Below are 1,153,433 nucleotides of genomic sequence, written 5' to 3'. Positions count from 1 at the left end.
TGCATGTGTGTGTGTGTGCGTGTGTGTGTGTGTGTGTTCACTCTAGCGTAATACACTTCACAGCTCTGAGGCTGATGCTATTTATAATACTACTTATCACACTTTATTGAGCACAGGATCACCTGCAGATCTTGTTAATGTTCTGAGGCAATGGGTCTAGGTTGGGGTCCAGCAGTTTTGCATTTCTAACCAGCTCCCAGGGGACATCAATTGCTCTGAGCCACAAACCATACTTTGAGGAGCAAGGATACAGAGCACTTAAAGACTAATCAGTAAATCTTATTTTACACACACAAATACCATTTTTCGTTGATTGTAATATTTCAATTTTTTCCCACATTTCAGTAAATGTGCAGTCTTCCAGACGATGATGTCTTATGTTTGCTGTCGACCAAGAAACAGCCAACACAGCTGACATTGCCCATGTGCAGGTACACTTGGTCCTGGCTGTCACACTGATGGTACTTCAGTGAGTCATGAGTGTGATTAGTAACTATGTAGTTGAGTTTATCTGATGGTTAAAAGATCTCTGAAAGTTACATATGATTTGGCATTTAAAGGAAAATTTATTAAATACAAAAAAAGGCACAAAAACAGAGTAGCAGGGTATAATGTGTTGTTAGTAAAGCAAACACAGCTTTTCAGTAGAATGGCATAGTCTCCTATTTCTCGCAGAGGGACCGCCAAAGGCTTAATGGCGGATTATAATATTGGTTCAAGACACTTGCTGCCCTTCTCTACCGGATCCCTCCCTCCTTCTTGCACCTACTTGTAGGAGGAGCTTACTTCATGCCAAATCATGCCACGCTTGACCACGTGACTTCCTTTGGTCAGTGGCGTGTGAGCAAAGTGATGCATGTATTCCTGAACAGAAGACTCAGAAGCCATCACACTGTTCACTTTCCCTCTTCCATGAGAATGGCACGCCCCTGGTAGGGGTCATTCTCTCAGTCTGGTCCCCAGAATGAGGACCTGTGGAGGTGAGCTGCCACAGCCAACCCAAAAGCACACTGAACCCAGCGAAAACAGAACCTTTGTTGTTGTAAGCCCCTGGGATTTTGGTGGTGGTTTTTACCACACATGACTTATCAAAAGCTGACTAATAGAGGGGCCTAAGAGAAGAAGTAGGTGGAAGTAAAGTACTACGGAAATCTATGCAGACGGATTGCCTAGAGCAGGACCACCAACGCAACCGAAAGTGAGAGAAATCGCCAAATCCTAGAGAATAGAACAAAGGCGTTCAGGCAAGGAGAGAATGGTGTGATCAATTCACGCGTCTAATTCACAGACTGTCATTAAGGCATCCCTCTGTAACCTAATTTACAATTTGTTTTTCTCAGTCATTTGAAAAATAAAAGTGTGTCTTGCAATCGTGTCGTCTTAGAATCCATGAAACAGCAGCTGCCCCACTTTGAGGCGCCATGTTTCGTTTTGTTTCACATGCTGAATCACTTGTGCCCATTTCTCAAGCATTCTGAATGAAAAATCTGTCAGAGGATTTGTTCATTTCAAGGCAGTTTAATGAAGAAAAGGACTCTGTGTATGTATATCCTCCAAGTAAGGAATAAATAGTGCTGTTTTTAAAGCAAATGTCAAATTGTTCCTGGAGGGAAGATCTAAGGCCTCCCGTTGTTTCCTTGCGTTTGAAGTCATTACTTTGTCTCCAATGCCCCAGAGGAAGCTCTCCCGTCTTGCAGCTGATGCTCCTTTTTCTTATTTAGATGGCATTTTTTTTTTAAAACAACGGATAAGTTATTTGGATATGAGGGAGGGATAGATCAAGAGAGTTGCGTCTGCCAACTCACTTTTGTTGTATTTGCTTTCAAACAGGAGGGGACAGTTATCGTCATTATGAAATCGTGATCCATATGAGAAAATAGATACTCAGGGTACACAGGTGCCTGTAAAAACGCAGGCACTGTTTGTGCATAGCTCTTACCTATGGGTTGGGGGGGAAAAATTAATCTGAGACCGCACTTCTATCTTTCTTTTTCTCTTAATTTTGTCTCTATATTTTGAAGACAATTTATTCTTGTTTTAGAACACAAAACATTTTCATTTTTCACTCACAACCTCCACTCTGTAGTCTCTTCCAAAATACCCTAACAGCTTCTAATGAGTTGAATGTGATTCAGCGGAAATCAACCCACAGGCTACGCAAGACCCCACATTTCCCTCTGAGATGAAAGGCAAGGCAAAAAGAGCTATAATTATATTTCCTTTCGGCTTCCTATCTCCTCCTTTATTCCTATTTTTTTTTTAAAAAGAGACAAAGATCTTAATAGAAGTGCTTCTACCCTCACATACCTGTTGGAAACTCTTTAAATTCCAAGAATTAACTTCCGAGGATTTTTAGGCCAAAGATAAGGGTCAGCCAGACTTGGTGAGTGACAGCAAAGTAACTGGATGCCAGCAGGGATTAGTTGAGCCGTATTAGAGATACACAGCAGAAGTGAATGGATATAAACCGTTTGTACAGCTCCAACTTGACTTGCCCAAGTTGATACAGTCAGTCATCCTTAAGCTGCCTATAGGGTAAAGAGTCAAATGAAGTTCTGAAAAGCAGCTGCTGTGTTTGGACAGTGCAAACAGCCAATTTAGAGCATGCAGGCAGAGAACTCCAGTTAAGCCTGCAAATCTGGATCGGGCACGCATATACCTACTTATCTGTGTGATCCTTCAGCAAGAAACCATTAAGTCTCCGCTCTCTCTTAGTTCATCTGCAATACGAAGGGGCGGACAGAGATGATCTCTTGACCCCCTTTGAATGCTGACCACCCTGTGATTCCGCTCCATCCTCATCCTGTGGGACCCTTGACTGCCTTCAACAGGCTCGCCACGTGCCCAGCACTGCAGAATCGCCTGGAGCGTGCCACATTAAGCTTGACAGGGTACATAAAGCATCCGCCAGCCAAGCGCTGTTGGTCCAATTGCTGTCATTCCGCAAAGTCTAATCCAGAGTGCCACACGATTGTGAGAAACCCTGGATAAGAACTTCATCTTTAACAGCAGGCGCTGCACTTGGCAGGAGAAGTTTGCCCTTGCTTCGGCTCCAGCACTGTTTGCTCAAATGCAGACGCTCTCCAGAGACCTCTCTTTCAGACTTGATTGTTGGTAAGGAGTTCTGGCAGTGTCTCTTGCGAAGCTGCTGGAAAGGAGTAGCGCAGGGGTTATTGAGCACACAGGAGATGTTCGGTTCTTAATTGTCTGGGAAGACAGTCAAGGAATAAATTACCAGGTTCTGATATTTCTGAAGTGTCACTGCCATTTGGCTACTTCGCTTGCAAGAGATGATTGGCAGGTCAGCAAATGTTTGCAGCCATGTTTCAGGGAGTTGCAATCTCCCCAAGGGAAAGCCTTTCATCTGAAGGGCCACTTGTAGAAACTGAGTATCTTATATTTCCAACAGGCTGGAAAAAATTCCTGGCTACTAAGATGCTTTTATGTTACTTGGTCTTTTTTTTAAAAAATTCAGCTTTATTGAGGTATAACTGACACATAAAATTGTAAGATTTTTAAAGTGTACATCATGATTTGATACATGTATACATTGTGAAAAGCTTCCCCATAGAGTGTTACTTGGCTTTTTAAAATAAGGACAAAGGGGGGAAATGCAGACAAATTTATAAACACTGTATAAAACGCAACTTATTCTATATTGCCCTCCTTTTCCATAATGTTCTCATCTAAGCTTTTGGATGCTATCATCTACAAAGCAAATTCTCTTTTAAATGTGTATACCTGTCAAGACTATACATTTCCCAATATTACAATTGATGATATTGATATTACAATGCTTCCTAATGTGGTCCTGCTTCCTGACTTCATCTCACAATCATTTGTTGATGGGCCACCTGCTAGCATAGGTGATGGGAACCTGAAATGAATGGGCAGAATCTCTGCTTTTAGGATGTTCACTGGTGTCAAGTGGAGAACCTGCACCAGAACAGATCACTAAATGCAATGCAGTGAGCTCACACCTTAGAGGATCATAGGGAAGGTTCACTGAGATAGACCATGGGTTGAATTGCCAAGAACAATCACAGGTCTTTAAGGAAAGACTCCTGGAAGCGGGTAAGGACACATGAAGGAACGGAGGAGAGAAATGGTGTGGTTTATGCAGAGAAAGTTCAGTTCAGCTGCTGCAAGAAAGTGCAAGAAGTAATTGGAGGGAAGGCTAAAGAGCGAGGTGTGGATCAGATCATAGAAGGCTGTGTTGCCACTTGAGGGAGGTTATTTCTCATTCTTAACGTTATCTTATTTCACAAACAGCCCTTCTAGTTTTTAGCAATTTTAATCCTTTCCAGTTCTTAAACTAAAGATTTAATCCTTTAATCTTCTAGGGATGTGGGTCTCAACTTCTTCTGCACATTAGAGTCACTTGAAGAGCTTTCTAGAATCTCAATGCTCAGCTGCATCCAATACTATTTAATTGGGATGTAGGCATCAGTACTTTTAAAGCCTTCTGGGTGGTTACAATGCTCAGCCTGGGTTGAGAACCACATTACTATCTGCTATTTAAGGAGGGTAAGAAAGGCAAATTCTAGGCAACACTCACCTTTGAAATTCACATCCTTTCCTAATTGCAATGGTCCTTTGTCACTTTTTGCATCAAGGTTTACAGCATCTGTCAAATTCACACATAAATTTACAAGTAACTAAAGGAATGGAAATTTCATATGGCGTCTTTGTCAAAAGCTCTCAAACATCTTCCTAGGAAATATTCTCCCAGAAATGACAGGCATACATAGCAACTTTAGCCCTGGTAAGATTTCACGGGTCACCACTGTCCGCCCTCAATTCCGAGCCTGAAACCCCAGGTTCCTGCCTCTCTCACCACTTCCTGATGACTCACTGCCCCATCGTGTATGAGCTAATGTTTCTATTCTGCCCTTAGAATCTAGACCCTTTTTGTGTAACACATCTGGCTCTAAAGCCAAGTCATTGATTTTAAATAAGCAAAGGAGAATTAAAACAGTTCTCTGCAGAGTGGCTGCATCCTAGATGGCCAAAACTTCAAAAATTTTTGGTCTGCTTCGTTGTTTTGTATCTTTTCAATAGTCATGAAACTTTGCAAGGTGGGTTTGGGAACAACCAAATCTAGATTTTTCTGAGCCAGTTCTAGCAAATGAGTTGAGGTTTCTCTTATGAAACCCGAGTGAAGTTCTTGTGGGATCAGTAGATTAGGGGTTGACTCCTCAGTCTGACCACTAGGCTACACAGCTTGGTGTTCACATCCCAGAGACCCCTTCCTTATCTGTAGGTGAACTTCACCCCCTTGAACTGCTAGGATAACTAAATGTGATGGTTTATGTAGAATGTTAAACACTAGTCTCTTGGACCCTAAAATGTCAGTGTCCTTCTCAGGCAGGAATGAGATTACTTAGGTCTCAACTCTACTGGAGTTAGGGTTGACATTTCTGAAAAATGCTTTAGCTGCAACTCAAAGACACACGTGTTTATTGGAGAGCTATCCTATCTCAGGTGCCGTGCTAGGCTCAGATAAACAGAGATAATGGAAGGGCATCTCTGTCCCCAAGTATCTTAAGATAATCACGGTTAATGTTTGTCTAATGCCCACACTGTAGAATGTATTACACAATCGTTAAAAATAATGATAGAGAGCCTTATTAGATGGTTTGAAGGGGTTTCTCCTAGATGTTATTGTGCGAGAAAAACAAGGTTCAGAAAAGGCACAGCAAATATTTTAGTTTTTAAAAAACTAAACCCTCCCCTGAAGATGCACATTTACATCATGAGTGTATGTCTCCAAAGGCATGGGCAGGAACCTATGGGTAAATATAGGCATCTGGAAGGATACAGGTGTCAACATAGCTCACCTGGTAGTGGGAGTGGGGTGATGGGAAGAGCTGGGGAGGAAGTGGTAGCAGTGGTGAAAACAGCATGTAGGGTAAGATCTCATTCAGGTAAAAGTATGTGTATGTATGGCTTCATAAAGAGATGCATTCATTTTTTGTTGTTGAAAAAGACATAGGTTCTTTCATTTAACATGGGAGACTGTTATAGGCTGAATTGTGTCTCCCAAAAAAGATACACTGAAGTCCGCAGCTTCAGATTATGACTTCATTTAGAACTGGAGTCATTGCAGACATACGTGGTTAAACTGAGATGAGGTCATCTGAGTAGAGTGGGCTCCTAATCCAGTGTGACCCCTGTCCTTAAACGAAGATGGCCATGTGAAGACAGACGCATGGGGGAACATCTCATGAATGATGCCAGCACGACAAAAGAGCATCAAGGACTGGCAACCAGCGGAAGCTGTAGGAGGCGAGGAAGTGTCCTCCCTTAGAGCCTTCGGAGGGAGCATGGCCCAGCCCAAACCTTGATTTTGGACTTCCGGCCTCCAGAACTGTGAGAGAATACATTTCTCTTGTTTTCAGCCACAAAGTTTGTGGCACTTGGTTACGGCAGCCCTGGAAAATTCATACAGACACAATTCTTGATTCTGTTTTATAACCTGACCTTTTTCATTTAACAAAATATTGTGAACATCTTTCCGTGTCATTCAAGTTTCTGCTACAATATCCAAGATTAAATCGTATCTGTACTCTGAAAGTATGGCTGCATTTCGTGTCCTGTAAATTGACCTTATAAAGTGAACTGTGGGCCTTTCTGCTCCAGTTGGGTCCTCAAGGGCAGGTTGGGGATTTGGGGAGGGATCCTCTTCACCGATGCTTAAGTAGAAGGCTGGGACCCTGTCCTGTTCCTACTGCCTGACTGTTGTCATTTCTTCTTTGCCTGTGTTGAGTGCAGGGCACACGCCAGGCCTTGTACCAGGTGCTGGGAATACCTGTGCCTGAGGTGTGTCCTGGCATGTGGACTCTTGGGAGACCTGGACAGAGTGCTGTGGTCCAACCCTGGCCCAGGAGCCCAGGACCTGCTGGAGATCACAGGGCCTGGCAGGGGTCTGTGCGGACAGACCTGGGCCTGCTGACGTCCCAGGGGCTCAGAGGCTCTCCCTTCCCCAGAGGAACCCCTGAACACCAGAAGTAAGTTTCCTGCTAGTCTGGTTAGATGGATTCTCAGAATCAAAATTGTATTTATTTATAGAAAATTAAGAATGAATGATCATAGTAGACCTTTCTATGGTACAAGATGTTCAGTACCATACTTTGTTCTTATGTTAATTAACTTATTTAAACCTCACCACTTCCTAATGCCCTAGGTACTGTTGTCATCCTCATTTTACTGATGTAAAACTGAAGCAGAGAGAGGTGAAGCCACTTGCCCAAGGTCACAGAGCTAACAAGAGGAGGAGCTGGGACTTGAATGCAGGCAGCTCGGCTCCCAGGGGCTGGATCGTGACCACTGGATGACACAACCCCAAGACTCCTGGACACTCCAGGGCTGAGCAAGTACCCGTTCTGAAGGTGTCACGTTCATTAACTCCTTAAGTGCGTGTGGTTTCTTCTGAAATATGAGCGTGTGAACTGAGACACATTTTGGCTACTGTATATTTCACAACATTCTGGCCTTCCTGAGATGATAACATACAGTTTTGGTGTTTTACATTTACATTTTAAAGCTCTAGGAATAACCAAAAGAAAAAAAAAAGAAAACATGGAATAATCTTGTTTCTTTAAAAAGGTATAGAATACTTTTATTCTGGAGGAAGTCAGACCCAAAAGCCTATTCAGGAAATGGTCATGCAGAGAAGAGGACATGGGCTTGAGGAGTTCAGGTGAGACATGAGGAAGGACTTCCCGTAGGGGCAGGGCAGGCCCAAAGGTGATTAAGTAGAACCCCACCCCTGGCCCCAGTGGAGTTCAGATGGACACAGTCCCGAGGCCATCTGGTTTCCGGAGGACGACTCTGACTGGGGTGTCCCCCGGGCCAGCCAGGCCTTTGCATCAGCTAAGCTGACCAGATGCTCTTGGGAGCAGCTCCTGTTTCGAGGGCCACTTGGGCCTGCTGACGTTACTGCTTTTCTTAATAGCTAAGGAGTTCAAGTAGAATCATCGAGATGATCTTTCCACGTGCCTGAGTGAGATGATTCACGTGTATGAGGAGAGACACAGGTTGTAATGATTCTTTCAGGTGAAGGGGAACCAGGCTATGCAAGCATTTAAACGTCCAGATTTAAAAGTTAATGACATACTCAGAAGCCAATCGAGGGAAGAGAGGGGAAGGCAGTGGGGCTGCAGCAATTTGATGGAAGCTGGAGACAAGCCCCTTACACAGCCATCGGGAGGAGAGGATCCTTGTCAGCTCCAGCAACACCCACCTGAGAGCCACAACTCTGTCTTCTTGTTCAGGAGTTTCTGCCCTTCCCCAGCTGTCCTCATTCGGAGGAGTTTTCCTGGTTTTGATTGCAGTGTGTCAATTGTTAGCCCTTTTGCCCCTTCGGTTTCCAGATAAAAATCATTCCCCCTTTCTCCAAAGGATGATTTTTATAAGTAGGAATCCTTTTCCTTGACAACACAACATTTAGTTCCAGCATTAGAAGGAAAAGAGAAAGCTATTGCCTTTAAAAATGTTTTGAAGTCATGAATGAGGTAGATGCGAGTTCTAATACGCATACCTTTTAGTCTCTGGCTAATGTGCTCTTGAATGATGGGAAGACAGATCTCCGATGCCTGGAGATGGAGCAGCTGATAGATCCAGGGTTCTAAAGGGATGCCTGGCTGGGTTCCGGGGGCCTCTCTTTGACCTGCTCTGAGGCTCAAATGTTCAGGTCAGTTTCAGCAAGATCAGGACTTACTGTGTGGGTGGGACCTCCCCTACCCCATCGGGGTGCCCACCCAGGAGAAATCAGCTTAATATGAGCATCTGTTTTTTTTTTTAATTGGAGAATAGTTGCTTTACAATGTTGTGTTAGTTTCTGCTGTGCAGCAAAGTGAATCAGTTCCACTCTGTTTTAGATTTCCTTCCCATTTAGGTCACCACAGATCATTGAGTAGAGTTCCCTGTGTTATACAGCAGGTTTGCATTAGTTATCTATTTTATACATGTAGCGTATATATGTCAATCCCGATCTCCCAATTCATTCCACCCCGACTTCCCTCCTTGGTAACCATAAGTTTGTTCTCTACATCTGTGACTATATTTCTGCTTTGCAAATAAGCTCATCTGTACCATTTTTCTAGACTCCACATAGAAGTGATGCTATACGATATTGAGCATCTGGTTTTGCAGGGGAAAGAGCAGAGTGGGGGTGTCTGTTAACTGGATATTGTGTTGTTAAAAGTAGTGCTCATTTCCAAACCTTCCAGAAGCCGGCAAGCCCAGCCCACTGCACCTGGGCAAGAGGATGATGAGTTAGTGCAAATCACAGGAACTGGCCTGTCTTTCATCCCTGAAGACCATCATTAGTCAGAGGGACTCTGCCGTGGTCTGATTGTTTGTGTCCCCCTAAAATTCATATGTGGAAGTCCTAACTCCCAAGTGATGGTATTAGGAGGTAGGGACTTTGGGAGATGCTTAAGTCATGAGGTTGGAGCCCACAGGAATGGGATTAATGCCTCATAAAAGAGAGCCCGCACCCTTTCTGCTGGACTAAGACAAGCTCCCAGCACCCCCTAAAGATGGGTACCTGCCCTGTGCCAGGGACTGTTCAAGGCACTTGAATGAGAGGCAAGTCCTTGTCCTCACGGGGTTTCTACTCTAGCGCAAGAGAGAAATAAGGCAAAAACGCATCAAGAAGATACATTCACAAGACGGCTCATTCCTTCCACATGTGCCAGGTGCCCTCTGTGCATATGGGAGGTGTCATATAAGGAACAGAAAGGCTGCATTCTAGGGGAAGGGCTAGACCATGCAGGTGAGGAGTGAAATAAATGTAGTGAGGAGGCTGTGAACCCAAGGGAGTGTAAGAGAAGGATGAGGATGGTCAGAGCACTGGAGTGGACAGGTGTGCAGGTTGGAATAACAGGCTCAGGAGGCCTTGATGAGAAGTGAGATGCAAGTAAAGACTTGAAGGAGGAGGGAGTGAGCATGTGGTTATCCGAGGAAGAGCATCCCAGGCAGAGGGAATGTTCTGGCGTCAAGGTCCTGGAGATTGTCTGCTGTATCTAAGGAGCACCAGGGGCCGGTGTGGTCAGAGAGGTCCACATAAAGGGCAGAGAAGAAGGTCTGGTCAGTGAGGGAAAGTGAGCAGATCCTGTAGGGCTGGTGGATTGTGGTGAGAATTTGCCTTTTATTCTGAGCGCAAGGTGGAGATGGGGTGTGGTCCAGAGCAAAGAAATGGCATGTTTCAGGTTACATCTGAAGAGGATCACTCAGGTTGCTGTTGAGATTAGAGAACAAGGGTGGAAGCGTTTCAGAGGCGATTACAGCGTCCAGGCCAGAGATGACGGTGCTGGGGGCCAAGGTGGTCTCAGAGGAGGCTGTGAGAAAGGGAGCTTTAACAAGATTTGCTTGAGGGGTGTGAAAGGGAGGCCTTAAGAATGACTCAGAGGTCTAAGAATGGGGGGCTGGATGGATGAAGTAGCCACCAAGTGAGATGGAGAAGTTGGCAGTAAAGTTCAACTTTGAAGATTGCGTTGGGTCTCCAAGTGAAGATATTGAGCTGGCAGATACACAAGTCTGCAGTTCAAGAAAGTGGCCTAGACTAAAATACGGATTTGGGGAGTCACAGCACATGGGTGGTTTGTTGTATGTGTCCACTTGGCTAGGCTATAGTACCCTGTAATTTAATCAAACACCAATCTAGGTATTGCTCTGAAAGTATTTTATACACATAGTTAGATGTAGATGTGGTCAAATCTGTTGACCGTAAGTCGAGGAGATTACCCTCAACAGTGTGGGTGGGCCTCACCCAATCAGTCGAAGGCCTTAAGGGCGAAACTGAGGTTTTCTACAGAAGAAGGAATTCTGCCCCAAGACAGAAGCGTCAGCTTCTCTCTGAGGGTCAAATAATTTTTTTCGGTAAGATGAGATGATTCATAGCAGATTTCTATGCTGATGGGGATGATCTCAGAGAAAGGGGGGAGGTTCACAATATATTTAGGAGAGAAAGGGGGCCTTGCTGGAGCAACGCCCTTGAGTAGGGCAGAGGGGATGGGAAACACAAAAGGTTGACCTTTGATGTAGCTAATCGTGGGTTTCTCTCAAGCAGTGTTTGTCAACCTTGCACCTGCATCAGAATTCCCCAAGGGCTTGTTCAAACAGAGTTCTGTGATGTGGCCTGTGAATCTGCATTTCTTACAAGTTCCCAGAGCCCCTGATGCTGCTGGTCTAGGGCCACACTCTGAGAACCACGGACTTTCGTGAGCAGGTGGAAGGCAGAATATGTAAACACAGATGCTTGGAAGAAGAGAGATGGCGTGGGGACAGTCTGAACATCTTCCTCGGAGTGTTTCCAGCTTCCTAGTCAAGTAGAAAGCCAGGTCACTAGCTGGAAGTGGGGAGAGGAGAGAAGGTTTTGGGAATTTGAGGAAAGAGGAAAAGCTGGTGAAGCAGTCATTCAGGAGAAATAGGAAAGTGAGTAAACCAGGGTCAATAGATCATATGTTTGACATTATTAAAGGTCCACCTGAGTTTCTTCATCGTGAATTTCAAGTGAGATCAGTCAGCATGTGTTTTTCTCCAGCTACATTCAATTGGCAGAGATGGATTTCAGGGTAGTGGTTTTGCCAAGCAAGGATGAAAATACATGAAGCCAAGAGAGTCAAGGATATGGGCCAAGAAAAATTGTAATGATCACCCAAGGAATGGGAGCCGAGTAAGGAGGGAGAGAGGGAGGAAAGGTGGAAGGGCTGAGGCGTTGTGGAAGAGAGGAATTCAAGGAACTAAGCAAGAGTCCACAGGCTGGACTATAGATGTATTGAAATTGCCCAGAATAAAAGAGAGTGGCATTGGGAGAGTGACACTGACTTAGGAAATCATACCTGCTAGAAATGAGAGGGAGAGTTGGCAGCCTCATTAGGGTTAGTGGGTAATATAGTCTGGGGACGTGAGATTCAAAGCTGGGATCTTTAGGGAGGAGACAGAGGGATGGTGAGTGTCATGAATGGAACACAACATAGCAGTGACGTAGGGAGAGTGGCTGGGGCGGGGCAGAATAGGATGGTCAAGGCAAATCCTCTGAGCAAGTGACATCTGGGCTGAGTCCTATAGAAGTCAGCCCGGTGGAGACTGCAGGTGGAACATTCCAGATAGAGAGAGTACACTGGCTCCTAGGAAGAATGTAACTGGAGTGTGCGGGGAACACAAGGATGGATGGACGTGTTGGATGGTATTGAACCAAGAGGGTCCTGGTAGCAGATGCAGTCAGAGATGGTGCAGGAGAGATATCACGCTCGTGCACCCCAGGAAAGAGGGTGGATTTGATTCTAATAAAAAGTGGAAGCCAATGCATGGTGAAGTGGAAGCAAGGGAGCCATGTGGTGTGTTTATGTTTTTTTACCTTGGCTGCTGCCGAGGAGATGGGCTGTGAGGGGACGACAGTAGAAGAAGAGAGACCGGTCAGGAGGTCTATTGAAGACCAAGACCCTGTGAGATGGTGTTCACTATGTGCCCCTCAGCAACCCCAGGAGACTGGGAAATATTGCTACCCCCATTTTACAGCTGTGGAAACGAAGGCACAGATTTAACCCAGCTAATAAGGGGCCGAGGTAAGAGTCAAACCCTGGTGGTCTGGATCTAGATGTGAGGCTCAGAGCCAGGTGCAATGCTGCATCTGTTGGCTGAGAGATCTGGATGGCTAAGACGCGGAAAGAAGTAGGACAGTTGGTGAGGAGAGAGCAGGATCAGGGTATATTTTTGAGATGGGACTGGCAGATATGAATTACACACGAACTGCAGGGTAAAGAGAGAAATGAAGGATGGCTTCTAGATTTGAGGTCCGGGCGACTCTGTGGGTGGGTAGTACCATTTGCCAAGATGGGAAGAACCATGAAAGGAGCAAGTTTAGAGGAGAAAATAATAAGCTTTGAATATGGTAAGGTATGCATGCCTTCCAGAAACTTCTGTGGATCTGTGGCGTAGGGAGTCGGATGTGCTCATTGAAGCTGTGGAGAGGCTGGGGCTGGAGAGACGGATGTATAGATCGTGTATAGATGTAGAGACGGATGTATAAATGTATAGATGGACCCATGGAAAGGAGGAGACTGTACATGAAAGAGAAAGAAGATGGCGATTGAGTGTGGGACTCTCCAGCCTCAGTGTCAACGAGAGGGGATTTCAGTGAGAGACTAAGGGGCAGCAGCCAGGAACGTGTGAGGAAACCAAGGGGGGGTTCTGTGAGCTCCCAGCTCTGACCAGACTGTAACTAACCACCCCACCCCAAGGACTTGCTAACCCTCTCTCTCTCTGTGCTTTAACCAATGCCGATATTGTGCGCTTCTTCAGCTGAACTCATGGCATTCCTTCCCTGGCTATTTCCTGAATTTGGGAACAGACAAGGAGCGACCCTTGATCTGAGTCAACCCTCTAAGATAGGATTTGCTGGGACAGAAGAGAAACTCAGGCTTACCCAGATAAACGTATCAACACAGTGGTGCAAGGTCTAGCCCACATTGGGAACACCAGCCTGATTTTGTATTTGGCTGATGGTTGTGTATGGGGACACCATAGGCTGGGGGATGGATATGGATCTATGATCACAGCCTTATCAGGGGTTAAGAGACCTATCCAACCAAGGTGGCTCCTGGGATCCTTTGGGGGACTCAGAACCGCCCCAGGTAAATCTGCAACGTGGGAAATCCTACATCATGGGCTGTCTCGTGTTAATTGTTTTGCGTCCTGCCTTCTTTCAACATCTCTGTTTTGTTTCCATAAGGAAATCCCCAAGAAGGAGGGCCTGAAGTCTGTCTTAGTCTGATCCTCAGCCAGCTTCAAATTTTTTTAAAAAAGAGTAAAATTAAAAAGTAAAACATTCTCAACCACTCTTTCCCACATGTTTGGTTTCACACAGTAACTGATTTTGAATCTAAAGTAAGCATTTGTAAACATTTATTTAACATCTTTTTGCATTAAAAATATTAAACACCTACATAGTCAGGTTTATCTAGGATTCTTGAAGGTTTTCAGCAATGAAATTGAAATATTCCATTATGTTGCTTTTCTAAATGGATGATAATGATTTACTCTAAAAAATGCATTATAAGATCTTTGGCTTTTGTGCTGTATTCCTGTATAAAGCTTAACTATTTTATTTGGAGATGATGAAGAATAAATCTGAAAGGCCAAGTAGCATCCTGGCTATGAATAACTCATCCGTATGTGATCACAGAGCACCAGACAACAAGAAAGGCAATTCAGATAAAATATTAATAGAACGAGATGAAAACGTATTTCTAATTGCCTTAGGCCACCTATCTGTGCATTTGACACACTGATGCTTTTGTCTTAGTGTAATCTAGTCTATGTCCTTGCGGGACATGAAAACACAGTTTTAACGATATGCTGTAAATTTATTCCAGGAGCACTGATGTGAGGACTTGCTGTAGAATTAGGTACTGGATCATTTATTCTTGTATTAGGTCTTCCATTATTTTCATCTCTGTATGTCTTGCTGTCATGTTTCTGCCACCATGATGAAGGGACTCTTCAAAGCTTTCCATGCCATCTGGCAATCCAGCAAAGGATGGGTTGTTTCCTGCATCTAGAATCCCCTCCCAAATGGTGGGACCCTAAAAATCAAGTGTGGGTGTGATATTCCCACACCCGTGGAGAAGTAGCCGTTGAAATATTGATCGGGAATGGGCTATTTTTTTTTTTTTTGATACATCACTGACTACTTCTGTTGTATGTGTGCAGGTTTGGCTGGCATTTATTCATATCTACTTTGTGCTACAGTTGTATTTGGCACTTAAAATATGTGATTTTAATTAAATTATTCCATTTAATTCCATCTCAACTGAGGGGGCATATATTATCTGAGATTCATAAAAAAGCAATAAACTTGTCTGTGTTAATATAAGAAAAAGTGATAGTCAAAGTTCAATGCTGTTTTAAGCCTCACAACCAACACTTCACTTATTTTTTATTTAAATTAATTATATACTATTTTTATTATTTTAAAAGCTACATATGCTCATTATAGGGAAAATTTAGTGGTATGAAGAGTAAAATTAATGTTGTGTTTCTGCCACCCAGAGACAACCACTGTTAACTCATTTATATGTGAACTTTTAGCCTTTCTCTAGACGTGTGTTTGTGTATGTATGTTATTTTAACATATTTAGCTTCATGCTATAAATAAATTTTATATTCTACTTTTCATCACTTGATATTGTATTGTGAGCATGTTCCCGTGTTATTAAATTTTCCCCAGACACAGTTTTTATAAATAAGCTCATGGCTATATCATGATTTATTTAACCTTTCCCTTGCTAGTGGCTGTTCAGGGGGTTGCTCCTTTCTTAACTGAATTTTTAAAAGATGCCATAAAAATTTTTTATGCATAAATCTCAGTTGAAACCTCTGGTTCTTTCTTTAGGTCTGGCTTCTAAAACTGGGATCACTGGGTCCTGGGCTATCTGCTCTTGTTTGATACATCAGGAGAAATTGTTTCCCATACAGATGCTTCTCTGAGTTAGGACAGAGAGGGTGTGAATGACCTGGAGGGGGTCATTGATCAGGGATAATGGATCCATGATCACAGCCTTATAAGGGGTTATGAGACCCATTCAACCAAGGTAGTCTTCTTTGAGGTTGACAATGAACATACACGTTAGTAAATACATTCTAATTCTTCTTAAATTTGCCTTTTGGGTCTTCCTGGACCCAAGCAATAAGCTGACTGACTATGCTTCTTAGTTACGTTGGAAGTGCGAATTTTGTCTTTACAGGTGGTCTTTACATACCTGTATTTAATACTTGTATTTAAATAAGATGCTGGGAGCAGCTCAAAAAGGCTAGCCAGAAGTTATTTTAATCTTAAAAACCCCGATCCTATCAGGGCATTTTAATCTGAAAGATACTTTCAAAGGTGACCTTTGAAATTTCTATAGAACTAAGTGTTTTCCTAAAAAGCAATGAAAAATGTTGGAACAAATATGAGAAGTAAGTCCTACCAGGGGACGAAAAGTAATTGCCACACTTTTATGAGGATTTCAGATGCACAAGTGATTTATAATCCTTCCCAGAATTAGGGTAAAATAATGATGAATTTTGCATTTAATTTTTCAAAACCCAATTTTGTCTCCCATGGACTGTCTGTCACCCCTCTTCTCCCAGGGCCCCTTGCTATCCTTCTGCAGTCTGACTGTTAAACACATGACCTTTTAATTTATTTTTGAGTAGCATCCCTGTGGAAATCTAGGGAGGATAAAGGCTAGGAGGTCATTTCGATTTTCCCTTCAATCTTTTGTGTCTTCTCTTTTATCCTCCCTAAATTGTGAAGTAATTAGATTCTTACATTATTTTCCTTTTTGAACTTCTACAAACATTCATTTTTATTTTCCATATTGTTTTACTAGCTAAATAATGCCACTCTAGATTGGTTAGGAGCACACAGCAGTTCATTTGAAAATCATCTGTTTCATGTTTATTTCCTACTCCTTTGTTCCTGGCGGAGTCCAATGCCCCATCACTGTGGTTTTGATGGATTTAATTCTCTGTTGTACCCCGGGCTCCCGGTACTATCTCTCTTCCTGTGATTCCCTATGTTCCCCTGATTCTCACTTTCCTCCCCTCTCTGCCCCTTGGCAGAGCAGGATTTCAGATGTTGGTGCACATCTGGTGCATTTATAGACAATCCCGTATGATTGTTTCTTTTTCTAGATTTTCGTTGGGATTCATGGAGTCATGGGATGAATGCTGGCATTCCTGTTTTCTCTCATACATAATATATCTAACACCCCCTTTTTGTGACTTTCTCAATTCTACTTCTTCAGTTTATTTTAAATCCTACCAAACTGATTCTCCAAAGGTTAAGCTTAAACAAGGTTTTGATATGGGCATTATTGAGGAAGAGTAAAAGTGAATTTAAACTCGTGCTTCAGCGGCTACCTTCTGTTATCACAAATCCACATATATTTTTCTCTGAAGGGGCCATGTATAAAGAGACTTTCTGGAATATTATCTTTTATTATCTTGGCATGTGTTTGTAGAAGAGAATTCCATTGAGAAATGGCAATGGGACATTTTTTTTCTTTCTTTTTGATAGGAATTCCCCAAAGAGAATTCTTTCTGTTTCCAATTTAGGCAAAGCTTCTCATCCCAGAGGAAATATTTCCAACATAAGGTTAGAGACAAGGAACTCTTACAAATTGCAAATCATTCTCAATGGCCAGAAGGGTGTTTTTGAAAGAGATCCTCTTCCCAAGTGGTGCGAAGTTTGAAGTTTGTCACCCTTTCCTCTCTGAATTCTACCAAGTAGGTGTCAAGCCCAGATTTGTTAGCAGCTTTTGTGCTATCTTTTAAAAATGAGGAACGAAAGGAAAAGATTCAGATCATTGCGAACTTTCACACAGAAACCTAATTTGGAAAAGGGAAAGTTCCCAGGACAACATACCAGCTCTGTGTTGCAACGTACACACACACTTACGCAGGTAGTAACACAAATGGTGTCTTTGTTGTGGGTTGGGTAAGATGCATTACCAACGATATAATTTAATTGGAAATGCTGTGAAATCTAACATATTTTTATCCTCTGTGAAGCTGGTGATATAAACTAGGTTTTAGTAATTGTAATAATCCAAGATTGGGGTCCTTTGGCTCTTCTGAAAGAATAAGAGGTACAATATCTTGTTTTGTGCCTTTATGTGTAGAAATTCCTTTCAATAGATATTTTGCTTCTTAGGGTTCTTTTATTTTGTGGGCTGTGTAGGCGGGGGTGGGAACAGTGAAAGGAGTGCTGGATAGGCTAGAGATCCACCCTTGGCAGCTTCAGCTTGCTCGGTAAGTGTGGAAGGAATTTAGACAGGATATTCTTCTATCATTAGCAACGTGAGGCTGAAGAAAGGGTCTCACATTCTCAAAATAGAAGAGAAGGATGTGGTGCTTTGGAGAACTCTTCTGGCTCTTTGAGGGCTCTGAGCATTCAGGAAAATAATGGTGGGTAGTGCAAGGCTCGAGGGGACTCACATACACTAGCCTAAAGACAGTGCCCCTTAACATCCTCCAGGTTCCTATTGCTGCATCTCTTCAGAGAAGTACATGGGACTAGCTCCAGGATTTGGGGATTTTGTTAGATTTCAGGGTTCTGGAAAACTGTTCAGTGGAGCTCCACAAAAAGCTGGGTAAAGTAGGCTTCATGAACGAAAACTGTCTGGAGCCAAACTAAATGTCCAGATGTGGTCTGAACATTTATGTCTGGTTTTATTGCAGCGATTACTGGGCTGTTTAGTAACAGAGTAATAATTACTGTCTCAGTTTTTGTGTTTGATGACACACACACATCATCAGAGAACAGGCACAGAGAGTCATAACCCACTGAATAACTGAGCAAAGGCACTAAACATCTATATAAAAAAAATTTCAAAAGGCAGGTGGAGTTTAGAGAAAAATGATAAATAGCCCTTGTTTAAACTAAATGCATAGGAAAGAAGAAAATTATCAAAATTATTTTGCAAAGGTATTAACACAATTTTCTCTATCCTTCTGAACCTTTGAAGTAGCATAGAGATTTAAGTCTTCCATTTTATCATTTGTATAAAGGAAGGATAAATTCCCCATTTTCCTTCATCAAACTATACAGTTTTTTCTTTCTGTTATTAAAGTACAGCCATCAAGTCCATCTTCTTGATTTAGGTCACTTACCAGTTAATACCTGACTCTTAACTAGAATCCTTTCTCTCATCCAACTCCAAAGAAAACCTAAAATGAATACAAAGTAATTTTAAAAAGTATATGTTGTGCTACTCTTTCAGAAGACTACTAATTCCTCAGGGGAAGGTGTATTTTCTCCTCAATTTGGCCACAACCTTCTCAGAGTGGCAATGTTAATTTATTTGGGTTAACATTTTTCCATAAAGAAAGATAAACCATTTATAAAGAAGCCATTGCCTTTTGTGTGTTAACCTTCTGTCCTTTGATTTTGTTATAATTTCTTATTGGTTCCAGAAGTTATTTTGTAGATTCTTTGGGATCTTCTGCATAGAAAGTCATATCATCTATGAATAAAGGTGGTTTTATTTCTTTTTGTCCAATCTGTATAATTTTTATTTATTTTTCTTGTCTTATTGCACTAGTTAGAATTTCTCGAATGGCATCTAATAAGACTGGTGAGAAAGAACATCTTGCCTCTTCCCCAGATTAAGAGGAAATTATCTAACTATAAAACTCTTAAAGGAAAAACATATGCAGAACACTCTTTGACATAAATTGCAGCAAGATCTTTTTCGATCCACCTCCTAGAGTAATGAAAATAAAAACAAAATAAACAAATGGAACCTAATTAGACTTAAAAGTTTTTGCACAGCAAAGGAAACCATAAACAAAATGAAAAGACAGCCCTCAGAATGGGAGAAAATATTTGCAAGTGAAGCAACTGACAAGGGATTAATCTCCAAAATATACAAACAGCTCATGCAGTTCAATATCAAAAGAACAAACAACCCAATCAAACAATGGGTGGAAGATCTAAATAGACATTTCTCCAAATAAGACATACAGGTGGCCAAAAAGCACATGAAAAGATGCTCAACATCACTAATTATTAGGGAAATGCAAATCAAAACTACAATGAGGTATCTCCTCACACCAGTCAGAATGGCCATCATCAAAAAATCTACAAACAATAAATGCTGGAGAGGATGTGGAGAAAAAGGAACCCTCCTACACTGTTGGTGGGAATGTAAATTGGTACAGCCACTATGGAGAACAGTATGGGGGTTCCTTAGAAAACTAAAAATAGAGCTACCATATGATCCAGCAATCCCACTCCTGGGCATATATCCGGAGAAAACCATCATTCAAAAAGATACATGCACCCCAGTGTTCATTGCAGCACTATTTACAATAACCAGGACATGGAAGCAACCTAAATGTCCATCAACAGAGGAATGGATAAAGAAGATGTGTTACATATATACAATGAAATATTACTCAGCCATAAAAAAAGAATGAAATAATGCCATTTGCAGCAACATGGATGGACCTAGAGATTATCATACTGAGTGAAGTAAGACAGAGAAAGACAAATATCAATATCTTATGGTAACACTTATATGTGGAAACTAAAAAAGGGGTACAGGTGAACTACAAAACAGAAATAGAGTTATAAATGTAGAAAACAAACTTATGGTTACCAGGGGGTAAGGGATGAGGGAGGGATAAAATGGGAGGTTGGGATTGACATGTACACAGTACTATGTGTAAAATTGATAACTAATAAAGACCTACCGTATAGCACAGGGAACTCTGCTCAATACTCTGTAATGGTCCCTATATGGGAAAGGAATCTAAAGAAGAGTGGATATATGTATATATATAACTGATTCACTTCGCTGTACACCTGGTACTAACACAACACTGTAAATCAACTATACTCCCTAAAAATTTTAAAAAAATAGGAAAGCATCTAGTCTCTATATGATGTTAGCTACTGGTTTTTGGAGATGTTTTAAATAAAGTTGAGAAAGTTCCTGTCTTTTTTCAGTGTGCTGAGAGTTTTTGTCATGACTGGGTGCTGAATTTTCTTAATGCTTTTCTGCATCAATTGACATGATTATATTATTTTTCTTCTTTAACTTATTGATATGATGAATTACAAGGATGGAATGTTGAAACAGCTTTGCATGTTTCCTAAAACATTTCCCACTTCATTGTAATGTATAATTATTTTTATACATTGTTGGATTTTATTTTCTAATTTTTTTGAGGATTTTTAAGTCTGTGTTCATGAGAGATATTAGTCTGCAGTTTTCCTTTCTTGTAATGTCTTTGTCTGGTTTTGACATCATGGTAATGCTGCCCTCATAGCATGAGTTAGATAGTGTTTCCTCTACTTCTATCTTCTAGAAGAGTTTGTAGAGAATTGGTATTATTTCTTCCTTAAGTGTATGGTAGCATTCACCAGTGAACCCATCTGGGTCTGGTGTTTTCTATTTTGGAAGGTTTTTACTATTAATTTAATTTCTTCAATAAATACAAGCCTATTTTAAAAACTTCTTGTATAAGTTTTGGTAGTTTGTGTTTTTCAGGGAATTGGTCCATTTCACCTAAGTTATAAAATTTGTGGACATAGAATTATTCACAGTATTCTTTTGTTAACCTTTTAATGCCTGTGGGTTCAAGAATGATGACTCCTCTTTCATTTCTGATATTGATAATTTGTGTCTTCTTTCTTTTGTGTCAGGATCGTGAGAGGTTTATTGAGTTTATTGATTTTTTTCAAAGATCCAGCTTTTGGTTCCATTAATTTTCTTTAAATCATTTATAAGAAAGAAGGAAGTAAAAGGCAATAGAAATGAGTAAAGGGAACTGCACTTTGGTTTACAGCTGCACTCTGGTGAAGCCGAGTAGGCACTCTAAATCTTATGCCAGGTATAATGAACAGTGGTAAACTACCACTTTAAAAATAGTGACAATCTGGTTTCTTTTCAATGTCATTCCAGAAAAGTTTAAATATGGGTGACCTTTGCTTTGAAGGCACTAAGTAATGTATCATTTACCAGAAAAGCTCAAAAATTATTTTTCAATCATAACTGCTTTTTTCCTCCCAGGAAAAAAATTTTAAACTTCAGTTTGGGTAAGAATAATGTGGAGATTATTTAAAATGCAAATTTCTGGATCTCACCCAAATTCTACTCAGTATGTCTGTAGAGGAGACCAGAAAATTATTATTATTTTGAAGCGGGGGGGTAAGGGAGTTTTAAAATATACAATAAGTAATTCCTTACAGTGATTTGGAAAAGTATGAGAACAGATGAACAAATAAAGCTTAGTGATTTAGGATTTACTTTTGTAAAGTCAAGTTGACCAATATTTAAATGTTATACTTGTATTTTAAACATTATAATATAAATATAAAAGCACAAAACATCCAATGTTACACACTGATCTCCCATGCCTGACTTGGATTTAGATATTGAGTATTTTATACTCTATAGAAAGGAACTTTCAAAGTTTTGTCAATGCTTATACACTATTATTCCTCATCAAAATCTTCATAAAATCTAAAAGACTGGTATTAAAAGTAGCTATTTGTCTTCTTGAATATTCTAAAACGTGCCAATTTGGATTAGCCTTCAGATTTTAAGGGCTTGTAGGATATACAAAAAGTACCCAAGATCGTTTTAATACATTTAGGATAAGTTTGTTTACATTTATGACAGAAATACTTTGGACTTTCAGATATTGAAAAAAATATCCCAAGCACACATAAAAGGCATTTTAGGCCAAGTTACTCATTAGTAGAAATAACACACCAGAAAATTATTAATTGTGCAAGCACCCCAGTTGAGTACAATGCAGTGGCCTGCTGTCCTTTCACTGAGAACATTGCCATTGACCCTGGAGCTGGAAAGGCCTTCAGAGTGCATGCATCTTGACCCTTATTTTATGCATGAGATACTGGACCTCTAGAGGGGGCAGTGCTGTGCTGGAAACAGCCCACGATTTCTGCTTCCTTGTACAATGATGTACTGCTCAGGACACTGGCGATGATTGTCCAGCTTGATTATCCAACTAAACTTTGAATGTACTTTAACAATTATAAAAATCAAATTTTAAATAAGGAACATACATAATTGCTTTAGAAATTATAAAGAGCATGTGACAGATATGATGTTTCATCAACAGGATTAGAGAATGGTGTCACCGCTGTCTGCTTTGATGTCTACACAGTCAATACCTATGACTTGTGGAAGCTGTACAAAATGACATGGTTCACTAATCCAGCTGAACATTCTAGACACAGATGCTTACATATCAGAGTTCCCTCATTAATTGAAGAGGAAAATAAGATCTTTCACACGTGTTTATGTTATGTTCTTAGGAGAGTCATGGGTTTACATTTGAAAACTATTTTTTCTAGCTTGGAGGTCCCACTGACATGTCAAGATTTACCTGGAAAGCTGTCTTGCTGGAGAAGTGTGTGCCTTGGACTGCTTAAGCCTGTGTGGGTTTTTTGTTTGTTTGTTTTTTGCTTGGCTTCCAGTCTGAGTTCCAAGAGACCATAGAGCTTTAACATTGTTGATGCTCTATTTTATTTTCTTCTTCTTCCTTGATTTTGTGTTTAGTCTTTGTTTCTGGTTCACACAGGTGGTTCACATAGAAGCTAATTTACTCCCCATCGGAGTCAACTATTGAAAATTTGGTTCTATCACCCATGGTTTATTAATTTCTATAGATGGAGGATAGTGATCTATTCTCTCTTGGATGACATACAACAAATGATTCATATTTTCAGTCCTTTTTGTTTGTTTGTTTGTTTATTTTGAATTCTAATTAAGAATTTCTGGGATGGGGCACAGCTTTTTGAGATGTGGGCCACAGAGTATTTGTGTGTCTGTGTTTACTTTTGACCTGAGACTGATATAGTAGAACTGAAGCTGTAAGTTCTCTATGTGTCTTCATGTCTATGTGTCTGTGTGGGTAGTTGAGAAAGGTATTTTCCTCTCATTGTGTTAGCAGGATTTTTTCCCCTTTCTCCAGAGAATATTAATGACTTAGGTTGTTATGTCACTTAAATTAAAGGAGCTCCCTTCTGATTGTTTATAGAGGTAAATATACACTTATATAAATAAAATATTCTTAAAGCTCCTGCAGAATAATGAAATTGAATTTCTAATAATTTAAGAGAGTTACCCTTAAAAATTATATTGCTAGATCAGAAACATTTTAAGGATTCAATTTTACATAATTAAGATATAGGTTTGGCAAATTGGACTGGTATAATAATTATGGTTTTCAAAAGAAGTCTATGTCCTTTGTCTCATTTACCAGTATTAACTACATAAAAGCATATATGTTATTTTAGTTGATTGATTTTCTCATTCACAAACAGCATAGTCTGAACTTCCTAAAATTATGCCAGTTTCATGATCAAACAAGCTAATAATACTCCCACACAGTGTTAAAAATTATGAAAAGTAATTTGTGCTCAACTAAATTGAATCATTATTCCAGCAAACTTTTTATATCAATAGTAATTATGTTCTGTAGTGTGTCAGCTTAAACATAATTTCCAAGGTCTTCAGGTAATTTAAAACCTTCAACTAATATTAAATTGAGCTAATTAATGGAGAATTCTTAGATAGCTAGATATTTTCTAAGTGATATGGAATTCTGAAATACTAATGTCTAAGCATAATTTTAAGCTTCATATTTCTATATGCTACAAGGGTCTGTATCTTTGGGTCATGTTACTGAATATGTTCATTTGTGCTACCTTAAGAAGGTATAAAAGCAATGAGTGTAGAAGTAGAAAGCTGTGTTAAGTATACTCACAAGCAATGTCATTCTGCTAAAAAGCTACAGAGTGACAGATGGTTCTCAGTCATATATTCTCTAGTTTTCTCTGTGAAATAGAAAATTTTCACACCGGTCAGGAGTTATAATTAACATACGTGACTGAGACTATACTACAAGCAATGATGATGGAGAAATGCAAGGGGGTGTGTGCCTTTATTTTCTAAAGAAAAAGAGTAGCTTTGTTCTCATGTGAGTCAGTTCCTTCCAGAGTATGAAAGAGCTTGAAAAAAGGCAAGACCCAAAAAATAAATTTTATTTGATTCGGTTTATAACTGAATCTGAAAAGAAGGCATAAGTTAACATTTTAGCTAAGGTTGCTCAGTTTTGATGGGTTGGTTTCATCAGTTTACTGCATAATACCTTCATTTACAAGACAAAAGAAAATTCTTTACCTTTTGCAAAATCTGTCTACATAGCAGAGAACCTGTGTCTACCAGAACAACTTTTTGTGCATTATGTTAACTATATTATGTCCTTGGTTGCTAAAAAAAAAAAAAAAACCAAAGAACAAAGTTTTCTCACTGTGAAAGAGCTGAGGTTCTTTACGAGTTTATTACCTTTTATGTGTATTTCAAAACATTTTGTTGTCACTTTGATTAAATAGGTCACCATGCAGTTGGTTCTCAGGCACCTATGATCCAATCAAAATCAAGTGCTCAAAATCTCCTCTGACAGCTGTTTTGATTTTGCCTTACCAAGATCGGCTCCTATATTTAGAAAAAATAAAATAAAAACTTCGGGATATCTTTTACACCTAAAACTATGTTTGAGATTTTGCAAAGGCCCCAGAGCAATCTCCAAGATTTATTTTTTACCTCGTAAAATGAGAAACACAAGAAATAATTAAGTTATTTTAATGTACTATATATCTCTTAAATTAGCTCAATGCTATTGCAAGAGCTACATGGGAAAAGTCATCAAATTAGAAGAGACGTTTAGCCTTCTCTTGAGTTTGTTGATGTACAATGCTATTAGTATAAATATTACAGACAGTATGTGTCTTCTGAGAAGACTCTGGAGGTTTGTCTTACTCTCGGGGGATGCATTGATCCAACCCTTATGAAACAACTATGTACTGTACTCCAATAGGGAGTTTATTCTCCTGCATTCTGATATTAATGATGATACTAATCACTAAGTCTTTGTCATCTACAGGTAATTTTTATTGTATTCTGATGCTGGCCTGAAGGCTCTACTATAAGGTACAGGTGAGCAGTTTTGTCTATAGTCTTAGATCCTCATGGAAATGACTATAGCAGGTACTTTGATCTATTGATTCTTCAAAGTAAAGACTCTTGGGTACAGGTTTCTGAACTGACATCATTTAAAGGCTGTCAGATCCTACCACTGGCCTGAGGCAGGATCTCCAGGACTCTTCCTAGTCTGGAAGCAGAAGGCTTCATGAAACAGGCTGGTGACCCACGATTCAGCAGAAGAAGAGACCGAATGAACCGATGACAGAAGTTTTGTTGTGATTAGTTGCTTGGAATTTTTAAAATATTTGGTTAATGTTCTATTTTTCATGTTTATATTAAGAGGTCCTTTTTCCTTCTGAATCATCACTAACTGATAAGTAGACTCTGCTTTTGTAAAGTGAAATAAAACATTTTGAAATGATATCTGATTCTCACTCATCCCTCAGAAATCATCAATTTTTACTGAGTCTTTTCATGGCAATATAGTTATTTACGTAGGCTTAATGTAAATCTCTCCACCTTCTTACCAGAATATAATTAGATTGTGCAACCACGGCCCCTCAAGGGGTGTCATATTTGAAAAGAATGGTAATTTAATCAAGAATGGCAAGCTATTTTAAAGAAGAAAGGTTATCTTTTAGGGTTAGCCTGACTTAGGGTCCTGGCCTTACAGATAGTGAGGAAGGTCACTTCCGGTTGGGCCAAGAAACTTAGCAAGTTTTGGGAACATTGAGAAGGAAGGAATTCACATAAATTTGTAGGCCTAGCCAGTGAAATCTGGTAGAGAAAGTTTCTTTGAATTTTGGTTTCCTAGCTTCTGGATAGCAAAAGACAGAGGTTTTAAAAAATAAAATTCAATCTCCTTATGAAAACTTTGAGACAGAAGTTAATTCTGCAGCCTTAGTAGTAGCACAGAATGGCATGGTTCTCAATTAACAAAGCAAATACATGGTTAATTAGCCCTTGGGCAGCACCTATGGAAATAAGAAGGCCAAACCAATGAGACCAGCACTTTTGTGATCAAGCAGAATATTAGCAGATGGTGTTTATGATCCCCAGGGCAAGCTTGTTGGGAACATTTTTGAAAAACTTTTAAGGTTGTCCTTTTAAATACAATGCTGGGAATTATCTAGCAGATCCTCCAGGGTTATTTGATTATGTAGAGGGATGCACCTTTGATTGTCTTTGTCTAGGCTATACCACAGCTCTGTAAGTTGTAGAAACCTGGTAGAAATGCAAATGACTCTTGTCTACAGAAATGCAGATGAACTTTGGTAGTGATACAACTCATTTCTACCCTGTAGAAAAGATGATCCAACTATCATTACAAAGATTACATTTTGCGTCTAGTTTTGCATCTATCAGCAAATTTAGTATTTTTGATATTCTACATATATCTGGTCTTGAGCCTCTTCTTTGAACCAGTTACATATGTTCATTTTATATTATACAACAGTTGTGATTTTGTGAATTTGAAAATGATCCTTTTGAAAAATCATCTTTTAACAGTCTGTCCAGTTCACGTCGTTCATCTAACACCAAGCAACTCATTGGATTTGCCTGTTTCTGAGTCCATGTTTGGAGCACTCTTTTGATAATTCTGCTTTTGAGGTATGCAGAAGTGGGGTAATGAACCCACCTGACCAATCCCATGTCTCATCAAAAAAATTTTAAAACCCAAAGTGGAAATTATAGGAAGACGATATTGGACAAGAATTTAATGCTGACATCTTAGCTAAGAATCCCTAAATGAGAGTTGTGTGTTCAAGCACAAAAACAGTGTGTGTTAAGTGAGAAGCCTGAGGCTGTAATACAGAGTACAAAAGTTCCTTCATACTTATTTTCTGCCATTACCAAAAGTTAATCTTGGCTGACAGGACACTGAATAACAGGACACATGCTCACCTGTCCTTGTGAGAATCTGCACATTCAACCCCCTTCTGAAGACCAAAGAAGTATTCAGCCTCACCCCAAATACACTCTGAAAATGCCAGGATGGAAAGTGTTCCTAACTGAACACAAAGCGTTGTTTTAAAAAAAGATTTCCAACCTCTGCTGTATGCCTGTGGATATTGATCATGCTTTTGGGTCATATTAAATCTTTTCCTCTTTCCTTTGTTTCCTTGGGAAACTACCAACTGTAAAACTCTGATATCCTAACCTTCCCAGATTTGTTCCTATGTACAAATTAAAGTTGGGAGCAATGAAAACTTTGTAAGATTATCTGTAATGTACTGCCAAGTATTTAATGCACAATTAGTCAAAGACCCAATTAGAATGCAAGTAAAACTGAACCTATGGTTAATTAAAGCACCTAGCCAGTGAAGCTGAGAGCTGGCGGTTTAGGTACCTTAGGACATGTAAGTCAGAAAACTTGGTCCATTAAGAGTGGCTCAGAATCATTTTAAAGCTTTTACTTTGGACAAGAGTTTGGGCAGAACAATTACAAGTTATTTAAATAGGTGTTTTAGGATTTGGCTCCAACTTGAATAGTTTAACTGTGTCCTCTCACTTCATTTGGACGAAATTATTGTCAACCTCATGTTCTGTATAGAGTCACTGAGAGTAAAATCAAAATATGAAATGTAAAGCAAGTGAAGGACTCATTACTAAGTAATGGAAAAAGAAACAGAAAATATTATTTGTAACATATGCTTCTATGGCCTTCTGAAGATGACATATTCAAAAATTTAAAAAAATAAGATGCAGATTCCGATTTACATACCTCTATTGAGTGTCAACTATACTAAGACAATTTTATTGTTTTATGAGAATATATTATATGCTTTTTCATCTGGCCAATATATTGACCAGAAATGAACATAGGATCATCAAATGTTAGATCAGGAAGAGTCATTGGACATCATCTAGCCCACTGGTCCTAACCTTTTTCTTGAGGGGAGAGATAAAGGATGTTTTGGTGCTTTATGAAACCTGTGAATCCTTTCTGTAAAAATAAAATCAAACATACAAATATATTCAAAATTTGCACAGTTTTAGCAGCTCTCATGATATATCCATATATCACAGGTTAAAAGGCTCTTGATCCAGTTGCCTCAATATACACATAAGAAACCAGACTAGAAGATGTGGCCAAGGGCCTCCAGCCAGTTACTAGGAGAGCATGGTCTGGGGTCCCTGACTCTTACATACTACTCTAAGTAGTATATAAGAGTTAGGGGAGTACTATATCCTGTGCGCCCTCGGCACATCTGTTCAGGATTGGGTACTATGCTTACCTCTGTCTCGTTGTTTTAATCAATCAGCAAAGTATTTCAAAGATAACATTGTGTTTCTGCCCCTTCTGTGACAGTTGTGTAATAGGTTCTTTTTTTTTTTAAGAATTAAGTCCAGACCCTTTATTTATTTATTTATTTTTGGCCACGTGGCATGTGGGATCTTAGTTCCCCAACCAGAGATCTAACTCGTACCCCCTGCAGTGGAAGCACAAAGCCTTAACCACTGGACCTCCAGTGAGGTCCCTGTAATAGCTCTTTGAAAGCTACTCTACAACGTTTTGTATGTGAGGGCACATCCAATCACTACTGCTTGAGGTCTGTGACTTGCCTTGCTTATTCTTGTAAAGCTAATGGTTCATCTTCTCTAACCTGAGAGGAAACAGCTATCTCAATCTGATTGCCAGCTGGTGGTTAATTTCGCAGTTTTGTCATTTGATCACTGCTTTTGGAAGTGCTCCAGTTTTCTTCAGACCAAAAAGGAATTGTGATGAGTTATGTGCTGTTTCTAATGATGAAAGTGGCAAAGTGACCATTTTCTCTCTAACTATCACGTAAATCACGTTATACTGATTGCTGGGCCTCTGTGATAGAGACTTCTGGTCTTTACCAATATTGGGTTTTTCTTCCTCTGGAGTAATTGAGGGGATTAAACTTCCCAGGCCCACTGTAGTTAAGCAAGGCATGTAACTAATTCTGGTCAATGATTTCAAGTGGAAATGACATGGGCCATTTTCAGACCAAAGCATTTAAAATCTGGGTAACTGAAGAGAGTTTACTAAAAGAGTGTGTTGGATTTTAAGTTTGCAAAAATGTTTGCAAACATGTGGGCTAGGTTTTAAGAAAGCAGCACGTGATGGTGGTACACTCTGGTCTAGTAACAGTAGGGAGGCATTACAGCACCTGGGCTTGAAAAGACAAGAGAAGGAGTCAGTATCAGAATGCAGAGAGAGAGAGAGAGAGAGAGAGAAAGTTCTGGTCCTCAGTAGAGGGATGCAGCCAGGCCACCATGACGCCACAGACTGTGAGTGGAGGGAAAACACCCCGAACTCATTTAGCTTCTGCTGGTGTGGTACACCCCATCGGTCAAATGCAATGAGAACCAGAGAACAAGATCACACAGATCAGACTCTTGCGACTGAATAGGCTGGAGAATGCTGGCAAGGGGCTCTGGAAGGGCAAAGGGAGCTGTCCAACACAGAATCCTTTAGCACCCTCTCCCCTGCAGTGGGCACAATGGAAGAGACACAGGTTCAGAGCAGCCTGGAGGGCTAAGCTCCACACTTGGAGGACAGCTGTCCTGAAGGGTTGCTGGATCCACCAATAAGTTTGCATGAGCAAGAAATGATCTTGCTGTGTTGTCAGTGAGATTTTGTTTGTTTGTTTGTACTTGACTAAGACAACCACTCTGAATAGGCACTTAGGCACTTTGCAGGGGAGGAGTTTTGATGTTCCTCTTGTTTGTGTGCAAAGATAATAATCCCTTCAATGGCTGGATGGAGGAGTGAAATGCACCTCCTTGTTTCCCTGTGGATTTATGAAGCTTCATTATCCCGTTCAAAACCCATAAAGGAGATTTTGTTACTGGCTCAACCTAACCTCAAGTCTCCAATGAGTCATGTGGTCAATATTCCTGTTCATTCCTTTTCATTCTTTCAGTATCTGGAATATTATGCCTAAAATATATACATGACATACATGACCAATAATTCAAATTTTGTGCAGTGTCAGCCATGGTACTGTGCCATGGTCAATTTTCAGAGTTATCGATCACCCTTTTATCCACTTAACCCCTGCCCCCTTTTGGAGGCAGCCTTCAGTGGTTGGGTCTACACTCCAAGGTGATGGCCATGCTGGGTCATTCTCCAATGTTGACATCACATTCGACAAAAGCTGCTCTCGTACTGAGATGGCTGTCCCACAACTTAATAATGTGTGAGTTCTTTCTCCTTGTTCCTTTTTTTTTTTTTTTTTAATATTCCTGTCCCAGTCTTCCAAGAAAAATTCTGTATTTTCCGGAACTGTTCCTGGATCTTTTATGATACAAACTTTTGAATCTAGAGAATGGTTAGAGAGAAAAAAGCCTGAGAAGTAGGAGGAAAGAGAAAATAAGTTAATGAAAGAGCTTCAGTTTATATTCATAACAGAGAGTCAGAGAGCAGGAAATGAGAAGAGGATAAGAAAGTGGTCACAGGCTGGGTATGAAGAAGCATGTTTGGTGTCTGATTTTGAGAAGCTCTGGAGAACCTATAGGAGCGAGAGATTCATGGGGGAGTAGAAAGAGGTTTGAGAATTTTTTCTTTGTATTATGAATGAGCTTTTCCACCATGTTGAACATCAAATAAGTTTGCAATCCCTTTTTAAATTACTTCAGACCACTCGATTAGGGTTTTAAAAATTCAAACCTATGCTAAGATGGTACCACTTGAGGACGTTGGATTTATTAGTATTAAAATTTTGGTTTAAATTCTAGAACATCTATCTCTCTTTTCAAAATTAAGCACTTAGATAACCTCAGCTCCTACTTAACAAAAGAATAAAAAGCCAACAGATGGCAACTTTATCCATTTTCCTCTGTCAGACCTAAAAACTGACCTTCAATCTCCTACATCCATCCTTTCCTCACTCCCTCTCACCAGAGTGGAACACACGTCTCGGACCGCCATCCATAGCACATCCCTTCCCTTCTGTTCTGGATCCATCCCCTCATGATAATAGTTATCTCCTAGTCAACCTAAATTATCAACCTCATCTTCTCTACTGCCCTCTTCAGATCCTTGTTTCTCTCTTTTAAAAATACAGTGTGTTTTCACAATTCCCTATCAGTTGACTTCTTCCTTCTCTTTTTTTTGTCAAGCTTCTTGACTTCTTTTTCCCTCTTCTTCCCCTTGCACTCATCCCTCCTTAACATCCTTCAGGACACCTCTGTCCCCACTTTTCCACTAAAAACATTCTCATTCTGGTTCCTAATGGTATCCCTGTTGCAAAACTCAATACCCACCCTTCCATCTTGCTCCATCTCTCAGCAGCATTTGGCAACTTGGATTACATCCACAATCTTGAAATTGTTTGTTGGCTGTCATAACACTGAATTCTCCTGGTTTTCTTTCTCTCTGGCTATACACTTAATCTCCTGTGTACATTCTTCTTTGATCCTACCCCTTAAAAATAGTGTTCCCCAGAGTTTTCCCCTAGATTCTTAATCTATACATTTATCTTGTGTACTGTCATACCCAATGGCCTCTATCTGCATTCATGTATTGATGACTCTCAAATCTCTGTTTCTAACAAAATCTGTTCCTTGAGCTAGAGATTGATATATCCAATTATTATTATTTCCCACAATCGTTTACTGTCCTCTCCCCCATTACAACCTCAACATGTCCAGATCAGGGCTCATTACATTATGACCAAGCATAATATATCTCATACTCAACCATAGTATCTCATGCTCTGCACCTACTAAATGGTTGTCATCCACCCTGTTGTCCAAACTCAAAAATTGTAATCCGGGCTTCCCTGGTGGCGCAGGGGACACGGGTTCGCCTGCCGATGCAGGGGACACGGGTTCGAGCCCTGGTCTGGGAAGATCCCACATGCCACGGAGCAACTAGGCCCGTGAGCCACAACTACTGAGCCTGCGCGTCTGGAGCCCGTGCTCCGCAACAAGAGAGGCCGCGATAGTGAGAGGCCCGCGCACCGCGATGAAGAGTGGCCCCCGCTCGCCACAACTAGAGAAAGCCCTCGCACAGAAACGAAGACCCAACACACCCAAAAATCAATCAATTAATAAATAAATTTATAAAAAAAAAAAAAATTGTAATCCCCACTGACTTCTTTCTGTCCCTCCTCCAGTCACCAATTCCTGTCAATATTACCTCATAAACTTTCCTAGAATTCATCCTTTTCTCTCCACTCCCATGGCCACTCTCCAAGGCCAAGCCCTTGAACCTCTTGCTAGAGTTAATGCAGTACTTCCTACCTGGTCTTTCTGCTGCTTTTTCAAAACATTAATTCTCTGTACTGTGCCTAGAATGAGTTTCCACAAACTCAAATGTTATCGTGTCAATTGCTTGGTGCCACTTCAAACCTTATAAGATAAAGTTCCTTGTAAGATGAAGTTTCAAACTTTTATCACTCCAGCCTCATCTCTTGGATAAAAATCTGTATTTTGAACTTTGAACAAGTGGATTTTTCTTTAGTTTAGTGCAGCTGCAAATTTCAAAGATTTTCTGAAACTTCGCCATTACATTGTACAAATATACATAAAGCATAATAACTGAGTCAAAGTGGAGAATTTAAACATGATAAGCAGTTCCTGGATCTTAAGACTGAGCTTTGTGTTTTGTTTTTGCCTAGTAGGTAACCTAACACAATCAGTTTCCAGGGATTAGATTGTGGACCTCTTTAGGGGCCATTATTCTGCCTATCATAGCTATGTACAGTGAGACAAAACTTTCCTGTGGAGCTCATAATCCAGTGATACCATGTAAGACTCAGCAGCTTCTTAATTTACACCCACACTTGTAATAAATAATCTTGATTAATAAAGTATTTACCAACCTCCATTAGCAAGTTTTAATGAACACATTACTTTTTTGTGTATGAATTTATGGTTTCCAAGGTTGTGATCTCACCTGGCTGAAAGGAGTACTCACGCTTCTTCTATTATTTTCCCATTTTTGTATTATGTTCTATAGAAACTGAAGAACATGCCATTTTATTTAATAATTTCCTTTACATATTTAGAGAGTGCCTATGACTTCTGAGCCCAGTTTTGGACACTGAGAAGAGGAGGGTTTGCGGAAGCATGGGAATGTCATAGATGTAATTAACACAAACAAAGAGTTTGACAGTCATCTCTTACAGAATCTAAGAAATGTCAAAGGATATACTTCCAAGGATCCAGGCTTGATAAGTTCAAAGAAGGGAGAAAAAAACCGTATCCTGAGCTGGTCTTGGACAGAGGGGAAAGGAAGAAGGGCACCCCTGGTGGAGGAATTACAGGCAATTTGGGTGCAGAGTGGTCTGGTCTAACATTTTTGTCAAAGTGTTCAAACGCGAATGATCCAGAATAGTAGGTGATACCAAATTAGACGCATTTGGCTTTAAACTCTGTTCTTTCAAAATTGTTTTAGGAAATTATGTTCCACTTAGGAAAATATATAAACGAAATGGCTGTCCTAAACATAAAAATGTGCTAACAAATTTATGTATTTTTAAATCAGTTCCAAACAGAATATTTCCCCCTCCTCTCCCCCTCATCACTTGCCTTCAGGAATATCCACCCAGAAACATCTTTCTAAAGTTCTACCATGAGAGGGTTTACTTAGTCTGGGTGAGAGATCTTAAGATCCTCTAGAAGCAAGTGCCAAGTGCGTGTCATGTACAATTTGCAACATTCTTAGGTTCTATAAAACATTCATATTTATGCAATTGTGTGTTGTATAATCCACACTCATTTATATTCCCATGACTTACTGGGTAATGACACTAAGTATGCAGTTGGCAGAGAGGAGTGAAGTGACAGTCATGATGATTTTGTCAACAGTAGGGTGTTTGATTGTAAACTGTTTCCATCAAGAAATCCTCCAAGTTAATTTATTTTGTCTGTATTGCCAGTGGAAAAGAATAGCACTGCTCAAGGCAGGCTGTGAAATTTAGAACTCTCTCAACTTCATTAGCATCCAGAGGGGAATCCTGGGAGAGAGAAGAGCAAAAGGGAGTTGCTTCTGGTGCTAATTAACAGTAAAGGCAAACAACGTAGTTGGTAAGGTTAATCTGGAACTTTTTGCAAGTACAGTCTCTTTTGTGCGTTGTTTGGTTGGAGAAAATGGAGAAGAAATGAACACAAGCTTTTTTCTGCATTACTTATTGCTTTTCACGTGTCAGCAAATTTGAGTTTGCCCTTCTGATTGGTTCCTGACGGGGGCTTTTGTTTATGTTAATAATGTCTCCCAGTCACTCCTCACATTTGAATTTACCACTCTTGTCTCTGACCCTCTATGTCACCAACTTCCCCTGTTCAGGTCTAACCTAGACATGCATCTCTCATTTAGCTTTTGGGTTTTCTCTTCCTTTACCATTTAGGGCTTCAGGCAGATAAAGATTTTCAGCCTCTCCTGTGAATGACACTGAATTAGATTCAGCCAAGCCTCACCCACCTCCCATTTCAAATCTTCTCGGCACATGAGGTTATTAATGTGGTACATGGTGACAGCAGGAATTTGAGTTAAAATAAGGTCTGCGTATGGAAAAAAAAAACAACTCAAGTATTTTCTTAAGAAAATCAGTACTAAACTTTGCATTGTTTTTCACAGATCTTAGCTATAGAAGTGAGGAAAACTAGGAAGTTAGGGTCAAATTCAGAGATATTTTGCCCTTCTGAAGTATTTTCCCCTCTAAACTTGGGTTTTTCTGTTTTTGCATGTAGAAAATATCATGTTAGAGAGATAGATTGTGTCTAAATATTTTTGGGGGGAGTACAGTTGTTTCACTAAAGACTCAGCATGTGTTTTGTATGATGCTTCAGGAGTAGGTATGCAGGTAGAAGTTCATTTCCATGACACCGGACACCCGGCTAACGTTTTCACGAGGGTGAAGGAGACAGGTGAATGCTCTCTTTCTATGTCTATTCCTTGGAGATCATGTGTTCACAAAACATTGAGAGATTAACAGGAAGCCTTTTACTTGAAATCTTGTTTGTGCTGTTGTATGTTACATGACACAGGAGAGAAAGCCTCATTAACAACGACACTTACACTGTAGAGCAGCCCCGCCTACAAGAGGGAAGGCATCTAAATGGAAGAGGAGCTCCTGGAGCTCCAAGGCACTTTCAAGGGTCAGTTGGCTCATTTCCCTCCCTCCCCCACTGCGTTCAAGTCAGCTGCTGGTCAGCCTGTTTTCCAGATGTGGGGCTGAGACCCCAACAGGTCCAACGTTCGCTGGGTATCTCAGAGGTGATTGATGATAGATGAGACCACAGGTCCCCTGCCTGCCATAGATGCCAATCAACTCACAGTTCTGTCTTCCAATGAATGCAAAATAAAATCACTCTTTTCTTCATGTAAATCTTTTGTTTGGTAATTTTCTAATATCCCACAAATGTCCTTATTTTAATGCACTTCACATCAACATTTGACATTGATAACATCTGTCATTCTGGGGAGAGTGTGGGTGTTTTGCCGTAGATAAGTAACTTAGAACAGCAGGAATCTGTTGGTGACTTTCAGGCACTAGCTTCAGTGGGACACTTTGGAGTGTTGTGGGCTGGAAAATTCACGGGGACAAGAGATGGGAGATGGGTTGTACTGCCAGCTGTGGGCCTTTGGGGAATCTCAGTTTACTTGGATCTCTTTCTCTGATGGGTCAAATGAGGGGAGTAAGGTAGACGATCTCTGAGATCCTCTTCTGATTTTAAAGTTCTCTGAGTCTGTGGATGCTGAAGGAGCATGTGCTTGTGTTCTGACCACCCTCTGGGACACCACGTTAGCAGTGATTTGTGGTATTTTAGTGGAGGGAAAGGTATAATGATCCTACCCAAGTGGCAGAGGCTGGTTGATGAAGTATGGCATGGGAAGAGAAAAATACCTAATTCCTGATCAGAATTTAATGAGAGGTTGCATTGGGGCTAAGCTCTGTTTATAATAAGTCTCACCTGAGAATGATTCTTTTGTTAATAAACATCTTTGAGTTTCTCTGCTGCCACCAGGATGCATCAAAAGAACTAATTACTCAGATTTTTGTTTAATGGTGCTTATCTTAATAAGTTAGGAGCTTTTGAGTGAAAACAATAAAAATGAAAATGATTATAGTGCAGTGCAGCATAATCAGGATATTTTCATAGTCAGAAGTGAAGGCGTCGCAAAGCCAGCAACACGGACTTGCTGATGGGGGGTGTTACCTGCTCGAGGGTTCTGTCAAATTCAAGGCACAGAGACCTGGAGCAATGGAGGTGTCTTTGCTTATCTCTTAGCTTCTGTCTCTGAACCTGTACCTGCTCTGAAATTGTGCTCCAAAAGCTGCTCTTGGCTCTTGGAAGGCAATCGGGTGACAAATTCCAATGGACATCCCATTGCGCTAAAAAATCCCACAACTGAGGTAGTTGTTGATCTCCAGTGTGAAATTATCTTTAACTAGATTCCACTAACTTGCTGGTTTTGAAATTTGTAAGGCAGTGTTTTAAGAAAGAGAGAACTTTACCATGGTGCCTTACTAGCGTCACTGAAAAATGATGCATGAAATAGTGCTGTGTGGTAGAAGTACTGGAACTAGAATGGGAAGATCCAGACTGTATTCCTGCCTTTATTACTTATTGGCTGGGTCTTTGGGGCAAATTGTATAATCTCCTGGGGCCTCATTTTCTCAACATTTCTATTCACCTACAAATCAGTCCTAAGAAAAAGGTTTAGTGGTCAAATAAGTGAGGGAAATCCTGAACACTAGAACACCCATCATTTATATTAGGGCATCAAAGAACCTGAGAAACTTTGTCACGACACTTCCCAAACTTACTAAACAATGGAACCTTTTTGCATTAAATTCTATCACCAAGGAACACACCTGAGGAACATGGGACCACATGACCTCTATAATCCTTCCCAATTCCGTGAGGAGGTCCACAGACAGGATTCCTGTGAATTTTGAGAAAAGCTACTGAGATATGAATTAAATCCAATAACAAAGTTAACCTGCTTTTGAAAAGACCTTGAATTCTAGAAGGACTCATTTAGTTGCTGTATTTCATAGAATCTTAAAATGCCACTGGTTATAAAATGCACCATTATTTTATGTACTTCTAAGGAAAAAAATGCTGTTAGTTAAACTATGACATGGCTTCTGTTATAAGACTCATCCTGATTGAGAGATATCTTAAATTCCCTAAATTCAAGTAGTACTCACGTATTTAGAATTAGGAATGCTTTGGCTAGTAGGGCTTGAAAGGAGGAGAAGGAGAAGAGCATTAGAAAGAGATTTTTAAGTATTAAAAGCCTTTATGCTTGAATCTCTTAAATATAATTTTTGCATGAATAACTTTCACCATAACTCTAAGAAATTGCTGGGAATCATACTTGCCTTTTACAGATTATGCAGCTAAAGATGTAACAAGACTGGACATCACCAAAGATGACAGAGTGAATTCCAGCATTTTTTCTGGATGTTAGTATGCGTTTACATGGCTCGTGTTGTAACTACTTCAAAATATCATTATTTATTAATCCTTAGTTTTACTAATTCCATTTTCAAGTGAGTGAATCTGGAATCTACCTTGGGCTTCCCACTGCCCAATAAATGGTCCCTCCTGTGGCTGGTAAGGCAAAGCCTCTCCCCTTCCGGGCACTGTTGACCCACCCGAAATGCAGGGGGCAGAGGAGGGCTTGAGGAGGTGACTGGGCCAGAGGAACCAGATGGGCCACTGTTCACTGTGAGAGTGACCACTTCACCAGAAAAAGTACCAAAGGGGAAAGAGAACTGGATTTGAACTCATAGGAGTGAGGGAGCTTGTGCTCTACAAATAAGCGAATACGGACTAGTGTCTTGGAAAAGGAAGGGCACGGAAGCAAAGGGACTGAGTTCCATTACTGAGGAAGGTAAAGGCAGTCTTCTGTGTTTCTAGTTTCCAGTTAGCTTTTTCTAGAACTACGCAGGCACTGAAGAAAATTTGTGGGTTTTTTTCAAACTGAGTTAAAACAGTCAGAAAAATACGATGATATGAGTTTGGCTTTTCTAGCAGCTTGACGTGGGAATTACTGGCAGAGCTTATCTCTATAGTGTGAAAAAAAATTAAACTCAAGCCTTAGCATATGTGCACCCAGGGAGAGCGACACCCAGGGCTGTCTGAAGGCCAATCTGCACTGAAGCTTGTTCTCCGAGGGTCTCCAGAGCTGACATTTGGTTTATAAGTCATTACTTTGAGTCGACACTAAACGTCCGATTTCAAGGCAAAGTTAGCACGGTGACTGTTATTCCCTGTCACCACCTTAGCGTGAACTGGCTCATCAACCAGAGGGTTGGTCATTCATTAGCGCCCTGAAGAAACAGAAATGGGGTCAGTTTAAATAATATAACACTCATTGCTGGATTGGCTAATGACCATTCTCAACTTAGACTAAACAAAGGTGGTGCTGTTAGAATAATACTGTGTCGCATTTTGGGACCCGAAGTAAGGACTGTGCTTTGACTTCAGGAAAGCTTGGAATCAGGAACCTAAACCCCAGGAGACACCGTTTTCTCTGACCTCCTCTCTCCCTATCTGCTTCCTTCACTTCTCTGGCTCATTTTTCAGGAAACAGGACAGCTACCAGGGCCTGAGTGTCCCCTCTCCCAGGCCAGGGCACACAGAGACTGGCTTCTCATTTCCAACAGTAGCTCCAGCTCTGGTTGGATCATGTCTCACTCATGGACTTAGAAACTCTGAGAATGGAACGGTAATAACTCCTGAAAAAGTAGTAATTTCCCAGGAAGTAAAACAATGTCAGACCCTGAAGAGAAAACAAATCAAATCTTGCAGGAGGAGGGAAGGAGGCAGGAAGAGAGAGAGAGAGAGAGACACACACACACGGGGAGTGAGAGAGAGAGAAAGGGAGAAGGCAGAATGGTGAAATGATTTATATACTTTTAACCACAAGCATGAGGGCAGCTGGAGTGAAGTGGGTCTCCAACCAGGTGGGAACAGCTGGATGAAGATGGCCCTGTGCATGTTCTTCTCTGGGTCGTCCTGGCATGCAAACCCTACTGATGGAAATAGCATCACATGGGGACAAAACACACACAAGTGAAGGACTCAGTCTTTAGGAGGCAGCCCCACTGCTGAGAGTCAGCTCCACCCTGGAGAAGGTCTGGGAGGGGTTTGGGACACTTTGGCTCATAAAGAAGGAAGTCATGAAGGGAAGGAATTTGACTTATGAATAGAAAGGCTAATTGAGCCTCTGTCCTTCAGAGTTTTGGGATATTGCTAACTTACTCCGGTTAAGTCAGTGTGAATAAATACCACTCAGCTGCATGTCCACAATGTCCTGCCTGTTGTTTGTCCACAGGGTCACCCGGAAGGAGCCAGGAAAAGGAACAGCAGCACCTCAACCTCCTTGTGCTTATCTTGTTGGGCTGGAGACCACATCCCTCTCCCACCCTCACCACTACCCCCCAGAGGCTGGGTCTGCCCCGGGAGGGGGGAAGGATGTCAGCCACAACTGACATCAGTCAGAAGACTTTGATGTGCCAGGTGCTGTCAAAAATAGTAGTGCTTGTCATGCATTATTTCACCTAATCTCATGAAGACTTAATGCCATAGTTATCACTATTGTTCCCAATTTCCAGATGAGAAAATTGAGGCTACGAGAAGTTAAATAACTTCCCCGAAGTCACTCAGCTAGTGATAGAGCCACGTTGGTCAGATTCCAGAAGCCCTTACAGCTACATTGGTTCATCATGTGCCTCAACACCCCAGTTGTTAATGGGGAAAGAAGAGTCTACAACCTGGCAGGAGGTGAGATTGTGAGTCCTTTGAATACACTGGGAAAGAATGAAGACCAGGGTCACTGCTTACTCTCAGAATCTATAGGGATAGTGATATCTCTGGCTCTACAATCTGTCCGTTTGTACGACTCCATCAAGACTCTCGTACAATGAAAAATGGTAGAGTAGAGCTGCTGAAATCAACCAAGGTCTCAAAATATGTGAATGGGAAGAGCTGAATGAAAGGCCAAGTGTGAACAGTGTGTAGGGAACACCTGATAGAGAGTGAGGGCTGGAGAGAGGCGGGCAGGGTCATTCCTCTCTGTGACCTTGCATGTGATACAGCAGAGAGATTTCCTCTTCTATCCAGGTCCTCTTGGGGATCCACAAGACTTGCTAGGATGGAACTCAGGACTGAAATAAGAGACAGTTCAAGAGAAGTGTACGTTGAGCAGGGGAGGTGGGGCAAGTCATGGATCATGCTGATTTAGTTTGGATTCCCAGGAGATCCCGAGACAAGGGTTTCAACACGAGTACTTTGTTGGCCATCCCAAGTAACACCACATAGGAGGTGGGTTTTTCGAGGCACGCAAGGGAGAAAGGGTGCATCTCCAAGCAAGTTACCACTGTGGCCACGTGGAGGACAAGCCCATTGGGAGATGGTTTAGAGGATGCACCTTAAAGTTATCCCACAAGAGGACCAAGGGTGCTGGGGTGGTGACCCACCACTCTCAACCCAAGCGACATTAATTCCTGGACACTTTGGGTCTGCGCCACAGGAGAGCAGATGGGACTCCTGGCTGACCCTGGACCAATGTGTGAGCACAGAGGGGTGGGTGGCGTATTGATGCATGTGCAATCTGTCTTTCTGTGGTTCTCCAGCCAGGGAAGCTACAAGCAAGTCTTTTCAAGAAGGTTGGGGTCTCTCACAGATAAATTCTGACTTTGCCTTGGCAGGTGAGAAAGAGGAAGAGGACCGATAGGCAGGGATACCCATTTCAACAGCACCTGTATGATGCATTGGGACAAGCAGTGGACCATTCGGCCATGCTTTTATATGAAACTGTGCACTGAGAATAAGGTGAAACTAGTTAAAATGCAAAGAACACTAGAGGATTAATGATGCATTTTCAGTATAAGGAAACAAGTATAAGGTCTGCAAATTGGATGAATGGAGTCTTGGCAGGGGTGACAAAGAAAACGATGCTCAGATGCTAAGTTCTTGTGTCCTCTCTGTCACCCATCAGAGAATGTGGACCAAATATTGGAGGGAAAGTTGGCTGTTTCAGGGCTCTCCATCTAGAACATAAGGACAGGCATATTTCCCTTATATGAGATAGCTGCGCAGGTTCTTAAATGAAATCATACATTCTTTAAAAAGTTACATTCCTAGATAGAAACAAACACTATTCAGGTCAGCCAAGAGGAATACAATTATATAATTGATTATTTCGGGGTAGCAATTTCTGTTAAATTAGGGATAGCGCTTCATGCAGTGGTTGGGATGTGGGCTGGAGGTGGGTCTTTCAGCCCGGCTTGGTTTCTCACCTGTAAACCCAAGATTAAAATGTACGCATCTCCCAGGATTACCATAGGGATTACCATAGGGATTACAGGAGATTTTCTATGCAAAAAACATGGTATAGCACCAGGTAAATAGTACCATGTATTATATTTACAATACATGATAAAGTATTGGAGTTAATTTTATTTGATCAAGCATTGTGGGATTTTTTTGTCTTTTGTAAAAATTAATTTTATTTCATCATATGCTTATATTATTATGTATTTTTCTCACACCTTGGCAATAAAAAAAATCTAAACATTTTCCTTTCAGTTGGTATTTCAACAAACATTATTTTGGTTCAGATATAGGGTGATGAATTGAGATATGAGTCAGTTGGTTTCAGCAAAGTTCACCCCCAAAAAAGAAATGACGGGATGGTGGGAAGGAGGGAGTTTCCAGTGATAAGATAAAATATTGTAATATATCCCCTGGTAGACAAAACTTAGGAATAATTATGTGGGAAAACTATTTCATTAAAATTTAAAATGTCATCATATGCTCTTACCAGAAAAAAAGGATTACAAGTTTTTGAAAGTTATTTTTCCCTCTTTTCAAGGTGATGATAAGCTGCTTAAAAATTAGATGAAAACGTGAGCCAGTTGCTACTTGCAAAATCAAGCAAGTGGGCCGGGTTTGCCTTGCAGGTGCTATTTCCTGTGTGAGATTTCTTACGAGTTGGCGTTTTGTCCAGAGGCCCCAAGCTTTCATTTTTGAGCAATGAGGTAACAGTTGCCCTGTGCCAGATTGTGAGCTGCTTTGAAGGCAAATGCAAATGCTTTGGGTTTCTTTCCCCAATGTCATGTTTGACTATTCTTTTAAAATTTCCCCAGATCTCCCCTGGGTTCAGACCTGCTGACTGTTTGAATCCTGAATCTTTTCCATCGAGCAGTCGCATTGCCTTGCCTGAGTAACTCCACAAACGTTTTCTGTAAAGGGCCAGGTAGCAAAAACACTTTTGCTTTGCGGGCCACTTGGTCTCTGTCACAAATAGTCAACTCTGCAATTGTCACGCAAAAGCAGCCGTAGACAATGCCCAAATGCATGGTTCTGGCTGTGTTCCAAAAAAACATTTCTCACAGCAACAGGCGATGGGCAGGATTTGGCCCCCTGACTGTTGTTTGCTGACCTTTGAGTTATACCATTAGTGAAGTCTAGCAGTTTCTATCGAGCAGTTATTTGCAGCTCTGATGGTTATTTTTATGTACTTGGCTGGGCTAGAGTACCCAGTTATTTAATCACACACTAATCTAAGTGCTGCTGTGAAGGGCATTTGGAATGTTTGATGTGATTAACACCTATAGTCAGTTGACTGTAAGTAAAGGAGATTATCCTCAATAATGTAGGTGGGCCTCATCCCATCAGTTGAAGGATTTAAAGGGAAAAAAACAAAACAAAACATAACCCTGAGGTTTCCCTAGGAAGAAGAAATTTTGCCTCAACACTGAAAAACCAGTTTCTGCCTGAGTTTCTAGCCTGCTGGTCTACCCTAAAAATATCACATTTGTCAGGGCCCCCAGGCACGTGATATATATATATCTATATATATCTATATATCTTAAGATTTGTTTCTCCGGAGAACCCTGACTGATACAGGAGAAATATGCCTGATGAACTACTTTTTGCCCTGAAGACTTATTCTTTTTTATTGTGTTATTATCTTTACATATTTGTTTGTTTATTCATCCGTCCATCCACTTATCCACTCAACCATCCATCCATCCATCCATCCTTTCAGCAATCTTTCCCATCTCAGGAAACCAATCCATCAGTTATTAAAGCCAGAATCCTTGAAGGCAGCCCAGCCTCCTGCTTTTGCCTCTGAAACATATTTCCTTCCCATCCTCACCTTATTTACATGGCTCCATCCTACTCTGAGCCCACTCTGTGGTCTGTACCTCATCGGCTTACTTGCACAGGTATAGCACACCTGCCTATATGTGCTGCTTTGTAGCTACACATAAAACACATCAGATACCAAGCCTTTTACTTTATTTCCAAAAGGTCATCGTGTGAAGATGAGACTTTTGTCTCCATTGCCATTTATGCACAGCCAAGATGTAAATTTCTTCCCTCAGCCTACCCCACAAACTCACTATGAGGGTCAAGGAGATGGCAGTGGTGGAGAACCCAAACCTTGGATGAAAGAGCCCAAAGTAAAATTTTTCTCTTGGTTCTGCCTGAGCCTCCTCTTCATGTCGCAGTGATCTTTGCAATCCATATGTGTCAAAATCATCTTTAGGTCTTTTGAAAAAGTTAATATCTAAAGATGCACATAGATGAATAGGAATCATTCCCACGATATCCTATGATTTTATACTGGTATGCTATACAAGATGTCTTTAAAAACATAAAAACAAGGAGCTGTTATTTATATGTTTATAAACTCTAAATTTCCTCCCGTAGAATTTCCTCTTCTGAACTCTTGCCTCCTGCATCTAACCTGTCCACTGTTGACACATTCGGCAGTTTCATCACACAAAATTAGAGGAAGATGTCCGTGGGTATCAGCATGAAAAGTGAGAAAAAGGGAAAAAAAGAAGCTTAACACTGCTCGATGAGGTGTAACGCAAAATGTGACCCCCCCCCCACGTCCCCCGAGGGCCACTGAGTCGGCCCACATACTGGCAGCAAACCTTGTTCTTTCAAGTGCGTCGTGGAGGACGGCAGTGTCGACGTTTCTCTGAAATAACAGGCAACTGACCATTAACCAGTAACATTTTAAAAGAATTTCTAGGCGAAGGTAGACTTTAAAACAACTTTCCAAGAAGTGTATGTGCCTACTTGCCCCATTCTGTCTCTGGTTTAACTCACTCTACCCTAGTTGTCTCCATTCTGGTTCAGGAAGGGCCTTTCTCTGGCTTTTGGTTTCCGGAAGCTTCTTCACGACTTCCCAGACATTCTCGACAGGGATGCTGGTGGTGGTGTGTCGGTAGGGGATGTGCCCAGGAATAAACAGGGGCCCCAGTTAGGAGCAAAGTGTTGTCACAGCTGGTCAGGAAGGCGGAAATTAAGACCGACTGGCGCATCACTTTCTCCAAGCTGCCTGGTGATCGGAAGGCCGAGGCCAGGCCATTGGAACACGGACCCCTACTCTTCAATGATCACCCTGTGATGTCAGAGACCACAGGCCTCTCCCTGAGAGCGTCGCCCCTGCGAGGGCATGAGTCCTTCTTGCTTAGACCTTCTTTCCTGCACTCTCCAACAGCCACCCCACCAAACACACGCACGCATCCATGGCGAGACGGGTCCGTGGCTCCGTCAGACCCGGGTCCACCCTGGCTTTACCCCCGAGTGTGCGGTTTTACAAGATGGGATGAAAAGGCCAGGATTGGAGGGTAAGAGAGGCGGCGGTACCTGTGTGGCACAGGTGGATGTTGTTTTCTTCCCCTCTGAGCCACACAGGAGCCTGGCCTGGTCTGGTGACCTGCCTTCTGCCTGCTCCCCTTGGTCCTTCACAAGACCCCCTCTGGGCCTCAGTTTCTCTGCAAGAATCTTCCTTCTCCGGGGTCCAGGAAGCCTCTGGTTTTCTCCAAGAAGCAAGTGTGTTGAGTCTTTCAAACTCCTAGCCCCAAGATCTTGACACTCAGGGCTGGAAAAAGAACAGAAGAGGACACAGGCTCTATGTTCAGATGTGCCAGCTCCCCTCTGCTTCCACTCTTCTTGGCCTGGCCTCGCCTGGGATCGGGCTTCTCTTTCCCTGTGCCTCTGCATCCCAGCGGCTCCCACTTCACATTCACTACTCACATCCACACAGAAATGACCACGCTGGTAGAGCAAGCTTCCAGAATTCGCAGTGAATTAGTTTTGGGCAAACTTGACTTCTAGCAGACTTCTTAGAATCCTGTTCTGTTTTCTCCCTTGAACACTTAAAAACACGACACTCAATGGCATTCTTCAGCAGTGACAGTGTAGGGAAGGTTGGACTATTTTGTCTACAAGCATTTGGATTTCAGGTAGTGAAAATACTATGTAAACAGAATGTTATATTGGAACTTCGTTCGTTTTCCCCCTTATTTTTTTAGATGTTTCAGTTATGATACCAAGGAAAGCTGTGTTGAAATCAGATCTGCTGTACCTTCATTTCTGTATTTCAGGTGGCACACATTGTCCATGGCATTGGGTAGATCTCATTCTGCACTGTCTTGGTGTGCAGGAAATGATATTTCTTTGTTCTTCTGTAATTTACCTTTATGACTCCATTGCATTGGGGTGGTAGAAATGTTTGTCAGCTTGGGGTTATCCCAACATTTCCGGGGTTGTATGTAAGTTCTAAGAGGATTGCAAGAGAAGATGGGAGAGCTCTTGTAACATTTGGCACTTGTATGTCCAGAATTCTCAGCATCTCCTGTTGTATGTCTGGTCCTCGTCTCTGCACCATCCTCCATCTCTGTATGGCTCACCTGTAGATCCGGCGACCGTCTGAACATCTCTACCAAGGATTCATCCTGCCTTTCCTCCACACACACTGGTCAAGAGCAACTCCCATGGGGCTGAGTGCGGTGACTTCCATGCCATGCTTGGGTGCATCGAGTGTTCAGCCATTCCTGCACCTCACTGTGGTCCCAGGAACTCTGCAAGGCTGCTTTAGTTCTTCCAGCAAGACACCCTACACAAGCACTTCTACTCTGGGTCCTGCTGCTTCCTTAACCCCCATGTGGAGCCAGACCCAAACCCCCAACCACTCTGGAATCTTTGTCCACACCCCTCAGACTCGGACTCTGGGGAGCACGGGTGCCATGCTTTGCTCAGAGCCCTGCCAGCATCTTAGCTCCCATTGTTTTTATGATGATTTTTCTCCTTCCAGCCTGGGAATCCTTATCTTTCCTGGATGAAAAGGTTGGAAAGACTTTTTTTTACTTGGAACCTAGACTTGAAAACTCTGAAGCCTCTTCATTGCTTTCTGCTGTGACGTTACTTACCTGAGCTCATGAATTCTCTCCTTCTGGTTTCTCCAGTAGAGTGAAAGGGTGAAAAGTCCAAGCCAGTATGGAAGGGTAATGTCAGCTAGTACTGAAAAGTTTTATCTGAGACAAACAGTTTCTCTTTTTCATCAGCTCTATTTATTACATGACCATTTATTGAAAGTCTGCTTTCTGATAGAAATGTACTAAGGTTATAGGATGCATAGGTGAATATCAGACAATACCTTGTCTCTTTAAGGCCTAAAAACTCAGGAAGGTGATGAAAAAAATGAGCTGCCTCCGTGTGAAAAGCGTGATAATAGGGTGTAAACAAAGCACTTTGGTAGCGGAGATCAGGTCACCTGGGGCTATTAGAGCATCTGCATTGTTTCTTGGGTATTGTTTGGAGCTCAGGAATGCTGTGTCCAGAATTTGAAACTGCTGCTTTACCATGGATGTGAAGCAATTTGGGGATCCTTCCCGAAGGGATGGAGCAGGACAATTTGCAGATCCAGCTTTAAACATTGAAAAATGTGTCCCTCAGCTGCTCACGGTTGACATGAAAAGCATCATCTGTCGGTAGGTACACAAGTGTGAAGACGGGTCTTCCACAGGGAATGCATTGCACTGATGAACACTCTCTTATCATAAGAAAAATTGCTTGATGAAGGCTTACTGTGTAGTCCCTCTGTTTAGAAGTCACACTTCTAAATTTGGAAAATCTACGAAAGATCACACCCAGTAGGCTCTAGGGTTCCTTTAACAGGTTCACCCCATTCTCTCAGGAGTTCCCCCTGCATCACTATGCACACCGTATGTTTAGGGCTCAATGACCCAGTGCCCCGCGTGGTTCATGGGTAGGAAAAATTAGTATTCTTAAGATGTCTATACTACACAATGTCATCAATAGATTCAATGCAATTCCTATTAAAATTCCAGTGGCATTTTTCACAGAAATACAATCCTAAAATTTACCGTATCACACAAGCATGTCCAAAATGGACTGCCCGACGAAATGCCTCCCTGACTCCAGGGCTTAAGGCACACCATCTCAGGATTCTATAATTCTGGATTTATTGATCTTATCACTGCTCTGGAAGAATTACATTACAATCAGTATTTTTTCCTAACTTATAAAGTCCTCAGAGAGAAGTTTCTCCAAACGATTTTCAACTCTTTGCCCAGCGTCTAGCCAGGTTGCCGCACGTGGTACACGCTTAGGATTTGGCCCTGAAGCCACGCCATCAGAGAACACTTGCTCGTAGATCTCCCTCAAGGGAAAATCATGTTGAAGAAATGTGGTCATTCTTGGGCTTCCCTGGTGGCACAGTGGTTAAGAATCTGCCTGCCAATGCAGGGGACACGGGTTCGAGCCCTGGTCTGGGACGAGCCCACATGCCACAGAGCAACTAAGCCCGTGTGCCACAACTACTGAGCCTGCGCTCTAGAGCCCGCAAGCCACAACTACTGGGCCCGTGTGCCACAACTACTGAAGCCCGTGCACCTAGAGCCCATGCTCCGCAGCAAGAGAGGCCACTGCAATGAGAAGCCACCGCAATGAGAAGCCCGCGCAGCGCAATGAAAAGTAGCTCCCGCTCGCCACAACTAGAGAAAGCCTGCGCGCAGCAACGAAGATCCAAGGCAGCCAAAAATAAATAAATAAATAAATATATTAAAAAAATTAAAAAAAGAAATGTGGCCATTCTTGTACTCAGACTGGCTGCATGATATCGGGGACTTGTCCGTTGTTACCCGCACAAGGATACAATTTGCCGCCATGGCTCACAGAAGGTGCTAGGTCTTGTTGGAAGATGTGCTGGAAAAAAACACAAAGACTACATTTGTAGTCCATCCACCGTGCGGCAGAATTTAAGCAGTTTTTTTTCCCCCTTGGGAATAAAAATTGGGAGAAAGTTTCCTTTTGCATATTGAGTGATTCATTTATATTGTATCTCCTTGCAAAGATAGAAAATGGCTTAAGAAGATGCAATATTTCAACATAATAAAAAATTTAGGAATATCTAAGAGAAGCATTTTTAGAAAGCCAAATAAAGGATAAGGGTTCTGAAATGAAAACAGAATCAGAGGGAGGGTCTCCTGGCAGGTCAGACAGTCTTACACATAGTAGGAGGTAAATCACAAATTTAGTTCTGGGCCCGATGAGGTCAAAAAGAAGACACAAATGAAATCAGTCTCAGAGTTGAATTTTAAAAAGGTGTAGACTGGTCAGGAAAGTATCTGCTCCTCCTGACACTGAGAAAGGAACTATTTCTTCCTTGAGTCTTCACAGGGAAAGGCTTTCTGCAAAGGGATGAATGTGATTCTCAATCACAGGCCTGCAGGAGACTGTCTGAGATGTGCCCCAGGTCCACAGGTCAAGGGTCGTGAGGTCATTCCAAAGGGATGAAGGAAAGCAGACAGAGGATGCTCTCCTTTATTTCAGCGACGCTGTTCCCAGTTTTACTTTGTTGGGACGCTACATTTTCTTTCTTTACCTCTGAATCCAATATAAAAGCTTCCCCTTGGACTGAGAGAGTGGAGAGCACTTCTTTTCCCCCAAAATGTGTTTTGTTCTTCAAATATAATTGCAACTATAACTGTATATAAGCAGGGATTGTAAAATTTCACCTTTCTTATATATTCTGTTAAAAAGAGTCATTTTACCATAACAGGAAAGTGAAGTGAGGTCCCCAGTACATAGAGTTGTCTATGTCTCCATGCTTGAAAAGAGCCGCCCAAAGCTCCAGCCCTTCCCTACCTGAGGTCCAGGTGCGTTTAGAGAGTGAAGAGAGCGGCCAGTTTCTGATCCCTGGTCTCCGTCAGGTGTCCTGAAGGCACCTGACACTGATCCCCTTGAGGGTGGAATCAGCCTGGGTTCCTTGCTGGTGATGGTCAGTGCGTTTCACTCACACGTGGACGTCTCTTTGCAGATGTGAACCGGTCGGGGGCTCTCTGTCCTGCAGATGCCCGCATTTCTTTTCTTTATAAATTGTCTTTCTTTTTAATAAAATAAACCCTGAGTATTTTCCTGGGCCTGGCCCCGCTGGAGAACCCTGAGCAGGCTGGTTGGGCCCCGCCCCTGGGAAAGTCATACCAGATGGGTGGGGTCATACCAGATGGGTGGGGTCATACAAGATGGGTGGGGTCATCCCTGACCAGTGCCACCAGGGGTGACCAGCAGCTGTGACAGCAGGTGGAGGGCTCCCCAATGTTCCTAGTGTGGCGGCAGATCCTGGTGGGGCCTTTATAGGGATTGAGAAACCTAGGCCAGGAGAAGGCAAGGGGCTAGGGCAAAAGCACACGCTTTGGGATAAAGCCCAGTTCTAGAACAGCGGTTCTCAAGTAAGGACAATTTTGCTGTCCAAGGGACGTTTGTCAGCAGACATTTTTCATTGTCACGAATTGTGGTGTCCTGCTGGCACGTACTGGGTGGAGGCCGGAGATGTTGCTCAATATCCTACAAACACAGGCAGCCTCTCAACAAAGAATTACACAGCCCAGAACGTCGGCAGGGCCAAGGGTGAGAAACTCTGCTCCAGAAGGGAGCGCAGAGAAAACTGGGCCCAGCGTGGGAGAGCTTAAAGCAGAGCCATGCCGGGGACAGAGAGAAAGCAGCAGTAGCAGGGAGAGGCAAAAATAGAAAAATTCTCATCGGAGAAGCAGGTACCACACACACACACGTGGACCAATGGTAGAGATAAAGAAAGACGGGGTTTACAAACTTCAATAAAAGGCCACTATGGATCTTAAAAAAAATCAAATGTGCACAATCTGGGTGGAGTGACACTGGCTTTGCCCAGGTAATTCATCAGTGTTGCAAACTGGTGCTGGTATATTTGGGGGGAGGGATTTGGGAGAGCAACCCTACTCTATGCTGAGCAGTTTGCATTTATCTCCCCATTTAATTCCCGCAAGAATCTTGTCAGGTAGGAATTGTCCTCCTCACTGCATAGATGTGTAACCTGAGGTTCAGAGAGATGAATGACTTTCCCAGCATCACACACTGGGTAACTGGCTGAGCTGGGACAGCTGCCCAGATCCGACATCAAACCCACGCTCCTTGCTGCCCTCCTGCTGGAGACCTGGGAGCTTGGGGTCTTAGTGACTTGAAGGCCTTGGGTGTTACGATGATTAAAAAAGAAAAGGCAGGAACGTGGTATTTGGTGAACAGCAGTGTATCTTTTCCTACGGAAATATGTTCTCCAAGTTCTATCTGCTTCTCATGTAAAACAAGAATCCCCAGGTTTCCCTCCTTCTCAATCCAGACCCACTTTCCGGGAAAACTATTTTAATTCTTTGAGCTGTTTCCTCTAGTAGTTAGGTCCCTATCACGAAACAAATGTCTTCTGTGATTCATTATTGATATGTAAATATTAAACTATTTACTGACTTTCTATTATGATAGATGCAAATCTAGCTCACACCCGCTCTACGCCCCCGCCCCCCCGCCGCCCCTTTTGCCTCCTTCCAGTAGAGCTTTACTACTCATTGCAGTGAATACTATGTAGTTGTGCTTGGCGTTGAAGACACAAATGTGACGAAGACACAATCTGTCTCCTTCATGAAGTTTAATCACAGTTGGAGGAGACACGGAAATAAGCAATTACCTTACAACGTGATAACTTCTGTGAGAGCAGTGCTCACAGGAAGAGGAAAGAGGCACCTGATTCTCCTTAAAATGCTTAAGTCAAGTTTTAAATGATGCATAGAGTTTGCCAAAGAGTCAGAAGTGGTGGTGTGCTGAGTGACAGGATAGAGGTACTGGATTTTAAGCAGTAAATGTGCACAAGTTCTAAAGCTTGAGAGAGGATGAGCTATTCAAAAGACCCCAGTGAGTAGGGAGTAAGTAGAAGAATCCACATGCAACACTTACACACTTAGTACAGTAGTTGACAGAGGGGACATCTGATAAATGTGGGGTGATGGTTCTGTGGTTATTTTGGGTGATGATAATTTTGTTGTTGTTGGTTGGGATGGTGGTGGCGATGTTGTTGTGGTGATTGAAAGGGGCCATGGTGGCTTTGCTGCTGCTGAGGGCAGTTGTGGTGGTGGTTTTTTTTGTTGGTGGTGACGGTCGTGGTGGTTTTGTTGTTGTTGGTTTTGTTGTCATTGGTGGTGGTGGTCAGTGTGCTGTTTTTGGTGGTAGTGCTGCTGGTGGTTTTGTTGTTATTGTTGTTGCTGTTGGTGGTAGTTATGATGTTGTGTAAGAAATTGTCCACGGCTGGACCACAGGGAATAAGAGCGGCTGGAGTTGAGGTTGGCCTCACCTCTTCAATTTGTCTTCTGTTCATAAAAAGATGTGCTGTGGGCCCCCCGTGACACAATGGAGAGATGGGTAATAAGGTTTTGGCCCTCAAAGTCCACAGTGACAATGCACTCTCCCCTTAGGAAAAGACTACAAGCCCATAATAATTAGATGGTAAAATATTGGAGCCTTAGAGCTATTGACCTCAGCTGTCTTTTGACAGAGCATGGGCACGATCTTCATGGCAACCACAGAGAACCATTGAATCTATCCCCAAGGTTTAAGAATTTCAGAATGTCAATCCATCTGCAAGCTAGATTAGCAAACTTGGAACCCTGGGGCAGCAGATGGTGGGAAGCTCCCGAATGCCAATGCGACCCCAGACGGAAATATGTCTGTGCACACTCCTGATCTCCACCCTGCTTTCCCTCGTGTCCGTCTGCTTTGGAGGCAGGTGGCCCATTCGAGAACTGGGCAAAGCTTTGTCCTGCAGCAGAGGCACACTGATGGGCTGCTCTGTTGGGCCATTTTACAGCCTGAATGACCATCTCTGTGTAAGCAGTATAGGCCGAGCTGATGGCAGCTGGCGAGGGCCTAATCTGGAGTGATGGTGCTGGGTATAAGCCAAGCGTCAATTTTTCAGCCTTGGCATCACTATGTGCTGTGAATACGCCTGCTCACTCACAATGTGCTTTTGACATTCTAAGTACTAGGTGGTATTTCTCTGTAGTAAGCTTAGGAGGTTGTGTGAGGGATCAGTTTTGCAGAAAATAGCATAGGCAATAGAAAGAAAGAGGATAGAACCATAGGTACTGGATACAGGTGAAAAGAATATGGGAATTTAAACATTTGCTTTGCAAATCTGAGGCCAACCCATGACGGTGAGGCTTAGCATTTTAATTTTTTTCAGTAGAACCCTCCAAAACAGCCATTGCTCGAAAGGCAAGTGTAGTGCTTTGGCAAGAATGCAATCCACTGGGTTTCTCTAGAAAGCTGCAAGTTGAACCTGTTCGCCTCTTGGAGGTTAAACCCAAATTTTCTTATCGTGTTTACTACAATGTAGATGTATCAGTTAGGTATTTGTTACATAAAAAAATTACACTGTGTTACAACTGACCAACCTTGGTTGTTGGTCTGGGGGCCTCAGTTCCTCTCTGGCTATTGGCCAAAGGCCATCATCAGTTCCTTGGTCCCCTCACCTCACAAAACGGCAGCTTGTTTCAACAGAGCAAACAAGCCAGAAGAACCAAAGAGAGAGAAAGGAAAAACGGGAGGGAAATCAGTCTTGTATAAGCTATCTCAGGAGTGACATACCATCACTCTTGCTGCACGCCACTTGTTAGAAGCAAGTGATGCCCAGCCCACCCGCAAGGGGAGGAGATTACACGAAGGGGCTAAAAATATTCAAAACTAAATCTGTCAAAATTGAGTAACACATCTGAAGTGGATGCGCAAGAAAGAGAAAAAAGAAAAAACTCCAGCAACACTCAAACTATGATGATGCTAATACTTCTTGTTGGACATTTTTTAAAGGTTTTATTTATTTAGTGCTTACTGTGGATTAGTCAGGATACTAAGGGTTGTTTTTTGTTTTTAAGATTTTTTTTTTTTTGATGTGGACCATTTTTAAAGTCTTTATTGTATTTGTTACAATATCACTTCTGTTTTATGTCGGTTTTTTGGCCACGAGGCATGTGGGACCTTCGCTCCCCCACCAGGGATCGAACCCGCACCCCCTGCATTGGAAGGCGAAGTCTTAACCACTGGACCATCAGGGAAGCCCCCTAAGGTTTTATTTATTCAGTGCCTACCGTGGGTCAGTCAGGACACTAAGGGCTTTTAATACAGTCTTGCGTTTCACTCGTATACAACCCTGCAAGCTTAGGATGGGCCATATTTTATGGATGGAGAAATGCGGTCTTGGGAGAGTTAAGATGACAAAGCTTGTTAGCAGCACCAGGGCTGTGACCCAGCCTAACCCCAGAGCCTGTAGCTTTAACCTTTATGCTCCACAGCTCCTCCATATTTCTGGTTTTAGAAAGTACTGTCATATACAGTTTTCTTCTGGACCATTTGAAAAAAAACAAATGCATTAAAAAATGTGTGTAGCCTTTGTATCAAACACACTATTCTCACAAGAGCCATGTTTTGGAAAACTCCTTTGCTCTTTGCTGGTATATACATTGCTCCTAGCCTGTCAGAGAACTTTTGCCAAAACAGGCTTTATTACCTATCGATGTGAGCAGCTTACCCACTGGCAGGGAAAAGCTTACACACACCCCCGGTTCTCAGCTACCGCCTCGGGAAGGCGGGGATGGGGAAGTGAGGTGATGGGACATACGGGGGTCCCAGTGGAGCCACCACAGCACCTGTAGGGTCCAGGGCAGCATAGCAGCCACTGCACATGCCCAAAGGAACTGGAAATGACAGCACCAGGAGAAGTGTGGGCGGCAACCCCCCAAGTTCACTGTGACACCCCTGAAGCTCCCCAGAAATGTGGGGTGGGGGAAGAAATCTAAAAACCTTAGAGAGTGGAAGATCTGGCCTTCCATCCCCCAAAAAGAAAGGCTCTTTAAAAACCTCCACGTAATGGATATTCCAGGTGGATGCTCTGTCTGCCCCCTCCCTGACACCTGTACTTACCTGTGTCCCCACCATGAAGAACACTGGTCGGTCCCCCGTGGCTCCTCACCACGATGCCTGCGTGCTTCTGCTGCCATCATTTCAGTTACAGGAACCCTTACCAAGAGCCAGTTGAGACAGTTTCCAAATGGCTTCATACTTTTTGCTTCTAGAGGGCTCCAGACGCGTCCTTCCCTCTGGCCATATTGTCTCCGGTGAGCCTTGGCCATTTTTCCCACTGGAGACTGAGTATCCTTCTTTGCTCCTTGACTGAGTTTGACCTTCGATTTTCTTTAGCAAATGGCATGTGAGTAGAAATGACAGTGAGCCGGTTCGGGGCCCAGGGCTCCAGAGACATAACTAATTTCTATTTGCTTTCTTGTCTTCTGCCATTGCCATAAAAGCATGCCCCAGCCAACCCACTGCTCCATGAAGGATGAGACACACACAGAGCAGACCAAGACTAGCCTGTAGCTTAGAGCCACGGCCAGAAAATCTCCACCAAGATCAGCCAGACACTTCCTGTATGCGTATAAATATACATCTATTCATGTACACATAAGCATGCATATACACATACGTAAACGCATTTTTGAAGACAGTCACAGTAATTTCAGTCTATTCCCATAAGGTTCTTTCTTGCCTTCTCCATTTCCCATATAAACATGTCCCTTCTTCCATAGTGAGAACTCTGGCTTCCAAAAATATTAACATGTTTACTAAGTTGCTCAGTCCTGTATCTAAAATAGTGTCAGAATTGCTTTGTCCATATCACTATGATAAATAAACCTACTGTTCCTCTGTATTTGGCTTATTTCACTTAGAATAATGTCATCTATATCTATTCATGTTGTTGCAAATGACAGAACTTCCTTCCTTTTTTGAGGCTGAATAATATATCATAGTCTGTATAGAATGTATTTTCTTTATTCATCTCTCAGTGGACATTTAGATTGCTTCCATGTGTTGGCTGTTGTGGACAATCTACAATGAATATGAAGATGTAGATATCTCTTTGAGATCCTGATTTCAAGTCCTTTGGATATATACCCAGGAGTGGGATTGCTACATCATATTTTAGTTCTAGCTTTAATATTTTGAGGAAACTCCATATTGTTTTCCATAGTCACTGCACAAATTTACATTTCCACAAACAGTGCACAAGGGTTCCCTTTTCACCACATCCCTGTCAATACTTGTTTTCTTTTGTCTTTTTGATAATAGCCATTCTAAAAAGTGTTAGATAATATCTTGCTGTGGTTTTGATTTGTATTTCTCTGATAATTAGTGATGTTGAGCACTTTTTCATATATCTGTTGGCCATTTGTATGTCTTCTTTGGAGAAATGTCTATTTAGTTTCTTAGCCTGTTTTTAAATGGAGTTATTTGTTGGTTTTGTGTGTTTTTGTTTTGTTTTGTTGCTACTGAGTTGTACGAGTTCCTTATATATTCGATATTAAACCTTTGCCAGATATATGATTTACAAATATTTTCCCCATTCCATAGTTTGCCTTTTCATTTGTTATTTCCTTTGCTGTGCAGAAGCTTTTGGTTTGGTGTAATCACACTTGTCTATTTTTGCCTTTGTTGCTGTGCTTCAGTGTTATATACAAAAAATAGTTTCAAAGGCCAATGTCAAAAAACTCTTTCTTTATATTTTCTTCTGGAGGTTTTACAGTTTCAGGTGTTATGTTTAAGTCAAATCTATTTTGAGTTGATTTTGTGGATGGTGTAAGATAAGGGTTTACTTTTATTATTTTTCATGTGGATATCCAGTTTTCCCAACACTGTTTATTGAAGAGACAATCCTTTCCCCTTTGTATATTCTTGGTATCCTTGTCAAAGAACAGTTGACCATATATGTGTGGGTTTATTTCTGGGTTCCCTATTCTAGTCCATTGGTCTGTATGTCTGCTTTTCTGCCAGTATTATACTGTTTTGATTACTGTAGTTTCGTAATATATTTTGAAATCAGGAAGTACAATGCCTCTAGCTCTGTCCTTCTTGCTCTATATCGCTTTGACTGTTTGGGGTCTTTTGTGATTCCATATGAATTTTAGGATTGTTTTTTTCTATTTATGTAAAAATTTCCATTAGGATTTTGATTGAATTTATAGATGGCTTTAAAACACTACAATTTTTAAAATAAATTAGTAACATGAATCCTTTTTTCTGTAATATATGTTGTCTCTTCTTCCCATTTGTCTTTTTTGACTTTGCTTATGTTGTATTTATGCCATCCAAAATTTTTATTTTATTTTTACAGCTAAACTTAATGTTTTATGGCATTTAATTTTTAAGTCATAATTAGCAAGCCTTTTACTATACTCAGTTTATAGGAGAATTTACCTCTGTTTTCTTTTAGTATGTATATGCATATAGTTTTCTTTTTCACATTTATCTCACTTTTCTGCTGGGAATTTATTTTTATGTATGGTTTGAGGAATGGATCTAATTTTATCTTTTTCCAAATGACTGACCAATTGTCCCAACATCATTTATTAAAGAGATTATTGTTTTCCCGGTGATTTGAGATACCTGTTTGCATTTTTTTCCCTTTACTTTGCATTCTGTTCCACAATTCTGTCTGCTCCTGTGCCAGTAACACCCTGTTTTAATTGTATAGGATATGTATTATGTTTTAACATCTGGTAGGCCTATTCCTCCCCGCAAACTCCCCCACCCACTGAGCTCTTCCTTGTCAGTGTTTTCCTAGCTATTCTTGTGTGTTTATTTTTCTAACTTGTCTAGCTCCATTGAGAAGCTCCTTAGAATTTTTATTGGGATTGCATTACATTTATAAATTAACTTAGGGAGTACTGACATCTGGATAACATTGAGACATCTGAACGAAGAACAAGGGATGTTGTTCTTTTTGTTCAGTTATTCTGCAGGATACTTATTTCCCCCTGTTATTTCCTTTTTCCCCTTCACTGCCTCATCTCCAAGGATTACCATGTCTTTTCTACATGTCAGCGTCTCTCCCACAAGTAATGCTTCTTTGAGGCTGTCTCTCTGGTCTGTCCCACTTCCAAGCTCCTTTTCCACAGCAGTCCTATGAATCTCCAACTCCTGACTGGTGTTGAGTAATTTTGCGTTTATAATTTCACCTCCTCTTTCTGGGGCTGCTTTTCTCTGTACTTCTTCTAAGCCCTCTATTCCCTCTGTTCTTTTTCACAGCTGTTCCCGGTCTCCCCTCTCTGCTCTCTCCATCCACAGGTTCTCAGAAGCAAAGAGTGGACAGAGGAGCACCAATGGAATTTGTTGCTGTTTTTCTCTACTCTCAAGTAACCTAAAGGTTGCGGCTTTCTCTGTCTTCTGGCAGTGCTGAAGGCATGAGTTCTTTTAAGTTTCATTTCTTTTCCTTATTGATTTCATGGTTGTTTTGGAAAGGAAGCCAAGGTTCAGAACCTTCCCATCCTTGTTCTCCCAACCCTGAAGACTGTATTTTTAACAAGCTTGATATCTAGGCAAGCCTAGAGTTAAATTTCAAATCAGAAGTTGTCTTTCCCCCAACTGGAGAAAGACTTGAGTATGTTCACAGACTATGGAGTAAAGAGAACGTGCAATTTCAACTGATGAAGAAATTCTGTGCCTCTACACAAAAGGGGCTTGTTCAGGGAAACTTTGAGGACAGAGATTAGGGAATCCATTTAGTCCAGTGTTTGGGTGATTTTGAGGAAAGAGTTTCAGGAGTAAGTTCAGGTAAAAACTATAAAACATAGACTTGGTGGAAATCTGGATTTGACTTAATTTGATTTCCGTCCCTGGGGCTTTGTCCCACTATAGTAATTTAGGCACTCTAATTTAGGTTGTGTTTAAATTAATAAGATTCACAAATGAATGGCACCATACACTGCTCCCCACACCCTTCCCTGCCATGTTCTGACTTTGGGCAGTAAAAAAGTATCTGACTTGTGAAATTGGGTGTGCCACTCCCTATTTGGGGGATGCCATAATAACATGATAGGATGTAACTGGTTTATTGTGACCTCTGAACTCTGAAATATACAAACAGGAAATGACTTCATTTTCCCCCCACACATATTTTCAATCTTGCCCTGTTGGAGTTTCCCTCTCTGCCCATTGAAGACATCTTAGGCAGATTCATACAGTTTTCTTGATGCTTTGGCTCAGTTTTAGAGAAGATTCACTGTCAGGTATTACAAATCTAGTTAGATTAAAAGCTTGAATCTTACATTCAGTGCAGAGCCGCTCCCCAACCCCAGCTCAGGGTCCCGCAGTGCGGAAGGGAGACACCTTCTCCTCCATCCCTCCTCTCCTGCCTTTTTCCTTCTCCTCACCTCTCCAGGACAGAGGCAGGGCAAAACTGAATGGAAGAAAGGGGACAAATCTTCAGTGCTTGATGCTGCTGCAATCCACCTGCCCCCTCTGTGTGATTGGTTCTCCAAAGTTGGTACTTCTTTTGAAGGTAGTTCTGTGGTTGTCGGGCAGCCCCATAGAGGCCTCTACAAATATATGGGTGAATTCTGTGGGGGACCTTTTGAAATCCTCCTTCTGCTTTTGTTCTTATGGTATACCCACGGCCTCCTGGTGAGGGGACCCTCACTTCAGTAAGTTCCCTATGGGTGGGTGCTTCCAAACTTCGTGGCTTGGCCACCATCTCGAGTATCCTTATCATTCAAGATGGTGGGCACAGAAGGGCCCCAAGTGGGTCCTCTCTCCCTAACTCTTACACTGCACTGCTCCAGCCAGCCTCTCATCTTCCAAATTCTCCAGGAGAGAAGCAGGCAACAGTTTCTTCTTACATATACCCCCCAATTCTAAGAAACACAGATCTAACCCTCCCAGGAGCTCTCTTTCTTGCTTTACTTAACATGCAGGGCATTGACTGTAATGGGTAGAAATATGCCAACCTCTCTCTCTTAAAGTGTGTATAGTTTCTTCTGATATCTCTTCCTGGAGCTTCCTTTTCCTTAGCTTGAAAGGGTGGGCAAGCACCCTACTTCCCTCTCTCCTAGAGGGACAGTCCACAGCAGTCTCCTCTCTGGTTGTCAAATCTTGCTTTGGCTCATTCCCTTCAATGAACTCATTTATTCACATATATGTATGTGTGTATATAAATATTCTATATAGCATATATATGATGTGTATATATATATATATGATATAGATGTATAAGTTGCATATTGCACACATATTGCATTATCATGCTAGACACAGTTTGGTCACTAGACTGGCTCTTCGTCTTTTAATAAGTCCAGAGGAATGTGTTAAGCACTTTACTTTGGACCACGAGGGGCTTTCCCCCTATTCGTCTGAAGCTTCAGCCAGAATCCTGAACCAAAGGGAAGGGTGTCAACCATAATTTGTTACAAACACCTTCTACCATTTTTGATCGTCTCTTGTGTGCCAATCCCTATTCCAAATGCTTGAACTAATTTTCATTTTGTTCCTGTAAGGTGGTTTTTATTTACCTCCTTTTACAGAGTAGGGTACTGGGGTTCAGAGAGGCAAAACATCTTGCCCAAGATCACACATCTGGTGAGGCCAAACCTGGATATGGCTGGAGCTCTGTCTGATTACAGAGACTGTGTTCTGTACTTCATCACAGCATCAGATGGTTCAATAGCATCAAATACATTTGCTAAATGAAAGCAGACTTCATTCTCCTGAAAGTGCTGATGAAAAAGTTCAGTTGGGACACTGAGTTTGTTATCATGAACGCTGGTGTGGATAACACCAGATTCCCTGGAAACCATGAGGATATTATCTACATCCTATTTACAGATGTAATACCAAGTAAAGACTGCAAACTACTGTCCTTCAGGGAGGATAATCAGCCCATCATTAGTGACTTGTTCAAGTTTCTGGTTCCTCAGTGCATGCTGATTTTTGACATAAAGCCATTTGTGCACATGGCATAGGCTGCATGCAAGGCTCTGTGCTGGCTGAGAAAAAAGGTTCAATGTGTAGGTCTGTCATTCAAAGAGCAGAACCAGTGCCACCATTGTTTTTATATGTTGACATGAAGATATTACTCTATTCGCCTTAAACAAAATAATTTTTAAACAAATAATTATACTGACAGTAGAGGAACAAAAGTAATTCTGACTCTGAATTTGTTAATTGTTCCACCCTTTTTTGGATGTAAGCCAATGTTTGGTCTTTAGCTGAAACAGACGTTTAACCATCAACCGTTGGTCAGAAAGATCAATTTACCCTGTTATTTTAACTCCCTCATCTTTCCTAACTATACCACACACATTTTTTCTCACTGACCTTCCAACATGTTCCCAGCTTTCATGAGCTTTGTACTTCAGATATTAAATTACAAAAGAAATGGAGCAAAAGGACTAAAATATATTTCTCAGAAATACAGCTGTGCTAGCAACTGGCGCCGCGTGTAAAGTATGTCTCTTATCAAACTTCTCATCACATTTCAGCAAATAAATCTGACTCTCTGTGTCTAAAGTTATTCTCTGTGTGTCCTCCTCGGTGACAACATGTTAGGATTCATCTGTTTATTTCTTCATTCACCGGACAGAACAAGAGTCAGTTCCAACTCTGGTAGCCACATAAAGGAGATAGTTATATTCCAATCTGACATATGCATGGAGGGGGTACTGCAGAGTAAGTGTCATCAGGGAGGACCTCGTGTCCCAGGCTGCATGGTCATGGGAAGCTTCCTGGGCAAGGTCATGGCTGAGCTGAGTCTTACAGGAGGAGATGGTGATGGTGGTGAAGGTGGGGGCAAGGTGACCTGGGTGGAAGGAGGTGGCGTGACTGAGGCCATGGAAGATAGAATCAGGAAAGATGAAGAAGGTGGGTCTCTTACTCTGCTCAGGCTACCATAACAAAATACCAAAAGCTGGGTGGTTTAAACAACAGAAATTTATGTTTCCACAGTTCTGGAAGCTGGATGTTTATGACCAAGGTGCCATCAGGGGTGGTATCTGTTGAGGGTTCTCACCTTGGGTTGCAGGTGGTTGCCTTCTTACCGAAAGTTCACAGGGTCTTTCCTCTGCGTTGCTGTGGAGCGGGGGAGAGAAGAAGGGACACAGACAGAGATTACTCTATCTTTCTCTTCTTATAAGGACACCCATCCCAACACGAGGGTCTCACCCTCATGACCTAATGTAATCCTAATTACGTCACAAAGGCTCCATCTCCAAATATGATCACATTAGGGGTTAGTGCTTCAACAATATGAATTCGGGGAGACAATTCAGTCAATAGTAGTGTGTATATTAGTCAAGGTTTTCCAGAGAAACAGAACTATATGTATCTGAAAGGAGAGAAACAGAATTGGCTCACACGGTGTGGAGGTTGGCAAGTCCAAAATTTGTTGGATAAGCCAGTAGGCGAGAAATTCAGACAAGAGTGGATGTTGCAGTCTTGAGCCTGAATTCCACGTGGCAGGCCAGGTAGGCTGGACAGGGTTTTCTATGTTGCTATCTTGAGACCAAATTGCTTCTTATTCAGGAAGCCTCAGTCTTTGCTCTTAAGTCCTTCAACTGATTGGGTGAAGCCCACACACATGATAGAGAGCAATCTGCTTTACTCAAAGTCCACCAATTTAAATGTTAATAACATCTACAAAACTTTCACAGCAACATTTAGACTAGTGCTTGACCAAACAACTGGGTCCCACAGCCTAGCCAATTTAACACATAAAACCCTCTCAGTGGGTGATGAGTCAAGGGGTGGTGAACATGATAAATCAGTGATCTTGGGCTGGATTCCAGAGAAGCTGAACTGTGCTAATGAACTACCATTGCCCTGTAGATCTGGGATCATAAACACAGATGCCTAAGGGAACCAGGCAGGTAAGATAAATGGGTGAACTGACACCTGCTTATATTTCTTACACTTTGTTTACATACTAAACACATGAGAACATTCTTTTTTATGAAGGTGGTCCCCCAGCTGCTTTTTTAACAGAGACTTGTTGGTCTATTTTTTCCCTATTTTGGACAGGGGTATGGTTACACAAGAGTATGTCTCCATTATGCCCCAAATAATGGTACAAGCAGGGATAAAAAATAGCAACTATCATGTGTCCTTACTACCATTGAAGGAATAATAGTGGAGGACACTCAATGAATTGGAATTGAATTTTTAAAGGAAACATTTATTTTTAAAGGATCCCTTGGCCCAGCACACGGTGCTCTGTAGACATGGGGAGCTAGTGTGACCAGTTGTTCTGATGCTTATGTGATATCTCCTAATTTGAAATGTCAGTTCAAACTATTTAAATCTGTGGACCAAACATCACTTGCTGGTAAGGGCAGGTCCTCTGCTCTAAGTCGTGGGGACTACTTACAGGTTTCAAACAGGACAATTTCACATTAAGTGAATTCATTATCTATTGCCGCATAACAAATAATCCTCAAATGTAGTGGCTCGAAACAAAAACATTTATTATCTCACCGTCTCTATGGATCAGGAATTGGGGAGCAGCTTTTGTGAGTGGTTCTAGCTCAGGGCTTCTCATGACTTGTTAGTCAAGATGTCAGCTGAGGGCTTGACTGGGGATGGAGATCCACTTCCAAGCCCGCTCACGTGGCTGTTGGTAGGAGGCCTCAGTCCTCGCCGTGTGGACCTCTCCATCGAGCTGCTGAGCATCATCAGGACATGACAGTTGGCTTTCCCCAGAGCAAGGGATGAGAGAGCCCAAGATGAAGCCACAGTGCCTTGTATAATCTAACCTCAGAAGTGAAATTCCATCACTTCTGCCATCTTCTACTGGCCACCCGCCACCCTGGAACAATGTGGGAGGGATTACACAGGGTATGAATACTAGAAGGCAAGGATCATTGGTGGCCATCTTTAAGTATGGCTACCACACTAAATATTGGGCTAACATTTATGTAGAGGATAGATTTGAGGTAGGGACCTTTTAGGAGAATATTGTTTAGTAGAATGTTGATGAGGGGCTATTGTAATTAGAAAAAAGAAAGAGAAACTGAGTTGACAAATACTTAAAAAATAAAATCATTGAAACCTTGTGACTGATTCGATGACTCATTTCTAATCAATAAGAGAGTCTGATGGTGGGAACTTCTGGGAAAATTTCTCTATCCTGATCAAAGAGAGAGCTGAAGAATGAAGGTACTAAAATTTCCCTGGCTTCTCCCTGAATTTTCCTGCCTTTGAATATAACTGTGTGGGAACATGATGCATGGAGCTGTTGCAGCCATTTTGTGACAGTGAGGTGACAAATCATTATATTTGATGTGGTGGAGTGGGAGGATGGGCAGACCTTGAGTGTCTGGTGATATTGTTGAGTCACCAATCAACCCTAGAACTTGTTACATTAACAATAAATATCTTAAGAATTTAAGCCACCATGAGTTGTCCATTTTGTCATGTGCTGCTGAAAGCATTCCCCACATATAGGGGGAGAGAGAGGCATTTCAAGCTCTAAGACTGATTGGTTTAAGGCTAGATTAAATAAAAACTATGCAACATTTTTGTTTCATAAATAGTGTAGATGATGGTGATGTTAGATAAAATGAAAAAGATAAAAGGAGAGCAGGGACCAGTCCATACGAGTTCTGCTGAAATTGACCTGCTTGTGGGACACCCACGTGAAAAAGACCAGCAGGTGATGGTTAAAGGAGAGAGCCATGCTTAGTTCATCTTCATATTCCTCATGTCTAGTATGATGCTTAACACATGCTGAGGAAGTGAACAAATGGATGAAGGGAAGGATGCTGAGAGCCTAAACCAAGGTAGCAGTCATGGGGCTAAAAAAGAAAGACTACTTGTTTTGTTTTGCTACAAAACTCCAATGTAGATGGTGAGTGACAGATCCTAGTGAAGCTTTTAATCAATGTGTGTGAAATTTAGACTGTACAAAAAGAGAGACATCACTGTGTATGATAATACATTGCTTTATGAGGATCTTCATTTTCTGTTCCCTCTCTATGTGTATTTCTTTAAATGGTAAGTTGCCTTTGAAGAAAATGGTATCTCCATTTTTTTGCAGAAGAAAACTATGTCAGGGAGATGAAAATTAAGTGAACAAAATTGAATCTGCCATGTGGCCCAGCATTTCAAGGATTCTTATTTGAGAACCGAAAGGAAGTGACGGTCTGTAGCCAAGCTGGTTCTGCCATCCGTATTATACGTTCACTCTCATTTAAACTGAGTAGCCTGAAAGCCTCAAAGTGCTGGTTGGTCAGCTAATTTCATTTGAAGGATATTCTATGGGATCTTCTTTTTTTCCCCTTTGGACTTTGAAGTTTATTTCCATTTTCTAGGCTACCTTCAAATGATGACATATCCTAGTAGGAGCTTGTACCATAAAGACAGAGTATTATGGTCGAGTCCTTTCTGTTCCCTCACTTTCCGTAGACACTAGAGATAAGAGTTACAGATGGAAGCCTCACGGCTGAGCTCAGCCAGCAACCCTGAGTGGGAAGCAGCCCCAGGCAGAGAGTCACATGTGTCTGCAGTGAGAAAATAGTGTGGTTTGGACCAGCGAGTGCCACCGGGGTCTCGGTAGGGGTCTTCACAGCTCTGGTACATCAGTTAATCTGAGTTATTTTGCATCACTTCCCCACAGGATTGGTGCCCTGGTTCCAGAATGTTACACAGTGCCAAAGCTCGGGGACAGATGGGCTGAGAGCTCCACAGTGGCTCTTAAGGCATCACTTAGGCTTTGTAAGTGGTAAGTTCAGGTGGGCAGGCTCTCTGGTCTTCCAAGCTCGTTTGGGGGGTAGAAACGTTTGTGAGGCCATCCAGGGTCCTGAAGGATGAGGACCAGACATTCCCCACCATGGTGTCCTCTAGGGATCTGGCAGCTCCACCTGGCATTCGAGGTACAATTAGGAGACCTCTCTGTTCTCCCTGGGCTCCTGCTTCTTCACTCCTCTTCCCAACTCTACCACCAGCCAGAGGGAATCCGTCCCTAGTCTTGAGGAAATCCTTCTCTTCTCGAGGGTTTGGACATTTTGTCTCTGGAATTCTCTCTTGGCTTTGGAGCAGCAATAAAGGTCTTGAGATCTTTCTGTCCTTCACTCTGTCACATCCCACCCCGGAGGCAACAATGAGCAGAGTAACTCATAGGTATCTTGCATGGGAAGACATGAGGAAAGACGGAGAGTAAAATGAAGGAAAAAACTCCCACACAAGAAAAACAGCATCATTTAATATCTCAAAATATCCCTTTAACGTCAGGGTCTGCTTTCACCAGTCCTGCTCGGTGAAGGTTCAAAATTTCACTACCGTATTTGTAAACCGGGCCTTACCAAGCCTGAAGCCCCCTCCCCACCAGTAGCCAGTGCGCGGAACTAGCCTCGATGCTCTCTGCTCTTTGTCAGGCAGCATGTGGTGAGTTCTGAGCACCCAAATAGCCTCTGAGCTCTATTTTTCTGCCTGCGCTTCTCAATTACTCAAATACACCTGGGTCTGCAGGGCTGCACAGCGCAACTTCTGTTTGGTTTCCAATAGTATTTCCCCCTTGATGAGAAAGGTGGTTTTCCCTAAACCCTTGCCTGGTTGCATGGAGCATGGACCCCGCATCTAACACTCACTGGCCAGGTCCCCACCGGTGCTTTGGGGTTTGCTCAGAATATTACACAGGAGATGGGACCGCAGCACTCCCGGAGTTGCTCGGTACTCCCTGTCTTTCCACTGGACGGTTCCTTCTTATCGATGTCTTGGCCCCAGTGGAACCTGACCTGGGCACCGGGGTTTGGGTTGCTGGCTTTGATGGCCAGGCCAATTCCCCTGGCCCCAAGTATGAGCGCAGCTCAGCGTTCTCCTTCACCCCCCTGCCCTGAGGTAGCCTCGGCATTCCTTAAAGCTGCGGTGACCACACTTGAATTGTTAGCACCATGGAAAATGGTGCTAGTTTGTCGTAGCAGCCCCAGAATTATTTGTTGAGGGTCTGAGGAAGGTTTAAAAGCAAACACCCATCTTCTGGGCCTAAATTCTGATGGAGATCAAAATAGTACATGTATTTCGAACAGAGCTGATTTTAGAGAATGTGCCTTAGGTAGGAGGGCAAAAGGGACTTGATAACTCCTTCCCCCAAACTCGGACTGGACCTTGGAAAAGCCCACCCATAATAGCTTGGGTCCTGTTGAGGAAACTTGCTCACCCAGGTAGCTGCATCTCAGTGGTTCCAGTTGGGTGACACCCTTGTCCCCAGACCGTCCTGATTTAGCACTGAAAGCCCTGTATCCCAGAAATCCCTCAGTCCCAGACATGCTGGGGCAGTTGGTCACCCAAGACCCCTAGACTCCTCTGGGCTCAGGACTAGGTTGACCAAAATGATGATTAGGATTTGGGGGTTTTTAGATACAATCAGTAGGAACAGAATTTCAATTTTAGTTTACATCTCTGAAGTAATATGGCTTCTTTTCACTAAGTAGTGATTAGAAGAGCAATATAAGCATAGTCACAGGAAATAATTCAAACAGGAAAAAACAGTTCAGCATAACAATTAAAAGTCATCCTCCAGGGAATTCCCTGGTGGTCCAGTGGTTAGGGCTCAGCACTCTCACTGCCGAGGGCCTGGGTTTGATCTCTGGTCTGGTCGGGGAACTAAAATCCCACAAAACTCAGGGGTGTGGCCAAAAAAACAAAAAGAAAACAAACAAAAAAACCCATCCTTTAGATCTTCCAACCATTAGCCCGGGGCTCTCTCAAGAGTTTCCTGATGATAGTCTATTAACATTCAATGCATATAAATGCTTCTTTATACACAGGTATACATGCATTACAAACAATTTTCCACATTTTTTTCCTTGCAGTAACTCTATTTTGAAGTTCCACCCCTAAGAACACATATACATTTATTTAAATTTAAAAAAATGACTGTATAGTTTTCTTCCCACCAAAGAGCAATGTCAAATTGGCCACTTGTGGATATTTAGCTTGTGCTTTCTGCTATTACGATCTACAGTGAATAAACTAGTAAGCACATTTGTGTGCACATGTACCTACTGGATAAATTGCTAGAGGGGGCAATACCACCATATATGTCCATTTTACATTCTGACAATTTAGAAGTGTTTACAGATACATTGCACCAATTTACATTCCTATTAACAATGCGTGAGAATGTTTTCAAGCTCTCTTATCATCTCTGGGTATTATCAAACTTCTTCATCTCTGGCAATCTGATAGTGAAAAATAAGCTATAATTTTATTTGCATTATTTTAGTCATAAATTAAGCTGAATCTCAGTTCACTGTTGGCCTGAATAAATTGGTCACTAACTGTCCACTTGTTTGATTTGTGTGTGGACTAATTTTTCATATCCATTTTTTCCTTCTTTTTGAAATCTGCATGCTTCTGCTTCTTAAAAATCCTATAGTTTTAGGATGATTTTATTTGCTTTCTTCATCATGAATTGCCTTTTGTTGTTCTTTGAGGGTATTAACTGTTTACATTTAAATACTTAAATCTCACTGAAGCTCATGAACAGTCAGCCTGCATCTCATGGGATCTATTTCACTTAGCAAATTAGATTTATAATATCTAAACTTTTTTCTCAGTGGAGCTGTTGCTGCAGGAAGTGGATAAAGAACATGGGTCAATAACAAGAAGATACTCTAAGGAGGGTTAAGTTTTTGAGGGAAGAAATGGTGATACAGAAATTTCAGATGAACATAACATAAAATAAAAAGCTAAGGCATTCTTAAACTCATGGGGTCCGACACTTGTGGTCTGAATTCAAATTTCATCCTAAGTTTTCTATTGTAGGGAAATCACTGCATTAGTTTTTTTCCTGTAATTTTTTTATCCGTCCATCAGTGTCAGTTAATATTTCCTATTTAATTTAAATAGAACATAGTACAGTTAAAAATTTTCTAGACTAGGAATTCAGGGTAAATAACTATTTGTTTGATTTTACTACAAATCAGCTTTATAACTTTGACCACTCTGGAATCACTTTCCACTATTATAAAGTTGAATCTTTCGGCCCTAAAATCTTGATCTTATAGGATATTGCTTGTTCCCAGAGGAAGAATTTCATAGTGGCTAAGACACTTCATCTTATAAGAATATGAACAAATTCTCCTTCTCATAGTCAGTCCTGCCTCATCATCCACTCAAATCTGAGCAGTTGTGGGCACAGATACAATGTCAGCCAGGCTCTGAGTCTACCTGGAAAATGATGGGATTGCCAAGTTTCCCAAAAGATCTTGGCTTTCATGTTCTGAGAACAGTTACACGGTTTCTTGGTAGCCACTTAAGTTCTGTTCAATGGCTGGCCATCCTAGCTTACCAAGGATTGGTCTACCTCATTCCTTGCAGTCACTTCTGCTGAGTGGGATGAACTTTTGTGTATTTGTGGTTGGATCCTTTCTGCCTGGATGTTGCGCCTCTTGTCTCCATGTGGCCCTTGTTGCTTCCCCCAAACTGGTGCTCTCGTAGCTGTTCTACAAAGTGAGGGTTCCCTAAAGTGACTGTGCTTCTACTGGATGCCCAGTTTGACCAGTCTGATGAGCTCCGTTTCTAAAGCACTGATCAGTGTTGTAGACTTATTTATTCATTTTTTCCCCAGTCTTCTCTTTGGGGGATGTTGCTTTGAAAAGTACTAGAGTCTGTGTCTCTACTGAACAGTATCACACCCAGAGTCACCCCAGCCACAGACCAGCCATGGCCCCTGATGGAATGCCCGTACCTCCTCCTCCTCCCTCTCCCACCCCCTCCTCCTCCTCCTCCTCCTTTGGACATCTTCTCTCTCCAATAAGAACTGTCCTCTAGTTGTTGGCAGAGGGGGTGCCCTTAATCCTGGTATTATGAGTATTCTGGTATTAGAGTCCCAAATCTCTACATCTCCTCTCAGGAGAGCAATCAAGTCTCCAAGAGTACCCTGGTACATGAGGCTGGAAACAATCTACTGGGGTTTAGCTTTGTTTTTGCTTTAAGGCGATGATGTTATGGGACTTCTCTGGCGGTCCAGTGGTTAAGACTCCGTGCTCCCAATGCAGGGGGCGTGGGTTCCATCCTTGGTCAGGGAACTAAGATCCCGCATGCTGCGTGGCACAGCCAAAAAAAAAAAAGGGCGATGATGTTAAAGGAGATATTGTTTAACCGGCCCTTTCAGTGCTTCCCTTACTGGCCTCTCCATTTTGTCTGATTTTATTTTCCCCTTTGTTGTTGGAACTTTCCTTTCCTTTTCATTTCTCATCACTGTTGGCTCCCTTAGCTCTGTCTCTCTTGTGTATTTTTCCCCCCCTCACTTTTGTTGGCTCTCTCCATCACTCCACCATCCCTTTAAAACCTGCCTATCTCCAGCACTGCATCCTTCTCCCCTCATCTCTTCTAGCTTGACAAGATCATTCTGGGTGTTCTCATCTAGGCCAATTTTTTAAATGACCAATTCATGTCAATTAGCTATTTCCATGTAACAAATCACTCCCAAACACAGTGGCTTGAAACAATAATTATTGAACCCATAGTTCTTCTGGTGAGCAATTTAGGCTGGGCTCAGCTGTGTGAGTTTCTGTGCACTTATAAGTTTCTACTTTATGAGTTTATTTTTGTTTCCAGGGATCTATCACATGGCTTTTCACCCTTGAAACTATTTGCATTCGGACCAGATAATTCTTTGTTTGTGTGCGGGGTGGTGGGGTGGGGGGGTCTGTCTTGTGCATTGTAGGCTGTGTATCAGCATCTCTGGTCTCTACCTGTTAGATGCTGGTTACAAACCCCCTCCTCAGTGTGACAACCCCAAATGTCTCCAGACGTTGCAAATGTCCCTTGAGGTTGGGATGGGGGAATTGCCCTTGATTAAGAAGCACTGACCTATTACAATAGCTGAAAGACTGAGAACTGAATAAATGTATGTTTAATAAGTGAATGCATTTTTTTTCCCCACAGATGCAAAAATTTTAGAAGCATTTGACACTTATTGGACAGACCTTTGATAGACTCTTACCAGGAGGAGTATTTCAAGGCTTAAAAGAAAAAGAGGAAGGAAATAGCCTTGCAACTGATTGCCTTAGAGAAATGAGAGGGTGGAAAACACACAGCTTTAACAGTAGATTCAGTGCTCACCATCTCTTCTAAAGTTTTCTTGAGATGGGACATCTAAATTTCATTCTGTTCTACATAAAGTGACCTTTGGGCCAGTTTTGTCCCCTGCAAGTCATACTCATCTCATTCCAGCAGAGACTTTAATTATATTAAATTTTAAAATAGTCCATTCTAAAAAAGACGCTCTAACTTTTGAGAAATATTTTGATCATGAATGGTAGCAATGTGATTGCAAGAAAGAAGAGAAATTTGTGTAAATTTGATTTGGGAAATGTTTAGTAATCTTTCAAGACATATGGAACATGTGAAAGCCTGTTGTAATAAGAATTGGAAATTTTTTTCCAATATATGAAGACACAACTTTACAAAAGTATTTGGAGTTAATACACATACAGGTATGCTTTAACATTTGTATTTGTTAAATCATCATTGGTTCTAATTTCCAGTGTTTAGGTTTCCTTCAGTTTATGTATACCGACCATTGGTTTCTTGCTTCACAGAGGAACAAGCATCTTTTTCCCTTTGTCATTGTACCAAGTTATACTCATATGCAATATTAATAAGACTTTTGAAACACCAGTGTCACCTCATCACATTTTATTTTTCTTGTCAGAAAAGTAGTTTGCTCCATGCAGTAACTCAAAGTTATCCAACCTAGTCCCAGAAAAGTTTCTGTTCATCTTGCCAGACATATGAAGAGAAGGCATTTCAATGAAAGAAGAGTTCAGGGAAGAAAGAGATGAATATCATTACAAGACTCCCTATGTGATACGTCCGCCATATTGCGAATGAAATAGTAACCTCTTTTCAGCAAGAATTGCTTACCACCTATGTACATGGGGAAATGTAATTTGTTTTTACCACTTCTAATTTTGAGACACTAGTTGGCCAGTGGTGTTCCCCTATATCAGAACTGTTGAACAGCTCCACCATTCTTTTGAGAAATGTTGTTGCAATGCTGGTGTTTCCTATATGCTATGGACTGAATTATGCCCACTCCCTCACCCAGAATTCACATGTTGACATCCTAACCTCCAGTACTGCAGAGTGTGACTATATTTGGAAATAGGGTCTTTAAAGAGAGAATTAAGTTAAAATGAGGTCACTGGAGTGTGCCCTAATCCAACAGATTGGTGTCCTTATAAGAAGAAGAAATTAAGATACAGACATGCACAGAGGGATGACCATGTGAAGACACAAGGAGAAGACAGCCATCTACAAGCCAAGGAGGAGACCTCAGGAGAAACCAACCCAGCTGACACCTTGATCTCAAACCTCCAGCTTCCAGAATTGTGTGAATATATTTTCTGTTGTTGAAGCCAGACAGTCGGCGGTACTTTGTTATGGTAGCCTTAGAAAACTCATATACTATATTCCAAGTCTGTTGTGCAATTGTGTAATATAGAGTCCTTAAATTCCTTAGAATGACCTCCCCAGTCTGTCTTTTCTACTGCTTCCTGACCAACTATAGACATTGAAAATAAGGGCAAAGATAATGAAGGGCATCTCCATGGAGATACATGTATATATATATATATATATATTTTTTTTTTTTTCCCTTACATCTATGGCTAGTCTGTAACTGAATTCAATCAATACATTGCCTAGATCACAATTTTCATTATTTGTTAAATTGTACTCATAATGGAACTAGAGTAGACACAGTTTCTGGTCCGAAAACCTCATTATTTCAAAACTGTGAACTTGATGAATGATTCAATTACAATGTTAGGAAACATAAGCTGGATTCTGAATCAGAGTCATTTTTAAAATCAACTCACTTTGAATCTTGATGAGACAACAGTGATGAAAAAGATGAGAAAAAAATCTCACCGTGTTCAGAATTTTATGGATTAGTTTTCTTTGTTTAAGGCAGAGCGAAGCTCTGTTTTTCATATATTGGGATTAGGTTAAACACCAGAATTTCTTTGGAGTTTAAAAGATACTAAAATAGATTATCAGAGAAATGACAGGCTATCTTTCTCTGAAGAATTTTGAAGAAATAGGCTCAATTCTTTTCCATCAAAGATGCATAGTTGTGGTTATTCCTTGGGCTTATGATGACCCACAGACCCTGCTAACTTTATGTTGGTATAAGAAAAAAGTGAATTATTACTTCGAAGGTGTTATAGGCCTTTAGCTAACAATGTCTTTGTCAAAGTAGTCGAGAATCAGAAACAGCATGTCACAATTAAAAGAATATAGGCTTGTTGAGAGAAGAAAGGCAAGGTGGCCAAGGGACAGTTGGCCTGTAGCACATCAGGGTCCTATCAAGCTGCCCACAAGTATGGCCAAACAACAGAGCACTTGACTTTCCGGTGAGTAATGTAGGTCCACAGGGGGAAGTGTGTTTAGAGACAGACTTTTAGATGCCAAAAAAAACAATCACAGAATCCTGGAGACCATATGAGCTTTGGTGATAGAATCTCACTTTGGCTTTTGATGTGAATCTCTGTTATTTGGTAGTGGCTCAAGGCGTTAGGCACAAGTAATGAAAGAGGATTGTATCATTGCAACTCATATAAATCTTCCCCAGAGGAACAAACCATCCTTAGAAGTCAAAAAGCTGCATCAGCTACATATTAATAGGAGCGTGAAAGTATCAGAGGGAACTGATTCTTTTCATGGATGTTCAGCTTCATCACTTTGACTTTGGTTCATAGAGTTAATTACACCTCTGATTGGACTTACAAGGTAGATCATTCAGTATGTTTACATGAACTAGATGCTTTTAATCATTATGTTTGTTCTATAGTTTGAGGGTGACTGTGAGAACAAGTTTATTTTTATATGTCTTGGCCTATTCTCACTGAATTCACAGTTTACCTATATAATTTTCCTTTTAAACAGCTTGTTGAGATATAACTGATATACAAAAAAATATTTAATATATACAATCTGATAAGTTTAGACATATGCACACACCCATGAAACCATCACCACAATCAAGGTAATAAACATATCCATCACCTCCAAGAGTTCCCTGCCCCTGTACCCACTTTTTCAGTGGTAAGAACACTTAACATGAGATCTACCCTCTTAAAATATTTGTCTCCAATACAGTGTTGTTAGCTATATGCAGTATGTTATACACTAGAGCTCTAGAAATTACTCATCTTGCATACCCGAAAGTTTATACCCAGGAACAAAAACTCCCTGTTTCTCCCTCCCCCCAGCCCCTGACAACCACCATTCTACTCTCTGCTTTTCTGAGTTGGATTATTTTAGTTACCTCATATAAGTGGAATCATGCCGTGTTTTTTTCAGTGTCTGGCTTATTTCATTTAGCATAATGTCCTTCAGGTTTATCCATGTTGTTGACTATGACAGGATTTCCTTCTTTTTTAAATACTGAATAATATTCCATTGTAAGTATATATTCTTTATCCATTCTCTTTATCCATGCATTTATGATGGACATTTGGGTTGTTTCCATATCTTTGCTACTGTGAATAATGCTGCAATGAGCACAGGAATGCAAATATCTCTTCGAGATCCTAATTTCAATCTATTCTTTGGGATTGTACCATCTGACATTTCTCTTGAAATTCTTCCAGCTGGGTGTTACACACGCTGAGGTAAGCTGGGATCTATTTTCAGCCTAGTTTTTAAATAGGAAAGTCTCCTTTACTGTAGAACTCCTTTCTTGGAATAAAAGAATAACTCCTTTCTTGGAATAAAAGAATAACAGGCTGTCACTCCATTTTCACTATATGTACTAAAATATGGGGGAATGGGGCAAACAAATTTGGAACACAAACACTGAGAAAGAACATATACAGAGTCATTTTCTTTGAAAAATTTTTTTAAAAATTAACATTCATGAAATCTATGACCTCTGGCTGTATCTGCTTACAGCTTAGCCACTTAACTTTGCGGTTCACAAGAATTTCACAAACTGTAAAGGATGAAGTTTCCAGAATATTCTCTGCCTTCAAGGGGTGTAATTACTAAGAATTTGTTGTCATTGTTGTTAAAATAAAATCTGCTGATTTTATTCTCAGGTGTGTTTGTATTTGTGAGGATATCTACCTCCTTCCTTTTATGTTTTCCTGCACATTTTTAAACTTTGCAAGTCAATGGAAAAATTTGTCTCATGTTCACTAAAAACAAAACTAAATACTACAACTTTACAGAAAGGCACTTTTTGTACAACCGTTGAAATAGATTAACCAGGATTTTAGGAATCCAATTTTGATATTATGTTGACAATGTTTAAAGGTGGCATACATCTTATGTTATGATATTGCTGTAGCAATCACATATAAATAATTCATTTGAAAACTATTAATAAAGAATACCTAAACTATTTATACAAGCTTATTCTTTCAAGACATTTTGAATCATGTTTTTCAAGTCCCAAGAAAAAATACTACTGGGATTTTGATTAGAATTCCATTAGAACTATGTATTCACTAAGGAAAATGGACATGTTAAAATATTCATCATGTTCTTATCTGAGAACATAGCATGTTGCTCCTTCAGTTTTTTAAAAAATATTTTGTCTTTCACAATAACATTATCTTTCCTTAATGAGGTTAGTTCTTGATGCTTTATGTTCTGAATGTGCTGAGAACAAGTTGCCTGCCTATAAAATATTTCTGGGACAGAGGCTAATATTAATTTTTGTCATCTTTATTGAGTTTTCTTTCTAATTCTCAGAGATTTTTTTTTTATTGATTTTCTTGGATTTTTAAATCTCCTTTTTTGCAGTTGGTAATAACGTTTGCCTTATCCTTCTTAATGGTTACATTTTAATTTTTGTTCTGTATCTTATTGCATAAATCAGACTTTCAGAATTATATAAAATAATAACAGCAATGATTATCTTGTTCTTTATTTTAACCAGTGAGTCCTTAGTATTTTAAGATTAAGTGTGGTAGTTGTTGGTTTGATACTTAAAAAAATTGTCTTATGAAAGTAATCTTTTATTTGTATATTACCCAAGCTTTTTTAAAAAAATAGTGATAAAATTCCATGAATTTTTTTTTTTTAGCAAATAGCATAATTCTTCATTTTTCATATTGGTTCTCTTAATTTATAAAATTATATTAGTGGATTTCCTAATATTAAACCAGTTTGCATTGGTGGTGTCAACTTTCTTTTCTGGGGTACTTTTTTTCAAGGTATAATTAAATTGTATTTAACACCCATATTTCCAAGTGAAGTTAGACTTGAGTTTTCATTTATTTTGTGTTATATATGTTACACATTGGTCAAATGCTCTTCTGCTAGCTTGATAAAACGGACTGGTTAGCTTTGTCTATTTTCCTATCCTCTGAATAATTTACATATTATAGGGACTACTTCTTTCTTTAAAGTTTCAAGGAACTCATCTGTATAATAGCTCTGAAATCTTTATGGTGTGTAGTGTTTTGTAGCTTTTGTTTCATTCAGAATACACACACATACACACACACATACTTCCTCAGAAATAATCCATTTGTTAAAAAACAATTTTAAATTCCATTGTAGATATTATATGCTATATTCTTTGTCCAGCTTTATCAATATATAACTGACATATAACTTTGTGTAAAACATGTTGTTCTGATACATTTATATGATTACCAACATGTCATCAGTTAACATCATATAATTACCATTGTGTCACATGACTATCATTTCTTTTTGTGGTGATAACATTTAAAGTCCACTCTCTTAGCAACTATTCCAGTATATTATCAAGTATTGCTAACTATAATCACCACGTTGTATATTAGATCCCCAGAACTTATTCATCTTGTAACTGGAAGTTTATACCCTTGAACAAAATCTCTCCATTTACCCCACCTCCAGCCTATGGGAACCAACATTCTACCTTCTGTTTCTATGAGTTTGTCTTTTTTAGATTCCACACATAAGTGATATCTTATGGTATTTGTCTTTCTCTGTCTGCCTTATGTCACTTAGCACAATGCCCTCAAGGTCCATCCATGTTGTCACAAATGACAGGATTTCCTTTTTCTCAAGACTGAATAATTTATCATTGTATGTGTATACACATATCTTCTTTACCCATGCATCCATTCATAGATACTTAGGTCGTTTCCACATCTTGGATATTATGAATAATGCTGCAGTGAACATGGGGTGTGTAGATATCTCTTCCAGATCCTGTTTTCATTTCCTTTGGATATATGCCCAGAAGTGGGATTGCTACATTATATTAAGATTCTAGTTTTAATTTTTAGAGGGACCTCCATAGTGTCTTTCATAGTGGGTGCATCAGTTTACATTCCCACCAACAGTACACAAGGGTTCCCTTTTCTCTGTATCCTCACCAATGTTTTTTATCTCTTGTCTTTTTGATAATAGCCATTCTAACAGGTGTAACGTGATGTCTCATTGTGGTTTTGATTTGCATTTGCCTGATGATTAGTGATGCTGAACATATTTTTTACATACCTGTTGGCTATCTGTAGGTCTTCTTTGGAAAAATATCTATTCAGAGCTTCTGCCCATTTTTTAATTGGATTTTTTTTTTTTTTGCTATTGAGTGTATGAGCTCTTTATATATCTTAAAAATTAACCCCTTATCAGGTGTATAATTTGCAAATATTTTCCCCCATTCCATAGGTTGTCTTTTCATTTTGTTGGTTGTTTCTTCTCCTGTGCAGAAGCTTTTCAGTTTGATGTAGTCCCACTTGTTTATTTTTGCTTTTGTTGCTTGTGCTTTAGGTGTCATATCCAAAATATTGCTGCCAAGATCCATGTCAGGAAGCTTTTATCCTATGTTTTCTTTTGAAGTCTTATGGTTTCAGTTCTTATGTTTAAGACTTTAATCCATTTCCAATTAATTTTTGTGAGTGATATAAAATAGGGGTCCAATTTCATTCTTCTGCATGTGGTTATCCAGTTTTCCCAAAATCATTTGTTGAAGAGACTATCCTTTCCCCATTGAGTATTCTTGGCTCCCTGTCAAATATTAGTTGACCACATATGGGGTTTAGTTCTAGGCTTTTGGTTTTGTTCCATGAGTCTAGGCCAGTACCGTACTGTTTTCATTACTACAGCTTTGCAGTATAATTTGAAATCAGGAAGTATGATGCCTCCAGCTTTGTTCTTCTTTCTCAAGATTGTTTTCACTATTTGGGGTCCTTTGTGGTTGCATGTGAGTTTTAAGACAGTCTTTTGTATTTCTGTGAAAAACGTCATTGTAATTTTGCTTGAGATTGAATTGAATCTTAGATGGGTTTGGGTAGTGTGGACGTTTTAACAATATTAATTCTACCAATCCGTGAATGGATATCTTCCCACTTGTTGTGTTTTCTTCAATTTCTTTCACCACAGTCTAGTATGCTTTTAACTGTAACAAAATCTTCTGCGCTTGGGGGACAATTTCCCCTTTCATTTTCCTGATAGTATTTATTCCTGTTTTATCCCTTTTTTGTTTCAAGAGGTTATCTATTTTTTCTTTAAGACAGTTTTTAGATTGAATTTGAATTCAATTATTTCCATTGCAATTGCTTTCCCTTCCTCCTTCTTTCTTTCCTGCTTTCCCTTCTTGTTCTTCTCCTTCTTTTTCTTATTTATTGTTCCTTCTGAACTTCCTTAGTTGATTGCTTTGTTCACTTATTTTTGTTTTATCTCATCGGTAATGAAAGCATTTAAAGCTGTGAACTTTCCTCTGATTACATACTTGGCAATATGCTTTAACGTTTTATGTGGTCTATTCTCATTATTATTATTATGTTTATAGCTTGTGATTTTGATTTTATTTTAAACCAATGGTTATGTAGGTTATTTTAAAATTTGATGTATTTACAAAAGTTATTTAACCTCCTATTTTCAAAGGGAAGACTAAAATCTCTCCTTTACCTTGACTCCACCAGGTAATAGGAAAAATCACAGAAGTTCTACTCTCCGTCTGCCTTTTGTAATATATCCTGAGACTTTCAAAATAAATTATTGTCATTAACTTATTATTTTTTGTCTTGCATTTGTTTTCTTCTGTACTGTCAGCAGCCCACTTAAATTCATCCATTATATAATTATTTTCTACACCATTATTGTGGCTTATTACTTTCTTTAGTGTATATTTTATGTAGTTCACTTTTCAGGTAATCTCTCTTTATTTCATCCAGTGTCTTTTTCACTGAAGCCTTTCTCTTTGTGTTCTTCTCCTTGCTGTTTCTCAGCAGTGACATCTTCTGCTTCCTACTTGTTTTTCTCCCTCACACTCCATTTCCTGAATCATGCTTCAATTGTTATGGTAGATATTTGACTGAGGTCGGTCCCCCTGCTGCATCTTCAAGATGCCATTCCCCCTGCTCATCCTGAGGGGATTTCTCACTGGTGCTGCTTGGGTGTGAGGGTCTTTTCTTCCTGTGGTCATCCTCAGCTGCAGTCATGGAGACCCGCCATTTCTCTTAAGTTTGAGTCTCTGAGCTCCAGACAGCCTTACTCTCCATCCCCTTGGGGGCACCCACACAGCCTTTTAGATATTCAGAGGGAGGTTCTGTCGATCTTTACAGCTTCAATATCCAGCATCTAGGTTGAGCTTTCCCCCACCCTCCTTCGTTCATTGTGTAGGGAATATGGAAGAGCATACAGACTTTCCTTTGGCCCAAATTTATCTCAAACCAGTTCCATATGTCTCAGGGTTAATGCAAACTTTTTCCAAATGCTGGAAATAGAAGTGTAACTGTCAGATGTAGATCTAGTTTATGAGTTTTCATGTTCCCTTGTACCTTCAAAGTTGTTTTATTGAGAGAGGAATTGTGGCTTTCTCAGGGCTATCGTGAGATGACAAACTGAAACAACAAAAACAATAATGATATTACTACTAGTTACAGTAAAAACAGCAATGACAGAAATGATTTTGTTAAGAGTTTGCCTGAGCAGCAGGCATGAATTACTGAATTACTTTATTAATACACTCTGTGTAATAGATAATATTATTCCCTCCTGCTTACAGATGAGGAAAGGGTCACAGAGAGGTGAATCTGCCCCTAAGCCACACAGCAGGTAAACAGTGGTCGGAACATCCAGACAGTTTAACTCTGGAATCAGCACTGCTGACCGTGCACTGGGACGAGAAAGAATTTTACATGTTACTTAGTCTACCCCCAGAGCACAAGAATAAAACTCTGAACAATGTCATGGAATTGAGAAGAGTCCTTTCATGGTGAACTAGTGAAGTAACATGATGGAAAACTGAAAATTCAGTGAATTCTAAAGACAGCTACTAAAAAAGAGACAAATTTCTGGAATGACTCCCATGGGATAGTAATGATCAAAATTAACCTAACTAATCCATATGCGAGAAAGAGCTAAAGAATAATTGTTTTACTGGTTTTCAAGTTAATTGTCACATACCATCCTCTTCAATGCTTATGTTGTAACTGTCACAACTGTCTACCAAACATCATCACTTACAAAACTAGATTTAAAGTGAGATAATAGAAAAAGATGTAAAATTAAGATCAAACAACATAAACCCATTAGAAAGCAATTGGCCCTTTAACTTTTCCCTTCACAGATTTACGGGTGGCAAGAAGAAGTAATATACTTCAAACACTAAATGGCACCTATTAAAATGTTGGAAGCCAAAATTAATAAAAAGTTTTATAAGTAGGGTAACACAATCCCCTCTTCTTATTCTTTTTACCTTTATTTTTGGAAGAAAATATTAGTTTCAAGGCCTTAGTTTGGTGGCCCTTAAGCTTAAGACAAGAAATCACTGTGGGTTCGTCTCTTGTTTGATTTGCAACTACTTAAATTTCCTTTGATCTCAACTTAATTTCTTCCATATTTTTGTGAATTAAAAACTTGTTTGATTTTGTTTTTTCCACTTGTTACAATTTATCATCTGCCTTCTTGTTGTCAACAGCTGCAAACATCTTTAGAGGCTGCACTTAAAAGGGTTGATTTTGTGATTCATTTGTGTCTTAATTTTGGCAAAGGGGGCCTAATTAGCTATAAATCTTCCCTTGTGAATTACTAAGAAGCAGTTTCCCTGCATGGTAAAACTAGGGCTGGAATAGCTTTATTAAAATTGATGCCACACAGGGGAAAAAATTAAAAAGCTAGTAATTTCTTTGAAGATAGTCTATGCTTGAATCTTGGAGGTGAGGGTTATTGAGTCATAATAGCTGGTTTAATTCTATCAAAAAGTATTACACTCTAACTTGTTCTTGAGCATAAAACTGACCATGTTATGTAGAAAACAAACTTATGGTTACAAGGGGATAAGGTGGGGGGAGGGATAAATTGGAAGATTGGGACTGACATATACACACTACTATATATAAAATAGATAACTAATAAGAACCTGCTGTTGGGACTTCCCTGGTGGCTCAGTGGTTAAGAATCTGCCTGCCAATGCACGGGACATGGATTCGAGCCCTGGCCTGGGAAGATCCCACATGCTGCAGAGCAACTAAGCCCGCGAGCCACAACTACTGAGCCCACGAGCCACAACTACTGAGATTGTGCTCTAGAGACCACGAGCCACGACTACTGAAGCCCGTGCACCTAGAGCCCATGCTCCGCAACAAGAGAAGCCACTGCAATGAGAAGCCCACACACCGCATCAAAGAGTAGCCCCTGCTCGCCACAACTAGAGAAAGCCTGCGCACAGCAACGAAGACCCAATGCAGGCAAAAATAAATAAAATTAAAAAAAAAAAAAGGACCTGCTGTATGGCACAGGGAACTCCACTCGATGATCTGTAGTGGCCTATATGGGAAAAGAATCTTTAAAAAAAAAATAAGTGAGTGGCTATAGGTATATGTATAACTGATTCACTTTCTTGTACACCTGAAACTAACACAACATTGTAAATCAACTATACTCCAATAAAAATTTTAAAAAAGAAAAGAACTGGCCATGTTATTTAAACTGCTGTATGATAACTAACACTACACACAAACCGAACTCCAAATGGACCCATGCATTGATTAACTGCTGGCTGTGTGATAAAACATATTTTTTAAAAAAGGCAACGTAGTCAGCAAACTCAGTTTGGCAACAGAAAGCATCACAACAGAGATCGTGCTACCACTGAGCAAGGGATACAGATAACAAGAAATTTAAGAAAGGTATTTGCCTCTTTATTGTGCCTCTCTATTGAAAAAGGTTTGAGGAAGCTTTGTAAAATGCCTGAAGAAGCCAAGTGTTTTAAATCGTCATTGTACAATGTATCTATCTGTATTTAAGTTTATATATATTTATTTTTCACTTGGTGGACTGAAGGCAGACAGCCATCTCTGATTCACCATCAACTTTGTGCTTTGCTCAAGCCCAGGGCTCATCCACTGATGGGTAGCAGCCTTTCAAAGCTCTTCTTGTGGAAATAGCTGGGTGGGGAGGGAAACGGCTTCTGAATTCAACAAGTCCACACAGGCAAGAGAAATGATTCTTCCTTTAACATGGGTCTCACACGTCCTCAGTGAACGTCATCTTTCTTGGTAAATAAGTTTTTAAAAATAAGTGAGAAAGTCAGGGTGAAGAAAAAAAAAGTAAGATGGGGTCAGGATGAGGCTTATGGATGAATAGGTGAGCCGTAAAGCCAGCTCCATGTCACGCAGAGAGAACATGCTTTGTCATGTAATTCTTGGCGTCCATAAAATATAAACATGTTATTCAAGGGAGGCACAGCTCTTTTCAGTCCTCTCATTGTTTCATGGAGACAGTGCCCTGTGATGTCATGAGCTACAGGGTCCACTATAGTTGGACCACAAATCAAGTGAGAATTGCCCTTTGGTTCAGTATCCCTTACTGGAAGCAGATGGCATCAAACCAAAGTGCTATTTGGTTTGAGCATCTTAACAGGTAACCAAACTATGTGCCTAGGCTCTTTGATAGTCTGAGTTAATTCAATAATAAAAGCTTAATATTTAAAATCATTGTGTTTTATAGGAATGGGCTATAACCCCCATAAAATTGTACGCAAAAATTGAGTGTGTGGCCTCATGAAATTCCATAAGGTCAGCAGGCTCTGGAACAGAGACCCGCACTTTTTAAGAATCACCAGTCTGGAGGAAGGGTGGTCTCCGATTCTCAGGCAACCCTAGGCCAATATTTTTTCTCTGAGTTGAGGTATTGGTAACCCTTGACTGGAGGCCAAGGTGTACTCTGCCTGGCACCTAGAAGGCTGGTGTCCTTGACAACCAGAGAAGAAACACAAGCTCTGACAGTCCCTGGAGCTGGGCTCAGTGTGGCGTGGGAGCTAAGGACACAGCCCAGGTATAAGGCCCCTGCTCTTCTTCATGAGAATGAGAAATAGCTGAGGACAGAGGCCAGACTTCTTTTTTTTATTGAAGTATAGTTGATTTACAATGTTGTGTTAATTACTGCTGAACAACAAAGTGATTCTGTTATACATATATACATTCTTTTTTAATATCCTTTTCTATTACGGTTTATCACAGGATATTGAATATAGTTCTCTGTGCTACACAGTAGGACCTTGTTGTGTATCCATTCTACATATAAAAGCTTACATCCTCTAACCCCAGCCTCCCACTCCAGCCCTCCCTTACCCCCTCCCCCTTGGCAACCAGCAGTCTGTTCTCTATGTCTGTGATTCAGTTTCTGTTTCACAGATAGGTTCATTTGTGTCATATTTTAGATTCCACCCCCTCCAAACAACAGAGAAAGGATGGCCCACAGGCGGCATCTCTGGCCGTGGCCCCGAGGCATTCAAGTCCCAGGGAAAGGGCCATGGGGGGCTGCACTTCACCCCTGTTTAATCCTCCTGGAAAGTATCATCTGATCTGCCCCTACCTGAATCTCAGCTTCATTTTTAAGGGATAGGTAGTCTGTAGACATTTTTTTTAAGTCTAAGCTGAGTAAGTCCTATTGGTAGAATCAGAAACTAAGAAAAGACCTCAAATAAAGCACTAGACATCTCATTTTGTTTCACCAAGTAATCAGCATCGCAGGGCTCCCTCGTCCTGCCTGTTCTCTGACTAGAACATTGGCCCACATTGGTTGGCTCTAGAACATGACTTCGCTTCACCTCTTCCATAGTCATGCCAGCATTACTTTCCCTTCCCCTTTTATAATCACCTATAATACAGACCAAAGGCACATTTCTCACTCTCCTGGAATCTTCCCAGAAGCTTGGAGACAGCAAGCTCTGCACATTTAGGAAGGGTGTCACTGGCAAGCCTCATACAATCGAAGAGTGTGGGTGCTGTTTCCTGGGGCTGCTGGGACAAGATACCACAACTGGGTGTCTTCCGACCACAGAAACTTATTCTCTCACAGTTCTGGAAGCTGGAGGTCTAAAATCAAAATGCTGGCAGGACCATGATCCCTCTAAAGCCTCTGGGGGGGTTCCTTCCTCACCTCTCCCAGATCCTGGTGGCCCCAGGCGTTCTTGGCTTGTGGCTGCATCACTCCAACCTCTGCCTCCGTCTTCACGTGGCTTTCTCCTCTGTTTCTTGTGTATCTGTCTCCTTCTGTGTGTCTCTTCCAAAGACACTTGTGAATCTAGGGGACACCAGCGTATTCCAGGATGATCTCGTCTTGAGATCCTTAACATCATTACAAATACGGTCCCATTCCCAGGCCCCAGAGTTTGGGATGCGGATGTATATTTTGGCGGGGACACCATTCAACCCACTGCAGTGCACACACCCCCCTCCCCACCCCCACACACGCACAGGACTGAGTTATCTCCTGGGGTTACACGCATTTCTGGAAAGAGTGAAGTATGGTATTAGAGGGAGGGGCTTTGGCCTGGGTTTGAAGGATCTGAGTTCAGCTATATGGTAGAGTGGGTAGTGAGAAGGGTTTTCTTCGTTCGTTTTTTCATGACCTCCCTTTTATTCCTTGATTGTTGGCAGAGGATGGCTTGCTCAAGGGGAAGAGTCCCAGCACGATGGAGGCAAAGGTGTTGGAACTGAAGCCAGTTGTGTCTTATTGCAACCTCAGTGGGCATCTCTGCCTTATTTATCTATCTCTCCGTCTCCACTTTAGAGTTCAGCAGTAAGATGGTTGGTCAAGGGAGGCATCAACACTTTTAACTGAAAATGAAGGCAGACTTTTCTTTTTCCCTGACAGAAATTAAGGCTGACTTGATTGGGTTGACAATGACTCATTTGACTCATTAGATGATAGGAAGGCGATTTTCCGCAAGCTGAGTTATGTCCTTAATTTTAATGAGAATAGATTTAAAGCACCTGATAAGACAAAAGCATTTGAGGGCCACCACTTTGTGTCTATCCAGGGCTGCCACTTGTGTTAGAGTCTCTGCAAATGTTATCGCCTTAAGTTGGTCAGTGCACAAGCTGTGAGGTCAGACTCACAAACCTGGACATTTTATTTTTAAATTATTATGCAATAATATAATTCATAAAATCTTATTTTCTCAAATGCTTCTGAGTATATCAAATTAAACAAAGTGCTTCTTCAGGAAAGTCATTTGATAAATCTTGGTAACTTTTTTTTTTTTTTTTTGGAATGTGTATTCCAGAAATTATAATAATGTAGTGATAATAAGGTAACAAATTCTTTTACCAGTTAGATGGGTTCACGTCCTTTGCTTTCAATGTAAACAAGGTCCTAGTCATGTTATTAGGTTATTAAAGATAATTTTTGATGCTATATTACTATATTGTTTTGATCACATAATTTAGACAAATTTCAATGAATTGAGTGAAAATGTTTTAACAAAACTCTTTCTATTCTCATCTACTTATTTATACAAACATAGTTTTCAACATTTGACATTAAATAAGAATAGAATTGGTGAGGATTCCTAGCTCATTCTATATGTGAGAATAAAAGACCATCACTCATCACATTAAGAGACGAATCTGTAATAATATTTTGTTTTTGGTGAATAATATCAAAGTTGGTATCATATAGTTTTTCTCAATTATTTATTGTAACGTAAATTATAATAATAGAAGAAATCTTTAACATTTAGAAACTCATAGACTGAGGAAATATTTGAAGATAATTTATATGTATCTCTATATCTATCTATCCATCTATCTATCTATATTTATTCCAGAGAAGTATGATAGAGTCACCCATAAAAGACTCTCCAGCCTAAAAAATGTATTACACTACAATAAAAATCTATGGAAGAAGAGCCCAAGGAGAAAAAAGAATGAGAGAAATTTTCCAACTGTTAAAAAAGAGCTTATTGTTATATATGTAAATTTAAATGGATGGTGGTAGATGTTAACTCCCTATACAATAGCTTTCAATCTTGAAAATGTACCAGAATCATCTGGATGGCTTCTTAAACACTCCTAGAGTTTCAAATTCAGTAGGTCTGGGATGGAACTTGCAAATTTGCATTTCTAACATGTTCCCAGGAAATTCTGATACTACTGGTCCGGGGACTACACTTTGAGAAGGATCACCCCTAGATATCTGGAGTCCATCGGATATTTGGATATTTTTACAGGAGTGATTAATTGAGTACATGGGCAAAAATGTTAAAGGTCACAGGATAGATAGATAGATAGATAGATAGATAGATAGATAGATAGATAGATAGATAGATAGATAGATGGAAGGAGCCTGGCCAGGCCAGAACAAAGCAATAGGGTTGATAAAAGTAAGTAAATGGGCAGGAATCAGAGTCCTCTGTTCAGAGTGGTCCTGGAACAGCTTGCAGGGGCACCTTAGTTAGCTCAAGCTTTTAAATGCCCTATATTAGCAGATGCAGGTGGTGCCCATGTAATGATGGTCAGGGCCATCTTTGCTGAGCACTTTTTCCCAGTGTCCAGTTCTAAGTGATCTGTGCCCTGTACTGAAGCAGTCAGTCCCCAGGCATGAAGCTGCCAACATGGAAAGGCCCTCAAGCTCTCCATTTTGCCCTGATTTGCCTTCCTACAGCCACAGTTTTTACAGTGTGGTTACACAGTGGGCTTCTGGACCTGGTGGGAATGATACCCTATGGAGCATCTACTGGGCAAGGTTCTTCACATTCCCAACATTTCATGGCATTTGATGTGATCCCCATAATAAAGATGCAGACGCTGAGCCTTCCAGAACTTAGGGGACTCACCCCTGCCCCCAGAATTGTGTGGAAGTGGGCATCTACTTAACACCAAAGTCTTCTGTCTCCTTCCTCTGTCTGCATTGTCCAGCATACATCAGAAATACATGCATCCGCATATAAGCAATATCGTATGACATGTGGAATCTAAAACAATGGTACAGATAAGCCTATTTACAAAACAGAGTCACAGATGTAGAAAACAAACTTATGGTTACCAAGGGGGGAAGGGGGAGGGATAAATTGGGAGGTTGGGATTGACATATACACACTACTATATATAAAATAGATAAGTGATAAGGACCTACTACTCTATCGCACAGGGAACTCTGCTCAATATTCTGTAATGACTGATATGGGTAAAGAATCTAAAAAAGACTGGATATATGTATATGTATAACTGATTCAATTTGCTGTACAGTGGAAACTAACACAACATGGTAAAATCAACTACATTCTAATAAAAATTAATTTAAAAAAAAAGGAAAGAAATACCTGCGTCCAACTCACCTATGGTACTTGTCGAAAATGCAAATCCCAGCCTTGTCTCAGATTTATTCAATCAGAATCTTTGAGGGATATCTGGGAATCTCTATTTTTAAAAACAATCCCAACAGATTATTCTTTATTCAATAGACTTCTAGAATTGTTCTATTTCTGAAAAGGACACATTTTCATATAACCATGTAAGACTTCATTTAACCTGCGCAAGTGATAAATCAACCCTCCGTACATGGCAAGAATATTGAAGCTTTGTAAAGGTCACTCCATTAATGGTTTAAAGGGTTCCCAGATTTCTATTGATAGATAATTAATATCACTTAGCATAGTTATCTAAGCATAGGATGAAAAATTACGTCTTTGTTCTGAGGTTTCTGGTACTCAAATCTCCCAGGCACGGGGCAATGGTTCATTTGCTGCTTTGTTTTGAAATAAGTTTTTGGTTAGTTTTTTCTCTGTGCAAGAGTCTGTTCTCCCATGTCAGTGACTCCGGGGATTTCTCACAGTGCCTCTTTTGATTGGACCTAGGCACATCCAGCACCAAGCTACCCACGAAGTTCCCCATCGATTCTCATCTATAGAAGGGCTCTCACCTTCTATTCCTCAGTGCCTCATTCAATTAGAGTTAAACAAAGCAAGTGCTAATTGAAGACCTACTGCAGGCGAGCCATCTCTGCAGGCGCTTCAGAGAGCCGTAAAGGAGGATGCGACACCAACTCTGCCTTCTTGAAGCTTTAGAGAAGGTACAAGGATGGAGCTGGTGACACCAGGAAATTTACTGTCATTGGACAACCATTTCTGCCCTGCTCTGTGCATGGCCCTTGGAGATGCTGGGGCATATGCCGCAGGCACAAATGACTCTGTTGGCTAAAGGGAGTCGGACAATATAAAGCAGAAAGAACAGATCCATACTGGGGTCCTTAAACCTTCATCTGAGCCCAGGGCAGCCTTTGCCTGGCCCTTCCACTCCCCACCACGGTCCATCAGCCTCATCAAGCAGTTCTCCTGGGGCTCTCACTGACAGGAAGATCACAAGATAGAACTGCATAAGGACGCCAGAGTCACCTGAAAGTCAAAAACCTCTCCCACGTAGAGTGAAAGCACCCACGCTTCCCCTTTCACTGGTGGCCCTTGTTTCATCTGGCAATGGTTTAGTATAAGCAACAAAACCATGGATAGAATTCTCTGCAGCCTGTAGATATTTATGCTCTTAAGACTCATTTCCAGTGATGTACTGTTATGTCATAATGCACTGGCTTCTGAGAAATCATTAGATACGGCAGGCTCTGTAAATTGACACACCAAAGCAAGTTCCATTTGTTCTGTGGGTTTTTTTTAAAAGGCATCATAAGTTAGTGACTCTGAATTAAAGCACATCATATATTAGGACATGTATTTGAATTATATATTAATAACTCAAGTTATCTTTCTCTTGTCTATACAAAAACATCACGATTTAAAATTTTTATTGAATATTTTATATGTGTGAAAAATACACACACAAAAGGTAACTAGATATTTATATTGATGGGTAATACAGAATAATAACAAATACAGAAAAACAGGTGGAAGGATATAAAAATAATCCATTAAACTGTTACCAAGATATAATTACTATTAATGTTTAGGTTCATTTTTATAGTAACAAGTGTTTTAAAATAAAATTGGAATTTTGGGGTATATACTACGTTAAATTCTACTTTAAAAAGTTAACATTTTATTAGGAGAATTTCTCCATAACATTAAGTTTTTTGAGAAGCAAATTTTCCCAAGCATATAGTGGCTAGTTTCCAGTACATGGATATAATGGTATTTGTTTGGCCATTTCCTCATACGTTGGACCTTTAGATGATTTCTTTTCTTCGCTCCTATTTTTTCCCTCCTTCCCTTCTTCCCTCCCTCTCTCCCTTCCTTCCTTCCTTCCTTCTTTCCTTCCTTCTCTCTTTTTTCTTGCTACTCTTGTAAATAAAGTTACCCTGAACATCACACTACAGGTCTGTGTGTGATTAATAACATGACAAAGCAAAGTCTCAAGGAATTTCTCAGGATTAATGGCCCCTAGGAAGGAGTTCACCGTGGACCAGATCTCCCATCTGGTAATCTAGTCTCTGGGAAACGCCTACTGGTAACAGTAAGGACTGCTGGGTCAACATTCTTTTTTCTTTCCTCAAGAATAAGAATTTTTTTTTTTTAGATTTTTCCCAGTGGCAACAGCTTTGTCTTCCTGATGACACTCTGGCATTCAGGACAGTTATCTGTTTTTGAGTTGCTGATGAATAAATCTAGGAATTGAAGATTTTATGAAACAGAGTCATTCAATTGCTGTTTAAAAGATACAATCAAAATGGTGTGATCTGTAAAGTTTGCCTGCATTACGTAGAAACACTTAATTCTATATATAGGACAATGCCTTATGCTTTTCTTAAAAATGATTTGTAGTGGGCTTCCCTGGTGGCGCAGTGGTTGAGAGTCTTTCTGCCAGTGCAGGGGACACGGGTTCGAGCCCTGGTCTGGGAAGATCCCACATGCCGCAGAGCAACTGGGCCCATGAGCCACAATTACTGAGCCTGCGCGTCTGGAGCCTGTGCTCCGCAACAAGAGAGGCCGCGACAGTGAGAGGCCCGCGCACCGCGATGAAGAGTGGCCCCCGCTTGCCACAACTGGAGGAAGCCCTCGCACAGAAACGAAGACCCAACACAGGCATAAATAAATAAATAAATAAAATTTAAAAAAAAATGATTTGTAGAAATAATTAGAATTCTTCCTTGGCACCCTATAGTCTGACTTATACTAGTATATGTCATTTATCAACTGCCATCAGCTCTAGCTGGGTGGTTTGCACCAGCACTATACACAGTCCTACAAGACCTGATGCTCATATATAACAACAAAACTAATATGCCCAGACTTCAGCCCAGTTGTTAAATATGTGACTAATCCCAGTGGGCTTGTGGTTCCAGCGTACTTGATTTCCAAGAGACATTTTGTCCAGTTTCATTTTTATATTTATGATATAACATAATACAATACTATAAAATGTGATAGTGTAATAGAGATTACTATAAATATATAACTATATTATAGATATAATATACAAATATTAATTATTGTATCTTTAGCACTCCAAAAGTGTTTTTCCTTGACATATTTTAGTCGAGATGAAGTGTTTTCTATGCTTCTGTAAGGTTGTATTGTGTGGTCAATTAATCCATTTCAAAGAGCAAAAGTCCACTTTTTTTCTTATAGTCTCCCCTTTGATTGCTTAAATGATAAAACTGCTCTCTAGCGCTTTCATCAGGAGAGAATATTACCAGGTTATGTTATAGGTCCCGTTCCCTGTAGATTTGCCTGTGAACTTTACCTTGATGCCTCTCATACCTACCCCTGGTGCAGATCCAGTCTACCTTTGCTCTCCAGACCCACACATGCAAAGGCCTCGTGCATGTGCCCTGTGAATTCACCCTACTTTCAGCAAATACAGTCTGGACATGTATGAGCTGCAGAGCCAGTTCTGAACCCTCCAAAGTCTCTGTTCTTTGGGGGTGTAGATTGCAGCGGAGGAGGGTGGCAGGGATATCCTACCAAAACCTCAGGCTCACTCAGTTCAAACTGAACTTGTTCTGGGCTTAGCTCAGACCTGCTCATCTCCCCTAGTCCCTGTTTCAGTTTTTGGCACCTCCCTTGACCCATTCTTCTAATCTTATAACAAAAATGTGCCACGCACTTGGCTAGATGCTGGCAACGTGACAGTAAGGCGTATAGAGCTTGAGCTGACATTCTGACAAAATCACAGCAAAAGCAGAAGCTGCTGAGGCATGTACATGCAGCTCTGTGTATGGGGGGAAGAGCGGGTGAGAGAGGAAGGTCCCAGCTCTAGAAAGCAGATAGTTTTCATTTCATGTGCAAACTCCATTCAGTTAATCGTGGCTGCCTCGAGCTCTGGGTTGAGAGGACTCCATCTAGGTTGAGACAGAAGACTGCTGTGATCAATTAGTGATGTCTGCCAGGGGCAGTAGCTAGAGGTACATGGTCATGAATTCTAAGCATTTACATCCTATATTCCTAACATAGATTTCTTTCTAACAGAACTAGGGGAAACCACCACTGGATGTTTGCCTGAGCATAAGAATGGTTTGCTGAGTTGTGTTTAAAGCCCCTTGTGCCTCAGGAGGACTCTGCTCCCCCAGGGTAATTATATCAGTACTCAAACCTTCCAAAATTATGGCTGCCAAACTGTACTGTGTTTTTTTAATGTATATGACTAGTGAGTATCATTATCTTAATTTTTTAAGGTAACATACACATGGGTCTTAAATCATTGTGTAAAAGGCTGTCCAAAAAGACTTGGAAGCTTACGGAGCATGGTATTCTGCCTGATGGAGAATGATAATAATATGACATTATAATATTACATTTTTATAATGCATATGATACTATAATACATATAAACCAAAGATTCTAGGGAAAAACACAAATTTTGTGAGTTCAATTGTACAAAAGGCAAAGAATAAGTAATACTTCAAATGACATGGTTCTGAGCTCTTGTAGTTTTGTATTAGACTACATTCAAGGATCTTTCCACGTCCCTGGTCATCTCAAAATTCAACTTATTTCTGTTGGTTGGTTCTGTTAATCAAATGGATTAACGACGCCATTATGTGTCATATTATGTAATTTTCCAGTCAATAGAGGAAGAGATTTTGGAAAGTGAGCTCACTGGAAGAAGTGGAGCAATAGTGACCCTCATTCCCTTCAGTTTGGTGTGACTAGTTGGGGCTGGATGCTGAGCCAGGCATTTTAGACCACCCTTGGCTTACCTGGAAACCACATGGAGACAGTTCAGATCTAGGTTGGTTCACAGCGGAGCAGGTCTAAGGGTCTCATCCTAAAGAAGGCAAAATTCAGCCAAGTCAAGCCCTTCAGAATTCTATAGGCATGTCAGTTGCACCATCTTCACTCTGTGCTTTTTAGTTCTTCAGGATCTTATCTCGTGTATTATATTTCTGTTTTCTCCCATAATCCCTGTTCTTTCCTTTCTTCCTCTGAATTTCCCACTGTGGGCAGCAGTACTTATTACTTCACCAGGGTAACCTACTAACTATTCACTACAGGAGGGAGGGAGCAGGGCTGCCTGAGAATTAGAAAGAAGACCCTGACCAGGTTGAGCAGGCACCTCTGTTTCCACTCTTTGGACTCTTCCTGGAGAGGGAACAATACAGGTCTGTGCCTCCATGCCTTACATTTTATCAGAGCAGATCCCCATTCCCCAAGGGGAAGCTTGGATAAGCTTTATGTCTGCTTAATTCTGGGCAAGGTGTAAAGAAGCTGCCTAGGTGTAGAGCAAAGTCATGTTCTCCCAAATCAGCTTTATCGGCAATAAACTTGATGTTTTGTACATCATCTGCCTGACCCTTGGCCTGTCTCTCAGTGGTTCCTAAATTTTGACAAGGATAAATGGAGTGTTAGGTACTAACCTATAAAACTTATATCTTTCCAATACAGCCTCTCATTTAATGTGTCCTTGAGCCACTCATTAATTCAGTTCTGTTCCCATGAATGTCCCAGATGCTGTGATAATATTGGAGATAAAGAAAAAACAAATGAAACATGGCCCCTGTCCTCAATGATTTCATAACTTGGCAAGGATACAGACAATTAAAAAAATTCAGAGAACCACATGTGAAGGGCTTGGAGAGAACTAAATTTTGGATGCTCAAAGCATTTCCAACTATAATGTGGCTACAAATCATCTGGAGATCTTGTTAAAATGCAGATTCTGATTTTGTAGGCTTAGGGTGAGGTAAGATGCTGCATTTTTAATGAGCTCCCATGTGATGCCTAGGCTGTCGGTCCATGGACCCCACTGAGTAGCGAGTAGCAAGGCTATACAAAAAATTGCTCTCCCTAAGAGCCAAAGTGCACAGAGAAGGTGCATTCACCCAGTCCATTTTGGAAAGGCCAGAGAAGACTTCTCTGAGGAGGGGACAACTAAGCTGAATCTTCAAAGATGAGCCATTTGTCAGGAAAGATCTGGAGTAAAGGAATTTCCAGTTCCAGGTGAGTAACTGTGGAAGAGAGTGATTTTTTGTTTGTTTTTTGTTTGTTTTTTGTTTGTTTTGGTTGTTGCTGAACCATGAAAAGCTCCCACAAGTGTGAAACGGAGCGTGTGTTGGAAAGAGGAGAAAATAAGTGATGGAATTCAGTGCTAAGGATGGAGTTTCGATCTTATCCTGCAAGTGACTGGGGATATTAAAGAAGTTAAAGGGAATTTTCATGATCTAATTTAAAATTTTAACAGACTTTAATTTTTAGAATAGTTTTAAATGTACAGAAAAATTGAGAACATATTACAGAAGACTCCCATATTTTCCCTACCAATCTTCCCCGTTATTAACATATTACATTAGCATAGTACATTGGTTACAATTAATTAACCAATATCGATATATTATTATTTATTAAAATCCATACTTTATTCATATTTCCTTCATTTGTACCTAATGTCCTTTTTTGTTGTTGTTCCAGGATCCTATCCAGGATACCACATTAGATTTAGTTGTCATGTCTTCTTAGGTTTCTCTTGGCTCTGGCTGTTTCTGAGACTTTCCTTATTTTTGATGACTGACAGTTTTGAGGAGTACTGGTCAGGTATTTTGTAGGATGCCCCAATATTGGGATTTACCTGGAATTCTTATCCTGATAAGACTGGGATTATTTGGTTATTGGGAGAAAGACCACAGAGGGAAAGTGCCATTTTCATCCCATAATACTGAGGGTACATAATATCAACATGACTTATGACTGTTGTTATTGACCTTGAACTAGTATTTTTCAAGTTTCTCTATGGTGAAGTTACTCCTCCCCCAACCCCTTTCCAAGCTGTGCTCTTTGGAAGGTAGTTACTATTCACGATTCACACTTAAGGAGTAGGAGTTACGCTCCTTCTTCTTGGGGACAGAGTATCTACATAAGTTACTTGGAAATACGCTGCATAGGAGATTGGTCTCTTCTTCCCATTTACGATTTTATTCAATCATTTATATCAGTACCGACTGATGAATATTTATTTTACTCTTCAGAGGCTATCTTATTTTATTTATTTTACTATTCAGTGCTTATTAATTTTATTGCTCACACTGTCCATCTTTGTTTATTGGGAACTCTTCGAGTGGCACCTATGTCTTATTGACATAACCCATCATGAGGGTGTTTCCTTTTTGGTACTTTCTCATTATCTGGGACTACAAGATGCTCCAGGCTTACCTTGTATTTTCCCTGCCCCAGTTCTAGAACCAGCCATTTCTTCAAGGAGCCCAGATTCCTTCTATTGGAAGATGGTATCAGATACCAAGATTTGGATGCTAGGGGTGTTCATTGCTCCTAGGGTGTTGTTTCTGGGTATATATTAAACTTCATGTATACACATAGTTATAAATATTTCTGTAGGTAACAATTTACGTTTGTATTAGGCTAAACATAAGTTCACACTCATGTCTCCATCTCTAATCCAGTACCACAGGTATCATTCTAGCCTCCTCCCTGTGCTTACCTGTAAATTCTCAGTCCTACAGTGAGAAACCTTCTTCCCACCACTTGCCATTCATTTACTTATTTGTTTAATTCCAGGGTGCATATAGAGCAGTATCAACGTTAACCCACACCCCATGGGAAACAACTTTATCAACTAGAGTACTGTGTTTATGAGCAGTTCCTTTGGCCTTTAGTTTTAGAGACTCTGCTCATTTCCAAAGTCACTTAGGTCAGCAACTTTCCTCCTCACTCCTTTTAATGAAGGTGAGGAGAAATTATACAAGTTTGTAATAGATTTATATTCTCTTGTCACATTCTGTATCTCTTATTAGGATAGCCCAACATTCTAAATGATTTTTTTAAATTTTCATACACTAAGGTTCACTCTTTATCTGGTAAAATTCTATGGATTTTGACAAACACATAACACCATATATTCATCATTATGTTATCATAAAAATAGTCTTATTGTCCTAAAAGTTTCCTGCACTTCATCCATTTAATCTTCTATCCCTCTCCCTGAGCTCCTGGCAACCACTGGTCATTTTATGGCCTTTATAGTTTTGCATTTGCCATAATGTCATATAGTTGAAATCATACAGTATCTTGCCTTTTCAGACTGGTTTCTTTCACTTAGCAATGTGCATTTAAAGTCGCTGCTTGTCTTTTTGTAACTTGATAGCTCATTTATTTTTATTGCTGAATAACATTCCACTGTATGGATGTACCACAGTTTATCCATTTACCAGTGAAAGAATCTTGGTTGCTTCCAACTTTTGGTGATTATAATAAAGCTGCTATAACTATTCATATGCAGGTTTTTGTGTGGACATAAGTTTTCAAGTCAGTTGGGTAAGTGCTTAGGAGCACAGTTGCTAGATCATATGGCAAACTATGTTTAGCATTTAACTTTGTAAGGAACTGCCAATCTGCCTTCCAAAGTGGCAGTATTATTTCACATTCCCACCAGCAATGAACGAGAGTTCCTATTGTTCTGCACCCTTTCCAGAACTCAGTATTCATAGTTTTTGGATTTCGTATGTTTATACTGTTGGTGTTATATCTGAAATTCTTTGCTAAGCTCAGTCACATATTTTCTCCTATGTTTTCTTCCAGAAGTTTTATAGCATTGTATTTTGTATTTAGATTTATGATCTATGTGTGTTAATTTTTGTGAAAGTTGTATGTCTTTGTCTAATTCACTTTTTCTGCAATATGAATGCCCAATTGTACCAGCATCATTTGTTGAAAACACTGTTCTTTCCTTGTTAAGTTACCCTTGCTTCTTTGTCAAAAATCAGCTAATGATGTTTGTATGGGTCTATTTCTGGGTCCTCCATACTATTCTGTTGATCTGCATATCTACTCTTTCACTACTCTGTCTTGATTACTATAGCTTTATAGTAAGTGCTAAAGTCAGGTAATGTCAGTCCTCCAACTTTTTTCTTCTTCAGTATTGTGTTGAGTGTTCTAGATCTTTAGCCTTTCCTATAAAGTTTGAAACCAGTTTGTTGATATCCACTAAATAGCTTGCTGATATTTTGACTGGGATTGTGTGGAATCTATATATCATGTTGGGAAATATGGATATAGTAATAATATTGAGTTTTCTAATCTGCAAACATGAAATATCTCCCCATTTATTTATAGATTCTTTGATTTCTCTCATCACAGTTTTGTAGTGTTCTGTATATCCATCCTATACATATTTTGCTAGATTTATACCTAAGTATCTTATTTCGGTGCTAAGTAATTTTTTTTTAAAGTTCAAATTCCAATTATTTATTACTAGTATATAGGAAAGCAATTGACTTTTGAACATTAGCCTTGTATCCTGCAACTTTTCTATAATCACTAGTTAGTCTCAGGAGTATTTTTGTTGATTTATTTGGGGGATTTTCTACACAAACAATCATGTCATCAGTGAACAAAGACAGTTTTAATTATTCCTTCCTAATTCACTTACCTTTTCTTTTCTTGTCTTATTGCACTACCTAGGTTTCCCAGGATGAAGTTGAATGGGAGTGGTGACAGATGACATCCTTGCCTTATTCTCATAATTTAATTTTTAAATGATGAATTTCTGAGTTACATGAGAAAAGGAGTAGAAGTAGAAAAGGAGGTAGTATTGCAGTAGCCTAATTACGAAATTGTTTTCAAAATTGTGGAAGGGAGAATTTAAAGGAGAAGATGGATTCAAGAAAAATGACAAATCTGTAGAACCTGGTGACTATCAGCAAGTGTAACGTAGCTGGCTTGGACACTGAAGCAGTGAAGCATCACCATTCATCAAGAGAGGAAACTCCTAGAAGTATTAAGAATTACCCTGAATGCATTTACATATATTAAACTCAATATTTACTAATCTTTATGAGGTAGATACCATTATTATTCTCCAATTATGGATGAGGAACAGAGACATGAAGAAATTAAGTAACTTACTGAAAGCTACCTAGTTGTACAGCAGGAACTAGATTTAAATCCAGACCATCTGGCCCCAGGATCAATGCTCCTAACCATATGTAATTCTTATATGCATGTAATACTGGATGAAGATTAATTCAGTCTTTGGCATATATGTTCTAGGAATATGTGGGATGTTTAAGTGGAAATGTACTCATTTGTTTCTTAAGCTATGCTGTTGGTACATTGTTGATCATTATCGTATTCTTCATACTTTTTTGAATATCTGAAATGTTTCATAATATAATATTCTATTCAAGATTAATGGTATGAAAGTATTGGCTTGACTCTTCTGTAGGGTCTGACATAGCTTGCAGGTAAAATACAGTTATTGGGGCTACTCCGTATTTTTGTTATATGTATGTCTACTCTCAATCTCAGTCAGCATTGAAAACCAGGAGAAAAAGCCATCCTGATGCCAGAAACTGTGAAAAAGGAGCATAATTGCTGATGTCATCTTTTGTGAGGGACCAGCTCTCCTCAGAACTGACTGAAGCAATCCTAGGAGAATCTCCCAACATTCTCTGAGTTTGGCAGAGAGGCTGGAGACAAGGGCAAGCCATGAGCAGTGGTTGGGAGCACAAGTATCATATGATGATTTTATAGTATTTATTAGTGTAGAAAAATTGTAAACAGATAAAAGCATAAACAAGCATGTAAATAAAAAAGAAATCATAATGCCTACACACTTAACATTTGTTGTATCTCCTTCCAGTCTCTTTCTCCTACATGTATATTTAAATTATTAGTACATTAATTTACTTTTTTAAGCTTAAATTTTAAAGCAGAGACTCTACTCACAGCTGTTAAAAATATGTGTTTTCAGTTTCTAACACAATACCAGGCACATGGTAGACATGCATTAAATATTTATAGGAAAAATGAACTCTAGAAATCAATACAAATATTTCATGTCTCATGAATTTCCAGTTTGGAACATATCAATTAACTACATAAAATGACCATTTTTTAAAAAATTTTGCCTTGAAATTGACTTTTTAATTAATATTGTTATTCCTACTTCTCTTTGTTTAATTTCATTTGCTGTACATATTTTCCCATCATTTTATTTTTAAGCCATATATTATTTTTTTAAGTGTGTCTCTTTTTGAATAGCATATAGTAGAATTTGCTTTGTGACTCTGTGAATCTTTTGTTTTATAATTGAGTTCAACTCATATTTACTGTTGTAACTGATATGTTGGTTCTTACTTCTGCTTTCTTTGTTTTTGCTTCCTCTTTCCTTTTTTTGTTCCCTCTCATCTGCTGATCTAGATATTGTTTCCTGTATTTTTTCACTCTCTAGCGAGTTGAAGACATGCAACCTATCTTTATTCTACTATTATTTAGTGTTAAGGTTTTACCAGTATATTTATACTGTAAATATGCTTGTATGAAAATATAACATATAATTTCATTGGGAAGAATCTGGTTTTTTTCTAAGCATCAGTTCCAAGAATGGAATAGTTCTTATTTTTCTCTCAATCATCTGATAAATTACCAGGTGCTATTTCACAGATGAAGACTTATCCTTCCCAGATATCATGAGTATTAATAAGGATATTTTGTTAGACATTAAGAGCAGTTTCCATAGCTGTGGTCAACCAGGGGACATGGAATTGTAGGGCAGATGCAAGCTTTGCAGATACCTTCATATTATACATCAGAGCTGTCCATAGAGGACATCGGTGGCTATGTCAGCTATAACACCATAGTTATAGTGAGGGTCTTTCAATCACAGAGATTGTTTTAACTATTTATTAACTATTTTGTGATTTTACTCTCAGTCAGAGCAGCTGCTTCAATAAATAAAACTCTCCAAATCCTTTCTAAAATGAAACTTTTTTAAGAACAGAAAAATATCTTTTTACAATTATTTTCCCACTTAATAACCTGTCCGGAAATAGGCAACATCAAAAAAAAAAAATCATGAAGTCCCTTTTATATAATTTTCCTGAATCCATTTCAACTCCTCAAGTGATTAGTGAGCATCTAATTCATAGAAATCATATTCCTTATCCCCAAAAGTAGGTTGAAACTTGGTGAAGATACATCTTACAGTATTAGCTGAAAAGTAGGGTGGTGTTACAATCACAAATACTTCAACTTTTAAACAAGTTATAAACTATCATGGTGTAATAACATGGGAAAAATCACTTCTCAATTGCTGTCCTGTCTCTTTCTCTCTCCCACCTTATGTTCATTTATTTTATTTATTTAAAATCACTTCTACAATGTTTGCCATATGCCAGGCAACGTTCTCAGGCTTTTACAAATATTAAGTCACTTAATTCTCATAACAACCCTTAGAGGTGGATATTGATATTACACCCATCCTACAGATGAGGGGACTGAGTATTTGACTCCAGACAGGACGACCTAGAGTCTGTGGCTTTAGACATTACACTCTACCATCTCACTAGCATCCTCAGAGTTCACTGTTTGTGTTTCCACAGCTCAGATCTAGGGTAAGGTGAGTTTAAGGAGAAAGCGGGACATAGGTCAAAGAATAAAACAGATTTGGGTTTACAGCCTTGGTCTGTCCCTTACAAGCTATGAAAAATGTGGGTAGGCAGAATTATATACCTAAGAACATTCCAATCCTAATCTCCAGGACTGAAAATGATGAGATACCACACCCATGAATATGTTACCATACACAGCAAGGGGACTTTGAAATGTAAGCAGGATTACTAATCAGTTGACCTTAAAATAGTGAGATTATCCTGGATTATCTAGGAGGGCCCAGTGTAATCCCAGGAGGCCTCAAAAGCAGAGGCAGGAGAGGAAGTCGAAAAGATTCAAAGTACGAGAAGTACCCGATGTGCTGTTGCTGACGTAAAGATGGAGGAGGCCGGGTGTCAAGAAAATGGGGACCTCAGTCCTACAACTACAAGGAACTGAATTCTGCCAACAATGAGCCTGAACTTGGAAGCAGAGCCTACCAGAGAGCCTCCAGAAAGGAGCACAGCCTGGCCAACACCTTGATTTTTAGCCTTGAAGGATTCCAAGTCAAGTAACCAGTCCTGCTGTGTTGGGCTTCTGACCAAAGAACAGTGAAATAGTAAATTGGTGTTTCAAGCGGCTAAGTTTGTGGAACTTTGTTACATAGCAATAACATACTAATACAATGACTTCAGACAAGTTCCTGAACCCTGATGAGTTTGTTTCCTCATCTGTAAAGAGGCTTTATGGTAGGTGTGTTCTTTGAAGAATAAATGAAATCATTACATGACAGTCTGGCATAGCACCTGACACTTAGTAAGAGTTCAATAAATGTGCCTGCATTTCACAGGTATAAAAAATAGATTGTAAGAGTCAAGAGTGAAAGAAAGAAACTAAACAAGGGAAATGGCACTTTAATTGAACTTTGAGAGGTAGGCTGAGTTTTGATAGACAATCCAGATTACAATTAAACCAGTGAAGAATTGAGACGAGAAAACTCTACAGTTTACCCAAATCTATCACTCGTGCAGAAGTATGAATTTGCATTTTAATAGGCAGAAGAACATTAACTGATCTCAGACTGTGGCATCTTTTGGAGGCAACTTTCAATCCTGGAAAATAAAACAGGAGCAAAAAAAAGAAAGGAAATCAGTATAGAATATATACAGTAGTTTATAGCCCATATGTTCACACAGACAACTGTCAGGGGCAGGACCAACACAGGGATCATTTTTATTTCAGCTCTGTACCATTTACTCTCTATGTGCAAATGAGAGCTAAAAAATGACTGTGTAAAGCACAAGATGCACGTTCACATCTGTGATTGACACCTGGTATACATGGTATGATAACCATCACTTTTCTACAGAACTCAAAGGAAGTCTTGTGAAATGAAATCACTGAGATTTTAAACAGCACTAATTCAGAGATTATGGTTCTGCTGCCTTGTTGGGAAATGCCAAAAAAAAAAAAAAATGTAGGAGGGAAGGCAATCCTGAGAGACATGGAGGGTCTTCCTAGGTTCCTAGGACTGCCACAAAAAATCACCCCAAATTGGGTGGTTTAGAACAAAAGAAATTTATTCTCCCACAGTTCTGAGGGTGAGAAGTCTGAAATCAAGGTTTTGGCAATATTGGTCTCTGCTGGAGGCTCTGAGGGAGACTCTTTCCTTACCTCTCTCCTGGCTTCTGGTGCAGTTGGCAGTCCTTGGCTTTCCTTGGCTTATAGATACATTGCTCCAGTCTCTGCCTCTGTCTTCACATGGCCTTCTCCTCTTTCCTTCTGTCTCTTATCAGGACACTAGTTATTGGATTTGGGGCCCAGCTGGGCAATCCAGGGTGATCTTATCTCAAAATCCTCAACTCAATTACACTTGCAAAGACTCTTGATCCAAATAGTCACATTCACAGGTCCTAGGGGGTAGGACTTGGGCATATCTTTCCTGGGGTTGGACACTCAAATCCTTAGATGGACTATTACCTAAAACCTATTGAGAAATAGCATAAACCTTCTTAAATAAATGTGGAATTATACGAGGAAAAAGAGAGCAAACCCAATGTGGCTAATTTATGGCGGTAGCATTTTAAGTTAAAAAAAATTCTCTAATTTGGATTTCAGGTAAATATTAGTATAATCTTCTGCATGAAGAGAAGAGCTCATTCTTAGAAGAAGGAAGAAAAGATTGAGTCCCTGAAAAAAGTTGGGCCATTATATGCAACTAGAATTTATAAACCTCTCCTCCTACTACATTCCAGACTTGTAAAGATTCCAACATGAAAAATAATAAAATATTAAGAAAAAATACAATTAAAAAATACAAACTATTTTCCACCTTCATTTCAAATTTTTAAAAAATATTACCGTTAGTTGGGTCCAACAATTCTAACTGGTGGTCGAGGTGATTCAGTATTTGGTTTGCCTTTTTTTTAAAAGCACAGATGTTGTTTGTAGAATCATCTTTACTTAGCAAAGTTTTCATGAGAGCAAGCTAACTTCTAATTATTGTCTTGATAACTTTGTTAAAATATTTGTAATAATGCTTTGTAATGTAGAATTGTATGCAAATATAAAGTGGAATTTCATTGGCCAAATCAAGTCGCATGACAGCATTTAATTTTACTTGGATGGGGGACTAACCAGCACTCAGAAAGAGAAAGAGACTGAACATTTGTGAACACCCGAACTACCGCAGCTTGGAATGTCCAAAGACTTACTACAAAATGGCAAAATATCTTTTTCGTCAGATTGTGGATAAAATCCTTCCGTATCTGATCAAAGGTAATTGGATATTGACAAGCAAATTCCATTTTCATCATTATCTCTGGAACAAACAAGAGAGAATTAGTCTTCCTACTAAAATTTCTTATGGAAAAGACAAAAATACTACCAATTTTGTTGTTTTTCTTTCTCAACAGATAGAAGATATAATTTCCAGAACACTGATAGCATTCTGGACACTTCCAAATATTTGAAATGTCTGTGTGAAACTAACAGATTGACAGGGTATGCATGTATGTGTGTGTGCATATATATTTTGTTGCTTATTAGCATATATGTTTGCTCGTATTTGAGTTCCCCTCTTTGTAGGCACATGATAAGGACTTTGCCTCCCATTCCTCTGAGGTCAGGTGTGGCCTTGTAACTTACTTTGGACCGTGACTGGCTGAAGGTGACTCATGTCACTCCTTGACAGAGCATTTAATTGCCCACAAGACACCTGACTGGTATCTTTCCCTCAGCTATGGTAACCAACCCAGTGTGCTCTGCACGGAGGAAGAAATCCATCACCCCGCACTTCCTTATGAGGAATAATATGGAGCAGAGCCCCTAGCAGACCAAGGTGGGCATGCAGCATTAGTAAAAATAAACTTTTGAGATTTGGGGGTTACGATAGATTATGAAAATAGCCATAAATTCCTCCGTCACCTTCACAATGTGAATTGTTGCTCTTCTCATCAGAGGGTACATTTTCTTTCTCCAGCCCCCAAAACTGGGCAGAGCGTGTGACTTTCTTTGATGGATAAACTGAGAAGTAACATTGAGGGAGTCCCCAACAAAGGCCTCTTGAGGCCTTGTAACTTCTGCTCGACCTCCATGCTGCCTTTGGACCACCCTGTGTAGCCAGCATCCATAGGGAGGGACCACGTGCAGAGAGAGACCTGGCTGACAGCCAGGATCCACCTCCACGCATGGGAATAGACATGCCTTGGACCATTCAGCCCTGGACGGGCCACAGACGGGCCATGTAGTTACATGGTGACCCCAGGCAAAACTCACAGAAGAACTGCCAGCTGAGCCCAGTCCAAACCACTGGCCCACAGAACTGCGAGTGAATACAATTTTGTTGTTTTGAGCCACTAAGGTAGTGTAGTTTGTATGTGGCAATGGATAACAGATGCAGCTTAAACTAGCTTATCCTGAATAATGCGTGTGTGTAGTTATGTGTTTGTGTGTCATATAAATGTGACTATGTTATACATACACATACACATATGTATCATTGTGTGTGTATAGAATAGATCTGTATATACATTAAGTATATACATATACACACGTACTGATGTGTATATGTCAACATAATTTTTATCAGCAGACTGGGTCAAGAATGTGATTCCGTTTTTATTTTATAAACAAAGAAATTCATATGTTCACTGAAATTTCCCTCATTCCTATCAAGATAATCTTAGCAGATGGCTAGATTAAAGGGGTCTTAAAATTTGGACTTGAGGAAATCATTCTCTAATGATTCTTCTGCAGACAAATGATATTAAAACCAGATTGTGAGGTTAGAAGATCAGTATCTTTGTTTTTCCCTCTACGCCCTGATGCATTCCAGAATACGCTATGCAGTCATTGCCAGATGTGATTGAGACCACCTTCAGGGTCAGGAAGATAGTGTCCATTCTCCTTTTGGAGTTCAGGATTACATCACTCCTAACTGACACTGCTGTGATTAGTCAAGCTGGAATCACTTGGGCTAAAATGCAGCATGGAAATCCACTGATGCTTTTAATATATTTGAAAAGTTAGTATAAAAATTATAAAAACATTTCTAAATTATCTCAACTAAGGAAGGGGATTGGTTTACAAGACAGAACCAGAGTTCAGGCTGATTAAAGTCTTCAACTGGAAAGAATAGGATTGGTTAAAGTGGAAAGTTGTTTTTTTTTTAATTGAAATATAGTTGATTTACAATGTTGTGTAAGTTTCAGGTGTATAGCAAAGTGATTCAGTTTTACATATATATGTATATAGATATATATTCTTTTTTCAGATTCTTTTCTATTATAGGTTATTACAAGATATTGAGTACAGTTCCCTGTGCTAGACAGGAAGTCCTTGTTGGTTATCTATTTTATATACAGTAATGTGTATATTTTAATCCCAAATTCCTAATTTATTCCTCCCCACCCTTCCTAATTAGTAACCATAAGTATGTTTTCTATGTCTGTGAGTCTATTTCTATTTTGTAAATAAGTTCATTTGTATCATTTTTTAGATCCACTTATAAGTGATATCATATGATATTTGTCTTTCTCTGTCTGACTTACTTTACTTTGCATGATAATCTCTAGTTCCATCCATGTTGCTGCAAATGGCATTATTTCATTCTCTTTTATGGCTGAGTAACATTCTTTTTTATGGCTGAATAATATTCCATTGTATATATGTGCCACATCTTCTTTATCCATTCATCTGTCGATGGACACTTAGGTTGCTTCCATGTTTTAGCTATTGGAAAGGTTTTAATTAAAAAGGAAATTTGCATGAAAACTATGTATTCGTTTTCTGTTGCTGCTATAACTAATAAACACAGATGACATGGGTTAAAACTATACACATCTTTTATCTTCCAGTTCTGGAGGTCAGAAGTCCAGTCCAGTGTGGGTCTCACTGGGCTCCAATCCAGGTGTCAGCAGGGTGAGTTCCCTTCTGGAGGCTCTAGGGAAGAACCTGTTCCCTTACGCATTCAGGCGTTGGCATAATTCAGTTCCTAGAGGTTGTAGGACTGAGGTCCCATTTCCTTGCCGGTTGTCAGCGGGGAGCCGCCCTTACTTCCCAGAGGCCTCTCTCAGATCTTGGCACACTCTCCCTACCTCTAGATCTTCCTCATGCTGCCATCTCTCTGACTCACTCCCCTGCCTTCTTCTTCCAATTTTAACTCATGCAATTAGATTGGACCCACTCAGATAATCAGGGTAATTTTCCCATCTCCAGGTATGTCCCGTAATCACATCTATAAAGTCCATTTCACCACATAAGGTGACATATTCACAGGTTCCAGGGATCAGGACGTAGGCATTGTTGCCAAGGGTGGGGCATCATTCAGCCCCTCATAGCCTACAGAGAGGCATAGGATGATTAGAGGTGTAGGTCTTAAATACCTCATAACTACTGGGTCTCACTTCCCAGTCTGGGCAGTTTGGGGAATGGATTAGGATATCTGGGGAACTCGGTGAATGCTAGGGCATGCTCTGTGTAAGGAAGAATGAGGTTCATGTGTAGGCCTTATTTTTTGCCAATTTGTTTAGAAATATATCGGACTTTTCCATAATACCTTTTATTTATTCTTAAAAAGCATGTTTAACTACCTCCTTCTATGTGGGAGTTCCTTCGTAGATGAATGCTTAGTGCTTTTCATTCCCCAGTCTTGAGAGATTCGCTGGTGAATTCGAGGCTCAGGTGAATCTGAGTCTTGACGTCTGAGTCTCTTCACTGCAGAGTGAGACAACCTGAAGGATGTCCCACAGCCTCCTCCCCTGACTCTGTGGGGAATGGTTCTGACCCAGACAGGTCCCCCTCTTTCACGGTAAGCACAGGTGAATGGAGAGTGCAAATAGCAAGGGAATTTATTTGGGACCATTGTTTGGATTTTGTTCAGAGGCAGGATGATAAATACAAAAGGGAATCCAGTAATAAAATGAAGATCTTCTATTGGGCCTGACCCCTTATGACCTAACAAAATGCTCATGTCATGTGTTTTCTCTTCTAATAGCTTTGGATTGTTGTGCCATGGAGCCATCACTAGGTATGTGCTCGCTCACCAAATTCTTATACATCAGATAGACCTGACTGTGGAGCCAAATGATGTCATGTGGTTCTGTCCACTGGCCACCAGCATGGTAGCTCTCCAGGGTGCCCACAGGGATGGAAGACCTCCCGGCAGGAGGAAAGCAGTCCCATGCTACTGCCCTGGCTGATTTTCTAAGCAGTGGAAGGTCAAGCCTGAGATCATTATTAAGGATGCAGTACTGTCATCCTTCCTGGAGGGCAGCTGGTCTAGGTCTTGAGTGTTAGGCATAATTAGGGAAGTCCAGGTGGCTTTTCAGAAGCCAACCTCAGTCATTGCAGTCCCAGTGTCTTTAGCAAGAAGGAAGCTCTCCTTCCCCTGGGGCAGGAGTTCAGGGTGGTCCCTGTGCCCCCACAATGGTCACCAGAAGTCTGGATTCAGCTGTCCAATTTGAGAGTCCAGGGACTGGTTTTGTCGGTTTTCACAGAGATTATCAAATCTCCTTGAAATCTCTGGGAGTCTGAGCCATTTAGGAAAGTTAATAGCAGGCAGATTTATTAAACTGAATGCCGATTTGCTAATTTGCCACAGGGGATAGACTTTGCAGGCGTAAGGATACTTATATCCAAGGCAATCTCTCCAGGAAAAACAGATGTAGACCAAGAGCAAAGGGAGCATGAGGGCTTTGTGGGATGTTGTATTCATATTGTGTCTTCTATGACTTCTGAAAACGAGGCTCTAGTGATTAGAAGAACATGTTGTGCCGTTCAGGCGGTTTTACGGTAAGTGATACCCCTCGGTTTTCCATTGCTCTGGACTCCCAGCAGGCTTGTCACGGGAAGGCATCATCTCATACTTGCTGCAACGTAGTTGAATAAGTAACAGCTTTTAAATTGGATTATCTACCAACTTTGCTACCAATCACTGCTATATCAATAGGAAGTCATTTGTGGTAAATTAATTTGATCCGTGGGTAACTCATCCATTATTAATTGTTTACTAGATTTAATTCCAGAAAGTACAGGTACTTTCTGGAAGTAGCTGTGCACTTTGTTGCACCCCTTCGTGTCTGCAGAGCTGCTCAGCTTGTGGGTCTCAGACCGAAGTATTGGCACCACCTGGGAGCTTGACAGACATGCAGGTTCACGGTCTACTGAATCAGACTCTCTGAGGACGGAGTCCAGGAAATGGTGTAAATGAATCTTTTGGGTGATACTTCTGTGCATCAAATGGTTAAGAGCATGGATTCTAGGGCCAGACTGCCTGGGTTTGTATTTTGGCTATTCCACTGCAGGCTGGATATTCTGGGGAAATTACTTATAACCTCTCTGAGACTCAAGTTTCTCATCTGTAAAATGGGTTTAATAATGGTTCTTACCTCCCAGGGTTGTTGTGAGGGTTAACCAAGTCAGCCCAGGTAAAGTGTGTTCTGAACAGTACCTGGCAAATAGGAAGCACGTGCTAAGTGTTTGCTATTATTATTGCTTTCCTTCCAGGGCTGATAGAGTGAGAATATACAAGTGTCTGCTTTACTGGTTCTGATTTGCTGAGAGTTCAGCCTCTGAATGGTGATGATTGAAGGCTGAGGAGCCCCAGATATGGCACAGGAAGAATAGGCTTGTATCTCCAAGGCCTCGACCACACCATTGAATGTATCTGATGAACATTTCTTCACCACCACTGGCCTGTTGGTTTTTAAGGTCACTTTTGTCTTCGAAACTTTCTTTCTAAACATCATCCCAGTCTCTTGTCCTGCTAGGGTAACATCAGGTAAAGTGTAGGCCAGTGTTCAGACCATTCAGGGGAGGAATATTTGTAGTAGAAGCAAATAAAACTTTTAAGGAGAGGATCTCAGTCATCTGCTTTTCATTTCAATACTGAGAGATTGAACTTCAAGGTGAAGCCCATCACTGTAAAGATAACAGAGCTTCCAAAGCACAAGGTTAATGTTTTGGTTCTTTAAAATTGCATAAATAAGTCATGTTTGTTGAAATAAAAATTAGAAAACACCAGGGGCTTCCCTGGTGGCGCAGTGGTTGAGAATCTGCCTGCCAATGCAGGGGACACGGGTTCGAGCCCTGGTCTGGGAAGATCCCATATGCCGCGGAGCAACTGGACCCGTGAGCCACAACTACTGAGCCTGCGCGTCTGGAGTCTGTGCTCCGCAACGAGAGGCCACGACAGTGAGAGGCCCGTGCACCGCGATGAAGAGTGGCCCCCACTCGCCGCAACTAGAGAAAGCCCTCGCACAGAAACGAAGACCCAACACAGCCAAAAATAATAAATTAATTAATTAACTAATTTAAAAAACAAAAACAAAACACCAGATTAGCAAAAGGAAAAAATTCACCCATAATTCCATTGTCTGGAGAAAATACCAATTAATTTTTTAGATGTATGGTTCTGCAGGTTTGTCTGGATATATATTTTAAATTGAATTTAGATTATACTATATTCTCTTTTTAACTGGGTTTTAAAACTTAACATATTGTGAATGAGTTTTTAACACCAACAATTATAGGTTGTATATCACTGTTAATTACTGAATTGTATTTTATTGTAATTCCTGATTTATTTAATTACTCCTTTAGGTATTTTTAAAATATTTTTTTCATCTTATAACCAATGAGCAATGAAATCTCATGTTCCAATATTCATGGACACGTCTGATAATTTCCTTAGAACACATTCTTAAAGGCTGACTTGCTAGATCAAAAGGGCAAAGCATTTTAAGGGCTTATATTAAATGTTGCCAAATTACCTCTCTCCTCCCAAAATTATACCTGTTTCTGCTTCCACCGGTAGTGGGTACAAGTGCCTTAATTTAAAATTTTGCCAACACTGGATATTGTGCTTCATTTTAATCTTTCCCAATTTAAAAGTGCACTCTCAGTCGATGAAACATTCAAGAAATATTGATTAGGAACCTGTATGTCCTAGGCACTCAGGCTCTATCACTGTCCTTACAGAATTTATTATCACAGTGATTGTCAGAAGAAAGCTGCACATTAAGTGCAGTAAGGTGAATGCCCTGCAAGGGAGCACGCATGGCACAGCATTGCAGAGCCAGGGTCCCTCATCAGAATTGGGAGTCAGGAGAAACTATCAAAGAAGTGACATCTGAATTGAGATCTTGAGGATTAATAGGAGTTACCCAGACTTCAAGCTGGGAAATGGTGGTCCTGGAGAAAGAATAGAAACCCAGTGGCAGGAGGAAACAGGGCAAGGTCAGGACAAGGCATGCAGTTGTTTTAATTTGTATTTCTTTGATTTCTAGACAAGTTGAACATTTTAAATACTTTTTGGTCATATATGTATATCTTTCTTGTGAACTGTTTATTCATATCTTTTGCTTAAACATCCAAGGGTTTGGTGTTTTTTGCTCTTCTAAGAACCCTTTTAGAGTTATATTAACCTTTGGTCAATCACACATTTAAAATAGTGTTTAGGGCCTATATACTTCATTAATAAATTGCCTATTTTATAATTTTTGTTCATTCAGTAGATTTTTTTTTTTTGTCTTTTTAGTTTTGAGATTTCTTTCTAAGATAAAGTATCCACTCAGTCTCTTATACATAAAGTTTTTTTTCTGGTTGTTACTCATCTTTTAATATTGTTTATTTTTTTTTTGATCCCACAGAAATTTAAACAGTCATATTTGTCAGCCTTTCCTTTCAATATTTAACCCTCCTCTACTTAATAATTTTATTAAGATATAATTGTCATATTATGAAGTTTGTAGTTTGATGAGTTTTGACAAATCTATGCACCATGTAACCACCACTGCGATGTAGTTGTGGAATATTTCTCTCATTACAAAAAGCGCCCTCTGTTCTGTACCAGCCAATTATCTCCACACACCATGCTCTGACCACAGACCACCACTGTTCTGATTTCTAACAGCAGAGACTCATTTCGCTTATTCTAGAACTTCATGTAAATACAGTCACACAGTATTTACTCTTTCCACCCAACATAATGTTTTTGATATCCATCCGTGTGGTTGCACGTGGCAGTACTTTGTTCCTTTTCATTCTGAACAGTAATCCACTGCATGACTATATTTCAGTGTAGTTATCTAGTCATCCAAATGTCTCTTGGTGGACATTTGATTTCTTTCATGTTTTTGGCTATTATGAGAAAGCTGCTATGAACATTCTTTGTACAAGTCTTTCTGTGGATATATGCTTTACCTCTTCTGGTAAATAAAGAGATAGGAATGAAATTACTGGATCACTGTGTATGTCTAACTTTATAAGAAGCTGGCAAACTATCTTCCAGACTAGCCGTATCATTTTCACTCCCACCAGCAAGACGCTTTGTTCCACATTTTCGCCACTTGTTTCATTTTTAATTAATTTCCATGTAAATTCTGAGGCAATAGGAATCTGACTTTATGTCTCCCTGGGGGCTTAGGCGCTTACCTCAACAATGCTCATCAAAGAGTCCACAGCCCCTCCATTGCTTTAAATACCCAAATGCTTTTATATACACTTTTCTTTTTCTGGACTATCATTTATTCTCTGGTTTTCTGAGGCCAGTTTTGCTCCATTTTAGTCACTGTTGCTTCATAATACATTTCAATATCTGAGAGTGAAAGTCACTCCTCTTTACTCTTTTCTGTCCTTGTTGTTCCAAAAGGTTTCTGGCTTCTTTTATACCTTTAGTTTTCCTTGACGTTTAGGATTATTTCCCTAAAAGTTTGATTTTTATAAGTCAAGGAGTGATGGAGGGATAGAGAATAAAATTAAGAGATTGTTCCAGCCTTCTGTAAATTTTTGCCCAAGGGAATAACAGCTCAAAATATTATTATTATTTTACACTCAAGTATTTTTTAATGTGCGATCTCACTAGTAGTCATCTAAATGCAAATTAAAACAATCGTTGTCATATGTCAGATTGAAGTTAAATCAAAAGAAAAATGTAAAAGACAATAGTTGTTCAGTATAGGTGAGAATGCAGGGAAATGAGTATTTTTCCACACTGGTTTTGGGAATGTAAATTAGGTAAGCATTTTGGGAGAACACTTTGGCAACATCAATAAATTTTTTAAAATTTCATACACTTTTTGCCAGCAATTCCATTTCTCAGGATTTCTCCTATATACCTCTGACTTCTAGCATCTAGTGTTCTAATGCCAGTCTAGTTGTCATTCCTTTCAAGTCACCTGTCCCTTCCCCCAACTTTGGAACTTTTTAGGAGTTTCTGTTTATCCTTGTTCCAAATTTCATGGTGATGCATCATGTTGCAGGGTCTTTTCCCATTCATCTCAGTCACCCTGCAACAGGCCATTTCAATTTGGGCCGTTTTGACAATGGGAAACTTGTATAATTTCTTTGATAATTGCCTTTGTTTTGGTTTTCCTTTTCTTCTTTCTGGAACCCCTGTAACATAGATGTTGGCCATCTTTTTTTTTTTTTTTTTAATATTGGAGTATAGTTGGCTTACAATGTTGTGTTAGTTTTAGGTGTACAGAAAATTGATTTAGTTATATAAATACATATATCTATTCCTTTTCAGATTCTTTTCCCATATAAGCTATTACAGAGTATCGAGTAGAGTTCCCTGTGCTATACAGTAGGTTCTTGTTGATTATCTATTTTATATATAGTAGTGTATATATGCCTATAATAAAAATATTACTTTTTAAAGAAACAGGTGTATTTTCTACACAGCAAATGCAGGAAGGATTTTTGTTTTTGTTTTGAATTCCATACTGAGTTGAAATTCAGGAGTCCTTTTAATTAGACCTTCAGGCACTATGGAAATTCCTATGGAAAGTAATTTTAAAAGTTCTCAACTTCCTGGAATCTATTTTTGGAAGGGAATTTACACTTCTTGTTAATTTGCTCCAGATAAAGTTACAAAACTCTCAAGGCATATTACCAAAACAACCTAGCTGAGCTGTCAGTTCCAGACCTTGCTGGATGTCACCCATGGATGGAGCAAGTTGTTACCTGGAGATCACTGACTAACCACGAAGCCACCTGCAACTTTACTTCATGCTCAGAAGTCAGCATAGGACCATGAGGCTTGGTTTGGGGAGAAAGAGTGGCTGTGTTCCACATCAAGGTAAGAACAGTGGACTTTGAATATTTAGGAATAGCTCTTATTTGGGGACTAATTTTCAGAGATATTGATTAAAATTTAAGACAATAATTGATGCAATAGCATGTTGTTTTTTGCCTTCACATGTGCTGGATGTTAAGATCCTAGGAAATCCAAATAGAAAAGAGAGTTAGTGCAGATGTAGAGAAATTGGAACCCTTGCGCCATGTTGGGGGAACGTAAAATGGTGCAGCTGCCATGGAAGACAGTCTGGCAGTTCTTCAAAAAATGAAAAATAGAACTAGCATATGATCCAGCAATTCCACTTCTGGGTATATACCGCAAAGAATGGAAAGCAAGGACAAGAACAGATATCTGTCCACCCATGTTTATAGCAGCATTATTCACAGTGGCTAAATGGTGAAAGCAACAGAGGAACAGATAAACAAAATGTGATCTCTACACACAACAGAATACCATTCAACCTTAAAAAGGAAGAAAATTCTGACACTTGTTACAATAAGGAGGAGCCTAGAAGAAGACATTATACTATGTGAAATATGCTATGTAAAAAGGACAAATACTATATGATTCCACTCAGATGAGGAACATAGAGACAGAAAGTAGATGGTGGTTGCCAGAGGCTGAGGGGGCGGGGATGAGAAGGTGTTTAATGAGTACAGAGTTTCAGTTTTGCAAGAGGAAAAAAGTTCTGGAGATGGATGGTGGTGATGGTTGCACAAAAATCTGAATGTACCTAAGGCCACTGAACTGTACACTTAAAAATGGTTAAAATGGTAACTTTTATGTTACATATATTTTGGCACAATATAAGTAAATCTTTTTAAAAAGCCAATAAAACATAAAAAGATCCTAGGAATTCCAGGTTCTAAAAAACCTTTCAGGATCATTGTATTAGTCATGGTATATTAACTGTGAAACAAACAATCCCCCAAATTTGGATGGCTCAATGCAATAAAAGTTTACTTCTCACTCATATTTCCACCCATTGTGGGTTTGAAGGGGGCAGGTGGCAGTGGGGATGACTGCTCCATGCGGTCATTCAGGGAACCACATTCTTCCATCGCGTTACCCCCCCTTCCTCTGGCTTTTTGGAGTTCTCTCTATTCAGCCAGGCAAAGAAGAAGAGGGTGAGGATAGTGCTTGGGCAGTTTTTACAGGCCAGACGTCAGAAGGGCCCATATCTGTCCTGGTCATATTCCACTGGCCTGAACTCCATCACAGGGAGACACCTCACGCAAGGGACACTGGGAAATGTAGTCCAGCTGTGTCAGAGGAAGAGTGGGTCTCAGATATTCCTGGGAACTGCAGGTCTCTGCTACAGACATTGTGCAGGACATAACAACATGATAAGAAGATCAGTAACAATCCTAGCAGTCAGAATTCTGTAGGAAAGATATTTCTCATGGGGAGAAGAGAGATATGATGTCTACCCGATCAGTCCCACACCGCTGCCTTAGCATGATAATATACAGTCACGTGACTATACATACAGTTATTTCAATTAGCCGCATTTTGATATGAAGATCGGTTGCTTCAGCAACTGACCTCGAAGCTTCTTCCTGACGTTCCAAGTGAAGTGGCTCTTACCGTGCTAGTCATTACTAGGATCAGATCAAGTTCATAGAAGTGATGGTCCAGAAACTTGACAGGCACCACTTGTACAGATGGGAATATGGAAACCCAGTAACTAGAGGCTCACTGCCAGGTTCTAGACAACTTTCCCATCTGTAGTGTAAGCTTGGACAGTCGTTTGTTTTTCCCTTTTTTGTAATGCAAGTGCCTGACTTAAGCTTTGATGATGAGGCATCCCCTTCAAAGAAAGCTAATTGGAGTAAACACAATTGTAGCCACAGGACTAGGTGGAGGTCAGGCTGCGTCCTTGCTCTGAGGGTCCTTTGCTTTAGAGAGCCCAGCTGATTTAGATAACTGACCATTTGGGCTACTTGTTTTTTTCGCTTCCTGTTCTATAAATTCCCCCTCTCATGTTTTAAATTCCCCAGTAAGTAGTGGACCCTTGAAACCCTAGACCTCCACCCTCCATCTCAATAAAATCAGAACCTCAGGCTCACCTCACCACCCACCCCCCCTTCAACACTGCAATGTGGCCCCAGGTGTGCTGTGTAACTTCCAGGTCTTGTAAGTAATAAAACCTCTATTTTTTCAGTTTCCTGATGGTTATTATTGAAAAATATCTTGCAATCATAAGAACCATAAGGGCTCATCCAACTCCAACACTGGTTATCAATAGGCTGAGACCAGCACAAAACGCCATCCAAGATGGTCTGGAGCTGAAGAGGAGGAGAGTGGATAGAGGGGCTTAGGGGGCTGCAGAGCCCCAGCCATAGCTCCTGTGGATTCTAAGTTGGCTCCTGGTCTCTGGAGTGTTCACTATTCCTGAACCCTCACCAGGGCTGCTTAAGAAACACCAATATCTACACAGAGCTGAGCTGCACTCATTCAAATGGAATGAGCTATAAATTCACCTGTATTTATATTATACATATATTCATAAAATTTTGGGTCTGGATTATAATTTTTTTAAAATGAAAGCTTTAAAATTTGTTGCAGATTTCTCCATTAAATATGCCCACGTTAAGATGAAAAATCTTCATGAATGTGAATCACTTTCCAATTTATCTTGTTTATCAGCTCGGAATTTAGCATGTTGGGTGATTTTAAGTAACACACTGTGGAATTATTTCACACTTTTCTTTCGGAAATTTTCGCTGCCTGTTTCTGGATTGGATCTCTTCTGCAACCCAAGACCTTATCCTCCTCCATACTGGTACCTGTGTGAATAATTATTGACCCCATTATTTAAAACAGAAGTCTCTGCATAGATTTGTGTTAATTAAATCTAGTAGCTGCATTGAGGATCAATTCAGAGATGTATGTATGAAACTGGAAACATTGCCCCTCACCCAGGCTGCCAAATCAATCACCCTAAGGGCATCAGTCTGATGGGGTCTGATGAGAGAGCATGTTCAGTTTTTCTGTTTGGGATTTCTCCACACCACAGCACAGCACAGTATCTTCTGATACTTTCCATACTCTGAGTCTGTCTGAAACACATGAAGTGATCTTGATATTTGCTAAGTGTTCCAAACAGTAGCCATTATAATAATAATGGGTAATAACCCAGCCAATCTGCAGGCAGCATTCTCTAGTGGACTTTCCACAGTGTCATTGAGGAACAGAGGTACTTTTATTTTAAAAATTTAATGAAGCATCCATTCATCAAAGAATTTTTAGCACCTACTATACGTATCAAGCACTATCTAGTTACTGGGGACACATCAGTGGAAAAATTTTTCTCCGTGTTAATGGAATTTTAGATTCTAGGAAGAGGAACAGAAAATGAAATATGTTCGGGGGGAACCTTCAAGATGGCAGAGGAATAAGACGTGGAGATCACCTTCCTCCCCACAAATACATCAGAAATACATCTACATGTGGAACAACCCCTACTGAACGCTGGCAGAAGACCTCAGACTTTCCAAAGGCAAGAAACACCCCACGTACCTGAGTAGGGCAAAAGAAAAAAGAAAAAACAGAGACAAAAGAATACAGACGGGACCTGCACCTCTGGGAGGGAGCTGTGAAGGAGGAAAGGTTTCAACCTTTCACTGGCGGAGACTGTGGGTGGCAGGGGGGAAGCTTTGCAGCCACAGAGGAGAGCGCAGAAACAGGGGTGCGGAGGGCAAAGCGGAGAGATTCCCGCACAGAGGATTGGTGCTGACCAGCACTCACCAGCCCGAGAGGCTTGTCTGCACAACCGCCGGGGTGGGCGGGGGCTGGGAGCTGAGGCTCGGGCTTCAGAGGTCGGATTGCAGGGAGAGGACTGGGGTTGTCTGCGTGAACACAGCCTGAAGGGGTTAGCGCACCACAGCTAGCCGGGAGGGAGTCCAGGAAAAGGTCTGGAGCTGCCGAAGAGGCAAGAGACCATTGTTTTGGGGTGCGCAAGGAGAGGGGATTCAGAGCACTGCCTAAACGAGCTCCAGAGATGGGCGCGAGCCGTGGCTATCAGCGCGGACCCCAGAGACGGGCATGAGACACTAAGGCTGCTGCTGCCACCACCAAGAAGCCTGTGTGCAAGCACAGGCCACTATCCACACCTCCCCTCCCGGGATTCTGTGCAGCCCGTCACTGCCAGGGTCCCCTGATCCAGCGACAACGTTCCCGGGAGAACACATGGCATGCCTCAGGCTGGTGCAACATCACGCTGGCCTCTGCCGCCCCAGGCTCGCCCCGTATTCCGTACCCCTCCCTCCCCTGGCCTGAGTGAGTCAGAGCCCCTAATCAGCCGCTCCTTTAACTACCCCCTGTCTCGGCAGGGAACAGTCACTGAAGGCAGCCTACACACAGAGGTGGGGCCAAAACCAAAGCTGAACCCCAGGAGCTGTGCGAACAAAGAAGAGAGAAGGAAATCTCTCCATGCAGCCTCAGGGGCCGTGGGTTAAATCCACACAAACCAATTTCATATACCTTGCATCTGTGGAATACATGAATAGACAATGAAACATCCCAAAGTTGAGGCGGTGTACTTTGGGAACAACTGTAGACTTGGGGTTTGCTGACTGCAAGTGATTTGTTTCTGATTTATGTTTATCATAGTTTAGTTTTTAGTGATTGTTATCATTGGTGGATTTGTTTATTGGTTTGGTAGCTCTCTTTTTTAAAAAAATTATTATTATTTTTATGTTAATAATTTTTTTTCTTTCTTTCTTTCTCTCTTTTCTTCTGAGCTTTGTGGCTGACAGAGTCTTGGTGCTCCAGCCTGATGTCAGGCCTGAACCTCTGAGGTGGGAGAGCTGAGTTCAGGACATGGACCACCAGAGACCTCCCAGCCCTAAGTAATATCAATTGGCAAGAGCTCTCCCAGGGATCTCCATCTCAAAGCTAAGACCCAGCTCTACACGATGGCCAGCAAGCTCCAGTCCTGGATGCCCCATGCCAAACAACTAGTAAGACAGGAACACAACCCCACCCATTAGCAGAGAGGTTGCCTAAAATCATAATAAGGTCACAGACACCCCAAAACACACGACTGGATGCAACCCTGCCCACCAGAAAAACAAGATCCAGCCCCACCCACCACATCACAGGCACCAGTCCCCTTGACCAGGTAGCCTACACAAGCCACTGAACCAACCTCACCCACTGGGGGCAGACACCAAAAACAATGGGAACTACGAACCTGCAGCCTGTGAAAAGGAGTCCCCAAACACAGTAAGTTAAACAAAATGAGAAGACAGAGAAATACATAGCAGATGAAGGAGCAAGGTAAAAACCGACCAGACCTAACAAATGAAGAGGAAATAGGCAGTCTACCTGAAAAACAATTCAGAGTAAGGATAATAAAGATGATCCAAAATCTTGGAAAGAGAATGGAGAAAATACAAGAAACATTTAACAAGGACCTAGAAGAAATAAAGAGCAAACAAACAATGATGAACAACAAAATAAATGAAATTAAAAATTCTCTAGAAGGAATCAATAGCAGAATAACTGAGGCAGAAGAACAGATAAGTGACCTGGAAGATAAAATAGTGGAAATAACTACCACAGAGCAGAATAAAGAAAAAACAATGAAAAGAATTGAGGACAGTCTCAGAGACCTCTGGGACAACATTAAACAAAGCAACATTTGAATTATAGGGGTCCCAGAATAAGAAGGGAAAAAGAAAGGGTCTGAGAAAATATTTGAAGAGATTATAGTTGAAAACTTCCCTAACATGGGAAAAGAAAAGGTCAATCAAGTCCAAAAAGAGCAGAGTCCATACAGGATAAATCCAAGGAGAAACATACCAAGACACATATTAATCAAACTATCAAAAATTAAATACAAAGAAAAAATATTAAAAGCAGCAAGAGAAAAGTAACAAATAACATACAAGGGTATCCCCAGAAGGTTAACAGCTGATCTTTCAGCAGAAATTCTGCAAGCCAGAAATGCGTGGCAGGACATATTTAAAGTGATGAAAGGGAAAAACCTACACCCAAGATTACTCTACCCAGCAAGGATCTCATTCAGATTCGATGGAGAAATTAAAACCTTGACAGATAAGCAAAAGTTAAGAGAATTCAGCAGCACCAAACCAGCTTTATAACAAATGCCAAAGGAACCTCTCTAGGGAGGAAACACAAGTGAAGGAAAAGACCTACAAAAACAAACACAAAACGATTAAGAAAATGGTAAGGGGAACATACATATCGATAACTACCTTAAATATAAATGGATTAAATGCTCCGACCAAAAGACATAGACTGGCTGAATAGATAAAAAACAAGACCCGTATATATGCTGTCTACAAGAGACCCATTTCAGACCTAGGGACACATACAGACTGAAAGTGAGGGGATGGAAAAAGACATTCCATGCAAATGGAAATCAAAAGAAAGCTGGAGTAGCAATTCTCGTATCAGACAAAATAGACTTTAAAATAAAGACTATGACAAGAGACAAAGAAGGAAGCTACATAATGATCAAGGGATCAATCCGAGAAGAAGATATAACAATTGTAAATATTTATGCACCCAACATAGGATCACCTCAATACATAAGGCAAATGCTAACAGCCATAAAAGGATAAATCGACAGTAACACACTCATAGTAGGGGACTTTAATAACCCACATTCACCAATGGACAGATCATCCAAAATGAAAATAAATAAGGAGAAACAAGCTTTATATGATACCTTAAACAAGATGGACTTCATTGATATTTATAGGTCATTCCATCCAAAAACAACAGAATACACTTTCTTCTTAGGTATTTATGGAACATTCTCCAGGATAGATCATATCTTGGGTCACAAATCAAGCCTTGGTAAATTTAAGAAAATTGAAATCGTATCAAGTATCTTTTCCGACCACAATACTATGAGTCTAGATATCAATTACAGGGAATAAACTGTAAAAATAGAAACACATGGAGGCTAAACAATACACTACTAAATAACCAAGAGATCAGTGAAGAAATCAAAGAGGAATTAAAAATATACCTAGAAACAAATGACAATGAAAACATGATGACCCAAAACCTGTGGGATGCAGCAAAAGCAGTTCTAAGAGAGAAGTTCATAGCAATACAATCCTACCTCAAGAAACAAGCAAAATCTCAAATAAACAACCTAACCTTACACCTAAAGCAATTCTAGAAAGAACAAAAAAACACACCAAAGTTAGCAGAAGGAAAGAAATCATAAAGATCATATCAGAAATAAATGAAAAAGAAATGAAGGAAACAATAGCAAAGACCAATAAAACTAAATGCTGGCTCCTTGAAAAGTTAAACAAAATTGATAAACCTTTAGCCAGACTCATCAAGAAAAAAGGGAGAAAACTCAAATCAACAGGATTAGAGATGAAAAAGGAGAAGTAACAACTGACACTGCAGAAATACAAAGAATCATGAGCGATTACTACAAGCAACTATATGCCAATAAAATGAACAAACTGGAAGAAATGGACAAATTCTTAGAAAAGCACAACCTTCCGAGACTGAACCAGGAAGAAATAGAAAATATAAACAGACCAATCACAAGCACTGAAATTGAAACTGTGATTTAAAATCTTCCAACAAACAAAAGCCCAGGACCAGATGGCTTCACAGGCAAATTCTATCAAACATTTAGAGAAGAGCTAACACCTATCTTTCTCAAGCTCTTCCAAAATATAGCAGAGGGAGGAACACTCTCAAACTCACCCTATGATGCCACCATCACCCTGGTACCAAAACCAGGCAAAGATGTCACAAAAAAAGAAAACTACACATCAATATCGCTGATGAATATAGATGCAAAATCCTCAACAAAATACTAGCAAACAGAATCCAACAGCACATTAAAAGGATCATACACCATGATCAAGTGAGGTTTATCCCAGGAATGCAAGGATTCTTCAATATACGCAAATCAATCAATGTAATACAGCATATTAACAAATTGAAGGAGAAAAACCATATGATCATCTCAATAGATGCAGAAAAAGTTTTCAACAAAATTCAACACCTATTTATGATAAAAACTCTCCAGAAAGTAGGCATAGAGGGAAACCTACTTCAACATAATGAAGGTCATATATGACAAACCCACAGCCAACATCATTTTCAATGGTGAAAAACTGAAACTATTTCCTCTAAGATCAGGAACAAGACAAGGTTGCCCACTCTCACCACTATTATTCAACATAGCTTTGGAAGTCTCAGTCACAGCAATCAGAGAAGAAAAAGAAATACAAGGAATCCAAATTGGAAAAGAAGAAGTAAAACAGTCACTGTTTGCAGATGACATGATACTGTACATAGAGAATCCTAAGATGCTACCAGAAAACTACTAGAGCTAATCAATGAATTTGGTAAAGTAGCAAGATACAAAATTAATGCACAGAAATCTCCTGCATTCCTATACACTAATGATGAAAAATCTGAAAGAAAAATTAAGGAAACACTCCCATTTACCATGGCAACAAAAAGAATAAAATGCCTAGAAATAAACCTACCTAAGGAGACAAAAGAACTGTATGCAGAAAACTATAAGACACTGATGAAAGAAATTAAAGACAATACAAACAGATGGAGAGATATACCATGCTCTTGGATTGGAAGAATCAACATTGTGAAAATGACTATACTACCCAAAGCAATCTACAGAGTCAGTGAAATCCCTATCAATCTACCAATGGCATTTTTCATAGAACTAGAACAAAAAATTTCACAATTTGTATGGAAACACATAAGACCCCGAATAGCCAAAACAATCTTGAGAAAGAAAAACGGAGATGAAGGAATCAGGCTCCTGGACTTCAGACTATACTACCAAGCTACAGTAATCAAGACAGTATGGTACTGGCCCAAAAACAGAAATATAGATCAATGGAACAGGATAGAAAGCCCAGAGATAAACCCAAACACATATGGTCACCTTATTTTTGATAAAGGAGGCAAGAATATACAATGGAGAAAAGACAGCCTCTTCAATAAGTGGTGCTGGGAAAACTGGGCAGCTACATGTAAAAGATTGAAATTAGAACATTTCCTAACACCATACACAACAATAAACTCAAAATGGATTAAAGACCTAAATGTAAGGCCAGACACTATAAAATTCTTAGAGGAAAACATATGCAGAACACTCTACGACATAAATCACAGTAAGATCCTTTTTGACTCACCTCCTATTGGAAATAAAAACAAAGATAAACAAATGGAACTTAATGAAACTTAAAAGCTTTTGCACACCAGAGGAAACCATAAACAAGATGAAAAGACAACCCTCAGAATCGGAGAAAGTATCTGCAAATGAAGCAACTGACAAAGGATTAATCTCCAAAATATATAAACAGCTCATGCAGCTCAATATCAAGAAAACAAACAACTCAATACAAAAATGGGCAGAAGACCTAAACAGACAATTCTCCAAAGAAGATATACAGATTGCCAACAAACACATGAAAGGATGCTCAACATTACTAATCATTAGAGAAGTGCAAATCAAAACTACAATGAGGTATCACCTCCCACTGGTCAGAATGACCATCATCAAGAAATCTAGAAACAATAAATGCTGGAGAGGGTGTGGAGAAAAGGCAACCCTCTTGCACTGTTGGTGGGAATGTAAATTGATACAGCTGCTATGGAGAACAGTATGGAGGTTCCTTAAAAAACTAAAAATAGAACTACCATAAGACCTAGCAATCGCACTACTGGGCATGTACCCTGAGAAAACCATAATTCAAAAAGAGTCATGTACCACAATGTTCATTGCAGCACTATTTACAATAGCCAGGACATGGAAGCAATCTAAGTGCCCATCGACAGATGAATGGGTAAAGAAGATGTGGCACATATATACAATTGAATATTACTCAGCCATAAAAAGAAACGAAATTGATTTATTTGTAGTGTGGTGGGTGGACTTAGAGTCTGTCATACAGAGTGAAGTAAGTCAGAAAGAGAAAAACGAATACCGTATGCTAACACATATACATGGAATCTAAAAAAAAAAAAAAAAGGTTCTGATGAACCTAGGGGCAGGACAGGAATAAAGACGCAGACATAGAGAATGGACTTGAGGACATGGGGAGTGGGAAGTGTAAGCTGGGATGAAGTGAGAGAGTGACATGGACATATATACACTACCAAATGTAAAATAGATAGCTAGTGGGAAGCAGCTGCATAGCACAGGGAGATCAGCTCGGTGCTTTGTGATCACCTAGACGGGTGGGATACGGAGGGTGGGAGGGAGATGCAAGAGGGAGGGGATATGGGGATATATGTGTACATACAGCTGATTCACTTTGTTATACAGCAGAAACTAACACAACATTGTAAAGCAATTATACTCCAATAAGGATGTTAAAAGAAAAAAGTTAATATGTTCAATAGCGCTAAGTGTTATGGAAGGAAAGGAGACTGAAGCGGGGGTGGGGGAGGCGTGAAGAGTGATGATGGTGTGGGATCGGGAAATCAGATAAGGCCTTTTTGATGAGGTGACATTTGACCTGAATTAGGAGAGGGCCTGAATCGTGTGGCTATAGAAGAGTGTTGCAAGCATGTTAAACTCAGGCTACCTGGATAGCGACACCTGCACACCACAGGGTCCATCCTGGCATGGGGTGCACCACACCCAACAAAAATCCCTGCAAAACCAGAGGCATAAAGTCCCATTATCCCTGATGTGGCAGATCTGGAGCTTCATAGAGGAACCAGGCAACTATAGAAATGCCAGCATGGATCTATGCACTCTACACGGCCAAGGGTACATGGGAAGTGCCCTGCACAGGTGAAATTGTTATTTTGCTTCCCCCGCCCCCATTTGGTGTTCAGTGTTTTCAGGGACAAACACTGTTGATGATTTTTTTTAAAAAATCCGATTTCTCTCATTTGGAAAAAATTTTCCCATGGTGAAGCAGCTATAAATAAGTCCAGCATGTATATAATAAGATGATAATTCTGTAGCTATGTTAGGGAAGATTTTTTTCTATCACCTCACTTAGAAAATACAAAGTTTCTTATGGATGTAGTCTTTATTTGTAGATGTTGGGTAAGAATTGGCTGTCTCTAAAACACCTCCTTGGAAATCACTAAATGTCTTTTATTCCTCTGTTACTAATTTTATTTTTCGTATGAAAATTTCCAGCACCAATTGCAGACTGTATAACTGTCTCCATTTGGGCTGTAAACTGCTTATAATTAAATCTGCTTTTTAACTGCATATTTATATGCAGGCTATTATACCTGGTTTAAAACAGACAGGCATATTTGTTAAGTATTCTCAGCTTTACATAAAACATAAATGCCTATTTTTTAAAAAAAAAAATGCAGCCTTTTCTCCAAAATGAGGAATATTAGCTGTTCTGTTAGTCATGAATCTAACTTTATTTGAATAAAATTTTCTTTTGCTTGAAAGTATTGACAAGAGTGGATGCAGTTTACATAGTTTGACCTCTTCAGTCGCAAGTGCAAAACAAATGTAAATGTGGCTCCACTTTTAATACACTTTTGCATAGCACAGAATACCTTGCTGGAACATGCAGTGCATATTTTTGTGTCATTAAAAATCCATATTTGAGATAGAATTTGCCCTAGGACATGTGACTGCTGACTTTTGATTGAATTAGAGGAAATTGGGAAACTAGAAGCTGATAAAGTTACATTCCAGCGAGGCATCGGCCAGGAGTAGTTTGGAAAGATAAGATGTAGCTTGAGTAACCCTGAGACACTACACTGAGGCTACAACATTGGAGTCGGCAAGCTCTTGCACAGATCTTTTGCAAACACTCCCAACTCTTGTTAACTATACTTCTCTACGTAACATTTGCCATATTATGGCCTCTAAAAGAAAATAGTGGCAAGTAACTTATTTCAAATGCAATCGTGAACAATTTTTTGTTTTTTGGTTTTTAATTTATTTTATTGAAATACAGTTGATTTACAATGTTGTGTTTATTTCTGCTGTAGGGCAAAGTGATTCAGTTATACGTATATATACCTTCTTTCTAGTATTCTTTTCCCTTATGGTTTATCACAGGATATTGAATATAGTTCCTTGTGCTATACAGTAGGACCTTGTTGTTTATCCATTCTATATGTAATTGTTTGCATCTGTTAATCCCAAACTCCCAAGCTATCCCTTTCCCACCCCCTTGGCAACCACAAGTCTGTTCTCTATGTCTGTGAGTCTGTTTCTGTGAACAGTTTTTTGAGTAGATATATTAACTTAATCATTCTGCTGCTTCCAGACTTTGCTAATGAGGCATATGAATAAACACATAACACAGTAGGTGCCCAGGAAGTATTTGTTCAGTGGACAAATAAATAAGTGCAATGTCAAAGACCTGTGTGTGCCAAGGTGCTTGGTACATTTGCTGAATGAAGTAGTTAGTGGATCTTTAAGATAGCTTTCAGTTATTAAATCATTCCTACACTGTTTTGGTCAGGTCCATTTTTGATGATGACCCTCAGAATTAAGCAGGTGTTTCTAGGTCCCTTTTAGCAATGAGGAATTATGGGCCTCGCAACAAACTCACTCTCAGAACTACAAGATAAAAGAGTTTTAAATCAGAGTCAGGAGTGAGCTGATGGAGAAGGGGCTTTCCAGACGAGAAAAGCTGGAAAGGAGACCCTTCAAGGATGCTTTGGTACTGATGCTGCTTCCCACCCCTCTACATGAGTGGACAGCCTTGCTAGGACTGAATTGAGGTTGAGATCCAAATGTTTGCTAGATGTCACTGGGCGTAGATCATTATTATAGATTCTTCCTACATGATGATACAAGTCCCTATCAAAAAAGGGCAGAGGTGTCAAAAGAAATTGAGGTCTTCATTTTGCCAGGACCCTGCTTTGCAAAGAATGTGTCATTCCTTACTGCTGTCCCTCCAGTAGTGGCGATTATGGGGCCGATGGAGACCTGGCGAAAGTAGGTGGCCTCTGCTTCTGCTTGGGGTAGCCTTCATGTCCCCCAAGGCCCAGTGCATGGGAGCTTCATCTAACCTTACAGAGGGTGTGGTTCTGGTCTCTTCCTGTCACACTTCGGCCCACCTGAAATGACGCAGAAGCAATGCAGATCACTTCCGTTGTAGACCTGATAGATTATTTGGGAGGAAAAAAGGCATGAAAGTAGGTTTTATAAATCAGTTTTAAAAGTGGTTAGAAACTAAAATGAGGTCTAAATGTCTGTTCCTGGCAATCTGGGTCAACACAAGAGATCTGAGCTGCATAAATTAACAGTCCATATAATTAAGACCATGTTTTTCTCTCATGTGTCGTGCTGTTTTCCCCTCCTCTCCGGCTCCATACCACTGTGTATACACGGTCATATTTACTTTCTCTTTCTCTGGTTTAGATCAAAGCATGATGCATTCGGAATATCTCTGACAACAATTACTTTGGGGTATATTTGATCTCATCTCGTTTTTATAGCCAAAATTTCTTTTTTCATGATTGTGTGAATTCTTAGGAGGAAGTAAGTCTTGTAAATCACTGTGTTAAGCCATAACTAGAAAAAAAGAGTCACCTAAACCTAACAAAGAGTCACCTAAACCTAACAAAAAAATTAAGCTACTCCTGATTGCTTAATTGTTAACATTACCCAAATCTCCTCTGCTACAGTAGAATCTATGATTATCTAAAACATGTCTTGTGCCTGGAAGGAAGAGTAGATTTTAAAAATTGGTATTATCGATTTAACTATAACAAGACAATATTCAGATTGGTGAGTAATTGAGGAAGGATAATATTTCATAAAATGAAAATTCCCTATCATCATTTATTATATATGTAAGGAGCCTTAAATGTACAAGGGTAAGTATTAATGACAACAGAAAATTATAATGAAAGGTTGCCTTTGGGTTTCCATTTCTAATATATTACCTTGCAATTTAAATTATGTTGGACCAATTTTAATCTATGAATGGCTGAAGAGCCTTGGATACCATTGTTAAATGTTCTTTTTTTCTCACATTTGGAGAAAAGGCTGCAAATTCCTGTGTCTATACTTTGCAGTCAACATTGGTGGGATACAGGTACATATATGGGGGGCTGCACATCTCTCCCCCCAAAAATGGTCATTAGTCATGCCTTGGAAGGACCATAGCTACCATGTCCCATTCATCAATGTCCTACCATTACTTCATCCTGCTCCCATGAAGGCTGCCCTAGTCATAACTAGGAGAAGTAAATCCACAGTATCCACTCTTCTGGAATACATCTGACTATTCCCTGGAATAAGTCAAAGAGAATTGTATATCTTTTCTGGGATTCTGCTTTCTCTTTCTTCATGCAATAAGGAGTTGGAACAAATAAGCACTAATATCCTTTGCAGATCTGAGGTGATGTGGTTCTGTATTAAGTTTACTGTATTGAATTCAGAAAGTCAAGTTCATGTTTTCTTTTTTTTCACTCCCTCTGAATCAGTGCGATTCATTCTATTTCCTAGTCACAGGTTGTATCTTTCATTCCACTCACTTGTCCCAGAAATGTTCACAACAGGTAGATGCTAGACTATGGTGGGTAGATGGAATAATATTCTGTGCCAGAGGAAAACCATTACAAAGATTATGTAATACTGAAGTCTGACTAGCAACACCTTCCTAAAGCTGAGAAGCTTTGTTTATTTATTTTTTCACTGTTGTTCACTCAGCAGATGTTTCTAGAGTATCACCGTATATATCCACACATATATGTCTCTTCTTGGATGCAGGGGATGGGCCGTGTCCCCAAACCACAGGACATGGGAGACCATGAAGCCTACTTCCAGCTGCTGGGGAAACAAAGCAAGAAGCAACAATCTGGGTCTTCTAGAAGTTGACAAAATTATGTCTGGAGAAGCCTGTCTTGAGGGGGAGAAGGAGAAACAAGTCTTTATGCATGAAAATCCAGAATGCCCAGTCCTACCATTTCATTGTAATTCCTAAGTAATATCCTTTCTGTGTAGGGCAGGAAAAAGAGTCTCAGGTCCTAGGTTAAAAGGGAACCATTCAAGATTGGACCAGGGCAGAAACCGCGCTATGGTTTTCAAGACCACATATGCACCATCTTCATCCATGTGTCCAGTCTGATGGTTGCAACCAACTTATACGCCAACGCAGATTACAGTCTATAGGACCATGCATCCTCTGAACAAAGTGTAGCCATTCAGTGTTCAGTGCCAGTGACAGTCTATGCAGTGTGGAGTGAATAAAATTGACGTCCATATGGTAACCTCATGCTTTGTGAACTCTTCCTATAGCACAATAAAACCCTGACCTGTTCAAGTGAGTTTGTGATGGGGAAGGAATCATTAAATGTATAGGGAGGGCTTCCCTGGTGACGCAGTAGTTAAGAATCTGCCTGCCAATGCAGGGGACACAGGTTCGAGCCCTGGTCCAGGGAGATCCCACATGCCGCAGAGCAATTAAGCCTGTGTGCCACAACTACAGAGCCTGTGCTCTAGAGCCTCCAAACCACAACTACTGAAGCCCGAGTGCCTAGAGCCCATGGTCTGCAACAAGAGAAGCCCAAGCACCACAACGAAGAGTAACCCCCGCTTGCCACAACTAGAGAAAGCCCGCACGCAGCAATGAAAACTCAACACATCCAAAAATAAATAAATAAATAAATTGGAAAAAAAAATGTATAGGGAAACCCCAGAAAAGAATTTTTTATTTTTTCTAAACAACTCTCCTACAAATATGTTTGAAAAAACTTTGAATTTAGTGAAGAGAGCACTCAACTTTGACTTCACAGGTTTGGGCCCTAGGAATATCACTAAATGCCTGGCTGTAGGAAAGTCACCTCTCTGGCTCTAATTCTTAAATGTGAAAAATGAAAAGCACATCTCTGCTTTTCTATATAGCCCGCAGCTATTATATTATGGTACATCCAGTGTGAGAAAAACCCACCTCAAGCTTTCTTCAGCAAAAACTGGGAATTTAAACGTTCATTTAAATGTCAAGGCCAACAGAATACGAGGGCTGACTCTGGAGGCTGACGAGTTCTGAGCACTGGTCTTGCTCTCTCTTCTCTGGGCACTGATGTTCGTTGCATAGAATCCATTCTTTGGCAGGTTCAGGTCCCTCCTCATGGTGGCAAGATGGCTGCCAGCAGCTTCAGGCAAACATCCTATCTCGAACAGAGAGGCTCATTTTGCCCAGCCTGCTATATCAAAAATTCTGGGATTCGCTCTGACTTGATGAATTTAGACCTCATGCTCAATCTTGAATGGATCTCCCCTGGCCAGGTGAGTGGTTATGTTAACTGTTAACACTTGATCATGTGCTTCTTCCTGGATTCAGAGATGAGGACAGCCCCAAATAAGAGACATAACAAGGATGGAGTGCGGGGATGTTGGTTCCTCCAAAGGAAGTCAGGGTAAAGAGGAGGGAACGAATGCGGGGAAGGCCAAAAATAGCAGTTGTCCAACCTTTATCCCTAAACCGCTCAAAGGCATTTTCACTGTCACTGAGCTTCAACGTGGGAGGAAGTGATGCTTAATGTTTAAGGACACAAATAGTATTTAATATCAGATTTGGGTCCACATCTTGGAAATGTTACTTTTTAACTATGTGTCTTTGGGCAATTTCCAATCCTCTGTGCACCTCAATTTAATCATCTGTAAAGTGGAGATAATGTTGATTTCATAGAGTCTTCAAGAAGGCAAATTGATACTGTGTCTGTCAACTGTTTAGCATTTTAAGAGCTAAATAAATGGTAAGGATTCTGCTCTTTCCCAAAAGCTTCTGGCTTCAGATTCTTTCTGCGAATTCTTTCCATCCCCCAAGAAACAGATAATTCCCATGCAATTTAAATTGTTCTGGTGCATAGAAAATAAGAAAAGCTTAACAACTTTTTGATAAATCTAGCATAACATGGATAATCAAATTGATCAAATATAGCACCAGAAAAATCTCCGGACCAATCCTCCCTGTAAATAAAGGAATGGTATTTCTAAATTAAACAGCAAATATAATAAGCTGTATATAATGAGATTAGGCTCCCATGACTGGTAGGGTTGATTTCAGGGTTGCAAGTATTAACTCACGTACTCTGCTCTCATTACCCTTCCCTCCCCAGAGAGGTGGCATCAGACAGGACAGTTGGAGTGACTTGAGTGCACAAAATAATTTCTTATTTATAGAACTTGGGCACTCCAGTTGGCAACCTCTTCCCTACATAATCTTGTCCAGCCTCATGGACATGCAAGTAAATTCCAAGTGCATATTTCTAGCCCTTGTGACTCCCCCAAAGCTCCAAATTTATCACTCACTGCTTAGTAACAGTTTTTCCTGGAATAGGCACCTAAGACTGAAAATGCCTACAATAGAGCTCTTGATTTTAACTTCCCCCCAATCTTCCCTTCTTGAAAAATGGCACCATTGCTCACCGGTGGGGCATGCCAACAACCCCAAAGTATTCTTGATTTTTCTCTTTCCCTTACTTCCCCTATCAAAACCATCTTAAATCCCTGCTGGGATTTCAAATCCAGATATTTCTTTCCACCCTCTTCTACCAATCTCATCTGGGGCGACAGCATCCCTTGCCTAGTGTACCACAGCAGCTTTCAGACTGGTCTTTCTGTTCCCACTCTAGCTCTTTCCTGACTCCCAAGTCTGTTCTCCAGAGGAAATGCTTTTCTTTTCTTTTCCTTTACTTTCTTTTTTTCTTCTCTTTTCTTTTCTTACAGCAGTCAGAGTAAATGTTTCAGAACATAGATCTGATTATGACAAATGCATAACACATACCAAACATAACCCCCTGCCAAACACATACACTCACACAAACTTTGCAATGGTTTCCCATCACATGAGGATGTAACCTAGTCCTTACCGTGGCCCAAAGCCTGCCATGATCTGGCCTTGCTTGCCCCTCTGTTCTCCCCTCCTTGGGCTCTTCCCTTTGCTCATGTTCTCCAGGCACCGCAAAGTTTGGGCTTTTGTTTTTCTGGAGCACTTCAAGCTCTTTTTTTGATTCAAGGGGGCATTGCTGTCTCCTGCCCACTCCACTTGGAATGCTCATTCCCTCGATATCTATAGATGATCGCTTCTCGTTCAGTTCTCTTTTCAGTTATCACTTCCTCTCTGGAGGAGTCTACCTTCCCTGACCATGCTCCCTAAAAGTGCACCTCTCTCTGCATTACCTGGAAGTATTTATTTCCTTATTTGCTCAATTCTCATCTTCCCAACTAAGATGTAATGTCCAAGATGACAGAGACTCTGTCTGTCTTGTTCATTGCTACATGTTCCATGCTTAGAACAGTGCCTAGTCATAACGCCCAATAAATATGTGTTGACATGTAAGGAGGGAAGGAGGGAGAGAGGAAGGGAGAAGGGAGGGAAGAAGCAAGGAAGGATTTGAAATTCCCCAGCTCAGTTCAGAGCTGAAGACAAAATCGTGAGAACCAGTGGTTACTCAAGTGATATAAGTGCAGCACCCTTTCCTCATTGTAACTAACAAGGGATTCTTGCTTGTAAAGCACTTTGAGTTCTTTATGTGTAAGACAAATTCAATGTATCACATGGCTCCATTATTCTATTTGCTGTAATGCAAGTAAATTTTAGGACATTGAGAGGAGTAAGGAAAAGCACAGAAATATATTATCAGGATAAATAGAGCAGAGGAGGGACAAGCATCTGGGAGTGACCTGAATATTAAAGACAAAAATTTTAGTCCTAAAGATCAACCTCAAATTCAAGTGGAGAGAAGCAAATGAATGGATTTAAAGAATTCTTAGTCTGAAAGACTCTGGAGCTTTTCAACCAAAATGTTGTGAATTTTAGACGGAATAAATTCCATATAGGCTTTCTAAGGGCTGAGCTTTTCTACAGGGAAGGTTCAGAAAGGATGTCTGCCCTGGTTTGCCCAGAGTCTATTTCTTTCTTATTTGAACAATCTTATTAAATATACAATAACGTTAATACAGATGCATGTTCCTTAAAGCAGGAATTGTTCCCTTGATAATGAAGTGGGAAGACCCACTTGGGAAAGGTATTAAAACTATCGCTCACTTTCATGATGACACTAATCCCAAAGTAAATGTCCGTGTTCTCTGGAAAGCAGAAGGATGGTCATTATAGCTGTCTACCTGGTGAGAAGCTTGCCAATGTCAAGTTAACTGCATGTGAAAAAAAATAGCACTTTCTTTGGAGGAGCTGAATGATTTGAATATAAATAAGCGACCCTCTCCGCCTGTCAGTTACCTCAAGAATATTTAGTATTGTCTCTTTTAATGACTGCTCATTACAGATGAGTGCAAGTGAGCAGATTTAATCAGGGTAATATGGGGTAATCATCATGTGAATTCCTCCACATCAGGATTTGTTCCATCTGTTCCGAGCCATTTGTCCATGTAAAACTGTCACCATTCCGAGCTGATGACTGACAGGTGAGGCCAGACTTTTGTACGTTTTTCATCTCAGAGTCAGAAATTCTCTGATGTGTCCTTCTCACTAAAACAAATGGCTTCAAAGACACAAAGCGGTTCTGTATTCAGGACCATTTTCCTCTGTTTGGTTTGTTGCGTTGCTCATTAAAATACTTAGCTCACCCTCACTTAGCACAAGAGCACGACCAACGACCATGGTTATCTTGATTGATGTGCTAGACTGTAAGGGGGAGGCTGCACCAGTCGACCTCGGAGGTCTTCCCACGAGCACTGAAATGCAGCCTCCGGGGCCCAATGGCATCAGTTCCACAGCGGCAGGAAGGCTGCGCGCCTGGGACAGACGTTTCTTATCCCCCCATCCTTCCACGGAACCAGTGCGCATCTCAGGCGAGTAGATGTGCCTTCAGTAGCCTTTGCGTGCGCTCACTGAGGAGACTGGTGATGGAAATTATTGAATGGGAAAAAAATGTAGCTTAAGCCTCATGAATTTTTTTTTTTACTCCTCGAGATTCTGCGCCAGAAGACCTGTTCTACGTGAAATACGGTTCTCTGTGAAGAATTACTGCTACTCCCCAAGCTAGTTCTCACAAAAGTCGTAATAGAATATTTGAGAACCAAATACCCCCTCCAGGCGCTTGAATTCAAAAGACAAACAGCACATGAATACGTAGAATCCAGCATGGTTATTTCCTTTAAGTCTTCAGTGTGTTGTGCGTTACCTCCGCTGGTTCGAGTCGGTGCTGAAAAACGAGGTTGCTGGTCTAGACTCAGAACAGAATTTTTTTTACATTTTTTCCCCTTTAGTGTTACCATGACTTTTTTGCGAAACTGAAGCGTGCAGACCATGCTGAAGGGCTCAGTATGTAAACGTCATGGCAAGACTTGGGTGACAGGGAAGAGGCACGTGCTGGTCCTGTGACCTGATGTCTTTAGGAACAGAGAATTAGAAAACAAAAGCTCTCTTTTAAAGTGACTTTGTAATATTTTTTTCTCTTTCCTTTGCTATGAAAACCCTAATATAATTGAGTTTTGTTCTACTTAAAAATGTACCATCTGCCAAACACCAAAAGGGAGAAGGAATTCTGGGGATGAGAAGAAAACCCAGATACACCCTCCCAGAGTCTGCAGGGTACAGACAAGGACCCAGCATTTGCAGGCAAAGTGACAGGCACAACGATGGAGGTTTGATGGAGAAATCACAGAAGCTGTAGTCACTGCTGTTCTGAGAGCTCCTGGCTTCCTCATTTCATAGGAGGATGCCCTGCCCTTTTCACTTTTCCTGCCTGCAGAATGTAAAATTGGAAAGTTTTTAGTATTTTTCTCTTTCCATCCAAGGGAGAAGAACAAGGTTTATCCTGATCGTCAGGCTTGAATCTGGATCACTTTTGATAGGGCCCACCCATGAACCACATTCCTCGACGTCTCCTTGAAGATGTTCATGGCTGTTCCCTACAACTCATTGAAGTTGTAACACAAAGAACAGAGTAGAGTCCTGGGTAGCACAGACACTGCATATTCAGAGAAGAATCACAAAGAAATCTAGGCACCTGCTCTCACCTTGAATGGTTTCATATGATTTCCCTTCCAGTTTTCTAAAAGTGAGATTCATCCTAAGAGCCCTTCAGGACACCTTCAGACAAAGTAACAAGTATCCATAGGGACATATGCCCCATTTGGGGCTCTGCTGGGTCCATTGTGATCAGCTGCTAGGTTGGAAAAGCTTCCATTCCACAAAGGTTTAATAAATCACTCCCCACTTTGTGCTCTGTTGGTGAATTCTCCAAATACTGAATTTAGTTTTATGCCACACTGTACAAGGTGACTTGCTTTTATCTGCCTTTAGTTTCTGAATGCTTTGAGGACAGAAACTGTTGTATCCACCTTTGTCCCCACATGTTAAGACAGTGGTGTTCAATGGGGGGTGATTTTGCCACTCAGCGAACATTCGGCAAAGTCTGGAATCACTTTTGGTTGTCACACCTGGGGCAAGTGGTGTACTGCTGGCATCTAATGCTTAGAGGCTGGGAGACATGCTATATTGCACAGGATAGCATCCACCAACCCCCCTTAAATATCCAGCCCCAAATGTCAACACTGTCAAGATGGAGAAAACCTGGTTTAGCATAACACCTCACACAGAATACATTTTAATAAACGCTCACGTAATTTTTCCAAAAACAGTCCGTAAGACAGTTATAACAACAAATTGAATCATGTACTCTTTTATCATTACATTTTTCCTGGAACAACCAGCTCATGTCATAAAATTGTCATAGTTTTGAAAAACTAGTAGGGAAAAGGTTTCAAGCCCTGCATTATCCTGCAGATGGTTGGCTACTGATGGGAATGGTGCTGAATGGCTCTTACATTACCTTCCTTTAAGCTTTTGACCTACTGTGTACACAGACATGTAAGCTTAATTACTTTGCCATTATAGTATGTCACGCTTTGTGTTTTTTCACATATGTTTTAATATATATCTCTTCTAAATTTTAGGTGGTCCTAAATTGCTCAACAATTGCATATTGGAGAACTACTAGTTAGGAGGCTTGTGTTGCCGATTGCACTACATCATTATAGCACAAGTGATGGTTTCAAAAAAGAGTTTTCTGTAAAGAATGCCTCACAGAGAGGACCTTCAAGCTGGTGGAGGGGTAAGACGTGGAGATCATCTTCAGCCCCACAAATACATCAGAAATACATCTACACGTGGAACAACTCCTACAGAACACCTACTGAACACTGGCAGCAGACCTCAGACCTCCCAAAACACAAGAAACTCCCCACGTACCTGGGTAGGGCAAAAGAAAAAAGAAAAAACAGTTACAAAAGAATAGGGATGGGACCTGCACCTCTGGGAGGGAGCTGTGAAGGAGGAAAGGTTTCCACACACTAGGAAGCCCCTTCACGGGTGGAGACTGCAGGTGGCAGAGGGGGGAAGCTTCGGAGCCACAGAGGAGAGCGCAGCAACAGGGGTGCAGAGGGCAAAGCACAGAGATTTCCACACAGAGGATCTGTGCCGACCAGCACTCACCAGCCCGAGAGACTTGTCTGCTCACCCGCCAGGGCAGGCGGGGGCTGGGAGCTGAGGCTCGGGCTTCGGAGGTTGGATCCCAGGGAGAGGACTGGGGTTGGCCGCGTGAACACAGCCTGAAGGGGTTAGTGCACCACAGCTGGCCGGGAGGGAGTCCAGGAAAATGTCCAGAACTGCCTAAGAGGCAAGAGACCATTGTTTCGGGGTGCTCGAGGAGAGGGGATTCAGAGCACCGCCTAAACAAGCTCCAGAGACGGGCACGAGCCGTGGCTATCAGCGCGGACCCCAGAGACGGGCATGAGACGCTAAGGCTGCTGCTGCCGCCTCCAAGAAGCCTGTGTGCGAGCAGAGGTCACTCTCCACACCGCCCTCCCGGGAGCCTGTGCAGCCGCCACTGCCAGGCTCCCGTGATCCAGGGACAACTTCCCTGGGAGAATGCACGGCGCGCCTCGGGCTGGTGCAACGTCACGCCGGCCTCTGCCACCGCGAGCTTGCCCCACATACCATATCCCTCCCTCCCCCCTGCCTGAGTGAGCCAGAGCCTCCGAATCAGCTGCTGCTTTAGTCCCATCCTGTCTGAGCGAAGAACAGATGCCCTCAGGTGACCTACATGCAGCGGCGGGGACAAATCCAAAGCTGAACCCCAGGACCTGTGCAAACAAAGAAGGGAAAGGGAAATCTCTCCCAGAAGCCTCAGGAGCAGATTTGATTAAATCTCCAAAATCAACTTGATGTACCCTACATCTGTGGAATACCTGAATAGACAATGAATCATCCCAAATTGAGGTGGTGGACTTTGGGAACAAGTGTAGACTTAGGGTTTGCTTTCTGCATCTAATTTGTTTCTGGTTTTCTGTTTATCTTAGTTTAGTATTTAGACTTTATTATCATTGGTAGACTTGTTTATTGATTTGGTTGCTCTCTTCCTTTTATATATTTTTTCTTTTCCTTTTTCTCTTTTTGTGAGCGTCTATGTGTATGCTTCTTTGTGTGATTTTGTCTGTATAGCTTTGCTTTTGCCATTTGTTCTAGGGTTCTGTCTGTCCATTTGGGGGTTTATTGTTTTTTTTTTAATTTTTTTTTTTTTTTTTTTTTTATTTATTTATGGCTGTGTTGGGTCTCAATATTCTGTAATAACCTATATGGGAAAAGAATCTGAAAAAGATGGATATATGTATATGTATAACTGAGTCACTTTGCTGTACATCTGAAACTAACACAACATTGTAAATCAACTATACTCCAACATAAAATAAAAATTAAACTAAAAAAAAAATAGTACACCCAGCCCTTGCCTGTTTCCTTTTCTGGTAGAATTTTTTTATTGTGGTAATAAATACATAACATAAAATTTACCACCTTAAGTGTACAATTCAGTGGTATTAAGTACGTCACAGTGCTGTGTAACCATCACCACTATCTAAGAACTTCTTAATCATCCCAAACAGAAATTCTGTACCAATGAAGCAATAACTCCCTCCTCCCTCCAATACTTGATATCCTCTTTTCTACTTTCTGTCTCTATGAATTTGCCTTCTCTAGGTACCTCATATAAGTGGAACTGAAGCCGAGCAGGACCCTGTGGGGCTCCTGGGCATGGAAGCCTTTCTGTTTCTTGTTTCTTGACTCCAGCCTCCAAGATCTTCCCTGAGTTCCAAAGGGCAGATTTCAACAGCTGCTAATCCAGGAAAGGAGGGGATGAAAAGACAAGGGAGGGGCAGCCAAGAAACAACAGTGCAGCCTTGGGGCAAGGTCTTGGTTCCACCTCAAGGGATACACATAACAATGTCTTTAAGGGCTTTAAGATGTCAGCATTCTTCATACCATAGAAAGACCACCTGAGGCTACATGAAAAGAACCAGAGAAGCTCATCAAGAAGATTACTGAGACCAGATTAGAGGAGTGCAGGCCCTGCACACACCCTAATCTTATCAGCAACTCCACCCTTGAACTTTTGCTATAAAACTCCTCATCAGATCCTCCCGGCTTGGGACACATAGTTTTTCAGGGCAGGAACCCGCTGTGTCCCCCTTTGCCTAGCAAAGCAATGAAAGCTTTCTTTTCTACTTCACCCAAAGCTGTCTCCAAGCTTCGACACTGGTGCACAAATGCCAAGCTTTCGGCATCAGAACCATACAGGACTTGTCCTTTTGTGTCTGTGTTCTATCAATCACTTACAATGTTTTCAAGGTTCATGTATATTGTAGCATGTATCAGAATCCCATTCCTTTTCGTGTCTGAATAATATCCCATTGTATGTCTATTCCACATTTTTTTTTTTTTTTTGGCTGTGTTGGGTCTTCGTTTATGTGTGAGGGCTTTCTCTAGTTGTGGCAAGTGGGGGCCACTCTCCATCACGGTGCGCGGGCCTCTCACTATCGCGGCCTCTCTTGTTGCGGAGCACAGGCTCCAGACGCACAGGCTCAGTCGTTGTGGCTCATGGGCCTAGTTGCTCCGCGGCATGCGGGATCTTCCCAGACCAGGGCTCGAACCCATGTCCCCTGCATTGGCAGGCAGATTCTCAACCACTGCGCCACCAGGGAAGCCCCTATTCCACATTTTTGTTACTCATTCATGGACTCTTGGGTTGTTTCCACTTTTTGGCAATTGTGAACAATGCTGCTGTGAATATCAGTTTATAGGTGTTGGTGCAAGTCTCTGTTTTCGGTTCTCTTGGGCATTCACCAGGGAGTGGAAATTTGGGGTCATATGGTGATTCTATGTTTAAGTTTTTGAGGAACCAGCAAGCTGCTCTGCACAGCAGCTTCTGCATTTTACTTTCTCATCTGGTAGAATTGTTTTTATTACCAAATAGTTGGTGTAAGATTTCATCTCTCTCCCCTCTTTCTGTTGGATTTGGCCACTTGCCCCTGGGAGTGGATATGGAAGAAGCTGTAGAACTGCCCTGTGACTCCCCAGCCTTCGTTCTTTTCCCTCTGCCTCAAGAACAGTGCATCCCAAACAGGGGCTGCGGCTTCAGGACTCAGAACAGCAACAGGGCTGCTGCAGACTCACAGCCATCACGCAACGTACGTGAGAAGGAACTCGTGGCTGCGAGGACTGAAACGCTGGCCCCACTTGTTATTGCAGCAAAGCAGCCTGATACACCCGTCATTCCTCCTTTCACTCTTGAGCTTTTCTATGTTTTTATTTCCTTTCTTTGCCAGATACCTCTACACATGCTGCTTCCTTTATCTGGAATTAGCTCACCTCCAAACTCTGTGATTGTTTGTTTGATTGATTATTGGGGTGAACCGTAGGAAACTGTCATTTCAGCAGATCAAAAATGGCCCCATTTCAGCAGTTACATATGGTTTAACAACAAAAAACAACACTAGCAGCAGCCAGGCATGGATTCCACTGGTTCATTAGCGTATCTCGTTCAGCCCGGGATAATCCATGTGCCCACTTCAAAGATGGGGAAACATGAGCTTCAGGCTCATCAAGTCACCCAGCTCACGAGTGCTGGGTCTAGATTCCAAATCAGGCTTTAATATGACCCTCTATTGTTCAACAAGTTTCTCCCCAATGCCCCCAACCCCACCCCAAGGTGCTGCTGGAGATTCCCTGAGACCGTATCTATTTCAGCCCCTTTACTTGGGATTTGCCTTCATTACTGCTCACAATTACATACCTGGAACTTTATTAAGCATGCGGTACCTATCATTATCAACCCCATTTTATAGATCAAGGAACAGAGGCTCAGCTTACTACCACACTTACGGCATTGCACAGACGTTGCATAAATCACCCAAATAAGCAGGGGCAGTTCTAGCAAGAACTGAGGAGACCAAGTTACTGGCTTTGGAAGACAGTGGTTTGTCTTGTGTATGGATTAGTTTCTGATCTCTATAAGGTATGACACAAATCTACTTAGCCTCCCAATCTAAATTATTATGCTCAAGGTTTCCTCTCTCCTCCCATAGAACCTGTTCTCCACATCCGTCATCAACTGGTGCCGTTAAGGGCATCATGCCTCCGTGATCAAAGGCACAAGTCCTTGACTCAAGAATTTCAAGTATGACAGCAGACACGCAGTGGTGCATATGCTAGAGAATATTTATCATGAAACCAAGTTTTTTGACTATAGCTGGTCAATGCTTTCTGGAAGCCAATTCTCCGGGTTTCAAGTGAAGTAAAACTTATTAATCTGCAATCACAAGCATAGCTCTTGCTGTCCAAATGAGTGAGTTTGTGGCCAGAGGGCCTTCCATATATTTAGTAATACAATATCCTAGCTGGCTTTTAGCCACTTATTTTTTTTTTCCAATCCTTTTCCACCTGCTTATCTTCAGAAGAAGCTGAAGTTTCCCCAGTGGTTCTGGAATCTAGGTCATTCAGAGCATGCTTACCAAGTGCTGAGCCCAGTCTAGCTATGGGGCCTTAGATACTCCTAAATTCAAATTCTACCTGGTTAACACACAGTGCGTGCTTATATTATATGACTTACACAAATCTATAGAGGAGGAGATTTTAGTTACTAGAAACTAAAGATTTCACTTAAGAACATGCATTCCAACCTCAAAAATCGAAATAGTCACAATGTGTGTTTTTGCTCAGGAATGTTGAGGTTGAAATAAAATGGATCTTCAGTCATCATTTTAAAAACAGACATGTTTTCAGAGATTTAAGTAGATATTTTATTCAAAATTATGTCATATTGCTCATCTTGTGGAGAAACATTTAAAACAGAAACAAATAGAGCACCAAAAAGAAAAAAGGAAACCCACACTTCATTGATTTGAATGTTTTGAATTACAGGCTAAAATCACCAACCTGACCCCCAACCAGAATGATTAAGTAGATCCAGATGTCACAGATATGATGCCAAATGTTTAAATCACATCTTAAACACAATCATTATTTCGTCCTGCAAAGGTATGGAGTGATGCATCGGATGGTCTAATGTATCAAGGAGAGAGAGAGGGGGAGATGCTAGCTTTACATAGGAAGACAATGAAACAAAAGCCCACGAGCTATCTGAATTTTTGTTGACTCTCCCCAAAAACTTGATGTTTTCAGCTCGTGGTGACCAATTTTCTCAGTCCCTACCCTTTTCCCAGCATAAAGTTTTCAGATGACAGTCTACAATGATTAGGTGGCAAAAGAATAATTCTTTCAAAAAGAATATACCACTGTCATTAAGTTTGTGTTAATACAATCTCTAATGTGATTCCAAACTCATACCCTAGCAAGACCCTCTTTAAAACAGGTGAGTCTCCCTGCCCCTGTCATTTGGATTGTTCTCCAATATGAGCGCCATCTGTCTGCAACATCTGTTATCTCACTGATTGCCAAAGTTGATTTGCATGATCTGGCTGGTTTCTTTCTTTCTTGGATATTTCTGACTACCTATCCCTCCTCTCACCCAAAGAGATGTAGGTCTACATGCCCAAAAGTTGTGGAAATCAGATTTCCCAAGCCTAAAATTAGAATACTTATAGTTTGACAAGAACGACTGTATTTAAGCATATGGGACATAATATTTAAACTGTCTGAAGTCTCTAGAATGGGTGGTCCCTAACCTAAAGAAGACAAGTAAACATTAAATGCTTATGTCTTCCTCCCATTTTTAGGTCCAGATTATTCTAACTTCAAGCCATTACTACATTTGAATGAGAGACTGAGAATTTAAAAGGCATTCTTAATCTGTGAGAGTTTTAAAATTGTTGTGTTTATTTCCTGAGTCAAACTGTTGCAGCATTTATATTTTGAGAAATCTGTTGCTATAAGCACACAGATTTAACCTTCTTGGTTGGAGTCACAATCTTATGGTCACTGAAACCTCGGAGAATCCCTGGACCTTGGGCACTGAAGGGGTCAACATCAGAATGGAGAATGGGATGCAAAGTGGCAACATTTGTCTTCTGGTTTGGGGGTGTCTGACCTCTCTCTGAAATGGAATGGAATGCTATTGCTGGCCCCCTTTTCAGTGAGAGCCTGCCTCTTTGCGCATCTCCTTTGCTACTGACTGAGCAGGGAGGCCACAGGAAGTAGGGGAAGGGTGGACAACGCCTCATCCTGCAATCAGCACTCCTCTGGCTGGACCCATGGGCATGTGATCCCACAGCCAAGTCTCCTGGGCAACTGTGCCCCACTCCATCTCAAAAAATTCAGGGATGGGGTGGAGGACAATGCCGTACCATGATAGAGGGTAACCCCATGCTAAATGAGCGGGACAAAAACAATTTGTCAAGGTTAGGGAGTCCGCATAAGGGTGGCTCCAGAGACACAAGAGACCCAGTTAGTTTTGTTTCAACGATGGAGCAATGAGTGTCCCACACACTACCCATCAACGTGATAGCTAGGCGACGTTTCTGGAAGAAATATATTTCTAGGAAAGTAGACTGCAAAAGTGTTTCTAGAAGAGTTTGCTTTAGCATGCATTATCTTTTTTATAACTTTGGTAACTTTTAAGTATACAAACAATCATACCTTCATGTTCATCTTATTAACCAGCATTATTAAAGCAGGAGTTGCATGAAATTGAATGAGAATTTGGCATCTGAGTAAAAAAGTCACATGAGAATGGTATATTTACAAGTTTTCCCCTGAATATTTGAAATCTCTTCTGCTCTCCTTTTCTCCACCTGCAGGTATACACACCATGATTCAAGGATAAGGCATCTGAACTTGAGATGTACAGAAAATAAAAGTGATCCCTCACTGTCCCCTCCAAAGGAAGGGGCAATCATCACCTCCATTACACAACTGCTCTTCCCAGAGTTGACCACCTGACTGCACAGTTAGCTATAAACCTCCCACCTATTGGGACATGGGAAAACAAAATAGCGGGAAGACCAAGGCTGTTATTTTGCTCCTTCCTCTGTGGGAAGAGGAAGAATAGCCTCAGAGCTTTCCCACACCCAGGAAGATGAATACTTCCCTGGATCTTCTGAAGCAAAGACCTCAGTTTAGTACAACCACGCCTGTGTGTCTTAGGCTTATAAACCAATATTTGAATCCACATTATTGGTGATCGGCAAATCCAAACCTAAACACATTTTCTATCATCATGTGTGAACTTTAAGCTATAGCCAAAATGAGGAATGTCTTTTGCTTCACTGGGAGCAGAAACGTTCTGAAGTTGTTTTAGAAATATACATATATATCTTAGCTATCATCCAACATCATCGTCAAATAGAAAATGCATTTGTGACTTCAAGCAGATGGAGATACCCCCAGCCCACCCACCTACTGATGTCGCTTCATTGGGAAGACATGCAATGTGGTAGGAGTTCCAAATTGCCACCATCAGTTGAAAGGGTCCCAAAGCTGAGAACACAAGTGCAAAGTGAAATATATTTGCAAGCTATCGTCTGTTCGGTGTGTCTAATTAAGGGAATGGAAAAAAAGAGTTCAGCTCTTGATTTCTCTTCCTCTTCCATCTGTCTGCCTTTTTATCAGTTGATGGGACACGTCACCACGGCATCTAGGATCTTGGCACCATGGAGCAGGTGAGCCTACTTACAAGGACAGAGAAAGCCAAACTGTCCTCAGCTTCCTCTCTGATCTGATGAGGAAAAATGGTTCTATTGTCTGTGACTCTAACAAACAGTGCAGAAATAATATCCAGGTAAACAAGAAATGAGCAATCAGTGCTTCCAGCCAGGCTAAATCATCTAAGACCAGGCATCAGACACACAGGGTCCCCATGACATTCGTGCATCTTTCTGCCATCACAAATTCAAACCTGTGCTTCCCTTTTTCTTTAAACTTTTTATTTTGAGATAATTGTAGATTCACATGCAGTTGTAAGAAATAATACAGAAAGATCCCTGTAACACTTACCCAGTCTTCACCAGTTAGGTAACATCTGGCAAGGGTACTGACATTGATGTAATCCAGCAACATGCATTATGCTTTGAAAATCAGTGTAACCCTTTGAAAAAGGAGAGAATCCATAAAAATGTCTCAGATTGGACAAATAATCTTTAGATGATGTTTTGTATATTTATGAACAGACTTCTTCGTTTGGTTAAGGAGGCACGGCAGGCACTGTTAACTCACTGAACTGCCAGTTCTTTGATTGGATCAAAGTTCTCTCTCACTGACAGCACTTTCCGTAAAGGAGCAATTTCTTTGCATCTTGTTTCATTTTAGGATTTCCTAAAATTAAGGTAATAGAGTGTCCAGAGTGGTATGAACCAACCCCCAAGATGCAGAACAGAAATATGAAGCTTCTAAAGTTGAAAATTTGAGAATAGAGCAAAGCAGCTGTCATGGAGTGGCAGAGATAGAAGACCAGAAAGGACAGGATGGAGAGAAGAGGGTTGATGTGCACGCGTGTGCGAGGGTTCCTGGGGCCTGTTGCTGTGTTTCTCATCTGTCAGATGTGTCTCCCCAGGGAAAATATCAAAAGCAGAGAAGAAATAAGGAAGATAAGTAATGGCAATGAGAACTCAGCAAAAAGAAAGGCAAACTGTAAAGCAGGTATTTCTTTGATTTGAGTGGTTGCATTTGGGGAGAAAAGGCCCAGGAAGTGTTCTTTGGAAAATATCCATCTGTGTTTGCTGTGGAAAACAGCCGTACTAGATGCATATAGCAGGGACTCAAGTATCAGCCAAGGAACCAACTTGGATATCCTCATCTTCAACCAGAATAGTGGGTGAGCAATGGTGGCAATCTTGGCACACTAGAGAAGGCTGAGCCATGTGGCAAACCAAAGTCCCGATTCATTTATAAATGTGAGAATTATGAACTTCTCAGCAAGCTGAGGGAATTCAATCAATGAAAGGACAGCCAGGTTAACATAGAAGATGGCTAGCTGCAGACAAATCCTGGAAATCGCCAGGCAGGAAAGAAGGAGATCCAATGGAATCATCTTTCTCTGCTTGATCAAGTGAGTGCCATTCACAACCACAATGATGCCATTTACTAAAACCCCAACGAGAAATTGTATCACTGCCAAACAAAGGTGGCTAGTGAGGTGAGACTCCAGCATTTTGAGAAGAAAAAATCATTTACTGTAAAAAAATGATATAGTTATAGATTTTTTGGACAGTTTGGATTGTTCAAGTTTTCTATTTTTCTTCAACTAGATTAGAATGCCTTTGGAGGACATGACTCTTAACAATAAAGGCAATGAGGTAGCAATGTGGTGGACATTTGTTTGTATCACTGTTTTCTCAATTTAGTTCCGAGGCAGCAAAATAAGAAAGAGACTCTAGCAACAATTTGCTTCTTAATGATGATGTTGGCATTTTCCAGGTCTACTTAGCATTCAACTTCACCACAAGTAAATGGTGGAATCACCTTCAAGGCTGGGAGAAGGGCTCCTCCACTACACAAGCAGTGGAAGTTTCTTAATCCTTCATCTCTACCTTGAATATTTAATTATGTCTACAGGTGTGATTCTACTTAACATTTGTGAGTCTTTTTTTTTTTTAACATCTTTATTGGAGTACAATTGCTTTACAATGGTGTGTTAGTTTCTGCTGTATAACAAAGTGAATCAGATATACATATACATATATCCCCATATCTCCTCCCTCTTGCGTCTCCCTCCCACCCTCCCTATCCCACCCCTCTAGGTGGTCACAGAGCACTGAGCTGATCTCCCTGTGCTATGCGGCTGCTTCCCACTAGCTAGCTATTTTACATGTGGTAGTGTATATATGTCCATGCCACTCTCTCACTTTGTCCCAGCTTACCCTTCCCCCTCCCTGTGTCCTCAAGTCCATTCTCTACGTCTGTGTCTTTATTCCTGTCCTGCCCCTAGGTTCATCAGAGCCATTTTATTTTATTATTATTATTATTTTGATTCCATATACATGTGTTAGCATACGGTATTTGTTTTTCTCTTTCTCACTTACTTCACTCTGTATGACAGACACTAGGTCCATGCACCTCACTGCAAATAACTCAATTTCATTTATTTTTATGGTTGAGTAATATTCCACTGTATATATGTGCCACATCTTCTTTATCCTTTCATCTGTTGATGGACACTTAGGTTGCTTCCGTGTCTTGGCTATTGTAAATAGAGCTGCAATGAACATTGTGGTACATGACTCTTTTTGAATTATGGTTTTCTCAGGGTATATGCCCAGTAGTGGGATTGCTGGGTCGTATGGTAGTTCTATTTTAATTTTTTAAGGAACCTCCATACAGTTCTCCATAGTGGCTGTATCAACATACATTCCCACCAACAATGCAAGAGGGTTCCCTTTTCTCCACACCCTCTCCAGCATTTATTGTTTGTAGATTTTTTGATGCTGGCCATTCTGACTGGTGTGAGGTGATACCTCATTGTAGTTTTGATTTGCATTTCTCTAGTGATTAGTGATGTTGAGCATCCTTTCACGTGTTTGTTGGCAATCTGTATATCTTCTTTGGAGAATTGTCTATTTAGGTCTTCTGCCCATTTTTGGATTGGGTTTTTTGTTTTTTTGATATTGAGCTGCATGAGCTGCTTGTATATTTTGGAGATTAATCCTTTGTCAGTTGCTTCGTTTGCAAATATTTTCTTCCATTCTGAGGGTTGTCTTTTCATCTTGTTTATGGTTTCCTTCACTGTCAAATGCTTGCAAGTTTCATTAGGTCCCATTTGTTTATTTTTGTTTTATTTCCATTTCTCTAGGAGGTGGGTCAAAAAGGATCTTGCTGTGATTTATGTCATAGAGCGTTCTGCCTATGTTTTCCTCTAAGAGTTTTATAGTGTCTGGCCTTACATTTAGATCTTTAATCCATTTTGAGCATATTTTTTTGTGTGGTGTTAGGAAGTGTTCTAATTTCAATCTTTACATGTAGCTGCCCAGTTTTCCCAGCACCACTTATTGAAGAGGCTCTCTTTTCTCCATTGTATATTCTTTCCTCCTTTATCAAAGATAATGTGACCATATGTGCATGAGTTTATCTCTGGGATTCTATCCTGTTCCATTGATCTATATTTCTGTTTTTGGGCCAGTACCAAACTGTTTGGATTACTATAGCTTTGTAGTATAGTCTGAAGTCCAGGAGCCTGATTCCTCCAGCTTCGTTTTTCTTTCTCAAGATTGCTTTGGCTATTCGGGGTCTTATGTTTTTCCATACACATTGTGAATTTTTTTGTTCTAGTTCTGTGAAAAATGCCATTGGTAGTTTGATAGGAATTGCATCGAATCTGTAGATTGCTTTGGGTAGTATAGTCATTTTCACAATGTTGATTCTTCCAATCCAAAAACATGGTGTAACTTTCCATCTGTTTGTATCATCTTGAATTTCTTTCATCAGTGTCTTATAGGCCTTGTTTTTGTATCCATTCAGCTTGTCTATGTCTTTTGGTTGGAGCATTTAATCCGTTTACATTTAAGATAATTATCGATATGTATGTTCCTATTACCATTTTCTTAATTGTCTTGGGTTTGTTTTTGTAGGTCTTGTCCTTCACTTGTGTTTCCTGCCTAGAGAAGTTCCTTTAGCATTTGTTGTAAAGCTGGTTTGGTGGTGCTGAATTCTCTTAGCTTTTGCTTGTCTGTCAAGGTTTTAATTTCTCCATCGAATCTGAATGAGATCCTTGCTGGGTAGAGTAATCTTGGGTGTAGGTTTTTCCCTTTCATCACTTTAAATATGTCCTGCCACTCATTTCTGGCTTGCAGAGTTTCTGCTGAAAGATCAGCTGTTAACCTTCTGGGGATACCCTTGTATGTTATTTGTTGTTTTTCCCTTGCTGCTTTTAATATTTTTTATTTGTGTTTAATTTCTGATAGTTTGATTAATAGGTGTCTTGGTGTGTTTCTCCTTGGATTTATCCTGTATAGGACTCTCTGCACTTTCTGGACTTGATTATTTCCTTTCCCATATTAGGGAAGTTTTCAACTATAATCTCTTCAAATATTTTCTCAGTCCCTTTCTTTTTCTCTTCTTCTGAGACCTCTGTAATTTGAATGTTGGTGTGTTTCATGTTGTCCCAGAGGTCTCTGAGATTGTCCTCAATTCTTTTCATTCTTTATTCTTTATGCTGCTCTGTTGTAGTTATTTCCACTATTTTATCTTCCAGGTCACTTATCTGTTCTTCTGCCTCAGTTATTCTGCTATTGATTCCTTCTAGAGAATTTTTAACTTCATTTATTGTGTTGTTCATCATTGTTTGTTTGCTCTTTAGTTTTTCTAGGTCCTTGTTAAATATTTCTTGTATTTTCTCCATTCTGTTTCTGAGATTTTGGACCATCTTTATTATCATTACTCTGAATTCTTTTTCAGGTAGTCTGCCTATTTCCCCTTCATTTGTTTGGTCTGGTGGGTTTTTACCTTGCTCCTTCATCTGCTGCGTATTTCTCTGTCTTACCATTTTGCTTATATTACTGTGTTTGGGGTCTCCTTTTTGCAGGCTGCAGGTTCGTAGTTCCCATTGTTTTTGGTGTCTGCCCCCAGTGGGTAATGTTGGTTCAGTGTGTTGTGTAGGCTTACTGGTGGAGGGACTAGTGCCTGTGTTCTGGTGGATGAGGCTGGATCTTGTCTTTCTGGTGGCCAGGGCCATGGCCGGTGGTGTGTTTTGGGGTGTCTATGACCTTATTATGATTTTAGGCAACGTCTCTGCTAATGGGTGGGGTTGTGTTCCTGTCTTGCTAGTAGTTTGGCATGGGGCGTCCAGCACTGGAGCTTGCTGGTCATTGAGAGGAGCTGAGTCTTAGTGTTGAGACGGAGATCTCTGGGAGAGCTCTCACTGACTGATATTACAAGGGGCTAGGAGGTCTCTGGTGGACAAATGTCCTGAACTCGGCTCTCCCGCCTCAGAGGCTCAGGCCTGACACCCGGCCAGAGCACCAAGACCCTGTCAGCCACACACCTCAGAAGAAAAAGGAGAAAAAGATAAAAAAAGAAAGAAAAAAAGAAAAGAAAGTTATTAAAATAAAAAATATTAAAAAATTATTAAAATAAAAACAGGTAATTAAAAAGAAGAAGAAGAAGAAGAGAGCAACCAAACTAAAAAACAAATCCACCAATGATAACAAGTGTAAAAACTATACTGAAAAAAACAAACAAAAAGAACCCTAAAAAACAAATGGACAGGGGCTTCCCTGGTGGCGCAGTGGTTGAGAGTCTGCCTGCCAATGCAGGGGACATGGGTTCAAGCCCTGGTCTGGGAAGATCCCGCATGCCGTGGAGCAACTAGGCCCATGAGCCACAACTACTGAGCCTGCACGTCTGCACCCTGTGCTCCGCAACAAGAGAGGCCGCGAGAGTGAGAGGCCCACGCACCGCGATGAAGAGTGGCCCCCACTTGCCACAACTAGAGAAAGCCCTTGCACAGAAACGAAGACCCAACACAGCCAAAAAAAAAAAAATGTGGAATAGACATACAATGGGATATTATTCAGACACAAAAAGGAATGGGATTCTGATACATGCTACAATATACATGAACCTTGAAAACATTGTAAGTGATAGAACACAGACACAAAAGGACAAATCCTGTATGGTTCTGATGCCGAAAGCTTGGCATTTGTGCACCAGTGTCGAAGCTTGGAGACAGCTTTGGGTGAAGTAGAAAAGAAAGCTTTTACTGCTTTGCTAGGCAAAGGGGGACACAGCGGGTTCCTGCCCTGAAAAACTATGTGTCCCAAGCCGGGAGGATCTGATGAGTAGTTTTATAGCAAAAGTTCAAGGGTGGAGTTGCTGATAAGATTAGGGTGTGTGCAGGGCCTGCACTCCTCTAATCTGGTCTCGGTAATCTTCTTGATGAGCTTCTCTGGTTCTTTTCATGTAGCCTCAGGTGGTCTTTCTATGGTATGAAGAATGCTGACATCTTAAAGCCCTTAAAGACATTGTTATGTGTATCCCTTGAGGTGGAACCAAGACCTTGCCCCAAGGCTGCACTGTTGTTTCTTGGCTGCCCCTCCCTTGTCTTTTCATCCCCTCCTTTCCTGGATTAGCAGCTGTTGAAATCTGCCCTTTGGAACTCAGGGAAGATCTTGGAGGCTGGAGTCAAGAAACAAGAAACAGAAAGGCTTCCATGCCCAGGAGCCCCACAGGGTCCTGCTCGGCTTCAGTTCCACTTATATGAGGTACCTAGAGAAGGCAAATTCATAGAGACAGAAAGTAGAAAAGAGGATATCAAGTATTGGAGGGAGGAGGGAGTTATTGCTTCATTGGTACAGAATTTCTGTTTGGGATGATTAAGAAGTTCTTAGATAGTGGTGATGGTTACACAGCACTGTGATGTACTTAATACCACTGAATTGTACACTTAAGGTGGTAAATTTTATGTTATGTATTTATTACCACAATAAAAAAATTCTACCAGAAAAGGAAACAGGCAAGGGCTGGGTGTACTATTTTTTTTTTAGTTTAATTTTTATTTTATGTTGGAGTATAGTTGATTTACAATGTTGTGTTAGTTTCAGATGTACAGCAAAGTGACTCAGTTATACATATACATATATCCATCTTTTTCAGATTCTTTTCCCATATAGGTTATTACAGAATATTGAGTAGAGTTTCCTGTGCTATACTGTAGGCCCTGGCTGATTATCTATTTTATATATAGTAGTATGTATATCTTAATCCCAAACTCCTAATGTGCTGTGGTATGGTTCATGGGCAAAACAAGTCAGAGATAATTCTCCATCATGAATGAACTCACTGTTAAGTCTTAAATCAGCCTTCCTCTTTAGAATCAGCTTGTGGGAATAGATAAATATTACAAACCCAGATGCTTTTAGAATCTAAATAGATAATTACCATTCGAATAGGAGATCCTACTCCACTAAGTACACAGGTTTTTACAGGCCATTGACCCTAAGAATATGCAGTGGCTGTTTAGAATAGAGAAAAAAATCAAGTCCTCTGACATCATCTTCAAAAAGTTCATCTCAAGGGTCAATGCCAAATAAACCTAAAAAGTATAAATTTCTCTTTCTTTCTTTCTTTCTTTCTTTCTTTCTTCCTTTCTTTCTTTTCCTTTTCCTTTTTTTTTTTTAATAGGCAGAGGGCACTTGGGGCAAATTGCCAGGGAATGGAAATTCTTACCCCTCAGGGCGTCGAAGTTGTACTTGATTGGCTATAGCAGAGAATTTTAAAGGCTGATTCAGCCACTGGTAGCTAATTCAGAGAGAATAAACTGATTACGAACTGCCTGCTTCCAGAACCTTCAAAATAAAAACACTTCCCTGGATGGAACCAGTATCTGTCAACGTGAGCCCCCAAATGGAGCAAGCTGGGGTGCCTCTTTGGGGATCGTTGACCTTGTCCAGTCATGAATGTGACCAGTGTTTAGTTCAGCTAGATCACCTGGGCAATTTCAGCTGAAAATGTAGTACTTTTCTTTTCTTTTTTTTTTTAAATTATTAGCACCTTTAATTATTTATTTATTTATTTATTTATTTATTTGGCTGTGTGGGTCTTCGTTTCTGTGCGGAGGGCTTTCTCTAGTTTGCAGCGAGCGGGGGCCACTCTTCATCGCAGTGCGCGGGGCCCACTCACTATGTGGCCCTCTCTTCGTTGCGGGAGCACAGGCTCCAGACGCGCAGGCTCAGTAGTGTGGCTCACGGGCCTAGTTGCTCCGCGGCATGTGGGATCTTCCCAGACTAGGGCTCGAACCCCTGTCCCCTGCATTAGCAGGCAGATTCTCAACCACTGCGCCACCAGGAAAGCCCAGTACTTTTCTTTTTTTCCCTGCTTTGTTACCCTCCAGGTTTCTGCCCTTGCAAATCGCAGCTGCTTCTTCATCCCTTCCACCCAGATCTACTGGAATGTGCTTATCAGTTACAGGCTGAGCGCCACTCCTTCTGAAGAATTCCTGGAGGGATCCGGAGTATGAATGGCTCTCATTCTCCCTGTTTTTACAGGAAGAGAATGAACGGACCTCGTGTGAAATAACTCTCCAGCATGTTCTCTTCGGGGCTTTAAATCATACTGGAGAGAACAAAAATAAAATAAAGCAGAACAGGGCAGACAAGCTGGCAAAGACTAACTGAGAAAGGCGCCTTGGGCCTTCGGGGCCAAGATCAAGTGAGACGTGGCGGTTTCCCTCTCAAGTGTGGGGCATCCTGAAGGGACTGTGGGCTCCAAAGGTCCAGCCGTCCTCTCACTGGGCTGGAAGAGGGGATTTTTACATTTTCAATTAGATTATTTTATTTACTGCAAATAACGTAAAAACGACTAACAAGCAGTGAAGAAGAAAATCATCCAGAATTCACATCCTAATAAATCAGCCATTTGGATCTGTCCATGTTCCCATTCAAATGCTGTGAATTAAAATATTTAATTTTTACCTTATTATCATCATGGCAAAGGTATATTTTTATAAATTTCATTGCCTTTATTGTTTTTTTCTTTTTGATTATTTTAATGACTACAGAATATTCTGTTGAGCTGATATGTAGCACCGTGCCTAGAAATAGAGGCAATTAACATATATTTGTTGAAAAGATGAATTAATATATTTTTACTTATCTACTTCCTTATTTGGGGCATTGAGTGTGCTTCCATTTCGACTATTTATTTTAAATAATGTTTAATGGCTCTTACGATTTTTCCTACTCTTTGCATAATTTCATTAGGAAAAGTTCTTGGAAATAGGATTCCTAGGTCGGTGACTATTAAGTGCACCAGCAAATTCCTTTATGAGAAGATTGTACAGATTTGCTGCATTGTCACTTCGCAATGCATAAGACAGCTGGGTTTTTTATCTCCTGAGCAGTACTGTTTGCTTGACTTTTTTTTTTTTTTTAATATTTGCTAATCTCATAGGTGCAGAGAGAGTGAGGAGATTTCAATTTGCAAATCTCTTTTAAATCATTACCGAGTAACTTTCACGTTTTTATCTTCATTTAGAAGCCTTGTCCTACGGCCTGACACAGACTGGATCCGCTTTTTAACCTTTCTCAAGAAACCTTCTTTCAGCGAGTCGGAGAGTTTCAAAGTGAGCATGGAGGCGTCCTGCACTGGCTCTGTGTGGCAAAGGGGACAAGTTTGAGCCACTGGATGTCCCTAACCACTTAACCACCTGCAAGCACAGAGCCAGGCCCATGGTAGCTGTCGCTGCGTGCCGTCACTAAATTCTTCTAGGGCCGAGGCCCAGGGCTCAGGGTGGCCCCTGGCTGGCAGGGAAGGCGCTCAGGGCGGGATGTGTGTGGAAGACCGTGAGGTTGTTATTGACAATCCTCCCTGAAGCCCTCGTGGGGTTGGCAGCTACCTCGTGCTTCACATAGGGCAGTCTGTCCTCACATGGTCATCAGTTTATTTGTTAATCCTCACGGTGGCGTGCAAGGCAGCTTCCACTTTCCTCCTCACTTTCCAGATTCAGGATGCGGCCCTGGGGATGTGTTTGCCCAGGAGGCCTCGGCCGCTGGGATCCAGGCTCAGGTGATCTGACCTCCACAGATCGGAGGGCTCCTTGCTCGGAGGGCTGCCCTGCAGTGCTGGGGCCAGGGCAAAACCCTGGGCTGGGTGTGAGTCCTTCAAAGTCTTACCTGGGTGAGGTTTACCCAGAAAGAAGGTCAACACGTGTGTCAAATGATTACATGCTGTCTTCTTCTTTATTGTTTAGAGAATTAATATTGAATCACTCATACATGGAGAATACCAGTGATGATGAAGATGATGATGGGCACTAATTGGTCCTGATCTTAGTATTTAAGAACTGAGACCTGAGTAGGGTGTTGTCGACCCCACTACAGATGAGGAGACTGAACCCCAGAACGGAGTGGCGGGCACAGCCATGACTCCCAGCGGGTCTCCTAACTCACCTGCATGAGGGGCAGGGGTAGCACGCCGGCCCTGAGGGCGCGTGAGGGTGGGGTGCTCAGCAGCGGGTGTGGTACACAGGACTGTGGGTGACGGGGCAGACAGCAAGCGGAAGCCACGTGCGCAAGAGAGTGGCCGGGGTGGGGGGCGGGGTTTCAGGAGAGAGGCTGGTACGTGGCTCAGGGTCGTCATAGGCGACCAGGGGCAGGAGGAGGGGCGCTGGGCAGGGAGAGATGGGAGACCCTCTAGATGTGTTGCTGGGACAGTGACAGACAGGACAGGATGGAGGGTCTGGGGCTGGCCGGAGTTCACCTTGAGCAGGACAAGGAGCTAAGAAAGGGGGTGAGAGGGACCTTGAGAGCCACCTGTGGACCTCGTGGTTCCTACAAAGTAGGGCTGAGGATGGAGCCGCAAGGCCACCGCCAGACCTGCGCTTCCGCAGTCAAGCACTCGGGAAGTTCCCAGTGCCCTGGCCAGCAGACTGGCTGGAGTTTCTCCGCAAGAGCGTCTGCTGGTGGATTTTCACAATATGAGGGACCCTCAAGTCACACTATGGGGGGTGACACGACCCAGGGCAAGGGGCTGGCCTAGCCCCCTGAACAAAGCTGATTTTCCAGAACCTCTCCATCAGTTTAGCAATGAGCCCTGTTTCCTCATGTACGTTCTTCCTGCATCACTTAGGTTTCTTCAGGTATAGGTCAACATTCTCCTTCTTGGATTAAACTGAGAGAAAACCTGAAAGGGACCGTGGAGGAGACCCTTTTCCTCGTTGCTCTAGACCAGGTTTCTCAACTTCAACACTATAGGCGCTTGGTGCTGGGTAATCATTCAGAGGAGACAGGCTGGCCTGTGCACGGAGGTGATGAAAGGCAGCACCTCTGGCCTCTGCCCATTAGATGCCAGGAGCGGGACTTCCCCTACCTGATGTGACAGCACGAAATGCATCCAGATGTTGCCAAACGTCCCTCAGGGGCAAAATCGCCCCTGGGTGGGAACAACTGTCTTAGCAGAACTCGTTTATTTTACTCTACAAAGGGAAAATGGACTAATAAATATGTAGATGGACACTTGTATAATTTAAAAGTAATCTGTGACTATGGTACTAATTATACAATTAAATAATAGAGCACTGAGTCTCTGTGAATATCACCTTCCAGATAAAACTCAGAACTGTGCCATTTGAGCCAGATTCAAATTCTGTTCTTGTCTTTCTCCCAGAAGCTTTCCCCTGGACATGGTCTCCCTTGTTTCCTGTTTCAAACCACTGTTTATGGCCTCTGAGAAACAGCTGTTATATCCCCCAAATAAGGACATTTCAGTGGTATGGGTACGTACTAGCCTCGTCCTTTTGTTTGTAGCTCCTCTTAAGGAGGACGCTGTCCTTAAAGCCCGGACAACACCATCTGATGCTCTGCGTGGGTTTTAGAGCGCAGAGTGCAAATGGGGGCAACTGCAGTGCAGGAAGACCAGGTCAGACGCTCCTCTTCCGCGGCGTCCGCTGTCTGCCTGCCGGGTCACTGGGGGTGCAGACAAGCCTCTGCAGAGAGTTCAAGGGTGTCTCCAGCACCGTCATCCATCACTTCTTTAGATGCGTTGGGGGAGAGGTCAAGTCAAGCAGGCGGGCTGTCCAGCCAGCAGTGCTATTGCCCTTCGCCTCCTTCCTGAGAAGCTATGTGTGGCCACTCTCAGAGCTGGGGACAGCACTTCCCCCTGAGGAGGGACAGTGCCTTATGTGATGGGAGCCCGTGCAGACCTCCCGGCAAATGGCGACAGGTTGATTGCTCTCTGGAGACTCTGACCGCGCAAGCAGGGCGAGTGTTACAAGGAATGTTTGTGAGTGTAACAGTGTGCAGCGCTAGTGTAACAGTATGACTCTAGTTTTGTTTTGTTTTTTTATAATTTTTATTGGAGTATAGTTGATTTACGATGTTGTGTTAGTTTCAGGTGTACAACAAAGTGAATCAGTTATATATATATCCACTCTTTTTTAGATTCTTTTCCCATGTAGGTCATTACAGAGTATTGAGTAGAGTTCCCCGTGCTATATGGCAGGTCCTTATTAGTTATCTATTTTATATATGGTAGTGTGTATATGTCAATCCTAATCTCCCAATTTATCCCTCCCCCTGCCTTGTCCTCTGGTAACTGTAAATTTGTTTTCTACATCTGTAGTTCTATTTCTGTTTTGTAGATAAGTTCATTTGTACCCTTTTTTTAGATTCCATATGTAAGTGGTATCACATATTTGTCTTTCTCTGAGTATGATTCTGTTTTAATTTTTTTTTTTTCTCACCAGAATGCTAGGGGGACCTGGACAGACAGCTGGGTTAACATGTAAATATAAGTCTTTACCAACAGAAAGATAAACCGCGTCCTGATAGAATTGAGGGCGGGAGAGGTCTTTCAGAGCAGAAACTCAAAAGTCAAAAAATTCGCAGATCTGATGACAGAAACATTTCAAACATCTCTACAGAAAAATAATCTGAAAGATAATCATCAGAATATTGGGAAACAATCACAGCCTATACAACAGAATTAATATTAACATAGTAAGAAATCTCAGAAGCAACAAGAAAAGATTTAGTGTGCTCAACAGAGCCGGCTAAAGATAGGAAGTGGGCGATTCAACAAAGGCTGGAAAGTACATGAGAAATTTGTACCCAAAATGCAAACTGGAACAGCGATTGTGTAGAACCGTAGTTTAGCTGGCAGGTAAACAAAGATGCAGAAGGATGCGGTAGCCAGAGCTGGAGATTCTGCGGGCGGAGGAGGTGGTGTGCGGGCGGGTTTGGTATCAGCGTAGAGTTTTTTGAGAACCGTTGGCCATTGTACCTTGAGACTGGAAAGTCTGAATACTTTGACCTGGCAACTCCACATCTAAGTACTGAGTATCAAGAAATAATAAGTACTCCAAACAAAAATTTGGAAAGCTTCATGACGTGAAGCTATGAAGGCAAAAATGTGGAAAACCCTAAATGACTAGGAGAGAGTTTAAATAAACCCCAGTTGAACCATACAATGGAATAATCCTGAATCTATTAAAAATATTTATGTTGACCTACACTTATGGCCATGAGGATGTTTATAAAATACTAAAGGCAAAAAATAGATTTAAGGTATTATATATGATTTTATTTATGTAAAATATCTAAGTATACTTACATATACTTATACATAAATATATAGAAAACTTGGAACTACATGTATCAAAATATCATTCAGTAGCTATCTGTAGATTTGCAAATCAGAATGATTTCATTTCTTCTTCTCTTATCCGTAGTTTCTAAGATTTTGACAGGCAACATATATTATTTGTGTAATAAACTAATAATAAAAGCAAAATAATAAAAATCAAAAGAGACCCTGTGACTCTTGAGCAGCCTTTTCACTACCTATTCTGATTCTTGGAACTTGTTCGAAGTGGATGACTCTTTCTGACTTCCCACTTTCTGCCTTACCTTCAAAGCTGGGCTTTGGTCTGAATCCTCCAGACTCTCCTATAACTCTTTCTCTCATTTTTATCAGGCCCACATCCCATGGGATCCTGTTAACTCCTGTCCAGCCATTCCCCATGGGATCCAGCTCCTTTAGGCTCCTGGTTTCACACCAGGAATGAGTTCCCAGAAGCAGAATTGAAAGCCAGAGGAGGCCTATGGGCACCAGCGGCTGCTCTGAAATATGTAAATCTGGTTTATCGCTCTGCTGCTCAAAATCCTCCATTGTCTCACCTTCAAATTCATAATTAAAACCATACTCTCCCCGTTGCTTATAAGATCCCATGAAATCTGAGCCCTGGCACCTCCCTGAATTTTTTCCCTCTCTCTTTACCTTACCTGGTCTGCATGGGACACAATGGCCTCAATGCTGTTCTAGTTAACACACCAAGTCCATTTCCACCCCAGGGCCTTTGCACTTGCTTCCCTTGGCCCAGAAAAATGCACAGTCAGCCTCTCTTCCTCACTTATTCAGGTCTCTGCTAGAGTGTCACCCCCGTTAAGAAGCCTTTCCTGATCATTTAATCTAAAACAGAACCTTCCCCATCATTCCATTTCCCCTGACTTACCTTTATTTTTCCGTAAAGCTCCTCAATCACCACCTGATGAGAGGTTCGTTGTTTGTTTATTGCCTCTGTTGCCTGCAACAAAACTCCATCATGGGGAGATTTTGGCTTGTTCTTTGCTGTATCGACAATTCCCCCCCCCAAAAAAACTTCCTGGTCCACATTTACTGGTGAAAAGAAAGAGAGGGAAATTAGTGAAATTTAGTGAAATAGCAGAAATTAATGAACTGGAAGACAAAGAAACAAAATCACAAAAGCAAAAGCTGTTTTTAGAAAATAGAAAATAAACTACTGAGAAAGCAGATTAAATCAAAAAGAGGAAGACACAAAGAAATTATATTAGTGATGACAAAGGAGGTAAAACAGATAAAGGAGAAGTTTTGAAAATTATAAGAGACTTCCCTGACCGACTTCATACAATAAATGGAAGATTCCGCTGAGTTGGGGGCCCTGCCTGCCCTGGCGCCCCCTGCTGGCCATCTGTACACAGTGGGGACAGGCCCAGCCCAGGAGAGGTGCGGGTTGAAGCTTATATGACATGAGAGAAAAATCACACAAAGTTACATACTAAAAAGCTGACAAATATCACAAAGATCGTAAAACCCAGAAAAATCACATGACATTGTTATTAGCAGTAGCCGTAACCGACTTTCTGCCACACGTCTGCAATGCTCACTTCTCTGGGTTTTCCTTGTACATTTTTATTGCTTCCTCCTATGACAATAATTTAGCAATATCATTTTCTGTAGAGAGAACAGAAAGCTAATTCCATCTTTCCTCCAGCAAGGTTGACAGAAATTTGTTTTTTATTGTTGATAGTTTGGAAAAGCTGCTTTCGGAGCCACCTCCTTAAATGGCAATGTCACAGTGGTAACTTTCTGTGCAGTTTCTTGCTCAGTGTGTCCTCCCAGAGGGACTAGGGAGGGATGCAGAGTCAAGGGAAGCCCTCGGGGACCTTGGGTCTTTCCTGGCAGGCGGGTGGGATGGGTGCAGGATCAGGTCAAGTCCTCAGAGGTCCACAGCCTTCATCCCCCAGGCTCTCTGGATATGGCCTCCCCCAGTCACTGCCTCAGTGGCAGGTCCATCCTCCCACCAGGGGTGGTCCTCTCCAAGCAGAGGACAGAGCAGCACCTTCAGATCCTTCTCCTTGAGTTCAAAGATGCTCCATGAATCCACAAGAAACAGGCTGATGCTGGGGCCACAGGATGGGACATGGTACTGGCAGTTTTCTGGTCCCCACAAGCAGGGCGTAAAGGTGACCCTAGGATGGGGCAGTGCTCCATGCCTCTGGCCAGCAGCTGGAGCTGCTGAAACCTCCCTGCATCCCTGGAGGAGACCACAGCTCATGTAAGCTTCGTTCTCTTCATGGCAACCTCACTGCTGAGCAGGAGCCAACTTTGGAGCAGGTAGGAATGGTTCAAAAGCCTGCAGGAGAGACAGATGGGACTTCCTTCTAGGGTAAGGGGACAGGATTTACTGCCATGGTTATGCTTCCAGGTGTTCTTCTACATGTGTTCTTGTCCTGGTCCTTCTTCATTCCTGCCAAGTCCTGGTATTGGCCATCAATCCCCTCCCACTCCTTATACCCTAGACAAGAATGCTCACCTTGTTTTTACATCTGACATTTAACTGTTTGTTTTCTATATGTTTTATGTCTTTTTTTGTTCCTCTATTTCTCTATTACTGCTGTTTTTTATGTTAGATACATATATTCTAGTGTACCATTATAATTCTATTTTCATTTATTTTACTATATATTTTTGAGTTATTTTCATAGTGGTTGCCCTGGGGATGATAAGTAATGTCTTATCATATAACAATCTAGTTCAGATTATATCAATTTAATTTCAGTGTTATGCAAAGACTTTGCTCTTGTATGGCTCCATTCCCTCCCGCCCCTGTGTGGTATTATTGTCACAAATTACATCTTTGTAAACTGTATGCCCATCAGCACAGATTTATAGTTATTTCCTTATGCTGTTGTCCTTTACATTTGATAGGAGGAAAAAAGTTACAAATAAAACAATCATTTATACTGTCTTTTGTATTGACCTATGTTCTTACCTTTATTGGTGCTCTTGATTTTTTTGTGTGGATTCAAGTTACTGTCTCATGTCCCTTTACTTCAACCTGAAAGACTCACTAGAGTAGTTCTGGTAGGGTAGTTCAGTTAGAGACACATTATCTCAGTTTTTGAAATATGAGACTATATTCATTTCTCCTTCATTTCTGAAGGATAGTTTTACCAGATATAGAATTCATGGTTGACAGGTTTTTTTTTTCAGTGCTTTGAATATGTCATGCCACGTACTTCTGATCTCCATGGTTTCTGATGAGTAATCAGCCATCAATCTAAGAGGATCATTTGTACAAAATCAGTCACTTTTCTCTTGCTGCCTTCAAGATTCTCCCTCAGTCTTTGCTTTTGACAGTTTGATGATGATGTATATATGTGGATAGCTTGAGTTTATCTTACTTTGAATTCCTTGAGCTAATTGGATGAGTAGATTGTTTTTCATCAAACTTGGGACATTTTCTGCCATTATTTCTTCAACTATCCTTTCTGTCCCTTCCTTTCTCTCCACTCCCTCTAAGATTCCCATTATTCATATGTTGAGAATTTTGCTTGTGTTCCACAGGTCACTGAGACTGTGTTCCTTTTTCTTTCTTTTTTTTTCTTTCTGTTTCTCAAAATAGATTATCTCAATTGACTATCTTCAAGTTCACTTAGGGTTTCTTCTGCCTGCTCAGAACTCAACTTCAAGAGCCTTGAAGTGAATTTTTCATATTAGTTATTGTACTTTTCAACTTCAGAATTTCTATGTGATTTTTAATGATTTCTCTTTCTTTATAGACATTCCCTATTTGATGACATCATTTTTTTCCTTTAGTTCTTTAGACACAGCCTTCTTTACACTTTGAACATATTTGAATAGCTTATTTAAAGTCTTTGTCCATACTCTGGTTTCTCTTCAGATCATATAAATCTTTCATCTTTGTCCAATAAGTCCAATGTCTGATCTTCCTCAGAGACAGTTTCTATTGATTGCTTACCCCCTGCCCACCTGCTGTATATGGACCATGCTTTCTTGTTTCTTTGCATGTCCCATAATTTTTTGTTGAAATCAGACTATTAAAATAATAGAATGTGGCAACTCTGAAAATCAGACTTCCCCCTGCCCCCCACCCCTGCCCCACCCTGGATTGTTTTTGCCACTGTTGTTTGTCTGGTGGCTTTTCTGAGCTAATTCTACGAAGTCTGTATCTTCCTCATGTGTGGCCACTGCAGTCTCTGCTCAACTTAGCGGTCAGCTAGTGATTGGACAGAGATTTCCTTAAATGCCTGGACACCGATGTCTCCCAGTTTTTTTTTTTCAGGCTGTCTATTTGGCATTTACTTGTCAAAAGGCCACAATATAACTTTTATTCTTGGGAGGCAAAAGCCAGAATGAAAACAAAGACATGTGGTTATATTTCCAGAGTGAAAAACAAAACTTTTACAAAGTTGACAGATAACATTTATTAAAACATGTCATACACAGATGAACCGGTTTGCAGGGCAGAAATAGAGACCCAGGTGTAGAGAACAAACGTATGAACACCAAGGGGGTAAAGCGGGGGGCTGGGGGGCGGTGGGATTAGGATTGACATGTATACACTAATATGTATAAAATAGATAACTAATAAGAACCTGCTGTATAAAAAATAAATAAAATAAAATTCAAAATTTCAAAAAAAACCATGTCATACAAAAGGGCATGGTCTCTTGTATAAGAAGAAAATATTAAACAGTAACGTTTAATTAAGTAAAACATGTGTACACTGAGGACAGCAATATATAAAGACAAAACTATTCAACTTTTGCAAAACAGGTATAGCATTTCACAAAATATCCATAAGATAAGCACCTAATGATAATCTGTTTATCATGAAATGGTGTTTTGGTCTAAGAGTCACCTGACTTGCATAAATAATTATCTATTGATAGAAGAAACATTGGGAACCTCATAAAAGGAAAGAAAAGTCTCCCAGTTTTTGCCAAGGGGCTCTATATGTGTCTTGAGGTGCTCCTTCAACTCTCAGTCAGGCAGTTGATAATGTTGCCTTTGCCTTCCTTTCCTGCTTGCGCAGAGCTTCAAGGTCAGCCAAAGGTGAGAGCAGGACCTTCTTAGGACTTTCCTGAGCAAGCAAACAGTCCAGGGCATGTGCGCTGTCTTTCTAGATTCCCAGGAATATGTCAGAGCTTTGCTAAGCCCCTATGAATTTCTCATTCCCCATTTTTTTCTCTTAAGCTTTTTGGTTAGTCTAGGGTTTCTCCCAACTGTTATCCACCACCTCAGGCAGCTACAAAGTTAAACATGTCAACATTAATTGTTTTCAACAAGCACCCCTTGGGGAGAAGGCTTTTTGCACTAGGCAAGCTCTAAGTCAAGTTAAATGCAGATAACCCTGCAAGTGAGATCTTCCAGGGAACACTGAGACAGGTCGAATAATGACAGTTATTTGGGACTGGGGTTTTCCAAGAGCTCCAGCTCCATTCTGTTACCTCTAGTGTTTGTTAGGTTGCAGTGGAAATACAGGCTTTCATTTTTCAAGGTTATTATAGATCTGGAGAGCAGGGGATGGGACTAGAGCAAGTTAAATGCCATGAAGCTCACTGGTCTTACTGAGATTTAGCCAGTTATTCTCTAATAAATGCTCCTCAGATTACTCCATGCCTTTGGTTAATTTCCAGAGGTCTGAAAAATTTGATTCTGACAACTTTTGCCAGTTGTCTCATTGCTTTTATGGAGAATAGAATATTTGGAGAAAAGAATTTCCTGCCTTTTTCATTGATGTCATTTAACTTTCTTTTTTTTTTTAATTAATTAATTTATTTATTCTTAGTTGTGTTGGGTCTTCGTTTCGTGCGAGGGCTTTCTCTAGTTGCGGCAAGTGGGGGCCACTCTTCATCGCGGTGCGCGGGCCTCTCACTATCGCGGCCCCTCCCGCTGCGGGGCACAGGCTCCAGACGCGCAGGCTCAGCAGTTGTGGCTCACGGGCCCAGTTGCTCCGTGGCATGTGGGATCTTCCCAGACCAGGGCTCGAACCCGTGTCCCCTGCATTGGCAGGCGGACTCTCAACCACTGCGCCACCAGGGAAGCCCCTTAACTTTCTTTTGATACATGAAATATCTTAATTATGCTCCTTTTATGTAACCTCAGCCTGACCTGATAGCTCTGTTCCTGAAGGAATTTGACCCTGATTCTTGGTCCTTACTTATCCCCCTTGGCCCAAGTTTTCACTGTCCTATAACATGAGTACACTCCTAAAATGTGTATTTATTGATGGTATTCAAACTAGTGTATATACTAGCACCATTAAAGTTTGTATAAGGAAGTTTTATAGTGAAATATGACTCCAAGTGTGGCCTCAGCCAGTAGTGTGAACATCACTTGTGAGCTAATTAGGAATTCAAATTCTCAGGCCCTAACCTGATCTATTAAATCAGAAACCGGGAGTGGAGCCCAGATAACTGTTTTAACAAGTACTTCAGGTAATTTTTATGCTCATTGAAGTTTAAGAACCACTGGAAAAGAGAAAAGTGTATAATTGACTGCAGTTAAATATTCTAATCACCTGAGTAGCCATTTATTCCCTATCTCCACTGAATTGAGTGATCTTAGATGAGTTACTTATTCTCCTCTGTAGGCTTTATATCCAAACCTGTAAAATGATGGAGTTAATATATAATCAAAGAGATAAGGGGGTTATTTTGTTTTGGTTTCTGTATGGTATCTGAATTCCCAGTCTTGCTTAGAAGTACCTTCCCTTCTTAATGATTATAAAAAAAAAAAAGCATAACTCCTGTATCTTATTATATCATTAAATGGGTTGTACCTTTCTAGATCTTTAATCAATCTAGAAATCATTTTTAAATTTTGTATAAATGCATATATATATATATTTTCTTTTATAAATTGTTAGCTATTTGTCCTAGTATCATTTACCATATATTAAAAACTCAAGCAATTTTGGTTTGGTTTCTGGACTCTATGTTCTGTTTTGCTCATCAATTTTTCTATTCCTGTGCCAGTATTCCCAAACTATATTGTTTGGATTAGAGTAGCTTTAACATACATTTAAGTATCTGGAATATAATTTCTTTTCCAAAACATTCTCAGAAATGTTCAAGGTTATTGTTCATATGAAATTTATAATCAGTTTGTCTAATTTCAAAAGCAAGATCAGAATACTTAAACAACCATTAGGATTCTGATTGGAGTTGCATTAACTTTACACACTGATTGGAGATGCATTTATGATATTCAGTCTTCCCATTCAGGGATATGACATGTCTTCATTTACTGAAGCTTTCTTTTATGTCATCTATAAAATATTAATACTGAAAACATCTTATGACTTCCTTAATAAATTTATTTTTAGTCATTTTGTAGTTTTACTGTTGTCATGAATGGAATCTTTACCATTTCAACTTCTAAATGGTTATTGAGTAAAACTGTTGGCTTTTTCAAATATTTATCTTATATAGTGGCATCTTCATATGGTGCTGTTTTAAAAAATTAGTTCTAAGAGGTTTTCTTTTAGTTAAGCCTCCTGAATCTTCTAGGTATAAAATCACATTAGCTGCAAATAGTGATACTGCTTTCACCTCTTTTCCAATATTTACACAGTTTACTTGATTCTGGCTTATTGCATTAGCTAAATTCTTCTAGAAAAGACTGAATTTTAGTAGGCAAATTCCTGACCTTGGTCCTGTTTCTAAGTGTGGTAAGAATACATTTAGGATTTTACTGTTTAATATAAGGTTTTATTATAATATCTGGCATTATTTTAAAAATCATTTTAAGAAGTTTTTATTTTATTTGAAGTATTTAATTAGAAATTCTATTTTACTTAAAGTTTTTAATCACAAAATTTTCTTCTTGATTAGGTTTTCCTCAGGATATGATGATATAAATATTTACTCAAATTTTTATTAATATATTTAATAATATTTCTAGATTCCTTAAAGTCGAACCATTTTCAGCAAGCCTGGAATAGAACTTTTGTGTAATGCATGTAGTAGAAGATATCATAAATAAAATTACAAGGTAAGTGGGAGGTTTAGAGAAATTATTTTCAATACAATGCATACAAATTGCACACTACATAACATATGTTATATATATTATATATTTACAATATATACACAATATATATGTTATATATTATATATTTAGAATATATAATATAATGTGATCTCTATTAATAAAAAAATAGAAAATAGACAAAGGATATAAATAGACAAAACAAAGATGAAAAATACAAATGAGCCAATAAATATATGAAAATATACTTAATCTCACTAATAATTTTTAAAATGTAAATTAAAATGAGATGCAGTTTTGCCTTTCAAAATGGCAACATCTAAAAAGGCTAATTATATCAAGTGTTAGAGCACGTGTGGGAAAAATTGATTTCTTCATGCGTCTGTAGTGGGAGTATGAATTAGCACAACCTTTTAAAATATAATTCATATATTAAATTTTATTAATATGTATATATGATAATCCAGCAATCTTACTGCTAGGAATCTATACAAACACCATACTGTGAGTTGGCAAACATAAACGTGTCAGAGTTCTCACTGCTACATTGTATATAACAGTTTTAGGAAAATCTCTCAAGTGTAAATTGATAGGGAGCATGTTAAGCAAATTATGGTGTAGGATACAGTACCACGGAACATCATGGCTGTTGATAAGAGATTACGGGTCTAAACTAACTAGTGCATACAGCAGACTTCCATTCTTAAATATGAAAGTACATTGTTGCTTACATGTGTATAGATTCTGGGGTGATGTTTTCACAAGGCTAGGACAGCCAGGATCAGACCAAGTTAGTAGTTGCAAGTAACAATAACTAATTATGGCAGATTCAGCAGAAAAGAAGAGACTGAGGAGCCCTTGATATTCTTGAGACATCTGAGAAATAAGCTCCCCACTTACAGGAACTGTGTTCCAAACCATGTACAAAGACTGGCGTGACAGTGACAGTGGGACCTTTGCTGTCACTAAGCTGGGATGCTACAGTGTGCACTGCTTCCAGGCTTGACCACAGTTGCAGCTGCCCCAGATCACACACCACTTTTGTTCCAGGGACTAGGTAGGAAAGAGCGGCTGCCCCCAGGAGCCACATGCCTCCACCAAAAGTGGATTCCATTGGAGCTTCTTTTCTCAGGATGCTCTTTCCCAAAGCAGGGCCTGTGTGTGAGGATCAGCTTGGTGGAGGCTGGAAACACGTGGGGTCCAGCTTCCAAGAGCTGGGACCCCAAGTCCTCTGGGATCTGCCTTAGGGAGGTGGGACTCAGAGGGCTAGAAATGCCCAGACATACCAAGGGTGTTCAAATTTGCTGTGAAGCCAGAAAATATGACGTGTCCAGCAGAGATAGGTTCCAAACTAATGTAGACAGTGATCATCTCTGGAGGGTAAAAACAGAGGGGTTGTTGTGGCTGGAATTCCATGGTAGAATTTCAGGGAGTGTTGATCACATTGGGATGGCACTTACAACATGGAAACACTCCTTTGGGGTGGAAGGATGTGTGCCTAATATACATATATACGCAATGGAGTTATTTTAACTTTTTGTGTTTTTCATATACAAAGCTAAAAATAAATTAAATGAGATAATTGGGACCCTTTGAGTCCTGTAACATTTTTATTCTATTTTTGCAATAGAATAAAAATCATGTGTAAAGCACAATAAAATTCAATATTAAAGTTTTTGATATCACCATATTTCACTTATACATTATACAGCTCACTGAGAGCAAAAAGTAACTTGGAGTCTTTGAGTTCAGCAACTGGATTTGTGAAACACCAGGTCCCAGATGGATTTAAGTGATTTGCTTTAGCCAATGTGCTAATACGTGATAGAGCCTATTCTGGGATTTCAGGTTCTTGATTACTACTCCAGTGTACTATGGTGATGGCCAGTGAGACCACCAGTTGGACTTCATCTCTTTCTAGTTCATTCTTTCTAATCATGAAAAACCGACAGCTTCCCATTCCATGAAGGATGGAATCCTGGTTCCTTATAGGACCCCACACGCCTGGCCACTGTCTGAGTCTCTCATCTCCCTCGTGATCCCTGCTCAGCCCCACTGACCTCTTCCTCCTGGAGCTTGCCAACCTCATTGTCACCTGAAGATCTCTGCACGTAGTCTCTTTGCCTGGAATGTTCCCTCCTCCCCCAGCCCCAGGGTCTCCACACGACTCACTTCTTCATTCCATTCCACTTTGTGCTCAAAGACCTCCCACTCAGTGAGGCCTTCTATAACACACAGTAGAAAACCTTACTCCCTTCCCCCGCATTCTCCAGCCCCTCACCTGCATTGTAGCAGGATCCCCTGTTCTTCCTCGGGAAGGTTAGCTCCGCGAGGGAAGAGACGACTATGGTCTGAAGTTTCCGTCTCTGCTAAGCTCGTATATTGAAACCCTCACCTTCAGAGATGATGGTAGGAGGCAGGGCCTTTGGGAGGTACTTAGGTCATGAGGGTGAAACCCTCATGAATGGGATTAGTGCCCTTGAAAGAGAGGGTCTAAAGAGATCCCCAGCCCCATCTACCATATGAGGACACAGTAAGAAGGAGCTGGCTATGAACCAGGAAGAGGGCTCCCATCAGAATACGACCATGCTGGTGCCTTGATCTTGGACCTCCCAGCATCCAGAACTGTGAGAAATAGTCTTTTTTGTCTATAAGCCACCCAGCCTGTGGTGTTTTGTAACAGCAGCCTGAATACTGCCTGATTCACTCCTGGTATCGACCGAGTGACTGCACGTCTCAGTCCTTCAGTAAACACAGGTTGAAGGGATGAGCCATGGCATTAGTTAAGGAGACCACCAGCTGAACTGAAGGATATTGAATAGACTTGCTTCCTTCATAGTTCTTTTGCAGGCTTCTTTCCTGTGGAATCCACCTCCTGTTGAGCTACTATCAACCAAACACACATGGAGCTGATTTCAATACCAGTCCTGTGAATAACAAAGACTCTTTTCTCCACACTGGCCTCTTCCATTGAGCTCCCAGTCCCCATGGCCTTACTCCACTCACGAATGCAGTGAGGACAACCAGCCGTGCAGCTCATCATTCCTGCTCTGCGCATCTTTGCACAATATTGTTAGTGGCTCAAAATCTTTTTACCTGCCTACTTGGGATCAGCTTGTCCACCTACATTCTTCAAATAGCTCCTAATAGTTCCTAATTATTTCTGCTGCTTGAGCTACACTCTTCATAGTAATTCACTTCTGGATGTAGCAGTCCTCAGATCAGCAACAAAGAAAGGTCCAGACTTCACCTGCTTTTTTTTTTTTCCCCTCACTGAATCCTTTTTATTAATGTCCATTTAGTTTATATGCATTCAGTATCTGAAAACTAAATTCAGCAGAAAGTGCAATGTCATAGAGTTTTCTTATAGAGAAATTGCTCATGGGCTCGCAGACCTCTTCCCGACCACACCAAGACATTTTACTAAGAAAACACCCTAAACTTTCCCAGCTTTGATTGTAACAAAAACCCCAAATATTTGTATTTCTTTGTCTGGTGTCCTATGCAACAGAAAACATGTAGGCTGCTTAAAAAACATAACCTGAGTCACTGTTGGATTAAACAACTGTGTCAATATTAGCCCACAAGCTGGTGTTCCATCTTGTTTAAAGTGACCTCTTTGATTACGAAATTGAATGTCTTATTGTACCTTCACCTTTTGACGCCATGTGCTACAAGCCTCTGCAGTTCTACCAAGCATGGAAAATAAAGGTTAAGGTTGTTTCCATTATTCATTCTGTGCTTGACACAGGGTGGAATATCACAGGAGAAATGAGAAATAAGAATCTATGCCACAAAGAATCTGTGGTCAGGGAAATCATGAGTAGGGGTTGATGCCCATGGTTTATACCAGAACATCGAAGAGAAGCATTTCTGTAGGACAGAACTTTTAAAGGAAGAGAAGGACAGTGCTCTGTTATTCCTGCAAGGGACAGGAGTACCAGGGTGGAAAATAGGAAACCAGGGAAAATCCATCCATCTAGTATGGAGTGATGACCGCAACCAAGTTTGAGAAGATTAAGGGACAAAGAGAAGTAGGGTATCTTGTAAGTGGAAAGCTTCTACACTGAGAAGCATCTAGGTAGAGGGGAAGAAAACATGACCTATCTCTCCATCCTGCTTTAGGAATTCATCAGCTTTTCCAGGCCATACTTTAGGCAAAGAGGAGAATGAAATTGATGTCAACCCAGTGGGAAGACTGTAGCCCATTACGACAATGCAACGCAGATTTAGATGTTGTTCATCCTTAACTTTGGTTACCATATTTTTAATTGGGTGCCATTTTTTTTCATTGGGTGTTCCCCCCCCCCAACCCCCGGATGCTACTTTTAAGGCACAGATACTCTGCCTGCAAAGAGGCTTCAAACTCTAACTTCAAAACTTCCTGATAGTGTCCCAATTTTGATTTTCACAGCTCAGAGCTGTGAAAAGCTCTCATTCTTTTTCACTCTCCAGCGTCTGCACTCTTTCTTATGATTGCACCTTCCCTGCTATGTAGACGCTGTTTTGGTGGCCCAGATGCCCTCTCTGGGCCAGCGTCCCCAGCTGCTGGGAGCATTGGCTGCTAAAGATTCACCGATGCCCCCTGCCTTTCCAGAGCTTCCACTTCCTGGAGCCTGTATTGGTTCTTAGAGAACCCGCAGCAGAGAACCGGAGACTGGGTGGCTTAAGCAAGAGAAACTTATTTCTCACAGCTCTGGAGGCTAGAAGTCCAAGGTCAAGGTATTGGCAGGACTGGTTTCTCCTAAGGCCTCTCTCTTTGACTTACAGGTGGCCATCTTTTCCCTGTGTCCTCATATGGTTTTCCCTCTGTGTCTGCCTGTGTCCTAACCTCTTCTTCTTTCAGGGACACCAGTCATATTGATTTAGGGTCCACCCATCTGATCTCATTTGACCTTAATTACCTTTTTAAAAGCCCTATTTCCAAATGCAGTCATATTCTGAGGTCCTGGGAGTTAGAATTTTAACACATGATTTTGTAGGAAACACAATTCAGCTCATAGCAGACTAGAAGTCTTTCCTTTCTTTCCTTCTTTTCCCCCTTTCTCTCTTTTTCTTTCTTTCCTTCCTTCCTTCCTTCCTTCTTTCAAGAAAACCCTTTCTAAAGCTATTTGGAGTCCAGTCACTAATAGCCTCTGGGTATTTGACCCTGAGACAGTTTCCTGGTCAGTAAGCCTGCAACCACAAGAACTGTTCTACTAAAACTCTGCTTTCCTTCCCAAAGTCCTCTTAAGATGTGGCCAAGGAGGGATGTGACACAGACAATGAAGTCCATCTTAGGGAGCAAAGCAGGAGTCAGGGAACCCCTCCGAGGTCACAGAACCAGCATGTCCAAGAGCTCACTCTATCGCTCGGGTGGGGCTGTTCTCACCCAGCAGTAGGTGGTGATACCACAAGGGACCACCTCTGCCATTACCACTCACCCCTTTCCTGAACGAGAGTTCCAGATGGATAAAAAGTAGACTCTGTACTGGACCAGAACAGACCCATTTCCTGTAGCCTTCCATAGTTGTTCAGCAATTCCTTACATGTTGAGGGCAGTATCATAGCCTCATTAGGCTGACTATGACCCCCAAAGACACCACGTCCTAATTTCTGGTGCTTGTGAATATGTGACTTCACATGACAAAAAGGACTTTGCAGAGTGATTCAGTTATGGATTTTACTGGGGAGATTATCCTGGATTACCTGGTGGGTCCAACGTCATCATAGGATCCTTATAAAAGGGGAGTGGGGAGGGTGGGGGGATGGTCAGAGTCAAAGAAGAGGTGACAGAGAAGCAGAGGTCAGAGAGGAGAGAAGATGCTGTCCTGCTGGCTTTGAAGATAGAAGAAGCGTCCACAAGCCAAGGACTGCAGGGGCCTCTAGAAGGCAAGGGGCAGATTCTCCCCTTGGAGCCTCCGAAGGAGCACAGCCCTGCCAACACCTTGATTTCAGCCCAGTGAGGCTGATTTGGTGCTTCTGAGCTCAAACTGTGAGATGATTCTTTCGTATTGTTTTAAGTCACTAAGTCTGTGGTCATTGTTACAGCAGTGATGGGAAACTCATGCAGTCTGTAACGGGTATGGATGTGTGCCACAGTGCTTTAGTCCAAGAAACACATGAATTTCTAACATGTATGTCATCCTAGAAATATAGAATATCATCTCATATTTAAACCTAGAACTAAACTGCCTTGAATTGGGATGATAAGGAAAGGTGTTTTATGAGTCCGTATCGATCTTTCTCCTGGCCTAGGATCTCACCTGTATCCTTGAGGACTTAGGTGATGCAGACGATTTACAAAGGATCTCCTGACTTCAGGCTCTGACAAGAACAGCTGAGGTGCCCATCATCTAAACCCACATTCCAGGCTAACCGTTCAGGTGTTAGCACATTATTATTATAAAGAGCCGGATAGTAAATACTCTAGACTTTGTGGTCTCTGTCACAACTATTCAACTCTGCTCTGGTAGTGTGAAAGCTGCCATAGATAATACGTAAACAAAGCGACACGGTTACACTCCAGCGAAACCTTATTTAAGGAAACAGGCTGCAGCCTGGATGTGGTCCACACGCCATAGTTTGTGGACTTTTCCTTGGACCACCCAAAGGTAGGCAAACTTCCACTCCCTTGCAACAAATCTGGTGACTTGGATCTTCCATGCAACCTCAAAGGGCACAGCTCTTGGGGGTAAGTCTTCAAGCCATTACAAACTACCTTAATAGGTGGCTACAAGATGAGATGCTCCCTGGAGGCCAGGTGTCCCCAGCAAACTCCCCATCAATATCCATCCCCGAGCCCCAGTGACTCCTGCCATGTGCGCTGGCCCACTCTCCTCTCCCTGTCTCTTTCCACACCTCTTCTGCAAGGATCCAGCTCTTTCCTTCCAAGAGCCCTTTTCCATTTGAGAAAAGAAAAGGAAATATGCTTCTTTTCTTTTTATAACCGCAGGAAAAAAATTAATGTCCTCAATCGGGTTATCCTGCAGTTCCATATTATTTACAGTCTGTTGGATAGACTTAAACTGATGATTCAGTAAACCGTAAGTAGTTTTCATTCTACATGAACAGTCTTTATCAGTCAATCCCTTTGTGCCTTAAAGAGTCACAGACAGCATTGCAGATAAACATCTAGATGGCATGCAATGCAATTGAAAACAGTCCAGGTTCTAACAGCCAGCGCTGGGAGGCTGGGTGACCAGCTTTCCTTACATAACAGCCCATTAACCAGGTTTATTCCCATCTGGGTGCACCACGCAGGCTGCCCTTGGCCTTGCCCTGGTTGTCTGCTCTCCTCTACAGGTCACTGGTGTGGTTGTAGGACTCCCCTCCGTCCCTGGTCCAAATGATTGCATTTGTAGATGTGAACAAAGCCGAGCTAAATAGGCTTATACAGAGGAGACAAAGCAGTTGTCCTGGGTTTCAGGCACCTGCCTTTTCTCCCTTAGCGTCAAAACAAAACAAGCTCTTTGGGGCTTAGTGAATACACATCTATTCTTTGGCTTCCCACCTCACACAAAGCTGATAGCTAATCTGTTAGTATTTGGACAATGTTTCCAATTGCTGTGCATTGGACTTAATTACAATAAAGAAAATGTTAAATGGGTTCATCTTGAACAAAATGGTGCACTTAATGGCAATTTTAAGAATAGTTTTATTCAACAAAGCTTCGTGTTTGAAAGAAATGAATTTATAGCCTCAGAAGAAAAATCTTAGCAAAGGTTATAGAAATGACAAACTATGCTATTTTCTTCCCTTTTCATTCTCTTGCTATTCAACCTTCCTTCACCCACCCACACTTATTGAAGAAGAGTCTTTGCCTACTGACATGCTAGCTTACCTTCCCTGGCGAGAGCTTAGGAATCAACAGGAGGTGAACAAAGGCTCTGGAAATCACGGGTAGGCTAATTGTCAAATCATATTTCTTGACTTTGCAGGTATAATCTGCATGAATGGGAAAACTGCAGAGACACACAGTGGAGGCAAGTTAAGCTGCCGACTAGGAAGACAAGCTAACAATTGCTTCTTCTACAAGTTTGCAAAAAGAAAGAGTACAAATGGATAGGATGTGAGCAGAAAAAGATTTTTCTTTCTTCCATTATTTGGAAGAATCTGTTTAACTTATCTGGAGAACTTGAAAACTCAGGTGTTTAAAACTAGGAAGGATGAACTATCTTGCTTTCTTTTCCAGTCCTCCAGTTTTATATAATTTTTTTTAATGAAATCAGGACAGAAAAAGTGTGATGTGTCGTGCTGACATTGTTGATTAACTTTTGTCAGTTATTCCTTTAAACTAAGGAGAAAGATATATGATGAGAAGTAGGTACTGATTGTCCTATAGAAAACACTAGAAATAAGGCTCATGCTTATTTTTGTTAACTTAAGAAATAAACTATAGGCTTCTCTTCTCCCAGGAATTCAGGAATTGCACTCTGCTGCATGCATGGATACACCTCAATTTAATGTATGCTGTACCAACATTAACTGGAAGCTGGAAATGGGAAAGCAGAGATTGTGGATAATAGTATCCATTCCTCACAAGCCATCTACCTAGTCCCCTAACAAGGTAAGACACCACCTGAGTCATCCCAGTTAAAAGAGCGACATTACCCTTTATCTCCAAAAGCATTATTTTTTCCCCTGAGTCTGTGTTCTATTTTCTTCATAAAGTAGGAGTTGTGGGCAATAGAATAATTTATTTCCATCATATGGAACCGTCCAACTTTCCGGAACACTACTGCACTTGCCATCGTGGAGACAGCCTTTTTTTTTGTTTTTTTGTTTTTTTGTTTGCTGAAGACAAGTAAAAAATAACTGTTCTTTGTTGCAGTGCAGACACCTATAAAATTTTAATGTTCCATAGGAAAAAATTAAGAACTGGGAGACGAATATTTAATAAATCAGAATACCAATTTAAAATACAGCTTAGTTTCATGTATTTGTTTAAAAAGGGAGAAGATGGTCAGGAGAGAGGAAGCAAAATGGAAAATGAGAGCAAGAGGGAAGAGAAAACCCACAGAGGGAGAAATGGGAATTAAATAGAAGGAGAAAAGGCAGGTCTCAGGCCACTCCGGCTGCTCCAACAAAAATACTCTAGCAAGGGACTTCCCTGGTGGTCCAGTGGTTAAGAATCCACACTTCCACTGCAAGGGGCATGGGTTTGATCTCTGGCTGGGGAACTAAGATCCAGCATGCTGTGCAGTGCAGCCAAAAAAAAAAAAAAACTCTAACACCACAGTTCTGGAATCTAGGAAGTCCAGCCTCAAGATGCCAGCAGAGCTGGCGTCTGGTGAAGTCCGAGTTCTGATTCCTGTACAGTGGACTTCTCTCTGGGTCCTCCTGTGGTGAAAGGGGAGAGGGAGCTCTGGGGCCTCTTTTATCAGGGCACTAATCCTTTTCATGAGGGCTCCACCTTCATGACCTAATCACTTTCTAAAGATGCCACCCCCAAATATTCTCACATTGAGGATGAGGTTTCAACATAAGAATTCTGGAGGGACACATACATTCAGCCTAGAGCAAGACACAGGGCTGTGGTGGGAAGGAGGAGAAGAAAGCAGCATCTAAATGTATAATATTATAGAGAAGCTGGCAGCAGGGAGGGAGGATGGTCAGGGAACACGATGAATGAGCATAAGAAGAGATAGAGGGAGGGTAGTGGAAACTGTACTGTGAGGTACCCAGCTCGCCCTGCTGCCACCCCCGGACCCAATATTGTCTCTGGAGTAAGTTATACCATGTTGTCACGAGGCACTACAACACTGGTTATTCATCCAGCAAATATTTTCGGGTGCCTACTCCTTGCCAGACCGTGTTCTAGGTGCTGGGATACATCAGTGAGGCTCAGGTTCAAGTGAGACATGCAGTGCTTTCTCTACTAGGAAACGCGTTTTGTTTTCATTATAAAATTCTAGAGTTTATATTTCAAAGAAAGATTATTTTACCCCAGATTTCTTAAGCCTTTGCATCCACAGGAATGATTAAGGGTTTAAAGTTGTAGCCTGCATTTTTGGTATGAATTAAAAGGCTTATTTCATATTTGAAAGCAGCCAGATGCGTTTGGGATTTGATGAGGGGTTTGCATGGGGAGGGTGGGGAGAGGGGGCTGAGGAATAGGATGAAATTATTTCATGAACCTAAATGTTACGTTTGGAAAGGTGCTCATTTCATTGTCTTGGCCCCTTTTTCCCTCTGAAATCAAATCCACATGTCTTCTTAGTCCAATTGAGTCTCAGAAAGCAGAGTTCTTGGCACTGTTACACAGGGAATTAAGAGAACCTTCAGGTTAAATAAAGGTGTGAGACTCAATTCTCACTTTTGCAACTGCTCTTATCAAAATGTCAAGCTTCTCAGTTGGTTCTGAAGGCATCGGCCTTGGTATCCCCCCCACACTTGTGATGGTTGAGATTGCAAGTGAGTTGTTACACAAGGAGCCATTGCGCAGTTCATTAACACTGATTGCTTCTCTAGATTTAACTGTGTCCGTGGCAGGTCACTCTGGGGTCATCCCTCTGGGGCTGGCATATGGCCAGGGTGACGGTTGCATGGGAGGATGGTGTCATCCCAGAGATACCCTAGATGTAACACGCAGCAGAACTTGAGTGGAGAGTGGGATTTCCAAAGGAAAATCCCTTATGATTTCCTGTCCTTATGCTCGAGAAATTATTTTGGAAAAAAATACTGTTTGATAAAATCTTTTGGCAACAGATACTCATTTTCCATGGGAAGGGAGATTTCTTTGAATTATTACACATGTTCAATTTTAGTAAAATTCTGGAACTGGATAGATGTGATGGTTGGTACAACATTGTGAATGAACTCAATGCTACTGAATTGTAGACTTAAAAAGGGTTAAAATGGTCAATTCTACGGGATTGACATATACACACTATTGTATATAAAACAGATAAGGAATAAGGACCTACTGTATAGCACAGGGAACTACTCAATAGTCTGTAATGACCTATATGGGAAAAAATCTAAAAAAAGAGTGGATATAAGTATACGTATAACTGATTCACTTTGCTGTACAACTGAAACTAACACAACACTGCAAATCAACTATACTCCAATAAAAATAAATATCAATCAAGCAATCAGTCAATAAAATTGTCAATTCTATGTTATCTGTATTTTATCACAGTAAAAAAATTAGTTGGTTGAGTGTATTATAAAACAAGTTGCAAGAAATAATTAGGCATCAATATAATAATACTTTTGGTTTTAAATCAATGGGAAGAATGAAATAAATTCACCAAATTTGAAATAATTTGCTTAAATTAGGCTCATAATTTAGTATGATTTGATAATAAAGCAGATTCATAACGGACATTAATTTCTTCTGCCCATAGCTTCTGAGTTTGTCTTCTGATGCGGGAATATTAAAAAAAAAAGGGACAAAATATGATCAAAAAAAATCCAGAGCTAATCACTGTATCAGGAACTAAGAAGCGAGTAATCGGGCTCCTATGAGATAAATTGCACCATTTGGCATATAATCCACTCTGTTTAGGAAATACAGCATTCAGAGGGAATGTATCTGGTAAGAAAAAACATCCTTTTAATCTTATCAGAAACAGCTCTGCACCTGGAGTTTCGAGCAGCGCGTCTCCCTTCATTAGAGCCTCAGCTTCCAAAGCCCTAAAGGACTCCATTTGAGGAGAAGCGAAGCTATTTACAATCATTTTTCTCCCTTTGCAAGCCGAGCCATGTGAGTATTGAGAAGCAGCTCTATCAGATCCCCAGGCAGAATGAGGGTTTCTAGAAAATGCAGAAACTTACTTTTATGGCAAAATAATTCACCTGAAAAAATTAACAACTTATTCCGAGCCCCTAATATCTGCAGTATAAAATTCATTTTTATTTTGTTTTCTTTTAAACTTTATAGAACTGCAGAGACCATGCATATGCTCAGTCGACTGCTCTGGTAAAGAAGAGGTTGATTTAGTATATAACGGGCAAAGCCTTAGTAAATGTTTCCAAATTTGATTTTGGGGGGGGTGGATCTGGACATTAATTCAATGATACTATCAATACATTTACCAGGATCTTAACACCTCACAGCCTCCTTAGATAATGAAATGCAGAGTCAGCTCTTTCTAATGTTTAACCTAAGGTGACTCTGCTATTAATGAAATAATTTCTTTTTTCTCCTCTCTAGGAAGACTGAGGAAATCTATTTACATATTATCAGCTCATTTACTTAATGTCTGTGGACTGTGTCCCCCTGTTCCTTATCCGTAAGCTAATAAATACAGAACCTTTCACATATCCACCAAGAGATTATTTCCCCACATTTTGATTATGCGGTCATTTTTCTTTAGGCGTTCTTTAGGGTAATCCACTGGACACATTGAACAAAATGGAAGTAAGTTATTGTTGATCACCCAGGAGACCCTCTAATTATGCAGAGTTAATACGTATATCATTGCCTGGATGGACTGTTTCTCAGTGTGACTATACTCACCCATTGAGAACAAGGGTTGGTTCCGCTCACCTGGCTGACTGAGGGTGTGTCCTCCCCCTCATTACAGAAAGTGCTCCTCTTTCAAAACTACACCAGGGAAGAAAAATAAGTGATGATGGTCAGCATCTCGTGTTCTCAGTTCCCCCAAAGTTCCCCATGTGGGAGACTGCATCAGCACCCAGTCTTATTCAGTGCCTTGAAGGGGACCACGTGACTTGTCTTTGCCAATGAAATACGAGTGTGTTTGGATGGAAGCTTTACGAGCCAGCCCCTGCTCCCTTTCCCTCATCTGAGATGATGGAAGCAGGAAGCCCCTGGAAGCCAGGGTCTCTGAGAGATTAAGATGAGCAGAGCTTGCAGCACACAGTGTAAGCAAGAAATAAACTATGTCATCTACCACTGTGATGTTTCAGGTGGTTTCTACAGCATTGTCCAATCTATCTTGTCTGATACCTCACCAATCACAAGTGGAAAATCTTTTTAATTTAATTTTTATTTTATATTAGAGCATAGTTGACTTACGAGGTTGTGTTAGTTTCAGGGGTATAGCAAAGGGATTCAGTTATACATATACATGTATCCATTCTATTTCAGATTCTTTTCCCATATAGGTTATTACAGAATATTGAGTAGAGTTTCCTGTGCTATACAGTAGATCCTTGTTGATTAACTATTTTATATATAGTAGTATGTATATGTCAATCCCAAACTCCTAACGTATCTCTCCCCCTACCCATCCCCTTTGGTAGCCATAAGTTTGTTTTTGAAGTCTGTGAGTCTGTTTCTGTTTTTTTGGGTTTTGTTTTTAATATTGTAAAACAACGATACTTTATTTTATTTTATTTTTTTAACATCTTTATTGGAGTATAATTGCTTTACAATGTTGTGTTAGTTTCTGCTGTATAGCAAAGTGAATCAGCTATATGTACACATATATCCCCATATTCCCTTCCTCTTGTGTCTCCCTCACACCCTCTCTATCCTGCCCTGCCAGGTGGTCACAAAGCACTGAGCTGATTTCCCTGTGCTATGCAGCTCCTTCCCACTAGCTGTCTATTTTACATTTGGTAGTGTATATATGTCAGTGCCACTCTCTCACTTCGTCCCAGCTTACCCTTCCCCCTCCCCATGTCCTCAAGTCCATTCTCTACGTCTGCGTCTTTATTCCTGTCCTGCCCCTAGGTTCATCAGAAACTTTCTTTTTTTAGATTCCATATATATGTGTTAGCATATGATATTTGTTTTTCTCTTTCTGACTTACTTCACTCTGTATGATGGAATCTAGGTCCATCCACCTCACTACAAATAACTTGATTTCGTTTCTTTTTATGGCTGAGTAATATTCCATTGCATTGTATATATGTGCCACATCATCTTTAACCATTCATCTGTCGATGGACACTTAGGTTGCTTCCATGTCCTGGTTATTGTAAATAGTGCTGCAATGAACATTGTGGTACATGATTCTTTTTTTTTTTTAACATCTTTATTGGAGTATAATTGCTTTACAATGGTGTGTTAGTTTCTGCTGTATAACAAAGTGAATCAGCTTTACATATACATATATCCCCACATCTCCTCCTTCTTACATCTCCCTCCCACCCTCCCTATCCCACCCCTCTAGGTGGTCACAAAGCACCGAGCTGATCTCCCTGTGCTATGCAGCTGCTTCCCACTAGCTATCTATTTTACATTTCGTAGTGTATATATGTCCATGCCACTCTCTCACTTCATCCCAGCTTACCCTTCCCCCTCCCCATGTCCTCAAGTCCATTCTCTACGTCTGCGTCTTTATTCCTGTCCTGCCCCTAGGTTCTACAAAACCATTTTTTATTTTATTTTTTTTGATTCCATATAACACATATGTATGTGTTAGTATATGGTATTTGTTTTTCTTTCTGACTTACTTCACTCTGTATGACAGACTCTAGGTCCATCCACCTCACTACAAATAACACAATTTCGTTTCTTTTTATGGCTGAGTAATATTCCATTGTATACATGTGCCACATCTTTTTTATCCATTCATCTGTCGATGGACACTTAGGTTGCTTCCATGTCCTGGCTATTGTAAACAGAGCTGCAATGAACATTGTGGTACATGACTCTTTTGGAATTATGGTTTTCTCAGGGTATATACCCAGTAGTGGGATTGCTGGGTCATATGGTAGTTCTATTTTTAGTTTTTTAAGGAACCTCCAAACTGATCTCCATAGTGGCTGTATCCATTTACATTCCCACCAACAGTGCAAGAGGGTTCCCTTTTCTTCACACTCTCTCCAGCTTTTATTGTTTGTAGATTTTTTGATGATGGCCATTCTGACCAGTGTTAGGTGGTACGTCATTGTAGTTTTGATTTACATTTCTCTAATGATTAGTGATGTTGAGTATCCTTTCATGTGTTTGTTGGCAACCTGTATATCTTCTTTGGAGAAATGTCTATTTAGGTCTTTGGTCCATTTTTGGATTGGGTTGTTTGATTTTTGATATTGAGCTGCATGAGCTGCTTGTATATTTTGGAGATTAATCCTTTGTCAGTTGCTTCATTTGCAAGTATTTTCTTCCATTCTGAGGGTTGTCTTTTCATCTTGTTTATGGTTTCCTTTGTTGTCAAATGCTTTTAAGTTTCATTAGGTCCCATTTGTTTATTTTTGTTTTTATTTCCATTTCTCTAGGAGGTGGGTCTAAAAGGATCTTGCTGTGATTTATGTCATAGAGTGTTCTGCCTGTTTTCCTCTAAGAGTTTTATAGTGTCTGGGCTTACAGTTAGGTCTTTAATCCATTTTGAGTTTATTTTTTGTGTATTGTGTTAGGGAGTGTTCTAATTTCATTCCTTTATGTGTAGCTGTCCAGTTTTCCCAGCACCACTTATTGAAGAGGCTCTCTTTTCTCCATTGTATATTCTTTCCTCCTTTATCAAAGATAATGTGACCATATGTGCATGGGCTTATCTCTGGGCTTTCTACCCTGCTCCATTGATCTATATTTCTGTTTTTGTGCCAGTACCATACTGTCTTGATTACTGTATAGTCTGAAGTCAGGGAGCCTAATTCCTCCAGCTACATTTTTCTTTCTCAAGATTGCTTTGGCTATTTGGGGTCTTTGTGTTTCCATACAAACTGTGAAATTTTTTGTTCTAGTTCTGTGAAAAATGCCATTGGTCATTTGATAGGGATTGCATTGAATGTGGAGATTGCTTTGGGTAGTATAATCATTTTCACAATGTTGATTCTTCCAATCCAAGATCATGGTATATCTCTCCATCTGTTTGTATTGTCTTTAATTTCTTTCATCAGTGTCTTACAGTTTTCTGCATATGGGTCTTTTGTCTCCTTAGGTAGGTTTATTTTTCATGATTAGTGTATAGGAATGCAAGAGATTTCTGTGCATTACTTTTGTGTCCTGCTACCTTACCAAATTCATTGATTAGCTCTAGTGGTTTTCTGGTAGCATTTTTAGGATTCTCTATGTATAGTATCATGTCATCTGCAAACAGGGACAGTTTTACTTCTTCTGTTCCGATTTGGATTCCTTTCATTTAATTTTCTGCTCTGATTGCTGTGGCTAACACTTCCAAAACTATGCTGAACAATAGTGGTGAGAGTGGGCAACCTTGTGTTGTTCCTGATCTTAGTGGAAATGGTTTCAGTTTTTCACCATTGAGAACGATGTTAGCTGTGGATTTGTCAAATATGTCCTTCATTATGTTGAGTTAAGTTCCTCTATGCCTACTTTCTGGAGAGTTTTTATCATAAATGGGTGTTGAATTTTGTCAAAAGCTGTTTCTGCATCTATTGAGATGATCAAATGGTTTTTAACCTTCACTTTGTTAATATGGTTTATCACATTGATTGATTTGCGTATATTGAAAAATCCTTGCATTCCTGGGATAAACCCCACTTCCTCATGGTGTATGATCCTTTTAATGTGCTGTTGTATTCTGTTTGCTAGTATTTTGTTGAGGATTTTTGCATCTATATTCATCAGTAATATTGACCTGTAGGTTTCTTCTTTTGTGACATCTTTGTCTCGTTTTGTTATCAGGGTGATGGTGGCATCATAGGATGAGTTTGGGAGTGTTCCTCCCTCTGCTATATTTTGGAAGAGTTTGAGAAGGATAGGTGTTAGCTCTTCTCTAAATGTTTGATAGAATTCGCCTGCAAAGCCATCTGTTCCTGGGCTTTTGTTTGTTGGAAGATTTTAAATCACAGTTTCAATTTCAGTGCTTGTGACTGGTCTGTTTATCTTTTCTATTTCTTCCTGGTTCAGTCTCGGAAGGTTGTGCTTTTCTAAGAATTTGTCCATTTCTTCCAGGTTGTTCACTTTATTGGCATATAGCTGATTGTAGTAATGTCTCATGATCCTTTGTTTTTCTGCGTGTCATTTGTTACTTCTCCTTTTCATTTCTAATTCTGTTGATTTGAATCTTTTCCCTTTATTTCTTGATGAGTCTGGCTAATGGTTTATCAATTTTGTTTATCTTCTCAAAGAACCAGCTTTTAGTTTTATTGATCTTTGCCATTGTTTCCTTCATGTCTTTTTCATTTATTTCTGATCTGATCTTTATGATTTCTTTCCTTCTGCTAGCTTTGATCTTCTTTCTGTAATTGCTTTAGGTGTAAGTTTAGGTTGTTTATTTGAGAAATTTCTTGTTTCCGGAGGAAAGACTGTATTGCTATAAACTTCCCTCTTAGAACTGCTTTTGCTGCATCCCATAGGTTTTGGGTCATCGTGTTTTCATTGTCATTTGTTTCTAGGTATTTTATGATTTCCTGTTTGATTTCTTCAGTAATCCCTTGGTTATTTAGTAGCATATTGTTTAGTCTCCATGTGGCTGTATTTTTTACACATTTTTTTCCTGTAATTGATATCTAGTCTCATAGCATTGTGGTCAGAAAAGATACTTGATACGATTTCAATTTTCTTAAATTTACCAAGGCTTGAGTTGTGACCCACGATATCTATTCTGGAGAATGTTCCATGAGCACTTGAGAAGAAAGTGTATTCTGTTGTTTTTGGATGGAATGTCCTATAAATATCAGTTAAGTCCATCTTGTTTAATGTGTCATTTAAAGCTTTTATTTCCGTATATATTTTCATTTTGGATGATCTGTCCATTGGTGAAAGTGGGTTGTTAAGTCCCCTACTATGAGTGTGTTACTGTCAATTTATCCTTTTATGGCTGTTAGCATTTGCCTTATGTATTGAGGTGCTCCTATGTTGGGTGCATAAATATTTACAATTGTTATATCTTCTTCTTGGATTGATCCTTTGATCATTACGTAGTGTCTGTCTTTGTCTCTTGTAATAGTCTTTATTTTAAAGTCTATTTTGTCTGATATGAGAATTGCTACTCCAGCTTTCTTTTGATTTCCATTTGCATGGAATATCTTTTTCCATCCCCTCACTTTCAGTCTGTATGTGTCCCTAGGTCCGAAGTAGGTTTCTTGTAAACAGCATATATACGTGTCTTGTTTTTGTATCCATTCAGCCAGTCTATGTCGTTTGGTTGGAACATTTAATCCATTTATATTTAAGGTAGGTATCGATATGTATGTTCCCCTTACCATTTCCTTAATTGTTTTAGGTTTATAATTGTAGGTCTTTTCCTTCTCTTGTGTTTCCTGCCTAGAGAAGTTCCTTTAGCATTTGTTGTAAACCTAGTTTGGTGGTGCTGAATTCTCTTAACTTTTGCTTGTCTTTCAAGGTTTTAATTTCTCCATTGAATCTGAATGAGACCCTTGCCGGGCAGAGTAAACTTGGTTGTAGGTTTTTTTCCTTTCATCACCTTAAATATGTCCTGCCACTCCCTTCTGGCTTGCAGAATTTCTGCTGAAAGATCAGCTGTTAACCTTCTGGGGATTCCCTTGTATGTTATTTGTTGCTTTTCTCTTGCTGCATTTAATATTTTTTCTTTGTATTTAATTTTAGATAGTGTGATTAATATACGTCTTAGCATATTTCTCCTTGGATTTATCCTGTATGTAACTCTCTGCGCTTCCTGGACTTGACTATTTCCTTCCCCATGTTAGGGAAGTTTTCAACTATAATCTCTTCAAATATTTTCTCAGTCCCTTTCTTTTTCTCTTCTTCTTCTGTGACCCCTATAATTCTAATATTGGTGAGTTTAATCTTGTCCCAGAGGTCTCTGAGACTGTCCTCAATTCTTTTCATTGTTTTTTCTTTATTCTGCTCTGTGGTAGTTATATCCACTATTTTATCTTCCAGGTCACTTATCCGTTCTTCTGCCTCAGTTATTCTGCTATTGATTCCTTCTAGAGAATTTTAAAAATCATTTATTGTGTAGTTCATCACTGTTTGTTTGCTCTTTAGTTCTTCTAGGTCCTTGTTAAATGTTTCTTGTATTTTCTCCATTCTATTTCCAAGATTTTGGATCATCTTTACTACCATTACTCTGAATTCTCTTTCAGGTAGACTTCCTATTTCCTCTTCATTTGTTTTGGTAGGTTTTTACCTTGCTCCTTCATCTGCTGCATATTTCTTTGTCTTCTCATTTTGCTTAACTTACTGTGTTTGTGGTCTCCTTTTCACAGGCTGCAGGTTCATAGTTCCTGTTGTTTTTGGTGTCTGCCCCCAGTGGCTAAGGGTGGTTCAGTGGGTTGTGTAGGCTTCCTGGTGGAGGGGGCTGGTGCCTGTGATCTGGTGGTTGGGGCTGGATCTTGTTTTTCTGGTGGGAAGGGCTGCATCCAGTCGTGTGTTTTGGGGTGTCTGTGAACTTAGTATGATTTTAAGCAGCCTCTCTGCTAATGGGTGGGGTTGTGTTCCTGTCTTGCTAGTTGTTTGGCATAGGGTGTCCAGCACTGGAGCTAGATGGCCATTGGGGAGAGCTGGGTCTTAACATTGAGACAGAGATCTCTGGGTGAGCTCTCGCCGATTGACATTACATGGGGCAGGGAGGTCCCTGGTGCTCCAATATCCTGAACTCAGCTCTCCCACCTCAGAGGCTCAGGCCTGACACCCGGCAGGAGCACAAAGACCCTGTCAGCCACAGGGCTCAGAAGAAAAGGAGAAAAAAGGAAAGTAAAATAAAATAACATAAAATACAATAATTTTTTTAAAAAATTTAAAAATTATTAAAATAAAAAAGTAATAAAAAAAAATAAGAAAAGACCAACCTAACAAATCCACCATGATAACAAGCGCTGAAAACTATACTACGATAAACATAAATATTACAAACAGGTCAATCACAGACAGAAAACCTCAAGTTTACAGTTGCTGCCAAAGTCCACCGCCTCAATTTTGGGTTGATTCGTTGTCTATTCAGGTATTCTACAGATTCAGGGTACATCAAGTTGATTGTAGGGATTTAATCTGCTGCTCCTGAGGCTGCTGGGAGAGATTTCCCTTTCTCTTCTTTGTTCGCACAGCTCCTGGGGTTCAGCTTTGGATTTGACCCCACCTCTGTGTGTAGGTCACCTGATGGCATCTGTTCCCACCCAGAAAAGACGGGGTTAAAGCAGCGGCTGCTTAGGGAACTCTGGCTCCCTCATGCTGGGGGGAGGGAGGGGTACAGTAGTCATAATTGGAATGTGGGGTGAGCCTGCAGCGGCAGAGGCCAATGTGACATTGCAACAGCCTGAGGAGCGCCATGTGTTCTCCTGGGGAATTTGTCCCTGGATCATGGGACCCTGGCAGTGATGGGCTGCACAGACTCCCGGGGGTGGGGGAACGCATGTGTAGATAGTGACCTGTGCTTGCACACAGGATTCTTGGTGGCTGCAGCAGCAGTGTTAACATTTCATGCCCATTTCTGGGGTCTGAGCTGATAGCCAAGGCTCGTGACTGTCTCTGGAGCTCATTTAGGCAGTGCTCTTCCTTCTGTGGGCATGTGGGGTAGGAATCCTCTCTCCTCGTGCACCCCGAAACAATGGTCTCTTGTCTCTCCGGCAGGTCCAGACTCCCTCCCAGACTCCCTCCCGGCTAGCCGTGGCGCACTAGCCCCTTCAGGCTGTGTTCACGCCGCCAACCCCAGTCCTCTCCCTGGGGTCTGACCTCCAAAGCCCGAGCCTCAGCTCCCAGCCCCCGCCCGCCCCGGCGGGTGAGCAGACAAGCCTCTCGGACTGGTGAGTCCTGGTCGGCACCGATCCTCTGTGCGGGAATCTCTCTGCTTTGCCCTCTGCACCCCTGTGGCTGCACTCTCCTCCGTGGCTCCAAAGCTTCCCCCCTGCCCACCCTCCATCTCCACCAGTGAAGGGTCTTCCTAGTGTGTGGAAACTTTTCCTCCTTCACAGCTCCCTACCAGAGGGCAGATCCCATCTCTATTCTCTTGTCTCTGTCTTTTCTTTTTTCTTTTGCCCTACCCAGGCCCATGGGGAGTTTCTTGCCTTTTGGGAAGTCTGAGGTCTTCTGCCAGCGTTCAGTAGGTGTCCTGTAGGAGTTGTTCCACATGTAGATGTATTTTTGATGTATTTGTGGGAAGAAAGGTGATCTCCACATCTTACTCCTCCGCCATCTTGAAGGTCCCCCCTCTTCAAATATTTTCTCAGACCCTTTCTTTTTCTCTTCTTCTTCTGGGACCCCTATAATCGAATGTTGGTGCATTTAATGTTTTCCCAGAGGTCTCTGAGACTGTCCTCAATTCTTTTCATTCTTTTTCCTTTATTCTGCTCAGTGGTAGTTATTTCCACTATTTTATCTTCCAGATCACTTATCCGTTCTTCTGTCTCAGTTATTGTGCTATTGATTCCTTCTAGAGAATTTTTAATTTCATTTATTGTGTTGTTCAACTTTGTTCGTTTGTTCTTTAGTTCTTCTAGGTCCTTGTTAAACATTTCTTGTATTTTCTCCACTCTATTTCTGAGATTTTGGATCATCTTTACTATCATTACTCTGAATTCTTTTTCAGGTAGACTGCCTATTTCCTCTTCATTTGTTTGTTCAGTTATACATATACATATAAACACTCTTTTTTAGATTCTTTTCCCGTATAGGTTATTACAGAGTATTGAGCAGGTTTCCCTGTGCTATACAGTAGGTCCTGTTGGTTATCCATTTTAAATATAGCAGTGTGTACATGTCAATCCCAAACTCCCTAACTATGGAGTCCCTGGGCTCCACTCAGCCTACCGAGGGATAGGAAAGAAAGCCAAGGTGTTAAGGGGCTCCTCCTGCTCCAGGATAGCCCAGCTTCCACGTTCCTGAGACCTTACACTCACATCTGTGGATGAGCAAGGACAGAAGAAGACGAACATCCAGGGAAACTTCTGAGTCCTACATGCCATCCTGAAGCTCCATGAATGCAGGGTTGGGTGATGCTCTTATCAAGGTGGCGAAACTAAGCCAAAAGCACAACCAGAATCTTTTCTCCTCTCTTACAGAGTCCTGTGTCCCCAGCACCAGCTACAGGTACCTTTACATTTTCTTTATTTTTTTCACTTTATTTATTTTTATATGATTTTATTTCATTTTTTCTTCTTTATTGAAGTATATTTGTTTTACAGTGTTGTGTTGATTTCTGGTGTACAGCAAAGTGGTTCAGTTTTGGAACCTACCTTGTAGCGCAGTGGTGAAGAATCCACCTGCCAGTGCAGGGGACATGGGTTTGAGCCCTGGTCCAGGAAGGTCTCACATGCTGTGGAGCAACTAAGCCCATGCGCCACAACTACTGAGCCTGCACTCTAGAGCCTGTGAGCCACAACTACTGAAGCCGTATGCCACAACTACTGAAGCCCACACGCCTAGAGCCCATACTCCTCAACAAGAAAAGCCACCACAATGAGAAGCCTGCGCGTCGCAATGAAGAGCAGCCCGTTTGCCACAACTAGAGAAAGACTGTGCGCAGCAACAAAGACCCAATGCAGTGAAAAATAAATAAATAAATAAAAATTTTAAAAAAGTGATTCAGTTTTATATATATATATATGTGAATATATATATATTCTTTTTCAGATTCTTTTCCATTATAGGTTATTACAAAATACTAAGTAGAGTTCCTTGTGCTATACAGTAGGTCCTTGTTGGTTATCTATTTTACATATAGTAGTGTGTCTATGTTAATCACACCTTGACATTTCTTTAAATGTCCACAGGATAAAGATGTTCCTCCAAACAAGCAGAAAGAGAAAACAAAGAGTGAGACACAGAGACTCCATCTGGTCTTGATGGGGTTTTGCACTGATTATGGAACTCCAGTTTTTATTTTATTACTTATGTGTTTTACAGAAATTGGAAGGAGGGTGTCAAAGTCCTTCAGGCATGAGCATAAAATCCTGCCACCTGCCTGGGATGTACCTCCTGCTTCCACTGAGACAACTTCTAAACAGAAAGGAAATAACTTTTTTGATACTTGACGATATTAAAGCCTTGTTGCATTCTCATCCCTAAAGTTTTTTAACCCTCATAGCCCTGAAACGCAGACATTGTTTCAACTTAACAGATAAGGTAATGGAGGCTCAGAGAGAGTATTTGCTGAAGATCACACAAATAGTAAATGACAAAGATAAGATTTATTCTAGGTCTGTCTGACTCTAAAGTTGATGATCTAAAGTGATATCAATTTTGAAAGAAGATGTGGTACCTATATACAATGGAATCTTACTCAGCCGTAAAAGGGAATGAAACTGGTTCATTTGCAGAGACACAGATGGACCTAGAGACTGTCATACAGAGTGAAGTAAGTCAGAAAGAGAAAAACAAATATCGTATATTAATGCATATATGCAGAATCTAGAAAAATGGTACAGATGAACCTGTTTGCAAGGCAGAAATAGAGACACAGATGTAGAGAACAAACGCATGGACATCAAGGGGGGAAAGCGGGGATGGGAGGAATTGGGAGATTAGGACTGACATATATACACTATTGATACTATCTATAAAATAGATAACTAATGAGAACCTGTTGTATAGCACAAGGAACTCTACTCAGTGCTCTGTGGTGACCTAAATAGGAAGAAAATCCAAAAAAGAGGGAATATATGTATACATATAGCTGATTCACTTCGCTGTACAGCAGAAACTAATACAACATTGTAAAGCAAGTATACCCCAATAAAACAAATAAAGTGCTACCAATGTTGGTCTCAAATATCATAATGGTCCTCAGGACATAGATTTTTATTAACTCTATAAAAACTCTATGACTTCTTTCACAAGCAGCAATTTGATTCTGTGCACGGTACTTATCATACTGGCCCTTCACATATTCTTATTTTTGACAGACCTTTTAAAATATTTTAAAGGGTTGGGTTTCCATTTATGGACATGTAGGCAGTCTCAAAGTCTCTAGTGAACCGAAATATTCTTAGCGGACTGGTTTATTTTGACATGAGTAGTTTTATCTCCAAACTCTACGGTAAGAGAGCAATTGACGATTTCACCGTATTTTTCAGTGTGGCAGGAAACCATTCAAGAAAAAACTCCTTGGGCACATTTGTGTGGCAGATGAAAATGACCGTCTTGTGCCAGAAATGGATAATCCCAGGTGTTCTTCATTCACATCTCTACCTAGATCTGAGACTTGGCATTGAACTTCCCAGAGCTTTGGTTAAACTCTCTTGGTCTTGTCTAATTCCACACAAAGTGTCCAGAGAAACCTGCTTCCCCATGCCTTGGCTGCAAATGGGTTATAAATGAGTTTTTAAAAATCTGAATACATCTGAATCCAAAAATTCTTTGAAGTTGCTGAGTCTGCAGGTGTTCAGATGTCTGGAGAGAGAAAGTCTTGCCAAGAAAAGAGCATTCCAAATATATCGGCTACATGGACTACACTTTCTTGGGTGAGGTAGAGGAATTACCTACATAGGGAAATTAAGATGGGCAGTACTCAGAATGTGAGGACCTCGAAGGTTTTCATAGTAGATTCCCCAATTAATACTTATCATCTTTATGGAGTAGCTGTAAAATGGAAGTAGCCAAGCTTTGTGGAAAGTAGATATAAAACCAAAGACTTTAAGTAACTAGCCTGTGGCCACACAAATCAATGCTGGGAGCTGAGAATAGAAACCAGTCTTCCGACCTCTTGTCTGAGACTCTATCCATCATCCCTGTCTCCCTGGGACTAAAATATACCCTTTCCTTTAAAAACAAATGAAACCCGTATGATCCAATGGAATTGAGTGTCATTATTGTAACTGTCATAGCAACCAGATTTAGAATTCAAAATATAAACTTTGATTTTATATTTTGGGAGGGCACTGGGGAGATAGTAGTAAGAAACCCCTCTCCAAGTAAATAAATAAAGTTTAATTCTTCTATGACTTGAATCCAAATGCTTGTATAGAAAGCTTTAGTGATTTGAGCTTTAGAACTTCCAGATGGGTAAATATAACTTTTTCTCACAGATTTTTTGCTGTTTCTCTGGTTTAACAAAATGAGAATCCTATTTTCATTCTGTGGTTATCTTTACAGTATTCAAGTTTCTTTAGAAACTTGATGATTCAATATATAATTAACACATTTTACAGGATTTCAAATAATTTCTAGTCAGGATGTAATTCTATGTATCATCATAATGAATAGGCAAATGTTCTTCACTTATTTTTTTTCTAGCGTTATATGATATGATTGCTTTAAAAAAGAAAATCGTTCTCCAAGAGTAGTCCCTAATGAAAATGATTTGCATGGTAAGAGGTTATAATTATATGCAAGAGAAACCTCAGTTGCTCCCCAGTTCCACCTTCCCCTTTTCTTAATTTTTTTTCTAATCTTTTTGTCGCTAAGCCAAATGACTGCTTACCCACATTCATCAGAGCTAAATGTGACCATGTGTTTTGGTTAAGGAAATGTAAGTCGGAGTGTTTTGTGCAAGTCACAGGAAGTGTCTCTAAAGGAACCAGGGCCACCTTCTTCCTTCCTGGACCATGGCTGTGACGGCTAGAGCTCTGGCATTCAGTTGGGACTCTGAGATCCTGGGGCACATTCTGGGGATAGCAGAGGTGTCGGCTGGACAAATCCTGTGTCCTGAAGACTTAGGGGAGCAGGCTCATGCATGCCGTCACTGTTGCCTCTGGACTACTTTTGCAGGCAAGACAGGTAACATATCTAATTTGTGTAAACCACTGCCAGTTGGGGCTTTCTGTCCCATACAGCCAAACCTAATCCCAACAGATATAAATGATGTAAAATGGCATTATTACTGTTGGGTTGTTTTATCAAAATCTAACCTTCTAGGGCCACCAGAAGGAAACAACCCATCAGGTCTTTTCTACGCCCACTCCTCCCATCCACATCACAAACAGTGACCAGTTTCCCTGGACTGTGCCTGACATTCCCACCAGCCTCCCTCAGGGACATTTACCCCTGGCGTGGGTAAGAGGAGTTTGCAGCCCTCTCTGCAGAGAGCAAACAGCCTTTGATGACAAGGATGTATTCCTAATAAGCTAGCTGTCCAGGAAGTGTGGGGATGGCCAGAGACTTCATCAAGGTGCAATCTCCAGTCTGTGAAGCACCCTGATGAAGGCACCTTGGTACAATTAATTTACAATCATTACCAACCTGAGGTTTTGAATAACCACAGAACGGCCACCTAAGGCAAGTGGGTGACGTTCTGTGAACACAGCCCTGATGCCCTTCTCTGTCTCATCAGTGCTGTGCGCTCAGCCTACATGCCCAGAACAGTGCTGGGGGAAGCCCCGTGCTGGTTAGCTAGTTATGTTAACCAGCCTTTAGGAGCTGACTGCTTTGGAGAAATGCAGACAGCTCTCTTGGATCAGATAACAAGTTACAAAAGGACCTGGCATGGACATATATACACTACCAAACGTAAAATAGATAGCTAGTGGGAAGCAACCGCATAGCACAGGGAGATCAGCTCTGTGCTTCGTGACCACCTAGAGGGGTGGGATAGGGAGGGTGGGAGAGAGGGAGATGCAAGAGGGAAGAGATATGGGAACATATGTAGATGTATAACTGATTCACTTTGTTATAAAGCAGAAACTAACACACCACTGTAAAGCAATTATACTCCAATAAAGATGTTAAAAAAAAAAAAAAGGACCTGAATTTTTGGAATAACTTTGTCAGGGAGACTGTGTCTCACACATGTGCTTCATGTTCTGAGTTGAGGCCCCAGCTGTAACCTGACCTCGGGCAGAGGAGGAGGAGACTATCCAGGTGTGGACAGTTGTTATTAACCTCTCCAGGTGCAATGCACACCACTGGGCACAGACACCTCACCCTCCACCGAGCTGAAAATTCAGATCTGCAGCAAGGCACAGGATGATTTTCATTGTCAACACAATTTACTTTTTTTTTTTGGCTGCATTGGGTCTTCATTGCTGCGCGCGGGCTTTCTCTAGTTGCGGCGAGCAGGGGCTACTGTTTTTTGTGGTGCGCGGGCCTCTCATGGCGGTGGCTTCTCTTGTTGCGGAGCACGGGCTCTAGGCACGTGGGCTTCAGTAGTTGCGGCATGTGGGCTCAGTAGTTGTGGCTCACGGACTCTAGAGCGCAGGCTCAGTAGTTGTGGCGCACGGGCTTAGTTGCTCCGCGGCATATGGGATCTCCCTGGACCAGGGCTCGAACCTGTGTCTCCTGCATTGGCAGGTGGATTCTTAACCACTGCAGCACTAGAGAAGTCCCACAATTTACTTTTAAGATGAGGAAGTCTAAAAGCAAGTCGCCCTTCGGGTGGGTTTCTGGTACAATAAGAGTAAGCAGCAAATAGGCAAATATTTGCATTTCTTTTGAAATATGAAAGCTTCTCTTATTTCAGAAACAGTCTTTTGGGACAAAAAATACTTATCAACAATACTACCTAAATATATGATCTCTGCATGAACCTAAATATGCATTACACAATGCTCTAGATGTTAACCGTTTAAATGGCAAAACGTGCATTTATATATGAAGCTATGTTACAAATACAAATATTAACCTTATTTGTTTATATTAATTTTATTAACATAAGCCATAAACTTAAAAGCTCAACCTCTAATAACTTTGATTTAAATAGTAAGAGATTGTTCCAATTCAGTGATCAAGTTCTCTGATTTTTAAATCTGAAAGATTATTACTAATCATTCAACTTCATCATAATTGTGGTTTAAGGGTTTTTATGAGGAGAAATTACTGTCTTTTTTCCTTGAAATCCCCAAATGATGATTTAATTGAATCTTTTTCTCTTCCATATTGTTTTACATGATTTAGCAAGTGGAATGCTGGCTCTCTCCAAAAGTGTTTGCTCCCAAAATAAGGAGGCCAATTATTTGCTGGAGGTTCTGAATCTACCAACTTTGGAAATGTTGCCAAATTGTACATTCTTCCAACGTGCTATGTCATAATCTCAGTGCAGCAAACTGGTTACACTCATTTAGATGCACCTCTAGGGAATCTACTCACACGTTGTTTTAAATGTTTGGTTGTTTTTGCTGGCTTATAAATGTTCCGAAGAAAAAGAACCTGGCTTCTGTAGAAGGCAGTTATAAACTGGAAAACTCACCAGGAGGGGAGGTTTCTGAATCAGTCAGTTTTGAAGAAGGGAACGAAGGGTCAATTACCAGCCCAGGTTGAAGAATCTTGGTGATGCAAAACAAGGAGAGCAGAAAGAATTAAGAGAGACAGAGAGGAACCTTGGAATGAGATGGATTTGGCATTGGAAGTAATAGGGGTGTTGAGAAGGTCTGTGATGTCTTGGAAAGGAGGAAAAACAAAAGCTAAGTGTAAAAAAGAAAAATACTTTGGTCAAGCTTATATCTGATAAGCATTATTCATTATTCAGGCATACTGTGATTGTTACTAAAGCTTGTATTTCTTTTACTATGTACTCTCTTTGGACCGTGCTGCATTTAACAAGAGCATCTACTTTGATGAATCTGTGTTTTAGTTTCTTAGTGAAGGGGGTCTCCCTTGACAGAAGAGCCAAGGAAGTTGAACTGGTAGTTTATTCATTCAATGATTCAACAAAATTAATTGAGCAATATACATTTTTATATCTGTATATTTACAGATTTCCATGAATAGTCAATTATCTTTGCATTGCCTTGAGTAACGAATACAATATTTGGCTGCTTTATAAAGATCTGTGAATTGTATCAACTGTTTGTAAGAAAAAAAGCACAGGTTCGTATATAACCTCCTCTCATTTGAGAAATGCCTACCTGTTGGGTTTGCCAGCTCAGGTGGTGGTTCTCCAAAATGCAGGCTGCATTTGTAGTGCTCCAAATCTCACCTTCCCAGAATCAAATCTAGACATTGTGATCTATTAGCTCTGTGACTTTGGGAAGCTTACTTAACCTCTCTGGGCCTCAGTTTCTTCATCTACAAAATGGGGATAATTGTAGACATATAATAAAGATGAGACATTGGAACAGTGAGAATGGCAAATGTTTACCTTTGGGCGTAAAACCCGATTCTTGAAATTACTAGGAAGATAGGGAAGAAGAAGGATATTTCCTTGCCTCATGGGAGCATACAACCTAGTTTGGCAACAAGAAAATATACAAAATTATGAGGAAAGGTACCTCTGAATGTACAGTGATGGCTATCAGGTTATAGGGAAACTGTGATAGGTGTTATTAGTTGCATTTTTTTGGATTTCATCTGGGTTTTAAACTAAGGGTCAGATTTAAATTCACAATGAGAGTTATACATACCCATAACCCCAATCCCATACCCACAATTCCAAAATTCAAAATGCTTCAAAAACCATTTTATTCATAACTCATGTGGCTACAAGAAATGACCTAATACACTTTTTAGTGAAAACTTGACATGAACTGATGTGAGGCTATTTATAATTGCTATTATCCCACATCGTGACTATTTCTAGATGTCTCTATACTGGTGTATACCAGTTATCTTAGTGCTATGCAAAGAGGGACCCCAAAACTTACGGCTTCAAGCAGCAATCACAATTTATTATCTCTCAAGATTCTGTGGTTTGAGGGGCTCATCTGGGTGGTTCTTATGCTCCGGTTGGTGTCAGCTGTGGGCTAAAGTCATCAGAGGTCCACCTGGGCGGGGACTTCTGAGATGGCTCACTCACACAGCTGGCAGCCAGCGCTGAGCCGGGCCTTGGGCTGAGATGTCTCAGGTCTCCTCCACAACCTTCTCTCTGTGACTCATTTGGGCTTCCTCAGAACAGCAGTTGAATTTTGAGAGGGTGAACTCCAAGAAGATCGAAGAAAAGCTACAGCTTTCTCAAGGCACAGGCTCCATGTTTAGGGTGTCACTTACACTGCCTTCTAGTGGCCAGAACGAGTTACACACCGGTCCAGATTCAAGGACCAGGGTAACGGACTCTACCTCTCAATGGGAGATGTGGTAAAGAATTGGTGAAGTGGGGGAGGGGTAAATTGGGAGATTGGGATTGATGTATACTCACTACTATATATAAAATAGATAAGGACCTACTACTGTATAGCACAGGGAACTCTACTCAGTACTCTGTAACGATCTATATGGGAAAAGAATGTAAAAAAGAGTGGATATATGTATATGTATAACTGATTCACTTTTCTGTACAGCAGAAACTAACACAACATTGCAAATCAACTATACGCCAATAAAAATTAATTAAAAAGAAAAGAATTGGTGACCACTCTTAACCCACCACAAGATGCTATGTACTCTACAATACAGGTACCCAAAACCTTTGTAAACATACATCTCCAGCCCCAGGAGCTTTGGGTGAAGATCTGTGCATCCTTCCACTGTGTGCTTTTAGCCCAATCAGGTGCATGCCAATGTGGAAATGCACCAACACCGGGACTGGCATCTTCAAATATTTTTCCTAACGGAATGTTGAATGTGTGAATGTTTCCCTTCACACATGTTTAGGTTAATATCCAAAATGTCTTATCATAAATTTAAATAATTGCAAGGTTATAATTTCAAATGTCTTGTCAACATTGGAAACTTAGAGTAAAACCCTAATATTTTCTCTTTTAAATATACTTAAATATATTCAGTGGAATCTCAATCCCAAAGTGATCTGACATCCACCACCAGCTATCTTTAAACTACATGAACAAACTCTTCTTTTACAGGAGAAGTTTTACATCATTTCTTTTGCTCATTAAATTTGCATTTCCATTATGCTTCTCTACAATATAAATATGGGTCTATATTTAAATTTAATTTTCTAAAATATCATGTGATATTTTAAAAACCTTGCTCTACATTTTGAATAATTACTTCTGGATTTAGTTATCATCACAATAATTACTATTGCATAATGGAACAAAAATGAAAATGTCTCACAAACTTTGATAATTATAAGAAAGAACATAACATTTTATTGAAAAAAATGCATCATTAGTGAAATGGGTGATTTTTTTTCCTTCTTTTTCTTTTCCTTTTTTTGGTTCTGTTTTTTCTTTTAGTTCATATGTCTCTGGATGAATATTACCTCTTGCTAAAATGATAGAGGATTCAGTATCAATTCTATTCCTATTAAGTTGCTCAATTCTTTGAACTCTTCCAAGCTACACTTCAGAAATCATATTACAATCTATCATCAAAAATTACCTTCAATATTCGATGAGCTGACAATTCAATTAAGTTCTCCTTTAATTTTGTTGAAAAAAAACTGGAAACCAATCTGACTTATTATCAAGTCATTAGTATAGACTCATTTCCCCATTTCTCGAAGTGTGCATCTCTGAGACAGCTACCTTGGAATATCAAGGAACAGTGAGAGGAATGCTTTTGTTCAGTAAAATGACTTTTTACCCCTTAAAAAGCTACAGAACCGCTGGGTCCCCTGGGTGAGCAGAAAGCACAAAAAGGAGTTGGGGAAGGGAAGTGGAGAGTATGGTCTCTGGGGCTGTGAGTCATGGCTTCCAAACAGGAAAGCCAGCTCAACGTCTATGTTTTAATAAATAGGGCACTACCAGGAGAACAGCTCCCTGACTGACCCAGAAACCAGAGCATTTTGAGGAAATGAACAACAAGTTCAACATGTTGGAGAGAGGGGTGGAGAATCAGTTAACACAATTTATTTCCCTTTGGGAAATCCTTAACAAATTTACATTAAAAATTACAGGTAATTAAATTAAATATTTTATACTGACCGGAATGTAAAATGAGACTTCGTGCCTGGATCCTAGTAGGAGAATAATGAATATTTCTGAATGAATGAATGAGATAATTGAAAATTATCTGAATTCCTTCCTTGGGAATAACTTTCTGAGGTCATCAGATTTAATATTTTTATGGTATCTGAAAGAAGGAATGTGTGATTTGCATGATACCAGGTTTGTCCCCACCCACAAATCATGAGTGTAGACTGAAACTCTCCAAGTGGGCCCAGTAGTACTAGATGAACTTTAATTAGCAAGTGTTTATACAACAATGCTTTGAGAACTAGAATGCAAATTGTTTCTATAGAAAGATGGAGTTGGATTGTGAATAATTCAGGGCTGTATGTAGACGTTATCCCTTGAATTTCAAAATAGAATTGACATATCATTGACATAAAAGAAGGTCAGTGTTTTTAAATATATGGGGAAAAAATCATAAAGTATATTACCCCACCAGGTGATTATGGCAGGAAAACTAGCTATAAACCCCAAATTGTGCTCCTTTCTTCCACAATATAGAGACATTATGGTAGGTGGTTGCCCAACTTAGGACATTTTTCAGCTCAGCTTTCTATCCACGTCTGGCCATGAACCATTTCTCTCCAGTGAGATATGAGCAGAAGTGATGCGTATCACGTCTTCGCTGGGGTATTTAAGAAGCAGAGGAGCCTTATCCACTGTCTTTTTGCTTTTCTGCTGGTTGAAAACAATACTTCAGGGGTCCAACACATCACCCAGGAATGGTGGAGCCACAAGATGGAAAGCGTTAGGGTCTCTGAATCACAAGTTAGAGGAAAACTGTCTACCAACCAGGAATTTCTCCTTGTATTATTACACGAACAAGAAGGAAAAAATCCCATTACCTTAAAACATCCAAATGTTGGGTTTATTATAGCACTGCCCTAATAAAACCAAGGTATAGATTAAAAAAAAAGTATACAAATAAAAAACAACTTAAGTAAATTAATGCATTGTAGGTTTATATTTTATCTTTAAGCAAATATAAAGTGTTTATATTTAAGGAAACATAAGGTATACGTGTGGTTATATTTTCCTATTGACTGGGAGACTCCAAGGTGCCTCTTTTACTGTCAGTACTACACTCATGCGTGCTAATTTTCCTGCAATTAAAAATACTTAAAACTTGTTGTAAAGCAACTATACTCCAACAAAAATTAATTTAAAATAAAAGGAAAAAGAAGAATATACTATATGCAATGTCACAATTAAAAAAAGACAACAAAAACCTTTCACAACTAACCTATGGATTTTATCACATTGTGAATAATTCTTTGGAAAATATTGTCACTCCAGCATGTATCAAACAAACAAAAATAGCAGGGTGTCACTTTATTAAAATGATTAAGATTTGATTAAGCAAAGTCAGAGTGATGGCATAGAGTGAGATGAACAGTTGTTCTGGCCATGGTATCTGTTAATTGCACTTGGGTAGCACTGCTGCTGGGAAATGTGTTGGCATCCACAATTGGCAGTGGAAGAAGCTGCCTGGCCAGAGCCTGCCACCCATCCATCTTCATTCAGCCTCCTTCCTAAAGGCCAAGGTTATTGATACTCTAACAAGCAGACTGACAGGCTTTATCAAACTTCTGTTTAGAGTCCACTGATCAGAGGAGGGCAACAGCTTTCCTGGCAATTTATACAAATGACTTTGAATATGTGAGTTTAAATGTTGATTTTTTTAAAAAAAATAATCTGTTGAGTCTTCATATTTTTATCTGGGGTAAAAAGAGAGGAATAGGGCAAAGAATACCAGTGTGTCAATTCTCCTCTAAAATTAACTTATATAAAACAGCAGAGGGGACTTCCCTGGAGTCCAGTGGTTAAGGCTTCGCCTGTAGGGGGTGCGTGTTCGATCCCTGGTCAGGGAGTTAAGATCCCACATGCCTCGTGGCCCAAAAACCAAAACATAAAACAGAAGCAGTATTGTAACAAATTCAATAAAGACTTGAAAAAAAATGGTCCACATCAAAAAAAATAAATAAAGAAAAATAAAAACAGGAGAGAAATCAAATAACATTTGAATCAGTTACGGGTGGATATCCCATTCTAAACTCACAGATATCCAGCTAAAAGAACTTCTGAATTTTGCTTCATCTTTGAAGAAGTCAGTTTTGATTACTCCCTGAGAACATCACAAACAGCACACATTACAGTTAAGCAGAGTGCAAGCAAGTTCTAATTACTGGGTACTTCTAAATTCAAAAGCATTAAGAATTCTCATAACATGATGATTAGAGTCAAACAATACTTGGGTAGGCAACATCTTCACTTGAGTGCAAATTTTGGTATATAATCCAGATGTGTTGTTTACATGCTGTCAGCCCTTCATCTTTCAGATTTTTTGAACTTTAATTGACAAATACCTTTGACTATATTACATGACACTTCACAGGCAGAGCATTGCTTTGTTCTCCTTATGGGAATAATCAACTAAACAAAGAGTTCGGTTATTCCAGAATCCATCCATCAGTTTTCAGAGTTTGCTGTGGAGACAACCCCCGAATCTCTGGTTTATTTCTCACTCACACTTGATGTCCTTTGTGGGTCAGTTTCAGGTATCTTCTTTCCAGCACCAGAGCTGGAGGAATGGCCTCTGATGGGGACATGCCATGGGTTTGGCTAAAGGAGCAGAACGAGGGAGGTGGGGCAAACACTGCGTGATTCTTGGAGCTCCTGCTCAGAGGTAGCTTACATCCTGTCAGCTCACACCTGTCAGCCACCGCAAGTCACACGGTCAAGTGGGAGAGGAGGAGCCAATAGTTGACAACAGTAGCAAAAGCTATCCCAGTGCAATCTCTCGGTCACAGATATTCCTTTACCCACCTCTGCACGCAACAGACATCACCCTCTTGCAGAGGAAAATATTCCCCAGAGCCCTTTCAATCAAAGTTCAGGATTTCACAAAGTCTCTCCATCAGGTCTTATCTGGAGACCCAAGAACAAGAGCAACAACAAGAACAAACAAATGGCCAAAACGTTATCTTTGAAGAAAAAGCACACAATAATCATTCCTTTTTTAAGTAATAGTAGGCACACATCAGTCACATCAGCTGGGCAAAGTTTGCTAAATCTCCTTACCCTGGGGTAGGGTATTGTGATTCTTGAATTCTTTACAAGAGTTACTGATTTGCTATGTTGGAACTTTACTATTGTTCCCCTCAATGCTATTGAAACACAAATGGGTTCCTTAGCAAGCAGTCCAACTATTTTTAAAAACTCCCTAGTTTGACTTTGGTGTGTTTCCCCAGTTGAGGCTGGGTAGGGTGTGTGGAAGGTTTTCTTCTCTTGCTAATGTTATGACTGATACAGAAGCCCAAAGACTGACATATTATGCATGACACCATTATCTAATAGTGTAACCTTACATGTCCCAGGGGAAAACTCATGATCATTTCCGGGCAGTGAGTAAGGATTTTTGCTTTTCTTTTTAATATATTTCTATCTCAAAGGTAGAAATGATAATTCCTTGGTGTTCCTCCTTTCCATTTTGTATGAAGATTGAGGTACAGCCGTTTCCCTAATCCACAGAGAAGGCTGGCAAAGTAGAGAAATTAATCCAGGGCAGGGGATGAAAGACTGCGGGCTCTCCTCACAGCTGGGGCAAATCCAGATTCCAGAATCAGGACCATCAAATAAAGAGATTGATTTTGATGCAGCGTACTGGTGAGTGTAGGGTTGGATCAGATGAACTTACTTTATTTCCTCTTGTCCTTTTTGCAACTTCAGTTTACTCTCTTATCTTGCCCCCATAAGCAGACACGAGAAGGCCCATAAATCAGACTTAATCTTGGTTCAGAACTTAAATAATAAAGAAACACAGTGGGTTCAGTTCCATGGAAGTGTAGGTAGAACTTACTCAGGTGGATCATAAAGGGCAGAGATACGGTAAAATGTGGGTAGCCTGGAAGGAGCTCTTCATTTGGCTTTTCCCCTATTTCTGAAACTCAATAAACGTGGACAGTAGAAGAAAGATGAATTGACATGAGACTGATTTCATTGTTTAACCTGAAATGAGATCCAAAGTCCATGCTTTCCAATTAGACTCAGGTGATCAGGCCTGGCACTGAGGGGCTCTGGGGAAAGGATGAAATCTGCTCGTGACGCCTCTCCTATCCCCTCCTTTCTGGACCCCTGGATGTTCTCCCTTTAACAGCTCTCCTCTTTCCCACCACCCTCCCCCATCACAAGCACTCTGGTGCCTCCAGACAATCTGGGAATCTCAGGTTCCCTGGAGGAGTAAATCCTCTTAAAGCCAATCATTCTCCTGTTTTAACAATCAGAGCAAGAGCTACTTGAGCATCTCAAGTTAAAAATCACACAGTGGTGTCTGATGACTGCTTTTGTGAAATCAGCTTTTAAAATGTTGCCTATTCTTCTGCCCAGTCACTCTCTAACTTCTGGTGTTTTCAGTTTTAAACTCTAAAGGTGATATTTCCACCCTTCCTTGCTTTGTGAGTCTTTCTACCTTCTGGGGTCAAAAGCAGTAAAATGCTGACACAATCTTAGTGTTAAATAATGTTCAACCCTTGCAATGTTGGCATTTTAGAGAGGACCACAGGGAGAGGGAGGAGGTGGGCTCCTCTGGTGTAATTTAAGACCCGCGAGACGAGATGTCCTGGGTTGGAGGCTTTTGCAGGGAGCCCTCACATCAAGGCTGATTTATTAGACCTTATATTTATCCATCCATCCACTCATTCAAAAACAAATACGACTGAGCACTTAATATCAGCTTGGCACTGTTTTCAGGACAAAACAGGTAAAAATCCCTGTCCTTATGGAGCTTATTTTCTAGTGAAAGTATTCTTTTCCTAATAAAAATAGAATGTATAGTTTGTTATAAAGTGATAGGTGCCCTGGGGATGGGGGACGAGGATGGAGCTCCATAGAGGAACTAGGTGTATGGGGGGGGGGGGTGACATTTTAAATGGAACCATCAGGTAGGCACCACTGGGAAAACGACATGTGGACATACGCTTGGAGGAGGTGAGAGCGTGTAAGAAAAAGTTTGACCCCGTTTTGATGTATGGCTGCTGACAGCTTCCAAGGGAACACCGCTGCCATTCCCTCCCCTTCTGCCCCAGATGTCAGTGCAGCGGTGGTGCCCCAGGAGGTCTAGCCCAAACCCCTGCTAGAAGGGGCTGCGCAGTCCGGGCAGGCACACAGCCTTGCTCAGATCGGCTTCACACTTGGTTTAATGCTTGAAGCCACATCTAATGGCCACATCTTGAAATTCTTGATCATTCTTGAACATGACCCCCGCCCCCCCACCAAGTTTTCATTTGCACTTTGTCCTGCAAATGATACAGGTAGTCCTTTCTCTCAGATCTGAAACAGAGGTTGAGGGAGTTCTAATATCATATTCAAACATGGCCTTCCAGGTTTCAAAAATAGCACCTTTTAACTTTTGAGATAATGATAACTTTTGAGAAATTGTGGATCCACATGCAGTGGTAAGAAAATCTCCAGCGAGATCCTAGACATGATTTACTTGGTTTTTTTCTAATGGCAACATCTTGCGTTAAAAGTATCTTTTTTTTTTTTTTTCAGTATGAGGATTGAGCATCTTTTCTGTAACAGCTTATTAGTTGCATTTACATTTTAAAATATTTAGTAAAGTGGGCCTCTTTTTACTGTTCATTCTGTCTATAAATGTTAGGAGATAGTTGCAAGAAACCTTTGAAAAATGGTCCATGCTCCTCCATTTCTTCCCTCACCAGCTCTCAGACTTCCGCCCCTCTACTCCCAATAACTGCTCTCATCGATTCATGTGATTAAATCCAGTGGGTGTTTTTCTGTTTAGCTGACCTCTCAGCAGCATCAGTGGATTTGATTTCCACCCCTTCCCTGGACCTGCTTCCTTCTCCTGGCTTCCAGGTCACTGAGCCATCCCTGGTTTCCTCCTGTCTCATTGGGAACTCCTGAATCAATTGCTCGTTCCACCTCCTCCCACCCCCGAATCCAGAATTCTGAGCTCTGGGGCTCACTCTTTGCACTTTGGTCTTCCCCATCCCTGTATCCCTGTTCTTAGCCTGTCCAATCATATCTGAACTGAAGACTCCCAAATCCCTCTCTTCAATTTCAGACTTGTACACCCCAACTGCCTGCCCGAGGAATACTTTGTATCATCACTTTGCACCAAGACAACCTCATTTCTTAAACCAAGACTAAAAGCAAAATAATATTAGAAAGAGAATATAGATTATTTTAAGATGGGAATTGCTTGACCGTTTGCTAATCGTTGCCCAAGAACTGCTAACATCTTTCTGCTTTTGTTTCTAGATTACATTTTACTTTATTCTTCTTCTTTGAAAACTTCAGGAATAATTTGAGATGCATATTTCTTCTACTCTGACATGAACTATGTATTTTAAAATTGGATTTTCTGTTTTTACATTATTTCCAGCCATCTGTAGCTTTTAACATTTGAATTAAAATTTATTTTGAAATACCTCACAAATCTAATCAATTTATAAAATGTAAATTTTTTTTCAGGCTTATTCTTCTAAATTGAAGGCAGGTGGAAACTGTACTTTTATATATATATATGTATATATATATTATATATATATATACACATATATATAATATATATACATATATATTATATATATATATATATATATATATATATATATATATATAAAGCCCATTTCAATGTCAGTACTCCAACCTGACCCTGTAAATTGATGGGTGGGAAAGTATTATTCTAAAAATACTAAGTAAAAATCAACCAATTTGTGCTTATGTGAAAACATTGCTCAGAGCCCATACAGCTCTACCCAGCATCATTGCCTACGTGGGGCAACCAGCTAACTGGAATGTCTAATCAATCAGGAGAAAGATTTTTCCACTAAATGAGGAACAGATGCAATTGAAGTAAGTTAAACCAGTTGAAAGTTTTTTCTACAGAAGTAAAAAAAATGTTAAATATTGGCACTTTCATCTGGTTGAACCTAATATGTACGGGCACCTCAATATGAAGAGTGATGAAATCGCTAACGAGCAGAACAACTCAGAAAGAGATGACTCCGAGCAAAGGAAAAAGAAAAAAAAGAAACGAAAAGGAACGCAAAATACGAGTCTTCGATAACGACAAACAACTCAGGGAACATCCTGACCGTGAGTGGGACCCCTCCAAGCCCAGAGCCAGTGTGGTCCCCATGGATCCTCCTCGCAGTGGGCAGTGACCAGGAGGGACCAGCCCTGGTCATGGGAACACAGAGCCATCCTCTCGGTGAGCATCTCTCCAGACATGTACATCAGGGGAAATGGGAGTAAAAACTCTAGAGCCATGGAAACCCAACTGATAGCGACAATATAGTCATAACAATGGCTTTTGTTGCCCTTTTCATTGACCATAAAGATAACCCATGTTCATTGTGAAAAATTGAGAAAATGGAGAAAATCATGATGGAGGAAGTGATAATCACTCATCTCTATACATGCTTCTAGTTGTTTTGTCATGAATACTTGTATAAATACAAAATTAGGACTATATATTTTACATACTTTTATATACTGTGTATTTTTATAACCAGTGTATTTCACCTATGTCATAACATAATTACGTTGTAAATAATTTTCATAAGAATGTCATAAGCAGTTTCCCATGAGTTGAAATAGGCTTTGAGAAGAAAGTGAGATTCAAATGTTTCCATACTAGCTATGTAATGGATGGGAAAACATGTATTTATACTTCTCTTGTGAGATATTTATGTTGCTTCCATCTTTTTACTGTGTATAACAGTGCCACTGTGACAATCTCTGTCCCCAACTGTTGTAAACCTCTTATTATTTCTTTAAATTAATTTGGAGTAAAATGGTGTGTTCATTTTAAAAGCTCTTGCTAAATATTTCTCTTCATAACATTTATATAAATTTACATGCCCATCAGTCAGGAAAATAAGAAGGTAAAATACATATTTGATAACCTTTGTCAATTTGGTAGTTGAAAAGGATATCTCATTGTTATTTAATTTTTTAGTAAAATTAAGGTGTATGTTTGATATCTATTTTCTTGGTCCTTTTATGAATTATCCTTCATTCATCTTTTATATGGGATTTTCTTTTTCTTAAGCACTCTGTGTATTTAACATCACGCAGGTGGTCCACGTCTTAGCGGTATAAAGTCACCCTAGCTTTAGGGACCCAATCAATTATGGAAACTTAGTCACCCCCAGGTTGATTGCCAGGAATCAGCTCACTGAAAAGCATCTACTCCCTATTACTTCTGAGAGACCCCAGAGGAATTCCACCACATGCTAATTATTTTTATTTTTATTTTATATTATTTTATTTTTTTGTGGCCATACCACATGATAGCAGAACCCTAGCTCCCCGACCAGGGATTGAACCCGTGTCCCCTGCAGTGGAAGCACAGAGTCTTAACCACTGGACCACCAGGGAAGCCCCCTGACCACATGCTAATAAGCCGAGCTACTGAGCTGCCATCACCACCTGCTGTTTGACTTCTGTCCACCTTGGTCTGCCTCACACTTGCCATGTGTACCATCAAGACACCATATTGGGAAACCATACAGCTGCCATCAATGGTCAGGAATACTCTTGGGAATAAACAGAGAAACGGTCTTCTCTAGGGTGGCAAAGCAGTAGTGTCATTCCTGTAAACTCTGCGGACGGCTGCCCTTCGGGTGCAAGAATTTGCCAGGCGTAAGAGAGGGGATGAGTAGCCTGGGAAGGGAAGTAGAACAGCTGTCTATACCTAGGAGCATCTGGGATCCAGCTCAAATAGCCAGATGTGCCCTGATATACAAACATACTAAGACTTTGTCTGTGACAAATGTTGCAAATATTTTCTTTTAGCCTGTTGCTTCTGCTGTAATTTATTAGGTTGAAGTATGTAACTTCCTCTACATGAACAAAATAAGGAGTTGACTTCTTTTTATGGAAACATGGTCCACTAGGTATTCTGAAGTGCAGAACACCAGGAAAGGCTGGATAAAAATAAACCAAACTTCTTTAAAATGCATAGCTGTGCTCACAACAAAGTAAGGAAACCCTCAAGGGTTAAAAATAAAGAGAGAATAGAAATTCACTTGGTTGCTTTGTGCGAACTGGGGGAGAGGGTAGGTAGGGCATGCTTATCTTGGTGAGCAATAAGGGGTGTAGATTTTAAGGTCACAGGAAATAAGGCTTTGGGGCATGCAAGAGGGTATGAGGACATTGTTGCCCCGCCCTCCACCCCAAAAGCCCTTGATTGGCTATATCCTCAGTGAAAGGGAATGTGAAACGTCCACTCACCAGCAAAGAGACAATAAAGTGATTTTCTCCTGGGCTCATGGTGGGAAAAACTCTTCTCTTAAAAATTATAGGGCGGGTGGGGGGCTGGGGGCAAAAAAAAAAAATTATAACCCTGAGCTTTCTTTCACGAAGGTTTTGAGTTTGACGTTACTACACATGGGATCCCCAAAGGAGGAAATTAACAACAACAAAAACGTAACCCCAGTCTGGTATCACTCCTGGGAAACCCCAAAGCTTCTCCAAGGGACATATTTTAATCCAGGACACTCAGGGTTTTCACAGATAAAGTCCCACTGAGCACAAACTCACAATCTAAACTTAAAAATCACAAAAGAACAATCTATCATGTGCACAAGTGAGCAGAAAACACAAACAGTAGATTCAGACAGTAGAAAAATAGGATACTGAGGACAAAATTAGCCTACTTGAGATGACTAATGCCACAAAAGAAAGCAAAAAATAAGCTCAATATTCTTACAAAAAGACCACGTACATTCTAACAATGAAAATTATGCCCATTGAAAATAAAAGCCTAATGGGCATGTTAAAATAAGGAGTTAAACCAGTTGTATCTGAAATGAGAACTTCAAGCAGTTACCTAACGACTTATTCACTCAATTTAATGTCATTTCATATAGAAGGACAGCCTGTTCTGGCATCATCCAGGGTGGATGCCCACGTCTGGGAACAGAGGGGAGATCAAATGACAATGGAGGGTGAGGTAAATTGCCCTAATATTTCGAATAAGGAATTTCCTAAAATTTCCTTGTTGGCAATATCGCCAATATTCTAGAGGAGGGAGATTCAGAGGTAAAAATATATAGTCGCCCTGCAATTACATCTGTAAACTAACTATAGTTTGTTTTCTAAATATTTATGCTTCACATTAAAAAGATTCCATGATGTGGCAGGGGTTCCACGATATCAACTTCCCTTCCTTCTCTAGCAATAAAAACCTTGAGTTTTGTCTGGGCACTAAGCCATGCTGAAAAATGAGTTTCTTCTTAAGATTTAATTCTGAATAATAGGATTGAAGAGAAATGATGTGTGAAATCTCCAGGGATATAGCATCCCTTGTTCTGCCTCCTTACTGGTGGACATGGTCCTAAGAAATGTTGAGCCTTGAAGACCAGAGAGTTACCAAGGCATGGCAAGGCGACTAGGAAAAAGGATCCTGGGTGCCTGGTGACCCTGTGGAACAGAGATACCAGTTTAGATTCTGAGTGAGAAAGAAGTCAACTTCTAAGCCATCATAAATTTGGGTGAATCTATAGAGCAGAATTTGATTCCTGGGAGTGCAACGTTGCCTTTGTTAGAAACTAAAATTGATGTCATTGTCTTAGAGGAAACATTTTGACAGTGGGTGGCAAAGACACAGATCTTGGAGGCTGGAAAGCTGGTGATCTTTGTTATGCAGTGACAGAACATTCAGTGATACTGTTTTCTGCAGTATCTTGGGAGGCAAAACACATGCCATCACCACCATTCAGGAAAATGATCAGAAAGTTAGAACGTTGGTGTGTTCGGGCTGCTACTTGGCACATAGGAGAGGTGTGTTACAAATAGAGCCAGCGAGACGTTCAGCAAAAATGGAAGGACCTCAGCTCTGCTAAGTCACCTTCTCTCTTGAGGAAGCGACTAACTCCCCTGTAGTCAATTGAGTTGACTAAGGGTCCTCTTGGGACTTGGTAAGGCTGATAAATCCGCACCCTACCCCAAACTGAAACAGTGACAAGAGGCAGCTTAGAGAAGACGACAAAGGCAAGAGCTCGTAAATTGTTCTCATGCTCCTCAAATCAGGAGTTTCCTGTCAGACAATGGGAGACCAGAACAAGGAAATTTCCTTATTTCCTTGAGACACCCTCAAGGCAGTCACCATTTACTTGAATTCTGGCAGAGCACCGAGATGAGGAAATAAAAATGCTGAATTTTAAGGTTGAAATGGCAGTCACTGCTAAGTTTTTCTGAGAAAAGCTGTTGTTAAGGAAACCACAAGGCGAGCCTGCGTACCTATGTGATTGGTGACCCACTGTCATCCTGTTGGAAGTTGTGCTTGCCCCAGCTGGATCACACAGGCTAAGGGACCACAAGGGCAAAGGGACCACACAGGTACACCCAGCAGACAAAGCCATGCAAGACAAAGGACGAGGATCTCCTTCCAGAGAGCTCTGCCCAGGGTGTCCAGATGAAGTGACCAGAGACTTGACTCCACTTCCTGGGCAGGGCGACTTCAGAAGGATGTGCTAACCAGTAAGAACCCGTGGCTGCTATTTGTCTTCCACTGGGAGATTTTTTTTTTCAATGAATTTTCCTGTTCCTACTTTACCATTGTATATTGGATGTGATGGATGGGCAGAAAACTTATCTTTTAATGTACACTTGCTAGACTAGGGGACCAAGCCTGGACCTGGTGAAGATAGCACACATTTGGAGGCGAATGCAATGACAATATGGGATTGCCTGCCTGGGGTAGGGGTTGGATGTGTCTTCACGTGAGAAGATGATTAGGCTTGGATATTTGGATGGCCAGAAAGGCCAATTAAGACAGAACTAATGCAAAAGCAATAACCATTGTTTCTTCTATAGTATGTAATTCCATACACTATATTTAGCTGGGCACATGGTGATTCAGAATCTATATCTGACCTTGTAACTAAGTTCCAGCCAAGGTCATGTGTGTGCAGCCTCCAGGGCATGTCCACATGAGAAAGAGTATGCATTCCCTTTCTCTTCCCCTCCCTTCTTTCATGGCTGGAATTTTGGAGTGGTGGTTAAACATGTTGGACCGTGAAGACATGGGAAGCCCACTACGAATGGCCCCAGAGAGGAGCCAGTCTCCTGAGGAATTTTGGAAGTGATCTATCATCACAGCCCTGGCTTTTCCTTTGCCCCCAGGGTTTAAGCCCCTGTTATTTTGCGTCTCTGTCATATAAAGCCCAATTAAATCCTTGTTACCACACATAGCGAGGTTAAGTCATACTTGAATAATTCTTTCATGGTCTTTGTACAATATTTTGCTGACAGACCCAAGTAATTATGAAATATCTGAAAATGGGGGACTAAACTCAAATGTATAGCCAGATAATTATTATAGATGCGTGTGCACCTGTGCACATACACGCCCATCGGAAGGTGAAGCAGTGAGAGGTAAATCACAGCCCCTTTCCTGTAAGGAATTAACGGGGAGAGTGAAGCATAGGGGCGGGGGGCCTGGTTTACGTGCCAGGAGGCCGGGATCAGATGTTACTCTGTCCCCAACTGGCTCTGTGAATCCAGAAGGGACACATAATCTCTTCAGCCTCAGTGTCTTCATCTGTGTGATGAAGTTCAAGATCAATGATCTTGAAAATCCCATTTGGCTCTCAAATCTTATCTTGACATTAACAAAGTAATATTAATTTTGCAGTTTCCTAATCTGCAGGTATACATTCTCGCCTTCAACTCCATCTGTTTGCCGACCTTGGGAATAGGAGCCATTAAACTTGGAATAAAAACACTTAGAAATTGTTTTCCTTTTTTGTTATGAAATAAAATTAAAGAGCCAAGCGTGTTTTGTCAGTTCAAATTAACATTTGGACACAGGACGGCCCTGACGCTTGGGTACCAGACACAGCGAACAATCTTTTCACTCTGCTGCTGCATTCAGTTTTTCCCAGAATTGGGAAAAAAGAAAAGAAAAATCATGCTTTGAAGCTAAACAAGATTCCTTTTTCTTTTATTTCAAATAGTTTGGAGAACATTTAAATTTCCCACCCGTTTTTCTAAATAAAGAGAACCGGGGGCCCTGATGCCCTTATGGTTTGGCCAGGGCACTGAGATCTGTAAGTGGCTTGCTCCTTGCCTTACATCTGGCTACTTACCCTGAAGGGGAGTCAGTCCGGACAGGTATCCTGTGCTCGAGTTATTTGTACACATGTCCAGTCAGCCTTAACCCAATCTTTTAACAGTAAGATCTGTTGTTGCCTAGATTGCTAATGCCTTTTGTGAAATCCTATAACTTACAACTCCTTTTGTCTCCAATCTTTAAGGAATATTTTGACAGGCAAGGGCTTCTTCTATGGAAAATGACAGGCTACACTTAATGTGACTTGGACAAAACTCAGGACTGTTTTAAAATGTAGATTTTCCTTAAATTTGTGAAGTGGGAAAAATTAGCTACTATACCATACAAATGATTTCCCCACCCTGGGTCATGTCATGCTCTGAGTCTGAGCAATTTACCGAAATCCTTAGTATTTTGGTCACATTCTAAAAACTGTTAGAAATAATCTAACAGAGCACTAGAGTCATTCATTTTGTTTTCACTCTACAAGAAAATAGTTTTGAACTCCTGGTAACGTAAGCCACTATGCCGGCACTGTGAATACCAAGAAGATAAAATCTGGTCCAGGTCTGAAAAGCTGATGTTCCTGAAACAAAATTCCTGAGAGTAAAGACTGCAAGGGGAAGGAGATGACAGGGATTTAGTTATAGGAATGGCAAGACTTTATGGTAATTCTGATTTACCTTCAGAAGGTAACATGCAGGCTGTGTGTGCTAGCGTTCCCCGCGGCTGCCGTCCTCAAAGGGCGGTCCCCAGACCCACAGCATCGGCATCGCCTGGAGACAGGTTAAAGATGCATTCTTGGGCCTCTCCCAAGACCTAATGAATCAGACACTCGGGAGGGTGTTGGGCACCAGTTTGGTTTTAATGAACTCTCCCAATGATTCTGAGGCATGTTCAAGTTTGGGCGCCACTGGGATCAGCCACCCGGGGGCCAAAGGTGGCCCTCCACCTGCTTTTGTAAATAAAGTGTTATTGGAACACAATTCATTTATCTCTTGTCTGGAGTTACAACAGAGACCCCCATGGCTCACAAAGCCTAAATATTTACTACCTGGCCTTTACAGGAAAACTTCACCAACCTCTGGTCTAGTGCATAGTAGAGGTGGTAGAGAAGATCCAGCCTCAGAGGACAGCCATCTGAATCCCATCTATGCCTCCCAGTTGTCTGATTGTGGGGGAAATGACTTAATCTCTCTGCCTCAGTGTTCTCATCCATAAAGTGGTGATAATAATCGTTTCCAGCATGTAGAGATTTTGTGAGGACTTAGCAGGTTAATAGCTTAAACCTTTAAGCCCAGAGCCTGGTAAACAGGAAATACTCAACACATGTCAACTGTTGATACATGAAAGACACACTGTAAGACACTTGGCGGGGGACTGTCTGAGCCTCAGATGTTTGTGACTTCACCTGAGCAGTCACCATAGATGATGAATCACGTGCCCTGAACAGCACGAGGCTCTGAGGAATGACATAGAAGACAATCCTGCCTACTCGGAGAGGGTAGCAGTATTGGGCTCAGTGGAGGCTGGCAGGTGTGGCATAATTTTCTGGGAATGAGGTAACTACAGGCCATTTCCTCACCCACCCAAGAGTCTGACATGTTTCTCCGGGGTGAGCTGGAATGATATCATCTCCTAGGGGCAGTGAAAGGTGAAATAAATATTATTGTAGCTCCTATGCTTGCATGATTAAAGAAACATGTCTGTGCCGGTTGAGCTGAGAATTTAGGGTAGGGAGAGAGTAAACAATGGTCAAAATGGTTTTGGTGCTACTCAATGGGGAATCCTTTCTCAGTCCATATCCCACAGAAGGTGCTTTCATCCATGTACAAAACTGCAAAATCTGATCCTAGCAGAAGAGAAAAGTGTGTGTATGTGTGTGCGTGTGTGTGTGAGAGAGAGACAGAGACAGAAAGGGAGAGACAGAGACAGAGGCTCTCATAATACAGGCAATCTCTAAACTAATAATCAAGGCAACATTTTGCAGGAGATACTACAGATAAACAAAATATTCTATAGAATTCAATTGATAAAAGTTGAATTTTAATGAATTTTGGGGCAAGGTGAGGAAATATTAAGAATCTGCTCTGATTATATAAGATTCTAAACAGAAAAACATGTCTCTCAATATAGCTTAGTATGGAATGAGTTGCTCTATAGGTTACTCAGAGCAAGAATTCCAGAAGCTTAGAGATGGATAGAAAAACACTCCCAGTTGAGCACTCAAGCCTTTGTTCTATTGGATCATTTCTTCCTCAGGACTATCAGAACCACTCATGATTTAGAGACAAGTAAGCTTTTGAACTGACAGTAACCCGAGTCAATATGGGCTGTGTTTCAGACTCACCCAGGGAGCTTTTTCAAAATCACATATCTGAACTCACCCCCTAGAGACGAATTCACTGGGTTGAGGGTCAGCCTGGGCTTGTGTTTGTTGACAAACTCCCGAGATATTTCTGATTAGTCACACTGGTTAAGGATTGTGATGATCAGTTCCTTCTAGAAGAGATACAGGAGATTAACATCGAATTCCATTGCACAGTTATTCAGGTTTACTGTGTTGAAACTTGTATGAGAAGTTTAGTACAGTGGGAAGAGGGTGGCGTTTGGAGTCCAACCCTTCTGGGTTCCTCTGGTGATTAGTTTGTGGGTTACTTCATAGAGGCTCATTCTCTCTGAACCACATTTTCAAACTCTGTAAAATGAATAAGGTGGTGCCGCTTTCTCGTGGCTGTTGTCTGCTGACCTGCCTGCGTCACCCTGCCTCTCTCACTGAAGGCTCCTCTTGGTGATTTCAGCATCTACACTGATCACACATCTAAGATGCTGGGCTTCTGTTCCATGACCCATCTGTCCTCCCCACTTTCAACAACCACTAACTTCTCCCCCTGGGCCCCCGTCTCCATGGAAACACATTGATGCACTGCACCTCCTCAACCTCCCCCTCCCCCATAACAACTTCTCTGCTTCACTTTCAAAGGGATCCCTTACAGTGATTCCTGACTTTATCTTATCCTGCAGTCCACTGCCACCATCATTTTTGTCCCCACGTCCTCCTTAGTTGGCTTCCATTGCATAACTGTAAAGTCACTTCCTTGTAAACATCTCCAGTTTTCCTGCTTTTCTCTTTTTCCGTTGCCTGGAGAAACCATCTCCTGGCTGGACCCAATCACTGGCCTTCCCCACACCAGTGCCTTGGCTGCTGAACTTTGCTGGAGAAAATGGCACTAGCACGTGGATGGGGTTCATTTTATGATGACGACCACAAGCCTCATTTGTCATTCAGTGCAGCATGGAGATCCCAGTAAGATTATTTTCCTGATTTCCAAGATGCTGATTTCACAGCTTCTCTTCTCTAAACATCATGCCCTCTACCTACTCCCCACCCGAACCTGACATCATACTTCACTAGGAAAACAAAAGTTATCAGAAGGGCAGGCGTGCATCTGTACCAACAAAGCTCCATTCCCCCCTGTGCCTGCTCTCTCTCTGGCCCTCTCTCCTATGACAACGCTAAGACAAACCCCTGCTCTCTCCAAACACAAATTCTATTATCTCCTATTTTCCCAAGGACTTTGTTCCTGGTATTATCTTTTTTCCTCTATTACATAGGCAATTTCTTTCTGTCTCTGAAGGTATTTCAATCCATGTATAAACATGCTTCAAATGACCCACTTTAATAAATAGCCCTCTGTACACACATCTCTCCAGCTGGTACCGGTCCTTTTGTTCCTCTTCAGGACAAAACTGCTCTAATGAGTTTTCTTTGCCTACTGTGTGCACTTTCTTACTTCCCATGAACCTTCTTTATTGAATTATGAAATCTTGTGAGCATACAGAAAAGGATAATAATCTAATGAACACCCACCAAACCAGCTTTATCCAATCTTAACATTTCTCAATATTGCTTCATATCTTTTTTTTTTTTTAAATGGAAAACAGAATCACAGATAGAGTTGGTGTCCCTTGTTTATCCTTCTACAATCTCCTTCTCCCCTCCCTCCCCAGACATGAATGTTTATCATTTCTGTTGCTATTTAACTACTGTGTATATATCCATACATTATACAGATATGATTTTTGGTTGTACTACTTTATATGAACCGGCAGTAAACTGAATGTCCTCTGAAACTTTGCCCACTGAGCTGTATGGAATGTACATTTTCAACTTTATAGGGGTGGTCAAAATGCCTTCCCAACTGATTGTACCCATTTACACCTCTAAAGTTCCCCTAGTCAATGTGTGATAGCACTTGGTATTGCCAGACTTTTTTGTTATTGCCACTCTGATTGGTTTGGCATGGTGTCATCTTGCTTTAATTAAATTTCCATGATTATTAAGGAGGTTGTATTCTATTCTTATGTTTATTGGCCACTGAGATTCCTGTTCCATTTGCACATTTTTCTATTGCTTCCTCCTTCTCCAGTGGATGGGTGGGAGTTAGAAGATATATTCTGTCTACCATTTTTTGTCATTTGTATGCAGTGACAATTCTCCCGGGCTATGGCTTGCTTTAAGTTGTATTTTGTCATATGCAAGTTCTAAACTTTAATGTTGTTTGCTGTACTGATCTTTTTTATTTTCTTTAAGACTGGTGCTTGTATCTTATTTTGAGAACTGCTTCCCTACCCAGAGGTCATATAGATAGATGCTTAACATGTTTTCCTAAATGTTTGAATGTTCTGCTTCTCACTTTGGCTTTAATCTACTTTGAAGTTATTTCTATGACTGGCTTGAGGGAAGTATCTGATGAAATGTTTTTGCATCGGGATAGTCAATTGTCTTAGACCCATTTGAGCCCCACTTCTCCCCAGTGAGCCCCTTTGTCGCATGTTAAAGCTGGCATACGTGGGCGTCTGTCTATGGACCTTCTGCTCCATTGTTTTCTCTGCCTCTCCCTGTGCCAATATATAAATGTCATAATTGCTATAGCTTTATGAACAGTATTGATATCTAATGACCCCCATCTATCTTGTTCATTTTCTACAGAAATTACTTAAGCACTCCTAAACATTTGCTCTTGCCTTGCTTATACATTTTAGGATCTACCTAAGTTCCATAGAGCCAGTCGAGATCTTGATTGGACCTACATTGTATTTAAGGATGAATTTGTGGAGGATGGACATTTCGAAATGAATATGTCATGTTCAAGATATTATACACTGAATCATTCCACCCTTAAATGTGAGATAGGATTGATTTATTTAGATCATCTTTAGGATCTTTAAATTTAGTTTTATAAGTTTTCCACAAAGGTTCAACATATCTTTTGCCAACATTATTCCTAGGTAACAATTGTTTTTTTTTTGTTAAGTTATCTTTTCTAAATTATATTTTCTGCTATTTGCTGCTGGCTTATGGGAACACAATTGATTTGTATGTTGAGATTCTATCTAGCAACCTTGCAGAACTTTCTCTTTATTCTAATTATTTATCTGTAGATGTTCTTAAGTGGTTTTACTGGAGACACTTATACAGTCTGTAATTTAAAGTTTGTTCCTTCCTTTTCAACCATTGTTTCTGTGTTGAATAAAAGTGTTGATATGTGCATACTGGTCTTGATCTTCTCTTTCAAGTAAATATCTCCAACTTTTCACAATTAAACGTCAAGTTTTTTGTTTTTTTTTTTTTGTAGATAGTCTATTAGATTAGGTAAATTTCTTTCTACCACTAGTCTATTTTTTTTGAATTTTTGAATTTTATTTAATTTATTTTTTTATAGAGCAGGTTCTTATTAGTCATCCTTCTTATACATATTAGTGTATATATGTCAATCCCAATCTCCCAATTCATCCCACCACCACCTCCCCACCACTTTCCCCCCTTGGTGTCCACACGTTTGTTCTCTACATCTGTGTCTCTATTTCTGCCCTGCAAATCGGTTCATCTGTACCATTTTTCTAGATTCCACATATATGCGTCAATATATATTTGTTTTTCTCTTTCTGACTTACTTCACTCTGTATGACAGTCTCTAGATCCATCCACGTCTCTACAAATGACCCAATTTTGTTCCTTTTTATGGCTGAGTAATATTCCATTGTACATATGTACCACATCTTCTTTATCCATTCGTCTGTCGATGGGCATTTAGGTTGCTTCCATGACCTGGCTATTGTAAATAGTGCTGCAGTGAACATTGGGGTGCATGTGTCTTTTTGAATTATGGTTTTCTCTGGGTATATGCCCAGTAGTGGGATTGCTGGGTCATATGCTAATTCTATTTTTAGATTTTTAAGGAACACCCATACTGTTCTGCATAGTGGCTGTATCAATTTACATTCCCACCAACAGTGCAAAAGGGTTCCCTTTTCTCCACATCCTCTCCAGCATTTGTTGTTTGTAGATTTTCTGATGATGCCCATTCTAACTGGTGTGAGGTGATACCTCATTGTAGTTTTGATTTGCATTTCTCTAACAATTAGTGATGTTGAGCAGCTTTTCATGTGCTTCTTGGCCATCTGTATGTCTTCTTTGGAGAAATGTCTATTTAGGTCTTCTGCCCATTTTTGGATTGGGTTGTTTGTTTTTTTAATATAGAGCTGCATGAGCTGTTTATATATTTTGGAGATTAATCCTTTGTCAGTTGCTTCATTTGCAAATATTTTCTCCCATTCTGAGGGTTGTCTTTTTGTCTTGTTTGTAGTTTCCTTTGCTGTGCAAAAGCTTTGAAGTTTCATTAGGTCCCGTTTGTTTTTTTGTTTTTATTTCCATTACTCCAGGAGGTGGGTCAAAAAAGATCTTGCTGTGATTTATGTCAAAGAGTGTCCTTCCTATGTTTTCCTCTAAGAGTTTTATGGTGTCCGGTCTTACATTTAGGTCTCTACTACTAGTCTAATAGCTAAGAGGTTTTTTAAAATGATAAATATATGTTGAATTTTATCAAAGCATATTATGTAGTTTCTGAAATGATCATATGGTTTTTCTTTTTTATTCTGTTGATGAGGTGCTTTATATTGGTATATTTTCTAATGATAAAACATCCTTGAATTTTGGGGAGTTTGGTGTATGGTTTTTGTATTCACTGGAATAACTTTCATAGAATAGGGATTAATTGTGCCTTGAATATTTGGTAGAATCTTCCTAGAAAACCATGCAGGCCTGTTTGCTTGTTCTTTTTACTGATTCAGTTTCTTTAACTGTTGTAAGTGTTTTTGGATTTTCATTTCTTCTTTAGTTAGTTTTCTAAAGCTGATTTTTTTCTAGTGAGTTACATATCTTTTCAGAGGTCTATTTTATTAATCTTTTATGATTTTTTGAAAACAGCTTCAGTATTGTCCATTCTCTCTATTGTATCTTTATAGCCTATTTCATTAAAATGTGATAGTAACTACATTATTTTCCTTGCTCTGTTCTTTTTCTGGGTTTTTTTTTTTTTTTTTTTTTAAAGAAATGGAGGCCTTACTTGATTTTTTTTTTTTAATTTTTAAATTTTATTTATTTATTTATTTATTTATTTTTTTATGGCTGTGTTGGGTCTTCGTTTCTGTGCAAGGGCTTTCTCTAGTTGCGGTGAGCGGGGTCCACTCTTCATCGTGGTGCGCAGTCCTCTCACTATCGCGGCCTCTCTTGTTGCGGAGCACAGGCTCCAGACGCGCAGGCTCAGTAATTGTGGCTCACGGGCCCAGCTGCTCCGCGGCATGTGGGATCTTCCCAGACCAGGGCTCGAACCAGTGTCCCCTGCATTGGCAGGCAGAATCTCAACCACTGCGCCACCAGGGAAGCCCTTTCTGGGTTTTTGAGTTAGACATTTAGCTTGTTAATTGCAGTCCTTCTTAGAGTTCTCATCCCCCCAAAAAATCATTTTTTTCTATTTCTTTAAATTTGTATCTATATGAGATGGTGGATGTTCACTAAACTTACCGTGACAATCTTTTTATGATGTAAGTCAAATCATTATGCTGTACACCTTAAACGTATACAGTGCTGCATGTCAATTATATCTCAATAAAGTTGTAAGAAAAAAATTTCACTGCTAAAATTTCACTTAAGGCTAAATTTCTCTGTAACTATGACTTTACCTATATCACGTAAGTTTTACATGTTGTATTTTTATGCAACATATGAATTTTTCTGATTTCCATTATGTCTTCTTTGTCACATGTGTTATTAGAAATATGGCTTACAACTGACACGTGTGAAGTTTTCTAAATTTTTTTTAAATTATTAATTTGTAACCTAATCATGGTACTAACTATTCAGAATTTATTGAGGCTTGCTTTGCAGCCCCAGGCTTGATTAATTTTTCTAAATCTTGCACGAGCATTTGATATATCCATTAGAATAACCTTGCTAATTGCTTTTCTCAGGATATCTAAATTCATACTATTTTTTTTCCTGTGGATCCGTCAATTAGTGAGAGAAATATGCTCCATCAATGATTGAGGATTTGTGATTTTCCTTACAATACTGTAGATTTTTACTTTTTATATTTTGAAACTCTTTTGTTAGTTGTATACGTATTTGTATTTCCTAATAAACTGAATCTTTTTTAGATAGTAAATATTTTTACTGAAAAAGATTTTAATCTAAATATCTGTGTTTCTGATATTAGTATTTGTAAACTAGCTTTATTCTGACTGATGTTTGCCTGATGTATTTTTTCCCTTGGTGTTATTGTGCTTTCTGATATAACTGGATTTTATATATTTACTTAATTTCTTCTAGTTTTTCTTTCTACAATTTTTTTCTTTACACTTGTCTTCATTCCCTTTCCAGCCTTCTACTGGATTGATGAAGTTGTCTTTATTTTATCTTTTTTCCTCTCTACTGTTTTAGAAGATTGTATCTGTGGCTGTTCTTTTGCAATTACGATTACTATCCTTGATATTTTAACAACTGTGTATGAGTTAACTTCTAAAGTTAAATATTTCTGCTTTTTCCTGGAATCTTACTCTCTTCCCCCATTTTCTTGTTAGTCACTACTCATCCTTCCAATGTCAGCTCAAATGCCACCTTCTCAATGATGCCTGTTCTGACTCCCCAGACTAAAGCAGACACTCCTAAACTTGCCTTTCATAGCACTTCCCAGGGCTTATGCTGACATACTTGTGAGATCAGTCATTGATTCCCACCTCCCCAAGGTAATTCTGAAAGGGTGGGCATTGGCTGTGCTGCTCTCCCTTCTACTCAACCTGCATCCAAGTGCCAGGTACATGCCAGGCAACAAGCTATACTGAAAGCAGAAAAGCAGTGTGGGAGGGAGGGATGGAGAGAAGGAGGGCTGCATGGGGGGTAATGCTGAGAGATGAACCTGCAGGGACGCTGGATCTGGAAGAGTCTTCCATGTTCTGTCAGTTAGAAATCCCATTCTTCTGCGAAAACCAGAATAGAGACAATGATGGATAAAACAGAAGGGAAAGTCATTTCTTTTTCATGCGACGAAGTCTGCAGGTAGCAATCCCGGGCTGATAAGGAGGCTCTGTAAAGTCACTAGGGATTCAGGCCTTTTTTTTTTTTTTTTCTTCCCAGCTTTACTATCCTTAGCTCATGGCTTATATCCTAAGGTTACCTTACAAGTCCAAGATGGTGGCTGGAATTTCAACTATCACAACCAAGTTCCAGGCAGGAATCTGGAAGGGGGAGGGAAGGGCAAGAAAGAGTACACCCAGGTAGGTGTTGCCCCCCTTTATGAAGCCTTCCTTGGAATCCCAGGGACTTACATCTTATTCGTCATGGCTAAGTTCCACGGTCAAACCTAGGTGCAAGAAAAAAAATTATTTTCAAAGCCAGGAAGATTGCAGTTTAAATATAATCAGGTGGTCTGTGTTATTAAGGGTGATGGGGGCAGGGGTTGCTGTTTGCAGATGATCACTGTGGTGTAGTGGTATAGACTAGGGGTGACAAGGAGACAGGTAAGAGGAGGGGTTGGTATTTCGGGTGAGAGAAGTTGACATTCTGCATTGAGGCAACAATAACGGGAATGGAAAGGAGGGTCCGAAATGAGATTTGACAGACGGTGCGACAGGATCTTCAACAGTTCATCTTCCTGCTGATTTGCTTCAGAAGACACTTTGCCTACTGGTGTAATTTCACTTAGTAGATATTCTTTTCATTGAACTCAAGATCATTATGAGTTGATCTCCCTGGTAAATGACGGAATAAATTAAGACAGACTAATTTGTGTTTCTAAATCTATGTAGGATAAACATTATTTTTTAAAATATATTCCCAAATGTACTTATTTCCCCACCAAAGCTCTATTTCCAAAGACAGAGGAATATAGAGGCCATTAATAAGTATTAAACATATATATATTTTTAAAAGTACAGTCTTTCTTTGCTTATAGATACTCAAGATATATACAAGGCTCAATGTCAGAAAATTACACTCAGGAGTGTTTTATCTCCATGCTGCAAATCATTTGCATTTCCTCTAGGTATTCCCACAATCTTTTAAACTTAGCATTGCCCCCCCAACCCCGCCCATACAATACTTATAAAAAGGCAACTTGAGGTATTTTGAGCATACCGATTTTATTTTAAGGAAAGTGGGTTGCTAGAAAAATATATCTAGACATTTAACCATAAACACAAGGAAAAATACTTCAGATTTCTAGAATACTTTGGTCTTCTGGATACATAGCTGAGGTAAAACACATCTTTTATTAATAGACCCTTACTGAAAGTGAGATTAATTACTAAGCTTTTCTAAGTAAAAAATAAGTGAGCATTTCTTGTTGAATATATGCCCTGATTGTTGTATCCTTGAGTTCTTGCTGAGGTCCGCAGTAGATGATAGATTTTACGCAGGCTGTTCCCTTGAACGTGGCTGTGAAGTCTGGGAAGGTGGTTTTCACCTGTGAAGTGAGATCAAGAGAGCTCATTGGTGACCAGAGCTCACCTGGATGGGGCGAGGGCCAGGTTACTCTGTGCTAACCTGTACGGAACAACCGGCAGTGGCAAAGCATGTTCACCTGACCAGACGTGGGAAGCTTGAAGCAGGCCCTGGATGGACTTGGGTGGAAACTGAGACTTCAGAGAAGGGGACACGATGGAATGTCCAGTGCACAGACTGGCAGAGCGTTGGTGCCCACGTGGTTGACCTGGTCCTTCCATTTAAGGTCCAGGAAATTGCACTTTGTCCCATACCCATGCTCATTCTCAGATGTGCTATAACTATTCTTTCTATTCTGTCCTAGTTTCTGGGCTGCTTTTGTTGAATAAAACTGGTCTGCTTACCTCTGCCAGGGGAGTGGGCTGCTACACCAAAAGGGGAGTGAGCGTTTCTTGGGTTAAAAAAACCTAAAGAGTTTCTGGGGAAGCTCAAGGGATGTGAGTAGGAGCTTACGACTCCCTGAACTCTCCTTTCTCGGTGATTCTTCATCTGTAAAAATTCTGGGGAGCATCCCAATGTCACCTGCAACCTTAATCATGGGTCTTCCAAATACTTAAAATTGGTGAACAAAAAGCAGCATTGTGCAATTTTAGTGATGCTCAAACAGATATCTTTTTATCAATGTTTGGCCATTTTAAGAAAAAAAAAACTGATGGGGTTGATCAGATGATCCAGCAGTTGTTTCAATTCTTAAATGCCATGGATCTAAAAGAAGGAAAACAGGGGTGAAAAGAGAACATATGTTGATGGTGATTGTAATGTGTTCCCGCCTCATTGGTAGGAAAATCCAGTTACGATGTAAATGTCCAGAGTCACAACTTCTGGGCTGAAGCTGTTCATGATATTAATATAATCTCATCGCATTGTAAGGATCACAAACAGCAAGGTTTCCCTTTAAGGTCACTTGTGACCCACAGCAGCATCATGAGCTCTTCTGGGTGATGTTCTCTGCAGGCCCCTCCTGGCTTCTCTCCTCTAAGGTGGCAGTTTAACCATGTGGCTGGAATTCAAGCACAAGGGAGGGAAGTAAAGACAAGACAAAATCAATTACTTATTTCAGAGACATAAGAGATCCTTCACAGTTCCACCCAGAAACTGAGGTGAATCAGGAAATGGATGGCGTTTTTCAAATCACATGAATCAGCGCCCCATAATTCATCATTTCCACCACGTGTTTGGTTGGATTTCTCATTCTTTTACATTAACTGCACGGCTTACCTAACACAGTTTAGGGAAAGCTATGATTTCATTTTCAAAGGAAGAGAACTAAACAGTTTTGTTTTGAAATGATCACCTCCAGTTTTGACTGCGATGTGTCGCAGCTTAATGCCAGAATTTCTTCAGTGAGTAGTTTTAAGGAAAAAATCCCAGAAATTGCATTTGGAAAAAGGAAACACCTGTGGATTCTTTTAAATAATTTTTGTTGTAGACAGCCTACTTCTGTGTTGGGCCCTGGGTGAGTATTTCACCTATGTCACTTTCTTTTTCCTTTAATGTTTACAAAGGACCTATGTGCCATCAGGTTTGTTTAAGCTCCTGATGAAGAAACTATACCTCAGAAAAGTTCAGGAACTTTCTCCAGGTCACAAGGCAAAATCATGACTTCAGTTTAGTTCCATTTTGCTTTAAAACTAAGGATGCACCCTAAATTATTATTTGGTTTCTCCCATTCCTCATTTTTATTATTAATGTATTTGTAATTCATTATCACTAAAAATACATATTTTAATAATGCTTCGGTGTAGTCTGTAAAGTACCTGTAAAATCGACCCCTCCAAACATACACATAAAGTTACATAACTTATTGAGTTAAATGTTACTAGCCCTCCTGGGTTATGGAGTAGATAGCTACTTCCTTCCCACTGCTTAGCTCTCTATATGCAGAGAATTTTTTTTTTTTTTTTTACTGCCTTTAACTGTAGTGTTGAGGGGCAAAGAACAAGGAGTAGTTAAACACATTTGGGTTCCAGTTTCTTTCTCCCTTTGCCCTGGCGTCTGGAGGATACAAGGTCAGCATATCCACCCAAGGGTTGCAAGGGCAGGTGTAAGGCAGTGTCCTCCCTCCCCTCCCCACCTCCCCAGGGACAGAGCAGCCGGGCTAGACCTTGGCCAGCCTCCTCCTCCCGGGGGAGCGCTCCTGGGCCTCTGTGCCACGTAGACAGGAGAATCGGAATGTCGGGAATGGAGCTAGTGCCCCACGTGTCAAGCACAGAAGGAGGCGTGTTAAGCTTTTCATTAAGGCCTCAGGAGCCCGGCAGCTGCCAGGCACCAGGCTGAGCGCCCCCAGCACAACCCAAGGAAGAATGCACCTCCGAGACCCGCCCAGCTACTGACATTTCCTCCGGACGTCTTAAAGGAAATCCGAGTGAGGCCTTGAGTACCCACAGCAGCTCCATCACCAGCGCTACAGAGAGGCTGGAGTTCTGAGGCTGGGCTGAGCTTCCATGGAAACCTGCGGAACTCCTTTCATTTAATTCTTTTATTAAAAAATATTTCTAGAAAATAAAGACAAATCAATGTCAATTTGTTCTTCGACTGTTTTTCTCTTGGATCTGGGTGGCTACAGCGGGAGCCATGACACCTTGCAGCCAGAGATGGGTTCTTTGTCTTGTAGATGAACTCAAGGGCACAGTCTTGGGCACGCTGGGCCGCTCCCACTATCGGGAATCCCAAGACCCGGCCACTGGCCCTGGAGCCGCTGTGTGAATGTGGGCCGTAGAGCTTTCCATTGTCACTGCGGTAAGAGGGTCGTGGTGGGGACGTTCATGAGTTTCCATACGCAAGGGAAATTTGAAAGCCACTCTTTGAGGCCGAGATGGAGAAAAAAGGGCTCAGAGAGACTGTTCCCCACCCCCATCCAGAAGGAGAGGGTCAGGCGCGGCCTTACAGCTTTCCCTGCCGAAGTTTTGCAACAGAGTATCAACAAATTTTGCAACAAATTCCAGGAGTCTTGAAAGGTACTCTGCTTTCCAATTACGAATCTTTTCACCTGAGTACTCGCTCGATAAAGGCGAAACATCCGGCAAAAGGGCAGCAAGTATCAATAACATTTGCCCCATAATTGGACGAGATGACTTTGTCCATCTGGGGGCCCCTCTCTTAACGCTCAGCGTGGCCACCTGGGGACCCCCTGACCTGCCTCCCTGGTTCGCCGCATCTGTTCGTTTCTCTAACTCAACTCTGCCGAAATTGACCCGATCTAGCCGGGAGGCGCACCCCCAAATCACTCCTCCGAGAACCCGCAGCAACTCCCTCGGTCTTTAAGAAGTTTCCAGCTCAGAGCGCGCAGGAGGATGTCGCACAGAAAGAACAAAATCACAGACTCGGAGTCGGGAGGACCCCGCGGCCCCTGCCCCCGCTCTCATCACACGGCCGCATTCAGCAGGGGGACGCGCACGTACCTGGAGCTGAGGCCGGCGGAGTGGACGCGCCACATCTCGGGTCTCCGCCCGCGCTGCCTCCGGCCCTTTATGCCGCCCCCGCACTCTCCCCCCGGCCCCCTCCCCCCGCAGCAGCCACGTCGGAGCTGCGGGACCGGGGGCGGAGGAGCTACAGAAAGTCTCTGCAAGGCGGGGGAGAGGGAGTCCCTGAAAGTCCACGCTCGGGCGCAGTCGCACTGGGCAGGCAGCAGTGGGGCCCCTGGAGTCCGGGGGGACGCCGGGGGAGCGGAGGGGGTCCGGTCCCGGGAAGGGGAGGTGTCAGGAGAGGGGCCCAGGGAGGTCAGGCACGGGGAGGGGCGCTCGGGTTTCAGCCGGGCTGGGAGGAGGAGGAGGAGGAGGAGGAGGCGCGGCGGGGGGGCGGGGCCGGGGGCGGGGCGAGGCGGCCCCGCGCTCCCGGCCCGTGCTCCCCGCGCAGCTCTACTCGCTGGGAAGGCGGCGCCGGCGGCGGCTGCTCTCGCTGCGTCCGCTCCCGCGCGCCGCGCTCCCGCCGCGGGTGGGCTCCGCAGCGCCCGGCCGCTCGCGGTCCCTCCCCGGCGGCGGCCCCCACCCTCCACTTCTCTCGGCTGGGGCGGCCCGGCCCTTGTGGCGCATCCGAGGGGCTCCCCTCTCCCACTCGGGCTCTTCTGCGGAGCTGGCTGGAGCACCCAAATTTGCCTCCTCGTCTGACGACCCCGTTGGGCGCGAACCTGCTCAACCGCGGTCCGCCCGCGCGCCCGGGGACGGTGCGCCTGGCGCTCGAGCCGGCGCCCCAGCCCGGAGCGCAGCGAGCTGGGGGTGGCTCTGGGGAAGTGGCGGGGGCGGCGGCTGCTGCCTCGACTTCCCTCGCCGGGCGCTGAAGAAGACCCTCAGAGCCGCTCCGGGTCCCCGGCGCTGGATGACTGGCACGAGGAGCGCGCCTCCCACCTGGTGAGCGACCCCCCGCCCCGTCCCCGCGTGACCGTAGCCGCAGCCCCGACCGAGCCCCGTTGGGGCCAGGACCCGGGGGCGGCAGTGGTCGGCGGGTGGGTCGAGTCGATCTCGGGCCGGGTCGATCTGCAGGCACTGGGCGGGGGGCAGCCCGGGGGCAGGGTCTGGACTACCGTTAGTGCAGGGGCGCGCACAGTTGAGCGAGTACACTGGCTGGAAGTTTGTCTGCCTTTGCAGAGGTCTGAGTGTGCAGAGGTAAGGCGCGGAAGCGACCCGGTGGGCGCCCGGGCGGTGGGAGAGAGGGCACCCCTACCCAACACCTCCATAAGGTGCGCAGTGGAGGTCTTTGCACGCAGCCGGCGCGTGTCCAGGCTCGCATCGTCGGGAGCTAAAGGCAGGGGTCCCGGTGGCCGACACTTCGCAGTCCGGTAATCGCCGCCTGGGGCAAGGTTTTTCTGGTCGAGTTACTGGGGCTTTGCGGCGCCCGCGAGAACCCGGGAGGCGGTGGGACTTGGGCTCAACTCCACCGAGCGCTTTGGTTAATGAGGGAGACGGAGGCTGGCGGTCGCCCTGAACGTCGCGGCCGGGGATGTAGGGGCCTGGGGAACCGCTTGCTCCGTGGGCTGTAGCCAGGCCAGTCCCTTTCCGCGGGCATCTCTACGCCGCTCCACGATTTCGCATCCCCTGGCTCAGGATTTCGGGGCCGGAGGGAAGACGTGCGAAGGAGCCGCCGCCGAGGAGTGATCTCCCCGGGATCGCTCTCCGCGGCGCTCGGTGCCCGGCCTAGCGCAGTCAGATCCCGATTCCCCGGGCTTTGGCGGGAAGCGCGTTCACCTCCTCGCCCTTTCCTCGCTTTGTACCTGGATGCGGCTGTTCAGAGTTGGGATTTAACTTTCCTGCACTTGCGGCGTTCCCGGGATCCCCGGCAGGGGGCGCTGAGAGCGAGCGCAGGAAAAGGGCGAGAGGATGCCAGGAGCACCGTGCTGGGTGAGTGGGTGGAGGTCCGAGTCCGCAGAGCGAGACCAGGAGGCTCTTGCAGCAATTTCACAGAGGCGGAGGGTGGTGGAGGAGTTGATCTGTTGACCTGAGGGAGCTGTCAGCCTTGTTAGAAGAAGGGACAGGAAAGGTGGTTTCCAAACTCAAGGCCCTTAAGTAGAAAGACTCCTTTCAGAGACAAACGTATCCTTGTAAACTCTTCCTGTTTGTGCATCTGTCTTCCTCCCTGTGACCGCTGTATTTACTCACAAAGAAATCGAAATTGAGTGAAGATAAGGTGAGTTATGTTTAATATTGACATTAAGTTCTCAGGTGCACATTAGTTAAAATGCCAGGAGTTACAAATGATTGTCGCATCTTTTTTTTTTTTTAATTGAGGTTTATGTTGAATCTCGTATTTAAGCAAAACAATTGTATGTCACAGCTTATCCAGAAGAGCTCTGTCACGATGGCCACCTTTGGAAACGACAGATATGTATGTTATTAATTATAGAGTTAGTCTTTCCTAAGGAGACAGGAGACACAGAAAGACAAAAACAGACTTTACCAGGGAAGATTTTTAACACCTAATTAGGATTGCTAAATTAATTGCTAGTTAATGCCACTTTCATTATTGAAGAGAGGGTAAAATTTATCATACACTATTTTGAGCGACCAATTCACACTTTCAGTTCAAGCAGATAATACCTTAACTTGTGTATCATTTCAATAACTTTTGCTATGTCTGCGTTTACTGCAGAGGAAACAGGGATTTTGTACCCCCAAAGATTTTTTTGCCATGCTTGTCTTAAATGAAAAAGCAGTCTGAAATGTAACTGCTTGGGCCCCTTGAAGCAGATTTCTTTTTTCTTGAGTTTCTTCCTTGCAGAAACTTTGCCACGAAATAGCAGCTCAGGCTCATCATTTGCACGCTCATGGAATCGTGGGGGTGATGAACTGGTACCTGCTTTTACATGCTTTTAGCCTTGTACGTACTTCCTTAATAGGGAGAAGATGAATGATGCTAATCATTTTATTCCTTTTACAAACTGCACTAACTTATTTGGTTGCTTTAATGGCAAACAGCTGTGAGATTCCTGCTGCGAGCAAAGACTTTGGTCTCCTGGGTGGTAAAGCTTTCCTTTGTCCAAAAGATGTTTCTGAGATGTTCAAAACTAGGTAAAAATAAGCCTGTGCTCTTCACTGCTGTCTCCTTTTAAAATGATTCCTTCTCCGTGTCCGGATAGGATGAAACATAGAAACGTATAGCGCAGCGGCTGTTAAAAGGTGTCGGCCAGTGGGGCATGATGAATTACGCACGTTCTAATCTTTTGCTTAAGTGTTAGCATTTGTAGACCTTCTGAATCCCCACTCACAGCTTTGTAGTGAGAAATCTTGCTTCACTTTAGATTCTTGATCGGAGATGTTAAAAAGCAGCAAACTTTTCTCTGTGTTGTATGCTAATTGCTCAAAATAACAGATGCTAGTTCCTTGGGACTGTCTCATACGCCCCTGATACTAGAGAGAGCTGCTTAGCTGAATCATTACATAATTTTTATTAACTTCGTGATTATTTTTAATGATTCCAAATGTCTGTTTTTGTTGTTATAAAGTCATCGAAATTAAGGCTTTGCTTCTGGTATGCATACCGGACAGTGGCGGAGGGGGGAACAGACCTTTATTAAAGGTCCAGCCAAAGGTCTAAAGGCATTCCATTATGTAAACAAGTGATCAGCAACTCTAGAGTTAACTAAGGTTAGGAACTAATCCCTAACAAGAAATTTGGATCACAAATCCTCCAGTTTGTGAGACAGAACAAGTTAATTAGTTTATAATATGTCAGACTCAAGGATTCCGTTTATGGAGTAGTCTACGCACAGGTGTTTGAGAAAAGTCCCACATCCTGCAGTAAATCCCCCATAATTCTTGATTCTAAAATCACACCATATTTGTGTTTAAAAATGCTCCTGACATTGTTGCTACAGGTATGCAGACAAATTCCTTAGAGTATAATTATAACAACAAAGTGACACGTTTTTATGTTTAGAGTTAAATAATTTTTAAAATGTAGCTTTTGCCCTCGAGCAAATTGAGTTACACCGAAGTGCAAAGTTTGTGTGCAGAACCTGGTACACTTCTGCCCACACGTGTCTATTTGCATGTTTATACAGAGAAAGTGAACGATTTTCTTGAGTCCTAAGATGAGTACACATAAGCACTTTAAGTTGTTTATACTATCTTTGTGTACTGTTGTTGATAACGTAGACATTTTCACATATGTCTCCGGCTACCTTTTAAAATTGAGATGCAGAAGTTTTGTTGAAAATTACTGGCTTTTATCACTCTGCTTGCTGCCTTGTAGAAACAATCAGCTGTAGATAGGGGGCAATCTGCTGTCTCTAATTCCTGCACAAATTGGTGGCATCTTAAAGATAAATTCAACAGGTGAGGAGTAGCTAGTTCATTGGGAAGCAGTTTGAAGAAGCAGCTTTTGTTGTGCTTGATAAAGATATCACTGATTTCTTTGATGAATTTACCGGGTACTGGTTATCTTAGATATATATAGAATCAATTTCTAATGGCAAGAAAAGAGGAAAAAAATTAAAGTAAGCTGGAATATACGTAGACAAACTTGTTTTGATTCAGAATTTATGCCAGACAGAGCAAAACAAACGAAAACTTGATCCAAGAGAAGGTCCAGTATAACAAGTAACTTATTATAACATACTGGTATTGACACAATTAATCTTTGCCATCTAAAGGTTCTAGAGCTAGGGAAACTTGGCTCTGAATTTTGCAGGGTATTCTGAAGCAACTTCAAAGACAAGTTATGTAGTTCCCTGGGGTGTGACATTTAAAATAGGATGAACCCAATGGTGGGCTCAAGAAAACAGAAAATTTTCTCAAAGGAATTGCTGTCGTCTTTGTCTTTTTCTTTACCTTCTTTTATTGTCCAAGATGAATGGTTGTTTGACAAGAGCAAAGTTGAGCACTTTACTTCTCTTTCCTAAGTTTTAAAATATATTAGCGTAGTACTGTTGCATTTGGAAAAAATTAAATCATTCCATTCTTTACTCTTCTTTTTCCTACATACACTAGAATTGGCTTCCTGATTAATATTGAAAAACACTATATTTTAGAAGAGAATAAAGTTTTAGAGGGTGAATTTCTTTTATTTCTGGAAGGCCATGAACTCACTAATCTTTATCTTCCCATCTGTCATTCATTACTTGTCACCATCTCTCTGGGGAATCAGCTACACTAGGATTCACGTAGAATGATGAGGAGGTACACATTGGAACAATTTTATTTTATGTTGCATTTTTATGTCCATTTGAGAGTAGATTACATTACTGCAGTAGGTAATTCAATTACAGATATGTATGATAAATAACCAGGAGACTGATGCTATCAGAAGACAACTCTACTGGAGAAATAATACTGTATTTGCTGAGATGTGAAATTAAATAAGTTCTAGGCAAGTGACAATCAGGATTGAGCAAGGACAAATTGTTCACAGGAAATAGAGCCTCTTTCAATCAGTTCAAATTCACCCAGCATTTGGCAACGATATATGATATGCCTATGCAAAGAAAAACAGTCAAAAAAAAAAAAAGCATTAAGAAAAATTCTGCTAAGCCGTTTCCTTAAGTTGTCTGCAGAAACATAAGATGGTTAGTGCCTGCTGTGACTTCCCGGAAGAGATCCGTTTCTCACCAACTGACCCCAATGCAATTCCATACAAAGAACTTCCCTTTCTGTGAAAGAAACTGGAGATGTGACACATCTTGGGGAGGGCTTCCAAAGCTGTGCTCAGTCAGTCACCAAGGATACAGCTGCCCCGCGGCCAGGACTACTCAAGCACTCAGTGCCAGGCCAGCGTCCCCGACAGAGGCCAGGGACATTTATGGCTGGACATCCTGCAGCCAAATGGGCTTTAGCATCACACCCTGTTTCTGTGATTCCTTTTACGTGGCTGAGATTTAGATCTGCTGTAAAACTTCACCGATTGTAAAGCTGAGAACATTGTTTGTACCTGGTGGCATGAAGCAAAAATAACTGCACTGGATGTTAACCTTCCTTTCTTTGTTCAGCAGACGTTGCTCTTAAGCCATGGTTCATGCCAGTCAAGGTACATGTGGGAACTGAGTAAGAATTTGCTTCTGAGACGCCTGTCAAGTCAATTCCTGCCTCTTCTAGCTGTGGACTTGACTTTGGGAAAGTTAGTGCTAGGAAAGCTGGGTAGAATAAATTACCAGAAGCCCGGGCTTTCATAGAGTACTTGCCTAATTGGGCAGGGCAGTTGGGAGAAGGCTCAGCCTCCGATGAAGCACTTGATGGCCAGGGAGAGGTCCCCACGGAACAGGCCCGCCTACTGTGCTGGAGCGATGTCAGCGGTGGTTGGACAGGTCGCAGGCCAGCTGCAGAGGGGTGATGAGGGCAGCAGCAGTTGACAGTGGCGTAACTGTCCCCGTGTGACTGAGGGGTGTCAGATAGAGGTCCCGGGAGAGCCCTGCACAGAGGAAGTGGACGGAGCGTGTGGATGGACTTGGAGACGGCCAGGCGGCAGTGGTGGGTCAGGATGTCAGGCCTGCCTCGCCCCTGGGGGTCCTCCCCTTAGAAGCAGGTCCTCCAGAAGATAGAAGGGGAGGAGGAGCCAGGAGGTGGGGTAGGACTTCCCTACCAGAGCTATGGGGATGTTGGATTGCTCCAACCCAACATGCTGTATTTCTTAAAGACTTTCACCAACAGAGAATGGAAGTTCAGCAGCCACATGAGACTGCCACTGGTGAGTCTTCCATGTCTAACACAGCGCCTGGCACACAGGCTGCCCTGGGTTCGTACGTGTGGTGAGTGAATGAATCGGTAGATGCCTTTACGTGGTATATAAATAGTACAGACTGCGATATAGTGTCCTGGATAAAGGCTGTGACTTTACTAAGACTTTGGGGGCCAACTGTGGAAGCTAAACACTATTTAGGTGGAGAAAAGTGTTTCAAATACCCCCAAACTCATTTATTTGCGCAGTCTTGAAATAAAGATGTCTTTGTGAGCCAAAGACTGTGCACTTCACATATCCTAATACAGGGCTATTTGCACCGTTGTAAATGCTTGTTCCGTGAATTGATGACCTTGCTGGACTTGGAGATTAGCATAAAACACTTTATGTGTATTCAAATAGTTTATGTTTATTAAAACATAAAAAAGTGAAATTCAGGGATGTTGTTTACTTATTGAAACCAGCTCCCTCCCCTCGCCCACCCATAGGCACAAAAATTCCAGGGAATGTATTGTATCCTCATGATGTATTTTCACACATTACAGAGACTTTTAGAAATTCTAGAATATTTTAGAACTAGGGAAGCCTTTCTTATTTTATTTCTGCGAGGAGGCCCATAAGCCTTGTCACTTAGTTGGATTTATAGATTTAATAAGCTGAAACAGATGAGTGGATAAATAAAATGTGGTCTAGCCATACAATGGACTACTATTCAGCAATCAGATGAATGAACTCTTGATAGAGGCTGCAGTAAGCGTGAACTTGGAAACATTGTGCTTAGTGAAAGAAGCCGGTCACAAAAGACCGCATGTCGTATGATTCCATTTATAGGAAATGTCTAGAAAAGGTAAACCTGTGAAGGCGGAAGGCAGATTCGCAGTTGCCTGAGGCTGGGGCTGCAGGTTGGAAGGCACTGCAAATGGGCAGGTGGGACTTTTCAGGCCAATGGAAACGTTCTAAAACTGCATTGTGGGGACAGTCACACAGCTCTATACATTTACTAAGGATCGTCGAATTGTACACTTACAGTGTGTGAATGTTATGTCATGTAACCTATACCTCAGTAAAGTTGTTTACAAAAAAAGAAATCTGGGACATAATCTCTAAAGTTAGAGTACGTGAAACCGCCATGGCCTAAACAAATCCTGCTGTGTTTCCTGGGAATTGTGTCTGTGTTTCCAGGATTTTCACAAAGCCTAGTGCCTTGGCCACCAGATGCCAGGATGAGCAGCGTCTCTTTGATCCCGCGGCACTTCCTGGGAAGTGTATCAGAGCTGTGATCTCTGTCATGAAAACAAGCAAACCCAGGTTGTTTCCAGATGAGACCATGGAACCGAATCAAATCCATTAAACTCATCGGCCCACCTGGCTACTCAACGTTTGCTACACCCCGATTCCCAGTCGTTTGTTAGAGGATACTTCTCTTCTGCCAGTTTTATTGGTACATGGACATCGCTCCGGGAGGGGGGGTGGAAATCTTTGAAAACATACAGTCTCCTGATCTCATTAGAGCTGCAGGGTCTGGGGCTCGCAGAGCATGACTCTGCTCGCCAAGGGATGCTGCTTTCCTGGGATGGAGCGAAGTGCACGACACCTGCTTCTGTATCCTTGTTCACTTAGCAGAGCTTCTGCTTCCCCTGGTGAGGTTACTTCTAACAGCCAGAGCCAGTGGCAGAATGCAGATTTTTGAATGCCCAGGGCCTGAATGGTTAAAGTGGAGAGTGCCTTTTTTTTTCCCCATTAGAAGAAGAGCCATAGGATCACTTCTGGCTCTTTCTATTTTTCTTTGACATGTTTTTGCAGTTTAAAGCACAAGCTGAGATTAGGTTATGGGTAGAGGTACATGTTGAATTGCCTATCATTTCACTCTCTTGCCCTTCCCTCCTCTGTTTCAACTCCCTCCCCCATGTGAAAGGGACTTGCCAGGCTTTGTTTAGACAGTGGCATCTCCAGTACCTGGCTCTTTGCTCTGGGGATTCAGAGCTGCTGCTGGATGATGTGATACCATAGGTTTCATCGACGGACATGCTCTTTGGCTCAGTCTTGTTCCTGGGCTGCTTCATGTTGGCTCGTATAGGTCAGTCCTCATCTAGGTCAGTTACAAGTGTGACGGGAACGCAGTGGCTGTTTAATTTCATCCCAGCATTTGTTTCACATCTGATGGTGCTCTAGAGCTGGGAGAAGCATGCATCGGCTTATCAGGTGAGAGAAGCACTTGTGAGAAGGCAGTGGGAACCTCTCCATCCCTCAGGCTTGCGTCCTGATGGAAGAGATCGGAAGCCTTGGAGCTATGCTTCTCAAGGCCCTTCCTCTTCTCCACCTTGAACTCTCACTTCCCTGGCCCCTGGTCACAAAGCTGGTGCCAGGAAGGTGAGGATACCTGAACCCAGATGCTTGAGTTGACAATATTTCCCACTCTACCTGTCTATCCCCACTTTCCTTACAATGCACATCTGAAACCAGTGTAAATGCCCCTCGTGAATGGAAATTGTGCCGTAGTCGGGGGTGGGGCTGGGTGAGGGTGGAGATGGGAGGTCCCGGAGCTCTGCACCTCCAGGCAGGGCACACTGGCTGTCAAGGCTTCCTAAGCAGACTCCTAAGTCAGGCCTGGAGCCAGATTTACTCCGTCTGCCGGCAGTGATGGAATCCCTAGCTTCTATCGCCAGCTCGTGAAAAGAAATCATTCAGGAAACTGCAAGCTGGTGAGTAAGAATTGCAAAGATTCATTCACTCGAAAGCTGACGCCTGAAAATTTTATTTAAGTTCGAACAATTTCTCCAGCCCACCTGCTGAGTTTCCATCTCCTTGTGGTTTATCTTGGTGCAGAGGAAAGTCCGTGGTGGTAAAGGGCTCACAGTGGGGATCTTGGTGGACACGCCCCAGAGATGGTACTGGCAGAAGGGCCTTCTGGATGTCCCACACCTCACTCATCCCTGACCCAGGACTCTGTGCAGTAAGGTCCATTTCTTTTGAACTCCGTGGAGTAAATACCAGTGCTTGGACGTTAGTTGCTAAAGCTGTAAACCCCAGTTAGACCGTAGAGGGGAACAGTCAGTCTTCATAGTGGTTAGATACCTTGTCAATTCAAATACCTTGAAGACACTTTTAAGAAGAGTGTCTGTCAATGAATTAATTGTTTATTGAGGGAGGCTCAAGGAAATCAATGCTTTGAACTTGGACCATGGCTAGAGGGGAGACTGACTTGCCCAATGTGGGGAGGAGAACACAGAGAGTAACATACCTTACTTTTTTTTTTTTTTTAATTTTTATTTATTATTTATTTATTATGTTTATTTTTGGCTGTGTTGGGTCTTCGTTTCTGTGTGAGGGCTTTCTCCAGTTGCGGCGAGTGGGAGCCACTCCTCATCGCGGTGCGCGGGCCTCTCACCATCGCGGCCTCTCCCGCCGCGGAGCACAGGCTCCAGACGCCCAGGCTCAGCAGCTGTGGCTCACGGGCCCAGTTGCTCCGCGGCACGTGGGATCCTCCCAGACCAGGGCTCGAACCCGTGTCCCCTGCATTGGCAGGCAGATTCTCAACCACTGCGCCACCAGGGAAGCCCACCTTACTTTTTTTTTTTTTTTTTTTTAAATCTTTCTCTTTTTTTTTTTTTTTTTTTTTATTTATGACTGTGTTGAGTCTTCGTTTCTGTGCAAGGGCTTTCTCTAGTTGCGGCAAGTGGGGACCACTCTTCATCGCGGTGCGCGGGCCTCTCACCATCGCGGCCTCTCCCGCTGCGGAGCACAGGCTCCAGACGCGCAGGCTCAGCAATTGTGGCTCACGGGCCCAGTTGCTCCGCGGCACGTGGGATCCTCCCAGACCAGGGCTCGAACCCGTGTCCCCTGCATTGGCAGGCAGACTCCCAACCACCGCGCCACCAGGGAAGCCCCCCACCTTACGTTTTTGATTAGGAAGAATAGTACTTCCCAAGGCCTACGTAGTATTTAAAAGGGACTTTTTTTTTTTTCTCATATAATGAAAATAATAACAGAAGGTCAAACACTTCAGATTCAAACCCACTTTAGAAGTATATTTGATTTATTTGTTTGGGTTTGTGAATGGGAGTAGTACTAGCTTTGGAGTGAGTTTGGGAAAGAGAAGACCAGATAAACATTCTTCGTTTAGTCTTTGGGACCCTGAGTTCCTTGATAATCTTTCAGAAGAATCTCAGTTTTTCTTCTGGTGGCCAATTACTTTGCTCTTTTCTGTCAAGAGGGAAAAGAATATCATGACCTCTTACCTAGTAAGTATGGATTAGAGGAGAAAGTCAGGTGCAGATCTTGTTTCATACTTCTCCAGAGTGTCACCCAGATCTTTGTCCTCTATCAGAATGCCCAGCTCCATTGGTGCATTGGTTTGGGGTCAACATGAAGAAGGGACACAGAAAGGAAAAGAGTGTCCTGAATGCTGGAAATCCTTCTGCGCTCCAGAGAACGTTGGTTCCGTTTAGTCTTTTTTTTTTCCTTTAATAAATTCTATACTGACTTTTTCTGTCCTCCTCCTGCAACCCAGACAGTGATCCTTTTTTTGCAAAAGCAATCACAGCTCCGATCCTTCCCGTCATCAGCGAGCTTGTGATCTGCGGAAGAGCCACGGAGCACCATGTCACACATTTGCGTGGGAGCACAGCCCCAGTGGACTGGGACACTGGCCAACCTGCCCCTTGGAGTGGGCGCCATGGAGGTTGTGACCCACAAAGCGAGGCTACGAGTTCACCACCGGATGATCTGTGATCTGGAGTCTCTTTCATTTCTGGTGGTAGTGCGTGAACGTTGATGCAGGTTTTGGATTTGCCGCTAAGTGCCTTTCAGTGGGCTTTTTATTTTTCATTTTTAAATTAAAAGTGTATGTTTGCCGGAAGAACTGGCTTCGGGGCCCAGATTTCCTGCCTGGAGGTTGTTGGAGACGGGGATAAGTGGGAAGAATTAAAATCGTGATCGGAGGCTTGGCAAAAATCATCATTAAGAGGCCCGGGCAAAGGGCACAATTAGTGCACGGCTCAGATCGGGGACTGATGTGGGAGACCCGCAGGACCAAGTGCCCTTTGTGGGTTCTTCTTTAATTGCACCTTTGAGTGAACACCCAGTTTAATTAAGCCTGCGGCGGTAGACTTACGAAAAGTCAAAAGCACGTTAGGGAAGGCTGCTTGCTTGAAAGAGTGTGGGAACCCTCGTGTTTATCGCTGTTACTCTTCAGGTGAGTGCTACCCTATCTTTTTATCTTATTTAAAAATTTTTTAATTTTATATTGGAGTATAGTTGATTAACAATGTGGTGTTAGTTTCAGGTGTAAAGCAAAGTGATTCAGTTATACATATACATGTATTTATTCTTTTTCAAATTACTTTCTCATTTAGGTTATTAGAGACTATTGAGCAGGGTTCCCTGTGCTATACAGTGGGTCCTTGTTGGTTATCCATTTTAAATATAGCAGTGTGTACACGTCAATCCCAAACTCCGAATTCATCCCTCCCTGCCCCCCCCAACACCTTTCCCCTTTGGTCACCATAAGTTTGTTTTCTAAGTTGGTGAGTCTGTTTCTGTTTTGTAAATAAGTTCATTTGTATCATATTTTCTTTTTTTAGATTCTGCATATAAGTGATATCATATGATATTTGTCTTTCTCTGTCTGACTTACTTCACTTAGTATGAAAATCTCCAGGTCCATCCATGTTGCTGCAGATGGCATTATTTCATTCTTTTTAATGGCTGAGTAATATTCTATTTTTTTGTTTTGTTTTGTTTGTTACAAGGTATTTATTTATTTTGAATTTTTGAATTTTATTTTCTTTTTTTTTTTATACAGCAGGTTCTCATAGTTATCCATTTTATACACATCAGTATATACATGTCAATCCCAATCTCCCAATTCATCCCACCACCACCACCACCCCCCTGCCGCTTTCCCCCCTTGGTGTCCATACGTTTGTTCTCTACATCTGTGTCTCTATTTCTGCCCCGCAAACCGGTTCATCTGTACCATTTTTCTAGGTTCCACATATATGCATTAATATACAATATTTGTTTTTCTCTTTCTGCCTTACTTCACTCTGTATGACAGTCTCTAGATCCATCCATGTCTCAACAAATGACCCAGTTTTGTTCCTTTTTATGGCTGAGTAATATTCCATTGTATATATGTACCACATCTTCTTTATCCATTTGTCTGTCGATGGGCATTTAGGTTGCTTCCATGACCTGGCTATTGTAAATAGTGCTGCAGTGAACACTGGGGTGCATGTGTCTTTTTGAATTATGGTTTTCTCTGGGTATATGCCCAGTAGTGGGATTACTGGATCATATGGTAAGTCTATTTTTAGATTTTTAAGGAACCTCCATACTGTTCTCCATAGTGGCTGTATCCATTTACATTCCCACCAACAGTGCAAAAGGGTTCCTTTTCTCCACACCCTCTCCAGCATTTACTGTTTGTAGATTTTCTGATGATACTCATTCTGACTGGTGTGAGGTGATACCTCATTGTAGTTTTGATTTGCATTTCTCTAACAGTTAGTGATGTTGAGCAGCTTTTCATGTGCTTCTTGGCCATCTGTATGTCTTCTTTGGAGAAATGTCTATTTAGGTCTTCTGCCCATTTTTGGATTGGGTTGTTTGTTTTTTTAATATTGAGCTGCATGAGCTGTTTATATATTTTGGAGATTAATCCTTTGTCCATTGATTCAGTTGCAAATATTTTCTCCCATTCTGAGGGTTGTGTTTTCGTCTTGTTTATGGTTTCCTTTGCTGTGCAAAAGCTTTTAAGTTTCATTAGGTCCCATTTGTTTATTTTTGTTTTTATTTCCATTACTCTAGGAGGTGGATCAAAAAAGATCTTGCTGTGATTTATGTCATAGAGTGTTCTTCCTATGTTTTCCTCTAAGAGTTTTATAGTGTCTGGTTGTACATTTAGGTCTCTAACCCATTTTGAGTTTATTTTTGTGTATGATGTTAGGGAGTGTTCTAATTTCATTCTTTTACATGTAGCTGTCCAGTTTTCCCAGCACCACTTATTGAAGAGACTGTCTTTTCTCCATTGTATATCCTTGCCTCCTTTGTCATAGATTAGTTGACCATAGGTGCCTGGGTTTATCTCTGGGCTTTCTATCTTGTCCCATTGATCTATATTTCTGTTTTTGTGCCAGTACCATATTGTCTTGATTACTGTAGCTTTGTAGTATAGTCTGAGGTCAGGGAGTCTGATTCCTCCAGCTCTGCTTTTTTCCCTGGAGACTGCTTTGGCTATTCGGGGTCTTTTGTGTCTCCATACAAATTTTAAGATGATTTGTTCTAGCTCCGTAAAAAATGCCATTGGTAATTTGATAGGGATTGCATTGAATCTGTAGATTGCTTTGGGTAGTATAGTCATTTTCACAATATTGATTCTTCCAGTCCAAGAGCATGGTATATCTCTCCATCTATTTGTATCATCTTTAATTTCTTTCATCAGTGTCTTATAGTTTTCTGCATACAGGTCTTTTGTCTCCCTAGGTAGGTTTATTCTTAGGTATTTTATTCTTTTTGTTGCAATGGTAAATGGGAGTATTTCCTTAATTTCTCTTTCAGATTTTTCATCATTAGTGTATAGGAATGCAAGAGATTTCTGTGCATTAATTTTGTATCCTGCAACTTTACCAGATTCATTGTTTAGCTCTAGAAGTTTTCTGGTGCCATCTTTAGGATTCTCTACGTATAGTATCATGTCATCTGCAAACAGTAACAGTTTTGCTTCTTCTTTTCCAATTTGTATTCCTTTTATTTCTTTTTCTTCTCTGATTGCCGTCGCTAGGACTTCCAAAACTATGTTGAATAATAGTAGTGAGAGTGGACATCCTTGTCTTGTTCCTGATCTTAGAGGAAATGCTTTCAGTTTTTCACCATTGAGAATGATATTTGATGTGGGTTTGTCGTACATGGCCTTTATTATGTTGAGGTAGGTTCCCTCTATGCCCACTTTCTGGAGAGTTTTTATCATAAATGGCCACTGAATTTTGTCAAAAGCTTTTTCTGCATCTATTGAGATGATCATATGGTTTGTTTGTTTTTTTTGCTTTTTTAAATTTTTTTTAAACATCTTTATTGAAGTATAATTGCCTTACAATGGTGTGTTAGCTTCTGCTTTATAACAAAGTGAATCAGTTATACATATACAATATGTTCCTATTTCTCTTCCCTCTTGCATCTCCCTCCCTCCCACCCTCCCCATCCCACCCCTCTAGGTGGTCACAAAGCACCGAGCTGATCTCCCTGTGCTATGTGGCTGCTTCCCACTAGTTATCTATTTTACATTTGGTAGTGTATATATGTCCATGACACTCTCTTACCCTGTCACATCTCACCCCACCCCCTCCCCATATCCTCAAGTCCATTCTCTAGTAGGTCTGTGTCTTTATTCCCGTCTTGCCACTAGGTTCTTCGTGGCCTTTTTTTTTTTTCCCTTAGATTCCGTATATATGTGTTAGCATACTGTATTTGTTTTTCTCTTTCTGACTTACTTCACTCTGTATGACAGACTCTAACTCCATCCACCTCATTACAAATACCTCCATTTCATTTCTTTTTATGGCTGAGTAATATTCCATTGTATATATGTGCCACATCTTCTTTATCCATTCATCTGTCGATGGACATTTAGGTTGCTTCCATGTCCTGGCTATTGTAAATAGAGCTGCAATGAACATTTTGGTACATGACTCTTTTTGACCTATGGTTTTCTCAGGGTATATGCCCAGTAGTGGGATTGCTGGGTCGTATGGTAGTTCTATTTGTAGTTTTTTAAGGAACCTCCATACTGTTCTCCATAGTGGCTGTATCAATTTACATTCCCACCAACAGTGCAAGAGTGTTCCCTTTCCTCCACACCCTCTCCAGCATTTATTGTTTCTAGATTTTTTGATGATGGCCATTCTGACCGGTGTGAGATGATATCTCATTGTAGTTTTGAATTGCATTTCTCTAATGATTAATGATGTTGAGCATTCTTTCATGTGTCTGTAGGCCATCTGTATATCTTCTTTGGAGAAATGTCTGTTTAGGTCTTCTGCCCATTTTTGGATTGGGTTGTTCGTTTTTTTGTTATTGAGCTGCATGAGCTGCTTGTAAATCTTGGAGATTAATCCTTTGTCAGTTGCTTCATTTGCAAATATTTTCTCCCATTCTGATGGTTGTCTTTTGGTCTTGTTTATGGTTTCCTTTGCTGTGCAAAAGCTTTTAAGTTTCATTAGGTCCCATTTGTTTATTTGTGTTCTTATTTCCATTTCTCTGGGAGCTGGGTCAGAAAGAATCTTGCTGTGATGTATGTCATAGAGTGTTCTGCCTATGTTTTCCTCTAAGAGTTTGATAGTGTCTGCCCTTACACTTAGGTCTTTAATCCATTTTGAGTTTATTTTTGTGCATCATGTCAGGGAGTGTTCTAATTTCATACTTTTACATGTACCTGTCCAATTTTCCCAGCACCACTTATTGAAGAGGCTGTCTTTTCTCCACTGTATATGCTTGCCTCCTTTATCAAAGATAAGGTGACCATATGTGTGTGGGTTTATCTCTGGGCTTTCTATCCTGTTCCATTGATCTATATTTCTGTTTTTGTGCTAGTACCAAACTGTCTTGATTACTGAAGCTTTGTAATATAGTCTGAAGTCAGGGAGCCTGATTCCCCCAGCTCCATTTTTCGTTCTCAAAATTGCTTTGGCTATTCGGGGTCTTTTGTGTCTCCATACAAATTGTGAAATTTTTCGTTCTAGTTCTGTGAAAAATGCCAGTGGTAGTTTGATAGGGATTGCATTGAATCTGTAGATTGCTTTGGGTAGTAGTGTCATTTTCACAATGTTGATTCTTCCAATCCAGGAACATGGTATATCTCTCCATCTATTTGTATCATCTTTAATTTCTTTCATTAGTGTCTTATAATTTTCTGCATACAGGTCTTTTGTCTCCTTAGGTAGGTTTATTCCTAGATATTTTATTCTTTTTGTTGCAATGGTAAATGGGAGTGTTTTCTTAATTTCACTTTCAGATTTTTTGTCATTAGTGTATAGAAATGCAAGCGATTTCTGTGCATTAATTTTGTATCCTGCTACTTTACCAAATTCATTGATTAGCTCTAGGAGTTTTCTGGTAGCATCTTTAGGATTCTCTATGTATAGTATCATGTGTACTGCAAATAGTGACAGCTTTACTTCTTCTTTTCCAATTTGGATTCCTTTTATTTCTTTGTCTTCTCTGATTGCTGTGGCTAACACTTCCAAAACTATGTTGAATAATAGTGGTGAGAGTGGGCAACCTTGTCTTGTTCCTGATCTTAGTGCAAATGGTTTCAGTTTTTCACCATTGAGGACAATGTTGGCTGTGGGTTTGTCATATATGGCCTTTATTATGTTGAGGAAAGTTCCCTCTATGCCTACTTTCTGCAGGGCTTTTATCATAAATGGGTGTTGAATTTTGTCGAAAGCTTTCTCTGCATCTATTGAGATGATCATATGGTTTTTATTCTTCAATTTGTTAATATGGTGTATCACATTGATTGATTTGCGTATATTGAAGAATCCTTGCATTCCTGGGATAAACCCCACTTGATCATGGTGTATGATCCTTTTAATGTGCTGTTGGATTCTGTTTGCTAGTATTTTGTTGAGGATTTTTGCATCTATGTTCATCAGTGATATTGGCCTGTAGTTTTCTTTCTTTGTGACATCTTTGTCTGGTTTTGGTATCAGGGTGATGGTGGCCTCGTAGAATGAGTTTGGGAGTGTTCCTCCCTCTGCAATATTTTGGAAGAGTTTGAGAAGGATAGGTGTTAGCTCTTCTCTAAATGTTTGATAGAATTCACCTGTGAAGCCATCTGGTCCTGGGCTTTTGTTTGTTGGAAGGTTTTTAATCACAGTTTCAATTTCAGTGCTTGTGATTGGTCTGTTCATATTTTCTATTTCTTCCTGGTTCAGTCTCTGCAGTTTGTGCATTTCTAAGAATCTGTCCATTTCTTCCAGGTTGTCCATTTTATTGGCATAGAGTTGCTTGTAGTAATCTCTCATTATCTTTTGTATTTCTGCAGTGTCAGTGGTTACTTCTCCTTTTTCATTTCTAATTCTATTGATTTGAGTCTTCTTCCTTTTTCTCTTGATGAGTCTGGCTAATGGTTTATCAATTTTGTTTATCTTCTCAAAGAACCAGCTTTTAGTTTCATTGATTTTTGCTATTGTTTCCTTCATTTCTTTTTCATTTATTTCTGACCTGATCTTTATAATTTCTTTCCTTCTGCTGGCTTTGGGGTTTTTTTTGTTCTTCTTTCTCTAATTGCTTCAGGTGCAAGGTTAGGTTGTTTATTCGAGATGTTTCCTGTTTCTTGAGGTAGGCTTGTATGCTATAAACTTCCCTCTTAGCACTGCTTTTGTTGCGTCCCATAGGTTTTGGGTCGTCGTATCTCCATTGTCATTTGTTTCTAGGTATTTTTTGATTTCCCCTTTGATTTCTTCAGTGATCACTTCGTTATTAAGTAGTGTATTGTGTAGCCTCCATGTGTTTGTATTTTTTACAGATCTTTTCCTGTAATTGATATCTAGTCTCATAGCATTGTGGTCAGAAAAGATACTTGATACGATTTCAATTTTCTTAAATTTACCAAGGCTTGATTTGTGACCCAAGATATGATCTATCTTGGAGAATGTTCCATGAGCACTTGAGAAAAATGTGTATTCTGTTGTTTTTGGATGGAATGTCCTATAAATATCAATTAAGTCCATCTTGTTTAATGTATCATTTAAAGCTTGTGTTTCCTTATTTATTTTCATTTTGGATGATCTGTCCATTGGTGAAAGTGGGGTGTTAAAGTCCCCTACTATGATTGTGTTGCTGTCGATTTCCCCTTTTATGGCTGTTAGGATTTGCCTTATGTATTGAGGTGCTCCTATGTTGGGTGCATAAATATTTACAATTGTTATACCTTCCTCTTGGATCGATCCCTTGATCATTATATAGTGTCCTTCTTTGTCTCTTGTAATAGTCTTTATTTTAAAGTCTATTTTGTCTGATATGAGAATTGCTCCTCCAGCTTTCTTTTGATTTCCATTTGCATGGAATATCTTTTCCATCCCCTCACTTTCAGTCTGTATGTGTCTCTAGGTCTGAAGTGGGTCTCTTGTAGACAGCATATATATGGGTCTTGTTTTTGTATCCATTCAGCCAGCCTGTGTCTTTTGGTGGGAGCATTTAATCCATTTACATTCAAGGTAATTATCGATATGTATGTTCCTATTCCCATTTTCTTAAATGTTTTGGGTTTGTTATTGTAGGTGTTTTCCTTCTCTTGTGTTTCTTGCCTAGAGAAGTTCCTTTAGCATTTGTTGTAAAGCTGGTTTGGTGGTGCTGAACTCTCTCAGCTTTTGCTTGTCTGTAAAGGTTTTAATTTCTCCATCAAATCTGAATGAGATCCTTGCTGGGTAGAGTAATCTTGGTTGTAGGTTTTTCTCCTTCATCACTTTAAGTATATCCTGCCACTCCTTTCTGGCTTGCAGAGTTTCTGCTGAAAGATCAGATGTTAACCTTATGGGGATTCCCTTGTGTGTTATTTGTTGTTTTTCCCTTGCTGCCTTTAATATGTTTTCCTTATATTTAATTTTTGACAGTTTGATTAATATGTGTCTTGGCGTGTTTCTCCTTGGGTTTATCCTGTATGGGACTCTCTGTGCTTCCAGGACTTGATTAACTATTTCCTTTCCCATATTAGGGAAGTTTTCAACTATAATCTCTTCAAATATTTCCTCAGTCCCTTTCTTTTTCTCTTCTTCTTCTGGGACCCCTATAATTCGAATGTTGGTGCGTTTAATGTTGTCCCAGAGGTCTCTGAGACTGTCCTCAGTTCTTTTCATTCTTTTTTCTTTATCCTGCTCTGCAGTAGTTATTTCCACCATTTTATCTTCCAGGTCACTTATCCTTTCTTCTGCCTCAGTTATTCTGCTATTGATCCCATCTAGAGTATTTTTAATTTCATTTATTGTGTTTTTCATCATTGCTTGGTTCCTCTTTAGTTCTTCTACGTCCTTGTTAAATGTTTCTTGCATTTTATCTATTCTATTTCCAAGATTTTGGATCATCCTTACTATCATTATTCTGAATTCTTTTTCAGGTAGACTACCTATTTCCTCTTCATTTGTTAAGTCTGGTGTGTTTTGACCCTGCTCCTTCATCTGCTGTGTGTTTTTCTGTCGTTTCATTTTGCTTATCTTACTGTGTTTGGGGTCTCCTTTTCACAGGCTGCAGGTTTGTAGTTCCCGTTGTTTTTGGTATCTGTCCCCAGTGGCTAAGGTTGGTTCAGTGGGTTGTGTAGGCTTCCTGGTGGAGGGAACTAGTGACTGAGTTCTGGTGGATGAGGCTGGATCTTGTCTTTCTGGTGGGCACGTCCACGTCTGGTGGTGTATTTTGGGGTGTCTGTGGCCTTGTTATGATTTTAGGCAGCCTCTCTGCTAATGGATGGGGCTGTGTTCCTGTCTTGCTAGTTGTTTGGCATAGGGTATTCAGCACTGTAGCTTGCTGGTCATTGAGTGATGCTGGGTCTTGATGTTGAGATGGAGATCTCTGAGAGATTTTTGCCGTTTGGTATTACGTGGAGCTGGGAGGTCTCTTGTGGACCAGTGTCCTGAAGTTGGCTCTCCCACCTCAGAGGTACGGCCCTGATGCCTGGCTGGAGCACCAAGAGCCTTTCGTCCACACGGCAGGCGCGGGGCCCCGAGGGCAGACTGGGCTTCGGCTGGCGGGGTCCACCCCAAGTGCAGCAGCGGTGCGGCTGTGAGCGTGGTCGAGGGTCGCGCCGCCCTCCCCTCGGGCTCCGGGGCAGCGCAGCGGCGGCAGAGAGAAGAGACGCCAAGCCGGGAGTTCGGGCTCCGCGGGGACCCGGGCTCCACTCCAGGCGTCGGGGGTGGGTCCGCTCGGCCCTAAGTCTCTAGGGGAGGGGGGCGGGGGCGGCGGAGAGTATGGGGAGATGGAGGGAGGAAGCGGGGCCCGAGCAGGCGGCGAGGCACCAAGCCTCCGCAAAGAGTTTCCACCTTCTGAAGATCCGCTGGCCATGCAGCCCATGCGTCCGATCATATGGTTTTTATTCTTCAGTTTGTTAATATGATGTATCACATTGATCAATTTGCGTATATTGAAAAATCCTTGCATTCCTGGGATAAATCCCACTTGATCGTGGTGTATGATCCTTTTAATGTGTCGTTGGATTCTGTTTGCTAGTATTTTGTTGAGGATTTCTGCATCTATATCCATCAGTGATATTGGTCTGTAATTTTCTTTTTTTGTAGTATCTTTGTCTGGTTTTAGTATCAGGGTGATGGTAGCCTCATAGAATGAGTTTGGGAGTGTTCCTTCCTCTGCAATTTTTTGGAAGAGTTTGAGAAGGATGGGTGTTAGCTCTTCTCTACATATTTGATAGAATTCACCTGTGAAGCCATCTGGTCCTGGACTTCTGTTTGTTGGAAGATTTTCAAATACAGTTTCAATTTCATTACTTGTGATTGGTCTGTTCATATTTTCTATTTCTTCCTGGTTCAGTCTTGGAAGGTTATACCTTTCTAAGAATTTGTCCATTTCTTCCAGGTTGTCCATTTTATCGGCATAGAGCTGCTTGTAATAGTCTCTTAGGATGCTTTGTATTTCTGCAGTGTGTGTTATAATTTCTCCTTTTTCATTTCTAATTTTATTGATTTGAGTCCTCTCCCTCTTTTTCTTGATGAGTCTGGCTAATGGTTTATCAATTTGTTTATCTTCTCAAAGACCCATCTTTTAGTTTTATTGATCTTTGCTATTGTTTTCTTTGTTTCTATTTCATTTATTTCTGCTCTGATCTTTATGATTTCTTTCCTTCTGCTAACTTTGGGTTTTGTTTGTTCTTCTTTCTCTAGTTCCTTTAGGTGTAAGGTTAGATTGTTTATTTGAGATTTTTCTTGTTTGTTGAGGTAGGCTTGTATAGCTATAAACTTCCCGCTTAGAACTGCTTTTGCTGCATCTCATAGGTTTTGGATCGTCATGTTTTCATTGTCATTTGTTTCTCGGTATTTTTTGATTTCCTCTTTGATTTCTTCAGTGATCTCTTGGTTATTTAGTAACGTATTGTTTAGCCTCCATGTGTTTGTGTTTTTTGCATTTTTTTCCCTGTAATTCATTTCTAATCTCATAGTGTTGTGGTCAGAAAAGATGCTTGATATGATTTCAGTATTCTTAAATTTACTAAGGCTTGATTTGTGACCCAAGATGTGATCTATTCTGGAGAACGTTCCTTGCGCACTTGAGAAGAAAGTGTAATCTGTTTTTGGATGGAATGTCCTATAAATATCAATTAAATCTATCTGGTCTGTTGTGTCATTTAAAGCTTGTGTTTCCTTATTAATTTTTTGTTTGCATGATCTGTCCATTGGTGTAAGTGAGGTGTTAAAGTCCCCCACTATTATTGTGCTACTGTCAATTTCCTCTTTTATAGCTGTTAGCAGTTGCCCTATATATTGAGGTGCTCCTATGTTGGGTGCATATATATTTATAATTGTTATATCTTCTTCTTGGATTGATCCCATGATCATTTTGTAGTGCCCTTCCTTGTCTCTTGTAACATTCTTTATTTTAAGTCCATTTTATCTGATATGAGTATTGCTACTCCAGCTTTCTTTTGATTTCCATTTGCATGGAATATCTTTTTCCATCCCCTCACTTTCAGTCTGTATGTGTCCCTAGGTCTGAAGTGAGTCTCTTGTAGACAGCATATATATGGGTCTTGTTTTTGTATCCACTCAGCAAGCCTGTGTCTTTTGGTTGGAACATTTAATCCATTCACGTTTAAGGTAATTATCGATATGTATATTCCTATGACCATTTTCTTAATTGTTTTGGGTTTGTTTTTGTAGGTCCTTTTCTTCTCTTGTGTTTCCCACTTAGAGAAGTTCCTTTAGCATTTGTTGTAAAGCTGGTTTGGTGGTGCTGAATTCTCTTAGCTTTTGCTTGTCTGTCAGGGTTTTAATTTCTCAATTGAATTTGAATGAGGTCCTTGCCTGGTAGAGTAATCTTCGTTTTAGGTTCTTCCCTTTCATCACTTTAAGTATGTCATGCCACTCCCTTCTGGCTTGTAGAGTTTCTGCTGCAGCAAGCAGTTGTTAACCTTATGGGAGTTCCCTTGTATGTTATTTGTCATTTTTCCCTTGCTGCTTTCAATAATTTTTCTTTGTCTTTAATTTTTGCCAATTTGACTGTTATGTGTCTCAGCGTGTTTCTCCTTGGGTTTATCCTGTATGGGACTCTCTGTGCTTCCTGGACTTGGGTGGCTATTTCCTTTCCCATGTTAGGGAAGTTTTTGACTATAATCTCTTCAAATATTTTCTCTGGTCCTTTCTCTCTCTCTTCTCTTTCTGGGACCCCTATAATGTGAATGTTGTTGCATTTAATGGTGTCCCAGAAGTCTCTTAGGCTGTCTTCATTTATTTTCATTCTTTTTCTTTATTCTGTTCTGCAGCAGTGAATTCCACCATTCTGTCTTCCTGGTCACTTATCCGTTCTTCTGACTCAGTTATTCTGCTATTGATTCCTTCTAGTGTAGTTTTTATTTCAGTTATTGTATTGTTCATCTGTGTTTGTTCTTTAATTCTTCTAGGTCTTTGTTAAACATTTCTTGCATCTTCTCGATCTTTGCCTCTATTCTTTTTCTGAGGTCCTGGATCAACTTCACTATCATTATTCTGAATTCTTTTTCTGGAAGATTGCCTATCTCCAGTTCATTTAGCTGTTTTTCTGGGGTTTTATGTTGTTCCTTCATCTGGTACATAGCCCTCTGCCTTTTCATCTTGTCTATCTTTCTGTGAATGTGGTTTTTGTTCCACAGGCTGCAGGATTGTAGTTCTTGCTTCTGCTGTCTGCCCTCTCTTGGATGAGGCTATCTAAGAGGCTTGTGTAAGTTTCCTGATGGGAGGGACTGGTGGTGGGTAGAGCTGGCTGTTGCTCTGGTGGGCAGAGCTCAGTAAAACTTTAATCTCCTTGACTGCTGATGGGTGGGGCTGCGTTCCCTCCCTGTTGGTTGTTTGGCCTGAGGCGACCCAACACTGGAGCCTACCCGGGCTCTTTGGTGGGGCTAGTGGAAGACTGTGAGGGCTCATGCCAAGGAGTACTTCCCAGAACTTCTGCTGCCAGTGTCCTTGTCCTCACGGTGAGCCATAGCCACCCCCCGCCTCTGCAGGAAACCCTGCAACACTAGCAGGTTGGTCTGGTTCGGTTTCCCCTGGGGTCACTGCTCCTTCCCCTGGGTCCCGATGCGCACACTACTTTGTGTGTGCCCTCCAAGAGTGGAGTCTCTGTTTCCCCAAGTCCTGTGGAAGTCCTGCAATCAAGTCCCGCTAACCTTCAAAGTCTGATTCTCTAGGAATTCCTCTTCCTGTTGCCGGACCCCCAGTTTGGGAAGCCTGATGGGGGCTCAGAACCTTCACTCCAGTTGGTGGACTTCTGTGATATAATTGTTCTCCAGTTTGTGAGTCACGCAGCCAGCAATTATGGGATTAGATTGTATTGTGATTGCGCCCCTCCTACCATCTCATTGTGGCTTCTCCTTTGTCTTTGGATGGGGGGTATCTTTTTTGGTGAGTTCCAGTGTCTCCCTGTCGATGATTGTTCAGCAGTTAGCTGTGATTCTGGTGTTCTTGCCAGAGGCAGTGAGAGCAGGTCCTTCTACTCTGCCACCTTGAACCAATCTCAGTAATATTCTATTGTATATATGTACCCTGTCTTTTTTTTTTTTTTAAAGGAATTCCTTTATTTTATTATTTATTTATTTATTTATTTATTTCTGGCTGTGTTGGGTCTTCGTATCTGTGCAAGGGCCTTCCCCAGTTGCGGCAAGCGGGGGCCACCCTTCATCGCGGTGCATGGCCTCTCACTATCGCGGCCTCTCTTGTTGCGGAGCACAAGCTCCAGATGCGCAGGCTCAGTAGTTGTGGATCACGGGCCCAGTTGCTCCGCGGCATGTGGGATCTTCCCAGACCAGGGTTCGAACCCGTGTTCCCTGCATTGGCAGGCAGATTCTCAACCACTGCACCACCAGGGAAGCCCTGTACCCTGTCTTTTTAAACCTAGCTGTTGGGATGGACCTTGATGTCTGCCAATTAGCCATTTTGCCTGCTAATGGCCATGTGACCCAAATATGTTACAGTTTGTGTCAGATTTTTAAAAAGCCCCTGGTGAAGGAGACCATCAGTGCCAGCCAGATCCATCCCTGTGTCTTTCCTCTATGTGGGAAGAAAACAATTTGTATTATAAATGCATTTCTATCAAAGAATTTGCATTAGATATTTAAGAATTTGTTGCAAGCTAAAGGAATTCATATAAAGATATAATTAGAGGTACATTTGAAACTTGTAAACTATACATGTTTGAAATGCTTGGCTTTTCTGAGCAATTGGGAGGTTGTTAGCTGTTTCCTTTTCCTACATTAGCTTCCAGATGATTAATGGGATTTATTTAATTAAATGTTCACACTTAAGTGAAGTGGAGGCCCAGGGAATGTTCTGAAAATAGTATCAATTGTTTTGTATTGATCTGCAGTATGCACTATGGCTTGCTTATACTTAGAGAAAAGACATTCAATTTTATATTAATAATCTTTTAAAAATTATTTAACTGTTAGCTCTAAAGTGAAAAATCTGTTTAAAAAAAATCTTATGGGCAACCTGAAAAATTCCCTATCATGAAATGCTACTCCTTTACTGCATTCCTCAGGAGGAAGGCAGTTTTGAAATGAGAAGCACGTTTCTGTGGCTGCCACAGTAAGTTGAAATGTTCCGAGGGGTAGCTGGGCTATTTTTAACGAGTTCCAATGTATCCTGTGGTGGCTGATTTCCAATGATCCAAAATTAGTCATGGGATCTTGGCCACCACAGTGTCTGGGGTTCAGATGATCAGTATGCTTCATATCTTTAAATTGTCCACCTAAATCTACCGCTAGCATTGATTGCTTTGGTCGAACAATATATCATTCTTTGGAGAAAACAAAAGGATAACCTCTCATTGTGAGCTAAGAGGTCAGGAGCTATGGAATTACGTGCTAGGCAAAGTGGGTGCTGACTAAAATTGGGAACACTTTCAGACTTTTGGAAGGTGACAGTCTCTTGGTGATGAGAACAGTTAAATACCTAACAGGGACATTTTAATTTTATTGGTAGGGTCATAAAAAAGAACAGGTGAGATTTTTTTTTTCCTCTTCTGTTTTGTTTACGTGAAAAGAAGGTCAAAGGAGAAGGTTGACGGGACCCCTAGGGCAGGAAAGGCTTGATGATCACAGGGGTCTTTCATCTGTAGAAAAAGGAGAGATACAGTTACCCTCCTGAAAAGATCTCTTCTTACACATGTTGCCCCCAATCATTCTAGAGACAAATGACCAATTCACTTTGAAAGAATTAAGTTTACATTTCCCTATGTGTAGAGAAACACTTCCGTATTAAATATATTCGCAGCATACAATTATCCTTTGCTGTGTTCATTGATGACTGTTTTTCCCGAAGGTTTTTTGTTTGCTTGTAAAGTAATCTATAGTTGATAGAGGATGGGCTAATTTTTAATAGCTTTATTCTGACAAACCCTTTCCGTTGTCTTAATTTAAATCGACATGGCAGCCGGGAGGTGGATTTGATTTGAAGGAAGGGAAATGCGCTTGATTGAAGCATAGTGTCTTATTTGTTGACTGCTGACTGCCTTCTAATTGATATAACCATTCCATAGAATTGCAGAATTTGGGGGACACTGTTGAGGCTGTCCATTGCATCTCTTTGTCTACTAACATGGGTGTTGCCGTATAATGTGGGCCATTAGTTTATACTGTAGTCCAGCTCCAGAGGAGCACTGGGTGAAAGATGACATTTGGTCATCCAAGAAGTGTTTACCAGAAACTTCCTCTGTGCCAGATCCCAGGCCCTGCTCTGGGAATACAGAGTGTGTAGAGGACAGAGATGGTCTCTGCTCTCTTGGTGCCGATCTTCCAGGTGGATGTTCCTTGTCGTGGCATGGGTGCCATTTTCCTCCGGTGTTCCTTAAGAACCTGAATGATGCTTCAGACACCATCAAACTTTGAAGATTGCCTAGAACCTCGAGCCAGCATGAGGTGACAGCAGGTGGAAGACAGGGGCATGGGAACATTTGGACCACCACTCTTGTCTCCACGCCCTGGCAGAGCTTCCTTCCTTGCTGGCACTAAAGGGAGCTGAGGAGGTTGGGAAGATACCCCACTGGCACGGACACATGGTTGGTACTTGGTCCAGGGCTTTGGGGAGGACCCATCACTCTGGGTGCACAGCTGCACCCATTCAGAGCACGTGCAGCCGGGATACGTGCCTTCAGATGTGGTTCTCTGTGTGCATAGAGGGCCTGGAACCCAGAAATGGCTTCAAGATGGCTAAGGGAAAGATGGAACTGTTCACAGCCTTCCTTTCAGGATCTTAGAGAAGTTTGCAGGCATCTCCGTGGGGTGGTTCAGAGTCCTTCCTCATCAGGGCTGGATGCCGAGACCGCTGTATGATTAGCTCACTGTATGATTTGGAGAAAGGTGTTTATGTCACTGGTTCCAAATGTGAGATAGGTTTCTTGGTGTGTTTTAAGAGACAGAAATCACGTAATCCCCCTTCAATGCAGAACTGTCATTTTCAGTGTCTAATGCACTTTGCAGTCAGGATAAAGAAGGGATGCTGACCTTTCCCGAAATTGAAGAGACTCAGGATGTGAAGAGGGGTATTGGCGCTGGAGCAAAGTCAGATAACTAAGCTGCTTAAGACCCACTCCCGGCCAGCCTTCCCCAGGGATGCCCGCACACTCCGCCTTCCTCTCTCACGCTGATTTCGAGCCCCTTAGCATAGCGTCCGGGTTTATGTGAATGCTCCTTTGTAGAGGGATTTCAGCTTGTTGGTCAGGATCCCTAGTTAGGCCGTGTGCTGCTGGAGAGGGTCATTTCTCTCTTCCAGAAGTCTTCCTCCGTGTATCCCAAATGCTCCCTTTCTCTGAGTTGAGCCATCATCAGTGGGTTCCATGACGACAGAATGACAATGACTGTTTAAATCACTCAGGTTGTGTGCCGATGTGGTCCATCCATCATTTCTCTTTGCAGAGATGTTTGTGAGCCAGAAGAATTAACTGACTTCTGTTCTATTTTCTTCCCTTTGTCTTTTATATAAGCCTGAAAGAGAAGCACCTCGTTTGGGGATGAATGTTAGCAAATATCTTGGAAATAAAGGGCCTATTTTAAAGGAGCCCCCCTTTTTTTTCAGGACATTGTTTGAGACTTGAAGAGTTTATTGATGATGTGGGTTGTTTCCTTTGGGATGTTTAATTTGGATAAAGGTGTTGATGTTATAATTATCCATCAAGTTATATGCATCTGTGGAAGCCTCGAAATGTAAACAAAAATGTGGCTGTTAGTTTAAAAGGGAATATCTGAACTCTCCTCCTGTCACCTGCAGCCCTAAGTGAACATAATTTTTTTTTAAACACGTGGTCTGTCTCTTCATGGGATAACCCAACACAGCAAAGAATTGCCAACTAGCTTTTTTTTTTTTAACATCTTTATTGGAGTATAATTGCTTTACAATGGTGTGTTAGTTTCTGCTTTATAACAAAGTGAGTCAGCTCTACGTATACATATATCCCCATATCCCCTCCCTCTTGCGTCTCCCTCCCACCCTCCCTATCCCACCCCTCTAGGTGGACACAAAGCACCGAGCTGATCTCCCTGTGCTATGCAGCTGCTTCCCACTAGCTATCTAGTTTACATTTGGTAGTGTATATATGTCCATGCCACTCTCTTGCTTTGTCCCAGCTTAACCTTCCCCCACCCCGTATCCTGAAGTCCATTTTCTATGTCTGCATCTTTATTCCTGTCCTGCCCCTAGGTTCTTCATAACCATTTTTTTTTTTTAGATTCCATATATATGTGTTAGCATACGGTATTTGTTTTTCTCTTTCTGACTTACTTCACTCTGTGTGACAGATTCTAGGTCCATCCACTTCACTACAAATAACTCAATTTAGTTTCTTTTTATGGCTGAGTAATATTCCATTGTATATATGTGCCACATCTTCTTTATCCATTCATCTGTCGATGGACACTTAGGTTGCGTCCATGTCCTGGCTATTGTAAATAGTGCTGCAATGAACATTGTGGTACATGACTCTTTTTGAATTATGGTTTTCTCAGGGTATATGCCTAGTAGTGGGATTGCTGGGTCATATGGTAGTTGTATTTTTAGTTTTTTAAGGAACCTCCATACTGTTCTCCATAGTGGCTGTATCAATTTACATTCCCACCAACAATGCAAGAGGGTTCCCGTTTCTCCACACCCTCTCCAGCATTAACTGTTTGTAGATTTTTTGATGATGGCCATTCTGACCGGTGTGAGGTGATACCTTATTGTAGTTTTGATTTGCATTTCTCTAATGATTAGTGATGTTGAATATCCTTTCATGTGTTTGTTGGCAATCTGTATATCTTCTCTGGAGAAATGTCTATTTAGGTCTTCTGCCCATTTTTGGATTGGGTTGTTTGTTTTTTTGATATTGAGCTGCATGAGCTGCTTATAAATTTTGGAGATTAATCCTTTGTCAGTTGCTTCTTTTGCAAATATTTTCTCCCATTCTGAGGGTTGTCTTTTTGTCTTGTTTATGGTTTTCTTTGCTGTGCAAAAGCTTTGAAGTTTCATTAGGTCCCGTTTGTTTATTTTTGTTTTTATTTCCATTTCTCTAGGAAGTGGGTCAAAAGGGATCTTGCTGTGATGTATGTCATAGAGTGTTCTGCCTATGTTTTCCTAAGAGTTTTGTAGTGTCTGGGCTTACATTTAGGTCTTTAATCCATTTGGAGTTTATTTTTGTGCATGGTGTTAGGGAGTGTTCTAATTTCATTCTTTTACATGTAGCTGTTCATTTTTCCCAGCACCACTTATAGAAGAGGCTGTCTTTTCTCCACTGTATATGCTTGCCTCCTTTATCAACAATAAGGTGACCGTATGTACGTGGGTTTATTTCTGGGCTTTCTGTCCTGTTCCATTGATCTATATTTCTGTTTTTGTGCCAGTACCAAACTGTCTTGATTACTGTAGCTTTGAAGTCCAGGAGCCTGATTCCTCCAGCTCCATTTTTCTTATTCAAAATTGCTTTGGCTATTCGGGGTCTTATGTGTTTCCATACAAATTGTGAAATTTTTTGTTCTAGTTCTGTGAAAAATGCCATTGGTAGTTTGATAGGGATTGCATTGTATTTGTAGAATGCTTTGGGTAGTATAGTCATTTTCTAGTCATTTTCACAATGTTGATTCTTCCAATCCAAGAACATGGTATATCTCTCCATCTGTTTGTATCATCTTTAATTTCCTTCATCAGTGTCTTACAGTTTTCTGCATATAGGTCTTTTGTCTCCTTAGGTAGGTTTATTCCTAGATATTTTATTCTTTTTGTTGCAGTGGTAAATGGGAGTGTTTCCTTAATTTCTCTTTCAGATTTTTCATGATTAGTGTATAAGAATGCAAGAGATTTCTGTGCATTAATTTTGTATCCTGCTACTTTACCAAATTCGTTGATTGGCTCTAGCAGTTTTCTGGTAGCATCTTTAGGATTCTCTATGTATAGTATCATGTCATCTGCAGACAGTTACAGTTTTACTTCTTTTCCGATTTGGATTCCTTTCATGTCTTTTTCTGCTCTGATTGCTGTGGCTAAAACTTCCAAAACTATGTGGAATAATAGTGGTGAGAGTGGGCAACCTTGTCTTGTTCCTGATCTTAGTGGAAATGGTTTCAGTTTTCCACCATTGAGAATGATGTTGGCTGTGCGTCTGTCATATATGGCCTTTATTATGTTGAGGTAAGCTCCCTCTATGTCTACGTTCTGGAGAGTTTTTATCATAAATGGGTGTTGAATTGCGTCTAAAGCTTTTTCTGCATCTATTGAGATGATCATATTGTTTTTCTCATTCAATTTGTTAATACTGTTTATCACATTGATTGATTTACCTATATTGAAGAATCCTTGCATTCCTGGGATAAACCCCACTTGATCATGAGGTATGATCCTTTGAATGTGCTGTTGGAGTGTTTGCTATATTTTGTTGAGGATTTTTGCATCTATGTTCATCAGTGATATTGGCATGTAGTTTTCTTTTTTTGGGACATCTTTGTCTTGTTTTGGTATCAGGGTGATGGTGGCGTCGTAGAATGAGTTTGGGAGTGTTCCTCCCTCTGTTATATTTTGGAAGAGTTTGAGAAGGATAGGTGTTAGCTCTTCTCTAAATGATTGATAGAATTTGCCTGTGAAGCCTTCTGGTCCTGGGCTTTTGTTTGTTGGAAGATTTTTAATCACAGTTTCAATTTTAGTGCTTGTGATTCGTCTGTTTATATTTCTATTTCTTCCTGGTTCAGTCTTGGAAGGTTGTGCTTTTCTATGAATTTGTCCATTTCTTTCAGGTTGTCCATTTTATTGGCATATAGTTGCTTTTAGTAATCTCTCACGTTCCTTTTTATTTCTGCAGTGTCAGTTGTTACTTCTCCTTTTTCATTTCTAATTCTATTGATGTGAGTCTTCTCCCTTTTTCTCTTGATGAGTCTGGCTAAAGGTTTATCAATTTTGTTTATCTTCTCAAAGAACCAGCTTTTAGTTTTATTGATCTTTACTATCATTTCCTTCATTTCTTTTTCATTATTTCTGATCTGATCTTCATGATTTCTTTCCTTCTGCTAACCTTGGTTTTTTTTGTTGATGTTGTTCTTTCTCTAATTGCTTTAGGTGTAATGTTAGGTTGTTTATTTGATATGTTTCTTGTTTCTTGAGGTAGGATTGTATTGCTTTAAACTTCCCTCTTAGAACTGTTTTGCTGCGTCCCATAGGTTTTGGGTCATCCTGTTTTCATTGTCATTTGTTTCTAGGTGTTTTTTGATTTCCTCTTTGATTTGTTCAGTGATCTCTTGGTTATTTAGTAGTGTATTGTTTAACTTCCATGTGTTTGTATTTTTTACAGATTTTTTCCTGTAATTGACATCTAGTCTCATAGCATTGTGGTTGGAAAAGATACTTGATACGATTTCAATTTTCTTAAATTTATCAAGGCTTGATATGTGTCCCAAGGTATGATCTATCCTGGAGAATGTCCCATGAGCACTTGAGAAGAAAGTGTATTCTGTTGTTTTTGGATGGAATGTCCTATAAATATCAATTAAGTCCATCTTGTTTAATGTATCATTTAAAGCTTGTGTTTCCTTGTTCATTTTCATTTTGGATGATCTGTCCATTGGTGAAAGTGGGGTGTTCAAGTCCCCTAATATGATTGTGTTACTGTTGATTTCCCCTTTTATGGCTGTTAGGATTTGCCTAATGTATTGAGGTGATCCTATGTTGGGTGCATAAATATTTAGAATTGTTATATCTTCTTTTTGGATTGATCCCTTGATCATTATGTAGTGTCCTTCTTTGTCTCTTGTAATAGTCTTTATTTTTAAGTCTATTTTCTCTGATATGAGAATTGCTACTCCAGCTTTCTTTTGATTTCCATTTGCGTGGAATATCTTTTTCCTTCCCCTCACTTTCAGTCTGTATGTGTCCCTAGGTGTGAAGTGGGTCTCTTGTAGACAGCATATATACGGGTCTTGGTTTTGTATCCATTCAGCCAGTCTATGTGTTTTGGTTGGAGCATTTAATTCATTTACACTTAAGGTGATTATCGATATGTATGCCTATTACCATTTTCTTAATTGTTTTGTGTTTGTAATTGTAGGTCTTTTCCTTCTCTTGTGTTTCCTGCCTAGAGAAGTTCCTTTAGCATTTGTTGTAAAACTGGTTTGGTATTGCTGAATTCTCTTAACTTTTGCTTGTCTGTAAAGGATTTAATTTCTCTGTCGAATCTGAATGAGATCCTTGCTGAGTAGAGTAATCTTGGTTGTAGGTTTTTCCCTTTATCAGTTGAAATATGTCCTGCCACTCCCTTCTGGCTTGCAGAGTTTCTGCTGAAAGCTCAGCTGTTAACCTTACGGAAATTCCCTTTTATGTTATTTGTTGTTTTTCCCTTGCTGCTTTTAATATTTTTTCCTTGTACTTAATTTTTGATAGTTTGATTAATATGTGTCTCGGCATGCTTCTCCTTGGATTTAACCTGTATGGGACTCTCTGTGCTTCCTGGACTTGATCAACTATTTCCTTTCCCATATTAGGGAAGTTTTCAACTATAATCTCTTCAAATATTTTCTCAGTCCCTTTCTTTCTCTCTTCTTCTTCTGGGACCCCTATAATTCGAATGTTGGTGCATTTAATGTTGTGCCAGAGGTCTCTGAGACTGTCCTCAATTCTTCTCATTCTTTTTTCTTTATTCTGCTCTGCAGTGGTTATTTCCACTATTTTATCTTCCAGGTCCCTTATCCTTTCTTCTGCCTCAGTTATTCTGCTATTGATCCCATCTAGAGTATTTTTAATTTCATTTATTGTGTTGTTCATCACTGTTTGTTTGCTCTTTAGTTCTTCTAGGTCCTTGTTAAATGTTTCTTGTATTTTCTCCATTCTATTTCCAAGATTTTGGATCATCTTTACTATCATTACTCTGAATTCTTTTTCAGGTAGACTGCCTGTTTTCTCTTCATTTGTTTGGCCTGGTGAGTTTTTACCTTGCTCCTTCATCTGCTCTGTGTTTCTCTGTCTTCTCATTTTTCTTAAGTTACTGTGTTTGGGGTCTCCTTTTTGCCATCTGCAGGTTTGTAGTTCCCGTTGTTTTTGGTGTCTGTCCCCAGTGGCTAAGGTGGTTCAGTGGGTTGTGTAGGCTTCCTGGTGGAGGGGACTAGTGCCTGTGTTCTGGTGGATGAGGCTGGATCTTGTTTTTCTGGTGGGCAGGACCGCATCTGGTGTGTGTTTTGGGGTGTCTGTGACCTTATTATGATTCTAGGCAGCCTCTCTGCTAATGGATGGGGCTGTGTTCCTGTCTTGCTAGTTTTTCGGCATAGGGTGTACAGCACTGTAGCTTGCTGGTCATTGAGTGGAACTGGGTCTTAGCATTGAGATGGAGATCTCTGGGAGAGCTTTTGCCATTTGATATTACATGGAGCCGGGAGGTCTCTGGACCAGTGTCCTGAACTCGTCTCTCCCACCTCAGAGGCTCAGGCCTGACACCTCACTGGAGCGCCAAGACCCTGTGAGTCACACGGCTCAGAAGAAAATGGAGGAAAAAAAAAAGAAAGAAAGAAAGAAAAAAATAAAATAATGTTATTAAAATAAAAAATTTTAAAAATTATTAAATAAAAAATGTAGTAAAAAAAAGAAAAATAAAGAATGAAAGAAGAGAGCAACCAAACCAAAAAACAAATCCATCAATGATAATAGGCGCTAAAAACTATACTAAAAAAAAAAAAAGGACAAAATCCTAGGACAAATGGTAATAGCAAAATTATACAGACAAAGTCACACAAAGAAACATATGCATGCACACTCAGAAAAAGAGAGAAAGGAAAAAAATATATATTTTAAAAACAAAAAGGAAGAGATCAACCAAATCAATAAACAAATCTACCAATGATAATAAACTCTAAATACTAAACTAAGATAAATATAAAACCAGAAACCAATAAGTTGCATACAGCAAACCCCCAATCTACAGTTGCTCCCAAAGTCCACCGCCTGAATTTGGGATGATACGTTGTCTATCCAGGTATTCCACAGATGCAGGTACATCAGGTTGATTGTGGCATTTTAATCCGCTGCTCCTCAGGCTTCTGGGAGAGATTTCCCTTTCTTTTCTTTGTTTGCACAGCTCCCGGGGTTCAGCTTTGGATTTGGACCCGCCTCTGCGTGTAGGTCACCTGAGGGTGTCTGTTTTTCGCTCAGACAGGACGGGGTTAAAGGAGCAGCTGCTTCGGGGGCTCTGGCTCACTCAGGCCAGGGGAGGGAGGGGTACGGAGGAGGCGGGGCGAGCCTGCGGCAGCAGCGGCCGGCATGACATTGCACCAGCCTGAGGTGTGCTGTGTGTTCTCCTGGGGAAGTTGTCCCTGGATCACGGGACGCTGGCAGTGGCGGGCTGCACAGGCTCCTGGGAGGGGCGGTGTGGAGAGTGACCTGGGCTCGCACACAGGCTTCTTGGTGGCGGCAGCAGCAGCCTTAGCGTCTCCTGCCCGTCTCTGGGGTCCACGCTGATCGCCGTGGCTCAAGCCCGTTTCTGGAGCTCATTTAGGCGGTGCTCTGAATCCCCTCTCCTTGCGCACCCGAAACAATGGTCTCTTGCCTCTTAGGCCGGCCCAGACTTTTTCCTGGACTCCCTCCCGGCTAGCTGTGGTGCACTAGTCCCTTCAGGCTGTGTTCACACAGCCAACCCCAGTCCTCTCCCTGCGAGCCGACCTCCGAAGCCCGAGCCTCAGCTCCCAGCCCCGCCCGCCCCGGCGGGTGAGCACACAAGCCTCTCGGGCTGGTGAGTGCAGGTCAGCACCACTCCTCTGTGCGGGAATCTCCCCGCTTTGCCCTCCGCACCCCTGTGGCTGCGCTCTCCTCCGCGGCTCCGAAGCTCCCCCCTCCGCCCCCCGCAGTCTCCACCCGCGAAGGGGCTCCTAGTGTGTGGAAGCCTTTCCTCCTTCACGGCTCCCTCCCACTGGTGCAGGTCCCATCCCTATTCTTTTGTCTCTGTTTTTCCTTTTTTCTTTTCCCCTACCCAGGTACGTGGGGAGTTTCTTGCCTTTTGGGAGGTCTGAGGTCTTCTGCCAGTGTTCAGCAGGTGTTCTGTAGGAGCTGTTCCACGTATAGATCTATTTCTTATGTATTTGTGGGGTGGAAGGTGATCTCCACATCTTATTCCTCTGCCATCTTGAAGGTCCCCTCTCAGTTCAACCTTTTAATATTTAAAAAGTTTATCTCTAAGCTATAGATTTCTGGTTAGTGCTTCTTAGTTTCAGTCTCTGTTGGAAATACTCAGGCATCTCTACTACTTTGGTTAAAGCCAATGAACTCCAGAATAATCAGTGGAGCATCCTTAACTGACAGTCTCTCTTTCTCTCTCTGGCGTGTGGGTTCCGCCCAACTGGCTTTTGATATAATCTCCAGAAACAGTCATGTCTAAGAGAGTTAGAGGATGCGGGGATCAGGAACAGCAAGTGGGTGTTCTGAGTAAATGCCCCCAGCACTTCTGTCTGCCTGGCTGATTCTTTGACTTTGCCTTCTCTTCAGAGGTCACCCTGGCCACTGAGCCTTTTGGAAACTATGTGGAGTCTATTTGGACATGACACCTTTTGGGTTTTATGGTGGTTAAGTTTCAGATAACTACTCCAAAGGCTACACTTCTACATGATCTGAGGGAACGTATAAAGCACTGAGAATCTGGGTAGTGAAGTAGCAAAAAGAGAACTTAAGCATACATCAGGTTGCCCCCAAAGAACTTTTTTTTTTAATTTAAAAATTTCTTTATTTTTTGGCCATGCCATGTGGCATGGGGGATCTTAGTTCTCCGACCAGAGATCAAACTCACACCCCCTGCATTGGAAGTGCGGAGTCTTAAGCACTGGACTGCCAGGGAAGTCCCCTAAAGAACTTTTATTTCACAATCCCCCACCCCCTTCTTGCTGAAGAGATTTAAACAGAATGAATGAGTAACTGGAGGCCAGCTTCAGAGTTACTTGCAAATGTGCCCATGGAATTTTATAAGGATCGAAATATCAAGAGAAGGCCAGTATTTAAATGCAAGTTATCAGTTTATAATGTGGAAAAAAAATTCTGGCTCCAGGTCAGTAGATATCTTAATCATGTTGGCCTAGGCCTCTAGGTCAAAGTTTGAAATGTTCATGGTATAAAGAGCTTGCATATTTTATTTTGTTTTAATTGAAGTTTATTAGTGGTAACTTTGGTTCAGTAGCTCACTGTGAAATGAAGGCCACGGTCCTATATCCTGAAGATGTTGGGAGGAGCCATGTCTCTGGTGGGGAGTTGGCAGAGGAAGAGGGAGCTCTCAGCTGCCTCCCGGGTCTGGCCATGTGGCATCCTGACCTCGCGGAAAGGTGCTGACAAGGCCGGCGGCCAGAAGGAACACCGTGGGACGTTTGCTTCAATGATACTGGTGGAAACATGTGCATCAAGGCTGGCACCCTGACCCAGGCAGCTCTTCATACCCGAGGCCTGGCTGCCATCCCTGGACAGTTCGTCAGACTGTGATGTAGCTGACAGCTGGTTGTGCTTTCAGGACTGGAAGGGAGACTCATGGTAATAGCCAGAACCGTCTGGATACAGCGCTACAACGAGTCTCAAAGCTCAGAATAGCCTGCCCTCTGTCTATCTCTCTGGATTTTCTGGAAGCACCAAGACCTGCAAATATAATTGCCATATCTTACAAATTACCTAATGGCAACAAAAGCAAAAATAAACAAGTGAGATTCCATCAAGCTCAAATGCTTCTGCCCAGCAAAGAAAACCATCAGTGAAATGAAAAGGCGATCCTGTGGCATGGGAGAAAATATATTTGCAAATCATATACCTGATAAGGGGATAATATCCAAAATATATAAAGAACTCATACAACTCAATAGCAAGAAGCCAAATAATCCAATTTAAAAATGGGCAAAGGATCTGAATAGACATTTTTCTAAGGAAGACATACAGATGGCCCACATGAAAAGATGCTCAACATCACTAACCATCAGGGAAATGCAAGTCAAAATCTAAATGAGATAATACCTCACATCTGTCAAAATGGCTATTATCAAAATGACAAGAAATAACAAGTGTTGGCAAGATGTGGAGCACAGGGAACACTCTTGCACTGTTGGTGGGAATGTAAATTGGTGCAGCCACTATGGAGAACAGTATGGAGGTTCCTCAAAAAATTAAAAATAGAACTATCACTTGATAGAGCTATCCCACTTCTGGGTATTTATCTGAGGGAAAGGAAAACACAAATTTGAAAAGGTATCTGCACCCCCATGTTTATAGCAGCATTATATGCAATAGCCAAACATGGAAACAACCTAAGTATCCATGAGGCATGAATGTATAAAGAAGATATGGTGTATACACACACACACACACGCACACACACATATTATTCAGCCATAAAAAATAAGGAAATCCTGACATTCATGACAACATGGATGGACCTTGAGGGCATTATGCTAACTGAAATAATTCAGATAAAGACAAATACCGAATGATTCACTTATATGTGGATTCGTAAAAAACAACCATCAAAACTCCAGAACTCATAGACATAGAGATCAGATTGGTGTCTGCCAGAGGTAGGGGAGGAGGGTGGGCAAAATTGGTGAAAAGTGTCACAAGGTACAAACTGCTAGTTGAAAAAAGAAAAAAAGGAAAAGACTGCCTATCATAAAAGCTTTCCAGACCTCTGGAGCTGGGTCCTACTGAAATTTCCTATAGATGCCTGGCTTCCAGGTCAAATTGTTTTCTTGCCTGGGAATTTAAGGAAAGAATGTAGTTCTCTTATTTTCGGCTCAGGGCCCTCTTACCCTTTCACTCTTCTCAAAAGAAAATACATTAAATTGATAAACTCATTTGTTTCCATGAGTTATTTGCTACGTAACAAGTAATCTCATCATTTAGTGGTTTAAGACAATATTTTGTTGTTCCCTCTCACAGTCCTTTGGGTGGGCTGGGCTCAGCTGGGTGGTTCTCCTCCCGTTTCTCCTGCAGTTGTGGTCATATGGCAGCTGGGGCTAGCGGGCTCGCCTCATCAGAGACTTTGTAAACCTGGATGTTGCAGATGGCTTCATTTGGACATATGGCCTCCCTCTTCTCACATGAAGGCGTGGGTTTCAATAGGCAGAAAACCCAAGTTTCCAGGCCCTTTAGAGGCTGTACCCAGAACCAAGGATCTCCACTGTATTCTATCGCTCAGGGCAGTCCTAGGGCTTGCCCAGACTCAGGAGGCTGGAGGAGTAGATTGCTTACTGATGGGCAGGTGCACTGCAGAAGATCATGTGTGGGGGGCAGGGTGTGTTGAGGCCCTCTGTGGAGAAGTACCATCTGCCATACCATTCCTCAGTGTATGAGAACCGACGAAATAAATGTGTAATCGCTCGCTTAAGTCAATCATCCTCAACTTCATTTCTGTAAACAGGATTTGGAAGCCAGCACACGGGTACTTCAGCAAATACAACATGCAGTGGCCAACTTGTAAATCACCAAGTGGGTGATCCTTTTCACTCAAATGGATTTTTTTTACTCCACGAGGAAGATTAGTTGTAGGATTTCTTTAAGCATCAAGGTCTTCTGAACCTTTTCACTGTAGGTTATGAGATGTAGTGGTTACGAGAGTGGGTTTTGGATGGAGATGGCTGGGTTTGTAGCTCAGTTCTGCCGCTAAAGAGCCATGAGAACTTGAGGAAGGTACTCAATCCCTCTGTGCCTCACTTTCCTCAATTCTAAAGTGATAAGAGTAGTTCCTGCCTCGTAGGGGTCTTTGTGAACATTCGTGACTGTTGATGCATGTAAACTGTCTCCTCCATAGTGAACGCTCTTAATGTTAGAAGGTATTAATTACTGTTGTGATGATTCGATGAATAGACGTTCTCTCGACAGGCCATGGTGTGGGTTAACATCTTCCTGTACTTTAGAGCATGTGGCACAATGCCCTTGGCTCAACCCCGCTCTTAGGGCACCTGTACGGGAATGCCACACAGGGCAGAGGAAGGAAGGAAGGTGGGAGGAAAAAACGGAATTGGCTAAAAATAAAAATTGTTGGAATGGAAATTGTCACTATACTCTACATGAAAACAAGTATCTCTTTTTTTTTAATTTAAAAAAATTTTTTTTAATTTTTAATTTTTTTAACATCTTTATTGGAGTATAATTGCTTTACAATGGTGTGTTAGTTTCTGCTGTATAACAAAGTGAGTCAGCTGTACATATACATATTTCCCCATATCTCCTCCCTCTTGCATCTCCCTCCCACCCTCCCTATCCCACCTATCCCTAGGTGAGGAATAAATGAAGGAAAGTTTGGTGATGTCTTACCTTTTGTTCTGGTATCTTCTGCTTGCCACCGCACATCCTGTCTGAGCCTTGTCCAGGCTCTGGAAGGTTCATCTGCATGGACCACATCAAAGGCCGACCAGCTCTCTGCTTCTGGCTGGCATCCCCCGATGGGAGCCCTGGAGAATGGGGGAAGGAGGGCTTGTGCCCCGAGAGGTCTCCATGGGCTGGCTACACTCTTCCACCCAAGGCCTTAGCGCCCATCAGGGGCATCCACACAGGTTCTCAGGACTGGGAAATGCTCCCTCCTCCCAGGGCAGCAGGCCCGGCGATGGTAGCTGAGCCGGCTGTGACTAGCCCTGGCTCTGAACTATGCCTTGTGTGTTTCCCTCCCCAGCTTCTCAGGTGGATGTCGCTGCCATCCCTGTTTGGTAGGTAGTCATCCCGTTATTTGAGGCGTCACACGAAGCTCACATAAAACACTAGGGGTATTTGTTTTTCTCTTTCTGACTTACTTCACTCTGTATGACAGTCTCTAGGTCCATCCACCTGACTACAAATAACTCAGTTTTGTTCCTTTTTATGGCTGAGTAATATTCCATTGTATATATGTGCCACATCTTCTTTATCCATTCATCTGTCGATGGACACTTAGGTTGTTTCCATGTCCTGGCTATTGTAAATAGAGCTGCAATGAACATTGTGGTACATGACTCTTTTTGAATTATGGTTTTCTCAGGGTATATGCCCAGTAGTGGGATTGCTGGGACGTATGGTACTTCTATTTTTAGTTTTTTAAGGAACGTCCATACTGTTCTCCATAGTGGCTGTATCAATTTACATTCCCACCAACAGTGCAAGAGGGTTCCCTTTTCTCCACAACCTCTCCAGCATTTATTGTTTGTAGATGTTTTGATGATGGCCATTCTGACTGGTGTGAGATGATATCTCGTAGTTTTGATTTGCATTTCTCTAATGATTAATGATGTTGAGCATTCTTTCATATATCTGTTGGCAATCTGTATATCTTCTTTGGAGAAATGTCTATTTAGGTCTTCTGCCCATTTTTGGATTGCGTTGTTTGTTTTTTAATATTGAGCTGCATGAGCTGCTTATAAATTTTGGAGATTAATCCTTTGTCAGTTGCTTCATTTGCAAATATTGCAGAAAGAGCAAAACAAATACTATATGCTAACACATATATATGGAATCTAAAAAAAAAAAAAAGTCATGAAGAACCTAGGGGCAAGACAGGAATAAAGATGCAGACCTACTAGAGAATGGACTTGAGGATATGGGGAGGGGGAAGGGTAAGCTGGGACAAAGTGAGAGAGTGTCATGGACATATATACACTACCAAATGTAAAATAGATAGCTAGTGGGAAGCAACTGCATAGCACAGCGAGATCAGCTCGGTGCTTTGTGACCACCTAGAGGGGTGGAATAGGGAGGGTGGGAGGGAGGGAGATGCAAGAGGGAAGAGATATGGGGACATATGTATATGTATAACTGATTCACTTTGTTATAAAGCAGAAACTAACACACCATTGTAAAGCAATTATACTCCAATAAAAATGTTTAAAATAAATAAATAAATAAATTCAATTGGAAACATTAAAAAAAAATTATTGAGAACCTCCAAAGTGTTTTGGTTTTGTGGGTCATATTTATTGCTATGTATCAGATTATAAATTAAAGTTGAAAAATTGAGAAAAAAATTCTTAATTCCTTTGACAACTTTGGGAGGTAAATTACTTTTTGTTTCTGTTTTTGTTTTCCTCATTAAAAACAAAAACAAAAACAAAACAGTAGGGGTGAAGCAGATCATGACACCAGAAAGACGATCGTGTGCTGAACAGGACCAGAATCCTGGCCCTTTAATCGCCCAACTTCACCAGCCACTAGTGGGGCTGGAACCAGGGGCCTGAACTGGCGGCCTGAAGCCCAGTGCTCTTCAGTCACTGGTGGCTCTCGGGGAAGAAGTCACCTCTGGAAGGTACCTAAGGGCTGGCAGCATTTCCATTAGAAACTGGGAGCAATCGTGTTCTACATCAGTCTCTCTAAGCTGGATGATTCTTATTTTCCAAACTGAAGTCTTCGCTGGGCAGTGGATAGCTGGTTTATGTAATGAAAGGCACCTGTATGCTGTGAATTAGTTTTGATAAAACCAGTAAACTATTTTACCCTGAACAGTCCTCATAAATGGAATTCAAGATATATGTAATTTCAGATATATAAACATGCAAATATCTATTTACTTACTGGTTTGTACACCCACATCCCACTTGGCTTTCTAGCTGAATCCTCAGCTTCAGTGTCTGTTACCACAAGATTGTAATGTGCTTTTGGAAAAGAGGAGGGTTCTCCTGACACAGACAAATGTCCCTCTTCTTTTCAACGTTTTTATATCTTTGGGAAGCATTTGGTAGCAAGAACTTTGCAACTCAATGTACAGGACAAATAGAAGCTTTGTAGCAGGTCATATTTTGGATGAAACGTGTGGCTTATTAATGAGGAAGAAATGCTCCTTTTGATTACTTTTCAATTTGATAACCCAAAGGGGTTCCCAGTTGTCTGAAATGCCCCAGAATTCTTTAAAATATAATTACTGCAAACATTGGAATAATTATTCTTCATTATATAATCCTACAAAGGTACAAAAAGATATTCCAAATAATACAGTTTTTGCTCTAGATTTAATTATTTCACATCTATAGAACTTCTCTCCCTAATGTAACACATCTATCTTACCTTTGTCCCACCCCTCTATTGATTCGTGCTTAAAGTAAAAAGATACCATTTCTCTGTCTGGTGTTCTGGGAATTTTGACATCCCTGAAAACCTTACCAAACTTTCCTCATTCTAGCTTCACTTCACCCCAGGGGGCTCAGCAGAGACAGTGCCTGGAAGCAAGTGGTGGGGTATTTTTGGTTGTCCCAGTGACTGGGGGTGCCATTTGGGGCATTTGGGTCCCAAGGGCCAGCACATCCATTATCATCTGTTGCCATCCCTTGAAGAGTCCTTTGTCCCTCTGGTTCAGAATCCGGCTCTTTCTCAAGTTCCAGCTCAAGTCTGGGCTCTCAGGAAACACATTGCATTCATCTTGCCTGCTCCTGAACTTCTGTTGACCTTGCTGTCTCTGCCAGTCATTTGATGTAACTATTAAGTTAAACAAGCTTGCCTAAGTTTTCTTGTAAAGGGCCAATTGGCAAATATTTTAGGCTTTGAGGGCCACGTGATCCCTGTCATGACTACTCAGTTGTGCTGTTGAAGCATGAAAGCAGCCGTTGGCAGCATGCAAAGGAGTGGGCATGGTTGTGTTCCAATAAAACTTTATTTATACGAACAGGCTGCGGTTCAGATTTGGTCCATGGGCTGCAGTTTTTGATCCCTGGCTTAAAGCATATGAAATAGCTATTTTTGTAGTTCAAAAAAGGTCAACTGTTGGCAATTTCATATGGTTCAAGCTAATACATTGCATACTTTGTTGTAAAGCTCACTATCATCTGAATGTGTCTCATTTCTACTCCAAATACGTCTGAATCTCTCTCAGCCTCCTGTTTTTATTTATTTTTATTTTTATTTATTTTTATTTTTTTTAAGCTTTTTAGTCTCCGTGGTGGCCAAGTCAAAGCCTGAAATATTTTGGTCATGCAGCAAGTGTATGTTTAGTTCATGATGAAATGCAGAACCCTAAACTCAAAACCCCTTCACTGGAAGAAAACTTAGAGCCTATTAAATATTCTTTTGGTTACCCTAAAGATGTGTATATTTATAATCACATTAGTAGTGACTGAGATTTCCTAAGTCTTTACACTCTGACCAGGGGGATTTTCGTAATTGTTGTCATGGTTGTCGATTCTACCTATATTTGTTTTCTAGGGTGATCACACCACACACATGGTGGCTTAAAGCAATGGAAATTCGTTCTCTCACAGATTTGGAGGCCAGAAGTCTGAGGTCAAGGTGTCAGCGGGCTTGGTTCCTTCCGAGGCTGCGAGGCAGAACCTCTTCCGTGCCTCTTCCTAGCTTCCTATCTGTGGTTTCCCGCAGTCCCTGGTGTCCCTTGGCTTGTAGGCGCATCCCCCCAGGCTCTTCCTCTGTCGTCAGGTGGCATTCGCCCTGTGTGTATCCCTGTGTCTCTTCTCATGAGGACACCAGTCACTGGATTAGTACCCACTCTCATCCAGAAAGATCTCATCTTAATTTAGCTAATTATATCTGCAAAGACCTTATTTCCAAATCACATAACATTCTGAAGTTCCAGGTAGACATGAATTTAGGGGGACACTGTTCAGCCCAGTATACCATCTATGAGGGAGGGATGCGGGGTGCCCGGCACCAGAGACGGTACCTTGCTGGCAGCCTGATGGTTGAGCTGCGTCAGGTCCACAGAGACTTTCCTGCCTCTTGGGGTGGTCCCAAGTTACTTGCTTTGGACCTAGAATGGAGAGTTACGTTTTTGAGCACTTAATGAACATTTGCTGATTTTAATTTGCCTGGGAGCCACTTCTTCCAGACCAACTGCTGACAAAATAGAGTCACCCAGGAGGTGATTATGATGTGGTAATGATGACTGATAATCAATAATTCACTGCTGAAACACTGACTCATGTCACCTTCCCTTTGGTCCCTCTTTATATCTTTTTATATATAATTTAGAAACACTTAGAATGTGTTTAATGGTTTTGATTTCTGAGCTTTTATAAACAATCGCATGCTATATAGGGGGGTTACAATTACAGCTAAGATTTGAGAGGTATGCAGTAAAGGTTTCTCACTTTGTAAATGTTTACAATTCCTGCATTTTTATGGGATCCGTGAGCATGCTTAAGTTTCTCATTTTAGAAATTGAAACTACTTTCTTCTAAGGAAGGTGATGGTACAGGAGCTTACGTCTCTAACAGGACCGTGATATGATAAGGCTCTGGAAATAGAGGTGACATTTAAACATTTAAAAGAATGCATCATTGCCAATGTGCTTTATTCAGTTTTTCTACTCAAATCATATTGCCCTTTGTGGGAGCTCAGTTGGGCAGTTACACAGTTCTCTTATGTATGTTTCAACTTTGATTTCATTTTTCTCTTGATTGGAAGAGTTAATTCCCATTTTATCTAAGTAAAGGACAGATTTCTTCAGCTTCTAATAGATTTTAAATACTCTTTTATTAGCTATGTAAACCAAATCTCTTATCACTTACAAATTGCTTTATCCTGTAAAATTGCTTATATCTTTATTTTACTTAAGCTCAAAATACGCATGTGCATAGTAGTTTGAAAAAGAAAAAAGTTACCTCCAATAAATTGTTTCAATAATGTTATAAGCAGCTGCATGGTCCTGACTATGTAAAAAGCTGTGTGAATTCAATTTCAGCAGAAGATCAGTTTGATCAAGAACTGTGATGAAGTTCCACAACTAAAACATAAAAGGGAGAAGCTGAATTATGTTAATTTAAGGCTTGTTGGTTGGAGACCACATTTAGGAGATTTCACTTTCTGTTAAATATTATTAATTCTATAGTTATGATAAACCTCAAAGGCTTAGTTTAACTTTCCAGTTTAAAATTGCTCATTTTGGAAGCTCAGGAATTAAAACCATTCAGGAGAGTGGGGCATCATTCCAGATATACCTCCTTTATTCTCCCTTGGCCCCTAATCTTTTCCTCATTTTCTCTCTCGTATGCACACCTGGCTGCTCCAGAGGCATGAGATCCTTTATTACATTAGCTTGAACTTGCTTTACTCTCTGGAAGTTGTCAGCATCTTTTATTGAATGATCCGTGGATGTAGGCGCTGTGTTCGGCTATGAAGGTGACAGAGGAGGGAAAAAGTGAGGTCTCTGAGAAGGTTTAATCCAGGCCGACAGGGCGGCTCTTATACAGAGAGGCCACCTTGAGCCCATGCCCTGGAGCCTAGAGAAGGTGCAGGAGGGGCTCGGGGCAGGTGTGGCAGCAGCCCTGCCTGAGCGTCTCAGGTACCTGCGTGAATATCCAGCAGACAGTCTCACCTGTGACCTCCTCCCTCGAACATGCCAGGCTGGCCCCCCTCCCTGGAGTCATGACAACCATGGAAACACCAGGGACACACCATGGACATATAAGGGACACACTGACACACATTACTGATGCAGGGAAGCTTGGAACGAGTGAAGGCAAGAAGGTACTTGAGTTGAAGAGCATTCTTGAAAGACTTGAAGGACTGTTGATAGGGAGGGAGGTTTTCCTTGTCATTTGTGCCCCAGAGGAAAGAACTAGGGCCAATGGGGAAAAAAAAACATTATAATTTAGAGTCATAAAGGAATGGAATGGGCTGGCTTTGAGCGTTCAAATAGATTTGATAAACCACTCAGCAGGAACATGCAGAGAGACATTAAATCCTGAATCATTTATTCCATAGTTGTTACATATCCATCATTTTTGTTTTAGTTTGTATTCCAGAATCGTTATTTCTAGACAGAGAGCCTTTGCATATTTTTAACAAAATAAGCTTAAAATATAAAATTTTAGGATAGTTTTAGATTTACAGAACAGTTGCCAAGATAGTACAGAGTTCCCATATACCGTCTTATGTTAGAGTGCTACGCTGGTCACCAGGAAAAACCAGCATTGATGCATTATTGCTTTATTATTAACTAAAGTCTGTACTTTACCTGGACTCCCTCAGTTTTTCCCTCACGTCCTTTCCTGTGGGCTCATGTTTCAGGATCCCACCCAGGATCCCACATTCAGTTGTCATGTGTCTTCTTAGGTTCCTCACGGCTGTGACAGTTTCTCAGCCTTGTGCATGTTTGTGGTGACAGTTTTGAGCAGTACTGGTCAGGTGGTTTATAGAATGTCTCTCAGTTTGGGTTTGTCTGATGTTTTTCGCTGGACTAAACCATAGTTAGGGGTTTTGGGAGGAAGACCACACTGGTGAAATGTCATCCTCTTGGGTATCAAGGGTCCAGCCATCAGCATGACTTGTCACTGATGATGCTGACCTTTTTTTTTTTTTTAATATATTGCATATAGATTAGCACAAGCTTTTTTAAAAATAATTAATTAATTAATTAATTAATTTTTGGCTGTGTTGGGTCTTTGTTTCTGCGCGAGGGCTTTCTCCAGTTGCGGCGGGCGGGGGCCACTACTCATCGCGGTGTGTGGGCCTCTCACTGTCGCGGCCTCTCTTGTTGCGGAGCACAGGCTCCAGACGCGCAGGCTCAGTAATTGTGGCTCACGGGCTTAGTTGCTCCGCAGCATGTGGGATCTTCCCAGACCAGGGCTCGAACCCGTGTCCCCTGCATTGGCAGGCAGATTCTCAACCACTGTGCCACCAGGGAAGCCCGATGATGTTGACCTTGATTACCTGGCTGAGATGGCATAAAATATGGAATGATATATAAATCCAGAGTCTCTGAAGGGGTTCAAAGCCCTAAACAAGCTCCAGCCTGCGGTCCTTACTTCCCCCAACTTCCCGCCCTCACTGGCCAGACCCCTGCGGCTGTCCTTCCCTCCGTGCTTGCGCGGAGTCTTCTTGTTCCAGTGGCCTCCTCAGCATCCCATCTCAGCCCTCTCCTCCCCGCCCCGCTTCTGCTACCCTTTGTTCTGCTCTGTTTTCCCCGTGAGGCTCATCACCGCCAGCGTCCTGTGTAGGTTATGTGTCCTTTTGTCAAAAGAAAGGTCACAGCCTTTAGACCACGCTCCTCTGCATCTGAGGTTACAATTTGGGGGTGAATAAAGCCTGATCCTGGGCCACGGTGATGGGCCTTCCTCCAGTACCATTGGTGCGAATCACTTGGCTTTTTTCTGCCAACTTTTCTCACAAACTTATATTCTGAGAATTGTGGGGTTCAGTGGCGCTGTTTTCCTTCAGCACTTTTCTTCCCAAAGGTCTGAACTTCTGGTTACTGTATGTGTTGTGACAGTATTTGCAGAAGCACACAGTCTAGGAGTATTGAAATGGGTTTCAATCAGGGAAATGCATCAGAATCTATCAGAAACATGTTACTCGAAAGCAAAAGGAAGAGAGTATGTAATCGATGTTTTAGATCCTGGATAAATGATGCATTAGCACGTAATGATCATGTGAGAGAAAGCACTGAAGTGCAATCCCATTTACAGGCCAGAAAAAACAGCCTGTGCTGGTCTCAGCATGGTCTTAGCTGTCTTGGGCCCTACTGGTTTCAGCGCTTAATTGTGTGGATTTTGTGATAGCTTGTTGGTTTTTGGCTTCAGTACACGCACCGCGATTGGAAACCTATCTAAGGAATTTTTCCTTCTACTAAGACACAGAGCACTCAGTGGCAAACCTCTCAAACGTTTCTTTCAGTGTTAATTATGTGGTTAGAAAAAATAAATGAGCCAATTAGAGAATTAGCCCCAAATTAAAATGACGCCGAATGGTCACAGCAGCTAGTTCAGGTTGTTTTTGTGTTTTGGGGGATGGAAAGCTTTTTCTCACTTTGTAAACCCTGAGTTGAACAACGGAAAGTTCAAGGGCATTGTTCTCTTTTAATGCCACATAAACAACCAGCGTTAAAGAAATTTTTTGGGGGGGACAATTCATCAGAAGTGTGCTAGGCACATAGTAGAATCAAATATTTAATTTTGAAACGTTTTAGAGTTCTTTTTAGATGTCAGTTGAAAATGAGGCACTCGCTTAAAAAAAAAGTCACAACCAGGAGAGCTTCGCAAACAATGTCAGCGTTTATTTGCACAGCCTGCGGGTAAGTAATAACACAGTGATGATTAGCGGTGGCGTGTTTTGCAGAGACAGGAGGAAAACCAAGCACAAACACGCAAAATGAGGCAAAAACTCACATAAATACACTAGGAAGGATGGAGCTCAGTGTTGTATTTATGTCTTTATAATATGCCAGAGTAATTCATTTAACCCGGAGAGCGGGAATTCAGATGGCAGGTGCCCCAAATGAGCCTTCATTTATCCAGCCCCCAAAATATTTTCTGCTCTGATGTGGAATGAAAAAAATAAATGAAAGATAAACTGGACTGTAAATGTATCATTGAGACTCATATTCACAATTTTTTAAAACTCCTTTCTGTTGTGATTCAGTATCTTCTCATTTTGTTAATGGAGTGACCGTTTTCTCCTGGTGGGGCTCCAACAAGCATCAGGCAGTGCACAAGCTGATCTGAAAAGGGAGAAGGTAACATCTGGTCTGAAAGTGCGGGAGAGAGAGCATCAAATAGATAAATGGGAGAATCTACAGAAACCCATGGGAGTGTCGCTTACAGCAATGGGATTGGATGGACAGACATCTCTAGGCAGCGCGTAAACTCACATTAACATTGAAGTGTTCCTTCTTCATTTTCTCTCTGTAAATAATATGTCAATTTAGATTGATCCTTCCATAGGAAATCTATAGAAGACCAACTTAGTAAACATATAATGGGCAGGATCCTTGAGATCATTCATCTTCCTAAGGTGTAAGTTAGACACTTCAGAATTTACGTGAATTCCTTAAATCTTGAAAATTGGTGAGATGCCGCCCTACTTACCTTCAACAGTTAATTCACCTGGAAAACAATATGCCTTTCACCTAAAGAATGAGCTGACTCAAGTAAGGGCCCATGTCGTCTTTAGACGACATGAAAACGTAGATTTAAATGGAGTCACACCTAAATAACCCAAGGGTAAAAATATGTAATTTAACAATTCCACAGCAAATCAAACAATCTGTGAAGGTCCCTAAGTAAAACATTTGTGTTACTGTCTTCTGCAAATTGGGCTATTTCTGGGAAAAGTTTCTGTGGATTTGCCCATGGTTAATTTTGTTTTGTGTGAGGGAAATAGAGTTGCCCTGCCTTTTGTAAATTGCAAGTCATTTTTGAAGTTTTTGTCTGGTTGCCATAGTTACTACTCATGTTTCTTTTTCATGGGATGGTGCAAATCATTGCTTGTCTTGACCTTTCTCACCTTTTGCTACCATAAACCCTGACCAGAAGGGGGAAAACTTCTTTGTGTTAGTTTGCTTGCTTTTTTTGTGTTCTAAGTCTGCAAATGTGAGCTGCTATGCTAACAGGAAATCAAATGGGAGGGAGTTGCTCATTGGTAAGCTGCAGTCCCTCGATTCTCTTGTGATATTATTTTCTTCATAATGAGCTGGGAAAATAATCTTTGTACACTTTAATGATGCACAAAAACTGACCGTTGCACTGATTAATTATAGTAAAACTCATCCTTTTAGCCAGGGAATTCCAAGTCATTGCTAGGCTAGCTTCATTAATTAGAGAAATTAATTATAGGCAAAAGTTTGAAAAAGTAAACTATAAGTGACTTTTTTTGGTCTTGATTGCACTCCTGGTTTTTATTCCACTGCTTCGCCTCCCGAAAGGTACACACAGAGGATCTGAGGATGCTGTAGAAATGCAGATCCCGATCCAGGGTTCTGGGACAGGACCTGAGATGCTGCGTTTCTAATCAGCTCCCAGATGAAACTGATGCTACTTGTCTTGGACCCTCAAATTGACTAGCCACAAGTAGGCTACACAAAGCTCCAGAGCCCTGAAAAACCTCTGCGGAAATTCCCTTTTCCTCCTCCACAGACATTTAGTGAACAGGCTAGGCAAAATTTCCGCTGACTCTTACTGTTCTTTTTTTTTTTTTTTTTTTTTTTAAAGTACAGGTAGTTTTCTTCTCTCATAGGTGGCATTTTCTACTACTTTTCTTTTTTTAAAATTTTATTTATTTATTTATTTATTTATTTATTTATTTATGGCTGTGTTGGGTCTTCGTTTCGTGCGAGGGCTTTCTCTAGTTGCGGCAAGTGGGGACCACTCTTCATCGCGGTGCGCGGGCCTCTCACTATCGCGGCCTCTCTTGTTGCGGAGCACAGGCTCCAGACGCGCAGGCTCAGTAGTTGTGGCTCACGGGCCTAGTTGCTCCGCGGCATGTGGGATCTTCCCAGACCAGGGCTCGAACCCGTGTCCCCTGCATTGGCAGGCAGATTCTCAACCACTGCGCCACCAGGGAAGCCCCTTACTGTTCTTTATTTAGAAAAAAATGTGATTATCCACAGGCATCGCAGAATTTGTTTTTCCACTGGTGTTTGGTTATTTGAATGGTGACAACAATGATGGGCTTTTTTTCCCATCCACCTAGACTTGGGAGTTGGTTTTTTTTTGACTGTACTACAACGAAGAAGTTGTAGATGTTCCTGTTTTAATGTCATTGAGAAGAAAGTAAATAATCAGGAACTGATCTGACTGACTTTTTTCTCTATTTCCTTCCAAAGAAGCTGATGTGGGAATAATACCAGGATTTGGTAGAACTGAGAGGCTCTTTTCAGTTCAGTGGCACTTGTGTTCCTTCCATTAGGATATCACGCACATTTCAGAGTCTAACGGCGGAGGGCATGTTCTTTAAGTAAGGGTGTATGTGGATCCGTGGTCCCATGATGCCTCTCAGGGCGCCCCCTGTGTCCCATGAGGTGTCACTCCAGCGTGGCTCCAGGACTCCTTGGTCGCTGCTTCTCCAGTTATGTGCCCAGGGCAGCCAGACCTGCTCCCACTCAGCTGCCCCTTGACACTCTTCAAGGGGCGTCCCTACGCTGGGGCTCCGGATGCTTTGATGAGGCAACATCTTTGGAAATGGTCAACCATTCAGTAAATGGAAGACCTTACAGACCATCATGCCTCTTCGCACTGGGTTCCTCTTGGGGGGAGATTCTTTGGTTCACACTAAAGGGAAGGCAGTTTTCTAAATTTTTCACATTTGCCCGATGTGGGCTATAACCCGAGTAACTGAGTATGTGGAGGGGTCACCGTGAAAGCGTGTAGAAGCTGTGGGTAGGAGTCTGTTTTTCTAGGGATTCTAAGTGGAACCCCCTCCACCCAAGCAATGGAGCTCCCAAACCCCTTACTGTGGAGGCCGTTTAGTTTTCCCTGCCGCTAGTAAGACAACTCCTGCTCTTCGTGGGTTATACATTAGGCGTACAGTATGTGTATGCATGTATATATGTGTGCATGTGAACATGTGTGTATCTGTGTGTATGTGTGGGGTGTGCATATGCACGTATATGTGTATCTGCATGCCTGTGTGAATGTACATGTACATGCATGCATGTTTCTGTGGTGTGTACAGTTGTCTTTATACATGCATGTGGCATATGTTTTTGTGTGGTGTGTGTGTGTATATGTGGTATGTTTATGGGTATATGTGTGCACATACACGTGGTGTCTGTATGTGGGTCTGTGTGTGTGTCGTGTGGTTTGTGTGGTACGTGCGGTATGTATGTGTGCATGTGTGTGAGTGGGGTGTATGTCTGTGGTGTGTGTCTATGTGTGTGTGGTGTGTATGCGTGTATGTGTATGTCATGTGTGTGCGTGTGCGTGCATGTGTACCTCCTCGCAGGCAGGGCTGGAGTCAAGTCCAGCCTGGTACCCTCTGCAGTGCCTCGCATGATGCTTTACATCGAGTAGGTGTACAGAAGGGTTCTTTGGTTAAAGTGAGTTGAATGCATGAGTACTGCGTTTGATGGAATGAAAAGCGATTGCTTTCAGATTGAATCCACCAATCTCAAATAACAAATAAAGGAGCAAACGAAATAATAAGAGAACAGAATTCTGTCACTGGTTTGTCTGTGAGGCACCACTCTGATGGCATCTGATGGAGTGAGGTCTGGGGACAGAGAAAGACAAATATTATGTGATATGACTTATATGTGGAATCTAAAAAATAATACGAATAAACTTCTAGGATTCTTTTTATGCTAAATGTTTTAAATAAAGAAGTGGTTTGGGGTAGTGGTTAAAAGCATGGATTCTGGACACCAGTTGTCTGGACTTGGCTGGGCCACTTACTAGCTGTGTGACATGGGGCAAAAGAGTTAACCTCTCTGTGCTGTTTCTTTAGAATGCAGATGATAATGCTCATCTGTTAGGAAGTTTGTTAGGATTCATGAATTAATATATGAATTAATATAAAAGAGCATATAGAACCCTGCCCGGTGCACACTATATATGTATTATTTTTATTGTCATCAACAGCAACATTATTCATCTTATTAAACATTGGAGACCGCAGAGTTACATAAAATATTTGCAACCAGGGAGACTAATTTTTCTGGGGTGGAGGAGAGGCAGTTATATTCTGATCACAGTAATGTGTACTTTACTTATTTAACCTCAGTGGTCCCCTAACCTAATGACAGTTAAATTAGCATCCAGGGAAGAGCCAGCAGCATGAATCAAATTCTACCTTGGAAGCCTTTGTTCAGAAAGTGCAGGATAGGATGGGTGCTCTGCCCTCCAGAGCTGACCAAGTTCTTGAAGAGATGGGGTGCTTGTTCCAGAAACTACTGAGGGCCATGGCTACAGGACAACATGTCACCAAGGACACACAGAGCTACCTGAGGAGCCTAGACATTTGCAGCAACAGAATAAACGCAACCAGAAAATGCGTCCAGGGGAGTGATGGAGCAGGAGAGCTTGTGCAGCGGGCAGAGGCATCAGACGCTGCTCAGCAGGTGGGGTGCGGGGACAGCTGGCTCACCGGCCTGAGCAGCTGCAGACCCTCTTGTGTCTTCCCTGGCTGTGACCTTCCAGCAGGAATGAGCTGGGGGCTGCAGCGTGGTTCACACGGGCCCTTGTGACCTACTGAAGTTGGTTGTTTCATCTGGCCTTTGCTGAAATAATTTAAAATTACAACTGGAAAGTTTTATTCCTTCTGACCTATTAGTTAAAAATATAATGTTAATCAGCTTAGCAGTACCTTGAAGATAACCAAGGGTCTGGGCTCAAATATCCAATTTATTTATTTTGTAACCCAAATATCCCATGATCACATTCAGATGATGATATTTTTCTCTTACATGCCATGACTGTAATGTGTTTGGGCAGTGGATTTAATGTTAAATTAATAAACTTTTATTTTTTTAGTGACAGATAGAAATTACCAAATAGGACCAATTTCTAGCTGGGTTTTGACTGCTGTTATAAAAATATGATTTGGGTGTGTGGGGAAAACATTTTGAGGAGTCAGACTTGAAACTCTCCACCCTCTCTGTTGGCAGAATGAAGGAATCAAAGATCCCATCCTGTAGTTTTTCTCCAAGAGTTTCATAATGCACAGGGTTAAAGATTAAGTGGGAGTGGAAATTAAACTAATCAAAGATTTCAACAATCTGATTGTTGTGATTAGAAAGCATGTATTCATTGGGAAGGTGACTAGCAAATAGTTTGGAAGGATGACACTGAGAGGTAAACGTAGACTGCTGTGCTAGGCGGGATAGTGGACCCCAAAGAGGTCCCCCTCCTAATCCCTGGACCCTCTGAACGTTACCTTACATGGCAAAAGGAACTGGGCGGATGTGCTTAAGTTAAGGGCCTTGAGATGAGAGATTATCCTGATTATCCACGTGAGTTCTGAATGTAATCGCAAGGGTCTTTGTAAAAGGGAAGCAGATGAATATTTGCTACAGACAGAGAGGAGGAGGATGTAAAGATGGAGCAGAGAGAGCTTTGAAGATGCTCTGTTGTTGCTTTGAAGATGGAGGGGATGAAACCAAGGGATGCAGGAGTGCAGCGCTGGAAGCTGGAAAAGGCAAGGAAACGGCTGCTGTCTAGAGCGTTCAGCGAGGCCCTGCCGAGGTCTAGGTTTCATCCCAGGGAAACCCATTTCAGATTTCTGACCTCCAGAAATGCAAGGGAATAAATTTAAGTTGTTTTAAACCACAAGTTTATCGTAATTTCTTACATAGGAAACTAATATGTCACTTTACTATCTAATTAGTAAGCATTGCATCTGAGGGCATTGAGTTTTTAAAAAATGAAATTAATTTTCAAATGTATAATGGAGCCTTGTGAAACTATAATAGCTATAGTGATTGGAATAAGGGGAGAATTAAAATGCGAAAATTCAGAAGGTGACTCTGGGGTATAGATTGGGAAGGCTTTGGAAGTAGACAGGATCAGTGATTCTTTAGTTTCTTGGCACTTTATGGCACAGCCCTGTGCTGTACCATCTGCTTTGTGCAAGGGGCTGCTACTGCCAGGGCATAGTACAGTCAGAGACTGTAAATTTTGCTGAGGATGTGATACTCTCTTTCTTCCCAACCTTCCCCTCCTCTTCTCCCTCTCCGCCCAGCCCCCTCAAACAAATATGTGTTCCCAGGGGCTGATGTTTTCTGGAAGACTACTCTCTAGGATATATATATTTTTAAAATTGATTTAACACATTTTAGAAAGAAAAACAAATTTTTTAAGTAACTTGATGAAATCTAGAGGATTTGATACCTTCTTGGATGAGATGCAGAGATAAGATTCTCTGGATTATTTTTTTCCCCTCTAAAGATAGTAAAATTCTCCAGCTTAATAATATTATAGGAATGAATCATTAATGTTCTTAAATTTACCAAAACACACCTTAAACCCATGTGACCGTTATTTTTTTTTTTTCAAGTTCTTGAGATGGGAGATTTATTTTCCTAAAAGATTTTAGTGGGAGAATTCACATCGACAACCATGAACGCACTTTCTTCCTTACTCTGCGTAGTTTTCTTCTGCGTCTCGTTTAGATGAAATAAGGCAGAACGTTCTTACTACTTGAACTTGGCTTCATTTTATTTTCCGTTTTCATTCATGCTTTTCTTGCTTTGGCACACAGCACTATTTGGTTCACAATGCTCTAGAAAAAATGCTTAATTACTGAAAAACTTTGACTGCAATTCAGGAAGAACATGCAGAGGAACATATTTGTTCAGGTTAAGTTTACGTGACTTTCAAAAATAGATAAAAATAATCTGCCGCTAAACTAAATGGGCGCTTTTGCTGAAAGGATTTGGTTGTGCGTGGAAAAGAGATGGGATCTAAGGCATTAATTTAAAATGCCTTAAAAGGAGAAGCAAGGTGCATCACCGTGTTCCTGCTGGCAGGAGACCAGGTTCTTCTTGAGGTCTGTCCCTGGTGCCAGAATACTGTCCACAGCAGTGGAATTGAACATGAGGGTTCCGTTTTAAATCCACTCCGTGTGCATTGAGATTGCTCAGTTGCTATGAACATGTAATTTAAAAAAAATAAAAAGAAAGGAAATAACTCTAGGTTATGAATGAGAAGACCAGGGTTTCTACTTTTTGAGTCATCATTTCCTACCCACATATTTCTAGACAATCCCTTCAAGGCATGAACCTCTGTTTCTTCATTTGCAAAATAGCAGTCTGCACCTTGCTTCCTACTTAGGATTCTTTGGAGGATCTAAAAATTAGGTCCATGCAAACACTTCATAAAATATAATTTTATGTAAAAAGAAATGCTTAATTGTGAGGGTGTTTTGAACATGGCTGAAGTAGAAGGAAGGTAAATTTTTTGTACACTTGTTTACTTTTTGGGGTGAAAGTAAGAAGAGTTGGGTCTTCTCCCATGCAGTGAAGCAGGGGAGGTGGACCTGGGCTAGTTCAGCTCCTTTCTCTTCTGGGAGCCACGGTTGTGACTTCCTCTAACTTTTGATGTCAGGAACCTAAGGCCGATGAATACCCCTCTGCCTTCATTCATCCCCAAACTTATATAAAAGATGTTTCCGGATTCTCCATTGTTCATTCCTTGCTAAGAGAGAAAGAGAGGTCTGTGCAAGAAGAACAGATGTGACGAGAAGTCACACTTTGTCTGAGGAAGGTATTGTTTGCATTTGTGTTACATACTATTATTTATTGTAATTTCCCCTCAAATCATTTGTTTCCTGGTTATTAACAGGGTAATTTAACTTTGTTTTTAGAGTATATTTGGGACATAGGTACCAGACAAGTCAGACTGGAACATTTGCAGGTTGGACGGAAGGGTCTTCTGAGAGAGTTGGTGCCCTCAGTTTCTTTCATCAGGGCTGTTGTGTCTCCGGTATATCAGAGATACCTCTTTTCTTGGATTCTGAGAATCTGGAATGATATTCACAAGTACTTACAACGTCAGAGAGTTTTCACCCTTGTAGTTGTGGTTGCCTCTTGAATCATCCAGATAAAAAGGTTAGACTATTGTAAAAAGGATATATCTCCTTGACTTACAGTGAACTGAGAACAGGACAGAGTCCAATTCTGTATCACCGTGAATAATGTAGATTAGAGGAACTTCCTTATATTAGTACGTCATGGAATCTCTTGAATTCGATACACTCTTGCCTAGCTGTGGAAGGACTGTGTTGCACAGTGGGAAATACATCTCTAAAATTCATCACCCCAAGAGTTAAGGAATCTATTATAATTACTCACTGTACCTGAATTCCATAAGGGTTTGGATGAGCTCATAAATTAAAGAGCCATTAATGGCTACTGAAAGAATTCAGAATATTTCTAACTCACAGAATGTGGACTGAAATTTGAATGACTTAAACAGCAACTTCCAATTATGTGTCTGTTGGAATTGATGTGATAGGCTGAATGGGCTATGATTCCATTTAGTGTAGCAGGTATTTTTTTTTTCTTTTTTTTTTTTTTTAATGTGTGTAATGGTTGTTACCAAAAATATTTTCCAAACTTGTTTAACTGAGTTCCTTGAATTGCTATCTGAAATTCTATTTTAAAACATTTCTCACCTGAGGGATTGGAAAGATAATTTTAGGTTGAAATTCTTGTTGGGAGGTAAACGGAAGGAATTCTATTGTATATCAGTACATGTAAAATATTGTTAACTTTGCATTAACTTGAGACAAGGGTCTGAATTATAAAATTAAAAAAATTTTTAAAGAACATGCAGTTTTACTCATTTCAGCCATAACTGTAAATGGAACAAGGTTAACAAAGGATCCCTTAAAAAGTATCCCATCACCCAGAGATGAGACTCCTTTGCTAACTAAAAATACTAATATTTTGTGATGATGTATAAATGAGCTTTTACAAAAAACTTGAAAAATCCAGGTTCTAAAACATGTTATTTACCTCCCAATAGTTTGTGCTTACGAATTTAGGAATAAAACATCACCTCTGAATCATATGAAATTGCCATTTTGTAGGTCAAAATTTGTCAAATATTAGCGATTTTATATGATCAGGTTCACTTTAATTTTTCCAGTCAAGCAACAAACATTTATTATAGTAGATTATTACTGTCTGCCAGAGTGCTGGCAGCCTGTAAATCCTCAGTGGACCCTTTGTTGAAGGAATAAATGAGATAGTAAATGAATGGAAGACTGAGTGGGTAAATGTGTATGAGTTTGGGGCTCAGGATTGTGCCAGGAGCCACGGGGCTAAAGTGGTATGTCTTCCAGTCTTAAAGCTTTTTCTTTCAAAGTTTTTTCCAGATTCCATGAAATTAAGTTTTCCTATCACCCTGACCTATCACAGAGAGTCCTTGTGTGGACATCTTATCTGAAATAGGATGGCTATTCCCATGAGAAAGCTGCTGCTTCTTTGCCTTTTTTTACGTTCTCATTCCTATCAGTATTTGAAATCATATGCTTTCTAGTTTATATATTGTTTTTCTTCTGTCTTCTCCACTAAGGTCCATGATTGGAGGCACCTTATCTTATTCAATAATATATCTCCAGTTCCTAGAAGAGTGAGTGGTACGTGGTAGGTTCTCAGTAAATATTTTATGCATGAAGGAAGAAATCATTTGAAAAGAAACTGTCTAGTGAAATGAGCTGATTTGTATATCATCTTCCCCAGAAACTAAGCATTAAGATGAAGCGCTGAGACTGCTGACAGAATTTAGAATATTAGAATGATAACCCCCTGGGCCCATGTGGATGGGCTGACACCACAGTACTGTAGGGACCCTGGGGCTCCAGAACCAATATTCTTTCATCCAACATTTTTTTGTTGAGTGCCCACTAAGTGCTGGGCAATGGATGCTTAGTGGGTCTTGGAAGAAATGTAAAAGTGGACTTCCCAAGTCCTGTCCCCCCATCCATTTCTCATGTCCTCAGCCCCCATCGTCAGCTGCCTTCCACTTTTAGTAATGCAGCTCTGGAGAGAGGTAGTGGGCTTCTCCTTGCACCTACCCGGATACCTTCTGCTTGTCCAGAATTGGTCAATGGTTGCAGATTACTTGGTCTCTCTTCTCTTTCGGAGGCATGATTTCATTGTCAAATACTCTGCTTTTACTGTCGCACCCACAAGGGTTCTGATAAGCATCCTCTAGGGTTGCCAGTGAGACTGTCTTGAACCTTTGTCCTTCATTATAATTCACTTTACATTTGTCCTTAACTTTAAGCTCTTACTTTGTAATAAGTACCAAGAACACAGTAGTGAACAAGACAGATATGGCAGTAGAATCTCACAGAACTTCCACTGTGCCAAAGAAGATGGGAAAGTCACAGAGTAACTGCATTGAAGTGGGAGGAGGTTTATTGAAAGGAAAATAGAGAAGGCTCCGGAGTGTATAGCAGTGGGGAGGTGGCAGGGAAGACCTTAAAAAGGAGGCCATTATGTAGACACCCCAGAGAAGGAGAGGACCTAGGTGGGGCGGTAGGAGCGGCAGAGGGAGCTGGGGTGCGAGAAAGCTTGGAGCCGCTGCAGACCTGGAAACGTTCTGTCCATCCAGCGTCTGTCCCTCTACCGTCTGTCCCATGGTCAGTGGCATGCATCTGTGGGATTCTCCAAACCATCTGTTCTGCACGGTGGAGAATGGATTGGAGGAAGGCAAGATTGGAGGTGGGGAGACCAGTTTGGGAGCCTCTTCAATAGCCCCTGCCCAATATGGTGGCAGCTTTTATTGGAGAGGTAACAGTGGGTGAGAGGGAAATGGTCCATTTAGCAGGAATTTAGGAGGCTCAATGCACAGGATTTGGTGACTAGTGGATGTGGTAAGAGGAGGGGCCTTCATGATGGGAGGTGACACTCACTGGTCTCCTGCTTGATCCTTAGAAGAAGGGCTGCTCTGTTCCAAGGTGAGCAACTAGAGAAGGCATCTGAGCTTTTGCTGTTGGTGGGACTTAGGGGGAATGAATTCAAATATTTGGCTCTCAAGACTCAACCCACTCGCAGGGACTCATCTCTTTCCAGTTGATATGATAGCTTTATGATCATGTTCTAGAAACAATTCCCCACACTGTCTTTCTAAAGTTTTCCTTTGTGCTGGAAGAACAGCTTTCCGTGGTGGACACTCCTAGGGTGGAAACTGGGTCCTGCCCGGGGCACCATATGGCAGTTATAGGAGTCTGTTTCCTTCCCCCCAAGGCCGACTGAGAATTTATGTCACGGGCTTTAGGTGCACCATAGTGCATCAAATATGGAAGCCAGGAAATAAGGAAAGACCTCAGGAGTACATCCTGCACAAAGTAATAAGCATCTGTAACTATATTGTGTAGAAGGCATGGAAAAGCAAGTTTGACAAGACAGCCGATTTATTCTGAAGAAGATGATTAAGGCATGTGTGTTCCCATAAGGTGATGGCACTGATAAACGGTTAGCGAGAAGTCATACTGCGCCAGATGGCATTTGCTTTCTAAGACTGCTCATATCCCCTCTCTCCAAGGAACTAGTTAACATGTAAATCTGCCCCAAATATTCTGGGATGGTTTTAACCTGAAGACCTGATAGTCTGGGGCGATGGTTAAAAACTCAGTCTCTCCAAAACACGTGCTCCTTTATCCTTTATGGCAATAAACATAATTAGATCTAATTGTGACAGAACACAACCATGTCATTGCTTAACAGTATTTTTTTTCCTAGTAAAATAACACCTTTGCTACCTCACTAATTTCATCCTGTTTCTAACAAGAGCGGACATTTTTCTACGAGGAATTGACACCCATTTCATGTTATTATTGGTTGTAGCAAACTTATAATAAGACCAGCTTTAAACAAATCCTCAGTAATTATTTAATTTTCAAGCTTCTTTTGGCGCAAGCTCATGCTTCAGAGAAGTTACAGTGGAGTGCTCCCCAGTAAAAAAACATGCTGGTCCTGGGATGGCGTGTAGGTGGGAGACAGGTCTTCAGGATAATAGTGCGCTCTTGGGAATTGATGCTGGTTGTGTTCTGAGACCTCATAACTGGAACCTGATGCTCCAGAAGCTCCCTGTTGGCCTTGGCTTTTAAAGACTTTGTTTTGGATGGATTTCATCACCTTCTCAACATGTCTACTTGCCACCTTTGCCCACAATTTGTAAGGGGCGCAACAAAGCCCCACAGAGATTCCCCACCAGCACATATGCCTCCTCCTTAAATGGGATTCTCTGCAGTTGTCTCTCTAAAAACTGGACCATATATTAGATTGTCTGATGATAGCTATTTGCAGCCCAAAAGTTTAAAAAAAAGACCTTTTATATTGGTATTAGGTTAAAAAAATAATTTGGGAGTTAAACATCAGATCTGTTTAACAAACTTGGAACCTTAAGTGTGTATGAATACATTTTATAGCAGTTAAATGGAGACATGAGCAAACTAAGAAGTCAGGTAATTTTAGCAACTCCTAACCAATGGTATGAAATTAATACATGTAGCCTGATAAAAGAGTGTCCCCATTACAGCTAATATAAAATTAAGCTTTTTCAATTAAATTGGCCCCTGTCTAATGCTAAATTAATCTTTAAATGATTGCAAGAGGAAGCCTGAATTCTCTTCTTTCAGCTGTCTGAAGCCATCATATAAATTATTCTGGGTGGATATGGTTTTTTTTTTTTCCTTTAATTAATTAATTAATTAATTTATCTTTGGCTGCATTGGGTCTTGGTTGCTGTGCGCGGGCTTTCTCTAGCTGTGGCAAGTGGGGGTACTCTTCGTTGTGTTGAGCGGGCTTCTCATTGCGGTGCCTTCTCTTGTTGTGGAGCACGGGCTCTAGGCACCTGAGCTTCAGTAGTTGTGGCACATGGGCTCATTAGTTGTGGCTCATGGGCTCTAGAACGCAGGCTCAGTAGTTGTGGTGCACGGGCTTAGTTGCTCCGCGGCATGTGGGATCTTCCCGGACCAGGGCTTGAACCCATTCCCCCTGCATTGGCAGGCAGATTCTTAAACACTGTGCCACCAGGGAAGTCCGGGTGGATATGTTAATTTAATTATACTTGAAAGTTTCCCACGGGGTTGAGGACCCACCTCGGTGGCCCAAGGTGCTTTTTGGGGCATATTTCATTTGGCTGTGTTCTTGGTGAATGTGGAGAGGGGCTGCTCGTGTGACATTAATCTACCCGGATACATTTCTGATTGCTCATTTTGAGACTATTCTTATCATTAATCTCTGAAATTATAAACCTGGAAGTGGAAAACGATGGAGAAAAATCATGCTCCCCATTCTCAAGCCCACGCTGTCTCTCCTTGCAGCAGTTAGAAAAGAGATCACCGTCTTAGCTTTAAGAATCTGCTCTTCCTCTCGGGAAAAGATGCCAGTGGAGGTGTGCTGGGTGCCATGGGCTCTGCCTCTCCAGGTCCTCAGGCCTCAAGGACTGGGATTAGTTGGGTACAGGCACTGGCTCTCTCGCTGCTCTACTTTCTGGAAGAGGGTGATTAAGCAGCTCTCCTCCCACTGCTTCAGGGAAGTCAAATGGACTACAGGAGAGTTGACTGCCTCCACCATGTCATCAAAAAGTTCCGACAAGCTGTGGACCCGTCCCCAAGGGGAAGATGAGGCTGCCGTCTATCTTACAGACTGTCTCCTGTTCCCCTGGCAGCGAAGCTGTATCTGAGAGCTCCCACTGGTAATTAGTGAAAGTCACTGATGAAGTGAGGTTGTGATTTGAAAGTCTGAGTCAGAGACATGTGAAATAGAATTTAAAAAATTCTACTAAATGGATTTCTTCATTGGGTAAACTAAGCCCAAATGGGCTCTCTGTTGAAATCAAGATGCATTTGCCTTCTGTGAACTATTAAAATAAGAGCTAGATCCAGGATAGGAGGAGGAAATTGGGCATCTCATCCTTAGTCCCCTCCATGTGAAATTGCTCAGTCATTATTATAGTAATACTAGATGTTTCCAGAACTCTTTTTTCCCCCACATGTTATTTTATATTTCTGCCCAGATAGAAGAAATATAGCGAAGCTAAATTAGACTTTTAGTTCTTCGGCAGTCTGAATTTTGTTGCAATTTTTGGTCAGGAGCAATTACTAGGTGATGAACTTTGATTTCCATGAAAAATGCAGTTACTGTAATGCCAAAGATGACTGGACATCAAGCTGTTTGCTAGACCAAGCATAGGGGATTATGAAAACAGAGGGGAACGTCCAAGCATTTGGAGGAGGTGACAGACTGAAAAATGACGATGGGATAAAGAAGAAACCCAATGAATTGCCCCTCAGCATTCGGTTGGCACCATGATGTAATCCACTGATGTCATCAGTAGCAATATGGCGTCTCTGCTCAGGACTCACCAATGACAGAGCTTCACGTGGCCTGGCCCTTGGCCCCTTTCTGTCCTCATTCACTGCCTTCTCCCTTGCACCCATCCTCTGGCCACGCTCACCCACATGCTCGTCCCTGAGCTGCCAGGGGGTGCGATGTCTCCTGCCTTCCTTCAGGAAGGGTTCTGCCCCACTATCACCTGCTCTGGGGCAGCTCCACTCACTGCTCCATCTGTGGTCCTACCCATCATCACTCGCTGTCCCTCATCATACTTTGTTGTTCTTAGCACTGATAACCCACCATTACATCATATATCTATGTATTTATTGGTTTGTTCTCTGTCCCCTGGCATGCAGCCGTCCTCTGTGAGAATGGGGATTTTGTCTGGCTCCCTGTGCATCTCTGGGGCTGGCAGAAATTTCTGGAAAACAGTAGATGCTCCAACATTTGTAAAATGAGTACTGTATTTGAAAGCATTAACATTGTCTTTTGTGGAAACTATAAAAATAAACATTTGTATTTTCTTGGCTTAAAAACATTAACATGGAGAAGATTACAGTTCATCATCTGTAACTGGTTAACACCCTTTAAGAGTCATAGTTAACGTCAACTGTCATTTACTGAGCGCTTTCTCTGTGCCAGGCATCTGGACACTTCCTGTCTCAAATGATACCAAGTGTTGGGTTTGAAAGAAATTAATGACTCAATCTTTATCCCATTGCAACAAGCAGTTGTATGTTTTCCCCAGCGTCGGGCAGTGAACTCCTCTATCCTTAGTCAAGAGTGATGTCATCTAGGAGTAGGGCCCCTGTGCTGACTTTTATCCATTACAAGCTGTCCTCTGTTGGAAGTGTTTATTTTAAAATTTTTTAACATACATAACTTTAGTATGTGGTTTGAAATGCACATAGCTGGTCCCCATGTGCATTTCAGAACATTTGAGGGTAGCCCCAGGACATGGACAGTCTGTTCAACGTATATAGTAATGGAATGGACGTGGGCATTGTGACACCTGCCTTCTGTGTTTGGCTCTGAAATCCACTTACTGGAGTTTTTCATGGAAATACATAGCCTCGGAGGACACCGGCTCTCAGGTATAGAAGGCTTTCTGCATCAGCCTGCTGTGAATGTCCAAGGAATAATGTGTGCTGGGGTCCTGGGGCTCTTTCAGCCTCTCCTCCTCAGCTGAAGCCCTCCTTTCTGCCTTGGGTCACACTCTGTTCCTGTGGAGGAAAGAGCTGCTCTCCTCCAGCAGGGCACCCGGCACGGTGTTAGGAAGTCTCTTCCCCACGGGGTGTGGAGATCAGAAGTCCCCCCTCTTACGCACACCTAGTCCTGCAAGTGGGTGGGATTATAAAAATGTTTTAAATACTCTCTTTCCTCCTCATCTCTTTTTGTTTGTTTAAACGTGGGAGAGGCCAGAGGCTCTGTTTCCTGTACTGACAGCTCTATTCCAGGGATTCACACATTCTCTGTACTGTCATTATTTGGGCACGTACCATGTGCAGAGCACGGTGCAAGATGATCAAGAAGACATCTTCTCTGGAGGAAAACTTTGCAGTACTGGTTGAGTCGGGGCTTAGCGTTCCAGTGTCCCTTTGTGGAAATATCCAGGAAATCAGAGAACGGAACGAACCCTGTTGATTCCCCATGCTTGCCTTCCCAAACTTCGCTTCTCTTTCCTCTTTCCTCCCCCTTCCCTCTGGGAAGGGTGTTTCATGACAGGGTTTCTTCTATTTTCCCAGGCAGCTTGTCCCTGATGGATTTCAGACTGAACTTCCTCCTCTCCTTGAAGTTGGGGGCTGCAGTGCCGGGGCCTCCCACCAGGACCTCGCACTCTGGTTTCGCTAGGAGCGCGCCAGGTGGCAAGCTCAGCACGTGTTTCCTTGCACAGGAGGAGGCTGGCTGACACTCAAGGAAGCCCGTGGAAACTCTGTAAGCCTGAGATGCAGGATGTGTCCAGATACTCGGGCACGATTGGAAGGGAGTCCAGGCCAGCGCTCTGCTATCTCTGGCATGCGGTTTGCTGTCCGTCCTGTCGGCCTGGCCACCACGTGCATGTCTCAGTTTCTTCAGTCACGTGCGCTCAGGAACCTGCTGGCACAGCCAGGCATTCTTACCCTGGGCCACCTGGTGCCTCTGATATGCACACGTATCGATGAGAATGAGTCCTCAAGTGTAAGCACAGCTTGGCCTGCGTTGCAGATTGGTGGCCTCTTCTGCTGTTATTTAAAGGCCAATTATGCATGGAAATGTTTCCTGGCCTCCGTGTTAAGTGCTACGGAGCAGTGAACTCTACCCTCCAGGAAAAACTATCCGTGCTGCATCCAGAGATGTGTTCTTTTTCAAAATTATTTATTTATTTACTTTCGTTGGAGTATGGTTGCTTTACAATGTTGTGTTAGCCTCCACTGCACAGCAAATGAATCAGCCATACGTATACATATATCCCCCCTCCCTTTCTGCATTACCCTCCCATTTAGGACACCACAGTGCATTAAGTAGAGTAACCTGTGCTATGCAGTATGTGCCCATCAGTTTTTTTCTCAGTTCTTAACAAAGATCCTTCAGATGCCTCCGCAGTATTGCCATTTTTATTTAAAAAATGACATCTTTAAAAAAATTTTTAGGGCTTCCCTGATGGCACAGTGGTTAAGAATCCGACTGCCAATGCAGGGGACACGGGTTCGATCCCTGGTCCGGGAAGATCCCACATGCCGCGGAGCAACTAGGCCCGTGAGCCACAACTACTGAGCCTGCATGCCACAACTACTGAAGTGCGGGCACCTAGAGCCCGTGCTCTGCAATAAGAGAAGCCATGACAGTGAGAAGCCCGCACACCGCACCGAAGAGTAGCCCCTGCTCGCCGCAACTAGAGAAAGCCTGTGCACAGCAACGAATTCCCAACACAGCCAAACATAAAAACAAATACATAAATTTATTTAAAAAATGTTTTTAAATTGAAGCATAGGTGATGTACTGTATAAGTTACAGGTGTACAATATACTGATTCAAAATTTTTAAAGGTTACTTATAAAATATTGGCTTTATTCCCTGTGCTGTGTAATATTTTATACATAGTAGTTTGTACCTCTTCTAAGGGCAGAGAGTGAGTTTGCTCAGAATGTTCATGATTAGATGTTTGTCTGTTTTGGTTTCTGCGGTAGCTTTGATTGTTTTCAGTATTGTCCTGATGCCATGAAAACAGTGTACATACCTGAATTCCATCTTATGTTTGGGAATTACTGCAGAACAATCTAGAAATTGAACAAGTTACCTTTTCTGCAGGTAGATTCGAGAGCTTTTTACATTTCCCCTTTTGTAACAGTTTGGAAAATGTTCAGCCACATGTATCTGCAAGCTTGATTTATTGCAGATTAGCCAACTAAGCCCTGTGTTCTTCTCATGTAGCACGCTGCATGTCCAGAGCCTTTTGGGTGACCTTTGAGACCCAGGCTTCTCTCTCCCTCCCTCAGCCATCCTTGGTGTGTGGCTTTTGTCTTCATGCCTGGCACTTCGAGGGTGCAAGAAGGCTGCCCCCCTCCAGCTGAGAGCCTGTATTCCAGCAGGAAGAGGGGCAGGGCAGCCGGTTCTTCCTCCTCTTAAAGAGCTTCCCAAAGTTCCCCCCAGTGCCTCCTGCTGGCCTCCCAGTGGCCTGGAACCATCCAGGGTCACCCTGATGGCAAGCGAGGGGGAGGTGGGCATGTGACTGCCCCAGGACTGTTGAGTAGGGATGACTGAGTTGGGGGGAAGGAGAGAAGGGATATTGAGAGGGCAGCGTCAATGTCTGCACCAAGTTCCTGAACTCTTCCAATTACTGATGTAGCTTTTGGATGCTTTCTTTTGCCCACTTTGTATTCTATTTTTTAAAAAAAATTCAGCACATAGAAAAACACTCAAAGAAATGCATGTCTATATACTTTATAATAGAGTATTTTATACACACACACTCATACAGACACATATGTATATTTGAATTGCCTTTAGAGTAACAGGTGACTGATCAGCAATCTAGTTCTTTTATGTCAGCATCCTACATTAAAAAAATTTATTTATTTATTTATTTATGTAGGGCTGTGTTGGGTCTTCATTGCTGCACGCGGGCTTTCTCTAGTTGCGGCGAGCAGGGGCTACTCTTCCTTGCAGCACATGGGCTTCTCATTGTGGTGGCTTCTATTGTTGCGGAGCACGGGCTCTAGGTGCAGGGGCTTCAGTAGTTGTGGCGCAGGGGCTTCAGTAGTTGTGGCACACGGGCTCAGTAGTTGTGGTGCACAGGCTTAGTTGCTCCGCGGTATGTGGGATCTTCCCGGACCGGGGCTCGAGCCCGTGTCCCCTGCAATGGCAGGCGGATTCTTAACCACTGCGCCACCAGGGAAGTCACAGCGTCCTACATTTTAAATATACATATACATGGATTTTATTTCTATGGTATATTATAATTCTAACAGCTTAGAGATTAAACTGTGTTAGCAACCATTTTGACACAGTTATACGAAATTGCTAATGTATTTTGTGATTCAGACATGTTTTTATTGGAGAAAAGCTGTTTTAAAACGTTGGTAATTAGTTTTTTTCCATTGTCTTTGTGTGACATCATTATAAATATCAAGAAAATCAGTGTAAGAGATTCTAGCTTCACACAGGGGCTATTAAATCAGTGTCTGGTTTTTTCATAAAGGCAGGGATAGCTAATTCTTTCACTGGGGAATTAATTTATTTTGATCTTTAATTAACAGTTTAGCTTCTGAAGACATCGATGAAAGATTCTTACGGAATAAAGGCCCAGCTTAGAAGGGATGTGTTGGCAAGCACCAAAAAGGCAGGGAGAGACCCACAGGGGAGCAAGGGAACTTGAAACTAGATCCACCGATGTTTTCCTTTTCTGAAACAAATAGCGAGGACGGGGCCAGGCACGGACCACAACCTGAAGTTATGCAAGTAGGGTTGCCCGAGTTAACAAGTATTTTAGTGTAAGTATGTCCCAAGTGTTGCTTCGGGTCTAGTTATACCAAGACGTTGTTTGTTATTTATCTGAAATACAAACGTAACTGGGTGTCCCGGGTTTTCTCTGGCGCTCCATCCTCAGGGGACCTCTGTATGACCACTGTGCTCCATCACCGTGGACCAGCTCAGTGCCGTCCCCAGGGCTGGAAGGGTGGTGTCTGGACCAGGCGGGAGAAAATGAGTGCTCTGGGTAGAATAACCAGGCACGCTTTGATTAAAAAGGCACACATATCAAGAGCTAGTGTGATTTTTTTTAAAAATCTGTATTATTTTATTCTATTTTAACAAAACGAATACATGTCTATGGCTTAATAAAACATACACACAGACAGAAAAATGTTTGGCCAGTTATATACCAAAATATCAGTATTATCAGTGTTTACTACCAAGGGATGAAATTTCAAAGCCTTTGGAAGGTTTGGTGCTTTGCCACATAGATCTGCACATGTGTCTTGTGAACGGAAGTTTTCTTGTCGTTGGGAAAGAGTATCGCTTCTGAGGCCTCATGGGGGTGACAGCTGCCCCACCGTCACGATCGGTATGGGGCGACTGTACAAAGGGTGGAGTCTGAACCGTGTGTTGCATTTAATAATGCATTATAATAACACAACACGAGCTGAGGATGAATCAAGGCTTTATCAGCTGGCGCTGAATTGCCTCTGATTTGCATCTGGCTCTGTGTGGTCGGCCTGTTGCCAATGACGTATTCAAAAACAATTGCTTTGCAGTTTCTTCTTAATTGCATATGTGGTGCTGTAGGGTGATACAGAAGATATTAAAACACGAGTAACAGATGGATGCTTGTTTGTGGAGCTTCACATCCCATATATTTTCTCCTTATAGTTTTCTAATTACTTATATACCTATTCCTGTAAAATAAAATTTTTCTTTCTCAGGACAGCACTAATTTCAGCCTTTTTTCCCTCACTTTTCCTACACTTTCTTTCTTTTGGCCGTGCTGGGCAGCACGTGGGAGCCTAGTTCCTAGACCAAGGGTCGAACCTGAGCCCCCTGCATTGAAAGCGTGGAGTCCCAACCACTGGACCACCAGGGAAGTCCCCCTACACTTTCTTATCTCTGTTTCTTCTTGTCACCTTCCTGTGGGACTCGCTGTGCCCTGGAGTTTGGCTTTTGTTATTAGTGGGTGGAAGTTAATGATATATAACCAGGTTGAAACACTTTGAAGGTAATGGCCATATTCACGTATTGATGACAGTGGTTTTGTTATTTATCTGCAATGGCTGTAGTTTCCTTATCCTAAATGATAACAGAAGAATAAAATACTAAAGAATCGAAGTGTCCGTTTCTGGACCGTGGGAAAAGAAGTCAGTCGTCAAACTTTATGCTCCTACATAGATTATTTATAGAGCCTGCTGTATGTAAGGCATTGGCTGATATTCAGAAATACAGGAGATGTTTCTCTGATTTCAGACAGATTGCAGTTTAATGGGGGGAGGAGAAAGCATATATCCAGATAATTAGATCAATGAGACATTCTTCATGTTGCATAGGCAGCAAGCTTTCTTTGTGCCATTTCTAACAGTTTAATTCCTGTGATTTTGTAGTGCATTCATTACCAAATACACCCATTATTTTTGTCTGTTCCTTTTGGCATTTGCTGACTTTTTTAAATATGGGAAAAATAACTCAGGTGGGGATAGAAAGCAAGTAAAGGAACGACAGACAGTAAACTATTTGATGTTTTCCCTAAAATCCTTGTTTTTCGGATGTTCCATAAAGGTTTTTGAAGTTTTAGTAGTAGTAATGCTTTGTACTCCTGTGACCTCTCCTGGTGGTGGTGGAGGCAGGTGGGGGCCAGTCACCCCTTTTTTAGGATCAGTGCTCCCACCTCCCTGGCTCCACCAGGTGGCACCACAAAATCACAAGCATCCTCACACCCTCGGGAGAGCATGGGACCTTTCTGTGCTTGTATTTACACCCACTGCTTTGCGTTTACTCATTGGGTTGTGGCATTATCGTAATTGCAGCATGTGTACATTTTCATTACGTTCCTTTAGCTTTCAGTTACTGATATATCTGTTTGATAGAGTGAATTCTGTAATTGTTAATCATACACACAAAACAAATACACGAGATAAACACAGAAGGAAAACAAATGGGAACTATGCTAAACCCAACCCAGCTCCAGCCATCGCCTTTTGTGTTATGGTTCTTGTTCAACTCCAGCCGTCCAGTCCTGAGTCATAATGGCCCCAGGCGGGATGTGTTTATTTGGTCAGAGCTGGTTATTGTCGTACTTGGATGGCATACCCATGGGAAATGCGCAGCTGCAGAGAATGCCTGGTGCAGATTTTGTGATCTGAGGCTCAGCTACTGTTTCACGGTTGTTTTGCTCCCTGGTGCCGTATTGTGGGCTGGGAAATGGGCCCTGCGGATACCTCATCTCCCTAATGGACCTGCCTCAGTGACAGAGTGCCTTCCGTGTTAGAAACCACACAGGAGTCTGAGCGTATTGAAGAATAACTGCAACTCTGCCTTTTAAAACACTGTCATAACTTCCTGAAATTTGTTTTACAGTTCCTAAAATTTATTTCTGAACTGAAAATATGACAGATTTTGGTGTAATTTTCTCAAAAGAGCTGGATGGAGGGTGAACTGAAAGTCACTTTCCTTCCTGGTGGCATTGCCCTATTTTAGACTCTTTGTGTTTATTTATGATAACGATGCTATCAAATGTATTGTCATAATTGTGCTGTGATTCTAGAAACTCTCTTTCGAATATAGGTAACAAATGCATCTTTGAGTGTGGGCTCCGAATTTGTACTCTGTGGGCAGTGATTGCACCCAATTTCAGGAAATGGTTTCTCAATTCTACATGAAGAGATAAGACATCCCATCAGGGTAAATTTCGTATTAAGCATTGTAAGATTCGTAGGTTGACAGCAGGGAGCTTGGGAACACCTGGAACCTGTTTCTGAGCATTTACCGTCTGACAGGTTCCAGAGGGAGATGAAAGTGCAGAAGCCAAGGCCAAGGCCAGGTACAGAGCACCTTCTTGCACCTGTGCCCCAATCCCAGCTTAGTCTCTGTCTTCTGTCCCACCCCCTCCATTTCCGCTCCTCCCACCCCTCCCCCCCCCCCCCCCATCTAAAGCAAGGACACATTTGTTGTTGGATTAGGAACTCGGTCCTCAAGCAGGCAAAGCTTCCTTCTTCACCCATTTCCCTGCAAACCTCTGCTTGAATCTTGACCCCTTCACTATTGAGGCAAGGCCAATCTGGGGAAAAAGGTCAACCAGCCTATATAAAAGAAGCAAATATGGGAGCGCAGAGGAACACCCGTCATGGAGCTCCCCAGTGCCCGGGACGCTCAGGCTTAGGGGCTGACACCTGGCTTCTCAGGCCGGCGTCAGCTCAGGGAAGCTGCTGGTGTTCACCTTGGTTCCAGAGATTGGGAGCCTGAGAGCCCCACCCAGAGCTGCCGGGCTGCCCAGCTCCCGAGTGGCCCCATCTGCCCTGTCCCTCCTCCCTCATGTCCTTACCTCTCTGACCCAGTGGAAAAGAAGCGCTTTCCTAGAGTACAGTGAAGTGTCCTTTCCCTGGAGCACACCTGTTTAAAACACCTTTGAACTTGAGCAGATTAGGAAGGGTGGCTGGGAGGAGCCAGGAGTGTCCCCGGCCAGCATCCTTCATCTTTGTCCAGCCTCTGTCCTGTACCAAGTGAGGAGTCGGCCAGGGGATCCATGAGAGCTCATCACACCTAAAAGGTGACCATGAATCTCCAGTGACAGCAGAATGTGATAAATGGTCCTCCCAGCTATCTTAGTTACACAGGTTTTTTTATAATATCAAAAGAAAAATGTTTGTTGGCAATGGAAACATATTAAGGATGCGGGAATAATTTTCAATTACTCAATAATTTAATACTCAGCTGTTATCGTTCAGTTGAGGAGAATAAGGGGCAGTTCATTGAACATTACTGGCTGCCTTCATTTGCAGCCTAAACTCCAATGACTTACCAGTGATGTACAGGGTCAGATGGACTGTGCCGGGGGTTGCCCTCGGCCTCTGTGCAGTTCACTTGGGATGAAGTCTTGGTATCCGTCACTGTACCCAGCTCTGCACGCATCACATCCCAACCATCAATGCACAGTTTACAACTTAGAATCCAGTGCAGTCCATCTGCTCCTGAGCACTAGCCAGGAGTGAGACGAGAGGCCACCCCGTGGTGGGAAAGAGGGACTGACATCAGAAATATGCAGTTTTAGCAAGAATTCATGAAGGCAAATCAGCCCAATGATTAAGAGCAGCAACTTTACAGGGAGGCTCCCGGCTGAATCACTGCTCAGACTTCCTTGCTGTGTGACTTTTGTCAAAATCCTGACTTCTCTGGCTCATGTTCTTCTTCCGTAAAGTGAGGACAAGAGTTAATACTTCCTTATGGGGCTGTGTTGAATCTGAACCATCACCGTCATGCTCAGATGCCTCCTAGCTTGAAGTGCTGGCTAAATATTAGCTAACACCGTCTTTATTGGGAACCTCCCTTCAGACATTTGTCACCAGAGTAGCTATGACACTCAACCTCAAGTCTCAGATAATGTGAGGTGTGCCCAATTACTGACATGTCCTGGAAAATAATGACCTGAGCTCTGGTACATCTTCCATCATTGCCATTATAGTAGCATCTATCCCCAGGTGAATGTGTCACACAGGGTAGACTCTATATTTGAAGATACCATGGAAAATCAGCAAGCATCAAAAACATGCAGGTCTGGGACTTCCCTGGCAGTCTAGTGGTTAGGAATCCATGCTCCCAGTGCAGGGGGCACAGGTTTGATCCCGCATGCTGCGGGGTGCAGCCCCCCCCAAAAAATATGCAGACCTTTTTTTTTTTAAAGTAAGGATAAAAAGATATTTGAGCATATGAGCTTTTTTTTTTAGTGCTTTGTAGTTTACAAAGTCTTTTTTTTTTAAATTTAATTTTATTTATTTATTTTTGGCTGTGTTGGGTCTTGTTTCTGTGCGAGGGCTTTTTCTAGTTGCAGCAAGCGGGGGCCACTCTTCATCGCGGTGTGCGGGCCTCTCACTATCGCGGCCTCTCTTGTTGCGGAGCACAGGCTCCAGACGCGCAGGCTCAGTAGTTGTGGCTCACGGGCCTAGTTGCTCCGCGGCATGTGGGATCTTCGCAGACCAGGGCTCGAACCCATGTCCCCCGCATTGGCAGGCAGATTCTCAACCACTGCGCCACCACGGAAGCCCGAGCATATCAGCTTCTGAGGCAGTATGAACGATGGTGATGCTTTCCTTGAGAAACCACTGGCGTTAAATATACACAGGCCAGTTACCGTTAGAAGTCATCATTTTCTGTCCAGTGTGAATGCTGATTGTCTCCATATCCTGATGGTTTCACCAGGTCCAAGTGTTTCAGAGAGAAATATCATGTCCCTGTAAGTCTCTGATACACTAAGCTAAAAGGAGAAAGAAAAATGGTACCATATGATGTTCTCTTTAATAAGGCACTGCATTTAGAAGCCCATTCCAGATTAACTAATTTAAAAGACAAATATTGGATTCGTGTGCAAGGCTATTTTAAGGCCTTTTTTTCCATGCATATTAAAATGTAAATGAACAGTGATTATCTCAGGCTGCTCAGAATATTGTCCTTCCTGGTAACTGGTAGCACAGTGTGCATGGTTTTTTTGACTTTAAAAATATTCTCATGGACTAATCTGTAAATTAGAAAGTATATACCTAAAAATAAAAAAATGAAGAATCAAAGCAGCTGTAAAAGCTCAGCATTCTTTAGGCAAGTTACCAACTGCTCCAGGGCAGTGATTTGGGTTGTCTGTTGGTGGGCAGGTTCGTGTATTGACTGGAGAGAGCATATGCTTCAGATTTCAACAGCCCTGAATTTTGAATTTTGATGCTGCCACTTACTTAGCTGGGTTAAATTAGACATGTTTTACGATCTGAAAAATGCATATAATATTATTTTGGGGGACTGTATTCACTGCAGCTTCAGTGTTCCAGGTAGCTGCTTCAAACAGTTTCATGGCTTTTAGAGACAGTCTTGATGGAAGTGTCTAGTGCTTCCTACGGAATAAACTTCTATAATTATATTATCCTTAAGCTGCCTCCAAAACACATTGTATCAGGATATGCAATCATACATTCTTCATTAAAGGACTTCACATTTACTCAAATGGTCATTCAAGAAATATTTGGTGCCTGCTGTGTGCCAGGCACGCTGGGAATTCCGGAGTTTACATTCCTCATGCAACTTACATCACAGAGTGTGTGGACACGGGAGGGGCAGCTGATCATTGCTGAGCAAACAGGTGAGTATTCAGTCTATCAGGGGCAAACAGATTCTGTGAAGAAAAATGAAGCAGCCTAAATTGTGAGACTCCATTTCTGTCCTCTCCCTTCTCCAACACTGACAATACCTTGGAAAACCCTGTCATGTCAATTGCCTTCTCAGAGGTGGGGAAAGCTCTCACAAAATTTTAAAGGGCAGGTTAATTGTGTGAATTGTCATTACTTTTTTTTTTTTTTTTAACATCTTTATTGGAGTATAACTGCTTTACAGTGGTGTGTTAGTTTCTGCTTTATAACAAAGTGAATCAGTTATACATATACATATGTTCCCATATCTCTTCCCTCTTGCATCTCCCTCCCTCCCACCCTCCCTATCCTACCCCTCTAGGTGGTCACAAAGCACCGAGCTGATCTCCCTGTGCTATGTGGTTGCTTCCCACTAGCTATCTATTTTACGTTTGGTAGTGTATATATGTCCATGCCACTCTCTCACTTTGTCACAGCTTACCCTTCCCCCTCCCCATATCCTCGAGTCCATTCTCTAGTAGGTCTGTGTCTTTCTTCTCGTCTTACCACTAGGTTCTTCATGCCCTTTTTTTTTTTTTTTTTTCTTAGATTCCATATATATGTGTTAGCATACGGTATTTGTTTTTCTCTTTCTGACTTACTTCACTCTGTATGACAGACTCTAGGTCCAACCACCTCACTACAAATAACTCAATTTCGTTTCTTTTTATGGCTGAGTAATATTCCATTGTATATATGTGACACATCTTCTTTATCCATTCATCCGATGATGGACATTTAGGTTGGTTCCATGTCCTGGCTATTGTAAATAGAGCTGCAATGAACATTGTGGTACATAACTCTTTTTGAATTATGGTTTTCTCAGGGTATATGCCCAGTAGTGGGATTGCTGGGTCGTATGGCAGTTCTATTTTTAGTTTTTTAAGGAACCTCCATACTGTCATTACTTTTGGTGAAACAAAGTATTCAGCTTGGTTGAGAAGAGCCACGTTTTATGTTGGTCTCTATAGGATGTATCAGGGCAGGTATCGGGACCTGTTAAGCAAGTCTGATGGCAAAATCTTCTTTTGCCTTTAAAATTATAAACAGGTACTGTAGTGGAGCTGGCATGGACTTCACTTATAGTTTGCTCTTAACACCATGATAGATTTGTTTTCGTTAGTAAAGATGGCTTGGAAATAGTCATGTACATCTCATTTACCTATTCCTCCCCACCGAGCTCCCCTCTACCACATTTGATATGGTTTAAAACCTGGGAACATCTGCATTTTGACCGGATGTTGGTTAGATGGTAGGAGAAGGCAGAGAAGTGACACATTTTGCACTTTGGATCAGTCTGGACTGGCCCCAACTTGGGGTCATGCAAGGGTCTGCTTATTCCCTGTCCCTATAATTACAATGCGATGAAGGTTTGAGGGAGGCGCCTGAGCTGGGCGGGAGCACCTGCTCTCACCTCCTCAGGCTTCTCCTTCAAAGACATTCCTGTAGATGTGACTCTTAGAGGAACTGTGTGTACCAGCATTATTCTTGTTAATAAAGCGGTAGAGATGATGCCCCAGGATACTCCCTTGTAATGTTCCCCGTTGAGACTGCCTGGCCACTGGAATCTCTTAGAAAGCCCTAGACACTCTTGAAGACAGTCCCTTATAAGATGTAAAGAAGACTCTGTTAAATGGCCTCTTGAATTTTTACAGACGCTCTCCCTTCAACTTGGACAGCTTCCTTTGGTGTAAAAAAATGGTGTTTTCATATAGAGCCTGTTTGACGAACTTGTAGAAAATACACTTAAAACTAGATTAGCAGCTCTAGGATTTTGACTTGAAAACCAAGAGTGTTCCGTGACACCCATATTATTTCATTAGAAGCATCCATGGGAGTGCGTTGAGTCTGAAGCGGACGCTGTCCGCGATGAAGCCCAGCATTTGTGGCTCACTACCAGTTTACCATTTTGTCAACCGTATTTTTCTTTATCTGTACAAATCTGACCTCTGCTTTTGGAAAGAGAGACTATCTCTGTCTTTTAAGACGGCTTGCTCTACAGACATCCTTGGAAAGATAGTCCAGAACAAAAGGTGTCAGTGCATCTTGAGATGAACAACCCTAGCGTTCACAGCAGCACTATTTGCTGAGTCAAGACACGGAAGCAACCTAAGTGTCCATGGACAGACGAATGGACAAAGGAGATGTGATACATATACAATGGAATATTACTCAGCCATAAAAAAGAGTGAAATAATGCCATTTGCAGCAACATGGATGGACCTAGAGATGATCATACTAAGTGAAAAAAGTCAGACAGAGAAAGACAAATATTGTGTGATATCAGTTATATGTGGAATCTAAAAAAAAGGATACAAATGAACTTATTTACAAAACAGAAACAGACTCACAGACATAGAAAACAGACTTATGGTCACCCAAGGGGAAGGGGGGAGGGGTAAATTGGGAGTATGGGATTATCAGATGCACACTACTATGTATAAAATAAACAACAAGGACCTACTGTATAGCACAGGGAGCTATATTCAGTATCTTGTAATAAACTATAATGGAAAATAATTGGAAAAAAGAATGTAGTATAGATATATACATATATATGTATAATCAAATCACTTTGCTGTACACCTGAAGTTAATACAATATTGTAAATCAGCTATACTTCAATTTAAAAAAAAACGAAGCATGAGATACCCACAGAGAATTGTTCACCAACACTCACAAGTATCCATTGACAGCTCTTCTTGGGAGCTCAAAGGTTTGTGACTTCATCCATCTTTGCCCTTGTCCAACTGATTATTCCTAACGTTTGAAAGTTTTTCTTTGATCTCCCCACAAAGCTGGTTATTCTCTTCTTGTCCTAACATGGCATCATATCATGTTATTTCTGTTTTATTCACACCAATGATATATTTTCTGATGTCCTTCTTAGGCCATGAACATCTAGAGGGCATTCATGTCCAGTGTCTAGTACCATGCTTGCTACTTAGCAGGCTCGTTCATGCAAATAAATGTTTGTTGAAGGAATTGATGAATAAGTGTGTTCTTGATTCTTTTTAGCAAAAAGAAACATTTGGAATATCTGCTGTTTAATTATTTATTGATAGGAAGGATAAATAAAATAAAGCAGCAGTATTAGTAGAAAATTTTTCTGAAACACTTGCACATGTATTTTCACTGCAAACCCTAGCTGGACCTTTAGGAAATGGCTAGGTTTTGTTCCTTTTAAAACTCGTCCGTTATTGGTGATGTCAGATTGTCCCGCCCATCCTAGGAGAGTTGTCCACTGGAAGACCACTAGCCTTCTGATCCCAGAGGTGATGAGGGGAGGTGTTGCATGTGCAGGAGATGCCAGCAGGCTCACCCCACACCGTGAAAGGCAAACCCCTTGCCGCCAGCTTCTGTAGTCGATCACGCAGCTGTGGTCCAGATGGGAGCAGGATGGTGACTAAACACTTTCTTCTAATGAATGTGGGACCTTTTCTGCACTTTACAGTTTACATGCATTTCTTACTTTTACTCTGAGGATAAATTCTCAGCCAGCTAAAACCTTAAATAAATGCTCAGAAGAATCTTTGCAACTTGAATTTATACTGCAGCTTTAAAAAATAAATAGTTATTTTATTTTATTGAGGTGTATTTGATTTACAATGTCACGTTAGTTTCAGGTGTTCAGCACAGTGATTCAGTTTATATATGTGTATACACACACATATATATAATATATTCTTTTTCAGATTCTTTTGCCTTATAGATTATTATAAACTATTAAGTATAGTTTCCTGTGGTATACAGTAGGTCCTTGTTGGTTATCAATTTTATATATAGTAGTGTGTTATGTGTTAATCCCAAACTCCTAATTTATCCCTCCCCCCCTCTTTCCTTTGGTAACCATAAGTTTGTTTTCTGTGTCCATGGGTCTATTTCTGTTTTGTAGATAGCCTAAATCCTAAATGTCCATTGACAGATGAATGGATAAAGAAGATGTGGGATGTGTGTGTGTGTGTTTACACACACACACACACACACACACACAGGAATATTACTCAGTCATAAAAAAGAATGAAATAATGCCATTTGCAGCAGCATGGATGGACCTAGAGATTATCAAACTCAGTGAAGTAAGCCAGACAGAGAAAGACAAATATGATATGATATCACTTATACGTGGAATCTAAAAAAAGAAAAAGAAGATACAAATGAAGTTACATACCGTAGTTTTTGAACTGGCATGAAGGAAATTTTTAATAAGAATTATTACATTTTAATTATCAAATAACAAATCACATATCTCCTGTGCATTCACTAAAGAGCAGAGATATATTCAGAAATACAAACAAAGAAAATTACATTCGAAGCTCATTTCCTAGTTTTTCTAAGTAGAGCTTAGGGAAAAAGGATAAGTTGCTAAACTGGAAGAATCGAGGCTAAAACTCAAATAGACTGATTTATTATTTACTGTCCAGTTTTTAATGTAAAAATATTAGTTTGCTTTGCCAAGAATCACTTAAAAATACACGAATATCCCTTGACTATTCCGGCTGGGATGGTCCCTGCCAGTCCTTTCCTCAGCCTCATGCAGACACGTTTGTGTAAGTGACTACTTACTGGTTGAGGGACTAGTTACTCAACCAGGTAAATTCCTCACTGTGGGCTCAGTCTTGCTCCCTCACATAGTCCAGCATTTGCTACTGGGCCAGACACTTGGTAGGGAGTCAGCAAATACATACCGAATGGTGGAAAACACAGATTCTCTTTCTAGGCACGGTCCTTGCTGCAAATGAAGGAGTGAGTCTTCTTGCTTTGGGAAATCGTGAAGGTCAGGGCAGTAGAGGTACCTGTAAGAATCAGCTTCTCCCACCCAGAACATTTCCAGCTTTGCCTCATTGACTTTCTCTCTTGTGAGAAGGCTTCACAGGTTAGCTCTTGAATTTGCTCTTGGGTGAAGCTGTTATTCAGAGACCCTGTCCTTGCCCATGCCTGCCTGCTGACTCCTAGTAATGGCGCTTTAATCACTGCCTCTGGGTAATTACTCATCTCGTCGGGACCCCCGTGTACTGCAGGTAGGGCTAAAGATGTCGCAGCCCCATGGCTTAGAAGGAACACAGATTTTTGTTGTACCTGAAATAATGGCAGTCTCAAAGGAGATAAAGAATTTCAGCACTTTGAAGTATTTTACAACTACTTTGGTTTTGAAGTAGGTTCATGCACCTAAGTACAAATATTGTTCTTTTCCTGAAATTCCTGGTTTTCCCTTCGGAATGAATATTTTAATATACACAATCAGTTCCCAAGAACTTTTAAAGTAAAAACGGCCAAAAGGAGCGTTTGTTATTATTTCTTAGAGAGAGAAACTTGAACATTTTAACCAGATACTTTGGAAAGCATGACTTTTTGAATGTGAGTTGATGCCACTAATATACGCCAGTCTCTAGGACAAAATACTTGTTTTGGAAATATATCTTGAATAATGTCTAAATTTAACCTGTGGCATTTATTATTTGCTGGCTGCAAATAGGAATGTGCCACATAGCCTGTGTTTTCTCATCTAAAATGATGGCAATCATGATCTCATACAAGAGTCAAAGTTAGGAGGTTTAAGGAAGTTTTGCAGACTCTAAAGTACAATACAAATATTGGGTCGGCGGGGGCCATGAGAGAAGGGGAATTGGCGGAAGCTGACTCATCAAAGATGTAATAATCAGAAAATCGGAGGCCTGGGGCTAGGAGCAGGGTTGGTTAGAAAGCTTCCCAGGTCAGCCTGATGAGCAGGCTGGTTGGAGAATCACTGGTCCATCGTATCAACATGTCTCCTGCATAGATTCTGCTCTGATCAAGGGTCCGGTCTTTGGGAACTCACTTGGAAAGCACAAAGATTATATTGAGAAGTAGACTTATTTCTTTCATTATACAGTCTACCTTGTCAGTTTCAGAGTGAATATTGTATTGCCTTTAAGTTTATTTCTATAGTTGTCTTGAGTCTGAGTTAAAAGACTAACTTCTTGGTATCCTTTTAGCTCTCTCTCAGCCTCCATAAGTAAAGCACCTTGAGGTCAGGGTCTACACCTTGCATTTCTTTTATATATTATTATTCGTGTAACACTTGGCTAATTACGCAAAAGGAAAGAGCTCTGTGGATAGTTGCTGATTTAATTTGGCTTTATTTAAAAAGGGATAATTAAGCTCTGTCTTTATGGAGGACATTTGGAAGTACAGATCCAGATAAGAACATGGCTCACTCATATTTAAAAATGTATTTTTAAAATTTCACTAAAAATAGGCAGAATATTTAGCACATGCTAGAAACAGATGCTTCTTGTGAAGAGTATGGTGACCCTACGTCTGTTGCATTGACCCTGAGTGCACTGCGAGATAAGGTCAGGGAATGTGTTGGTTCGCCGCTAGAAAACATTTTTTTGAAAACGTTCATTTCTATAAAGGTCAGTTCTGAGCTGCCGCTGGCGTGTGTGTCACTTCATGAGGTGCTGGCCTCTTGCTGACGTTGCATGAAAGCCATCACCTGGTTACATTTTTCATCTTTGTTTCCCGGGAGTCAGGGACAAGATAGCGTGGGAAAGTTCCTTGCAAGGAGGTAGCGCACATTTCTAAGAAGAGAAAACACAATATGGACTTAACTTGGCACATTTGTAGTTGGGAGGAAAATAACTTTAATCCCATTATCAAAGACTGTCAGGCCCTAATGAGATTTTTCTCTTCTTGTTCCCTTGTTCTATTCTGTTTCTGTAAAACAGGCTTTTAGCTCTGTTTTATAAATAGACTGTACTGACGTTCTCCCCATAGAAATAAATATGTTAAAAATTAATTATTAATGTTACCAGGGCATCATTCTAGAGGAGTCTTGCAGTAATCAAATGGGGCTTATGTGGGTAAGATAGAAGGAAGCTGTTTTGAAAAACTGTAAGTTTTCTGAATAAATAGGTGGTGATGACAGTATGCTTTTTAACATTTTTTTATATGTGTATATATGTATATACACACACACATGTATTTATAAATGTATAAATTATACATTTATACATATAATTACAATTATATGTATTATATAATTGTATTAAATTTATACAGTTATACATTATACATATAATTATATGTATTATATAATTAGATTTATATACATATATAAATCTAATTATATAATACATATATATAAATATAATATATATGTGTATATCTATATGCACACATTTATTGATAGGCTTTATTTTTGAACAGTTTTAGGTGAACAGCAAAATTGTGTGGAAAGTACAGTGATTTCCCATATACCCCCTCGCCGCTCTGTACACCCACAATCTCCCCTGCCATCAACATCCCCCATCAGAGGGTACATTTGTTACAACTGATGAATCTGTATTAACGCATCATTATCACCCAAAGCCCATTGTTTACATTAGTGTTCACTCTTGGTGTTGTACATTCTATGGGTTTTGGCAAATGTATAATGATGTGTATCCATCATTGTAATACCACGTGGAGTAGTTACACTGCCTTAACAAAGCCTCTGCGTTCCTTCTGTTCATCCTTCCCTCCTCCCTAACCCCTGGCAACCACTGATCTTTTTACTGTCCCCATAGTTCTACCATTTTCTCGGTGTCATATAGTGAGACTCATATAGGATGTAGCCTTTGCAGATTCAATTCTTCCACTTAGTAACAGGCATTTAAGGTCCCTTCCAGTCTTTTTGGCTTGTTAGCTCATTTCCTTTTAGCCCTGAATAATATTCCACTCTCTGGAAGTACCATGGTTTATTTATCCAGTCACCGACTAAAGGACATCTTGGTTCCTCCCATGTTTTGACAACTCTGGATAAGACAGTATGCTTTTAAAGGAAATCTCTTTTATGCTATTTTCTTTTAAATAAAGATTTCTGTAAAAATGAAAAGCAAGTGGAATTTGGGTGTTGCAGAAACCAAGGAGACAGTGAGGAGAAGCTTGAGTATTGGGGATGTTGAGAGGCATTGGTTCATCTGGTGCCCAGTTCCCTTGTGTTAACTTCTTACCCAGATTGCATTTGGTGTGGGACCTGGTTTCCCTATTCAGATAGTTAATGAGGTCTCTAGGACTTCCCAAGAATCCAATAGTGTAATGATTAGACAAACACTCTGTAATGTTATCCAGATGTGCCTTTGAATCTCCATTTGTGAGTCAGCTTCGCATTTGTATGAATTTAAGCAAGATTCTGAATTTTCCTGAGCCTCGATTTTCTCTTCCAGAAAAGGTGTCAGTAATGCCTTCTTGGTGATGTGTGCACAAAGCCTGGCACACAAGTGGTCAACGGGAGATTACTGTTCTCCATTGAACTATCACTTTCCAGCTTATTCTAACATTTACTTCTCATGTTGTTTATTGTCTTTTTTTCCTCTATAATAATATACGCACCATGAGAGCAGATCTATTTATCTGACTTGTACTGATGGATCCCCAGTGCCTAGAAAAATGTCTGATACACTTAATAAATAGCTGTTGAATGAGTGAATGAAGTTTCCAAAGGAACCGATGGGCTTTATCGAAGCTGCTCGGTGCCTTTTGTCTATATTTCAGGAAACCTGACCACAGATATGCCAAGGAAGAGTGTGAATGTCCATAAATTAGGACCACTACGGGAAAGTCAATTAATTGTATTCTCCCCAAGAAGCAGCAGCAGAGCGGCCCCATTCTCCCACCAGACGTGGGATTAGGCTTTAGCATCGGAGCTTTGAGGCTGGTTATTTTAAGAGCTGCAGCTACCCTCCCCGCCAGCCCCTGTGAGTACAGTAACTGGACACCACCCTGAAGGAGGAATACACATTTATTTATTATATATCTGCCTTATTAATGTTTTTGAAATAAAATGCTGATGGCCAAGGCATAATATTAGTGTAAAATTATTTTCACAGGATGTTTTTCCTGATACAGAGAAATTAATGATGGATCACATGAAAGAAGAAGATGATCTTCTATTTTTCCATCTTACTCACTCCTGAAAATCTGACTTATAGTCTCCAAAAGCTGCAGTGTAAGGCTAGGGTTGTACTAAAACAAAACTTGTGTCAATTTAAATAAGATGTATTATGCTCGCCTTTTGTTCCCTGCTGCATGAGGCCTTTAGTGAATTCAAATGGGGCCTTTTTAATGTTCTCAAATTGCAAACGTTGCTCTTTTTTAGCAAATGAGCAGAAGAAAGTTGGCAGTCCTATTTGTTGAGTGCATTTGTTTTGAAGAAATCAGCTCAGACACTTTACGCATAATATGTTTGACTCTTTTACCTAGGCATTCTCACGAAGGAATTCAATTTGTTTGGGGAGCAAAAGAGAATCATTCCCATCTCTAATTATAAGTTTCTCATATATTTCATTTCAAATGGTCTGTGCCGATTGGCTCACTTGTGTATCTTTTCCATGATCACGTAGCAAGAGGAAAAATGCCAAAGACAGCATGAGGGTAAAGCAGTGCCAACTAAAATTCAGCATTACATAGCTAAAAATTGGAAGTCTTGAGTGGTATTTGAAGGCAGTGAATTTAGAGCAGAGCCTCACTTGGGTAACCTATTAGATAGAAATTTGTAATGAATCGTAATGGACGGTAGTGTTAGAAGTAACGCATCCGTCTATGTGCAGCGTTGTGACTGCTGTTTCCACTTGGAGCTGCTCTCATCCTCCTCCCAGCTCTGCTTCAAGGGCACTGTCATTTCTTAAGTGTTAAATACCTACTTCACTCCTTTATTCTATTTGAATTATTTTGACCATGCTGTTTGAAGAGTGGTTTTTCTCAAAATTTCTGATACTCAGAATGAACACGATGGACCATTCACAGCGTAATCCACAATATCTAGCACGTACCATCTATTTGTGGCAAAATACATTACCACCATCTCCACCAAGCCTTGGCTGTCTTCCCAATGGCAGCTTCTTGATTACATTCTTTTTTTTTTTTTTTTAAACATCTTTATTGAAGTATAATTGCCTTACAATGGTGTGTTAGCTTCTGCTTTATAACAAAGTGAATCAGTTATACATATACAATATGTTCCCATTTCTCCTTCCTCTTGCATCTCCCTCCCTCCCACCCTCCCCTTCCCACCCCTCTAGGTGGTCACAAAGCACCGAGCTGATCTCCCTGTGCTATGCGGCTGCTTCCCACTAGTTATCTGTTTTACATTTGGTAGTGTATATATGTCCATGACACTCTCTTACCCTGTCACATCTCACCCCACCCCCTCCCCATATCCTCAAGTCCATTCTCTAGTAGGTCTGTGTCTTTATTCCCGTCTTGCCACTAGGTTCTTCGTGGCCTTTTTTTTTCCCTTAGATTCCGTATATATGTGTTAGCATACTGTATTTGTTTTTCTCTTTCTGACTTACTTCACTCTGTATGACAGACTCTAACTCCATCCACCTCATTACAAATACCTCCATTTCATTTCTTTTTATGGCAGAGTAATATTCCATTGTATATATGTGCCACATCTTCTTTATCCATTCATCTGTCGATGGACATTTAGGTTGCTTCCATGAGCCTCACAGAGGACCTGTCTTCTAGGAGGGACCAAGGGGATGCATTTTATGGAAAGGCTGATGTTTTGTTCCCTTTTGCGCAATTTTAATTGGAATAAAAGAACCGTTGTAACTTGGGCTAAGCATAGTGCCTGCCATTTAATAAGGGCCTGTAAACGGGTTTTATGAAAAAGCTAACATTTTGTTCTCTTTTGAACAATTTTCATTACAACTAAAGGCTGCCATTGTTAGTTTCATTCTGCATTCAAATCTAGTTTTTTTTTTTTCTAACTGGGGCAAAGTGCTGAAAGCACACTCTTTGGATGCAATGTTGGTCTGTGTCACCTCCTGTCTGGACCTGGGGAAAGCCTGCAAGAAGATGGTGTGTGAGCCCCACCAGAGATTTTGGGTTGTTCAAAGAGGGCTGATAGTCATGAAAATGTTAAGCAGATTCTTGCTGGAGCTTAACGCAAAATAAATGACAACAGAAACCAAACCTATCAAACCAACCAACTAGTGAACATTTCAAAAGGTGCTTTTGCGAACAAGGCCGTGTTGACTTAAAGTCCAAAAGAACACAGGAGTAGAGTTCGTACTAAAATTTACTCACTTCAGAAGGAACTTTATCATAGATTTCTAACATTCTCCTTTCCACGATTTTTAACCCGATGGTGGATTTCAAATAGATTTAAATATCTTTCTGTTTCCGGAAAAGACTCTGCAATGGGCAAATTTTATTCCAAAATATAAAAAGAAAATAATTGTAGTAAATAATTGTGTTCTGGGGATACACAAGCAGCACATTAGAGAACACGGGCCAGGTCAGTTTAGAAATTAAGTTGAGGACACGGTCTTCGGCAGGTATGTGGCAGGCATAAGCTCCGTACAGGTGCTGGTATCAACAGACGCAGGGCTGAGACTAGTTACTGATTTTCCTGACCTGAGAGCAGTAATGAAAAATATGGTCACAAATCGTAGAATATAGTGACATTAGAATATGGCAGGTCAAAGTGGTCTTTCACGACAAGCTTACCTGTGACAGGCAGTGTATTTAACATCTGGAGTTATTTTATAAGTGGTACTTACAAGTTGTAAAATGCTCAGTGGGCCCATCCGGAAGTGTGGGAATTCCAGCTGCAATTCAGTTCACCTGCAGGTAGAGATGCCCCTCTAGACAGATTTCATCTTTCCAAAGAGGGACCAAAGAGCGAGTGAGTCAAGCTGAAGTGCGGATGGAGTAGCCTTACAGGTGAGCACTGGTAGAGCATATGTTTCCAGGCAGAACATAACTACTAAGAGAAAAGGGGGTGGGGGGAGGTAACTGTTCTATGCCCATTAAAGTGGGAAAAGGATGATGCTGGCTTTCCCAGTGTGATTTAATGCTGTACTGGAAATTTTAAGCAGTGCAATTAGATAGGAAAGGGGATAAGAAAATATGAATGTTGAAACAGAAAATATAAAATTATTCCATGTTATGTTGTGTTTTGGCCCCAAAACACAAGATAATCAATTACAAGTATTGGAAGAAATAAGAGTTCAGTCAGGTTACAAGTTACAAAATAAATATGCAAAAGTCAACAGTTTTCTATTTACCAGCAATAAATGATGAATGTATAACAGCATAATGTGACCCCATTCATGATGGCAGCACAAATACAAAATATCTAAGAATTAACTTAAAAGAATGTGTAGGACCCATATAGCTCTTTGGTGACTCCTGGTATTGATGTTGGTTTTCCTGAGGTTCTGGGTCATTAGATCATCCTAAGAGCCTGGAATCTTCTATCTGTGGTTGCTGTTTTGCTTTCCGTAGTTGGAGTGCATTGACTGAGGATAATGAGGTTGGGTATACAGTAGGTCTTATTTTCTTGTGCCTCCTGAGTGTCAGCAGTCATTCAGGGCACCTTCCTGCCTCTTTGGTCCACGTACTCATGCCGGTGGTTCCACCCCAAGAGCAGATAGTCATGCTGCTTGACTCCGGGTGGAGGTGGAAGGGACCATTGTTTAGAGGTTCTGAATGGGGTTCCCCAACTAATCCCCAAGGCCTTCGTTTCTCTTGCTCATCATCGCATCTTTTGCTTCTGAACTTGGAGAAAACCTAGAGGTACCATGGTGTTTCCTAGCAGTCTTTTCAGGTCATATTTGAGGCTGCGAGTTCCTCTTTTTATGTGAGCTGATTTCCTTTCTGTCTTTCAGGGATTCCTCAAGATTTCTGGCCCGCGTGGCATTTTCATCTTCTAGCACTTTCATGAACAGTTTCTTTTAAATGCACACGTCCTTTTTGTCATCTCCAGGATCCCAGCATGGGAAGAGGAGGCAGGTACCCAGGGTCAGGACCCTGAACTATACATGGTTTCACACAGCTTTCCCTGGGTAGGATTGCCAGATAAAATACAGGGTGCCCATTTGAATTTGAACTTCAGATAAACAATGCATAATTGTGTTAGTATAAATCTGTCCTGTACTTAACCTAAAAAAAGTATCCACTGTTTATCTGAAATTTACATTTAACCTAAAAAAATTGTGTGTTGTTTATCTTCTATTCAAATTCAACTGCACATACTATATTTTTATTTGCTGTGTCTGGTGAACAGAAGCTGCACTGACTCTACAGGAACGTGTGTGATGGAGAGTAGGGGCGGAGGAGATAATGACCCATACTTTAGGGACCCTGAAGGATGGACCTCCCTAGACCCCGACAATGCAGATGCTTTAGATCATCCACTTTTAGAACTGGACCAAATGAAATGGTAGTTGAACCAAGACTGACTTACCTGGTATTGTCTGGTGCTTTCTTTTTTTTTTATAAATTTATTAATTTATTTATTTATTTTTGGCTGTGTTGGGTCTTCGTTTCTGTGCGAGGGCTTTCTCCAGTTGCGGTGAGTGGGGGCCACTCTTCATCGTGGCGCGTGGGCCTCTCACTATCGCGGCCTCTCCCGTTGCGGAGCACAGGCTCCAGACGCGCAGGCTCAGTAGTTGTGGCTCACGGGCTTAGTTGCTCCGCGGCATGTAGGATCTTCCCAGACCAGGGCTTGAACCCGTGTCCCCTGCATTGGCAGGCAGATTCTTAACGACTGCACCACCAGGGAAGCCCTGGTGCTTTCTTAATGACTACTTCACAGTCAGTCTGTTTGTGCTGCTATAATAAAATATCATATGCAGTTCTGGAGGCTGGCAAGTCCAAGATCAAGGTGCCAGCAGATCCAGTGTCTGGTGAAGGTCTGAGTTCTGATTCATAGATGGTGCCTGCGCACCACATCCTCATGTGGTGGAAGGGAAGGGAACTTTCTCAGCTGCTTTTATAAGGGCACTAATCTCATTCCTGAGGGCTCCACCCTCATGACCTAATCAATTTCACCTCCTAATACCATCACCTTTTGAGTTAGGATTTCCACATGTGAATTCAGGGGAGACACAAACATTCAGACCATAGCAATAATTAAGTATATGAATGATTCAGATAATATTTAACTGTGAATAAATGAATTTCTAACAATAAATATGCTGATATATAATGATAAATGACACTTCAAATAAGATACCATATAGTCTACTGAGTTATTTCTAGTACTTTGCTTGAAATGTTAAAATACTTATTCAGTCGTATTATTAAAACACACTCTAATTACAGTTCTTTTAGAGTTTCCACTTAGTATCATTAACTTCAAAGATGTTGAATGTTGACTGTGACAGCTAGCTAAATAGTTGTTTGCTTACAGCCTCCTGATGATGTGCTAAATAAGGAGTGTGTTAAAACAAAGAGATCACATAAGGAATTTTAATATTTTTCAGACTGTGGGAGGCCAATGAAGTAATGTTAGTGGCTAATTATTATTGACATATTTGTAAAATGATTCTAAGAACTATAAATGTAGCTTTCATTTTTTATTTAGCAGAAGAACATGGAGTGCATGCTTTACCTTAATCTTTGGAAAAAAGTTCTGTATAAAATTGCTTGCATTTTAATGTTTTCAGGTTGGAAATTTGTTCCTTTTTCCTCTGCAAAGTCTGTGGATATCAACAATTCATTTTCTCCTTTTTTATTATTCTCAGGGGACATCATTTTGAGTTAGTATTTCCTGGGACCCCTGCATTGCAGAGTATGAGTCTGTGAATAAAGAATTAGCTCCCAAAGAATTGCCACACTTAGAGTCATATTACTTTCTATCTGTTCAGGCACATGTTGGCTGCACTGTCTGTGTCAGGCAGAAAGGAGTAATTGACCTTGACATTATCTATATCTTTAATAGGTTTTCTATTTTTTGTCTAATCCCTCACAGCTGCTTTTTTTTGCTCCCCCCTAAATCTTAGAGTATTTATTTTTTTAAAACTGCACTCATTTTGTGACTTATGCTTTTCAATCTTTGGGTCTAATTTACTTTTCTCTTCTGAACCTTTTGATACGTAAGAATTTAGGGGCTTGTCTAGTACATACAAGGGCAAGGGGAAACCAGAAAATAAAAGAGAAATAACACTCAGAATTTTTATTGCAGCATTTTCAGCTAACTTTATTAAATGGTTAGTAATTTACTCTCTTGTGTCTGTACATGCTTTCTGTCCCGCCACACTTCTTTTTGGTACATTATATTAAGTCTGTATAGATAATGTGTACTTTTTTATGCACTCTGAGCTTTGTTTGGGCTTTTGTTAAGGGGTGGTATTTTCTGTGCTCAGATTCATTGACTTCTTTCTGTTCCCTTTACAGTCTGGCTTGTCATTCACTCCTTTAAACATGATTGGAAACCAGGGCCTGGGTTGCCAGGTATGTTATGAGGATAGGCATATAAATCTTTGCCTTACTGAGAAATTGATAGAAGAGTGGGAAAGAGAGAGAGAGGTATGAGGGAAGTGAATGGTAAAGGGGGAAGAAGAGGGGGAAGAGGAGAAGGAAGAGAGAATAGGAGAGATTGAGAGAGATGTGGAGAGAGACTAGGAAAGAAAAATGGAGAAGAGATGGAGGGATCCCCCCAAAGAGAGAAAACATAGTGGGAGGGAAGGAAAGGACAGAGAAGGGGGTGATAGAAGGAGAGGTGAAGACAGACCAGCAAGTCTCAGAATGAGAAGGTGATAATCTTTGGTCCGTGAATGCCATTAACAGGAAATCTGTGCATAACTGAAGTGCATCTGAATCCAAATTAGTGGCTTGATAATTTCATGCAATATTTAATGCAATAGGGTCACAACAGGAAGAAAATGAACAGTCCCTTGAGGTTTGGGTTTAAGTTAATATGTGCTCGTCATGAATTTTTAAATTCCTAAGAATTTTATAAAGGCAAGTGGAGAGAGATAAAGGAAAGAAGCTCCATTCAACGACCACGATCTGTAAAGCCCAGCTGTATCAAGATCAAAGCCCCTTACAGAGCAAGTCCCCACACATGGGAAATGGGTCTCAGGGCCCCAAACCGGTTCCCCTTCAGTTCTTACTTCCTTTGCCAGTGGTGGGCCAGGCTGGGTCCATCCTCTCACCTCCTGAGAGCCAACTGTGTGCATTTCTTCCCATTCTCGTGTCCAGTGACCTCCTGCTGGTAGCTTGAAGTGGGCCCTGGTGGGAGTGTTTACACCATGGTAATTGGCAAATACTACAAATAAGGGCTCCCCGGGAAATCCTGTTACTAAACATTGACCAGCACGCCTCTGGGTGCCCCTTATTTTCTACCAGTGACCAGTATCCACAGCACTTGTTACTGGGCGCCCACAAGGGGCTGTTTCCCATCCCACCTCCCTCCCACCCAGAATGCTGACCTCTAAGGATATCCACTCTAGTCAGTGGGTATCTTGTGGATATCTTGATTTTTCTCTCTTCCTCAATCAAACTTTATTTGCCCTGAGTTCCATTCCTATAAGCTACTGCTCTGTATTAGGGGGCTTCCGATTCCATTGGTATAAGGCCCTGCGACTGCGTTGAATTAATAGAATACTGCTCCTAGGTGCCACATTTAAAAACATGACAGAGGTCTTCTGGAGTCAGACAAACCCATCACCTAAATGGAAGCAATGCCAGGCCCTGTTCAGCCCTCAGGTCACAGCAGTGTCATCTGAATCTGCCTGTGTACATCCCGGACCTTGGGCAACACAACCAAAAGCACATTAAAGGACAAAAGAAAAGTATGTTTGGGTAGACCAAGATAATTTTTGAGGTTAGTGGAATTTCATGAGGAGCAGAGACTCTTTATGTTTTGTCTACTGAACCATCAGTTCAATTTCAGGGAAACAGAAATGGTTTAGAGATGTGACTTCCCCTTTGTGCCTTCATCAGGGCCATGTGACTGACCCTGCGTGTCCACGGAGGCTGAAATAGATGTGTCTGTGCATTTGAAATCTTTCTTTGGGGGGTTTGTAGGGCCATGCTCTTTGTCTAGAGAGGAGGCCACCTCCTCATTGGAATCTTGTCAGTGGTCTTTCAGGGAGCAGCTGGTCTCTGTGAGCGTCTGGCTTTTCCTGGTGCCTCCGAGCTTACAGGCACCTCTCCTTATAAGTAAGTCAGAAAGAGAAAGACAAATATAGTATAATATCGCTTATATGTGGAATCTAGAAAAATGGTACAAACGAACTTACTTGCAAAGCAGAAAAGGAGTCACAGAGGTAGAAAACAAACTTATGGTGACCAAGCAGGGAAGGAGGATGGGATGAATTGGGATACTGAGATTGACACATATACACTATTGATACTATGTATAAAATAGATAACTAATGAGAACCTACTATATAGCACAGGAAATTCTACTCAGTGCTCTGTGGTGACCTAAATGGGAAGGAAATCTAAAACAGAGTGGATATATGTATATGTATAACTGATTCACTTTGCTGTACAGCAGAAACTAACTCAACAATGTAAAGCAAATATACTCCAATAAAAATTAATTAAAAAAATATAAATCTGGCCTCTGAACAGATGAGTAGAACCAAAAAATGGGAAAGGAGACAGAGAAGGAGAAAAGGAAGTGAAGTATAGACTAGAAATGGAAACAAGCAACTGAAAAAAAAAGACATTTCTAAATCTCAGCAGTTTAGGCAGAAATCTCTAGAATTTCCATTGGTTTGTCTCAGTGAACAAAAGTATGTAGGTTTAGATAGTCTTTTTAATGGTGATTTCCCCCCCCCCCCCCCCAGTTTGGCAATCACAGCCTATAGGGCTCAGAGATGACTCCTGATTGATAGGACACATTGTGACCTGGACCAAAATAACCCCCTCCCTCCCCAAAAACGTCCACTTCCAGGACCCATGGTTCTCATATCCTAAATCGAGAGCAAGGTGTAAACAGAACAATCCTGTATTTATGATACCAGACATATGCTTATACCATGTTTTCCAGTCTCTTTCAGTGGTTAAGATAGGATTGTTCATCACTAACAGTAATAAACTGTGTCTGTCCACCTGTCAGCACATCTAAATTTCACCTTGTGGGATTCCTGCCTGTCCTGCCCTGGACTGAGGATGGAAAGTTGCAAGGGAGCAGAGCGGGAAGGCTGCGGCCAAGGTGTCTGATTTACACACCCCTCCCGTGCCTCTCTGTTCCCTGCGAGGCAGCTAAGTGATGAGTCTCCATCTCCTCCCAAGCTGGTTTTTCCCTCCTCCGCAGGCCGGGGGACCACTCACACCTCACATCTTCCAGCTTGAAAGGCTATAAGAGCAGATTTGTGATGTACAATATTCCTGATTAATTGATAAATACACATGGCTTATTCCCACTCACAAGAGCAGGGTTGCCACCAAAAGTGAATCTAATTTGCTATAAATAACCCCGAGGTTTTATTGCCTGCAGCCTTTGCTTTATTGAGTTATTAATGCTGTGTCCCCCACCAGGTCAGCAGTAGCTAATGACTGATTTGTCTGAGGTGGTTAATATTCTCCAATCAGTTGTAAGTAGCCCCAAGGACTTATTTTGCTAACTTATAGTTTATATTATTGGCTCAGCTCTCACAACGGCTCTGGATTCAGGAACATAGTAAAAATTAAGCAAGTTGTAGCATTGCATTTTAAAAAATAAACAAAAACATATTTGGTTGTTTTCCTTTGGTTTAAACCGGTGGTTCTTTAACTGGGGGAGATTTTGTCCCCCAAGGGACATTTGGCCATGTCTGGAGACAGATGTAGTTGTCACACGTGGGGAGTGTGTGCCAGGTGTGTCCAGGTGGAGGTCAGGGCTGCTGCCAAGTGCACAGGACAGCCCCTCACGGCAGACGATCATCCGGCTCCAAGCGCCTGCAGTGCCGTGGTTGAGAACCCTTGGTCTAAACAGATTCTTAAGGAGAAAAAAAAAAAATGAGCATTTATCAGAGAGCTTCCTGGGTGGACATTTCATTCATTCTTTAAGAGGCATTTTGTGAGCCCCGGTTATACTCGGGCACCGGGCTGGCAGCGGGGGTAATGATGTGAGCCCCGGTTATACTCGGGTACCGGGCCGGCAGGGGGGGTAATGATGCGAGCCCCGGTTATACTCGGGTACCGGGCCGGCAGGGGGGGTAATGATGCGAGCCCCGGTTATACTCGGGTACCGGGCCGGCAGGGGGGGTAATGATGCGAGCCCTGGTTATACTCGGGTACCGGGCCGGCAGGGGGGGTAATAATGTGAGCCCCGGTTATGCTCAGGTACCGGGCCGGCAGGGGGGTAATGATGCGAGCCCCGGTTATACTCGTGTACCGGGCTGGCGGGGGTGGGTAATGATGCGAGCCCCGGTTATACTCAGGTACCGGGTTGGCAGGGGCGTAATGATGCGAGCCCCGGTTATACTCAGGTACCGGGCTGGCAGGGGGGTAATGATGCGAGCCCCGGTTATACTCGGGTACCGGGCTGGCAGGGGGGGTAATGATGCGAGCCCCGGTTATACTCGGGTACCGGGCTGGCAGGGGGGGTAATGATGCGAGTGGGCGTGAGCATCGTTGCCCTACACGTTCTGCGGGCAGCTGCATCCGGTGGAGGTGGGCTAGCGGGGGAACAGCCACGCCCAGCATGACTCCCGCCTTGAGATGGATAGACAGAAGTCGTGATTCATGGTGGGGACAGAGAGCAGATATGCCTCCTGCTCTGTATTCCTGTGTGAAGTGAGAAATAATGCCTCAAGAGGGATTTTACAGCTTAACATGAAAACCCTGTCTCACATGGCCAATAATATCCACTTTGATTTCTCACTTTATCCACATGAAAGTTCAGAGCACTGTACACAACTTTCCTGCATGGTTAATGCTGTCACAGATGAGGAAACTGAGGCCCAGGAATGGTAAGCTGTGTGTCTGGCTCACGGCTGACAAGCAGCGGGGTCCATGCCCATCCCACATCTCTGCTGTGTCTTCTCTTTGAAGCTGTTAGGAAGAGAAGCCCTGTTATTTCCAAATGATAGCAGGCATTTTTATTTTGTCTTATTCAAAGGTATGGTAAAGAATAATGGAGAATATATCAGCCGAAACGACACACATGCAATTAGCAACGCATCAGGCATATTGTGTGGAAGCTTGGGTGAGTTAGGGGTGCGTTGGGCCAATTCAGCTCAAGGGGCAGCTGGATCGGGCTCTGTGTGCATTGCAGTCTTGACTCATGCAGCCTTCTGCCCACGGGGCTGTTAGTCTTCCAACATCCTCCTCAAGTGTCTAGCATCTTGCCTGGCGAGGAGGCATCAGATCATCTTCATTAGCTAGAAAACAAATATAAAAGGCAGCTAATAGTATGAAAAGCTGTTTAGCCTCACTCATAATTAAGAACATTTAAACTGTCAACTGATTTTCACCTATTGGATTGGCAAACATTTTTAAAAAATGGAATGTGTGCAAGGACTGATAGGAATGTAACAGCCACTGGGCAGTTTAGAACGTATCTTTCAAGGTTAACTGACCAGGCAGTAACATGTCTAGGGATTTATCCTCTGTTTATGCTCAACTAATTGTGCAATGGTAGAAGATATTCACTAATTTCTTACTTTTAATGGTAGAAAAATCCAGATGTCCACAAGAAGGGACATTTATAAATGGTTTATAAAGGATGGAGTAATACATGTCCTTTAAAAAGATTGGGGCATATCTATTTTTGCAGTCATGGAAATATGTCTATGATGTATTGAGTGAATGAAGTAAGTTATAAAATAGCATGTGTAAATCTTTTCCTGTGCACATTTTTGGTCATAAATACATGGAAAATGAAAGAATATACATTAACCTGTTCTCATTGGCTAACTCTGTAAAATGAATTGGATTGGGAGGAAGGAGGGGAGGTTTTTTTGCACTTTATATAATTCTATACTTTTAAAGATGACTGTTATATATTAGTTTAAAATGGAAAACCTTTTCACCCAGAACACATTTATTGAGCACCTATTAATCGCCATGTGCTCTGCTCAACACTGATGGCACAAATGTGAATGAGACATTTTTTCCTGCTCTAGAGTAGCTTTCAGGCAAACTTTAAAAAATACTTATTGGCCAAATTAATCCCATTTTCTATTTTTGTGGTCCTCAGTTACTTTGTTGCTCAGGACAATTAGGTTAAAATAGAAATAAAGTTATTCGGTACTGTGCAAGTGAATTATATTTTGCATGTTTCTGAAATAGTTTTTGAATCATTATGATATAGGAAATAAATGTTATTTTAAGAGCTGCATTTTCTTCAAAACTTATTGTGTGTGTGTCACAGTCTGAAATGCATACATTGGAGAATGTGTTCACAGAGAGCCGATTACGTGGTGGGCAATGGGAATGGATTGATGAGCAGGATGCATGTGGTTCTTTCTTCTTTTTTATTTTCTTTTTTTAAAATAAATTTATTTATTTGTTTATTTTTGGCTGCGTTGGGTCTTCATTGCTGCACGCGGGCTTTCTCTAGTTGCGGTGAGCGGGGGCTACTCTTCGTTGTGGTGCGTGGGCTTCTCACTGCGGTGGCTTCTCTTGTTGTGGAACACGGGCTCTAGGTGTGCGGGCTTCAGTAGTTGTGGCTCGTGGGCTTTAGAGCACAGGCTCTGTAGTTGTGGCACAGGGGCTTAGTTGCTCCGCTGCATGTGGGATCTTCCTGGACCAGGGCTCAAACCCATGTCCCCTGCATTGGCAGGCAGATTCTTAACCACTGCACCACCAGGGAAGTCCTGGTTCTATCTTTTTAAAGTCTAGTTGAGGAAATAGAAACCAAATATGGAAACAAAGCATTGAATATATCATTAAAATTGAGATAATGGGAAATGAGCATGCTGGATTTTGACAGGGCTGTTCATAAGAGTCTCTCTGAGGAGAGGACACTTTAAAGTAGACAAGAAGAATGGGAAAGAATCAGTCATACAAGCAGTGGGGAGCTTTCCATGTGTGAAATCATGGAGACAGGAAAAGATCTCATATGACCCAGCAGTTCCACTCCTGGGCATAGATCTGAAATAAACAAAAACACTAATTTTGAAAAGATATATGCATCCCAATGTTCATAGCATTATTTACAGTTTCCAAGATATGGAAACAATCTAAGTGTACATCAACAGATGAATGGATGAAGAAGGTGTGGTACATATCTACAATGGAATACTACTCAGCCATAAAAAAGGATGAAGTCTTGCCATTTGCGGTAACACGGATGGACTTGGAGGACATTATGCTAGATGAAATAAGTCAGATGGAGAAAGACAAATACTGTATGATATCGCTTATATATGGAATCTAAAAAAATACAGTAAACTAGTGAATTAAACAAAAAAGAAGCCGACTCACAGATATGAAGAACAAAAGAGGGAAGAGGGAAAGGGGGGAGGGGCAATATAGTGGCAGGGGAAAAAAAAGGGTTATTATGGGATTATATGAAATCATGTGTGTGAAACTTTTGAATATTGTAAAGCACAATAGAATTCAAATAATCTTCCATTCAGTTAAAAAAAAAGAATCCAGTGGTCGAGAGTTGGCCAAAGTGGACTGGTGTGGCCACAGTGAAGGCAGGGCAGGTGGGCAGGGCCTGGATGGCAGGTGACAGGTGGTCCTAAGGCTGCATTGCCACTGTGCATAGTGGAGAGGCTGTTTGCACCCTGTGATGGAAAAGATTCTGAGATAACGGGCAAAATACAGTTAACTTTGAGGTAGAAGATTAATTCCATAGCGCCTTGCACATGGGTGGGTATTCCTCTCCTAATTACTTGGTGAATGGATAAATCTCTAAAACATGTATAGACTCTTCCAGATGAAATATCAGAATGTCCTACAAAAACAAGTTAAGGTGCTTCTCAGATGTGCCTATTGACTTCTTGGTCTTTTTCAAGCCAGACTCCTGTTTCCTGGTGGGAAGGTCTGTCCTTGCCTTTGATTCACATCTGTTGCAGCTGGTGTCCCCATGTGTCTGGCTTCTCCCCCAGAACCCCACTAACTGGTAGATGATTTGGTTTAACCCTGCCCTCAGGCTCAGCCCTACCCCACACGCCATGTTCAAACTTGGCCTCAGACAGGTGTGTGAGAGCGGGCTTTCTCGAGGTGTTCTGACTCAATAGACAGTCATTTCTGCTCACAGGCACATCTGATCGTCAGATCAGAGCCAGCCCTAAGGGACTGAACTCTTCACCTTGGAGAGGGCCTCTTTCTCTCAACGTCCGCAGCTTTTTTGTTTGTTTGTTTTTAACATCTTTAGTGGAGTATAATTGCTTTACAATGGTGTGTTAGTTTCTGCTGTATAAAAAAGTGAATCAGCTATATGTGTACATATATCCCCATATCCCCTCCGTCTTGAGCCTCCCTCCCACCCTCCCTATCCCACCCCTCTAGGTGGTCACAAAACACTGAGCTGATCTCCCTGTGCTATGCAGCTGCTTCCCACTAGCTATCATTTTACATTTGTTAGTGTATATATGTCCATGCCACTCTCTCACTTCGTCCCAGCTTACCCTCCCCCCTCCCCATATCCTCAAGTCCATTCTCTACGTCTGCATCTTTATTCCTGTCCTGCCTCTAGGTTCATCAGAACTTTTTTTTTTTTTTTTAGATTCCATATATATGTGTTAGCATATGGTATTTGTTTTTCTCTTTCTGACTTACTTCACTCTGTATGACAGACTCTAGGTCCATCCACCTCACTATAAATAACTCAATTTCCTTTCTTTTTATGGCTGAGTAATATTCCATTGTATGTATGTGCCACATCTTCTTTATCCATTCATCTGTAGATGGACATTTAGGTTGGTTCCACCTCCTGGCTATTGTAAATAGACCTGCAATGAACATTGTGGTACATGACTCTTTTTGAATTATGGTCTTCTCAGGGTATATGCCCAGAAGTGGGATTGCTGGGTCGTATGGTAGTTCTATTTTTAGTTTTTTAAGGAACCTCCATACTGTTCTCCATAGTGGCTGTATCAATTTACATTCCCACCAACAGTGCAAGAGGGTTCCCTTTTCTCCACACCCTCTCCAGCATTTATTGTTTGTAGATATTTTGATGATGGCCATTCTGAACGGTGTGAGGTGATACCACATTTCAACGTCCGCAGCTTTTATTAGCTCTTCCTTTAACATATTGTCCACCATTTTTCTAGTATTTAAACTCTTTGGTAAATCAACTATACTTCAATAAAAAAAAGCTCTTTGGCATAGATAGATATAGATAGATAGATGATAGATAGATGATAAATAGATGATAGATAGAGAGATCGACGTAGATATAGATGTAGATTGTTTTGGAGGCAGACAGCTATGGTATGTGTCCTGCATGCTCCGTAACAAGCAGTCACGTGCAGTGTGCAGTGGGCATCATGGCCGTGCGTCTCACCAGCATCTTTGGACTCCTTGGCATCACTGATGGTGTCACTCTGGTGACCCTGTCTTTTGATCACTGACTCCCAACTCTGCTATTCCAGCTTCCAGCATCTGGGCTCCTGCCCTGCTGATCTGACCCCCTGCCCCCAGCCCAGGAGGGCATATGGGGTCTCCAGTCCTTGGCTATGGTTTCCCCAAGACCTGTGTGCAGATACTCATGTGCTCAGTACACATCAGCTGGCCAGGCTGGGCGTTTGTCAGGGTCCTTGTCTGACCCACGCTGGGCCATCACACCCCCATCTCCTGGATTGCTTTGTTCTCTCTTCCTTTCATCCTTTCCCCAGGCTCCTCTTCTCCTCCTTCTCCTCCCCATCTCCCCCCCACCCCCTTCTCCCTTTCTTCACTCCTCTCTCCACTTAATATACTGTACCCTAGTTTTGGCCAAAATTTCAGGGTCCGATCCTTAGGCCCTACATGCTGTTTTCCTTGGGTGGGAAACTTGGTCTTGGATGTCTGATCCCCAAGTGTCTGGTCTGATCCCCTGGAGAGTCAGAACCCAGAGTCACAGCGCCTTGCTGTTGTCTTTGCTGGGCTTATTGGTCTTTGCTGGACTTATTGGTCAGTTAGTACTCCTCATTTTCACTACTGATTTCCATATTCTGCCAATAGGTTGTACTAATTAAAGCTGTATAATTCACTGTAAAACTGGTGCTTACAAGTAGTTTTTTTTAAGTTCTTTTTTTTTTTTCATTGTTATTTTAAATCATTCACTTGACTAGGTGATCTGGTAGTTTCTTCCCTGTTGATGTTTATCATTCTTGTTAACCCTGGCAATAGACAGGAAAAAAATAGAAAAAAAAAACAACTTAAAATATGGATCAAAGAAATGGCCAGCAGTAAGGAAACAGTTAAATGAATAATGTTGCATAAATAACATGAATATTATGCAGTTGTTAAAAATCCTGCACTTAAAAAGTTTCACTTTATATGCCTGGAAATATATTTTATGCATACCTTTTCAATAACTATAAAGCCTATATAAATTTATGCAATATATGTGCATATATATATAAAATACATTTCTAAGAAAAAAGACTGTAAAGAAATGCAGCAAAATGATAATAGTGATTATCTCTTTGTGGTCAGATTGTGAAGTTTTTTTTTCTTTTTTTTATACTTTTATAAATGTCTACAATGAATATATGCAGATTACACAATGAAGAAGAAAAAGGCCTATGAAAACATTAAGAACATATCTGGAAGTGAACAAAAATTATTATTATACAGTTTTTTTTGACTGCTTCCCCCCATCACCTCCCAACCTTCTTATACCCCTCGGGTTCTGCTGTTTTAGACAATTCCTTTGGCTGTTGCCCCAGACCAAGCTAAGGATTATTTCTGTGCCTATAGAACAATCCAGGAAAAAATACAACACAGCCTCAATAGGGCTGACTCTGTTCTTTGAACACAGGGCAGGAACTTTCCATTTCATACCTTATTCGCAGAGCACAGAATAGATTTCCAGAGTCACGTAATGCTATCAGGAGGTGCCATAAAAGAACAAAAATCAAAACAAAAAACTCTTCCAGAGCACTATATGATGTCTTTTCTATGCTCAAAAATGATAAGAGGCAGATAGAAGAAAAACAAAAGCAAAAACAAAAGCAAACACTGCCAAGTTTTTAGAGAAAAAGTGGAAGAAAAATTTCCCAAAGGACAGATGCCTTTAGAAAACATGACTGGCTGTATGTACTTTTGAGAGACAAGAGTGAGAATTTATAGCTTTTTTAAAATTAAAAATTGTAGAGCCCCATTCTTAATAATTTGCATTTAGATCTTATACAGTAAAGAGTGTTTTACATCATTTTACTGAAAGCAGCAACTTGTTACTTTTTCTACTTTCCTGTATTATTCCTTCAAGCAAAATTGTAAATAAAAATGTACCACAGAGCATTTAATTTTAAGTAAATGAGCTTGCTTGTAACTGTATCGTTCAGCAAGGTTGTTAATGAATCTTGTTAAAATGAATATGTACAGACTTAACTGGTTGACGAAACTGTTAATAGCATCAGTTATTCAACATATTACACATGACTTGTAAAACTGAATTATGCTGCATGTTTTGGATATTTTAACAAATCTCTCTTGCTTATTGTAATCGAACCCCAAACCGGTTGCTTTGACAACAATCTTTTTGAATTTTCTGAAGTCGTGGCTAGTTCTAAACCTGGTACTGTAGCATTTCCTGTGTCTCTGGTGGTTATGGATTGGCGGGAAGAAGTCACACCGTTCTCTCCCTCACTGACTCAGTCAATGATAACAGAAACCTCTGGGAGGTGGGGTGTGCATGCCCAGTACCAGCAAATCTGTTCGATCCCTGTGCAGTATCCCCTGAATAGATCTGTCTCCGGGCACCTGCAGGGCAGTGCCGAGGGGAGACCCATAGTCCTGCAGGAACCTAGGAATCAGCCCGGTTGGTTTTAGACCCCATCACGCTTTCATCCTCAAGTCACCGACATCACTTTTCGTGTAGACTTAGGGGTGTGATCCTTGGAGGTGAGGGAATTGGTTTCTCCCGGTTCCTGACCTGCAGGAGAGGGAGGAGAGTCTGCTCCCACCTGGTCCTGAACAAAGTTCTCGCTTCCGACTTTCCATTGCTTTGGAAAAGCCTTTCTCCTTAGCCACCTACTCTCATTGAGAAAGTCCTCAATCACAATTATTAATGTTTTGATCAAAAGTTGGGCTCCTTTCTCCATCTTCTGAACTAGTCTGACAGATTACTTATAATTATATCAGCATCAATTTGATGGGTTAAGTTACAGTAACAAAGGATCCCTAAATTTCCATACATTAGCTAGTGTCTGTTTCTCATTCATGCTCTGTGTGCTTCTGGGGTTTCCAGAAGCTCTGCTACCCCGATCCTCAGTCTTGGGGGGCAGGCTGACTTCTGGGGCCACTGTCACCTGGATTGTTGCTGGTCATTTTGATGGGGAGGGAGAGAACATGGTAATATGGACCACTGTCTCTTAAAGTCTTCTACTCAAGGGGACTCCAGTACAATCCACTTATATCAGCCAGAGAAAGTATGTGTCCATAGCCCACTTCAAAGAGGTGGGGAGGTGAGATATTCTGCCAGGTGCTGGGAGGAGAGCTCCAGGAAGACAAGTGAACAGCTTTCACAGTTTTGTTTGTTTGTTTTTTTATGTGTCAGGCATGGTCACCCTAACCTTTTCATGTGTAGTATCATCTCATTTACTTCTCCCAACGGGTAGGAACTGTGATGATCCTTATTTTACACACAGGCTTATATAGGATGTGCACGTGCTCAAAGCTGCCCGATAGTGTTGGACAGAGTTGGTTGTGGCATCTAGTCTTGTCTGTTTCCCCGGAGCCATAGCTCTTGGCCATTGCACGAGGTTGCTGCAGAATTCTTTTGAGGCCAGCACAGCAGGGGCAAGAAACTTGCCATTCCCGGACCTTCTCTAACTGTGCCTGCCTGGGTAATGCAGCCCAGGGAAACACCGTAACATCCTGAGGATGGAGTTTGCAGTGTGTGGAAGCCAGATTATTTTCTATCTCCTTCTGAGTCAAATACCTGTGCTACATCCTTATCACTTTGTTTGCAATGATAGGAATTCTTATTAGAGGGCATTTCTTGAGCATTTACCATGTTTTGGGCATTGGGATAATCCCTCTGCGTACACTGTCTCTCTCTCTCTCTCTCTTTTTTTTTTTTTTTTTGGCCGTGCCACGTGGCATTCGGGATCTTAGTTTGACCAGAGATCGACCCCACGCCCCCTGCATTGGGAGCGTGGAGTCTTAACCACTGGATCGCCAGGGAAGTCCCTGCACTGTCTCCTTCACTCTTACTCATCCTCATTTAAGAAATGAGGAGTGGGTGGCATGCCCGAAGTCAAACATGTCATAAGTTGCAGAGTCAGGACTAAAGCCCACAGTTGTCTGACTCAGAGCTTGCCTTTGAAACCCTTTGTGCCTTAGGGTGTAAGTAAAAGTACTCCAAGTACCCCGGGTTCTTACAGAGCACTCCTTCATTACAGGCCTGTTAGAGGTTCATGGCAGGGTAAAGGTTGCTTTGGATCTAGGATTGAAAACTTTTCTGCCATTAGTATTTGAAGAAGAGGAGGGACAATAGCCATGATCGAAAGGGCCACTTACCCACACTGCTCGGAGTCTACAGCATGGTTAGGATTCCCATTTATATCTCGGTGGGAGGGAGCAGACAGCCGGGGGCTGCCCTCTTGGCTGCAGCATGTTATGACCAAGTTAGAGAATCTCTGTGAGCCTCAGTTTCCTCAAGCGTAAAATGGGGACACCTTGCAAGGGCCTTGAACATGAATTGTCTTCCATGGTCACTTAATGAATGGGGGTGGCTTTTTGGAGGAATGGAGAGATGTTAGTTTTCTCCCTTGGCTGGCAGCCCTCACTAGCCATCCCAAATAAGCATTCCATCTGACTGAAACCTATGTTTCCTTGAAACATGGCTTTATGCCAAATGTTCTAGCCATGATTGCAACCCATTGCCACTCTTAAGCCCCACCAGTAGAGGAATTTTGGAGGGATCAGAAAAATTAACCTCTTAAAGCAGGCAAAAGTGGAAACTGATACAACATTCTGGAGAATAGTGTGGTAGTATTGATACATATAGGAAAAGCTTTAAATATGTGTGAATCCATTGACTCAGTGATTCATCTTCTACAAGTTTGCCCGAAGGAAATAATCAGAGAGCTTTATTTGAAAGGTTTATCTAGTGTCATGCTAGCACTAACTGGAAGCCACCAAAGTACCCAGTAGTTGGGGATTGGCTAAATAAATGGATACCACCATTTGATGGATTGTTATGTAGTTATTTAATCCATATGTTTGAATGATATTCAAGGATTTGGGTAAAAATAGGTAAAGTAACTCCAATTTTACCTAATAGAAATGTATTTGCATACCTAAAAATTGACAGGTAGCACATGCCCCCAAAGGTTACCAGAGGCCATTTATAATCCACCAATAAGAGATCCCTCACGACTCTTATTTTCTTTTTACTTTTTTGTATTTTCCAAAATTTCTCACAATATAGATAAATATTCAGAAAAATATTATAATTTATTTAAAAGGAGATTGAAAAAAACCACTAAGGATGGTTTAGTACTCATGCCTAAGCTTTTCAGGTTGCCATGGAAGCAGTATGGGGCAACCTCAGGGAGGAGGCCTGGGGATCCTGGTCCAGCTCTGGATGAGATCTGTCAAAATCATTTAGTCTACATTCCGATAGTAGAGGAGTCGGCCAGCGCCTCAAGTCAGACATTTCTAATTTGGCAAAATTACGGTCATTTACTGTTATTAAAGCTACAACAAGAAAACAATGTCTGCTTCTTTTATTTTAAATAAAATCTGATCACAGGTTTCATTCTGAGTAACGAAAGACTCCTTAGCTGACCCTCCTCGCGTGAGTCAGTGCAGCCTGCCATTCTGAATTCGGACTTGGTGGTCACCAAGACGTGAGCAACGCTGATCTTCCTATAGCTCCGAGCAAAGCTTCTTACCCCTCTCTGCTCTCCCTAAAATGGGGATAATGATCCCTGTTTGCTTCCCTAGCTCACTGGGGTGTTGTAAGGATTAGTGGGACTTAGGACTTTGAAGTTGTAGTGCCCTGAATGGTGCGATTACTAATAAACCCGTAAAACTTTCATCAGCAATGTTCCCCTATTTGTAGCATTTAGTAATTCCGCACAAGGAAACAGCCTCCTGCAGGCATGGTGCCAGGCCCACGCCGGACCAGGATGGGCTCAGGCCTGCCTTGGCCTCTCCACCCACCCTGGCCCCTACCGCCAGGCCCAGAGCTGCTGGGACCTGCCTCAGCTTGATTCTGCCTTCTAGGCTCCTGAGGCTTATTTACCAAATTCTGTCCAGGTAGAAAGCCACCCATGCTTACAGCCCTCTAGTCCGTGCCAGGAAACAGAGACAGGTTTCCATCTAAGCTGCGGGAGTTCTGCAGAGTGGCGCGGCCAGGTGGAAGCTTGGAATCCCCCAGTGAGTGCCCTAGAGCTCCTACCTGTGGAAGTGGAAGATGCTCAAAGTCATAATCCAGGACTAAGTCAAGGCTCAGCTGGGCTCAGAGCAGTTCATGCAACTCAGTTCCCTGTTTCTGGCTTCGGATTCCTTTTGTTTATATGGCTCATGAGATGAAAAGGCCAGAAACTTTGTGTCTGGGGAAGAGGATTGATTTGGACACTCATTTGTGAGGATGCCTTTGCCTGCTGTCTGCTGGTACTCACTACAAACAGGGAAACTTGTCTCCGTATTGGGATTGCCAGGCCTCCTCCTCCTTCTCCTTCTCCGTCACATCTGCGCACTCCTGTGATAAATCTGAGACACACTGATCTGAAAACACAGGTTCCCTCTTGGCAGTGACTTTGAAGAGTATTTTAGAAATGCTTGTTGGGAGTGGATGCCAATTATTTAATGCAGTGTGGGAAGAGGAAGAATGAGAAGAATCAGCCAACTACTCAGGTGAAACCAATCCCGGTTCATTAACTCTGAAATATTTATGATAAACATTGAAAATAATAACTTTATAGTAACATAAGAACAGATTGTATTCATTTAAGGACTCTTTGGTAATTGGATTTCCTTATCTTTGTATATAAACACATTTACCTAGCTTTCCAAACTAGACATCTCAGACTCATCCTACGTTCTATCCTTTTTTTTTCACACCCCTTCTCTAATAGCTGCCAAAGTCTATCTCATAAACCACCCCACCCCCAAAATTCTAGCCCTTCTTTTCCGTTCTCTTTCTCTGCTTTGATAGATTGAGGTATCATTCCTTCACTGGCCTCATGACTCCTCTTAGTTTTAGTGGCTTAATCCTTGTTTCCAAACAATCCATGTTTCCTCCCAAGGGTAACCAGATTACCTTTATAAACAGTCACTCAGATCTGTGCACCCTCAGCTCTGAGACCTCACTGAATTCCCATCGCTCTTGAGATAAAGTAAGAAGCAGACTTTCCTTATATGCAGGTCCCTTCGATAATGCCAAAGAAAAATTGTACTGGAGAAGTTAGACTTTAGGTCAGGAAGACTTTATTCAAGGCTATTGCAATAGGGGTCAAGACACTTGCAACAGAGGAGAGAGACTGAACTCAATCCCACTGAAATGAAAAGTGGAAGAGTTTGTAGGCGCTGGGGAGAGCTAATGCAAAAGTTCTGGAGGGCGTTAAGGAGGTGGCCGGCTGGTGTGATGAGACCACCTGTGTTTACTAATTGGCATCCAGCAGCTAGGTTCCCACCCTCCCCCAGAGACTGGGAGACAGGCGCCCTATCTTCCTTGAGGATCACATTTCAAAAGGATGGCCCCTGGGTCCTTGAGACAGACAATCCTGGGTTGTAAATCTGGCACGAGGCTGTGCGAAGATTTGTATCTCAAAGGGGCAGAGAAAGAATTGATGACTCTAAGTTTTCTAAAGTAAATGTTCTAAGAAAAGGGTGGTCAGGGGCCCAGGGTCAGGAAGAAATGTGCCTAAAGTTTAGTCAAGCCGAGGGGAACTTTAAGGCCTTCCTGGTCCAAAGCTGAGCATGACTTTAACTTGTAACCTCATCTCCAAACTCCCTGCCGGGGTGTCTACACTTGAGCCACACGGAACTTCTCACAGAAGTTTGTTCTTGCTTCTCCACGTTAGTGCCTTCCACGCTCTTCTTCATGCTTCTAGAACTCCAGGCAGTGACTAGGACCCAAAATGGTGTAATTAAATATCTACAGGCAGTCGGCCCAAAGGACTGAAACGGATTATATTAACTTAGCTCATTGTGGGTGATTGAAACTGTTCTCTGATGAATAAATTTCTCTCACCTGTTTCAAGATCGATACGTGGCGGCTTTGGGGGAAATCCTGAGATTTCAGCTCTCGGAAAAGTTACTGTATTTTACATAAGATTCTGATTTTAACCGGAAAATCAAGGAAATTCACAAATAAGAAGACAGTTTCCTAGGAATCACCTGGTAACCTGTTAAAACTGAGACTCTGAGGGCCCACAAGTAGAGATTCTGATTCAGTGAGTCTGGGACGGGCCTGGGACCCTGCATTCTGATGCTTCCTTACTGATTCTGATGGGCAGCCAGAACCCAGCACTAAACGACCGCGTGTCATCCAACCTTCGAGTGCGTTCTGGGTGATGGAACTGGGACTCCTGAAACTGACGATGCAACGAAAGGTTTTGGGTGATGCTAGGAGACCTGTGGAACCTGGACATGCACCTCTCCCCACACAACTCCGTGGAGGCGTGGTGCAGCAAACCTCCAGTCAAGGGCGGTTGCAGACCAGCGGGTGGGACTTGCCACCTGCATCTGTTTGAAAGGAGGCCCGAGTCCGTTAGTCGTCATGATCCTGTTCTAGGGCTAAGGTTGCCTCACAGCGAGCAATCATTTATGGGCACTTGTGTCACTTTCACACATTTTCTCCCCGTTTCCACTCAGAGTAGGCGGCGATGGTCAGCAGGCTTCAGTGCCAGGGCCGAGAGAGGCTGGCACTGGTGGCATCATGCCCCTGGAGCCAGCTTCCCCAGCTGAGGCTCCGAGGTTCAAGCCCCAGTTAAACTTCAACTTGATACAAAGCAGAAATAGACCCACAGACATAGAAACCAAACTTATGGTTACCAAAGGGGAAAGGGGAGGGGGAGAGATAATTTAGGAGTTTGGGATTAACGTACACACACTACTATATATAAAATAGATAACCATAAAGGACCTACTGTATAACACAGGGAACTATAGTCAACATTTTGTAATAACCCAAAGGGAAAAGAATCAGAAAAAGAATAGGTATATATTTTCATATATATATATGAATATATATTTGTATGTATAACTGAATCACTGTATACATACATATATATGTAGGTATAACCGAAACTAACCAATGTTGTGAATCAACTATACTTCAATAAAAAATATAAACTGCAATTTGACTGAAAGATAAACAAAAAACTCCTAGTTTTTTGGAAAATATATTGAAGGCTACAATTTTAAAAATATGGAAAGATATTAAAATTATTTCTTAAATGATGAAAAGGAGTATAGCAAACAATTTAAATGGTAGAAAAATGTAAAGGAGATCCCCCTCCCCAGAGACAAGCAGGATTAAGTCTCAGGTTTTTCTCCAGAAGTTTTCAAAGCAGACGGAAACATACCACACAGACTCTTTGTAAGAAATGGGAACTTAGATATTGTTCTGACTCCTGCTTGTTTTCATGTAACTCTTTGTCTCAAAGATAGTTCTAGGGCAGCGAATAGATTTACCCCATCCTTTTCAATGCCTGCATTTGAAAGTTATACCATCCTATGCTTCTAGCCCTGTGACTCTCAACCAGTGGCAATTTTGCTCCCCGGGGGACATCTGGCAATGTCTAAAGACGGTTCTGTTTTCATAGCCCCGGGGGGCAGTACTGGGTGCTGCTGGCCTCTAGAGAGTAGAGGCCAGGGATGCTGTCAATCTCCCTAAATGCGTGGGTTGGTCCCTACAACAGAGAATTAGCTGACCCCAAATGTCAGTGCTTCCACTGTGGAGGAAACCTGCTGTAGCATCACTGATTTTAAGACTCCTCAGGATTTGCCTTTAGAGTGTAGCTTACCAACCAGTAACAACAACATAGATAACATTTCCCCAAAGCCACAAAATATAGACCGTGAAAACGCTTTTGGGGGTGAGGGGCACTGCTGTGTGGGCAGCGTGTTCCAGTCTGGGTTTGATTGATGCATCTGTTGGTTTGGAATGACTTCGGTGGTTTCAGCGCCTACTATGTGTATATTAAACATTCCTTGTTATTTCCTATTGCAAGGCTCTGCTGGAGGAGAGCTAGCTCCTTGGGGACAGAGGAAGGTCGCGTTGGCAGAGGAGACCTTGGTGGCCTGGAGCACCCGCCAAACCTATAATTTCACAGGCAAAATGAGAGTATCCATTTTTAGCCCCAGATTTTTGTATGTTTTAAATTCTGGCTGCTTTATTTTTGTCGCAGCTCTGCTGTGTTTACTTCATACCCAGGAGAAAGGATGTTTTCTTTATAGAATGATTGTTACTGACTAAGTTTAAGAAAAAAAAACAAACTAATTTGCTAGGAAAACCATGCTTAATTATTAATATTGTCCAGACCTCTTGTCCTTCCCAGAGGCTATTGGCAACTTCTCCCATTTAGGTGATACCTTACGTTTATGTGTAGCTTTGTTTTTTTCTGTATCTAAAGCAACTCTTTCAAATGCAGTTTATCACCAAATCTCCCTTCTCTTTTTGTTTGTTTCAATGAACTTTTACCTAGCGCTGGTTGTGTTGGAAGCGTTACTTTGCACTTGAGAATCCTTTGGTTTTTTTTCGGGTCATGTCTTTCCCAAATAAGACTTTCTTGTTTTAAATAAATTGAGTGTTCCCCATAATATGAGTCTTTTTGAGAGCTTGGTGCATCCTTCTTTTTTGGAAGACTTGCTGCACATTTAGTTCAGGCTTGGGATACAGATGCTTCTAGCACTGGAGTGGAGGTCAAGGTTGGTCATAGTGGTCTCCAGGCTTTAGGCCAAGATTGTATGTCTCAATGCAACCATCATAACAATGGAAATATATAGGGGAGTAAAAGACAAAGGGGAAGTATATAGGGAATAAAAGATAAAGACATTTGTGTTTTTTACATTAAAAAAATTTTTATTGAGGTAGAGTTGATTTAGAGTGTTGTGTTAGTTTCTGGTGTACAATAAAGTGATTTAGATATATATATATATATTAGTTATGTATATATTTAGTTATATATATATTCTTTTTCAGATTCTTTTCTATTATAGGTTATTACAAGATATTGAATATAGTTCCCTGTGCTCTACAGTAGGACCTTCTTGTTTATCTATTTTATACATAGTAGTGTATATCTGTTAATCCGAAGCTCCTCATTTACCCCTCCCTCCCCCCCCCTTCCCCTTTGGTAACCGTAAGTGTGTTTTCTATGTCTGTGGATCTATTTCTGTTTTGTACATAAGTTCATTTGTATCATTTTTTAAGATTTCACAAACAAGTGATAGCATATGATACTTGTCTTTGACTTACTTCACTTAGTATGATAATCTCTAGGTCCATCCATGTTGCTGCAAATGGCATTATGTCATTCTTTTTAAAGGCTGAGTAAGTAGTATTCCATTGTATATATGTACCACATCTTCTTTATCCATTCATCTGTCGATGGACATTTAGGTTGCTTCCATGTTTTGGCTATTGTAAATAGTGCTGCTGTGAATACTGTGGTGCATGTAACTTTTCAAATTAGAGTTTTCATCTTTTCCGGATATATACCCAGGAGTGGGATTGCTGGCTCATATGGTAACTCTATTTTTAGTTTTTTAAGGAACCTCCGTACTGTTCTCCATAGTGGTTGTACCAACTTAGAGTCCCACCAACAGTGTAAGAGGGTTCCCTTTTCTCCACACCCTCTCCAGCATTTATTATTTGTAGATGTTTTGATGATGGCCATTCTGACTGGTGTGAGGTGATACCTCATTGTGGTTTTGATTTGCATTTCTCTAATAATTAGTGATGTTGAGCATCTTTTCATGTGCCTGTTGGCTGTCTGTAAGTCTTCTTTGGAGAAACATCTATTTAGGTCTTCTGCCCTAGAGCTTTTAAATATCATTTCTGTGCTAGGAAATCTCTATGCTAAATGCACGGCCAAGCCTGTGACTAAGAAAATGAGCATTTCCACAAATGATGTAAATTACAGTAGACTGTCCGTATTTGGTTTACTTAGCCATCTTTGGGGTTAGTTCCAAAGAGAAGCCTTGTGCTACTTGTTCAGCAAGGCTTAGGGACGTCTAAGACAGCAAACAGAGGGAATAATTGGAAGCTTACTCTCCATAAGAATAGCAAAATAGATGATAGATAACCAACCAACTCTATATCTTAAGGCAACAAATAATCTAAAATTTTTCAAAACATAAAGACAAAGTCTTATCAGTTTATTATAAGTAGAGGAATACATGGCTTTAATATAGTATTTATTTTCATTTGATTGTATTGTACACTTTCAATGACAAGAGAAGAATAAATTCTATGAACTAAGGAATTCCATAATTTCTGGGAGCTACAAAATGTAAACATGGAACATTTGGTTCTGTTTCAAATTGCTAAACATGTCAAGATGAGGAAAACATTTCCCCCTTTTCCTCCCCAAATGAAGATGTGATTGAAAACATTTAGCTTTGTGTAAGCAGCAAAATTTTCCTACTTGGAAATTTAGGATACTATATTTTATTACATGCATTTTTAGACTCTTTAAAAGAATATAGACAGAAATCATGTATTTAAACATCCAATCATGAGTTTAAATTAACTCATAAACATGCTTTAAAAAATACTTTCATGCTTATTGCTATGGACGCAACTGTGTCCCTCCAAAAATTGTATATTGATGCCCTTATTCCCAATGTGGTAGCATTTGCAGATGGGGCCTTTGAGAGATAAATAGGATTAGATGAAGTCATAAGCATGGGACACTCATGAGGGGATTAGCGCCCTTGTGAGAAGAGGCACCAGAGAGTTTGCTTCTCTCTCTGTGCCATCTGAGCAAGAAGGTGGCCGTCTGTCTGCAAGTCAAAGAGAGCCCTCACCAGGGAACTGAATCAGCTGACACTTTGATTTTAGATTGCTAGCCTCCATAACTATAAGAAACAAATCTTTTTATTTTTAAATTTTACTTATTTATTTTTTATTGAAGTATAGTTGATTTACAATGTTGTGTTAATTGCTGCTGTACAGCAAAGTGATTCAGTTATACGTATATATATATTTATATTTATATATACATTTAAAAAATATTCTTTTCCACTATGGTTTATCATAGGATTTTGAATATAGTTCTCTGTGCTATACAGTAGGACCTTGTTGTTTATCCATTCTATATATACAAGCTTACATCTGCTAACCCCAGCCTCCCACTCCATCCCTCCCCCAACCCCCTCCCCCTTGGCAACCACCAATCTGTTCTCTATGTGCGTGATTCTGTTTCTGTTTCAAAGATAGGTTCATTTGTGTCATATTTTAGATTCCACATATAAGTGATATTATTTGGTATTTGTCTTTCTCTTTCTGACTTATTTCACTTAGTATGATGATCTCTAGTTGCATCCATGTTGCTGCAAATGGCATTATTCCCTTCTTTTTTATGGCTGAGTACTCTTCCATTGCATACATGTACCACATCTTCTTTATCCATTCATCTGTCGATGGACATTTAGGTTGTTTCCATGTCTTGGCTGTTGTGAATAGTGCTGCTGTGAACATAGGGGTGCATGTATCTTTTTGGATTATAGTTTTGTCTGGATATATGCCCAGGAGTGGAATTGCTGGATCATATGGTAATTCTGTTTTTAGTTTTCTATTCTGACTGTTTATTTCAACACATCCTGCAGTCTAAATATACCTCCCAAACATGAAACAGTCTACATAAAACAATTTAGCAATACCTTTCTCATGCCTGTTCAGACAACCAGATCCTTCATTTCTACTATTGTTAACATGAAAATCAAAATCTCCTAGTGTGCGTTCTCAGGAATGCTTTATACAAACTATCAGAATTTTGAAAATAAACTTTGACAATAATGATGTGACATTTTTTGGTAATCACAGGTCAATTTAAAAGTGAACTATCCATGGTTAGTAACTAATGATCAAATGTTGCTGTTTTGATCGTATGCAACTTTGTTTCTCTTACTAGGTTAAGGCCTTGCTATCTTTAGAACCACTGTGGAGTAGTGAGTGGAATGAGGATCAGCCATCTGTTGACACAATGCTTGATTTTGTGCTGTAGTTAAAAATCATCTGATTAAAATCAGTCACTTAAGAAATATATATTTATAGTTTATGATAGACCAGTTCAATGGAATAGTATCCTATATATGCTTATTTTAAATAAAATTGCTTGTATCATTCTAATGGGCTGTATCAGTTATCTTATTAATATATTAAAATAATGCAACAAACTTAGTGGCTTAAAAGAACACATCTATTATCTTACTGTTTCTGTGGGTCTGGAGTCTGGATACAGCCTCTCTGGCTTCTCAGCAATGCTGCAATCAAAGGCAGTTGACTGGGGTTGGGGTTTCATCTGAAGGCTTGACAGGGAAGGATCTGCTTTTTGGTTCATTTCCTAGTGGTTGTAGGACTGAGGGCTTCACTTCTTGCCAGGGGCTTCCTTCAGCAACTAGAGCCTGCCCACAGCTCCTCGTCGGTGAACTTATCCAGCTTGGCTGTTTGCTTCCTCAAAGCCAGCTAGGGAGGAGGAGACTCCAGCAAGGCAGGTGCTGCACTCTAATATAACAGAGTCATGTAATCACTCATAGCTTGTCACCTTTGCTGTGTTCTGTTGGTAGAAGCAAGTCACAGGTCCCACCTACCTTCAAGTAAGGGGATCTTGCAAGGCAGGTATCCTGGGAGCTGTCTTAGAGTCTTCCTGAAACATGATCCATCAATAGCTTTCTGGAAGACATTTCCAGTTTTTAAAGAAAACAATGTAATTATGGGAAATTTAAAAATTAGATATTAGATATTAACCTTATAATATATAAAATGCACTATGTATTTAATTATTACCACCAGCATTGATTAAAAATCTTCCTGGTCCATATTTTATCTTGTGAAAATGGATGAAATCAAGAGCTTAGTCTTCTAAGACTACCTGAAGCAGTTTTCATCCAGCATAGCTTGCCTTCTCCTGACTGAAGCTGATAGTAGCATGTGATGGTTTTAAAGGATGTCACTGTTGATGCAAATTTGATTATAAAATGTGTACCCCCTTGGGACTCCCTGGCTGAGCCTCTCGGCTTCTTACACCTGCCTGTTAGCTGTCATTGGGTCCCCCAAGTGGTGATACTCAGACATGTTCCATGGAGTTGGCACTGCCATCCACGGCAATCCAAAGCTTCTTGTAATATATTTCATAGAAAATTTGACTTTTACATATGGACAACCAGCTGTTTGCGGACACTTTCCCTGGTCCATCCCGGAGCTTCAGCTAATGGACTCATCATGCAGCTCCAGAGCAGTCTGCAGCCACCTTCTATGTATTGATGCGCGATCCGACCATTAGCTGCCTGAACCTACATGCTGGACCGCACGTGGATGGGTGCCTGTGTCCATATTTCATTAACTGGTTTATTACTGATGTGCTTACACAGTGGAGCAGCTGAACATCTGAGGAAAGTGCCTCATTGCCAAATGCTCCTCTTAGTTTCAGGCAGTTACCTCAGGTTCATACTTTCTACGTTATGCTGAATCATTGAGAAAGACCAAAAGACTGGTCTGATCAATTTTTAGAAGGTAGCCCACTTGAAGATTTAGAACAAAACTAGTATCACTAGGGAAAAAAATGGGACCCATTTGTCATCAGCTCTCTGGACCTTTCCACATGGTAAGGCATAACTGCTCCGCCCCATTCTCATATGAATGGAGAGGTGCTGATTTTTAGAGAATAAGTTTCCTTTTCCTTTTGTACTTCATATCAAAAACTTGTCATGTGACCCTTTCAAAACATGGTCCTTATATATTAGAGGGCATCAAATTGATGTTTCTTAGTTTTTGCTTTTTTTTTCTGGAAAAGTTGCTAGGAGAAAAAAATGTCATGATAGGCCTAGAATGAGTCTTTGCAGTTGCACAATACAGAGGAAGAAACCAAATTCCCAGACAACTAGATTTTCTAGACCTGAAACTGGCATTAAAGAAAATTATCTAAACATACCAACTTCATTTTATAGATTAAACAATGAGACCCACAAAGGTAAATCTGTGGACACAGGCTCATAGAATAAGTTAACCCTGGCCCTCTAGGCCGTCCCTTTTTTGGTTTAAGGAACAATTCCATTTGTTATAGTGATAGAATTATTGAGTACCAACTTTGAGCTAGGAACTTGTCATGCATAGTTTTGAAAGCTCATACCTTTCTTTTAACCTGATTGCTGTTATTTCCCTGCTTTTACATGGGAAACAACTTAAGAAAGGTAAAAAACAAAACAAAATAAAAAACCACAAAAAACCGTGTCCATGCTACCCAGGTAGAAAGTAGTAACAGGGTTTTAACTTGGGTCATGGTGCCATTTCTAGTGTTCTGGGGAGCCTTTTTCCAACTTTTCTTAGAGAAGAAGGAGTTGTGGATTCATTCAGGCACGGCCATTATGGGTGGGTGACATGTTCTTCTGTTCTTTTTAAAGTAACTTGGAAAGTTCTGGGCCATGTACTTTCAGGAGTTGAACTTAGAAGCAGCAGGTTTTTAGCAGAAACAGGGAGACCAATTATTTCCCAAAAGCTCTGAAATAGGTACATGGTTGGGCTGATTTGTTAGGATTGATTCAGAAAATTCAGGGGTTAAGAGTATTAAGCCCTGGGGACTTTGAGGCCTGTTCAAGACTAAGGAAGTTTCCATGGGGAGAGGAAAGGCGAGTTGAATCTCTCTGTAGAGCAGTCTGAGTAGAGTTCTTCTGAGCATTTCCCTGTTTGATCCTATTCTCTTTTGGTGAGGCAGGCCCCTCTGTTGTCATTTAAACACCTCATTGAAAGGCAGTTCTAAATGGTTTTTAAAATGAGCTCTGGTGAGGTCCACTGCTCCTTGAAGTTCCCCAGAGCTGGGTTTCCCCCTTGCTTGGAATCACACTGTTTATTTTTAAAAGCTTTCGCGGTTCGACCCTTCTGGTTTGTTATTGCAGCTGGACCCACTTAGTCCTCCCTTGTCTCCTCCAGCCCTTTTGTGGTTTGGGGTACTGTTTGGAGCGTTAGGACTGGGTTGAAGGGACAGGAGACCAAGGCCACGGACACATCTGCTTTCTGTTAGCACCCAGAGTCACAGGTGCCCCTAATGGGGCTCTGCCCGCTCACCAGAATCATTTCTCTTTTCTTCTCCCCTCTCCGTGTTCTCCTTGAATTCCCTTGCAAGTCAGGGTTTTTCATTTTCTCCTTTTGTGATGTTCTGTTCTCTGCTTTCAATTACCCCCTCTTCTTCCCCAGGCAAATCCTGATTCTCACCTGCACTCAGATTCTTGACACTTGTCTTTATAGCAGCAATTATTTGCAGTGGGTTGTAGAAGAGAGATTAAACTGCCCAGGAAGACACAGTGTGACCATGACACGTATGTCCCTCCCTGGCCCAGCTGGGGACGGAGTAGCTCTTTGTTGAGCTGGGTAACAAGGAATTCAAACCGTGCTGGAAGATGAAGCCGGTGAGTAGAAATTCTGCAGGGAACCTCGAAGGATTTACTTTAATTAGAATTTATGCCCCGATCTAAGTCCCGTAACTGCAGGCTTCTTGGAAACAAAGAGCTGACTTCTGCAGTAATTGGTGGATGGAGACTTGATTCTTTCTAAGCACCTTCTCTGGTCGTCCTCAAACTCTTTTGGAGCACGTTCTTCTCTCTGTGCTTTGTGCCTCTGAGGCTCTCCAGATAACGTGTACCCTGCTGACTCACACTACCTGGAAGGGTCTTCTGAAAGTTTTAGTCAAATACCAACCGTTTCTCTGCTTTCCAGCTCAAAATTTTAGTGGTGCTTTAGCCTTCCTTTCGTGCTGCCACTAGATCTCTCCAAAACTCTCAGTTAACGTATACACACGTCCTTATTTTTAGCGTCTAGTATTCGGAGAGAGCAGGGACTTTTTAGAGCCAGCTTTGGCTGAAAAGCCAGATGGAATAGTCGTTAAAAACCAAATTCTCACGATTTCTTATTACAGGATTGCTCGATCCCAGTCTGAAACCCGTTTCCTGTCCTGGCCTGTTCATGTAGGCACATTACCTCCTAGTCTCGAGAGCTAAGCCCCTGGTCTGCTAACTAACCAGGAAACTCCTTGAGAGGTGTGGTTAGTCTGCAATAATCACAGCTTCAGGTGTAGGCAAGATACAGCCCTGTCTGATGCTGGTGAAATAAAAATGCAGGTACCTGACTCATAGCCATCATTCTTGGGTTTGATTTATCATTTATAGATGATTCTGATTTTCTCTATGAATGTGTCTGTGGAGCCTACCGGCTTATATTTTTGTGATCATGGTTGAAAGTACTCTTTCTGATCTTGGGAAATTGTGCATTGCTTTTTCAGTATGTTTTCTTAGTCTGAGGGCACATGTGAGCCATTTCTGTTCTTTTCACTCTCTTTCTTTGGACAACTCCCTGTGTATAGGTGGGGGGGGGGAGATGCTCAGTTTTCTTTCCTTTTCTTCATTATAAAAGGAGGAGTGTAGTTTACAAGGAAGTCAGTTCCATTCCAAAAGGTAGTAATTATAATTCTTTTTTTTTAATTTTTTTTCCTTAATTAATTAATTAATTTATTTATGGCTTTGTTGTGTCTTCGTTTCTGTGCGAGGGCTTTTCTCTAGTTGCGGCAAGCGGGGGCCACTCTTCATCGCGGGGCGCGGGCCTCTCACTATCGCGGCCTCTCTTGTTGCGGAGCACAGGCTCCAGACGCGCAGGCTCAGTAGTTGTGGCTCACGGGCCTAGTTGCTCCGCGGCATGTGGGATCTTCCCAGACCAGGGCTCGAACCCGTGTCCCCTGCATTGGCAGGCGGATTCTTAACCACTGCGCCACCAGGGAAGCCCTATAATTCTTAATATTGTAATAAAAGGGGAGAATTTTCTAGAGGAAAAAGACTGTAAAACCATAAGGAAACAAGAAAGTAATGGCTTTGGGCCTTTTTATTTTATGGCCTTTATGGATTGCTTTGCCTATTTTGTTTTTTAATGTTAAAGGTCTCAGTGTACTTTGTAGTGTAGTGACTCAATTGAATTAAGACTTTCATGGACTAGGAAAAAAAAACAGTACTCGCCGTTCTGTACCAGTTTAGCGTTTTCTCCTTTACACGCTGTATAGCAAGAAAACACTTTCTTATTTGACATGTGACCAATGGGACTATACCAGAGGGCCAGTGTGATGTGTTTGGAACTTCAAGTTAATAGCCTCAGTTGTCAGGCATCTATTATCTCAAGTGTAATGAGACACAATCAGCTCTTTAGACTGTCATCATCCTTTAAATCGAGGGAGCAAGGATCATCATCTGCTGCAGAACCCAAGGATCTGGTTCACATCATATAATGAGGGCTCTAGAGAGTCCTGCCAGCCAAAGCCAGAGCCCCCAGTCGGCAAGCAAGTGACTTTGGCCACTGGCCTGTCATCCCTGATGCCCGGGATCATCCCGATGTCTGTTTCTGAGGGGTCTAATTGTCACTCTAGAAAGGTTAATGCCAGACAGCCAGGCACCAGGGGCTCCCACAGTTCGCTGCTAGCGTGATGAGTTCTGGGCTCCTCAGAAGCCAGAGGGCCAATAGTTTTCTTCTCAGGAACAGTCAGGTAGCTTGTGTCTTTGGAGTTTCCATTGCCTGACCCCTTATCTCCGTCCATCGAGGTGGCCCCTCCTCTGTGTGACATACACTCCACTCATGCAATCCTGCCTCCCACCTTCACATCATCTTACGTCAGCCAGCGTCTGACATTCCCATGTAGAGCTGGGACATGGTTATGGTATTCTGTCTTTTGTTCATGACCTTCACTATTTACAGTCTGTCCTTATGGAGGGCTCATAGTACTCATGCCCCGTAAGTTCATCATGAACCATGAATTAGCTAGTCCTGAATCATTGCTCCTAGGGGACATACAGGGCTAGGTTCCTGCGAGCTTCTGGTCCCAACATCTTCATCAACCTATGAATAAAGAACCTCATTTTAATGCATATTTCTGATAAAGACACCTTATTTAATATATAGTTGATCCTTTACCTTTGCACTTACAGCCAACAGCACATTTTGCGGTAACAAATAAGTTTTAGCCAGTAGGCGAATTCACAAATATGGAATCTGTAAATGTGGAATCTGTGAATAATGAAGATTGACTGTATTTTCTTTTTCTTTCATGAATATCAGTTACCATTTGAAAGAAGTAATGTTTGGAGTTGTCCAACTCCGTTTGTACTCTGAATCCCATAGGTGCAAAGTAGATGTTTAAGCTCCTGGTAAGGAAGCAGCGTTTTCTGTCAATCCCTATGTCCTTGGTATTTGCAGCATCACTGGTGGAAAACCTCCCAGCCTTTGAAGCAGCTCTCAGACATTCCTTCTTCCTGATGGAATTAGACCTCTTTGGACACTTTCCTGCCTGTCCTTGTGTGGCCTCCTTATCTCTGGACGTCAGTGCTTCTGCTTTGACCTGGAGGAGAACAATGATTTTAGAGCTTTTGTAATAAATAGCACCTTGAATAACAAGCTGGGTGAGGAAACTAGGCACATCTACCGAGCAAGTGACAACAATGGTTACTTTGCATCTCTAGTTTCTCTTTTTAAATTTTGCTTAGGGAGAGTGTGGCTGGAAGGTAAAAGAAAGTTTCATTTGCTCCGGGTTAAAGATGTGGCCTTATTTGTGGGAGCCCACCATGATTCTTCTTTTAACAGGGCTGTGAAACTTCCTTCTGAAACACAGTGCCGGCCTCCGTGCCCTGGTGGGAGCCAGAAGGGGCCGGGCTGGAATAGTCTGGGCGGGGATGCTTTTCTGCTTGTGAGATCGTGTATTGGCACGTGGGCTGGCACGCTGGCTGAGTTGCAACAGAGCTTTCTCCCCGAGCTGCCGACGTCTGCTGACAAGCCAAGGACGGCTCTGAAATTCCTGCACAGCATTTTGCTTTGGGAAGCCTGCGGTTCCTCGATCACTGTGTGTCTGTCAGAGCAAATTGAAATCGAGGAGAAGGGGGCTCCCTCTGGTGATTTCGGCAGGGATGAAGATGTCTTCTGAGCAGTGACGGTTCCCAAAGTGAATGTCCTTGAGGGAGGAGAGCTCGTGTCCTTGTAAGTTCTCTGCCCTTCCTTTCTTTAAAGGTCTGTTGTAGCCATAAGGAGCATTGTAGAGCCCGTGCGGGCTGTAGGACTGACAAAAGGAAAAAGTGCTGGTGGGAAAGGTGAAGCAAGGGAACGAGGAGAAGAGTCTTTCTATTGACAGTTTGTCCTTTGATGGCAGAAGGACTAGGTGTAGCGCTAAAACCTTCCAGTTCTTCAGATTTCCTCCATGATGATTATTGTTTTCCTACTACTGTATGGTTCAGATAGAACCAAAACTCTTACCTGGTGTCCACACTTTGTCAGGTGCCTTGTCTGCCAAGTGGAGTTCCCGTCTGCCATCCATGGCCAAGAGAAGAAGATGATGATGGGGAGGTTGACCTCTCCCAAGGTTCACAGCAGAGGGAAATCATGAAAGCCGGGTCTTTCTCATCTCAGGATGGTTATGATCAATTTGCATCTTTTTAGCTTCTGTTGAAAGACCCCTGTGTCCCCCAGAATATGCAACTAGGAGAGACCTAATGTGCTGGGGGTTAGGAGTTTGTCAAGGAATGTGGGTAAAGACCATGCTATTACATCAAGCTATGGTTTGGTGGTTTACCTTAGGAGTCTTTGAGACAAGCAGCTGTCACCAAAATTTCATGCCACTTTTCTGATTTACAGCTTCTTTTACAATATTTGGAAAGGCAGCATGACTTGAGAAATTGTCAGTAAATAACGCATAGCCCTGCCCAAGGGCAATCTGAAGCACATGACGACGTAAATGGCCAACAGGGTGAGATGTTTTGTTCCAAGAATAATAACGGGTCTTATCACGCCTTCCCACACTGCTATCAGCTTTCCATGCGAATGAGGGGTTCTGTTTATGGTTTAACTTCCCTGGTGTTCACAGTGACGGCTGCATTGATGGGATGGTCCATAATTAGACTGTAGTTCCTCTGGTGAAATGTGTGAGGAGAGAGAGACAGATTTTGCGCCAACACTGTGCTGAGAGGCTAGCTATCTGCTGGTCCAAGAGAGGGGACGTGGATAAGAAACCTGATGTGACAAGAATGTCTTATTTTAACATGAGTATATAGTTTGAAAAACAAAATCCCAAAGCAAGGACAAGTCTGTGTCCTGCTGTCACTTGACTTTATTTTCTGTATCACTGTTTTGTCCTCTTCACTAAAGTCATATAGACCTTTCTTTAAAGCTGGATTCAATCGTTAGGCTCATTACCCTCATGGAATAGCATCACTTCTGTAGGCCTAAGTATGAACGGAGTCAAAAAACATAACATCGAGATTAAAATGCACATTTTAAAGTCAAGCATAAAATGTCCCCAAGCACAGATTGATTTTCTGGTGCTAAATTATCTAAAATGCTTTTATGTTTTTAACTGGGTAAAGCATGTCATAATTTCATGTTCACGTGGGCCAGAGCCTGTTCATGTTTTCTAAAGCTACGTGTGACGTGGAAAACTGGAGGGTGAAAGGGAGCTGCTTTATACTTCCTTCTTCTGCAGTTAACTGGGGAGAAGGGACACAGGGTGAGCAGGGCATCAGCCAAGGGTCAAGTATGTTCAGGACACTGCGTGGGTGAAGGGGCCTGAAACCTGTGATTGTAGAGAGAACGGAAGCCCAAGAACAAAAAACTGTGGATTTTGTTTTAATCAATCGCTGCAGAATTGCTACGTAGGAAACACTCCAGTTCAAATGGACACTATTAGTTCAGAACTTAGAGTAATTTTTACTTAGCAATTCACCTGAGAGCTGTGAAAAATGGGTTTACTAAGGGAATTATCAGTATAAGCATTCGATTTACAAAAAATAATGTGTGTATCACTAAGGAAAGGCATTTTCCTGACTGGTCACTGTCGGCCACCGGGTTGCCCTTGTTCTCCTGTCCTGACTGTTCACGTGAGCGGCCATCTCTCCATGGGGACATCTCTGAGCCCCTAGAGAGGTTTTGGGGGGGTGGAGGCAGCTCCCCCAGGGAGTCTGAAGAAGGACCCTTGTATATGTCAGTCGGCTTAATAGATACGAAGAGAGCAATTTTGGCTTCTTTGCACAGGAGAGTCTGGGATAAGTTTGGATCTTACAAGAGCATAAACAGGATATAAGAAAGGGGACCCAAACCTGTAGGAGTAACGTCAGAAAGCCGCCTCTGAGACTTGAAATCCTTCTAAAGAGAGGTGAAAGGAGAATTTTATTTTGAGCAGAGATGGGATCAAGGCAAGCCTCAAGCCTCTGGTCCAGGAAGGTGTGACTTCCTTTCCTCAGGACTTTCTCTCCCACACAGCCGCCACCCACCATCTCCTGCCTGGGCACCTGCTGAGCTCCTGGCATCTTCTAGACCTGGAGGAGGGCCAGGCAGCATCTCGATCCCACCTAGGTTTGGTGTGCTCTGTTTTTCTGGGTGATTTTGATTGCTGTCAGATTGGATGATGTGATGCCAAGTTGGAAGAGTATCTCAAGAAGCTGACTTTAGGATTATTCCCCTGGGTCCGTGGATCCATTGTCATCTGCACACGCCAGGAAGTAAAATGAAGGAAACCTTATCGGGTGTTTGCCCATCTACCTAAGCCTGGGCTTGGGGACTCAAAGTTGAACGGGACAGGATGAGTGCCCTTGATGGGGGAAGCAGACAGATAAACAACAGAGGGTGATATGATATAACCAGAGGCGGGCACTGGGTGTCCTGGTCACAGAGGAGGGGTGACTGCATCGCATGGGGACACAGGGGACACGTGGATTTCAGAGAACCAGCTGGGATGCAGGAGCGGCTCTTAGGATGATTGGCTTGAGTGACGAGGTTGAGCCAACAAGATATAATCCAAAAGGGCAAGAAATACAGAGTTCTTGATTCAGATTCATAAATAAACTTCATACGTACCACAAGGAGGGGAGTTACTTTCTCAGTAGCTTGTAAAATCAAAAGAAAAAAACAAAACAAAGCAATGGCAGTGGTCAGTTTCATCCTGTCCATCCAAAAGAGGAGGGATTTGTCTTCTCGACGGTTTATGAAAAGGAAACCCAAACCCACCCCACGGTGGAGGCAGGGAGAAGGGACAGGGCAGACAGTCACTGGGGGTTTGTATGGGTCAGACGTGACCTGGATCACTCTCCCTGTGTTGTCACATTTGCTGGTAGAGCTTGTCAGTGGAAGATAACGGAACACAATTTTGTAAAATGCCATCTGTCTTTCAAACCAGTCTCGTTTCCTTTCCACTTAGTCCAGCGGAGCAGGGCTTGTATTGAATGCGGTGGTTAGCAATTGACTGTGGCTCCTTTAATAGTCAGTAAGCTCAGAAGTTTCCCCATTATTCAACACTCCTGTCCCAGGTCTGCTATTTTGGTCCATGGTGTCACTAATCAAGGGTGGGGAGAGAGATGCAGGTAGGGGGGACGCCCTTAAGTCAGGGTCATGGGCTGACATGTTTAAGGGTGCGTGTCGCAAAGAAAATGGAGAAAACATCTTTGATTCATACAAAAAAGAGTGTCTTTTCTACAGCAGGTTTGCATCAGGACGCGCCCGGCCTTCTGGTTCCATTTAGCGAGTCCGATTTGATCAGATCTTGTCCTTGCTGGAGGCTACAGGATGGGAAGAACGGCTTCATGACTAATCTAAGGCAGCTGACATGGTTGTTTTTAAACATTTGTGAAGCTATGCTGGTTCTTCCTGGGGAAGAAGTTTCAGTACAGTTTGTGCTGAAATGGGTGACATGACTCGTTGCCAAATGTAAAGAAATGAAGATCTTTTTAGTCCCCTACATGTGTAAACACTCTAAACACAGCCATGTTTATAGGAAAGTTAGACACCATCTGGTTCAATACAGAGTAGCCTATTTCTTATTTTTATCACTAATTTATATTAAGAGGCTGGCAAGTAGAACAGAAGTAGATTTTGGGTTATGCAACACACCCAGGGATTCATATAGTGTTAATCCTGCTGTAGCCTCAAAAGCATGAAACAAATGCATCTCTGAGCAACTTGGCCTCTCGCAGTAATGAAGAAAGGAGTTGTCTTCTTAGTCTTGGAGCCCACCTTTGACAATGGAAGACCCAACAGGTCACTGGGACTGATTTCAGCAGGTTTTAAATGTCCATTATTCTTCATGCCTTTGGAGATATGAACGTTCTGAAATGATTTCAGTGCATTTGCTGGATTTAAGCCAAAAAACAAGGGCATAGTTTCACTGTTAAATCAAAACACGATTTGCTTGGCCCAGGTTGCTGTATCCCATGTAAAACAGCAGCATTAGAGTCTGGGCACATAAAATAAATGAAGACATGGAGAACCCAGAACTGACACAGCCCAGCATGCATATTGGATTGGCTTGTATGGGTTTGTACTAATCTGATTGTCCTTACTGAGTTAAAGGAAAACATCTTTATGTTTCTCTCTACTGAATTGGAGAGAGAGCATCCTTTGTAGCTGGAAAGTTCCAAAAGACTTCTTCTATCTGTTCTTTTTTTAGGAGAATATTTTTTCTGAGTGATTTACTCCATTGCCGTTTCAGTAACAGTTCATTGTGAATTTCACAGTCTGCTATCTTTCCAGGGATAAAAACCGTCTTCTCCTTCATGCTCTTGCACGAGACCTTTGTCTGCCTTAGCTCAGCTTCATCCTGAGAAGGTTTTTGTGTCAGTTGTGAGTTTAATCTGTGGCAGGCATTTCCTTCTTCCTATGTAATGACCAAAGGGCTGATTTAAGAACCCAAGCCCGTCCTGTTTTCTTTAACAGAAGTAGCAACAGTAGTTAAGTAATTTTTTGAGTTAAATTTGAATTTCGAGCCCAAGTTGAATCTTGAATCTCTTTTGTGTGGGCAAGCTACTGCTTACAGGGTAGTCTTCTTGAGTGTGTTGTTCTGAATAAGTAGGAATTGAGAGACCAGATTTTTCAAAAAGCCTCAGACAGCCTTCTTTCTCTGGGTACTGATATTCTAGTCTACAAAGGACGGATCAATTTAGCTGTCAAAATGAAAGCTGAGAGGCCAACTGCCCATGCAAATTAACCACTTGTGCAAGAGCTTCAAAACTGCCTGCGTGAAAAGTGAGGCTGTCCTTTGAAAACTAGGCACATGGCAGCAGAAAGAAGAAAGTAGTCACCATTCGGAGACGTTGGTGTCCTTAGAGAGCCGATCTTAGAAGTTGCTCATTTTGAGCAGTCACTTAGTTTTGGGCAACTTGTTTGCTTGAATAAAGTTGTCATTTTTTGCTCTTTCTTTCTCTCTGCTCCCATGCCTCCTGGCAGCTCAGAACATGTCTCATTGTCTGGTGTGGGAGCAGAGGAATAGAAAGAGTTTTTTACACAAGCTTTGTGTCAGTTACTGAGGCAATATATTTGTTCCAGGGTCAGCAATTCCTACCAGCTTTAAATACTCACCAAAGGATGAGCTACAGGAAGACGAAATGGAAAACAATTGGGTTTCTTTCTTCCCAAATGTTGTTAGGATTAGTCAACACTTTGAGAAATGAAATCCCCAATTTCCGCCTTCCCTTTTCTGTAGTTCTCAGCTGTGTCTAATATTTCTAAACCATCACATTTCACAGTGACGACTGTCTGATGGAGAGAGGGGTCTCGGCGCAGATCTGGGTGGGAAGGCTCCAAGCAGGAAGGGTATGTCTTTTCCTCGTGCATCTTGCTCTTTGGATACGACTGTCAGAAGTGTCTCTTCTACTCAGGGAAGTAGGGTTTACCTCTGCTGGTCTCGGAGCCAGATGATTGTGTCGTGAAATGACCCAGATGTGAGGTCCTGTGTCCCCACGTGAGGACACACTGTCCTTGAAGCCTCAGCCATTGCTAGGGCTGGTCTCCAGGGGTTCCTACTCTGGCCCTAAGACAGCCAGAGATTTAAAGAAGGGAAATGGTGACATTTGGTACTTGTCTTTTCTAAATGTAGGTGAGATAATTATCAAAGAGATTTTTTACTAAGTGGTCTTGATCAACATGTGGCATTATTTGTATAGAAATGAATTAGTTGGTTATTAAAGAGATTATTTCTGATTTGGGGAAAGCCAAAGGGTGAATTCCTTGAGGACGGGACTCTTACACGCATTATGTATGCCATTCTTTGATACCTCCTCAACCCAACTGTGACACAGGAAACTGTCTGATTGGCCATGTATACTGATGTGGAAAATAAGGCAAAACATCCATTTTGCCTTTTCAGATACAATATTGTTGTGTAGTTACAACTCTAAAGATTTTAAATGTTTTTTTTTTCCTCCCCATATATTTGTTGTATCATGCATGTTTGTGTAAGATCTCTAACCTTCTAAAGCCACAGCTGTTTGCACTGATGTTGTCCCTATGGAACGCTACTTGATTCAGACACTGTTTGTAAACAGAATTTGACGGGGGTGCAGCACAGATTCCGTAACACTGGCCAGTGCAGGCAAACCTCGAGGTGAAGGAACACCTTTCCAAAAAGAAAAAAATCCTAAGAGTTGGGCCACCTCATAACATCCTTTTCTAATGCTGCTTTCAGCATTTATACATCATAATGTCAAATAATGTTCAAAGTTTGGATGGGGATATTGAGCAAACAACAGACCTGTCTTAAAAACAAAACAGTTTTCAAAACGTGAATCCTGACCCCATCTTAAGTGTAAAGCGGTTGGCCGTCTTATGTCTGGGGAGATCTGGCCCCGTGGACCAGCCCCTGACGCCAGCCACCATCTGCCCGGAGGGGAGGGACAGGTGGCCGCTCCCCAGAGCACGCTCAGAATGGCCCTGTACAGACCGCTGCCTTTACCAGATGCTTTGTTCATCACCTCAAGCTTTACGTGCATTTGGCTTTTCGTCTTCAGTCTTCACGTTGTTTTCTTGAACGCTGGGATTTTTGCTTAGGAACTTAGGAGCAGAGGCTCTGCCCTCGTCCCTCTTGCCTGGAACCCAGCCTGCCTGCGATCACTTATGTCCTTAGAAGTCTGCACCTTTCAGAGCGCCCCAGTGTCTCTGCAAGCTGCTGCTTGTGTATTTACTTCTCTTTCCCCTCCCTGCTTTTCTAAGTGTCCTTCTTTCCTCTTTCCCTCTTCCCCCTCTCCTCTCTACCATTTTTGCTTTCCTGCCCCTTTCCCTGTTCCTGTTGCTGGCACTTTTCTTTTTCTGGATGCCTGGGGGTTTCTGATGACCCTCCCAGCCCACAGGAGCCTGCCTTACTTTCAGGCAGCGTCTTTCTTTACCCTCAGTGTCTGCTGTTGATTTCTCCAAGCACCATCCAGCGAGGCACAGGTGTTTGAAAGGGAACGGCAGAGACTGTCAGAGGTGACCTCACGCAGGACCGCGAAGTCAGGGACAGTGTCAGGGAGGGGAGCGACATGGCGTGTACAGAGACAGTCAACCCATTTTCTTCAACTCCTTGTGCACCTCTGAGTGGTGTTGGACGAGGGAGGGAACAACAATATCCTTTACTTATTTTGTATCTTCATTCCTAGTGAGAAGATTCTGATTCTCAGAGCTTGTTATTGTCTTAATTTCAAAGACATTCATTCCTCATGGGTCCATACTCAGTTTCTAGACTGATGTTCCTGTACAACTAATGTTTTGCAAAAATGGGCTATGATTTATAGTCTTTTAAAAAAAAATATTTTAAAACCTAAAGTTCTCTTGTGGCAGCTTCTCGCCCGTGGTTCCTCCCGTTCTTGTCTATTCTCTGCAGAGCTGCCATATTGATTCTCCTAAATACCACTCTCATCCTGGCATTTTACTGAGGCTTCCGTGACACCCCCTTCCTTTGGATGAAGTCTCCTCTCTTTTTCATGTTAACGTGCCCTAATTGTCTGCTTTTCTAGTCTATTAGCTCCTTGGAGCTGCTCCTTTGAGCCTTCCTTCCAACTTAGCTGTTCATGGGAGTGGCCTTTCAGATAGACTGGCCTTGCGTGCTCCCCAGCTGGTCCACATATTCCTGGTGGCAGCTTTTTTTCCGTGGTGAGGCTCTAATCGAGAATCATGAGGCAGAGGACGCAGGAATTGTTTCTACTAAAGTTGATATTAAGTAAAAGAGAAAATAATAAGGATAATATGGAATCGAGTCAAGTGGGGACATTTATATATATTAATAAAACATAAGCAGTTTCTTATTTAATGGGGAGTTAAATATCCACTTTAAAATATTCCAACCTCAGTCTGCGATGACCCTCTGGGGTTTTGTAGCTTCTTAACCTTTTGAAGTTTCCCTCAGTTTTCTGGAAAATACGTCAGTGATTTACGGTTTATACATCAACTAATTTATGACCTCACTGGGGGAGGATGGGAGAGCTCAACTTCCAGACCCGAAGGGGCCAATATCCGTGACTTCAGCTTAGCCTATTCAAGGTCACTGCTTTGTTGCTGTGGTTTCCGCTCCTGACCCTACACTGCTTCAAACACGTGGGTGTCATGTTGAATGGTATATATTCCTTTGGAGGGTGGCATGCCTACCCAGGCAAGGCTTTACCCTCCATAGTAAAAGGTCCTGATGCTGTTTGCTTGGCTGTCATGGGCCAGGGTGGTAAAATGTGCTTTTCACCTTTGATGTAACTACAGGCATAGTTACAGCCTCTCAGCGTGTATGTCCCTGGATCCTGCTGCTGGAACTAGTTTCTGGTTTAGATTTCAGATTCTAAAGGGAGTCCTGTTGTCCCCCAAGCTGTGTGAACTCTCTATGGGCATTCTGTGCCTTGAATGTTGCCTTTTCACAAGGAAGGGACTCGCTTTTGAAGTCTGAAGTTTGGACCTGGAGTGTGTGGCTGTCCAGGTTGCAGGCTGTCCCTGCCTGGATTCAGCAGGGATGTTCTCTTCCTGTGGTATTTGTCGTGGGGTTGTGTCAATGCTTCTGGATTCTTCCAATGTGTTTTTTGGCCTCTGTGTCCTTTGCCGTTTAAGAGGCTGGCCATTCTCTGTAGGCGTGACTCTTGGATGTCCTAGCTGAGAGGCCACATCAGCTAATTTATGATCTCACTGAGGGAGGATGGGAGCGCTTAGCCTCCAGACCTAATTAGCAGGCCTGTTTTTAATTTAATTCTGACACATGGGAGTCTGTAGGAATTGCTGGGTATTCATGGCAATAACCAATGGACCTGTCCAACTTTATTAAGAGATAAACAAATGCAAAGAAATTTTAGTACTAATTGTAAAATAGATTTTAGGGCTCAAGAGAGGAAGTTGTTGTATTCAAGCATGCTGTTTAATAAAGAAACCTCAACTAACATATTTGTTGCCACACCCAAAGGAGATATTATTGGTGTTGTGAGAAAGGAATTGGCTGCTCCTAGGAATTTTTCCTGGGCTGAGTATGCCTTCTTACCTTGGGGAGAGCTCCCTTACTCCTCTTTTGGCCTCAAGGATTTGCATCTGCACCTCCTCCTTTCCAAAGTATGAAGTCACAGACTTTCAAAGACTCAGCTGGGACCTCGTAGGGATCGGTGATGTTGCAGTGCATGAGTGCACCTGGGCTGTGGCACCTTCCCGGGCAGTTCTGAATAAGTTCTGAATATGTTGGATCACCCACTTGCTTCCCATGAACTTACCAAAGGCACCTCACGGAGGCCAGGAGCCTCATAGAGAGACATTGTCACCAAGCCACCGCCCTCTCACCTCTGAACCTCAGGACTTTCAAATGGCATTTCAGCAGATAGAAAATCTTATAAATTTCCAGATGCTGTAATTCAGTTGATCTTCTGCAGGCAGATGGCCTTTAGGTAATTACTAAGTAGACAGTGTAGGAATCATTGCATAGAGGGATAGCCAGAACGTTCCAGAATGTTCTGGGTACTTCTTCTCCCGCTTTTCTCATCATCATCCTCAGCTGCTACTCAAGTGTTTGTGTTGGGATAGGCAACATCAGTGTGTTTGAGGTTTATGGCAGCCAGAAACTGCAGAGTGAAGAGAGTAGAAAGACACTACATGAACTAGGACAACAGAAAAAGCACGAGCCCCCAAATTGTAGTATATGAAGTGACAGGCATCCTTAAATAGTAATGGACACATTTCTTTTTTGAATAGGAAATGGAAAGTAACCCATTTCTTCAATTTCTGGCATACATGGTTCTAGGGAGGCTGGTGCTTTGTGGTAGTTTTTCATCACATTCCGATATCAAGTTTTCAGGATTTTTATGTGTTAAATTGAATGAGCAGATTGGATAACTTTACTTGGTTTTAGTAAAGTGAATTATTTTTATGGTTTACAATTCCTTTTTAAAATAAAGTTATCATATTGTGCATCAAGTAAATTAATATGTAAATAAAAATACAAGCTCAAAATCTAGTATAGTTTATTCTATACCTTCTGCCTTTATCTCCTATTTTGTGAAATGCATTACTTAAGGTACTATATATTCCCAAAAACAGAATGAAAGAGCCATCATAAAATGGGTAGATTCACGCAACCTGTCTGAATTTGATGTTCAAACTGCTAAAAGTAATTCAAATCGGTGTGAAATGATGGTCCTTTCATTAGTTTTATGAGATTTGTTCTCATATATTAACATTTGAATTGTTATTTCTTCTTTTCTGAAGAAAGAAGTCCATTGGTGCATGGGATGCGAGGCTAGGGCTGTCACATTTGTGATTCCAGGTTGTTCTGTTGTTCTGTGCTAAGCCTTACAGTGCCAAGGCAGCTGGTTGTGCAGGGCATTCATGGAACTTTCCAGAATCGATAAAAAATGACCATGTCCTCTTTTAAAATGGGTTAATAGAATCTCTGTTTTTTTTCTTTTCTTTTTTGAAGCACTGGTGTGTGAGAGTTCGGCTGCACTGCCCAAGTGACTGTGGATCCTTGGTGTGATACATGATCAAGGAAACGCTCCATCCCTTCCCTCCTTGGTAAGTCGGACACTCAAATGGGAAATGAAGAAGCCAACAGTTTTATAGATTGAGGTACTGTGATGGTTGATGAGCATCGCTTATCTCTGCTGTTAGAAATGGCAGTGAATGAATGAGCAGGCTTCCAGAAAGAAAGTGAAAGCACAGAGAAGTTAAGTAATCAGCTCAAGATCTCACAAGCGGTCAGAGGCAGAGCTGTGATGTGAACCGATGTTCTAAGCCCTAACCCAGTACTACCTCTTAGCACTAAGAGTGGCTCCTGAGAATAAGGACAGACACACTTTTATTCTGTACTGGAAATACTCAGGTCCTTAAAGAAAAGCTCCCAATAAATAGTAAGCAATCAGTTTTTCAAACAGCAGTCTATATCAGGAGATGGTAAACTTTTTCTGAAAACGGTGAGGTAGTAAACATTTTAGGATTTGCCGGCCATATCATCTCTGTTGTACTAACTCAGCTCTGTGTTGTAGCCTAAAGCAGCCACAGATGATATATGTAAATGAGCAAATGTAGCTGTGTTCTGGTAGAACTTATTTACAAAGACTTGTCAAGCTGGGCTGGATTTGGCCCTCAGGCTGTAGTTCATTGAGCCCTGATCTGCATGCAGTGCTCAAAGATCCCAGTGTAGAGAGTGAGAGTGTTTTAGTGGCCAGTAGGTATGAGTCCTTTAACAAAATTTAGCTTGGATGCTCAGAATTTACTCATAAGCCACTTTTAATGAAGCCTACTGTAGCTGAAAAAACCTACTGCATGGAGTGAGTGCATTTGGTGTTCCAATGCTTTCCATGGTCGGCATGCCCCGAGTGTATTAGTCTAAGTCCAAGCACCTAGACTATAGCTCTGCTCAAAACAGGGCCTGATCAAGAATATTTTGGTAATCCAGAATGTATAGCTCATTTACAAGATAAGTTCAGATAGCATTTCCTATTTTGGTCTCCACATAATTTCTAAATGTGACATTTTTATTTTGTAGCCTTATACATGCTGCTACTTATACATATTAGGGCAAATATGCAATTATCTTGGGCTGTCTTATAATTACGTTGCACAGAAGTGTTCTGGTATCAAATCTGCATCTTTTATTCTGAGCAAAAGCAGATGTTTACAAGAGTCAAGTTTGAACAAGATTGACCTACTTAAATCATGGGATAACATGGCCATACCCTTGGCCAGATACATCAGATGAAGTGGGTTTGTGTTTCGTTTAACTTTTTCTTACAAAAGGATACTTCTGACACCTCAAGGCTTGTCTGACTCTCTACCTCACTGCTTATCATCTAGCAAGACGGGTAAAGCAAAGCCAATCAATTTGTGTTTCTTAAAGGAGTTTAAGCAGGGACCTGTCCTATTCGTTTGTTCATTCTTTCATAGAAATAAGTAATTGTAGCAAGCCCGTGAGCCTGATGTAGGATCACTTTTGAAGATACGCCTTTTTCCAGAGCCACTCGTCCCTTGGTACTTGTTCCACAAGTAACGGAAAAGTGTTCTTCACTTTAATGGCAATGATATAAAAAGTAAAATTCAGATTATAAAAGTATTGGAAAGTTGTGTATGGTACCTTATTAACTGGAAAAAGCAGATTGCAGAATAATATATTCAATATAATCCCATTCATCTTAAACACACACACACACACACCGTCTCTGCACACAAGTGGCTGTGTGTTACAAAGTCTGCTAGAACATACATCAGTACATACCAAACTCTCAGTAGATTATCTCTGGGGTTGAGGGTGTGTGCCCTTTATGTGCCATATATTCACTATCTAAAATTTTCTCAAGAATGTTGTATTTTTGCAGTTTAAAAATATGAAAAAAAGGATTAAAATAGTGAATGCTAATTATGGAAATTATGTAAAAGAAGGGGAAAATTCACCCGTAATGCCTCCACCAAAGACAATCACTGCTGTCAGTTAATCTAGTCTTTTGTGAGTGTTTTACAGAGTTGAAATAACACTAGACATAAAATTTTGCCTATATCATCTTATTGAAAATTGTTAATAAATCTCATGTTAATGCATCATAATATTCTATCATGTAAAGGCACTATAATGGAATTTACTGCTTCTTCTTTGCTGGAGGTGTATATTATTTTCAGTTAACAAAAATCATAGACAATGCGAAAGGATCGTGACAAGGGGAGTGTAGCAGACACCTGGATTCCACTGCTGCTTTCTGGTTTTTTACACCTCACACTATCACTACCTTATGAACAGTAGAAATTTTGCAGCATAAAGTAGATGCTTCATAATATCAGCTATTATTATAAAGCTTTTTTTAAAATTGAAGGTTAATTCATTAAGTCAGAATAGCTGTAGTTGCTTTGCTATTTCAGAGCCAGTGAGTTTTACTCAGATTGCCAGTCAGCTTTGCAGAAGTGTCCTAGACATTTATACTTCACCAATAATATGTTAGAGAGTTTGTTTTGCTAAAACCTTACTATCATTATCATCATTAATTTTTTAATCAATTTGATAGTATTGCTTCCTTTTATATGTTCTATTGTTTAGTCATTATGGTATTTGGTAGATTTGTAAAATTTTATGTGATAATTAGCCATTTTTTGAGAAGGGGAAGAGAGAGGGAGAGAGAGAGAAAGTAGAAGGGAGAAAGGGAACTTACATGTGTGAAAGAATTGTTAGTCCTTATTTTATACCCGTTTAGTTCTTGAGATTCAGCATTTTCTTACAGATATTAACAGAATTTATTTTTAAGAATATTAACCCTTTGTTGTCATTTCCCCCCCACTCTATTTGCTTGTTAACTTTATCCTTTTAAGTTTAAAGAAGTTCATTTTAGTGTCGCCAAATAGTTCCTTCATAATTGTTTCACCAGTGCTTAGAAATTTAATAAAAATTTTCCTTTACTTTCTTCTGATGTTATTAAAAATATTCAACTCTTTCATTCAGGGAAGAGTTCAGTTATTTAAGAATAGCTATCATTTTTTGTAATTCTTCTCATAGTTTTATTCTGCCTCTCTTTTAACTCTCTGGCAAAAGTTATCTGACAATGTTAATCTAAGGAATATGTTCAGACAATCAAAATATTTGTAGGAATGAGAGATCTCAACGACACATTGCTTCATCCTACAAATAGAGACCAAGTTTACACCCAGACAACTGAAATTCTTTCATTCTTTTACTTTCCTTTTTTGGTTAGGGATTGGTTAACTTTTGCATTTTACCTATTTTTTTAACAACTGTATTTCACATTTTTTATTTAATAGAACTTAACTCATTATGTTGAGCAGCATTAAGTCATATCTCAGTGTTTTTCCTCTTGTTTCATTTCTGTACCTAACTTTTGGTGTTTGCATTAAATGTTCTGTGGTGCATCTGAAAGACCAAGGCAACAGTGGTTGAATCTCATGTGTATTGGTTGATGTCTTCACTTGTTGACTTTAAAGCACTTACCTAAAATATTAATTTCATTATTAATTTTCATGTGCCTACCATAATGGTTTCATAGTTTATAAGTTCTAAAAGATAGAGAATTAGCTAGATTTCTCTTTCTGAGATGGACGTGAACTTGGAAAGATTGAACCCCAACTCAAGTCTCCATCTTTCCTTAGTTTTCTAGATTTGTTGGCTGTAAAATTCTGAGTTTTGCTGTCATTGTTTCAGGTGGTGCCGCTGTGCTGATAGGAATTCTGTTTTGTGGTATTTGCAATGCATTTCTATGTATATTATTGACATAAGGTACAGCCCTTGCTTAAACACACTGAGTGGTTGTATTTGGGGATCAAGATTTAGCCTGTCATTCTCAATAAAGTCTGGAATACTAAAGCTGTGGTCTCCACATCTTATTATTCTTGTCCCATTGTCTAGTCAGCCGGATGGAAAATCTCCATGAGGCGATCTGGAAAAGCCCCATGCAGATCTGATCTGTTTTGTCGTGTGCATCTCACTCTACGTTAGCCAAGTCCACGGACAGGAGAATTGTCTGCTTCCATTATCTACGCGAGGAGGCATCGGAGCTGGGGAAACCTTGCTTTCTCTCCTGTTCTCTTCCCTGTTGGGATTTTGGCCTTTTTTAATTGCTTGTCTAGGTGAGTAACTGCCAAGTGTGTTATTGTCCCGGCTTTGTGACTACTATAAATATTTGTGAGTCACAGATGTGTGGTGAAGTTCAGAATCCATTTTCTTTCCTTCGTTTTGTGTTTAAGTCAGGCTGGGAATGGCATATGTGTACTGTTCATTCTCAGACACCGATTTGAGGGGCAGAGGTGTGTGGGGTTAATTGCTTGGATTTGAAGCTTTACGTGTGTGTGTGTGTGAGGATACTGCCCCCTTGATTAAACTGTGCGTAAGATCTTTTTTTGGCAGAAGTCTCCAAAGGGCATAAAAATGACCCTATGTTTGGATTTTTGGATTTCATGGGACTTGAGGTTTTCCTGCCTTGTGGTCTCCAGATCAGAGTACTGGAGAGGCTTCTATAGCTGCAGGGTTACAAACCTAATCAGTTCATGTTTATCCACTGGGGCCTTTCTTGCGGTTTTCATGTGTGTTTGTGTCTGTTTTAGCCTCCCAGGCCACAAAGGGAGCAGAGTCATTTTGTTTCGTTTGCTTTTGCGTAAAGCTTGGGCAGTAACCACTCTTGGTTAAACCAAAGCAGAAAAAGCAAAGGTTGGAAAGATGGTCAGGAGATTCTGGGAAGTAAATACCACCATATTCTCATATAACAAGTTTTAAAAATAATGATCAGATCTTCCATTTCCAGCATTGAGGAATTAGGTGGGTATATCTAAATTGTTTATCATTGCTCAGAATTTGTGGGGGGGATGGGGGGAGGTGACCGCCCTGCTCACAGCTTCACAGCCTTTGAGAGCTGTTCTTCCTCCTTCCATAGAAAGTCACCTCCTTGCTACAGTGATGGTGAGGCTCTTGCCCCAACTGGCCAATCACACATCCCACCTGGTGGCCACTCTGAACAGTTCTACTTGAGGCCAAGACTCCAGCTTGGGCACCAAAATCCCATTCCTTCTCTTCTACTCAAAGACCCTTTCTTTCTTGCGTCATCAGTTTTTATTTTCCCCACTCTGTTTGGATCTTTCCAATAGGAATGCAAACATGAAACCATTAAAAATAGATGAAGTGTGGACTTGAATTTCCCCTCCAGCTATGACCCAATTCTCTTCTTCGCTGTACAGAAAAATTCCTTGAAAGCATTTGTTTATATTTAGTATCCTCAATTCCTGTGTGTCCACTTCCTCTTGAACCCACTTGGACCACACGGTCCTTCCATCAGTCCTGCTACGTTGCTACATCCAGTGGTCGACGTGCAGGCAGCCTCACACGTGACAGTCAGGGTCAGCAGCGTTCGTACAGCACAATCCCTCCTTCTCAGCTCCTTGAAGCACTTGCTCCATCTGGCTTCAGGACACCACCATTCCCTGGTGTCACTCCCACATCTCTGGCCTTTACCTCAACCGCACATCTCCCTTCCCTATTGGAGTCCAAAGGGTTCAGTGCCTTGACTTCACCTCTTCCCCCGCCATCCTCACCATTTGTATAAGTTCTGCCCTACCCATAATGTAGGCTCCATGAGGGCAGGGATTTTTGCCTAGTTTGATCATTGCTCTATCTTCAGGCATAGCGAACGGCCTGAGATATAAAAGCTGTCAATGTTTATTGGTTGGGTAGATGGACGGATGGATCTTTGGGGATTTTTCAAACTGGATAAGAAAAACTCTATTTCTAATTTGGATACAGAACTGGAAGTACATGAGATTGTCTGCAAGAGGAAGGAATGGGATTATTCACCCTCTACCCCACCAACCAGAGTTTAGTGTATTTGGTATAATTTTCCCCATATTGTCCAGCGGGTGGGTACTTACTTGTTCACCCATTCTCAGTTCACATGTCACCTCCTCTATAGACCCTTATCTTCTCTCTCCATGGCTAGATAAATTACATGGCACCTCCTTTGTGTCCCCACGTTCCTGGGCATGTCCCTACAATGGCAATTTAAAGTTGGATTCATTGTACTGTTCCTTGTAAACATGCAGTCTTTCCTTTTCAGACCAGGAAACCCTTGACTTGATTGTGTTCATCTTCCCAGTACTTAACATACAATAAGCACTGAATATGTACGTGTTATTTAGTGAAGTGATTCCGACCGAAATTTTGTAAAACATGATTTACTCTAATGGTCCTTAAGAGTGTGATAAGAATGTGCTCCTTCTGATTATGCTATGTTTGATTTAAGATGCTTATTTCATGATTTTGCAATAATTAAATAATTAGATTGGCGGTAGCCATTATGGACTGTCCCCATATTGTCCAGCTGAGGCCATTCATTCCACTGTTTTTCCAGAGTCTTTGCTGCTTTCTAGTGTAAGTGCACATCATTCATAGTACTTCTTAGAGAGGAAAGAGTGCACGATCCTTCCGGAGTCTGTTTCTCCCTGATGGTTGTCTATGAGTCGAGAAGATAACTGGAAAAGAAGTTGACAGTAGTCTAGTATCACATAGACCAAGACCAATGGCCCCCTCCACTATGCAGTAGGATCAAATGTCTGCTTCTTCCTGGCATTTAACGTTTCTTAAATTGAGTGTTCAGACGCACTCTTGGTATCGCACTGGAATTTCATCTGTATCGTCTTCAAGGAGTACGTATTATTAAATGTAAAAATAACACAGAGTAGCATGACTCTTAGGTTATGGGGCTGACCAGGCTCAGAACTCTGAAGTAGTATTTCCTGTAAAGCAGTTATCAGGGATGTGCATGTTCAAACAACAGCACGGATGTGCCTTTACAGAGTCCCTGCTATGCTGGGAGTACAGCTCTGAGTCAGTTGAATATGTATATCTGTAGACAGATAGATAAGTAGGTAGATAGAGAGATAGATATAAATAGATACAGATATATTGATAGATATATAGGATTGTAGATATAGGCACAGATAGCACTAGCCTTGAGCTCATGAAGGTCACTAAGGCAGGAATACAATCAATGAAATAAATGTCTAAAACAGTGTACTAAAACCCAGCTTTGTGGCTTAATTATGAGTTTCTGATAAATTAATTGATAGCTACTGAAGGATCCACAGCTATGCAGCACCTTTTAAATAATCTTTCACTGACTTGGTGCTACAAGCATGTGCACATACACATACACACACAATGTTTTTCATTGGATGGTGTGGACCGCTGGCCACCATTTTTATCACCCATCCCGGAACACATACACATGTTCTGAGCTGAGCTGTGACCAGCGGGTAGGAAGCTTCCACAGGCCAGGCACACAGTAGGACCCAAAGAAGAAGGAAAAACATCAGTGAGGTATTGAATGACCACGTTTCCCATACAAATGCTCATTCTGAAATATCTTCACTGAAGCAAGCATATTTTTAGTAGGCAAATCTAGTTCTTTTCTCCCAACTATGACTTTTCTCTTTTTTTTCTGGAATTCCTTCTTAACTCTATTTGATATGTAGTTATATGCTAACTTGATCATTCCACTGCTATATTTCTAGGAGCTGATTACATTTCTTTTGCAGCTTTCTATTTTATGTGCTGTTATGCTCTTCTAAGATTATTTCATAATCCAGCTGTAATTAGGGTGGTGTCAAGGTCTTAGAAGTTTCTTCTGGGATCTCATAATAATAGCAATAATAAGAAAAGTGAATTATGATGGTCTAACTTTGTTCTGTGGTTATAATGTTAAGTGTCATGTATATTCTAACTTTGACCTTTATTTTCTGGTTCAGGTTTTGTCTTTATGGAAGAGCATTTACAGGTCATTTTTGTTTTCTTAAGCAAATCCTGACTGGTCAGAGATACCTACAGCTAACATTTCTAACCACAGGTGCATGATTTGTGAAGACTTTATTGATTTGGAGTAGGTTCTTCTTTTTCCAAATGCAGGCCAGTTCCCCGCGCGTAGAAAGGGTGGAGTGTAAATATTCTATGTCACCTCCACCTGCCTGCATGTTTGGGTCTGAAGGACTTGGACCAGTTAAAAAGAGGAGGTCATTGAACAGCCCCTTGTAATGTGGAAATGATAATAGAAATTTGATAGAGGTTCTCCAGCATTTCATAATATGGAACATTTTATAAACCACTGGTACTAACTTAGCAATAATTCATACCAGTGGCTCAAGTTATTTGAGCACACCCTACATCCCAGGCACTGGTATAACTACTTTATTTATATCGTTTCATCTTCTCAGCAACCATACACAGCAGGTTCTAATATTATCCGCAGTTTAGAGATGAGTAAACCAAGGCATGGAGAGGTTAAGAAACTTGCTAAGGTAATTTAGAGGTTACTCAGATGCCGACCCCAGTGAATAATATATAACTTTTGAATCCAGAGTGTGTTTTACCCCCTTTATTTTATAATGGTCACCAAGGGAGCTCCCATGGCAGACTATTACAGAGAAGAATTATAGAGCAATAGACCCACCTATCCTAAATGTTATTTAAAAGCAGCTATAGGTTTCTGCACATAGTATCTTGGTTTTATTTCACTGAGGCAGCAAGTATTTTGAGGGTTGGAACCCACTCTCACTGTGTAATTTCCTTGCAGAAAACACATGATTGGTGGTTAATCTTAAACGAAAATCCGTCATGGATAAAACATCTGTATAAACACATGGTGCTTCTGAAGCATCTCTTACTGTACACGGGGGTCATCAGGGGCACCCAATTAATGTCGGGTTGGAAATTGTGTTTCTATTATTGTTGTAACACACTAACCACTTTTCTTGAAAATTGCAAGGAAAGTGACAAGGAGAAATAACCTGTGTCCACCCACCGGCTCTCTCCAAACAGATCTTTATTGAGTACGCACAGGGTAGGAGACTCTTTTAGGTATTGGTGATATACTGGCAAACATGAAACCTCCCAGTTCTCATGAAATATATGTTTTGGGGGAGAGTTAGATTATAAACGCTAATGACATCCCAATAAATGAAAAAGTAACATATAGTGGTAAGTACAATGCGGAGACTCCAGATAGGGTCATGTGATAGGCAGTGACTAGGGGGCAACTTTGGACCACCTGTGTGCAGTGGGGAAGGGGAGAGTGGTGTGAATTGAGAGCAAGAGGTGGGCAAGAGTTAGGGTGCGTAGGACTTTGTAAGACAGGACAGGACACCTCGATATTTATTATGGGCATTGGGAAGCCTTTGCCGAAGTAGCAGTGGGACAGGATTTGTTTGCATTTTTAAACTGTCATTTAAATTTTCGTGGTCGCCATGGAGAAAATGGATTGTAGAGCAGCAAGAGGGGAAGAAGGACGGCCAGCTAGATGGCCATCACAGAGGAACGGGTGAGGCATGATGGTGGTACTGTCTAGGGTTTTGCTGGAGAAACTGGACAGATGTGGCATGTTTCTAGAAGCAGGGTCAAAGGTACTCCGGCGGCTTGGGCACTGGGGGAGAGGGGAAGAAAAATTAGGAGCCACAGTAAGCTTTAGGTTTGAGTAGGTTGTTGGATTGTGGACCATTTACTGAGACAGAAGTTCTGGGGACTTGTGTAGATTTTGGAAGCAAAGTCAGGGATTCTCCTAGGGTCATGTAAATCTGGGGTTGAAGGTCAGAGAGAATAGGCAGTCATATATGTGAGTCTGGACCGTCTGGGGATGATTGGGACCAGAGATCAGTATTGTGGAGTCACCTCCATATTTGACAGTATTTCAAGTCCAGGCCTTTCACCCAGGAGAGACTGTAAAGAGTAAAAGGGCACCTCAGGCAGAACCGTGGGTGTTGGAGGCTTTGAGCAGGGGCTGGTATCCGTTGGAGAGCACTTCACAATATTCCGCTTGACGTACTAGTGCTTTGATACTTCAGAAGTGATCTTAAAAGGGGCAAAAAGTCCCAAAGGTAATTCTCCCCTTGAGGGATTTCATTCAACGTGTTAGCAGCACAATTCTTCACTGTTGTAACCTAAAATGCCATTCTGGTTATGGGAAATAAGGTCATATCTCTAGAGTGAAGTACAGTATTCCCTTGGTACCTGCAGGGGATTAGTTCTGGGACCTCCCGGATAACCAAATCCAAGGATGCTCAAGTCCCTTATATTAAATAGTGGAGTGCAGTGAATACAGTTGGTTCTCAGTTTCCCCAGATTGATCTGTGGTTGGTTGCATTGCAGATATGGAAATTGCTGATAAGAGGGTCAACTGTATGTGATGTAATGTAATTTCTTTTCAGCCTTTATTTTGCTTTTTTCTTCCAATCAGCAGTTTCGGTTCCCACCGTTTCTCAAAAGCAGTCTCTTGCCAGTTGCATCTTGGGAGGCATGGGGCAAGGTGTGACGTAGGTTTTAACGACCTACCCAGTTTTCTTTATTAACAACATGCTACTTTCTGACATTAAAATTTTGTGCTACTGTTCTCTCATCCCTCACTGTGCTCTTTTAATTACTGTAATCATATATTTTTTTCCAGGGACCTTGGGCTAGTGAAAGTTCAGTATTTAGGAGGCCTGGGGAATGTTTTTGCCAGTGAATTTCACATTCTGAACGTCAGTTCTGGCAGCCGTCTGCATATTTGTTGACTAAATGAATCTCTATGAACATTTGCAATGTGCTGGGTAAGAGACTCTATGACATACTGTTAATAATAATGCAGCGGATAATGATGCAGGCCAGAGAGCCACTCAGTGTCTGATTCCCTGTAAGGATTCTAGTTAACCCCACTTGCATTGTTAACACCTTCTGTAAAAGGCTCAGCGATACAAATCTTAGGATGTCACCAGAATTTTATCAATGGCTTAGAATTCTGATTTCTGTCAAAGAGAAATGCATTGAGCCGATTAATGTAAAGTTGAGGACTCTCATTTCTCCTAGTTAATGAAAATAAGATTTGGCACTGGCCATTAAGATTCCCTGAGACGGATGTGTTCTGCTGTAAGACAGGATATAGAGCTGTATGTTGAGAAGTAATGGGTTTGAGCATCCAGAATCCACACAGAGACCGTTGTCAAAAGGACACTCATAATTTGTAAGGCACAGTGATGAAGCACTTGTTAAAACTGATGCGCTCTGAACTAAAGAATAAGTTACTTTTTTCCAGTGTGTCATTTAATTTTATTCCACAATTTTTGGGATTAGTAACACTATACAGCATCTTTAACATTGATACCAACGAGAGTCCGATAAAAATTCAACAAGAGGAAACAACCCAGTAACAGTAAAAGGTGCTTGCAAGGATCAGCTAAAATGATAAATATATTTCTCTCCCACTTTACCACCTAACGAAAAAGCCTGGGACTTGATTCCTTGCAGAATTCTGGGAGATGACAGAGCTGGAAAACAAACTCTCGATGAAAATGTCAGGAACCGGTTCTCTGGAGGACTGTACCTCACGCTAGCCTTCTCGTTTCTTTACCTCTCAAGTAGAGAAAAACCCTGATGCCACATACCTTTTTAAAAGAGACAGAGAGAAGTTTCTCCCTCTAATTCACCCCATTTCATATACACAGCTACACTGCTTTCCTTCTGGGATTCCTGATTCTCCCAATGCTGGAGATAGTTTCTGAGCTAAGCATACCATGTATCTGATCTGGTCAAAAAAAAAAGTCCATCCTCTGGACAGCACAGAGTAGTATTTGTAGCTGAAAACTCCCAAACAAACAATCTGCCCAGATTTAAGAATTACAAATAGCGCTACATTTAGTAACATCCACCCCAGGGGGCAGGCAGGACCAGCCACATTATCCACTGGGTGGGTAGTCACGTTCTTCTCAGCCAGGGAAGGGGAAAAATGACGTTTGTGCCAATGGTGAAGAGTGCACTTTTGGACATGTCGTTTTATTTATACTGGATCCTTTCCAAGTTTATGTTTCAATGGGTTTTTGAGTCTTAATTTTAGCAGTTGCAGACTGGGAATTTTCTGCTGATTTCCTCTTGTTTTTTTGGCAACCGAAGGACTAGAATGTAATCTGGTTGCCATTTAAAAAAATTATCTATGCTACGAGATAATGTAAACAATCTAACAAGTTGAGTATCACATACAGACAATATTTGTAATGCATATGATGGCCTTAAGGTTAATATCTCTAATATACAAAAAGCTATGTAAATTGATAAAAAAATTCAAACAGACCACAAGCAAATGGGCAAAGATATGAATAGGCAATTCACATATGAGTAAATTCTGATGTCCAGTAAGTAGGTGAAATAATGTTCCATCCACTCCCAACTATCAAAAAAAAAAGAAAAGAAAAAGAAAAAACACTTGCTGCTGGTAGTAAGGATGCTAGTAAAAGAGGACTCTCACCCATTCCTGATGGAAGTGTGAATTGTTTATATTTTGGGGCAAGCAGTCTGGCAATTCTTATTTAAAATGTACACATTCTTTGAGGCAGCACTACCACTTCTGGGAATATAGAGTATAAAAATGAAAGCACCAGCATACATGTATAAGGGTATGTACATTTGGTGTCTATAGTACCTTTGTTTTCAGTGCTCTCCTTTGCCCCCAAAAATCTGTAAAAACTACCCCAAATATTGAGTATGTATCAATTGATTATAGATTATATATCAATTAGATTATAAGAATGCCTATGATATGATGCAGCCTAATTTAAAGACTAATTTAAATCACTCCTGGTTAACATGGAGAGATTTTCGTAATCAGCAGGAAAAGTAGATCTCATGTTATAAAGCAGAAAGACCTTCATCCCCCAAGTCTTTGTACTGTGTTTGTGTGTGATACGTGAACATGGGGAAAGATCTAGACGGGTATCCACCAGACTGCTGAGGATGGCTCTGTGGGTAGGGGGAGAAGCAGCTTCTGAGAAATGGCCCTACAGTAGGCATTAAGCTTGCAGAAGTATGAAGACTGGGGAATCTGGGGTCATGAACACTAATCCTGTTGCTCTGGATGTAGATGAGGTCTGGATATAGGTAAGATCATCAGAGAGTCTTTGCATTTCTTTAAGGTGCTTAAAATAATTCCTACAAAGGGTGTAAACTCTTCTTCATCCCCCAGCCATTGCTTCCTTATGTCAGGAATCCTTTCTCACTGTCTTTTCATAGCATTCATTCTCCTTTGAAAGTTCCCTTCATAGAAGGCAAACATTCACCAGCAGCGCATTAGAAATCCTAAGTCTGCCCTTAGGTATTTGATGTCAGATATTTAATATTTCCCCTTCTCTCCAGCACATGAGTAACCTGGTCAAGTCAAAAATGCTTCCTGGGTCTCCTTTTCCCTTTCTGTGTGTTCAAATACCATAATTCTCTTGGGTATTATGGGTAGTGACAAATATTATAATTCAGGTAAATTATAATGGTGTAACTTTTTATCAAGAGGTGCTGCATAAACAGAAAGGTTGAACCTCATATAGCCTCCTGCACTGCTTTGTGCATGAATGCTGCTGTTATTACTTAAAAGAAGGGAAACTGGCAAGGGGGTGGAGGAGAGAAAGATGCACGGTGACATACATGTGAGCCAGTGACAAACGTGGGCGTCCCCATGAGTTTCAGTAGACTCTCTGGTCCACTTTTGGAAAATGTCCAGTGCACCGTGCTTGGTTCATGATGGTTCACTCCAGTGCCATGTGAGCACATGTACCAGCAAATGACACGAAGGAGAAATGCAGTGGTGCTGCCCTTGAGCAAATGCCCTTCCAGTGTTTGAACTCCATCTGGAACCAATATGGTAGCCAGGGGCCCAGCAGAGCACGTCCTGAAGCCAGGGGTTTGGCTGCAGATGTACTAGTAGGGCTTTGAGGATGCACATCAAAGAGTGTCTGCTTAGTTGTAACTTTTCTCTATGTGACACCACAGACAAACAAAAGTTGTTCTTAATTTGCCTTTCTGAAAACTTGATTTATTTTTACCGGTTATATGTTCATTTAGTTGGGCTTTGCTGTATCTTGACATACACAGGTTCTTGAAGAAAGTGAAACGCTCCCCAGATTAATAAACAGAAGTCATGTGGGTGTCATTTATAAACATTTAAATCTGCCGTGCACTTGTGCATGGATGCAGACCCCAGGAAAGCTGAGGCCTCCTGTTTTTTGTTTGTTTGTTTGTTTTTGTTATTTTGGGCACGCCATGTGGCATGTGGGTTCCTAGTTCCCCAACCAGGGATCGAACCCGTGCCTCCCCCCCGCAGTGGAAGCACAGAGTCCTAACCACTGGACCCCCAGGGATGTCCCGAGGCCTCGAGCGTTATCCCCGCTGTCAAGACACTATCAGGTCCGTCCATGGGCTACGACTTCTCGGGCACCCACAGCATCACAAAGGTTGCCCAGCTGTACCCAGGAGACAAGGTAGCTACCTGTCATGACTAGGTAGCTGTCATCACCTTGTCCCCTTTGATGCTCAGCTCAGAGGTGCAGGTTTCCCTCACTGAGCATGACTGTGAGCATGATTTTGCACCACGCTTCCTCTGCCTCTGCCTTTACTTCCTAAGTGAGGCACACAGTCTGGCCAAGACATGTTCTATTTGTCCTTTACTTTGTCCTAAATGGTTAAGATGCTTGTTGGCCACCTGAGCCCCTCTGAGCACCAGGGGGTGTCAAGTAGAGTAAACCCCGTTACTCATCCTCATTAACATCAGGAGCGTATTTAGGACAAGTTTATTGCTCTCTGTGTATAAAGACAGATATCAGAGTTCCTGATCTTAAGGATCTTGCCACTTAGCATGCCCTCAGTATTTGTCATCTAGGGAGGGCAGTTGCCACATGCAGAGGATAAAGAACACTCCTGTTGGGTGGCAGGGATTTCGAGCAAATGGCAAGGCTTTGATTGGAATCATGGGAGGGTGTCTGATCATTGTGGACTGAAGTCCAGTGCTGCTCCTACTGAGGAAAAGAACTTGGAAAATGGAGCATGTGCCCTAATTTTGCTCCATCTTTCATATAAAAGGTGCTATGGACTGAATGGTAGTGTCCTTCTGAAGTTCATGTTAAATTTCTAATCCCAATGTGATGATGTCAGGAGTGGGGCATTTGGGAGGTGATTCGATCCTGAGGGTGGAGCCCTCATGAATGGGATTAGTGCCCTTATAGAAGAGGCATGAGACTGCTTCCCCCTCCCCCCTTTCTTTCCCCCACCCGCCTCACTTTCTGTGCAGTGTGAGGACACTGCAGGAAAACAGCCTTTGTGAACCAGGAAGAGGGTTCTTACCAGACACCAAATCTGCTAACATCTTGGTCTTGGACTTCCTATCCTCCAAAGCTGTGAAAATAAATATTAGCTCTTAAAGCCACCTAGTCAAAAAAAAAAAAAAAAAAAAAAAGCCACCCAGTCTCTGGTAATGTGTTATAGCAGCCCGAGCTGACTAAGACAGGAGGGGTTTAATAAATGCTAAAATGAAGTTATCAAACAGAATGACTGATAGGCAAGGGTCGTGTGGATCTGAGTATCTGTGGCGATAAAGATACAGCACAGAAGTGAAGGAAAAATGTCTCCAGAGACAGGAATGCAGTTATGGAATCAGGTGGATTGAACCTTCAGGATCATTCTTATTCCTCTTAACTTTGAAAACTGTAAGAAGTAATAGTCGGTTCCTACTTTGCAGGTTATAGGCAGTGCCAAGGAATAACTGGGGTCAGATGGGTATGGGTAGTTGAGAGGAAAAATGCACAAACTGAGATCCCATTCAGGGCTTAAATAAATGTAGATTTATGTGAGAAATTAAAAAAATGTTTTAGCAAAGCAGATGATGTGCATTAAGTAGAAACAATAAATACATTCTGCGTGTACAATCCAGTGGAAACAAATATTTAATTAGAAGTTGCAGCTTATGACGTTGAAAAAAATATTCTTTGAAAAACAATTGTTCATGAATTGTGTCCAACTGGTTTTTATATTCTAGTGGGACTTCTTTGGGGTAAAATGTAAAAGCAGCAGCGTCTTGAAATAATATAGCAGAGAGTTGAAATGCTTGCTATAAATTGCCTCTCTTATTTTTTACATGGTAGAATAAAAAGAGAATCTGTATAGGATATAAAAGATAATTAGGAAGTTGTCCAATGACTGTACCAGGCTTCCGATTTTAGCAGCTGAGAAAAGTTTCAGTGGTAAGGAGCTTATACTTTTCCATAGCTTACAGCTTGTGAGCTATGGAGAATACGTGTCACAGGCAGGGGATAAGGAGCTTTCCTGCTGGGACAGGAACTGTGAGCAAATGACAAGGCTTTCATTGCACTCATGGAGGGGGTCTGATCATTGTGACGGGTAATTGGTCGTACCAAGTCCTCCTCTCCTCACAGGGCACAGTGCTCCCTAAATTGCAGGGTTTCTTTTTTTTTTTAGGCTGGAGCAGTTTCTCAACCTTGGCACTACTTTGGGTAGGATAGTTTCTTCTTATGGGGGGCTTTCCTGTGTGCTATAGGAAATTTATCAGCATCCCCAACTGGTACTCACTAGATGCCAGTAGCATACCCTGGTTGTGACAGCCCAAATTGTCTCCAGACATTCCCAGATGTTCCCAGGTGGAGGGATTAAAATTGCCCTTGGTTTTGAGCTATTGATGGTGAACGTACTCTACTGAATTAAAAGCAGGACAAATCTAAGTCTTGAAAACGTTGTGTGTATTCGTGTAGCCATACGTCTGTGAAGGCCAGGGCTTGGACTCGATACACTGCAATTTTCCTGTTGCCTTTGACAGTATTCCCGACCTTGGGCCAACAGCCTCTAGCCAGTACATGGGCGAGACAGCCCTGCCTGGGGAAGGAGGCGATCAAGACCCGCAGCTAACAGTGTCTGCTCTCCCCCGCCTCGGGGCCCTGGGAAACTCGCCTGGATCTAGTTGCTGGGTAGTGCGGGGCCTGCCTTTGATGAATAATGACTTGGGGGCTCACCCCGTAGTTACCAGTGATCAGAAATGGGTTAGAGTCGACCAACGCTGCCTCTGGTTAACCCCTACCTTCCCTGACTTCCCACATCTCCAAATCTCAACGCTTTTCTCCCTCATTTATGGATTTTAGAGTGGAAAGGGTGGAACAAATAAAATTCAACCCCCCAACTGAAGGTTGAAGAAATTAAGAGTAAGTTTTTCTAAGAGCTTGGAGAGCTAATCTATGATCTGATGACCCTCTACCATCATTTCATTTGCCTCCCTTATTTTAACAGACAACCCTCCAAAACAACACAATGATTAGAGTAAAATGTATACTTGGAATGTCAAAGTGAGTTTTTTTGATGTTACCCCTGACACCCATGGATTTTTATTGCGCTGAGTGAGCGCAGGTTAAAGCTGCCTTTGAAAGGACACACATTTTTTTAAAAATTATTATTATTTTGTTGTTGCTCAGCTTTCTCAACTGTGTTCCCAAGAAGAATGTTTTCTAACAACGGAAGATTACACAGTCTGTATCTTTGCGCTAAATCAGAGACCTGATGCGAACTCTGGCACTGCAGAACATGATGTGAATTTGGGAAACTCTTTGAAATAGAGTGAGGCCGTAAAGCAGTGAGTGAATTATAACAATGCAGGCAGTAGTCATTTTGATTTGATAGGCGTTCAGCATGTCCTCTATTCCATACATTTTCCATTTTATTTAAAGGAAAATTCCACCCAATTTGCTTAGACCCACCGTCTGGAAGTATTTTCTCTATTGCCTTTTGACACCTTGCCAACTGAAAGAAAAAAAGATAGAGGATGAAAAAATTATAAAAATACTGATTTTAAAGGAATGTGAAAAGAAATGCTAATTTTTCATCTTCTAACACATGCACTAAGTTAAATTAAGATCCTTTAAGTTTTCTTTGGTAAGTGTTTGTCCTCTGGTATGTGTAACAGAGTGTTTAGATTCCCGCCCTTCCTCTTGCTGTCCTTTAACAACTCCGAGGCCCAATACTTCTTACATGTGTCTGTGTTCAGTGATCATCTTTACTGTATCAAGTAGGAGAGCTCCATCTCACAACCGATGAACCCTAGACAGTGAGCAGTCAAGGTCCTCTGGTTGGTACAGCTTCTTGTGTACTGGCCAGAGAATCTTTTTTTCATTCTTTGATGAAATTTTGCTTTAAGAAAACAGTTTTCTGAAAGCCGCATCTTAAAAGTAACTACTGATTGGAAGCACTTACTGGATAAGTCAAGAAGTGGTCGATTTAACATTTGAAAAATACAAGGCTCTGTTTTATTTGGGTCAAATGCCCATCTGCTTACAGATCCATCATCACCCATGGGGACCAGATCTTCTCCAACTCAGCATCGAGTGCACTAAGCTTTGGGTGGCAATGAATCACACAAAATTGAGACATATGTATGAAATGCTGTAACATTTATCGAACAGCCATCTATGAAATGGTGTAATATTTACAGCAGACCTGCTATGTGTCAGGCATGGTTCTAGGAGTTTTTTGAGGGTTATGTCAGTCATGATGAAAACCCTGCAAAGTAAAGGATTTTATTCCCATTTAATAGATAAAGCTGAGACACAGACATTTTTAACTTTCCCAGCATAGAATCATGAAGGTAGATTCATTCCAGGATCGTCTAACTTAAAAACCCTTGTTCTGATTTTGGGAAATATTCTTCTCTTAGTTGTGAATGATACCTGCGGTTGATATTTTCTTCTCATCAGTAGATCTGGTAGGTTTTGCTAAGGTTTTTGGATGACTTTCTTGTATCATTGTGTGAAGGTTTCTAGTAAAGAATGTGGCCAATGTTTTCATATTATGATTAGTAGACAATAAAAGCATCATTCAAGCAAATGCCTTATAAACATTTGAAAATGGACATATTTCCATCTTAATATTTATGCAGAATTCATGATACTTAGAGCACTGAATGTAAATTTATGTTATAAAATCTAATCAGAGGGACTTTTTTATTTTATGCTCATTTGGAGACAATATACTGTCTAGGCATCAGCAGAAAGAGCTGGAGAAAAACTCTCATCTCAGATGAAAGTAATTTTTTCTCACTCATAGTGAATTGCTAGATCTTGAACATAACTGAGTAAGGTTTTCCATATCTTATGCTTCATTTATTATAAATGAAATTAATTTTGTTTGATGGTATTCTTTAAAGTCTCAGATACTACTGCAATGAAATATGATGATTATAATAATGTCTATTTATGCATGTAATATGTGTTTTCCTAAAATAATAGCATAATCAATTTTCATTTCACAGTGACAAAAGAGTTGGGTATCCTTTTAGATAAACAGGAAATACAGTAGATGATAATTTTGAATCCGATTCTACTAGATAGAAAAAAAAAGTTAGAGATGTTGTCTCCTAATTTCTTCAGATGAGTTTTACTTTATAGAGATTTTACATACCTATATTGGGACACACCTTGCTTGCGTTCAGTGAAATTCATTTAAAGGGGAAGTAATAAGCTTTGTAAATGCTAGACTGTTGGGGAAACACAGAGTACAGAAATGTTTCAGAGACAAATAAATTATTAACGCTATGTAATTTGATTTTTATTAAGCAGATAGAGCTTTTGTTGTCCACGTATAACAAAACATTGTGAAATAATATCTGCTATCATTTGTCTTTCCGTTCCTGTAACTAAGTATATGCAACAGGGTGGAAATAACATCATGACTTAATTTCTCCAGTTTATGCAGCGATTTCAAGCATTCATTCTTACTCTCTCTTCTAACCTTCCCTCTTCTACCCACCTTCTGTCACACACTCTAGCTCACCTTTTCATTCTTTCCAATTCATACTATTGTAAGTCTTACGCTTCTTCCTTTAGGAGGTCGGACTCAATGTACCAGAAGGTACCCCAACGTAGCAATGTACACCAGCCCATTGATGTGAGTCCTAGCTCCACCCTCCCCGATAGCACGGGCATGCCATGTAAGCCTTACATACTCTTCGCCTAAACTTTCTAAATCTCATCTAAGTCTGCAGAAGCCGGTTGAATTCCTTCTCACTCTTCTCAGCCCAACTCCCTTATTTCCAATTAGTCCCATCTCTAGCAAGTATATACTTTTACATTTGCTATCATAGGTGGTATATGTTTAAGTCATGCCCTTTCTCCTTCCCTGGAGTACTCTAATAGTGATTTAGGGAAAGATTTTTGCCCACTGTCCTGTCATTGGGTAATTTTATATCCCATTCTCCTGGGGACGTGCCTGTCATTCCCAAAGTTTTCTTCACTCTGACCCCAAGGAGCCCAACACCTGGCCGCCTGACCTCATGGCCCCTAGCTGGGAATGCAGATTTTGTTTTACCACCTACTAGCAATAAGTCCACATACATTTCACATGGTGGGTTATATGGAATGGTAAACACTGTGTATGAAACACCAGAGATTGCTGATAGATGGATGGATGAACTCTGTGTTTTGGTAATGAAGTCTCTTTATACACAAAAATATTAACAATGGGGACGGTTCAGTGTTGAAAACAATAGTAAAGTGGTAGAGGAATCACAGTAAAAGTGGTTCATAGTTCCTTGCTTTATATGATGCTCTTAATATGAACATCTAAAGATTATTCTTAGTCAATCAAGATAGCCATTCCGAAGATAAGTCATTTACATATAGGATAATCTGGGAAGTGGTTGACTATATTTTGTTTTCATAGGAAGAATTCTCTAGCTTAATTGGAACAAGCAGCAGAAGAAGAGAAGGGTAAAGGAATCCATGACAAGATTGAATTTCCACCCATCATTTACAAGGACAGGACACAGCCTTCTTGAAGGAGACTGTCTATTAATTCCAGGGATGGATTTAGCTAAGACCCTGTGTCTCATTCTAAATACAGCTCTAGTACTGGCAGTCACAATATCATTTGACCTTACTTAGCCTCAGTTTATCATCCTGTAAGTTATAATTTGTGGTATTTTCTGATCGTAATTATATATTTAATGTAAGTCTTTCTATTTGGTGGGCACAAGTTTAACTTTCTTTCTTTCTTCTTCCATCCCTTCCTTGTGGGTAGTTCACAGCGCAGTTTAATTCTTTGAGTTGGGGATGAGCCATCCTTCTGGCAGTGGGTGAAACATGGTAATGATGTGACTTGACTATCAGTCTATGGGTGACTTAAGAGAATTGCCCAGCTTATTGTAGTTGAGGATAGTATACGTGAGACAGGTGGCTTTTATCAGGCTGCAGCTAGGGTCACACTTTTGCTTTCACTTCATGTTGCTTGGATATGGGCTGGAGATGTATGGCCCCTGAAGTGGCTGAATTCAGAGGATACCCGTGGTATAGACAAGGCACAGAGTACAAATGGATGAAAAAGAGTCTTCTCTTACTTGACTGCTTTAACCCAGTGGCCTAGCTAAGTGTCCAATTAAGAAGATTTATTAAAGTCTGGAGCCCCACAAGATAATCAGCAGCATAGCAGAGAACATGCCAGAGACATGCCATTTTATTTCTTCCCGTCCATCGTGCAACCATCTGACGCTGTTTCTTTTGTCTGGGCTGGAACAGCTAGCTTTAGTATGCATGCAGTTGGAGAATAATTTTTGGAGGGGTGCTGTAAGCTATTTTATTTATGGTTACACAGTGTACACAGTTTTTCAAATTATCACAGGATGAGATGCGAAATGCCTTTTATGAAAAGAATGACCAGATGGAAATTGTCATTTGCTGTAACTCAAGAATAAATAAAGGGAGTAGGTACAGAATGCTTTGTTGTGGAAATGTAAGCAGCTTGTATGCCTTTTTTTCCTTACTTGCAGATTGTTTTATTTACTTATTTATAATCTGTGAAAAGAATAGCCTGGATGCTTTGTAAGATTAAAGACCAATGAAATGGAAATCCCAATCCTGGGGAGATTGACAGCTGACTGCCCAGGGAAACCAAACATTAAAACAGCCCCAGGAAAATGGAACAAAATGCTTTGAAAAGGTGAATAAAGAAAGGTCCTACCTTTTGGAGCCCATGTAATGTCAGAGAAAATTTATTAGTTACACATAGGATACTTTTAATAAGATCTTAGGCTCTCACTGGAGTTCTTTATTATTATGGTTATCATTTTTTACTTGCTAATAAATAGACTGACACAACCATACGATTTCTTTTGTCTTATTATAGGTGTAGGTACATGCTTATCTCTTATTTATACACTTTCTTTTATTTAATAAGAACAAATGAAAGATGCCAGAAAATAAAACCTCTAGCACTAACTTTTTTTTTTTATATATAAATTTATTTATTTATTGTTTATTTATTTTTGGCTGCGTTGGGTCTTCATTGCTGCGCGTGTGCTTTCTCTAGTTGCAGGGAGCGGGGGCTACTCTTTGTTGCGGTGCGCGGGCTTCTCATGGCGGTGGCTTCTCTTGTTGTGGAGCACGGGCTCTAGGCACGCGGGCTTCAGTAGTTGTGGCACACGGGCTCTAGAGCGCAGGCTCAGTAGTTGTGGCGCACAGGCTTAGTTGCTCCGTGGCATGTGGGATCTTCCCGGACCAGGGCTCGAACCCGTGTCCCCTGCATTGGCAGGCGGACTCCCAACCACTGCGCCACCAGGGAAGCCCTCTAGCACTAACTTTTAATTAACAGTTTCTAGGAAAGAAAAATTCTCATGATAAAATAAAAGCTAGAAGAGTTTTTTCCTATCGAATTATTATTGTTACAGGAAGATACATAACATTTTTTATTAAGCTTGCATCATGCCTGGATATAGGGGAAAAAACCCTAAGCAAAGGATATAGGATCACACTTAATCTCAGTATGAGACCACAGAGCAGTAGGGGGTCTTACTCATTTGTTAAAACCACAGTTTTTCCAGCAGTCTTTTTCTCTGCCTGGAGACTCTGGTTTGAGCAGCTGCATGAATGAGGGACGGGAACCATCCTGGTAACAGCACAGACGCCCCTCTGTCTGAGGCACTTTCACTCCGCGGCCAGGTGTGTTCAGTCATTTCTCAACAACTCCTCAGGGAGGGAGGAATAATCCGCAGGGAGGAACTTAGTCATGGAAAGGTTTAAGATGCGAAGGTCTCAAGGTCAACTCGTAAATCAATTACAGAGCAGCCACCTAGGAGCCGCTGTGTCTCCTCCACACGCAGGTAAATGACCCTTCCCAGGTGTGGGCTGGGAGGGAGAGCCTGGGGCTGCGGGCGCACTGGACACCGATGGACAGAAGGACAGAGGACCCGGCTTTTAGTTCTTGCTCAGCCATCAACTCAGATCCCCAAAGTGTTTGTTCTAGTTTCTCCCTGGCCAACTGTGCTGGTGACTTGGTTGCCCAGATTTGCCTGGAAAAGGCTTTGGACTCCGTAGCTGAGACATACGGCCCCGGATCCCAGATTTCACACTAGGATATTTGACCCTGAAGGTTTAGAGAGAGAGGTATGTTTGAGTGAGTGGTTATCTTTTGGCTTTCCTGCGGAATTTTTTTCGTGTGTCTTTAGCCATGTCTCTAGACTTTCAGATAATAAACTGCACTTTTATGTTTTTGTCGATTAGCCAGGGTGCCAAGGAATAATCGAAGAGTGGCTGGTTGGTACCAGAACTCCTGTGTTCTTGTTTCAGCTCTGTTATCAGCTAGCTCAGTAGTTCTCTGGCAAACGACTTTCCCTCTTGGGGCCTCAGTGTCCATGTCTGCGAAAAGAAAAGGTCAAAGTAAAATCGGTGGTTTCTAAACTGTGTTTAAAATGGCCCCAGATTTTCCCCAAAGTGCTCTGGGTGGAGGGGTCAAGGCTTTTGAACATAGGATTCTGTTGTTAGGAAAAAAGGCTGCAAATCAGCAGACCGAAGGTTCCTGGAGCTCGGTATGAGTCTGTGACATTTATTTAAAAAGTTTAACTTACAAATTTACAAAAAATATTACATATTACAAAAGGTATAACATAAAATTAGCTTTGGAACTGTTTTCAGTTTAGAGTGGCTGCAGAGTGGAGTGGTTTAGAGACCCTGGAGAGACTGCTTCCTGGGTTCGAATCTCAGCTCTGCCGTTTACTATGACCATAGGCAAGGTTCTTAATGTCTCCATGCCTCAGTTTCCTCATCTGTGAAAAGAGGACCGTAGCTTCTGGCGGTAACGGTTTGTCAGTGTAGGTTCACTCTGGGGGAGGATGTTGATTGTGGGGAGGCTCTGCATGTGTGAGGTCAAGGGGCACGTGGGAAATCTCTACCTTTCCCTCAATTTTATGACGAAATGAAAGCAGCTTTAAAAATATAAATTAATGTATTAATTATCCATAATTTATATATGTAAAATTAATATAAAGTCTATTAGTTTAAAAAGAGGATAATAATGATAGAAATTGTTTCATTGGGTTGTTATGGGGCAAGATGGTTAATAGCTGTAAAATATTAGGAACGGCACTTGGCACTGAGAAGCGCTGTGTAAGAGTTAAATAAATGAATGCTCATCCACTGGAAAACTTGTTTTGTAACATGGAGAGAATTTCTGCGATTTGTGAACAGTTTCAGTATTTTCTGCGTGTCCAATGTGTTTGCACCTTGGCTTCATAAAGTGGTAGATTAAGCATTTGTGTAGAGCAGAAGTTGCAGGCCAAGAGAACAACTTGGGCAAGTTTTGGAAATGTAGACGTTCTAGAAGTGGAAAAGTGTAGAGGGGGTAAGAAGTGTGTGCTGGGAAAGTTTAGTGGGCTTATGTCCAAGAAGGGCTTAGCTTGTGCTGGAGCACAATGCAGGGTTGCAGGATTCCTTGCTATAGGAATTGTACCTTCCAGCTAATGGTAGTGGTGATCGTGATGGTGGTAGTGATGATGGTGGTGGTACTGATGGTGGAAATGGTGGTGGTGGTGATCGTGATGGTGGTGGTGATGATGGTGGTGGTATTGATGGTGGAAATGATGGTGGTGGTGATCGTGATGGTGGTGGTACTGATGATGGAAATGGTGGTGGTGGTGATCGTGATGGTGGTGGTGATGATGGTGGAAATGGTGGTGATGATGGTGAGGTGGTGGTGATGGTACTGGACAGGACAGGAGACTCTCCTCTTTATCTTAAGTAACTATTGTGCTGTCCCCACCCAGAGCTTCCAGGCCAACTGATAAGAAAAGGCTCAGTTGACTCTTGGGACTGAAGGCAGAAAGCCCTTAGCTGCAAGGGGAGAAGAGAGGTGGGGATAGGCAGTTAGCTTTCTTTCTTTTTATACTTCACAGCTGACCCCTGTGAAGGTCACATGGCCTCTTCCGCAGGTGCGTACTTGGCTTCTAATTCCGTTACCCATCTGCAAAGCGAGACAAAAGCAGCCAGGTAGCTGAGAAACCAAAGGACGCTTCCTCAGGACATTCAGGATCCCTGTTCAGGTTTTTGAAATGGATTAGGTGAAGGCTTTGCTTACAAATTTTGACAGTGTTCATTTCATTTACCAAACTGTGCTGGCTTTGTTACTGTGGTAACAAGCACATTTATCTGGTTTCCGTTATATAACTATTTTGTGAAACCCACGGTTCACTGTAACAAAATTGTGTGTTGTAGGGATTAGGGTACGGTTTGGATTAATATGTGCAGCACATTCTGTTTACAGGATCATATTGGCACAGTAAATAGACAAGAAAATGGAAGTACGAAGAAAAGATTGGAATGCTCCCTTTTTACTTGTAGTCCTTCTGTTATGTCACAACTCAGAAACTTCTTTGAGATATTAACTTTGTATGTAGCAGTGATTCTCAGTGGGAGGGAGGGTGATGCCAGACCCCACCCCCCCACCCAAACCAGGGATATTTGTCAATGTCTAGAGACATTTTGATTGTCAAGATTATTGCCTTGAGCTACTGGCATCTCCTAGGTAGAGGCGAGCGATACTGCTAACCAGCCTTCAGTGCTCAGACAGCTCCCCCCAGCGCCATCCCTGCCCCAGCAAGGAATGATCCCATCCAAGTGCCAGTAATGCTGCGATTAAGAAACTCTGGTATGTAGTGTTTATTCTATGAGAAATTTGATAGAATACACGTTTCTCATTCTAGAATCTCTTCTTTTCCATTTTCCAAATTTCATGACAGTGAACATCTAATCTTTACTTAAAGACCTCTTTGAAATCTGTGTCACACAAGAAACCTTCTTGCATTGGACTAATTTATTTTTATATCTTCTCTGTCTGTTCTCTAGATACAAACATTTCCAGTTTAAATGTTAAGGCTACGCATTTCCACTTGGTATTTTTATCAATTCTTAGTAATCAACTTATGTATGTGTTGATTCTCCCCAAATTTGGTTTTAAGCTTCTTAATACTGTGTAAAGTTCTTTGAATTATTTACAACATGTAGTTTAGTGCTATGCATGCTTTACATATCCAATACACATTTAATGTTTAAATTTGATACTTGAAGCGTATAAATCGTATAAATCAAAATACTATTTTTTGATATCCATAATTCCTTTCATTGAAGAGAAAAATCAGTGTTTCTTTTACTCTCAAAGCAGAAATACATTCAAATCTCACTGGATTTGAATATTGACATGAGGATAGTTTGTTTCATGTCTGAGGAAATATTTTTAGCTTTCTACTTTTCTAGGCTTTAATTATTGTATTTATTTTTAATAAATCTAGGGTAGAGTCTTTATGAGACTATTCCCGCTGGCCAAACTTTGAAAAGCCTGTGTTATGCTCTCTTTTTCTTGTGATATTATAAATAGATATCCATGACTTTGCCAAACTTAATGATGAGTAAGCAGTTGCCTTTAGGAAAATGTATCTATTTGGACAGTTCCTGCTGTTGGGCATGTGAAGCCCTCTGAGACAGAACTGATTTGGTGGTGTTATTTTCACTGTGTTCTGTTTATTTAATTTCTAACAAATTCTTTCTCCCATGTCCATTTCTCTGACTAGTTAAGCCAGGGGTCATGAATTAGCCTCATCATGGGGAATTAGAAAACCAAAGTTCCTTTTTTCCTGGTAGGTAAAGGGAGAGCCCAGACGTTCATCATTCTTGGTCATTTCTGCTGGCCTGTGGGTCCCTTTCTCCTGCTGGCCTGTCATGTGAACGTGTAAGATGCAGGCTGTGCGTACTTAGGGCAGCTGTGCTGGTGTCCCCTCTTACAGACGTTGTCTATCCACACACGTCCTCCAGGTGGTCCATTCAGCAGTAAGGAGTAATGGGTGATATGGAAGAGAATCTAGAAGATTCAAAGTCCCCCTTTTAAAAGGCCATGCAAACGAATTCATGATTACTGACCCTCAGCTGGGCACCAGGCACCCTGGCAACCTTTTGCAGGTTATTATATTAGCTCATTTAGTCCTTGCAATCATCCAGCGAGGTGGGCGTGGTATCCTTATTTCACCTCACAGAGCTGAAGTCACTGAGCCAAGGTTTGTATTTCTGTGTTTGGCTCACATCTGCCCAGCTCCAAGTAATGTATTCTTCTCACTGTGTCTCTCCACCAGAACCCCACTGGCTTTTATACATTATAAATCATTCAGTTCCATGAGAGTGAAGAAAGGTGACCAGGTGTGGAAGGAATGCTGTCCTGGGCCTTCAGAAACTAACCTTTAAATATGGCTTAAAATTAGGAAAGGTGTTGCGTATGCATGGAAAGTTTGAGAAGCCCTGAGATAGACCAAGTCATAGCCCCTGGGTGATAGGGATGATTTTTGTGAGAGCATGTAGGACAGTCCCCGTTGTGGGATTCCTGCAGAATTTTCGATCTCTGGGGAGACCATTTTTCTGTGAAGCCATTTTCTAAGTGTTATTCAGATTCTCTGGAGGGACACAAATGCTGTAACAGCAGGTGTTTTGAACACCCTGCTTTGTTTCCTGACGTGTGCAAACACAGTCTCCGGGGACGTTCCTGGAGTTGGCTGCTCGGGCCTGTTATTTCACGGTAGGATAAAATAATGAGTATCTTGATTAACTTTCTGTAACTCTAGAAATTGCTTCCAAACCACATTAAATCAGTGAGAGAACATGCCTGAGAGCTGGTTACCCTCTAGTCACCCTTTCTTTGGGCGGCCGGATAATCCCTTCTGGAATCTAGTACCTGTTGGAAAGAGGGAGACAGCAAAACAGCCCATTGCTTGTTGGTTTAGGGTTGGAATGCCAGCATCCCCCTTACATGAGTTAACCTTCGGAGGTCACCTGAGACGGTCTACCTGGAAGGCCTTAGTGTTTGATCATTCATTTGTAGTTATTTTCATCCTGTGATCTCAAGAACTAGCTATCAGAGGTGAGTCTAATCATGATTTCTGCCTAATAAGGGGAAATTATTTGTCTTCACATTATGTGCCAATGGGACACTGGAATGATCCTTTATAAGAGGAACCTTCTAATCACTCATCATTGCAAATATACATTTCAAAATAATTTGATTAAATAAGGAACCTAGTGATATAGTGTTAGAGACTTTGAGCTGTTACTAAATCTTATAAATGGTTTAGCCTTGGCTTGGAGATTTATCACTGGTATTAGTTACGGTAACTATAACTTGGTTACCAAGTTATGGGTAACCAAGCTGCAATTTTAGGCCTGCTTTTCTCATACATATATATAGGAGAGGGCTAGTTGGAACCACTTGACTTTATGACTTTGATTAGAAACAAAAATCATTGATGTACCCTGCTTAGTTTAACCTCATGGCAGGCAGCTAATGAAAGCATGTATCACCATGGTTAGGGGAAATATGACAACTCTGGGTTTCATGGATGAGGAAATTAAGAGAAGGGCCACATGTACGTCTTCTAAAGATGATTCACAGTAGGACACTGAGCCTGTCTTAGAACTTGGATATAAACGCCATGTATCACCTTTACTGTGTTTCTGACCAGCTCCAATAGTAGAATAGGAGAGCTGTGTGTGTACAGTTTCTGTTTGTCTTTTCTCTCATCCTCTTCTCTCTTATTAAGTTGTTTGTTTCTAAGGCTTAAACCTCTGAGCACTGACAAGGAATACTCAGCAAAGAAGATTAGCCCATTTTTCAACAGAGTATGAGATGGCTTGAAATGAGGGGTTCCAATTTTCGTTACAGTGTGACAGCAGGTGTGTGTTAATTATAGCATGCTAGTCAGTGTGAGATGCTGCATGTAAAGAATTCAATATTACAATCTTCACAACAACCCACGGGGAAAGTCCAATTAATATCCTCATTTTGTAATGAGGCAGTTGAGCTTTAGAATGGTTAAGTAACTCACCCAAAGTCACTCATCCAGCAAGGGGCAGAAACTCAGGAAGGCTGATGGTGGAGCTGGACTTCCCAACCTCTCCTGTACCTCCTCATTTGTCTCACAGACATTGACTGTGTCTCCATAATGTTTAATATCTAAGTTGTCTATTGTGATAAAAAAAATGTCTACTAATAAGACTGTCTCTGCCCATGGGCTGATGCTGTATTGAGGATACCAAGTCCATGAAGAATTATATCACTTTGTAAGTGGAATGATAAAAGATACGTGCAATGGGTTTTGAGTGCAAGGTCCAAGGAACAACTAGTTCTCATGTGGGATGAGAGTGGGTAAATAAACACGCTGTTGCAGATGCATCTGAGGTGGGCCTTCACAGGATAGGAGTTGTAGTTGGGAGAAGCCATTCTGAGCATAAAGAGTGAAAGGGGTGTGTAAGGGTAAGCACGCTGGTGTCTCAAGAATGCTGAATCGTGCGTGGTGCCTGGTGGAGGGTGAGATGGGGGTTTGGAGTAAGACTGTGTTGCATCTTGCCAGCCATGCTCAGGGACTGTCCCCAGGATCAAATGCAGAGGGTCAGGACAGAGGCGTTTAAACCATGTTGGGGATAGATGGAAGAGAAAGAAAAAACCAGTCATGATTCGACCAGAACGCTGGCTGGGGCAGGGAGAGAAGGACATTCACCACGTACCATTAATATATGCCCGGTGACGTGTTGGGAGCATTAAAAGCATGAGCTTGTGTGGTCCTCACACAAACCATGACAGTTAGATGGTCCTAGTATTTTAGATGAGGAAAGAGAGTTGGCAAAGGTTAGGAAACTCTTCCAAAGTTCTCAAGCTAGAAGGTAGGCTGAATTCAAACTCACATCTGTCTGATTCCAAAAGTCGTTGGGAAGACCTGTGGAATAATCCGATTTGAGATAAAGCTGTAGCATCTCTTCTGAGATGGAGGACGAGTTTGAAACATGCTGCTTCTAAAAATTCCAGAGAAGTGTCATTAGACAAGACAAGATGTCAACGTCCTTTGTTGCTCTGTGATTGTATGTTTACGTGGAACTAATTAGCCCCTGGCCATGGGCAAAATCACTTTATTAATAATAAGATATGTGGGTGTTTCATGGATCCTCCTTCATGGGTTTTGACATTCAGTGAAAAGAGTGGACCAAGAGGAAAGGGTTTAGACATCTGAGTCCTGTGTGTGTGTGTGTGTGTGTGTGTGTGTGTGTGTGAGAGAGAGAGAGTTTGTGTGCAGAGTTAATCATTTTAAGCACGTGGTTACAGCAAATAAGGACACAAGTCTCCCTGCTGTAGACCAGTGCAGAGGACTGTCTAGTGAGCCACATACGGGGCCCACTTGGATTGGGACAGGCTTCATTTGGTTTATCAGAGTGTGCTGAAGACACGCTGGCCTGCTCAGAGACACTGCTCTGGAAGGAATGGTGACAGTCAGGAGAAGAGGCAGCTGTTTGTTAGGGCTGAGTTGTGCTTAGCTAGCAACCCCAGGCCTATTCTTATCCTTGAATTCCTTAGGAAAACTCCCATGTGATGAGAACCCTGCCCAGAAAATCCCCATAGGATGAGAATCTTGCTCCGTGGTCTAGGAATAGATTTGTAAAGATACGCTGGCTAAAGATTTATATAGGGTTGTGATTTGGGGAAAACTTTACTCTTTTGTGATCTGAAATGCTAAGTTGACAGTTCACAGCACTCTGTGACCTCATGCTGTGGGGACAGTGGAGGGAGGGGTGAGACTAATATTTAAAGGCTGAGAAGGGGACCAAGGGTACAGATGCCACCCAGCCACCTGCATGCTCATTGGTTCTTCTGTTTACTTTTCTCTTTGGAAAATGAGAAATACAGTACTGGAAAAACTTTCCTTAGCTATCTGATATAATTGCTCTCACACTGGAAAAACACTGGGAAAAGAATAGGAATTTCTATTGAATATGTTTGGGTGAGGAAGTGTGGGCATAGTCTTTGGAGATTGTCCAAAGGTGCATGCACATGGCATGTTGGGGACATCAACTCTTGGGCTTAGAGCCAGGTCTCCACCAATACAATTATTAACTAATAGAATATAAGGAATATAAATGATCAGGTAATTCCTAATGATGGATAATATAAGTTATAAAGTAATTTTTCATTATAAATAGTGAAAGGTATTTAAATTTATTGCAGAGTCAGTTGTTTCATGAGTATGTATGCGGCAACAAGCTATCTGGATAATTAGTGCATTTCAACTTAAAAATCTGCTTTGATCTCAAAGTATTGAATAACAATGTCAATTTCAGATTGGGTTTTGTATGGCTCTTTTACTTCTTTATACACCAGTAGTTCATCCACCCCTGCCCCCCAACCCCATTTATGTCAGCCTAAGGGGAACCCAGCCTATGAAAAACTCTATATATGAAGACGTCTCTCCTTACTTACGGGGTCCCCACCATCACTGCCACCTCCATCACTGCTGGGGGCCCTCCTCCCCTAAACTGAAAAGATCCCCTAAAACCCCTCCTGGAAATCAGCTGTACACAAAGCTTCTTTCTCTACTCCCAGCTTCATCATCACAAGAACATGGTAGCCTGAGTTGGAATTTGGAATTTTTTTATAATAGCTTTACTTGATATATAATTCACATCCCATAAAATTCACCCTTTTAAAGTTTGCAGCACTTTTTCATATATTCACAGAGTTGTGCAATCACCACCATGTAATTTTAGAATATTTTCATCACCTCCGAAAGAAAACCTGTATCCATTAGCAAAATTTCCTCATTTGTTTCCCCCAATCCCCATATCTTCTGTCTCTATGGATTTGCCTCTTCTAGAAATTTCATATGAATGGAATCATAGAATATATAGCCTTTTGTGATTGGCTTCTTTCACTTAGCATAATGTTTTCAAGGTTCATCCAGGTTGTGACTGTATCAGCACTTTATTCTTTTTTCTAGCTGAATCATATTCCATTGTAGGACATTCCACATTTTCTTTTTCTAATCATCATTAAATAGTTGGTGGGCTTTCACATTATTTCCTCTTTTTTGGACTGTTATGAATCATTCTACTATCACCACTCATGTACATTTTTTGCATAGATATGTGTTTTAATTTTTCTTAGGTATATACCTAGAAGTGGAATTGCTAGACCATTGGGGTTCATTTTTACAGAGAGACAAGTAGTTTAGTACCGTCTTACATTTGAAGTGCAGCATACACTCTACACATTTTTTAAATGTGGGACTTTCTCCAGTGGGGTTGGTATTCTATGGCTGCAAAGTTGTCAGTCTGCCTAAAGCAGTCGGTCATTATACCATTGGCGAGACAGGATGGCACAGTGGTTTCTGAGTCAAGCACATGTGAATTCACGTTCTGGCGCTGCCCCTTTCTAGACGGCTGATAACCTGCAGCCAAAAGGTTTTGAGTTCTCTGAGTCATAGTATCTTGACTGGATAAAACGCGGGTCTGTGATTCACAAACTCTCACAGCTTTTTCCAAAGTATTTCTTGTCATTGCATGCAGAAAATGGTAACATTGTGTGGGTAGATTTGGTAAATGGTGGAGACTACTTACCTAGAGGCAGAAGGGGGGTGGTCCCCGGCACACCTGGATTGCAGCTCTTCGGTATCCTAAGCTATACCGGGCTACTCACCTGTGGCTCTCACCTGCTAGGAAATTGTTTTCTCACTGTGTCTGTACTCTTGCCTTTTCCTGTAACCTCTTCTGTTCTAATCTCTGAGAATCACCATTAACCACTAGAGAAAAATATTGGACTATAAACTAAGCTTTTGAAGGGTTATGATCTCATTGTATTTTATCTTAAGTATGGCGCATGGGAGAAACTCACAAGATAAATGAAGACTCCAGCGACATGCTTTTGAACACTTTAGCTCTGACTTCCATTTAGGAAGCTATGGATGACCACCGCAAACGCCCTTCATTTGATCTAACATTTGATACCACACCATCGTCATAGTTTTTCTAGGCTTTCGAACATTATCCTGTTTTTCTCGATTTGTTTTTTTCTGCGCTGGCTTTGGCCAGCAGGTCTTGGGTCACTGTACTGCTTAGGTAATGAATCTAATTTAAATTCTAGTTTCCTACTGTGAGCAAAATCTCTGGCCATGGGCTTCCCTGGTGGCGCAGTGGTTGAGAATCTGCCTGCCAATGCAGGGGACACGGGTTCGAGCCCTGGTCTGGGAAGATCCCACATGCCGCGGAGCAACTGGGCCCGTGAGCCACAATTACTGAGCCTGCGCGTCTGGAGCCTGTGCTCCGCAACAAGAGAGGCCGTGATAGTGAGAGGCCCGCGCACCGCGATGAAGAGTGGCCCCCGCTTGCCGCAACTGGAGAAAGCCCTCGCACAGAAACGAAGACCCAACACAGCCATGAATAAATAAATTAATTAATTAAAAAAAAAAAAACCGTTTAAAAAAAAAAAAAAAATCTCTGGCCATGAGGAATTTCCTGCAGAGAATTTGGGTATGTCATCTTGTTCTGTTGTACTTTTCTCTGAAGCTTACAGCCCTGATCAGCTCTTCTCTGAGAAGAGGACCACTCAGATGTAGTAGGTGCTCCTGAGTTAGGAGGATGCTTTTCAGGTGGTGACCTAGCTCTGATGAGATGCAAGAATCTAGTCCTTTTAAAAATAATTAATGGTTGTTTTCGAAACCATCTTTCCTGTTCTTGCTAGCATCTTCAAGCATGACACGTGTAACAAATGTTCAGAGACTGGACTTATTAGACAGAGCTGCTTCTGTCCTCTGGTGATGAAAGGAGTCAGAGAGGGGACTTACATTCCCAACTCATCTTGATTCTCCTCTGTAGCATTCTCTCAGTAAAAGAATACGTAAACACTTCTTCTGATGATAATAATTACACATGCCCATCTGCAGTAAACTTGCAAAACAACCCCCAAAGGTATTAAAAATCTATGCAGAACCGCACATCTCAGATGATTCTAATGATCGGGTGTATTTTCCTCCAGATGTTAATTGTAACAATTCAGATCCACGTTGTGGTGTCTAACAATTATTGAGCACTTACAGTGGGGTTGGCATTGTTCTAAGGGTTTCACATTGGTTAAAAAATTAAATCCTCAAAGCTTATCTCCACTTGAAGACAGAAATACAGGCCATACAACCAGCAAGAAACTGAACTGGGATTTGCATCCCATGTTCAGTCAGACTCAGCACCCAGGCTCCCAGCGTTTGTATGTTTACATTTCTCTATGAGAATGTCTGTGTGTCCATGCATGTGAGCTCTCATTTGTGGGTGTGCTCTGTGTGCACACATGCACTTGTTTATATGCTAGGCACAGAGTTTAGTTTTCTGCCCACACATTCAATATTGTATCTTGAGTATTTCTCATGTCCTTAAAATTTCTCTTAAAAACAGTATCCTCTTACTGTTTTTCTCTTAAAAACAGATCAGACCTTCCTGATCTTCTTTATTTGTATATTTCCCTTTCCCTAAACAGAAGCTTCCAGATCATGGTTGTAATACATAATAATCAGACTAGCAGGGATATATTTCAAAGTAAATCTTTGTTGACTTATCTGATGAATTCCTTTGGAGAAAGTCCTAGAGATGAAACCGCCAAAGCAAAGTGTATGAATACAATTAAGCCCCTTAAGATTTTTCTGTGTATGTGTGTGTGTGTGTGTGTGTGTGTGTGTTGGTGTATCAAAGAAAAAAAAATTGAGTTTTGTCAAGCAGCCATAGCCACCGCCAAGCGCCTAGTTGTTCACATTTCAAAAATAGCAATTGTTAAAGCAATACCGGATTCTGCAAGGTGAAAACGAGCTTTTCTTTTGGACTTCTTAAATACGTAGCTTTCTTCCATAACTTGCCAATTTATTATGATTCATTAGACTAGTTACCAACTAGATAGATCTGTCCCTGCTGCAAGGGGTTGTCCTCAAACAGCAAGCTTTGTGCTTGGAAAACATCCGACTTTCCAGAATGAAGTGTTTGTGAGTGAAAGCACAGCCTCTCCACCTGCAATCTTATCTCTGTGGGTAAGGACCTGCTTCTTGTGGTCCTGTGGTTGTAATCAAAGAGAACCGCGTGAATTTTCCAGAATAGCGAGCTTAACCATAACATTTTGCCTCTTACATATAGTGTTAGAGAAGGTACGTCACTTTCATCTAGGCACTCAACCGGAAACACGATCTACCGCATATCGACAAAACAAACATGTGAGCTAACTTTCCTGTAATGATTTCACAGTATGTGCTATTTACCAAGCTAAAGGGGCAACTTTGAGAACAAAAATGCAGGATGGCCATGTCAGGATGGAAAGCATTTGTCAAAGCCTGTCCGCCTGATCATTTCCTCTCTGTATGAGCTGAGGGCTTTGCTTATTATGGTTTATCTGCCAAGGCTGATAAAACCAATCCCATTTTCTTAGTTAGAGTGAAGATTTCCTTTTTTTCCCAAGTAAAATGAGTGTAGTAAGTAAAGGAGTTGGAGGTCCCAGTTGTAGAAATGTCTGTACTGACTCATGGTTTACACCAGCATGTCATGTGTTTTCATCATAAGTGTTCTTCACCCGACTTTAAATGAGAATAATAGGAATTTCCTGTTTTGTTTGGAGAATCCTTATGGGAAGTTGGCTTCTGCTCTGTCAACATTTCTACCTTCTAACCATTCCGTCTTTAAACATGCCCTGCTTTCTGTCCTGCCCTCAGCTCCTGTTCTCCCATCATTTTCTATCCCTTATCCCGAGTGAGTCAACCTGAGCTGAATCTAAAGATGGACATTAGGGCTCCAGTCTCATTAGTTAATCTAGAAAACACATCTCACCCCATTCACTTATATTAAACCTAAATATTTTTACTCACTTTAAGTTACAAACTAAATCAATGCTTGTTGAAAATTCAAACAGTACAGAAGAATATAAGATAGCCCCACTGCCTAGGAGTAAACACAATTTTCTTTCACCTACAAACATATAAACATAAAAATCATTTGGTTTATTTCAGTCAAAAATGGGACCCCTCTCTTTCTTTCTCTCTCTATAGATAAATAAATATCTACACTTTATTTTTTCACTCAGCATCATTATTGGATTTTTACGTCCGTGTACAGAGTTTTACTACATTGGTTTTACAAGCTGTATACTATTTAATAGGATGGATGTGCCATGATTTATTTGATTTCATTACTTATAACTTTGGTCTTTAAATTTCATGCAGATAAATGTGTTTACTACCCCCATTCTCAGTAAATTCTACCCTGAGACTTTATTCTGTTTCTCTGCCCAAAATGTGATCTTTTTATTCAGTCACATGATTCCCATGCTTCCAAAACTCACTTGTTCTCCAACCTCCTCCTATGTTAGCCGGACCCTTCTTTCCACTATTTGTAAGTGGTTGGTTGATCCATTCATTCAACAGATATTAGACATTTTCTATGTGCAAAAAAATGTGGTGGGCTTTGAGGGGCTACAGTCGCGAGTAGGGCACAGGCTCTCCTGCGTGGTCCTCCCATACAGCAGGGATGTCATGTCACAGGCAGAAGAAGCTGGACAGTGTGAGCTGAGGGCTGTGGAGACAATTGTAGCACAAGGAGGCTCAGTGGGGGCCTCCTTGTTTCTCACTGGGGAAGTGGTCATGGGAATGGGGGAGCTGGTGTTGGATCTGGACCTCAGAGGAGGCATGAGGTTCTAATACAGACATAGGAGAGTGTGTTCCAGGCAGAAAGGTGGAAGTGGACAAACAGCGTGGGTGGGGCTGAGGAGAATTAGTGAGTCTAATTGATCCAAGTGGTTTGATCATGGAGAGGTGATGAAATAGTGAATTATCTCCATTGTTCATTCAGTTATTTATTCACTTTCACGTGAGCACGACTGTGAAGTTTCTGTTTACATTTCCTTGCTTTTTAAATACATTTTTTATGTTTTATTTGTCACATTTTTAAATTGTCTTAAAACATGTTTCCATGATGTTTATTATCTTTGTAAAACTGAAATATAATTGATTTACAATATTGTGTTTAAATATAGTCTTAACAAATTCAAATTATTGTTTAGTTTTGCTTCTTTGTATATTTGCACTAAATAGTGATTTACTATATTATATATTATTCTTGACTTTTTCTCTCACTGTGATGTTTCCATTATCTGTTTATGTTGTATGTAGCTGGTGTCTATCCATTTTCCCCGTGATATAATACACCATAAAATTTTCCATTCTCTCAGTGGACACCTGTATTATTTCTGGGTCTTTGCTATTATGAAAAACGCTGCTATGAATGTTCCTTTATAAGCTTCCTGGGGAGATGTGGAATTTTCCTAAGGCTGAGGCCACCCACCATCACAGCTCTTTTTAAACAGTGAACTGATTTTATCATCTCTTTGTAGGAAGACACTAATTTGGTGGTTAGAGATTTTCTTTTCCTGCAAGATTTAAGAAGCATTTTTTTAAATAGCTCTTACTTATTAAAACTTTTTTAGTGCTTCCTAATCACTAGGGAATTTTCTATGTTCTTTCAGATTAACTCGTATAATCTTAAGCTATGGGTTTTTATCTCCGTATGACAGATAATGGAACCTGAGACATAAAGTTATTGTTGGAGCTAATTGGAACCCAGGCGGTCTGGGTCCAGAGTCCATGTTTTCAGCATCTCTGGAATGCTGCCTCTCCCAAAGTAGCCATGGTGGGCAGGGCGGGTCACCAGGACATTGTAGGCTGAGGGGTACCATAGGTAGTTCTTAATTTTCACAAGGCGAAATCAAGCAAGCAGGCATCCTGCGGCAGTGTTTAGCCCCCTTCACTGTTAAGGAACAGCGTGCCAAATTGGTGCAATCTGTCATTGCTTTTCCTGGACTTGTATTTAGGAATCATTCTTTTTGTGTTTCCATTAATATATCCACCATCACGTAGCTTTTAATATTTTGAAGTGCAGAATTTAACACACTTGGGGATTACTTTCAACCACGGAGACCTTTATTGTAATGTCCTCAATGACCTTTCCACATTTCAGGCTAATGAACTGAAGAATAAAACACCACGTGTCCACAGCACATCTGCGTGTCCCCGCATTGCATTATGCGCTAATCGTTCGATGTTTTTGTGGCAGCTAATTCATGGTCTTCGTTGACTTGTTCTCCTGAAATCTCACCTAATAGATTGATTCCTTGTGAGGGAACTTGTAGTTTTCCATGGAAACGCTCCCAAAACTTGCCGTGAGCACTCCTCAGCGGCACTGGCAGAAAGTATCCAGGCCTTTACAATGATTTTTCCATCACTTAGATGAAGGCTGTCTTGGTTTCTCTCCCCTCTAGGATCTAGTCGGTCAGTCGATAATACTTAATATCATACTGTCTTCTGGGCCCTGGGGACATCCAGCAAGCAAGACCCAGGCTCAGTCCTCCAGTTCTGATATTCTTGTGGGTTAAACAGGCCATAAACAGATACACATCAGTTGAGTGATTTCACGTAGTTTTGAGTGACTTGAAGAAGTGAACATAGAGGAATCTGGTAGAGGGGAAGCGGCTGTGCTTCAGCTGGCCTGGTTGGGGAGGCCTTTCTGAGGAGGCGACATTGAAGGACACCTGAGTAATGAGAAGGAGGCCCCTTGGAAGGACCTAGAGAAACAACCTCTGGACCTAAGGACCAGCAAGTGGCATCTGAAAGGTGATGAGTTGGTGGGCGAAAATACCAGAGAGATGAGTGTATGCGTGTGCGTGGCCCCAGCACGGCGCATGGGAGTGCTGGGGAAAGTGCAGAAGTGGGTGGGGACAACCCTTTAAAGAATACAGATATTTTATTTTCGTTGATTCTTTGTTTCCAGCTATATTGAGGTACAATTGACAAATAAAAATTGCATATATTTACAGCGTACAACATGATGTGTGTTTTTGTTTTTTGGGGTTTTTTTAAAGAGCAAATAAGATGGGAATTTTATTGGAAAATTATCTGAACAATTTTATGAAACTTATGTAACTTTGATAACAAAACCTAAAAAAGGTAATACACAATCACAACTGACTTAAGATCTTAGTCAAGTGAATTAAGCAGCTGTAATAAAATAACAATCTGCCTTGATTTAGTTATAGTTAGGCTTGTAATGCAAAGGTGCTCCAGTATTAGGAAATCATATAAACATACCATATCATTAGGACAAACTGCAACGTGATGTTTTGATATATGTACACCTTGTGAAATGATTATCACAATCAAACTAATGAGCATATCCATCACGTCACATAGTTACCTTTGTGTGTGTGTGTGCGTGTGTGTGTGTGTGTGGTGAGGACATTTCAGATCTACTCTCTTAGCACATTTCAAGGACACAATATGGTATTATTAACGATAGTCACCATGCTGTCCATTAGATTTCCAGAACGTATCCAGCCTGCATAACTGAATCTTTGTACCCCTTGATCAACATCTCCCTGTTTCTCCCACTCCCCAGCCCTTGGCAGCCAATTCTACTCTCTGCTTCTCTGAGTTTGACTTGTTCAGTCTCTTTACGAAGATTGCTCTGGTTGTAACGTAGATAATAGGCTTTGTTGCAGGGGAGGCAAGAGTGAAAGCCCCAAGACCCCGACTAGAAAGGCTTCTGCTGAGTCGGGGGGAGAGAGGAAGCGGCTTCACGTGGGACTGCAGCCATGGAGGTGAGAGGGGGCCACGTGCGTGATCCATAGGACAGGGTTTACTGATGGTTTAGAGTGGCAGGTGGGGGAATTAGAGAAGCCAGAATGACTCTAGCTGTGATGGGGAGGACTCAGGCGGGAAGCAGATTTGGGGAAGAGGGGCAACTGAGGGTTTGTTAGGTCCATGTTTGGTTGGAGGTAATTCTCCGCACTCAAGTAGAAGAGAAGAGAGGATGGAAGTTGCAGTGTCAGGGTCAGGTTGGAGCTGGGATATACATCTATGTTCACCTGCTGATGGTTGCTCTTCCATAACTTGAGCTCCCAGGAGGATGTGTAGATGGTGAGCAGAGGGTGACACTAGACACTAAGCCCATCTCATAGTTGTTCAAGGGCTGGTGCACATTCTTCACTATCTAGATTAAATTATGATCAGTGAGGTCTCAGGCTCCAGGACTGGTGAATGATGCTGCCAGTCACTTCGTGAAATTTCTGTCCCCGAGCAAACACGTATTCAGGCCCAACTGAAGTCAGTTGGTAGAAATAGAGCACCTGCTAATTTTTTTTAGCCAGAGGATCCATGTGTCTAGCAGAGCTCCCGATTCCTAGTCAATAAATGATAACTGCAGAAACGAGGTATACACTGGGACGGTACCTTCAGTGTAGCGAGATGACCATGGATTTGGAGCCAGGGATGTATCTGTTAGAATTGTTAGCTCTTCCATTTATCTGTGGGACCTTCTTGAGTCTTCACATCTGTAGACTAGGAAAGAATGCTAATACTTATTTTACAGGCTTATTTCAGGAAAACAAGAGATGTATTAATGTTGTGCATCAACATATAACCTTCTTTGCAGTTTCTTGTATTTTATTGTTCTCCGATTAGCGGAATCTTTGATTTTGATATGATGTGGCTCAGTATATTTTTCTTGTGATGAGAACTTTTAAGATTTACTCTCTTAGCAAATTTCAAATATGCAGTACAATATAGTTATTTTTTATTTTTGTAAGGATTTCTTATTCTTGTTTTTAATAAATGGACCCCAAAATTGTAATTAGTGCTCTTGAGGTCTATCTTTTTTGTCCTTAGACCAAAGAGTGTGACACATTTGAACTCAAATGAATCAGCTTTGGTGTATTGGTCCACTGGCCTAATAGGTATCATCAGACATCACACACAAGGGCCATTCCCAACTGAAATCTGAAAACACCAATCAGAGGCCTTTTCACTAAATAGCCTAGTTTTCCCAAGTGTATCAGTAGGCTATTATCTGTAAATTTATCTGATACAATTTCAAGGTATTTGTATTTTCACCCTGGAATAATGAATTTGATGAATTTACTTCTGCTGTGAATTGTAATATCTTCCTCTTTTTTTTGTCTTTTGATTTTTCAAGTGGTTCCAGCAAATTATGGTGTGCCAGAATAATTTATTCAAACCCCTCAGGGTTCACACACTTCAGTTATATCTTCCATGTGCTTTCATGTTTCCAGACCCGGGAGACTTCCTCTTTTTAGCTGGTCTGCCTATAGTAATCCCTTCATCCCTTTGACCACTAATTGGAAAATTATGACATTTAGAAAGGACATTTCTCAAAACCATGGGAATCCTCATATTTGGACCAGATGTTAAGAGAATTTTAATAGAGGAATAAAACATCTGTGACAATGAATAGCAGAGTCGTAGAAGGAAAGGGAACAAGAATTGCATTTTAATGGAAGCATAAATATTGATTAGAAGGTAGAGAGGTGTATGTTGATTTACATTGTTTTTCTCCATTAACTCATTCCTCAGGTGGTAACTTTTTGTATCTGCTACATCCTGTATTGTCCAGAGGTTGAGATTTTCACAGCCTGTTTTAGAATGAGGCACATACACAGGCAATTGTAGTTCAGGGTGATAACGACTATAATAGAAATGAGTGTTGATGTACAGAGGGGCCACATGGAGATGGGGGGGGGGAACTGGGAAAAAGTCAGAGAAGGCTACTCAGAGATGAAGCTTAAGAATTGGAACTAGAGGCAGGGAAACCTGTCAAAAACAGCTGACAATGTAGACGTGAGAAATAGAGAGGGTTGGTTAGGGTGGGGAGTGGGGCATGATTCTAAATATGGGTAAAAGGGAAGAGTTGTCAGAACATAGAGACATAATGACACATGACCTTTGGGAAGATGAAGGAGGAGAAAATTGTGGGTGAGTCCTCAAAGAGAGAAATTGGGGTGGGGTGAACTTTCATTTAAAGGGAAGACGGGAGTAAGGGTTCTGGATGCCGTAAGCACACAGGGAGATTGGGGTGTTAAGGAAACCAGGGAGGAGAGGGTTTGCGGAAATATTCAGTAGGAGAGGTCATGGGCGCAGATGCCATGGTGATAGATGTCCAGTTGCATCAGCTTACCGGACTTGGCAATCAGAAGGCGACCAATGAGGCTGACCAGGGCAGAAACGTTGGGGAGCATTCCTTTCTTCCTGCCAATGTTGCATGCTTTTGCAGGTCATCATAGATGTCACACCTTCTAGGTGACAAGAGACAAAGTGGCCCTCCAGCTCCTGCCTATCTTACCTAAAAATGAACGGGAGCCATGAATAGTAATTGTCACATTATGAGAGTCATTTATAATGTGATTATTTTGTTCTGTCCCTATGAGTTTCCTCTCTCTAGATAAATCCTTTAGAAATTGTCAATATAGTTATGTTGCCTTGAAAGACTCGTTATTTAAGGGTTTTTTTTTTTTTTCATTCTTAGAAAGTATTCCTGTTGATTTAGCTAGCACAGAAGTATATTGAATGAACCTACACTTAGTTTTAAAACCTGCTGACAGATAAAATTAATATTGCCTTTGTGTAAATAATAATTTTACCTAATGGACTTCATTTATTTTTATGGTCCCTCCAGGCGATCTGGAGCTAAACAAGGGGAAAAAGACAAAAGTGTAATAACAATTCCCTTTGAAGAGAGATATAAAATAAGGTCACTGGAGCTGAACCATTATTGAAATGTGTAAAATACGTCAATGTTTGCTTTTTCCCATTTTATTCCGTGAAGTCATTTTATATAGCCATAAAATCCTATCTCATCTCAGTTCAGATACGATGAAAACCTATGAGTAATAAAGTCATTTTCTTACTCAGTTACCTGAAGGTGGCATCTGGCAGTGTTTCTGTACTTGAGGGTAGTCAGTGTTTTCATTAAGACATTCCTAAAAACGTTGCACTAATTCATTTGTGTTAAACCTCTTTTGGCTGAAATTTGGCAGTCACGGTACATGGGTTAAAATAATATAAACAGGATCCAATTTTCATAAAAATGTACCTAAAAAGTGAAGATGCAATATGTCTGGTGAACATCCTGATTGCCCTTATAGACTCAACGCAATAACAAGAAAACTTTAATTTTGCTTTATTTCCCAAAGAATAAAATGTTCGGTTATTGTTTTTGAAAAAGGTTAGAAGAATCTATTTACTTGAACACTGTGCATTAACTTAAGTTTACTGTTTTATTGATCCCTCATTTAATCCCATTTCCTGCTCAGTACCTAGAATGTCTGACATTACTACTAGGAAAGAGCACAGATTCATTCAACACGTTCCTTCCAGCCATGAAGACACTGAGGGCTTGGATGCCCCCTGACCTTTATTCCCCCTTCTTTGAACACTTGAACTTGAACCCCTTCAGAAGCCATAGCTTCTGTCTTCTTCCTCCATTCAGAGGGATTCCTCCCTTTTCTATGTCCCCTAAGGCTTTGCTCCTACTTCTAGGATAATTTGGTAATTATCAAAAGATGGACTTTTACTTGCTTGACTACTCGTACCTGTGAGCTGGAAATGCCCAGACTGTGTCCTCTTCTGTGTTGGAGGGCTGTCCCTTGCCCACAGGTGGCATCCTTCAGTATGACTGGCTGGATTAATGATGCCCCCTGTTTCCAGGCCATGGGTTCATCTCTTACACTTTACTCTGGGGAGAAGACTATGTTTCTGGGGGTAATTCGGGTTGTTTGAACTTGTGGCCATAAATGTGTGGTTTTTGCCAGTGTGAGCAGGAAGGCTGAGTGTGCCAGGCAAAGGGCCAGTGGGTTTTGCTCCTGTTTTGACATGGCCTGACACTGCGCACTTGATCTTACCTTAACCTGTAAGATCTGTTCAATTCATTTGAGCCTTCGCTTTCTCTGCTGCAAAGTGAAGGGAGAGATGAGGTGATTTCAGCCAGCCCTTCCACCTCTCAGATTCAGTGAGTTGTTGACTCACTTCCTGCCTCCTGTGTGCCAAGGGGCTGCATAAACCATCCGACAATGGTGCTTGTTCAGGGGCAAGGGATGGGTGAGTTCTGGTGATGCTAAAGAGAACGTCGGCTACGTGATTTCTGATTCATTCAGATGGCCGATTCAGCTTGTTGGAATGCATACATTTGGGGCTGTAACTGCGTGTTCAACCCGTAGCTTGTTTACGATACAAAGGAGACGTCAAAGCTTAGAAACGCGAAAGGTTATATGACTTTCCATGGAACCCGTGATGAGGAGGCAGGCACTGTAATTGGTTCATCAGGGTTTCCCAGGAAGGATCTGCCACTTTGGCTGGAGTAGGCGGCCGCTGTGTGTGCAGAAGGTGGAAGCCAGCCTTGACCTTGGGTAGTGGGAAGACTCGGGGCAGAAGTGGGGCCCAAGGCATCAGCAAACATGCAAAGAGTGTGCAAGGCTTACCCAGAGGACCGTGGCTAGGCTGGAGGGGCTGAAGGGAAGCCCTGGCACTGGGAGTAGTGGAGGTGAAATTAGGAGGAGTTGGTTCATTGGTGGAAGGGCAGAGTATTCTCTTCGGAAAGCAGTGGAAAATCCTGAGAGGGTTTGAATAGGGCAAGGCTGTTTACCTGGCAGCAGCTGACGACTGTGCAGTAGATGTCGTAACACCATGTTTGGCTGTGCCAGCGTGTGCGGGAATAAGGCTCCATGGTTTGTTCAGATGATGGACTGATTTCTTCAGTGGTTCTGCTGCTTCGGTTCAGGCTGGGGCTTTAGTCCTCTGGGGGAGTGTTTCATCTGATCCCATGGAATAGGGCCAAGTGATGGATGGAAAGATGAGGGCAAACACAGACCTTTCAGAAGAGCTGTCCATCCCCTTCTTATAAATCCTGTCGTTGTGCTTCTGATGTTACAGCAGACTGTAACTTTTTGCAGTTGAGATGCGCACGCGAAGTGTCCTCCAAAGGGCTGCTGTGCTCCAGTGGGTGTGGGGCTCGGCTTCCTGGTCCTCTCCGAGCAGCTCATTGGTCAGTTCTCTCACCTGACTTCTCCACCTTGTCTGCAGTGGCGGTCCTAAAGCCATCAGGTAGGAGCCGGGCTGGCAGAGTTTCTGTGGACTCTCTGAGTTGCGCCCATGGATCTGGTCACTTCCAACTTCACAGTGGGTCAAAGACTCAGAGGAACACCAGCCTCCCCTGAAAAAAAGTACATGAAGCTTATTTTGGATCTGTTTTTATTAATCACTAGTTAGACTTTGTTCCTGAAGCAAAACTTCTTGTGTAAGCTTTCATTCTTTTGATTTCTATTTTATCTGACAGCAGTTTTTTTTTTAACTAAAAGGAACAGTTATTTTCTATTCGCCAAAGCCTATTCATTTGCAGTGTGGGTGTGAATGAGAAATGTTATTTATTGCACAAACATGTATATACGGAGTTTTGCTTATTTAGATCGAGTTTATAGAGAGAACCTACTCCCACATCAGGAAACTAAAGGGAAGGCTTCAGGGATTTTGAAGTAGATGTAACAAAAATGCTCCTGTTTTGTAGCCCAAAGTGGCCTGCTGTAATAAATCTTCCTATTGGCAAAATCAACTTGTTCAGTATTAAGTCACCAAACATATTTTTAATTTTCCAGAGGTGGTAGGATGAAATTCGAACTACTTTTATTGAAATTGATCCTTTGAAAATTCCTTCATCATGTATTTCCCCGATGTAGCAAATAGTTATAATTAACGTGACTTTCGTTTTTATTGAAATTTTGCTGAAATGACTCGATACGAATTCAGTTGGGTGATTTATATAAGCATATTTAAAAATAATCTTTCAAGTGACGATAGCTTATTTAATTTCTAAAGAGGGAGAGGTATTTTGATACATACAAATGAGAGATTCTCATCCAGGGCGATTTGACAAAGTCTGGAGCCAATGTTGGCACAGATTGGGGGGTTGCTACTGGCATCTAGTGGGTGGAGAGGCCAGGGATGCAGCTAAATGCACAGAACAGCTCCCAGAACAAAGAATTACCTGGCTCGAAATGTCAATAGATTGAGCACTGAAATCTCTGATATAAATATGCTTCTCCCCACCCCACCATATCCCACTGAGAGGTGAGAGTCCAGGGTGGAAGGACCTGATATTTAGATCTGAGCCTGTTTTGAGTAAAGGACTATTCAACGAGTTAGCTTTGCATGGTAGGATGCTCAGAAAACCCTGATCTAAATGAAAACTGTGAACACCCCTCCCTGGTACCTTACCAGGCTGACTGTTTACAGTACCTTTATTTTAAGAAAAAAGGTAACGTGTTATAGTCTGAAAATTATAAACTTCTAAAAATCACCTGTTCTCATTAAATGTGCTTCCCTTAGCTTAACGTGGCAAACGTATAATTTCATCTCATCCCCATAGGACCATGGGTCTGTCCCATTTTAGCAGCTCTTTCACTTGACAGGGCGTTTTCTTCTCTAATCATCACTTTCAACATCCCAGGGAAGGAACGTTTCAGGCACTTGTGTTATTCTTCTTCACCTTTCCTTCGGGAAGCAAGATGTTAGGATTGAGATGGGAATGCATGGCTATTGGAAATACAGGACAGGTCCAATTGGCAGTTGTCTGTATAACTTGTTTCATGGTTAACAGAAGGGGATTCTGTGTTGGCTTGGGTCTGACACACTGAAAACTATCTGCAAGAGAAGAATTTGCTTTTAGCCCTAGGGTGACCTGAGCTCAGTCTCAGAGGTCAAGATGGCCGTGCTCCCGTCCATTTCTGTGATGGATTTCTGTTCAGTGGGAGTTGATGTGTCAGAGACGCTGCTCTGGGTGCCTCTTGGGTGCCAGGTGTGGGTGTAATTGCTTGGTGTCCTGCCTGCCACAGAGCTAGCTAGCACTTGCTGAGAGTTCACTGCTACTTTCATTATCCTTCCCATAATTTTTTATCATCACCATTTTGTTTTGATGTGGGGCAGTGATACTCTACCTGCAGCCCTTTCCCAAGTGGACTGGTGAGGGTGCTCCAAATCTCCTTGCTCTGAACAGATCAAAATTACATCTAAAACATCTTTAGCAGGACTTCCCTGGTGGTTTAGTGGTTAAGAATCCGCCTGCCAGTGCAGGGGACACAGGTTCGAGCCCTGGTCCGGGAAGATCCTACATGCCGCAGAGCAACTAAGCCCGTGCGCCACAATAGCCCTTGTGCCTAGAGCCCATGCTCCACAGCAAGAGAAGCCACCACAATGAGATGCCCGCGCACCACAATGAGATGCCCGCGCACCACAATGAGATGCCCGCGCACCACAACAAAGAATAGCCCCTGCTCGCCACAGCTAGAGAAAGCCCGCGCGCAGCAATGAAGACCCAACGCAGCCAAAAAATAAAAATAAAAAAAATAAAATAAAACGCCTCTAACAGGTGTTACTCTTTTTAAACTTAATTTCTTATTTTATATTGGAATATAGTTGATTTACAATGTTGTGTTAGTTTCAGGTGTACAGCAAAGTCATTCAGTTCTACATATACATCTAACCGTTCTTTTTCAGATTCTTTCCCCATATAGGTTATTACAGAATATTGAGTAGAGTTCCCTGTGCTGTACAGTAGGTCCTTGTTGATTATCTATTTTATGTATAGTAGTGTCTATGTGTTAATCCCAAACTCCTATTAAGATATGTCATTTGGTAAAATGTCATGTCGTAAGTCTCAGGTCAGAGGGAGAAGAAAGATGGGCTGCTTCATGTATTTGCCTCCAGACTGGAGTTCAGGAGCAGTCTCCAGTTTTGCAGACTGTGACCCCTTTTCCAAGAGTGAAATTAATCATACTTTTAATTTATAACCCAGGAAAAAATAGCACGTGTGCCTCCATTGTCCATTACAATGTACTGGCCTGGTCAGGGATTATGGACCCATTGGACAGATGTATCCTTGGCTCCCAGTTTTCCTCTCCATTCCTTCCTCCACGTTCATGCTCAGACTCTCTCCCTCCTCCAGAAACCATACTCTTGCCTCATCATGATTTGCAGCCCCTTCACTTTTTTCTCTTCCTAATTTGAACATTTCCATCCATGGGAGGATTGAGTCAATGGGGCACAAAATATGGAGACTGTGAAATTCGATGTACCCTCCACTTCGTGTTTTCTCCATCTTGACATCTCACCATGTATTCGTGTGCACACCCCTTTTTAAAGAAGAGACCCCTCTCCTCCCTTTCATAACAACCCTCTCTACTGGAACCTTAATAGTTTGCCACCCCGGTTTTTTTTCTGGATCTTATACCACCTCTCCCTCTTAAATCTACAATCTCTTCTCCACTCACCACTCCTCAGAAAAGAAGCCACATTTAATGATCTGTTTTCTGTACCCTAAAATTTTCTGAACTTTGGTCCTTCAGTGCTTACCTGATTTCATTGAATTTTCTGGGGTTACCTAGCATTCAAGGTACCACAGATATTCTGCCCTACTTTTGCTTCATCTGTTCCCTTCTTGGTTTCTCATGTCATGGATTCTGTCTCCTGTTTTTCTGAAACTGACCCCAAAGTTGACCATTGACTGTCCTTTGACTAAAGCCAGTAGTCTTCGCTCTACCTCATCAGCATACAGTGGATGAGGTCTCTTTTTATTTTTATTTTTTAATTTTTTATTAAAAATTTTTTTTAACATCTTTATTGGAGTATAATTGCTTTACAATGTTGTATTAGTTTCTGCTGTATAACAAAGTGAATCAGCTATATGTATACATATATCCCCATATCCCCTCCCTCTTGTGTCTCCCTCCCACCCTCTCTATCCCACCCCTCTAGGTGCTTTGGTACCGAGTTGATCTCCCTGTGCGATGCAGCTGCTTTCCACTAGCTATCTATTTTACATTTGAGACCTCTTTTTAAAATGTGTTATTTCTATCCTCCAACTTAACTTGGCTCCCATGGTGCTGTGTTCACTTGATGCGCTATATCTGTTCTCTTGTCTCATCTTCGTGTGGTTACTTTTCTTGAACAAATTCTAAATATTCACTTCTCTTTAGCCCTTTTTTTCTCTCATGCTTTCCCTTGGTGTGTCTCAACCACACCCATGATTTTAAACATTCCAAAGATTATATGCTGTCTCTGAATTCTTTTTTTTCCTGAGCATCCAACCTGGATTTTCCACAATCTGCTGCATTTCCTTAAATATTCTCTTGGCATCTTAAATCCAACATGCACAAAACCAAATGATCATATCCTCCTCTAAAACATCTTCTGTTGATTATCATATTTTAAAAAATGGCATGACTGTCCTCAAAGTGACTCACATTCTTTATCTTCAGTCCATCTGTGCCTCTTTGCTTTCTGTTCCTCCCAATTTAACAGATTAGAACAACAACCATTTATTATATTTCACACTTCGGGGGTTAGGAAATTGGACAGCGCTCAACTAGTTGATTTCTTTGCTCTTGTGATACTAAAGTCACTCAGTGGGTTTCGACTTTACTCATATATCAGGTGCCTTGGTGGGGCTGGTTGGGAAGCTGGGCTTAGTCGGAAACATCACCAGGAGGACCTATATCTGGTCTCCCTGGCATGGCAGTTTCAGGGACAATGGGCTTCTGACCCAGTGTCTCAGTGCCCCAGAGGAGACAGGAAGTAGAAACTGCTAGCCTCTTAGGGTATGGGCTTGGAAACTAGGGTACCATCACTTCTGACCCAGTGTCTCAGTGCCCCAGAGGAGACAGGAAGTAGAAACTGCTAGCCTCTTAGGGTATGGGCTTGGAAACTAGGGTACCATCACTTCTGTTGTATCTGACTGAGCACAGCAGTCAGAGAGCCAACCCAGATTCAAGAGAGGGGGTGAAGATCCAGCCTTCAGTGGGAGGAAGGTCGAAGAAGCTGTGGGCATCTTTAATTTTCTGTACTTTGCCTTACCCATCACACTGAGTGTTTGCTGGGTTTGCCTTAATTTCTGTTCACATTGACCCCACCTGAAGTCACAGCTTCCTTTCTTTCTCTTCTGAACAATTGCTGTATCTTCAATTTAACTTCTCAACCTTTATGCTCTTCTTTAGCCGATTTCCTATGTATGCTATGGTGAGAATGATTACTATTTCTTCTAATGTTAATATACTGTGGTAGCTTATTGCCTAAGAACAGAGACCTCAGACCTTAGTATCGTTCACCGTCCAAATCTTAACCCAACATTCTCTCTAAGCTGCTTTCCAGTTCTCCCCTTTCTATCCCCTGGGGTCAAGTACAGTAAACACGTTGCCTACTCATTCCTCTTGGCCCTCAAGTGCATCCTTTCATCCTCTCCTGGATTACTTCCAGAAGTCTCCATCTGTTGAAATCCTCTTTATCCTCCACTATTAAACTCAAATATGAAGTCTTCCTTTGACCCACTCTTGATCTCTCTAAATAGCAGTCGTACTCTCTCTCCTAACCCCCATAGTGCTCCTGCTTCTTTTTTATGATTTTCTAACAGCTTGGATTATAGTTATTTTTATGAACCTATCTTATTTTAAAGCTTATTAATCTTTTAAATTATTCGTAATCTTTAAAGTTTCCCTGCTCCCAGCACGGCCATTTCATTTCACCCAGTAGGTGCTCCATCTACGTTTTATTTGATGCACACTTGATCTCTAGCCAAAAACTTTGCAGGCAGGTCATCTGTAAATTTCAAAGGAGAAATGCACCCACTGTGGATGATTTTTCAGAGTTGGGTAGCATAGTGTTAATCAGGTTATTAGTCAAGGACAGACAACGGTCATGGCCTTATTTAATAGGGGCTTTTGTATTTTGAAAAGGGAAGGGGAGGGATTCTTAGGGCTTCCACATATAGATCTGCATTTGCATGAGGGGGCAAGAATGATGTTCCAAGGGAAAACCAATCGACGATCACAACTCTGAAACCGAATTCTTCACGGGGGTGGGGATGATGACAACTTGATAGAGCTTAAACTTGAACATTCCTTCTTTTATAGTCAATGGCTTATCTCATAAAATTATTGGGAGGAAAAGAGGTCTAGATTGAGACATACATCATTACTCACACATTTCTGAAATATCTCCTAGAAAAAGGTGTGTTTGTCCAAGCACGGCAAGGCTCTTTTTTTTTAAAGGGCGTGATGGGGCTTTACTGAAATACCACCCACCAGAAAACGTGAACCCGTGTTAACGCACTTGTTCTCTTTTGCGTGTTTTAGGCACTTTCCCCACATGACGGGACGACGAGCTTCTGGTTAAAGACAAGTGTCCAGAGCCTAAGGTCTCCTGCCCACCATGAAGGGACCCTGCGTCATTGCGTGGCTCTTCTCAAGCCTGGGATGGTGGAGACTCGCCCAGCCGGAGACAGACGCATCTCAGTGCCAGAGAGCAGAGCATCCGGTCATTTCCTATAAAGGTGAGGGTCGAGCACGCTCTGATTGCAAAGGCACCATTTAAATGCTCGTTCCATACTCATAATAGCACTGGTTATCACTCTATTATTCTGTGAGTCTTGTTTTAGACATTGTTTAAAATCAGAGCAAAAATACAAAATCCCCCATCACAAGAGTTTCATATTCTGAAACTGATCACTATCTTAAGAAGAATCCAAGCTCAGAATAATCATAGGCAGAAAGTCCCATTGTTGAGGCCACTTTTACTTAACAGGTGCTGTCAGCCTCCTAGGCATTTGAACCGGGGGAGAAAAATGTGACCCACAGAAATAACAACAAAACCAAGCAAAACAAAAAATTCCTCATTTCAGCATTTCCCAACAAAGCCTTAGTCCCACCACACAATGTACGCCTTTGTCTCTATCTGGCATTGCGTGGCAGACAGAATTGGTTTACTGTCTCAAATATGCCTACATATCTGTAGGATCAATTGATTAGTGTGTATATACACATTCTTTTATTCTTTAATTCATCAAAATTTATTTAGGGTTCTTTACACCCTGGACATTTCTAAGCATTTAAGGTGATAAGTAAACTAGTCTTTGTCTCTGTCCTCAAGGAACTTGCTCTTACATCATGAAACTGAGTATAATTAATCAGACATTGTATTTTAATAATTCATCCAATGAATAGTTTTGTGGTCTGTTATTTTGTAACTTTTATATCACAAAAAGATTTGAAATATATACAAAAATAGAAGAGTCTAAGGAACACCCAGCCCCTGTATTTATTAATCCCTGGCCCACCTTTTTTCATGTATATCCCCACCCATGCTCTACACACATTCACCAAATTATTTTGAAGCAAATTCAAGAAATGATACAATAGTGCCATAATATTTCACTTCTTGGCTATCGAAGATAAGGAATTCGTGATGCCATAATCACACCAAAACATCAGAAACCCAGACAAAAACCAATGCCATAAAATTAGCAAACATCCAGTGAGTCCTGTGAGAGCCCTGATGGTCCCAGGAATGCTTGTGCCTTGTTCTGGTAACAGTTGAACTGAGTCAGGAACGGAAGGACCTTCATCTCTTGCAGTTGGCTGGTGTCGTCTATTGCAGTTGGCTGGTGTCGTCTATTGCAGTTGGCTGGTGTCGTCTATTGCAGTTGGCTGGTGTATGTCATGAGTCTCTTCATCCTTCGCTGTGTTTTGTTGTTGTTGCTCTCCCCTTGCAAATTAATTTTTAAAGAAACTTGAGTCCATCGTCCTGTGGAGTTTCCACAGTCCAGGGTTTGCCCAGCGCTTCCCATTGCTGTCATTCGGACGCTCTTCCGTCCTGAACGTGTCTGTAAATTCGTAGTGATATCCAGAGGCTGCCCAGATTCAGGTGTGCATCTTTGTGTCTCTGCTGTGTCACGGATGGTGCTGCGTCCTTCATCGGGATGTGAATTGATCAGTCATCGAGGATCACGGCCTAAATCTCCTGATTCATTCATGGGTGAAAAACTGGGAGTTTTCAATTTTACAATTCTTTTTGCATTTAATGGGTAAAATATTTCTACATAAAGTAACTTTCCCTCCTCAACTATTTGAATATCCTGAGGGTGCAACTGACATAGGAAAGGCAGAGTGAATGCTTATTTTTCTTCCCTTTACCATTTTTGTAAAGAGCCTACTTAGTTGGTTCTCCAACATTATCCAGAGGGGACAAATAAAATGTTATGTTTGCTTTTTTTTTAAAAAAAAGTGGTTATTAGAATTATTTTTAATACATGGATTTCAATATTTGGTATATTTCCATCACTTGCAGCTTATGTTCTTACAGATGGTGAAATCATCACATTTCAGGCCTAGGGGAGCCTCTTGAGGTTGGCCCCTGAGTTCTTTGGCAACAACCCAAGTGGCCTTGGATGGCTTGATTATTCTCTGGGATAATAAGACTCCTCTTATCCATTTCCTTCTGTTGACCTGAGAATGAGCCATTTTTATCTGATTCAAGCATAGGGGTGATCAAAGTCAGGTGTTTTCAGTGTATAGAGCTAAGGAAAGCGTTCTTTAAAACGCACCCGAAGTTGCTCTGGATACTTCCAGCTCATCTCCAGGACTCTAGAGACTTTCTGATCCTCTTCCATTTTATGTCTCTATCTTTCTCTCCTGTGCACAGAATCCTGTCTCTGCAGGTCAGCATAATTATTCCTTTGCCTTTTCCTGTAATACATACTTAGTCATTTCAGAATAACAGTTCTGTGCAACTTTAGTCCTTGTTGACTACAGAAAACCCTTTCGGATGATTTTTCTTCTTTTCTTTTAGTCCTCAGGGTATAAATCTCACCGGAAAATTGAAGCAAAATTAGCACCTTGAAATTGAAAGAATTTCCCTTTGTAGGGTTGTGCCGCCAACTCAAAATCCAGTTAATTTCATTTGTTTAATTTCACTTGATTTTTCGAGGTTTTCAAAATTTACATTACATTATTCTGTAGTGTTTTAAAGTCAAATTAATAAAACAAGCGGTGTTCAGAGAAACTGTTTTCCTTACCTTGTTCACTCTCTCTGCCTTTAGCTCACCTTTTACTTATAGTTTATAGTTTATGCTTCTTTTTAAATATAAACCAAACTCCACACACACATACACATGCACATATATATTCATACCCTCTTTTCTTAAAAAGTAGCATATATACAGAGTTTTCTCTATCTGGCATTTTTTGACATCATGATATACCCTGGAGTCCACGTCCCAGTAGTATGGATTTATGTCACTTCTTCTCATAGTCACATAGCTCTCCTCTATGTAATGATCTCTAGTCTACTCAGCAACTCCCTGCTGGGAGAAGTGATCATGTATAGTGTTACAATGTGTAGTGCCTCCTGCACTTTTGATATTTTTGCAAGTGTAACATTGACAGAGATTCCTGGAATTGGGATTGCTGGGTCACGGGGTGACTGCAGTTGTGGTTTTGCTAGATAACTGCCTGATTCCCTTTCATGAAGATTGCACCATTTTGCATTCTCATTGCCCTGGATAGGAGTATCTGTTTTGCACTAGACTTTCCAACAGAATGCACTGTTAAGCTGTGGGATTTGGGAAAACCCCATAGCTCATAAATGGCATCTCAACATACTTTTAATTTTCATTTTTAAAATTTGTACTGAACATTCAACAGACATTTAATAACTGCCTATATATGTACCGGGGTCTGTGCTAAATATGGAGGAGATAGAGGTAAAAAACCTAGTTCCTGTTAAGGGTCTAGAATATCTTGAGGATTATAAACCAAAAGGACCGTTGCATTACATTGTATTAAGGGTCCTCTCAGGTGTCTTTGCCGGGTGCTGTGTGAGCCCAGGGAAGGGGTGTCTGAAGCAGACAGCCTGGGCTGTAGAGGAATGGTTAAGGAGGTTTTCTAGGATGCAGCAACGCCAGAGCTGAGTCCCAGATGATTGTTAGAAGGTGTTTATGAATCTCATGAGGGGAGCACAGCAGTTTTTGGCAAGTGTCGAGTACAGTAAGCCATGAAATCTTAGTTCAGATTACAGAGAGGAAGTAGAGGGAGGTGAAACTTACAGTGAGGATTCAATAATGCACGGCATCAAAAGGCATCTCAAGAAGTCCCCCTCGGGCTTCCCTGGTGGCGCAGTGGTTGAGAATCTGCCTGCCAATGCAGGGGACATGGGTTCGAGCCCCGGTCTGGGAAGATCCCACATGCCACGGAGCAACTGGGCCCGTGAGCCACAACTACTGAGCCTGCACGTCTGGAGCCTGTGCTCCGCAACAAGAGAGGCCTCAATAGTGAGAGGCCCGCGCACCGCGATGAAGAGTGGCCCTCGCTCGCTGCAACTAGAGGAAGCCCTCGCACAGAAACGAAGACCCAACCAGCCAAAACTAAATAAATAAAATTTTTAAAGAAGAATAATCAATGTCTTAAAAAAAAAAAAAAGAAGTCCCCCTCTTGTCTGCACAGGCTCACCTTGGAGGATGGAGAAATGCCGGCAGGAAGAGCAAATTCTGGGACCACTGCTGTGACCAAAGGGAGCAGTGATGAGGGCCTGAGCTGCGGGAGTGGTAGCAGAAATGTAGAGAATTGGGTGGATCCTGGAGACGTGAAGAGGGAGTTGTTGATGTTTTAGAGGATATAAGACAGGAGGGGGCAGGAGGCACTAAGAGTGAGCCCTGAGTTCTTGGCTGTTGATTCCAGACGAAATAAAGAAGGGGAATCTGAAATGATGTCAGATCGAGAAAGCTGAGTTCCTAGCTGCCATCGGCTGGAGTTAAATAACTGAGAGCAGGTATCATGGGAACCAAGAAAGGAGAGCTTTTCCAAGAGGGAGATGGCCGTCAGAGTGTCTCATGATGCAGCCAGTTCAAGGCACCTGTGGGCCAGAAGGTAGAGTGACAAACTCATCCTGATTTGCCCGAGACTTTTTGGGATGTAGCACTGAAAGCCCTACTATCTTCTGGGAAAACTGGGACAGATGGTCACCCTCCCAGAAACTCTGTCAGCAATGGTGTACTAGTTTCCCAGTATTGCTGTAACCAAATACTACAAACTGGGTGGTTTAAAACAATCACAGTATCTTCTCTCACAGTGCTGAAGGCTAGAAGTCCAGAAGCAAGGTGTCACCAGGGCCACGCTCTGAAAGCTCTAGGGAAGAATCTTGGCCGCTTCTTAGCTTCGGGGGGCTGTCAGCAATCCTTGGCGTTCTTTGGCTTGTGGACCCATCACTCCAGTTCTCTGAGTCTGTAGTCACGTGGCATTCTCTCTGTGCGTCTGTGTTCTGTGTCTGTTTTCTCTTCTTTTTATAAGGACACAAGTCATACTGGGTTTAGGGCCCACCCTCACCCAGCATGACTTCATCTTAATTAATTACATCAAGGCCCTATTTCCAAATAAGGTCACAATCATCACAGGTGCATGAGGTTAGGACTTCAACATATCTCTGGGTGGGCGTGGGGTGGACGCATCAACCCGTAGCAAACGGCATTTATCAGAGCAGTTTGGCAGCAGTGCTGGGGATAAAACCAGATGCTCATGAGTGAAGGGATAAATGTGAGGTGAAGAAATAGACATAAAAATAGAGAATTACTGTCTCAGTTGGCAGGGACATGAGGACAGGGAACGGCTTTCAAGAGAGTATTACTTAATCATCCTTAAATGGTACTGGTGAAGAGAGAAAAGACAGGGGGAGATAATTGACTAGGCAAAGTCCCCGGGGCTATAGGAGGGGATAGGATATTGGGCAGAGGTGAGGGATTAGCTCACAGGAAGGAGACCCCACCTCCAGCCAGCCCAGAGGGAGGGAGGCCAGGGCACCCAGGATGCAGGGCAGTTAGAGGGAGGGAGTACCTGGGGACCTCCGTCTTGGCTGAGAAGGAGTATGCAGGCCATGGGCCGAGAGTATGGGTGCTTTAGGAAGGAAGTGCTTCTCTTAAGAAAGGATAAGACTGTTGATCAAAAACAGACATAAAAGATTCCCTGTGGCTGCTTGGAGCCCAGTCAGTCCTTGAAATGGCTCCTGTTATAGCTGAGCAGGGCCATGGCTATGTCCCATAAACACTCTTCTGCGCTCAATACAGGAAAGTTTGAGAAGGTGTGATCAAACACTGATAAGAGAGAACTAAAGGAAGGGCTGGATCATCTTGATGTTTACCATCTTGGTTTCTGGGTACGTTTAAAATTTCATGATCTAGCATTATACGTTGGAGGCACCCTGCACGGGAGGCTTCTCAGGAAGCGTCTGCAGGAACATCTCAGTACAAGGAAGCACATTTCATTGAAGTCTTGATTTGATTTACCTGGCTGGGCAGGAGGTGCTGGCAGGATCTTTTTTCCCAGCCTTGGTAAAATATTTACCACTTCAGGCTCCGCTTGTCTTGTGGAGTTCATTGCTCAACAAGCCCTAACAGCTTGCTGTGTTTGCAAGGGTACTCCCTTGACTGCATGTTCTGGAATATTTATCCCTGCTCGTGCAGTGGCTGCTAAAACACCCTGACCCGTGACAGACGCACCCTTCACACTTATGTCCTTGTCGTTTGCTTAAATGTCTGTTCCAATAAAGGGGGGAAAATTGCGACCCTTCAAGACAGCGTGTTTCTCAGCACGCTTACTGAATCTCATAACTGTATCCGAAATGAGTTTTAAATGTTTAATGTCCACTTAAGGCGATAGTGCCATATTCTGCTTTTGTTTGTTTATTGATTAAAGTTTACCCAGCACGCTCGCAATTTAGAGAATGTGCTCCAGTTATAGGAATTGGGCAATTTCACATAACACACAGAGAAAGACCACCGCTGGGTTGAGTCATGCTGTACTCAGGCTTACTTTGCCTTGCAGCTTTAATATCATGACTAATTTGGAGGCCTTTTTTTATGTCTTAGCTGACAGCACTTAGTATTTTTTTAAATTTATTTCATTTGAAATATAGTTGATTTATAATGTTGTGTTAACTTCTGCTGTGCAGCAAAGTGATTCAGGTACACATATATATATAAATATACATATATATGTATATATGTGCACATTCTTTTTCATATTCTTTTCCATTATGGTTTATCACAGGATATTGAATATATTTCCTTGGGCTCTACAGTAGGATCTTGTTGTTTATTCATTCTATATATAATAGTTTGCATCTGCTAATCCCAGACTCCCAATCCATCCCTCCCCCACATCCCCTCCCCCTTGGCAACCACTAGTCTGTTCTCTATGTCTGTGAGTCTGTTTCTGTTTCGTAGATAGGTTCATTTGTGTCGTATTTTAGATTCCATATATAAGTGATATTATATGGTATTTGTCTTTCTCTTTCTGACTTACTTCACTTAGTATGATAATCTCTAGTTGCATCCGTGTTGCTGTAAATGGCATTATTTCACTCTTTTTTCATGGCTGAGTAGTATTCCATTGTATATATGTACCACATCTTCTTTATCCATTCATCTGTCAATGGACATTTAGGTTGTTTCCATGTCTTGGCTATTGTGCATAGTTCTGCTATGAACATAGGGATGCCTGTATGTTTTTGAATTATAGTTTTGTTCACATATTTGCCCAGGACTGGGATTGACAGCACTTACTATTAATGCCCAAGATGACTTCTGCCTGCAGAATCAGGCCAGGTGCTGTGAATTCTCCTCTCAGCTCCCTGGGATCTCTATCTGTAACTCCTGGATGCTCCTGCTGAGTGTCTTCCTACTTCTGGATTTGTTGTTTGGCCTGAGAATTGTTTTGGAACTTACGGAAGAAACGTATGGATGCTTGACACTAGATTAGCAGTATTTGGCCCCAGGTCTGAGGAACTCGGAATGGCTATTCCAGCTTGCGCCATCACTGGGACCGGACTGGGAAGTGGCATGTGGCCCTCGAGTTTAAACAACTGCCTTATCCCCACATGTAGCCTTAGGTGATTGAAAAATCCATGACCGAAAGGGGCCAACCCAGGATTTTAAACTCGGGTTCTATTCCCATACCACAGGATGAATGATTATTTTTCACGGATCCTGTGTTTTTCTTTCAAATGGTATAACTATATTCCATTGCCTTCCTGTTAAAGGCATTGATGTGTTCAGTGTTGACAATAAAAATGTGTGGCAAGTTTTGTAACTCTCTGTTGGCTCTTCTTTATGTTAACTTACTGGGAGCCCCAGCTCTTCCCTACCTCCGAGAGACTGTCTTTCTCCCAGTCTGGAGGGTGTCACGTACACATTTCCTCTCTCCCTGTTAACTGCCAACCCTGCCCATGGTCCTGCCTCTTACCACTCTTCCCTTGACTGGCTCACAGACCTCGGGACCACTGGCATTGCTTGGCTCACCACCTGCTCCCCTTGGGGCTCCACACCTGTTCTGTGGCTCCTTACATGTGTCCCAGCATCCCACGCCTGTCCCGTGGCCTCACGCATGTCCCATGGCTCTATAGCTGTCCTGCGGCTCTTCATGTGGCCTCACAGCCCCATGCACGTATCAAAGCTCCATGCCTGTCTCGGGGCTCCATACCTATCCCATGGCCTCATGAACATCCCAGGGCTCTGTACATGTCTCACGCTGCTCCATTTTCTCTCTGGGTTTTTGCTGTGTGGTCTCTCATGCCCCAGACAGGCATGTGGTTTCATGATTCTGGCTGGATTTTATCTCTTCTCCTAGGATCTAGGACGCTCATCACCACAGGAGGGACTGTCGTAGATAATTTCTAGAGGCCCTGTCAGATTTCAGAGATTTCAGAGTCTTTGACCCTGTAAAGACCTTGATTAAAATTGCTTACAGTATTTCTCCCTGTTCTTCTAGTCTCAGATCTGCCATTTGACCTTTATAAATCATAAGTGTGTATGACTGCATGACAATGGCCCACTTTCTCCAAGGAAGAATTAGGAAAATTTATTTTAATTAAAAATAGATTGCATAAAATTCATTTTAATATTTTCATGTGAATCTGATTAAATAATAGCAAGATACCGATTACTGTTGAAAAGTGTCTTAAACTCAATGCTTTTCTTTGTAAAAACTAAAATTTACATAAATCAAGTGTGATTCTCTTTGGTTTCATAACGGGTTATGAGTTATCCTCCTTTGCGTTTATTTGGGAAAGAAAAGTGTTGTTATGGATCCTATAAAAAGTCCTTAGACCCATCAATAATTTAACTGCTGTTGTCATGCAAATGACTGAATGTTTCATATACTGTAATCTCAAAATTATGTGGGCAGAATATTTGAACCTATATGCAAATGAAACAACTAAGGTATAAGTACACTGCCTATGCTATACGTTAAGAGCTACACTTGGTAATACATTTTTTATTTTAAAGTCTGTTGCTAGTTTGCTATCTGAAAAAATGGAATATTAAAAAACACATTACTTTTCAACTCTACAATGTAGGTATGTAGTGATCATTCATGAGTGCATAGAGGTGTTAGAAGAAAATGCACTCACTGTAAAACCACTATGCATTATTCATTGAGTGAATTGGTTGCAATACCTGTGTTGTACTTTTATGTTTATTGATCTTTGATTGATGAAAGCTGAGGGTCCCTGTTGTATGTTTTTTATAAACAATGATTAAGTTCTGATGAAAATAACTTATTGAGTTTTGAGAATGATCAATAACTTTTGGATTACTTTTGTGTTCTAGCGCCACTAATGAAATAATTTGTAAGATTCCACATCTATATTTTATCTTGAGATAATCAATTTTTGATTGATTTGTCTGGGTGGGGAAATAGTTTCTATTTTTCTGAGACTGCAAATGGAATACTTTAGAAGTTAAGTAGTTCAATGGGATTGCATTAAAACTGGGGATAAGAGTTTGTGAAGTTATTGTCAGGAGTCTGATTTAAAACGATCATTTCGTTGGGCCTCAAATGGTATGTTATTGTATTTTATTTATCTTTAAGCATATTATAGTCTTTCTAAGCATTAAATGGGCAATTCATCCATTTCTCACAATGACGGTAAACAAAAATCTAATCCTTTTTTTATTTATGAGTAAGAGTTGGAGATTAAATGTAGGGTGAATAAACTTTTAATTAAGCAATACTTTTTCTTGGATTTATGACTTCTTGTCTTCTTCTAATATCAAGGCAAGGTAATCTGCCATGGTCACATTTGAGGAGACAAAACATTACGCCCATTTCAGCAGACAGCAGTGCTGAAATTTTTCTGTTATCAATATAACAAAGAAAAGACTACACTGAGTTTTCTAAATCTTATTTAGTTTGTGTACTAATTTAATCAGCACCATAACCTTTTATTTTCCTGAAGCTTTTTAAAGAAAAGGAGTTATTTTTTAATTTCTCTTTTGCTTTCCCATTTCCCTCATGTGAGTCAGGGATAGACTTCAGAAAGCCTCATCACATGGGTCACATGAGGCAGGAAGCATTCTCATTCATAATCAAGAGTGCGGTGATAATGCATGCTAACACGCCAAATGAATAGATTCTTCCAATCTGCAAGATGACAAACTTGTCGTAATGCTATTTGACCATTCCCACCTTGAAAGCACCTCTGGACTGCGTGTTAGATAGACTACAAACCCTATTAAATAAAATCAATGAAACGAGACCCTGGTGCCAGAACAGCTGGACTGGCAGAGTGCTCCTGGTGGCTCTCAGAGGGTGATTAACGATTGTCATTCTTATTCCTAGTTTTGATTTTTGTGCCACTGGAGTCCCTCACCTCATCACACAGAGTCTTTAGCTTCTGCTTGTTTGAAGATAAAACCAGAGCTCCAGTTCATTAATAATTCAATCAGTCTTTACTGAGTGCATATGATGTGCCAGAAATGGTTTCAGTCATGGGGTTACCCCAATAAGCGAAACAGTAGAAATCTCGGCCTGTGCTGAGTTTACGTTCTATTAGGGGAGACAGACAATGATAAGATAATATAATATAGACCGGGTTATATGGTGCTAAGGGCTGAGGAAAAACATAAAGCAGGGAATGCGTTAAGGAGGGGAGGGGTCTTGCAGTTTTCATCAGGGTAACCAGGTGTGCTTGGCATTTACCTGTTGCTTCCATCCCCACAGCTGTCCCTTTTATATTTCACTTTGTACAACTGGTCAGAGAGTCGGTGAAATTTCTCAGGCTTCCGACCCAGCTGGGTTCCTGTTAGGATGTGTGAATGGGAGGAACCAGCAGTTGCTGAGGAGGCTGGAGGAATAGTGAGGATCATGTTTATGCCTGCGTAGCGTGGCTGAGGACCGAGGCGATTCTAAGTCCCCAGTTGGGGAGCAGGCAGTCACAGCTTGAGTCACAGCTGCTTGAGAAGAGCACAGCAGCAGGAACAGGCTTATGGGGTCCAGCCCAGCTTGTTAGCAGCTGCTCATCTTTGCGTGTCATGCATTCTTCCTTCGTTGTTGTACTTTATCTTCCAATACCTTTACAACCAATTCCCTATATTAAATGTTCTCTGTTTGAGGTACCTAGGGTGGTTTCTCTTTTCCTGACTAAATTGTGCAGCATACAGAATGACCCATTGAGTCAAGACTTAAGGAGGTGAGGGGGCAAGCCATGTGGATAAATGAGGAAAACGTGTTCCAGGCAGAGGGAAGAGCAAGTGCCTGGGCCCTGAGGCGGGAGGGTACTTGGCAGGTCTGAGTAAGAGCAGGGAGGCCAGTGTGGCCTGAATGGAGGGAGTAATGGAGGTGAGATTGGAAGGATAATAAGGGCCACGTTCTGTAGGGCCTTTATGAATTTGACCTTTATTTTGTGGGGAGGGGGGACACTGGAAGATTTTGAGCAGAGGAATGATAGTGTAAGGCACTAACATGACTTAAAGGGTCAGTCACTCTGGCTGTTGTGCTGAGGACAGACTGAATTGTGGTTGGGCGTGTGGGATTTAGAGCAGTGAGAGCATTTTGGGGGCTGGTGGGTGATCTAGACTGGTGATGGTGGTGGCTTAGTTGAGAGTGTTAACAGTGGACACCAGGGAGCAGTGGCCGTATTCTGGATAGAGTGTATTTGGAAATCAAGTCCAAAGTATTTCCTTTCAGATTGTACATGTGCTGTGAGAGAAAGAGAAAAGCAAGAGAGACTCTAAGGCTTTTGGCTTGAGCGATTGATCAGAGTGGAAGTGCTATCTACTGAGATGAGGAAGGTTGTAAGAGAGTCACGCTTGGAAGGAGTTTGGGAGGCTCAGTTTTGGACACATTAAGTGTGAGATGTTTCTTTAGCATCCAAGTGGAAATGTCTAGTAATCAGCTGCATATACAAGTCTGTATTTCTGGGGAGCGATTTTTTGAAAGCTCTATGAGGCACAGCAATTTGGAAACTAGCAGTGATGAAGAGAACAAGAAATCTGAATATTTAGTCTTTATGATTTTTGTCTGGATTTTAATGTTAGTTACTGTATAATGCAAAAGTATATTGAGAAGTTATAATTTAGTAGTTAAAGAGAAAACTTCAAATCATTGCATGGGTGGTTCAAGCCAGATTCAAACATTTTCTGAATTAAAAAAAATAGACTAGAATAATATAAAGCATGACTCATTCAAATTTAGAGCTCATTTGAATGCTTTTATTTCTTAATTCCAAAGGGTCAGCCCTACTTAAAAAAACATATTTACAAAAGTAAAGCTCCAGCATGGAAATAATAATTTCTCCATTTCATAGTGAGAAAACAAAATCTTAGCTGATAAATCCATGGATAAATGTATAAATCCCTAACACAAAATAATTAGTTTCGGGACTATAAATGCAAACCAGTGCAAAATATATGAATGTGTGAATTCTACTTTCATGATAGAGTTTTTAACCACAACATCTAATACTAATTTTGCAAATTGTATATAAATTGACAGAAATTTTCTGTCATATATGTTTCTTGTTTGACCAAGATTTGGTAAACAGATGATTTTTAATTTGAAAAATGATATAGGGGACTTTTCTGTCTGACCATGATGGGAAAAAGGGATTTGATTTACCTTCGTGATTTAAACAAGAAAACCAGACAAAATATTAGCAAGTACAGTTTTCAGACAATGGGCAACAGGCAGAGGATGGCACAGGATTGTAATTTCTTAGGGAAAGGAAATAAACAAGATGAGTCCTATGATTGGCTCAGCTCACTGAAAGTAGTTTCCAAGACATAGCACAGTAATGGAGAATACAAACATAGACCAGCATAAATCAAGTCTCAATACATTAAAAAGGATTGAAATCGTGCCTGTGTAATCAATGAGCACATCAGAATCAAACTAACATTCAGTAACAAAATGGTATATAGAAAATTATATTGGAATTTAAGCAGTATAATTCTAACTGGCTCATAGGTCAAATAAAAAATTAAAGGGAAATTCTAAAATATTTTCATCTGAATGACAATGAAAGCACAACTTATCCAAATTTGTGGTATATAGTAAAGCAGAGCTCAGGGTGGGGGTATTTATATCATTATTTACTTATATTAGGGATGCAGAAAGATCTGCTATCAATGGTTTTGGGATCTTCCTTAAGGAAGTCTACAAAAAAAATGCAAATTAAACCTACAGGAAACAGAAGGAAGAAGAAAATGAAGATGAGTATAAATCAGTTTAAGTGGAAATAAAGAAAAATGAAGATCAATGAAACTAAAACCTAGTTCTTTAACAAGACCAATAATATCAATAAACCTTTAACTAGATTTGTTAGGAGCAAGAGAGATATATATTTATCAATATTAGGAATGAATGAGGAGACATCACTACAGAACCTACAGAAGTTAAAAAAGATTATTAGAAAACAATGAACAACTCTATGCCAATAAATTTGACAACTTAGATGAAGTAGGCAAATTCTTTGAAGATAAACAATCTCTCCAAGTTCACTTAAGAAAAGTCAGATAAACTAATTCTGTATCCATTAAAGGAATTAAATTTGTACTTAAAACTCTTCCAACAAAGAGAACTTCGAATCCAGATGGCTTCAATAGTGAATTTTGACAAGTACTTAAGGAAAAAAAAGGACACTGATTCTACTCTTCCAGAGTAGAAGAGGATGGATCACTTCTCAGCTTATTTAAGAAGTCATTATTACTCTTACCAAAACCAGACAAGACATTTTAATATATAAAACTATAGACCAATATCCCCCACAATCACAGGCACAAAAATCCTTAATAACAGTTCAGCAATCAAATCCAGCCATTTGTAAAAAGGATAATACATCATGTCCCAGTGGGTTTTATTGCATAAACATAAGATTGCGTGGGATTTCCAAGGTTTAACACTTGAAAATCAATGTAAATCAGTGCATTAACTGACCAAAAATATTTTTTAAAATTCATCTCAATAGATATAGAAAAATCATTTGATAAAATTCAACACACATTCATGATAAAAACTAGAAGTAAAGGGCGTTGCCACACATGACAAAAGGCACCTTAAAAAAAATCTAAATATAATATAATATTTAGCAGTGAAAGGCTGAATGCTTTCCCCACAAGAATGTTTACCATTACTATTTTTAGTGCTTTTAGTTATCATTGTACTAGCCCCTAAGAAAGGTAATATTAGATAAATAAATAATATATTATAATAAAAGTAATTTAATAAACAAATGGCATACAGATTAAAAAGGAAGAATAAGAGCGGTCACTGAAATTTTAAAAAGACCTATTAGAACTATTAAGTGAATGTCTCATGAGTTCCAGATACATAATATAAAAAAATTCAATTGCATTGTGATATACTATCACTTAATAATTATAAATGGAAATTAAATTATATCATTTATAGTAGCGCATAAATATGAAATAAGGATATCTTTAACAAAATATGTTCAGGAGCCAAACATTGAAAGCTACCCAACATTACTGAGAAAATTAAAAAGACCAAAACAATTGGAGATAAATATTTATAGATCAGATATTTAATGTTAAGATATAAATTCAACTGTAACATATGCATTGCGATCTATAGACTCTTACAAACCCAGTGAAAAGTTCATGTGCTTTTATTGTGTAAATTGAAAACCTGATTTTAAAATTTACATGGAAATACAAAAGACTTAGAAAAGCTGAAAGAGTTTTTGAAAAGGAGAGTAATTTTGGAAGTCTTACTGTACTTGAATTCAAGACAGTGTGATGTTTGCACAAGGATAAACATAGAAATCAATGTAACAGAAAGCAGAGACCAGAAATAGACCCACATATATACTGTCAATTAATTTTCAGCAAAGTGGCCATGGTAATTTAATGAGGAAATACAGTTCTTCCAAAAAATGGTGCTGGAAAAACTGGACCTCTCCGTGCAAAAATTAACTGAAATGGATCATAGACCTAAAGTTAAGAGACAAACTTATAAACTCTCTAGAAGAAACTGTTTGAAAAAAAAATTTCTCAGACCTTAGATTAGGCAAAGATTTGTTAGGATACAAAACGGCACATAAAAGCAAGTTTGATAAACTGGACCACATAAAAATTAAAAACATTTGCTCTTCAAAGACACCATTGAGAAAAGGAAAAACAATCCAGATGCTATGTGAAAATATTTACAAAACACGTATCTCCTAAATTTCTTGTGTCCAGAATATATAAAGAAACTCTTACAACTTTTATAAATGGACTAGAGATTTAGACAATTTGAAAATACTAATGACAACCATGGTGAGATATCCCTACACATTGAGCAGAGTGACTAAAATTAAAAAGACTAATAATACTAAGCATCAAGGAGGATGTGGTGAAAATGGACCTCTTATGCTTTGCTGCTGATAATGCAACATGGTGCAGCCACTTTGGAAAACATGCAGTTTCTTCAAAAGTTAAATATACACTTTCCTTAAATTCCAGCAAACTCACTCATAGCTCTTCGCCCAAGGATAATTAAAAAGTTGAATAATGTCTACAGGAAGATTTGTACCCAAAGGTTCACAGTAGCTTTGTCCCATCTAATCCAAACTGGAAACAACTCAAAAGTCCATCAGTGGGGGTGGACAAATTAATTATGTAAAATAGAATACTACCAGAAAATACAAAGAAATAAACTACTTAACACAGACAATGAAATGGATGAATCTTAAAAGTAGTATACTAAGTGAAAGATTCCAGATAGAAAAGACTGCATATTCTGTGTTGTCCCATTTTGTGAAATTCTATAGAAGACCAAACTAAAGTAGCAGGATACATATTAATAGTTGCCTGGGTACAGGGCAAGGGAAGGAATCCACTGCAAAGGTTCCTGAGAAAATGTGTGTGTTGATGCAATCATTGTATGTCACGATTGAGGTGGTGGTGATAAGGTTTATACAGTTGGTAAAAGTAATTGAATTTAAGCAGGTAAATGTTATTGTGTTTAAATGATACCTCAGTGAAGTGAATTTTAAAAATTATGTTAATTCTCACAGGGAGCTCTGCTCAGTATTCTATAATAACCTAAATGGGAAAAGAATTTGAAAAAGAATAGATACGTGTATATGTAAAAAATAAATAAATAAAATGGAAAAAATAAATAAAAACTATGTTAGTTCCAGCTCTAATGGAAAAGAATGGACTTGTCAGAATGTAGGATCAAATTGCTTAAGAAATCGCCTGAGTTTGTCAAAACACAGTGAGTGCCATATTTCCTTGGCATTCAGGCCAAACATTATGTGAGAACTTTATGATGAGAAAAATTGTTATGTGTAATAATGTTATGCAACATTTAATAAGACGTGTGTGTATTATGTATGTGTGTATCAGCAGAGCTACTTAAAATCCAAGATATTCAGGTCTTGAATGGAAAACCACCACATAAGCTGTTTAATCATTAAAGTTTTTCCCTCCAGCGCTATTTTAAAAGCCAAAAACCCTGTAGCACAGGTTAACTTGGTATAAGAGAGGTAATTTATATAGAAAGGTGCTTCTTCAAACACTGCCCCCGCCCAAGCATAATCTTTGGAGGAAAATATTTCTGACTCATATGTACTTTGAGAAGATGTCATCACATCTGAGAACTGCTGATTTGTAAGTTACTTTTCAATTTAAGAGATAATACTACTTCTTGGAATTAGCAGCTATTAAAAGCATAGCGAGGAAATGAGAGAGGCATGCATTTAGCTACAATAATTTTGGTCATAGTGCATATAATACTTCTTTATTCTTTACAGGGCTGATTTTCTATAGGTGGTCCTTTCCTTTTCCCTACTTCTACAGTTAGAAATGGGGCAATTAAAGGACCCATTTGTGTAAAGCAGCGCTGTCCAATAGAACTTTCTGTGAGGATGGAAGGACATTCTGCCCTGGCAAACATGGTAGCCATTGGCCATGTGTAGCGGTTAAGGACTGAGATGTTGCTAGTGCAACTGAAATAATGAATTTTAAAATTTATTTAATTTTAATTCACTAAAATTACAATATAAAAAGGCATGTATTCGTGGTGACAACCATGTTGGATAGCACAGGTACGGACCTTTGGCTTCTAGCACTATGTAATAAATATTGGCATAGGCTCCTGTGTGTCTACTCAAAGGCCCTGTGTCCTGGCATCCTCTCTGAGTCAGTTTTTTGGAAAGCATCATGGTTCATGTTTTAAGAAAACGGGGCTAGAGAAAGGAAAATTGTGTAATTGTTATAATTCTACTATTAACTATTTCTCTAATGTAACGGCAATCTCTTGTTGTCTTTCCTTTTGATCTCAGTTTCTTTAAATGAAAAATGAGTATACTGGACTGTTATATCAAAGGTTTTTACCATACTTATGATGCTATTGCCCTTCAAACTAGGATAATAAGGTAACCCAAAGGACATTTGGGACACGCCTTAGGTCTTTAAGAAAATTCCCTCCTCTCTTATTCCTCAAACAATAGTAACGTAAAGTTCTGTATTATAAAAGCAAAATAGAAATTGAGATTTCTATTGACATTGTTGACGTTGACAGCATCTTTATCACAAATGTTTAGTAGGAAAAATGAATTTATTTCATATATAAAGAATGGTTTGCCCTTTCATTTTCATACATTTCCACAATTAATTAACGTATTAAAGTGGAATTAATTTCATTTTAGACATGGCACTTTTTCTATCTAGAAGCAAACAACTCAGAGGTGAAATATTAATTTATATTTCAAGTCACTAACGCAGTGACGTTTAGAAACTCCTACTCTGAAAGCTCACTGGCTGTTAAACTTACAATATCAGTTAGAAGTATCTTGGCTGCAACTAACAGACAGCTGACCTAATAGTGGTTTAAATTATAAGGATATTTATTGTTCCCTGACTAGACTTAAAGAATTAGGCATCCAAGCTCAGAAGTGTCAGCAATGTCCCAAGCTCTGTCATTTTGCTCAATCATCCTCATGGAGCTGGCCTTTGATTTTTGTTTTTATTTCATGTTTGGATGGCTGTTGGCAGCATTCAGAGGCTGGCAGCAGCAGGAGAATGGGGCATAACCAACTTCTTGACCCATCTGTTTCATATCAGAAATCAACAACAAGTGTAAAATCTTTCATGGGCGCCATGTGCAGAATTGTTTATATGCAAGTGGCCAGAGCTATGCCACGTGGCTGCCTCAAGTTGTAAAGGGAAAGGAAGTATCTGGCAAAATGGAATGGGAAAAGTCATGAATTAACCCCTGAGTCCAGTAGGCCTGGGAATAGAGTGAGATGAGGAACTCACCTTGGGTGCATATTTAAGAGGCATCAAAAAAACCTCGGTAATTAAGATACGTTAATGCAATATATATTTTTTAAAATCAATACAAATGACAGAAAAATCCATGATGAACAAACTATCCAGATTTTAAATAGTCAAGATCAGTACAGTCTCCTTCCAAGCCCTATGGAGATCCAATGTCTTTATTTAAAATATTAATAGTTTGTTCTTCATGAGCTTTTTTGTGTTAATTTACACCTTGAAAAATATTGCATTAAATTATTATCTTGATTGCTGAGTTTTTTGGCACCCTCTTAAATTTCACAAGGAGGAACTGTGGAACTGTCGAGCAGCTCATAGCTTTTGTCTCCAGAGCTGTGCCACTGGTTCTTGTGTATCTGTCCCATGAATAAATCATTATATATGCTTCATAGAATATTTTATAGTCTAAAACCCTGGTTAATAAACAGAGTGTATACTCTATATTTATTTCTGAACAGGAGTAGTACTCAATACTCTTTTTGACTGAAACACTGACTAGACACTCTCATGATAGGAGACAGAAAAAATTTCCCCTAGCAGATTATTTCCAACCAAATCTGAGACACCATGAAGAAGAGCAAGAATTCCTCACTTTTGTATTTTCTCGTTTTTTAAAAGAAATATTGTTGAATGACTTGAGACAAAAGATGATTCATGAAAAGTTTGAGAGGGTAGAAAGATCTCTTGGTGCCTTTTCATGTCTCTTGAAGTGGGCAGTGGGAATTTGAGTCTCTTTGAGTGACTAAGAATGTCCTCAAAGAACTCATGTTGCAAAATTGTGGAAATTATAATTATGCAATATGAGAGCTGGTACAAAAGAATTCACCCTTCCTGTAATATTAATCTCACTCTATCTTTGGTCTGATTAACTCTTAGGTGATATTGATAAGCTGTTTATTTGAAACCTCTTAGGCTTTTTTTCCCCTCAAGGAACCTGATAAAAGCAAGGCTACCATCTCTCACTGGGAAAGCTTTAAAATTCTATCAGTCTATTCCTTATGAATACAAGTAACCCTCCTACGATGAAAATTTCATATGAAAAAATTTCATCTAGCCCTGTGAAGCCTGTCTAATATAGATATGTTGTGAGAATTTCCTGCAAGGCTATAAAATAAGTTTGTATTAAGGGTCAAATGTATTATTCACACCATTTATGAGATATAAATTCTTCAGTCTCAAATGTGTCTGCACAAAACTGCTCAGTGTCTTCTCTGATTTAATTCAGATTTGAAAGCTCTTGAGGGCAATGTTTGGAACTGAGGGGAAAAAAAGGAAGATCATATGGAAATAATTTTCATAGTTGGTTGTTAAAGATGCCTGCTATGAGAAAATTTAGCGTACACAGCAGTGAAAGAAAAAGTGCGAAGATTATAGTGAGCTTTGCATGTGTTTATCATTACTGTTCTTATTTAAGACTTCCCCTTCCTCCTGAGCCAAACCTGAGCACCCCTGGTTTTTTAAGCAACCTTTTTATTTTTTTAAGCAACCAATGAAATACTGTGTTTCTTCCAGCTATATCCTGCCTCATGCCCTGCCTATTTCCATATACTCATTTTTTTTCTGATCACTTGAGATGCCTTTTTATTTTATTTTACTTAATTTTTTGATTCAGCCATCCCATTGCATGAATTAAAAATTGTTTTCATTGCAACTGAGCAACTGACCCATTGCAGGTCTGTAGCTCTTGGCAAGAGCCATGTAACTGTTGCCTAGCAGGGGGCAGGGCTGGGGCATATAGTTAGATAATATTCCATCTGCGGCATGTTTCGTAATTCTCAAACGCTCTGGGTTTCTTCTACGTTTATACCTACATGAAACTTCAGTTGATGTCGCCAGGAATTTCACACTCCAAGTGAGAGAAAGATATCTCCCAAAGGATGTGTAACTATTATGTAGCAACAGCTCTTGCTGTGACTTCAAGCCAAGCAAAAGCATTTGCTAGAGCTGGAGCTACTTTCCAGCCAATCCCACCATGTGGCCTTTTAGAACTTCTCTCATCCCAGCAATTTGCTTTTGACCTGTTCCTGCCCTACCATATAATGGTGACCTCCCTCTTCTACTGCGGTAGGTGAGGGTAGAAGCCGTAAGTGTTTTTAGGTGCAGATTCTGCTGTTTGTTTTTATCATCTGCAGAACGTTAAGGGACCAGTGCGCACGGAGAGGACAGCAGCCGTCTTCAGATGGAGTAAAACAAACGATTCTATCAGCACTTGGCAATGATTTCCTGTGTGCTGTGTTTGTACATGGGCAGATTAGAAGGACTTATGCCTTTTATAGTCTGAGACCCAATTCCTCTGGCCACAGAACCACACAAACAATGTCCGAAGAACCTAACACGATTATAAGATCTCATGAAAAATCCTACTCTAATGAAATGTACTGTGGAGTTCTGGGATCTTTAATGAGTGGGTTTCCTAACCATATTAAAGGAAAGAAAAATGCAAAACAAAACAAACAAAAAAAATAAGACTCATTCACAAATAGCATGCCTACATGACGAGTAAGTCACTGAGGGATCATCCTGAGTAGTCCCTAGGGCCAGGTGAGGTGCCGAATGGTTTCTGGGCAGGTCATCATTTCTCCTCTAAGCATTTACAGATGGTTTTGCATGTAAAAATTAAGATTTGAGCAACTATATTTCAATAAAAAAATTTTTTAAATATCCTCAAAGCAGAATTTTGTAAAAACAAACAGCAAAAAAACCTCAAAAATAATTGCCTAATTAAAAAATATTCAGCAACGTAAGACTTAAAAAAATTCATTACTTTCTAGCACATATTAATTTCATACACACATATCTTTTTTTTTAACATCTTTATTGGAGTATAATTGTTTTACAATGGTGTGTTACTTTCTGCTTTATAACAAAGTGAATCAGTTATACATATACATATGTTCCCATATCTCTTCCCTCTTACATCTCCCTCCCTCCCTCCCACCCTCCCTATCCCACCCCTCTAGGTGGTCTCAAAGCACCGAGCTGATCTCCCTGTGCTATGCGGCTGCTTCCCACTAGTTATCTATTTTATGTTTGGTAGTGTATATATGTCCATGCCACTCTCTCACTTTGTCCCAGCTTACCCTTCCCCCTCCCCGTATCCTCAAGTCCATTCTCTAGTAGGTCTGTGTCTTTATTCCTGTCTTGCCCCTAGGTTCTTCATGACCGTTTTTTTTTTTTTTTTTCTTAGATTCCATATATATGTGTTAGCATACGGTATTTGTTTTTCTCTTTCTGACTTACTTCACTCTGTAAGACAGCCCCTAGGTCCATCCACCTCACTACAAATAACTCAATTTTGTTTCTTTTTATGGCTGAGTAATATTCCATTGTATATATGTGCCACATCTTCTTTATCCATTCATCTGTTGATGGACACTTAGGTTGCTTCCATGTCCTGGCTATTGTAAATAGAGCTGCAATGAACATTTTGGTACATGGCTCTTTTTGAATTATGGTTTTCTCAGGGTATATGCCCAGTAGTGGGATTGCTGGGTCGTATGGTAGTTCTATTTTTAGTTTTTTAAGGAACCTCCATACTGTTCTCCATAGTGGCTGTATCAATTTACATTCCCACCAACAGTGCAAGGGGGTTCCCTTTTCTCCACACCCTCTCCAGCATTTATTGTTTGTAGATTTTTTGATGATGCCCATTCTGACTGGTGTGAGATGATATCTCATTGTAGTTTTGGTTTGCATTTCTCTAAGGATTAATGATGTTGAGCATCCTTTCATGTGTTTGTAGGCAATCTGTATATCTTCTTTGGAGAAATGTCTATTTATGTCTTCTGTCCATTTTTGGATTGGGTTGTTTGTTTTTTTGATATTGAGTGCATGAGCTGCTTGTAAATTTTGGAGATTAATCCTTTGTCAGTTGCTTCATTTGCAAATATTTTCTCCCATTCTGAGGGTTGTCTTTTCGTTTTGTTTATGGTTTCCTTTGCTGTGCAAAAGCTTTTAAGTTTCATTAGGTCCCATTTGTTTATTTTTGTTTTTATTTCCATTTCTCTAGGAGGTGGGTCAAAAAGGATCTTGCTGTGATTTATGTCATAGAGTGTTCTGCCTATGTTTTCCTCTAAGAGTTTTATAGTGTCTGGGCTTACATTTAGGTCTTTAATCCATTTTGAGTTTATTTTTGTGTATGGTGTTAGGGAGTGTTCTAATTTCATTCTTTTACATGTAGCTGTCCAGTTTTCCCAGCACCACTTATTGAAGAGGCTGTCTTTTCTCCACTGTATATTCTTGCCTCCTTTATCAAAGATAAGGTGACCATATGTGCGTGGGTTTATCTCTGGGCTTTCTATCCTGTTCCATTGATCTATATTTCTGTTTTTGTGCCAGTACCATACTGTCTTGATTACTGTAGCTTTGTAGTAGAGTCTGAAGTCAAGGAGCCTGATTCCTCCAGCTCTGTTTTTCTTTCTCAAGATTGCTTTGGCTATTTGGGGTCTTTTGTATTTCCATACAAATTGTGAAATTTTTTGTTCTAGTTCTGTGAAAAATGCCAATGATAGTTTGATACGGATTGCATTGAATCTGTAGATTGCTTTGGGTAGTAGAGTCATTTTCACAATGTTGATTCTTCCAATCCAAGAACATGGTATATCTCTCCATCTATTTGTATCATCTTTAATTTCTTTTATTAGTGTCTTATAATTTTCTACATACAGGTCTTTTGTCTCCTTTGGTAGGTTTATTCCTAGATATTTTGTTCTTTTTGTTGCAATAGTAAATGGGAGTGTTTCCTTAATTTCTCTTTCAGAGTTTTCATCATTAGTGTATAGGAATGCAAGAGATTTCTGTGCATTAATTTTGTATCCTGCTACTTTACCTAATTCATTGATTAGCTCTGGTAGTTTTCTGGTAGCATCTTTAGGATTCTCTATGTATAGTATCATGTCATCTGCAAACAGTGACAGCTTTACTTCTTCTTTTCCGATTTGGATTCCTTTTATTTCTTTTTCTTCTTTGATTGCTGTGGCTAAAACTTCCAAAACTATGTTGAATAATAGTGGTGAGAGTGGGCAACCTTGTCTTGTTCCTGATCTTGGTGGAAATGGTTTCAGTTTTTCACCATTGAGGACGATGTTGGCTGTGGGTTTGTCATATATGGCCTTTATTATGTTGAGGAAAGTTCCCTCTATGCCTACTTTCTGGAGGGTTTTTATCATAAATGGGTGTTGAATTTTGTCGAAAGCTTTTTCTGCATCTATTGAGATGATCATATGGTTTTTATTCTTCAATTTGTTAATATGGTGTATCACATTGATTGATTTGCGTATTTTGAAGAATCCTTGCATTCCTGGGATCAACCCCACTTGATCATGGTGTATGATCCTTTTAGTGTGCTGTTGGATTCTGTTTGCTTGTATTTTGTTGAGGATTTGTGCACCTATCACACATATCTTTTTGACCAGACTGGTGGCTAAAATAAAAAAGATTTATAAAATTGTAAAAAAAAATTAAGATTTGAGTTGGAGATAAAAGGTTTTCTACTTTAACCTCTGCTCCTAACTACTGAAATCATCTCACATTTGGTATTTATCTAGCATGGAGGCCCCGTAAAGAGATTAGGATGTGGGTGTGCTGGATCCCCAAATCATGGGGCACAGAGATTAATTTTGTGTTCACTTAGTGTTTATGTTCTTTCTTTCTTTATTTATTTATTTATTTTTTGATATAATGAATGGTTAAATGAGATTTACCATAGTAATTTAAATTCTATTTTAAAAAAGCAGATGTTAAATAGAAAGTAGGGACTTAAAATTACACAGCTCTTCCCTGAAGTTTTAAAATGTGAATATTTATGGACATGAAAATGTTGGGAATAATTGTCTCTGTTCATTTTGGGGTAATATTCTTAGTTCCTGAGGAATTGGTGCAAAAATATAAAGAAGACAGTTCTTATTTAAGATTTCCAGCAAAACTGTAAACTGAGTTGACGGGAGAAACCCCTCACCCTCATATAATGGCATTTAAAAATACAGAGATGCTCCAAAAGCAAAAAGGGGAAAGTCTTGGGGGACAGTTATCAAACATAAGAGTCAGGTCCGGAATTCTCAGTAGGAGTCCCAGTTGAAAAGCCTTAGGGGCTGAGGTTTTGAAACATGCTTAACAATAGAAGAAGTGGGTGGTGGGGGTCCTGATGGGCAGGAAGAGTAGAAACTCAACTTCCAGTATAAAGCTACAAGCCACAAGTCCTACCTGCCAAGTGGAAGTTCAGAAGAAGCAGGGCCCTAGGAAGCAGGGGGAGGGAAGCTGGCTGTGGGTGGAAACAGACCCTTGAAGGGGAAATTCAAACACCACACCTGCTTTATGGGATCCCATTGTGGATCCAAACATATACTACCCTGTGAGGGAGGAGCCACAAACAAAGAAATTGACAGTTGAGAGGAAAACACCAGATCTTGGACCCTGAGAGGGCCCTCTAGTGTTCTGCTCTCTAGAAATGCCTCCACCATTCCTGGATCATAGGTTCTTGTGGGACTAACTCTTGCTGAAGATGAGCTCAGAGTCAAACAACACCTAACATTGAGACCATAAATCACCCCAAGAGAGTCAGCAGACACAGTCAATGCAGAACTTATACCCCGAGACCCATATAGGAGACCAACCCCCGACAGATTTTAAAGTGTGTAATGGTTACCCAAGTAGAATCAAAACGTCCAGCGCAAGAGGCCAGCTCATAGGTGAGACAGAAAACAGATGTACCAAAGAAGAGTATCTGAATTGGAAAAATATCCTGAGGAAATCTGTGCAAATGTAGTACAGAGAGAAGGATCGGTTAATCTCTCTTTGAATTCAGAGTCAGGGATTCATTTAAGTATTTATCTAGAAATCATAACACTTAAGAAATAGATGACTCAGTCCTACGTCACAGAAAAAAAATAGAAGTCTCCATGGTCTAATTTTTATCACTTTCCCTCCTTTCTCTCTAAAAAGAGCCATATATTCTTCCCTTATTTTCAATGAGAAAAGTATGTGATTCAGCATAGACTTGGGTTTTTAGAGGGTGAGATTTCTGTTTTACTTGTTATTGTACCCAAAACAAGGACTTCACAGATATGGTGGAGAGAATGACTTTATATTTAATTCTTTGCTTTCAAACGGCTTACTTTCTCCAATAGGATAAAGAAAATTTAAAAAAAAAAGGCATTTCAAAGGTAAATCATAGACTGAGAGAAAATTATGAAATAAATAGTATTCATTATTTGTGGTTTTTGCTCTTCTTTGCCTTTTAACTCTTAGAATTCTAGTTTTCTTACAATGTGGATAATAATATTTGCTTCATTCAGGACTTTTCAAGATTCAGGGATGTATATTGTAGAATAACCACCTTTTTTCTTAGCTTAAAGCCTAAAATATTGTGTGCAATAAATACATACCATCACTGCTTTTATTATTTTCGTTGTAATTTTATTATTTTCACCATCATCCAAAGTAAAATTCCTCAAGGCTTCATTTCATTTGGTAGCTATTGTCTTGTTATAAAAAGCAAGGTATGAGTTGTAATAAAAAATTATTTGTTTTGGGGAATACTATTGAGATAGTTCTTTTCTGTCTCTGTCTCTTAATCTAACCTCTCTTTATAGTTGCCTTTATTTTCTTAATATATTTATTTCGAAAAACAGCTTTACTGATTTTTAGACTATTAAAATGTTGTCTCTTTTGAAATATATTCAATCTGTCAAATTTCTTAAGATCTTGCTCACTGTACTCTATTAGGGTTGCTAACAGAATCAAAATCCCATCCCTGTGGATAGTGACTTAAATATTATCTCCAAGTATTTGTGCCCCTGCTTGATGCTAACTTGGGATTAGTGTCCAAACAGTACAGATGAGATATGATACCCACCACAGAGGTGAACGGTGGTTCATTGGGTGACTAGGTCATTGAACTGCCCAAAGGGCTCAAAGGCCATTGCCAAGAGATGATGTCACAGTTGAAATTCTTGTTTATCTCGAATTTAAAAACTAAACAAAAATTGTCTCTTATTATCTGCATATAAAACTAGGACAACAAAAATTCTAAAATCTGTTACCATGACCTCAGGATAATCAATCATGAAGGGTTGTCAAAGGAATAACTTTCTTATCACAGTCTTGAATTCCAGATCATTCTGCCTCCTTTGCCTCAGTGGTTTTTATGAAACTGGGTGGATGTTTTGTCCTCAAAGTGTAACTTTTTCCATGGTTTTTTATTGATTTTTTTTCCCTCGCCCTCAAGAAAATGGTTGAGTTACACTAACGTGGATATGTCACTGCTCAACAAGCCACCATGATGTGGTGTTAAACGTAAAGACAGAGCAAGCTGGCATTGATGACTTTTTGAATTTTTTAAAGGAAGGGGCAAAATTGGGTGTACAGGAATAATTATTATGGGTATGAAAGTGCCCTCGATGAGAGAAAGGACTCATTTCGGATTCCATGGATGTCATCTTGTCATCAGTTCAGCTTTAATCTAAATTGATATTTGGAAGTTCCCTCTCTGGTCACTTCATTATTTGGGCCACTGTGTTACAAAGGGAATCTATGGCAGGAAAACAGTGCTGATAATCGTGACAGGTTATGAAGAAAATAAAGAATAGCAGTCTCGAATTCTAACAATGCCTCACAACGCAGCAACTAATATCTATTGAGTCTTTTATAATACATACCACAGGTTTTTAGTCTTTATGAAATTTCTATAACGTGGCGCTGTCTCTACCCTTTTATATAGCCCAGGAAACAGGCTAAGAGAAGTGAAGTAGCTTGCCCACAAGCCCGCGGTGCATATGTAGCCGAGCAGGGCCTGGAACCCTGACCTGTTGGAATGCATAGGTCAGGCTCTAAAATTCTGCAGCCCTTAGCGTTGGTGGGAAGGAGCTTGTTCTATGTTCTCCAGCCTTTTGTGCATGTCTCAGTTTGTGTGTGTGTGTGTTGCAGGTTGGTGGGGGCGGGGGTTGGGTGTCCCTGAGGAGCTGGGGGCCTGGATGGGAGGGATGAAAGCTCCATCCTAGCCTACATATGTATGCGGCCCCTCCTCAGGTTAACAGAAGCTTCTCGTTGCCCTGCTGGCTGCCAGCTTTACCAGGGGCTCTCAGCCAGCGCTGTGCCCCTGGAGTCAAAAAGTTTGAGGCAAGAGTATCTCATTATGTACCTCATGCCAAAACAAGGGTCTCCTTTGCTAGATTCCAGGGCTCTTTATTATACTGCAGAGGGACAGCCCACCCACATGTAGTTGGAAGAACTTGTCTACATCCACAGCTTTGTCTTATATTCCAGATTGACGGTTTTCATCGCAGAGTGGCTACCTAAGGACTGATGTTCATTCATTCATCTTTGTGTTCAACATTCATTCATTCAGTTACTCATTAAACCAGCATCCGCTCATTCATTAAATACGTTTTTCCCCGGTGGGTGCCTGCTTTGTGTCAGCCTCTGTATTAGGCTCTGGGAATACGGGATGCGGGAAGACAGTTGCATGAACAGGCAAATTGACAAGGCATCCCGGGTTCTGATAGGGCAAAGTTTGTGTCACGTGTGCGCGTGGCAGGCATCCTTCCTCTTGTCTCGGGAGACTCGGGCTTTCCCGAAGAGCTGCCGTCACAGCTGGCATCTGCAAACAGGTAACAGAGCACCAGGTGAGGAAAGGGAAGGGAGGGGAGGTCTGGAGAATCCCTGGAGCAAAAGTCCTTGATACAGCTAGAGCCCAAAGTGCAGAGAGAATGGGTTGGAGAGGAGCCAGGTCGGTGTGGTTCTGCTGACGTTTCATCCAGGGATGTTGACGTGGGGTCACAGGCAGGGGACAGTGCAGGGCCAGGGCACTGAGGGAGCAACCCTCCACGCAGCCAGGGGAGCCACGGCCCACAGCAAAGCCACGGCCGGGGGATGGGGACAAAGAATGCACATTGAAGAAGTAGAAGCAACAGGATTCCATGAATGGGTGCGGGGTGAGCGTCACTGCAATATATTCCAGGGTAATTCACTGCTTTCGGTTCAGTTTAATTAAAACCTGACCATTCCTACCTTTTTAGTTGAATTTCAGCACTGGGACATGTATTCTCGTAATTCTTGTCCCAATAATGTTAGTTAAATAACTTTGGTTTAAAAAGTGGATTAGAAATGTATCCATAAATATTCATTGATATTATACTGTATGATGTAGAGATAAAGAATGTTTGCCTTATAAATTTTTAAAAAAATTTTTATTGAAGTATAGTTGATTTACGATGTTGTGTTAGTTTCTGCTGCACAGCAAAGTGAATCAGTTATACAGATACATAGATCCACTCTTTTTTATCTTTTCCCATATAGATCATTACAGAGTACTGATTAGAGTTCCCTGTGCTATACAGTAATAGGTCCTTATTAGTTCTCTATTTTATATATAGTAGTGTGTATATGTCAATCCCAATCTCCCACATTATCCCTCTCCCCTTACCCCCTGGTAACCATAGGTTTGTTTTCTACATCTGTGACTCTATTTCTATTTTGTAAATAAGTTCATTTGTATCATTTTTTTAGATTCCACCTATAAGCGATATCATATGATATTTGTCTTTCTCTGTCTGACTTTCTTCACTTGGTATGATAATCTCTAGGTCCATCCATGTTGCTGCAAATGGCATTATTTCATTCTTTTTATGGCCTTATAAATGTTAAGACATGAAAGATTCAGATGACCCTCTCATCTTTACACTGGGCATCAGATGACTTTTCTGTGTGTCTCCCTTTAGTACAAGTACTAACACAGTCACAAGAGACATTTCACCTGGGGCTTTTCGTCTTCACGTCACCAATTCAGTGTTGGCTCCTTGGGTCACAGTACTACTTTCTCATCACCCTAATCCTTTTAATAGACACAACATTTGAAAAGAGGCTTATATTTATTCCTAGAGTTTATAAAAATATTGTCAGGATCTCTTATGCTTGGGCATCTTGAATGTAGTAGTGTTTATGTTTTGGGAAGAATAAAAATAGAAATGTTTATAACAGGTGGGGAAATTTAAAAAAGAACTAATGCAAGCTAGAGTCATAGGCTTGGTCGGTCCCGCTTGTGAAAACAATTCTGCCTAATTATAGCCCTTCCAGAAGGACAGCATTATTATACTGACCATATGCAATTAACTTGACTTTTCTTTCTCTCCACATGAAAATAGAACTCTCTGCAGTTTCCCCCTCACTTATTCTCAAGCAAGGACTACATTTTTTTTTTTTTTTTTTAGTGGACACAGTCCAGCGCTGGTCTTTTCTTCAGGAGTTCTAAAATCTCTGTATGGCATTAAATTTAATAGGTCTAGTATATCAAAGATGGAATTATAATTATGAAAAGTCAGTTAAAAGGAGGGTGAACGGTAAAATGAAATGAGATTTTTAATGGCTTGCCAACAGTTGTAATTAATAAGATGGAGTTCTGGCCATGCATGTGACCTTCAGGCAGGAAGCAGACAAAGCCTGGTGTGAATGGGCCCAGGAAGGAGAAAGATTTTTCAGAGGAAAAGGGCTGTACATCTTGCCCGCTTTTGCTGCCCCTTCTTTCAGGGCTTTTTCTTGAAGTCGGGCTCATTGGTGAGGTCAGGAGGTAGCTTGATGGTCATCATATCAAGTGCATCATTGGAAGAGACAAAGTGAACCAGGCTATGGGACCCCAGGGAGAGGGGAGTTCGGCAGGGAGTGTAACTGACAGGCCACGTGTTATCTTGCTCAGAGTAGGAAGCTGCTTTTCGTGACAATGTTAATTCGTGGGTCTGGTCCACTTCAGTATCTGTTTTACCAGGTGAATTGCTTTGAACACTCGTTGCGAACAAAGAGAGAATAATACAAATGCATGCTGGCTTTAATGCCTAATGCACAACTTCCTGGCTCACCCAGTGGGTTCCTGAGGCTATAGAAATTGTTTTTGTCTGATTAGACTCAGGTCCCTTTGAACTCCATGGGGGTTCTTTTCTGCTTGCGCTTCTTGTAACTGTGTGCAAAGCCTTTTTTTTTTTGGTCTGATTTGGAATCCAAAAGAGCCTTCAAGTTAGCCCACTACCTCCTTCATCCTTTTCTTAAAGCATAAAGATTTGTAGTTCCTGAAACATCTGTTACATTCCATACCCTGAGGCAAAGACAGGCAGAACTAAATTTTCTTCACACACACATGCACACACAGACACACATACACACACAGACGCACACGTGGTCCTTTTTCTGCTCAGGCACATAAAATGGGTGTAACAACATAAAAAGGCAGAAACAAATCAGAGCAAATATCTAGTAACTGGTTCAAAAAAGATGTTAGTTACCCATCTAATTACCACCAAAAGAGTTTATGTCTTTCAAGGGAGCCCACGGAGAGGAAATGCACCTTCAGGGAGACTAAGAACCTAACTGGACCTATAAAGGGCAAGGAGGCACATTAGAATGTATATTTATGGCGCTAGAAACAGCATCTAATTGGGAGGCACTTAAAAGCACATATGAGATAAAGGGCTTACTGGTTTCAGGGAGGGGGTTAAGTAGTCAAATTAATTCTAAGATCAGTACCATCAGGGCGATTAGATTTGAAATTCTACAGTGAACTCTACAGGAGCTGGAGATGATGGGGGAGGGCTAACATGACCCTATGAATGCAGAGTGTGGAATTCCTTCATTCATCCTTGCATGTGTCTATTTGTTCCTTTGTGTGGAATTCCTTCATTCATCCTTGCATGTGTCTATTTGTTCCTTTGCTTGACATTCCAGAAGGCGTCCTGCTGACTTTCAATGTGGGAATAACTTGTTCCTTGAACATCTCTGTCGAAAACCATATCAAATACCATCTCTGTGTGGATGGAGGTCAGATTTCTCTCTCTCAAGTTCAACCACTCCTGAGCCCCAGAACTGCCCCGCGCCTACCTACTTGTATCGACACTGGGATTTCTAGTGGGGATCTCCACTTAGATTTCCAAACTCCCAAACTTATTTTCCTTCTAATCTCTCCTATTTCAGAAATGTCCCCATAGATTGAGTCATCTAGGGGAAAACTTGGGTGTCATCCTTAATCCCTCACATTTCCATCTTTCCCCAATCAGCTAGTTCAAAACCCCTCCTACATTCACCCCTTCCCTCAGGCTCCCCTGGACTGCTGAGGTATAGCCCCCTTCCTGCATTCTAAGTCCCCTGGGGTCCTTCTCCACGCTGTAACCATAGGCGCTTTAAGAAGTGCAAAGCTGGGACTTCCCTGGCGGTCCAGTGGTTAAGTCTCCTCACTTCCGGCGTGTTCACTGCAGGGGGTGTGGGTTCGATCCCTGGTCGGGGAACTAAGATTCCTCGTGCTGTGGCCAAAAAAATTTTTTTTTAATAAAGAAATTAAAAAATGCAAAGTAGCTCATGCTTCTCCCTCTATCCTCACCCGCTTCCCTCACACCTTGGCTTCCTTGTGCCATAGGACAGGGGTTGGGGAAAACTGCAACGCATTGCCAGATCTGGCCCACCTCCAGCGATGTGAATATTGTTGTATTAGAGCCTAGCTACACCCTCTCATTTGTATTTGCTTGCAGTGACAGCAGTGGAGTTGAGTAGTCGTGACTGAGACCACATGGCCTGCAAAGCCTAGAATGCTCTCTGGCCCTTTACAGCAAGAATTTTCCAATCGCTCCTGTAGGATTCAGTCTGAACTTTTCACCTTCACCTGCAAGTCGCTACCTGAGCTGGCCCTGCCTCCCTCTGGCCTCTGCTGGCCTCAGCTCTCAGGACACGCGCCTCGTTTGTGTTGCCCGCTGACCCTGGCTCATGCCCACCTCGGGGCCTCTCCCCAGACAGGTCCCTCTCCTGGAGTGCCCTTCTGCCAGGTCTCTGTGTGACTGTTTTTGTCACTCAGGTCTCAGCTTAAGTGTCCCCTTGTCAGAGCGGTCTTCTCTGTACTCTGCGTAATGTAGCTCCAAGCCGCATCCTAAAAAGTCATCCTTTCAAGTTACGTCATGGCGCTTATTAGTTATGTACCTGATTCTGTCCTCCTCACTAGTATATGAGTCTAATGAGAGGAAGAACCTTCTCTGTCTGTTATCCCACCGGGTCTCTGGTTCCTAGAACAGGGCCAGACGCAGAGTTGCTACGTGTCTGTCAGATGAAAGCCACCACATGCCTGGTAGTGGGTGGTCCAGGGAGGACACATGAATGGGATCGAGCAGTGATCAAAGTTGACCATGAGGAATGCCGTGAACATTGGGCACAGAGCAGGAAGGGTCTCTGAAATCATTTGAGGTACATCAGGGAATGAGAGTGTGAACTTGTGAAGAAAAAATTAAAACAAGATTGGAAATGTGACTGTGACACTGAATTCACAGCTCTCTCCAAGGAGTTTAGAAGTCCAGCTCCTGGCTTGTCCACACAGGGCTTGGTTGCCTGCTGGGAATGAGAGCAGCTCTTACACAATCAGCCGTATGGTCCCTGTCAGGTTAATACCGGAAATGAACACAACCACAGTGTCACCAAAATAAGCCCAGAGTGGACAAAACAAAGGGAAAGAGAGCATTTTTCCTCCCTAGTCTCCTCTGACTGTGCACCACTTGTGAGCTCATTTTTGTGGAGGTTGGTGATTTGAAGGCGTGGAGTGCAGAGCTCTCTGGGGGATGCTGGGTCACGTAGAAATCCACCTCTGCTGGGAATAAAAACCCATAGATGTCAGCTTTTGTTTCGAACCTAAAACACATTTTTTTTCAGCCTAACATCTTGAGTGTTTGACTTGGTGCTACTGGTCCCAAAGTAAGCCTGGGAGGGAGATGCATAAGTTTTCTGGAACCATAGATAACATCAGCTGATAGGCCATGCTAGGAATTTCAAAAGGCTTATTTATTTTTGGGGGAGGAAATGGAAGTATAGTAATTAGCTGGTGTTTCAAAATGATTCTGTGCAGGGAACACTCAACTTTTGTCCATGAGGAGAATAATGATTTTCTGTGTGCCTTTTTTTGCTTTAGTTGAAAGATATTAAAGGACAAATGAAACTAATGGAATAAAATATTCTGGAAATGTTATTAATTATGGATGCTAAGTGTTACAGAGCAAATCAGGTAGGGTGATTGATTACTCCAGATTTCTCATCCTTAAAATGGGACATTTGAGTAGATGTGTCTAGAGGTTCCTTCTTACTTAAAGGTTGTGTATTATTTTTTGTGTCTGTTACTAAAGAATTATATGTACTATGTTTAATTATCTGTAGTACATATTTATTGAGCTCTTCTTAGTTTATGATCTTCTAGGGCAGAGGCTGGAATACATTTTTGTTGCTATAAAAGGTCAGATAGTAAATATCTTAGACCTTGGAAGTCAGACAATCTGTATTCAACTTTGCCAGTGTAGCCCAATTGCAGCCCTAGAATATACATAAGAGAATGCTCTATTCCAGAAAAACTTAGTTACAAAACAGGCAATGGGTCCAGGGTGGCCCATGGACCATCATTTACTGGTCCCTGTTCTAGAGCCTAGATATCAACAACTTTACCAAATAGTAAAAATGGCTTTTAAAGATAAATATACAACATTATTTGTATATGAACTTGTTCACATATAAAACAGTTAAAAGAATGGCATAGTTCATAAGTGCCACTGAAACATAATCAACAACCAAGAGGTATTATACAGGTGATATCTGGTGGGCCAGAAGGGATAGAGAATGGATAGTGAGGGTTATTAAAGAAGGATGCAGGTAGATTCTGGGACTGCACTGGGCCTTGAAATGTTCAGCATTATATTATTCAACGTTCATTGTCATTTTCAAGTGCATATTCATTTGAGGCCTATTGTAGTACATCCTAAACACAGATATTAATAAACTTGCACCCTACTCTTAAGTGGCTCCCAGCCTGTTATATTTGTTAGAGAGCAGGAAGGAAGGTAGGTCAGAAAAGGTGGAATCGGGTTAGCAAAGTGGGGAAGTGGGAATGAATTCAGTGAAGAGCTGATTGTGGTGCAGCTAGCGGGGGTTTGTTGGAGAAAAACAGAAGAGAGGGTGAAGGGCAGGGGGGTTTGAGAGGGGCTGACGGCCAGCAGATGCAGTTGGCCGTGGCCCATGGAACCTTGCCAGCAGAGGAAGCCAGGGCACGCAGAGTGCAGCCTTACCACTTGAGATTGGATGGCCTTCCAAAGGCTGTCGGTGGACGTTCACAGGTACGTCATAAACTAAGAATGTGCCTTCAAATGTGTGTGTGGATTGCACGAGAGGACTGGGACACTCATGCCTTGGAAGCTGACTTTCTTTTTTCCAACCCTCCTAAAAGACCTCTCCAAAGCAGTTGCATTTTGGCTTTCTTTCTTCATTGAATATCAGTGTTAATTATTGAATAGAACAATGAAAACTCTAATGGAATGTCTGCTCATTTTTGTTAATCTATTGTTATCTTGTTGGTTTCTGTGGAAGAATCCAAGGTAAAAATTCCTAAGCAGAGAATTTATTGTAGTGGATTGGAAAACAAAAAGAAAAACAAAAAACAGGACAGGGGCTGTAAAATATGTGAAGAAAATCACAGTGAAATGTACTAATAATATTATGAATAACATTTACCTGTTTTCCAGCCATAGATCGACTACAACTCACAAAAAGAATTTGGTGAGCTTGATCCTAGGAAAGAATTGCCCCTTTGGAAAAGCTGTAGACAGGCTACCTACGAGAGTCTTAGCTGTTCAAGGGAACTAGTATCTCTTCTTAGAAAAGCAGGTTAAATAATCCTGTGATATAGGGAGAGAGTGATTTCTGTGTATTTCTGACTCACCTAAACCCACATGTCTGTATTTGAATACCTCCCAGGAATATTTATATGGGTCTTATTATTTTATTTACTGTGATTATCATCACAAGGGGGATAACCTCTGAGTTAGGGGTCCCCCAAACTACTCTCAGTTTCAATGATTTCACTAGAAAGATTCACAGAACTCAGCAAAGTTGTTATACTCATTGTTATGGTTTGTTACAAAAAAGGGATACAGATTAAAATTAGCAAAGGTACAAGGCACATAGAGCAAAGTCCAGGAGAAAGCAGGTGCAATTTGCTATTTGTTCTCTCCCAGTGGAATCATCTGGACAGCACTCAATTCTCTTAGCAAGATGCGTGACAAAATGTATGGAATAGTGCCAACCAGGGAATCTCACTTGAGCTTTAGGGTCCAGGGTATTTTTTATTTATTTTTTGACTCAGTCAGTAGGCATGGAACACCCATGTGGCTGACCTTAGTTATTTAGACTCCTATCCCTATGGAGCTCAGACTGATACACCGCGGTCAAAGGTCTCCACCATTAATCAGGGCTCCCAGGTACATAGAATCACTCTTATCAGGCAGGATATGCCAAGGTCTTAGAGATTATCTCCCAGGAGCTGGTAAAGGATCAGACTTTATTCAGAAAGTACAGGGTTTGAATGCTCCAGACCTGCTGAGTCAACCCGTTTCTGGACAACCTCTCACTGGATTAATAGCTTTCTGACAGAGGGTGTTACTTTTTCAGTTGGTTTTGAATGGTTCTTCATGCCTTTCTAAATTTGGCAGGGGTCTTACACCCTGAGTAGGTATTGATGGAATGTGATTTATTAGGTTGGCCAAAAAGTTTGTTCGAGTTTTTCCATAACATCATACAGAAAAACCCGAACAAACTTTTTGGCCAGCCCCAATACATGAAAGTGAATATAGTTCTAAGAGGAGGCAAAACTGATGTCAGATATGTGGCCTCGTCCGCAGGATGTTGTCAAAAGATTTAATAGAGCCATCCTCGTGGTAAAATTGTGAGATGGGTGAAAACCACCCTTTACTGCCCCCGGTGGTGAGGTTGGGAACTGGTATTTCTTGAGACCCTCCCATGCTTTAGGTACTCTTCAGGCTGATTCCTGGGAATTAATTTACATATTCTTCCCAACACATACTATTGTTCTATTATTTTCCTGTTTTATTGTTTGTTAAAAAAAAATAAGGCAACTGGTGCTGGCAGTTGGTTCTGAGAAGACCCAGAGTTAATTTCCTTTTCAGTAATGGCTGTAACAGAATCATGCCTCGATATTACCAAGGAGGCCCTTTTCCTAATACCTTGGATATGTGCTGTCTCATGAGTAGTCACTAGCCATGTTTGGCTACTGAGCAGTTGAAATGTGTTAGTTCAAACTGAGGTGCACGGTAGGTAGTGCAAAATACACACTGGCTTTCAGAGACTTAGAACATACACATGCAATGAAAATGTCTCCAAAATTTTTATTTTGATAACATGTTGAAATAATATCGTGGCTATATGGGTTAAATAAACTGTATTGTTGAAAATCAACATTTTTCAATGTCGCTACTGGAAAAATTCACATGTGTAGGTAACAATATATTTTCATTGGCAGTGCAGCCTTGGAACATTTATCTTCACACTTTCCTTGGGACCAGCAAGCATTTCTCTTCTTTGGCTTAACTCTCTTGTGTATATATCTCACTTTTTAAACTAAATTATAAGTGTCTCAAGGGCAGAGGTCTGTCTTATGTAACTTTGTATCCTAGCCAGTACCTACGGTAGGTTCTTCCACGTAGTTGGTACTCAAGAAATATTAGTTGACTACGTAAACTATGTAAGAATATTCTTGGTATATATTGTCTTAATGCTTAACCCTAAAGCTCCTGGAAAAATCCGGGTCTCTTTTGGAAATCATTCTAGTTCTGATGTACAGATAGAATCAATACTTGTGCAGACACCACGTGGGGACTTTTTCAAATGTCTTCAAATGAGGAGACTTCCTGGGACAACCCTGGCTTGTCTCTTGAGTGGTGGAGGCTTCCTTCTTCCCCTGACTCCTGAGGTCTGTGGCGGTAGAGTCTTAGATGAGAACATATGCTGTTTCCACTAGCAAGGAGACAGAGAAGAAACTGAGCATGAATTGTCAGAAAGAGATGTTAGCTTCAACAAATGATTTATTAAAGCCAAAGTCTGGCGATTCCTGAGTATGTGGCAGAACAAAGTGTAAGAACATTTTAAAACCAAATACCCTAAGGTTCTAAGAAATTCCTGAAACTGTCTCCTGCCATCCCTGTCGTTAGCCAGTGGCAAATGGCTTTACTTGTGCCTCTCAGACTTCTGGTCATGACTGCTTACACGCAAGCACACGGCTGACTCTTGGAATAATCTAAGTGCCTGTTGAATAGGAATCGCTCATTTTTATACTTTTTGTCGTATTAACATCATTTGTAATTCTGAAGTTGTAAATGTGAAGGAAATTACTTTTTAATGTCCTCTGGCACAACATTAAGATTTTGCAATTAGATTTTATAGCCCACAGTCATATGCTTCAGGTCACAAGGCAAAATTAAGACCTTCTGCACCAGGAAAGTTTCCTGTGGGTGACGCAGGGTGCTTATAAGCCAAGCAGAGTTCAGGGCAGGACAGCCCAGGCACCAACTTCACAACCTGGAGGACAAAGCCAGCCACAGGCCAGGAATTTGAGGGTCTCGCCTAGTTTACATATGAATTTGCATAATCTTTTAACTAAAAAAATGAAAAAAATCTTCCTTGATGGATGGATGAATAGAAATTGCTTCTTGTGTGAGCTATCCAGCAGTAAAAACCTGCCACTGATTAGCTTGTTTCTTATCCTGCAGTCACCAGCAATAAGTTCTCTAGATGGTTTAATGAAACAGGTTTCCACTATCTTAAAAGTTATAAACAAAAGAGAAGGCAACGCCCCCTGCCAGGTGGATTTTGAACCCTACTCACTAACAACTTTCCAGAAGCTTCTCTTTATACCTTGCCAGGTGTGTCTCCGGTAACCGTTGTACAACTCAGAATTTGGGGGACCAGAGAAGCCTGGTTCTCACCTAACACTTACATTTAGATCCTGAGAATGAACAAGTGTTTCTGATATGGCCAGAAAATCATGCAAACGAATGAAAAGTTGGGGAAACAGTGGAAATCACAAATCCTACACTTCATTCAGAAAGGGAGTACATTTCATTTCGTTATGAAATGGTAGTTGATCCCACTGAAATTTTGTTTCCTAAGATTTTTCTTAAAATACATACCCAGGATAAGTATGAAATGTATTTATTTAGTTCTGTGTTATCCTGCAATTATCTAACTTTGAGAAATGCTATATCCAAAAGTCACACAAGAAGTCCTTCTCAGGGTGAAGCATGCCCTCAGCCTGCCCCTGGCCAGCCTTATCTAACAGCTACCTCCTGATACAGGCTCTCTGCTTTTGCCCTTCCTAGAATAATATATGCATTCTTTCCTATAATTTAACTGATTTGTGGTTATTATTTAATGTCTATTTATGTTGTGAATACCTATTATACCATGGATTCCAGGCTGTAAAACATAGCCTAATTTGAGACTTGTGGTTTTTAAATTGCGTTTGAGTTAAGAACACCCAAATCAGGAGCACTTCAAGAAAAATGAACTATCATAACTTTTTGGTTTCTTAGAAATCCACCAGGCAGGCTGTCCAAGGTGAAGCAGTAAATTTTAGAAGAACCCAATTCCAGAGCACAAATATTTTGTACAACTTGCAGTTTGTGGATTTTTCCTATAGTGAACCTGTGAGAAATGGATTATTATATGTCATTGCAAAGAAACGTATGAAGAGACTTGATAAAACGCTAGACTCATGGTGAGCAGGTATGCAGCTAAAAACAAAAAGGATCTGGCAAAGCACTGTTAGCATTTTAAAATGCTGTGTTTTATGTGTCATGTTTGCAAATAAAAGTGTAAATAAAAGATACTTTACGCTTTTTTGGTAGTTGTATTATTTCGCTTTTACTGATATAAAAATATTTTAATTTATCTAACAGGTTATTATTGAATATTTTTGTTTTATTTTAAAGAAAAGTTCACATCAATGGAACATTTTGATCGTTTCCTGTAGCAAGTTTTTGAGACCATTATTTTCCTCTTTACTGAAGTCTTCAGTGTGTAAGATATATGTGTGTGTGTATATATTTATATCTCTCCACATATACTTATGTAAATACATATGTATACACACATATGTGTATATATGAACATATTAATGCCTGTATCTGGATATAAATATGTACAACTATATATCTGTATCTAGATATATATGTAAGTATATACATATTTACATATCTATGTATTTATATATGTGTTAATAAACATATGTAAATACACATGGATCTACCAATATATGTTTGAATATAGAAATATATACCTAAATATAGATATAGATATTTTGGTCCCTTAAAATGCTACAATTTGGAAAGTTTTATGTGCTCAGATAAGTCTGACAGAGACCAGTCTATGGTTTTCCACTTGGGTGTCCTCCCGCTGTGATGGAGAAGAATATATATTGGTAAAGAAGTCACAGGACTTGAGGTTTTCCACTTTGCCACTCATTGGCCTGTGACTCTGGGGTCATGTAACTTCTTTGCCCTGAGTTTTATCAACTATAAAATAAGGAGGGTGGATTGCAGGATAATTAATATCATGTCCTACTATAATTACTTTCATTCTACTAAGTCCTGGGTAGGAGTTATCGTTAAAATAATTGAGGTCGATACATTTGGAGAAACAAAATAGGCCTGATATTTTCCAATCTTTCTACAAAACTAAAGTAAGGCATAGCATATTTGCATATTTCTAAGTTAGCCCATGTAACCAGGACTTGTCTTGGAAAAAAATGGTGAAGGAGATACATTTTACACTTTTGCCGTCTTCTTCCTCTGGATGCCTTGTCACCTGTGGCGGGCCCTGGCTTCTTTCTGCTTTCCTCTGGGACCTCCTTTCTTCAAACTGTGCCCTGACCGGTGGACAGCCTGGGCTGGACCGTTCCTGTCCCTCATTGGAAAACTACCACCAATTCCCTGCTTTCCAATTCTTCTCTCTTTTGGTGGGTGGCGACCACCATTTTCACTAAATTAATCCATGCTGATATATTACTAGGTGCTAAGGATTAATGTACTTTATACATGCCTTGGAAAGTTGATTTTTAATTTGGACCTTATGGAAATATTGCCTTAGTCCTATCCTGGGTTTAAATTCCAATTAAACTGCTTCCCACTTTGCTGCATTTGGCAAGATATTTAACTTGTCAAAATCTCAGGGCCTTTTATTAAAAAAATTTTATTTCTACAACAAAAATTACAGGTCTAGCCTCATAGGATTATGAACATTAAATGAAATAAGGAGTTGTTAACATGTAAAAATATCTAATATAGTTCCTGAAACCAAGTAAACACTGAAAATATAGATAATAAAAAAAAGCGTGAATAAGAGACATCAGTTATTCTGATATACTTTTCCCCAAGCATAAATGTTTGTGAATTTGCTTATTCCCTCCCTGATGATGTGTTTTGCAATTGATCCACCACTCAACAACCACCTGAGGCTTTGGGGCTGAAATCTACTATAAGCACTTGAAGAATTTCAGACAGGACTTCTGAACTTCTGACTTTTGGACTTCAACAGCAGAATCTTACTGTGATTCTTCCTCATCAGGCTTTAAAAGGCTTTCTTAACATACCACCATCACTAACTTGGACAGCTTTAGAGTTTTTGCTTTTTTTTTTTTTAATAGTAACTTTTACTCCTTTTCCTTTTTCTCTTCTTTTTTGGTGGGTGAGGAGAGATGAACTTGAATCTGTTAAACTAGTCTCTAATTTATATATGCCAATTATTTAGACCAGATTTAGTAATAGATACATGTTCATTAAAGTCATTATTTCTTGAAGCTGTAACACTGAGCTCTTCTAAAAATTGAATCGGTACACCTTTGCTAGACTGTTTATAAAGCAATCACGTGGGTGCCTATATGGCAGTAAGAGAAGGCAAATATGAATCATAACAACTAACCTTGCAATAGAAAGTCATCGGCACAGGCCATATTTCAACAACCATGCTTGTGTAATGAATGGATTAGCTAGGATGATTAATATCAAATATTAAAAATTATCTATAAAATATTCAATTTGAATTTATAGGTTTTTATGTCACTACTTGACTTTCAAACAGTGGTCATATTGGCTGCCATATTTAAGTTCCATTTCATCATATGGTTCTTTCAGCAAGATCAGAAGAGAGGGATGGGGGGGAAAGGTAAACTCATTATTTGGGGGTAATTAGACGTATTAACAAAGTCAGGGTTACTGAAAATTGTGTCTTCCCAGCTCCCCATGTGCTGTGTGCCCACCCTGCTCTCCTGTCCATCCTGACCTTTCTTTGGCATCTGGTGGGCTTGTTCACCACCACCTGCCCTGGTGCTCTCTCCTCTCCTGCCTTACTTGACTCTGTTCTCTCCTAGCTCTACTTATGCATCCATACCTGTTCATTTTCTGAGTCCTTAGAAAGCAGCATTGATGAATTCTTCATGCTACTATGGAAATCTGTTATTGCAGTGGGGAATTCTACTGGTAGCTTTTCTGATGTCACACTTGTTGAGCCATCCCTGTGTCTCTGGGATAAATCCAATCCCATATGAAATAGTGCGTGTGTGTGTACCTGTGTGTGTGCATATCACTGTGTGTCATATGCTAATCTAGGTATTTCCTTAGGAATGTGTTCAGCCCTGTTCTTAAATGAGGGTTGCCCAGGATTTCCCTTTCTTCATAATATCCTGTCCAGCTTTGGTATCAAGATTATGAAGATTATAATAGCTTCAAAACTGCAGAGAGAAGAGAAGCTTTACCCTTTTGTCTAATCTCTGAAATAATTTATATAAAACTGGGATTATATGTTCCTTAAGGAGTTGGCAAAACTTACATGTAAAACCAACTGAGCTCTTTTTAACATACTGCGCTTGGGAGTTTATTACGTATATTGTTTGGCTGTTTGAATCTGTAATAACAAAAGAGTGTAATAAAAATGTGTTTTAAAAGGTTTTTTCTTAAATGCCGGGAGTATGCATATTCCTACAGGCAGAGGGGAGGGGACTTGGTAACATTGGAGATGATAGAGGAAAAAAGAGGTAATTTAGTGATGGGATTAAAGAGGAAGGAAGAGATGGGATTGAAGAAAAGTTGGAGGGACTGGTCTTCAAAAAGAGAATGGAACTCTGTGATTCTGATCTTATATAGGAAGTTGGAAGAGTATGTAATTATGCAGGCATATTTTCAGTTAGAGAGATGGATTGATGCAGGAACTTTCCATCAAGGCCCTCATGGTAACCAGTAACGTAGAAGATTGTGCATTATGCAAATATCATGAGATATTCCGACCCTCTGGAGGAGGACACACAAGGAAATAAGAAAAGAAGAGAATATGCAGATTGACCAACTTTGATCTAGTGTTAACCATAAAAATATACAGTTTTCATGGGGGAGCTCATTAGAAATTTAAATAAGGAAAATTGAGCAATATTGAACTCTATGATGTGAACTCATTTTCCCCTCTTTATGTGGCTCCTTTTATTACTTGAAGTTACTTTAGGAAGTAGTGTAGTCACTTTCCTGTTGCTCAGTATAGGAATCAAAACCTGAAATATGTCTCTTCATCCTGGTTCCTTTTGATCACTCTCTTGCAATTCTTCTCAATAAAAAGAAAGATGCATGCATCGGAGAAGCGTTAACTGTTCTTCCCCTGCCTTTTCAGTCTTCTCTCCCCTTATGCGGCTCACATTTCCACTCTGGAATAGAAGGGTCAGCCCTTGGCCTTCTTTTCTTCCCTCACACAACCTAGACCCCCTCAATGCCTTGAATATGACATGTGCCCAGCTCTGGCAGCTGTGAGTTTGGGGGGCTGGAGCCCTAGAAGTGCACTCAGGACTGTAGTTCGGGCAGGGCTCCCTGGTCATGGGTTTCCAATCTGTCGGATGAGCCTCTCGAAATAAAACAACTCGATTGACACTTCTAGGTCTTAGGGATGCTTAACGATGACTGACTTTGGAGTCAACATGTCACTGGAAATTTTTCATAGGTAACATTCTGCCTGGTCGCCCCCAAAGCCATTAGCTTTCTCTAAAACCAGCCTTACCCCTGACATCTATGTCTCAGTCATCATTATTCTCGTCTTCATTGAATCTCAAAACTGTTTTGTTTTCTTTAACGTGTTCCCTTTGGCCTCTTCTCCAATTAGTTAGCAGGCCATCCGGACTCTCCCATCACATCTTCTTTGCATTTTCATAGCCACTACCTAAATTGTATCGTTTTTAGTTTTTAAAGCTAATATTCTTGCCTCCATTCCCTCCTCTTTCCTGCTTATCAATGGCTCATTTGTATTCCTAAGATATTTGCTTTACTGTGTCGAGTGCTTGCTTGCAAACTTTTCAGAGCCTTGCTATCACAGATGAGGTCAAGTCCAGACTATTTAACCTGTAAGTAAATTTTTTGAAAAATTTTATTTTATTATTATTTTTTATACAGCAGGTTCTTATTAGTTATCTATTTTATACATATTAGTGTCTACATGCCAATCCCAATCTCCCAATCCCACCACCCCCCCACCCCCCCGCTTTCCCCCCTTGGTGTCCATACATTAGTTCTCTACATCTGTGTCTCTATTTCTGCCTTGCAAACTGGTTCATCTGTACCATTTTTCTAGATTCCATATATATGCATTAATATACGATATTTGTTTTTCTCTTTCTGACTTACTTCACTCTGTATGACAGTCTCTAAGTCCATCCACGTGTCTACAAATGACCTGATTTTGTTGCTTTTTATGGCTGAGTAGTATTCCATTGTATATATGTACCACAACTTCTTTATCCATTCATCTGTCGATGGGCATTTAGGTTGCTTCCATGACCTGGCTATTGTAAATAGTGCTGCAATGAACGTTGGGGTGCATGTGTCTTTTTGAATTATGGTTTTCTCAGAGTATAGTCCCAGTAGTGGGATTGCTGGGTCATATGGTAGTTCTGTTTTTAGTTTTTTAAGGAACCTGCATACTGTTCTCCATAGTGGCTATATCAATTTACATTCCCACCAACAGTGCAAGAGGGTTCCCTTTTCTCCACACCCTCTCCAGCATTTGTTGTTTGTAGATTTTCTGATGATGCCCATTCTAACAGGTGTGAGGTGATACACCACTGTAGTTTTGATTGCATTTCTCTAATAATGAGTGAGGTTGAGCAGCTTTTCCTGTGCCTCTTGGTCATCTGTATGTCTTAATTGGAGAAATGTCTATTTAGGTCTTCTGCCCATTTTTGGATTGGGTGGTTTGTTTTTTTCAATATTGAGCTGTATGAGCTGTTAATATATCTTGGAGATTAATACTTTGTCCATTGATTCATTTGCAAATATCTTCTCCCATTCTGAAGGTTGTTTCATCTTGTTTTTGGTTTCCTTTGCTCTGCAAAAGCTTTTACATTTCATTAGGTCCCATTTGTTTATTTTTGTTTTTATTTCCATTACTCTAGGAGGTAACCTGTAGGTAAATTTTTTACAGTTATATTTCAATATACCTTTCCCAATAGTTCTTTGAGTTGTCATTGCTTTGCTTTCCTCTCCTCTCCTTTTTTCCCTCTTTTCTTTCAATTTTTTTTAACATCTTTATTGGAGTATAATTGCTTTACGATGGTGTGTTAGTTTCTGCTGTATAACAAAGTGAATCAGTTATACATATACATATGTTCCCATATTTCTTCCCTCTTGCATCTCCCTCCCTCCCACCCTCCCTATCCCACCCCTCTAGGTGGTCACAAAGCAGCGAGCTGATCTCCCTGTGCTATGCGGCTGCTTCCTACTAGCGATCTATTTTACATTTGGTAGTGTATATATGTCCATGCCACTCTCTCACTTTGTCCCAGCTTACCCTTCCCCCTCGCTGTATCCTCAAGTCCATTCTCTAGTAGGTCTGCATCTTTATTCCTGTCTTGCCCCTAGGTTCTTCTGACCATTTCTTTTTTTCCTTTTATTCTTTTTTCTTTTTAAATTCCATATATATGTGTTAGCATATGGTATTTGTTTTTCTCTTTCTGACTTACTTCACTCTGTATGACAGACTCTAGGTCCATCCACCACACTACAAATAACTCAGTTCCATTCCTTTTTATGGCTGAGTAATATTTCATTGTATATATGTGCCACATCTTCTTTATCCACTCATCTGTTGATGGACACTTAGGTTGCTTCCATATCCTGGCTATTGTAAATAGAGCTGCAATGAACATTTTGGTACATGACTCTTTTTGAATTATGGTTTTCTCTGGGTATATGCCCAGTAGTGGGATTGCTGAGTCATGTGGTGGTTCTATTTTTAGTTTTTTAAGGAACCTCCATACTGTTCTCCATAGTGGCTGTATCAATTTACATTCCAACCAACAGTGCAAGAGGGTTCTCTTTTCTCCACACCCTCTCCAGCATTTATTGTTTGTAGATATTTTGATTATGGCCATTCTGACTGGTGTGAGATGATATTTCATTTAGTTTTGATTTGCATTTCTCTAATGATTAATGATGTTGAGCATCCTTTCATGTGTTTGTTGGCAATCTGTATATCTTCTTTGGAGAAATGTCTGTTTAGGTCTTCTGCCCATTTTTGGATTGGGTTGTTTGTTTTTTTGATATTGAGCTTCATGAGCTGCTTGTATGCTTTGGAGATTAATCCTTTGTCAGTTGCTTCATTTGCAAATATTTTCTCCCATTTTAAGGGTTGTCTTTTCGTCTTGTTTATGGTTTCCTTTGCTGTGCAAAAGCTTTTAAGTTTCATTAGGTCCCATTTGTTTATTTTTGTTTTTATTTCCATTTCTCTAGGAGGTGTGTCAAAAAGGATCTTGCTGTGATTTATGTCATAGAGTGTTCTGCCTATGTTTTCCTCTAAGAGTTTGATGGTGTCTGGGCTTACATTTAGGTCTTTAATCCATTTTGAGTTTATTTTTGTGTATGGTGTTAGGGAGTGTTCTAATTTCATTCTTTTACCTGTAGCTGTCCTGTTTTCCCAGCACCACTTATTGAAGAGGCTGTCTTTTCTCCACTGTATATTCTTGCCTCCTTTATCAAAGATAAGGTGACCATATGTGCATGGGTTTATCTCTGGACTTTCTATCCTGTTCCATTGATCTATATTTCTGTTTTTGTGCCAGTACCATACTGTCTTGATTACTGTAGCTTTGTAGTAGAGTCTGAAGTCAAGGAGCCTGATTCCTCCAGCTCTGTTTTTCTTTCTCAAGATTGCTTTGGCTATTTGGGGTCTTTTGTATTTCCATACAAATTGTGAAATTTTTTGTTCTAGTTCTGTGAAAAATGCCAGTGGTAGTTTGATAGGGATTGCATTGAATCTGTAGATTGCTTTAGGTAGTATAGTCATTTTCACAATGTTGATTCTTCCAATCCAGGAACATGGTATATCTCTCCATCTATTTGTATCATCTTTAATTTTTTTCATCGGTGTCTTATAATTTTCTGCATGCAGGTCTTTTGTCTCCTTAGGTAGGGTTATTCCTAGATATTTTATTCTTTTTGTTGCAATGGTAAATGGGAGTGTTTTCTTAATTTCACTTTCAGATTTTTCATCATTATTGTATAGGAATGCAAGAGATTTCTGTGCATTAATTTTGTATCCTGCTACTTTACCAAATTCATTGATTAGCTCTAGTAGTTTTCTGGTAGCATCTTTAGGATTCTCTATGTATAGTATCATGTCATCTGCAAACAGTGACAGCTTTACTTCTTCTTTTCCGATTTGGATTACTTTTATTTCTTTTTCTTCTCTGATTGCTGTGGGTAGGACTTCCAAAACTGTGTTGCATAATAGTGGTGAGAGTGGGCAACCTTGCCTTGTTCCTGATCTTAGTGGAAATTGTTTCAGTTTTTCACCATTGAGGACAATGTTGGCTGTGGGTTTGTCATATATGGCCTTTATTATGTTGAGGAAAGTTGCCTCTATGCCTACTTTCTGGGGGGTTTTTTATCATAAATGGGTGTTAACTTTTGTCAAAAGCTCTCTCTGCATCTATTGAGATGATCATATGGTTTTTCTCCTTCAATTTGTTAATATGGTGTAGCACGTTGATTGATTTGCATATATTGAAGAATCCTTGCATTCCTGGAATAAACCCCACTTGATCATAGTGTATGATCCTTTTAATGTGCTGTTGGTTTCTGTTTGCTAGTATTCTGTTGAGGATTTTTGCATCAGTGTTCATCAGTGATATTGCCCTGTAGTTTTCTTTCTTTGTGACATCTTTGTCTGGTTTTGGTATCAGAGTGATGATGGTCTCTTAGAATGAGTTTGGGAGTGTTGCTCCCTCTGCTGTATTTTGGAAGAGTTTGAGAAGGATGGGTGTTAGCTCTTCTCTAAATGTTTGATAGAATTCTCCTGTGAAACCATCTGGTCCTGGGTTTTTGTTTGTTGGAAGATTTTCAATCACAGTTTCAATTTCAGTGCTTGTATTGTTCTCTTCATATTTTCTATTTCTTCCTGGTTCAGTCTCGGAAGGTTGTGCATTTCTAAGAATGTGTCCATTTCTTCCAGGTTGTCCATTTTATTGGCATATAGTTGCTTGTGGTAATCTCTCATGATCCTTTGTATTTCTGCAGTGTCAGTTGTTACTTCTCCTTTTTCATTTCTAATTCTATTGATTTGAGTCTTCTCCCTTTTTTCCTTGATAATTCTGGCTAATGGTTGATCAATTTTGTTTATCTTCTCAAAGAACCAGCTTTTAGTTTTACTGATCTTTGCTATCGTTTCCTTCATTTCTTTTTTATTTATTTCTGATCTGATTTTTATGATTTCTTTCCTTCTGCTAACGTTGGGTTTTTTTTTGTTGTTGTTGTTCTTCTTTCTCTAATTGCTTTAGGTGTAAGGTTAAGTTGTTTATTTGAGATGTTTCTTGTTTCTTAAGGTAGGATTGTATTGCTATAATCTTCCCTCTTTGAACTGCTTTTGCTGCATCCCATAGGTTTAGGGTCATTGTGTTTTCATTGTCATTTGTTTCCAGGTATTTTTTGATTTCCTCTTTGATTTCTTCAGTGATCTCTTGGTTATTAAGTAGCGTGTTGTTTAGCCTCCATGTGTTTGTATTTCTTACAGATTGTTTCCTGTAGTTGATATCTAGTCTCATAGCATTGTGGTCAGAAAAGATACTTGATACGATTTCAATTTTCTTACATTGACCAAGGCTTGATTTGTGACCCAAGATATGATCTATCCTGGAGAATGTTCCAAGAGCACTTGAGAAGAATGTGTATTCTGTTGTTTTTGGATGGGATGTCCTATAAATATCAATTAAGTCCATCTTGTTTAATGTATCATTTAAAGCTTGTGTTTCCTTATTTATTTTCACTTTGGATGATCTGTCCATTGGTGAAAGCACAGTGTTAAAGTCCCCTAATATGATTGTGTTATTCTCGATTTCCCCTTTTATGGCTGTTAGTATTCGCCTTATGTATTGAGGTGTACCTATGTTGCGTGCATAAATATTTACAATTGTTATATCTTCTTCTTGGATTGATCCTTGATCATTATGTAGTGTCCTTCTTTGTCTCTTGTAATAGTCTTTGTTTTAAAGTCTATTTTGTCTGATATGAGAATTGCTACTCCAGCTTTCTTTTGATTTCCATTTGCATGGAATATCTTTTTCCAGCCCCTCACTTTCAGTCTGTATGTGTTCCTAGGTCTGAAATGGGTCTCTTGTAGACAGCATATATATGGGTCTTGTTTCTGTATCCATTCAGCCAGTCTGTGTCTTTTGGTGGGAGCATTTAATCCATTTACATTTAAGATAATTATCAATATGTATGTTCCTATTACCATTTTCTTAATTGTTTTGGGTTTATTATTGTAGGTCTTTTCCTTCACTTGTGTTTCCTGCCTAGAGAAGTTCCTTTAGCATTTGTTGTAAAGCTGGTTTGCTGGTGCTGAATTCTCTTAGCTTTTGTTTGTCTGTAAAGCTTTTAATTTCTCCGTCAAATCTGAATGAGATCCTTGCTGGGTAGAGTAATCTTGGTTGTAGGTTTTTCTTCTTCATCACTTTAAATATGTCCTGCCACTCCCTTCTGGCTTGCAGAGTTTCTGCTGAAAGATCAGTTGTTAACCTTATGGGGATTTCCTTATGTGTTATTTGTTGTTTTTCCCTTGCTGCTTTTAGTATTTGTTCTTTGTATTTAATTTTTGATAGTTTTATTAATATGTGTCTTGGCATGTTTCTCCTTGGGTTTATCTTGTATGGGATTCTCTGTGCTTCCTGGACTTGATTGACTATTTTCTTTCCCATATTAGGGAAGTTTTCAACTGTAATCTTCAAATATTTTCTCAGTCCCTTTCTTTTTCTCTTCTTCTTCTGTGACGCCTATAATTCGAATGTTGGTGTGTTTAATGTTGTCCCAGAGGTCTCTGAGACTGTCTTTAATTCTTTTCATTCTTTTTTCTTTATTCTGCTCTGCAGTAGTTATTTCCACTATTTTATTTTGCAGGACACTTATCCGTTCTTCTGCCTCAGTTATTCTGTTATTGATCCCTTCTAGAGAATTTTTAATTTCATTTATTGTGTAGTTCATCACTGTTTGTTTGCTCTTTAGTTCTTCTAGGTCTTTGTTAAACTTTTCTTGTACTTTCTCCATTTTATTTCCAAGATTTTGGATCATCTTTACTATCATTGTTCTGAATTCTTTTTCAGGTAGACTGCCTATTTCCTCTTCATTTGTTAGGTCTGGTGGGTTTATGCCTTGCTCATTCATGTGCTGTGTGTTTCTCTGTTCTCTCATTTTGCTTAACTTACTGTGTTTGGGGTCTCCTTTTTGCAGGCTGCAGGTTCGTAGTTCCTGTTGTTTTTGGTGTCTGTCCCCAGTGGCTAAGGTTTGTTCAGTGGATTGTGTAGGCTTCCTGGTGGAGGGGACTAGTGCCTGTGTTCTGGTGGATGAGGTTGGATCCTGTCTTTCTGGTGGGCAGGTCCACATCTGGTGGTGTGTTTTGGGGTGTCTGTGGCCTTATTATGATTTTAGGCAGCCTCTCTCTAATGGGTGGGGTTGTGTTCCTGCCTTGCTAGTTGTTTGGCATAGGGTATCCAGCACTGTAGCTTGCTGGTCGTTGAGTGGAGCTGGGTCTTGGCGTTGAGATGGAGATCTCTGGGAGATTTTCTTCTTTTGATATTACATGGAGCTGGGAGGTCTCTTGTGGACCAGTGTGCTGAACTTGGCTCTCCCACCTCAGTGACACAGCTCTGATGCCTGGCTGGAGCACCAAGAGCCTGTCCTCCACACGGCTCAGAATAAAAGGGAGAAAAAAAAAGAAAGAAAGAAAGAAGAAGATAAAATAAAATAAAGTTATTAAAATAAGAAATAAAAAATAATTATTAAGAAAAATAATTTTTTAAGCAATTAAAAAAAAAATGGACAGACCCTAGCTTTTTCTTACTTTTTCATTCCACGCATTTAGTATTGCCTATACATTCAGGTTACTGTACCTTGAGCTGCAGGCACTGCAGTGAGCAATGCAGACATAAGAGCCTTAGTGTTCTCGCCCAAGAGCAGAGAAACTGATCAGGGGCCCCCTTAGGAGTGAATATGAACAATACCAGTTACAGCCACAGGGGGCACCATATCTCCCACATGGCACTCTTGCTTCCTCAGGACACATCTGTTCTGTGAATCTCTGGTCAGATCTCTCTTTTCCTGGTCCCTAAGCCCCTCAGTCATCTCTCCTTTCTATGTATGAATACTTCCTGTAACCTTACAAATACCTGTAAAGATCTTGTATCTATAGATACTGTTTTTAAAGAAGATATTTGTGCTCCTTCCCTAACTGAATTAAAAACTCCTGGAACAGATCATTTATTAACATCTTTTTATAGCTCCAGGACCTTTGTACTTATTTTGCAATAAATAAGGATTTTTTAAAAAATTGACTTGCCTGTAAAATGAAGAATTTTATATAAAATACTAAAAACAATCAAGATACCATGAAAATATCAAAAACCAAATACAGATCTTTATATAACTCAACACTGGTTTCCTTTAAGCAGAATAGAACTTTCAGTTCATGTCAGTTTTTTCCCCCAATAACTGATAGTGGAGGAAAGCCATATTTGTTACACAAAGCTATTGCTTGGAAATAATCTACCTCATTTACGTCAGCAAAGGCCTTTCTACAGGACATGTGTTAAGACGTGGGCATATTTCCATATTAGATCTTTTTTAGCATCTGTTTTTGTGGAAGAGATTATTTCTGTGCTATACACTTTTTCCCCAAACCAATAACTGTGTCGATTTGCCAGTTGTCATGCACCTGTTTACTCAGTGTGATATCACTCAGAATATTAAACTCAAGGAAAAAGACAATCAGATCACATGGTTAGTTGTCAAGGATAATGATAAGGTTCAGCACAAATGGCAGACAACTCACTGAAGATTTTTTCTGGGTCAGAAATGAACTAATGAAAGTTGCAAAAATGGCTAATATGGCTGAGTTCTATCCCTCTTCAAATACTATCATGTTGTAATAATCGGACTCGAGGCTGGAGGTCATTTAATAGGAGTTAACAGTGCTTATAAAAAACCTGTCTCTAAAGAGTGGCTATTTTCTGATTTCCCTTAGAAAAAAAATGCAAATGAGGCCTAGAATTTACTGTGAATTTCTCACCTAGAAAGGACTGAGTGTGTTTAACTAGTCTAATCTTGGGGCCCAAATAGAAATCTAAAGGACAGGGAAATGGAATATCCACTTTGAAAGAAGGCAAATGGTGCTCCTGTGGCTTTTGTGATTTTTCCACATCTTTGGCTCCTTCCCATCAAGCTGCACAGGAAATGGTCTTGTTTGCATTCAATATTCCTCTAATGAATCGTGTGAATGCTGTGTTATTTTCTGCCCAGTCCAGAGGCAAAGGGAAAATGCACATCTGGCTTGTAAATCACAACCAAGCATTGATGCTTTGCTCCCTTTTTATTGGGTGGCTGTCCTCTATGTTTTACACATTCTCAGTGTGGATTATGTGACACCCTGACAGAAACCTCCAGTGGCCCCTAAATGACCACCTGGGGGGACCTTCCAATCCTCTGAAATGTAATGTTTGCTAACTGATGTGCATTGTCTGTGGTCCCCAGAGGGGGGAAAAAAACATTCATTTTTATCTTTTTATTTATTTTTCCTCTTTAGAAATTGGCCCCTGGTTGCAGGAGTTCAGGGCGAAGAATGCTGTGGATTTCTCGCAGTTAACATTTGACCCAGGACAGAAAGAACTTCTTGTAGGAGCAAGGTGAGAGAGCTTATATTTTGCCTCCGCAGGTATTTTCGGACTTCATTTGACATCTCTGCAGTTACACATGAGCTTCTCTGCCATAGTTGACAAGTGCTAAGTAATGTTTCATCTAAGAAAGAAATTCCGTACGAGTGTCATGAAGTGTGCTACAACTAATAAGATGACTGCTGCTCTTTATAGCCAGAGTTTATTGGGTGTTTCCCGAGTGCCAGGAGCAGTTCTAACATGAATTCATTCATTTTTTCCACCTATGAAACCTGAGAGATAGGTATTGTCACCATCCCTATTTTAGAGATGAGGAAATTGAGACAGAAGGTGGATAAATATATTACCCCGGGGACACACTTATTATGTTTAATCAAAGATGGACCCAGGTTTCAGACCCAGACAGTTTGACTCCAAAAGCCATGTTCTTATTTGTCAGTATACTCTTCAGCACAATTCTAGACATCAGGAGACCTTGATACCCATTCCAACACCCATCACTACCTTTCTTTGTGACCCCGATTATGATAGTTACCAGTCAATTGAGAATTCAAGGGTGTTGTTATTATTTACTTCTCTTAAGGAGCACGTGCTCCTGTCTCCAGGTCAATGCCTGACCTTCTAGTTTGAAGGTGAGGCCACTGGAACCCAATCAGAACAGATCTTGTGTTGCATCCCTCGTATTTACCATGACTTCCTTAGAAAACATGTGTAATCCCTGCCTTCAAATCACCTATCCTGCCAGTGTGTTTTGAGGATGATGTTTTAAAAACATTTTGTATTCATCTCTTAGGAAAAATGATGTAATAACCCAAAGAGATGATTTGTAGATTTGGACTCTTCTGGCCTTCAAGGAAAGCACTTTAGGCAGAGGAGTGCACATTATCTGTTTTGGCCAAATGTACTAGATTATGAAACATACCTTTCATAGCAAGAGAGGTTGTGCAATTTCTACATGAGTGAAGCTAAATCTGGCTTAAGCTCTGGAAACACTGAACAGTTTCTAGAATCACTGCTTTTGCTCTCAGATCTTAAGAAGACCTCGTTCATCCAACCCAACTCTTGAAGACTCAAGACGTACGGTCATAACTTAAATGAATAGACAGAAGTCGGCTTAGCTCCTGGCACTTAACATGTCACTTGTATCTCTTTTAGTGTTTATTGAGTGAACAGTGAGTGTGGATTGGATGGGCTTACTTGATATTCTTTTACTTACTTCAGCCCGTTGGGACTACCTGGGGGATTTCTAATGCTGACTTCCATCAAATTCCATCACTGGGAGCCTGGGCCGTGCACTGCAGGGCTTTTTAACTGGTCTCTTGGCCTCCAGATTTTCTCCTCCTTCTGCATACCATGGTCAAAGTCATCTTTTAAAAATACACCCCTCAGTAGCTCCTACTGGAGCTCTTATGACTTGTATGCCTTCACTTATGTTATAGAAATACTATTTTCTCCAGGGATCATCTGGGTTAATTTGGATGTATTAGGCTCTTTTGGTGTGGCCTATCAGACCCTCTGGCTTGTCATCCTACATCCTATAGAGACACACTTTTCATTCTCACATAGTCCAGGCACGTGGAATTATTTGTTGCCCACAACTATAGAATGTTCTCTTTCTTGTCTCTGGGATTTGGTAATCTCTTTTGCTTTCCTAGAATATTAGCTACCCGCCCACCCACATCTCAAGTTATCCACTGGGTGAACTCATACTCATTGTAAAGATCTGACTCAAGGGTCCTCCTTTGGGACCGAGCTGCTATGTTCCCTGCTCTGTACAGTTCTGTTGGCACACCTGCCATCCCTCTTCATTACTGTACTTATTGCATTATTTCTGTTCATGTTTCACTCTCCCCTTTCCCATTCTCAGATAGTGACGTACCAGATGGTAGAGGATGGGGCTGTCTTTTCTTGTTTTCTCTAAAATGTAGCACACTTTCTCCTCCAGGTAGAAGCTCAAAGAGATATCTATTGATTCACCATATTTATTTCCAGGATTTGATTTGTATGTGTGACCCTCTGCATTTGGTAGGACACGTAGGGAAAGGGGGGCTGGAGTTGTAGCAGATTTATTCCAGATGCCTACAGTTGGGCAAGACACAGGGAGTAGCAGCCTCTAAACCCCAAAGCTAATCCTTAGGGAAAATGGACTCTCACCCTTAGCCAAGGGGAAGGGCCCCCTGCTGGGGTAGCAGGTACAAATATGGCCTCAACTGGTGTAGCTGAGTCCTGCATATCTCATTCAACTCTAAAGAGCTTTGGAAACAGTTTTCCTGTGAGCTTGACTCAAAAGACCCTCCATTGTTTCTGGAGGTCCTCGGCACTACACAAACAGGGCAGTGTCACATATATGCCTATACTCTGCAGGTGGTAGGCTTTTGGTCAGTGACACCAATTCTCCTAATGGGGATGTGAGAAGCCACTGAGAAAACTAAGATTTGGAAGAGACATCACCGTAGTTCTGTCCTGACTGCAGACAGCACCTGAGAATTGTCCCCAGGCGACACCTATTCCTGAGAGTCTCCATCCCAGTATCCCTGGAGGGCTCCATTCCATTGTTCCTTGAGGGCTCCATCCCAGCCTGCCTGAAGGTTTCCTGCTCAGTGTCCCCGAACGTCTCCATTCTAGCATCCCTGGAGGTCTCCATCCTAGCCTCCCTGGAGGTCCCCATCCCAGCATCCCCGGAGGTCTCCATCCCAGCATCCCTGGAGGTCTCCATCCCAGCATCCCCGGAGGTCTCCATCCCAGCATCCCTGGAGGTCTCCATCCCAGCATCCCTGGAGGTCCCCATCCCAGCATCCCCGGAGGTCTCCATCCCAGCATCCCTGGAGGTCTCCATCCCAGCATCCCTGGAGGTCTCCATCCCAGCATCCCTGGAGGTCCCCATCCCAGCATCCCCGGAGGTCTCCATCCCAGCATCCCCGGAGGCCTCCATCCCAGCATCCCCGGAGGTCTCCATCCCAGCATCCCCAGAGGTCTCCATCCCAGTATCCCCGGAAGTCTCCATCCCAGCATCCCTGGAGGTCTCCATCCCAGCATCCCTGGAGGTCTCCATCCCAGCATCCCTGGAGGTCTCCATCCCAGCATCCCTGGAGGTCTCCATCCCAGTATCCCCGGAAGTCTCCATCCCAGCATCCCTGGAGGTCCCCATCCCAGCATCCCTGGAGGTCTCCATCCCAGCATCCCTGGAGGTCTCCATCCCAGCATCCCTGGAGGTCTCCATCCCAGTATCCCCGGAAGTCTCCATCCCAGCATCCCTGGAGGTCCCCATCCCAGCATCCCTGGAGGTCTCCATCCCAGCATCCCTGGAGGTCTCCATCCCAGCATCCCTGGAGGTCTCCATCCCAGTATCCCCGGAAGTCTCCATCCCAGCATCCCTGGAGTTCTCCATCCCAGCGTTTCTTAAGGTCTCCATCCATCTCATTTCACCACAGTCCCAGAGCAGCCATGGGAGAGATTGGCCTACCCACTGAGTCAACCTAGCTTGCACTATGGCATGGTGACCAGGAACAATAGGATCACCAGACTTAGCACATAAAAGTTCAGGATGTGCAGTTAAACTTGAATTTCAGATAAGCAACCCTAGGAGCATGGGCTGTATTTCTGTTCTAGAACAGGACGTGGTACATTGTGGATACTCAGTAACGAAACGAAAGAAAGGGGTAGATGGACTTGCTTAACTGCATGACCTTGAGCCCATCTCGGAGTCTAATTTTCTTATCTTTAAAGTTGATATAATTATTTCTACCCCTTTCAGCTGTTGTGAGGATTAAGTGAAATAATCCAGGAAGAGAGATTGTCACAATGACAGGCATCCTGTAAGCGTGCAGCGGTGGGGCAGCTGTGTGGGTATCTGTGGGTTTCGGCATGCATGCGCATATGCATTTTGGGCAGATACCACTGAGTGCGGAGAATAGCAACTTTACCTAAGATACTTGGTGGGATTAGGCTCAGAAGGTTTGAGAGGGAGTGTGAGCCAGTTATAAAACTTTAAAAATAATCCAGCTCTCAGATTCCTGTTTAGGAGGGCTTGACCTAGCAAAAGAAGTTTAGATAGCAGGTGTATATTGCAGAAATCCGTAATGGTTTAAATATATGAGCAGTGGAAAAATACAGTGATAGTATTTTTGTTTCTTCATAGTTAGCACTAGGCCTTGTAAAACCATTTATTGGATGGTTTCACTTTATACCAGTGATACTTTATGTTCCTGAAATTGAAATCAGTTAAAAATTCTTTGCAAAAAGAAGTTCTCCTGTTGCAAAACAAAAACAAAGACAAAACAAAAACAAAAACAAACAAACAAAACCAACCCAAAAAGCCACTTCTCTTTAGAGGTGATTTGTGGTTATCTAGTACCAGAAGGTAGTTGCATCTGAATTCATGCAATTTCTGGAAGGATCCTTAAATTTACCATTTCCAAGGTGCACATAATCTTTCATATTATTTTAAAAGCATTGATGTTCATATTCTGTTTTACCCATGCCTCTTTAAAAACTAATAATGTTCGTATTTTCAGTGATGAGACTCAGGCACTTTCATTTTAGAGAATGTAGAAAATACTGTAATGCATAAAGAAAAAACACAATTTCAGAAATAATCACAGTTAACCTTTTCAGTAATATCCCTGCAGTATTTGATTTCTGTTTGTTTATACTATTGGGATAATATTTTATGGATGATTTGTATACTTCTTTGTTAAAAGAACTTACTGAAAGCAGTTTCTACTTTATATATACATGAAAATTCCAAGTGCATGACAAGTGATTCCTTATGCATGACAAGTGATTCTGTGCCGAATTCAAATGTTATTCCAAATGGCAGATAACTTGATCCATACACAAAGCAGTGTTTGACAATAATCAGGGCATTTACAAATCAGCCATATTTTTGTAAAGTGTAAAGCTATACAATAGTAATGAAAGAAAGAGCTTCTCATCAAAGAGAAAGTGAGTTTCTTTCAGCTTTTCTGTTTGTTTCTTGGTCTTTCTTCACTTTCTTCCTGTAAGTTGACTTCTGGTTATCTTACTCTTCTCTAACAAGCTTCAGTGTAATAGAAACATATCATTGAAGGGCATAGTCTTGCAACCTATGATATTTTAGGAAGGACACTCACCCGTGAGCTCTCGCGCAAGTGCCTGGGAGTCCAGGAGGCCCACCCATCTGCCGATGATTAAGGTGATGGGATTGAAGCTCTTAGACCCAACACTGGGTCAGGTGAAAATCATAACTGATGACAAATATAAGATTTATGTATGTCTTGGGAAATTTTTAATTTCAACTCTATTAAAATGGGAACATTATGAAGATATCAATTGAAAGGGTAGCGGGGATGCATGGGTCTCCTCCAACAGCTGACCCATGTGAGTATCAGCCCAGAGCCGTGTGTGTGCCTTGTACGGAACTCTTTGACTTGCCATTACAGTCAATAGACTATTTCCGTATATTGGAAGATATTTCTCTACACGTATCTGTGTGACAAATAGTACGGATTTCTAATCAGCATGTTTACTACTAAAAACAAAAAACTAAAACCCAAGTGCTTTCAAGACAAAGCTCGGTCTTTCCTACAGTCACAGCAAATTGGTCTTGACAAATTTTAGTGTATTACTTTAAACCATTGTTTTGCCCATGGTTTGAATCTTCAGAAATAAAGATAAAAAGGAAAGATTAACTTGCTTTTTGTTATGCTGGGACTGAATTTTCTTTAAGTGTTCCAAGCATAAGTTCTCATAAGATCACATTAAATGAATGAGCAGGCTTCTATGTAATTAGTGTAAATTCCTCCGTTCAAAATGATTTTGCCATTGGTTCTAAACAAGTGGAGCTAAATTTTAGAGTCACATAAGTGTCACCTTTGAAAACTGACCAATAGAATTCTCTCTTTTTCTGGTGGTTATAATTACTGTTTTTCTTTTAAAGTTTTTACCTTGGCATTAATCTGCTGGAAGCAGTCTATAATTCAAAGAAAAACTGGAGATTTTTACGAGATCAGCAATTCTGCTTCCAGTAGCCACAGCTTCTTTCCGTTTTCCAAAGGACACATTTTAGTCGAGTTTATACAATTAAAGGGAACTCCCGCTGAGTGGAGTGAAATCAGCAATTAGGAGTGAATCCAAAAAGCAGTAAACCCCCATCATGCAAAGAAATCCGAGGTAATGATGATGTTGACATTGTATTTACATTAAATATGACTTAGGAAAACAGCTGGTGAGGAAAGGAAGGATGGAGCTGTCATTTCTGCTTTTCATTTTTAGCCCACCCCAACAGGAATTTTTTTAAACTGTACTTTCAGGTTTAAATATTTCCTTCTCCCTGTTGGCTCTTGATTCACAGCTGTGTTTTGCTCTTAAGATTCTCTTTGCTTATCTTTCTCCTTCTCCCTCTTCTCCCCTGTCTGCCAATAGGCCTGTTTGATTAATTAACCTAATCTGTGTTAAAAAAGATAATCCATTCTTTGTCTACCTGCTTTGGTACCTTTCTGCCCAGAATTTACCAACAGCAGTGTACCTAAGTATCACCCGGGGCATTCATTCAGAATGAAGCTTTCTCTGCCCCTCCCTCCAGCTCTGTTGATACAGGGGGCTGGAAGGTGGTCCCAGAGTGTGAGCTTTTAACGAACAGGTGGTCTGCAGACATTCCTGTGGGAAAGACGTCCAACCATTGTCTGCCTTTCGCTGTTATAAAAAACAAAATAATCTCTGCATTTTCTTCTCTGCTGGAGGTGGGGAGAAGATAGACCCAGCAGAATCGTGACTTATTAGGTTATAAATATACATACAGTCTTCCCTTTTCCCATATTCCCTGAATGAGTCAACAAAGGAGCATGATAAAAACTAACCAGCCTCTCTGAGTGCGTGTGTGTGCTACAAGTTTTGAGTGTTGAGAGCTTGTTTCCTAGCCAGTCCCACATGGGGTCCATCAGAATTTATTAGTTCACATAGTTACTCTTCATTCATCAAATATTTATTGAACCTACTGTGTGCCAGGGAATATCCTAGACACTGGGGAAACGAAGATGCAGCAGTCTCTACCTGATAAAGACTTTAGAGACTAGTGCAAGGGTTAGCAGGCTAAGGCCCCTAGGTTGGCCTTCTGATTTTGTGAATAAAGTTTTATTGGCACACAGCCACATCTGTTCATTTGCATATTGCCTGTGGCTGCCTTCCTGCTTTCAGTGCGGAGGTGAGTGGTTCCAGCAGGACCACAAAGGTGCAGGATTTGCTACTTAGCCCATGAAAAGGTTTCCTCACTCCTGGCCTGGTGGGTATGGGGAATACAAGCAATTAAGTTCTCCAGGGAGGCCTGAATAAAGGGCCCTGGAAACACCAAGAGGAAAGAAAGGTGATGGTCCTTGGGGGTGAAAAGGGTGCACGGAGAAGGTGCTTTTTCAGTTGGGCCTTGGAGAGGAATTAGGGGTCTGGCAGGTGGGGGAGAGTCTTCCTGCCAGAAGGACCATAGAATGGGGAAGTCAGAGATCCTGATGACACTGAAAAGAACTCACCTTGACTGGACCTGTTAGTGACTGAGAGGAGGAGTAATTGTAGATGAGGCTGGAGCATTAGATTTTGGAGCAGCTGGGATTTCATCCTCTAGCCCAGTGGTTCCAATTCCGGCAGTCAGGAGAGTGGCCTGAGAAATCTTTCAAGAATGCTGATGGCCATGCCTCTCCTCAGAACATTTGAATTAGACTTTCTAGAAGTAATGTTGGAATGTTTGGTTTAATCAAGCCTCTGGTAGTCTCCTGGCCTGGAAAATTTGAGGACCTCTGCTAAAGACAGTAGGAACTCAGGAGATTTCTAAGGTCATACATTTACATGCTCAGATTTGCATTAGGGAGGTGCTTCCACCATACTGTGTGCAGAATGCACTAGAGTTTGGAGGTATGGTTAGCAATCGGGGGCTGTGGATCAGGAGACAGTAGTGAGAACTTAAACTTAGGCAGTGAGAGTGCAAATGGAGATAAGTCAGATTTGAGAAGCATTTCAGAGCTGGGTTTGACAGTGGTTGATGGCCAATCACGATTGGTGGCTGAGGGCAAGGGTCAAAGATAAGATTTGGGAGTGAGATTTGAAAGTGAGGCTTGTTGTAATAACATCAGCTGGGACTGAGCATTTGAGAAAGGAGCTGTAATTCTTCGATTATTTGAAGATACATGAGAAAAAAATCTCAGATTTTACTAACTCTGAAGATAACCCAGAAAAATAGTGTATATGGAGATAATTTGAAGAGTGAATATTCCTAGGAAAGCATAGGTTAAAGGAATCATAGAATAACACAGTTGGTATTTTTTCAAATGAAAAATGATCTCTATTAACTGAAAAATGAAAGGAACAAATCAAATACCCAATGGACCAGCAAAAGCAGAAGTCGTGAGTTAAATTTAGAGCAATAAGTCACCATCTGTAATCCTCAAAGCACTTAGAGATTTGCACATGATATTTAGAACATAATAAAATTTAAATTATCAGTGTGATTATTGACAGTATTGATTAATAACTCTGTCCCTAAATACGCTTATGGGAAAAGGTTTTTCTGGTTTCATATCTCTGAAATTTGCTAACAACACTGGTCTTAATTGTTGCATGCCACTACAAATCCACCTTTGTTATTTGATTCTACTTGCAAAATAGTAAGAGGTTATCCATCTACTTCTGTGCCTTTTAATCTTGGTATTTAAACATATAAGAGTGCTATTAAAATGGTTTGATTTTGGTTTTGATGTAGTCTTTGAAACCTATTTATAGTAACCAAGACTTTTCAGGGGTTTGAAATAGACTTTTTGGGCTAGGTAATGAGATAAGCCAATACAATTTTGGGAGAGTGAGTACTAGACACATATGGTAACAACAACAATAATAAAATCAGAATTATTTAAAATGTTTTATAGCCCAAAGTACACATATTTATTTGTTTTGAAGAGGGTTGAAAAAATTCTGACTGAGGAGGTAGCTCATAATATGACATTATAATATTATACATTTGTCGCCATATTTCAAAATATATTAGCAAAGTGAAAAAAATCAGCATTCAAAAACTGTGATCTGAATGTGATCCCACTATTTAAATATAGTGCTATATCTTTAAAATAACTTGGTATATTAAAACTGAATTAAACTCCCAGAAACTTATGGGAAAAGAACATTAAAGAGATATTTTTGGAATGGTTATAATAACAGAAAAAAATAAAGGCTTCTAGAATTTGTTTAGAATCAATTGACATAGTGAAAGTCTTAGGAATAGCAAGTATAGATAGTAGGTTCGTGAAGTACATGACAAGGTTACATGCTGAAATTAAATCTTCATATTCTTAAAATTTTGATGTGATTGAGATATTAAATATTTACATGTAGATAATTAAAATAATTTTTATGAAAACATTTTGTGCTATAAAAGATATAGGTACTACTTTAGCTTCAAAGTCACACATTTATATTTTAATCTTTAGGTCTATCAATGCAACTGAAAATTTGGGTGTCATGTAGGAAGTCACAGTGTCAGGCTCTGTGCCAGTGGGATATTGACAAAGTTAGGATAGAATCATGCAGTGAATGGAAATCACAGAGCGGGTGAAGCTGGCACAGGTACAGGTGAGACTAGCTTCACTATCAGATTTGCCCAAATGGTCACTGTTTACGTGTAGTGGGTATTCTGTCCTCAGATTGTTTCATCATCAACAATGGTCTAAACTTTTATTAAACAACAAACATAAGTTTCTATCACTGTTGTTTAAAACATTTTTTATAGGTTTACTGTCTCTTTTCAATTTACTTGATTTTCTTAGTGCCACGTGCAAGTCTGTCTTTCTTAATTATTCCATCTTCTGGGCCTCAGTTATAAGCAAGCCTCTAACCTACATGTTCAATAAGAACTTGAAATTTTTTCCTTTGATTTTATAGCTATATTCATCAGAGACCAATTGAGTTATTCTAAGAGAATGTCATTTTAAGACACCTGTGTCTTTCATAATTAGTGGAGGTCAGAGTTGAGTTTTATAGTGTCTCTAGATAAAATGAGTCATTTAGTTAATATGCTCATGATGGCTCAACCTTTTCTTTAATGCTGGCTGAATTTTATTACTTTACATGAAGACACAAATGAACTTTGTCTATTAAGGCCATCACTGCTACCTCAGAGAATATGTTGTTGTGCTTAGTGATTTGCTGCTAGTAGGCCACTGGGGGATGTGATGAGAGGCAGGAATGAGTTATTCAGTCCTATAGTCAAAAAGAAATACACTCTGGTGAAGAGGGGAGACCACACACTCAGGTATCTAGTGGGGGAAGGATGAACTTCACAATTGTCAGTTTCTATCTGCCAAATTAAATGGCTTTGTGATTTGAATTATTCAGTTTATTGGATTTCTGTATTCCTCATATATCACTCCTACAAGTAATAAGGTTACTACATTTGAATGTGCAATGTCAAGTTTTATTCCAAGGCATTTGAAAAAAAGTAAGTTCACACCAAGGGAAGAAGATCCCATTCTTTCATTTACTATGGTCATAAAATTGAACCTTTACAGCCTGGTTAAATTCTTACTTTGTACTTCTATGATGAGAGGGGGGACCTGGCAACAGAGACTAGCTCCCCTAAGCTACACAACTAATATGCTCCTAGAATCTAATCTCTTAACCTTCTGCACCACTGCCTTTCTCCCTGAAGAATATGGCAGTATTCCTCATCACTACCTATTTACATCTAGGGGTGTTAGGAAGATTAATGAGGCCGCTTAAATACTTTGCGTTGCTCAAAGCATTGCCCTACTAGAGAAACTGACCTTATGTGAAACATTCGGTTAGCATTCGCTTTGGCTGGGAGCCAGAACCATTACTCCTTCTTGTTGGAAAGGTTGGTAGCCTTTCTCGTGAACCTCACATATATTGTTTTTCCTCCTCTGTGTGCTTACAATTATAAGACAAAGTGGTTGCCTCTTCTGCAGTGCCCTGGAGAGCAGCCACTTGCAGGGGACCATAGATCTTACTTTAGTGCCCGAGTGACTCAGCATTTGGGAGTATCCATTTTTTATTCCCTTTAGAAGATTTTCTTTCTTTTTGTAACCTTTAACTTCATAGGTTATTGACCTAAACTGTGATGGATCAAGCTGTCTTGGGAGATTTCTGGTCCCTCATGTTGCTAGCTGAGCTGGAATTTTTCCAAGCAAAAATACTTGGCATTGTATTTGGAACCAAATAGTTTGAGGATAGGGTTTTGAGAATAGTAGAATCCACTCTAAGTTTTGTCAGATTCTGAGGTCCAGGGAGGTGATTAGGGAATTCCACAAATTTTTCATGTATGTTTCATCTTTCACAATTTTTAAAAAATTGTTGAGAGGAGCTTCAAGATGGCGGAAGAGTAAGACATAGAGATCACCTTCCTCCCCACAAATACATCAGAAATACATCTACATGTGGAACAACCCCTACAGAACACCTACTGAATGCTGGCAGAAGACCTCAGACTTCCCAAAAGGCAAGAAACCCCCCATGTACCTGGGTAGGGCAAAAGAAAAAAGGAAAAACAGAGACAAAACAATAGGGACAGGGACCTGCACCTCTGGGAGGGAGCTGTGAAATAGGAAAAGTTTCCACACACTAGGAAGCCCCTTCAATGGTGGAGACAGGCAGGTGGCGGGGTTGGGGGGAAGCTTAGGAGCCACGGAGGAGAGCGCAGCCACAGGGGTGCGGAGGGCAAAGCGGAGAGATTCCCGCACAGAGGATCAGCGCCGAGCAGCACTCACCAGCCCGAGAGGCTTGTCTGCTCACCCGCCGGGGCAGGCAGGGGCTGGGAGCTGAGGTTTGGGCTTCGGTTGGATCCCAGGGAGAGGACTGGGGTTGGCTATGTGAACACAGCCTGAAGGGGCTAGTGCGCCACGGCTAGCCGGGAGGGAGTCTGGGAAAAGTCTGGAACTGCCTAAGAGCCAAGAGACCATTGTTTCAGGGTGCACGAGGAGAGGAGATTCAGAGTGCCGCTTAAAGGAGCTCCAGAGATGGGCATGAGCCACGGCTATAAGCAGGGACCCCAGAGACAGGCATGAGATGCTAAGGCTGCTGCTGCCGCCACCAAGAAGCCTGTGTGCGAGCACAGGTCACTCTCCACACCTCCCCTCCCGGGAGTTTCCTTAATTTCACTTTCAGATTTTTCATCATTAGTGTATAGGAATACAAGAGATTTCAGTGCATTAATTTTGTATCCTGCTACTTTACCAAATTCATTGATTAGCTCTAGTAGTTTTCTGGTAGCATCTTTAGGATTCTCTATGTATAGTATCATGTCATCTGCAAACAGTGACAGCTTTACTTCTTCTTTTCCGATTTGGATTCCTTTTATTTCTTTTTCTTCTCTGATTGCTGTGGCTAAAAATTCCAAAACTATGTTGAATAATAGTGGTGAGAGTGGGCAACCTTGTCTTGTTCCTGATCTTAGTGGAAATGGTTTCAGTTTTTCACCATTGAGGATGATGATGGCTGTGGGTTTGTCATATATGGCCTTTATTATGTTGAGGAGAGTTCCCTCTATGCCTACTTTCTGGAGGGTTTTTATCACAAATGGGTGTTGAATTTTGTCTAAAGCTTGTCATGAGTAGTGCTAAGACTTGAATTGTCTCAAAATGATTTGTAAATGCACCTGTGAATGAACAATAATGATGAAATAATTGTACTGTAAGAATGATTCCTCTGTGTGTGTGTGTGTGTGTGTGTTTGGTGCCAGTTAAATTAGAAAGGGACATTGGATGACTGACTGGTGACGCCATTTGGCACAATGGGATAAGGGACAGCAAAGTGGGGGGAAGGTCTTGTTTCTAATCATAGAACTTTCTCTGAATCCTAATAATCTTGGATAAATCACAGTGCACCTCCTAATTTGCAGAAGTTTCCTCATCTAAAAGTTGAGGGGTATATACTTTCTAATGACAACCTAGCTCCAAATTCTTGGGTTCTATGATTTTTTTAGGTCAAAAAGAATTGAGGATGGGTTAAAAAATCACCACCTTACATCTTGTAACCCAGGAAATACCAAAGGAAAAGTTCAAATCTTTGTTGCTTCTCTTTATTAGGGTTTTGGGCATGGTGATGGTGGTGGTGGTGATGATATCTCATAATTACTGTGTTGTTTTTCCTAGTAAGCATGCCCCTCTTCTCTGCCCCTTCTGTTCACCTATTGAATACCTCTGCCATACTGATTGATTACTGGTGAGATGGTTGTGAGGGTACCATAGATCTCAGGTGTCTGGGGAAGGAAGAGTAAATGGTTGAAATCCACCTGGGTAATGCCTCGGGGAACAAAGGGGACCCTTTTCAGACTGTTGGGACCTGAGAGACAGAAGTGGCCAGCAGAGTTAGATTTTGTTGGGGAGATACAGGCTGAGAGTGTGGCATGTTCGTCATCGTAAATCAATGTCTTCCTGTCTCAGTCCATTTGGGCTGCTCTTACAAAATACCACAGACTGATGGCTTATAAACAACAGAGATTTATGTCTCACATTTCTGGGGCTTGGAGGTCCAAGATCAGGGTGTCAGCCTGGTTGGGTTCTGGTGAGGGTCCTCTCCTAGGTTGCAGATGGCCGACTTCTCGCTGCATCCTCACATGGTAGAAGGGGCGAGGGAGCTCTCTGGAGCCTCTTTTATAAGGGCACTAATCCCATTTGTGAGGGCTCCACCCTTATAACCAAATCACCTGCCAAAGGCCCTACCTCCTAATACCGTCACCTTTGAGGGTTGGATTTCAACATACGAATTTTGGGGAGAAATCAACATTCAGACCATAGCACTTGCCCTGTGAAAAACACCTGAAAACGGGACCCAGCATTTTCAGAGAATGGGCTCTATACCTCCTTCAACCCTTAGCACAACGAGAGAGACTTTGAACTTTTCTGTCCAGTCATCCTGCCCATAGCTCTACAGAAAATCATGGACACTACCATCTTCTTTCCTCAGTGATGTGAAGGCCTTCCAGCTCTTCCTTAGTGTATGAGAGCTGCCTTTCTAGAAAGTTCTCAGAGACAGATACTGTAGTGTGGGCATTCATGCTTGTATACGTGTATGTGTGCGGGGCAGGGGTGGGAGGAGAGAAAGAGAGAGAGAGAGAGAGCTTTGCAATATCATCAAAGCTCTCAACTAATTCATTGATTAAAAATATGAATGGCTTCTTTTTTGGGACTATTTGTAGAAAAAGTTTTTCTTAAAAGAGCCAGTGAGTTGGAAAGAGTGTGATGACTGGGTCCCAGAATGAAGACAAGATAAACAGTGTTATCTTCTTTCCTAAAAATCCAGTGGTGCCGCCACCATCCCTACTGACAACAACCCCAATACCCGAACACACAGAGGTAAATGTGCCCACTTATGCCCGTAACCTGCCATTGCTGGAGGGCGGAAATGCTCTTTCCTTCTCCCTAAATGGAGAAGATGCTGAGAATTTCAACATGGCTGGAAATTTTAATATTTTCCGTAAACTGCCTAGAATTAGCTACTATTAATTGAGTGCTGATAATGGCTCAGACACCGTTCTAAGTGTTTTCCTTGCCTTTAAACCTCACAACAACATCAGGGGGTAGATATGACTATTAGCTCCGTTTTACAGTTGAAAAGATTGAAGCATACAGTGCTCAGTTTCCCCCCCACCCCCCCAGGTTGTCTGGTGGAAGAGCTTTGGCCTTTGCACAAATGTTCTTTTTTTTTTTTTTTAACATCTTTATTGGAGTATAATTGCTTTACAATGGTGTGTTAGTTTCTGCTTGATAACAAAGTGAATCCGTTATACATATACATATGTTCCCATATCTCTTCCCTCTTGCGCCTCCCTATCCCACCCCTCTAGGTGGTCACAAAGCACAGAGCTGATCTCCCTGTGCTATGCGGCTGCTTCCCACTAGCTATCTATTTTACATTTGGTAGTGTATATATGTCCATGCCACTCTCTCACTTTCTCCCAGCTTACCCTTCCCCCTCCCCGTGTCCTCAAGTCCGTTCTCTGGTAGGTCTGCGACTTTATTCCTGTCCTGCCCCTAGGTTTTTCAGAACCTTTTTTTTTTTTTTAGATTCCATATATATGTGTTAGCATACGGTATTTGTCTTTCTCTTTCTGACTTACTTCACTCTGTATGACAGTCTCTAGGTCCATCCACCTCACTACAAATAACTCAATTTCGTTTCTTTTTATGGCTGAGTAATATTCCGTTGTAAATAAGTGCCACATCTTCTTAATCCATTCATCTGTTGATGGACACAAATGTCCTTAACCACTAGGCAACACTGCCCCCCGCAGTGGAGGGGCAGGGGCTGTTGGCAGCTTCCTGCAGCTGGAAGCCTGCCATGAAGCCAGCCTGAGGGTAGGGAGCCGTGGCGCTCATAGAGGCAATGAGTGCGAGTGCATCGGGGCCAGTAATTGCCTCTGGGGGCTCTTCTAAGCCCCTCCTCTGAAAGATTTACCTGTGTGTACGTGTAGATCTCTAACGTCTCTTAGAGCAGCTGCGCTGGTATCTGTTCCACATCACGTGAGAGCCTGGCGACTCTTCGAATGCCAGGCGGCCTCCAGTGGCGTTTACCTTGGCAGCTCGGCTCCGCTCCCCCGTATCTGCGCTGAGTTCTCATTCCTTCCGCCGCAGGACGACCTTTCTGGTGGAAACCTTGCCTCTCCAAGGGGGCCGCCTAAACAGAAGTAGACTCTGCTGCCACATTCCCTCCTCAAAGGCATCCTGAGCTCTGCGTAGAGGGCTGATTCGACTGTAAGGAAGGAGAGGGGACGCTTCCCCCAATGGCTTTGTGAGGGAAGCGCCACGTGCCACGCACTGCTTCTCTGGTGTTGTTTCAGAGGTTAAGTTGGAGGCTCAGAAAGAGTGTGGTGAACAAGCCGTTGTAGTGGTTGAGGAGGCAGTTTTCAGCGTGCAGGATGGCAGTGTTCCCATGGCGGGGGACACATTGTGAGAACCCTGAGCGCGCAGGGTGTGCTGCCTGGAACTCGTGAGCCCGCCCTAAAGGTGAACGAAATCCCTTCTCGTCCTCCGGCAGTGTGCGCATGCGTGCTACTGGTAGCAGCCAGCCCAGGATGGGGTCGTCCCTGTTGATTTGTGCTCCCCGTTGCATCCACGCCTTAGGGATGTTTCTTGGTTCTCTCAGGGCTGTGCCCATGGCCTGACGTGGCTGTCCCTTGTCACCTCTACTGGGACAGCGTGTTCACTTCTGACATCTGCCCGCCTTCCCAGGGAATGAAAGTCATTTACTTTTGTTTCCTGCTGGTGCTGAGAGAGTTTTGTTATTCTCCTGATGCCATAGTAATCACCCTGGACCAGTCCATTGTTAGCCTCAGCTTCTCCGAGACCCCTCCCCACTTAGGCGTTCTTAGGGGCTGCTTCCCACTACATGCCAATTTCTGCCTGCCATCGTTGTTCACACCTGGGTGGACTTTCTCCTCCATCCATCCCTGCGTTGCTGTTCCTGCTGCACCAGCTTCTCGTCTGCATGATGTTAAGGAGATGTTCGTTCATGGCTTAAGCTGGAGGCCAATCCCTTGTTTCTAAAAGTTACAACAGTGCAGTCCAAAGTCTCACGTGACTGCTATCTACATTTTCCCCCGTGCTCTGCTGATGTCTGTTGTGTATTTCACCGTTCTTCCCCTTCGTTGTTGAAAGCTAATCGCTTCCTTTTCTCTGACTTCCTCTTTCACGCTTGGGCAGCCAGAGCTGACTCTTTCAAACAGTCAGACAGACAAGTTCGTGCTTCTAAACTTATTACACACTGAATCCATCCAGCGAGGCAGAGCGGTGTAATGCTCAGACCATTGGTGAATTCAAAACCTGGATGTGTTTTAATTATACAACCTGGTGAATGTAGGTGATCTGTCAGGATGAAGGCTCGTGAAGAGTGGTTTTATATCGTCTTGCTTAACTTAAACTCAGTTTCAGCATCAAAGACCCACTTCCGTTTGTCCATTTCACATCGATTAAGAGAGCTGATTAATAATTTAGATATACCTTAGTCCCCACCCCCTTATTCCTTAGCTTTCTCACCAGTCTCAAATGTGTGTTTCTGTTGACGTATTGAATGCCTCTTTGAACTCTGAGTTCCAAGGGAAACTGTGTTACACACAGTCTTAGCAGGAGATTGCTTCGGGAGCCAAAAATTGTTTTTTTCCCCCTTGTTCTCATAATTTTTACGAACTGTAATTTTTTTAGATCTATTAAAAATGAAACTGCTCTCTTTTTGTATTTTGTAGAAACTACCTCTTCAGGTTACAGCTTGAGGATTTGTCTCTGATCCAGGTAGGTGCAATTTATTTTTCTCAAACTTTCATTTTCCATCTCAGTTAGCTCTGTGTTTGAGGGGACGAAGACAGATGTATGTGAAGGTATTAATCGAGCCAGAGCAGGCCTTTCCTTCCTCAGCGGGTCAGGCCGCGGGACGCCTGGCTGCCCTCTTTGACGTGAGTCATCACCTGCTTTAATTCCCAATTAGCCCTTTTCCTACTGTGCGGCCTCTCCTCCTTTCATGGGTATCATCCTGATTTACTCTTCACCAAATGACAGATAATTCGAAGGGCGTTTCCTCAATGTGAGGAAGTGGGCTTTTCCCCCTTGTTGGAATCATCATTGATTATTTAGTGTGATGCATCCAGCCACCATATTCTTGTAAAAATCAGCCCCCTTTAGAAAAACATCTTTGTTTCCTCTTTATTATTTATAATTAAATAAATATGACTCTACGGCTTAAAAACCACATATAACGAAGAATTAGTGACGATAGATAAAAATGAAATTTACCTACTTGTGTTTTTTTTGCGGTTTGGAGGAGGAGGCACCTGAGATGCTTATGCCTGAATGGAGTGTTTATTTTAGTGGCAGATCTGAACCACAAAGGCCCACTTCGCCCTTTTATTCTTTTAGAAGGGTCTCCTTGGAGAAGGACAGGGTCATGGCATAAATATCCACCTCACCAAGATTCTGGTATTCCCCATGGAGCACGCCAGAATCCTTGGGCTGTGTGTAGTTTGGAAAAATTCTTTAATCACCCTCATCTACTAGAGTTCTAAGAAGTGATTGGAGAGAAGTTTATATTATTTTCTTCTCTTACGTGATGCTGATATTTGTGAACATTCAGGAAACTTTAGATCTAGGTTTTAATATTAGATCTATGTTTTATTCACCAGGGCTTTAAAATAAGCCAATACCCCCCAGAAAACTAATATTGGTAAAGCACTTTGAAGACCCGTAGACCTGGATTTTGTTATCTAGCTCTGTGACTCCCAGCAATTGTGGATTTCCTCATCTGTGGAATGACCACAAAACACTACCAACCCCATACTGTCTTTGCTAGAATTAAATAAAGTAAGGCATGCACAAGAGATAAGGCATAGTACTTTTGCAACAAATGTTAATTGCTTTTGTTTTTTAAAAGTGATAACAATAAATAATAACTTCTTATAATTATTTCATCACACTGGACAATGAATTGTCTTTCCACTGCAATTTGGTAATATAAGTGAAGTCTTTAAATGAGTTGATCATTGGTAAAATTATGAGTGTATTAATAAGAACTCAGAATGATCAGCAGTTAATGCAGAATACCATTTTAAAGCTCTGGTTTTAAATAATCTTTTATAAAATATATAGATCATTCGATAGGATTATGTTCATTTTGATTCTCCGGGTATAGTATATTATTTGGCATATTGTGTGTGCTGAAAAAGTGAAATGTGCAGATATGTGTGTGTGCCAACGTATGCTTCCATATACATGTGCATTGACTTCCTAGTTTCCCAGCTTCTTTGGCTGAGAGGGTCTAGAATATTGTCATTCCAATAGCAATGAGCACACTTAGTACCCAGTACTTGGTTTCTAAATTTCATTCTCCATTAAAACGAACCAAGCCTTGGGACTTCCCTGGTTGTCCAGTGGTTAGGACTTCGAGCTTCCACTGCAGGGGATGTGGATCTCTGGTCGGGAACTAAGATCCCACATGCTGTGTGGCCAAAAAAAAAAGAACCAAGCCTTCTTGGAGAAGTAGCTGATTCCAGGGCCTGGACAACCAAAGTTCCAGATAAGCCTGGAAGATTTTGATGTTTCAGAAATTAAGGGAGTATTCAAAGAATGATGAGAGCAGGTCAAAAGGATCTAGGAGCCAGCTTGACGTGGGCTCACTGAAGAAATCTGGGACAATTTGATTGTTAGAATAAGTAATGATAGTATCAGGTTATAGCACAGTGAATCAAATATTAGTAAATACTATGAGTAAATACTAACATAAAAATAAATGAATAAATAAACAAATGAGACAGAAGGGACTGCTCTTCCTTACTCTAAAATGCCAACTAATAAATGTTGAAGGAATGATTTAATTAGAAAATTATAATTTGGCAACCCTCACACTAAAAACTGATTCAGGCAAAAATGATCAATGGATGCAAAATTTGTGGGTGACAGTTTGATGATGACCAAGATATCTATATAGTCTCAAAGTCTTTACCTATAAAATACGTATTAATTGCCAGAGGAAAACTTGTGACTTGATAATGAAGATAGCTGGCCAGTACCGTGATAACCAACTAGTTAAAGGTACTTTCACTAGGAATGGGGCAAAGAGTTAGTATAAGCTTCCTGATTAGATGCACTGAAAAGGCCACAGCAAGATTTCCATGATATTAAAGCCAAAAATTATAACCAGTTTCATCATGAGGAACCATCACACAGACCAAACCTGAAGGCCATTCTACAAAAAACTGGTCTCTACTCTTCAAAAATCACCAAGTCAAAAGAAAGAAGAGCTATTCCATCATAAAGGGAAAAAAAAATACACATGTCAACTGAATGAAACATTTGATTTAAATTGCATCTTGGAACAGGAAAAAAATTTTTTCTTGTTATAAAGGACACTCTTGGGACAACTGGTGAAATTTTACTGTCTGTGGAGAAGATAGTAGAAATGTATTAATATTAATGTCCTGACTTCGATAACTGTAATGTGGTTATGAAGGAGAATGTCTTTGTTCTTTGGACAGACCTTCTGAGATAAATAAGGGTGAAGAGTATCATTTCTGAAACTTATTCTGAAGTGATTTAAAAAATTACTGTATGTGTATATACATATATGTATATGTGTTTATGGGCATACACATGCACACACACACACGCGTGCATGCACACAGAGAGAAAGAATGATAAAACAAATACGATAAAATGTGAATGAGGGAACCCTAAGAATCTAGGTGAAGGGTTTATGAGAGTCCATTGAACTTTGCTTGCAACTTTTCTCGATGTTATTTCGAAATAAATAGCTGCAAAAAATCAGGAGATGCATTTGCCATTACTGTGTGTATAATGTTATTTTAGGGGCAAGGGAACTAACTGTAGTTTCCTCACTATTGCTTCTCATTGTCATGACTACCTTGTGGTGGAAATCAGGTTGAGGTTACTGATGAAATTGAAGTGTTCTTATTGAGGTTTGGAAAACTCATCAGCATCACCTCCTGGTAAGAGAGAGCACAGTCTGCTGACATAGGGCCAAGCAGGACGACAGGGGCTTTCCGAATGGAAGCTTTGACAACACGGCCCTAATAACAGACGTCAGACCATGCGGTGCGGTGGGTACACACAGCACGACCCTCCTCTGTTGTGTTTCATGGTTGTGTACGATGCTCTACAGCCTGCCTTTCACTCACTGTGGAGAGAGGACTCTGGGAATTCTTCAGGACAGACTGCTTTTCTGTACATGTCTCCAGTTAAGTTGTCCTTTTGATTTCTATGAATACTTTATTTTAAGTTAAATGACCGTTTCTAAGAGTGACAAAAAAGACTGGCACACTGATCAAGAAAGGGCTGTACTGGTGTTACAAACAGCACTGTCCAGTAAAGACATAATGTGAGCCTCATGGGTAGTTTAAGATTATCTGATGGTCACATTGAAACAAGTACAAAGAAACAGGGGACAATTTTTTTATTGAGGCATAGTTGATGTACAATATTATATAAGTTTCAGGTATACAGCATAGTGATTCACAATTTTTAAAGGTTATATTTCATTTATAGTTATAAAATATTGGCTATAGTCCCTGTGCTGTACAATATATCCTTGTAGCTTATTCATTTTATACATAGTAGTTGGTACCTCTTAATCCCTTTGGGGGAAACTATTTTTAATAATATATTTTACTTGTTATACCTCAAATAATATCATTTTCACATGCAATAATTACAAAAAATTAATGAGGTGCATTTCTTTATTTTAATTGTATTAAGCCTTCGAACTCTGGGGTGTATTTCACTTTTAGGGCACATGTGGGTTTGGACTAGCCACCATTCAAGAGCTCAGTGGAGCTGTTGCTACCCAGTTGGACAGTGCACTTTACGATCATGGGGAGTAGAAGCGTTTGTGACTTGTACGCCTTCAGTTACGTTGTAGAAATATTGTTTTCTCCAGGGACCATCCGGATTAATTTGGATATGGTAGGCTAAAAATTTTCTCCTTCCTTCTCTCTTTGAAGATAGAAAGTAATTGTTGAAACATGGGAAAATGAGGAAATGAAGATGAGGCAGGAAAAGCAATTTGCATAAACAGTGGAGAGCATTAGAACTGAGAATGAGTGACAGCCCTTATTAAACACCAGACAAGGCTTCATTTGACCTGGCCCCTCTCTGCCTGACAGCAGGGTCCACTTCCAGCGGCAGCTCCCCATCACCTCGGGACGCTTCCCTGTGTCTGTAATGCCAAGCTGCTTATAGCTTCCCAGACTGGAGGCCATTTCCCAACTTTTAGCATCTACTCATGTCCTCTTTCTCGTGAACAATTTTAACCCCATCCTCTTCTCGATCTAGAAGAAGACTGCCAATCCTTCGGTCTCACTTTAACTGTCACCTCTTTGTAAACCACCTTGAGTCTGTTTGGGCTGATGACCCTCGGATGCATTTCATAGCCTCAGCCTTTATTTCTGATGAGCCCCTCTTGTCTCAGGTTGAAATTCACTCTGTGCTGTGAGGAGGGTTTGATTTCTTGTCTCCTCAGTATTAGATGAAAGTAGATCATTAGAGGCAGTTACCCGGCAGGTGATAGACTCAAGACAAATGTCTGTGAAAGTCTGAATCCCTTGATATTTAATAAATATGTTCACTCTGCAACTTTTTAAAACTCATCATTAGTAGGGCATGGGTGAATTTCATATTTTTGTCCCTAAATTCAAGAGAAGGAAAGTAATGAAACCCAGTGACTAGGGCAGTGAGGAATGTCTGCTGGAAGAGGCATCCTAAAACACACGTGTGCACACTCTCACCCCACAGGAAGTTTCGAGGACAGTACAGGTAATCCCTGACTCTGATCCACTCCTTTCTCATGTACCAGTCACCTGTCTGCTCGATACTGCTCTGCACTTTTCTTCTGCCCTATATTCTTCTGCCTGGACTTTGTTTTAGGATCAGTAATGAGAAAGCAGTTGTTGAACAAGGTTCCTTTGTTTTTCTTCTATCTAGTGATTTTCACAGAGTTCTAAGCACCCCCCAGTCAATGACCCCAAATTCGATGCGCTAGTGTGTGTACTTCAGCCGGCACAGTTCCCAGCTGCAGCAGGGGCACGAGGCACACCCGTGGTGCATCCTTCCATCTTCCCTTCCTCACACCAAGGTGGTCCCCACACAGTGACTTGATGATCCCAACTTCTGTTTTTAGTGAGAGGAGAAGAAGGGTCCCAGCTCTTGTTCCTGCCCGAGAGGTGAGGGCAGGGTGGGCCATGGGCTCCCGGCATTATTCACAGGAGCACGTTGTCCATCCAACGTGGTTGTGCCTTGTGGCTCAGCTTGTGGAACCGTGCAGAAACCCACTGATGAGAAAAATGGACTTTTGTGAAGCGGCTTTAGAGTGAGAAAACGAACTGTGAGGTCAGACTGCCTGATAAGCTTGATACCGACGACAGTCTGGAACGGGCATCAACAGAACCCCGAATCAAGAGTTCTTTTTCCCTTTTTCTCCCTAATAAAGTTGAGACGTCACTAGTGGAATTTCTGAAGCAGTCAAGATTTGAGCAAGAATCGGGTCGGTACATGGTTATTATTACCCCCAGTGAACATTATCTGTTTGAGGGAAGTCTCTTAGCATCACCACAAAAATATTCACATATAAATATACCGTGAGGTAGAAAGACTCTATATGGAATATTGTGATTTTCAAACATACCGCAGTGTATTAAAGTGAAAGACCAAGAGTTGCTTTGAAGGAAACAAAACCTGTTTTTCATCAATGACTGGAGAATCAAATATTCATGTGACGTCATTTATAAGGTGTCTTTCCACTCTGAGGCTGTGATAAATCTCCTTGCAACTCACCGTGTGCTGAAATGTAGACATCACGTCTTGGAAACCAGTCACTTTCAGGCACAGTGATAGAGGATGTGGAGGTTTCCCATCAGGCATCTCTCCTACTTCTTGTCATGGTAACAGATCCGGCTCTTCAGCATCACTTTTCTTCTTGCCTTGATCACAGCGGTTATGTTACAAGAACAAAGCTTTTCGGAAAATATAAAAATGCAGCCGACCCTAAGACGAATTGACAGCATTTGCCCATCTGGGATCGTGCCTGGGATGGCCCGAGGTAGAGGTGCGCTGAGCACGGTCCTAAGAACACAAAGAGACTGCAGCTCATTTCACCTCAATGTCTTCCTAACAGTCTTTTGGGAAATAGCTCAAAATCCATTTTTATATTGTTTTGTTACTGAGGGAAAGGTATTCACAGCTTGTTTCTCACTCATGACTGCTGGAATAAGCAGAAAAATTGCAATCTGTGTGCCAGTTTACCACCTGCCTCTGTCTGGTTTCTAAATTGAAAACTGTTAAGTCTCTGACAACCTGGTCAATATTGGTGGAGAATTCTCTCCAAAGTTAAGGTAAATGTTAACTTTGTTTCTTGTATATTTGGGTTTGGGGAATTGCCTTTCAACTCCAGTCATTTCTAAATTGGTGTTTCTCAACTAGAGGCGGTTTTACCTGCTGAAAACATCTGGTTGTCACCCCTGGAGGGGGACATGCTAGTGGCATCTAGTGGGTAGAGGCCAGGGACACTGCTAAATGTTTTATAATGCACAGGTCAGCCCCACCCCGCTCAACAAAGAATTTCCTGGCTCGGAATGCTAATAGCACCAAGGTTGAGAAACCCTATGTTAGGTTTTGAAGAAGCCACTTTTTGAATCTGTGATGTTAACATTTCTTGATTGAATCCAGAAGATCTTTGATATGCTTGGGGAATTTTCCTCTTTAGATTCCTTTGTATATTTAACCAAACACGTGTATGAGCCCTTAGTGGCCATTTCTAAAGAAGCTGCTGGGATTCTTGAGTATAAATTGCTTCCTTTTATTAATATGAAATTAAATTTAAAAATAGAGTCAATTTATAATACCATTACCCTCTCTAATGGGTCATAACAATTTGATACAACTACTTTCTGTTGGAATTCTTCTGTATAATTTAAAAATGATATTTTAATTAGTAATTTAGAGTAACTGTTCAAATGAGATATTTGTATTTATTAATTTTTTAAATCTTGTCTTATATTGGACAAGGGGAGACTGGTGTCCTATGTAGTTATCCACAGTCATGATTCTAAACTTTCTTTTTTGCCTTCTTTATCAAATATGTTCTTGAACTCATAGTGTTATAGAAGTGGCAGGGATCTTAGAGATTAAAGAGCTTAGAGATCTTTATTAAAACCTTTCAGGGTTTCAAAAACTAAGACTTGACGATCATAGTTACAGTTTTACTGGAACACAGCCATGCGCATTCACTTGCATATTGCCAGCCCATGGTCATCATTAATACATCTTATTGGAACACAGACACGTGCATTCCTTTGGATGTTGTCTGTGGCTGCTACATCAACTGGGTTGACCAGTTGTATCAGGTACTGTCTGGCGTACAAATCCTAAAGTATTTACTATCTGATCCTTTAAGGAAAAGTTTGTCACCTGGTACTAGTACAGGTCAAGTTCTCAGTGAGTATTTCCTGGTGAGTGAACACAGGATAATGCAGTGTAATTCTTTGTCTTTGTTTTTGCTATTCTTCGGACAATATTTGGTTGTTTGGACAACAGTGTTAATTTTGACTCCCTGGGCTATAATTTCATGGTCCTCCCTAGACTGTGACCCATAGGTTGGGATCCCATAGTGTCACCACTCATCCCCAGATTCTTGTCTCTTCCACTCCCTTGGTGAAAAATTCCCTGTCAGGAGCTGTTTTATCTACCTGTTTATTGAAACACATTTACTTTCCTTTTCTCATAACTTCCTGGAGGATTTATAGTTGCTGACGTACATTTTGTGTAGATGAGGACTCAGATTTTACTAGTTTCAGAGAATATTAGTCACATTGAATTAATGCTGTTAACAAACAGCCCTTCACTCTCAGTGGCTAAACGCACACGCAGAAGCCTTACTTCTTACTTACATGACGATTGTCCAGGGCAGCAGCTGTAGGGGCTCTGTTCTGTGCTGCCATCCAGGAGCCCAGGATGTTCTGCTTCTGGTGCCTCCATCTTCAACCCACACCTCCAGGGCAGCGTGGAAGAAAGTGTGGAGGATCATGCAGAGGAGATCTACATGGGCCATGCCAGGGAATGGCATGCCTCCCTTCCGCCCAGTGGCCACCACTAGGTCACATGGCCTCAACCAACTGGGATTATAGTTTGGAGGCTGGGATTATAGTTTGTCTGCATACCCGGGAAGAAGTAGAAAGGAGGCTGGGATTATAGTTTGTCTGCATACCCGGGAGGAAGCAGAAAACTCAGACCTTCAGACATCCATCGGCATGCATTAGCATTTTCTCCCAGAAGGTGCTAGAAAAACAAGATTAGCACCTAGGGATGCACTTAACTGATCCTGTTGTCTGCGCCTACCCTCCGCCATTCCAACAATTCTAATTTTTTACTACACACACAGATTTATTCACGCTTCTGACATTTCTTTAAATAACAAAGAAGGGATACTTTGAACAAACCACTTAACCTCTTTGGACCTCAGTTATGTGGACGGTGCGTTTGGAGAGCAGAGTCAGGGAGAAGAGTAGGCTGGATCATCCCTGCAATCCCTTTCCGCATTAAAATCTTAATATGTGCCATCCTTCTGCCGACTCTTCTTTCTGTCACTGCTTGAATGTGACTCCTGGGTTCCTCCTTCTTTAAGGAAAACTTTCCCTGTAATGGGAAACTTGGCATGGTGCTTATTCGATGTAACTTTAATGACCTAATTTGTCATTAGATAAAGAGAACAACAACAGTAATAGGAGACGGTGTTTACTGTGCCCTTACTGAGTACTCAACTCTTCACATACATCATCTCAGTTTTGTTTTCTTGGTGGCACTAAGGTGTAGGTATTATTTTCAGTATTTTACAGAGGAAGAGTTGAAGCTTGGAGAGTTTATGTGATTTAGCCAAGATCACCCAACTGGTTTGTGGCAGAACTATGATTTGGATTGGGGCATGTTGGGCCCCAAAGCACAGTCTCTTAATCACTTACACTCTACTTTATCGTAGTCATTAGTGCTGACTGCTGTACCACCTGTGGTCGACCACTGGCATACAATGGATACAGTTGTTAATTTATAATTATAATTTGTATCTGGATTTTCAGTCGGATTCCCTGGAAGTCTGACACAGAGATTCACATGCTTGTGTTTTATTGAAGGTGTGTTCTCAGCAGGTGAATATGGCAGAGAAAGGAACAGGAGGAGAATTTACTCTCAGCTGGAGTTCAGCATCAGCCTGATCCCAGGGGAACTCCAGAGCATGAATGGAATCTCAGTTGGTCCCCTCTGAGGCAAGGGGATGGTGATTTATCCCCCCTTGGCCTTCAGTCATTAGTAACAGGTTTTTGAGTTTGGGCGGGGGCTGGGTGTTGAATCTCCTGGCAGAGTGGCTCTCATCAGCCAAGAGCAGTTCTCCGGAGAAGGGGGCAGCCTGAGTCAGAATCCGTCAACACAGCAGCCAGAAGGAGGTGCACTGGCTTGTGAGGAGAGCTGGGCAGGGTGCCAGGAGCACTCACTACAGTATGTACCTCAGTATTTGTAGGTATCTTACTTCAGCTTGTCCTGACGTTCTAGACCCTGACTGCACAGACACTGGTCCCCACCACGAAGAAAGCAAAATGTTTTTATGTCTTCGAGAAAAAAATGCAACACATACTTGATTATTGAATGCATTCTGTTGCGTTGTACACGCCTTACTTTTTAATAATTTTTCCTACCCATTTCTGAATTTATTCTTCATTTGCAGCCTCAAAAACTAAATTGAAGATGCATGGATATTTTTCTTAGTCATGTGTATCATTTAGTTTCATGAAACGAGGTCAAGCAGTTTCTGTAAGCCAATAGCAAACACTGTCTGTAGACAAATGGAGGGGTCCATTTCGTTTATCTAAAATGCATTTCTACTTCTATTTCAAAAGTGGCCCCACTGCCTGACGTAACTGTTGAATGATGAGCATATGCTCACCAATTCTCTAGTCTGTTTCTTTTTCCTTATTTGTGTGCCTCTCCCAAAATGCTGACGCAAGCAGATAAGCCAACATACCGGGAAAAGCCTTCGTTTCAAATTGAAGTAATGGATTTCTTGTTTGGGTAAGAGATTATGTATCCTGGAAGCTGGAGTCTCCCGGCTACCTAGGGGCCAAGGGAAAATGAATAGCAAGGGAGAAATATAAATGAAAAGATGTGAGGCACATTGGCCCACCTACCGCTCTCTGGAGTGAATGGATTGAAATTCTTGACTTGGTGATTCTTTAACATTCTTTGTCATCCTGAAGTTATTCAGTAACTGTGATGGAGTTGGCGAGAGTAACTGTGGATAGAGCTGAGAGGGGTTCTACCTTTGCTTAGTATACACCCATCAAACTCTCCTTCTGCTGTTCTCACATAGCTAACCTTTTAGAGTTTATATAATACTTCTTCATTAGGTCACAATATTTAATCTATTTGCATCATTTCTTACTAACCTGGAGGCTACTCAGCCTCTTTCGAATTATAGGTTATGATGTCTGTTATGATCTTATGTGGGTTGATTGTACAGTTTAACTCTTGAGGTTCAAGCCTATTTTCAAGATTTGGGGGCAATCAATTATTATTTACATGTTTTCTAGAGGGCACAGAGGCAAGTTACCCTATGAGAGTTCCTATTATAAATATTCTATTTATAAGAAATGGGTATAACTATGTATGGAATTGTGTTAACTTTTGCAGTACAAAGACCTTGTAGAGTCTTTTGCTGAAAAATCTTAATTATCATTTTAATAAAGGAGCATTGAACTCAAAGTTAGTCTTAAAGTATATCCATCAGTTTCTGGTTTAAGAAGGAGAGAACCCATGTACTGATCTTCCATCCATCAAAACTTAGCATTTAAATAAAGATAAAGGTGCATAAAGGGAAAAATTCTATGAAGAATAGAAATGGAATCATATATATATATATATATATATATATATATATATATACCAAATTTGAAGGTTTTTTTGAGAAACAGATTTTTGGAAATTTGGAAAGATAAAAAACAGAGAAAACTGCAATACAAAACATGATGGTAAAAGCCAGATAAAACCAAAACTAATTACTTCAGGTGAATCAGTAATAGTTCGAGTATAATAGGATATTAAAGAAATTCCAAATGTTATATTCAATGAGAATCAAGAAAATATTGTAGATACTCAGTGAGAAATGGAAGACTGAACACTCAGGATTATCTCAGTTCTTCTCTGACACACCATTCTGAGGACATAAGACATATTTTTTTTAACGTTACAAGCCCACAAGAACAAGTAAAATTGTAGAGAAGATAAAACTATTTGAGGTTTAGCTAGAGGCCAAGCCTCCAGTAGATGGCTGCTGTTGAGAAAGGGAGAAACCAGTAGATATTTTGGCAGTCACAGAGAGGTGTAGTCACAAATTAAAGACTTAACAGATCAAATGGACTTTAAAATAAAGACTGTTACAAGAGACAAAGAAGGACACTACCTAATGATCAAGGGGTCAATCCAAGAAGATACAACAATTGTAAATATATATACACCCAACATAGGAGCACCACAGTAGGTAAGGCAAATGTTAACAGACATAAAAGGAGAAATTGACAGTAACACAATAATACTGGGGGACATTAACACCCCACTTACATCAATGGACAGATCAGACAGAAAATCAATAAGGAAACACAGGTCTCAAATGACACATTAGACCCAATGGACTTAATTGATATTTACAGAGCATTCCATCTGAAAGCAGTAGAATACTCACTCTTTTCAAGTGCACGTGGAACATTCTCCAGGATAGATCACATGCTGGACCTCGGTAAATTTAAGAACATTGAAATCATATCAAGCATCTTTTTTGACCACAATGATATGAGATAGAAATCAACTACAAGGGGAAAAAAACTGCAAAAAATGCAGACACCTGGAGGTTAAACGATATGCTACTGAACAAGCAATGGATCACTGAAGAATAGGCTATGAGAGCAGAGTCCTCATGAATAGGATAAGTAACCTTATAAAAGAGACCCCAGAGAGATCCCTTTCCTCTTCCACCGTGTGAGGTTACAACACCGTCTATGAACCACGAATCTTGCCTTCACTGGACACCTAATTTGCCAGCACCTTGATCTTGGACTTCTCATCTCCCAGAACTGTGAGAAATAAATTTCTGTTCTTTATAAGCCACCCAGACTTTGGTATTTTGTTACAGCAGCCTGAACAGACTAAGCTAAGACCATTATTATTACCTCCAAGAAAAAATAAAATTGTTTTGAGAAACTTATCTTATTCCATGGCACATCTGTGAGTATGTGTGAGTATACATCTGTGAATATTGTCATAGTCATAAATATGTAAACATGGAGTATCCAAGGAGAATTATAATAAATCCATACTGAAAAAATAGAGATGGAAGGATGTGTATGTGTTGATGAGGGAGTGGGATAAGTTGGAAAAGGAGCCAGTAAATGATATTTTTAACTGAAGCAATCAAGAAACAGCAATGAAACCGCATTATTTAGAGATTTGGAGATAAATGCCAAAATAGACCAGTGAAAGAGTTGGAAGTTCTTACTTAGAACAGTTTATGGGCCACAAAATAGAGGGCTTTCTGTGCTTAGCACAGTCTTCTGTGTTAAGCCCTGTACTTGTTTAACTTTAGTTAAAAAAATAATATAAAGAAAGATACTCTATCCATAAAGCATGAAAAGGCTGCCATGGAAAGGAGAAAACCATTATCAAGAAAGAATTCATAGAAATAAACATATGGTGTCTCATATATACAATTCATCAAAAATATGCAGAAAGAAACTAAAGGGTTCCATAAAATGCCTTTAAGAAGAAAATAGATATTTTTTATCTAAATCACAAGGTTAACAACTGGAAAGTGGTTAGTTATGTGATGACTATTTTTATCAAAAGGAAAAGTAGAAATGCAATTATAAATTCTATGAGAAAACAAAGATAAATAATAAATATACAAGAATATACTCCAAATATAAAACAAACTTTTTAAAAACAGGATGTAAACAAATATAAAACAAATATAAATATAACATATAACAAATGTAAACATAAAATGAATATAAAACAAACATTTTAAAATATAAAACAAACTTTTCTAAAAACAAGAATATACACCAAATATAAAATAAACTTGGAATGATTTTTAGTATGAGAAACTGAAAGCAACAAATGTGGATAGAGCATAAAGACTGCAGTTTTTATTTGTATGTAATTTCTTAGGATTTATTATAGTTAATGACACAGTCAATTTTCAATAATGTTTACTTTTCCCCAACAAGTGATTTGTCTTTTATGAGTGGGATATTTTGCTGGATAAATCCTCATCTTCTGTCTTCTATATTTCTTTGAGAATCAAGCTAAAAGCAAGCTTAGATTTTAAAATTGGTCCCATTTCAAAATATTTTATATAGGGTTTGTTAAACTTTGTAATTGTCAAGAACTGTTTTTTTTACTTGTTTTTTCTGATTCTTCTTAAATAACTGAGCCAAGTTTTACTACCTGGAAACATAAACATGTTCTGTAAAGAAATATGTGGTTAAAAAATAAACAGCAACCATAATGACCTCATCCTATACGTGTTTAAAACTTTATTTTCAAAATTTAATGGTATCTTTTAGGAATGTTTTAGCAGTTTATATGTATGGTGAAGAAATATGAAATTTAGACGTTCCTTCAATTTGATTTCAAGTTCCTTTCCTTTTTTATATTTAATTTATATTTATTATCTGAAATAAGTAAGTTAACCGGTGCTCATCTCTATGTGGTGGGTGGTTTGGATTCTCCTTTTTAAACTTTACTGTAATTTTCATAATCGCCTGCCATATATATGCATTATTTCTAGTATCATCAAAGGCTAATAAATTTAAATAGACTCACGAAGGAAAAGAAATCTGATTTCAGAACTTCTTTTTTTTTTTTTTTAATGAACCTGGGAGGGAGACTTTTTTTTTTTTTTTTTCAATTTTTTGTTTATTTGTTTATTTATGGCTGTGTTGGGTCTTCGTTTCTGTGCGAGGGCTTTCTCTAGTTGCGGCAAGCGGGGGCCACTCTTCATCGCGGTGCGCGGGCCTCTCACCATCGCGGCCTCTCTTGTTGTGGAGCACAGGCTCCAGACGCGCAGGCTCAGTAGTTGTGGCTCATGGGCCTAGTTGCTCCGCGGCATGTGGGATCCTCCCAGACCAGGGCTCGAACCCGTGTCCCCTGCATTAGCAGGCAGATTCTCAACCACTGCGCCACCAGGGAAGCCCTGATTTCAGAACTTCTTGCTGTATTATAATTAGAGTTTCTTGAGGGGTCCCTATCTCTTCCTCTCAGCTTGAGCCCAGTAGAGCAGTCAGAGAAGAAACTCTGAGAGAATGGATGCATATCTTCTTTTCCACCCTCAACACGGTTCCCTGCAGTGCCAGCAAGTGACTTCAGATTTCAAACCTGCACAGCAGCTGTTTCTGTCTCAGTTCTAAAGCTTTGGCTTTGTCTGGATGTGGTTGACATTACTGTCAAGGCAGCTTAGATACCTGTGATCTGGGATCACGCCTTGATGATCATTATGAATCTGCCCTGAGAAACAGCCCACAATGGTCATGAGCAGAACATGACAATGAGAATGAAATTAAATGCTGTTTCCACCACTATCTGCTTCTTAGTCCCACCGTAAAGGTACAGCAGGTCTGAGATTCTATTTGGCTTATGTGATGGTTCAAGTACATGCAGTTGACCCTTGAACAGCATGGGTTTGAAATGTACAGGTTCACTTATGTGTGTATTTTTTTCAATAAATACATCCTGCAGTACTACATGATCTGTGGTTGGTTGAATCCAAGGATACAGAACCGTGGGTACAGAGGGTCGACTTAAGATATTCCATGATTTTCGGCTGCATAGGGGTCGGTGCCCACCCCTCGTGTTGTTCAAGGGTCCACTCTAATGACTTTCTAGTATCTAGAGAATCAACAGTAGGAGGGTTAACTGAAAGAGTCCACGTTTTAGCCTGTAAGGGGCATATGTCACTGCCTTGCTTGTTTATTTTTCTTCTGGGATTACCAGGACCCCACTCTCTGATTCTGGCCGTATTGCCAGTGACCTGGTATGGTAGGTGGAAAAAGGGCCCCTCAAAAGATCTCCATGTCCTAATCTTTGGAACCTCTGAATGTTACCTTATTGTGACAAAAATTCAGTGAAGTGAAGAATCTTGAGATGGGGAGGTTATCTTGAATTATATGGGTAAGCCTTAAATGCATTAATAAGTGTCCTATTAAGAATGAGGCAGAGGGAGATTTAACACACACATGCAGAGAAGAAATCCGTGTGAAGATGGAGCAGAGGGAGACTTGAAGAGGTTGGCCTTCAAGGTTGGAGTGATGTGGCCACAAGCCAAGGAATGCAGCAGCCACTGGAAGCTGGATGAAGTAAGGAAGAGTTCTTCCCTGGAGCCTCTAGAGGGAGCTTGGCCCTGCTGACACCTTGATTTTTGATCCAATGTTACTGATTTCTGACTTCTGATCTCCAAAACTTTGAGAGAATAAAAGTTTATTCATCTACGCCACCAAATTTATGGCTTTTTATTACAGCAGCCACAGGAAAGTAATGCACATGACCTCTATTTCTTATATCTTGCAGTCAGGCTGGTGACCCAGGAAGCCTAATAAGAGTATCCAATCTCCTTGCTCCAGGGTTCTGTAAATGACCCAAGTGCAGCTAATTAGTTGCCTTAAAGGACTTTAAAATATGCCCTGAAAGAAACAAGGCTAATCTCTTTTCTTTGCAATCATGAACTTGAAGGATGATGTCACTATAGGCTATGTGCAGCCATTTTGTCACCATGTGGTGTCTGCTGAAGAATAAGGCCCAACAGAGGCTATCATAACTAGAAATCAGCACTGTTGAATTCTTACAGCATACTTTGAATCCCTGGGCTTGTCTGTGCTTGAATCTGGGTTTCTCATATTGTACTTCCCAGTTACAAAATATTTTAAACCTTTTGCTTTTGGCTTAAACCAATTGGAGTTTAGTTTTTATCACTTGTCACAGTGATAGTGACAAGTTCTAAGGGCTTGGTTAAAATGATTTTAATTTTGTCTGATGTTAATGTTAAAACTTCTCAAGATAGATTAGAATGCCAGTGTACTCTTATTTTGAGACTCCTGAAGCTTATGCATTTACCACCTAAAATTTGTCTACCCTTTGAGAAAAGAGGCTGTCTTAGAGCATTGGGTCTAAAGTGTGATTTGGGTCACCAAGTGTGATTATCTTCTGTTTACAATAAACATTACCATTGGTTAAGGGAGTCACTTAGCTCTGAGAAACACACTTGGCTTATAAATGCAGATCTCAAAGAATTCATTTGGAAGTCACATTTAGACCAGGCAGTTCTGTCCTTTAGAAAGCATACAAGTTAAGTCTGAACATACGATCCTTTGGGTGGCATATTCATTTCCTAGGGCTGCTGTAATAAATTACCACAAATTTTGTGGCTTAAAACAAGAGATATTTATTCTCTCCCAGCTCTGGAGGTCAGTAGTCTGAAGTCGAGGTGCCAGCAGGACCACACTTCCTTCAGAGGCTCTAGGGGAGGAACCGTCCTGCCTCTTCCAGCTTCTGGCGACTCCAGGAGTTCCTGGGCTTGTTGGTGCATCACTCTGTTCTCTCCCTCATCTTCATATGATCCTCTCCATGTGTCAGAGTGTCTCAAATCTCCCTCACCTTTCTTGTATAAGGATACTTGTCATTGGATTTAGGATTCATCAGATAATCTAGGGGGATCTCATCTTGAGATCCTTAATTAGACTTGCAAAGATCCTTTCTCCAAATAAGGTCACATTCACAGGTTCTGGGTAGATATATCTTTTTTGTGAGGCCGCCATTCAACCCAAAGCGGGTAGTATTCAGGGGGTCTTTAGAAGACATCTTTCCGAGTTTATGCATCTTTGTTTCAAAGAGATCCTACCTATTCATGGTGCTCTGAGACTTCTCCTTGTGCTATAGCTGCAAGCATTTTTTTTTTAACATCTTTATTGGAGTATAATTGCTTTACAATGGTGTGTTAGTTTCTGCTTTATAACAAAGTGAATCAGTTATACATATACATATGTTCCCATATCTCTTCCCTCTTGCATCTCCCTCCCTCCCACCCTCCCTATCCTACCCCTCTAGGTGGTCACAAAGCACCTAGAGCTGATCTCCCTGTGCTATGCGGCTGCTTCCCACTAGCTATCTATTCTACGTTTGGTAGTGTATATATGTCCATGCCACTCTTTCACTTTGTCACAGCTTACCCTTCCCCCTCCCCATATCCTCAAGTCCATTCTCTAGTAGGTCTGTGTCTTTATTCTGCAAGCATTTTTTTAACGACTCTTCCTTTTTTCCTCTGTCTCAGGGTTTCTTAACCTCAGCATTATTGACATTTAGGTCACGTAATTCTTTGGGGTTCTTTTCTGGGGGAGCTGTCTTGTGCACTCTAGGATGTAGGGTAGAGGCTTCAGGCCTGACCTCTGTATACTAGATGCCAGTAGCACCTCGCCTCCCAGTTGGGACACCAAAACTTTCTCTAGACATCACCAAATGTCCCCTGGGGGGCAAAATCGTCCCCACTTGTGAAGCATGGCTCTATCCCCACATCACCCAATGATGATGATAAATGTCTTTGACAGAAAGGCAAAGAGATAAGAAAACAGAAAATTGGAGAGCACAGAGGCAAATGTAAATTCTGCCTTTCCTGTACTCGAAGTGAAAGGAATGGATTGTCTCTGGCAAAACAAATGCATTATGGAAACCTGCCTTTCTGACCCTTTTCTGGAGTGGACATACCTTAGACATACAAGGAGGTTGATGGTGGCATAGAGCATATTTGTCCTAACACGCATCTCAGTGATATCCTGGAAGACAACTCCTTGAAGATGATCACAGCTCGGTTTGTTCTGCTACACCAGCGGGTGCTACAGGTATCCTCACATCCCTGAGGCAGCTGTGGGAGAGCACAGCATACTGGAAACGCCTTTGGATACAGTAGTGGGGAATTGAGAGGGTGGGAATGCAGTTTTCCTTCTGTTTCTGTTTTGTTTCAGTACAGTAATGTGTCAGGGTGACAGCCTTGGGGGCTTATAGTTCTCACTTGAGCTGGGCCCCTGAAGGGTTTCAGGAGCTCTCCTCTATTGTATTTCATACATTAGGATATCCGTTGTCCAGCCCCATAGGGAAAAAGGAAATGTGAATCATAGCTCTTCTCTCTGCCATTTGTAATAATCACTGCCCAGTTTTTCTTGTAAATATTTTTTGACTTTTTATAGTTTCAGTTAGGAGGGCAGAGAAAGGTGTTACACACTGATGGCCTCCTTCCCAAAACCTGTTCAAATGACAGGTGTTTACAAATGATGAAATTCTGCCTAAGGCTGTGCCTAAGGGGTTGCTTAAAGTTGGCACCTAAGCCCCACCCTGCGAAGGTGGACTTCGGCTGGGCTGCCGGTGACACTCTTCTGCCCTGTTCTCCCCCCTCACTGCCCTCCCTCCCTGGTCCATCAATCAGTGCCCAGCCTGAGACAGCGAGCTGATAAAAATGCAAGGTCAGCTCTGAGAAAGTCCCCAGGACAAGATGGGCATCAATTAATTATTCCCAACTTTCCTGCTTCCTGAGTGTTGGCCTGATCTCCTCCAGCTGAATTCAGATCTCCCACCTGTGTCTCCATGTGCTGTTTCTCCTGTTCAGACCCTACGCCTTTGTCTATATTCTCCTCCCAATCAACTCCTGGCAACTATTATTTTAATTGTCCTCCTCCATGCCAGCTGTTTCTTCATTACGCTCCTGTCCCAGTTCTAATTTGCTCTCCTCCATCCCAGCAGAATTAGACTAGATGGATGGGTGATCTCCAAGGGCTCGTTCGGCTCTAAGATTATGAGATTTACGTGTTCAATTGCTGTGGTTGTCCCCTTCTTCAGAACAGTTAAGCTCCCTTTCAATGTTTAATTAATATTGAGGGTGCAACAAATCTAGCTCATTCTGTGCCTTTAATGGCCAGTTGACTGTGGGCTTGGTTTATCAAGCCTGTCCAAATGACTAACTGAAGAGATCCCAAGCTCCTAACAGCTCCATGAGGCAAGTATTTACTTAGGCTAATGGCTTCCATTCTACAGCGGGCAGAGCCGAAGACTATGAGAGCTCATTGCTAAAATATTATGATAATGGTTTGGAAATCATACAACAATGGGGCCATTTTAAAGTGTTTGAAATCTTACCAGCCGTTTTCACTAAAGATGTCACTATGTAATTTAAAGCTGCAAAAATGTCAGCTACTCCCACAATCTTGAAAAAGCACCTTAATTACAGATATTTTCCTTTAAGAACCTTGTTCAGAATTCTATGCCAGAAAACAGAACTCATATTTAAGATTCTTTTAAAAAATGGAATCAGTAGAGCACTAGGAAATTAAACTATGTAAATACTTTTTGTTATTTATGCATTTTTGGTCGTTTGAGAGAACTGTTCAAAAACCTTTCTAAAAAAGGTTGGATTGGGATGCTTTTATTCTATCTGTATTCGTTTCCTAGGAGTGCTGTAACAGACCAACCAAACTGAGTGGTTTAAAACAACAGAAATATATTCCCTCACAGGTCTGGAGGCCAGAAATCAAGGTGTCAGCAGGGCTGTGCCCTCACTGAAGGCGGTAGGGGAGGGTCCTTCTTTGCCTCTTCCAGATTCTGGTGTTTTCCACCAGTCCTTGGCATCCCTGGCTTGTAGATGTCACCCTAGTCTCATGGCCATCTTCTCGCTATGTGTCTTCACATCAGCTTTGCTCTGTGCTTACCCATCTCTGTGTCCAAATGTCCCCTTTTTAGAAGGACCCCAGTCGTATTGGGTTAGGGCTGACCCTAATGACCTCATCTGAACTTGATTACCTCTGTAAAAACGTTATTTCCAGTTGAGATCACATTCTGAGGTACTAGGGGTTAGGATTTCAACCTATCTTTTTGGGGGAGGGGCACAATTCAACCTTTAACACTATCAATATCATTTTTAATGATGACATTTTGGTCACCTAAGTTCATATCTACATATTCTTTAATTCTGCACACGTGTGTGAACAAGTAAATCAACACCCCCCCCCCCGCCACCCCCGGTGGAATAGTTTAGTTGATGGTATGGAATTTAGAAAAAAGTATTTTTTTTTAAGTTGAATTTATCACTTTTCAACAACACTCAGCTGTTGTTGGATTTTCTTTTAGGTAACCACCATGCCACCTTGTTTTATTTCATTTTGTTTTTTAAACGAAGTATAGTTGGTTTACAATGTTGTGTTAATTTCTGCTGTACAGCAGAGCGACTCAGTTATGCCACCTTGTTGTTCATCTTTTCACCACCCTTTTGTTCCCTCCTAACGGAGCATCCAGTGATGCTGGCTGTCTTCTCTGAAATTTAACTGTTATTTTTTGCCTGTCATGTATCGCTTCCTTTGTCTTGTCCTCCAGAGGGAGATCCTGTAGCTTCTGCCATAACTCAGTTAAAGCTCCTTGAGGAAAGGAGAGTGCTTTTACATGTTTTTTTGAGCCCACGCAGTTTGGAGCATGATGACTGAGGCACAGAATGTACTCTGTCTTTCCCTCCCCTTATCTCCTTTCCCTGTTTCCCTGCCTGATATTTTTGCTGTCCGTACTCATCCTGAAATTTAAAAATTATAAAATATTGCAGAGGTATTATTTCATAAGCTAATCCTGAAACTTAAAAATCATAAATAAAGTATTCCATCTGGACCAGGTTACTTTCTGTATGATGTTTTACATTTATATTTGGTCGGAGACTTTCTAAAATGCAGATTTCCTTTTGTAATTAGAAAAAACAAGTAACCAAATTAACCTTGAGCATCAAAGTTATAAAGTGTAAAAAGAAAAAATCCGGCATTATAAAGATTTGACCAAGCACATAATAATACAATGCCTTTTGACAACTGAGTATAAAATGGAATTACACATAACCATAAATGTAAATGTGTTCCCTGAGTCAGAAAAGAATGTGTAATTTATTTACCTTGGTAAATAGAGATTTCACATTGATGGCTTTTTTATTAGCCTTGCATGTGTGAATAAAAGTATAGTTCTACAGTATGGAGGTTCCTTAAAAAACTAAAAAATAGTTACCATATGATCCTGCAGTCCCACTCCTGGGCATACATCTGGAGAAAACTCTAAAAGATAATGCACTGCAATGTTCATAGCAGCATTATTTATAATACCCAAGACATGGAAGCAACCTAAATGTCCATTGACTGTTGAATGGATACAGAAGATGTGGTATATATATACAATGGAATTTTACTCAGCCATAAAAAAGAATGAAATAATGCCATTTGCAGCATCATGGGTGGACCTAGAGATTATCATACTAAGTGAAGTAGGCCAGACAGAGAAAGACAAGTATCATATGATACGGTTTATATGTGAAATCTAAGAAAATGATACAGATGAACTTATTTACAAAATAGAAATAGACTCACAGACATAGAAAACAAACTTAAGGTTACCAAGGAGGATAGAGGGGTGGGGGAGGGATAAATTAGGAGTTTGGGATTAACATATACACACTACTAAATATAAAATAGATAAACAACAAGGACCTACTGTATCGCACAGGGAACTATATTCAATATCTTGTAATAACCTATAATTGAAAAGAATCTGAAAAAGAATATATATATATGTATAACTGAATCACTTTGCTATATACCTGAAACTAACACAAGATTGTAAATTCACTATATTTCAATTAAAAAATTTTAAATGCTTAAAAAAAAAGTATAGTTCTAATCATAGGTGATTTTTCCCACAAGGAAATCATAATTAAAATGGCCTTTATCATTTTAAAGCATGATTGAAGCAAATATATATGATCTTAAGCTCATTGCTCATGGTCAAGGAAACATGAATTTTCTTTTTATACACAAAAAGAAAATGCATGATCCAGGAACGGTAAACTTGAGAAGATGTATAGGCTTGAAGTGAATTGGAAAGGAGGAGAAAAAGGTGATTCAGTTTGAACAAAACCCTTTAGTGTACGTGACACGTATGCAATAAGTAAACTGCTAGTGAAATTATTTGTCTTACTGTAGCATTGTTATCTTCCTGTAAATTTCAGTTAATTTTGTTTTTACCTTTATTAGGTCATAAGTCAAATTTCAAGCCCCAAATTATTAATTGTTTTCCATAGCATTCAAAATGGGAGTGAACTCTGCCAGAAAAGGCACATTAGTTTTTAATAAATACATTTGTGAAAAGTACCATTTTTCAAATAGAACACAGGGACTTATCTATTTTCGTGGAAAATGTATATTTCATAGTTACAGAGTATGCCACATCCTATACATTCAGCCTGATGCTTGGAGAGCTCTGTATAAATATATCACATTTAGCTTTTTTAGAAAGAAACCTATTTTATCGGGTTTTGACAAATTTCAGTTTGTCATAGCAGTTTAAATATAGCCAGCGTCTTTGAAGATTCATAGGTCAGCCTCTAAGACATGATAAGCCTATAAATGGAGGTATAGATAGTATATTAATTACACATTTCATACACTGATAACCTTTTCCTGACCTTCTAAAATGACTGGTGTTTTTTAGACCCTATTGCTTTCATCATGCGGGATTCAATTCTGTATTTCCTTGCCCCAGTTATACATCCCCTTTTAAATTAACATGGTAGCATTTGAAGGTTTGAGTCCTTAATTATCATTCATCCCATTAAAATACCCTTTAGATGATAAGTAATAATCTATTTCCTCCACTGGTTATCAGAGTGGTTATTTGGCAAATAGAAACTATAGTTTCTTCTAGTTCTACCTAGAATTGTTGGGTGCTATTTGGATGGGGACAGTGATTTCCAGCCAGATCTTCCAGATATAATTTTCTGAAGATATTTAACAATAGAAGGAGGTCACATTTTCCTGAATCTTACTGATACGATGGTGACCTTAGCCAATATTGAGATATCATTGTGGGGGTGTGTGTGTGTGTATATATATATCTGTGTGCTAAGAGCTCAGCGTGCATTGCTCTTAGACTCTTATCAGGGCTCCTATTTGATAGACACCAACTTTATCCTGATTTTGCATTTGAAGAAAACTTGTCAGTATTACACACCTATAAACTTGGTGGACTCCAGATTAGATCTCAGACCTCCTGGCTGTACCGCATGTTCTTAACCTTCTAATATAAATACTGAAGAGCAGGATGGGGGGACAGTGGCTTTTCTTCCTCCCTTCCCCATCGTCCGTCCCTTTCCCTTTTAGCTTCCGCATACCATCTGAACCACTGGAAAATTCTACCAAGCACTCGCTGTGAATTATTTGGTCTCTCATCTCTCTCTTTGTTCACTTAATTCTAACTCACAAAGGTTAGTTTATTTCTGTGCGTTGCCTTTTCCACTAGCATGAATGTTACAAATGCAAGTTAGGACAAGAGGCTCACTGATTTTTTAACACGGTGGTTCTAGAATCTGTTGGATCATCGGATTCACTTGAATAGACTTTTAAAGGTGGAAATCCCCAAATCCCTTCCATGCCTACTGAATAAGGATTGAGCCACTGGGATTCCTGCTTTGAACACGAACTTTGGGAAAGTTCATGAACATGAACTGAGCACTGGTGTCCGTCATACTTTGTGGGAAAGGATCCACACATGGGCTGTGAAAATAGTGCATCTAAGCCTAGAAGTACTGGAGAGCAGTGAGAAGAGTAGGGTTGGAGGAGCTGGATGTTGGGTGGGTTGAGGAGATGGAAGATGGGAAATTCTCCTTAGATGCTAATGACCTTGAGTGATGGTGAGGCATCCTGCTGGCTGTCCAGTGGGTATTTGAAAAGGCAGTTCGGAATCTTAGTGGGGACAGAAAAGGAGAGGGAAAGAGGAGGAAAACAGAGCAAATGAAAGCGAAAGAGTGAGAGAGAAGATGAATGAATAAGTGGATGAATGAATGAATTATGGACCGGGTAGGTCTGGAAGTGGGGCTTAGATTGTTGGCTCATGAGGAAGCCAGTTCTGCCTTGAGTCCTCAGTGTAAAGGAAGAAGCAGTGGTCAGCTCTGTGGATGAGGTCTTAGGACTCCAGTGTTCTTGGACAAAGCAGGTAACAGGTGCAGGGTTGGGAGTTCTGAGAGGCTAAGCAGGTAGGCTGGTACTCGGATCTATGAAGAGCTTTTGGCCAAGGCATCTGGACAGCACTGAGTATTTGGACATGTGAAGCAGGGAGTTTGGCACCAGTGGGTATGACATGACGGCGGCATAATGTCAATCCTCGTGTGAGGAACAGCAGGAGGAATCCAAGAGAGAACGGAAGGATGAGTTCCAGTGTCCATCTCGTGGTGTCCGGCAGCACCATGACTTCTGAGCCCAAGGCAAGGGTTGCTGCCTGGGTCTGGGGCAACTTTGCTGATGTCGATGGAGAATATCTCATGGGCGTGTCTGATTCCCCAAAGTGATACAGGTTGCATGTGCTGAGGCTTATTCCCAGGTGTAGCTCCTCCAAAGAGTCATGGCCCTTCCAGCTCTTAAATTCTGAGCAGCAACATTGGAGCTGAGCCGGGTGGTGGTTAGAGGGTCCCTGCATCACAGATGCATGGCGACCAGCCCAGTGCCTTCTGGCCATCTTTCAAGGACATGATTTGGAGAGTATCCACTGCTGGGTGTGATCTGAGCTTCTGTTCCCCATTGCATTTTCTTGTCTCTTTTCTCCCTTCGATTATATGATTAATTAAAAGCCAACATTTTTTCGAACCACTTATACCTCTGTTGGCAGAGGTACTACCAGGTGATAAGTCAGAGAGGGTGTAATTTATAGACTGTAATTATGATATGCAAATCAAGAAAAACATACTTTAGAGGAAAATATAGAGCTGACATAGTTAATATAGAGCTAACATAGATGCCAATAATATTCACCTTTTTATTTACTTATTTATTGATTTTTGCAAAAAATACCAGCATCCCCTCCATCTCCACCTGAATATCAGTGACTAACCTGGGTTAACAGTTTCTGAATTCTGAATACTGTGTGTAGCATGGCTAACGTAGGCATATGGCAGATCAAGAAATGATCTAAATAAATTTAAATTTGGAGGAAGAGGAGAGAGAAAAGTGAGAAAAGGAAATGAGATGAGCAAATGGTATAGGAGAGGCAGACATGAAAGAAAGACTCTGCAAACTGTGACAAACTGAGGTATGAACAGTGTGGAATTTAATGACATGCATTAGATTTATTATTATTATTGCAAAAAAGCAGCAATTAACCAGTCGTCCATATAGTGAATATAAAACAGCTGGCTGTCAACACTGCATGTTCAAAAATTCCCATTTGTGTTTCTCTCATGATAACTTTTTCTTGCAATTTAAAATTAGAGAGAGTTTGTTTTTCATATGGCTCTGGAGGGGGAGGTGGAAACGATGACTTCATAAACCTTTAAGAAGTCAAAGACGTTGAATGAAGACATTTTCTCAGAGGGAAACAAGGACTGATTGCTTTCAATCCCTCGCTTCAAGTTTTCAAGAAACAGAAAGCATAAGGTAAATCATATTGACAAATAGGTATCAGGTGCTGACTGTTTGCAGTGCGTTCTGTCAGGGAAGAAAGGGACCTGAGAACTCAGTTGAATCTTATGTTCTAGTTGACAAGGTAAGATTTATGCTCTTGCAGAAGTAATAGTAATAGTGGTAGTGCTGTCCCAGGCCCTCTGTGATTAAGTGCCAGGGTGTGACATCAGACAGGGGAGCTCAGAGCAAGCAGACGGGATCACTGACCATGGACCAGACAGTCAGAGAAGACAGGGCAAAGCTCAGATCACCTTCCATACCAGAGTTCCTTGCCCTACTGGTATTTTGGGCTGGATAATCCTTTTTCATGACAAGGGTGGGGGAGGGAGGAGGCTATCTGCACATGCCAGTGCCTTTCCCCCCTAATTATGACAACCAAAATGTCACAGGCATTTCCATATGTTCCCTGGAGCCGGAGGGGGGCTATTGAGCTACTGGTCGAAACTAACAGCAATTGCTCAGCTTTTGGAATTACCCACATGACACGAGCAGTTGAATACCTATTACATTACTTAGGACATTCAAACAAATATTATTTTCTGTGCTAGTTTTTGTTTAATAAAGTACCATGAAAACTATTTAAACTTACAAGGAATTCTAGAGTAGTTCATCTTCCTATAAATTCAGCAAAGTTTAGCCATCTGGCATTTCATCTACAACTTCTGTATTAATAACTAGAGGCAGTGCAGAGGAGTTTTGGAAAATGCTTTCTGGGTGCTCCCTGTCTCTGTGTGTGGCCTTGGGAAAGTTACCTAAACTCACTGTGTTTCAGTTTCCTCTTGGGAATAATTGTGATGCCTTCCTGCAGATTTTTCTGACGAGTGAATGCAGATAACACTGTGCAAGCAGCCTGGTCTGTCATAAGCACTAAATGGGTGTCACTATTATTTTACTGTTTTAATCGCGAACTTTACAAATCAAGTGTATTCTGGTAACTGCTGTATTTTAAGATGAAGACCATAAATGGGCTGGGAGACTCACAGAATTCATTGGTAAATTTGGGGCCAAAGGCATTTGCTGAGGGAGAAGGGGGCTTAAACATTTGCATATGTTTGAAAACATCATTATTTTAATATTTGGCATCTTCTAAGTACCACGACTGTCCCTGCCTCAGTTATGGCTCTGCCCAGCTGGGCAAAGGGAGCCTGGGCAGGCTGTTGAGACAGGGGTGAAAGCCAGCTTGTCTCTGGGGCTGCAGGCTGAGCGCGGACTCCGCGGGAGGGTGGGCTTGACGTGCGCACCTGTGATTAGCAGAGATAGTGTCCCTACTAGACACCCAGAGTTGTGGCAGAGTCCTTGCTTCGGTTAGCTATTGATTGCTGCCTAAGACAACCGCAAAACTTAGTGGTTTAAAGCAACCATTTTATTGCTATTTTGCTCACAATTCTGTGAATCGGGAAATTCCAAAAGCCTAAGTTAGGGAGTTGGTGTATGACCAACATGGCATCAGATGGAGGCCCTTGGAGCCGGAAGTTCCTTATTCAAGCTGGTTTATCCACTACTGTGTCTGCACTTCATTGCTTCTTGGGTTACCTCTCTCTCTCTCTCCCCCCCTCCTCCGCTTTTTTCTCCTCCTCTTTCTGCTTTCTTCTTCCCCTTCTCCTCTTCCTCCTCCCCCTTCTCCTCCTTCTTCTTTGTCTACTTCTTCCTCCCCTCCTCCTCCTTCTCCCACTCTCTCTCCCCACTCAGCCCCCCACTCTTCCCATCTATCTCCTTGCCTACCCCTCCTTGTCATTTTATCCCCAGGGGACTCTCCCGCTGCTCTCAGGACAGCCCTACTTCTTACCTGGCAGCTGGTTTCACGAGACAGGAAGCTAGGCTGTCAGGCCAGTTAGGACTGAGCAGGGAGCTAGCGGGGACAGGGCCACTTATGTCGTATTCTATTGGTCAAGCAGTCACAGGCCTGTAGGGATGCCAAGTGGTGGAGACCTGGACTCCAGTTCTTGGGGGGGATCTGCAGGTCCCGTTGCAGAAGGGCCCGTGGTGGGGGGACACTGCGGAGCCATCTGTAGGGCTCACGGTCTGCCTGTCTCTTTAAGGCCTGTGTCCTGTGACTCCGCCTCCCATAGATTCTGACCCCCTTGACCAAGGATCTTCATTTTTAACAAACACCCGGAGGTGAGTCTGATGCAGGGAGTCTAGAGTCAAAAGCAATTATTTCAAAAATAGATGGGAAGAAATACTAGAATTTCTGTTTCTATTATCTTTATATAAAAGTAAGTAGCATAAAATTTACTAATATTAATATGCAAGGTGATGCCGGTGCCCTCGCTTTCTCAATATGTTAAGCTGCTGACACACGTCGGGGTCAGTTTCTGGGATATCCTGAGGGAATCATGGACAAATGGGGAAGGATTTTAGTTTACAAGTGCTAGGAAAGTGAATTTTTGCATTATGTTATTTATGTGGTAGGATCTTCATAATGTTTTGTAATGAAGTGTGGAGGGACCGTTACTTTGTGTTCCATAGAGAGGTTCCATAGGTATTTAGTGGCAACATATTTTTTAAATTGTCATATTAATATAATATATTAAACATAATTAAACTTAACGTATGTATATACAAATATATGAATGTGTGTCTATCTATCATCTATCAACTGTCTAGCTATTCAATATCTATCCATTCATCTATTTATCTATCATCTATCTATTCAATATCTATCCATTCATCTATTTATCTATCTATCCATCTATCAATCTTTTTAAAGAGAAAAGTGGTCCAAATTTGCTGAACTTTATGTGATTTTTAATAGTGTGTTAAATAGGTGGTTTTGGAAAAAATAAGAGAATAATTATTTTTCTCTAATAATTAAAAATAAGAGAATAATTCAAGAATGAGACAGAATCTGCTTTTCACAAAAAACTAATACAATGGAAAAGTAATTTTTTAATCAGACACTTTAAAATAATTCCATCCTTACAGGAATTTGTGGTTTAAAATGAAATAAAAGGGACCTCCCGGGCAGTCCAGTGGTTAAGATTCCATGCTTCCAATGCAGGGGACGCAGGCTCGATCCCTGGTCAGGGAACTAAGATCCCACATGCTGCACTGCGTGGCCAAAAAAAAGAAAGAAAATGAAATAAAAGTGTCACTATAATAATGGCCTTATTCGTACTTTAGATTTGGAAATTTAGAAAATTCTTTTTTAAACATTCTTATCTACACTTTTAACTTGGTTGTAAAACTTCCAACTGGAGGGTTTCAGTGTGCTTTGTGCTCATTTTAAACTTTTCTTATGAGTTTTCAAGCAAGAGATTTTAGGATGGAAATGTACTAGCAAATTTCAACACACAAAAAAATCATCTAATCAGAAGATGGGTTTGAAAGAAATCAAAATTTAGTAAGAATAGTCAAGAATGCAATTGGATTTACCCGTCTGTTTGAGATGTCTACTTTAGTTATAACAGTTTTAAACTATAAGTCAGAATAAACTGAATGTGAAAACGAACTCTCTAAACAAAATTTTGAATCACTGTATCACTATATCATAAATTATTATTCCAAGATTTTAAAAAACTTGTTCAGTTAAAATATAAAATAACATTTGTTCTATATAATATCTTTCACTGTATCTGTATGTAATTCTTTTGAAATGTAATGAAAATATATATGTACACACGCACAGTTGTGTGTATAATATATAAATGATGAAATATATACTGATAGAGAGTAAATGTCAAAAGTCTTCCTGTTAAGAGTGTATGGGCAAAACATTCTGGGAAATACTGGTAGTCATATTAAAGATGTTTTGTGGACATCACATACTGGTCTCTAGGAAGCGTAAACAACTGATTAAAATATAACTCTGCTCAATATTATGTAACAACCTAATTGGGGAAAGAATTTGAAAAAGAGATACATGTATATGTATAACTGAATCGTTTTGTTGTCCACCTGAAACTGGCACAACATTGTTAATCAACTCTACCCCTATATAAAATAAAAAGTTAAAAAAAAATATTACCGCAGCTAGGATTCTCTTTTCAGCAAAAAGCCACTTCATTTAAAAATATTTTTTAGACAACAAAACCTTTGCTTGGAGAACATGATTAAATGTTCTCTGCTTTTTTGTTTGCTTTGTTTTGTCATTTCAACTTTTTCCAAATATCACATGGTATTAATTAGATCTAGTTTAAAACTTGTGAATTCCCTACTGCCAGATTAATTGTAATCTTATCAAGACTACTTTTTGGTTCCAGCCACTTCATTATGCAACCTGTTTTTGGTAAAATTGGTTTTTAGCTTAATGTTGGAAAAAAAACACCCTTATTCTTGATTTTAGAAAATGAATTTCATTTGTGAGACTGTGGTTGCTAGAAATACAAACACCATTGAGAATGGCAGTGAATTTATTTTCTCCCGTTTCATCACCCTTGAAAGAACGTGTACCTGTGCTGGGCATCTTCTCTTGCCCCTCCCAGTACACTCTCCCGTTCTCCATGGGGCCCTGCTGCATGGACCACTTTCATATTGCTGTGCCTTCAAGCTTCTGGTTGGTTGGATGGGGCCAATGGAGAAGTCACATAGAACTTGGGTAGAGAGGAGAGGGAGGCCAGGGTTATCATTCCAATAGGGTTACCTCAGACTGACTGTGGCTCTTGACCAAAGGCCAGCTTCCCAAGGCCTCAGATCACAGAGCTCTGTACTGCCTGACTCTCCCTTTAGGGACCCAGTATTCTCTCATTGTCCGTCTGGACCCCCTGGTAGCCACTGTGGACTCTGGTGTTTCCTTCTACCCACTCACATTTTAATTTATAGTCCTCTTATTAAGCTTTCCTCAAATTATCTCATGTGATGACGTCGCATATTTCTTATATGACCCTTGATTAATAAAGTATCCTATAAACGTATTTTATGATTTTCCCAGGTTTGGAAGTATTTTAATTCTATTTTAGAACACAGCATATACATCATGTGTTTCTTTTACATTAGTCATTTATTTGCTAGTTCTCTCTATCCATCAAGGTTTTGAAGAGAGACAGAGATTTTAAGAATATACATTTTTAATTGAGTTTGGTTGAATAGGATAGCATTAACATTTTTTAAGTTAGGGTTTCCTCATTTGAGGAAAAAAGATTTTCAAAGTGCTTTGCCATACTTGATTACAGCAACAGTTGGTAATTTTTTTTCTGCAAAGGATCAGATAGTGAATTTTGAAGCTTTGGCAGGCCATGTGATCTCTGGTGCAACTGATCAGCTCTGCCATATGTTGCAAAAACCAACCACAGACAATATGTAAATGAACTGAGATGGCTGTATAAATAAAACTTTATTTATAGTAATAGGTGGTGAGACAGATTGGCCTGCTGGCTGTGGTTTGCTAATTTCTGTACTGGAGTAACACAAGGTTGGGAAATGGATATAATTCCTTTCAAAAGCATAGAGTTTTTAAAGGCATATAAATTACAAAGCTTCACAGTGGATAAAATTATAAAAACTTTGCTGCTTAAATTATTATTTAAATTCTATTTACAGAAAACTCCTAGTTATATTCGTCTAAAAATAATTACAGTGTACAAAGAAATACTTGCCTGTAAGAACTACATATGTATGAAAAAAACTTGAGTAAGTGCCTAGTTTGTGTGAATTGAATAATATTTAGTGTATTGTGTGAAGCCTAAAAATAACATTTGATACTTTTGCTGACTCTGAAACCACTTAACAGATATTTAATTAACATTAGCAAGTGTGGATACAGATGGTACTTTTCAGATCATGCTGATGTTTGAGTTACATATAAAAGTGAATGTCCTCATTCCTTTTCTCCATGTGTGCATGTGTGTTTGTGCATGCGTGCACGAGCCATTAGTTCCTGGTCTTCTGCATTGCTGACCACTGCGGAGTGTGTGCCGTCTCCTTCACTGCAAAGGGTGCATGCAGAACAGAAGCAATGGGCCGAAATGGGCTTGCATGTGGTGACTGTATCTAAAGAAGGGGAATGTGTTCAAAGATTGAAGGGTCCAAAGTCAGAGTACAGGAGGACGCTGGCCCCAGACAGATCTCAGGAGACTCACGTGTGTCTCTTCACGGATTGTTTTCTTCTCTGCTGATTGGCTTTACTTCAGGTGTTGGCAGACATCAATTTACTGTTTTGCAGTCTTAATTGTGTGTGTGTGTGTGTGTGTGTAAGAGATAGGAAGAGGTTGACTATGAACATTTGAATAAATGATTGTTCAATAAATGATGATTGAAAGCAAAGGACTAAGGAATATCTTATTTGGAGTGGGATAGGTTAACTGTCCATGCCTGGTCCAATCAGCTAAGACCAGGAAGCAGACTGCTCATGTCTTTTGGGGCCACTCTTTGAAGGAGTATTTCCCTGGCACTGAGCGTGGGGAGCTGAGGAGAAGACCACCAATGTCTATTCTGTTGCCCAAAGCAGTATGTGAGAATTCCAAATAAGGCCACAAAGATGGATCTGACCCTTTTTAACCTATTGGACTGCGTGGTAGAGAGAAAGGTCTACTTTATTTTCCAGAGTCTATGGAAAGTAAAGCTATCAATAAAATGGTAGGAAAAAACTATTCCATATATATATATGTATATATAATTTTTAAAAATAGCTCTTTAAGAATTGTAACTATTTGAAAATTTGACTTTATGTTGATACAATCAGGTGAGGGTATCCCACCTACCTGCAGCACACAGGTACATTTCAAATATAGCTTCATGAGAAATCTCTTTGTAATTTCTTTTCAATATAATATTACAGATAGAATTGTAGCACTTTAATTTAGCATCTGTACTTGGTCAGGATGGTGGTACAACTCTCTAGTATTCTTGGAAGCTTTATACAAAGAGTTAAGTGTCATTTAGTGCAGCTCTATAGAATATTTGCCTCAAAGCTTGTACCTTCTCCCTCAGTTTTCTGGGAGGCATTCATGTGTTTTGATGGTATTTCTTCCACTGCCCATGAAGCAACCCCCAGCAGAGCGTCTGGGTCATGATTCATCATAGGATACCACCTCCACAGGGGGAGACAGTTGTTCTGAGACCCCCTGGAAATTATGCTCCTCACCTGCGCTCCTGAGATCAGCCCTCCATGCATCAGAGGTCACCACTGCCTGCCCAAGGTGACTGTTTGGCAGAGAGATGGATCAGGTAGCCAGAAACAGCTGTTCTGGAAACTAGAGAGCTGATGTCTAAGTTTGGCTTAGAGAAGAGCCAGGCCTGGCTGGTTTTGAGTCTCATGACTCATGGCTTTAACGGGGCGACTACGGTTTGAGTTAAACGATGTGTTTAATTTGGACATTAGGATGTAGAGAGACTAAGTAAGGAGTTCCTTGTTAATCCCGTGTGTCTTTGGAGAGGAAGAGCTCTAGGCATCTTGGCCTTTCAAGCTAACTCACAGAGGCCGCTGTCTTGGCCGGTTCCCATTTCAGTGACTGACGCTTGGGATCCCCTCCCAGATGGTTTGCAGAATCCAGCACCACACGATGGAGGTAGGTGAGTTGCATCCTGAAATGCAAGCATTTTGTGGGCAGGAACATTTTCTAACAAGAGATGCTCAACATTCTTACTAGAGTGGAAGGCATCTTAGGCTTAGTGGATGGAAGGCAAAGGAGACTGTGAGGAGGTGTAAATGCTTCTAATTAAAGCCGGGGTGGAGGCTGGGGAGGTGTTGGAGGCATGAGGAATTTAGCACACAACTACAGATGTTTCTTTCTGCCTTCCTCTCCTTTGGTGTTATTATTAGAATAGAATTATTAGGAAACGTGAGCTTTCTTGCTGGACCGGCTGTCCCAGACTGGCCGAGCGTATCTGGCTGGCCGAGGAGGAGCCCCCTTTCCTGTGCTACCATCACATTTCCTGACGCTTGGCTGTGAGGACTGATCCCTCCTCCCCCAGCGCTGGAGTAGAACTATAATTGAAGCAATGTGTGGTGCGTTGGCACAAGGAGAGCTATTTATGAAAGCGTATCCGTTTTGAACTGGTAGGCTTCTTCCAGCTGAAAACTGCAAGAACAAGGAAGAAGGCTGTTCTTCATTTCACATAAAAGCCCCCTAGGTTCTCACTAGCCCATGATCAGGGAGTCTGTTCCATTTGTGATTTTCTCAAAATGTGACCCTAAGAAAGAGTTCTTGAGTTAGAAAATAAAGGAAAACAATTCCATCACTAGTGATTGTTAATAATAATTGATAAATAGTGTCTAATTTGAATCAACCCGATCCGTCCTACAAAAGGAATGGAAGTAATTATATTCTGGTCTTTCCTTATTCAAGGGTTCAGTGCTAACTCCCATAAGGCCATCTTCTGCGCATAATTCATTCAGGATGTGTTAACGTTGATACTTTTCAGGCAAGCAGATCTAGGTTTGAGTTTACATTATGAAAATGAAGGTCTTTGGCTTTCCCCTTGTCACTATTAGTTCTTTTCAGAATTCTATATTAGCTACTGTTTTATAGTCTTCTGAAAATGATTGCACTGCTAGATATTCATTACAATGTGCTTTCACGTGGAATTGGAGTATTCAATCAGGAAAACACATTTGATACAAAATCATTATATACATATTTTTACTAAAACCATGGATCGTGTGCATTAAGGTGTATAGTAATTAATTCCATGCATTCCACGTTCTGTGTTAGGTACTTTGACCATGAAAACAAAGTGAAGTTTAAGCATTCTTTGAGATGGGTAAGAGGGAGCTGGGGGAACCACTTGGGGGCCATCACTGGAGAGAGAGGGGCATGCCTGAGGTTACACAGGTTCTATGTAACCATGAGCATACCCAGGGCAGTCGCTTACAACTTACTCATTTGCCTGTGTTGTGGGATTTGGTTGAAGATACGTCGGCAGGGGCAAGCTGGTCAAGTACCTAGTTTTCCCAGCCAAGGAGTGTGGTAGAGAGAATTCTAAGTGTCTCCCAGCATTCGGCCCCCTGGTGGACATGCCCTGTCTAATCCTCTCTCGTTGAGTGTGGACATCATTGTTAAGATCATAGGATTCACTTCCATGATCAGGTTACCTTATATGGTAGAGGGATTTTGCAGATGTAATTAACACTAATGAGTGGAGTATAAGTTAATCAAAAAGGGATATTATCCTAGGTGGACTTGACCTAACCATATGAGCCCTTAAAAGGGACTCCAAAGTAGTGCCAGATGCTCTGCTGTTGACCTTGAAGAAGCAAACTTCCATGTTGTGGAAAGGGCCACCCGGCAAAGGTTGATGAGCAGCCTCTAGGAGCAGAGGGCCTCAGTCCTACAACCATAAGGAATGGAATTTTGCCACAGCCCTTGAGTTTGAAAGAGGATCCTGAGCCTTAAAAGGGATCTCGGTGCCAGCTGACACCTCGACCTCAGGCTGGTGAGATCCTAAATAGAGTTAAGCCACATCTGGACTTCTGACCCACAAGAACTGTGAGCTAATGAATGGGTTGCTTTAAGCCTCTAAGTTTATGACAACTTGTTAGAAAGCAATAGAAATCTAAAACAAGAGTGCATTTGTTTTCTGTTGCTGCTGTAACAAATTACCCCATAGTTAGTCGCTTAAAACAGTGTAAATTTTTTATCTTAACCTTCTGGATGTCAGAAGTTCAAAATGGGTAAAATCAAGGTGTCAGCAGTGCTGTGTTCCTTCTGGAGGCCGTCAGGGACAATCTTTTTCCTTTTGCCATTTCTAGCTTCTAAAGGCTGCCCACATTCCATGGCTCATGGCCTCTTCCATCTTCAAAGGTAGTGATTTCATCACCCTGGGTTCTGCTTTCTCCATCACACCTCTTTTTCTGACTCCGACCCTCCTGCGTCCCCCTTTCACTTACAAGGACCCCTGTGACTATATTGGACTCACTGGATAATCCAGGATAGTCTCCCCACTTCAAAGTCAAATGATTAGCAGCCTAATTCCATCTGCAGCCTAAATCCCTCCTTCGCCATGTAACCTAATGCATTCTCAGGTTCCAAGGGTTAGGGCATAGACATCTCTATTCTGCCTACCACTGGGAATTCAGGTTTTATGTCGTGGAATTGGGGACGCACACATGCGACATGGTGGAATATGTGTTTCAGAAGGACCATTCCGATGGCATGGCAGGGAGCCCAGTTGGGAATTCCTTTCTCCATCTGGCCAGGTATGACTGCCAGCAAGTGGGTAATGCCTCAGTGTACCTATGGTCCTTGAGATTACACTATTTCTGGAAATGGTAGTAAATTAAGTGGATTTAGCTATAAATAAATGTATAATGTAGATTTCCCTTAATACTCATTTCACAAAGAGAGTGTGTCATTTTGTACGTGTGTGTTCCTTTGATTGAAAGTTGTGGGAACATGCATTTACTGCATTTCCAGTCACTGCCTTTATGGGGTCCTGGGTCCCCTTCGCTTGCCTTATTGAAAAGCCCAGGGACAAATCCATGGCTCACTACCAGCGTGTCCACAGGCCTCACTGCTTGCTCTGGCTTCTCATCCTTCCAACCTTAATTTTCTCTTTGCTTCATTTTTCTTTTCGTACTTTCCTCCATTTGCTGGGTCTTCGAAATTTTATTTGTATTCATTATTGTTTTAAAAGCGTGTTTGACATTAATCTGTTTGCTCCAGAGAATGAACCTTGTTTGACCTGAATTCCAATGATGCTCTGGTGGTCAAGTGGGAAGGAGAGGAGACACGAGCCGCCTCTCACTCTCCTTAGGAGGCCCCAGTATTCCGAGAGGTTAAGTGACCTGACAAATGTCAAATAGCTGTCTTCTCCCCTGTCAGGGACAGCAGCATTCCTTGATCTCTTTTAATCCAGTTTCATGGTTCTCTTTACCTTACTGTTTAGAAATATTTGTAAGAATCTGGATATTCCTTAGTTACCTCTCCATAGCTCTGTCAATCAATAAATCAGTAGAAAATCAATAAAATATTCAATAATATTGGGATGGTATTTACTTTTCCTATGAACTAGGGTTTTTCAACTTTGGCACAGTAGACATTTTGAGTGGATAATTCTGCATTGTGGGACTGTCCTAGGCATTCATTGTACCATGATTAGCAGCAACCCTCGTCTCCACCCACTGATGCCAGGAGCATACCCCCTCCTAGTGTAACAACCAAAACATCTCCAGACATTGCCAAATGTCCCTAAGGGGGCAGACTCATCCCCAGTTGGGACCACTGGTATAAACATATCCGAGAATAGCAAGGAAAACATAGTTTGCCTAGGAGCTGTTGGCTGGATTAATTTAGGTGCTTGAATGAGGTGAAGAATATTTTAATTCCAGTAGAGAGACATTCTGTGTTAGAGGGAAAATGGAAATTTTACTCTGATAGAAGTAAATAGGCCATTATCAAAGTATAGTAATTGTCTACTGCTTTTGTATTTTGTTATTTTACCAGGTCAGTCTGGTAAAGGTAGATTTAAAGATCGTTAAATATTAGAAATTAAATTTTGATAACCCATCTTAATTCAGTAATAATAATATATTTGATTTTCTCATCTATAAAATGGGGATGACAAGGGCACCTACCTCATAGCGTTATTGTGAGGATTACATGAGACTTACAAAGCGGCTTTTATTTTGCCTAGAAGCTCTCAATTCATGTTAACTAATATTATCAACCAGGAATCGGGTTAAGTTAATGAAGAGATTTTTAAATTATAAGGTATAAACACAGACACACATCCACATAGAATTATATATTTATTTATTTTAAAAACAACTTCACGTTTCCTAGTACCTTCTTCCTAAGCAAAAGTTCCAGATAAAACAAAGGTCATCACCTTGTCCTGGAGAAATCTCTGTATCTGGCTGGAGTGGGTCCAGGCTGACGTTCTCCAGTGGTTCATCGAGGGCCAAGCCAGCAGCGCTCAGGACGACCTGAAAAGGTGTTTCAAAGTGAAGGCTGCGTGTCTGAGCTGCCAGGACTCGCTCGCAGCCCTCTCACACTTTCTTTTCTGACCAGAGTCTAGAGACATGGTTGTGATTGTTTCAGGTTGACTTATGCAATCTACCTGCTCAAGTGTCTGGCCATGTATTTCTGAAATTTTTCCTTTCTGCATACATTTGTAAAGTTATTGTGTTTGGCGGGGGAGGGTCTCCAAGCCCCCCTCCCCCCCAGCTGCCGTCGTTCTCCAGGAGAATTCACAGGACTCCACACACAGTTGTCTCAGGGCTGTGGTTCCTTACGGTGAAGGATACACAGCTATGTCTGTGGCAGGAAAAGGCACAAGGGGAGAGTCCAGGGGAAACCAGGCGTGAACTTCAATTGTCCTCTCCCAGGGGAGCCATGCAGGATGGGCTTCATCCCTCCAGCAACAGATTGTGAAAACACCTGCGAAGCGCTGCCTACCAGGGAAGCTCATTGGACTCAGTGCCCAGGGGTTTTATGAGGGCTGGTCACATAGGCATCCTCTGCCTGGGACCTACTAAACCTCCAGACTCCTTGAAGGAAAGCAGATTTCCGCATAAACCACCTCCTTCCATAAATGGTTTAGGCGCAGTGAACCATTCTTCTTGGGAAATGGTGGAAACCCTCCTGAGATCCAAGCTCCCAGATACCAGCTGAAGGCCAACTTTGCAAACAGGCCCTTCTAGGGATCACACTCTCAGATCTGCTCTACGGACTCCTTTCTGTACAGTTATTAAAAGGGGACTGGAGTTCATTGTCATGAGGAATTTAATTTAATAGCACTGGATCCCTGAGTCAGAAAAGACCCTTAGGGCTTTCCTGGTGGCGCAGTGGTTGAGAATCTGCCTGCCAGTGCAGGGGACACGGGTTCGAGCCCTGGTCTGGGAAGATCCCACATGCCGCGGAGCAACTGGGCCCGTGAGCCACAACTACTGAGCCTGCGCGTCTGGAGCCTGTGCTCCGCAACAAGAGAGGCCGCGATAGTGAGAGGCCCGCGCACCACGATGAAGAGTGGCCCCCGCTTGCCGCAACTAGAGAAAGCCCTCGCACAGAAACGAAGACTCAACACAGCCATAAATAAATAAATTTAAAAAAAACCCCAAAAAACAAGAGTTCTCACTTTAAAAAAAAAAAAAAAGACCCTTAGAACTACCCCTTACTTTATGCCCATGTAGATTTTTTATATTTTAATCCAGCATAAGTAGAAGAGAATATATGTTGAGAAATCCTGTACACATTTATAGAAACCTTAAGATCATCTTTTATCATACAAAATGTTGCATTCTATATTTTATGCTTTTTTTTGCTACTATTACATGAATAATTGTACTTAACGTGTTTATAGTCTATTTTAGTGAAAATATAAGAGTATTTTCATGGACATTATCTCCTTTGAACTCTGTATCACTGTTTTTTGGTAACTAGGGCGTTTATTTTTTTTCCATGTTTCCAGATGAGCAAACTAACTTAGACAGGTTAGACAATTTGCTCAAGGTTGCATAGCTAATTAAAAAAAAAAAAGAACACACAAACACTGTCCTTATATTGCTCTCTGAACTCCACAGCTTTCTCTAGTGTCTTGTCCTGAGTCAGATAAGAGTCATACCTGCAACACAATAGGTTGTTATTAACATTCATTTTTTGTTTGTTTCTTTCATGCCTACCAGAGATAGTATTAAACTTTCCCTTATATGTCATCTACCTGCCTATCTCCTTTCCTCCAACTGCCACCAAGGTGTCTCAAACTGGGGATGGGGATTCTATTCTTGGCAGTTTGTTGCAGGTTAGGGCTTTAGGCGGTTCCGTGACATAACAAATTTGAGGCATGAGGCTGTCAGCTCTTCATCTAATAGTTTTTCTCCTGGTACAGTGCCCTCCACGCCTGGCTTTCTGTGATGATTCTAAGGGATGCATTTTTGGTAGTTCCTTTAGTCTAAAGATTGGATCTTACAATCTAGAGGGAAAAAAAAAATGTGTTTTGCTTAACATCTCAGAAGATAATGGTATGATGCAAATGTTGTACACCTTACTAGCTTATTTATCATGAAATTGTCATCGTTTCTAAAACACGTTGAAATATACCTACTTCAAAAATAAATCAGTATGTTTAAAACAGAGATAAATATACTTTATCCCCAAATTATTAAGCAATTACAAATCAAACAGTTGGGGCTGATTCATTATCTATATACAAGGTAGCATTTTAAAAATTCATGATAAATTGCAGCAATCTGTTGAAGTGTTGAAGGTGCTTATTTATAAAGTGTGATATAAATGAAATTTGCCACAGCGGAAGGAAAATAAATTCTTTATTGACATCCAATTATCTCTTTCCCTCACTTCGAGATTCAATATGTCCTACCTCTGCAGCAACGCTTACCGCTCAGGGACAATAATAGTTATTAACAAACATACCATTTTTAGTTCCATTGTCATTAAGACTTTTTACATTCCGGGTCAGTGTCATCACATTACCAACAAATTCTGAACTTTATTGCAAAACAAAGGATAAGGAGTAAGGTTTACATTTCCTTCCCTGAGAGTTCCATGACCTCATTTTCTGTGTTTTCCTCAGTGAACGGGTGGTCTTGCCATTGTCTGTTGAATCAGCCTTCCAGACTGAATTGCTAACTGCTCACGTCCTCCACACACACAAAACATTTTGCAAGTTCATTCTCCAGGTTTCTAACCTCAGCCTCTCAGTATTTTCACCAGTGATTCAGATTAGGATTTAAAGGATGTGCTAAAAATATTTGTGTAAAGTCGAAAATGAATAAGTTGACTGACAGTTTTAGGGTCCCTTGGTGCTTAACAGATGACATTTTCCAAAATAATATTTAAAAACAAGAACCGATTACGTTAATCAAGAATAGGAAATAGCATAGGTTTTTTAGGAAACACAAATCAACAAAATTTACATGGTTCTTAAAAAAAAGAAAAGCAATCATGCTTGTCATTAATCAATGTACAATATTATGATACAGAATGTGTTGCCTTAGCTTTTTTGTAACAAATCCTATCATGTCTGAAGTATCATGTGTGTTTTCGGATGTTATACTGTTTAAAAATCTTTTAGACAAAAATAAAGAGACTAGCATTATGAAATTCTGTGTACTCAGCAGTCAGTTTAAAAATTTATCCACATATTTTGCAAATCTTGTTTCATCTACTCCCTTAACCACTTCTCCCACACCCACCCCTAGCCACAGATTATTCTGAAGCAAATCTGAAACAACATGTCATATCATCTCCCAACATTTTGGCTGAATTCTATACTTTTGAGTCACAGGCAGTTGGAAAGAAGAGAGAGGAAAGGGACCAGAATAATAATAGGAATGGGATACCATGTTATCGGAGAAATGAGAAAAAGAACTTGGGTATACTGGTCTAGAGAGTAGAAGACCCAGGAAGATGATTTAGGGGTCCATAAACAAGAAAGGGACAATCATGTAGAAGAAGGTTAAGAATTTATCTTCGTGTCTCCAAGGCGTAGAACCAGAACTAATAGGTAAAAGCTATGGGGTGATCGATATCAGCTCAGTTCAAGAAAGAGCTTCCTACAGCCAAGTGGGCTGAAGATTCAATGGACTGTCACAAGAAACTGATGTTTTCAACCAACAGGATTTATCAAGTGGATAGGGCAACAGCTTGGCAGCGTGACCTAGAGGGGCAGGTAGAAGGAATTTAGGTGAGATTGAAGTCACATGGCTCTCTCCAAACCCAAGAGCCTGTGAAGTATGGTTGGATTCTCAGCTCAACCTCTTTATAGTTTTATGAAATAGGAATCTAATCTTTTCTGAATATGAAAGCCAGGTAAGAGCTTCATCCTACTGTTTGTAGTGTGGGTACCTAGGGATGTGGAAAGATCCTAGTGTTTTGAGCCAGCAACCTAGCAATTCACCTTGATTCTGCCACTTTCTAGCTGGGCAGGGTTCAGTGAGATATCTCCCTCAGCCTGAACCTCAGCCTGCTAATCTTTAATTAAGGAGTTCTCTGAAAATTTAACAAGGGGCCATAATTTAAGTCTCTCTCCTTTCTTGTGTACTCAGTTAGTTGCTTGATATTTAGTGTTTGAACTTACTGTTCAAATGTCCAGAGCCTCTGAAACCTTCCATGTTAATATTGCTTTGATACAGTTGAATTTGTATTAATTTGTTCAGCAGTCTGACCTGGGGGTACAGTGATGAGTTACACAGGGTCTGTTCAGAGAGAGGCTAGAGTGTGGCGGGCATTCTGGGATGGATCGAATTCTCTTCATCACTCTGGGAGAAACAAGGATATTTTTAGTCTAACCATGCTTGCCTCCTCCTATTGAAAGAGAGTAGTTGCAATAATTTCACTGCTGTAATCTTCCTACATTCTTTCTCAAGAGGGTGGGAAGAGGTTGCTTTAAACATAACATGTTGTTTTCTAGTCATGTTTTAAGGGACCTGATAAAAGTTTCCACTGTAGCCTAAAATTACATTAAATAAGAAGGGCTTATTCAATAAAGCATTACATCATTATATTGATAGAGACCTGGTAAATGTGTAATAGTCACATTCATGGAGACGTAGCCCTCTAGAGATTGTCACAAATAACAGAGTATCCCCCAAATTATATGTTTCTATTCATCCTGTTTATTAACAGTATGTACAAGTAGAGGTTTGCCAATAGATTCTATTTATAGGATACCTAGAAAATACAGAAACCCTCTCAATGCTTTGGAATGTGCCCTGGTGAACTCTGACATTCTGTGTTATCTGAAACATCAAAACAAAACACAAAACTGTGGCCAAGACTGTTCTCTCCTTGGAAACATCAACCTGTGTTCAGAGACTTGAAGGATCCAGCTTCTCCTGTGATGCCCTCAGGGCAGACGTAGAGCCGGCAACATTCAGAGCTCACACAGTGAGCAATCAAGCACTGATGTCCTTTGTTCACCAGCAGGTTGGGAAATGTAAGATAAGTGGGTTTTTTGGTGGAAGTGGGAGAAAATGTGGGAGAGGCTTGGAAGGAGGGGCTGCAGTGGGAAGAGGAATACTAAAACTTAGCAATTCCTCTTTGGTCGTCCTCCGCAAAGCACTGCCCTTCTCCTTCCCGCATTTTTCAGATGCCAGGCCCTCAACATGAAAACACGGCGTGCCAGTGGAGTGCCTCACATTCCTGCAAGTGCGTGGTGGGGAACAGACTCGGGCTTGCTGCTCCCGTGTCTGGACCCCAGACATTCAATGTGGGTGGAAACGAGTCCTGTGAAGGTTGGAAGGAAGCTGAGGGGGCAGCTCAGTTGAACTTGGTTTAGCCTAACCCTGGAGGTGATGTCTGTTTAAATTGCCTTCTTTTACCCCAATGGTGAGAGAGGAGATCCCCTGCCATCGGGGTTATAGGGATGGCTGAACACAGGACACCCAGCACTGGACAGATGAGATGATAACAGTTTGTGAGTCACGTGTATTCACAGCTGGGGTAGGAAGACACTGCAGCCACGCAGGGCCACACTGGGAACAGAGCGAACAACCAGGGCTGTGGGAAGCAGGCTTTATAGTATCAAAGGGTGGCGTGTCCCTTGGTTCCCACAGGAGGATGTGACGGGCTTGTTTGAATAACCATGTGGGCTGACAGGGAACTGAAGCCGCGACACAAGGATGAGCAGGAACAGTGCCTGGTCCTGTGATAGGAGGGTCATTGGCTAAGGGACCTTATTCACTGGAGCAGAACAGAAGGAGACCTTGGCAGTGACACCATTCGAGACCCTCCAGGTTTCCCCCAGATTTGGAGGCAGCACATAACAGTAGACCTTAATTTTAGGCCTTACACCACCACACTCAAAAAAAAAGAAAAAAGAAAAAATGCACTTCTTTGCAATCCCCATGGACTACTCACACATTGTTTTGGTCACTCAGCTCATATATTAATAATCTTTCCCTACTTTCCTATTCCTAAATATTAAAGTGTGTATACATTACAGTGGAGAATCCCAAGAGTCAGATTAGAAGGAATTTTAGATCAAAGACAATCTTATTCACCTTTCGGGGGCTCCAAATAAGGGATAAATCACTTAGTAGATAAAGACACTTGATTCTCGGCCACAGGCCACCCTCCCTCACTTCACTTCCCTCCACGCTCGAGGCAGCAAATCTTGAGAACATCACATGTTAGGTAGCAATGACGGTCCTTTGTTAAAGAGATATTGTCATTATTGAGAGGAAGGTAGCTTTCTTTGTCCTCAAATAGGATATACAAAATTATAAAACTAGAGATACACTTCCTTTTTTGTGTTTCCATCTCAGTCTCCAGCATCCACTGAGGAAACACTGAACGTTACCCACAGGTGAAGTGAGAGGGAGGGCGTAAACGTGAGGATGCCCCACTGCTGGCCAACCTGGAATCTTGAAACTCAGGACCAGAGGATATTTTCTACTCAAGTCATTCATCTGACATCAGTTTTGAACTTATTTCCTTACAAAATGGTTCCCTGAATGTGTGGCCACGTTTTAACTTCAAGTGCTTATTCTGGTACCTTATTCTGGGATTTTCTTAGAACGTTATTGAAACAAAATGCCCAGTGTTTAATGCCTTCCAACTCCCTCTTCCTCGTTGTCACCCTCTTAGCTTCTAGGTTACCCATTTCCCCTCTTCTTCCTGGCCTCTGTTTCTTTCTCCCTTCCCTCCTTTGTTGCCCCTGTTTCTTTCTATTATCTTTATCCTCATTCCACAAGTCCCATTCCTCCTGGCTTATAGGACTGTGTTGGGCAAATGTGAAATGTTCTCAAATAGGAAACAATAGACCTAAACTAAAACTTAAGTGATCTATTTCGAGGATATGTTTTATTCTCTTCCCGTCTTACAACATAATTCCCCAAAATAGACTAGAATTTAAGTTTGTTTACATTTTTCATTACTGACCCATATTTCCCAAACAGAAAGTAGGCACATAGCCACCATTTGAGAGTTTCCAACCCTACAATTTGCTTAAAGACAACAAAAGTAGATTTACAAGCTAAATTCACCTCTTAATCTCTGCAGGGGAGATAGGGAGAGATGAGGTGAGCATGTGTTTGCGAAAAGAGAAATCCTCATGGCACTTGAGGTTGTTTCTGCAACATTTCTGCATATTAAAAAACACCAAAGTGAAAGAGGGAAAACCCATGCCAAGATGGACGTCTTTTAGAGCAGCTCATGGTTAAAAACCCAAGTGTAATCAATAAGAACAACTTGATTTTCACCACGTAATCACATGGTGGGGAACTAGGACAAGTCATAGGCATTGAAGAGCATGTTCTCTTATGTGTTGCAAGCTAAATTCAAGCCATAGATAAAGGTTAAGTGGCAACATACCTGTGTTCCAGTGTCTTCAGTGAACCTGGGGGACAGAGTGAAAAAGCAGGGACAATTTTATTCCTTTCATTGTCTGATCTGTGTCTACTCACAACAATTCTGACATCAAATGAGGGGTACTTTTCCCACACCAACAATTCTCCAGCTCTCTTGACACCAACTGGATGTCCTACAATTCAATTCAATTCTGACACTAACTTCCTGGAGTTCGCCAGACCCTGCAACAGTTTCAGGACTCAGCCCCACTAGACTGATACCTGCTTCAGAAAATCCAGGTTGTCATCTGTAGTCTGACCAACAGGTGTAAATCAAGGCTTTGCACCACCCCCTCCTCAGATTCAGTAATTTGCTAGAGCAGCCCACAAAACTCAGGGAATCACTGTACTTTTACTCATCTACCAGGTTATCATAAAGGATGCAACTCAGGGAGAGCCAAATGGAAGAGATGCATCAGGCAAGGCAATGGGGTGAGGGTGTGTGTGGCAGAGTCCATGGTCTCTCCGGGCACACCACCTTCCCAGCACCTTAAAGTGGTCACCAACCTCAACTAGGAAGCTTTCTGAACCCCATCATTTGGGCATTTGGGGGAGGTTTCATTACATCAGCATGGATGAATAAATCATCTTTGGGTGTTCATTATTTAACTCAATCTCCAGCCCCTCTCCCCTTTCCTGCGGACGGGACTGTAAGTTCCAGCCTTATAATCACAGGGCTGCTTCACGCGGCAACAAGCCCCCATCCTGAAGCCATCTTTGGGCCCATCAAGAGTCATCTTATTAGCTTAAATTCAGGTGTGGTTGAAAGTAGCTTGTTATGAATAACGAAAGATATTCCTATCACTCAGGAAGTTCCAAGGGTTTTAGAAGCTCTGTGTCAGGAACTGAGGGTGAGAAGGATAGGACAAAGACCAAATACACATTTCTCATTGTATCACACACTGATAACAAATTTTCATGAATTCCTCAATGCATAGCACTGTTTGTTTCAGCTTTCTCCAAATATTGCAATAAGCAACTTAATATTCTGAACAGACTTTTTTGGCAGATATCTGTATTTTTTTTTTTTTCTGACTGAATGGATTTAGCTTTTCAAATTATTTGGAATTCTTTAAACATTTGTTTGAAATTTTATTTTCAAATCTCCCCCAAAGCAAAGAACAATTTCTTGTCCACACACATGGAAAGATGTGTTACTATGAACCTTTTAAGAATATAGAAAGCAAACTGTTGCCCAGTAGCTGTTTGCATTTATCCCTTCCACTGTAGCTGTATTTCCTAGTTAAAGACAGATACCTGAAGGATTAGAAGGGGATTAAAAAGGATGTTTCTTTAAATAATTAAATTTAATTAAGGCTTGGTATTAAATGCCATTTATAAATGCTTCTTAGTACTAACCAAACTTGGGTCTGCTAGCCTGATGCACAGGAAAGCCAATCTACTGACACCAGGTTGTGGGGAGGGAAAGTAGTGTTTACTGCAGAGCACCAAGCAAGGAGAACAGGCAGCTCATGCTCAAAAGACCCAAACTCCCTGATGGCTTTTAGGGAAGGGTTTTTAAAGGCAACATTTGGCGTGAAGGCTTCAGCTCATGGACCTTCTTCTCATTAGTTGGTGTTGAGGGAACAGGATGATGTTTCTGGAATCTTAATCATCAATCTTCTGGCTCCAACCAGTCTTGGGTCTACGTGTTGTGGTCAATGTGTGGTCACCATCCCACCTGGTTGGGGGTCTTATTTTCTGCAGAACAACTCAAAGATATGCATCATAAAGATTGTTATGTATATCCCTTGAGGGGAAACTAAGTCTCTGTTTTATCACTGAACTGTTGTTTAAGCTATCGTTACTTTTCTTGCTTGACCACTTTTCTTTTTGTTTTTTCTGCTTCCCCTCACTTCCCTAATTAGTAACTAGGAGACTAAATCCTTTTCTGCAAACAGGAGATGAGGGACATGGAGGGGCTTTTGTGCCCAGGAAGGTGCCTTGGGGTTCTGCTCCTTTCAATCTCCCGTTTTCTTTGATACTCTTTAATCCTGAGGGAAACAGGAATGGGACAAGGAAACACAGTTTTGGATAGAGAGGTTCATCAACCTTGGCATGGGAACTCAGTTTTAGGCGTGCTCAGTTTCAGTACTCACTATGACCTCTTGAGATTTTTTGCTGCTTTTTATACCCATTAACCAATAAGGAATAACAAGGGAGAGAGAAATGAAAAGATTCCCTCAACTCACATTGCCGGTGTTAACAAACTCAGGTTCAGCTGCTCGCCGCTCGCAGGCCAATACTCGAGAAACAAGTGCTGGTTGGGAAGGAAAGATTGCTTTATGCAGGATGCCAGCAACCTGGGGAGAAGGCAGACTAGTGTACGAAAACCAACTCCAAAGAGTCTGCATGACCATGAAAGTTTTAAAGCAAGAATCATCTGGGCGGTGGGGTCAGAGCCTTCCTTAGCTTCCACTGTGTGCAGACTTTCTTCTGATTGGTTGGAGGTGAGGTAACAGGGCAGCGTTCCGGGAATCTTGTGCTCAGCCTGAAGTTACCATCCTACATCTGGGTGAGGGCCTTAGTTCCTGCAGAAGAACTCAAAGGTATTGTTACATATATTCCTTGAGGAGGAACCAGGACACTTTCCCAATGCTGCACTATTGCTTGTTTGTTTGTTTTTCTAAGAATATAAATATGAATTTTTTATTTACAGTCTGAAATTCCATATTCAGAAATTTATAGCTGGGACACTTAAAACTCAGTAACTATGCCAATACAAATGTATTTAAGCTTCCTGACACTAAGTCAAATAAATACATACTTGTTAGGTAAAGGAAAAAAAATTTAAAGATACCCTGGAATTTAAATTAAAAAAATATATTAAAGATATATATATGAATGCTGCTTGGAGAGTTCTGGTTAAAATACTTGACTGGAAGTCAGAGTTCAAAGTACTTTATAAAACTGTATCACTTGCTTGCCTTGTGCTATTTATTTAAACACTTAATGTCCCATTTCTCAATCAGTGCAACCTCTTTTGCCATATGGCACCAGGATCAGGATATGATATTATCATAAAAGCTCATATCCATTTTGTATTTGACTCGAGCTCTTTGATAATTGTTTTTTCACTTTCTGGGGGTCAATCCAACTGGCCAAATAAAAACTCTTAATCTAAATCAATAGCATAGTGCTGGCTGGGCTAGTGCCCTTGAATAAGTCATTTAGCTTCATTCTCTTGTCTGCACTATAGTTTCTTGACTTCTCCTCTTTTGTTTCTGCATCCCCTCCCTTCCCTGATTAGCAACTGTTTGAATCTGACCTTTGGAGCTCAGGGAAGGTCAAGGAGGCTGAATGAAGCCTGTTTGCTACCAACAAGAAATGGGGGACATGGAAATATTTGTACCCGGGCGGGTCCCTCAGGGTCCTGTTCACCTTCATCAGGATTCTGCTCAGCTCTCCCCACCCCCAGGCAGACCCAAGGATGGTTGGAGCAAATGAAGAGAGAGGGCCCATGGTGGTAATGACTTGGGCCTTGAGTCTGCAAGTGGAGAAGCCAGACTGACAGACAGACCTGCTGTCTCTCCCCTTGTTTGGCAGCCTGCCTGCTTGGCTATCAGTGTTCGTTAGGTAATATAACACCATCCCTGAGACTGAGTAAGTTTGAGCTATACGTTTTTAACCCAGTAGTTAGGATTTTGATTGTGTAGTGAAATTTTGGTTCACCAAGCCTTCTCATTTAAGAACTAAAATTAATACATAGAGTTACACCTCAGACTAGCATTTGGGGAACCTATTTGATGGGAAAAGGGCAGGACTTGTAACTTCTCTAGAGATTCTTTCCAGATCAGCATGAGCATTTCTATTTGATGTTAGCGGTGTGACATTTGACAACTCTTCTCCTCAGTGATCCTTCTCAGCCAGTTTTCAGTATTGAGTCGAAATGAGTCTTCAGCAGGGGCAGACCTCTGGGTTTTTGCTGTAGGCGCCGGCGGCTGGTCGTAGGGTGCAGTGATATCACCCAGGCCGACCCTGTCCTCTTCCAGCCTTCTCTCCGCCTCCTGGGGGCCTCCGTTGCTGTGTGTAGAGTGGCCTAGAGCCCGTCTCTCTCTGCTCACTCTTCTGTAACCTACTCCTGCACCGTGTGGACACATCCCACTGACGCCTCGAGATGCTGCTCCCGTCAGACATCCGGAAGCCACGGCCAGCACCACTGTTCAGAATCGCTAGGGCTGCCTTGTGGCTCTCGTGGGGGGAGGAAGAAGGCAGGGGACTTCATTTTTTCTAAACATTATTCACTGACGTCATCTGTTGCAAGGAGAAATTATAATCCATTTTTTAGAGCCATACAGAATCTGAGTCCCTAATATAAACCACACAATTTGTGCTGGAGCTGTCTGTTTGTTTTGTTTGTTTGTTTGTTTGTTTGTTTTGGCTGTGTTGGGTCTTCGTTTCTGTGCGAGGGCTTTCTCTAGTTGTGGCGAGCGGGGGCCACTCTTCATCGCGGTGCGCGGGCCTCTCACTGTCGCGGCCTCTCTTGTTGCGGAGCACAGGCTCCAGACGCGCAGGCTCAGTAGTTGTGGCTCACGGGCCTAGTTGCTCCGAGGCATGTGGGATCTTCCCAGACCAGGGCTCGAACCCGTGTCCCCTGCATTAGCAGGCAGAGTCTCAACCACTGTGCCACCAGGGAAGCCCGAGCTGTCTGTTTTGATGAACATTTTTAGATATGACACAGAAGCTTTTATTTCATTTGATTTGCTTTCAGTGAAACTTAATTTGGTAGGAAAAAAAGACATACATATTATATATATATATATATTTTATATATATATATATAAAATATATATATATAGTTTGCCAGATATGCTGAGCTTTACTCTCTCCTGTTATGATAATTGTGTGGCTCTTTCTCCAGTGTAATAGTACATGTACCATGCATCCTATTGAAAGCAAAATGTGAGCTGATTTTCATCTGTAGAGCAATCTGAATGTCTTACTACAGGCTGCTATGAGGAAGTAATAGAGATGACAGCTAAGAAGTTTTCTCTGTGTTTTTTACCTTGCAAAGGAGTTATTCTCTGATGCGAATACTGTTGCCAGATGCAGAACTCTTCAGGGCCATGTGATGACGGCCACCACCCACCCCGGTTATGCTATACCCACTCAATGGGCAGCAAATCCATCAGGACAAGAATGAGCTTTCCAATGCCTAATGAAGACAAGATCCCAGGCCCAGCTACTACTGACTTACTCTGCCCTAGAGTTAATAGAGAGCTTCACATCCAACTCTTCATATCTTACAACAATCTAATGAAGCAAGAAAAACAGGGATTATTATTCCCGTTATATAGATGTGCACAATGATTTGCCTAAACTGCACACTCATCTTAAACTTATGGTCTTGAAACAAGGTCACGTGATAACAAATGCAATGAGGTTTTTTGCCTTAAAATTGTCACCTTCCAGGGGCTTCCCTGATGGTCCAGTGGTTAAGATTCCGTGCTTCCACTGCAGGGGGCATGGGTTTGATCCCTGGTTGGGGAACGAAGATCCCACATGCCACGCCAAAAAAAAAAATAGTAACAATTGTTATCTTCTGTTCGGAAAGTTTCTAAAGGCAAAGTCATTGTGCCTTCCTGAACTCCTAGATTCATTTTTTCTTTCAATGTTTTCTTATCAGGATGTCCTATGTGGCAGGCAGACTTCTGAGTGCAGGGAGTAAAGGGGTGAGCCAGAGAGAAGGACTTTCTTCTCTTAGAAATTTGATAACCGTTGGAGACAAACATTTACTCAATTGATAGTTAAGGAAAGTATTAGAGAATCAAATGCAGTGATACGATAGGCAGTGTCTGTGGGGCTCTGTAGATAAGGTGGTCGGGAAAAGCCACCCTTAGAAAGCGATGTTTGAGGTAATGTCTGAATGTTGGGGAGTCAGGCAGAGGTGAGGGGAGGAGCTTTCTGGAAAGGGAGACCAGCAGATCCAAAGGACCAGAAGAGGGCATGACCTTGGTGAGCCAAAGGAATGTAAAGAAGTTAGGAGTTACTGGTTCCTAGTGGTCAAGGGGCAGAGGAATGGTATCACATGGTCAGAGAAGTGGTGGTAAAATCTCATGAGGTGTGTGAACAAGGCCAGGGACTCTGGATTTTATTTTAAGTACAGTGGAAAGCCACAGGAAGGTATTAAATATGATTTAATTTTCATATTAAAAAGATACTTTTTGTTGAGGTGTAGAGAAGGGGTTTTAACGGGGCAAGATTGGAGGAAGAACACCAGTTAGGAAATTGTTGCAGTAGTTTAGACAAGAGATACTGGTAAAGAAATGGATGGGGTGATATCTTTATATATTTGTTACAGTCAATAGGATTTGCTGGTGGCTTGGATGTTGGCAATGAGGAAACAAAAGGAATCAAGGATGGCTCGTATATTTTTTACTGGAGCAACCGAGTGGGTAGTGATGATATGGGAACACCGTGGGGAGAAACAATTTGGGACACACTGAAGGAAACCATGCATGGTGGTTTGGATACATTCAGCTGGAGACCCCCTTTGATTATCCCATGGGATATATCCAAGAGAAGGTTAGAAGAATGAATAGTTCCTGGCAATGGATGGGAATGGAGAGACAGTGTACTGATGGTTTTTACCATCATGGGACCAGGTCATCGTCCTCAAGAAGGAAAGGTTGAGAGGAAAGATGAGAGTGCCAGGCAGATGCCAGGGGCAGGCCACCATTTGGAGGGAACACAGCAGAGGAAGAACTGATAAAAGAAGCTGAGAAGGAGCAGCTAGTGAATGAAGAAGACAACCTGGACAGTAAGAGTTGAAGAGCGTGGGGAGAAGGTGGTTCTAGAAGGAAAGAGAGGTCAAGTCTCTAATGCTTTTGAGAAGTCATTAACAAAACGCTTGGACAGTCAAATGCTGTGATGGACGCTTCACTCTGTTCTGCAGGAAAACAACCTGCACTGAGTTTTCTTGATCCTAATGTCACCGTGCTCTGGCCATGTGTCTTTGTGTTCCAGTAAATCATCTCTCACTCTGAACAAGTGTTTCACACAAGGGTCTTGGTTTATCCTCAGTTATAACAGTAATACGATCGGCAGCTGGGCATGGACCCTGCCTGTTTGTTAATCAGCACGTGGAATGCAGATTCGTGATTGTGTGAGCTATCGCAACTTCTTGTTCCATTCCCTTTCCAGAAAAGAACAAAACAACAGCCAAATCACAAACCTCTGAGCCACTCTTATATCACTATAGCCCCTGTGTTCCCAAGCAAAGACAATAAAAAGCTCAAAATAAACAACGTTTTGTCTTTACCTCCAATTCGGCTTCTTTCCTGAACAATAGAATACTTTTTCATAGCACCACCACCATTTGAACGCAGCACCTCACACTGCTCTCAGACAACAGACTCAAGACGTTCTGTCCAGAGCCCGCGAGGCCTTCGGAATTTCCCATCTCCGTTATGGAGCCTGTGCTTATACCTTCTGCCCGCTTCTGGACCTGATTCTGCCGTATTCAGGCTTCTTGAACTTGACCTCTTTGCTTTATCCTTCACGGGCTTACACTAAGTAATGCTCTTTCATGAGTTGTTTTCTGTTTTCTCATTTTTTCAATCCTTTTTCCTCAGTCAAGTTCTGAACTGCTTATCTGATCGTATGCCTGACCTTGGGCAGTTGTTTGCAATGCTCCGTGCCTTAGTTTCCCCTGCCTCATACTGTGATTAATGTCTTAATGTAGGTAAACTATTATATTACTTTCCTACTTAAATCCCTTAAGTGTAAAAATGTCTGTTTTCAAACCGCATCATCTAAGAAACTTCATGGTCCGACCTTTTCTGTCTTTCCAGCATCAAAGCCTGCTGACCTCCACCATCCCTCAGGGCCTTCAGCCATACAGCGTTCTTGCAGCTCCCGGACCCTGAGATGCCTTTTCACTTCTCACAGACCTTGCACATGCTGTTGCCTGTTCCCAGGAAGCATCTGCCCCTTTCGTTTACCCGAGGAGCCTCCCTTTTTCCTCCAACCCTGCTCGGATGCGAGCCTGGCTGAGCTTCTTTGTGTGACGCTCCATTTCCTCTACCCAGTGTGTTCCTTTCTCCGTGCTTTCCCGGGGTACACTTTTACTTCCCAAGTTGTGTTATAATCACTCTTGACTTTTCTGTCACCTCTGCTAGGCTCAGAATTCCTAAAACGCAGGAGGGTTTGGAAAGGAGCCGGTTGGATCCCAAATTCTGTCACAGGCAGAATATTCTTTGTCAGTAAATATTAGATAAATAAGTTTACAAGTTGTAAACTGGGTTAGGTCGAAATATGACTGGGTAGTTAACATTGCCTGTCTGGGGGAGGGGTGTTTTCTTGGCATAGAACTAATTACAAATGATTAAGGGTTACACAGGGCTTTTATCCATATTTCCTGTTTCACGAGTTCATTAATATTAAACACAGACAAGCCTCAATGACCCTCTTTAGTGTTGTTAAGCATCAGAAGAGAAAGTTTGCTTTGCCGTCTTAGGACTATTATGCAATGATAATTTTGTTTATCTCTGAGGTAATGGCAACATCAGTATGTAATGGCAACGCAGAAGCTATGTCCTGAAGCTAAGAGTTTCTCCCTCCTAGGACTCATCACTGTTTAAAGGAAAAGCAAGAACTGACAGAGAAGCCCTAGGGATGAAATGTAGAAATGCCCAGGGTCGGATATCTAGAAAAGGTGAAATTCTGAGGTTTTGTAGGCCACATTTGGACTTACTGCATCCATTTTTTAAATAGATTCGATTAAAATTGGGTAATTAAGCATTATATGTTGGTCGAATCACCCAGATTGTGTATTATCATGAACACAAATCTAACCAATGACAAGTGACATTTGTCAGACCACCATAGAAGATAAACCAATCAAAATGGTTATGAATAGACTGAAAAGGTCTTTGAATGTGCAAAGAAAAATGATGAACACACTCGGACAGAGATAGTTCTCGAAACCAGAAATCATTTCTAAATTAAAAAAGCAATTAAATATTTTATCATTGCTATTTGAATGTATGTGTGCATGGCTTGATTTTCACAGCTACAATAATCCTAAGAAAATAATTAAGAGACCTAATTATCCATCATCATTATCCATTAAACCAATTTCCCTTGGGTGAGAGCACATATAGACGTGTACGGGAAAGAGTGATCCTGTTTGGAAAAACAAGTAAGAAAAAACAGCTTCGCTTAATTATTCAGCCCAATCAGACCTGTAGGCCTCAGGAAATAAGGAGGATCACTCGTTAGCATCACTTATTTCAGGGACGTTAGGGCTTTTTTAGGGTATGATTGTGCTACAAAATACTAAATTTAGAGCCAGTGCTTTTCTACAGCCTGTGTGATGGCTTCCAGAGGAAGGTTTGGCTTCCTTTAATGGTGGCAGTGTTAATAACCTGGGGACCATTTAGGAAGACTCTGCAGGGCTGGGTCCTTTGGTAAGAGGAGAGCAAGGGGAATCTTGAGACTGTTTGGACACAAGGAAGAGTGACATTCTAGGAGAGACCAGTTAGGCTAGCTCCCAGCGAGTATAAGCACCCAGGAGTGCCCCAGGCCCCGCGGTTCCTCTTCCTTGTCTTTCCCAGCCCTGGTATGGCCCCTTCAATGGCCCTTCACACCTCCTCAGGGCTTCCCTGCTCTGTGCTGGGGGAAGAAGGGGTTGGCCTCTATATTCCACGTGAGGAGATGGGGACCTACCTTGGGCTGTAACAGGAGGAACGTGGAACGTTACCATCTCAGCCTGGAACTTCCTGTTTTCTTGGCTGTGCCCCTGTAATGGGTGGGTCTGTCATACCCTATTCAGGACACGGGGGGTCTGTTGACCTGGGTGCTTATCAGCTTGCATGATATCTCTGTGGGAGAGTTTTTACTTTATTCCCTCAAATCCAACATATAAACTCACACTGGGAATATAACCCAGTTTGAATTACCTGTATGTAGTTTAATAATCTTTACCCAGATGTAAGGTGCCAGAGGATGATGGGATTATATGCACACTTATCCTCTCATATATGCTCTGTGTCTTACCTTGAATATTATTTCAAATGAGTTTGAATCATTCAACAGAAGTGCAGAGTGAGAGACTATTCTCAATTAAATTTACTTTTGTGTTCTCCCTGCCCTTTCAGAGCTCAAGTGGGACGGGCAGGGGGATGCTTGCCGACGCGTTCGAATGAATGAGTATATGTGGTCTGGAGTCAACGCTGAAACTATGAATGGTTCTGTCAAAATCTCAGTAAAGACGGAGTGAACAGGAATCATCTCTTCAACCAAATCATTTTATTTCCCATTTTCCCACCAAGAGCCTTTCTTCTTTTTATTACAAAGAGAAAGCAACACATTTTATTTCCTCTGACAAGTTCAAAGCAAGCAAACTCCGTCTTTGCGTAGGACTCTGGTGAGGCAGGAAGGCATTAGGAATCTGGGCGGTGCTAGTGCCCTACTTTCTAAAAAAAGGGACCATAGCCCATGGGCGAACATCAGAGATGCTAAAGCCAGGTGGCCTGGGTTCAAATCCCAGGTCATCTGCTTAATAGCTTGGAGAACTTTGTACGTTGTTTACCTTTTTATCTACTATGTAGGATGAACTTAATACTAGTGCCTGCTTTATGTGACTATTGTGAGGGCAGGACGTTGTAGTGATGGGCAGGAGAACAGCAGATATCATCCCCATCAGGAATTCTAGAATATTTTCCCCGATATATCTTTCCAGCAGGTATTTGAGGGTGTTTACTGTCACTCGTTGTCTGATTCCAGGTTTCTGCTGTCGTATTGCTCCTCTTGTAACATAGTGTCAGCTCCAGATTGACTGACAGCTTTCTGCATCCATGTTTGTCTGTTGGGTCTGGTTGAACTCACTATGCTGATTCAAAAGGTAGGCAGTAATGAATTCATTCAAAGTCACAACTTGAAAAATCAGGGTCAGACCCAAATTGTTCCCTAAAAATGGCATTAAATTTCCTCTGGTAATATTGAGAATTATAGTAATTGAAACCCAAGTATACCTGAAACTCCAGCGTGAATTCTGAATTTGGCTGATTAGGAAATGAATAAATATTTCACTTTTTAATAGCATGTTTCTTTCTCAGAATTTTCCACATATGTGAAAATCTAAGAGAAATCTTCCTAACAGACACGAAAGCTTAATCTTTTCTATTGTATTTTCCTTATTTTTTCCACTTACAAATTTCAACTTCTTGAGCTTTATTAAATGTCCTGTAAGTCAAGGGTTATAAGTTTTCCCTCATTTTTCATTTCCATTTGTGTCTTTTTTTTGTATATCATCTCACTTGCTTATCTCAGGATGCAGAATTCTAAGCAAATAAGTCATTATTGTGTGACTTTGAAAAAGAATTTCTTTTACTGAACTACTATGAATTCCTATAATGTTAGTGATACCTTTCATGTGATGAATACGGTTTGCTTCTCTGGTTGTCGTTGTTTTTTCTTTAGGTGGTTTTGAAAAACCAGAATTTATTACCAATGAACTAAAGTATGTTTGATTCAAAAGTATGAGGATCAAAACATCCTATGAATTTGGTTTTTTGTCGACTACTTTGCTATCTTGATAGTAGATTTACAGCTCTATTATGTTTCACTTCAAACAGCATTGTAAATGTAGTGTAGTTTTTCTGAGACTGGAGTTACTTGTGGGGTGGAAAGAAGGCAGGCCAGAATTGCGCACAGCGCTTAGCCTAAACCTAGCCAGAGGAGTGGGTGGAATCAGTTTTGTATTATAGTTTAGACAGATTTGAGCTACTGACGTCCACCAATTGTCTGGCCGGGTGAGTGGGCACCTCCCTCCCTCACGTCTACTTTTTCAACAGGCAATGCTCTTCCCACTACTAGGTGGCTGGTCACTCAGCACTTCTTCTGTATCCCATTGTCCCTGCTTATTTCAGGCCCTCGACATCTGCCCGCTGGTCGCCTGCAGTGGCCTCTATGCCAATCTCCTGTTCACCTACCACGCTCCTTTCCAGGCCTTGTCATATCCCCAGAGACTTCTTTCTCAATTACTGATCTCACCATGCCAACATCTCGCTCTTATCTGTGGCTTCTTGTAATTCAGGAAAAACATGTGAACTCCTTGGCATGCTTCGTGAGGCCTGTCCTGAGCTGCATCCAACTCAGAAAGCCACGGCCCTCTCTGTTCCCCGCCCCAGGGACTCAGGTCCTCACACAGACACACACACTTTCTTCCCATTCCAGGCCTTCCTAATGGCCGATTCCTCCCCTTTTCATGAACGTCCGCCCTCCACTGTCAGTTCCTTCACAGTCAAGCTCAAGCCTTGCCGTCCTGGGAAACTTCCCTTGATTCATCCCTAAACACACCTGAGTCAGGTGCTTTCAGCGCTCCCCAAACCACTGCAAGTATCCCCCCCAGCAGACCTTGCATAACAGAAACTGCGTCTTTCCTATGTACAGGGACCAACTCAGATGTCTGGCAGAAACGTGGAGGTGAATTTCTTCACCTGATGACGTTAAAATCATTTGTATGTGTGTGTGTGTGTGCGTGTGTGTGCACGCAGTGCATATGAGTAATTCATGTGTAATTATGTCTGCATTCATTTTTCTATGGCTGCTGTAACAAATTAACACAAACGTGGGGACTTAAAGCAACAGGAATTTATTCTCTCACAGTTCTAGAGGCCAGGAGTTCAAATGATTGTTATGGAGCTAAAACCAGTGTCTCCTGGGCCGCGCTCTCCCTGGAGGTTCTAGGGGAGAATCTCTTCTTTGCCTTTTCTAGATTCTCGTGGCCGCATGCCCTCAATCTCGGCCTCGTGGTCACATTGCCTGTTCCTTGCTGTTTGTCAAATGTCCCTCTGCCTCCCCCATAAGGAAGCATTTGATTGTATTTAGGACCCACCTGAATAACACAGGATAATTTCCCCATCTCAAGATCCTTAATAATTTAATTTAACATCTGCAAAGTTCTTTTTTGCCCTACAAAGTGGCGTTCATTGGTTCCAGGGAATAGCATACGAATATCTTTTGCAGGGGCCATTATTCAAATCTACCGACAATGCCCCACCCCTAGACATACGCGGATTTGTGTTTGTGGACGCCACTCAGAGCCATAGAGATCAAAATCAAATTCCTTCACACAAAACTGGGTAAAGTTGCGACACCTGGCAATTAATTACCAACTCAGGCTAATCACAGAGCAAAAGATCTACTGAGAACGGATGGAAAGGGGTAAAGGGGAACTGAGTGGTGTTTATCTCAAGTTATTGTAAAATTATAACAAAAATATCCATTTTCAATCCAAATATCTTAGACATTGCATATGTCAGAAAAATCTCCAGCTCTCATTCTGATACTTGAAACACTTTTGGCCTTGTTTATGAGATAGAGCTCTTTCTCATCAAAGACTTTAGTAACAGTTAGGATAATATTCCCCCTGGCACATAAATAAACTGATTATACTATAGAAGAGAGACAAATTCTTGAAGAAATAAATGACACAATCACACATTGCTGTTGAATGCTAAATTATTTATTTGATTGCGTTAAGTTCAAGCAGGTATTCATAAAATTATGAGACTGTTAAATATTAACTGGGAAGTGAATATGTCAATAATGTTCATTACGTTCTCCTTTAACATTGTGGTAATATTATAAATAATGTTTCTTGAACAGAAGTATATCACCCTGTTACACATTTTATGTAAAATAAGAGAGAAATGTAACTGCCCAAATATGTACCAGAAAACAAATTTTAATGTTCATTTCTCTCAGCTGCAAACTAAAATTTATGGAACTGATGCTGAATAAGGCTGCTGAAAAGGGTTTTCCATATATTTTGTGATCTGGCAAATAGATTAATATGTTCTGAAGTTGAAGTAAAGTCAGTCTTTGTAGTGGTAGGGTGCATCTCAGGAAGCAAGAGTTTATCACGTGAATAATAAATTCTGAGTGGTTCGGTTAGTATAAAATAACTCCCCAGTAAGGATCCATAATCTGGCCTTTATAAGTACTTCAGTGAATTTAGTGACACATTCTATCTCAGAACCATGGAGAAAAGGAATCGGGTATGAAGTATTGTTCATTTTCATGAAGCTAGTTTCAAAAAAAGATAGAAAATATTGATGGAAAAATTAAAAACAAACATCCATATATTTACATTTATGTTGACTATTAAGTTCACAGTTCATGTAGAATGCCTTCATTAGGACTTAGCCAGAATATAATACAGGACCAAAACTGATGAACCCAATGAAAGTGACCTTATGCTTCAAGCAAGAGAAACGTAACACACACCATCACAAATGTGTCTTGAAAAGACAGAAATATTTTTTAACATCAATAAAATACAACTCTAAGTCAGACAAAGAATTACAGGGGTCTACATCTTTACTTGCTGCATCTTCATGCTGATGTCTTTTTCTACGTCTTTTTCTACATCTGTTTCATGTTGCCTCAAAATAACAACCTTGGTCCTTCATGTTATTTGTGAGATGCAGTTCCTTTGGAATCTTTTAACTGTATTCCTAAATGAAATCTTGTTGTATGGCTGGGAAACTCATTCCTGTATCAGGGCCAGAATTTTCTCTACAGTTTTCCCAATGGATCTAAAATGTGACTGCCAGTAGTCAAGTGCTCTACATAAGAATGCTTTGGTCAAAGCCATACTACAAATTTAGCTTTGTGAAGACACTTCCAAAACAACATTAATTACACAAAGTTGTTTACCCTTCCAGTCGACTGAGGTCCTACAGGGCATTCCATGCCAATATGCTGCTCCTCCTATATTTTTACTTTTTACTTTGCAAGACCTCTTGTCATTGTCCTGTAACGTCTTCAGGTAGTGTTAAAAGGCTCAGCTTGGTCTGATATTTTTCATGACTATATAATCAATTTATTCCTTTCAGGGTACTTCTTTGCATGTGCAGAATAAATGGTACATTAGCTACAATGTCTAATTTTAATTCAGTTATTATATATCTATTTAATTTCTAATGAACATGACAATTTTGGTTGAACATAACAAATTTTGTGATGTTTGAATTGCATCATCCGGGTGATGGAGGACGTAATTGTATGTTTGAAAACTTGGCATTCGAAGCCACAGTTTTCAGACATTTGGGAAATATTCAGCTAGGGAGCTGGTCCTTGAGAAGTCAGTCCACTCTGATTTCAACACTTTTATCCCATGCTTGATTGATTTTATATACAAATACTTTAGCGAATTTATGTATAAAAATACTAGTCATTTCTCTAGTAATTAGATGCTTTTGCCTACATTGAGGCTAACAAATTGGACAATATGCCATTTTTCAAACCAAACCCTCTTGGATCCATGAAAATAATTTCTTTGAACCTAAGAGCAGCTGCTCTTACTAGCCTTACCTTCCAGCAACGCTTTCAGTGATGGCAACATTTTGGAAGGATAACAGTTGTTTGGTGCATTGGTGTCTGACAATCATAATTCTAAATATTACACCAGATATTATAATGTCCTTTGATACTGGCCTCCTTCCTAATGCACTTTTTTTCACAAAATCATCTAGAGGGGCTCACTGATGTCCAGGAGTAGGGTTATTAGAACTCATTTTCTGTTACTTTGTTTTTCTCCATCCTCAGGTTCATTCCAAGCACTTTAAATTGCTTATCAAAGATACTTGGTTCATTAGAACCAAATATGCTTCCTGGAGCCCCAGAATTCTATAGATGCTGAGGGATTTTATGCATGGCATATGTTTTAATTCTATTATTGAAAAAGTAATTACATTAGAGTATACCATATACAAAATTTTAAGGCATTGGCGGTCCTCAGTGAAATAACTTTTATTGTATATTACCTGGATAACCTGGTTTATTGTAGAGCAGGGAATAAATTGTCTGCTATCGTTTCAAATTCTACTCCAAATTAACTGAGATTCAAAGGTGACCTTATTTAATACTACTTAATTTGTATAAATCAGTATTATTTCACAAGTAAGCAGCCGAAACAAAATACAGAAATGACTGGATGCTGAGAGTGCTATGACTCAGTGGTCACTCGGCCTCACATTTTTTAAATGATTTAATGCTACCATCTTGCATTATATTTATAACAAGGATTTAGTTAATACCGCTTTTGCATTCTTTTATATGAAATTATGCGTAAGAATTTACTTAACAAAATGAGTCTTCTGCAGAAAACGTGTGGAAATCCGTGCTCTAGCGCTCTAGTGGATTCTGCACCCACCTTGATGTCCCTCTTCCTGTTGTCAGGATACAGGGAAGGGTTTGGAAGAGGAATCCTTGAAGGGCGCTGGCCGCAGAAGTGCAGGGCATGGTAGTCTTGCCCAGCCAGCTCAAGGGCTCCAAAGCCTCACCTGTCCCTTCCACTCGGGGGCACCTGGAGCCACTTCCAAGGCTGCACGTGGAGAGCATTCTATACCCATGCGTTTATTCAGCAAGTGGATTGTTGAACAACTGAGTTCTTGTGTGTGAAGCATTGTTCTGGGCCCTGGGGACATAGAAGTGAACCAAAAGGACAAGATGCCTGTCCAAATGGAAGTCACCTTCCAGTAGGGGGTGGGGAGAGCAATTGCCACTTGACCTGCATAATGATATAGGCCCCAGTGAAGAGGTAACGCTTGAGCAAAGACATGCAGGAGGCACTAGCTGGGTGTGGGTCCCAGAAAGTGGGGCTAGCTGGTGCACGAGCCCCAGGGAACAGGTCTGCCTTGTCTGAGGATCAGGGCAGGGTGTGAGAGTGAGGGTACTAGGAAACCAGAGAGAGAAAATAAGCGGCTCGACTTCACAGAACATTCCAGATGCCTTTGGCTTTTACTCCAGGTGAATGAAGGGCCCCTGGAGGGCTGTGGCAGAGAGGGGATGGTATCTCGACATCAGTTTTAAAAGCACAACGTTGTGCTGTGTCAAGAGCAGACCGTGTTCTCATATTCAAGTTGTGTAATTTCACAAAATCAACCGAAGGTTTTTATATCATACCCTGGCCATACAGTTGTTAACTCTAGAATTTCATTAGATGAATCATGTCCCCTTTAAAATCAATACTAGGACCATGAGCGAGTCCAGAGGCTTTAAAAATGAATACATTCCATGACAGGGGAATCGATGGCGTTTATGATTAATTAATATTTACTGAATGCCTACAGCTCTGACCTTAGATGTGCACACATTTCTGTGCTTTTGGTATATATTTTTCTAAATTGTGGGGAAAAGAAAGAAACTGTGACAATCAGTAATGAAGGTCACTTACTTTGACAATTTCAGTGAAGGGAGAGTGGTTTAGAGCCCAGGCTTCCCTTCAAGTTACCAAATTTGAATCTTGGTGCCCCACTTACTATTTTTGTGGCTTTTGGAAAGTGGCTTAGCCACTGTCCTCATCCGGAATATTACCGTAATGGTGTTTTCCACATAAAATTATAGAGAGACTTATACATGAGATAAACGCTAGGTGAAAGCACCTAGCGCTGTGGTTAGCACATAACCAAAGTCTTACGAACAGTTATCAGTGTTCTGATAAGATTTGGAAGCTAATTTGCAGCAGAGCAATGGCCCTCAGTGTGCTATCAATTGTCAGTTTCAGAATTTGTTATGTCATGATGTCTGGCTGTCTGTACCGCATTGAATGGAGTCCCTCCAAAATTCATGCTCACCTGGACTCTCAGGATGTGACCTTTTTAGGAAACAGGGTCTTTGCAGGTGTAATTAGTTAAGATAAGGTTTTACTGAATTGAATGGGCCCTAATTCAAATACCCGTGTTTTCATAAGAAGAGGGACATTCGGACAGAGACACACAGGGGAAACACGATGTGACGACAGAGGTGTGGACTGCAGTGACGCTTCTATAAGCCGAGGAAGGTCAACGATGGCCGGCAGCTACCAGAGGCCGGGAGAGGCCAGGAAGGGACTCTTCTCCCTTGGAGACTCCAGAAGGAATCTACTCTGGCTGATTTTAGACTTCTAGCCTTGGGAACTGTGAGAAAACAAATTTACATTGTTTAAAGCCCTCTAGTTTGCGGTGCTTTGTTACAAAGGCCCTAGGAATCTAATACATTGTCCGCTCAATTTAAAAAGCCCAATTAGAAAACGAAAAGCCCCAATGAGCATTTCACAGGTTGGCAGCTCCACCGGGCAGTGATCAGAGGAAGTTTGATTTGGTATCATTCTGTGGAAGAAAATCTTGGGCTTTGAAATAAGGATTTAAAAAATAGTTATAATACGTATTTATGGGACTGTCTGAGGTTAGATGTTTCTCTAATGTTGGATGACTTCAGTTTTGTAAGAATCAAAAACCAGTAGTTAAACAATAAATGCTGGAGAGGGTGTGGAGAAAAGGGAACCCTCTTGCACTGTTGGTGGGAATGTAAATTGATACAGCCACTATGGAGAACAGTATGGAGGTTCCTCAAAAAACTAAAAATAGAACTACCATACGACCCAGCAATCCCACTACTAGGCATATACCTTGAGAAAACCATAATTCAAAAAGTTGTGTACCACAATGTTCATTGCAGCTCTATTTACAATAGCCAGGACATGGAAGCAACCTAAGTGTCCATCAACAGATGAATGGATAAAGAAGATGTGGCACATATACTCAATGGAATATTACTCAGCCATAAAAAGAAACAAAATTGAGTTATTTGTAGTGAGGTGGATGGACCTAGAGTCTGTCATACAGAGTGAAGTAAGTCAGAAAGAGAAAAACAAATACCATGTGCTAACACATATATACGGAATCTAAAAAAAAAAAAATGGCTATGAAGAACCTAGGGGCAGAACAGGAATAAAGATGCAGATGTAGAGAATGGACTTGAGGACACGGGGAGGGGGAAGGGTAAGCTGGGACGAAGTGAGAGAGTGGCATGGACATATATACACTACCAAATGTAAAATAGATAGCTAGTGGGAAGCAGCCGCATAGCACAGGGAGATCAGCTCAGTGCTTTGTGACCACCTAGAGGGGTGGGATAGGGAGGGTGGGAGGGAGGCTCAAGAGGGAGGGGATATGGGGATATATATATACATATAGCTGATTCACTTTGTTATACAGCAGAAACTAGCACAGCATTGTTAGTTTCTAAAGCAATTATACTCCAATAAAGATGTTAAAAAAAAAGAAAAAACAGTAGTTAGACTATATGATGAAAGTCCCCTTCCACTTCTCTGATTTGGAGACCACCAGTAAGAATGAAATGGACTTGCCTATATTTGCCACGGGCATACGTGCAGGGGTATGGCAAATTGATATTAAAAGTGAACGAATACACCAAATATCCGCTAAGGAGTAAAGGCAGAGAGGCAAGCTGGACAAATCCTTCCAAAGTGACTCAACTCTACCCCTTTATGTCTTGCTGCAACACGAGGCATGCGGGACTTTTGTTCCCCGACCACCAGAGATCGAACCAGGGCGCCAGCGGTGGAAGCGTGGAGTCCTCACCACTGGACCGCCAGGGAATTCCCAAGTGCCACTTGTTTTGAACCCATCATGTGTGACCACTAAAAGCCATTAGCAAAGAAGATGCCTTTGCTCAAGGATAACTAGATTGACACTTGAGTCAGGTCACATAAAAATCACAATTGTTTCAAGTTCCGACTCTTTTGCACTCTGCTTCTCTTTTGAACACATACAGTCTCACGTTCCCTGGCAATTTGTTTATAATCACCATGACAATTTAACATTCTCCAGCATTTCACAGAAATCCATGCCATAAGACTATGAATGCAAACATATTTAAAAAAAAGCCCTCAGGTGGTTGTTAATTTTTGGCACTGTGTAATTAAACTAGTTTTTTTTTTTTAATGTTATCTTTTGCCGGTATCTAATTAGCAAAGCCATCTGCTGAAAGAGTACTGGCCCATCTGCCTAGAATGTTGTTCTCTTCATTTTTATGAAAAGTATCTGCCTTTGCTGGTCCCTGTCTAATTAACTTCTCTCGCTGCAGAATGTGATAATACACAACTTTGTTTATATACTTCCGAGAACTGTGGATTTATATGTATGTAACTCGATCATAAAAGGAGCCAATCTTTTTCTTTCTCACATCTGATTTACTCCTGAGATCCCAGTTCTGTTTATCATAACCTGAGCAAATATGTGCGCACAACAGGGAGGTGTGTACTGTGTCATGAAACAATAGGTGCTTCCGTACATCCCCAGGGTTTCGGCAGGTATAAACTGATTTTCTGTAAACCTACTCGCTTTCCTTTTAGGTCTGTCCATAGCATTGTCAATTCCTGAAAGTTGATGATGTTGTAAGTTCCAGTGTTCCACTGGATTCTGAGATGAACGTGACTACTGTAACAATGAAAATGACCACAGATGCATTCTCAGATTTAGCATGATGTTATCTAGGCTGATGGAATTCACTTATATTTTATTGTAGACTAATATCTGATGTGTGCAAATATTATCTGTATGTGTGTTTTTCCTTCTATCACTCATTATCTATCAGTGTCTTGCACTTAGTAGGTATTTAATGAATATTTATTAAATGAAAGAGAGAATGGTGAATGCGTTTGCGTAAAGCAACACCTCTGCAGACTGTTGAATAGCACAGATGTTATTTCTAACTATTTACAGACAAAAAAAGCTGTGCCACAAACAGGAAACTCTGTGTCTTTTAAAATGTAGATGTTTCAAACTCATTGCCTTTGGATATCCAAGTAAACACATTATCACTGCTACGTGTCTGCTGTTGAAAAATATAATGAAGGGGATAATGAAGTAAATACAGAATGGAGTAGAGAATTAAGATCCCTTTTCTCTACTAGGCTCTGGTGCAATAGAAAAAGACAAGAGATGACAAAAATTAAAGATTTAATCCCCAGGATAGAAGATCATGAGTGTTGCATTGAGATCTGAAATGTAGAATGTAGAACCCCCTTAGCCTTTGTTTTGACTGTCATAAACATAGGTTTGGGTGGGTAGAAAAGTGTCTTAGACGGAGTCAACCAGAAAGATGCCTTCGTAAATCAGTAGTGGGATTTGTTCCAAAATTATGATGCATGAAAGAATAACAATGAATCTCCATTGAGAATAGAATAAGAAGGCTGGATTAAAGAAGTTTAATTGATTAGAATACATCTTGTGGAATAAAGAAAAGTTGTGACCAGGTTAAAACATAATCTAATTCAAACAGAATAACTGAGTAACTTTGAGAAATCTGGTACTGGGGAGTTCCATTGATATTCATATTTCTCTCTAGTGAAAGTGTTTTTCTCCATTGCTGCCAAGTGGTCAAATAGGTAAAATCTAGTTTGCTGAGTGAACAGACAGTAGGCGATTTCGTCTGGAACACCCAGTTTTAGGCCAATCTGGAAAAGACACATTTTCCTACTCCATTGTTTTTCAAATTCTGTGATATCCAATCACATGTGTTCAGCTACAATAGGTAGTTCAGTTCCATTCTTAATATAATTTCCCTTTATCCTGCCTTCTAGTCAGGTAGAAAGTGAATCAACAGAAAAGCTACACAATCATGGTCTTTAATTAATTCTGGATTTGAACATTACTGGAAAGTTGATATATTGTAATAAAAATGCCCCAGGAAAGTGACTTTGCTACTTTTAATAACCGTCTTCAGAAAAATCTATAAGATTTTTCCTATTTTCTGTTGGCCTAATAAACTTGTGTGAGCAGTTGCTCTTTCTGGCTAAACTGGATAAAGCAATGAAATATCTTTGAGAACTCTCACATTTTTTTCTAGTACTATCCCCTTCCAATCCTTGGCCAGTGTTTATCTTGAAAATGCAAAGGTTACTTGGACATTAGGCAGACTTGGGAAGCTGATTGTTTGCCATTTCAGCAGAATGATTTGAAGAATTTTGATGGCATTTGATAAATATTCTTCTTGTAACTCTGGGACTAACTCTGCTCCTTGCAGCTCTTAAGTTTACTGAAGGCAGCATTACTATTTAACTTTCAACAAAATCACTAAACCAGTGAGAGCCACTAGGAATTCCTCTTTATCTAAATCATTTCACTGAATACTTTTCCTAGTAATTATAGAGTACAAATTCCTCTTTGTGATATATAACTCTAAATCCTCTTGATGATATAAAATCCAAGTTTTATGGGGTCTGCTTTGCTAAAGAATGTATCATAGTGTATCAATTCTGTTTTGAGTTTAAGTAAGGGCGAAGGCATGGATATCTCTGTTTAAATGAAAACAACAGAATGAGCTTTTATACAGAGATCTGCTAAAGGAAAGCTCCACTCAGAATAACAGCAGTGCGCTTGTTTTATCTGTGCTTCATGGGGATATATAATTATGCAACTGTACCTGAAGTTCTTATCTCTTCTCTGGAGATGTCATCACTTCTCATAAAAGTATCTGTCATTCTAGTATGGAATTCAAGTCATTTGTTTGCATTAGATGCTAATTAGCTGTAACCTTATTGTTGCCATTAAACATTATGAACAGGAAAACATCACAGGAAGAATGAACAAATTCTCTTATCAGATGTTGACACAGACAAAAATCTCTAAGTCTGCACAAGGGAAAACAATTATAGTATTGTTTCTGTTTGAAAGGCACTGAAGTGGTTCTCTCTAGAACACTTTTCTTATGAATTCATATTTGCCAAGTAAGATAAGATATGCAAGATGCAGCGTTTTATGTTTTCATCTCTGTTATGTAACATTCTTTGGAGAACAGTAGATATTAGATAATGGTGTTAATATGACTTTGTCATTCTCCTCAGTTTAGAAGAATTAGCAAAAAAAAAAAACCTTTTTAGAAGTAAGGGTGAAGGCATTATTCTCTTTCATAATATTTGACATTAGTATTTGTTGGCTTAGTTTAGTTTATTGTGTAACAATAGTCCAAATTAAAAACAAATTGTCCCTCGCTTCGATTTTTTCTGATAATGATTTAACTGGTTCTTCAGAGATCTTGAATTCTTCAGAAATCCAACTCTAATAGTAAGATGGAACATAATTGTAATAACAGGTGGACAGAATGGAGAAAACATTTTTGCCCTATAAAAGTCCACATTCCATAAAATAATGGAAAAGATAAATATCTCAGATGCTTATATCTTTTCAAAATATGATTCACAGTCTCAACATATTGGCCATTAATGTTTGCAGGTATCATTTCTTCCTGTGAAGTAGGCGCCGTGTGTTATCTTAACTAATCACAGGTCCATTTGTAGGTTAGCGTCAGATGTGAAAGAATGCATATCACATTGATCAGCCTGAGTTAGATTTGGAAAGTGAGGGAAAAAATTTAAAAGTCGTGGCTCTAAGTATTTAGCCAGAGCTAATAACTGTATAAAAATTATGGGCATTGGGAGGAAGTAGTAGATGGGCTTTTGCATGAGCTGTTTATTTTATTGACCATTCATCATTTATATATGTCTTTGGGGAGTAAGGATATGCAAAATCACTCTTGCTTCATTATCTGTGACTATTGATAAATGACAGACTGTTAAACTAAGATATACACCTCTAAATGAGGATTTAGATCATTTTGTTTCAAGGCTTCTCTTTTCAGCATCCTATGAATCTCTTCCGTAGTTTCACTGAAATGAGTGTTTCTGTCATCAGCGAAGTAGTCACCAACTCAGGGCGTGTGCTTCTCTTATAGTGACTAGTTTTAAAGCACGTTATTACTGCGTAAATGAAAATACTTAGGGGGTGAGTCCTTTAAAATGCTTCAATGTGAAAGCTCAGTATAAACCCACATGACTGAATTCCATGTTTCTGGTGTAAATTCTATGTTAGTATGAAAATGTTGGTGCCATGGTGTGCCCACCTTACCTAATCTGGTTACCGATACCTTATTATATTTTTCCCTTTTATTCAGTCAAAGTCCTTTTATTCAGTTGTTGTCATTTTGGTGTTTCCTATAGGCTGTTGAGTGGGAGTGTGACGAAGCAACCAAGAAGGCCTGTTACAGCAAAGGCAAGTCCCAGGTAAGGAAGACGCCATTATGGGTGGTCACCACCTCTTTGAAGGACAGTACATAGAACGTTTAATAGGAAGGCTATTCCCACTTATGATGCCGTGGAAACTGAAAAAAGAAGCAAGATTCAAAATATATGCACAGTAAATTCTCGAGGTTTTAACATGGAAGCAAGATTAACAACAATCAGCTGTTAGGATTCAGAACATATGATCAGATCTAATTTGCACTCCCAGTTATTAGAGTAAGATAAGAAATTAATTGGTTATGATGTCATTTAGAAAGATATGGGCTTGAATTTTGAAAATACTATTTTAATTTCCCCCAATCATATCTTACAGCTAACTCCAGAAAGTAACTATATGATAAATATAATTATTATATCAAAAATGATTTGACTTTTTTTTTATAATTCATCTTAACATGTCTTTAAAATAAGCTCTCGCTCTCTCCATATGAAACTCTACATGACCAAGTTTCTAAGGAAAGAGCAGATTATAGCTAACATTGGAAATACATTTCTCGAGCTACGGTGCACATTGCAGGCCTATCTTTCACACAGCTGGTGGGCTCAGTAAGAGACATGAGTCTCTTTTCCAAGGAAGTCTGTGTTTCTGAGGAAATCCCACTGGATCATCTTGAGGAAACCCTTCTGCAGCTGGTACATAAGCTCATTGTCTCATTCTGTTACTGATCATCTAATACTTTATTGGAACGTGGGCCTTTCCGATGTGAATCACACTTTGGGTCACCGAGTAAAGCAGACTCACAGGGAAGCAGCAAAGAGGGCTCACTGCACAAAGTGTGGTCCCAAGGCCAAGGGCTTGAGGAAAAATACAGCAAGTGGAGAGGGCGCTGGTAAAAGATCCTTAACACCACCTGTGTTTGTCCAAGGGGGTTACGCACTTTATTTTACCCAATTTCATTTCCTGTTTCTTCGTCTTTTAACTCAACAGTTTTGAGAGTCAGACATGGAGGCAGGTCTCAGCAAACTTAGTCGTTGGGTTTCCCAAAACTAGGAAAGAACTAGGAAGTAAAGAACTAGGAAGAAGGAAGGAGAGAAGGAAGAAAATGTGATCTTAGCTAGAGAAACACTTGGAGACATTTTTAAAAAAGCAGAAATTGATGAATGCTGTTTACTGAAAGATACCTAACCTCAGAAAGTACCTCTGAGATAAATCATCAGAGGCACAAGAAGATTTAAAAGTGGCACCAGGTTCCAAAGAATCAGAATACCGTCTCTTAAAATACCCCCCAAAATAAATAAATCAGTACATAGTAAATTTATTTACTACCCCTATAACAAATTCAGAAGAGTTTGTATAAATTATGTATGAAGCCTTTGAAAACGTTCTTCCTATTTGGTTTTTCCTCTCCTCCCTGTAACGCTTGCATGTTTGGTATGACAGGTGGATTCCTGCACTTTTTTTTGCTCCTCACTCATCCCGGAGCACAAGAAATTCTTCAAGTAAGACCCCCGTAGTGAGGAGTGAAAGCTGGGGAATCAGATCTGCCTCGGGGGGGAGGGTGGGAAAAAGGACTTTCTTTCCTCTAGCAAGATCCACTGATGGGAAGCATTGGCCTCTCTCTCCAGGGTTCTCATGCACACACTGTCCCCTTTGTCTGGTGACATCAGTGCCCCCAGGGTCCCTGGGCACCATCTGTGACCTCATTTTGCCCATGCTTTCTTCTCCCTTTTACTTTTCCTCTTTTTTCTCCTTTCTCTTCTTGTCTTCAATCTTCCTCTGGTACTTTAGGTCTTCTTCCCCCTCTTCCTTCTTGCTGGGGCTGTGGTACACCCACAGGCAGCACTATTCAGTTTTGGGAAACCCAGCCAAAATCTTTGTGGACACCTGCCTGTCTTAAGGCCTGTCTGGGGACATGTGTAGTTGGTAGCCCTGGGTCGGGGGGTGGCTGGGCCTCCCTTCCCTTCCGAGGCCCCATCTAACTGTTCCCCACCCCCCTTGCCCTCCCCTGCCCTGCCTCCCTCCCCCATCTCCCTGGACGTGTGTGTCCCCTCTCCTCGGGGGTTCCTGCCTGACCTGTCCCACCCCACTCTGCATCACTTCTCAGTAGCCATTTGTATTTCCTGGTCAGGCTGTGTTTTAATTATTCAGCCCCCTCCCCCGAGCTGGGCCACATGAATTCTTGTTGAGCCCAGGACACAGCCTGCAGTGGCTGTTTCACTCCACTAAGGAGCGAGCAAACGCGTAAGCCTTCACCTGGCTTCGGCCCTCACCGCTCCCGGCGCTGGAGCGACTTCTTGCTGTGGAGTCCCTCCTGGCCTCTACCTGCCAGATGCCGGTCATTCCTCTCACCCGTCATGACAACCAAGAATAACCAAGAATGTCTCCAGACATGGCCGGACAGTGACTTGGGTGTAATTCCCAAGATGGTATTGTATTGGCAACTTTTACATTGTCTGTTTTGAATTTTGCTGTCCCTTTAAGAGTACTTTCATATTTCATCTAGATCACACTTATTTATTCATTTCACGGGCTTTAAAAAAATGTCCTCTCTGTGGACTTCAGTCTCCTGTGTGTTAAAGGATAACATTCAATGACTTAATCTAGCCAAGGTTTCTCCTATGAGTCTATCACTTTAAAACAATCTGTGTGGTAGCCTTATACGAGTAGATTATTACTCCTTGGGGTGAAAAGTTGCTTCTGCTGAATCAAAATCGTCCCATATTCTTCCTTAAGCTGTGATCATTGGTTGTTTGATGCTTAGAAATTAAGCAAGTAAAAACCAGAGAACACACAGGAAGGGCCATCTTTCATGCCTATTAAGAATATATCTTTGATTCACAGAAGGGACAGATCATTATTATACATAATTGAGGTTTCCTGATACACAGAAAGAAAATGAGCAAAACAAACATTGTCAAAGAAAATCGTACCTTTAAGTTCCACATGTTTCTGGTTTCAGTGGGCTAAGAACAATGGCAAACCTCAGTAATTATAAATCGATTCAAACTGTGTTTGTGGATGGGATTTTTTTTTTAAAGATGAATACGTTAAGACAGATGACGATGAATTTCAAAGTGCCAATGTGAGAAAGAGAAATGGCATATTCTTTTAGGTTGCATGAAGTACACTGATAAACTCACAGACAGTTTTGAACAACCTGCGCTTGGTTGAAATAGAATTCGGTTTTGTAGCAGAACCATGTGCAATGAAGTTCATGTGCACGAAACGATGTGATAGGTCTATGAAGGCAGCAGCCTAGGCAACGCTGCTGGGCTGGTCCAGGGGTGGTGAGAGCAGAGGAACATCCAGGGCTCTTCATTTTCTGTTACTAGTTCCTTTCCCTTATTTAGCATCTCTGTGGCTTTCTTAAAGTGGCACCTGGCACAGCAGCCATCAGAGACCTGAGCCCAGCTCCTGGAACACAGAAGGGAAGGAAACAAACAGCTCCGAAGGTCTAGCCCCTGAATTCAGAATTCATTCAACCCCAATTTCCCTGTTCTGACATTTCGAGGAGCCAAATCAGAAGACATTTCCATAGAGTCCATTTGACTGAAATGTAACATCTCTTTGGGGGAGTGGAATTCAGATTTTCTTAGTAGCCCTGAGTTTAGAAATAAGAATTCAATTGTTTTCTATTTTTGTTGGCGTTAGAGTAATATGAAAACTTACACACAGATCTACAAAGTTCCCCTTCTCCCTGAAATAGAGTAATGCAAAATGTGACATCTCAAAAATGAGAAAAATGCCAGCCATTTTGTCTGAACTCATTTTTTCCTACCCTAAGAAAAGTGGTCTGTGCTTCTCCACATAATGCCTTTTACTGCAGAGCCAAGAATGTGGAGCGTGGATGAGGCTCTGGGCCTTCAGGGGTGGTACTGCTTGCGCCCACTCAGTCCTCTGGGGAGAGCATTCCTCCGCGGGCTGCAGAGGGGAGAAGAGAGAGGGCACATTTCCTCGTGTTCCCCGTGTTGCTGGGACCGACGCGGACATCATTTCACGTTCAGTGGATTAAAATGACCATTTAGGGAATCAACATCAAGAAAATGTAGCCAGATCTTTGATTTGGGCCTGTGTAGCAGAGAAGGGAGGACGGAGACTGTCAATTCTTGGTGAGCTTTGAATTCTATTTTACTTAAAATTTTCAGCTCACTTGGGAGAAAGTGGGTGACTTGGCCTGAAATGGCTTAAACATCCTATCTATGAAAACAGGAGTGGGAAATCTGTGTTGTTTATGGATTCAAAAAGGGTTTATAATAAAATCTGTTGTATTTAGTTATTTTTGAAACATCATTATAGACATTGGCTTCTAGAAGTATTTAAATGTGTTTTACACAAATATTATTTTAAACATAAATAGTCGATCCTCTTGTGATCTAACAAAAGCTCCTTGTCTGCTTGGGGTTATTATGTCTAAGCCAAAGCCCTTCCCACCGTGACCTTTAGGAACTTTACAGAGGAAACACAACCGATTATTAAGGGAATGAAAGAGCTCCTTTAGGCACATATTATACTTTATAATTTTCAAAAGATTCTCGTTTGTGATCTCATTTCAGTATTTTTAACACCAAGTTCCTAGAATGATTTTGCAAGTTAGTGGGAGAGTTTTGATTAGAATCCAGTGCTCTGTGTGTTGTTCTTCCTGCTGTATCCTGTGGTCCTGCTTCCCAGGTTGTCAAATTCTGCTCGTAAACAGGTAAATTCCAGAGAAGAAAAACATGATGCCATCCCGCCTGGGAACCTGGTGATGTAGGGGGTGAAACAACATTTTCATCCAAGGTGCCAGTATTTGGAAAGCTATGAGTTAACTGGTGCAGGCAGCACACTACGGAACTGCCTTTATTCTGTATAATTGCTCCAAAAATGGAGGGTTCTTTAAGATTAGATACTAACAACCTGTGCAGATTACACATACCAAATTTTGGTTCATAAAATTGAGGTTCCCTAACAAGTTACCCTTGGAGTCAGCTCAGTTGAAAACAATATCATTATGTAAATAAATATATATGATATACTTTATTGATACACTTATATAGCATACACTCTTTTAATATATATTCATATATGTGTATCCGTATATAGTTTTATAGATATACATATAAATATCTATATTTATATATCTAAATATGGATATAATAGTATGTCTATATATTTATATAAATGCTTCTGTAATATGTATGCATATATATTCATGTGTAATACATATGTCTCATATATATGTATATATGTCTTATATATGTGTGTATGTGTTTTTATATATATATTTACATCTGATTGGATGGTACGGTTTTTCAAGATCCACCTGGTAATCATGGCTCTTGTTGTATACATTCAGCCTAAAAGGCACATGCAGTTATTATAAGTTGCTCTTCTGCACTTTGGATGCTCTCAAAGGTATGTCATCATTAAGGAAAGACACACTGCAGTCAGTGGGAGCGCTGTAATTAATGTAAAGGCTGTTGGGCTCCGCCCTCCTCCTCCTCCCTCAGATTGATGGGTGGGTGATGGGCTGGGGGTTGCTGAGGCTTCGTCCGTGTTTATAGGTCATCCTTCTACCCAGTGAGTCTTTCTTCAAGCAGAACATCTGTTTGGGAAATAAATATGATGAAGTGCTGCAGGGCAAACCCAGTTATTTCATGAAGAAAATTGTTCCCAAACACATGCTCTCCCTGCTGGGGCCTTGGTCTTATGTCCTTGAGATCAAGTGGGCATCGGCTGTGGCATCTAAAAGCTCTTTGGGTGAGTCAGCAACTGTGCATGTCAGCTATCAGTTCAAGTAGGACTTGCTTCAAAGTCAAGGACAGGTTGACCCGCCTGTGGGACTGCAGGCACAGACGGGTTATTTTAATGTTTAAGTGCTATTATCAAAGTGAGGTAGATGAGTCTCATTATAACAACAGCAGCCGTGTGCTGGCAGGCTCCCGGGAGCCTTGGGAATGTGCACTGTGTCTTCTTGGAAAACTGGAATTCCTTAAATCCCCTTATGCCATTTTTGAGCTACAGAAATGGGATAAAAGAAACAAATTCTCAGGCAAGATTCTTATCATGGACATTTAGATAAGCTCATTGAAAAGATAAACCTAGAGTAGAACCTCCTAAAAGGACTTCTGTGTTATATTTTAAAACAGGTGGTCCAAGCAGTACTTCTAGTAGGTTCAGATAACCCGTGAAAAGCCCCTGTCTGTAGCAAAGACTGACAAAGTGATTGACTACAGATTTTCCCACAGGAGAATTTGGATTTGGGAATCACCATCATGAGCAGATGCAGTATTACGGGGCCTGGCACTCAGGCCATTTCCTGTCATTCTTAATTTTGACTCTCCGATTCATAAATTTATCTTCTGCTCCAAAGCAAAGTACTTCTGCTTTCTTCCATTTCTGTTTTTACATTCTGTTTTGCTTGGGCTTTCTCCAATCTCTCATCAAAAAAAAGAAAAAGAAAGAAAAAGAAAAAGAAAGTTGTGATTTTCAATGTATTTATTTGCTTAGGATTCACATCCAGTCTGCTTCTAGATAGAATCAGTTGAGCAGTTTGTGAATTAACCATGAGGGAACATTTAGGCGAGTGAAACAGGAAGGGGCTGAGCTGAGCTGACCCAGACTGTGGGCGAATGAGTTCAGCTCTGGACAGTTCAGAAGAAACACGAAAGTATCACCCCACCTCCAGTGGTTCCTCCTATTGGACACAGAGGGTGAGCAGACCTCGTCCAGCCTCACTGGTGATGAGACAGAACTCTTCCTCCCCATCCTCCTCCCTGTTCCCTCCCACCTTGCATGCTGGGCTTACCTAAAGCACTACCCTCCGCAGGCCCCGTTTACCATAAGCAACTACGGCTTTCACGGAGCTGGAGTTGCCTGCGTCCTCTTAGTAAAGACTGCATAAGCCTCCATGTCCGATTGTCCTGTTTCCTGACATTTACCTGCTTCCTTCCCTACATCCTCACTCAACTTGGGGGACCCTATCAGCATCGGGGAGACACACAGCGCAGGTAACCTTTCCCAGAGGGTACAGCGTATTCTCGTGATTTCCAGAACATACTTTTTAAATTCTCTGTTCTAATTCTTTAAAAAAAAATTTTTTTGATGTGGACCATTTTTAAAAAGTCTTTATTGAATTTGTTACAGTATTGCTTCTGTTTTATGTTTTGGCTTTTTGGCCGCGAGGCATGTGGGATCTTAGCTCCCCGACCAGGGATCGAACCCTCACCCCCTGCATTGGAAGACGAAGTCTTAACCACTGGACCGCCAGGGAAGTCCCTCTCTGTTCTAATTGAAATAATATTGTGCCCTCCCTCATTTACTTTTTTCCAGGATTTTTTTTTTTTTTTTTTTGATAGCCAGTTGGATTTGTCCCTCGGCTCTGACACACATCAGCATCCTGGGTATCACATCCCCAGCCATCTTTCTAGTTCTTCATCAAGTTTGTGATGGGCCTTCAGGAAGGTTAATGACCTACAGTCCTGTTTTCACTTTGTCTTTCTTTTGGGAGGTTAAGATAAACACCACATCTGTTATCTTTATTGTTTCTCTTCCCAAAATTGATTAGAGGCCCTTGCTTTTTCTTCACCGGCTCCGTAAGACTCAGCCATGAGAGCACGTCTTTTCAATGAGGATGATTCTCTTGGAATAACTTACCCTTGGCCAAGTTCACGGTGATACGACTGCCTTTAGCGCATTTCTACCTGTGTCAGTCTCCTGCTTTAAAAAAGCGAAATGCGAAAAGTTCTTTTACGTTTTGACTCATTCTTGAAAGAGTTCTAAAAGCAGCAACAGAAAACAAACAAAATCCCCACGTCTCTCCACTGTCTGTAATTTTCTCTCATTCTTTATTATAGTGTCATTGTTGTGTCTGCTTTGTCCATTCCGGCCATCAAGAGCCGTCTCAGCCCTGTGTTCCCCGAGTTGTCTTTCTGGAGTGCCCTCAGACGCCATTAGGTCTGGTGTTTCCACTCTGGCCTTGATCCTGTCTCTGCAAACTCTGTGCCCCTCTGCTCTCTGAGGCGGCGTACCCCTCCTCTGTGTTCTCCGAGTGAGAGCTCCCTGACCCTGGGAAGGGATAACGACGTGCCTTTTTGAAGTCTTGTTTTGTTCTTTCTCTTCAGAACTCTCCTTCCCTTTCCCCAGGTATAAAAGCAAAACGGAACAGAACGAAATAAGCCTCCCCATCAGGTGTACCTTTCTCAGTTACTCAATTTATTGTCTTCTGTTGACACTCATTTCTTAATTCTTCTAATAGTTAACTTCGATCTTTCATTCTGTCCTTTTTTTTTTTCCTCAAAGTATCTTCAGTTTAGCAGCCAATGATAATTTGTTATTTTTTTTTTCACACACACACATGCACTGTATTTTATTTTTACAAGAGATAAATCAACTGACACCAAGCATTGTAAATGGGTGACCACAACAAAAGCAACAGTGATTGCAATTACCAGACACGAACCACACTCATACTATGTCATAATATTGACATTCAGTCCAATAGTCCTCCACTGTAACAGCTCCTTTACTTTGCAGTGAAAATTGATTTGTATATTTTTTGCCTCTGAGTCCTTGTGGGATTTTTTTTTTTATTCAAACAGAAAGTCACAAAAATTATAATCATCCTCATCAGTTCACTCAGCCCCATGTAATTAATTTTTTTTTCATCTTGATCTTTTGTTAGCACTTTTATGAGTTCATCAGTTTTCCATTAGAGTTCTGAAAATGCTTATTCATTCAGTTCAGCAGTATAGTCAGTTACCAGAAACCTGTACTTGTCAGAGTCTTTTCCATGAATTCCTTCAAGATGAAACCCTTTTATAGGAACATTTTTGCAAAAGCATCAGAATATACCCAGAACTGTCTGTAAATGACAAAAGACTTAAAAATGACCACGGTTAAAGATTTGATGAAAGTTCATAATAATGCAATTGACAAGGAAATGTAGTTATTTCTGAGATATACATTTTAAAGTAATAACTAGAATTATGACTTATAACATTTTACCAGAACATATAAGATTTTTAGAAATTTCATGTGATGTCTGAAACATTTATGTTAACATATTTCCATACAAATAAATCAAAGAAAGTTTAGTATTAGTTATTTGTTTGTTTGTTTGTTTATACTGCAGGATAATTTGTTGCTTTTATTGTTAGTAGTAGTATTAGGAAAATTATCTACCTTTGATATTTCACTTTACAGTTAGAAAACGAATTCAAATATTTTAGCTCATTTTATATCCACACCTAGGCCATGCCACAGGCTGAGTTATGGCAAATCAACATTTCGTGGAGACTGAGGCTCTATTCCACCAAAGAGAGCATTGCTGTGCCGTTAGATCCGGATCCTCCTGATTGGGGAAATGTGTGTCTAACCGATATATCATCATGCAGCATCTTCTAGGTCTGGTTGGTTGGTCAGTCACCATTTCCTGTTCATTTGCTGGAGTCTGACTTTGCCCTTTCATGCCTTGCACTGTGGTCCAGGCACGGAAGCAGGAAGGACTGAATTATGGAAGTAGTTTCCTTACCTGTCTCCTGAACTTCCATCTCACGTCTCCACTAGCTTCCACATGGTCCAGAGTGGTCCTTCATTTACAAACATCACCTCAGGTCAAAACTGCATGCAGTAGCACAGGGAGATCAGCTCGGTGCTTTGTGTCCACCTAGAGGGGTGGGATAGGGAGGGTGGGAGGGAGATGCAAGAGGGAGGGGACATGGGGATATATGTATATGTATAGCTGATTCACTTTGTTATACAGCAGAATCTAACACAACATTGTAAAGCAATTATACCCCAATAAAGATGTTTAAAAAAAAAAAAACTGCATGCAGTGAAAACATAAAACGGTTCCTTCACATTCAGAATAAAAAGTAAACTCACTGGTCTGGCACACCTGGCCTGTGTCTGGCTCCCCAGCTTATGTCTACCTCTTCTGTACGCAGTGAAAGCACTGTGCTTTCTCCAACCGTGATGCCTTGTCAGTCCATTCTTTCTGCTGAGAATGTGTTTTCCCTCCTTTGCTCGGTAAAATCCTGCAAGTGTCAGGGGGTACCTCCTCCAGGAAGCCTCACCAAATCCTACTCTTCCTTTGAAACTTATCTCAGGTGTCATCTCCTCCAGGAAGCCTTCCTACACCTCCTCCCTTCCCCTCTCCTCTGGAGTTAGCAATATGCTGTTCTCCGGTGCCTCCTCATTAGAGTATGTTGGCAGCTCTGTGTATTTTAATTTTGCGCTACGGGCCTCGATTGTGACTCCTTCCACAGTCTCTACCAAAGAGTATCTAATCAGTAAATGCTTGCTGGCTGAATGAATGAAGAGCTTTCTACCTGAAAGTTCCTGCACTACTATGACCATGCCCTAGATTTATATGTATGTTTTGCAACCACAGAAAAAAAATTCACAGGTCTGAGTCATCCATTAGCATGAGCTTTCATGCCTCATGTTCCAGACATCCTTTACTTATTAGTTATATTTTAATTTTTCATCAAAGAATCAGACATATTTATAGATTCTTGCTGTGCATACATTTTGAGAACTTTATGTAAAACTTCTTCCAATTTGCAATCAGAGTTTCACATGTGACCCTAGCATCTGGAGAAGCATTCACCGTGTTTTTTCAAGTTCCTGGGGAAGTTTTCTAAGACACTGTTTCATGAGCAGTGTTTATTTATTTTCCTAATATATGTCAAAGGCAATTTAGGGCTCACACTCTTATCAGCTACAACTCAAAATGAAAGCCCATTCATCAAAAGAAGACACATGCTTTGAGATTTTAACTGAACGTATATTTATATCTATCTTTACAAATATCCTCTATTGAGCAAGTGTGCAGAAAAAGACTATTTTAGAGTTCTGTTGTTATTTTTTGGTCAGTATCCGAGAGGAATTTTTGTTTGTTTGTTTGTTTTTACTAGTTAATTAACATCTAATCTATTAACTAGACAAGGTGTATTCATATTCACCGTTCCTCTTGCGCTCAGGCCTCCTTAACGAGTTTCTTGTGATTTTTTTTTTTTTTTCCAGGAGGAATGTCAGAATTACATCCGGGTACTGTTGGTGGGTGGCGACAGGTTATTTACCTGTGGAACCAACGCTTTCACGCCGGTCTGCACCAACCGCACGGTATGGCTTCAGGTGGAGCTTTGACAGATTTTAATACCAGAAAAATCCAAACATTCTATTAAAACCCTAGTTTTAAACGTGTTTCTATTCTCCAAAGAGTTGCTTTTTAACTTTAAAAAGCATCTTTTGTCAAACTGAATAAATATTTGATGTACTGATCTATTACTAATAACACTATTGTATAAAGAACTGGTAATAATTATAGCTTGTTTAATTAAATTTAAATATGCTTTCAAACTATTTCTACCAGCTCTTTTCCCACCAGACCCTAAACATAATCCTAAACGTATTCTTATTTCTTTTTTCTTCTTTATCGTAGGGAGGCTGTTAGGTATTAAAATAACCCTAAAATCATAATCCAAGTGAAGAAAATACAGTTTACAAATTGGATGAGGAGGGTGTCAAAAAAAGTAAAGCAAACTAGCAAACAAATAGAACCCTAGGAAAAGTAAAGTTATATGCCACCCTCTGTCTTTTTATTTTAACCTGTCATTATTGACAGGGGGATTTTCAGCATCCAGGTCTTACACCCGTAGAACTGCCGGGTTATCAGAGCACACGTGTAATCTTCCTAATTTGGGATATTCATTTGATCTTCCTCCAGGAACATGATAAAGAAATATCACTATGTTAATTTCCTGGTTACACACTTTCTCTCAAAACCTGAACTTACCATCCTTTTTACTGTTCATTATTTTCAAATAACATTCAGTTATTGGAAAGAAAGGGAGGACGTTGATGATAAGTGATGCTCACAGAGAGATCCCTAGGTACCATGGCCTGTCCTAAGCACCGTACAACTTCATCCTTACGTTCACCCTATGTGGTGATTATCCTTTGGGTCACCACTTGATAAGAGTCTGAGGCTTAAAGACTTTAACTAGCTTACCCGGGGCTACACGTCTAATAAAGCAGGCAGTGTATCTGAGCCCGCCTGCCTAACCCCTCTGCTCTCGTACCTCTCAGGTAAGAGTAAAGAAACCAGCGGAGCAAAGATTCCCTCCGCATCCAAAGAACTTTTCTCATTCGGTAGTTGTTCAGCTCCTCAAATGCTGGATTCCCACCACTTGACTCCAAGACACTGAGTTGCCTCTCTGAAAACTAAAAACTAAAGGCTTGGAAATTTGGGCTACATGGTGCTAAATATCCACACATCCTTACCGATGAATGCAGTTTGGGGCTATTCGTAATATTTCGATTCACTTTTATTGATAAAATTGTACCTAATTTTTATTGCAATTTGTATTTCTATGAATATTGAAGTTGGGTTTTTTAAATAAAGTGGAAAAATCTGCACTGTCCCATGCATTATAAGTAAAGTCATAGACAAGAATCTAACTTCATCTTTTGTGAGTATCCAAAAGCCAGAGGTTCAGTAACTCTCAGGGATGATGAGAAAGGTTGATGGGTAGATTGTCTCAGGATGACCACCGCGTACTGTTCTCGTCCAAGCCAGAGTGCAGAGGTTTGTCACGTTGTACGAGCCCCAGAGAGTTTATCGTGCATGCTTCATTTGCAATTTGGGTGGATATGCTCCGTGAACGCTCTTAAAGGGGATTCCTGGGGGATAATTTGTTTCTCTGTCTCGTCCTCACACCTAGCTGAGTAACCTGACGGAGATCCATGATCAGATCAGCGGCATGGCGCGCTGTCCTTACAGCCCTCGGCACAATTCCACGGCTCTCCTCACGGCGGGCGGGGAGGTCTATGCAGCCACGGCCATGGATTTTCCCGGACGCGACCCCGCCATTTACCGGAGTCTGGGCGTCTTGCCCCCTCTCCGCACCGCGCAGTACAACTCCAAATGGCTCAACGGTAAGTCTTGCCTTCACTCCCAGTTTCCCCTCTCGTTGGTCTGTGATGCCCGGTGACTTGGTGCTCAAAAGCAAACTGTCACCGTTTCTAAAAATAAAATAATGTCTTCATTTTCTAAAGAAATCAAAATGTACCCGGTTTTGGATTTCAGTGTGGAAAGGCATCAGGTGGCTCTTTGCCAACTTGGAAGAGAAGTGATATTCTCCACACTTAGGGCATGATAATAAAGCTAATGCTGATATGAGCATTCCTCAAACTGAAGCTGCTTTTTTTTTAATAATTTTTTTATTTTTATTTATTTATTTATTTATTTATTTATTATAAATTTATTTATTTATTTATATTTATTTTTGGCTGTGTTGGGTCTTCGTTTCTGTGCGAGGGCTTTCTCTAGTTGCGGCGAGCGGGGGCCACTCTTCATTGCGGTGCGTGGGCCTCTCACTGTCGCGGCCTCTCTTGTTGCGGAGCACAGGCTCCAGACGCACAGGCTCAGTAATTGTGGCTCACGGGCCTAGTTGCTCCGCGGCATGTGGGATCCTCCCAGACCAGGGCTCGAACCCGTGTCCCCTGCATTGGCAGGCAGTTTCTCAGCCATTGCGCCACTAGGGAAGCCCTGAAGCTGCTTTTTCATATTATTGTTTGCAGTTTAGGAAATCCGATGTCGTGTCAAAGGTATCTGTAGCCTCATGTGCATTCTTTCTTAACTTCTTTATTAGATACCTAAAAAGGGAAATTACTAGCGTTTCATGAACGTTTCAGGCAATTGTGTAAAATAATGTGTTTGGCTTCAGGTAGCTCCAAATAGCTTGACCAATTTTTTTTCATTTAATTTTTTATTGTATATTGGAGTATAGTTGATTTACAATGTTGTGTTAGCTTCAGGTGTACAGCAAAGTGATTCAGTTCTACATATACATGTATCCATTCTTTTTCAGATTCTTTTCCCATATAGGTTATTACAGAATATTGAGTAGAGTTCCCTGTGCTACACGGTAGGTCCTTGTTGATTATCTATTTTATATAGAGTAGTGTGAATATGTCAATCCCACACTTCTAGTTTATCCCTCCGCACCACGTTTCCCCTTTGGTAACCATAAGTTTGTTTTCGAAGTTTGTTTCTGTTTTGTAAATAAGTTCATTTGTATCATTTTTTCTTTTAGATTCCACATATAAGTTGACCACATTTTTTTAAAAAAAGGTATCAAGTCATACAACTAGAAGGTCAGGGTAGGTGTCTTCAGAGTTGCTCACTTCAATGACTCAAGAGTCAGTAAGGGACCCAAGTCGTGTCACCACCATCTCTGGCACCCACAGTCGGTCAGGTTGGCCCTCAGGCTCGCTCTGCTCATGGGTGCAAACCTGCGGCTACAATTCCTGGTACTGCATCCAGACATGACAGTATCCAGTGGAAGAAGAACCACGCTCCTTGTGTCCTTTTTTTGAAGAAATCAGAAACCCCCAGAAGACTTCCCTTGAATCCTGGGCTAGAACTTGGTCACTTGCTCAATTAGCAAATAGAAAGTGATTCCAGCCGCCCAAATTGAAGTTAAAGTGGCTATGTACTGAGACCTGCTGGCTGAAATTCAGCCCTCTGCATATGGGTACGTTCATGTGTGAATATGGTTACACACACACACACACACACACACAATAGCAAACACAATGTTATTGATAGATGTATGCACCATATGTAATCCATTCCCTCAATCGTTTATTTGATAGTTTGCATAAAGATGAAATCTTGTAATTGCCATGATAATATTTGCTATTTTGAGCTTTCAAGTCCTCCAAAGATTTACTGGCTTTTCATCGAGTACAAGCTCATTACTGTAGACCCGAGTTTCTCACCTCAGCACTGTTGATGTTTTGGGCCAGATAATTCTTTTTTGGGGGAGGGAGTTTGTCCTGATTGTTGCAGGATGGTTCGCTGCATCCCTGGCTTATACCCACCAGATGCAATAGCATGGCCCACCTCCTGAATTGTGACAACAAAAACTTTGTCCAGAAACTGCCAGATATTCCCTTGGGAAAATATTGCTTCTCTTTGAGAACCACTGGTTTAGAATGATCACTTATGCATATTTATGCGTATGTGTATATATACACACAAGCATTTTGTCAAATAAGATAGTCAAACCAGCCATCACAGTCTGCCTTTAAAAGACTCCCTTGTAGAGAAAAGAGTCTTCATCCAGTTTCTTCAGCAAGTTGAATGACTCCGTGAGCTTCCAAAGGGCAATGTGAATTGTTTTCTCAATCCAAAGCAGTAACTAGATTCCCTATGTTAACATTATGTCTGTTGAACTGGTTTCAACTGGACCTTTCAACTCTCTGTGGAAGGTCTCCTTTCCGCTCTGATGCTTTCTTTCATCTGTGTAGCTTAAAGTTCTTTCTATTCATTTGTTGAGTTTTACTGGCCAAGCAGTTTCCAGTTAAAAATCAAAATGACTTACTCCCCAACCACAAGCATTGCATTTAGAGTTTGCTGAAAGCAAAGTAAAAATTAATTCGGAGTACAATCTCTTTCTTTTCCCAGAAGCGACACCCTGAAGAATATCTTGGGAAAATAATTCAGGTTATGGCATGAGTTAGAAACACTTTCTTTCCATGTGACTTAGATGCCCAGGCTGATCAGGTTAACCCTCTGGGTGCAATCTTTCCCATTTGAGAGTCAGGCGATGTCATAAGGACAGTTGAAGAGCTCACCCAGGGTTTCCACAGTCACTGTAGGCATATATGTCCTAAAATCATAAATGATATTATCCAGCAACTGTGGCCATTACAGATAAGTCCAAGGTGAACATGGCAGAGCTGTCACTCTGCTCATGGTGTCATCATAACTCGCATGGCACTGAATTGTCCCGCTGTCCTCAGGGAGCGTCGCCCTCTCGTTCCCCACCAGGAAGGCCCTCACTCCCAGGGCAGAGCGCAGAGAGCCCTGAGGGTCCCAAGTTCTTCTGTGTTGAGTGTTGATTCCCTCTCCTGTGTTCTCTTGGGACACTTTCTTCTTTTATTGATCGCTGAGGTATCATTTCTACCTCTGATTGGCCCTGGTTTTCTGCTCTGACCCTCCCTCCAGCATAGATTCTGGCCTCTGAGCCCCACTGAGCTCTGCTTCTGTGCCCCTGCTGAGCCCGGACGCAGGGACATTTATTCTCACTGTCCTCCTTGGAATCCACACTTTTCCTCCCATCTGCCCTTTGACCAGACACCCTGTCTCTGTTCTTTCTGCTGTGCTCTGGAGTAATTTTCTTTCTTTACTGGAGGTTGGTGCCTTACCTGTTATCCTTTTTTTTCACATCCTTAAATTTCTTGCTCTCTGGTGACAATCACTATCTTTTTATAAAAATGCTCAGATCTCCTCCCTCTTCCATGAGACAAAGACAAAGAAATGCAATGAAGCTAAAAACATCCTTAGTTCTGCAGTATCCAAGAAGGGTCCTATTTCCTGTGTGATATTAGGTACCCACTAAATTACGCTCATATTCTTCTCCCAAGTTTTCAGCTGATTGAGGATCAAGGCACAGGAGTCACCAAATGGAGATCAGAGAGTTAGATTTGTTCTTGATAGAGCTTAGTGTTGGAAAATCCCAGGGCTGGTGTGTTAAGAATATGCAGATTATGACCTGCTGAATGAAGAGGTACAAGCTTCCACGTGGGGTTGGCAGGCAGCTTCCTCAGCATCCGACCTCCCGTTTTGGGGAAGTGAAAACCCTCGGGCTTTGCTTGAAGGTGCGGTTTCAATACACTCACGCAAAGAAAGTACAGTCACAAGGTTTATTACTTGCAGATCCCAGAACCCAGGCCCCAGAAGCTGGGGAAGGGCAGCCCTCCATCCCAGGTCAAGAGCAGGAGATAGAGAGGAGGGTAGCAAACACCTGTTAACTTACAAGGTTATCTGGACAGAGGTCACTGTCTTTTCGTGGGCTCAGTGGTCATATAAGAAGGTAGGGGATGGAGGCTTTGGAGGTGGAAAGTCCTGCCGGCAAATCAGTGCTCACCCTTCAGGATGCTGATTTGTCTCGATTCTTGGTTTCCTCGTTTGCAACCTGGAAATAACTTGCCACTGGACCTGGAAGTTGTGAGATAAAGAATCAGACCATGAAGATATGACGAATATTAGTGGCATGCAGCAGGGACTCGATAAATAGACGTAATTACTGTGAACTCCCCAAAGTCTGATACAACATCGGATGCATGGTGGCAGTGAGTAAATGTCTGTTGGCTGAGTGCGTGGAGGAACATTTTGAGCTGTGGTTCCTGATTACTGACACCTACCAGCCTCTTGTTTCCTGGCTTTCCTGACACTGACAAGCCTCCTCTGTGCTTTCCCCACTGTGCCCCCTGCCGCCCCTCTGCGCTGGGCTCTCCTGACTGCCCTGTCCTGCTTCTGCCACATCCAGGTCCCCCAGACACATTCCCCTCACTGCCCAGTCCGCAGTACCTCCAGGTGTTCACAGGGCTCAGGGTCCCTGGGAGGCCATCACTCAGCTGACAGCTGCTTACAGGTTATGATAAGCAGAGCTCATGTCTTTGGTTTGGACATTTACCAGTTTTTTGCCAACATTTCTCTGTTGACGAAAGAGAACTTTCTCGGCAGGGGAGGTGTGGAGGACAGCATCTATGAACCGTGGTCAGTAAAATTTTGTCTTCAGCTTCCCTGCTGTGATTAAACTGTGTATAGGATAATTTGCCTGTACAGGGAGGTAGACCCTTTCCATAATTGGGTTAATTAACTCATACAGGGCAAACTCATGGCATGACCGGTACAGCGGTCGCTAGCGTGTCTTGTTCGCCTCTGCCAGCCCTGTGCAGGCATCTCCCTCCTCAGCCAGCAGTCAGGCACCGACCAACTCCACTTCCTCAAGCCATGCCTTCGGCGACATTTTGGGCGCTGGCCGTGTTTGTTTTGTTTGTTTCCTAGGGTTGCTGCAACGAAGTGCCACAAACTGGGTAGCTTAAAACAGAAATGTGTTCTCTCAGAGTTCTGGAGGCGAGAAGTCCAAGATCAAGGTGTCGGCAGCCCGTGCTCTCTTTGAAGACTCCAGGGGAGGGCCCTGCCTCACCTCTTCCAGCTCCGTAGCCCTCAGCATTCCTTGGCTTGTGGCAGCATCACTCCGGTCTTTCTCTCTGTTCACATGGTCTTCTTCCTGTGGCTCTGCGTCCTCACGTGGCCGTCTTCATATAGGAACATGGGTCCTATTGGATTAGGGGCCCCCCTCATTCCAGTATGACCTCATCTTTACTGATTATATCTGCCATGACCCTATTTCCAAACAAGGTCACATTTATAGGTACCAACATGTATTTGGGGGGATACAATGCAACCCGCAATAGTGCCCTCATCAGGAAACGCTCACATGTTGAAATCTTAAACTTCTGTGTCTTATTTTCCAATGACACTGTTACATCTCTTTCTGGGTTGTGGGTGAATCCTCTGGCCACTCAGTCTTCTGGTCTCAGCTGTGTTCTCCTCGTTCTCGAGAGACAGCGCTGCCTTCTTGTTCCCAATAATAAGCATCAGAAGTCCTCAGGTAGGGCTCAAGGGATTGCCGTCTTCGCCCAGGGCAGAGCCGGCCTGCACCCGTTTCCTCCTTCCATGCTCCAGAGCACTGGGGTGGACAGTCCATCCACTTAAACTGTAGCCTTATCCACTGTGCATCCCTCCTCCACCTCACGATCTCTGGGGAAGGGGTGCCTCTCTCTTAGGCAGCATTCTAAAGTGGATTTCACCTCCCTCATTCTGGGTCTGAATTACTCCCTCAAAGGGCTGCAGAGAAGGCTTGGCAAAAATCAGCACTCTGACCCTCCAGAGCAAGAGAAGCACGCAGCACAAAGGATGCTCTTCAGGTTGTCAGAACATGTAGACAGAACATGGCAAGTCATGACCCTTCAGGGACCCAAGCCTCTGGGGACCTCCTTTGCTTCAGGGCTACTCTTCAGGCAAATGGTGACATCAGGCTGTCCAGGGTGACGTCCTGCCAGGATACAGAGAGCCCTGAGTAAGGACCTACCAAGCCTCTAATCTTCCCACCACACCTCCCAGAGACCCAGCATAAATACTACGTGGTAGAGTTCCAACAACCTGCCCTGAGCAAGCTAAGCGCCTTGGATCTAATACCAGAGTTCCAGGTGCATTGTCTTATGACACCACCCCCATTACAGCTGTCCACCAATGAGTGGGTGTCCCGCCTGTGCCCCTGCACCAGTGCAGCAAGACCCAGGTGGTGGCCGTGCCCTCAGCTGTCAGCAAGGGCTGACGTGGAGAGGACAGCAGGGCTGGCTATGACCCCTTCATCGGGTTTTCTCTTTCCCAGCCTGTGTGATCTGACTCCGCTGCTACCTTGCCCACGTGCCCTCTCGGCATCCTTTAAGGCGGAGCGTGCGTTTCCCTGGCTGCACCGTGCCTTCATCACCATGCTCCTTCCCACGTGCTGTTTATGCTGTTCTTTCTTCCCTTGAGTTTTGCCTCCTCTGTAATTCCTGCTCCTCTGTAGGTTCAGTTGGAGTTGCAGTTTCCCCAAGACTCGGTGGGTCCCTTTCATCCCTTCTTGACGGGCGTTGTGCGTGGCTGTCTTCACCCCACGGTACTGGAGCGCGTGGTCCCTGTCCTGCTCCAACCCCACTCGCGCCCCCATTTCACCTGCAGAGAAAGCTGAGGTGCCGCTGGCCAGCCCCCAATGCTTCCCTGTGCTGTCTCCTACCCACGCTTGCTCCTGCTTTAACCTCTTACATGCATTGCCACTGGCTCCCTCCTCTCTTCCAGGGATTAGCAGACGTTTTCTATAAAGGGCCAGAGAGCGAATATTTTAGATTTTGCATCCGTATGGTCTCTGTTGCAGCTTTTCAATTCTGCCATCGTAGCTCGAAGGCAGCCATCACCAATGCATACACGAATGCTGCGTGCACACACAACTTTATTCATAGCCAGCAGGCAGGCTCTGGCCTGAGGGCTATAGTTTGCTGGTCCCTGTTCTATCTGGAGAGCTCTCAGCCCCAGGCAATCCAGCTGGCCGGTGGGTTTAGCTCCATCATCTTTGCTCAAATGCCGCTTCTCAATGGGACCTCACCCCTGACCACCTTATTTGAAATGACTCCCTCCTCCATCTAGCCCTTTATTTTTTTTTTAAATTATTAGCACCTTTAATTATTATTTATTTATTTATTTATTTATTTATTTATTTATTTATGTGGCTGTGTTGGGTCTTCGTTTCTGTGCGAGGGCTTTCTCTAGCTGCAGCAAGCGGGGGGCCACTCTTCATCGCGGTGCGCGGGCCTCTCACTATTGCGGCCTCTCTTGTTGTGGAGCACAGGCTCCAGATGCGCAGGCTCAGTAGTTGTGGCTCACGGGCCCAGTTGCTCCGCGGCATGTGGGATCTTCCCAGACCAGGGCTCGAACCCGTGTGCCCTGCATTGGCAGGCAGATTCCCAACCACTGCGCCACCAGGGAAGCCCCCATCTAGCCCTCTTGATTCCCCTTAGCCGCGTTAGACCTTTATCCTTAGCGTTATGCTCTTTTAGTACTTGTCTCCTTTCCTCCACTAGAATGAATGTTCCCCGATGGCCAGGCTTACTTGTTGGTCACTGATGGATCCCATATACTTTCAACAGTGCTGGACACATAGTAAGCACCCAATACATCATTTTTGAATAAATGAACTAATAGATGAGTAGTTTACATCTTTGTTTTCCCCACCCATGAGTTTCTGAATTCCTTGAGGGCAGGGATTAGGTGGGATCAATTTTTGTGTGATCAGCATTTCATACAGTGCCTGAAACACAGTTGAGGTTCCATCAGTATTTGTTGAATGACTAGGAGATAGGCACATTCATAAGTAGCAGAAATATGAATTTTGTTGTTAACAAAGGGAACGTGTCATATTTGTTGTAACCCAGAACTTTAAAAATATAGATTTGTATGTTTGAAACCGATGCAGGTCCAAACATTTAAAGAATCTTCTTTTGCCATTCTCATTTGGACTCCCATTTTCAACCATTACGTATTCAGTTAGTTATCAAAGACAGTGTGCTTAATTGGATAATGTTCTGGAGGAATTTGAAACATTGAGTTATATGTTTGGTCATGACTATAAGTTTCCAAATCGGATTTTTTCCCCTGTGCCAAAATCACTCTTAAAACAAACTTATGTGTTTAGAGAAATACCTTAACAGCCTTAATGCATTAAAATACTAATTGTTAATAACCCTTATTAAATGATTATGGTAATGCAAGGTAATAAATGTTTAACGGTCTATGCTTAAAATAGAGAAGCTGTAAGACTTGCCTTCAAGAAACTGGCAATCAAATCGGGGAAAAAGTCAACCCATGAAAAGGGAAAAAAAATACATCTCCAAACTAACATTGTACAAATTGAGTTTGTGGGTTCTGGGGGAACTGCTTGCTTGCACATGGGCTAAAACCTCGGTAGGAACTTGGAAAAAGGAATCTATCAGTGAGCTTTCAGCATGGACATCTTCTGGAGCCTAATCTCACTGGCAGGTGGCGACCTGCTTATGTTCCTTCCCTGGAGGCAGCGTTTGTCTCTCTCCTGGGTTTTCTCCACGAACTCTGCTGCTTCCTCCCATTCTCTGAGATCCCAGCCTTGACCTCGCCCTGGAGGAAAACACACTTGAAATCCATTGTATCATTTTTAATGAGCTATTATGTTTCCAGTTAAGAAAACTCTGTCTGTAACAATCTCAAATTCTCCTGGTTTGAAATAACTCTATTGATGATACCCAGGCATTAAATAGACTCTTTGAGGTCTTTAAAATACAACGATTAACCTTCTAGTGATTAAAGATAACTTACTTGGAGGGAGAAAAATCCTTTCTGTGCTTAACTCGAGGAAAAATAGTTTCTGCTTATCATGAAGACAGGTGCTTTGTGGAGCTCCCCTGCTTCTCCCTGGGGGCAGACACCACTTCTTGGGGGTCCAGACACGGCCAGGCTGGGGTGACCCTGTTGGGCTCCATCCTGGGGACAGTGAGATCACTTTTGGCAGTCTACACAGTGCAGTCCCTGAAGGTGTGAACAGTCTGCACCAGGCTCTCCCTGGACAGACAAGATTTGCTAAAGCAGGAAATTCATAAATGCAGGCAGAGTTCCCAGACGAGCAAAATAAAGACAAGCGGGGCCTGGGAATGAAGTCTGCTTGTTTAGGAAATCGGAAGTGTTTATCGAGGAGAGGAAGCTAGGTGAAACCCAGAACAAGAATCACGATTGTAGAGTCAGCAGCCTAGTTTTGTGCTTTACCAGACAGCACCTGGGGAGATGCTTGCAGAGGGGCGTCCTTGTGAACAGCGGGCTCTGTTCAGTACCGCAGCTGAAAGGCTGACAGCTGACAGCTGACTCGTGAAGTTTCAACTTGTTAGGGTGATGACACGTGGACTTAGAGCATGGGAGCGAAGTTGTGTGACCTGAGACCCAGCATGACGAGCTGCCCTTTTCTAATTTTCAGGCTTGATCAAGCCTATCAGAGGGCGTTGGGCAGATTGTCTATCTTGTGCGGGATGGATGTGAACACCCTTTGGAAAGAGTGTTGTAAACCAAGTCTGATGATCTTTATAGGGTCAGAAAAGAGTTTAAATAAATGGCCTCCCTGCATACCATTTGCCTGTCTGTGCACCTGCTGGAGTCTCTGGTACATCCAGTTGTTGCTCCAGGTGCAAGGGGGAGTCACAGTGGCTCTTCACAACTTACCAGGTGGATGGGACACTCCATGTACGTGTTATCTGAACCAGGGCCACATGCTGAAGCATGCACGAGCTAGGATTTGAAGACAGATCCTTCCCCCTCTGTGGGCTCCTGGCCTCCCCTTTGTTTAGTCAACATCTTAGGAAATACCGCCACCATAAGCTGCCTCTGTCTCTCTCCTGATGTCCACATTTTTATGCACAAGTTGCCATGGAAGCGGGATACAGGGACTTTGGAAATAGTGGCCGGTGCTTCTTGATTGGTGAAAGCTTGCAAAAGGAGACAGAATGAGCTGGGGTTATTAAACCCAAAGAAGAAGCGCCTGTGGGGTTATTTAACACAGCCCTTTATGGACACAAACATCTGGTAGGTGACAGGAGGGAATCAATTCTTGTGGTGCTCTTTGAAAATAGTGTTGTGTTCTGTCCTGGTCATCGAGTGCTGAGTTCCTGAAAGCTGAGCAGCCACAGCATCCCTTTAGTCTTGTGATGAAGGCTCTATACTTGCCAATAAGTCATTTTGTCACCGAACTCAGGTTCGGCTGCATGTCCCTCAAGAATCCAGTACTGAGAGACAAGTGTTAGGTAAAGGGAAAGATGGCTTTATTGAGGAAGCCAGCCATTCTGGGGAGAAGGTGGACTCATGTCCCCAGGAACCAACTTCCACTCCCCAGGTTTTGCTCAAAGATTAAACAGGGAAAGGAGGAAGGGGCCACGTGCTGAGGAGAGAGTTGCGGGGTACATGATCAACTCGTGGATATTTTTCAGATTGAGCAGTGGTGAGGTAGCCAGGAGTCAACATCACTGACCTTCTGGTTCCAGCCAGTCTGGGGTCTCCGTGCTTGTGGGCAGCGTACAGTTAATTTCTTCCACGTGGTGGGGACTTCAGTATCTGCAAAACAGCTCAAAGGACATGGCTCAGAATAGTATCTATAGCCCTTGAGGAGGAACTAAATGTCCTTGACTTTGTTTAATGGCTAAACGATTATTATTTTGTCTTGCTTGACTGTTTTCCTTTGCTTCTGTATTTTCCCATTTCTCTGATTAAATTTATTCTTTGGCCAAATTTCTTATTTTACAGACAAGAGGGAGGCAGAGGACAGTGGGGGTGGGGCGTTTGTCCTGGCAAGGGTCCTGCTCAGTTGCAATTTGGACTTCCAATTTACACATTTCAAAAGAGAATGGATGGGGCTTCCCTGGTGGTGCAGTGGCTAAGAATCCACCTGCCAGTGCAGGGGACGTGGGTTCGAGCCCTGGTCTGGGAAGATCCCACATGCCACGGAGCAACTAAGCCCATGTGCCACAGCTACTGAGCCTGTGCTCTAGAGCCCATGAGCCACAACTACTGAGCCCACGCGCCACAACTACTGAGGCCCACGTGCCTAGAGCCCATGCTCTGCAACAGGAGAAGCCACCGCAATGAGAGGCCTGTGCACCGCAGTGAAGAGTAACCCCAGCTCGCCACAACTAGAGAAAGCCCACGTGTATCAACGAAGACCCAATGCAGCCAAAAATAAATAAATTAAATAAATAAATTTATTTAAAAAAATAGAGAATGGATAAATCCCACCCTTCCTTCCCCCATCAAGATGTTATGAGGCCAGAGGCACCAACTATATACACTAAGACGTATGGAAACCTGCGTAAGAAAAAAAAAGATCCACACAAAGAAGATATGCCCCATTATAGAGAACACAATATGCTATATAGAAATTGACTAGTACTTATATAACCACTCACGAAAATGTTTTGATGTTCATTGTCTAGACATCATAGCTGTTTCCTGGTGACAGTCCTGGATCACTCCTGACACCTGGCATGATTATTAACATTACTCCTTTCCCCTCTCAAAAGATTTCCAGTTTGGATCATAAATCATATTGTCATCCTGTTTATAAGATACTCAGTTCTCTGTGTTTCATTAAATTTGTCTCCATATTATTCTATTAAACTTCTTGTTTTCCCTCAGTCAATGCCTTCTCACATTTTTTCATTCACTGCTGAACATTGGATGGTATAATCTCTGTGTTTTTGTCTTCTTTCTTGCCCTGGCCCTGATCAGCTCAAGAGACAAAGACCAAGCCATCATACGAGTTTACTTATTCTAACTGCACAATGTTGTAGCCCAGTATTTTCTTTCAATTAAATCTTGCACGTTTTCCTCTTAGTCTTTAAAAATATTTTATAGGCATTAAAATATCTCTAAGATCTTTGAATTAAAGTTAATATTCCAATTTTAAAACTCCTTAAGTTTTACAATTCTGCAGGTTAAATGATTAATTCCTGAAAGCAGTGAACCTATACATTTAAAATATAATCAAGAAAAAACAAACATGGTCAATGGAAACTTGCAGCTTTGAAAATGTTCAGAAATACATAGTCATGAAATTACTTAAAACTAATTGAGCCCTGGACTGTTTGATTTAGTCGAATCTTACAGGAGGTTGGAAAGGCTGCCAGGGGCTTGGTGCTTGGAATGGAGTGAGCCAGCAGGATAGAGAAGGGTGTCTCTGGCCCTGTGAGCTAGACCAGGTAGACAAATAGCCAGTTAATGGAGCTCCTGTTGACACTGAGAGAGGGAGAATGCTTGGTGAGAGTTTGGGCTCCTAGGGTACAAGCTGATGTACAGGTGGCTGTTCTCATTTAGGAAGAGACAGCAACGTGTCCCTGTGGTACAAGTTGCTCCTACTTGAACCAGCAAATCTATGTGAGGAACACACTTTCAACAGATTATGGTCCCCGGAAGAAGGAAGGAATCATGTGTGCCGGAGCCATGTTTCTAGTCCTACCGAGATGATTTAGCAATGGCTTTCTTTCTGCCGGGTCCTCAGCGAGTGAAGGACCTGGGGCTCCAAAGCTCATGTTACTATGTCAGTGATCACTAAGGACACGCTTGGGCCACGTGCCACTCCCACCTTCACCTGACACTGCCACCACACACACGGGAATTTGGGTCATAAGCTCGTCTTTAAAACTCTTCAGCGTCTCTCCAGTGGCCCTTGAATTCCAGATTCCTCTCTGGGTCGCTGGCCTGGCCCAGCCTTCTGCCGCCTGGCCTATTGATTCCTTCCATGCCAACACTAGCTTGCTTCCGTTCCTGGCCACCCTTAGGGTCCTGTCGCCGGCTGCTCTCTCTCCTGCTCTTGGCCTGGAGCCCCGTCCCAACCTGGCATCTGCCCTTTCCCTGCTCCCCTCCTTTCTGATTCTCGAATTCACGTCGCTGCCCTGGCCCCCATGGTCCTCCTCCTCATTGTGATGACTCATTGGTCTGTGCCTTGTTTGTTGCCTTAAGTGGCCTTGAGGGCATGGGTTGTGGAATACCCGGGGCCCAGGACAGTAGGACAGCCCCACAGTGGGTGGTAAGGAAGTGCCTGGTGATGGAGGTGCTCTGGCCGGCATGCAAGCCTCCACCTCTACCACAGACCCTCCACCGTGTCTGGTTCCAGAGCTGCTGAAAGGAACACAGACCCTAATTTGATATACAGAATGCAAACTTAATGAGTTAACCTGTTAAGTAAATACTGATGGTATGTTTACCAACATATGCATTTGTATTAATTTATATATTTTTGTATATGCTTATTATTAATTTATGTATTTATTATTTATATAATAGTTTATATATATAAATAAATAGTGACCTATATTTTGATGATTAGCGACCAAGTGGTACGCACTTGGCATGCATTGCCTTTGACTTTTCACAATGATGCTACATATCGGGTATTGTTATCACCACTCTAAAAGGAGGAAACTGAGAATGTAGGTTGTTAAGTAATTTGACTAAGTTCATACAGTCAGTAGGTGGAAGTATTGAGCCATATATACATATAACTCAATCCTATACATATGTATGTCACACACACAAAACATACACACACAAACATGTATATCCATCTATCTATATCTATCTATCTATCTATCTATATATATATCTATTCTTTTCCTAGAAATCTTAAGGAAAGAATTTTAGTATATCAATGGCTTTTAAACCACTTTTTACTTAATTTAATTTTGGTTTAATTATCCCCTCTTAATAAATCTCTAGATAAAATTAGCTTTACTTTGGAACCCTCTGCAGCACATGTTCATGTAGCTGTGACAAGGGAAACAGTGTTCACAATAAAGAGTACCTGAAATCCAGGAATATGCACAGAAATGGTTTTGGTTGTAACCGACATCAACAAATTAGGGAACTGAAAACCTCTGGCTCACGGTGTGTCATGTCTAAATATTGTTTCCATTAACTCCTTTCTTTTTGTGGAATGGCTTGCTACTTTAAAAACTCAGCCTGGCTTTATTTATGTTTCTCAAATTCTGATCACCTTTAATATATACATGTTTGATTACTCATTATCATTATGTGAAGTTCTACTAAATATAAATTATTAAAAAGGAAATCAAAAGGAAATCATGAAAGAAAAATTATAGCCATCATTTATTGCAAGGCTACTTTGTACCAGTCTCTTTAATCCTTAGGTTGAATTGTTGTACAGGATAAAGGAACATTCCAGATGTCAGTGGTCCAGCCCAGGGTTTCAAGCTGGGATGGGCGGGGTCAAACCCATACAGGCTCCACCTCCACCATTTTCTAGTCTGCCTTTGACAGGTGTATCACCAGGTGGCCTTTGATTGCAAAATAATTTTGATCGATTTTGATGCTAGTAAGATTTTTATAGAGTTGGAAAATTGGAATTCCTTTCCTTTTAATGTCCATTTTCATCAATTTAGACAAATATTTCTATATCAAGAGCCTCTCAGTGATCTAGTCCATCATCAGATTGGACCATTGAACCTGGTGCCCCTCCAGACAGATGCAGTAGGCATTGGAATAGACAGAAGGCAGAGGGGAAGGGTCCATCCGGATGTTCAGTGTTTGGTTTTACATGGTCAGAATCTTCTCAAAGACGCTGATGCTTTTCCTCTCCTCATTGCTCATGTTTATTTATATTGTGTTTCCCTACTCAGTACTCCCATCCGCATGGTCGCTATTATGTAAGTCAGTGTGCCAAATAAAAGTCCTCATATCATGAAACACAGTTCTTCTTAAAACCTGACATATTTCGTAGAATACTCTGTAATTCGTAACTCAGTATGTCTGCAAACATGAGGAAAAAACCAGCTTCTCCACGCATATATTTGTAATCAGCTGACACATACTCATGTCTGTTTTTATTCCGAATTAGCAGCACCTTCTATTCCTGTGTAGCTCTAATAATAATAATGAATAAAGGAGCTCTTCCGTGCACTCACAGTCATTGTAGACAAGGAGGCCATTGACTGATTTATGGCTCGTTCGGTTCACTCAGGAGTGGCAGATACTAGCTTATGGTGAATTGCATTTTAACAAGAGACAGAGCTTAAACAATGGAATGGAAACAATATGCATCTTATTATCCTGCCTGGTGAGATTCAAACATCCCCTACCTCCAGATTTAGATCTATAAATGAAAGAGCTACTTGGCTGTCTATTTAACAGGTATTTCTGCTTTTCTTCTATCTTTGGAAAAGGAATAGGATGCTGGCTGAGTTTCAGAAGGGTCTGGAGCCTCCTGATGTGACAGCAGGTCACCCAGTCAGGGCCCATCCTCCTCCTGCAGGACCACTGTGGGGCTGCACGATGTGTTTCCAAATGTAGTTCAGCTCCCCAACTAAAATGACCTGTAATATGTGGTGAGTTAGAGAAACACATACACTACGTACCAGCCACAAATTCTTCCCTTGTTCTCCCAGCAGGAAAAAATATAGTTGAGCATTTCTATCTAAAAGGCTCTTTGTCACCCTATCATAAAGTGGGTTTGGGGTGGTTTGGAGAGACATTGGAGGTTCTCCATGGAAAGAGGAAGCTGTGGGCTAATCTGCTTGGCATGATTGGAAGTTGAATTAAATTGAAACATTTTGTGATAACATCAAATATTGATTGAAATTCAGTTGAATTTGACTGAAAACTGGCTGTAGCCTTTCTGAACAGAATAGCAGGGTTCTCAGTGCCACCTCCCTGTCAGCCTCTGAATCACTGTCTGCATTTCAGGTGAGCCTGTGGTGGGTCTTCCTCTTAACATTAATGGGTCATTTTGTAGCCAAACATATTTTTAGTTGTCCCGCCAATAGCATGTCTGTTGGTACAGTCTGATTGCATCTGGCATAGTACAAGGCCAGTTGAATTGTCCTACAAAACTAATTGTCCCTGAAATATGTCCTTGTGGATATAGTTGTTGTGTGTATCTTTCCATTAATTTTGAACACCAAAGGATGTTGTCCTATTATCCTAATTGCACCATAAATTAAGACACTTGCTAATTGAGTGGAAAGCTCTTAGCAATAGAGAGAAGAGTAAGAATCAAACCTGGTTATTAAAGAACAGTATTAGGGCACACCTGTGTCTGAAAGGGTATCATCCTTATTATCAATAGACTCAAACAGGAAGTTGTGAAGATAACACTTCCAATGCTATGTATGAAATTCAGTTGACAATCTATAATAAATTCCTGAATGCCTAATGAGCGTGGTGATTAAGTAAAAGTTTGCCATAATTTTTTCATTTCTAAGTTCCTAATTTTAATCTAATCATGAGGTCAGAAAGCTTCCAGACAATGACTCCATCTCAATACACTTCCCTCCTTTAAATGGATGCCCCAGAAACCTGGAAATAAGAAGATAAGAATTGATCATCACATTTACATGGTCACCATAGTAACAGGAATTGCTAAAGCTGATTCAGGACACTAACCTTATAGTTTCAGTTTTCACAAATGGAAAACATTTTTAAAGTCTTTACTAAAAGCACATAACTTATGTCAAAGTCATGCTTGTGTATATAAGTAAAATGAAAGAATTTTGTTGTCTTCTACACAAACATGATACTAGACTCCTGTATTCTGAATCACATTTCATGTTTTTAATCTCATTTTCTCCCACTGTTTCTTTTTTTTTTCACATTCACATAACCTTTATTATAGTATATTGAAATAATTGTTCTATTTTATTGTTATTGCTGCTAATCTCTCACCATGTCTATTTTTCCTTTCTTTTTTTATCTTTTATTTATTTATTTATTTATTTATTTTCTTTTAAACATAGCAGTGTGTACATGTCAATCCCTAACTCCAAATCTATCCCTCCCCCACTGGTAACCACAAGTTCATTCTCCAAGTCTGTGAGTCTGTTTCTGTTTTGTAAATCAGTTCATCTCCCACTGTTTCTGAAGATTATGTAAGAGTATACAAATGAAGTACTATTTATGGCTTTAAAGTGTATTGCAAACTTTTGCTGCCCATTTTTGGTGGTATTAATGTTATGTACCTAAGTGCTGCCTTAACTCAGGATGTTTATCCTGCCTTAACTCAGGATGCTTACGTGTGTTGTTTGGAATCATGCTGGCAATTTCCTGTCACTTAGAGCTCATGTACTGAGTTCTACCCAGTGGCATAGACCATTAAGTTGCTCTTAGGGCCTCCTGTTTCTTCTATAAGAACCGTGGGTTTCCGCACAAAATCAGTTCTCCTTGGAAGAAATACTGAGCAGGCAAGACACAAAGAAGTAGCACATGGACGTTGAGACTTTTCTTCTTTCCTGTTTTTTTTTTTTTTTAACTTTTTACTTTATAGTGGAGCATAGTTGATTAACAATGTGTTAGTTTCAGGTGTACAGCAGAGTGATTCAGTTATACATATACCTGTATCTATTCTTTTTCAAATTCTTTTCCCATTTAGGTTGTTACATAATATTGAGCAGAGTTTGCTGTGCCATCCAGTAGGTTGAGAGTTTTCTTCTTTCCTGTTTTTTTTTTTACCTTCTTACTTTATAGTGGAGCATAGTTGATTAACAATGTGTTAGTTTCAGGTGTACAGCAAAGTGATTCAGTTCTCCATATACATGTATCTATTCTTTTTCAAATTCTTTTCCCATTTAGGTTGTTACCTAACATCCAGCAGAGTTTGCTGTGCTGTCCAGTAGGTTGAGACTTTTCTTCTTTCCTGCTGTTTCTAGAACCAAACTTCGTGTCCTCTTATGACATCGGGAATTTCACCTACTTCTTTTTCCGTGAAAATGCCGTGGAGCACGACTGTGGGAAGACCGTGTTCTCCCGAGCTGCCCGGCTCTGCAAGAACGACATCGGGGGCCGGTTCCTGCTGGAGGACACCTGGACCACGTTCATGAAGGCCCGTCTCAACTGCTCCCGCCCTGGCGAGCTCCCTTTCTACTACAATGAGCTGCAGGGCACCTTCTTCCTGCCTGAGCTGGATCTGATCTACGGCATCTTTACCACCAACGTGTGCGTAACTGGAAATCATTCCTCCCCTGCTTTTCTACTCCTTCTGAATGAGTCTGCTGTTCTCTGACCTTTGAGGTTTACAAGTTGCTTTAAAAGTAATCTTTCTTCTTTTACTGGGCTAACAGCCAAAAGAAATTTTGAGTATGAATTAAATGTTACAAAAAGTGATGCGATTTCTGAGACGGGTATTAGGAAAATGAAGCTAATCAGAAAGTTTTGATCTATCCTTATGTCATGGTAGCATCATGACAAATTATTCTCTGTCAGTTTTTCCTTCCTGATTTACCGGTGTGCTCTGGGCACTTTTTGAAATGCTGGAATGTATTAGATGTCTTTTTTTCTCCTATACACAAGTCACGTCACGCATATGTCACCACGCATATGTAATGAAAGCAGTGTTGTCTGGAGAGTTTGATCTTTGAGATAATGTAACTCCTACCTGGACCCCTGCTCATGTAGGAAATGCACCTTCTCGTTTTCCCATAGCTGCATTGTAAACTATTGTTCTCGATGATGACTAACTTACGCATTTCTAGAATGATGATTCTACTTTTTAAATATTTTTGTAAAAAATTACAGCATTTGATTTCTTGTGGGGAGGTACTTCTATCTGGACTAGGCAAAGCATATGAAGTTGCCTGTCTTTCATTCCCCCTTCGTCTGGTGGAGTGTAGACTAACCCCACACTTAATGTCCATTCTTAGCTGATGAGTTAAGACTCCACAAGACCACAGCCCACCCCCAGGAATCACAGAGGCTCTGAGCTCCACTTTCCTCAGCGTCGGCTGTGGGAACGATGATTCTGCAGTGGGGGTCCTGCTTGGCATCACCTTTGAAATCTCTTGTCTGGTGACCTCATGGTTTGGACAAAAGCCAAATATCTGTATCCAAAGTAAAGAATGTGAATCAGGATGGGTTAAAAGTGCTGATCCATGGGGTGGGATGACCAACCGTCCGGGTTTGTCCTGGACTGCACAGCTTTTAGCACCGAGGACTGCCCTGCATCCTAGGAAACCTCTCGGTCCTGGGCGAACCAGGGCAGTCGGTCACCCTGTGATGTCTCCTCAGCTTCCCCAGTCTTGCTAACTTACTTCTTCATCTCTTCTGCCATCAGAAGCTTGCCCATGGATTGCATTTCTGAAGAATCCCTTTATCTGCATCTTACTTCCTTGTTACTCTCCCCTCCTGTTCTTCCTACAGCTGAGCTGAAGTGTTAACGTTCGCTTGATAGTGACGTTTATACTCGTGAAGGGTCTTCTTTCTGACATGAAGTTAGGAAAATTAGACTAAAATGGACGGCTCCTTCCCCGTCCCCAATCCCACTACACCCATCTTTCCTGTAAATCTGGTTTTCAACCCCAGAGGTTATTTTCTCTCCTTGATAAGTTTCTTTTGAAAAAAATCAGTGTATAGTTTCTGAAGTTGATTTGCTTTCCGAAACCTTGCTTAAGAGGTAGTATAGGCTGCACAAGACGGATGTTCGCTTGCTCTGTTGACATCAATTTTACACACAATGGGAGCTTGGCTTACTGAGCTGTTCATTCCCCTGGCTCCAGGCAAAAACGAACAGTTTAAAAAGTTATAAAAGTACTGTGTCTGGTCCATTCCAAGAGGGTGGATAGTCAATTTGGATGATTGCAAAAATAAGTTTCAGACTATTCCAGATTAGTTGTTCAGTGTTGCAAATGCCCATCATGTTGGAAATCATCCTATATGGAGCATCTATACTACCAGAAATAGAATTGCTAGACCTCCCTTTCTCTCTCGAATACTTATTCTCACTAGGTCTTGGGAACAACTTTCTGATCTTTTCATCTCTAATCCCATAATACGTTCTGCCTGTGCTCCCTCTCCTGTCTCAGCTTTGCTCTTACCCTCTCGGGAGGTGACTGCATTCTTGGTAAGACTTGCTCCAAATTGAAAGAAAATGACAGTTTGAGGTACCGGTTATGTCCTGTCTCTGAATTGATAACTAAAAATGCCCTGGCTAAGCTTTCTGGTGCTTTTGCTCCTGGGGCTGGTTTGTCCCTGTATATTCATCAAGGCCCCTAGCACTGGGGAGTGGGGATAAAGTTCACTCTTCCAGCTCATTCTGTCTGTAGTGCTGTGGGGTTTTCTCAACCCCTAGGGCATGAGTTGGGCTACAGGAAATGGTACACTCCTGCAACAGAATCTCTGAAGGTTTTGCCTGTTTTTTTCCTGGATATCTAAAAATGCTGGCTCTCAGATAATATAGTAGTAGGAGTGGGGGAGGGTGAAACTTTTGATTTCTCTTCCCTCCTTAGGAGATGAAGAGCTAGGAGGAACTTCTGTACTTTTCTACCAGCGGCTTCCAGCAGATTAAGGAAGGAAACTCTAAGTTCCCATATTGTTGGGCTCACCAAGGGCCGGGGGGCTACCTCCACTTTTACCTGCCTGGGCTCTAAACAAGTAAAGAAATAAAACAGAGCATTAGGTGAAGGCCACGTTATCACAATGACTACTGATAGAGGCCAGCTTGCGATACGTGATTGAAGGTCTGTTAGCCAAATGGGCTTATGACTACCGACCCCAGCTTTAAGCAGACACATCCACAAGGTCACAGTAGTCTAGACCTGGGCTGGCCTCCCCTGCGTGCAGGGACAGGCAGGAGAAGGTGAGTGAGCAGTTCTAGCAGGCAGGCCCATCCCAGGAAGCGTGGGGAAGAGCTCCTGCGGAGTCACCCATGTCCTTGCTCCCCAGCCTTCTCAGATCACTGCAAGTTAAAGGGCAGAGGGAGAATAGGGAAGTGTGTGTGTGTGTGTGTGTGTGTGTGTGTGTGTGTGTGTGTGTGTGTTGTGCACATGGCATACAAGTGCTGTACCGATGGGCCTCAGCTCACTGGGGGGCAAAAAGAAGTGTCCACCAACACCTGTCAGGGATGCTCAGGCTGACAGCCACTGGGACATCCAGAGTGACACCAGGGACCCCGCCCAGCCCCCTTGAGAGTGAGTGAACGCAGTGAACTGAGAAATGGGATGCCAACAGGGAGACGATACGTTCCTTCCCTTCCTGGGAAGAAGCATAGCAATGGGGTCAAAGGCATGAGCCCCCGGGCCCCATGAGAAGCAGGTGTAAACCCTGCTTTCCTTCCCCTCAGTCTGTGACTTGGGTTCAGTAACCTCCCTGTGCTTTTGTTCCTACATCTGTAAAGTCAGGCTGGTCTCAGGGTCTAGAGGTTCCCTTGATAAATAAGATGCTCCCTTTCAGTCACTTAGCAGAGGGCTCAGGGAGGTATTACTAACACTCCGCCCTCGACTGTCACTGTGCCAGGGCCAAGGCGTGGTCACCTGGTCCCCAGGTAGAACCCCTCCTGTGGGTCTGGCTGACCATTATTGCTCCAGCAGAGCTGTCTTCAACTTCTCCCTGAAGTCCAGTCACATGTCCAAAGGCTAATTCTTCCTTACACAATTTGACTTATCTTCTTAAAAAAGCGTAAAATTAGCAATGTGAGTAAGTTCATATTTATCGTTTATGAGTTTATTTGCCGGCAGTGAGGGGTACGCGTCTTCCCGCCAGACTCTCTTCTCTGTGCTGGAGCTTCCAGAGGGAACACGTACCCCTGCTCTCAAGGCTCTAACCTTCCATGGGGGTGTTTTTTATTACCGTCCACACAGAGCTGTCACAAAGAATTCAAAAATTTCCCTTTTTGGTACCAACCCACCTGGCGTTTCAGTCCAACTCCCCTATTTAGCGGCTGGGTGATTTGGGGCAGGTGTCTTGACCTCACTGGGTCCCAATTTCCTATCAGTGAATTTCCCCTACCTTATGAAGCTTAAATGAGTTGGAGTTTGTAAAGCCTTTAGAAGGTGTCTACCACCTACCTCTTCAGTGTTTTTCAGATGAACCAAGTTTAAGGTAGATATTTCCATTTTGGAGTTTCTTGACTTTTTCTTTGATTCAGCGGGGAAAAAATTTATAAGTAGACATGTTATTGGCTAAAAGCATTAACACAAAATTTTAAAACCATAGCTGAGCTCACAATGCAGATTTATTTAACAACAAAAAAATATTGCTGTTTCCACTTAGTAAGGGGCACGGGACTCTGAGAGCCTCTCATTTATAGCCTTCAATTCTGCACAGCTTGAATTCTAAATTAAGGCTTCAAGATGTCCTGCGTTGGTGCTGTGTCAAATGTTTCTCTCTGACCCTTTGAATTTAAAATTCTTTTTAAATTTAAAAAAATACATATATATATTGATACATTATATATACATATATATGTATGAAGGGTCTCTGACAGGCACTTTTTGCAAAATGCTTTTAGTTGGTTTTTTTTTTTAAAGGATAACATATAACCACAACTATCTGGGGCTTTTTTAAAAAGCAGCAGCAGCAGCTTGCCCCACTGCCAGCTAAAGTAAGCAGATGAACAGGTGGGGAGAGCCCTGCTAGGCTGATGAGGAGTCCGTCCACGGGAGGAGAAAGTCTTTTCCCTTCAGGAGTTCAGAAAGCATAGCATACAGCTCCTCAAAAGCCTTTGTCACTCCCCTTGTGGCTGGGTGAATTCGTCTCATCTGGCAGGATTACGAGTGTCATAACTGCTAAATACCCTTGTTCCTAGAGTGAAGTGTTTGTTCCCCTGTAAAGAAACCCCAGGGGGACACCGTTCACTGCTTCAGCTTCATCCTTGGGGTGTTTAGGAGACTGATGGTGAGTCTTCCCCGAGAAGGCGCTTCCTTGGCACCCAGGGCCCGTGGGAGGACAGCGGTCTCCGCGGGGCTTTCTGACCTGCCTTCTCCTTTCTCCTCCTCGGCTCCCAGGAACAGCATCGCCGCCTCCGCCGTGTGCGTCTTCAACCTCAGCGCCATCTCGCAGGCCTTTAATGGGCCCTTCAAGTACCAGGAGAGCTCTCGGTCCGCCTGGCTGCCGTATCCCAACCCTAACCCCAACTTCCAGGTAATTCTGGGGACAGAGGGGCACTCTTCCCATCATCCCCCCACACAACATGCAGAGTCCTTGTGTAGACAGACTGGTTGGGGCGATTTAACCCCCCAGCGCATGCGCAGTGCGGCTGTGAGCCGCTGCCACCCAGCCCCTGGGGACAGCCCCACACTCGGCTTGTCTCATGTAAATAGACCGAGGCCTTTTGTCTACTGAGGCGCCCGACCGAAAAAGGGCCTTTTGTCAGCTGTGACGCCTGAGCCTGGACTGAAAAAGGCCAGCATAATGCAGCAGGTTGGGAGTCCAAGCTTCAATTACTACTAATGATGGTGGACTCTGTGTCCCCAGAAGCTCTGACTCCTAATGAATGACGCTGTAATGAACGGGGTCCAGGACACAGAGCAGTGGAGATGCACAAACAGAATTTGAGCTCTAATTGGGAATGTGGTGAGATTTCCCGTTGGGGTGAATGGGATGTGATGGGGCAGCTGTGAGGGAATAAAGAGCAGGTGGAAGCCATTCATGTACGAATCACAAAATTGCCACATGTTCAAGCTGTAAGGGGCTCTGTACATCATCTCCTCCCATCTACCCATGTTCAGAAGAAGCTGAAACCCAAAGAGATGAAGCCATCTACTCATGTTTGGTCGGTCAGCAAGTGTATTAGTCAGCTCGGGCTGCCGTAACAAAATACCACAGATGGGAAATTTATTTTCTTGCAATTCTGGAGGCTAGAAGTCCATGATCAAGCTTCTGACCAATTCACTCTCTGGTGAGAGCTCCCTTCCTAGCTTGTAGACGGCCACCTTCTCACTGTGTCCTCATGTGGCTATTTTTCCTCAGTGAACATGGAGTGACACTAATCCTGTGAGATCAGGGGCCCACCCTTATGACCTCATTTGACCTCAGTCACTTCCTTAGAGACTCCAACCCCAAATACAGCCACCCTGAGGGTTAGGGTTTCAACATATGAATTTTGGGGAGACACAGACATTCATGCATAACAGCAGGCTTCCCTTGAGGGCCTTTCTTCTGAGAAGAACTTTCATAACATTGTCATCATCGTCATCATGGGTGTAATTTTTAGAACCACCAAGTTCCAGACACTGGGCTCAGTGCTTCCCATGTATCTTGTCGCATTCTGGCAACTGTGCTATGATCGGTAACAGCTTCTCCCACAGACAGAGACGGGCGTCCGTTGAACCTCAGAGCATGTAATTAGGCCGAGAACACTGGCTGATTAGTGGCCGAGCTGGGCTCCCAACCCCAGTCCTCAGATACAAAGCCTCAACCTCCTCCGACGAGAGAAACTTTAGTTTTCGTAACTAATCAGTGCTAGAACTGGGTCCTGTATCCAGGCCTCCAAATTCTGATGGGTTTGTCACCCCAACACATGAAACCTCTCTGGCTTTTGAGAAAACTGCTAGTAGGGAAAAGTGCAGTTACTTTACACTTCACTTGGACCTTGGCAGGGACCATTCAATTCTAATTGTTTTGAGGTTTTTTCCCTAAAGATCGCAGGGCTGGCAATTGGGATGGGTTTACACGTCCACTTTACCACTTACTTCTTTACTTGGGAAAATTATTTACCATCTCCCATCCTAATTTTCATCAATAAAATGAAGAAGGAGGACTATTTTAAGATTATTTATTTTTAGGTGCTTTGTCTTATTTTCTCTTCTCAGCAGCTCTATGAAATGGGCATCATTAGCACCACTTACAAGTCAGGAAACTGAGTGATCAGATTTATATTGGTTATCCAAGCCTCGCTACTAACCAAGTTCAGTACTAGACAAAGAAATTCGGGCAAGCTGACAGTTTAGTGGGAACCAAACATGAAGTAGTCACTTTTCCTGATATATATGGTTTATGTAATTATTAACTGAACACTGACTCTCTTTGCCCCATTGTTGAGTCTCTGCATCTTAACCCCACTTGTGTCCCCTGGATCTTGGGGTAATGTAACTGTTTAAAAAGGCCCTTTGTAAAAACCATGAAGGTGAAATATATCATTCCCTTTAAGAAAGTCCACTGTAAAATCCTGAAGTTTAAAAAAAAAAAAATTAACAAAGATGCTCACCATACTTATAGGGTTCTTTTAATGTCTTGACGTTTCAATTGCAAATGTCTTCACGGTGAACAGTGACTTAACAAACTTTGTGATGCCTAACCGACTCCAGGCAGTGGATAACTTTTAGCCCCTTTGTCTGGATATATTTGTAGCACACAGCAAATCCCCTCATTTCCTGAGTCCACGGGCATCTGGTTTTATAATGCCAGGGCTTACTCACGTTTATGAGATGGGAGTCGGGCCATGCAGTGTGATGAATGAAACCTGCATAATGTGGCCTGCCTGTCAGGCAGGCAGCTTGCTTAGCTGAGTGTGTCTTCTTTGGGTAGAATTTAAGATTTGCACAGACTTAAAAGCTTTTGCGCAGCAAAGGAAAACATAAACAAGACGAAAAGACAACCCTCAGAATGGGAGAAAATATTTGCAAATGAAGCAACTGACAAAGGATTAATCTCCAAAATTTACAAGCAGCTCATGCAGCTCAATATCAAAACAAAGAACCCAATCCAAAAATGGGCAGAAGACCTAAATAGACATTTCTCCAAAGAAGATATACAGATTGCCAACAAACACATGAAAGGATGCTCAACATCACTAATCATTAGAGAAATGCAAATCAAAACTACAGTGAGGTATCACCTCACACCAGTCAGAATGGCCATCATCAAAAAGTCTACAAACAATAAATGCTGGAGAGGGTGTGGAGAAAAGGGAACCCTCTTGCACTGTTGGTGGGAATGTAAATGGATACAAGCACTATGGAGAACAGTATGGAGGTTCCTTAAAAGACTAAAAATAGAACTACCATACGACCCAGCAATCCCAGTACTGGGCATATACCCTGAGAAAACCATAATTCAAAAAGAGTCATGTACCACAATGTTCATTACAGCACTATATGCAATAGCCAGGACATGGAAGCAACTTAAGTGTCCATCGACAGATGAATGGATAAAGAAGATGTGGCACATATATACAATGGAATATTACTCAGCCATAAAACGAAACGAAATTGAGTTATTTGTAGTGAGGTGGATGGACCTAGAGTCTGTCATACAGAGTGAAGTAAGTCAGAAAGAGAAAAACAAATACTGTATGCTAACACATATATATGGAATCTTAAAAAAAAAAAAAAAGGTTCTGAAGAATCTAGGGGCAGGACAGGAATAAAGATGCAGATGTAGAGAATGGACTTGAGGACACGGGGAAGGGGAAGGGGAAGCTGGGATGAAGTGAGAGAGTGGCATGGACATATATGCACTACCAAATGTAAAATAGCTAGCTAGTGGGAAGCAGCTGTATAGCACAGGGAGATCAGCTTGGTGCTTCGTTACCACCTAGAGGGGTGGGATGGGGAGGGTGGGAGGGAGACACAAGAGGGAGGAGATATGGGGATGTATGTATATGTATAGCTGATTCACTTTGTTGTGAAGCAGAAACTAACACACCATTGTAAAGCAATTATACTCCAATAAAGATGTTAAAAAAAAAAAAAACAATGTTGTGTTGATTTCTGCTGTACAGCAGGGTGGTTCAGTTATACATATATATATACATTCTTTTTTTTTAGATTCTTTTCCATTCTGGTTTATCATAGGATATTGAATATAGTTCCCTGTGCTATACAGTAGGACCTTGTTGTTTATCCATGTATTTACTTTTAATATTCTATATTTCTAACATTACTGATTTATTACATATGTTGCAAAATCATATAAAAATAAAAGTCATGAAAGATAAGATAAATGTAAGGGTTCAGCCATCTTTCTGTACCCTAACAGATTGTCAGGAGATGATATATTTGAAATACGGAAGTATAATTATCAGCATCAGACAAACATTATTCAGTAACAAGCTCCACTTAATATTAAAACCAATGATCCATATTTGAAATTTAGATAAAAGCTACTAAAGACTGAAAGGGTGTCAGTGAATTGATATGACCTTGATTTCTAGTTAGAAAGGTCAATCTGTCATCCCAATCCAATCAGACAAAAAATAAAATATTGAGGTTCTGGATTATGGTTATTGGGATAAAAGATTTTTTTATATTTTAAAATATTTATTATAGGAGTTAAGAGGTACACATTTAAAAAATTTGAAGTTGGAAGTTAATTTATACACCTAAATTTTATATTTGGATTTTTTTTTTGGTTTTCCTCTGAGGAATTAATTTTTCAGATATCTTCTACTCTTGATACCAGTATGTTTGTTTTTTAAAGTAATTTTTTGATCTTTTCCTAGAAATCTTTCCCTATTCCTAGCTCATGAAGATATTCTCCTATTATTTCCCTAGAATCTTTATTGTTTTAACTGTTACTTTTAGATTTACAATCCAACTGAAAATAATTTTTGAGTATAGTGTGAGCTGAGAGTCGAGATTTTTTTTTTTTTTTCTTGGTGGATATCCAATTGGCCCAGAACCAGTTTTGTAGGGCAGTGGAAATGCCTCTCCCCGCCACTATCTGGTACAACTTTTTTCACTAATCATGTGTCCATATATGTAAGTATCTGTTTCTGGACTCTGTTCTACTTCATTGATTTATGTGTCTACCCTTATGCCAATACCATACTGCCTCGAATAATAAAGTGTTATAATAAGTCTTGGTAAAAAAAAAAGATTTGCATGGAACTAAAGTTATAGATTATGGTGATTCTTTGTATAATTCCTGGTGCAAGTAGGTACCAAATGTTTTCTTTCGGTTTACCATACTTGATAACCGTGCTAACTTAAGGCAACCTTACTGACTTCCATGAGACCATCTAGGCAGGCATAGGGTGGGAATATGTTTTGAATTAAGGATCCCTCCGCTAGTTGTGTATAAAGGACCTTATGTTTGCAATAACCAACAGTTAGAAGTGGTTAGATTTTTTTTTATTATTGTTTGCCTACTGACATTTGGAATTTTATGCAGTACTTATGTACTAGAAGTAGCTAATTAATTAGGAGAGCAGAAACATGATTCAGGTTTAGGAGGAAGAATGGGTTAGGAGGAACAATGAATAATTTTTCAAAATTTGAAATCTGTTTCAAATTTGATACAGAAATCTCAATTGAAAACAATAACAAAACAAAACAAAGTATTATTTTTATCAGTTGCAATCTAGAAACCACGGTAGGTGGTGCTCTGAAAGACTGCCCTGTTAGAGGCTGCAGTCCCCAAAGTCACCCAGGCTCTGAGCCCTCACTAGGAAAAGCACCAGTCACTTCCAGAAAACATTATTCAGATCCAGTGGCACACCTGCAGTGGGACAGACTCTGGTGGTTTTGATTGCCACCAATCCAAAGTGATGGAGCCGGGCTTGCCTGGTGGCGCAGGGGTTGAGAATCTGCCTGCCAGTGCAGAGGACACGGGTTCGAGCCCTGGTCTGGGAAGATCCCACATGCCGCGGAGCAACTAGGCCCGTGAGCCACAACTACTGAGCCTGCACGTCTGGAGCTTGTGCTCCGCAACAAGAGAGGCCGCGATAGTGAGAGGCCCGCGCACCGCGGTGAAGAGTGGCCCCCGCTCGCCGCAACTAGAGAAAGCCCTTGAACAGAAACGAAGACCCAACTCAGCCATAAATAAATAAATAAATAAATAAATAAATTTATTAAAAAAAAACAAAAAAAAGTGATGGAGCCAAAATGGAAAACAGACCCTCAAAAGTGGTCAGGCAGACGAGGAGGCCACTGCTGGAGGACCAGATGAAGGAACTTGGCCAAGCCATCACCCTTTGGTACAGGATACATGTTTGCAGCAAGACGGGAGGAAAGGTACCACCAAAATCAGGCCCTCTCAGCATGAGGCTAGGTGATCGTGGACTTGCCCACCAACGGTTGGCAAGCTAGGACGAAGATGGATCTGTCATCCTTGAAGAAAATAAACAAGAATGCAAGTATTATTGTATGAAGAATTTGTACAAGTATTGATCTTATTACTTTCAGAGGTGTTAGCAAGACAACCATTATGGATGGTAAGCCACAGGAGGGCGATGGCTGTGTTTTTACTATTTTTATTGTTTTCCTCTTGCACAGAGTAGCCGGGGTGTCACACAGACACTGCGGGAGCCCGGTGTATAAGGCACAGTGGGAAAATTTGCAGCCCATTAGAGAGCTAAGTGGGTTCCTTATGATCCAATAAATATATGCTATAAATTTAAATAGCTTTCAAAATGTTTGAAAAAGAATCCTTGGGTGAGATATTCATTATAGACTGGCAAAAGAAACCAGGACATTGTAGAGTATAGAGTAGAGTTTAAAACCAGTTCTTGGCTAAAGATTTTGTCAGTCGGTTCCAACCTGTGGGGTTTTTTCCCACACCACCAAGCAATTCTCCAACACCAGCTGGGTGTCCAACAAGTCAACTCAATTCCGACACTGTTCACCCAGAGATAGCATCAGATCTGACAGGTGGAAGGCTCAGTCCTGCAAGACCCTGCCCTTGAGCCCCACTTCAGACACCATTCTGAAGTCCAGGTAGTTACCCATGCTTCTGACCTGTAGGCTACAGGTGGGACATTCCAAGGTTCGTTAGGTTCGTTAATTGGCTAGAGAGACTCACAGAACTCAAGCATTTTACTTACTAGATCATTGGTTTATTATAAAGGACACAACTCGGAAAGAGCCAGGTGGAAGAGATTCACAGGGCAAGTAGGGAAAGGTATGGGGAAAGGGCGTGGAGCTCTTTCTGAGGTGGGTACACTCCCTGAACCTCCACTTGTTCACCAACCTGGAAGCTCTGAGAGCTCCATCCTTTGGGGTTTTATGGAGGCTTCCCTATAGGCGTGATTGATTAAATCATTTGGTCATTGGTGATGGATCCAACCTCCAGCACCTTTCTCCTTCCTGGAGGTCAGGGTGGTGGGACTGAAAGTTCCAACCCTCTAATCACATGGTTGGGTCCCCTGAGGACTAGCCCCCATCATTAGGTGAGGTCCAAAAGTCACCTCATTAACATAACAGAAGACACCTGTATTGCTCTCATCACTTAGGAAATTTCAAGGGTTTTAGGAGCTCTGTGACAGAACAGGGACAAAGACCAAATATATATTTCTTATTGTAAATCACAATATCACAGTGACAATTCAGGTTGCTGATTTAAGTCAGATAAAGCATCGTGAAAACGACAAGGAGCTGTCGGGGTTCCTGCTCTGAAGCCCCAGACCACCCAGGCCTCTGCATCACTTAGGTACCCAGATTCTTCAAGAGCAGCCAGAGGTCCTCAGTTTTATATTATGTCTCCTGATTTTTCTGATGCCAATTTTTTACACGGTGCATAGAAAACAAAACCTGCATGCAAAACTTCACCCAGCAGGCAGATTGCTCGTTGCTATCTGTGACTTAAGTATTGCTGCTGATTTCAGGAATAGAAAACCTCCAAACACTGTCACTCTCAGAACTAGAACTCACCTGGATAGACTTCAGAGCATTTAGTAACACATTTGTCAACAGGCAATGTCTCTGTCCTCCAAGTGTTACTGTTAAACACGTTAATTATGTAAAAATCTCCTGGCACGCCCCCCTGCCCCAATACAACTGCTATGTATTCACCCACTGATTCCTTCCTCCCTTTATTTATTCATTCATTCCCTCTGGCCCCTGCAGCTCAATGGCCCATAGAATTGCTGCCCTGCTACTAGACGGACGCATTGACCATTTACCATTGTTTGAATGGCTTCTCTGTGCCAGGCACACGGCCTTGTTCCTTGGCCCTTACAGGCACTTTCAATTAATTTACAAATGCTCTCCAGTGATAGTCTCAGTTGGCCTCACAGCAGCCCTGTGAAGGGAGCAGAGGAAGTGTTTTTCTAGCCACCTTATAGGTAAAGAGGCAGAGGCCGAGAGGCAGGGCCTCACCTGAGACCACGGAGCTGTGCCCTTCACCTTCACCTGACCATCCCACCACCTGGTACCTGGGGCCCCCTGCAAGGGTGTGACATTAAACTAAGCATTGGACCAGTCTTGGAATCCATTTTGCTCCAAGATACTTTAATTCTAAATCAGCCTATCATTTTATGGCATGTAGGATATTTTATCAAGTGCTACAAAAATACCGTCTATTCTTAAAAAGCCATTTCCATCTTATACTTTTGCACCTCTAACCTATTATAAAACCAAGTATTAGAAATGACATGTTATAAAGGTAGCTTCAGATGGTATGAACAGGGAAATTCATTTCCATCAAACCTACTTCTATGAAGTTCTGCCGAGGATCAGCCTTTATGGGTACCACAATTTAAAGTTCATGAAAGAAATGAGAAAGCTTGGTGATAATTTTCTGATTCTATGTTCTGCCCCAAGAAAGCTTTGCTTGCTCTTCTACCCCTCTTTCAACCTCATCCTTGCCCAGGACCATCCTACATAACACCTGCCAGCCTTTTCGCAGCACGGCTCTGAATTTAATTCTCAGCAATTTTCAGGCCTAATTTTTTTTTCCCTGTGTATCACAGATTCCTCTTCGTGGTATTTCTTCTACCTGAGAATCTTCTTCCTTCCTTCCTATTTCCTTCTGATTTCTTCCTTTACACTCTTCTCTCTGCCCATCTCCCTTCCTTCTTCACTTCCTATATCTTACTCCCCTCTCCTCTTGAAAATTCATCACTGTTGGGGAGAAAGAAAGTTTCCTCTGCCCTTCTAGGTTCTTCTGACCAGTCTAAGAATTAAATTGACATGAGACAGATTAACAGGAGAAAATCCAACAAAAGTTTAGTAACACATATACATGGGAGGGACCCAGGAAAACTGAATAACTCACCCAAGTGGCCGAAACCCTCATCTTAAATACCATCTTTAGCTAAAGATGAAGGAGCATGTTGAGGGTAGTGGTTTGAGACTTCAAAGGGGAGGAGAGCAATTGACCTGGAGATAGAAAAGCAAATGCTTTGTAAATAAGTGTTTGCTAGGCCTACAGAGACAATGGGACCCAGAGGGGGCTCTGATCTCTAGGCCCTGCTGAGTTTCTCCCACCACGCTTAGCCCATATTCTTTGCTGATATCTCTGGAGATAGCTCTGTTCCAGGAACAGGCTCTCCATCTAAATTTTTTAGGCATTTAGGGGGAAGGTCAAAGTTTCTTCCTGAGTCTATTGGGCCTTCGTTGTTTTCAGCTCGAAATAATCCACATGCCAGAGAGACATTTTGGGGTGGAAAGTTTTGCTCCCCTGCCCCATGTATTTTCTCGATGCTCGACTCTGTGAATTTTTTGCTTTTTCTAGCTCAGAATATGAGCACAAAGCAATAAGGCCAGCACAGTGTCTTGTAGCCCATGTAAAAGACAGTAGAACAATATCACATAGTTTACAGATTAAAATGACCTAATTCTGTCTCCGTGGAATCCATATCTTTCTTATAAACCCGCCATTCCAAGGAAAACTAGCAAATCTACGTGATGCATTTGATTGCTGTGTTTTCCATCTGGGAACCTGATTTATCTGACAGATTGAATAGTGTGCGCTTGGTCAGACAGCTCCCAAGGGACTCCACAGGTGATGAGATTTTCTGTATATGCTGTTAGAATTGAAGTTAGCAACGACTTCTAATCCATTTTTTTCAAGCTTCTGATCATTCATTTATTTTTTTTAACTTTTTATTTTATATTGGAGTGTAGTTGGCTAACAGTGTTGTGATAGTTTCAGGTGTACAACAAAGTGATTCAGTTAAACACATGCACGTATCTATTCTTTTTCAAATTCTTTTCCCATTTAGGTTGTTATACAACACTGAGCAGAGTTCCCTGTGCTATCCAGTAGGTCCTTGTTAGTTATCCATCTTAAATATAGCAGTGTGTACATGTCAGTCACAAACTCCCTAACTATCCCTTTCCCCCACCATTTCCCCCCGGTAACCATAAGTTGGTTCTCTAAGTCTGTGAGTCTGCTTCTGTTTCGTAGATAAGTTCATTTGTTCTCATTGTTCATTTATGATGGGAGTGGAGAGACTCCCCAAATATAACAAGCTCAAACCTAAAATGGGAGGAATACCAAGGAAGGGGACTTTGGCGGAAATGGAGAAGGGAGCACATTGGCCCACTCAGGGGTTCAGATTCCCAGTCGCCCTTCAGCTGGGGTGGCTGGTGCCAGTAACGGCATGTCTTCTTCTGCAGTGTGGCACCGTGGACCAGGGCCTGTATGTGAACCTGACGGAAAGGAACCTGCAGGACGCTCAGAAGTTCATCCTGATGCATGAGGTGGTGCAACCAGTGACTGCAGTGCCCTCCTTCATGGAGGACAACAGCCGCTTTTCCCACGTGGCCGTCGACCTGGTGCAGGGCAGGGACACGCTCATCCACATCATTTATTTGGCCACAGGTAGGAGCTCGCCCTCCTCTGAGGAGCTTTGTGTCATCTCCTGATTTTGTGTTTTAAATTCTAAACATGAGATCTCAATGTCAAGCTTTGGGCCTGTCTTCTTTCCTCCAAGCAGCAAAGCCCAGGATGCTTCCTTATCTTCGTCATCCTCCGAAAATAATCTCATCATCTTTTTTCAGTGTTAGTTATAATTTTTATTGGAAAAGCAATGCCTGATTTCTTTCTTTCAGTTTCATTGAAGTATAGTTGATTTACAATGTTGTGTTAATTTCTGCTGTGCAGCAAAGTGATTCAGTTATATATGTGTGTGTGTATTCTTCTTTGTGTTCTTCTCCATTATGGTTTATCACAGGATATTGAATATAGCTCCTGGTGCTATACAGTAAGACCTTGTCGTTTATCCATAATATGTATACTAGTTTGCATCTGCTAATCCCAAACTCCTAATCCTTCCCTCCTTCACCCCCCCGCTCCCCCTTGGCAACCACAAGTCTGTTCTCTATGTCTGTGAGTTGGTTGCTGTTTCATAGATATGTTCATTTGTGTTGTGTTTTAGATTGCACATATAAGTGATATATGGTATTTGTCTTTCTCTTTCTGACTTACTCTGCTTAGTATGATAATCTCTAGGTCCATCCATGTTGCTGCAAATGGCATTATTGCACTCTTTTTTATGGTTGGGTAATATTCCATTGTATATATATATAATCATATCTTTATCCATTCATCTGTTGATGGACAGGATGTTTCCATGTCTTGGCTATTGTAAATACTGATTTCTTAACTAGTATTTCTCAACTACTCATAAATTACATCTTTTCTTGGCAAGACCATTTTAATTCAGATAATTTAAGACAGTGAAATTTGTTAGAGGACATTGTCCGGTGAAATATTATCCTGAGATTGTCATATGATTTCCAATTGGTTTACAAACAGTGCTCACAGCAATATATTCCTGTTGTAGGATTGTAGGTAGAAGCATTCTGAAGAATATGTTTGGGGGCATAAATAAGAAAATATTTTACAGAAAACACAGGCAACAATGCTTATCAAATTATCAGTGACAACTAGACCTCTTCAGTTTCCACAGTAACTCACCTGTTGAAGGCAGGTTCCATCTCTGTTCATTACGTGAACAGCGCCGGGTGCCCGAGGCCGGCCTCATGGCTGGGTCTTAGTTTTACAAACTTGCCCAGCTCTTTCTTGCTTCAGGTCCTCCCGTATAAAAAATCTCACTTTATGAAGTCCACCCCATCCCTACATCCTCTGTCCAGTGTTTTGTATAGTTGGCACTTTTTCATAGAACACAGGTTCCACTGTTGTTGTGAATAATATCTTATATCCATCAGTTGGTTAATTTTATTTACAAAGTTGCTAAGATTTACTGAGCTTTTACTATTTCACGGTTCATCTGAGCATTGATGAGTGAGATGGTGAGCAGACCGGCAGCGTCTTGCTCTATATTCCTATGGGGACAGCACATAACGAACCAACCACTAAGGAAATCATGAGAAGTGATGCCAAGCTTATGCAGTGGGTGTGACTAAAGTGATGTGGTAGGAGAGCTAGGAAGGCTCCTGTGCTTGGCCAATGAGTTTAAGCTCAGAGCTGACCAAGGAGGAAGAGCTGGCTTTGCACAAGGAGGGACACAGCCAAAGAGCCAGATGCAGCAGTGGTCAGCTGTGGCTGGTGCTGCTGTGTGGTCAGCTCAGCTAAGGACAGAGATGTGACCATTGCAACACCAAAGGAGGCCACTGGTGCCTCTAAAGGTCAGTCTGAGGGAGGAGTGGGGGACGGGGAGGGAGCATGGAGGAGATTAGGGGGAAACAGCTACCATGAGCAAGGCTTCCGGAAGCTATTCAGTGAAGGCCTGTAGAAGATTGATGTGGTAGCCTGAGGGGATGGGACCTCAAGTCTGTTTTAAGAGCAGATAAGGAATTACCATCACAGTGTCTATCTTGCTCACCAGAGTCTAAGAAGGAACCATGACCCTTTTTCTGCTATTTTCATCTTAATTCCCCCATAGGATGTGGTAGCTTGAGGAATGAATGAAATGGACCTTTCCAAAATTTTCCTATTTTATTTTTTCCCATAAATGTTCTGGTTGATGCCACAGAGAATAGAGTCCTCTTGGAAATCTAGGAGGCTGTTGAGTTCCTCATCAGGACTTAGAGGAGAGATGGTGAAGGGAGATGGTCTGGTCCTGAGCAGGCCTGGGTAGGTCAGCACAGAGCAGCCTATGGCCTCAACTTGAGAAACCTGACCTAGTCCACAACCAAGGCCATGGGAAGGTCATGTTTGTTTCCATTGTGCTTATTGGTTTGTAGATGGCCATCTTCTTGCTGTGTTCTCACTTGGTGCAGAGAGAGATCATCTCTCTCCTGTCTCTTCTTATAAGGGCACTAATCCCATCATGGGGCTCCACCCTCATGACCTAATTACCTCCTAAAGGCCCCACCTCCAAATATCATTGCTTTGAAGATTAGGGCTTCAGTGTGAATTTTGGGATGACACTCACATTCAGTCCATAGCAATGAGCAACTTGTTCTATCAACTTAAAACATGGCCGCTGGGATAAAATATTTGAGGATTTTTATCACAAACAACATGTTTGAACAGAATCTAAATCAAATTCCAACAGAACAACATAGATAAATTACCAATCTGAGATTAAATTATAGTCAACATCTGTGGCTTTTTAGACAGTACAGCCTTCTAGAAACTTGCTTGCTCAAGTCTGTTTTGAATGATCTCATGATTGGGCTGCTGCTCTTCCCCTCCCCCGCCGGTTCCCATCCCCTCCCACGCTAAAGCTAGGGGATTAGCTCAGCCTGAAGTAGCTATGGTTACCCCAGGCTGTCTGATCCTGGCTCCAGGTTTGCAGTTCTCATTCTGATAATGATAGACCACAAGCCACTCAGCAAATATGTCCTACAGAGATTCACTTTTTTGTTCTGCAGACCTGATTTGTTGCTTTTGTTTTAATCTACTGCCTGTTTGTAAAATCAGTCATGGCATAGAAAGATGTTACTAACAGCAATCACAGGATGGGATTATGGGGAACGATGCCATACATAGAACTCTTCTGCAGTTTCCATGACTCAGTAGTCAGGTTGTTTATTAAACTCAAGGGGAAGGGGTTTTGCAGTGAGTGAAGGCCCCTTCCAGCAGGGAAATAACCATGGATACATGGGGTCCCAAAGAGAGCCCTGCTCCCAACCACATGAAGGGACTCAGGGCAGACATGCAGAGTTCTCCTAGCATCTGGATACATAGATGGTATTGAAGTTTGTTTAGACTAGCTTGATGATTCTAACTTTAGGACCTCTTAAAGTACAAATTTCATGTCTCAACCAAGTTCTGGATCTTTTCGTTTATCTCTTATAGCACTGATGAATACATTTTGAAGGTGAGCTCTTCTTTTACAAGTTTTAATTCAGAATAAAATTTATCTTTAAAGGATATCATTTTTAATGATCCAGCAGATAGCTTTCTTCTTTATTTCCAAGGCATTGAAATGTAAAAATGGAATATTAGAAAGAATATCCAAAAACGCCAGTCTGTTTTAACTAAACCTGCTAAGAGCTGAACAACTCCTAACAAGTAGGGATGACAAAGATTACAGAATTTGACCTTTAAAATTCAGAAGGCTGATGTTTATGTGGCCTTTTATTTATACCTTGCCCAAGTAGTTTACATCAAGTCAAACCTTGGATACATTTGAGAATAAACTGAGTCCACATGCTGTACCTTATTCAGGAATTAACAAGTACTCAGCCGACAGGGCATGAGGGTAACATTCACAAGCAGTGAATGTGAAGATGGAATACTTCCTCACTTGCTAATAAAATCAGTTTGATACCTTGGGTTTGGGAATCAGGTTTTGTAATAACTTATTTTCTCTCACCTAGAGTTTACTTGAATAAGCACGAATTGGAGAACACCTATCCATGGCCATTTGAAAGCTGGTTAATTTTATTTGTCAGTATTATCTAAAAATTGAAGTGAAAAAACCTCTGTTCATTGTGCAGTTCACTTTGCTTCTTGCAGCTTGAATGGCATTTCCCTGCTGGCCACCAGGGAAGGCTGTTTGACTCAGGGACCACCCCCCAGAGTCAAACAGCCTTTCCCGGACCCCTTCTGGGTCTGTTTTCATGCTACTCCCATCTCTCTCCTGTTGGAAATCCGGCCGCGGTTAGGCACATTATCTGGGCCATGACTGTGCTGATACTTTGTAAGTTATTCCTTTGAAGGTCTTCTCAGAGCAGGACGCAAAATGGCAATGGTAACTCCTTTAGGATATTTAGGACTGGAGATCTATAAGTGACTGTGTCTTATATCCAAACAGCTGCTCAGTTCCTCTCTACAAAGATAAAATTAGCATCATGTTGACCATCGGCGTATTCTGGGAATCTTGATTTGCGGAACCCTGTCTCTTCTGGCACTTCTCCCTCTGCGATATTCCTTTGCCAGCTCCATGTGTTCTCTCTGCCCCTCACCTATGGCTGTTGCTCTGCCCTTAGCTATGGTTGTTCTAATTCTATGGTATCTCCCTGGAAATACCATTGAGTTTCAGAGTTTCTACTGTCCTCTCTAGGGTGAAATATGTTACTTTATTTTCACTTGATCTCAATTCCAATATGTCTACCAATCTGCTCCTTCTCCCATATGCTTTGTTGTTTTTGTTCAGGTATCACGTTCTATAGTTTTGAACCCTCTGCCACCTCTGCTAACCATTTTTTTTTTTTTCCCATAACTGTTTATTCCCTTAACTCAAACCCTTCTTATTTCTGGAGTGCTATTTTAGACCAGTGTCTGTTCAACGAGGGCATGGCTAAGACTCACCTCGAGGGCATGAGAAATGCGGGTTCCTGAGCCCAACCCCATGAGATTCTGATTCAGCACAGAGAGTGGGGTGTTTCTAACAGGATCCCAGATCAACTCAATGCTGGGCATTTCTGCTCCATATTTAAGTACTGCTGTTCTAGAGGAAATTACAGTTTTGTTTTGTTTCTATCTTTTTTTTTTTTTTTAACTTAGAATCACTTCTCTATAATAAATGTACCTTGCCTCTCTCTGTGCTTGGGCCCTGACATTATTGTGATTGATTTCTAATTGTTTGTGATGCAGATATAAAATCTGTTATCCAACATAAGCGGAGCAGACATGTTTACATTTCATCTCTGTAGTAGCTGGTATGATTTGCTAACTAGTTAGCAAAACAGATGTGACTTGATTTGAAAGAAAATATTTTAGGATGCAGCAAGCTGATACAGAATGATTAAAATATATCAGGCTAAAAAAAAAAGTCAGAAATCATATGTAATAGAACTTGGTGGTCTAGGCAGGGACAGGCAAAAATACCAGGAATGATTTCTCTGAAATAAAGGAAGAATTGAGGCTGTACATTTCAAAGCACACCATATTTGAGCAATATTGACTCAGAATAAAAGAACACTGAATGTAGTCAGGTTAAGTCTTTAAATTGCAAAAGTAAAGAAAGAATTATTCAGGTACTCAGGAGAAAAAAATACCTACAAATGGAAAAAAAAAGTTAAGTGGCTCCAGAACACTCTCTGACTGCATAAATCTGTGAAATGTGGTCTAAAATATTCTGAAAAAAAAAAAAAGAAAATATGAATCAAGAGTATTATATTCAACCAGAAATAAAGAAAACAGGCAGACATGCCACAAAATGAAAATCTCAAGCAATAGAATAAATACCAGGAGTGTCTTTTACAAGCACAAAACAAGGCTAATTACTGGCTAGATTCAGCCAAACAAATGATGGAGAAGCTTTGAGAAAGAAAGGAAAACAAAATAAAACAAAATAATGGAACACTCAAGACCAGATTTCAAGTAAAGCAATATATGTAAAAATTGGAGGACAATTGAATGTGACTCAAGAGTTTCATTCTAGGCTAATCTTTCCTTCAAAAATAAAGGTACATGGAGAATTTAGGGGTATAGCATCTATCAAAACAGAAAACCTTGATTTCTAGTTAAAGAAGAATATCAGAACGGAAATATCAGGAAAGAAGTCATGGAAAAAGGGTGGGTGGTAAGCTGAGGATTCATTTTAATTTCAGATGAAAGAAAAATTAAAGTGTCGTATAGAACATGAAGGGCTCTGAGAGCTGGTGAAGCGTCGTGTGTACAGAACACTCAGAGAAGGTCCATGAACTGGACATGTCTTAAGCCCCTCCTCAGATTTCCTTGGCCTTCCTTTCTCCTGGACCCTCAACCATTTGCTCCATCTCAGCTGCCACCTGGGCTGATAAATGCCTGGGCAGGACCATGAGGTTCTTCCCACTGGTGCTGACCAGCTGGTGGCCAGGCCCTCGTGCCAGTTCTGGACATGGATGAGACATCACACCACTGGCCTGGGATATGGCTTCTCAAGCAGATGCTAAAGGATCTGGGTGATACACCGCGGAAGTGCAGGGGGATTAACTCCCATGAGGCTAATCTCAACCAACAAGAGGCAGGATATGGGAAGGAACGACCTAATAAATTCCTTTCTCTTTTTTCCTTCCAATGGGCTATTCAGGAACTCAATGGGTTCTTCACGTAGCCAAGCAGATATCTCTTTGTGGCTCAGCATACAGGAGTGGCCCATGGTGACCCTTCACGCGGCATTACTCCCCTCTTCCCGCTCCATCTCTTCCCTCACTCACACAGCCCTGGGGTTGTACCCCTAATGATGCATCAGCTCCTAATCCTTGCTTCATACTCTGCTTTCTAGGCAGTCACACTAAGGAAGAGTTCACCCAACCATGTAGAGTTGTCCGGTTACAAACAAAGGCAGGGATAAATGATATATGCTCTATAGACCATATTAAGGCTTTAATCCAAATATAATAATAATAATAATAATGAGTGAGGGACAGACCTCAGTATCGCCTTGAACTAAAGTACATAAGACTTAAGGACCCTAGGGAAATCTTTTTAGGCACCAAAAATTAAGTAATACATTTACTGTTGCCGTTACTATTATCTCCCTTAATATTTATAAGCAATTTGTAACTACCTAAGTGTCACAAGCAAGCATTAATTTGTGAAAATCTGGAACTTCCCTAGTGGTCCAGTGGTTAAGACTCTGTGCTTCCAATGCAAGAGGCGCGGGTTCAGTCCCTGGTCGGGGAAGTAAGTTCCCACATGCCATGCAGTGCAGCCAGAAAAAGTATAAAAAAAAATTTGTGAAAATCCTATAGGGGAAAGATTTTTTACAATCACTCCAAATTTTGTCCTTTTCACTGGAAATTGGAAACCCAAACCTAATCTGGATTTGCTCTATATGTGCCCATTTATGTAAGGCGTTCCCTAGGCTGAAAGGGAGCGTTATGTCGTTCTAGTGCTTATTTGATAAAACTTAATGAATTTTGAGTTTAATGATAAAGTAATTGTAGTGAATAACAGCAATGTAGGAAAATTCCAATTACCTGGTGTTATGGTTACACTGTGTTCCCACGGAGGGTATGTTGCAGTCCTAACCCACCAATAGCGCAGAATGTGACCTTATTCGGCAATAGGGTCTTTGCAGATGTAGTTAGATAAGATTAAGTCACACTGGAGTAAGGTGGACCCTTAATCCAATATGACTGGTGTTCTCATAAGAAGAGGAGAAAGACACGCACAGGAGAGTGACATGTGACAACACAGGCAGAGATTGGATGTGGCTGAAAGCCAGGGACCCCTACTGATGGGCATTCACCACCAGAAGCTGGGAAGATACAAAGAAGGATTTTACTCAGCGTCTCCAGGGAGCATGGCCCTGCCAACACCTTGATTTCAGACTTTTAGCCTCCAGAACAGTGAGATGATAAATTTCTATTGCTTTAAGTCATTTAGAACGTGGTATTCTATTACAGCTGCCCCAGGACACCAATCCACCTGGGTATACTTTTTCACTTTGCACCTGATCTTGCAGCCAATTTAAAACGTTAGCCTGGCTTTCTCCTCCTCCCCTGACACTTCTCGATGTCCTAAACTTAACAAACAAAATTAGTATTTTATATTAGGATCTGATAAACTCTATGAGTGTATTAAGCAGCATTATCTATTCATAAATTCTCCAGGATCTTAAGTCAATATTAGAAAACATGGGATAGATTTTACACTTCACCTAATATTATAATAAATTGAGGATATGACTTTGTATTTATGCATATTTATAAATACAGTAACAATCCATTCATTATCCATAAAAAAACACACACAAAAAAAACAAAATCAGTATTTTAGTATTACTTTATGTCAGGCCCAATTAAAATGAAAACTCTGTTGAATACAATTTAATATATACCAAACCACTTAAAATGGTATAACAACAATTAATTGTTTTGTTTTACTAAATATAGGAACCTTAATTTTTGCTTTTTAATGTGTTTTGGTTTTAAACATGTTTTCTGAATAATTTTAGTACTTTACGCCTAGTTCCCCAACCACAAAATAATCTGAAGTTGTACGCTAATTAGTAAATGTCCCAATTTACTCTAAATTGATGCAATCCACTTCTGCCTTTAGAGAGGAGACAATTTTGCTGTTTTCTTCTCCATCTGCTTTCTCTCTCCTGCCTTTCTTTGTTTTAGACCCGTGTAAATCTTTCATTCTCTCTTTCATGTTTCACATGATCAGGATTGACTGACAGTTGCCCCAGGTAGTAAAGCGTTGCAGTCTGTGGACGAAAGAAATACAAACTCTCTCTCTTCACCTCATCTTTTCATATAAATCCTGCCCAATGTGCATTTTTGATATAACCCCTTTAGATGTCATGGCAGGTCCTGCGTCATGTTCCCAGGCCTGCTGTCCTCCTGTTTCTACAAAATTCTAGTTAGTATATCATTGTTTCTGTGTGAAATGATGTCATAACTCCAAACAGGTTTTGGCAACATCCACCCAATATCCCAGGTTTTCTTGTTTTGTGAATTATAGATCTCCACTTCTGCAGAGAAATATTCAGACCACTTACTGTGAGGAATTTCCCAGGGGGTCCAGTTTTTAGGACTCCAAGCTTCCACTGCAAGGGGTCTGGGTTCGATCCCTGGTCGGGCAGGGAACTAAGATCCCACAAGCCATGCCGTGGTAAGGCGAGTCTAATGTAGATCACCATTTATTGGAATACATAACTTAGGATATGTTTTTGTGGATACTTTTATCCTGGAAATTCAGTTATGAGAAGACTCACTTGTCTGCCAATTTGATGATGAACCTGCAAGTGTTATTATAAAAGAACTTTTCTAGTTGGTCTTAAAAACCAACATTTCCATAGGTAATAAATCTCCCAATTAAATTGCTGCTTCATCCTCATTCATTTCATCGTCTGGGACAAAACACATTAAATACATTGTACAATTATTACCAACACTTGTTAACTACTTACCTCTTCATACAAAACTTGTTAAAAGGGATTTTATCTAAATATATATATGTAATCTTAGCAGTTTAACACAACTTACGTGTATTATCTGGCAGCTTCTGGGGGTCAGAAGCCTGGGCGTAGCTGGGTCATCTGCTCAGGGTCTCACCAGGCCGCAGTCGAGATGTTAGGCAGGGCTGCAGTCTCATCTGAAGGCTGGACTGGTGAAGAATCCACAGGCAAGCTCATTCAGGCTGTTGGCAGAGTTCATGTCCTCGTGTCTGTGTGACTGAGGGCCCCAGGATTTTGCTGGCTCTTGGTAGAGGCCACTCTCATGTCCTACAGGCTGCCTGAAGCTCCTTCCCAGCCAGTCTTCTCTGTCCAGGCTGCAAAGAGCCTTTCTTCTCAGGGAAGGTCCTGCCCCTCTTTGAAGAGCTTTCACCTGATCAAGTCAGGCCCACAAAGGGCAATCCCACTGTAACTCAAAATCAACTCATTTGGGATCTTAATGACACCTGCAGAATCCCTTCCCTGTTGCCATATAATGTCACCTAATCACAGGAGTGACATACCATCATCACAGGTTGGGCCACTCAGGAAGAAGGGGTACATATATATATATATACACACATGTAATTGTGGAGCCACTCTAGAAATTTGCTACTACAGGAAGTCTCTTGAAACACCCACCCCATACCTGCTACGCACTCCCACCAAACAAACAAATAAAAGAGCTCCTAAATATAAGTTTCAATTGTGAAAGTTTTAAATTAAATATAAAATGTTTCTCCTTGGGGCAAACATCTACACTGAATTACTAGGGCTGTTCATATGTAAAGGGAAAAAAACATCTCTTGCTCTAGTTTGAGCTGCCTAGTTGCATCGATTATTTGTTCTGCGCCTGGTCATCTAGACCCGGCTGAAGTGCTCATGGCAGAATGAAGTCATTTTTCATTGGCTCTGGCGCTCCATGAGCTAATGTCTGCACTGGAAAAAAAAAATCAATAACGTAGAAGTGGAAGGCAGGGGGGAAATGCCATATATTCTATGGCATTTAACAGATAATTCCCTCACAAGCCAAAAACAAATAAACAAATGAAATATCTTACAACATTAAAAATGTAAGGGCCATCACCATGTCTGCCTTCTCTCTCTCTTCCTTCCTTTCTTCGTACTGTGACCTTGAGGCATGGGCCTTTCCTGACTATAGAGATAAACACACACCCTGCCAGGAGAATCCTTCTGACATCACCCTACAGGCGGGGAGGCGACCGCCTATCTCCCCCAGGGGTTGCTGCCTCTCTGACACCCAGTTATTCCAGGACTACTGGGGAACTCTCAGGATTCCCACAAGAAGAGCCTGTCCGACGCTTGAGGTTGACATGGACCTCTGTGAACACACAGGACCAGGCTGCAGTTTTGTGATTCCTTTGGGGATGCAAGGAACAGACTCTTAGGACTCTCCCACCCCTCCACACTGCTGGTGAGCATTCAAGTAATCTGTGAAATTGCTGTCAACTGGCCCACCGCTGTCATTCTCTAAGCTGTTAAATCAGAAAGCGACATTCTTCTTAGTACCATAAAATCTGGAATAATTTGATTCTGTTTATGATGTGTTAACAAATGGAATCTTTGCGCTAGGAAAACTCGGGTTCCACTCGGCCAGAGTGCTGGCCCCTCTCGCTTTTTGAAAGGAACATGGCCTTCAGAGTAAATCATTCTAAAATGATTTCGTCTAACACGCAGGAGGACATGGTAATGGAAGCTTTGCAAAGGTGTCGGTTTGCTTGGGCCGAAGTGGACCCACATCTGATCACGGCAGCAAATTACTTCTAGGATTGTTTACGCCTTGGCTTTGGCCGTCTACCTTTTTCGTTCCTTGTCTAAGCACTTTCTGCCTTCCTTACTGGCTTGTATATACAACCCTTGCCTAACAATGATGGCCAAGCATTACTAAGCAGATTTAGGCCGTGGCCTCCAGGTAATTAAATTCCAAAGCAGACAGCAGTGCACACAGAAGGACCAGGAACGAATAAGTGCAGTCTCCACCGAAAGATGAAATATCATTAGCAATGACATTATATACAGGCTTTCTTCCAGAAGTCGTTACACAGGAGAGTGACTGGAAGAAAACAACACCCCATCATTTCTTTGCAGAGGAGATGTGGGTAGAGAAATCCCTTAGTGCAAAAGGAAGAGATTTGACAGACCTAGGAGTAAGAGAGCACTAAGGTACAGGGGGCGAGGTATACCTGTTAATATTATACTTCCCACCTGGAGCCCATTAAAGGAAGTGGTGAATTAACCCAGGTGGAAGGAATTCATCCTTCCGCCAGGATGCCTGCAGCAAACTGGGATTGGTGCAAACAGCTTGATGGTGGTGTGATTATTGACAGTGCAGGTCTGCAAACAAACCTGTGTGGGTGTGGGAAGCCGTATTTGTCATTTGCAGAGATGTCAACATCAGAATTTCTTTTCATTTATTTCTTGCAAAAAAATTGGATAATCCCACGGTGCTATGAAAAAGCTGTCCAACTATTTGTTTATAATATTTTCATCCCCCTTTCGTCTTTGAAATATTGAAGTGGCCAAATCGATGTTTCTTAAGTAGGGTATTTTATGGTCTTTAAACAGAATTGTCTTTCCAAAAAGATGCTGCAGAGGTTCTTATCAAGGAACCATACAATTCTCAGAGTGTAAAGAATGGAATAATTTTTTAAGCCAATGTCGCTAGGGGCAAATGCTCTTCCTACTTGGTCTTATCTGACTTACCTGTTGGATAAGTAAGTATTTCCTTAGAGAAGCTGAGGATGTGACTTTTGCTAATGAGACCTTGGATGAAGAATCAAGGCAGCCCAAACCTAACCAACTCCTAAAGTCAAGAATATCAGAAATTATAATTATGCACGAAGTTACTCTTGTAGACCAAAGAAAAATGAACATGAAGGGAAAAAGTACCTTCCCCCGCTGTGCATTGGCTGATAGTAAATGCTAAATCAATGCTGAATAAATGGGTAGATGTCCGTCTGGCCATCCAGCCGTCCTTGCACTCATCCAGCTCCATTGTCATTGTGTTAACTAAGCCTAAATATGAAAGAAGAAAAAAAACTCTGAGCTTTTTCACCATTTAAGAGCATTTAATGCAAATTAACTTTTTTGACCAAATGAATGATTATCATCACTTTTTTTTTTTTCTGAAGGCTACAAAAGCTTAACTCTGTTTGAAATTTTTAAGGCATTTTGAGATTAAAACAATGTTCAGAGGGCAGTTCTTGTGATCTATTTTTAGTCTAATCTTGCCCTCCAACTGAGTATAATGAAACTGATTAAATATGTAATTTTTTTTATTTGAGGCATTAAACTTGAGTGGAGAGAAAGGAAAAGAAAATTTGCTCAAGATAGGTGATTTTTTTCTTTAACTAGAAAATATGTGTTAAGCATTGTTATCATGTGAGGCTAAAATATTGAGAATTATCTATAATTAGTATAAGTTGCTTACAATGATCCTGAGTTAAGACCAGTAGAAGTTGGTTTTCACACCCCCAGAACAGATATGAGGTTTTTATGCCCTCAATTTTCTTGTATCTGTGTTAATGATAAAAATTTCAATAATTGTCTCAATATTCAAAATCTCATAAAAAACGAAATCCTTACCTGTAGTATTGAAAGTGATCTCAAAGATTAATTATCAGTGTAGGCATTTAATGCAGGTCCTCGTTGATACAATCAATTAATTTTAAAAGTCTGACCTTGACCATAGCAAAAGAACACTGGTTCAAAGTGAAAGATAGCCCCATCGGCAGAGACCTTGACTTGTCCTTGGTAAACTGGGTCTTTAAAAGGCAGTCTTCACAACGCACTGTTGCTCTTTGAGTTAAATTTTAATTTTCTCTTTTAAATTAGAAATTGTATTGCTTACATAATGTTGACTTTTTTTATATATATATATTGTGGGCAGCGTTAATTTCTCTCTGCATGGACTGGATAAGGGCCAGTTGTCCTGGTCTTCATTGAATTGCTGACCCGTGATGATTCACCTGCAGCTTGTCTTCAGGACCCTCTAACTTTCAAAGCTGGGGTTCCTTAACCTGTACCTCTGGGTTACTCAGATTCTGGGGCCTTCCTGCCTTGAGCACCACGTGTGCCAGGAACACAAGGGCCCAAGCCCAGTGCCAGGTCTTCTTTCCCTGGCTGGGCTGTAACCCCTCACCCAGTTTTAGTGACTGGACCTTTGACATCTTCTCTTGTGACCTGTGATCCAATCTACTCTCCAGTGTCTGAGTTGTATCCCATCTTCTCTGATATGTTCTTATCCCAGGAATCAGAGGGCCATTCTTGTGCCCTGTAGTGGGTACCCACTCCTTCTGGTCATCTCCAGACACCGACCTGTTGCCCCCTTGGTCCTCTCTCTCTTGGTGTCTGATTGGGACCCTCACCTTGGCCTTCATGGTTGGAGGATGTACAACTGGTGTTGGGACCAGCCTGGTCCTCAGCCACTTGAATCCTAGTTAGGGGAATTTTGTTAGGACTCCTAATTTGTCTTCTGCCTGAGTAAGAACTGGACTGGGTTGCCATGTGGGTCACAAATCGGCACCCACAGAAATTTCGGGAGCCACATCGGGAAGTCAGCGCTGAAGCCGGCAGGCCGAGGGCCCCGGAATCTGCATCGTTAGCGTGCGGCATGTTTAGTGGCTGAATACCTCAGCTTTTCATCTCAGGAAACGAGTCACAATGCAAGCCTGTTCCCCACACGGACATTTAATGGCATGTATCATGCCTGCCCAGTGGAGACCAGCTGGGACTTGCCTGCCCCTTGAATATTTGGTTCCTTATTTCAGACTCCCAATTTCGTGGCCTTGGAAGTCCTCAGCTCTCCCCACAATTTCTGTTTATTAATTTTGAGCTTATGCTCACGAAGTCCTGTGTATCTCAGGCAGACTGTGTTTCTCACGCTGTCAGACACAAAGTCGGCTCCTTCTCCAGATTGTGTTTAAAAAGAGCAAGACACAGCAAGTATTGTGTGAGTTTAGAAGACGCCATGAAGGTTCCATGGTCACCGGGAAGGTTTATTGGCAGTTTCCCGCCATCTCCCTGCCTTCTCTCTCCCGCCCCTTTATCTTTTCACTCTTTCTCGATAGGCTACCAACGAAAATCCTACCCTTATCTCATCTGGAGCCTTTCTTCCTTGACACCCCTCCCCGTATCCAGGTGCAGAGGGCAGATAAAGGGGAAGCGTGTCGGCTCCCATCTCAAGCTCTGTTCAGGACACGCTCCAAAGAATACCTGCCTCCATCCCAGAGGAATATTACGGAATAAGAGTGTATGCACCTTATTACATACTTATAATGCCTTTTGTTTTTAATACTCACTTCTATCGTAATATATTTGCATCTAAATTATCTTCCTATGGTGTAAGCGTGTGTGTGTGTGTGTGTGTGTGTGTGTCTTGAGGGGGGTGTATAGCACATGGTATAAGATACGTGTGTTCATCCACCTAAAAAGCCAAGTTTGCAAAGGTCAAGAATTGCATTCTATATAGTAGTTTTCCATTTTTAAGAAGTTTTTTTGGGGGGAAATTTTAGACTACTATTTTAGATATATATTTTATGTATAAGGAGTAATAACATGGGCACACCAATTTACCCACCAGCCAAGTCACACAGCAGAGCTGCACAGGTGTTCTAAAGGCCCCCCTTTTCACCACACCCCCAAACCCATGCCCTCTTTCCAAAGTATTCACTACCCTGAATTTTGTTTTTATTATTTCCTTGCTTTCTTTTATAATGTCACCATATTTTATTCCCTAGATGGCACAGCTTAATTTTATATGCTTTTGAACTTTAGGTAAATGGATCTATGTATATTCTCTTAAGATTCTCTTTTTAAAATTTTGTTCAACATTTTTTAAATTAACGATTCATCCATATTCACGCACACAACTGAAGTCCCTTCATCTTTGCCACTATATACAGTTTTTCATTATTTACCTGAATTTAAGGTAATCTTGTTGATTGGCATTTGGGGGATCTCTGGTCTTTTGCTGTTATAAGTGGTGCTGCTACATCTGTCCCTGCATCCCTGTGCACATCCCCTGGAGCCTGTACGAAGAACTGTGTCCAGGACAGGGCTTCCCAATCATGACAACCATAGAAAATGACGTTCTGTATATGGCACATTGGAAAAATCAAGGTTACTCGCTACCATGGGCACCAACCCAGCAGGGCAAAACTGCCCACACTGCCTCAGGAGTGGAGGAGGTCTGTATCGTGGTATATGTGTAACCTAGTCATGGCCCATGGGCTGGGAAGCTGAAGTTGCTGATTCACAGGGTACGGGAATCTTCAATTCTGCTACACTATTCCAAATTGCTCGCCAAAGTGTTTTGTAGAGATCAGAGCTTCATTGCACTTGATCCAGTTTGTGGCATTGCACAAACACATGTAAACTGGCCTGTTTCCCAGTGTTCATTCCTTGGCTCCAACCCAATGCATCACCCTTCTAAGGAACATTTAATCCTACACGTCTGTGAGCCACGGTCCCCAGTCTTCCCCACTTTGGTCAGGACACCCTCCCTCCCCGACCTGCCCTCATTTCCTTCTCTGCCGGGTGAATGCACATTCATCTTTCAAGGTCCAGTTGAAAAGTGTAGACTTTCCCTTCCCCATCCTCTCCTCAAAGACTGGTTAAGGATTTCTCCCTCTAGATCCCAGAGGCACAGAGACTTGGGAACGATGACCTGGCTTGAGAGGGTCAGAAACGCCCCACAGAGGAGAGGGGGAACTGACCCTTGGAAGGTAGGGAGATGGTTGCCTGGTGGAGAAGGTTTGGACATACCTTCCTGGGAGAAGGCACAGGATATGGAAAACCTGCAGATATAGAAAGGCATGGAGTGTTCTGAAAGGCGGAAGTGTTCTGAAAGGCTGGCATTGTGGATAGAGAGACAGAAGACGAAGCTAACATGTGGGATGTGTCAGACTGAAAATTTTATCCTAACAAATGGAAAGGGATTTCAGATGCATGAACAGATTTGAGCCAAAGGGAAGACACAGCTCAGTTTTGGGATATGCTGAGTTCCAGTTTCCTGTGGTAGGTCGGATAGTCGGTTGGAACTCCTTCTTTGAGGCCAAAGAGAAAGGTTCGGATCAGTAACAGAGACCTCAGATTGGCTTTGAAGCTATAGAAGTGGATGAGATCATGCCTGAAGAAAGCATGTGAAAGTCTAGCTCCCAAATAGCTTGGAAATACCATATGCTAACACATATATATGGAATCTAAAAAAAAAAAAACCAGGTTCTGATGAACCTAGAGGCAGGACAGGAATAAAGGCGCAGACGTAGAGAATGGACTTGAGGACACGGGGAGGGAGGAGGGTAAGCTGGGACGAAGTGAGAGAGTAGCATTGACATATATACACAACCGAATGTAAAATGATAGCTAGTGGGAAGCAGCTGCATAGCACAGGGAGATCAGCTTGGTGCTTTGTGTCCACCTAGGGGGTGGGATAGGGAGGGTGGGAGGGAGACGCAAGAGGGAGGGGATATGGGGATATATGTATATATAGCTGATTCACTTTGTTATACAGCAGAAACTAACACACCATTGTAAAGCAATTATACTCCAATAAAGATGTTTAAAAAAAAAATAGCTTGGAATCTCAGCCACTAGTTCATAATTAGTGTAATGTAGTGATTCAGGAAAATGACAAAATAATTTTCTTATTCCATTGAGTAGACAGCTCTCTCTTTTCTTCCAAGTTAATGTTGCAAAATTACAAAAGTTCTTTGCATAGATTTTTCTCAGCCATCTCAGTCCACACCTAATGGGACCAGGCACAGTATAAATTTTACCACTGCGGGTGAGAGGCTAATCTAGACTCTGTGTTCCTGCCTGGTGACTCTCAGAGAAGGGCTGCCGACTTTGCCACCTGGGTCATTGTTTTGTAATTTAGATACAGTAAATCTAAGGCAAGTAATTACCTTCTAGAAACTTGAATGGTCTCCTTAGCAGAACGATGAGAGTTAGAATTAAGCTGTGGGGTTAGAGGAGAGCTTAGAAAAGATAGCCAGCGGACTCTATTAATGGCACTCTTGTTTTAAGTGGAATATGGTTTTTATTCACAGAAATAGAAAATTTATTTATTCACAGTAAATAAAAAATTTACTCCACTGGTAAATTTCCTAAAAGCACCAGCTTATGATTTGGAGTACTTAAAGGAGTGTTTTGTTTCATTTTGTTTTTCAGTAAGGCAGTAGAGCAATCATCTACCCCTCTGCCTTATGTGCAGCCAGTGCTGACAGAGGCAGAGAGCTTGCTCATTTTAGACAAAACTTGGGTAAGGATTATAATCTGTAAGCTAAACATAGCAATAAAATAGTAATACTGAATTCTCACGTAACGCATCCTGCGTGCCAGGCACCGTCCGGGCCTTCTGCATAGATAAGCTCACCGCATGGCCCCTGGCCTGTGAGCTGGGCCCCAGGGTGAAGGAGACACAGATGCGAGTGACCTGGAGACAGGAGTCTAACTTGGATCATCGGGCTCCAGGTCCTCACACGGAACCGTGTGCTCTGCTTGAGCACCTACTGTGTGTCAGGCACAGACACCCGTGAGATCACGGTGAATAAGACAGGCTAGGTCCCCCAGCACCTGACTACCTGGAATTTGTATGCCGAGGGTGAGGATGCAGGAATATGGTTTAAAAATAATACTTTGGGATAACAGAATGTTGCATATAATTTATGACTAGGATGTTTAAGCTGGCTGACATATCCTTTTTTGAGAAAAAATAAGCCATTAGTTGAATCTGATAAACTGAGTTAATTAAAATCTCCTTTTCAGGCGTACCCTAGCCAAGAAGGCTTGTTTTCTTCTTTTAATTCCCTTTTACTATATAAATGCGATACTGAGCTCCCAGTGCCAAGACCAATTTAATTCATTTGCTCAATTATGGGTTAAAAGAAAGAACTTTTGACACATATTAGCTGTCTGCTACTTTGGAGTCACAACTGGCTGAATTGATGAACTTTATATAATGATCTGTTGCTATGGCAACATGCTGCCCAGTGAGTGGAAGAGGGCATTTCATCATTACCTCACTGATAATGCTCAGAACAGTAATAGATGCAAAAAAACGTGCTTCCTTTTACGCTGCAGTAACTCTGGGTCGATGAGACAAACACGAAAAATGTCTCTTGGATACAACAGCAGAGAATCAAATAGAGTCAAATGCACAATTGGAAATAAAGTAATTCAGCTTCCCTGATTAGTGGCCTTGGTGTCCGCAGTGAATCTCCAGCCCTGTCACGGGCAACCATGGTCAGAATTGCCTGTCCCGTTCACAGGTTTAATTTCTGTACTGGATTCAGCACATGGCAAGTTGAATAATAAACATCCCTTTAAAATACAACAGAACTTAGAAAAGTAGTAAGAGGAGAACGGAGTCAAGATAAAAGATTTAACCGTCCAGGGCTTTGCAATAATCCTTCATTTTTATATCACATTTCCCTGAACTAGCCCTCTCTTTGTTTCATGGTGTGACTTTTTCCCTCTCTTAAAACAAAAATTTTCTATGTATCCGGTATGTTACAGCTCCACCCTCTTAAGTGCTTTATTGCACCTCAGAGGAAATATATATTTATTCTGTGTTTTGGAAGTGCTTCGGGCTGCTATACTCAAGAAGAATTGATTTCTCGGCCTTTTTTCGTTGTTCAGGGTTCTCAAGTTCATCAGAGTTGATGCCGCTATACACATAGGACCATAGGACATGATGACTTTTTTCTTTAAGTATTGTTTCATTGTTGAAGCTTTAATGAATTGCAGAAGGCTGTCTGATCGTATTCAAGTACGAAAAATCAAAAATTATTATTTTTATTTATAGCAGTGTTTTATTGAGCTGATCATATTTCTTTTCCTTCCCTCTCCTACTCCCTCCTTCCTTTCTGCCTTCCCTCTTTCCAAAAAAAAAGTATATATATTTTCATGAAACCTCGAAATTTCGGTGAAACTAAAATTCTAGACATCCTCCAAAAAGAAACTCATTATAATCAATGAGCTTTCCCTCAAATACTGGAAAGCTCATTCCTGACCACTCATTTAGTTCTAATTGTCCCCCAAAGATCACCAGGGTTGTTAGCATAAAGGTTGTGAGCAAGGCTTCTGCTATTTGAATTATTTTATAATATTTATCAAAATGCATCCGTTTTCCACAATACTACATGTTCTGTTATCATCTCCTGCTGCGTTTCTAGCCCAGGATCATACGTACAGGGGATTAAGTGAAATACATGACAATATTTGATAATACCAGGCTGTTACTAAGATGAATCTTATGTTGCAATCATACAAGGTAAAAAGAAGATTGTCTAACATAGTTTATAATGCCTTTGCGTTAGAATTTGAGTCATGATATCTTAGGGAAATGTGGAAAAATAATTTGCAGTCCAGTTTTGAAATTGCTTTGAGCAGATTATCTGGGTGACAAAATCTTCTTACTCTTGACATGGAGTCCCTCTAATAGTCTGCTCAGGCTGCCTTAACAAAGAAAACACAGTACTGCAGATTGGGTGGGTTAAACAACAGAAGTTGATTGCACACAGTTCTGGAGGCTAGAAGTTCGAGATCAAGGTGTTGGCAGGGTTTATTTCTTCTGAGACCTCTCCCCTTGGCTTGCAGGCGGGCATCTTCCAGATGTATGCTCACATGTTGGGTGCACAAGTCTACGTCTTAATTTCCTCTTCTTATAAGGACACCAGTCACATTAGATTAGGAACCGCCCACATGACTTCATTTTACCTTAATTACCTCTTTAAGGGCCCTATCTCCAAATACAGTCACATTCTGAGGTATTATGTATTAAAACTTAAACATAAGAATTTTGATGGGGTACAATCCAGCCCATAATAATCCATATTTTATTATAAGGTATATTTCATACCAAATGAGAGATTGCTGTATTTGAACATCTCTATCAAGATGCAGAATAGAATCTTGCTTAAACTATTGAATCCATGTTAATTAGCAAACTGATCGCTGAAATTTAGAGAAAGACCAGCTATTTTCCCCCAAAGTCAAAAATATAGTGAATTTTCAACCACTAATAACTGAATTACATCCATTAGAGTTTATATTACATCACATAAAGCAATTAGTGGTTAGAGAGTCATTTTTATTGTAAAAGTTTTTTGTTTAAACCAATCTTTTGTCACCTTAAATCCTCTTTTTTGAAAAAAAATAACTGAAATAGAATATTCTAGGCATTTTTCATCCATTTATTCTCATGTTTGCTTCCTGAACTTGAGGAAATGAGAGTCCCTAGCCTGGTAGAGAAGTCAGATCTGTCCTGGCACCACTTATATATTAGTTACGTGTGTAGGGAATTCTGTGATAAGATAAGCGTGTCCGTAAATCATAGCTTAATCTTTGTCTTGAATAACCACTACTGCTTAATGCACTGTTTTATCAGACCACCTGATCTTTTAAGAAACTTACCAGCCATACTATTACTGATGCACCATTATAAGGATTGTATATTATACTTTCCATATTTTCAAAACAAAAATACCTTCAAAAATTTAGAAACCAGCACTTGATTGATATGCAGAGGACCTAATTTTGGCCCAATCGTCTGATCTTTGGAACTCAACCTTTGTGGGCTTTGCTTTCTTCACCTGCAAAATTCAAAATATTGTTGTGGGTCCCTTCCAATTCTAATGTCCTACGACTGTTTGAAATTTTAGTTTAGAAAACATAATGATGGTAGATCATTTGCAATTAGAGTGCCCATACCAATGGGATCTCTCGCATTCTTCCCCAAGGGCTTATCTTGGATTCCAAAAATTGACTGAATTAGGAAAATAAAAGTGGTCTGTAGTTTTCTATTTGTACGTCAAGTTTACATCTATGCTTCTCTTTCCTTGTTAGCTTAATTTTGGTATAAATACATCAGTGTTGTTTTTTTTTTTTTCTTGTTTGCACTGGCTTTCATATGTTGATTATCCAGGCTGTGAATGATGAAGTCAGGTTGCCCTCACCAGTTCTGTTTTGGGAGGGCAGTCAGGGTCATTGGTTTTCTCAGAAAAGTGATACAGAAGCTCTACTCCAAAAGAGTAGGGACAAGCTTAACCTCTAATTAAAGGAAAACTCTACAAAGCAAATGAACAAAAACAGAAAGAATCTTCTTTAGTGGTTGTGCTTACTTTGTGGCAGTCCATAAGGTTCTGATATAAGCTGACAATAACTGCATTCACTCTCATCTGTCATTGGCCTGTGGGCCCATTACCAGCGGGAGACGCCAGGTGGCCAGGTGGGGGGTTAGGGGCCAGGTTCTAATATCAGGGCTACACTCACTGGCTGGACAACCATGAGCCTTCAGTTAACCTTTGAGGACCTACAGCATCTTACCTGCGGTAGGAGCTCTAGTGCAAGGGTTCTCAAACATTTGTGGAGACGGAACCTTTTGTTCAGTGATTCTCAGCCCTTCCTGCTGGAACCCTTTCTTCAGTGGAAATCATATGGCAAGGCTAAATATGTGAAATGCAGTGAAATGAAGCTTGCCATGTTGTGGGTTATGAAGCTCTTGCCTGTTTTGGGGAGTGGTGGGCACCTGGCTCTTCAGGGCAGTGCTGGGCCACCTCTCTACATCTCTAAGCTGTCCAGTACCATAGCCATAACCTGATGTGACTGCTGCACACCCGAAACGGGGGTAATCTGAACTGAACCCTCATTTCAAACACTTAGTAGAAAAAAAGAATGCAAAATAGCTCAATCATTTTATATTGATTACATATTGGAAGATTATTTACTATTTTGGATACATCAGGTTAAATAAAAATTTGTAATTAAATTTAATTCACCTGCTCTATTTTTTTTCTTTTTTAAATGTGGCTGCTAGAAAAATTTTCAATTACTTGCGTGGATGGCACTACGGTTCCGCTGGATGATGCTGGTCTAGACCCACTCTGTGGGCTCTCGCCTCCAGCCATCAGTGCTCAAAAGTTTTGTGGGGATTCTAGTCATTGTTGCTTCCTCTGGTCCCATGTGCAAGTCGCTCTGTTCCCGTGAAATGCATTAGGAATGTGTCCTGGCAGCTTTCTTTACTACCACACTTTGCTCTAAGAACATTTTTTCATTGAAACCAAAATATTTTTTTTCTGCAGAAAAACATGCATTTTTGTTTGTTTGGTTTTGTTCTTTTTTTTTTAATTAATTCATTAATTTATTTATTTAATTTATTTTGGCTGCACTGGGTCTTCGGTGCTGTGTGCGGGCTTTCTCTAGTTGCAGCGAGTGCACTTCTCATTGAGGTGGCTTCTCTCTTTTTTATTTTTTAACATCTTTATTGGAGTATAATTGCTTTACAATGGTGTGTTAGTTTCTGCTGTATAACAAAGTGAATCAGCTATACGTATACATATATCCCCATATGCCCTCCCTCTTGCATCTCCCTCCCACCCTCCCTATCCCACCCCTCTAGGTGGTCACAGAGCACTGAGCTGATCTCCCTGTGCTATGCAGCTGCTTCCTACTAGCTATCTATTTTACATTTGGTAGTGTATATATGTACATGAGGTACCTTCTCTTGTTGCAGAGCTTGGGCTCTAGGTGCATGGGCTTCAGTAGTTGTGGCTCGCGGGCTCTAGAGCACAGGCTCAGTAGTTGTGGTGCACGGGCTTAGCTGCTCCGTGGCCTGTGGGATCTTCCTGGACCAGGGCTCGAACCCACGTCCCCTGCATTGGCAGGTGGATTCTTAACCACTGTGCCAACAGGGAAGCCCTGGTTTTGTTCTCATTTTACTTACTCTTCCCCTAAGGTGCTTGGTAGCTCATTAGCTATAGGACGTGCACATATTTTCCTGTGGGTTGGAGGTCGTGGAGCAAACTTCAGTGTTTCATGGATCATTTCTTGTGGTTGGAATTTTGGGGGGGATTTCTTCATGTCCTTTTCAAGTAGCACTCCAGTCTTCTGATAAGTTTTATGTAAATATTTCTTCCCCAGAAGTCACTTTTAAAATTGGATTTATTACTGTTTCATGTGATAGTGTTCCAGCTTTACCATAGTATACCATTTTGTTTGTGACTTTTGCTTTTTCCTGTGGTCATTTTCCTAATGGCTCAGAATACTGAGGTTGAAATGAATACCTCTCTTATTACGATAATCCAATTTTGCCTCTGTGTTTTCCACCTGCCGTCAGATGTGCCTCTGGTCTTCCATGACTTTATTAGTCACCAGCAAAAATCAATATTAGGAATTGTTTGGACCTGCAGTCTGATGATTTGTGCCCAGAAGAGTTTTCATATCCCTGGCAAGCACTTCAGTGAAGCCCTTCATTTGTTCAAGGTCTGGTCTGGTGACGGTGCCTTGCGTGGCTGTTGTTTTGGGGGGTAGTTGTCCCTTTCTCTTATTCCCAGAGATACTGCCTTTTAAGTGTACATACAACTTCTGTTCATCCAGACATGTTTGATCTGGCTCTGCATGCCTCAGTCTTTAGATAGACGGTGTAAGGGAGCGCGGACGTCAGTCACCGTGTTTGCCTGTCTGTGCCTGGATTGTGAGAAAGAATGTGGTCCTGGTAACCAGGAGACCCCCGTGCTTTCTGAAACAGCTGCTGACAACGTTTGTCCTTCACGTGGCAGCTTCCGATGGATTCAGGATGTTGCCTTCCTTCTAACTACCTCCCGACTGGTTACGTTTCATGACTTCTGGAAGATTTCATGGAATAAAAAGAGTATGCAAACAATCTAAATATAACTACCCTTTCCTAGGTATCACACTGGCTTTTTAATTAATGTTTACTTGGGGTCCATTGTTACTTTCTCTTGTTCATCAACATTGACGTGAACCTCCATTTCATGTCTGACTCCCTTACAGGATTTTGAAAGTACAGTTCATAGGAAATATATATCAGTTCTTCTACTCTCTGAAACTCAGTTTTCTCATCTGTAAAGTGGGAATACTCATGCATATATTTGTTACATCCTCACCAGCTTGCTGAGATGATTAAATGAGATGTGGATATAATAAGGCTGCCAGATTTAACAAATAAAAATATAAGATGCCTACTTTAATTTGAATTTCAGGTAAACCATGAATAATATTGAATTGGATGTACTAATACTAAAAAAAATAATGGTTTATCTAAAATTCAAATTTAAGTGGGCATCCTTTATTGAATCTGCCAACCCCCCTAAAGTATAAGCATGCTCCCTGTTCTGCTGAAATTAGGCAAATATAAGTTCTTCAGCACAATATTTACATTTTCATGTAATTACAACTATTCATGTCTTTCAAATGGCAACCATACTATCAGCTTTCATCAGCCTGAAAAATCTTGCAGTAGCTCTCTTTCATGAGTAGCTGTGGTTTTCAATTTTAGAGATAAACTACAAATTTCTGACCCTCAAATGTGTGTCCGTAACATAATTAGTATTTCGCATTCTCACAAAAAGGTGAATATTATGAGAATTGGGGCCAAGGCAGTGCCAGCCCCGTGGTCTTGCTGTCAGCTCCGATTCTGCACTTCCAGAAGCTCTCTCTCCTCCTCTCTCCTGGGGGAAGTGATCTGCAATTGACAGGAAGTGCCAATTTTCTCTTTCCTTTCTGATCTCAAAATTTTACAGACTGATCGAGAAGGTTTTCTGTATTTCTAGCATTGATTTTTTTCCTTCCACTGACTTTGATTAGAGTACTGAGTTTCAGGTGTATATGGTTTTATTTTTCTATGGCAAATTTTCAGAGCTGATATTTTCTCAGCTGAAACCAATGAAAATGATTTTCCTCATTCATATTTAGTTTATGACACTTTCAGTTGAAATATTTGGGAATTGGGGAAATACTGTTACTTGTTTCACCTTCACACTGACTGATCTGACTGATATCGTACCTCTCATTAAATGTTGCAATGCAGACATATTAATCAGGAGTCTTTTTAGCAAAGGTACAAGTGATAATGACATTCCCATAACAGTTGCCTTCCTTCCTGCCTTCTTCCCTCCTGTCTATGTTCCTTCCTTCCTTCCCTCACTCGTTAGTTCAGTCTCTCGTCCAGCACATATTTATTAATCTCCGTGGGCCACAGAGGTGGCCGCTCTGCAGGCATCAGAGGACAAAACCAATAGTGTCCGCCCTCATGGAGCTTAATAACGGCAAGTGTAGACGCCACAAGACAATTAAATTAGTAGTTAAACTGTGGCAGATATTATAAAGCAAAGACAACAAAACATAAAAGCACTCTGAGAGACCTCCCCGAGTCCTGCTGTTCTGTCCTCTCATATGAAGTGGATCTTTGTTCCTTGGTTTCTTAGGAGCCAGGCTCTGACTTTCTGCCTCTGAAAGAAAACAAAAACGGCTTTGCCGCATCCTTGCTCTGTTACCAAACCAAACTTGGGTCCATTTGCCCGCGGGCAGTAAAGCTGATTTACTGACACCAGGTTGGGCTCGGGCCTCACATGGCCCATGGGTGACTTGGTCCCATGTTGACACCTGATGCAGAGGGTCCGAGGCAGGAGAGGGCTGTGGTCGTGCGTGTGTCCAGATGCTCACGCCAGAGACAGTGAGGAGCGTAGGGTGGGTGTCTGGGGGCGTCCAGGTGAGGAAGGTATTCTACACTAAGGTGACAGTGTGTGAACACTGGGGCCAAGGTGCAGGCTGAGGGAGGGCAGGCGTCGAGGGAACAGAAGGAGGCTCCTGGGGTCCGGATGTGCTGACCCTGCTACCGACAGCACGGGGAACTTCCACGAGGCTCCTCACGTGATCGGGTGGCTCAGAGTGAAGAAGACCCGGCAGAGGCGTAGATGGTGAACGAGCACCTAAGTCCACGCTAAGCACCCTTCTCTGAAATGCTAAGAAGTCCTCCAGTTTTGCTGGATCCCGGTCAGCTGGAAAGTCAGATACAAGGTGTGCAGAAATACACGTTGAGAAGTTTGGATCAATGACGGTTAGTTCTTTTAAATCAAATGGTTAAAGATCTTTGAAAATTTGTTTTTTCTCCGCACAATTGCTTAAGAATTCAAAGTGCGTATGAGCATATTGACGTTTGAATTGTTACTGATTTGGTTTCTCAGAGTAATAATCCATCAGCAAAATAAATAATAAACAGCCAGGAGTCTCTGTGCACCTGTTGAATAGGATTTAGTTCTCTCACCCATGTTTCCCATGAAAATAGCGTGGTAACAGTCAAAAGATGACAGTTTGCCACCTGGACTCCCACCTCTTTTGCCCCTCCTCACCTCCACCCCTGCATTGCTCTAAAATGTTCTGTTTTATCCCAAGAGTCTCTCTTTTTAAAATTTTTATTGGAGTATAGTTGATTTACAATGTTGTGTTAGTTTCAGGTGTACAGCAAAGTGAATCAGTTATACGTATACATATATCTGCTCTTTTTTTTTTTTTTCTTAGATTCTTTTCCCATATAGGCCATTACAGAGTATTGAGTAGAGTTCCCTGTGCTCTACAGCAGGTTCTTATTAGTTATCTATTTTATATAGAGTAGTGTGTTTATTCCCAAGAGTCTCTTACTTAAGACCCATCAGAGCCTCGCAGCTCACTGGATGGTGGAAGGCCCTGGCTCCTAACTTCTGTCTCGGACCGCGTCCTATTGTCAGGATGTCCCAAAGGGCAGCAAAGGCTCCGTGCCTGTCACTGGTCCACAGGAGGCTGGCACTTCCATCTGCCGGTGGAGACCTCCTCTCAGGGTATTGGGACTGAGACACTACGCGGAGGTCACCTTCCCTGAAGCTGCCACCTGTTCCCATCCCTGCCTTGGTGCCGGGCTCATCTCTGATGCTTTGCCCCATGCAGGCAGGAAGACCCAAACATCACTGGGTTGAATTTCCCGCCAGCTGGAAATTGTGGTCTCCAAGTCAAAATTAGGTTGACTTACACAGTAAATACATACAAATTGTTTTGCACACTTTAAGTGTGAGCATTTGATAAAATGCTGCCTTGCTGCGTATACTGCCCCTGCCTCTCTCCCTCTCCCCCCTCCCTCTCCCCCCTCCCTCTCCCCGTCTCTCCCCCTTCCCTCTCCCCCCTCCCTCTCCCCCCTCCCTCTCCCCCCTCCCTCTCCCCGTCTCTCCCCCTCTCTGTCCCCGCCCACTCCCTTGCTGTGCGCTCACAAACACACACTCTTCCCTTAAAGACGACCCAGCAATCCCACTACTGGGCATATACCCTGAGAAAACCATAATTCAAAAAGAGTCATGTACCAAAATGTTCATTGCAGCTCTATTTACAATAGCCAGGACATGGAAGCAACCTAAGTGCCCATCATCAGATGAATGGATAAAGAAGATGTGGCACATATATACAATGGAATATTACTCAGCCATAAAAAGAAACGAAATTGAGTTATTTGTAGTGAGGTGGATGGACCTAGAGACTGTCATACAGAGTGAAGTAAGTCAGAAAGAGAAAGACAAATACCGTATGCTAACACATATATATGGAATCTAAAAAAAAAAAAAAGGTTCTGAAGAACCTAGGGGCAGGACAGGAATAAAGTCGCAGACCTACCAGAGAACGGACTTGAGGACACGGGGAGGGGGAAGGGTAAGCTGGGAGAAAGTGAGAGAGTGGCATGGACATATATACACTACCAAACGTAAAATAGATAGCTAGTGGGAAGCAGCCGCATAGCACAGGGAGATCAGCTCAGTGGTTTGTGACCACCTGGGGGGGGGATAGGGAGGGTGGGAGGGAGGGAGATGCAAGAGGGAAGAGATGTGGGGACATATGTATATGTATAACTGATTCACTTTGTTATAAAGCAGAAACTAACACACCATTGTAAAGCAATTATACTCCAATAAAGATGTTAAAAAAAAAAAAAAGACAGGTACTGTATTTTTAATCTTCCCAGTATACATAGTAATCCTGTTTGTGCTTGAACTTTCTCAAAAGTGACATGTTTAACCAGCTAACCTAAAATAAAATTAAGCAGTGGTTTACTAATACTGCATGCATTAGTGTATGCATAATTTTATACACTATTACATGCATAGTGCTTAAAACAGTCAGTTCATAATAAATGTTCACTGGAGATGTTTCGGATATACGTTTCTTAATGAACTCAGGATAATATATATCCACCTAGTTATTTTCTCTCTAAATGTAAACATCCTTCCTCTCTAAGGACTCTCCTAGGAATGAAAAACTGGAAAGGTATTTTCTGTCCAAACCTCTTGTGAGATTAGCAGATTGATCGGAAGCCTTGAAGCCAGAGGTTCTTGATTTTATTTCCTGCTTTAGATGACTTGATAACCTCATTATGTGTGTTTACAGAATAAGAATTACAGTGTTTTGAAACTCAGATCCCCATGGGTTTTATGAAGTCAGTGCCTTCAGGGTGATTTGAGGAACTTGTGGACGGCTTTCAAAAGTGCTTCTAGAGGGTTGGGTCTCATTCCCTGGACTTGCACACTGGCCTTGGGGGCCTCACCACAGCGCACCAAGGACGACAGCACGTTTCAAGTCTGGGTCCCAACCCTGGGGGTTGGCTGCACAGTGCCCCTCCCTGGTGGAGAGGACCCTTCTCTGTGTCCATCACAGCCACTCTGGAGAGTCTGTGTGGTTCCAGGGACACTAGGACACTTGTGCTCGGGCAGTGCTCATAGCCAAAGTAAGCGAGCGTAAGCATGTGGTGAGCAGAAAACCTCGAGTGGGGAGGGGACCGGGTCAGAAATGGATGTTCAGGGCTTCCCTGGTGTCGCGGTGGTTGAGAATCTGCCTGCCAATGCAGGGGACACGGGTTCGAGCCCTGGTCTGGGAAGATCCCACATGCCGCGGAGCGGCTGGTCCCGTGAGCCACAACTACTGAGCCTGCGCGTCTGGAGCCTGTGCTCCGCAACAAGAGAGGCCGCGATAGTGAGAGGCCCGCGCTCCGCGATGAAGAGTGGCCCCCGCTTGCCACAACTAGAGAAAGCCCTCGCACAGAAACGAAGACCCAACACAGCCAAAAATGAATAAATAAATAAATAAATTAATTAATTAATTAAAAAAAAAAAAAGAAATGGATGTTCATTAGTACAGGCGAGAAGAAGCCGTGGAGCTGAGACCCAGAAGAGCATCGCAAAGAACAAGCTTGGGGGAGAGAGAGAGGAAGGAGGGGATCTAGCCAGAAAGGCAGAGGAGGATGTACCTCCGGGGCAGGAGGGAAGCAGGTGGTCCTCTGCTCCCTGCGTATCTGCAGCTGTCCCCAATGCGGGGTCTTCTGTGCTGGGGCGGCAGGGCCAGCTCCTCTGTCTCTCACTGGGAATCCAAGGATTCCTCTCACCTGATGCTCTCCAGGGGATGGTGCAAAGCCGGCCGCGTTGAGCCGCAGTGAGCTTTTCTGTGCTCTGGGTCTCTAGACTTGCATCGGGACCGGGCAGCTAGTAGCCGAGGGGTTCTCGTCCTTGGCTGTGTGTCCGCGCTGCTGAGAGCTGGGAAAATACTGGCGCCTGGTCCCACATACAGCGGGGCTAATTGCACAGGTCCAGGGCGGGGCCCTGGCATCAGCAGATGACCCTACGTGCAGCCAGGCTGGAGAACCCCGGGGGCTCAGCTGGCGAGTGGCTGGTGAGACCCGTTGACCTCACTTTCTTCTTTCTCTGTCGCCTCCGCAGATTACGGCACCATTAAAAAAGTGCGGGCGCCCCTGACTCAGACCTCGGGCAGCTGTTTGCTGGAAGAGATGGAGCTGTTCCCCGAGAGGCGGCCGGAGCCCATCAGAAGCCTGCAGATCCTCCACAGCCAGAGCGTCCTGTTCGTGGGTCTGCGGGAGCACGTGGCCAAGATCCCACTGAAGAGGTGCCAGTTCTACCACACGCGCAGGTAGGGCAGCCCCAGGGGACCCTCCGGCGTGCTGGCGCCCCTTGTCGAGGTGCCACCAAGAGAGAGGGCACAGGAGCCCCGAGGGCTTTCAGATTTCCCGTGGTTAAATGGGATGAGGACCTTAGCATCCTTGTGAATCCTGCATCCCAGGATGCAGAGAGTTCTGGTGCAAACCAGGTTTCTGTGATGACAGTAACACATCAGTATCTGTGGACGAGGAGCCACTGTATAACATCTGTAAGCAGATGTCAGGGTGAAAATACTTTTTTCAGTGCGTTATAACATTCAGTAATGATGCTGGTATTTGGTGTTCCTGAATTAATCTGCTACAAGTATACACACACACACACACACACACACACATACACACACTTACTTTTTTTTTTTTTTTTTTTAATTTATTTATTTATTTATTTATTTATTTATGGCTGTGTTGGGTCTTCGTTTCTGTGCGAGAGCTTTCTCTAGTTGTGGCAAGCGGGGGCCACTCTTCATCGCGGTGCGCGGGCCTCTCACTATCGCGGCCTCTCTTGTTGCGGAGCACAGGCTCCAGACGCGCAGGCTCAGTAATTGTGGCTCACGGGCCCAGCTGCTCTGCGGCATGTGGGATCTTCCCAGACCAGGGCTCGAACCCATGTCCCCTGCATTAGCAGGCAGATTCTCAACCACTGCGCCACCGGGGAAGCCCCACACTTACTTTTTTTAACCTGTGGCCACTAAAGTATTTTAAACCGCACTTTCTCATCTAACACATGTGAATTGCTGTAGAATCAAATGGGAAAATATATGTAATGTAAAATGCAAATGGGCCAAATGGGTATTCTTACGTAGAAGGAAGGTTTTTATGTTTAATAAAAATCGTTACAATATTCCTTTCTAGATGATTTTAGACAATGAGGTATATAATGTGTTACCTCCTTTGGTATCAGGGTGTTGAGAAATAAATAACATTAGGGACCTCCCAACTAATAATGATGCTGTTATGATTAATAATAACAAATAGTGATATTGATTAACAACTATCTTTTATATAACACCTTTTCCCTAAATTTAACCAATGGCTGCTTGAAGTTTGTTCTGATTTGTGTTTCCTGCAGGACTAGCCTAGGGCAGGAATTATTCTAGCCCAGTTGCTGATGGTTCAGTGGGCGACAGGGAGGGTTGGGGTCTCGTGAACAGGAGTGTCACAAGTTAAATGAAGCTGGAAGGGCACCAGTCCTCCAGCTCCAGCCCAGCATGCTCTGGGGGGACATGACAGGGGATAACAGGCAGGAAAACAGGCCTGTGCCATACACAGGTATTTCTGGTGCTGAAATGGGAGTTTCTGGTTTGCAAAGCACGAGGCAATTCACCTTTTTCCTGGTGCTCTGCTAGCTCAGCAACTTGTAGGTGCAACTTAGGCAACTAGGTCCTGCATCAGGTCAGGGAAGCCAGGCATCCTCTGCCCATTTCTGTCTCCTAGGCAGCTGCACTTGAAGTTCAACCATGAATCCACAGCCATCACCACCACCAGGCCCAGCCGCCCAGGAGGAGTTGACAGTTCCCCCTTTTTCTTTCAAGGAGAATAAGCCCCTTGCCTGTCTTTATCAGGCTCCTGGGAGGACAAGATTTTACAGTTATATCTAGAACTGAATCTCCCTGCTGTTTGCCTGTCCACTCACTCAGAGAAAAGCAGTGAGAGATGATAACTTTATTGTAAACTGAGAGACTGTGGTCTTCTGTGTGCTCACACCCAGAGTGGGTTAGTTTGTATTTGACCCTTAAATATTCCATTAGAGAAAAGAAAATCTAAAGATTTCAACCCAAGAGTTTCTCTGGATTTCTCCCAATGTTTCTCTGCCATCTTCCTCTTATAGAAAGATAGGAAAACCTCTCTAACACTCATTGCAGAAAAAAAATCCATTTTTAAGGAACTGGTATCTACATGACCAGATCTCTTTTTTATAAATTATGGAGAAAGGTAGTGTGGGGTTTTTTTTCTGGACAAAAGCAATTTTAACTTTCAAGAAATATGCCTAAAGAAGTACACGGCATAGGGACAGGATAACAATTGAGTAACAATAAATACTCATTTCTTTGTTAAATATATTTTTCATAGTACAATGTAAGTAATTTTGTTATCAGGAAATCATTTTTATAAATGAATTTTGAAGTGTTTAGAAGAGAAATTGAGCTTAACTAAATTACCTGTCTCCTTCAAAATCATATTCACATTGTTCATTTTTTTGAATATCTGTTTTTCAGAGGCAGTGCAGTTTGATATCAATCAAAACACTTATAAATGATAACAGTTGATACAATTTCCCAAGATTCTTTTACATGTCTGGCACTGTGCTAGATCCTATCCCCACTTTCCTTCATCATTACACCCTGACAGTAAAGTCAAATATCATCTCTGTTTTTCAGATGAGGAAACAGTGTCTGGGACTTCTGGCATCCTGCCCAAAGTCACATAGCTCATGTGATGTGAAGCCCAGATTCAGAGCGGGACTCTCTGACCCCAAGACCCAGACTTTATCTTTGGTTCACTGTGTTGCCCCTGGTACAATGAGGACATCATGCTCAGTGGTCAGATTTCAGCAGGGACGAGCCATTTGATGGCATTTTTCACGGTGTTCTTGCGAGCCAGAGCTAGTTAGTACCAGGACAGGCTGAACTCAGGTGTACTGACGAGTACTCCCAGCTTCTTCCCATTAGTGCCTGCCTTATGATGCCCGCCACCAGGCTGGGTTAAGCAGACCAAAAAGAGGTTGTGTACCCCTGGGTTACTGTAAAATGAGTCTCCATTCTCTAGCTGTTCTAGAGGTGACCCTGGACCCAGGAGGGGCTGAAAACAGTGCACGCCTGCGCCATCCACACTATGCACACATTGAAACTTGGAGCCAACGGCACAGTGTTTTTAACTTCCCATAGCTGTTTTCCTCGGAAAGCTGTTTGGAAAGAACAATATTTTAAAAATATATTTCAGTTGAGTTTGACCTCAAAAACTGAGCAAAAAGATTTGGTTTTGATTTTAACCTTTTTTTTTGCACAACCCATTTAAGAAATAGCATGGAAAAGCTATGCAAATAATAAAGCAACTCATCAGACTGGATGGTGACTTCTGGGGATGTAGAGTGGGAGAGAAATTTTACCTTTCCTGTGTATCCTTGGTACTCTAAGACTTACTTACCACACACATGTGTTAGTTTCATGAAATGAATTAATATTTGCTGAATTCTGAAGAATATGGGAATCTGGAAAGGGCTGCATATGGGTACAGCACGTGAAATGGAAGGTAGGTAAGCTGACACCACCCTCACCTGAGGCCGGTGCCCAGCCAGGGGCTCCCAATAGCAGTGTGAAAGTTGTAAAAGTCTTCATAGGGGTGCACAAGGTGAAGCAGGCAAGAATAGCCACTAACTTAATTCCTACCGATGTAAGTACCAATATAAAGTCATAACTTGCCACTTGGAGGAAAACAGACCGGCCGAGAGCTGATAGAGGTCTTATCTCCCTGCTTCAAGAAGAAAAGAATGATCACAGGACTTGAGCTGCAGTAGTCACGTCCAGAAATCAAGCTGTTATTCCCCACCCCACCACCCCCAAGGAAACAGTGTAACCTTCCAGTTAGTCTGGCTGATTGAAGCTCCTCAGGTCTAAGGAAAGGAAAGCTTGGGGAAGTGGTGACGGAAAGGCTTTTGATTGAGACTTTAAAACCATTTTAAGGATTGTGCATTAATTAGATCAGTGGGTTGGCAAACTTTCTCTGTAAAGAACCAGACAGAAGATGTTTTAGGCTTCCCAGCCTATAGGGTCTCTGCTGCAGCTGCTCAGCTCTGTCCTTGTAGCATGGAAGCAGCCACTGACCATAGTGAGTGGGTGTGGCCGTGTGTCAGCAAAAGGCACACAGGTTCATCCGGCAAAGGAAGGATTCACTTTTAGATTCAGTCAGTTTATTACTTATGTGGACAACAAAAGTAAGAGCAGAAAAGGTGTCAGCTACCCAGGTCCTTTATCCCACAGATGACACCAAAACAGAAGATGACAATGCGCGGGAGAACTTGGGCCCCACGCTGCTGAGGGGCTGATTCTGTGCTGCGGTTTTATAGCCTGCGGCTGCACCCTAGTAGGGGTGAGAGTAGGGGGCAAAAAGCCTTATACCTCATTAGAGCCCAGGAGGCGACGAGAAACCGTCTCCTGACAGCCTCCCTGGAGCACAGGGAGGTGGGAGGAAAACAGCTTTGTAGCAGGCGCTCATAATCCTCCCATGCGCGTGATCGGGTGGGTCCCAGGGTGCTCTGCCGAAGCTTAGCTTAGCTGTAGTTAAGCTTTGCCCTATGTGGAGACATGAAAAGCCACCAGGGCACCAGGGCCAAGCATTCTCCTACCCTGTGTTTCAGTAAAACTTTAGGGAACAGGCTGGATTAGGGCCATGCACTGTCATTTGCTGATTCCTGAATTAGATTATTATCATGTACGCCTTTTTTTTTTTTTTTTTAAATTATTTAATTATTTATTTATTTATGGCTGTGTTGGGTCTTCGTTTCTGTGCGAGGGCTTTCTCCTGTTGCGGCAAGTGGGGGCCACTCTTCATCGCGGTGCGCGGGCCTCTCACTATCGTGGCCTCTCTTGTTGTGGAGCACAGGCTCCAGACGCGCAGGCTCAGTAATTGTGGCTCACGGGCCTAGTTGCTCCGCGGCATGTGGGATCTTCCCAGACCAGGGCTCGAACCCGTGTCCCCTGCATTGGCAGGCAGATTCTGAACCACTGCGCCACCAGGGAAGCCCCATGTACGCCTTTTGAATGAATGAATGTGCCTTACATCATTACATACACTCATTTTTAAAATTAGGTGTTAAATTACATAATTTAACTCTAAACCCTAGTAAATTAACAACAGAGCATTTTCTACTCTTCAGACATTCATATATCCTTTATTTTTTGTTTGACACCCACCACAATTCTGAGGTAAGATAAACCTATCAGGTTGTAGTGTTAACATTTTATAGATGAGGGATCAATCGGAATCAGAGGGAGAATGTCCAAAGAATCATCAGTCAGAGAACAGAAATTAGAATTCTTCCTTCAGCCCTTGGGAATGTGAGCTCCCGAAGGCTGGGCATTGTCTTTCCAGGTTCCGGACAGCCTTCAGCATGTGTCCGGCCTGAGACAGGCTCAGTAAATACTTGTCAAATTAACAAATGGATACCCTGCCTCTCCCCTTTCTGTTATTTTTCTTTATAACCTAGAAAGAAAACCTCAGTTCTTGTGTAACAGTAAAGCGCCCTTTACAGAAAAGTGTAGTGATATAAAACATTAGCCAAAAGATTGAAAACCCTTCGTCCTTAGGTGTTTATTTTATTTTTGCTTTGCTGTAAAAACTATTTGGAGAGAGAAGAAAAGCTGGGAACTGGAAGATTCATAGCCTGTATATAACATAAGAGACACGGCTTCTAAAGTTTGCTTTATAAAACTGGAGGGAAAGAGGAAACCATGAAGAAAAAAACGTTGGCTCCATTTGTGAATGGGTTTCTAGTCATTCTTAGTTCAGTCAGCCTGTAATAAAAAAATTAACACCTCATTAAGAAAAGTAGTGTGGAAATTAGATTACTGTAGGATATTTATTGCTTGAAAGAGCTACAGTTTAAAAGGTGGAATTAATAGGTTGTCACCTTTATTAATTACATATTCTCTAAAGACAGCATCTGCCTGATGGGAGAAACACAATGTATAGAGAGAAATTGCAGGATCCCCACAAGGTGCCCCAGCAAGACAACCTTAGCCATTCAGTTATGAATCATATAAACATCAGGAGGACATTTTGAAATGTACCCATTTTACAAAGTAAATATTCTCCCTTCAAAATAAACTTAATATTTTCCTAATCTCAACATCTTGAGTTTTTGTTTGCTTTGGCTTTGGTGTAGCCTCTAAAGACTGTGGATTTTCCTTAGTTAATTCACTTATAGTATATTTATTGAATCTTATGTGTACCAAGCACCAAGCCAGGCTCTGAGTGTATGATGATAGATGAGCCATCGCTGACCCTGTCTTCGCGGGGCTCAGAATCTAATGAGAAATTCTGACATAAATAAAATCTCCTAAATGTCTCTTGTGGATTCAAGCCAAAGGGCCTTGGAGTTGCCTTAGACTTTATCCCCAAATCGATTTATCATTAAAGTCTGACCCTGGACTCCACTAGGACCTGATCTCCAAGCCTGCCATCGCTGTCCAATTATTTTTTTAAGCTATATCTGAATCACAACCAGTGCTCCAATCTTAAATTTCCAATAGTAAGGGAATTAATTACCAGGTTATGATATACTGACTCAGTGGCGTATTCACTCAGTGGGTTATTCTGAAGGCATTAAATGATGACAATGAAGACATGTGTATGATACGATATTAACTGAAAAAGCAAGACACGTTATTTGTTTGCCATCATTAATACTGTTTAAAACATAGAAGGAAAAGACCGAAAGTATACATGCCAACATGCTGTTCACAACTCCAAAGTACATGCCAACATGCTAATGACAACTGTGAAATACATGCCAACATGCTATTCACAACTGCGAGATACATGCCAACATGCTAATTACAACTGTGAAAGACATGCCAACATGCTAATCATAGCTGTGAAATACATGCCAACTTATTAAATGCCTGCCAACATGCTAATTACAACCGTGAAATGAATGCCAACATGCTAATTACAACTGTGAAATACATGCTAATTACAACATTGTAATAGGGGGTCCGAGGTGGGCTTGGGCTGGAACACAGTGTCTTCCAGAAACTCATAAGTTACACCCCCAAGTCCTGGGCAGGGTGGAAAAGGAACAGTCAAAATGTGATATGTAGAACATGAACGTGCGTGAACTAGACTAGTAAATTAAGAAATGTAAGTCATACTACTGTTCTGTAATAATCAGGGGAAAATGTAGGTTATGTGAGGTGTGACACACAATTTGGGAGGGATTCTCTATTCTAAAAGGAATTCTCTATTCTTAGGAAAAGAATATCAAATTATAAATACAAACATGACAGAGGCCAATCCAGAATCTTTTTTTTTTTCATCTATCAAACATTTTTTGAACAGTTCCAGGCAAGCTTTATTCTGAATGCAGGGAATACAGAGAGAAATCAGATATGGCTGTGGCTTTTTATTTTGATTTTTATTGGAGTATAGTTGATTTACAATGTTGTGTTAGTTTCAGGTGTATAGCAAAGTGAATCAGTTATACATATACATATATCCACTCTTTTTAAGATTCTTGTCCCATATAGGTCATTACAGAGTACTGAGTAGAGTTCCCTGTGCTATAAGTAGGCCCTTATTAGTTATCTATTTCATATATAGTAGTGTGTATGTGTCAATCACAATCTCCCAGTTTATCCCTCCCCCCTCCCCCTTGGTAACCATAAGTTTGTTTTCTACATCTGGGACTCTATTTCTGTTTTGTAAATAAGTTCATTTGTACCATTTTTTTTAGATTCCACATATAAGCAATATCATACGATATTTGTCTTTTCTGTGTCTGACTTACTTCACTCAATATAACAGTCTCTAGTTCCATCCATGTCACCTACAATCACAGAATCCTAAAGGGTCTCATGAAGTAAGGAAGTTCAAGCTTCCTTAGCTTCATGGTAAATCCACCTTTGACAATGATATAAACATATATTTGATCCAGGTAGACAATAAAAGCAAAGAAAATATTTGAGTGCCATCTTGTAGAGATGCTATAGCCACCCAACAATTTCAGGTTCCGCTCCCTGTTCAGTTTCCTAAAAGAGCATGTTTCTGTCTTCTAAATGGCAATCCAAATAGTCACTTGGATAAAGTTTTAAAATCAGTACAGTTACCAGCCTTTTTACCTCAGTGTGTTTGAGAGGCACAACTAAAGGGCCCACACTGCGAGGTTTCATTATTTAACGTCTACTCTACAGGTCTCCTGCTTTTGAGCTCCCAGATTTAACGCTATGTAAAGAACTCCATGGGAAAGCTTGGGCTGCAGCAGTTTTTCTCAGCTCCAGATCCTTGCATCTGAGTGATCCTGAGCAGAAACACCTTGGCTTTTATACCCTGAGCTCCTCCTAAGGTTGTATTTGCAGCCTGGTCCAGCGAATTAATGATTCTTAAGGAAATCATCATCCCTATGTGTCTGCAAAGCAGCTCGCATACAGAAAGATCATGAGCTTTGGATGCAGGTGGATCCTGGATAAGCCTTTGGCTTGGTGTGTGATTATGAGGTTACTCAGTGTGTTACTAGAGCAAAAAGACAGAGACCATATAATGGGTCTGGCAAATAAGAAGACTCCAATACGAGACGGTTCCTCTCCTTTGCTGCTTGAGCATTATATTCAGTTCATGTACCTCCTGCTAAGCCCGTGCTGCTCTCATACGCGTGATCTGCCTTCGTTGTCCAGATATACTTCACATTGCCTCTGGACCAAACAGAGGGCAAACTGACCTGCTGTGAATTTGTTCTTCCACCTTTAAACAACTTCACCTTGTCTGAGATGTACAGGGCCCATCAGGCCAGATTCTGCTCCTTGCATTAAGTTATTTACCTCGCTCTGGTCTGTTTGGGCAAATGGATTTTCTGGCGGTTGTGAGACTCTACCTCGAGCACGTTCTGTGTGTAGGTGAGTGATGTCAACATGGCCCCAGCCAATGGGCAGGAGCGTCTGTGGGTGGGTATTCAGTAATCCCCTGTCTCAAGTGAGCAGGTACATACGCATACAAGCGGGGCTGATGGAGGCTGAACAGGGCCGGGTGTGAGGAGAGCCAAGTGCTTACCTTTGCCCGTCCCACGTGGTTGGGGAGGGCAACAGAGAATCCAGATGCAAGGTGGGTACCACACGTGCCTCAACTGTTCTGCTGAGACGGGCGGATGTCCTTCCTGGGGTGGGCTGTGCCCCACGGGAGGACGCCTTGGCCCAAGCCTCATTCACTCAGTCGCAGGCAGACTGTTAAGTCAAGTGAATTATAAGTAGCCAAAATAATAGTAATAATAAAAAAATTTCTCTGGACTTATTGTGCTCTAGGGTTTTGTGTAAAACTTAAGATGGATGACTTGACACTTTGCACAGTCTTCAGGTCTGACTGCTGACCCTTCAATCTCTCCTGTGTCTTCTGATTCTGCCTACTAAACCCTCATGTACAGAACGGTTTCTCTTGAAGAAACATGAGATGGGCAAGAAATAATTGTGTCTTCATTTTATCCTTGACTGGCTGGAGAGGAGAGTAGACTGAGAGAGTGGACTTGGAGAAACCTATAATCACCTCTAGTTTACAGACAACAGAAGATCGAATACCAGAGTGTAGGCTTTTCCCTGAACGAAGAGGCCAGTGGACGCTGTTCTTTCCCTCCCAGGCACAGGGACACAGCATTTTCCAAGTCACTTCTGGAAATTACTTCAACATCCCTGAGCTGTGAAGGGCTCATGTTTAGTCTCTGTGCCCCTTTTGTTCCTGAGTACAAAGCTGCACAGGCTGCCTTCCCTGGAGAGCTTCCCTCAGGGGGCGGAATTGGCCTTTCCAGAAAAATTTTATGTTTGTTCTAGAGAAAAGTCCCCAGTGACTAAGGCCCACCCAGAGGCCAAAGTAAACAGCTCAGGAATCTGTGCAGGAAAATTAGGTGAAATGGGACTGTCCGTATCACATCAGAAACCAAAGCTGACCGCAAGTGCTAGATTTCCAGAAAGCATTTTTGTTTTGCTTACTTCAAATGCCCTCTACTTTTTCACTGTTTTTTTAAACTATCAATTTTCCCATAATGCCTCACTGTAAAATTTTTATATCTACCTAATAAGATTTTTTTTTTTTTCTTTTGGCTGCATTGGGTCTTCCTTGCTGCGCACGGGCTTTCTCTAGTTGCAGGGAGCGGGGGCTACTCTTCATTGCGGTGCACGGGGCTTCTCATTGCGGTGGCTTCTCTTGTTGCGGAGCACAGGCTCAAGGCGTGCAGGCTCATTAGTTGTGGCACGCGGGCTCAGTAGTTGTGGCTCGCGGGCTCAGTTGCTCCGCGGCATGTGGGATCTTCCTGGACCAGGGCTCGAACCCATGTCCCCTGCATTGGCAGGCGGATTCTTAACCACTGCACCACCAGGGAAGTCCCTAAAATTTTAACTAAAAGCCATTTGCTTAGTATTACTGGCAGTACAAATCAATTATTTAAATTTGATATTATTTAAATTGGTATTTGTTTTAAGAGCAATAAGAAACTAATATGAGCAACTCAATAAAAAGTTTAGGAGATAAAGTTGAAGAAGTTTCTCAGAGAGTACAACAAACATAAGTTGATTCTAGAATGCATGAGACTGCTCCTACAGCTTGGGGCTAGAAGTAAAGAGAACCAGTAGAGGCGCAGTGACCTCATAGCCATGCAGTAAACATGTATTGAGCACCTACTTCCTACAGGGCACTGCAGTCAGTGATAATTCATACTGTAGTCAATATGGAATCACCATCATCTAAGGTTCATTCATAAATAATTCACTTTAACATGTTGGAAAGGATGCATGAAGAACTATAGTTTTTTAAAAAATTATTATTATAATAATCTTTTTTAAAAATTAATTAATAAGAAAAGCAAATTGAAATGTGAAAAATCCTCATTTAATTTAATCAGTGTAATTTAATGATAAGCCAATAGCGAACAGTTTTTAATATATTAAGTGTTAGTGACTAACTGAAATTTTAGTTCATTAATTTCCTCTACAAATCATAGCATGTAACATGAATATTTATTAAATGCCTTTAGCAAGTTATGTATAATGAGCGTAAACATATATTTTTACTGGTAATTGTGTCTTTGCTTACTTGGCATGTGTCCTAACTTTTAAAAATGCTCTTGCAATTGTACCTGTATCTTAGTTCTTCTTGGGAATTATAAATTCGTCTTCTAGTAGATTTCACTATCTACTAGAATCCTACTCACCACAGCCAAATCTCCCTTGCTTAAGCGAAACCCCCATATTTTAATCACATCAGTACACTTCTCTGGAATCTTAAGGACACTTCAACCCAGCCAAGCCGCTCAGCTCCCAGGATCATGCCATGTGCACATGACTCCTTGTCGTCTTTCCTGGAACCACTATGACCAGGGATGTGCTTCCGATTCAGCCAAACCCCAGCTGCATTCAAAGGACAGCCTAAATAGCACCTCTTCCTGAAACTCTTCTGGGCCACAGCTCGCTCCTCTGATTCCTATAGCACCGGTTGCCAGGGCTTCTCAATAGTCATTCCTCACTAGGACATTGTCAAGCAGTGGTCATGAACGTCGTCTTCCCCCCTCACTAGACTGCAAGTTCATTCCTGACCCTTGTGTCTTCAACACATGACACTGTGCTTGCACGTGCAAGTAGTAAAAAAAAAACATTGTGAATGGATCCAGACATGTAGCTGAAATACTTTGCACCATTTAATGGAACACGCTGTGGTGTCTCACATCGCCTTATTAAATAAAGACCCCACGGCATTCACAGATTTAGTATTTTTGGTATAGAATGTTTTCAAACACTCCCAGAAGTTGACAGCATATATTAATTTGTAATTATGTTTATAGATTAAGTAGAATAAGTATATGCAGCCCATCTCAAAAAAACTTTTTTTTCTACCACATGATGTAAGTTAATCCTCAGAACAGCCCAGTGAGGTATTATCCTAGTTTTGCAGAAGAGGAAACTGAAAAAAAAATATGTTCCAGTTGGATTTACTAATTGAGGGACTTGTGGATGTCTTAGAATGTATTCCTCAGGAAGGTTACTGTCTAATTGGAATTTTCCAGTCTTATTTTTAGTAAGATAATGTTTTTAATGCAACTCAAAGTAAAAGCAGATCCTGAAGTATATGGTGACATAGCCGTTAAGAATAAAGCAACTGAGATTGTCTTAGGTATTAAGACACCATTATTCATGAATAGATAAATTGTTCTCTCTCAGTGTCATCACCATGATAATACAAATAAAAATACTGACATTTGACATGTGATTTTTGTACACAATTTGGGAAGCACTTTAATGGTGCAGCACTTACAAGGGAGCCTAAATGCTTAGGGAGGGAGGCTTGAGGGCTCAGCAGATTCTACACCCCAAGCTTCCGCCAAAGCGCCACCTCCATTTATCAGGTGTTTCTTCAAACTCTCAAGTTCACTCCCTCCTACGTTGTACACTTTCCCTGTGCTAGTCTTCCTGCCAAAACACTCTGTTTTTGCTGAAAAATATCACGTCAATCACTCTGTTCCTCTCATTGGTCCCAGCTTAAATGTCTCTCCCCACATGTTTCCTCATCCCCCTTTTGTTTTATCCTTTGCAACTGGCTGTTGATACCTATCGGGGCAGTTGTTTAATGTTTATTTCCTTCACTAAGAGGTGAGTTCTTTGGGTACAACTGACTGTGTCTGTTTTGTTTCCCGGTACACCCAGGAAACACTCTGAAAATCAGTTCAAGGCAGGTGCTAAGTATGTGCTGAATAAATGAATGATGGAAATACTTTTGAAATCCCATGTTTAATGAATACATGTTGTTGATAAGGCAAGAGTTCTTAATATCAGAAATAAACTGACATAATGGCAGTTAGTGTGACAGAAACAAGCCAGATGAAGTCAAAGATACTTAGATAATCTAATATGCAAGGGGATCATATGCAGTAATTAGCTCCAGCTTTGCAGAAATACAGTGAAAGATTTTGATGAATATACCCATTTATTTCTATTACTCAACAAATAGCGTAACTGCAAACTTTAAAAGTAAAGGAAGTGTTTATATAAACTGTAATGTCATTAGATAAATTTCCTGTAAGAAAGAAAGCAGTTTATCCTTCTAGAATTAAGACCTACATCTAAATATACATTTGCTCTAAAATACACTTTCACTAAATGTCTTCTCAAATTAAACCTCAGATTCTGACCAACTTGTTTTCTGAATTCAGATACTTTCAGATACCAGGGTAATATATCACATGAGAATAATCTAAGGTTCTTAACAAAATAAGAGAAAAATTATTAAAAATATTCATCACACAAAGAAAAACATTTTCAAAGTGGACTAAAGAAAAGCCACTTTCATGATGGCTACATTCATAGGAAGTCTGTGATTCTCCACATGATCTCCTTAAGGGACACGCCTTCCAAAAATAATAAGTTATGATGACTGGTTTTTCTTAAGGTATAATTTAGAATAAAGGTAGAACTCGTCAGAATGTTCCCCATGGTATGAAACATTTTAAGTGAGGAAAACATAGTTAATATAAACGGTATTTTTAATGAATGGGCACTTGTGATTGTAGAGAAGTTTTAGTATTTTAAGTGTAATCTTAAGAATCTACAGAACCATCCGCAGTATCGGAAGAAAGAGACGTTATTACAAGCAGCTTTTCACTGAAAACAGCTTAAAATATTCCATGTAACCCTGTGGCGTTGCTTCAGTTCTACAGGCAGCTTTGCAAGGGGGAAGCCGCCAAGTTAGGGACTTGGCGGAATTTCCTCGTTTTTGGAAGTTTAAGTTTGTCTCATGGTCATACTGCTTGAATAAGAAACATGAAACGGAATTCAGGCTTCTTGAATAATTCTCGAAGGGTAACTTTGCCCTTTTTGCCCCCCGACGGGAAAACGGGATCCAACACGGAGAGGATTCCGATGTGTGATGTACACCGTGGGATCCAGCAGTGACGCCAGTTCAGTAGGACTGGGGCTCTGGTCCTGCCGACGCCCAGTCAATGCCCTGGAATCGGAAAAGATGAAATTTAAGAGCAACCAACGGCGAGCGCACAACGAGGCTTTCCCAGATAAGGCACCGCTCAGGCTGCAGGCAATCAAATAACTTTCGAGCTTTGCTTCTCCATCTTCCCTGTAAAAGCCTCTCCTCAGCCCCTGTGGGCAGAGCCTCTTAACCAGTGCCCCCTTGGCACTGCCACATGTTTGCTCAGATAAACTCTTGAACAATTTAATCGACCTCAGTTTATCTTTTAACAGGTACAGGGTCACTTATCAAAAAGTTCCAGCGAGGTTATGGTGACAGGTAACTGTTTCACACTCCTTGCCACCCCTAGTCCTGCTGTGAGAAGCACCAGTTTTAACCATTTGAACTTCTGGGGCTGGTTAATACACAATAATTGCATGGTAACTTAATCAGTAATAGTTTTATACCTCTATTGCTTCATTTATTATCTTTAGATGTATATTCCCCAGCTGTGGAACTTGGACTTCTTTCTCTGCTTCGAATTTTTCATTTTAAAACGAGAATAAATAGAGTAGCTGACGGAGGTACTCTGTTTAAAGGTTTTATGAGGTTTACAGGAGCAAATCGAGGTCCAGTTCTTAGAACAGTGCTTTATGCAAGGTTTACATATTTGATGTGTTAATAAGGGGTTTTTAATATCATTAATATTAATGACTTATTGTTACTTCGACTGCCTCCCTGGCCCCACGTTTGATGACTATGCTATGATTTCTAGTCCTACTCTTGGTGAACTGGTAACTCTGTAACAGATTCAGCCCCTTGTAAGCTCTGCCCTAACTCAGAAGACCTTGGCGCTTCCGCGCTGAACTCACCTGCCTTTCCTCACAACCCTTTCCTGCACACCTGACCTCTTGACCCTTCAGAGAGAAGGTGTCCAATGGCCTGCATTTCTGTGGGGTCATCTTCTGTATAATTTTGACTCTGTCACAGTCATCTCTGTCTGTTTCCTCCCTCCCCACATCTACATTATATCGTGTTTATAACTTGGGGGCTGAAATCTTCATCTAATGATGCCCATGTTGTATATGAACTCTTTCGTTGAGACAAAGCTAAAATAAAATATCTACCATCTACAGTATTTCTGATATAATATGTTGAATATTGTAGACAGGGCTATATTAAACCACTATTAAATTGAAAATTTTAATGCATTTTTAAGCTAGGTACTCAAAAGGAACACTTCTCTATTTTATTAAATTTGAACCAACCATGTTGCAGGGTTTGGGGTGTATTTGTTTGTCCTTGGGCAAATATTAGAAATTTTCGGTGTCTCATTTTTCTCATCAATAAAGTTAAAATAATACCTCCCTCATTAGAGTCGTTTAAATGGTTAAATGACATAATAATTTTATATATCACAGTAGGTGTTTAACAAATAATACCCATTATTAAGGGGATGAAGATGATTATAATGATAGTAGCAATGATGGTGGTGGTGGTGAGAATGATTATGATGGTGATAAATAAAGTGAAAACATTAATACATTCCTGTAAAAGTTGTTTCTGTATAAAGGATGTAATCATTTTATATATCACAGTAGCTGTTCAACAAATAGTACCTGTCATTAAGGGGGTGAGAATGATGATGGTGGTGGTGATGACAGCTAGTATTCTGGAGCCTTTGCAAGATTCTGACTTTAGATTGTTCATGACACCAAAAGGCATCATGTTAGCATGGACAATCATTTGGTTGTCAGCCCTGGATCTTAGAAAAAAATAGATATTTCAAATAAAATTAATTTAATTTTAATTAGATACTTACTGGTGTATGCAGTTAGCTATGTTCTCTACTGTGCAGACGAAAACTTTGTTTCTCATAGCTAGGTCCCATGTCAAGTCCTAAGAGTCAGTTCTTAGCTTGCGTCTATGGTACTAGATAAACCTGCCTTTCTCTTGACCCTTTGGTGTGTGTTTCCAGCGCCTGCATTGGGGCCCAGGACCCTTACTGTGGCTGGGATTCGGTGATGAAGAAATGCACGAGCCTGGAGGAGAGCCTGAGCATGATGCAGTGGGAGCAGAGCATCTCCGCCTGTCCTGTGAGTGTCCGTGTGTCCCGCTCTGGAAACACTGTCCGTGGGAACCAAGCTGTCTTACAATCCTAACCCACGCTTCCGTGGTGTCCATGCATTTTCGTATTAGAACCTTCCTCGCAAATCCAGTCTGTGTTCTCTTAACTTATTCAGCCCCTCGTTGCACGGAGCCTCACGGGATCCTGCTGGCACCTTGCTGTCTGTTTTGAAGAGAAATATCTTAAGAGAAAACAGTGCTGATTTGAAAATGGGATGCCACATCTCTGTTTGATTCTTGGATTTTTATCTCCAGAGCTTGGTGTGGACTATTTTGCCCTTTGTAGCATTAATAAAATAGCAACTTCCACACCCATCAATATCCCTTGGGAGCTGTAATTCCAGAAGCTGAGAAGTAGCGCATTGGAAAGAATAAACTAAAGGATATTATGATGGAACCCCACATGGGACAGTCTCCTCGCTACTGCTCAGGGTCCCAAAAAGTCCTGGGAGAAACAGCCTAGTGTACATTCCCACAGGGAACCCTGCAGAGTAGGGAGAAATTCCCCTGTGTTTAGAGCCGGACTCTGAATCCAAGAAAAGAGATTCCACACTTTCCTTTGCCAGTTTGTTTGTGTCCTCGCTTGTAGGATCCAGCCTTTCTTCCCCTTTGTCTCTAGAGCCCTCAATCAAGTCATTCCAAGTTTTTTTCTGTTCTCAGAGAATATGAGCAACAGCTATTGACTTCAACATATTTGAAAATTTAGTAAGTCCCTTTGCTGTCACATCACTGCTGATCTCCATGCTGTCATTTCTGGCCTCACCTCTGCAAGACAGAGGTGAGAAGGCGAGGGACACAGGCTGTTATCTTAAATCCGTGCTGTTCCTTCTGTTCAGAACTGCCTGAGGCATCTGAACAGTCTGTCCGCTTCTTATCAAGGAACCTGCACTTTCCATTATCTGAGCCACATGTCACGAAGCCTGTCCTTCAGTTTGTAAGTGAGAAAATCAGGCAGAGTGTCATGAGGGAGGCAAGGGCTATTAAACCAGTGTTGTTCCCCAAATGTTGGCAGGAGATCTAGGCCTTTCACCGCAGAGGGGGGTGTATCACCACATCCAGGCTCTGAGCAAAGCCTTGCAGTGGGGTTAGCTGCTAATCGTTTCGATTATTTAGCTTTGGATCTCTGAATTTAGAAGCAAACTTTTTTGCAGTGTCTTGTGAAATTGGTTAAAACATGCCACTGTCTGTGTGAAGTTCCTTCTTAATGTCTGAAACACTCTTTAAAAGCACAAAGGTGTTCACCTTAAATTCTTTGCAGCTGAAGAAAACACAAAGTGCACTATCTGAAATGTAGCTCTAAAGTTCAGACACGCACTTTAGAAGAATCAGCGCATCTTCTTGTAAATGTTTGACCTTACAGTTTTAATGGTTAAAAAAAAGGTGGAAGATAATAGCAGTTCTTCTCAAGCAGTAAAGCCATTGGTCCAGGACTCAAGGCTGTTTTAGCGGATATCTGGGACATGCTTAGTTACATAATGGGAAATACACACTCATCCACTTAGTTTATAACAAGTACGTCTTGTATGTTTCTACGGTCAGAAAATGAAAGACCTGGTATTTAAGAAGCGACAGGAGGTTTATCACTAAAGTTGCTTCTTTCTGCTGAGAGGACAGCTTCTGTTATAAACTCAAGGAAGGTCAGAGGGCGATGTGGACCTGCGCTGGTTTCACAGCTGCCCCTCCACCATCTCTTTTTGAAAAATGTAGTTGAGACGTGATCTCTGATCCACTGTCCCTAAAACATACATAACAAGGTCTTTTTTTTTCTGGTTTGAGGTGATTTCATTACACAAAACCACCTCTGTCATCTCATCCAATGTAATTTGTCATTTATCAAGATACACTACTGATAAGAATATGCAAAGCATCCGACAACAGACAATAAATTATATCACTTTTAGCAAGCCACAGGAAAGAAAAACATATATTTTTTCTGACTTATATAGGCTACCAGATAGAAAATGGGAAATCCCATATTACCCAAATATTGTTTTAATTTTACATCCCTTTCAAAAAATCTCTTAGAAAGAAATGAGTTAGATGAAATGATTAGCATTAATATAGAGCAGACTTAGAGAAGCATTTTTAAAAGCTATTAAAATCGTAATTTGCTTCTATTTTTTTTTTTTTAATTTTTGACTGAAATGGAAGAAAGGCTTGACTTTATGGGCCAGAGTAAAGACAGAGAACTATTTTCCACTTAAAGATCCTTATTTAAAAATGTTTATGGATTTCTTTTGTCCAGGAGACAGGGCAATAGTTGACCGACATATTGGTTAACATTCTCTTTTCTTATATTATTGTAATTAGAAACATTGTTCTCGGTTTAAGAGATTTGAAGTACTCAAGCAAGATCTAAATTTACATACCTAGAGTGATTCAAGTAATATATACGTCCTGCATAACTTGCAATATTGCTTAACAAGGATAGCGTAATCTTAAAAATCTACCTGGGCTTTATTTATACGTGAATGTCATCCACACCCTGTGTGGACATATGGTTATTAGCATACCATGTCATACAGTGAGTCTCTATTCCAAAATACATCGTGCAGTGACTAGCAAAATACATAGACCAAATAAGCACCTAAATTTGTTAAAACAACAGATTCTTCCCTGGCTACTGTGTAATTATCATCTTTGGAGTGAAAGGAGAATTTAGCAGTGATTAAGCCCAGAGCCCTTTATTTAGATGCCAGTACCATAGACCAGAGACTAAAGGGTTTACACAAGATTCTGAAACTACATTGAGAAAGAAACCGACTTAAATCCAGTACTTCTGACATTATTCCTAGTCTACAAGATGATGTCATTCCCAGCTGTCAACATCTCCCAAAGCAGTGGCTGATCAGTGGACTCAGTGATTGGTGACCCATTAGTCATCGGCATATTATGTTCAGATAGCCTGAGAGGTATCACTGAAATCAACTGTAAAAGAAGGAAAAGGGAATTGAGGTTAATTGGGTGTTTAGATCATGTGCTCAGTGCCATGTCAGGCAACTTTCAGTGGAGTATCTCATTTAATGTTCATGATGTTATTGCTTCCATTTTGTCTCATAGATGGGAGAAGTGGTATTCAGAGGCAATAAAGATTACCTCTATTCACCCATCTTGCAGAGGCCACACAGAGTTCCATCTTAGTTCTCTTCAAAGGTGCTATCTTCCCTTCATGTACTTCATTTATACAGATAGACTTAAGGACGATATTAAGTTGATGTCATAACATGAGACAAGCCTCTCCAAAGAGTGCATCCAATATCCTGTTTTGTTACAGTCTCTGACCAAAGGTACATGAGCCTTTAAAAGTAAATAAAGGAAAATCTTTTAACTTCCGAAAAAATATCCAAATAGAAAGTATAAGACTTCAATTTAGTCATAAGAACATGATGGTTGGAGAACAGTAAGAACCTAAAGATATGCTCCAGGGACCTCTATGCTCATCAAATGAATCTAAATCCTTCATCATTTGGGAATTAATGAATTGAACATGAATAAATCAAAAGTGGGATTAAGGATTATGCTCGTTAACAAAAGTTGGATCTAGCCAGCTCTTGGAAGTCCATTATTTCCTAGGTGAAGGGAACTTTGCTGTTACACAACTGGTGGTAAAAGTGTATGAAGCTGATTTCCATAAGACTCTCATCAAAGAAAGTTCTAAGAATCACGTTACCCAATGAAATGGCTGAGATCACAGGCTCTGGATTAAGCTTGTTTAGACTGATTCTTGGGTCTTTTACAACCAGAGTGACTTTGAGCTTATTGAGTGACACCTGGGCTTCAGTTTTCCTATCTATAAAGTGAGGTGTACGTTCTAGGGATACTGTGAAGATTCAGGGAGATAATACCTGTCCGTCACTCAGTACAGTGCCTCACCTCACTGATAAACTTAGCTTCTACAAAGGCCACCTCAGCTGGCACTCAGCTTATGGCCCCGCAGGCCCCTTTCCACAAGTCACTGACTTATTCTTTTAGTTTGCCAGTTTCTACATCTTTTCCCATCATAAAGTGTCCTCTTTCAACATTCTGAATGATTGCTGCTTCCATCTTCATTCATCACCATCATATTGTATTTCCTCCTGACTTCACAAATCTTTGATTTTTCTATATTCACGATCTCTTGTAGTTATAGAGATCCTAACAATCTCTGTGCTGTTTCCTTTGCATTTTAGACAAGGAAACGGAAGCCAAGGGGGATTTAAGAGAACTAACCCGTCTTTGCAGGTCCCCAAATCATCTGCCCCTTCAAAAGTTTCTAATCAGTATTGGGGGGATTCGTAGACATTCAAAAATCACAAGGACTTCCCTGACCCACATGACCCTTCTCACCGTCACAGACAAGGAGGCAAATGGAAGGAACCGGAAGCCTCAGAGAGCCTCTGGTGGTGGTGATGCTGGTCTGTGCTCGTCAGTCCACATCCCCTCCCCACCCCTGCCCCAAGGGCCTGAGCTTCCCCACTTCCAGACTGTTCTCTCTCTCCTCCCAGGCTTTCTCGTTGTCTTGGGTCTAGCCAGTGTGCACCACGGGCAGGAGAAGGAAGCTGGGGTCCTCCTTCCTGCCCTCCTTCAGCTCAGCCTACAGCTTTGGCCAGGGCTTCATGCCGCATCACAGCCCCTGTCAGGCAGCCCCTTCCCAGGCTCTATTCTTCCCTCAGGCCCCCATAACCTGTCCTCCCCTCTCCCCAACCAGCCGACGGGATGAGCACGGTCGTAGCTCCCCGTGTTTCTGCTACCTGCGGCTTCCGCATCCCTTGATGGGTCCCTTAAGCCCACCCACACCTCTGCCCAGGTTGCCTTCATCACGTTCATTCCACAGTCCTGCCAGGACCATCATAAATGCAAGCGCTTGAGACTTGGATCTTCATCTCTGAAACCTCACTGGTATCATGAAGCCATGTTATTTTATACTCTGTAACTCGTGGGCTCCCTGTGCCTGAACCTCCAGCAAACATTCTAGAGGCTTCTGGCTCCTTCTGGGCTGGGTTGGAGTCTAGTCCACAGCAGAGCAGGCCCTCAGAGAAGGAGGACATTTTTGATGTAAAATTTTAGAGTCAACATGATGTGATAAACTACATGGATGGTGATATTCTCTTTTGATTGGTTTTTCATGTTGCTTTAAAAATTCACTTTTAAGCTCCTTAGGTTTTTGCACGATTTTCCATGAGCTGTGACATATATGTTTGTGTGTGTGTTTGGGGTGTAAGAGGCACAACTATGTGCCCCTACATCACACGCAGAGCAGCACCATGGAAGCACAATCCAGTCCTGTGCTCTGATAATCCCCGCCTTTCCACAGTTTATCTGTTCACCAATAACCCGCTCAGTAAGGAATCCCTCATATCCTGTACAAAGCCAGCCAATGGCCCAAGCCTACCAGGAAATTGAATATAAGTTATGAAATGTTTTCACTGTGAAACTGTGTCAAGCAGTAGTAGAAGCCCCCCTTCTCCTTTTTATCCCCCTATAAGAATTCTTGTCCCCAATTTCCGCTTCCAGCTGTCACCTACATGCCAGAAGCAGATGGGGAAGACTAGGGAACTGGCTTCCTTGTGGCCCAGATCTGGGTCTTGTCGGAGGTAGAGCATCATTTGGATGCCTTGAGGGAGGCAGGTAGAACCATATTTGCATTTGTGAAACCGAAATGGAACTCAGCATCATTTCTGTGTGATCCGTGCAACGCTTTTACCTCTGGTCGGCCCTTAACTAGACAGTAGTCCCTGTGCCGACCACTTGACAAGTACTCAGGTGCTGTTTTCCTTAGCCTCCGAGCACAGCCCAAGGGTAGAAACTCTCATCACCCCTCTTTACTAGGGAGGGATGGTCCCCCCCGCCCCCTTCCCCCTCCCCGCCTCCCCCACCACATAGCACAGGTAGCTGGTGCGTCAGCCCCCATGCCCAGCCCCGCGCCGCGCCCCGAGGGCAGAGCAGCAGAGGGGGGCTCCCCAGACTCAGAGCATATTCACAAAGAAATAGTAAGGATCAACACGATCAGTCAAAATAATATGGACCTATACTGTGTAGATATTATACAAATACACTGTGTGATCACTGTTACTACTGATGCTGGCTCCATGAGCAAGGGCTTCACGCTTTTTACGGTGAGAACAGTCATAGCCACATTTACGTAGCGGGCAGGTGTTTGGACTTAAGAGCACGTGAGGACTTGTGAGCGTGGTCAGTCCCAGTGAGAGCATCAGCTGATCCCTTCTCTACCTGCACAAGAGCCCTTTCGGCCAGAGGCAGCAGGAGGGCTGTTAAAGGATGGAGGGCGAATCCTGAAACTCCCAAGTGGCAGGGCCTTTGCTGCTTGAACAACAAATTCAGGGAGAGATTCGTGGTGTGAACCCCCTTGTCACGCAGGGGTCTGTTCTCCAAGAAAACACGGGGGTCTCCTTATGGTCAGCGTAGGAGCTGTATTTTTATCCTGGTGGGACGGGGGAGGTTACAGGACCTTAGAAACGGGGATATTTTCCTCTTAGGAAAAACCTGCCTTTGTGCATCCCCTCACTCTGGGTGGGATCCGGTGAATCACTCTGAATCCAGAGGATCATGCGGTTTCATCCCTTCCCTTTGGTCCCAGCTTCTTGTAGAAATAGCCAGGTGTGGTTAGTGGGAGTATAAAGCCTTGGAGTACCGATAAGAAACAAGAGGGATAGAGTCATAACTGTGGCAGCTGGAGGTGGGCAACCAGCCAGGTCAGAGGAAATGAACACACTTAATGTTTACTCTTTCCTGTTGTATTTGGATACAGATCAGAGGTAAAGCTCACTTGGATTTTCACACACAAAATACGGTGTCAGCTTTGTTCTGAAACTGTGTCGTGCAGGTACAGTTTGCCCCAGAGAAATTAACTGTCTCATCTGTGGAGTCCCCTCCTGTGTGAATGATGAGTCTTTAATCCCCCAGAATCATCCAGGGTGGGAACATTTGGGCGAGAAGGTGGGGGCAGCAGGCAGCAGAGAGTCAAGTGAAAGCACGTAACTTACCTGTAATCCCTTCTCTTCGTTTGGCATGTTTTCTAAGAAATGCATAAGGCCCCATGTTAAATTTAGGAGGTTTGGACTTTAGGTCTTCTTCTGTCCCTTTTCAGAGGAGAGATTCCTTTTTGGGGCTGGGTGATCTGAAGGCTGGGCCCCATGACTCTCAAATCTTGAGGACACTCTAGCTCCTGAGAAAATCCCCTGGTCAGATTTACGGTGACATCGTCCGGTCTCGCACCTGCCCTGGACCTAGTCACCATGGGCCGGGGGGGTGGGGGGGCCCGCCAGACAGGCCCCTCCCTTCCTCCCTCCCTGGAGGCCCTCAGACCATCCATGTCACAGAGCTTCCGGGCCCCCTGCTCAGACCCTGCCGTGGCTCCTAGCTCAGCTCTCCGCTTTGCTGCCTCTGGACCAGCTGCCCGCGTCCCCGCGACACTATAGCCCGCTTGCCCTCCGTCCCACACAGCAGCGTCACTCCCCTCTGTCATCACTCAGGCTGCTCGCCTCCTCGGCAGCCCCGGCCAACTCCTTCACCTGCTGCCTCTCTCGTGCTCGGGGCCCAGCCCAGGCTCCTAACCGTCCTTCCGGATCCTTCCGGATCCTGCGAGTTTGCCGAGAGCCCCACGGCCCCTGCTCAGAGCTCCATCACTGGATTTACTTGCAGTAATAATTAGCGGTCCAGCTCCTCCTCGCCAGCTTAGAAACTCCTGGAGGGTGGATATAGGACGGGTTTAAAGGGGATACACCTGACAGCTGGTAGGTTCCGGTGGCTTAATACACACTCTTTTAATATGTTATAAATTAAATGTTGTCAGTTTGAGGTGACTTTTGAGGCCAGGTCTTAAATAATGCCAGTTGACCAATCTTTCATTTTTTTAAGGTACATAAAAATGCAACAGAGTAGTACATATGTGATTTTTCACTCCAATTCTTCTTGTTCCTTGGGTTTCTCACATGAGTGAACAATCCTGATTTCGCTTGATTGACAAGTCGTTACATCCTTCCCCGTCCTCCCCCTCCTCCTCCGCCTTCTTACCCTTCTTTTCTTCTGCCCCCTCCTCCCCTCTGCCTCTTTTTTCCCCTCCCTCTCCTCCATCACTGTCTCCACCGATGACCTCTGCTGCTTTACTTCAAAATACATCCCTGTTCCTCTCCTTTTAATCGTAATATGAAATATTCCAGATGAGTTCTGATGGTCCTGTGGGAGACCTTTCATTTTTTCCCTATTATGTTTGCAGCCTTAACCCTTTCTGACACCCATGTTTGTATCTGCTTCCTAGATGAGGAATCTCACCGTGGATGGGCACTTCGGCGCGTGGTCTCCGTGGACGCCATGCACGCACACCGACGGCAGCACCGTGGGATCCTGCCTCTGCCGGACCCGCTCCTGCGACAGCCCGGCCCCCCAGTGCGGCGGCTGGCAGTGCGAGGGCCCCCGCATGGAGATCGCTAACTGTTCCAGGTGTGTCCCTCGCAACACTCGGGCTTAAACTCACGAGTGAGCTCAGCCTGCAGAGGAATTTAGGAAACCACTTCTAATACATGCCTTCCCTCTTCAAGAGAAATGTCAGAAAAAGACAGGGACACTTACCACTTAAAAATGATGTGATCTATGAGAGCAGATTTAAAACTACAAATTAGATTTGTAATATACATATATACGTATTCATATATATAATATACATATGTATGTATAACTGAATCACTGTACTGTGCACCTGAAACTAACACGATATTGTAAATCAACTGTACTTCAATTTAAAAAATTACAAATTAGATTCTAAACCTGTTTATATGTTGAGATAAATCTAAACCTATTCATGTGTTCGTTGTTAGATTAGGGAAAGTATTTTGAGTGTGCACGACGTTAGAAGAAGGAAAAGCATAAAATTTCTGAATGTTTAATTAGACCCTGCTCATCAGGTTTTTAAATGGGAAGGTGGCTATCAAAAATCACTATGGCATTTAAATTCCCTCACGCATTTAACTAGTGACGTAACAGAAATTATACCTTTGCAACTTTTGAAGCTTTTTTTTTTTTTTTTTTTTTTTACTTTTGAAGATTTTGATGAAAAAAAAAATTCGATGCCAGCTTACAAGTAGTTGAGAGGTATCTAGTTTATCACCATTCTTTTAGGGGGCAGGTGAGAAGCTTGCTATGAAGACCACCGCACCCGGAAACCACACTGTCCAAGTACAAACATTGTGAGTGACAGCTGTCCCATCACAGCTACATCACAGGAACTTTAGTTGCTACCCTAGATCTGTCCTTTACAGATTCAGGAATATCACTCCAGGGGCCGCTTCTGAAGCTACCAAAACTATCCTACACTGGCGCTCACACTCCAGAGGAGCCCACTTCTAACAATGCATATTGCTTTCCAAATGTGCACGAGAGAGGCACTTACTGGTATATGGGCTGTTAGGGGTAAATTTTGGTTGATGAATTAAGGGGTGTCCAAGAATACGTGAGCTGATACCCTGTGCATGCATCTCTGTCCTTGCATGGATTGGGGGGTAGTGTCTGCCATGATAACAGAGTAGGATACCTTTCCCTGCTCTGAGTAGAAAGCTGGCTAGAGCAGCTGTCTGCTGTCAGCAGTATCACATCTGCTTGATGTGACTCTCTCATGAGTGTACATTTCAGCATGCCTGAGGGATAGGAAGCTGGGACTCCATCATTTACAAACACAGGCCATGTCACAGTTTCGCATGTGTCGCCAGATTCTATCTGAGATTTGCCCTCTTTCTTATGAACCACCTCACGGCAGGGTCTGGAGAGACGGCCCATTGCACTCACTCGCTTCTAACCATTGGAAGCCACTGATGCTGTCAAAGGAAAGAGACAATGGAGCAAATGGATTAGGCCGGTTGGCAGCAAATGTTTTTTGTTCTAGCAGCAGGGGACTCCTAGTCTACATATTCCTTTGAAGTTATCAGCCCAAAGTACGGTAATCTAACACCAGAGATTGTTTTTTAATGCCCTTTATCAGTTGATAACCTGTTTATGTTGGCCTCAATTTTGTTGGAAGCAAAAAACTGGAAACCACCTAACTTACAAACCCATATTTTTTGGCTCAGTCAGCAACGTCAAGTGCTTCCTCAATTTGTGCAAAGTACATCCAAAAGTCTTTACAAAGGCTGATCTAATGATGCTAAATTAAACCTGTTCTTTATTTATTATTGTAATTGTTTAATCCAATATACTCAGCAAGTGTTGGGAAATTCAAAATATTGCTAATTCAATACACTTTGCAAATATAATATCTTTGATTAAATGCTTTTATCGTATCACGTCATTTAAATTTGTTTTCTCACTATCTTGGAGCCGCAGATTAAAGGCATTCAATTTATGGAAATGAACCCACAATATAAGGTAATTAGCTAAGCCAGACTTTATTATCAAACCAGGGTCAAGTCAGACTTCCTATCAATCAGGAAAATCTGGTTTAATTTTATAATTAAAATGAACACAGGAATGTGTATGTCACTTCTGAATTCTAATTCCTGGGGCAGGAGGGAGGAACAGAGAGAGAGAGAGAGAGCTGTAGCTAGCTAAGCAGAAAGGTAGAACGTCAAGGAAGGCTTGGAGCCTTGACAGGACTTCGTCATCTAAACACAATAAGTCCACAACTTTCAACGTTTGTTACCTATACCTTCTTTTTTCAAAATTTTTTTTTATTGAAATATAGTTGATTTACAATGTTGCGTTAGTTTCAGGTGTACAGCAAAGTGATTCAGTTCTACATACATATATGTGGGACCTTAGTTCCCCGGCCAGGGATGAAACCCGCAGCCCCTGCATTGGAAGCGCGGAGTCTTAACCACTGGGCCGCCAGGGAAGTCCTTACCTATACCTTCTTAGGGGACTTTTCTCTAGGAGCAAAACCTGTGTCTGTCCTGGGTTGGTCCGGAGAACCAGTGATGGCGAGATCGTCTGTGTGCGGTAATGAAACTTCAGGGGGCTCTGAGCATTTGCCCCTGGGGTGGTGCAGGGGAGCAGGAAGCTGGGCAGAGCTGGGCTGCAGGCCGCACAAAGACCTCAGCTGGCCGCACAGGGCGCTCCAGAGCTGGCAGCTCCTTGATGCTGTTAGATCCTCTCACCTGAGAGCAGTAACCACCAACACCCTCAGCATCCGGAGAAAGGCAGACCACAGCGTCCACTACTGCGCGCTTTGACAGTAGCTGGGAGATAGACGCCAAGTCCTTAATCACACAGCTCTGCTCTGCGCTGTACTCAGAACGTCCCAGCTCAGCTAACGTCTGCTGCTGGGTAACCCGGAGAATGGTTCAAACAGTGTGGTCTGTGGAGTAGGTTTCCTGTCTCCTTTGTATATTGTTCTGTTGTTGTTTGTTTGATTTTTCTTTTACAACTATACTCAATTTGGTCCTCCCTTCCCTGCATCACCTATAGCACTGTGACCACAGCAATATTTCATATTTTAAAACAAGCACCAGGACACCTGAAACTAACACAACATTGGAAATCAATTATACTTCAATAAAAAAGATAAAAAATTTTAAAAAGCAAGCACCAGGAAAGCTTCTTGGATCAGTCTCCGAACTCTTCTGCCTCACTTCATGTAGGATATTTTTTTAAGTGTTATCTTCTCTCCAGGAGCCTATTTAGAATGCAGAGACCTCTGGGCGAGTTGTCTGTGACATCACTAACACCGAAAAGCACGTTGGGTGACCACACCATATGGGAGCCCAGGGCGTGAGGGCACTGCCTGCCCAAGAGGAGAAGGTCCGTCAGATAAGGAAAGGCAAGCCACAAGGGTGGATTTTGCCCTCCGCTCACCTTTTCCATAGGCCAGCTCAGATCACTCCACAAAGTTGAAAGGAGCCCATCAGGGCTACAGAGATTAGATTATTTGTGTTATTACAGAAAACAACAGCATATCAACCTTGCATTATGCACTGCATTATTTCTATAAAGCTAAGTTGGTTTCCACTGATGCCTGGCAGAAACTTTATAAAAGCCATAGAACTGTTATTGTTGGAAGATTATAGTCAATGAATAATATTCTTTTTTATATTGTTTAATGGAAAAAAAGGACTATCACAGGCATTACTGTGACTTGTTTATTATCGTAACCTCCTCTGCTCTGGTTCTAGTTTGTGGAATGTCATTCACTAAGCAGAGCCATGATACAATTAATGGTTATTTTAAGACTGAAATTCAAATCAATGAATCTGCTTTAGTGATGTTTTAAATGCATAAGTGGATTGTTTTGGACTGACTTAATCACAGAAATGATCCATCTGCTGATACATGCTTACTTCTTTGGTTGCCTGCTACTACATCTGCCCCCAAGCAGCGTTTCTAGTTGTGCAAACCCAGCTCCATAGAATAATCACACACATGGACAGTATATTCATTTATTCCCTCAGGTATTATACTCCTATTATTTACAAACACTTCCATTTACCTACCTCCCTGTATACATCAGTTTCCATAGATTGTAAGTAGACTGTATCATCAGATGTCACGTTTGTTAAAAGGTTTAGGAAATTAAGAATTTCCAAACAATTTTGGAAGCAGTGTTTCCTGCGTTATCTAACCATTTTTTTCATATATAAAGAAACTTTGAAAGTAAAAATGTCATTTTATTCATGTTGAAATTGCTATTTTTGCATGTAATTCAATGAATTGCTTGGATACTTTTTAAAATTGTGTAGGTAATGACGTATAAGATACTAATTACTTTTAGAAGCAAATTGGGAAGTCCGTCTTATTTTGTGTTATTTTGGTTAAATTATCACAAAGCAGCTTTGTTATTATATTGTACATTGCGGTATCACTTTATATTTTATTGAGATTATTTTTAAGTTTCAGAAAATAAAGTAGGGAAATATGAAATACACTGAGTATTTTCTCAGAGGAACTTTCATTTGAAATTGTGTTAGAAGTTACATATGTAATTTGTTGTTTATACCTTGAGCTTCAATGGCATAGCTGTGGACCGCCATGCTTTTAAAGGAACATATAAAGTAAAATAAGAATTCATGTGAGTTGATTTTTTTCAGTGGAAATATAAATCCTATAGATGAGGGGAACAGCTATTTAGAAACACATATGCAATTAGAGAAATAAAAAAAGTTCTACATGCAGTAAGCCATCTATGTGGGAGTTTGGACTCTGGATTTAACAGGTATTTTAATACTTAAAAATTTTTTTATTCCTATAGCTTGTTTTTAAATAGCAGGGACAGACTGCTAAGGGAGATATTTAAATTATAAATATTCTACATGCAGCCATTTTAAGGGAAAAATACAATATCAAACAAAAATTTTCTCTAGCTGCTAGTAGCAGTTTATTTTATAAACCACTTTTATAAAAGTGGTTCATTTTCTTTTTCTTTTATTTTGCATTTTTAATATATCTACCTTATTTTATATGTATAACAACATAAATAAGGATATATGCAATTTGCACTTCCTATTTATACACTACGTCTTTGTCAAATTGCAAGAAAATAGCCAAGAATCTGAATTTAAAATACCCATTCTTCATTTTTTTTTTAATTTTAATTTTACACTTTATTAATTTATATTTTTATTTTTGGCTGTGTTGGGTCCTCGTTTCTGTGCAAGGGCTTTCTCTAGTTGCGGCGAGCGGGGGCCACTCTTCATCGCGGTGCGCGGGCCTCTCACTATCGCGGCCTCTCTTGTTGGGAGCACAGGCTCCAGACGCGCAGGCTCAGTAGTTGTGGCTCACGGGCCTAGTCGCTCCGCGGCATGTGGGGTCTTCCCAGACCAGGGCTCGATCCTGTGTCCTCTGCATCGGCAGGCAGATTCTCAACCACTGCGCCACCAGGGAAGCCCCACTATTCTTCATTTTTAATTAATAAAGCTTGTTTTAAAACTTCGCACATTTTGGTGCTCTTTATCAATATGAATGCCATCGAGAAACTTACTGATTTTCACTGATGTTAACAGATTTTTAAAATAAGCATTTAGATGAGTATTTTGTTCAAATGTGCAGTTTTCATAGATGACACCTGACATGGTACAAGTCAACTCAATTCATAAACTCTCAGGTTTCAGGGATTCATCTCTAACTGCTTTTCAGTGAAATAACATTATTTTTCATTAGTTTATAGTTTAATGTTTTTATAACTAAACTTTCTTAATTGTTCCTAATATTGCTAAAACTTGACTCTCAGATTTCCTATTTTGATTCTAAAGTCAGATACGTGGGGAAGAAAACCTCACAGTGACTGAGGTTCCTGTGACAGGACCTTTATTCCCACGGCTCCTCGCGGGCTTTTCCTTCACAGCCCCCAGTCAGTGGTCCGTGTCGGGAACGTGTGAATTTGGGGGCGGGTGCAGACAGAGGCTGGGCTCCGAGCCAGTTGGACCCAATGACCCCGTGGCTTCCTCCCCCAGGAGTGGAGGCTGGACCCCCTGGACCTTGTGGTCTCCCTGCAGCACCACCTGCGGCATCGGCTTCCAGGTGCGCCAGAGGTCCTGCAGCAACCCTACTCCGCGGCACGGGGGCCGGGTGTGTGTGGGACAGAACCGCGAGGAAAGGTACGTACCCTCCCTGCTCCCGGCATCGCCATCCTCGCGCTTACTGTCATCCCAGCGTGGTCGGTTCCCCTGCAGTTTTAGTTTTGGATCCGGCTCAGCTTCTCTGTGGCATCCTTTTCTGTTGAGCTGAATGACCCTCCTCTTTTTCTGACATTCTTTAATTCTGAGCAAAGCTGGGGGTTGACAGCATCATTGGGCCGCGGTGGAGCCTGCACAGTTCATCCAGCTGAGCAGTTCCCGAGGGACTGGAGATCCAAGGTCACTGGGCACCTCTGCGCTGGGCTCCCCAGAGACTAAGCGTATGGGTCTGCTGGAGAATGATTGTTCTTGTTGGGATTCAACTAGAGTTGAATTCTAGTCTCAAACCTCCACTTCTGAATAGGGCCTGAGCTGGTCCTGGGTCCAGATGGTATCGCTCGGATGAGGTAAGTTTTCCATCACAACTAAATTAAGCACTGGCATGTAGGTGAGAACATAGTCAGTATTTTGGTTATATTTACAACTATGCACTTGTCTATTAACAGGTACCCTCAGTGAAGCTGCAGGACAACCCAGAAGGGGGGAATCCTTTTCTACGTGTATTTTAAGCTGTCCGCACATCATAGGGACATTTGAGTTCAATCTCGCATTTAACAGTTTGTTGCTTTCTATAGACTCAGACATTTGGCTTTGGCCTCGTAAAATCTACAGTTGTCATAATTGACTCTTTCTTGTATATTTAAAGTACACTCTCGTTTATGGGAGAAAATCCAAGTAGGTGAATTTCACATCACTTTCAGGATTCTTACTCTCCATATCACGTAAACTTATCCTATTGATCCATGAGAAACAAGCTGGCTTTCAGTACTTTTTAATGAAAATGTAGTAAGGCTTATAGCCAGTGAAATGGGTTCAGTGGGAGCCTCAGGAAAATACTGTATGCAGTTATTTGCTATGTGATTAATATTTATATAGACAAAACCACAGGCTTAGTGTATAGATAATTCTCTACTAAATATTTATCACAACGTGAAATTAACTGGAATCATTTTTTTTTCTTTCTTCACTGTGTACCTAAATCACCAATTAAGACTTCGTTCTTTTGACTCAGAGAGAAAAATGAAGGATGACTTTTACAAAGCAGGGTTGGTCGTTTTTGTAGTAGTCCCCAGTGACAGACTTGCATAAGCTTGTCATTTCCAATCTGACACCAGTTGATAAGTGGGAAAGCCGATTATGGGGAAGTTGTCTCCCTGCTATTTCCCAGGGTTATAAGACTTAAATTGGTTGGAAGTTGTAAAATGCTATACGTTGTCACGTAATAGAGTCCATTCAGGCAAAGTCGCCTTCATCTGTGCGAAGCCACTCCTAGAATCACGGCACCTCCACAACCACACACCTGTTATCACCTTTCCCAGGCTGAGCAGGCGGGAAGGAAGAAGCTGGTTAATTCTGTGGTTAACATAGGTGTATGTTCTGTATCCATTTATGAGTGTTCATAAAGCTTCATTTTCAGAAAGAGATCAGGATGGCTAATGTGTTTGGGGAACTTACACTTAAAACATTCTTATTTTACAGAAGAAACACTCATTTGGGCTAGATGAATATTTGCTTAAGAAGGGAACATTGGGACTTAAGTAATAGACGCCTGGATGGTAAGAACAAGGCCTGTGGCCCGGGGAAGTCTCCCTTTGGAACTGCCTTTCTAGGGGGCGTTCAAGAAAATAATGAAAACTAGAAAAGACAAACACATGATATCACTTTCTTGGTCTTCACAAACAAACGGTTCTTAGGTTTCTTTGCCATGTTATGCAGGAAGTCTCTCCACCTAAGTGATATAAAGAAACAGCATTCTGATTCTGAAAAAAGGGAAATTTGAGAACTAAACTCAAGATTAAAGGAGAGCCTTGTCTCCCTGAGAAGGTACAAAGGACGATGGACTAGACATACACAATCATTAATAAAATCACATTGTGTTTATTTAAACACCGTCAAGCATAAAGAACGCCTGAGTGGCCACAAATGAATAAATTGGCTCTCCTGGGAAAGTCCCAAAGTTAATGTTAGGACTACAGTCAGTGACTTTTGATTTGGGATAAAATCTCCAATATATGAAAAATTCAATGAGAGCTTTATTGCAACAGAGATCTCAGAAATAGCTACATCATTTTTTCTACATAATGGATAAAGAAAATATGTAACTTATATTCTAGATGTACTTTAAAAGGCATGGGCATTTTGTTTTTCTGCTCTAAAACTTCCTGGAAAATGATTTTCTTGAGTAGCAGAAACTGAATAGAAGCACTGACTCCTTAAAAGGTTACCAGCAAGGATGAAGCAATGGATCTCTGTGTATAAATATTATCCAAATGCAAATGTCATTGTCTGTATTTGTTTTCTCCTGCTGTGTGACACAAACTTGATGGCTTAAAGCAACACACATTTATCAACTCAAGTCTCAGTGGACCAGGAGTTCCTACATGACTCATCTGGGCTCTCTGCTTAGCCAGAGCTGTGGTCTCATCTGAGGCTCAACTGGGGAAGGATTTACTTCCAAGATCATGTGGTTGTTATCAGCATTCAGTGCCTTGTGGGCTGTCAGTCTGGGATCTCAGCGTCTCACTAGTTGTCAGCCTGAGACGGTCCTCAGTTTCTTGCCAAGTGAGCCTTCCCAGTATGGTCACTTGCTTCCTCAAATCCAGCAAGGAAGAGAATCTCCTTGCAAAATGGACATCACTCTCCTATGTAATGTCATCACAAAGGTGACAAACCGCCACCATTCTATATTCTGTTGGCTAGAAGAAAGTCACAGACCCAGTCCTCAGTCAAGAGGGGGACATTACACAGGATGTGAACATCAGAAGGGCAGGGATCATTGGGATCACCATATAGTTTATCTGCTAGCGTCGATTATCTGTCCCTGATGTGTACAAAATGCATTTCCCCCCTCCCAAGTTTCCACAAAATTTTATACCATTCAGTCATTTCCCCAAAGTCCAGAACCTTATTTAAGTCAGACCCATATGTGAATGAGCCTTCCTGGGTGTAGTTCATCTCAATCTGTCCATCTTTAAAATGAGAGACACGTTATCTGCCACCAACACACCCAGTGTACCCATGGTGGGACAGGCAAAGGGTTACAGCTACAGATAGTTCCGTTGAAACAGGGGGGAAATGGAAAGTACAAAGAAATTTCCATTGAAATTCTGAAATCTATTCAGACAAGTGTATGGAGTTGCTTGATTAAGTTTCAAGGCTTGGCCATGAGTCTCCACAATTCTTAGCTCTGTGTTCTGGGCTCTCACTTCTGTTCCCTGAATCATCCTTCCTTTCTCATGAAAGGTAGCATGTGCTTCCAGCTGGGCAGTTTAATCAGACTGCTTCCTGCCAGTACAAGTTTGGGTTTCCAACAGCCTCATTTCATTTGTACTTTCTCCATACATTTCAGTCTAAGCTGGTGATCTTTTTGCTGAAATAAACTCTATAAGTCTTCTGTGAATTTCCTTGGGGTTTACTCCGCTAAACAGATCTACACCCATAGATCTTTTTGAGATAGCCCTTCTCTACCTGGGGTTCCTGCTGAGATGGCTGAGGGACAACACCCTCCAGCTTGCTTGTGACTGAGAGGATCTGCGACTCTTGCTCTTGACCTTTTGAAAGGACTCCTTGTATGACTGAACGCTACTCTGATCTTTTGATGTTTCTGAGGTTTTAACAAAAGGTTGTACGGTCACATCCTCAGCATTTTATTCTATGTCAACCTTTCCTGACAGTGCTCAGAAGCTGCTTCTTCGTTTTAGCATCTTTCGCCATCAGGAGAGGCCAAGAATTTCCAAAACCATCCAGACCTGCTTCTTTCCATTTAATATTGCTTCCCTCAATTATTTTTCCTTCCACATTTTACTATAAGCAGCAAGAAGAAACCAGGTGGCACCTTCAACACTTTGCTTGGAAATTTCCTTAGCTATATAACTCAAGTCACTCTTACATATTCTGCTTTCCATATAACTGCAGTGACAAATTTGGAAGATTTCTTCATTGTATGACAAGGGTCTCCCTTCTTCTAGCTTCTAATAATATGATCCTATTTTCTTTTAATTTCTTTATTGTGTTAAAGATATATATATATAACATAAAATTTGCCATTTAACCATTTTTAAGTGTTCAGTTCAGTGGCATAATTACATTTACAGTATTGTGCAACCATAACACTATTTCCAAAACTTTTGCCTCACCCCAAACAGGAACTCTGAAACCAAAAAGCAATAACTCCCTATTATTTCCTCCTTCCAACCCCTGATAACTTTTAATCTATAAATTTACCTATTTCGGAGATTTCATATAAGTAGAATCATACAATATTTGCCATTTTTATGTCTGGCTTATTTCACTTGGCATATTGTTTTCAAAGTTCATTCATGTTGTAGCATGTATCAGAACTTCACTGCTTTTTAAGGCTGAATAATATTCTTCTGCATGGCTGCATCATATTGTGTTTACCCATTTACCTATCAGTTGACATTTGGGTTATTTCCACCTTTTGGCTACTGTGAATGATGCTGCCATGAATGCAAGTATCTGTTCAAGTCCTTGTTTCAGTTCTTTTGTGTACGTATGTAGGAGTGTGTGTGTATATATATGTATAGAATTGCTAGGTCATATATTAATTCCATGTTTAGCTTTTAGAGCAAAATTGTTTTCTACATTGGCTTCATCATTTACATCCCTACCAGCTATGTACAAGCGTTCCAATTTCTCTACATCCTTGCCAACACCTGTTATTTTTCATTTTTTGATTATAGCCATTCTAGCAAGTATAAAGTGTCTCATTGTTGTTTTGATTTACATTTCCCTAAGATGAATGATGTTGAGCATCTTCTCATGTGCTTATTGGCCATCTGTATATCTTTTTTGAAAATGTCTAGGCCTTTGCCCAGTTTCTAATTGGGGTGGCTTTGTTGTTGTTGAGTTTTACTTCTTTATTTTGTCTCCTTCTAAACCTTCACTGGCAGCATCCTCCAAGTCTACATGTATACTAACAGTCTGTTCAAGGTGATTTGGGTTTTCTCTACCATGCTTTTCAAAATTCTGCTTGCTTCTACTCATTCTCTAGTCCTGAAGCCTCTTTCATATTTTTAGATATTTCTTACAGTAGCACTACATGCCTAGGTGCCAAGATCTGTCTTAGTTGTCATTCATAATAATATTACTTCACACTTAGCTGCCTAAAACACCACATGCTTTATTGGCTCACAGTTGCTGTGGTTTCGTAGTCTGGACAGAGCTTACCTGGGTCCTTTGCTTCAGGGTCTCACAAGGGTGCACCAAGGTGTAGACTGTGGCCATGGTCACGTCTGAGGCTCAGTAGGAGAGGGGAGGGGACTGCTTCCTAAATCCCGTGGCTGTCAGCCACATTCAGTTCCTTCCGTGTCGTTGGACCGAAGCTGTTATCCAGAAGCTGCCCTCAATTCCTTGCCACCTGGGCCTTACGCATCTGACTGCTTACTACTTCAGAGCCAGCAAGGGAGAGAACTTCTTGAAAGAAGGACATTACACTGTTATGTAACATAGTCATGGGAGTGACAGCCTGTCATCTTTGCCATATTCTATTGGTTAGAAGCAAGGCCCAGGTCCCACCCACACTGAGTGGGAGGGGTTTACACAGGATGTGAATTCCAGGAAGCAAGGCTCATGAAGACCATGCTCGAGTCTTTCCACTGCATTACCAAAGTTAAGAGACCCAGGAACCAATGGGGGTTTATTATATGATTTTTCTTCATCTTCGTGGGCAAGTTTACTTAATCCTGTGATGAACCAAAGTGATGCTGTTTGCAAGCCATTATCATCACTCTATCCTACTGGTTCCCTTAGCTTTCCCTTGGGGTAAAAAATAATATTATGGAGGACTCAATACATGTACAGTTTCTCTGGTGCCACAAAAGATTCCATTATCCCAGTGTGGCCCAGCCAAGGAACAATCACTTAAAGCAAACCAAGAAGAAAATAGTTCTAACAGTGCTCTGATTGGTTCAGGCTAACAGAGGTTTCAGTGAGAAACCAATATGGATTGAACCACCGCAGAACACAATTTGTAGCCTGAAGAAATAAGATAAGGAACATGATATGGTATTGAAAGTCTAGTCTATACAGGATTATGAAAGACAATGCTCTTCACAGAGACTAGGTTTGTGGAACAATGGATAATTTCTGGAGAAATATTGCTGGGCTATTAATTCATTTTTAAATGCAAAATGAGAATGAGCAGTCATGGGCAAGATCAAAATCCTAATTATTAATGCATCATGAAATGCATCTGTGACTGTCAGCGCTTTAAGATGCTAGAGGTCCAGGAGAGCAAATAAAATTTCAAAACTGTCTAGCTTATCATTTGGTAAAAGCCAGCTGTGTGTTAAGGACCAGAGAATGAGGAACCAGTGGCTGGTCTACTGTGTAGCTATTTTATCCATAAATTAATAAAAATCCTTGCACACCCAGAGTCACCAAGGTAACTAAGTTTAGACGCCCATTGTTGTTTGTAACACTAGAGGCCCAAGCAGCAGTTTAACAAGAGGTACGTCTCTCAGCGGCATGTGTTTGTTGGGTGAAGGAGTTAGGGGGGCAGAGCGACAGTACTCCCTTGAAATTGCAGAGAATCCAGAGTTAGGAGCTTGTAAGGGCTTAGCCTCTGAGCAGACTCTCCCAGGTTGAATTCGTGAGTGAAATCCAGACATAAAGGGACAGACAGGCAATTTCTAGTTCCCTCTGACCTCCCTTGCAGAGGGTGACAGTCACATATCCTGGTGTGCCTTTTGTCATAGGACTACTATAGAAAGAGAAAGAGAAGGGGGAAAGCACATTGTTGACCACCTAAAAATGAGGCCAAGTAAATCATTTATAACACTGGTTGAAATTTCTATGCTACACGCAGTTATCAAATTCTCCAGCTGTGGACTTTCAGCTGTAATAATACACTGAGCGTATTCAAGGGAGGGCCTGCTGTAGGCAGAGATGAGGAAGGATCTATGCACTATGATTTATTTTGCTGTGGGGAAGTGGGAGCTCAGTTGCTGTGCCTTTTATTAAAAGTCGAGGGTTTTATAAGTATTTTTAGTAAGATTTTCCTTTGCCCTCCCTACTCTTATTGTCGGTTTGTTTTTGTTTCTGCAAGCTGAAGTTCATGTCAAGGAGTCGAGGACGTCCAGATCTTTTTAAATATGGGCAAAATCACCTTGGAAACAGGAGGTCGCCTTCTATGCACAATGAGAGAAGCTACACATGGATATTTTGAATTAAATGCTGAAAGTTCTGATGTTCTGAGTTTTCTTGACTTACTTCTTCCAAACGCGTTCTTAAAACAAATGGCAGTTGCCTCACAGAACAATCCTTGCACCAACATGTATGCTAATAATCACTAAGGAGTCAGGATGCTTTGCTTTACTTATGGTAACTCTACACATCTGCACAGGCTTCCTGAGGTCAGATGCTTTTCATCTATTGTGTCCTCAGTGTTGTTTTGGCTCTTCTATCTAGAGGTCACACTCTCTTAATAGAAGCCTCCTTCCCCTTCCTTCCCACATGTGAAACTGTCCAGAGTCCTGAGCTCCGAGACTCAGGGCCCCAGAGGACTATCTGTCTTAAACAATCAAGCACACAAGGAAGAGCGATAACTTTTCAGTTCCACTGGCTACTCTTTCATGTGGAGATTTAGAGACCTAACCGTTTTCCTGATTGGTTCTCGACTCTCTGAAGGCTCCTTCTGCCGTGAAATATCGACCCTCTCTCCCTAGAAGTAAGCATGCCTCCCACTTTCATTGGAGAGGCTGACTTTGGACTCTGCTGTTTACTTACTTGCTTTTCTGTACGTCCGTCCACACAGCTGCCATCTTATTCCCATTCTACCAGATGCCATGGATGTGATGTCCCTTCCCTTCTCTTGCCATCACCATCCTCTTTGTCCAACTCGGGCTATCTCTCCCTCAGGTGGCTGGCATCTGTACCCTCCTGGCCGGCATCTGCCCCATAAACTCCTCCTGCACGTGACCCCTCACCCTGAGCCTTTGGAGGCTCAGACCCCTCACTCAAGCAAGGAGAGCCCCCCCCCTCATCTCAGGGGCTCCAGCACCAGCAGGATGATAAGACACCAACTCCTGTAGTCCAGCCTTCACTCTAACTCTGACGGTGCTATTTTGTCTCTGGAGCTTGGTGGGATTTCCTTGCTTCCTTGCAAATAAAGTTCAAGTTCTTCCACCCTATTTGTGTAAAGAGAGATCATTCCACTCCTTTCGCCTTTTTCTATTCACGTCTCCTCCATCACCTTTTTGCTTCACTCTTCCCGCTCCTACCTTCTGTTCTTTTCCAGAATGCTCACTCTGCTTCATCCTGTTGACTCCCTTCAGCTTGGCCTGGCTTCTTGCTTTTCATGGCTGTACCTGTTCTGGAATCCATCACATTCTTTTTTTTTTTTTTTTTTTTTTTAACATATTTCCATACATATTTCCATACAAATACAAATATAAGATTTTTAGAAATTTCATGTACTGTCTGAAACATTTATATTAACATATTTCCATACAAATAACCCAATGAAAGTTTAGTATTAGTTGTTTTGTTTGTTTTTTTATACTGCAGGTTCTTATTAGGCATCAGTTTTATACACATCAGTGTATACATGTCAATCCCACTTGCCCAATTCAGCACACCACCATCCCCACCTCACCGCAGTTTTCCCCCCTTGGTGTCCATATGACCATTCTCTACATTTGTGTCTCAACTTCTGCCCTGTAAACTGGCTCATCTGTACCATTTTTCTAGGTTCCGCATACATGCATTAATATACGATATTTGTTTTTTCTCTTTCTGACTTACTTCACTCTGTATGACAGTCTCTAGATCCATCCATGTCTCAACAAATGACTCAATTTCGTTCCTTTTTATGGCTGAGTAATATTCCATTGTATATATGTACCACATCTTCTTTATCCATTCGTCTGTTGATGGGCATGTAGGTTGCTTCCATGACCTGGCTATTGTAAATAGTGCTGCAATGAACATTCGGGTGCATGTGTCTTTTTGAATTACGGTTTTCTCTGGGTATATGCCCAGTAGTGGGATTGCTGGGTCATATGGTAATTCTATTTTTAGTTTTTTAAGGAACCTCCATATTGTTCTCCATAGTGGCTGTATCAATTTACATTCCCACCAACAGTGCAAGAGGGTTCCCTTTTCTCCACACCCTCTCCAGCATTTGTTGTTTGTAGATTTTCTGATGATGCCCATTCTAACAGGAGTGAGGTGATACCTCATTGTAGTTTTGATTTGCATTTCTCTAATAATTAGTGATGTTGAGCATCTTTTCATGTGCTTCGTGGCCGTCTGTATGTCTTCTTTGGAGAAATGTCTGTTTAGGTCTTCTGCCCATTTTTGGATTGGGGTGTTTGTTTCTTTGATATTGAGCTGAATGAGCTGTTTATATATTTTGGAGATTAATCCTTTGTCCGTTGATTCATTTGCAAATATTTTCTCCCATTCTGAGGGTTGTCTTTTTGTCTTGTTTATGGTTTCCTTTGCTGTGCAAAAGCTTTGAAGTTTCATTAGGTCCCATTTGTTTATTTTTGTTTTTATTTCCATTACTCTAGGAGGTGGATCAAAAAAGATCTTGCTGTGATTTATGTCAAAGAGTGTTCTTCCTATGTTTTCCTCTAAGAGTTTTATAGTGTCCAGTCTTATATTTAGGTCTCTAATCCATTTTGAGTTTATTTTTGTGTATGGTGTTAGGGAGTATTCTAATTTCATTCTTTTACATGTAGCTGTCCAGTTTTCCCAGCACCACTTATTGAAGAGACTGTCTTTTCTCCATTGTATATCTTTGCCTCCTTTGTCATAGATTAGTTGACCATAGGTGCGTGGGTTAATCTCTGGGCTTTCTATCTTGTTCCATTGATCTATGTTTCTGTTTTTGTGCCAGTACCATACTGTCTTGATTACTGTAGCTTTGTAGTATAGTCTGAAGTCAGGGAGTCTGATTCCTCCAGCTCCATTTTTTTCCCTCAAGACTGCTTTGGCTATTCGGGGTCTTTTGTGTCTCCATACAAATTTTAAGATGATTTGTTCTAGCTCCGTAAAAAATGCCATTGGCAATTTGATAGGGATTGCATTGAATCTGTAGATTGCTTTGGGTAGTATACTCATTTTCACAATGTTGATTCTTCCAATCCAAGAACATGGTATATCTCTCCATCTGTTGGTATCATCTTTAATTTCTTTCATCAGTGTCTTATAGTTTTCTGCATACAGGTCTTTCGTCTCCCTAGGTAGGTTTATTCCTAGGTATTTTATTCTTTTTGTTGCAATGGTAAATGGGAGTGTTTCCATAATTTCTCTTTCAGATTTTTCATCATTAGTGTATAGGAATGCAAGAGATTTCTGTGCATTAATTTTGTATCCTGCAACTTTACCATATTCATTAATTAGCTCTAGCAGTTTTCTGGTGGCAGTTTTAGGATTCTCTATGTATAGTATCATGTCATCCGCAAACAGTGACAGTTTTACTTCTTCTTTTCCAATTTGTATTCCTTTTATTTCTTTTTCTTCTCTGATTGCCGTGGCTAGGACTTCCAGAACTATGTTGAATAATAGTGGTGAGAGTGGACATCCTTGTCTCGTTCCTGATCTTAGAGGAAATGCTTTCGGTTTTTCACCATTGAGAGTGATGTTTGCTGTGGGTTTGTCATATATGGCCTTTATTATGTTGAGGTAGTTTCCCTCTATGCCCACTTTCTGGAGAGTTTTTATCAGAAATGGGTGTTGAATTTTGTCAAAAGCTTTTTCTGCATCTATTGAGATGATCATATGGTTTTTATTCTTCAATTTGTTAATATGGTGTATCACATTGATTGATTTGCGTATATTGAAGAATCCTTGCATCCCTGGGATAAATCCCACTTGATCGTGGTGTATGATCCTTTTAATGTGTTGCTGGATTCTGTTTGCTAGTATTTTGTTGAGGATTTTTGCATCTATATTCATCAGTGATATTGGTCTGTAATTTTCTTTTTTTGTAGTGTCTTTGTCTGGTTTTGGTATCAGGGTGATGGTGGCCTCATAGAATGAGTTTGGGAGTGTTCCTTCCTCTGCAATTTTTTGGAAGAGTTTGAGAAGGATGGGTGTTAGCTCTTCTCTAAATGTTTGATAGAATTCACCTGTGAAGCCATCTGGTCCTGGACTTTTGTTTGTTGGAAGATTTTTAATCACAGTTTCAATTTCATTACTTGTGATTGGTCTGTTCATATTTTCTGTTTCTTCCTGATTCAGTCTGGGAAGGTTATACCTTTCTAAGAATTTGTCCATTTCTTCCAGGTTGTCCATTTTATTGGCATAAAGTTGCTTGTAGTAGTCTCTTAGGATGCTTTGTATTTCTGCGGTGTCTGTTGTAACTTCTCCTTTTTCATTTCTAATTTTATTGATTTGAGTCCTCTCCCTCTTTTTCTTGATGAGTCTGGCTAATGGCTTATCAATTTTGTTTATCTTCTCAAAGAACCAACTTTTAGTTTTATTGATCTTTGCTATTGTTTTCTTTGTTTCTATTTCATTTATTTCTGCTCTGATCTTTATGATTTCTTTCCTTCTGCTAACTTTGGGTTTTGTTTGTTCGTCTTTCTCTAGTTTCTTTAGGTGTAAGGTTAGATTGTTTCCTTGAGATTTTTCTTGTTTCTTTAGGTAGGCTTGTATAGCTATAAACTTCCCTCTTAGAACCGCTTTTGCTGCATCCCATAGGTTTTGGGTCGTCGTGTTTTCATTGTCATTTGTCTCTAGGTATTTTTTGATTTCCTCTTTGATTTCTTCAGTGATCTCTTGGTTATTTAGTAACGTATTGTTTAGCCTCCATGTGTTTGTCCTTTTTACGTTTTTTTCCCTGTAATTCATTTCTAATCTCATAGCGTTGTGGTCAGAAAAGATGCTTGATATGATTTCAATTTTCTTAAATTTACTGAGGCTTGATTTGTGACCCAAGATGTGATCTATCCTGGAGAATGTTCCGTGCGCACTTGAGAAGAACGTGTAATCTGCTGTTTTTGGATGGAATGTCCTATATATATCAATTAAATCTATCTGGTCTATTGTGTCATTTAAAGCTTCTGTTTCCTTATTTATTTTCATTTTGGATGATCTGTCCATTGGTGTAAGTGAGGTGTTAAAGTCCCCCACTATTATTGTGTTACTGTCGATTTCCTCTTTTATAGCTGTTAGCAGTTGCCTTATTTATTGAGGTGCTCCTATGTTGGGTGCATATATATTTATAATTGTTATATCTTCTTCTTGGATTGATCCCTGGATCATTATGTAGTGTCCTTCCTTGTCTCTTGTAACATTCTTTATTTTAAAGTCTATTTTATCTGATATGAGTATAGCTACTCCAGCTTTCTTTTGATTTCCATTTGCATGGAATATCTTTTTCCATCCCCTCACTTTCAGTCTGTATGTGTCCCTAGGTCTAAAGTGGGTCTCTTGTAGACAGCATATATATGGGTCTTGTTTTTGTATCCATTCAGCCAGTCTATGTCTTTTGGTTGGGGCATTTAATCCATTCACGTTTAAGGTAATTATCGATATGTATGTTCCTATGACCATTTTCTTAATTGTTTTGGGTTTGTTTTTGTAGGTCCTTTTCTTCTCTTGTGTTTCCCACTTAGAGAAGTTCCTTTAGCATTTGTTGTAGAGCTGGTTTGGTGGTGCTGAATTCTCTTAGCTTTTGCTTGTCTGCAAAGCTTTTGATTTCTCCATCAAATCTAAATGAGATCCTTGCCGGGTAGAGTAATCTTGGTTGTAGGTTCTTCCCTTTCATCACTTTAAGTATATCATGCCACTCCCTTCTGGCTTGCAGAGTTTCTGCTGAGAAATCAGCTGTTAACCTTATGGGAGTTCCCTTGTATGTTATTTGTCGTTTTTTCCCTTGCTGCTTTCAATAATTTTTCTTTGTCTTTAATTTTTGCCACTTTGATTACTATGTGTCTCGGCGTGTTTCTCCTTGGGTTTATTCTGTATGGGACTCTCTGCGCTTCCTGGACTTGGGTGGCTATTTCCTTTCCCATGTTAGGGAAGTTTTCGACTATAATCTCTTCAAATATTTTCTCTGGTCCTTTCTCTCTCTCTTCTCCTTCTGGGACCCCTATAATGCGAATGTTGTTGCGTTTAATGTTGTCCCAGAGGTCTCTTAGGCTGTCTTCATTTCTTTTCATTCTTTTTTCTTTAGTCTGTTCTGCAGCAGTGAATTCCACCATTCTGTCTTCCAGGTCACTTATCCGTTCTTCTGCCTCAGTTATTCTGCTATTGATTCCTTCTAGTGTAGTTTTCATTTCAGTTATTGTATTGGTGATCTCTGTTTGTTTGTTCTTTAATTCTTCTAGGTCTTTGTTAATCATTTCTTGCATCTTCTCAATCTTTGCCTCCATTCTTATTCCGAGGTCCTGGATCATCTTCACTATCATTATTCTGAACTCTTTTTCTGGAAGGTTGCCTATCTCCACTTCATTTAGTTGTTTTTCTGGGGTTTTTTCTTGTTCCTTCATCTGGTACATAGCCCTCTGCCTTTTCATCTTCTCTATCTTTCTGTAACTGTGGTTTTTGGTCCACAGGCTGCAGGATCGTAGTTTTTCTTGCTTCTGTTGTCTGCCCTCTGGTGGTTGAGGCTATCTAAGAGGCTTGATGGGAGGCTCTGGTGGTGGGTAGAGCTGACTGTTGCTGTGGCGGTCAGAGCTCAGTAAAACCTTAATCCACTTGACTGTTGATGGGTGGGGCTGGGTTCCCTCCCTGTTGCTGTGGCGGTCAGAGCTCAGTAAAACCTTAATCCACTTGACTGTTGATGGGTGGGGCTGGGTTCCCTCCCTGTTGGTTGTTTTGCCTGAGGCAACCCAACACTGGAGCCTACCGGTGCTCTTTGGTGGGGTTAATGGCAGACTCTGGGAGGGCTCACACCAAGGAGAACTTCCCAGAACCTCTGCTGCCAGTGTCCTTATCCCCACGGTGAAACAGAGCCACTACTCGCCTCTGCAGGAGACCCCCCCAACACCAGCAGGTAGGTCTGGTTCAGTCTCCCCCAGGGTCACTGCTCCTTCCCCTGGGTCCCGATGTACACATTACTTTGTGTGTGCCCTCCAAGAGTGGGGTCTCTGTTTCCCCCAGTCCTGTCAAAGTCCTGCAATCAATTCCCACCAGGCTTCAAAGTCTGATTCTCTAGGAATTCCTCCTCCCATTGCCGGACCCCCAGGTTGGGAAGCCTGACGTGGGGCTCAGAACCTTCACTCCAGTGGGTGGAATTCTGTGGTATAAGTGTTTGCCAGTCTGTGAGTCACCCACCCAGCAGTTATGGGATTTGATTTTACTCTGATTGCGCCCCTCCTACCGTCTCACTGTGGCTTCTCCTCTGTCCTTGGACGTGGGGTATCCTCCTTGGTGAAGTCCAGGGTCTTCCTGTCAATGATTGTCCAGCAGCCAGTGGTGATTCTGGTGCTCTCGCAAGAGGGAGTGAGAGCACGTCCTTCTACTCCGCCATCTTGGTTCAGCTTCTCTCCATCACATTCTTCATTAAATGTCCCTGGTTTGATGGGAAGACAGTTGAATCGTTATCAACATTGTCTGTCAGGAAACTACGCTCCCCGAATTACCTCTCTTACATTCTGGGAATCAGCTGTTTACCTCTATGTTTTGCTCATTAAGATAGATAGTGTTTTCTGACTATGGAGAATAGTATGGAGCGTCCTTAAAAAAATAAAAAAAGAATTGCTATATGATCCAGCAATCCCACTCCGGGGATATATCCAGAAAAAAACTCTAATTCAAAAAGATACATGCACCCCTGTTCATAGCAGCACTGTTTACAATAGCCAAGGCATGGAAGCAGCCTAAGTGTCCATGGACAGATGAATAGATAAAGAAGATGTTGTATACATATACAATGGAATACTACACAGCCATAAAAAACTATGAAATAATGCAATTTCTAGCAACATGGATGGGCGTAGAGATTATCATACTAAGTGAAGTAAGTCAGAAAGAAAGACAAATACCATATGATATCACTTACATGCCGAATCTAAAATATGACACAAATGAACTTATTTACAAAACAGAAACAGACTCACAGGCATAGAAAACGAACTTAAGTTACTAAAGGGGAAAGGGAGGAGGGATAAATTAGGAGTTTGGGATTAACATATACACACTACTACATATAAAATAGGTTAAAAAAAAAAAGGACCTACTGTATAGCACAGGGAACTATATTCAATATCTTGCAATAAACAATAATGGAAAAGAATATGAAAAAATATATATATAATGTATATTTTATATATATGTGTAACTGAATCACTTTGCTATACATCTGAAATTAACACCACATTGTAAATTAACTCTACTTCAATAAGAAAATAAAGATAGTGTGTTCTATCCTGCACATCCTGGACTTGGGTCTGTTTCCCTGTATGCATCTCAGGTTGGACACACCTGTGATAGGGAGGTACTCTTTGTGCTTTTGAGCACTTAATGAGACACAATTGCCAAATGTGTCTCACTAAGTTTGGCTACATTCAGAATAACATCTTCTTCCCTATGAGCTGTAAACCTGCGCATTGCCAGGTTGTTTCCTTCTTATTTTTTGTTTGTTTCCCTCACTTTGCTTTATTTCACTTGTAGTATTAAAGACGAGGAGAAATTTAATCCTTCTGAGGCTAAGGAAAGCCATGTATATTTGGCTAAAATTTGGCAGTATGAATGTACATGTAGAAGTATAGTTAATCACTAAAAAATAGGACTAATTGTCAATAGTAATTCAGCTCTTTTTGGGTAACAGGTGGTCATCTAAATTAAGGTAGCTAGACATCATTCTGAGAGTCTACAAATAAATATAAAAATACAATAACTTGGCAGTATGTGACTTGAAGCTTCATGCTAAAATTAGACTAACTTTTCTTTGACTCATATTAATAGGATTATGGGCCTTATTTGATTCGATGATGAGAAATGAATTCCAAATACAATTTGCTGCCTTTATATTCATAACCTACTTTATCTTTCAGTGTTTATGTTTAGAAGATAAACTCCCTACTTAGGTATTTTCTATGTGTTCTCATTTTTTGAGTGTCTATTTGAAGGGTTTTTTGTTTGTTTCTCCTCTAATTGGCTGCACAGGAAGATCCATCCTGCATTGTGAGTCTAACATTTTTTCGTTGTCTCCCGTGCATCCCATTGTCTGTGCACACACAGCATGGCCAGCGCCACATCCGCCTCCTTCCCTGGGTGACCACCCGGAACACGAAACGCCCCTCACGCAGAGCATGCCCATGGGTTCAACATCCCGTGCAGGGCCAGAGAGTGGAAAGCCTGTGGCCTCACGTTCCACTAAACGCTTGCTTTTTTCCTCTTGGTTTCCTCATTACAGATACTGCAATGAGCATCTGCTGTGCCCCCCACACATGTTCTGGACAGGCTGGGGTCCCTGGGAACGGTGCACAGCGCAGTGTGGAGGCGGCATTCAGGCTCGCCGCAGAACCTGCGAGAATGGTCCTGACTGTGCGGGCTGTAGTGTGGTGAGTAGTCCTCCTCATCCCCAGCCCACAGTCTAGAGCTGGGAGTCCAGAGTCAGCACACACTAGATGCTCTGCAAACACAAGGTGTTCTGCAAACACAAGGTGTTCTGCAAACTGAATGCTCTGCAAACACAAGATGTTCTGCAAACACTAGATGCTCTGCAGGGACTAGGTGCTCTCACACACTAGATATTCTGCAAACACAAGATCCTCAGCAGACACTAGATATACTGCAAACATTAAGTGCTCCATAAACATGACACATCCAGGCACTAGATGCTGTGAATCACGTAAGTCTTTCTGGTTAATGAGAATGTCTGGAGGAGATACTGGAAATTCAGAGTATCCTGAAGGCTGATTGGAATAAATATTCTCATATAAGATACACTGCCCCAGGAGTTTTCCAGTTCTCATTTCTGAGCTAGTACAGAAACTTCAGTCTGCTTAACTCTGGGCACTATATTTGGTTTGGGAAATGGGATACGGTCGTCATACTGGGCCCGCGCTAAGTTATAAAATGCGGACAAACCAGAGACACTGAGGATTGAGAAACTTTATGGGGCCATTGTCAGAGCACATTTGGTGCCAATTCTGAGGGAATAAAAGACAAATGATGGTTTTGTTTTTCTTCTGCCTTAATGGGTCCTATTTCCCTTAGCACTTTAGACTCTCAAATAAAATTCCACTTGTGCAAAGGCCTGTTGTTTCTCGTCCTGTGTCATCTGTCAGAATGATTGAGCACCAAAGGCTGCTGGGCTTTTACTTTATTTGCCTGCCCCTGGTGCTGGCCCTGCAGAGTGGCTGCAAAGACAGTGCAGGTGTTTTGGTGGAGAGGTTCAGCCTGAGAAGATCTTGCTTGGCGCCCTTCCTCACTGGTCTTCCAGTTGGTCTTTGCAGCAATTTTGTAACGTTGGCTCATGAGGCTTAGGAGGTTTCTGTGTGGCTGTAAAGTTTGTTTTTGTGAGATGCAAAGACCACACACTCCAGATAGCCTTGGGAAATTTGGAGAGATGAAGAGGCTTATTAGATGCTTTGCCAGATATTACGCCCAATCCAAGGAGATTTCTGTTATTGGGATTTGCAATTAGATTTCTTCCCCTTTGCACTGGCAAAGTTTGCAGTAACTTTAATAGAATCTATCACTGATTATAGAGGCACTTCTTTCTAGGTCACCCTGAACTAACTTTCAACCAAGGAAAATCTTAGTATCCAGTTTCGGATGACGTATTTATTGATATTTCAGATGCTAAGATTTTAAATTATTTATGAAAATGTGACAGGTAAATCTGTGAACATTCACATGTTCTAGGAAAACAGTTCAAATGTGGTAGATTTATTCTTTGCTGAAATATATCAGTCCTGTTCCCGGTGGCTCAACATCTAACACTGGGATCTCCACTCCCATATCAAGGTTTGTCTCCTCTGCTGGGAAACCACAGGGATGGATGACCTGAGTTGATCTTGCACTTTAGTCTCTAAAACTTTGCAATACGAAGAACTCAGAAAACATTTCAAGTCATTCATTTTCTTATTGCAAACTGACTTCAATTATTACATTTAAAAACAGTTTAATGAAAGAAAAATTACATTAAGGAAAGAGTAGCCTATCTCCTACGTAGTCACTGGAGTATGTGTGTGTGTGTGTGTGTGTGTGTGTGTGATACATATGATTATAAATGTAAAAGCTGAATGTCTTTCCAAAATGTTCATGTATTTTGGCTTTATTTGTGTCTAAATTTACAGAATTATGGTTTATGAAAAAAATATAACATCAGTTTTCAAATCCAGAGGAATATCATGAGTGTCTCTAAGAAGTCTAATATAAGTTTTTAGGTATTTTAGTTTAGTTTTCTTTTTCTTCCCCACCATAGTTAATCTACTGGCCATGTCATTCCAGGAAGGTGTTATTAGGGTACACTGGAGCAATCCATTCTTTTTTTTTTTTTTTTTTTTTAAATTATTTATTTATTTATTTATTTATGGCTGTGTTGGGTCTTCGTTTCTGTGCGAGGGCTTTCTCTAGTTGCGGCAAGCGGGGGCCACTCTTCATTGCGGTGCGCGGGCCTCTCGCTATCGCGGCCTCTCTTGTTGCAGAGCACAGGCTCCAGACGCGCAGGCTCAGTAATTGTGGCTCATGGGCCCAGTTGCTCCACAGCATGTGGGATCTTCCCAGACCAGGGCTTGAACCCGTGTCCCCTGCATCGGCAGGCGGATTCTCAACCACTGCGCCACCAGGGAAGCCCAATCTATTCTTTTACGATAGAAGCACAGCATTTATTTTTTTCCTGCATGGTTTTTTTTTTTCTATTTATTCCAGTTTCTGTCTCTTCTAAGGCAGGAATGCCAAATGAGGAACATAAGCAGAATGAAGGAGGGGCTTGGTTTCTCTGGATTGCTTACCAAATGTATCCTATCAATTCAATTCCTAAGATTTTTTTTAAAAAATTAATAGGTATTTAAGTTAAGTAATATGTTGATCATATTCTAGTTGCAGTTTAGAAATCTTTGGCCACGAAGTATGTTCGTTTTTGATGTTTTGTCTTGTACCAAGATAGTGGCACACAACACTGTAAATCAACTGTACTCTAATATAAAATAAAAATTAAATTAAACATTAAAAAACAGAATTAAGAAACAAATGTAAGGACATTTTAAATTGGAAAAAATGGTAGTGGCTGTAAGTATAGGTAATTTGTGGATTTTGGATTCATGAAATTGATTATCTGCTTGCCGGTATCTGGCTGGATGACAAGTCAGGTGATATCTCTGAGTCTCTGTCTCCCCCACTAAGAAGAGGGTGATCATTCATCCCTCCCAGAGCTGCTGTATCAAGTGCGGTGGTGCCCGTGACGTTCAGCCACAAGGTCTCACCTTCCCTGTGAGTTCTCTTTCCTCCTCTCATTCCTTTAATTGTTATTCCTGGGCTTCAGCTGCTTCTCTGAGCCCAAGCTTATTACAAATGACTGTATACTAATGGAATGTTATTTACACGGTAAAGGACAGCTTTGTGGACAGTATAACAACTTGAATTTCCTGAGCACTACAGCAGCCAATAAAAAAAGAGTTGGTTTCAAGTTCAGGTATGAACGGGATAAAAAGACTTGAGAAACTTTTCTTGCTCCACCATTTTTAAACTGAAGTTTCATGAAAAGATTTCCCATATTTCACCCGTGAAATTCACATGTCCTTGTCTTTGATGAAACCTCCACGCCTTTATTTAAATCTCAGTAAGAGATGGTCAGTTCGGACAGTTAAAGACCCTCATTGAGAGCCATTTGTTTTTTCTGTGAAACTCTGTTCTTAAAGTTCCAAATGCTGATATCTCTTCACAATTGTGATTTCAGTTCTTTTGATTAAATATGTAGAAGTGGGCTTGCTGGGTCGTATGGTAGTTTTGTTTTTAATTGTTTGAGGAACCTCCATGATGTTTCCAATAGTGGCTGCATCATTTTTTTGCATTCCCATCCAAAGCATGCAAGGGTTCCAATTTCTCCACATCAGAAGAATTGAAATCAGGATCTTGAAAAGCACTCTGCACTCCCATGTTCATTGCAGCACTATTCACAATAGCCGGGATGTGGAAACAACCTAAATGTCTATCTACAGATGAATGGATAAAGAAAATGCAGTATAGATGTACAATGGAATGCCACTCAGCCTTTAAAAAAGAAGGAAATTCTGCCTTATGTGGCAACATCAACGAACCTCGAGGACATTAAGTGAAATTGGTGCTAGAAGTGAAATTAGCCGGTCACAGAAAGACAAATACCATGTGAGCCCACTTACAGGAGGTATCTGAAATAGTCAGATACATAGGATCAAAGAGTGCAAGTGTGGTTGCCAGAGACGGCATGCAGGGGGAAATGGGGAAATCAAGTTTCATTTAAGCAAGATGAACACGTTCTAGAGGTCTACTCTCCAACATTGTGCCCTCTGTCAACAATACAGTACTGAACCCTGAAAAATTTAAGAAGGTGGATCTCATGTTAAATGTTTGTCATGTTTACCATGACAAACTAAAATAATAAAAAGTAAAGTTAAAGAAAAGTAAGTTCCAGATGTTGAAGGCTTGGGGGCCCATGGAGCCTTGGGTTGTTTGGGGAGCTGGTTGACGCACATGGAGGGAGGGCCTGGATCTTTTGCAGTCAGTTAATTGTGTGACTCCGAGGCCCACCCACTATCCTCAGGGCCCCTGTCTTCCTCCGCGAAGTGCAGGGCAAAGCCAGCTAGAGTCCAAGTTCCCTGGCCCTGAAATGACTGATTCTGTGATCCTGGTACCCCTTCTCTGGACCCTGGTGGCACATGTATCCTTCCCTGGTGGCGGAGGCCTCTGATGAGTTTCGAATGAGATACATCAGGACACTTAATGGACAGACATTTTCTCCCACTTCCAAGTAAGCTTGTCTAGAACCCACAGGAGTGCTGGGTTCGTCCGGTCCCCGCTGCTCCTCCCCAGCTCTCCACAACATCCCTTCACGCCCGTGGCCTCCCAGAGCGAGTAGGCAGGTGAGAGAGGAAAAGCCACCCCCCAGCTCTGCCTCTGAGTCGGCAGGACACCTGGGGCCCTGTTCCGCATCTCCAGGCTGCATCCTCGAATGCAAACACCTGGCTGTCTCGGAGGATACACAGAATGTATGAGATACATGTCTATATATCCTAGCTCAGTGACAAAGCAACATAGGCAAACAGAAATAGAAATTGTCACCATCGTTATTGGCATCAAGTCACAGTCTCCAGGAAAATTTTTCTATTCTTGAATAATATACCATTAACAAGTCACATTTTATGTTTTTCTATTTTAAATTACTTTTATATTAATATTTGTAGAATTTGTATTTATATAGATATATAAATTTATATTAAATATAAATTATTTTATGTTACCTATATTTGGCATATGTGTTTCGCTTTTAACCTCTTTTGATAATATCTGCTAACCATAATGATGATTGTCAGATCAAGTCTTATAAATCCTAACTTACTGCCTAATGTCACATGAATTACTGAAATGAGGTTATCATTAGACAAACTCGAGTTGTTATCCAGGCATGTTATGATAGACTGGACCCCTGTGTCCTATAACAAAGTGCTCACAGTAACCCTGGATGGCAATAGAATTAAGGAGAAATGACGTTCTTTACTGAGCACTTGCTGAGAGCTGGGTGCAATCTATCTGCTCTCATTCTGTTACAACTCTGTAAGTGTGACTCTACTACACCAGTGCTTATGGATGAAGGAAAGTGAGACAGCCCAGGCTAAAGTGCCCGAGGGTACTGAGCCTGCCCCTAGAGGGGTGGCCCTCAGGGAGAAGTGGCACCATTTTGCTCACTCTTTCCCTTCTACCTGCGAGAAGATGGGCTGAGAGAGAGGCTCAGGGTCTGTTCCAGGTCCCACTGCTGGGATTCAAGCCTAGATCACAGCAGTGACTTAGAAGTTCGAGGTTATAATTATTTTACGTAAAATTATTAGATCATTTTAGAATAGCCACTTGGGGCTTAATTATCTTTGGCATATTTTTGTTTCATTTTTAACCTTTTTCGGTCATATATGATAGCCATGATGATCATTGTTATATCAAGTCTTACAAATCCTAACTTACTGCATGATATCAAATGAAATGTTGAAAGGAAGCTATAACCAAGCACACTGGAGTTATTATTTAGGTGTGTTATGATAGAAATTCTGTGTTACATAATCAGATAATTAACTTTTATTGAGCAACTACTGCCATGCAGTGTACTAAGAGTGGTCAAAATAGATTATGTTTATTTTCCCTGTGTCCCTGCCAGGCAGTTTTCATTATTTTCTCCACTTGGAGATGGGAAAACTCAACTTGAGAAAGATGAATGAACTTAGCCAGTACCCAGCTGCTAGTGGGTGACTAGGCCAGCATTTGAGAACTGGTTCTTTGGGCACAAATAGAATTTAATGACACAACTACATTTGCATAATATATTTTTGATTAATGTTAAGTAATAAATGATAAGATTTTATTTTTCTTTACTCTTATTAAGTACAAAGTATATCTTAAAAGAAAGAGGAGGGTTTTTTTTTTTCCATAACGCTTCTCTTCTTCATTAGCACCCTTGATGTCCATAATATTGCAATAATATCCTTTCTGCCAACCATGAAAGTTCCATTAATAGATTCTCATGAGCATGGAAATTAATTGAAGTTGAACTCACAACCCAAATCTTAATTATATGTTTTGTTTGAAAATTACAACGCAAGAAAGGAAGAAAGACAAAATGTTATAGTATGTAAATAGAACTGCTTCTCAAATTAATGCAACTCGGAATTCCCTCAAATGTTTAGCAGATGTGTGAAAGAATAAAGCTAAAGACTGTGTCACATACAGCAAAGATTATTCAAAAGCAGAAACAGACTTAGTCCTGCCAGCACTATATTTATTACTGAAATATCACACACGGTGTAAAACAGTTGACAAAAGCTGTGATTTCACATATCAGCAGGGAGCATATAGGAGAGATATCTATATCCTAGATACAAAAGAACTGGACCACAGAAGCCTCTGAAAGGTCGAGAATAAAGACATTAAAATCAATATATGCTGTCAAAGGGATTCCATGAAGTTTAATCAGAGTTGATATGACACGCTAACACTTGTTTGGGTCAAGTAATGGCACCATGGATACATTTAGAAGCAAGTAAAACCTGGCAGTTGGAAGTTTAAATAGGTTGTAATGTATGAAAATAATGACAATATTACAAAAATAACTTGTTTTTGTGTAGCACAGTGGAGTTCACAAAATATTTTGAGAAATGTCATCTCATGTGTTCCTGGATTTCCAAATAAGAAAATCTGGGCCCAGAGAAAATAGTTTATGGATGCGAAACCCTGCGGTTGTCAGAGCAAGACCCTGGGTCCAGGTCTTCTGCCGCTAAGGAGCTGAAAGGTCCAGGATGCTGTGGCCTCCTCAGGAGATGCTAGAACAAGACCTGATTAACTGACAGGAGCTAACGTCCCCACCCACAAAGCCGGATCAGTTCAAAAAGGAGTTATTAGAAGACTCATTTCCTTTTCTCCTAAATGATAAAGTTATCTTTACTGCCCCATTTTTTTTTTTTTTTAGTACTAAATTACCTTCAAGAGAATAATAACCTCCTTGCAATGGCACCTGCTTCTCTTCAGATGGGATAGCTGGCACCTCCTTTCTGCATAAAATATAGAGGAAACCTTAGCTGGGAGAGACTGAAGTTTTTAAACCTGAACAAGTAGTTTCTGAGTTGGCTGATTGATGGTGTGGGTGGTTGGTTTCCCTTGCACTCCGGTTTAGTGTTTCCTCACTTTTAAAGGTGGTTTTCTAGAGATCCACAGTCCTGCCGTGGAGGACAGGAACATTTTTACGAGGAGGTACATAGCACGTTTTCTCTTTGTCCAATTATGTTTGTTTGCTTTTGTTAAGTTTGTACAAGGTAAGCCCAGCTTATGCTAGATTGAGGTACTTGGACATTGCCAGTTTACATTAAGCTGTATGTGTTAGTTAAAGGGCTATTGTTTCACTTTGGACCAAGATCCATTTCTGCATGTTTATTTGCTGCCCCAGCAATACCGTGAAAGCTCGGTCACAGACGCTGACCTCTCGCCCGGGTTTCTTGCATGGGCTCCTCATTGAGCTGTCTGGAAGCTCTAGTTACTTTAATGAGCCAGTGGCCCTTCTGGGTTAAATACAACTAGCTTTATCCATTGTTTATGAAAATACCATTTCATAATTCTAAAAAGGCTATTTTCTGAAGTACAATTTAATACATAAAATTAAGTAAAACTCAAATAGTTGATTCTAAATCAGTGGAAACAATGAAAAGTTTTTATAGATAAAAATAATATTTTTCACCACTATCACTCTTCCACTGCACTGTGTTTATAAAATGCATTCACGTGTATTTCCACATATTCTTCCGCAAGGGGAATGATCGCTCTCCCTAGCTAAAACTCGCTGGATATTACACCTTCCGAAGCATGGGAATGCAAAATTGGCTTTCCTTTGTTACGTGAGATCTTAGTGAAGAGTTTGCAAAGATGAAAGATTGTCAGTGTAAAACTGCCACATTTTGTTAAAAGAGGCTTGAGTATTTTGAAAAAGTTAGTATCAGTACACAAAATCAAGTAGTAGTACAGTGGAGAGCCGAAGAAGTGTAAGCATTCTGAAATTGAGAACTGGAAGTTTGGTCATCAAGTTTAAGAATGATGTATGATGCAGATGGAGAGAAGAGAAAATGATGGATTGTAGGAGTTAATCCATCAAAAGTCTGCCTCTAGAACATAAAAATTATTCTACAATCTCTGGTAATTATAATTGGTGTGGAGATCTGGAGCATTTCACAAAAATGTTTTATTTACGGTGTTGGAAGTGTCTATTGCCCAGATTTCCTTGCAAAGAATCAGGTTTGTTTCTGCCTATAACAATTCAAATACAGTGATTGCAAAGTTAGTTGAAAAGAGAGAAGTTTTCATGAATAGAGGTTTTCTGTTGTAAAAGTGACTTGAGACAGACACACACACACACACACACACACACACAAATTCTTCCTTTACAGTTTACCAATAAATTCCACGATAAAGATTTTCCAATACCTGATATTAAAATACCTAAAATTTACTTATGGAAACACAGTAACTGTATTCTCAGCCATAACAATTTCCACTAAATGGCCATGAGCTTAAAAATCTTTTGTAGGCCTACTCAAATACACAGCACACACAGAAGAAACTGATTTTCTAATGGCATAAATAAATACTCAGCTATAGGAAACCGAGGCCTCTTTTAAATGATGCCAGATTTTTACCTGCTACAAAATGAGTAATTAAATGTGGCTTTCTAAATTTAAATCCTTAGTAGAAGTTCCTATAAAAACAATCAGGGAATAGTCTTTTCCAAATGCATCTTCAGTCTCTGTAGGCCTGTTGACACTCTGGGCTAATCGTGGATTATCCACAGAGAACACTCCTGGGGTCGTTTAGTCGATTTGATGTCTCTGTCAATTTGGACACTTATTTTTGGTCAATTTCTGTAGCTCACCTTGTCTTCTTCTAGTTGCGCCGGGCACTTGCCACTGCAATTAAAGAGAACGCTCTCTTGGAGTCTGAACAGGCTTTGCTTGTTCATAGTTTTTAAAAAGCAATTTAGTTATCCTGTCAAATTGGCCTTTATTTGATGTGCTGTGTTGCCGTCCTTCTCATTTGGAGTTGAGGACTTCCTGTCCTCCATGTGCAGTTTGTAGCATCAAGGATGCACTATTGCATTTGGGTATTTCTCTCCCCCACCCCAATTTTAAAAAATCACATTTCAGTCCAGCACCTCACTGCACAGCCTGGGGCCCATGTTTCCAGGAGATGTTTTCATATCTTACAGTATCTTGAGCCATGGCTGCATGAGAACATTCTGTGCATCCAGCCATCCCAATCTGAGACCCGTGGTTCTACTTGAGACCAACTCTGCTCAACCAACTGATGGGAAAGATGGAGGGAAGCCGGGGTCTGATCTACTGTAGGTTCTGTGTTATAGAAGCCAATGTATTGCCTCAGCTGACTCATTTCTAAAATCCCCTCTAAAAGCAAGGAAATAAACAAGCAAACAAAAGCCTGGGGAGACATCCCTCTGATCGGCAAAGCCTTTTGTCATTTACTTAATTGATTGTGCCTCTTGTGGTGCTGACTCAGGTTTGCAAAACCTGCATACATCACAGTCTTAAGAGATGTTTGCATGCACTCATACTAATGTAGCTAGAATCTGAGCATCTTAATTTTTTTACTCATGTTCATGCCATTATTATTGAATAACTATTGAGCTTCTGCCCCATGACGGGCTCTGGGGATACCACAGTGAGTAAACACTGTGGTATCCCCAGAGCCCGTCATGGGGCAGAAGCTCAATAGTTATTCAATAATGTAAGGGACTCATGGTTCCTGCTTAAAACTTGGGAAGGATTCTTCACTTGTGAAACTTAACCTGAACTGGTCTATGCACAAGTCTGTTCATTAGTTTGTTTTGGTTTGTGGGTGCTGTCGTTCAAAATATTCTTTAGTGCCAATTTTGATTTAGCAAGAGTGAGGTGTGTTGTAGAAAGAGCTCACATGTATGCTACTGCAGCCAGAGAGTTTTAAAATAAGTTTTGATCATATTATACTTGTCACTTGGTTTTATTCATGGCCTACAGTTCTTCCTTTTGGAGGAAGTAGCATAAGTGTTTAATTATATCAACAATATGTTTCAATTGGTGTTTTGCTTAAGATTTGCATTTCCTATTTTTTATTATTTCATCTGAGTGCCTCCAATGGAATTATTGAACATGTATAATTTCAGTTGTTAAAACAACGCACATACATAATAATTTTCAAAGCAACTTGTAATTAAGTAAAGAAGGAAGTAACAGATGTTGGAACATGAAAAAAAAAATGGTTTAAAGCACTGAGTATTTTTCACAGATGCCGTGGTTTCTTTCTTCCCAAGTGGTATCCCTTTATTAATCCTCAAATTTTCTAAGAGTAAGAGCCTAGCTCAGAGCTCTTCTATGTGAATACAAGAAAGAATAAAGAAGCTACTTCTCCATTTAGATTTTTTTGTTAGTATTTCTAAGTAGAAATACAAGGTTCCATTTAGAAGCTTTCAACATTTGTCAGAATAATTAAAAAGCTGAATTATTTTGCTCTGTGATCTAAGGATGTGCTATAATAACAGACATTCTTAGAACAGTTGTCTGTTCATTTCACTCCATGGCATGTTTTTTTCAAGATCTGTTTGACATGCAGAATCTCATGAGGTTCTGGTTTGAAAGAAATAGTTGCAATAAAGGCTCTTGAATATGGAGTTGGCTCGTACCATGTCACATTCTTGCATTATTATATAAGCCAAGCTGCGTGAGAAAGTCACATCCTACACACTACTATTTGGGATCTTGCTTCTATCATGATGTGAAAGGTTTTCCACATCTGTTCCAGTCTATCCTAGTCCCATGAAATTGCCCAGTTTACAACTATTGAAAAGCAGTCTTTCAAGGAAATAGAGTGTCATCATGTGGGAAAAAGAAATGGCAGTGGCTGTAAGAAATACGCTGTGGAATCTACCTTATAAAATTATTCAGACTCCGCAGAAGCACATGAGCCATCGCCTCTCAAAAGAGAGAGAGACAAAAATAGCAGGGGCAAACAGATGGAATCCAGACATCAGGGCGAGCTCTCTGATGTTCGCCAAGCAGTTTTCCTTAGGAAGCTTATGTAATTGATTTCCTTCTCTTCTCTTCTTGCCGCTGCTAATAGCTTTTAGGGATAAGCCTTGACATCTGAAAATGAAGGGTGGAAAGGAACTCTGCCTGTTACATGAGTCGTGTTTGATAATTGATTTCCCTAAAGCTTGGTGTGATCTCATATGTAATTGTTAATTTCTAGACAGTTTTACATATGGAAGAAAAGAACATTCTCAATGGCTTCAGTTACTGATTTCATGTCTTCCATCCTACCCTCTGTAGAATTTTCAGATCTTTTCATCTCTATAAGTAGTCAACCAAAAATGTTGACTATTTACTGTGTGTAAAGAACTGTACGAGGTCCTATGGAAGATGAAGGTATGCAGATGCATACAAGAAAACTCCGAACCAAGGGAGAAAAATATAAATCTAATGGCCAGAATATAAGGAAGAAGTCAGGAATGCCGATGGAACCATTAAGAGAAAACAATGAGTCCAGAGGAGGGAGAGGTTACCTCTGGCTGGCTGGATCAAGGGTCCCAAAGGTGTGGCTAGGATTTGGTCAAGTTGAGATGGGAATGGGAGCTTCTCTGTGAAAGAAACATGAACGAAGGCTGTGAATCAAAGGGCGTGGGGAATACACTGGGAGCCGTAAGTAGTGTCATTTGCGTGCTTGAGGATGCATAAAGGAATATGGCAAGATGCAGACAGGGAAAGTAAGGTGTTTCATTCCTGAAAGGTCTTGGGTATCAGACTAAAGGGCATAGATAGCCATTTGACTCTTACTTACTTGCTACTGCAGTTACATAATTGGGGCTAGGATAACTTTCTTGTGTTAATATTTCCACAATATAAATCCATCAGTGATTTCAAGCAGGTAAGCCACATCATGTTTTCAATTATTTTTCCTTACAGCAAAAAAAAAAAATCATCTAGATTTTACTATCTAAAAGCAGCCATCTAATTGTAAATACATACCTGACGTTAGGCATGCAGATCTGTGCGGGTGTGTAGCTGTATAGTCCTTATTCTGAAATTTGCTACTTTCCCACAATCGTTATTTCGACTTTAGTAGGTGCTTCTAAACCTAGAAAAACATAAATTAAGGTCAGTGTTGCCCCCAAATATGTCATAGAAACTTGAGTTTAGTCCTATTTCAAAGGGGAAAGTTCCATAACATTAATATGAGATAAATTAATTTGTTTTTAAACTTATTAATACCACAAAAGAAGATATTTGAGATTTTTAAAGTCAAGGACAATATCTGTTTTATTTGCGATTGTATCCTCAGTACCTAGCAGAGTGTAAGAAAATGAATAAATGAAACTAGTTATTAAATTTATGTACTAATTTTTTTAAAAGATGATGGCAATTTGGAAAAATGTTAGCAACATCTTTTCAAACGAATCGATCATTCTTGTGCATTATATTGTTTTTGTCTACTCTTTGGTTCTTTCTTACAGTTTCTTATAAAGGAACATATTTTGTGGTTACTCTTTCACAGAGACTCTTCATACCCCAATGGAGCTGCCTTTCGTTCACATTTAATTTTTCTTTCCATGATATTAGCTTATGAACATTTCATTTCTTATTCATATTCTTAAACTATTTTGAATTCTTCCTAATTAGTTTTACAAGGCTGCTCCAAACGAATCAAATTTAGCACTGAAAGCCAGTATGCCTGCAGTAATAGTGTAGGAAGGTCATTAAAATTGGTTTTGATATTAGATTATACTTGGCAGTGACCTTCCAAGACCTTATCAGACCCCCATAGGCAAGACTTGAGTACATATGACTATTACAGAGCACCCAATTAGAAAAGAAAATCTGAATTTAATATTTTAAAGTTGCACGGATTCCAATATTGGAGCTCTCCTCTGTAAATAAGGAATTAAATGTAACGGCCCTGAGCCCTTTGCAGACCATCATCCTGCATGCTAGTCAAATGCTGCATTATTTCCCTTGGTGCACTTCATGCTCACAGTCAACGTTGAGTCGAGCTCTATTCCCTCGACAACTGAGTCTTGAACAACTATGAGTATGAGCCACGGCCTGGGATGTAGGCTGGGTGGAATGTGAATCTGGGTAAGTTGCTATTCTTGACCTCAAGGAGCTCTCAGCCTGGGACGAGAAATACTAACAACCCCATAACATCAACTCCTGGTAGACAGTGCCATATTGAAGATAAGCTACAGGTGTCCAGAGGATGCAAGGAGGCAAGCTTGCAATTTTCAGCCCCCTGTACACGGGATGGGTTTCCCTGGACGAGCCCCACCTCACTATTTTAGGAGAAGTCAGTTGGGTGTTTTAGGGATGAGTGAGAGTTAGGAAGACGAGTGCTCAATGCGACTTCGAATACAAATGGTGTCCCCATTAGTTTGCTCCAACAGGAAGGGTTGGCACTAGAATTGGCTGAGGCCCTGGCGTTTCCCCGAGGGTGCACATTGGGGGGCCTTGCCTCTGGTACCCCCCATGTATCCACTGAGGAGCTCCCATTGTTTACCCTGGGGAATAGAGATCTGCCTAAGCATCTCCAGTGCATTTGTTATGTTTTCCATGCACTGCGGATCTCATTGAAGCAAACGGGTCCTTTAGCGTGCACAGCCAGTAAACTGGAAATGTAAATACTTCTGGTCCATTGGGGTTGATTTTATATTTTGTAAACCCCAATTCCTGAGGCTGTTAAGGAGGTATCATTCCATGTGTGTGCCTTCGTGAGGATTTGGCAGCCTTTTGCTTGGGTGCATATATCTTAAATGACCTTCTCAGGGCCTCTCCTGCTCTCTGTGTCTTGTTTGTCATCCTTGGTGCTCATAGATCATATTATTCTTAGAGGTGACCCTGGAGTCACAGCATAATGAAAGGAATCTGGCCAAAGGAAATCCAATTCCATCCTGATACAAATTGTCAATTTTTATAATTCTGACTCTTCACTTCTATCTTTTACTGGGATCTTGGCAAAAAAATATATAATCAGTAGAAATTGTAACTTTTTTCCCAGTACTCATTGTTCCTTGTTCTTTAGCAGAACTTACAATTTCCATTTTGTTGCTTTTAGATTAATATTTGTGTAGGGGAGGCCTCTGAGTAGGTGTGGTTATGAGTTTACTACACATTTATCGGGTTTTGCCTCATTTGTTTGCCTCATTTGTTTGTTCAAATTAACTTTCAGCATATGTACTCAAGTTAAAAAAGATAAGGGTCTAGTGTTATAAAAGACATGTCTGGGAATTCCGTGGCGGTCCAGTGGTTAAGACTACACTTCCACTGCAGGCAGCACGGGTTCGATCCCTGGTCAGGGAACTAAGATCCCGCATGCTGCGAAGCGCAGCCAAAAAAAAAAAGGTTTACTATCTGACACTTTGCAGACATTCTATTTATGTCTCAGTGGAAGACAGAACTTTGCTTGGCACAGTTTTAAGTTGTCAATCATGTCCTTGTAACTGGACCAGGGTGAAATCTTTGGTGAGCCTGAATTTCGAGAAAGCTGGGTGATGCTTTTTCTGTGGTCCTCTCCCCTAGAGAGGGGAGATTCCCCAGGCGGTTGGGGGTACTTTGCAGAGAACACTGTGAGATTCCAAGCCACCAGCTGCAGATGCCCTGTCTCTGTGGCTCAGCCCTGCATCCTCAGCACCTTCTCGGTAGCTGGCACAAACTAGCTGCTCGATGAATTGTGTGAAAGGCCCTGGCAAAATTCAAATGAAGGGAGAACTGTCACAAATCTAAACCAGGAGCAGAGATCAAGCATTCTCTCCAGAGGTCCCCAAACAATCATCATATTTGCAAGAAGAGTCAGGTCTTCATCATTTTAAGCTGTATTTGTATCTCTCTCCCTCACTTAAACATTTGTGTCCCTTTTCTCGTGGCCACCTCTTTGAGTAGGGGAAAGGCATTAAAAATCAGAGCTAGTGGTGCCAGCTCATAGAGATGGTGGCAAGGATTCTGAGCAGTAGACAGAAAGGGGCAATTTGTTTAAAAGTGAGAGAACCCTGTAGCAAGTTCTCCCAAGATAAGATATCCAGTGGTTGAGTTGCTTGGTAAATGACGTTGACCTCGAGGGCTAGAAATGGATAAGCCCCAGAAGCACTGCTAACCTGTAAGGTGCCTTTGCGTGAAGTAGTACATATTTCCCCTTCTGAGGGTCACAACGGCATAGGCTCAGGTCTTGGCAGGCAGCCAGCATGTTCTTTTGCTCCTTCCTCTGAGGACAGACAGCCCTCTGCCAAAACTCATGGTTTAGGAAAAGATGAAGGCTGAATTTGAGCCCTCACATGCCCCTTTGCCAGGATCTTCTTTTGTGCAGTGTACATACTGTGCAACCTTAATTCATCAGACTTTATGTATAAATATAAATTTTACATATATAAATATTTACATTGCACTTATATGTTCCTATTCATAGTATGACATTTATAATGATCAAATGGAGAATCTTATAAATAATATATTTTATATTATAATATATTTTATATTAATATATTAATATATTTTATATTATTTATAAATAATATATTTTATATTAATAATATATTATTATATTATAAATAATATATTTTATATTATATTTATTTTATAAATAATATATTTTATATTTTATATTAAGTATATAATATTTATATTATATTTTATATTTATATTATATTAATATAATATTTTATATTATATTTATATAAATATTTATATTTATAATATATTAAATTATATTATATGAATATATATTATATTATTTTATATTATATTTTATATTTATCTTATAAATAATATATTTTATATTATATATTAATATAATAATATATTTTATATTAATCTTATCTTAAAGATAAGATTAAGAAGAAAGAATGTCAGAGTCATTCCAATAGATGCAGAACAAATGTTTGATAAAATTCAACACTCATTCATAACAGTTTTTTAAAAAGTCAGCAGACAAAGCATAGATGGGAGCTTTTTTAACCCTACAAAGGCTACCTATTAAAATGATACAGCAAACACCATCACACATAATGGTGAAAGGTTAGAAGCTTTTCAATTAAAGTCAAAGAAAAGCCGTGGATTCCTGCCAGCACTGCTAATGTTAATATTATTCTGGAGATCATGGCCAATTCAATGCAACAAGGCAAAGAAATCAGAGCTGTCAGGTCAAGGATGGGAATGACCTATCCCAAGGATTCCTGCCGCCTCACTTACCTGTGTCTCAAAGATCAGGGGCTACTAGTTGACGGCCAGTCGCTAGCTGTAGGCCAGACGCTATTGTGTACTTGGCAAAGGGCACCACGTTGAGCCCCTGTAGATGGCATTGGGGGCAAGGCCGGTGCTCAGCTGGACGAGCTCCTGGCCCCTACCCGACTTGAACCATGGCCGCTTGATCTTTGTCTGTTCGTGTATTGTTTATTGATTGAAAGATTATTCCGTGTTTTTAAAGATTTTGCGGACCGTTGAGGAAAAGTTATCAAAAATACAGGAGCTAAGGCTGGTTTTCAGATGCACGGACCCCGTTAGTGCCATATTTGATGGAGGAAGGGCCGGGAGGTCTTCTGCTGTGTGACAAGCAGCAAGTGTCCAGTGCTGAGCTAGAAACAGAACACGAGAACTAGGTAGCAGGTGTCTTCACAAATCACTGAAGACACCCCTGTGCAGGCCTGCATCCTTCCTCTGTTACTTTCCAGGGCACAATGGTGACATGAAGGAGGGAGTGGTATTTTCAGGTAAATAGAGGAGAATCATATGTTACAGTAAAGGCAGCAGCAGCAAAGGCAGAGAGGCCTGAAGCCACAGTATGTATTTGTGGGTCTTTAAGACAGTGCCACGTGGCTCAGATACAGGCCACAGGATGGGAGGGGTTGAGCCAGGGCAGTGGATCTAATTTTCTGAGTCTGGAAAGCTGAGCACCTTGGGCTTTATCCTGCTGGTAACATGGAGTCACGGAAATGCAGTTAACACTAATTAGCCAGCGTTTGTTGAGGCTGCCGCCTCCACCATTCAAACTGTCTTACGGTAGAGCCTCCTCGTATACAACCTTGACTATAATTTTGTGAAATTATATATATATTTCATATATAACTGCATATTCTATATATTAATACAAATTTAGGCTTCTAGCTGCTGGTGTCATTCCTGCCTGCCCATATAAACTCTTGTTTGAAAAAACCGCACATCTCACTCCCCTGACCGTAATGTTCTGTCTGAATATGGGCTAGGACCTTTCATGGTATAATAAAGCCAAATAACCTCTAACACTGAGGAATGATCTAAAAGAAGAAAACGAAACATTTTTCTGTCACAACATAAGAGAAAACTTAGATGTCTATAGTGACCCTAACGTACCGCTTATTTTTCTTATTCAATATACTTATATTTGTAGGAAAATTAAGCAATTTAGAGATACTTCAGTCATATTTTGGAAGGACAGGCATTTTTATTCAGCCACCTTATGGTTTTTTCTTTGCCTAAATGGATATAAATTGAAGCAGAAAGCAGTCAGTAGTCTTGCTTAAATTTTACAACATTTCCTAGAAGAGAAAAAATGAATTTTAAAGTCATTCACAGTACAGAATCCTAAATATTTTAACTGGGACATTTTCTATAGTCCTGAAAGATAACTTTAAATAAGAAACAAGAAACATCCTTGCTTTATTAAAGAAGTAACATTCTAGAACAAGAGACTTATAGCCACATTTATTGGTTTAGATAATCTTCATATAGGAACTTCCACATAAGTGACCTCCATTATAAGTTTTTCTATTTTCATATATATATATATATACGCACACACACACATACAAGTGTGTTTATATAGTGACAATTGGGGGAAAGTTTTGTATGGCTAAAATCTAAGGAATGTACAACTTACGTCAGGATAAATAAATATCTTTGACAAATATATGGATTTGATGGAATTTTACCCACTTAATAATTTAATCACCATATTGTGTATTAGGAATTTATAGATGTTCAAATTATATTTAAGTAGATGAAAATCCATAATGTAGATCCGTCTTTAAAAGTTGATTTGGACAGTTATTTTTTATAGCCAACTTCTAGGTAAACTGTTCTGCATCATAGCCACATGTTAAGTATATTAAAGGCCCGAATTGTTTAACTCAAAGTTCGAACTTAACATCTTGACTATCCTAACTCTACCGCAGCCCTCGTCGACGGGAAAGCAGCCACAGCAATGCTGGCAGCCAGGGTCGGGCCAGGTTTAGGAAGCAGGTGTGTACAAGGGTTTTGCTGTCCAGCCTTGTGGCACAGACTCCCAAGCCCTCACAAGGTCTGGCTGTTCTCTTTGCGATGTGCTCCAATCAGCTTAATGATCCATTGTCCAGAATATCACATAGATGGAGGGAGAAAGAGGACCACGAGAAGAGGGGGCATAAGACAGCAGAGCTGTGACCGAAAACTCAGGTTAAGGAAAAAAAAAATTCAAGCAAATGTGAGAAATGTGTTTAGGCTCTGGAAAACAGCAACAGCAACAAACCGAATGCATTAATAGTATTGTCAGTAATAAATAAATTTAATTGTAAGCCCAAGACATCAATAAACTGTTAAATTAAGTTCTGGGAGAGAAGTTTATAAATCTTAGAAATAAATCCATCCAGAGTGGTCTTAGACAAATGATTGTGTTATGATGTTGTTACTTCATTTAGACAGAATATTCATTCTTGCGATAGTTTATGTGAGACACATCATTCACTTTTGTGATAGTCTATTTGAAAACGATATGAGGAAAGTCGTTATATATTTATATTACCGCATTGAGATTGTACTCAACCAAGAGAGAGCAACGCCTTTATCCTCAGGTGGAAATGAGTCTCCTTTGCTGGGAGATTGGTGGTCTCTTGTGAATGTAGCTCCCAGCTTTGAGAGGAAAGCCAGTAGAGTAATGATGATCTGGAGACACCACCCAGGCCTTGGAATGACCCTTGGCCATCAGTTGTGACCACAGTCCTGAGCAGATTACTGTCACACTTTCCTCTTTTCATCAAGCCTGCTGCTGGGACCCTGTGCATACATTCTGAACATTTATAAAATTGGGGCATAACGAATTTTAACTTTATTAAGAAAAAATACGGACACATACCCAGCTCTTTTGACAACTTATATTTTAACCTGTCGGTTTTTTTATTTTCTGTAGTCAAAACTTGAAACTTTTCTTAAAGTGGATAAGATTGCACTGGATAAGTTTGTTTTGTATTAGCAGTGACACTGTACTATGAAGGCATGTATAATTTAGCCAGAATTGGTTGCTCAAGGCAGCTAAGCTGTTGGGTGGAGTAATACACCCCTCGGTATAAAACTGGTCGGTCTGTCAGACACAGAACCCCAGGCCCAGTGGCCCATGGCATTGGCCACAGTGTCAATTACTGTGTCCTCATGTGATTTAAGATCAAGTCCCCCCTGCATCTTAATTCCCATAACACATAGTTGGTGTGGGACTTAATGGCACTTTCACATGTCTACCTTGAACTTCCCCCGTTCATTTTCACCACTAACATCTAAGATCCCCTGAGGATGTAGCTTAGCATCTTGCACGAGGTATAGATGCTCCAACATGATTACTGGAATAAGGATTAATGGATGAGCGGATGGATGGATGGATGGATAACATGATACTTCTATTTTCATGACTGTTGTTCATTGAAAACGTCATTTGTACAATATTACTTTGACTTTTAATTTCAAAAGTATAATTGTTTAAATTTAGGTACTTAGGACATTACCCATAATTTCTGGCAGGAAAGATTCATGAGGTAATAGAAACCTAGTTAATCTGAATTATAAGAAGAAAGTCATTTACACAACTTTATTTGAGGAACATAATTTCCCAAGGTAAATTGGCCAAAAGAAAACCAAAAAAAGGGTTCCTTGTGCTTTAAATTCTAAGCAAAGACGTTGATAAAACATATGTGTTTTTCATTTCCCAGATCCATTAAATGATGGGATCCCAGCTTAGGGAGCCAAAAGAATACCCAAGAGTTCTGAACATTTCCATACTGGTGAAAGGAAATGACAGAAGAACTTTGACCCTAGCAGTGAATGTTCCAAATGCATCATTCATGGTGTAGGAATTTTAGATTAAATAAATGCTCCTACTACTATCTTTTAGGACATGAAATCTTAACTAATTATTTAAGGAATGTGAACTTATAAAAAGTCAGCTTCATGTAAACTCAGTTAAGAACAAATTTCAAAGATAATTTTCTACTGGATGATCACATTACCAAGGGAGTGAAATGATGTACATGGGAACTTGGATGCAAGTTAAGTTTAAACTTTTTTTGCCAGTTAGGTAAATCCATTCCCTTGTGTGTAACCTTGCTGGGATCATTAGGGGTTTTTGTGACCATCCTCATTTTCTTGGACAGAGGATGATTTCTCAAGATTGCTAGTGACCAACTTTGCAGAACCCCTAATATTTTCACGTTCTGCATCCCATCTTCATTTCCAGGCTTCTGTGCAGACCAAAGATGCCCCATATGCCAGGATCCCTGCTAATCACTGTGAACACCTTATCTTGTTAACATTCCCCGATAATTATGATATGTTTCTTTTTATTTATTTAATTAATTAATTAATTAATTAATTAATTAATTAATTTATTTATTTATTTATTTTTGGCTGTGTTGGGTCTTCGTTGCTGCACGTGGGCTTTCTCTAGCTGCAGCGAGCAGGGGCTACTCTTTGTTGCGGTGCGCAGGCTTCTCATTGCAGTGGCTTCTCTTGTTGTGGAGCACGGGCTCTAGGCACATGGGCTTCAGTAGTTGTGGTACGTGGGCTCAGTAGTTGTGGCTCATGGGCTCTAGAGCACAGGCTCAGTGGATGTGGCACACGGGCTTAGTTGCTCCGCGGCATGTGGGATCTTCTCGGACCAGGCCTCGAGCCCGTGTCCCCTGTATTGGCAGGCGGATTCCTAACCACCGAGCCACCAGGGAGGTCCCAATGATGTTTCTTTATGTGCCCATTTTTCAGATGAGAAAGCTGAGGCCCTAGGTTAAGGTTAAGACCTGGTGGCCTCTCCTGGTTATCACATAAGGCAATGAACTTGGAAATGAGCAAAGAGTTTCACAATAAGAACTGATTAGCCCACTTATAAATAAACTCAGACTGGAAGTCATTGGAGGAGGAAGACAAATGAAGTGCCAGCTCCCTGTACATCATATACTTTCTGGAAAGCCACCCACCAACAGACTTGAAGGAGAGGGATACACACACACACACACACGATCATTTTCTAGATGGCTTTCCTGATTAGAACATGGAGTCAAGTGGGCTAAAGATTTTATGAACGTAGGACTGCATCCTCAATCTTTTAAATCCTGCTTAGGTTTGGCAGGAGAGGAATGACTTCCATACAACTTCAGAACTCTGGGGATACACCCCTATTTTCAGTTCTGAATCAATGAAGTTGATGGTAGCAACAGTCCTCCGATGAGAAAACTGCTCTCGCCTTTTGAGAACTCGTTTGATTCCAGGTAACATCCTCTCTGACAGCATTTGCTAAGGTGCCCTCTCTTCCACTCTGGTTCCCTGAGAAGCTCTAAAAACAGGGCTCCAAGGTCAGCTCTGAGCACTCCTGGTTTGATGAAACCCGTTTAACTCTGTTGAACCCAGGGCTTCTCAGTCCCTCCTGACAACAGATGCTTTTGTCTCTGTAGCACCATGAGCACCCCATGAAGATACACTTTAGGGAAAGCTCTTCCGTGGAAGGAGCAGAACACCATCTTAAATTCTGTTCATGCCCTTAAACAAAAGATACTTACCCAACATTATTTCACTCAAACATAGTGACCTGAAGTTCGGGAACTGAGGTCCTCGTTTTCTTCTGGCTGTAGGTAGGAGGATGTCGTCAGTTCCTATTGGCTGCCCTCAGGTCCTAGCCATGTGGTCCCCTCACAATGTGGCAGCCAACATTTTCAAAGCCAGCAGGAGAATCTCTTTTGTCCACTACAAGGAGGTCTTAGATTAGGAGGAACCTCACTATGCCATCATTTTCACAGAACCCACCCACACTCACAGGAAAGGGATTACATAAGATGTGATACCCAGGTGGTGGGGCTCTTGGGGGCATGTGAGAATTCTGCCTACCAGAGTCTGCGAGTGGGTGCTTACTGTCAGATCACCCTTAAGGTCATAGCTGTGCCATAATCAAGGAATCAGGGTGGAGGTGACTAATGACAAATAGACCAGCTGCTCCCAAGGCTTCAGGTAGGACGACTACTCAACCCTCCATGCCTGACGAAAGGCAGAAGAAAACTGATATCTTTAGGAATTTTGCCAATTGAGTAAGCAAATAGAAAAAGACATTACAATTCTGTTTTGGCCTACGTTCCTTTAGCTACACAAGCAGAATAAAGAAAAAATAAAAGCATCCAAATTATCTAAAAGAGGAAAATGGTATTTAATTATTTTGCAGTCAATGGTCAGGTAAAAACAAGTTGTATATATTTATCAACACCATCTGACTCACATTTATTTTTAATACATTTCTCAAAAGCGCAAAACAAATTATTTTAGAAATTAATTTATATATAAAATAAATGTTTACTTATCAAACCACAGACTAATAACCAGGTGTTGGTAAAATACCAACGGTTGCCTAGGCTGCTAAGTAACAGCTTTTAATACATTTAATTTTTTTAATTAGGCTTTGCCCAAACCATGAGTATGGTTTTAGCCTGTGTCTTCATGACTGAATTTTCCATAACCACTCCATTATTCTAATTTGATTTTGCATCTTCTTGCCAAGAAATTAAGCCACTTTAGCCCACACAAATGTGACTATATGACTATAACCATAACATCCAAATCCTGTGATTATAGGGAGTATTTTCTTTCTTTTCTTAAGCCATGTTTTTCTACAGTTGTATATGTGCGGTGAGGTGGTGAGACACGCACACACACACACACACACGATCATTTTCTAGTAAGAAAGCAAGTGACTATTGTTTTTTTGTACTTAAAAGAATCCAGGGCAACTGCCCCCATGTATTAGTGTAAAAGCAATGCCCCATGAGTTGTCCTTTCAAAGCCTCAATCTTAAATAACACAACATCAGTTTGGTTTGTGTTATTTACTCTTGTTCTTCCGAAATTCCTCATAAGAACCCTTAAAATATGTCCAAATATTCTGCAGCAAGTATATTACAGTTAAGCACTTTTTTTCTTTAAAAATGGAGGAATGGAAATAAAGGGTGGACTTTTTTGCTCAAGGTCACCCATTTCAATGGTCAGTTTGAGAAGGAAACATTTTTCCCAATGGTAGGCTTTCACTCCTAACTAAAAGTAGTTTCTCCTCTTGTTGCAAGGTATTTGCCAGAAAAAAAGATATCTGAATTCTTGATGTTCACTCTCAGGGACTAAGAATTTAAGGGCATGATAGTGAGAGAATAAACCAAATAAATGGATCTTCTCATTTGAGATGTAAGTTTATAGAGTGCCCACAAATCACAGCCTCTATAATAAAAAAGATTTCCCGCGACAGCACTGATTTTCTTATTCTCTTGGGGTTTCTACAGTGTTATAAAAAGGAATGCCTAAAAGTATGTGTAAGGAGGAAAGCCAGCTCCATTTTTATAGATATACACATGCATATAATCTAACACACACAGGCACACACATCTTTTTCTAATATGAAAGCAGAGGAATATTTTGCTGCTTTTTCTGCACTTAGAAGAGTGCAGGTGGACTGCTTGTTGAAAGTATTGATAAATGCACCCATTTGAAAGCGCTTGAGATGTTCATCTCAATCCTCTCCCCCTTTGGAGCCAGAAGTGCTGCCAGTCACCCAAATGGGGAAGGAAGTTACATCAGCCCCAGGCTTTACCCTCAAAAAGCTTGCAGGCTTTGGAGACCCTTAGGCAAGCAAGTGATACAGTAAAGATTTATGAACGTGGCCAAAGAGAGGACTGTAGCTACCCAGAGAAGGTCTGCTGAAATGCAAGCAGTTACTGCAATAGAACAGTGGGATTTTCTACTTAAAAATATTCACTCTTTTTGTTCCAATATTGCTTTCACATTTTAAAGAGTATTTCTGGGCTTCCCTGGTGGCGCAGTGGTTGAGAATCTGCCTGCCAACGCAGGGGACGCGGGTTCGAGCCCTGGTCTGGGAGGATCCCACATGCCGCGGAGCAACTGGGCCCGTGAGCCACAATTACTGAGCCTGCGCGTCTGGAGCCTGTGCTCCGCAACAAGAGAGGCCGCGATAGTGAGAGGCCCGCGCACCGCGATGAAGAGTGGCCCCCGCTCGCCACAACTAGAGAAAGCCCTCGCACAGAAACGAAGACCCAACACAGCCATACATACATACATACATACATAAATAAAAAGAATGTAAGCAGACAAGAATAGCATTAAAAAAAAAAAATTAAAAATTAAAGAGTATTTCTATTTTATTTCATTGGGCCTTTAATGACTAATAATAGTAATGGAAATAAAACAAGAATATTCTTTAAAATCTCTAAATCAGCATCCCCTCTTCAAAGTAGCTAGCGTAGACTGTTTGTCATGTAGCCTTTGGATATCAAATCGTTTTACCTTCTATGAACCAGATTCAAGTGCGTGCACTGAATATTTATTTTGGGTTGGCCGACTAAATTAAAAGCAAGATTGTGGATTCCAAAATGTGTTTGTTAAGTCCTTTGAGATCATCCTGTGTAACCCTTCATTTGGCGTTTGTTGCAGTGTGTTCTGCTATAGGCTGAATGCTTGTGTCCCCCCAAAATCCATGTGTTGAAAACCTAATGCCTAAGGTGATGGTATTAGGAGGTGGAGCCTTTGGGAGGTGATTAGATCATGAGAGTGGAGCCCCCATGAGTGGGATTGGTGTCCTTATAAAAGAGGCCCCAGAGAGTTAGCCAGCCCCTTTCATCATGTGAGGATACAAAGAGACATCTGTGACCCGGAAGAGGACCCTCACCCAACCATGCTGACACCCTGATCTTGGACTTCTAGCCTCCGGAATGGTGGGAAATAAATTCTTGTTGTTTATAAACCAACCAATCTGTGGTATTTTGTTACAGCAGCCTGAATGGATTAAGACATGTTCAAAAGATTTGCCAAGGATTATACAGTAAATTAGAAGGTGGCCTTGGGGCTGAGTGCTCCTTCCATCAAGCCATCCTGTGACTCACAAACATCTCCAAACCCCATGGAAGATCATTTTAACTCCTTCATGTTCAAAGGCCTGTAGCAGCATGAAAATGCACTGAAGCTAAAGAAACTGATTGTAAGAGGAATAAGATTATAAAAGAATGCAGTTGATGCACATGTACCTGTAGGCTAAACAGGCAGTTGCTACACTGGCTGATTGCATGATAGAAAATAACATTTTCTATCATACAATGTGGGATGTGGGATGACAGGTAAAATTGGCTTGATCACGCACATTTTGTATTTATGAAACATTTATCTACAAATACTTAGTAGTTACATTCGGTCTCAAATATTCCAACATGAATGCCATAAAATAACTGTAATCTTAGTTCGTGTGCAGGTACGTGCAAACACAACTGTTTTGAATATCACTTCTAAATTAGCAAAATAACCGCCATTTTTTAGAAAGAGAATTGTTTTTCAGTGACCACATAGTTTTTAATATTTTATTGGGTATGACTGGTATACCATATACTGCACATGTTTAACATTTGATAAATTTTAACAAATATGTATATCCATGCGACCATCAACACAAGAGAATGAATGTGTTCATCAACTCAAAAGTTTCCTTGTTCCCTTTCGTAACCCCTCCCTCATATACCTCCCTGCCCTCCCTAGTCTCAGGCAACCACTCATCTTTTTGATTCTACATAGTTTTCACTTTTCATGATTTTATGTGAATGGAATTATACATTGTCATTCCTTTTTGGGGAGCTTCTTTCACTCAGCACAATTCTTTACAGATTCTTCTATGTTGAATATAACAACAGTTCATTTCTTTTTATTATTGAGTAGTCTCTTATTTGGATATGATTTGCTTAGATATTTACCTGCTGATGGATATATACATTGTTTCCAGTTTTTGGCTATTGCAAATAAAGCTGTTGTGAACATTCATGTACAAGTATTTGTATGGACATATCCTTTCTTTGCTCTTGGGTAAATATCTAGCAGGGAAATGTCTAGGTCATATGGTAAGTGTATGTTTAAGCTTTTAGCAAAGTGTCAAATAGTTCTCAAAGCAATTGTGCCATTTTACATTCCTACCAGCAGGATATGAGAGTTCCTGTTGCTCTGCAAGCTCACCAGCATTTGATATTGTCAGGTTCGAGGTTTCTTTTGTTCTGTTTCATGTTAGCCATTCTAATAAGTGTGTGGTGGTTTCTTGTGGTTTTAATTTACTTTTATTCTTTTTTTTTTTGAATTTTATTTTATTTATTTTTTATACAGCAGGTTCTTTTTAGTTATCCAGTTTATACATATTAGTGTATATATGTCAATCCCAATCTCCCAATTCATCACACCACCACCACCCCACCCCACTTTCCCCCCTTGGTGTCCATACATTTGTTCCCTACATCTGTGTTAATTTACTTTTATTCTTAAAAAAAAACAAAACAAAAAACGATGTTGAGTACCTTTACATATGCTTTTTTGCCATCTGTATATCTTCTTTGGTGAAATGTCTCTCCATAACACTTGACAATGCTTACACTGTTTTTTTCTTTTATTGTTGAGTTTTAAGTTTTTAAATGTATAATGGGTATGAGCCTTTTATCAGATAACTGATTTACAAATATTCTCTCCCATGTGTGACTAGTCTTTCATTCTCTTAAGAGTGAGTGTCTCTCAAAAGTAGAGGTTTCTGATTTTGATTAACACAACTTATTTTTACCTCTCTTATGACTGATGCTTTTGGCATTGTATCTAGGAAATCTTTGCTTAACCTAAGGTCACAGAAATACTCTCCTAGGTTTTATTCTATACGTTTTATGCTTTTAGATATTGGTCTATGATCCATTTGAGTTTATTATCATGGGTAGAGCAAGTTATTGATCAAAGTTCAGGTTTTCACATATGGATATCAAATTGTTCCAGCACCATTTGATGAAAAGACTGCTTTTACCGCTAAATTGCCTTTGTACCTTTTTTGAAAAATCAATAAGCCATATGCATGTGGGTCTATTTCTGGGCTTTTCATTCCACTCCTTTGCTCAATCTTTCAATCTTAATGCCACAGCATTTTGATTATTGTACCTTTATAATGAATCTTGAAGTCAGGCTGTGTAAATCCTCCAACAATGTCCTTTCTTTGCAAAATGCTTTTGCTATTCTATTGATAGATACTTTGTATTTCTATGTGAATTTTAGAATTAGCTTGTCAAATTTTATTTTTTTAAGAGGCCTTCTGGAATTGTGACTAAGATTGCATTGATTCTATAGATCATTTAGAAGATTAAGTTTCCTTTAAGTGTACAAGTCATGCACATATTTTATGAGACTTATTCCTAAGTATTTCATATTTTTGATAGCATTGTAAATGGCATTCTTTTAATTTATGATTCCTCATTGCTAGTACATAGAAACAGACTTAATATTTTATATTGATCTTATATTCTTCAGCTTTAAAAAAAGCATGCAGGCTTTAACCTTTAAGATGTTGCTTGTATGTTTTTAATAAACGTCCTTTGTCAGATTTAGGAAATTTATTTCTATCCTCGTTGATTGAGAGTTTCTATAAGGAGTGGGTTTGGGCATCTTATCAAATGATGTTTCTGTATCTATTGAGATGTCCATATGGGTTTACTTTTTAGACTGTTAATAAGGCGAATTACCTTGATCCAGTTTTAAATGTTAATGAACCTTGCACCCTTGACGTACTCCCTACATAATTATGAGCTATTGACCTTTTTAAATAGTTTGGAGTTTTGCTTATTAAAATCCTGTTGAGCACTTTTGTGTCTAAGTTAATGGGGAATATTCACATGTAGTTTTCTTTCCTTCTTATGTCTGTGTCTGGTTTTTTATATCAGATTAAAGTCGACCTCATAGAATGTTGTGTATAGTTGATTTTATTTCTTCCTTATATCTTCCATGTTTCTACTTAACAGGTTGTCTTTCTTCTAGCTCCTTGAACATATGCAATACAGTTATAATAACAGTTTTAAATATTCTTCACGTCAAATTCTGTCATCTGTGACTTTTCTGTGCCAATTTCAATTGACTGATTTTTCTCCTCATTGTAAGTTGTGTTTTTTTAGCAGCTTCTTTGCATACCTGGTAATTTTAGATTAGATGTAAGACACTGTGACCTTTTCCTTGTTGTACATTGGACACTTTTGTATTCCCCAAATTATGCAAGAGCTCTCCTTTGGGACAAGATCAAGTTATGTGAAACTAGTTTGATCTTTTAGGTTTTTGCTTGTACACTTTGTTAGTTGAGATCAGAGCAGAGTTTAGTCTGGGATGATTTTTCCCCACGGTGGAGACAAGACCCTTCCTGGTACCCTAACTGATGCGAGGAGAATTATGAAGCTTTTCAGTCTGGCTCTTAGGAGCAAGCAGTATTCCCAGCCCTATGTGAGTGACGTGCACTGTTCCCTCTGATCTTTTCAGGTGGGTCTCTCCCCACCCACGTGTAGTCTCTTCATACACATACGTTCACGGGTTTCTACTCAGCTGAATACCTAACGGGGGAGCTGTGCATAACTGGAGTTTCTTCTTTGTGCAGCCCTCTCCTGCTGAGAACCCCCGCCCCTTTGGCTTCCTTTACCTCCCAGTTCTGTCTCCCCAGTCACTAGTCTGTGCCTGGGTCTCTTCTTCCTCCACCATCACCTGGAAACCTTCTCAAGTTTGTAGGCTGGGTCAGTTGTGGAGCTCACCTCATGGTTCCGAAACTTGGCGGTCTCTGTCCTTCGTTGCCTAATGTCCGATGTCTTACGAACTGTTGTTTTATGTATTTTAAAGTTATTCTTGGTGAAAGAGTTCATCCCATTTCTGTTACCCCATCTTGGTTGGAAGCAGAAGTCATTCCGTGGCATTATAATTTTGAATGCGCTGTCTCCCTTTTCTTTCTCTGCCTTGCTGGGACCACTAAACTAATTTCCAGGATTTCCTGTCAATCTGGGCTCTGCTTCCGCAAGCTCCTGGGATCACAGATCTACCTCTGTACGTATGCTTCAGTACCTTGGCCCTTCGCGAGCACAGCTGCATTACTCTCTTGTTCCTCTGGTGCAGAATGGTTTTCTGTTTCAGAGTGTAACAACTTAGTTAACTGAAAGAGAATTTGATAACTACATATGGAAACCATACGTATTCCATACGAGAATATATTTAGTTCATATATTCAGCTATTGAGGCAAACACTTTAAGGGTAATTTTCTTATTTTGTGCTAAACACATGGTATCAAAATTTTTCTTGGATTGTTACCATCTATTTTACTTTCAACCTATGGAATATAAGATATTTTAGTTTTCTCAAAGGAAAACTAAACAGCAAAACGGGGCCCTGCTTAACCATCTAATTTTTCCCCAGATTTATGCAGATTCCACCAGAATGGGCTTATTTGTGAATTGATTTATCCATTCACCAAAAAATTATAGTATTGTACTTAGGACTGGTAATATAAAATAAATATGGCAAAGTTCTTGCTCTTGACAAATTTACAGTCTGTTTGTGGAGGCAGACTTATAAATACACAATTAAATGTCAGTGAAATACACACTTTGATTCTGTGAAACAAGACTGAGATGACGGTGGCCTGAATTAGAAAAGAGACAGTTAAGATGGGGAGGAGAGAAGGAGCCTAAGAGGCCATATCTATAGGACTTGGCCTAGAGGTGAGGGAGAACAGGCAGGTGCCTCCCAGGTTTCCAGATTAAACTTTTAAATGGTTGGTTGTATCACTGTTGACTGGGACATGTAAAACATAGGCAACATGTTAGGAGAACTGTTTAAAATTGATGTAGTAACCATGTTTATTTTTTCCTTTGTTGTTCTTGAACTTTTTCTTTTCTTTTTTGTCCTTGCATCGGCTGCTGTCTTTATTTTTATTTTTTTCTAGCTTTATTGAGATATAATTGACACATAACATTGTGTAAGTTTAAGGTGCACAATGTGTTGATTTGATACATTTATAAATTGCAAAATGATTACCACCATAGCATTAGCTACCACCTCCATCCTGTCACAAAATTATCATTTCTTTACTGTGGTGAGAACATTTAAGATCTACTTTCTTAGAAATTTTCAAGTATATGATACAGTATTATTAGCTATAATCACCATGCTGTCAATTAGATCCCCAAACTTGATAATCTTATAACTGGAAGTTTGTACCCTTTGACCCACATTTCCCCGTTTTCCCCAACCCCTGGTAACTTCCACTCTACTCTGTGTTTCTCTGAGTTTGGCATTTTTAGATTCCACATGTAAGTGAGAGCATACAGAATTTGTCTTTCTCTGTCTGACTTATTTCACTTAGCATTATGTCCTCAAGGTCCAACCAAGTTGTTGTAAATGGCAGGATTTCCTTCTTTCTCGTGACTGAATAATATTCCACTGGGTGTGTGTGTGTGTCTGTCTGTCTGTCTGTCTCACACGCTCTTTATCCATTAATTCATCACTAGACACTTACGTTGTTTCCATATCTTCGTTATTGTGAGTAATGCTGTAATGAACATGGAAGTGTAGATATCTCTTTGAGATCCTGATTTTAATTCCTTTGGATATATAGCAGCAGTGGGATTGATTTATTAACCATTCTTATCTAATATTTTCTACCAGAAGATTAAGAATCCTATGTGACAGGTATAATAATTAGCTCCCTGAAATCCCTTTTAAAATAATTTCTCTTTTTAGCACCAAATATAATGCTGTTCAAGTTCCATTCAAATTTGGGTTTGCTTGGATTGTCACCATCTCTCTATTTTACTTATAGCAGCAGTTCCTCAGTAAATTGGAGCATACAAGCTCAGTTAAGCCATACAAGTACTCACCACTGAATTGAACCACTTTATAATTTTGGTCATTAATATAAAACAGATCAGTCATGCCATTTCTCAGTATTTCATAATTTGATATTTTAACTGAATACATCATAATCAAATCTTAAAAGGCAGTTGAAAGGAGAGGTCCTGAGACTCCTGTTGGATTTTGTACAGTGAGGAGCTAATGAAACATAAGAACAGACTTTGTTATCAGAGGTTTAGGTCTAATGGGCCTGAATTGATCTTCTTCACCCTTGAGGTGTACCCGCCTCTGGGACATGTGACAGCTGCCACCATCCCCCCACCCTTCGGAGCATTTTACCAGTACACAGAGGCCAACCCAGGCTTTAAAATATATTTTCTATTCATCTGTTTCAAAAAAACACTTCATCTCCATAGAAGAGGTGAAATTTCTAGTGCAAGGAAGCTCAGAATTATTGGGAGGACCCTCTGTGTTTGTTTACTGAGACATGGGATCTTACTATTTTGTAGGTGATGTCAAACTTGTTAATGCTAAAAGCAGGGGTCCATAAACAGCATATGTTTTAAGTCCATTTAGGCAAGGAGCCAGGCGCCCCTGGACACTTGCCCAGCCAGGCTGACGCAGAGTGATGAAGGGAATGCATATGGCATTTTCAATCTGGGGCTGACAGTGTTGCCACACAGTGGGCCTGGAAGGTCCCAGACAAGGCCGATTGCATTCCTATTACGTGGTCTCCATTCCAGTGAAAAAGAGCACACACATGTTCTGTCTAGTATTTCACATGATTGAGTTTATGGCATCCATTGGGGTTATTTTTTCACTTAAAAGGCAGCCTCCAAAAGATGCCATAATAAAACATGCTGTAAACAAAGGAAAATGAAATCATCTGTCTTCCAGTGCGTGTTGGTGTGGGTATGGGGAGCATCAGTGTGGGCCAGGGAAGGGAAGCAAGAGGTGTGAAATCAGGAACGTGGTGATGATTACTCTACATGTTTTCTGTTAGAAGCGTATGAAGTCACAAACATGAAGAACCCTCGAGTATTGTCCCTTGTAAAAAAATTTTAAAAGATAGGCCCTGCGTAAAGAAAACTAGTTAGACTAATTAGAATCATGACAAAATAAATATTTTAACAAGCTTCCAGTTAAAGCTTCTGGTGTGGATACACATGGCTACTTTCTCTCCTACCAGAATTCATTTATACAATATTACCGAGATTTTTTTATTTTCAAAGCATAAACCAGCCAACACAGTTCTTACTGTGTCCAAATACCTGATGGGGAGTGAGTTCATGACAAGTTCATAGAAATTAGACAACAACCCTGACAAACCAGGCGAGTCCTTGAGTCAGACTGGGAGGGAACTGGACATGAGACAGAAACCAATCAGCTCTCTGCACCAGTCATCTGTGGATAGTGTTCATCTAGCGATAAGTGCAAACACTGGATTTGGATCTAACCAAAAGTGCAGCATAACTACATTAAGATGATGGGAGATGGGAAGGCTGCATCAGGGCTGGAGACACAGGGAGAGGGGTAAAGGGTTAAAGAATAAAGAGCTAAATCTTTTCCCATAGTGCACAGTTAATGGACAATGCCTGATACTGGAAAATTCTTGTTGTTAGCTCTAAGGGATAAGTATCTAGATAATCAACTGAAAGAGATGGGGGGAGGATAAAACAATTCTCTTTTTCATAATAAATCTTAGAAAGCTATTTAACTCTTCCTTTCTATGTATGTTTAACATTAATAAAATTATTTTAAAAGTATGGCCATAGTTGAATGTATTATATGTTGTGGGTTTTCCCTCTAATGAAACATCTAGTGCTATGTTCAAGGTCAAACCCTGTGCCCCTTAGATTTGGTCGTGTTTCTGGAGACATAATGTTTAAAATGCTTGCCAGATTAAGAGACCTAAATTTATACTCCTAAATTCCACTGCCCAAAAATGGCGTGTCCCACTTGCCAGGGTCCTCCCCACTGTGCTTACAATGGAGGTATCTGGTACTGGGGAAGGGAGGTGAGACTGAAAAATGCCATCAATGTATTAACTAGGGAAATCTTGTGAAAATTTCTTATAGACCAAAAGTTATCATGTATTTTGTTATCAACTGGAAAGCTACCATTCTAACACTTTGAATCTGTGATCCAGAGCTTAAAATATAAATCTCAGACTGAACATAATGAGGTCCAAAAATCAAATTCTGGTTCCCTCATTTTAACTATAATCTTTAAAAAATAAAAATAAAAGCTAAAGTTAACGTCAAAATATTCAGCATTTTGGGTCACTTATCAAGTGAAAGGAAGATGATTTGGGGGGAATCACCATTTTTATTCACATACAATTACATTTATTATCTCATTCTCATTGTTGATGCAGAAACTGTGCAGATTCCTTTGCAGTTAACTTGAACACCAAACATTCTCTTAAATGCCTAATTTGACCAAAAAATGTGCTTTTAACTTTGCAGAGTAGCTGGTGGGTGTCAGGACCTAAAGTTTTAGAGAGCCCTCTCCTTCACTTAAGGAAAGATGCCCCTGCCTCTATTTCTGCAGTATGATAAGCATACTTCATGTGTTTTCCCCTCCAGGAGTACCAGCCTTGTAATACCAACCCATGCCCTGAGCTGAAGAAGACCACACCCTGGACACCCTGGACGCCTGTCAACATCTCTGACAATGGGGGCCACTACGAGCAGCGATTTCGGTACACGTGCAAGGCCCGCCTGCCTGATCCAAACTTGCTGGAAGTGGGAAGGCAGAGAATTGAGATGCGGTACTGTTCTAGTGATGGAACCAGCAGCTGCTCCACCGACGGTGAGTAAGCGACTCTGTAGGGACTGACTCGCTTCCAGGGACAGGTGTTCTGTCTTATCTCCATGTTCATAGAAGAGCCCAGTTAAACTACAATTTAACTGGGCTTCCTGTATTTTATTTGCTAAATCTGGCAACCCTGTCTCCAATTCAATCACTTAGTCCCTTATTTCAGAGCAGGCTGTGAACTTACTTCTTATGACATCAAAGTAAAAACAGAGAAAATGAATGACATTGTTTCTTTAACTTTATTCTCTTATCTGAACATATATTTTTTAATCCTTCCATTCTCAGATACATATAAAACCAACACTAATATTCATTTTAAATGATATAAACTAAGGAAAAATTTTGATACACATTTATAAAAGACTTCTTATATTTCCTCCAAAAGTATATTGTGGGCATGGCTTAAAAAATACTTCATCCTTCTTGTGTCTTAATGGCTTCAAGTTCTAATGACTAGTCATGCATTTTGGTATTGATATATTGAGAATACAAAATTGGACTTGTTTGCCTCTGACCACATGAAATGAGGCTAAATTGTGTGTTCTTTATTGATTAACCACAAACTACTCTCTCATCAGAGAAAAAGGTTTCTAATCTATTTTCTCTGAAGAGCATCTGCCTAGGTTTCTGGGCCAGAATTTTTAAGTAGACAACCAAGAAACTTAACAATGGATAGAACTGTTCACACATCTGCCTTCTCACATTTCCCCAGAACTTCATGGCATACCTTGAGAGTTTTTTGTTAAAACTTGTGTCACACTGCCTACCTTTGAGAAAATGACTGAATATTTTTTCATATTTTAAGTCAGTAGGCATTTCCATCAAAATGAACATGAATTGCACAAGGACAGTTTGTTGTAGAATTCCCAATGGAAGTGAGAAAGGTGTATTTTCTTTGTAAGAAATTTCTCAGAACAATAAGTGACCTATTACCCAAAAAACCCTCTTACTTGTATAAGGACTTTGCTACATTGACAAATTGAGTTCTTAGTTGCACCCCTGTTAATAGCAACTGCAGAGAAAGAAGCTTGAGTTATAGGAGATTATCACGCAAACTGCAATTTTATTTTTATTTGGTTTTGTGCTTCTGAGGTGTGTAAAAAGTGTTCCACTGATATCTGAGAGTATAGTTGCAGAAGCAAAGCAGACAGCGCTACAGAATGAAAGTTAGTTTGGACTCTGGTTACTCTAAGAGTTCCTAACAGAATCGTGCTTTGGCCATTTCCCTTGCAGGCCTTTCTGGTGATTTCCTGCGTGCTGGGAGGTACTCTGCCCACACCGTCAACGGGGCCTGGTCAGCCTGGACCTCGTGGTCACAGTGCAGCCGAGACTGCAGCAGGGGCATTCGCAACCGGAAGCGTGTTTGCAACAACCCGGAGCCCAAGTTTGGGGGCATGCCTTGCCTGGGCCCCTCGCTGGAATACCAGGAATGCAACATCTTGCCCTGCCCAGGTGAGTGGATCGAGTAATCTGGAAAAGACCGAAACATCAAGGGCCTTGGAAGACTTTCTCACTCAGCTTCCCTGGCTTTATGTTTGAGACATAATTTGTGGTAGATAAATAGATAGATATAAATATAGATGTAGATGTAGATATAAGTGTAGACATAGATATCGATGTAGATATAGATGTAGATATATAACAGTTATAAATATAGATATGGATACAGATGTAGATAAAGATACAGATATAGATAGATATAGACATAATCTTCCAACTGCATTGGTATAAAGACAGATATCACCTAGGCTGGATTATGTTCATCTATTACTTCTGCTTTAAAAGAAACTGAAGCATTCTCAGGAGCCCCTCTGAGGGATCGTGGCCCCAAGCACTGCACCTCTTGAGAAGTGGACTGGGCTGCCACGGTCCAGAGAGAGGTGTCCTGTCTTTAAACTGGAGGTTGGTCCCTCCCAGACTCTGATGCGCCCAGTGCCCCCCGGAACTGACCTCCCTCCATACTCCCGAGTCCTCACCAGAGTGACAGTTATCAGGGGTGGCCCCGCAGGGCCCTGCCAAGCCTGTCGCTGGTGCCCTCAGCCGACAGGGGTCTACATCCTCCTGAGGTCAGTCCTCTGAACACGCAGCATCGTCTCCTGGAGACCCACAGGAGCTGTGCTGTCTGGGTCTTCCTCCTGGTCCCTGGCTTTTCATTCCGCGGGATTCCCACACAAGCGCAGGGTTAATAAAATGACCTTAAGGAGCCCCCTCACCCCCGCTCAGGGCGTTGTCTGCTAATACAGCCCCGAAGGCTCCTCTGTCGCCTTTAATGCTCTAACCATCTGTGCCTTCCTCTTGCCCCGGCTCTGAGTGCAGCTCTGTCACCTTGATCGCTTCCCCCTGACCTTTCCACAGTCAGAGGATCTTTAATTTAACCCGATGCCTCACGGCCATCCTGAGTGCTGGCCTCTGGCTGTGCATCCTGCCTTTTGACTTTGTCAGAGTGACCACCCAAGGAGGGCAGGACCATCTCACTCACAGCAGTGCCCTCAGCTCCCAGCGTGGGCCTGGCACACACTCGAAATAGCTCTCAGTGATGGTTATTGAATGATGAGAAAATAAGCAGTTGGTTACTTGATCTTCCTTTCTTTATTCATTCAGTTTTTCAGCAGACATTTTTGGATCGCCCGCTGTGCGCTATTCACTGAGTAGAGAAAGACACAGTGACCTGGTCCAGGTCAGAAAGGAACTGAAGAGTTTAGTGAGGAAGCATCCTGTGAATAACGTCAACCCAGTATGGTTGGGTCAATGACACGATGCAGTGGCTACGTCAGCTGGGGACCCATGGAGCTGGAATCATGGCAGCCCTACCGAGCAGGCTGCCCCTGGGCTGGGTCTTGAGGGACAGATGGGGTTTGGCCATATAGACAAGCAGGGGTGGGGCATGAGGGGTCATTCCAAATACTGTGTACCTTGGTTTTAAAGGCACAGACTGCTGCAAACAGAGCATCTTTTTCAGTTGGTACAAACAACTTTCTGAGTTCCTTAAGCAAGGAACTGGCTTGTAGCAGTACTTAGTGAGCATCTATTAGATGGATGGATGGATGGATGGATGGATGGATGGATGGATGGATGGATGAATCAACATGTACATTAAACTGAAAATACAGTTCCCAGCTTTGTAGCTGGGTCACTCAGTGACGTCCCTGCTCCTCCAGCTGCCCCACTCCTCCTCGGCTGTCTCTGTTTCTCCAGCCTCAGGAGATGCTTCCCTCCAAACTACCCAGCTTTCCTGGCCAAGCAATGCCGAGGGGCTGGGAAAGGTCACAGAGACATGTCTTTCCCACAGCCCCAGCCTGGAGAGTGGAAGGGCTCCTCCCCGGGGGGCTGAGAGGGGACCCGTGGGGCAACATGATTAGATGAGGATCCATCCTGTAAAGTGGGGGAGGGAAAACCACATGGGAAAGTCAGGATCCCTCCATCCACTCCGCCTCCCCAGGCTCCAGACACAGGTCCATGCTGCCGTCGGCTGAATGTACAGACTCTCCAGATGCTCGGTTGCTGCCCTGGCCTTCAGGTGCAAGGCTCAGGCCCACGTCCGAGACATCCCATTAACATGATCTAGTGGCTGTTTTTATTTTCATTGATTTGATGGTCAAGGCAGTATCATGTACGCGTAACCTTAGTGTCTTGAAATAGCTCTGTCCTCATCTTCTTTTTGAAAGCCAAGATTCCATAGAGGGTTGTGAAAATATTCAAAGTGGCCCTCCTCACTTTCCACTTGGGAATGCATGAGTTCAGGGGGTTGAGTGGGGCAAATGTCAATTCTCTCTCCCACCTCCTAGAAAATTCCTAACACAGGCCAGGATGCAACTCAACACGGAGGGGTTGGAAGAGCTCAGGGCTTTGGATGCTGAGTAGCCCGGCCAGTTATAGGCTATTTTTACTTCATTTAGGACTCTTTCCTCCCTATGCATTTACTCCTCCTTTGTCCTCTTGGGTCCACAAGAAACAGTTACAAAGGGGTGGTGTATTTTCTTTAAAAACAAGTTTTCTCATTATGATTAAGTTTGAAAATAAATCGAAGACCTGAGAAATATAAAAATACCTCTTAAATTAATCAATGAAAAATTTGATCTCCAATTCTAATGTGGATCAAAACTTGCAGTAAGCTTTGAAAGTTGAGCCCATGTTGAAATGATCCTTTTTCTTCTGTGGTTTGGTCTAACTAGTACTTTCACCGACATAATTTATTCCCAACATTGAGCAATAGCTTGGTCTTTCTCCATCACTCCTTTTTCCCAATTCGTGTTTGATTCAGAACTGATTCCAGACCTTGGCCGACAAAGGACAGCAGATGGTTCTTTGTTCCTAAGTCATATTCCAATTCAATAAGATAATTTATTTCTTCTTTCTTATGAAAACAGTAAGTGCGAGGAAGAAGGAACGGTGAGTGAGAATCTCATGGAGGGGAGACCTTTTGAATCAAAGTGAATTTGGACAGGTGTGTGTTCTGTGGATGACATCAGTTAAGCACCTATGGTGTGCTAAGAACACTCCTTGCCTCTCTGTCCATGAAATCTTTGAGTCCACAGTTTGTTCTGTAAACTGCAAGTGACACAAAAGGAGGATAAGACACTGGTTCTGTCCTGGGCGGCTGGCAGAGGTCGCGCTAGCTGGGGCTTCACCTGAACAACCACAGAACCGGGTTCATGGTCTTTCCCAGGGACTGGGTTTTGTACTACAGATGTACATGCACTCCTTGGTCATCCTCGTGCTTGCATTTTGCATGCTTAGAACCATTTCCTGAAAGAATAGGAGGAACTGAAGAAGCGTAGGCAGGAATGTGAAAAGCCAGGTGGAAGATCCCGGATCCCCTCCTGTGATGGTCAGTGGCGCGCACAGCGCGTTCGCACAGCGCAGACTCTCTCTGTAGCCACATCACGTGGGTCAGATGTGGATTTCAGAAGCAGTGTGACTTTGTGTCCCTTCCCAGTGGATGGCGTGTGGTCTTGCTGGTCCTCCTGGTCAAAGTGCTCAGCGACATGTGGAGGTGGACATTACATGAGGACCCGCTCGTGCACAAACCCAGCCCCCGCCTATGGAGGCGACATCTGCCTGGGCCTGCACACGGAAGAGGCTCTCTGCAACACGCAGCCCTGCCCCGGTAAGCACCCCGGCCAGGCCCGTGCAGACAGCAGGGCAGACTCACCCTTTTCCTGATATACAAATGGTGAAATGATGAAACCACAACACGATAAGACCAAAAGAGGGGGACACATCAATGCCGCACTATTGCCAGTGAAGTGACGTCGTGATACATTGTTCTGCAGTGGAATCATTCTCACCACGCTGTAGTTGCAGAACTAGTTACAGAAACCGGTGATAACCAAGCATTCTTGAAATATTTAAGCTGGTAATGGGAGCTGACATTTTGTTGCTGAGAATCAAGGTGGGGAAGCAGGAGAGCCCTTGTGAAGTGGCTTCACAGGAATCCCCCCAGGACCGTGGGCATGGGGGTTCCGGGCTCCGAGGCCAGCTGGCCCGTGTGCCCAGTGGATGCCCTGCAGAGCCCTCCCCATCCAAGAATTAGCTTCGTTTTCTGCCATGTAGGGACCACTTGGAATGAAAATGAGACAATCTCTTCTGAGTCTAACTTCGACTTTGAAACACACACACACACACACGTTTTTAACTAGCTCCTGCAGACTTTCCTTGAAGGTTCCATGTATATTGAAAAGTGCCTAGAAACCAGATTCTCAGTCATCCCCCAAACTGGCACTTTGCACATTTCTAAGGAAAAATTATACCCTTTACAATGGATCAAAACACAAGTTTGGTTGCCAAATTTAATTTCAAAAGAGGAAAAAACCAAGCTGCATAGAAAAACATTATTTTACATTATTAATATTTCATAAATAATATTGAGAGTTCATTTTTTTAACCTCCTTACGTAAAATGAGTATTAATTCTCTCTTTTCACACATCTGTAGGTCCGGGTGAATGTAACACATCTTAGCGAATCTTCCTTTTTGGGGTAAAGTGACTTTAGCTAGTTCATCTTTTGGCCTTGACGACTTGTGTGTGGATCCTGTGTGCTTCAGTGACAGTAAACAAGGGATAGAGTGAATTCTACCACGAGTACAGCCTGCCTTTGGCGTACTGACCCTGCAAAGTTGTTTTCACAACTGGAAAGAAAGTATTTGTAGTAGCTTGAACCCCTTTCGCAACCAGGACTTTCTCATTAACACACTGTCATTTCTCTTGCTTGAGCACTGAGGCCTGTAGAAATTTTCTGGAGAAGGATTTGAGTATGACCCCGTAGGAATGGGGTCTGCATTGATGATCTCTCTGCCACCAAGGAAGGGTCACGCACAGCCAGGCTTCATGCATTAGCTTATGGAGTGTCTAATACAGTTAATTTAGAGCATTAAAATAATGTGAGTTTTAGAAAATGTATTTTAAGCACATTATTTCTAATCAAAGGTATATGAGTTCTTTTATTCTTGCTCCTTTATATTTTATTTACTGGACTGGTCATAAGATACGAGTCCATCTTATTTATACACAGACCCACTATAAACATCATATGAAACCTGAATGTACATAAGCTGACCCAACTTCCAGGTTGATAGATCTTAGTGGGTCTTGTTGCCGCATCTCCTGTCTTCTGGCCGCTGCAGAGAGCTGGTCGGAGTGGTCAGACTGGTCCGAGTGTGATGTGTCTGGAGTCCAGGTCCGCATCCGCCAATGCATTCTTCTGTTCCCTGTGGGCAGCCAGTGTTCCGGAAACACCACGGAGAGCCGGCCCTGTGTTTTTGATTCCAATTTCCTCCCAGGTAAGAGGGGGAGATGCTTATTAGTGCGAACAAAATCATTTCCAGTACTTTGAGAGGCAGTGATTCGTAGGTGGGAGTTTTATCTGTTCTGTGAGGTCCTGTTTGCTAAAACAGAGATGATTCAATCAACTCTTATGGTTTCAAGGCGATTATAGATTTGTAGATAACTGCGTCTGTAGACTTGAATTTAGGCCATGAGTTTTAAAGTTTTTTTAAGCACAATGTCTTCTTCTACAATTTATTGCTTATAACACAGTCAGAATAGTTTGTTCAAAAAATGAAAGTAGGTTATTTGGTTACTTTAATATTAAGTTAAATGCTTTGGCAAAGTTGTGCATATGTGTTTGCACAGAGAAAAGAGGGCCATGCTCTTCATACAACCTTAGTTTATCTGGGAAAATGGAAGGCTGTCCTTGCTCTTGTCTTGGAGAGGAGGTTGGCTTGGCCCTTTGGCTACAGGCTTTTCCATGTGAAATCGATGTTTAGTTATTAGTGATAGCTAGTCACCCATCACATGCTCACTGTAGGCACGGGCTAGATACTTATAAATCATTTCATATATGCCCCCCATGTGCCTTAGCGCTCTGATGTGGACCAAAAGCAGAGACTAACCTCTTACATGGTAATAGCAGAGAATGCCTTGTTTTCCTTCACTAAAGGAAAGATATTATTTTAGAAAAAATTATCAGCTTCAGTCTCAAAAGGCACCTCAATCTTCTGTGGTCTAGAACTGCAAGAGTGTTTATTGTTGTTTCCTTTTCAACCATAGACATATTTTTAATTCTTGTTATCAAATGAGAAATCAATACAAGAGAGAATAGTGTTTCTGGACTCTTGAAATGGTTTTTATCCTTGGGGTTAAACATTTAGGTGGATCTCTCCTTTTATTGGCATCCTACTTGTCAGTTTCACATGGGGCATGGCAGAGATCATGAATGGGTTCCGAGTAGGAAGATTATTTGTTTTGGCAATTTCCTTTGAGCTCTGGTGGCGTGGTCCCCCTCCCCAGGGAACGTGACAACACTGACTTTGATGAGACAAAAAATCTGAGGCAGGAATACTACAGGCAAACACTGTGGGGTTCCACAGCTGGCAGAATACACTGTAACAGAAAATCAGCACATATGCCAGCCTTATTTTGAAACTAGTGCCCTGGTTTCAACCCAAGGGACCATAGCATTTTCTTTTTGTAATAATGAATCTCACTCCTTTCCAATCAAGGTGACCTTGACCAAATACATCTCCGGTTGGTTAAAAAAAAAAGAAAGAAAGAAAGATGTTTTTAAAAACAATTAATCAGGCTTTTGGAAGCTGACTCGCATAAAACTCAAAATCATTAGACATTTCATAAATGAATCATTAATGTGATCTTCCTTCCCTACACCCTTTATACATTGTGATTAAACTTTGTTTCTCCAGAAGTATCTGTGGCAAGATCCAGCAGCGTAGAAGAGAAAAGGTGTGGAGGTAAGTTCTTTTTTTTAATTAATTTCAGGTATTTTCCAGTCATTTCTCTTCCCATATGTTTCATATGATGTTTCTGCTACTGGCCAAGAAAAAAATAAAATAAAACTGGAGAAACTCCTGAATCCAAACACCTTATATATTTTGGCAGTAGAAATGCTAAGGAGTCCATATTTGACATCTGGATCTGTGGTTCTCAGGGGGTCCTTAGACCAGCATCATCAGTATCACCTGGGAACTTGATAGAAATGCAGATTCTCAGGCTGCACCACCATCTACAGAGTCAGAACCTCCCTGAGAGGGGCCCAGCACTCTGTGGCTTAATAAGCCCTTCAGGTGAGTCTAGTGGACATAAGCTTTATGGCCCAGTGATCTCGGTATTAGCTACAGTTAGATTTCCTATGAGTAAAACAGAATTCAACCATTTTCTTTATATTTAGAGTGCAAATCCATGGAAGCCAGCCTCAAATCTCCAAACTGCTGAAATGATAAAATGTCAGAATTTTATTATGGGCAAAAGGCTATACCTATATCTCCAGAGATATTTTTCTAACTTCCTGCAACCCTGAATGACAGAAATCACATTCTCTGGGTCAAATCCATAATGCTTGTGGACTTTCCTGTCTAGTTCTAGACTGTTTGGATGGGAGGGGCCGGCTGTCCATTGATCAGAGCCTAGCCCTGGTCCACCTTTGGTGTCAGAGCCAATAACCACACACAAGACCAGCATCTTCATGTGTGTAGCTGATGACTCTTCCTAACCATTTCTAACATAATCCATTCCAGCGGGAAGCCCCAGGCAGCTCAGCCCAACGGGCTTTGGTCTCTCACACTCAGAAGGAATCTGGATTTTCATTGGTGTGTTTTAGGAATGTACTTAGTTATTGACTGCACTGGTTAAGAGTCTGCTATCTGTTACGTTCTATCTGTTTAGTCAGCCATCTGTTACTCCATTTGTTCAATCATCTTTCCTGAGCACCCACTCTGTGTCAGTTTTGTGAGGGGTGTTGAGCTTAAAGTGGGGACTCAAACAGCCTCCAGCCCCTCTGGAACCAAGAGTCATATCCCAAGAGAGCCCTGTGCCTGAGAAGGGCAGTGTCTGGTGTCTGACTGGCTCAGTTCAGTGAGCCGCTACTTGGGGATCCGGCTGCAAGATGAATGTTGGCAGGTTCACATAAACAGAATTATAGCTGTAGTATTTTTAGGTCAGCAGTCACTGTGTGCCAGACACCGTAGAGGTATCCTGTTTCATCCTCACAAAGAGCGTTCGCGTGGGTGCCACAGCCCACTGTTCTTTACGTAAAACGCTTGGAGGTAGAGCAGGGTTTGGAAGTCAGCATTCTTCAGATTATAGATGGGTAATACGGGTCATATAAGGTATGACACCCCGAGGTCTGGGGGTCGCACTCCGTAACCAACCTCTTTAATGACGTTGCCGTGAAATGTGGGTGAAGTGAAGCTGCTAATCAATGCTTCTCCTGGTTCTGCAGCAAACGATCAGGTCAGGTCAGGCTTCGCTGCCAGGTGAGTGATGAAAAGTCAGTTTTCAGAGAAATTTTCGTTTGGGGAATTGTAGAAAAGGAATAGCAACCACGTCCTTTTATCTGTATTTTATAAATAGGGATCATGAGGGTCAGAGAGATGAGGTCCACACAAACAGTCGAAGCAAAGCCAGCTTCGGATCCAGGCAGTGGGATCCCAGCGTGAGCTTTAAGTCCGGAGCACCACGGGAAAAGGGTCCTGGTGCCGAGGGTCCCACAGGAGGGTATCTGGGGTATGCAGCCACAGCAGCCCTGGCCAGGCGACACTCTTGGACAACACCCGGGGTCACCACGGGAGCAGAGCTTGTAGAGAGTGTTCCTGCCCTGAGGGAGGTCAAGGCAGAACCTGGGGGCAGCCAGCATGACTGGCCCTCCAGACCTAACACAAGTTCAAAAACCACTTTCCTCCGCCAGCCTTCTCAGGGTTAAGGTACGGGAGTCCTGCCAAGGCCTTGAGCACCCAGGAGAACATGATGCCAAAGGCTCGTTGCATCCTAAAATGCAGCTTCTGCGTGTTTGAACCAGCTGTACCAAAGGCTGCACCAAATCAAGCCTTGAGGTGCTATTGATTCAATCATAGAAACTTTAATTACTCTATAATATTCAGAACCAATCGTTTAGATCTTAGGCTGCTGACATTGACACAGCAGCGTAGGTGGGTAAGAGGTCAGATGGGGCTAATGGTGGGGCTGAGAGGTAAAAACAATCACCTAGCAAGGAAGTTTGGGGATGCTTTTTTCAGTTTGTTGAAAAGAATCAAACTTTGCACAGAAAATCAGCCAGTTGAATCGACTGAGTAGTTGGTCTCTATTGTAGCTTTACTGACCAAAATCAACAGCAAAAATTGTTGTATTCAAAGCAAAGAGCCACGCTAAGCAGATTCAAGAGATTTCATAGGCTCGATTTTTCACTTATGCAGAAAAAAATGTAGGCCTATTGACATGTTCCAACTTAGCTATTTTTAGTTGCATGAGACACAAAGACTGTATAGTCATCATAAAGATGTCAGCTGGCCCCAGACTTCCCCAGGCACCTGCAGGAATGATTCATTTGACTAATGACAAAGTACCTGCATAGGGAGAGAGTCATACATCTTCTATATATTATTTTATCAGTGCAGCAGAAGTACTTTTATCCATATGCTGCATTGACCCTGGGGGGTCCAAACGGCTTAAGTATCGAGAGATGACAACAGGTATGAAATCACTCTTGCTTATCTTGAGGGCAGCTTCAGGGTTAGAGTAGACGCTTCTAGCGGTTGCTGGTAGAACGGCCCCTGGATGCTTTATCCAGCTGTCCCAGGTTCAGCCCTAGAGTCTTCAGGCAAAATCAGGAACCGCCAAAGATTTAGCGATTCCTTTCTCTTTGTTAAACCAGTGACAGGATAATCAAGAAGTGAAAAACTGAGGTGGATGTCAGGGAGTGGGTGATATCTGTGGAATGTTCTAGTAACGTCCTCCTGGATTATGCAGCTCCAGGTGCGGAAGACACCTGAGGCGCGTGTCAGGAGTCACCTGTTTGGAGTCTCAGCGTGGGTGGAGTAGGTTGGTGACGGTTCGCAGAGCACAGAGGACGAGGCTGCCTCCCCACGCGGTGTTCATCCGCCTCCTGGAGCGAATGTATCTCCCAGCGCCCAGGGCCCCGAAACACAGTGTCCAGGAACAGCAAAGGGGCACAGCTTAAAGGGAGAAGCTTAGAGGGTTTAGGGACCGATGAAGGGTGCTCCACCTGTGCTGTGGATCCCAGGTGAGGCGAGGACAACTCAGAGTCCTCGGGAGGAGCCCAGGTGTTTAAGGAGAAAACATCCCAGAACCGGGGTGTGGTAGACAAGCTCACGGGTCTTCTCTCCCTGAGAGCCCCGGGGACCTCCCCACGTGGCCCAGCGGTCTCACCCGGCATCCACAGGGGTGCCCAGCAGGCATCTTCAGTGGTCCCGTTTGGGTGCAGGGAGAGCAAGGGTGTCACTCAGCCCTCTGGTGGTGCATGGAGGGGACACCTTGGGAGAAAAGCCAGATCCCCAGGATGTGCAGTGGAGACATAGGGCCAAGAACCCTTAGGCAACTGGTTAGCTATACGGTGCCAACACAGCATAGAAAAATTGAGGTCCTGTTTTGCTTTACCTGATTTTCAATCATCTCAGCTTCATGGTCATGGCTCAGATGTTGTCCTTATTCCCTCAAAGGCTTTATTCCCTGAAAGCCTTAAAAATTTTGATTGTAAGGTGTTTTACAAACACACAATGAATATCTTTTTTTCTTTTGTTGCTCTTTGTCAGAGATTAAGCAGTTCTTGGTTAAGCTACCTTGATATCACTCAAACCAATCCTGTCTTAGAGACATGAGTCCATGTCAGCTCGTTTTTTCAACAATGTGTATTTATAACTCAAAGAAAATAACTTAAAGATGCTATTAGATAGAAAAAACACTTTAAAAAGAGGGTCATTTCATGACCATTAATAGATCATATTCCTTTGACACAAATCCTTTGTTTCTTTGGAGTAAGCCATTTTCTTTTTTTTTTTTTTTAATAAATTTATTTATTTATTTATTTTTGGCTGTGTTGGGTCTTCGTTTCTGTGCGAGGGCTTTCTCTAGATGCAGCGAGTGGGGGCCACTCTTCATTGCGGTGCGCGTGCCTCTCACTATCGCGGCCTCTCTTGTCACGGAGCATAGGCTCCAGACGCGCAGGCTCAGTAGTTGTGGCTCACGGGCCCAGCTGCTCCGCGGCACGTGGGATCTTCCCAGACCAGGGCTGGAACCCGTGTCCCCTGCATTGGCAGGCAGATTCTCAACCACTGCGCCACCAGGGAAGCCCTGGAGTAAGCCATTTTCTTTATCAAGTCTCCAAAATACAATGTGAGTGAAAAAATGGTACCCAGGAAAATATTTACAACATGCACACACAGCATGCAAGTGCGCAGAGTGTCTCTGGAGGAGCACAGGAGAAGGTGGTGACAGTGGTTCCCTCTCAGAAAGAAAACAAGATTTATTCTTGTATATCCTTTTGCACTTTTTTTCATGCAATCATATGTTATACAGTATGTATATCTTCATGTTCCAAAACATGTAATGGAAAACATAAGAACGATAGAATCGGAACACATTTTTAAATAAAATGAAATGATAAAGGAGGGGGAAATAGTCGGGCTTGCAGGTGAGCAGTGATTGGAAGCACTAGATACATCCTTGCTTTGTTCCCGGGACACAGCCAGGCTGCAAGCAGAGACTCAGCCTGTTCAGGAAAATGGAAAACATGTTCCCTGGAAACCCCCCAGACCACAGATCATGCTGCACTTGAAACAGAAGAACGGTCTCTTACAAGCCTTTAAAGAAAAAAGTGTCTCTGCTAGCGTATTGGGTGACCTTTAAAAGATCACCATATTATATGGTGGCTATAATCCATAAGAGCGTTGACTTAAACTACACTGAGCTCGCTGCAGAGAAGTGTCTTGGCAGCCACGACATTTCAAAGGAAGGCCCTATGATTTCCTGACTCTTAGGAGGAGTGTGGAGCTTTCCACTGGGTCCTTCTCTTTTCCTCTGAGCCCACTGAGCTGGGGAGGAGCGCATCCTTTTCCAGGGTGGCCTCACTTTTGATGTTGTCTTCCCAGAGTTCAACTTGTTCCACATGATCGCCGTGGGGCTCAGCAGCTCCATCCTGGGCTGCCTTCTTACGCTGCTTGTCTACACCTACTGCCAGCGGTACCAGCAGCAGTCCCACGATGCCACCGTCATCCACCCCGTTGCGCCCGCCCCTCTCAACACCAGCATAACTAACCACATCAACAAACTGGACAAGTATGACTCGGTGGAGGCCATCAAGGTAAGAGAACAGCAGCCTCCGCTGCAGCCAGGTGTGCAAAGACGGCAGGTGGACCCTGACGGCAAAGCTCCGTGGTGGTGGCATAGGTGACAGGGTGGGGGACAAGGTAAGTGGCTCCTCTTATTTTTTTTTATTTTTATTTTACATTGAAGCATAGTTGATGAACAACATTGTGTTAGTTTCAGGTGTACAGCAAAGTAATTCAGTTATACATATACATGTATCTATTCTTCAAATTCTTTGGATGACCTGCTTTACTTATTTATTTATTTATTTTTTAACATCTTTACATTTAACATTGCTTTACAATGGTGTGTTAGTTTCTGCTGTATAACAAAGTGAATCAGCTGTACATATACATATATCCCCATATCTCCTCGCTCTTGCGTCTCCCTCCCACCCTCCCTATCCCACCCCTCCAGGTGGTCACAAGCACCGAGCTGATCTCCCTGTGCTATGCAGCTGCTTCCTACTAGCTATCTATTTTACATTTGGTAGTGTATATATGTCCATGCCACTCTCTCACTTCATCCCAGTTTACCCTTCTCCCTCCCCATGTCCTCAAGTCCATTCTCTATGTCTGCATCTTTATTCGTGTCCTACCGCTAGGTTCTTCGAACCTTTTTTTTTTTAGATTCCATATATATGTGTTAGCTTATGGTATTTGTTATTCTCTTTCTGACTTACTTCACTCTGTATGACAGTCTCTAGGTCCATCCACCTCACAACAAATAACTCAGTTTTGTTTCTTTTTATAGCTGAGTAATATTTCATTGTATATATGTGCCACATCTTCTTTATCCATTCATCTGTCAATGGGCACTTAGGTTGCTTCCATGTCCTGGCTATTGTAAATAGAGCTGCAGTGAACATTGTGGTACATGACTCTTTTTGAATTATGGTTTTCTCAGGGTATATGCCCAGTAGTGGGATTGCTGGGTCATATGGTAGTTCTATTTTTACTCTTTTAAAGACCCTCCATACTGTTCTCCATAGTGGCTGTATCAATTTACATTCCCACCAACAGTGCAAGAGGGTTCCCTTTTCTTCACACCCTCTCCAGCATTTATTGTTTGTAGATTTTTTGATGATGGCCATTCTGACTGGTGTGAGGTGATACCTCAATGTAGCTTTGATTTGCATTTCTCTAGTGATTAGTGTTGTTGAGCATCCTTTCATGTGTTTGTTGGCAATCTGTATATCTTCTTTGGAGAAATGTCTATTTAGGTCTTCTGGCCATTTTTGGATTGGGTTGTTTGGTTTTTTGATATGGAGCTGCATGAGCTGCTTGCATATTTTGGAGATTAATCCTTTGTCAGTTGCTTCATTTGCAAATATTTTCTCCCATTCTGAGGGTTGTCTTTTCATCTTATTTATGTTTTCCTTTGCTGTGCAAAAGCTTTTACGTTTCATTAGGTCCCATTTGTTTATTTTTATTTCCATTTCTCTAGGAGGTGGGTCAAAAAGGATCCTGCTGTGATTTATGTTATAGAGTGTCCTGCCTGTGTTTTCCCCCTAAGAGTTTTATAGTGTCTGGCCTTACATTTAGGTCTTTAATCCATTTTGAGTTTATTTTTGTGTATGGTGTTAGGGAGTGTTCTAATTTCATTCTTTTACATGTAGCTGTCCAGTGTTCCCAGCACCACTTATTGAAGAGGCTGCCTTTTCTCCATTGTATATTCTTGCCTCCTTCATCAAAGATAAGGTGACCATATGTGTGTGGGTTTATCTCTGGGCTTTCTATCCTGTTCCATTGATCTATATTTCTGATTTTGTGCCATTACCATACTGTCTTGATTACTGTAGCCTTGTAGTATAGTCTGAAGCCAGGGAGTCTGTTTCCTCCAGGTCCGTTTTTCTTTCTCAAGATTGCTTTGGCTATTCGGGGTCTTTTGTTTTTCCCTACATATTGTGAAATTTTTTGTTCTATTTCTGTGAAAAATGACTTTGGTAGTTTGATAGGGATTATATTGAATCTGTAGATTGCTTTGGGTAGTATAGTCATTTTCACAATGTTGATTCTTCCAATCCAAAAACATGGTATAACTTTCCATCTGTTTGTATCATCTTTAATTTCTTTCATCAGTGTCTTATAGGCCTTGCTTTTGTATCCATTCAGCCAGTCTATGTCTTTTGGTTGGAGCATTTAATCCATTTACATTTAAGGTAGTTATCGATATGTATGTTCCTATTACCATTTTCTTAATTGTTTTGGGTTTGTTATTGTCGGTCTTTTCCTTCTCTTGTGTTTCCTGCCTAGAGAAGTTCCTTTAGCATTGTTGTAAAGCTGGCTTGGTGGTGCTGAATTCTCTTAGCTTTTGCTTGTCTGTAAAGATTTTAATTTCTCTGTCGAATCTGAATGAGATCCTTGCTGGGTAGAGTAATCTTGGTTGTAGGTTTTTCCCTTTCATCACTTTAAATATGTCCTGCCATTCCCTTCTGTCTTGCAGAGTTTCTGCTGAAAGATCAGCTGTTAACCTTATGGGGATTCCCTTGTATGTTACTTGTTACTTTTCCCTTGCTGCTTTTTAATATTTTTTCTTTGTATTTAATTTTGATACTTTGATTAGTATGTGTCTTGGCGTGTTTCTCCTTGGATTTAGCCTGTATGGGACTCTCTGCGCTTCCTGGACTTGATTGACTATTTCCTTTCTCATATTAGGGAAGTTTTCAACTGTAATCTTCAAATATTTTCTCAGTCCCTTTCTTTTTCTCTTCTTCTTCTGGGACCCCTATAATTCGAATGTTGGTGAATTTAATGTTGTCCCAGAGGTCTCTGAGACTGTCCTCAATTCTCTTCATTCTTTTTTCTTTATTCTGCTCTGCAGTAGTTATTTCCACTATTTTATCTTCCAGGTCACTTATCTGTTCTTTTGCCTCAGTTATTCTGCTATTGATCCCTTCTAGAGTATTTTTAATTTCATTTATTGTGTTGTTCATCACTGTTTGTTTGCTCTTTAGTTCTTCTAGGTCCTTGTTAAACGTTTCTTATATTTTCTCCATTCTATTTCCACGATTTTGGATCATCTTTACTATCATTATTCTGAATTCTTTTTCAGGTAGACTGCCTATTTCCTCTTCATTTGTTTGGTCTGGTGGGTTTTTACCTTGCTCCTTCATCTGCTGCATATTTCTCTGTATTCTCATTTTGTTTAACTTACTGTGTTTGGGGTCTCCTTTTCATAGGCTGCAGGTTCATAGTTCCCGTTGTTTTTGGTGTCTGTCCCCAGTGGGTGAGGTCGGTTCAGTGGCTTGTGTAGGCTTCCTGATCAAGTGGACTGGTGCCTGTGTTCTGGTGGGTGGGGCTGGATCTTGTCTTTCTGGTGGGCAGGACCGCATCCGGTGGTGTGTTTTGGGGTGTCTGTGAACTTATTATGGCTTTAGGTAGCTCCTCTGCTAATGGGTGGTGTTGTGTTCCTGTCTTGGTAGTTGTTTGGCATAGGGTGTCCAGCACTATAGCTTGCTGGTCATTGAGTGGAGCTGGGTCTTAGCGTTGAGATGAAGATCTCTGGGAGAGCTTTCACTGATTGATATTACATGGGGCCGGGAGGTCTCTGGTGGACCAATGTCATGAACTTGGCTCTCCCACCTCTGAGGCTCAGGCCTGACACCTGGCCGGAGCACCAAGACCCTGTCAGCCACATGGCAGACATCTCAACAGCCACAAAGGGAGCAAGCAAGCATTTTCTGACGTGCCTTTTAAGCTTTGCTGTTCCTGTGAAAAGGTGGCTTCTCATATTGGGAGTTAGGTTAAAAATGGGACATGGAAATGGCAACAAATAAAATGCTGGAAACTATCGAGTGATTGGTCACCATCCAGATCTGCCTCCGCTGTGCCTCAGCATCCAAAGAGCGGTCCCACCAAAGAGAAGCGCTCCGTGCTGAGGACCTGCACATGCTGAGCAGTGAAATGAGGGCTGGGATTGGTCAATCAGATATACAGATCCATTACAGGAACCCCCAGGACGGCATCCTGGGAACAATTGTTACATTATTATAAAGACTATCTTCTAATAACTTTGAAGCCTAATGAAGTTTCTTCAATTCTGTGTAATGTTGATGCTGGTGCAATTGGTGGGGGGAGGTGATGCATTGTGTTAAATTTCCTGAGTGGGTGATTAATAACCCAGTGTTTCACCCAGAAATTTAGAGTGAATGACCAGTCTCCTTCTTGTTCTAAGGAAGAAAAGGTGGAAAAGGGGTGAGCCTGACAGATCTAGGTTCATGAGTCATTTACCAGCCAGGTAGACTTCTCCCAGGTATTCACAGTAACTGAGCCTCCATTTTTTTCCTTGGTGAATTGGAGATAATGAGAATAAAGTGAGGTAAATTATACACAATGCCTTGAACACTGCCTGGCAAAATAAAAGCGGTTTTTATTTGAGGCATTTTGCATCCTGGTTCAGAGTACAAGTTACTTACTTCTTTGAACCTTTAAAATGGGTTAACACTATGTACTCCTGTATCATTGTTGTGAGGTTTAAATGGACTAAGGTACATGAAGCCCAGCATCCAGCAAATAGCGGCTGTTGTTCTTACTGTGTCTACACAGGAGGTCAGGAATGTGGCTGGAAAGACATCACAGGCTCTTGTTACTGCACCCAACCTTCCCTACCACCCACATGAATGCAGGGAGTTCTCACGAGCTAAGTTACCTTCATTTTTTTCTTGTTTTTTTTTTCTCTTTTGTTCTTCCATTGCAGTGTAGTTGATTTACAATACTGTTAGTTTCTGGTGTACAGCAAAGTGATTCAGTTATACATACATATATTTTTCTGACTCTTTTTCATTATAGGTTATTACAAGATACTGAATCTAGTTCCCTGTGCTATACAGTAAATCCTTGCTTTTCATTTTATATATAACAGTGTATATCTATTAATCCCATACTCCTCATTTATCCCTCCCCCACCTTTCCCCTTTGTAACTGTAAGTTTGTTTTCTATGTCTGTGAGTATTTCTGTTTTGTAAATAAGTTCATTTGTATTATTTTTTAGATTCCACATATAAGTGATATATGATATTTGTCTTTGTCTGACTTACTTCACTCAGTATGATAATCTCTAGGTCCATCCACATTGCTGCAAATGGCAATATTTCATTAAGTTACCTAAATTTTGATATTTCTGTTAAGTTGGTGGTTCCCCTTAATATTCTTAGGGAGCATTTTGATGCCCTCTCTCTGCTATGATGGTTTCCTTTGAAATTCAGTTTCCTTCCCATGTGGGAGTACGGAATATCTTCAGCCCTTACAACTGCCACTGGTTGGAAGGTCTTGTGTGCTGGGAGCTGCAGTGTTCACACTTGCTCTCCCCACCCCCACCATGAGGCACCCACATGCACAGAGACGGAGCCAATTCACTTTTACTCATGGGCCCTACTTACAGCAGGATCCAGAGTCCATTGGCACCTTATACTGATCAGATGACAGAGCCAGGAAGTGAAGCACTAGGAATTAATAACACCCCACACACCCTCTCAGAACCAAGCTCCCAGAGCGTGAGGAGGAACATGAGCTCCCCTGAGCAAGACTCTTCAAGAAGAAACCTCCAGGACCCAAGAATGCGGCCCCTCTCAATGTGATCCCAACCCGTCAGCTTATCTGTGGTGACTACTACTTCAAGCATCGGAAGATAATTTAGCTGGTCTTCTGTTCTCACTAAAGATCCAGTAGGCACTTCATCAGAAATCTTGCTGCTCTGAAGGCAAAGTACTGCTGCCTAGTCTCTAATGAATCTTTCTAGAACTTTCTTCTGACTCCTTGCCCAGACAAGTCCTGGGCATTTGGGCGTGCCTACGACCTCACATCTTTATTCTGGTCCTCTTAAAAGTTACCCTCTTTCCGGGACAGTTCAGCTCTTTAAAAGTATGGGTAACTTTCATGACTGTTAATGAGGAAGAGCATCTGTGTCAGAAATGGCCACGGTAGTCACCTTCCAACAGTGTAGAAAATGAAGAGAAATTAAGAATCTCATGCATTTATTTAAATATGTTCCTTCAAAATCTCTTACCAATGTACCATGACAATCCAAAAGCTGCTTAAACACCTATTCAGTTATAAGTGGTAATATTCAAAGTGTTTATGAATTTGAAATCACTAGAGTTTTAGGTTTCCAAGAGATTTTGATTTAGGTTTTCTAACACTTGGAAACTTCCTAACTAAAGTTCAAAAGTAGACTTTCTGAGTAAAGCTCAAAGTAAAGTCTGGTCTGAAAACCTACCAGCCTCATTCTAGTTACCAGGCAAGTCCTCAGCAAATGATGTGAGGAAGCAACTGAGAAGTGAGAAGACACATTTTAAAATAATGGAGCCTTAGGAGAGAGTTCGAACTCCACATACAGTGGGCTCTTGAACAATACTGAACAGTGCGGGTCTACTTATATGCAGATTTTTTCAATACAGTAAGTCCCCTACATACAAAGGAGTTCTGTTCTGAGAGTGCTTCGTAAGTCCAACAAAGTTAGCCTAGGTACCCAACTAACACAATCGGCTATATAGTACTGTACTATAATAGGTTTATAATACTTTTCACACAAATAATACATAAAAAACAAACACAAAAAGTAAAGAAAACACTTGAATCTTACAGTATAGTACCTTGAAAAGTACAGTAGTACAGTACAACAGCTGGCATCCAGGGGCTGGCATCGAGTGAACAGGCAAGAAATAAAGATGTTGTACCACTGTACTCTATACAGTACTGTACAGTAAAGTACACAAAAGCACAACCACTTGTAGAGGATGCACACATGTGACAAAGTATGCCAGACACGTGAACTAACTTACGTGATTGGACATGGGAACGCATGTTTGCATCTTTGAAAGTTCGCAACTTGGAGATTCGTATGTAGGGACTTACTGTATAAAATACTACGGTACTACACGATCGGAGGTTGGTTGAATCCAGGATGCAGCACTGCGGGTACAGGGGAACCTCAGATACGGAGGAACCATGGATCTGGAGGGAAGACTATAAGTTATACTCTGGTTTTCGACTTCGAGGAGGGTCGGCGCCCCTAACACTCGCGTTGTTCAAGGGTCAACTGTAATTGTCTCCTAACTATAGTCTCTTTCTGAAATACTACTTACTGAATATTCCTAAATCTTCTATTTCATTTTTTACAGGCATTTAACAAAAACAACTTGATCTTAGAGGAAAGAAACAAATACTTCAACCCGCATCTCACTGGGAAGACGTATTCTAATGCCTACTTTACAGATCTCAATAACTATGATGAGTACTAAGAGTTCTTCTATTTTTGGCTTCCTGTAACTTCCCCAGCTCCTCAAGGCCTGTGCTCCCTGACTGCCCATGTCTCCAAGACTTCAGAGATGGAGTTTGGATACATCTCAAGTGCATTTCAAGCCACGAGTGTCCCATTGCTGCCAAAAAGACACGTTCTTAAAAGCAACAAAAATCTAATCGTGACATCGTGAAAATCTGGTCTACAATTCTTGATCATTGTTTAATGAGCCATGGTGTGCAGGTTTCTTTTATTGTGTTCAGTCCATTTTTCTAACAAGTCAGTTGTTTTCTTGAGCTTTTTCATAACTGTACCACCCACAATGGAAGGGGTCTTTAGAAGTATGAACATCTTCTTGACCTTGAGCGTAAATCTTCATGATGTTTTAATTCAAGAAAATAGGCACTTTATATGAGAGCTTCCCCACCTCCACACGGTTTATAGTATTGATAAAATGAAGAATCTGAATGTGGCCATACAATGACTCACCATGGATCTCCATCTTCTCAATCTGGATGATACCGTGTGTGTTTGGACTTGGAATGCTTCTTGCCTGAGGACGCCCAGGGATTCAACCTGGCTTATATCTTCAAAGGTGATGGTATGAGGTGTGAGATGCTCTACCCTTGGTCTTGCTGCCGTTACTGTATTGTCCCTGGGGGAGGTGAGTGTAAAGAACAGAGGTACAGACACGATGAAGGGGGAACGTGTTCTACATGCTGTTGTGAAGCTCGCCTTCTTCTGACTTGTGGATTTCATGGCATTTCAGGGAGCTCCTTGTCGCGCGTCGGCCTGGTAGCCCACCTGTCTGGTCCACAGTAACATCGTAAAGAACCACTCTGTAAAATAACCACTTGTTTAGCATTTGGATAACAGACTCTACACCTCCCCTCTCTCTGCAAAGAAAAATCTTGAACATTCATGATACTAATGAGGAAAGTATTGAAAGGACTGAAATATAATTGAAAACAACTTTTTTTATTTTCCATGTTACAGAAAGTATTGAAAAACCTGACATTTAATGAAAAGCAACTTTTTTATTTTCCGTCTCCCTGATAGAACTAATGTATGGCCATCCGCCCCTACCAAGAGCATTAATGATGTGTAAAGCTGGCTTTCTGCAGCTTGTGGCTGTACATATTGAAGTGCTCCCCAAGTACCAAGCTGTCATTTGCTGCCTCTAGTTCAGGTGAGGAGGAGATGTTTAGCTCTGGTGCCTCTTGTTTTTTATCTCAGTGCTGCTTTGCCATCCATCCACTCCCACTTCTCCCTGCATGGGGGCAACAGCATTTCAAGAAGTACCTTGAGAAGTCAGGGTGTTTGCAAGTAAGGTTTTTAATGATCCCATGGTTCTGAGCTTCGATCATTCATAAGCATTTCAGGGTGTTATGATACTATTCAGAGGGGTCCCCAGGAGAAAAAAAAACCAGGATAAATTACTCGCAAAAAACTGATGCATAACATAGGGCAGTTGGTTGAATAATTATTGAAAGTAAGAACAAGATTGAAATTATTCATTTTATGCCTCAGGGTGTCGTGATAAAGGCCTGAGTGGACATAAAAACATGTTCTTATTGATAAATGAACCTTCAGATCTGAGAAAACTTACAGTGTGGGCATTGAGGGACACAGACTTTTAGCCTACATAGGTTGGTTAGGTTTTCACCCTATCCAATTTAAAGATTTGAAAAATCCTATGTTTAGGAATGAATGTTGGTGAGTTCAAAATATTCTTATATGCCCAAATTTTCAGAAACGGCTCTACTAAAATTAAAGTCTAAATTGCAGTTGGGCTCTGGGAGGTCTGATAGATTTCAAATGAATGATTTTCCGGGTCTTTCCAATGGGAAGTTCATGCTACATCTCCCGTATTCCTTGTATGCTGTATGAGATTGCTCTGTTTCTACGCAAAGTCCACACTTAGGAAGTGAAATTTAGCCAGATAGTTTTCTAATTGTCCTTGGGTTGGATTTTCATTGGATGCTTCAACCTGTCTCATCACTTTCCTATTAGAAAAATGTCCTCATTTGTGTAGCACATTTTAGCCGGTTTTTTAATTCCTCCCCCGCAATATTTTCAAAGCTTAAAAGTTCATTCTCTTTCCCCTAGGAAAGAGGATATTGATATTTCAAAAAAGCATCACTGGTCTTGATGGGAAATGCTTCCCAAATGACATCAAAGTTGGTCTTTAATCAATCTTGTGCAATGACTAGGGAAACCACCCTTCCCTACAACAGAATTTTCGTGTTGTTGATTACATAAATCTTTACAATTATCACTGCAAAGAAGTTCACTCATTTTTGTTCCCTGACACTCTATTCAAAAGAAAATTGTTCTCCCCTCTCTCTCGTCCTCCTTCCCTCCCTCCATTCCTCCTTCTTACTTAACAGGATATCAATTTGTTTAGTTTTAGCTATAATCCAAGTATTTTAAGCATCTATGGAATAACTTTTGTTTTCCCGTCAGTGTAGAGCTGTTGCTTATGTGTCTATGCTTCCCCTCTGTACTCCTCATCAAGCCCCCATGTGATGGGCTTTCACATTGGTACCTACCACTTCTGCTGGAACCTTCATAAAGCACCTCTTCCTTAGGCTGGGATGGTTGGGATTCCTGGCAACACTTGTCACATTTTAAATTACTGTGTGACTTCTTCATTCTCTTTATCTTTTCCCTCCTTCCCTTCCTTCCTTCCTTCCTTCCTTTCTTTCTGGTACAAGCGGTGCAGACAGAGACTAATATTTTTAAATTGCATCTCTCTGAGCCTAACATCAAATGACATTAATCACAGTTTAATTTCTAGGGTTATTTCTGGATACAATTGAAGTTTGGCTGGTTTTCATTAGGAAACTGGCTTTAATCTCACATTTAAATTCTTTGGAAGTGATTCCCCGTGCTCAGTGCTTTCTCTAGACTAGACTAGGCACTGTCTAATATCAACCCTGCAGTGCCACAGAATCCCTGCTTGCTGCATAGCGGGTGGCCTTCCCCAAATAGCTCTGAAGATGATGGCTTTGATGACACTGAGGGCTTTGTCACCCCGAATGACATGGACTCCATGAATTCTGAGGCGCTCTGGGGGTGCAGGATCAGCCTCTGTTGCATAAAGACCCAGCGTCCCCTGACTTGGGTGTTTCCTTACCCAGTTGTCTGACTCGCTTTAGGCACGTTTCTGTGCTGCTGCCCCTGGAAACTTATGGGAGGTTCTGAGCTTCCCTGCTCCTTCAGAGACATTTCACTAAGCCTATAGATTCTGACTAGAATCGGCATTAATACTGGGAAAAAAGAGGGTTCCCTGTGTGTGTCAAGCGTGGGCAGAGATTTTAAAGGAACTGAGAGGAGTAAAGGGTGAGTGGACGTGAGGGCTCCCTGCCGTGGAGAAGCCTCTGTCCCCAGGAAGGGTCAGCCCATGGGAACGGCGTGAGCCGGGGGTCTGGCCCCATTGACTCACCGGTGATGCCAAAGAGAAAGGAAGCGAATGTGGGAGAAGGTGACCTTGAAAAGAAGGGGACCTGGTCCCTCCCAGCCGAGTGTCCTGGACAGTCCCAGGTGGGGACCCACGATCCGCTTGCACAGTCCTGTGGGCTGATCCCTGGATCTTCCGGGATCAACTACCCAGAGTGCAGACGAAGGTGCCTCTATTTCCTTATTTATTTGCAAAAGGGTGAAATTCATAGGAATCAAAGCCTGTGTGGTGAGAGTTCCCACTGGAATCTTTGGTAGAGTTCGTGAGTCACATGCCTTCCAAGTTATGGACAAAGTCTCAGCAGGGGAATCCCAGGGGCTACCTGAAAGGATGCTGTTTGTGTATCCGCAGATCAAAGGAGATTTTATTTAAAGATGTATCAAGTCTGCACTCAGCTAGTCATTTTGTGTAAACACGTCCTTAATGCACATTGGAGGTGCAGCCTCCTTAGAGTCTGAATTTACAAATATCCCAGTGCCCCTTTATGAGATTTCCGTCACTTTTAGAATCAATCGTGTCCATTACCCCAACACTGTCAAACCACTTTCAGCAGTGACTTAGCCCTGCGGCATCAACTTTCCTTAGCCCCAGGGTGTCTTTTATATTTCAGTGGAGTTTTCTTATGTGTGGCATTTTGGGGTAACTATATTTAATTCTGTCTTTCTGTTTCAAAAAGTGACTCTGGAACATCTATCCAGAGGCAACGGGTAGGGTAGCAGTAGTGGATGCCAAGCACTGAGTCTGACTCCAAGCTGCTGCTCTCCATGTGGCAGGGCTGTGCTTAAATCCCACAGCTCCGATCGTCCTCGTTCGTGAAGGCAGGGAATTAAAACACTAACCTTAAATCTACTCATATGCAAACTCTCTGCTCTTATTTTTTAAGATGATGCAAATTGGAGTACACAGATCTCATTGGCCATGCCCAGCACATTTATTCCTTCTACTGTTTCTATCATGTCATGGTAATTTATGTTGGCTTGCTGATTCATGTTGACATGACATTACCAAAATTGATTACCTCTGATTACCTATCCTTAACTATTATCAGACACTAGAAAGCCATTCTGATCAATGGGTGTGAAGTGGGAGAACATTCATTTTGGCCTGAGAAATGTACAAAAGAGAATGCCAAATATTTCAAGTGTATTACCATGTAAGATAAAATATTTGGAGACCAGTGGCCATTGTTGAATTTATTTCTGCTGTTCTCTCCTATTGAAGTCATTAATATTAGTTGATTTAAAGATGTTTTGTAACTCTATAAATACAGAACCAATGCATTCTGGTTATCCATTTTGATAACCTGATAAAACACAAGAAAATATATTGCTTTCATCCTTGCTTATTTTTTCTTTTGGAAATTGAAAAGTAACGAACAAGACGTAAAGTTGGACTATTGGCAGGGATTTTTAAAATGACTATTCCATACTCTTTTTTATGGTTTTATGTTAAAGATGTGTTATAGATATTTTTGTAGCAGATGGATCAAAGTGGGATTTTTTTTAATGATCATAAGTTGCATCATCAAAAATTTCGTACGTGTTTCAGAAGCATTAGGAATGGCGACCTGTTCTCTTCTGAAAATGTAAGTTCATATTGCAGAGGGTCTAAGAGCATCATCAAAACCAAAATCAGGGCTTCCCTGGTGTGGCACAGTGGTTGAGAATCTGCCTGCCAATGCAGGGGACACGGGTTCGAGCCCTGGTCTGGGAAGATCCCACATGCCACGGAGCAACTGGGCCCGTGAGCCACAACTACTGAGCCTGCGCATCTGGAGCCTGTGCTCCGCAACAACAGAGGCCGTGATAGTGAGAGGACCGTGCACCGCGATGAAGAGTGGCCCCCGCTCGCAGCAGCTAGAGAAAGCCCTCGCACAGAAATGAAGACCCAACACAGCCATGAATAAATAAATAAATAAATTTATAAAAACAAAACAAAACAAAATCAGAGCCTGACATGAATGTACTGTTCCTAGTGAAAGCTGTCTCATGTAGTATTTTCTAAAGACCATATTAGTTCTGCCATAGAAAAGAAAAAAAAACCCAAAAAACTATCAAGGTTATTACCCATGATTCATTACCAATTCTCATTCAGGCAAACATGTTTTACTTTGTTGCCATGATGACGGTAACTAGTGAAAGATACTTTAAGACCAGAAGGGAGAAAAATTGAGATAGAAAACCACTCTATGGTATTTCTTAAACTAACATGTTGGATGGGCAATAAAATTCATTCCACCTCTTCCATATCAGTCAGAAATCTGAGGCCAGCAGTTCAAACACGATCCTGTTCTTTCTCAGATTTTTGGCAACTTTTAATGCCAAAAATGGCCCAAATATTAGAGTTCAAAATGATCCCCATTTTAGATAAATACAAGCTGGGAGAGCAAAATCTGGATTCCAGAAAATCCAAACTATCCTCCTAACATGTCACTAAGAAAGAGCCTGATTAGTAAGTGCAGATGGTTTAATTTCCTATTAAAAGTTGCCAGTGCCTTGTTTAAGATAATGATTTATCATTTCATCTGGATATTATTGGTTGAAAGCAGAGGACTGATTGGCTATACTTTGAAGAAAATCATTCTTATATGCCTCTTTGAACTCAGGAATAGAAAATGAACAAGAAGCACATCATTGTCAGATGTGATTTCCACCCACACTGGGGCTATGATGCCAGAATGGGTGCCACGGTGTGTTCAGAATTTAGGTGAACCCAGCCTTCCAGAAACTGACATCACTTTAATTTTACATTTTCCAAAAAACACCTTAACGTTTGTTCTGTAGTAGGAATGTCAATGGGATGCCTATAGAAGTTAGAGGGTTTTGTTACTGTCTGTCTTCAGGCAAGTCTGTAGATACAGGAAAATCAGACATAAGCTGGTGATGACTGACACAGATATGGTGAGTGGAATGAGAACCACCTAGAATATTGCCTGCTGTTTGTTTGTTTGAAGTCAATGTCGAAACTGCTTCGTAAGTTCACAAAGTTTTCATTCTTAATTTGGGTTAAGAAAGTTAACAGTGTTTTCTCTGCTAAATTTGATTCCTTTTCCCCTGTACCATGACCGTTGGCCAAAATCAAACTTGAACTTCTGCACTTTGGAAGAAAGCACACTATGAACATTCAACACAAGCACCTACATCCACCACCAAAATTCTACACTGTCTGCAAGGGAAGTGCACAAACTTGGTCCAATGTAGGATTCTTCAAAAGTGTGTTAACTAAATTTGTGTGTTATGCCACTTGATGGGACTTTTGAAGATGTTATGAAATGTTAAATGCCTCATTCTCTGTTAATTTGCTGTTGCTGTTCTGTGATACAAAATAAACTTATTTGGGATTGTTTCATTTTTTTTCATGGAACCTTCTCCGAAGCCACCTTGACCCCTTGGTAAACTTACAGAAAGTTACTGATCTTGAAATTAATTTTTAAAAGACCATATATATTAATCATAATGGAGCTTTTTTAGAATGAGGTAGCACTGTCTCCCCTTTATTGGAATGAGAAAAACAGAGCTTTGGTTGCCCTGGTGGAATGCTTGTGGATTTCTGGGTATTCCCCCTCAGGACCAATGGGGGATGGGGGTTTTTCAGTCCTTACATTTGACTTTCAAGGTTTCACTGGAAACCTTGTTGTTAAAAATGTGTAATACCGATTTCCAGTGGTCTTCATTTTTTTCTGTTTATCAATTCACTGGTCTTAAATGCTCACTTGAGAGCTGTCCAGGTCTATATCTACAAAAGTTGTTTAATGACACCTGGTAGATACGTTGTTTTCAAAATCAGTTTAAGACACCAGCTGAGGCAGTGCAGGCAGGGCACCCATTGCCCGCCACCCTGGATCAGTGTCAGAAGTTCCGGGAAGGGGCGGGCAGGTGTCTCCCAACAAGTCAGCAGAAACCAACTCTCACGGGCTCCCAGCCTCAACTCAGAGGAAAACAGGCATATTTTTGAGCTGGTATCCCCAAAGTGAAAGTGTCCCGCTCACTCACTGCTCTTGGCAAATTGCCAGGTTCTATAACCCAAACCTCTGCATCTTTTATGAATAATAAATTCATGAAGGATGATCCCGAGTATTGCCAACCGTCCCCCAAGCTTCCTTCCATACCAGCCCCCTCTTCATCTATATCTGCCAACATTTTGGGGACAAAATAAGAGAATCCTGATTATGTACAGTAAAAAATGTATTATATTTTTTGTACTTAAGCTTTATGTAAATAGTCTGTCTCATTCCATTGTAAGTTAGCATTGAAATAAATTCCACCATTTAGGAAACAATTTAGTGGCATTTTTCTTTGCGTAGCCTCAGTGGCCCCTGTGTCCCCAGATGTGCTGAGGCGCGATCACTACTTGAAGGAGAGCGTTTCATTGGAGTGAGACTGCAGACGACCTCTGGGGAAAACCCCATAACACGCTCCTATGTGATCAGATGCCACAGCCTCTTGCGTGGAGGCCAAGACAGGACCAACCAACTTCGTGATGATTCTGTGACGCCGTAAACAACTTTTACAAGTATTTCTATGGACAATAGGAAGTGTGGGCCAAGGAAAATCGATCAGGTTTTTCATTTACAAGGAGTTGATAACCTGTACTGTTGATGATCGGTTTGCTGTTATATTAAGCTCGCCTTCTCTACAGCACACCATATTCCATTCTTCCTTGCATAAAACAAGGTTTTTCTAGAATGAACCGCTGACTATTAGCATGAACACAGCTAGAAGATGCCTGAAAGATGTATTTCAGTATTCATGATCCCATTACATCTCCTCCTCTCTCTCCATACACACACACACACACACACACACACACACACATACATCTAATATATACTCACATACATGTATATTTAAACATACATGTGTATAATTGCACATATATATAATTTCCAGTTGAGCACAAAGCTGAAAGGCCCATTTAATACGGATACGAATATTAACATAATAAAATAAAGCTATACAAAAATATAAACTAGCGAAACACGTGATAATGATTAACCTACTTTTAACCCCAACTGATGAAATATTAATTTTTAAAATCTGTCTTTACCCAGATGATCCAGGCTGACTACACCTTAAAAGACTTCTCTGCTTTTGGAAGGTTGGATGTCCTTTAGTGCTAAAACGGCAGAAGAATAATTTCCTACAGCTTTTTGGGGAGGTCTATTTTTCCTGCTTAGGCAGGCTGACAGTCCAGGAGATTATTAGTTCTGGCTGCATATTCGTATTATCCGGGGACTTTAAAAAAAATGTATCACCCAGACCCCATCCCAGACCAAATCAGTTTGGATTCTGAGTATCTGTATTAGATGAAATATTAAAATCTTAACGCATTCCATGAAGAACCTACATTTGACTGTTTGTTAGTTTAGAAAGTGAGTGGAATAAATGCAGTACCACAATTCTCTTCCTTGTGATTTTTTTTCTGAATCTTTGTATTTACAGTGATGTACTCTAATATTTAGACATTCTCACCCAATGCTCATGTATCCACCTCCTCTTTTTAGAATCTACTTCATTCACTCTTAACAAATACAATTGAAATGTCATTTAAAATCCCTTTCTGGACATATTTGAAATATACAATGTAAATTTCCATTTAAAGCTCCTCCTTGAGCCCAGCTTGTGAAGAATAGTAGGGATGATTGACTGTATTGACTGCACAACTGTAGAGAATTAATGTAAGAAGAAATTTTCCTTAAAATAGTATCTGAAACTATGTTTATTTTCTGGAATTATACTTGTTTATACTTGGTTTACTTCTTTAGAGGAGTTTGTTTATAAAATCAAACAAACTGATGTCTGAAATGGCCTTTCTCTCATTAATCTGCTTGACGTACATTTTCCTCGGGAGTATATGAAGCTCTCACCCCACCCCTGCGATCACAATCAGAACCAGATCTGAAAGCAACAGGAACACATTTGATAAACATTTGATAGTTCTGGGCAGTGCAGAGCTCCTTAGACCAGTTACTAAAAGCATAACAGAGGAAGCAAAGTCAAAAGGTAACCCTTTGTGAAATGATCCCTCGTAGAGTACACAGGAAGTGCAAAAGTTCATCTCTAGTTTCAAAAGCCATTATTAATATTTTGAAAATGAGTCTTACCATAAAGCACAGAGGAAACTTTGCTGAACTATGCTTTTTCAATCTTAATGCATGTGAGCTCCATGATATTTGTCAGATATTTGCCATGGCCTTTGCCAGAGGGTGAATTGTTCGTCACAGTGGTGGTTTTGAAAGCAGCTCTGTTGCCCCTTTCCTGTTTGCCCATTTCTCTTCCCCCCTAACCTTAAAAGAACCTAATTACAAGAGTGAGATCACTAAGCAACTGAAACTAACTCCTGTCTTATGCTCTCCTGAATGCTCACCATGTCTTGTCTAACCTGTTGATTCTTCCCCTCGATAAAAAGAAGTAAGATTAGCTCTCTACCCCCAGTAGGCCCCACTAAGCAATACTGCAGGCAGATCACTCGGGCAGGATAACGTCTGAAGAAAGAGTCAGCCCGTCTACACGCAATGGAGATGCAGAACCCAACCTCCTGCCTCAATGATTCACTGAGATTCTCCCCCCCCACCCCATTTTTCCCTTTAAAAACCAACCTGGCTGAGCGGAATCTTCGGAGTTCGTCTCTGGACACAAGTCCACCATCTCCCCAGCGCCTTTCCTTTCTACTGATTAAAGCACCTTTCCTTTCTGCTGACACTTGCCTCTCCAATTATTGGCCGAACCTGGGTTTGATTACAGTTTCATGGGCCACCTTTCCTTAGAAAGCTGGGACCAGTGAAGACAGCCACATGCGAGTGCTGTGCAGAGGTCTGTCCACAGGTCTCTTCCTCTTCAGTTCCTTCTTCCTCTCTCCCACCTCAGTACTGCTGTCACCTCCTTGTTCCTGCTACTAGATGCCTGAGACAGCTGAACTGGGAGAAACATTTTCCATGGGCTTCAAGTCATTCTAACCTAACTCTTTGTGACACATGCATCTTGTAGACATGTTCAGGATAGATCCCACTTGAAAGCATCTGGAGCTTATGTACTTTGAGTGTCTTTGAAAGAAAAGGAATACAAAATTCACACTATGAAGTTAAGGATGAAAATTAATGTTCATTCAGATTTAGAAAAGAAATCTGTACAAACTTCAAACAAAAAAATTACGACAGAAACTACATATGTAATAAATTGAAGAAAAGTAACAGAGCATGTGTGTTGACTGCCAGACAAAAACTATTCTACTGAGAGAATAGAAAATAATTATTAATCAAGGTTGATTACCTTGTTATGTGTAACCACATGTAAAATTTTAGGATTTTTGTCAACATCTGGAACATCTCTACCAACTTTCCTTCATGTACAAGCTAAGGGAGTAGGATGATTACCTACGCAGACCAGCTTATGGCTCTGTGTTTCCAAATCTTTCTTCACTATTCACAGACTTGGGGGCTGTGCACTGCAGGACAGGCCCTCCGATGCCACATCTTTGTGTCAGCACGTGGTGACATGATGGAGGGAGGTTGAGTGCTCCCACATCGACAACAAGACGCTGCAATAACATCACTTTACATGGAGGTGACTGCAAATCACATGCACACTCTTCCCGAAGTCCAGCTGAATGTATTCCCCACCTCAGTTTCCCCAAAAACCCTCCCAGAAATGCCCACAGCCACTCCAGTGCCCCCTAATAGAAGGGGAAATGTGATAGGGGGGTGGGGAATCAGGATGGAAAGAGAAAGGAGTCTTACATGCAGTTGAATTCTTTACCTGATCACATTTTAGAAAATCACTCATATTTTAGAAAACCACATGACATATGCACGTGAGGGGATGAAGCATGTGCTCCATTCTCTCCATGATACTCCATCTCTGGACCACTAGGCACGAGGTCTGTGCTGGAAAATGGGAAAACAGAGTTGGCTAAGACAGCTGTGCCTTTGGATCCCTGATGACAGGGAGGCAGTGTTGGGCTGGGTTCAAACAGTGACTCTGTCCTTATGGCTGCGACCTTGGGGCTGCCTCAGTGTCTCATCTGTAAATGGAGATAACAAGAGCATCAATCCACCTTGTTTTATGGCACTTCACAGATATTGTATTTTTTACAAACTGAAGGTTTGTGGCAACCCTGCACAGAGCAAGTCTCTTGGCGCCATTTTTCCAATAGCATTTGCTCACTTGGCGTGTCTGTGTCACATTTTGGTAATTCTCAAACCTTCCACCAGCAAAAATTATAATTCACTGAAAGCTCAGATGATAGTTAGCATTTTTTTGCAATAAAGTACTTTTTAATAAAGGTATGTATTTTTTTAGACATAATGCTATCACACACTTAATAGACTACAGTATAGTATAAACATAACTTTTATATGCACTGAGACACCAAAAAATTCGTAAGACTGGCTTTATTGGGATATTCACTTGACTGCAATGGTCTGGAACCTAATGCACATCTCAGAGATCTGCCTGTATTGAAAGGTCCTTTTGATGATTCATCGAGTTAACACAAACAAAGCACATAGCAAAAGGCCTGGCCGCATACAAAGCATTGAACAAGCATGTCATTACTATTATTGCTTTTATTGTAAATGGAAGGATAATGTGAATAATATTTGAACGAGTGGTACTTTATTGAACACTCCTTGGGGCAAGTAGGATGTTATACAGTTAAAAAGAAAAAAAACCCCACAGCATTTGAAGAGGGGAAATGTGCTTTCAGGCCAAGTGATTATCAGAAGAGAGACGTGTCCGTTGCAGGGAAACAGAGAATCTGGCTGGTCAGATGCACATTTAGGGGATTGCTCAAGGGTCGACAAAACACAGGCAAGTAATGATTATCCATGGTAGAGGTGCCAACAGGAAGGGAACATTTAGATTCTCGATTGCTCTGTTCTGTGGATATAGAACAACCTGTATCCTCTCTTCACGGTATAATGGAAGGACTTGCTCAGACACATGGTATTCTTACAGCTCTTGGAAAGAAGGCCTTCTGTACCTCTAAGGCGATATTCTCATGATTAGTATGTATTATGTAAACAAAGAGTGTGAGGTACTTTAATATTTTCAAGAATTATGGAAAAGATAGATTTTTTGTGGTCAGTAGTCAGGGTTGCTAGTTACCTTGGGCTCCTTGACCTTGAGATAACCAGAGAAAGTAACAAGTTTTTAAAAGACAGGTAGTTTTGAATATTTTATTTGTTTCTGGTCTATTTTTCTTTTGTCAAGAGAAATGATGATGGGAAGCTCTAAGGGGTAAAAAACAACAAAAATCCAACCTCTGAACTTCAGAAAGTGGAGACCAGGGTCATCATGACACCACACAAGCTGCTTGAGAACTTGAGAAAAACCTGATAGAGAAAACATATTTTATGACCCGGGTATTTTATGTTTTCTCATTTGATCTTTCGGTTTGATTTTTCACTGTTTCAGTTTTTTCAGAAGTTTTATGAAAATCAGGATATGGAAAAGTTGTAAAATACCAAAATTCAGACAGCCTGTGTCCTGGAATTTCCCAGAAGTGTTCCCCTGCGTGGAGGGGGCTCCAGGTAAGAGGCAATCCATGAACAAGTGAAGTCGGCTGGAATGGAGACATGCTAGCTGCACCCACAGGAGGGACTCTGAAGCCGCTTGGTGGGGTCTTACTTGCACAGACTCACATAACTACAAAGTAGCCTTGGCCAGATTCTGGTGTTTGAGAGCAGCAGAAAAAGAAAACTTTGTAGAAAACAGATGTAAATGTAAACATGTCTTTTTAGCTATTGTGATTCAGTCCAAAGGAGAGCCACTCACAAAAGAATTGAAAGTCTAGACATTTGACAGCAAAGCGGCTGCCCACTGCCCTGACGATACTGTCCCCCGAGGAGGACAGAGCCAGGTCCAGACCCAGCTTGAAGACCGGGGGCAGCACCAGCTTCGCGTGGCAGAGCCTCTCGCCAATCCGGCCGAGGCATCCAGTAGAAGGGCCTTGACATGTGACCAGAACCTGGGCGATGAGATTTCTTTGGAAGGAGAGTGGAGAACCCACCACAGCCGGTGATGGGAGATCAACATAGGAAAGTGGGTGAAAGCCCCAATCCTGTGCCTGGAAAGGGGCTCAGGTGTCGCTCTGATTGGAACGTGAACCAGGATAACACTTTTGAAATGACTTAGTTTGCATTTCCGATCCGTCTTCCTGTTTGTTTGTTTGTTTGTTTGTTTTCCTCGCTTCCTGTCCCCTTTGAACTGAGGCTGGGCCGTGAGTCTTAGTGCTCCAGCCAAGCTGTGAGTGAGGAGGAAGACAGCAGAGGAAACCGAGTCTTCCCGGCGTCCGGGGTGACCGGGTGACACAGAGGTCCCCGTGCTCTCCCCGATGTATAGGGGAGTCGGGAAGGTCCCGGGCCTGCTGTGGTGAGAAGCAAGGGGGCCCCCGAGTTGGGCACAGAATGAGGCGGGCAGAGACTCTGAGAGCCCCGCAGTGAGGAGGGCTGAGGCGTGATGGGGTCAGCGGGTGGGGGCGGGAGGGCAGGGCCGGGGCTTCTCAGCCTGGAATCTCAGAGCAGCCTCAGCCAGAACAGAGGCCGCCGCCCAGAGAAACAGCTGGCTCTTGGGTGAAACTACTTTTGTGAGTGTTTATCTGCTTTCGAAGGGTTTTAAAGAGAAGGCAGGCATCTTGGGGCGTCTTGGGGAGCACAGCTTTGGTGTGGTGATGAGAAGCGGCATGAGTTGGGGAGAACACTGTCTCCCCAGCTCTGTGCGGGCCCAGAGCTCTCCGTCCCCTGAGCCCTGGGCCTTGGGGACGAGAGCAGTGCCCTGGGCGGGACCACTGGCTTTCTCCCGGGGTGGGGGGGGGGGTGTCGAGTGGTAGCAAGTGCAGAGGCAGCAGGAGGTGCCGATCTGAGGGAGGGCAGTGGGCCCAGGTGAGGAGAACGGGGCCCCTCCCTGCGGTGTGGCCACGGGTGGGCGTCCTGCCCTTGGACCCGGCCCGGGGCTCCCGAGGCCCTGGGGTGCAGGTGGCCGCGGGCCGAGCACCTGCGGAGCACCTGAGGGCAGGTGAGGGCGAAGCGCTGAGCGCGCAGGTGTCCCTCAGCTGCGGGAGCGCATCTGCTCCAGCCCCCCTGCTGCCGTCCCGCTCGCGAAGGTACCCGGGCCAGAGAACGTTCACCGGGAAACCAGACGTGAATAGAAACGGGCGCGAGCGCGCTCCGGACGCACGGGAGGACAGCCGCGCGTCGCCGGGCGCAGGTGGCGGAAGGAGTGCGGGCCGGTTCGTGCGTGATCACGACAGCACAGCCACGGCGCGTGCAGTGGGACGGCCTGGAAACCCCTTCAGAGACGCCGGCACCACGTGGGAAACGCCTGGGTTGAGGACGGCCGGCAGGACGGCGGCGTCGGGCATCTCAGCAAGTTTCACAACTGCGCGCACTGAGGTGCGATCGGCGTTCATCGGGAGATGCCCAGATTCGGCGCTCTTCTCCTTTCTTCTTCCTCCTCCCATTCATCCCTAGGTCCCTGTCCTCACAAGAGGGGGACCGCGCGCCAGATCAGGTCGACCGACGGCGTCCAAGCGCCTCGTCCCTGAGGAGGGACCGGCACCTGCTCGGATAAACGTAATGCAGCAAAAGCATCCCTTTTACAGCAGCCGAATTTAAACACAAACCGACTCCTTCCTAGGAGCAATCCCATCGGAAGATGCCTTCCTGAAAATGCACATCTTTGTCTAAAGTTATGCAGCACTGGAATTCGTGGAGCTGGGGTGACTGCTGGCCCCGGCGAGCAGGCCACTCTGCCGCTGCTGCGGGCACAGGAGCGGCGAGGGGCGGTCAGAGCGATGCTCACAGCCCCGGGCGCCTTGAAGGAGGAGAGGCGTCGGGCTCCGCTGTGAAGTTGCCGGGACCAGGGAGGGGGGGACTCCTGAGAGATGGGGCCCCGCGGCCGCCTTCCCAGCAGGCGGGGACTGAGCAGAGGAAGGGCAGGTGTGACAATCGGCGGGGGTACGTCTAGGCAAAGCAGCGAGTATTAGCTGGTGAAAGGAGGAGAGGATGCCTGGGTCACTTTGCAGTGAGGCCGGGAGGAAGGAAGGAGTTTGACGGGACGGAGCGTCTCTGCGGAGCAAGGTGAGAGGAGAGAGAAGTTAGAAAGATCGGAGGGGCCCGCCACGGACGGCTCTGGGAGCCTTTGTCAAAACCACAAGCACCGCAAAATGAGTGGCCTTATTTTTTTGTTTCTTTTAAATCGTGCAGCTCCTTTCTTTTTAAAATAAAATTTATGTGAAGCACAGTTAGAACAGCTAAGAGTGGAGGTGGTACGGCGAGGCATAGAGAGACCTGCTTCTTCCGAGCTCTCACCCATGGCCAGGGCCGCAGGTACCGTCCAAACCCCCAACCACACGGCTGCCCTGGGAAGAATCGGCGCCCGGAAGACATCACCGGGAAGGGATGGTCCTTTCATAGACCCGGAGGCAACAAACGCAGCACAGCTAGGGGAAAACGGCTTTGTGATCTAGAGGGAGAGAAAGAAGGAGGGAAGATGGGTGTGCTGAGAACACGGAAGGCCCCTTGGGCAGGGGCTGGGCATGTGTTGGGCCCACGGTCCTTGGCAGTCAGCAAATGTCAGGTTGCCAGGCCTGGAGACCAGGACGCTCACCAGGGTGAGCTCTCAGTGCTTAGAAAATAGCCAGCCGTCCTGTTTATCTTAAAACCCATCACTGTGAACTTTACAGTGTGGTCAGGTTATTTTCTGGAAGCTTTTCAGAAAACAATTTTCAAGAGTGTAATAAAATGAAAATGGGACCTAGGCAACAATCAACCCTATTATCGAACAGTATAAGAAGTTTCTTGGGCTTGTGAAGGCGATCCTTTGTGAGACAATGAGATGTTACCCAGCCCAGGTGGAAATGCCCTTTGAATCTGTTTCTAGTACCTGAGGGGTGGCAGCCACTGTCCTTGCCCAGCTTACTGTGGCTAATGGAAAGAAAAGGATTAGATGCGTGGAAACAATGGAGAGGAAGGGATTAGGGAAAATACCCGGCCCGTCTCAGTCCTACATCTCTACTGCCATAACTGGGCATTGTCATTTACAAAATTTTGGTAGCCTAAAACAAAAGCAAGTTAACACATGTAACTCACAAATGTGTTCATTAGAGAGAATATTGCCAGTTTTGTCTTGAGAAGACAATCATTATGTTTGTTCCATTATATTGGATTCTCCCTTTAACGATTATATGTGTTTTGAAGAGGGAAACTATTTCTTTTGGAAAAGCAGGTCTGCACTGCTCTTATATCACCTGTAAAGTACTGAAACCAGTGCTTACCAAGTCCCCTATTTCTATGCTACCCTTTCTGCACATAGTCAAAGAGTGTCTCTAGGGAAATAGAATACATTTACAGAAAAAGCTGTGATACTTAAGGGTTTCCCATCCAGAAAGTTCTACCATAAAGCCTGCTGTCTCTTAAACTAAAGGCTCTATTAAAGCAGAAGGTTGTGCAAATTAGGCTTGAGGTTATAGACCTTCTTGTAGAGAAGTAGGGCACCATGGACCCAGGTAATACCTCTGCAAGGATGGTATTCTTTGTGCTGGAGCGAACTAGAATTGACCTTGTGATATAGGGTCAGGAACTGGGAAGTCAGGCCCATCCATGACATAAGGATGAACAACCTGTGCTCACTACTTAGGAATCCCAGGCCCATGTGAGAACTAGTTCTGGGCTATGGTTGGAAAAGAGTAGCCCATGACAATGAAGAACCCACAGCCTGTGTGATGTGCAAAAATCTAATGTAGAAATAAATGTTGAAGGGTAGTCTATCATGATAAAATCTGCTCATACTCTAACAAACTTAAAAGCAAATCTTAAAAAGATCAAAGCAATTGAAATAAAACGTAATTGGTCATCAGAACAAGTCCCAATACTCTATACAGGAATAAAATAAAGTTCAACATTAAACAACACAAATTTGCAATTTTCAGCATCCATTAACACCAAGCATGCAAAGAAGAAAATATGACACAAATATTTGTATGCAAAATTCATAGCAGCTTTGTTCACAGTAGCAAAATGGTAAAAACAGCCCAAATGTCCAGCAACTAGTGAACGGTAAATTGTGGTATATTCATAAAATGAAATTCTGCTTAGTAACAAAATGGAATAAACTGCTGATACACACCAACATAAATGAATCTCAGGAGCATGATATTAAGTGAAACAAGCTCTACACACAAAAACATTACGTGATCTATGAGTCTGTTGATGTGAAATTCTAGAAAAGGCAAAATCATAGTAATAGAAAACAGATTTTATTTTTATTGAAGTATAGTAGATTTACAATATTATATTAGTTTCAGGTGTGCAGCTTAGTGATTCAGTATTTTTATGGATTATACCCCATTAAAAGTTATGAGAAAATAATGGCTGTAATTTCCTGTGCTGTATAGTATATCCTTGTTGCTTCAGAAAACAGATTTGGGGTTGTCTGGGCTGTGGTGGGAAGGGAGCTCCTTCTTTCTAAGGGATCTAGAGGGACATTTTAGGGTGATATAAATGACTCTAATGGTTAAAAGAATGTATATATTTGTCAACAATGATGAAAGTTTATCCTTAAAATTTATTTTGTGTTATTTATATATTTCAGTAATGCCAATAGAAAAAAATTTAGTCTAGAAACTGATAAAATATTGTGGACCAGACAGAGACAAATGTAAAGTTTCATTATAAATTCTCCACACCAGGGGGCAACGTGTGTCTCCCTGAAACAGTTCTCACACAAGGTAAGGAAAGAATATGGGCCCATAAGAGAAGATCCCACCTTGAGAGATATTCAGACACTGCCATTAGTTGATGACCATTTGGGTTATTTCTAGTTTGGGGCTACTTCAAATCTTATAAAATGATTTGAAAATAAGTATGTTTAAGATGTTTGAAAAGATAAGAGAAATGGTAGAGTCTATAAGCCAAGAATAGGGCATGATGCACAAAGAAAATGGAAATTCAGAAAATCCATCAGAATTCTGAAAAAAACCCCTATAATCATTGAAAAAGATCTCAAAAGAAGGGTAAATGGTAAATTAGATATGACTGATGAGAAGACAGTAATTAGAAGATAGAACTGAGGAAATAACACAAAATGAACCACAGCTATGAAATACAAAATAAAAGTTAAGAGCCATGACAAAAACAATGAAAAGATTTAATATACAGCTACATCTGTATATTAATACTCAAAAGCACTGTCGGATACCAGCTTATACTATCTTGCTTAGATTTAATGCAGTTGATAGAACTAAAAGGATTAGACACACTCAGGGAAAATAAAGAGGAAAAGATTTAGGGAAAAATATCCAAGACATATCTCAATGTCCCGGTATTCTATAAATCAATAAAACAAATGACAAATTCTGGAACAGTACTTTGTCAAAGAGAGCTAACTGTCCATAAAAGATTGGTGTTCCCCAATTATAGGCCAGAGTTGTTCCTGGGAAGTGGCTATGCAGAGAGAGACTTCATTTCCCTATCCTAGTGCCTTTAAGTGAATCGGGTAAAGATTCTGACCAATGGGCTGTGAGCAACGGAAAAGGATACATCTCACTTCCAGGGTGAGTCTCTCAGTGCTGACTGGAGGTGTCCGTGAGTCCTTGGGAGTTGTGTGTCGGCTAAGGCATTGGCATTGCCACTGGGGACCCTCAAAGGACTCAGGATAATTAATTGCTGATATACCAATATATCAATAATTCATGCCCCTCCCCCCGCCTGCCCCGGCTCCTGGCCTCATTGACCAGGATAATATATGTACACAAGAACCAAACTCTTATGGTGTTTGAGCCATTATGCAATTTGAGATCTATTCTTTCAGTCAGTTAGCTTACCCTAAATGTTAACACACATCACTTAAAATGTCTCTTTCTATAGAAACGTGCTTCCTCTTTCAGGCATTTAAGCCCTTTGATCTTTTAAAAAGATAATTGTAACATTTTTCAAGACTGTTTGTTCGGTCAGTTCCCTCTGCTGTATCATTAGAGACAAGCAGTGTTTAAAATGGCTCTTATTCATAAGAAGATCTTGAACTTACACCATGTATATTTTCTCCACATTAGCCCAAAGTAATCAAAGTACTTACTAGAAAATAGAGGTAATTTCTTAAAGAGACAGAGGTTCTATGTTATGGTTTTGAACTGCTCAAGGTCATGCCTAGAGAGAATTTCAGTACCTTTAGTGTCAAGCCTCTGTGAAAAATCACTGTTGGGTTCATGGCGATTATGCATTGATGAGAAATGGAAAATACAAGGTTATAGCATCCTCTAGGGAGATAAGATACTTTAAGTGCTTTCAAGGAGAGAAAGCGTCTAAAATTGGAAGCCATGATTTGAGGTTTTAGAAACTTTAATTACCAACCTTTATAGCGTCTAAAAAAATCTCACCATGTTTCCACTTGCTGCTGACTGTGGAGCCTTCACGGCACCTACTTGTAGTATGTCTCATTGCACTTCTCGAACTTGGACAAGATAGAAATGATTCTAAGTCACAGATTTAAGGGAGGAGAAGGTGCTGACACCTATATGTAGAAGCATACTAAAATAATGACAATGTTAAGACAATAATAGCAACGTTTATGACGTTCATTCATAACTGAGTTATATTAGAGTAAATATGAACATATTGAGTTATATTAGAGAAAATATGAACATATTGAGAACATAGAGTAAATATGAACAATTGAACATAAATTTGGCAGACGGTAACTTCAAAGAAAGGTCTTCGGACTAGCAATTGGCAGATCCAGCCTCATTCCTTGATAAACTATTGTGATATGTGCATGCAAAATGGTACGGCTTCTTTGGAGAACTGATCATTTTCTTATAAATCATATATATAGGTGTGTATCTATATACATATATATAACATATATGACTCAGCGATTGCACTCCTACAGATGTGAATTTTATATTCACACAAATACCTGTGCACAAATGTTTATAGCAACTCTATTCAAAGTGTTTCTACTCTTCTTAGCAAGGGGTCTTTGCCCTCCTGCAACTCCAAGTGTTATCTCTACTCCAGACAGGAAGAAGGTAAGAGGGGATGAGGAGGAAAGGGTGGTCCTGCTGTAGAGCAGCAAAATATTCCTAAGAACTGTTGTCAGACGGCCGCGCCATCTCATCTGGTTAAACCTCCAGGTGCAGGGAAGGTTGGAAAGTATCCTTCTTTACCTGGTACACTGCAATTCTAAACAAAGGAAGGATTGTCTTGGGAAGAAGGGCAGGAGGGTGAATATGTGGATAGAAAGCAGTACCTGCCATATAAACCTGTCATCCAGAGATGACTGCTATCACTTAATGTTCATTTTATTAGGAATATACAAATGTTTTTATAAATACAGACTTGAATACCATTCAAACCATTTCCCCTCTCTTAACACTGTGCATGAATATGTTCCAGGAAACAAGCTGTCTGCTTCTTCATCATGTTAAGTGGCTCCTTTTTTCCCCTGTCAGGAATGTACAACCCCTATTTGGGGGAAGTTAGGTAGTTTCCAACTGTCATTACAAACAAGACTGTGATGACTATTTTTGTAAGTACGTCTTAGGATATTTCCTGTAAATGAAATTACGGTCAAAGTTAGGCAGGTATCTGAGGCTTTTGATTACAAAATTGCCCTTTAGAAAGGTTATCCCAATTTGTATTTCCACCTGTTTTCCAAGTACCTTCTCTAGTGCTAAGGGGGATCGTCTTTTTAAAAAATCTTTGTAACATTCTTCTGGAATTGTGAGCGGTGCTAAGAAGATGCAGATAATTAGGAGAAGCTGAGGTCCATCTGTATGAAAGGCGTAAACCATCTCACCTGGAAGATGACCAGAACTGGGTCTGGGACAGCGGTGTGTTGCTTGAAATAATTCCGTGGGTGGCAGTCTTTGGGTTGCCAAGTGCCTAGCATGTTAGTGATGGAGCATCAGTCCTTTGCCGCAAGGATCCCTTCCACCCCAGTGATTTTTGAAAGACCTTCGAGGGTGCCCCATGTACCCTCACAATCCTGTACCTTTGTCCTCCTCTCTTGGCAACCCCCCGCACCCCGCCCCACGCTGTCCCACCGGCTCTGCCTGCAAAACCCCTGGAAGACCCCCTGCTGTCCCAGTCTCTGTCTCAGAGCTGCCGGGCCTCCAGGCTACAGGCCGGTGGGGAGGAGAAGCCGGGAGGCAGGAGGGGTCTCCCCGCAACAAGGTGCTTTACTTTGTGACTCTGGACACAAGGTCAGCGGCTCAGCATCCCAGGTGACGAAGCTCTTCAGCCAGGTAGGCAATCTGGAGCGTCTGAATCCTCTCTTGTTGGGAGGCTTAAACCAGCTCCAGGGACCTCAGCAAGCAGGTGTCCCTTGACCCCTCAAAGTTCTCCTCGTCTCAGTTTAGTCTCCCCTCAGCAAAATATCCCCTCTCCCCTCCCATTTTCAAACTCAAACACCAGTGAATGGAATGAAAGGACCCTACTGAGGGGCTGAGAGGGGGCTTGACCCCCAGAGCAAACTGCCGTCTCATGCGCATTGGCTTCTGTGCTTCCGTGAATTCCTTACACACCCGGTGCAAGTGCTCAGGGCCATGGATTTTCTTGGCAAAGGAGCAAAGTGAAACGTGGTTAGCCTGCAATGGATGGAATGCATTTTAAATAAAAACAGGGTGGCGCCTGGTGGTGTTGTTTCACTTTGGAGCTGTCTGGGGGTGTAATAGAGCCCAGTGAACAGCAAGGAGCAGTGGTAAGATGGCAAGTGCAGCAGCCTGGGAAACGGATGGACCTTCCTTCCTTCCTCCCTCCCTCCTTTCTTTCTCTTCTTTCTCTCTTTTCTTTCTTTCTCTTTCCTTCTTTCCTTCTTTCTTCTTTCTTTCTTTCTTTCTTTCTTTCTTTCTTTCTTTCTTTCTTTCTTTCTTTCTTTCTTTCTTTCTTTCTTTCTTTCTTCTTACTAGCTCTATAATTCTGACATGCTTACTTAACATCTGTCTTTGTTTCGTTATCTAGAAGATGAGTATGAAACTATTACTTGATCATAACGTCATTAGCAGGATTACATGAGCTAACGCCTGTAAACCTCCAAGCACACTGTTTGACACCTAGAAATGCTCAATTACTATTATAAATTATTATTTTTACCTGTTTTTCTTCTAGGAAAAGTAATAAACTTCCAGCTTTGAAGTTTCTAGCTCCTCTTTCTCCCTAGCCCATTCATCCCATGCCTCACATGCTCTCATTGTGGATCTTGAAACCTTTCCCTCATAAGGTCCCTGTGTCCTCTAAAACCCAGCGGGCAGGCCCCAATTTCCCCCTCTCTGTGTAAAATATTACAGACTCCTAAAATATGAAAGTTTGAGAAATTTTATTATTAGTCTGAAGCTATACCATCACTTTGGCATTCAACAAACAGATAGTAAATGTTATATACGTGTTTGGGCAATAAAATCTAACTGGAAATGGCAGTGTACCAGCCCGTATGTTGCTTCTCAACATTAAGCCACCTAAGCTGATTTCATCCTTAAACCATGCCTACTGCAGTATGTCCCATTATTACCCTACCCCTCAGATCAGAAAATTGAAGCTCCAAGAGCTTAAGTAACTTTTCCGGAGTCACATGGCTCATGAGGGCGGGGCCAGGATCTGCACCCAGGCAGGCCGGCCCCCCAGTCAGTGCTCCTGGCCACTATGCTCTGATACCTGCAAATGAGATGTTTCTATTTATTCCTCAGCATTAAGTACACTTCACCAGTGCAGCGTGGATATTCACGAGCCGGCAGCTGGAATTGTCTTGATTAGGACAAAGCACACGAGGTCCCCCACTCCACTTGCTGGTGATTTATTCAGGCTGGGTCAAGCCAAATTGATTATGTTCAGTTTCTCATCCCATAAAGTGGGGTGAATAATCGCAGCCATTGCATAAGGTTGTTAGTGAGGACTAAATGAGTTCATTTAAAAGGAGAGCTGGCTCTAGATAAATGTTAGCTATTATTTCTTCTGCAAATTAATATTCATTGTTGATTACAATGGACTGAGCTTTGTGCTGTATTTGTCTGGAAGAAATATTTTGATAAGAAAGCCACTTCAATTCATGAGAAGGCCTCCAGAGACACACTCAGAGAGAGGGATTTGGAATACTCCGGACAAAACTTGGGAAGGGAAAGGGGAGCCCTGAGACCCAGTCAATGAGGGCAGAGCTCAGCTGGAAAAACTGCTGGAGTTGAAGGTGAGGAAAAGGGACTGGATTCTTAAATTGTTTGTTTAGGGAATTTGCTAGAAAACCTTCCCTCGGTCTTAGTTTGATTCAGAGAGACTAGTCAAAATGAATTCGGTGACCACTGAAGGCACTTGCTCTGTGTTTGGAGATGACTCAGGGGACCAGGATCAAAGGACAATCAGGGCAGAGCACAGGATTTAGGGGAAGACAGGAAGCTTGGAGTTTCTCCGTGATGGATACATTTCATTAGGATATTGACTCTGATTGAGGGCATATGGTAGTAATGAATGACAGGGAAATGCAGTATTCTGAAGACTCCATGAAATCGGCCTTAGTGGGGAAAAATAAGATTGTTACTGAAGTGAACACAGCACTAGGGGCATTTCTGGAAGAACCGGGTTCCACTGTAGTTATAATTTCCCCACTGAATGAAAAGTCCTTTCATAATATTAACTAATACCAAACAGTTTTATTGTGCCAATAAAGTACACATTTATTCAATCAACAAACCTTTCTTACACACACTTTATGCCAGGTATCCTGCCAGGTGCTGGGAAGACACTGATTAATAAGACAGTGTCTCTGTTCACGAGGAGGTCACACTGAGCAGCTCTGCAGGAGAGAAACAATACAGTGTGGTCAGTATAAAGGGCTCCAAGAGTAGCTGTTGCTTGAAAGAGGACAGGCTTCGTGGAAAGGTAATGTTCTTGTTGCCCTTTGAAGGGAAGAAGAATTCCGCTAGACGTGAAGAGCAGCAAAGCTCGCGTGCTGGATATTCTCTATCTGCTCCTCCAGATCTGTTCTCCACCTGTCTCCACTGTCCTGTGCCTTTATGCACTGCTTCAGTTGGTTCCTTTGTCCCCAGGATTCCAGCTGAACTTGTGCAATGAGAGGTCCTAGGAGCAGATCATAGCTTGGGAGGAAAAGAAAGTTTGAATATTTAACCCCAGTTCACTGCCTACTGGACCATGGATGGACAATGGGTGTGGTCCTTCACTGAAGGGCACTGCTTCTTATGGATGACCTTTTTCTGTAGCTACAACTCTCTCGTTGGGTTCTGGAAGCTTCTCTCCCCCCTCGACATACACCTACGGTGGGTCACAGCGTTACAATTGCTAAATTTGGGGTGTTAGAACGTCGTTTTGGTTCTATTTTAACCTTGCACACACCGTTATCAATACCCCATTGGAGTGTGTTAATTGTTCTTGGGAAACCTACTGATGCAGCCTTAAGTATATACCATGTCTCTGAAATGTACAGCTTATGCATAGTGGTGGTTGTTGATTTCCTCAGAGATTGTGTCCTCCGATTACATCAATCATAAAGACCCCATCATGCTTAGTTTTGCACTCAGTATCAACCATGATTTGGGTCTCAAAAAAGGTAAACCTGCAATAGATAGGAATTATGTAGTATCTTTTTATTTCTGTTCAAACTCTGTAGTTGCTACTCTGTCGATAGCTTTAGGAATAACTTATTCTCTATTTTTAATTACCAAACTGTTATGATAGAGTTTGAAGGAGGACTATATTTAAGCATATTCTCTAAGGAGTAATGCAACTTAAAAACACCTCATTAGCAAGAAGAATGTTAACTAGGATATTAAAGAAACATTTGAAATTATTAAGTGCTTTTACTGTCTCTTAAATTATGCCAATACAGAAGAGACAACTCAGTGGTTCCTATATCGCATAATCAGTTATTATGAATCATCTAAAGATCAGGAAAGAGTGGTTATTATTAAAATTGAAATTAACTTTGAATAACATTTGAGGAAATGTTTTACATTCATGATCATATTACTTTTACTGACAAGAAATAGTACGTTAATGGGTTTTAGCTTGCACATCAAATGAATGATTCTTAATCCTTCCACCACCATGGGAGAGATCAAATTGTATGTACTTTCTATTATGAGGTCATCTCTTCTGTTTTCAGCATTTTCACATCATGGAATCAGCTATGACTCTGCAAACAACACATGGGTTAAAGTCAAGGAGTATTTAAACCAAACTGGATGATTCTCCCTTGACTTCTGGCTCCCATTCATTCATTCATTCATTTATTTATTTATTAGTGTTCCCCCCAACTTATTTATTTACAACTTTGTTTTTTTCCATGGGGCACAGTGTTCCATAGTACATGCTTTGGGAAATCCTGTCTAGAATCCTGGGAATGAAAATGAGTGGCAGGCAAATAAGGGCCATGTTCTAAAGGTAAAAGAGGTCAGATCAAAAGTAGACTGGATATGAAAGGTGAGCTGGCTCCCTTTCTTTTCAAAGAAGGCTAAATGTCCTGTGGGTTTTCTGATCTACAGGAGTTTGAGTAAGTTATCCATTTATAATTTGTGTGTCTCGGGAGAATGAGAGGGAGGGAATGAGAATTACGTGTTCTCATCAGATTCAAAAAGAGGTGGTCATTCTAGGTAAAACTGTCTCGGACATATGATACTATATAATACGTAATCATCATCTTGTATTTAAATTTTACTATTTGCTCTTCTTCTTACAAATTCAGGCAAAGCTATAAAGGAAGTTAGATAAGTTCTGAGTTCACAAAGCTTATGTGTTTCATATAGAAACAACTAATCCCAAGTCCATACCCCCAGCCACATCCTTTATCTGACTCTCAGACGCCAGGATGGTATTTCCCCTGCCCTAAATCAACCCAGGACCAGGGATCAGACAACTAAGGATAGCTCCTGTGCCCCAAAGCTGGCTGGAATTATCAAAACTAGCAAATCCTAAACTGTTTACTCTTCTCTGCCTTGCCTTTCCCCTGGAGATTCCAGTAAAGACTCTGGTCTATGCCTTCCCCTCTCTCCTTTCTCCCTCCTGAATGACTCTGATGTTTCCCATTGTGGCCTGCATGGCACACCGTGCCTCTCATTTCTAAGGAAACTGTGAGTAACATTAAACTTTTAATGTCATTGACCTCTGCATGTCGTCACTGCACTGCTTTTATAAATTAAAAGACCTACACACAAATCATTGATACTCTAAATCGTCAATGATCAAAATAAATGGTAGCTATAGAGGGACTCATGTCCACAAAAAAAAAGGCATGTTATTTTACACTTATGTACAAATTCAACACTGGATTTGGGGAATACAGACATGGAATCTGGGGGTGCTGATGTGTCCATTGGCAGAGCATCTTTGGGAAGATTTTGAAAGTTGTTCTCTATTTCTTAGACAACATGGGACACTGGTCCTTCCAGGTGTCCTTGTGCTTATTTTATCTACAAGTGTCCTGATCCATAGTCTCCTAGTTTTAAAAAATTAAAGTGTCTTTTGGTCACGTTTTTATTTTGGTATCCAGCTTTTTTTATATAGAATGCTACACGTTTGTTTTGTTTCCTAGCTTGCTTACTTTCTAGGACTTTCTCTCTCTCTCTTTTAAAATTGTGGTAAATATATATGACCTAAAATGTATCAGTTTAATCCTTTTTGAGTGCTTAATTCAGTGTCATTAAATACATTCACACTGTTGTACAACCATCACCACTACTTCCAGAAATTTTTCATCATCCCGAACAGAAACTTTGTGTACATTAAAGAATAATTCCCCTCCTTCCTACCCCTAGTCTCCCCTCTTTTATTCTGCCTCTACGAGTTTGACTATTTTAGATACCTCATATAAGTCAAATAATACAATATTTATCCTTTTGTGTCTGGCTTATTTCACTTAGCATAATATTTTCAGGTTTTATCCATGTTGTAGCATGCATTATAACTTCATTCCTTTTTAAGGCTGAATGATGTTCTATTGTATGTATATACTACATTTTGCTTATCCATCTACCTATCAATGGATATTTGGTTGTTTCTACCTTTTAGTTATTATGAATAATTCTGGTGAACACTGGTGTCCAGTTTTCTGTTTGAGTCCCTGATGTCAATTATTTTGGACGTATAACTAGAAGTGGAATTGCTGGATTATACGGTGATTCTGTTTAATTTTTTGAGGAATTGCCATACTGTCTTCCACAGTGGCTGAACCATTTACATTCTCATTAGCAATACATAAGGGTTCCAATTTCTCCACCTCCTCATGAACACTTGTTTTCTTCTATATTTTGGACAATGGCTAACCTGTGAGTGTAAAGTGGTATCTCACTGTGCTTTGATTTCCATTTCCTTAAAGTTTAGTGATATTGAACATTCGTTCACGGGCTTATTGGCTATTTGTATGTCTTCTTTGGAAAATCTCTATTCAAGTCTTTTGCTCATTTTTGAATTGGGTTGTTTGTCATTTTGTTGTTGAGTTTTAGGAATTCTTATATATTCTGATTACTAACATATTATCAGATAATGATTTGCAAATACTTTCTAGGGCTTTTTGAAGATATTCATCCAAATGTTCAAAATCTTCTAAATTGACAATCTCCAATTCCATTTTTAAGCCTCTTTTTAATATTTGAACCTCATTTAAAGAGGAATAAGTCTCTCTTCAATTCAACTCTTTATGTACCCCAGAATATTGTTTTTTTAAAAAATTAATTAGTTAATTTATTTATTTATGGCTGCATTGGGTCTTTGTTGCTGCACGTGGGCTTTCTCTAGTTGCAGCGAGCAGGGGCTACTCTTCGTTGCGGTGTGTGGGCTTCACATTGCGGTAGCTTCTCATTGCAGAGCACGGGCTCTAGGCATGCAGGCTTCAGTAGTTGTGGCACACGGGCTTAGTTGCTCCACAGCATGTGGGATCTTCCCAGACCAGGGCTTGAACCCGTGTCCCCTGCATTGGCAGGCAGATTCTTAACCACTGTGCCACGAGGGAAGTCCCCCCAGAATATTGTTTGAACTATTTCTGTCCTATTTTAAAAGATATTCACTTTTGTTTTGATTCATTTTTATTTTGTTTATAATTTTATGTTTTGCCCCACCTAAACTTAAGGGAAATACTTCCGAAGTGGCCTCAGATAATACATTTCCTTTTCTAAAGCCCTCTTAAAACCATTTTCTGATTTATGTGCAGTAAGATTATTTAAATCCTCCCCTGGAATTTCCCACAATGTTGCTTTAACCATTTTCCCCTTCCAAGGGCCTAAGAATGAAAGGAACTACAGACCTAGTAGTCCACGACAATAATTATGTAACAAAATCCTGAATTCTGTCACTAATGTCTGTCTTCATGAAACAGGCATCAATACTTTTAAAAGTTAGGGAAATAACTTTAAAGTCCTCAACTCATTTCTAGACCAGGGTATAAATTCATCTGCTTTGGATCTAGAAATTTTAAGAGGAAGTTTTTCAATGTGATTTTTCCTTTCTATTTAAGAGTAAAGACACAAGCAAATCTTGAGCAAAATGTAGCACTTTAAGAAAGTCAGAAGGAGGAACAGAAGGAATGGAAGTGGTATGAATGAGTGGTGAAGACAAAGTCAGAGGTAGAGAGATGCAAGAGTGTAGGTTTCAGAAGGCTCCGGTGGCAGTGAAGTTTTTTCCTTGGTTTTCCTATAGAATTTTTAAGGGAGGCTCCCCTGGAGTCTTTCTTTTTGTTGATGCTTCCACATCCAATCAGAGAAGGCTGACCATACTATGTTTCATTTTTTATCTTTTTTCTAGAGTTCCTCTTAAATGTACCTTTTATATACCAAAACATCTACTTAATGCCTGTTGCAATTCTAGGCCTTTTTTTTTTTTTTTTTTTTTTTTAAATAAATTTATTTATTTATTTATTTTTGGCTGTGTTGGGTCTTCGTTTCTGTGTGAGGGCTTTCTCCAGTTCCGGCAAGCGGGGGCCACTCTTCATCGTGGTGCACGGGCCTCTCACTGTCGCGGCCTCTCCCATTGCGGAGCACAGGCTCCAGACGCGCAGGCTCAGTAGTTGTGGCTCACGGGCCTAGCCGCTCTGCGGCATGTGGGATCTTCCCAGACTAGGGCTCGAACCCATGTCCCCTGCATTGGCAGGCGGATTCTCAACCACTGCGCCACCAGGGAAGCCCTCTAGGTCTTCTTTAATGAACTATTGCCAGTTATCAGGGTGGTCACAGGGATTATTTTGAGAGGACAAATATAGGAAACAGGAGTTCCTTTGGAGGAGGTTGTGGCTTTGATGAAGACAAGCTCATGGCAAACATGAATGAGGCTATAGTCTGTCAGAAGTCTAAACTAATGAATGCTGTCTTGGGTCTTTGAAGAATACAGGCTAGCAAAAAGCCATATGATATACAACCTGGCAGACTGACTTCAGAATATGTAGTTAGCAACGTGATCTTCTTTCAGGATTTGATAAGACAAGGAATGTCCTCACATAGACTTGGTTGGTGGTATGGGGGGAAGAGGAGACCCAAACATCACTGACCTTTGCACAAATTGGTTATTATTCTTGCAGATTCCAAACATCAGTCCATAGGATTCTCTTGATTGGAGGCTTATTTGGCCCATGCCTGCATCTCCCCTTAGAGCAACCCCTTGTTCACTCAACAGACATGATACAGAAAAAAATGGAAACATACAAGACAGGACTCGGTGCAGACAGAGGAACAAAAAGTAAAAGTGAGACAAGCAGTACAAGAATCAGATTAGTCATGACGATATTTACCAAATATTGCACCTCCCCAGAAAAGGTCAAATTCCTTTATTCAAAAACCTATTTTTAAAAACAAGTTGTAGAATAACAAAATAAATTCAACAGTAAAAGCTCCATGAAATAAGTCAGATCTGATATCACTGTTTCGAGACTCATGAGCAGCAGTTGAAAAGGCTTATCAATTGTGGAGATCAAGGGGCCCTCTTGGTCCTCCTCTTGTTTCAGGTTTCTTGGAATGAGACCAAGAGAGGCTCTTCAAAGGAATTTGGTGGAACCACCACTTGTCAAAGGAAGAGGTTACCATGAAATATCTATCTATATCTATCTATCTATCTATCTATTTATCTATCTATCTATCATCATCTATCATATATCTATCCACTGAGTTTCTTATTTACTTAAGCAAGGAAGATACATGTTTGTTAAACCCAATCTCTCCAACTAGGATTGGCAGGTTTTAAAGCTGTGGTGGTTAGGAAATGGCAGCCCTCTAGATGTAAAATTGGCTTATCGTTGAGTTGCTATTTAATTTCAGTGGAGTCTCTTACCCTCCACCATCATTAATTCCCAATTCACTCTATTTCCAGTTAGATTCTTTCAGGCTAAGTCAACAAGATGCTTCCAAGTTACTTTCTCCAAATCACCTACTTGACCCATCACTGGCTTGCTGACATGGTTCCAGTGATTCTCAGTTTCCATGGACTAATTCTCTGTGTCCAAGCTCCACCTGATAGCTCAGATCTGACACATGCCGCCTTCTTTTCTGTGCCCTTCTGCCCCTGTTCCCCTCCAGGTGCCTCATACATCAGTCAGCGTGTTGTTCCCTTACACTGTGTCACGTGTGCCCTTTTGCTCATACTCTTTCCTCCATCTGAAGTGTTCAACACCCTGGGCTCCATTAAGATAACTTACACCTGTTCCTTCTGACTCAAATCAAAAGATTCCTCTGGTTACTGATCTCAACAGGGACATGCAATAACCATTCTCACCCCTGAGTTGTAAGTATAGCTTGGTGTACTGGGATGAAGTAAAATCCTGCATTTCTCAGTTGCTGACTCTGCCCTTGGGTGATTTGAGGTTACATCTTCATTAGTGAACTTGGAATAATATCATCTACCCTTTTCTCTTCCACAGATTTGTGAAGAGGATTCACAAAGTTAATGTTTAAGAAGGAACAATCTACACCAAGAAATACTAGTATAGGTATTTACCTGTCAGTGTGACGTTTTGTGGTTATTTGTGTGTGCATTTATCTCGCAGATTGTAACTCCCCAGAGGAAAGACCAAGGTGACCACATCCATAAATCACCTCATAGAGGAGTGTCTTGGACATGAGAATGCCTTGTAATAATCCCCTGTGTCGGTAATCAAGTCATAGAAGAATATTACCAAAAATAGCTACATCTTATACATGATAATACTTATATTTTACACATGATAGGTTTTAGAGATGTGTATCTTTAAAGAAAACTTAATTCCAAATTATAGTTACAAAATTTTCACGATCATTATGAAAAAAGTGACATCTGTAGCAAAATCAATGTAAACAGTTTCTATGCTTTAAAGTGACCAAGCATACAATAAACATATTTTGATAATGATTCTTTGATTTTTGTCATCTCATTATTTTTCTCGTGGATTTCAAGGTAATACAATTTAAATGAAATAGAAACCTTTCTCCTCATAAAACAAAAATACTGTCAAAAATTGCATTCACCGTCCTATTCCAGTAACAACTTGATACCTCAGGTTGTGCAGCTTTGGGGTACACTCCTCTCTTTTGTACGATTAAGAATAAAATCGAAGGGCCTTGGCTTCTGTAAATTCTTCGGAGAAAAATAGAAATCCTGGGATATTGTATGCCTTTTGTTTCCTTACAGGCATGCGATCATTTATGACCATCTTCAAGCTTCTCTGTCCCAGGAAACACCAGCTGCAGCTGCACACATCTCGTTTTAACTCTCTTTCTAGACAGAGGTACATCCTTTACAGTCACAAAACTCTTGGGCATCTGATAGAACTCAAGATGACTGTGTTTGTCTCTAACATTTTTAAAGAACCAAGTACCACAGCTTGCGTTGCCTTTGGAGCTAATCTGGTTACAGCCCCATCATTCCACCCCTGAGGAAACCGAAGCAGGAGGGCAAAGTGACTTTCCAGGTCCCAGATGTCACTGCGGCAGAGTCAGGGCTGGGATCTACTCTTCTTGCATTTGGTGTCCTGGCATGGGGTCTCCTGAGTGTGCGTCTGTCCTAACACACACTGTAGCAGCCTGTGTGGGAGGGTCTATGCCGGCTGCCTCCCTCCTATCAGTGTCACTGAGGTCCCTAAGGTCCCCCCTCTCAGTTCAGCCAGGCAAAGGGCACGAAGCACCCTGAGCTGCATGAAAACACAGATGACATGCTTGGCACTGTCCTCACTCTTACGCTAGTTGCCTACAGACAAGACTGATCTTCCAGCCTCATTAAGGGGATGTATCAATACACCCGTCTTCTTGGGTTGTGCACAAATTCGTGGAGCTTTGCTGCACTTGATGTGGGTTTGGGATAATAGACAGAACCAGGAGTGCTGAAGCAGAGATGCCATCAATAAAAGCCTGTAGACTGAGCCAAGCATATTTTAACAAAAAGGCAGAGAGCAGATCTGTGGAGCACAAGTGTGCATTATGACAAGTAAAAATAACAGCAGTTTCCACGCTCTGGAAAAAATGTCTCTCTTCAATATAAGGGAACTGTTCACCGGCAGCTGTTGCCCTGTTGAGGATGGGATGGGATTAAAGCATCCGTGAGGATCCTGGAACTAGTCCTTTCACAGTCAAGAAACCACAGTGGAGAATGAACCTCAGAGAGTCAACCCCCGTCATGGGGGCTGTTTGGGATCCGAGATGATCACAGACTCTGCCCTGCAGCAGCTCATACTTTATTATGTGTTTATGTAAGAACACCAGGGAGACATTGATAAGTTCCAGAAGAGTGGTAAATAGTGATGGCTTAATTCAGAGGAGGGCCAGCCAGGTTCCCACTGGGTCCTGAAGAAGGAAAGAAGGAAGATCATTTCTTCACATCTTCTAATTTCAGCAAAGTAGTATGAGTAGCTTATTAGAAGGGGCTAACTTATTAGAAGGGGCTAAACATGTGCTTTCTGCAACTCAAGTAGGGAAGAAAGTTCCACCTGTGCATTCCAAGTTCAAACATGAAATCATCTCATTTCTAGAAAGGCATTGCTTCACTTAAATGTAGTCACTCCTCACCCGAAAATGATTATCTCAATGGAAGTCTTGTGTGAGATTGTGAAGTAGAATACTTTGAAGTAAGTACGCATTGAATTCCTAAAATTGGGGAGTATATTTTGATTGACTTAAGAGATTTTAAAATTTAAGATTTCTAAATTTTATGCTGGATTTTAAAACAATGTTCTTAATTTGCTTTCTTTCAACGTCAACCATAAATAATCTTTTCCCCAAACCTTGATGATCTCTCTCCCACTTCCATGACAGATGCCCGTCATATTAGATGCAAGGACAAACACTGCTATAGAATTTAGAAAAATGGAAGAGTTCACTCAAGAAAGGACACAAGGCAGCCTTAGCCTGTAGATTATTTTCTTTACAGTTAGCATCTATTTTTTCTCTTTTAGACTTTTTTTTTTTGTGAATGAAAGGATTTTATCTTATTATCTCCTTCACATCTAATGCGTCTAACATAAGATACAGCAGGTCTTCCCTGAAAGCTAGATTCAGAAATTTTAAAAATAAACATGTGAATAAATAAATAGAATATTTGTTCCCACTTTAATAATAGACCATTCAATGTGTTGAAATCATATTATAAGAATTCTTAACTCCACATAATTTGAATTGTACAGAACGTGCAAGTTGATGCTTTGCTGCAACTGCTCTAACTCAGCTCCTTGTAGACACGTGGGACTGAATTGCCAGTGATGTGACTAGTAGTGGACAGTGTCCTGCCTTTTCGTAAATAAGGAGGCGTGTAGTCATGTTAGTTTACGTCTCTAGATTTTTGTTTAATTAAAGAAAAAGGAGAGCAGAAAACAGCTCTAAAAATATAAAAGTTTGGGGAGGAGTTTAGTTTGCTTGTCAAGAGGGTAGAATTTCATAACTATGAACTGGGTAACTTATGGGAAGCATGAGTGTTTCCACATGCAAAATAACAACATAATTATTCACAATAGGAAGGACACTGTTAGGTGTTAAAGAAAACTCATCATCACCCATTTGGGGGCATTATATGTCCAGGCTTGGCTAACACCAAGGGCATCTTGACTCTCACTCCATCTTCATCACCCTGAGTAGGCACCCCAGGTGTTCAACCAGATCTTACTTTATATCACCGTTGCTAGTAAATTAAGATAGAGTGAAATTAAATTGCCCTCAGCAGAACACATAAGAACTGTAATTTCAGCACAGCACTGGAATTTACCCCTTGAGTTCCACCTGAAAGAGTCTGTGTCTCATGTTATCGTCTATGGAAATGTATACTTAGTGCAAGTGAGGAGGACATCAAATCTACATGATATGTGAAGCCAGTGGATTAGAGAGAAATCTGTCTAATGAAAATACTAAAAAGATACAGTCATGAATAGCAGCTGACAAGTAACCACCGTAATTGCTGTTTGTGTTGCCAGTCACATGACTGCATTGGTAATATTGGCTTCAGGAAAAAGGGTATAGTGACAAAAATGCTAAGTGACTCCAAAAATATTAACTTATTCAAAGAAATAAAGCTAGCCAAAGAACACCCTGCAATATGTCTTTAGAGGACTGTAGAATTTACATAAAAGCCAACTTTCAATTAAATAGTAAAAAAAAGATTATGTATTCAGACTTGAGTTCACTTTTCACATAGCTGCTAATTTCTGGTTGATGTGGAAATTATTTAGACTTGGTCTTAGAACTTTACTTATTTTTAAGACAAAATTGTATGTGTGGATGGAAGTGGAGCATAAGTGTCATGAGTATCGAGTTCTTACACAGAACACAGAGTCTACTTAAACCTTGGACTTGGGGAGAATATGGGAACAAGTGTGAGAAAAACACTCTCCCCACCTCACCTCCACCTAAGAGATATAATGAATCTTAATGAAAAAATATCCTGAGAAACCCTGGTTATGGAAAGTTTGTACAATTTATTTACATAAATTTAAATAGCAAATACATATTGACAAAAGTCACCAATGAAAAAGATCAGCAGAGCAGGCCTGGTGTATATCTACTTGCATTTTTCTCTAATGAAAAGAAAATGTTGGGAGAAAATAAATCATATTCTCGTCCTGAGCTCTGGCAAAATCATCAACATTCAGTAAAGTATAAAGAGATAAATTGTGAGTGGTTACTAAAGCTATGTAACAAATACCCTAAAACTCAGCAGTGTGAAGCAAACATTTATTACAATCAGAGATTCTGTGGGTCTGGAATTCAAACAGGGACCATCAGGGACAATTGGTCTCAGCCCCACAATATCGGGGTCCTCATGTGGAAGACCCAGAGGTTAGAGTCACCTGAGGAGTCATTCATTCACATGTTGGCTGGTTGATGCTGGCTTTCAGCCAGGGCCTGGGATTCCACTGAAGGTGAACTCTCCTTGTGGTCTCTGTGTGGGACAGCTTGGGCTTCCTTACAATATGGCAGCTGGCTTCCCAGGGCATGTTCAGCTTCTTCTCATAAGAAAAGAACTCAGACTTAGGCCTCACTTCATGTAGGGAGGCATTTTATGGTCTCCTGCAACTAGTGGGCTGCATTCAATTGCTGTTTCTCTGAACAAATTAAATGTGAGCCTCCACTGCTTGCTTCTAATTCTAGAATATTTAGACATCTAAATATTTGGCTCCCCTCTGTAGAAATATACAAAGATATATTACCTCAATTTTGCTTATTTTTTTAACCTGTATTTGAGTGTGTGTATGCGTCTGTGTGTGTGTTTCCATTTTTTCTATATTTTTGAGTGGAAGGCAGAGTTCTTTGGGCATATTCTGCTCTTTTGAATAGAAGTTTAATCTTAGAAATAATGATTCACTTTTGGAAAGTAGGACAAAGGAAACTTTGAAGAGAATCTGAAAAATATCCTCAAGGGTTGATTAAATCATCAAGGAAATTTCTTCCTCCTGTTGTTATATAAGTACATGCACAGATTAAAGGACTAGCAGATTCAGTAATACTTTATTAGCAAAACTCTTTTATTGAGTAAATTGGAGAGTAGTATAATTAATGTCTTAAAATGCTGGCTAACCAATTTTTAGGTTTTGGATATTAGATTTTGAATAGTACAACAGTGCAGATTAAGATATGGGCTTCTTTTCAGCATATAAATGAGAAGTAATCATAGCCTAGTATATCATAAATGGTAATCCACATGTTCATTCTAAAAAAAATCACGTTATTTTTTATTTTGATAACATAGATATAATAAAATAGCCAAACCCACACATATACACTCATAAACACTCACACTTACCTATTCAATCACCTTAGAGCAAATGAATAACCACACGATTTTAGTGTTTGCATTGCATTTAAAGTTTAGTTGAATTCAATTTTAATAGTTACAGCCAATTAGTGAAGGCCAAATATCATGAGTCAAGTTTCAACAAAGAGAAGACAAACAATCATGGAAAGCAACAAGAATCTTATGTTAATATGCAAAATTTTTTTTTAAATTTTTGGAATATGAATTTCTATTAGATCACAATGAATTTTACCAAAAGAAGTAAGTAAAAAGTAATGACTCATTCTGTTGTTTTCTTTGTTCTCAGCAGTGAACAAAGCAGCAAGAGGATAGCAAGTAAAAGATGTTTAAATGACTCTGGAATAGAGAATATTCCATGGAGTGTAACTTGTATCATTTCAAATGGTCTTTAATGGGTCCATTGTCACATGAATGAATGATTCATAGATATTAATCATTAATGAATGATTAATAGCATAAATGGAAGGGAATAATGCCTAGAAGCAAGCCTAGTTATAGCAAAGGTTAAACAGGTGTCATTTAGTTTTTTGCAATGTCTGGTTTTATTTAACATCTAGTTTTATTTAACAAACTCACTTAAACAGGGGCAGAGGGATAACAGTTTAGGAAAATTGACAAATGAAATTTCTTTATCAGAAGTGAAAATTATAATAAATAATTATAAATTAAAAAATAAAAATAAATAATTTATCAGTTGATTAAAAGTCCAAGTCAGGAGTTGTATAGCTTCCAAGACAGAATGCTAAGTATAGATTGAGGGCATAAACTTCCACTATCACGTTCACTAATGCACTTCCACCTCCCAGGACAATTCTCGGCACCTAATAGGCATGTGACAAAATTACATTCAATATATTAATCAAACGATTGATTGGTGGAAGGATGCTGAATTGCAGAGAACATAGGTGCTGGGGACTAAAGTATGGTGTTGTAGCCCAGTACTGACACTAACCAGCTGTTTAAGTTTGTAAATATATTGAGCTTTCTGGGACTAATTCTTAAAAGAGGAGAGTAGATCAGATGATACCCAGGGCCCTTTAAGCTCTTATGGAGTGAAATTAACAAAGCACCTAGGAAATATGACGTGGAGATAAATGGAGACAATGCACAATCTTTGACAGGGACATAGTTACCTCCTCTGCTCCATCCTGCAAAGTATAGTAAATGAGTAGCAGTATCACCAAAACTCGAAAGTTGTTCCTTAGCAGCTCCCATAAATGTCATATATCCTCAAGTCCAATAAAGGTAAAACAAACTCACCTAACTAGGAAAACAAAGCTGCTTTCCCTCCTCTTTCCTACTCTTTTCCACTCTTTCCCACTCAGGCTATCCTTGTCCATCACTCTAATAATAAAGGATAAAGTTAATTGATAAGGGTTTGAAGCAAGGGCCCTTGACAATGGAACTGTGAAAATAAAAAGAGAATATTGTGGGTACTCCAAGGCAGTAAGGCTCTGCCTAGCTTCTATATGCCAGCAAGTGGTTATAGCTGAGTGTTTTGCTTCTTTTCTTTTTTTTTGCTGAAGTTGCAGGGAAGGAGGTCTCCATTGATTGCCTTTTCTCTTGAGTATGCGGTCACATTGTCTGTTTCTTTGTACATCTGGTAATTTTGGATTGTACCTTGTGAATTATGACTGAGACATCATAAAAACTATGAAGTCTGACATATTCCTCTCAAAAGTGTCGATTTAGTTTTCTGTTGTGACTAAACTCAAATTCCCCACCCTGTCTCCCTAGAAATGGACAGTAGCTAAAATCTCTGTTCTGTTCATTTAGCCTTAGACGAACTTAGCTTAGTCTACATGTAGAACTACATGTGGATAGTTCTGGAGTCAGCCAGAGATGTGGGTAGTTTATATACAGAATTTGGGGCTCTTCCACTGTGGCTTTCCCAATATCAGGATTCTCTTTCTCTCTTTCCAGCTTCCATGTTCACTTTGAACTCTGTCCTTTCATTTCTCAAGCCAATAAGGCCTTGTGTTTCCATCTGGGTTTTAGACACCCAGCATGGCCCTGACTGAAGCCTGGTCTCAGCTAAAAGCTGTAAAAAATGGGAACTCACAGAGTCCTCTTCTCTTTATCTGAGTTTCTACTCACTGTTCCTGAGTCTTTGAATGCTTTGCCATTCACAGGCAGATTAACTGAGCTAGGAATTGAAGCAACCACTTTTCCTACATGTCAACTAAGTACATGTTGCCTACACTTCTTTTCTATCTCAGAGATTATTTAAAATTACCACCTCCTACTAGGATACTGTTCGCTTTATCTCTTAACTCTTTGTACCCTCCACTCACATGCTTAAGAATGGGAACACTTGGAATTAAAGATGAGTTGAAACTGGCTAGATGCACGGTATAGAATTAACATCTAATATTTTTCATCCAAACTGGGTCACTTTTGAGAGTTAAGGAATGTTATTAGTAAGATAACCAATGTAAAATGGCAATGTCTTTGGCAATTGTACTGATTAGGTTCATTTCTGGTTCTCCACTGTATTAGTTTCCCACAGTTGCCATAACAAAGTGCCACAAATTAGGTGGCTTTAAAACAACAGAAACTTATTGTCTCAAAATTGTGAAGGCTAGAAGTCTAAATTTAAGGTGTTGGCAGGGACATTTTCTTTCTGAAAACTGTAGGGAAATCCTTCTTTGCCTCTTCCTAACCTTTGGTGGTTTTCGGGAATCTTTGGCACTCCTTGGTTTGTAAATGCATCACTCCAATCCTCCAGTCTCACAGGGCATTGTCCCTTTGTCTCTGCCTTCACATGGACATCTTCTGATACAGTCCTACCTCTTTTTATGTTTCTTTTTTCCATTTACAGTTGAAAATTAGTGTGAATCCAATGTCAACACAATGTTTTGCTCATGTAAGGTACAGACAACCAAAGGCAGCTAAAGTACAAATTTAAAAGGTTATTTCTTCCAAAACAGTGATTCCGAAAGGTAGTTACATTATGATAGTTGAAGTGGCCCAGTGATCATGGTAATCCCAGTTGCAGGTTTACATTGTACATTGTACCTTAATATTCTCCAACACTGGTAAATATAATTCCCAGTCATTTTTGATTCAACACTAGACTACTTTACAATTTAAACAAAGATGAATTATAGAAGCTCAGAACCTTATCTTTCTCAGTAAACTTGCTACAGAATAGATTCAAATGCTCAAGGAGTTTGCATGAGTTGAATATTTCATTTTGGCATCCCTAGTTTTTCATTTATAATATCTGAAGATTGTTCACATCAGATAAGAACAAAAGACTTTAACCTCCGAAAAACTTAGAAGTCTATAACAGCAACAGCATTCAACAATGCATATAATTAGAATATTAGTATGGCCCAATTTTTATTCCACTACAGCTCAGTGTAATAGCCCTCAGAATAACAGTATAATTTTATTACTTCATTCCAATAGTTTTCCTTTTCAATCTTGTGAAAGAATATCCATTTACAACCTACTTATTCAGAGCATTCACAAAGGTACCTCAAAGTCTGAATCTTCTTCACTAATTGTACTTTGAGCAAAGTTTTAAATGAGCACTTTTCTCACTTGATTTTATTGCTGACGTCAGAAATAGGGTCACAAACCCTTGCCCATAAGTGCAATATGGATTGTGGAGTGCTTTCCTTTGGTCAGCTTATATTGTGTTATAAAAGTGAATTTGAATGCCTGGGGTAGTATTTGTGTGTGCACACGTGTGTGTGTGTGAGTGTGTGTGTATGTTTAGATACAGACCTCTTCATCTTGTATTTTTATTTATTTATTAGAGGTAGCATTGATTTCTAACACTATATAAGTTCCATATGTTCAACATTATATTTCTAATTTTGTGTATCCTGAGATGTGCTCACCACCAAAATTTTATTTTCCATCTGTCACCAGACAGTTGATGCCCTTCACTCTTTTCACCTTTCCCTCCAGCCTTCTCCCTCTGGTAACCACTACTCTGTTCTCTGTATCTATGTATTCATTTTTGTTCAGTTTGTTCATTATTTTGGTTTTTTGTTTGTTTGTTTATTAGTTTTTTATAGTTCACATGTGAGTGACATCATGTGGCATTTGTCTCTCTCCTTCTGACTTATCTCACTTAGCACAATGCCCTCAAGGTCCATCCATGTTGTTGCAAATCGCAAGATTTCATCATTTTTTTTATAGCTGAGTAGTATCCCATTTTATATATATTCTGCATCTTCTTTATCCTGGAAATAAACCCAAGCACATATAGACGATCGATTTATGACAAAAGAGCAAAGAACATTCAATGGAGAAAGAACAGCCTCTTCAATAAATGGTGTTGGGAAAACTGGACAGTCACATGCAAAAAAAAAAAAAAGAAACAAAGAAACTAGGCCGCTACCTCACACGGTACACAAAAACTGACTCAAAATTGGTGAAAGACTTGAATGTAAGACCAGAAACCATAAAACTTCTGAAAGATAACAGAGGCAGTACATTCTTTGACATCAGTCTTAGCAATATCTTTCTAGATATGTCTCCTCAGGCAAGGAAAACAAAAACAAAAAGTAAACAAATGGGACTACATCAAACTAAAAAGCTTCTGCACAGCAAAGGAAACTATCAACAAAACAAAAAGACAGCCTACCAAATGGGTGAAGATATTTGAAATGTATCTTCTTATACTCGGAGAAATCACACATTCAGGTTACCTGCCTGGCCCTGTGGACATTTAGTTTAAGCACCTGCTACAGAAGTTGATTTAAACATCTTGAGAGAAAGACAATCTCAGAGGGAGGATTTTCTACAACTACACAAGTCAAGCCTCCAGCAGAGGTGAAATTAGTGACCTTGGTTTCAAGATCCTTTTCAACGTTTAAATCCCAGATAATAAGCACAGGAATTTGGGAGGCAGCGGTGCATAAGTGCGCAGGACTTGGCTCTGGGCTCAGACAACCTGACTCAGCTCACTGCTCTTGCCACTCACTGTGTATATTTGGGACACTTTACGTGAACTGATGAAGACCCAGATCCTTCCTCTTTAAAATCAGAAATTGTGGCAGCATCATTACTGGGGTTCATTTGCATGTGAAATTGCATATACCTAATAGTAATAGTATTCCTTCAATATTACCAATAATAATAGTAAGTAACAATATTATTGGATTATTGAATAAAATATAAGATGAATTAAGATGACTAAGTAATTAAGGCCCCAGAAGGCAAAGTTCCAATAGAGATATATGAATACAGTGCAAATTATGTTTTCTCTTTTGCTTAATTTTATTATAATCATACTGAGAGCCTCTTCTTAAGTTTTGTGGTTTTTTTTTTTTTTTTTTTGCCCAGGGTTGATTTTCTTAGTAAATAGTTGCTGTGAATTATGTCTGCTTATATCCTCAGTTTACTGGCTTGCAGTGCTGGCTAACTTTACAGGGGATTTGTGTTTCTCTTCTAAGACCTCAAGGACCAAACTTTCTAAGCTGCGGTCTGAGAGAAGGAGGGAACAATGGCTTTCGCAGGAAACTGGCCCTGTCTGCTTTCAGGCATGTCATAATAGCTGAGTAAATTGGTTTGGTCTTCTTGAATAATTTCCTCACAAAGCTCCATAGATTTCTGGACTGAATCCCTTATGATTGTGAAAGTGAGTACAAATGGATTATTTGGCAATTCATTCCAGTACTTTTATGTGTTAAATTTGACTATCTACGCCTAGATTTTTGGAAGGTTTTCCTTTTAGCCATTTTTTTTTATGAAAAAAAAAAAGAATATCTTTTTCTATGCTTTAGCAATCTCTTGGATCCCACATGCTTTTCCAAAGATAATCGCTGGAGACTCCACAGCTATGTCCTTCTAGCCACAGTTGTTGGCAGACTCAGGTAAAAATTCACTTGGGGCTCACCGAGTTCCCCAAGTGTCATATGCAAATGAAACCCCACTGCACACATTCCAGAAGATGCTCCACCTGTGACCCTGTCCATTCTGAATATGGTTGTTTTCACATGTATCAAAGCCTTCTTCCAACTCAAAAACAATCTGTATGACCCTCAACCAGCCACACGACTCCCCACCTTGGGAAACAAGGTCAAAGACAAATTTGCTTATGATTTAATCTAATACACAAACCTTTTCTACTTCTTGAAGCCCAAAGGAGAAAAAGAGAAAACAGACAAAACAAATCACTAAATGTGCTTTTAATAATTGGTTCTAATAGTGTCAATTTAAGGTTGATCATCTTCACCAGTAATTTAGTTAAATGGTTCTTAACAACTGGCACAGAACTAGGTAGAAGTGGAAACAAAAATGGCCTGTAAATTAGCTGTTATTTTTGGATTTGGGAGACACTAAGTGCCAGCAGAGGGAAGTCTGGTCAGGGGAGAGAAAGTCCTGCTCAGAAAGAGAAGTTATGGGACATGGTGATACATCTGAGACGATTAAGAGGAGTTTAGGGCTTCCCTGGTGGCGCAGTGGTTGAGAATCTGCCTGCCAATGTAGAGGACATGGGTTCAAGCCCTGGTCTGGGAAGATCCCACATGCCGCGGAGCAACTAAGCCCCTGAGCCACAGTTACTGAGCCTGCGCGTCTGGAGCCTGTGCTCCGCAACAAGAGAGGCCGCGATAGTGAGAGGCCCGCGCACCGCGATGAAGAGAGGCCCCCGCTCGCCGCAACTGGAGAAAGCCCTGGAAATAAATAAATAAATAAATTTATTTAAAAAAAAAAAAAAAAAAAAAAAAGGAGTTTAGCTTTCCCTTATTTAGCCAGATTTCAAAGGCTGGGATGCAAGGACAACCATTTTGGAAAATTAGTAAAGGAATAAAAGAACTCCACATCTATTTCTAGGTGTGTAAATTCGCTTGTCCTCAATTTATGCTACTAAACTACTTTCTGAAGAGTAAGTCTGGCTGTGTGCATATGGAACGCATTCAATATATATCATATAATCAGATGATTTTCTTGTCAACATGAAACATGGTCAATGAGTTCCAGAAATTATAAAGATTTTAAAATAGATACTTTAAAGAGAGAATAAATTGGTTGTATTTTAAAGTGACTGCATGAAAGGGCGTATTGAGAAAGCAGAGTTTATTCTCACAGAGGGATGGAAACGAGGCAGAGGGTTTCACAGTGGACTAAGCAGAAAGGAAAGTGCTCCTTTCAGGATGCAATTGTCATAGTAGTGGTGGGAGAGAATATAAATGCCTTCTGACACATCGTATTAGGACTTCCATATGAAAGAAAGATTATGTGTATCATCACAGATCAAAACTCTGTTTATTTTCCTGATGCAAAACGATTTAACACAATCTAAGAACATCAACTATTCTACTAAGAATCCTAATTTGTTTTACATTGGCAAAGAACACCAAAATGAGGAGATACGATGAAGAGAAGGTGAGCAGATTCATTTTCTTTATAAAAGAGTACAAATCCATTTTTCTAAATCATGACTTCAAAATTACACATGCAGACCCTTGCAGGGACAGTTCTCTCATGGCTAGAAACTGTGTGTAGGTGTATTTGTGCATGTTTTATTTTTTGTGATAGCTGCACTTGACCTGTTCTTTCCCCCCCCACCCCCACCCTGGGGATGGCTCATGTATGCTGAAAGGACAACCCCTCAAAGGGAAATGTGTACAGCTTGTTATCCATTTGGCAGCTGGGGAAGAAGAGATGCTTATTAAATGCAGTTGAAAAGATTCTACCCAAACAGAAACCCAGCTCAAACTAGCTTAATGTAAAATGAGAATTTAATGACTCCCAGAGCAGAAATCTAGTCCGGGCATGGCTGGACCAAGAGGTTCTAACCTGATCAGCGGGTACTTCTGTTTCTCCATTTCTCCCCTCCCCTGCTTTCTGGATGCACATATACCCACATACAGGTGCACACGTGCACACACACACACACACACTACATACACACACAGGTATATACATTTATACATCCTATTGGTTCTGTTTCTCTGAAGAACCCTGAATAATACAATGCTGTAGACATGTGGACTTGGGTCAGCAGGAGATCTGCCTGGTCACGGGTACACGTGTGTAAATGGGGTTAATAATTCCTGCTTCACAGGGCTTTTACAAGGGTTAGAAGAGCCCCTGCAGATGAAGAAACCAACACAGTATCTGCTGCAGTATCAATAAAAAAATCTAACTCAGTTACCAGCACATGTTGGATAAATTTTTGTGTTTATAATGACCATCACTGGCTCCCCTGGGGTAGCCAGTGTCCTGTGGAGAAATTAGACAGTGTTCTGTTTGCAGGACTGCAGGAAAATATACTTACTTGTGATGAACACAGTATCAAGGGAAACGGTGATGCAGTATCTGAAGCCCTGCACAGGAGTGAACCTTCTCAGCGTTTCTGTAAGTCATTCCCGGTCCACATTGCACCTCTGGAGCCCCTTCTCTCCCGGTTCACCCCTTGCCATTCTCCCACCCACTCTCCTACCAGGACACCCAGAGAACACACACTAACACCACTGGCAGCTGTACTAGAGCCGTCCTCCAGGGGCTCATCTGACAATCCCGTGAGCGCTGCCACACACTAGTCAGACAGTGTTTGGTGATTCCCTACTGGATCACAGCTCCCTCTTCTCAGACCACAAATATTATGAGTCTTACATATCTCTAACTCATATCCAGTGTTAATGATTACACCTAAAATAACCGTAAAACTATACCCTAACCATAGCGGGAACTGCAGAAGACACTGTAATTAGTCTACCCATATTTATTACCCCTCTTCTTCCATTTCTAGGAACTTCTATGTCGTTTGGACAGCCATGTGTCCAGCTAAAAAATCTCAATTTTCCAGGCTGCCTTCTAGCTAGTGGTGACCATGTGACATAATTCTGCCCAATAAGAAAGAATCCAAATTTGGGGGTGGGCCTTCTGGAGAAGCTGCTCTTTTTTTGATAAGAAGTGTCAGACTCAGCTAGCACACTCTTTTTGCCCTTTCCTGCTTTCTTTTTTGCTGCCTTGAATACAAATGTGATGCCCAGAGGCACAGCAACCATTCCGTGAACATGAGGATGAAAGTCAGACATTAAGGATCGCAGAACAGGAAGGTAGGAGGAACTTGGTTCTGAGGTTCAGTTTGGAGATACTCCTCCCAACCAGAATGAACCTACCCTTCTGGTGCCTCTGGAGAAAAATTTAATTATTCTATTCTCACTATTCAGTTTGCTATTACTTGCAGTTGAAGGAAACTCTGAAACAAGTTACAAAATAATATGAGAAGTATCAATAGAATTCCAGACATCTTAACAATCATCATGAAAAACAGCAACCAAATGTGACCACAGGCACTTATTAGAAGATAAAACAAGAAGAAACACAGAACTAGACAAATATAAGGTAGTTACTATCTACTCATTTTTCCTTTATCTTACCCCGATTGCATTTAACCTTTCATACTTTCATATTTCACACATACACACACACATTTAGACAGATATTCACCTTATTTTAAAGTGATACAGTAGTCTCAACATGTTTTACTCGTTATTATGATTACAAGTTTGGTAAAAAGGAAAGAGATGTTAGAAGAAAATAATAAACTTTTCTGCAAAATCAAAGAAGAAATGACATGCCACAATTAGGAAGAACTAGCCTTCTTAGTAGTTATCTTTATTGTCAAATGGCTAGACTGAATGATTTTCTCTTTTGACCTCTTAATGGAAAATTGCAAGGATCAGTGAAAATTCATAAGTGAGGCATGAAATGAAGGCCATTTTTACCTGACAATCTCTTTTGGCAATTACCATCTTTGACAGTAACTGCATGATTACAAAATTTCTTCCTCAATTTGATCTATATAATCAGACTTCATGAGAAGTCAATATGAATTGATCTGAATGAATATAAACTGTTATAAATGTTTAATAGCTTAACTCATCAACCAAATCTTTTATCAGTGTTCTATGTGCTATGATCACATAGGAACTAATCAGAGTGGCTTCTGTATTCGTATGAGTTAAGCGATCTTTACCATTCAGAAAGCAACAGGAATCAGACGTGAATACTCTTGCCATTTGGCCTTTTCTTTTTATTCGTACTTGCCTCCTTTTTTCTAAGAAACATGTGTGGGTGTTGAGGGGGTAGAATGTAGGGCAGCAAAGTGGGGGATTTTGTTTCTGTCCTTTTTTCCCCTGGAATTACAAACCCAAACCAATGTTTGGGGGATTTGGAACGAATACTGGATTCCCCTCCCCACAAATTGCAGGTGGCATTTGCCTCACTAAAACAAGCTGTCTTGGGCAGATCATAATCCCACATATAAGCTTAGATTTCCCGGTTGCTCATACTGGGTTTTCTCTTTGCATTGTCTGGTACAGGGAGGAGTGTCAGAGAGAAGGTACTTCTGTGATTTCTGATTCTCCTCCTAATACCAGCAGTGCCCAGGGCAATCAGGCGGTCCCAGGAAACCCCTTCCTCTTCAGGAATCTCAGAAATCCTGTGTGTGGGACCCCTGCATCAGGGGGAGGCCCAGATGAAGGGTGCATTTACTTGTCATCTGAAGAGCAGGGGGCGCTGGGGTCTGTCAGGCCAGGGCCATGTGTGGCTAAGCAGGGGCTGAGCCACAGTCCCTGTGGGAAGGTGTAGCCTTGGGCCCCATGTGGGACATGAGGGAATCCAGGTACCAGCAGGCAGGTCCAGACTTGCCTCAGCAGAAGCTCCAGGTAAGAGAGGGAGGAAGCCCTGAGACCTGTCAGCCAGGAGGCTGAGGGACAGGGGTTAAGGCCCAGTGGATTTGTGATCACTGCCAATGCCTGGAGAGCCCAGGGGCAAAGGGAAGGAGAGGAAAGGGGCTGCTTCTCGGCAGCTAAGAAAACAGGCGCTGAAAACTGCGGGTAGTCACACGTGGAGGGTGGTCGCATCAGTGCTTTCAGACTCGAAGGAGCGTTGACTGGCCTCCAGATGTTTTTAAAATTCTGACCCAGGGGTCAGGGTGTGCCCAGATGCAGCATTTTCTGAGGCTCTGGGATTCTGCTCTGCTCGTCACACCCGCACTGGGAGTTCGAGGTCCTCAGGGCCATGTGGGCTGGAGGAAAAACAGTGTCTGGGTGAAAGACAGGGTTTTCCCAGCCTGAGTCGGGAGGCGGGGGTCCCAGGGAGGAGCCAGGACTCCTAGTAAATGCAGAAGGCAGGTCAAAGCGAGTTGGGTCCACGGGTCCTTTAGGGGAGAATGAAGAGGGGGACAGAGGATCTTGTCTGCCAATGGATACCTCTGGGGGCGCAAGGCTTTCAGCTGGGTACTGAGATGCTTACACTCCATCTGTAAAGAGTGGATTCATTGAATTATTAGGATCTTTATTTCTTTTTATTGAATGAAAGATTCTTTAAATTCTATAGTGCTTTATAATTTTCGAAAGTTTCACACATGTGATTTCATATAATCCCATAATGACCCTTTTTTCCCCACCTCTATATCGCCCCTCCCCGCTTCCCTCTCCCCACTGGTAAACACTAGTTTGTTCTCTAAATCTGTGAGTCTGGAAGCAACTTAAGTGTCCATCAACAGATGCATGGATAAAGATGTGGTATATATGTACAATGGAATACTACCCAGCCATAAAAAAGAATGAAATTTTGCCATTTGCAGCAACATGGGTGGACTCAGAGGGCATTATGCTAAGTGAAATAAGTCAGACAAAGGCATACTGTATGGTATCACTTATATGTGGAGTCTAAAAAACATAACAAACTAGCGAATAAAACAAAAAAGAATTATCATTATCATTCAAAGTTTGGAAAAGGAACGAATACTTTCTTCAGGGAGTAACTGCCAGACATTGAACCAGGTATCCTAAACCTACTCGTATCCTTTAGAGCCTGGAGAGAGTGATAGCGCCAAAGTCAAAGTCTGGGGAGACGTATCGGCTGACTTTGCGTAACTCGGGCTGGGAGGGAGCAGTGCAGGCAGGGAGGCTGGGAAGGCCAGCTGCATCTTCCAGGTGAGGGGTGGAGGGAGCTGGGGTGAGAGCGCCCGGGAAACCACGTGGAGTCTGCCTGGTAAGAGCTGAAAACAATCTCTTGCTTAGTCCAGATTTCTGCATATCCTTGTTTGTCAGCACTGAGATCACATAATTGTAAAGAAAGAGCTCTCACGTATACCGGGGCCTGATGAGACAGCTGTTCTGCTCAGTTCTGCAGCCCCCCCGACCTCCCAGTACTGCCCCTGACCCAGCCCCAGAGCAGGAGCAGAGAAGCTATTCATCGCAGTGACAGATACACCCACGCGGAGAGATTGGAGGCACCGCACAGCTCACTATAAAGTCAGACTGCAATCCTCCCGCCTTGAAGACTGACTAAAATCAAGAACTCTGAGCTTCATTGAGAAGCAATATAGTGTCTGTCCTAGAATGAACTAGTAAAACACTCAAGGTTTTTCTTTGCTCTGAGTAAGACGTAATTCATTGGCCCTATGACTATCTACCCAGCCCCAAAGCTGGGTCTACCGTGATGCTGGTATTTTATTAATGACAGTTGGTGACCTTCTACCATACCCTGAGCTGATTTTATTTGATTGTATTATATATATATATATAAATAGACTTAAAATAATGTATAATTTGGGTATATTTTATAGGTAAAAATGTATTCAAAAGAGTCACATCAATTTTTAGAGTGTTTACAAACCAGGAAGAAGTAGACATAGTATAAGGAAATGAGCCAAAGATAAAAATGCAAGCCCCAAATACACAAAGGGCCAAGAGCTACATGGGAAAAGATCCCAGTCTTATTGGAATTCAAAAATATAAAATGCCATTTCTCACTCACCACGTTGGCCAAGACAAAAAGAAAGAATGAAAATATCCCAGGGTTGTCAAATCCTGCCCTTTCGTGCACTTCTAAGTAGAATAATAAACTGACATAACATTCTCGAAGATAATTGCCAAAATATCTCAAGAGCCTTAAAAAGCGTTTGGCATTTACTTCGTCTGTGAAACACGGCAGGATCCCATGAGGCTGGGCAGTAAACCAGGAAGGTGATGTTTCTTCTCATCTCCGTGGCGCCCGTTGCTAGGTTTCTGACTCCGGGTAGAACACAGTGCCGCTGGGAAAGGAGGACCACGTTCTGGGCGGGAAGAGATGCGAAACATTCATTGGGTCCGACTGCAAGGAGTCACTAGGGCCTTATGTACAGTAGTTTGAACTGCATGTTGGGAGAAATGAGAGCTATGATTGAGTTGGAGAGTAGTGGTGAAGAAATGGAGGGAAAAAATGTAGCAAATTTTCAAGAAGGTTTTGGTGTGAAATGAGGGGTATGTGGGTAACTGGAGGAATATATAAGGTCAAGGGCATTTTTTTTTTGTTAGGAAGGGAGAATCTTGAGCATTTTAAAATGCTGATGAGATTAAAAAAAAAAAGGTGAGGTTGAATATAGAGCAGAAAGAAGATAATTGCTAGTTCAGGGCTGCTGTGAATTGAGGAGGCGGCTAAGTGGATGAGCCCACAGGGTATGTGGGGAGAAGCTTGGCCTAACTCAGGAGCACCTGCTCCCAAGGACAGAAGGGGAGAAAGAAATGATGAATACAAGTGAAAGCACTTCTGTGTGGAACTGGTGATAAAAATCTGACATAGATCAGGCAATGGTTAAATTCCCAAAGATGCTAGAAAGGAGAGCTTCTGTAGAAGTGGAGTTTTAGGAGAAGGGAAAACATTTGAAATAACCCATAGAGAATGGGAAAGTGAATTGGTAATAGTTTAGAGACTCAAATGGATTGGATGAGAATAAATTCTCATTCCAATCTGGGATGTTGATTTTAATCTAAAGATAACTTCTCCTACATATTTGCTATCTTTACTGTAAAATAAACCATTGATTTAAGTTCGCAGAGTTTTAGTAATGACTTTGAATGAAGATAGAAAGAAAATCCCCTCTGAATATGATGTAGCTTCTGTGTCTATTGGTTATACCTTTTCCCATGTACTATTTTGGTAAGGATCTGGTAGAGTTTGATTTCAATACTGACTCATAAAGCTCAGGGGTTTCATAAGACAAATAGATAAGAGGCCACAAAATGAATGAAAGAAGGAATGTACAATGATCTTGTTCGGTGCCTACTTCTGATTTGGAGAAAAAGCCTTTTTATTCCACATCATTCCATACTAAAAAATAGAAGCGAGAAGGGTGTTCAAAGGAATAAAGAAAAGCTAACTTTAGAAAAGTATTACTCGTAGTATTCTAGTGAGAAGTACTGGAACTTGTGTGTACTCTCTACTTTATATTTTACTAGAAAAAAGTCCCCGTGGTTGATTTCTGATCTTTTAATACAGTTGCTAATGAGTTGTACGCTCATTTCAACCCAACTATTAACTAGTCTTACACTTTGGGTAATGTTCCAGCAGAAGTAAGCTTATAAATGAACAATGTTGGTATGGTTATAAATATAAGTAATTCTATTCTAATTTTTAAATTTAATTTCAGACATTTTACTTAATATAACCAAATGTATTCTAACTTAACTGCTTTATAAACACAGCTCCAGGCCAGTCACGTGGGTGGCTTACTCTGTACGGCTCACGTTCATGCAATCCCACACGATCCTCACGTTTCCTCCTCATCCTCTCCCTTATTCTTTCCAGCCTCAGTAAAAAGTAAAATATCAACATTGGGGAAAACACAGGAAAATTTACACGAGTTAGCAAAAGCAGATATTTTGGTTCAGTAGAGGTTCCAGCCTGCCACAAACACTGGTGCCTTTTGGAAAAGGGCATTCTATATTACCCTGAGAATCAGGGGCCACAGATTATCATTACTTGCTAGTTTCAAAAACATCTTTCCTTTCTTTTCTATTGGAGTATACCATATGTACAGAAAAGTGCAGAAATAATAGATGTTCTATGTAATGAATTACCACAAAGTGAACCCACCATGTAAACATCACCCATATCAAGAAATAGAGCATTTCCAGCACATCAGAAGTTCACCTCTGCCCTTCCCTATCACCAGCTCTTTTCTCTTCTCTGAGTTGGAAAACACTATCTTCACTTCACATAGCATAGCTAAGCTTTAAGGATTTTTGAAAATTTTATAAGGAAAGTCATGAACAGTAGTACTCTGCTGTGCTTTGCTTCTTGTGTGTTTGACATTCATTCATATTGTGTGTCCATTCTTATCACTGTATAGTTCTCCACAGTATGAATGAACCATACTTTATTTAGACATTCTCCTGTTGATCACTATTTGGGTTGTTTCCAGGTTTCATTTTTCTATTACAAATACTGCTGTTATAACATTCTTATTCATGTCTCTTGGTGCACAAATGCCAGAGAGTTTACAACCTGAATCCATGCTTTTTACTTTTACTACTACATGGAATTTAGAACACTTTATTTGCTTTTCTTTCATATCTTGTGCTATTGTTGCCATATATTTTAATACTCTAGATATTTAAAACTCAGTGAAACAATATAATTGTCTGAGAAAGTCAATATTCATTTAGGTGTTTTCCCACATATTTAATTCTTTCTCTTGCCCTTTTTCTTCCCTATATCTCTGTCCTCCTATCTGGGATAATTTATTTGGTGTGGAGGTTACAAATTCCACCAGTTGTCATTTGTCTGAAAGTATCTTTATTTTGTCTTTTAAAAATTAATGATATTTAGGTGGGGATAGAGTTCTAGTTTGGCATATATTTTATTTCAACATGTTGATGATTTTACTACCAGGTAATCTGGTTTGCATTTTTTCAGTTGAGAAGTTCTGTCAAATTTTTTCCTCATTGAAGTTTTTATGGTTTTTTTTCCCCTCTATCCACTCTTGATTTTCTGTTTGTCCTAAATTTTAAAAGTTTTTACTCCAATGGGTGTGTTTCTCTTCATATATTTTTTTAGTATATACTGTATATTGCTCATCAGTTTTTGAAAGTTCTTGTCATTTATTTTTTCCTATACAGATTTTCTGCATTCTCTTTCTTTTCTACTTCTGAAACTCCACTTAAACATAATAATGTTAGATCTTTTTCATCATGAACTATATTATCTGGTATACTCTGAACCATATTTTCCCTCAGTTTTAGTCTATTTTTTTTGACTTGTCTTTCCACTTAATAATCCTTTCTTCAGCTCTCAATATCCTGTTGTCAAACAATCTATTATGCTCTTAATTATATTTATACCATATACTTAATTTTATATTTTCCATTAGATTCACTTTTATGGCTTCAATTTCCTTATTGATAATCTCCATTTTGCCATCTAATTTCTTGATCATATTAATATGTGTGTATATAATTTAAAGTTTGTGTCTGATAACATAAATTAAAGTGTCTGGATTTCTCATGGTTCTGTGTCTGTTTTCTTTTGTTTGTTTTCTATCATTTGGTCTTATCTCCTGGTGTGTTAAGTAATTTTTTAATTTAATGCCACACATATATTTTTAAATGTTGTAAAGATAATTTGTTATCATCCTTAGAGATGATCTATTTTTACTTCTGACAAGCAGATAATTCATTGTTAAGTACCAATGACCCTTGAGATTTTGTGAACTAAAAATTCAGAACCCAGTGGCTCAGAAGCAAACCATAAATTGAAACTGATCAGGGATTAACTAACTAGAGGCTGAGCTGTATTCTTCTTAAAGGGTTGGTTCATTTCAGTTTGTTCTTACTCATACTATGTAGCCCTTTAGGATTTGCACTGAATGCCTGGGTTAATTGCCAGGCATTCTCCTGTTGCTGAGACCTGAACTCCATTTTTGGTGTCTCTAATGCAATGAGACTTCTGGAAGTTCTGCTCAGCTTCTTAACCTCTCAGCTTTAGTTACCTGATTGGCTTCTGAGCCAGTGGGAACTAGCCTTTTCATTTACAAATGGTTCAAGGGAAAAAATCATGTTTCATGGTGAATTTGCTTCTCTGCACTTCCTTTTATCTCTGGGATCTTGGCTTCTTCTGTCTTGGTAGTTCTACAAAGCCTCCAAATAGATATTCCCTTTTATTTTGTCAGTGTTTCTAGTTGTTCTTGGTGGGACAGTTGGAGTGCAATAAACTAATCTATTGATACAATTATCAGAAGAGTGCAAATCCACCCATAACTTGTTAGAAACCTAGCCAAGCCAACACAAAGTAATATAATGAAAATAGGTACTAATATTATTTAAATAAATCTGTGATTTTCATGTACGTTTATCCTTAAACCAATAGAATTTACATGAATCCCCTGTTCCAAAGCACTGTGAGCCAGTGGGAAGAAAGGAGCAGTGAGGAGGCTTAGGTTACTGGGGAAAGAGACTAGAACATCTTGGCTTGAATCTCTCTCCCCCATGTCCAAGCTGCAATTTCCTTTGGGAAATTATACAACTTTCCTGTCTGATCTTTTCCATCTGTGAAATAGAGCCCATAACCCCTCTGCCTTCCTCACTGCATTGCTATGTGGATAAAATAAAAATGAGAGACTGATATGAGGCCTATGTCAACTTTCTAGAATTATGCAAAGAGTGTTTAAAACTTTCATTGCTATTTTTAGTAGAATTTCTTTTCTTTAGGAGAAGACAAACTACACGCAATGTCTCCTTGTAATTATGTTGTTCTGTAGAGAGGACAGAACTATGAGAAGAAACAAAATTAGATTTATTTCCTGGGTAATTTAATATTATCTATAGAACCAAAGCAACTCAACATGCCCTATTTTTACCCCCCAGTATTTGAAGTTACATGAATTTTAAGGGCTCAGAGGGAAGATAAACACTTTTGGCATCATTGATCCTAAGAAGGTGGCTTAAGGCTCGCTGGTTCTGACCAAACTGAAAACATCTAAGAGAAGCCAAGCTAATTTATTCTCCAGTTCTTTCTTCCCCAAGATTGCCCCTCCAGGAGGGCTAAGTGTCCCAATAAAGTCATGAACTGAAACTCTTGGGAATTTGGAAGCCTTTCTCCCTGTACCATAGGTGGCTTCCTGAGATTCCTGCTAAGTTGGAAACCATTAATCTCCATGGAGTTGATTGATTCTTAATTACTTACTGCTTTGGCCACAATTCAGAATCTTAAGACACATGAAGCTGATATAAAACTTTATTAGTGTTGCTGCTACGATCAATGTATTTCATATGAATTGGGTGATAGGTAGCATCTTCAGTCATAGCAAATAGCAGGTGTAGTTCTCCTATTATTGATGTCATGGAACAAACTATGTTATTTTTATGAGTGCCTGGGTGAATGAAAGATGCATTACAGAATCAGTCACTGGATACGTTGAAAAGGAAGGAATATATGGAAACATTTGCTGTGAGAAAATCGCCAAGAGGATGAAGAATTTCAGACAGCTTAAGTACCTCATGTGAGACGACATGCATCCTCCCACCCTGCCCAGCTCCCCAAAAGGGAGTACCATGAGTGCAGACAGAGCTGGAGGAGGGATAATTGAGTTCTTAATAATAATGCAGAGGAGGTAACAAGCTTAAATGTGGTGATGAATAAAACCTGAAGACGTTTATCTCAGATGCTAGCTGGCTGGCCAGTTTATTGTAAAATTCTGTATGATTTATGTGTATGATTTATGTATCTATAGTGAAAAGTTCCTTTTCCATTCCTTGACAAATTAGTCATAATGCTATTAATATTTTATCAAAATTACAGAGAAATATCATCCTAAGTACATCTATTTTTAAAATGGTTATGAAACCTGCCATATCTTGCAATGCCCTTGCTATAAAATCAAGTTAGAAAAAAGACAATAGGATAAAAATACAAATAGAGCTGTGAGTAATATAATTATTGAATGCTTAATATATTGAAAAATTTAACATAAAAATGTCTCTGTAAAAATATATGTAGGGAAACTTTAGAAAAGTAGAAGTAGCAAATGAAAATGTATGATAATACTGCTGAAGTATAATCACAAAAACTAATAATGATAAAGATCATTACTATAGAATTATGATGATAAACTTTCAATTTTGGGATAAATGAAACAATAACATTGACTAAAATCATTGCCAATTATCACTCTTAGCGTCACCCAATACTTGGCTTTAATTGTTTTTTGAGAAATTACTAGAATATTGCTTTTTCTCCCATGAGGAAAATAGAGTTATACAACATTTTAAATCATATTTGCAAATAATTTTCAAAAGCCATTAGTCAAGCAAAATTTTCTTTTTAAAAGAGTCATCCTATTTCCTCCTGCTCATAGGATTGCCTTTTCCACACAGCGAGATAGATGATGATGCAGTCTGGCTGTTATAATTTAAGCAAACCTACCTGGCCTTCCTACCTGCAAAATATATCCCGACTCCACTTACCTCCTTCCCTCCCTCTGGGTCCGGTCTTCCCTCCTCTCATCCCAGTACCCAGGATGCTCTCCTCCCACCTCCCCTCCCAGGAGCGAGAGACCCTCCTCCCCCTCCCCTCCCAGTAATGAGATGCTCTCCTCCCGCCTCCCCTCGCAATAGTGAGAGGCCCTTCCCCCACCCCTTCCCAGTAGTGAGAGGCCCTCCTCCCCCCACACACCTGGTGGCAGGGATGCTGTCCTCGATGACCCACCTTCACCCACCTGCTCCCCTCCTGTGTACTCTGTGCAGAGCAGCTGGAGTGAACTTTGCAGTCCTTGACTGGGTCCTGCCATTCCCCTGTGACAGCTCCCCATGGATTCCCATTGCACGTGGGTTAAATTAAACAATCTCTCATATGCCCTCTCTCCACCCCAACCCCCGACACCCCCCCCTTGCTCTCTAACGTCCAGCCACGGTGGCCCATTGTCTTAGCTGAGGATGTTGGCACATGCTGCTCCCCTCTGGAGATCACCCACTGCCTCACCTGCCTCACCTCCGTGCACCCTTCCCATCTCAGGGTAGACATCACCCTGGCAGAGACTGCCCTGACCTGGGTCCAAATCAGGGCCCCGCCCCCTCCCCAGGTTCTTTTTTATAACTGCTTTTTCATAATTGTTTTCATTTATAGGACTTAACACATGTGCAGTTAAAGTTGTCTTTGTTTCCTTGTTTCTTGTTTGTTTAATGTCTGTCTTTTTGGCTTGACAAAGGGTTCTCTGAAGGCAGAATAGTGTTCTTTTTGTTCATAGCATGGACATTCTCCCTGTCACAGAGTCCAGCACAGAGTTTGCTGTATAATTTGGTTGAAACAATACGTGGTGGGGAGTGTTCAATATCCATATTCTAAGTTCTTGAAGAGAATCCAGTGAAAATGATGAACAATTAGATTAGTTTATAGTTTGTTGCATATTTTCCTTTATGTTAAATCTAATCCCTCTTTCATTTTCAGAATAAAATCAATATCCTTCATGTGTGCACATGTGTGTATATGTGTGTGTTCAAAGTACTTCCATTTATTGGATTTGAATCTTACAAACATCTGTGGGAGAAGAAAAAGATAATTATGCCCATTTTGCAAGTGTCTCAAACCCAGTTTTTTTGGTGTCTATGTCCAGTAATTTCTCTGTAGCAATGAACTGTTATTGAGTAAATACTACTCATTGTTTAATGCATCCTTTGCCCCTAATATCAGTACCATATTTTATATGCCTTCATAAATAAGGAAATGAGATCACCCATGCAGCCTCTAAAATATCTGAGATCCTAGAAGCCTGCGACATTCAAAAAAAAGAAAAACAAACAAACAAAATAAACAGAAAAATAATGATTCCTCTGTCAGGCACTTTGAGTACTGTATCACATTTAGTTTTCCAACAATGCAAAGAAGTGAAAATCTCCTTCTCTCTGTATAGTTGAGAAAAATTGGGGCACAGAGACATAATGGAAATTGCACCATAGCCAAACACGTAAGGGTTAGAATGTGAAGACAGGTGTCGATGACCAAGTTCAAAGCCCAAACTTGTTCCAATAAGCAACATAATATTAGGTCTGTGATAGATACTTTTGGTACCCCAACTCATTCAAGTGAACCAAATACAACCAAGAATGATTGTATCCCATAAAACACTCACTTTCCACATGTATTATGATCTTAGATCTTTTTAGACGTGTCTACTAGTTTTTCTGCATATTAAATGTGAATGACATATACTTTACCATCCTACTGAATCAACAGTTTTTACTTGAAGTGAAACAAGCTTGAATAAAGGCAACAAGGCCACACTTTCAGTTGACTTCTTTTTATCTTTCTGTAGGTACGAAATCTGGCCTCTAAAGAACTGCCTATATGACCAGGGACTGGACATGATCTAATAGTTTTCTAAGTTAATAAAGTTCAGAAATTGCTTCCTGAAAGTTTACATAAACATAAAAAGTTATTACTCATTTAATACTTTAAGAGTATACTTGTCACTAGTCACTTCTGTCATTATACTGGACTTGTATCAAAAGAGTGATGTGACTTTTTATTGAAATATTTTCTCACATTAATTTAAAAGCAATAGAGTTTGTTGCAACGTCTTATCATTTTTGGTATGCCACCATTACATACCAAGACACTGATATCAGGAAGGTCACCCTGAAGTTGAGAAGTTTCTATCTTCTCTGATAATATGCCACCTTATGGAGGAAATTTTCTCAGTTCACTTCAGGAAACCGTTCCAGATTGTCATCTATGTGTCACATAGAATGTTGGGTATATTCATATATAACAATGACACACATTATAACAAATACTTCTGTCATAAGAAACCACAGAGGGTGATGATGAATCAGAAGGTGGGGACACTGATTCTGGCTGTGCATGACGCCCCTGATAGAAGTAGCACAGCTGCTCCACTTTAACTGGAGGAAACTAGGGAGGGGAAGGGGGCCCAGGAATGGGGACAGCCAGGCCGGTGATTTACTGAGATCACAGTCTGTTCATACAGTGGTGGGAGCTGAGCCTGTAAAAGAACTGGGCACCTGATTGCAAAGGCCCTGGAGTGTCCTGCTGAGGATCGAAAACACGCTCAAGTTTGAGAACCAGTGCTCTAAGGAAGATGGCTTCCGTTTGGCCACTCTGGGCACCAAATTGCTGCAGGCAGAGAACATTTACTAAGGTTCACTCTATTTCAGGCACTCTTGTCAGGACATTGCATGCATGTGCATTGTCTTAACAACCCTATGAGTTACGTACTGCTGTATCCTAACGTTAAAAATAAGAAAACTGGCAGTTGGTCCAACTCAAGTCACAGAATGGTTACGGACAGAGCCAGGACTCACGTGTAGGTACCTGTTATCCCAACATTAGCGCTTTCATTGGCCATGATGTAACAGGGAAGAGCCAAATCTGACTACGTGTTGGATCTGTCTCTTTTACTTTAATCTTTGCGTTCTGCTGCTTTTGTTCACTAAAAGGATACTGTCTATATATAATGGCCTGCCTCGGGGAACCCTGCCCTCTGCCTGAATATTAAACAAAAGTGCCTTTTTTCAGGGGAACATCCAGATCCTGTCCACCTGTGGACAGCTACAAGAAAGAAGAAATGAACACATCCCCTCCCCGAGGCTGGCCATTCCAGGGGATATTTGCAAAACTTATGACCTTCCTACTTTACTTCCTCATCTCCTCCCCTTCTCTGTGCTATAAAAGAAACTGGCATCCAAACCCCGATAAGATGGTTATTTTGAGACTTTAGTCTGCCATCTTCTTGGTCTGCCAGCTTTCCGATAAAGTCATACTCCTTGCCTCTACACCCCCTCTCTGATTTATTGGCCTGTCGTAGGGCGAGCAGAGCAAGCGTGGACTGTGTAACAATGATACCGATATCCCTTGGTCATTCACCCAGGCCAGGCTGAGCCCCACATCACACAGTGAGAGCCGGTCTTCCTCAGGCACAGTTTACACTGCATTGGTTCAACCATATTGATGTTAAAGTGGCTCCGTATTAAAAATACTGGTGGTCCCTCCTCACAAAGGTGTTGAATTGAAGTAAGAAAATTGTCTCTCTTCTGGTAGGTCTGGCCAGGATTTATTTCCCGCTGATTCTCTTCTGTTTTCCTGCAACAGTTCACTACCCTAATTTTCCAAAATTGTTGTTGTTGTTGTTCCAGGGCCACTTTATACTCTTAAAAAATTAAGGAGTGATCCAAAGGAGCTTTTGTTTATGAGTGTTCCATCTATTGAGACATCACGCAAATAATCATGTTTGTTAATATGGCTACCGAGCTCATAAGAAACATTTTTAAAATATCAGGAAGCTGTCTAGCTCACAGTGGCCAGCATAAAGTTTCCAAAATTCAGTTTTTACTTGAAAGCTCAGATTTTGTCATTGGAAACAAGTCTTGTCAGCTATTTCCTTTGAAGTTAATGCCTCACTTTACTCATTTTTAAGAAAGTATCTGCCAAATATCTATGTTCGAAAAACCATAGTTGGTCTGTCAGTTATTTTTTCAAATGTAAAAGGTGTTCTGTGGAAAAATAACTAGTATTATTTGTAACTCAAATAATCACACAAAGAGCTTCCCTGGTGGTGCAGTGGGTAAGAATCCGCCTGACAATGCAGGGGACACGGGTTTGAGCCCTGGTCCGAGAAGATCCCACATGCCGCAGAGCAACTAAGCCTGTGCACCACAACTACTGAGCCTGTGCTCTAGAGCCTGTGAGCCACAACTACTGAGCCCACGTGCCACAGCTACTGAGCCCGTGCGCCTAGAGCCCATGCTCCGCAACAAGAGAAGCCACCGCAATGAGAAGCCTGCTCACGGCCACAAAGAGTAGCCCCCGCTCGCCGCAACTAGAGAAAGCCCGCGGGCAGCAACGAAGACCCAACGCAGCCAAAAATAAATAAATAAAATAAATTTAAAAAAATCACACAAGCGATTTTTCTTGAGATAACCATTACATTTCCCATTTTAACACCCAAAATATTTTAAAAAGGATGTATACTAAAGGGTTGAGATTTAATAATAATAATTTTTACTGCTTCATCTAGGACATTCTTAAGTATAACTCTTTTTGAAATTTGTTTCTTTTGTTTAATGGGAGTATGTGGTAGGGAGGAATACAGCCTGCTAGTACCGTTTCCTGCAACGTCTTTGATTCATGTGCCAGCAGTTTTATCCACCGCTGCTTCTGTATCATTAGTGAAAACATCAATACTGTTTTTTTTCTGGGATAAACTATAATTTTAAAAGCTATTCAATAGTTCAAATATTTCAGCACCACTTAAGTCTTGTGTTAAATATTCATTTACTGTACTGGGAAATCTTTTTTAAACGACTATTTGGTGCTCGTATTGGACCAATGTGAGCAGAATAGCAAGTCCTGTCACATCTATAGATTTAGCCATTTTTAAGGCCAAGTGCAATTCTGTCCCTGAGATATTGACTCAGTCTTTGTAGCAAAATTTGTGAATCAACAAGTTACTGAATCCTGGGAAAGTGACAATGCTTCATATGTTGCATTGTCACCCAGCAGGCATTCAGCAGTGCATTTCTCAGCTGTTTGTGGTCCCTCAGCCAATACATTGCAGTAACTCACCCTGGAAGATGCTTCCTGGCTTTCTCATTTCTGGTATGAAAGTCTGTAACAGTTTGTGTCTCTTAACGAGCTCATTGTATCCATACTTAGTATAGTCAATTCCTTTTCCTTTAATCTTTGAATGATTAGTCTCAAAATGATGCTGCAACTTACCTGGCACCATAATATTATTTAAAATGTTCTATTACATAAGATTCAATATAGTCTGGGCTTCCTTGGTGGCGCAGTGGTTGAGAATCTGCCTGCCATTGCAGGGGACACGGGTTCGAGCCCTGGTCTGGGAAGATCCCACATGCCACGGAGCAACTAGGCCCGTGAGCCACAACTACTGAGCCTGCGCGTCTGGAGCCTGTGCTCCGCAACAAGAGAGGCCACGATAGTGAGAGGCCCGCGCACCGCGATGAAGAGTGGCCCCCGCTCGCCGCAACTAGAGAAAGCCCTCGCGCAGAAACGAAGACCCAACACAGCCAAAAATGAATGAATAAATAAAAATTAAAAAAAAAAAAAAGATTCAATATAGTCAGTTATTAACACCTATGAAGCCAGAGGAAAAATTGTCTGCATCCTATTTTAATATCTTATACATAGATTTATGCAGTTTCTTTGGAGTAGATTCTTTTCTCTCATGAGTCAGAGCACTCTGACATGGAAGCCCCATTTCTTGAGCCTTTTTAGATACAGACAGTGCCGCTACAGTTTGAGAAAGTGAGTGCTGAAACACCTGCTTAGGCCAATGATGGAACATCAAACACAAGGAAAAGGTAATATAAATAATCAGGTACTTTATTTAATTAATTAATTTATTTTATTTTATTTTTTCTGATTTTGTGGACGAAATTTATTTATTTATTTTTACAGAAGAGACTATTTAGAATGAGAACAAATCACAACGAATTATAAATTTTAAAAAGATGACAAGTGCTATAAACTCACAAAATCCAGAAAAATAACACTGACTACAAAAATAACATTGACTACAGTCAATTTTAGAACATTTTGTCACCCTGAAAAAACTCTCCTACCCATTAGCAATCATTCCCCTTTTTACTTCCGCTTCTGGACAGCCCTAGGCAACCACTAATATACTTTGTCTCTATAGATCTGCTTATTCTGGACATTTTAAGTAAATGGACTTATACACCTTGTGATTCTTTGTAACTGACTTCTTTTATTTAGCTTTCATTCTTAATGCTTTAAAGAATCAGCCATGTTGTACCATGTATCAGTACTTTGTTCTTTCTTTATGGCCAAATAATATTCCATTGTGTGGCTATGCCACATTTTACTTGATGGGTATTTGGGTTGTTTCCAGTTTTTGACCATTATGAATAATGTTTTTGTGAACATTTGTGTACATGTTTTTGTGTGGACATATATTTTCATTTCTGTTAGGTATAGACTGAGGAGTGGAATTGCTGGGTCATATGGAAAGGTAATATAAATAATCTTGTATTTTAAAATAATGCATTATCAAATTCTAAAATAAATAAAGGTATAAATAAAATTTTAAAATTTAGAAATGTTTTTCATAAAAAATAAAAATATATTGCAAAAGAAACAAATTGTACTTGCCTCTTATTGTGTTTCTGCATATGACTAAGGAAAATTTCCAGCTGTGAAAATAACTATTACTTAATAATACTGAGGTTAAAGAAAATTTAGCAGGCATATCTCAAGATAGAACTGGATGTAGGAATACTGAGATCAACTGAGTTAATCTCTGAAAAGGTACACACTTATATTTGTATACTAAATATACTACTTTAGAAAACTCTAGAAAATACAGGAATATGCAAACATACACTCTACTAGTTATCAGAGTGATGGTGACATCATGCATGGGGCTTCTAGAAAACTCAACTCTACCCGAATGAGAGTAAAATGGGCAAATCATGTCTTAGAATAATTATAAAGATAGTTTTGACCTTGTATTTTGCCTGATAGGGACGCAGGTGCTCCCTAGGGTCCTCAGGCCCCATTTTGAGAACCTGTCTTATACTGCTATCCCCGACTACTTCTATTTAGGGGTAGGTGTGTCAATCTTTCTATGAGAACGTTGGGTTCCGAAGTGAAAACAAAATTCACCTACTGGGCAGGAAAATTGGATGTTTTGACATTTTCTGTGTAGCACTATTATAAAACTCCCTGGCAAGGGATATATTCTTCAGAGCCATGGAATCGTCTCCCTTAAAGGGACAAGGTAATCAATTGCCCAAACTTTACAGATAAGGAAAATGAGAGTCCCCAAAACTGAGTATCCCAAAGTCACAGCTAGATGGGTCAAAAAGTCTGATGGATGACCCAGTTTCATTTTATGTCCAACTTGTATTATTTATGGTACTAAAAAATGTTTGAAAATACATTCGTGATTCAATCTGCAGTTTAGCGCCTATACGAAGAACTATATTTATCTCCCCAAACCACCTCCATCTGCCATGCCCAGGAACATTGTATGACCTACACTTAAAGAGAAATTCTTCAGCTTCTGCTTCAGTTAACCACTGACCCAACTGAGCTTATTCTTATGTAATAAGAATAAGATAGGATGTCATGTGTTTGGTCTGACTCTGGGATTTGGCGGGGTATGGCTGAGGAAGTCCTCCATTTCATTTGATGATCTGATCCTATTTAATTTCCTTTCCTCCTGAGTGCATTTTTCTCTGTTTATTCATTATCCTTACACTATACCAATTTACAAGGTGCTCAGAATAACTGAAACTCTTTGACATGCATACACTGTCAAGAAACGCTCACTTTGCAGAAAATTCTTCCTAGATGGCAGGGGATGTCTTGCCATTCATAACAGTAATTTTCAATATCACCTTATTAAGTCAAATCTGAAGTTCACTGCTATTCCTTGTTACTGAGTCCTGCTGTTCTTTCATTGATGAATCCTGAAGGTTAAATGAGACATTCCTGTAAAATCCTCAGCACAGTACCAGGAACATGTTAAGTATGCAATTTTAATGCACAATTACAATCTCTTTTTTCTGAAAATGCAAACTTTACTGCCCTCATATCACCATGGGGTCAGCACAATTTCTTCATGATTTCTACAGAAGACATTTCATGTGTCCTGTGTCATACGTTTGCTGCCCTGACCTACCTGTATCTGCTCTTTCAGTTTCCTGGTATCACACACCTTAGATTAATACTTAAGTATATAAGCTCCAATGTCACACATCTTACTATCTTGTGTTCAAAATTTATATTAAGCTATAAATGTCACCTCTGCAAAATCACAGTATTCAAAAAATCTTTTTAAAAATTTATGCCATAATATCCAAATTGTCTAGTCCTTTTTTATACATTTATGAGAAGTGTTCCCAATGCAAGCAACTGAAACGCATTTAAATTAAGAATTCAATTATAAATGTTTAATAATAATAATATATGGATGAGGCAATTCCTTGCCAATTTTGATTTGTAAACCATTCTGAGGCACAGTATCAACCACAGTCCAGAATTTGATTGCATCTTACTAAACCAGGACTTCTGAATTGGCTAAGTTACAAATCATTATATTCTTGATCTGAAAGATTTTCATTGCTGCCAACAAATGCATGCTATACAGAAGATAATTTCAACTAAAAAATAAATGTCCCATAATAGTACCTTCTTGCAACATCCAGAATAAATTTAGTTGTTCTATGATAAATGTTGAAGTGTATATCATTAACTTGACCAATTTTCTGTAGTTTCAGATTCACTAAATGAGTATTTCTTTTGTTCCTTTCCAGCAATGCATAAGAATCTTGGCTTGCACTGGTACTGGCCAAGAAATGTCTTGGCAAAGGCTAAGGCAGACATACGGTGGAGTCAGCATTTTACCAGGTGAATGGTTTGGCTGAGAGGCATTTCATCAAAACTTTCCCCTCCCATGGGCCACTTGTCATTTCATTCTGAGCTACAGGAGAGGGGCATTCCACACGTGTTTCTCAATCCTTTGTTGGCTCCAAGTTACTGAGAGGAGAAAAATGGTAAAGACCTTGACAGGGAGAAAGGAAGACCTTTTTTGCTCATCTCAACAAAAGAGAGACTCTCCCCAAGCAAAAGTTTTGTGAACCCACAGAGTAATTCTCCCCGCCTCCCCTGCCCTCCTTCATCTCACATCCAGGGGGCTGGGTGCCTGGAGGTGAACTGGTCCCCTCCTTTGCCAGGGGGATGCAGGGTCTTCCAAGAGATCTAGTCTGTACCTAGGCAACCAGGAACAGCGTGCCCTCTCTGCGTGACTATAAGAATGTGACTTATCCCTCCCAACTTCTTCTTCATGGGAGGAATGATAACCCCACTCAGAGTGCTGTTGGGGAGGTTTAATGGGAACATGAAAATGTCTGGTGATTCCAGTTCTTTCCATTCCCTTCCTTGATCTTCTCCTGCACTTTCCGCAGCCTCTGGTGGGGAGAGGTTAAGGGGGCCCTGTCTTTCTCACTCTTGGCAAACCCCGGGAAGGTACTTCTAAAGGTGCTCTGTGTGCTTTATCCTACTTAGAAGAAAGCAGCGCTCATGGAAACCACAGAAATCGCAAGCTTTCTCAAGGCAGATGCACCTGTTGACGCCTCCTATACTAGCACAAGGAATCCTGTGGAGTCCAGCTGCCTGCAGGCAAGGAGTGTGTGTCCAGGCAGGTACAGAGGGAAGAAAAGCCAGACACAGGATTCCCATGACACTGTCTGTGAATTCTCGTTTAATCCTTACTACCGTGCTGTGAAGGATGGTCCCATCATCCCCATGCCGTACATGAAGCAATAGAATGCTGGAGAGTTAAATGGCTCTCAACCTCTGCAGTGACTTCTCTCTACTTCCGCAAAAATAGACAGCATTTGAGCAGCAGAAAAACACAAACAGCACTGCTTATCTGGTGATTGTGCCCATCTCCTGCTTCATGGCCACTGTCACAGCAGGTAGATAGACAGAACCACACAATCGTGACACTCTTGTTGTTCTGGTGTGCCGTGAAGGAAAATCCTGCTGGACACAGGGAGCTGGAAACAGTAAGAAGACTCAAAAATCTGGAATCACGTGCATTCTTTCTGCCTTTTAAACAACCGTTGAATCACTCCGTTCTAGCAGAAGCGTATGTCGTTTCTCTATGGTTTTCCTGAGAGTCTAGACATTAACATATATGGCTGTGTGCCTTATTCCTACACAAAAACACACAAATCAAACCTGATTCATTAATAATTAACTTAAGGAGATTGGAAAGAAAAGGCCACACTTCATCCCACCATCCAGTTTGATTTGATCGTGAATTCCAAAAAGCCATAACTGGACTAAAGTAACAACCCCTTGCTCTGTGCAACTTTGAGCAGTTGATACATTGAAAACCTGTCACCAGGCAATTTGTAATTTAAAACATTGTTGTAAGTTCAGCTTCCTGATAGACTTTTGTGACTCAACAGTAGTTCAAAGCTCTCACACAGCTTTCATATAAATTATTCAATCTGAACTCTCAGTAAATACACTAGGTTGTGAGGGCAGCTGTTTTATTTGTGTTTCATTACATAAAGACAATAAGGCTCTTGAAGGGAAATGCAGTTTTCTAGGGTGTTGTGGCCAGTAATTTTTCAAGCTGGATTTAGAGTCCGGGTTAATATTTTTCAACTAAAGTATGATGTATAGACTATGTAATGTCATTAAAATTAAGAGCAGGCGGTTTACTTTTTAATTAATTGTTTCTCAGTTTCCTAGAGGAATCATGCCGCTAATTAAGACATAAACGGAAAGAAATCAAGTGGTACCACATGAAATATAGAAAGTATAGCGTAGCGTTTTCAGTTTCTGTTGTTTTGGAAACCTATTTGCTGTCAATGGCGGACACATGTGAGATTTCGCTTATACCAGAAGGTGTTCCCTTTGCATCCTGCTTCCCTGAGAGCTTTGGGATGAGTCATCTGATGCCAGGCCCCCTAGCAGAGGATCCGTGTCCTTGCACGATGCAGGGTGCTGGGGTTAGTGAGCATGGGCCACCTGCAGGGCTCTATCCTAAGCACTTCAGGTGTGCCCATCATTTGATTCTTACCCATAACAAATCTATGACGCAGGCACACTGTCATCCCATTTTACAGACAGGGGTATGAGACTCATCAAGATTAATTAAGGCACTTGCCCAAGTCACACGACTAGTAAGTCAAGTGTTCTAGATCCCCAGCCACCCCGTTAACTTTAGTGCTACCTGGCCTCGCCTTCACAGTGAGATAGTGACTATGCTATGAAGATCCAATGGATGCTGCAGCAGGTGGGAGAGGCCCTCATGAGGTAGCAGGTGGAAAACTGGGGGTCGCCAAGGTGTGGGAGGTGGAGACAGCGGAGAGCCTGCAAGGGAGGGAGAGCAGGCAGGGCAGAAGCAAGGCTGGAGGTCGTAACACACAGTGATTGGAAGATGATACGGAGACAGTTCGGGAGAGAGCTGAGGACTTAGGGGAAAAATTGAAGGCAAGGTAGAAGTTAAACTGAAGCCAAACAGAGAATAAACTTGAGCCTTAGACTGAGCAGATGTTAGTTTTTGAAATTTGTGAGTAGAAAAGGAGGTGAATACAAATAACAATTGCATACCTACTATGAGGTGCAATCATGGTACTGGGTATTAAAATAGTATCTCATTTAAATCCAGTAAATCTTGAAATTGATAAGTTGACCCCCATTTTACAGAAAAGGAAACTGAGGCTAGTAATGTCATGTATTTTGAGCTGCATTGTTGCTTGACTTTTTGCACTGCTGGAAGTTCAGAGATTTCATCTGTGACTTTGGGAAGATGTGTGCTAGTTCAACGACTTCATTAGAAATGTGACCAAACAAGGATGAACAGATTGGGAAGCTGAATTTTAAACACAGTTTTCAATGAATTTTAATGGTGTGCAGTTTGAAATAAGCCTATGAAAATGCCAAGTTATTTCATTTCCTCTTAATTCTGCAGGGAAGTTCCTCTGGCTGGCTTCCAAATGGAATGCATTTAAATCACAGCCACTGGCTGACTGTTAATAATGATTCAAGGGAAGGAACTGGAGACCAAAATTCTATTCTAGTATTAATTCAAAGTTGTCTGAAAACTTACCTTCCTGTAATGAATCAGACCAAGCTGAAAGCATGATAAATTTAATTATAATTGACTTTGCGTGGGCATAACCATTCATTTGCATATTCACCAAGTCCCATGGAATAATTTTTCTTACCTACTTGAGTGTTAAGACTGAGGAAGGAGGAAAGCATGGATAATTAAAAGGCAAGCTGGTCTCTTCCAAAACAACCACTAAATATTTATAGTAAAGTTACCGCCAATAACTTGCCCATAAAATAAAAATGGAAAGGAGGGGGAAAAAAACAAATTAGTATCTACAAATAATATAAATATATATCAAATAGGAGGAAATATGCAAATATATCAATACAATAATCCCCATTTTAAAAATTGGTCACAAGACTGTAGTTGATTATCTCTGGCTCTTTCCTTCCAATAACATTTCACATTTCTCTTGCCCTCAGCCATAACCTAAGCTGGTCAGGGTTCTCTAGCTAGTGGAGTGGTTCAAAATTTCATGCCTCTATAGTATTGATACTCAAGAGTTCTACTATTTTGATTACTGTAGTGTTCCATTAACTTTTACCATTGGGCATGGAAGTATTAAGCATCGGCCCAGAGAATTCCTATGGGTTCTAGAGACAGTCTTTCCTGTCTGCCATTGTGCAGTGATTGCATTTCTTCATGGTAATAAAGATCAATCACTCCAGTCAGTAGAGTTACCCCTTTTCTTTCTGTTGGTTCAATGGCATACGAAGACCAAAATGTCCAGATGTAGTCTCATTTTCCAATGCAGTGAGCTATTGCTGTATCCCTTCATTCAAACATTACCCTTTGGGCAATAAGACCCCAAAACCAGTAGTGCTCAATGTGCCTGGAACAGATAGCAAAACTTTGGTGAGTTGCCTATTAGGGATAATATTGAGAAGAGACATACCAACTTTCAACCTTTGATCCCCAGGCTCATGCATTCTGGCTATGGGGGAGAGAGCACCATATGATGATCTCTGATTCAAAGAATAAACTGCACCTGTAAGACAGAAGAACGCCATTCTCTTAGGGTAGTGTGTTCAAACTGGTGCTATACCTGAGTCCCCAGTAAACCATTCCACCATTCATTTTGGCCACCTGCTTCCGCGGAGGGGAAATGTGATGACAGCAGTCCGTTCCATGGATAGAAGCCCATTGCAGTGTTTACTGGTGTGAAGTGGGTTCTTGATCAAAAGCATTGTTGTGTGGACACCATGATAATAGATAAGGACTCTGTGAATCTGTGGATGGTGGTGCTAGCCAGGCAAACCCATATCCAGAATGTGCCTGTTCCAGTGAGGGCTTTGCATTATTAGGCATTTATACATATTTTTATGAATATGCAGCCAAATGCTCTTTAACCTGTTTTTCCTCTCTTAACACTGTACATGAATTTGTTCCATGAAACAAGCTGTTAGGTATTCTTCTCCATTACGCTAAGTGACTCCATAGTTTCCATGTCACAAATGTAAAATCCCTATTTGTGGGAAGTTAGGTCATTTCCAAGAGTCATTATTACAAACAAGGCTGAGATGACTATCTTTGTAAGTATGTCTTAAGACCGTTGACTGAAAAAAACACACAACCTAAAAGTTGAGAGTTATGTTTTATTTGGTGGAAATTTTTAGGACTTCAAGCCTGGGAGGCAGCATCTCAAGTAACCCTGAGAAAACTGCTCCGAGGAGGCGAGGGGGGACTCAGGATTTGCAACGAAGGGCAGGTACTCTAAACATCAAAAGATTATTGTTAATGATTTATTTTTTTCCTTTACACTTTTATTATTTTTTTTAACATTTTTATTGGAGTATAATTGCTTTACAATGGTGTGTTAGTTTCTGCTTTATAACAAAGTGAATCAGTTATTCATATACATATATCCCCATATCTCTTCCCTCTTGCATCTCCCTCCCTCCCACCCTCCCTATCCCACCCCTCTAGGTGGTCACAAACCACCGAGCTGATCTCCCTGTGCTGTGGGGCTGCTTCCCACTAGCTATCTATTTTACGTTTGGTAGTGTATATATGTCCATGCCACTCTCTCACTTTGTCCCAGCTTACCCTTCCCCCTCCCCGTGTCCTCAAGTCCATTCTCTAGCAGGTCTGCATCTTTATTCCCGTCTTGCCCCTAGGTTCTTCATGATCATTTTTTTTTTTTTTTTTAAGATTCCATATGTGTGTGTTAGCATACGGTATTTGTTTTTCTCTTTCTGACTCACTTCACTCTGTATGACAGAATACCAGGTATGCCCAGTTAAGGAATTTAGTGCTTTCCTATGTATAGGAAGATGCAAGAGTCTGGGCTCACTGAAATCATTCCTTTGATATGCACCTCAGCTATCTGGGGCCAGTATCCTGTGTTTTCACATCTTGAGTTTCCTTAGGACTCACCGTGGGGAGTGGCTGAAGTCTGATGGCTGCTAGATGGCAGGTATTCTTTTCCTTTTTGAGTTCCCTCAGGGCTCACCAGCTCACAATCAGAGGTAGCTGCAATCATGTTGACTGTGACATCCTTTGTTTACTGATATGGCAAGAAATATTCCATTTCTCAAGACATTTCCTGTAAAAGAAGTTACTGGGTCAAAGTTAGGCATGTATTTGAGGCTTTTTATTTGATTGTTAAGTTGCTCTTTGGAAAGGTTATCCTGATATATTTCTACTTTGTTTCCAAGTACCTTCACTAGTGCTAGGAATTGACCATCAGGAATAATGCTAGGGGAATCATCTTTTTTTTTTTTTTCAATTTTAATCAGTTTGGGGAGTGGAATTCTTCTGGAATTATGAGAAATGATAAGAACATGAATATATTTATTTAGGAGAAAGTGAAGTCTGCTGTATAAATGGTATAAACCACCTCAACCAAGAGACCATGGGAACTGCTCATGGAGACAGTAACATGGCTGTGTGAAATAATGATGTAGTCAGTAGCCATTGAATTGATAAATTCCATCTGTGTTAGTGATGGAGCATCCGTCCTTTCCCCCAAGAGTCCTCCAGTTATTTCTGGAAGCTCTTAGAGGCTGCCCTATGTGTCCCCCAAAACACACAAGACTGCCCCTTTGTCCTCCTCTCTGGGGAAGTTCCCACGGGCTCATGACCTCGGACTACAAAGACCATGGAGGACCCTCTTGCTGCTCCAGCTTCATGAGAACACTGAAGACCCCCAGGTCTCAGAGGAACTGGACATCTAGGTAGGCTGTGCTAGGCAGAGGATGAGAGGGAGAAAGGGTCTGACCCAGCGCTCAGAGGTGACCTTGAAGGACAGTGGTGAAAGAAAGTTCTCCAAGTGGGATTGTAATACTGTAGTTGTTGATTTTTCAAGTGTTACTAGTTTATTGTGCAGACCCACTTGTAAATCAGGCTTGAATCTTTACATTTTCTCTCAACCGATCATCAGGAATTCCCCTGAGAAGCCATAGGAATGAACTGAGGAAAAGGAAGCAACGCAACAGAATGATGAAGGTTCTGAGTCACCTGCTCATGGAACAAAACTATTGAGAAAATGTGTTGCAGAAAATCACAGTAACTCATTAATGAAAATGATGTAGAATACTCCTCAGTCTTAAAAAGAAACAAACAAAAAATCCTCAGATCAATGAAAAACTGAGTTAAAGTAGCCTCTTTGAAAACTAATTACCCAAATAAACTCAGTTATTAAGATGAAAAATAGTATACTTATGAACGGAAGAAAAGAAATATATCCTCCCTCTAGTATATGAAACTTATTCTTTCCTTCTGTGCTGTCACACGGGTACTAGCGACTCTGTGACTTGGGAACATTTGAAGGAAGGACTGATTCTTCTTCAGGAAGAGGCAAAGGACTGTTATGGATCAGAGGACTGTTTGAAGAGCAATTAAAGATGTAATGCTCATCTCATGGCATAGATTTCCCAGCCAGGACATGCCCTTCAACACCAGGTCACAGGAAGTAGAAATGGCTCATCTGGATAGCCTCTTAAATTACAGAATCAACAGCAACATGACATCAACAATAATCCTGGTAGACAGCCAAGCCCAAGCACCAGGCTAGGAAGCAAATATGATTTTATAAAGATTGACATTGGAAAAAAATACGCAGGGAGACAAAAGAAAAAAAATATAGCGGAGCTCAGTATGGAGAATTTTTGTCTTTTCTTCTTTTCAAAGGGATATATTTCTGTTGGAGAAACAAGGTGATGTAGTCAAGCTCTGTCCTTTAAAATGTAGGCTGTCCAGAAGCTGAATGTTTGGTATCTCTAGTTCAAGAAGTACTTGGCGGAATTCCAGTTTTATGTGTACATGATATAGGGTAAGTGCTGATGTTTTCCAGGAGAGGGAAGTTCATATCCTCCCTTGAATACCTTTTCAAGAATAGGTATTCTTGTGACCCATTTTGGCTTTCCTTGCTGTCCTTGTAGTTGGTATAGAAACTGCATCTGAATTCTCCTAAGGTTAAGAGTTTCTGTTTTTGTAGATGGCTTGAGATGCATTCAACTATTGACTATTCTTATATACATTACATTATCTCAAGATTTTTAAGTCATGAAAAGAATATCCAGCTGGTTTTCTCATGAGTCTGATACATTTGCCGTTAGTGGTTTTTTTTTTAACTGCTATTTAATTTTCACTACCAGTGTATTTGTCATGTGATTCCCCCATATTGGTGAAGACAATATCTAAGGATTTAAAGTACATGAAATTATATTTAGGACCACTGTTACCAATGTCATTGTTTGTCTATAGGTTAAGTTACTGGGTATTTAAAGTGATTGACTTGTCTTGAATCCTCAGCTTTAAATGCTGTTATTTTGCTATTAATATGTCAATCACGTTGTTCCACGATAGAAAGCACTCTATGTTCTAAAATCTCATTGAGTCCATTAGCTCAGAGTTCACAGTAGTTAGACATGCTGTGCTGAACATAACCTTTAAAGCTTCTATGAAAAAAGGAGGCCCTGAAAAAATAATAATGCGAATAAAGAACATTTTCTCCAAGTTAATAATGACATCATACAAATTTTCCTGGCTTTGCTTTAGTAGTATCTCAAGTTCCAACATGGAAATATAACACAAAATAGAATGTAAGTGCTTGATAGTGATGATGAAACCTTGGCCTCTGTGCACCGGTCCCAAATCGAATCTCCGAGACAGAGTTTTGGGTGAAGTAGAAAGGAATAGCTCTATTGCTTTGCCAGGCAAAGTGGGACACAGCAGGACACCGCCTTTGAAAACTGTGAGTCCTTACCCAATTTGGTAAGGAGTTTTATAGCAATGGTTCAAGGGCAGGGTTGCTGATGATTAGGGTGTGTGCAGGACCTGCACTCCTTTAATCCGGTCTCAGGTAATCTCTTGATGAGATTCTCTGGTTCCTTTAATCTGGCTTCAGGTGGTCTTCTCTATAATGAAGAAGGCTAACTCCATTTGTTGGGGGTTTGGTTCTATAAAGAGTCAAAAATATTGCTATGTGTATCCCTTGAGGCAGAACCAGGACCCTGCCCCAAGGCTGCACTATTGTTTCTTGTTTGCTCCTCCATTGTCTCTGCATCCCCTCCCTTCCCTGATTAGCAACTGTTTGAATCTGCCCTTTGGAGCTCAGGGAAGGTCATGGAGGCTGGAGTCTCTTCCTTACAAACAAGAAATGGGGGACATGGAAAGGCTTCCATTCCCAGGAGCCCTACAGGGTCCTGCTCAGTTTCAATAGGGACAAAAACCAAATGTTTCCAAAAATTTATCATATTCTAGGCATTATGCTAGGTCCTGGGAATACAACAGTGAAAAACATGGTGCCCTTAATTTTGAAGAGATCATATTCTAGAAGGAAAATAGAAATGTATTATGTGTTCACTTATGGTAAGAAAATCTATAATAAGGATGTTAATAAAGTGCTACAGTTATACAAAGAAATGATGGATTAAAAGGCATCACAAGAGATATCTGAGTTGGGTCTCTAAAAATAGCTTAAGATTTAAAAGGAGCATGAGACGATATTATTTAAAGGTTTCTTAGACAGAAGGGTGTATGAAGATGTGCATGGTGTGCTCAGATAAAAGTAAAACATTGTGAGGGCCTCCTGGGTAGGACACATGGGGAGAGCAGAGCAAGAAAGCCTTTGGATACAGGGTTCAGTTACTGGTAATACTATTTGGTTGGAAACCCCAAAACTACTTTAAGGTTCCCCATATTATACTCTGCATTTGATAAAGAGCCACCTGAGCATTTTAGGCAGAATGGTAATATCTCCAATTTCACTTCAGAAAGAAGTTTCTGGCAGCTGCTTGGAAGTTGAAGGGAAGCAAACCCAGTGGCCTGGGAGAGAGGTGATCAGGGCAGAAACTCACCTGGTGAGGAATGGAGGTGGAAAGACACAAGAGAGATTTTGGAGGTAGAGGGATTTGGGGGAGGGAAGGAAGAAAGATTGAAGAAGGCTTAAATGTTACTGCTTGAAAAGCTGAGTGGAAAGTGAAGAAGGACATTGACAGGTAGAGAAAGAGGGTTTCTTTGGGATATCATGAGTTTTAGCCACCAGAGGAAATCCCAAGTCCAGAGGAGAGCTGGGGTACCGATTTTCAATCCTCATCACCCAGGTGCTATCAGAGCCCTGGGAGTTGCACGAGGACATCCAGGAAAGGGTGTAAACCAGAAACCTGGAGAGTCAGGGACAGAGCTTGTGAGAGAGCCTTTGAGGGAGGGTCCGGCCAAAGAAGTGTGACTTTAGCAAGAGTCCCAAACAAATCCAGAGAGGGCTCAAGCCATGTGGAGGGAATTGAGGTCAGGATGGAATTAAACTCTTCGATGTCATGGCTGAAGGAGATGGGAAGTTGTTAGGACCAAAAGAAGTTTTTGTGTGTTTGTTTGTTTGTTTAAACTTATGTTAGGAAATCAAAGGAAATATCTGAGCATGGAGGAGACATGGAAGCCAGGTTGCTGTGAAATGAGTTGTTAATGATGGAAGATGAAACCTCACCTTTGGAATAGTGGCTTAAATTGCTTGGGTATGAATGAAGCTGCTTGGAACTCCAGGATCAGAAATGCTTAGAAAAGTGGATATGCCAAGGAAAACAGTATGGAGAGAGAGAGAGAATATTGCTTTTGATACAGAAAACAGATGATTTTAATAACCCTGGCTCCCCTCTAAGGAAGGTAGATTGTGGTAACGGGTAGCTCTGAGTAGATTCCCCCAAAATTCAAAAAATGATGCTGGGTGTGCCAGGCAGAGAACATGGAATAAGGAAAGCCTCCAGGAAATACACATCTTCACATGTCAGAGGAAGTTCATTAGCACAGGTGAATCACAGGATGGTGTCAGTGGTTAGGCATGTGGACATTCACAGTGGAGGGGCTGGGGAAAGTGTCAGATGCGCCTGGCGAGTAATCATAGATCCTAAAAAGTCGTCTATATTTGGCCTTTAAAAAAAAAATTAAGTCCCATTAAGGACTTTGAAGTTTGGAATGATTTTTATTATAGGAATAATATTCTGACAGACAGTATGACAGTTAATTTTATGTGTCAACTTGACTCAACTAAGGGATGCCCAGATAGCCAGTAGAATATTTGTGGGTGTGTCTGTGAGGGTGTTTCAGGAAGAGATTAGCATTTGAATCATTAGACTGAATAAAGAAGATCAGCCCTCACCAATGTGGGTGGGTCTCATCTAATCCCTTGAAGGACACAAATAGAACAAAAAGGTAGAGGAAGGGCAAATTCTCTCTCTCCTCTTGAGCTGGGACATCAATTTTACCCTGCCCTTGGAATCAGAACTCCTGGTTCTCAGGTTTTCAGACTCTGGGACTCAGTCCAGCACCCCTTACCTGTCCTTGCCACACACATACATACACACACTTCTCAAATCTTTGGCCTCAGACTCAATTATACCACTGACTTTCCTTGTTCTCCAGCTTGCATATGGCGTATTTTGGCATATCTCATCCTCCATAATCACGTAAGCCAAGTCTCACAATAAATCTGCTCTTATATATCCTGTTTATTCTGTTTCTCTGGAGAACCCTGATTTATACAGAGAGTAATCAGAGAGCAGAAATAACAAGGAGGTTCAGGTGAGACATGATAGAGATTCAAACTAGGCAATGATGCGGAGAAATGAGAGAAGGAGATGGGGAAAAGAGATACTTGGGAGGAAGAATCCATAAAAATGGTGGGATGGATTACTCTGGGGTTATGGTGGTTCCAGGCTGACTTCCAAATATGTGGGTGGATTGCAGACATGGCATGGAGAAAGTGAAATTCATTTGGGGTGGGGAAGGAGAAACAGGTTCAATGCTGGACCTGCCAAGCTTGAAGAGCCTATGAAACCTACAGGGGAGCTGTCAGTGGGCAGCTGGCTATGTGCACCTGCAGCGGGTGTACTAGTTAAGGTGATTCTAGCTGCTGTAAGAAACAAAAACAGATATAATATCTCAGGCATGAGTAGAAGACTATTTATTACTCATAGAAATCCCATAACTGGTGTTCCGGATTGGCAGAAGTCTCTCCTTCAAGCGGTGATTCATGAGTGCAGCCTCCATCATCTTGAGCAGGTGATTTCCAAGGTCCCCATGCTTGGTGATGGGGAGAAAAGAACACAGAGGATCAAATGAAAGCGATTCCTGTGGGCCATTCCTGTAAGTCTCAGACATCACTTAGACACACATGACATTGGCTGAAATCCAGTTATATGGCCATACCTAACTGCAGAGACTGGAGAATGCTGCAGACAGAACTTACATAGACCAGTCTCCGTACCTCAAGCCTCTATACTTAGTATCTTCTCAAAAAAGGCAGGCATTATCATTAGCAGAGGGGTCTAGGTTGAGGTGGAATGAGTGAGAGTACAGTATTATGTGGAAATTAGAGAACAATTCTAGAGAAAGATTTTAGAGAAAACAGAAAACAAAGGCTATGCACAAACTCCTGGAAACTAGTAGTCTCAGAAGTAGCAATGGAATATCATTCAGCAACCAAGTGTGTATTCTACTGCTAAATGCAATAGCATGTATGAATCTCACAAATGCAATGTTGGGGAAAAGAAATTAGATAAAGGTGTACGTACCATATGGTGCCTCTTTTATAATGTTCAAAATCAGGTAGAACTGGTATGGAATAGCAGGAAGCCAGGAGAGCAGTTAACTGTATCTGGCCTTGTGATTGGTGTAGGACGGAAGAGGGCTGGGGGCTGCTGGTCATGTTCTTTATCTCCATCTGGGTGTTTATTTCCTAGGATGTTCATTTTGTGAAAATCCATTGAGGTGCACACTTGCGCAGTTTTTATATATTACATTTCAATAAAACAGCTATTTAAAAAATTAAATGTTGTATATGTTTTAAAATTTCTGCTCCCATACCCTAATAAGGAAATTAGTTAATCCTATCCTCATTAAGAACTCTCTCTTATTAGGAAATATTGGCCTCTATTCCCTTTTCTCAACATGTATATTCACATCCTATTCAATTTTGCTTATTGCTCTCCCCTAAAAGTGGAAATTATTTTATCCCAAAGAGAAATCTTTCTAGCAGATTATTTTTGGATAGTCTCACCTAATTATATTGGATATTTTGATATTCAGAGCAAGCATTTTCTGGTTTGGACCCATGCAAGTACCTTACTGCATTAATAGTCTTGAAACTTATTTCAAACAGTACTTCGGTGTCTGTGGTGGAGACAGCTCTCTGGTCACCAAAGACTCATGAATCTCTTCCATAATGTAGCTATTTTTGCTGACCCCTGTTTTTATCTGAATGGGGTCACTGATTTCTGGTAAATTGGATGTGGGCAGATATAATTTATGTTCATCCAATCTCTCTCTCTCCCCATCAGCTGGGAGGTAGTCAAATGCAGGTGGCCTGGGGACCCACATGTTACGTATGGCTGAGCTTCCAGTGGCATGGACCCCTGAACGCCTGCACAAAGTTGAACACATCCATTGTACTTCACAGGAGCAGGAAATAATTTTCTCTTATGCTGAGTCATTGGGATTTCTGGTTCACCTGTTTTTCCTCCAAATATTTTGCTTGTCTTACTTGAAATGGTTGTAAATTGCTCACGCAGAGTATTTTACCCTGTCTCCTTGCAGGACCTTTGTTTTACAAAGCCCAGGACTTCCATACTCGACACTACGCTGGCTAAGTAGTCTGTCCCTTAGTCAGTCATTACCATCTGCAATAATATTGGGATCTGCCCAGTTAAAGTCCTTTATTATCTTGCCTTGTAAGGAGAACAAATGAACCCACCTGTCTGGAGAGAGCCTCCCAGGGTTCAGCTTTCAGTCTTCCTTAATTTGCTGCTACTTTGCCTACGTCTTTTGAATGTAGCATCAGTGAAAGATGAACAATTGATGGGCATCAGTTCTCAGAGAGGGAACGTGCCCCCAAGTGGCATGATCCAGAGTGATCCTGGTAGTGAAAACTCTGCTGGCACACACAACATGCACATGGGATGCCTGTGTTAAGTGTGAGAGAGTGTGTCGTGGGAGAGTGTGTAGTGTCATAAATAAAGACTGACAGGGCACTCTCGTAGGTGTGCTGCTTGTGAAGTCAGCGGGTCATTGCTCAGCCTTTCAGCAGAACTCCAGGCCTGGGTGCTGGGGACTTTCACTGATGGGGGATGATTTTATTTCTCTTCTCATTAATTGGATCCCATATGACCGCTGAGCTGCGTGATAAAACAAAACCTGCCTCTCCTGACCCCAATTTGTTTTAGATCTATTTAAAAGAAGAAAGATTCTGACAGGGCAATAAAATAGTTCCATATTTAATTTTGTGTTTTCTCTCTGCCAGCACATCTAGCAAGATAAATGTTCCCAAATTTTCTCTTGTGCTCTTTAATTGAGGGAAACATGCATAAAGTAAGGTGCACACTTAATCTTAAGTGTGCAGCACAGTTAATTCTACGTATTTACACATACATGTGACTAGAGAATATTTCCAGCATCCTGAAGGCTTCCAAGTGCTCCTTCCTACTCTGTATCCTCCTGAAGGCAACTGCTGTCTTGACGTTTATTGCTACAGGTAAGTCCAAACCAGCTTCTTAATATTCATTCGACATTCATCTCACGTTTGCCTGTATCTCTGCTTGTATGGCTTTAGAAAAGTAGTACTAAGTAGTTTCTTCTTATTATTCAGTGATCAAATCTTAATTTCTTCCCTTATGGTTTCCTTTGGTTTTATATGCATTAAACATGCCTTTGCAATTTTAAGGGAGACTATTTAGGATTAAGAAAAATTTTAAAAGAAGACCATCCACTGCCCCACAAGAGCAGGTATAAGAAATTAGCAAAATAAGGCTAAAGGATGTTTAACTCCTTAGCCCAGAAATGCCCAGGCTGTCAGGGCCTCTGAATGGGGATATACTGAGTCTACAGGTCCATGCCCCGCTGTTCTTAGTGTAGCCTGGAGCAGAAGTGAGCCACGGCTTTAGTGACAATCTCTGATGATTCTGTCATTGACTGAATCCTGAATTCTGGAATCATGATTTTAGAAGTTCATAATTTCTACAGCCTCAGGGTTAAAATGAAGCCACATGTGGGTTTATCCACCTTGCTCCTATTTAATGCCTTTTAGCTCTAACATAAGTCTTGAAACAAAGAAGTGTAGTAGTTCTTTTTGAAAATTGTTTGAATTATTCTAATTTATATGCACTTCTTACATACATTTTAGAAATAGTTTGTCAAATTTCCTTAGAAACCTGCTAGAATTTGATTTGGAATTACCTTGAATCCATAGACACTTTGAGGAGAATAGACATTTTGACAATATTGAGATTCCCGATCCAGGGACAAAATATATCTTTTCACTTATATAGATCTTTAATTTTTCTCAACAATGATTTATAGTTTTCAGTATATAGCTCTTGAATATTTTCATTGAATTTGTCTTGTTTCATGTTTTTGATGTAATTGTAAGAGATTTTGTTTTACTTTTTCAAGTGTTCATTTGTATGAGTATATATCTCATTTTGTATATTGTATATTTATTTTGTGTGTTGACTTTTTATATGCTATTACCCTGCGATCATCACTTATAAACTCTGATAGCTTTAATGAAAATTCTTTAGGATATTCTATGTGATGAGTCCATGACATTATAACCCATCTCACTGCCTTACAATGTAATACTTTCCTGCATTATTTCAATGGTTGGGATCTTCAATATAAAGTTTAATAGAACTTGTAGGAGAAGACATACTTGAGTATTCTCAAACTTGGAAAGGAAGGATTAATTCTTTCACAATTCCATATTATGCTTTGTGTAAAGTTATTATTATTATTATTTTTGGTAAGTGATCTTTTTAAAGTTGAGACAATTCCCCTCTAATTATAGTTTTCTGAGGAATTTTAAAAATTGTGAATGGGTGTTGAATTCTGACAATATTTTTCCTGCCTCTATTGAGATGATCATATAGTTTTTCTTTTTTATTCTCTCAATATGAAGAATTTAAATAATTGATTTTTGATTTGTAAATCAACTTCATATTCCTGGGAATAACTTCATTTGACCATAATGAATTAAGCTTTTTATACTTTTTTATACTATATTTATTTTGCTAAATAATAATATTATTTTTTAAAAAAATAAATTTATTTATTTATTTTTGGCTCTGTTGGGTCTTCGTTTCTGTGCGAGGGCTTTCTCTAGTTGCGGCAAGCGGGGGCCACTCTTCATCGCGGTGCGCGGGCCTCTCACTATCGCGGCCTCTCTTGTTGGGGAGCACAGGCTCCAGACGCGCAGGCTCAGTAGTTGTGGCTCACGGGCCTAGTTGCTCCGCGGCATGTGGGATCTTCCCAGACCAGGGCTCGAACCCATGTCCCCTGCATCGGCAGGCGGACTCTCAACCACTGCACCACCAGGGAAGCCCCTAAATAATAATATTTTTTTTAAATTAATTAATTAATTTATTTATTTTTGGCTGCATTGGGTCTTCGTTTCTGTGCAAGGGCTTTCTCCAGTTGCGGCAAGCGGGGCCACTCTTCATCGCGGTGTGCGGGCCTCTCACTATCACGGCCTCTCTTGTTGCAGAGCACAGGCTCCAGACGCGCAGGCTCAGTAGTTGTGGCTCATGGGCCTTGTTGCTCTGCGGCATGTGGGATCTTCCCAGACCAGGGCTCGAACCCGTGTCCCCTGCATTGGCAGGCAGATTCTCAACCACTGCGCCACCAGGGAAGCCCTTAAATAATAATATTTTTAAAAGGATTTTGAATAAATGTTCTTGAAAGTCACAGTTTTACTTACATTATCTTTGTCTTTTTGTAATGGGGCAATGCTGGCCTTATAAAAGGATTTGTAAAATATTTTACCCTTTTATTTAAACAATATTGAGTAATATTGGTATTATTTTCTTCCTTAAATATTTGAGGAATTCACCAGTAAGGCCATCTAGAACTGCTATGTCATTGTAAAAAAGCTTTTAGTATCAAATTCCACTTCTTTAATAGGCATAAGACTATTAAAATATTCTACTTCTTTTTTTGTCAATTTAGTTTATATCTTTGGAGAAATTTATCTACTTATTTAAGTTGTCTATTTTTTTGGCATAAATTTGTTCATACTATTACTTCACGTCCTTCTAATGTCAACAGGATCTCTAGTGATGTTCATTCTTTTATTTCTGAGGGAGATATTGCTATGGACTGATTTGTATCTCCCCAAAATTCATATGTTGAAACCCTAATCCCCCATGTAGCTATGTTTGGAAATAGGGCCTATTTGTAGGTATTTAGGGTTAAATGAAGCCGTAAGAGTGAGATCTTAATCCCATTGAACTGGTGTCCATATAAGGGGAGGAAGAGAGACCAGAGATCTTGCTTTCTCTGCACACACACAGAGGAAGACCATGTGAAGACACGGTGAGAAGGTGTTCTTGCAGTTCAGGAAACGAAGCCTCACCAGAAACCACCCCTGGAGGCACCTCGATCTTGAACTTCTAGCCTCCAGAACTGTGAGAAAATACATTTGTATTCAAGCCACCCAGCCTGTGTTATTTTGTTATGGCAGCCTGAGCAGATTAATACAGTGGTAATGTTTGTTTTTGCTTTCTTTTTTTTTTTTCTAAGTGTAGTTAGAGTTTTATAAATTTTATTGATGTAATCTAAAATCCAGCTTTTGGTCTTATTGTTTCTCTCTACTGGTTCTGTACTCTGTTTCGTTGTTTCAACTCTTTGCTATTGCCTTCAGTATACTTATTTTTGTTAAATTTGCTCTTTTTCTGTCTTCTTAAGGTGTAATTTAAATAAGTGAAGGTATCATTGATTGTGAACCTTTTACATTTAATGTGCTTTCTGATATTGTTAGGTTTATGTGTACTTAATGCTCTTCCTATTTGTATTGCATATTTATGTTTCATTTTTTCTTTTCCTGACTTTTTTGAGAATGATTTTTTTTCAGTTGTCAGCTATTTTTTTTTTAATTGGAGTATAGTTGCTTTACAATATTGTGTTAGTTTCTGCTGTACAGCAAAGTGAATCAGCTATACATATACTTCCTCCTTCTGGGATTTCTTTCCCATTTAGGTCATCACAGAGCATTGAGTAGAGTTCCTTGTGCTATACAGTAGGTTCTCATTAGTTATCTATTTTATACATACTAGTGTATATATGTCAATCCCAATCTCCCAATTCATCCCACCTCCCCATTCCCCCGCTTGGTGTCCATACGTTTGTTCTCTTTGTTGGTGTCTATATTTCTGCTTTGCAAATAGGTTCATCTGTACCATTTTTCTAGATCCCACATATATGCGTTAATATACGATATTTGTTTTTCTCTTTCTGACTTACTTTACTCTGTATGACAGTCTCTAGGTCCACCCACGTCTCTGCGAATGGCACAATTTCGTTCCTTTTTATGGCTGAGTAATATTCCATTGTATATATGTACCACATCTTTATCCATTCCTCTGTTGATGGACATTTAGTTTGCTTCCATGTCCTGGTTATTGCAAATAGTGCTGCAATGAACATTGGGGTGCATGTATCTTTTTGAATTATGGTTTTCTCTGGGTATATGCCCAGTAGTGGGATTGCTGGGTCATATGGCAATTCTATTTTTAGTTTTTTAACGAATGTCCATACTCCTCTCCATAGTGGCTGTATCAATTTACATTACTACCAGCAGTGTAGGAGGGTTCCCTTTCTTCCACACCCTCTCCAGCATTTATTGTTTGTAGATTTTTGGATGATGGCCATTCCAGTGTGAGGTGATACCTCATTGTAGTTTTGATTTTCATTTCTCTAGTAATTAGTAATGTTGAGCATCTTCTCAGGTGCCTCTTGGCCATCTGTATGTCTTCTTTGGAGAAATGTCTATTTAGATCTTCTGCCCATTTTTTGTTTGGGTTGTTTGCTTTTTTGATACTGAGCTGCCTGAGTTGTTTGTATATTTTGGAGATTAATCCTTTGTCAGTTTCTTCACTTGCAAATATTTTCTCCCATTCTGAGGGTTGTCTCTTCCTCTTGTTTATGGTTTCCTTTGCTGTGCAAAAGCTTTTAAGTTTCATTAGGTCCCATTTGTTTATTTTTGTTTTTATGTCATTACTCTAGGAGGTGGGTCAAAAAAGATCTTGCTGCAATTTATGTCAAAGAGTATCCTGCCTACACTTTCCTCTAAGAGTTTTATAGTGTCCAGCCTTACAGTTAGGTCTTTAATCCATTTTGAGTTTATTTTTGTGTATGGTGTTAGGGAGTGTTCTAATTTCATTCTTTTACATGTAGCTGCCCAGTTTTCCCAGCACCACTTATTGAAGAGGCTGTCTTTTCTCCACTGTATATTCTTGCCTCCTTTACCAAAGATAGGGTGACCATATGTGTGTGGGTTTATCTCTGGGCTTTCTATCCTGTTCCATTGATCTATATTTCTGATTTTGTGCCAGTACCATACTGTCTTGATTACTGTAACTTTGTAGTGTAGTCTGAAGTCAGGGAGCCTGATTCCTCCAGCTCGGTTTTTCTTTCTCAAGATTGCTTTGACTATTCGGGGTCTTTTGTGTTTCCATACAAATTGTGAAATTTTTTGTTCTAGTTCTGTGAAAAATGCCATTAGTAGTTTGATAGAGAGTGCATTGAATCTATAGATTGCTTTAGGTAGTATAGTCATTTTCAAAATGTTGATTCTTCCAATCCAAGAACATGGTATACCTCTCCATCAATTTGTATCATCTTTAATTTCTTTCATCAGTGTCTTATAATTTTCTGTATACAAGTCTTTTGTCTCCTTAGGTAGGTTTATTCCTAGATATTTTATTCTTTTTGTTACAATGGTAAATGGGAGTGTTTTCTTAATTTCACTTTCAGATTTTTCATGATTAGTGTATAGGAATGCAAGAGATTTCTGTGCATTAATTTTGTATCCTGCTACTTTACCAAATTCATTGATTAGCTCTAGTAGTTTTCTGGTAGCATCTTTAGGATCCTCTATGCATAGTATCATGTCATCTGAAAATAGTGACAGCTTTACCTCTTCTTTTCCGATTTGGATTCCTTTTATTTCTTTTTCTGCTCTGATTGCTGTGGCTAAAACTTCCAAAACTATGTTGAATAATAGTGGTGAGAGTGGGCAACCTTTTCTTGTTCCTGATCTTAGTGGAAATGGTTTCAGTTTTACACCATTGAGGACGATGTTGGCTGTGGGTTTGTCATATATGGTCTTTATTACGTTGAGGAAAGTTCCCTCTATGCCTACTTTCTGGAGGGTTTTTATCATAAATGGGTGTTGAATTTTGTCAAAAGCTTTCTCTGCATCTATTGAGATGATCATATGGTTTTTCTCTTTCAATTTGTTAATATGGTGTATCTAATTCATTGATTTGCATATATTGAAGAATTCTTGCATCCCTGGGATAAACCCCACTTCATCATGGTGTATGATCCTTTTAATGTGCTGTTGGATTCTGTTTGCTGGTATATTGTTGAGGATTTTTGCATCTATGTTCATCAGTGGTATTGGCCTGTAGTCTTCTTTCTTTGTGACATCTTTGTCTGCATTTGGTATCAGGGTGATGGTGGCCTCATAGAATGAGTTTATGAGTGTTCCTCCTTCTGCTATATTTTGGAAGAGTTTGAGTAGGATAGATGTTAGCTCTTCTCTAAATGTTTGATAGAATTCGCCTGTGAAGCCATTGGGTCCTGGGCTTTTGTTTGTTGGAAGATTTTTAACCACAGTTTCAATTTCAGTGCTTGTGATTGGTCTGTTCATATTTTCTATTTCTTCCTGGTTCAGTCTCGGAAGATTGTGCATTTCTAAGAATTTGTCCATTTCTTCCAGGTTGTCCATTTTATTGGCTTATAGTTGCTTGTACTAATCTCTCATGATCCTTTGTATTTCTGCTGTCAGTTGTTACTTCTCCTTTTCATTTCTAATTCTATTGATTTGAGTCTTCTCCCTTTTTTTCTTGATGAGTCTGGCTAATGCTTTATGAATTTTGTTTATCTTCTCAAAGAACCAGCTTTTAGTTTTATTGATCTGTGCTATCACTTCCTTCATTTCTTTTTCATTTATTTATGATCTGATCTTTATGATTTCTTTCCTTCTGCTAAATTTGGGGGTTTTTTTTCTTCTTTCTCTAATTGCCTTAGGTGTAAGATTAGGTTGTTTATTTGAGATTTTTCTTCTTTCTTAAGGTAGGATTGTATTGTTATAAACTTCCCTGTTAGAACAGCTTTTGCTGCATCCCATAGGTTTTGGGTTGTCGTGTTTTCATTGTCATTTGTTTCCAGGTATTTTTTGATTTCCTCTTTGATTTCTTCAGTGATCACTTCGTTATTAAGTAATGTGTTGTTTAGCCTCCATGTGTTTGTATTTCTTACAGATTTTTTCCTGTAATTGATATCTAGTCTCATAGCGTTGTTGTCAGAAAAGATACTTGATACGATTTCAATTTTCTTAAATTTACCAAGGCTAATTTGTGACCCAAGATATGATCTATCCCGGAGAATGTTCCATGAGCACTTGAGACGAAAGTGTATTCTGTTGTCTTTGGATGGAATGTCCTATAAATATCAATTAAGTCCATCTTGTTTAATATATCATTTAAAGCTTGTGTTTCCTTATTTATTTTCATTTTGGATGATCTGTCCATTGGTGAAAGTGGGGTGTTAAAGTCCCCTACTATGATTATGCTACTGTTGATTTCCCCTTTTATGGCTGTTAGTATTTGCCTTATGTATTGAGGTGCTCCTATGTTGGGTGCATAAATATTTACAATTGTTATATCCTCTTCTTGGATTGATCCCTTGATCATTATGTAGTGTCCTTCATTGTCTCTTGTAATAGTCTTTATTTCAAAATCTATTTTGTCTGATATGAGAATTGCTACTCCAGCTTTCTTTTGATTTCCATTTGCATGGAATATCTTTTTCCATCCCCTCACTTTCAGTCTGTATGTGTCCCTAGGTCTGAAGTGGGTCTCTTGTAGACAGCATATATACGTGTCTTGTGTTTGTATCCATTCAGGCAGTCTATGTGTTTTGGTTGGAGCATTTAATCCATTTACATTTAAGGTAATTATCAATATGTGTGTTCCTATTACCATGTTCTTAATTGTTTTGTGTTTGTTATTGTAGGTCTTTTCCTTCTCTTGTGTTTCCTGCCTAGAGAAGTTCCTTTAGCATTTGTTGTAAAGCTGGTTTGGTGGTGTTGAATTCTCTTAGCTTTTGCTAGTCTGTAAAGGTTTTAATTTCTCCATCGAATCTGAATGAGATCCTTGCTGGGTAGAGTAATCTTGGTTGTAGGTTTTTCCCTTTCATCACTCTAAATATGTCCTGCCCCTCCCTTTTGGCTTGCAGTGTTTCTCCTGAAAGATCAGCTGTTAACCTCATGCGGATTCCCTTGTATGTTATTTGTTGTTTTTCCCTTGCTGCTTTTAACATTTTTTCTTTGTATTTAATTTTTGATAGTTTGATTAATATGTGTCTTGGTGTGTTTCTCCTTGGATTTATCCTATATGGGACTCTCTGCGCTTCCTGGACTTGATTAACTATTTCCTTTCTCATATTAGGGAAGTTTTCAACTATAATCTCTTCAATATTTTCTCAGTCCCTTTCTTTTTCTCTTCTTCTTCTGGGACCCCTATAATTCGAATGTTGGTGCATTTAATGTTGTCCCAGAGGTCTCTGAGATCGTCCTCAATTCTTTTCATTCTTTTTTCTTTATTCTGCTCTGCAGTAGTTATTTCCACTATTTTATCTTCCAGGTCACTTATCCGTTCTTCTGCCTCAGTTATTCTGCTATTGATCCCTTCTGGAGTATTTTTAATTTCATTTATTGTGTTGTTCATCACTGTCTGTTTGCTCTTTAGTTCTTCTAGGTCCTTGTTAAACGTTTCTTGTATTTTCTCCATTCTATTTCCACGATTTTGGATCATCTTTACTATCATTATTCTGAATTCTTTTTCAGGTAGACTGCCTATTTCCTCTTCATTCGTTTGGTCTGGTGGGTTTTTGCCTTGCTCCTTCATCTGCTGAGTGTTTCTCTGTCTTCTCATGTTGCTTAATTTACTGTGTTTGGGGTGTCCTTTTCGCAGGCTGCAGGTTCGTAGTTCCCGTTGTTTTTGGTGTCTGTCCCCAGTGGCTAAGGTTGGTTCACTGGGTTGTGCAGGCTTCCTGGTGGAGGGGACTAGTGCCTGTGTTCTGGTGGATGAGGCTGGATCTTGTCTTTCTGGTGGGCAGGTCCACGTCTGGTGGTGTGTTTTGGGGTGTCTGTGACCTGATTATGATTTTATGCAGCCTCTCTGCTAATGGGTGGGGTTGTGTTCCTGTCTTGCTAGTTGTTTGGCATTGGGTGCCCAGCACTGTAGCTTGCTGGTCATTCAGTGGAGCTGGGTCTTGGCATTGGGATGCAGATCTCTGGGAGATTTTCACTGTTTGATATTATGTGGAGCTGGAAGGTCCTTTGTGGACCAATGTCCTGAACTTGGCTCTCCCACCTCAGAGGCACAGCCCTGACGCCTGGCTGGAGCACCAAGAGCCTGTCATCCACATGGCTCAGAACAAAAGGGCGAAAAAAAAGAAAGAAAGAAAGAAGAAGATAAAATAAAATAGAATAAAATAAAGTAAAATAAAATAAAATTATGAAAATAAAAAATAATTATTAAAAAGAATTTTTTTAAGTAATAAAAAAAAGGAAAGAAAGAAAGAAGAGAGCAACCAAACTAAAAAACCAATCCACCAATGATAACAAGTGCTAAAAACTATACTAAAAAACAAACAAACAAACAAACAAAAAAACGGACAGACAGAAATCTAGGACAAATGGTAAAAGCAAAGCTCTACAGACAAAATCACACACCGAAGCATACACATACACACTCACAAAAAGAGAAAAAGGGAAAAATATATCGTTGCTCCCAAAGTCCACCTCCTCAATTTGGGATGATTCGTTGTCTATTCAGGTATTCCACAGATGCAGGGCACATCAAGTTGATTGTGGATATTTGATCCACTGCTCCTGAGGCTGGGGGAGAAATTTCCCTTTCTCTTCTTTGTTTACACAGCTCTCGGGGTTCAGCTTTCGGTTTGGCCCCGCCTCTGCGTGTAGGTCGCCTGAGGGCATCTGTTCTTCGCTCACACAGGACGGGGTTAAAGGAGCAGCTGCTTCGGGGGCTCTGGCTCACCCAGGCCGCGGGGAGGGAGCGGTACGGAGGAGGCGGGGAGAGCCTGCGGCGGCAGAGGCGTCGTGACGTTGCAGCAGCCTGAGGCGCGCCATGCGTTCTCCCGGGGAAGTTGTCCCCGGATCACGGGAGCCTGGCCGTGGCGGGCTGCAGAGGCTCCTGGGAGGGGTGGTGTGGAGAGTGACCTGTGCTCGCACACAGGCTTCCTGGTGGCGGCAGCAGCAACCTTAGCGTCTCATGCCCATCTCTGGGGTCCGCGCTGATAGCCGCGGCTCGTGCCTGTCTCTGGAGTTCCTTTAAGCAGTGCTCTGAATCCCCTCTCCTCGCGCACCCGAAACAATGGTCTCTTGCCTCTTAGGCAGGTCCAGACTTTTTCCTGGACTCCCTCCTGGCCAGCTGTGGTGCACTAACCCCTTCAGGCTGTGTTCACGCCGCCAACCCCAGTCCTCTCCCTGCGATCCGACCGAAGCCCGAGCCTCAGCTCCCAGCCCCGCCCGCCCCGGCGGGTGAGCAGACAAGCCTCTCGGGCTGGTGAGTGCTGCTCGGCGCCGAGCCTCCGTGCGGGAATCTCTCCGCTTTGCCCTCCGCACCCCTGTAGCTGCGCTCTCCTCCGCGGTTCCGAAGCTTCCCCCCTCCGCCACCCGCAGTCTCTGCCCGCGAAGGGGCTCCTAGTGTGTGGAAACCTTTCCTCCTTCACGGCTCCCTCCCACTGGTGCAGGTCCCGTCCCTATTCTTTGTCTCTGTTTTTTCTTTTTTCTTTTGCCCTACCCAAGTACGTGGGGAGTTTCTTGCCTTTTGGGAGGTCTGAGGTCTTCTGCCAGCATTCAGTAGGTGTTCTGTAGGAGTTGTTCCACATGTAGATGTATTTGTGGGGAGGAAGGTGATCTCCACATCTTACTCTTCTGCCATCTTGAAGCTCCTCCTCAAGTTTTGTTATTTTAAAGTTACCTGGTGGATGCAGCTGTGGTGCAACTTGCAGTTATAATAAGATGCACAAGGGCTGGTCCAGCCGTGACATTGGCTCTGGTGGAGAAATGTCTGTGGGGACTGTCACAGGTAGGAGGGAACCAGGTGAGTACCCAGTCATTCCTAGTCGAAAGCATCACTATCATAGGCTGACACTGATCCAGAACACCAGTGCAAGCTTGGCTCTCTGGACAGATGCAATGCGCTGAGTGCACATACGTCCCAGCCCTGCAAGGCTTCTCACCACCCAAGCATCCACATCTTCCTGAACCCCTGCTTTCACCCCAAGGCCTTCTCTCTGCCTTTATACAAATCCTACTTGGTTTTCAGGGCTCAACCTAATGACCTCATCCTCCGTGAAACCATCTAGCAGACTCAGATGGAATTAGTGCTCTTTTTCCGGCAACACAAGGTTACTTTTTTTGCCAATTTAACAGTACTTGGGTTGGCGGTTGACTTGTTCGTGCTCCTCCTGAGCTGTGCAAAGGGGCTGCTTTCAGATACTGCTAATGAAACAGTTCAATTTGCCTGATGTGTAGCAAGCCAAATGCTGAGAATGCAGAGGTTTACAGCCAAGAAAGAGTTTACTTACAAGGCAGCCATGTGAGGAAACATGAGAAACAATTCTCAGCTCTGGCCCCTGAAGGTGAGGGGGGTGGGGTATTTATGGGGTAAACAAGGTGGTCTGAGGCTTTGGAAAGATGATTGGAAGTAGGTAAAACGTGAGGTAACCTGTACAGTGTTTTGCACAGGTACATCTCAGTTACATGTTTATGCATGTTCAACATGGAGGTGCTTAGCATGATCCGAGGGTGGAGTTTTCCAGTCCTCTGATGTCAACCAGCCATTTATCAGACACCTGTGCAGGCTCAGGTTTAGGGTCAGTGGTCCCAACCAGCCCCAGTCGACTCTCACTGGGCAGGAGGTGACTCCAAATTCCTATGAAACAACTGGGCTGCATGAAGCTGGGAAGGTATGCAGTTAAAGAGAAAAACAAAAAAAAGGAAAAAAAAAAAAGAAAATGAGCTTAATCAGTGAAGGCAGTTTATGAACAAAGGGGTTTTAATAATCTGTTCCCTTACCTGTTGTTCTTTAAGACAAGTTTAAGAATTTCTACTACTTATCAGCTTCTGTTAACTCTCTGGAGAATGGTTTCAATAGCACTAGTTCTTGGTGCAGGTAGAACAGGGGGTTTGCTAGGAAAACTTAAGAGCTGAGAAACAGAAGAGCATGTGTACCCCTGAACTCTCACTATCCCACACCTGCCACGTCCCATGGCCAACCTGCCAGTGTAGAGCACTCATTGGCATTTAGGGTCAGGGAGCAGGGAACACCTGTGTGACTATCACCAATGAATGCTCTCTGTTGTGAGAAGTTCCTTGCTAGGAAGGGTGAGCAGTGGCTGGTATCAGCCTGTTCTTCTGTTGAGTTAAGCCAATCAGCTAAGTTACCTCTTTGCTGAGCCCCCATAGAAACGAGAACATAAGCCTCAAGAGCCACGTGGATTTGCCACCTTGAGAACCAGGCGTTAGCTTTGTTTACTTTTATATATCCTCAGTTCTAGCACCAAGGCATACAATAAATACCCATGATGAACTGGTAGACGTCAGTATCCAAATGTCATTACACTCTGTTGCTGTGGACCGGAGAACTCTGCACGCGAAACAACACATGAGCTATCATTTGAGGTCTGTAAAAAATCTTTGACATAAGGTTTCATCAAAATGTTCCCACACATTCCTGTTTGCATAACCACTCAGTGGATGGGTGGCATCAGGCCATCTACCACAGGGGTGAGACTCCACAATCAGCTGTCCTTGGGTTGAGAACTGTCCTTGGCACTTCAGCCTTCCATGTCTGGCCAGTATCCCCTCATTGGCTCCGTCGGCCCTTCTGTATTGCACATTATTGCCTCAAACTTAATAGCCTCAGTGATTGTCATTCTGTTACTTTATGTTGTACTTATTCCTGAAAGCTTCTTTGGGAATATCCAAAATAGATGATTTTTTTTTCTTCATTTTTACCATGCTTTTCCTACAAAGCAAGTACACATTGTAGAGTGTGTTGAAAGAGAAAGATGCACTTCCAACCATCAGACAAGTTAAAGGATCTGCTTTGACTCCGGCAGGTAACAGTATTGTAGCATCTTCAGCGCAGGAAAGAGAACAGTTTTGCTGTACGTGTTTGCAGCAGCCACTGTTGTTAAGGTTCGAGAGTGTTTGGTATTTCACAGCCCTATTTGGGAACGCATGAGTCAAGACCAAAGATACAAGGAACTGCATTTTAAAGTGACAGGAACACAGGGCAAAATACATTGGCAATTTCAAATTTAAATTAGTCCAGCACAGTATCAGCCAGGAAGTGAGCCTGAATTCCACCTTCACAACCAGTGATCTATTCATTGCAGTATCTGAGGTTCAGCAAATACTTCACTGATGTTTAATTAGGAATAATGCCTCCTGTCTCTGTCTTAGTTTACTCATCTCTCGTGTATTTTCACAGCCTCAGATGGAAGCTCCTTTTAGAGAATAAACGTCTTCATTAGTGATGGGTCTTCATTAGCAAGCAGCTGTGCTACATGGACCTTGATATTTCAATTTTTCATGTAATTTTGTGCATATGATCTTAGCTGAATGCCATCTATCCAGTTTATTGCCACAAGTATAAGCTAATACCAAATCTCAGGTATGAAAGTTAAACCCAATAATATTAAATCTCAAAGGGGGAAATTCACTTCCTATGAAGCTTCTCTTACAAGTTCTGTAGCATAGATGTCCAAATAGTTGACCACTAAATTGCAAAAAAGCTCCCACTGCTTCATTGGCAGTTGCCACTTAGAGTCAAAATTCTTAAACATTCATCCTTAGAATCAGAAATCTCTGGCTCACATTAACATCTGTAAGTCACAGTGGCAAAGTCCAAGAAATTGACAAATGAAGTCATAAACATGTTTAATAGTTGTCATACATGAAAAATGATCTTTTTTGGTAAATCAAACAAGTTGCTCTATCAGGATTATCATGATCATCACACATTTGACTAAGTCACTCTCAGTGGGCACCAAGCATTTAAAACATCCGCATGAAGGTTTCAGAAGTTGGGATACATTGTATGAGTCAGAAAAACTATGTGGTGCTGCAGTAACAAACATCTCTGAAACCTCAGTGGTTTAAACAGTTGAGGTTTCTAGTTTTTACAATGTGAGTTGGCAAAGATGTTTTGCCCCAGGATAATCATTCCATATTCAGACTAACAAAGCTTCATCTTAGCCCAAGTTACCACCATTGCAGAGCAGGTGAATGGGAATGTATTAAATCATGCCTTGGCTCTTAAAGCTTCTACTCTGCAGTCATGTAGTTCACTTCTATTCATACTTGAATGGCCAAATCAACTCGCATGCCAGCCCACTTTTAAAGAGAGAAATGAAATTCAGCCTTGATATGTGCAGAAGAAGGTGGATAAGACACCCGTTTGTAAATATCTCTAATGCCTGTGACACAGTTAATCTGTTGGTAGAAATGCAGGTTGAGAGGGAACTTCATGGTAACACAGTTTAACACCTTCAGTTCACAAGTTGAAAAACCATGAGTGGTGGAGGGTAGGGCCCTGTGGGTCAGCCCTCAGATGGCCTCCAGGTTCCTGGTGAAGTCATTCATTCCTGGGTCTGTTAACGTAAAGTAAATCACCTCCTGGGAAAAGGAAAGGGCTTGGATTCAATATAACATCCCATCAAGCCCAGAAAACTTTGTGCTTATCAAAAGCTAATTGGAATCCTGGAGAGTATGTGTGAACAGAGGTGCCTGACCATTATTATTTTTTTAATCAGTCTTCAAACCAAGACTCAAAAGAGAAAAGAAGCTTTGGAACAATATTGCCTGAGACCTAATCCCCACCTTGCATGGTGATCAGGGATATATAATCCTGGCTGAACATTTTAATCATTCCAATGTCCAGGTCTGATCACAGAACAAGCAAACCAAAATCTCCGGGTGGGACCCAGGAATGGGAATACTTTATTCCAGCAGGGATTTTAACTGTATAAATTCCCAAACTGGCTCTTTGTGATGTCCATCCATGAGCCAAAAGTAAAATACAACAGTTAATCTTAATTGTCACAGGTGCACCATAGGTGAGAGGTGGGTGATTGTCATGGTAACCAAGCCCCAAGCTCTACGACTTCAGGGCTCACATGTATTAGTGCTCTGGCCTCACGTGCATCTGTGTCCAGAACAGAATGCCAGTTACCTTCTTTGGTTGACAAACTAATAAGAAAGCATTGCTTTTCGAAAATATTTTTTTCTATAGTGTTATTTATCCTCTTGTAAGCAAAAGGCTTAAACTACTGAAACAGATAAGCCTGCTCTCACAAAATCTCCTTGGGTGTGCTGATGGTTTCCAATGACCACCTTCAAAACACACCATCAAATGCAAAATCAAAATACTGGCGTTTTTTCAAACTGGTCAGTTACTGCCGTGATCTCTTCTAGGCTAAAGTCCAAATGAAAAAATGAAAAACGCAAGGTAGAGTCACACTCCAGGCATGACAGAAGCTGACCTCAATTATTCTCTCACCATGTCATTATCTCTCACAAGTGAGTGGGTGCCCAATTCCAGACAAGCCAGAAGCAGGCACTCAGGCATTTGTTTTCACATTGATCAAGCCATATTTCAGGCTTCATGAAATAGCTGTCTCTAAGAATGCCAGGAAGGGATGAGTACCTGGACACCAGCGTCACTGGGATGGGGACCTGTGGTAACAGATGGGAGTGAGTTCCCAGGCTGTTGGCTGCACTAGGACCAGTGGCCTTTAGGCAGTGGGGGAAGCTGCAGGTGAGCTTGTGGCAGCAGTCCATGTCTGTGCAGGGAGAATCTCCACACACGTGTGTGGTTCCTGTGTCTGACAGTAAACTGTCACCTGCAAAGATGAGAAGCCATGACCTCTGAAGGGGGTAGACAGGGTTGTCCCAGGAAGCCCTTGGGACCTTTAGCTGGATCATGAAAGCCCTTCCTGGGACATTCTTGGCACCTGGGATGTCACAGGTCATTCTTGAGTCAGATTTCAACATGCACTTCTGGGAGAGGGGATGGATTATGCGGCAGATCCACCCCTATGAGTTTGAATCCCATTTTTGGAAAGGCAGATAGAGACTGACCCATCACAGGTTTGGGGTGGTGCCCTTTCTTCAAACTCATGGCATATGAAGAGGAGAAAGTACTGTGTTAGGAGCTCAGGTGTGCCCTGACCCACCTGTAGAGCCTTGGCTGGGGTCGGGCAACAGGGTGTAAAAGAAGAGAAGTCAAGGCAGCTGAGGCCTCCTTCCTGTGACACTCGCAGAGGACCATCTTCCTGGGAAGCATCCATCCCACTGGGGCGAGAGGGGGAGGAAAAGCGCAGGAGGAGATGGGCGGGGGCTGAGAGGTAAGCAGGAGGGAGGGTGGGATGGGAGCAGAGAATGAGAAGTGTGGGAAGGGGCCAGGAAGGGAACTGCAGGGGAGGGAATGAGCAGAGAGACACTAGGTGGGAGGGGTTGGGGGGTAGAGGCAGGTTGGGAGGGACTGGGTGAGGCCAGGGAAAAGCAAGTCCAGAGCCCCAAACTGGAGGATTGTAAGATAAACTCTCTTCTCTTTCCACTTGGACCTAGAAAGAGTTGACCTTTGAAAAATGGGAAGAGGACACTTAGATCATGTGTCTAGTGAATGATGTGGTCTCTCTAGGGGGGCTGTTAGGGTCAGTTACAGCCTGAGCTCAATTTACTTATTTAGCCTCTACTACTCCCCTACAAATGCCCTGAATTCCAGCCAAGTTAAAAACTGATGATTTCTAGTAGAATGATGAAAATCCGAAACACTGACAACACCAAATGCTGGTGAGGATGTGGAGCAACAGGAACTCTCATTCATCGCTGGTGGGGATGCAAAACGGTGCAGTCACCTTGGAAGACAGTTTGGTGGTTTCTTACAAAACTAAACATACTTTTACCTTACGATCCAGCAATGTCTTCATTGGTATTTACCCAAAATGAGCTGAAATCTTGTGTCCATACAAAAACTCACACATAGATGTTTATAGCAGGTTTATTCATAATTGCCCAAAACTGGAAACAGTCAATATGCCCTTCAGCAGGTGAATAGATAAATAAACTGTGGTACATCAGACAAATGAATATTATTTAGCACTTAAAAGAAATTAGCTATCAAGCAATGAAGAGACATGGCAGAACCTTAAGTGCATATTACTCAGTGAAAGAAGCCAATCTGAAAAGGCTACATACTGTCTGATTCCAATTATATGACATTCTGGAAAAGGCAAAATTATGAAGACAGTAAAAAGCAATGGTGTCAGGTATTGAAGGAGAGGGTGATAAAAAGGCAGAACACAGAGGATTTTTAGGGCAGTGAAACTCTTCTCTATGATGCTATAAGGACAGATACATGTCATTACACATTTGTTAAAACCTATAGAATGTACAACACCATGAGTGAATCCTAATGTGAACTATGGTGATAATGATGTGTCAGTGTAGGTTCATCAGCTGTAACAAACGTACCACTCTGAGGGAGGATGTTGATAATGGGGAAGTTGCTGTGTATGAGGGCAGGGGGTATATGGGAAATTTCTATACTTTTGCTTGATGTTGCTGTGGACTTAAAACTGCTCTAAAAAAAATGAAGTCGGTTTTAAACACTGGTGATTTTTCAAATGTGCCATGAGCTCTTTTCCTGTACAGCTTGATTTTTTCTAGTCTATCCATTTACTATCCACATTATCCATATGAGGCTATTAAATATATCTTCATTCTCTAAAAATCTCCATGGCCCCTTCTCCATGAACTGAACCCCTAGAGCAGGCTATTTGTGCCAACCTTGTGAGGTGTGCTTAGATGACCTTGCATTTGCCTCAATCACTCATATCTATTTCCTATTAGATCTCATTTTAATCTGGGAATATGTTCTACCTTTTATTGCTAATTGTTATTAGGAATGTAGTTTGTAAGATTAAAAGAACTACTGCTTATAGAAGTTATTAAAATTGCCTTAATTAAACAGTAAGGCCAGCTTCTGATCCCTAGTACTAGTTCCTAAAATAATAGTCGGATGCGTGTTGCTTCACAGTCATTCGTTGGTCCTCCTGTTCAGCTCGGTGTCATTGTCTTCACTCAGTGCTGTCCATTCTCCCCTCTTAGCTCACCAGCATCCTCATAATTATACTACCTTTTCTTCTACACTAACTCTTTCTTAAGAAAGATCTAACAAGCTTATTCATACTAAACTGTAATTGACTAGTTGACTGATAAACTATTCCATGATCTGCTACTTAAGGGATACAGTATTTCCAAGTAAGAGAAGCTAAGAAACGTAAACCCTAAATTTAAAAACTGGGACTCAATATGTCAGAGAGGATAAGAAGCTGCAAGATAAAGACGGGGAACTTTCAGGTAGAATTCATTTTGCTTGAAGATGAGTTACACAAAATACTACTTCTCTGAAAAAAATAAATGTAAATGGCACATGGTAAAAATTCACATGGTATTTACAGGTGAAACATGAGGGTTCAGTATGAATTTCAGTTTCTCTGAAGCTATACTTTCACCCTGACATCTAAGTGGTCCCATTTCTCTCTCTGCCCTGAGATTTAGGTCAGGAGGAAGATTTTAAGAAGTGTTGCTGTAAGACAGAGAAATTGCTCTCTTGCAGAAACTGACTAGAATCAGGGCAAGTGTGTATATTTTAACAAGTGAGATGAAAATGGAGACTCTAGGTGATGTTGCCTCATAAACAGTCAACTGTGTCCTCACGGGGAACACAGAAATATGCAAGAATCACCCCTCCCTTGAATGACTGTGCTGTGAAAGTGCCAAAGAGGGAAAGACTTCATTTTTTTCAACCCCTCAAAGAAAGCAGCACTGCTCTCCAGAAGCACTATGTTTTAGGGTTCAAGATGTTTCCTTAAGGCTGATATACTCTAATGATGTTTTTGTCTGCAGGGTAACAGGTGTTTGAGGGAGAATTCTTGGTTAATGATGGCAGCTAGGAAAGTCTCTGGCATTACATCAATTGTGCCTTTGCTAAAATGGAGATATGATGCATTAGATAACACAAAACAGCTAACAACAGAAAAAAACAGGGGACTGTTGGTGGTTTAGTGCTAGCAAGTGCCTCCAACAAATGGGCAGGCAAATAATAAATGGGTCAGAAGAAAGCTTCACTCCACTGCTGCAAGTTTCTCCTCTTGTCTTACCTTCCCTGGGTTCAGGGAAGGTAAGGTAATAACTATTCCTGGGTGCAGGGAAGGTAAGGTAATAACTATTCAAATAGTTATTTCATTTGGTGTAAGTGAATGCAGGAAACGTATCCTCCTGCTTAGAATAAAGGTAACGAAGGAATACAGAGGGGTATGAGCCAAAATCATAATGAACTGAACACTGCTTGATGAGCGCTAGGGGATGGCTCCTTAGAGAGAGCTGCTCAGACACAGTAGGCGATGGAGGGGCGGGGAGGATGCAGGAGACCGCCGATTGCAAGAGAGAGGGGAGATCCAAAAGGAGGGGGCCACTGAGAGATGTTCGTGGTGAGACTTTATCAGGGAGAGCAATTAAATATAATCTTCCCTTCTGTGTAACTTCTCTATTCTATATGTATATGTGTATACCTCTAGATATACATGTGTGTATCTCTCTATAAAAATATATACATATATAGACATATATAGTTTATATAAATATTATATGTATACGTTTAGGATCAAAAATGGGCTAAGGACTGAATTAAAAGTTATATAAAGTAACAATTATAATGAGAGTAATATGTATCAAAAATATAGTATAAGTCAAAGATGTAATTAAATAAAGCCTTATATATCATTATGATGTTGAGCCCTTAAAACGGGCTAAGACCTGTGTTAAGAACCTTTACATTATTATCTCATTTAATGTTTATAACATTATTTTGGGTAGAAATTTTCACTCTGTATTCTTACATACAGGGATATTCGAAAAGGTAGAAAATAACATCAAACACATTAAAGCAAAGAGAATAAAATTTGGAAAGTAAAAGTGTAAACTGAAAATGAGATAAAAAGAGATTAAGGTACTTAAACAAATAAATCACTGATTAATTTGAAATAGTGAAAACATGAATTAAATTTGTAACAAGATGATGTAGTAGACAGCTATGTACATTTCTATGCTAATATAATTAAAAGTCAATGAATGAACAAATGAATGCATGAAAGTATGAATGTATAATGTTCTGATAACAGTATTACCATGTTTAGCTCAAGAAGTACAAAATCTCAAAATACCAGTAATCATGGTAAAATTCTTCAAAATTGCCAAAGAATTCATTCAAAAATGTTACAAGAACTTCCCTTTTAAAGGGTATATAGTAGATAGTGACAAACTCTTGCCCCCTACTACATAAGCCAGAAGAAAGGTGGACACATTACAGAAATCAAATCTTTAAAGATAAAGGAGAGTCAGAGAGGCGACCAGTTAAACTAAAATTCTCTATGGAGGAGAGTCCTCAGTCAGTGGGCTGAGATATGGGACATTATCTTCTTGGGGGCATTTGGCAATTCTTGGAGGGAATGGTCATGATCTTGGTTCAGGGCACAGGACTCTGCAAGAGAAAGACACCAGCAGAGTGGGAAGGCTGCTAGGTCAGACGTCAGGGGGACCCCATCTAGGAGGAGGCTGCTTTTCTCCATGGGGCATTTGCTGAGTGTTGGACTGGGAAAGGAGGGTAAACAGTAGGGCTGCATCCTTTTGGAGTCCAGGAGACAAAGTCCCCCTGGAGGAAGAGCCTGCAACAAGCCTAACAGCAGAACTCACAGGCTACACGTGTTAGAAACCAGAGGAGGACTTGGTGTTACTGAAGCAGCTATCAACTGGGACCTTCTTCATCTCCTGATTGAGCTGAAATCAGCCCCTCATCACACCTGCCTAACAGGACAGGGATAATCTTTTCTGGGGGAAAAAAAGCAGAACAAACAAACAGATAAACCAAAACAGCTCAGACCTAGAGTCTACAGTCTTTTTTATATAAAACTAATGACATATAATGAAGTTAACAAACATTCCATATTGCTATTACTATTAATTTTCCCCAAATAGATTTACAAATTCAAAAATCACAGTGGGTTTTGTTGTTGCTGTTGTTTTTATTTTTGTTGTTGAAAATTACAAGTCCATTCTAAACTTTCTGTGTAAAAACAAAGGACCTAGAATACAAAACTACCTTGAATAATTATCAGCAGATTCCAAGTCTTAGGAGAAAGATATATAAAGAATGTTTGGTGAAATTCAGCATCATATGTGATTTTAAAAACTGATCAAATAAAGAAGGAATAAAAGTTAAAATTCTATTACCTGATAAAGATCAGTTGTCAGAGACCTACAACAAAAGTAGTACTTTTTAGAGATACCTTAATAGCTATTCCCTTAAGCAAAGGAGCAAGACAAAGTCATCCTCTGTCCCATTGTTATCCAATGAGCATTCAGTGCATGTACAATAATGCACAGAAGATTCTTTCCAATGCAAGAGGATGAGGAAAATGTACAAGTGGTATAGGGGTTACAAAGGAAGAAAGAATATTTTTACTGTTATATATATAGTCTACATAGAAAATTTACTGGGAGGGTACTATATCAATCAGATTAGAATAAATTATGCTGCAGAACACCCAACTTGAGAAGTTTAACACGGGAAACCTTCTTTCTTGTGATTCAGTGTCCACTGCAAGTCTGATTGTGTCTCCAGATCAATTATCCTTCATATCCCCCGTATACCAACCATGCAGGCTGAAGGAAGCAACACTGTCCTGTAGCTTCCATGTGTAACATGAGACATCCTTGGTTGCTGTGAGTTCATTATAGGATCATAAGGAATGGGATACTGATTCTTAAATGCTGACATCTAGAAATCATAAACATCAGTTTTGCCCACATCTCATTGGTCAAATCAAGAAAACTGTCCACATCTAACTTCAAGGTAGGGTAGTTTAATCCTTCCAAGGGTCTAGAGGAGAGAATGGAAGTGTGGGTAAAAAGCAGAAAAGTCTACTGCAATCACTTAGAAATAGAACAGTAAAAAAAGATGGACGTAACATATGGAGAAAACTGTGAAATGTTATGTAAAAGAAAAGAAAAAAAAAGAATAACACAATGGGGAAATACAGGAATAATCAAAGTAAAATGTTAATTTTATCTATAATAATGTATGAATTTAATAAATTCCAATCAAAATCCTGATAAGATTTTTCAAATCAAATTTTATAAGCTAATTTTAAACTTCCTGTGGAAGAATAAAATTTTAAGAACAATAAAGAAGAATGTTGAAGGAAAAAGAGGAATAGCAGTAATTGACTTGATCAAGATAACATGATTTATCAGAAAATTATAATTACACCATCTTTGAGTTTTCTTCTTGGAGGGATAAATAAATTTTTAAAAAACGGGTAAACAAGAAGTAGAAACATGAATATGAGTCCTAGGAATAGCAGAAATGTTGGGGAAAAAATGAGAAAAAAAAAAGTGGTTTTGAAGAAAGTGACTAACCAAGTGGAGAAATATCCTAAATACATTTTAGATAGATTAAACATGTAAATGTGAAAGCACCATTTAAAATGTTTAGAGAATATATAAAATATCTTTATGGTCTTGTAATATGGAATAATTTTTATACAGGAAACAAAAGGCTGCATAAAGGAAGAGGTTGACTGCATTAAAATGTAAAACTTCTACATGACTTCTATGTGCCATTAAACCTTGTAAAAGTCAAAACAAAGATTAGAAGAAAATGTTTATATTGCTTATTACAAAGGATTAATATTCAGAATATATATAGGTATCTTACAAATTATCTTAATAATTAATAATAATAAGACAAAGCTTCTAATTAGAGAAAAATACCCAAGGATCTAAACAAAAAATCAAGATAGAACACAAAAGCCTTAATTAAACATGAAATGATTCTCGATTGCACTAATAATTAGAGAAAGCAGATCTAGCAATAGATAATGGACTATTATAAGTAAATTCTAGATGGGATGTAGATCAATAAGAAATAAGAATAATAATTTACTATTAGTGGTTAGATAAATAAGTATAAACACTTTGGAGAATTATTTAGTATCATCCCCCCCAAAAAAGGGGAAGATGCATTGTTCCATGATCCCACAGTTCCACCTTTATGTAGAGACCAAAGATAAAACGAATCACACATTTACAAGGATATATGCACAGCATGTTAAAAGCAGTCTTATTTTAAGTAATTTTTCATCTAAAATTCCATTTATAAATGGAATAAAAAAACAAAAAAGTCTGAAACATCAAATATTTGTGAGATATTTGGGGAAATTTGAGCAAAGTGAATATCATATAGCTATCAATATAAGGAAGTACTATGATTTTGCTAATAGCAGTAATGGTGCTGCATTCTTATCTGTGAAAGATTCTTGGGTGAAGAATTTATAGGTAAAATTATATGATGTCTGGGATTTGCATTGTACTCCAATAGGAAGTTAGAGGCTACAAATTAAGTAAGACTGACCAAATAATGATTTCTAGCTCTGCTAGCGACAGCCAACAATATATGAATATGTGTAAGAATATATATCTGTATATTTCACTGTTTAGGTGAAAAATACACGTGCGTGTGTATATGCACATATACATACATGCATTTAAAATACTTGTTATTTGTGGAGGTTTCCTCACCAACACTCACAAAACACACATTATCTACCTATTTCTCTATCCATCTACTCACCCATCTGAATGCTTTACTGCAGAAAAGATAAAATTTAATAATAATAATATTGTATGTATGAAATTACAAGTATAGATATATTGCTGGTGGGAAAGTAAATTCAAACAATTTTTCTAAGATATTATTCGGCAGTAATCAAGAGTTTAAAGATCATTATCATCTTTAATTTAATAATCCTACTCTATGCATTTATGATGGGGGATTAATTAGACGTCATGTCAAATATTTATGCAGAATATTTTATTATCCTACTATTAATAGATTAAAGATAAAAATACTTACTCTTCATTAGAAAAAGGTTGACATAAATTATGCTATAACAGACACTAAAATGCCTCCTTGGTGTCATAAGATTTACATAAATGGAAACACACATTATCCTTTTGAAGGGGATGATTCAATAATCTAAATATGTCTATTACTTTGAATTATTCTGTGTGACTAATAAAATTTCAAGAAATATCTAATGGAATGTAGTTAAAAATGACATGTTATTCTAAAACTGTAATACATTAGTACATATATTATCTAAGGTATCAGCAGGATAAATTAACTTGGCTACAGTAACAAGTGACACCCACATCTCATTGATTAGAACAACAAATATTTATTCTTCCCTCAGATCATTATAGATCTTTGCTTTGCATGATTGTAATTTTCATGCCAAACTCAGCCTGATGAGACTTCAACTTTCTGGAAGACGGATAGACAACAAAGCAGAGAGAAAAGAAAATATCAGATGAAGGGCACACTGACTCTTATAGAAATGTCTGGAGTTGTCACATGTCACTCTCAATCACATTTCATTGACCAAAGCAAGTTGTATGGCCATGTGTGAGCTCAGGATATCAAGGAAATACAAATCTACTGAGGAAGGACGGTGGTAACTGCTACATAATTATAATCTGCAAAAAGATAAATGGAGGAGCTAGGCCTCCAAGTCATAAAAAATTAACATATATTATTTAAAGCAAAAATATGCATACATATTGAAATATATGCATACATATTGTCACATACATCTATACTTACATATTTATATTAAATATAAATATTTATATTACATGAACTATGTATAAAATATTAAACATATAACATAGAATATTATATTTATACATTATTTTTATATAATATACTACACACCTTATATATAATCAAAATATAAATTAAATATGTCTAAATTTTATAGGTTAAATATATTTATTTATATATCATTTACATGAATTATAAATATTTATATTTGTATTATAATATATTCATATTAATATACTATATATTTACTAATAATAATTATATTGTAAATTATAATATATAACATATGATATATAAATATGTAATATATTGTATATGTGTTATGTATTATATTATTTTGCATATTAAACATTTATAATATTTATCTATAAAATGTATAAAATAGTAAATATCTATGATACTAAAATATAAATATTGAATTTATCCAATCTGAAAACAAGATTGGAAAAGAATGACGAGCTCTTCAGGGAACTGTAGATAATATTGAATTATCTATTGTATATGTAATTGTTCCTCAGAAACAGAAAAGTGTAAAATTGGAATAGAAAAAATATTTGAAGACATAATAGCTAAAACCTTTCAAGATCTGATGAAAAAACTTATTTATGTATGCAAGAATCTCAGTAAAACGCAAGCAAAATAAGTATTAAAAGACTCACACAACACATACCATAGTCAAAATGGTATAAACCAAATTCAAAGAAAAGAAAAAAAAGGACCTTGAAAACAGCCAGAGGATAAAAAAGACACATTATGTACAGGCATATAAAGATAAGAAAAACTGATTTACAGAAACATTACTTTTTTTTAAGTATTGGATGTTAAAAAATAAAATTTTATCAGCCAAAAAATCCTCCAAAAGTGAGAAGAAATCAAGATACCTTCATGTTAACAAAAGCTGAGACAATTTGTAACACAGGAAATGGTAAGTACAGACTGTCCTTCAGGCTGAAGGCCATGAGGCCAGCTGGAAACTTGGATCTAGAGGTAGGAATGGTGAGCACAATACATGATAAATGGATGATTAACTATAAAAGACAGTGGTTCTTTCTTCTTTATTTCATTTAAAAGAAAATTGACTTTTAAAAGAACAGCACTATAAAGTAGGTTTTAAGATGTATTTAGAGGTAAATGATATGACAAAAATAACAGTAGTTCATAATCCTAGGAGGTGGATACTTTATTATCCCTTTTTTTACGGAATGGAAAAAAATGAACACTCTGGGTTAAATGGTTTACCTAAAATCGCATAGCAAGTAAGTAGGGTGGAGACCAGAATCTGACATACCACCTTGCACTATTTCTTACTGTTATTACCACTCTGTTATTAATGATTTTATAGCAACCGTGTAATTAAATCCTCACATTATGTTCATATGGTAAATACGGAACTGTCAAAATATTAAATGTCACTAAAGTTATTTAATATAATATTTCAGTTGGTTATGTTTTTACAGCATTATCTATGGAAAGGAGTGATATTTTTCTTGTTTCACTAAATGTTTTCAATCCTTCAGAACTCTTCAAAGTTCACTAAGATTTCATTATAATATCTGTTCCAGCTTGAACTTCATCCTCAGAAACCACTCAAGCAAAGAAAATTCTATAAGCCATGGGAGCCTTTGATGTGAAATATTTATCTACTTTTGTAAATCATATGCAGTGACTTTTCACGATAATAACTCACTTGGACCAAAGGAACAGGAAAAGGAACATTTGCTCTCTTATATAATCAGCAGCTTTATGGCAGTTGGTGACCAATTTCTATTACAAGAAATATAGAAAATGACCCTTCAGTTCGTAATATCTACATCCAAAGTAGAGCTTAAATGTATTAAGTCCAAGTCCTTAGACAATTTTTAAAAATATACTTTTGAAAATGGAGCCTTTTTAGATTTAAGGAACACTTGGAAAGATAGTACACAGAGCTCCCATATGCCTCACACCATTTCCCCTATTATTTACAGCTTACATTAGTGTGTACATCTGTTATAATTAATGAACTGATGTTGATACATTATTATAAGTCCATACTTTATTCAGATTTCCTTAATTCTTACCTAATGTTCTTTTTTGGTTCTGGGATACATTGAGGCTTTCACATTGCATTTATTAGTCAGTCATGTCTCCTTAAGGCTCTGCTTGGCTGTGGCAGTTACTCAGACTTTCCTTGCTTTTGATGACCGTAACAGTTTTAGGAGTAATGGTCCCTTATACTGTAGGATCCCCCTCCATTGGGTTGTGTCTATTTTTCTCACACTGGGGTTTTTGGTTTTGGGAGGAAGACCAGAGAGATAAAGTGCCATTTTCCTCACATCATATGAAAGGTACATACTATCAACATGACTAATTACTACTGATGTTAACTTTGATAATTGGCTGAGGTAGTTTTGTCAGGTTTCTTCACTGTGAAATTACTCTTTTTACTCCTTTCAGTATTGTACTTTTCAGAAGGCAGTTGCTATATGCAGCCCACACTTAAGGCATGAGAAGATATACTTCACTTCCTTGGGGGAGGGTGAGTCTTTTAAACATTTGTCTCTTACGGATTCCTGGAGATTGAGAATGTGCTGGGCAAATTTGAACAAGCAAACAACATATGGAAGAAGTGATTTATATGTAATAAAATTACACACACATGTAGACATATAAATATAAATGGATACACATTACTTCATCCAATTTAAGAACTTCTGGTTTTTGAAAGGCAGTATTAAGAAAACTAAAACAGACACTACAGAAGATTGGGAGAAGATATTTACAAGTCACATATTTGATACAGTGCTTGTATCCAGAATATATAAAGAACCCTCAAAATTCAATAAAAAGGAAACAACCTAATAATAAAATGGGCAAAATATATCAAAACACACTTCACTAAGGAAGATATATAGATGGCAAATATGCACTTGAAAAATTCTCAACCTCATTGGTGATTAGGAAAATGCAAATTAAAACCATAATGAGATATATACAAATTAGAATGGCTAAAAGTTTAGAGATCCCACAAAAAGTATTGTTGATGGTGCAGAGATACACTCCTGAGGAGCACATAGAATGGTATAACCATCTGGAAGAACATTAACAATCACTTACCATATGTCCTAGCTATTCCACTTCTAAGTGTTAGGCAACGTAAATGAAAGCTTATGTACATACAGAGACTCGTATGTGAATGCTTATAGTAGGTTTACTGCCAACAGACAAAAACTGGAAACAATTGATATGTCTATGAACAGGTGCATGGATAAACAAAGTTTGGTACGTCCATACCATAAAATATTGGGAATATTACTCAGCAATTAAAAAGGATGGGCTATTGTAGTAATACACACAACATTGATAAATCATAAAATAGACTGGGTGAAAGAAGTATATTCTCTCTCTGTGTGTGTATTTACCTATAATCTAATTATATATAAGTCTAGAAAATTTAGAAAGTAGATCAGTACTTGCCTGGGGATGGGAGGCAAACACTGAAGGGAGGGAGAAATTACAGAAGGACACAAGGACTCTTACAGAGTTGTGGTAATAGTCATGTTTTTTGCACATATTTTACAGTTTCTATATATGGTTTATTATATGTCAGTTACACCTCAATAAAACTTTTTTAAAGCTCCAGCATATATACATACTTCAAAATGCAAAAGTAAGTCATCTTTCTTTAATTGTCTCCTATAATCTAACTTTCATGCATTAAAATATCTCTATGATGGATTCCTAATGAAATCCAGTGTTGATTGCTTGAATTGCTTACAAATATTTTATTTTTTTCCTTCATCTCTCATGTTTAACTTTTAATTAGGCTTAATTTATGATGGATACCTAATTGTTCAAGGAGTGTTCTGTTGAGTGAATCATGATGTTTAATCTAGTGGAGCCTGCAGATGTTATGTTTTGCTTTGTCATCACTCCCGATAATTGAATATTTTAGTGGTTGTTTATTAAATAATGTACCATTATCTAGAGTCTTTGGTTATAACAGTTAATTTAGTGTAGTGACTAAAAGTAAAATTCCTGCACTATTTAGAAAGGAAATCCAAATCCATAAGTGGAATCTCATAAAAGAACCTGCCCATTTAAAAATATTTTATACATTTTGTAATAAAGATTTCTACTCCCATGCCTTAACATTAATCTTGAACACTGGAAAAACTATTAAATAAAAATGGTTTGAGGTTGAAACTATGGCAATGACTGATTCTCAAACTTTCCTAAATATATTGACTATTGTGAATTGTCTGTGTAGCATGAGCTCTGTTCACTTTATTTGAATTTCCCACCTCACAGATTTAGGTTAGAACTTAATCTAATATCTCTGATATGTTATGATTTTGACAATGTTCTTACTTGAATAACCCTAGTGAAAGAGAAAATTAAAAAACTATGCATTTTCAGTCGTTTGCATTTTCAAGGAGCACTAATTTTTTATAATAAACATTTAATTTTACAATAGTTTCAGATTTCAAGAAAAGCTGCAAAGGTAGTTTGGAGAGTTCCTGTATACTTTACACTCTTTCCTCTATTGTTTTTTTCTTTATTAAAAAACAGTTGGTTTACAATATTATATTAGTTTTGGGTATAACATAGTAGTTCAATGTTTTTATAGATTACATTCCATTTAAAGTTATTATATAATATTGGCTACATTCCCTGTGCTATACAATATATTCTCGTATCTTATTTATTTTATACATAGTAGTTTGTGCCTTTTAATCCCCTATCCCTAGTTTGCCCTCCCCCCATCCCTCTCCCGACTGGTAACCACTAGTTTATTCCCTATGTCCGTGAGTTTGTTTCTGTTTTGTTATGTTTATTTGCTTGTTTTATTTTTTGGACTCCACATATAAGTGATAGCATACTGTATTTGTCTGTCTCTGTCTGACTTATTTCACTAAGCATAATACCCTCCAGGTTCATCCATGTTGTTGTAAATGGCAAAATTTCATCCATTTTTCCATTTTGTGTGTGTGTGTGTGTGTGTGTATCGCACATCTTCTCTGTCAGTTCATCTGTTGATGGACTCTTAAGTTGCTTCCATATCTTGGCTATTGTAAATAATGCTTCCATGATAACTGGGGTGCATGTAGGTGTATCCAGGTTTTTTATCCAATCAGCCACCCTATGTCTTGATTTGATTATTTCGTCCATTGACATTTAAGTGATTATTGATAGGTGTGTACACATTGCATTGCCATTTTGTTACTTGTTTTTTGGAGTTTTGTTTTGTTTTGTTTTAGTTTTTCTCTGCTCTTTCTTCTTCTCTTAGTCTCTTGCTTTGTGGTTTGTTGATTTTCTTTAGAGTTATGCCTGTGTTCCTTTCTCAGTAGTTTTTGTGTATCTATAGTAGGTTTTTGATTTGTGGTTACCATGGGCTTCATGTATGTTAACCTGTAACTATATCTACTTGTTTTAAACTTATAATCATTTAAATTCAAACACATTCTAAAGTACATTTTTTACTCCCCTCCCCTATATTTTGTGTTTTTGATGTCGTATTTTATATCTTCATGTCTATCCCTTAATGGTTTATTGTAATTATATTTGATTTTATAATTTTTGTCTTTTAATCTTCATACTAGTTTTTTAAGTGGTTGATCCACATCCTTTACTTTATATTTGCCTTTGCTAGTGGAATTTTTCTTTTCCTATAAATCCTTACTTCTTGTTGTAGTGTTTTCTTTTCCACTTAAAGAAGACACTTTAACCCTTCTTGTAAAATCGTTTTAGTATGGATGGACTCTTTTAGTTTTATCTTTGATTGTAGAAGAGCCATTTTGCCAAACTCCAGGTAGTTTTCAGTGAGAATTGCTCCACATGTAGGTGGATCTTGTTGTGTCCATGGGGGGGAAGTGAGTTCAGCACCCTCCTACTCCACCATCTTGATCTCCTTCCACTCTCACCCACTGTTAACATCTTACGTTGTACGGTATATTTATCACAACTAAAGAGCCAATATTGATACATTATTATTAACTAAACTTCATACTTTATTTGGATTATCTTAGTTTTTCCCTATTCTTCTTCTTTTGTTCCAGGATTTCACCTAGGATAAAACATTGGATTTATTTATCATTTCTTCTTATAAAGCAAGCTCTTGCTACTGTTGAGAGAAAAACTTCCTTCCTGAATTCAAAACACTGTCCTGGATTTGTTCAGTGGAAGTACACTAGTTAGGAGATTTGCAATGCAAATATCTGGCTACTTTATTGTCTCAGTATAATAATTATAGTTGTGTGGAATCATAAAATCTTAGAGACAGATAAGAAATCATCCAGTCTAACGCCCACCCCAAATCATACATTTGAAATATCTTTTTCCATATACGTTCAACATGCTGATCCCTGTACTGTATTTTAGAGCAGCACAAAACAGACCGCCTTTTCCTTCCAACCACAGATCCCTTTAAAGTTGTGAAATTCTTCTTTATCTCTGCTATGGGTGGACTGTCTCCTGTTGTAACTGGCACACTCTAACGAGGCTTCCAGACCCACCCTGGTGTCCTGCTGACCCTCTCCCCGGTTATTGTAGTTGTTAAGGATCCTCTTTCATATGGCCGAGTTGTTCCCCAGGCACATTCTAATTTCACCTCTTTAGCTTTTGTCCCCATAAGAACTTACCTTTCTGCTTAGCACAAATGACATAGACCCCAGTAGGGAATTTCTCTTAGTACATTTATTGGGTTTATTAGATATATTCACGTTTAGAGTCAAGATGCTATGATAAACAGTTTCACAATCTCTCTCAGAAGTAGCTTATTGAAACTCTGATAATTAATCTTGCTTTAAAACCTGACTGCATTGTTCAACACAGTAATGAACTCTGTCTGGCCCACTAAATGCACGTGCAAAGAGAAAGCAGAGAAATCATACGTGAAAATAAAGACCAACCAAATGAGAAAAGCAAAAGCTATTTATTCAGAACTTGCCATAGCAAGGGAGTCAGCTACTATCACTTGCATTTTGGCAGACTCAAAGGCAGGCAGAGGAGTGGGAAATTCTATTTTGGAAAAAAAGGGACAGTTTCAGGTGTGCCTTGATTGGAAGCTGTTGGCCTGGGGAAGGTGCAGGCAGGCTCACTAGAAGTGAGGTATCCTATGTGACTGTTAGGGGTGAGTATTTGGTTTCCTCTGGTTGGTCCTAAATTAAAAGTGGGAGCAAAAATTAGGGAAGCTGTCGGTTAGTAACCAAGTCTTTGTTCTTTTTGGCCAATTGTTACAGGGGTTATTGGTTAGCTTCTAGGATTAGTCACTAGAGATAGTTGCCTGACTTCCTACAAGTGTGACACAGAAAGCAGGCTGGCTTCCTGGGCTCTTTATGTGGATAATGGTTTGGTTTCCTGGGCTGGTTGCTGCAGATTGTGGGTCAGAGTTCTATTGTCATATATGGTCTGACACTGTCCATTTGTATATACAGTCTGTCACACAACTGATTTCCAAAAATGTTTTTGTGCCCCTTTTAAATTATGCTCCTAGCTACGAATCACGGAGATTTGTCTGGCTCCACAGATCCTGAGGTGATCCACACGACATCACTCACAATCTGTGATTCTTCGAGGTTTGCTCCACGCTGTAACATTTCATAAAAGATATGGGGAACAGCTTAGATTGCATTCGGCTTTCAAATCAAATGAAGTATTGTGCTTGGCGGTACACAGATAAGTCTACGAAATAACAAATTTAAATGTATTTCTGCTCTGGGAAATATTCAATGAATTGGAAAAAAAGCAATACATAATGTAGTCAGTTTTAAAGTAGGTCTTGTTATATGGCTGCTCTGGTCCTTTTGGCAGAGCACACATTTGTTTCCTGTATGATAAATCAAATTCACACAGAAACATGGACTTCAGTCCCCAGCAGCTGTGAGAATGCAAGGCTTGCAGGACAGAGCATCCGACAAGCTTAAGAAAGTCAAACAGAAGATGCATAAAAGCGAATTGCAGTAAGAGTAAACACACAGGAGATAATAAATATTTATTTAAAAATCACACTTCTGTGTTTTTAATGAGAATGATGGTGGGGTTCTTCCTTCCCCAGCTGGCACTGATTTATGCAGGAGCAGAACCTCTTTGGAGCCAGTAATTATTTGTTTATGTTCTCCTCCTGCAATTGAATCTGAACTCCTCTGAGGCAGAAACCGGTTCTGTTGCTGTTGTTGTTTCTGATTTTGCTGTAATTTACCCCTGTCCACACACTCTAATCCCTCTCCTGCAGAAACAAAAGAGAATTTCTGATTCATGGAAGATGCTGTTAAACGTTTGTTAAACAAATAGGTGCAGAGAAATGAATGGATGAACGACTTTTGTTCCTTTCTCTGGTTTGTTCAAAATGCCAAGTAAACATTTTACATTCCAGAGCTTTTTTACCCTTGGCATAGCCCTGTTTAGTATAGATTATGTACTTAATACATTAGATATCTTTCTAATATTCAATTTGAGAAATGATATCGGTTGAAATATGCTATCCAAACTGAAACACAGGTGTACATGTCTCATTAGGGCCTTTTGGGGAAACTTCGTCCATAAGTAATTTATCAGTGAGGCTTTAAACAAGAAAAAGGAAACCATTTCGTGTATTTAAAGCAGAGAAGATTTAAACAACGTTGCTTATACATGTGATGGAGAAATTGAGAATCTGAACGTGTTGGTGAGGCCCCTGAGGGATGAGCCACACAGGACAGGACTTTACTCCTCTGCAGGCTGGAAGCTCAAAAGCAGGAGACAGTCTCCAGAGCCCAGGGTTGGGGTCACCCGGTGGCAGGACAAGCACAGAATTCTGTCTGGATCCACAGAGGAGACTTAGCGGCTGACAAAGACTCCACCAACAATAGGCGGAGGGAAGAAATGCTCTGATTTTTCCCTTCTCTTTACCCTCTCATTTCCTTCTGGAGCCTCCCATTGGCCGGATCCCACCAGAACAAATCTGTCATGGGAGAATGGGAGATGAAGCCTGCAGAGATGGACCTGGTGCTAGAAAGTAGCAAGAAGATGGTGAAGAATGGGGTAAAGACCAACAGGTCCAGAAGCAGAACCTGTTGGAGATGTAGGTGGTAATGGTGAATATCTCTCAGTTGAGTGTGACTCAGATAGCTGGTTGTGATCAAGTTATGAACTCAGTTGAGGAAATCCACTCTGGGGGGAGTTATCAGAAAAGATTGATTCCAACCCTTTTTCCAAAAACTGTGGAAGTCTTATCACATCCCCCAGATGTCTCCAAATTTTCATCAGGGTCCACATTTCCTTGTCTTTGTTGTCAACATATTACGTCTATGAATTTGATTGTCTTCTTTCTGGCTTAAGATGGTCCTTACGTCATTGCCCTGGTATCATTCCAGACCCAAGAAATAATCCTTTCTGCTTTACTCCCTCTATCTAAGGCAATCACTAAATTGGTTGGAAGGTTCTTTCCTGGAATGCTGGGAGGGCTCACCTTGCACTCGGTATGAATTGAAACTCACAATGACCTGTGTCTCCTTTTAGCTACCCTGACCCTGACAGTCTCTCTCTAACTCCTCTTTACCAAATCAAACTGCAGTTTATTTTACCTGCTCTTTTCTCTTCTTCCTTTATCCTGTATTAATTCCTCATTCTTTCTCCTGGAAAGCACCTGGGCACTCATAATTCTTACTTATGTCAAGCATTTAACTCACTCCAGCTTTCATTGATAAACTCAGCTTTACATCCACCCGAAAGTGTTCTGTAGCTCAATAAGAATGCCTCTGTTATAGGACCTTCCTTATGGAAAACAGTAATGATTTTAAATAATTAATAAACCATTATTAACAAAACCATCTTGGCTCCATAAGGAGTATAGGAGAAGTAGAGTGTGTTTAGGGATAGATAATAAGATCTGGTTCTAGAAGTTTAAATTTCAGTTGCCTTAAGATGTTTTCATGAAACTGCTCTCTGCAGTTTGGAAATGTGGATTTAAACCTCAAAAAAAAAAAAAGTCAAAATGCTGAAAGACATTTAAAAGTTGTTAGTGGTAGCTAAAGACATGGGGATGGATAGTATTATCTGTAAATGACACAGAGATGGTGAAGAAATTAGGCCTCATTTTAGACCTCTGAGTGACACCAGATAAGGAGAGAGAGTGGAGGAGGAGGGGCAGACCTGAGTGACTGAGAGGTGAGCTGTGAGGAACTGCTGTCAGTAAAGATGTCAGGGAGAGGGCCATGCTTTCAAAAGGCCAAAGAGCCCCCAAAACATATTTTAACAGCCTACTTAGAAAAGGTCCCTCGAATGAAAAGAAAATCATTGGATATGGCAAATTACAGGCCACTGTTGACCTTGGCAAATGGAATTTCCAAAAAATAAGAAAGAAACCAAATTGATTTCAAGGAAATAACAGAGTCTGGAACTTAGACAATTAATGAAAGTTAAGGAAGTGGGTTCGGTGGCTCTAGATGGTTCTTTGTAGGAGTTTGGAAGAAAAGGGAAGGATAGAGATAGGTCAGCTGCATGAGAGGAAGAAATGATGAGAAGGTTCAGGAAAGATTTCTTTTAGAGATGATGACTAATAGAGACTGCTTTATGCTAAAAGAAGGGGGCAACCAGAGAGGAGAAAGGAGACACGAGATAGAAGTCATGCTTAATCGTGCAAGGTAAGATAAAGTCAGAGGCACTAGGAGGGGGATTGCCTCTCATCAGGAGGCAATGATATCCTCCTTGTCTGTGTAGAACCCATGGAGAAGTAGCTGGGATACAAGGTCTTTAAAACCTCCAGTAGTTGACCGCCTCCCACTTCTGCAAGGATCTGAAGGAGATCAGCAGGGAAGAGTAAGCAAATGTTTATCACTCTCTTCTTTGATCTAGGAACACAGTGTGGAAGACTTGTGCCTGGTGGACCAGTCTGGACTGGATGTTAGTTGCACAGACTTGGTTCTGACCTGTACAGGACAGCCAAAGTGAATAAAATCCACTTGTCTTTAGCATCTTTCACACACCTAGACCTGCCCCTCCTTTTCACCCTCCACGGGTTTCCACTTCGTAAGGAGAAGAATGAGATGCTTACTTCTTCAAGTCTTATATAGCTGGTCAAAGACTTGAATTTTTTTCCTCTGGGTTCTTTCCTGCCCATTCTGAAGTTCCGGATGTTGGTTTTGTGCAGATGTAGCCGGCTTTAGCTGATAACTGAATATATAAAAGCCAAAAGGATGTTCAAGTTGACCAGTCCAAAAGAAGAGGGGTGATTATGACATGCAGAAGGAGGAAGTACTAAGCAGGATGCAAAAGAAGAGAAATCCAAGAGGAAGAAACCCCAAGAAAAAAGATTCTCAAAGGGGTGCACCAAGTGGGTTCTATGGTTTTAATCTTTATGCTGAGAACTCTACTGATTGCACCATTATGTCACAATAGTGACCTTGACTTTGAATCTTACCCTGATTATTCCAGATAAAGAAGGAAGTGTGGCATTAATTACACTAGGGGTTGTGGACTGTAAAGGACTGTCATAGCTGATCTCTGGGATGGAAAGGTGGTGACTGGGAAAATAGGAATATTGAATGGGAACAGAGAGAGGAGAGTCACTGAAGTAAAGTCATGAACATTTATCCTATTCATTCATTCTTAGTCAATTGGAGAAATGTTTATTCAAGGCATAATATATGCTTATCCTTGGGCCTAGTAGTGAGAACACTCATGCAGTAACTTGCTCTGTGTTCTGGCAGAGTGTCCAGTCTGGTGGGAGTGGCAGCTAAAATTTAAGTTATAACATAAAGTGAAATATGAGATTATGGCCTGAATATAAGCGTTTACTCCAGCCTTGGGTGGTCAAAGAAGGTTTTCCTGAGAAAGTCATGTCTAATATGAAGACTGATATACCCACGAAGGTGAAAAGCTAGTAAAGTTTACCAGGCCAGGAGAGGAGGGCAGGATGCAGATGAGAGAAGGCAAAGGTCCAGAGGGTGGGCACACGGGGGAAACTGACTCAGTCTAAAGCAAGGACGGTTGGAGCCCAGATTCTAGGAGGTGACTGCGTTTGATAAAGTTGCAGAGAGAAGCAGAGCCTAGATTTTGTCTTGAGGCAAAGGGAAGTACTTGAATTGATTTGCATTTTTAGATTAATCTCTCTCAGTTAACTGGGGTAGAGATTGAAGGAAGCAGGTCAGTCACCAGGAGCCTATTTAGGAGGACAGGTAAGAGGTGCCTTCACCAAGGTTGTATCTGAGAAAGTGGAGAAAGGTAAACAAATTTAAGCCATATTAAGAAGGTAAAATTAATAGAGGGATTTTTTTGGGGAAAACTTGGTGTCTTAGTCCATTCAGGCTGCTATAATAAAAATGTCATGTACTGTGTAGCCTATAAACAACAGAAATTTATTTCTCACAGTATGAACACTGAGAAGGCCAAGATCAAGACACTGGCAGATTCAGTGTCTGGTAAAACTGCTTCCTGGTTCACAGAGAGCCATTTCTCTCTGTGTCCTCTCATGGTAGAAAGATTGAGGGAGCTCTCTGGGGTCTCGCTTATGAGGGCACTAATCCTGTTAAGAGGGCTCCACTCTCATGACCTAATCACTTCCCTAAGGCCCTACCTCCTACTATATCACATTGGGGATTAGGTTTCAGCATATGAATTTTGGGGAGATACAAACGTTCCGTCTATAGCATCTGGCTATAACCTAGTTACACTTGCATGCATTTGATTGAAAATATGCCATTATCCTTGCCCAGGATATTTTGATTTGTATCAGAATGAATGCAGAGAGATTAAGTGGAGAGTGGCTCTGTAGTGTAACTGTAACCAGCCAGATGTTAATGTATGAATAAGTATCAAAAAACCATGATTGACTAAATATACATTTGGCTCAGAGTGACAATTTTTATATTAACTTACTAAGCATCTGCTGTTTCACATATTTCATCTCCCATTCCTTAATCTACATAATGAACTGTATCTGCATTTACATATGAGGAAAGGAAACCTCATGAGAATCAGGAAGCTTGCCTACATTGGGTGGCTGGTCCAGAGTCAAGGTCAGGGGTGTCCTACCCCAAAGCCCGTGTGTTGGGGGCAAGTCCCATCCCTGATTCTTCATCCCGGGAAGAGCGCTCCTTAGTGTGATTCCCGGCTTCTCCCCGCTCTCCCCGCTGCGCCCAGGGAAGAGCCGTGTCCCGCCGGGACCCTGGGAAGAGCGAGCTGAGCTGCCCGGCGCCATCCTGTCCTGGCCTCTCCGGGGGCACCTGCCCGACCCAGTGAGTCTGCCCTGCAGACCCTGCCCTTGGCCTGGGCGGAGGAGGGAGAGTGGCTGGTTCCCGGGTTCAAGGAGCACCCTTTCCTCTGCAGGAGCCTGTGTCCTCCAAACAGCCTTTACCAGGTACGGGGGTGGTGCTGCAAGGAGGCATCTGCTCATTGACTCCCCGACTGATGCCGAGGGCAAGTGGGGAAATGGGGCGGGGGGGTCGCACCACACTCCTTGGTCTCCCCGTCACCCCCTGCCTGTCGCGGGGAGACTGAACTGTTTGTGCCGTGACCACATCCTTGTTCGTGTGTTCTCATTCCTGTGCGTGAGGCTGGAGCGACTGACCTGCCCTCACCCTGCCTGGGGTGACGTCACTAAGCAACGCATTAGAAGAAATTTAATTCAATTTATTTTGCTCTGAATTTCTTACATTAGAAACTTTCTATGGCAAATGAGTTGAAATCAGCCTTTTATTCTGAACAGAAATTACAAGCTGTTGTTTAAAAAAGAATTTACTTTTTAAAAAAGAAGAAAACATATTGAGTATTGGCAATGTGGTGATCTGAATTTCAGTGCTTTGTTTAGAAACTTGGACAGACAGGAGCAAAGTTTTCTCCCGTACAGTGTTAACTGTGACAAATTATTAGAGCAACAAAAATCATTCAGGCTTTTAAGGGTTTTTGTATATTTTCTCTGTGGCCTGAGAAAAGCCAAAGGCTTCCCTTGAAATGCAGATGTGCTGGGTGCTTTCTCAGTCTTTTAGTCATTGTTTTGGAATGAAGGTTTCTGAAGCATCAGGTATTAGCATCTGGCCCTGGCTTTGCAACTATCTATCCTCTGTGGGGTCACATTGGAATATATTTCTTAGAAATCAACCCAGTTTGCAATTTGAAAGTTAAATATTTGATTCTAGTAAATATGAATGCAAAAATGTACATGAAAAATATAAATGTAAATATTATGCAATTAAAAATAATGTGGACCACTATAAAGATAAATAAAATGTGAACTATAATCATTTTAGTTTTCCTCTATTAATTCAGAATTTCCCTATTAACAATCATAGCATTTGGGTTGAGAGATAACCCACTACATTTTGTACAAGCCCTAAAATAATTCACTATACTATAGGAGAAAATGTGTAGGAGAAGAGAGGCAGATCTCCTTCATGTTTATTTGAGCAATTTTCTTCCCCAGTGAAACTGTCTTTAAAAGTTTTGGTAATGACTTAGAAAAAAACGACAACCATTAAAACAAAAAACAACAAGAACAACAAAACCACAAACAAACATCAAAAAACAGCAGAAAGGAGAAAGTAATGAATCATCAGAGATTGAAATACTCAATACAGATAAGAAAAATTCGGTGACCTTTATTTTATACTTCTAATATGCACACATTCATTTATACATATGCTATATTTTATATATAACACAAACATACAAATTATGTGTGCATGTGCAGTGAGAGACATAAGTAATGGAAACAATATGAGACATATATCCTTACCAAGATACTTGAACAATGTAATTCAGTATTAAATAACTCCAAATAGTTTAAATTCAAAATTCTAATATCTTATTCCAAAATAGCAGATACTTATATGGGGATAATTGTTAAACTTTCTGTATTATTTAAAAACAGTACCCAAGACAGAAAGAATAATGGCTACACAGAGATGTCTGCACCCCAATGTCTGAATCCCATGAATTTTTCCCATTATATCTTGTTCAGATGGCTCAGAGTTGTATTTCTTTTGCTTACCTGGTGCTCTTGGGTTCTATAATATGTCTATAATCACACAACGAGAACAGTGTTGCACGGTAATCTGTCATATAGAGCTATAAGTGTTGAAAATTTTGGTCAGTTTTTAAAGAAAGTTATCCTGTTTGTAAAGGCACAATAAAGGTGCATCTTTTTTTTTTTTTTAATTTTATTTATTTATTTATTTTTGGCTGCGTTGGGTCTTCATTGCTGTGCGAGGGCTTTTCTCTAGTTGCGGCGAGCGGGGGCTACTCTTCGTTGCAGTGCATGGGCTTCTCATTGCGGTGGCTTCTCTTGTTGCAGAGCACAGGTCCCAGGAGCATGGGCTTCAGTAGTTGTGGCTCACGGGCTCCAGAGCACAGGCTCAGTAGTTGTGGCACACGGGCCTAGTTGCTCCGTGGCATGTGGGATACCCGGACCAGGGCTCGAACCCGTGTCCCCTGCATTGGCAGGTGGATTCTCAACCACTGCGCCACCAGGGAAGCCCAAAGGTGCATCTTATAGAATATATTCAGTAGAGCTTAAACCAAATTTTATTTAGTACAAACCATATTCAGAGTCTCTGTTCTTTTGATTTTGGAAAAAGTCTAGCATGTCCAGTAGTTCTAGGGATTTCAATGTAACATTAAAAATTTGAATATATTTAATCAATACATTTCAGACTGCTATAATAGTTTTAGAAAACTGTAAGGAATGCTTTATTAATGTGTACATTCTTATGTGAAACACATGGCTTCTCTTGTGCATGCTTTTAAAAATTAAAGAAATGTACACTTTAAAAGAAAAGGGATTTGCCAGATCTAATTAAATTTCTGGACCTCATGATGGGACGATTCTCCTGTATTATCCAGGTGGGCCCAATCAGGTCACATGAGCCCATAAAAGCAGAGAACCTTTTTCTGCTGAGGCAGAAAGGAATGTCAGAGAGATTTGAAGCCTGAGAGGGATTTGACATTGGCTTTGAAAATGAAGGCAGTCATGCACCAGGGAATTCAGGTGTCCTCTAGAAGCTAAGAATGACCTCCAGGCAAAAGCTAGCAAGGAAATGGGGACCTCAATGCTGCAGCCGCCTGGTGCTGAATTCTGCCAGCCGTCCTCAAGAGCCTAGGAGCGATGTTCCACAGTGTCCAGCAAAGAACACAGCTCTGTTGGCACCTTGATTCCAGCCTTGTGAGAACAGGAGCAAAAACATCAGGCAAGCCACCTGGATTTCCAGCCCACAGAATTGTGAGGTCATAAATTTGTTGTTTTAAGCCTCTGTATTTTTGGTCATTTGTCATAGCAGCAACTGTGGAACCAACTCAGTACCTGTATTTTATTCTTTATATCTTTCAAAGCAAATGGAATATCCAAGCAGTGTGGTTTACCTTCCCCTAAGCAATCTTACATTCTTGACTAAAACACACAGCTGCAAGAAGGTATGTTTAAGAGTAGCAAATTTGCCTCAGTGGCAATGGTTTTTCTGAGTGTAGGCAAGGGTACGGTACGCTTCCACAAGCTTCAAATTCCGCTACTTGTTTCAGAACATGGAAAGCCCGTATCAAGTTGTCCAAAATACTATGGAGACAATGAATACAAAACTAAAATGGTTGTGGTACACTTAGAACAATATGAGAAATACTCTTATTTTTAGCTCTACTTAAATAGATGTATCTCTGTTTAGATGAGGGTTTAATTTATAATTCATTGATTGGCAATTAGATTTCTTCGTTTTCCTTCAATGCCCCTCCTCTCTTAATGTCTAAATTGGTATATATGAATTCATTCTTTCTTCTTTTCATTATGTTCCTGGGACATGTATTGGTAGGGTAACACAATACTGTACTTGCATTTTCCATACATTCCAAAAACAAAATCTTTCAACTATGCCAGGATGCACATTTTTAAATTTCGCCCCAGCATTCACTAAAAGTACTTCACTTCTTCTAAACTCCATGCTCCGGAATATACCATTTTGGAAGTCTGAATTTTTTAATCTAAACATCACACTGATCTTTTAGTTTCAGTATTTTCTCAGAACCAACAACCTGGTTTCTCTTCAATGAGTAACAAATCAAAGGAACTTAAAACACTCATATTCAGCTTCACTGAAGGAGATACCTTTCTCACTGGATACAAGGCCTGGTCACCATACAGCAATATATACAGGGATTTTCATCTGAATATAGTGACCTTACAATGAAAAATACTCTAGTGTTCAATGTGGAATCTTAGTTTTGTCTTCCTTGTTTCTCTCTCAATTCTTTGTAGCACACACCTAACTGGAGAATGTTGGCTTGCCTTTCTGAGGCTGGAGGAAACCAGTGCAAGTCGATGGGTGTTGGTGTAGAGAGATTAAGACAGGCCCTGTACAGATGACCCAGGTAACTTTCCAGAGACGTCACTAATATGTGGAACTGCACTCTTCTCCACATTCTTCAATGAAGAGGTTTTAAAAATCCTTCCGGGTCTCTATTTTAAGTCAGTAAGGAAAGCTCAGGGCATAGTCCCTGCTGAAGGTGCTGTTCTTCTTGGAAATGAAAATATCTTGGCTTCTTAAAATGTTAGAAATGACACTGAAATGCCTTTCTCAGTATTAGCAGGTATGTTCTCTTTGGCTCTGGGTTGAATCTTAGAACCATGGGGGTCGTAAAAGTGAAAATCCATAAAGAAACAAATCAGGAGGAATATTCTTCCAGTAAGATCAACTATATCAATATGTATGACACATATACCGATATGAATAGATAAAGGAGAGGCATTATTTGCATTTTCAGAAAAGAAAAAGCAACCAAGACCAAGTAATTACAGGGCGAGGTCACAATGTCTGGGAGCACGGAGACCCTGACCTAGCTCTGCCTCTTCTTTGTATAGGTCATCTCCTGACACCATGACCGCAGTGGTCACCGTATGGAGCTGCAGAATGGACCCAAGACAAAGGCCAGCGGAAAGGTTGAAATGTCTCCATCCCTGTTTGCCTGGGCCTGTAGTTCAGCATCATCGACACAGAAACTCCCCCATGTTGAGGTGCTACCACTGACAGCTCTTAGCTTGTGCCTCAAAAGTCTGTAGTTAAATAGACTTTTTAATGTGATCTCTGATGCTCATAGAATAAGGCAAGATTTCTCAAAATAATTATTGAATGTATCTATATGGGATGTCAATATTTCAGAACTGGAATCACATGTCAAGATGCAAGCCTGAAGAGGAAACCTTGGGTCTTGACTCCTGGGCCCAGGTTCTCACCCATGGGACGTTCCAACAGTCTGTCTTCTTTCCTTGTTCCTGCATCTTTGCCTTCTCCCTAAGTGAATGTGTTTCCTTCTTCTAGAGAAGTCCTGGATTGAAAGAAGCTGTCTGGGGGGCTGTGAGCTGACAACACTCATTTTCTCAGAGCGATTAGGCAGAAGAGGCGGCCGTGATGAGGGTTTTCCTTAGCTCCACGGCAGCCCTTCAATGCCTGCGAGAGAAAGACCTTCCCCAGCAGGGGAGGGGCGTTCTGCCTACAAGGGAAAATAGTGCAGCCGGGCTCCCCGGTTAACACTTTCAAATGAGCTCCCAGTGCCCAATTACGGGGATTCCTTCAGGGCAAAACAGAAACAGCAAGTTCATAAATTCTTCTAGTTTCTGCTGGTTTTGTTATGTAAGTTGCTTTAACAGGTGTATGGAAGCAGAATCTAAAATGAGCAAACAGGCCTTTTCCAAATCATTTCTTTTTGAAAGTTATTGCCCAGAAGTGATTAGCATCATACGTTCTGAAAGTACGAAGGGACCAAAGGACAGGCTGAAAAAAGAAGAGAGCAGGACACCAGATCTTCACAGGTGGTTCTAGCAGACTTTCTTTCCAGCCACACCGCAAGCCCACACCTGCATTGAGAGCTGCCTGCGAGGTACAGGTGCTGCAGGGCCAGGGCGAGAATGCACGCTGGGACGCTGTGTTTACAAGGGAGCCTATTTTTCATTTTGCAGGGTTGCCACATCATTTTCACAGGCTTTCGGGACCTGTGGTTCAGCAAGACACGCAAGCGTGAGTTAGGGGAAATGCCAGGGTCTGTATTTTCCTAGGAAAGTACCTAAGACTCAATGTCCCTTCTCACCACCTTTCCCCAATCCTATAGAACACGCAAACACACACCCCCTTTCACACACATGCTCTCTCACACCCACATACTCATACTCACTCACAGACACACCAATACACTCTCACGCTCTCCTACACACTTACACCCATCCGTCTAGTCACAACTACAATCTCACATTTTCATACACGGTTCACTCACGTCCACACAAACTCACAAGGTGCTCACACTCACAGACACACTTGCACACTCTCATACGCACGCACTTGCACTCTCTTACACTCGTCATCACTCAGCAAACACATTTTCAAACCTATGCTACACACACACACACTCTGAGGCATTTCCCACCCCACCTCTCCCTCCCCCCTTCCCTTCACACACACGCACACACACACACACACACACACACACGCATGCGTGCACTCACGCACTTGCCCTGCTCTGCTGATTCACCAGCCCCGGGTCTCAGCCCCACCCTGTGTGGGACCCGCCCCGTCAGAGGCTGCTGGGCGTGGAGGAAAGCTGAGACTCCCCGCGTCGCTCCTCGTCCCCAGAATGCCTGCATTCAGCCGCCCCCAGCTCAGGAGAAGTAAGGGCCGCAGAGAACGTGCACCCGCCCCGCCTGCAAGGCTCCCACGACAAGCACTGAGGCGCGCGCCTGTTGGGAACAAGCGGCTTGTGTGATTTAGTCTCACGTCAGTCTTCAGCTTTAAGTGCCAAGGATCCTGGCCTCGCAAGAAATACCCTTTCCCCAAGGTCCTCTGAAAAGCCCCATGGGCACCATTCTTGGATAAATATGGTCATTGTAACTGGCAAAGGGAAAAGCCAGGCACAGGGTCCCAGGGAGGTCAGAGGGCTCTGGGCTGGGAATTAGGAGGCACGCCTGCAGGACCCAGCGCTGCCCACACGCTCTGGGCGGCCGAGGGCCTGTCCCCAGCGTTTCCCACCGCCTTGCCTTTCCCTTCCCGTGCTGACTGGGAGTGGGGAGGTGACAGAGCCAAGGCCAGCCAACCCCCTGCTCCTCCCAGTTTACTGGAGTCTGTGGTTCTCAGCTCTGACCTTATAGGAGCACTTCTGATTGCCCCTGACATTTGAGTCCTCTCCCTGATGATCTGCTAACAGCTTAGTGTGTTGACCTTCTCCGTGAAGTGTGGTCTCTCTCTAGACCTTTGCCCATAGATTCGAATGACGGTCACCCTGAGCTCACTCTGTGCAGAGAGCTGGTGCCTCACAGGGCAGAACTAGTGGAAAAGAAAACAAAAACAAAAACAAAAAAAGCCAAACCCAGCACAGAACAGCTTGAACTCTAGAGGTCAAGCAAAAGCAGCACAGGGCAAAAGCCATGAGGATTAAGAAGTGGCTACAGATGCTGAAGAGGCCGCCTTGGGGGACGGGCTGAAGGTCATCACGAGAAGCTGTTCTGCTGTGACTGTGCGTGGGATTCCTGATAACTCACCCCAGGTCGTGAGCCCCGTGGAAAAGTAGTACCTGAACGAAGGCCAGATGGGGGTTGGCATCCTTTGTTTCAACAAACAGGACGGCATTTCCAACTAAAAGAAATTCACTGACACCATTTATGAGCTGGGAATATTTGAGAAGACTAAATTCCCATAACCTAGCTCGTTCTCATTTGTGTACCTCACACGATTCTGAGATAATCAAATGCAATATCGCATGTGACAGTGGCTGGGGGAATGTCACGTGTCACGTAGAGTGTTTGTCATACTTTTATTGAAGCCTCACTTTGGGGGTGTCCTTTAGACGTCTTAATTTCTGAGTTGGATCCTAGAATTGTCTCAGGGTTTAGTGACCTGTCAACAGTGTGACAGAGAAGGTAGTAGGACTTTAATCTGTCCTGCTCACCTGATGAGCTATTATTTCATTGAACCCCTACGAGCTCTATTAAGAGATGTGTGCTTACACTCCTCCAGTTATCACAGGAGCTTCGTGGGTGTGGGCTCTTTGACAGCCGTGGAACCAAATGGTGTCAAATTGTGAAGAGTCAGGTCAGAAGTCATTCTTTTTTCTGATGAACATTAAACTTTAATTACTTTTAATATATCAATTAACATAATCAAAGACATTGTGCCTCTGTTTCTTCATTATGGTGGTGGCCGCTTGAGAACCAGGGCTACATTGTATCATCTCTGTTATCATAACTTTCTGGCATGTATCAGGCTCTAAAGACATACATGGAATAAGTGAATGATGAATGAATGAAATCAGCAATATCCTGATTATGCTTCATGATCATTCATGGCTTCCTCTAAATGCCACCGAAGGTCAGAGATGTGCTGGTCCAAACCCTGTGTTTTTGTTTAAGGAGGATGAAATCCAAATGGATGGAGTTGACAAGCAAGGCTGTAAAACTACAAAGTTCTAGAAACAAGTCCTAAGGCCCAGCGCAGGGTTCTGTGTCTACCTCTCCCCACATTGCATTCTTCTGTTGATCCTGGGAATCTGGGGAGACTTAGCAAAGTGAACTAAGGAGAAATAAATCAACCAAGAATAGTGCTGACTGAGTTCACTAACAGCCTTGCACGGCTGCTGGGAACAGCCCTTGTGTTGACAGAGTCAGTTCAGAGCCAAACTTGCTTTTGTTTCCTGAGGTCAGGTTGGGCCTGAATGTGCCATTTCACTAGCATGCTTGGTGTCCCTGGTTGAGGAGTGAGGGTGACCGGGCCCTGAATGCGTCCGCACCCCAGCACATCCTTCCCTGGGAGGTGACGCAAAGCACCCCCTTCGCCCAACACAAAGAGGACTTTCGAGAGAAGAGAAATGAGCCCGGTTGCCTGCCCCGCCTCTGGCAGCTCTCCTGGTCCTCCGGGTGGAGATGTGCCGCTTGCCTTGCATATCTATTCCTGTTTGTTAAACTGCTCCGAGACAGAGTCAATTTATAAACTGCCTCACTTCAACTTCTAGAACTAGCAAAAAAGAAAAAGCGTAAATATGTGGCACATGAGCAATCTGATGACTGTCCTTTCACGTATCTGCAAATCCGCGTTGAGTCTCATCCCCTGAGAGCACATCCATAAACTAGCTCGTCCTCGGATGCTTTTACCTTCTGTGTGTGTGTGCCGCACCGCTCTTGCCTTAGTGCTTATGGCTGCACCTTCCTGGGTCTTCAGTGGCCCAGCAGGTGGCAAAGGAGCTCCCCTGCACAGCGCCAGACCCCCACTGGCGGGGCCCGGGGGCGGGCGGGCCTTCCCACGGCGGAGGCTCCCCGGAGCATCTAAGCCCAGCTCCTCCCGGGGCCGCGGGCCTCACTGGCTCTTCTCCAGGGTTTGGAATCGTTCCTGGTGCTCACGGAGATTCTCCTTCCTGGGATTGCAATCGCATATGCATTTTTCTTTCCTGACTTAACCTCTCACGTCGGGTTGCTTTGTATTAGTCAGCGGCTTCCACACTGCCTGGAAAGGCGGCTTCTGTCCTGCTGGAGGCTAGCCGATTTCTCTGGCAGCCAAGTTAAACAAGGAGGTACTTTTAGAGCACGTTTGGAATTGTTCTTTTTCTCTTGACATTCAGCTTTCGTAATCATGAGAATTTAGATAACTGCAGCGTTTAACAGAAAGGCCCTGGGGCTTTTGAGTTTCTGGAGTGATTCCTGTGACAGTAGCCACCAAAGGATGAGGAAAATGAGGAGAGAGAGATCCATTCATCGTGGGTAATTTGTACCAGGCAGCACATTTTACAGCATCTCAAGAGGACATCTTCCTGGTCGGTGATAGAGACAAATGACATTTCTGGTTTCCAGATAAATCATTTACTAGTTTCCTTGATTGCTGGGACTCTTCAAGGGTCTGGTAGAGTCTAAGGACTGGGCTGGTTCCTCATTTCCTGGCAATAAATAACCACTCCTGAAATTTTTATCAAGTGAATTTAACCTGCTGACTCCAAGAGATATTTCAGTTGTTTAATCCTTTTCTAGGAGGAAGAAATAGCAATGCTCAGTGCCTATCTTACTCTCTGCTTCCTCCCAAAATATTAACAAATATTAAATAATAATGAGTTTTCTTTTTAATTAAACTGGCTTCCTGTGTGGGGTGTGCTCAATGAGGCATCACGGCACTGATATACTGTGTAACACACATCCCTCTTATTCAAAGAAATTGGGCTGAAAACCTATACTCCCTTATTGTCACACCTTCTTTGCTCCACTAGCCTCCAGTAGATGAATATAACCTCCTAGTAACTAGTCTTCCAGATGGCCCTGATCAACAATGACCCAATGAACCATGCCTACTGGCATTCACGCCCCTTGGGTAGCTCTCTCCTACATTAAGTCAAGCTGACTCTGTGTAACCAAAAGAATGTAGTGCCAGTGATGCTGTCTGACTTCTGAGACTAAGTTACAAGAAACCTAAATGACACTATGAAACTTGTGCCATGATTTCTCAGACCACTTGCGCTGGTGCAATCCAAATGACATGTAAGATGTTTGACCCCTTGAAACTACTGTGTATGCAAGGATCCCAAGATTTTTTAACAAATGGAAAGAGGTGCTTGGTCTACCCCAGCTTTTCTATCCATCTTGGGTCCAGGACCTATGCCAAGCATGTAGTGAAGAGGGATTCAGATGTCTCCAGGCTAAGCCCTGACCTGCCTCAACTGATGGGGACCCCAAGAAGGAGATGCCCAGATGAACCAGAACTGTGAATCAATTGCCAGAACTGTGAGAGATGACAACAAATTGTTTTAATCCAGTTAGTTGTTACTCGGCAATAGATAACCAGAACTTCATAACTGATTCATTGGGGGAAAGGTACATCTGAGTATTCACAAAACCTCCTTGAGTTTGGTCCAATGAAAGTACTAACTTAGTTCATCCACACAATTCCCATTCTTTTAGTAAATGGCCTATATTGAAATTCTTAGTTTTGGTAAATGGCATATGTGTATATATATGTATATATATCATACAGATTCTAAAATGACCTACAACACAACATGATCTTTGCAGTTGTCATATAAACTTTCTTGAAATCTCACCATCCTGAAAGGCATTTGATACAGAACACTGATAATCTGTTGGATGCAGAATTTGTTGAATACCCTGTTTGAATCTGTTGTTGGCCTCTTAGAATTTCTGCTGTCTTATAGATTCAAAGCTGTTCTTTGCATCTTTGGAAAAAGTAATACCATTCCTTGAAGGGTTTTTACAGAATGTAACTTTTGGTCAAGTTCATGTGCCTCACATACAAGGAAAAAAGGCTGCTTTGAGACTCTCATCTTAGAATCATGACATTTAATGCCAAAGAGAAACATGGAAATAGTCCAATCCAACAACACAAGCTTTCTTGATCCTCTAATCCATTTTCTGTACTCTATGGGGAATGTTCTTTTAGATTCCAAAGTAAATTTAATCATGTCTTGCCCTTAATAAAAGCTTCCAATGATTTTTTTCAGTGCTTGTAGGATAAAAAGAACAAAGTCCTTAATACACGCACGATATCTCTGCATGGTCTCATAATATATTTATTATTAAATAAAAATATTGGACCAATCCCATATTCCAATGGAAAAAATCCAACAGCCTACAGAAATAATTATACATGAACTAAAAATCCAAATATAATGAAATTCTCTCATCTCTCTCTTTTTCTCTCTCCTGTTTACTTTCTGATTTTAACCAGTAATTTCAGAGTAAAAATATAACCCACTTTACTGATGGGCTCTGTTTTCCCAAGAGGGCTGGCACATTTTCTGTTATATGTGGAACTTTGCCTTTTGTAACATCTCACATATGTATAATTGGATACCTTTTATGTGATGTTGATGGTTTTTACACAAAAGACTGAGACATTGATGTGCAAGTCCGTAGCATTCCTGTCAGTTTTCCATGAGCCAGTAAATCTTTGAAGCTTTGCTCACATGGGCTTGGATGGGGGCTCACGGGGGACATCAGTGTAGAAAAAGAATGTTCTTATGATTCACCTCACCCAGAAACAGACAAAAATGAGGCCTCGATATCTCAGAAAAATTATTGCAACTTATTGCATAAGTTAGTTGCCTTCACTCTTATGAGTCGCCTTAAGATGTAGACATTTGTTGCTCATGGACTTTAATGAGAGGGCAGCATTGAAACAATTGAGGTAAAACTGCACCCTGGTTGTCATATCTGATGCTTTTAATCATCCTTCACTCCTTGTCAATGCCCATTTCTCATGCTCGCTTCTGTTTCAAACACCTCAAGGGATCCTGGCAGATATTTCTCTCTGGTGGGCTCGCTGGGCTGAGGTCCTCACTCACTGTCACCATCACTGGACGAAACTCAGTGCAGAGAGCTCCCTGCACCCAAGTGCAATGTGGGGGCCAGGCTGGAGCCTGGCCTTTATGTTCCCTGCCCAGCTCCCCCTGTGAGGTCCACACCCTCACACAGGGTAATAGCAAATGCACCACAACAGAGCTGAACATCAAACTGGGGTTTCACAGGACTGAATTACTATGGGAGATGCCATCAGCACTGACCTCCATGGATAAAGTAGATGTTGAAAAATTCTGAACAGTGCACAGCATTTTGATTTTAAAGCATCGTCTCTTTTTGCCAGTGTTGATTCTGAAACCCTGCACTGGCATCTGGCTCTCCCTTAAGGGGGCTGACATCTCCAGGTTGGTGTTCTGTACACACCTGACTGACAGGAGACAACTGCGTACAGGATGGATCCCTCCACGTGGATGGTCATTAGGTGCGCTCCATGGCACCCAGAACACTTTTCACTTTAATGACCATGGAACAAAGGCAGAACGTTTCTTTTCAGCTTAGAGTTCATCATCTCGTAAAGTTTCTCTTGATGTTAAATCCTCAACCGATTTTCCTCAGCACCTGTTGTAGTTCTGTGAACTAGGAGTGTAATCTGGGTTGATGGTATGAGTCAACAGTTACATTTTTAAAATCACAGGCAAGAAAACAGGGTAGACTTGGCTACCAAGTAAATCTAAGTAGATATAACAGAAGTAGTTCCTAAATTCACTATACCTTACCCCTCTCTGTTTAGTACTTAACATGCCTTGGAGGAGAGTCATTATATATTTGCTATAGGCAGACACTTATATTATTGTAAAGTAGCATTTAACTTGGGTTTCTTGAGAGTTGCTCCTCTCACCCCATATCTTTGTGTTTAACATGGGTAATATGGGGGAGCATCTGGTGTCAATGATACAGGTGTAGCTCTCATAATTCACATGAGCCAAGGTAATATTTGTGTCTTCATGTGTTTTGGGGACATATCGGTTCCACAGAACTTTCTTTTTCCTTATCCATGAGTATAGTTTATCAGCTCCAGGTTAGTAAAACACCTATAAATTGTAATCTGACATGCGGTGTTTTACAAGCCATCTGTTACTAGTTAGAGTGGCTTCATAGTATCCCTTTGTTTATTGTGTATCAAAGTTGATGGAGTGCTACCCTGAGAACCTGACCCTCCGTCACTTGCATTCTAATAACTCTTTCATGAGGGGATAATAAAGGGTTGGTATGGAAGCTAGCATGTGCCCTGATGGTGTCAGAGAGTAGAAAGGGCTGGAGTTTAATTGAGTAAATTCTTCTCTGAACATCCATTATGCCCCAGGAGTTGTGTTCTGTGCCAGGGAGACAGAGATGGAAGACTCCTGTGCTCTAGGAGTTCACTGCTCAGAGGAACAGATAGACAAAACAATGGAGACACAGTGTGATAATCATTATGACAGTGGTTGAACAGGGTCTCATATAGAAGAACCCCCAGCACTTTACAGTGAGGGTCAGCTAGGTGTCTTAGAGGAAGTGACACCTAAACTTGAGGTTGGGAAACAACAGGAATAAGCCAAGCCAACCAAACAAAAAGTAATGAGCCAAATTGAGCTGGGGAGAGAGGAACAGACCCAGTGCACAGGGACCAAATAGCACCTTAGCAACAGCCTGGGAAGCAAAAAGAAACTTAAAACATTTATAATTTGCATATCTGGGGTAAGAGGTACTTTTTCTCTTTTTTAAAATATTTTATTTATTAATTTATTTGTTTTTTATTTTTGGCCGCGTCGGGTCTTAGTTGCAGCATGCGGGATGTTTGGTTTAGGTGCAGGGGCTCTGTAGTTTGTGGCAGGCAGGCTCAGTAGTTGTGGCGCATGGGCTTAGTTGCCCCGTGGCCTGTGAGATCTTAGTGCCCCGACCAGGGAGCAAACCTGCGTCCCCTGCATTGGAAGGTGGATTCTTTACCACTGGACCAGCGGGGAAGTCCCTACATTTTCTTTTTTAAATTAATTTTTATTAAAATATAGTTGATTTACAATGTTGTTTTAGTTTCTGCTGTACGGCAAAGTGAATCAGTTACACACATATATAAATCCACTCTTTTTAAAATTCTGTTCCCATGTAGGCCACTGCAGAGTATTGAGTATATTTCCTTGTGCTATGCAGTAGGTTCTTATTAGTTATCAATTTTATATATAGTAGTGTGTATATGTCAATCTCTATCTCCCAATTTATCCCTCCCCCCCTTGGTAACCATAAGTTTGTTCTCTACATCTGTGACAAGATATATATATATATTTTTTTTTTTTTAGAAATTCACGTTCTTTTATTTATTTATTTATGACTGTGTTGAGTCTTCGTTTCTGTGCGAGGGCTTTCTCTAGTTGCGGCAAGTGGGGACCACTCTTCATCACGGTGCGCGGGCCTCTCACCATCGCGGCCTCTCTTGTTGCGGAGCACAGGCTCCAGACGCGCAGGCTCAGTAATTGTGGCTCACGGGTCCAGTTGCTCCGTGGCATGTGGGATCTTCCCAGACCAGGGCTCGAACCCGTGTCCCCTGCATTGGCAGGCAGATTCTCAACCACTGCGCCACCAGGGAAGCCCAAGAGATATATGTTTATTTTATGCCAAGCTTATCTCAGTAATCCAAAATCAGGAAGGCCAGCCCTATATGTATTCACTCCTTTCCTCCAGACCTCTGCTTCCAGGTACCCATGAAATAAAATTTTATTTTCTTGGGGACAAAAGGAAATTTTTGACTTTTAAAGGGCAATTCTCATGCATCTCTCAATCCTCATCATGTGAATATTTACCCATTTTATTTAGAATACTCTTGGTAAGCGCCTAGAATGAGAGCTAGACCACCCAATTCTGTTTCCTTGGTATAATTGTCTTTGTGTGTGTCCTGGTGTTTGAGGGATTTTTTAAAAGTCTTTCTCATATGAAGAGTTCAAAGCCCTGTTGAACCCAACAGGTGACAACAAAATCTTTGACTTGTGACATTTACAGAGCTGTCAGAACTTGGTGTGCTGCAGAAGATAAATGACTTAGATAGTCTTTCTTTATCCAGGCTGATTTAGAAGATGTTTATAGACAATTTAGCGTCTCTTCACAATGTGGAACAGCTGATAGTAAGTAGTCCTTCCTCTTTTTTATCATAGGTAGAAAACTAGAAATAAAAAATGAATTATAAGTGAGAAAAAGAAGCAAATATATCTCATCAGAATGTACATGCTGTCACCCTGGTTTTCCCTGGTGGTTTTCAAATAAATTCTCCACTTGGATTCTGGAAGAAGAGTCTGCAGAGAAGTCTCAGTGGTATAGAAAGGGCACTGATCCAGCACTTGGTTCCATTTTTGATTGCAGCTAGGTCCTGCTGCTAACTCACTGAGGGTACTCAGTGCAAAACAGTTTCCTCCTTACTTCAGAAAATGAGGAATTTGGATTAGATAGTATATCTAGGATTCTTTCAGTCCTAAAATTTTGTGCATCTAAGCCAGTGTTTCTTGTGCTTGTGTTTTTTGACGGCTTTTGTTTTTCCTCTAAATTTTCCCCTTTCAGATGAATGTCAGGAGGTAAAATTTTGTGCATCTAAGCCAGTGTTTCTTGTGCTTGTGTTTTTTGATGGCTTTTGTTTTTCCTCTAAATTTTCCCCTTTCAGATGAATGTCAGGAGGTATAATTACCATGGGAAAAATACAGTTTACTGGCCCTAACTACTTGCTCACTCTCATTCTAAGCAGTTAAACATATCAACTCATTTAATTCTCCCGGTAACACAAGGAGGTGGATACTACTTATTTTCCTGATCTTAGAGAGGACAAAGCTAAGGCCAGGGGAGGCTCAGTAATTGCCCAAGGTCACATCCAGAGGTGATGAATGGAGATTTCCACCCTGGCATATCTCCAGATAGCGCCTGCATGGGGATCCTCTGCTTCTGTAGCACTGGGAGGGGACCGCAGGGAGGAAAGTGGTCAGGCTGATGTATGTTAGGAGGGTCATTGGTTATATCAGCACCCCTGGCAGCTTTGGACATCAGACGTTTCTCCCATATTTGCCAGGGTCCCCAGGGGCCACGGGTCTGGGTAAGAGACTGGCTCTTGACTGGCTTTACTAGCCAGGGAAGGAGGGGGTTGTGCCATTCAGAACACCTCCAGCTGAATGTACACAAAAAGCAGGTACAGGCCAAGGTATGAAGAATAGGCCAAGAGATAAAGGTCTTTCATAACGTAACCAAATCTTCCAACAGATTCCCTTAATCCAGAGGAGCCTGACAAAGTACTAAGTACTTTGTCCCACAGAGTACTAAGTGGGAACTAAACCCTCATCATATGCCTAACGGGACTCTTCCTAGTTGTTGCCTTTATCAAAGTTTGCCTTCAGGGGCTGTGTCACATGGTCCTAGTCACCTAAACTTCTCCACAACCCAGGTGGCAAGTGTCATCCATCCCAATTAGTACTGCTGATATTGAAGCACCACAAAAATAAATAAATTATATTTATTTATTTATTTAATTTTTTAAAATTAATTTTTATTGGAGTACAGTTGCTTTACAATGTTGTGTTAGTTTCTTGTTGTACAGCAAAGTGAATCAGTCATACATATACATATATCCACTCTTTTTTAGATTTCCTTCCCATTTAGGTCAGTTTTGTGAATTTTAACTTACAGTATTTTCCTGCTGCCTGAACATCCCCACCAACAGACTGCAAATACCCCTCCCAGGGGACCAACTTCCCCTCTTGCCCTTCCCTGACTATGACCTAGTGACATTCACATGCACCAATGAGATCCCCTCGTGCCCTTTGCTCGTGTACTTCACCTTGACCCCGTTAAAGGCACTGGCCCAGGGTCCTCACTCTGGGCTCCCCCCCTGCTGGGTGGAGTCATCTCCCTTCGTCCTCCCTCCATGTGGCCCCCTCATGATGTATGGTAACTCTGTCTCTCTAGGACCTGTAGTGAGATACACTTTGTGTTCCTCCATCTCTCTTGTGTGTCTTCTTCTGGTCATACCTGACTGATCATCCATGAAAGAATACAAAACATCCTCCCTCCTTCTTCCAAACCAGCAGCATTGTATTTCTCTGATCTATCTTCTGTGGTCGCATAGTTCTCTGACCACAGCCTGGAAAGGTTCTCTGCTTTCAAGGACTTATTTCATTAGATTGGACCCACTCAGGAAATCCAGGATTTTCTCCCCATCTCAAGATCCTTCATGTAATCACACCTGCAAAGCCCCTGGGTTTTCATGTAAGGTGACATTCTCAGGACCAAGGCATTAGAATGTGGACATCTTTGAGGGGCATTATTCTGTCTGCAACACAGATTTATAGTAAAAAATACAATAACTCTGACTAGTGGGGAGTGCAGGTATATATATATTACACGTAAAATTTGAGGACCAGGTTATCTGTAACAGAAGAATCGAGGACCCTGGATCACCTGTGACTGGAAGCAGTGGTAGCTAATCCTCAGGTAACAAGGATGTGCCCTCATCAGTACAGCAATATCCCTGGAGTGGCCACAGGCCATGTGTAGGTTTGTTACTCTGAAGCTGGAAGTGGCAGTGTTCTCTGTGACTGTCTCCTTCCATAGCTCCCCAGGTTGGACTCCTGTGTCGCTGACTTAAGGGAAAGCTGGACTAAAGGCCATGATAGCATAGGGCACATCTCCTGTTTAGATGAACTCAGGTATATATGGGGTTCCCTGGTCATCAGATTAGAAAGGACTTAAAGAGTAGAATGAGTCCTGGGTCAGACCCAGTGAGTTCTTCAAGAATAGAGAGAAATGCAGGTTGGGGTATGAATGGAGGTGAGAAGAAGTGCACTGTAAAAGGGAGAGCAAAGGAAAGGGAAGGTGAACAGACTGTAAATATTTACTCACTCCTACTGTACTATATGCCAGGTTCAATAGTCACAGTGTGAGGAAACAGGTCAGAGGTTATTAGCCCAGGGTCATAGAGTTAGAAGTTAGAGGTTAGAAGAACTTTTTTTAAAAAATTAATTTTTATTGGAGTATAGTTGATTTACAATGTTATGTTAGTTTCTGCTGTACAGCAAAGCGAATCAGTTATACGTATACATATATGCACTCTTTTTTAGATTCTTTTCCCATATAGGCCTTACAGAGTATTGAGTAGAGTTCCCTGTGCTATACAGTAGGTTGTTATTAGTTATCTATTTTATATATACTGTAGTAGTATGTATATATCAATCCCAATCTCCCAGTTTATCCCTCTCCCCACCCCGTTTCCCCCTTGGTAACCATAAGTTTGTTTAAATACATCTGTGACTTTATTTCTGTTTTGTAAATAAACTCATTGGTACCATTTTCTTAGATTCCACATATAAGCGATATCATATGATATTTGTCTCTCTCTGTCTGACTTACTTCACTCAGTATGACAACCTCTAGAAGTCACTTTTAATTCCTAATCCACTCCCCCACCCCCATCTCTTACCTCTGGATTCTTACCCTGTTGGGGGCCCAGCCCAGAGCCCAGCCTCCTGGGGCTTGTGTGGTTCACTCCACATCACTGCTCTCATGCTTTTGTAACACACATCACAGTTTCTAATCATTTCCCTATTGATTTACTTACTTACTTGTTTGGACAATCTACTCCGATGGACCTAGAGCTTCAGGAGCACCTAGATCGAGATAGATGCTGTAGGGTTTGTGTCTTTGGGATCTAGCATGGGTCTCCCACACCCTAAGCACCTGGTGGATAATCAGTTGACTGGTGGTCTGAGTGAAGAGGGGGCAGAATAGAATTCAGGGAAAGCACAGAGGTCTGATGACATTTTCTAGGCTTCACTTGTCCAATCGGCTTTAGGAAAGAAAAGGGTAAACCACCAGTTTGTCAAGATGGACAAATTTTTATCCTGCGAAAATTTTCATTTTGCCTCACTTTTGAGAAGTGGTATAAAACTACACATCTATGAAGCAAGAAAATTTGCTAAAGTAATGGAGACTTTTATAAAAGTAATGAATATAATTTTATTGGTGGAAATTTTTATGTTACCAAATAGGACAAATCAAGAGGTCATGTGTAGCTATAATTATCTTTTGATTAGGCCCTATTTGAGGTTGTTCCCTGAGAAAGTGAATGTGTTGGTGGCCTGGCCAGAGGCTGTGGCTTTCTCCTTCGTTGCTCCAGGTGCTTATGGCTATTTACCTTGGATGGCCAGCAGATGCTGGTCCCACAGCACAGAGCATTTAAGTCTGCATTTTCTAAGCTTCCGCAACACTAGTATCATAAATTCCAGTTCTTATTCCTTCTGTGTGAGCTTGTGATTAGGAAGACAACCTCTCCACTTTAAAAAGTGAAGTAAAAGAGTCTGCAAAGAGGTATAATACGAGAATAGTCAGGTGGTCGCATGTGAAATACGTCTGCCAGATGCAAAATTGCCCAAATTGTAGACCCATGAATGGCCAGAATTCCCACAGGTGACATTCTAGAACATTCAGCACCATGTGTCTTAGTCAGATTCGACTTGCTTTGATGGGTCCATTTTTTTTCTCTCAAAGAATTAGGGATTTTGAGTAACACTGTGTGACCTGTGGAGGAAGGCAGGATGGAGACACACGAGTGAAAGAATGGCCCACTCTCCAGCTCCAGTTAAGCTTTAATTGTATTTTATCTTACTACATCGTGTGCATTAATACGAACTGCCTTAAAGCCTTTCTGAAAGTACATACTGTGTGAATCAATCAATGGCTCAATCAATCAACAAGTAAACCGTAAACAAGGAGCTGCTCTGTGTGACCTGTTTGAATTTGAATTTTTTGTGATACAAGCTATTTAAATTAATGACTGAAATGTAAGTAATTTCAAACTGTCCTCAGGAAAAATATATGTAAGTAGGAAATATTCCAATTGCATCAGCATTTAGCTCTGCCATTGATCAGTGGGGAAAAAATAACTCAGGATGAATTTTCTGGATTAATTCCCCTGTTATAAATGATAACTTCTGAAAAAGTACATATCGGGAAACTAATGAAATATTTGGTACATTATATGATTTTCCGCAAAAACCTTTTTAATTACAAAATGCTATTATTCTAACAACTGTTATTTTATAGTGTATTTTAAGTGGTATTTTTAGTAAGATTTTATAGCTTCAAAAAAATGAAAATATAATTAAATGCAGACAATGATCTTAATAAAAGTATTGATACATGTAAAGGAATTAATATTAATTTTTTGTTTTGTATATTAAATTGCATTTACATATTTCATACTCTATTCATCAAAGAGTAGCATGAACAGAATGATAATTTTATCCTTTATATGTTTTAGTGAAATAATGTTTTTGTGGTATAAAATTTTGCAATTTTAATAATAATAGAGAATTTCACTCTGAACTTTCTATATTTTGTCTGTGGAATGGTCAGATAACTACTTTTTACTCTTAATCTTAATTCTAGACAAAATTTCAGGTCAATTTTCTTTTAGATTTCTCAATGTTTTCATATTAAAAAATAAGTATTTTTTTGATAATGCAAACATAAATATTTTAAAAGTCCCATTTCATATTTATTCACTATATGAAGGATCAAACTGAGGACTTTGAGTAGAAATCATTTATCTTCTGTAGCTGATTACACAGTAACACAATATTTTTAAATTAGAGAACTAATTTAATTTAACATAACAGAATATAATTAGAAAATAATTTGAATTTTTATCTGAATAACTCAGAGATCACCATATAAACTTTCTTTAACACTTGCGAACAATTAATATAAGATGCGCGAAGGGATGAATTTTGACAACTGAATTTAGATTTTCTGGTTTGTGTGTGTATATGTGTGTGTGCATGTGTGTGTGAGAGAGAGAGACAGAGAGAGAGAGAAGAAATCAAGGAAAAGAGAGAGCAATGAGACCTGGTTGGAGGTTGAGGACATATATTTGCATCTTGTCTATTTAAGTGCAAAGAGGTTTTTGGGTTAGTCAATAGTGATGTATCCACATATGACAATCACTTCAAAAAGACTCTAAGTAAAGTATTAATCTGATTTCTTCACATACTGCACCAAAATTTTTAAATATTTAAAAAAACATTTTCTGCAATACATTACTTCACGTCAGGCTGAGGTTAAATGTGACATGACTTTTTAAAGAGATGGTACAATTGGGAACTGTCTTTTCAGAGAATTTCCTTTGACCTGGGTTAACTCCACAGTGAGAGTGGCCAGGTGTGTGGAAGTCTCCTTTTTCCATGGACACCAGGCTCTACAGAAGCACTCTCAACAAAGATAGTATGCTTCTCTAATATCAGAAATGTCTTCCTTTCCTAAAACTCTTCTTAAAATTACCATAGTGTTGTCCATTAAAATATCTGACTACCAATTTGATGCATGATTTGGGGTGGGAGGGGACACCTCTTAAAGAGAATCAAGTTTCACAAGGGATCCAGATTTTATACCCTCCTTTTCTGCTAAGAAGTCTTACCAAGTGAGCAAAGACTCCAAAAAGTATAAAATCTCTATTTCATAGATATTTAATAACATGCTTCTGGATATAGTCCTATAAGTTACTCTTCAGTGTTGGCTAAAAGCATAATATAGTGTTCAATGAAGATATATTTAATATCAGGACTTATAAATACTGAATTGCTTATTTTTTTTCTTTTCAAACCATATATATCACACTAGAAAAAAAATAAAAACAACCAAGAAAACTGTACATCTATCTCATGGCACTTTTATCTCAGTATTTAAAAAGTGAGTTTATATTTAAAATTTTATTCTTTTCCTTACTTGTATGAAGGTTAATCTATGAAGTAGTATAAAAATCAAAGTAGAATCAGAGACTCCTGTTTTCTGGTCTGGCATGTAAGGAGTTCAGAATTTGCCACTACTTCCTGACAACACGTGAAAAGCTGAGCAATCTGAAAAATCAACAACTCTTCTTAGATCCTTCAGAGATGTGAGATCACAGGGCAAACTGTTGCCTCCAAAATCGGAAAGACAGGCAGATGCAGAGAATCACAACTAACCTACACAGAAACCCCTGAGCAGAAAACTCCCAGGGAACCAGTGCTAGGGTAGGAAAACATTAACAGTAATTGACAAATTGCAGGAGACTAAGTATGGACAGATCTGTGAGTTAAAAACTTCAGGAGGACGTGGTCATAGGGAGGTCCCCATGCATTTGTGAGCTTTATTTCCTAGAACTCTTAACAGATTCTCACAGTGGAGATCTAAGAAAAATCCCCTTGGCTTCCAGCAGGGAGAGAGGAAAAGTAAGCATCTTGAAATACATCAGAGCATTCTGTCTTCTTAACAAGGTTTGCCTTCAAGAGCAATTATTTTACCAGAGCCTACCTTACTGGGGTATTATTAGAGCCTAACAAGCCTGGGGGAAGGGAAATGCCCAACTCTAGTTCCCTCTAGCCTTGAACATGAGGAAAGGGAAATATCCAAATCCAGCCCCCTCTAGCCATCCTGTCCCACCTAGGAGGGGAATAATAACTGAGAAGCACTGGTGGAAGTTCAAAGTCCAGGGGCACTTGTTTAACAAAAGACTCAGAACTAATCATAGAACTATAGAACACTTCTCTTCCCTCACACCTTACCACTACATTACTAAGATCTATTTACGGCAGTTCCTTTTACCCAGTATATCATGTCCACCTTTCAAGAAAAATTATAACGCAAACAGAAAGGTAAAAAACACAATTTAATGAGTCAGAGAAAGTGTCAGACCGAGACCCAGATATGGCAGGGATGTTGGAATTGTCAGACTGTGAACTTAAAACAACTATGATCTATATAATAAGGGCTCTAATGTAAAGAGTAGAAACATGCAAGAACATATGGGTAATGTGAGCAGAGAGATGAAAATTCTAAGGAAAAAAATCAAAGCAAAATGCTAGAGAACAAAAACAATGTAACAAAAGTGAAGAATGCCTCTGATGGACACATTAATATACTGTACACAGTTGAGGAAAGAATCTCTGAGCTAGAGGATATGTCATGAGAAACTTCCAAAACAGAAAAGAGAAGAGAAAAAAAAGGCAAAAAATAATGGAACAGAATATCCAAGAACTGTGGGATGACATAAAATGTGTAACATATGCATAAAAGAATACCAGAAGAAGAAGAGAGAGAAGAACAGAAGAAATATTTGAAACAATAAGGACTGAGAATTTTCCCCAGTTAGTGTCAGATTGTAAACTGCAGATCCAGGAAGCTCAGAGAACACCAAGCAGGATAAGTGCCAATAAATGTACACCTAGGCATATATTATTCTAACTTCAGAAAATCAAAGATAAAATCTTGAAAGAAGCCAGAGGAAAAAACACCTTACCTAGAGAGGAACAAAGATAAGAATTACATATGTCAGCTCCTCAGAATCCATACAAGCAAAAAGAGAATGGAGAGAAATATTTAAATTGTTGAGAGAAAAAAACAACTCACCAATCTATAACTCTATGCTCAGCAAAATTATCTTTCAGAAGTGAAAGAGAAATAAAGATTCACTTAGACAAACAAAAATTAGGGGAATTTGTTGCCAGTTGACTTTTCTTGCAAGAAATGTTAAAATAAGTTCTTCAAGGGGAAGAAAAATGATATTGTTCAGAAAGTAGAATCTACCCAAAGAAAGGAAGAGTATGGAAGAAGGGATAAGTTAAGGTAAAATAAAAACTTTTATTTTTCTTACTTTTAATTCATCTAACAGATAACATTTTGTTAGAAATAATAGCAACAATGTATTTGATTATGTATGCAAATATATATATCCTTATGTATAAGTAAAATGTATGACAGTAATGATACAAGGGATGGGAAGGAAGAAATAGGAATTTGTCATTGTTATAATGTACTTGCACTACCTATAAAGTGGTATGGTGTTATTTGAAAGTGGAGTTGAATCAGTTTTAAATGTATATTGCCAACTCTAGAGCAACCACTAAAAAGGTAAAGAAAAATATGACTGATATGCTAATAAAGAAGAGAAAATAGAATCATATATAATGCTCAGTTAAAACAAACAAAAAAAGCATACAAAGAGTGGAAGATAAAAATAGGAACAAACACAAGGATGACAAATAAAAACAGAAAGCTTTGTGTGAAGGTGGTCAAAAGGCACAAACATTCAGTTACAAGATGAATAAGTTCTGGGGATGTAATGCACAGCATGGTGACTATAGTCAACAATACTGTATTGCTTATATGAAAGTTGCTAGGAGAGAAGATCTTAGAAGTTCTCATGACAAAGAATGTAATTAGTGCCTATGTGAGGTGATGCATGTTAACTAAATTTTTGAGGTAATCATTTCACAATATATACATATATCAAATCATTATGTTGTATGCCTAAAACTATACAAAGTTCTATGTCAATTATATCTCAATAAATATGGTAGATATTAATCCAACTACATCAATAATCATTTTAAGTGTCAGTGTTATAAGTATACCAATTAAAAGAGATGTTCATAGTGGACCATAAGACCTAAGTCTGCTGTCTAGATGAAACCTATTTAAAATATAAAGACAGATATAGATTAAAAGTAAAGGGAAGATGAGCCAGTTTGCAGGGCAGAAGTTGAGACACAGATGTAGAGAATGGACATATGGACACCAAGGGGGGAAAACTGCGGTGAGGTGGGGATGGTGGTGTGCTGAATTGGGCGATTGGGATTGACATGTATACACTGGTGTGTATAAAACTGATGCCTAATAAGAACCTGCAATATAAAAAAACAAACAAAACAAAACAAAACAAAACAAAAAGTAAAGGGAAGGAGAAAGACATACAATGTTAGTACTATCGAAAAGAAAGCAGAAGTAGTGGTATTAATTTCAGACAGAGCAGATTTCAGCACAAGGAAAATTATTAAGGGTAAAGAGGGGTGTTATATAAGAATAAAGGGTCAATTCTCCAAGAGGATATAGCAATCCTTAATGTGTATACATCTAAAACAGAGCATCAGGATATATGAGGAGGGCTTCCCTGGTGGCACAGTGGTTGAGAATCTGCCTGCTAATGCAGGGGACACGGGTTCGAGCCTTCGTCTGGGAAGATCCCACATGCCGCAGAGCAACTAGGCCCGTGAGCCACAATTACTGAGCCTGCACGTCTGGAGCCTGTGCCCCGCAACAAGAGAGGCCGCGACAGTGAGAGGCCCGCGCACCGCGATGAAGAGTGGCCCCCGCTTGTTGCAACTAGAGGAAGCCCTCGCACAGAAACGAAGACCCAACACAGCCAAATAAATAAATAAATAAATTTAAAAAAAAAATTAAAAAAAAAAGATATATGAGGAAAAACTGATAGAAATACAGGAGAAATAAATGAATCTATTATAGTTGGAAACACCCCCTATCAGAAATAGACACATGCTACCCAGCAGGCATAAAACCTGGAAGGACATAGTTGAATTCAATAGCACCATCAATCAGCTGGATATAATAGACATCAATTGACTACTTCCTCCAATGTCAGCAGAAGACCAAGCTGGCTAGAGTTGCCAGGACAGAGAATCAGAGAGGAAAGAGACCCGTAGAGAGAAAGAAACCCAGAGGTCTTCAGAGGGTCTTGATCTGGAGATGTTCACAGATTATGTTTCACAGAGTACTGAATAGTGTATATGTGTAAATAAACTCCTCAAATCTGGGGGAGGAAACAACCAAGAGAATCCGATAGAAGAGCACCTGCTCCCATGACCCAGACTGCAACATCTCCTAATTTGCGGAGATGGAATTATGCTCAAAGGGTCCTGCCTTATAGTGAGGAATACCTAAGTCTACATTAAACACTGCGCTGGTCGCACCTAACTTATCATAAAAGCAAGACTTGAATGGGTCATTAGTTTTTCCCTTGTCCAGAGAAACTGGACCAATAGAGTTGACCACGGGGAAGAATGCAGAAGCAGCATATCTGGGTGAAAATCCCACATTTAGTGTGGGGTGTGCTCAGTTTTCAATAGCTAGACACCTAAGTGGAGCTCTCACAAAGGCAATCTGGTACCTGATGGGATTGTTCAATGGAGAGGAGGAAACTCACGTTTCATCTCAGGTACTAACTTTGCAGAAGGCCTTCCATCTTAGCCAAAGTTCTCCTTCAACTCCATGAATCTCTGACACAATTTCCATTGTATTTCTATTATGCTCACTAGATAATCTTGTCAGTTATACTTTGTAATTGTCTGTTGGTGTTCTCTCTCTCCATAATGGGATGTGAACCCCCTGAGGTAGGATTTGTGTTTGAAGATCTTATATTCATGGCCGGAACAGTGCCAGACACAACATAAATGTGTAGTTAGTACTGTGGAATAACTGACTGGAAAGACAATGATAAAACAGAGGAGAGGCATGTGAGCTGAAGTTAATGATTTTGGAACAATCAACATACAGATGGTAATTTAAGATAATTTAATTTTGAAAGGATGAGATCCCTCTGGAAGTGAGATGAGAATAGGGTCCATGCAGCTTCCTGAGGATACCGTCCTTCAAGTAATGGACAGAGCAAGAAGAGCTTCCTTAGGAGGTGGACAAAGAGTAACAAGGAACGGAAGGGGAGAACCAGAAGAGTGATCTATCATCACCTTAGTTTGGGTTCCCCCAAGAAATGACTCCGAATCAGGAATTTGGTGCATGTAATCTATTTGAAGGTGACCCCAGGAACACAAAGTGGGAATAGGGAAAGCCAGTAAGGGGTGCATTAATAAGGGGGCGATCACCATGGGCTACAGGGTAGAGGGCTCTCACTGGGCAACCTCTGAGAGAATGTGTAAAACACAACACAGAATTATACCACTGAGGAGCAAGGAATCTGGGCTTCTTATCCACTGTTCTCCCTCACTTCATGGTAAAGGATTGCTTTTTGAAACATCAACTCCCTGCCACTTATGTGAGTCTAGACACTCCTGCTCCCAGGAACAGCCCTTAGGCAGAAAGACATGGGTTCATGAGCAATGATGCCATAGGTGTATTTGGAAGCTCTCTTCCAAAGCTGCAGGTAAATTCTGGGTGGCCTTAGGGGATATGGGCATGGACTTGGAGCATCTGCCACATTCACGTTGCTGTAGAGTAGAAGGTGTTTGAAGGAGTTACTGGTGAACTGTGTGTACATGGTAAATCGAGCCAGGATACCCCATAGAAATAATAGGGACCAACACTTGGGGGTACTGTCCTTAGAAAAAAGAATGAAAATATTTTCTCTGGTTATCTTGAGAGGTACTAATAGAAAACAATTCAGGAGTTAGGAGACTCAGAAGGAAGACATCTTTGGAATGGATGTTCCAGGAAGGCTATTTTTCATTGGAAATCACTGCTATATGAGTAGGAAAGTGTGGGTGTAAGTGTAAAGGAAGGGACTTCTGAAGTCAGGCTGTCTGGGTTCATCCTTGGTTCCTCCCTCTCCTGTGACTATGGGCAAGTTACTTTGCTATTTGGTGCTTTGGTTTCCTTACCTTAAAATGGCAGTAGTTATGTCCCTGAAGTTCATAGTGTTATTGGAGGAACTCAGTGAGATTATATTTATTCTCTTGTATGATATATGTCAAGGCACCCTAGTTTTACCCTATTATTCTGTATTAAATTTTTATTTTTAATATATTCTATCAAACAAACAAATATAAAATACAAACTTACCCAGGATTATTTGGAATTAAATTTCTGATTAATAGTTGATATGCAAATATGTATTTATTTATCATATATATATATCAGAAAAACAACAACTGAGATATAACAGACACCTCTATTTGATGAACTTTGTCAGTAATTATCAATCTTGTATCCACATTATGATTAGGGAAATTTTAAAAATAAATTTATGCCTGAGCCCCATTTTCAGTTCTTAATTGATTGGGATCCTGGGAGAAACTGGCAGGTTGAGAAGCATTCATTTATCTAAGAGTCAAGAATTTGCAGGGCCTTAGAAACATCACTCCGAATACTGAATGTTATGATATACCCCCTGAATTTTTTTTAAAGAGAGAGAATTTCACATAAATATAAATTTACTGCAGTATGCCATATGTTATTATTTCTCTGAGATAAAATGCATGCACTATGTTTTTGTATTTTTGAAAGTCAAAAGAATTTGTCATCCGTCTAAAAAATAGTAACCTTTTACATTATATATATCTAAGATATTTGCAAATATTAATTGAATGGGGGCAAATCTAGAAGATGTTACATTTAAACTCTATTGACTATACTCAAAACTTGTATGTCACAGGACAGAAGAATAATTATTATTATATCAATGCAGAAACACTTTGATAACGTACAAGCATATTTCCAATAACTGCCTGAGGAGGACTGAAAATAATATATGCTACTTCTGGATAGTGCAAAAAAATATACATCTTTTCATCTTCTGCATAGTAATAATAGCTATAACCATGAATTTTATTATCATAAAGCACTTTAGGAATCAGTGAAGAACAAAACAATTAGAAATGTTTCAAAATTTTAATCATGTATTAAATTAATTTTCTGTGTGACTGCTTATGCAAAATGAGAAATTCAGTGGAAAGCTGAAATAAATAAAATTGTTTTCTTTAATTCTCCTTTCTTCAATTTACAGTTACCTTCATTCCTAGTATAATTGCCATACTTTTTTTTCCAGCAACTGTCCCTCACTCTATGCACTTTTAAGGAGTATAGACCCATTTTCCAAAAAAACATATTTGGAATGCTCATGAGTTATGTTTTTCAGAAGTAAATTTAGAAGGCTAAAAGTTTGAAAGTCCACAAATTAGAAATTTGATATCAGCTTTACTCTTTAATGAGAACTGATTCCTTTCTCATAAATTTCTAATTGTACTTTTAGGAGAAGATGAATTGTATAATAAAAAATGTACCATAAAACTCACTTCAAATGTTCCTCTAGTTCATGGTTTAGAACAAATATCTTAGAGCTGGGAAGTTATCAATAATTATCCACCTCATGCAGAGGCATTGCATAATTCTCTTTTAACTTATTTGTATATTTTACAGGTAAGGTTTTAACTTTGCATCTTAACATGTAAGATATTAAATGATTCTTTAATATTTCAGTAACACAGGAACTTAGATGCATTAGTACTGCTGCTTTGGAATATGTTTGTTAGTGTATAAAATACTATTCTGTCTATTACATGTAGTTCTGAAGAGTTCAGCCTGTTTTCTGCCTAAGATAATAAGGAATCAATCGTGGATGTCACGGTCAAATTTTCTTTGCCCATTTCAGCTTACCAGAACCACTTACAAGGGAGAATTACGTTGCATTCGTATTAAAGTTTATACACAACTTCTAGGATAAGTTGGAAGATGGAATTCAAGCTATAAGAAGTAAATCTGTTCCCTCCAGAAATCAACAGAACTAGTTTTAAAAAAACACAAAACACGGGAGAGGCCACAAGAGCAAAGGGGTTTTGGAATCTGGAAGAAGATGCTGGTGACAGACCTGGGACACCCGAGGCTTCCAGATGATGCTGTGATTTGAGGGAGAACGCATCTACTCTAAAATCATGTTGAGAGAAGGTGGGAACCTCAGTTTACTCAGTTTACATGGCAGATTCTTCAAATGGCTTACAAGCTGGCACCATCTAGCATCTCAGGGCATGGGAACAAAGGAGCTAAAATAAGGAAGGTGGAAGGAAATGTTTTGATAAATAGTATCCTATAAAATAGACCCATGCCAGCGTTCATCATTTTAAGAGAAAAAATGTCTACTGGAGTCAAAAAACAGATGGGAGAGGGAGAGAGAGAGAGAGAGAGAGAGAGAGAGAGAGAATAATGTAAAAATATGAGAGATGCCATATTGACTTGCTGCCATAATTAAAAGCAAGCATAAAGAAATGTGTTCATGTAAGGAAAGACTTAAACAATGGTCTGGTTCCATGCAAAGACTTATTTATCTGCATGAATCCACATGGAAATTGACGTTTATACAGAGAAGTCACAAAGGCACTAGCGATTCCTTGCTGCTGCTCACTTTTACTCACCTGGACGTAGGTACAAATAGAGAAAACTAAAAAAAGAATTCAGGGCTTCCCTGGTGGCGCAGTGGTTGAGACTCTGTTTGCTAATGCAGGGGACACGGGTTCGATCCCTGGTCTGGGAGGATCCCACATGCCGCGGAGCAACTAGGCCCGTGAGCCACAACTACTGAGCCTGTGCATCTGGAGCCTGTGCTCCGCAACGGGAGAGGCCACGATAGTGAGAGGCCCGCGCACCGTGATGAAGAGTGGTCCCCGCTTGCCGCAACTAGAGAAAGCTCTCGCACGGAAACGAAGTCCCAAAACAGCCATAAATAAATATAAAAATAAATAAATAAATTAGCTTTAAAAAAAAAAAGAAAAAAAAAATTCAGACTGCAGCCATGCTAATCTGAGGTCAATTCAATGGAAACCTTTTCAGGTTTTAATCAATAAGGGCAGAAGGCTTTAAATGTTATATTTTTCTCTCAGTGCATAAGGAAACACGTTGGTTTAAATATTAATAACTGAAAGGAGCTACGTTTTTTTCCCCCTTTAAGTTTTCTAAAATAAAATTTACTGTTGGCTTAAAGGCAGCTAGAGAAATTTTAGGCCCAAATCCAATATTTTCCAAGACGTTGTAAGTAACTAAGAACAAGAGTTTAGAATAAAAGTGACTCCTCAAACATAGCTGATTGTATTACATAGATCTTTCATGCACCTTAGCAGCAAAATGCAGGCAGAAAATTAAACTAGAAAGACTCAAAGGGAAAAAGAGATGATTTTATTATAGGATGAAAGTTTTCTAATTCTGACCTAGAAGTTAAGATTTGTTTGCTGATACATCTAAACCCATCTCTACCTCTATGTTCCAGAAATGACATATACATTTTTTCTGATAATAAATAATAAAATTCCAATCAACAGAGGAAGTAACAGTCTCTTATGTGCAGCATTCCCAAGTGTTCAGCCTCCCTGCTTCTTCATATTCTTTAATAATATGATTTTTCTCTTAGTCCTATTACATATGGCTCTAGCAGGGGCCTAGTATTATATTTCATTGCATAGATGTGCAAAACATTTTTTAATCAGTCTCTTACCAAGAGACCTATAGGTTCTTTTTTGTTTTGAATTTTTGAATTTTATTTTATTTATTTTTGTATACAGCAGGTTCTTATTAGTTATCTATTTTATACATATTAGTGTATATATGTCAATCCCAATCTCCCAATTCCTCCCACCCCTCGCTTCCCCCTTGGTATCCATACATTTGTTCTCTAGGGAGAGACATATAGATGGTTTTTAATTTTTGCTGTGATGGAATATGTTGCAGTGAAATAATTTTGGAGCAACTCTGAATACTTTTTTCTACTACGTAACTAGAAGTATAATTTTTGAGTCCAGGGATAAGTCCATTTTTATGTTGGATTAATATTCATTTCATAGTTTCCTTCCCACTTGCTGCCTCAATCTTACCAAAATCCCCTGGACACAAGCATTATAGTGGTCTGAGTGGGGGATCAGATGAAAGGACAAAAAAGGGAATCCAGTCAGAGTCTCAAAACCCTGTTTCTAAAGAAAGTGCAATATATTTAGAGAATTGAAGCAATTTCAGTATGGGTGAAGCCCAGGGGAAGCAAGGGGAAATATGGTAAGGGGTGTGGCTGGAAAAGATAACAGGGTTGAGGAGATTACAGGTTCTTTCATGCTACATCATCACATTGGATTTACTCTGAAGTCTAAGTGGAGACTTTGCAGGATTCTGTCCAGCAAGGGACATGATCAGATGTGTGCTTCAGCAATATCACCATGACAACAGTGTGAACAGCACTGGGATAGGATCAGATGAATGGAAGGAGTCTGTTGCCATAAGGATTGATGAGGGATGTAAATTGGCTACAGGGGAAGGGGACTGAGAAGTGGACAGACCTAAGGAATTACAGGTGGGACACCTACCAGCACCAGATCACTTCACTTAGAGGAGAAGACCTACCCTACGATCTCACAGAACACATTACTGAATATAAATTAAGGTGGCTTTAAGAATCTGAGCTTTGGGGTATTTTACTGCCCAGCTGTGATACCTGAAATATTGGAGTTGCTATAATATGGGCCAGGTTGGCTCACTCTTCCCCTCCTGTCGTCATGGAGAGCAGAGCACTCATGTTAACAGTCCCACCAGCAACCATGGAGGAGGAAGAAAAGAGTTCCCTAGGTGGAGAGGACCACAGTAGCCAAGGATGGAGGAGGAGATGCTGGGCAGGCTGAACAAATGTTGTTTACCACCTAGGGGAGAGTGGGAAGCAAAGAGGCCTGAGGACCGAGGCTTATACCCCACCAGTGCTTAGGTGGCAGAGACAAAACCCTGGAAGAAAATAGAGAACATACAATGGATGGACTCAGAGATCACGGTCCTGAAAGAGAAGGAGGAGAGAGCGTTGGTGCCTTAGATTGTGCAGAGCGGTATATCCTCATCAGGACAGGGTCCGTGACTCATTCCTTTTCTATTGCTGCACAATAAGAATATGTTAAAGTGAGAAGTGGGAAGGGGGACATGGCACCCAACGTGAAGACTGCAGGATTTCTGAATGTATCCTCAGTGGCTTGGTGGACTGAGTGGGATCAAAACCTGCTCTCTACAGACAGTTGTGTCCATAAAGTCTGAAAACATAGATTAATATGTGAAACATCATCTAGGGCATCTTTAGTATAAAAAAATCTCTATTTCCAGGCTCTGTGGATACCCTGAGATGTACTAAATAATAAAAATGACCTTAATAAATTGCTTAGCTCAGAAGTAAGAGAAACACTGAGTGTTGGAGAACTCAAGCTGAATCCCTAGCAGCTTAAGGTGACATAGGCTCTGGATACCAGCACAAGGGGATAGGGTTCTAAACATATATCCTGCATAGATAGGGTTCCCATGGGAAGGAGGTTTTGTGGCCTTGAGTCTACCCAAGAAGGGGAAATAGAGCTGATTGCCCGGCACAGAGCCGGAGTTCTTTCCATGTTGCCAGTCCAAGTATGTAAGGAAAACCACCACCACCCAGAACTGGCAAAAGAGCTTGCTCTCTTCCTGTAACCCCAGGGTAAGAGACCCTATACCCTCTGAAAATGTAAGCTTCATGAGGACAGGGTTTTTTACCTCTTTGGTTCACGGCTGTAACCAGCATCCAGAGCAATGCCTCATACATCACAGGTGCTCAGTTAATAGCTGTTGAATTATGGAAAATTAATATTGAGTTCTGGCCACACAGCGGTGTGGAGTCTGAATTTGCATTACCTGCACGGATCAGGAATACCAACCATACGAAGTGGAACAAGACCATACAAAGTAGCTCTGGATTGATGAAACCAGCAACTCTGGTAGAATCAAGGGGAAAACCCATCTGACCTGTTCACTTCCATGGGCACACCTTAGTAAAAATCACTACCAGTAAAACCACGTAAAGAATGTGATCATAAGGGAGGGGGGATGGTTTGGGACAGAAGACCTAAGCCACATAATGTTCCTTTGGAGAAAATTGTTGGGTTTTGTATCGAATAAGCTAGTTTAAAAGCCAATAAGTATCAACCAATGGGCAGTGGAAGGTAAAGATACAATAAAGTGGGGATTGGATGAGGAAATGTAGTCGTTGAAAGTAAGGGTATGAAATTTACATTATGGGGGGCAGGGACAATCTACAACAGAAGAGAAGGGATAAAAAAATGAGTAATTACTAACTGGTCACTCAGGAAGTTGAGAAAGGTCTTGCTTCATGGCTCCTATTTTCTGTTAGTGAGAAGTAATGACATTTTCTTTGCGAGTTTTTTGAGGAGGGGGATCTGGTAACACTCTTACCATTTACATATCATATCAGGTGTGACTGGCACCTTCTGTTGATTATGTCTAATCCTTATGGCAACCCTGAAGGATAGAGGTTATTATCTCTATTTTACAAGTGAGGAATCTTGAGCTCTGAGAAGCTCTGGAATTTACCCAAGTTAAATAAATAGTGGAGATAGAATTCAAATACTTGCTCTTGTCAATGAACTCTTCTGACTCATCAGCATTCACTTTGGAGAGGAGCAGAGGGTGGAAATAATCATCATCATCAGAGGAGAAAACAGCCTTATAGGATACACAGTCTCTGTGGTGAAGCACTGAGGGGCCAATCAATGCGACAGGACCAATTTGTGGTAACTCCATCTGTATGATTCTGAATTCCCAAACTCCCACCCAGACCCTGCCCCACCCCGATCAGCTCCTGGGTGTAGGAGGTGCATGAAGTACGGTTGTGTTAATCACAGTCAGGGTTTGGATCAGAGTTGAAGTGGAAAGACAAGAGCAAAGGAATCACCAGTTTGGGTAAGAGAGTTGATTGTGCTTCACTGTGAAGGGCAGTGGATCTGTCCCTAACATTGCAGAACCCATGACAAGGGGACAAACTATGTCACAGATAATATATATAAACCAAGCTAACAATTTGTCCAATAAAATATGTTCTCTCATCTGAGATTTCCAGATATATTGTTAAAATGATTACATTGAAAAAGAATAAAGTTATGTTTTTTACATAACTGAAAGTCAACAAAATATTAAAATAACTGAAACAAATTATAATTGCCTATTTCTGAGTATTCTGTTAGTAGGATGACAATGTTTGGATAAATAATAACATTGAGACAAAATTACTGTTTTTATAGTCAAGATTTTTCACACCAATTTCATGAGGCACAAATTCACTTTTTAGTCTATCGATATTCATAATCTAAAAGACTAAAAGTAAAATGTAATTGTATTTGAAGTATACAAAATTGAATTTATTTTCCTCAAACATCTAAATTAAAGGAAATGTGACAAAAAGTTAAACATTAAGAATTACGCATCTAAATTAGAAGAGAATATAAACATAATTATTGAATACAATATTTTATGTCAAATTTTTTATTGATGCTAAAGTTTTATTTAAGTTTAAAGAAAATTTAATTAAATCATATTAAATATTTAAAATAAATGAAACCACTTCCTATTCTGGCATTCTGCATTCCATTTAATTGCATATAAACTCTGCACATTTAAGATTATTTTAGACTATATGAATTTAAGATTTAAAAGTACTTTGCAAAATGTCCTTCAGCCATCATATGCAAATTGCAATAACTTGCTAATTTATGAGTGCCCGCCATGAAAACTCTCAAGGTTTCTTATTGCACCTCTTCTGAGTCCAGATCCCTTGGCTTGACCTTCCAGGCTCTGCATGGTCTGATTTTCCTTACCTCTCCAGTATCATCTCACATCGTTATATCCCTCACTTCCTACCCTCTTTATGCTTCTTCTTGCTCATGTGACTTTCTTGTCCACTATTCTATCGCCGGGTCCAGCACAATTATCTAAGAAGAAAAGTAAGTCCATGAAATCTTCAGGTATTTATCGAGGCCTGATGGTACCAGAAGTCAGGAATGCAGAGATGAAGCTGGCTGCTAGAGCGATGGAGCTTGCATTCTGGTGGTGGAGCAGATCGTGAAGGCCAGTGGAATGGACAAGTCTAGGCAGCTTGTGGAATGTGAGGTGGGTACCTTACGTGGATTCCTTAAGGTAAAATCTCCTTGCGGGAATGCCCATGAGCAGGTTATGGAGGAGCCAGTTAGGGTTTGCCAAGAAAGGAAAGAAAGCACACCTGGAAGGTCTTGTTCATCATTGGGCTTCTTGAATTTTTCTGCTGAAATCCCTAATAGCAGTGGGAAATGAATGGCAGTGGGAACTCCCCAGAGGCCCTGATTACATAACCTAAACGGTCCTTAAGCTTAAGGGGTCTCCCTTTACAGTGTCATCTTGTATCACATAAATTCTTGTGAAGATGCATTCTGCTTCTTAGCATTCTAAGAATGTGTTATTTTAATTAAAAAAATGATGATCTTAACTTGTAAATTTAATTGCCTAACATTTTCTCCAAAATTTTGAGATAAATCAGTGCTGCAGTATAATAAGCCGTGTTTATCCCGAGACTGCTGACCTCCTCATTGTACTCTGGGGCTCAGACCCCAGTTGGGTGATGATGTTTCCAATACCCTCGTTTTCCTCTCTCCTCCATCATCCCCGTGAGGGCAATAGAGTCAATTTGATAAATGGCTGTTTTAGTGAGACCTGATTCTGTTCATTATTCAGACTGAACTAGCTTTTTGCTTTCTGTGGGGAAATAAAGGAATATCTACTTAATTTACTTATTTATTCTACAATAAATGGTTATTGCAGCCTATCTGCAAATATGCTCCTGTTTTTCTAACCAGACCCCTGCATCTGAGAGTGAAATGTTTCCCAGTAAAGAAGGAAACGCCCCCCTACCCAGTTGAAGAGGAGGAGTCTAATCTTCTTTGGGTGAGGCAGGTGCACGAATCTCCATCCTCAGGCAAACAGGACAAACGGTTGTGATTCATGGGGGATAACACTTAGTGACAATTTTTAACAATACATGACAAATCGGGTTGAAAATCCTGAGATAATGCTTCTATGTCCAAAACGGAAGGAGAATATTAGGCATATCAGAGTACTTGGCTGCCAGCTGTCACAGAGGTATTTTGATTCAAAGATTATGAAAATTACATGTTACTGCCTACTCAAGTGATACAGTGAAGAGAAATCAGACACTTGGATGACTCTTGAGTGTCTTTTGGGCTCTTTCTTCCAGAATTCATTTATTAAAAAAAAAAATCAACAACCCTTCAAAACCACTGAACCTGCCAAGTGCAGTTGTGAGGTACTGGGGAAATAACAATTAATTTGTTTAAATAATATTTGAGTTTCTATGTGTCAGGTACTGTCTGACTTGATCAAAGAGAACAGAGCCCCTTTTCATGTACCTTAATTACATTTGGGAGAGGCAGCCTATAAACAACAAACAAATTAACAAGAACAATGCCAGTAAGGAGAGTAATAATGAGAGTTTCGATAGCGTTATGTGATGGAGGCGGGGCAGACAACATTTTTCTGAAGAGTGACATTTAAACTGTGATTTGAGTGGCAGGCAGGAAGAAGCCAGCTATGTAGAGATCAAGCAGGGATGATAGTTATTCCCAAGGTCCTACAAATGGGCTCTTTGGGGTGGCTGAGGAGCAAAAGGGAGGCTCTCACGCCAGATTGCAGTGGGAGAGGGGAGCGTGGTGAGGCTGGAGGCTGAAGAAATGGCAGAACTGGACATACAAATCCTTGATGAGCCAGGGTTTGACGTTTACCCTAAATCTGATAAGAATTCATTAGAAGATTTTAAGCAGGAAAGTGATAGGATCAGGCTTGCATTTTTCAAAGAACTTTACATGACTGTTGCATGGAAAATGGACTATGGACTATAGGAAGTAAAGAATGGATGCAGGTGGAGATGATGATAACATGGGAAGTGGCTGCGGAAGTGGGGGGATATGGGAGGACCCAGGATATATGTGTATTAGAGGTAGTGTCAACTAGACCTCCTCATGGATGAACTGAGCAGGTGAGGAGGGAGGGAAAGTGAAATCAACAGTAACTCCTCACGTTTGCTTAACTTCGACACTGGAGCTTTCCCTCCCCACCTCAGCCCCAACCCTGCACACACACACATCTGCTTCCCGCAAAGCCTTCCCCATCTCATGAGTTGCTAACGCCAAAAATTCAGTTGCCCACGCCAAAAATTCAGTTGCCCTGGCCAACACTTCAGCCATCCTTGTTTCTTCTCTTCCCTGCACATCTCACATCCAGTTAGCTCTACATTGAAAAATGTTTCAATCATCCATCCACTTCTCACGTTTCAAGTGCTAACTACGTGGTCCAGACCAGTATCATGTGGCACCAGGATCTCTCTTACAGCATCCTAGAGTCTTTCTGCTCCTCTATTCTTGCCTTCCTCCAACCTATTGTCAACTCAGGAAGAAGGATTACCTTCCTCAAATGTAAAAGACTGACATGCCACTATAATTTCACATTATAAGTTGAACAAAATCCAAACTTCTTTGCGTGGCCTGAAAGGACCCACACGGTCCTGCCTCTGTCTACCTTCCTGATCCTTTGGATGTCATCCTCCTGCTTGTCATTACCTGCCAGTGGTACTGGTTTCTTTTCTTAAATCCTGATTTAAGCACAGTTTGCCCTTCAAGGCATCTATACCTAGGTTGAGTTTCTAAGAATTCTGATTCCAGTCAAGATGTGAAAATTGTCCTTTTTTTTTTTATGTGGAATTTTAGCTGAAGCTCTCAATGGATTCCTTTGGTTGTTATCTTTTGATGACCTTCAGTGATTGGGAGTGGCAGTTTGCAGACTGATTATCTGAATGTTTTTAATAGGTTTTCATCACATGGGATTTATTTTTCATGCTGGTGTGAAACCTCTGGTTATTAAACTTCTGCAAATTAGCCTAGATAACACATCAGTCCCATAAAAAGAAAAATCATGGACTTCCGTATCAGTCACAACAATGGCTAATTAATTCCCCATTCATGTTCCCAGCAGAAGTTGTGAAATTACGAGTCTTAGGAGACTCAGCAAGCAGTTATGTTTTGTGGCATTATCGCTTTGTATCTTTTCTCTCCTTCTCTAAGTTGTCAGGCTTATGGTAGCTCAGGCAGCACCTGCTACTAAAAGGAAACGCACAGAGCTTCGTTTGGGCTGGTCTTGAGGTCGGTCTGCTGCTCTCACGCTGGAGAAGCTCTGGGGGGACGTGTTGGGCCCGGTAAGCTCCTGACCAGATGTTCAGTGTCAGAGAATGATCCAAGTGCAAATAAATGATAAATTAGTGAGAGGAACTCACGCTTCACAGCCCTGTGATTTTAATGTTCTGTAGGGAACCACTGCAGCATGCATTTCCAAATTAAGCAAAAGGAAAACCTCCTTCACACACACAATGCAGCATGTTTTCTGGAGTGGCTCCTGTTCTCCAGACAGTTTCTGAGCAAGGTCCACAGATGTCAAGCATAGCTTTGTAGAAGAAGAGAAATATCTTACAGCCATTATCATAGACTTATCTCCCTTCCACCTAAACTTTGACACTAAGAAACTGAACGGATTGGGGTGACTTTATTATTCTCTTTTCTTAAGTGAACATAGGTCCTTTCTATTGCTTCATAAACCAGATTGTTATAACAGAAAACAAAGTTGTAGTAATGGAAGATACAGAAGCTTTACTTGTATTGAATATTTCCCAAGTACTGGTAATTTTATAGGGGGAACAGAATACGACTGTGGGAAAGGAATCTGTAGAAAACACATGAAAAGGACTTTGGAACCTCCCTAAAGCAATAGTATGAAAGTGATTAAACAGCAACATAGACTAAATTACCGAGGTCAGTAATTTCATTTCCCGTCATGGTACAGGATGACCACCTGGAGCCTTCACAGGCAAAGAAAGATCCCCTCTACTCACCGTCCCCCCCCAACCACTGAATCACTAACAGAACTTCTTTGCCTATAGATCAGAAAAAAAGCATGAGGTTCACAAGCCACTGAACTTTTCCAGAAATAATTTACTCAGATCTGTCAAAGACAACTTAATATGACAGACACAGAGGAGAGTGACTTCTGGTTCAATGTAACGTGCAGAAGCAAATGTCTGGCTGAACATCTTAATGTGTCGCCCCCTGCTGGCCCCCAATCCACATATTGTCCCTCCAGGAAAACTGAGGGCAGCCACTGGATGATGTCATCAGGAACATATGAACCTCAGGGGACCTGAGGATGAGAAGGAAACTCTTCATTGCCTTCCTCCTCCTCCAGCTCCACCTTACCCCAGCCCTGGAGCCTGCAGACATCCACAGGGCACGTCTCACTTTAGGAGAATCACAAAGAGGTTAAACCTCATAGGCAGGCACATTGGCTGAGAATGTTCACAATCCCAAATAGTGCTTTGTTTCCTTATTTCAAATGGGAAGCAAAAATGGTGGATTTAAATGTTGATTTAAAATTTAAGTCAGGGACCTCCCTGGTTAAGAGTCCGTGCTTCCTTTGCAGGGGGCGTGAGTTCGATCCCTGGTCAGGGAACTAAGATCCCATATGCCACACAGCGTGGCCCAAAATTTTTTAAAATTTAAAAAAAGATTAAAAAAAATTAAGTCAAATAAAGTGATTATTTAAGTCATAGAAAGCAGCATTTCCACACCCTATTTGTAGGATTTTATGTTTAACAGAGGGGTGAGTTCCTACTGCTTTCTAAGAAGGCTACAAAGTTTATCCAGCCTCTGAGAGAGCTTCAAAATCAATTTAAATAGAGCTCAGAGAAACTGAGATGTGTGTGACCTACTGCACATCATTGACAAGGTGAGCTTCTGAGCCAGCCAGACCTGGGTTCAAATCTCAGCCTTGTCTGTTATAGTTGAATGATCATGCATGAATGAATTAATTTTATTCCTCTGCAAAAGACGAAAATAACATATAGTATCAAGGTTGCAAATTTGTTGTGAGGATTAAGTGTAACAATCCACTTGAAACATTTTGCACAGTGCCTCAAGATTGTTCATGTCAGTATATTTAGAAATTTTTTTTTAGTCATTTATGGAAGTAAAAAACACCACCAGGTGTTACTTTGCATCAAATAAACATGCTGCGTTTCTGCAAACTCCAAGGGAAGCTATTTCAACTCAATCAGTGACTCCATTCCTTCGAAAGCCAACTTCATGACTACTAGTAATTTGAAACTCTTTTCAGCCCAAGAAAAATACGGTGTAGCCCTCTCTCAATATTAATTAGATCTCCGGTATAAGTCAGGACCTTATGAAGGCAAACCTTCAAAGACAGTCTCTGCTGAAATGTTGGAAAACATTTCTGGGAAGTGAAAATCTTCCTTTAAATAAAGACTGTTAGATCTGGAAGAAATCTTAGAAGTCAGCTTTAAAAAACTTACATTTTAATTAATCTACAGTAAAATTTACTCTTTTGGGGGTATATTTCTGAGTTTTGACAAATGCAGAGAGTTGTGTAACCACCATGAAAATTTATACTGGGATAATCCTTAAAGGTGAATCCCAGATGAACGGCATATGACATACTTTATTGATGAATGATCTTCCTCTCAATATGAATGTTTCCCGTTATTTATCCAGAAGAAAAAAGGAAACAGAAGTAACAGGGAAGAGCTAAATCCGACTCCAAGTTGGATCTGTTTCTTTGACTTTAACCTTTGCTTTTCAGTCGCTTTTGTTATTATAATCGTACATAACGGCCTGCCTCAGGGAACTCTGCCCCTCCGCAGTTCAGCTCACTGGGAGACAACCTGACCCTGCCCACCTGTGGATGACTGCAGAAAAGAAGAAACTAACACCTACCCTCACCGAGGCTGGTCATTCCAGGAGATGTTTTGCAAGACTGACTGCCCTTTTACTTTACTTCCTCACCGCCTCTCCCTCTCTGATTCTATAAAAGAAACTGGCATCCAGACCCCGATAAGATGGTTTCTGGGGGGACCCTAGTCTGCCAGCTTTCCGAATAAAGTCGTACTCCCTGCCTCAACACCTCGTCTCCGATTCATTGGCCTGTGGTGCAGCAAGCAGAGGGAGTGGACCCGGTGAACACAAAGATGATTAGTGATGATAAGGTGATAGGATAGGAAAGCAGGCACATTGCTAGCATTCTTAGTAGTGTTTTCAGTGGCTGCAAGTGCTTTAATATAGAATATGCAGAGCACATTGGTCTGCGTGCTGAGCCTTTGGTTTCCACATTCTCAATAGCCAGGTCCTCCAGCCACAAAGTAAAGGAATATAATGAGCCCACTTGGAGCTCATCTAACCAACATTCCCTGAGGCACAGATCCTTCTCTTCACATAACTGTGCAGACTCTGCTAAAGAGCTGGGGATACACTTCCTCAAAAACTAACCAATTCAATTCTGATGAGCTCAGAATTTCCAGAAACTGACCTTCCTGCCAATCCCTCCAGTTGTTTTCAGGTCTGTCTTTGGAACCAGAATAGTCTGCATGAACCTTTCATTAACTGAATTCCATAGCTATATATCTCTGTTATTTCATATTAGATGAGCTCAAGCATACATTTTTCACTTGCGACAGGAAGATGTGAGGAGGGCTAGATGATACTTGTACCCACACAGGGATTGCATTAAAAAAGAGGAATCCTGTGCTTCAGGAACCCGAATCTCTTAAAATAGGCAGTAAACATGCCTACTGTTTGCTTAGAGGGAGACTGTGTCTTTATTTTACTAAGCAGTAAGTGTGCCCTCTATCACTATCTTCCAAAGCTGTTTGCTATACAAAGTTCCTTGGAAAGATAGTCCAGAATAAAGTCAATTATCCAATCGGTTCACATGACTCTCAGAAACTTGAGAAATACATGGAGGATTGTCTCCTAACACTTTGGTTTAATTCTAGTGCTTGAATGGATTTACAACTAATCAACAGACATTTATTTACTCAGCTTCCAAATAGTTTTTTTTTTTGCTTTAGTCATATTCTGTGTTCTCTGTCCACATCTTTGAATACTGAAAGTAAAAATCTGAAGTGTTTTCTTTGCGTTAAAAGTGTACAGATTGATACTTTCTCAACACCGGTTAGATTTTATTGTTCACTTTTAGTATCAGTATTTTACTGTTCAATGTTGGTATTAACAGGTGTTGATTTTAGTGTTCAGGAGAGTAGGTAAAACAAGGCAGTTATGTTGGACTCCCAGAAAGAGACAAATTGCTTAGTATTTCTGGGTTATATGCCAAAGTTCTGGGAACAAGTGGTGACATAGATGTGAACAGAGCAGATTTTAATATTTTCCTTTAAAGTCAAAATAAAATAGTAAGAGCATGCAATCCCACTTTGCAAAAGACTTACTGAAGTTTCAAAGGGCTTATTCAATGAAAAGATCCTTCAACACAGATTATGAATTTAAAAGAAAAGGTTTTCCTTAATATACAGAAAAAATCAGGACTCTCAATGAGATAAAAACACAACATGATTGTTGGAGTCCAACTCTAACAGGATCCAGGATACCCCAAAAGGATGGACAGCGTCGGCGATGAACAACAGGAAGGAGACTGAGACTCGTGGACTCAGCCAAGTAAAAATAGCACCATCTCGTGCTTTCTTTATTTCATATACTCATATATAGATTACAGTAGAATTACATAAATCATTAACATACATTGTAATATTATTGTTTTGAGTCGAAAGAATGAATCATTTTGAACCCACAAAGATTTCCTTGTCATGGCGTTGCAGCGTCTGGATGGCTACCAACACATGATAAAGATTTACAGAATTCTTGTATCTGAGAAGATGCCTTGCGTCCACAGGAACATATGAGTCACTAAAATATTGTGATTTATAATTAGAAATATATATTTTGTCTTTGTCCCCATTCCTGGCACAGAGCTCCTAAACCCTTGGAATTAATTATAACAAATACCTTTCAACCACACTTGAGTTTATGTCGATGAGGTGAATTTTGACAAGCACCTAAGGATGGGGGCTGGTTACCAGGGGAACCAACCATGAGATTGGAGGGTTGGAACTTTCAGCACCGCCCCCTTGACCTCCAGGGAGAGAAAAGAGGTTGGAGATTTAATCAACCATGCCTATGTGAAAAAGCCTCCATAAAAACACAAAAGGATGAGGTTCTGGCAGCTTCCAGGTTGGTGAACACGTGGACATTCTGATAGAATGGTGCACTTGGAGAGAGCATGGAAGCTTCGCACTTTTCCCCCATACCTTGCCCTATATGTTTCTTCCATCTGCCTGTTCCTGAGTTATATCCTTTTCTAATAAACTGACAGTCTAGTAAGTAAAATATTTCTCCGAGTTCTGTGAGTTGCTCTAGCACGTTAACTGAACCAAGGATGCATTTGTGGGAACCTCCAAACCATAGCAAGTTGGTCAGAAGCCCAGATAACAACCTGGCCTTTCGATTGGTGTCTGACGTGGACAGCAGTCTTGTAGGACTGAACCCTTAACCTGTGGAATCTGATGCTGTCTTCAGGTAGATAGTGTCAGAATTGAGTTGAATCCTAGGATATCCAGCTAGTGAGAAGAATTGCTTGGTGTGCGAGGAAATCCCACACATCAGAACTGGGTACAGAATCATAACCAAAACTTGAGAAGGTCTGGAGAAAGGGAGTTCAAAAGTATTTCTTTAATAGGCTGTGGAGTGATCCTGACTATACCCAAAACTAATTCATTTAGCCTTTAACAGACAGATTGCCACTTTAATGTAGAGAAAACTGTGATAGAAGGAAGATTGCAAATAGCACATTCAAGTTTCAATCAATATGTCTCACGTGGTACATTCTGATTCTGGCCCACTCGTATTTGCATAAGCCCAGATCTGAGCTTTTCGTTTTTATTATCTTAGAAGAAATGCCACTCAAAAATAAGAATCAAAGAACTAATTCAAGGGGATCACCCAGTGTCCTGCCACCCAGATCTTCTTGTTACTAAGATCCCAGGACGAATGGGTGATGAAAGTCTTTAGAATTTCAAAATTATCATTCTATAATAGCAAACAACTCACATTCTGTGCAAAATATGAGTTATCTGAAGTTGTTTTATTTCAAAATATCTCCACTTCATTCCCTTATTGTCTGCTTCCCAGTGGCAGTTGGCAAAGTTTCTGAGCCGTGCTGTTCTGTACAGGGTGAAAATGAGATGCTGCTAAGTTTCACACAGCAAGGGAGGGAAGAGAGACTGCTTGAATTAGCTCTCCATCACCCACCCGTGGCCCTGGGCCTGCCCGATGGTCTCCAGAGGTCTGGACATTCTCAGAATGTCATGCATGAAGTTAGTGAAATAAATAATCCATTTATACCTCTTAGCCTCTGTATTCTGAGTTCAGAAGGGAAACCTGTTGTGATCCATTTACTTTGGGAATGATTATTACTTCCAATCCTGTCCTGGTTGTCATGGTACCCAGAGCTCATGGCAGCATCCAGATATGCAATATTCTGCTCTGTTGTCCCCAACTGCTTCACTTGGGAAAAAGTAATGGCTTATTTCCTGATTGACACCTGAAAACCTATTTATGATTCACTCTCCCACAACTCATCTTCTGAAAGAGCTTGTCATTATCGACAGGGTGGTATTTGCCTTACATTCTCCAAGTAACTCACTCCCGCCACATCCTCCTATGGGGCCCCCTGGGGCCCAGGTTATTTTATGCCATTTTTCTTTGAGGACCTTTTAACTCACACTATATTGGAAATGTAAATAATCCTCCAAAGGACACTGGCATCTCTTTTGAGAGCTTCCTTACAACTCAGAAATTGCAGTGTGGAGGAATCATCCAGAAGGAAAAAAAAATTACCTATGGAATTTGATTTCCAGTCCCGTGTCTCAGTCTACAGGTTCTGTCAATTACTCAGCATTTAATGAGCTTCTACCATGTGAATAAAACTAATAGGAAGGTCTGTAATCATTCCTAATCTTTCATGCATCATTAAGTGCTGGATATCCTATATTTATATGAGGTCTGGTGGCATTTTACTCAAGCTGAATATATAAACAGTTATTTTAGATCATTCTTGGAAGAAATTAGGTTATTTTACCTATTTTAAACAAAATAACTCATTTTACCTAATTTTTTTGTCATCAAGACTTAGTCATATCTAAAAAGAAATAAAATTCTTGGAGTAAAGATTTTTCCATTTTTCCCAAATAACTGTAGCACAAATTAAACCGCTGAATGGCCAAATGAGTGGCTGCCCTGGTCCTAATTCCAATGAGACCGACACCCTCCCCCAACTCTCTAGATCCCCTTTCTTACATCTCCCCACACTTATACTTTGGCCATTATTTATTTCACAGTGAAACAGTACACGTCTCAAAAAACTCCTTGAATACCAATTAGGAGGAAGCCTTTCTTGGGAGGAGTGTAAAAGCCCTCCCAAGAGAAGAAGGTAGAAAATTGATGGTCAACAGATGGTTGGTCTGGGAACTGGTTTGCTCAAGAACTTGTGAGTTCATGTTTGGATGTGTTAAGTTAATGTGGCAGCAAGATCTCCCAGAGTCTTGACTATAGTGAGCAGTGCTGCAATTGACATGGGAGTTCAGAGATCTTTTCAATCCCGATTTCAATTATTTTAGCTATGTACCTAAAAGTGGGATTGCTGGATCATATGGTTGTTCTATTTTCAATTTTTTGAGAGACCTCTATACTGTTTTCCACAGTGGCTGCACCATTTTATCAATACATTCACACCAACAATGCACAATTTCTCCACATCTTCACCAGTATTTTTTTTTTTCTATAATAGCCATTCTGACAGGTGTGAGGTGCTATCTCATTGTGGTTTTGATTTGCATTTCCCTGATGATTAGTGACAGTGAGTACCTTTTCATATACCTGTTGGCCATTTGTATGTCTTCTTTGGAGAAATGTCTATTCAAATTCTTTGCCCATTTTGATTGGATTACTTGGGGTTTTTTTGCTACTGTGTTGTAGGAGTTTCTTATATATTTTGGATAGTAGCTCATTAGCAGATGCATGTTTTGCAAATATTTTCTCCCATTCTGTAGGTTGCCTTTTTATTCTGTTGTTTCCTTTGCTGTGCAGAAGCTTTTTAGTTTAATGTAGTCCCACTTGTCTATTTTTGTTTTTGTTGCCCTTGTCTTTGGTGTCATATCCAAGAAATCAACCTAAATGTTTATTTATGGATTAACGGATAAAGAAAATATGGTACATACATGCCGTGAAATGTTATTCAGTCTTTAAAAAAGGAAATCCCGCCATATACCACAACATGGATAAAACTGGAGGACATTATGCTCAGTGAAGTAAGCCAGACACAGAAAGGCAAATACTGTATGATTTCACTTACATGAGGTAGCTACAGAAGTGAAACTTATAGGAGGAGAGAGTAGAATGGTGGTTGCCAGGGGTTGGGGGAAGGGGGACGTGGGGAGTTGCTATTCATGGGTATAAAATTTCTATTGTGTAAGATGAATAAAGACTAGAGATCTGATGTGAAACATTGTGCCTGTAGTCAACAATACTGTATTGTGCACTTAAAATTTTGAGTGTAGATCTCATGGTAAATGTTCTTACCACAGTAAAAAATAAAACAAACAACAAAAAACAAACACAAAGGAACAGGAGGAAACTTGGAGGTGATGAATACGTTATTGCTTTGATTGTGGTTGGCTTTGCAGGTGTCTATGTTGGGGTTAACTGACTTGTATACTTTAAATACGTGCAGTTTCTTGTATATCAATTATACTTCAACAAAGCTATGTATTATACAAAACAGTCACCTCCCAGGGTCACTCCCTCCATTCCAGTTCAAAATACAAAAAGAAAAGGTTGACCTCTAAAATGATTTATGGTTTAATATTACCTAATTGAAGTTAAAAATTCTATGGAATATGTTAAATATGAATATTTATAATAAAGGTTCCTACTTTAATAAATTGAATTGAATTATACTGGCCTGGATGCCTTTCAGTCTAAATCAGCATTTTGAACTATACAGTCAAGATCTAACCTCACCAGTCTCTAATATTAAATAGCTTCTGGCATTTAATAATGCCAGAATGATTTTTACACATTATTTTCTCAAATATTTTTATACAGCATCTAGGGAGATGGACAAGCCACGGCACATCTCTGGTAACGTTAGCCCTTCAGGTTAGTAGATGAGTGGTATTCGTTCTGTTATTTCCACAAATTGTTGAACATATTAAACAAGTTATCACAGTGACTCAGTTAATGCTGTCTTATGTCAGGACCCAGGAAACCCTGGGATTCCTAAGGATGGAGTGGGGCTGAAACTGAAAGGAGGCTGATAATTAGACAAAATCAATTAGATATTGGCTGATAATTAGACTCTCTCTCTCTCACACACACACACTCACACACACACACACACACACACACACACACGAGTCTGCATCATCTGAGGTCTGAGGTTGGGAAGACATCCCCAGGGCTGGTCTGTCAGTGGACACAGGGCATGCTACCCTGGAGTAGCCCACCAGAGGGCACGCACATCCTCATGGCACCAGAACTCCAAGTGGGGAACCTGGAGTTATACTCCCTCTCTACCTGCCAGGGCACTAGGTCAGCAGTAGGGAATTATCTTATTGTTTTCATGCTGTTAATGAATGAACAATTCAGAGCTCTGTACATACATGGCTATCAATATTTGTCATACACTTCAACAACTTTAATTCAAGATCAAGGTCACACTACTGTAGGTACCTCATGTAAGTGAAATCATACAGTGTTTGTCTTTCTGTGTCTGGCTTACTTCACTGAGCATAATGTCCTCCAGGTTTATCCATGTTGTTGTATATGGTGGGATTTCCTTTTTTAAAGGCTGAATAACGTTTCATTGCATATATATATATATACCATATTTTAATATATACAAAGGAGTGAACCCAAAACATGCCTGGTTTGCAACTCATAGGAAACAATAACAAAAAGTGAAAAAAAAAATAGGGAATTACTCCAGCATGTGTTCTCTTCTGAAAATATCTCCACAAATGTAAATTTCTTATCTTTATGAAGTTCTATTTTCATTTCTTTTATCGTGCCTTTCTCCCTAACCCCTTGATTTGCTGTTTTTTTTTCAGTCGTTTGTAGACTAATTTCTTTCCATATAAACAGTTAACAAGATCAGAGAGTTTTGTGAACAAAACCTTAACACCCACCACAGGATTTTGCTTTCTCTTCTGTTGTCTTTCAGGTAGCTTGAGATGGAATCTCCCTCTGAAGTCATTTATACAGCTGGCCCCATTAGTTTCCTTTTCACTGTCTGCAGCCAAGACCCTCATTTCATTTGAATCTAGCAACACAAGTGGTACCCATTGATGAACGAGTTCCTCCATTCAGCATATGCTGAGCTCTTCATCATTATCAAGGGATGCTTCCTAATTCTTCTTAGAACACATTTCTCTTCATGTTTCCTGAGCTAAATAGTATTATAGTTCTCTCCCTAAGTAAAGCACGTATCACTACGATAATGTTTCCAAATAGGAAGAGGTATTTTTCCTGGTGTTTCTCATTTGCAATTAGTGTCTACATATTCTACAGCATCATTAAATATTCTCATTCCATATTGTGGCCATTTCTGCAGCAGCATTTCCCAATCACTTCTCAGAATTCGATCCTGGAACCTGAAACACTCATGTTCATGTATACTTACTCCTACCGTGTACTCATCCCAGCTGGTGCAGCGCCCCACGCGGAAGAGCCCACACGGGGTTATTACCTCTTCTGATACAAGTCCCCCTGACTTAGGTACTTCTTTACAGGTGCGCTAGAAGAAAACCACCCCGGGGAAAAGAGAGGAAACATCCACAGCTAGATAATACATGGTGAATGCACACATTCTTTATGATTATATTAAACAAAACATTATTTCAAAGAGGAAATACTTAACAACTTAAGGAAAACGCCAATGAAAGGTCAAGGCAAGCACTTGTTACATCGATCCATGCAGTTATTCTCATGTTAAACTATTTAATGGGTGTATTGACTTTACAAGAGCACTTCTCCGTAGAAGCACTGACTCAGACACAAGAATTGCTGTGGGTTTGCCTGACTTTGTTGCTTCGATGATATAAATCTTCCAGCTGCATCGTCAACTCCCTCTGTCCTCTCCCAGGCAGCAGACAACACCTGCTTCACACCCCTCTCTCCCACCCCTCCTCGGTGCTTGCTAGACTCTCCACAGACTCTCTCCAGGCAAGTTATTAACCCTCACTGAGTCTTCTCCTCATTTGTAAAATAGGAACAACGATACCACCATAAATGTGTTCTTATGAGACTTTAATAAGACAATGTATTGAACATAATATATGGAAGACGGATAATCATAAACCCAATAACTTTTAGTTCCTATTTTCTTTTCTTTGGCTTCTTCCTCTGTCTTCTCATTCTCTTCTCAGTCTTTAAAATTTATTTTCCATTGCTTTTGGCTCCCCTCTGGCCCCCCTCCACTTTGCTCCCTCCCTAAATCATTTTCTACCCCCATGCTTCTCTCCTTCCTTAAGACTCTACACTATCAGCCAATTGAAAGTCACATAGGGATAAGAGCAATTTGCTGCTAAATTGGAATTTCTTGATCTAAACCTTGAGATCATCATTCTAACTTGTGGAGTAGAAACCAGGAAGGTGCATGTGTAAAAAACTGGTCAGCTATTCACATCCTGAGGGGGAAAAAACACTGCTATCATCTGCAATATAAAACGAAGACAGGGCTTCCCATTGTTGTCAGTACATCAAAATCACTGGGGAGTGGTTAAAAATCCTGTTGTCCAGGCACACACCAGAGCAAATAGATTAGAGTCTCTCAGTGAGGGGTGCGGGAATAGGTAGTTTTACAGGGAAAGCCAACATACAGCAGTTGTGAACTATTTATAAGATTGTAACAAAGACTTTAGTAATTCTTACACAGATTAGAGTTTGGGAAACACTGATTTAAAGTGTCAGATTATATGACATCTCCCACAAATTATAGGGGGATTTAACACACTCAAGTATTATGAAATAAGCTGTTGCTATTTTTAAATAATAAACTATTTTAGGATAGTTTTAGACTAACAGAAAATTTGCAAAGATTGTACAGAGGGTTCCCGTATACCCCAACCCAACTTGCATATTCCTAACATTGCATATATTAGTGTGATACGTTTATCCCAGCTAATGAACAAACATTAATAGATTTTTTTTTTTATAAATACATTTATTTTTTTAAATTTTTGGCTGCATTGGGTCTTCGTTGCTGTGCGCGGGCTTTCTCTAGTTGAGGCGAGTGGGGGTTACTCTTCGTTGTGGTGCACAGGCTTCTCACTGCAGTGGCTTCTCTTGTTATGGAGCATGGGCTCTAGGCGCACGGGCTTCAGTAGTTGTGGCACGCGGGCTCAGTAGTTGTGGCTTGTGGGCTCTAGAACACAGGCTCAGTAGTTGTGGTGCACAGGCTTAGTTGCTCCACGGCATGTGGGATCTTCCCGGACCGAGGTTTGAACCCGTGTCCCCCTGCATTAGCAGGCAGATTCTTAACCACTGCGCCACCAGGGAAGCCCAGTAGATTATTCTTAACTCAAGTTATTTCATGCAGTTGTCCCATTTTATTTTGGATTTCCCTTGGTTTGTATCTAATGTTTTTTTCTGTCCCAGGATCCTAATCTAGCATACCACGTTACAGTTAGCCATCATATCTAGTAAGGCTTCTCTTGGCTGTGACAGTTTGTCAGAACTTCTGTATTTTGTGATGACCTTGACAGTTTTGAGGAGTATTGGTCGGGTAGTTTGTAGAACATCCCACAGTTTGGGTTTGTCTGACATTTTTCTTGTGGTTAGACGGGGGTTATGGATTATTGGGACAAAGACCACAGAGGCAAAGTGCCATTCTCATCACGTAATATCAAGGGCATATAATCTCAACATGATTTATGGCTGTTGGCGACCTTATTCAACTGGCTGAGATGGCATTTGTCAGATTTCTCTTCTGTAAAGTTATTCTTTTATCTCCTCTTTCCCTGCTGTACTCTTTGAAGGTCACTATGTGAAGATCACATCCAAGGAGTGGGGAGTAAACTCCACCTGAAGGAGGACAGAGTATCAACATAGTTTATTTGGAATTTTTCTTCATAGGAAACTTTCCCCCCCATTTATTTATTTATTCAATCATTTATTTATATTAATATACACTCATGGATATTTATTTTCTACTTTGGGTTATAATCCATTACTTATTTATTAATTTTGATGCCCAGATTGTTCCAGCTTTGGTTATTGGTTATTTCAGTTGGCTCCTGTGTCCAGTTGACAATGTGTTCTCATTTCTATTCTATTCTTTTCTTTCTTTCTTTCTTTCTTTCTTTCTTTCTTTCTTTCTTTCTTTCTTTCTTTCTTTCTTTCTTTCTTTCTTTCTTTCTTTCTTTCTTTCTTTCTTTCTTCTTTGAGCACATAGCTTCTGGCACTACACGATGTGCCTCCTCTCAGAGATCTCATTTACTTTCCTCCTGTACTTTCAGTTTGGGCATGCAGCTTCCCAGAACAGAGCAGATACCATACATCATTGAAAAGGTTCCTCAATGAATGGATATGCTTGGCATCAAACAATGTCAGCAGACAGCAGAAGAAGAAAAACATAAAGAGTAAATGTAATAACTCAAGGAGCAACACAGTATGGAATGCTTCAGCCTGGGACAGTTTCTGAAATTGCTTTTGCATCATGGAATTATCCAATATGCGTTGTCTGACTTGACATCTCTGAGGCTTCCAAGGTTAAGATGTCTGATAGGCTCTACTAAAAATACACTCATACGTGCATTCATTCACTTCATAAAAAAGGAAAACTATTAACATTTTTTGAAAAGTATCCATTAGAAATTTGTAAAGGAAAAAAAATAGTTTTTTGGAGGGAATAAATATTGAACAACCTATTCACTATGAATGCCAAAGTTAAAAACTCTTACCAAATAATACAAAAATGCCTGAAACCTCTAACATTCTACATATAAGCATTGTTGTCGGGTGGAGGTGTGGCGTGTTTCCCAGTGTCTACTTACATTGTATCTTTATATACATTTTTCAAAGTGAACCATTAGCTGAGGGTGAAAGTCTGTGTAGACCAATGAAATGCACAGTTCTCACGGTCCCTCTGTATGAAGTAGACACACCTCGTCTTAAAGCAAAACTCCTAGGACCCTATGAGAGAAATGCAGTCTAGGAAATAGATGTGATGCATTCTTAAATCATGAATCATGGCCCATCTTACGTATTCTGTAACTTATAAAAATATTATATACTTATGCAAATCTGTCACATATCTTTATACGTTTCTTAAGTTTTCTTCTTTCAAAAATTTTAAATATCATTCCAACTTAAACTCAACTCACTAGATTCACTTTGTGCATATTATACAAGATTTTCCTACTATGAATATCAAGGTTATTAGATTAATCATGTGATTAATGTATAATAGTCAAATGGTATGGTAAGTAATTAGACATTTTAGATTAATAAAGAAAACATTGCTTTTGATTATTCCTAAATAAATTAGCTCATTTTCTTACCTTTATTTTTTAACCTCAGGAGAAATTAAAAAGTTATGCTTTATCTTTTGGGAATCTTGTTGCCTAAAGACAATGTGAGGTGACCGCTTTTGGTTTTAACCTTAGTATAGCAGTGTGTCCACCAGTCAGCACAGAGATAATGAGCTGGCAACTTCTCTGTAGGCTGATGGGCAGGGCTTTCTTTTCTTTGATAAATTATTTAACTTGCTTTCTTCTCTGACCTGTCACAGAACCTTGCTTCTTTTGTCCTTGGGGGAAAAAAAAATTAAATTTTGTTCTTTTTCTCTTTTCCCTAGCTCAAGAATATTTGAAGTCCAAGAGCACAGTGTTAGAATTAGCTGGGTGGAAGGTCAGAATAAGGAGAGAAAAAAAGAGAGAGAGAAGAGAAAGTGGGAGGGAGAGACACACAGAGAGAGAGAATTCTATTTACTGTAAATATATTATTAATAATGATGTTAAGAGATCAATGCACTAATAAATAACAAAGCACAGATTTCCCAATGAAAAACACCGAACTTTTAAAATAAGAATTGACCTCTCTGCCTACCAATGCAGGGGACATGGGGTCGAGCCCTGGTCCATGAAGATCCCACATGCCGAGAAGCAGCTAAGCCCGCGAGCCACAATGACTGAGCCCGTGTGCCACAACTACTGAAGCCTGCACGCCTAGAGCCCATGCTCCGCAACAAGAGAAGCCACCACAATGAGAAGCCCGCGCACTGCAACAAAGAGTAGCCCCCGCTCGCCGCAGCTAGAGAAAGCTTGCGTGCAGCAATGAAGACCCAACATAGCCAAAATAAATACATTTCCAAAAAAAAAAAAAATTGACCTCTCAGGTCATATAAAATACCACCTCTGCCCTTAATAACAATCTCTACAATGACAATACTCATTTTATTGAGATAAATATTTCTATTAGTATCATAAGCATATTCTCCTTTGCAAAATGGTGTTGTCTGGGGCAGAGACAAAATGTACAGAATTTTTAATGTTTCTTTTCATGTGGGTCTTTTTCTTTGATCACTCTCACTCTGAGAAACCAAAGGGCAAAAAATCCAAAATTTAAGAATATAATTTGAGTCTTGTTTCCAAAGGGAGGGAGATAAAAAGAAAGACCATGTCCTTAGAAAGCAGGGTGTAAGATGCTATGGGTAAAATGAAATATGGTGCAGATTGTGGGCTAGCATGACTGTTGAACAGAAGTGACAGTAAAGCTTGTAGTACACTCACCTTCAGGTAGACTCTCCAGCACGGCAGGAACAAGCTGCTGAAGAGCCTGAGATGGATTTTGCATAGGGACTGTATTTACCACTTAGCTGAACGTAAGCACTTATTAGAAAATGAAAAATAATTGAAATACCTGATAGAAAAATAGAACATAGAATATGCAAAATGACCACCTATACCCATATGTATGTGGAAACATCCTCTTGTGTTTGTATAAATTTGCACATGTAGGTACATGTGCACCTCTATAATGACACTGTTACAGGCAGAAAACATCACAATTGTAAAAGTGGTAAAGAGTGATTTTTCTCAGGAGAGGGCATTGAATGTGATGCTTTTGTCTTTGTGTTCTGTATCTCTAAATTTTATATCATATGCCGATAATACTTCTATACAGGACAAAGGAGGTATTGTTTCATTTTCTTTATTTTTTCATTCATTCATTTATTTATAATTTCAGGCACATGGATGACAACACCTTTCAAATATGAACTAGGAAACGTGGCTGATTATTTAGGTTAAAATTGAACTAAGAAATGGGGCAGGCTTTCACATTGACCTGTCAGCGGGTTATCAAGGATGATTAATTCTCTTCGATTATAAACTGCGTGTGGATGAACATGATGTATAATATTTAGCTTTAAAATATTAATAATGATAACCCCTCAAAGCTTTAATTAAACTGGTTTGGAAGCAGTTTAACTTTCAATGAAAGTTAAAGCATATTATGGGATTAGCTCTGAATCTGAGAAGGTACAGCAGCAATATGTTATGGATAAAAAAGTGCTTCTGGACAAGGCATATTGAGTCAAATCCTCCATGCCAACAGACAACAGTAATTGACATCTTTAGGTGACAATGTTTATTTTTCGGTCAGTTAATTGTTAAAGTAAAAACATCCCACACACCTGGAGAGCCAAATTGTTTCTCCAATTTATGTAAAGTGACTTTGGGATTTAATCTTTGGTCATGAAATTACAGTGAACTTTTAAATGAAGACAACACACTTTAAAAAACTCAGACAATTATGTGATTCACTGTTGTAAAATTAATTAAACCTCCCACTTAATGTCTCATGTTAAAAATAAGCTGAATGGATTTTGGCTGTGAGATGACAGAAAAATAACAGCAAAAATGAATTATTTAGATTCTCAAAGAGTATTAACCAAAAAAATTTTAATATCTCTAAAATAAATGATAACTGATAAAAAGTCACTTCTTGGTGCTGTTCAAGATAACTGTCTGTGATCACTGATGTCTCTCTTCTGCAAGTTTATGTGAATAACTTCTAATAGGGCCTTATGGGGTTTCTCCCAATTTTTCTAAGTATTATAAAGGTCCAAATTACAGATATGATGTCTTAAACACCCACAAGTACACAATATTAGAGTAAACATACAACAAGCGGTGCAACAGTTTTAACTAATCTGATACAATCTTCATGTTTTCCGGAATCTCTGACTAGTGAACAGAACAGAAGGTTTGGATGAACTTCCCTTCCCTTGTTCATTCCAAACTGTTTATATGATTATGAGCCAGTCCCTCATCCTCTATGACCTGAAGCTTTTTTATTTGTGAAATACTTTGAGAAAAAAAATCAACTAAAATATTAAGAGTTGGGGGATACAGGAGCTAAAACATAGCATAGGGAGGAGACAAAGATTATCTTTCCATCATTATTTAACAAGCATATAGGAGATTATGAGTAAGGTTAGTACATAATAAGAGAAATTTATTTTACTTATTCATCTAAAAATATATTGAAGGTTAGTTGTTATTCAGATAACGTGGAAATATATCAGTATATGTTGGGGGTGAGGATGTATATTGAGGGACAGTTGAATGCCCTTCTAAACTTTTTACAGAAATATCTAATTTAGTCTACATACAAACTCCATGAAGCAGATATGATTCCCCCCATTTTCCAGGCAAGAAAACAGGATGAGAGAAGCTGATCTTCTTGGCCAGCATCACACAGCTTGTGAGAGATTAATCAGAACCAGAGTCCTGTCTCTATGACTGACATCAAAGGGTGCTCTTTTACTGCACCACAGAGGATGAAACCCAGGCCCCTTGAGGGAATGAATGGTTACCTTCTAGTCTCATTTCCTCTGTTACACCATTATATCATCTGCTTTTATCTCAATGATCAGTTGAGGGTTTTGCTTTTGTTTTTGTTTGATATTGGCTGGCTGTGCATCAGCACCTTTCCCACTAAGCCAGTTGGCACAGAAGATGGTTCCATGACAGTAAATGCTTTTCCAACTTGGCTTCTAGCCTTCAAAGTATTTTAGAAAGGTTTTAAACTAACATTTTCTAAAATACCTGTGATGAAGAGATTTATAATTATTCACATTAATGAGAGAGAGAAAGAGTGTCCTACATTTATGATACAATTGTAGGTATTTTCATTGTGTGCATGGACAGTTGATCTTCCAAAGCACCAATGCCTTACAGGAGAATGAGTTTACCTTTTTTTGCCTAAAATCCTCTTCTTCATAAACCGTTCAACCTTTGACATCTCCTTCCTTCCTGAAACACTATACTTCTTGGCTTCTCTGAGACCTATTCTCTTGGTTTTCCCTTGTTCTTACTGGCCAGTCCTTGAGAAGTTCCTCTGCTGGCCCCAACCTCTTGGTAAAACCTTTACATGGTTGAGTAACCCAGAGTTCAGACCTTGGTGCTTCTCCCTCTCAGGAAATCACATGTTATCTGTTATGAACTGAATGTGTCCCTCTGAAATCCGTATGCTGAAATCCTAAACTCCAGGGTCATAATTTTAGGAGGTGGGGAGTTTTGGGGGTAATTAGGTCATGAAGTTGGAGCCCCTGTGATGAGATTACTGCCTTTATAAAAGAAGACATGGGAGCTTGCCCTTTCTCTGCTCTCCTGTCCATGTGAAACAGAATGAGAAAACAGCTGTCTGAACAAGATGGAGGGCTCTCATGAGAACCAACCATGTTGGCACCCTGATCTTGGATCCCCAGCCTCAGAACTGTGAGAAATAAATGTTTGTTGTTTAGGCCACCCAGTCTATGGTATTATGTTATAGTAGCCTGAACTAAGACACTATCCAGTGACACTAAATATATGGGCACCAAATACTGTCTCCACATTGATGACTTCTAAATGTCAATCTCCAGCCTTGACCCCTTCTATGAGCCCCAGACTAAATAAGTAAGCTGCTCCCCGACGTCTACCCTGCAATGTCTTGTTGACAGCGAACTGGCTACAAATAGCTATGGGATGAGATCAGAATGAAACAGATAGGGAAGTTTGATTGTACTAATTTGCATTTGATAAAGACATGCCTAGGAGGATGATTGGGGGAGCAAAACACAACTAGAGGATTTAATCTTGTGAAGGTAAGATTGAGAATCTGGTCCGAGGTAGCTCAAGAGCAGAGATAAATATAGACTAATGAGAACAGTGCCACATCTGAAAGGCCTATAGTTCCTGGGACATTGCAAAATTTAATGTTCCTAGGAATAGCCTCAAGTCATCAAAGCTATGTTTGTTGTATGCAATTTAAGCAATTAATCTGATAATGCTTTTGAAACTTTAGTTTCAGCAAAGTGGGTATGTTTTTCACTATATTTAAAATGATCTAGAACACCTTAGTATATAAAAAAGCATTTTTTAAATTCCACAGACAAAAGAAGCATTCTTGGTTTTGACCAACTTTTACTTAGTGACAAATTTATTAATTATGTGAACTTTATTGGAAATTAAGTCATTATAAAGCTTCTCCATCAGCTAGGAGGAAAAGGTATTTTCCTAAAGCTACTGCTTACTAAATACCCTTTTTGGAGGGTATGACTGGTTTCTTCACCATTCCTTCCCCAGTTCCTCCCTTTTTCTTTCCTGTGATAAATATAGTGACATAAAAGTGAAAAATTGGTGTAATTTTTATTAGCCCTCAAAAACAAACCAAAGTAAATATTTAGGAGCAAAGTTTATAATAGGTTATTTGAGTGTACGTTTTGATATGATCAGTTAATGCACATTTCTTTGGGAAATGTATGGAGGGCATAAATTTCTTAATTTGAGCCTTCAAATATTATATAAGCACTTAGATGTAGCAGTAGCCTAGAGGAACACAGGACAGCAACACTCCACTTTTGAATGCATGTACCAGCCACCATGAAATCTATAAAACATTTATATAAGGTATATGCATAAACACCTACAGTCTATTCCTGATTCCACACTAGTCAGAAACACGATAGGTGACCTAGGGTGTCTGACGTCAGAGCACCAGACATCAGCTATGTCAAAGAAAAGGATTTCAGATTTCGTTAGCGGGATGCTGACCCACAAGAATTCAAATCAATGACAATACACAAGGGAACATGCTGGGAAATGAGTGTCTAACTACAAAATGTCTCTGCAGTCTGGTGGATAAACTGCTTTAACTTTCCCAGTGAATTGGACTTCACGGATGGCCCAGGGTCAGTGGCTGTCATGTGAAAGAATCTAGCTATATTGCCTATTACTGTCACTGAAAGACAAACTTGCTATTGTCTCCCCTCAGAATATCCACACTCTATCCTTCCATGCAGATATGTTAGCACCGCTAGGACTATCTGAGGCATTTTACACTTGCAGTGAATGAAGGTAGTATATAAACCTGGGGATTTCAGGCAATGATATAATTTTATAAATCAGATTATAAAGATATGATTATATGGAAACATTCATTTACTGTATTGGTAAAAATTAATATTTTTTAAATTAGAAGTGTAAATGGAGTAGAGTTGGACTGATGCATGTATCAATATCTAAGTACCTATGATTTATACTTTTATGCAAATGACAGCAAAACCATATGTAGTGATGCTCCAGATAGCCACAGGAAAACATGTCATTAATATTTTATTTTAAAAATGGTTAAAAAAAAGTGGTTAACATGGCCTCAAATATGTTGAATAATTTTTATGGAATACAAACAATATAAGAAAATTAGTATTTGTCAGCAAAATGTTCTGTCTGACTTCAATGACTCACCATTGTGACAGCAGTTAAATTCCCCAACGTTGTTGAGATGGTTATTTGCCAGGGACTTTCCCTTAAGGCCTGATACTGTTCTACTTTAATTCTACAAAATGCCTGTATTTTGGAAGAAACTTTGTCTCTTAGGACATTAAGATTTTGAGAATTTGGGGGAATTTTTAACCAAATAAAACAGTGAAGTCTAGGTCCTTTCAAATCATGACTGTCACAGGATATTAAGGGCTGTAATTTAAAAGTTCTAAGGAATGACACTTTGATTAACAGTTTCACCAATACTTTGGGCTCCGTTGCCCTGTAAAACGTGTGCTTGGAGAGAATATTTGTGAGGATGTGCTTGAAGCTCTGCAGACACATTTAATCTATCAGGGTGAACAAAGTCATGTGGCCTTTATTGTGGGACAAGGGGAACCTTGACTAAAAGATATGAGTGAAACAGTTGTGAATAATTCTTCAGACGTCCCCACTACACTGTGGTGTGTGTGTGTGTGTGATCTGAGTCCTTTCCTCTAGTTTGCATGAGTCACAATTTGTTCTCAGGCTCGTATGTGTCCATACTTTATAGACCTTGGGAGTCTGAGGGCATGAATCATGAAAGATTCCCAGACCATATTTTTAAGTCTTAGTCTTAATACTGTAAAAACAAACAATTCCCTCTTGTTCGGATACTAGCTGTACTATCAAGAAAAGATTCTGAAATTTAAAATTATAAGATAATATGTTTAACAAGATAATTGACCCATTTGACTGCTCCAGACTTCTCTGTGCCTTGGATGCTCCAGTAATGTTTTTTGACCTACAAAGAGGAATCAATCACCAACTCATGAAATATTTCTTAGAAAAAGGCAAATATGATGACATATTTTAGGTTAAAGATTTTGCTGATGTTGCTAAGTCTGCATCCTTCCAGAAATATTCACTCAACACACTTTTATTAAGTACCCACAATGCACTGGGATCTGTGACATGTAACTGGAGGAGAACTGACAGAGTCCCAAACCTCAGATAATTTAGAGTCTATTAAAACACATAAACATTTATGCCTTGATAAAAATATACACAAACCCGTAGAAGGCAAAAGCAAAGACTTATCTCTTCTCACAGCCAAATGATGTGAGTGAAATGATAAGTTCTCTGTAACATGAGTCTTTGATATACTGTCTAATGCTAAATTTATGGTGATCTCTATATGATGCTTGTGATTCATCAAGGAAGCGCCATTAGTTTATCTTCTCTTATTAAGCTAAAAGGAATTCTCTGCCACTACATTTCCCCTCTTACTTATGGAAGGATTTTCTTATAGATAAAACCGCTCCTTCAATTTTGTTCGTCGTTATTTATTGCCTATATTGATGCAAGAGACTATAGAAAATAATCACTTTACAAGTAAATACACTTTATGCCATACACTTTGGTAAGAGAGTGAATTGATTCAATCTTTGTGAAAGAAAATTTAGCAACATGTGTCAAAATTTTATTAATGTTAAGACGTTTACCCAATAATTGCTATTCTAGAATTTTATTCCAAAGGCATAATTGGAACCAAAATGGTAGACAGTTCATGTTCAAGAGGCCAAAATCTTGGAGAAAAGAGAAGGGCTGAGCAGTGAGTTTTCATGTAGTTGTATGCAAAACTCTTAAACTGCACAGGTGAAGCATGAGAAACGAAGCTGACAAAAGCTGAACATCAGAGAGTAGTTTTCAGTTGATTTCCAACGTAGAGGAGGTAGAAACTGGAGCTGAGCACCTAAGATGTGCTTTGAACCCTGGCAATACATTAGACTCTAAGTTTGACAACTGAAGAGCTATGCAATAGTAGCAGTGGTGAATCAGCGGTGGGTAGAAGTTTCCAAATTTCAACACAAATTTGAGCCAGATCTATACTGGAATAAAATTATTTGCTTCACTCCAGCTAGCTACCATAGGATAGGGTGAACCTTTTCTGGAATAAGATAATATCTCAAGTTTAAAATGGGAGGGGGTTGCTTAGTCAAAAGGTCTGACTTCCATATAATCAGAATCCCAGAGGAACAGGAGAAGATGAGATAGGAATCTGATAATTTCCCCAAATCAGTAAAGGGATCACTCTCTACAGATTCAAGAAGCTTAGAAAGTGCAAGCAGCTTAAATACAAAATGACCACACCTAGACAAGTCCTGGTATAAAATGATGAGGTTATGAAAAGCAGACAGAAATAAAAATATACAGCACTTTCCAAGGAGCAAGATTAAGACTGACAGCTGCTATTGTCAGCACATAAAGGAAGTCAGAAGAAAATAAAATGACGGTATTAAAAGCTGAAGAAAATAATTTCCAATCTAGAATTCCCCATTTCAAGTGAAAACATCCTACAAATATGCAGTTAAAATAAAGAGAAAGTGAATAAAAACAGAATTATCACCTGCAGATATTCCCTAAAAGGAATATTAAAGGTAGTTTTCTCACCAGAGTAAAATAATCCAAAATGGAAAAAAGAAATTATAATAGAATCAGGGACAACAGAAGGAATAAATCTATTGGTAAATGTAAATGAATATTAACATTAGAAAACAACAATAATAATGCCATGTAGTATATAAAATATATGTAAATATAAAATAGGCAAGCACAATAAAAATAAAATTTTAAAGTCTTTGATGTAAATGAAGTTAAAGTATTCTCAAATACTAGTATAAGAAGATATAGATAAAATAATTTATTTTAAGATAAAATAATTCATTGAAGTATGTTGTAACCTTTAAAGCAACTCCTGAATGTAAAAGAATGTATAACTAAAGAGCAGATAATGATAATTAATGAATTAATCCAAAAGAAATTAAAAGAGAGACAAAAAAGATATATCAGATTGGTGAGATCAAAAGAAAACAAACAGTAAAATAATAGACATAGGTGTATTATTTTCAAGAAATGATATTAAAGAAGTAGGATGTCCCTATATGCAGTGGGGTGTGGGAGGATGGACTCTATCTCACCCCATACAAAGACCTAAGTGTAAAATTGTAAGACTTCTAGAAGAAAATATAGAAGAAAATCTTTGTGAGCTTGGGGCATGAAAAAGTTTCTTAGAATACAAAAATCAAAAATGGTAAAGGAAATGTAAATAAAAAATGTGTACACTCCTAAAGATGTCATAAAAAAAATGAAAAGACAAATCATAAACTAGGAGAAGATATTTGCAGCATCTAGAATGTATACCTAGATTATATAAATATGTATAACATAATATATAATATAAATAATAAAAAATTTTACTATTCGATAATAAAAAACCTAATAAAAATGAGCAAAAGATTTAAACAGACACGTCACAAAGAAGACATATGAATGGCCAATTAGGACATGAAAAAATACTGTACATTATTGGTCCTTAAGGAAATACAAAGCAAACTGTTAGGGAAAAGAAGTATAGCTCTAAATGCCTATACTGAGAAAATAAACACTGAAATTAAATTCACTAATTACACAACTGTAGGACTTTGGTGAAAACAACTGAAAAATGCCAAAGAAAGTAGAAAAGACTGGATTACAAAATATAACAGCCAGAAACTAAAAGCAATCAATTAAGTGAAAGATAGAGAAATCTTTGACAAGTCTGATTAAGAGAAAAAGAGAGCAAATGCAAATAAATAGCACAGGAAAAGATACACCATCTATGTAACAGTAAGAGCTAATTCTTGGTGAGCAATTGTTTTAGGCTTGCCACCGTTCAAAGTACTTCACATATATTAACTCATTTAATCCTTAAAACAATTCGACAAAGTTGGTACTATTATGATTCACACTTTATAGTTGAGGAAACAGAGAAAATTCAGGAATGGGGGGCAGCACCAAAGCCCAGAAAAATCTAGTTTTGGTATCCAAGAATCTAAGCACCTCAGAGGATATTAAAACTGTCTTGTGAGCATATAAGGTGCAATCACAGAATGAATATTTCAACTTTTTTTTGAAATAAATGAAGGTAAAAATGCTAATGCTTAACTAAATGTCTAATGGAAAATTGAATAGAACAATAAACTAAGCAAATTGAAGATGGAATATGGAATCTACGAGCTAAGTGTTAAAAAGGTAAAGGGCTATATATATGCCTACATACATGAGTTTTGCCAAGTGCTGAGCGAGCTGGTAGTACAGCTATTACGACAGCCGCTGTGGCTACCTTACTATTACTGCCACTCCTGATTCTACTAACGCCACTCTTGCTCTACAGGCATACCTTGTTTCATTGCATTTTGCTTCATTGAGCTTTTTATAATTCAAGGTTTGGGGCAACCCTGCATTGAGCAAGCCTATTGGTGCCATTTTTCCAACATCATTTGCTCACTTTGTGTCTCTGTGTCCCATTTTGGTAATTCTTGCAATATTTCAAACTTTCATTATTATTATATTTGTTATAGTGATCTGTGATCAGTGACCTTTGATGTTACTACTGTGACTCACTGAAAGCTCAGATGATGGTTAGAATTTTTTAGCAGTTAAGTATTTTTAAATTAAGGCATGTACATTGTCTTTTTAGACATAATGCTATAGCTCACATAATAGACTACAGAATAGTGTAAACATAACTTTTACATGCACTGGGAAACCAAAAAATCTGTGTGGCTGGCTTTATGGCGATATTCTCTTTATTGCGATGGTCTGGAACCAAACGTGCAATATCTCCAAGGTCTGCCTGTAGTTCAAATACTACTGCTCCCCTGATACTACTGCTGTTGCGGCCATTGCTGCCGATACTACTACTACTACTACTGTTACTATTACTAGTGCTACCCCTACAACTACTACCACCACTGCTTCTATGACTACTGCTACTCCTGCCCCTACTATCCCCACTGTCGCTATTATTACTGCTGCTGCTGCTATTGCTATTGCCAGTATTACTACTCTTGCTACTAACGCAAATGCGATTGTTGTTACTATCTTGACCGCTATACCACCACCATTATTACTCCTAATTGGTATAATAATTATACCAGCAGCCAGGTTTTAGTACTTACTATGTGCCTAGCTCTATTTGCTTTACACATATTAACTTCTTTAATCATCACAGAAATCCTAGGAAGTAGCCACTATAAATTATTGCAATTCTTCCAGAACATAACACATATAGAAACATGTTCCATATTACCATGGCTTACCAATATGCAATTCTGCATTCAGGCACAAGAAAGACTACACAACCCGGCCTCTTAGTGAGCCACAAGTCCACTTCAAGCCAGTGGCTGCAAGACCTGACATTTGGCTGGAGAGAAAGCATAGATTCCTATGCTTTCTCTCTGCTTCAGTGACTCTGAAGGTCTCATGCTCCTGATGATGAGGCCAGAAAAGGATGAATATGAACTTTTGGATTAAAGTCCCTGAGTGATTTTATGGAGTCCCTTGCTCAACAGCTTTATATCTATACCATCAGCTAAAAATAGACCTTTCTTGCTTAAGCTACTGAGACTGGGAGTTTGTTCATTACTTCAACATAGTTTATCTTATTCAGATTAATATGTGCTAGCATTAAAATCTGTATATAAATACAAAAATCCGTAAAAGCCTTTACCATGAAATCTAGTAAGATATTAGAAGGACAGCACATAAGACAAAGTAATGTTAATTACAGAAGCACAAGAAGTTCAAAATTAATAAAGCTGTTAATGTGAGGCAATATTTAGACGTTTACATGAAAAAGCATCTCCTAGAAGTCCATACTCATTCTTGCATTTAACAAAGAGTAAAGGACAAACAATACTTCTCACTAAGCCAAGAGTATCAAGAAAACAGGAACACCCCACTAAAATATATCTAGCCTATATCTCCTCTTTGAAGACCTTCAGCCATAGGATGGAAACTTCAGTGTGTAAGGCTGCTGAGCTGCAGTGTTTCATATAAACACAAAAAGAAAAAGAATATATTCTCAGCTACATGACTATCAATATAAAAGCACAAGTTTGCACCAAGCCTAAATGAATAAGAAATAATAACTTTACTTAAGCTAAACTAGAAGTAGCATCTAACAAACCAATTAAAAGCAGGCATATATACTATGTACTAGCAGCTATGATATTTCTCTATTCAAGTGAGTGTTGATCACTATTGATATACCAAATATTATGCTAGATACTAGAGAGGTTTTATATTTTTTTAATGGTCCCTCAAAAAAAACTATAGCCTTACTTGGGAGTTAGATGCCGAATCAAGTAAAAACAGCAAAAGACACCCTACTGGGTCTGTTGAAGGTGATGTGAAATCATAGAGGTATGAGTAATTTCCCCTCATTTTTCCTATTTCCTGTGAAATGAAAGACACATTTCAGTATCCTTGTATTGAAATGACATTGAGGTCCCTTTTAACAATCTCCCAAAGGAACTAGGACTTGAATTGACAGCCTAGAGAGATGAGATGATCTCATGGATTTTTTTCAGTACAATTTTATTCCTTGAAGTGCTTGGTTTTTCCAACAATAGAAGTCAAGGGTCACAAAAGTGTAATTAATGTAAAATACTTTATTCTAAATGAGAAGTGCCAAAGACAAAGTTGGATAAGAAGTCAAGGAAAATGACAATTGTCCAGCACTTAAAATCTGTTTTCTCCCCACAAGAATATATAGCTCTGTCAGAAGCTTGTTGGCTTTTAGTGAGTAGAAATATATAAAGCTTAGACAATACACTCATTGGTTTCCATGTACTATTAAAAGACGATCATGAGAACACCATGAATGAAGCAATACAATCTATCTGATAAACTATTATAAATAATTCTCAGAAATTCATTAGGGTCTCAGTTCTAAATCCCACAATAAAATCCCATTCCCTGTTGTTACTGATGATTTTTACATGCAGTTGATTCAAACTTTATCTATGAATTTATTTCCTCACACTAGCAAATGAAATATGTAGTTGGATAAACTTGCTCAGGAGTGATTTAAGAAACACGAGGAGCATGATGGAACTTTCTAAACGAATAGGTTGAGTGGAATGGAGGTGTTTGGGAGAAGGAGAACAGCCAGCCTTGTCCTAGAGGCATGCGTGTGGAAAGTCATCAGGAGGTAAAGTTTTAGATCAGCACGGATGTGGAGCTTAAAAAAGTGACTCAAATACAGGAGCAAAGTCTCTAAGATGGTAAGATGTCAGCGGAAGACACAGTTCAGATGTAAATGTTATGCCTCAGATACAACAGATATTAAGTCAATACTTGTTAATTGACTGAATGTGATTAACTGAGACAAAAATCACTTGAAAAATACATTTATGAAATACAACACGCTTATAGGCAAGGCAGTCCAAGACTAGAATTCTTTAGATTTGATAACTCTAATAGTAGATACATTATCAAAGCAGAGCACTAAAATCTCCAACTAGATTGAGAAGACAGTCCTCATGTTTCTGATTTCAAATGAAGCCATAGGCATCTCAAAATCGTCAGAGATTCCAAGACACATAATAAACAAGACATAAACTTAATACCAGGCTATTTTCAGAATAATCCATGAAAAACCATCTTGGGCATGGATTCCATGAGTTTCAGAGTGTTAATTTAACTTTCGCCTTTGCACAAAGTATTTGAAATGGGATGAATAACTTAAGTGGATAGTACTGTTTTGAGTGATTTAAGTCACTTTATTTTAATGGCAGATTTAATGCATTAATAAAGTATTTGTGGCAGAAGCACGTGGAGAGAAATATGCTAGCAAAGCATGAGCAATTTACAATATTGTTACTGAGAACATCACTGCTTCCACTAGAAGAATATTCACTTTAAGTGCTTCATATTTCACTGAAATATGAAGATGCATATTTCACAAGATGCTGAAGTGCATAATAAGCTGTTTATTGGGAAATCAACGGCCATTAAATAAAATTAATTTCTATGAGGTAACAATTTATAACTATTTAATAGTCCAACCACTATAAACTTTATGCCCTGCATATAGATAGGTAGGAATATTTTAATAAATCTTATAAATAAATATGCATCTTTAGGGATAAATCAGTTTGGTAGGGTGATTGACGTGTTAAACTATTAATGGTCCAAATATATTATAAATCACTGGTGATGTACTTTCTTATTGCTGGGTATGATCAATAGATTGCTAACACAGGGGTGTGCAAGTTATACTCATTGACGTAGACCATCTTCAGTTCATTACCATTTTTGGCAGCATTGACGTTTGAGGTCTGAATTTCCTGAAAAAGGGAAAAAAAAGAGTTTAAATTTTCTGAAGGAATGATTTGTTAAACCACAATTTTATATGACCCTGTTTATAAACATAGATCTGGAAAACTCTCTGCCTGTAATAAAATGAAATTATATTTCAGGAACCTTCACATTCTCCAAACATATCTAATTACTCATTTAAGAAACTTTGTGAATAAAAATTTATGTTTTCAACATTGTATTCACTTTCACTCTAAAAATTTGTCTTTATCTCATTAACTTTGGGGTCCAACATGGGGGAATATACTAATAGCAGGCTTCCTTTTATCAACATTCAGGAATATTGATGTGATGGGCATGGGTGCAGCTGTTCTAGCTGCCATCCTGGTACATGAGGTGTTCTTATAGCTGGAAGCTTTATGCTAAAAGTGGCAAAATAGATAGAAGATTCATGTACATTAGATCTCTGACAACTTAGTGGAGCTGCTTTCTGAGCTCTGGACAGCCAACTTCCACTGCCCTTTTATGTGAGGGAATGAATCCTTATGAGTACAGACGTCTGAAGTCAGGTTTTTGTTACTAGGAGTTGAAAGTAAATCCGAATTGATATAGAAAGGTCAGAACACTGTATATAGAAATTCATATAAAATATGATCATGACTGATATGAGTTAAAGATATTTTCAATTAGGAAAGAGAAGAGAGAGAAAAATTGGAAGCTAATCAAATAAATCTTTGTAAATCACTAGCATAATGTGACCATAAGTCACTGAAATCATCAAACTAAAATATTACCTTGTTGAACATAAAATATCATGACTGAGAAAACTTGAATAAGTATCCTTAAAAATCATCTTTACCCTGGACTTATAGAGTATTAATGGTTGCAAAATGAATTTGGCAGTTAGCTGGTTTCCCTACATTATTTTAGAAAACTGTAAAATATACGTTGAAAGAAGCATCACTCATTCATTAGTGATAACTTAAAATGCTACTTCATGAGAAAAAAATATGCAGAAAGAGACTTCTGCATTAACAATAATCCCTTGAAAACATTGACTATTAGAGGATAGTGTTATGGATGTTTATTTCCTTATGCAGATATGTGGTATAATTACCACTCCTATAAAGAGACCCTCCAGCTCTCATCAGAGTTCAGGAGTGTGGAAAGGCAGTTGTTTTAGCATATTTCCTGAAAACAAACAAACGAGTAAGACACTGCCCCAAATTTTAAAAGTACATAAACTAAAGAAAGATTTTCTTCTAAGTCCTAGAGAGACAAATTATTTCTGCTCATTCTCCAGCCTTTCTCACTTTACCACTAAGGGGGTTTAAAGAAAGAGCAAGCTTTTATGACAGCACATGGAATGTGAAATGTCAAGAATGAGTGTCACATAACAACCTACAACCTCATTTGAGTATGGAAAGCTACATTACAAAATACCATCAGTGACACACTAAATTGAAAAATTCATAATTCAACAATTTACTCACGTTTCAGTCATTTTTAATATATCATTCTCAAATAAATTGAAGGAGTTTATAGCAAACTGCCCCAAAACAATAATATTCACAAGCAATTTTTTAAGCTGAATAATAAAGTGAGGGAAGGAGAAAAATTAAGAAAATATTATGAAAGAAAATATCTGCATCTGAACACAAAGCTGGGTTTGTCATCAGAGCAGCAGGAAATTTAGTTAATTTGTTATTATTCTTGACTGATTCTTCCAAATCAACTATTTCCTGTATTCAATTTTAAATAATTATTAAATAACAAACTTATTTAAGAAGAAAATATTGAAAAATGTATAGTTACCAAAATACGTGAAACATATTGAACATTTCAATATGTGTTTTGGTAAGGAAAACAAATAGAAAATAATGGACTGATTCACTAATGTGTCTGGGTTTCAATTTAAACATCTTTATGGTGGTTCAGTAAATACATTTTTTTTGCTATTATGATGGCAAGGTCAATCTTTGAAAAGATGATTTTAAAAATATAACTAAATTTTACTTATCTTGGCAAATAATATTGAACAGAAATCCCTTTATATAAGAGCTATTTGGGAGAAATTGTTGCAAATGTCTCTATCAGACAAAACTTGATTCAAAAAATAATATATTCTAAAGAGCTGAAATAATAATCTAATTGGGTACTGCAAGAAAAAAGTTAGCTTGAGTGAAAAAAAACCCTGCGTTTAATACAGGTGTTGGAAAAGTATTGCATTAGTAGTTTTAAAGACAATAAATAATATTTGGGAGGACAATGACCCACTAACACTACTCACTACGATTTTCATGAAATTTTCTGTAGAATTTGCCACTACCAATAGCTCACTCCTTGAAGATGTTTACTCAGTTACTTCTGTTGATTATGTTCTGTGGGCATATGTGTGCTTCTTGTGTAACCGAGCAGGACCCTATGAGGCCTTCCCAGAATACATCCCCACCCATGCCCTCCACCTGCCTTCTGACTGTAGGAAAACTTTAGTCAACGAATAAGTTTAATCAGAGAAGTGAGAAAATGCAGAAAGAAAGGAAAACAGGCAAGCAAGACAAAGTAATAATACTTTAGCCATTAAGCAAAGTCAAGCACCTTTAATTCTTCCTCAAGGACTATAGATAATATTCTGAGCCATGTCCTTTGAGCTGTTTTGCAGATACTGAAATCCCCACCAGGTGGAAGAAGTTAACTGTATGCTGCCCACAAGCACGGAGACCCCAGACCAGTTGGAACCAGAAAGTTGATGATGCTGACCCCCGATTACCTCACCACCAGCCAATCAGAGGAATGTCCGTGAGCTGATCACGCCCCGCTCATTTAACACTATAAGACTCCTCACTACCCCCTCCAGAGTGGGACACACAGTCTTGAGGGCATTAGCCCAATGTGGCCCCCTTTGCCTGGCAAAGGAATAAAAGCTACTCTTTTCTACTTCACCCAAAACTGTCTCCACGTTTTTGCTCGGCACCAGTGAACAGAGACCGAGTTTTGGCAACACTTGCTTCTTATTCATTAAAATAACCTGTATTTTCCATGAAGAATTACACACCTTGTGTTTTTAGTATATGGTGTTTTGGTGGCTAATCCTGGCTTTAGGGGATGGGTATGCAACCCAGGCCAAACCAAAGCAAGCATTGAATTTTTCTTTTTTAACATCTTTATTGGAGTATAATTGCTTTGCAATGGCGTGTTAGTTTCTGCTTTATAACAAAGTGAATCAGCTATACATATACATATGTTCCCATATCCCCTCCCTCTTGCGTCTCCCTCCCACCCTCCCTATCCCACCCCTCTAGGTGGTCACAAAGCACCGAGCTGATCTCCCTGTGCTATGCGGCTGCTTCCCACTAGCTATCTATTTTACATTTGGTAGTGTGTATATGTCCATGCCACTCTCTCACTTCATCCCAGGCAAGCGTTGAATTTTGTGTTTGGTGTTTGATTCAAGGATGATGCAATCAGAGTGATTCCCAGAATTTTCTTGGAAAATAAAACAATTCTTTCAACTAAACTTGAATCTCTCAAAATGTACACTGAAGCTGCTGATGGTCATCCCAAGGCAGGAATCAGCCTGAGATTGAGGAAATAAAGCTAAGGGAGACCAAGAACAAAGAATATTAATACATCTTTTGAACTGCTGAAGGCATCTGGGCTGAAGCAATCCTCATTCAGATGTCCTTATTACTTAAATGAACTAATTTCCGCCTTTGGCCTAAAAAAATTGAATGGATTTTTACTGATAGGGAACTGAAACCATCTGACTAATAAATTTTGCATACCTCTCCTCTTTCCTGGCTTTTTTCCATTCATTCCAATCTTTCCTTATCTTTACCTTTCACGGATCTCTCTTCTCCATCTCTCTGTACACTTACTGTACAATGTGAATCCCCAGAATTATATTTTTGGTCCATTGTTATTCTCTTTCTACATGCCTTCCTTGGGCAACCTTGTCCAAAACAGCAGTTTTATCCAACAGTTTGCTAATTATTCTCAAATTTAGAACTTCAATTCTTATCACTGCCTTCAGTTTTAGGGGCATGTATTCATTTTCCCGCTGGGATATGGTTATTTGGATATGCTATAAGCACAAAAAACCCAATATGTTTAAATCAAGACTCTTTACAGTCTTCGAATTGTGTTTCCCAGAATCATAGCTGATGCATTCATTCACTCAAACTAGAAATGTTGGAAACTTCAGTCACTATGTTCTTAGTCAATGTTAAATAGATGCATCTTATTCACTGGGAAGGCTTCTTAAAATAGAGATAGCTGGGATTATTGCCAAAGGGTCTCTGATTCAGTAGATCTGGGGAGAGAGTTACTGAAAATTTGCATTTCTAACAAGTTCTCAGATGATGTGGATAGTAACAATCCCAGGACCATTGCTATAACAGGATGAAAATTTTGATGTTTCTTGGGTAGAGATAAGTGAATTTTTCATGTGGAAGAAATGTAACTTATTGATGGACAAAATGTGGGCTCTAGCAGTCCAGCCCAAATTCCTAATCCAAAAATTCAGGAGCAAAAAAAAAACTCCCACAAAAAACCAACAACCCCTACCCCCCAAAAAAAAGAAATGGTAATTTAAAGAATCTAAGTTTGGCGTTAATTTGCTGAGCAACAATAGTAGCAACGTTACTCTCCCCACTCTCTTTCATGGGCTTTCTGAAATTGCTTCTCAAATAAACTAGCTGTGAATTAGCTACCCAAGGGTAAAAAAAAATTATGAAATAAAAACAAGAAAATATCATATGCCATATGAAGTAAAATTATTGGAAAGAATGGATCAAAATTTAAATAAACTTAACATATACCAAATGCCAGGAAGGATGTTAGTAATATAAAGAAGAAAAATATGTCAGAGCTATATTAGAGGCTTTTCCAATGCACAATAAAATATCTTATAGTCTTGCAGTGTTTAGGAACCAAACCCCAATCTGGGGGAATTCCTCAAACACACATCTGGTCTCTTCTGCATGATATTAGCAAATTACAATAGTGTGTGGGCCCAACAGTCAAGCTGGTAATTTCCAAAGGGCAAAGCTGAATTTCCAACAGTATTTTTAGAGCTAAGGAGATGGATACCCATAGTTAAAATCCTAGAAAACTACACCTAGGGAACAGGAACAAACGAGAATAAAAGTGAATAGGACTAAATCTTAGCCCAGCTCCACATCCTGACTGGATTGAGGTTATCAGCCCTTCAACTAAAATCTTTTCTTTTGGAGACAGCTGCATCTGAAGGCCCCAAAGTTTTTTTTTTTTTCTTTTTTTCTATACCATGTCTAACATAAAATAAAAAACAAATATGAGACATGAAAAGGTAAAAAAAATTACATGTCAAATAAAAAAAGAAAAAGAAAACAATCCAAGGAGGCCTGATCATATTTTGTTCAGACATTGGAGCTGGTACAAAAGGATCTATAAAAACATTATTTATATGTTCAAGAAAATATTAAAAAATATATACAAACTATATGAAAGAATGGAGAATTGAGAATTTACAAAAATAGCCAAAGGACATTCAAAAGGTGAAAATATATATATATCTGAAACAATGGACTCAGTATTAAACCAGCAGAAACTTATATTTATACATGTATATATGTATGTATGTGTGTATTTTATATATAATATTTTTTTATTGGAGTGTAATTGTTTTCCAATGTTGTGTTAGTTTCTTCTGTATGATGAAGTGAATCAGCTATATGTATACATATATCCCCTCCCTCTTGGACCTCCCTCCCATCCCCCCCTCAGTCCTGCCTCTCTAGGTCATCACAGAGCACTGGACTGAGCTCCCTGTGCTATACAGCAGCTTCCCACTATCTATCTATTTTACACGTGGTAGTGTATTTATGTCAAACCTAATCTCTCAATTCATCCCACCCTCCCTTTCCCACCCTGTGTTCACACGTCCATTCTCTACATCTGCGTCCCTATTCCTGCCCTGGAAATAGGTTCATCTATACTATTTTTCTAGATTCCACATATATGCATTAATATAGGATATTAGTTTTTCTTTTTCTGACTTACTTCACTCTATATGACAGACTCTAAGTCCATCCACATCTCTACAAATGACCCAATTTCATTCCTTTTTATGGCTGAGTAATATTCCATTGTATATATGTACCACATCTTCTTTATCCATTCCTCTGTTGATGGACATTTAGGTTTCTTCCATGTCCTGGCTATTGTAAATAGTGCTGCAATGAACATTGGGGTACATGTGTCTTTTTGAATTATGGTTTTCTCAGGGTATATGCCCAGTAGTGGGATTGCTGGGTCATACAGATGGCCAAGAGGCACATGAAAAGATGCTCAACATCACTAATCGTTAGAGAAATGCAAATCAAAGCTACAATGAGGTATCACCTCACACCGGTCAGAATGGCCGTCATCAAAAAATCTACAAACAATAAATGCTGGAGAGGGAGTGGAGAAAAGGGAACCCTCTTGCACTGTTGGTGGGAATGTAAATTGGTGCAGCCACTATGGAGAACAGTATGGAAGTTCCTCAAAAAACTAAAAATAGAGTTACCATATAATATTAAATAAAATAAATACATAACCAATTTAAAAAGTGAAGAGGGAGAATGGGTACAGAGCAAAAATCAAAGTCATGATGATGCAAATGACCAACCCACATATTAAAAACTTCAGAGAACCCCCAGAAAAGAAAAACACAATGAAAACAACACCTGGGAACATCATAGTAAAACTGTTGAAAATCAAAGGAAATATAACATTTCAATTTGGCATTATTGAAATAATAAAAGACACATGATCTTCAAAGGAAAAACCCCAAGGCTGGCAGCTAACTTCTCAATGGAAGCAATGGAAGTCAGAAACAATGGATTGGCATTTTTATAGTAATAAAATTAAGTGTTAAAGATGTTCCTATGACACAAACATAGCTGGGTCTATTCAGAGGTTAGATGAATAGCGGGGAATGAATGAACTGGCTCCAGAGCTCCTCCGTGGGCTTGTCTGAGGGTGCTGAAGAGATTAGCTGTCTTTTATCAGGGTCCTAACAGAGAGTGCTCACCAAATAGGATGGTGATCTTGCAAATTGTTAAAACCAAAACACGATGCTCACAGTCTTTTACCTGGTGCTTACATCTCTGTCTTTTCTTCCTCTTTGAAATTATGCTCCTCTTTTTTCTATGTCTTTTGTCTTTACCAGTGGCATACTTATAAAAATGTGTCTCTAAAAAAAAAAAAAATGGTTCTGAAGAACCTAGGGACAGAACAGGAATAAAGACGTAGACATAGACAATGGACTTGAGGACACGGGGTGGGGAGGGGAAGCTGGGACGAAGTGAGAGAGCAGCATTGACATATATATACTACCAAAAGTAAAATAGATAGCTAGTGAGAAGCAGCTGCATAGCACAGGGAGATCAGCTCAGTGCTTTGTGACCACTTAGAGGAGTGGGATAAGGAGTGAGGGAGGGAGATGCAAGAGGGAGGACATATGGGGATATATGTATATGTATAGCTGATTCACTTTGTTATACAGCAGAAACTAAAATAACATTGTAAAGCAATTATACTCCAATAAAGATGTAAAAAAAAATGTACAAAAAAATGTGTCTCAATTCAAAGTTATTTTTGGTCACTTCTTTGTATATAAAAAAGTAAATTCTGCCATGCATGAGAATATGACTTTGTTACTAGTCAACACATATATTATAAAATAAAGAATATGTAAAATTCAAATATTTGAAACATAAAAAAATACAAATTAAATATTTAAATGTTAATTTCTATCCCTATAAGTAAAAATGTTTAACCTTAAGCAAAGTTTGAGTGTTGTTTGACAGGGTTTGGCATTACTAAAATAATTCACAGCATTTGAAACCTCCGCTGTTCCTGTAGGTTAAATTCTTATGCTGAAAGTTTCTAATGCTACTCAGTATTTTTCAACATAATGTCCTTAAGGAGTTTTATGTTTAATTTAATTCAGGGAAAATAGTGTTCCTATATAAATGCACTAAGGAACTGACAGAAATATGCATCGAAAAGTAAAATGCACACGTGAGGAGGTATTAAACACTGAATAGCTCAGTCAAGTGCATATCAGTTTTTTTCAGTTTAGTTTGTAATGATTTCATGCAGACCAGAGTTTACATTGGTATTAGCTCTGATGGAGTATTTGCCATTTGAGCTGCACATTCTGTCTAGATCTTTCTGTAGACTTTCAATTATTTAAATAGATTGCTTTAACTAAGCTTTACTAGTTTGTTTTATTACTATATAGGAAATACAAAACTATAATAAATGCTAAGCTATTATTTCATTAATCTAAAAATCTGCCAAAGAACAGAAAGTTGGCATATTATCCTTTAGTATAATTACAGAGTGAATTTAGCATTTTAACAGAGTGAATAACTTCATTCATGTTTTAAAAATCATCAAATGTAGGTAAAATATAGACCAACAATTTGGGGTATAAAAACATCAATTTTCATTTATTCATCAGGACAATATAACCGTTTTCTATATTATGCTATGTGATTACAGATATTTCTTGGTGGACAAATATTAATTTCCTCTGCTTAATTAACAGGTGCAATAAACTGTTGTAATATTCTTTATCATGTCTATATTTTCTTTGTTAATTTATAATTAAGTTTTCAAAATGTTTAGTCATCTATGATATAAAATTACAAGACAATAATTACTGTGCACCTTCTGTAATAATTGATTTCTCCATAGTTATTTATGGAAAAGGCATAGATATCTCAAATAACAGGTTTACCTTCTCTATTGTCATGGAGGCCTAGTGACAAATTAAAATACATGCCAGTGACAGAATATATTATCAGATTTTAGATTAAAATAACAACATTAATCCCACTCAATTATATTTTTATTAACTTAATATGTCATAATAATTTAAAAATGCAGTCCTTTTTATATGACCAAAACTAACACAGATGTAACAGCTGAACCTGGCAGCACAGTTCTGAGAGGGCTGTAAGATGCACCTGCTCTCAAGGTGTGTATATACACACATACACACACACACACACACACTTCATGTCCCCTTTTTGAGGAAGTTATGAATTTCTGTTACTACCTTTCATTTTAGGTTTTCTTTACAAACACATTAAGTGGCAGGTACTCAGTTTCCTATAAGCTTAGATTGTCCCTGACCTGACTATTCGCAAACTCTATATGTGCCACTTCCATTCACCATTGTGAATTGCATTTTACAATTATATGTATGAAAACCCCATTCATGAAAAGTTGCTTTGTAGAATTTAAATTATAATATTACTCTCAACCTTAGATTACATGGAAATGCGCTTTTTATTATCTTGTGGTTTATTCACTTTTAAATCCACTTTGCCTAAAATTTTTAGATAATGCATCTACAAGACAAGACTTTTTGTGCTAAGCTTATTTTAGAACAAAAAAAATTGTTTGGAAATACATGATCTGTAAAATATCTTCGTCAGAGCTGTAATTATTGCCTACCATGATGCAGTGTTTCTGTTAATTGTCCTCAATTTTAAACAAATTTCAGATAATCCCTGAAGAAGCTATAATTCAGGCAGCCACTAATGGTTAAGTCTATTTAGGTAATAACTCAGATGACCTGGAGACATACAGTAAAACTCTTCTTGTGCTTTTAAAAAGTAGTGCTGCTTTGGGGAAATACAGTGTATCTATTTTTGTAGTAAAAATGCATGTGACATTGCAAGCTAAATATACAGTAGGTGACTGGGTAATATTAATGGTGTAGATTTTATTTGAACTTCAATAGCGTAAGGGGACAGTAGCATAAGAGAAGTAAATTGGTGTGATGTGAATGCATAATTAAGATCCTTCTGCACAGAGAAATATTAGGATATTTAGTTGAGAAGAAAAGTGCTGATCAGGCACATCTGACTGTAATTTCCACTTTTATTCATTCACAAAAATTAATGTGGCAGATATTGTTACGTGAAGGCAATAAAATATCTGATTTGAGAGCCTTGTTATAGAGACAGAAAAGTAAGCACATTACATAAATAATTCACTTCATCCATTCATTCATTCAGAAACCATTCAATGAGATTTATTTAGGTGAATTAAATGTATAACATGTTCCTAGCTTAAGTAATTTTTCAAATCTCCTTCCAGACTTAATAGAACGTGCTTCAGAAAACATAAATATGTTCATTCTCTCATTGCTTACTAAAAGTTTCCACAGGTGACCTCTAATTTTTCTCACAATAATGAGTGAAATCAAAGACTCTATTTTCTAGCCAAAACAAGGTTATAAAATGATTTATTTGTAAAACTTCACATAATCATACTATATGTGATCGAGTGAAGCTCAGAAGGGTCTCCTTTATGTTCGTACCAAAAGTGTGTTTTATCAGCAAACTTCAGATCTTCTTCACCACTTTATAGTGTAGGTAGGTTTTCTGCAAGTTCCCAGAAATGTGACCATTCCCTTAAGGACAAAGATCATTGTGACTGTCAGCAGAGAAAAGTTAGCATATTAATTCAATACTTTTATACAATAAAATTTGGGGTTAGTTCAGCATTAATATTTGTTTTTTAATTAATTATTTTAAAAATTCATTTTATTGAAGTATAGTTGATTTACAATGTTGTATTACTTTCTGGTATACAACAAAGTGATTCAGTTATACATTTACATATATACACATTTTCTTTTTCATATTCTTTTCCATTATGGTTTATTACAGGATACTGAATATAGTTCCTGGTGCTATAGAGTAGCACCTTGTTGTTTATCCATTCTGTATATAATAGTTTGCATCTGCTAACCCCAAACTCCATTCCATTCCTCCCTCAACCCCCTTCCCTTTGGCAACCACAAGTCTGTTCTCTATGTCTGTGAGTTTGTTTCTATTTTGTATATAAGTTCATTTGTGTCATATTTTAGATTCTACATATAAGTGATCTCATATGGTATTTGTCTTTCTCTGTCTGGCTTACTTCACTTACTATGATAATCTCTAGGTCCATCCATGTTGCTGCAAATGGAATTGTTTTATTCTTTTTTTTGCGGCCTGAGTAGTATTCCATTGGTATATATAACACATCTTCTTTATCCATTCATCTGTCGGTGGACATTTAGGTTGTTTCCATGTCTTGGCTATTGTAAACAGTGCTTCTGTGAATATAGGGGTGCATGTATCTTTTCAAATTATAGTTTTGTCCAGATATATGCCCAGAAGTAGGATTGCTGGATCATATTGTAGCTCGATTTTTAGTTTTTTCAGGAACCTCCATACTGTTCTCCATAGTGGCTGCACCAATTTAATTCCAACAAACAGTGTAGGAGGGTTCCTTTCCCTCCACACCCTCTCCAGCATTTGTTATTTGTACACTTTTTAATGATGGCCATTCTGAGTGGTGTAAGGTGGTACCTCATTGCAGCTTTGATTTTCAGCACTAATATTTGTATCCTAGGAAAACACTAGACTGTTTCTAAGATATTAAAAGTAATCATTCAATGAATAAGAAAATCTAAGGTGTCAACAGTATAATTTATGTTGATAAATTATTATTTCATATTACATACTAGATCCAGCATTATTTTTTGCCAATTGTAGGTTAATTGAATTTTTTTCTTTAAATCATTTATTTGTTAATCTAGCTTTTCACTCATATTACTCTTCCTCCTTCCGTCTTATGGATAGTCACTGAGAGGCAGCCCCTTTTGTAGCTGGGTGGAGCCATATGGCCTATCCCTGTCAATGGAAAGTGAGTGAAGTGCTGGGGACGAATGTGAACATGAGTGGACAGGAGAGTATCACCTCATCCTCCTAACTACCAGAGAGCACACCAGCCAGGACTACCCAAAACCCTCTGCACCATTACACGAGTTTGCATTTCTCTCTGCTGTCTATCACCCCTTTGTAAACACCTCTGTGTTGCTGAAGCAGAGAATTCCCTTCCCTGTCTGGGTCCAGGTTAGAGTTTGCCATTGAGAGTATATGCACATGATTTAGAAGACAGCAGCAGAGGAGCACTCATCCTCAGAACCAGCTACAGGCAGATTCTGGGTGGATGCAGGATTCACTGTGGCTTCCCGGTGATCCCGTGAAGAGAGCTCTCCACACTGCCACTGACCCCACAGCTGACAGGAGCTTCTTGGAGATTCCTGAGAACTTCTGCAGATTCCAGGTGAGACTAAGAAACACTCACTTCAGTGTATCAGGCTGCCTGAGATGGCCACGGCAGCTTTCTGGATCTTCAGAAGTTGTATAAGATGCTATTTCCTATATTAAACCTTTTATATCCAAAATGCTTAGTGTAGCTTCTTTTATCCCAACTGATCCCTGAAACGCATGAACAAATTTCTATGGTAAGCTGCTGAAAGTTTAGATATTGATTATCCCCTGTACCATTAATCTGTTATAGTTACTAGACATCACAATATTTTTAGAAAATTAAAAAAAAATTGACAGTGAAAATTGTTCACCCTTGTAACACTCAGCACATCTACTTTCTTTCTTTTTTTTTTTTTAACCATAGGATATTTTTTTTTATGACTGTGTTGGGTCTTCGCCTCTGTGCAAGGGCTTTCTCTAGTTGCGGCAAGCGGGGGCCACTCTTCATCGCGGTGCGCGGGCCTCTCACCATCGCGGCCTCTCTTGTTGTGGAGCACAGGCTCCAGACGCGCAGGCTCAGTAATTGTGGCTCACGGGCCCAGCCGCTCCGTGGCATGTGGGATCCTCCCAGACCAGTGCTCGAACCCGTGTCCCCTGCACTGGCAGGCGGACCCCCAACCACTGCGCCACCAGGGAAGCCCCTCTACTTTCTTTTAATTGTGTCCTTTCTCAATGCTTAACATGAGATGATACATATTTGCATTTGAATTTCTCCAAGCCATGTACTTAAACTTCTCCTAATGTAAATTATTTATATTAAGACTGAATCTTTAATTCATGAACACGTAGTTTAAATTCTTAACACAGACAAACCCACTTACCATTCTTATGTTACTATCTCTTTATTTGTGAACATTTATAAGATAAAGCACTCTGCTAATTCTTAATACTTAAGTAAACTCTCTCTCTTGAACAGTCTTAATCATTTCAAGAAATTTACCTTATATATTCATGTGATACTCCCTTGAAGTGGAAAAGAATAGGTAAGAGCAGAGAGGAATTATCAATGAGATTTTTCTCAAACTAAAATTTTCTAACTGATGTGGTGAAAAGTGAGAGGTAGAACCAGAACTTAATAAATTTATAGAAATAAAGGTTGTCCAAAAGCAAAGGGACCTAGGCTGTGTGCATATTGAAATATACAAACGAATAATACATTATTTCAGAGTAGGTATCTATGATAGATAGAACTGTATGAAAAGATAACAAAATATTCAAATAAAAACCGTTGAATAAATAACAGAATTCAGTCAGTTCCTGTGTACAAAACTAATACGCAAAAATCAGTAACTTTCCCAAATAGAAACAACACAATAAATATAAAGAAACAATAGAATCAAGTTTCAAAACCAACAAAAGTGGGTAAATATGTAGGAATAAACCAAAATACGTACCCATTCCATAGGAATACAATTTTAAAATGCTCTTGAGGAATGTGTACAAGATTGGAATAATAAGAAAGCACATCCTATTCTTGGAATATAAAAGGTTTTATTGTATGGAAACCATTTTTCCAGAAATTAGCCTATGCCTTTAATGGACACCAATAAATGAAAGAGGATTGTTTTTATATATAGATGAACTGATTCTAAAGAACTTTTGAAAAATAAATGTGTATGAATTGGTGTAATGTTTCCAAAACTGCAGTGGAACAAGCTTGAACAAGACCCCCTGATGTCAACCACATAACAGAAAGGAACAGTAATTAAAATAGAATGGTACTTGGATTCTGCTTCTGGCCAAGATAGAGCAAAAGGGAGTAGATTTACACTCCTGCCTGAAACAACAGAAATATGTAGACAAATATGGCAAAGCAAAATATGTGAAATAGACATTGAGAAACCAAGGGTTTGGTTCCTCAGAGACAGGATCCAAATGAGGTGAGCAGTGAAATTTCTCCAGCTTCCTGCTTGCGGAGAATTTCCCTGCCTTGGGGCAAGGATTAGGATCGCAGAGGGAACTCAGTGGTCTCCCTTCATTAAGGAGATAGAGCCAGAAATCTGGCGAGAGCAAGGTGATTGGAGTTCTTAGGACAGAACACCAAAGGGGAGAGATCCTGCCCCTAACGGGAACTCTGGAGATCCATGGAGGACCCTTACTCAGCAGAGAGCTATCAGCACATGCACGTGAGGGAAGACCCTCCTGAAATCATTGGTGAGATCTCTACTTGAAAGTCACACAGGGGTGAAAATAGTGTGCATTCCCAACAGCCAGACTCAAACATTTCTTAATTCCTGGGTCATTGGTTGGAATACTCAGAAGGGTCTTGCCTCAGTGGTTTGAAATAATCAGCCCTGGACTAAACAGCTCTTCTCCTGCTTTGAAGTCTTAAAAAGCAAGACCCCAAAACATCAACGAGTCTCTAAGTAACTTTCTAAGAAACTGTGTCCCAGAACAAAGCTTAAAAATATATATAGGGATGCAGATGGGAGAATGTTTCTGATCATAGGTCAAAAACCTCTAAAAAACACCTGATGGACTGAAGCACATTAAAAAAGCGGGGAAGAGAAGGGCTGCCTGATAACTCAAAAAGCAAATAAATAGTAATCGATAAAAAACACACACAGTTAAAACAAATATCTTAATGAATGTTTACAATCTATATGTCAAACACAAGGAGTAGGAAGATGGGTCTCTTTTTATTAACTCTGTTCATTCAGGGAGATAAGAATTCAGAGGGATGAATGTGCAGTTTCAGAGCTCAGCTTTGCACCATCAGGACCCAACGGGGCCACAGCTGTGAGAAGAGGACTTGGTTGATACAAATAAGGCCAAAGGGAGGCGCAGGTACCCTAAGCAGTGGTAGAACCAAGTAGAGTTGAGGGTTCCTAGCAATAAACAATGTTAAAGAATCTTGCCAAGTGCAGTTATCTGCCGTCTGGGGAAGACCATAGAAAGCTGGAGCCTGTATGTTTCTCAGTGAACACGGAAGGACAACTGGATCCCTCTGCCTGCAGCCCCCTAGGCAGGAGCGCGTGGACGGAGCTTGATTCCTGGATGCAGAGAACTTGCCAAGCACGTGAGCTGGTGGAAGTATCCCCACTGCTGTCCCAGGCCTTTCTCTACATCATTCACAGACCAAGATTTTAGGTCTAGCTTGCCTCAAAAAGATGCCCTGCAGTTTCCAGGCTGCTATTTTTTTGTTGTTGTCTTAGCATCTTTCTTTTTAGATTTTACTAACTATTAACCTTGTGTCTAAATAAATAAAGTGAGAGATTTGTTTGCTCAGTTATTTATCTGGAAGGAATGTTGTGAGTTTTTTTTATAATGTCTGGGAGAGCACTTTAAACGATTCAAGTTGTTCATTCTATATGATATGAAAAAACATAGATATCAGTAAATGCAGATAAACTCTGGAGTTCCAGAAAATGATGGTGTTCTCCTCCCCTCGGGCATGCTGCAGGCATTCATAATTATTAGGGTGTTGTGAGTGTTGAACAAGATTTACTGAAAGCCCTCTATAGAGTGGCAGACAAATTATCAAAGAACTTTTGGACAATCACAATTATTTGGCTTCTAGAAACTGCTTATATCTGGATAGACTGTATTTCTGAGAATTTTCAAATGTAGTTCATTTCTTTCTGGCCTAATTTGGCAACTAATAGCATTCTGGGCATACTTATATAGCAAATAATTGTGGATGTATTTAAAACTTCAAAAATCCCTACGTTTTTATTTTATTCCTAAAGGCAGACTTCTAAATTAGTAGGAATAAAGCATGACAATAAGATACAATTCTAATTGAAAGAAATTATTTTAAGAAGCTACATAATACATAGGCTACTTGTAAGCAAATACGGTGATTTGGCATATCTAACATATTTAAAAGAGTCCAAATCTGATTAGATGCCAATCACAAAAGTGGTTATACTAAGGTTTATTTTATTGCTCTTTCCTAAAATCTCATGTTATTGATGCCTAAGCATGAATTATTTACTAGGTCAAATTTCACCTTCATCTGTGACTCTATTTCCGTTTTGTAAATTAGTTCATTTGTACCGTATTTTTATATTCCACATATAAGCGATATCATGATATTTGTCTTTCTCTGTACAGCAGAAACTAACACAACATTGTAAATCAACTATACTCCAATAAAAATTTTAAAAAATAAGTAAAATCCTGTTATGTAAAAAAATTAAAAAATTAAAAAAATAAAAATAAATAAAGTTTTATGTTGTCTGCTAATTAACAGTCACCTATGAAACCAAGAGGATGTATGATGCCACTACAGGTAGACTTTTAATAAGCAAAGGAAGGTTGAAACATGTGTTCTTACTCAAGGTACGGAGAACCTATGAAGGAAAATGGAGAGCAGGAAGAGAGTCAGGAGCATGCCCAGCCTCTAGTCATTCAGATGAAAACTACATTATATAATCTGGCTTTGCCTACAGACATCCTGAATGAAGACAGCTCAGATCCAGACTCAAGGACATAGCAAACCTAAGAAGAATAGAATCAGGTATAAAGTTAAGAGCCACTATCTTTGTAGAAGTTCAAGGAAATGAGAGACCAGTGGGGACTGGAATTTCAAACAAAGGCTGTAAGAAAGAAGTGGGACATAAATTTGAGGCATGAGGATGTTAAAGATGTCCAGAAAAGGAGGAGCAAACTTCAGTGGTGCTGAGTGTGGGGTGGGGAACCTTAATGATAGCCAACAGCGTGGAAATATAGGTAAGTCTTTCACAGGCACTGAGTCGTTTCATTTCAGCTGCCTTTGAGACTGGAACTATCATCTCCTTTAGAGGCCGAGACTCTGGTTATCTACCTGTCCAAGGCAACACAGATGCTGACCAGGGCCAGACCCTACATCTGCAGGAAAAAGTAGCCCGTGATCATCAGATCAATACTCTTTGCGGTTTTCAAGTCTGGGCAAAGATGGGGGAGTGGTGATGAGGAGGAGGATGTGAGGACACAGCTGGAAGAGCCTGGTGTGACTAAAACAGGCTTCACATCAACCCTGATGGGGTCAGAGGGCAGTAAGTTGAAAGAAGAATGATCAAACATGAGTGATAAATAGTAAGATCCTATCACAATTTAATGAGCCACCTCTTTTTAATGTCATCCTAATTTATTACATATTGTATTCATACATAAGGTGAGAACTCAGCAGCATTCATGACAATGCCAGTCCGGGAAAATATTGAGAAGATAAAGCAAAAGGATGGGGGTGAACTGAATGTAGGGCCTGGGGCAGGCAATTGAGTATTAGTGATGAAATAAAATCGGGATAATACGCCTGGTTAACTTCCTCTCAGCGCATTCAAGAGAATTAACAGTATCCAGTTGAGCTAAGTATCCCATTAACTCTATTTTTTACTAGAAAAGTTCTCTTAGCCGTGAAATAGAATCACCAGTGAGAAGTGTTTCTAATCATTATTCTGCTTACATGGTTTATTTATTTACCCCAGCTGACTCTATCTTGGGGTAGAGCTCCAAATTAATAGGTCATTCTAAGCAAAATCTTTCTAGCAAAGTCAAAACTGCAAAAGTGATTTTACACATTTAGCCTCATCCCAAGTTTGATTAGGGATTAATGTTCTCAGTTTCTCATAGACAACTGCTCCCTAGATCAAGTATAACATGCTAAAGGTAAATCACATAATTTGATTTCACCCAATGGGTTCTTGTGTCTCCAGTTCTACTGACTGGAATTTGCTTTTACAATGTAAAAAAGATGGCAGTTAGTACTTCATTTTTCTTGCTGTTTTGTATTGAATTCCATGTCGATTTATTTGTTTTCCAAGATTATGCCCAGGAAGTGTCCTTTCTGAGTCTGCAGAGATGAAATATAGATTTACCAAACGTGAGAGCTTCGCAGGAATAGTCAGAAAAGTTAACCCATCAGAAAGTGTCAACATTGCTCTCCTGCCCTTAGGCTACCTGCCTCTTGATGACTGTCCTGCTTTCCTGAGACTGACTTTTCATCATCGTCAGAGTGTCAATAAAATCCTTGACTCAGGGGCAAGTCAAGATGGAAAGGTGCGCAGGAAGCAGCTCAGCCAGCCCTGGGCCTGCCTCCAGCCCTGCAAAATATGTTTGTTAGCTACAGTTCCGGTTCCTAGGGGGTGGCACTGGACCATGCCATCAGGCCATGGAGCGCTGACTTAATGGTACAATATGCGCTCTCTTATCAGGCTTGTCTTCTGTGGGTCCACAACTCTCTGGATCTTCTCCAAGTTGCCATGAAGAGAAGATGATAGGATTCAGGAATTGAAGATCTCCCTGATCATCTGCATCTTGTACTTCTAACTGCTCTCCACAGAGCATTCATGCACTGTAGGAGGTGTACCAGGACAAAGATGAATTCAGGTATCCCTCAGCTAGGGCACCCTCTCTAGGATCAAGGAGCCTAAAAATCCTAGAGTATAGTCAGAAGGACCAAACAATCCTTATGGATATTGACAGCATTCATAGAATCCATTATCAGTGTTGAAAATGCCTGATCCCCTGGGTCCTTTAATTGCAGGGGGCCTGCGGAGCCCAGAATATCACATGGCTCTGTTTTTACTATAGGCAAGCCTTTGATTTATCTTACTGTAGTAAAGAAGAACAAACCTGACTCCATATTGGATCTATTCCTTTAGCTCTAACCCTTGTGCTCTGTTGCCTGTGCTTAGTCATGCTGGCTCTGCACCTTCTGTAAAAGAATGTTGCCTATAGCCTGAAATATACAGGATAGGCCATTCTCAAGGCCCTGACCTTTAAAGGTATAACACTTTCCCACTGTATAGATAAAAAGTAGCAGAACAGAGAATAACATTTGTCTTGTTGGAGGTTTATAGGAACATTGTTACCAGACCTATGGGGACAGCTGCAAGAACAAAGGATTCTGGCACCAAGAAGTTTGCAGCAACCAGCCACACTCCCTCCATTTTTAGTATAAAAGAAGCCTGAGGGACTTCCCTGGTGGCGCAGTGGTTAAGAATCTGCCTGCCAATTCAGGGGGCACGGGTTCAAGCCCTGTTCCGGGAAGATCCTACATGCAGCGGAGCAACTAAGCCCGTGCGCTACAACTACTGAGCCCACATGCCACAACTACTGAGCCCACGTGCCTAGAGCCCATGCTCAGCAAAAAGAGAAACCACTGCAATGAGAAGCCTGCGTGCTGCAGTGAAGAGTAGCCCCCGCTCCCCACAACTAGAGAAAGCTTGCACGCAGCAACGAAGACCCAATGCAGCCAAAAATAAATAAATAAATAAATAAATAAATTTTTCTTAAAAAGAAGAAGCCTGAATTCTAACTTGGGTAAGATGGTTCTTTGGGACACTAGTCCACCATCTTCTCAGGTTTTCCAAGTAAAGTCGCTATTCCTTTCCCCAACAACTCGTCTCTTGAGTTATTGGCCTGTCATTTGGCAAGCAATACAGCGCTGGACTTGGTAACGTTATTAGATTTGAAGACAGGAAAGTGAACAAATAAATGCCAAATAAAGTTCTTAAAGATTATCCAGAGCAAAAGTGACACTCTACATTCTGGTAACTTTGTTTGAAAAGAGAATTTAAATTAACTATTCACTTTTTTTCATAGAAAAGTGGTGAAATTAAAATGCTGATAGCCTATCAGAACTTTACCTTGCTGTCTTGACCCTATTTTCACACATGTATGATGTTCATAAATTTCTTATCTTTCTGGAGTTGCTTATAATGTGTGGTAGAAATCTATCTGACAAGGAAAGTTTAAAGTTAGAATATGACACCAGAAAGGCTAAGCATCCATGAGCAAGGTTATAAGAAACCTGACTTGTTCTCACCTGGCCATGAATCATCAGCCCATACCCCATTTGTCAGCCATCATTCAAAAGTTTAAAATTACTCTTGTTGAATTACTTTTTAATTATTTGTTATAACAGCTCTAATAGAGTACGCTATGAGAAATGATGGTGTACTGTGACATTTTTAAAAAATTAATTAATTAACTAATTTTTGGCTGTGTTGGGTCTTCATTGCTGTGTGTGGGCTTTCTTTCTCTAGTTGTGGTGAGCGGGGGCTACTCTTTGTTGTGGTGCATGGGCTTGTCACTACAGAGGTTTCTCTTGTTGCAGAGCATGGGCTCTAGATGCATGGGCTCAGTAGTTGTGGCGCACGGGCTTTGTTGCTCCACGGCATGTGGGATCTTCCTGGATCAGGGATCGAACCCGTGTCCCCTGCATTGGCAGGTAGATTCTTAACCACTGTGCCACCAGGGAAGTCCTACTGTGACATTTTTAATATCTCTAGGGAACTTATCTAAAAGGTATCCATATTTAGATGTAATCAGTTATGTGAATAATCTAAATGTGAAAATAATTTTCTTTTCTTGATTAAGCACAGAAAAAATACCTAGCAAAAGAAATGGAGTGAAATTGGGTCTACATTCCTAGTTTTTAAAAGCTCATTAATTTTGACCATCTTTTATTCAATCACAGAGATGGAGCTGACATTCACTGCATTTACATGGCCTTATCTGTAACAATCCTGTGTGTGTGCGGAAAAGAACCTTCTTGTAAGGGTTACACAGCTGATGCAATTTACTTTTAGTTACTGCAATAATGAGTAAAAAAATACATTAAGTTATAATGTATTTTCAAATATTAATCTTTAGTAATCTGTCACTTCTACAGATAATTTTACCCATAAATAGTTTTATAGTTTAAAGTTGGTACAAGTAAAAGATTAATTTGAATCAACTTGGAGCTCTCTTTATTTCCAGAAGAAGGTACTACTGATAGTGGATGAGAATTCTCATTCAAAAGGATACAGGTATATTTGTATGTATTTGCATTTAACAATAGTCTACAAGTCAATGTCATAAAATCATTTGAGATTTTTTTTAATATAAATTTATTTATCTTATTTATTTATTTTTGGCTGTGTTGGGTCTTCATTGCTGCGCGCGGGCTTTCTCTAGTTGCAGTGAGCGGGGGCTACTCATTGCAGTGGCTTCTCTTGTTGCGGAGCACAGGCTCTAGGTGTGCAGGCTTCAGTAGTTGTGGCACGTGGGCTCAGTAGTTCTGGCTCACGGGCTCTAGAGCGCAGGCTCAGTAGTTGTGGTGCAGGGGCTTAGTTGCTCCGTGGCATGTGGGATCTTCCCAGACCAGGGCTCGAACCCCTGTCCCCTGCACTGACAGGTGGATTCCTAACCACTGAGCCACCAGGGAAGCCCTCATTTGAGATTTTAATTAATGATTACTTTTAAAATAATAGTTTGCCCTTTTGCAGTCACATTCACTACCACATTTTTAGATTCAGAGTATATTTGAAATTTCTACTCTAAGTTTATTCTTTTCAATAATCTTAATACAGTTTCCATTGGATAAAATTAAATGCGATTTAATGGTGCAAGATCAACAAAGTTGTATGATGGGATGGGGAGGAATTTAATCAATTTAAAAACTTTAAAGATAGTAGAGAAGTAAATAAGAATTCAAGGAATGTCACTTTTGCCATAGAAGTAAAAAGTAATTTCCTGGGATAAAAAGATAAAAGATAAGATTTTTTTAAACTATGCAGTTTGTTTTTTGAGGGAGTAAGGGTGCTCTTTTTAGGGGAAAGGTAATTTTGCCATAAAATGAAGTACTTGGCATGATATATTGAAATTGAAATCCATCTCCCTTCAACTTACGTGCATCTTCAATTTCACCATGAGGAGTCTGTTGCTTTGAATATGGAGAGTTAGTTCTTGTCAAGCTCCATTTCATAGACAAGTCTTACTGTCACTCACCCATTCATCATAGTCTTAATGTTAAGTTTTCTGCCTCTAATTGGTTCTGACCAATTTATCATTTTACTAAATGACCACTGCAATTTGTTTCACTCTAATTACCATACCCACCGTTGTAATACTTTGGGAAAAGTAATTTATTATATATATACTAGAAGGCACACAAGAAAGTATGAAAAAGACATTCAAGTTTGAAGATAGATGTGCCAATTTTGAAAGGTCTTCTGTGGACTTTGTCTCATTTCTCCTGTGGAAAAAAGACTAATGAATGTACGGACCCAAATAAATCATATATTCATGTGTTGCCATATATATGTTAATTTCCCCTACAGTCTATGAAAACTTAAAATTTACTTTGAAAATGTTGAAATGAATACAGCTATGAAATGACACATGTTCCCACTGCTTTGAACATTTCTTTCAGTGATTCCTTTTTTATTCCTCATTGCTGAGTTTTTTCTCTACCTGAATAAAAATCATATGTCATTTTTTTCGTTTAACAAAGCAAAATTTTAATTAGCAAATGAATATGAAGGTAGTTTAAAAAATTTCCTCTTCATTCTATATTTAAAAAAATCCAATCTTTTTGAACTGCTTATGTAGACAGTTGTCTCATCATATACCATCTTCTGGTTTTAATTTTGATTTTACAGTGTTAAGAATCCAAGCTTATTTTGATGTACTTCTTAAATACTGTCAATGTAATTTGACAAAATCTTGTGCGTGTTATTCATATACGAGGACAACAGTGGTTTTTCTTCCAAGATCTTGAGATGATGGAATATTCCATCCTGCTTAAAAACAAAACAAAACAAAAAGAAGCAAGTAGCTTGTAAGATGTGTTAGGTCTGTGCTGGAATTCAATGGGGGAGAATGGATGAACCAAGTAAATTGTATCTCTGCATAAGGCACTGATCTTGTCACCTCAAATTGAAAGCTATGCTATCCTTAAATTAGCCACTCTCTAGTAGAATCTGTCTGGCTCCAAGTTTGTTGTCTGAGGCTCTCAGATAAAAGCTACAGTTGCTCAACTGGTTATTGGCAAGCCCAGCGTTTGCTTGTTCTTCATTCCTGTCTCTTTTCCTGCAGCCTTGGGCAGAAGTCCTCTTCTGACCTCTCTGCTGAGACCTCCTCGTGAAGGGGAGAAGCAGGAAACCTTGAAATACCTTCCCTAATCTGACGCAGTACCTAGTACTCTTCAACTCTGTGCCCTTCCTCTGATCTCAGGGCCCATAAAACTGGGCCCATAAAACTGCCGGAGCCTTTTTTCAGGGCTCCCTCAAGAGTAAATGGCCCCCATGTCTGCACTGACCACCTGACCAAGGATTGGTGTGCTTCTCCATGAGACAAATGGAACATGGCGAGTTGGCACTTTCTCCAGTTTTGGACACTTGCTTTAATCACAGTAAGTGATTAAGGCTTGCCTCTTTCATTCTAGGCTTCCTGCTTGAATCAGCTACACCCACACCTGACAGTTTGCTTCTCTCTCTCCCAGATCAGCTGAACTCCTGACACTATGCACGTATCCTACTCTCTTTCTCCTTGCTTCTTTTTCTTCTTGCTTCTTGCTGTATGTTTTAAATTCATTATATATGTCATATGTTTATCTGATCATCCATCAGTGGACGCTCATTTCCATATCTGAACCTGGAGGACATTATGCTAAGTGAAATAAGCCAGAAACAGAAAGAAAATTCTGTATGATTGTATTTACATGTGGAATCTTAAAAAAAGTCTAATGCACAAAAGAAGAGAATAGAATTATGGTTGCCAAGGGCAGCAGGGTGGGAAAAATTGGGAGATGTTGGTCAAAGGATACAAAGGATTGGTATTGAATAAGTTCTGGAGATCTAATGTAGAGTGTGGTGAGTATAGGTAATAGGTATACACTGTACCGTATACTTGAAATTTGCCAAGAGAGATTTTTAGTGTTTTCCCCCTCCACACAAAAAATTATGATTATGCGAGGTGATGGATATGTTAATTAGTTTGATTGTGGTGTAATCATTTCACAATGTATATGTATAACAATGTATAACAAAATATCATGTTGTACACCTTAAAACTATATAATTTTCATTTGTCCAGTATACCTCAGTAAAGCCGGAAAAATTAAAAACGTACACCCCATGTGATTCGTGTAGCTCAGATGATCAGTGTCTCTTTCTTTTCCATGGCCCCTGGAGGAGCCTGGCTCTCACACGTGGAAGCTACCATTGCATCGAGGAAATTTCTCACCACAACAAACAGATAAAGCAAGCAAACAAAAACAAATGATAGTTGCTCATTCTATTTAAAGAAGAGAATGGGATCCCCATTATTCCTGGGTTGCAAAAATCTGAGGAAAAATTTTCAATGAATAAAAGTGGGAGATGAGACAAAAGACAAACGGTGAAGGGAAACTAATAGCTACAAGGTCAAAACTATCTGGCTTCTAAAAGAAAAGAGGATAAAATGGATTTTATCTCAGGATAGGCAATGACTTTTACATATGGTATTACAAGCATGATCTGTAAAATAACATTGATAACTGGACTTCTTCAAATTAGGAGAAAATATTTGCAAGCCATTTATCTGGTAAAGAACTCATAGCCAGAATATATAAAGCACTGTTACAATTCAATAATAAAAATAAAATAATCAAGTTTAAAAATGGGAAAATATTTGAAAAAACACTTCACCAAAGAAGATATGAGGATAACTAATAAGTACATGCAAAAATGTTCAACATTATTATTCATTAGGAAAATGGAAATTAAAACTGCAGTGAGAAAACTCTGCATACACACTAGAGAAGCTGTAATCAAAAAGACGGACAATACCAATTGTTGGCAAAGATTTACAAAAAGTAGACCTATTGTACCTTGTTGGTAGGAATGTAAAACAGCACTTTGGAAAACAGTTTGGTAGCTTCTCAGAATATTAAACATACATGTATCAGATGACCCAAAAATTCCATCCCAGGTAACTACCCAAGAGAAATGAAAACCTAGGTCCACACAAAGACTTGTACGTGAATGTTCAAAGCAGTATTATTCACAACAGCCAAAACACGTCCATCCAATGTTAAATGGATAAACAATATGAGGCGTAATCATGTATTGTAATGCTTCTCATTAATAAAATGGAATAAACTACTGATATATGCAACAGCATAGGTGAGCCTCAAGAAGATTATGCTAAGTCCAAGAAGCCAGAGGCAAAGACTACTTATTATATGATTCCATTTATATGAAATTTCTAGGAAAGGCACAATTATAGAGACAGAAGCCAGATTCATGGTTGCCTGGGGTGGAGGCTGGGAGTGGGCATTAACTGCAAAATAGGCACAAGGAATCTCTTGGGGTTGAAGGAAGTGTTCTAAAATCGAACTGGGATGGTGACTGCTTGATTACTGACATTTTCTAAAATCACTGGGTCCATTTTCAGTGGGTGGAATATTGGTATGCAAATTAGAATTCAATAAAGTTGTTCAAAGTCTCAGCTTGGGCAATGTCACCCAGGAGAATTAGTTGCTTGATGGCAAGGATCTGTCTTAATCACCTCTGGATCCTCAAAGCACTGTTATCGTGGGGAAATGCTGAGCATTGGAATCATCACTGTCTGTGCTCAAATCACTCATTTATTTATCCAGTGATTTATGCATCTAATATTTCTGAGCTTGTTCTTTGTGCCAGATGCTCTTCCAGGTGCTGGAATGTGACAGGGGACCAAAGAGACAGTCATTCGCCTTAAAGGAGTAGCATTCTGGTAGGTGAGATAGAAAAATATAATTCTTACTATTACATTAAAATACAATATTAGGTAGAGATGAGTGCTCTGAAGAAAAGCACTTATCCTTTCCTAAAGAGTCACAGGAATCCTAATTTAAATTAGAGGTCAATGGATGCCTCTTTGGGGAGGTTATATTTGGTCAGAGACCTATTCTGAAAGAGAGAGGTATATTCATTCATTCATCCATTCATTCATTCATTTAGAATTTAGAAGAATATAAGTTACAAATAACCCAAATAGTCCTCTTCTTATTATTTTATATTTCCTTCATGTATATATATGGAGAATTATGGATGAATAAAATGGCACCCTGACTGAGAGAAGCACAGTGTTAAAAAACATCCCCTACAGATTTGGGCGACATTAGTAGATGTGGGCTAGTACTCAGCCCTCCTGTAGAGCTCGCCTCAGTACTGTGCAGACAAATGAGAGATTTGGGAATCTGACTCTTCACACCAAATCGTCCTGGCTGATGAGAAGTCCTAACGTCCAGCCCAGGCTACACCCCAGGACCACTGAGTCCCACAGAATGGAGCATGGTGCTTGTGGGAGGTTACCTGGGCTTGCAGAAAACTATCACCAGGTGTCAACCTCATAGGGCAGAATTCTGCTCTATGAAGACCATGGTTACCCTCCCAGGAGGTGTGGGGCATAGGTGGCTTCTGGGGTCCCCTCTTCCGAAGGGCTGAGAAGCTTTGGAGTGTGACTATCCAGCCAGAGCTGAGTTACATGAATTTTAGATTTTACTGACAATTCACCCTCACGTGAGAACGGTCGTTTACCATGTAATTTAGTCAGAGAAAAGTGAGTATCATCTTAACAATGAGGTTCATATCTGAGTGGGAGCTGGTAAAAGATCCTCACTGCACGTGGACCGGCAAGAAGAGATGCATTGAAACAGACAGTAAATTCCAGTTCAAGAAAACACACCAGCGACCTCTGTCCTTCTGTTAACCCCAGTTGTCAAATGTGGTTGGGTTCAAGCTCTTCATTACAGGGAACTTGATAAAGAAGTGATTGATGTCTGATGTTGTGGATTTCCTCAGTTCAGAGAAAGTTCAGTGGCTGCTGTATGTTTCACTACCTTTTATTTGGAGCTTTTCATGATAATGTATATGAACAGCAAAGTATCTTTTTCTTCTAATTTCACAAAAACACAATCTGCATTTTTACATGATTGAATCTGTTGCACCTCACTTATTGCCTGATGGCACAATTTTACTGTATTGCAAAGTCATATGCCTTTACTTAATTTCTATGGTAGGGATATAATCTAGTAAATCAGACCTTTTTACGAGTTCATTAAGCTTATAAAGTAAACCATTCATTCATTTTAGTGTTATAATTAGTGAGATGGAGTAAACTGCATGTTCCTGAATTTCCATCCTGCAAATACTTCATAACAAAAAGTTCCAGCACTAACATAATAATAGAGGTTGATGCCTTAAGGCGATGATCATTTTCTCCCCCAAACAATAAACTGACCCCTTATTATGTCATTTGCTTATATTTACTCAGGACACAGAGCCATTTTCCCAATGCTTAAATTTTTTGACTGATTTTAAAAAGCTATGAATGAAAAGCCTTTACTTATATATTTATGAAAGCCATTAAAACATACATCCCCAAGGTGTAGTGTGCCATATAATCAGTACAAAAGGTGCCAAATGTCCTTCCTCTGATAAGGGAATTTGCTCACAATGTGAGCAAGCAGTTATTGAACATTGACCATGTGCAGTGAGTGGTTCTGAGTTTTTTTCCATGTGTACCGCGTTGGTTTAGTTCTCACAGTAACCTCATCAGGAGAGGAAATCGTCATCTCTGTCTTCTAGATGAAGAACCAGTCATCCTCAGAGAAGTGAAATAACAGCCCTACGGGTACATGATGAGGTCCTATTGCAGCAAAATATGAAGCCAGTGCTTTGATCATTCTTATAAACCAGCTTCCAGTATAATTATAGATTTTTGTCTGCTCTGTTTTTAAACTTCTTTGTAAATTTCAAATACAGTAAAGTTATATTGGGAAGAACTAGCCCCAATTCCACAGGTTGAATGAGGCATGGGTTTTGAATTTTTGAGTTTTTCATGATGTCTCCAAATTAACTATTAGAAACTGTTACTCACTTTTCAACATTTATGCTGAGAACATTCCATCTTGGGGGGCATTTCACTGCTGGCAACACACCCACTCTCGTTTTCCCACGGCACCACCTCCACATTTAGACTGCATGAGTCAAAGACCCTGTAGGTCAGTGAAAGCTACTGACATTTTAGAAAAGTGCTCACGTGTTTCTCAAAAAAATTCCCACTTAAAGCAGGTAGCATACCTTAATTCATACAAGGTATGCTCTAAGCTGCTGGTTTTCATTTTAACTATCTTCAAACATCTCTGGGTATATATTCTTTATGCTGAAGCAAACTTGGGTGATTGCAACTGATTTTTTAAATCTGGGTGACAGATTGTTAAAGTCTGGGCATATGGAAAACTGTAAACAAAACTCAAATCATGTTAAGTAACGGCTCTTAAGGCTTCCTCAGCTAAATGTAAATTTCCTTCAAATGACCCTATGACTCATTATAATCATATGTGTGGAACCTCTGATGTCAATAATTGTGTAAGTCTATATATTGTGGTTCTCAAAACTATAACCAGAAAACATCTGACCATAGACAAATGGCAAATCATTCAAAGATGCAGTGATATGCTTCACCATTGAGATTTCGTATAGTGAGTACAGGAAGCAGTACAATTTTTAGGATTTTTAAATTTAGGACTTCCCTTGTATCCACTTCTGAAAAGGGTAAATCTAGTGTATTTAATGATTAAAAACCCTTTCTTTTGCTGTAACTTTTTCTTCCAGCTAGAACATATGTGAATACCTTCAGCCTTAAATTCCATGGTTTGAAAAAGTCCAAAGTTTCCTAAATTCCCTCAGACTCTCTGGCATCCCCATTCTGCTGGCCACGCTGACCCAGTGTTCTTGCACTTTGGCAGTCTTTGGGCCTCACCATGGTGACTCAGACTTAAAACTCAAAACTGTTCTGAATTGAGCAAAAAGTTGCTGTTCGAACAGAGAGCATTAGTATAAAAGCAGACTTCAATGAAGATTCTGTGCATCACTTATAGGAAAGATTTATGCCAGACACCCCACAGAAAACACCAGTGCCATCTTAGACATTTCAACTCTGCAAGGTACCATTTTGGTCACCCTGCCACTGGGTACCCTCTTGATCCCCTCTCTCTGCAAAGCCCTGCTCAGTATGCTGACTCCTGCATCTTCCCTTTGAGCTTCCCCCCCAGAACTTAAATTGCCTCTCCATCTTTTATCCTTTAAATCACTAATTTGTCTGTGTAAACTCATCAGTGTCTTAAACAGAAAAACAACTTCCTTTTAAATATGGTCAACTTCATTCAAAGGCAATTGAGATAATAGATTTCTGTTCACTTTTTCTAATTACTCTCAGATGTCTAATCAACAAGATGACACAATAATTTATACCATGCACCCAGTTACAGAGTTTTAGAAAGGAGAGAGAGACAAGTCCACAATTATAGTTGGAGCCTTCAACACCCAGTACCCATAATTGATAGAGCAGGTAAGACAGAAAATCAGTAAGGATGGAGAAGACTTAAAGCAACAAACTTGATCTGATCGACACTTCTAGAACATTCCACACGTCAGAATACACAATCTTAGTGAACACAAAACATTTTCCAACACAGTCATCCCTTGGTATCAGTGAATGCTCAAGTCCCTTAACTAAAATGATGTAGTGTTTGCATAAAACCTACACACAATCCTTCTATATGTCTTAAATAATCTCTAGATTATTTATAATACAAGATAAAGGCAATATAAATAGTTGTAATTTTCCATACACGTAAAAACCCAAATTAACGTTTTGGTCAACCCAGTACATACACTGTAAATGCTATGTAAATAGTTGCCAGTGTATGGCAAATTCAAGTTGTCCTTTTTGAAATTTCTGGAATCTTTTCTGAATATTTTCAATCTGAAGTTGGTTGAATCAGCAGATGCAGGACCTGCAAATATGGAGGCAAGCCATGTAGACCATGGTGTCAGCCATATTATCAAGCATCAATAAATTCCTAAGAGTTTCAGTGGTTTAAAGTAGGTTTTGTGACCCAAATACAATTGATTTGTATAATACTAACAGAAAGATATCTGAGAAACATCCTCAGACATTCTGAAACTAAAACACATTTCTGAAGAATACATCAGGCAAAAAGGAATCAAAAGGAAAATTATAAATTTTTGGTACTGAAGGAAAATGAAAATACAACATATAGAACTTCTGAGATATAGCTAAAGCAGTATACACAGGGAATTCTATATTATACTAATAAACTCTTTACTGAAAAAAGAAAGGTATAAAATCAATGACCTTAGCTTTTACCTTAAGAAACTAGAAAAATAATATCACATCAAAGTAAAGTAAGCAGAAAACATAATAATGCTAAAAGAACAGAAATAATAAAATAGACAATAGCAAAACAAATTATCAACAAAATAAAACTTTTAACCTTTAAGAAGATCAATACAGTTGATAAATGTCTAGCTAGACAGATTTACAGATTTAGGGGAAAAAGAGAAGATGAAAATTATCAAAATACTCAATAAAGAGAAGACATCACTATAAAAATTTTATTTTTTTAATTTTTTAAAATAAATTTATTAATTTTATTAATTTATTTTTGGCTAGGTTGGGTCTTCGTTGCTGCACGTGGGCTTTCTCTAGTTGCGGCAAGTGGGGGCTACTTTCTTCATTGCAGTGGCTTCTCTAGTTGCGGAGCACAGGCTCTAGGCGCACAGGCTTCAATAGTTGTGGCACGCAGGCTCAGTAGTTGTGGCTCACGGGCTCTAGAGCGCAGGCTCAGTAGTTATGGTGCAAGGGCTTAGTTGCTCCGCGGCATGTGGGATCTTCGCAGATCAGGGTTTGAACTCATGTCCCCTGCATTGACGGGCAGATTCTTAACCACTGCGCCACCAGGGAAGCCCTAAAAATTTTAAATATTAAAAGAATAATAAGGGAATACTATGATTAATTTTGTGACAGTGTTTGATAACTTAGATAAAACTGAACAACTACATGAAATAAATAAATAACCAAACCTATTCAAGAAGAAATAAAAAATTAAGTGGAACTCTATCTATCAAAGGAATTGAATATATAGGTAAAATCCTTTCCATAAAGTAAACACCAAACCCATATAGCTTCAATGAGAATTCTAAGAAACACTGAATTAAGAAATAATACCAAATCTGTACAAACTATTCTAGAAGATTGAAAAGGAGGGAATAATTCTCACCTCATTATATAGTGCCTAATACACTGATATCAAAACCAAAAAAAAAAATCACATGAAAAGAAAACCACTGACCAATATCCCTTATGAACATTGAGACAAATATTCTAAACAAAATTTCAGTAAATCAAATACATATACATATATGTGTGTTTATGAAATTATATATGTGTATATATGTGTGTGTGTGTATATATATATCTATATATCTCCATATCCAAGTGATGTTGAGGAAGAAGCAGGCAAAGCAGAATTTCTGCTTCTAACGCCTACTCTTTGGACTTCTCTATCCTGTACTATTGCCTTTAAATTTATATTTTCTGTTTTACTAGTCCCAGCTGCTTCTACAGATGAAGCAGCTGAGCCTCAAAGGATTGAGTGATTTGCTGATTGTAACAACCAGTTAGTTGACAAGCCAATGGCTCTTTCAACAATACCAACTTCTAATGGCAGGTAAGCCTTGTTTATCTTGTCACCTAGAGATGACTGGCTACCTTTGCACTCACAAGTACTGGTTCTGACCTCTCAATAACAACCATTATTCTTGTTCACTTCATTTCTATCTTTCCTTTATAAGACCCTGTGTGTCCAGACATTGCTGAACTTCTGGTACTACTTTATCTTTTCACTTGGGTTCCTTTCCTGACAGTTTTCTACATCTTGTCTTTGTTTTATTTCTTGTATATTGTGCATGTGTGGGCTGGGGTGCAAGTATAAACAAACAAATGCTAATAACTACAGTTATACTTCCACAAAGTACCTACAGTTAAGGATTTTAGTGTGGACCACGGGCTAGATCTTCAGCAAACTCCTCCTGTCACTCAAACTCAGAATGATGTTAAGAAATAAAATATAATAATGATAAAGTCCAACAGAAAACAATGCTAAAGTTATTTGCTTTATGCCTGAAAAATAATAAGGACTGCCTAGATAAAAATAGTTTTTTTAGACAGTAATGTCCAAATGATATTTGGTGGAAGTAGGGGTTACTTCCATGGCACAATGCAAGTTGATGAAATTGAAGAATACTTCCAAATTAGAGTCTCATAAATGTTTATAAATGTCTAGAGTCCCATAAATGTTTATTTATGATTTGTTTTTTATGTTAGGGTTGGAGGTTTTAACCAATGAACACAATAATTTTACACATAGCAAAGATAATAAGATGTTTTAAATCTCGTTTATTCCATAGTGTTTTTGAGATAAGTCTGTTTGAGAAATAAATACTACCCAAACACCTATGTGCAATAGAAATGGTTCCAAAATGTTATTGTGTTATAGCACTTCTTCACTCTCCACAGTTTTTTTGGAATTTTAAACCAATCCATAGTTTTATTTGTCAAAGCAATTGAATGTAAGTGAAAATGCTGTATGTATATTTTATCTTTATTCATAGATTCTTGGATACATACACAGAATATACATTTTGTAGCTATAAAGTGGATCTTCTAAGTATACAACTTAGTGTAGTTTCTTTATATATGACTTGACAAAAAGGTAGTGGCAAATGTTATCATATTTAGAAGACTTATTCATTTGCATCATGTCAAAGAAATACTGTCAAGATAGTAGTATAATATATTCCTGGAATTGAGGGTTTCGATCATTAAAAATATGAAAATATCCTATTTACTTCTTTTAGGAGGAGAAAAGGAAGGACACCTGATGGACATCTCTGCCAGAAGACCTCCTTGTTAGCTGTGGAAGATATTTTAAATATTTGCAGTTCTTTAGTCCTCGCTTGGAAGAGCTGGAGATGGAAGAGTTTCCCCATCTTTTCTTTTACTAGAAGTCATATTCTTTAGTATCCTAGTGCAAATCCTTTCATATAGAAATCTTTTTCTAGATTATTCTCTATCTTCTTTCATCTTGTCAAGACTTTAGGATTTATATTTTTCGGCAAATTCAGTTTAATCTTCTATTTAGCACTTAATATTATTTTATCTTATTTTTATCTTACATAAAGTGATACCCTTTATTCTTCTCTAAACAAATCCTTCCTTGTGAGCTCAGTAGGAAATGAGGAAGCTTATTTTCCCTTAGTTAGGGACCTTGATCTCTTTTCTGTCTTTGTTAAAACCTGTATTGTCAATCTTTCTCTCCAACTGAGTCCTTCAATACAGAATTTAAACCTGCTTAAGTATTTGTCATCTTAAAAATAACAAAAAGGAAAATCAGCACCTTCCTTTGGTTCCATGTTTGCTAGGAATTGCAGTTTTATATCTCTTCTCAACTTCACAGCTAAAATCTTGAATTGGCTATACTCACTATCTTTATTTTCCATACCTTATTAATCCTTCAAACTCCTGGTTATCATGAAATTCCATTCAAGTGTCTCTCACCAAGGCTACCATTAGCCTGTAGTCTCTCTCATTCCTCATCTTTGTAAATATTCAACAGCACTTTGTACTCATTGCTGAACAATTTCACCTATCTGGAGATTGAATGATAAACTTCATTAAGAAGGAGGCTCAATGATTTGCATATAAAATTTGTCTCGTAGAAAACACTTATGGGCTTTATCCCAACTCAAATGATCATTGTCTAGAAAGGAAAGAGGTAATATTTAAAAATAAATGTAAATAAAGGTTACATTTTATTGGAATTAAATATGTTCAAAGTGTAGAAAAGATTTGTAGCTTTATACTTAGCTTCCAAAATAAAATAAAGTTATTTATTTTATTGTTCAGATATATCCTTTATACTCCATTATTGATTAGCAAATTGATTTAAATTAAGAGATGGGAGAGAGAAAGAACATCTGAAGGGACCTGTAATATCAATGGATTAATTAGGTTTTTTAAAGAATATATTTTAGAGAGGTTTCAGTTACTATGACTGCAAAACAAATGAACACTTTTTGGCATATAGCTATCATCTTTTATGCTTACAGACTTTATGGATCAGGAATTTGGACAGGGCAGAAAGGGACAGGGTCATCTCAGGATTTGCAGTAAGTAGGGCAGCCTTAAACTGGACTGGAATAATCTGAAGATTTGCCTACCCATGTCAGAGGGTTGAGCTAAGACTCAAACAGATGGGCACTGCTAAGCCTTGGGCATTTCTCCTTCTATGTGTCCTCTGCATGAGGCCTCTCCAGCATGGTGGCTTCACAGTGGACAAATTTCTTACTAGTTGCCTTAGGGTTTCCAAGGCACATATCTGAAGAGGGAGAGAGTGCCAGGCAAAAGCAGTATCACTATATCTAACCTTGTCTCAGCGGTAATGTAATTTTAATTTTGCTTCTTTTTTCATTACAAATGTCCACATTCAAGGGGAGAGAAATTAGACTCTGCCATTTGTGGAAGGAGCCTCAAAAACTTTACAGGGAGGTCTAAAACAGACAATAAAAGAGCCACTGAAATTCTAAGACAGCAGCCTTCCTGGGATGAAGAACAATGAGCAAGATGTCCAACAAGAAAGAATCAATGTTGTGTATTCAAACCAATATTTCTCAGAAAGACCAAACTGGATACTAATGGATATTCTAATTAGAATCCCATAATGATGGGATTCAAGTCAGGAGAGAATTTTCTCAGATGCAATTAATAATTGCCATAAAATAGTCTATATTATTTTTTGAATAGTCATTGAACATATTGGTATGTACCAAAGTATTTAAATCTAACATTAAATCTAACAGAAAGCAGGAAGTTCTCTCCTACGCTTTTGTTAAATGTCAAAAAAAATACATTTTTACTTCCCTTAAGAACATGGATAGAGACTAAAGTCCTAATTAATTAAAGGAACGTAGCTATAGCTATGATTTTAGTATGCTTCCCTTTGAGTTGTTATAATGGAAAGGTCATTTTTTGCTAACAATAATAAAAAATACTCTAATTCCAATGAAAGTAAAATTTAAAATGAAGACTAATAACTCATGTAATGAAAAAATATAATTTTCATAGTTTATCCAGTGATTGTTCACAGATCATAATGGTACAATGACATGTAAAAATTATCATGGAAACCATAACCACAACCATGGAAAAACAACAATAATAACCCAGACTGGCAGACTGGCACTATCAAAAAGAAGTTAATATGTCAGAAACATCTATAAGTAATAGTTTTCTTAACCATGAGTTAAGAATAAACACTACCCAGACAGAACTAACACAAATGTAAAGTCAGCCAATTAATAGCTGCTAATATTGTCAATATTGACTTGGTACAGCTACTATAGGACAGATCCAAAGTTCAAATAATGAATATAAACTTGTTATTTCAAATAATGTCGCTGAAAAAGTGAGAAACAAACATATATACAATAAATTGATTATATATTGAAATTAATTCTAACAGCTTTGGGTCTTCTTATACAGATTTATTGAAAAAATAAGTCCAGTAAAAGCAGATGGCCAGAATAAAATCAGTTGCAGAAAATAAAGTCATGTTAAGTATTGTTAACCAAAATTCAAAGAAATGGAGACTTGACTGAAATAAAAAGGCATCTATTTGGGGTTGGTTAGGACTGCAGCCCATGAGACACAGATTCAAGAAGCACTTGAATTGTTCTGCCAGACTACAAAATAAGGGGAGGCTTATAAAAGCAAAACCCACAAGGTCACAGTTAATTACGTGAGTTCTTTATCAAGAGTTATATTGAAGCTGGTAAGAGGTAATGGGTGCTTGTTAAGTAGGGATTGGTTGGGGCCCGAAATGGTTGCATAGTTACAAGGGAAACAACCTTGAGAGACAAGGAGGCAGCTAGAAGATACTGTTTAAAAAACACTGGTGTCCTTGGGTTAGGTATAGTTCACAGAAATTTCAAGTTCTCAGTGGTGCAGGGATGTGTCTGAGAACAGAAGCTCAGTGGTTGACCCCCTCCAGTTTTGTATGCCTGGACTATGATTACTCCATTATAATTTCAATTTGTCATTGGTATCTCAACGTCCAATAAAGTGAACAGTGGTATTTATGATTTTTATTGAAACCACGATGATGTTTTTAAATTTTTTATACAGCTTTTAAAAGTTACACTCCATTTGCAGTTACAAAATATTGACTATATTCTCCGTGTTGTATAATTCATCCTCGTAGCCTATCTTACACCCAATAGTTTGTACCTCCCACTGTCTCACTCCTATACTGCCCCTCCCCACCCCAGCTGGTAACCAACCACTAGTTTGTTCTCTATATCTCTTGAGTCTGCTTATTTTTTTGTTATATTCACTAGTTTGTTGTATTTTTTAGATTCCACATGTGATATCATACAGTATTTGTCTTTCTCTGTCTGCCTTATTTCACTTAACGTAATGCCCTCCAAATCCATCCATGTTGCTGCAAATGGCAAAAATCATTCTTTTTTATGGCTTAGTAGTATCCCAATGAACATATCTATATCTATATCTATCTATATATATCTATATCTATATCTATATATATATATCACATCTTCTTTACCCATTCATCTGTTGATGGACCCTTAGGTTGCTTCCACATCTTGGCAATTATAAATAATGCTGCTATGAACACTGGGGTTCATGTATCTTTTCAAAGTAGTGTTTTTGTTTTTTTCAGCTATATACTCAGGAGTGGAACGGCTGGCTTACACGGTAGTTCTAGTTTTAGTTTTTTGAGAAACCTACATACTGTTTTCCACAGCGGCTGCACCAATTCACACTGGGATAAGGGATTACTATCCAACAAGTATAAACAGCTCATACAACTCAACATCAAAAAATCAAACAACCCAATTAAACAACAGGCAGAAGAACTGATTAGACATCAAAAAATCAAACAACCCAATTAAACAACAGGCAGAAGAACTGATTAGACATTTTTCCAAAAAAGAAATGCAGATGGCCAACAGGCACATGAAAAGATGCTCAACATTGCTAATCATCAAGGAAATGCAAATCAAAACCGCAGTGAGATATCACCTCACACCTGTCAGAATGGCCATCATCAATAAGAACACAGATAACAAATGTTGGCAAGGATATAAAGAAAAGGGAACCCTCATACACTATTAGTGGGAATGTAAATTGGTGAAACCACGATGATAGCGAATATAATTTTTAGCTCTTATGAGCATTAGAATAAAAAGTACAATAGTAGCCTGTATAGTAAATTATATATACACACACACACACACACACATATATATATATATATATACATACACACATACACATATATATACACACACACACATATTTATTTCTAGGGTAAAGTGATGATTAAAAAGTAAATAAAGGTTAAAAATATCATGGGAAACAGCATTATCAAAGCTAGATTTAAATAATCTACATAAAGTTATAGCATGTTGGCTTCTTTCCTGAAAAAATTTGCTCAGGCAAATGAGGTGCTTATATTATCCCATAAGTGGATTTAGTAAGCTTCTTTTCAAAATGATAGGAAATGTCACTAACTGGATTTATCATGAAATTACAAACACGTATAGCCAAATTGTACTTACCTGGTGTATTTTTGTTGCTGTTGTTGTTAGGGCTTATGTCCTATAGGCTCTTATTACTTCTCAAATGCTGGCTCATGAAACCATCTCTCCCTGTGTTTTGTTTAAATACAATCAGCCCTCCGTATCCAAGGGTTTCAGAACTGTGGATTCAAGAGAGGGTGGAAATTTCAAAATTTTGATCTGTGGTTTGTTGAAACTGCAGATGGGAAACCCATGGATATGGATTGTCAACTGTACTCTGCCATTTTATATAAAGCATGTGAGCATCTGCGGATTGGGGGGAAGGTTGGGATTGGGGGCTGGGAGGGACGGCTCCTGGAACCGCCCTCCACCCCATACAGTGGGACAGCTGTTATTTGAACTGAAATAATGAGTTTCTATTCCAGAATCCAGTAGCCTCTGACTTGGCAAACAACAAAAACATCTAGACTTATATTTTCTCATTTCGGAAGACTATGGTCATACTTCTTGACTTATTGACTAATAACTTCCCTCTCAGCTCTGAGACTCTGCAGATATACCCATGGCTTCTGAATAAATTCAGGGATAGAAAAAATCTATAAGGGTTTCCATTGGAAGACACAAATGTTGAAATTTTATTTACAAATTAGAAAGGAAAATATCACACTCCCTAATTGAGGACAAAAATGGGAACTGGGCCTTGATATAATGCATATTAGACTCTGAAGCTGCTTGCTAAAATCACCTTCCCTGGTGAATACTGTACCCAGCCTTTGGTCAAAGGAAATCAAGAGGTGCTCCATTTAATACCTTGTCCTGCTTACCAGTTTAATCCTGCCAACGAAGTGTTGTACCTTTGAAAGTTTGTTAATATAGCTTATAACTTGTGTTTATCTTAATTTTAGCAGCTTTATTGAGGGAGCATTCATGAGAAATGAAATATTGCTTGCCATATCAGTAAACAAGGGATGTCACAGCCATCAGCAATTGCAGGCCTCCAACGTGAGCCCTGACGGAACTCAGGAAGGAAAGAACACCTGCCATCTAGCAGCCATCACACTGCAGCCACTCCCTGTGGTGCCCCCTGAGGAGACTCAGGATGTGAAAGCACAGGATACTGGACTCAGATAGCTGAGGTGCATATCAAAGGAACGATTGCAGTGAGCCCAGACCCTTGCATCTTCCCACATATAGAAAAGCGCTAAATTCCTTAACTTGGGATATCTGGTTTTCTTTAATTTACAATAATCTTTTGACTTTCAGACTCCCTGCCCTTTGTTGCAAAACTTCTATATAAACCTGGCTCTCCCCTCGCTTCCTCGGAGCAGTTTTCTCAGGGTTACTTGAGATGCTGCCTCCCAGGCTTGAAGTCCTAAAAATTTCTGCCCAATAAAACATAACTCTCAACTTTTAGGTGTATTTTTTCAGTCTACATTCACATACCACAAATTATCAGGGAAATGCAACTCAAAACTGTTACCGAATCCAAGCCCGCTCTGCTCGCCACACGACAGGCCAATGAATCGGAGACGAGGTGTAGAGGCAAGGAGTACGACTTTATTCGGAAAGCCGGAAGACCAAGAAGATGGCAGAGTAGGGTCCCCGAAAAACCATCTTACCGGGGTCTGGATGCCAGTTTCTTTTATAGAATCAGACAGGGAAGTAGAGTGAAAAGGCAGAATAGAGAGGGAGAGGCAGGGAGGAAGTAAAGTAAAAACGGCCATCGGTCCTGCAAAACATCTGGAATGGCCAGCCTCGGGGAGGGGATATGTTAATTTCTCGTTTCTTGCAGCCGTCCACAGGTGGGTAGGGTTCCCTATGGCAGGCCATTTACATATGATTATAATAACAAAAGCAATGAAAAGCAAAGGCTAAAGTCAAAAAAACAGATCCAACATGGAGTCAAAATTGGCTCTTCCCTGTTACAAAACTACAATGAAAGATCACCTCATACCTGTGTTTTGTTTCGGGTCTCAAACTATTATTAATCAAATTCGTGGCTGGACTGGCCCCTGTGGTTCTTATTATGATTGTAAGACACTCTCAGGAATAACCATCAAGAAACTTTGGGGAAAAAATGGTTTGTTACTCGTGGATCCGGAAATTACCTGCCACACGTGGGGCCGCCCAGGGAGGTACCTGGTAGAGACAGAGAGGGAGAGCCCGGGTCTGGGGTTCTGCTTGTATTGGGGTTGAGGGTCAGGGCCTAGGGTCTCCCAGGCTCACTCTTCATTGGTGAATTTACAACATAAGAGTGGGAACGAAAGTGCAGGAAGATTAAAACAAGTGATCCGAATAGTCAGTTAATGAAATCAAGGTCTCTAAAACAAAGGAGCCTGGGGGTAGGGGACTTAGGGAGGAGAACTGAGTCTTCTTTTGTTTGTTTGTTTGTTTCTGTTTTTTTTAAATTTTTACTAGAGTATAGTTGATTTACAATGTTGTGTTAATTTCTGCTGTACAGCAGTGTATCAGTTATGCATATATATATATATGTATATATATATATATATATATATATATATATATATATATATATATATATATATACTCTTTTTTAGATTTTTTTCCCGTATAGGTCATTACAGAGTATTGAGAAGAGTTCCCTGTGCTCTACAGTAGGTCCTTATTAGTTATCTATTTTATATATATAGCGGTGTGTATATGTCAACCCCAATCTCCCAATTTATCCCTACCCACTCACACACTTCCCCCCACCCCCCGTAACCATAAGTTTGTTTTCTACATCTGTGACTCTATTTCTGTTTTGTAAATAAGTTCATTTGTACCTTTTTTTAGATTCCACATATAAGTGATATCACATGATATTTGTCTTTCTGCGTGTTTATCTAGTCTTGTGGCGGCAACACGTTTATTAGAGATAGCTGTCTTTGAAGTAGATGCCTCAGGAATCAAAGCTTAAGTCAGGCACTGGCATTACAAAAAAGAGAAAGCCCAAGGGTCAGGCAGGGTTGACACTACAACCTGTTAGGATTGCTTTTTTCTTTAAAAGATTACTGTTGATGAGGATGTGGAGAAATTGGATCCCTTGTGCACTGTTGTTGGTGGGAATGTAAAATGGTGGAGCCATGATGGAAAGCAGTATGAAGAGTCCTCAGAAAATTAAAAAAAAAAAAAACTACTATATGATCCTCTATGATCCACTAATCCCACTTCTGAGTATTTATCCATCAGAGGGGTATTTGAAAATATAGCACAATTTAGCATGTCTTCAATACTTTTTTTGAAAATCTATCCCAAAGATAAACTAGCAGAAAATTAAAGATATATACATAGAGCTGCTTATTGTAGCACTTTTTGTAATAGCAAAAATGATTAAAACTATGTCCATGTGTAGCAGCCTGGTTGCAGGAACAACATTCTCCCAGTGGAGACCTCTGCAGTCATGAAAATGACTAAAAACAACTCTACATCTTATTTTGGAATGATCATCTATATGGATTTAGTCCAAAAAACCAGGGTGAACACATGTGTGTATTGTATTGTACCAAATATCTAATAAATAGGAAAATATGAATATAGTAGATATATTTTAAGCTTTGCCTCACTTGCTTATTAATGAAAGGTAAGGATTGGGTCATTCTGAAAACCCTTGGAACACTGTGACTTGATAAAGCAATTCTCACTGGATATCCAGTATAAGTCCAGGTTAAGAAATGACTGAAACATAGCTTTAACTGGGTTATCTAATTGGATAACTGTAATAAATTTAATATGATCAATTTTACCAGGAAAAAAAAATTAGAAAATTGGTAGATAATAGCAATTTTTGTAGCAGATTCAGAAGTGAATTAACATTCATTCTTTCATTCGTTCAACCAAATAATAAATTTGACTGAATATTCCTGTTTTTGATAGGAGATTGTTATCCATGGTGCTAGACAGTGGGGATGGAAAGATGGATAATCAAGTGCAGTATGGATAATGGATAATGGATAATCAAGTGCAGTGGATAATCAAGTGCAGTAACAGGTATATGATGGATAATCAAGTGCAGTAATGGACTTGATTGGATAATCAGGTGCAGTACCAGATATATGAGCTGTAATAACATAGCATGGAATACAGAATAATAAAATACAGACAGAGAGAGAAGAGCAAGTAACTTTTGACCCCATTCAGTCTGAAAGAAGCAGTACAAGGTCAGAGCTTTATTTGGACAATTTGAAAATCAGTTCTGAAAATATAGATGTTCTTTAAACAGTGTAGGTATCTGCATGGATTTTGATCTCTAATAAAAACATGTCATGACCAAAAATAATAAACTGTTCCTGCATAAAAATTGTTTTATTACTTTTGATTAGGCTTAGGTGTCACCAACATACCTAATTAAATAGTTTAATTTTTAAAATTTATGTTACTCTTTTAATAAGTCAACTGCAGGTACTATAGTACTGCTTTATGCAATAATCTAAAGGATAGTAATTTAGTCTCAATACATATATTTATATATTTTACCCAATAAATTATATTTTGGTAATCCAATTAATTACATGCATATATTCACTTGACTACAGAAATTTTCCTGAAGGGGGAGGGACTTTCATTCAGTAAAAATAAAAAAAGTATATAGTATGGTAGAATTCTGTATGTTTTCATATATTCCATGTATGTAACATATTTTATTTTAAAACTTCTAAGTAGTAAATTAAAAAATGCAGTCTAAGCAAAGCAAATTGCTCTCAGCAAACCCTCTGTGCTCAGAGAAATTTTTCATATTTATGCAGAAGGGAATTGACAAAAATGCATATTGTAGTAGGCTGTGGTTGAATATTTTTTCTTAGATTATTTCTGATATAACATCAATTTACAGTTCATATAGAAAATATTACAAAACATCTTATATTTGCCCAATTCCCTCCTAACACTTAAAAAATAGATATCCTAGCATGATAGTACATGTTCTTTGATTTGGCTCCATTTCACTTTAAAATGTATCTCACCACTTTTGGTCTGGAACTGAGATCATTAACACTGATTTTCATCTTCATTACTCTGTGCTGTACACGTGCTGTTAACATGCTCAAGAGAATTGTTGTCATAGTATAACTAAATATGGATTTTTTAATAAATAATTCATGTAAGGTATTTCAAGAGTAAGCCAAGATCCAAGTGGCAGCATCAGAGGGCTCAAGGGAGATTTCGGGATATTTGTGTTATTTGCATAGGCGTGGCTTCATATGTGGTGTTTGAATGTATTCTTTATATATGTGACTATCCTGGGGGATGGAAGCAAAATGGTAATAGCGTTCAGGTGTGCAAACTGTATTCTCCAAGTGGCTGCAGCGTTATCGCCCTTCCACATCTTCTTGTACCACGTGACCTTGTCATGCTTCCCAGGAAGAGGTGGAGGCATGTCCCCTCCCCTTGAATCTGAGTGGGCTTTTTTCTCCTGCATCCAGTAGAATACAGTGAATGGAATCCACACTTGACTTCTGAGGCTATGTCAGAAATTCATGTAACCTCTGCTTGCGTCCTGGGGAAGCTCTCTTTCCTGACACCCCACCTGAACATGCTCTTTTTCAGAACTCAGTTATTATGCTGTGAGAAGCCCAAGTCATGTGGAGAGGCTGCATTTGGATACTTGGAGAAAGGTCCTCAGTGGTAACAGCCTTCAGGTAGTATTAGTCTAGGCATCAGAACAGTGAGGGTGGAAGCCACCTTGGAAGTGAGTTTCTAGCCAGGTTGTTACAGCAGGCAGGTAGCTAGATATGAGCAGAGAAAGGGGGGCACAGGCCAGGTGGCAGGAAATCAAGCATCTTGTAAACCCTGGGGGTCAATGGGCAGCAAAGAAAATCAGGAACCTCCAGACTGAGAGGAAACCACACATTTTGGGTGATAAATATCCTGGAAGCAAAGAAATGCGGAGAAAGGCGGGAATCTCTTGTGTCTTAATGTAACTTGTTGCTCATTATGCTTTCATTATAATAAAATTAGCTTTGCAGATAAGAAGTACCCATCATGCACTGACACCATGACACTTCTGGACTAAGCTAAATTAGGACAAAAATGCTTCTTCCACTCAGAAAGATGGAGCGGGGATGGAAATCAGGGAATATGATCCCCGAACTCCTGCTTCCCCAGTGAATATTCCACCCCTTCATTTGCATGCCCCTCATAATAGGCTTGCCCAAGAAACCCAGGGCAGCAGCTCCTCACCTGTCTGCCCGCTCTCCCTCTGAGAGCATATTCTTGCTTAAATAAATCCTCACTTTACGTTCTTAACCTCCCTATCTCATCTCCAAATTCCGAAAATTTACCAGGAACAAGGTGTCCCATCTCCCTGTCATGAAGGTCTTCTCAGCTGTGCCCCCAGCCCCCAGACATCCAGGAGAGAGATGTGTGTCATCCCTACCATGGACTTCCCAAACTTCTGAGCCATGGAGTCCCTGAGAACAAAATAGTTTGTTATACCAGAAAGATAATTAGAAGAACAAATAAACCGAATAGGACCTAATTTTCATTATTGTAAATTACCGTGGGGAATTCATTTAGAAGTACGTTATCAGACCATCGTTAATACAGACATATGTTTGTTTATTTACTTATTTTTGGTAGATATGAGGGGTTACATTGAACTATACAATTTTCTTTTGAACAGTACATATCATTTTGTTTCATTTTAATTTGTGTGGTATTGACTTGAATTTATGAAGATTAAACCTTTGACCTTGAATTCTTTAGTGTCATGCGTAGAGTATTGAGGTCATATGGCATTCTTAGTCTTCACTTCAAATACTCATGCTCTGGGGATTCAGAGCCCTTGAGATAAAGGTTATGAATCCAGGAACTGAGAGTAACAAAATAGAGTGAAAAATCATTCAAAGCAAATCTAAGAAGCAAACAAACAGCAACAACAACAAAAGAAACATCTATGAAACTTCTTTTAAAAAAGTTAAAGTCCAGTATGATCTTGAAGTTTACTTGTGATTTGGAAAGTCTATATTCTTCAAGTAAAAACTTTTAAAATAATTTAAAATTTTATACAAGAGAATATTGAAATAGATGTGCAGACTGTTTTCCTATTTTAATCCTAATGAAATTAAAGAACACTTCCATTCATTTTAGGTTTCAACTACAGCTTTTTTATATTCACTGTGTCTGGATATAATGTGACAATTAAGCATTTATCAGCCTCAAAATTAAAAAATATTGGACAAAAACTTGAACCAAGCGGCACCTACACAAATCTCAAAATCCTGTTGACTTTTCCATAATGATCTTGCCAAAAACATCCTTGATTTAATGCAAAATTATGCTACACAATGAAAAACCATGCACAGAATAGCCATATGTTCAAATGTCCAAAAGACTTGGGTAGAAATAATTGCTATCAGTATATTCTAAAACTTGTTAATTTGGCATCAGCAACAAAAAATGTATATATAATAAATATTCTCACTCAAGGCAATAAGTTTGAAAAGAATAATTCACAGTTTGAAAAATAAAGAAGCATTTAACATAATGAAAAACATTTTTCAGTATTGGGGAAGAAATGATAAATGAGCATATGTTTACTCAATCAAAGCTAGAATAAGAGAGTATTTAAGAGTACTTCTGACCAAGAAAGCTGCAGTAGGACTTTTTGCCAAGGCATGATCTCTGGCCAAGAGCTGAAAGGTTGGTCCATGTAGAATTGGGAGACTGGGATTGACATATATACACTAATATGTATAAAACTGATAACTAATAAGAACCTGCTGTATAAAAAAATAAAATAAAATTCAAAAAAAAAAAAAGAAAGAAGCAATCTGTGGTCAGCATAGATCGCAGTGAATTAACTTGTTCTTCTAATTATCTTTCCGTTATGACAAACTATATTGTTTTTCTCAGAGATTCCATGGCTCGGAAATTTGGGAAATCCATGGTAGGGATGACAAACTCACTTAAAGGTTTGGACTTGTAGGTGTAACTACAGACAAACAATATTATAGAATGGTTGTAAAGATGATCTGGTCATCAACACAACAAAAAGAAAGTTTAAATTCCACGGCTGCAACACAGGACTTTTCAAAGCAGATGTCAGTGTGGCTTCACTACTCTAAGCTTCAGTTTTCTTACCCCTGAAAATGGGAATCATAATTTAAAAACAAAAATTAAAAGCACCTAGTTACAGTTAGATACAGTAAATACTAAAATTAATGTATGTGAAAAAAATGGTAATAAGAATGGGAGTTGTGAACATCCTTCTGTCTCTCTCGCTATGGGTTAAAGAAGAGACTCTAGCTGTCAACCATACATTAGTGATCAATCCAAGGTGCCTTCTGATAACATGGACCAAGGTTGGCCTTGTTTTAGGATAACTGAAGAAAATGAGGAAAAACAGTTTTCTGAGAAAGTGCTGAAGACCAACAAAAAGGTAATACGTTGGAAAATAAACTCTTAAAGAGGACAGACATTTCTAAGAGCTGCTTGGCAATTTTAGAAGAACATATGCCACTTTGTAAAGACCAAACTATGTGAAGGTGAAGAAGTAAAACAAATAATAGACGAAGTTAAAAATATAATCATAAGCTAAGGCAGTAAAATTATATTCTTACTTCATCATACATCTTTAAAATTCCTGTGCCTCTCTTGCTGTGCTCTAGTTTGTTGCTGGGTTTTTGCCAGCTCTGCACTGCACCCATGCAGTTGATCAGGGTTGGATAAAAATGTAACAACACCCTGAATGGCGCTGTATCTAATTCATGATCATCAACATCAACTGGGCCCTCAATGCTACCTGGTGATCATACTACATATTCTTTTCCACTTGCTTAGCCACTCTCCTATGTGAGCATTTCATACTTTGGGCTCTCTTCTCAAACAATGCCACTTCTCCTTTCCCACAGTGACCCTCAGCAGATGACCAGGACCCTTCACTGATAAAAACAACTTTCACAGATGCCCACTAGCAGTTATACCCATCAACCACCATCTGCACCCACCTACCCCAACTTCCTGTTGCAATTATGAACTACACAACTCCTTTCTAGCACAGATACCTCCACTGGTACATTTGTTCTCATATCCTCTACCTACTCCAGAGCAAAAATTGATACATCTCCCCTTTCCTCTTTCTTTTGTCATCAAAGTTCTCTTTCTACAGGATCATTCACATTATTACACAAACATGGTGTTTCATCTTCTACCTTAAAAAATAATATTCTCTTCACTACACTTTCCCATCAACAGTTGCTCCTTTCCTTGCTCCCCATTATGATGACATTTCCCCAAAGAGTTTTCTGTACATGCTGTCTTGGATTCCTATGTTCCTGTTATCTTTTAAACCCCCTTCAAGCAGTCTTCGCCCCACCATTCCACCAGAACTGTTCTCCAAGATCTGCGATAATCTCCGTGTTGTGAATTCTGAGGATCAATTCTCAGTCCTTACACTATTTGGCAACATTTGACATAGCTGATCACTTCTTCAACATTAGTAACCTGGCTTTGAGGATAACACACTCTTAGTTTCCTCCTTCAGTCTCTTTTAACGTTTTCTCCCTTTCTCCCTGATGTTTAATGTTGGAGAAACTCAAGGCTCCAAGTCCCTCATCCTCTTTGCTTTCTTAATCAATAGTCTTTTCTTAGATTTCCTTTACTTTCCTGACTTTAAGTGCCATCTATGTAGTAGATCACATCTCTCCCTCAAGCTCCCAGGATCATATCACTGGCTCCTTCCTCAACATCCACTGGAACATCTAATACACACCTTAAACTTAATGTGTACAAAACAGAACTCAATAATTCCCCGTAATTGTGCCACCTTCCCAAATTCCGGTGGGAGCTCCATCTTTCCACTTGCTCCAGCAAAAGTATGGTATTCATTTTTGAGCCCCCCCTACCCCTCCTTTTCTCCAGCACTCCCCATCTGATTTGTCAGGAAATGTTCTCTGGCAAATCCATCTCAAAATACACTTATGATACGACCACTTCTCAGCACCTTTCCTGATATCATTCAGGCTCAAGCCACCATCATTTCATACATGAATTACTGAACTAGTGCGTGTAACAATAATAATGGTCTTTGTTTCCAACCATGACCCCCCACGCCCCCAGAGTCTGCTGTCAACACAGCAGTCAGAGTGATCCTTTAAAATGTAAATGACATCATGCAAATCCTCTGCTCAAAACCCTCCAAATACCTTTGAGTTTTACTCAGATTGAATTCCTGTCAGCAAGATACTACATAATCTGCTTGTTCTCAGTATTTTCTAACCTATTTTTTCTTCTCTTTTAAATCTATACATATATACTCAATTCCCTGGCGGTCTAATGGTTAAGACTCACCACTTTCACTGTGGTGGCCTGGGTTCAGTCCCTTGCCGGGGAACTAAGATCCCTCAAGCCATGCCAGGTGGCCAAAAATAAATAAATAAATAAAGTTTAAACAGACAAACAAAAAAACTTGCTGGCTCCAATTCGAGTATACTCAGTTTAAAAAGAAAGTGATTCTGAATGTTACAAAAAATTATGATGATCACAAGCACTGAAATTGAAACTGTGATTAAAAACCTTCCAACAAACAAAAGCCCAGGACCAGATGGCTTCACAGGTGAATTCTATCAAACATTTAGAGAAGAGCTAACACCTATCCTTCTCAAACTCTTCCAAAATATTGCAGAGGGAGGAACACTCCCAAACTCATTCTACGAGGCCACCATCACCCTGATACCAAAACCAGACAAAGATGTCACAAAGAAAGAAAACTACAGGCCAATATCACTGATGAACATAGATGCAAAAATCCTCAACAAAATACTCGCAAACAGAATCCAACAGCACATTAAAAGGATCATACACCATGATCAAGTGGGGTTTATCCCAGGAATGCAAGGATTCTTCAATATACGCAAATCAATCAATGTGATACACCATATTAACAAATTGAAGGAGAAAAACCATATGATCATCTCAATAGATGCAGAGAAAGCTTTCGACAAAATTCAACACCCATTTATGATAAAAGCCCTGCAGAAAGTAGGCATAGAGGGAACTTTCCTCAACATAATAAAGGCCATATATGACAAACCCACAGCCAACATTGTCCTCAATGGTGAAAAACTGAAACCATTTCCACTAAGATCAGGAACAAGACAAGGTTGCCCACTCTCACCACTATTATTCAACATAGTTTTGGAAGTGTTAGCCACAGTAATCAGAGAAGACAAAGAAATAAAAGGAATCCAAATCGGAAAAGAAGAAGTAAAGCTGTCACTATTTGCAGATGACATGATACTATACATAGAGAATCCTAAAGATGCTACCAGAAAACTCCTAGAGCTAATCAATGAATTTGGTAAAGTAGCAGGATACAAAATTAATGCACAGAAATCGCTTGCATTTCTATACACTAATGACGAAAAATCTGAAAGTGAAATTAAGAAAACACTCCCGTTTACCATTGCAACAAAAAGAATAAGATATCTAGGAATAAACCTACCTAAGGAGACAAAAGACCTGTATGCAGAAAATTATAAGACACTGATGAAAGAAATTAAAGACGATACAAATAGATGGAGAGATATACCATGTTCCTGGATTGGAAGAATCAACATTGTGAAAATGACTCTACTACCCAAAGCAATCTACAGATTCAATGCAATCCCTATCAAACTACCACTGGCATTTTTCACAGAACTAGAACAAAAAATTTCACAATTTGTATGGAAACACAAAAGACCCCGAATAGCCAAAGCAATCTTGAGAACGAAAAATGGAGCAGGGGGAATCAGGCTCCCTGACTTCAGACTATACTACAAAGCTTCAGTAATCAAGACAGTTTGGTACTGGCACAAAAACAGAAATATAGATCAATGGAACAGGATAGAAAGCCCAGAGATAAACACACACACATATGGTCACCTTATCTTTGATAAAGGAGGCAAGCATATACAGTGGAGAAAAGACAGCCTCTTCAATAAGTGGTGCTGGGAAAATTGGACAGCTACATGTAAAAGTATGAAATTAGAACACTCCCTGACACCATGCACAAAAATAAACTCCAAATGGATTAAAGACCTAAGTGTAAGGCCAGACACTATCAAACTCTTAGAGGAAAACATAGGCAGAACACTCTATGACATACATCACAGCAAGATTCTTTTTGACCCAGCTCCCAGAGAAATGGAAATAAGAACACAAATAAACAAATGGGACCTAATGAAACTTAAAAGCTTTTGCACAGCAAAGGAAACCATAAACAAGACCAAAAGACAACCATCAGAATGGGAGAAAATATTTGCAAATGAAGCAACTGACAAAGGATTAATCTCCAAGATTTACAAGCAGCTCATGCAGCTCAATAACAAAAAAACGAACAACCCAATCCAAAAATGGGCAGAAGACCTAAATAGACATTTCTCCAAAGAAGATATACAGATGGCCTACAGACACATGAAAGAATGCTCAACATCATTAATCATTAGAGAAATGCAAATCAAAACTACAATGAGATATCATCTCACACCGGTCAGAATGGCCATCATCAAAAAATCTAGAAACAATAAATGCTGGAGAGGGTGTGGAGGAAAGGGAACACTCTTGCACTGTTGGTGGGAATGTAAATTGATACAGCCACTATGGAGAACAGTATGGAGGTTCCTTAAAAAACTACAAATAGAACTACCATACGACCCAGCAATCCCACTACTGGGTATATACCCTGAGAAAACCATAGGTCAAAAAGTGTCATGTACCACAATGTTCATTGCAGCTCTATTTACAATAGCCAGGACATGGAAGCAACCTAAATGTCCATCGACAGATGAATGGATAAAGAAGATGTGGCACATATATACAATGGAATATTACTCAGCCATAAAAAGAAATGAAATGGAGGTATTTGTAATGAGGTGGATGGAGTTAGAGTCTGTCATACAGAGTGAAGTAAGTCAGAAAGAGAAAAACAAATACAGTATGCTAACACATATATATGGAATCTAAGGAAAAAAAAAAAAAAAAAAAAAAGGCCATGAAGAACCTAGTGGCAAGACGGGAATAAAGACACAGACCTATTAGAGAATGGACTTGAGGATATGGGGAGGGGGTGGGGTGAGATGGGACAGGGTAAGAGAGTGTCATGGACATATATACACTACCAATTGTAAAATAGATAGCTAGTGGGAAGCAGCCGCATAGCACAGGGAGATCAGCTCGGTGCTTTGTGACCACCTAGAGGGGTGGGATGGGGAGGGTGGGAGGGAGGGAGATGCAAGAGGGAAGAGAAATGGGAACCTATTGTATATGTATAACTGATTCACTTTGTTATAAAGCAGAAGCTAACACACTATTGTAAGGCAATTATACTTCAATAAAGATGTCTAAAGAAAAAAAAAAAAAAAAAATTATGATGACTTCACTTTAAATGTATTAAATAGATTACTCTTGTAGGTTAGAATATCAATTAAATAATAAAGAAAATTGAACCTAATTTATACACTTTTTTTCTGGATTTATTATAGAATGACTTGATTATTTTTTGTACTCTCTGAAATACATGGAAATCTAAGTTATTGAGATCAAAATACTCAGGTTTTCCTGGTCAAAATTTTTAATGGAGAATTATGAGCTGGCTATGACCCTTTTCAGGAAGCTCCAATTTCTTCAACAGTTATCAGAGGTCCAGATAGAGCCAAAAATATTCCTCTTATTATAAAGTTAATTTTAGTTTTAATTTTTAAATTTTATTCACTATTCTACAAATGTTTGCTATTCATATGCTGTGCTAGATATTGTGTAATCTCATATACATTTCATAAGGTAAAATAATATTTTTTTATTTAAAAAGAAGAAGGTATACTTTTGGACCAATAAATGAAACATACCAGAAATGACCTAGATATCAGATGCAGAGCACAGATGGCAAATACACAGTCCTTAGCAGTTTCCCACCCCTTCCAAGTCCTAATTTCTAAGTGATAACCAAATCTCACTCTGATCCTGAATGCAACATCAGAAACCTACTCAAGCACAACCAAGACACCCAGGGCCTACTGACCACAGAAGAGTGCTTTGGAGAGACTTGTTCGTGAGCTACACAGTCCAGCGCTATAGCTGAGAGGCCTGTGGAGTCAGGTTTCTAGCTAGTTCTAATCAGACTGATTTTTAAGTCAATAGTCATAACACATGTACCTTGCGTATATTTAAAAAGATTGTGTAGGCCCTATTGTAATGATAACAATTCTGAACTTCAACAACTATCAAATCTTACTCATTTGCACAATGTGAAACTCTTTCAGATGCTTATTTTATGAACTCAATGACTTTTCAACCTTTTATATTTACCTGCATTCACCTACATTTAATTCAGTGAGGAAAACTCATATACTACCTAATAATGTACATTAAATTCAGTATTCACAACCAATTTGTTAGGTAGTTAGTCAGACATTAACAGCAAGGAGGTGACAGTGGCGAAAAGACAAGAGGGGAAGAGTTAAGTCACACCCCAACCGTCTGGGGACCTTCCCCTGATCCCACCTAGAATGGGCGAAACTATCGTCGGGTGGTGGGCAACTTAAAAGACAGAGCACAGGAACACGAGGGAACGTCCCCGGGCTGCGCATGCCCAGACCAGACAGGCATATGACCCATAGTAAACCCAAACTCATTATGCCATCATTATAATAAAATCTGCATGTGGTTCCCACCACCCCCCCACTCCCCGTGGGCTTTTTTTTTTTTTTTTTTTTTTTAGGGAATCAAGGGTAAGGGCATGCGCAATAATGAACTTGTTACATAGCTCGGGACTGTCAATCAAATAATGATCACCTGTCACTCATCCATAAGCGCTCCCCCCACCCCGTCCCCCTCCGAACCCGCCACCTCCTTGCAGAAAGCTCCTTATAAACACCCTTAAGGCTGTGCAGGAGTTCTGGTTTCACTTGGCAGAAACAGCCCGCTCTCCCTTTGCCTTGCCCTTACCAGAAGGGGTAGTCTGCAATTCTTTGTTTGCTATCACAAGGACCGAGATTGCTGGTCCGGATCTTCCTGTTGACCCCCTCGGTTGAAGCTATTTGACACAATGCACGCCAACCCGGTAACAAATTCACCCACTTTTCTTTTGCCAGGAGGTTGTTGAATGAAAGTTTGTCTTTTATTACGTTTACTTTAAGAATTCAAAATTTTTGCTATTATCATTAGTTCAACTAATGATATTATCATTAATTCAACTTTTCATATTCATATGGCTAAACACACTTCCTTGTAATTTCTGGTACATTTTTATTTACTGGTCCAAATTGTATCTTCTTGTTCCTTTTAAAGAAAAAATGTGTTTTTTTACCTTATGAAATATGTATGATATCACGCAAGTTAAAACATCAGGATCATTCATGCCCTTATTTTTTTATTATTCTCAATACGATATATTGCAGATTTTCTCCAGTTCAACCGCAGAAATAAATCATTGTATATATTTTGGCAATCTGCTTTAAACAGTGAAAGATAATATGAAAGCATTATCATAAACAGCTTCATCTGAAACAAATATGAATCATTTACCTTGTTTACCTGACTACTGAAAATAACTTCACACTATTTGCCTGGATATATCTATATCAAAAAGGAATGAAAACAACATCCTGTCTACATTACACCTATTTCGTTTTGCAGCTTTAATTTTATTTTTAATTCCTGCTGAAGTTGCTGACATGTTTCTTTTTCCTGGGTCTTAATGAATTTTTATGATGAAGATGGTGATCAGAATCATTCAATCCTCAGTAAGGCTTATACGCCTAATCCAGTGCAGTAACTGAGCTGGCATGAGTGACTCAGGATGAGCATGCAATGGGGCATCGGGTCTGCTTGTGAGAAAGGATATATGTGTGCCTGCAAATGTGCGCACACACACACACACACACACCCGTATACAAACATGAGTCTTAGAACAGAAGGAAGCCATGCCAGGAGTGGATGCACAACACACAGAAAATGGTCAAATCTTCCTGAGGGTAATGGGATATAAGAAAGTCTTCACAAGCAGAATACTCTTCACATGAGTTCTGGAAATTCAGGTGTTGCTGCAAGGTGGAAATATCCCTGGGAGAGGGAGCATTTTTCAGAGACCCGAAGCAATTAAGTTATCTGGTGTATCCAGGACACAGGGAGCAGTTTGGCGTGACTGGTAGCTATGGGTGGGTTATAGGGACAAGCTCAGACTCAGTAAGTGATAAGTTAGGGACATGGGGCCTCCTGAGACATATCAGGTGACTGTCATTCAGGGAGCCTTTGTAATGTCATGAATGGGGGATACCATGATTATACTTGTGTCTTTCAGGGGTTATTTTAGAAAATTAGGAAAGATGGACTAAGCAAGGTGAGGGCCCGATGGTTGCAGATATAGCCTCCTCCACAACGGCCCCAGTGAGAAAGTGGGGTAGTAAAGAGAGACGTGAACTACATTTAAGAGCTAGAATAACAATAATTATTAATAATAATTAATTATTATAAGATTAATAATAATCATCTAGAGTTATTTTGAAAGTGGAAAGACAAGAGCCAGAGAGGCAAGCTAGGGTTTTGGCTCAAATAAATAGAAGCATATGATGTACAATAAAGATCTAAAGAGGAGTGAAAATAGTGGGACAAAATGACTAGTGTGTCAGTGGTCTCCAAGACCACTCCCAGGTTCAGGGATTCACTAGGAAGACTCCAGGACTCAGGACAGAGTTAAACTCCCAGCTAAGATTTATTACAACAAAAGGAAACAAAGCAAGATCAGTGAAGGGAAAACGTGCAAGGAGATAAACCTGGAAGAAACCAGACTCAAGCTTCCAACAGTCCTCTCCAGTGAAGTCGCCCAGGATGTGCTTAATTCCTCCAACAATAAGTTGAGACAGTGTGTGAGAAGTGTCATCTACCAAGGAAGCTTCACTAGAGACTCAGTGCCCAGGGTTTTCCTAAGGGGCTGCTCAAATAGGCATTCTCTGCCTACCACGTATAATCCCTGACTCCCACGAGGAAAGGACTAGTTCAGCATGGACCACATTGTTTGTACAAACAGCCTAGGCACCGTGAGCCATTCTTATTCTCTAGGGGAAGCTCTATATCAGTGCAGGGCACTGTATACCAGCCAAGTTCCCAGACTCCAGCCAGGAACTAACCTTGCAAGCAGGTCTTTCTAAGGATAGAAGTCTCAGGTCTGATACTTTAATTCCTGTGCAGTGAGTGGAAGGGAAAAGGTTTGGTGGCTGGATGGCCCAAGGGGATGAAAGAAATTGATCAATCAAAAATGAGGATCACAATTTAAAAAAAGATGAGAAGGCTTCAACCAAGGGTGATGGACTGAAAAAGTTGTATCCTTAGGAAAAGGGAAGAGTCGGAGGAGGAGAAGTTAGATGGTGAATCTGTTTTTGCATTTGTTGAACTCTAGGTGAGGATGACAAATCGGAGTGCAGATGTCCAGCACTGGAGATGCAGCTTTGGTGAGAAAGCTGGTGAGCAAGGGAGTAAAGAATAACCTGAACACGGGTGAGAGCTGCAGAATCAGTGTTGGCTTGAAGGAGGGCAATGTTCTTTTTTGTTTACATTCTGTCTTTAATATCATTTAAATACATTAGTCATCAATTTTTAAAAATAAATCTATTTATTTATTTTTGGCTGCATTGGGTCTTTTGTTTCTGTGCGGGCTTTCTCTAGTTGAGGCGAGTGGAGGCTACTCTTTGTTGCAGTGCACGGGCTTCTCATTGCGGTGGCTTCTCTTGTTGCAGAGCTTGGGCTCTAAGCGTGTGGGCTTCAGTAGTTGTGGTACACGGGCTCAGTAGTTGTGGCTCACAGGCTCTAGAGCTCAGTAGTTGTGGCGCTCGGGCTTAGTTGCTCCGCGGCATGTGGGATCTTCCCGGACCAGGGCTTGAACCCACGTCCCCTACATTGGCAGGTGGATTCTTAACGACTGCACCACCAGGGAAGTCCCAATCATCAATTTTTGATATTCTCACTTCAATTCTATAATTGGTGGCAATTAGCATGGAAGCACATTTATTTTATCACATACCCAGAAATAACCTTTTGAGGTTTAAGGCACAGGTATAGGCTATAAGAAATAAAACTAGATGCACACTAATGAGTTACATAAAGAGATAAATTAGGTACTTTCCTACCAATTAAATGAAAAAAAGACATTTTTGTCTTGTATTTCATTTACTATTGAATTAGAATTACAAAACATGTAAAAATAAGTATATGTATAAAGCAGAAGATAGTCAATATCTCATGTTCCTTTAAGGTCATCAAAGTTCTTAGAGCCAACCAGAGCCAGAAAAGTTAATTCTATTTTAAGATTTGTTATTCAGAAAGTGATTCAGAAAGTAGGTGGTTTGGGAGCTGAGTTCATGAAAAGTTTTCCTTGAAGCAAGTATGCAGAATATGCTGGAGAACTGGCAGAATTCAGGCACCACTCAGGAAAGATTATTTTGCTTCTGATTCATCAGCAGACACAGGGAAACAATCACTAGGTTCTTTAAAGCTTGGGAGTGAAATTAAAAGACACAAGTGTGTGGGTTCACTGCTTTTTATTAAATAGTGGGCTTTTTCTTTAAGTTCTATTTATGGTTATCTAAATGCACAGTTAGGCTGGCAAGGGTGCCACCTTGTGTACTGGGGTTTTTCCCTCCTATGTTCCTGGTACATTAAAAAATTGGTTGTTTTATTGTTGAGTTTTAAGGGTTCTTTATGTATTTTAGATAAGAAGCCTTTATCAGATATGTTGTTTGCAAATATTTTCTCCCAGACTGTGGCTTGTCTTCTCACTCTTTTAATGTTATCTTTACCATAACACAATTTTAATGAAGACCAGCTTATCAATTATTTCTTTCATGGGTTGTGCTTTTGATGTTGCATCTGAAAAGTCATTGCCATACCCAAGGTCATCTAAGTTTTCTCCTGTGTTATCTTCTGGGTGTTTTATAGTTTTCATCTTACATTTAGGTCTGTGATCCATTCTGAGTTATTCTTAGGAAGGGTGTACAGTCTGTGTCCAGATAACCGTCTTAATATTCAATGAACACAGCATTTCTGCGGACTCATGATGCTGGTGGTTCAATTAGGTTCAACATGAACACAAGGTGAGCATGTTAGGTCTACAGCTAAGTAAATGGGGGCACTGGCAACTCTGAGAAGCCAATCTTTCCATTCAAACCAGACTTTGCTTTGAACGAGAATTTGCTTCAAACAGAGAAAGAAGGCAATATTATTGTAAGAAACACAATTGATAAGGGAACATAATCATATCTTTTTTTTAACCTGTGTTACTTTCCTGTATTAGTCAACCACTTTTGCTAAAAATGATGACAAGGGAAGAGAAAAATAGAATAATCCATGTTTCCTTTTCCTTTCAGTCCATCCTCACTCATCAATAAGCCAGAGGTAGAGAATGTTGGTAAAAAGCAGGCACATCAAGAAGTGAAGACAAAACCCAAAAAGCAGGTGATTTAATGTTGTACAGTGTTTCTGATAAGAACAAAAGATGCATGTGTGTATGAAGTATAAAATATGAATTGTATAATTTCGGTGATTCTGCAAATGAATTAAATTCTTTTATATTTGAATTTAACATTGGTATTGCATAATATAAAAATGAATGGTAAAACACCTGCTAATAATTTATAATTTTGACTGTCTTACTTACAGTGACATTAAATAACAAATACAAAAAGCAGTATAACAAATAAAGATACCACAGAACAAAGGAAAAACCTTCATATTTTAGTATTTCACATATTTTTTTCTGCTTTTTCAACAAGAAGCCTACATTTTTATTTTCTACTTCATCCTACAAATTATGTAGCTAGCCCTGACCAAATGTTGTTTTTGTACCCTTTCTCTGAAATGCCAGAATTCAGATAATTGATAGGTATTGCATACAATATGTATCTTGAATCAAAATGAGACATAATTTCACAATTGCATACCCTTTATTCTAAAACAAAATTTTTAAAGCATTTAATATTTAAAAAATTAGATGGTACCTTATAATTGATGTATTATTTGTAGTATATTTCTTCCCTCAAGAAGAAGCTGATTAAATTAACGAGGGGCCCTAAAACTAGACTTAGATACAAGAAAACCCACAGTTTGCTTAAGTTTTCTCCTTAAATTAGTGCAGTTGAGTCAATGATAAACAGATGATTTCTCTGTGCCTCACTTATAAATATGTCAGTGAAACTTCATAACCAGCTTATTCCCAAACCCTCCCCAGAGCACAGATATGATAAACAGGATTAGAGAAGGATCAGATAGAAGAAATAAGTCCTGTTCCAGTAACTGGAGCCCTGGGAAAGTTTTGAGATGGAAGAAGAAAGGAGAAGAGTAAGCCCCAATTTGGGGGGCCATTGGTACTCTTAGGGAGTGCTTCCTGTCTACTTAGGTAACGTGTTAAGGCTAAATTTCCCTTCAAAACTCTTTGCCTGAATGAGCAGCATAGGCAACTAAAAACTGAGGTACAAGGTAGCCAAGTTGTATTTCTAAAGGAATCATTTAATATCACATCTGTCCCTGGTCATATCCATCATTGCTAGGAAATAACACACAAGTCATGAGAATATTTGGCCTTATGACCGTCCATGTGCCCAATCATGTATACTTGTTGTTAAAGAGATATTAACTTTTCGAAAAGTAAAAGTGGGCTGCTGAGAATGAGTAGAGACTATAGCTAAATATCTGAAAATAGCCCAGAAAAAATCCTACAACTGCAACCAAAGCTGGAAAGTCACAAGAGAGAAAATCATCCAACATTAACAGATGGTTTTGAAGTCTTGACACTGAAAGCATGTAATTTTCTAGGTTATAAGCTGTAAATCAAAAAATAGATTGTAGTACATAAAAAGAACATGGAAAAAACAGTTTCATTAAGAGACTGGCCAATTCAACCAAAGCAAAGATATACTGAATATATGAGGAAAACTACAAGGTAGTTAGAAAGACTATAAATGACTCAAATATTTATATATAAATGTTAATATGCGGGCAAAGAAACATAAATATCATAAAATATTTCTATTTCCATATTAACATGAGTAAAATAAGTATCAATTAAGACTATAGGTTGGTGAACATTTATCCACAAGCATCTTTGTGACGTGGTGAAATGGATCCAAGAATGAAGTAGAGCGATGGAAGTGTGTACCCTCTTAAAGAAAGAAACAAAACTCTAAAAACCAACAAAGTAGACATTAAAAATTAATGTAGTCATCATCCCAGAATGTGTAAAGAGAATATTGTATTCAAGAGAAAAGGGTATCACAGAGAGACTAGGAAATTAACATTTTTGACAAAACAGATATGTGATAGGTAGTTTAAATACAAAATAGGTAGAAAATCAGTGAAGCTGGAAAATGGAAGTGAGGAATTTTCTCAGAACACAGAGCAAGGGTGTTAAACTGACAGAATGAAGGAAAAGTTAAGGCATGAGGAAAGAACAGATCTTCGAACATCTTTCTAATGAGAGCGCCAGAAGGAGATAAAACAGTGAATGAAGAGAAGACAATAGTTAAACTATAGAAAAGTGTTTCCCAGAATTGAAGACAAGTGCACACACACGGCTGAGAGATTACTGAGAAAACAGTATCTGTACCGGCCAGACTCACTTCAAATGAGGACCCACAAGCAAATCTCAGGAAGACACTCTACCCTATGAGACAACCCTACTACCCTTCCTCAGACCTCCCCACCATATTTGCTCTCCTTAAATTTCATATCTTTCACATCCTCAACTGAAAACCTCAATTAATATTTTCTAGAGAATATAGCTTTCATAAATGAGAAAATGGTATCTCACTTCCGATTTGCATGACCACCTTTCCTTGTCTGACTACTTTGCACAGAGCAGAAAAATAGACAGAGAGAGGAGGACAGATTTGACACACCACACGTGACATCTTGATAAGGGTTTAGACATGATGCGCTTGATAGAAAAACCCCAGGCAAAGCCTTTAATCTGGTGCATCAGAGGTATCCCCTGCATTTTAGACAGCCCAAACCTCACCCACATTTCCAGCCTCCTTGCTCTCCGGTAAGGTCATGTGACAAATTCTGGCCAATGTGATACAAGCAGCATGGCCCCTGTCTCTTCTGAGCATGAACATTTAAGACCTACTGGGTGACTCTCTCTCTCTCTCTTCCCACAAGTGACAGACTCAAAGTCATATGTGGAGGTGGCAGCATGACAAGATGGAGGATTCCTGGATCAACAAATGCCCTGGAGTGTTGTCTGCAGTGGAACAGTTTATTGTGTGATGCCTTGAGGTTCTGTGTTAGTTATCACAGAAAAGCCTTTTCAGATTTGTCCTCGGCCCTCCCCTCTCAGTGTCTGTCTGCTACTTCCTGCCATCCCTTCTGATGCCCTGGGTCATGTGAGATTCTGCTTGAGTTTTTGAGAAGACAGTGTCCCTCTGGTTCCTTAAGTCCTTCCCACAACATCTCAGACGGTGTCAATACAGAAATGTGAACATTATTTTCAATTCGACACATATACGAGTTCTTTCTAAGTATGAGCCTTCACCAAAAATTACACCCAGTGCAAGAGAATGCAAAGGAGATGCTAACAAGAGCCTCCTTTTAGTAAAAGAGGGGAATGGGGCCAGTGATTTTCATCCCTCCTACCCTCAAAACCAGCCTTGCCATTCAGTGACAGCAAGAATCTTGTATTTGGGGACTAACAAATGCAGAGATTTGTTTTGGTTGTTGAGAATGAATATGTCCTTCTCAACTAAGAGACACTCTGGAGGAGTAATGTGCTGACCATGGTTAATATGCTTTAGGAGCCTTTTATACTTTGCATCACTTTGCTTACTTAATTTAAGAAAAAAAAATTCAGGATCTTTGGAGAGAATTACATATATTATACATTTTATACATGGAATCATCTTGCCTCTATGATTTTGCTACTCAAAAATGAGTAGATTTTTGTTTAGAATACCAAAAACTTCTAACATAAGGAATCAAAAAATTTTTGTTTACTTTTCAACAGTGGATAAAATCCTACTGCTTCTTGTCAATTGCAAGCAATTATTATGGGGTGGTAGAGCCAGGAACTGACTGTCAGGTGATGAGGGTTGAGAGAAGAGTGCTTCTTATTCTTATGCGAAATGTCATATAATGATGCTTACATTTTGCTGTGTTGGGAAGTGGAACTACAAAAAATGCATTAAAAAGTTAGAATGCAAAAGGAATCAAAATGAGCAATGTTCCTAATAATTAGGCAATAACAAACGTATCACCTTATCTATTAATTATTTATAATTAGTCTTCCCATACATTATCATTAAATACTCTGTCATTTCTCTCCAATTTGGTAAACTGATGTAGCAAAACAGAAAATTTCTTAGACACTGCAGGAGTAAAGAGAACAGAATGGGACAGTTTCTACAAAATAAAAATAATTTACTGGACAATACAGTGTCTCTGAAGCCATGCTTGGATTCGATTATTTCATCCATCATACACAAACATCAGCTGAAGAAATTTAGCACCTCAAGAGAAATCAGTGAACTCACACTAACGAAGAGCAGGACTTTGCAACCTGATTATAATATGGGAGAATGCCAACATGTTAGCCTGACAGATGGTGCTCCAGGTGACTAAGATGCCAAATGCAGACACGCTGGATGCTTCCCAGCTAATGGACCATCCATTTGGATGTGCCAACACAGACACTGAAAATGAACCACACAGAAGACCCCCAAACTCCCTGGTGTAAATGATGAAGACATACATTTGAGAAAGAAAGAATTATTGTCAAATCTTCAAGAGAAAGAAAATGGCTTGGAAAACCAAATATATAATGTAATAGCATTTAATTATATGGAATTTCTGCTTTAGGTCCTGCAGTGAATACTGAGTTAGATAGTTTCTCCAATTCTAACATGAAAATTCCTTCAACAGGAATTAAACTATTTCAACAGAAGCAATCACAAGTTATTTAAAATTACTATTTTCAAAAGTATTGTATGTGTTGTTTTCATGAAGTAATCTGTGAAACTTCTTCAAATATTTTTTCTTGGAAATAATCTTTCCCTGGATAATTTCTTGAAATGATAAATACAATATTTATAATCTCTCTTCTTTTTAATATATATTGAAAGTACTCAAAGTATTGAAATTTCCTTTCCGATCAAAAATTGTTGGATTTCTATTTATAACTCATTTTTACTCTTTCCTTGAACATTATGAGAAAAAAAATGTGGACTTCTGGTTGCCAGGCTGTGGATGTGTAGCAGAGGACCCTTCTTTCAAGAATCCAGCTACTGCTTCGAAATTCAGCTTCAAGATTTCTATAACTAACTTGGTATAAGACTGATATTCTTTTGCTTCTGTGTATGTATCACTATTTGAGTTTCCTGTACCACTAATATTAACATTTTTTAAGCCACCGAACAGGTAAATTGAAAAGGGAAAAAGGACTTCTCCAAAAAGTGATAAAATAGTAATTGCATTAGGGAACATATGATTTTTCAAGCTGTTTCCTGAAAATTTTCTTTCTGAATGTCTTTCTGTATCAGTTTATTTCCTTTTGATTTGAGTTAACACAAGTGAAACAGAAATAAGAAGTGTGTGGGATAACATTCTCTCTTATTACAAACCACGATATGTATCTGCTTCAACAGGAAGCTAATCACTTCAACTTTGCTTGCTTAACCTGCTAAAAAAAATTACTCCTGTTTTGCATTTTTAAAACCTCCCTTTACTCTACCTTTCCCTCTGCTACTGCCCTACTCACCCTAATTTCCTTAATTAAACTGCATGGAAGAGTTGTCGACACCTCCTGTTTCTATTTCTGCGTTTTCTACTCCATCCTCAAGCCATTAGAGTGTGGATGCTGCTCCTTTTTCTAATGGAACCATTCTAATCAAGGCCACCCTTGTGTCATTATACCCTGCGGAGACGTTCCCTTTTTTAAACTCAGCTACTTTGCCCCTTCCTCCCTCTCATCCATGGACCCTGTGTCCGCAGCCTTCCCTGGTCTCTCAGTTACCTCTCCCACCTCTTCATCCTTTGCTTCTCCCTTACCAATGAATGTTGAAATTCCAAAGGTTTTTCAGTCCCTACACACTCTTTGTCTCATCTCAGGACACTTTCTTGCTTCCATTATCATCTGAATGTGGAGATTCTTCAAACATACACCATCATGCCAGTATCCTGAATAGCAGACACACAGACACTTGACTAGCATCCATCTTCAGTCAAACTGTTTAGCAGTCATCTTGTCATCTCCCCTGATCATTGCCACCACTACCCACCTACCCATCATGAACCTGATTTGCCTCCTACCTTGCAATAAATGGCACCACCATTTTCATTTGGCTAGGCTAGAGAACAAGACATAGTGTTTCATCATCAGGCTCTCAACTTCCACCATAATGCACAGCTTCATCAAGAGACTTTAATATAGATGTGATGACAATGGTACCCCTGGGTTGCTCAGTGCCCAACCTGCACAGCCTTATGGGGTGTGCTGATATTTTCCTTATTCCTCATCGTCAAAGTCCTTACAATCACCAAATATGTTTAACTCTATTTCTGGAATATCTCTTGCATCCCTCCATTTTTTCCTATCCAATTCTGGCAGGACCTATAGTCATCTTTTTCCTGGACTATAGATCCAGCTCTCTGATTTATCATGAGCCTCCAGTTCTGCCTTTCTAGATTCTACAGCAGAGGGATGGTTATAAACATAATTATGGTACTTAAACTCTTTAATGGCCTCCCATCGCTGTGCAGACTATGTACAAACTACCGGGCTCTCTCAAGCCCTCCAGATCTGGCCTCTCCTCCCTCACTGTCATCACTATTCCTCTCCAGGGTTCGAGTCTGCTGACTTCCTTCATTTGTCCCAAAGTTGCCATATTCTCTCTCATCTTTGCTGTGTCCTCCACCTGGAACAGTCTTCCCCCACTTGCATCCTTCACCTCTGGTTCAGTGCTCAATTTAAATATCTCTTTATCAGGGCCCCCTCCTCTGATCTTTAGACCTGGCTGAGTTGGCCCTGGTCACATTCCCTAGTTCCCTGTGTGTCCCCCATTATCACATGATTGTGCTTTACAGGTTTCATTGTCTGTCTCCCAGGAAGATGGGATGTCCTGTTCACTAGCATATTCCCAGCATCCATCGCAATGCTTGGCACATAGTAGGTACTTAACAAATAGCTTCTGTTGATTGAATATGTTCTAATATTTCCTTAGAATCTCAAATATGTGTGAAAAGTGAAGAAATAAAAACTCTAAGGATTTTAGGATGCTATAATTTCGAAGATACTATTCAGATGGCTTAAAGTGTCTTTTCTGAAGAATAAATTCTAGACGAATAACTTTAAAAAGTTTTAAAAAAGGTTATTTTTTAACAGCTAACATTTACAACCTGCAAACAAGTCTGCACTAATATAAGTGTTTTTTCTCATGCAGAGAATCATGTGACAGCTTTGCTGAGGAAGATAAAGTAGTGTCCTTTTTTATTTCAAAATGTGTTTCCCACTGAAATCTGTAAGATTAAATTTCCCTGAGGGAGGAAAATCTAGATTAATAAGTGAAAAGACTCATCATTTACAAACTTTGTGAATTTTAACATATTTTTTATGTAGACTGTAGACACCTGACATTATGGTGACACATTTGGCATATTACGCCAGGGTTGTTTTGTTTTTTTGCTTTTCCTGTCCGGGGTTGGGAGGGGGATCGTTCATATTGTCTGACACCTTCTTTCTCTCACTTTGTTCATAAACCATGTTTAGAATCTATAAACCAACAAATATAAAATTGCACTCTTGCTGAATACTGGATTTTAAAAGAAGACGTAATGCACCTGCCTTGAAATGTAATAAAACATTTCTCAAATGAGAATACTTTCTTTATTCAAAACTTTTGGGTAATTATTTTGAGATGCAGATTTGTGAACAAAAGCTGGAGCCAATCACATGCTATCTAAAACAAGTGTATATGTCTGGATGCTTTATCTGGGTTCTGACATTATTTTATTTTATAAATTTTGAGGAGAGCCTTGTTAGAGTCTCAGGCTAGGAAGCTTCTAGCTAGAATCCTCCTGGCTGTGACACTGTACGGTGAAGACGGTCTAGTACACAGAGGGTCTCAGCTCTGTGTTCAGGGCTGCGGGTACCCAAGGGGCATGGGCCCTGCCTCTTCTAGACATGGTCTAGCCCCTTAGAGACAAGACATAGATGGCCCACTAGAAACAGTAGAAAGTGAAACCTAGCACATGACCTGGAACTAGGTTTCACTGGGGTAACTGTAAATGCTCCAGAAATTCACAAAAGGGGGAGATGATTGGGGTTGGAATGAAAAGAAAAGGTTTTGGGAGGAAGAGAATCTTTAGACTTTAATGTTTACCTTAGCTCGCGAAGAACAGTGGGAATACATTTTCAGGTGACTGGTTTGGTGTGGGATAGTGGCTGGAGCTAAGGCCAAGAAGTGATGCGAACCTTGGCTTAGGGCGTGAGTACGGGATCATTGGAGGGAGCTGGAAATAAGATAGGAAGACTAGAAAATAAAGCTGCATGAGAGTTTTGCCTAATAAAGTTACTCAAAATAACATGTTTATTTCTACTGAGCACTTCCAATAATATTTTAAAATAGGCAACTTTGTGTGAAAGTTCTTTTTGGTAGGAAGTAAAACTCCTGAAGTCTCTATCTCTGAATTCATTTTCCAGAGTGGATTTCAGAAGGATAAACAAACCACTTGTTTGTGTGTGTGTGTGTGTGTGCATGTGTGTGTTTAATAACAAAGCAAATTAATGAGATTTTTTGGTAAAATATTTAAACATAAATAGATCCAATAAAATTTAAGCTAAGCCATTTAAAGCCTACAGAATAGAGCAGCAGTATTGAAAAACGTCAGCCTCCCATCCACAGGACTGGGTGCTGATGGCTTTGGAGCGAGATGCTTGCTCTTAATTGTGGCCAATTCTATTACTGGCCCATTAATTTGGTGTTGAGGTACCAAGATTTTAAATCAAGTTCAGTATTTCAACAGGATCACAGATGGATCACTATCAATGAAATAATGAATTTAGGTAAATATATGAGTGATATATAAGAAGTATTAGTTTACTATGGGCTTTTGGAAATATTGTCCTTTCTTTCAGTCACCAGCCCATGGGTGACCTTAATAATGGCAACAGTTGGCTACAGGATGGAGTCACTTTGGGAAAATCAGGGCCTTGTATGTTATTTTCATATGCCCCAAAGCATTGGAACAACCCTGACAAGGAACACAAAAGAAGTCAGCATTTTGTATCCAAGTACCATGGAGTATGATGTTATCAATTGACTTGTTGATTCAGTATCTTTTCATTTCTGGAGAAAAAATTTTAATATATCTTTAAGTATATCTGTTTCATATGCTGAAATGTATAATTTAGGAATAAAAATTACTGTATGTCTTCCATATTCATCCACATTTTCTTAATTGTTGTTTTCATATGTGTTCTATCATGATCTCAAATCTTTCCTCTATGTTAGTGATTTTATATTTATAATACTATTCTGTTCCTTGATCTAATCCATTATTTTGACCTATAATTATGGTGTTTTAAATTATAACTTTATTTTCCTCATTGGAAATCTCCCTTGGCATTTCATTTTCCTATTGTCTTATATCTAAGCTTCTAATATGAATTTTTTTATTGTTTCATATCAGGAGATAATTAATAGCATTTTCCTCCATCCTGAGTTAAGTTTTGTCCTAATTGTTTCTGTTTTCTCCCATCCCCTTTGATGTATATTTCTCCTTGTTCTATGTTTTCATATTCAACATTCTATCCTGTTCATGATGATCAAATCTGGGCAGGCATCCTATTGGTCCTCTCGAGGTAATATGCTAGCTATATGACTCTCTTCCCATCCTATGGGGTAGTAGTTTATTTTCTCTCCAGAATTGCAGTGCCCTTGCATGTAGCATGTGGGAATGACTTGGGTGCTGGAGAGGAGAGAACCCCACCTTGGTGGTCTCCTCTTTACCTAGATCACTTGGCTGTGGTTTTTTCCTTTGAGTATGTTAAATATTCTAGATCAAGGCCATTACCATATACTGTGTTGTGTTTGTGAGTGTGTGTGTGTTCCCCAAGGGTAATACCCTAATTTTTCAAATCATTTGTCAATTCACCATGGAGCTGTGGAGTCTCAACCCAGACAGAGGAGAGCAGTCTTCTTGTCTGCTTTCCTAACTCACCACTCATTTTCACTCATTTTCCCCCAGTCAGAAGAGGAAGAAGTTAATCATGAGCTTTCATTTTGATTATTTGCAAGTCTTAGTATTAGTATTAGTGAGCACTGCTGAGACTGAATCAGTTCACAGTACAGCTCTGTGACACAAATAGGGCTGTGGTTAGGGAAAAAGCCATGTTGCATTACCTTCTCCTCTCCAGAAGGTCTTTTTCCTTGACCATACTTAAAAAAATATTGACATGAGGTTATGTCCCTTCCTTGGTTCAGCTGCTGTAGGTGATATTTTTTTCTCATTAACCTTATCTCAATTCAGAGACATCCTTCATAAATAGTTCAACATAGAGAAGGAAGCATAAAGCCTGTCTTAAGGATTAATAATACAAACTGAAATAAGGCCAGGCTCAGTAAAAGCAAACGGGTCTGTAGAGATAGATTTATGCCTATTAGAATCTCTTTTTTATACAATCATATGAAAGCTTTCTTCAATAGCTTTCATACATCAGTATTCTTTAAGATGAAAATTGTTATTTCAGTAGCTAAAGGTGAAGTCTTATGCCTCAGTTCTATAAACCTAGAGTGTGTTGCCATGATGATATATGTTATTAACTGACAGCTAAAAAAACAGAAGTTTTGGCCAAAATAAGCAGCCCTATAGGAGTTTTGCTGAAATTCAATAGTTAGCAAGAATGCCATTTTGTCTGACTTCCTTGCGGTTATGCACATATGAAAGCAAAGTCACAAAGTGAAGTAGAATCTGCACAGGGGGTCCACACGGTATACATTGTAATATGCAAGGCATAAATCATGAGTTAAAGGCACAGGTTTAGACTCATGGGTCCACCTATTGGTATTGTTCATTAATGACTATTAGTAGCAATGGCAGGTGGGATACTTGGAACAATGATAAGAATAAACACTTCTCACACTTTGGGTGTTGGGTTGATTTCCTGAAGGGGATGGGAGTAAGCCGCACCTTGGCTCACCACTACCCAGGTACAGTCACCCACTGAAACTGAAGAGGAGAATGGAAGACTATGCCACAAAGACAGAATAATTACATATAAGAAAAATCTATGCTCAGGACAGCGTTCCTAAAACATTGGATAATTTAGGATTCACTGAGGGATCTCAGGCCACTTGGATCTTGGCCAGTAAGTTCAGGGTGGTGGGTATAAATCATTACTCTCAATGTTTCCGGTTATTCATGACAAAATAAGTGTACATTGTACTTTCTCAATGGATTTTATGGTTTCAGTTTTGTTTATATAATATTTACTGTTCCCACCTCCAGTGGCTGGGGCATTTCCAACATTTAACATTGAGGGTACTAGATAATCTGAACAGTCTTAAAATAAGAACTAACATAATGTATGACAGCATGAATAAAAGTTTTTTATTTGTTCTTTCATTCAACTTAGTTCATTACACTTAAATACAGTAACAATGTTCCATGTAGAGTATGGGCTCTGGACATAGACGTATTAGGTTAAAATCCCAGGTCTTCTTGTTATTAGCAATACATCCCCAGGAAGCCCGTTGTCCTTGTCTACTACAGCTCCTAGGTAATACAGAATCCTAATCACATCTACTGCATGGGGTTGTTTGAAGCAGTAAGTGATTTCAGGTAACACTGTTTGAACCATGTCTGGTTCATTACAAGCATTCAAATATATCAGCTCTTCTGTTCCCCATGTGCCAGGGTCCCTTCTAGACAGCAGGAACATATTAATATTTATTAATGAGACCGTCTTTGTCTCCGTGAAATTTAGTTCTAGTGGATAAAGGAGACTCCAAATGACTTCAAAAAGTAAAGATGATAATTATAATTACAGTAAAAAAGGAAAACATAATGTGAAAAAAATACATCCAGGCAACGTGATAGCAAGCTAGGTGTGGGGAAGGGCTGTGAGGGTCCTGCTTAGATTGGATTATGTGGGAAGACTTCTCTTCAGAGGAAGAATTTGGCCTGCAAGCTGAGTGACATGCCAGCATCAACCAGGTATAGCTCCAAGGGAAGAGAATCCCAGGCAGAGGGAGCTAGAGCCGTAAATGCCACACAGCGGTGCACTGCAGTGTACAAAGAATGCCTGTGTGCCTGGGACATGACATCAGCGGGGAGCTCAGCGAATGAAGGTCAGAACGTCAGACGGTGGCCAACTGATATAGATCCAGAATCGCCCAGGTGAGGAGTTGGTAGTTTATCCTTAGTAAGATCAGAAACCCTGGGAGGCTTTTAAACTGGAGAATTATATGATCTGATTAACATTTTTGAAAGGTCATTTTAGCTACTACGTGGAAGGGACACTGCAGGGAAGGCAAGATTGGAAGCAGGTACCATTTCCCATCAAGCGTCTGGGTTAGAGATGATGGACTAGAGAGAGAGCAGTGAGAATGCAGAAAGATGCGTAGTTCAGGACCTCCTCAGCAGGACACGCTGAGAGATTAGAAGTGAGTGGGTTAGGAAGATGACTCAAGTTTGGGATTTCAGCAACTCAGTGAATTCTAGTGCTGCTTCTTAACATGGGGAAATCATAGAACTAAGTTGGGAGATGTCAAGAGTTACATATGGGGTATGTTAGATGTGATATACGTATCTGACATCCTAGGAGAGATATCGAGTGTGCAGTTGTTTGTAAAAGACCAGGGATCCAGAGAAAGGTAGGACTATAGATACAGATTTGTGAGTCAGCAGCATATGATGGATTAAACCACTTACGGAGAGAGCATACAGATGAAGGGAAGAGAGAAGAGAGAACAGCAGCCCCAGGCACGTTTGAAGAGGAGAAAAAAAACCCCAACAACCCAGCAAGTGAGATTGGAAAGAAACAGATAAGGAAGTAGGGGAAAAAAGGTTATTTAGAGAAATAACTGTTGTGTCAAAAATGAGTAAGATGAGAACAGGGAAGTAAGCATGGGGCGTGACAACATGGAGGTTATATGAGACGCTGATGAGAATTGTCCTGGATTAAAGGAAGCATGGGCCTCTGCTAATCTTATAAGTGAAAATGTTATTCTATCATAAATGAATCACATTAAGTACACCACATCTAAATTAGAGTTCTTCATTTTATTTATATTTTATCTTCAAGTTATTAATTGCTACAAATATCACAAATATTAATGGATTTGCCTTCATCTAAATGGGGCAAAATCGTGCATGTGTGCTAGCCTTCAACTGGTATCATTTCTACCACTTAACATCTATAAAAATATGACCTTATTTGTACTTAGAGTACAATTGTAAGTTCTCATGAATTCAACTTTGCTGATTCATAATAGTTTCATTTTACCCTTCATTTTTACTCCCCTCCACGCTTTCATGCACTTGCTTACATTTCACACTGTTAGATTTTTATTTTTTTTACTGTGATACCATGTTATTTATTTTTCACAGAAGACTAGATTGAAAAAAATCATTGTACTTAATTTTTGCTTTATTTTCTTTGGAATCCATGCAGGGTACAATGGATGAAGTGATAATTGCTAACTGCTATCCCTGGTCAAAATAAGCAAAACTTTGAATTAGACTTGGGAGTTTTCCAAGATATATTACCAAAGGACTTTTCATTCTACACACTGTTAGAGTTTTAAATTCATATATTGTAATCTGCTTATCCTCAGTGGTATAGAATTGAATTTATACCATCAATTATATTTCCCAATATGGGATACATTGTCATCCATCAGTCCATGGACAGCCTTATTTTTTGACCCTTTCATCTGCGTCTTTATTTTATTACCCTTTCCACATGGACAGCAACTTGAATATGTTGAATCCAAATCTACTTCCCATGTACTATATACTTATATGTGTACTTACAAGTACTTATATACTTATATATACTATATACTTATATGTGTGAAACACTAGTGTTCATATAAACCAATGTCTACATAAAAACTTCATAAAAGATACTTATAATAAATGAATAAAAATCTATTGATTTACTATATTCTATGGACTAAATTTTGTTCCTTTCATCCAAATTCATATGACGAAGTCCTAACTCCCAATGTAGCCATTGGCTTTTATAAGGTAATTAAGGTTAAATTAGGTCATAATGGTAGGGTCCTAATCCAATAGGATTTGTGGCCTTATAAGAAGAGGAAGAGAGAGAGAGACCTCACACGCACTGAGGAAAGGCCATATGAGCATATAGCAGGGCAGAGCAATCTACAAGCCAGGAAGGGAGTTCTCACCATTACCTGACCATGCTGGTCACCCAGACTTCCAGCCTCCAGAACTGTGAGAAAATTTCTGTTGTTTAAGCCACCCAGTCTATGGTATTTTGTTATGGCAACCCAAACAGACTAAGATATTATGTATATACAAATAAATAGTGAGCAAATAGTGTTTTTGATATATTTGTTTTATAGAAACATATAATTCCATATATAAGAGATTACATTTTTTTCATCCCCAATTTGCTTTTCAGGTAAATCTATATTGATATGTAGACATGTACTACTTTGCGCTATTTTATGGTATTTCAAGATATTTATATGCCAGGATTTATTTGTCCATTTTATTGATAGATCTAGACTTTTCCATTTTTTCAATATTACAATGATGAAATTAGTATGCTTTAGATTTCTTTGAACTTACATGAGCGTTCCATGGGGAGGGTGACCAGATATTCCAGGTTTGCCTGGGGCGATCATGGTTTATGCCTGCTGTAGATCAGATAATTTTAGCATCTGCTTTCATTCCACTACGGACAATAAATTATTCACTCAGAACTCCCTTCAAGTATATTCCTTGGTAGTGGAACCACTGTGTTTTAAGTTAAACATATACCCTGTTTTATTTAAATGCTTGAATTTTGTTTCAAATTTGCTGCATTAGATCAGGTTCTCACTAAAACATTGTTTACATATTGCCTTGGCAATGAGTTTTGTATCTAACTGTTTAAACTTTAACAATTGGGAGACATAGAATAATATTTCAATTTTAAATGTACTATCCTCTCATTTATTAAGAAGCATATGGAGAGATGCTCAAACTTATTGGGTATTCAGATTTTTTAAACTATGAGTTGCCTTTTCAGATTCATTGATAATTTATCTACTGGATGATGTTTCTTTATCCATGTTGATTTTAAGAGTTACTACAATATTTTAGATAATAGTCATTTCTCAATTTATATAAGAAATATAAATTTCTGGATAATCGCTTGCCTCTTGTTTCTGTTTTTTTCCCTAATTATAATGTAGCTGAATCTATAAGATTTTCAGTTTAGATACTTTTACTCAAGAAAAGAAAAATAAGGAGCGTAAGAATTAGGAGAAAAAAGTCAAATATTGTTATCTGCAGGGTATATTTAAATATGATACACACAAAAATCAGAAGAATCAACAGAAAGACTGATAAAGTGTGAGTACAAAGTAGCTATAAAGATCAAAACATAAACCTAAGGCAATGCAGAAAATGTAATTAGAAAATTCAATAAGGTATACTGTTTGCATAAACATTAGATTATCACACAGCCAGGAATTACCCTAGGCATATTGGCTCTTTAGAAAGTAAGTTATTTAGTGAAATAAAGTGTAGATAAAAGGTGTATGGACAAACATTGTTAAGATATCCATCCTTCCCAAATAAAACAAAAAAATATTAATATGATTGATAGGAACCTAAACGATTTTGGGGAGATTGGATGGTTTTCAAATTTATGGCAGTACAAGTCTTCCTAGATTTATGAACCAATTCTGAAAAAGAAAAAGAGAGAACTTATTCTACTAGATAGGAGGTAATATTACAAAGCCAAAGACTGGCTCTTAGGAAGATACAGATAAATGTGCTAATAAGGAAGAATAGAAGAAGTGTAGAGTGCAAACCACAGTTGTTTAGAGCCTAGCACCACCCATCAGGATCACCAGGCTGAAAAACTTGCTCACCACATGAAGGACATAAAATTGGATCAATGCCTCAGTCTAAAATTGTTGGAATACACTGTATGAATGTAAGAAGCAAAACACTTGTGAAAAAGCTTAGGACAATATTTAGGAAAATCTTCCCCATCTTAAAGTCATAAACGAGTTTCAAGTCTCAGAGCAGAGAAATTGGTCGATAACGAAAATGTTCATCTCATCACTTCATGGAGAATAAGGCTTCAGAGGTACTGGGTTGTCCAAAAAGTTCGTTTGGGTTTTTCCGTAACATGGTATGGAAAAACCCGAACGAACTTTTTGGCCAACACAATATCTCAGTTTCTACCAGATTAAGTTAAACATTTTAGCCTACTTCTCCTGAATGAACTGTCATCAAAACAAGCCATTAAGGACACTCTGCCTCTCTTAACCCTGATGTGGGGTCAGTTCACAGCTTTCTTTAGGCACCCTGTGCTCTCCTAGCACTTATCACCTCTCGTTGACCTTAACAAACTCTCTGTCCAACTAGGACAGTCACCCATGATTGTGCCTCCCAGGGGACATTTGACAAACTCTGAAGACATGTTTGGTTGTCATAACTGGGGTCGGGAACTCTACTGACATCTAGTGGTTGGAGGCCAGGGATGCCGCTAAACACGCTGCATTGCACACAGCACTCTCCACTGCAACAGAGAATCATCTGGACCAAAATCTCAATAGTGTTGAGTTTGTGTAACTCTGTACTGGACTAAGAGCTTCTGCAGGGCATAGATTGTAGCCTCTGAATTTTTATACCCAGCAGTGAACACAGGAGCAAAGACATAATTGAAACCCAAACATTTTATTGAATAAATTACTAAATTAACTGATTTACTACTGCCAATGGATGTAAAAATTTTTCCCTTATCTTTTTACTCTCTTCACAAGGCCTGCTATTATAATCGCTTATATAAACTTAAAGCTCAGATGGATTGCATTGAAGTATATTTTCACTTCTCAAGTATCAAATTCTATTAAGACTATCATGCTATTAAGACTATCTATTAATACTGTTATTCCAACAAGTGAGAAAGGAACCATTCTGAGCTGAAGGTAATTTAAGGATGCAACTTTGAGACAATAATCTTACAACCAAATAAAAATATTAATATATCGTGCAGCCTTAAAACCACACCCTACAAAATAACTGAAATCAAGACACATGACTAAAGGAAGAACATAAGCCAGCCCATGGATTTACTTACCTAAACTGATCCACAAAGACGCCACAATAATTTTTTTAATCAAAATTTCTGAACTTCACTTACCTTCAATAAAGAAATATAGAAGTAGATATTAAAAGTCCCTTTTATACTCTAGATAACTAAAGAGCAAGGTATATATTCTTATGTAAAGGTAACTTACATTTCAAGGTATATACGTTTGAAATACAAAATGTGAAGTGGAAGTTCATTTTTGCTTCCAGAATCTCCAGTAATTTTTCCAAACAAAAGTATTTTCCTACAAACTTTGTTCTTTCTGTGTAGTAAGAGGTGACACCTTTTCAATGGCCTGAAAGATCTTTGTGGCTCAATTATACAATGATTGGTTTCACTGGGATGGTAAGTACTCCAAGGATGCTGGTTAGCCATCGACTCTTGTTACTTTCAGATGCACAGGTTCTTTCCAGCAGTAGCTGGTTTACAGACTAACACACTTTTTACACTCTCACGAGCGTCTGAGCACCTAATTTTACCATTATGAGCGCCAGTCTCTTCTCCATGAAACGAAAGTGACAGATCACGAGTCTCTTTTTATTTGTGGGGATGGGCTTGAGAAACACAAGTACACATCTAATTCCCTTTAGATAACAGTTTCCCGTAGAAGTTCTCTCTTGCTCCATTTTCAGGGAGCATACTCTGAAGATAATGTTAGTTTCCAAGAAACTTTGTCCAACTATTTAACATGAAGGAAATAAAATTGTGAATGTGGTGTGTGGGGATGATCCGTAGGGCCAGGTTGATGGATGGGAAGGTCGTTCTAGCAAATCTGGTTTATGGGCATTTTTTTCAGCAAATTGTGATAAATAATTCAGCTGACCCACACAAAAGAGATTTACTGCACAGGTGGGAAGAGAAGTGAAAAGGGTTCTGGGCAGATATGAGAAAAGATGTACACAGTGTGTGCACCATGCGGGGGGTGGGTTCTTCAGAGACATGTCCTCAAGCACACAGCCTGGGGTCCATCCCAGAACATAAACTACTCCAGTTCTACTTGTGGGTGAGACAAAGTCCTACACGTCACTAAACACCAGGAGTCATATTTTATGCTGTTTTTTGTTTATGGAATGTGTTTATGGAATGCCCTATAGCTCAAATTCCACACCTTATTGGGAAAGGTTAGTCACAGTATTGGTTGAGATAATGATTGACACATCCTACCATGATATTTTTTAATCGAAGGCATGAGGAGAAGTGAGTCCTTTCTAACTCCCTCGCAGGGGATGAGGAGAGAGAACTAAAGACAAGTCCTCCATTCTGAGGAAGTGGAAGGTTAGTATTGCTCACCAGTGAGGTCTCAACCCTCATGAACCATGAGGGGGAACCATCCTGTACAGGCCAGTCCCCCCGAAGGAGCTGGGCACTTACACACCTGTGCAAACAAACCTGTACTCCCAATGAGCAGGTGTGCTCTGCACTGTCAAGAACAAAGCCTGTCTGCAAAGTCTGGTAGTAGACCACTACTCACTTTAAGGACTGCAGAAATAATGGAAAACCAAATAGCATTTGGGTTGTAAAGTAACTCCCCTGCTCAAAATGGTTTTTCCAAAATAAGTAAGCTAGTAGACAATTGGAATGAGGTTAGCCTAACCCACTGTCTACAACGCAGGCAGTCCACTGATGTGGCACCTGGGGGCAGATCTGGACCCAGTCCTTGGTGAAAGCCACCAGTGCTTCAGTCTTGTCTTTATCTTTCCCCTGACCTCTACTCATCCTGCATCTAGAGCCACTTCTTTAAAACGCAAAATGTGCTTATCTCTTTCAAGCAGGGTCTACATAAAAGGGTTGGCAAAGTTCATCTTGTAGATGGCAGAACCCCTCATATCAGCTGCTTTAATCTTCATAGGAGAAAGCAAATTTGAGAAAATAGCCCACACCTTTGTTTCTTCTCACTTATGACCACCTCAGTGCAGGTGAGAGACAGAGATGGCCATTCACCTCCAGCTCAGGAGCGAAATCAGTTAAAGTTAGTATATATCCAAGAGGGGATGGAAGGGTCTTAGAGAGGATCCAGGCAGACAGAACGGGGCTTCTGCCTGAATGGAATTGAAGGTTTAGAGAGAAATAGTTTGGGAAAAGATAAGAGTTAGATCTAAATGAATTTGGAGGATCTGTCCTCTAGCCTCCAGCCCCCTAAGAGAAGATACTACAGAGCCTTCTTTAAGAACCAGGTTCTGGGAGCAGAGAACCTGTGGTCACATTCCAGTGAGTGGTTCAGGGAAGAAGACAAGCCTCAGACAAGGGTCCCCTTGCAACTACAGAGGAAGACACAGCTTCATAAAAATCCCAGTGGTCTCAGAAGGGTGAGGGTGTAGGAGAGACATAAAGAACATACCTGGCCCTTACTGCTGGGATGAGAAGCAACATTTGAAGAATACTATTTGGAAAGTAAGTGCCAGCATCTTAATGAATTATGACTCCAGAGAAGCTGGTGATACATAATCAGTACGTGAGGCAGCACCAAAGGGATGGGTCACCAAGCAAGAGGCTAGCTGAGGTCAAAGTGGGTATGATGTGGGGACCTCTGACACCCCCTCTGCAGAGGGGTCTGTGCATGGTCTCAGCTCCAGTCCTCTGCTCCTAGCTCAGCTTCCCTTTAAGAGACAAGTGGAAAATACCTGGGACTATTACTGTGTCTCCTCCCACTCCCCAACTGTAATGTGTACAGGGGTCACCTAAGGACCTTGTACATCTCAGAGTCTGACTCAGTCATTAGAGATAGCTTAAAAGCAATGTTTTATCTATAAATTACAATGCAAAGCCAGTATTGTATACCTAGGGTTAGGAATTAAAAAAAAAAAAACACAGATGTGCCAAAAATAAAATAAATTGCCCATAGTCTGACTGGAATAAAGCAATTCTGGCTGAAAAAGAAGCCAAGCATCATAGTGGCCAAACTCCTTCTCCACTTTGAGCCCATAATTCCTTGCCATTCAGATGACAATCAACACCCTCTCCCATCACACTTCACACTTACCTGAAGTAAATCAAGCTACCTGATCACATCCAGATGTGGCAGCTCTGAAGATACCTAATAATCTCCTTGTGAAACTCACCCCACCTAAAGTGTGATATAAAATAGTGATGGCACCCATGCCATCCCAACAGTACTCACCTGCATGGCTCAGCAATGTCCTTTTACTGATGGGAGAATCTGCAGAAAATATTGAAGACTCAACCTCAGAAGAAAACAAGACTACAGCAGTCATGAAACTCTGAGCCTAGGAGCTTCATTTCCACATCAAGCCAGCTAGTTTCTTTATACCTTGAAACATATGCTCATTTCTTAGCTGAAATATGTTGTGAGTGGTTGTCAAGAACTAAGCTTTTGCTAAAATTGTATATGTTTGCTTTTCTCCTAGCTCAAATTAGAAACATATGTTCATCACCTCTGCCTATGAATAGTTCAGCATGGACGTTTTTCTCATTTTATTTAGAGCAGATCAAACGCCTATCATTTCAAAGTTGACCTGCAAAAAATATAACATGCACAATTTCTTAATTGTGTTTTTTTACAAACTAGCAAATGAACTCAATTAACTGAAAGATAGTTGTGCATCTCAGGGCCATAACTAGTGCAGCCTTCATTCAGGTAGGAGATACTGATGGGGTCTTTAAGGTGCAGAAACTACGTGAAGAGCCTTCAAATTTCAGAGTTCATGTCTGAAGTAGGGACGGATAATGAGATCCAGGAATTTTCATCTCTAAAGTTCTGCCTTTAGTGGGGCCATGGCTGAAGCCGAGAATAATAACCATCTGAAGGCAGCTCCCAGCATGGTCTGTGGAGGTCTGGAGGAACTGACACAAAAATCATTCCTGTGTCACCCCAGTGGGTATTGGGCATTGAGTGTAGTGTAGAAACAGGTGTTTCTCGGCAGGGGTGTGGGATCAGGAACAGTGAAGGTTATCAGAAGCTCAGATGTCATTTAGGGGCATTTAGGAGGGCAGATGGTCATATCCTGGTCCAAAATTGATGCTATGCATAGAGCAGCCTTTACAAAAGCTGGGAATCAAATGACAAAAAAGTTAGATGGTAGCTATCACAGCCTAGGAGCTGAGAAGAAAGTGAAGAAGATAAACCAAATTTATTTATCATGAAACAAGTGCTAGTGGTCTCAGTCAATCAATCTTTCTCTCTGTCTCCCTCTCTTTCTCAATCTGCCATGTGAGGTCACCAGGAGAAAATGGCCATCTATGAACAAGGAAGAGAGCCCTAACCAGACACTGAATCTGCAGACACCTTGGTATAAGACATCTCAGGCTCCAGAAGTATGAGAAATAAAAGTTTATTGTTTAAGCCACCCGTGATAGTTTGTTACAGCAGCCCAAACTAAGATAGCATGTGAATCTACAATTATCTCCGTAGTTGAAAGGAAACAGATACCATTTTCCTGGTTTAAGCTCAGTGCACTGCACTCCCTTCCAAATGTACACCCACCCACAGAAGTCCGTCCACAGGCTACAGATAAAATCCACAGATAAATCTGTGTATCCCCAGATTTATGCCCAGAGTAAGATCCAATACCTGGTACTTCATGAGAAATGATTGGCAACATCACTCCAGAGTATCAGCTGCAGTATCTTGAGATGGGAATTTAGGAAATATTTGATGTAACATAATTAAAATTAATACTACCATAGTGAGCAAAGTTTTCCAAGAAAAGATTCTTTTTACTAAAAATCCGATAAAGTGAGACTAATAATGTCTATTTTACAGTTGAGAAAATGATACTAGAAAGGTCACAGGGTTTTCTAAATGGAGACCGTTGAGAAAGTGAGTCTCTGTGATTGCGAGTCTCTCATTGCTTTATTCACCATCACAGCTGCTCATCAAACAACCATGCAGTGGATCATGGACTAGTCTGCTGTACGTTGTGACATTACTTACAGCACGTGTTGTGCACATATTCTTAATGAAGAGGTCCTCATGCAAGAAGGGGCTCTGGTGAAGTTTCCAGGTCAGGAACTGAGATGAAAAGAGACCATTAGAAGTCTTTGATTTTGGAGAGACTCTTTCATTGAGACATCATGATAAATTACTTTATCTCTTCACTTTGATATTGTCTTGGGTTGTAATCTATTCAGAAAGTTGTTTCTTAGAAAAATCTAGAAACCCAAGAGCGAATCTCTTTGTAATGCTCATATACTGTTTAAATTATTTTTTCTCTTCTTTGGAACTAGTAAAGAACGCTCCATATTTCCCCTGATCACTCAGGGCTATTTGAAATGCACACAGGACCTTGAATCTGCTTCATGGTCCTAATTGAAAACATCACATAAATACTAATTAAAGAATAAGCATAACTAAAAGATCACATATGAGGCATCTTGGCAAATCATGAAGAAAATGACTTTATTATTGCTGGAACAATATTTGTTTAGAAGTATTTCCCTTCCATTTTATGCCTTTATTGTCAACGTTTATCATTTGGTTAAAAAAAGAATGGATGCATTAAAATGAATAAATGATAGTGTTCCTTTTTTTTGCTTCAGGTTTATAGAGTATCTTCATTAAAGTAAATAAATTTGTTATTTACTGGGATAAAGCAAAATTTCCAATAAAAAGCTTAGTAATTAAAAAATACATGCATGTGAGTATAAGCATCTTGAGTCCATTTTCCACTCTTTTCAGATTAACCTGGGCTAAATTAATTACGCCAGTGTCCTGCTGGGCAAAGTTCTTTCCTCATTACTCTGTTTTGCCCTCTCCTCTTCCTATTGTCACTGAAAGACCTTGAGGCCTAAAATAGATACTAATTATTTTCCACCTTTGCCCCTCACTGTTCAAAGCAGTGCATGATGTTTCTACCATGAGGCCCATTAACACAGAGCTCATTAAAGCCACACAGAATGAATGAACTCACAAGAACAAAGATTTTGTGCTCAGGGTTAAAGCTGAATAAATTACAATATATCCACAAAATAAGAGTTCCAGGGTGAATATCAGTATTATTATTATTATTAAAGTATAATGAAAAGTATAATAACTGTATTATGTTGCAAATAAGCAGTATGAGCCAATAAGCATATCGAATAGTAAATAAGCATAAGCCTCTGTTAGATCACACAGAAAATACAAAAACACGACTTTTAAAATACTGCTGCTAATACTCGGAAGGACAGTGCTAGAAAAGAAAGACACAGGGCAATCTCTTTCTTGAATGAGAATATGAAAATTCTGAACAAATTGTTAACAAAGTCAGCAAGTTAAAATGAAAAACAAAAACACGAAACAGAAACAGACTCACAGATCTTGAAATCAAACTTATGGCTACCAAAGGGGAAACGTTGCGGGAAGTGATAACTTAGGAGATTGAGACTGACATATACACAGTACTATAGATATAAAATAGATAACTAATAAGGACCTACTGTGTAGCACAGGGAACTCTACTCAATATTCTGTAATAACCTATATGGGAAAAGAATCTGTAAAAGAGTGGAGATATATATATAGGGCTGATTCACTTTGCTGTACACCTGAAACTAACACAACATTGTAAATCAACTATACGCCAATAAAATTTTTTTAAAAATAAATAAAATAAAATAAATAAGCAACAAAGATATATGATACAGTACAAGGAAATATAGCCATTATTTTGTAATAACTTTCAATGGAGTATAATCCATAAAAATATTGAATCACTATGTTGTACACCTGAAACTAATATAATATTGTAAATAAACTATGTTTCAATTTTTAAAAAGTAAAAAATGAAATAAACAAAGGAAAAAAGTAAATGCACATGATCAATTTGGGTTTATCCAGGAATTCAAGTTTGGTTTAACAATTAAAAATTAATATGCACAGACACAAGTACACATACATGCATACACACATGTACACACATGTGCATACACACATGTACACACACACATCATTCTCCTGTGCTTTATAGTCAATTAAGAGTTTTTAAAGCAAGGCTAATACAAATAAGGAAAAATTGTATGGGTTTTATAGGAATATTTCCACAACCTTAATAACTAAAAAAATACAAATTACAAAACAATATAGCTAGAAAAATGCTTTGTGTTTATAAAAACATATATGAAGCAAATTTATTTATTATTTATATATACATTTACATATTAAAGGTTTATATGCATGCATATACAAATTTGTATATATGCATACACATATATGTATATATAATTTCCAAATAAAACTCTGGAATGTTATACCTAAAGTTCAAGGAAGACAGACACTACACTTTAGCATAGCTACATTTGAGGAATATGGAATTTGAGAGAGGTTGACTAATGTGGAGACTGCCCTGTACTTTTTCATGGTGTGGATGTATAACTATTCCCCTGGAGACGACTGTCAAAATGTTTTTCCCCCATATTTTAATATTAAGTACAAAGGTGCAATGAAAACTTTGTGACTATCTTGGTTTTTTCCCATGCAAGTATGTTTTAAGATTTGATACAGAGAAGTGAAAATAATGAATTAAAAGTGAAGCACATTGATCATGTCAATAAAGACTCAAGCTGTCCTTTGTAGGCTGGACCAATCCATCACAGCGAATGACAGTGCTTGTTTCCCTACATTGTCAACAAAATTAGATGGTGCCATTCTTACATTTTTTGATCTTGCAAATCTTACAGAAAAAAAAAAAATCTTGAAATTATTTTCACATTTCTCGCTCTCAGGCATAGAATTGGACCCTGTGTCTATCTGTGGATCCTTGAGATTTCCTCCTTTCTGAATTTTCTTTCTCCACTCATGGTCCCCTGGTCTATTGGATTTTATGCTTTTTGAATACTTAGAGATTTTTAAATATACTCTAAATATTAATCATTTTTCCTTATACATGCTGCAAATATTTCTTGTCTTTAGTTCATATTTAAATTTATGGTGACTTTGTCTTATTCAAGCATATTTTCATGATGCCAAATTTACATTTGTTTCCTTATCGTTATTGAGATAAAGGGAAAAACTCTCAGTTTTTATTTGCTTACAAAATTATTTTTACCTCAAAATTAAAAATTAATTCCTTTTATTTTCTTATAATACATTTATAGCTTTGCTTTCTTTTATATTTATTACTTGGTTGCTTGTGGAATTTATTTTTGGTATTCCTTTATTCATCACTGATTTGAAATATTATCTTTATGATTAATTGCTTTCATATATATATATTATCTCACTATTATGTTATTGTTATTATCTCATTGTGTTTCAATGACTGAATTTCATATTTATATATCAATATCATGTTTTAATTAGTCTGGATTTATAATGTACCTTGCTACTTGGTAAGGCAAGTCCCTTTATTGTTTTACATGTCTTTGATTATTGTTGGGGATTTTTTCTAGATGAATTTAAAATTAAGTTATCAACTGTATAGCACAGGGAATGCTACTCAATACTGTGTAATGACCTATATTGGAAAAGAATCTAAAAAAGAGTGGATATATGTATGTGGATAACTGATTCACTTTGTTGTACAGCAAAAACTAACACAACATTGTAAAACACCTTAGATAAACTAAAATAAAAAAATAAATTATCAAGATAAATAAAAGAGCTCCTGGGAAATTTTTATCAAAATTTGCTGATTGTATATAATAATTATGGCCAGATTGCTTTCTTTTCACTCTTGAGTCTGCCTAAATGGGAAGACAGTATATCTCTCCATGTATTCAGGGCACAGATAGGTTTTATATAGTTTAATATTTTTCGTTTGTTTTTTTAACTTTTTATTTTATATCAGAGTATAGTTGATTAACAATGTTGTGTTAGTTTCAGGTGTACAGCAAAGTGATTCAGTTATACATATACATGTATCTATTCTTTTTCAAATTCTTTTCCCATTTAGGTTGTTACACAATATTGGTATTGACATGTATACACTGCTATATTTAAAATGGATAACCAACATGGACCTACTGTATAGCACAGGGAACTCTGCTCAATATAGTTTAATATTTTTTAACAAAAGGCTTTCAACATTCCTTGCTGGGGTTTATTTTAAATATTTTGTAAGCTGTTTTTGGTAGCAGTTGTTTGCAGAGCTGTTTTCTTGTTCTTATAATATCTAAATGGTTATTCCTTTACCAAAGTTGACAATATTTCCTTTATAATATCTAAATGGTTATTCCTTTACCAAAGTTGACAATCTTACGGGTGGATTTTCAAGGTCACTGCTGTAGGTCACAGGGACTTGATTACACAAGGAACTACTGAGAAGCATCCAGAAATCCTCTGTTATTGTCCCCCTACATGACAGGGGGCTGAGTTCACACAGATATGGCTACAGCCAAAGTTGTACCAAGAAATGAGGGGATACAATTTGAACACCAAAGGCACTTCACCTCTTCCAAGAGCAAACTTCAAAACCTGTGTATTATCTGGCCATATATATGTATATGCCTAAAAGAATATCATTTTGCTTTGCTACCACTTTGTTTAATTTTATTCCAAGGCTACTTTACTATATCTAGTCTTCATGTATTTGGGTTTTTTTTTTCTTTTCTCAATGTTGTTACAAAATTTAATTCATGCTACTGCTTGAGGCTGTGGTACATTCCTTTTCAGGACTGTTTAATATTCCAAGGTGTGAATCCATCATCCTGTTGCCATCTGAATTGTTTGCTCTTATGAACAACCTCTTGAATATTCTTAACTTCTGGTAATAGGAGCTAAAGTTTATCTACTAATATAATTACTGGGCTGTAGAATATACAAATTTTCAACCTTACTAAAAATTATCAAAATATGTTTAAAATACATTTTAAACATATTTGTACAAAATTACTTTCACAACAGCTATCAAGATTACATTAAATCAAATTATCACCACCATTAGAGAGTTTTAGACTCCCTAATTTAACAAAATATTTAACAAAATTATTTTTAAAATATTAGATGCTCAGTGATTTATGTTTTTAACAGGCAGTCCAAGTTTCAAAATATTCTATTTTTTTATGTCCTTATTCCTCAGTGAAAACTTCATGTTTAAATTTCATCACTATTTAATCTCAGATTTAAATATGGTAACAGAAATCTTGAATTTGCCCCATTGATCATATTCACTCTTTGAAAATATCAATAAGAATTCCACAAAATGTTATATTTGACAGGAAATTGTGTACTGGGTTTCTTTGAGAAAATTTATAATATTTGTGCTCATACTTAGCCTCAAAATAGCCAGTGGAATTTGACAGAAACAGTAAATTTTGGAACATATTGCCATGTTGTTACTAATATCACTGAAGTATCTTCAAATAAATGTCATTCTTTAATAAAGTTGTTGGCTTGTATGGTATGTCAATCAATCACTTTTTAAAGATACTATTTTACTATATTTTGATATTCACAACTTTAATGTGAGTTACCATTCCTGCAGTAATTACTGCTATTATTTTCGCACCCACAGAAAATAGTCTTTATTTTTGCCAAAATACGTATTAAAATAATGAAACATTTAAGAGTTTGTTCTGCTATTGTATTTGTGTCATGTTTTTCTAAAAGTCATATATATTGCTTACATTTTACTGCATTAGACTATTATTCTAAAACAAGCAAAATGGATAGACAGTGGAATTGTGAAATTTCTACATTATCTCATCCTTTAATCCAGTTCATCATAGCTTTGATGGACCGTCTTACGTTCTTCCCTGAAGGGTCAAAGCAATGATGTGAGCTTGCTCACCTAATACTGTTATTATAATGGCAAAAGCAAAACATTTAATATGATATTTTTCTTGTATATTTTCCTTCATTTGTGTTGTGAAAGTTTTTTTTGAGTAGAACTTAAAGTGTATTTTAGTTTTAAATTTTTAGCTACACTTGACAACCTTTTCCTTGATTTGATCTTAGCCATTACACCTGGTTTCTAGTTTTCCTGCCGGTTCTTTTCATTTGGGGGCCCTTCAGGGTTTCACATTCATTTCTAATCTCCTCTCAATCTATGTCTTCTGTTCTCACCTACATGCTGAAGGCTCCATTTTTATATTTTTGCCCCAATCTCTCCACTGAGATTCAGACACATATATGAAGTTTCTGAAATCCATTCACCATGTGGATCATTTCTATTCCCTACATATATGCAAGCTTGGGTCACGGCATGGACATTAGAGCTATTGTCCCATAATTTAATCACTGAAGTAATTCAAGGTAGATATTTTCAATTCTACTTTACATCGAAGGAACTGAGGATTACCATATATAAGTAATTTTCTAAAGATTATACAAATGGTAATTGGTGAAGCTAAAACTCAAACTAAGGTCTGTCTGATGCCCAGGTTTTGTTCCTTTCAACACAACAAATTACTTATAACAGACAGACCGAAAAAAGTCTGGATATAAGTGCTATCCAAGCAAGTCTTCCCAGCACTGGGCAATCTAGTAAAGGACCCGTTGTCCCCATTCCAACTCCACCTGAAGCTTGGAAAGGTGTTGACTCCTAGGAGGGTAGACCTGGGTCCGCTGGTAAAGGTTTCTTGGAAGCCATGTAATATAAGCTTCCACCACTGCAAAGTTCGAACTTTCCATAGACGATGGGCAAACCCTTACCTATTAAAAAAAGACCCCATTCCACTTGGGAAATCGGTCCTTATGACTGAGGGCCATTGCATGATTATCATGGAAAAAACATATCTTTCATTAGGATCAATCACAAGAGGATAGAAAGAAATATCAACTTGGAAGTGCAGAATGACTAAGTCTGGAGAAATTACAAATGAATTCTCTCTGCAACAGCAAAGCCACTAAAATCTAAGCATGTAAGTGAAGAAGGTCATCTTAGAAAGTTCTGCCGATTCACTAAAATTTGAGTTTCAATGAGTCAAGGAAACAAAATCATATCTCAGCTGCTGTGTTTTCAGTGCTTGGCTCAGGGTCTAGCAAGGGGGTGGAGGGTAGAAGGTGGGAGACTCAGTAAAGCTCTGTGCATGGTTTAATAAAAGAGTAGGATAAGACAATAATGACAAAGAGTCCAAAGAAAAATTATTGGAACTTCTTCATATGATCTTCATGTTGACCAAGGAAACGAGCCAATCACAAATTCCTGTTTTGTATTTCCATACAAGTTCAATTGATAAACTCTAGACACTAAGGAAGAGATTGGATCAAGTACAGACTTCCTGCCTTGGGGATTAAGATCTATAGTTCTGTCTCACCTTGACCAGAAGCATAAATGCTCCTATGGAATGTTATGTACCACACAATTCATGCACAATTGGTGCCTTGTCCTTTTTAAAGGTCTTTCTGCACCATTCCCGCTCTTGTAAAATTCACCTCCATGTGATTCTTTGTACCTTTCTCTTCAAAGACATTTGCACTAATGATTTCTGTGTCCATCAGCTCAATTAACAAGCCCAACTTACCTACAGAATGTGGGAGAGGAATGGGAAATAATATTTCTTCTACCATAATAGCCTTAATTATAATCCATAATCATTGTCTATTTCAATGTTTCACACATAGAGTTGTGTTCATTCTTGTTTCATTAGATCCTGAATTTCTATATCCCTAGTTCCCATAAATGTTTGTTTTCATGCATAAACAAAGAAAAATTTTAAGATGAGGGCAGCATATCATTACACTGCTTCTGTGAGGTAATGACAGGGTTTTAGGTGAGGGAACTACAGAGAGAGGGAAGGATTTTAAGATATTGGGTCATATGCTTGTGGACTCAAGCAAGTCTGAAATCTGTAGGGCAGGCTGGCAAGCTGGAAATTCAGGGAAGATTTGATGTTGCAGTCTTCAATCCAAATTCTGCAGGACAGTCGGTGGGAAACTCAGGTAGGGTTTCTGTGTCGCATTCTTGAGGTAGAATTCCCTTTTCTTCAAGAAACCTCAGTCTTTGCTCTTAAGGACTTCAACTGATTGGATGAGAATGAGTCCCACCCACATTACAGAGAGTAATCTGAATTACTCAAAGTCTAGAGATTTAAAGGTCAATCACGTCTAAAAATCACCTTCACAACAACATCTAGACTGATGTTTGACCAAACAACTTGGCACCAAAGCCTAGCCAAGTTGATGCATAAAATTAACTGTCAGTCACAGAGAGGTTAAGTAATTTCCCAAGGTTGCACAGCTTGGAAGTGCCAGAGTCATATCTTGAAACTAGTCAGTATACATGGAGTCCACCCATTCAGCCACTGCACTAAACTAGCCTGCTGCTGTAATTTGTGTATGTGCGGATTTCCCTGTTTTCTGTCTTAGGAAATCAAATTTCAAAGACCAAAGAAAAAATTAAAAAAGAAACACTCAATGACAAAACCCAAACATAGAAAGTAAGCTAACCATGGACAAGCACAGGGTTAGAAGAAACTCAAACAATTTCAAAGTAGTGATTGACAGTTCTCGGCTTCCTGTGAGCAATCACCATTCAGAGTACAAATTTTCTTCAATTAGAGATACGGTGGCAGAAGAAGTGCTGTATCATGGAGGAGTGACAGATGTATTGGTAACAGCAGGCACCTGGGATGAAGATAAGGCTGTGGATAACGTTACTGCCTCTGTTCATAGGATTCATGGGGGATTTAATTACCGGAGCCTTTTCTCCTTCTCTGTACATTTTCATGAATTAGACATTGAGTTCCAGCCATCATCTTCAAGCCTCTTACAATTCTCTGGCTGGAAAAATAGCTAAGAAAATATCTGTGTCTATCATAAAAGTAAGTTTAGAAGACACTAGAGACACCTGATGGTTTATTTATGATAAACATTTAGGTATTTTTAAACAGAATCATCTATTTTAAATAAAGATGGTGTGATTATGTTCTAAATCTTCCTGGAGAGATGCACATGCATATAATGAGGCCTGGAGAGAGATGAGGTATCAGGTATCTTAGTAACTAAACCTCCACCTAATAACTGAAGATAATAAGCAGCAGGAGGTCCTGTCAGTTAATTCATATTGTGGAGAATGAACGCATAGTTATTATGAGAAAGAAAAAACATAAAGGAATTTTCGCAGCTACGGTGAGCAACACACACACACACAAAGCAGATTCTGAGATAATCATCTTGGATCTAAATTGTACCTTCCTCTCACTGAATAAAGGACTTTGTCATTTTACATGTTATGGTGGCAGACCAGAATGAGAGAATTGAAATCAGTGAAACAGGAGGTAAGAAGGTGAGAGAGAGTGTTGGGGGGAGAGAAGGGGAGGTGGGGAGAGAGAGAGAGAGAGCGCCTTTATTTGCTATTTGCTTTTTTATTTTTCAGAATTTAATCACTTACTTTTTTAAAAACATCTTTATTGGAGTATAATTGCTTTACAATGGTGTGTTAGTTTCTGCTGTATAACAAAGTGAATCAGCGACACGTATACATATATCCCCATATCTCCCTCTTGCGTCTCCCTCCCATCCTCTCTATCCCACCCCTCTAGGTGGTCACAAAGCACCAAGCTGACCTCCCTAGTCACTTTTTAAGAGCTTCATAGGCTCTATATGAACAAAATATCTCAGGGACCCTGGGACCTAGAAAAGGCAGTCCCTGTAGCGCAAAGCCATCGCCGCTAAGGGACCTCGAGCCATATCTTGAGAGCCCAGGACTTGGGGCCCGTCAGTCAAAGCTCTTCCTTCTTCTTGGCTCCGCCTCCACCCCGGACAGTGCAACCCACAGACCCGCTCCAGCTTCTCAGCGCTCCTCGGCCACCCCTGAAAAGACAAACCACCTGTGGGAACAAACTCTTACTGGAGCGGCTATACCCAGGAGTCGGGTGCTGATCAAGGACTTAGGGAGACAGGTCAGGGGCCTGAATGACTCCCTTTAGTATTATTCGTAGGACATTACTCCTAGTAACTAATTCTCCTCATTTTTGTTTGCCTGGGAATGTTCAGTTATGAAGGGGACGGTTTTGTTTGTTTTATATAGAAATATTGGCTGACAGACTTTCAGCACGTTGAATAAGTCATTCTTCTGCTTTCTGATCACCATGGATTCTGATGAGATACCAGCCGTTTAGCTTCTTGAGGGTTGCTTGCATGCAATAAGGTGCTTCTGTTTTGCTGCTTTCGAGATTCTGTTTAGGTTTTCAACAGTTTTAATACAATGTGTCCTGGTGTGAATCTCTTTAAGTTTATCCAATTTGGAGTTCACTGGGTTTCTCAGATATGCAGATTAAAGTTTTTCATCACATTTGTGAAATTTTAGGCCATTAGTATTTTTAAATTTTCCTCTGCCCGTTTCTCTACCTCTTCGCCTGGGACTTCCATTATGCATACATGTACATTCTTATTGGTGCCCTGCAAGTGTCTGAGGTGCTTTTTATTTTTCTTTATTTTTTTTCTTTCTGTTCCTCACGATAGATAATCTAAATTGATCTAAATCGTCCTATCTTAAATTTCAATGATTCATCTCTTCCCTCAAATATGCTTATTAGTTTTAGTTTGTGTACTTTCAACTCCAGAATTCTATTTGGTTTTTCCACTACCCCTCTTCCCCCAATTTCTATTGCTGCATTTATACTTTCTATTTGGTGAGACATTGTTTCTATTTTCCTTCAGTTCTTTAGATACCTAGTTCTTTGAATACACAATAGCTTCTATCAGATATTAAAGCATGTATGTGGAATCTAGAAAAATGGTACAGATGAACCTATTTGCAGGGCAGGAATAGAGACGCAGACGTAGAGGAAGGACATGTGGACACTGAGGGGGGGGAAGGAGAGGGTGGGACGAATTGGGAGATTAGGATTGACATATATACACTACCATGCGTAAAATAGATGGCTAGCGGGAACATGCTATAAAGCACAGGAAGCTCAGCTCGGTGCTCTGTGATGACCTAGATGGGTGGGATGGTGGGGGGGGGGTGGGAGGGAGGCACAAGAGGGAGGAGATATGGGGATATATGTATACGTATAGCTGATTCACTTTGTTATACAGCAGAAACTAACACAACATTGTAAAGCAATTATACTCCAATAAAGATGTTAAAAAAATAAATTAATTTAAAAAATAAAATAAAATAAATAATTTATTGTTGAAAATTGGACATTTTAAAAAATATAATGTGGCAACTGTGGAAATCAGCATCTTCCCCTTCTCAGGGATTTTTTTGTTATGATTTCTCTTTGCTTGTTTACTGACTTTCCTGAACTAATTCAACAAAGGCCATATTCTTTATTGTGTATGACAACTGAAGTCTCTGTTCAGTAAGCTTGGTGGTCACCTAACTCTTTGACAAAAGTTTTCCAAAGTGACTTAAACCAGTAAGTCCCCCAGCTTTTGCTGAGGGGCTCTCTGTGCATGTTGGGGCATGCTTTAATTTCTCCAGCAGGCAGTTTACAACTTGGCCTTACCTTTTAATCCTACTGTGCCAAGCCTCAAGGCTAGCCACAGGTGAGAGATTAGAGTTTTTCCTTTTAAATTCTATAGTCAACTTCTTGTTTGTCCCAACTGGTTCACCTTAGGCAGCTTCAGTGTTAAACAACTACTGCTAATTTTTTTCAAGAAACAATCCCAGAGAAAGACTGTTCATACTGACTGAACCCTGGCTCAGGAGTAGGCCTATGAGTTGGGGTATCTATTGATAGAAAATTGACAGACCAAATAATAACAATTCTCTAGGATGGGGTTTTGGTGAGTTAAAACCTGTTGTGCCCCTTTCAGTGACTTCTAGAATGCTGTTTTTCATTGCTACAATGATTGCTAGGCTGTTCATTTCTAAGGCTATCATGGAGGGTGATAGAAATCAGCCAAGTTACATTACATTAAAACATCACTGTTTTTAACCAATATTCAGTTATTATGTAGAATAAATTTTTTTAAAACTTGGTTAATATCCAGAGTTTTGAAAATGTTGTTGTTGCCATTTTTTGCCAGTGTTCTTATTGCTTATAAGGAGGAGCAGATTTTAGAGGGTTGTTGGTTGCCTTTACAGAAGTGGCATTTACTAGCTGATTTTTAAATGTGGGATGCATTAAACATTTTAATACCACCTTCCTTATGGATCTCCAGCCCATAAGATGAATCATATGACAGATGAAGAGTAAGAAGAATCATTTGCTGTTTGACTGTACATAATGTTCACCTTCTGGACAATGGCAGGTGAAACATCTATGGGCTTCATTTGCAGAGGTGATGTCATCTTTGAAAAATCTTGAAAATTTGAAAAAAACATATAGCTCAATACTTTTCCTGAGGTCTCTCTGTCAGAATAAAAGTCTCTGTAATCATTTGTCCAATGCTTATTTATTTTCTCCTTATCTGTGAAAGAATTTTGTCAAAAATATTGCAAAATATCTGAATTCTTGAGAAAGGAAGGTGAATTGTAATATTTTTGTAAAATGTACAGAAAGTAGAAATATTATTTATATATACAGAGACACAATTGCATTCTCACAGGGCAAAATTTAAAATAACATAAGCCATTATTCTTTTTAAGTTCAGCAGTTAGAAAGATGTTGAATAGATATCATGACTTTCTGTATCACAAAATATATGCTTTATTTAGAAAGTTTTAAACATATATTTTATTGATCAAAATTACAGTTATCTGTTTTTCTTACTTGTAATTTATGATAATTTTGTGAATAAAACTCGGTCTGAAATTAATTATTATTGGGCTGTCAAATAGTTCAATACTAAAAAGCCAACTTAGGAAAAATTTAGCTAATTTCAATTTTGAACCTAAAGTTAAAACTTGGTTTTATCTCACTCCATTCACTGCATCAGCCCAAAGAATATCAGTCTTTGTGTAGGTGTGTGTGTGTGTATGTGTGTGTGTGTGCATGTGAGTGTTTTACCCTCTCATCTAGAAGTGCCCATTATTTCAGTTTTCTTACCCAAATTTACAGGAAAGGGTGCAAATCTTTCTAAGCCTAGGTGTAGCTCATGCATCTTCCTGGAAACTTATTATATTTTATCTTTGCCAGGAAATTCAAAAGACTTGCATCCAAGGTTTTGAAACTCAAAAACATTAAATATGTCAGTGTTTGTTGTTTCAACTTAAGTCTTCAGTGCTGGCTAGAACATTTGGCATTTTTTGTTTGTTTGTTTATATACGTGCCATTGTCTTCTTAACTTGGAACCGCTCTCTACTTTGCATGATTTATGAAGATGATCGCTCAGTTCTAAATATGAAAATTATAGTCCCCTCTTTGATTACACTGATTGATCTCAGAGAGGTTGGTCAAGTAGGAGAGAATATTTGAGAAGGAGGGCTTATATTGTCAGGAGACCTTACCAGACGGGGAGATCTGGTAAGATACACGGCCAGATGACGAGAAGGAACATTGTGTTCAATGTCATTACGTAAGCTTTTTCTCAGATTAAGGAGTCTTCTGCTTTCTTCCTGGTTCATGGTCTCATCATATAACCCTTAACTACACGCAGAATAAAAGTACTTACTAGGACACACTCTCTCCTTTGCCTGGGGCGCCTCCCTGCTGATCCTAAGCAGTCTCCCCCACTGCCTGCTCCGGGGACCTCTCTGGCATCACAGCTTGCCCCTGACCAGTCCGCGTCTTTGTGCTCATGGTCATCTCTGATCTAGCCTGCCCCACTATGACCAGGCCCCCAGAGGTGACAAATAGACAATGTTTCAATACATGCATTGCTTTCCAGTCTTTGGGAAAAAATGCAACTCAGTTCTCCAACAGAAAGGCTTCAGAAAAATGAATTTGAACACAAAGAAAATAATTGGTACTTATGACAGATGCTTTTTAGAAATCTGTTATGGAGGAGAAGAAAGAACTTTCTAGAAGGAAAAAAAGGATGCAATGACAATTGAGGTCTTCCAGATCTGACTGTGACAATCCTGTGACCCCAGACCACCAGACGGAGGCCAAACTGGTCCTTCTCCATCTCCCAGCAAATATCCTGCTGTTCTCAGCCCTGGTTCAAACCAATTCAAGCATAACTTGTATTTATCTTCTTAAAACGTACCAGTGTCCCCTGCTTTGTATACAGTTAGGGAAGGTTAACAAAAGGCAGACTTACATATCCAATGAACTATCACACCTGAGAGTTTTCCGTGAAAGCAAAACACCACAGAGACATGCCGTTCTGCCTTGCTGATCTTCCTTCCAGAGTAAGCAACTGAGGACTTCTTGTCCCCTCTTAGTGACCAGACTTCTGCAGCAGTGTTTACAAATGTCAGGATGTTCCCATGTCTCTGCTGCAGATGTCCCCAAAGTAGAGAAAAACAGGGTGACCGTCATGTGTCCCAGGTTTCCAGCAAGAACTCAAGCTCTGGTTTAGTAAATATATCATTTATGATAATTTTTTATTTAATGAAACAAAAGTTTTGCTGTGTTTTTTCTCTTAATACAGAAAACTCCACATTCAAAAGATGATTAATATTCAGACAAAATATGTTCTCAAATGTTTCCCCAACTCAGATTCCCATAATACAAAAGGATGCCTTGAAATCCAGGCAAAAGGATGCTCAAAAATGTGTCTTCCTGCCACAGTGTAAGCTACTTCCATCCAAAGATCTATGCAGCAAATGATCAATTTAAAAACCCTTACATTTATTAGTAAAACCTGCAGGAGGCATGACTGAGGTCTGGATAACTATGTACAGAAATGTCTTCTGTAGCATAAATACCAGCAATATTGTTTAGCCTATTTTGATTCTGTATCTACTTAACAGAGAATGATACAGGTGGCTGATTCCTGAGAGAAATACCCTGGTTAAAATAAAAACTTGGCCAAGTTCATAGAAATATTCACAATAGACAGCAATTTAAAAATGGAATGTATCCCAAAGTTATTGAATGCTACTTCTTCCTTGAAGCCAATACGACACTCTGTTGTACCAAGTTTACATTTATGGTGCTGGTAAAACATACACTGACCTTTAAACTCTGCACTTAGGTACAATTTATGACCCAAACAAGAAAACACATTCTATGATGTGGCTGACACTGGAAACTCTTTTAAACCTGTGAGTCAGTACAGGCGGCTACACAGGATTTTGGACACAATAGATTACAGGAGTTAGCTAGTCATAAGTCATAGGTTCTTTCTGCAAAAAGAATATTCACGTTCTTGTAATTAGAGAATCGAATTGGCGTCTAATAATGCAAGTGTATTTCCAGCCAGCAGGCCTTGAGCAGCAGTAGCGGTGTGGGTGCACCCATATCCGATGCGGACCTGCTCCCCAGTGCCATCCCTGGGCTGCGTCCTTCCTGGGGGCTCCTCTCCACAGCCCGTCTCCCATCCCCGTGCCCCTAACTGAGCCACACGGCTCTGAGCAAGGATTCCGGTCCTTCAGAATCCCTCCTTCTGCATCTGTCACATGGAGATGATGCAGTCCTGTACCTCATGGGACTGTCATGAGGAGCAAGCAGGATAACTCGGGAGCGGGTGCTTTGTTAGCCCCAAAGTCTCCTCCCGGACCCTCAGCTCCGTGTTTGCCCCTCTGATGCAGCACCCGCCCCCATTCCTCCGCCCTGGGACCAGTTTTAGGTGTGAACAGTGGAGCTGTTGGCATTTTTTGAAGCACTATGACCTCTTCCTGACCCGCAAGCCTCCTTCCTCTGCCATAAATGTATGTGCCACTAAGGAACTGTAGATATTTCAGGCAGACAAAATTAGTAAGACATTTGGTTAAAATCAACCTATTTTCCTCTTTCCAATAGCTTTGAATTTCAATTCTTTCAAAACAGCCAGTAGAAACAAAAGAGTTGTTGAAGACTGGGGGAAAATTCAGAACTTAATCTGATAATTTTTTCTTTCTTTAATGTCTTCCTCAAAGAATTGGCATTGACCTCTGCTCTAGGATACATGGCTGAAAAAATGGTCGAAGAGCGCTACCATTTCCTGTCTAACTCTGCAGAATCAAAACACTCCGTATGAACGAATTAAATTTCGGCAGTTTACTCAAATTTTCATATCGAATGAAAATCAGAATGCACACAGTAGGCTGTGGGGTCTACCAGTGCATTCGTGTGCGGTAAGGATTCCACCTGCACCGCAGAAGGGCTGTGTGCACCTGGGCAAGTTCCTGCCCTCTCTGTGCTTCTGCATCCGAGGGCAGCGGGGGGTAAGCCCACCGGCCTGGTGCGCACTGAACGGGCCATCGCACCTGGATCCCTGAGGACCGGGTGGCCCACAGAACACAGGGGGCACTTATTGCCCGGGTTCAAGGATGAGCCCCCGGAGAACTCATCCCACCCACCTTGTGCTCCTGTTCACGTGTCCTTATTAATCCTTAACTCCCGGGACTTTCGTTATTGGCTCACCGTCCTGTCTCCTTTTGGGGACTCAGAGTTTCACGAGGGCGGGAGCCATGACTTTCTCCCGTTTTGTCTTCATCATTATGTTACTGGAGTGGCGGCCGGCAAATGATTGTTGAGTGAATGAATGAGCGAGTGAATGAGGTTCTATTCATCAAAACGTCCAGTGGTTCCGTAATTGACCACAAACTCAAGGACCTCACAGGGAAAATCCCCCGCAGTCTGTCTGCATCCCTCTTTAAAGACCGGGCTCCTCTAGGGATACCTACTGCGGCTTAGTCCTGAGACCACATGGGCTGTTCCTGCCTCCCAACACAGGCTTTGTGTTTTCCTGTTTCTGATGATTCTTTCTTCTCCATTATCATGTACCTTCATCCAAAGCAGTCACTTAGAGTTGGTCAAGTGCATCCAGAAATATACCCTTGGAGTGATTAAGTATATTTTGGAGATTTTAAGGAAATAGGCCTATACACAATTTTTTAGAATGCATTTAAATCAATGCATTTAAATTATCAATTAAGTATGGTTAAATTTTACTTGTACCATTAGATAACATGACTAGACTTTTGCTTCATAATAAAGTCATACACTTATTGGGGAGGAAATTAATCCCTGTTTTCATTTTGGAATACTGCATTATCACTCAGATATTCCCTTGCAATATAGAAAATTCAAAGAAGAAATTTAACATCAATAATTATCTCATGACCCATAAATAACCATTGTTAATGTTACCTAAATATCATCCTACAATACCCTCTGCCTAGAATCATACAGAAGAATGAATAGAAAAACAATAATATAAAGATATATATTTGATTATACAGAACAATTGCAATTAAAGTATTATATTTAATTTGGTTTTACTTGAATTTAGAAGATTGCAATGTTGAAAAAATTGTTGAATTTATATTAGATCTCTTTTAACTTTAAGAAGGAATAATTTCTAGAAAATTCTCTAAGGCTAATAAATAGGATTATCACAAACATAAAATTTGGAATTATTTTTGTTGTTGCTATTTTAACTGTGTTTGAATTTTGGATGGCATCAACTGATTTCCTACTATGACCCAAGAGTAATCTACCATATTAATCTGTAATCAATATTAGAACTATTATATGCCTGTAACAGAGGTAAAAATGAGGCAAATTAGTTGAGATGTCAGAGAATGCATCAGGACAATCTAGAGAGTCTAATAAGTTTAGACAGATGATCAGATATTCCTCTTAGTTCAATTTAAATTGGTTTCATTGGGAACTGGTATATTTTAAGTAACATATTAGAGCTTAGAAGATAGCCTGCTATATAGTAGGTGTTCAAAACAAATTTTTTAATAAATTAATACAAGTTAAAATAAAATAACAGCTCAAAACTCAGAAGACAACTTTTAAAGGTAAATGTAGAATTTTAAAAATGCCCTAAGTCACTTTTTTTAAAAAAAATTATTTATTTATTTTTGGCTGCATTGGGTCTTCGTTGCTGTGTGGGCTTTCTCAAGTTGCAGGGAGCAGGGGCTACTCTTCGGTGCGGTGCGCGGGCTTCTCATTGCGGTGGCTTCTCTTGTTGCGGAGCACAGGCTCTAGGAGTGCGAGCTTCAGTAGTTGTGGCACGCAGGCTCAATAGTTGTGGTGCACGGGCTTAGTTGCTCCGTGGCATGTGAGATCTTCCCGGACAGGGCTCGAACCCATGTCCCCTGCATTGGCAGGCAGATTCCCAACCACTGCGCCACCAGGGAAGCCCCCTAAGTCACATTTAAGAGTTATATACATAGAATTTCTTTTTATTCATTGAAAAGTAAAAAAAAAAAAAAAAAAGACTTAATTTCAGATATTACCTATACATTTATAAGTTTTGCCAGGATGGGTCTACTTTTCCAATGCAATTAGTCTGTATTAACAGAAATCTTTAATAATGCCAAGGGAGACTACAGAATTAATTACTGTCAAAAAAAAGATGATTATTGGAAAAATAAAGGGCATGTGGCAGCCTTCACATTTTAGAAGCTCATAGAACAACTTTAAAGGGAAAACAGCTCATGCTCACAGCCCTGATGAACAAACTGGAATAGCCCTGTTCTTTCCAGCAATTCATTTATCCTTGGGTCATGGCATAATGGTTAATTGACTCTGAACACTTAAGTTATTATACATTAAATACCCATGACTTTTTTACTTCTAAATAGGCATTAATTATAAGTTACTCTAAAGGTCAGAAAAAGATTATAACTCAGAGGTGATCAAATCAAAATAACCTCCTTGAAGAAAGTAATCAATAGCACACGTGCCACTTACTACTTTTCTTACCCCTGGGGACAAAAACAAGCAAATACACAATCAATGCATTACTTGCCAACAATCAGTGAACCATGTTTTTAATGTTTATAGCTCGTTGTTTAAACCCAATCTTGCCTCTATTTATGTTTTTACCTAAATGCATCTGCATGGTTAAAAACTGGTAGTTTTTGAGACAATGAACAATTGTTTAGAGAATCTTTCCAAATATGGTAAATAGCTACATGACCAAAATGTTATAGAAATTTGAAAAAGGTTGAAGAAATAAAAAATCCTGGGCTGTCACTGCTCTCAACTGCAATAAGAAAGTAACTTTGAAAATTATTGTCCAAAATTGCTTTTGTTTTGAAGTGCACATGCCAAAGTATCTTTACCTCATCCTACTTTTACCATTTTCCAATTTATTCCTTTCCCTTACTCAATTTTCCAGTGATTTCTTGCCTCCTATGGCTAATCTTAATCTTTTATAGTCAGAAAGGGTAGAACCCATAGTTGAAGAAAAAAATAAAAGTGGGAACTCTCATCATCTATGCTAATTTGAATGAACACTCTCTTTATAAACAAGCATATAATGATTGCAAATGTTAAAAAGAGTTGAGACTCTGGTTTCTCCAGTTATTCTTGCTTGGGAGTTTCTGAAATCCAAAGGGTGGACAAAAATATAAACTTGAAATCTAGAAAATAAAAGAGATCAAATAGATTAGGAAAATTTAATACGAGTGTTAATGGAAAACAAAAGTAAAATAAATTCATGTAAAATGTATATGTTTTTAAGTTCTAGTTAGTTTTGAATGTATTTCAGGGACATATTAATCAAAATGTAAAAAAATAAGTTAAAAATTCTAAAAATTGTAAAATCACTGTCAATGTCACCAATTTTCTTAGCAAGCTGTCTAGAAGAAATGGTAGTTATTGAGACGACAGATTCCATCCTCTGCTTCATTTGGAGGAGTTGAGTTGCTGGTTTTCAAGATCCTGATCTAGTCTATTGGTTTGCAAGGCCTGTCATCACAAAGTACCACAGACTGAGAGGTTCAAACAACAAAAATGTATTTGCTCAAATTATGGAGGCTGGAAGTCTGAGATCAAGATGTCCACAAGGGTGTTTCTCCTGAGGCCTCTCTCCCTGGCCTACACATGGCCATCTTCTCCCTGTATCTTCATATCATCTTCACTCTGTGTGTGCCTGTGTCCTAATCTCTTCTACAAGAACACCTGTCATATTGGATTAGGACCCACTTTAATGACCTCATCTAACCTAATTACCTCTTTAAAGGCCTTATCTCCAAGTACAGTCACATTCTGAGGTACTGGTGGGTTAGGACTTAGACATACGAATTTGGGGTGGGAGTGGGGACACAATTCAGTTCCTAATATCTAAGAATGTAATAATTTATAAAATTCTCAGCATATTTTCTTTGTCTATATCAGTGGTTATACAGCTATCTGGAAAGATTAAGCCACTCATTTGAAGATAATAAAAATAGAATTCAAGGTCTCAGTAAGTTACTGTAAAAAAAATATCCACACAGATAATCTGCTGTGATGGGGTTATGCACGGTTCTCACGAATTTTCAGAGCGATCATAGAAAGTGTTTAAGGATGGAACTTAGTTCTGAAATTTGCATAAAATTGGTGACACCAATCACATTGCCTTTTCATGAATATTTATAAACACAATCTCATATTATGTATTTATACCTTTTAATTCAATAAAGGATAAAGGACAGGCAATAGTGTCATGCCGTGCTAGCTGTACTCACTAAAAACACCACAAATACAAGACAGGCAGGGTTTCCAAAACATAGAATGTATACAGAGCATCTCAAGAATAATTATTTTAACCAAACATGGAAAAAAGATAAATATCTGTGAAAATATAAACAGACTACTCTACAGCAGGAAAATATTTCCCACTGGTTTAACTCTAAAGAATAATTTAAATGCCAGGAACTACTGTATACTCTATGTAATCGTATGCATTCATTGCTTAAAGAGGCAGTTGATTTATCATTTATATTTTATCTTACACAGATGATTACATTTATTTTGTTCACTTCTTCAGGGTTTATATTTTGAAAATATAAAATATATATAAATATATGTATATATAAATATAAATGTATATATGGAAAACATAGGAAAGGAGCCTGCAGTGTTATCCGTAGTTTGGTGTATAGTTAGAAAGGGAATAAAAAGTTCCTCAAAGATAAGAAGAAAATATGCTGCATTTCTTGGTCTTAATTGCCTGAGGGAACAATGGCAAAATCAGTGTAATAAAACACTCAGAGATTGATGGCGGGCTCTCTGAAGATGGAGATTCTCAGAAAAGCCCAGTGGGACATCACGGAGCTTCCCCATACCCAGTGTTTAGGCTCCTGGCATATTAAAAATGTATATGAACGTCAAAACAAAATTTTAGAACACACAACCATACACACACACACACACACACAAATAATATCATTATATATCATTTGAAGAAAAGGTCATGTTAATTTGAAGGCTTTTGCACATATGTTCCCATGACAACCAGTCCCCTATCCATGCAGGCTCCATCTCCGCGGGATGGACTCAGAGGCAAAAGAGCAGCTAGTTCGTTACTAGAAAGCTGTGGTTTAATCATGACTGTCACGATTCCCATGTGTCTTTATCTTCTTCATTGGATTAGTTTCCTATGGCTGCTCTAACAAACCACCCCTTGGGGGTTTAATACAAATTCATTTCCTTACTATTCTGGAGGCCAGAGGTCTGAAATGGGTGTCCCTGGACCAAAATCAAGGTGTTGGCTGGGCTGGTTTCTTTCTGCAGGTTGTAAGGGAGAATCCATTTTCTTGTTCTTCCAGTTTCCAGAGGCTGCCTGCATTCCTTGTCCCTTGGCCCCTTCCTCCACTGCCAAATCCAGCAATAGTGTGTCATGTGCCTTTCACTCCTCATATCTCTCTGACCTCTTCTTCCTTTGTCCTATCCCTCTAACTCACTCTCCTGCCTCCATCCTCTTCAGCTTTTAAGGGCCTGTGTGATTACATTGGGCCCACCAGGATAACCCAGAACAATTGCCCTATTTTACAGTCAGCTAATTAGCAACCTTACTTGCATTTGCAACCTTAATTCCATGTAACATATCACATTCACCAACTGTGGGCATTTTGACATGGAGGTCTTTGGGGGGTCTGTTCTACCTACCTCACTTATTTTTTCACTAAAAATAAGTATATTGGCCAATGACTATCATAAGTATGAATTAATATATTCAATAAGCAAATAAAGTCAGGAAAGAAATAGACCATATGAAGTAATTGAACTTTGGTAAACTGGGTGGGGTGGCTCGAAACCCAAGGAAAAAGAAATGAAGTAAAGTGATACCTGGAGAAATAAAGACGTGGACCCAGTGGTGTAAGAGCTCTTCCAATTCTCTCTCTCTCAGGTCTGATGTTCCTTCAAGCACAGGAAGAAGTGTGTAGTATTCTACAGGAAAAAGAATATGTATTCAGAAGATGGATAAAGGTGGAACAGGAACAGATAAGGCAGAAATATTTCCTAGAGACAAATACAGCAAGTAGAAATTAGTTCCACTTAATTTTTCAAATCTCCTTTGACATAACTAGCCAATTAGGGATCCAAAAAGCAAAAGCAAAAATCAAACATGATGTGTTACTTTTTTTGTGTGTGTGTGTGAGGTACCTACAAAGCAAATGCATAATTTATTTGAAGTAATACCTTCCTTTTTTTTAAACATCTTTACTGGAGTATAATTGCTTTACAATGTTGTGTTAGTTCCTGCTGTATAACAAAGTGAATCAGCTATACGTATACATATATCCCCACATCCCTTCCCTCTTGTGTCTCCCTCCCACCCTCCCTATCCCACCCCTCTAGGTGGTCATAAAGCACTGAGCTGATCTCCCTGTGCTATGCAGCTCCTTCCCACTAGCTATTTATTTTACATTTGGTAGTGTATATATGTCAGTGCCACTCTCTCACTTCCTCCCAGCTTACTCTTGCCCCTCCCCGTGTCCTCAAGTCCATTCTCTACTCTGCGTCTTTATACCTGTCCTGCCCCTAGGTTCTTCAGAACCATTATTTTTACATTCCATATATATGTGTTAGCATGCGGTATTTGTTTTTCTCTTTCTGACTTACTTCACTCTGTATGACAGACTCTACGTCCATCCACCTCACTACAAATAACTCAATTTTGTTTCTTTTTATGGCTGAGTAACATTCCATTGTATATATGTGCCACATCTTCTTTATCCATTCATCTGTTGATGGACACTTAGGTTGCTTCCACGTCCTGGCTATTGTAAATAGAGCTGCAATGAACATTGTGGTACATGACTCTTTTTGAATTATGGTTTTCTCAGGGTATATGCCCAGTAGTGGGATTGCTGGGTCATATGGTAGTTCTATTTTTAGTTTTTTAAGGAACCTCCATACTGCTCTCCAGAGTGGCTGTATCAATTTACATTCCTGGGCTTCCCTGGTGGCGCAGTGGTTGAGAATCCGCCTGCCAATGCAGTGAACACGGGTTCGAGCCCTGGTCCGGGAAGATCCCATATGTCATGGAGCAACTGGGCCCATGCGCCACAACTACTGAGGCTGCTCTGTAGGTCCCGCGAGCCACAACTACGGAACCTGCGAGCCACAGCTGCTGAAGCCCGCACGCCTGGAGCCCGTGCTCCGCAACAGGAGAAGCCACCACAATGAGAAGCCCGCGTACCGCAATGAAGAGTAGCCCCCGCTCGCCACAACCAGAGAAGGCCCATGCACAGCAACGAAGACCCAACACAGCCAGAAATAAATAAATAAATAAATAAATTTATTTTAAAAAAAAAATTTACATTCCCACTAACAGTGCAAGAGGGTTCCCTTTTCTCCACACCCTCTCCAGCATTCATCGTTTGTAGATATGTGTTACTTTTAATTAGAAAATACGTTTAGAGGTGATGTTACTTATTCCACTAGAAAAAGAAACCATAAGAAAGTTGGAAGCAGCTGTCTTGCTTCTTCTAACGTTCTTTTCACTTTAATCACTCAATGATATTCTTATAAAAATTAACATTGAAAAGCTAAAGAAAACTTCTCAGTGAAAAACAAGGGTGTGAATTCATTGTGAGTGAATGCAGCTTTTTACTTAAAACTAGACCCTTCTCCTCAGGTCTCACAGGGCTGATGGGAAACTCCTTGCCCGTGGAAAGCCTGCTGGGGTCCAGCCCTGACGGCCTCACCAGGTTCTCATGAGGAAGTTAGACAATGGCTTATTACAGCCTGGACTTGTTCTAGGAGCAGGAGATCAAACCTTTTCCAAGGCTGGTGAGGGGTGTTCTGAGTGTGAAGTCCGAGGTCCTGAGTTCCCTCAGGCAGGCTCCTAACTTCTCTGATCTGTCTCTTCATTTAAATGTTGAGATAATAATAAGATCTGCTCCACCTGTGTTCTCCGTGTCATGGGACAGACTAGTAGGAAAGAGTGAGAGATGCTGAATTAAGGTATCTAGAGAAACAGGACAACTAGGATGTATAGAGAGATATGTAAGAAGAGATTTATTATAGGAATTGGTTCACCAGGTTATGGAGGTGAGAAGTCCCAGGATCTTCTGTCTGCCAGCTGGAGAACCAGGAAAACTGCTGGAGTCATTCCATTCAAGTCCAAAGGCATAAGAACCAGGGGAACTGATAGTGTGAGCCCCAACTGGAGTCAGTTGATCTGAGTATCAGGGGACAGAAAGTATAAGTCCTGGCCAGAGTCCAAAGACTGGAGAACCAGGAGCACCTGTGCCTGAGGACAGAGAAGATGGATGTCCCAGCTCAAACAGAGAGAGTGAGTTCATCCTTCCTCCACCTTTTTGTTCTATTCAGTCTCTCAACGGAGTGGGCGGTGCCCATCTGCATTGGTGGAGGTGGTCTTTTTTACTCTGTCTACTGATTCAAATGCTAATATCTACCTGAAATGCCCTCATGGATACACCCAGAAATAATGTCTTAACACATCTTTTAACCCAGTCAGGTTGCACATAAAAGTAACCATCACAGATGAAAACCACTATACAAATATTATTGTTGACTTAGAAATTATGTGCATCTTCTGATACGTAACCCAATTTTGTAGGAGCATCAATGTAGTCTTCCACATCTTCATCAGCACTGGACACGTTTCTTACTGCATCCTCACTTTAGTTGAGAAAGATTTTCTGTGAAGGGAAATGACATCTCCCATCCTCCAGTTTCAATCCCCACACACTCACCTGCTAACAGTATTTACTGTCCCCTGAGTATCAAAAACATCAACTTTACATGTTCTGGACTCTGGTAGCAAACCTGAAGAATAATAAAAGGAAATAAATATTTATAAACAAGAAGAGCAGGGACTAACAATCCATTACAGAATCACTGAATACATTTTCTGTAAACATTAAATATTTTGCAGGTAATTGGTCGCTGTGAAAATGTGAAAAATGTCAACACATGCCATTCAATTGTAAAAAGAGAGTGCACACACACATGAAATCCAGTACTCAGTGTTAATGTAAGAAAATAAATATGTGAATGTATTCATAATTATAGATCTAGAAATGACTTTTCCTCCTCAAACTTCCTACACCGTCAAAAAACGATTTATTTTTTCATTTTTCTTGCTGCCTAGAAACCTGTAAAGTTTTAATCTCTATTGTTTTTCAGAAGATGTGTTACTTGGGCAGTGGATCTGGGTCAGGAAAATGAGCCCCTCACATCTCTTGTTTATATTTCCACCTGGATTGTCACTGACACCTGCCGCTTTCAATAACCAACGAAAAGTAATTATTGAGTCTCCAAAATCTCAGGTTTGAGTTTACAGCCTGGGCCTAAAGTAATGCCCTCCAATGATGCCCAATGTCCCTGGAATTCCCATTGTGCCCAAAGGCAAGTGATTTCTTTTTGATCTTCCTGGCACATCGCCCCTCCAGAGATGCCCTCAGAAATTAATCTAAACTCTAGGTCAGAGCCCATCGCCAAAATGCCGTGAACTGAAAACCTCTTGAGCTCCCTAATCAAAGGTTTGGAAATTATGGATGGACCTAGAGATTGTCACACTGAGTGAAGTAAGTCAGACAGAGAAAGAAAAATATCATATGATATTGCTTATATATGGAATCTAAAAAAAATGGTACAAACGAACTTATTTACAAAGCAGAAATAGAGTCACAGATGTAGAAACAATCTTATGATTACCAAGGGGGAAAGGGACGGGGAGGGATAAATTGGGAGATTGGGACTGACATATACACACTACTATATATAAAATAGATAACTAATAAGAACCTACTGTATAGCACAGGGAACCCTACTCAGTACTCTGTAATGACCTATATGGGAATAGAATCTAAAAAAGAGTGGATATATGTATATGTATAACTGATTCACTTTGCTGTGCACCTGAAACTAACACAACATTGTAAATTAACTGTATTCCAATAAAAATTAATTAAAACAAAAAAACCAGTACAATATAAAAACAAATCTTAGAGGAAATTTCTCAAGTTGAGGTCTAATTTGTATAGTTGGCATTAAATTTCCTGGTTTCAAGTCCTCATGGCCTATATTTCTGAACCCATTTTGCCCTGTTTTTGGCCCCTTTTTAAAGTTTCTGATTCCTTTTTCAACCACGACCTATCCATGGATTACACCCCTGGGCAGGGGGAGGGAGGCAGGGAGGGGCATCTGAAATGGTGAGGGCCTCACCCAGTGTCTGTTAAATTCAAGTGCTGGGAGTGCAGTGGGTGATGTGGGCAGATGGAGAGGGAGTTCCAGAACATGGGGAGATACCTGCCTCACAAGAGACTGGAACTTTGGGTCCATCTTCACAAGACTGAACTGACTTTACTCCTGGTTTTTATTCCCCCTCCTCTCCGGGACACATCTAAGCTGACACAAAGGAGGTATCTCCAATAAGGTAGCTGTCTACCATCCATCATCCGTGGGGTATTTTGCCATAATTGAGTGAATGATTGACAGGAAAAAGTGGTGCCTTGTTTGTTATCTGTTGGTTTGTTCTCAGAAGCTCTGCACAATCTTAGCAAACATGCATGGTAAAACAAAATGGGGTAAGGATCACAATGACTCCCAATGTATCACACACCTAAAACACGTATAACACAGTTCTGCGGAGCCCCAGAGAGGCTGCCTGGCAACAGTGATCATCAGTGAGTCAAAGCTAATGGCACAGATGCTGGCTAACTCCCTCATCCCCCAAACTGTACAAACACAGTTCATCTTTCTGTGTCAAAAAGAGAACACATTCTCCCCCCCAAAACTGGTCATTTGATGAAAGCATTAGTGTGAAGGAACTGATGGTGAAGTTGTTACAAGATAGATGAAGTAAGGCATTTTCACTGAATGTTCTATTTTAAACCCCCATCTGACAAATTTATGTTCCTGACTCAAATCAGTTTCTCCATAATCAGATGCTTGATTTGAGTTTGGGATATAAATTGAAAATTAGGGATCAACACCTATGAAACGAATGGAGAGGTAGCAAGATTAGGCAGCAGGAGAAGTTGAACTGTGTAGTAGATTGACAGAGCCGTGTTCAACCCAGGCACTATTTCTTGAGGTGTATGCACTAAAGCCAATCAGTAGTCTGAGAAAACAGTAAGAAATGTCAACTTAAAGGCTCCTTAATTTTAGAAAAAGGAGATGAAAAGAATAACATAATTATACACTATTCAAAATGGCAGATAAATGAGGAGTTAATCAATTACATCATATACAAAAGTTAAACTCCAGTTTCACGTCGGGATGATTTATGTCTGTTTTCCATCTGAATATGTCCCTTCAGAGAAGTCAAGAACTTGAGAAGTCAATCACAAATAAATAGAGTTACTGAACAAATGCCTTAAGGCATTAATTATTGAGGGAAATATTGATATATTCTCAAGTAACTTGATGAATGACCCAGTTAAAATAATATTAAGGCAAAAGGATACAAAAAATTTTATTCTGAATAAAAATGTCCAAAAATAGACCCATACTTATTCTGACTATTGGTTGTTAACAAAGTTTTCAAAGATATTCAAGAGGGAAAGGAAAGTATTTTAACAAATGGTGCAAAAAAATGGTTATCTATATGGACAAATTTACGTCACTGTAAATTGTAAATATCTTATAGAGATAAATTGACGCTCATCAAAATTAAACATTTCTGCTCTTTAAAAAAATATTTTAACATAATAAAGAACAGGCCAGAGTTTAGGAAGAAAATATTTGCAAAGCACACATCAGATGAAAAACTTGTATCCAGAATATGAAAGAACTTTACTCAATAATCAGACTCATATAAAATATGAGAACAACATCTTATATAATAATGAGAACAACTAACTCAATTTTTAAAAATTGGCAAAATATTTGAACAGACATCTCACCAAAGAAGATATGAGAATGGCCAACAAGCATAAGAAAAGATGCTCCGCATCATTAGGTGTTAGGAAAACACAAATTAAAACCATAATATGATACCACTATACATACCATTATTATAGCTAAAATTAAAAGGATTGATCATTCCATGTCTTGGTGAAGAAGAAGCATGCCTGAAACTCTCATGCTTACCTGGTGGAAATGCACAACGATACAGCCAGTTTGAGAATACAGTTTGGAAGTTTCTTACAAAGTTGAACGTATATTTACCATGTGCTTATGGGACTCAAACATCCCACTCCTTAGTATTTACTCAGGAGAAATGAAAACAGATAGCTACAATTAAACCTGTATGTATATATTCATATTGTCTAATTATAGTCAAAACCCAGAAACAATTCTAATGTCCATCAACTGGTAAGTAGATTTAAAAAATTGTAGTATATCAATACAATCCATACTACTCAGCAGTAAAAAAGAACTACTACTACAGATACACATGAAAACATGTATGAACCTCACAATCATTATTTTAATATTATACTTGGACAATATTCCACAAAGTGACTTGAGTTTACTTACAATACCCAGAACTGAAAACAGACATAATACCCATCAACAAGAGAATTGATTAACACATTGAGTTGTATTAATTCAATGAATTACTACTGAGCAGTTAAAAACAAAACTTCTGATACGCAAAACAACATGGGTAAATCTGAGTGAAATATGCCAGACATAAAAACATTCACACTGTATGATTTTAGTTATATAGAGCTAACCTAGATGAAGAAATAAGAATGGCGGTTGCCTCTGGATGGGGATGAGGATTGGCTGGGGAGGAATGGGGGTGGGGATTTCTGGGAAGATAGAAGTGTTCTATGTCAGAGCAGGAATGTGCATTTCATGCCTGTATGCACTTACCAAACTGGGCAGTTAAGACGTGTGCAAAGATTTTTCTCAACACAAGTAGTACAAAAAATAAGAATCAAATTGTGAGGGGTGGTAGAAAAAAATAGCATTGCTTCTGTTTAAATATGAAAGCTCACTGGAATCTGTAATAGCTTGTGTGAAATGTTCTAACGTTGAAGACACAAACCACCTAAGGTATCTGACAGATGAGAATCTTCTCATATACTCACCCTGTTTATTACCCACAACTTAATGTACTCAACCAATTTCCACTTTTCTGCCTCTGCCTCTGCTCATGTCATTACTTTTCTCTGGACTATCGGCTGTTTCCTTCCCCCTCTTCTGCCTATTGAAATCCATCTCATCTTCAAAGCCTGTCTCAAGTATCACCTCCCCCAGGAGACTTATCAGATTCTTGTCCCTGTGAATTCTAAAACAATCATTGTTACCCATTCTCCAGGAGTTTTCACTTTGTCTTCAGGAAAATGTTTGCACTCAAGTTTCTCCTCCCTTATTTTGAAAGTTTGCATGGTGTCTGTAATCAGCTTGTGTGTCTTTTCTCTGTATCCCTTATGGTGCCTAGAGAGGCCCAACACATGATTGATAAGTGACATAGATATTTTCTGAATGAATCAAAGAAATGGAATACTCATTAGCCTTGCTTATTTATTTATCACAAAATAATTTTGTCAGCCTGTTGATCCTTGCAGAATAAACTTGCACACAATTTATGTCTTTTCTTTGTTCATTCTGGTCCCTAAGTCTATAGACTGACGCCTGCTCAAACCTGTGACTCTTCTGCACGAGGTCTCTCATCTTGTTTCACCTCTCCCTGTCACCTCTCAGACCAGCTTTCTTTTCTGAAGTTATTTGATGGATTAATATTCCGATCAGGGAAAAGTTCTTGGAGAGAGACTGCCCACTGGATGTACAAATAACAGATAATGAACTTCTAGCAGTTCATTGGAATGGTCACCCAAAGGAAGGTACCAACACATCTCACTTAGCCACCTCACAAAATACAATGATTATTCCACTGGATCTCAGAAAACACAATTTGGACATTTCAACAAGGAGATATTACAAACACTCTGTCCTAGAAGAGACAGCAGCATAGATTCCAAATCATCACGTAGTTGAGTCAGGATTGTGAAAATTATTCATGAACTTACATCTGGTGTTTAATAGGCGTCTGGGATGCAGTCTGCTGATATGTTCTTTTTGATCACATTCCTGAAGGCAAGACCCCAGCCCAGGGAGGTCAATGTTGGGTCACTGCCAGATTTCACTGCAAGGCTCAGAAAAGCTTCAGCCAGTGCAACAGAGCCTTCTCTCAAGATACGGCTCGCAGAAACATAGACAGAGCAAGCCAGTAATGAGTACCATCAAGACTCGGGGTCAAAGATTTTGTCAAAATGCCAGACTTGTGAGGTTTGGTGTATCCATAATGTAGACAAAGCACATTGGTATGACAGCCAGCAAAAGAAGCAAGGACCTGCTATTTCTGCAGTCAGGGGGAAAAATCACTTAATTACATACCTGATGGGATTAAGAATTTCAGGTGATGTGGGGAATGTAAATTCAACCTCACAAACCAACTTTTATTTTGCTAGAAATGATGTAAGTCTGCTCTTCTTTAATCAAAAACTGAGATTTTGTTGTTGCTTTGAATTAGAACATTATTAGTGAAATTCGGTCAAGTCTCAGGGGAAGAGGAAATTTTTGTCTGTCATCCTTTCAATCTCTCGATAAGTGCAGCATTTGTATTTTTCCTCTGCCATAAACAGAACAAAGATGAATAATGATCTCTCTTTACGGAAACACTCCTCCAGGCCAATGTGTCGAAACTGGGGTGAGAGAAATTCTGAGATCTTAGGTTATCAGTTTGCTAAACCCCACAACTGCTTGGAGCAACCATTTAAGGGGCAAAGCAATGAAAGCTGTGTTTGTGACATATGCGTCAGACCCCATTTCTGTGCCTTGCGGAGCCTCCATAGTCTTCGGGCTGAGAGACTGAATACACGGACCATGTATAGCAATAGAACTCTGACCCACCCACCATCTGCAGCAACCAGCCCAGGAAACCAATCCATTATATAAGGAACGAGCTTAGGAAGCCAGCCTGCTGTCTACATCAGACTTGTAGGAAGTCAGACCACTGTCTCTAGCAATAATCTGGGAAGCCAAGCAACGACCCCTGTAACCATTAGCCCCAAATGGGCAGGATTTGATTAATAACTGACAGCTTCCCTAATTTTTGTCCCTACATCCCACTTAGGACCAACCAGAGAAATATGCACCCTAACCAGTCACAAAGGATGCTCTCTGCTTCTAGCTGGCCCACCTCCAGCTTCCCCATGCCGAAAGTCTCCATTCAGGGCACACCTGAAGCCTTCCTTGTTCTCCACTATAAGACATTTCTGCCAAATGCAAGTGACGGTGACTGACTCCATTGCTGTAGCAAGCTCTGAATAACTAGATGGTGCTCATTCCCACCAGCTAGTCTTTATTTCCACAACTCTTTCCTTGACTGTCCAGACCTCCCTGATTCACGCAGAAGCATCCACCAACGTCCAGGCATTTTGTCACCTATTAACACCTCCCCCTACACGCATGCCGGACTCACTTAAACTTGCCTGTCCTCATGAGCAACTTCACAGGACTTGAATGGGAACCAGATAGACTCATTAAAGGTAAATCTGAGGTAGCTGTTGCCCTAGAGAAGCTGCAAACTAAAGAATCAAAGAGCCGACAGTGGCATTGACTCCAGTGTGGAGGGCTGATGGGGAAGGCTGAGAGAAGAGGAGCACTTAGGTAAGGCCCTCCCACACTGGTCAGGTTCTGCACACTTGATCGAAACAGAGTCTAGACCTGTAAAAGGTGTATTACCCAGGCCTCCATCTTTTAGGCCATCAACTCACGTTTTACTTTGAAGTGAAAAGGAAATATATATATATACACATATTCATATATTTTTATGTATATATTTATATGTATTTATATATTTATATTATATATATTTGTTTTATATAGATATTTGTTATAAAATTTTATAATGTAATTGGGTAACATTTTCTAGGTGCCTACATTTTTTTTCACATTTTTTGGTACAACAATTTTGTTCTTGATGTTAGAACTTTCTAAGAATCTATTTTTGAAAAGATTTATACACAGACATTGATAGAAGGGTAATTTGTAGCACAATGTGAAAATGTATATGGTATGATGAGAAGTGAAAATTAGTGTGTAGGGCTATTTACATCACACACACACACACTCAAACACACATACATTCTTTGATGAATAGCAATACTAATCAATACTGCTATAGCATATCAACTCATTTACTCCTTCCAGTAGCCCAAGGAGACATGTATTATTTCATCCTCGTTTTATATACTAATAGAAGTTAGGTAACTTGCTGAAGAGTAGGCATTAACATATGTTCATTAATATTGTCTATATTCACTAACATTAATCTATTTTAAACTATGGATTAAAAGTTAACACTAATAAGTCAGAATCCCCTTAAAAATATTGCCCTCAGTTATGCAGGTGGTTCGTGACTTAACATAATTCCACTTCAATTTTTCAACTTTATTATGATGGGAAGGTGATATGCATTCAGTAGAAAACATACTTTGAATTTTGATCTTTTCCCAGGCTAGTGATATTTGGTGTGATACTTACTCTCTCCTGATGCGTGGCAGTGGCAGCAGACACAGATCCCAATCAGTCACGTGATCACGAGGGTAAACAAGTGATACACTCACAACCATTCTGTACAGACAACCATTCTGCTTTTCGCTTGCAGTACAGTATTCAATCAACTTCATGAGACATTCAACACCTTATTATAAAATAGGCCTTGTGTTAGGTGACCCTGCCCCACTGTAGGCTAATGTAGGTGCTCTGAGCACGTGTAAGGTAGGTTAGGCTAAGCCAAGATGTTCTGTAGGTCAGGTGTATGAAATGCAGTTTGGACTTACAATATCTTCAACTTATGATGGACTTAGCAGGATAACACTTAGAAGTTGAGGAAGATCCGTAGTTGTAATAAATTCAAACGGGTTTTAGCTAGCAACAGTTACATAGTCATTTCATTTGATAATTAACACTACTTTTCTTCCTAACAAGAGTTCTTGAGGAATCATATTTTTTAAATAAATTCCCCAAGGTAATTGCTGGGGAAGTATTTTAGTAAACTAACAAACATATTATTTAAACACTGCTCTGATGTTTATTTCCAGTTGCCAGATAAACATATTGTATATATATATATTTTTTGAATTTTTGCATTTTATTTTATTTTTTTATACCAGCAGGTTCTTGTTAGTCATCCATTTTATACACATCAGTGTATACATGTCAATCTCAATCTCCTTATGAAGTTAAAGCCTTTTTTTGACTAAGATCCAAATTCCTCTTTCCTGTCTTCTTTTTACATGTTATGTGTATCTCTTTTAATTTAGTAGTTTATCAAATAAATAATTAATTCAAAGCAAAGTAGAACTCTTCAAAATATATCTTTTATATATGTCTATACTTTTATTGGCAATAACAAAAAATACTTTACACAAGTTAAATGTTGCTGCTACCTTTTGAAGTGATTTTATTATTACTCTAAAGGAGCATGAAATAAATAATAATACTGGGGCCATGCTCAATGGCGAGATGCAGAAGCGTTATGGCCCCTCTCCTGTGTTTCTGCAAGATTCCCAAATTATTCCAAACATGAAAAGTCATGTTCAGGATTGGGAACAGACAAACAAAAACCACTGAGCTCTGCATATTCTCTGATGGAAACTGGTGACAAATTGCTCTTGTTCCCAAGTCATAGACTGAAAATATTTGAAATTAAATGACTCCTCCAACATCACTGCCTAAGAAGGACACAATCATCAAATGCCACAGGGATCAGCCAGAATTTAATCAAACCAGTCCATGAGCTTGGAGGCAGGTGGTGTTTTGCAATGTAATTATGGGGGCGGTGTTATCACCCTATTTGGTAAGTGTAGCACAGCAGCTCCCCCAGTCCCATCAGGAACTCTGCATGGGAGAGGGGAAATTCTAAACTCTAGGATTCTGTGTGAAAGTTGGCTTGGTGCTTAGAAGAATAATGATACTACTGATATGACACTATCTGGTCAATATTAAATTCTATTTGCTTTTTAAAAGTATAGCTTTAACTATAGACACGAACATATTCACCAAAATTTCTTTTTCTCACAGCGTAATCAAAATAAATTTTCTTCTATTATTCTCTAGGAAATGAAATATCACACTCTCAGATTTCAGTATACTTCATATTCTGGGTTACCCCAAATAAATATCTGGGTATATTTTAAAACGACACTCTTGGTTTCAGTATATATACTTCCATTTGTATAATCATAAAAACATCACTACTCTGGGCCCGATATTTATTTTTTCTAATGGAAGGAGGGTAAGAAGATAATATCTAAATCTAAGTCCTTATTTGAATTTTTCCAGATATGTTTCTGTGAAAGAAAGAGACAGAGTTCAATACCCAGTAGTTGCATGATATCTCTAAGTATTAAATTTTAATTTTCTCAATGAAAGAGACAGTATTTGATTCCATAGCCTTCCTAATTTTTTCAGAGCTCATAATTTAGTGCATTTGCATAAAATGGGGTGAGAAATGTTGGCTAACCTTTCTTTTACTTGTAATATTCCTTAAGACAAATTTACGGTTAGGTTACAAGACCCCAGGGCAGGTGTTAATATTAAACAGTGAGAACATATGGTAGAAAGATGGATCCATTGTGATCTACTTTGTCATAACACCATTGTTAAGGTTTAAAAACTAAAAGAGGAAGCCATGCAATAATTTTAAAGCAATACTCCTAATAGTGCCAGAATCTCTCAGGATTCCTTACACTGTGGATTTATCCTCAAATTTTCTTTCCTATTAAAGATGCTGATAGTTGGAATTAAATAAAAGCCTTAGACAATAGACGATGTTTTTGCCTTTAGTGCAATTTCAAAAGTAGACATCCCCAATTTACCAGTTGCCACTAATGTTTTCCTAAGATCAAACATCGCACGTTTGACAGAAAGAGATATACTTCCACAAAGCTGCTATGCAAAAATCAAGAGCAATTACCAACAAGAAATACAGACTCAGGACTAGACAGCAGTAAAGAACACAGATTTCTCTTTTTTGGAGCCCTACAGGAGATTTCAAAATAACATATTGAGAAGCAATGATTTATAATCCCCACCCTTAATCTTCTAGCCTACAGAAATTTTTCCTTAATATAGGAGCTGAAAACTACAGTTTGCATAACAGTCTGTTGTTAGGTTTTATCATTATAAATCTACACCTTTTTGAAATATCCTACAACCCTGGGAAGAGGTTCACAATACAGTTATTGTTTTAAAGTGTATGACGGCAGCAAGAAATCAAAACTGCCTTTTAGGGCTTCCGTCAGCTATCATGCCCAGCTGTGCCAAAACATCCAAATAGTGTAAAATATACACACTTCTTCAAGAAGCCAGCCACGTTTTATTCATCTTTGCATCCCCAGAAATTACCCACTGTCTATTACAAAACTGGTGATCAACAAATCTCTGTGTAGGGCTGGGTTTTGAAGATGAGGTATTAGTTTCCTAGGGCTGCTGTAACAAAGTACCACAAACTGGCTGTTTGAAACAACAGACTTTTATTGTTTCACAGTCCTGGAAGTTAGAAGTCCAAAATCAAGGTGTCAGTAGGTCCACGCTCCCTCTGAAAGCCGTAGGGGAGAATCCTTCCTTTACTCTTTTTTCGCTTCTGGTGGCTGTCAGTCCTCGACTTTCCTTGGCTTGCAGCTTTATCACCCTAATCTCTGCCTTGTCATCACATGTGTGCCTGTGTCTAAATCTGAATTTCCATCTTCTCATAAGGATACCAATCATATCGGATTAGGGTTAACACTAATGACCCCATCTTAACTTGACTATATCTGCAAAGACCCAATTTCCAAATAAGGTCACGTTCATAGGTACTGGGGTTTAGTGCTTTCACTTTTCTTTGGGGAGGACACAATTCACCCCGTAACACAAAGCATTCTGTCCCCCATTTTTGTTGTATCTCCTTTACGCCAAGTAATATGTTGAACATTTACCTGCCTCACAGGAAATGTGCTGGCTAATTGCAGGATCTGTACACTCTTATTACATTATGAATCTTTGTTCACTAAATTGTAAACAAAACACATTGTATGTTGTCCATGCTCCTGTGATCATCAAAGCTGCTCTTAACATTTGCAACTTTCAGGCAGAGAGACAGCTGAAGCTCCTGCCTTGGTTTTTCAGGGCAATATCTGTAGAGTATCATCCTCTTTCCCCAAACAAAAATTGGGGCAAATTGTACAATATATCAGCTTTGTGCCATTTTTATTGCAAGAGGTTGTCCATGAGATGTGCTTTGAACACTGCACATTGGAATATCTGATTAATTTTTTTGATACAGAAAATGGAATAATATAAATTGGGACATCCCTTGCAAATTTGGGATGTGCGTGGCTTTCGGATTAAAGAATGCAAAGAATATAATAAAATAGAAAGATCTATTTTTACAACATTTAAGAAGCATCTGGGGCTTCCCTGGTGGCGCAGTGGTTGAGAATCTGCCTGCCAATGCAGGGGACACGGGTTCGAGCCCTGGTCCGGGAAGATCCCACATGCCGCGGAGCAACTGGGCCCGTGAGCCACAACTACTGAGCCTGCGCGTCTGGAGCCTGTGCTCCGCAACAAGAGAGGCCACGATAGTGAGAGGCCCACGCACCGCAATGAAGAGTGGCCCCCCCTCGCCGCAACTAGGGAAAGCCCGCGCACGGAAACGAAGACCCAACACAGCTAAAAATAAATAAATAAATAAATAAATGTATACAAAGTTGTTAAAAAAAAAAAAAAAAGAAGAAGCATCTGGACACATGCAAAAAAAAAAAAATCAAAACTTGAAGTAAAAATGAGTAAATCCTCTTACGTCTAAAGGAATAGCTAAGGACTAAGATTTTAGCTCTTACATTCCAAAATCTTCTCAGAGTACAAGCATAAGTTAAATTTTCAAGGAGGCTTTTTAAAATTTGGCTTTTTTAAACTAATGTTCAGCAATTGTTGAACAGACATCACATATGACTTTGGCAATGCTGAGTTCCTAGGTGTCCCCAATGTACCTACCTCAGTTGCACATATTAAAATATAAATTTTCTGATGAAATAGGAAATAGAAGTAAGAATTCTGATGAAATGTGAAGTTGATTATCATTAAATATTAGTCACCTGGTAATTTTAATCATGACGCAGAAATTACATTTAATTATGCAATGTATGTATGGAACACTCCACATTCACAGACTGTACTAAGGAGAACAAGAGGTCTATAGATCTCACAGGAGAGGCAGGATATTTTCAAAGACGCGTGGAAACTTATTCCTCTGGACTCCTGGAGACTCACTGGAGGGAGGTTTGCAGGAGGTGGAAGGTACGGTTTGTGGCCGTGAAACTCAGCAAAGTTCACTGATTCCAAGGAAACAGATTCCATGACCGGGGCCACTCCATTGCACGCTCCTCAGGGCTGTGGTCTGGATCCTGGTCATGTGTGTAACTCCAGGTAACTTTTTGTGCCTGTTTTTGAGCAGATGCTGAGTTAGAGCTGGAATAACCTGAATTTGTTGACAGCACAATGCGGTCAGTGTGGAACATGTACACACTGTCCTCCAAACCCTTGCTTTGTAAGGAAACTGGTTTTAGAATCAGACAAAAACCACAAGGAAAAAGGCGATGACAGTGCTTTGATGTTCTTGGCTAACTAATGAATTCTCCCTCCTTTAAGAGGAGTCTAGGGCTCCAAGGATGGAAAGCTAAGTCCACATGTCGGCGCTCTCATTCTCTCCCATGTTTCCCACTCTGGTGGCCCAGTAGCATGTAGAAAATTACATACCACAACTGGAATCAAAAGAGGGCACAAGTTAACACTTACAATTCTGGGCCTGCCCAGAATCCATACTTATTTTGGTAATAACACCAATTTTTTTTCTTTTTTTGGTCATGGGTATTAACAGTTTTAGGCCAGCCCAACATTCACTCTGCCTAAGGTGATAGTGTCTCAGTTTCCTATGAGAAGCAAGCCCTCCCTGAGAAGATGAGTGGCTCCCTCCGTGTGAGCAGCTAACCCCACTTTTCATGGGACTGAGAGGGTTCCCAGGGTGTAGGATTTTTGGTAATAAAACTGGGTAATTCCCAGAAAAATCAAGAATTGGTCATCCTATTTCCCACAAATCCTGCACAGTGAGAATATCTATCAAACTGCCCTCTCCATAACCCCTGGTTACAGGAGATAGCATGAGACCTAAACAAAGCCAATCAGAGTTTCCCTGTTCTGGAACTTGAATCTTGACTGGGAGATAGAATCAAGGATAAAAATATATGAAACTCTGCACCTTTAAGGGACTGTCCATTGCATCTCACTTCCCAGGACCCCACTGTTCTCTGGCCCTTGTCCTTCTGAGGACTCATTGTTCAGCCTCCCTGAATCACAATTAGCCAGAGTGGCAGTGTGTCAGTTGCACTCAGGAAACTCCAACTGGTCCAGAGAATGACACCTGCAGCTGAGGTGGAACAAGTGAGAGGTGCTAACTGTGGGCTTGGCTGAGGCAAGACACGTGGAGGAAGCAAAGGTCACTCTTCACTCCAGGCTTTTCCCGAGGACAGAGTTAGCACAGCATTTTGTTAAATTTTTTGCTGTTGTTGTTTTGGAATGCACACCAAGTGTCAATGGTGGTTGAACTTTCAAGGACTTGATAGAAAACATTTAAGGCATTGGAAATAAATTAGAAAAGGGAGAAAACACAGCTTTGCTGAAAGAAGACCTTTCTCCCTAGGACCGTCATCTAGGATGGCCATTGAGATCACAGTATTTAATGTTGGAAAAGTCCAGCTCCCAACTCCTAAACTAAAATTGGTACTGTTGACGTAAAACAGATAAATTGTCAGATAGTTCTCCAGCAAAGATGGATTTATCTGGGATCAGCAGAGAATTGCAATTCTGGTCTGCAACCATGGTGAGCCGCGTGTAAGTCCCCTCGCAGCCAGGGAAGGAGGGCAATTCCATACAGGGGAAAAGAAAGTTGGGAGGGCCATAGTAAATAAAGAGTCCATGGCTTTTCAGTGGCTGGATCCTTGCTAGGAAAGAAGAGGCATTTTCCTTCTTCCTCTTGGACTCTGCTATAGTCACAGGGCATGAGAGCTCCCCCTTCTGCTCTCCTGACTCTATGTAATTAAGGTTTCTGTTTATTAATTTTTTACAGTGCCAATAGCAGCCCCAGGGCAGGAAATATATCTGAAGATGCGAAGGGCATCTGGCTCGTGTCTGCTTCTCCCAGGCCCAATCCCTGTCTAACAAATATCAGAACTGTGTGTGGCTTCATCTAGGATTCCACCTCCAGACAAAGAACAGACTCTCCATTGTTTCTTAACTGTTGTTCTGAGGCAGAGAGCAAGGTACATAGTAAACTGAACTTTGGGGATCTGGGCCCATATTCAGGTCTATTTCTAAGAGGCAGAATATCCCAGACTTGCCCTTGATCCAGGAACAATATTTCAGTATTGGTGCCTAATTAACCGTGTTGACCAAATGCAAATCAACAGAAAGCCAATCTACCTTCACAGGACTGTTTTCTCAAAGACACAGGGGGTCCGCTGCAAACAAAGAACTGGGGTTGCTTATACCCTATGGTGACTCTGAGGCCCCAAACCTGAAACAGGTTTAGAAACAGGTTTCTAAGTGGTGCTTTTCCAGAAGGGACAGCCTCCCCTGCATCTCTCCAAAGGGTCCTTGGAGAACAACAGACAAGGGAAGGGATTCCAGTGGGCAGGGTTACCACCTCGGAGCCGACTCCTCTGCCAGGGCAGAGTCCTGCTCTTCCAACCCAGCAGGATGTGGATATTACTCAGTACCCATCACTGTTGTCTTGGTTTATAAGCTGTGTCTCTTTCTTCCCTTTCCCAGGGACACCAGAAGCAGTGCTCTAGGTTCATGGTGACTGCTGCCTTTGGGAAGGGTAAGAGAAGAAGGAAACTGGGAAAGGGTTCCAGAGCTCACTGACAAAATGTGGACTCTCTTCTATCTTCATGTGAGGAGGTAGTTTTACAACTTGGAGCAAAAAGCCTTCCAGGTAGGTTCCTACCCTCCCACAGAGACTCGGGGGTAAGGGTGCTACCCTCTTTGATGATTGCACTTCAGAGAGATGGCTCCCAGGTCCTTGAGAAAGGCATCCCTGGGTTGCAAAACTGGCAAGAGGCCTTTTAAAAATTTACATCTCAAAGAGAAAGGAAAACTATTGGTAAATTTTCCAAAGTAAATGCTCTAAGAAAAGGGAGGTCAGGCCTGGAGTCAAAAAGAAGCCTGTTTAAATTTAGTCAAGCTGAAGGAAATGTTATAAGATCATCTTGGTCTTAACATTCATATATATATATATATATTCATGTTTATTTTTCTATAGTAGTGGTTTGCTTATAAGATTTTCCCAGTAGAAGATGGTAATTTTCCTTCAGTCTCTTTAAGCTTCTGGAGAGATTCTTGACATGGTTTCAGTGACGTGACTCAGACAGAAATCAGTTAGAGAGCAATGTGAATCAATTATAAAATAAGATATGATAACCCACTGCTAAACTGTGTGGATCATAGCAAAAGCCAAAGGATTTTAGAAAAATCAAGAGCCACCATGCATGAGAACATTTGCAAGGCCACACACTATGCATGAGAACATTTGCAAGGGCAAAGTCACGAATTTCATTAGTGTAAAGAGTCTAAGAGATTTGTAAATGCATTTCAAATGCATTTACTGCTGACACATCCTGGACTGAGTGAAAATGGGAAGCATTTACTCCTTTGTACTGTAGGAAAGCCTCAGCTAGTGGGTCTTGGATTTTCAGTGACGGCTGTTTTCTTTTGGTACAAAAATTTCTCTGCTCGAGTGTAGGCAGAATGGGAGAAAACTCTACCCAAGCATTTGCCTCATTGTATCATTGGAAGCTTTCTTTCTGAGCAGGATTCGTCCTTCACTTTTTACACCTTGCTCTTTAAAAGGCGTCATCCAGATCTGACACCATCATTTTATAAAATATGAATAATATCCTAAGGACTGTCCACTACATTTTCCACACCAAATTTCTCATAGGAAATTTAGGACTGATTCCCAATTTGGTTAGTCTAGGAAAGGGCTGTGACAGTGCCCTATAAAACTGGCAGGTTAAGAGAAGGGAACCTGGATTCAGTCCCACCTCTGCCACTAGATTAGGTAGACTGTTCCTTCTCTCAGGGCCTCAGGTGCTCACCTGTAAAATTCTATGCCTGCTGAATATAGTTTTATTTTTATCAAACAGTTGCATTATCATCAAAGAGTTGTGTTATTATGCAACTGTAGAAACTGAGGCACAGAGGAATTAAAGGATGTGCAGGAGGCCCTAGAACAAGAAGAGAAGGCCTGGGGCCCAGGCCTAGCTGAGCCAGAATCAGGGCATACCTTCCCACCAGGTGTGATTTTAAACAAAAGCAGAGCTGAAGGCCCTGAGCAAATGTGTCCCCTGCAACTGGATATTTCAGTCAATGGGGACAGCACAGTGTTAAGGAGGATACAGAGCTTATAAAACAGGGTCTAAAGATAAAATACAATTTGTGGATCTATGCTGAGAGCAGCCCTGTGCTAGGTGAGGGAATAAAATCAAAAGGTTTTGTAGTTAAGATCAGGTTTTAACCCTATTCAAACTTCTGTGGCTGATTTCTCTTTACTCTGGCAAGTTTGATCTATGTTCAAAAGCTTTGCTAGCTTTCAAATGGCTGAAGTAAATTTATTGAAATGTTTGAGCTAAACATTTCTTTGAAGACCACTTATGTTTAGAAAAAGAGACTTGGTAACACACTATGTCCCCCCAGTAAGCTAATGCAAGAATCCTAAAGATCAAAATTCCCCAAATCTGGCAGAACAGAACTTATTCTCTTGGGCTGACCCCCTGTAAAGCTCCTAGGATACAGCTCTGTCCCTCCTGGGGATGATGTTTCAGGAGTAGCTGGTGCTGGGCCTCCTGTATGTTGTATTATTTTACTAAACTATATTTGCTTATATTTTAATCAATTTATTCACAGCCGCTGAAGGTTTGAAGTTTTCCAAAGGATATAAATAGTTGAAAGATTCTTATTTCCTAGGGCCACAGTCAACCTCACTTAGCAACTAGAACTTATGGTGTCTGAGTTCCCCAAATAGCATATGGTTGATTTAACATGTCTTCCTTAATTCAGAACATCATAAGGAGGAAGGAAAACCTACTCTATTTCCATTTTCCATAGATAAACTCTATTAACATTTTTCTATGCATAATCACACTTACATCTGTTTAAGTGGGACTGCTTAAGTAGGACTGCATGCTCCTTTTTTCTATCTAATACTATCTTGTATTGATGCCAATTAACATAAAAATATACCTGTATTTAGTTACTTCAATGTCTTGATATCCGTCCCCAGTATTAAACTGATTAAATAATATGCAGAATGTGTCTATACGTAAATTAATACCCCCAGGATATACATGCTTTGTTAAAACAGATGACGAATTATAGGCATAAAGAGTAGAATATAAAGAATTAGTAGCTACTGACAAATAAAATTAGGCTGATGTATGATATATTTTGAAATATATAAAGCAGAGCAGTAACAGAATGAAAATTCACATATTAGGCATGGGACTGTTGCTATACACACATTATGTATTTGAATGAGAGTGGACATTGTATGTCAGACATAAAAGTTGTACAGTACCATAAAGTAGAAGTATTATGGACTGTTGTCAGAAGACCTGTGTGGGATTCTGGAAAATTTGGGTTTTAAATTTCATCCTAGTGCAGCAGGAGATCAAGCTGCTTTCCCCAGACATTGAATGAGTGAAACACCCATTAGCAATGAAGATAAAATATACACAACCTTTCACACAAACAAGATACCAATAGATGGTGAATTAAACCAACACTCCTGTTAGAGACTTCTATCAAACAATACTGTGAAAATGGAAGCCAACATATGCCAACTACCAAATAAGGGAATTTTAATAGAAGTTCAATTTGTTGGCAATGACCATGAATTGGAGAAGTATTGGCCATAATATTTTAAGTGGAAAGGGCAAAATATGAAATATGATGCTTTCAAATGTAGCAAGAACTGAAAATACTAGTTGGAAACAATTATTTTGCTTTCATTTAGTTTTACTATTTTATTGACAGAATTTAGCAAACCCCTCAGGACATTTATTTTTTATTATTACTTTATGTTTTAAGAGCGATTTAAGTTTTACAGAAAAATTGGTGGGAAGTTACAGAGATTTCTCATATACCCTAGCCTGACACATGCATAGACTCACACACACATAGACTTCCCCATTAAAAAACCTTTCCCAGGAGATTGGTGCTTTTATTACAACTGATGAATCTACACTGGTTTATAATTAATCAAAGTCCATAGTTTACATTAGTTTACATTATGGTTCACTCATGTTGTTGTACATTCCATGGTTTTGTACAAATATATAATGACTTATATCTCTCATAATTGCATAATTCTCTGTGCTCTGCTTATTTATCTCTCTCTCCCCTCCCTAACCCCTGGATACCATTGATTTTTTTTCCTGTCTTCATAGTTGTACCTTTTCCAGAATGTCACATAGTTGGAATCATATAGTATGTAGCTTTTTAGATTGACTTTTTTCATTTAAAATATGAAGTTAAGGCTTCTCCATGTCTTTTAATGGCTTGATAGCTCATTTCTTTTTAGTGCTGAATAATATTTCACTTTCAGATTGTGCCATGCACCACTCACCTACTAAAGGACATCTTGGTTGCTTCCAAGTTTAGGCTATTATGAATAAAGCTATATATATATTAAAATACAGGATTTTGTGGGGACTCAAGTTTTCAGCTCCTTTGGGTAAATGCCAAGAAGTGTGATTGCTAGATCATATGATAAACATATGTTTAGTTTTATAAGAATTTCCAAACTGTCTTACAAAGTGACTGTACATTTTGCATTCCCATTAAAAATGAATGAGAGCTCCTGTTGTTCCACATCCTTGTCAGCATTTGGTGTTGTCAGTGTTCTGGATTTTGGGTTTTCTAATAGGTGTGTAGTGGTGTCACTTTTTTATGCATTTCACAGGTGATGCATGATGTGGAGAATATTTTCATATGCTTATTTGACATCTGTATCTTCTTTGGTCACTTGTCTGTTAAAATATTTGACCCACTTTTTAATTGGGTTGTTTGTTTTCTTATTGCTGAGTTTTAGGAGGTCTTTGTATGTTTTGGATAACAGTACTTTATCAGATGTGTCTTTCGCAAATACCTCTTCCCAGTCTGTGGTTTGTCTTCTCACTCTCTTAACACTGTCTTCCTCAGAGAACACGTTTTTAGTTTTAATGAAGTCCAGCTGATCAATTATTGCTTTCATGGATTGTGCCTTTGGTGTTGTTTCTAAAATACCCTGGTCATACCCTAGATCATCTAGGTTGTCTCCTATGTTACCTTCTGGGAGTTTTATAGTTTTAAGTTTTACATTTTTAAGTCTTTGATCCACATTTTGAGTTAATTTCTGTGCAGAGTGTAAGGCCTGTGTCTAGATTTTTTTTTTTTCTTTTTTTTGCATGTAGATGTTGCTCTTCTAGTACCATTTGTTCAAAAGACTATTTTTCTTCCATTGTATTGCTTTGCTCCTTTGTCAAAGATCAGTTGACTAAATGTATATGGTTCTATTTCTGGGCTTATTCTGTTCCATTAATCTATTTGTCTATGCTTTCACCAATACCACAGTGTCTTGATTATTGTGGCTTTATAGTAAGTCTTAAGTTGCAGAGCATCAATCCTCCAACTTTGTTCTTCTTCAATATCGCTTTGGCTATTCTGGGTCTTTTGCCTCTTCACATAAACTTTAGAATATGTTTTGATATCCACAAAATAACTTGCTTGGATTTTGAATGAGATTACATTGAACCTATAGATCAAGTTGGGAAGAACTGACATCTTGACAATATTGAGTCATCCTATCCATGAATATGGAATATCTCTTTATTTATTTAATTCTTCTGTGATTTCTTTCATCAGAGTTTTGTAGTTTTTCCTATATAGATCTTATACATATTTTGTTAGATTTATACCAAATTCTTTCATTTTGTGAATTATAACAACAGAATCCAGAAATTTTGAAAAACCAGTTCAAAATTGCAAGCCTCCTAATTTGCTAGAAGTGATCACTTAGAGAATGGTCACAGTGAACTCCATGGGTTTTCTATGAACTTTGTAAATATTCCAATACGCATTAAACATAGCTCTTTTAAACCACAACCTATATGAATGTAAGTCTGATATTTAATAAAGCAAAGTTATTTCTGCAATAGATATTGTTAGTATATTACTTTGCAAAGGCTGTCACAAGAGCATCACAAACTGGGTGCCTTAAACAATCCAGATTTATTTCCTCACAGTTCTGAAAACTAGAAGTCTGAAATTAAAATGTAGGCAGATTTTTTTTTTTCCTCTGAGGGCTGTGAGTGAGGATCTGTTCCAGGCCTCTCTCCTTGGCTTGAAGATGTTTATCTTTGCATTCACATGGGGTTCTCCCTGTATCAAATTCCCCTTTCTTATAAGGACACCGGTCATATTAGGGCCTGACCTAATGACCTCATCTTAATTCTGTAAAGAACCTATATCAAACGAGGTTACATTCTGAGGTACTGGAGCTTAGGACTTCAAAGTAGGAATTTATGGGAGAAACAATTCAATCCATAACAATTAGTATATTTAATTCAGCTGTTTATCAGCAAATGAGTCAAATTCTATGAAGATTCTATTCAAAATATGCAATTTAAAATGTGTTATATTATCATGAAGAATCATGTTCATTGTCAGTGCTAAGAAAAATTTTGAATATAAGGTAGACATTTCTGAGACTATTTCCATACATCATACGTGGCAGGGGCCTCTGTACCTCTACCTGGAGAGATGCCCAAAGCTCTCATAGTCTTCTCTTCTGTCCTCTCCATCACTCCCAGTAAATCTGCTATCGAGAAAGAGGGTGATAATGCTTGCTATTTTTTCTTTAACTAACTTTTTAGAATTGTTAAAAGTGTGTATGACTGGTTATATTTACAATGTTAGCATCCCACACAGGAGTATTTGTATTTTAACAGTACAGCAAATTAAAAAAAAAAAGATGAGTGTATAATGGTGGAATATTTTTTCAACAAGGATACAGCACAAAAAGATTATTCAGATAACACCATGTATTTCTTGGGGTTGTAGGTGGAAACTTATTCAACCTTCAACCCCCAGTTCCTGGCATGTGGTTGACCTTCAATAAACAGCTGATTAGAAAGCAGGAATGAATAAATTATCCAGTAGGCATATACAGTAGTGTTACTGGAAATGATATCCCATGTAAACCAAAATTAACGCTAAAAAATTACCTACTGCTTTTATTAGTTAACCAGTCTCATCTCCATTTAATTTTTACTCCCGTATTTAGCCATTTAAAAAAAATTGTCAAATCTTTAAGTCTAGCCTTTTATATTATCTGATTATCTTCATGCCATACAATGATGTCTGCTTTACATAACCTAAACTTTCTCAAAGTTACAAAAGCTTAGCCAATTTTTTTTTTCAGTTTGCTGATGTTTCACTTAGGATTAAAAATAGTGTTCATAAGTGAGACTGGCCTATATAATTTTTTTCCTTGTACTTCTCTTGACTGTGTTTGAATTCTGCATTATGTAAGATAATGGAATCTTTCCATTTCCTATAGTCTACATTTCAGTGTAGAGGGACTTTTTTTTTTGCCAAAATTCTTTTTTTACAGCTTTATTAAGATATAATTGATATACCAAAAAACATATTTAATGTACACAACTTAAAGAGTTTTGGCATATACACACGCCCATGATACGTTTATTACCTTGTTTATGGTGATGGTATTATGGGTTATGCATGCGTCCAAACTCATCAAACTGCATACATTAGCCAGTTTTATAACTCATTGTCTATTCAGCATCTGCTTTCTCATCCTGAACCTTCTAAACCTGCCATTTTAACAGCTCAGTTCTTTCTGTATTGACAGTTTTCATCCTCATCTTGCTCAGTTACTTGTTCAATGGCTTCAACGCCATGGTGACTCCTACCATTTTGTCTGGCAAAATAATTTTAAAATGTCTATTTTGATTTATTTTAATGCCCTTTGTGGGAGTCCTTTGTGATTTCTCTTACCCCTGGTAACTGCTGCTTCCTTCTGTCAAAGCTCTCATGGGCCACTAGTCAGCGTCTGAACCAGTATTGGGGGGTAGGGAGATGAACAAGGTAGACCTTCCATGCTCATGTGTGACTCAAAAGCTAGTTCTATCTTCTCTGAAGCTGATAACAGAGAATTGGAAGATAGTCACCTAAGGAAAAATCAGTAGAAATATGTAGAAAAATATTGATAAAATAATATGTGAGGATTCAGGACTGAAGGTCTATAGAATCATTGCAACAATTTCTGTAAAAATACACTGCTTGATATTTGGCACCAAAGATAATAGCCATCGACTATTTAGAAAGTTAATGGGAAAACCATGGCCCTTCAAATTAAGAACATCAGAAATATCATCTTTTATTCTTAGGGGAAAGTCATGAGGAATGAGAGTATTCATTAAAATTTTAGTTGACAATAATTTTGAAAACTCTCTCTGTGTGTAGCAAGCTCAGACTTGGGCTTTACTTGACTCTCTTGTGATGTATGCCCATTGCCTATAAAACCTCTGAAGAGGTTTTGTTTTGTTTTTTTTAATTTTTATGTATTCAGCAAATATTTATCTAGGCTCACTAGGAGCTAGATACTATTCTAAGAGCTGTGTCACAGGGGAAACCTCCTCTCATAAAATCTACATTCTATGAGGGGGTGGAAAAAATAATCAAGTAGACAAACAGGAAATTATCATATCAGAGCTCTAGAAAATTGAGTAAACATTGTATTTTGCAATTACCCTGGCATAGCTAGTAATTTATTTTTGAAGACTAACTTGTTGAAAGCTGGTTAAATTCATTTTAACCACAGTAGAGAAGTCATTCTCCCTTCTTAATTAGCAGAAGGTTGGTGATCAAAATGAACTCCAAGACAAGCAGTTTATAAATTTAAGAGAAATTTAAGTGACAAAGGTTTTGGCAAGTTTACTCGATATATATACTGAGGAGTGGGCAAGATAGGTGAAGGAGGTCAAAAGGTCCAGTTATAAAACAAGTAAGTCATTAGGATGCAATGAACAGCATGGTGACTATAGTGAATAATCCTGTGCTGCATATTTGGAGGTTGCTAAGAGACTAAATCTTAAAAGTTCTCATGACAAGAAAAAAAATTTGTTAACTATGTATGGTGACGGGTTAACTAGACTTCTTGTGGCGATCATTTTGTAATATATACAAACACCCAATCATTATGTTGTACATCTAAACTAATATAATGTTACCTGTCAATTATACCTCAGTTTTAAAAAAGGAAAATATTGTTTTTAAGCCCAAAAGTCTGCGTTAAAAAACAGTATTTTGAGAGGGGGTGAAAAATAAAATAAAATAAAAGTTTCAAAAATTAATTAACGACAATGAAAAGATACAGAGAAAGCAGAGATTTAATTTTTTTAAGGAGAACTGATATGTTCATAGTCTCTGTGTTTCCTTATGTCTCTATTAATTTAATGGTTAACTCAGAATTTTGTATTCTAAAAGCTCTCATATTGGTTTCTCTTCTTCTAGTTCCCATTTTCACTATGAAATGCTTCATAAATGAATTTATATGAATTACATATGCAACTAACGTAACAACACAACAAATGCTCACATACCATCCACTCAACCTGATATGTGGGCAATCCCCACACCTTGGAAGCCCTCTGTATTCCTTCCCAATCCCATTCCCCTTCCTGCCTTAGGAGGGAGCCACCATCCTGAAATTCCTGTTTCTCATGTCACTTTTTTTAATTGTCAGTACATAGTAGTCTTATAATATATGTATTTGTGTAGGTTTATATAGCTAACCAAAATGTGTTGAAGGTTTTTAAACTCTACATATGTATTCTGGGATTTGCTTCATTCGGTCTATGCCACATTTGTGAGATTTTCCATGTTGATGTGTACGGCTATAATCACTCTTCTACAAAATTGCACATGTGAAGAAATAGACAAAAAATATTTTTTGTCTATTTTACTGATAAGAATTGGGGTAGTGTCCTGTTTTTGCGTCCCCAATGCCAATACAAACTTGTTGTGCACATGTCCTTGTTCAGGGGTGTAAAGTCTCCCAGGTTATCTACCTGGGAGCATGGCTGGATTGTAAACTTGCTCTTCATCAGCTTGACTGGATACAACCAAACCACTTAATGAGTGTTGCACTAACTGACACTTGTGGATCACCTCTCCTCCATCAGAGCAGTTACTAGGAGCTACTGGGTCTTTCACTTGTCTCTGTTTATTGGTAATGAGACATCCTCTTGTTACAATATTTTTCAAAATGTTTTTATGATGGCATATACTTTCTATAACCTGAAAAATGGTTTTAATTAATATTTAAAGAGGTGTAGAATTTACATTATACTTAATATGTTTATACTATATATATTAACTTATCAACATTGTAAAAATTATATCTATACACTTAATATATTTTTGTCCACTATATTTCTTGATAACTTCTACTCCTAGTTTCTCTCAAAAATTTTTTTTAATTAACTGCTCCCCGTTTCCAGTTTCAACTAGAATTTTAACCAAGGTTGGATAAAAGATAGGTCGTATAATTTATTTCTGGAATCCTAAGAAAAATTAAGGAAACAGGGTGGTGTGTTTGAGAACATTGGGGGCTACTTTACATGGAGTAGTGGGGCCCACCTCTTTGAGGAGGTCACATGAAACTTGAGAGCCAGATTAGAAGGAGTTGACCTTGAGATTTCTAGGGAAGCACCTTGGGAATGAGAAACACTCAAGCAAATGCCCTGAGGCAGCAACAAGTTTGGAGATTCAAGGTTCTCAGTGGAGGCCACTGAGGCAGGAGCTTCATGGGTAAAGGTAAAAGTGACTGGAGTTTGAGAAGCTTATTTTTATGCTTCTGAATTTAGCTCAAACATCACCTCCTTAGAGCCAAGATCCACCTAATGTAGGGCTTTCTCAACCTGTCTTTTTTTCCTCACCTTGACTATTTCCTTTGGAAAACTTAGAATTTCTGCAGTAATATTGTTTGTTACGTACTGACTAGTTATATAATCTGCTCCCTCCCCACCACCATGAGGGCAGGGACTTTGTCATCCACGTTCACCAATGTATCTATCCCCAGAGCCTACACAGTAGTTGCTCCATAAACATTTCCTGAATGAAGGAATGTGATGGGAGCCTGTTGTGCCTGTGTCTCTCTCTCTCTCTCATGTGCTCAGTTGTGGAGTTCTGAGTGAGTTGCTTCAGGGAATCTTGACTTTCAAAAGGTGGTTGTGATTCTGCAGTTGCCAGTAGGAGGCTCAGCAAAACCTTCCTGTGGATTTCCCTTTGGAAATGTCACTGAGATTGGTGATGAGTCAGCGGTGGGTGAGGCATGGGGAGTGTTCCCAGTGAGGACATGATGGAGTGAGTCTGGGGCCTCATGGAGAATGTCAGCCCGAAGCCTGCCTGCTGCTGAGAACCACCCTGGGGCCACCAGTCGCAGCCCTCTGAGGTCTCAGAGGTCTTCCCTAGGGTAGGCAGCCCTCAGGGGAAGCGGTCTGCGCTGATCTATTCAGCATGGACAGTGGAGAAGGACAGGTAAGATGTACCTAAAGAGGCAGCCCAGGGAAAGAAATATACACTAAACACTCAAAGCTGCTGTGCTTCTACACAAGAGCAAGTCTTTTGTCAGTTCTTGGCCTCAATGTTCTTATTTGGTAAATGGGCCAGTGGACAGATTTTGTAGGTTGCTTTCCACTTGAATGTTCTAGAATCGAAGGAAGTATCCTGAATGGAACTCTGGTGTGCTAAAAAGCCAACGGATATGTTTTCAGAAACTAATAAAGTATCAGAGTTTAAAGGGCTTTTAGGATGTTGGTACTCGTACAACATACAGAGGTAGAAGGGGAACCAGCGGCTAGTTCACGTAGTAGAAAGAGGGAGTCATGTGGTTTCTTTATTGGCTTAATGCTAAAGAGTTGTGGACAAATGTAGGGCACATTCTAGAATCTGACAAATACATGTGGCAAATGTGATAAAAATAGCACTTTTCTTCTGTTTTTCAAGATAAAGTGTTATGTGATAGAGATAAATATTTTGATAGTGGAAATTCAGCTGCTCCAGATCAGGATGATTATTTTCTATATATTTAATGTGATCTTACATCCTCAGATAATGAATTTAAATTACATGTTACACTTTGCTGAGAGGGAAAATCCATTTGCCTGTCAGTGATATACATTCTTGGTATTTGCCAGAGAGCTTCTGTGGACAAACAATAATCGATTCAGACGGGCAAAATCACATTAAATAATTCTACCACTTAATTGCAACGAATTTATAGTAGTTTAGAATCAAGAAACACATTAGCAGAAACATTAAATTATGAGGCAATCTCCATTTTACTTAATACTCATTAAAAAAATATTCAGCTGTAGAGTCTCAAGACATTAACTTGGGATAAATAGAAATAATGAACGTGCCTGTTCTTATTCTTTCCACTTAAATGTACATTAGATTAAATTTCCATTCGACCACTCTATCAATAAATGCATAAATTTAGAGATATCTCCCAGGAGAAGCCATTAAGTTGGATTATTTTCTAACGTGAAATGTAGATTTGAGGTTAAAGAGCACGAGAAACAAAAGAGCATATCTGTGTTTGCTCCTCAAAGGGGCTGATAGATAAATGTGAGAGCATCCCAGGTGAAGTCAGACTGCCTAAGTTCATGTCCACTAGCATTAAAGCCAGGGCAGAGAGGTCACATGGGGCTAAGTTTTAAGCTGTTTTGTTGTTGTTGTCATATTTGTGGTTTAATTGTTGATATGCTTTTTAGTTTCTCATAACTTTCATTTAGTATTCTTTCACAATGTAAGAGGAAGGGGTTTATGCATGTGAATGCATGTGTATGTACACACTGAGTGACTCTGTGTGTGTGTGTGTGTGTGCGTGTGTGTGTGTGTGTATGGGGCTGTGTGCATGGAATTGTATACATAAGACTGTGCATGTGTAACTATGCCTATTTATACTTTATTTGGGTCTTCGTTTCTGCGCGAGGGCTTTCTCTAGTTGTGGCAAGCGGGGGCCACTCTTCATTGCGGTGCGCGGGCCTCTCACTATCGTGGCCTCTCTTGTTGCGGAGCACAGGCTCCAGACACGCAGGCTCAGTAATTGTGGCTCACGGGCCTAGCTGCTCTGCGGCATGTGGGATCTTCCCAGACCAGGGCTCGAACCCGTGTCCCCTGCATTGGCAGGCAGATTCTCAACCACTGTGCCACCAGGGAAGCCCTATACTTTATTTGGAAGTTTTAGATTTTCCATCATAAAATCTGAGCATTAGTGTAAATTTTTATTTTTAACTGTAAATTATACTTCCATATTCCTTGGTCTTTTCATCAAAAAGCAGATGGGGCTCAGCCACTAAGACATCTTAAGTTGGCCCTGGTTGAAGCCATTCATTTATAAATTTTCATAGTTAGTGGATTACAAACTGATTTTTGTCCAGCTGCATGTATTAAAAATCATAATCAGTCCAATTCATTCTTCAACAATAATTTAGTTCTAAATATTTAATCTAATGTTAAAGACATAGCTGTAGGAGCTAGAGAGAAACCATAGTGGGAATCCCTTGTGAATTGGAAAACAAATACTTACACATCTGATTTTTAAAAATATTTTCACAAAGTCTTTTTTTAATAGTCATTGGTCATTCTATACCAGAAATGTAGAGATAACTGTAATTAATTTATTTAAAAGGCTACTTTTGAGTAATGCAGGTCTATGGTTTGCTGCATATTTTGGAAGGAGTCAGGATTCTCTTACCATCCATTCAGTGTCAAGAAAGGAACTTCATCCTGGGAAGATACAGGTCAGTAGACTGGATAGAAAGACCCTTGGGGTACCTGGTCAGATGCGTGTAGGTGCAGGACAAAAGTAACATCTCCCATTCTGTCACTGAGTAGTTGTGAGTATTGAGGGAAGTCTTTGTCTTCTCATCCATTAAATGTAGATAATTATGCCGATTTTTCTAGAGTTTGCACTGAGCAGTGAATATCAAGTCTAAGTGTGTATATGTGTGTGGCTGGAAGGAGTAGATTGTGCACGTTAAACGCCTGCTATGAAAGACAGGGATGCCAGGAAGAAAAGTAGGCACAGGACAGTGACAAGTGGAGCCGAGGAAAGCAAACAGGGAGGAAAGCAGCTTCTGCCCTCTGTGCATGGGTCCTCTCCAAAGTCTGGAGGAAGGGGTGGGGGAAGAAGCAGGAAAACCCTTCCCAGAGGAGATGTGTGTGAGGAGTTTGCAGACAAATACGAGGCCAGCTTCCAAGAAACTGTATGCAGGGAAGGCCAGATTATCAGTTTGATTAATTAATCTCTAAGGACATAATTTACTGTAAGTCTTATCCGTGGGAACAAGGTATCTGAACTGAGATTTGCATCTGCAAAGAAACCAATATTAAGTGAGAGGTCTCTGAAATAATTAGGTTTCAGAGAAAACTATGGTGACTCCATATCTAGGCCCCAAATCGTCACTCCCTCAGTGCTGAAACAATAACCGCCGAAAAGGTTTAGATGGGGAAAAATGAACAGTTCCAGGATAACAATGGCGTTTGAACTGGGAAGTGTGTAAAAGATAATGACCTCTCTCTATATATATATTTGAAAAATTGACTCTCTCTATTTCGGAGAGTCCAAAACATAACTGGGGAAGCCTCAGGAAAGAGTTGCAGTTCAAGTTCAAGGGCTGTCTGGAGGCAGAATTTCTTCTTATTCGGGGGAGGTCAGTCTTTGTTCTGTTAGGACCTTCAACTGATTGGATGAGGCCCATTCACAGTATGGGGGGTAATCTTCTTTACTCAAAGTCCAATGATTTAAATGTTAATTTCATCTTTGAAAGCACCTTCCCAGAAACATCCACAATAATGTTGGACCAAATATCGGCACAAGTTGACACATAAAATTAACCTTCACAGTAAGGCTCCTACACAGGACTTTCAGACTTAAAAAGCAGAAGGTTAGGACAACCTGGAATCTGGGAAATGTGAGAGACAAAACGAAAGGAAAGGAAGTCATTTCCAGGTAGTGGGGCTGGATGATTCAGATCCAAGCAAATGAGTCAGAGTATAACACAAGATAATTACAAGTGAATGACACTGGATTGCAGAAAACGGGAGACAAAGCTGTTGAGTCTTTGAAAAAATAATTTAAATAAATAAAGTTTGTAATGGAGAAGAAGTAGAAGGGAATTGAATTTATGGATTTGTTTTTTGGGGAGAGTCGGTGAATTTTGGAGAACTTTAATTACAAAATAAGAAAGTGGTTAATTTGAAGAAGAAAATATTGGGAGTATCTTTGGAGGCCAAAGCTATGCATCTTTCTTCCCCTTCTGAGTTTGGCACCAACTGAAGACAGATCCAGGATTCTGATAGATGTAACCATGTATAGATAGATCCAGGATCTGATAAATATAACCTCATGTAACCATGGTTACTTCTGCCCCAACTGATCTAGATGTGTGGCCACTGTGGGCTTCCTAATATTCCACCAGGAAGGAAACATGTGCAATGACAGCCAGAACTGTACAGTCTCAGACCAGTGGCCACCCTGATAAGCCAAACACACACTGGACAAGAGCTTCCGGGGGTAGCAGATCTGGAATGAGGTGAAGTCCAGATATCCAAAGGCACTCAGGCTCAGTTCACACTCTGGAAAGTCTCTCTTGAGGGAAAGAGAGAAGTTGGAAGTGTTCCTTCAATATTCCCCTTCCGAGGAGTGGAGTAAAAGTGTCCCTGCCAATTTCTGTGGTGTATATAGTCCCACGATGGCCTATTTCAAGCTACTAGCTTGATGTCAACCAGCTCACAAAATTCCTGAAAATTTCACAACTGGCCCTTGGGAGTCAGTACAAGCTGGCCCTGCACAGTATCAGGGTGTACGTTACTCTGCTCAGTATTCCAGGCACTGAAAAATATTCCTTCTGGAAGCTCGGCCGCCTGTTCAAAGTGAGGAACTGAGGCACCAGATTTTTCAAGAATTCGCGCTGGAGAAAGCTAAATGTAGGATGTAGACCATACAAATGCACTTTTGAGAATTCAGTAGCTTTTCTTTGGAGCTGCTGTGTCCCAAAATGCCCAGAATTCATTTCTTGGTACATCCGAGTCGTGCTCGAATTCACACTTCAGAAGACAGTCCTATAATTTTTTATCAGTCACTATAACGTTTACTCAACCACAGCCTATAAGAAGTTTTAATAGGAAATCCAGACTAGATAATTAAATTAATTCTGTGCCTGTGTATTAAGAATACCTTTCAGGCCCATCATTCAATTAAATTCAGATAAATATGTTTTGTGGACTAGTGTCCATGAAAATATAAATCTTTACACCCATACAAAGTTTGTTTTCTTAGTATCTAACGTTTAGAAAAAGTAGCTTGTGCCTGTCTGATAGACTTTATAAATGGTTATAATTTGGTCATTTTACTATATATTGATTTTCATGAAAATGTATGAACTACTTGCTCTTGGATTAAAGTTGGTAATTATAAATTTTATTTACAAAGATAAATTTGGGGAAAAAAGTTTTTAAAAATCCAGAAGAATAAGAAACAAAAATAGCTGTAGGAATTTTAAAAATTAAATTAAGAAAGGATCAATTGTCCTGAGAAAAATTTGACTTTCTCTTATTGCCTCTTTATTTCTATTTGAACACTATGCATTCTAATGTATTCTTCGACTTCTGTACTACAGTACTTTGTTTTTGCAGTTAATTAAAAAGATAACTAATAATGCTGTTTGATCATTGATTTTGGTTGAGAATGGCTGTTGTGTCACAGGCATGAGAATCATAGAGTGAGGGGTGTGTCTTTTACCTTATGGATTTTTTCACTTAGCATAATGTTTTCAAAGTTCATCTATTTTGTAGGATATACAGGACTTTATTTCTTTTTATTGCAGAATAATATTCTTTTGTATGAATATACCATATGGACATTTGGATTTCTTCCACCTTTTGACTCTTATGAATAATGCTGATATAAACATGCATGTACAAGTTTTTGTGTAGACATATATTTCATTTCTCTTGGGAGTGAAACTTCTGGGTCATATAGTAACTCTATGTTTAAATTTTTGAGGAACTTCCAGACTGTTTTACCACGTAGATTCAATGTTTTACAATGAGAGTTCCAGTTCCTCCACATCCTCAACACTTGTTATTTTCTTTTGTTTTTTAATTTAATTTAAACATCTTGGTGTGAGTGATGTGATCTTTCAGTGTGGTTTTGATTTGCATTTCCCTGATGACTAGTGATATTGAATATCTTTTCTTGTTCTTATTGGCCATTTGTACATCTGTTTAGATCCTTTTGCCTATTTTTACTTTTTTTTTTTTTTTTGAGTTGTCAGAGCTCTTTATATATCCTGGTTAAAAGTTCATATCATATATATATTTTTTGAAAATTATTTTCTTCCTTTCTGTGGACTGTTTATTTTCTTGATTGTATCATTTACAGCACAGAGTTTTTAATCTTGATGAAATCCAGTATAGCTATTTTTGTTGTTGTTGATGCTTGTGGCTTCAGTGTCATATATAAGAGGACTGCCTAATGCAAGGTCACAAAGATTTACTCCTGTGTTTTCTTCTAGGAATTTTATAGTTTTAGCTTTTACATTAGGTTTTCAATCTGTTTTGACAACTTTCTGTGTGTGGTATGAAGTAGGGGTCCAATTTTGTTCTTTTGCATATGCACATCTAGTTGTCCTGGGACCATTTTTGAAGAGAATATTATTTCCCCCATTGAATTGTTTTGGTACCTTTGTCAAAAATCAGTTGATCATAAATGTGAGGGTTTATGTCTGAAAACTCAATTTCCTTTGACCTATATGTCTGCCTTTATGCCAGTACCACACTGTCTTAATTGTTGTGGCTTTGCAGGAAGTTTAGATATCAGGGTGTGTGTGTGTGTGTGTGTGTGTGCACTTAAAAGTTTGTCTACAGATATGGTGTATTAAAATAATTGATTGTCAGATGCTAGACCAGCCTTCCATTCCAGAGATAAACCTCATTTGGACATGATGTATCTTTTTGTTTACTGGTATTTTTTTTAGAATTTTTGCATCTATATTTACAAGAGACATTGGTGGGTAGACTTTTTCTTTGTCATGCCATAGTCTGGTTTTGGTATCACGTTAATACCAACCTTATAGGATGACTTTGGAAATGTTTTCACCTCTTCTAGTTTTTAGAAATGTTTGTGAAGAATTCTAATTCTTTATTAAATGTTAAGTATAAGTCATCTGTAAAGCCATCTAGGCCTGGCATTTACTTGTGAGAAGTTTGTAATGTACTAATTCAATCTGTTTACTTGTTGTAGATCTAGTCAGATTTTCTATTTCTTTCTGAGTCAGTTTCAGTAGTTTGTGTCTTTCTAGGAATTCTTCCATTTTATTTACTTAGTTAATTTGTTAGCCTATAGCAATTTATAGTATTCCCTTATAATATTTTATTTCTCTGAAATTAGTATTATTATTCTCTTTTTATTCCTGATTTAGAAAATGGACTCTTTTTTTTCTTATTAGTCTAGCTATAGGTTTGTCAATTTTGTTGATCTTTTCGTAGAACAAATTTTAGTTTTGTTCATTTTCTATATTGTTTTTCTATTTTTTATTTTATGTATTTCCATTCTAATCTTAAGTATGTCCTTCCTTCTGCTTTATTTATGTTTAATTTCATCTTCTTTTTCCAAGGTTTTATGGTGGAAGTTTAAGTTATTGATTTGAGTTCTTTTTTTATTTTTGATATACGCATTGAAAACTCTGTATTTCATTCTCACTACTGTTTCAGCTACAGCTCATAGGTACTGATATGTTTTGTCTTCCTTTTCATTTACCACAAAGTATTTTTAAATTTCCTTTGTCATTTCTTTTTTGAATCATTGGTTACGTAGAAGTACATTGTTTAATTCCCATATATTTGTGAATTTCCTAAATTCCTTTTTGTTATTTATGTTCAACTTCATTCTATTGTATTCAGGGACATAATTTGCAGGATTTTCTTACTTTTATATCTATTGAGGCTTGTTTCTTGGTCTAATATATGGTCTATTCTGGAGAATGCTCCACGTGCACTTGTAAAGAATGTGTATTTTGCTGTTGTTGAGTGAATTGTACTATAGATGCCTGTTAAGTCTGTTTTATTCCATAGTGTAAGTCTTCTATTTCTTTATTTATCTTCTGCCTAGTAGTTCTATCTATTACTGAAAGTGAGGCATCAGATTTTCCCACTATTAATGTTTTCAACCCAGAAGTACTTTGTTATGATTATTACTTTATATATTTTCACATATTTTAAAGAATCTGAGAGAAGAAAGGAGAACAAGTATATATTTGTAGTGTTTGTATATGAACCTTCTTATTTATTAGTCCTGTTTTTTTAGTTATTCCTGTGTATTCAAGTTACCAAATGATGCCATTTCTTACTCCAATATGGTTCTGTTCTATGCATCTCCTTGGTGCTTTTACTGTCAAATATATTAAAATTCTATAGTTTATAGGACCAACAATACAACTTTGTTTTATAAATTGCTCTTTAAAGCAATTATATAGGTATTACTTTTGTAATAAAAAAATAAGACTCTCCTATTTAAAAAGGATCTATTGTTGTGATTAATACAGACAATAGAATATAATGCAGTGATAAAAAGAAAAGAGCTATAAAGCCATGAAAGGTCATGAAGGAAACCTAAATGCATGTTACTAAGTAAAAAAAGCCAGTCTTAAAAGCCCACATATTGTATGATTTCAAGTATATGACATTATGGAAAAGGCAAACTATGGAGGCAGTAAAAAGATCAGTGGTTTCCAGGGGTTTGGGGAGAGGGAGGGACAAGTAGGTGGAGCAAACTACTCCTTATGACACTACAATGGTAGATACATGTCACTATACATTTGTCCAAACCCACAGAATGTTCAACACCAATAGTGAACCCTAATGTAAACTATGGACTTTGGGTGATAATGATGTAGCAGTGTAGGTTCATCAGCTGTAACAAATATACCACCCTGGTGGATGATGCTGATAGTGGAAGAGGCTGTGTCCGGTGAATCAAGGAGAGAATCTGGGAAAAAGTCACTGAGACACGCCAAAATCCCATGTGTAGCTTGTACTCAGCCTCTTCCAGTGGAGATGGTCCCACACCCAGCAGGAGTGAGAAATGTATACCATACAGTGGATGCTGACCATATACACCTTCCTGGGTCATCCTGCCTGGGAGGGGTCACTCAGCAGGCTCACAGCTTCATTTACATCAGCTTCATGATGCAAGGCAGGGTGGGACCCCCAGCCATCTCCTTTCCTAGGAAAGCGGAATCCTAGTTCCTAGGAAAACAGAAAAACTGTCCTAGGAAAATGGAGTCCTAGTTCCTCAAATCTTTTACCAAAGCAGAATAAAACCATCACGTGACTGGTGCCTGCTGTGGCTGGAACTGCACCAGCAACGTTGCACATTGCTTCATCTAATCCTTCCAAACCACCCAGGGAGGAAGTCAGTCCCATTCTACAGAACAGGAAAGTTGATAAAATTCCACAATTCTTTGGAAGGGGGATTTTATACAAGTCCTGAGTCAGTCTTCCCTTCAGTATCACCTCCTCCTTCAGCATACCCCGAGTTCCTCTCATCCTGGGGCACCCTCCAGGTCCATCCCTGGGGCTTCTTGTAGGACTGACATTGACCTTTCTTGCCTGCTCTGAGACAGAGAAAATGCATAGCGTCTACTCCAGGGTGGTACCACTGTGGCCCTGGTTCCATCAGTGGACCTGATGGCACTCCTTCATGTAAAGCATCCCCAAGCCTGGCTTTCAAGGCCCGCCACCCTTCCACCTCCCCCCTCACAATCCAGGGCTCCAGCCCAAATGACCCATCCAGAGTTCCCTTGCACAAGTCCTGTGCCATCTCATCTCCCATTTGCTCAGTCTGGATTGGGTGTGTTTCCCCCATGTTCACACACACACAAACCCAGCCTCTTCTTAAAATGCACCTCAGATTCTACTTTGCCATGTCAATTTCATGATCTCCTAATGAGATGTAAACTCTTCCCTTTTTTGAATTCCCGCAGCACTTAACCTGCAGTCTCTCCTGGCATTTATGACTTTCCACTCTGATTTTGTGGGTAGCTCCAAACCCCCATTAGGCCATAAGCTCCTCACAGTCTGATTCTATTGCATGTTCCAGGGGTACCCGGCACAACGCTGGATTTGGCTAATGCTCAATAAATACCTTGTCATCCTGGGTTGATCCTTAGGCATTTTGCTCCCAGAGCTCCGTGTGCAGAGGGTTGCTGATCCCAGGCTCCCTTCTCCCCTGGCTCCTGCTAATGGGGCCACTGCAGAGCAGGAGGAAGGAAGAAAACAGGAAACTCCCCACCTTTTTCCTCTGCTCCAAGTGTCATCTCTAGTAATGGCTGGTCTTTCTAGATCCAGCTTCATTCAACGGGCTGGCCATATCTTAGCTTCTGCCAGGCAACCCCAGTTCCTGGGCTCCAGAAACACCACCCCCTCTGTGAGTGCCCTCAGACTGTGTGGAGAAGTTTCTTTAGCTGTCTTACTATCTCCCATTGGCTTCTCCCATCTTCTATTTCCTGTGTAGTTAATCTCTAAGCTTTTCAATGCTGAGATTGTTTTCTCTTTCCTTGGTAGGAGTCTGACTGACACTGATTCTGACTCTGGGGACTTGGGGCACGTTAAAGGGGCCAGTGGGTGAGGTGGCTGAAAAGGGTAGTGGGCAGTCTTAAGTTGTCCAGGCAGTCATCGCTCCTGCCTACACTCAGGAGAGACCAGCCTACATCATGTCCACCCCGTGGTCATCAGTGATTATCTGCCAACCTGCCAACTTTGTGCCCTGGGAGGTCATACTTTTGCATCAAAATCATTGAGGAGCCATGGTACAACCTGTTTAACAAAAGGATGTTTCATTCATACTGTCATCGGCAGCAAATCCCTGAGAAATAAGCAGGCAGGGCTCTTTCCGACCTGGGCTTGCAGCGTCAATGCCTGGGCACACCCAAAGGCAGGCAGAAGACAACAGCAGTGTCTCAGTCTGCCTGAGCTGCTATAACAAAATACCACAGACCAGGTGCCTTAAATGACAGACATTTATTTCTCACAGTTCTGGAGGCTGGGGAGTCCAAGATGAAGGTACTGACAGACTTGGTGTCTGGTAAGAGCCTGCTTCCTGATTTGCAGGTAGCCACCTTTCGCTCTTTTGTGAGGACACTAATTTCATCATGAACGCTCTATCCTCATGGCCCAGTGACCTCCCAATGGTCCCACCTCTAAGTACCATCAAACTGAGGGTAGAGCTTCAACAGGTGAATTTGGGGGAGATACAAACATTCAATCATGGCAGGCAGGATACCAGCTGTACCAGGACATCACGTCTGGTTTCTGTCTCCAAGCTTCCTTCTCCCAGCTCCTTTCCAACACTCACGAATCCATGAGAACAGTGGATGTGGCAGTATTTCAGAACACTTTACTGTATTTTGTTTTTCAAAAATGTGCAATTATAACCAGAGCTTTCTCGAATTTTCCCCCTCTCTATCCTCTCTGTGAAAAGATCTCCTCCTTCCTTCTCATGACCTGTGACCCCCTTAACTGCTGTGTCCTGCTCTTGGCTTCCAAATATATCATGCTAGCAACAAATTATGAGGCGAAATGTTAGACGAGAAACAAACCATGATAAGATGACAAAGGAGGCTATTTTTACTTTAGGGAGGTCTTCCGTTTGCCAGTAGAAGTCATAAAGTAAAAATAAATACAACTCGGCCCAGCCCTGGAGTGCACAAAGCATACACTCCCAGTAGGTCACTTATGTTCTTGTCATTGCTTGAGGGTTTACACGTTGGACATGACTGTAAGAGAGATGACACATCCAGCCTCATTCTGACCGCAGAATTAGTGTTTTTCCCACAGTCATTATGCTACTCCTCATCTCTGTCCTCACTAATGGAATGAGGGTGCAAATTTGACTAAGAAAAAAATGTGCAAAGAAATTTTAATCTCTTTCTCTGTCCAAAACTTATCTTTTTGTCCTGTTGAGCTCCATACACAAACAGCTTACTCGGTGCCCAAACATCTTACCAACAACTCATTTAGTTCATTCAGAAATTGCCCAGTGTCTCTGAGGGCTGCCCTCCTTATTTCTCTACCTGATGGAAGTCCAGGTTTCAGGGGAGAGGATATTGGACTCACACATCATTGTGGGGCTGGAGAGAGGGGTTTCCTTGCCTGAGTTTCCAGGGGTGGGAAAAGCAGAACCAATGCCTCCTATCCTTCCTCCCCACAGTTCCTTGGCCAGAAAACCGTGGACTTCTCTTTGATTTCTACTATCCCAAGTGGGAGAAGAAGTATGTTTTTGAACTAGAGGAGAATTTTACGGACTGGGTTATCCAAGTTTATTCCTTAACATTTCTAAGGAGGAGTTACACAGGAATATGAAAAATTCTCTCCTAAAACAGTATTTCCAGGAGTAATACTGCTGCCTAAACACATTGTGTGTTCTAAAACTAAATTTTAATTCATTTTTTACCGCTTTCTTGAGTTTGTATCAAATCTTTCTGTGGAGCAAATTTTTATCAGGAGAATAAGTACTCAGAATAGCAGCAGAGAAAATAATTTTTACTAAGTTTTCAAATCTTACCCTGTAACCCTAATGCTTGTATCCCCACATGAGAAACAACCCCTGCCTCATTCCCTGCTCTTAAGTCTCAGACAGTTTCCCTGGTGCTTGGGCTGTGTTATAACGACAACCTGGACCATTGTTGTGCTTGTATAAGGTGCCAGGTGCTGAGCTAAGTGCTGCATCAAATTATCATGTTCATCTTCACAATCACCATGTGATAGAGCTATTGTTAATTTCATCTTGCTGAGAAGATAACTGAACACAGACACTATGTGAGACGGAAATAATAAATAATAGAGCAGGTTTTAAAATTGACATGCTTCACTATTCACAATAGGCAAGACATGGAAACAACCTAAATGTCCCTCAACAGATGAATGGATAAAGAAGATGTGGTACATATATACAATGGAATATTACTCAGTCATAAAAAAGAACAAATAATGTCATTTGCAGCAACATGGATGCAACTAGAGATTATCATACTAAGTGAAGTAAGTCAGAAAGAGAAAGACAAATACCATATGATATCACTTATATGTGGAATCTAAAATATAACACAAATGAACCTACCTTTGAAACAGAAAGAGAATCACACACATAGAGAACACACTGGTGGTTGCCAAGGGCGAGGGGGTCGGGGGAGGGATGGAGTGAGAGGTTGGGGTTAGCAGATGTAAGCATTTCTGTGTAGAATGGATAAACAACAAAGTCCTACTGAATAGCACAGAGACCTATTCAGTATCCTATGATAAACCATAATAGAAAAGAATATTTTAAAAAAGAATTTATATATATGTGTCTGTATGTATCACTGAATCACTTTGCTGTACAGCAGAAATTAACACAACATTGTAAATCAACTATACTTCAATAAAAATAATTGATTAAAATCAGCACGCTTTAGACTCAAACCTATTATCATAGCACCCTACTAAATATGTTCTTCATTGAAATGTATTTGCCTATTTTTATGTGAGTAGCCATCACTTCATTGTGAGTGTCCTGGGACCAGGGAGGCTACAGTATTTATAACTCCAGCACCTAGCAGAGGACCTATGCTGTAATAGATGCCTAATGAATGTATGCTAAGCTATGCTAAGCTAATGAAGGGGCATAAACAGATGAAGATGAAGAGAAAAGGCCATATTGCCCAGCCCTGGATGGAGGCAGGATAACTGACGACACAGGAAAGCTCATCTGTAGTTTTATGGAAGCTATGAAAACACATAGGCATGACTGAAAAGGCCCAGTTAATGGAGCAGACAATAATGTAGAGCCCAGAAGAGGAGGATGACGGAAGGCTAGGAAAATCAGAGCTATGCGAGATGGACAGACTCACAAAGTGTGAACAAGCTTAAGTTCAAAAAAAATGATAGGAGAAGAAAGACAACAAAGAGTAGAGAAGAGAATGAACCCAAAACACCAGCATATTTTAAAGGCCCCGGATTAATCAGTGAGTCTGAAGCAGAGATTTGGTGGAAAGAAGAGGTAGGAAAGAAAGATGGAACTAAATGCTGGAGCCATATTGCAAATGGTCCTAAATCTCTTGACGTTTTGTGAACCTGACAATCAAAGTGGATCAACTTGGCTGCAGCAAGTTGGATAGACGTGTATTAGGGAAAGGGAGAAGGAGGCTGGGAGGGAAGCTGGAGGAGTAATAATGAAGTCGGGGTGAGTCCAGGAACACTTGCAATGATCCAGGTATCAGGATGAGTGTCAGGTGAGTGTCAGGTGGTGGTGGAAGGAGCAGAAATTACAGAAGGAAAAGAGAACATGAAGAATTCTCTGGACGTGTGGATAGGGCATGCAAGGAAATGCTGAATCCAAAGTGACCCCAGTGAAGGCAAACCCTGGTAATGCACAAACTCCTGACCTGAGGAAATGATAATGTGATTGACAGATCAGACGGAGTTGGTGGGAGGAGCTGGGTTCAGCCTCCTGAACCCTCCTCAGTCCCTCCTCAGTCATGTGATGTGAGGAGGGGGAGAGGGTGTACCTGCCTGTCAGGCCCCCAAGACTGAGCTGGCCCCTGCTGGGGTCGGGAACCAGTTGGAACCCATGATGCTGTGGACATGGATAAACCAACCGAGGGAGAAACTAGAGAAACAAGAAGGGGTCTTGTTTCTACCCAAAGGTGTGTAACTGCACATCACAAGTGTTCAATAAATATGTAGGGAATGATTTCATAAATGCCATTATTTCTGAATTCAAAGTCTTTCAGCATATTAGGTTTGAATAAACCTATGTCGGTTGGTGCTGTTGGGTTTCCCGCTTTGTACAGTTATGGTAACAAACACCACTAGGAACCGACGCGTCACTTGTAATTTCTAATAGACGATTTACACGTGCCGGCGATCTGTGCTGTCAGGTCACATCCCACTCGAGTGTCATTCAACCCAGAAGCCCGGGGATTGGGACCCGCCCTGTTCAACCACCTCACACAGCAGATCTGGCTGTGATCAGGGTCATTCCCCTGGGACTTTTCAGTTCCATGCAGGGCAAGTTTCCAAAAGATAGGAGGAAAAAATAACTTCGAGGCCATCAAAAAAAAAAAAAAAAGTGTACTTTGATAACTCGAAGCTGCAATGGAATTTGACAACTGAACTTTATAGAAAAAGAAGGAGTCAACGTTATCTGGTGAAGTTATGACCTGTAAAGGGTGATTCGGCTAAAATCCTGTATCAAAATGGCAGTCGGTAAGGTTGTAACATTGAAAATAAATTGGGTGAGGTGGGTGCTTTTTGACTGAAGCGACTCAGCAGAGACACGGCCCCCGAGGGACCGAGGACCGGCTGGTCTGGCCAAGCTCCTGACCTTCCCAGACCGTGTCCGGAGGGGCCCGGGCTCCGTGGAGGGAACCCGGCCGCGGGCGCCTGGGCCCCGGGGAGGCCCGGCCCCGCGGGAGTCAAGAGACGCCTCGGACCCTCGGGCACAGCCTTCTCGGCGGGAAATGCAGGAACGGGCCCAGGACCGTCGTTCCTGCACCCGAGAGCCTCACAGATTCACCTTCCACCCTCCAGCTCGGGGGACACGTCGGCGAGGCGGGGGCCTGCAGCCCAGCCGAGTCGGAGAGAGACCGGCCGTCCGCAAAGGGCACACCTGGCGCAGGTAAAGAAGCCCAAGAAGCTGAGATCCGTAACGTCGGACTCTCCAAAGGCGCGCGCATCACGCTATTTAGGAAAACTTAACACAGCCTCGTAGGTATCCGCTCACTTATCTGCCCAGTTAGGGCCCAGTGTGTTTCAAACCAATAAGGGAACTTGAGGCTTATGCTCAGAGCTGGAGGCCTGTGTCTACACCCGCCGGTAGCAGAGCCTCTGCTGGTTTCAGCGAACGTGAGATGCCCAATGTTGCCTAAAGGGGGCGCCGTCCTCAGGGAGAGGCGCTGAGAGTTCACAACAGGACGTCCTGGTCTTTTATTATCAGCATCTGCTTGCTACCTCTAGACTCTTATCTGTTTCTTTGGTCTTAGCAAAAAAAAAAAAAAAGACATTCGTGTTGTCTACTACATTCATGTAAATCAAATAGTGATTTATAATTCAGCGGATGAGTTGAGTCATATGAAGTTTGCAAGAAAATACTCAGATCTGGACTGTCACATATAAACGTCCATACTTTCGTTGACTTGTTCATTCAGGAAACCAATAGAGATTCATTATAAATTCATTTGCAAGGCTGAGTATTGGATAGGATGCGGACAATTATATACGCATTGGGGAAACCTGGTAGAGTAAAAAGTTCAGCTCTGCACATTGTTACTGTATTAAATAAGATAATAGAATAAAAGTACTAAGCATTATTCCTGAAACCTAATATGCACAGAAAAAGTGTTAATATTTCATGTTTGTAATCTTGAAAACCTCTTATGGATGCCACCGTGGGATATTTAAAAGTGTTCTGGAGAAGGGATAAAGAATACTAGACAATGACAAAAGAGAAAAAATGAAATAAAGGTCAATAAGCACTTGCAAAGAAAAAAAATGGTAAGAAATGTCTACTCCCTAGTATAATGTTACAAATTTCAAATAATAAAATACCAGTTCCCCTTTAGGGGCAGGCAAAAGTTTTTTGGTTTTGTTTTTTCAATTGCAATACCCAGAATGAATTAGGGAGTAGGTAAGGCAGTGGGTACACTCATGCACAGTCAGTATGAGGCGAACTGGTTCAGGTTACCTGGAGGCCATTTACCACCATACACCAAAATTCTCAAACAGTGTGTCTCCTGCCATTCAATCACTAATAATTTGCTCTAATAAAATGATTAGAACGTTTAAAAACATTATGTTCATCTACACTCCTAACAGAGAAGAGGTAATGGGGTCTAGAGGCTCAGAGGAGGAACTGGGTTGGGTGGAAGGAAACACACGCACCCCAGGTAACAGGAGGGAAGGATGCAGGTAAGGTCAGGGTCAGGGCAACTGAGGGCGTTCACTCCTGCTGGTTTCCATTTCCTCTATGGGCTGAGAGCGAGGGCAACAGAGGCGTCAGGGATTTGAGGAGACTGGAGACATTTCGACATAGATTGGCTGCGATGGAGAAGAGAGAAACTGGTGATCTGTGTAGAGGGAGTTGTGTGCAGTGGTGGTGATGGTGTGCATGACTAAGCAGGGGTGAGACATCCCAGGGGTTAGGCTTACGGGGTCCCCTTATGGAAAAACCTCTTTAAAGAAAGACAACTCGAAGCAGAATTGTTCATTTCAGATTGCACAAATCCTTCATGAAACGGAAAAAACATCAGAGCATTTTTATTAATTTCTGCAAATTGACAAAATGAGAGCCATTTTTAACGTATGTCCACTGAATGATGGTCAGTCACACCAAGGCTTTCTGCCTGTGCAAAATGATGTGCTCGCCCTGGAAATGAGGGCAAGTCTGGACCAGGCTATAGGATTCGCTCTCATTTATACTCGTATCGGAACATGATGGAGAGCAGCAAGTTAACAGGCTTGTATTTGTCAATCGGTCTCAGGTCATCTGAGTTGTATAGGGACTGGCTGAAAAGGTAATAAAATGAGATGAAAAGGAAATTACAAGATAATGTCCAAGCAAGTTTAAATCCTGTGTGTGTTTAGCTCCGTGGGTCAGAGTCTGGGACCAACAAGGCTCTGAAATCTGGATCCCAAATGGGTCAGTTAATTTCTCAGAGTGCTTACTTGTCCCGGTGCTGGGAGAGAAAGGGGCTCCTCCAAGGTTGGGGTTTTGTCGGGCAGGTACTGCCAAAGGACAAGGGCCGTTGGGAAGGAAGTGAATCCAGCACAAGCTCCTGGTGACAGGTGGCGGGGCCCCAGGGCCTGAGCCCTTCATGATGTTAAAGGACTAGGATCTGGGCAGTAATGGAGCAAGGGATCAACCCACAACCCCCATAGGCAGCCAGCCCCTCTATATCTATACAGCCTAGAATGAAAGCCTGAGAGATCCCGGGTGGACCCCGCAGTCCGGGGAGAACGAGGAAGCTGGGTGCCACTCTTGTCCATCTCACAGACTCATTTTACTGTGAAAGGGCCAGGGAAATTTTCAACAGAAGAAAAATACAATCTTGCTAACACATTATTTCAAGGGCTTATACCTCGGGTTCTTATTAAGGTAGTGACAATGGATCCGCTTTCTCTAACTCAGATGATCGGAGGAGACGTTTCTGGGAAGGACCTCGGTCTGTGGTGCCTTCTGGGAGCATGTATCAGAATTCGCATCTCTGAGAAGTTATCTGACCCACGTGGGATCCTGATTTCAGAGCCCCGTTAGTGCCAGCCTCTGACTCCTGCAGCTAACTAGGACGTGACCCTAAGTCGCTCGGAAATGTGCTGGGAATGTGTTTCTCTATCTCATTTTATTTCATTTCCTGTCCATCCCTGTACAATTCAGGTGATCTGAGACCAACAGACAGATACAGCTTGTTAACCTGTGGATCCTCCTAATGCTCTTAACATGAGCACAATTAAATGTGAGTCCTACAGCCTCATTTCCAACGTGAGCACATCATATGCCACAAGCAGAAAGCCCATCGCATGAGGGGTTTCCTGGACTGAATTTTGTCCCCCCAAAATTCATAGGTTGAAGCTTAACCCTCAATGTGACTGTCTTTGGAAATAGAGCCATTATGAAGGTAATTAAGACTAAATAAGGTTATAAGGGTGGGGCCCTAATCCAATAGGACAAATAAGAGGAAGAGACAGCAGGAGTGTGTGTTCACAGAGGAAAGGCCACACAAGGATGCAGCAAGAGAAGGTGACGGTCTGCAAGCCAAGGACAGAGGCCTCAGGAGAAACCAGCCCTGCTGGCACCTTGTTCCTGGACTTCTAGCCTCCAGAACTGTGAGAAAATAAAATCCTGCTGTTTAAACCACCCAGTCTATGGTATTCTGTTATGACACCCTGAGCAGACTAAGACAAGAAGCCGTCATTACGTGGGACATAACATTAAAAATGGTCCTTCTCATTTTGTCAGTTTGTAAATATTAATAAAAATCCTCTGAATGCTTTTTTCAGTTTCACAAAGGATTTGTGTACATCTGACATGAGCATTTCTGCTTAGCATTTTGTTTCTTTAAAGGGGTTTTCCACAAGAGGAAGCCATAAGTCTAACCCCAAGAGGAGCCATAAAGATGGTTTATGACGATTAAAGTGACCCCTGCTTTAGTTTTTCCCAAGGCACCGATCAAATGCATCATCTTGAGAATGGTGTGGAGAGGCGGTCTGCACTTCAGGGAAACGCTCTGAAGATCTTAAAGCACCAATGACACTAAATCCTCCTGGGCCTTGGGCCATGCCCAGAACCCACATGTCTCCACAGAGCTGGGAAACCACAGGGAGTCTGTGTCCCCTTGCCTGGGAGATGGTGCCTCTGAGATCCAGGCGGCTACAAACAACAGGAGCTTTAAGATTCCGAGTGGTACTGTGCAGTGATGACTAAAGATAAGGTTCACATCCCTGATGGGATTGCAGAGGATTAGCTTAGGAGAGAAACTGGGAAATTTTACACTGGCTTTTAAAAAATTATTCAAATGTCAATACCTCTGAAGATTAGAAAACAAACCATTTTGAGCTGTGTATCATAATTGCTACTCTGGAATTGATATTCATATTGGATATTGGAATTGATAGTGATATTGGTAGTGATATTGGATAGCTACCAGTATCAGTAGGTGGAGTAGGTCCTACATACTGATGGATGATTAAAGCTAATAGACTATGAATATTTACACTGCTATTGCTGATATGGCCAAGAGGACATGGGCAACTGGGAAAGTGGCAACAATCAAAAGGATCTAAAGGATTCCATCTCTGTGTTCTGAGGCCAATTCAGCCACACGCTAATTCACATCCCTCTAGCACCCCTGACCAGTGCAAACTGTTCAGCAGTGTGATTGCCTTCCAGAAGGTACTAAGACCTGCCATCATATTATGCTAAAGTCTTCGCTTCTGAGCTGGATCACAGGTGAATTTTGATAATACTACAGCAAATGTTGTCTCAAAATAGCTTCAAACAATTCAATGAAACAGAACTCTTCATTACCAAATTCCACAGCAATTCTCCCAAAATGTGACTTGGTCTTTTTGTGTACCTGCTGTATAAGGAAACAAAGCAACACAGACGTGAAGTCTTGTTTTAACCCATATTATAACTCCCTTTCACTTCTCATGTCAGATGCTATCTTCAGTCTTTGAAATCACTTTTATAAGGAAACAATCTAATATGAAATGAATAGCATTCTCTGTCCAAACTCTCATACTTTCTTACATAATGATATTAATTTAATTCCTTCCTCTGTGAAGCCATAATGTTCCTCAGAATAATCTACCCAATATTTCCAGCAGTTCCACCAGCCCTCAAAACCCTGGTGTGTGAGGGCTTCATTTTAGACAAATTGATTGTCACAATATACTCAACAGTTTGCGTGAGTTACAGAATATGAATCTCTGTTGAGCAGGGAAAACGTTGGGGCTTTGAGGTCACTTCCCAACGTGTTCCTACCCAGGCTGGAGTGGAGAGCAACTGGAAAATGTATCTTAGATCGGATGGCAATGTTGAACTCCTGAATTAGGTAAAATTTCCCACCCAGTCATGAGCAGAGCTGGGCCTCCTCATGGTGTCGGTTGGAGAGGAAGAGACTGTCCCCTTAAGCCTTTCCACCAGGAGGCCCTGCCTTAGGGACATCTGCTTACCAAGCCCTCTGTGGACCACAGTGCCTTTTCAGGTTCCTGTGGCCCAATGTCTTTGCCCTTGTAGTTCAGTGTCAAGTGACAGCTCACATCCCTACCATTGCTTATGACCACCCTCAAGACATACTCATTTGCTGGTACCCAAGTGCCTTTTTGGTTTTATTGAGAATGAATGGCCTGTGCTTGGTCTAGGCCAGCTTAGCTCTACAACTTTGTTGCAGCCTGTGAGAATTGGCTCTGACCCAGACACATGCAGCCATAGCCTGTAGGGACCCTTTAAAATAAAATGTCATGAGGCTGTGGGGTTGAGACCTCTTTCCCAGAGGCTCTAAACCAACATGATCAAAAGCTCTACATGGTCTAGTCCCAGTAAGACCCTCAATCCCAAGTGTGGTTAATACTGCCCCTCTGTGGTATACAGAGAAGTGTGCAGAGCTATTTTAGTTGCTATAATGCCTGAGTGGGACACAATGGGGAGGAGGGTAAGTTTACTAAAAGTCCTACAATGTGGGGGATGGTAATCTACAATAAAGAATGCACCTACCAAAATGTCATTAGCGCTGCCACTGATTATCACCATATCCTAACATCCACTGATTATCACTATTTCCAAACTGAAATCCCCCCTCCCCTGAACAAATTATGGTTCCTTCCCTTAGAACTAATGCCTTCTTCCTCTGGGTCTCATATAAGGGTAATCTCATCTAGACAGTAACATAAAACAGCTATCAAAAAATGCTAGCTCCTCAGCATAGAAAACAAGGCCCACTCAAGGCTGAGCATCTCAAATTATCACTGCAGCATGCTATATCCTCCCAAAGGAGAAAATAACTAAATTGGTTCTCCGCCCCAGTACTCTTGATAGATTTATGAAACCACCCAGTCTAAATTAAATCCTATGGCAACAGAGCCACTGTTGCTTCACATTAATATTAAAGGGTGATCTGAATAGCTATGAAATCTCTGCTTAGGAAAGTTTAAGATAAAATAAATTTTTAAAAAATCCCCAAATAACTGAAAAATCAGGAGTCCAGAGCTGGAAAATGAACTTTGTGACCTAAGGGTCTCCAAGGATTGTAAATTGTCTTTTTTTTTTTTTTTTTTTAATTCTGCAGTTTGAGACAGGTCTTTTGCATCTATATAGATTAAACTCTCTTACTTAATTCACTGCTTGTTTCCTTTTGGGTTAGTGGCGTTTAACACAGACTATAATTACTGTTGGTTCTCTGTTTGTCCCATCTTACTTGATCTTAATGTCAATTCTGACCAAAGTTTGTTAATAATTGCTCTACCAACTTCGCTCATTAAGAATGTTATTATTGAGATTAACCAAGATGGCAGAGTAGAAGGACGTGCTCTCACTCCCTCTTGCGAGAGCACCAGAATCACCACTGGCTGCTGGACAATCATTGACAGGAAGACCCTGGACTTCACCAAGGAGGATACCCCACGTCCAAGGACAGAGGAGAAGCCACAGTGAGACGGTAGGAGGGGCGCAATCAGAGTAAAATCAAATCCCATAACTGCTGGGTGGGTGACTCACAGACTGGCGAACACTTATACCACAGAATTCCACCCACTGGAGTGAAGGTTCTGAGCCCCACGTCAGGCTTCCCAACCTGGGGGTCCGGCAACGGGAGGAGGAATTCCTAAAGAATCAGACTTTGAAGCCTAGTGGGAATTGATTGCAGGACTTTGACAGGACTGGGGGAAACAGAGACCCCACTCTTGGAGGGCACACACAAAGTAATGTGTGCATCGGGACCCAGGGGAAGGAGCAGTGACCCTGGGGGAGACTGAACCAGACCTACCTACTGGTGTTGGGGGGTCTCCTGCAGAGGCGAGTAGTGGCTCTGTTTCACCGTGGGGATAAGGACACTGGCAGCAGAGGTTCTGGGAAGTTCTCCTTGGCGTGAGCCCTCCCAGAGTCTGCCATTAATCCCACCAAAGAGCACCGGTAGGCTCCAGTGTTGGGTTGCCTCAGGCAAAACAACCAACAGGGAGGGAACCCAGCCCCACCCATCAACAGTCAAGTGGATTAAGGTTTTACTGAGCTCTGACCGCCACAGCAACAGGGAGGGAACCCAGCCCCACCCATCAACAGTCAAGTGGATTAAGGTTTTACTGAGCTCTGACCGCCACAGCAACAGTCAGCTCTACCCACCACCAGAGCCTCCCATCAAGCCTCTTAGATAGCCTCAACCACCAGAGGGCAGACAACAGAAGCAAGAAAAACTACGATCCTGCAGCCTGTGGACCAAAAACCACAGTTACAGAAAGATAGAGAAGATGAAAAGGCAGAGGGCTATGTACCAGATGAAGGAACAAGAAAAAACCCCAGAAAAACAACTAAATGAAGTGGAGATAGGCAACCTTCCAGAAAAAGAATTCAGAATAATGATAGTGAAGATGATCCAGGACCTCGGAATAAGAATGGAGGCAAAGATTGAGAAGATGCAAGAAATGATTAACAAAGACCTAGAAGAATTAAAGAACAAACAAACAGAGATCAGCAATACAATAACTGAAATGAAAACTACACTAGAAGGAATCAATAGCAGAACAACTGAGGCAGAAGAACGGATAAGTGACCTGGAAGACAGAATGGTGGAATTCACTGCTGCAGAACAGACTAAAGAAAAAAGAATGAAAAGAAATGAAGACAGAATAAGAGACCTCTGGGACAACATTAAACGCAACAACATTCGCATTATAGGGGTCCCAGAAGGAGAAGAGAGAGAGAAAGGACCAGAGAAAATATTTGAAGAGATTATAGTCGAAAACTTCCCTAACATGGGAAAGGAAATAGCCACCCAAGTCCAGGAAGCGCAGAGAGTCCCATACAGAATAAACCCAAGGAGAAACACGCCGAGACACATAGTAATCAAAGTGGCAAAAATTAAAGACAAAGAAAAATTATTGAAAGCAGCAAGGGAAAAACGACAAATAACATACAAGGGAACTCCCATAAGGTTAACAGCTGATTTCTCAGCAGAAACTCTGCAAGCCAGAAGGGAGTGGCATGATATACTTAAAGTGATGAAAGGGAAGAACCTACAACCAAGATTACTCTACCCGGCAAGGATCTCATTTAGATTTGATGGAGAAATCAAAAGCTTTGCAGACAAGCAAAAGCTAAGAGAATTCAGCACCACCAAACCAGCGCTACAACAAATGCTAAAGGAACTTCTCTAAGTGGGAAACACAAGAGAAGAAAAGGACCTACAAAAACAAACCCAAAACAATTAAGAAAATGGTCATAGGAACATACATATCGATAATTACCTTAAACGTGAATGGATTAAATGCCCCAACCAAAAGACATAGACTGGCTGAATGGATACAAAAACAAGACCCATATATATGCTGTCTACAAGAGACCCACTTTAGACCTAGGGACACATACAGACTGAAAGTGAGGGGATGGAAAAAGATATTCCATGCAAATGGAAATCAAAAGAAAGCTGGAGTAGCTATACTCATATCAGATAAAATAGACTTTAAAATAAAGAATGTTACAAGAGACAAGGAAGGACACTACATAATGATCCAGGGATCAATCCAAGAAGAAGATATAACAATTATAAATATATATGCACCCAACATAGGAGCACCTCAATACATAAGGCAACTGCTAACAGCTATAAAAGAGGAAATCGACAGTAACACAATAATAGTGGGGGACTTTAACACCTCACTTACACCAATGGACAGATCATCCAAAATGAAAATAAATAAGGAAACAGAAGCTTTAAATGACACAATAGACCAGATAGATTTAATTGATATATATAGGACATTCCATCCAAAAACAGCAGATTACACGTTCCTCTCAAGTGCGCACGGAACATTCTCCAGGATAGATCACATCTTGGGTCACAAATCAAGCCTCAGTAAATTTAAGAAAATTGAAATCATATCAAGCATCTTTTCTGACCACAACGCTATGAGATTAGAAATGAATTACAGGGAAAAAAACGTAAAAAGGACAAACACATGGAGGCTAAACAATACGTTACTAAATAACCAAGAGATCACTGAAGAAATCAAAGAGGAAATCAAAAATACCTAGAGACAAATGACAATGAAAACACGACGACCCAAAACCTATGGGATGCAGCAAAAGCGGTTCTAAGAGGGAAGTTTATAGCTATACAAGCCTACCTAAAGAAACAAGAAAAATCTCAAGTAAACAATCTAACCTTACACCTAAAGAAACTAGAGAAAGAAGAACAAACAAAACCCAAAGTTAGCAGAAGGAAAGAAATCATAAAGATCAGAGCAGAAATAAATGAAATAGAAACAAAGAAAACAATAGCAAAGATCAATAAAAATAAAGTTGGTTCTTTGAGAAGATAAACAAAATTGATAAGCCATTAGCCAGACTCATCAAGAAAAAGAGGGAGAGGACTCAAATCAATAAAATCAGAAATGAAAAAGGAGAAGTTACAACAGACACCGCAGAAATACAAAGCATCCTAAGAGACTACTACAAGCAACTTTATGCCAATAAAATGGACAACCTGGAAGAAATGGACAAATTCTTAGAAAGGTATAACCTTCCCAGACTGAATCAGGAAGAAACAGAAAATATGAACAGACCAATCACAAGTAATGAAATTGAAACTGTGATTAAAAATCTTCCAACAGGGCTTCCCTGGTGGCGCAGTGGTTGAGAATCTGCCTGCCAATGCAGGGCACACGGGTTCGAGCCCTGGTCTGGGAAGATCCCACATGCCGCAGAGCAACTGGGCCCGTGAGCCACAATTACTGAGCCTGCACATCTGGAGCCCGTGCTCCGCAACAAGAGAGGCCGCGATAGTGAGAGGCCCGCGCACCGCGATGAAGAGTGGCCCCCGCTTGCCACAACTAGAGAAAGCCCTCGCACAGAAACGAAGACCCAACACAGCCATAAATAAATAAATAAATAGATTTAAAAAAAAAAAAAAAATCTTCCAACAAACAAAAGTCCAGGACCAGACGGCTTCACAGGTGAATTCTATCAAACATTTAGAGAAGAGCTAACACCCATCCTTCTCAAACTCTTCCAAAAAATTGCAGAGGAAGGAACACTCCCAAACTCATTCTATGAGGCCACCATCACCCTGATACCAAAACCAGACAAAGACACTACAAAAAAAGAAAATTACAGACCAATATCACTGATGAATATAGATGCAAAAATCCTCAACAAAATACTAGCAAACAGAATCCAGCAACACATTAAAAGGATCATACACCACGATCAAGTGGGATTTATCCCAAGGATGCAAGGATTCTTCAATATACGCAAATCAATCAATGTGATACACCATATTAACAAATTGAAGAATAAAAACCATATGATCATCTCAATAGATGCAGAGAAAGCTTTTGACAAAATTCAACACCCATTTCTGATAAAAACTCTCCAGAAAGTGGGCATAGAGGGAACCTACCTCAACATAATAAAGGCCATATATGACAAACCCACAGCAAACATCATTCTCAATGGTGAAAAACTGAAAGCATTTCCTCTAAGATCAGGAACGAGACAAGGATGTCCACTCTCACCACTATTATTCAACATAGTTCTGGAAGTCCTAGCCACGGCAATCAGAGAAGAAAAACAAATAAAAGGAATACAAATTGGAAAAGAAGAAGTAAAACTGTCACTGTTTGCGGATGACATGATACTATACATAGAGAATCCTAAAACTGCCACCAGAAAACTGCTAGAGCTAATTAATGAATATGGTAAAGTTGCAGGATACAAAATTAATGCACAGAAATCTCTTGCATTCCTATACACTAATGATGAAAAATCTGAAAGAGAAATTATGGAAACACTCCCATTTACCATTGCAACAAAAAGAATAAAATACCTAGGAATAAACCTACCTAGGGAGACGAAAGACCTGTATGCAGAAAACTATAAGACACAGATGAAAGAAATTAAAGATGATACCAACAGATGGAGAGATATACCATGTTCTTGGATTGGAAGAATCAACATTGTGAAAATGAGTATACTACCCAAAGCAATCTACAGATTCAATGCAATCCCTATCAAATTACCAATGGCATTTTTTATGGAGCTAGAACAAATCATCTTAAAATTTGTATGGAGACACAAAAGACCCCGAATAGCCAAAGCAGTCTTGAGGGAAAAAAATGGAGCTGTAGGAATCAGACTCCCTGACTTCACACTATACTACAAAGCTACAGTAATCAAGACAGTATGGTACTGGCACAAAAACAGAAACATAGATCAATGGAACAAGATAGAAAGCCCAGAGATTAACCCACGCACCTATGGTCAACTAATCTATGACAAAGGAGGCAAAGATATACAATGGAGAAAAGACAGTCTCTTCAATAAGTGGTGCTGGGAAAACTGGACAGCTACATGTAAAAGAATGAAATTAGAATACTCCCTAACACCATACACAAAAATAAACTCAAAATGGATTAGAGACCTAAATATAAGACTGGACACTATAAAACTCTTAGAGGAAAACATAGGAAGAACACTCTTTGACATAAATCACAGCAAGATCTTTTTTGATCCACCTCCTAGAGTAATGGAAATAAAAACAAAAATAAACAAATGGGACCTAATGAAACTTCAAAGCTTTTGCACAGCAAAGGAAACCATAAACAAGACGAAAAGACAACCCTCAGAATGGGAGAAAATATTTGCAAATGAATCAACGGACAAAGGATTAATCTCCAAAATATATAAACAGCTCATTCAGCTCAATATCAAAGAAACAAACACCCCAATCCAAAAATGGGCAGAAGACCTAAATAGACATTTCTCCAAAGAAGACATACAGATGGCCACGAAGCACATGAAAAGATGCTCAACATCACTAATTATTAGAGAAATGCAAATCAAAACTACAATGAGGTATCACCTCACTCCTGTTAGAATGGGCATCATCAGAAAATCTACAAACAACAAATGCTGGAGAGGGTGTGGAGAAAAGGGAACCCTCTTGCACTGTTGGTGGGAATGTAAATTGATACAGTCACTATGGAGAACAATATGGAGGTTCCTTAAAAAACTAAAAATAGAATTACCATATGACCCAGCAATCCCACTACTGGGCATATACCCAGAGAAAACCGTAATTCAAAAAGACACATGCACCCGAATGTTCATTGCAGCACTATTTACAATAGCCAGGTCATGGAAGCAACCTAAATGCCCATCAACAGACGAATGGATAAAGAAGTTGTGGTACATATATACAATGGAATATTACTCAGCCATAAAAAGGAACGAAATTGAGTCATTTGTTGAGACATGGATGGATCTAGAGACTGTCATACAGAGTGAAGTAAGTCAGAAAGAGAAAAACAAATATCGTATATTAATGCATGTATGCAGAACCTAGAAAAATGGTACAGATGAGCCAGTTTGCAGGGCAGAAGTTGAGACACAAATGTAGAGAATGGTCATATGGACACCAAGGGGGGAAAACTGCGGTGAGGTGGGGATGGTGGTGTGCTGAATTGGGCAATTGGGATTGACATGTATACACTGACGTGTATAAAACTGATGCCTAATAAGAACCTGCAGTATAAAAAAACAAACAAAACAACTAATACTAAACTTTCATTGGGTTATTTGTATGGAAATATGTTAATATAAATGTTTCAGACATTACATGAAATTTCTAAAAATCTTATATTTGTATTAGTATGGAAATATGTATGGAAATATGTTAATATAAATGTTTCAGACATTACATGAAATTTCTAAAAATCTTATATTTGTATTTGTATGGAAATATGTATCGAAATATGTTAATATAAATGTTTCAGACATTACATGAAATTTCTAAAAATCTTATATGTTCTGGTATAATGTTATAAGTAATAATCCTAGTTATTACTTTAAAATGTATATCTCAGAAATAACTAATTTTCTTGTCAACTGCATTATTATGAACTTTCATCAAATCTTTAACCATGGTCTTTTTTAAGTCTTTTGTCATTTACAGACAGTTCTGGGTGTACTCTGATGATTTTGCAAATATGTTCCTATAAAAGGGTTTCATCTTCAAGAAATTCATGGAAAAGACTCTGACAAGTACAGGTTTCTGGTAACTGACTGTACTGCTGAACTGAATGAATAAGCATTTTCAGAACTCTAATGAAAAACTGATGAACTCATAAAAGTGCTAACAAAAGATCAAGATAAAAAACAAATAATTACATGGGACTGAGTGAACTGATGAGGATGAGTATAATTTTTGTGACTTTCTGTCTGAATTTAAAAAAAAAAAAATCCCACAAGGACTCAGAGGCAAAGAATATACAAATCAATTTTCACTGCAAAGTAAAGGAGCTGTTACAGTGGAGGATTACTGGACTGAATGTCAATATTATGACATAGTATGAGTGTGTTTCATATTTGGTAATTGCAATCATTGTTGCTTTTCTTGTGGTCATCCATGTACAATGCTTGGTGTCAGTCTATTTATGTCTTGCAAAAATAAAATACAGTGTGTGTGTGTGTGAAAAAAAAAAAAAAAAAAAAAAAAGAATGTTATTATTAGTTTTACCAGCATCAGAGGACCATACATCCAAATGAGAAAAGCATTTTCCCAATCAAATCAAAATCCAAATTAGATTTTGAAAGGACACCCCGGACTGCCTGAGCAAACAGAATGCTGAATGTCAGTCCCAAATGATCAAAGTCCCAATTCCTCATCAAAGGAATGTGTGACCATACGAAGCGTCTGCCAAATGGACCTTGATGATCCAAAGCACGGTTACTCTTTCCACACGTGTAATACTGAGAAGGAAGCTCAACTCCATGCTGGATCTGAATATGGATTTCCTTTTGGACTAATTGATGAGCAAATTCCATCTGTTTTTCCCCCATGAAGTTCTAGAAAGCTTTTCGACAGATGTTAGCTTTTTGACAGATGTTCAAAGAAGAACAATTGTGTACTGGTACTTCACATATCCACTTTTTCTCCCGCGGACCCACCCCACCCTCTCTGACAAACCCTCAGTCATGGGTCTGGTCATTCTCCAGCTCTGGTCCTATTTATTAAAACTGTGAATTTAGAGGAATGGGAGATATCCAACTACAGTAAAATTGGATAAAGAGTGCTGGCTCTTACCTTAATCTTGGAAATAATCCACACGACGATGGCCTTTATTAGAAGATTATAGTGCTGAAACAGTAAAAGATTCAGGGTGTCAACTACAAATTGGCACTTGCCATCTACCTCTACAAGGATTAAATCATGAGCCGCTGCAGCTGCTGACTTTCAACACCCCCCCTGAAGGGAGTTCAGGGTGGAGAGCAGAAATGAGGCCCTCTGTGCTCTGGGAAAAACTGGCAGAACAGGTCTTCAGATAGTTAGATATTTTCAGGAGACAATTTAATGAGCCCAATTCTTGCATCTCCTCATATCTAGAAAAGCACTAAAATCCTTCATGGTGACGTCTGCTCCTGGTGACTAGCAGAAACCTTCATGAGGCTAGCAGAACCTTCTGCCAAAAATATGTGCTTGATTGCATGCACTCCCCCTTCACCAAAATCACATCTATACTGACCTTCCCCCCCTGCCTCCTGGGAGCAGTTGTTCAGAGCTATCTGAGCTGCTGTCTCCCAGCCTCTAGTCCTCATTTTGCCGCAAATAAAACTTAACTCACACCTCTCACGTTGTGCATTTTTTTTTACTTTGGCAAGGGAGTGGAGAAAAAGAGGAGATTTGGAGAAGGGTGATGAGCCTCCACTAGAACCCTGGAATCACAGCGAGGTGGCCACGGGAACAAGGCCAACCCTGACACACGGGTGTGACATTCCTTACAAGCACAAACAACAATCCCATCGGTGGGTCAGCCGCCGCATCCGAAACAGCTAGCGGGACAAAGCAGGAAATGGATTCCACGCCATCTTACTCAGATTGGGTTGGAGGTTTCAGCCTGATGTTTTCTTCACTCCAAGGTGCGTATTGGCTGGCAGGAGTGTAATTTTTGGCCGTTACTTTTAAGGGGGTAACAGCACTTCTGAATTTCTGCAAAATGTATCACTGCAGCTCAAGAAAAGAAGAAGAAGAAAAAATACCTGAACATGTGGCGTATTTAAATTTGAATTTGTAAATTTAAATCCCCTAGACTTAGATTTGCAATATTTTTATTTTCATTGAGCAGGAAGGCTGCAGGTTTTGTGTAACCCAGCCTTCACCATCTCAGGAGAATAACGATATTTGTTCAGTGCTGTGTTAAATTCCCAATTTGAGAAAGATTGGAGTCAATCTTAACTGTAATTCATAATTTATTTGGTGTGCGTATTCAAGCACATGGGACGGTGTTTGAAATGCTCTCAATTTCATACATATTATACTGAGAAATGCAATATTGCCTGCCATATCAGTAAACAAAGGATGTCAGGGTCAGCAGTGATGATGTGATTTGGTGAGTCCTGAGGGAACTCAGGAAGGAAAGAAAGAATACCTGCCACCTAGCAGCCGTCACACTGCAGCCACTCCCTACTGTGAGCCCTGAGGAAACTCAGGATGTGAAAACACAGGATACTGGCCCCAGGTAGCTAAGGTGCATATCAAAGGAATGATTTCAGGGAGCCCAGACTCTTGCACCTTCCCATACATAGAAAAGCGCTAAATATCTTAACTTGAGATATCTAGTTTCTTTAATTAACAATAATCTTTTGAAGTTCAGACTACCTGCCCCTTGTTGCAAAACTCCTATATATCCTAGCTCTCCCCTTACCTCCTCGGAGCAGTTCTCTCAGGGTTACTTGACATGCTCTCTCCTGGGCCTGAAGTCCTAAAAATTTCTCCAAATAAAACATAACTCTCAGCACAAATGAACGTACCTATAAAACAGAAACAGACTCACAGACAGAGAGAACAGACTTGTGATTGCCAGGGGAGTGGGGGAGGGGAGAGGGATGGGCTGGAAGTTTGGGGTTGGTAGATGCAAACTATTCCATTTTTTTTCTTCATGTTTTATTGAGACATAATTGACGTACAGCACTGCGAGTTTAAGGTGTACAGCAAAATGATTTGACTTACATACATCATGAAATGATTACCTCAATAAGTTTAGTGAACATCCATCATATCATATAGATGCAAAATTAAAGAAATGGAAAAAAAATTTTTCCTCGTGATGAGAACTCTTAGGATTACTCTTTTCTTTTTTTTTTCATTGGAGTATAGTTGCTTGACAATATTGTGCTAGTTTATACTGTACAGCAAAGCGAATCAGCTATATGTATACATATATCCCCTCTGTTTTGGATTTCCTTCTCATTTAGGTCACCACAGATAAACCATAATGGAAAAGAATATAAAAAAAGAATGTCTAGATGTGTATAACTGAGTCACTTTGCTGTATAGTAGAGATTGCACAGCATTGTAAATAAACCACACTTCAATAAAAAAAAATAGTAATAAAATATAACCCTCAACTTTTAGGTTGTGCATATTTTTTAAGTTGACAATACACACTCATTTTGTCTCTCCCCCCCTCCCGCTCTTCCCCCATCCAATATGAGAAATTGTTTATGTTAGAGGTAGAGAATCTGATATAGATATATAAGCACATATAAATGTCAGCATAAAACATAAATTATTTTATGATGATTAATGACAGCCATCTGAGGAATGAGGAAACTAGAGCTTGTTGAAAGTTGTTACCTGCAGGAGCATGACGGGGGGCAGTTGAGGTCAGGGGGAATCTCCAGATGGCTGAACACATGTACAAATACTTTTTAATTTAGATTCTGATACAGGGTTTGAATTTTAATATGTTAAAAATATATTTTTAATCTCAGATTGTTTTTCAGAAGGGTGTGATTTCTTGTGGGCATGTTACTGCAAAATGTCATTTTTGAATGTCCCTGAGCCAAGGCATAGTTCTAATTGAGAAAAGTTTTCCCTCTTAATTTAATTGCCTGCCACTTTATGATAACGGAAGGCAGAAGATTGCCTCGGTTTTAACATAAATATCCAGGTTTCACCATTTCCCCGTTTTAGGACCCCTCTTTCCATATGCATTGATTACCTGGGAAATGATCATGCCAGCTGTACTTTTTGCCTTTTTTAATATTACAGTTTATCAAGCTAAATTGTGCTTTTTGGCAAATCACCTAACACTTACTCTGGAAATTTTATTCAAAAATAGAATCTTTTCATCTCCCACAACATTCATCAGACTCTAAGCCTGAGGCGTCTGCTGGACAATTCTCAATTCTTTGTAGTTACCATTTGTTTAAAAGCAGTCTGTTGAGTCTGCACCACATTCAGTCCCTTGTGCCAGGGATAGACATAGTTACTACGTGTGCAACCCCTGTTGCCTGTGCAGGATGGTCTATCTAACCTAACTTCATCTCTTTCCATTAAGGATTTCCTGCTGATTCCACCTCTGGTAATAGCTCATTTATAGACATAAGGAGAAGCATCTTCATTGTACTTTGTTGTCTGCCTTATTAGACAGTATCATCATATTGCCTTCCACTATTTGGGCTCAAGCTCACAGCAGAAAGGAGAATTTAGATGGAGAGGAACACAGGCTTCTATTCTGTCTACAAATTAACTCCGTGTGTGATAGGAAGTGGCTGAATCTAGAAGAGAAAAGACTAATTGATTTGGTTTTCAAAGTCTGTTAGAAACAGAAAAAATGCAACACTGGTGAAGGGACAGATAGGTGATTACAGACACTGACCCCACCTGAACCTGAGGACCCTCTCAGGCAACGTGCAATGGTTGGGATCCCAGGGCTCCTCCCTTTCCCCCTACATTTTCTCATTAATGAAATTCTGTTCTTAAGGTATTCATCTGAAGCGGGTGGGGTCTGTCAGTCCCTTGAGGCAGGGCATACACTGCTTTCCCAGCAGGAAGCCCCACTGGAGACCAATCACCACCATAGCACCCCCTGCATATGGGAGGGGGTTATGTTCTCATGGGTCATTCCCTAGATAAGCCTTTCCCTTTCTTGTTCTACAGAAATCTATTGCCTAAGATGCTCCATAGAAAAAAAGTCTGGGGTCCAGTGCATATGGGAAACCATGAACATCTGTGTTTCCTCTCGGAAGTTGAAAGCCTTTTAGTTGATTCAATCTTCTGATTAAACTCATAACGAATAACTTGTTTTAACAATTCCCCAAATGTGTTTGGCATTTGGGAGGGGTGATAATGCTTATTAAGGCTCTATTAATGTAGGATTTTATGAAACTGATATGGGGAAATAGGCTGTAAATGGAAACTCCTGACCAAATGGATTTATGAAAATCAGTCTTATTGGGTAAAATATAATCCAGGGAATGAGATACAGAGGAATTTTTACTCATTCTTTTAACCCTAAGAATATCACAAATTGCATTATAGGGAGTAACTCCATATTTACTATATCTGATATGTTTTAGAACTGGGTGAAGTGGTCATTTCTTCCTTATTTCCCCCTGACATAATTGTGCTGGAGTACATCTTTTTTCAAGGGTTTGAGAACAGGGTTGGAGAATTGGTCTGTGTCTTGGCAGTCTTTCAAAATTGTTGGTGATTTTTCATTACCCATGGATTGCTGATAGTTTAAATTGAGTGAGCTCCCATATAGGACACATCAGAAACAAATGATAGAAAATTCAATTAAAAAGATAAAAGCCAGTACACTGCAAAGGTCAAATATTTTTGTGGAATTTTTGGTGTCTTGAAAAAAGCTGGAGCATAATACATATTTTGGAGGATCTCTCTCTGGCCGATAAAGAGGGAAGATGCTGGAGATGATTTTCTTGAACATAAGTTTAGTGTTTATAGTGAAAGAAGCCCAGATTCCTGCTCATGCCCCATGATCAGAATGGTCATTCAAGATCCACCCTAATAGCCATACACTGGTGTTGGCAGGTCAGATTATATCTTTATTCTGTGCTGTCTCACCATAGTAGGACCGTATGTGGAAGGAAGAGTGCAGTGCCTTCCCTTGGGGTGGAATGCACCTCTCTACCAAATCGGTGATGGACTTGGCCATGTGACTTACATTAGACGAGGGAACATTACTGGACTTGATCAAACAGAAGCTTTAAATGTGCTTGTGAAGTTGGTCTTGGCTCTTGGGCCTCAGGTGACCCCTGCCCTATTCAGCCTGTGCCCCCCAAATGAAGACCTGGAGAGCACCCCAGAAACATTCTGGAGGCCTGGAATGTATGACTTAGCTGAGCTCAGCCCAGACCAATTTAACCACAGCTCACCTGCAGACCCAGGACCCTTGTAAACTACTGAAATTTTGTGGTTGTTTCTTACACAGGAAAAATTGACTAATACTATGGCTAACTTTTTTTGAGTATTAAGTTATGCAAAAACTAAAATTTCTGGCATAAGTATTACATAGAAAATTCAAATTGCAGGTGTAACTTTGATGATATTTCCAAAGTTTGCAATACCACTGGGAAGAACACAAATATGAATAAATATTTGACATTTTTTACGAGGAAAGAGTGAAAATAAAAAAAGAAATGAAAAGTATTTAAAATTTTACCCTATATGTATCTCTAGGAAATAGCATTCAAATAATATGAAACTGTAATTAACCAGTTTTTAGAAAATGTCAGTAAAATTTAAGAAATTTTAAAATTATTTTAATTTAATAATTATTTCAAATTGAAATATTTTTGAATATTTGTAACTTTCACACATGTGTTTGCAGAAAAATAAATTTTAAAAAACTTATTTACTTGAAAATCCATGCTCTATAAATAAATTAGGTATGAAGAAACCTAAACCTGGTATATTTTAATCTGGAGCCAGAGGGGTGATAGTTTATAGGAGGGGTTGGCATGAGCATTTCATTAACCATGAAGAAAGAATAGAAAATGAAGCCAGGATGAAACCCCAATATTAAAAGTGGAAAAGAAGAAGCTTGCAAAGGAGATTGAGAAAGAGAATTCAGAGAAAAAAAACAACCCACAAGATCAGGAGAGGACGGAGTCCTTGTCATCTGGATGCTAAAGGAAAAAGTGTTTTGGAAGGAAGACTAGGTCATTGAGTCCAATCCTGCAGCGGGCTCAGGAAAAATTAGTGATGATGTGCAGTGACATTTGACAGTGTACGGGTTCTAGTGTCCTCGGCAAGATCAGCTTCATGAAGCAATGGGACATATGCTCTACTGTCAAGACTGAGGACTGAATGATGAAAAGTGAAGCCAAAACAATGCATGTAGGTCCCAAGACAGCAACTGAAAACCAAAGAAAAGTCTTTAGGGCAGTAGGCAAAGGGGGAAGTAGGATTGCAGGAGAGTTTTTCTGAGGCAGGAAATGAACACGAACCCATGGGCAGGAGGAAGCAGAGCAGCAAGTGGGGAGAGGTTAAAGACTGATGCAGAGCTGGGATGATTCATGGGGTGAGGTTCCGAAGGAGCAGAAAGAGTGTACATCACAAGCGTAACGTGGATGACAGTCTGTGGTCAAAATCAGAGCTTCCTCCACTGAGCAGGAGGTAAGGAAGGATGAGAGCAGGGGCCAGAAAGTGTGGCATCAGGGTGGGTACAGCTATGGAAGAAGTTTGGTACATTCTTCATAATTCCTGTATTTCCTAAGTGAAGTTGGAGAGAGAGTTTTCTGAATGGTGATGGGGGTAGGTGTAATAGTATAAAAAGTGTAAAATAGTGATTGACTCTTAGAACCATTTTAAATAGGGGATGGTGATGAGGGCTATTCAGGAGAACTGCCAGGTAGCACTGAGGAAACTTGGAGATTAGACAGTGTGAACTTTCAGAGGTCCTAATCTGCAAGTATGTATTCTCTAAGAGTGCTCACCAATCTAAGGATGGGTTGCGGGGAGATTTGGAGACTTCATTTATCCAGAGATGGAGTTTTCTGTTAATGGATAGTGAAAACCTGTGGAAGGTTGAGAACTGATACAGTGAAAACTGAATGACCATCAGTGTAGCGAAACCTGTGGTCCAGGTGTATAGAGAATTAAGTAAAGCCAAGAGGAGAATGATTGGAAAAAGGAAAGAGATGAGGGACTGGACGTCTCAATAAGGTTTGAAATGATTGTGGTGGGAGAGGGAGAGCAGGAGAGCTGGAAACATGAAATGTGGTTCAAGAGGGAGATGTGACCCTTTACATTCTCTAAATGTAATGCGGTTTCCTAGGTTGAATCTCTGAACAGAAAAAGGACATCAGTGGAAAAACTGGTGAAATCCAAACCAAGCCTGCAGTTTAATCCATATGATTCACCAACGTTAATGTTTTGGTTTTGGCAAATGTACCACAGTTATATAAGATGTTAATATTAGGGAAAACTGGGTGAAAGATATACAGGAACTCTGTACTACCTTTACAACTTTTCTATAAATCTGCAATTATTTCAAAATAAAAGGCTTATATCTATATATTTTTAAATTTCATGTTTCATGTAAAAAAGCTAAAAACACAGACATATAGACATGCACATTTCAACCTGGTAACAGGATTTGGGATCATCCCTTGTTTCCACATTTGAATCACAAAATTTAGAGTTTGACTATATTCCTCTGAGCAATAATACCCAGCACATAAATGGTTTTGTTCTCATCACTTGCTTCTTCATGGGTCATGGAGAACTCTTAAATTTCTAGAATCATGACTGGTAGCAGTAGTAGTGGGCCTGCAAGAAGATCGCCAGTGGTCCTCACTTCTTTAATGTGGTCCACATGCCATCACACTGAGTTAGAGCTGGCCCGGTGTGATCAGTGAAGTTTATGGAAGTTATCACTAGGTCATTAAAAACATTACACTTTCCACCCTGGTCTCTCAAGTCACTTTCTTTGGGCTAAACCAGACACTGTTCTGTAGGGTCACCCAAACACCCTCAAGGAGAGATCCATATGGAGAGGAATAGAGGTCCTTGACCCAAAGCCAGTGACTATTTCATAGAAAAGTCAGGGAAACATCTTGAAAGAAGATAACCCAGACCCAGTCAAACTTTCAAATAACTTTAACCCAGGCCAGCATCTGACTGGAACTCAACAAAAGACTTCAAGTCAGAACTTCCCTACCAAACTGTTCTTGAATTCTTGACTGTCAGAAACCTTGGGAGATAATGAATGATTATTTTTTAAGATACAAATTTTGGGTGGTTTGCTACACAAAAATAGGTAACTAGTACAGATTTTGGTACAAACAAGTGAAGTGGTGTGATAAAAAAAAAATTCTAAAACATGTGGGATTGGTGGTGCAACCCAGCAGTGGGAAGAAGCTGCAATTACTTCAGAAGAATGTTAATAAAATCCTAAAAAGCTTTGAAGAGACTGTTAAACATGAATGATGGCCTTCTCGAAGGCTCTCAGTGAGTGTTTAACATAATTTGAGGAAAATGGAGGAAAGAGATCACATTTTTAAAATGGCAGGAAATTTAGTAATACTATTTCCTGTGTAAGATGGGAAACCACACCCCCCCACCAGAGTACATAATTAACTTAATGATCTATCTAAGGAGATTTCTAGGCAAGGTATTGAAGTGCTGCCTGGCTTCCTGTAGCAACAAATAGCAACATGTAAGAGAGGAGAGAAAGGTAAAGGAATAAAAAAAAACCTGCTAAAGGTAAAGGAACCAGGGCTGTTGGGTTCAAATATAAAACTATTTCTCATCGCTAGTCTTCCAGATAGTAAAAGATCTTAAAATTTAAAAAAGGCTTCCAGGCAAAGATCAAACCCAGGACACTGTCAGTAAAACATGGTTCACTGGTGAAGTCCAGGATGTAAATGTTGAGCCTTTTGTAATGATCCCAGATATATGTAAGATGAAGCCTCAAACAGACCAAAGCCCCTCTAAGGATGTTAAGGGCATACATCCCATGTATCATCAATTTAAAAACAAATACAAATTCTAAGAATCATAAGACATTGTCCTACAGCAGGCTTATAGGAAGCAAAAGGGAAAGAAGAGCATATCTTCGTAAGATTTGTGTGTCTATTTTCCAGTAAAATGAATCCCTGAAAATCCATAAAAGGCCCACAAATTTTTAACATAATTGTACTAGATGAGACATCACCAGCTTGGACTAAAATGGACAGAGTCAGTACAAAATACAAAGAGGCTGTGGATTCCTCAATTACTATGAACAAAAAGCAAGCTAAGAAAGCTACTCAGGTAGTTCAGGGGCAAACACTAGCTATCTCTAATCCAAAAGGAAGGATGCCTAAGAGGTCAGAACCAAAAGCCCAGAGACTTTACCAAGGTTTCAGGCAGTCATACTGAGCCCTCGTCAAGGAAGTGGCATTATGTGCCCCGCAGGATTTTCCTATGGAGATTTTTACAATGAGGAAATTATTCATGTGTGCCTCCTATTCCCCCTATTTGAAGAGGATGGTCTACAGCAGTTACTCTACACCTGTCTCCCCAATGCATGCTGAGTATATGGAGAGATAACTTGCCTCTAGTTCATAGGTCTTCAGACTGAGAGGAACTAAATTCAAGGAGCTGCCCTCGCAGAGCTGTATCTGAGGATACACCTGTGTACCTGGATCTGATTTGGATGCCAGGACCCTGGTCTTCAAGCTGATGCTACAATGGGATAAGACTGGGGGATGGTGTACCATACTTACATGGTAACATGTTGCCTTGCCACAGTTTCAAGGATGCTGGTACCCTGGTCAGAGAAAAAGCACTTTATTACTCAATGCACAGCAAGAAGCATGATCATAAGTATAATGGTGTCAGCTCCCTACCCCCAGGTAGCATGGAGACAATGCAGTTAGGCCCAGGTAGGTGTCTGCACACAGAGTTGGTTGCATTACAGGAGAGAAACATTGAGTTTAGGAAACGCATATTTTTAAATAATAGAAAGCTTCCCTGTCCTTCGTCCAGAGGAAGACATTATATTTATCTTACCATAAAATAAGCATTCCTCTATTTTGTTTCAGAGGAAGATACTACATTTTAAGGTTATAAACAAACCTGTCTTTCCCTCTAGAGGAAAAAACTGTATCTTTCATGGTGCTCATTATACAAACACCTCCAAAAAGAGAGTCTGAAACAAAAGGCAGTCAGTGCCTCTGCTCATAAGGTGTGCACAAATGTGAAAGACCTATGAAGAGTTGTCTCCCAACGAAGCATACGTGTGCTTTACATGTGAGATAGACAGGAAACATTGAACACAGAAGCTGGACTAGAGTAGCTAATCTCCAAGATGGCTTCCAATGAGCCTTGCTTCTTAATATCTATGCCAATCTGCTGTTCCCTCCCACATTTATCCAAGTGCCAATATGTGCCTTTTGAGACTAAGTTATAAAGGCATTGTAGCTTCTTCCTTGACCTTTTGGATTTTTCACCTTTGGGGTGAGTACCACGTCATGAGGACATCCAAATACTCCTGTGAAGTAGCCCGCATTGAGAGGAGCTGGGTCTCCTGGCCAATGGCCAGCACCAGTTTGCCATGCATGCAAGAGAGACACCTTGAAATTGGATCCGTCAGCCCATTTAAGCCTTCAGAGTACTGCAGCTCCAGGCACCATCTGACTGCAAGCTCATTAGAGACTCTGAACCTGAACTCTCTTGTGGATAACTAATATAGCAATAGTCAAGGTGGTGAATGTTAGCTAGGGGCAGAATTTATTTCTATGGCCCACATTTGGAACTTTGAAGGTAGGGGTGCTATCAGACATCCTTTAATAAACCCTCTGGATCATATGGGATTTTTATCTGACAGCAACCATTAGGCCTATACTCCCTATGACCAGGAATTCACTAAATAGTCCACCTTATTCTTGGATCATTTAAAGCCTTTCTTTTTATTAAACCAATATATGGGGCTGTATAATTTTTGTGAATTGGTCCCAATGTCAAAATCCACAAAAATATATTTGATTTTTCTATATATTTAACTAAATCAATTGCCTGGTACAGGAGAGAGTTCATCTCAAGAATATATTATTTTTTAATGAATCTGGTTATATATCATTGGACTTTCTCTTTTTTAACTGAAGTACAATTTACATTTAACATTATATTAGTTTCAGGTGTACAATATAATGACTCTGTATTTGTATATATTGCAAAATGATCACTACAATGAATCTAGTTAACATTCATCACCTTGCTTGTGGTAGATTTTCTTGCTTTCTTATATGATAGCAAAGATTTTCTGGCACTGTAATTTCTGTTAACAAGCTTGGATATATAAGACAATAAAAATAAAATCAGGTGGTCTAGTTTAGCTAATTTGAATCTACTTAGCATATAGTTTGCTAAGTAGTGCTACTCTTTTAAATCAAGAAGATTTAGGTGCCTTTAGAAATTTGGGGAAGCAGAAGGTCTATCTTCAGCCAAGTCCCCGCCCCCTTGGGGTATTTGGAAGGAGTCCCTTTAATAGTTTAAGTGTTTTACTGAACATGTCACAATTTAGGAGAAATCTCGTGAGGCATTTGAGTGTGCCCTTCACATCCTACTAGAATCAAGCCCATCATTCTCTGGCATGTTTTTAGCTATGAAGCAACCCACTCACAGAGCAACACCTGGCAGGGCATTCAAACTGTCTAACAGTCCTGGCGATAAACGCAACTTTACCATGAGGGTGATGACGACAACATTTAATTGAATTAGATTCAAGCAAACAATTTATATCAATAATTAATGTGTTGTTGCATCAATATGATAGCTGGATTGTGATCAATATTACAACATAAGAAAGTAATTGCTTTGCATTTCAATACCATTTTTTAAAAATCTGAAATGCACTACCATATGTTATTTCCCTAAGGAGCCAAGTCAGCATTTTGCTGAAGGGATGAAGTTGTGCTTGGAAATGCTGAGTACTTTGCTCAGGAGCACAGAGAAAATTAATAACGAAACTGGGAATACAATCCTTGTTTTCTGGAATGGATTCATGTGTTAATCAACAGAGTCACACCCTTCCAGCTTAGATTCCTGACTCTGTCAGCTTATGCCAGCTTAGGCTCTGGAGGAGCTGACAAAATGCCTTATAAGAAGTTATAAAACCACTGGGAAAGAAGGAGACGCCCCATGGTGTTGACTGGCCAATGCTTCCATCACCACTTGGATAACAGAGAATTTTCTTTCCCAGATAACACTCTCAAGAATGCAGTCTGGTCCATGTCCTTTCAAATATTCAGTTAACAAGGCTGGTGTGGGTTTCCCCTCACTCCTTCTCATTCTGCCATAGAACTTATGGTCTAAAAGCAAAACAGATATGAAACCCATAGTCGCACAATGTATTTAACTAAAATCATAATGAACTGTGCAAAGTGAAAATAGCTAATTCTAGCAGACTCAAAATGGTCTGGGAGAATTCAAGCGTGGGAAGATGAAGGAAGTGACACTTAGTTGAAGCAGGAAGGATTAGCAGGAGTTATCCAGGTGAAGCATAGCAGATGAACAACCCAGGTAGAGGGCAAGTATGAAGGTACTGGGAGATAGGAGGTGATGTTGGATTTTCAGGAAATAGAAGATACAGGTACACCTGGGGTATAGTGAGAAAAAAATTGAGTGGTAGGAAATGAAGCTGAAACAGTAGATAAAGGTGGTTCACAGGGCCAATTAGATCATGTAAATGACCTTGGATTTTATTTTCTGAAGAAGCCGCTTCATAGAAATAAGAGAACAATAGATTGAATTGATTAATTCCTGTTATGGTTATGGTCTTTAATGTTATTATGGTTGCTGTATGGAATATAACTTGGAGAGGAGCCAACATGGAGACAGGAAGAACAGTTGGGAGAAAACTGCATTAATTCTGGTGAGGGCTGATGGTGGTGGTGCTGGAAAGAAGTTAACACTCCCAGGAAATACACAGAAAGTAAAAGACACTACAAAGCTACAGTAATCAAAACAGTATGGTACTGGCACAGAAACAGAAATATAGATCAATGGAACAGGATAGAAAGCCCAGAGATAAACCCACGCACTGATAGTCAATTAGTCTATGATAAAGGGGGCAAGAATATACAATGAGAAAAGACAGTCTCTTCAATAAGTGGTGCTGGGAAAACTGGACAGCTACATATGAAAGAATGAAATTAGAACATTCTCTAATACTATACACAAAAATAAACTCAAAATGGATTAAAGACCTAAATGTAAGACCAAATACTATAAAACTCCTAGAGGAAAACACAGGCAGAACACTCTCTGACATAAATTGCAGCAAGACCTTTTTTAATCCACCTCCTAGAGTAATGGAAACAAAAACAAAAATAAGCAAATGGGACCTAATTAAACTTAAAAGCTTGTGCACAGCAAGGGAAACCATAAACAAAACGAAAAGACAACCTATGGAATGAGAGAAAGTATTTGTGAACGATGTGACTGACACAGGCTTAATTCCCAAAATATACCAACAGCTTCTATAGCTCAATATAAAAACAAAAACAAAAACAAACAACCCAATAAAATCAATAAGGCTCATGAGATAGAGAATAAGGAAAGGCAAAGGACAATTCTGAATTATCTGGCATTAGAATGTGGGTGGATGTTCAGAGTATTTTATCTTTTCTTGTGAATTCAGTGAGGTGCAAAGATAGGACAGGTTTTATTCTAATAATCATTATCAACCTTGCTCCTTTTAAGCCACATTGCCATTGTCCTATCCACTCTTCCCCATTAGTTCTAGAGATTAGATAAAAAGAAATAAAGTTATTTTGGAGTTTGTAGTTTAATGCAGTTATTAAATATCACTTCTATTGGGGTAAATAATACTCACATTTAGGAATCAATCATTGCCATTTCTTCTCTTCTGCCCAGTTATAGTGAGCTCCCGAGAGAGAGAGAAGACAAGGTGTGGTGTGACCTGCATCTTCTCACTTCTCCAGGAGTAGGGATGGGTTGGGTGTGGGGAAGAAATGCAATTATGTGACAGTATCTGTATCTCGGTGGGAATAGGAGGTGGGTCTGGATCTCCCTTCAATTAATTAATATTGTTTCTGATCGTGGAGCTAATGAAATCATGAAGCCGTTTGTTTCTGCATGGTCCACTTGCTTCACGTGTGGGCTGTATGTGAATTCATGACTACACTCTCCACCTGGGTGTACACAATCCCCTCTCAGCTTTTTTTGGCAGGATAATCATTCAAAATTTTAAAATCTCACTTTATACATTATATTAACATTCATGTTGCAAGGCATTCCATTCACAAATATTACAGTTTGTTAAAAAGCTTCACACACATACCCCCAAAAGTCTATACCAGATTCAACCACTTTACTAAATCATTAAAATAATAAAAGTAATGAAAACATTATCATAATCCCTTTAAAGTGATAAAGGTCTGAGGCACTCTTGGAAAGGTGTTCTCGTACAAGTGTAACATGTCAGTGGTATCAAATTATCTTAGAATAAAGTTACCAGATACTCAGTAATCAAGTACACTCTAATGACAATTACTTTGATCTGATATGTCTTCACCGGATACACTCCCATTTGGACTGAACTACTGAAAGGAACACAGATGTTGGGCAGCTGAGGTCATTTCTAATGAGGTTCCAAACTTTGTAAAGGAGAAGTGTGTTTTCAGCACACCAAGGACAGCTGTATCCCTTCTGCAAGGGAACAGTCCAGTCTCCAAAGAAGTTTGTTTCTCATCACCACCAGGTTTACTAAATGTTAGAATTTCCAGACTCTGCTCACTGCTGGAGAGATTTCAGAACTGTCTTTCCCCATCAACATCCACAGTGCACCTTCCACCCTTCTCTGAATATCTCCCAGGGATGACCTTGAAATAAGACAGAGAGGTGAAGGGAGCGTTTTTCCTCCCATTAAGACCAAACAGAGGTCTGAAATAGCAATGGATTACAAAAATCTCATTCTCTGCACAGCCAGCTTCCACTTCGAACATGGCTATTTTTGCCATAAACTAGATTTTTAAAAATCTGATAACCTTTTTCCAAAGTGAATTTTTCTACATCCATTCACTCACAGAATCCACACTGGCAAGTCTCGCTGACCGAGTGCTTCCTTACACACAATTATAAAAGTAAATAATTAGCAAGGGGAAGGGAGGCCAATTTCCAGATGGGGATTAAATCACTGCAAACGACAAGTCCATTTATGACAGCTTTTGACCTTGTCAGAGCAGAATCAACACAAACTCTAGGTCATATAATGTTCAGTAATTACATATATGGAATTTAAAATGTATACATATATAGTTCCATACAAATATAATTAAAAAATCGGGAGCAATGTATGTTGCTAAAGTTTCAAGGATTCTTGTCTCCAACATTCACCTGGAAAGTAGCTGGCTCTAATGGCCTGGTTGTGGCAATGATAAAATCAACTTAGAAGCAGGTTTAAGTAAAATTGCTCAAAGGGAAAATAAGAAAACGGGGGTGCAGAGATTTTTTTTGTGGGGAGAAGGGAGCATTGAGAGGAATGGAGAAATGCTTCCTTTATTCTTCTTGGCTTTTTCAGACCCAAGACAAGTTCTTGAGGACACACATCAAATGCTGTAGTCCTTCCTTATCTATAATCAAAACAAAACAAGTAATTAAAAAATTTCCTCTTCCATTCTGCACTCTCAATAAAATGCAGAGTACAGCCAGAAGTTATCACCGAGATGCACCATCTCAGGAGAAATTAAAATTGGGACATGAAATGAGGCCACGAGCTATCGAGTCGCGGGGTTAGGATTTCACAGCTAGTGTCCGTGACCAGCAGTGTGTGCTCAAACTGGGCAGACAGCTTCCCATCATCTCTCATCACTGCTGTCCAGCCATCCAGCCAGGTTTCATCCTGCCTTCCACCTTCACAAATCATTGGCTCAATTGTAAATATGTGGCCGGCCTTCATCACTCCAACTGCTTTATTTTTGGCCTAGTGAGGTGCATTGAGGGCTGTATGAAAAAGCTTGTGGATTCCATGCCCACAATAGCTTTGAACAACTGAAAATTCATTTGCTTGGTCATGCTTCTGGATAACGTTTCCCAATTCTCTGTATCGAACACCAAGTTTCACTGCATCAATGGCTTGCATCAGGCACTCACACGTGGTCTGAACCAGTTTCCGTGCTCCCTCATCCACGTCGCCAACAAAAAACATCTCATTCAGGTCCCCATGATAACCATTGTGATAAAGAGTGATGTCCACATTAACAATATCACCTTCTTGCAAGGGTCATCTGTCTGGAATTCCATGGCAGATCACTTCATTCACTGAAGTACAACAAGACTTTGGGAAATTATAATAATTCAGGGGAGAAGGATAGCAATTTCTTGCAATGCATGCTAAGTGTACAGCATGATCTATTTCTTCAGTAGTTGCACCTGGTTTAATCTCCCCAGCATCAATGTCCACATAGGCTTCTCTAGCAGTCGCATCCCTTCTATATCTTCAGATGAGAGTAACTTAACTTGAGAAGTACCTTTAAGAGCCTGCTCAGATTCAGACTTTCCTAAAGGGTGATCAGCATAATCTGGTCTTTGACTATGACTTGGCACTGGCCTTGTTGACATCAGTGGATAATGTGGTCTGAGTTTACTAGTATATCAATAACGTGCCCATGGGTTCAGTGTTGATATCCCCTTCCACAGTCCAGGAAGTCACTTCTTGCTTGGCCTTTTCACCTTTTGCTTTCATATGTAGTAACTTGTGAGTAGCCCAACTTCCTTGAAAACATTCCTGCGAGCGGAAGTATGAGTCTTGGATGCCCAGCTTGATGCAGGTGGGACACTGGAGCTTGGCCTCGCTGCTGCAACCATCCGTCTCGCACACACGCATCTCCAAGGCCACCATGCTGCCTGGCTGCTGGAGGAGCCCCTCACCGAGCCCCTCCCAGCTTTGGCTTCCTCTTTTCAGACTCAAAATATGGTGCATATAAGAGGGCAGCCATAGTTTCTTTTCTCAGCTTCCAACAGCAGTACCTACCCGCCGCCCCCCCCCGCCCCATCTAGTCTGTTAATGCTTCTACCACCACCACAATTCATATTCAAATATATAATACTTTTTGGTTCACACCAAAAGTGCATAATTATGAGAGTGTATTTTATTAATATGGTTATATTAGTCTTAATTTTCAAAATTGCATCTTATGATTAGCAAATTTGAAATTGTTAACAACTTTGACTCTTTTCCATAGATCATAATAGTTTTAGTAGAGAAAATATTATTTCTCTAAGTGCCATAGTACCTGCTAACCTAAGAGCAAAATCTGTTCAATAGAGCGTATTCTCAACACAAAAATATTTAAAGTGAATGTGTGAATATTTCCCATGTACAAATAGCACCTTCAGTTTTCCAGAGTATTATTCTTTGTGTTTATGATTTTTTGAAAGTTTTGTCAAGTCTAAGTGGTGAAAGTCCACAGGTATTTTAATATTCTGTTGCAGTACTTAGAATTAACATATCAAATTAAAAATGGGAACTCCACCAAAAGACTCTTCCAACAAGGAGAAGTATTCCACAGTGCAATTATAAATCTATGTATGTTGTAGTCTCTTCCATGTTTTCATAGGATAAATGCTTTCTGCATGTAAACTTCATTTTCCCTATCTGGAACTCACTCAAAGCTTTGAAAGTTGACATCTTTTGATCCAACATTTATTTAATATTTGATTAAATATTTCCAACTGGGTTTTAACAAAAACAAGCAAAACCTGCAGAACTTGTTTATTTAAAAAAATTTAGTGTCATGTAGAACATATAGGTTTATTTATGGGGTTAGATGACAACCAAAGGAGAAGCTGGATGTACAGTGTGGAAGTCTGGCTCAAACATCTGAATTTATCTTCATACAACCATTAACAATACTTCTTTAAAAATGAAAAATCCAGGACGAATGCCAAACTGGACAAGTTGATTGGACAATAGGAAAAATGAGACCATACTTGGTAAATCAGGGTGAAAGTCTACACCGTTCTGAGTAAAGAAGAAACTTCCATCTATGCTCGTTGCTGCTTCTCAGGTATGAAGTAGTCTAACTTATTAGCTAAGCAGAAATCTCATTCTTCCTTCTTCCTGCACCAGACTACAGAATGTTGATTAGACTAATCTCAGTAAATTTTCCCTGAAACAAACATATTCTTCAAATCTATAATATAATGTGAAGTTGCTTTACGTTGATTTTATTCTTTTAGTAATCTCAAATCCTTTCAGAAAATCATGAGAACTGATAGTAACCTTTATTCACTCTGAAAGAATCTGCTGTAATTGAAACAAATCTAATGTATCCCATCAAAGTTTTCCAGGAAATTTCCTTAGATAAACACTTCTGCCTTTGACATAGGCAAAATAATACCAAGTTTGCATAATTTATTCCAAAAATTAGAAGCAAAAGAATACTTCCTAACCTACTATCCAAGTCCAGCATTACTCTAACAATAAAATCAGATAAAGAAATCATAAGAAAACTGCAGAGCAATATCTCTCATGAATGTAAACAAAATGATTCTCAAAACATGTTAGCAAATTTTACCTGACAATATATAGAAAGTATTATATATCATGACCTGTGACATTTTTTTTCCCAAGTATGCAAGGTTGGCTCATAGTTCAAAAATCAGTCAGTGTAATTTATCATATATAAAAAATAAAAATCTTATGACTTTATCAATTGATGCAGAAAAAGCAAAGGAAACTGTACATAAGTGCTATGCTATAGCTGATTAAGTTGTTCCCTGCAGGTTAAAAATTGTGAAGCCATTATATATGTGGACGGGAATTGAACAACTGGCATTGAATAATTAAATAAATGGATAGCAGGTGGTGGGAACCAGATTTCTGCTTATTGGAATAGAAGGTTATAGACAAGCAAAGGGGGAAGGCTTGAATGATCCATGTGGTAAAAACCAATATGAACATATATACACATACATACATACATACGGAGATATTTATAGATATGTGCATATAGACAGGTTAGTATAAACACATATATTTCCTTGCTCTGTTAGTTGAGAGGGTCCAGAAGCAATGACACCCCAGTAGCAACAAGCACACTTATCAGCCAGGTCTTGTTTTCTAATACCATTCTGCAATGAAAAGAACCAAGGATACTTGAAAAAAATTGCTGATTCTAGGACTGGGACATGGAAAAATCCTAGATAATCCTAGAGCATCTCATAGTGCCAGAAAGTAAGTGTTTGAAAAAGCCCAGTGATGAGAGTCCATCAAAGAGATACAGGAAACTAAAAGAGCTCCTGATGGCTAAAGCTGGAGAATTTTAACAACAAAATTAATAAGTATTGTATTGTAACCCAGTGTAAACCAGACAGTCATGAGTCCATATCAATGTAAACTAATGACTGTGTAAGAAAATAAAATTGAAGAACAGATAAATTTCCTTTCAGAAGAAGCTCAAATAATTCATGTAGTTTCTTCAACCTCAAGGAGGTAAAGTATAACTCCCCACTCCTTAGTTGTGGGTTATGTATAGTGACTTCTCAAAAAGTACAACATAGAAATAGGAGGGAGTAACTCAGCACTAGAAAAACCCTACAAACACTATCTCAGGCAGATGATCAAGATTAACATCAACAGTGGTAAGTCATGGTGATAAATATACCCTAGATATGATGTGATGAAAATGACTGGGACATTGTCACAGCCAAGTGGAGCCTTAAGGGACATGACAGATACATGTATTGTGGAATCCTGGACTAACAATCCTTGGATTGTTACCAAAAGGCATCAGGTAAAAGCCAAGGAAATTCAAATAAAGTATGGCCTTTGTTAATAGAAAACATATCAGTATTGGTTGATTAATTGTAATAACTTTACATTACTAATATAAAATGTTTATAATAGGAGAAACTAGGTGTAGGACATATGGGGACTCTCTGTACTACCTTCACAAATGTTCTGTAAATCCTAATCTATTTTTCTTTTCTTTTCTTTTATTTATTTATTTTTTGTGTGTACTTCACAAACATAATTTTTTATTTGCTATGTGGAATAAGGACTGGGGAAAGGAGACACAAAAGTTAGAGACACCAGTTAAGAGGGTATTGTATTACAAGAGTAAAAAATAATAGGAAAGGGCAATTACAGAAGCAATTAGGAGAGAGCCAATATAGGGCAATTACAGAGGCAATTAGGAGAGAAAGGCAATACAGGAAATTGTGTTTCTTTCTAATTGATAAACTTCCAAGAATTGTTTTTTTTTAACATCTTTATTGGAGTATAATTGCTTTACAATGGTGTGTTAGTTTCTGCTGTAAAACAAAGTGAATCAGCTATATATATATATATATATATATATATATATATATATATATATATATATATATACCCATATCCCCTCCCTCTTGTGTCTCCCTCCCACCCTCCCTATCCCACCCCTCTAGGTGGTCACAAAGCACTGAGCTGATCTCCCTGTGCTATGCATCTGCTTCCCACTAGCTATCTATTTTACATTTAGTAGTGTATATATGTCAATGTTACTCTCTCACTTTGTCCCAGTTTACCCTTCCCCCTCCCCATGCCCTCAAGTCCATTCTCTATGTCTGCATCTTTATTCCTGTCTTGCCCCTAAGTTCATCAGAACCTTTTTTTTTTTTAGATTCCATATATATGTGCTAGCATACACTATTTGTTTTTCTCTTTCTGACTTACTTCACTCTGTATGACAGACTCTAGGTCCATTCACCTCACTACAAATAACTCAATTTTGTTTCTTTTTATGGCTGAGTAATATTCCATTGTATATATGTGCCACATCTTCTTTATCCATTCACCTGTCGATGGACATTTAGGTTGCTTCCATGTCCTGGCTCTTCTAAATAGCATTGCAATGAACATTGTGGTACATGTCTCTTTTTGAATTACGGTTTTCTCAGGGTATATGCCCAGTAGTGGGATTGCTGGGTCATATGCTAGTTTTATTTTTAGTTTTTTAAAGAACCTCCATACTGTTCTCCATAGTGGCTGTATCAATTTACATTCCCACCAACAGTGCAAGAGGATTCCCTTTTCTCCACACCCTCTCCATTATTTATTGTTCATAAATTTTTTGAAGATGGCCATTCTGACTGGTGTGAGGTGATACCTCCTTGTAGTTTTGAGTTGCATCTTGAGAAAGAAAAACGGAGCTGGAGGAATCAGGCTCCCTGACCTCAGATTATACTACAAAGCTACATTAATCAAGACAGCATGGTACTGGCACAAAAACAGAAATATAGATCAATGGAACAGGATATAGAGCCCAGAGATAAACCCACACACATATAGTCACCTTATCTTTGATAAAGGAAGCAAGAACATACAATGGAGAAAAGACAGCCTCTTCAATAAGTGGTGCTGGGAAAACTGGACAGCTACATGTAAAACAATGAAATTAGAACACTTCCTAACACCATACACAAAAATAAACTCAAAATGGATTAAAGACCTAAATGTAAGGCCAGACACTATCAAACTCTCAGAGGAAAACATAAGCATAACACACTATGACATAAATCACAGCAAGATCCTTTTTGACCCCCCTCCTAGAGAAATGGAAATAAAAATAAAAATAAACAAATGGGACTTACTGAAACTTAAAAGCTTTTACACAGCAAAGGAAACCATAAACAAGATGAAAAGACAACCCTCAGAGTGGGAGAAAATATTTGCAAATGAAGCAACTGACAAAGGATTAATCTCCAATCCTCAAGCAGCTCATGCAGCTCAATACCAAAAACAAACAAACAAACAAATCCAAAAATGGGCAGAAGACCTAAATAGACATTTCTCCTAACCTATTTTTAAATCAAAAGTTTATTTAAAAAGATAGACTTAGATTATTTCTACCAGACAATTCAGTGATGACTTTCATTGGAACAAACAACAGTCTATAAAAAGCACTGGGCAAAAAAACTGGATGGTTTCCAGATTGCATTTAACTGTTCCTTTCACTCTTCTGATTATTTGTCCTTATTTTTAACCTCTTTATTTTGATCTTACCAGTTTCCAAATTACATTGTTTAATGAGATAAAAACTGAAGTATATAAACTGAAGTATATTTTGTTTTCACCAGCATTGGGAAGATGAAGCGTTTATTTCAACATGGTTCACTGGTTGCCTGCTCTCTACAGGGCTCTACCGCTGAGGGCTGCAAGGAATGCCAAGAAAGCAACATGCAAGCTGATTTGCAAGCTGATTTGCAAGTTTCACCTGAATAGAGAAAGCTGTGTACTGAAGCACAGTATAGAGGCTCCTATTGACCTTAAATTTATTTTTAAAATACTGTATATATTGGAGCAACATCTGGTGAAATCAATACAATTCATAATTTCCACTAATATTTTCAAATACTTAACCATGCAGAAAAATTTTATATACTTGGTTGGAGCTTATTCTGATTTGGAGGCCTTAGAGGATGTAAGATAAATATTCTCCTTTTGAGGTGGGCAAATTCTGATTTCTCAGTATTTCAGAAGAATTGGACAGATATAGACAGAAAACAAAAGGCATGACATAGAACAAATCACTTTTACAAGTGTCAGTTTATAAACAATTGTGTTCACAGAGTGTTGAACGAATATCATTCACATGAAAACCATAAATATCTTGGCATTGGAAGGAATCTCACTGTATTCCCATCTTGTTAAGTCACTGACAACCAATACAATACCTAGATGTTTTTCTCAAAGAACAAATATAATTTTGTATTACCAGTTTTGTTTTTTAAGAAATAGAATCATACTTTGCGGTAATTTACAACTTAAACATTTCACATCTGTTCCCTTTCTCCAACTGCTTTCCAAACCCCACTTGGGCAGTAGGGCAGCACACATTTATGGTAGCATAGGGAACAGAGTTTGTCACCTGGACAAAGACTGTAGCTCCACCCAAGAGCACAAACTCTGGCATTTCTAGAACAGTCCATGTAGGAAGGGAAAGGAGAGAACATGCGTTCTTGCAAAAATATCCAGAACATACTGTGGATCCTCTTCTCAGATCCCATGTTCTTCTCTTAGTTGTATGTTTGATTTGTATAATCGAGGTCTTCACCTTCCATCATAGAGCAGATTGCCCTTGTAAAGTCATATCATGCAGGTATTTTTATTTATTGGTTTGTAATCTTATCTTCCTTATTTGCCTACTCCAGCATGTGGTCTCCTAGATGGAAATTCCCTTTGGTTATTTAGTAGTCCCCCACCAGTGGAGGGACGCAATAAATGTTAAATTTCCAATAACTAAATTTTAATGTTTCACCTGGTTATGTTACCTGGTATTTTGCATTAAAAATTCTCTTAAATGACACTTGTTAATGTAAAATATATGGAAAGCAAGCTGAGGCAGTAATTTATTCCAACTCTGTACAATGAGGTGAAACCAGTAATTTATCCTAAGAATAGTAGTTGAGAAAAATAATTAAGTTTTCAAATGATAATTCTCAACAGAGACTACTATCTATAAGTTTTAGAAGTCAGAAACTAGGACTTCCCTGGTGGTGCAGGGGACACGGGTTCGAGCCCTGGTCCAGGAAGTTCCCACATGCCACAGAGCAACTAAGCCCGTGCGCCACAACTACTGAAGCCTGCACACCTAGAGCCCATGCTCCACAACAAGAGAATGCACCACAATGAGAAACCCGTGCACCACAATGAATAGTAGCTCCCTCTCGCCGCAAATAGAGAAAGCCTGCACACAGCAACGAAGACCCAATGCAGCCAAAAAATAAATAAATAAATAAAAAGAGACTATGTTTTGTTCATTTTTAGATTGTCCAGCTTTTTCTGTAGTAGATGTTTAATAAGTATGTGTTGAATAGTTCACTGTTGTCATGCACATTTTTCCACTTTGATGCTGTAGAACTACAAAGCATCTTTGAGACTAGTCTCATTTTATAAAAATAGAAATTAGGTGCAAAGAGAATAGGTGACCTACAGCAGGTGTATTCAGACCAGGGGACCCAACCTGCTGGTTTCCAGTAAACAGTGAGCAGCTAGGATTTTTTTTTTAAGAGCTTGACTGTGGACCTAAACTAAGAGTCAGAAATATTCTTCCAGGCATCCTTCTGACCACAATTTGTGACTTGGTTCTGCTTGGCTTCAAAGCATAAGCCTCATATCTATCTGTGATAAGATTCTGGGATGGTGCGAGTTGGTGGCTAAATCCTTAGGATCTCAAAAAAATCCAAAATAGTCTATGGGAATAGAATTAGTACACATTTTTCAATCCTATAAATTGTAATATTTCCTTTCCTTCTCTATGAATTTTCTTTTCTCAATTCTTAAAATTTTAGATTCTTTGTGGAAGAAAGCGAACAGCCAGAATAGCTCCCCATTCACCTGGTATATGAAAATTTGCAGTTGAGAGTGTCATAGTATTGCTATTACTGGCCTTATTTATTAAGAAGATTCTGTTTCCTTGGTAGGATAGAGATGACGACTGAAAAAGAAGAACTCCTTGCTTTCACTGGAATTGGTACAGAATATTCCAATGAGTGTTAAAGTTTTTTCAAAGCAACAAAATATTCCAATACAATAGTTAAAGAACTCTGCATGATTTAAGATTTGTTTATTAAAGCTGTCATTGAAAAGTTGTTTGTAAAAGGTTTTACAGAAATATAGTCTTATAAATTTTCACCATCATGACATCAAGCTAGACTTTGTCCCCCCCACCCTGAAAAGCATATCTGAAAAGCCAGTTACTCTCTGAATTTAACTTTGTTCAAATGGGACCTTGTGCCAACAAAATGAGAAAGAGATTTCACTGAGAACTGTCTCTGTCTGGGTCAGATCAAGCTTCCTGTCCTAGAACTGTTAACTGAGATCCAACATTTTGATTACCGTTTCCATCAGTTTCATCCTCCAGGTAGAAGTAGAAAGAGATACCAGAATGCAGAGATTTCATTCCATTTTTTCCTGAAGGGAAGATAATTATTTCCAATCTGAAAAGATCCCTGAGGGAGTCAGAATTTAAAGCTAGGTCTAAGTTTTGTTTGGGTCCTTAGAACTCTTTAAAGGCCTCATTCTTTTTCATGTTTTAACTGTGTGTATGATATATCATTTGCCAAGAACTCCTAATGGTGAATAATATTAAATTCATTGATGAGAAACACCACCAAAAGTAAAACTTTTCAATACCAGCACTAGTTTATAACCCTGGACATTCTTAGAGATTTTTTTTTTTTTGACTTTCTGCGATCTTTATTTTTATTGAAGTATAGTTAATTTACAGTGTTGTGTTAGTTTCAAGTATACAGCAAAGTGACTCAGTTATACATGTGTGTGTATATATATATACTTTTTCAGATTTTTTTCCATGATAGGTTATTACAAAATATTGAGTATTCTTCCCTGTGCTATACAGTAGGTCCTTGTCATTTATCTATTTTATATATAGTAGTGTGTATATGTTAATCCCAAACTCCTAATTTATCTTTCCTCCCCCCACTATCCCCTTTGGTAACATAAGTTTGTTTTCTATGCCTGTGAGTCTACTTCTGTGTTGTAAATATATTCACTTGCATTATTTTTTTAGATTCCCCATATAAGTGATATCATATGAAAATTGTCTTTCTCTGTCTGACTTACTGCACTTAATATGATAATCTCTAGGTCCATCCATATTGCAAATGGCATTATTTCATTCTTTTTTTATAGCTGAGTAATATTCCATTGTGTATATATACCACATCTTCTTTATCCATTCATCCGTGGATGGACACTTAGGTTGCATCCATGTCTTGGCTATTATAAATAGTGTTGCTATGAACATTGGGGTGCATGTATCTTTTTTTTTAAACATCTTTATTGGAGTACAACTGCTTTACAATGGTGTGTTAGTTTCTGCTTTATAACAAAGTGAATCAATCAGCTCTACATATATATATATCCCCATATCTCCTCCCTCTTGTGTCTCCCTCCCACCCTCCCCTCCCTATCCCACCCCTCTAAGTGGTCACAAAGGACCAAGCTGATCTCCCTGTGCTATGCGGCTGCTTCCCACTAGCTATCTATTTTACATTTGGTAGTGTATATATGTCCATGCCACTCTCTCACTTCGTCCCAGTTTACCCTTCCCCCTCCTCATGTCCTCAAGTCCATTCTCTATGTCTGTGTCTTTATTCCTGTCCTGCCCCTAGGTTCTTCAGAACCACTTTTTTTTTTTTTTTTTTTTTTTAGATTCCGTATATATGTGCTAGCATGCACTATTTGTTTTTCTCTTTCTGACTTATTTCACTCTGTATGACAGACTCTAGGTCCATCCACCTCACTACAAATAACTCAATTTCGTTTCTTTTTATGGCTGAGTAATATTCCATTGTATATATGTATCACATCTTCTTTATCCATTCATCTATCGATGGACACTTAGCTTGCTTCCATGTCCTGGCTATTGTAAATAGAGCTGCAATGAACATTGTGGTACATGACTCTTTTTGAATTATGTTTTTCTCAGGGTATATGCCCAGTAGTGGGATTGCTGGGTCGTATGGTAGTTTTATTTTTAGTTTTTTAAGGAACCTCCATACTGTTCTCCATAGTGGCTGTATCAATTTACATTCCCACCAACCAGTGCAAGAGGGTTCCCTCTTCTTCACACCCTCTCCAGCATTTATTGTTTGTAGATTTTTTGATGATGGCCATTCTGACCGGTTGAGGTGATACCTCATTGTAGTTTTGATTTGCATTTCTCTAATGATTAGTGATGTTGAGCATCCTTTCATGTGTTTGCTGGCAATCTGTATATCTTCTTTGGAGAAATGTGTATTTAAGTCTTCTGCCCATTTTTGGATTGGCTTGTTTATTTTTTTGATATTGAGCTGCATGTATCTTTTTGGATTAGCATTTTCTCTAGATGGAGGAAAGACAATCTCTTCAATAAGTGGTGCTGGGAAACTGATATTAGAGATCTTCAAATGTGTTGAAATTTGAGCAAGATGAAAAGCTGACTACATAATATGACTGATCTTTTGAAAACTAGTGGATTTATTTGAGAGGTAGATCTCACCAGGAAAATGCATTGAGATACTACCCAAGAACTTTTATTTCAAAAGCTGAATTTGATGGCAATTAGACAAAAATTAATTTCCCCATAGTAGTAATATCTACTAATTCTATCTTTACATGTGCCTCAAAGATACTGAGTACTTTACATATATTATCTCATTCATTTTCACATCATGTATATTAGCTGTTCCTTTTTCTACAGGTGAGGAAAGTGAAGATAACTGCCTCACCCACTCTCATACTTTTGGCAACTAATATACAATGTGCTCTGTCCACGGTTGTTTTCTATCATTGACATCTTAGTTGCTTTTCATCATTAGCTTCAAAAATTGGAAATGTCATAAAACATAAAGAAAACAGCATAATCACAGAGGTTAAAATTAGCCATTTCTATCCAGTTCAGTGGAAAAACAAATTGGCTTATAGATATTAAGTAACTATTTTCAATACCAAGACCATGGCTAGATAAATGTTCTCTAATTTTCAGGTCCCAAGATTAAAACTATTCCATCTTAGCCTGAAAAAACTTGAACTATTCAATTCAAATTCATCCTATTTTCATTCCAACTCATCAGATACACATCTCATCCTCTGATAATCCCACTTGCATAAGAAGCCCTCACCAATTATCTGTTGGTTATATCGTCATGATAATATAATAGTGATGCTTTCTTTTTCATGTATTATGTATGTGAAGATTTGGGTAAATTTATTCTGAGCCTTCCCTTCCTTGTTTTAATTTAATTTAATTTTTTAATTTTTATTTTTTTTTTAATTTTTATTTATTTTTGGCTGCGTTGGGTCTTCATTGCTGCACGTGGGCTTTTCTCTAGTTGTGCGAGCGGGGGCTACTCTTCATTGCGGTGTGTGGGCTTCTCATTGTGGTGGCTTCTCTTGCTGTGGAGCACGGGCTCTAGGCTTGCGGACTCAGTAGTTGTGGCACAGGGGCTCAGTAGTTGTGGCTCATGGGCTCTAGATTGCAGGCTCAGTAGTTGTGACGCATGGGCTTAGTTGCTCTGCAGCATGTGGGATCTTCCCGGACCAGGGCTCAAACCCATGTCCCCTGCATTGACAGGCGTATTCTTAAGCACTGCACCACCAGGGAAGTCCCGCCTTCCTTGTTTTTAGAAGATGGCTAGTAATACCACCCCAAGGACAATTTCAGATTTGTGTGAAGCCCCTAGAATAGTGCCTAGCACATGGAAGGAAAACAATAAACAGAGGTGGCCATTATTGCATCCTCTCTGAGACTATTCTGCAATCATCATTATGCATATCTCATCAATCTAATTTCTGTTCCCTTTGGAGCCTTTAACACAAGTATAAATGTAATAGATATTTAATAATGGGGCTCAGTATATATTCATTAGTGGATTAATTAATTGTCAAGAACAGAGGCTGAAAAACAAAAATTATCAGGAGCTTCTGGCAGAAGCTGCATTCTCTATTCCATCAAATAAATTCTTCTGTCTGTCTCAGGTCGACACTTGTCTCTCCTTGAACATATCACATCCCTAGGTTGATTATGGACTCTTCTGTCCAAAGAGAGAATCACAGAATTTTCTACACCAGCGAAGGCCTTAGCTGTCAGACTCCAAAGACATAAAACAAAACCTGATTCAGATGATTACTTACAGATATGCGACATTTGTGTTCTCAGGCTTAACAATGTGAAATTAAATTAAAAATATACTCGAACACAACCTATTTGGGGGACTGGTGATTCAGGATTAGTGTCCAAAAGAGAACAGGTGGAGAGATTGTGCAGCAGGAGTGCTGGATGGTATTTCCTGGGAAGTTTCTCGTGCTTGTGCCATTTTGGGGGAGGGTCCAGAGGTGAGTGTTCTAAACAAGGTAGTCACTGAATTTGGCTTTACCATGTGTTTCACATAGTTTCATTTAACTGTAACTTACTGTATATGGGGAATTCTCCAAGATCTCTGTGAGGGGTGGGTAAGACATCCTATTGTGTCATTTAATAAAATAAGAGATTTTCCAGGTGTCATTCTGTGTGTACTTTCCACTTTGGCCTTCAAATAGTTATCTTGATTGAAATCAATACTGCATTCTTAGAATTAGACAGTTTGTCATACTGAGATTCCAGTTTTACCTTACAAATCTTAGAAAATTGGTTCATTACAGTAATTCTTTTCTGGTGTTTTGGTTTTGACCATTTACTTCATCTAGCCTTAGGAAAAAAAATTTTTTCTGTAAATGGAACAAATGTTGAGAATCATATATATTCAGAAAGAGCTCACTTGTCAAGTATGATGTATTGGAGAATGTATGATCTTTTAATATTATGTCTTGGCAACATAGATGAACTACAAAAGCCAGAGAACACCTTCATGATACCCTTAAAGTCTTAAAATCTTCTGCAAAAATACTACTTAATGTCTGTTCCTACTGGATTGGGTATCTTCAAGAGTGTTTCTCTTGATGAGGGAATGAAGAAATCTTAAACAGGGACTGGAGTGGGGGAGAGATTCATCACCAATACAAGGGAAATGTAGTCAGAGTGAATAAAGGGAGAAGACTAGAGAGAATAAAAGTGGTGGGACCTTAACAAGCACTGAAGGACATGGGGTGGAGAAGGAAAAGTCTTATCTGACACACGAGGAAGTCCTGATCTCCAGAGCTTCCCCCATACTTAGGATGGGAGAGGAAACTGGTAAGGAAGTACATAGTTCACTATTAATGCTGTTGCTCAGCTCTCTGAGGCTAAGTTCAAATGGAGCTGGTAAATTTGCACTAATGTGATTTGCATTTCAGGCTGGAAAATCTAAGGCCAGAGACAGCAGTGGTCTGTGAGGGTGTTGGTTCAGAAATCAAGATTTCTGGGTCCAAAAAGCTGGATCCAGGGTCTTGGTATTCAGTTAGTTCCTTGTGGTGCATGTAGAGACTGAGCCCTATTCCTTCAAACCTGAAATGCCTGTGAGTTCCCAAGGGGGACTCAGCAGCAGTAACATGCAATGCGTGGAAAGGCTTTTGGAGAATTTCCAAAGCTGACAAGTCAGGACTGCCATGACTCCCTAAGTGACAGCTCTGGGGGGAGAGGGGGGAGTCACTGCCCCCATTCTTAAAGGGGTAACAGAAGCAGGACAGAGAAAAACACTCTACCTGTGTCTTAACACTATGTTGTTTTAAAGCCAGACCCAGACACTTTGGTCTCTGTCAGCTGTCTGCTTCTATACCAATTTCCCTCATTTATCACCACCTAGAAATGGTTCTGTATTGGGAGATGTTTATACTGCTAAAAGGCCCTGTTGAGAGACCATTCCCTTAACAGAAGAACATGGATTCTAGATCCATGTTGACAGAAGACCGTGAAGATCACATTAGTGCAGAGAGAGGCAATGCAGATAGAGTGACACTGAAGAAGAAACCGTCCTGCCCACTTCAGACAGAGCTGCTCAGTGCAGGTACTTTATGTGGGTCTCTACGGGAAAAAGTTAGCTCACTCCAGTTGATCAAGCATGGAGGCAGTATCTCAACTAAAAACATTTCAAAATGGAGAGAAAAACAGAGTGACAATCTAATCATTCACAACAGGGTTAGAGCTGTTGGTATTATTAATTTTCTGAGAACAGCCTCTTGTGATGTGTATGTTCATACAGGAGAACAAAATGTAAATTACAAGGTTGTTTGATGAGCAGAGTTAGAATGAAGGGAGTGAATTTCTTAAGGGGTATTTTCATTAGTCAAGGAAAACTTGAGTGGTATTTATCTGTCCACATAACCAGTAAAAATTTACTAGAGTTAAATCCCCATTTCTCTGGGACGAACTGGGTAAATCTAAGAAGATACTGAATTCCCTCTTTCTAAATTCTACTCAATTTGCCACATAACAAGTTAGAGCAAATATTGTAAACTATAAAGTATTGTGGCAGATACACTTGATGCTGACCCTCGAGGATTCATCCCCTCCTCTTGAGTGTGGCAGAAAATGTGACTTGTTCTAACCAATAGAATATGACACATGTGATAGATGTCAATCCTTTGATTAGGCTATGTTATTTGGCAAACGGAATAGTTTTCACTCCCTTCATTAAGTTGCATGGTAAGGCAAAAGTGGTGGGTTTTGCAGATAATTAAATCATAAATTAGCTGATTTTTTAGAGTTAAGCAAAAGGGAGCTTATCTTGAGTGGGCCTTACTTAATCAGGTGAAAACCCTTAAAAGACAACTGGAGACCTTATAAGGAAATAGACCTTACGAGGAAAGGCTCCTTCTGAACTGGAAGAAGCAAACTGCCGTGTCATGACTTCCTATGGAGAGAATCATGTGGCAGAGAACTGTGGGTGGCCTCTCAATTCTGGGGGCAGCCTCCATTCATTAGGAAGCAGGACCCTCCGTCATACAGTCCATGGAGATGAATTCTGTCCACCTGAATGAGATGGACATGGATTCTTCCATAGCCAAGCCTCCAGATGAGAATGCAGCCCAACAGACATCAAATTGTAACCCGGATTGACCCAGAACAGAGAATCCAGATAGGCCATGATAACACTGTAGCCATTGATTACACATCATTAGAAAATACAAGAATGCTACCTATTTTCAAAACCATCTCATCTTTCTGATTTAATGACAAGATACCCTGGTTTCATTAACAGAATTTAAATCACCTCTCAGGGAAGTTTCTTGTACCTTCAGCTGATCTCTTGCACAAGTGTAGAATTCTACTTGTTTCAGTTTCAGAGATGAAGGACCCATGAGTCCTTCAAGTCGAGGAGCACCTTTTGAATTCCCCATCTACGCTAGATTTAGAATAAATTTTGCTGAAAATATACTGACTACATTTTGTGGATAAAAATAGTGTAACAGTGCAGCAACAAGTGATTTGTTAACCATGACATTACTGCCAAGACTGCTCCACGATTCATCAAAAGCCTGTCTCATGACCGGTTCTGTCTCAGTCATTGTTGTTTTCTTTCCTCTTGGCTTTCTGCTCATTTGCAGCACTATCACCTATTCTGCATTTGGATGAAGCACAGATTAATTCTGAAATACTGGGATTAACAAAACGCAATAATGAGGATCTCAAAGTAGCAGAGCAGCTTTCTGTAGGGATGAAGTATGGGTCACCGCACACACTTGAACCCAGCAATTACTAGTTCACCAGTAGCAGGTCTTTCATCGTAGACTTCTGCCAGAAACCCTGAAAGCAGGAAGGACCCAGAGGCAACACCGCCTAGATGCATACATTCTTCATAATTGAATTGTCCAGAAATAATCACTATCCTGTGCTTCATCTTCAAACATTAACTAGCCTTAAGGGTTTCATCCTTAAGGGTTTCTTGGGATGTATGAAAATTATACTTCTGTAAATAATTGTGAGGAAAACTAAGCAATTGTAGGTCAAGTTAATCTTCACCCAGTAGAGACAACTGTATTGTTCAGTGGCAAATGGGTGTGGATTTCAACTGACTCTGCTAAACAAAAAACACACATTGCGTTATCCCATGGCCTACAATAAATAGCAACGCTCTACTTACCTCTCTCCCTTTATCTACCTTAAATAAGGATAGTGGTTAAATTATAACCTGTTTATTGCTAGGGGCTAAATTGGAGGATGTAGCTTATGTGAGAGATCACTGCATTCCAGAATTAGATAGATGTTCTCATTGAGTCTCAGTTTACATTGGACAGCGGTGGCCTCAGCTAGCTTGTTCCCAAGGCAGAGAGCAGATCCTAGCTGAGCATGCGTGGTTACTCTCCGGAAATGGCCAATCAGGGGAGTCACTCCTCTCACTCCCGGCAGGATGCTGAAGAGATGGTTACAGGCCTATAGCCCATGTATTCTTCACAGGAAGAAAACCGGCCCCCCAGAAATCCACCTCTGCTTGGATCACGTCTAATAAATTCTCTCTCAGAAAACCGAGCCTTAAATTTACTACTGAAGGAGAAATTCCATATCAGTTTGGAGAACCGAGTAAAAGATACAGTTATACACCTTATGTCATAAATCAAAGCTAAGAGAGATAATAAGGACTGATATGAGAGACTTGTTACAGATAAATTATGTATGGTGTGTAGTCAAAGGAAGGCACTGGCACTTCTCAGCTAGAGATCTGAAGTTAATCATCCAAAGCAGAGGACAGAGTGGCAGTTAAGTCTTCAGAGGATACAGAAAATTGTGGGCAGACTGCCAAATCACGTCTGGGAGAAAGACCAGCCTCACGCTGAGTAAACACTGCACGGTTATGTTGAGACCTCCGTCTCTGCTGGACTACCAAAAGGGCACCAGGTCACCATGGTGTGAGCAAATTTCCTCCTCTGTACCTGGCTCCAGAACCTTCCATATCACAGAACATCAGGAAACTACGCTTCTCCTGGGAGAGCACTGACTGCCTCCATGCCTCCCATCAGTCATCTTCCCCAGGGGAGGTTCTAGAATTTCTGTATAGAAAGGGCTTAGGGAAGCAACCTGGATGTAAGGAGGGGTCTCGGAGTGCTCATCTGAAAACATCCTCTGCTTTTTATATTTCTTATATTGTAGGTTTGTCATATCTTGGATTGGGAGTGAGTATGAGATTGTGGAGCAACTCAAATCTCCCCGAGCCACTCCCATCACCACCTCTCTGCCTCTTCTAACAAAATAGTTTAGATTCAGAGATTGACTATCCAGCCTATATCACATGGCAGAGTATCTCTCCCCTTCTCCTAACACAGTAGCAATAGTCATTAATCAGAATTCGCATGAACTCACACCCTGGAAGGCTGGTCGTGGAACCCTGCCCATGCACTTTCTCCATGGCTCCCCTAGACCAGCCACGCTGCTGGCCAGGCCTGAAGCACACTCTCTCCCAATTTGAAGGGACAGTGGGGCCCTGTTCTTAGGATCTTCAAGGCCTGGTGTGACACAGAGTGAGTTGGCACAGCACTGGCATCTGCTACAAGCCAGGGGACAGCTAGGATCAAAGCAGTGTTTAAGGAAGGTCCCCTCAGTTTCTGGGCCCACAGACTCCAGATGCAAACTCATTCGTGGTGTCCAAGAACCAGTCCTGGGGATGGTTCCTGAAGAACCGGTGCTGATGCTCTGTCAGCTCATATTTAAACTGGGGATTAGGCAACACCACCTCAGGCTGATGGGTTTAACGCTCCTCTATTCACTGGGAGGGAGAAACGTTCACAAACGTGAACAAATACATTAAATAGTGACAATTTCTATTAGAAACTACAGCACACAGAGGGCTGGAGGAAGCTGACAAATTATTAGACTTGTTTACCCTATAGGCCCATGCAATTCATCCAGAGTAATTAATCTGAAAGAGAAAATTAGCCAGATTACATTAGTAATGTGGAGGAAGCTGAGCAGCTTAAACTACCTCTAAGAAGAAATGAAAATACATTTGAGGCAGACAAATAAGTATATCCTATGTATTTAGTACATTTATAAGTACATTTCCATAACTTCCTACAGAAAAATCCAAATGAACTTTTTGGCCAACCCAATACAACCAGAGACATAATTTGTAGAGCTACTGCAAAAATAAAATGTGGGCCCTCTTGTTCAAAAAGCAGGGGAAAGAAAAGTACAGTTAAAGGTACTAAAACAGAGACACTTTTTATTTAGAAATATTTTATTATTAATACAATTTCATAGGAGTAATTTTATACAAAAGCAACAACACAAACTTATAAATTGCAAAATATATTCTGGTGTAATATTTTTATAAAACAAATAAATAATAAAAATATTTCATTAATTTGATATCTTGATTGAGCATAAGGTTTCTGTGGCTCACTTTTCTGAAAATACTTTTACTAACTCATCAAAATGAGTATCCAAAGCAATTTAACTTTCTTTTTTTTTTTTGAATTTTATTTATTTATTTATGTTATACAGCATGTTCTTATTACTTACCATTGTATACCTATTAGTGTATATATGTCAATCCCAATCTCCCAAATGACCTCACCACCCTCCACCCCGCTTTCCCCCCTTGATGTCCATACGTTTGTTCTCTACATCTGTGTCTCTATTTCTGCCTTGCAAACCAGTTCATCTGTACCATTTTTCTAGATTCCACATATATGTGTTAATACATGATATTTGTTTTTCTCTTTCTGACTTACTTCACTCTGTATGACAGTCTCTAGGTCCATCCATGTCTCTACAAATGACTCAATTTCATTTCCTTTTTATGGCTGAGTAATATTCCATTGTATATATGTACCACAACTTCTTTATCCATTTGTCTGTTGATGGGCATTTAGGTTGTTCCATGACATGGCTATTGTAAATAGTGCTGCAATGAATATTGGGGTGCATGTGTCTTTTTGAATTATGGTTTTCTCAGGGTATATGCCCAGTAGTGGGATTGCTGAGTCATACGGTAATTCTATTTTAAGTTTTTTAAGGAACCTCCATACTGTACTCCATAGTGGCTGTATCAATTTACATTCTCACCAACAGTGCAAGAGGGTTCCCTTTTCTCCACACCCTCTCCAGCATTTATTGTTTGTAGATTTTCTGCTGATGCCCATTCTAACAAGTGTGAGGGGATACCTCATTTTAGTTTTGATTTGCATTTCTCTAATAATGAGTGTTGTTGAGCATCTTTTCATGTGACTTTTGGCCATCTGTATGTCTTCTTTGGAGAAATGTCTATTTAGGTCTTCTGCCCATTTTTGGATTGGGTTGTTTGTTTTTTTAACATTGAGCTGCATGAGCTGTTTATATATTTTGGAGATTAATCCTTTGTCCCTTGATTCATTGGCAAATATTTTCTCCCATTCTGAGGGTTGTCTTTTTGTCTTGTTTATAGTTTCCTTTGCTGTGCAAAAGCTTTTAAGTTTCATTAGGTCCCATTTGTTTATTTTTGTTTTTATTTCCATTACTCTAGGAAGTGGGTCAAAAAAGATCTTGCTGTAATTTATGTCAATGAGTGTTTTGCCTATGTTTTCCTCTAAGAGTTTTTTAGTGTCTGGTCTTACATTTAGGTCTTTAATCCATTTGGAGTTTATTTTTGTGTATAATGTTAGGGAGTGCTCTAATTTCATTCTTTTACATGTAGCGGTCCAGTTTTCCCAGCACCACTTATTGAAGAGACTGTCTTTTCTCCATTGCATAGCCTTACTTCCTTTGTCATAGATTAGTTGGCCATAGGTGTGTGGGTTTATCTCTGGGTTTTCTATCCTGTTCCATTGATCTGTATTTCAGTTTTTGTGCCAGTACCATACTGTCTTGATTACTGTAGCTTTGTAGTATAGTCTGAAGTCAGGGAGTGTGATGCCTCCAGCTCCGTTTTTCTTTCTCAAGATTGTTTTTGCTATTCTGGGTCTTTTGTGTTTCCATACAAATTATGAGATTTTTTGTTCTAGTTCTGTGAAAAATGCCATTGGTACTTTAATAGGGATTGTATTGAACCTGTAGATTGCTTTGGGTAGTATAGTCGTTTTCACAATATTGATTCTTCCAATCCAAGAACATGGTATATCTCTCCATTCGTTTGTGTTGTCTTTGATTTCTTTCATCACTGTCTTATAGTTTTCTGAGTACAGGTCTTTTACCTCCTTAGATAGGTTTATTCCTATGCATTTTATTCTTTTCATTGCAATGGTGAATGGGATTGTTTCCTTAATTTCTCTTTCTGATCTTTCATTGTTAATGTATAGGAATGCAAGAGATTTCTGTGCATTAATTTTGTATCCTGCAACTTTACCAAATTCATTGATTAGTTTTCTGGTGGCATGTTTAGGATTGTCTACGTATAGTATCATTTCACCTGCAAACAGTGACAGTTTTACTTCTTCTTTTCTGGTTTGCATTCCTTTCATTTCTTTTACTACTCTGATTGTCATTGGTAGGACTTCTAAAACTATGTTGAATAATAGTGGCAAGAGTAGACATCCTTGTCTTGTTCCTGATCTTAGAGGAAATGCTTTCAGTTTTTCACGATTGAGAATGATGTTTGCTGTGGGTTTGTCGTATATGGCCTTTATTATGTTGAGGTAGGTTCCCTCTATGCTTACTTTCTGGAGAGTTTTTGTCATAAATAGGTGTTGAATTTTGTCAAAAGCTTTTTCTGCATCTATTGAGATGATCATATGGTTTTTATCCTTCAATTTGTTCATATGGTGTATCACATTGATTGCTTTGTGTATATTGAAGAATCCTTCATCCCTGGGATAAATCCCACTTGATCACGGTGGATGATCCTTTTAACGTGTTGTTGGATTCTGTTTGCTAGTATTTTGTTGAGGATTTTTGCATCTATATTCATCAGTGATATTGGTCTGTAATTTTCTTTTTTTGTAGTATCTTTGTCTGGTTTTGGTATCAGGGTGATGGTGACCTTGTAGAATGAATTTGGGAGTGTTCCTTCCTCTGCAATTTTTTGCAAGAGTTTGAGAAGGATGGGTGTTAGCTGTTCTCTAAATGTTTGATAGAATTCACCTGTGAAGACATCTGGTCCTGGACTTTTGTTTGTTGGAAGATTTTTAATCACAGTTTCAATTTCATTACTTGTGATTGGTCTGTTTATATTTTCTATTTCTTCCTGGTTCAGTCTTGGAAGGGTATACCTTTCTAAGAATTTGTCCATTTTATTGCATAGAGTTGCTTGTAGTAGTCTCTTATGATGCTTTGTATTTCTGCTGTGTCCATTGTAACTTCTTCTTTTTCATTTTTATTGATTTGAGTCCTCTCCCTCTTTTTCTTGATGAGTCTGGCTCATTGTTTATCAATTTTGTTTGTCTTCTCAAAGAACCAGCTTTTAGTTTTATTGATCTTTGCTATTGTTTTCTTTGTTTCTATTTCATTTTTTTCTGCTCTGATCTTTATGATTTCTTTCCTTCTACTAATTTTGGGTTCTGTTTGTTCTTCTTTCTCTTGTTCTTTTAGGTGTAAGGTTAGATTGTTTGAAACTTTTCTTGTTTCTTGAGAAAAACAACTTAATTTTCTATTGACATAATTGACAGCAACATCACTTGCTCTTGGCAAATGTAAGGTCACAAAGCATTTTTTTTTTATTTTTTAATTTTAAGTAGAATCTTTTGTTGATGCAACTATGACTGAAGGTTATTATATGCTGTGAAAACTGTAGGATAAACTTCTGTTAAATTATTTTGAAATATGATTTTTAAAAAATTTTAAGTAATAAAAATAAGTACTAGTTAAAGTGTCTGCAAACACTTTGAATTTAAAATGTATTGTCACTTGATCATAAATTGTATGGTTTTAAATAAATTTTTCAGTGTTCAAAAAAAAAAGAAATATGTTTTTTAGTATACCTAAAGATAATGATTCTTGTGGAACAACTTTTTAAAATATTATGAACTTTGTGTTTGAATATAAATTCTGTTTGCTAGTTTTTAAAAATAAACTTTATATAGTACAGCAGTTTTATGTTCAAGGCAAAATTGAGCAGAAAGTGCAGAGAGTTTCTGCCCCCACATGCATTGCCTCTCCTACTACCTACATCTCCCACCAGATGGTACATTTATTATAGCCCATTAACCTACACTGACACATCATAATCACTCAGTATCCATAGTTAACATTAGGGTTCCCTTTTGGTATTCTGTATTCTGTGGGCTTGGGCAAATGTATAACATGAATCCACCTTTATAGTATCATACAGAATTGTTTTGCTGCCCTACAAATCCTCTGTGTCCCATCTCCCTTCCTCCAATTCCATCCTTTCCTTCCTTCAGTCTCTGGAAACCACTGATCTATTTACTGTCTCTGTAGTTTTGCTTTTTCCAGAATATCATAAAATTGGAATCCTCTTTTCAGATTGGCTTCTTTCACTTAGTAATAAACATTCAAAGTCCCTCCATGTCTTTTTATGGCTTAATAGCTCATTTCCTTTTAGCACTAAATAACATTCCATTGTCTAAATGTGCCATAGTTTGTTTATCCATTCATCTACTGAAGGATATCTTGGTTGCTTCCAAGTCTTAGTGATTATGAATAAAGCTGCTATAAACAAGAAACTGTGTGCAGGTTCTTGTGTGTACCAATTTAATTTTAAAAGTAAATTTCCATGATCATGTTTTAATGTTTCCTCTGGCATTTCCTGTAAACTGTGGATGAAATACAAGAACCCAAAAGCAGATTCATGATTTGCACACAATTCAAAACTCCTGTTTCTGCAGTCAATCACTGTATCTTCAATAACATAGCAATTCATTTTAAAATTATCTTCCTCGTCAATAATAGGTTCATCTGAAGGTTCATATGGAGATAGTGTTATTTACCATCGAATGTGATATCCTTAAATTTAATTTCTACTTTTAAGCTTGTGGGTATTTGCTTTGCAGTTTTGTAGCAGTTTTCAAAACAAGAGATTCTAACTCTCTGAAGATTTCTAATAACTCCCTGATATGGTTTATTGCAATGTCCATACATATGCTTTTATTTTGTAATAAAATAAAATTTTACTAGCTCCAGCAGTTTCTATCTCAGGCTGGAGAGTTAATATTTGTGCAGATGCTGCAGGCGGGGGCTCCACTGCAGGTCTCAGCCCTGCCCGCAGTTGGGGTCCTCTTCTCTCCCTCAGCTGTCACCTCTGCCACCAAAGCTCCTGTTTTTGACTGCCACCTCACAGGCACATGCACATGCCTTTTCTGCTCTTGTCTCTTTTCTCAGTTAGTTGTCACTCTCTCCTTTCTCTTCTCTTTCCAGGCAGTGTGAATTTGGGGAACTTCCTCCCTACGCCTTCTGTTCAAATGCCCCCAAAATCAAAGTTGGGTTATTTCTCTTGGAGGGAAAATTAGGGGTCTGGGGACACTGCCCACAAAGTCATCTCAGCTTTGTTGCCTTTGTCCTCATGGTAAGCTCAAACCATTAGCCCATTTCCCTCCATCCTTCTCTGAAACTCCACCAGCCCGTTGTTGACCCCAGCACCAATGTTTGAGCCCCATTGTCCTCAGTTTCTCCTTCCTAGGGTGAGGAGCAGCTCTGCCTATTCAACGTTGTCAGGTGTGTGAGCCCCAGTATCCTTTCCCAGCTCTCCAGGGCATGCACCTGAGGCTCCCGGAACACAGGATTTCCACCACTTCTTAACCAGGCAGCGCTCTGGGTACCTCTATGCTTTGCACTTGCTCGTCCAGCTTCCCAAAGGGCCGTTACCGCTTCTCATGCTCCTAAGGAATCAGAGTGAATTCCATCTCCTCCAGGAAATCTTTTTCAAGTGTTCTGGTTTCTTCATCTTCTTCTCATAGCATCTTTAAAGATTTCTGTTAGATCAGGGACAACATTTACCGTGATTATTTGCTCACACATCTGCCTCTTTCAAACCACTAATGAACCTTGTGATGATTTTGACAGGAAATCTAAAGGTTCTGTATTTTACCCCAAATCTGCTCTGTTTATGACCAGTCTTAGCATAGGTTATTTTTTCTCTTCTACCCCATCTTGCCATGATTCATCCCCTAATCTGGTAACTCTAATTTGCCTCCATAATTGAGTCACATCTCTCATTTATTCTCCTCCACTCTCATTACCAGGGTAAAATAGCATACTACCTTTACATGTTCATAAAGACTTCAAACTCATTATCTGTGCAAAGAAATATATTTGACATGAAATCTGAGAATTTACAAATCCAGAGTTGAGGCACAAATCAGGTAATAAAATGTTTTAAGCTCTGAAAGAGGAAAGCAAAGAGAAATATGTGCATATGCCTTTGTGTGTGTGTATGTTTGTGTGCAGGTATATATTAACCAGATAAGCTCATCAGAGTAATTTTGTTGAGACTCACAGACTTAGAGAACAAACTTATGGTTACCGGGGGTAAGGGTGGGGGAAAGGGATAGTTAGGGAGTTTGGGATTGACATGTACACACTTCTATATTTAAAACAGATAACCAACAAGGATCTACTGTATAGCACAGGGAACTCTGCTCAATGTTATGTGGCAGGCTGGATGGGAGGGAAGTTTGGGGGAGAATGGATACATGTATATGTATGGCTGAGTCGCTTTGCTGTGCACATGAAACTATCACAACATTGTTAATCGGCTATACTCCAATATAAAATAAAAGGTTTTTTTTTAAAAAAAGAGTAATTTTGTTAAGGCAGAAGCCAAGAGACACAAAAATAGGTTACTCAATAGCCCATTATACTTTTGAAAATTGTTTTCTATTTTTTCATCCTTCCCCTTACTTCACTTCAACAAATGGAGGGAAAGTGAAGTTAAAACACAAGATGACCAGTTTTATGACAGGGCAAACACTGATTACAAAGAAGAAACAAAGACTAGAAAATAGAAAAAAAAATACTCTCCATACCTTGCATGTTAATCGCCTCCAAACTTCAACCTGTTAGAGGTGGTCTTTCCTAAGATAAGCAAGAAATACCTTAATATCTTTTTATTTTTATATAATTTCATGTGCACAAGAAGCCCAAGGTGATTTGCAAGGACTAGGGAGTTTGGCTGTTGTCAGACACTAAATTTCTTTATTGGATGAAATGAGGAGAAATTGACGATGCTGTTCATTATCTTTGGAGCATGGTTGAACTTGTTGGAAGTTTGGAAGCCTTGGGAAATTTTGATCCAATTTACAGGCTATTTTTTTAACTTTTTATTTTATATTGGAGTATCATTGATTAACAATGTTGTGTTCATTCCAGGTGTACAGCAAAGTGATTCAGGTGTACATATACATGTATCTATTCTTTTTCAATTTATTTTCCCATTTATGTTGTTACATAGTATTGAGCAGAGTTCCCTGTGCTATACAGTATGTCCTTGTTAGTCATCCATTTTAAATATAACCGTGTGTACAGGCTATTTTAATTGACTAACAGTATCTCTTAGCTTCACTAATTAACATATGTGGTGCTACGTATTCCTTGGCCTTTCAAGAATTCTGACGCCTCCTTCTCCTGCTATCCCCACTTTTTGACTTGGGATTCAAAGAGTGGCTTACATAGTATAAAGATGTGATCCTTCTTGATTAGAAAACTAGCTGGGGCATGAATCAGGAAAGGGGTAACTTTGGCGGCCTTAGGCAAAAGCTAATAAAGAGGAAGTGTGATAAAAAGATGAGGGAAAAGACAAATCTTACCAATGAGAAATCTAAATAACTATTATAGATACAAGTTAAGGTAAAGCAAAGACACTTCAATGTCTAATTTTAAAAGTCAAGACAAATTTCTCTTGAGCCCAGCAAGAGGTGTATTTGAGGAGCAGAGAATTAGGAGAGGTGAGGTGAGAGGAATCCGTACATACATGAGGAGGATTGTTGGAGAATAAATTTCTGTATCCTTGGATAGCTGGCTTTTCTGCAATGTTGTCTCCCTTTATTCAGGAAACCTATGAGGAATAGGATGTAATGAATGCATTAAAACCTGACTGTGTTAGATGTGGTAGATGTGGTAGATTGTGTTAATAAAATGGCCACAATGCTATCTCTCAACACATATGCTCTTTGGCAATGGTTTCTTGTCTCTCCTGACCCCTGATTCAAAAGGGGAATCTATTTCCTTCCCTGGGAATCTGGACTAGCCCTTGAGTGCTCTAAACAGTAGAATGTGGCAGAAGTGATGTTCTGAGACTTCCAAGCTCATATATTAAAAATATCTGGCAGCTTTGACTCTTGTGCTCTGGGATAAGACAGCAACCAGGTAAGACTTCCAATTTCCTCAAGACTGCCATGCTGTAAGTGATGGGGAGAGGCACACAGAGGAAAACAAGGCACCCACAAGTAGCAGAACCCAGACCAACCTGCTAGCCATGTGATTAAGACCATCTTGGAAACAAATACTACAGACCAGTCGAGCCACCTGGTGACACCACATAGAGCAGAGTACTGCTTTCCCCTCTAAGCCCTGCCTACAATGCAGAATCATGTGTAAATAAATCATATTTTAAACCACTAAGTTTTAAAGGGGTTGCTAACAGCAATAACCAAAGCATGACCTCATACACCTTGAGGTTCCCTACACTAATCACACTATTTGTACCAATGGAGGCACGTTAACAGTAACTGCCCCAGTAGACAGCCCTCAATAGCCCACCCCTGTACAAGTTCTTTTAGAACACCCTAACTCAACTTCAAAGAGTAGTCTTTAAAAACTACCTTTTCTGTCCAATTGTGTAAAACTTTTCCACTTTGATTCCAAGGGCGTGGATACCATGTGCTGACTGAGAAGATAATAGATGGAGAAAATAGATAGTGTAACTCCAATACATGAGTAATTTCACAGCACTCTGGTAAGATGTAGTCTCCTTGCTATATTCAGGGTTTAAAATCTTAGCTGAGACCCTAGAGTAAATAAGAAACATGCTGGGAGCAGACCCTGTAAGCCTTTGCTCCCTTAAAGCAGTTATTAAAATGTGCCTCCTGCTGGTGGATTACCGATGTTTGTATGCTCCCCACCATACACACATGGCACATAAATATAGGTCAGTAAATAAGAGCCTTCCAAACAATTAGGTTTGCTAGTCTGAAGTCTCTTGGGATATCATAATCTTTAAGAGCACATAATTTTATTGCTGGATTACAGCAGTAGGAGAGATAGGGAAAGTTATGAATATAAAATATAAAAATATAAAATGGCAAACAAGGGGCTCAGTGACCTTATTAAGATTGAGTGAGTTGACTTAAAGCAGTTTCTTCATCAGCCTATCTTCTGCTTTAGTGGGAAAATGACATTTGTATAAAGAATTGTAATTTTTTCAAGATTTGATTTTGAAAAATTTCAAAAACAGAACATTGAAAGATATTTACAATGAATATCTAAATACCCCACCTAGATTTTACCATTATCATTTTATTATGCATGCTTTATCACATATTGATATTGATCACTTAATTTTTGAAGCACTTCAGAATAAATTGCAGACATCAGTACACAACTTTTTATATGCTTAAACATGTATGCCATTAACTAGATTTCAATATTTGTTTATAGAGACTATGTAAAATTTATACACTATGAAATGCACAACTAATAAGTCTACATTTGATGTTTTTCCAAAGGTATACACTGTAATCCAAACCCCTATCAAAATATAGAATATTAATCTCACCACAGGAAGTTTCCTTATGCCGCTTCCCAGTCAGTATTTATTTCTGCTTCACTCAAATTGGCAATCATTGTTCAGATTTGTTTTCCAAGATCAGTTTTTCTTGTGTAGAATTTCGTATAAACGTAATAGAATCGTGTAGTCTATTGTGTGTAGGGCTTTTTGCCCAGCATGTTTTTGTGATTCATCCATGGTCTTGCATAGGTCACACATTTGTTCCTATTCATTGTAATGTTCCGTTGTAGGAATGTACCAAAGTTTATTTATCCATTCATCTATCAATGGATACAAGTGATGTTTTCCAGTTTTTAACTATTATAAATAAAGCTGCTATGGACATTCTTGGGAAAGTCTTTCCGTAAACATGTTTTCATTTCTCTTGAACAAATAAATAGGAGAAGAATTCTGGGTCATAGAAAAAGCATATGTTAGGCTTTTTAAGAAACCGTCAGAATATATTCTGTGCCAGAACATTTTAAAGTGTTTGTACCATGTTACATTCCTACTAACATTGCATGAGAGTTCCAGCTATCCTGTTCCTCACCAACATTTGGTGTTTTAGGTCTTTTAAACTTTAGCCATTTTGGTGGTCATTTTTCAGTATGAGATGATATCTCGTTATGGATTTAATTTAGATTTCTCCAAATGATAAATGAGATTGATAACTTTTTAATGTGTTTATTGGCGATTCATACGTATTGCTTTGTGGAATGTCTATTAAAATATTTGGTCCATTTTTTGTTGATGTGTAGTAGAAGTAAGAGTTTCATCTTGTCTTGTGCTTGATCATAGTGAGACGAGAATTCAATATTTGATCATTAAATGTGATGTTAGTTGTAGGGTTTTTTATATGCTCTTTATCAGATTTAGAATGTTCTATTTCAATTTGGCTGAGAGATTTCATCATAAATGGTTGTTGGATTTTGTCAAGTTATTTTTATGTATACATTATAAGATTATGTTTTTTCTCATTTATTCTCATAAGATGGTGAAATGCATTAGTTGATTTCAAATTAGTTTTAGCTTTTGGAACAGTTTTAGATTTACAGAAACTTTAAGAAGATATTACAGAGAGCTCCCATATACGCTGCATCCAGTATCCCCTATTATTAATACCTTATATGAGTATAGTTCATTTACTACAATTAATGAAACAATATTGATATGTTATTTTTAACTAAAGCCCATATTTTATTCATATTATCTTGGTTTTTACCTAATGTCCTTTTTCAGTTTTAGGATCCCCTCCAGGATACCACATTGTGTTTAGTTGTCATTTCTCCTGAGACTCCTCTTGGCTGTAAAAATTTCTCAGATTTTCTTTGACGTTGATGACTTTGACCAATTTGAAGAGTACTGGTGAGGTATTAGAGAATGTCCCCGTATTTGAATTTTTCCTGATATTTTTCTAATGATTAAACTGGGGTTATGGATTTTGGAGAGGAAAACCAGAGTTTAAATGCCATTTTTATCACATCAGGGGCATATTTTATCAACATGTTTTACCACTGTTGATTTTGAAGATCACTGGTAGAAGTTGTGTTTGCAAGTTTCTCCATAGTAAAGTGACTCTTTATTCCTCCCTTTCCATGATGTACTCTTTGGAAGGAAGCCACCTGCACAGGCCATGTGTAAGGAATGGGGCTTGGGATCCCTCTTCCTGAGGGTGAAGAATCTACATAAATTATTCAACATTCTTCTTCACAAAAAATTGGTCTCTTCTCCATCATTTATTAAGTTATTCAATTATTATATTAGTATGAACTCATTGATATTTATTTTATACTTTGTGTTATAGTTTAATGATACTTTTTCTATTTATTTTGCCCCAATTGTTCCAGCACTGGCCATTTGGAGCTCTTTTACTTGGTACCTGTACCCTTCAATGTACGTGTGATGTTAGCTGTAGGCTTTTGTAGATGCTCTTCTTCAGAGTGAAATGATTCTCTTTTATTTCTAGGTTGCTGAGATTTTTTTTTTATCATGAATAGATGTTGAATTTTACCAAATGCTTTTTCTCCATCAATTGATTTGATCATGTGGCATTTTTTCTTTAGAATATTAATGTGGTAAATTATATTGATTGATATTTTTTAAATAGTAGGCTATCTTTTTGTCACAGGAATAAACCACACCCCCCAATTCGGTGGCAAGGGCTTACTCTATATATATATAATTAGATTTAGTTTGCTAATATTTTATTGAGACTTTTTGTGTTTATGTTCTTGAGGAATAATATTGGTCTGTAATTTTCTTTATTTTTTTAAAGTAGTGTCTTTGCCTGGTTCTGGTATCAGGAAGATGAGGCACTCAAAAATAATTTTGGAAATGGTTTTTCTATTTTCAGGAAGAGATTGGACAGAGTTGTTATTTCTTCTCTAAAGTTTGGTAGACTCCACCAGTGAGACCACTGGAAACTCTGGGAAGTTTTTAAATACTAATTAAATTTTCATTATATTAGTAGGACTATTCAATTATTTGATCTATCTTGGGGGAGTTTTGATAGTTTGTACTCTTCAAGGAATTAATCCATCTTATCAAAGTTTTCTAATTTATGTGCATAGTGCGATTTGTAGTAGTTTCTTATTTTTGTAATGTCTGTGAGATTGGTCATGAAAATCCTTCTTCATTCCAAATATTTGTAACTTGAGTGTTCTCTTTTTGTTACCAGTCTTGCTAGAGGTTTCTCAGTTTTACTGATCTCTGATCTTTTCAAAGGATCAGTTTGAGTTTGCTGATTTTTCTTTACTTTTCTGTGTTTATTTTCAGTGATTTCTGTTCTTATTTTTTATACACTTCCTTCTTGTTTTTTATTTACTTTGTTCTTGTTCTTCTTTTCTATGAAGTAAAATAACTGATTTCAGACTTTTCTTCATTTCTAAGTGCTGTTACTTTCCTTTTTAGCACAACTTTATTTGATTTCCACATATTTTGATATGCTGTATATTTTTTCTTTTCTTTTTAACATCTTTATTGTAGTATAATTGCTTTACAGTGTTGTGTTAGTTTCTGCTGTATAACAAAGTGAATTAGCTATATGCATATGAATATCCCCATATCTCCTCTCTCTTGTGTCTCTCTCCCACCCTCCTTATCCCACCCCTTTGGTGGTTGTAAAGCACTGAGCTGATCTCCCAGTGCCATGCAGCTGCTTCCCACTAGCTATCTATTTTACATTTGGTAGTGTATATATGTCCATGTCACCCTCTCACTTCGTCCCAGCTTACCCTTCCCCCTCCCTGTGTCCTCAAGTCCATTCTCTACATCTGCATCTTTATGCCTGTCCTGCCCCTAGGTTCTTCAGAACCTTTTTCTTTAGATTGCATATATATGTGTTGGCATACGGTATTTGTTTTTCTCTTTCTGACTTACTTCACTCTGTATGACAGTCTCCATGTCCATCCACCTCACTACAAATAACTCAATTTCATTTCTTTTTATGGCTGAGTAATATTTCATTGTATATATGTGCCACTTCCTCTTTACCCATTCATCTGTCGATGGACACTTAGGTTGTTTCCATGTCCTGACTATTGTAAATAGAGCTGCAATGAACACTGTGGTACATGACTCTTTTTGAATTATGTTTTTCTCAGAGTATATGCCCAGTAGTGGGATTGTTGGGTCATATGGTAGTTCTATTTTTAGTTTTTTATGGAACTTCCATACTGTTCTCCATAGTGGCTGTATCAATTTACATTCCCACCAACAGTGCAAGAGGGTTCCCTTTTCTCCACACCCTCTCCAGCATTTATTGTTTGTAGATTTTTTGATGATGGCCATTCTGACTGGTGTGAGGTGATACCTCATTGTAGTTTTGATTTGCATTTCTCTAATGATTAGTGATGTTGAGGATCCTTTCATGTGTTTGTTGGTAATCTGTATACCTTCTTTGGAGAAATGTCTGTTTAGGTCTTCTGTCCATTTTTGGATTGGGTTATTTGATTTTTTGATATTGAGCTGCATGAGCTGCTTGTAAAATTTGAAGATTAATCCTTTGTTAGTTGCTTCATTTGCAAATATTTTCTCCCATTCCGAGGGTTGTCTTTACATCTTTTTTATGGTTTCCTTTACTGTGCAAAAGCTTTTAAGTTTCATTAGGTCCCATTTGTTTATTTTTGTTTTTATTTCCATTTCTCTAGGAGGTAGGTAAAAAAGGTTCTTGCTGTGATTTATGTCATAGAGTGTTCTGCCTATGTTTTCCTTTAAGAGTTTTATAGTGTCTGACCTTACATTTAGGTCTTTGATCCATTTGGAGTATATTTTTGTGTATGGTGTTAGGGAGTGTTCTAATTTAATTCTTTTACATGTAGCTGTCCAGTTATCCCAGCACCACTTATTGAAGAGGCTGTCTTCTCTCCATTGTATATTCTTGTCTCCTTTATCAAAGATATGGTGACCATATGTGCATGGGTTTATCTCTGGGTTTCTATCCTGTTCCATTGATCTATATTTCTGTTTTTGTGCCAGTACCATACTGTCTGGATTACTGTAGCTTTGCAGTATAGTCTGAAGTCAGGGAGTCTGTTTCCTCCAGGTCCGTTTTCCTTTCTCAAGATTGCTTTGACTATTCAGGGTCTTTTGTGTTTCCATACAGACTGTGACATTTTTTGTTCCAGTTCTGTGAAATATGCTATCAGTACTTTGATAGGGATTGCATTGACCCTGTAGATTGCTTTGGGTACTATAGTCATTTTCACAACATTGATTCTTCCAATCCAAGAACATGGTATATTTCTCCATCTGTTTGTACCATCTTTAATTTCTTTCATCAGTGTCTTAAAGTTTTCTGCATACAGGTCTTTTGTCTCCTGAAGTAGGTTTACTCCTAGGTATTTTATTCTTTTGTTGCAATGGTAAATGAGAGTGTTTCCTTAGTTTCTCTTTCACATTTTTCATCATTGGTGTATAGGCATGCCAGAGATTTCTGTGCATTAATCTTGTATCCTGCTACTTTACGAAATTCATTGAATAGATATAGTAGTTTTCTGTTAACGTCTTTAGGATTCTCTATGTGTAGCACCATGTCATCTGCAGACAATGACAGTTTTACTTCTTTTCCATTTTGGATTCCTTTTATTTCTTACACTTCTGTGATTGCTGTGGCTTTCCCCCACCGCCACCCGCCATCTCCGCCCGCGAAGGGGCTTCCTAGTGTGTGGAAACCTTTCCTCCTTCACAGCTCCCTCCCACTGGTGCAGGTCCCGTCCCTATTCTTTTGTCTCTATGTTTTCTGTTTTCTTTTGCCCTACCCAGGTACGTGGGGATTTTCTTGCCTTTTGCGATGTCAGAGGTCTTCTGCCAGTGTTCAGTAGGTGTTTGTAGGAGTTGTTCCACATGTAGATGTATTTGTGTTGTATTTATGGGGAGGAAGGTGATCTCCATGTCTTACTCCTCTGCTGTCTTGAAGGTCCCTCCTCTGCTGTATGTTTATTTTCATTCAGTCCAATATATTTTTCAAATTTCCTTTAAGACTTCCTCTTTGGTCCATGGATTATTAGATGTATGTTATTTAAATTCAAGCATCTGCTGGTTTTCCTCTCATCTTTCTGTGACTGATTTCTAATTAAATTACTTTATGTTTAGATATCATATTTTTATGATTTCTAATAATTATTATCTGTTTCAATATATTTTATGATCCAGGATAAAGACTATCTTGGTGACTATTACTTGGGCACTTGGACAAAAATGTGTATTCTGTTGTTGACTGTAGGGTTCTATAAATGTCAAGGATATCCCATTTGTCAGTGGTGTTGTTCAGTTCTTCTGTATACTTTCTGATATTCAGTCTATATCAAATTTATCAATCACAAAGAGGGGTTATTAATGTGCCCAAATATAATTTTGAATTTGTCTTTCTCTCCTTTTAGTTCTGTTAGTTTTTTCTTCGTGTATTTTGAATCTCTGTTGTTTGGTATATATGCTTTTAGGATTGTTATATCTTCTTGGTAAATAGTCCTTTCATTGTTACTTAATGTCCTTCTTTGTTCCTGGAATATTTTTTCTGAAGTCTAGTTGGTCTGAACATCAGCTTTTACTTGATTAGTTTTTATATGGCTGATCTTTTTCTAATCTGTTTCTCTATTTCTTACATGTATCTTTATATTAGAAGTGAGTTTCTTATAGACAACATACAGCTGAGTGAGTCATTAATTTGTTTAACTCACTCTGACAATTTCTGTGGGTCTCTTGAAATTTACTTTTAATGTAATTGTTAGCATGTTAGCATTGAGATCTGCCATTTTATTATTTGTTCGGATCATTGAAAATTTTTTAAAGATTTTTTTTGATGTGGACCATTTTTAAAGTCTTTACTGAATTTGTTACAGTATTGCTTCTGTTTTACGTTTTGGTTTTTGGCCGCAAGGCATGTAGGATCTTAGCTCCCCAACCGGGAATTGAACCTGCACCCCCTGCATTGGAAAGGGGAGTCTTAACCACTGGACTGCCAGGGAAGTCCCTGTATCATTGATTTTTAATTAGATATTGCTGGTATATCTACAATGTATACTAATAGAATTAAAGTATTTGCCAAAAATAAATAAATAAATAAAGTGTGAATATTGAATGAATAATTTCTTATTTTATAGATACATATTTTAGCAATAGAACAAGTGCTTACAGAAATAAGTACAGTTTAAATAAAATACTAAAAGAACCAGTAGACTGCTAATGAGTGCAGAGTTTCTTTTGGAGTGATGAAAATATTCCCATGTTACATTTTAGTGATGGTTGCAGAACACTGTAAATATATTAAAGATTTTAAATGAGTGAATTGTACAGTATCTAAATTATATTTCAATTATGCTGTTAAAATTCAAAGGTAAAAACAACCAAAAAAGCCTGGTAAATCAATTTAGTGGTCATGTTTTATTAGTTTTATTATTAAAACTTGATCCCCAAAAAGCCTTACCCTGGATTTGAAGACAAATGTGATTAAAAAAAAAAAAGCTTAAATAAAACGGCAGGTTCCCTCACAACTGTCAGAAATTAATTTCATAGTAACAGCTTCAGGCAGCATTCAACCTCAGTAGGTCTTAGTAGTGGATCTTTAGTTTTTGTGTATTGTAATAACATTCCCGCTTGAATTTCTCCTCTGTATGTATGAAAGTGAAAGAGCAAAGAACGTTTGATAATAGAGAGATAAGAATATAAGAAATATACAAACTACTACTGAGCTGACATGGTTTCGACTCTTCACGGAAATGTTTCACAGGCAGCTTGAACTGAATAGTTCAAAAATATACTCCAAAGCAGTAGCAATTTTTACAACTACAGTGTGGCTGGACCACACTGACTCCATCATGTCAGCTCCAACTTAGACCCGCAGTCCTGCCCCCTCCCCTTTCTGCATGACTGAGCTCCAGCCCACTTACAAGGAATGCTCCCAAGCCAGGTAAGTTCCCCTTCAACTTTTACCCTTGGCTTCATCTGACATGAAAACTAGAAGAATGCCTTCTGCTGTAGTGGATGGTTAATGATCTTGAGAACCCCTTCCCCCTCTCCCCACCAAGGGAGGAAAAACGCCATCAGTGCAGCCATGCTTCTCACTTGGTAGTCAAATTCTACTTTTAGCTTTGGCCTCTTTAAGTCCCTCTGTACCCCTTTCTGCGGCAGGTAGTGCAGCTTCAAATGCCCCTGCCTAGTCCTCCACCGGATCCTGCCCGCGTGTAAGTTATCCACAATAAACATCATAGTGGCTCTTTATGGAGTTTCCTGTTTCACTTTTCAGTCTTAAAGTTCCTTCTCAGTTCACAGGATAGTATTCAACATCTCCACCTCCCAACAACTACTTTTTTTCTCTATCTCTATTAGTGGCACCCACTTGCTCAAGCCAGAACCTTGTGTCACTCCTGAGTCCTCCCTATCTCTCACCCCAACAATGGAATGTTTCTGAATGATCTCTTAGAACATTCCTCCCCTGCCATAACTCAAGGTCATGATAAGTTCCTTTATCCCCTGACTACTGACCGCGCTTTGGTTTGCAAAGCCTTGTCTCCTGCCCAGTGCAATCCCCTCCCAGTAGCCCTTCCTGCACGTCATACTAGGTCAGGCAATCTCTCCATCACATTATGCATTTTCCACAAACAGCACTTTCATCCTTGAATATGTTTTCCTGTCTTCTTTACAAATTTAATTCATATTGATAAACCCAGATAAGCCCTAGTTGGCCATCTGGGCTCACCCAGCTCTTTGCCCTATATGTGTTTAATATTAGATTGCAATGACCATAGCTTTTTTCCTCCCAAATTGTCCATCTCTTCCACTAAATTATGAGGTCCTTGAGGGCATGCTTCATGTCTTGTCCACCACTGAATCCCTACTGCTTAGTCCCGTTTCTAGCAGTTATTGGACCCAGTAAATCTGTGTCAAATTTGATTTAATTTGTTTCAGCATCCATTTGTCCTCCTGAGCCTTGAGGGAGGGACTTTTCCTAAACACTGTGAATCTGCAAGGCAGATATCGTGCCTGATAGACAACAGTTTTCTTAAAATATGTTTAATGTTTATTAATGCATGAAATTGATTAATAAAAATCAACAAGCTGAGTCCCTAACTCAGTTGAGGGAGCACTAAATTGGAATAGAAACACCTGGACTTGAGTATGTATATCTGTGACTGTAAGATTTTAACAAGCTGCTTTTCCTCTTTGGTGCATACATTCCAGAATCCAACTGCCTGGGTTTAAATCCTGGCTCTGTCACTTAACAGCTACTCGACCTTAGGAAGTAGCTGAATATAATGGACAAGACCCCAGTTTGCTGGGTTTCACATCTCTCCACATGGGGCACAACCAACACCCCAATCCTTAGCCTCATGCAGTTAGACAGGAACTTAAAACTAGTTCTGCCCAATGGACTGCGTATAGAAGTTTGTTTTATTTTGGTCTCAAACATTTAAAAATTGGTGCATGACACTCAGCTCTCTCTTTCCCTGCCATGGTAATAAGAAAGACACAAATTAAAAAAAAAAGAGAGAGAGAGAAATTTGCACAAATCATGTGTTCAGTTTTCTGCATTCACAAAATAAACAAAACTGTATAAAACCACACAGATCAAGAAATAGAATATCACCAGCATCTGAAAAAACTCCTTATTCAAACTCTCAATTCTTATCCCGTCTCTTCCCTTCTAGTTAATTATTATCCCAGCTTCTAACACCCTGGATTCTTTTTGCCTACTTGCCTGCACAATCCGTGTTTGCCCTTTTGACTATGGCCTTTTTCACTCACATCACATTTGTGGGATGCACCCATATTGTTATTTGTAGCAGTAACTCACTCATTTCCACTGATGCAGTGTATGCTGTTGTATTAAAAAAAAAAATCAAAATTTATATATCCATCAACCATTGATGGACATTTTAGATATTTCCAATTTGAGAGATGTAGCTATCTTCCAAAATTATTACTCCCTTCAGGTTCTTGATGTATTTAGGCCAGAGGCTGCTCTCCTTATCAGGTCATCCTCTCCATCCTCATGAACATGCATGAAGGCCCTAGAGAGATATCAGCAAGACAGGTCATGGTCTTTTATAACCTAATTTTAGAAGTGACATCCTGTGGTGTCTTCAGTGCTCCACGTACTAGGTCCACTCATGGTCAGGAGGAGTGGATTACATGGTGTATGGCTACCAGGAGGTGGGCGTCACCAGGAGCCATGCCAAAGGGTGCCTACCATGTTATCTGCAGACTGCAAGTCAAGAATGTCAGACGCCATTGAGTATATGTAGTGTTATTTTAAGTACCAATAAGAAAGCAAAACTGCCACCAACCATATTTTAAGATACAATAGATTGTAGGATCACCTTAATTTGAACTGTTAAAATGTGAAGAAAATATGCATTCTAGATTCAGTGAAATAAGGTACCTGTGTTTTTCAGTGATAATCTTAGTAGCTCACTATGAAAAAAATATTTAATTTCCTTATACCATTAATGGTGGCACTTTAATCATATAAGCCAAGGATGTCAAGATGAAATCCCTATGATGCGGTGACAAGTTCAAAGAACTGCTTATTTTTAGTTTTTTAAGGAAACTCCATACTGGTCTCCATAGTGATTGTACCAACTTACATGGAAAAGAAGAGAAAATTATTAGTAAAATACTGTTAAAACATTTCTCCACACTTGAAGGACATGAGTTTCTAAATTTAAATGCACCCCTGACTGTCTAGCAAAACAGATGAAAATAGAGCCATCAGGGATAGCACTGTGAAATTTCAAAACATTGAGTATAAAAAAAGAGAAGATGTAACAAGCTCCCAAGGAGGAAAAGAGTTTTTATATAAAGGATTAAGCAAAATGGTAAAAATACAGAAAAAAGTGCTTTCCAAATTCTGAGGAAAATTTATTTCCATCTTAGAAGTTTACTGGAAATCAAACTATAAATCAAGTGCAAGGATAGAATAAAGACCTTTCAGACGGGCAAGTTCTCAAACTTTTACATGTCCCTTGTACTCTGTTCCAAGAACCTACTAGAAAACATGCCACACAACATCCAGGGAGTAACCCAAGAAAATAGAAATAAAGGACAAGAAAATTCAGAAAACATGGCATCCACCATTAAAAAGAGGTGAAAGGATGCTTCAGGGTGATAGAGAAGGGGGATTCCAGGCTGGCGGCTGGGAAGCAGCCTGGGAGATTAAAGGAAGGAGAATCCCTAAGTGCGGGAAAAGAGCAGTCAGTGCAAAAGGATGCATGCAAGACAGCCAAACTCATCTTTCATGGCAGGAAGTCAAGAGAGTGTGATTAAAACTGAACAAAAAAGAAACAGCAATATAAGCATTACTCTCAGTGATGGAAATAAACAACAAAATAACCAGCTGAAGGAGTTGAATGCATTCGCTTTTGGGAAGAAGAGAATAGGGTGCATATTATGGTGGGGAGCTCCCAAGGTTCGTAACACAATTTCTAGAATTATTGGACTCTTTAAATATTGTGCAGTATAACTATTTTAAATATTACAAGTAAATTTAAATATTAAAATACATTTTAAGAAATAGGAATACAATAAATTTTAAAGTAAATTTGAATATTAAAATGCATTTAAGATAAATACAAGTAAATTTAAAATAAATGTAAAATTTTTAATTATTAGTAATAAATTATAAAAACAACCAGCCTGCAAGTGCACACTCACGCAGGCACACACACAGTTCTGACTAGTGATGGACGATGAAATAAAGGCATAAGTACAGGAAGGACAGGTGCACACCAGCTCTACAGGTATGGTGGGCTCTGGGAAGGAAGGAGAGCACCGGGATGGGGAAGAAGGGCACATTGCATGTCTTCACCAACTGAGCTGTTTTTTTAAACAATTGTCTAGCTCCTGCCCTTGATCAGAGAGTGGATAAATGACAGTGGGATTGGAGCAGTCTCTGGACACCCCAAGTGGCCTGAGCCTGCCCATTTGGACACAGTGGTTGAGGGTTCACTGCTATCTCTAGAACAGAGATCTCTTTACCACCCAAACTTGGCACTTTCACACTCTCCTTTCCATTGAAAGCACATGGTATCTATTATGTGCTTTGAGTTCTGTCTAGGAGAAATTCAGTAGTTGTTGGGCAAATTTAGAGTATCCCTCTTTATCCATAACAGCTGGAGCCAGCCCCTTAGCGCATCCTTAGGGACCACCAGGGTATGGCCAAGACGCAGGTGGATGTTTATTTTCTGTCCACTGCTGCCATTCTGAAATGCAGTCAACTTCCCAGACACCCCCTTTTTTTAACCAGGGGACTCGCCCCAATTCTAACATGAATTGCATATGAAAAACTGTCAACATAATACTTGTGAATGCCTGTGAACAAGCCCCTTATTACTCTTACAAATAAAAGTGTAGTATGTGTAGTCAAAATATCAAAATAATATCAGTACTCTGCCCCCTTCTATGCCTAGTTTATTGTCACTGTCATCCAAAAGGACCATCCTTTCTCCAGAACATCGCCCGGCCCCTTGCCCCTGCATGGCAGGGATAAGAATATTAGCATTTACAGATGGAAAAGTTTTGAGTTGTTCGTATTACTATCCCTATAAGAATTGTTATGTCTACAGGATAAGCCCCAAATAGACCACACTTTTTAAACTCATACATAATATGTTATTTACTATAAATGTTGGCATATGTGACTATGGCTGAACCATTCACCTACAAAATGATGATGGCAAAATCTACCTTCTAGAAAAAAATAGGACAGGTTTAGACTAGATGCCTTTTAGCATCCATCCATCAACAAATGGGGTTCTGTGCACAAAAAAATCACCCTAACCCTCTGTGATAAAGAGTCTGACTCAATTCTGGATGCTTGCTAATAGCTTTCAAGCTCTGCTTCTCCCTCTTCCCCTCCTGCCCCAAATCTGGGTAAGCCAATGAGAAGCCCAGCCTCCCTGGACTTGCCAGGAAGTTTGCACCATGCCAGCCTTAGGCATCGACACCATCCCATAACCACTGTACATCCCACGGCCCCTTCCTGCTTTCTCAAGCTATTTCAGACCTGCTTGGGACCTGTCCTGCTCTACCCAGAAAGCAACATGATTGTGAGAATAAGCCCTTGCATATCCTCTTCACGTGTGTGTAGCATCAACAGACTTGGCAACTTAACCAAATTTTATTGGGGAAGGGGTGTTTGATACTGATACCTCTTACATAGGCGACCACAAAGAAATCTCCTTCACTGGATGAGAAAAAATATTCTAGGGAAAAAGTGTTTCCTTTGAAGAACACAAGAAAATACTCGTGAGTACTTGGATTGATAGAGCTGCATGAATAAAAATAGTGATTTATTTCACAGACCCCCTACTCACCGGCTCCCCAGCAGGGCAGGTAGCTGCACAGGTGAATGGTGCTCTTCCCCTCCACAAGCTGAAACATGGGAATAAGGCATGTCTCCACCTGGTCAAGCAAGGAGGCATGAGGCCACATGTCCACCACTTGACAAGCCATAGTTGGGAGAAAGGGTTCTCAAGGATGTGTAGTCCATTTGAATCTGACCTTTGGAAATATAGGGACATACAAGCACTTTGGGGCATTTAAGATGAAGGATTTCTACTCAGGTAACAACACTTGGGTTCCCTCATGTACTGATCACAAAAGAGCAACTAGACAGCAGATGTCTTGAGAAACTACCACCTCAGACTGAATCAAACTGATGACTTGCAGAGGTGGAATTAACATCCTTTTACTAACCTCCTGGGCCAAGTAGGATTCCTTAGCACTCTTTTCTTTTTCTTAAAGCGCATATTAAACTTAAAATGTGCATATTGCTGTTTTGCTGAAAGCTAAGCAAGAGAAATTCACTTTGGGGACAGTGGTTGCCTTGGTATTTTTATAAGCTTTTTGAATTTCCAGTTCATATTAAGGACAATTAAAGCACTATTTACAACAAGCAACTAACCTCAACTTCTGTGATTTGTAAATGTAAAGACAGGCAAATCTATATATACCTATATAAGAAAGTACATTTCCTAAATTCCCAAATTTTCATTTTTACACACACACACACCATAACTGAACAAAGCAAATAGAAAAAACTCTTAAAAAATCTGAAAAATAGGACTGCCTAGAGTAATTCTGTTGTTTATTCAGAGACATAAACAAAACATAAATCTAAACATAGATCCAAAGAAAAATGTATCTTGCTTCTGTTCTAGTTGGAGGTTATGCCCATGAATAGAAAGCAGGTCTCCTGAATTGTAACAATGGGTTTATCTCCCTTACCTCACCCTCAGGAGCTCAAGATCAACCAAAGACTGATGTAATTATAGTCTCCACCTCAGTCCCATTTCTTTCTCATCCTCTAGTCAGCAGAGGTATCTAGAATGGCTACATATCAATATTTCATCTTCAATTCAAATTACACTCATATTCTGCCTGTGTAAAATTTCTCTATCTATATTGACAAATTAAGCTTCTTGATGATCATAAAACAGCATGGGAGTATTTAAAATATAACTAGAATGAAAAGTGACGCTTAAGTAGTTTTTGACAATTAACAAAAAAAGTGTATTAAAAAGACGATATAATTAAACAAATATCTAAGGAGAAAACACCCATATCAGGATCAATATGAATAGGATTATAAGATTTACTAAGCCAGAAAAGTTTAATTAAATCCAAGATAAAAGTGATGGGATGCTGCATGCCTTTTAAATTCTATTTTTATTGCAGCTTATTAAGGAAACATATGGATAATCCAAATGTAGAATATGAATTTGTTAAATTTCATAATAAGATTGCAAATCAGAATGATGTATTTAATAAAATTTCCTATTAAATTTTCAGTTTTTCAAAGGACTCCTTTCTTTTGTAATACAGCTATTGTCAGTTAAATGTCAGCAGAAAATCAAAGTAACTTTTTCATGATTAATGTTAAAATACTGTGACACCACAGCAACTTGCACAGAGACTCTGCCTATGCATTTTAGTATCCAACACAGATATGCTCCTTGGCTGGTTGGACCTTGAGTCTGACATACTGGAGTATGTCTGATGTCCAATACATGGCTGAATTCCTCAAGTGCACTCAAGCTTTTCTGTAGGTACTCAGTGGAATATCTAAGATGAATTTGTTAGCAGTTGCACAGTGCCAAAAAGTTTTGTTCTTTCCTCAAATTTAGTGGGTTTTGAAACTTAAGAAATAAATCAGATTGAAAGTCCCTGGCATAATAAATTCAAAATGGCACAAAACTGCATAAAATATTACAGAATAAATTGTCTTACACTATTCATAGGTCACACCCTAACTCTGAAACCAGCCCTGTAGAAAGGCTACTTAGTTCCAGTACAAACATCTTAATCTCTTGGGATGCCAAAGAGACTATGAATTATGGTTACTTCTAAAATAATTTTTAGTAGAAAATTTTAAACAAAAATTACACATATTTAAGGTGTACAACGTGATGATTTGATATACACAGTGAAATGATTACAATTATTACTATGGTCAAGCTAATTAACATATCCAACTCCTCACATAGTTACCTTTTTTTTTTTTTTTTTTGGTGAAATCTACTTTTAACAGTGGATTAAGGTCAGCGTCCTTTGACAATGCATGGCAACTCCCATACAGTTAAACATCACAATATATGGTGGTATTGTGTCTATTTCTGGCATTTTAGTCTGCCCTTCCAAAATTTTAGTTTTTCCTAGTGTTACTTGGCAAGCTTTATTATATCTATTAGTGATGATTACTGCCAATATCCTACAGATGTGTCATTTTGCATATATCCCTGAGGGATGTTTGTATATGCAAACTAGCTACATCTGACCATCCAACTCCATGCTTAATAGGGTTGGACGCATTGTCTAAATGGAGAGAGAGTTAATTGTACCTCATTATGCCTTTGGGGTCCTCACATATTCAGACTAAATACAACACTATATTCAAACTTCAAAATGCCTTTCCAGTAGGTGCTGCAGCAGAAGGGACCTTATAAAAAATGTGAATGTTAAAAAAGACAGATTAAAAGCCTGTCACTATTAGCACCTCCCAGGGTCCTATCTCAGAGGAAGCTGAAGCACAAGACTGAGCCTGAATAGGACAATTGTACTTCAGAGTGATAACTGAAGATTCCAGGATTTTATGATAGACTCTGACACCTGCAAAAGCAATGTGAATAAGATTACAGTTAATGTTTTCTTCTGTCATAAAGCTAAAGGTTAAAATATGATTCAGCACCGCAGACTTGCAGGAGCTCTCTGACACTACAAAATTCATCATATCCGCTTGTGAAGAAAATCTATAACAGTGACACCTCTACACTTTTATATTTAAATCCATTATAGCTTGGGCTTATATCCTTAAATTTTCAAAATAGAAATGTTTTTATCTGAAATTTGATGGTTTGAGAATGATGTTAATAAAGATATATCTATTTTCCAAATTGTATTTAAATAATATTTTCCTTCCTTGTGAGTCTGAAAAAATTATCTAAAAATTTAGAGCTCAGGGAAATATTTTTCTTGAGTAAATCTTTTCTCCATGTAAATGAAATTGAGCTTCAATATTGAATATTAGTTCCTTGGATTGGGAGGGGAAAATGTGAATCTGTCATTGTTCTCTTTTGTCAGAGTGTCAATAATTAATACCTCAATTATTTAGGGTAGAGAGGTCAATCAGCAGGAAAAAAAGGGGGGAGAAATCTAAGGGAACTTTAGGATCTGCCTGAGTTTTCTAGAAGTAATGTTGAGGTTCCCCACTAAGTAGCCCATGGCTGCCCCATCTCCCCCACCAACCAGCACAGGGCAGAGAATATGGTAGAAGCTCTGTAACATTTATTAGATTTGTGAATAGATAAATGAGTGGACAAATAAATGAATGAACACTCATGATGATTCTTGGATGCCAAATAAATAACTTTCAGTTAGTTCTTAGAAAAAGACCCCTTTCTTAAAACAAAAATCACATAGGAAAATGCATCTTCAAAAGTCTTAAAAAATGTAAATTTGGGAGTAATTTAATGGCGCCCGATTCTCAGGCTCTCAATAAATGTGTTCAATTTTAAATTTTGCTGTCTCTCATACATGCTACCTTCACCCTTTTACCAAGTTGGAAAACCATTAAATGCATGTCTTCCTTAATCCCTAGCAACCAGATGATAACAATCAGGGTTGTGATAGTCCCAACCCTTTGAAATTCTCTTCTGATTTGAGATAAAAGGACTTAGGTCTGTGGGGTGCCCTCAGGGTCTCCGAGTGGTGCAAATTTTCAGGCCTTGGTTTCTTGCTCCCCTGCGTGAGAGAAGCGCGGGCCCAGGTAACACAGTTCTCATGTAGCACTAACACGGCTTTGGAATAAGGGCCTGGTTGCTGAGTGTCCTGGTGCCCCCTCAGAAACCCCGGCCCTCTTCATGTCTGGGGTGACCTTGTGTCTTGTTGTGTTGATCAATGTGAAGTAATTGCTCTTACTTAAGCCTCAGAGGCCAGACAGCAGAAGACTCTGCCATGGTTTATATCTCTCTATGTTCTTTCATATTAATATCAAAACTCTCTTGCTCTGTGTTTTATCAAAATGGATCTCCCTCTGCTTCAGTTTCCCAGGTGGATGTATCAGACAGTATCTGGCTGAATGTCCTCCAGGAGGATTGGGAAATGCTCAGACATTTTGACTATGTTTGCAGGATTCGTCATCCGGATTCAGAGAAGAGAGCTCCAAACAATTATGCAGGATCAAAGCTGACATAATTTGGTCACATGAGACTTGGCAGGATCACAGATCTTAACTCAGAGAGGGGGAAGACCCAGATCCAGAAGGATGTGAGGTGCACCGGGAGAACGCAGCAGAGAGATACATCTGGTCTCCCTCATGCTGCAGGCCCAACACTTGGGCCTCAGGGAGGTTCCCTTCCAAGGTGCCCTTGATTCTTGGCAGCCTTCTTGCCTGATAGATAAGAACTAGATAATAACAAACATCTGGGAAAAGGAGGAAAGTTTGGAGGTTCTTTCATTTTTACTCTTGCTTCTGTGAAGTTTAAAAGATTGGCATTTCTCTAAATCCTGAGGATCTATACCAAAAGAGGAGTGAAAATCATGCCATTTATGTAAGCATCTGGAATTTCTACGTTCAAGTACTACAGAAATTAAGAAGCAAAGCACAGTAGTTTGTCCCTTAGTATCCACAGGGAATTGGTTCCAGGATGCCCATGGTTACCGAAATCTGTGATGCTCAAGTCCCTTCTATAAAAAGTGTGGTATTTGGATATAACTTACACACATGCTCCCGTATACTTTAAATCATCTCTAGATTATTTATAATGCCTAATAAATGGAAATACTATGTCAATAGTAGTGAATACAATGGAAATGCTATGTAAACAGGTGCCCAAATGCAGCAAATTCAAGTTTTGCTCTTTGGAACTTTCTGAAATTTTTTTCCAAATAATCTAGATCTGTGGCTGATTGAATCCTTGTATGTGAAACCTTTGAATACGGAGGGCTGACTGTAAAACTCAAGCTATTATCTAGTTGACGCTCTTGTACTTTTCAGATTTACTTACTGCTTCCTGGGAGTCTACAACAGGTGCTATCACATGCACCTGAATTCACTCCACTCTCTGAAGCTTCCTCATGAGGACCCTAAAGAGAAGCAAAGTATTTCAAAGGAATAAAGGAAAAGGAAACTGCTGCATGTCCCAGTTATAGAATTAGTGATGATGCCTACACAACATTCTAAATACAATAAAATCCACTGAACTGTACAATTTAGAAGGACTGTTTTATGGTATATTAAATATTAATAAATCTCAATTTTAAAATAATATTAAATTGCTCTCACAAAGTGCAAAAAAAAGCCTTTTTTAAATTGAATTATAGTTGATTTACAATGTTGTGTTAGTTTCAGGTGTACAGCAAAGTGATTCAATTATACATACATATATTTCTATTTCCCTTTAGATTCTTTTCCCTTATAGGTTATTACAGAATACTGAGTATAGTTCCCTGTATTATACAGCAGGTCCTTGTAGTTTATCTATTTTATATATAGTAGTGTGTCTATGTTAATTCCAAATTCCTAATTTATCCCTCCCCCACTTCCTCTTTGGTAACCATAAGTTTGTTTTCTATGTCTGTGGGTCTATTTCTGTTTTGTATATAAGTTCATTTGTATCATTTTTTTAAAGCTTTTTAAAAATTTTTTCAAGTAAACTGAAATATATTGGAACATTATGGGAGGAACAGGGAGAGAGAAAAACTCCCAGAATCATCAAACTCTTCACACACAGGAAATTAAGGGAAAATCATTAAAAGTCATAAATAAGAAATAAAGTGATGAATAGAGCCAGCCCTCCTGTTGGCAGGTTTTGCAGCCACAAATCAATCAGAAAATCCATCCGAGGTTGGTTGAGTCCTTGGATGCAGAACCAGCAAATATGGAGGGCTGAGTACTAGTATTTTATATTAAGGGACTTGAACATCCAGGGATTTTTTGTATCTGCAGGGGCCCTGGAACCAACCCCTTGGATACTGGAGACAAATGTATATAAAATGTCACCATGACGAACATTATCTGGTGAGCTACTTTCCAATCACAAGCCTGTCAACCAGAGGGCTAAGATTCTCTTTGAATTCATGTTGCTTTAGTCTGTATTGATTATAATGATCTCTCTCCTGTCCCACTTCTCAGGAAGAGGATGATCCCCAGAGAAAAGTCCTGGAACATTCTCTTGATTCTGGACAATGGGACGATTTTGACTGATAAAACTCCCTCTTACTTTTCACACCCATTTTCTTTATTGCCTGAAAATTCTCCCAGGACATCATTGTTCAAATGCCAGTATTCCTATAGTAGGGAGGTGTCAGTATGATCCCCAAGTTGTAAGTCTCTGGAAGTGTGAATTATAAATGCATTGAGTCCAGTTATACGATATTTTCCATCTTACACAATCTTCAGAGAGGCTTAAAAATGGAATATGGACATGATTTAGGGCAGTAGCTCTCAAACTTTAGAGCTTATCAGAAACAGTTGGGGGCTTGTTAACACATGTTGATGAGATGCCCCCTTGAGCTTCTGGATCAGTAGGCCTGGGGTAGAGGCACAGAATTTGCATTTTGAACAAGTTCCAAGTGATGATGCTGTTGGACTGGGAACCACATCCTGGAACCACTGATTTATGGGATGAAAGGTATAAAGTTATACCCTCTACCTTTCAAGGGACATGGAGAAAGATCATATGCTATTCATTAAATAACTAAATACTCCCTCTTTGGATTTTTTTTCTTTTCATTGGTTCCAGGGTTTACAGAGACTATGAAACTGGCCTTAATGATAAAGATTTCATTTTCTTGCTACTCTGTTTTTTCCTTTTTCTGGAGCCTAGCTAAAAAGGAGATACTATTTAGGAATTCCCGTTCTCATTTCTATTTTGAAATTGTTTCATCTTTAGCTTTCAGTAAAACTGCTAAATCATCACTTAGAGGTTTGGCATTATTCTTATTCTATTACTATTACAGAAGAGGAAGAAAGCAATATCTTTTCTTTCTTTTTAAATTTTTTCTGCAACTATCTCATATGTGTTAATTGTTATTTTCTTAAGAGAATAATTCCGCTTACCTAAAGTCTTTCTTCATAATATTTATCAGTGTAGTATTCAGTTTTCTTTTTAAGTGGTCAGCTTGCTGAGATATCCTCTCTACAGCGTTGCTCTTTTTCCCCAACTTTATTTGATCTGAGTTGCTCATCCAGCTCACCAGGCCTTTTCAACAAGTAGACAGGAGTCTTTGTTTAGTCCCAGAGCGTAGCTTGGAACTTCTCCAAAGTCAGCTACAGAAATGAGTGCTTGTCGATTTATCTAGGCATGCCAAGGAGGCTGCTCTTGGTGCTCAAGGAGATAATAGCACCTTATAGATGTACACAGTATTCACTTCTGCATAAGCCACAGATTGCTGCCGACAAATGCACAGTCGTTCCCATTTATATCAGGCCAATAACAGTTGGGTTCTAATGAAAGACCTTGAGAAAGTTGTAATAGACAGTTGTGATCATTTAGGATGTGAGAAAGCTTTGTGAACCTGAAGACAGAGGGGGATGGACATGAGACTGAAGTCTGCCCCCTGCTGGGGGCCTATAAAAGAAAATCTGAGTGAAGGTCAATGCTGCATTTGTACAGATTAACTGGGTTAAAAGTGCATCTTCTGCTCCTAACTGGTCTCCTAACTCACACTTCCTCTCCTTCATTCTTGTGCCTTTGCCTTTGGTCTCTTAAGCTTTCATGCTCCTTTTTTCCTTCTCCTCACTGCTATCAACTCATGTTCTCTTGAATTCATTAGAGTCTTTTCTTTGTATGTGAATTCTATAATTTTTGGAAGACTTTATTTTTTAGGACATTTTTCAGGTTCATAGCAAAATTGAGAGGAAGGTACAGAGGTTCCCCATATTCCTCCTGCCCCTCCCTCACTTGACCTCCCCCACTATCAACGTCCCCCCCAGAGTGGAGCATTTGTTACAACTGATGAACCTACACTGACTGACACATCATAATCACCCACAGTCCACAGTTTACAGTAAGATTCGCTCTTGGTGGTGTACATTGTATGGATTTGGACAAATGCATACAGGTACCCATTAAGAGAGTATCAGATACAGTATTTTCACTTCCCTAAAAATCCTCTGTGCTCTGACTTTTCATCTCTCATCCCCACACCCCCAAACCCTGGCAACCACTGATAATTTTACTGTTTCTTTTGTTTTGCCTTTTCTAGAATGTCATATACAGTACAAATGAGTTCCATTCCAAGAGTGAATTTGTAAGTCCAATTTGTTCATAAGTCCAACAAAGTTAGCCTAGGTATCCAACTAACACAATTGGCTATATAGTACTGTACTGTAATAGTCTTATAATACTTTTCACACAAATAATACAGAAAAACAAACAGTACAGTACCTTGAAAAAGTACAGTAGTGCAGTACAACAGCTGGCATCCAGGGGCTGGCATCGCGTGAACAGGCAGGAAGAGTTACTGACTGGAGGAGGGAGAGGAGGTGGGAGATGGTAGAGCTGAAGGATCATCAGCAACAGGAGATGGAGGGCAAGCTGCAATTTCATTCACGCCTGATGTGGATGGAAAGCATGTTTGCATCTTTGAAAGTTTGCAACTTGAAGGCTCGGATGTAGGGGACTTACTGTAGTTGGAAAGACACAGTATGTAGTCTTTTCAGATTGTAGTGTCTTTGCCTGGTTTGGGTATTAGGGTAATGGTGGCCTCATAGAATGAATTTGGGAGTGTTGTCTCCTCTTCAATTTTTTGCAATAATTTGAGAAAGATAGGTATTAGTTCTTTACATGTCTTTATATGATTTTTATTATTTTTTAATTGTGATAAAAAACACATAACATAAAATTTACCATCTTAACCAATTCTAAGTGTACAGTTGAGTAGGATTACGGATATTCACATTGTTGTGCAACCAATCTCCAGAACTTTTTTTTCTGCAAAACTGAAAACTCTATACCCATTAAACAATAGCTGCCCATTCCCCCTCCCCAGCCCCTGGCCACCACCATTTTATTTTCTGTTTCTATGAACCTGACTACTGTAGATACCTCATTTATGTGGAATTATACACTATTTGTCTATCAGTAACTGGCTTATTTCAGTCAACATGTTGTCCTCAAGTTTGATCCATGTTGTAGTATGTGTCAGAATACTATGGATAGACTACATCGTGCTGAATGAAACTACCCATCCCAACATGTTGTTTACCACATGATTTCATGTATGTAATATTTTTTTGAAATGGTAAAATTCTAGAAATAGAAAATAGATCACTGATCAATATATGTTAGGGATGATGGTGGAGGGGTTATTAAAGGCAACATGAGAGACCCTTATGAGGGTGGGACTGTTGAGAATCTTGACTGTGATACAGATACACAAATTATACTCATGTTAAAATCATATAGAATTAAAATGCACATTCTCCTGCACATATACACACATACAAGTACGTATAAAACTGGGGAAATCTGAATAAGATCAGTGATTTATATCAGTGTTAATACCTTGGTTGTGATAATTTACACAATGACATTTACAAGATGTTTACCATTGGAAGAAACTGGGCCAAGCGTTCATGGGATATTTTCGTATTATTTCTTTCAACTGCATGTAAATCTACAATTATCTAAATTAGAAATTCCATTTAAAAAGTAATAGTTCTCAAGACCTCTGGGTGCATTTTCTAAATCACATAAACTTTTGCATCTCTTTCTCAGGACTACCCATATACACTGTGATATTCCTAATACTTTATTTTGTAGAACAATCATTCACAAAGTACTGTTACTACTGAAGTTTCAATCATTTTTGTCTACTCTATGTGGTACGTAGAAACACAGGTTTCTATTAAAAATGAATGGAAGGATTAAAAATTGGAAACAAGAGAACTCTAGTCTTTTAAAAAATTCCCTATGGTTTATTTGCTGGGTGTCCAGATTGACTAAAGACTGCCTCTGGGTCATGAGCGTCAAAAAGAATACAGAAGCCCCCATACATGGGCTCTTTGCTGTGTAAGGAGCTCCCGGTAGGGGCTCCCACTGCAGTGCTGTGTACCATTTGTTTCCAGCCTGGAAGGCAAATCTTACAGTCATCAGTATTGATTTCTCTGTCTGCAAGTGGCAGCCACTAATTTTAATCACTGCTTGACAAGTAGCTTTTTGCAACTCAGAGCTGCCTTCTTTGGGTTCATTGCTCTAAGTATTCCATTACTATTATATATCAGCATACCCTGACATACATCGCTCTACCTTATGCAGAAAAAAGTGCTCCTTAATTTGACTTCAGCATTGGTTTATTTGCCTGCCTGGCTATGATTTTAGGTTCTGCTGTTTAGAGGTCTTAAGTCCAAAGGGAGGAATGGTTTCACAAGGGGGCACGACAGATGATCCCATCGAACTGGAAGTTAGCACTGCCTCCTGGGCTCTTTGAGCATCTCATTCCTCTGGGTCAACAGGCAGAGAAGGGGGTCACTGTGCTGGTGGGGGTGATGACCTTGACTATGAAGGGAAAAGTGGGTGACCACTGCATAATGCAGGCAGGGAAGAGTGTGTCTGGAAAGCAGTCATCAAGGGCATCTTTTAGGACTTTCAAGTATGTAATTAAAGTTGATGGGAAACTATAACAATCCAATTCAGGCAGGACTGCTAATGATCCAGATTCTTCAGGAATGAGGTTTGGGTCACCTCACTAGACAAGGAAACAAGAGAAGATGTCTAGTGAGGGAATACAGAATGTCCCCAGATTGCTCTCAAATGGTTCCGAAAAAGAGATACAAAATTATTTATGTGTGTGTGTGACAGAGAGAGAGAGAGATAGAGAGAGAGGGAGAGGGAGAAAGCAAATGGGGCAAAACAAACAATTCTTAATTTGAGTCAAGAGTATATGAAAGTTCCTTGTACTAATCTTGAAATTTTTCTGTAAATTTGAAATTACAGTTTAAAAAAAAAGTGTTACAAAAATAAAATCATAAAATCGTGATTTTAAATGGAGTCTGGGGAGCATTTCAGACTCGCAGAAACAAAGCTGTCTTCTGTGGGAAATTACTTGATAATGTTTTTAGTAGCTATAAATGTCTAACCATAAAAACTGTTACTGTGCACATGTGGGTTTTTTTTATTAAATCCAGCCTTCATGGGGTGCAATAGCTGTTATGGCCTTTTTCGCTTTGTCACTGCAGAACTATTATTTCTGGTCACATTTTTCACTTTACACTTTACACTTCCGTGATCTCGCCAGCTGCCACTCACAGAAAGCAGCTGTAATGCGCATAACAAGTTCTCCTTACCCTCATTAGCACAGTCATGCTATAACCAACAGCATAAAATCAGGCTGCAATTGTGGTCCTTAATCAATATTTCTCATCTTTTTAAATTCCTTTCTTTCAGATTATGAAATGTCTGTGCTTACAGATTACACTCATTCAGGTCCATTGAAAAGAAAATTTCATTGGTAACCATAGATGAGAGCAGTGCTAGACTTAAGGGTGCAACAGTGAGAAACTGGGGAAATGGAGACTTTAGCAAGAGTGGTCAGGACAGTCCTCTTGGAGGAGGAGATCTATGAAATGGGGACTGAGTGTGCGGCCAGAGACCGTAACTTGGGAGGAGAGTCTTCCAGGCAGAAGGAACAGCAAGACGGGCCCCTGGGTGAGTTGATGAGCACAGAGAAATCCCCATAGTTACTGCAGAGTGAAGAGGATGCCAGTGGGTTGCAATGAGGCCTGAGAGACAGAGAGACTACAAACCATGTGGGTTTCATTTTGAGTGGGAGGATTTTAGGAAGGCACTGGGGTGATTGTGTTACACTGAACTGCATTTCCCAGCTCTCTGCAGCCTGTCTGCACAGCTGACCAATGCTTCAGAGAAACTGCTTATGCAACTTTATGGGTTTCCAAGAGGTCTCAGCATAAGACCAAGGTTTCTTGATTTCTCATATATTCTTTTTTTTTTATTTAACTATAGATGATTTACAGTGTTGGGTTAGTTTCAGGTATACAGCGAAGTGATTCAGTTATACATTTATATATACATATTTTTCAGATTCTTTTCCATTATAGGTTATTACAAGATATTAAATATAGTTCCCTGTGCTATACAGTAGGCCCTTGTTGTTTATCTACTTTATATAGTGTGTGTATCTGATAATCTCAAATTCCCAATTTATCCCTCCCCCTCCCCCTTTAATGGACTCATATGTTCTTAGGATGACTGCCACCACCACTAACCGCCCACCGTATCTCCTAACCTTCTCCTTTGATTTAAGTAATCCAAGGGAGACCCCGTCCTTTACAACCATAGGAACCTTTTCCCATTCTCTGTCTCTATCCCTTAACTGGTTTACATGTAATTAGGCAGATTTTTAAATTAGAGTCTTTTGATGAAGAAAGTTTTATTGTCTGTTAATTTCAATTGCAGAAGTTTAGCGTTTGCATTCTCTCACAATTTGTACCAACATGTTTGTGTCTATACCTGTCTCTGCTCCTCTTTAATTTCATCATTTACATCTTGGCTGTGTTGGTATGAAGGTGAATGCTCAGGTAAGAAAGTGGGAAACGTCTGTCTCCCAGTGAGTAGAAACATGGAGGAGATATTCTGGTTCAACACAACATGCAGTTCCTCCCAATTCCTACCTAAATATGCTTTTGGAAAGATGTAGATTTGCGGGTACTCCTTTAGGAAAACACTCTATTTTCAATGCATATGGTGCAGGTGGTAATGATGCCAAAAATCTGTTCCATTAGGGCTTCTCAGTTGCATCATTATCAGAGGATAAATAGTTTCTCTTTATGCCACTTTTACTGATGTTACAATTAGTGTGTTTCAGTGCTTCTGCCTAGTATATCCATCACCCAGATAACCATCAACTGTTCACTGATGCTATTGTATTAGCAGCCATGGCTGGCAGTCAGTTGCCTAACTGTTGTTTTATTAGAGGTTTCAAAATTTTGGCTTTCTACTTTTACTATTCCTCCTGTGCTTATTTATCTCCATCTTTGGGGTATTAGTCAGTAAACTCTTTTGATAAGCTTGGCTTATCCTAACTGATACTACTTATTAGTTTTTCAAGGTTCAATTTCTGACTATGATCTCAGTCAATTGCCCTCTAAAAGGCCCATGTTCTATTCAGTGGAAACCACTGGGAAAATAACATCTGGGAATAATGACACACACTAAATTTTCTAATTGGCTAACAAGTATCAGTGCTGGAAGTCTCACAGAAACACAGAGGCAAAACTCTGGAATCAGTGTCACCAAACACTCCAGCAATTCTCTAGTTAAAGGCCAGGTTCATATTTGAAAATAGAAGATGAAAGCATTTTTAAGCATCCTACAAAAACAGTATGGTATTCTGTAGTGTTACCAAGGTTCTCCCAATCAAGTAGGATGATTTCACTGAGTTCTGGAAAATGGTGAGTAAGCAAAGAGTCAGGGGAAGCTACTGGGAATCTTCCTCAAAAGACAGCATGTATAGAACTTTGTCTCTTTTTATTAGTTTCTTTTCTTATCCCTGCTTGTATGAAGCAGGTGTAACTACTGAGCCTCCAGTGGCCACCATGTACCATGGTGTAAAAGGCAAACCCTAGGGATGGCAGAGCGTAATAGTGCAAGAAACCTGGGACTTAGATAGAGTCATAAAAGTGTAAGAACACCCCTGCTTCCATCAACTTGATAATATTTCATCTTGTGTATTTGAACCACTGCAAAATTTAGCTTTTGGAGCCATACAGCTGAACCTAACCCTTATTAATATGCTGACTAAGAGAAACTAGTAAGTAAAAAAATTTCTCTTCCTACCTTTTAATGTAGCTGCACGAGGGCATGATATTAAGAGATCTGGCAGCCATATTGCCAGAGCCACACCTGAAATGGAAGTATCCTCAATGAAATGGTAAATAGGACATAGCACATGAAACCATTACATTGTAGTAACAGCAAAATGCCGGTTATCAGAGGCGCTCCCAAGAAACATTTTTATGCCATCTGTTGTAGTCTCAGAAACAATATCTTATCTGCCTAACACAGTAATGTCCCCTAAGGTTGGGAATTACTTAAAGGACGTTTATAATTCTCAGCCTTCCTTGCAGTTGGGTTGGGTCTTGAAACTAGTACCAGGCAACAGAATTTGAGCAGGAGTGTCATGCCTCCTTACTGCTTCCTGGTTGGAGAGGTTGTGCTGATTCCAATCCAGCCTCTCTCCCTCTGCCACTGGCCATGTGGTCCAGATGGCAGAACCTCCACCATGAGGGCCAAGACCTCCTGCCAGTCCACATGGAGTGAGAAATAAGCTTTTGTGATGTGAAGCCCTTGAGATGTTGGGATATTTCTGCATAAGCTATGCCTGTATGAATACACACCATATTGATGTTAATAAAAATGTTACTTGTGCTAACGATTACAAGTTAAACAAACAGTTCAAAAAATTATAATTAATAAAATAAAACCACAAAGTTCAGTCTCTTTGTAAAATTAACCACTACTAGGTTTCCAATGTCTCCTTCCAGAAAAAATATGTCATGCAAAAACTATTACTAAAAAAATAATCAAACTCCACACGCTTCTGCACTTTTCTTTTTAAAGTAGTAATGTATCTTGGCTGTATAGCTATATCTCACTCATTAAAAAAAAAAATGCATTGCATAGGTAAAGCATAGTTAGTCAGGTAACTATGGGAATAACTGTGGGAATAAGATAAGACAGCAGTAATCTCCACAGCAGCCCAGTGAAAGGGACTTCTGGGTGCAGGTTTTAATTGCCCTTTAAAGCACACCTCACTGTGATGATTGACTCTACTTTTCCAGGACCATCCAGATGCTCACAGAAGTGGCTGAATGTTTGCCAGGGAATCTGACCTTGAAACGAATGTCTCTACAGGCTTTCAAATCAATTATTTTAAATTATTTTTTTAGCTCCTGGCAAATGTTTAAACAGGTTCTTACACTAATCTTTAACATTAAAAATTAATCACTATAAATGAAGGGCTTATTACTGGAGCTGAGGCAGACTATTTTTTCAGGAAGTAGACAATATGAGATATTTATAGAGCTTTAAATATCAAGGAAAGAACATGGAGTTTCTTTGGGAGATGTCCATTCCCTGCTCCATATTTAAATGTGATAGCAGGAAGATAGCATGTTTCAACTTTGAATATTATAATATGAAACTGCAAAAATGCATATTATTTGGTTAAAATTTCCTTTAATAAACCACCAACATAATCCAGATTAGGGGATGCTTCCTGCTGGGTTAATATAAGTAGGTCATAACTAGAAACCAGGGGAGAAAGTGGACACTTTCAGAAGGCCTGTGTTACAAAAAGGAAAATATGTCTTGACCAAGATGCGACAGCCACGTGGATATATTATAAGAAGCAGATTTAAATTAATTTTTAGCCCCAGGTGGGAGTTCTCAGGCAAAGGTGTCCCAAGGTATACATGAGTGTTTTTATAGCACACACAGAAGTTGAGAGATTCTAACCAAGCATCTCAGGAAGACACCTAAGGCCACATTTGCAGATGGATGAAGATGGAGAATAGGCACTTCCTCCTCCCACTAAAGAAAAGAAAGACAACTTTGTACCCAAACAGTGATTCCACAGAAGGGATCCTGGAGAGAGTAGCTGAGAGGAAGGAGAGACAGAGGGTGGTGACAGGGAAAGAGGAACTAGGACACAGAACAGGGAGGGTTTCTAAATGGGGGATGAGCAGATGCCAGCACCTTGAGAAGTCAGAGCTCTTTTCTTAATTCTCCCTCAGATTTGCAGTTCTTGACCCCTTTCTCCTCTCTGCAGAATAGTCTGGACACGGAGCATTTCATTTAGTTAAAATAGTCCAGACGCTCACTAAGCACGTCCTTTGGATGGAGCATGGAAGTGGGAGGGAGAGATAAGGAGAGAATAAATACAGTAAGGGACCAGCATTTACCCAGGGTGGGTACTTGAAAAGTGTCCTTGGCAGTTACCACTGGGGGTGAACACATTTCCCTCTAGACGAAAGTATCACACAATTCATGTGGGACATCTGAAATTCCAGAATTGGTCATCATTAGTCACCACTCTTCCCATGTAAAATGTCACACGGCTGGGTTGGGTAACATATTGGCCAGTAAGCTATTTCTGAGATAATTGAGTACTATCCTCCCAGCTCACTGAGCCCCAAAGGAGGCAGAAATTTCAAGAAGGTGAGACACAAATCCCAAAGAGGATGCCATGGAGAAACTTGGAGATTCCTACAAAGTCAAGGTGGAAGAAGTGATTAGGACTAATGCTAAGCCTGCTTCAGGAGGTTACCTAGCTCTCGACTCCAGGCAGAACGAGCTACAGAATTTGTGGGTCCCAGTGCAAAATGAAAATGCAGAGCCCCTTCTTTAAAAATTAAGACTCAAGCCAACAATGGCAGAGCACTGCACCTCTCCCGGGATCCTTCTGAGCATGGGCTCCTGAAGGCTGCCCTGATGTCAGGACCCCCCTGCAAAGATGCAAGGAGAGCTTGGAATGCTTAATCAGAATATACAGGTGACAGAACAGCTTTGAAGAAACACAGAAACAAAACAAGAGAAAGCTTCATAGGTGGCTTTCATGCTCAGTCTAGACCTGGAAGAGGCTGGTCTCGCTACAGCACTGTGGTTCCTACCTTGATGTGAAAGTTGACTGAGAAGATGAAACCCAACAAAGGTGAGAGAATTGCTCCTTTCAAAAAGGTGATCTCCAAGGGTAAAGGACCTCATTAGCCTAGTTGCTTAAGGATGCCAAATTACAGGAGCACTTGAGAAAATGGGCATGGAAATTAAAACCTTAAATGCCCAGGCTATACCTAATAGCATCCTGACCTTAATAAGCCACAAGGGACACACAAGTCCTTTTATAGCTACATATGCAGGAGGTGAGGAGTTCTCAACAAGCCCAAAACCACAAAGAGAAAATGTAACCCCTGAAGAATATTCAAAGGAAAAATGCAAAAATGGTACCAATACATTTATTTCCAATGAGAAGAGTCAAATGCTATCACTGCAAATAGTATAATTACGTATTCAGTCACTTAGGTTTCTTCCAGTGTAACTGTGTCACCAAGTTTGCATCCCACCGTGGGCACATCCAGCGTTTGTATGCAAATGGCTTACACAAAGATATGGTGCTTATATATAACAGAACTCAGGAAAATAAACCCAATACTAGCCATTGGGTTTACTTCACATTCTTCTGTGTCTAAAATGAAAGTTACGATCACTTTTAGCATGATTTATTCTCTTTAGCCTTACAAATCATTCTCTATTTTCCAGTACCGTTAGCAAAGATGGCTGGTAGAAGCACACTTTCTCCACTGAAAGATCAATAAAAGGTAGCAAACAAGTTTAAATCTGAATCCTGAACTTACACCACTCAATTTCACAACCTAAGGTTGCATTGCTTGTTGTCATAGACAGGCACATGACACTGGTTTTGAGGGTGGAGGTGGTGGTATTTTCCCAGGAGGTCCATGGAGTAAGTTATGAACGTGAAGAAGCAGTAAGAGAAGAAGCTGATCTGTCTCCTGGTGAATTCTCGCCTTGTGAGGGTGGGCCCCCCTGCTCATTATGGGAATCTTAGGGAGACGCTTCTCTTTCTCTCCATGGTCAGTTCTCTTGCTGTATCCAAGTTTGTCCATAGATAACACATGTTTTACCCACCAATGACCCTCTGGACACTGAACTCCAAATGGGCCACACCTGCTACTCCTTTGGGCAGGAAGAGCTCGTGTGAGCTGATATGTGTCCACCTGGAACATCAAGGACTCTCGGTGTCTGTTTTCAAGAGATCAGCATCACATGAGGGAAACTGAGGTCTGAAGATTGCACGATCCAGTGCGAAGCTGGTGACCCACAGCCTTTAAAGGACGTGGGGGGTCAGTCATGATACAGATACTCAAGGAACTGCAGACAAGTGGGTGGCCTGAAAGTAGATGAGAGACAAATCCTCCTCTTTCCCAAATGTTATAGCAAGTGTTAAGCCAAGATGGGAGGGCGGGTCCCTCAGAGTAAAGGAGACAGAGCCAGCAACTGTGTGTGGAATCTGGTAAATAAGAGTAAACTGGTGCAGGATGAAGAGTAAGCAGATGGTGGAGTCACTCCATAGTAGAGGTTGCTATTCAAGGCATTCTTCTCAGTAGAGATGTTAGGAGCATTGAAAACCCAATACACTCATTCGTTCGTAAATATGGCTTGAGCCTCCCTTAAGTCCCAGAACTCTTACCATATTTTGGGAATACAGTGGTGAAAAAGTCATTCGCCATCCCTGCCTTTGTGAAACCCAAGTCTAGTGGAAAGATGGTTAATTAAACACATATTTACATACAATTCAATCATGGTGGCGCAATATCCACAAGACCCAATTCCTCAGCACCTCATCCTCAGTTAGATTCAGTGCCATATGGGGAAGGCATATTGACTCAGAAAGTGCCTTGACAATTATTTTATCCTGCTCCTTCTGTAAAATGGATCAGTTCATACTAGCTTTGCTGAAATATTGTGAAAACAAAGCATGCTGAGAGTGCCCAGAATGCTGTCTGGCATATGGCCCACACTGAAAAAAACTATAGCTAATACTACCCAGAACATTTTTCTTTGTTCCATTATTTTATTCACAGTGACTGGCAAGCTTACCAGTCCTGTTTCCTCTGACAGACAGGAGGGTAGGATAATAAGAAAAATAAGACGAGATATTTGGCATGTTCACTTAAGTCATTTACTGTTAAGAACCCTATGAGCAAGGTCCAGAGAAGTGGAGGGCTATTTCAGGAAAAACTTGAGAGGTTGCTTGTTTTCTGTTTGTCAGTATCATCAAGAGAATGGGTATTTATTTGTATTGCATGATTTTAAATAGGAACGTTCAGGGAATCTGGCCCAATAAGTCTTTAAAGACATTTCCAGATCAGGACATACATTCAGACTCTGCTTAGTGCCTCCTGTCCTAATGACAATAACACCAAAAAGAAGCATCGGTTCCCAGACCTGCTGACTGCACCATGAGCAGCAAACTGACCTGAATGAATGTTTTATTAAAACTGTCCCCAGCCACCTTGTTGGAGGAAATTGTGCCTGAGGAATCATGGTTTTATACACTTTCTAATGAACTCATGAAAAGATAAAAAGATGACTTATGAAGAACAAATCAAAAATAGACAAAAAATCCAGGAATTTGACCTGACAATGCATGAAGAGGTGAGACTTGGTAGGTAACAAATGATATTTTCTTTTCCTTAGATGCAGGCTCTTTTGATTCATAATATCCTCCTTAACATTTAGATAACACTTAGTTACCTCTACTAAACTTTTTTAAAATTTATAAACTTACATTTAAATAGTGCTTTGAATTTTGTGTGCTTTAGTAAACTGCAGGCTCTTCTAGAATTGTTGGAAAATGCATAGCACCCTTGAGCCCCCCAGAAACAATTGTAAGAGAAATTGAGGAGAACTTAAAATATACTCTTACATCGATATGGACAAATTTTTAATTTCATTTCACATAGATTATACAGTTTTAAGCACTGCTTTTTTATTTGTGTTGCATCACAAGCCTTGTCAATTATTTTCTAGATACACAAAGCAACACAAAAATGTATTTCATAACTTACTCATCATAAAGTTTTACAGACCCACAAGCTATGGGATTTTCACCTACAGGCTGGGCCTAAACCAAATGTGAATCAACCCTGACCAAGGTTCTGGAAACTCTTGGGTTCCTGAGCCAAGGCCTCATGTGACCCTGGAAAGAGCCTTGTGTCCCTGTGGCCATTGAGTTGAGCCTTCTCTCTTCATCTCTCAGATGTTTTCCAGTTCAGACATTGGAGCTACTAGGCTTCAACTGAGTTTCCCTGTTCGACACACTATGCCCCTGTATTAGTTAGCGAGGTGTCTTAGTCCATTCGGGCTGCTATAACAAAATGCCATAGGCTGGTGGCTTATAAACAGCAGAAATCTGTTTCTCACGGACTGGAAGCCTGGAAGTCTGCGATAAAGGCGCCAGTGTACTTGGTGCCCGGCGAGAGCTTCCCGCTTCAGGGATGGTGGTCTTTTGGCTGTGTCCTTGCTTTGCAGAAGAGGCAAGGGAACTCTCTGGCGTTTCTTTTATAAGGGCACTAATCCTATTCATCACCTAATTACCCTCCAAAGCCTCACTCCCAAATCCCCTTATATTGGAAATTAGGCTTCAACATATGAATTTTGGGGGGACATAAACATTCAGTCTGTATCACTAGGTCTGCTGTAACATAGTAGCAGCCACTGGGTAGCTTAAACAATAGAAATTTATAGCCTCACAATTCTGGAGGCTGGAAGTCCATGATCAAGGTGTTGGCAGGGCTGGTTCCTCCTGAGATCTCTATCCTCAGCTTATGGATAGATGCGTTCTAACATGATCTTCTTTCTGTGTGTGTATGTGTCCTAATCTCCTCTTCTTATGAGGACACCAGTCATATTGAATTAGAGTTCACACTAGTGATCTCCTTTTATTATACCTTAATTGCCTCTCTAATGGCTCTGTCTCCAAATACAGTCACATTCTGAGGTGCTGGGGTTAGGACTTCAACATGTGAATTTGAGGGGGACACAGTTCAGCCTATGACAGCCCCACAGAGAAGAAAGGACCTGCCCAATGCCAGTCCCTCATTCTTGGGCTGCCGACCCCTGGCCAGCCCTTTCCCAGTGGCCACAGGTAAATGTTGACTTCACAGTTGATTTTTCTTCTTCCTTTACCTCTCTTATTTAATGGTTCTCCAATCCTGTGTTTCTGCCTCAGAAATCACTGGATTCTGGACTGTCATCTCTCCTCATGAGCACTGTCTCTCATCATGCTGCTGCACCAGTTGCCTCCTCCATCTCAGGACCAAAAGGGTCCCAAAAGTTATCTTCCTGAAAAATCTAATCAAACTCTGCTTTAAGCCAATCATGGAAATATTATTGGTAGTCCGTTAAAGTCAAAACTCTTCCAGATGACCAAAAACCACCTTCACAGTTTAATTCCAGTTTCTTGCACCACCCACTCACCCATTCTACCCCATTCTCCATGATGGTTAGGATCAGGGTCCTCTGCCAGGAGGAGAGAAGCCAAATTACATGGCTTTAAAAAAGCACTTTTTCTCACATATGCCTGCCCCCAAAACAGGTGATCCTGGGCTGGTAGAGCAACTTTGCTCTGTGAAGTCCCCAGGTTCCTTCAGGCTGGATGCTCTGCCTCCTGAGGGTTCAGATCCAAGCCTCATGATCCAAGACGGCTGCAACAACCCCTGCCAAGATGCCTGCCTTCCAGGCAGTGGGGTGGTTGGGAAGCCATTGTTTTGGAAGGAAAGAGCTGATTTCCTGACAGTAACATCAAGAAGACCATTTCCCAAGATACAAACGCCCACACATGGGGCTAGAAAATAAGTTTGCAAAGTTAATAATGGGCTCTCTACTCTCAAGAGAGCTCAGCTTAGTGACACGGAGTTGAATAATTTTCAGGACAGCAGGACAAGTATTTTTATGAACCAAGCGCTGAAGACTCATCAGGGAAGAAGTCACTTATGTTTTTGTTTTGTTTTGTTTTGTTTTGTTTTTACAAATTTCTGACACTTTTATTTTTCTTTCAGTGAAGCAACTTTAGATCAAAGTTTCACATTAAGTGAACAGTCCGAACATCCATTGTCTAAATTATTGACAGCCTATTATAGAAACAGATTTAAAAGTATTCTCCTTAAAAGTGGGCTTGCAACATTAGTAGTAAGTTGAAAAATAATGCGAAGAAGCTGTAATGACATTTGCTGGAATGGAAATCTGGTTGTGTTGGTAAATTCAGCATATGAAATATAGCATTCAGATTTCCCTCTTATCAACTTTCCTTGTTGAGTTATGTTCCTATTTCTTATTTTATTAATCTTTATTATGGTTTTCATATTTTACTTAAATCATGGACTCATTTTCTAGAGAAATGATTCTACTCTTTGTCCTACTTTCAATTAAATGCTTTTAATTCAAACCAATGTAATTCAATTTAATAAATACATGCCATGAGGCAGACATTGCACTGTGTTTGGAAAACAGTGGTGAATATTTTAGACCCATATCTTACTTTCGGAACATACAATTTTGCAGGGAAGACAAATTTTAAAGTGGTAAATAAACATTTATTACGAAAAGTGCAATAAGAGTATGTTGCAAAATAAATGGATTAACCAAATGGATTAGGGATGGGAAGTCACTTATGCTGAATCAGTGTGAACTGCTGGTTACGGGATCTTGAGTAATTCACTTAACTTCTTTGTGCCTTTGTTTTGACATTTGTAAAATGCTGAGAATAATAGCTCTCACCTTATGGAGATGCTGTGGTCATGATACCAAGCTCTTGTCAAAAGGAATATATGTGGAAGTGCTTGTGGCTGCTTCTAGTGGCTTGCTGTTGGGTTTCTGTCTGCTTTTCCCTGGATCCCAGACCCCTTTCTCCTCCTTTGGGTATCATTTCTCTGGTCTACTCCTCCACACTATGGGTGGATGAATAGTGGTCCCCAAACGTATCCAGATCCTAACCTCTGAACCTGTGAACTTTAATTAATATGGCCAAAGGAGCTTTGTAGAATGAATTAAGGGTATTAAAATATGGAGATTAATTTGGATTATCCACATGTGCCCAATGTAATCACAAGGCTCCTTGTAAATGGGAAGCAAGTAGGTCAGAAAAGAAAGAAGGAGATGTGATGACAGAGACAAGAGGTTGGAATGCTGTGGGGAAGAGGCCGTGAGACAAAGAATGCAGGCGGCCACCAGAAGCTGGAAAAGTCAAGGAAATCATTTTCCCCGGCACCTCTAGAAGAACCCAGCCCTGCTGATACACTGATGTTAGCCCAGGGACACTGATTACAGATGTCTGGCTTCCATCACTGGAAAGGGACAGATACGTGTTGTTTTAAGCCATTATGTTTGTGTTAATTTGTTACAGCAGCCAGAGACATACTAATACACATATTTTGCCAAGACATGGAACATTCAGGAAATGACTGAGCTTGTGAGGCAACGTATCAAAGCACAGGAGAGTCCTGGCAAAAGCTGTCCTTATTATTCCTTCCACAGAGAGCTCCAGAGTGCTGATGACGGTGACCAGGTGCAGAAATGACTGAGATGTGGTTTCCATCTCTGACAGACTCACATCGCATCCTCGTCAGAACACGTTAGTAACCTGCACAGATAACTGCTATACAAGGAAGCAAAAGTGACCACACAAAGAAAAACTGTGCACAGTAGGAAAGCACATCTGTTCAGAATACTGTGGAAAGCACTTAAAGATATGGACTCAGTCTTTGAGACAGGGGACCAGAACCTTGGCTTGCATGAAACACAATTTACTCTGCCTAAGAAATATAACAAAAAGTGAGGTACAGGAAGTGAGTGAGGCAACTCAGAGAAAGGGGGCGGAACAGCCATGCTGAGAAAGGCAGTAGCTTAGAGGCTTCCGAGGGCTGGGCTCAGTGAAAGGAAATGAACAGAGATTCTCATCAGGGTGCTGCCCCTGGGGTGCTTACCACATGGGTGAATGCTATTTGTGTTTGGTGCTACCGGTTTAACAGGCACCTTTCTGGAAGGGTCCACAAGTCTGTCTGGGGTCCCACACCCACCTGTTCCCAGAGCAGACATCTCATGTTGACCAGTCTTCCCATAAATTGTGAATAGCTGGAGCAGAGTTAAAAAAAAATTTGGATGTTGGTCTCTGAAAAATCTATGTTGGACATGGAAAAAATGGCAGCTTTCCACTTGCAATAGGAAGGATTTTTCCATACAGACATGGTGAATTTTATTCCAGGAAACAGAAATGGGATAAACAAAGGAACAGATGGGCAATCACAGGTGACAGGAAGGGAGAAGTGAGGACCCCAGCTTGGCTGAAGTATGATGAGATGGGGCTGAAATTGCATATTAGAGCCAAAATGTGAAAAAGAAGATCAATGCCAGAAAAGAAGATTTGATTTTATCTTGTAAACAGAGAAGGCCACTAAAGGTATGTGATAATCATTGCTCTTATGCTATTTTGGTAGATCTTTGCAATATAATTTGAAGGCAGGAAGGATGGGTGAGGGGAATCAGTCAAGAGGCTATTACAATTATTTAGGAAAGAGGTAATGAAGTCCTAAAACAAGGTGGTGGAAGTGAAGGTGCTAAGAATAAGTTTCCCTACTAAGGAGGAATTTAAAAGTTTTCTCCTTCCAAATGATACCCAAATTCAGGGCTGAACAATCCAGTTATACAGGGTTTGCAAACCCAGAGATGTGCCTTCAGCAACCTTCCCTGGATATTCTGACCCAGGTCGGTGTGTAGATGCGGAGTCCCTATTACTTAAGACCTCACGTGACTGACAAGAAGAGAGAGGCTTGTTAGAAGCAGAGCAGCTCAGAGAGATTCATTAGGCATGTTTAATTTAACAGTTCAGGTAATCCAGCTACTGTTTTTATTCACACCATAGTGGTGTGTCTCACTGTTCTCCAGAACGCACTTCCTTCCAAAAGTCTCTGTAACACCCGTTGTAGGAACGGCTGCCACCAGGCCCTCCCAGTCCCTCCTGCCTGAACTACCTCCAACTACAGAGGCCAGGGAGGCTCACATCCTATCCCCTATTGTGGGAGTGGCCTCGAGGTCTGGCTCTTCCAATGGGAACCGTGGGGAAGTCAGCTGGGGGCTTCTGGAAAGGACTGAGAGGCCAGTCAGTCAGAGGAATCTCATACTGACCAGCCATGCTACTTCCTACCGCACAGGTGGTCGCATGAGAAATGATGCTAAAATTGTTGCAGCCTTTTTGGAACCCTGAGGGGGAAGAGCCGAAAAGTCACGGTGTTGTTGAGCACCCATCACAGTCCTGCCACTGTGGGAAAACTAATACCCTAGGGACAACATGCCTTTTGCTTCCGGTTAAGTAATCAATGTGTCCTTAGGTTTAAGCCACGGATGTTACTTGCGACTGTCTGTATCCTAATTGTTACAGTCCCAAATGAAGAGTAAAAACATATCGTTAGGGCTTCCCTGGTGGCACAGAGGTTGAGAGTCTGCCTGCCAATGCAGGGGACACGGGTTCGAGCCCTGGTCTGGGAAGATCCCGCATGCCGCGGAGCAACTAGGCCCGTGAGCCACAACTACTGAGCCTGCGCGTCTGGAGCCTGTGCTCCGCAACAAGAGAGGCTGCGATAGTGAGAGGCCCGCGCACCGCGATGAAGAGTGGCCCCCACTTGCCGCAGCTAGAGAAAGCCCTTGCACAGAAACGAAGACCCAACACAGCCATAAAAATATAAATAAATAAATAAATAAAATTTTTAAAAAACCCAAAAAACATACTGTTTTAGCACTTGCATCTGAACTGGTTCTCCAGCTTCTAGTGAAGAAATTGCATGAGGTCGTAAAGGATTATAATAACTGGGTCTTTCTGCACCGTTACTTCCAAGAGGAGAGCATTTATAGGATTAACAAGTTAGTATCATACATTAATTTCTAACATCTCAATCAAAATCATTCTTCTTCCCTTTAATTTCAAACAGTTACTCAAACAAAATCTCATTGTAGAGACACCACTACAGATTCATTAAAATGGTTAAACAAACAAACAAACAAAACCCAGTATTGATACCAAGCGTTGGTGAGGAAGGATATGGAGAAACTGTAACTCTCATTCCTTGCTGGTAAAATGGTACAACTACTTTGTAAAACAGTCTGGTACTTTCTTACATACCTACCATATGATCCAGAAATTCCACTCCTAGGTGCTTACCCAAGAGAAAAAATATGTATACATTCACACAAAGACTTGTTCCAGAATATTCACAGCAGCTACACTCATAATAGCTCAAACTGGAAATAACCTCAGTGTCTATCACCAGGCAAATATAAGAACAATTGTGGTATATTCATATAAACTAATACTACCTAGCAATAAAAAGTAGTAAACTACTGATACACACAACAACAACATGGATGAATCTCAAAAACATTATGCTGAACAAAACAATGCAGACACAAAAGGATGTATACTTTGTAATTCCAGTTACATGAAACTCTAGAAAAGACAAATCTAATCTACAGTAACAAAAAGTATATCATATCAGTGTTTGCTTGGGTCAGGGTGTTGGATGGGAGATGTTTTGGGCACAAAGGAATTTTTTGAGGTGATGAAAATGTTCTATATGTTGGCTATAGTGATGGTTACATAAGTTTATATCAAACCTCATTGAACTGTACACTTAAAATGAGAGTGCTTTATTGTATGTAAACTATACCTTGGTAAAGTTGATTTCAAAGAAAGCAGATTGCAGACTAATAATAAGTAATAGTATGCAATAATAATAAAGTAAAAGTAATAATATGTTAATTAAGATTCTGTTTTTGTAAATAGGAAACAAAAGCCCATTAAAAAAGCCCATCTAAGGGCTTCTCTGGTAGCGCAGTGGTTAAGCATCCGTCTGCCAATGCAGGGGACACGGGTTCGAGCCCTGGTCCGGGAAGATCCCACATGCCGCGGAGCAGCTAAGCCCGTGCACCACAACTACTGAGCCTGTGCTCTAGAGCCTGCGAGCCACAACTACGGAGGCTGCATGTCACAACTACTGAAGCCCGTGCACCTAGAGCCCATGCTCCACAACAAGAGAAGCCACCACAATGAGAAGCCCGCATACTGCAACGAAGAGTAGCCCCCACTTGCCGCAACTAGAGAAAGCCCACGCACAGCAGTGAAGACCCAACACAGCCAAAGATAAAATAAATAAAATAAAAATAAATTTTAAAAAATAGGAATTATTTTTTTAAAAACCCATATATGTTTGCATATATCTGTAGGAGTACAGAGAAAGTTGTGAAAGAATATATACCAAACTATTATCATTGTTTACCTTGAGAGTTAAGAATATTAAATATAACTAATATTGGGGGGAAATCTCATTTTAATAAAGCCAAGACAAATTTATCTATGGTGGTTATTTATCAATGCATTATTTTTCCATTTCTTAAAAGCACGAAGAGCAATCTGCTCAGTGGTAGCTATATTCTCCAGATATTGTCTTTTTATTCTTAAAATGAATTAATTAATTTACTCACAGCTGGCATGACCAAGATGATCTTATTTTAAGGATTTAGAAAAAGTGGTTATAATAAGCTTTGGAAAGAACAGAGTTTTGGGTTTTTTAAAATTATTCCTAAATCTCTGTGACTCCAAATCATTTCAGGCCATCTTATTAAAATGCAGTCTAATGACAAGATATGAAATATTTTAAACAAGACATTGAGATAGATGACTTTGTTTACTACAATGTGGTTTTGCAGCTCAAGTGTGAATTTACTTTGAATTTCATTGATCCAATATCTTATAGGTCAGTATATGAGCTCTTAGTTTCTAGGGTCTTAAAAGTTTCTTTTAGGTCCTGGCATAAGTAAATCATAAGTCAAGCCCTGCATCTGTCAGTTTTCTGGAATAGAGTTGATTCTACAGGTCAGAAATGATAAATAGTAGAGTTTGAGGCTAAATTTGCTAGTTGGTTTCTCAATGTTGCAATATTTCTGATCTCAGAATGTCATTCTCAAAAAGTAAAACACTTTACTTTTTCTCTTTTGCTTAAGATGCTACATTAAAAGGCCCTCAGCTGATTCAAATGGGCAGTCAGGGCCGGACATCACTGCATGATCCCACACCCACGTGGGTTCAACTACCACATATTGCCTAGAGTAAGCCCTGGTGCTGCCAGAGAGGCACAAGTCAGACTCAGAGACCTACTCCACGGCATTTTACTGAAGTCTGGCTTGATGCACTGTTAAATAAAGAGCGATAGTTGTGAGAAAATGGAGCTGGGAAGAGTCAGAAGCCCTCATATGAAATGACTGATTATGAGTTAGTCTTTGAAAATATTTTTTCGAAAAGGCAAAAAAAAAAAAAAAAAAAAAAAAAAAACCCCAGAGTTTTGTTTTATCTCTTAAATATACAAATAGCAAGTTTCTTACATCTGATTTATACAAAAAGAAAGAAATGACATATATACGATGGAATGTTACTCAGCCATAAAAAAGAACGAAATAATGCCATTTGCAGTAGCATGGATGGACCTAGAGATCATCCTACTAAGTGAAGTGAAGTCAGACAGAGAACGACAAATATCATACGATATCACTTATATGTGGAATCTAAAATATGACACAAATGAACTTATTTACAAAACACAAATAGAGTCACAGAGGTTGAAAATAAACTTATGGTTACCGGGGGGAAGGGGGGGATAAATTGGGAGATTGGGACTGACACATACACGCTACTATATATAAAATAGATAATTAATAAGAACCTACTGTGTAGCACAGGGAATTCTACTCAATACTCTGTAATGGCCTGTATGGGAAAAGAATCTAAAAGAGAACGGATATATGTGTATGTATAACTGATTCACTTTGCTGTACATCTATAACTAACACACCATTGAAAATCAGCTATACTCCAATAAAAATTTTTAAAAAAGACTAAACAATTGAACTTAAAAAGTAAAAACAAAAAAAAAAAAAAGAAATTTGTGCCTATTCAGTGTTTGCAATATTTCTGTGTGCATCCTAAGAACATATATGTCAACTGACTTTGCACTAATAATAGCTGGGAGGATTAAGACTGCAGATGACCCTTGAACGACACGGGGCTTAGGGGTGCCGACTCACGCACAGTGGAAAATCCACATAAAACTTACAGTAATCTTCAGTTCTGCATCTACCAATTCAACCAACCAAGGATTGTATAGTACTGTAGTATGTATTTACTGAAAAAAATGCATGTATAAGTGGACCTGCACATTCACACCCAACTGTATATATATGTTTATATTATACACATAGTACCTTAAAACTGATAGAAGCTTTTAAAATATTATATTATTATTATTCATTATCAATTATAAACCAGGCATATTACTGATGTTAATAAATGTATTCACAAGAGACCAGTAAAACATACCTTCATCATCTGGGGATAGAGGTCTGTAGTGTAACATATGCTCGTCTGGACTGGCCTTTGCCTACTTCTCCCCCCATCATCACCTGCCACTAGCCCTTTGCAGCCCCTGTTCCCTCTGAGGATGCCTCCTAACTGTGCCAAGTCCCCTCTCTGTAAAATGCTGCTCAGCGCCTCTCCACCTCTGCTCCCCTTTGCTGAAGTGCCCTGTATCTTCTTGTCGCATGTTTTTCCCTCCCTCACCCTGAGTAGCCCCTCGCAGGCACCCCTCCTCTGGACTCCCAGAGTACTCTGCTTCTCTGTCCTTCACTAGAATATCAAGGTCAAAGATCCATAGGGCATCTCTGTAGCCCCAGTCCCAGACTAGTACAGGACACCGGACCCAAGTCCCTAGTTACTTGTGGAATGGATAGCAGAATTCACAGGGATATGCTGCTCTCCAAATGTACTGGGGTTTCCTCCACACTAGCTCTGACTCTTGGAAGAATTACAGACAGATATATCAGAACTTTATCCCCTTATCTTTTCATTAGAACAGAACACAGTCAAGACCCTGGCAACAAAGCTAATTTTGAACTTGTAATTACAAAGTTTAAATTAAACCTCATTATGTTATCAGAAATAATCTCTGATACGTGTATTGCAATGTGAAATCACAGCACTAAATTAAGTTAAGGACAGATTAGCATGAAACATCGCTGAGGAGTTATTTTTGAGCTGGAATAAGTATGTAACCATTTTTATATTATTTTTAAGGGACAGAAGCCCTTGACTACATCTCTCAAAAGTTTGTGTAAGCAGGGTTGCTCTGATATAGTATTCAGACTTCTTTTTCTATTGAAATTCTCTGGGAAAATCAGAACCAGATGGCTTTTGTGAAGGTAGGAGAATTCCAACAGCCTTATTATTAGAGGGGTATGAACGCTAGGATTTATTATGACCATGGTATTTTAAAAGCCAAATGAGAGATAATTGGGCTCTCTGGATAAAGTATTTCATTGTAAATGTTACTATCTGACCACATATTATAGAACAGTCCTCATCTGTGAATTGATGATACGTGAAACTTACACCTAAGAAAAATACACAATTTTTATTGAGTATTTTAACAGTGCACGTTAGCGACTGGTGCCAGACATCGCTCCAGAAATGTTCTTCTCTGGAGGAACTGAGCTCACCATGGGGTGAGTGGTTTTTCCTGAAGTAGTTTCTGTCTGACAGTCTCACAGAGCAGTCAGCACCTGCTTGAATAATTAAGCCTGACTTTGAAAGTTTAAAAGCAGACACAACTGCTCTGAAATTGAACCCAAAAGAAGGACTATCAAGGCTATTGACTCCTGTGAAAAGAAACAGAAAGAAAACAAATCTATTATGTACAGAAGAAAGGAAAATAGTCACTAACTGTGCTTAATGACTGTGTTTGCTTTTCCAACACTTCCTAAAACAATGACTTGCAAGATTTTTCTCCCGTTCATTCTCGGTGAGACACAGACCCTGGCTGCACACATCCTAACACACCCAGGTTATCAGCAGGGAACATTGTCATTTCCACTTAAAGATCACAAAGATGTACGCAAAATACTTTTGTTGGGATTTCACAAGAAATGGATGTCAAAAGGAGGCACATTTGGCAAAATAACTGTTGGGAAAAAAATGTGTTTGGGCTTCTCTGTTCTGTCTTCTACTATTATTATTGGGAAGAGGTGGAAATATTATGTTTATATGGAAGAAAAAGGCGAATAAATTTAAGAAAAAGAGGTACATAAAATCAGAAACATATTTAACTCATTCTTTGTGACACTGGCTAGCTACACTCCTTTTAGTGTCCCAGAAATGGAGAGAAGAGACAAATCTCACCACCATTGTCCAGTAAATCTCCATGATAAATGATGGCCAGAGGTGCACGTTCTCGGTGTGGGATGCACTTTTTACCCATTGTCACTATCTTCTTCCCTGTCCTATGAGCATAAGGTTTAGTAAAAGCTATCACTGCGGTACTTAGAGATCCAGTACTTGAGTTCCTGCCTCCTTTGGTCCCCAGATTTGTCACAGGCTATTTCTGTAGAAATTGTGTGAACTGTATGTGGGGAGAGAGTAATGGGGGGAGTATTATTGTTGATGTTGGGGAAATATAATTAAAAACAAAATCTTCTCCCAACCCAGAAGACCTCTTCAAAAAGGTAATAGAGAAATAAAACAGTCTTATTACTGAATTAGCATTAAACTAGAATGTGATGTACATCACAGGCCATCTGCTCAGAGACTTCAAAGAAAGAAAAAAATGTCACCTATTATATAACAAAGCCCATGCAATCCATTACATATTTGTTCTTGAAGGGGTTCAGAAAGAGCTTCCCAAAGTGTGGCACCTTGACATGTGGATTATGTTGAGCCAAAGGCAATAGAGACACTGCAGGCTCAAGAGAAAACTCTGTCCCTCTTTAATTACCTAGAAAGACTTAAATTGGGGGTCCTTCCCAGCATAATAGTTACTACCAGAGATAAACTTTATCTGAGTGGCCCACTGTATGGGAGCAAACATCTAATTACCCAGCATCTACTCTTTTTCTTATCATCCTCTGACTTACCCTTTTGTCCTTAGAAACCCCAGGTCCCTATCCCATTCCTTAGCTTAGGACGGCATATACACCTCATTTTACCTACCTGTCTTTAAATAAACCTCTCATGTATGTGGAGGTCTTTGAACCTCTTAGATATGTGGGGTTCCCATACATACAAAATTAAACTTTAGTTTTTTCCTGTTAATCTGTCTCAGGTCGATTGAATAATTAGACCAGCCAAAAGAACCTTTGAAGGGGAGAGAAAATTCTTTCCTACGTCCTCAATAAACAATAACTGGTCCTTAAGTTGACGGTTCTATTTGTCACACATAGTTCATCCTAAATACACTTGTTAATGGAGGTAACCATTTGTTAGTTAATTGGCTTTATCCAAAGGAAAATAAACTCCTCATATGTTTATGACAGAAGTAGTTTTGCAACTTGGAGTCAGGTGCCCACGAAAGTTAGGTTCCTACCCTTGCCTGAAACTGGGAGACAGGAACATATCTTCCTAGATGATTTTATTTCAAGGGGACAGTTCCCAGGGCCTGGAGAAAGATATTCCAGGGTTGTAAAGTTGTCAAGAGGCCTATTTAGCTTGTAAAAAGATTTACATACATTTCAAACAGACAGAAAGAACTTACAAGCACATGTTTTCCTAAGTAAATGTTCTAAGAAAAGAGGGGGAGACATCTCTTTATTTTTAATCAGGAGAATTAAGCTCTTAAGTTTAATTTGTATTGCCCTTACATTGAGAGAGGAGTAGTGGCAACAGTTCAACAAAGATTTTTAAAGAATGTTTAACGGTTAAATTGTAATTAAATCTTCTGTACATGTAATACATTTAAGATCTACCATTTACTCTTGTAGATGCTTCAAAAATAAATAGCAGATAATTAAATTTTTTCTAGGGTCTGAAAATAATTATAGTGGAAAGTACGAGAGCAGAGTAGAACTTGAATAGACTCATGCTAATTTTCGTTGAGGTCATTCTTAGAATCAGTCATTAATTCTTGACCAATAAACAATTATACTATAAAAAGCATTTTAAAGGACACTTAAACCATCCCTCTGTCAAACAGATACAAAAGACACCTATAATTTAAGCTCAGAACCATGGGGTTAGGGGTTAGGGGTAGGGTTAGGAGGGTTAGGGTTAGGTTAGGTAAACTTCCAAGTTCAGGTGGTCCATGAATGTGTCTGAATAACTGAGAGAACTCAGTAAGTCACATCCTTACTCTTCAGCTTTTATTGTAAATACTTATTCCCTCCTGGCCTTTTGGAATGCACTGCTAGAAAGTTATGATTAATTATTCAGAAGGCCAGAAATGCCCTTTCGCCTGTTATCTTTATGAAATGCAAATTACAGATTCAGAAATATAAGATGATGACTGAAAATAAAGCACAGAACTATGGTTACTGTTCATGGAAATACCTTCAAAGTCAGAGCATCCAGGAAGATTAGGGAAGGGGAGGACTTTTTCTTTAAAAATTAAACTTTCTCGGGGCTTCCCTGGTGGCGCAGTGGTTGAGAGTCTGCCTGCCAGTGCAGGGGACACGGGTTCGAGCCCTGGTCTGGGAAGATCCCACATGCCGCGGAGCAACTGGGCCCGTGAGCCACAACTACTGAGCCTGCGCGTCTGGAGCCTGTGCTCCGCAACAAGAGAGGCCGCGACAGTGAGAGGCCCACACACCGCGATGAGGAATGGCCCCCGCTCGCCGCAACTGGAGAAAGCCCTCGCACAGAGGCGAAGACCCAGCACAGCCATAAATAAATAATTGCCATTTAAAAAAAAAGAGTATATGTTCTATATTGGGGACCAGTGGGAAATAACATCCCAGTGTATCCCCTTTAAAAAAAAATTAATCTTTCTCAATGCTAAGCCCCTTATGGAACTTTTTTTTTTCTTCATTTGAAGGAATAATTTCTTAATCGGTAGTCCTTGCATGAAAGCATCTTCGAGTTTTCAGAAGAGAACAGGACTGTTTCAAAGCAGGGCCTGCTGCTCTGAAATAGAGCAGCACCTCATTAAATTGAGAGTCTCCAGCTGGGCAGGAACATCAGTCAAGGGCAAAAAGAAGAGTGAGAATTTATTAAGATTTTCCCAGTAACAACCTATATTTAAGTCATTCTCTTAGAAATCTTATCGAAAACGCAAACCCATGATCATCCACCACTCAAAAGCTAAATGGCTCACTTCTCTTTATCTTGTCTGGTCCTGAATTAAATGCCAATACTTTTTTTCTCTTCCCAAAGTGGGGGGATTTTCAGAAATCAGTGAGAGGTTTTGAGATTGCAGAGGGTCTGGGTAGAGACCATGGAGTTCAATTTATGTTATAATGAGGTGGTTTTTTTTATTTTTCAGTTTTGAATCTCAGTGCAGGTAGTTAAGGAATATTCATGGAATATAATTCATGGATTGTAACTTTTGTACTACTTATGTTGACATAAACATGTTTAACAGTACATAGCAAAGGATATTTTTCCAAAATTAAAGTACATTTTAAAATATGATTCTTATGTATTCACTTCTCTGAGAAGTATCAGTACAGATTAATTATCCTTAACAAAATAAAATGTTTCCATGTCTATGTGCCAGAATAAGCAATGGCCAGAATAGATACCATTCTCTCTATATTACAATCCTTTAATTCCAGTGAACAGGTGTTCAAACACAACTTTCCTCTGAAATACTTTCAAAAAAAATTCATGATTATTTGTCAAAAATGTACAAGAGGATTTAAAATGTGTCTATTTACTCAAAGCGATTACAAAAAATTAGTGTTGAATTGGATTCTGTTTCCCAAAGAACTGGAAACAAGGTCTCTCATTTTCTGCCTTAAATCTTTGTAAAAATAAATAAGTAAATGTCTTTACCCACGGAGGGTAGCATCATGCCTGGCATATAGTAACTGCTCAGTTGATGTTTGGGGCCTATGGTAAGATGGGAGTAACTATTTTGTGGAACATCTTCCTAGGGTGTGTGTGGTAAGACTGTTAGGATCTCAAGTTTTAGCTCTAGATTTGTCACTGTTCTCACTGAAATATATACATCAAACAAATATTGAATAAATGCAAGAATTCCAATGCTGAGAGGCTTAATACGTTATTCATATTTTTCAGTCTTCCTTCTGGCTATTTTGTTGCTCATTAGCTGTTTTTCCTACTGGTAGAATAGTAAAGACCGAAGAAAATTCTAATGATATTTTTTTCTACCCTTACAGCTTTAGTAAAGTGTTGTTTTGAGTCACCATAACCATAGAACCGAACAGAGCAGACTGCTTTTTCCCCCGCAGGTCACTTCTATTTATAATTTTGCTTTCCGTTTGTTTCCTTGTGATAACAGGTAGTAAGTCTCTATGGACAAAAGTCATGAGGTTTATAGGGTGAAGTGAAAAATCTCATTTCTCTTCTTGTCTCCCAGCCTTGCTGTTCCTCTCCTTGAAGACAATCAATGTTACTGGTTTCTCATGGACTCTTCAATGACGCCCTTAAATAATTTTTGAAAGGAGGTTGGTGTGATTTTTACAGGACAGTTGAGTCACTGAGTGAAGCAGCATTATTTTGAGGGAAAGCTGGCCATTGAGTTAGTGGTGCGGGAAGAGAAGCCAGAGATTCATTTCACAAATGAGAAAATTGAAGCCTGGAGAATAAAAAAACGCTCATCCAATGTTGCAGA

At 40.3% G+C, this 1,153,433-nt stretch overlaps 2 protein-coding genes, 1 non-coding gene and 1 pseudogene across 6 annotated transcripts; 1 reads left to right on the top strand and 3 right to left on the bottom strand.

Annotated features, from left to right (window-relative positions):
• Positions 1-142,450: 142,450 nt before the first annotated feature.
• On the bottom strand, positions 142,451-143,347 carry TAS2R1 (taste 2 receptor member 1). The gene is given in 1 exon segment (XM_036845649.1): positions 142,451-143,347. A coding segment is annotated over 1 exon segment (897 nt).
• A 76,352-nt stretch (positions 143,348-219,699) lies between these two features.
• On the bottom strand, positions 219,700-219,769 carry LOC118893734. Its single transcript, XR_005019582.1, has one exon. It is a non-coding gene; the product is annotated as a small nucleolar RNA SNORD123 (small nucleolar RNA).
• A 2,695-nt stretch (positions 219,770-222,464) lies between these two features.
• SEMA5A (semaphorin 5A) lies at positions 222,465-750,836 on the top strand. Of its 4 annotated transcripts, none has more exons than XM_036846396.1 (23): positions 222,465-222,946; positions 351,832-351,926; positions 402,820-403,016; positions 455,010-455,109; positions 472,304-472,349; positions 541,135-541,197; positions 552,161-552,259; positions 553,861-554,074; positions 571,760-572,045; positions 576,827-576,962; positions 587,102-587,306; positions 617,262-617,469; positions 633,120-633,237; positions 641,526-641,707; positions 647,638-647,781; positions 664,196-664,343; positions 698,039-698,264; positions 699,504-699,722; positions 703,207-703,377; positions 704,894-705,049; positions 706,469-706,516; positions 711,665-711,876; positions 719,002-723,907. In XM_036846396.1, exons 3-23 carry the CDS (start codon positions 402,896-402,898, stop codon positions 719,119-719,121), a joined length of 3,222 nt encoding a protein of 1,073 aa, XP_036702291.1. In that variant the 5' UTR covers positions 222,465-222,946; positions 351,832-351,926; positions 402,820-402,895; the 3' UTR covers positions 719,122-723,907. The 4 variants fall into 4 exon arrangements, with proteins under 4 accessions (XP_036702291.1, XP_036702293.1, XP_036702289.1 ...); XM_036846398.1 differs by lacking the exons at positions 222,465-222,946; positions 719,002-723,907 and adding exons at positions 340,896-341,147; positions 750,414-750,836; XM_036846394.1 differs by lacking the exon at positions 222,465-222,946 and adding an exon at positions 340,896-341,147.
• Positions 750,837-1,076,960: 326,124 nt separating this feature from the next.
• Positions 1,076,961-1,078,115, bottom strand: LOC118893160 (annotated as a pseudogene).
• Between the last annotated feature and the right edge of the window lie 75,318 nt (positions 1,078,116-1,153,433).

Source organism: Balaenoptera musculus, chromosome 3 (genome assembly GCF_009873245.2).
Source record: "Balaenoptera musculus isolate JJ_BM4_2016_0621 chromosome 3, mBalMus1.pri.v3, whole genome shotgun sequence".
Taxonomy (NCBI): Eukaryota; Metazoa; Chordata; class Mammalia; order Artiodactyla; family Balaenopteridae; genus Balaenoptera; species Balaenoptera musculus.
Note: the sequence above shows the minus strand (reverse complement) of the source record. Positions and strands in the feature narration are given on the sequence as shown.

What these genes read in the sequence shown, in the direction of transcription:
- SEMA5A (XM_036846396.1), top strand. Translation starts at nt 402,896, where the DNA reads ATGAAGGGACCCTGCGTCATTGCGTGGCTCTTCTCAAGCCTGGGATGG. An exon ending in GAACTTCTTGTAGGAGCAAG is followed by an intron (nt 455,110 to 472,303) that starts GTGAGAGAGCTT and finishes TGTATTTTGTAG; the next exon opens with AAACTACCTCTTCAGGTTAC. An exon ending in GGACAGAACCGCGAGGAAAG is followed by an intron (nt 647,782 to 664,195) that starts GTACGTACCCTC and finishes TCCTCATTACAG; the next exon opens with ATACTGCAATGAGCATCTGC.